Source organism: Bubalus kerabau, chromosome 5 (genome assembly GCF_029407905.1).
Source record: "Bubalus kerabau isolate K-KA32 ecotype Philippines breed swamp buffalo chromosome 5, PCC_UOA_SB_1v2, whole genome shotgun sequence".
Lineage (NCBI taxonomy): Eukaryota > Metazoa > Chordata > Mammalia > Artiodactyla > Bovidae > Bubalus > Bubalus kerabau.
In genome coordinates, this window is record NC_073628.1 from 26,853,019 (window position 1) to 27,869,461 (window position 1,016,443).

Genomic DNA, 1,016,443 nt, shown 5'->3' on the forward strand with positions numbered 1-1,016,443 from the left:
GAAACTGGCCAGCAACTGGATATGGCTGACTCATGTGCCAGGTGGCACGAGTCCCAGGAGTCTCCGAGGTTCAGAACCTCCCCCTGTACCTATTAGAATGCGGTCCGGTAGCCCAGGGGTATGTTCGCTCCTGACTGATGTTCCTGGGGTGCACCATGGTCTTTTGCCCTGGTCATAGCAGAGCAGACACTGTCCCCATTTGGTGGATGAGGTAAGTGAGGCATGGACAGGCAAAGTGACCGGCCGCGTGTCACACACCTTGTCAATAACTAGATGGCAGTGAAGATCCCTACTCTCTTTACCATCAGTTAGGATCACTTTCTGGGGAATAAAGCTGCCTTCCTCAATCAGCAGAAATTAATATTGATATTTTGTTATTTTGGCTTAATTTTCAATGGGGGAGAAGATGGCCTCTTAGGGACCCTACTTTAAAGACTGAAAAAGTTATTTTCGGTCCTAAAGGTGCTAGTAGCTCAGTTGTGTCTGATTCTTTGAGGTCCCATGGATTGTTGCCCCCCAGGCTCCTCGGTCCTTGGAATTTTCCTGGCAAGAATGCTGGAGTGGGTTGCCGTTTCCTACTCCAGGGGATCTTCCTGACTCAGGGATTGAACCCAATCTCCTGAGTCTCCTGCATTGGCGGGTGGAGTCCTTACCGCAGGTGCCACCTGGGAAGCAGGTAGAAGTTGACCAATAACATGGGCACCTCAGAGGTGGCCTATCCCCATTTGTTTGAAAGATATACATAAATTACTCAAGTATAGCTCTGCACTAAGTGAAATGAATTGACATTGGCCTTCCAGCTCTGTCCCAACTTGCTTCCAGAAACCAAATTACTGCATCCTCAGCACAAAAGAGGGCTGAAATTTACTAAGTGCCAAGCAGTGCCAACTCTCCAGCCGGCATCCTGTGTAGGGTTGCATATTTGTTAAAGCCTTTTACTTACCTGATCTCTTTAGACTTTACCTTTTCCCCTTGGTCTGCACTGTTTGATCGTGCATTCCTGTCTTGAACTGTGTAGAGTGTGGTTGTATACTGGAGGGAGAGAGTGTCAGCATCATCGAGGCTATTTGGCGTCTGTTAAGAACGCAACTTTGGAACCTTATTACTTTGGATAATTTATTTATCTTTTCTGGCCTCTACTTCTTCATCTAGAAAATTAGGATGAATAATAAAACCTTTGGTGAGGATTATGAGATATAATGTACTTGAAGTATTTAATCCAGTACTTAGTACACAGTTAAGCATTAAATGGTATCTATTATAATTCTTACATTTCCCTTCCCTGGCTTGGAAGAATTCTGTAAGTAGCATATTTGGGGAATAAAATGGTAGGGGGGTTGGGTGACTGCTGCTAATTCATGTGAGTTTCTTTTTCTGGTTAACTGAAGGTCATATAAGATTATTTCTAATTTAAACTTTGTTACTGCAAGTCTTCCTCAAAGAAAGTCTGCTTTTATGCTTTAGAAGCACAGTCAACGAAAACAGCCAAGTCTTCCTTCATGTAGCAATCTTCAGGAACTTTGTTAACCTCATCATTCTGTATCTTAATTGACAATTTACAGGACTCTATTATGTAATTGCTGCTGCTCAGATGCTCAGTCCTGTCCAACTCTTTGTGACCCCATGAACTGTAGCCCACCAGGCTCCTCTGTCCATGGGATTCTCCAGTCAAGAATACTAGAGTGGGGTGCCATTTCCTTCTCTGGGGAATCTTCCTGACCCAGGGATCGAACCCATGTCTCTTATGTCTCCTGCTTTGGCAGGTGAATTCTTTACCACGAGTGCCACTTGGGAAGCGCCTGTTATATAGTAGATGAGGCTAAACCTTTTGTGTGATTCCAACATCCCCCCCGACCACAAGTTGAATTTTTGCTTGAATATGTTTTATGAGTTTCATTTATTACACTTTGTAGCATCCCCTAAAACTGCAGTACCAGGGAAAAAAATCTGGTTACCTGGAGGTGAATTCCAATTAATCAATGCTTTCCAAATCTTGTCCTAGATGAGATTTACTTTGCTTCTAAAGCTTAGATCAGATTCCTCCATGTCTGCAGTTTGAATCAAAATACTGACATCTCTGACTCCTATCCTCAGGGCATTAATTTTTAATCTTCCTTCTCTTTGGGATAATTAGAAAGAGATGTGGGGGTTGGGGAGAGAAAAGAGAAGAGATGCAGTTGGCAGAGCAGGAGTGGATTTTTTTTTTTTTAATAATGCAGCCTTTTCTGGGAAGAGGGAACATCTGAAATGTTGCATCTGCATTCCCAGTTTGCTTGAGGAAGATAAAGCAAGGGTTGGGATTGGGGCTGTGGCTGATAGAGCCAGATCAGGGTGGTTCCTGATGTGGGAATGGGAGGTCATTTGGGGAAGGAGCCAGAGTTGTGTAACTGTATGTGTCAGCGAGGAAGGTCGAGAAATCCACTTGGGTGTATGTGGGGATTTCTCTCTTGGCTAAGCTGAGTAAATACAGACAAGGTTACTTAAAGCCTTGTCTATTTCCTGCATCTGTGCTCCTTGGACCTCTGAGAATCACAGGGGGATGTGAAGGACAGGAGCCAGAACCTTGATTACAACTAGCAAGATCTTATGTCCTTCATCTCTTGTGAAGCTGTCACAGAGGTACCAGTCTGGACACCTGGGAACAGGGTACCTTTTTGCTTACAATCCAAGCTTTTTGCTAGCTTCTTACATAATTGAGTTAGGTTCCTTCAGCAATAACCCCTCCCTTCAAAAAGTGAAGGGATGGAGGCTCCCCCAGACTGCATGGTTCTGTTTAAAATATATTTCTCTCCTTTTCCACTGATATCATTAAAAAAGGCAATAAGCAAAAGTCCTCAATGACATGGGCAAATCTTCATGGGAAAATGGCATGTTCTGAAAAGAACGAACAATTATTGTTGTTGTATCTTGTACACCTCCTCGTGTGAACTTCCAATCAATAGCTGAAAGTCTCTTCACCAACCATTTGGTTTCTTGTTAATCCTGAGATTCCTAACTCATTCCACATTGTTTGGCACGTAGTTGATGATCAGTGTGTATTTGTTGAGTGAATGAATGAGAGTCAACATTCTGAATGGGTGGAGGGTTGAAAGAGAGAATTGGGTCTGTCCTCTGACACTCTGAGCTACACTCTTGGTAGCATCAAGCAGTAGCACCTTAGAAAGGAAGGTTTAATCGTCTTTGATTTTGTGATGGGAGAAAGAATGCCTGGGAGGACTGCTTGGAGCTGCACATCCTGCACGTGTACATCTTTGTATATGTGGGGTTTCTTAGCTTTGAAGACCCCGTTTTTTGTTTTTGTTTATTTTAAAACTGTGAATCTATTATTTCCCTACCTGCCCTGGCAGAGATGTGCCTTTTTCCTATGAGTTTCCATGGGTCCATGTGATGGGTAACCTGGAAGTTTCCTTCACTGATGTCTAAATGAGCTGGTCATTTAAAGGTGAGACAGTAGTGGAGATGTACCCAAAACGGGATGTACTAAATAAGTCAGTGCAAAATGTGCCCTTATGTGTTGTAGCACAACAGGAGAGATGAGGGCAAGGAAGAGGAGTCAAGGAAAGACAGTGTCCTGTCAGAGCCCGTGAAATGTTCTGCAATGGAGATAAACGATGTAGCCATTGACTAGAAATGGGAGAAGCTGCTTTTTTATTTATTTCTTAAGTTTATTTTTAATTGGAGGACAATTGCTTTACAACATTGTATTGGTTTCTGCCATACAACAAGGTGAATCAGCTGTAAGTATATATACATCCCCTCCCTCCTCCTCCCCTCCCCTCCCCACCCCACCCCTCGAGGTTGTCACAGAGTACCGCCTTGAGCTGTCTGTGTTATATAGCAGCTTCCCATTGGCTATCTATTTTACACGTGGTTATGTCTATGTTTCAGTGCTACTCTTTCGGTTCATCCCACCCTCTCCTTCCCGCACTGTGTACAAGTCTTCTCTCTATGTCTGCATCTGAGGGAAGCTTCTTAATATCTCTGAGCTTCCCTTCCTCATCTATAAAGTGTGGGTACTGGTTATTTACACCTTGTAGAGTTCTATTAAGAGAAATAATGTATGTCAAGTACTTAGCACAATACCTGGTGTACTGAATTGGTGCTGATCAAAAGTGAGCTTTCTTTTACCTGTCTCTGAGCTCACATTACGGAGAAGGCAATGGCACCCCACTCCAGTACTCTTGCCTGGAAAATCCCATGGATGGAGGAGCCTGGTAGGTTGCAGTCCATGGGGTCGCTAAGAGTCGGACACGACTGAGTGACTTCACTTTCACTTTTCACTTTCATGCATTGGAGGAGGAAATGGCAACCCACTCTAGTGTTCTTGCCTGGAGAATCCCAGGGACGGCAGGGCCTGGTGGGCTGCCGTCTCTGGGGTCGCACAGAGTCGGACACGACTGAAGCGACTTAGCAACAGCAGTAGCAGCAGCAGAGCTCATGTTAAGCCATGAGAAACTGCACTTTGTTTATGAGGTATTAGTGGGTCTACTTTGGGACCACTCTCCCTTATCTACAAAAGCATGAGGAAAAGTCACACCGTGGAGAGGGCTTGGGCGACAACAATCCCAGTTCATCGCCTGGTGTGGCAGCTGTGACTGGGAGAGTCCTGTCCTTCCTTGGGCCTCAGCTCCTGCTGGATTTGTACGAAGTTCTTTGACTCCTTGGTCTGGCCTTTTGCTAGTATTTGGCACTGGAGTGGCTGTAGGAGGGGATCTTCTGGTTGGAAGGCTGGGCAGAGTTCTCAGCTGTAAAGCATCTTCGTCCCTGGCAGCCTTCCATCATCCAGGGGCCATTGCACCAAGCCCAGGGAACCAACTCGCTGTGCCGATTGAAATCGAGGGCGCTTGGAAACAGGAGCCCTGGGTGCGTTTGTGCTCTTCTCTCGTGGCCGTCAGTCACTTGGCAGGGCCCGGGCAGGACTGTGAGGAGGGAAACGGCAAATAGCAGTTGCAGTTTGCATTACTAGAAGAACAACATGAAGCCCTTTCCTACAATAATTGAAAAAAATCCAATTTCTGCCCATGTCCCTGGAGTATCTTCCTATACAGATTCCTATGGAGTCCCCAAATCTTATTATCAACACAACTGAGGAGGCAGAAGGGATTTGCCTGCTGGAGTAAGGTTGAGAGGAGAATCCCTAGGCCTCCAGAATGGTGCCTGGAGATCCTAGATCTCAGTGAATTTAAGCGGGATGAAGTGGAGGTAATGGGGAAAGACATAGTGAGTGCAATGCGGATGCCTGACACGGAGGTGGCCTGGGTAGAGAAGTGACTGCTGGGATCTGGTGGTGCTGGGATTTTAGTGCCTTGTCATCTTAGGTAGCACTGTTCCCACTTTACAGATAGGGAAATAAAGACTTGGAGAAGTTAGTAGCTTTCTCATGGTTCTAACAGCTGGAAACAATAGCCCCTATGTCTTGAAGCCAACTCTGCATGACTTCAAAGCCTATGCCCTTTTTCATCAGGTACCGTTATCAGACTCTGATATACTACTGACTTGATTTCTGCTATATTATTATTATTGCTCCATATCTGTTTTAAAATTGACTCACTTAAAAAGATTAGCCTTGTCACAAGAATATTATCAATAAAATTCCAGGTTTGATGTGCTACTTATTTTTTTTTCTGATTACTCATTAAAACAAAATCGTGGGTATAAAGCTTTAAAAAATGTTATTGATGTACTATAAAATATACCTGTGGTATATACAGGCCTCAGTTTGAAAACACTTCCCTGTACATCAGTAACAATATGACAACAGCAATAACCTTGACTAATTACTGAATATTTACCATATGCCAACCCCTCTACAAAGCAATATAGTAGGTAGAACCTGGGTTCAGTAGTCAAACCTGGTTTTAAAACTGTAATCTGCCACTTCCTTGATGTGTGACCTTCAGCAACTTGTTATCTTCTATGTGCCTTGGTTTCCTCATCTATAAAATGGGAATAATAATATATAATAATAATATTATAATAATATAATATATAATTATATAATAATTATAATTATTATAATAATTATAACATCTACCTTCTAGAACATTAAACACTGAACATTAGACAAGTGAGTAACAGATAAGTGCCTTGACATATTAAGTGCTATGTTAAGTATTAGCTATTATTCATCCATTCACTCATTTGATGATTAATTATTGTTTGAGCATGTTCTGTATACTGGATATCATCCTATAATCTTTATAATAGTCTGATGTTGGTATTAGCTACATTTTATAGATGAAAAAAGCTTAGGTTGAGCAGTTTCCCCAAAGTTCCCAGCCTAAAATGTGATGAAACTGAAATTCAAATCCAGGTATGTCTGAAGCTCGACTGCTATGAATTTTACAGAACCCTTCTGAACACAAAATGTGTGTATTCTGTGTGTTTGTATGTGTTTTCCACATAGACCAATTTTTCAACAGCAGCTGGGTGTCCTACAATGCAATTCAATTAGATTCTGACACTATCTACCTGGAGTGTCAGATCCCACAAGTTAAGGACTCAGTCCCATAAACCTGCTCCCCGCTCAGATGCCAAGTGCAAGTCCAGACCACCTGTACTTCTGACCCACTACCTGCTCCTTGGGATTTGCTAGAATGGAAGCTAAGAAAAGAATTTACTTACTATTACTGGTTTATTATAAAGGATACAACAACCAAATGAAAGACCATATGGCACGTGGAGCTTCTTTGCCCTCTCTGGGCATGCCACTCTCCTGGCACCTCAATGTGTTTGCCAACTCTGAATCTCCCTGTACCCCTTAACTTAAGAGCTTTTAGCGGAAGATCCATTGTGTGGGCATGATTGATTAGATCTTTGGCCATTGGTGATTAACTCAATTTCCAACCCCTCTCCCCTCCCTGGAGGTCAGAGGATGTGGGTAGTGGGGCTGAAAGTTCCAATCCTCTAATCACAGTCGGTTCCTCTGGCAACCAGCCCCAATCCTAAAGCCCCCATTGAGAGTCCTCTCATTAGCATAAACTCTGGAAAAACAGAAGACCAGGCTCTCCTCTCACCCCTATTACTCAGGAAATTCCAAGGATTTTAGCTCTGTGCGAGAACTGGAGATGAAGACTAAATATGTATTTGTTAATATGTCACAGTATCACAGAAGCCAGAGTTGGTCCTCTTATCTACTCTGCCGTTACTGCCTCCCCATGAAAGGAAGACTCACTTCCTGACAGAGGGATGCCCGCCCACTTATTTCTCAGACATGTGGTCAGACTTTATCCTCTTGGGCCAACGGAACCTCCTCGGCTGGTTTTTGGAAAGCAGCCAATGTCGCCCTGTCTGTCCATCTTCTAACTTTGACTCTAGTTACGTGGGATGAGTCTTCAGCTCCCGTTAACCTGTGTGGCATCTCTGTGTCCCCTACAGTGTCGGTCCAGAGCCCCAGAGACCCTGCAGGCAGTGGGCAGTCATTCAGCACACGTTAGAATGTGGGACTGCAAGGCAGGCGGCACAGGGACCCGGAGCCGGCAGATGCCACCGTAGCAGCAGCAGCGGCAACAGCCTTTGTACACAAGCATCTTGTTTTCCAAGGTGCAGGAGTCAAGGACCTGTCTCCCATCATACAAAATAATGGTGGTTTGCATTCTAGATGTCTTTGCGGAGTTCCTTTCCTTAGAGAACTTTAGAAAATGGCGATTGCTTATTACTGTTTGTGAATTTGTTCACTACGCAAAGCTTGGTTTTCCCACACGATGTTTTGACTTTTGTCATTTTCTACCTTCCATAGGAAGACCTCTGGGCCAAATGTTATCGTTAAGGGCCGCTGAGCTTCATTCTGAGGGTACCTCTCCCTCTTTGGACGAGGATGAGCTAGAAATAATGATCCTATCTGCTGTAGTTTTGCAGGTATGTTGAGAGCCTAAGTTGCATGTATATTGGATGAGAGAATGGGGAGACAATGGCTTGTGTCTGGGCTGTCTCAGCCAGGACTAGCTGTCCTCCCAGAAACTGCCAGTGTCTGTCCATCTTCACCTTATTCTCCCCTTTCCTCCAACTGGCCAGCCTGGACCACTCTTCAAGACTGATTCTTCCATTCCTATCCAGTTGAAACCTTCCCTATCTCTTCTCTCTTCTTCCTTCTTCTCTGGTTCTTTTAAACTCTTTCTCTCTCTGTTTCCTGCCTGGTACACTATAATTTTCATTGACTCGCATATGAGTGAAGAGCATGAGCTGTGGAGTTGAAGGATGAAGCTCCCAGCTCTGTGACTTTCAGAAAATCCCTTCCCCTCTCTGTCCCCTTCATTGTTCAAAGGGGAAAATAGTAGCTGCTCTATCCTGGTCGTCTTATGAGGATTAATGACATAATACAAGTAGAAAGTATTAGTCACTCGGTCATGTCTGACTCTTTGTGACCCCATGGACTGTAGCCCACCAGGCTCCTCTGGCCATGGAATTCTGTAGGAAAGAATACTGAAGTGGGTTGCCATTTCCTTCTCCAAGTGGATGGTGACTATTCTGTGAATACTGTCAGAGAACAGGGCTAGTGGCAGCAATGGTGCTGTGTTCCTAATTAGAGTATAAGATGCTAGAGGCCGGAGACTGAGTCCTGAGTTTGTTTTTTATCCTCTAGAGTGGATCGTGGTGCCACAGTCATAGAAGCACTCCATAAATACCCAGGGGATTCAAGGAGGGTTCATGCTTTCTCCTCTGTCTGCTTTATTAGAATTATATTTAAGTACCCTTCGTGTTTGGCCGGTCCTTAGACCCATTTTATAGGGTGTGTGTCAGTGATTAAATAAAGGGTTATTTCATAACTGTTTATTTGCCTAAAGTGAAACTCCCTCAGTCAAACCTTGTCCTTTTATGACTCCTGCTCTTGGTGGACTAATATGGTGAGGAGCGGAAGCCCCACGGGACAGCCACCCTTGCTCTTTTAGTGTGAAGTGAAAGCTGGTCTGACTCTAGAAACAGCCAGAGAGGAAGAATTAGGACGAGCTCTGAGAATGGGAAGTCCTGTGGGAGATGTCAATAGCCAAAATTATCTCTCATTTCAGCAGCCGCTTAAAAGAACCCCACCTGGCCCCTTCCCCAGGGGGGTGACCTCTCCTCTGAGCCGGCAGCATGAACCAGGCGGGGGCAGGCGGGGGCAGCCATCAGGGGTCAGGTTACTGGTGGGCATGACGTCAGGGCAGCTCCTCGGAGCCCATGCTGGCCTGGTGGGGAGGGCGCAGCTGCGCCCAGCGTACCCTCCCCACCCTCCTCGGAGCCAGGCTCTGTGTGTCTGAGTCTGAAGCTCTGTGTAGATGGAGGGAGAAAGCCAGGGCTGCTTTTCCAGCTCAGTCCTCTGGGCACGGTCCCCTTTCTGCAACTTTCCCTGCAAGGCCTGTTTGCCGAGGAGGGGAGCCAGGACCCTCTAGATAGGCAAGGATACAGGTGTTTGGGTTGAGAGAAGGCTCCAAGTCCCTGGGCTGGGCCTGTGGAGCTGCCAGTGGTGGATGGGAAGCAGAGGGATGTCCTGGGAAGAACTGGGTCTGCAATCAACTCCCAGAGGAAATTTTGTTTCCAGCCCTTACGACGGGACCATTGGAAAATTGTTTCTCCTCTCTGACCGTTGGCTCCTTGTCTGTACAATGGAAAGGATAACGCTTTTCAGGAGTATTTTCCCTCTTTGGAAAAGAGAACATTGAGACTGCGGATGTGTAGTGAGAACTTAATATATGGCAGCTCTCTGCTACCTTCCTCCCCATCTCACCACTCCCAAATATTAGACAGCTAGCTAGATTCTCATAGCTGCCCTGTAAGTTGCTGCTAGAATACTCCAGTGCTAACTCAGATCAACTCTTCACTTTTTGTGTGGATGGGCCCCCATCTAGATAGAGCAGATTTTTTAATATCTGGGTTGATCATCCCTTTGATACCCGAATCTTTAAATCCAGAGTCATCATGGTTCAGAGAAGGAGACTGAGGCCCAGAGTTGTCAGACCCAGAGAGGCAGAACCAGGCCCCGGCCCTCAACTGAGGTTGTACAGCATTTGTTATCTCCTGCCCTTCAGGGTCTTCTCATAGCCTCTGAGCATTCACACGCACTCTTGCCTCTGCCAAGAACAATGGCTGCATTGACTGTGCCGAACTGTTAGTCTTCCTTGAAGATTCAGGTCAGAAGTCACCTCCTCTGAGAAGTTTCCCCTCAGCCCCACCTCCTGGCTGGTATGGGGACCCCTCCTCTGTGCTTTCAGAGCCCCTGGAGCAGACCTCTGAGGTGGGCTTCTCATACTCCATTGTGGAGTATGATGTCCTATCTCTCTCCCCTACGTGACAATGAGCTTTTCAAAGATTTAGGTCAGGTCTCACTCATTCTTGTATTTCTGCTGTTATGTCAGTCATCTTGTAGATGCTCTGAGATGACCTCTTCGTGCCATGAATGAATGGGTGAATGAACAGTTAGCAAGGAGATAGGGAGGTGCTCATGGCTGTAGAATTTCCAGAAAGATTCCCACTGGCTCTGTTACACGAGATGGCAGACCCCAGCCCTTTTGCAGGTAGACACTTCTCTGGGATGCTCTCCTTCCCAGTGGCCCAGAGTGCAGCCACCCATTACCTGAGCTGTATGTCCATCCTTGCGGTTCCCAAGGACCAGAAACTCTTCCAAAATGAGGCCCAGAGAAGCTGCTATTTAGGGTCTTTCTTTCAGACACCCCCTGCAGCTTTCTTGTGACTGTCCTTGGCCGACATCTTCACAGAGGCTGAATTCCCAGAAGATGTATTAAAGGAGACATCACTATATTGCCCTCCAGAGCTTAGTGTAAATAACCCTGGTGTGCATTCATTCATCCACTCATGCATTCATTCAATGCCTTCCTCCTTCCATTAGAGCATATAGTCAGAAAGTGACTGCATATGACTTTATCACTCACCCAGCTCCAATGTCACTCAGAGCAGTCAATTAGATTTTTCCCAAAGGCCAGATTTGGGGGTCAGGAGGGCAGGCTGATGGAGCATTGACAAGTACTCTGATGTCAGCTTTAAAATATGCAATAGACTCCTGAGGTCATACGCCCCCTCCCCCACTTATACACATGTCCCCAACATCATCCAGTAGCAGGTTTGGAGATACATCTGCTCCCTTCTCTTCCCCAGGGCAGGGAACAGCCCGCTAGACCCAGAGTCCCTGCAGGATCTGAACTCCTTAGTGGTGGCCACATTGATTTTGCTCTCATGCAGACACAAACAAGCAAACTTCTTTCTGGCCTCCCTGTTCATCTCTGGGTGAAGTCAAGAAACCTGGGGGACATTGAATGGGACCAAGCACCCCCATGATTATCAGGAAGTGGACAGTGCATGTGTGTGACTGTCGGAAGAGTCATTTCACTATTTGAGTCTTCTTTTTCTCACCTGTATGAAGAGGCTGTAATCTCAGCCCTTTCTCTCTCATATGCTTGTTGTGAGGATTAAATGAGGTCATGTTTGGGAAAATGAAAACAGCTAACAGCTAATGTTCCTTGGGTATATCCCAGATACTTTTATAGTCTCCATTTTATAAATAAAGGACCCAGAGACTAGGGAAGTTAAGTGCTTTGCTAAATGTCACAGAGTAAATAAGTGAGTTCAGTTCAGTCGCTCAGTCGTGTCCGAGAGCCTGGTATTTGTCATCTGTCTGACCCCAGAGTCTAAGCTTTTCATCACCGTATCATATACTGTTTCAGATTTGAGCTGTGTGACATCAGACAAGGGACTTCCCTCTCTGGTCTTCTGCGGTACCAACTGAAAATGAGAGACTTGGCATGGATTAATGCTAAGGTCCCTTTCAGCTCCAAATTCCTGGTTGTATTTTAATAAAGGATACATACACCCACCGCCTGACAGCACTTCCTTCCTCCAAGTTTGGTCTTCTTTGAACATGGGACGACTTGACCATTTGCAGCCTCTAGCTGAGAGAGCGTGCTGGAGAAGCAGGCAGATTGTCACGCACATCTAAATAGCAGAGCCGAGCCTGCCTAAGTGGGAAATGGATGTTGTAATACAAAGGCAGTTACCCGGGTCCTTGGAGGTTTCAGCAGGATGTAATTATGGTTCTTTAAAAAAAGGCTCGCATATGTTTTTGAGCAAACTTAACAGATGCCCGGATGTCATGTCTACTCTTTAGGGAGTCTAGGATGACTGATTTTCTTCAGCAAGTTTGCATAGCACATGGGAACAACCCATTGCAAATCAGTTCCTAGGGTGCAACTTAATGAAAGCTTTCATTGGTGATTCAGATTAGTAATCTAAAAAACTTAATAGAAGGACCACAACTTCATCACTGCCTGATCTACGCTATGTTTGATAAACTAGATGGATAGTCCTCTCTGAAGTTAGAGCTTGATGGGATTCCTTTAAAAAGAAATCCTTAGCCATGCCTGTTGATAGGGATTGAGGGCTAAAATGCTGTGTGCTTCATTTCTGATTCATCATCCTTTGCAAACTTCCGTGACTTCCTTAGAGATTTTCTTTGAGCTGTGTGCTATAGGGAGACCTCCTGGATGGTTTGCTACTACTTTGTTGTAAAATTAAATGCACATTGAGAATCAGTGTCCAGTTAAGGCAGTTTGGGTGCCATGTCTGTACCCCAGCACCCTCTATCTGGAAAAGTCTTTTGGAAACATATGTCCTCCTGAGGCTGTTGAGAATATTGAGCAACTGCATAAGGAAATGGAAAGATAATAAGCCTAGTTTCCTTTGGTGGGCACCTTGACATCTCTTTTCTTGCTGGAGCTCTAACCTGTCTGATACATTTCCAACTGAATTTTCCAAACCAAGTGACTCTTGTTCCTAAGACCTGGTTGCAGGCTTCTGGATTCAGTTCTCTGTACTGGCTGCCTCGGGGCCAAGAAGTCTTCCTCTTAATAAGAGTTGAAGACAGTTGAAGATGGAAGCCTTGCACATGTCTGGTTTGGGCAGAATGTCAGCCTTTCAGTTGTCTACAACTATTCATAACCCTCCATAATTTCATAGCCATCGATTTCTGTTCCTCCCTTGCATGCTCTCATTGGCCTGTTGCCCACATCCCGTGATTGTGCCAGTCACCCCCATGACCTTTCCTTTGCTGAGTCTGATTAGTAATGTACTCAACACATTTCCCTGTTACATCAAATACCAATTTGGCCTGAATGGGTGAAAGAATGGCTAATGAGGAGATGGTTAAGTCTTCTTATTGGAGAAACCTTTGCACTGAGCTGGTGTTGGGAGGTGGGGGAAGAAGGGTAGATGCCTTGTAACATTTTGCTCAGCATGTTTTTCTCAAACTCTGCAGCAGAGTCTGATTCTAATCACCCAGATGCATCGGTTTCCTGTGCAGGAGAGGGTGTGTCACCTGATACTGGGGGACTCTGAGCAGTAAAAGGCCTCATATGACACAGCTTTGTGGCAGGTGTTTGCACACTCCTAAAATGTTTCTGCTAAATATTTTGGACTGAGAGGAGAGTAATTACAACATGGAGTAGAATACTTATTTAGGCAGGAGGGAGGAAGGGAGGAGTAAACCATCCAGAAGTCCCATCTTTCTGCAACTTTCTTTGTGTCCTGAAATGGCCTGGGTGTGTGCTCAGTCGGAGGATGGACTTGGGTAACCGCCAAGGAGAGCATGGCGCCCGCGCTCCTGGCTCCCCACCACGGACAGATACAGCACTTGGAGTTGTTTCAAAGGCCAGGTTTGCCGACAGTTAATGTTAAGGGGACCTGCGCCAGCGATGTGGCTTCCAAGCTGTATGACAGCAGACAGCTGGGCTTTCCAGCTCTGAGTTTTGGAAAGATTCCATGATTCTCTGGGAAGAGGCATCTCCTTGAGATGCCAGTAGCCTCATAGAACGTCAGAGGTAGATGTTCCTTGAGACCATCTATTTCATGCCCCCATTTTACAGAGATGGAAAAACTTGGGCATCACAAGTAGATGGTTAACCTCTATAAGTCTTGCCATCAATGGGAAAGAATTGCAGAAAGGTGAGAGCAGCTGCCTCAACCAAGTTTTATTAAACATCTATCATGTGCTATTCTGAATTATTCTGTACTGAAACTTCTACATGTGTTTCACCTAATCTTCAGAAAATTCTTGACAGGAAGGCACTGTTCATTATCTCTGTAACTTTTAGAGGAGCCAGCACTCAAATCCTCACCATCTGACGTCAATCGGCTTTGTGAATCACTTGTGTTCTCCCACCTTCTGACTGAGTGTAATTTACCATGATCCTAGAAGAAGGTTGGTGTGGTTAGGTGAGGTAATTGAAGGATAGGGTGGTTAATAGTAACTTGTCTAGTGTTGGATGTTTGTGTGTTAGTCACTCAGTCATGTCTGACTCTTTGTGACCCATGGACTGTAGCCCCCCAGGCTCCTTTATCCTTGGGATTCTCCAGGCAAGAATAGTGGAGTGGGTTGCCATTTCCTTCTCCAGGGGATTTTCCTGACCCAGGGATTGAACCCGGGTCCCTTGCATTGCAGGCAGATTCTTTACCATCTGAGCTATAGGGAAATAGTGATGGATATCAGGATTTAAATGAAAGCTTTGAAATTCGACTGTCTTTTTTTTTTTTTTTTGACTGTCTTAATTCTACTTTGTGAGGCCTGATGTCTCAGAATCCTATCCACACCCATTTCTGCATCTCATTTAATCCTCCTATTAATGCTGTAGGCAACACTTGAGAAACCTGGATACAGTTCTTACTCTGCTACTACATACACTGTGCCTTCTTTGGCCAATCACGTCTCTGTGTGCCTCAGTTTCCTTACTGGTTAAAGAGGATTGTTGTTGTTGAATCACTAAGTTGTGTCCAACTCTTTAGGACCCCATGAACTGCAGCATGTCAGGCTTCCCTGTCCTTCACCATCTCCCGGAGTTTGCTCAAACTCCTGTCCATTGAGTCGGTGATGCCTTTCAACCAAAAGAGGGCTGGCATCCTTGTTGATGCTACAGGGTTTTGTGACACAGTAAATGCGCATGTTCTTTACTAGTGGAAAGGGCTGAACAGGGGATTATTCCAGTTCTTTCCATGAAGTCCCTTTATCCATCTGGAAGCTTTCTCTGTTGCTTCATCCCTTCAGATCGCCACTGGAGGGTCTGCATTTGTTGTGAGTTAGATGACAGCTGGGTTTATATTTGATTTGGATGGAGTGTGGCCTGGGTATTAAATGGCTGTCAGTGAGACCTCTCTTTTGGCTGGCTCGGGAAACAACAGAGCTGAGCTGCCGGTGCTTCCTCCAGATGTCTGGGGGCGCCTGCAGAAGGGAGCTGTGGGACCTCCAACATGGGGTCCCCACACCATCATGCTTGAAGCGCATAGAAAATATTGGTTCCAAACGGAAGCAGGATGAGCCCTGCTTCAGCATCCAGCCCCACTTGTGTGAGATGGCAGAGGAGATCAGGTGTGAGAGGTTTGGGTAATAAGTAATGCTGAGAAATGGCTGCAGAAGCCAGATTTCAGGGCCTTCTGGCCTCATCAGCCATGGATTCTAATCATTTCATAGCATTTGGCCATTTGGGCTGTGGGGGTTTTTAGGAAAAATTCATTTTAACCTTAACCAGTCTTATTGTATTCTTTTTTATAGGGATGGGGAATAGTGTTCCTTTTTCTAGTCCACACTGATTTCTTCCTTATTTGAAATCCTGCAGTACTTAATTCTCTCTGAAACCAAGGGGAAGCAAACAACATTTTTGAGAGCCAGCCCTAATGGACTTTATGCTGAGACTTTTATACATATTACCCCGTATCATTCCTACAAAACAGATCCTTCTCTCCTTGTAAGGCTTTTGCTCTCTTGCTTTTTCTCCTATATAAATGATTTTGTCTTTTTAATCTGCTGGCTCCTCTTCTGAATGTCAAGTACTTGGGCTCAATCCTTTGTCCTGTTTTCTCTTTTCTAGGCCTTCCCAGGGGGTCTTATCCAGCCTTTTGGTTTACTTTCCATCTCTATGCTGCTAACTCCCACGTTTCTGTCGTTAGGTCCAACTGTGCACCGGCGCTCCAGACTCATACAGCCTGCTTGGACATCTCCCAGGAAGGCTGCCTCTCCTCCTCTTATCTCCCCCTCCTTTCATCTCCCCTTTAGCCTCAGTGAGCTTCATGCTGTTCCCTGAACCTGTCAGTGTATCCTCACCTCAGAGTATTTGCACCTACTACTCCCTCCGCCTGGAAAAGGGTTCCCCTGATGTTCACTTGGCTGCTTCACTCTTCATCAGGGCTCTTCCTCTGACCGCATCACCTAAACCAGCCCCACCTCCCGCTCTCTCTGCCCTTACCCTGCTGTTTTGGTCACAGCACTTAGCCTATCTGAAATGACATCACAGCCTTAGTTACATTTTGGTTACTGTTTGTCCCGTCTCCTGAGTTTTAAAATCTACAGTGGCAGATGCGTGTTCATGTTCACTGATGTAGCACCAGCATCAAGGATGTGGCTGCGAGTGGCTGGAGCCCAGTGAATGCTGAATGGAAGGATACTTTTAGTGGTAGGTATTATTTCTCCCATTTTTTAGGGGAGGAAGTAGAGGCTAAAATGCCCCATATCATGGGCCTTTCTTCCCCTCAGAAAAGGTGTGATAACTTTAATCAAGATCACTTACATGAAAGCAATGCATTCATTTTGACAGAAATTTATAAAACTTAAAACAAGGATAGTGTTTTCTGAGTTTCTGTCTTAGATAATAAAACTCAGTATGTGCATTTCACAGCAATTCTGAACATGTATTATGACCACAATTCACCACATGTATGACTGGTCTGCTCCCCTCCACCCCAAACACATGCTTTTCTGACTTCACATCTAACCTTGCTGTCTTGATATTTATTATATTTAACAGTAACTTGACACCATAGCTCCCTGTCAGTTCCAGTAGATGACTATGTGAAGATCAAAATACTCAGTGTATCCAAGGAGAATTTTTCTTCAAAGATTAAAATAATTGTCTGTTTTAAAGAACCCCTTATCGCCGTCCTCACTAAAGGGCTCTTCATGGTGTCTGGTGTGGGGTGATGGGTGAGCCGCCATCTGCTGCTGGCCACAGGGCACCACGGTGCGTTCTCCAGGGATGCACGTTGGGAGAGCCTGTCTCTCTTGTGCTTTATCTGAAGTCAGTTGTTTTGAGCCTTTACATTGCAGTCGTATGGTGGATTTTACATAGCCACTTCTTCATCTGCAAAAGAGGAAGAGACACCAAGAAAATCCAACCAGAAGCTGTTGAGCTAGATCAGCTCCTTACTTTTTGAAAAAATATTTTCTCTTTTTGATTTTAAGAAGCCTTAGCTCTGGAAGTATTATGAATCTAGCACAGTTGAGAATCTGGACATTCAGGAGGCATAACCTTCCTTCCACCTTGTTCCCTGACTGTTTGGCCCACACAGCAGTTTGTTGCCCATCATATCATCCAATTCCCCTGCAAGGCTTTTTCTTCCCTGTGGATCTGATGCCTGTCTCTGTCTCTATTAGAATTGTGCTCCACCTGCCTTGTTTGGCACTCCTTTAGGCACACAAAGACCGACTTTTATTTATCTGTCCCTTTCGGTGGGAGGCTGCCTGCTGGGCTTGCTCTGCCTCAAGGTCAGGACTTGGACCCTGATGTCCTCCTCTCTAGCCACACTGAAATTTCCTCCTGGACCATGACAGTTTGCTCTTCTTCTAGGTTTCTTCCAAATCCTAGCCCAATCCTCACCACCTCACTCCATAGAGACTCATTTGTCCAACTTCTTGGCTTGTGGCAGCCAGTTGTTCTCTCCACGATCCTCTCAAGGGAGGAGCTATTATTCCATACCTCTGGGTAGACTCTTTCTTCCATGCAGTTATGGTGGGACACGTCTGCAGGAGCTCTGCTTCCCTACTGCAGCCACTCAAAATCCAGCGTATCTGACTTCATCCCAGAGGATGGCTGGGCACAGATCAAGCAACGAGAGACTGCTCATGGAGAAAGCAGGGCAAGGCCTTGGTGCTCCCTTCCCTCCTATTCCAGCAAAAATCTTGGGGTTGTTTGTTTCCTAGTGCTTGAGTTTTAATATCTACCTCCTCCACATTTCAGCATCTACCTCCTTCTAACCAAGTTCAGCTTTTGCTCTATATCAGTCTGAATTTACTCTTCTCCCAGCCACTCCTTCCTATTAAATTAGATATTAGAACTGTCCATCAATTGGTGCTGTTCAGGAGTAGAGTTGTTTGTTTCTGGCCATGAATGCTGTGGCTTGGGTGGACCTGGATTTTTCTGCAGAATTACAGCCAAGCCTTGTGCTTTCACCTGTTCAGGTGTTCAGATCCCATTGCTCTACCTCAGAAAACACTAAACTCCCTTGGAGGGTCTCAACAGAAGAATCCCATGTTATTATCCCTTGGCATTGCTATAGCTCTTTATGTCTTATCTTCCGGTGGTGACCCTGGGAGTGTGTGTGTTTATGATCATTTTATTAGCCTTTCCTCAAAAGATTAATTTTTACTAAAAACACAAATATCACTAGAAATATCTTGGTAGGTTGACTGAAGGGGATTTCAGGAAAAACGAGGCAAGAAGATTAAACATCTATAGTTTTAACCTGTTGCTTAAATGAATAACTATAATATAACGGTGGACTTTTTTCTTACAAGTAGCCTTTATCAATTCTCCTTCAGATAAGATGTGATAGCCAAGAGCTTGCTGGTTTAAAGACAGGTCAAGGGAGAAAGGCAATTTTGTGGAGATTACTTTAAGAAAAATCTTATGTTTAGAAAAATCATGTTCTCTACTTCTACAATTATTTCCTTCTCAAAAATTTCTTATTCGTGAATTTCTGATGAGTCAATACATTCCTCTGTCTAAGCTAAGATCAAATGGATTTTCTTTTACTTGCTGTCCAAGCATCCTAATTGTAAATAGAGGTAACATACTCACAACATTGGGTGGTTGACAGAATACCTTCAGGTGGATGGACATTTAAATCTCCTGACAGCCTTGACCTAAGTACATTTAGATTTCCCCACTACAGAAGAGAGAACTGAGGTTCTGTGGGACTGAGAGACTCATCCAAGGTCACATTGCCAATGAGTGGCAGAGCTGGACTCGAACTCAAGTCTTTCTGTTTCTATTTCAAGTTCCTTCAACAATTTCACACTGCCTCTCAAATAAACAGGTTTGTTCATTCATTCAGTTATCTATTTATCCATCTATCCATCCATATCCATATCCATCCCTAACTATTCATTGAGAACCTATTATATACCAGATACTGTCTGGAACTCCCAGTTTGGTAGGGAAGACAGTGAAAGAATAATTACGTTGGTGTGACAGTTGCTCGGGCATTAGCACCGAGGCTCTGGGAAAACAAAGGAGGGACACCTGGCCTGGGGCCATGGTCAGGGAAAGCTTCCTAGAGGGAGTGATGCCAAAGCTGAATTTTGATGTGCATGCGTATTAACAATCACTTGCTTCCCTGAGTGCTACCAGCTTCCACTATGCTGCCCACCACTCATGCCACTCTTAATTGGGCTCAGTTGTCAGGAAAGCAGTCGGGTGGAGCTAGTTCAAGAGGGAAGAGCATTCCCATTGAGGGGACTTTGAGTGATAAGGGGTCTGGAGAAGGCTGGGAACACGTAGGATGGGGAAAGTGCCCCAGAGAAGAACCAGGAGATCTGGTATGGAACCTGGGAAGACTCTCTTTTTTTCCAGGCCTTGCTTTCTCGTCAGTGATACAAAGGGATCACATCTGAAAAAAGTTTAAAAGTGCTGATTATATGGCCCTAAGCAAGCACAAGGACAGGGCAAATGAGAATGTTGCAGGGAGCATGGGAGGGCATATTGCAAGCCTCCTGTAGCTCCAGGCCTTTGTACTAGCTCTGCCTTCTGCCTGGAAAGCTTTTGCCCATATTGTCCATCCATTAACTTCAGCTCCTCTCTTGTCTCTTCTTCCTGTTCCCAGACAGATGTAAGGACCCTTCTTATCAAACACAGAGCCCTGGGCTATACCTGCACCACTCCTTGTGTTTGGGTGTTTGTATTGGCCATGCGTTCCTTGAGGGAGGGACCGTGATCTCGCATCTCTGTGTTCCCAGACCGTAAGCCCTGTGCCTGGCACGACACATATGTCAAAGAATAGTGGAAGACAGTGGGCTTGGTGTGATCATAGGTCTTTGAGTTGGCTCATAGGTCTTCCAAAATTGACCTGGGTATTCAGAATAAAGTACTTTCAGGCCCATTCTATAGACAACACTTTTTAGGGCCTGGGAGGTTAAAAGACTTATTGGGAAGGACAAGCCAGGTCTCCTCTCTTCCTAGGGTAATGGTTCTACCGTTTCCCCCAAGACTTCCAGGATTTGAATTTCATTTCAGTTCTTTGGGAAAATGGAAGAGACATTTTCACTGGTGTAAGTTAAAGGAGCTGGGAGTCAGGGTGTAACAGCCTAAGGAAAGGAGTGATATGAAGTGTGTGAAGGTTTATTTGGGTAACAGCCTTTTGAATAGATTAAGATGGTGAGGCTTGGCAGAGGCAGGTGGAGGACCAGAGGAGACAGCATTTGACAAGGCGGAGCTGTCTGGGCCCTGAACAAACAGCTCATCTCCAGGGAGAGAAGAGAAGGGTTTCAGAGAGTGTGTGCATGAGACAAGCTCCATGTGCAGTGAAGTGATGCATGTGGCAAACACACTTCTCCCCCTCTGCTGAGGCTGTCACCACCCCGGCCCCTCTACACGTGTTATTTATCTTTCCACTGCCAAGTTGCAGAGGACTCTTTCAGGCCATCCGAAAATGGAGGCTGGGCATTTTGGGGAGGGTCCTGCTTCATTTTCACATCTAACCTTCATCGCTTTGGGATATTGTTTCTGTCTTCTTTGTTTCTCCCCCCAGAGTTTATTCCTTGGCAACACGCCTCTGGCTTGGTGGGGGCCCCGATGCATCCCCCTGTGCTGCTGCTTGTCAAAACCCAACGAGAGGCACCTTATCAGTTCCCTGGCAGGCGCAGGGTGGTGGCGCCGCGTGCATGCACTGAATCTCTGATAGACGCCACTCGGAATCAGCATGCACCTTTAATAAAGAGCACCGCCTAGCTATTGGCTATGATAGGGCTGGTTGTAATAAAAGCATCTCTTTCCCATTGGCTTTTGAACTGGCAGACGGAGAGCTGGGTGGGGGTAGGGGAGGGAGTCGCTTACTGAGGAGGAGACAGTATCTTTTATACAATAAGCCAAAACCTCCAGGATAGGTTTGATGACACCTTCGATTGTGTTTTTCTGCTCTGAAGGGATGGATGATCAACACACACCTCCCAGATGCTGCTAAGGGGGTTCTGTCTTCTGATCAGCATCCTGACCAGCCTCTGAGCTACTTGGGCCTTTGTTGATTTTTCTGGCACCCCCACCCCAGGATTGGTGTGTCTGTGGAAGCCCCTGGGCCTGAGTTCCAGCGTCACCCCTCATTCGCTGTGTGATCTTGGGCAAATTTCTCAGCCTCTGTTCAACTTCTTCCTCTGTGATACAGGGGTCGAGGCAGAGGTGTTTCCTGGAGATGCTGTTGCTGAGGCTGTCTTGAAGGAGAGGGGGGGCAAGGCTTCTAGGGGACTCTTGGTGGGCAATTGAGGTCTGCTTGTAGCTGGTGGTGAGAATATCTGGGAATTTGTAGTCTGGTTCAAGGTCAGAAAGGCTAAATGGAGTATGAGTAGGCAGCAGGGACAGTGAAGTCCTAGTGACTGGGTGGAGAAGCCCAGGGGGTCAGAGGGAGGCCTGGTAAGAGAGTGAGAGCACCGGGGCCTGTTACCTGTTACCGGGTGGGTGGTTGGGATGAGATGCTGTGAAGCCTTGACAGTGGACGGGAAAACTCCAAGTGAGAGTTGGAAGAAAGAAGTCACACCCATACTTCACACTTGATTCACGAGAAAATGTCTGTCTTCTCTTCATTCCCCTGTTATGTCCTGAATCAGACTCCCAAGTGGCTGCTGTAGCGCAAAGGACAGAGATGGGAGGACATGAGAGGGTGGCAATGGCCTCAGGCCCCCGGTACCTGCGGGGCATGGCTGCCTCCACTGCCCTGACTCTGCTCTTTCAGCATCACTTCAATCCTGCCTTGGCTCTGGAGAGCTGACCGGAGCCCCACACAGGCTTCTCCAAGGTTTCTTTTTCTTTTCTCTGTTTTCACTTCAAACTGCCTGCTTTGCCTGGTACTCCTTGGAGACTCCCCACCGCCCCATACCCGCCCCCACACACCTTCCTTCTTACTGCTTTGCTGTCTGTATGCAGAACTCCATCACGGCAGCCCTCTGCTCTCCAGCCCTCTGTGTCTTCCCAAGAGGCACCTCCTGCTTCCACTAGCATCAGGAATTGAACCAGCGCCTCCGAGTCACCAACAGACCATTTTGAAAAATAGATTTAGTTAATATTTTGGATAGCTAGGGTGCCTGTAATTATAGATGTATGTAATAAAGTTATATAATTAATATCTTGTACTCCATACAGTTACAGGCAGGATAAATACTGCCATGATGGTTTTTACCTTCCAGGCCCTCTCACAAAGCTTCCCATTCGTCTGTTCCTTCTCACCCACTGTGTATTGTATTACTTGCAATTAACCATATAAGTGGAATCTTTTTATGCAAACAATCAAAACTAATAAATGATAGAGCTCATCTTCTCTCCATTCTGGCAGCAATCTAGTCGGCCTTAATGAGGTTTGAACACAGTGCAGTGATGTTGATCTCCATCAAGCTTGTTGCCATGGGAGTCTCTCCATATTGGATTTCCTTAGGCTGCTGCCACTCCCTTGCGTTAGATATATCATCCCCGTGGCTCTGAAAGTCCAGAATGCACTAGCTAGAAAATCTACAGGTTTGGGAAAATCCTGGCGTGCTTGAACTGTCTCTGGAATTTCCATGTTCTGTGATTTCACGGGTTGTCCGGGAAGTGGAATGCCTCTGAGTAGGTAACCATGAAGTGTATGGGGGTGTGGGAGGAAGGCACTCCCATCTCCAGCGATCTACCATGACGTCCTCCATGACAGCAGGCCAGTAAGGAGTGGCAGAGTCTTCAGTGTCATGGCAAAGCATGGGTAGTCAGTGCACGCCAAGCATTATGAACGACTGATGTGCTGTGGAGATGTTCATGGGGGAGCGTGCACTGTTCGGATGGCAGAAGTGGTTGGAGTGGATTTTCTGAATAATTATAAATACAGATCTGATCATGTCACTTGCATGCTTATGATCCTCTGTAGACTCCTTGTCACCTTTGCAAAATGTCTAAGCTCCTCAGCCCGCCAAAGAGTTCCTTGACTAGGGTGACCAACTGCCTGCTTAGCCCAGGATTGAGTGGGCTTCCTGGAATGTGGGGCTTTCAGCGCTAAAAATGCAGGCAAAGTCAGGGCCAACTGGGCTGAGCTGACCACCCTGTAACCATGACCTAGGCCCACTCATTCCTCTGCAGCCCCAGCTCCCACCCCTGTCTTGAGAAATAAGCTCTGCTGCTGCTGCTAAGTCGCTTCAGTCGTGTCCAACTCTGTGCGACCCCAGGGACTGCAGCCTACCAGGCTTCCCCCTCCCTGGGATTCTCCAGGCAAGAGTGCTGGAGTGGGGTGCCATTGCCTTCTCCGAAATAAGCTCTAGTGGTTCTAAATGAGTTATAATGGTTCCCTGCTGTTTCTTTTTAAAAAAATTGAAGTAAAGTTGGTTTACAATATTATATTAGTTTCAGGTGTACAACATAGCAATTCAATATTTTTATAGATTATGCTCCATTTCCCCTGCTGTTTCTTGCCTCTTTGCCTGCACCCCTACAGTCTCAGCTGCCTGCTGGGTTGCCCTGGCTCCCCTGTCTTTCTTTAACTAGCTCTTCTCACGTGTTAAGGCTCTGTGAGGCATTGCCTCACGGGGAAGCCTTTGGGACCCCCAGGGTGGGGGAACTTCTCTCCCCTGTGCTTAGCCGCTTGTCCCAGTCGTCTCTCTGTCCATTCAGTATGATTCTTTGTCTCTCTCCCTCACTGGACTGGGAGCTTTGTGAAGACACGGATATGACCTATTAGACTTTATATCCCTAGCACCTAGTTCAGTGACTGCACATAGGCATTCATGAAATATTTTATGTACAGATTTAATGATTTAAATATTTAAGTGACTGAATGAATTAAAGGTAGACGATAAGATATAGCCCCAGTGTTGATGACCTTTCAAAACTCGTGTGCCTGTGTCTTGTTGAAAAACATGTAGAGCGGTTCATGAAAGATGGTGGGGGGGGGCCCTGACTTTCTGGCGATGAAGAAGGGGAGTGTGGTGGTTCAGCAGGGTCACTACAGTTCCTGCCCAGGGAAAAGGGGGCTGCAAATGAGGAGGGGCTGTGGGGTGAGGGTGAGGCAGATGGGGCTCTGAGGAGCAAGCTGGTGTCCTGGGAGCTTGGGGTGGGAGAGGGACAGGACAGCCTGGCCAGAAGTGAACCAAACGCAACAGCAGGGCAAATGCAGGCTCCTTGGTCAATGATCATTTGGCTCTTGGGTGCTAAAGAGATATTATTTTTTTATTTAGGTTTTATGGTGAAGAAGGCTGAGCATTTTCTTTTTCTACCTCCAGTTTTATTGACATATATCTCTGTATAAATTTAAGACGTATAGATGAATGGTTTGACTTACATACGTAATGAAAGAATGACCACAATACGTCTAGTTAGCACCCATCATCTCATAGAGATACAAAAAAGAGAGAAAGCAAAAAAAGGGAAATTTTTTTTCTTTCTTATTTTTTCTTATGATGACTCTATCAGCTTTCATATTTTCACTATCTAACAACTTTCATAGATACACACAGTGGTGTTGACTTTAGACATCATTGTACAATACATCCCTAGTACTTATTTATCTTATAACTGGAAGTTGGTACCTTTTAACCACTTTCCTCCAACCTACCCGCCACCCCGAACTCTTGTAACCATAAATCTGATCTCCAAAGAAATATTCTTGATCAAGATGCCTACCCAAATGGGGGTGGGCCAAGGAGAGAGAGGTGGGACATCCAGGCAGGTGACCAGGACACAGAGCTTAGGAGGTTTCTTTCAGAGAGGCCCTGCTGGGCTTCTGAGGGCAGAGGGGAGCTGTGAAGGTGGAGGCCAGGCAGGTATGAGCAGTGTGTTCTAGGCCAGCCTGCTGGGTGGTGACCAGGCTGCTCCGTGGGCCCATCACTACCTGGCCCCCTTGTGGACTTGCTGCCAGAAAGTCCCCTGAGCTTCCAAGGGAAGGTGCCTTGTGCACTGGAATCTCTGTCTGCAGGATGAATATTTCAGAAAGGCAGCTGGGAAAGGCAGTGGCTTTTTAATCTAAGCTGAATAGAGCTTGAGGGGGCCGGTGCACGGCATCCTCGGGAGTGGAATAATGTGCTTGCGACACCGTGTTCCCTGGGTACAATGGGACGGGACATGAGCACAGGAGACGGCTCTGGTCATAGAATTCTCTCCCTCTTGGCCCATCCTGAATGAGAGCCTGGGATTGTCACCGGTGACCTTTGACAGCAGCCCAGGGGGCAGCTATTGTGCCGACCTTGATGAATTAGAGCCCGTGGGGGCGACTCACAGTGCCTGCCGTCCATGGAGCTGCTCATTCTGGCCAGATGCTCGCTGTGCTTTCCATAACTAATTTCCCTTCGTCGCAGCGACAGCCCTGTGGCAAGTGATTCTCTCTCCACTTTACGGGGGAGGAAACTGTGGCCCAAAGGAGTCCAATAACTTCAAAGCACTTAGTGCAATGCCCACGCACCATCCCGACAATAAGAGCTAAAATTTAGATCAGGTTTAGTCTGTGCCAGGCATTGTGCTAAGTGCTTTAATAGGTACAACACATTCATTCCTTACAACTGTGGAGGATACAGGACACGGTTCCATTATTCGCCTCATTTTCCTGATGAGGAACTGGAACACAGTGAGGTTAAGCGCATGCCCAAGGTCACACAGCTAGTAAATGACAGACCCAAAACTTAAAAATTTTATTGAAATATAGTTGGTTTACAGTGTCATCTTCATTTCAGGTATACAGGCTGGTGATTTGGTTAAACACACACACATATATTCATTTTAGATTCTTTTCCATTATAGATTATTATAAGATATTGAGTAGAGTTCCCTGTGTTATACAGGAGGTCCTTGTTTATTACCTATTTTATATATAGTAGTGTGTATATCGGAGAAGACAATGGCACCCACTCCAGTACTCTTGCCTGGAAAATCCCATGGATGGAGGAGCCTGGTAGGCTGCAGTCCATGGGGTCGCTAACAACTGGACATGACTGAGCAACTTCACTTTCACTTTTCACTTTCATGCATTGGAGAAAGAGATGGCAACCCACTCCAGTGTTCTTGCCTGGAGAATCCCAGGGACGGGGGAGCCTGATGGTCTGCCGTCTATGGGATTGCCAAGAGTCGGACACGACTGATGCGACTCAGAAGCAGCAGCAGCAGCAGCAGTGTGTATATGCTAATCCCAAACTTCTAATTGACCCCTCCCCGACTTTCCCCTTTGGTAGCCATAAGTTTGTTTTCTATGTCTGTGAATTTATTTCTGTCTTAAAAATTTGTATCATTTTTTAAGACTCTACATATAAGGGATATCATGAAATTTGTCTCTCTCCACAGAGCCAAAACTTGAACATAGGTAGTCTGATTCCGAAGTGTAAGGATTTAACCATTTACAATACCCCCTCATATAGAGAGAGCACTCAAACCTGTTAGCTACTGTTACTCTGACTCCTTGCAAAGGAACACAGCTTGTGAGGGCAGAACTGGGATTGAACACAGGATGTCTGTCTCTGAGATGCCTGCACTGAACTTGTACCCTAGGCTAAGTGAGGGATTCATGGCTTTTTCTAGTTAGCTGAGGGTTAGTAGGAAAACCTACTAACCTACTACTGCCTTCAACCCAGTAACAGAGGCTGCAGGAGTCCCTGGTACCTATGCCCTCTTCCTCCTGGGCTCACAGCCTCGCTGCAAGTTCCTGCTTCCTTTGTAGCGAAGTCTGGCCACATCAATGAATTCTAGCCAATGGAATATGAACAGAAGGGGTGTATGCCACTTGCAAGCTTGTCCTGCACCCCCACCGCCCCACCCACCCCCGGCCAAATAACGTTCCCATTCGTGATCCCAGAGGACCTAAAGGAAGGTCACTGATGGAAGGAGCCTGGGGACCTGAGCCTGGAGCAAAGCCCACAACCCCTGCCCCCACACTGGACTGTGATGCAAACAAGAGATTATCTTTCTTGGGTTAAGTCACTTAGATATTGATATTATTATAATTGGAGCTCCCTCTACCTCCCAAAATACAATGACATTAAAAAAATAAGCCCCTTGAAGTGCCCGAGTCCACTTCTCTGTTAAGGTAAACAGAGGCCAAGAGAACAGAGTCTGGAAATAGCACAGGCCTTAGGGTCAGACCAGCTCATCACTTAGTAGCCTCGTACCTCAACCTCACGGAGCTGCAGAGGTCTCCTCTGTCCAGTCCAGGCATGGCCTGTGCTGCGTTGTTGCAAGGAGCTGGAGGTGAGGCAGCTAAAGCCCCCAGCACAGCGCCTGCTGCATACTTGCCTCAATAAATGTTCAAGGCTTTTGCTTTCAGTGAGATGGCCATTGTCTGCTGTGTCAAAACCTAAAATGTTTGCATGGCTCTTAACCCAGCAATTCTATTTCCAGGAATTTATTTTAAGAAAATAATCTTGGATACTCAAAGATGTAGTTGTTAAAATGTTTACCCTAATATTGCACTTGAGTGAAAAATTGGAAACGAGCTAAATTTTCAACTATTTGTTGTTGTTCAGTCACTCGGTAGTCTCTGACTCTTTGCAACCCCATGGACTGCAGCATGCCAGGCCTCCCTGTCCTTCACTATCCCCCGAAGTTTGCTCAAATTCATGTCTATTGAATCAGTGATGCTATCTAACCATCTCATCTTCTGCCTACCCCTTCTCCTTTTGCCTTCAATCTTTCCCAGCATCAGGGTCTTTTCCAATGAGTTAGCTCTTCGCATCAGGTGGCCAAAGTATTGGAGCTTCAGCATCAGTCCTTCCAATGATCAGTCCTTTCGACAATAGGAAATTGGTTAAATAAACCCTGGTGCATCTGTTCAACTGAGAACCATCAACCATTAAACAGATGTAATAGAAGGTCATGCAAAATAACCAACAAGGACCTACTGTACAGCCCAGGGAACTCTGCTTAATGTTATGCAGCGGCCTGGATGGGAGTCGGGAGAATGGATGCATGGATGTGTATGCCTGAGGCACTCTGCTGTGCACCCGAAACCATCACAACATTGTTAATTGGCAATCGGGGGCGGCAGTTTAGCCGCTCAGTTGTGTCCGACTCTTTCGACCCCATGGACTGTAGCCTGCCAGGCTCCTCTGTCCATGGGATTCTCAAGGCAAGAATACTGGAGTGGGTTGCCATTTCCTTCTCCAGTTAATTGGCAATATTCTGATATAAAGTTACAAGAAAGAGAAGCCGTGCAATGACATGAAAAAATATTTACAGCAAAATGGTAGAAACAGCAGATTGTAAAACAGTATGTATTCCATGAAATTATTTTAAAAAATAGAAATACAAGAATATATATACAGAAGAAAAAGAGTAAAAGGGTATATCCTGAAATACTAAAATGTTTATCTCTGGTAAGTGGGGATTTGTGAGGTTCTTCTTTCCCTTGCTTATCTGTGTTTTCTAAATTTTCTATCTTAAATAGGAATTATTTAGTTAACAAGGAAAAAACCAAACTGTATAAACTCTTTGGGGAGCTTTGCCTGCATTGGCTATGACACTGAGCATCCCTCATCACCGTGTGGATGTTGACTTGGACAGTGTGAGAGACAAAGACAAATGTGAGTTGGCACAGGGTGTCCGTGGGAATATCTCGTATAAAGTTGTGTTGCCATCATTCATGGTTGAGGTGGATGCTGGTTGTTGGATGTTTATTATTGTGGGTATTATTCGTGTGGACACGTGAGCTCACAGGCATCTCCTCTCCTCCCTTCCCTGCAAAAGTGCTGCTGCCGATGAGAATCTTGTCTTTCATAGGGCTAGGTGTCCCATGACACCATCCAGGTCCCCAGTGCATAAGAGCATCTCTGAACAGACTGAGGACCTCAAGATGAACGCTAACAACTCCCAGCCTTAATATAACAAGGCCTCTGGCACAACAGCCCTTGCTGGAGCAGCCTTCTGTGGGCTGGTACGCTCACCCCAGGCTTTCTTCTCCCCGGAGCCAGGGACCTAATGAGTGTGAGTGAGTTTGCTTCAGATTTATTAAATAAGCATGCCTTTGCAAGAGTAAGTCAGCCACAGGCTGGAAGAAAGTATTCACAATGCATATACTTGACAGAGGACTCCCATCCAGAATATATAAAGACTTTTTACAAGTTGACAATTAAAAAGACAGCTCAGTAAAAAATGGGCAAAAGATTTGAACAAGAACTTCACAAAAGAAGACCTAGGAATGGCTAATAAGCCCATAAAAAGGAGTTCCACATCATTAGTCATAAGGAACATGCAATTTAAAGGTTCAATGAAATACCATTTCATACCTATTAGAATGGCTAAAAGACAGAAGTCTGATGACTCCCAAAGTTGGTAAGGGTGTGGGACAACTGGGTTCTCAGTTTATTGCTATTATGGGGTCAGTTTAAATTCTGTCCAAAATGATTTATGTGATTAAATGGTTTCTGGATAAATATATTTCTTCATTCATGCACTAATCCAACCATTATGTAATTGTGACATGATGGGTAAAACAGAATTCATGCCTTCAAGGGGAATGTAGACAGTTTTTGAAATGAAGCTTTGTTGAGTCAGTCACCACGTAGCTAGTGTTATTTACCATACCTTCTTGATTCTCAGACACATGTGTTATCTTCAACCAATTTCAAAGGAAGTGTGAAAACTGAAAAACATGTTTTGGCACCAAACATAAGAGTCTTGAGGCTCTGGCTTAAACAGAAAAAAGATCATTTTTCTCCTTTTACCTTTTGCCTTTACATTCTAGTTCTTTGAAAAGAAATGCATGGGAATAGATGGTATTAATAATGATCTTGTTGCATTTGTTGAAACGTATTCCCCTCTATCTCTTTTTAAATATAGCTGCATTTTGATCTCTCAGTGTAAGAAAATTATCTTAAGTTAATACAGTCTTAAGCCATAAGTTGCTGTGGCTTTGTTTACTCACCCAAAGGCAAAAGTTAAATCAATTCAACAAATATTTATTTTGTGCCAAGCATTTAACCAGGCACTGTGCAGTAACACAGAAGGAACAGTTCCAGTGTGAGAAACTGATACTCTTTTATAATGAAAAGAGTTCTGGCTTTGAAGTTAGGGCACAGTTTTGGACTATGCCCCATGATGTCTTATCTATGTCATTTTGGGAAAGTCCCCAGAGTTTAATTTTCTGAACCTCTGTTTTCTCCTGGGTGAAATGGCTATAATCATTCTTATCTCATATTATTGATTTAATGGATCATGTAAAAAAAAAAAATGTTGGCATGTGATAGGTGCTCAGTGAATGCTTGTTGAATCTGGCTCTCAGTGGAGACACAAGAAGTGTTTGAGGAGGTTCTCAGCATTAACAGAAGGCAGTGGGGAGCCTGTATTGTCAAGTTCAAGATCACGATGGTACAGCTCTTTCTTAGAATAACTTTCAGCATTTTCTAGCACTGTTCAGTGTGCTGTAATAGAACATCAGGAAAGTTTGATATAACTTTGACCTCGGTTTGGTAGAGAGAAAGTGTGACTTGGCAAACCTGAAGTGCATTAGTTTTATAGTTTGGGGTTAGAGAGCTTCCCAGGTGGTGCTAGTGGTAAAGAACCCCCCTGCCAATGAAGGATATTCGGGTTTGATCCCTGGGTCTGAAAGATCCCCTGGAGGAGGAAGGGCAATCCACTCCAGTATTCTTGCCTGGATAATTCCATGGACAGAGGAGCCTGGTGGGCTACAATCCATAGGGTCACAAAGAATCAGACAGAACTGAAGCAACTTAGCAGACATGCACGCATATTATCTCTGTGACTCAAAGGGGCAGCGGGTAGAGAGTAAAAAAAGAGATAGGCAAGGGCATGGTATTCAGAAATAGTGTCCTGGAAAAGAATCAGATATGAGAAGGACTGGGAGTAAAATTAGAAAAGAAAGAGAGCGAAGGAAGGTGAACGGAAGCTGTCCACCCCGTGGGAAGACAGCAGGCCCTTCTTTGGGGTGAAGTGTAGGCAAAGAGGTGTGAGGGGTGATGGAAGGGAGTTCCCGAGGCCACACAGGTGGTTACACCTGATTCAGGACCAGAAACCCATGCTTCGTCCTCCAAATAGCCTTTTTTGTCCCATTGCACATTTTTTTCAATGATATCACTTTCTCATTCTCTCATTTGCTAGGTGAGTGCATGCATGCACACACAGCACACACATACACACACTCACTCACGTTGGCAGGTCCTTGCTGGGGAGCAAGAGGTCGGATCATCCATTTGTGTTTCTAGTTTAAAATCTTCCTTGTCCCTCTGGATGTGCTTTAAGCACTTGTGATCCAGGTCAGCCAGGTCCCTGGGACAAGGTGGCTGAAGGAGGAGCAGCTGCCATGGGGAAGGTGCTGGCTCAGTGGCCCAGAGCTTTCCAGAGCTGAGATTTGAGAATGAGAAAGAGCCCCTGAGCACGTGAAGAAAGGGAGGTTGTCAGGGTGGGGGGCATTGCAGGGAGAAAGGCCTGGGGACTGAGTAGCGTGTAGTGTTTTAGGAGCTGCCTGTGGCCAAGGCGAGAGTGTGGACTGGGAGCTGGGATGCAGAGAGAAGCTTCCAAGCCCCACAGAGCTTTTCCTCCAGGGCATATCATCTTTTTCTTCCCACTTTTGCCAAGCGCATGGAACAGAACAGCATTTTCTTCCCCTCGTGAAGTGACAGGGAGGGGTTGGGTAGTGGGTGGGTGTTGAGTGAGGCTGTGAGGTCGTGGAAAGCAGGGGGCTCCGGCTGTCCAGGGAAGGGGTGGACGCTGGGATCTGGCCCCAGACAGTCCCGGAGACTGTGAGTAGGAGACAGGAGGATTTCTAATGCCATGAGATGGATGAAACCGGTTCACAGTAACTGCAGAGAAGTCATTCATTTGCTTTAAATCCTGCTCTTTGCTGTAATTTGATTTAAATAGACTTCTTTAATATTCAAGCCTCATTTAAGAGCTCCATTCTTAGGGGAAAAAAGCTCAGTGGAGAGGAAGAACTTGCTGACATTTGCCTCCCTTTGATGGACCCTGTGCAGGTGGCGGGCACTTACTAGGGCCCTCGTGTGCCTGTCCATGCCAAGTATGTGATTAGCGCCCACAGCCTGGGCTGGGAGCTTGTTAGAAACGGAGAATCCCAGGCCCCTTCCCGTACCGAGTGAATTGGAATCTGCGTTTCCACAAGGCCCTCAGGTGACTCGAACGCACATGATGGAAATGTAAGAAATAAAGGACAGTGATGAAGAACATCACCTGCTTTCTGAGAGGTGACACTTTGAAAACTCCAAGCCCCAAAACTTCCAGTTTGGGAATGGAACGGAAAAGGGTTGAAGATTTTCAACATTAATGTGTAAATCTCTGTATGTTTCAGAGTACTTTAGAAAACATTGGGTTATAAGTTGCATGTTGGAGTTTCTCAGGCTAATGGGACACGTGTGACTCTCCTCGCAAGCACATCACTTACCTCTGCCAGACTGTGCGAGAGGCCCCCTTTCTTCAGCTGCTCCCCATCCTAGAAAAACCAGCTTTACACCCCCGGACCTGAGTCTGGCTTCCTCGAGGTCGAGCCTCAGTGGAGACATTGAAAATTTGCCTGCTGATTCTCTGTCTTGTTCTGAAGATTTAATTGCTAGGTATTAAAAACACCCGTGTAATATATATTCCATCTGAGAATCTGTTTTTCTAAACTTCCTGTAATGTCATCTGCATGGAGAGATTGAACTGTAGATGGATGGGGGTTTTGCTGCTGGGAGGAGGTCGGGGGAGTGGGTGGTGGGGTGGATGTGGGTGCGTTTGACGAACATCTGCTTTTTTGTGACTTATTATGAAATAGATGTTAGTAGTGTGGACACATTGGGCAAACTGAAACCTATGAATTCTTATGATTCTGTGATTGCTGTCACATTCATAGTTTACGGAATACCTATTATGTGCTCCAGGCTTCACATCTATTGTGTATATTCCTACAATAACTCCAGAGACAGGTGGCACAGTCCCTATTGACAGCTGAGGAAGCCACGCTTCAGAAAGGATAAGTACCTTATTTAAGGGCACAGCACTGGCTGGGAAACTGGATTTGAACCCAGGTCCTTTTAACACCAGAGCTGTGCTCTTTCAGCTCTGCCCTCAATTTTCCACTATAAGCCAGACTCACGTTTTTGCCGACATTCTGGTTTGCTTGCCAAGGGACCCACCAGCCTGCTTCCTCAACTGGTGGAAGCAAATCTCATAGACTTGTTCATCTTGAACAAGAAGAGGGTGAATAGCAACATGGCCTGCTGCTCGGCCAGTCAATCCACCAGCGAGTCAACTCCACCAACACGGAATCAATAGCTCCTAGGCCCTGCAGGGTTTACTGCAGAGAGGTAGCAGGTATGAAGACAGGGCCTGTAGTCTAGTGGAACTGGACAATAAACCAAATCACCACTCACCTGCACACGTTAAGCTGCATATTGGCAATACAATGTACTTTCACAAAGTGTCTTGCATTTTAGAGGCTACTGTAACCTGTCAGAAAGGGTATAGAATATGCTCTCCAAGTGCCTGGGTTTGAATCTTATACTCCCACCCACCAGATTTGTGATACTAAGCTGATCCTTTTTCCTCTCTGAGTCTCAGGTTCTTCATCTGGACCATGAAGATCCAGGACAGCCATCTCATAGAGCTGTTGTGGGGTTAAATGCCAGAATGACTGGGAACTGGCCAGAGCCTGGCACACAGGAGTGACTTTAAAGACGTTTATGAAACTCTGAGTCTTTAGTGCTTTACTGTGTTCAAAGCCTGCTCTTTCCAAACATCTCATCTGTGCTACTGTGGCATGCACAGTTTGACCTGAGACACTTAAGCTTCCCTGAGGGCCTCCTGCCAAGCCCACAGGCCTAAGCTCCCAACAGAGATACTCTCACATCGCCTCTCCACTGCAAGCTGGTCAGACCAGACAGACTTGTGGCCTAGGGTCAGAGGTAGAATTCCTGTCCTCTCTTCAACGATCCAGGCTGCTCTGTGACCTTGGCCACATGTGATATTTTTATCCTTTGGCCAGAGTTTCATAATCTGCACCATTTGTACAAACATTCCAGGAAACAATTGTTTATACAGGCTCGTAAGTTTGTGGGACAGTTTACATATGGAGCCTCATTAACTGATAACCTCTGACCCTCAGAGCCCTTTCTGGGGTCCTTCCTGTGATCATCCCTTTCTATTGAGCTTAGCTGTGCGGATGCTGGTGGCCTGAGTCTGTGATGATCCTGCTGTGGCCCTCTTGTCTCTTTCCCCCAATACCTCTCTGTGGCTTTTCCAATGGATGGCCCAAGTCCCATAATTTTCTCTCTCGAGACTCCCCACACAAGAGCTGATCATCCCCCTGCCCCAGCATTTGATCCTTGATGGGTAGCTCTCAGATCTGCCCTGAATGCCTAATCCTGCTTCCTGCCTACAAAGTCATAATCAATATGAATTCCATCCTTCTGCAAACATCTATTGAGTTCCTCCTGTGTGCTGGCAGGGTGAACCAGTTGGTTAAAGCCTTGGCGAGAAGCAATATACAAGTAAAACAAAGAAATAAATCATAAAGTTTCAGTTAGGACAGGAAGGAAGCATCAAAGAAAATCGTCGGGAGACTGGGCTGATGGATTGTCTCATCACTGAGGACAAATGAGCAGCAGCCCCTGCTTGCCTGCCGTGAGGAAAGCCAGGTAGGGTGAAGGGTGCAGAGGGAAGTGGTGAGGAAAGGCCTCTCTAGGGAGAAAATCTCCAAGCAGACCTTACAGGCTGAGAAGGAGCTGCAAGATCTGGGGAGAAGGAGGCAAATGTATAAGAGGCCCTGAACGGGCAGTGAGTGGGATGAGTTTCAGGAGTGGTCACTATTTACTGTGTAGTGACTGCCTGCCAGGCACCGTCCTTAACACGTCATTTCTTAACTGATCCCATGTAGACAGTGATAACCTCGTCACTTCCCATGCTCGAGATGTAGAAGCTACTCCAGTCTCCCTGGAGGATGCAGACACTGAGAGGGCGAGAGGCTGAGTAACATGTCCACGGGTGTCCCAGACCATGTACGTGGTGGAGCTGGCATCTCACCAGCTTCGCTGTGTCCCTAGGCCTTTGTTCTGTAGGACTCGCTGCACACACTGCCTCCTTTCAGCCCCCCTCACATGCTGATTGAATCCCACGTCTTGCCTTCATTACAGCTGACTTCCAAAGAGGCACTGTATCTGTACCTTACCCTTGAGAATCCCTTCCAAGCTGTCTCTGGCTTGTCTCCCCGCCTTACTCTTAGCACCTAGTCAGCGCTTCCTCAGCCTTTTCACCTCTGTCCCTTCCCAGCTGTCATCTTATCCGTCCCAAAGCCCTCAGCCTGGTTCCTGCCTGTTCTGTCCACACACCTTTGGCACAGTTGTCCTCACCCAGCACTTTCTCACCACCTCAAGTTAAACCTTCAGTGAATATTGATGCTCTGAATTTTGGAGGCGATCAGGTTATCTGAAACCTTATTGTGACTTTAAGAATGACCCCTTGACTTGCCAGCCTCCATAATCTCATGAGCTCTTTAGATTAAACGTCTCTCTAGGAAGATGGGATTAACATATACACACTGCTATACATAAAACAGAACACCAACAAGGCCCTACTGTATAGCACAGAAGACTATATTCAATATCTTGTAATAACTTATATAATGGAAAAGAATCTGAAAAATTATATATATATATATATCACTGTGCTATACACTTGAAACTAACACAACATTGTAAATCAACTATACTTCAATTAAAAACAGAATAACCCCTTCAATTTGAGGAGGACCTTCCAGTGAAGAAGATAGTCACTGTTACTCTCTGTCCTGAAAAGAGTCCTGTGCGTTTAAGTAGCAGAAACGGTGGGGGATGATTTTGAATTTAGATGTTGCTAATGGCATCACAGTAAGAAAGTAATAGAGATTTTAACACTTATCAGTGGGGTGTGGGCCAGTGGGTGAGGAGCAAGAACTGGAGAGGAAGAGGGATTTCATATTGTGTCGTAATAGACACTGGAGTTCAATCTAATTGCAGCTTTCCTTTTTTGTCTATTCTGTTTTGTTTAGAAAAATAATGAGCACAGTCCTGTGCACATAGAGGATGCTAATAAAGTGTTGATTTCCTCCTCATGTCCCCGTCTATATCCCCAAGAAAATAATATTTAAATGAAGCAAAAAATTCGTGATACCAAATCATGGTAAAGGAGGGAATATGTTGAACGCTTGACCAGAATGCTCAGGGAATAGAGAGTCTGGATTCGTGTTTTCTGGCAACTGAGGATTAATCTGACTCTGTTTAAGCCTTTGAGTTGATGATGGAGAATCAGGCTGGGAAGGTAGTATGGAACAGTGGTTTTGCCTATAAGCCTTGTCAGCTGGGTTCAAGTCCTGACTGCCAATTGCTTGCTGTGTGGGGCATGTGACTTTATTTCTCCAAGCCTCAATTTTTCATCTGTTAAATGGATATAATAAGAATTTGTTCCAGGAATCTATTATTACATAGCAAATCATCCCAGCACAATGATTTAAAGAAATGGCTACATTTATCTTGCTCACAAATCTATGATTGGGGCAGGTTCAGTGGGGATAGTTTTCTTTGCTCCATTCAGCATCAACTAAGATGGCTTGAATCTGGAATCACCTGGAGGTTCACTCACTGTCACTCACATATGTGGTAGTTGATGCTGGTAGTCATCTAGGGGCCTAGCTGGGCTACATGCAGCCTCTCATGGGACCTGGGCTTCCTCACCTCATGATAGCTGAATGCAAGGGCGAGCATCCTAAGGTAAGGGGATGGGGAGAGGGGGAGGAGGAGGGGAAGGGGGAGGGAGGGGGAGGGAGAGGACCAGGCCTGTATTGCCTTTAAGGACCTGCCTCAGAATTCACTCTGCATCACTTCTGCTACATTCTGCCCATTAGATATGAGTCTAGACATCTGGCCCATATAAACGGGAGGGTTTTTGATGGGAGGAGTGGAAAACCATCTATAGCACTGCTTAAAACCACCACATAGTTCCTACATCAGAGCTGTAGTGAGAATTGAACGTGGTCTTGCAGGAAAGCCAGCCACCGTGCCTGGCACAAAGGCATAATGACAGCATCCTTGTGAAGCATGTCACATTTCCAGTCTGCAGTGGGAGCAGTGGAGGCTCCGAGAGGTGAAATGACTTGCTCGGATTCCCAGTGGCAATCTTTGCCACAGCAGAGATTTGGACTGTTCCTCGCAGGACTCTGTGTGGCTCCTCCAGAGGCTAGCAAATGGCCCTGTAGACTATGCTGAGCGACGTCAGGGCCATTTGCTAGCCTCTGGAGGAGCCACACAGAGTCCTGCGAGGAACAGTCCAAATCTCTGCTGTGGCAAAGATTGCCACTGGGAATCCGAGCAAGTCATTTCACCTCTCGGAGCCTCCACTGCTCCCACTGCAGACTGTGAATTGGGTGATCTACCCTCTGCAGCCTGAGTTCATCCTGCCTTCTTTCCCAGATTGTCTGTCCCTCTTTCCTTTTGAAAAGGGACTTGAGATTTGATTAGGTGGGCACTGGAATATTTTGCTCTATACCCTGAGGATCCTGCTGTGGGAATGACACTGAGACCATCAGTTTCTTCTTTCTTGGGTTGTCCAGAAGGCTGTGGATAAAGGTGCCAGACAGGCCTTCAGTCATGCTTCCCCACTGTGTCCAGTCCCCACTGGACCTTGGGAGGGATCTAGCATCTGCTGGCTTGTCCTGGAAGCCTCTGCTCTCCACTTCAGCCAATAACTACTTGGGCTGGTTTGTAGCTTTAAAGCACTTCCTGTGGCAGATTCATTTTGATATTTGGCAAAACTAATACAGTTATGTAAAGTTTAAAAAAAAAAATAAAATAAAGCACTTCCTTCGCACCCCATTTGTTGTGCTCCATTGACTTAGAGGGGAAGGTGTGGATCCCTTTGTCTGTTTACAGGGATTATAAAATATGAGCTGTATCTGTAGCCTGAAATTATTTATGTGTCAATAAAGTACAGTTAAAGAAAAAACATCTGACAAATGTATTTTAATTTTGCAGTGAAAATCCCATCAGCTGTCAATTTCAAATGTAATCCTTCTCAGAATGAAAAGTATCTTTTGCAGACAAAAACCTAAGGAAGAAGGAAATGGAATTGGACTGCTACCTCCAGGCTTTTTAATTTGGATTTTTTCCCTTTGTTCTCCCCTATACACTTTTCTTTCCCAGTAGTAATTTGCTTGTTTTAAACTTGAAATGTACTGCATTGAGAGCCATTTTTGCTCTACTTTATTATTCTGCTTTAAAAAGAATTTATAACCTAGGGTTTTTGAAGTAAGATCTCACTTATGAAAGGGTGAAACTCACACAGACTGTTCTATCAGGAATTTCTCTTTCCATTTGGACTGTGAACCCTGAGCATTTTTGGAGGCAGTGAAATTAAAGACTTGCTTTACTCAGGGGTGGGTGGTGGGAGGTTGAAGGACACATCCTGGGTCTCTTCTGGAAGTTACACTCTAAACTGTCCAGGATGATCCCCCTCCCCTTGGCCAGATCACAGCCAGGAAAGGAGCTTTCTCGGTGCTTAGTGCAATGGACCTCAGGAAGACTTCAGCTCCTTTCCCTCACAGGCGGGTGTGTCTGCCCAGGTCCTGGCTCAGGAAGCACCATTGTTGCAGGAGCAGGAAGCAGCTGGTGACTCACTGGGCAGGCGGCTGAGCCTCCAAAGTCCAGCTGACAGCACCGCCCCCCCGCCACCGCCCGCTCCCCCCCACCCCCCCACCATGCTCTTGAGCCCGCTGCGGGTTCCTAGGTGTGGCGTGGAGGCAATCCCAGTGCACCGATTGCTTTGGTTTTTATTTCAGCCTCTGTTCTTGATGCTGTGCCTCTTCCTGCCCCTCCCTTTTGGTCCTGTCCTATTCCTGCCCTTCCTCTGCCCCCGCACCCCTGAGCGCTCCTGTAATAGACCCCTCTCATTTCCTTCCTGTGCCATCTCTGGCACTCAAATCCCAGCTTGGCAAAGTTTTAAGTTGGGAGAGTTTTGCGTTGTACTTAGGCAGGAATGGAGTGTCCTCAGCTGCACAGTGGGTAATAGTCCCCCTCCTGGAGTTCGGTGAGGATTAGTTGAGAAAATGCGTGTAAAATGCCCAGAGCCCTGCTTAGCATGTCCCTAATACATTCTTAGGAAGTGATATTGGTTTTTAAGAATAGCCAGTCTCAGCAGCTCAGAGGGTGTAAGGGAGTGCCTTTTCCCCACGAGTGTTTGCTAAGCACCTGCTATTACGGCTAGCTAACATTTGACTATGTTATACATGCTAGACGGGCACTGGGCAGAACAGTCACTGTTATTACCCAAGATCCCACAGCAAGGAAGCGTGCAAAGTGAAAGTGAAAGTCGCTCAGTCATGTCTGACTCTTTGCGACCCCATGAACCCATGGAAGCATGGAGGCAGAGATCAAACCATGCAGTGGGCCCACAGTGGGCACGTTGCCTGTATGAGACCAGGACACAGCTCCAGTGGTGTGTGTGGTAGGTTGATGTGTAATGTGTTACTGCAACCTATGAGGGTTCTACTTAGTGCATTTTCTGTGAAGAGGTACCATTTATTCAGAATGTTCAATCACTGTTTTTCTGCTCCTGTCCTGGGCTTACTCGTGGCCACACTGTGAGATCCATGAAGTCAGAGGGTCTCCAGAAGGAAGCTGTGTTCCTCGCTTCCTGGGCCCCTCACCTGGCGGGAGGCTCCATCCGACGGCAGTGTGTCCCTTCTCAGGGGTTCGTCAATGAGGAGAGTTTGGCTAACAGTAGGTGAAGGAATGGCCTCGGAGTGGGATCCAAACACTGGTGTGGCAGTGAGTACTGTGTGATGCAACATTTATGTGAAGCTTTTCGTTAAAGCTGGATCTTCACTTTCCAAAAGAATTAAAATCATCCCAGCAAATCTTCCTTCGTAGTGTAGGGCTTCTATGCTGGGATTTAGGGACACTGACTTCTCTCAAATCCAGCGAGGCTCACGTCTTCACTGCAGGCTGCTGCCTTGCTCTGCGGCGAATGGTGATGGGTGAGGGAGTAATGCATGTTTCTCCTGTGCAGTCCTCTGTGGCTCAGGGCCTTGGTGAAGCTCCTGAGTGGCAGATGATCCTGACGGCATCCTGACAGAACCATTGAACCAGTGGCGGTTGGCATGGTGATGAGAAGACTGAGAGTGCTGTGGGCTCTGCTTTAATTGCTTGAAGTCCACCATAAAAGAGGAAGCAGATATGTTTGGGGTTGTCAAAGGGTTAAACTAGGGTGAGGGGTAGACAAGTTTCTGTTCAATTAAAGGAAGAGCTCTCTGACCACCAGAGTTATGGAAAAGTGGACAGGATGCTTCCAGAGGTAATGCAAGTCAGGAGACATTGGATCTAGTCTTACCCTGGCTGCTGTCTCTCTGTATGACCGGGGAAGGTATATGATTTGCATTCTGGGCCTCAGTTTGCCCATCTGTAAAATGGGAAGACTAGACTAACTATGCTAAGCATGGGCCCAAATAGCTCTGATACTCAGGCTGGGCTGCAGTGGGAGCTGGGGGAGGGATAAAAAGAGAAGGGCAATGCTGTGCCTCTGTGATCGGGCTGGTGGTGGCAGAGGGATGTGTCCCCAGGCCACATCCACTCTGTCAGTCCTGCTGGATTCCTGACTCTCCTTGGCACCCTCGGTCTGGGAGATGTGTCGGAGGTGCTGACTGCATCCCTGGCATCCCAGAAGCACCGTGATGCCTAGAGGGCTGGCTCTTGAAGAGGCAAGCCTGGGAGAGAGCACTGCTGGTCTCCCCTTCTGTTGGCCAGTCTCCGTCCCTTTAAAGACAGCTGGCTTTCCCACGCATCAAGCGTCTGCCGCCACGGTGACCCTGTGAGACTAGCCTTGCTTTTGCGCTGGCTTGTCCTTCCTCCAAGCCCCCTCTGTGCTCCATGTACCCCTCTGCTTTCCTATCCTTGAACTTCACATCCCTGCCTCCATTCTTCAACCTCTTGGGGGTCCTTCCCTGGCTTACTAAACCCAGTGTCCCTTTTGACACTCAGTTCTACCCAGCCCCTTAATTCTGGCCAGACGCACAGTTTGGGGATTAAGAGGCGCCCTACTAGTCTCAGCTGCAGGAACCCCCACATCCTGTGCAGAAGCCTGCCTCAGGCCCCCTCTGACACCCCTGCTCCCACTAGCAAAGGAGGATGTGGACCCCTCCTTTGCTCACAGACAGGATCACCGCTGGGGTGTGAACAGTGCTTTTGGACACAGCCTCAGGCTCTGGCAAACACTTTTCCTGAACCCCAGGTCATTGTTGCTTAAGTCACAGCTGGAAACTGGCTTCAGAACACACTGATTTCTCCCTGGGCTTCAACAACCCCCAGCTTCAGTTTGCCTGTTGGCTCTTTCATTAATGTCTCAGCCTCATAAAATGGTCACTTTCGGTTAAAAGATCTTATTACTACAAAAAGAGATGTTGAATCACACATTGAAGGTCACTGGTGAAATGTGATCCTTGAGACTCATTGGCCCTGGTCCAGGGTGTGGGGAAGTGGATATTAAGAAGATAAATTAGAAGTCAAAACACAGTTCTGTTTTCCCCTGTGTCTTAGGCTGACTGTCTGTGATGAATTTTGCAAGGAAAAAAAAATCAGAACTCTCTCCCCGCGCCACCTTCAGAAGTCAGATTCCAACCTGGAGAGACGGTCAGCAGCTCTTTATTTCAGCCCTGACATTACCAGAATGGTAATTTCTCTGGGTGGTAATGCAGAAGGCTTCTTTTTTCTTCAAGTCCCTGAGGTTGGTTTTACCTTGCAGCCCAGATATTTTACAACTCTGCACAGTTCAGCAAATCCTTGTTAATGGGCTTGCTCTGGACCAGGTGAAGTGGATGTGGGCAGAGGACACAGAAGGATGTGCCAAGACTTCTGTCCTTGGTGCCTTAGTAGCCTTAGTCTCTGGGGGTGGGGAGAGTTGGGAGTAGGAGGAACAGACCGATGCGGTTGGTATGCCACTGGGAAAAGATGGCAGACCCTTTCTTTCTCTGACCCTAAACTGCAAGTACTATGATCAACTCCATTTATGGTGAGGAAACGGAGGCTTAGAGAGGTTAAAATGTCCGGGGCCAGTGCTGGAGCTGAGCTTGGGACCAGGTCTGACTGACTCCAAAGTCAGCTAGCCCTTTACCCCATATATGGTTCTGCCCTTCCTGGTGCCCATGAGAGCCCCAGGTTCAGTGGCCAGAATATAGAGAAGCATCTTTTTCATTTGTGCAACTCACCCCCTTGGAAGCCATTTCTGTTTTCCTAGACCATCCCGTGAACAGTTCTGAGGAGCAGGTGAACGTTCTCAGATGGCAGATTCCTGTGTCCGGATGTGGAAGGTCAGTCTGTGTTGCGGCTTCATTCTGCGGTTGGGGCAGGAAGGTGCCGTGCCTTTTATCCAAAGGGTGTGATGGAGGAAATCACTGGGTAAGCCCAGTGACAGCTGTGAACTCAGGTCAAGTCAGCATCGGGAGGGTAGGAAGCTATCCCGAAGATCCACCTTCTGCCACCCCTACCCTAGCCTCACTCTCTTTGTTTTTCTTCCCCTTTATCCCTCTAGTAAATACAGATGCCACATAGAGCCGGTGTCCCCAAGGCTGACTTGCTCTTTGTTGTGCTGGTGTGGCTAGGCTTTCCCATTGGTGGGATGGCAGAAGAATGGGCAGAAGAGGTCATTTCTCCCTCTAGAAGCCATGGACTAAACCTTCAGGCCTCCAGGACTATCTCTTATGGGGCACGCATGCCCCAAAGATCCATCATCGCAGCACTTCACCTCTTTGCAAAGAAAACTCTGGATGAGGGCTCTGTAATAAAACTGGAGATTCCTCAGGGTAACTATCCAACTGTTTAAAGACAATCTCTGGGGAAAGTGCCAGGTCCTTCCCACTCACCACTGGGAGAAGGCACAGGATGGATGGGACCATGAGTGTGGTCTGCTGGGCGTTTCTAAAGCTCGTAAGGCTACTTAGGACTGGAGATATCCTTGGCTAGTTTCCTGGGGCTCTGAGCATCTTCCTTTTTCCCATTTGTTCATTGGACAATGACCTGTGGCATCTCTCCTTGGCCCTGTCCTAGGAGAGTGGGGATACACTGGTGGGCAAATCAGACAAGTCTTGTCCAGCTGGAGCTTACACTCTGGTGAGGAGAGGGTATAATCAATATAATGAACATCAAATGAGTAAAACATGGAGCCTATCAGATGGTTATAAGTGTAGTGAACGAAAATGAAGTTGAGTACTGGGAATGGAAATATGGCAAGAAGGTGCTGATAGCGTGTTGCCCAAGCTGGTCTGGGAGGACCTCAACAACATGTCCACATTTCAGCAGAGTCCTGAAGCTAGGGAATGAGGCAGGAGGGTATCTGAAGAGAGCAATGCAAAGACCTTGCAAGGAGAATGTGTCTGGCATTTCTAAAGATGAATGGCAGTGATGTTGCCAAAGAAACTAAGAGGGGAGAAAAGTGATGCTTAGGCCTCACAGATGGTCATAAGGACTTTGATTTTTTACATTGTGGGAAGTAAAAACCCAGCAGGGGGTTTTGAGCAAAAGGATAGACAGCATCAGGCTTACATTTTAAAGAATGCACTTGTTTGGGGCTTCTGTGTGGAGGATGGCTGGAAGAGGAGAGAGGACAGGAGGGGTAAGAGGGCAGGAGGGGTAAGAACAGGTAGAAGGCGATGGCAGTAATCCCTGTGGGTAATGAGGGCAACTTGCACAGTGGCTGTAGTCATGGAGGTGGAGAAGTGGGTTGATTCTAGATACACCAAATATACAACAAACAATTTTTGCTGATGGATTACTTCTGGGTTATGAGAGGAAAGGAAGAGTTAAGGAAGCCTCAAGTTTTTGGCTTGAGCCAGTGGAAAAATGGAGTTATTTAATGAATCAGAGAAGGCAGTGGAATAAGCAGGTATGGGGAGAAGAAAATATGGAGATTGGGTGTTGGACATATTAACAGTGAGATGCAATCAGACCCCCAAATGGAAGTGTTGAATAGGTGGTTGGACATGAGGCTGAGGTTCACAGGAGAAGTCTAGTTTATGATATATACATTTGGAAATCATCAGAGAATAGATGATGTTTAAGGTCATGACACTGGGAATAAGTGTGGATGGAAAAGAGACCCGAGGACTCATCTCTAGGGTGCTCACTCCAACATTAAGCTGTCAGGAAGATGAAGAGCATTGGTGAAGGAGAAAGAAAGAACAGCTGGTGTGGTGAGAAGAGAAAAAGAGAGGTGTCCCAGTGTGATTGACATTAGAAAAATATGGTTCCTTACCAATCTCTAATTCTTCCATCCTTTTCAGGCCTCTTAATTTGAGCTTTGCCTGCAGAAGTAGCAGACCCTTAAGACCATGTCATATCAGACTCAGAGATGCAGAATCTTGGTTCCATCATATGTTCCAAGTGGGTTTCTAGAAGGATTCATTTGTCTTCAGCCAGGAAGAATTAAGACTACATTTCAGTTGGCAAGCAGCCTTAGACAAGTCCTGTAGTTAAGATGGACAGAGGTTTTTTTTTTTTTTTTTTTTAATGAATGGAAGGAAAGACTGAGATTTTTTAAAAAAATGTTGAATTGCAAAGCAAGAACATCTGGACATCTTTCATTTTTTTTTTTTAATGGACATCTTTCAGTTTGAAGTCTGAAATGGAGGTCTGATCTTGGCATAAATAGACAAACCTGGTGGTATTTTTGGGGAGTAATTATGGAACCGTTTCTTTAGCAGCTGTTGGCTATTAGAAACGGAACTGCTGTGGCTTCAAAAGAAAGTGTCGGAAGGAAGAGATCATCATTTTGCTTGAGATGAAGATGCAGTCTGTGTCTTAGAAAGAGTAAGAGACCTGAACTTGATTCAATTTCCAGATCTGCCCCTGATTAATTGCCCAACTGTAGGCCAGTTACTGAAGAATTCTGAGCTTCAGTTTTTTCATCTATAACGTGGGCATCATTTCTTCCTATCTGCAGTGACATTGTGAGGATTCACTATGCACTTGTTCGTTATAGGCTTTAGTTAGGGCTGGTTGGCCTTATTTACTTTCTTCTAGTGAGGAAGAGGTGGATCTGCTTAGGGAGGTTAAATAGTATATATTGTGGGCATACGCATGTGCCTCCAAGGGACTTCCTTGATAGCTCAGCTGGTAAAGAATCCACCTGCAATGCAGGAGACCCCAGTTTGATTCCTCGGTCAGGAAGATCCCCAGGAGAAGGGATAGGCTACCCACTCCAGGATTCTTGGGCTTTCCAGGTGGTTCAGATGGTAAAGAATCTGGCTGCAATGAAGGAGATTTGGGTTCGATCCCTGGGTTGGGAAGATCCCCTGGAGGAGGGCATGGCAATCCATTCCAGTATTCTTGCCTGGAGAATCCCCATGGACAGAGGAGCCTGGTGGGCTATGGTCCATGGCATCACAAAGAGTCAAACATGACTGAGCAACTAAGCACAGCACAGTACAGCACATGTGCCTCCAACTCTCCAAGAACAGACCTCTCCCACAGGAAGGCTTTAATCCATTTGAAAACACAAAGCTGTTTCTCTGAGATCATGTGTAAGAGCCCTGTGGTGTGAGACAGTCTGAGGGGAGAGGGAAGGCTTCAAGATGATGCTTGAGCTGGGCTGAGCCCAGATGGACAGAGTGTGGATGGGTGACTTGGAGAGGGGTGGGGGCAGCTCTGAGTTGAGTTCTGATTTGTCCAGAGGTGAGAGAGTTGAATGAAAATCCAGTTAATTTGAACTCATTTAAATCATCAGCAGCTGTACTAGAGAAAGTCCAGGAGAAGTTCATGTCTCCCAAGCACTCCCAGGCCTGCAGGATGTTGGGGATGTAATAGACATTTATGATATGGAGTGGTGAGTTCTCTACAGGAGACCTCTTGTGCAAGAGACAAACTTTAAAAGATAGGGTTTAATTCAATAAGAGCTTTGGAGAATCTGGTGACCGTGAGTCGTAAGGAATCACAAGGGAGAGGGAGATAAGTTGGTTTCATCAAAGGCATGGAGATCTCCTCGTCACTCATCCAGGTGGAGCTTCCATTAAGGGGCTTTGTTTGCTCAGTAGGTTCTATCTGGGTGACCGGGAAGGAATGCCCTGGCTTTCCCATCTGTTCTAGCTGCTATCTTCCTTCAATCTCTTGGAGTCACATTGGTCCCTCTCATTAGCCAGCTTGTACGCTGTGCAGGGAAGTGCAGGATTTGAAGTCAGGTGAGCTGGGTTTGAATCTCAGCATCCACCCTGGCTACCTGTGTGGCTGTAGTAAGTCATCAACCTGCCTAAGTTCATTTCTCCAAATATAGAATGGGGATATGACCCCTAACTCACAAGTCCCTGGGGGATGAGGCTATCAGTTGCTTATATAGTGGATGTGTGGGAGTTAGAAGATGATACCCCACACTCTGGGGCTTCCTTGGTGGCTCAGTGGTAAAGAATCCACCTGCAATGAAGGAGACGTGAGTTTGATCCTGGGGTCAGGAAGATCCCCTAGAGAAGAAAATGGTAAGCCACTTCAGTATTCTTGCCTGGGAAATCCCATGGACAGAGGAGCCTAATGGGCTGCAGTCCATGGGGTTGCAAAGAGTTGAACACCACTTAGCGACTAGACAACAGCAACCCCTTCCTCCAAACATTTTACACCCTCTTCCATGGTGTGATGGGTGGTGCCTCTAGGGTGGACAGGATATACATCATCCGCTGTACAAACCATAGCCTCTGCTATTATAATCATTATTATCACCTTGATGGAAAATAGCTCCAATCTGACCTTTTGACAGGTTATTTGGATTAGCCTGATGCCTGGTTACTCAGACTTCATTACAGAAGAGCAGTTCTCCTTTGACCAGCAAATATATAATCTGACAATAGCCAAGGGTGTGCCAAGAGCCATGTGTTCTTATTCGACCTTCTTTAGAACTCAGTGTCAGAAGCTGAGGGTTGTCAAAATGTTGGCCATCTCTAAATCATTGTGCTGCCAAAATAATTCCTACCGCAGAGCAGACTGTCTCCAGCCATCAGAGACCAAAATAGAGCCTAATGGATTTAGGAAGCAATCAATGCTTCTAAAGACATTTGTGGGTTGTAGCTCATAAAATATTAATTCTTTCTGTTTGTCTTTAAGAATATATTTTATATTGTAATGCATTATTGAAAGGTGCTTGTAATGTTAAGTGACTTCAGACTTGGGCATTGAATGGCCGAATTTAATTTTTTTGAAATCTAAATATAAAATAACAAGACAAAACCAAATCCCACTGACCACACTGGTAGCCATGAAATCAAACTGTACCCTTGTACAATGAAGTTGTTTTATTCACATTTTGATGAGCAAATAAATAGCTTATGTATGGCATTTCTCACCTAATAAAATGTTTCATTGTCAGATTTACTGGACACATTTATGAAATCACAGCTATGCAGCTCAGCTTTATTTGGCCTTAATAACATCAGAGCTGAGAAGAGTTTTGCCTGGGTCTTCAATGTACAGAAGGATGCAGGTGAAGGAGGAAGGATCAAAAATCAAAGGAAGCAGGGGCAGTTGGGGAAGATACAGGGGACACTGTTTAAGATGGACTCAGAATTCATCTTCTGAACAGAAAGTATTGTAGACATTTGGGTTCTTCTGAGAGTGGACATAAACACACAATACGGAAGTACACAAGTTACATTTCTCGGTGTATTTCATGGAACACTACCTTCTAGAAGGAATGCTTGAATGCACTTTTTTAGGGGGCCACAGATCACTCTGAAAATTTAAACTATGGTGCCGTAGTTAAGAAACATGCTTGGACTTGCCTGGTGGTCCAGTGGCTAAGACTCCACCCTCCTAATGCAGGAGGCCTGAGTTCAATCCCTGGCTGGGGAACTGGATCCCACATGCCACAGCTGAGACCTGGCATAGCCAAATAAATACTATAAATAAAAGTGAAAGAAAAGAGACATGGTCACATTTGCATGTACACAAAATTCTTCACATGATTTCTGAGGGTCCTTCACCCCTGGCAGAAGAAGACTATCAGGCTTTGATCTGGCCCTGCAGTCTTGTTTTTCGCTCTAGAACATTGAAACCCAAAGAGGTGGTGGCCCGCCCGGGGTGACCCAGCCCCTGACACCTCATCCCAGTGCCACCTCTCCATGTGGTGAAGGAATGAACAAGGCATGGAGGAGTGTAGACTGCAGCAAGTGTGCCTGGCTTCATACTCGAGCTTTGTTACTTACTGTTGGTTTGACCTTGAGCAAGTTATTTCTCTTTTTGTGCCTAAAATGTCCTCGCGTTTAAAGTTAAGATAACAGTAGCTCCCACTATACAGACTTGTTATGAATATTAAATAGCCTGATCTATTCAGAGCTTGGTGCTTGAAACACAGTAAGCACTTCATAAGTATTTGTTTTCATTGTTGTGTGTCTAGATCAAAGTCCCCTGCATTATGCTCTCCTAGCTCTTTGTATGTTTTCTTCTCAGTCTGGGTTTTTTTCCCTCCTTTGTTGTGCTTATAATATAATTTGTATGACTTTGAAACTATCTTGACTCTGTTTGCTTATTTATCTTTGGTATGTTTGGGTGTAAACAGATAATGCTTCGTCCTCGGAACCTACAATGGCTCCTGACACATATTAAGCCATCAGTAGTCATTCGTTAGGGCTTCCCTGTGGCTCAGATGGTAAAGAATCTGCCTGCAGTGCAGGAGACCTGGGTTTGATCTCTGGGTTGGGAAGATCCCCTGGAGGAGGGCATGGCAACCGACTCCAGTATTCTTGCCTGGAGAATCCCATTGACAGAGGAGCCTGGTGGGCTACAATCCTTGAGGTCACAAAGAGTCAGACATGACTGAACAATTAAGCACAGCAGCACAGCTAACCTCTCTGTGCCTCTGTTTACCTATCTGACATATGGAATGATATTAGCTCCTACCAAATAGGGTTGATAAAAAGATAAGTTAATCTAAAGCTTAGACAGTGACAGGCAAATAGTAAATGCTTAATAGACATCAACTATGATGATAATTTATTGGCTGCTGTTGCTAAGTCGCTTCAGTCATTTCCAACTCTGTGCAACCCCCTAGACGGCAGCCTACGAGGTTCCTCCGTCCCTGGGATTCTCCAGGCAAGAACGAATTTATCGGCTAATTTTCAGCAAACCTTTACATAGTATTGATTATTTTCCAGGGCCTTGCTGGGTGCTTAAGATATAGTTGGTACTTGAGAAAAAATAATATACCTCTTCTATGAGGAGGGGTGGAATTCAGCATCTCCTAGGGGAACAAGAGAAACTCATCCAGAGGTCCATGCTGGTGACCCAGAAGGAGCCGGTGTGGGACAGAGAGCTCACCAGTTTGGGGCCCAAGAGCAGGGACAAGGACCTTCTCAGAGAAGGGGCATTAAAGAAAAGCAGAGGTTAGCATCGTAGTATCAAGGGGAAGGGGACTTCACTGGTGGTCTTGTGGTTAAGAATACGCCTTGCAATGTAGGGAACTTGGGTTCGATCCCTGGTCAGGGCACTAAGATCCCACATGCAGAAGAGCAACTAAGCCTAAATGCTGCTACTAGAGAATCCATGCTCCCAAACAAGACATCTGACATGACATGACGAAGATCCTGAGAACAGCAACTGAGACCTGACACAGTCAATAAATAAATATTTTTTCAAAAAAGAAATGGGAGGAAGGGCATTCCATGTGTGAATGGAACAGCATGTTCCAAGATAGAGAGGTGGAAGCAGCAACTATGTTGGAATGGCAAACATCAGGATGCTGTTCACCCATTTAATTCATTCCGTCAGTATCCATCGAGTCCCGACAATGTATGTACTAGGCACTGTTCTGAGGACAGTGCAAAGAACAAACTGGACAAAGGCCCTAGTGCCCTGAGGCTTCAATCCTAGCACAAGAAGACACAAAATGAACAGGTGCGGATATAATGTTTCTGATGTTTAGAAACACTGTGGGAAAAACAAAGCCAAGTCAGGGATATAAGGTGTGTGGTTAGGAGAAGGGGTGTTATTTGAGATGGGATGATCAGGGGAGGCCTCTTTCATAAGTGACGTTTATACAGAACCTGAAGGAAGTGAAGGAGGAAACGGACTCTCTAAGGAGACAGCAATTAGTTCAGGTAGAGAAGCAGTCTTGTGCAAAGGCCCTGAGGTAGGAGCAGGCTGTACCTGTTGGAGATAGAGTGAAGAGGCCACCTTGAGCATGGGTAGGAAGGAAGACAGAGAGGTTGAGGGGCCTTACTGCTCAGGGCCATGACATAAGCTCTGTCAAGTGATTGAGCTTTCTTGTTGAGAGCCTTTCTTGTTGGGGAAGCATGGAAAAGTTTTAATCAAGAGTGATGTGGTCATATTGTATTTGACAATGATACCTCTAGCTTGAGAGTTTAATGGAGTAGAGGGGAGTCAAGTGGGGAGGAGTTCAGGGGTGATCTGGGGAAAGAGGAGGGAGGCCTGAACTGGGCAAGCTGATTGCACCCATATCTGTCTCCTTTACTGCCTGCAAGTTCCCCTCTTTCCATGGGCCTCACTAGTGCCTCACTTGAAATCAGCCTTACCCTCTGAATTAAACTATGGGCAGGAAAGATCAGAATTCGGTTGTCTGAGCCCATGAGGCCAAGAGTGAGAAAGCAACCTTCAGCTTTCTGTGGGTACAGATATAATTTCTGCAGCTTGAGGCCTAGGTTTAGAACAGTGAGACATTTTTATGTTGTTACACTGCATCGCAAATCAGATTATTTTTTTAAAAATTAATGGCATCTATCATTTAAAAGAATTTTAAATGCGTCTTTGTCTCCCGTCTCGGAAAACACTAACTCTTAGTTTTTATGCTAAATCGAGTGATCACAACCCAAGAACTCAGCAGTTTTGCACTTTAAACATTTACTCCACGATTTATTTCCTTCCAACGAATTCATGATTAAATTTTAAGCCCACACGCCTATTCAGCAAGGAATCAGAGAACAGAGGGTAAAATGACTTTTTTCTTTCTTCTTTTAAGTTTCAATTTGGAAGTGCTCTCTGTTGGGTCTTCAAAACTCATCGCTGAGCTTCTGCCTCTCCTTCCCCCCACACCATCCACCTAGCACTCGGGTTCCCCAGGGCAGTGGATAGGAGTGTGGATCAAGGACAGAGGCAAACGGCAGCTGACTTGTCCACCCTAGCGAGTTTGTCCCTTGGCCCTGGAAGGTAGGAATTAGTATCTATTGTCCTGGAAGAGCCCAGAGTCCTGATGTCTCTGAACGTTCATGAACAAGGAGAAAAATACTCACTGACGTGTGTGCTAAACACTGCTGGTCTGCGACCACCAGGTCCCCCCAGATCAACAGGGAAGCAGAGGTTTGGGAGGCGCCTTCCAGGATATTGATAGTTTTTCACCCAGATTCTGACCCTGGACGGACTCCCCCCATCCTTCCTTCCCACCTGGTCTCCATCTCCCTCTCTGTTAAATGATCCCTTCCCTTTAGCAGTGGTTGTTTCTACTCTCCTCCCTGCAGAGTTCTTTCTGCAGCCAGAGCTGTGATTCCCCCATGTGAAGGAGTGATGTTTGTGTTGTTTAGTCACTAAGTCGTGTCTGACTCTTGTAACCCCATGGACTGTAGCCTGCCAGGCTTCTCTGTCCATGGGATTTTCCAGGCAAGAATACTGAGATGGCTTGCCATTTCCTTCTCCTGGGGAATCGTCCTGACCCAGGGATCGATCCCATGTCTCCTGCATTAGCAGGTGGATTCTTTATCACTGAGCCATCTGGGAAGCCCTTGAAGAAATGATGAGAAGACTATTAAAAGTGTTTGTCCTCCTCTCCCTCTGCACAAACCACGTTGCACCCCCCTCCCCCCTGCTCCGGCTCTTGCCACCCACCGCCCACACACCCACAGGTGCTTGAAAACCCCTTGACACAGTGGGAAAAGCTGGGTATGAGACATAGGCCTGGGCTGGAAGCTCTACACTGCCACTTCCTACCTGTAACATTGAATGTATTATTAAATCTTTCCAGGCTTCAGTCTCCTCATCTGTAAAATGGGATCAGCAGTACCTGTTGATTAATATCTGCCCATGCCCAGTAGAGAGCAGGTGCATCAGGGAACAGTGACATTTTCTCTATGGTATTCAGCCTTTGGGTGAAGACATTGGGTCTCCAAAAAGAACCTTTTAAAAATGCAAAAGGGTTATCTCATAGAGATGCCATAATTACCCAAGTATGGATTGCTCGCTCAACAAACATTACAGGACCACTGGAATAAAGGAGAAGCGTGGCCTTGGGGAATGGGGTGGGATATGCTGTTTGGCTCTGGGTACAAAGGAACAAATCCCAGGAAAGAGATACAAGGTGCCTGGTGGGGTGAGCAGAGATGGAACACATTTTGCCAACTTCTGGCTGTCAGCCCAAGCTGGCTCGGCCCCTGTGTTCTTGCTTTGTGGCTCAGGGAAGCTGGGCCCCCTGGCAGCCTGCTGGACTTAGGGGAGGGCACAATTTGGACTCATCCGATTTGAATCTGAGCGTGGTCACCCACTAGCTAGGTGAGCTGGGACAGGTGACTATTTTTCTGATCCTCGATTTCCTCATCTGCTAAATGAGGGGCTTATCTAACAGGTGTGGGAAGATCCTGTGGCAAAAATGGTGAAAGCATTGTTTTTGGCAAGAGGAACAGGAAAGACAGAGACAGCAGACCACTTGCCTTAAGTCACAGAGCAGACAGAACCAGGGCCGCAGGTCTCTCTTCTCCAGGCTGACCTGCTCAGATGCTTCCTGATACCTTTCCAGGTAGGCCCTGGAATTAGCCATTCCCTCAGGATGGGCTTATGTCAGTTCAGTTCAGTTCAGTCACTCAGTCATATCCAACTCTTTGCGACCCCATGGACTGCAGCATGCCAGGCTTCCCTGTCCGTCATCAACTTCCAGAGCTTGCTCAAACTCATGTCCATCATATCGGTGATGCCATCCAACCATCTCATTCTCTGTCATCCCCTTCTCCTCCTGCCTTCAATCTTTCCCAGCATCAGGGTCTTTTCCAGTGAGTCAGTTCTTTGCATCAGGTGGCCAAAGTATTAGAGCTTCAGCATCAGTCCCTCCAGTGAATACTCAGGACTGATTTCCTTTAGAATTGACTGGTTGGATCTCCTTGCAGTCCAAGGGGCTCTCAAGACTCTTCTGCAACACTACAGTTCTAAAGCATATATTTGGTGCTCAGCTTTCTTTATAGTCTAACTCTCATATCCATACATGACCACTGGAAAAACCATAGCCTTGACTAGACAGACCTTTGTTGGCAAAGTAATGTCTCTGCTTTTTAATATGCTGTCTAGGTTGGTCATAGCTTTTCTTCAGATGAGCAAGCGTCTTTTGATTTCATGGCTGTGATCACCATCTGCAGTGATTTTGGAGCCTACAAAAATAAAGTCTGTCACTGTCTCTATCGTTTCCCCATCTATTTGCCACGAAGTAAAGGGACCAGATGCCATGATCTTAGTTTTGTCACTTTGAATCTATTTCTCTTCACCCAACCTTGTTCTTCTTCTTCTCTCTCTCTTTTTGAAGTTAACCAAGCTTAGTTTTCTCTTGAAATGTCCACTGTGACCACTGCCTTGTATAGGATCTGGGCCTCACTAGCCAATCACTCCATAGCCAAGAGAGTCTGGTTTGTTCTTGGCCTGTAAAACATACATAAAAGGAGCAGCATGGACTCACGACTATTTGGGGAAATTCATTGAAATCACCTCTTTCCCAATATGCTCCTGATTCTCTGTACCCTCTCTCATCTCTCTGGCCCCAGACTTCTGTTTCATATACCAAATTCCATATCTTCCTCTGCTCCCCAGTTTGGGAGTAACTTCCAATCTGGGAGTAACTTCCACTGCCTCCTAGGGATTTTGTTTCTGATGTCATAGATGGTTTTCAACTTTGTTATCTCATTTGATCACTGTTTCCCAGTGCCAGGTGGAGGCTTATTTGGATGGGGGCAATAGAGGGGATGGAGGTCCTGACCTGACCTTGACAGAGTATGTGGCTCACCTACAACGGCTGCTTCCTGCCGGTGTGCAGGTCCTTTCTCTGCTTACTTACTCATTCATCTTATAGACAGTTTTGGGTATCTACTCTGAGCCACGCATGGTGGCTGGAAATATTAATACCATGCACAAGACAGACTCGGCCCCCACAGAGCTGATTGTCTAGAGACAAGTAACAAGGCATCAACAATACCGTTGAACAGGGCTGTGCTGTGAGAGGTTGGGGAGGAGCACTAAATTCCAATTTAACGGTGGTCAGGGAAGACTTCCTGGAGGAAGCCAATCTCATCTGAGATATGAAGGGTGACTAGGAGTTAAGCAGTTAAAGGAGTGCAGAAAAGAGTATTGCCAGATAGCAAATGGCATGTGCAAAGGCCTGCAGGCATCTGAATGAATGAAGGATGGCAAGAATGTGGAATAGGGTGAAGGAGCCAGGGTTGAGGTATGTGCAGAATGTGGAAGGGTTTGCAGGTGTGCTAGGGAGTTTGGGCTTCCTCCTGTGGACAATGGGGAGCCAAGCGATGCTTGTAAACATGAGATCTGCATTCTGGGGAGAGTCCTGGGCTGCTGTGTGGAGGACAGAGCTAGCCACCAAGACTGTGGTGGTGATAGATGACTTTAGCCCTTGTAAGTTGTGCTCTTTAGAGAATCCCACCCACCCACAGCCGCCCCACGTGCTCCCTTTCCCAGCTTGCCACTTGAAATCTCCAGCCTCTCTTCCCTTCCATGCTTGGCGTGCAGTATGTCCAGGCTTTATCCAATCAGCACTGGCTGGCTGAGTGCCTCACTCGTTCCGGCTGGGGCCCGATAATGCATGCCCTCCTTTGTTTCATTGTGCAAATATGTGTCTGCGATGTGGTTGGGACTGATAAGTAAAGAAAATTGTGTAGCTTAACAGCAGACATTTCATGACCTCAGGAGTCTCCCAAGATGCATGCTCCCAGCAAATTGTCGGCAAGCCCATTTATCACGGCGCTGACCTGGGACTCTGTGTGCATTTCCCTATGAAAATGGCCCGGCGCCGTCAGTTCCCATCTGCCCCAACGCCACCATAATGAAGCAAGCTGTAACTAACCCTGGTACCCACTGAGCGGTCCCATCACAAATGGCTTTCAGGACGCAGACACCTGCATGTGGAATGCATCATCTTCCTAATGGTGGATTTGTGTGGAAATCCAATACACCCTTGAAGCTTTATTTATTTTCGGCTTAGGTAATTGGATACCATTAATTATTTATATTTTGTGTTGCAAGTGGGCAGGAAAAGGGCAGAAGAGGGGGAGGTTGGGAGAGGGACAGCCTACCAATTGCAATCCTGGCAAGCAGCTAAAATATTCTGAACCGTGATTACGTATGGGATGATTGTTTGCAGCCACTCCAAATAAATTTTGCTGGAAAAATTGTATGTGATTTCCCAGAAACTATTTGGTGACTCCTTCAGGCAAAAATTACATTTTATCAGTGTTTGTGAAGTCCTTGGTAGTCAGATTCCTGCTACCCCCAAACTCATCACACTACATAGCTGTGACTTTACTAAGAGCAAACTACACACTTTTACTGGGCATGTACCATGTGGCAGGCACAGTGCTTTCAGTACAAATGTTATAGGCATTTGAAACTCACAACAACGCCATGAACTATCCGTTCAGTTATTATCCCTGTTTTACAGATAAGGGAACTGAGGTTAAAAAGATGATCTAGCCCAAGGTCACAGCTAGTGAATGACAGAGCCAGGATTTGAACCTGGGCCTGGCTGACTTAGACTCCAGAGCCCCCTTTTTTTGGAGGATATGAATACTTTAAACTGAAGACAGGCGCCACCCTCCCACCCCACCCCAGAGCCCGTGAGTCCCACTGGGGTCTTAAGCTGCCTGATAGGATCAAGAAGGAGAAGCGGATAGAGCCCCTGCTTTCATATTTGGCTTTCTTTATGAGTTGTGAAGCTAAAGGTTACTCTGTTAATTAAAAGGGGAGAAAAGGGGGCTGTTGGAGGATCAGTGGCAGAGTGACTCCAATTAAACCTTTAATGAGTATATTAAGCCATGTAAATCACACGCCTTTTTTTCCCCTTTGGGAACGTCAGCTTCCCTTGGCGAGCAAATCATTGGCCTGCCCTGTGTCGGGTGGGGTCTCTGGGAAGCTAGAGAGATGGTGGGTTTATTCTGCAAATGCAAAAACTGAATGATGCTAGAGGGTTTAAAAAAGAGAAAGTAAAGAAGGATTCCCTCTTTACTCACTAGTGTTTTACTAAATGTGACTTCCAGAGTTAACAAATCATGGGGACAAATTTAGGCATTGCTTTTCCTGATCTTTCATTGTGTGTGTGTTAGTTGCTCGGTTGTGTCCAGCTCTTTGCAACCCTATGGACTGTAGCCTGCCAGGCCCCTCCATCCATGGGATTCTCCAGGCAAGAATACTGGAGTGGGTTGCCATTCCTTTCTCCAGGGGAATTTCCTGACCCAGGGATCAAACCCAGGTCTCCTGCAATGCAGGCAGATTCTTTACCACCTGAGTTAAATGTGACTTCCAGATTTAACAAAGTGTGGAGACGAATTTAGGCATTGCTTTTCCTGATCTTTCATTACCAGATCTTGATTTTCTTTGAAACTTCAAATCTCTCCCAGTCACCTGCTGAGCTGTCAGCTTCATTCTTGGGTGGTGGGTGGGATCTTGGAATGCTCCCCTGTCTTCTTATCACTTAGGTAAATAGCCCTGGACTGCCTAGAGGGACCTTGGCAAGGTTGAAAGGGGAAGTGATCCAGTGCTATGGTCTCCCCTTTCAATGGAATGGTGGAAGCTTCTTTACAGAGCTTCTGGGCTCATGCTCCAAGATTAACCTTTGCTATTTAACTTAGTTTTCTCAAAAACCCTTGGAGGTGGACTTACTAATGCACTCCCATCCTAAAGATGAAGAAACTGAGACTCAGGATAGTTACTTACTCAAACAGATACTCTTAACAGAGCTAGGATTTGAACCCAAGTCTCATTGACTCCAAAGTTTGGGATCCTAGTCAACCCCAGATGGAGAGAAATGACTGAATGTTCTGGGCTGAGCCAAGGGCTCAGGATTCAGTGGGAAGGGGTGGGAACTCAGGGCCAGACCAGGGACTAGGAGCTTCTCTTGGAGGCTGCCTAGAGCTGCTGGGCACAAGAGACTGGACTCTGCAGAGAGAGTCCAGGGTGTCCACAGACCTCTGTGCACCAGCATCCTCTGGGGGGTGTTCCCCCACCTCCCGACCCAACTCTTGTCCAGGGGGTGCAGACAGAAAGGGGACCTTTTGGATGGCCACAGAACAGTTGTGGGCAGCCTTGGCTGGATTATAAAGGTGACACATGTTTTGTTTCAGACAATTCCTGCCTCACATCGGGGCCCTTCTTTTCATCCACTCACATGGAACCTCATTCTGACCTTCTGCTGGTTTCCATCTAATCCCTGCCTGATTCATGTTTTCAACACATACTTCAATAATGTTAAGTGTGCCAGGCACTATTCTAAGCACTTTATACACACTGATTCACTTAATCTCCATAACAACTCTTCTAAGTAGATCTTATTATCCTATTTTACTAATAAGGACATAGGCAGGGAAAGGTTAAGTAACTTGCCCAAGGCCACACAGAAAGTGGCTAAACTGGAATTTCCTAAGCCAAGAGGGGCTTCCCTCATAGCTCAGTTGGTAAAGAATCTGCCTGCAATGCAGGAGACCCAAGTTCAGTTCCTGGGTCAGGAAGATCCCCTGTAGATTTTAGGCTAAGCACTCCAGTATTCTGGCCAGGGGAATTCCATGGACTAACTCCATGGTCGCAAAGAGTCAGACACGACTGAGTGACTTTCACTTTCAAGCTGGGATTTAAACCCAGAGAATTTGGCTCCAGCATCTGTACTCCTGACTCCTACCTTGTGCTGATGTTTCTGATAGCTCCCCAAGGGGATATTTTTATTTCAAAGGGGAAAAAAGAAACCACTTTCAGACATAAATAATGAAGGTGTGGGCTTCCCCGGTGGCTCAGCAGTAAAGAATCTGCCTGCAATGCAGGAGATGTAGGTTGGATCCCTGGATTGGGAAGATCCCCTGGAGGAGGGCATGGCAACCCACTCCAGTGTTCTTGCCTGGAGAATCCCATGGACAGAGGAGCCTGGTGGGCTAAGGTCCATGGGGTCGCACAGAGTCGGACACGACTGAAGCGACTGAGCATGCAAATGGTGAAGGTATAATGGATGGAAAGCCAAGCAGGCTGGCTGATTTGGGGGCGGGGCAGGGCTTCGTGTGCCATTCTTCACATCATGCTTCTGATGGGATGAGGAGACCAAACTTCACTTCGGGTCAGGATTCCTTGACACAAGAAGGGCTCCTTCCTTTCATTAATCATTAAACAGATATTTTCTGATCACCTAGTTTATGCTGGCCACCTAGTATATGCTGTACGCAGGGAGGTAAGAATTTAAATGAAAAAACCCTTTACTTAGGAATGTTATGGTGTATAGGGGACCGAGAAGAGTGTGTGGTGAGGGTTGGGGGGGAGAGTCAGGAGAGCATCTGGATAAGAGAATGGGATTTGGTGCCCTTCTTACCTGGGTTCATGCCAGCTGAGCCTCAGTTTCCTTATCTGTAAAGTGGGAATGACATTATATTATGTGGCTCTCAGTTCTCTTTAAAACCTGGCCCATCTCTCAGTAAATGAGAGCTGAGATGCTGCTTCTGCTATGCCAAATAGAGATGAACACTGATGGAACATTATGGTTTTCCAAAGACCCTGATGGAGTAGAAGGCCAGATTTCTAGATAAGAATTAGTATTCTTAGGAGGCATGGCCAAGGGTGAACTGAGATGCCTTGGCACCAGAAAATTCCATTTAATAATTGTCCCAGGCAGCCAGAAATGTCCTGTTGGCCAGTCATAAATTCCCCCTACGTTGTTGTGGCGACCACCCATCCAAAGAGGGCCTGGCTGTGTTCCTTGTCATCCAGTTTTCAGAGTGCTAATTGTTTCTGAGAGCTGTTGGTCTTTTGCATCAAACTGTTCTTTAGAAATACAGGTCCTCTGTCATTTGACCAGGTGCCCTTTATTACCTAACTGACCTTTATTCATTCTCCCAGACCCGGAGGTGATGTCTCCCTGATGGAGGAGCCTTCCCTACCTGACTTGAGTGAGTCGGGCACAGCACGCTCGCCCTACAGCTCTGTTGAAGTGCTGTGATTCTCAGCATACACATGTAACCCTAAGAAGACTACGGGAGCACGTGATCCAGCTTGGGAGCATTAGTGTATCCAAGGACTAACAATCGAAATGAAAAATTTATTTTTTATTTTTTTTCAAAATGGAAAATTTAAAGTAATGATAGTCAAATGAAAAACTAAAGTCCATGTCATGGAGACAGTAAAGATGCTCACCCTAACCTACTGCTCTCCTTGGCAAAACTCCCTTTTCCCTCTTCTCCAATTTCCTCACAGCCTACAGTTCCTCTCAATCTGTCTCTCTTCCCTTAAGCCCAAATCTCACTACACATAATGTGAAAGGGTCTTCTGTCTGTTTCTTCCCTCCATATCTTCTCTAATCCTTTCATTTGGCTATAGACTTAGTCCCTCTCCTAACAAGTGTGAAACTTTTTTCCTTAAGAGAGGGAAGTGAAAACCAAAAGGCAATACAGAATTCCCCTTAGCAGGTGGAGGCAAATATAAACCCTCAAACACTTAAAAGTCGACACATTTTTATCCGTCACTCACAGTCTTCTCTCTTGATTGTGAGACCCTCTAGATTGAATATGGACTGAGAGATTTATGCCTGTAGCCACTGTTTCCAGAGGTAAGGGGGGAGGAAGAAGGTCAGGCAGGCATAAATATTTGTTTGCTTTTTGAGCCTCTATTCTCAAGACTCTGCTTGAATTCCAGGATCAACTTTTTTGGTGGTGAAGGGACACAAGGACTTGTGCACAGAACATCTTGGCATCGGGTCCTCTTCGGCCAGTCTGAAGTACAGGGAGGCCTTGCTGGTGGTGCCAGAGGGGCCATCCTGCACCTACCAGTTGCTGTGCTGTCTCCATTCTCCGTCTTTGTCTGCCCAAGTAGCACAGTAGGGCTCAACCTCGATGCTGGCAGAATCACCTGGAGGGCTTGCTTGGGCCCTTGACAGAAATGATTCATTGAGGCTGACTGAGCTTTATTGACTATGCCAAAGCCTTTGACTGTGTGGATCACAACAAACTGTGGAAAATTCTTCAACAGATGGGAATACCAGACCACCTGACTTGCCTCATGAGAAATCTGTATGCAGGTCAAGAAGCAACAGTTAGAACTGGATATGGAACAACAGACTGGTTCCAAATTGGGAAAGGAGTACGTCAAGGCTGTATATTGTCACCCTGATTATTTAACTTATATGCAGAGTACATCATGAGAAACACTGGACTGGATGAAGCACAAGCTGAAATCAAGATTGCCGGGAGAAATATCAATAACCTCAGATATGCAGATGACACCACGATTATGGCAGAAAGAGAAGAACTGAAGACAGCCTCTTGATGAAAGTGAAAGAGGAGAGTGAAAAATTTGGCTTAGAACTCAACATTCAGAAAACTAAGATCATGGCATCTGGTCCCATCACTTCATGGCAAATAGATGGGGAAACAGTGGAAACACTGACAGATTTTACTTTTTGGGGGGCTCCAAAATCACTGCAGATGGTGACTGCAGCCATGAAATTAAAAGACGCTTGCTCCTTGGAAGAAAAGTTATGACCAACCTAGATAGCATATTAAAAAGCAGAGACATTACTTTGGCAACAAAGGTCCGTCTAGTCAAGGCTATGGTTTTTCTACTAGTCGTGTATGGATGTGAGAGTTGGACTATAAAGAAAGCTGAGCGACAAAGAATCGATGCTTTTGAACTGTGGTGTTGGAGAAGACTCTTGAGAGTCCCTTGCACAGCAAGGAGATCCAACTGGTCAATCCTAAAGGAAATCAGCCCTGAATATTCATTGGAAGGACTGATGCTGAAGCTGAAACTCCAATACTTTGGCTACCTGATGCGAAGAACTGACTCACTGGAAAAGACCCTGAGGCTGGGAAAGATTGAAGGTGGGAGGAGAAGGGGACAATGGAGGATGAGATGGTTGGATAGCATCACCAACTCAATGGACATGAGCTTGAGTAAACTCTGGTGATGGACAGGGAAGCCTGGTGTGCTGCAGTCCATGGGGTTGCAAAGAGTTGGACACAAGTGAACAACTGAACTGAACCGAGGCCTGAGAATCTGAACTTTAGTAAGTTCCCAGGTGGTGCTGCTGCTGCTGTTTCTCTGGGATCTGTACTTTGAAAACCACTGCATTAGTAGAAAAAGGACTCTCTTCTGGACCAGTCTGTCATCTAACTTGAACCTGTGAAGGAATTGAGAGCCACTGGGTTATGGTACATCTAAAGGACTTTCTGCTACTCAGAATGCATTTTCTACCCACATGCCATCAATACCATTTCCTTCCCTTTCCCATAAGTATTTAGGGTTTTTCTCCTTCATTATAAGACCCCAGAGGCATGGAGGACTGGGAGCTGTTTTGTGTGTATGGCTAGGGTGTTTTTCTTCTGTCTCTTATAAATCTCTTTTGGCTTTCCCCTTTCTCATTGTGTCCTATTTATTATTTATTAAGAGGCTCTTAGCTCAATCCCAGGGTGCCCAGAGAATGTACTTAGGGATAAAGAATGGGGAGAGGGCATGTTCCTTTCTATTTGGATGAGAAGACGACCAGAGATGGGAATTCATTTAGAGCATGCGTGCATGCTTAGTCCTCAGTCATGTCCGACTGTTTGTGACCCTGTGGACTGTAGCCCACCAGGCTCCTCTGTCCATGGCAGGAATTCTGGATTCTCCAGGCAAGAATACTGGAGTGGGTTACCATTTTCTTCTCCAGGGTATCCTCCTGGCCCAGGCATCAAACCTAGGTCTCTTGCATTGCAGGCAGATTCTTTACCGTCTGAGCCACCAGGGAAGCTATAATGAATTCTATTAGATTGGTACAAAAGTAATTGCAGTTTTGGACTGTGAATTTTAAATCATTATAGCTAGGCTCAAACACATCTTTATTAATCAAAATAGGAGCTATTACAACCAACATATTTTTGACAACAGCAGCCAGGTATGTTTATTTCATTTTTTGGTTCAACATCTATGAGACAGGATGGACAGGTATTATATCATGAATGTAAAGATGAAGACCCTGAGGCTCAGAGATGTGAAGTCACCTGCCCAAGGACAAACAGACTAGAGTTTGGAAAGAAACCCAGGTGTCTCTTTTAAAACCTTCTCTGACCTTCTAACAGGAAGTTCAGTGCTTGCGATGAATCAGTCAGTCAATCTCTCCATCCACCAATGTTTATCAAGAGTCTCCTGTCTGGGAGGCTGCCTGTTAGGAACTGAGGTTCCTTAATGGTGAAAGTCTAAATATGCCTGCTCTAAGGGAGTCTACAGTCTAGGAGGGAGGCTGGACATGGAGAGGAGAATCAATGGATTGAAAGTGAAAGTCACTCAGTCATATCCAACTCTTTGGGACCCCATGGGCTGTGCAGTCCATGGAGTTCTCCAGAGCAGGATATTGGAGTGGATAGCCTTTCCCTTCTCCAGGCGATCTTCCCAACCCAGGGATCAAACCCAGTTTTCCCACATTCCACGTGGATTCTTTACCAGCTGAGCCACCAGGGAAGCCCATCAATGGGTTGAGCATCCCCCAAAGGAAATGTGCCAGTGCTGGGGCCTTAACAGCAGAGGGATTTCCCTCACTGTGGGCTCACACAAGTGTTCACTGAAGACTGAAGCTGAAACTCATATTCTAGGATGAAATGGGGTGACTTAGGAGATAAAGCACAGGGAAAAGACATATTCCAAGAAGAGAGCAGCATGTGTAAAGGTCTGCTTTTAGGGAAGAGTAAGGGCATATTTAGGGAAAGACTTGTGCATTTGGAACAAAATAAGTCCAGAGAAGGGACTGAGATGAGGCTGAAAAGGGAGGTAGCAAGCAGCCAGATCATGGAGGGGTTTGCAGGTCAACAGAAGGAGCATTTCTCTAAGCACCATTGAAAGCCTTTGGAGGGCAAGGTGATCAGATTTGCATCTGTTATGTGGCTGGAGGGTCTGAGTAGAGGGAGGGAGACCAGTTAGGAGGGCTGGTGTGGAGTCCAGGTAGGGGGTTGATGATGGGCTGGCCTCAGGTGGTGGCAATAAGGAGTGAGAGCAGGGGATGGATTCAAGAGCTAGAGGGATTGTACAACTTGGTACTTAATGGTGGTTGGGAGGTAAAGGGGGGGTGGCGCGGTAAGGGTAACACTCAGCCACTGAGTGCACATAATAGGAGCTCAGAGAGTATTTATGGACCTGAACACATCTACGGGCAGGCACATGCCTTGAATGCTGGGAACTGAGCCCTGGAGGTTTGGGGATCAATATTACTGGGGGTAGGGAGTAGTGGCACTGCTTTGGAGTTTGAAGTGTCTTGCACGTCTTTCATGGCTCCTGCCGGCAAGCTGCCCACCTCCTCTGAACTATATTCTGCTCATCTTTGTTGTTGAAATGCTGACAATTATTTGCTTTTTATAAAACATGTAGGTTTCATGCTATCTTTAGAGAAAAAGTACTGCAGATGAGCCTCATTAAAAACACGGTAGCATTCCATCATTAGCCAATTAAAATACTAGGGAGACGAGTCTGATATGGAAGGATCTCATGAATAAGATTCTCTGGGAAACTTTGGCAGAACTTGTTGCCCAGCTGTTTGTGTCCATCAGCATGTCTGAGAAAGGAAGCTGGTGTGACAATCGCCTGCTTTTTCTCTCTGCACTTTGATTGGTATGCTGAAGGGAACATGGTAGGCAAAGCTCCAAGACCTGGTCTCATTCTTAGTTCAATGAGGAGAAATAAGAAATGATAGAAATAAATACTCCAAATTCTTTTCCAGAATTCTCAGGGATTAACAGTTTATTTGTAAAATGTGTCTTACCAATACTATGTACTGGGCTTAGCAATAGATGATCTGGGAATGACAGAGTTGAGATAAGGCCTTCACCTTCTAGTAACTCAGAGTATAGAGAGGTGTGTATCGAATAAGACACTTGCCTAGATGGAGAGTTTCTTCAGAGCAGGGATTGTTCCTGATTTGTTTCTGTAACCCCAGAAGCTGGTATGGGGACTGACACAGTAGGTGTTCAATAAATGCTCAGTGAATAAAAGGATGGAAGGCTGGTTGAATGGATGGATAGATAAATGGCTTATTGGTTAGATGCATGAATGAATGGATGGTTGGCTGCTCTTTAGGTATAGGAAGTCCTGAATAATAAAATGTGTCTGTTGAGCACATTTTTGTCATTTCAACAGCCAAGCTGTAACCTCTGTTCACTTTTAGTCTTGCTGAGTCTCTGTCATTTCCAACAGCTGAGTATTCACAAAGATTCTGCTTCATTTGGCATTTGAGTCACCAGCTGAGCTTGACTCAGTTTCCTTTTAAGACTGAGCAAGTCTCTTCCACTTGTTTAAATTCTTGGTGAGTAAACCAGTCATATACTCAGAAATGAATTTTCAGCCATATTTAAACTGTAAGAAACATCAGAGATCATGCAGTTCAATACCTTCTTCTTAAAAATGGGGAGCAAGTTATAAGTCAGTATGCTCCTGCTGCTGCTAAGTCACTTCAGTCGTGTCTGACTCTGTGCGACCCCAGAGACGGCAGCCCACCAGGCTCTGCCATCCCTGGGATTCTCCAGGCAAGAACACTGGAGTGGGTTGCCATTTCCTTCTCCAGTGCATGAAAGTGAAAAGTGAAAGTGAAGTCGCTCAGTCGTGTCCAACTCCTAGCGACCCCGTGGACTGCAGCCTACCAGGCTCCTCCGTCCATGGGATTTTCCAGGCAAGAGTACTGGAGTGGGTTGCCATTGCCTTCTCCGTAAGTTAGTATAAATCAGTATAAATGGGAAGTCAGTATAAGTTCAGTGAAAGAATGTTGGACTGGGATTGGAATTTTGTCCCTGGTCCTTGCTTGGCAATTTTTGTAAGCTCTGGAGAATAATTTCTTCCTGCCTGCCTTTATCAGTTCGTCTTGAGAGTCAGATGAATGAATGAGGGCTTTAGAGGCGTTTGGTAAAGTCCAGTGGCAATTCTTTCCTAATGGCATGAAGTTAGCTGCTGGAGAGACAGCATTAGAGCAAGGTCTTCTGAGTCAGGGTCTAAGCAATGTCTGCTATACCACATTGCTTCTTAGAAACAACACACGCCTATGGGCTTGCTGTGCTGTTTGGACAAAACCAAAGTATGGTTTTGGGATAAAACCATCAGAATGGCTGAAATTAAAAGGATTTTTAACAATATCAATGGTTGACAAGGATATGGAGCAACTAAAACTCTCACACATTGCTGGTGAGAGTAGATATTGGTGTAACTGCTCTGGAAAACTGTCAGTATCCACTCAACCTGAACATGTACATTTACTATGACTGAACTCTTTCCTCCCTAGGTATGTACCCAAGAAAAATAAAGACAAAAGTCATGTGCTGGAATGTTCATAGCAGCGTTATTCATAACAGCCCCAAACCGAGTCCTACCCAAATACCCATTAGGAGTAGATGAATAAATTTTAGTATATTTATACAACAGACTGTTATATACCAATGAGAGTGAACAAACTGAAGCTATATATAATAATATGGATGAATCTTGCACAGATAATGTTGAACCTAAGAAGCCAGACATAAGATGACATAGGTATGATTTCATTTATATAAAGTTCACAGTAGGTAAAACCAACCTCTGATATTAGGAACTAGGGTAGCATCCATCCTTGGGACAAGATACCAACTAGAAGGGAGCATTAGAAGGCTTCTAGGATGAAGCTGAGGTTATGTTTCTTTATCTTGGTACTGACTGCATAGGTATATTCAGTTACTGACAATTTATTGAGCTCTGCATTTGTGATTTGTGTATTTTTCTGTATTATGTTTTGCTTCAGTGAAAAGCTAACAAGCAAAACAAAACAAACTTAAGGGTGAGCTCCACTGTATGTGGCAGGATGCTTGCCCCTCCTCCCTCCACCATGAAGAGACCCCTGAAGATGCTGTTGCCCTAAAGGCCTTGGCCAGCTGCTCTCCCTAGCCTCACACCATGGGAAACAGGGCTTAGGTTTGATGCGTGGCTGCTGGTGGATGGGTTCACTAACCAGTGGGACTCTGCCCTTTCCTGCTGTCCACCTCTTCGGGCTCATCAGTCTCCTGCCCCAGGCACTCCAGCTGGAAACCATGCTTGGGTTCCCAGAGATCAACTTCCACCTCCTTTGCCTGACTGCTGCGGTCCAGTTTCGCATCACACAGCTGCCTCTTGTCAGTCCAGCATCCGCCATGGAGGACCAGACCACACAACAGCAAATGACACAGGTCCATTATACACACACAACTCCATGTATGGGGAATGGGGCAAAGACTCAGAGCGAGAGCTGAACAGAAGCTTAGAAGTCCTTGAGCATGCCCAAACAAAGACTCTCTTGCCTCTGATGGGATGCTCCTAGGTGTCACCTAGATGGACAGTTTGTAACTTAATTCTCAATGTATTTTGTTGTGTATCGGGAAATAATATAATCAAAGCATTGGTCTCTTGATTTCATGGATATTATGGCTTAGAATGATGTTGAGTAAAAAAAAAAGTAACTGATTTAAAGACAAACATTAAGTATTAGCACATATAAGAATATGGCAAAAATCATAGAAGTGGAAGTTTGGGAAACACTAATCTGGCTCCCTTGGGTCACAGTGAGTGAACGAAGACCTGAGGCTGGGGGTGGGGAGGGGAGGAATAACCTAGTGATCTTCACTCCTAACATTGATACAGCACTTGAGAGCCCATCAGTACCTTAAGAGACAGGTTTTCTTAAGAGGTACATTTGCCCCAGCATGGGAGGTTAAGATAATGACCATCATCCATTACCAAGAGTAAAGGAGCAGGGGCCCTGACAGGGCAACGGTGAGAACGTAGGCTTCAAAGTCACATCCCAACAGGAATCACGTCCTAACTCCCCAGTTTTTCTTGCTGTGTGACACTGTACCGGTCGTTTAACCTCTCTGAGACGCAGTTTCCTTAGCTGTAATGAAAAATTTTATATCTGTATTACAGGGTTGTTACAAGGTTTAAAAGAGATGATCCAGCCCCGAGCTCAAGTTGGTTGGTTGCTGGTCCCTAGAGAGAGGAGAGGACTCACACAAAGCGGCACATGCAGACCTGGAACCTGGGGCTCTTTGCTCTTGGTCCTGTTCTCTTTCCTCTGAGGAGCCATCCCTCATCCTCTTCTGCAAACCCTTGCTCTGGTGGCCCAGGTCCAGCTGGGAGAATCTCTGCTGGGGTGGCCCAACTTCCCGTGGCCAGAGCACCTGACTTCACGAGTGAGCCTGGGGTTCAGTGAGCCGGGTCTGACCAGGCGCGTGGAAAGCGACTTGGGGCCACTGTGTTGGGAAGCAGTGCCCCTGGGAGGCCAACCCTGGCAGAGGGTGACCACCGGCCCAGGACTCTAGGGTGTGCCTGTGCTGGAGAGCGCCGTTCTGCCTCCAGCGGGAAACCATCCATGTGGCCTTCCAGGATGAAGCGCCAAGCAGAGGCTGGGCCCTTGGCATTTTATACACTGGCTGTGGGGAACTTCAGGTTTGGAGACCAGCCAGGTCTCTATAGCAGGAATTATGAAGAAGATTAAATAGGAAAGATCTGGCCTTGTAGGAATTACCCAGATAGTTATGTTGAGGAACGTCTGCCCTCCTCTTTCCTTTCCTCTCTCCCTCTATTTTTTCTTTTTTTGGTAATTTTTTTTTTCTAATTTACTAAATTAGAGGATAATTGCTTTACAATGTTGTGCTGGTTTCTGCTGTATAACAATGTGACTCAGCTGTAAGTATACATGTGTCCCCTCCCTTGTGAGCCTCTCTCCCTCCTTCTGCTGCTCTTTTTCCCCTTCCCTCTCCCCTCCTGTCAGCCACTGACTCATTTATTCAAGAGTCACAGCAGCACATCAGGGACTCGGAGGCAGAAAGGTCTGAGTTGGAGCCCTGGCTTTCCCTTTCAAGATCAGGTTGATCCGTTTGAAATGGCCGCTGCAGTCAGTCTAAAATGGTTCAGAACTGTGGGTAAGATGCTTAATCCTTCTGAGCCTCTCTTTCCATACCTGTAGTTTCTCTTGTTTCACAGAGTTGTAATGCTGAAGTTATAATGCATGTAGGGTGTTTAGCTCAGTACCTGACATATAGTAAATACTCATTTGCAGTTTTTGAAGGTGATTTCATGTGGTTGATCTGTTGTTTATGTAATGTCTGCAAGATTGCATGCCAAATCTCTCGAAGTGTTTGTATCCTTAACTGTAGAACAGAGGCAGTATCCACCGTCAAGGATTCTTGTATAGATTCAATGAACTAATGTGTGTAAGGGCTTCCTAGGTGGTACTAATGGTAAAGAACTCACCTGTCAATCAGGAGAGTTAAGAAATACAGGTTCCATCCTTGGGTCAGGAAGATTCCCTGGAGGAGGGCATGGCAACCCACTCCAGTATTCTTGCCTGGAGAATCCCCATGGACAGAGGAGCCTGGCGGGCTACAGTACATAGGGTCACAAAGGCATGTGTGCTCAGTCATGTCCAACTCTTTGTGACCACATGGACTGTAGCCCGCCAGGCTCCTCTGTCCATGGGGATTCTCTAGGCAAGAATACTGGAATAGGTTGCCATGCCCTCCTCTAGGGGGTCTTCCTGACCAAGGGATTGAACCCACATCTCTTGCGTCTCCTGCATTAGCAGGCAGATTCTTTATTAGCTGAGCTTCTGGAAAAGCCCAAAGAGTCGGACACAACTGAAAGCGACTTAGCACAATGTGTGTGAAGTGCTGGAGGCCAGCACCCAACAACTAGTGATGATTTTCTTCCATTCTTTTGGTCATTTGTTCTACACACATTTCCGGCTAAGATCTGTGTGCCAGGCTCTTTGAAAGGCGCTGGGAACACAGAGTTGAATGAGGTCTATCTCTTTCCTTCAAGAGACAGACTTATCCAGTAGACTCAGCTGGCAAAAGGTTTGTGGATACTTTATGATGTAGGGAAATAAATGGAGCCGGGAGCTGCTGGACTGAAGTTTGGGGTTTTGTCTTCAGTGTGGGGAGGGGGGAGGGTGTATTCACTGAACATCTGCTCTGTAGCATGTGCAACATTCACATTATCTCGTGTAGCTCTGGACAGAATGCTATAAGGTAGGTATTATGTAGTAATACCTATAAGGTAGTGAAGAACTGTGGCTCAGAGGTGGAAGTTGCTTGCTGATGTCTGTCTGACTCCTGTTATCTCTCTATTGGGTTGGCCAAAAAAGTTCGTTTGGGTTAAGAAAAGATGTTACAGAAAAACCCAAACTTTTTGGCCAACCCAATACTTCAGGTGGCTACCTGCAGGGAGCAGAGTCAAGGGAGCAGAAGTGATGGGGACCTGAGAGGTAGAAGTCATCTTGAGCTGACTGGCCATGGTTTCCTCCCTCTGAGTTACTAATGAGTTTGCAGAGAGACCTGGGGTCGAGGAGACTTCTGGTAGGTTTCTCCATGGATTTGTGGTTCTGAAATAACTGGGCATGTCCCTGGGGGCTGAAGCTCAAGCTGAGAATCATAAAATAGCATCACACCCAGGACCTAATTCTCCTCCCCAAAGTCGACATGTTAATTGTGGACCCAGAAAGCCAGAGAGCCCCCATTTCCTGTGAAAAGGGTGATCCGACGTGGAGTTTTATGTTGCAATGCGATAAACTAATGCTCTTAAAATTTTAGCTATTCATTGTATGAGCTGCTTTGGCAGGGAAATTATACATGCAGAATGTTGAGCTCTGGTCTTATTCAATTTTTAATTAATTTTTGTGTAATATTCTGTAAGCACATTAATATCAATGAGATACTTTCTGCAGTGTGGCTAATATACAGCTTTAAGGAGCCATGGGTATTGTTTTTCCCTTTATTTGTATTGAGCAAAGATTACTGGCTCTGTAAGTATTATTTTCTTGTTCTTGGGAGGTGAGGCTGTAAGAGAGAAATTAAATTTTCCCAGCAGGCTTGGGCTGAAATGTTGCCACAGATGTGTATTTGAGAGCAGCGATGAGAAGAACTCTAGGTGTGGTGCTCATTGAACATTTGACTGTCAGAAATTAAAGGTTCTTTAAGATGTGGTCCATGGTGGGATTGATCCATCACTAAATTAGAATTTGAAATGGGATTATTCCAGTTTTTAAATAAGATCTAAGCAAGAATTTCAAGATAAAAATATTTAAAGTATTTAGGTTAACTAGAGCAATTTTGTTCCGATATTATGGGATTCCATTCATTCATTCCACAGTAATTTGAACTCCTATTATGCAGAATGCATTCTCCTAGGCATTATCAAGTATACAAATATGTATTCAGTCTGTGTCTGGGACACTGTGAAAGTGAAAGTGAAGTCACTCAGTCGTGTCTGACTCTTTGCAACCCCATGGACTGTAGCCAGTCAGGTTCCTCTGTCCATGGGATTTTTCGGCAAGGATACTGGAGTGGGTTGCCATTTCCTTCTCCAGGGGATCTTCCCCACCCAGGGATGGAACCTGGGTCTCCTGCACTTCAGGCAGACTCTTTACCATCTGAGCCACCAGGGAAGCTGGCGACACTATGGGTATCGGGGACCAGTTGACGGGAAGCAGGGACACTATGGGTATGGACTAGTTTAGTATAAGACAAAGTGATAAGTGTCATCATAGAGGTACAAGCTAGTGCTGTTAATAGTCCAAGGAAGAGGTTATCTGTAATAGAAAGATTATGGAGATGACTTTTGAACTGGACCTTTAAGGTTGCATAGAATTTAGACACATACAAAAGAAAGGAAAAGCCATTTTTGGAGAAGGGAACAGCCAACCCATATCCAAGAAGAGCAGGGATGGCGTCCCCAGGTCCAAGGGAAAGAACAGCGTGCTTTACCACTGATGTGTCTTTCACCACGGTCTCCCCTTCTTGTACTCTTACATTTTCCTTCTTCCAACTGGGTAGGTCCTTTGTGCCCTGCTGGTCTCTTTTTCCTCCCAGTAAGGTCAGCCTGTGCTAATTCAATCGACTTGTCTTCCAGATAAGGAAGCTCGGAGTCAGACAATTAGATGGACGAATCCCAGCTGGTTACAGGCTTCGCTTGAACTGGATCTCCTGTGGTTTAGTGTTCTGTGCATTTCATGTAGTTCTGATCCATTATGTCTCAGAATAATGGTCAAGAAACCTGCCCCCTGCAATGGGAAGTTACAGTGCCACTTCCATTAAGTGCTAAACTTAGGGACAAGGATGGAGCCTTAACCAGAAAACCCTTTTGGTTTCAACCCTTGTTAGTTCTGAGTTCTTTTGATACTCTACTAGACGGAGTATAAGGCTCATATCAAATTCTTTTTTGGACGATTGAGGATATTAAAGGACCCCCAAGTCTGTAATTCTGAACATCACTTCTTATGACTCTTTCTCGTTCAGGTCAAGCCAAGATATCTACTAAACGTTATTGTCCAAATTTCTGATGTGTGATTGCTTTCTTATCTTTTGCCTTTTTGTTTTAATGACAGAGGGAAAGAGGGAACAAGACAGCTTTTGTGTTATTGGGGCTCTGATATAAGAAAGTTTGATTAACTGAAGTTACACTATTTCAGAAAAATGCACAATTCTGACACCTCTAGCTCGGTGATTCTGAGTAATGGTGAAAGGAAACGCAAGTTTGGGTTTAGAGAAACTCTGAGAATGGTTTGGAAAGGTTCTGGGAATGTGGTTTTTTGCAAAATTTGACAGCTTCCTGCCCACCCTCTCCCTTTCTTAGTGGTTTTAATCAGTGTTCAGAGCATCCCACAAAATCCATTTGCATCACAGCTCTAGATATATAGAGTTGTGTCTTCTCCAAAGAAGGGCTCCAATGGCTCCCAAGGGAGGTTACTGGGATGGAGAGGTGCTGCTGGCAGGCTCCAAAGGAACTCAGCTTTCCCAGGCCTTGAATGACTTTCTTCCTCATCATTCTTCTCTGGGAATTTTTGCCATCACAACCTGATACTCCACGAAGGACTCTGTGAAGAAATAAATCAGAGATGCTCCTTGGTTACAGAAAAAATATTGGCCTTTTCACTTTAATCCCTGGTTTCCAAAGATATCCCTTTGCCAAGGATAACAACATCTACCCACAAGTAGTTCCATTAACAGGGAAGGACAGGTCAGCAAGAATCCTTGTGTCTCTCATGGTGAACTTGCCAAGAGAGGCATATGATTCAGGCTATGGGGACAGGGAAATCAAGTACTGAAGGCTGTAACTAGTGAGAACTTCTCCACTGTCTCAGGGTGCAGAGTCTTTCTTTTTTTTGTCATTGAGAGTTTTGTTTTATTTGGCGGGAAGTTTTAGGACCTCAAGCCCAGGGGCAGCATCTCAAGTAACCCTGAGAGAACTGCTCTGAGGAGGCAAGGGTGGAGGGGCAGCTTAGGTGAGGTGCATAGGGAAGGAGAGATTTCAGTGAGCGCAGCACAGAGTCTTGTCATTGCTTTCTAGTGAATTGATTGACTCCTCCCCTAACTGCTCTACTAGCAGGAAATTCGTGTTCCTCTTGAGGTCCTGTCTGACCCTCCCCACCCCCACCACCTTGTCCAGGAACCTGATGATTTATGCAGTGCAAAGGTCAGTTGTGTGCTTTCTTCCCTAATCAGAGGAAGCCAAATGACATTTGAGGGGTTCTCCACTGCTATTTTCTTTACACAGAGCAGCCTGCAAGACTGGTCTTGGCACCTCTCTCACTGAAGAAGAGGATTAAAGCAAAGCACAAATGAAAGCCCTGGCATGGCCCCCTGCCACGGCTCAGCAGCTGACCAGGGCACCCGTAGCTTCTGGGGTTCCTTTCATCCATGCGACCAAAATGACCCATGTCAAACTTAGCTTCTCCTCCACTTGGACCCACGCTGTGGCTCCTTCGTTCAGCCCCTCCCTGCACGCATCTGTCAAAGAAGGTCAGGTCCCGTGGCTACTCTGCTTCTGTTTGCTTCTCTACAAAAAGAAGATTGCTATGCCCATGGGCTTGTTGTGGGGAGGAAAAGAGATGATGGGTATGAAGTGCGCAGTGAGTGTATGAGTGCACAGCAAGCTTGCAACGGTGCTCGACTTTCGCCTTCCCTGCTCCTGCTTCTCTCCTTCTTTCTCTCTTATAATAAAAGAAATAGAAGAGCACATGCAGCTCAGATTACTGAGGAAACCCTTCTATTTTTCACCAGAACCTTTGCCTAATTGTCGAAGAGCAGCATGTTCAAGTTAAATGCTGAATAGTATCCAGACAAAATTCTTGTTTCCATCTTCAGGTTCCGGGTATGAAACTCCCAAGGGCTCCTAGTCACTGGGACACGTGATTAAAAGTCAGATGGTTTCTGGCCTGCAGTGGAAAATAGTTGTTGTTTAATTTTCTGGAAGAGGAGTTGCAATCTTCCTCAGTGCTGCCAATGGTGGATATAATCATGGTCTTGGATATTTGCCATTCCAGGATGTGAAAAATGGCATCTTGGTATAATTTAGCTTGGTTTTTTAAAAAAAAAAATGAGTCGAGTTGAACATCTTTTCTATATTTAGAAACACAAGCCACCTGTATTTCACTGTCTGTGAACTGTCAGTATGTCATTTGCTTGTTTCTTATTCGGTTGTTGATTTTTTACTTATTGAATTCCTTTTTTTTTTTTTACTTATTGAATTCTTGAAGTCTCTGCATATCAGAGTGATTATAATACCCATGTAATATGAGTTGCAGTTTCTACCTTCAGTTTATTGTTTGTCTTTCTGACTTTGTTTATTGTGTTTTTGATTTTTATATACTCAAATTTATCAATTATTTCCTTTATAACTTCTGGACTCTGGGTCCAAAGTAGAAAAGCATTCATTATAAAAGAATTCTCCAATGATTTCTTCTATTATAATTGTTTCCTTCTTTGTATTTAAATCTTTCAGATATTCCAAGTTTTAATAAAACCCAGAAGTCAGGGTGTTTTGTTAAATATTCCAATATTTAATATTGGCAACTAATACAAACAGCATGCACGCACATTGTATTGGCCTAACAGAGCACACGCCTGGGCTAGATTTGATCTGCTGACCCTTCATTTACAATCTCTGGTTTAAGACCTGACTGTCTTCCCGTGTGAAAACATTACATAATTGGGCAGCTAGAGGTCTGTTGTTTCTAGAATCTTCATTCTTATAGTTTCGTTCCCATAATTCCCCAGTTTGTCCTGAAGCCTTTTCCCTCTGTCCTCCAGTGCCTGGAAGCAGTTGTCCCCTGACCAGTCCTTCAATACTGAGCTTTCAGAGCCCTTGAAGGTTTTGCCAGCTGCAGATCTGGGCTGATCCGATTAGCCGTCACTGAGAATTATTTCGTTGATGAATTCAAGCCACAGTACTGCCTTGGCTGTATTTAATTGGTTTTGTGCCCAAAGACATTAAGTGCTTATCCCCAGTAGTACTTGCACGGACTCTGAATTCAGATTTGGATTACCTGATGTTTAAAAAAATGCAGTTCATGTCATTCCTTCTAAGTGCTTTGAGATCACGGGGTGAATGGTGCTACTTGAATGTGAAGTTTAATATCCTGGCCAGGAACTAAACCTTGAGCTCTGTTCACTTTTCTTTCTTCAGGGAAGCCCTGTGCCTTGCAGTCACCTTTCCTCGTGTTCCCTCAGAATTACCTTCCTGTTGTAAACACCTATAAGCAGTGAATCAGAGTGGGAAGAGAAAGGTTGATCGGCCAGAATGTTAAATTATGAAACAAGCAGAGCTGACTGTTGGCAAATGCTTTCTCCAGTGATCTTTTCTTCGTCCGTGTCAAAAAAGCTCTTGCCTAAGAACCTTGACTCGTGTGCAGTGTGGTAAGGTACTCAGAGCCCAGAGCAAGATCAGAGAGGACTTTCTGCCAGCCTGACGACAGAGCCGGGGAGCTCAAAATTGAATTGTAAAAGACAGGTGGCCTAGGGAGATGGGGACAGGGGAGGATCCTGGGTGGACCTCCCTCATTTCCCATCCGCTGCACAAGCTCGTGAACCTCTCTGTACTGCCTTTCTGGAATCTCCAAGGTATATTCACAGTTTTCTGCCTCCCTGGTTAGGTTGGGAGCTCAATGAGTACAGAGATGATGGTTTCCAGGTCCATATCGAGCTCCACTCACAGTTCTGGGGACAGGGTTGATGCCTGGGGAAGGTTTGCTGGGTGAATGAAAACTTGTACTCACACATCCATTTGTCTGGCAGTCCTAGGCACTGCTAAGGACACCAGGCCAATCAACAGACATTTCAATCAAGCATTCTGCAGACCTTCACTGAACTATTATGGAAATACCCAGGGGCATGGTAGAAAGAAGACTGGCTTTGGGGTCAGATTTGGGTCTGGATTTTGACTCTGCTGTGAACCCACTGGGTGACTCCAGGCAACTTGACTCAAGCTTCTCTGAACCTCAGATTAGTCATGAGTAATGTGAGGATATTAGACCACAGCTTTCCACAGTCTCTCAGCTCTGCTGATCTAGAAGTCTGCTGACTCAGAGATTATAGGGAGGGACTCCTGTCAGCGGTGGCAGACATTGGCTGGGCACTCCCAAGTGCTAGATGCTTCATACACTGACATAAATGCTTTCATCTCAGTCTTCAAGACTGGAAGGGGAGCCTTGTTATCTCCATGTTACAAATGAGGAATCTAAGGCTTAGGAAGATTAAGTTCTGAGAGTGCCCAACCAGTTTCTCTAGTGGCCTGGACTCTGTAGGGTCCCTTCACTTCTCTGTCACTTGGTGACGTTCATAGTTTCCACCTTTTCAGTCATGAAGAAAGAAGAGGAGGAAGCGGTGAATGGAAGAGGAAGGAGGAGGGAGGGGGGGAGGGGGAGGACGGGAGAGGTCTCATCTCATCTTGAGTTATTTGAACATTGAGTCCAACTTAAATGGGAAACTGTCACTTGACCTTGAGGGGACAACTTTATCCTTCCCGTCAGCTCCACCTGGTCTGGCCCTCAGGGATCAACAGTGAGAGGAGGACCATCCTCTGCCCTTCGTTCTCCTTGATCCATGTTCCAGCTGCCCCCACCCCCCACCTTTATTTCCCCCATTCTGGCTGCTCAGGGTTGGGCTGGGCAGGAAGGACGGGGCAGAGGCTTTCTCGGGCAGCTGATGCTCTTTGCATTTCTTGCTCAGCTGTCCAGTCACCTGAGTCAGAGCAGTTCCTTGAAGTCAGCTCTGCCGTGGAGCCTCGGGTGGGCCCTCTGCACTGCCCCGTCCCCTAGCGTGGACTGTGCCCCTTAGCCCAGCTGGTCTCTTTGGTTCTGCTCCCTTCCTTCTTCAGGCTGTTGAGACAGTTCAAGCTCAGTTCTCCAGGGTTCTCTATCCCATGGGTATAGCGCCTTCTTGCCCAGCTGAAAGGCCAGTGAAAAGCTAACCCCACTGCTGACCTCCATCCCCTTGCCTTGCCATCATGGTAGCCCCAGTGCCTGGGCCGCCCTGTTCAATTCACATACACTTCAAACTCCTGGAGGCACGTTGAGTTCCCAAGAACTTTTTCACTTCTGTCTACTCCATGTATGCTGCTACTGCTACTGCTAAGTCAGCTCAGTCATGTCCGACTCTGTGCGACCCCGTAGACAGAAGCCCACCAGGCTCCCCCATCCCTGGGATTCTCCAGGCAAGAACACTGGAGTGGGTTGCCATTTCCTTCTCCAGTGCATGAAAGTGAAAAGTGAAAGTGAAGTCACTCAGTCATGTCCGACTCTTAGCGACCCCATGGACTGCAGCCTTCCAGGCTCCTCCGTGCATGGGATTTTCCAGGCAAGAGTACTGGAGTGGGGTGCCATTGCCTTCAAGGAGTTTTTTTTTTTTTTTTTCTGCAAGTTTTAGGAACTGAGCACAATTAAGGAGTGAGAAGCCTCCTGAATGGATCCCCGGTCTCTGGACAATTCTTCTGGGGCCCCCTCACTCAGCCAGTGAGGGATGAGGGTGGAAAGCACCACCTTTCTCTCTTCCCTCTTGTTCCTCCACAAATGTGCTTAGGAGGATCTCCTCCTTAAAAAAGTCCCAGCTTCCTCTGACATAACCTGAATGGAGAAGGGGGTCTCAGAACTAGCTTTGCCATCTTCCAAGAAGTGTTGCTGGGATGTGTCAAGCCACCCTCCACAACACGAGGTGTTTGTTACCCGTGGCGTGCATGCATGCTAAGTCACTTCAGTTGTGTCTGACTCTTTTGAGACCCCAGGGACTGCAGCTCGCCAGGCTCCTCTGTCCATGGGATTCTCTAGGCAGGAATACTGGAGTGGGTTGCCATGCCCTCCTCCAGGAGATCTTCCCAACCCAGGGTTCGAACCAGCATTTCCTATGTCTCCTGCGTTGGCAGGTGGGTTCTTTACTACTAGCGCCACCTGTTGTTACCCGTTAACTTCCATTTAAGGCTTCAGCCAAGGTTTGGGTACAATACAAAAAGCCCCTTCCATAGCCTAAGTCTTTACAAGGCACAGCTGCCCTATTTTAGCTTTAAAGGGAACAGAAATGCTCATGGAGGGGCATCTCATCTCCTGCCTGGAAGCTGACAACAGCCAGTTTCACCCACTGTCCCTCTGCCCATGGTGGACCCACAGTGCCGGGATAAATAGCTCGTCCCTTGCAGCTGTGCTGAGTGAATGCTATTTAAAGTCTGAAGTGGGAAGCAGTGTAGCAGGCCGCTGCTCCCTGGAGCTGGGAGGTGAGCAGTCATGTCCCAGCTCTTTGCACATTTAATGACTATGGGAATGTAGTCATGGGAGACAGGTACACTCCATCTCCACAGTGGGGAGATAGAGTGTACCCGTCGGCTTCTGCTTGCCCCAGGAGGAGGCCTGGAGGATTGTGCAAGCCCTGCATCTCCACGCAGTAAACAATGAGACCATCCACTGAGTCTGGGAGCCTGGGAGAAGCCTGGCCTCCGGTTTTCAATTTTTATTTTTGTTTCAGAAATCATTGTATCAACCAACTCTTACTTGAAATTTTATTGCATTAAAAACAATTTGTCTGGCCAAAGCGGGGCTGGGTTTGGATGCTGACTTTAACCCTCTCATTCTGATGCTTCTCTTTATGGCTCTGATCAGGCTTACAGAGCAGAGATTGAAAAGGGTGGTGTCAGAAGAATGCATTTGGATTAAGAGACAATTTGAAGGCTTGGGCCTTAAGCAAAATCTATGAAGATGAATGTAAGAGGTGAAGATTTGCACATACAGTTATTTGGTGGAGAGAAGAGGCTTAGCAGCAGCTGGTGAAAGGCCAACTTTGGGATTTTTCAGTAAGCAGGAGGCTTAACTGTAATGTGACTGTCAAATGTGTTGACAGCCTGGGATTCCCTGGTGGTCCAGTGGTTGCGACTTGGCCTTCTAGTGCAGAAGTTGGGGGTTCGATCGCTAGTTGGGGAGCTAAGATCTCACATGCCTCGGGGCCAAAACAGAAAACAGAAACAATATTGTAACAAATTCAATAAAGAATTTTAAATAACCACTTTTAAAAAGTGGTTCACATTAAAAGAAAAAAAAAAGTATTGACAAGCCTGGAGTTGTGCATGTGGCTTAAAATAAGGCAATCCAGCACAGGCCCATCTTACTAAAGACCCTCACAGAATTCTGTCTGTAGAAATTGCCCCTCTCATATCCTGTGAGCCACCCATCTCATTTTTGTCGATGGATCAGAGGAGAGTGTACTCATCTGTAGGCTGGCCAGAGGCTGACAGGATGACGTGCTGCTAGAACTTGGCATGATTGGGTAGATGGTGATTAAGTGGAAATATCAAGTTCTCTCCCTGTGGAAGGGTTGAATGTAAGTCATAGAGAATATTCTGGGAAAAGACCACGGACCACACAGTCACAGGGAGGCAGGCAGGAGAAGCCAGAGGCATGATGGACACAAGGAGGTGTCAGCCAGGAGTAAGCAGATGCTAGAAAGATGGGAGGAACGGAGGGCGAGGGCCTGGTGGGTGGGGTCTGGAGCAGCAGAGGTGGAGCCAGGGCCCCTGAGGGGCTGCTGAGGCCTCCCTGCTGTTAGCACTGCTGTGGATCCTGAATTACCCTGTGGTGCTAATCCATCCATTTCAGGGTTTCCATGGGACCCACATTCTTGCTTCCTTATCCCCATGTTAATCTTACCAGTAAACCTTCCTGGAGCTAAGGAGAGCCTTGCTGGCCTCAGAGGCAATCAAAAAGAGTTCAAATCACTGGAAATATTAACGTCCTAAACACTCTGAATGATATCCCTGTTTCTCTCTGTATTTGTTAGATTTGTAACCGGCTCCTGGCACTTGAGTTTTCAGGACATTTGATGACTGGAGTATGTTCTGAGGAAGGGTCCTAGAAATTATGCTATTTGGTGAAGAGAGGACTTTGGGACAGAAATAAGAAGATCATCAATGTTTAGCCTTCAGTTCTGTGTTCAAATACCTGAAAGGTCCATATGTAGAGATGGGATTGTATTTATGGTGTGTGTGGCTGCTGCTGCTAAGTCGCCTCAGTCATGTCCGACTCTGTGTGACCCCAGAGACGGCAGCCCACCAGACTCCCCCGTCCCTGGGATTCTCCAGGCAAGAACACTGGAGTGGGTTGCCATTTCCTTCTCCAATGCATGAAAATGAAAAGTGAAAGTGAAGTCGCTCAGTCGGGTCTGACTCTTAGCGACCCCATGGGCTGCAGCCCACCAGGCTCCTCTGTCCATGGGATTTGTGTGTGTGTGGGGGGGTGCCTTTAAAGGGCAGATACAGGACAGAGGGTGAGATGGTTGGATGGCATCATCAACTCAATGGACATGAGTTTGAGCAAACTCTGGGAGATGGTGAAGGGCAGGGAAACCTGGTGTGCTGCAGTTCACAGGGTCACAAAGAGTCGGATATGACTGAGTAACTGAGTAACCACAACATCGGGACTGAAGAATGGGATTTTTGTGGAGGCCATTTCAGTTCTCTAATTACAGTGCTCTTCAACGCTAGACTGTGCTACTTCATCAAGTGGTGAGCTCCCCATCAGAGAGGGCAAGCAAACACAGGTTGGCTGCTCCATCTGGAATGGTCCAGAAATCACTATGTGCAGTTCTAAGAACTGATGCAGCTTCTATACATTGAGAGTTTATTTTGGAAATGTTGACCTAAGTAATTCTGCGCCTCTTTTAGTTCTGATTTTATAATTTAAAAATAATTTTATTATTATCAAATCAATATATGCTTCTAGAAAGATTAGAGATGACAAGTAATCCTGAAGTTTTCTGCATTGATAGGGCAGTGACAAGGGAAGGGCCAAGAGCTCCTGCAAGCCCACCATGCTTGGATCCTTCATTTCTGTACTTTTCAATAGTAAACAGAGGTCTTGTCCTGCTGACCCGCCTCAAGGGAGGGATTGGAACTTGCTGACTGTTTGTTGCTTTTTAAAACTGATTTTGGAAGCAGGCAAAAACAAATCTATTTTCAGAGCAGCAAATGCCAGCACAATTTATGTCAAAACCCCCATCTGCTCAACTGAAAGGCGGTGGTATGGACCATGCATTTTGCGAGCTGGTAACATACTTGTTTATCGAAGAGTGTTAGCTCCACCAGGAGTGCCCAGTTAGGCCCCTGAATCTAACTGGGACCTTTTCTATCAGCTCCTTGATGTTGTGACAGTTCTTGACAAGTTCCATTTCCCTCTGACTTGAAGTCAGATCACTGCTTTTCAAAAAAATCTCAGATCCAATTGAATCATTTAAGCTATCCCAAACACAAATAAAATCTGCATTATAAAAGAGTTTTCAGAAATATGTTAATATGTTAAAGTAAATAATACTAGCTGTTATAACAAGTAAAGCTTAAAATTTCAAGGGCTTAATATAATCAAGGGATGTTTCTCACTCATGCCATGGTTTCAAATGGGTTAGCATGGGAGAAGGCAGTGGCACCCCACTCCAGCACTCTTGCCTGGAGAATCCCAGGGACGGGGGAGCCTGGTGGGCTGCTGTCTATGGGGTCGCACAGAGTCGGACACGACTGAAGTGACTTAGCAGCAGCAGCAGCATGGGACTCTGCTCCACATAAACATTCAAGGACCCAGTTTCTTTCATCTCTTCATCTTTCATCATACATCACCCAGGGCCTCCATGCCCTATAACAACTGTGGACGTTATGGACCATCCTCCCTACAGCAGTCCAGGAGATTTTTAGCATCTGGCCAATAGGCAAAAGAAGAGAGAGCACGAAGTGTTACACAGGAGGTTTAGGTGCCAGGCCTGGGAGTAGTCTTGGTCACCTTGCCCACACTCCATTGGATAAACTAAACTGGTCACATGGCTTCCCTTGGATGACAGAGAACTAAGAAATATGCCAAAGAAGAGATAACATGGATAGTCTTCAAAGCAGCCTCTACTCTCTTATGAAAAACAGAAGCTATGACTTTCCATGTCTCAAGAGCTGGATACTCCAAGTCTGTCCATAATTTTGGAGCCAGGCATCTGATTTTATGCATAGAAGGTGACCAGTGCCTGTTGGTGATATGGACATTGAAGGGAGTGAGGTGTCTTGGTTCCGGAGAGAGGACGTAAGTTGGGGGTCATCTCTGTGCCACTTGGTGGTGGAGAAATGAAACATTTTTCAGAGAAGAATTAGTATGTCAAAATGGCCAATGTTTTATTACTGATAATTAGAAAAAGGAAGGAATTAAGAGATTAGAGAGAAACAAGGGAAGTGAGGAGTTTTGCAGCACAGCCTCCGGAAGAAGGAAGCTGAGTTCCATGAGAAGCATGGAATCCAGAACTGAGTGAGCCTTCCTGGACTTGACATGAAGTTCCCGTGAATGGATCCACAGTAGCATACCCTCGGGTTCGTAGCATATTTATTCTTCAGCTCCTTTAGAAGCCCAGTACCATTTGAACAATTCTTGAGGTATTTTCCTGCCTTGGATGATCAAACTACTCTAGACTGGGAGGTGGGAGCTAACACTTTGGTTTTGTTATAGATGAGTCATCCAGTTTAAAAAAGATGTTCACTGACATGGGTGTATCAGTCACCATTTGAGTTCTACTTTCACAGTCAAAAGAAGCACAGGAAAGAAGCGAAGAGCTGTGGGGGAATTTTTGCAAAGGTTCTCCTCTGAAAAGTTGAGAAGGTTCTTCACGTTTCCCAAATCTGTCTTGGCTTGTGATATTGGTCCCCAGCTCTCCTCAATCTTGATGGTACTGATCTGTTGATAATGTGATTAGGTTGGTGAGAGTATAGCAGGGGCAGCAGTGGTATTGCAGAGCATGTGACTTGTTACAGAGACGACAATGAGCACTTATGACCTGAAGCTACTACCATCACCCAACTCGCATTTAACCGGGATGTCTAAGCTTCACAAGTTCTAGTTACTTGAGGCTAACTAAGTAGAAAAATCTTGTTTCCAATCCTTGCAAATTTGCCTCAAAATCTACTTTCTTTTCCAAACGTATCTGGTAAATATAATATCTTTGCCTGATGACTGAAGATTTCACAGTATCTTGAATCATCCTTCTAAATATTTCCTGTTATCAGGATTGGCCCTGTGTATAAACTGTAAATGATACAATTTTTGCTTTAACCTCACCCTACACTCTGTCTCCTGTCTCTCTTTCCCATCCTTCCCTTCTCTCCCCTTTGCAATCTCATTTTCCAGCAAAATTAACTCTGGGAAATATTGGAGACATAAATATTGGGGACATAAAGGAGAACAGCCCTTTATACTTTAGACTGAATTCCTTCTTTAGGCAGTTAAAACTCACAAATGGGTCATATACCAAGTGTCTATTTGTGAGTTATGGTGTTTCATCAAATCTCAAATGCCATTGGTTATAAAATTGACTGTGATTTTATGTACCACTCAGGAAAAATATGACTGCCAATTAAACCATGACACAATGCATTCTCATCATTTAGAATTTTTCTACTTATCAGAAGAGTTCTCTTATACTTAATTAGGCATGACTTTCTATCATATTACTTGCGCATGCATAAAAAAGACTCAAGCAAAATAAATCAAGTAAGGTATTGCTAAAATGTCTCTAATTAGAGCTTGAGATTTCTGAATCACTTTTTGAGTCATTGATAAGGATGTTTTCCCACATAGTATCATTTTCTGTCTGTGCCAATGTAAGCATTGGTGATTTAGTGATTCTGAAATGATTTTTTAAAAGAATAAGAAGTTATTGGTGTTGGGCCCCTGGAAGCCTTGCGTTTATATAAAGTGAGCCTACATGGCCTCCTGCTTTACTTGGTTTCTGGCTCATCACTGCCCCGTCCCTTGTCTTATAACCATTTGATCCTCAGGGCTAAAAGAATCCTTCTCTGTAGTGTAATTGTACCTTAGTGCACCTTTTCCCCCACCCAACATGGATTATCTCATTGATCCTTACAGAAGCCCTATGAGGTAGGTACTAATTATCATCCCAGTTTACCAATGAAGAGGCTGAGATTTCCAAAGGCTCAGTACCCTGTCTGAGATACGGTATGTGGTGAGTAAGAGTTTAGATTTCCTTTGTCTGTTTGCTTGCACCCTCCATGCTGTGTTAGTATTGTTGATACTATTGTTACCAGTCTCCCCGTGTCAGCTCAGTCATCATGTGTAGAAATCAGGAAGCTAGAGGAAGCACAGGTCTACATTCAGGCAGGCCTAAACTCAAACCCTGTCTCTAGCCCTTATCAGCTATGTGCTCCTAGGAAAATTACACAACTTCTCCAAGTCTGTTTTCCCAGCTATAAAAGAGACAGTGATAATATTGACCTCACAGAGAGGTTGTGAGGTTTAAGTGGGCAATCAATGTAACACGCCTAACACGGCGGCATCTTTGCTTTCTGCCCCTACATGTGCTCATTCATGTCTCTGGCCCTTAATCATTCACACACTACATGATCAAGAAATGTATTTTTGTGAATGAATTCTGTGATGGGTGTAATTTCCTAGGTAACTGAGGGTTAATTAGAAGTTCTCTTTTGTTCCAACCCTTGTTAAAAATCCTTAGACAATGTCAGAAGCTATTTTTCTTACACGCGGTGAACGTGATTTAATCTTTGATTCATTCTGAACATCATTCCTCATTACCCCAGCCTGCAGGTGTAGTCAAGAATGATGTAGAATATTGAGAATAACATGCAAATTGGTTTAAAAATTAATTCCAAATGTGAACTTAAAAAAAGTAATTTACCTTTTTGCTCAGAGCTTCAGTAAAATGCCCATATATTTGAAGTTACATAATTGAAGACAAGAAATTAGAAGCATTCTGCCTTCATATACAATTTCTGCCCAAGTATTTTTACAATCACCTACTTGAAAAAATTCATTCAGAGCCAACTATGTGCCAGGAAAAGGGCTTGTATACAAGATAGATGAAGCTACTGTCTAGGAGCGAACAGAGATAATTAACTGGGGGAGTCCTGGGAGCTATGAGAAGCCATGGCAGGAATCCCTACCAAGTCTGGGGTTAGCACCTGGTGAGAGTGAAGGTTAGGGTAAGGTCGTCAAAGCTATGGTTTTTCCAGTAGTAATGTGTGGATGTGAGAGTTGGACTATAAAGAAAGCTGAGTGCTGAAGAATTGATGCTTTTGAACTGTGGTGTTAGAGAAGATTCTTGAGAGTCCCTTGGACTGCAAGGAGATCCAACCAGTCCATCCTAAAGGAAATCAGTCCTGAATATTCATTGGAAGGCCTGATGCTGAAGCTGAAATTCCAATACTTTGGCCACCTGATGCAAAGAACTGACTCATTTGAAAAGATTCTGATGCTGGGAAAGATTGAAGTTGGGAGGAGAAGGGGACAACAGAGGATGAGATGGTTGGATGGCATCACCAACTTGATGGACATGAGTTTGAGCAAGCTCCAAGTGTTGGTGATGGACAGGGAAGCCTGGTGTACTGCAGTCCATGTGGTCACAAAGAGTCAGACATGACTGAGCGACTGAACTGAACGCAGGGGGAAGGTGGTGATGGTCAGGACAGGGAAGGCATTCTGGGCGAAGTTGCGCTTACACTAAGAACTGCAAGGTGAGCTTGAGTCAGACAAAGGGAAAAGCTTCTATGTAAGAGATGCAGCGTGTGCAAGTGCACACTCAGTGTTGTCCAAAGTGCTGGGGTCAGTGCAGCTGGGACAGAGAGTGGGGATCCCAGGGGGACTGGAGAGTGGGGAGGGAAAGGGGTCAGCTCATGGTCTTGACTGATTATGTGGCTCCACTATTCATTCTCGCATTCTTTCGTTGTCCATGTATTAGGCACCAGGAGGGTGTGGCACCCCACTCCAGTACTCTTGCCTGGAAAATCCCATGGACGGAGGAGCCTGGTGGGCTGCAGTCCATGGGGTCACGAAGAGTCGGACACGACTGAGCGACTTCCCTTTCACTTTTCACTTTCATACATTGGAGAAGGAAATGGCAACCCACTCCAGTGTTCTTGCCTGGGGAATCCCAGGGACGGGGGAGCCTGGTGGGCTGCCGTCTATGGGGTCACACAGAGTCGGACAGGACTGAAGTGACTTAGCAGCAGCAGCAGCAGCAGGCGTGGTCAGCAAAAATTAGCCTGACCCTCAGGGCGCAGTGCAGTGGGTACAGTCAGTGGAGAAGACGCTCAGGGCAGTCAAGCATGGGAGAGGCTGAGAGATGGGTACCAGTCAGAAAGAAAGGAGCAGTACATCCCTTGGGAGGTGAAAGGCTCAAGAATGACTCCATAGAGGACAGGTCACATGAACTGTGCCTTGTGTATGGTCCACACCCATCTTGTTAACTATCAGACCCTGTTTGCCCAGCCAAGACATCTCCTGGCACCAGGCAGGCATCCAGCAAGGACTTGGTGACTGAGTGAATGAATGAAGAAATGGTTTAGCCCTCCCTAATCAATAGCTTTCAGCTTATTTTCTTTAGTCTGTGCTGCATACATGTCTGGAAATACCTCTGTTCTAGTGCAGTGCAGGCCAGCCCTCCTACATAGTGTTCTTGAAATCAGAAAAAAGTGCAACTTGACCTTGCTGTCATGGAGCTCACAATAGGATGAGGAAGACAGGCATTAAATAACTAACCACACAAATAATTATGTAATTAAAATGGGGACACAGAATACAAAGAAGATATACAGGGGGATGTAAGAGTACATAAAGGGGCCAAGGAAAGCTTTCTTAGAAATGGCTGCGTTTTTTCGGTTTTAGTGATGCTTAAAATGAAACAAAGGTGTCTACTTATCCTAAACTCTATAGTGTCTTGTGTTTTTTTTGTTTTGTTTTTGTAGAGAACTCTCTCTTTAATGGCACCCCACTCCAGTACTCATGCCTGCAAAATTCCATGGACGGAGGGGCCTGGTGGGCTGCAGTCCATGGGGTTGATGGGAGTCAGACACGACTGAGCGACTTCACTTTACTTTTTCACTTTCATGCAATGGAGAAGGAAATGGCAACCCACTCCAGTGTTCTTGCCTGGAGAATCCCAGGGACGGGGGAGCCTGGTGGGCTGCCGTCTATGGGGTCGCACAGATTCGGACACGACTGAAGCGACTTAGCAGCAGCTCTCTTTAATAGAAAATACTTTGGAATCTGTGTTCTGATGTAATCTAGAATTAATTAATTTAAGAAAAGCCTATAAGCACATTTGAGACCTATAAAGAAGGGACAACAGGAATAAAAGATGGTTACTCTAAAGGAGAAGGTGAACTGGTAGTCCAGTGGAGAGAAAACCTGAAGTGGGAAAGAATAAAGATTGAAGTGATTCAAAAGAACACACTTGATATGGAGGCTAGAAAACAGAGCTCAGCTCAGAGCTACAAGTATTTTCAGAGAAGACACTGAAACAGTTTGAGGGAAGTCGTAGCCAAAACTCTCACAACAGAGAAGCTGCTTACATTGAAAAGGAAAAGAAAACAATTTGAATCTCTAGGTCAAAGTGTATTGCTCTGGGAAAAAACACTAGGATTCTTTTATCAAAATACAGTTGACTTACAATGTTGTGTTAATTTCTGCTCTACGGCAGAGAGATTGTTTTATCAATACATATGTATATATATACATATTCTTTTTTGTATTCTTTTCCATTATGGTTTATCACGGGCTATTGAATACAGTTCCCTATGCTCTGCAGTAGGACATGGTTGTTTATCCATTCTATACATACTAGTTTGCATCTGCTAACCCGTCATCCTTCCCTCCTGACAACCACAAGTCTGTTCTCTGTGTCCTTGAGTCTGTTTCTATTTTGTGGATAGGTTCACTTGTGTCGTATTTTAGATTCCTCACATAAGTGATATTGTATGGTATTTGTCTTTTTCTTTCTGATTTAACTTAGTACAATAATCTCATGTTACTGTACATGGTATTATTTCATTTTTTATGTCTGAGTAGTATTGCATTGTATATATGTTCCACACCTTCTTTATCCATTCATCTGCCAGTGGACATTGAGGTTGTTCCCATGTCTTGGCTATTGTGAATAGTGCTTCTGCAAACATAGGAGTGCATGTATCCTTTTAAAAATAATTTTTATCTTGTCTTTTATTTTTTTTTTATTGTTGCAATATTTATTTAAACTGCAGTAACATTGGCTTATAATATTATGTTTCATGTGTACAGCTTTATATTACAACTTCTGTGTGCACTAGGGTATGCTTACCAACAGAGGGTTAGTTTCAGTCTGGCACTATACAGTTGGCCCCCTTTACTCATTTTTTTTTTTTTTTATTTTATTTTTAAACTTTACATAACTGTATTAGTTTTGCCAAATATCAAAATGAATCCACCACAGGTATACATGTGTTCCCCATCCTGAACCCTCCTCCCTCCTCCCTCCCCATTCCATCCCTCTGGGTCGTCCCAGTGCACCAGCCCCCATTTTTTGCTGTGCTAGGTCTTGGATCTTGCAGCATGCGGGGTGTTTTCATTACAACACAGGGGCTTTTCTCTAGTTGTGATGTACAGGCTTAGTGATCCCATGGCCTGTGGGATCTTTGCTCTCTGACTGGGGATTGAACCTGCTTCTCCTCCATTGCAAGGTGGATTCTTACCCCTGGGCTACCAGGGAAGTCCCTACATGTGTCTTTTTGAATTGGAGTTTTGTCCAGATATATGCCCAGGAGTGGGATTGCTGTATCATATGGCAACTCTATTTTCATTTTATAAAGGAAACTGCATACTGTTTTCTGTAGTGGCTGTACCAGTTTACATTCCCACCAACAGTGTGGGAGGGTTCCCTTTTCTCCACACCCTCTTCAGCATTTCAGTTTTTATAATGATAGCCATTCTGACTGGGTGTGAGATAGTACCTCACTGTAGTTTTGGTTTGAATTCCTCTAAGAATTAGTGATGTTGAGCATCTTTTCATGTGCCTGTTTGTGCATCTGGAAAAATACTAGTTTTAATGACGGTTAGGTACAAAATCATGATCTTTTTATATTTTAGTATGGGTGAGCCAGTGAACTGATAGCAAATATTCCATTAAACCAGTCGAGGCAGAATTATTAAAGCACTTGAGCAATCAGTCTTTACAAAAAGAAAGGAGTCATGGCAAATGTCAAAAAAAAAAAAAGGAAAAATAGTGTAGAAAAAAAAATGAAATGACTGCTTGTACTAGGTACTGAAGGGGCAAAAGGAGGTGGGAAGAATGGCTCAGGCAGAGGGAACAGTAGGTGCACAGGCCCCAAGGCAGGGAGGAGCAGAGGGCGCTCAAGGACGTGACAAAAGGCCAGTGTGGCTGGACCCCTGCGGTTCACCGGGATTGTGGTTGAAGGTGGGGCTGGGGCACAAGCAGGGGCTTCTCACGTGAAGTCTCAGTCACTTGAAAGGTTTTGGTCTTTGGTGTAAGAGTACACCATTGTACTCTCTCTTTTTTTTTTTTTAGCCATTGAAAGGTTTTAAAACTAGGGGGAGACATGATCAATCACATGGGCTGCTAAGACAAGAATGGACTGGAAGGGAGCCAGAAGGGACACTGGGAGACTCACACTCACATGCTCACACACACAACACACACAGCCTCCAAACAGCCTCCAAACAGCTGGCAGCGCCCTGTATACAGAAAGCCACAGGAACATGAATCTCCTTGTTTCATCTCCACAGTATTTCTCGCTTGTTTTTCTGATACAACCCACCCTTTTATCCTGCATTACAGCTGACATTACTCGTTATTTATTTTTTAAGCAATTTTGTAAAACAACAGACACGACACTCCCCTTACTGTCCTCTTGGGGAGAGGATGCAGGTCACAGCAGATAATGTGCTTTTATCAGAGCCCATTTTCTCCCTCGGTTTTATGGGGGATGGCTAGGGACTGGGGGTGCTGAAGTTGGGCAGGAGTGGAATTCACCCTTCTGTCAGGGTTGGCCTGAAAGTGAGCATTAGCACATGTATTCAATTTGGTCTAGGATCTCCCCTTGGACATGAAACCTGGTCTTTATCTCATTCCTCCCATTAATAATGAGCTGTTAAATCACATTGCTCATGCCATTTGTGGAGATAGCGATGTGCTGGCCTAATTGTAGCCGCCCTGATGCCCCATCATTTTCTTAATCCTCCTCCTCATGGCTTGGCAGGGGGAGTGGGGTGGCTCAGAAATACTGGTTTGGGCTTGGCTCTACTCCTTGCAAGAATCTTCAGTTTCAGAAACGGGGACCATGTTGGCTAAAACTGATGGAACTCCAGGGGGAGGGCCTTGGGGAGGGGACTGCACACGTTCCCATCTGTGTGTTCCCTCCTCCTCATCTTCCCAGAGAACCTCTCTGGAATGCTAATGGGTTGAGGAAAGGCGGCTGGCGTGGGCGGCAGGCCCTCCATTCAAAGCCTTCAAGCAGAGCCCCGGGCTCCTATCTGGTTTTTGCAGGCAGTGTGGGCAAGCTGCTGACTTCTTGGGATCAGGCCAAGTGGTAAACAAGGATAGTGATGTCTGTGGGTTTGGAATCCCTCACAACCAAAGGTGAAATGATTCATCCTACAGGAGGGCTTTCCCTATAGAAATGACCCTGCACCTGTGGTAGGCATGGCTAGAGAAGAAGTGCATTTCTCAACCATGGGGAGAGTTTTTCTCCTCTTGGTGGGGGAGTCCAGGCATTGGAGAGCTAGCCAGAATTAGGGTTAAGGGTGGTCTACATTTGATCCAAGCCAAAAAGCCGAGAAGCGATGAGCGTGGTCTACAAAAGCCTGCAGAGATGTTGGGAGAGGGTGGTATCATTGAAAAGGCTCAAAACTCTGGTCCCACCCAGTCACCCACTGGCTGCGTGAACTTAGAGGAAACTGTCTTCCAGTGCTGTGAAATTTCTAAAAATGGGCCTCAGTTTCTAAAATGGGTGTGGCAGTGAGCTCAAAGGTATCACCCTCACCCTCTCAGCCACCATCATCAGGCGTGTGGCTCCTTTTCTTGCCCAAAGGAGCTGCTACATGGGTGGACTGTCCTGGGTTCCTAGTGTTTTGATTTCAGCTGCTCCTTCCAGTGTGGGGAGAAAGGGGGTCCCTTACAGGGTGAGATCTGAGATGCACTCCTGCCTGAAGAGGTCTCCCTTTCTCCCCCCATCCAAGGACCTGAAACTCCCACAGTTTGCGTCTGCTTTGAGAGGGAGCTGGGTCAGGTGGTGGAAAGAGCGTGGGCTTTGGTGCTGAGACAGGAGCCTCAGGCATTTCTCAGGTTACTCAGAGCGCCTCCTTCTTGCTGAAGGCACTCCTGCCTCCTCGTCTTGCCGCCACCCACAGTTGGACAGTCCGAGCTGAAGTGCTGGGCCTGTGTGGCCTCCATGCTCTCTGCACTGGCCCTTGCCCTTGCTGCGCTGTCCCTCACTGTGAGACATGGGCGAGAGGCAGCATATTGTCTCTGCCTCCCCAGGGCCCACCAGGGGCCAAATGATACCACCTCCAAGTATAGGGAGCCAACCTTCTGTAGACTTGGACCAACAGAACAGAAGAAACCTGGAGGAGATCAGCCAATTCCCCTCTTCTTCCTCCCTGCCAGGGACCACTCTGAGGCCTGTCCTTACAGATTTTTTGGAGAAAGCTCCACATGCTAAGCAAACACACCTGCTGATCACCTGCTGTGTTACAGCAGCTTGTGGTGGAGCAGTGGCCCCGCGGCCCAGTGAGGCCTCGCTTCGCATCCCTTTTCCCCTTTCCTGGCCTCATTTCCCTCTTTTCTCCCTCTCACTGCCATATGCACCAGGCTCTGTGCTAAGTACTTGATATAAGTACTCGCACAAGCATTTGCTAAGTACTTGGGCTTCTCTAAGAGTGTCTGCACTTGAATTCCTGCTGAAGCTCTGCTGTCTAGAGGACCCAGACTGAGACATCTGGTTTGTTGTTTGATCGACCGCTCACCAGCCGTGTAAGTCTTGAAACCCTTCCTCTCCTAAAATGTCAGTTTTCTTCTCTGTAAAATAGAGATAACAATATTCATCTTTCAGAGTGTGAGAAGTATGTATGATATATATCAAGTACTTAGCACAGAGCCTGGTGCATATGCACAGCAAGTGCTCAATTAAGGGTAACTCCTTTTATTATTATCTTTCTTATTGTTGCTGCTATTATTATTTATGGCAGGAATGGCTGGCTGTCACCAAAGATGACTGCACTCCTTCCACAATGAAGAGTTACTGCTTAGAAACCCTGCCCAGCCATTGGCTTCCCTCCTCAGCCTAACTGGTAACTAGGGAAAGTCATGTGACTGAGTTCAGGCCAGTGGCATGTGGGTAGAAATGATTTAAAGCTTCATCCTAACCTGGCTTATAAAATGTTCTCACTGCTATGTAACTGTGTGCTGAAGCGAGCAGAGTATCCATCAGCCCAGAGCCCTGGCTGGCTGCAGGGCAAAGGTCCCCTGTTCACCAGTTCATCCCTTCACTCCACCACTGAATGTTATACAAATATGAGATCAATTCTTTTCATATTGAGCCACCGAACTTTTGGATTCAAACTGTCATTGCAGCTGGTATTACCTTAATTGTCACATCGTTATAACCCTTGTGGCTATAACTTATTATTCAGAGTAAGACCTTTTTTAAAGTTAAGGCTTTTCAAAGGGTTCAGCATGTGGACTCTGGAGTTAGAAGGATGTGAATTCCAGCTCCATCACCTTACTAGCTTGTGACTTCTGTTGCTGAATTACTTAACCAAAAAATGGGTCACATGGGAATTATGAGAATGGGATCAAGAAATCTATGTAAAGAGAAGGGCAGTGTCTGGTACAGAATGAGCTCAAGAAAAGTTAACTACCACCACCCCCATCGTCTTCATCAGCAGCAGCTCATCATTATATCAGATTTATAAAAAGAATTGGGCACAGGCTGAATAGGAGGTGAAACTCTGATGTAGCTCCGGGGTTGAAGAGGGCATGGAAGATTCTCAGAACGTGGTGTGCAGGTTTGAGAAAGGCAGCCAAGCAGTGGGTCGATGAGGTGATGCAGTGCTGAAGATAGACTTGGCCCATCTCACAATCGATGTAGCAGGGCAGGCTACATTTCTCTGGAAGCTGGCTTCAGTCCTACTAGCCAACAAGCAGCTTCAGAGAGCATCCTGTGGACAGGGCACTGCCCTGGCACTGTAGAAGACACAGTAAGAAGGGGCAGGCGATGGCAAAGGATGCTGAGCATGTGGGACGCACCAGGAATGAGGCTGGACCCTGGACACCTGCCAACTTGTTAAAACTTCACCACAAACCTGTGAAGTTGCTACAACTTCCATTTTATAAATGAGGAAGCTGATACACAGGACTCATGGAACTTGTCCAGAATCACATAGTCAGTTGTTGAGTGAGGGCCTGAACTTTCACTGGGTGGAGACCCTATTGTCTTTGGAACCATGTTTATTCATCAAGGCGAGTTCAGCAGAATTTCAGGATGTAACTGGGAAAAGGCAAAGAGTGTCAGGAGACAGGTACTTGCCCTGCCTTTACCATTAGCTGACTTTGTGGGTTTTGGCAGGTCACTTTATTGTCTCTGATGCTTTTGGGGGAAAAAAAAAAACAAAACATGAGGAAAGGAGTATGGAAGGAAGCCACATGTGCCAGGTACCAAACTGGAGTCTTTCAATAGAACAACTAACTCATGTACTCCTTCCAGCAGTATACAAGGTAGGTGATGTTACAGAAAACTGAGGCCCAGAGAGAGATTCAGCCGCTTGTCCCAAATCTCTGTGGCATATCCCATCTCTTGGGGGTGTGTGTCAATAATGTTTTGTGGCATAAAGTCCCAGGTCCCTGTCCCTTACCACAGTAGGTGCCTTCAAGACTTCTTCTAGCTCTTAATCGACTCAATCTCATTTCTGTAATATTTCTTCAGGAAGCAGCTCAAGGAAAATAGCACCTTGAATATCTTGCTCTATCTCATCTGCTCTCTTCCCAGCCTAAGTTAATGGAGATGGAGCCAAGTAAAGGTGCATCGTGAGCCCAGGATCTTGGTCCTCCTGGTTTCAAACTCCTTTCTTCCTCCTCTTCCCCTCCCTGCTCTCCTCCATCAAAGCTGTGAGCTCCTAACTTCCTCCATTTTTTCCAGAGATGGGGAGGAGCAATATAAACACTATTTTTGCATCCTTTCTTCCCTTCCTCTCACTTCTTCTGCTGTGTTCTGTGTCATTAAACGAGGCCCAACCAGCACAGACAGCAGCAGGGGTTGTTTAGGTTTAAATGAAAGTTAAATACAACTTGGGGTTTATCGGCTTCACCGGGCAGCTCTCCAGGGAATGGAGTTTTGGGACCATGAGGAGGGAGTTTTCTCCCTTTTAATGAGCTGCTCGCAGCCTGCCAGGTGATAGCAGGGGGTTAGCGATCGCTTTAGGGGATTTGATAACAAGAGTGAGGACTGCCATCTCAGACAGAGAGCCGCCTGCCTGCCTGCTGGAGTCGTCAGTAATGCGAGCCACTGAACTGTCGAACGAACAGCTCAGGGCTCTTCTGGGTGGGAGCCAGAGAGAAAATCGGGCCATCACCAGAGCTGTGCCCCTTGGACTCTGTCCATCCACATCTACTCACCGAAGGGCCGGAGACTCCCAGGCCTGCACCTGTGTGGACAGCGGTGTGGAACAGCTGTTGATATATCCTGGGTGCGATGGAGAGTCAGTGTCAGCCCAGGCCCTCAAGTGCTGGAAGAGTCCTTCAGGTGCGTGTGAGTCAAGTTCTCTCCAAGGAGAGCGAATCAGTAGATAAGCTGGCATGAGCCAGTGAGGTCATGGAACCTGAACTGGACCTAAAGGGGGTCCCGTGTGTTTTCCTCCCCAGAATCTAGAAAGTTTTGCACCCACTCATTATGTCATCTGGGATAATGACAGCCACTGTTGGCCCAGCAGGCCTGTGGTAAGGAGGGTCAGCTCCCTTCTAGCCCTAACCTGAAGCTTTTTCCAAATTCGTTGGAAATAAAGCACTGGCTGTCTCTTTCTAGCTTACTCATGGCTTTCCTGAAATTGAGCAGGATGGTTCTCTGCAAGATTTAACTCATAGATTCTCCATCAGATTGTCATGTAGATGCAAATAACCATGGACATTTGTACCTTGCTTTTCAAAGCACTTCCACTTAAATTTGAGCAGGTTGTGTGGGGCGGGGGGTGCAGAGTCTAAGCTGTGGAGTTTGATAGAGTAAGTTCAAAGCCCAGCTCTCTCACCTCCCAGGTAAGATCCCAGGACAAAAGTGCTTCACCTCTGCTTCCTGACCGATGAAGAGGAGACAGTCATTCCCACCTATGGAAGTTTTGGGGAAATGAGGCGAGAGGATGTATTTGCAGCACTATGTCAGGTCTAGCATTTAGTTAGCTGTTCTTATCATTATTAATAATTCTTCTGGCACTATGAGCTATGAAGTCATAATCTATTAATTATTAGATGAAATATGAAGCATCTCCGACTTAGCATATAAGCTTCCCTCCTGGCCAAAGGGACCATACTTGCTTTCATATATTAGACTAAATTATAGAAGGGTTGATTTCTGGAATCAACTAGGAACTTGATTTGTACCAACATTCCAGGAAGGGTGATTCCTTATCCTTGAGCTTCCATGAACTGGTCCTTCTGCTGGATTCTTGAAGAGAGACTGAAGTGCCATCAGAACATGTGAATCTGGATAGTCCTCATTTCTTTCTCTCTTGTGACCAAACACCCTGGCACCCTGAGCTATTGCCAATCAGTTCAGTTCAGTTCTGTTCAGTCGCTCAGTCACGTCCAACTCTTTGTGAGCCCATGGACTGCAGCATGCCAGGCTTCCCTGTCCATCACTAACTCCCAGGGCTTGCTCAAACTCATGTCCATCGAGTTGGTGATGCCATCCAACCATCTCATTCTCTGTCATCCCCTTCTCCTCCCGCCTTCAATCTTTCCCATCATCAGGGTCTTTTCCAATGAGTCAGTTCTTCGCATCAGGTGGCCAAAGTATTGGAGTTTCAACTACAGCATCAGTCCTTCCAATGAATATTCAGTACTGATTTCCTTTAGGATGAACTGGTTAGCTCCCCTTGGAGTCCAAGAGACTCTCAAGAGTCTTGTCCAACACCACAGTTCAAAAGCATCAATTCTTTGGCGCTCAGCTTTCTTTATAGTCCAGCTCTCACATCTGTTGCCAATCACAAGGGTTAAAAAAAAGATAAAAAGTTAAAGGCAGTCAGTATGGCCTGGGTGCTACTTCAGCGCCCCCAGCAGGCCTGGCTGTCTCACTGCATGGATTGGGATATAAAGCAGTATCCTCAGGTGGCAACTGTCTCCCTCCTCCTCAGGGAGGTTGATGGCAAGGGCACCCAGGGCCAGGACACCCCCTGGGAGTTCTGGATCCCTCCCCAGTCCCAAGCCCACTTTACACTGGGATTGGGTACACGGTTCTCCTTGGAGAGGCCATACAGTATTTATTTGGATATTTAGTTTTGTGGGACATTTTGTTAGGTACTTTTTTCTGTACGCTGAGCTATGACTATTAGTTACATGAACTCGAATAAGTTGCCTAACCTCTCTGGTCCTGTTTCTTCATCTACTGAATGAGACAACAATCCTCACTTCATACTATAAGCGTTAAATGCAATCTTGTATGTTATTATTTAATAATGTTAATATTATCATTTGCATGCTGCTTATTACCTAGCACATAGTAAGCCCTCAATAGATACCATCTGTTTTCTGTTTTGTTCACATAGCAATTAGCTGTATAAATAAAGCCTCTTTGGCAATGAAATTACAATCTTCGAAGGAGGGAGCAAGAGGAATCAAAGAGTCAATCTGCTTTCTGCGAGTGATGGCTAAGGAAATAGAGCTGTTTAGAGCGTTGTTATTTATTTGTAAAATAAACCACCCAGGATTGTACACAGTGTGGGATTATTTTTTTTCAAACTGTGAAATGCAATTTGTATAACATGATCTATGGATTATGAAATTCACTTAGCCTTGAGCAAGCCTGAAATTGAGCGATTATTTTTACTTCTCCCCACCCCCTCCTTCTCAGCCCCAGCTCCTGGATCTGCTGAGCCATCCAGACTTTGCCTTCAGTTTGGGGAGCTTGCCCAGCCAGGTGGGCTCTCTGCTGAGGAAAGATACACACACACATACACACACACACACGGCTTTGTCCACAGTGGTGTAAGTAGAGGAGGGGGCTCTTGAAACACTCTCCAAAAGAGGTTCTGAGGAATGTGGACGCCTGGTCTGAAGTGCAGGAGTGGAGAAGTAACAGTCTCAGCAGAATGTGTTGTCACCAGCCCCCTAGGCAGGGCCGCGAGCTCCCGAAAGCTCCCCTGCTGACCCTGTCTCTGCCTCTCCAGGCAGGGACTGCCACCTCCCAGAGCTGAGCCTCCTTGCCCTTGACTGAAAGCAAAGGCGGAAGTGAGGCAGACCCTGGAGGGGTAAGGAGTGGTTGGGACTAGGGGCACGGAGCGGCTGCTTTTGTAGATCCCTTATTACAGTCTGTTTTCCCGTCTGCCTCCCCTGCCAGCTTGTGTGGCCCTGGAGGGCAGGGCTGGGCCCTGGGAGTGCTTTCCATGTCCCCAGTGCCTGGCCCAGGGTCTAGTCTAGAACAAGTTTGCGATTGTGCTAAGAAAGCAGCCGTGGGCTCTAGTGAGCCGTCTTCCTTTTGGGATTTTCTCTCACAGTCTGCCCTCAAGACTTGTGGCTTCATCCTATCGTGATGAGAACTAAGCAGATATCCAGAGCAGAGGGCAGGGAGGAACCTTACTTGCTTTTCCAGGGGAAGGCGTGACAGGAGAGACGCTGACCTGCAAATTCTATCATCTTCAGTTCATCAGTGGGCTCTCCGTAAAAGAAAAAGTCACCGCCTGAGTGGTTGGAAAGGGGGAGAAGACCTTCTGTGGCAATAGTGAGGTCTGGCGGGGGAATTTAGAAGTCCATTTACTGCAGTGGCGCTGCAGGGGTGAGTGGCAGTGTGGTATATATGGATCGCTAAAGATCCCCTTCTGAGGCACGTTGAGCTAATTTCCCTGCGCAGCCTAGGATGATTCGACTCCTTGATGGCAGAGGGTCGCTTGTAATCAGCAGCATTCAGAGCTGCACTGTCACCTAATTTCCTTCCCTTTCATGGCCCCCTTTATCAGTGTCTAAAGGCCAGTTTCTCTGAGTCATGAAGCACTGGAGGAAAACCATTAGGTGGTAAGAAAATGATTTGCTCCATCATTCTCAAGGCAGAGACAGCCTAGGCAAATCACTGGTTTTACGCCCTGGGGTCATTTGTTAGGTCCTCTAGCATAAATCACACACATACACAAAAAGCAACAAACTTTCTAATCCCTTAATGGCTTATTCAAAGTAGCACGTTATTTGAAACCTTTGCTATTTCCTAGCTGACCAAAAAAAAAAAAAAAAAAAAAAAAAATGCCCTGTTAATAATAAAAATATCAGAAATTGACACATTTGTATCTCGTTTTGACTTTTGAATCAATGTCGTGTTTCCTGAGGTTTGAATTAATGTGGTACCCCTGTCTAACCTGTAACTTTGTCATTCACAACAAGCTGTGTGTCTGCATTGGCTGAATCACTTTGGTGTGAGGCAGGACACAGTTCCGTACAGTTTCTAGCAAGTGGCATCAATTCTTCTCCAGGGTCAGATGTGTGATAGGCCTGTGCTTAGTATGTCTGATGCTTCCCAGGCGAGGCCATGGGAGCCCCCGGGTGCCAGCTGATGGGTGATGGTTTGGGCCTGCTGGGTGAGCAGAGGTCTGTGGCAATTTCTGAAGAAGGTATGGACTGACAGCCTGAGAGGGCTTCCCTGGTGGCTCAGAGGTAAAGAATCCACCTGCCAGTGCAGGAGACACAGGTTCGATCCCTGGGTCAGGAAGATCCCCTGGAGAAGGGCATGGCAACCCACTCCAGTAGTCATGCCTGAAAAATCCCATGGACAGAGGAACCTGGCAGGCTACAGTCCATGGGGTTGCAGAGAGTTGGACACGATTTAACCAACTAAACCAACAATGGTCTGAGAGGATAGGATAACTTGTAGGCTTCTGATAAGGAGTAGCCCGTTAGTAAATAACCATGCAGTAGGGACTTCTCCAGCTGCCCTCCTAGAATATACTGGGATAGAGCGTCCAGCACCTCTAAATGAACTCTACCCTGCAACATGGAAGAAGCTGCTTGGACAAAGTTTCTGTCTGCCCCTTAATGACATCTGCAGCCCTCTCTCCCTCTTGTTCTGGGTCTGAGTCCCCAGGCTGCCACCTGTATTGTTTCTGCCTCCCCTCATTTCCCTCCCCCTCCCCGAGTCTCTTCATCTATGACTCACAGATATTCCTAGAAATCCAGTCTTCTTTCCTAAGCAGCATCCATGCTGATCCCATCACCTCACAGAAAGGGAAGCGTATCCCCTTCTGATGGACTCAGTGTCCATCTGCACCTATGATACATGTTCTCTCCTTTCCCCTCCCTGTCTCTTCTTCCCTTCCTTCCTTCCAAAAGGTATTTTTTGACGACCTGCTGTTAGTCAGCTCTGGGTGCACTCTAAGCATACAGCAGTGGAGTTCCCAGTCTAGAGGGAGAGAGAGAAAACAGCCCCTTGAGCAAATACTGAACTACTCCCAGATGGCCCGAGGGCCACAACGGCAATTGCAGGATGCTAGGAGAGCAGGCGGAGAAGGCAATGGCACCCCACTCCAGTACTCTTGCCTGGAAAATCCCATGGACAGAGGAGCCTGCTAGGCTGCAGTCCATGGGGTCGCGAAGAGTTGGGCACAACTGACCGACTTCACTTTCACTTTTCACTTTCATGCATTGGAGAAGGAAATGGCAACCCACTCCAGTGTTCTTGCCTGGAGAATCCCAGGGACAGAGGAGCCTAGTGGGCTACTGTCTATGGGGTCGCACAGAGTCGGACACGACTGAAGTGACTTAGCAGCAGGAGAGCAGGGTGCGCAGAGGCTGCACTGGGGATCCAAAAGGCTTCCCTGCTATCAGGATGTTTCAACTGAGACTGAAGGATAAGCTGGAGTTTCCTAGAAGGAAAGAAGGGAGCAGGAGAGAGTCCTGGAGGAGGGAATGCCTCTCAGCTGGTTCAAAGTCCCTGGAGCAGGAAGGAATGGAGTAGAGTCGGGGACTTGGAGGTGGAAGAGGCTGGCTGGAGCCTGCAGGTGGAGAGGGGCAGCCACGGACCAGAGCAGCAGGACCTTGCAGGCCAGGCGGATCCCACTGAGACGGGCTGGTGCGGAGGGCTGAGTGAGGAAGCATCTTCCACACAGTGCTCCCGTCACTGCGCTGTCTGCTGGCCCGTTCTCACTCCACAGTGCGTATCACCCTGAGATGTGGTCAGCCTATTAGCTTAAAAATTGAAGTGCAAGTGTGTGTGTGAGCAAGAGAGAGAGAGAAAGAACAGTAATTCCATTATCTTCATTTCCCATCTGTTATTTTCATTTAAGTAAGTAACCCTTAAAAAATTCAGTCTTACGTTGCAGGCTGAGGGCTAAAGAACTGAAGCTTTTGAACTGTGGTGTTGGAGAAGATTCTTGAGAGTCCCTTGGACTGCAAGGAGATCCAACCAGTCCATCCTAAAGGAGATCAGTCCTGGGTGTTCATTGGAAGGACTGATGCTAAAGCTGAAACTCCAATACTTTGGCCACCTGATGCGAAGAACTGACTCTTGGAAAAGACCCTGATGCTGGGAAAGATTGAGGGCAGGAGGAGAAGGGGACAACAGAGGATGAGATGGTTGGATGGCATCACTGACTCAATGGACATGAGTTTGGGTAATCTCTGGGAGTTGGTGATGGACAGGGAGGCCTGGGTGTGCTGCAGTCCTTGGGGTCGCAAAGAGTCAGGCACAACTGAGAGACTGAACTGAACTGAACATTGGAGGCAAATTTAGGGTAAACCTTTTTGAAAACTAACAAATATCCTCTAAATAGTCACGGATTGCCTCTGGTGCTCCAGGTGCTGGGCTGGACACTGAGATATGGAAAAAGAGCAGGCTGGGAGAATGACCATCATGAAACGCCCATGCCTTCCCTATCATCCCCAAATGTCACCTCTTCTCCCTTGGGTAGGTTCCTTTCTTGGTCCCAGACTCACCCCCCACCCCCACACCCTCTGACCCCAGCCCACTGCCCCCCTCCGGCCCCACCCCTGAGGCACAGAGAAGTTAAGTCATTTGATCACTATCACATACATTCAAAGTCATGTGGCTGACAAGTGCCAGAGCTGGGATTTGACTCCAGGTAGGCAGTCCAACTCCAGAGGCTGGGGTCCTAACTGTGACAGTTTATTGCCCACGTTTAACTGTTCACCACTGTGAATTCTCCTCTAGATTTGACACTATGTCTGTTTTGTTCCCTCTGGATCCCCAGTGCTTAGCTCTGTGCTTGACACTTCACAAGGTTCAAAATAAACATGTGGGGACTGGTTGATTGCAGATAACGGCAAAGGAAAATTTGGGACAACAGGTATGAGGTCTGATGATGGAGTAAGCCTCTTGAATTTAAAGACACTGAGAAGGAGCACAGGTCCTTCAGGAGGGCTACAATCCAGAGCCTAACAAACTTGGGTGAGATTTAGATCATTAGAGAAACTGATCTTTATTCTTAAACCAGGTGTTAGAAATATGTGTGGAAGGCCCCGAACCATGCTAACACTTTTTGGTAGGTGGGTCTCTCCCCCAGATAGACATCCTCTGGAGACTCCCGTGGGCTGCCTGGGTCAGCCTATAGTGCGTGTCATCTCTGAGGAAGCCTGTGTCCCGTCCAAGTGGTCTGGGAGCTCCGTCACACTGATTCCACCAGCCAGGCTCATCAACCTGACCATTCTGTCTGCTGACCACCAGGGCTCAGTTCAGAAGGCACCTCGCTCTTCAATCTGACCCCAGGCATCTGCCCTCCCCACCTCTCCCCAGAGCATCATGGAGGAGGGCAGTGGAGGTGGGGGTGGTGACTCCAGCTTCCTGCGGGACTGGCCAAGCCCTGTCTCCTCTAAAGAACCAGAAGGGGTTCCCCACCCCCCCGCACCATCAGCCATGCTGACTTGCTCTGAAGACACCTGGCAGTCATTCAAAAGCTGTCTTGACTCTCCTCAGATTGCCTGGAGGGGCTCCCCGAGTGACTGTCCTGTCCTTGGCTGGGACCCCACGGGGCCATCAGCCCACCCTAGTTCTGCTGCTCCAGTACCGCCAGGGCAGGGGGAGCATCTGACCTGTCCTGGGGGCAGCGGACCCGATCCACAGGACCCCTGCGGCTCTCCTCCTGAAATCCTTCCAGCCTTGAATCTAAACCCTTCACGGATAAACCTTTATTCTTTTAAATGACTCCTTTAAGGTTTGGTCTCCTGCTCAAGGCCAGAGTCAGCCCTTTAGAAAAGGGAGGAGAGAGCCCTTCTGGAGCCATCCGTCTGCCTCGCTGTCACTATTGTGCCTTAAGTGAACCCCTTTATGCAGGGAGAGGCCATTATGATCATTTTTGGTTATTAATTGCCCATCCGTTTGTGCCTCTGAATAGCCTTCACGGGCAGTTTTGGACTCCATTCTCTGCTGCTGCCTTGGACACAGATTCTTTTCACAGAGAGACGCTGGCTCCAATGCAACAACGGGGCTTAAAGTCAGTGCTTCTTGCCTTGGAGGTGATGCCACTTCAGAGCATGGAGGGGGCTAAGGGCTAGGGTCAGACTGCAGAACCAAGGAGGTAGGGGGGCTGAAGAAGCTGGACGCAGGCTACATCTCCACAAGATGAAGCATCAACTCTGGGGTGGGGGGGAGTTGACTCAAAGACACTGGAGCAGGGGCGCGTCTGCAGAGGGAACATAGTCCACCTGGTTTCCTAGGATGGGGGCCAACACCAGCTGCAAACAGCTGCCTCAGTGCAGGCCAGGAATGTCGGTCTCAGGAAACTTTAAGGACACGGCCTCTCTCTGGCTTCTGTTTAAGGCCGATGGACGTCTCCTTCAGGCGTGTTACCCTGGGGGTGGGAGGTTGTCAATGATAATTGTCATTTATTGTGTGCTAAGCCATGTGCTTAGAGCTTTGCAAGGACTATCCTAGATGGACATCCCTGAGGCAGGGAGCCTGTCCTTTATTCAGCGCAGAAGTGCTTACTGACAGCTCATCCTTGGCCGGCACTGCTGAGCTGGTAGGCAAAACGGCCAGAATTTCACTTGGACTTTCACTCCTGCAGCTTACAGGAGAAAGGGTGGGGATGGTGATGGGAAAAGACCGGGGCTGCTATCGCGAATTAAAACAGCAAAGGAGGCAGATATACGAGAATAACATTTCTGAGGAAGTGGTTATTAATATGGGAAGGAGCTGTCGACTTAAAAAACAGTCACAACATAAAAGTTGAGGGTTATATTTTATTTGGTGGAAATTTTTAGGACTTCAAGCCTGGGAGACACCATCTCAAGTAACCCTGAGAGAACTGCTTCAAGGGGGTGGCGGTGGGGTGGGGGCGGCAAGGGTAGGAGCATGGGAGGGTGGGTAGGAGCATGGGAGGGTAGGTAGGGGTGAAGGAGTCAGGTTAGGTAGAAGTTTGCCACAAACGGCAGGTAGTCTGAACAACAAAAGATTATTGTTAATTAAGGAAAACCAGCGGAGAAGGCAATGGCACCCCACTCCAGTACTCTTGCCTGGAAAATCCCATGGACAGAGGACCCTGGTGGGCCGCAGTCCATGGGGTTGCTAAGAGTCGGACACGACTGAGCGACTTCAATTTCACTTTTCACTTTCATGCATTGGAGAAGGAAATGGCAACCCACTCCAGTATTCTTGCCTGGAGAATCCCAGGGACGGGGGAGCCTGGTGAGCTGCCGTCTATGGGGTCACACAGAGTCAGACACAACTGAAGTGACTTAGCAGCAGCAGCAGCAAGGAAAACCAGGTATCTCAAGGAATTTAGCTTGCAATTCTGTGTACGGAAAGATGCAAGAGCCTGTGCTTACTGAAATCATTCCTTTCATATGCATCTCAGCTATCTGGGGCTAGTATCCACCGTTTTTCATATCCCCCTTCCCCCAGCTCCTCAGTGCTCAAGGATGGGTGCCTGATTGCAGGTATTGCTTTTCCTGGGCACTCTACAGGCTCAGAAATTCATGGTCGGAGGGCCGGAATCACTGATGACTGTGGCATCCTTGTTTGCGGATATGGCAGGAAATACTCCATTTCTCAGCACCAACCAGGAGGAGAGTTGGGGCCTTCTTGACAGAGGGATAGGCATGTGCAAAGGTCTTGTGAGACAAACCTTAGCGTCTTCAGGGAAAAACATGAAGGTGAAGTGGCTGGAGCAGTTTTCAGAGTGGATGTCTAGTGGATCCCAGCATCACCTGAGAACAAGTTGGCAATGCATATTCTCAGGCCCATCCCAGATCTATGGAGTCACAGACCTTGGGGTGAGGGGCCCAGCAAGGTTTCCAAATGTTTCTGATGCATATTAGAATCAGAGAACCACTGGACTTGAGCATAGTGTGCAGGGGGCTGAGGTTGTCTGAGATGAGCTGTGGAGCTCCGTAGGGCCTGGGAAGTTGCAATAGCCAGTTTAGATTTTAAGTGCAATTGAAATCACTAAAGGATTTTTATTGGGCAGCCCAGGTAGTTCAGCTGGAAAAAGAATCCACCTGCAATGCAGGAGACCCCGGTTCGATTCCTGGGTTGGGAAATACCCCTGGAGAAGGGATAGGCTACTCACTCCAGTATTCTTGGGCTTCCCTTGTGGCTCAGGTGGTAAAGAATCTGCCTGCAATGCAGGAGACCCCGGTTCGATTCCTGGGTTGGGAAGATCCCCTGGAGAAGGGAAAGGTTACCCACTCCAGTATTCTTGCCTGGAGAATCCCCATGGACAGAGGAACCTGACCGGCTATAGTCCATGAGGTTGCAAAGAGTCGAACACGACTGAGCAACTAGGCAAACACACAACAGGTTTTCAGCACTTGGATGGGATGATTGATTTTTCATTTTGAAATATTCCTGGCTGCTCTGTGGAGAAGTGATGGATGGGGAGGGGGTCAATAATGGAAGTTGGAAGCCCAGATGGGAAGCTGTTTGCCATATCCTTAGCACCTAGAACTACAAGAGGTAATAGTAGATGTTCAGTAAATATTTATTGAAAGAATGATCACATTTCAGACTGTTATCTGTTCTCAAGGCACCCTGTAGATTCCATCCATAGTATTTGCCACGTGTGAAATTCAGTGAATTGTGCATAATCGTTGGTATGTCTCTTCCACTCTGCTATGATTTCTAAAGGCAGGAACTAGTGCCAGGCACGATGCCTGCCACGTGGGGCTTCAAGGATTATTTGTTGAATGAATAATTGAATGTAATCATAGTATCTCTATGAATGGGAACTGTTATTATTCCCACTGTACGGCAGACAAAACATTATAAGAGGTAAGTAAGTTGTCTTTCTAGGAATCATTGGGGCTGGAATCAGAACTCAAGCTCGCTGGGACAATGCTCACCCCCACCCCCCTTGCCGTTTTACCTTTGTGCTATTTAAGAAAAATCTCCAGTAGGATTCCAGAGTCTTGTCTGTGCCTGTGAAACAGTCCCCTGAGAACGGTTGCCAGCCGTGAGCAATGCATGAGAACCCAAGGCATCAAAAGGCTTGATATTTTGGGGCCTGCCGGGTTGCCATGGTGTCTGACCTAGAGAAGGCAGAGACGTCCTCCTCTGCCAGGCTGAGGCCTGAGTATGCATATTCATGGCAGGGCCAGCCCTACCGAGGGGGAGGGGAGGAGGCCAAGCAGGCAGCACAGGCTGCTCCTGCTGTTCAGGGTCTGGGCACCTTGGAGGTGCGGTGGTGTCATCCAAGCCTCGCGGATTGCTCCCATCAGTTCCTCCCAACCAGGTGAGGACCCAGCTCTGAGAAGCATAATCAGAAGGCTTTGCTTTTCAGGTAGAAAAAGGGAAAGTACAGGAACGTGTGTTTAAAGCATGCCCGTGATATCCCAGGTTCTCCTAATGTGACCTGCAAGTCATTGTCAGTTACAAAGCCTGTGATGTGCCAGGTGCCATGCTAGATTGACAGGCACTATTCCATTGAATCCTCAAACACCTCTCTGAGTTACAAATAATGATTATTAATAAGTATTAGTAACATCTAGTGTGTGGAATGGGCTTCTCAGGTGGCCCAGTGGTAAATAATCTGGCTGCCAATGCAGGAGACACAGGAGATGCAAGTTCGGGAGATCCTGGGTTGGGAAATTCCCCTGGAGTAGGAAATGGCAACCAGCTCCAGTATTCTTGCCTGGAAAATTCCATACACAGAGGAGTAAGCCTGGCAGGCTGCAGTCCATGGGGTCTCAAAGAGTCAGACAGGACTCAACCAGCACGCATGCACAGCATAGTGTGTGGAATAACCCTACAAAGTAACTGTTAATGGGGGTGAGATCACTGAGGTTTGGAGAGAAAAGAAACAGTTTGCACAACCTCCCAAGCAGATGTGTCAGAGATGTGACTTGAACCCAGGTCTATTTGACTTCATAGCTCACTCCCCGCTCCGTCCCAGGCTTTGCCCTTGGAGCAGTCTTCTGAGGATGGCTTAAATGTCCCTTCCCAGGACTGGACTCTGTTTATAGGTGACCTCTTCTATTGTGCAGGGTGATGGCCGAGGTGAGGTGAATCAGAGACAAACTCAAAGCCCTTCAGATGAAAAGTCCCCACAGTCCCACCCTCTGATGTGCCCTTTCCCTTGTCACTTCCCCAGGACTCAGCTCTTCTGTAAAATGCGGTCTAGGTAGGAGAGGGATCAAGTGACTTATTAGGTCAAAAGTTTATTCAAACATAGTTATTAAGCTCCTACTGTGTACCAGACTCTGTTCAAGGCTCTGGAGACAGAGGGAGACATGGATCAGACAGCATCTCCACTGTCATGGAGTTTATATTCTAATGGGCAAAGAAAAAGTATAAGCAATATTTAAATCAGACGGGGGAGAAGGAAAACAGTACCATCATCACTAATGCCTTTTAGGGAGCACTGGTAAATGCTGTGGAGAAACTGAAATAAAATGATGCAGTAGAAAAGGGAGGGTAGGTTGAGCAGGCTAATTCAGATTGGGTGGTCTGGAAATGTGGCTCTAGGAAATTGACTTGGAGGCGAGAAGAAACCAGCTGTGTGAAGATGAATGGACCAGGGTGCCAGGTTGAGGGAAGAGGCTCCTGCGGAAGAAAACGATGGTCTGATGGCAAGCATCAACTGGGAAGAGGGAGGGAGGCGGTGGACAGAGCCAGGGCATGGAGGGCCTTGTTAGCTGTGGTAAGGAATTTAGGTTTCCTTTTAATTAGGATGGGAGGCTGTTTGCGAGATTTAAGCAGGAAGTGACACCCTCTGATTTGCATTTCTGAAAGGTCACTTGGGCTGCCACAGGAAGGAGGGATGGCAGGGGGCGGGAGAGAGGGGGAGCAGGAGGGCCGGTCCTATCTGCAGGACCTGCTGGCCTGGGGTGTAACCGGCAAAGCAGGGAAAAGCAGGCAGATTTTATAACAAGTGTGGGGGGGCAGGTCTGCGCTGGGCAGAGGGGAGAACCGGGGTGTGTGGGGCAAGCCCCTGCCCTGCAGGACCTAACAGCCACTTGTAAACTCCCACCTCCCACGAAGTAATGACAGAGCATTGAAGAGAACCAGGGACTGGAGTGGGCTCTGGGGCATGGAATGGTCTGCAGGAGCACAAGCAGGGAGTCCGAGATGGAAGGAGGAGGGGCTTCCCTTCCAGGCCTGCCTGCCTGCACGCTGCCCCTTCTCTGGTCCCACTGCCTCCGTCTGGTCCCTTGTCTCGCGGGTGGTTTGGGGACAGGCTTGGCTCCCGTGTGCCAGGCATCCTGCTCTCACCCAGTCTGCCAACCCAGCCAGCTGAGAGCATCTGGGAGGCAGCAGCTTCGTGGGCGAAAGAGGCCCCATGGTGGGCTTTGGGCCTGGTGCCCATAGCTGCCATTCAGTTAGTGGCTCCCACCTTGTTCTGGTAGCATGTGGACCAGAGGTCAGCCCAGTGACAGCCACGTTCAGCTGGGAGCAGGCGGGGCCTGTGCTAGGAGGTAAGGGCGATGGAGGCCAGGATGACCAGCCAGCTGTGGCGGCCCCCAGGGCCCCTTCCCACAGGTGTCTGATGTGAATGGAGATGAGGCGTTTGATAAGGGGACCCTCCATGAGTGCACAGGATTCACTAAGGCCTTACTGTCTCTAAGGCACCCATTTGGGTGAAATACGATAAAGGCCCCACTCATGTCCCAAAACCTGCCCAGGAACGTTCCAGGGCCCCTTGTCTCCTGCAGATTAACAGTGATAGTAGCGAGCTAAGCCTTCCATTGACCTACCATGGGTCAAGCACTTTCTAAGTGCTGTATCTTTGTTAACTTTTTAAATCCTTTGTTAGCTTATTTGATCCTTCAAGGTAGGATCTGTTATCACCACCATGGTATAGACTAGGAAGTCAAAATACAGAGGGGTCCAAGCGCTGCAGCTAGTGAGAGGCAGAGTCGAAATTTGAAGCCAGGAAGTCTGGTTCTTAGGCCCTGTGTTTAAACAGTTTTCTATACACAGTAAATAAAGAACAGAGTCCAGAGCCCTATCCTGGCACGTGGTGCTCCTAGCTCCATCATTACACCTTCCAGACATGTCTCCCACCTCCAAGAGGCCTTCTTCCATGGTGGTTGTGCATTTAAACCCTGAGATGGGTGAGTTCAGTTCAGTTCAGTTGCTCAGTCATGTCCAACTCTTTGCAACCCCATGGACTGCAGCACACCAGGCTTCCCTGTCCATCACCAACTCCCTGAGATTGCTCAAACTCATGTCCATTGAGTCGGAGATACCATCCATCCAACCATCTCATCCTCTGTTGTCCCCTTCTCCTCCTGCCTTCAATCTTTCCCAGCATCAGGGTCTTTTCCAATGAGTCAGTTCTTTGCATCAGGTGACCAAAGTATCAGAGCTTCAGTTTCAGCATCAGTCCTTCCAATGAATATTCAGGACTGATTTCCTTTAGGATTGATCCTTGTGGTCTAAGGGACTCTCAAGAGTCTTCAACACAACAGTTCAAAAGCATCAATTCTTTGGTGCTCAGCTTTCTTTGTAGTCCAACTCTCACATCCATACATGACTACTGGAAAAACCATAGTTTAGACTAGACGGACCTTTGTCAACAAAGTAATGTCTCTGCTTTTTTAATATGCTGTCTAGGTTGGTCATAGCTTTTCTTCCAAGGAGCAAGCATCTTTTAATTTCATGGCTGCAGTCACCATCTGCAGTGATTTTGGAGCCCAAAAGAATAAAGTCTGTCACTGTTTCCATTGTTTCCCCATCTATTTGCCATGAAGTGTTGGGACCAGATGCCATGATCTTAGTTTTTTGAATGTTGAGTTTTAAGCCAGCTTTTTCATTCTGCTCTTTTACTTTTATCCAGAGGCTCTTTAGTTCCTCTTCGCTTTCTGCCATGAGGGTGGTATCATCTTCATATCTGAGGTTATTGATATTTCTCCCGGCAATCTTGATTCCAGCTTGTGCTTCATCCAGCCTGGAATTTTGCATGATATATTCTGCATATAAGTTAAATAAGCAGGGTGACAATATACAGCTTTGACGTACTCCTTTCCCAATTTGGAACTAGTCTGTTGTTCCATATCTGGTTCAAATTGTTGCTTCTTGACCTGCATACAGATTTGCATACAAATCTTCTTGACCTGCGTACATGAGATGGGTGAGTGGGGTTCAAATCCAATCTAGCACCAACTAGCTTTGTGACTGGGGCTGAGTAACTTAGGCAGAGAGCAGCATGGACCATGGCAGGGAGGCTTGAGTGTGTGAGCATAGGTGATGACACAGGTGGGCTGAGGGGAGGGGAAGTGGTAGGAGATGAGCTTGGAAATGGAGGCTGGGGTCCTGACTGCCCAGGACTTCAAGGTCCCTTAGACTGAATTTCATGCCGAAGACAGGAAAGTGCTCCATCAGTTAAAGCTTCCAATCATAAGAAGACTGCCAGGTTCAAGTGGTAAGAAAGCCCAACCCAAACTCGTTCAGGCATAGAAGAAATGTATTAGCTTATGTCACAGAATCATCTGCAGATGAAGAAGTTTCAGGCCACACTTGATCCGAGGATGATACATCGTGTCATTAAGAGTTTTTTGCCTCTCTCCTCTCTACGCTGCATTCTCAGATGCAATCTCCCCTCTGGTGGCACGCCGATTACCAATGTCCTTGCAGTTCAGTTCCCCCAAACTGTGAGTGCTTTTGCCTGAGCCAAGATCCCGAGATTAGCTCGGAGTAGACTGATTGTCCTGGCCCAGGTTACTTGCCCACACCTGAAGTAATCTTGGTAGTATGAGGGGGGTGGCACTCTGATTGTCCAGGGGTGGTCACAGGCTCACCCCAAGGAGGACAATCATGTCTGTTACCAGAAGAAGGTCAAGTGATGGCGTGATGTAACAGGTGTCTCCTTAGAGTTGTGCTCAAGCAAAGGGGTGGTATAATCAAGCAATAGTTTAGGAAGAATGTGCTGGTGCTGATATGGAGGATAGACTGGGCCAGGGAGTTGTGGGAGGTCTCTGTGTTTGAAAAGCAGTATTGCGAATAGACACTGGACAGACAACTTGGATCTGGACCGAGGAGATCCTGAAGTCAGTCTGAGGCTTTATTCTTTAGGTACTTGGGAGTCAAGAGAGGTCTCTAGCCTGAGTTATGTTTCATGATGACTAATGCCGCAGTAACTTAGAAGTGGTCTCAAGTGGGGAGAAGCCCTTCCAAGATTCTAGTCAGCATGCAGTAGTGAAGAAACAAGAGGTTTAGACTTGGAGAGAAAAAGTCTGGCTCTTCCATTTTCAATGGTGTGACCCTGGGCAAGATACTTCACCTTTCTTTACTTCTGTTTTCTCATCTGGAAAAGGGGATAATAATATTGATCTGAAAGATTTTGACTTAAAAAATTTCTGTAACACACCTAGCCAATGGTGCACTTCACACTGTTCAGTTCGGTCGCTCAGTCATGTCCGACTCTTTGCGACCCCATGAATCGCAGCATGCCAGGCCTCCCTGTTCACACCGTTAGTACGCAACAAATCCTGGTTTCTTTTCTTCTTCCTTCCTCTTCTCCCTCTCTCTGGGGACCCAATTCAGCTGTGTTTGAAGAAGTAGGCTTTGACTGATAAAGAATGTGGGCTTGGAAGCCAGAAAGTGAACAGTGAAAGAGTAAGTTGCTTAGTCGTATATGACTCTTTGCAACCCCATGGACTGTAGCCTGCCTGGCTCCTCTGTCCATGGAATTCTCCAGGCAAGAATACTAGAGTGGGCAGTCATTCCCTTCTCCAGGGGATCTTCCTGACCCAGGAATTGAACCCAGGTCTCCTGCATTACAGGCAGATTACCTTCTGAGCCAGCAGGGAAGGCCTAGAAGGCGCAGACCTGGATCAAATCTAACTTCCCTGTTTAACAGTTCTATGACCTTGGACAGTCTCTCTGAGCTTCTGTCCTCATCTGAAAATTTTCATTTACAATCCTACTTGACCCAACAGATGAAGTTCAGCATGTCACCTGCTGGCACATACTGAGTAACCTCCAAAGAGTGGGTATTAGAAATCATAACTAAAAAGTCCTGGTTGCGGGGGTTGGGAATCAAAGATGAACTTTCTAGATGGATGAATCTCACCTAGCAATCCTGGGAGAGAGGTTCCCCCTCGCTTGGTGGGTGGGGTTTTATATTCCTCATTTCCTTCTGCATGTAGTAAAGGGAGTTGAGACTTAGAGCATACTTCTGCTGGGATTCGTCGTTTCAGGTCCTTAGTATTAAATGCAGGTCTGATTTTCCAGGAGGGGGCGATTAGCACTGCAGCCGCTTCCGTCTGCAGAGTTCAGGTGCTGGGGTTGTAATTTGTAACCAGCACCTTCCCATTTGGCTCCTTTGCGGCCATCTGGTCCCCTTAGCGGAGATCTGTTTTGTTGGCAACGACAGTGTTGAGTAAATGCCACGGGAAAGGTGAAATTTACCTATCAGAGCTCAGTGCACCATAGAGACTCCCTTCTTAGGCCCCACAGAATGATCATCTCTGACCCCGCCTCCCCTCTCACTCGTCCGTTTCCAGCACACCTCCATGGGGATTTTCTAGCACTATGATTATTTTATTGCCAAGAATCAGAGTAATTATAGCTTTCCCAGGGATTTCCTAGGAAAAGATGAACTTGGATTTATGCATAAGCACATTCAAAAAAAGAGGTTTGGGACTTGTGCGTTTTATGTGGTTTGAGACATTAGCATGAGTTTCATTTCACTAAAATACTTAATAAGTTTCTGCCTGCTGCATAGTTTGTTGATGATGATGATGAAAGCTACCCTTAATTTGAGAACACAGTATGCATTAGGCAGTGTGATAGGTATTTTATAAACTTGTCTTCTGATCAGCCCAATCTGGAAGGGACTGCTTAGGTCACTGTTTCTTTCAAAACCATAGCTTGTGATACATGGTCATGAAATCAATTTGATGAGTTGAAAGCAGCATTTAAAAAAGGGAATGGTGGAGACTGGAATGAGATGGAATTGAATAGAATGGGATGAAATCAAGTGGGATGGAATGAAGTTGGATGGAATGGAGTGGGATGGAATGGAGTGGGATGGGATGGGATGGAATGGAGTGGAATGGAATGGTTTGAAGTGGATTGATGTGGGATAGAATGATGTGAACTGGAGTTGAATGGAATGGCACTGCATGTTAAATATCAGAGAGCATTGCAAGAAGCCAGAGGAAGAATGTTTCATGAAACTATGTCTTAGTTACGAACATAATATGTGTGAGTACTAGGTGTTGTAATGAAAAGAAAATTTCATACAATGGGTGGTGGAGAAAAAAGCTGGAAATCCACTGGCCTAACTCTGTGGTTCCCAAGCTTTACTGCATCAGAGTCTCCTGGAAGGCGTGCTAAAGCACAGGGTGCCAGGCCCTGTCCCCAGAGTTTCTGGTTCTGTAGGTCTGAGTTGGGCCTGAAACTTTGCTCACAAGCTCCCAAGTGCACTGATGCTGCTGTTCCAAACCATGTTTGAAAACCACTGAGCAAATGACCCCGTCTCATAGGTGAAGAGACTGAGATTCAGAGAGAAAGTAATACACCTACGATCCACAGCTGGTATGATTAAGAGCTAGGATACAGACTCAATCTGTCTGACCCCAGAACTGTAAACCATGTTATGCTCAGTTTAGTTTTGGAAATAATCCGTCTTCAACAAGTGACTCTGGCATCTCTGTATATTTTGTGTTTGTTTCTATATTTTTTCCTCCAAGGCCTATATAAATTGCCTGAGATAGAAGAAACATTGGCACTGGCAAGCCCAACCCCCTTATTACTTAGATGGGTACTTAGTCCCCGGAAGGAAAGAGAAACACAGGCTTGGTGAGAAGTTGGACAGCATCCTTAGCCTTCATCAGTCTTTACAAGCCTGCCTCACCTCCTTCTCTCAACAACTCTATACGTGGGTCTTAATTGGAGTCTTGACATGTGCGTGGCTTGGTCTCATGAGGATTCCACCCTGAGGAAAAGCCTCTTTGCCCAGGAATGTTCTCTGTATCAACTCTGATTCCGGAAGAACCCTCATAGTGGCCTACATATGGCACTTCCTAGCTTGGGACATTGAGTGTAGTATTCAGAGGATGCTTTTTATTTCTTCTACATGTAGCTAAGTGGAAAGAGCAATAGCTATGGGATTAGACAGAGTTGGGTCAAATCCTGGGTCCATTACTATGTGATCCTGAGCCATCTACCTGCTTAATTCATGTCTTGATTTGACATCTTTTGTGAAAGTGAAAGTTGCTTAGTCGTGTCTAACTTTTCTGCAACCTCAAGGACTGTAGGCTGCCAGGCTCCTCTGCCCATGGGATTTTGCAGGCAAGAATACAGGAGCGGGTTGCCAATCCCTTCTTTAGGGAACTTTCCCAACCCAGGGATTGAACCCAGGTCTCCTGCATTGTAGGCAGATTCTTTACTGTCTGAGCCATATCTTGATTTGACATCTTTTGTGCAGTACTGCTGCTGCTTCTGCTAAGTCGCTTCAGTCGAGTCCAACTCTGTGCGACCCCATAGACGGCAGCCCACCAGGCTCCCCCATCCCTGGGATTCTCCAGGCAAGAACACTGGAGTGGGTTGCCATTTCCTTCTCCAATGCATGAAAGTGAAAAATGAAAGTGAAGTCGCTCAGTCGCGACCCCATGGACTGCAGCCCACCAGGCTCTTCCGTCCATGGGATTTTCCAGGCAAGAGTACTGGAGTGGGGTGCCATATATCTTCATCCATGGGATTTCCCTGGCAAGAATACTGGAGTGAGTTGCTAATCCCTTCTCCAGGGGATCTTCCAACCCAGGAGTCAAACCCAGGCCTTCTGCATTGCAGGCAGATTCTTTACCATCTGAGGCATGTCTTGATTTGACATCTATTGTACAGGACTAGAAATACGTATAACCTCATAGGTACTTTCTGAATATTAAATAACATATCTAAAACACTTAGCATGACACTTGGTACAGGAGGAACCCTCAGTAAGTAGCAAATAGCATACTCCTTGTTCATTCACGCACAAATATTAATTGAGTACCTACTTTGTTTCAGGCACTGTGCTATGTATACCAAAGCTACAAAGACAGTAAAGAATCCACCTGCAATGCAGGAGGCCCAGGCTCAACCTGGGTGGAGAAGATCCCCTGGAGAAGAGAATGGCTGCCCACTCCAGTATTCTTGCCTGGAGAATCCCATGGTGGGGTTGCCAAGAGTTGGACACAACTGAATGTCTAAGCACACACACACACTGGTCCTGCCTTTAGGCAGCTCACACTATTTGCTCAACTAATCTACCCGTCCCCACTCTCTAATCCCATGCCCTTGGCAGACATGGCTACTTGACCGTTTTGTATCATTTCATACTGAGCTCAATATGCACTTTAACTTGCTTCTCCACATGGCAATTCAGGCAGTGTTGCCCAGCAGATGGAGTGACTGTAAACCCCTGACTTCTCTGCTTTCCTTAGTTTAGTGGCTGGGACTTAGGAATGGACAATTACAGTGGTGTGTGGTAAATGCCATGATAGGGGAAAAGAGAGATCCTCAGATTCTGTGTGAGGGTTGCTCCATTCTCTGGGAGAGCATGCTGTATAAGGCTTCCAGAAGGAGCTGAGTCTGGAAGGACAGATATGGAGTTAATTAGATGTAAAGCAGAGTTGGTGATCAGGGAGATGGGGGAATAGCATGTATACTTCAGACATACAAGACAGATGAGCAAACAGGCAGGTCTCTCTTTCTCTCTCTCTGTCTTCATCTCCATCTCCATCTTTACCTCTCTCTCCATCTCCATCTCTTTCTCTCTCCCCAAATCCATCTCTTTCTCTCTGTCCATCTCTCTCTCCACCCCCATCTGCCTCTCCATCTTTCTCTCCATCTCCTCCTATGTGTTCTGGAGGCAAGAGAGAGCAATGGGGGCATTTGCGGAACTGTAAGGAGGAACCGGGTGTAGGCAAAGGCTGTATTGAGACTGCAACAGTAAGGAGAGGCCTTTCTGGCCATGCTGAAGTCAGGGGACCATCACTGTGCCCCTGGGAGCAGGCAGGCAGCACTGCCTGAGTGGAGAGAAAGCTGAACTGATGCAGATTAACCTGGAGAAAAGAAGCCAACAGGCAAGCAATGTCTCTCCTCGGGATGAAAACCCCTGAATTCAGTGGAAAGATTTAAGGGCTAATGGAACCATTTCTCTGTTTCATACGGTAGTAATCCAGGTCCCTCAGGATCCAGCACAGAACCTGATTAGTGCTGGGCCAAAACCGCCCAGAGCGCCCATTTCCATCACGAGCTGACTGCGGGCTACACTCTAATGGGATTGTTTGAAAAAAATGCCATCCCTGCTTTAAAAGTATGTCCTTCTCACTGAACCCGAGCTCTGTTGCTATTGTGAGGGGATTGGGGGCCCGGCAAAAATATTTACTGTCCTGCTCTTGGGGTTGATTGGCTTTGAATTTTGGCTGTGGAACTTTCAGCGTTAGAGTAGAGGAGTAGAAAGGAAGTGGCATGGATCTAGAGAACTAGCCTGCTGGTTGAACGACGCAGCATGCCTCTGAGAGAGGGTCTGGCATTCAGACTCGGCTCATGTCTGGGTGACCTTGAGTTTCACCTTTCTGGGCCTCAGCTTTCTCACTTGCAGAATGGAGAAGTTGGAGTTGTACTATCTAAATGTCCTTCCATTTGTAATATTTCTTGTTTAGACAGCAATCACTTGGGAGATTTGGTTTGTAAGGAGTTTGATCAGCAAATTGCCAGACTCTGTTCTCATCCATCAGAGGGATATACACTGCTAACATGCTTTATCCAAATTTGCTGCTGTGATCAGAAGCAAGCTATTTGGTGCAAAAAAGTTAGACATTGTTGGCAGATCCCCGTAGCATGTGCTGTGTCCCTACAGTTTGCTTTTAAGTTTCTTGTGTAAAACTCCAAATGTGCGTTCCAGGGAATATTTAATTTGGGGATAACTTTCTTGGCCAACCTGCAAAAACCCTGTTTAGCCCTTAATGAAACTAAAGTAATTTTGGTTTTATGGGACCAGGCTGATACTAGTACTATTTTTAAAGAATATCCTGGAGTTGGGCCCTTTCATGAGCTAGCCTGGAACAGTAGTGCTATGATGGGGTTCCCATGGAACAGTCCTATTGCTTTAGCTTGAAATAGTGTTGATTTTGACAGGTTAACTTGGAATGAGACTATTTAACTTGGAATGAAACTTGGTGAGCCTGGGAAACTATCTGTAGAACAGCATTGTCCAGTTGTCTGAGGATAAGAGGACGCTGAGGGTGTGTACCTTCTCCGGCAGTTGCATCAATCATGTGTGGGAAGGTGTGCTCCTGATTGTCCAAGAAAAAAGGGAGCCCCCTGCTGGATGGAGGACTGCCCTGCTGTAGTAGCCACAAGCATATCAAGATTCAGTTCAGTTCAGTCGCTCAGTCGTGTCTGACTCTTTGCGACCCCATGAATTGCAGCACGCCAGGCCTCCCTGTCCGATACCAACTCCCGGAGTTCACTCAGACTCACGTCCATCGAGTCAGTGATGCCATCCAGCCATCTCATCCTCTGTCGTCCCCTTCTCCTCCTGCCCCCAATCCCTCCCAGCATCAGGGTCTTTTCCAATGAGTCAGCTCTTCACATGAGGTGGCCAAAGTACTGAAGTTTCAGCTTCAGCATCACTCCTTCCAAAGAACACCCAGGGCTGATCTCCTTCAGAATGGACTGGTTGGATCTCCTTGCAGTCCAAGGGACTCTCAAGAGTCTTATCCAACACCACAGTTCAAAACCATCAATTCTTCAGCACTCAGCTTTCTTCACAGTCCAACTCTCACATCCATACATGACCACTGGAAAAACCATAGCCTTGACTAGACGGACCTTTGTTGGCAAAGTAATGTCTTTGCTTTTCAATATGCTATCTAGGTTGGTCATAGCTTTTCTTCCAAGGAGTAAGCGTCTTTTAATTTCATGGCTGCAGTCACCATCTGCAGTGATTTTGGAGCCCCCCAGAATAAAGTCTGACACTGTTTCCACTGTTTCCCCATCTATTTGCCATGAAGTGATGGGACCAGATGCCATGATCTTCGTTTTCTGAATGTTGAGTTTTAAGCCAACTTTTTCACTCTCCACTTTCACTTTCATCAAGAGGCTCTTTAGTTCTTCTTCACTTTCTGCCATAAGGGTGGTGTCATCTGCATATCTGAGGTTATTGATATTTCTCCTGGCAATCTTGATTCCAGCTTGTGCTTCCTCCAGCCCAGCATTTCTCATGATGTACTCTGCATATAAGTTAAATAAGCAGGGTGACAATATACAGCCTTGATGTACTCCTTTTCCTATTTGGAACCAGTCTGTTTTTCCATGTCCAGTTCTAACTGTTGCTTCCTGACCTGCATATAGGTTTCTCAAGAGGCAGGTCAGGTGGTCTGGTATTCCCATCTCTTTCAGAATTTTCCACAGTTATCAAGATTAGTCCATCCTAAAGGAGACCAGTCCTGGGTGTTCATTGGAAGGACTGATGCCAAGGCTGAAACTCCAATACTTTGGCCACCTCATGCAAAGAGTTGACTCGTTGGAAAAGACCCTGATGCTGGGAGGGACTGGGGGCAGGAGGAGAAGGGAATGACAGAGGATGAGATGGCTGGATGGCATCATCAACTCGATGCATATGAGTTTGGGTGAACTCCGGGAGTTGGTGATGGACAGGGAGGCCTGGTGTGCTATGATTCATGGGGTCGCAAAGAGTTGGAGCGACTGAACTGACAGGTAGAATAGAATCAAAAGTCTTCATTTTTTAAAAAATGAAGGTGCTTTCTCTGGTATTAAATGATCGTTATTTCTCCAGAAGATTTTAATGATTTTAATTGCTGTTAAATAAAATTTAATTAACTAGCTCCCCCAAAAAGCCTCTAAAATTTCAGATTCGTGAAGAAAGATTAAGAATGAAACTCTGGGCTTTTTGTGTGTTGGAAGGTTGTAGAAAGGGGAACTGGAGAAAACGTCCTCCGTTTAGGGCTTTTGTAAAAGTTTACAGCTGAACCCTGAGAATGGAAGATGATATAACATTAATCACATTCATTTGAGGATTCAGTATGGTTTACACTTTATGTCTCACTTGATCCTCAAACATACGGTAGACATTTTACAGTTGGGGAAACTGAGGTTCAGCTTATTAGTGGGGGAGCTGCAATTAGAACTGAGATACCCAAATTCCTTTACTTTTTCTAATATCTTAGGATTAGAAATGGTATTTTCCCAAGGGATGAACCCCGAAGGTAATCAGTAGAGAGGAAATTAAACAGTTAAAGTTCTGATGGTACAGCACCAACTGGTCCCTATAATGTATGATGCTTTCTGGGGAGACGCAGGGGTCTAGAAATACACATAAATGTCAGCTTCATTAAAATGCAGTTTACAAGAGAGAGTTCAGTTAGCTGAATTTCTTGTTTCCATGAGAGAGTGATGATGATAGTAATTTGGTGCTGTGTGTGTTTGGTATTTCATTTAAATTTTTATAGCACCATGCCAGATGGGAAGACAGACAGCATTTGTAAAAGCCTTGTGGCTGCGCTGGGTGATGGGCCAAAGTAACAGGTCAGACTTACCATTTTGTCTGTATTGGTGGGATTTCTCCTCCTGTGACCTCACTGTGGAAAATCCATTGCACCTGCCCACAGCTCCTTGTTTCTTCCACCAAATGCCCCTATTGGGCCTGTCCCTGAGATGTGACTGGCGGCGACACCCTTGGCAAGAGGGATCATTTCCAGTTCGGGGGTGAATGGGCTTGCCTGCCATCCCTCGCTTTTATGTCTGAAGGTCTGGGAACAAGGTGGAGGTGTGCAGGTGCTGGAACCAGCTGCTGCTCAGAGCAGATGAGCGTTTCCTGGAACTAGTCCCAGACGATGAATCGCTTTTGTGGTACAGAGAGATGCACCGGAAAATTGTCCATTCACCATGCCCACTCTTTGCCTCTTGAATGCACTGACGCTTGCTTATTCTCAGCTCCACGTGGCTCAGGAGTGAGCTGCACAGAAGGCTCTGAATGAGCCATGGGTGGAGCCCAGCAGAGGCTGTCAGTTAGGCAGGGAGGGGAAAGGGAGATGTTAAGGACACTTCACTGGGCAGAGATGGCCTCCACCCCTGCTTCTTTCTAAAATTCTTACCGGTAATCACTGTAGAGAACTTGGAAAATACAAAGTTACAAGGAAAAATCAATTGTTTCTAGACTTGTTACTGAGAAGAAAAGCATATTTTAGATATATCTCCTGTAAATTTGAGAATGTCGCTCTCTTTTCCTGTCCCCCATGATCCATACCTCCCCCCTCCCTCCCTTCCCTTCCTCTTTCCTCCCTTCCTCTCTCCCCTTCCCTCCCCTCCTCTCCTCTCTCCTTCCTTCTCTCCCTCTCTTTCTTCCTTTCTATCTGCATCTAAATTGGGATCATGTTGTAGTATAGTTTTGTGACTTGATTTTTAAATTGTATTCACATGCTCCCATGATAAGATGTTCTTTTCAGATTAACATTTTTAATAGCTCATGGATAATTTTTTTAGATGAACCATAACTTACCTAACCAATAAGGCATAACACTCTGTAAATATACCATATCTAATCCATTATCTACCATTGGACATTTAGGCTGTTTTCAGTTTTATTAAAAATAATAAATACTATTTTAATAAGCATCTTTGAACATAAATCTTACTTGGAATTTCTGATCAGAAATGTATCTCTGATCCATCTCTAGAAGTGGGTAAAAACTATGAACTTAAACAAAACAAAAAAAATACTTGTGATGCTCATGGCTGCCTTGCTTTCCAGGAATTTTTGTACCGATTTACGTTTCCTTTGGTGGTCAAAAAGCTTGTTCCCTTACACCCTGGATGGACAGATTTTCCTTGAGAAACACATAAAACTAAGAGTAAGTTAAATGGAGAGACCTGACATCCAACGTTGTCCAAAAAACATCAGGAAATATCTTTTTTCTCATGAGAATCTGTGGATTCTCAGAACCGCTGGTGCATCAGAATGACTTCTTATTGCTAGGATCAGTGTCCTGTCCCTGGGATGGGCTGTCTGAAGGTGGATGATAAATCTGTGATAAATCTCAAAAACTGGAAGCTATTATTACGGCTATGTTTCTAGGTCCTTTCTGCTGTTATTTCATTCTGAGGTAGCTGCTTGTACCCTATTTTTTGGAAGAGGAAATTGAAGTGCCAAGAGGTTATATGAAATACAGATGACATAACTGTTGAGTGCAGAGATTTTGAAAATGAAGATCTGATGTTTGATTTCCTGCATGCTCTGTCTGGGACCTTGGACCTGTATAATAGGAACAACCCAACTTAACTCATGGGACTGTCCTATGAGTTCTCATGAGGATTAAATGAGGGAATTTCATGCAATGCTCCTGGCATCATACCTGGTAGATGGAAAGTACTCAAAAACTTGTAGGCGTTTTGCCCAAGTGGCAGAGTTGGAAGCAAACCCAGACAGCGTGACACCCAAATCCCCACCCTTTCCGGGAACCCATTTCCCCCCAAAGATTGGTGGCTGCTCCCCTGGCTCTACTTCTGGCCCCAAGAATGCCCATGAATCAAGAATAAGCTGCAGCAGGCCACCAGGGTGAGGCAGATGTGGTGGGAAGGCCATCTGTTTAGACTATGAACTTTGGCCTTTGCCATCAGTTCTGTGGGATGGGGCAGAGGATAGCAAGGGCCTTAAAAGATTGGCCTCTGGTGACCAGAGAATCATATATTCTCTGCCAGGATGAGAAGAAAAGACCTACCTTTCCTAGAGCCCAGCTGTGCCAACCCTGTAATTAAGCCATCTGGTCCACCAGAGCCACATCCCCACATAGTCTGCGGTGCTGGTTGCTGTGTTCCTCATCTCTAGCATTCTACCACGGCCTCCAGCCTCACCTCACCTGGTGCACTCTCACCTGTTTGCAGGGTCCTGGCAGGCTTTTCCTTGGCAAATCTGGCAGGAGTTGGAAAGAGCAAGGTCGGAAAGGAAGAGAACCACTGAAATCCAAAAGTTGTGGTCTTGATCTGGCTTCACTTGTTTCTGGCTGTGCCGCAGTTTCTCCTTACTCTGTATTTTCTTACTGCATTTCTTTCAGGTTTTTATTTTTTCCTTGTTGTACTGAATTTTTCCAGCCAGGCAACTCTGGCCAGTTGTACTAAAGCCCCAAGAGAGGCTCTCCCTTTGCTTCTCTGTTTTCTTAAAAGGAGGCAAGAATGCAAAATAAGGCTACCCTTGTGTCTCTGTTGTCACCTCTGCCTCTTTGTTAACACTACAAGAGGAGGGTTGCCAGTCCTGGAGATCACTGGCACTGAACTTGCCCTTGGCTAGCAGGTCAACCCAGACCTTGCCAGGCAGCCCTTACACTGACTCATGGGAGTTTGTTTCTGCAAAGACTCCCTGTCTCCCTGGGGCTGAGGAAGGTTGGAAACCCCTGAAGAACTAGTGAATCAGTGCTGGTTGAGCCACAGGGCTTCCGGTAGCTGTTGACTACCCTGAGAACTCACTAAAAGTGTCGCGAGTGTTCCCTAGACAGCCTCCAGGAGAATCAGAATGACTCAAGTGACATTTCTGTACCATAAGCTCACTGGAACCCTATTACCCAGATGAGGGTTCTGGTAGGGGGCAGGTGGTACACCAAAAAGTATTGGTTGGAGACGGCTTAATCAAGGGACTGTTTACAAGTGCACGGGCAGCGTTAAGGGAACCAACAGGAAAAGCAGGAGCTGTGCCAAGCCCCAGGCTTGAGGGCTGAGGGGAGAAAGCTGTAGCCTTGGACAAGGGGCTCCCAGACAGCAGCCTTGGCCTCAAGGTGAAGAATGAGACAGTTTGGCAGGGAGGGAGCTGGGGAATTAGCCCCTCCCCCAACCCCTCTTTCTCCTTTATTCCTTGTCGGGCAAGGCCTCTTGTTGGCCTGGAGGGCAAGGGAGTCTGCAGAGTCAGCTTCTGAGCCAGAGCAGGGTGGAGAAGTGTGGAGAATGGTGGGGCTAAAGGAGAAAATCAGACCCCTCCAAATTCTCTCATTTTAATGAAGGTCATTTGCATCTGCATTGAAGTTTGCCTTCTGCGTCTCTCCCCCACCTCCCTTTCTGGTGACTTTCCCAGCACCCTTGGCTACGTCCTCATTTATCAGTACCATTCTGAACACTGCACACAGAGAGCTGGGGCTCCCTGTAAACTGCTCACATTAAGGAGTCAGTGGCTTTCCTGGTGCAAATTACTCAATCCTTCCAAGTCTCCATTTGCTTCTCTGTGAATTGGATATAATACACCCACCACAGCAGGTGGGTGAGTGAGAAAAATGATTATAATGCCCTGAACCAGGGCACAGGGTCGGTGCCCAGCTAGTCACGGTAGCAACAAGAAGCAAGAGCAGCAACTGTTTGTTGAGCGCTTACTCTGTGCCCGATGTGTGTTATGCCCTTTAGGGCTGTCTGTGGATTTAGTTCTCCCCAGTGGATGACACATGCTGCCCATCATGGTTTTATCAGTGCAAGATGCAAGGGGTAGAGAAATTAAGCAGTTGTCTGCAGTCACACCGAGAGCCAATGATGGAGCGGACCCAGGAGTCATCGTTGTAACCGTGACCCTCTACTGCTTCTTGGTGGTGATTACCTCACCATCCCCCTCTTCATTTGGGATTCACTTTCGATTTCCAACTAGTCGAGAGTAAACATGAAGAGGCGCTGCTTAGCCCAAGCAGTCTGGTAGAATTCCACCCCCTGTGGTGCTTGACTGTGGCTGCCTGGCCACCCACCTGCTTCCAGAGCCCCTAGAGCCTTCCGTGCCACTGCCAGCTTCACTCGGTTCCTCTTCCCACAGATGCTGCCCTCAGATCCCCTGTCCTGCTGAGGCCTTCACCACAGTTAGAGCCACCAGCTTGCTGAGAACCACAGATCTGTTGAAATTTAAAAAAAAAAAAAAAATTAAAAAAAAACAGAGGTTCAGGGTGAAAAGTACCTTGCTTTTAAACTTAGTGATGAATTTCTGCTCATTTTTTCCATTTTGGTTCTGCTCCAAACATTGTTGCTTTCGTCTGTGTGTTATTGATCAAGTATCGTGTCATCTCTGGGTCTCAGTTTGCCCATCTGTAGAATGGGGAGATTAGACTATGTTCTCCATAATCCGTTTGAACTCCATTATTCTATAGCAAGCTGAGTGTGTCAGGACAAATACAGGGAAGTGAACCCAGAGGACATGTGGAGAAGCACATGGATTCCAAAACAAGGCTATTCATTCAAATCCCAGCTCCAACTTTTACTTGCTGTGTGACCTTGGCCAATTTAATCACTCTGTCTTAGTTTCCTCATCTGTAAACTGGGGATAATTCGAAGATTTACCCTACAGAGTTGTCCTGAGACATCAGTAGTGGATTTTGGCAAAATGCTGAGAACAATGCCTCAATGTAGATATGACATGGAAATGAGAGTTATTAATATTATTAGTAGTAATGCTATTACTTGGTGGCTCAGTGGTAAAGAATCTACCTACAATACAGGAGCCACAGGAGACTCTGGCTGCATCCCTCGATCAGGAAGATCCCTCGGAGAAGGGCATGGCAACCCACTCCAGTATTCTTGCCTGGAGAATTCCCACGGACAGAGGAGCCTGGTGAGCTTCAGTCCGTGGGGTCACAGATAACTGACGCAGCTTAGCATGCATGCAGTAATGCTATTATTATTGAATCCTGGTGCCACACAGGGCTAGTCTGAAGCCTCACTCTGTCAGCCCAAGCAATTGTGTTCATCAGTTTGGGTCCCGATTGTGACTTCACTTTCACTTTTCACTTTCATGCATTGGAGAAGGAAATGGCAACTTACTCCAGTGTTCTTGCCTGGAGAATCCCAGGGTTGGGGGAGCCTGATGGGCTGCCGTCTATGGGGTCGCACAGAGTTGGACACGACTGAAGCGACTTAGCAGCAGCTGCAGCAGCAGCTAGACTAAGGGCTTGCAGGTTGTCGGGAAGATCAAATCGGGTGATGTTTGTAAGCGCCTGGCTCATCCTAGGCCCTCAGGAAGTGTTACTGCCTTCCTCCCTGGAGCTGCTTCTCCATGGCCCTTGTCTCCTGGTTGATTCTGGCAGTGCTATAAACAAACTCAGTGGTGCCTGCTGAGAAGATGATACTCTGCCCGAAGTTTTGATAATAAAACCATCATTTACTCAGCAATGGCAGCCAAGCCTGATGCTGCCTGCCCTCCTATGTGGGGTCCCCCAGCAGCTCAGCTGTGTGACCCACAGAAGCACCGTGATTAACTGGAGGCTGTTCCACTCTGGGTGAAGAGCCTACTCTGTGCCACAGGCCAGCAGGTTTTCCAGATGAGAAGACAGAGGACCCATAGGAATCTTCCCGGGGCTCCCAAGAAAGCAGCCAAGCTGGGATCGGAGCCAAGGTTTCTGAGTTTAGAGTTCTGCCTTAGACTCATACAGCTTCGTTGGTCCTGATTTACCCAGTTGTTCTTTGAGGTGCGAGCCAGCTGAAGCCAGGAGCTGGAGCTAATATGTCTTGCATTCATGCATGCTCAGTCACTTCAGTCGTGTCTGACTTTTTGTGACCCTATGGACTCCAGCCTGCCAGGCTTCTCTGTCCATGGGATTCTCCAGGCAAGAATACTGAAGTGGGTTGCCACGCCCTCCTCCAAAGGATCTTCCTGATCCAGGGATTAAATCCGCGTCTCCTGCATCTCCTGCATTGCAGAGGGATTCTTTACCACTGAGCCACCAGGGAAGCCCAGTATGGCTTGCAGAGGCCGGGGGTCGGCGGGCAGGGGAGGTTGGGGGGGGTGCGGGGGGGTTCCTATTTGGGTCTGTTTCCTGCCAAGTTAAGCTTGCTTTGTTCCATGCATCTGACAGAATCCTTACCCATTGCTAGAACCCTTACAAATAGATCAGAAATGGGCCCAAGTTAGATGACTCAGTACAGAGTCATTTCCATGAAATGAAATGCTCATACTCTGAGGTAGGAGTGTAAATTGGCACAGATGTGGGTAAAGGGGAAGAGGCCTGGTAGTACCCTGGCCACTAAATTTCTTTGAAAATGCATGCCCAATCATGTGGTACACTAGTCAGTATATTTGTTCAGCTGTTTTTCAGAGAAACTTCAAATACAATTGATCTAAATAGCACTGAAGTTAATTATTCTTTCCTGCAGGAGTCTGTGATGATCCCTCTGTGGCTGAACCTAGAAGTTACTCATGTTAGTGCCTGGTCCCATTGGTCAGAAGCTCATCACGTGCACTTAGCTGGGGGGGGCGGGGAGCCTGGAAGATTGAGTCCCTCTTTCAGAAGTGGGTGTAGCAGATACCCTGCTACATGACCAAAATCCCTCTTCAGGGCTGACATCCCATCCCCAGATCTGGGAATATTGGTCACTGAGAGCACACCACTGTGGCTGTCTCTGGCCACTGCCCAGAGCCACAGGGAATCACCTTGCCCAGGATCACACCCGCTTCCAGAAGGAGGCCATTTTTGCCAGTACCTGGCTTATGCAGGCAGAAAAAATTCCCGGCTCCCTTGCCTCAGTTTGGGACAACTCTGAAGGGCATTCCAGCTCCAGAGGTCCTCTAGGGGCCTGGTTGGAAGAGCACTGCAGGCCCAGTGTGCCTTCCTCACTTGCTTGTAGGTGGCTCTCCTGAGGTCTCTCCCCAGTAAACCTCTGCCTGCACACTCTACGCCAGAGACAGGTTCAGGGAACCTAAACTGAGAAATCTGGGTTCTCTATCACAGAAGAAGTGAGAGGATGTCGGGAACAAACAGTCCGTGTCGCCTACTGCAATCCCATTTTTCACACTGGCTCTGAAAAGATACTTGCAGTTGTGCCCCAGGGAGCAGGCTCAGGCTGCTCTGGCCCTGCAGAGTGTGAGAGTGCAAACACGAACAGCTTAGTGAACTGCAGTGTGGCCAAACCATGGAGCATGGTAGGAAGACTGTGAAGGTTCTAGATTGGCTGCATTCCATATTCTCCAAAGCTTATTGACTGTGAAAAGGAACTTGTAGAAAGATATAGACAATATGATTACCATTTTATTAAGAAGGGGCAAATACTACAAACATGCATAGCCATTAAAATAGTATGTAAGTGTTCAGAAAAATAGCAGAAGGTTGACGTGGAAGCTGCTCTCAGGGGCTACCTTTAGGTGAGGGGATGAGAGACTTCGGATGTGGGTATCGGGAGGGGGTGAGGACTGGAGCAGAATGGTCTGAGGAGCTTGAAGCCTTACCTGTAACATTTTGTAAAAAGAATATATTGGAATACGTTCGTGGTTGATTTGTTCTGTTAGAAATTTACATTAAAAAAGAAAAATGAAAATCCATTTTCAGTCGTTGAAATCAAAATCAAAGTCATCTTCTGAAGCCAGATGAAAAAAGTCAACTTTGCTTTCCAAAGAGAGCCCTTTCTTTTTTCTTTCAAGAGACTTTGAGCCCTCGGGCAGTTCACTCTGCCTCTGTAGGCCTCGGTTTCCCCATCTGTGATGTGACAGTCACAGATCCCATCCCAGCTGTTGTGAGGTTGAACTGAGGGACAGCTTCCAAAGCGGTTAGCCCCATGCTGGGCACACTGTGAAAAAAGTGGTGGGTGGACTTCAGGGAAGGCTCCCCCTGACCCCGCTTCTAGAGAAGACAGCCTGGCAGCCTGGATGGGGCTCAAGCTGGTCCAGTGAACAACTGGCCCAGCCTGACTGGCCAGCAGCCAGCACTTTCCATCACCTTCAGGTGGGCCTGAGTCAAGCCCCCGGGAAGGGGAGAGGTCCATTCCCTGGTCACAGCCCACAGCTGTGAGGGTCAAGACACGCTGTTCCCGAACTTTCCAGGTGTTCTGAGGCCGTCTCTGTTTCTGGGAGATGAGCAGCCGTGTGTGTAGCTGCCGAGGATGTTTTGTATTATGTCAAAGCGTTTGGGTGGCTTTTCTGTCCTCTTCTTTCTCAGGATGAAGAGGACAAAGCCTGCCTTTCAGGGCAGCCCCGGCAGACCAGAAGGGCTTTGAGATCATGAAATGCAAATCCCAGCCGCTTTTGAACCGCATCGGAAGGCGGAGCTGCTGAATTAAATTAACATGGCCCATAAATACAGAGGTTAAAAAACGGGAAACCAAGTGTTCAGAGGCTTTTGTCCAAAGGAAAAATAATCACAGGACAATGGTCTATTTTGTTTGGATTACAGGCCGGGCTGATATCTAGCCCAAGCCTGGCAATATTTATGTTGAAAACTGCTGTTTGCAGAGCACTGTTGTCCTGATTCATCTCTGCGGGGAGTCCCTCAGAGCAGAGCAAACTGGGCAAGGGACGCCTCTGCCTCCTGCTGACCCGCCTGGTTCTGCCCTTGATTGCCGGACAGCGCTAGTGTTTGGCTGTCTGAGGAGAGGAGCAGACGTGGATGAAGGAGAGGGGTCTAGCACACACAGACCAGGGACCCGTTGACAAAATTTAGCCTGCAAAAAATGTATTTTTAGAAATATTTAAATCCATCCTGCTTCTCTTTAGAAATCAAAAGAGCTGATACCATTTGACCTGTACAGTCATAGAAATCACAGGGGCTGAGGAGTAGCTGCCCCTGTAGTCAGAGCACTCTGTTAGCCCCAGTCCACACTGCTCCCTTTCGCTTCCCAACCCTGAGGCTGAATGTCAGTTACCATTAAGAGTATACCTGTTACTGTTTAGCTGCAAGTCATGTCTGACTCTTTTGCGACTCTATGGACTGCAGCCTGCCAGGCTCTTCTGTGCGTGGGATTTCCTAGGCAAGAATACTGGAGTGGGTTGCCATTCCCCTCTCCAATGAGTGTGTGTGTATATATATATATATATATATATATCACACTTGTGCTATATATACTCTGGAATGGGTTGCCATTTCCTTCTCCAGGGGATCTTCCCGACCCAGGGATCAAACCTGGGTCTCCCACATTGCAGGCAGATGCTTTTACTGTCTGAGATATAATTTTGATGGAGTCAAATGAAAGTGAAATTCTCTCAGTCCCATCTGACTTTTTGTGATCCCATGGGCTAGTTCTCCAGGCCAGAGTACTGGAGTGGGTAGCTTTTTCCCTTCTCCAGTGGATCTTTCCAACCCAGGAATTGAACCAGGTCTCCTGCATTGCAGGCAGATTCTTTACCAGCTGAGCTATAAGGGAAGCCCTAACTCTTGTGCTATTATTTATTTAATAGGCAAAACAATTGCCCAAACTCATGACACATTAATATAATAAGAAGATGTGAGCTAAATCATCCAGAGACTCCTTTGTTTGCTTCCTTAGAGCTGGGCTGCTTTTCTCCTATGGGTACTTTTGTTTCCAGTCACTGGGCTATTGCTGAAACTTCTAGGCCTAGATATGGGCCTTGGTGCTTGACCGACTGATCCTAGGCAGCCATCCCATCTGTCCCCCACTTTTGCCCCCAGTGTCCTTCTGTGTGAAAAGAAAGGACGTTATCTCTCCAACTATGTTTCGGATGACATTAGCTCTGTGGGACATGAATAGGGTTCACTGGAAGGCGTGTTAGACCCAGTCAAGTCGACCCCCATACGCAGGCCTTTCCAGGGCCCCTGATGAACTGACGTGCATCTGCTTCTCAAATGAATTTACCAGGGAAGTGACTCATGGAGCATCTTGGGACACTGGTGTTGTCTGGCTTGGATTTGGGGAAGTGAAGTATGACGCCCAGGTTCCCAGCCAGGAGGAAGGCTCAGTGCTGGAGTGTAACCCACCGCATCCTCACCCTGGGTCAGGGCATCCTGCCCAGTACCAGCAGGCCCAGTTGCGGACCTTCGTTCCATCCTCGCTCCAGTTTGCCCCTCCTCGCCAAGCATGGGGCATCAAGGGAGGTTCGAAGTTGAGGAATGATCACTCCCCAGCCCTCATCATATCATGTTCCCTAGGGGTCCTTTGCCCCCAAACTGGGTCACAGGAAGATAAGTCGAGCCAGTTTTCAGTCAGGCAAAATGATCTTTGGGGATAAGAACATGAAAACACTTGTCAGGGTGAACCAGCCATTCAGCCCTCCATCGGTGTTGGCAGAGGAACACTGATGAGGCCTTGCTAAGGAAAGATGGCTAAACCCCGTAAGACCTGTCATGTTTATGGCCCTTTTATGTCAGACGGCTGTTCTCTGTCTCCAGCAATGTTTGCTGCTTGCATTACACCAAAAACTCCTAGAGGGCAGGGAGCTGCATCGATTTATTTGCATTATTTATTATATCGTATGCATTCAAACGGTTAATCAAGAAGGATTTATTGAGTAGGGTTGCTGCCCCCTGAGATGTTGGTTCCTCCCTTAGAGTCATAAATAATCCAATGCCCACCGTGTGGCAGAGTGGAAACTCCATAGTTGGATGGAACTGGGACTGAATGGTCTGGGTGGCCTTGGTTACATCACTTCTCTCTGAGCCTCGGTTTTTCTCATCGTAAACTGGGGACTGAGCGAGGAAACTCACAGCCTTCATGAGGATTCCCAGCAGAGCCTGGCACAGAGCAGGCTGCAGGAAATTACTGTTATTATGATGCCTGAAGGTTTACAGGGCTTCTTTTTTAATTCATCATCTCATTTCATTCCCATGGCCTCTCCCTGAGTTAGATAAGGCCGGGGTCAAGACCAACTACATTTTACAAATGTGGAAACAGAAGCTCAGAGAGGTGGAGGGCCTTGCCTGAAAGTTTCTCAGCCAGGAGGAGGGAAGCCAGGATTTAAAGTTTGAGCCTTGGATTCTACATTCTGGGTGGCCTCCATCACAGCCCTAATTCCCCTGTGACAGCGCTCTGTCAAATGCAAACACCATCCAGTACAAAGGCTAATGCATAGCTATCATGACAAATTCAGCATTTATTGCTCCAAGTAACAACTTTTCCTGGAAAGATGTTCTAAAGCCTTCAAAGAGCCCTTAGGAGGATAATAAGGGCTGTGTATTAAAAAGAGTTTTATCAGGTAGAAAATGGTCAGGGTCAACTAGAGAAAGCGTGGGTGTCAGGGGAGAGAGGCAGGGCACAGCGCATGAGTTCCCCATGAGGCATGAGGAAGAAGGGTTCACAGAGGGACAGCAGCAGAAAAGCACAGAGGAAACCACAAAGCTCCGCGTCAGCGAAGAAAGGGAAGTTCTGGGCCATTGGGTGTGATTGGACAGGCAGGTTCAGAGCCAGAGGCCTGAAGCATTCACTGATGGAGGGCTTCTGGTGTGAGGAGGTGGGAGAAGAAACTAGGGTTTCCAAGAGGCAACGTCAGAGCAGCCAGCTTGGTGTTCACTGATGGGGAGCACAACGAGGGCCTAACAGACCAAAGTGGAAGAAAAAGGAGGCGGAATAGTTGTTGTCCAGTTGCTAAATCTTGTCTGACTCTTCGCAACCCCTTGGGCTGTAGTACGCCAGGCTTCCCTGTCCTCCACTCTCTCCTGGAGTTCACTCAAACTCATGTCCGTTGGATCAGTGCTGCTATCCAACCATCTCATTCTCTGTTGCTCCCTTCTTCTCCCGCCCTTCCATCTTTCTCAGCATCAAGGACTTTTCCAGTGACTTGGCTCTTTGCATCAGATGGCCAAAGTATTGGAGTTTCAGCTTCAGCATCAGTCCTTCCAATGAATATTCAGGGTTGATTTCCTTTAGGATTGACTGGTTTGGTCTCCTTGCTGTTCAAGGGACTCTGAAGAGTCTTCTCCAGCACCACAGTTCAAAAGCATCAATTCTTTGGCGCTCAGCCTTTCTTATGATCCAACTCTCACATCCATACATGACTACTGGAAAAACCATGGCTTTGACTGTATGGACCTTTGTCAGCAAAGTGATGTCTCTGCTTTTTATTGTGCTTCTAGGTTTGTTAATTTACCAAATGTTTCAATTGATCAGTCAGTGATAATATATTGAGGACCTACCATGTGCCGGGGTTAGTACTTGCTTCTGCAAGTATAGATATAGCACAAGAAGAAGACAGGACTCAACCTAAGCCTGGACCAAACCAGAAAAAACCAAGGTCTCACCTGTTGCCCTAGCCTGTATGCTGTGCACGCACACACATGCTCACTCATGCATGCACACACATATGCAAACATGCATGCACGTGGCTCTCATGCCCATCTCCTTTTCCTCCTGGTTACCATTACCCCTAGCAGGCATCTCTCCTCCTCTGTCCCAAGGCAAGGCCCCTTAGCTTGTCAGCTCAAAAATTCTGATACTCATGCAATGTCTACTTTGGAAACAAGGTGCCCGCCCCCATAATGAGATCATTAAAAATGAGGCTTTGCCAGACATCTGAGGAACTGCTTTTTGTTACATTAGATGGGCACACACTTTTAGCGTAGATCCCAGCTCCCCGAGGTCTCCTGGGACGTTGGCCATCTGGACAGGGCCCATGGAGGTGGGGTGGCTGTTCTCACCAGGTTGCCTGAGCCAGCTCCGTGGGGCTGAGTCTGGAGGGTGGCTGTGAGTTGAGCTGCAGTTCATTTGGTGGCCTGGTCACTGTGCCGGGTATAATTAACTGAGCTGAAAGGAAGCTAAAGACACTTCTCTGACAGAGAGGTCATGGAGGATAAACTCTGATGGGAAATTAACGATGAGAGTCTGGAAACTCCACGAGGGCTTTGCCACCACGGCTCTGGTGGCGCACTGGTAGCTGGTCTTCCCACTCCTTACCTAACAGAATGCAGGCACTCATGGGGCTTTTCAGAGACTGTCTCTTCAGGGTGTTTCAAAGAACACTCCACTGCTTAATTATTATTAATAATAATAATAATAACTATCCTCAACAACATGGTTATTGAGCATTTATGTGACGGTTGCTGTGGCAAGTGCTTTATGTACAGTCTTACAGTAAATTGTCAGGTTGAACACCCTACCCACCCACCCATCCATCTATGTACCAGGAGCTGTAACAGAGCTCATTTACCCAAGGATTCAAAATTACTGCCCAACGGAACTGGGATTTAGACCTAACCTCCTACCCATTTCGCTTTTTGACCTGTTAGTAAGTTTTGCATAGAAAAGAAGGTTGGAGGCTGCAGTAGCTCATGGTCTAGGGCAAAGATTGACCCACTATGGCTCACAGCTATGTTTTTAAACAAAGTTTTACGGGAGTATGCCTTTTTGTTTACCTTTTGTCTAGGGCTGGTCTCACTTGACAGTTATAGAGTTGAGTGGTTGTATTAATAACTGTATGGTCTGCCAAACCTAGAATATTTACTGTCAGAAAAACTCTGCCAACCCTGATCTAAGAAAACCCAGGGTTAAACAAAATTCAGCAGGGGTTTCTTTGCTGTACAACTCTTTAGAGCCTTCACTTTACTAACGTGCATTGTGAAGGGCCCAAAGAAGGATCTGGTCTGTGGGACAGGCTCACATATTTGGTTAAAAGACCCCCTTTCATGAGGTATCCTTAGGTGAGCTTTGGGGAGTACTGCAGGGAGTCTGCTGCCTCTCCTTTGGCCAAAAAGAAGCTGGGCTCAGAGAGGGAAGAGTGACTCGCTGCTGGCCATGTGGCTTGCATAGGGCTCAGCCAGCACTTCCCAAGGCCATGCTATCCTGTCTGGTCTTTGCCAGCCTCAGCGAGAGTAATTGGTGCTATTCCCATAGCTCCTTCTCCAGAGGGATCGTCCGTGGCAATGGCCAGAGCCGCCCTTTCTTCATTCACTTGCCCATTCACAATGGTGTTCTACAACCCCGTCTTTATGGGGCTTGTTTGTTCAAGTCCAAGAAGAGAGGGAAAAATCATCATACTAATAATGAATGTCAGTTTTAATCAGCTTCATCTGAAGTTATGAGAATTGAATTTCTACCTTTCACTGCATACATTAAATATGGGGCTTTATCTCCTCATGCAGAATTGATTTGCCATAATTCTCTCCTTTGGTCCTTGTCATGTAAATCGTGGTATTTCTCCCCCATTGACTGAATGATGCATAATCTGCAGAAGCAGATTAGAGGTGAGAATCCAGCCTCCCTGAGCAGCTGCTGCTGGGAGCTTTGTCTATCTGTCTTTTCCCATTCATGCTTTCCTTCTCTGGACTCTCTCTTTGGAGCTGCTCACTGGCCCATCGTGCCCTCTGCAGATGGAGCCTGGACAAGAGGGAGAGCAGATGATGGTCTAGGGGGCTGAGCAGTCAGCCTTTGAAGGAACTCTGGAGGCCTCTGCGTGGGAATGTCCAGCTCCTCCAGTGTGGGCCAGGGACTGCGGGATAGTTTACAGGGTTGGCTCTTAGGGCCACTTGCAATTTTTGGTCCACTACTGAATCAGAGCACCAGTATCCCCAAGAATGCCATACCTTCAAGTACTCCCCAAGGGGTCCCCAGAGAATCTCCAGCTTTTGGCATCTGTGCTGGATGGATAAGGACAAAGGTAGCCTCCAGTTGGTGCAAGAACCAGGAGCCAGATAAGGGTCTAGCCTCGTGGCTGGGCCTATGAACTGTGGCTTGGAGACTAGTCCCAGGGCTCTGTGGGAGGGAACAAGGTTTTGGAAGAGCTGTCTCAGACACGTAGGCTGTGTCATTCAGTGAGACCCCAACTGGAGACATCTATATCTATGCTCTATAAAGCTCTTAAGCCTCACTTTTGTCTTGTAACTATGTCCTGATACCTATCTGAACAATGTTTAAGAGATGGGGTTCTGGAGGCAGAAAGACTTGCGATCAAATCCTGGCTCTTTCACTTACTAATTATGTGATCTTGGACACATGACCCCTTGAAATTTCTGCTTTACTCATCTGTAAAATTGGGACAATAGTAATACCCATGCCTGTGAGATTATTTGGAAGATTGAAATAATCCCTGTGAAGTATTTAGTGCAAGCTCAGCTCTTAATCGGGAGAAGGCAATGGCAACCCACTCCAGTACTCTTGCCTGGAAAATTCCATGGACAGAGGAGCCTGGTAGGCTGCAGTCCATGGGGTCGCTAGGAGTCAGACACGACTGTGCGACTTCACTTTCACTTTTCACTTTCCTGCATTGGAGAAGGAAATGGCAACCCACTCCAGTATTCTTGCTGGAGAATCCCAGGGATGGGGGAGCCTGGTGGGCTGCTGTCTATGGGGTTGCGCAGAGTCAGACACGACTGAAGTGACTTAGCAGCAGCAGCAGCTCTTAATGGTAAATGTGTAGTAAATGGTCAATATTTCAAGGCTACTCTTGTGACTGTTAAACTTCCATTCTACAATAATGGTGTCTTGAGACATGCCTTTTGGTAAAGTGTATTGACATAGTAGGTAGACCAATGTGCTTTAAAAGGCCATTGAATATCTACAGTGTGTCTCAGGGATGGCCCACAAAGATGGGGAAGGGCAAGAAGGGGTCTATCTCTCACTACTTACTTTTAATAGTGAATGATCAGTGACAGCTGGTTTCCATACCATCATTCACAGGTTGCCCTTAGCATTAACTGTCAAAGACAGCATCTAGGCAAATAAACAGGAGGTCTGGCTCAGGTGAGAAATTCTTAATGCTTTTCCTAAAGAAAAATGAGAGGAAATTACAAATTACATTTGCCAACATTTGACGGATCATGGAGAAAACAAGGGAATTACAGAAAAACTTCTGCTTTATTGACTATGCTAAAGCCTTTGACTGTGTGGATCACAACAAAGTGGAAAATTTTTTAAGAGATGGGAGTACTGGACTACCTTATAAGTGTCTCCTGAGAAACCTATATGCAGGTCAAGAAGCAACAGTTAGAATCAGACATGAAATGATGGACTGGTTTAAAATTGGGAAAGGAGTACAACAAGGCTGTATATTGTCACCCTGCTTATTTAATTTATATGAAGAGTACATCATGTGCAATGCCCAGCTGGATGACTCACAAGCTGGAATCAAGATTGCTTGGAGAAATAACAGCCTCAGATATGCAGATGATACTGCTCTAACGACAGAAAGTGAAGAGGAACTGAAGAGCCTCCTGATGAGCGTGAAAGAGGGGAGTCAACAGGCTGGCTTAAAACTCAACATTAAAAAAAATAAGATCATGGCATCCTCATCACTTCATGGCAAATAGAAGGGGAAAAGGTAGAAACAATGACAGACTTTATTTTCTTGGGCTCCAAAATCACTGTGAATGGTGACTGTAGCCAAGAAATTAAAAAATGCTTGCTTCTTGGAAAAAAGGCTATGACAAACCTAAAAGCAGAGACATCACTTTGCCAACAAAGGTCCATAGTCAAAGCCATGGTTTTTCCAGTAGTCACGAACGGATGTGAGAGCTGGACCATAAAGAAGGCGGAGGGCTGAAGAATTGATGGTTTTGAATTGTGGTGTTGGAGAAGACTCTTGAGAGTCCCTTGGACAGCAAGATCAAAGTAGTCAATCCTAAAGGAAATCAACCCTCAATATTTTTTTGAAAGGACTGATGATGAAGCTGAAACTCCAACACTTTAGCCACCTAACGGGGAAAGCTTACTAATTGGGAAAGACTGTGATGTTGGGAAAGATTGAGGGCAGGAGGAGAAGGGGTGACTGAGGATGAGATGGTTGGATGGCAACATTGACTCAACGGACATGAGTTTGAGCAAACGCCAGGAGATAGTGGAGGACAGAGGAGCCTGGCGTGGTACAGTCCATGGGGTTGCAAAAAGTTGAATACAACTTAGCAGCTGAACAACAGCAACAAATTTTAAATGTATTATCCCCTTATTGAGAAAGCGCTATGTGCAAGCACTATGCTCAGAACTTTATGTTTACTGTAATCTAATTACATTTCACAGCAACCCCCAAAAGTGGTGCCATTTTTATTCCCATTTTACAGATGGTAAAACTAAAGGGCACCTATGTAGCCACTGGAAAGAGGAAGACCTCAGCTCCAAAATCCACATCAAGATGAATTTCCCTTGGACCCCAGAGTAATTATTGAATGAAAAGAAGGCAGTTTTTCTTGAGGGAGAACTCGGCCCAAGTGATGCTTGAGGACAGTGTAAACTGACTGTCAATGGAGGTGGCCTGCTGACGCTGATGATGGGGGATGGTTAGGTCTCAGTGGAGTTGGCGAGAACCTCTCTGACTGCTCGGCACTGTCCTCCCCAGCAGCTTTTGCAAGTCAAAGCAGTTGGCATGGATCCAGTGAGGTCCTGAAAGGCTAAGAAGTCAGCCTGAGCTGGCCGGGTGGGCAGTGACGTGGAGGAGAATCTGTGTCAGCACCACCTTAGCAGTTCTCGGCACAGCTTAGTGCTGCTTATCGCAGGGTAAATGAGGTACTCTTCAAGGCAGGTGGGATAACTTTCAGCCTTGTCCTGAGTGCCGTTCTGCTGGGGAGTTACAGAGACTCTGCAGTCACATACACCTGTATACCTGTGTGTGGTGGGGGAAGCTTTTTGGGAAGGGCTGGGGCTGGCACAGCGGCTAATGCCCCCCACCCCGTGCCTCTTGTCCCTGTGTGCCACTGTCCAGCCCCATGCTCCTGTGCTCTCACAAATGCCATCTTTCACTTATGGAGCCTAGCTTCCTAGGTGCAAGCCCTCCAGCCTGCCCTTTGCTCTAATCAGATCCTACAACCCCTTGTTGTAGGTAAGTCAGTGGAACTGTGAGCCTCCTTGGTTTTCAGGAGGAAAGATGGAAGGACAGAGAGGCAAAGTAATTTGCCCAGGAAGTGGCAGAGTCAGAATTCAAACATAGTCTCTTGATTCTAAAGCCCAAATGTTTAATTCAGAAGGGTTCATCCTCAGGGTCCTGCCCACCCTGGGGTGTCACAGATTGTGGTGAGATGGGCTTCAAGCGCCGTGTTGCTATAAGGTATTATGTCTTCTGTCTCTTGAGTCTGGCAATGCGGGTTTCTCTCTTCTCTATGCCCTTGGATTTGTGACTGTTTTCTCACACACACACACACACACAAGCTCCCCAGGCCCTCAGAGAATGAATATGCTAATTAAAGTCTGGCTCTCTTTGCACTGTGCTGCCTTTTGCTTTGGGAGGTTGGAGGTGCTTGGGGGTCGGTCACCTGTGCAGCATCCTCAGTTACTGATTCAACCACTTCTCATACACCCTCCGATAACAGGGAGATTGCTTCTAGTTCCATTATTGTAAAACCTGGCTGTTAGCAAGTATCTCTTTCTCAGGAACTGTAACAGTCCCCAGGTAAATCCTGCCCCAGATGAGCAGCTCAGCTAACTGTGTGGGGTGTTTTTGTCTAGATAAAGGGACTCTTTAGCTGTTGACCCTGAGAGGCCTTCGCCTGGACCCTGAGGTCTGTAATCCTAGATTATGGGCTGTGATTGTTCCCTGTTCCCAGGGCTGGACCTTCCTAGGGAAGGTCTGGTTTTCTTTCTTTCCCAGAGGGAGATGGCTCTAGGCTTTGTTCACTCTGACCCCAACCCTTCTATTATCAGCCTGCCAACCCCTGAGCTGCCAGCCTGCCAGCCCACAACCTCTTCAGCCCCACCGGCACTGGCCACTAGAGTCAGGCAAGAAAAGGGCTGATGGATGGGCCAGCAGGTGCAAGAGAAACCTCCCAGTGTTGAGTCTCTGGCAGCTGGCATGGGACTTTCATCTGCCTGCCCTCACCCCTGGCCCAGCAGGCACTCTTCCAGACAGAGCTAGGGAGGACTTCCATATAAGGTGATGGAACAGTTTTATCCCCAAGGCCAGGAGAAATCCCAGTTTCTGGAGATGTCTTCAGTCCTTCCTGTTCCCTGGAGGCTGAGGCTGCAGACTCTGTTGCACCTTGGTCCTGCCCTGAAACTTACCACAAGCACCTCCCTTGCACCTGCCCTCTGGAAATCAACAAGGTGTGGAAATCAACAAGGTGCCAAGGACAAAGCACAGGCCTGGGAGTCTGGAGTCACTAGCTCCTCAGCAGGCTATAAACTTGCTGTGTGACCTTAGGCAAGTCACTTGCCCAGCTCAAGTGCTGATGTTCCCACCCACAAAGGGCATGTGTGGATTTCTGGAGAGTCTTGAGGCCAGATGATACTATCCAAGGCTCTTCCTATCTGACTTTTCATGCCAGAACCCTATAACTTGAGATTTCCTCTGGGTTTCAAGTCCAAGTGGGAGGTGATAGAGTGGAGAAGAGGAAGGGAAGGTTCACTTACTTCTTCCATCTTTACCCTCCCTTCCTGCCTGGGGCCAGACTACCAGGAAGCTCCCAGCATATAGGGCTTGATTTAGGAGACACTGAAAGGCCCATCTACCCCCAAAATCCTCTCTGCCTCTGTTAATTCAATGATTACAGTTATTCCTTGGGGACACATGGTCTCCAGAAGTCACCTGTATTTAATATTTAAATATGGCACCTGGGAATCGAGTTGAACACATGCATTCTTATCCTTTAACTTCCATTAGATTCTATACAGTCCATGGACTTCTCTAGGCCAGAATACTGGAGTGGGTAGCTGTTCCCCTCTCCGGGGGATCTTCCCAACCCACGTATCGAACCCAGGTCTCATGCATTGCAGGCAGATTCTTTACCCACTGAGCCACCATGGAAGCCCACAAAGTGACCAAAAGCTACTGTAAATGGTGACGCTGTCACCAAGTTTACTAGACCAGTAACATTTCCATACATTTGAGGATTCGTCATCCCTTTCATGGATTCAATCTGTAGCTATTAACCAGGCAGGGAATGGCTGTGCATAGAGTGTATTCTCCTTGAGAATAACTCAGGCAGGCCATTTTGGATCTTGCTGATGTACAGGTGGTGAAGGAAGATCAGGGTAGGGTGAGGATGCTGGAGTCAGATGGCCTTGGGTTCACATCGCAGGCCTGCCCCTTCCCAGCTGTGTGCTTCAGTGCTTTTTTTCATAAGACCAGTTTCTTCACCTCTGAACTGGCGACTGGGGGGTCATAACACCCCACAGTGTGGATATAAGAATTAAATTAGTGAACAGAACATTCTGTGCTTAACACCTAGTTAGTTCTCAATGAAAGTGAAAGTGAAGTCGCTCAGTCGTGTCCGACTCTTTGCAACCCCATGGGCTGTAGCCTACCAGGCTCCTCCGTCCATGGGATTTTCCAGGCAATAGTAATGGAGTAGATTGCCATTTTCTTCTCCAGGGGATCTTCCCAACCCAGGGATTGAACCCAGGTCTCCCGCATTGTAGACAGACACTTAAACAAGCATTTATCACTGTATCATTACTGAGACGTACCAAGCTGCCAAATGGTACCAAGACGTACCAAATGCCAAATTGAGTGTGCCTATGTGCAAGGCAGGGGCTTCCCCTGTGGCTCAGTGGTAAAGAAGCTGCCTGCCAATGCAGGAGACATGGGTTCGATCCCTGGGTCGGGAAGATCCCTTGGAGGAAGAAATGGAAACCCACTCCAATATTCTTGCCTGGGAAATTCTATGGACAGAGGAGCCTGGCAGGCTGTAGTCACGGGGTCGCAAAAGAGTTGGACACAACTTAGCGACTGAGCAGCAATAAATGTGCAAAGCATGGGGCCAAGTTCTTGGTGCAGCGTTTCAGATGCCAACCAATAGAACTGCCAGTCTGCAGGGTGGCCCTGCCTGTCCTCATGTCTTTGAAGAAAAGCAGACAGTTTTCTCCACTGGGGTACTTTGAGTCAGTTGGACAGGCCAGTCTATCGGAGGACACTGGGGTGTCTGCTCTCAGGAGCCTGTTGTGTAGTCAGTACTGCCCCAGACACAGCATCTCTATTGTTCTCCAAGGGTCTGCTTCTCCCTGGACAGGGCAGGCAGTGTCCAGGAGGCCCTCTCACCCCATCAGCAGAGGTGGTGAGACTGTCTCAGCCAAGGGAGGGTCCCTGGGACTATGAAGGCCCAAGACCCTCATCCCTTTCCCAGACACCACGCCTTCGCTGAAGCCCCACATGCACCTCAACTCTGGACTCCACACTGGTGTCTTAAGCCACTATAGAGATGGGGAGAGGGGAGGAAGGGGGTTCTATAGTCTGACATTGTGGTACCTTCTTCTCTCTGCTCTCACTTCTAACACTGCTTCCTTGAGGAAAGGGGCATTCTGCATTATCACAGGGAAAAGACAGAGATTTTGGTTTCAGACAGAAAGTGAAAGTCTCTCAGTCGTGTCTGACTCTTTGAGACTATACAGTCCATGGAATTCTCCAGGCCAGAATACTAGAGTGGGTAGCCTTTCCCTTCTCCAGGGGATCTTCTTGACCCAGGGATTGAACCCAGGTCTCCCGCATTGTGGGCAGATTCTTTACCCAGCTGAGTCACAAGGGAAGCCCAAAAACATTAGACAAACTGTCCAGGAGGCCTCACATTTCAATTACAGTACTTCTGGATCTTCCCAACCCAGGGATCAAACCCAGGTCTCCTGTATTGCAGACAGATTCTTTACCAGCTGAGCCACCAGGGAAGCCCAAGAATATTGGAGTGGGTAGCCTATCCCTTTTCCAGCAGATCTTCCTGACCCAGGAATTGAACCTGGGTCTCCTGCATTGCAGGCAGATTCTTTACCAACTGAGCTATGAGGGAAGCTGTTTCAGATGGAGTAGTGCTTAATTCTAGCTTCACTATTCACAGCTGATGTGAACAACTTGTATCACTTTGCTACATTCAATTCTTCATCGGTGAAATGGGGGTCATAGTTCCTTCCTTGCAGGAGGTCATCTTGTGAGGCAAAGCAGAGGCCTGGATGTCAGATGTCAGAATGAAATGCACACAGTAGGTACTCAGTATGTAAGAGAGAATCATCTGGGCTTGGTTTTCAACTCTCCTGTGAGATCAGAGAGGACATACAAGCACTAGCTTGCAGTGTTGGGGCATACGCTGTGCTGGATAAATGCTAACTATCGTGATTATAATGTTTTTATGGAGATAGCTTTTCCTTGCCCAGATTATGCCTGACCTTCAGGCCCAACGCTTTCCTAGTACCTAGATCTACAGGGGGACTGGAACATACTTTTTTTTTTCCTTCCATTGCCAACAAAACTCCAATATTAAGCTAGGTGCATATGGATGCTGCTAAACACTATACTTCCCAGCTTCCCTTGTAGCTAAATGTGGATATTTTACTAAGTTTTCTAAGTTGTGTATCAGCAGGCAAAGAGAGGGGCCACATCCTTCTTTGTTACTTCCTCCATCTGGCTGCACGGAATTTTGATATGATGGCTGTAGCTCTCACAGCCATCATGGACTATGAAAATAAAAGTAATACCCCAGGGCAGGAAGAGGATAAACTTCCTGATCAGGAAGGCTGAAAGGAGCCTGATCAGCTCACATGTCTCCATAGAAGGTCCATCTATGGGACTCCCCTAGCAGTCCAGTGGTTAAGACTCCATGCTTCCAACGCAGGGGACTCAGGTTCAATCCTTGGTTGGGAGCTAAGATCCCATATGCCACCTGACATGGGCAAAAGATAAATTTAAAAGGTCTTTCTATAAGAATAAAACTCTGTTTAGATTAGAGATTAGATGGTTACATGATAGAACAGTGGTTAAGAGCCCAGGCTGTGGAGTCTGGAGTTAGAGAGACTGGATTTAAGCCTCACCTCGGCCCCTTACCTACCCTGGAACTGGAACCACTTTTCCTTTATCCCTCTGAACTATAGTTTCATCATCTGTAAAAGTAGGCTGCTAATAATAGCACAGGTCTCAAAAAGAAGGAAAAAAAAAAATAAAAGAAGAAAATAGTAACACAGGTCTGTGATGTTGTCATCAGGATAGACTAAAACAAGGTATGTAAAGCCCTTAGCGCAGTGCCCAACTCAGGGTAATCCCTGGGTGAGATCTGGCAATACTCCTCTTCTCCTCCCCCACCTCCTCTCCCTTCCATTTTCCTTCTCCTCCAATGGGACACTGTCCTGGAATGAAAAGTATCTGTACCATCATCGCTAGTACTGCCATGACAGAGATAATCAAAAGACATTTCAGTGGAAATTAGGAAGCACATGGCACACATGTTTGTACAGCGTGGTCTGTGTGTGTGTGTGTATCTGTAGAGAAGTCAGGAGGAAAACGCATTGACAGTGCTTCTAAGATGTGGATTTTAGTGATTTTATTTTCTTCTTTTAAGCCTCTCTGTAATGTCTGCATGAATGCAATGGATGTGAAATAGTGTCCTTATTTAGAATTAAACCTGACTTGCTATTTACCTATTAGAAGAAAGCTAGGTTTGTCTGAATGATCCCAAGTCTTGAAGGGGCTGGCTCTATAGGGAGCTTGTGAACAGGAATCCCCCAGCTGGCTGACTCAGCCCTCTCTGGCAAGATGGAGCCTTCAGGGTGGGGCAGGTGGCAGGAGGGGTTGAAGTGACAAGTCTGCTTTTAAATCTGTCTAAGAGAGTGGCTTTATTCACCACCATTCTTCCTGAGCATTCCCTTGCAGCATCTTCTCTGACCAGAGTAAAGGTCCTGGGATTGAAAAAATGCTAGCCAGAGAGTAGAGTTCAATTCTCTGTCTTCTGGAGGAAGAGAAATTATTTTGCTTCAAAAAAAAAGAAGAGAAGAAGGCAGAAAAGAAAGCAAGACATCAGCCCAGGAGCTGCATATGCTTAGTTAATGTGCTGTCTATTTCGCAAATCCTCTTAGCAAGAGATTGGTTTATCTCTCCTCTGGCAGGGCCCGCGGCTGTGGTGCAGACAAGCTGGCCTGGCCCCTGCAGACCAGGCTGAGCTCCGCAGAGCGGTGGCCTTGGGGACATGGGCCCCTGACAGATGAGCAGCTGGCCCAGGGGCCATGGTGTGGAAGCCCTGCCCTTGACTCTCCTGCAGAAGGGGCCGTCCTCCTTGGAAGAGCAGACAAGGCAGGTAGGAGAGGTGGGATGAGGGTGGCAGAGGAGCCCAGTCAGGTTACTGTGGGCAGGAGCAGCCCCTGGCTTGGGGCTTCCTGTTACTAATAGTTACAACTGTTCTAACTTCCCGTTACAACTCATTTAGTTGTCCTGGGACTCAGATCAGGGTTCTCTTGGGTTCTTGGTTCATAGGTGACAATGGTTTGACTCATAGGTTCTTTTTTTCTGGCTGTTCCACGTGGCTTACAGAATCTTAGTTCCTTGACCAGGAATTGAACTGGGCCATGGCAGTGAAAACCTTGAGTCTGTCCTAACCACTGGAGAGTCAGGGAATACCCAAGGCCCATAGATTCTTATTCTTCCTAGGCCCCAAACTTTTCTTCTTTGAGCCACCATTTACTAGTGCTTACACACTTATTAAACACACAACTCATTGCTAAGTGATGTCAGTATGTCATTTAATCCTCAAACCTCCCTGTAAAGTTGTCCCCATTTTACAGATGATGAGAGTAAGGCTCAGAGAGTTATTGCCACACAGATCATTAGTTACTGAGCTAGGGCTTGAACCTGGATGTGTCTGTTGCAAAGCTTGTGCTCCAAAGTTCTTGACTCACGTCATACGTCAGACTCATCTGTGGAGCTTAATCACACAGGTACCAGGACCCCACCTCAAGATTCCTGAATCCCTGCAAGATGCTTTGCAGGTAATTCTGATGTATACCACCTGATTGAAAACCACTGGGTGCTCCAGAATCCTGAGCGCTTGCCCAGCACGACTTGCCCACTCCGTCCTGTAGAAGCAGGGTTGCCAGGCAGAGCATGAGAGCGCATATCACTGTGTCTTTGGAGGATGAGTTCAGCTGGTCTTTGGGGCCCCACTACCTTCGTTCCAGCCCTCCTCTCCCGACTCCTGGTGAGCCTCCTGCAGACCCCAGCTGACCTCTGGGCTTTAATGATGTTGGGGCTCCTGACCAAGACTACCATACCCATTCCTCCCTCTGCCCCTGCTGGACTTCATCTCTGTCCCTCAAGGGAGAGTCCTGGGAACAGATAAGGGGCCACCTGACAGGCAGGCCTGCTAGGGCCGGTCTCCAGAGGACTGGGGGTAACTCTGTGGCTGGACAGTTGGGACGTATGTCAGCCCCTCAGGTCACAGCATGGGCTCAACTGTCTGATCAGCCTGTGACCGTTTAGTGCCCTTGGGAAAACTGTTTTCTATGCACTTGCTCTTTCCTTATCTCACCTCGACTGTTTCTTTCATTCAGCTGAGCACCAGGCTCTTGGTTAGAGCAACCAGAAGTGAGGCAGGGTCCAGATGCACAGACTCGAATGGGAATGACAGGCTTGCAGCAGACCACCGCAGGGTGCTATGTTTCTAGCTGTGACAGACGAAGGCAAACCAGCTGCGAGAGCCCAGAAGGAATCAGGGTTAAGACTGGGAAAAAGAAAACCGCTTGGAGGAGGTGACACTGACTGGTAACCTACAGCCTGTGAAATATGCTGAGTAACATTTCTGGACTGCAAAGCATATAGGAGCACTTGAACATGAAAAAGCTCTCACTTATTCATTCAGCAAACATCCACCGAGGGCCAAGTTGTGTTCTAGGAACTGTTCTAGGCACTGTATCTATGTTCTCATAAAACCTAAATGCATGGATGGGAGGGAAGACAATAAACAACCATACATATGTATTTAGTTGTTGTTGTTCAGTCACTAAGTTGTGTCCAACTCTTCTGAGATTCCATGGGCTGTAGCCCGCCAGGCTCTTCTGTTCGTGGGATTTCCCAGGCAAGAATACTGGAGTGGGTTGCCATTTCCTTCTCCAGGGGATCTTTCTGATCCAGAGATCAAACCTACGTCTCCTACATTGGCAGGCAGATTCCTTACCACTGAGCCACCAGGGTGTGTGTGTGTGTGTGTGTGATGCAATAAGACTTACAGAGAAAAAAAATTAAACTGGGAAGGAGGATGGCAGTGCTGGAGTCGGGGGGAGTGGCAGACGTTGCTACCAGGGCTTCTCTGATTAAGTGATATTTCAGCATAGGTAAGGGAGAGCCACTGAGGGCAGGAGAGAGGAGAAAGGACATTGAATGGAGGATGCAGGTATAGTGTTGGATTTAGAGATCACATTGTCCCAAACTGGTCATCTAACACAGTGAATACAGCTGAGACCCCCAAAAGAAAAGGTTTCTCACAATAGCAAGTCTGAAGAGAAGGAGATTCTACACAAACTAGGGCTGTAGAGAGCCTGGGGGCTATGGAATTAGGTGAGAATCAGAGTCATAGTATGATTGTTATTTTCCAAATAGACTATTGAGACACATTCTCAGGATTTTTCTGATTTTAAAAAGAATTACCTTCAAAGGGTTAAAAAAAGTTCATGTTTAGATACGTAATCTGTTTTCTCTTGTGTAATAAACTACCCCAAATTTAGTGGATTAGAACAATAAACATTATCTCAGAGTTTCTGGGAGTCAGGCATCTGGAAGCAGCTTGGCTGGGTGGGTCTGGCTCCGGGTCTCTCAGGAGGTTGAAGTGCAGATGTTAGGCAGGACTGTGTTCATCTGAAGGTTCCAAGGGGACTGGAGGATCCACTTCTAAGACATCCACTCAGAGGCCTGACAAGTTAGTGCTCATGGTGGGAGAGGCTTCAGTTTCTCACTGGGTGCACCTCTTCAAAGGGCTGCTTGAGTATCCTTACAACATGGCAGATATTTCCTCTAAAGCAAGTAACTCAAGTAAGAGCAAGGCAGAAGCCCCAGTGTGTTTTGTTGTCTAGCCTCAGAAGCTCACATCGTTAGGTCTGCAGCATCCAATCTGTCACACAGGTCAGTCTGGTGCAGGGTAGGAGAGGGCTTTGCAAGGGCACAGTTACTAGGCCAGGATCGCCCGGGACATCTTCAGTTCAGTTCAGTCTCTCAGTCATGTCTGACTCTTTGCAACCCCATGGACTGCAGCATGCCAGGCCTCCTTGTCCATCACCAACTCCCGGAGTTTACTCAAACTCATGTCCACGGAGTCAGTGATGCCTTCCAACCATCTCATCCTCTGTTGTCCCCTTCTCCTCCCACCTTCGATCTTTCCCAGCATCAGGGTGTTTTCCAATGAGTCAGCTCTTTGCATCAGGTGGCCAAAGTACTGGAGTTTCAGCTTCAACATCAGTCCTTCCAGTGAATATTCAGGACTGATTTCCCTTAGGATGGACTGGTTGGATCTCCTTGCAGTCCAAGGGACTCTCAAGAGTCTTATCCAACACCACAGTTCAAAAGCATCAATTCTTTGGTGCTCAGCTTTCTTTATAGTCCAACTCTCACATCCATACATGACTACTGGAAAAACCATAGCTTTGACTAGATGGACCTTTGTTGGCAAAGTATTGTCTCTGCTTTTTAATATTCTGTCTAGGTTGGTCATAACTTTTCTTCAAAGGAGCAAGCGTCTTTTAATTTCATGGCTGTAGTCACCATCTGCAGTGATTTTGGAGCCCAAAAAGATAAAGTCTATCACTGTTTCCACTGTTTCCCCATCTATTTGCCATGAAGTGATGGGACCAGATGCCATGATCTTCGTTTTCTGAATATTGAGTTTTAAGCCAACTTTTTCACTCTCCTCTTTCACTTTCATCAAGAGGCTCTTTAGTTCTTCTTCACTTTCTGCCATAAGGGTGGTGTCATCTGCATATCTGAGGTTATTGATATTTCTCCTGGCAACCTTAATTCCAGCTTGTGCTTCTTCCAGCCCAGCATTTCTCATGATGTACTCTGCATAGAAGTTAAATAAGCAGGGTGACAATATACAGCCTTGACATACTCCTTTTCCTATTTGGAACCAGTCTGTTGTTCCATGTCGAGTTCTAACTGTTGCTTCCTGACAAGCACAGTGACAATATACAGCCCTGATGTACTCCTTTCCCTATTTGGAACCAGTCTGTTGTTCCATGTCCAGTTCTAACTGTTGCTTCCTGACCTGCATACAGATTTCTCAAGGGGCAGGTCAGGTGGTCTGGTATTCCCATCTCTTGAAGAATTTTCTAGTTTGTTGTGATCCACACAGTCAAAGGCTTTGGCATAGTCAAAAAGCAGAAATAGATGTTTTTCTGGAACTCTCTTGCTTTTTCGATGATTCAAAGATGTTGGCAATTGGATCTCTGGTTCCTCTGCCTTTTCTAAATCCAGCTTGAACATCTGAAAGTTCACGTACTGTTGAAGCCTGGCTCGGAGAATTTTGAGCATTACTTTGCTAGCGTGTGAGATGAGTGCAATTGTGTGGTAGTTTGAACATTATTTGGCATAGACTTTCTTTGGGATTGGAATGAAAACTGACCTTTTTCCAGTCCTGTGGCCACTGCTGAGTTTTCCAAATTTGCTGGCATATTGAATATAGCACTTTGACAGCATCATCTTTTAGGATTTGAAATAGTTCAACTGGAATTCCATCGCCTCCACTAGCTTTGTTCATAGTGATGCTTCCTAAGGCCCACTTGACTTCACATTCCAGGATGTCTGGCTCTAGGTGAGTAATCACACCATCGTGGTTATCTGGGTCATGAAGATCTTTTTTGTATAGTTCTTCTGTGTATTCTTGCCACCTCTTCTTAATATCTTCTGCTTCTGTTAGGTCCATACTGTTTCTGTCCTTTATTGAGCCCATCTTTGCATGAAATGTTTCCTTGGTATCTTTAATTTTCTTGATGAGATCTCTAGTCTTTCCCATTCTATTGTTTTCCTCTATTTCTTCACATTGATCACTGAGGAAGGCTTTCGTATCTCCAGTTGCAATGGGTATATCTTTCCTTTTCTCCTTTGCCTTTCACTTTGCTTCTTTTCACAGCTATTTGTAAGGCCTTCTCAGACAACCATTTTGCCTTTTTGCATTTCTTTTTCTTGGGGATGGTCTTGCTCCCTGTCTCCTGTACAATGTCATGAACTTCTGTCCATATTTCTTCAGGCACTCTGACTATCAGATCTAATCCCTTGAATCTATTTCTCACTTCCACTGTATAATTGTAAGGGATTTGATTTAGGTCATACCTGAATGGTCTAGTGGTTTTCCCTACTTTATTCAACTTAAGTCTGAATTTGGCAATAGGGAGTTCATGATCTGAGCCATAGTCAGCTCCCAGTCTTGTTTTTGCTGACTGTATAGAGTTTATCCATCTTTGGCTGTAAAGAATATAATCAATCTGATTTCAGTATCAACCATCTGGTGATGTCCATGTGTAGAGTCGTCTCTTGTGTCTCGGGCCATCTTGGAGACAGGCTACCATAATAGTCCACTAATGAAAATCTGTTTTTAAAATGACATGAAATTAGCATTATTTCGGAAAATTTGTGATGTGATCATTTAAAAAAAAAACAACAGTCTGCTGAACTATTTTTAAGATCAGGTCAGCTCCTCAAGGGAGGGGGTCCCAGGTTTTGCATTCATTCCAAACCTGGGGTTAATTAACTCAGAATTTCACTGGCTGTGCTTTGACACATTACTTAATCTTCCTGTGCCCCTGATTCCTCACTGCAACATGGAGAGTAATAACAGCCACCTTCCTGGGTGCTCTTAGGGGTAAAGACGGACACCGTCCATCCCAGCTGGTACCCACTCTGAAGTGTAGCAGTGAAGGTGTTGAATCCTAGTTTTACCAGATGTTGGCTTCTTGAGTTTGAGCAAGTTTCATCACCATTCTGTACCTCTCTGCTTCTGTAAAATGGCAATAGTAATAGTCTCTGCCTTGTAGGATGGTGATGACCGTTGAATGAATGAATTTTTATATAGTGCCTAGCACTGTCTGGCATATCCTAAGTGCTATGTAGGTATTTGCAAAATAAAACATAGTCGACGTGTATAGTAGATATTTAATAATGGAGAGTTGTTTACACACTGTTCAGGCTTGCACCCCATGACAAAGATTGAAGGTATCAGAACATACTGGAGAAACACCCTTTAGAAAGTGGGAGTCTTCTTGGATGGCCTGTTTGCTATTCCTTGGCCTTTCACAGCCTCAGATTCCCCCAGGCTCCCTTCCTAATTTTAAATTTTGTCCTTCCTTTTCCATGGTTAGATGACTGGCTGCAGCTGCTGGCCCCAAGTCCCTGAGGCTCTGAGTGTTTTTGTCATTCATCATTGGGTGGGAACGAGTGGATTTTGCTAACCAAAAGGTGAGCCTGCCACCTGAACTTGTGACCTGAAAACCGCTGAGAGAAAATGCAATTCCCTTTCAGAATGTCTCCATTAGCCCAGCTCTTGCTACCAAATATCAGCTGGCAAAAAGGCCTCCAGGAGGCCCTTTCGGCTCAAGCACCATGCTGAGTTGGGGGTTGCTGGATTTGGAGCAGTGAGCAACAAAAAGGATCTTAGAGCTGCTGATTCTGGGAATGGTCACTAACGTCCACAACTGGCTTATTCTTAGCCAGATCCTGTCAGAGAGCTCATTTAGTGCTCATGGTCATCCTGAAGTCATTTTGTCATTGTCTTAATTTTACAGATAAGGAGTTGGAGGTACCAAGAAGTTAACTAACTTGCCCAAGAACATGTGCTTGGGGAGTGATGGAGCGAGGATTCACAACGGGCAGCCTGGCTCCAGAGCACAGCCCCCAGCTTTGTATATGCCACCCTGGTGGCTTTAGTATCTCCAGGCTTTCCCATTCCCCATGTGGCCCCTCTAGGGGCTAGGACAGCAGATCTTAGTAGCTCCCCAGTTCTTTTTTACACACAGCCTGCTGATGGCTGTGGTCATATCACATGCTTCTCCCTGCCTCAGTTTCCTTGGCTATTAAGCCAGGTCCCTGAAAGGTCTCCCAACTCCTGGTGGGGAGGCCACAGGCTTTAGGAAGTAGGCAGACTCAGATGGAACCCTGGTATCTTTGGCCAGTTCCCTTACGTAACCTCTCTGAGCCTCAGCGTCCCTTTCTACAAATGGGATGATTAAAGCAACTCCAGAGAGGTACAATTAGAAGAAGTGAGAAAAGGGAAAAGGAGGTGCATCAATTAGGAATTTGGGATTACATATACACACTTTGTTGTTGTGTAGTCACTAAGTCGTGTCTGATTCTTTGCAACCCTATGGACTGTAGCCTGCCAGGTTTTTCTGTCCATGGGATTTCCCAGGCAAGAATACTAGTGTAAGTTGCCATTCCCTTCTCTAGAGGGATCTTCCTGACCCAGCAATCAAATCTGTGTCTCCTGCATTGGCAGGCAGATTCTTTATCGCTGAGCCACCTGGGGAGCCCCATATACACATTCAGTTCAGTTCAGTTCAGTCCCTCAGTCATGTCCGACTCTGTGACCCCATGAATTGCAGCACGCCAGGCCTCCCTGTCCATCACCAACTCCCAGAGTTCACTCAAACTCACGTCCATTGAGTCGGTGATGCCATCCAGCCATCTCATCCTCTGTCGTCCCCTTCTCCTGCCCCCAATCCCTCCCAGCATCAGAGACTTTTCCAGTGAGTCAACTCTTCGCATGAGGTGGCCAGACTACTGGAGTTTCAGCTTTAGCATCATTCCTTCCAAAGAAATCCCAGGGCTGATCTCCTTCAGAATGAAGGGACTTGAGAGTCCAAGGGACTCTCAAGAGTCTTCTCCAACACCACAGTTCAAAAGCACCAATTCTTCGGTGCTCAGCTTTCTTCACAGTCCAACTCTCACATCCATACATGACCACTGGAAAAACCATAGCCTTGACTAGACGAACCTTTGTTGGCAAAGTAATGTCTCTGCTTTTCAATATGCTATCTAGATTGGTCATAACTTTCCTTCCAAGGAGTAAGCATCTTTTAACACATTACTTTATGTAAAATAGATAAACAATAAGGACCTACTGTTTATCACAGGGAACTATATTTAATATTTTGTATAGCCTATAAGGGAAAAGGATCTGAAAAAGAATATATATATACACATATATGAATGTATGTATAACTGAATAACTTTGCTGTATATCTGAAACTGACATAATGTTGTAAATCAACTACAGTTCAGTAATAAAAAATTTTTAATTATAATTCTGAAAACAGGCACATTAAATCCAGATTCATTGTTTAAAAAAAGAAATAAGAAAATATATGTATCATGTTGACATATAGGAAGTACTCAATAAATGTTTTCTCCCTGTTCCTACCCACTTCTATACATAGTGTGAAACTTTAATCAAGAAAATCACAAATCCATTTATTTGTTCCATAGACATTTACTCTTCCCTGTTCATCCTCATTTTATCCAGTTACATTCATTCAGGTATCCTTCTGTTCATCTGTTCACTCATCCACACGTTCATTCACCCAAATATTGATTGAGCTACTGCTGTCTGCCATGTTCTGAAGATGGAAAGCTAGGGTCCTTGCTCTCAAGTAGCTCATAATCCAGGTTTTGGCATATGCTCTTGAGTGTCATGTTGCATTCAGATATACAAAGCTTTGCTCATCCAGATTTAATACATTAGGTTGACAGCTCTGTCATTAAAGAAGCTTTTCCCCAAGGTTTTTCTTGACTTAGTAGCAAGGTACTATGATTAAACCATTAGTTTAACCTCTCATTGCGTCCAAATCTGTTTTGTTGAAGTAAATCCACAGTTAACATCTGTCTATAGTCCATCCATTTTATGTGAGCCATACAGCCCAGCCAACCTGCTCAGACCACCTCTGGGTTATATTTCTCCGAGGGCAGGGCCAGCACCCTAGGCAGACAAAGCTGCACTTACCACCTGGGCAGGGTGATTTCTCCAGGAGTGCTGCCCTCATCTAATTGGCCTCAACAGTGAGCAATTAATGACGTGGAACCACTGTGAAAGCACCATAAATAAAAGGCCAGGAGCCTGCGATTGAAGCGAACCAGAGGTTACAGTAATGATGATGAATTGTTTTTCCTGGAGGGTTTTTGTTGTTGCTGTTTTTTTTTTTTTTTTTTAAAGAGCTAGTTAGCATCTCTCAACCATGATGACCCCACACTTGGGTGAAGGTGGGAGAGGGTAGGGATTCTGTTTGCAGTTGGTGAGGTCTGATAGATGCTGGGCGGGAGAAGTGTCATAAGTCACTTCCAAGGAGCTGTGCTGAGCACTGAAATAGCTGTTGAGTTAGCGAAGGGATGCTTTCCAGAGTGGAGCAGAATGAATCTGGGCTTTGGGATGAGCTGTAGCTCAGTATCTTGAACCTGGGCATGTGCACGGCTTCACCTTCTCAGCCTTGATGTCTCCATCTATTGAATAGTGATGAGCTCAGTGCCTACCTTTCAGGGCTATTGTGGGGAGTAAAAGAGACAACATACTGTTTACATTTTATCCCCAGTTATTGGCCTGGGCCTAACACATTGTGGAAGCATATCATACACTGTTCCTTTGCCCCCTAAACAGTCATCTTAGACATTCTATTACAATGAAACCTCACTGCATAAGATAGGTTGTGTTTATTTCCATGTCCCCTAGATGAGTTACTGGCTTACAGTAGGTACTCATCACCTGGGAAGCCCCATATACACACTGCTTTATGTAAAATAGATAACCAACATGGACCTACTGTATATCACAGAGAACTATACTTAATATTTTAAATAACCTATAAGGGAAAAGAATCTAAAAAAGAATATGCATATACACATATATGTATGTATGTATAACTGAATTGGGCTTCCCTGATAGCTTGGCTGATAAAGAATCTGCCTGCAATGCAGGAGAACCCAGATTGATCCTTGGGTTGGGAAGACCCCTATGGAGAAGCCCAGTATTCCTGGGCTTCCCTGGTGGCTCAGATGGTAAAGAATCCACCTGCAGAGCAGGAGACCTGGGTTCAATCCCTGGGTTGGGAAGATCCCCTGGAGGAGGGCATGGCAACCTGCTTCAGTATTCTGGCCTGGAGAATCCCTATGGACAGTAGAGCCTGGCAGGCTACAGTCCATGGGGTCACAAAGAATTGGACTTGACTGGGCGACTAAGCACAGCACAGCATAACTGAATCACTTTGCTGTATATCTGAAATTAACACAACATTGTAAATCAGCTACACTTCAATAATTAAAAAAAACAAATTATAATTCTGAAAAAAGCATGTTAAATCCAGATCCATTGTTTAAAAAAATAATTAAATTAGAAAATAACTGTATCATGTTGGCATAAATCTCTAACAAAGATGACACCATTTTCTCTGCTTTTATTCTCTGTGGTAGATTAATTTTATTGACGACCTCAGTTCTTCACGCACACCCACACAGACACATACACACACTGTATCCATGTCCTTTGCCACATGTCTTTGTATTTTCTTTTACTAAAGAACCACTCAGGGGCTTCCCAGGTGGCTCAGTGGTAATCCGCCTGTCAATGCAGGAGACGTAAGAGATGAGGGTTCTGACCTGACCCAAGGATCAGGAAGATCCCACGGAGTAGGAAATGGCAACTGGCTCCAGTATAAGAATACTGGAAAATTCCATGGACAGAGGAGGCTCATGGGCTGCAGTCTATCGGGTCACAAAGAGTCAGACACAACTGAGCAACACCCAAAAAACTACTTACTTGCTTCTAAGGCTGGACCTGTGCCATGTTTTGGACGTTATAAGTGACACTTGCAGAGACTTGAAAAGATAACCCCACCCTTGGTCTTGCTTCTATTCTGTTGCCATGAGAGGATGCTCAGGCCAGCCTGGTGCAGGGCGAGAGAGATGTAGAGAAGAGTTGGGTCACCCAACCATCATCTACCTTTCATGAGAGTGAGCCGGGCTGCTCCCAGCACTGCCCAGCCAAGCCCAGCCTAAATCACAGATCCACAGACACCTGCATGAAATGAATGCTTACTGTTTTCAGCAATGGACAGTTAAGGTATGTTATTACAGAGCATCATTGTGGCTATAATGGCTATAAATAGCGATACACCCCTCCCCCATTAATATCTGGGATGGATCTTAAAAGATGGCCAGGAGAAATGATGACATATTTGTCATTTTTTTTCCTTTTTATCACCTCTGGGAAAATATTTGATCAGAGGGTAACTACCATTAAATGATTATTGCTTAAATGATTTGAAGCACTATGAAATGGAAAGTCTCAGCTATCTCTATTGAACTGTCTGTCTTAGATGAAGTATAGTCAGCTGAAATAATAATATTAATAATAGTAAAACGTTACCTCCGCATCACTTTAATACTTAAAAAAACTTCCAGATGTTTTCTCTAAATCACTCTGATATTCTCAGTAACACTGTTCCTGATAGGTGAGGTGACTCAGGCAGGGTCACACAGCTAACAAGTGGTAGAGAGAATTCTTGATAGATGGTGCCTTCACTTTCTGTGGCTGCTGTAACAAATTAATACAAACTTAGTGGCTAAAGCCCCTGATGCTGGGAAAGATTGAAGGCAGGAGCAGAAGGGGATGATAGAGGATAAGATGGTTGGATGGTATCTCCGACTCAATGGACATGAGTTTGAGTAAGCTCTCAGAGTTGGTGATGGACAGGGAAGCCTGGTGTGCTGCAGTCCATGGGGCTGCAAAGAGTTGGACATGACTGAACGACTGAACTGAACTGAACTAGTGGCTTAAAACCTCACAAATATATGGTTTTACAGTTCTATAGGTTAGAAGTCTAGGAGTCTCAAAATCAAGGTGTCAAGAGGGCTGTGTGTTTTCCTGGAGTGTCTAGAGGCTAATCTGTTTCCTAGTCACTTCCAGTTTTTGGATGCTGCCCATGTTTCTTGATATGGGGCCCTGTGCCTCCATCCTCTAGGCCAGCAACATTGCATCTCTCTGGTCATTCATTTGTAGTCATGTCTCTCTGACTGACTACAGTCGGGAAAGTTCCTCCAGTTTGAAGGATTCACACAGTTAGATCGGGCTCACCTGGAAATCCAGGACTCTCACATGCCAAGGTCCTTCACCTTAACCACGTTTGCAGAGTCCCTTCTGCATGTGAGGTAGCATATTTGCAAGTTCCAGCAACTAGGATGCGAACATCTTTGCAGGACCACTGTTTCACCCGCCATGCAAAGGGTCACCTACATTTCCAGTAACTCATTTCATCAGGATTTGGCAGGCTACTGGCCGCCCTCTCTCCTTCTTTTTCTTTTCTGAACAATGGTGCAGTAGCTATAGTTCCACGATTCCACTGCCTGTAAAATCTCAACATTTGGCCAAGTGGGGAAAAAAGTGGTAAGCACTCCCCAAAACAGATCTTGAGACAGGGTTGTCTTGGAGTACTTGGAGTTGGAGATATTTTATATTCCTGTAAAATCACTTAGTGTTAGCTACAAACATGTTTCTGATTAAAATGGTCCAAAGGGTGTGTTCCTTCTGCATATGTTGCTTACTCATCTCTCTTGGTGTAAAGGGACCAGATCTTGTAGGAGAAATGGATTTATTTTATGGTGGGACAGCAGCAGCAGAAATTACTTCATGCAAATGAAGCTTGGCAGTGTGACTTCATGAATAAGAAATGAGCCGGCGCCTCCTCTCCCCACAGGTGATGGTGCGCACTGGGAAATTAATTGTGGCATTCGTTGGGTGGCCTGACTTCTCTGTCAGGGTTTCACACAGACGCAAAGATACTTCCCTTCACCCAAATGGATATCAAGCATTTATATACTTTCTAGCTTTGCCTTGTCTTGTAAGTGAACCATGGGTGGGTCTCAAGTCTCCCGGAAGCTTCTGGAGATCTTTCAAAATTAAGAACTCATGGTGGGAGCCAACATGGCACTGAGCCACACATAATGGCCATGAGTTCAGATCATCTCTGAGTTTAAGAGATTTAAGTTATTCTGACTTTTTTGAATAACAGTATGCCTCAGTACTTAAGTACATGGTCTCAGGAGCCAAAATATCTGGGCTCAAATCCCTGCTCTGCTCCTCTCCAGCTACATGACATTTGGCAAGTTACCCAGTCATTCTATGCCTCAGTTTCCCTATCTACAAATTAGAGATTATAATAGCACTTACCTCATAGGATTGTTATGTGGATTAAACATGGAAATGGGGATAAAACACTTAGAATTTCACTGGTATCAGACTTTGGAAGCACAGTAATATTCAGTTCAGTCGCTCAGACGTGTCCAACTCTGCGACCCCATGGACTGCAGCACACCAGGCTTTCCTGTCCATTACCAACTCCTGGAGCTTATTCAAACTCATGTCCATCCAGTTGGTGATGCCATCCAACCATCTCATCCTCTGTCATCCCCTTCTCCTCCTGCCTTCAATCTTTCTCAGCATCAGGGTCTTTTCCAATGAGTTAGTTCTTTGCATCAGGTGGCCAAAGTATTGGAGCTTCAGCTTCAGCACCAGTCCTTCCAATGACTATGCAGGACTGATTTCCTTTAGGATTGACTGGTTGGATCTCTTTGCAGTCCAAGGGACTCTCAAGAATCTTCTCTAACACCACAGTTCAAAAGCATCAATTCTTCGGCACTCAGCTTTCTTTATAGTCCAACTCTGACATCCATACATGACTACTGGAAAAACCATAGCTTTGACTAGATGGACCTTTGTAGGCCAAGTAATGTCTCTGCTTTTTAATATGCTGTCTAGGTTGGTCATAGCTTTTCTTCCAGGGAGCAAGCATCTTTTAATTTCATGGCTTCAGTCACCATCTGCAGTGATTTTGGAGCCCAAGAAAATAAAGTCTCTCAGTATTTCCATTGTTTCCCCATATATTTCCCATGAAGTGATGGGACCGGATATCATAATCTTTGTTTTTTTTGAATGTTACATTTTAAGCCAGCTTTTTCACTCTCCTCTTTGATTTTCATCAAGGGGTTCTTTAGTTCCTCTTCACATTCTGCCATCAGGATAGTGTCATCTGCATATCTGAGGTTAATGATATTTCTCCCAGCAATCTTGATTCCAGCTTGTGCTTCATCCAGCCTGGCATTTCACATGATGTACTCTGCATATAAGTTAAATAAGCAGGGTGACAATATACAGCTTTGACATACTTCTTTCCCAATTTGGAACTACTCTGTTATTCCATGTCCAGTTCTAACTGTTGCTTCTTGACCTGCATGCACACAGGTTTCTCAGGAGGCTGGTCAGGTGGTCTGGTATTCCCATTTCTTGAAGAATTTTCCACAGTTTGCTGTGATCCACACAGTCAAATGCTTTGGCATAGTCAAATAGCAGAAGTAGATGTTTTTCTGGAGTTTGCTTGCTTTTTCTATGATCCAGCAAATATTGGGAATTTGTTCTCTGGTTCCTCTACCTTTTCTAAATCCAGCTTGAACATCTGGAAGTTCACAATTCACGTACTGTTGAAGCCTGGCTTGGAGAATTTTGAGCATTACTTTGTGTGAGATGAGTACAACTGTGCAGTAGTTTGGACATTCTTTGGCATTGCCTTTCTTTGGGATTGGAATGAAAACTGACCTTTTCCAGTCCTGTGGCCACTGCTGAGTTTTCCAAATTTGCTGGCATATTGAGTGTAGCACTTTCACAGCATTATCTTTTAGAATTTGAAATAGCTCAACTGGAATTCCATCGCCTCCACTAGCTTTGTTCATAGTGATGCTTCCTAAGGCCCACTTGACTTTGCATTCCAAGATATCTGGCTCTAGGTGAGTGATCACACCATTGTGGTTATCTGGGTCATGAAGATCTTTTTTGTACAGTTCTTCTGTGTATTCTTGCCATCTCTTCTTAATACCTTCTGCTTCTGTTAGGACCATACTGTTTCTGTCCTTTTTTGTGCCCATCTTAGCATGAAGTATTCCGTTGGTATTTCTTATTTTCTTGAAGAGATCTCCAATCTTTCCCATTCTATTGTTTTCCTCTATTTCTTTGCATTGATCACTGAGGAAGGCTTTCTTTTATCTCCTACTATTCTTTGGAACTCTGATTCAAATGACTATATCTTTCCTTTTCTCCTTTGCCTTTCACGTCTCTTCTTTTCTCAGCTATTTGTAAGGCCTCCTCAGACCATTTTGCCCTTTTGCATTTCTTTTTCTTGGGGATGGTCTTGATCCCTGCCTTCTGTACAATGTCACAAACCTCTGTCCATAGTCAGGAGCTCTGTCTATCAGATCTAATCCCTGGAACCTATTTGTCATTTCCACTGTATAATCAAAAGGGATTTGATTTAGGTCATACCTGAGTGGTCTACTGTTTTCCCCTACTTTCTTTAATTTAATGAATTTTGCAATAAGGAGTTTGTGATCGGAGCCACAGTCAGCTACTGTTCTTGTTTTTGCTGACTGTATAGAGCTTCTCCATCTTTGGCTGCAAAGAATATAATCAATCTGATTTTGTATTGACCATCTGGTGCTGTCCATGTGTAGAGTCAATTCTTGTATTGTGGGAAGAGGGTGTTTGCTATGACCAGTGCGTTCTCTTGGCAAAACTCTGTTAGCCTTTGCCCTGCTTCGTTCTGTATTCCAAGGCCAAATTTGCTGGTTACTCCAGGTATTTCTTGACTTCCTATTTTTGCATTCCAGTCCCCTATGATGAAAAGGACATCTTTTTTGGATGTTAGTTCTAAAATGTCTTGTAGGTCTTCATAGAACCATTCAACTTCAACTTCTTCAGCATTAGTGGTGAGGGCATAGACTTGGATTACTGTGATATTGAATGGTTTGCCTTGGAAATGAACAGAGATCATTCTGTCATTTTTTAGATCGCACCCAAGTACTGCATTTCGGACTCTCTTGTTGACTATGAGGGCTACTCTGTTTCTTCCAAGGGATTCTTGCCCACAGTAGTAGGTATAATGGTCATCTGAGTTAAATTCACCCATTCCAGTTCAATTTAGTTCACTGATTCCTAAAATGTTGATGTTCACTCTTGCCATCTCCTGTTTGACCACTTCAAATTTACCTTGATTCATGGACCTAACATTGCAGGTTCCTATGTGATATTGCTCTTTACAGCATCGGACCTTGCTTCCATCACAGTCACATCCACAGCTGGGTGTTGTTTTTGCTTTGGCTCCATCTCTTCATTCTTTATGGAGTTCTTTCTCCACTCTTCTCCAGTAGCACATGGGGCACCTACTGATCTGGGGAGTTCCTCTTTCAGTATCCTATCTTTTTGCCTTTTCATACTGTTCATGGGGTTCTCATGGCAAGAATACTGAAGTAGTTTGCCATTCCCTTCTCCAGTGGACCACGTTTTGTCAGAACTCTCCACCATGATATTACTTGAGCTAAAATTATAATGAATGGTGAGTGCTCATTGTTGCTGATAATTATATGCATTCATAATTTCATCAAGAGGAGGTAGAAAATAGGACCGAGATTGAGAAGTCTTGGGTTCCAGCCCAACTTGTTGGCACCCCATTGTCTAGGCAATTCATTTACATCGCTCAGCTCCTGTTTCTTCATCTGTTGGATGAGGTGATGATTGTTCCAGTTATATCTTATTGCATAACAAATCAGCTCAAAATTGAGTAATTTAAATCCTTCAATAAAAAATAAATTAATTTTAAAAAATTAGTAACTTAAAATAACAACCATTTTATTATAACTTAACAATCTTGTGTGTCAAGGTTTCAGATAGGGCTCTGCTGAGTGATTCTTCTGCTCCTCATGGTTTTAACTAAGGCTAATCACAGAATTCAATCAGTGATGAGCTGGCTGGGCAGGTACAAGATGGTTTCACTCACATGTATGGTGCCTTAGCAGGATGGATGACTTGAAGGCTGGGCTCAGCTGGGACTGTAAACTGGAGCAACTACGTGTGGCTGCATCAGCACTGTGGTCTCAGGGTTTGATGTCCAGTGTTCTCTGAGACGGTGTTCCACATGATAGGGAATGCGATCTTCCAGCTTCATAAAGCCTGACTCTGCAGAGTGGCACAGTGTCACTTCTGCCATATTCTAATGGTCCAGAGAAGACATAGAGCCTTCCCAGATTGGGTCATAGACTTCACCTCTGGATGGGAGGTTTGCCAGAGGATTTGTGATTTTTAATCTCCTCAGGATCCTGTGTTTATGACCATGATGTGAATACAAAGTACTGTGTAAACATGGTGCCTGTTAAAGCGAGTTACATCCTGTCTTTTCCTACGATCTCTTCTAGGTGCACGATGGTGGCATACATACAGGAGCTTTTAAGGCTTTGCTCATACTGTGTGGTAGAAATCTGGGGCTTCCCGCCTGTCAAAGACTCCCAGCCTCATGGGAGAAGCCAATGAAATATTTTGTTCATGTCAGAGCTATGTAAAAATGAAACATGCTCCCTTTGTGAGGGAGTGAATTCCCTGTTACTAGAGGTATTCAGTCCAAACTGAATAACTACTTCTTAAAGATCTTCAAAGCAGTCTGTATGAAAGTTGGAGCTATGTTATCTGTGAGTTATGCTTCAGGGATGAGAGTTTTTGAATCTTTGATTTCTGGGGTAGGCCTCTAGGTCTTGTTTCCTCAGCCCAAAGTGCCCAGGATGAGGACAATTCGGAGTGCCTAATAGTGCTTTCTGAACAAACCCAACAGGGCCTAGGGGCTGAAGAAAAATCTGCCTCCACAGATAGTCCCTGCCACCAACGTGGAAGACAAGGAAAAACGAATCAGCATTTTGAGCAGATACGGGGCGGGAGGTGGGGAGATGGGGATCAGTGCTCAGCATGTTTTATATATCTATATATATATCTCTCGGAGAAGGCAATGGCACCCCACTCCAGTACTGTTGCCCGGAAAATCCCATGGATGGAGGAGCCTGGTAGGCAGCAGTCCATGGGGTCTCTGAGTCGGACACGACTGAGCGACTTCACTTTCACTTTCCACTTTCATGCATTGGAGACGGAAATGGCAACCCTCTCCAGTGTTCTTGCCTGGAGAATCCCAGGGATGGGGGAGCCTGGTAGGCTGCAGACCTCATCAGATCCTTATATTTTCCTTGAAATGTGGCATTTTCCCCCTGATTTCTTACCTGAGGAAACTGAGAGGTTCAATTACTCCTCATGGTCCAGAGCTAGAAAGTGATGGAGTTCCAGGTTCAAACTCAAGTCTATCAGGCTCTCAAACTCAGCCTCTTCCCACTGCTGCATTCTAGTTCCCTTCAGTGGGAATATACCATTCTAGGTGGGCTTCCCTTGATTGCAAATGACAGAAGTAGTCCATGGAGAGAGGGGGAGAGGAGATGTCTGTGCCCAGCTTCCTCTTAACCCCGATTTCCCACTCATTGTACCCAGTGGAAAGCCAGCTCTCCCTCACTTCAAAGTTGTATCCTCATGTCCTGTTGGCAGCCTCCCAGGATATCTGTTCCCACACCAGGCTGGAAGGTGTCTCATCCAAGTCTGGAATAGATCAGAAGAGCCAGAAACTCTGGGCATGTGGATGGGGCAGGGGGGCTGCACTCCTGGGACTAGTAATGGCAGAACCACCTGGGCCCAAGTCAAGCCCAGCATTAGCCTCTGGGAAGAGTTGCAAGATTTGTGTCTCAAGTACGGTGTGACCTTGGGAAAGTCACTGAATCTCTCTGAGCCTTAGTGTTCTCAACTGTGAGATGAGCTACTAGTACCTACCCACCTTCCAGATCAGAAATAATATTAGTTACCCAGTTGAGTGTGGTACCTGGCACCTAGCAGGCAATATACACAGAGCAATTATTATGTGTAGGGTTATGAGTGACTCAGTTTGGGTTATATTGGCATGGCTGCATTCTCTGAGGGAAGACTATTGAGTTTTGATAACAATTTGTGAACTAGAGCACTGAATGGATGGGCAGATCTGAGAAGGAGGCATAAAATGGGAGAAAATGCTATCTAGGAAGGAAAAGCGCAGAATGCCTTTCATCCCTTGCTTCTCACACAGGACCTGCTGCACAATTTGTGCGGCTGTTGCAAAATGGACACGTGAGATGCCTGGTTCAAAGGTTATTGAGTTTTTCAAGATGGTGTTAGCAAGAGCATTAAACCAAGCGTGGGCCATTTCTGAGTGCAGGGCTCTTTGCTGCTATACCAGTCACATGCCCATGACACCAGTCATGTCCCCACACTTAAACACTGCCAGTGAAGCAAGTGCTGCTGTGGGCCAGGGCTTGGCAGTGTTTCCTTTTCCCTAGCAACCTTTCTCCCTGCCTGTACACAGCTTGACGGGGTACTTGGAAATATCAAAGGAGGGGAAGGGATCTTGAAGCTGATTGAAAACACCTCTACCTGAGCCCTGATGGTGTCATCAGCAAGTCAACGTGTAACAGTGATTTAGGGCAATTATAGAACATGTACGTATATATAAATTTTTTCTGTTGACATGATTCCATGTACTTACAGGAGTGTTGCCATGGTGATTGGCAGGGCCAGCTGTTGTTTCATTTCCCCAAAGAATTGTGTGGTAATGATGGTTCCCTGGAGAGTTCTCCTGGGGCAAGGAATGATATTAAAAATCTGCAAATCAGTGAACAGGTAGTGGCTAGGACCTCGTTCTCATTAGTCGTAATTAACAGGATTTTACAGCACTTTGATGAGAAGTGGCTAATTTGGCAGAGAAGTGTAGAGAGGGGGACTGGTTTTGGAGCCAGAGTTTGAATCTTCTCTCTGTCACTTAAGAGCTGTGTCACTTAACTCCTCTGAGCCTCAGTTTCCTCATTTAGGAAATGGGGGATCATTATACTAAACTTATGAGAACATTCAAAATAACTATGTAGAATACTTAACTCAGTATCTGGAACATTCCCTGTGGCTGAGCTGGTAAAGAATACACCTGCAATGCAAAGGACCTGGGTTTGATCCCTGGGTTGGGAAGATCCCCTGGAGAAGGGAAAGGCTACCTACTCCAGTATTCTGGCCTAGAGAATTCCATGGACTGTATAGTCCATGGGGTCGCAAAGAGTCGGACCCAACTGAGTGACTCTCACTTTCACTGTCCATATGTGAGCATAAACGTTTGTCAAGGAAGCCTTCCTTCAGGTCTTCAGGGAAGTCTTCTGAGATGACTGCCCACCACCCCCAACCCCAGGCTCTGTTAAGTCCCCTTATTATCCACTCCTACAACTGCCTGTCTGCCTTTTGTATCACTTATTAGAATTTTAATCAAATAATTAGGAGTGTAATGGTTTGTTTAAGATATGTCTCTCTCAATAACTGTTTTACTCAACTACTGTATCCCCAGATGCTTGGAATAACGGCTAACTGAATTTGTTGAATAAACAGATGAAGGAATAAAGCCTGCAAAAGTGCTCCCCCTCCCGTCTCTCCACAGCTGCACTTGGTGGGAAGCTTGTGTCTTGCAAGGTGAGAGCTTCGTGGCTTTCCCAGCTTCCTTGATAGTTGGTAGATCGATTGCGGTCCCACTAAGTGCTCAGGAAAAAGCAAATGAAACACCATCATTACACATCAGGGCGGCATGAGAAGAAAGGGAAGAAGTAAAATTACTAATCTTCTACCACATTTCAGGGCCTATGTCTCTCGCTTAGTCCTCGGAACCCCTGCACTGTCGGCAGAATGATTTGCACTTGACAAATGAGGAGACAAAAAAGAGAAAGGGCAGAGTGTTACGTAGGGCAAGTTGATCCTTGTTGGGGACCCCAGTTCTATAGAATGAGGGTGGGACAGGTGGCTGGACAACCCTGAAGATCCCATTCAACGTGATCCTTCTCTGACGGAGGTTCAGCCGTCTGTTGTTCATCGGTGAGTGTGCACGTGCGTGCAAGTACCCAAAGTCCTCTGGGACTGGGACACTGCCATTAGCATGAGTGCTGGGCTTCAGACTCTCAGAGGAGCACCCGGCCTTGGCTAATTACATCTCAGAGTTTGGGCAGGAGTGTCTGTCCTCGCACCCTGGGAATGCCGGTCGATCTTGTTCAGCTTTTACACTCTTCCATAGGAAGGATTATAAGGGGATTAGATGCAAATATATTTAAGCTTTGGCTGCGTCAGGCTTGTATTCTCAGCCCGATAGTTGGGATAGTTATTCAGTCTAGGATCACAGGATGCTTCTCCCAGCTTTTTCTTGCTGAGCTGAAAGAAATGAGAATGTCATCAGCAGAGGCAAGATGGGAAGATCATCGGTTGCCCCACCTTCTTTTTGCTAGTTCTTTGGATTTAGAAATAATCCAAAATACAGAAATAATAGTTACAACCAGGATAATACTACTAGCTATGGCTGCAATTTATCTTGGCCAGTAGCCCAGCTCTGTGCTAAGCCCTTGTCTCAGGTATTCCTAGCACACAGCTCATGAGGTCGTAACTATTTTTATTTCAGCTGTACAGGTGAGGAAACGGGAGAGGAGGTTAGTTGGGCTGCCAGAGGTGGCACGACCAAGGCAGGACTAAAGGACTAAAGGCCAGGACTGTCCCAACCCAAAGTCCAGGCTCTTGGTCATCGCCCGTGCCCTTTGTGTATTGCAGTCTGCCCAGCCAGGACCAATCATTTTGGTTCTCACCCAAGAGCCCTGGGAAGTGCTCAGTTCTTTCTTTTCCTGGCTTCTTGGGGCAGCATCTCTTGAGTTATCCCTGGCAGCTCTGTCATAGGCACAGAAGGGAAAGAACATAGAGGAATAGAGGTGGGAGGGGAGAACATAGAGAAGACCAGCTCTTCACTTTTGTTTATAAACTCAAGAAGGAGCTGGGACAATGCTGTGCTTATTTTCATCCGGCTTTATGATGTACGCTGTGTGTGTTCACATGCCCCGTCTTGTGTGACCCTCACAACAAGGCTGGGAAGAAGATTTATTTATTATTCTTGATTTGTGGCTGAAAAATGGATCCAGGAGGTTTAAGTTATCTTTCGAAGTTCCAGAGCTGGTAAATGGCAAAGCCTGTCTTTGCACCCATATTTCCTGACTCCACATCTGTGGGTCTTTTCAGCCCATGGTTATCATTCTAGAGAGCAGTTAGGGGACTTGGCATGCATGCTTGCGTGCTAAGTTGCTTCAGTCGTGTCTGACTGTGTGCGACCCTTGGACCATATCCTGCCAGGGTCCTCTGTCTGTGGGATTCTCCATACAAGAATATTGGAGTGGGTTGCCATGCCCTTCTTCAGGGGAATTTTCCCGACCCAGGGATCGAACCCGTATCTCTTACATCTCCTACACTGGCACGTGGGTCCTTTACCACTAGCGCCACCTGGGAAGCACAGGGACTCACAGAGAAAAGGCATGAATGCAGGAGCTGGTGAATGTTTTGGATCTGCTGCCTTATCCATCAGCACAGGTAACCCAGCCAGGTGCCACGGTCCCCAGCAGACACACAAGCCCCAGGAGGCTTAAACTGGGCTCCAGTGGGGGCATAAGAGGTAAGTATGGTATGATCCCATTTATATGCAAGGTCCAGAATAGGCAAATTCAGAGACAGAAAGTATTAATATAATAGATTCATGGTTGCCTAGGTTTGGGGAAGAGTGAAAAGAAAGGGCAGTGATTACTCATGGATGTATGTTTTAGAGATAAACAGTCTTCCTGAGATGTTTCAGCTCTTTTTAAAAAATCGGATCAGTCAGCTGGTGGAGTGGTTAATAGTTCCTGTTCCTCATAAACTTCCTTGACAGAAATCTTACTATTTCTGAGGTTCTCCTAGATCATTTTCTATATTGCAGGTCAGATTTCAGAATAATGCTGTACTATTTCTCCTTTTAAAAATTCATTGTTCTCTTCTGAAGTATACAAGTGCTCCCAGAGCTTCTAGGAGAGCTGCTAAAACAAGGGTTAAGGAGAGGGTGATGTGACCGGGAGGTGATCCAGGCACCGCATCCTCACAGAAGTGGGTATGGGTCAGCTGGGGGGAAAGGGTGGAAATTGAGTGTGCTGATGGTTACACAACTCTGACTATACTAAAAAACACTGGGTTCTATACTTTGACAGTGAAAGTGTTAGTCACTCAGTCCTGTCCAACTCTTTGCGACCCCAGGGACTATGTCCACCAGGCCCCTCTGTCCATGGAATTCTGCAGGCAAGAATATTGCAGTGGGCTGCCATTTCCTCCTCCAGGGGAATCTTCCTGACCCAGGGATTGAACCTGGGTCTCCTGCATTGGCAGGCAGATTCTTTACCATCTGAGCCACCAGGGAAGCCCCTGAATACTTTAAACAGATGAATTATATGAGTATAATCCATCAATAGAGCTGCTACTATTTTTTTAAAAAAAGGCAGGGAAGGTGTCTGGAAGCATGGAACAGGGAGGGTGGGGGCAGGGTGCATAGAAATGCCAGGATTGGAAGTGGGAGCTTTCTCATGAAGGCTTTCTGGCCCATAAAGCCTCTGGAAGCAGATGCTGTTGACTTCCACTGAACAGTCGCTGTCCCTCTGCTGGTCTCCGTCACCCTTCTGTTCATGCCTGGGAGGTGAAGCTGGAGGGAAGGGCCAGACATGGAGAACACTGCCCTCGTCACCCAGCCTCGGTGCGCTAGTGATGACTGGTAGGCCTGGACCACCGCTGGGGCCTGGCGAGCTCTGCAGTCTCTCCCAGCCTCATGCCCTGCCATCTGGCATGGGCACCAGCCTTTCCCGCTGACCCAGGACACTTGGCACATCGAGCCCAGACTGAAAAACATTATCCTATCCAAAAGCTGCATTTGCCAATAGGAATGGATGTGGCCAGTAACAACACGTTCTGGAGTCTGATGGCCAGAATTCTGCACGCTGTCCTCTGGGGTCCCTGCCTAATGCCTTTTGTACCCCAGCCCAGTCTTTGACATTGCTCTACCTGGATAGACTCCAAGGGAAATAGACACACTGTTTCCCTTCGCATCAGGAAACTGCCCTGTTCGCTGGGGAACTCTCTCCTTGGTAGGTTCTGTTGGGATCCTTTGGTGCCCTTCCTGAGGGGTGGGAAGAGGGCAGCGTGTCTTGTCAAAGCTGAGAGCTGGAGGCCGCAGGGAGAGGGTGCATGGCAGTCTGAAGATGCCTCTGACTTTGTCTCTGGAGAAAACAGCCTCTTTCATTAGCTGTAAATGAAACCCAGGGCTGGCAGCTTCCTTTCTGGGGCAGCCACTGAGCTCAGAGGCTGGGGCTTAGAGACAGAGGCTGGGACGGGTTGTCTGGGGAAAGTAGGAGGCTGTAGGAAGTGGTACGGAGGTGCCAAGCCAAATAGCTGTATAGAGGGAAGTGGAAAGAAGGAAAAAGAAGGAGTCCTATCCCCCAAGGGAAGCCAAAACTCACAAGGGAACTGTCATGCATTCACACTGTATTTTAGGTTCTTAAGAGTGAAAGTGCAGTTCATTAGCAAGGGGCGAAGTGGCTAGTTTGCCTTTCTAGAGAACTCAGAGTTAGGCAGAAACCACTATTCTGTTTTAAGCCTTGCAGAACAGAAGGTTGAAAATACCTTGGTCCCCTTCCTCCTCATCTGTCCTGGAGAGGTTTTCCCAGCAGCTCCTCCCAGTCCTGATGCCCCTCACACATCCCTTCCTTCTAAGACATGCAGCAGATCGAGATCTGATCAACAAGTCAGGTTCGTGGCAATAATAAATTATAGGGACTGTTTACGCTGGTCTGGGTGATGCTAGGAAAAAGGGGAATATAACCTGCTGTGGATAAGAAGTAGAAAGTTAATTGTTAGATTGACTTGAAAGATGGGAGAACTTTGCTTGGAGCATAGGGGACCACAGAAAGGGCAATAATTATCTCTACATATACAGCGACTCAAGCTGAGATTGGGGATGGTGTGGATGGTGTGGAGGGGCCCCTTGTGAGCTCCAAGGATGCTTCTACAGACCCTGTGTGATAACCCAGCAATTTTGTAGAAAAGGTGAGACTTTATCTACTTGTAACAGTGAACGTGCTGTTAGCGCTGATCTAGTGTTTCGCGTCTTTTCATCCCTTCAAGCGTGTCATCCCCAGTTTTTGTATCTGAAGGAGTGTTATTCTTCACCAAAAATAAAAAAGTTGAGACCTATTGGTGTCAGGGAGCAAATGGAATATTTAGTGATCCTGATCATTGATCATCGTCCTGGCTGTTTGTGTGGAATACTGCAGTGGGGGCCAGGGTCCCCAAGGGAAGGTCTGCTGGATGTCCACTCCAGTCCCACCCTGGGTGGCTGCTGTGTGCCTGTTGTTGAACAGCAGTCATAGGGAATCTCCATGGGGGTGTGGACGCATGTGCCTGGCCCAGGGTACAGCACCGGGGCTCCAGTGATGAAAACAGATGCAGCCATGCCCCCCACGCCAGTGCACTGTGATTCTTGGCACATTATATGCCCCCTTCCCACTCTCTGATGCTCTCATTTTTGCTTCTCTTGTGGCCATCTGTTATGTGTTGAAGGCATCCCCCCAAAAGATACGTCGAAGTCCTAACTCCCAGTATCTCAGAACGCAACCTTATTTGGAAATAGAGTCATGGCAGATGTATTTAGTTAAGATGAGGTCTCACTGGAATAGAATGGGCCCTTCATCCCATATGACTTGTGTCCTTATAAGGAGAGAGGGGCACACCCAGGGAGGAGGACTCCTTGTGATGAAGGAGGCAGAGGTTGGAGGGATGTGGCTGCAAGCCAAGGAATGCCAAGGATTGCTGGCCACCACCAGACTGGGAAGAGGCAAGGAAGAAGGCTTCCCAGAGTCCCGGAGGGAGCGCTGAAAGCTTGATTTTGGATTTCTAGCCCCCAGAACTGTGAGACAATAAACATCTGCTGTCTTAAACCACCCCGTGTGTGGTATTTGGTTATGACAGTCCTAGAATACTGGTACACCAACTTCCCCCCTGTCCCACCGTTTCAGCCTGACCTATATTTTTTTCTTAAAAAATGTTAGTACCTGCACTAAGGTTAGCATCCAGGACCGAATCCTTGAGAGCCATTCTGTCTCCTCAAGATGCCTTGGCATCATGCTGCTCCAGTCCATGCTGTGTTTGTCCTGCAGGGTGCCTATCGCTGGAAGGTCTTCAGTTGCCCAGTTGCAGGCTGGGAGTTGGGACTGTTATCCTCAGAACTAGAACAGTTCAGCTCTCCCAGCGTTTCACTTACACTCTCATCAGATCCTTTCAACAGTACTGTCCTTCTGACCTTATTTTTACAGACATTTTAGGTGAATCTGTCAACTCGGAAGCCCATTTCTACCCCTCAGGCCATGGGAATCCCTCAGGAGACCACGTGTTCCTTCACCCACAGCCCAGAAGCAGCAGATGGGACTAGAGTTCACTTTCTCCTTGCTCAGAGAGCTCAGTCCACTGGCCTTTTATCCCAGTGTGTTTGACATTTCACCCTAGGAAAGTGAAAGTGTTAGCTGTTCAGTCCTGTCTGACGCCTTGCTACCTCATGGACTGTAGCCCGCCAGGCCCCTCTGTCCATGGGGTTCTCCAGGCAAGAATACTGGTAGGGTAGCCATCACCTTCTCTAGGGGATCTTCCTGACCCAGGAAGCAAACCCACATCTCTTACATTGGCAGGCAGATTCTTTACCATCTGAGTCACCAGGGAAGCCCTAGATCAGTGATGCTTTACCACCTGGCAGGGGACCACACAGGAGAGGATTCTGGGTAGGAGGTCAAGCTGCCCTGGGTGGGGGGAATCTCCCACTCCCAAGCTGGTTGGTCTTCCCCTGGTGGCAGTCCCTGGCTCTCTTAAAGCCTGCCCGCAGCAGCTGCTTTCTTTATGAGGTGACATTTGGACTCTTGAGTCCTACCAGAGTAAGTGGCCCTGGCCCAGGCAGGCCCAGGCAGGTCCAGGATGTCTGCTGAGCTGAGAAGTATTTGGGGGGGGCCTCTGAGCTGTTTCATTCTGCTCATCACCTTCCATTTTCAAATGGGACAAGCTGGCTGAGGAGATTTAGAAACCTTGGTTCTCCACTCCCAAGTTAATTTATGGCTTTTAAAGTAAAAACAAAATTAAACCATAGTTAACAGTGTGGACTTTGGGGTTTGAACATCAGCTTTGAAGCTGACCAGCCATATTATTCTGGCAAGTTCTACGACTCCCATAAGCCTCAGTTTCCTCGGCTGTAGAATGGGGTGGAGCGGGGCGGGGGGATGCCTAGCCTGAGACAGCTAGTATGAAGGATGAATATTACCTTCTTTGTAAACCATGTTGCACTGTGTCTGGCACCTCAGAATACATGAACCAGGCGTTATTATTCTAGCAACTCTCTTCATCTAGGAAATGAGGGCTCACAGGACAAGCACTCGCATGTTCTCTGGCAGAGAGGGAGTCTGTAGCCTCCCCCTCCTCTTCATCAACCACACACTGTCTCTGCTTTTATATTCTGTCTTTTCCCCCATCATTTTATCTTTTTTAAAGTAGCATATTTTCCCAATAATGAAACTTCATTTTTTAAAAAATTGAAAATATAAACAACAGGAAAAGGAACTCAAAAGTCCTATAACTTTGGAACCCAGACAACATTTTTGAATATAACTTTCCAGTTTATGGTCTTCCCTGGAGACTAAGTTGGTAAAGAATCTGCTTGGAATGCAGGAGACCCGAGTTCGTTCTCTGGGTTGGAAAGATCCCCTGGAGGAGGAAATGGCAACCCACTCGAGTATTCTTGCTTGGAAAATTCCGTGGACAGAGGAGCCTGGTAGGCTACAGACCACGGGGTCCCAGAGTTGGACACAACTGAGTGATTAACACTTTCAAGTTTATATGTATTCTTTCTTTGTATTTGCAATTTCCAGTACAGTTTTCCCAGGCAGTTCTTGATTGTTCTCCAGCGTTGTCTTAAGTAGCCATTTGACAGTCCAGAATATGGAAATCTTAAAAATTATTCTATAATGCTTATATTGTTGGATGTTAATTTCTAGTTTTTCCCTTGGTACAAATAACACTGTGTGTTAGGGGACTATTGCAGAATTCAGGGAGCAATGCTGGAGGCCAGGGAGTGGCCAGGAATGGTCAGACTGGGAGACCTTTGGAAGGTAGAGTCAGCAGGATTTGCTGGTCAAATGGAGGCATGAGGGGAAAAGAAAGACATCAAGAATGACTCCAAGGGTTTCAGCCTGAGCAACTAGATGGATGGTCTTGCCCTTGACTGAGACAGAAAGGCTTCCCTTGGGGCAAATTTGGAAAAGAAGAATAGGAGTTTGTTTTTAAAACATGAATCTGGAGATTTCTTTTAGACCCAGGTGGAGATGTCAAGTAGGCAGTTAGATATATGAATATGGAACACAGGAAAGATATCCAGGCTGGAGATATAAAGTAGGGTGTTACCCATGTGTGTCCAGTCTATGGATTTAAAGACCAAGGTCATATGAGTTGTATGAGATCTCTAAGGGAGGTGCAGAACTCAGTGGCTGCCACCACATCACTGGGGAACTTTCTTCTTTTTTGCTGCCGAGAAAAAGGTGGCATGCCTTCTCCTTCCTCCTTAGCCTGTGATATGGTGTCACAGTTTGAGCCCCATGATACCAAACAAACTTCTGCCTTTTTTAACAACTCCCCAGAGTCCAGAAATTGCTATCCTTGTCAATAACACCTTGGGCAGAAAACCAAACCAGCTGTCCTCAGTTGTGGATGAAAGAGGTCATGAAAGTTGGGGACTCTTTTGTGACTGTTTTCTTTTCAGCCTTTGCTAATTTGCACACCTGGGTTAATCCTGTTCCACCACAGCTCATCCCAGTGTGAAAAGCAAATCAAGTACATCTGATTGCTGTTTTGTTTTCCCTTGACTGATTTTGTGGGGCAGGGGGAGCAGAGAAGGTGATGGAGTCCACTTGTAGTCTTGGCTGGCTCCATTTTGGTCCCTCTGACTGTTCGTCAGTGACCTCTGGAGGAAGAGGGCAGGAGAAATGGGGACTGAGAAAAAACTCAATGTCCACCTGCTGACCTGGCATATTTACACTCAGGTAACAATATGAGGCTCAGAGAGGATGGAAGGCAGACTCAGGTAACCCCTTATCACGTCTCAAGTATATCTGTTCACAGTGGAGTTCATGGGTAAATGCTAGAAATTCATGTATAAAGGAGAGGGATGCAGTGCTGGTGAAGTTATCTGTCTGAAAGGTGAAAGTCCCAGTGGGTTTTTGCAGAAGACAATGAATTGGGATCAGTGAAAAAATCACAGAAGAGCTCACAGCTAATAATTCTCTGCCTCTGGCCCCCACACTCCACTTTCTCTGCTGCCTGTGGATGTTGTGTGGTCACCACAGAGCTGCATGTCACCACCACCCTGGCACTGAAATAAGTGTGAACCAAGTGGGAGTGTGCCCTGGCCCAGGGCTCTTCTGTGGAATCTGCTCTGATTCAGGGCATTCTGGTTCTGGCCCTGAGCACTCAGGTGTCCTTGGGCACATCACCAGATCTCTTCAAGGGTCAGTGTCTCCATCTTTTAAGTGGGAATAATGATACCTACTTGCAGAATTTCTGAGAGCAGGAAGTAAAACAGTGCCCGCAAATCACCCATCAGTGCCTCGCACTTAGATCAGTATTATGCACTCCAAACTCACCTGTGTCATGCCTGCCAATAAGCGGTTGAATTACCTTTAACCCTCCAAGGAGGAGGTGACTGAGCACCGGAGGACTGGGAATCATCCCAGGATTCCAGGCCAAGCCCACAGAGGTGGATGAGGCTCTTGACCACTTATTCCAATGATACACCAAACAGCTAGAGAGGAAAGCTAAAAGAGTGGTTCTCAACCATGGTTCTATGCCCAGCAGCCTTCACAGGTGACAAAGCCAATTAGGATCAGTGGGTAAAAGTAATTTTAGTATAGTATTGCTGACGGCAGAGCCAGCATTTGAACCCTAATCATGTAGCTCTTGAATCCCCACTAATCCCCATTATACCCTGCTATCTCTCTTAACAGAGAGTGGGCACTCCATAAGTAACTGCTGAATAAATGAAGAAATGCAAGAATGACCCCTTTCCTGGTCTGGCATTCAGAAAGGCTTTCCCTGTCTTGGGTTGGGAAGATCCCCTGGAGAAGGAAATGGCAATCCACTCCAGTATTCTTGCCTGGAGAATGCCATGGACAGAGGAACCTGGCTGGCTATGGTCCATGAGATCGCAAAGAGTTGGACCTGACTGAATGACTAACACTTTCACGTTTCCTGGTGGCACCTGTCTTATCTGTGAGCCAGCCTAGCACATCCATGCCCCATGTCATCCCTCCCAACTCTTAACCAGACCAAGCAAAGAGTTGGACACGACTGAGCGACTAAGCACAGCACAGCACAGCACAGCCAGGCCATGGGAGTTTGCTGAGGATCAGACCTGGAGGAGAATATCCTTTAGCAAATAGCCCCTCAGAGGCAATAAGGAAAACTGCGTAAGCACAAGACAAGTGATGATTCCCACACACACTGGCCGGGCTTTCTCTGGGGATGCAGAAGCAGGACACACGTTGGAGAGTTCAGCTGTAGCACGAACATGCTAATGAGGGTTGTGTTTTCGTTTTGTGCTCCATAAAGCAGATTTGATGAACTGAGCAGGGCAGAAGCATCTTGAGGGAATAGCACTTTCTCTGAGGCTGAGACTTTTTTCAACTCTTCTCTTTGGCCTGAGGGCCCTGAAGTCCTTTCTTGGCTGGATCTGAGGAGGCAGCGGGTTTCTGGAAGGGGGGCTAAAAGAATTAGGGTTCCTCCACACTCAGGCAGTCCCTAATCACAGGGACCACAGGAAGGATATGACTGCATCTAATCCTCTTCCTGTGATGGGCCCATAAACAAACACACCTGGGCATTTTACCAGACTGTGGCCTGGAAGCTGAAATCAGCCCATTTTCACGCAAGTGTGACCATCTATGGATGAAGACAAAATGCTGCTGAAATCTAGGCGGGCATCAAAGGACTTGACAGTGAAGAAGGGTGGAAGCCATGAGATGCCAACCCTATGGCAAAATCTTCCCCATCGCTTATGGGAACCCCCTGATGGTCTCTGCCCACCTTGTCCAGCCTTTTCCCAGTCCACACACCTCACTCTGTACTCCAGACACACTGTCTTGCTTTTCTTTACAAAATAACTCCTTTCTGCCCTGGGGTCCTTGCAGACATGGTTTTTTTTTTTTTTTTTCCCCTGTCACCTCTCCTTCCACCTTTCTGCTTCTTGGGGCCCCCCTCTGTTGCTTCTCCCTGCTTTTGGAGATTCTAAGCCCAGGCCTTATGCAGAGAACATGAGCTTCTCAGTAACATCAAAAGCAGTCTGGGTTTCGGGAAGGACGAGCAGGAGAAACCAGCGGGGTGTCTCCAGGTATTTCGGGTACCAGGTGCCTCTGATCTCTGTCTCTGTGCGCATTCACAGGAGGTGTGGCCTCGGGAGAGCCAAGCCTGCTGCCGGCTGCCACGGCCACTTCATTACTCATCTGCTAATTGTGGCAAATGGGGATTTTATGCCTCCCCCGGCCCTCATTGTAGCCGCGGCACTGCTTTGATGGAGGGGAAAGGGAGCCCAGCTTGAGAAATCCCTTCAAGGGGTCCACGTGCCTGCCCACTGGTTCATTTGGGCTCCACAAATCTAAGTCTGGGTCCTGCACCCACTTGGTGATGAGGCAGGGAGAAGCGATGGGCCTGGGACCTACGACTCCAACTGAATCCTGCTTCTCCCCTTGTCCTAATGAAGTCCTCAGCTTGGTCAGGCATATGGGGTGATCAGTGGTGGCCACTAAAAGGGGTGGTTGAGTCATGTGCAGCTGCTGGCTGACCTGAGAAGATGACATGAGGGCTGAGGGTAGAGACAAGACTTCCTTCTGGAACCTTCTGGAACCCAAAGGCCAGTGTCCAGATCCTGGGCAGCTGTGGGGAAGGGCAGTGAACCAGAGCAGCAGGGAGCAGAGCTCTGAAGAGCAGGGCTTTGGAGCCTAACAAGGAGGAGTTGGCTGACCTGGTGACAGGTTATTGAGTCTCTGAGCCTCAGCATCTCACCTGTAACACAGGAGGGTAATACTCACTCCTCTGGGCTGTGACGAAGATGAAATTAGCTATTGTACAGAAGTGCTTAGCAATAAAGGATCACTTCTGAGAACAGTTGTCAGGGAGTTGTCAGAAGAGTCTCACCCTGTGCAGCTCACAGTTCTGTTCTTAGTTTATCTTACTTGTTAGTGGGGATACTTGAGGAGCCCCCATCCTATCTGTTGGGCTTCTCAAGTGGCCCTCGTGGTCTCCTGCCAGTGCAGGAGACATAAAAGATTCAGGTTTGATCCCTGGGTAGGGAAGATCCCTGGAGGAGGGCATGGCAACCCATTCCAGTATTCTTGCCTGGAGAATCCAATGAGGAGCCTGGCAGGCTATGGTCCATAGGGTCACAGAGTCAGACAGGACTGAAGTAACTTAGCACACACACATGCATCCTATCTGTGTGAGTCAGAACTGCCATCAGTGGGCATTTATAGAAGGCCATGGCTTCAGTGTCACATCTCTGATCTTTACATCCATCCTACAAGTAGGTCCCTCTTGCCCTGATCCATTCTCCTGATGAGGAGGTAGGAATCAGGGAGGCTAAAGAACTTGTCCAAGGTCACTAGGGGAGATGCAAACCCAGGACTGACCCTCTGCCTGACTTGGGGCCAGGGGTCAGCTGGATCCTACTTTTCCTTTGGCCAGTATCATTTAGTCCCTTTTCTGAAGAGCTTCAGACAACTTTCCTCTCTCCCACCCTCTGCTCTGAGAGGCAGAATGCAGATTAAAACCAGGGTTTTGCAGATCAGACTAAGGGGGGTTTGGATCCAGCCTGGGGGCCACTACTGCATGGCTTGGACAGGTCGTCTGCCCTCTTTGGGTCACATTTCTCTATTTGTAGAGTGAAGATGAGGTCTGCTTCACAGACAGGTCACGAGGGAGTAGGGTTGCTTCAGGGTGTGCAGGTGCCCGGGAAGATGCCAGATCCCTCTCTCCTTCCTCGGCGGGCAGCTGTGCAGCTTGGAAGCCTCACAGAGCCTCCTCCAGAACAATGAGAGGGAGGGGGCAGGCTGGAGCCACAGAGGCCTCCCTGTCCTCAGCCATTGCCACGCCCTTCACTAAGGGAGGGGGCCCACCACTGCATCCTTTTTAACAGAGGAGTGGTCCAGAGAGGGCCTTGTTTCTATGGCTACAGGAGTGTGGCCTCCAGAGGCTCCTGATTTGGTGATAAATGGCTAAAGGGATGCTGCCTCACACCTTCCAGAGGGTCACAGAGTTGGCAGTAAGGGGCCAGCAGCGGTGACTCCAAGCTTCTTCCCTTTCTCACCAGCCGGGAGTGTCTGAGTCCCCCAGACCCCAGCACGAGCCCACAAGCCCCTTCTAAAGCTCCCTGTGACTTGCATCCAGCCTTCAGACAGTCACTCAGACCCCCACTGGCACCTTGAGACCAACATTTGCGGTTGTCAAAAGGACCTTTCTTCACTGTGATGCAGTTTTCCTGTGTAAGAAAAAAACCAGGAAACTTCTGAAGAGGGGAGCTGCTGTGTTATCCTGTAGAAGGGGAGGCAAGGCTCTAAGTCATCATGTCAGCCGCACTTAAAAGCTTTCTCTGCAATAACTCAGTGTCGACAAGATCAAGAGCGCTTTCCGAGATGGTGCTCAAAGATCCCCACGCACTGACCCCAGCCTACTTCCGGGCTCTTACATTGTTTTTGAGAGTAATAATGACCATTGATTAAAATAATCAATCGTTCATGTTTGAGGATGTGCAAAGCTGGAGGCTGTGTCCGAGTACTTGCACTATCTCACTGAATTCCGATGACAACCACAGGAAGTAGATGTGAGGTCCCCTTTTTCCAGTTAGGAAACTGAGGCCAAGAGAGTGTGCATCATTGACACTCCAAAGCTCAAGCCTGGGCTGCTCTGGGAGACCATCACCCATATACCCAAGGCCCTAATCTCCTCCTTCACACAACTCTCTTCTCCTGACTGGTTCCCCATGTGCCTTCCATTTATCTCCCCGCATGCTGGCTCATGCTGTTCCTTCTTCCAGGAAGACCTTGGGAAGTGGCATGGGTAGGGTCCAGAGTTGGGCACACCAGAGGTCAGGATCCCGGCCACATCACTTGCCAGCCCCTAAACTATTTAAGCTCCCCCGGTCTCAGTCTCCTCACCTGGAGAATGGGAGGATAGCATGGCCTCATTGATTTGATGAGTCAGTTGAGCAAAGTGCTGGCCCCTAAGGCTGACTCACCTGGCCAAGTTCTGCCTGAAACTGGAGGCCCAGCTCTGGCTTCCTCGACAGCAAGATCTCTAACTCAGTCAGCTGCCATTTCTTCTTCTTCCAAACCACTCTGAGCCACTACCTATGTCCCTGGCTCATGTCCCCTGAGGGCAGGACCCCACAATGACTTAGTTCTATTCCTTGTACAGTGCAAAAGCGCCTAGTCCAAGTTTGCAGAGTATTGTGCTTCAGGGCTCCTCTCCATCTGCCCACGTCTCCCGCTCTGGCATTCTCACTCTGTCCCCTCAGTGCCTTCCCCACCTCCATCACACACTTGGGCTCTCCCCAGCTCCCTGCGCTTCTTCAGAAACCTCTGTTCTCCTTTACCTCTGTCTGCAGTCCCTCTGTCTGTCTGCAGTCCCTCTGTCCGCAGTCCCTCTGTCTGCAGTCCCTCTGTCTGTCTCCAGTCTCTCTGTCTGAAGTCCCTCTGTGTGCCTGCAGTCCCTCTGTCTGTCTGCAGTCCCTTTGTCTGCCTGCAGTCCCTCTGTCTGCAGTTCCTCTGTCTGTCTGCAGTCCCTCTGTCTGCAGTCCCTCTGTCTGTCTCCAGTCACTCTGTCTGCAGTCCCTCTGTCTGCCTGCAGTCCCTCTGTCTGCAGTCCCTCTCTCTGTCTCCAGTCCCTCTGTCTGCAGTCCCTCTGTCTGTCTCCAGTCTCTCTGTCTGCAGTCCCTCTGTCTGTCTCCAGTCTCTCTGTCTGCAGTCCCTCTGTCTGCCTGCAGTCCCTCTGTCTGCAGTCCCTCTGTCTGCTTGCAGTCCCTCTGTCTGTCTGCAGTTCCTCTGTCTGCCTGCAGTCCCTCTGTCTGCCTGCAGTCCCTCTGTCTGCAGTCCCTCTGTCTGTCTGCAGTCCCTCTGTCTGTCTGCAGTCCCTCTGTCTGCAATGCCCTCCTGCATTCTTTTCATGGATTATTTCTGCTCCTTCTTTACAATTGGCTCAGGTAAACAGTGGAAACAGTGGCAGACTTTATTTTGGGGGGCTCCAAAATCACTGCAGATGGTGACTGCAGCCATGAAATTAAAAGACTCTTACTCCTTGAAAGGAAAGTTATGACCAACCTAGACAGCATATTCAAAAGCAGAGATATTACTTTGCCAACAAAGGTCTGTCTAGTCAAGGCTATGGTTTTTCCAGTAGTCATGTATGGATGTATGAGTTGGACGATAAAGAAAGCTGAGCACCGAAGAATTGATGCTTTTTGAACTGTTGGAGAAGACTCTTGAGAGTCCCTTGGACTGGAAGGAGATCCAACCAGTCCATCCTAAAGGAGATCAGTCCTGGGTGTTCACTGGAAGGACTGATGTTGAAGCTGAAACTCCAATACTTTGACCACCTGATGCAAAGAGTTAACTCATTTGAAAAGACCCTGATGCTGGGAAAGATTGTGGGCAAGAGAAGGGGACGACAGAGGATGAGATGGTTGGATGGCATCACCGACTCAATGGACATGAGTTTGAGTAAACTCTGGGAGTTGGTGATGGACAGGGAGGCCTGGCGTGGTGCAGTCTATGGGGTTACAAAGAGTCAGACATGACTGAGCGACTGAACAGAACTGAATTGATTCTCTCCTCCTCTAGGAAGTCTTCCTTGATACTCCAAGCCCTCCTCTGTGTTTCCCCAGCCCCCAGGCTGACCTCTGTCCCAGCTCTTGCCACGATGTATTTGCTGTGTTTGTCCAGCTGTCTATCTCTCTGCTAGACTGTCATTCCCTGGCAGCAGGGACTGAGTCACTGTCAACCCTAGAGTCTTGTCATTTGACACAGTGTCCACCACAAAGTCAGTGACGGCTGAGTGGAAAGATGGGTGAATGGATGAAGGAGTGCCTATTTGAAAAATTCCCAACACTTGCAGTTTGGAGAACCTGCCTCTGGGTTATGCACTGTGTGTGACCCATGATGTGACTCGGCCACCTCAACCTCTGCATCCTGGAGACTGCCAGGCTATTAGGAGACAGGACCCAGTATCTGGGAACTGTGTCTAAATCTGCATATGCATTCCATGCCTCCAATCCAAACCTTGTTCATTAGCACAGCAATTAACAACAGCGCCTAATGACAGATGGTCCGGCAGTGAGCCTCAACCCCTGGCTCCACGGCGGGCTTGGAGTGGAGCAGGCATGTCTGGCAAGGTTGATGTTTTCATTGATCCAGCAAGTCAGAGCTCCCAGGGCTGCCGGCTATGGGTGAGCTGATGTCAGCTTCGGCGTGGTGGGGGCTGGGCCTAAAAGGGCCAGGCCTTGGAAACCAGTACTTGGAAAGGTCAGGGAACATGTCCAGCCTCCATTCTAATCCTGGAATTTTTACTTAAAGATCTGAATTTCATATTGGGAGGCCCCAGCACACCACCCCCAAATTTTCTTAAGCCACTTGAACTCTAGCAACTTCTCCAGGAGATGGTGCCCCTTCCTGTTAATGCCTTAAAGGCTTCTGCGTGTTCTTCGATTATTATCTAGAACTGTAGTGTCCAGGGCACACAGCGAGCTCATCTTCCAGGTGGAATCTCTTCCCTACAGCATGTCTCAGATCATCAGAAGCATTCAGGCTCTGCCGAGTACCAACCCCAAACCACCCTAGCAGAAATGGAATATGCTTCCTTCACGGCCTGTCAACAGTCGGGCCGAGGGAAACAGAAGAAGGGTGCAGGCTGAGCGAGCGAGGCCTGTGATCTGCTGTTAGTCATGCAGAAACCGTGCCTCTTGTTTTGAGAGGTGTTGACAATGAGCCACGCTGGAGAAGAATGTTAGCTGAGGTTGAGGAGTCCCCGTGGTGGGAGACCTTTGCAATGTGGACTTTTCTCTGGAACATGGATTGTGGAATCGGGAGTCTACTTCCCACTAATACTGGTAGGAGAAACATGCATCGTATAAAAGTCTGCACCTTCTTACCCTGTGGACAAGATCCCTGGAGGCAACCTTCCTCCCCTCCTGTGTTAGGAAGTTTCAGTGGCATGAAGTCCCAGATGTTTGACTGACATTTGTCTAAGGGTGCTGTGAGGAGGAGCTTTGGTTCAGAAAACCAGTCTTCAGGCTACATGGCAGCTGGTCACCAGGGGAGGCAGGAGATCGGATGCCCTGGGGTGAATGTCTCAGAGTGAAGGCCCAGGTCTCGGTGTCCCTGTGGACTGGTCCCACCTGACCGTGTTCCCTGCCTCCCTATTGGGGGCACTCAGGTGGGCGATGCGACATGCAGCCCTGAAGGAGCCTCGCTTCTCAGCTCTGTGCAGAGAGTGTCTCACCGAGGCAGACCTGTCCCTTCTGAATTTGTTTTCCCTTTTAATTCTCTCAGAGGACATGCAGCTGAAGGAGGGTTCAGGCATACAGGCCCCTCTTGTGATACGAAAACATGATCAAAATGTATTCAATCTCAGGGACATTTTCTTATTTTCCTCTTGTGAGACAACTTTTTATTGAAATATACAGATAACAAGAGGAAATGTCAATGCGAAAACTATCTCTCCTATATGCCCCTCACCTTGTATAGTCCATTGCCCTTCCAAATGTTGCATGGATGGGCATATATTTTGCACATAATTCTTACCTTAGTATAAATGTAACTCTTCTGGTCTTTAAATATTCAGAATATTCATTTAATATGCTCCATTAGGGCTTAAAATAAGACTTTGTTACTTTGTGTAACAAAGAGAGCCTAAAGCCAATGGTTAAAACAAAATAGAAGTTTATTCCTCTTTCACTTGAGAGTCCAGCCTCTACAGCTACTTAGAACTAGTAATATTACTATTTCCCTACCACTCCACCACTGCTAGCTAACACGCGTTGAGGAACTACTGTGTGCCAGGTAATGTGCTCTGTGCTTCAAATATGATCATTCTTCTAATTCTGACATTATCCTTAAGAGGGTTATTGTACCCATTTTGCAGATGAGGAAAAGCTGTTCTCCCAAGGTCTCTTAGACAACATGTGACAGAGACAGGTGTGGCTTCACATGCTCTTTCTCATAATCATTGTGTAACATGGTCACCAAGACCAGAAGGGCATGAGACAGGATCCAGGGCAAGTCATCTGGCCAAATGTTCCAACCCGAAGCAAGATGAGATTCTGAGTCTCTAGGTGGAAACAAGCAAGGAAGATGCCGGGGATGCTGGGCAGGACTTGAGGCTGGCTTTGCCTACTGGTTTAAAGGACCAGGAAAAGAAGACATATTGGTCAGGGTTCCCGATTCCAAGAAACAGAAAGCACTTTCTGTTGCAATGAGGAAATGAATTCATGAAGAGGATTTGAGGCAGCTCAAAAGAGCATGTGAAGTCACACCTGTCTCTGTCACCTGTTGTCTAAGAGACCTTGGGAGAACAGCTTTTCCTCATCTGCAAAATGGGTACAATAATCCTCTTAAGGATAATGTCCGAATTAGAAGAACGATCATGTTTGAAGCCCAGAGCACATTACCTGGTACACAGTGGGTACAGTGCATGAGAAGGCTGGAGACTGAGACTTAGGAATGGGCAGGAGGGTGGCCAGGACCCACCTGGTACCTGCCAAAGCTGAGCCTCAGAGTGCTGTGGCTGAGGACGCCATACCAGTCCCAGTCCCACCACATCAGCTTGTCCCGACAGCTCCCACTAGCAGCATGGCCGTGGCCACCCTGGGCACTGGCGTGGCTTCTGCTGCCTCTGCCACACAAGTGGAACACTCCTCCTGGGTCCTGGTTTCCTGCATCCTTTCCTCAAGCATAAGTCTGGGGATGAACAGAGTAATTTCATTTTTGTCTCTCATTGAAATTTTTCTCCTGTCCCCAAATGAAAGCTCAGAAAGTTCTGATGACTCTTCCACTCACTGATAGCAATATATTTTGTCACCTGAAGTCACCAAGCACAGTCTTGGTTCCATAATGAGAACGCTCAGTCGTGTGTGTCAAGTCCAACCCTGCCTTTGATTCAGAGGTAAATCTTTTCCATGTTCCCTTCCAGGGCCAGCTTCAGGGTTCGCCTTGTCTTGGACAGCAGGTAGAACTGTGCTTTTCTTTCTCTGTTCTTCCTTTGCCCTCGGTTTACCGACAGCAGCTCCAGGGCTGGGCAAGGACAAGGAGAAGAGACAGTGGGAATGGAAAATCTTCGTAAATTGCCCTCACAGCCAGCTCTGCACTCGGTGGGGGGTAGACACTGAAAGCCCATTAGGCAGCAGACCTCACACTTTCTTAGAGACCCAGTCATTATGGGGGTCGGGGTGGGGGGGAAGTCATGGACCGGGGGGAGGAAGGTGTCTGGCTCACCTGCTGATTGGAATCAAGCCTGAGGTCACCACTGGCTTGGTGGCCCCATAGGAAGCCTGAAGCTTCCTTTCTGCTGAAGTCCATCATTCTGCTCCCGCTCTCTTCAGAGGAGTCCTCATCTGGAAAAGGCCATTGCTTACCCACAAAGCCTAGGAATAAGACCCACTCACTCTTCTTTGTCCCCACTTGTCCCCCATGGCCACTGCCCCTCTAGAAGTCCCTGAGCTTCAGGTCCCCTTAGCCTGTGCTGGGGAAGGAGCAGTGGGTTTTTTCTGCATGCAACAGTCTCTCTCCTCTCTCTCTGCTGGCAGACACACTCCCTCGCGTTAACTTTCTCAGGCCTCTGTCAGGCACTAGCCTGAGGGGCCTCCAAGGGCCAGGGAATGTAGGTCAAGCTCTCCAGCGCACTGAAACCATGTTGTCTATGCTTGAAGCGATAGCCCTCCATCCCCGCTGCAGCTCTTTCCATACTCAAGCTCCCTCTCCTGAATTTCTTAGACACTGACTGTGAACATCTGCATCTCGGTTTCTCTCTGCACCGTGTAAAGTATCTGATATCTCTTTGACTGAGAGTCTTGGCTCCAGTGAACTCTTTCCCAGGCTCCTGATTCGCCGTCTGGAGAGGCTCCTCCTGATTGGCGGAGCCCGGCTCCCATTGAACCCCTACAGCCGGGAATTTCACAGGCTCCCGGAGTCCCCCTGAGGGGCTGAGGATGCAGACCGAGCAGCCAAGTCACAAGGAGAGAGCTCCCTCCTCCCTCCCCCAGTCCTGGGAATCAGGCTGCAGTTGTTTCTCTTAACACACGGTGGGGACATGAGAGGTGGGGGGAAAGTTCCCCAGGAGCCCTATTACAGCAAACCACCTCTCTGCTCTGTGATATGGCAGCAAGCATGAAGAGGAATAATTTCGCATTACAGAAACATAATAGACCCAGTGCCTCTCCCTCACCCTGATTACATCTTCTAACCCTGGAGAGGGCCAGAGGGTTCAAACGGGAATAAAAAACCAACCATGACACCCCCCCCAACCCCCAAAAGAAGGTGGTTTCAGGAAGACCTTTTGTATCAGCCCTGGTGGCCGCTTCTCATGACCTTCTGGTCCTTGCATCCCAGCTCTCTGGCAGTCTGCAACAATAATGAGTATTTTTCAGTTTTGGGAGCCCTGCTGAGTGAACAATGCCCAAGATCACATCTTTTTTTTTTTTTCCCTCACCCATCTGAGACCACAGATGACTGTATTTCTCACACGCATTGTATGACTTTCGGACAACTGAAACCCCATCATCCCACCACCCCCGCCCCAAGCCAGGGAATCTGGCCAGTGCACAGAGGCACTGGGGCGGAACCTGCCATCTCCCTCCTACAACGAAGCCTGTTCCCTCGAACCTTTAGGCTGCCAAGAAGAAAAACTATGAAAACAGTGGTTCCCAGGTCTTTGGAGCTCACAGACCAAAAATATGTTCTAAGAATGACCAGAAATCTATTTTCAGGGTAAAGATACTGAAGAAAACAGAAACCTAAAAAACGAACATCTCCTAGACCATCATTTCATGAAGGAAAGGACATTTTAGCATACACACACATACACATACAAAATAAGAAGGAAACTAATCTTGGAATAAATGTGAGTGAGTGAAAGTCACTCAGTCGTGTCCGAGTCTTTGCGACCCCATGAACTGTATCTGGCCTATAGAATTCTATAGGCCAGAATACTGGAGTGGGTAGCCTTTCCCTTCTTCAGGGGATCTTCCCAACCCAAGGATCGAACCCAGGTCTCCCGCATTGCAAGTGGACTCTTTATCAACTGAGCTATCAGGGAAGCCCTTGTAATAAATGGTAGCCCCTCAAACTAAATACGTTAGATTTTTATATGAAAACTACCAATATTGTCCTTACTTTTCTCATTTTCTTGGCATCCCAAAGAAACCCCACTGTAGCCTGTTCCTTGGATTAGAGCTTGGAAAGCAGGAGCTCAAGTTACTGAGTCAGTCACAGGTAAAAAAAGGCTCACATATGCAAACAGCTACATCTCACTGCTTTTACTAACACTCGTGCCTGATGGCCTAGTTCTTGCTGGACACTAGGTACTTTGTGGGGTACACATTGCTCCCTGACTTCAAAGGATTATATACTTGAGTGAAGGATATGGAAAATGTCACCTCCTCAAAGAGGTCCTCCCAGATCACCACATCTAAAGTGGCAGCAAAGACATGCCTCACACCCCCACCCCTCAGACCCCCTCAGTAATTCTCTAACATGTCATTTCTTCTGTAATCTAATCTTAAATGGAAATTACTCAGCTGCTATCTTTGCGTCCTCCTTTGTGGTCCATCTCGCCCTTCTAGAATGTAAGCCTCAAGGGTGCAGGAACCTTTTCTGCCTTACTCACCACTGGAGATTCCACACAAAGGTACAGAGGCTCCCCAGGGCAGTGGAGTGGGATCCTGGGTTGGGGTGTGGGAGTGGGACACAGCCACCCACTGTCCTAGGCTCCTCACACTATATGCAACCTCTTTAAATCTCTTAGTGACATGATCGGAGGCGTCTTACTATGTATGAATGAGTGTTGTGACTTCTGAATGAATGGAGTTAGGAAAATAAAATGGAACAGTGGTGATTCTCTAAAGGAGAAAACTAAGTCTGCTTTCTACCATTTACCTCCTTTGCTGAAGGCATGGAGATTGCTGGAAGGTCATGGGGAATATTTAGAACTGAAACTTCAAAGGCTCCCCATTGCCCTTCCCCAGCAGAAATCAGCAGTCCCCATAAATCACGCTTCTGGTGGCAGCAGGAGGCTCTCAAATCCCCTCACCGGGTGGCCCCTGGAAGTGGCAGGGGAGGTCCCAGGCAGGACCAGGGCCTGACGTTAATGTCCCAGCGCCTGGCCAGGAGGCAGATGCGGGACTCACTCTGCGTGGGGCTGGGAGCCGTGTAATTGCTTCTCAGGAGGTCCCAGAAACTTCAGGAAATGAGTTGCTGGCTCCCTCCACTGTGTGTAGCTTCAGGAGGGCAGGCCGGGAAGAAGCTCAGCGCAGCTCCCCGGATGTCAGGAGCCAGGGAGTGTGCTCTGCGTCTGGGGGAGAAGCTGGTCATATGATAATACCTCAAGTTAACCTTAGCAAATGTGCTTTGAATTTTGCATGTACTGTGTGCGTGCATCAGAAATGCTCATAACGGTTGTGTGAAATAGATGTGGTCATTACGTCCTCTTCATGCATGAGAACTCTAGAGCTCAGAGGGGTTAGGTGGCTTGATTGAGGTCACACTGCTGACATATGACATCGCCAGGCCTTGCATCCAGGTCTGCCCCACCCCCAGTACACACATGCCTCTGTGCTTCTGCCCCAAGCGCACCTCCCATTCACTAAAATGCGCCGTGGTTTGGAGACAAGCCCCAGAGCTCCATGGCCAAATCCAGAGGTTGGCGTGACAATAGTAATAAATAGCAGCCACCCAGCTCTGCTATGGGTCAGCTGCTATGCAGGAGCTTTCTGCACATCAACTCAGTTAATCCTCACAACTTTGAAGGGCTTCCCAGGTGGTGCTAGTGGTAAAGAACCTGCCTGTCAATGCAGCAGACATAAGAGACGAAGGTCCAGTTCCTGGGGTGGGAAGATCCCCTGGAGAAGGGAATGACTACCCACTCCAGTATTTTTGCCTGGAGAATCCCTTGGACAGAGGAGCCTGGCGGGCTACAGTCCATGTGGTCACACAGAATGGGACATAACTGAAGCAACTTAGCACACACGCACATACAACTCTGAAAGGTGGGTTATTATTATATCTTTGCCATTATGCTGATAAGAAACAGACTCAGAAAGTTTAAATGAACCTCCCAAGTCCCATAGCCATGAAGCAATGGATTCACAGTTTGGACCCAGCTTTGCCTGACCTGAAGTTACCTTAGCTCAGACAGTAAAGAATCTGCCTGCAATGTGGGAGACCCAGGTTCAATCCCTGGGTAGGGAAGATCCCTTTGGAGAAGGGAATGGCAATCCACTCCAGTATTCTTTCCTAGAGAATTCCATGGAGAGAGGAGCCTGGCGGGCTACAGTCCCTGGGGTTGCAAAGAGTCAGACATGACTAAACCACTACACTTTGCCTCACTTCAGTGCTCCTTCAAAAGCATTGTCCTGTGGGACACAATTCATTCAACAAGTACTTATGGAACACCTGTTCTATGCCAGGTACTGTTCTAGAAGGTAGGGATTAGCTCTAAATGGGGGAGACAAAGCCCTTGCCTTCATAGGGCTCACATTCTGGTGGAGGAAACAGACCATAAACATAGAAAGAAAGAAAAATGTGTTCTTTTGGCTATACGTTATTAAAGACAAGAGGGTCTGCTTGGACCCTGGCCCCCTCTGAGTGGAGAGTGTAATGGGCAGAGCAGCAGGGGACCAGTGAAGAAGTGATGGCAATAATCCAGGTAAAATACAAGGATGCCTTGGATCAGGATGGTGGTGGTGGATCAGCAGGGGATGTTTTCATTCCCTTTGAGGCCAGTCAGCAAAACTGGTTGATAGATTGGATGTAGATTGAGAAAGAAATCAAGGGATCAAGGGTGATGCCAAAATTTCCACCTAAACAGCTGGAGAGTTGGAATTACCAGTTGCTGAGATGGAGAAGATGGGAAGGTCAGGAATTCAATTTTATTATTTGTGTTTGAGATGTTTGTTCCTCATCCAAGGAGAGATGTTGAAAAGCCATTGTGATTTATGAGCATGGAATTCAAGGGGTGTTCTGTGCTAAAAATGTATCATATTTCATCAAATAGAAGATGGCATTGACCATAGGATCATCATTTTTTTTTTTATGTACTGCTAAGAGTGCTATTTTAGGACACACTCCCACCTTCAGAGATATTAAAATGTGTTTTTTAAAATCAATGAGATATGGTCAGTATAGTAAATGTGGTGAGAGTTGATCACCATGGCAGTGATAGAGGAGAGAGAGGAGAGAGGGCAACATAAGGACTGAGCTCTTGGACAGCAAAGCAGGGACGCTCACCACCCAGTTCCAGACAGAAGCAGTGTCAGGAAGTTAAAGTTCTTTTTCAGAGGCAGCTGCCATGAGGGTGCCTCCCTGTGGGGCTTCAGTCTGAGGATTCAGAATTCAGGGCTGGCTGGCTGGCATTGCAAACACATCAGCTGGCACTGCTACATGGTGTTGTTCAAAAGAGCCAAACCTTTGGGTTCATCTGGGTTCAAATCTGAACTCAGTTTCTTCATCAGTAATATGTGCATATAATGTTTGTTACATCACTTTGCCAACAAAGGTCTGTATAGTCAAAGCTATGGTTTTTCCAGTAGTCGTGTATGGATGTGAGAGTTGGTCCATAAAGGAGGCTGAGCACTGAAAAACTGATCCTTTCAAACTATGGTGCTGGAGAAGATTCTTGAGAGTCCCTTGGACTGTAAGAAGATCAAACCAGTCAATCCTAAAGGAAATCAATCCTGAATAGTCTTTGGAAGGACTGATGCTGAAGCTGAAACTCCAGTATTTTAGACACCTGATGCGAGAAGCTAACTCATTAGAAAAGACCCTGATGCTGGGAAAGATTGAAGGCAGGAGGAGAAGGGGATGACAGAGGATGAGATGGTTAGATGGCATCACCGACTGGATGGACATGAGTTTGAGCAAGCTCCAGGAGTTGGTGATGGACAGGGAGACCTGGTGTCCTGCAGTCCATGGGGTCGCAAGAGACATGGCTGAGCGACTAAACAGCTACTCCCTTCAAGACCCAGAAAATAGACCAATCTCTTCTTTCTCTGGGCCACAGTTTCTGCATCTATAAAATTAAGAGTGTCAACAGGGTAATCTTTAGGCCCTCTTCTAACTCAGGGATTATGATAGCAATAATACTGACTGTAGTACTTTGAACATCTACAGGGTGATTTATGTAATCATTAATCAATATAAACAACCACGTGTGTACTATTATTCCCATTTTACAAAATGAGGCAGCTGAGACCAAAAACGGGACAGGCCATTCTCAGTGGTGAAGCCAGACTGCAAAGCAGGGTGTTTCAGGCCAAGGGCACTGTATTCCACCATTGACTCCCTGCTGGGATTGATGTGTGGTTCTTAGTGGCATCATCACCAGAGACCAAGGGCCACCCTTCCATATAATATGACAAAGGTCATTCAGGGTGTTGCCCCACGTAAACGGGAAATGTGATTTGTCTCAGTAGCTCCCACGTGCTCGTGGAAATAGAGTGGCTCCTGGAAAGATCACTAGAAAGAGGGGCAACTGATGTTGAGTGTAGAGGTAACTCACACCCAACCCTGTGGACTCGGCATCCAGTGTTCTCTGGAACCACATGTTTGCAAGTCAAGGATGAGCATTCAAGTCTCACAAAAACTGGTGCTGAATGGGCCTCCTGTGACTGGGGAGGGGCTGGCGAAAGCTGCTCAGCCTTCTCTGGTATCAGGAGGAAGTTTCCTGAGCAGAAAGTGGAAGGAAAAAGGTGGATTTGAGTGGGTTTGAGTGATGGGACAGAGCTGGCTCTTGGCCAAGGCCTAATCATGGAGCTGACTGGTCAGTTGCTATCAACATTTCAATAGGATTATAGTGTAGACCAGAGTTTCATAACCTCAGCAGTATTGGCATTTGACCAGATGAATGTTCCGTGATGGGAAACTGTCTATGCCTTGCAGGGTGTTTAGCAGCATCCGAGGCTGCTACCCATTAACGCTAGTGTCAGCCTCCCAAGCCCAGGTGTGTGTGTGTGCTCAGTCATGTCCAGCTCTTTGTGAACCCATGTTCCCTGCTGTATCTGCAGTACCAGCTTTGGTACATGGCTAATGGTTGGTGAGTGACTTTGGTGAACAGTTGTACCAGTTGCTGTGCTGGGGCTGAGGATGCCAAGGTAAATAGCACGGCCCCTGGCTCCTGTGAATTCGGTGCCTCATGGAGGGAGACCAAAGGAGGAGGTGAGGATGGGGAAGTAGGGAAGCACAGGAAGGGAGCAGGTGAGGAAAGGACTCTGGCGGGTGGCTAGAGGAAAGGTGGAGTGCACAGCATCTCTAGAGGCATGAACATCTAGGGGATCAGGGATGAGCCCAGAGGACGGGGAAGGAGCAGGGCACAAACTTGGTGCTCGCTGCAGGAGCACCAGGGCTCTATCTGAAGCATCTGGAGATGATGCTGGTGGAGTAGAGGGCAACTCTGAGAGGCCTAGAGTCCCATGCGATGAAATATCATCTCTTTGGGTTGTTGTGAATGTGATTGCAGGCTTAGCACAATGCTTGGCACATAGTAAGTACTCTGTGAAGCATCACTGTTCCTATTGGTGTGGGGAACAAGGAGCCATTGGAGGATTTTGAGACAAATGAAGGATGTGATAGATTAGCATTTTAGCGAGATCGTTGGGGCAGTGGTGTAGAGGGCAGCTTGGTGGTGGCCTTGGGAAAAGCAGATGAGAAGGAATCGGGAGGACAGTTCAGAGGCTGTTAGAATGAAAAGCGAGTCAGGGGGCACGGGTTCCAGGATCTGGGGCATGTGCTGTGGTGGGAAACGTGGCCATACTTTGCTCCTCCAAGCAAGGTTGCAGGGGCTAGAGGAGGAGCCGCCAAGACAGTCATGTGGGCTAGGGAGGCAGTACGGCTCAGCCTGATCCGGTTCACTCAGCAGCTCACAGCACCCCTGGAAGACACAGCCAGCTCTGCATTTCAGACAGCCCTCGCAGTGAGGAGGACGGTTTGCCATTTGTATCGGGTGATATACTTTTAATTAAAATCGTAATCATTTGAGCATTCTCTAAAGTTTTACTTTGGGAATTTGCCTTCTTACGAGCTCTGCCCTAATTAGTATTCTCTTTATCCCTTATTAATAAATTATATATTAACAGCTTCATCTACCTCCTTTGATCACAGAGTCTAATGATTCCTGAGTCAGATTCCTCTCTCTGTTGACATTTTGGGTGAAGTGGGGCCAACCAGGCCTGATATGGGGGGTTAAGAATTAGAATTCTCAGTTAATTCCCAGTAACATGGGGATCAATCTTCTTCCTGCTCACCTGAGATCCCAGCAAGCACAGAGTATACGCATCTCCTAAGGTCAAGATTGCGGGACCCCTTAGGGGCAGACCTTTTGAGGAAGCCCCTCGAATTAGGCAGACAAGCCCGAGGCAGTGACTACACACGTATTAATACCTGGAACCATAATTGGAAAAATAGAAGTGGAAAAGCTGATGGGTTAGCCCACAGACTTCACCCCAGGCTCAGAAAGATGAGGTAACTTGATTATAGTCACAAATTCAGGTCATTAAAGTTTAGGGAGTCAATAGAGACTAACGTTTATTGAGCAGTTATTATGTGCTAAATTCTATGAGAGGTGCTTTATGTGCCTGGTACCTGTTAATATTCCAAGCCAGCTAATGAGGTGTAGGCAGTTTGGTCTCCCATCTCTGGAAGAGAAGAGCAAGTCAGTGAAATTAACCAGCTTCTGTCAATCCACCAGCTAGAAAGAGACCCAGCTGGTATTCAGGTAAAGGACTGTCCAATTTCAAAAGCCTCTCTCTGTTGACTGCACTCTCTGGATTACAACCAAGGCATACCAGCTTGAGGCCCACTGCCTTTTTGTTTGAGGCCCCCTCTGGAGGGTGTGTTAAGCCCTTGCTATTCAAACTGTGGTACAGGGATCAGTGGCATCAGCTCACTTGGGTTTAAGTTATAAATGCAGAATTTTAGGCCTCAGTTCACACATACAAATTAGAATCTGCATTTTTAAAAGATTCCCAGGACGTGACAATATCCATCACATTTGGGAAACAAGATGGAATTTGATATTTGTTCAGCATCGTCTACTAATCCTCATGAACCTTCCAAGGCCAATGCTACTCCTCATAAATAGATATAGGGATGTTAAGTGACTTGTCCCAAGTCTTATACCCGATTAGTGGCGGAATCCAGATATAGTCCCTAGCCTTGACCCTGAACTGGAGTTCTAGGAGCTGTGGTTCCATATTCTCAGGTTGGTGTTCTTGGGCTTCAGGAGATAATAATGGAGATTGGGAGCCATTATTAGCATTCCCTAAAGCCCAGCGTGTACCTTCTACTTCATCCTAGTCAGACCTCAGGGACATGAACTTGGATACAAGCATCTTTGCTTTCCGCAAGAATTATAATTGTCCGGCATGGAAACTAGTTATTTCCTGGAGAGCAAGGGTTTGGATTGGCAATAATATATGACTTTGATTAATATAAAATAGTCAATTTAAAAATACATAATATTTTTATATTATGAAGGCAATCCTAAAGGCAATCAATGCTGAATATTCATTGGAAGGACTGATGCTGAATCTGAAGCTCCAATACTTTGGCCACCTGATGCGAACAGCCAACTCATTGGAAAAGACGCTGATGCTGGGAAAGATTGAAGGCAGGAGGAGAAGGGGACGACAGAGGATGAGATGGTTGGATGGCATCACCAACTCAATGGACATGAGTTTGAGCAAGCTCTGGAAGTTGGTGATAGACAGGGAAGCCTGGTGTGTTGCAGTCCACGGGGTTGTAAACAGTTGGACAGGACTGAGCGACTGAACAACAATCACCAATATAAAATAGAGACATTAATTACCTTTCAAAAATTCAACTTGTTTAGGAGTCAATGGCTTTCAATTTGTTAGGTCCATAGTGGGAAGGAGATTACAAAAAGCGTCCCTTTGAGTCTAGTAACTTCTCATTTGTGTTGAAGAAATCCAGAGGAACAAAATCAGTAACCATTAGAGAAATACAAATCAGAACAACAATGGCACATCATGTCCTGCCTATTATCATGTTGCTGTTGTTGTTGATCAGTTGATAGGTCATGTCCAACTCTTTGTTGGTCTTTGGTCAACAGCCACCAAATGGGCTTTGTCTTTTCCTCCTGCTCTGAATGCATTGTGGATATGATCACCTTACTGTCCATTTCCAGAGTGACTTTTCCTAGTTCTGGACATAAGCTCACAGGTACATCAGATCTAGTCCAAGTGTCTTTTCAAGTCAAGCAGTCCTGGGTTCAAATCCTGGCTCTGCCATTTTCTGTGTGATCTGAGTTATTTAATCTTTCTAAGCTTCAGTTTCTATATCCATGTGATGAACCTGCCTTGTAGGTTGTTGTGAAGATAGATAGGTGAGATATATATGGAGAAATTGGTCTAGAGATCACATTGTGTAGGGAAAGCACCTGAGCTCTAGCGGAATGCACAGTGTGCCATGATAACAAGGCTGCAGAGAGCAGGAGGGCTAGGACCCAGCCCTGGGTCCCTTGCCCACTGCACCTTCTGCAACACCTGTGCTCTAGGTGTGACGAGCAAATGCCACATAGAAAGCAGCTCAGACCAGTAGAGTCTCTCAGTTTGCTTTTTGTTCCCATATCTTTAAATATCACTGACACTGGAAGGGCTGTGATGAGGTCCAATAACCTGGCCAAGCTGTGACATCTCTAGAGCGGCCTGGCCCATTCAGAAGGCTGTCGTCATCATTCAGCTGCATCATGATCTCTTCCAAGAGGCGTCCCCTGACCAATCAAATTTGGAAGGTCTCTGGTCATATTCTTATACATCCCTCTGTTTTGTTTGCAGATTACGCCTCATCTTTTTGTGTTTTTATGCCGTGGTCTATGCAAGTTTGTATTTTGTATCTTTTAAAAATTAACCCTTTAATTTATTTTATTGGAGTATAGATGCTTTACAATGTTGTGTTTCTTTTCGTTTTTTTTTTAAAACTTGCTTATTTTTTCGGCTGTGCTGGGTCCTCGCTGCTGTGCAGGCTTTTCTCTAGTTGTGGTGATGAGCAGCCACTCTCCAGTTGTGGTGCTTGGGCTTCTCACTGTGGTGGCTTCTCTTGTGGAGCACAGGCTCTAGGGCGTGCGGGCTTCAGTAGTGCCTCGCATGTGTTCAGTAGCTGTGGCTCCTTCATGGTTCTAGAGCACAGGCTCAATAGTTGTGGTACACAGGCTTAGTTGCTCCAAGGCATGTGGGATCTTCCCAGACCGGGAATCAAACCCGTGTGTCCTGCATCGGCAGGTGGATTCTTCACCACCATTTTAATTTAAGAGTAATTGTAGATTTACATAAGCAATAATACCGGCGAATCCTTTGTACTCTTCATCCAGTTTCCCTGTGGTAATATCTTTCAAAACTGTAGTGCAGTATAACAACCAAGACACTGACATTGTTTATCTTTAAAATTTTCTTTCTACTAGAAATTCAGTTCAGTTCAGTTGTTCAGTTATGTCTGACTCTTTGCGACCCCAGCACACCAGGCTTCCCTGTCCATCACCAACTCCCTGAGCTTACTCAAACTCATGTCCATAGAATCGGTGATGCCATCCAACCATCTCATCCTCTGTCATCCCCTTCTCCTCCTGCCTTCAATCTTTCCCAGCATCAGGGTCTTTTCCAATGAGTCAGTTCTTTACATCAGGTGGCCAAAGTATTGGAGCTTCAGCTTCAGCACCAGTCCTTCCAATGACTATGCAGGACTGATTTCCTTTAGGATGGACTGGTTGGATCTCCTTGCAGTCCAAGGGACTCTCAAGAGTCTTCTCCAACAACACAGTTCAAAAACATCAATTCTTCGACCCTCAGCCTTCTTTATGGTGCAACTCTCACATCCATACATGACTACTAGAAAAACCATAGCTTTGACTCAGTTCAGTCGTGTCCGACTCTTTGCGACCCCATGAATCGCAGCATACCAGGCCTCCCTGTCCATCACCAATTCCCGGAGTTTACTCAAACTCATGTCCATCAAGTCGGTGATGCCATCCAGCCATCTCATCCTCTGTCATCCCCTTCTCCTTCTGCCCACAATCTTTCCCAGCATTGGGGGTCTTTTCCAGTGAGTCAACTCTTCGCATCAGGTGGCCAAAGTATTGGAGTTCCAGCTTCAGCATCATTCCCTCCAAAGAAATCCCAGGGCTGATCTCCTTTAGAATGGACTGGCTGGATCTCCTTGCAGTCCAAGGGACTCTCAAGAGTCTTCTCCAACACCACAGTTCAAAAGCACCAATTCTTCGGCGCTCAGCTTTCTTCACAGTCCAACTCTCACATCCATACATGACCACTGGAAAAACCATAGCCTTGACTAGACGGACCTTTGTTGGCAAAGTAATGTCTCTGCCTTTTGATATGCTGTCTAGGTTGGTCATAACTTTCCTTTCAAGGAGTAAGCGTCTTTTAATTTCATGGCTACAATCACCATCTGCAGTGATTTTGGAGCCCCCCAAAATAAAGTCAGCCACTGTTTCCCCATCTATTTCCCATGAAGTAATGGAACCAGATGCCATGATCTTCGTTTTCTGAATGTTGAGCTTTAAGCCAACTTTTTCACTCTCCTCTTTCACTTTCAACAAGAGGCTTTTTAGTTCCTCTTCACTTTCTGCCATAAGAGTGGTGTCATCTGATTGGACCTTTGTTGGCAAAGTAATGTCTCTGCTTTTGAATATGCTGTCTAGGTTGGTCATAAGGGCCACTAAATCAGGAGCTTTGTCTCATTTGACACAAAATTCCCAATATCTAGAATAGTGCCTAGGATGTAGTAGGTGCTTAATTACTGTTTGCTAAGTGTGTAAGTAAAAATTGTAGTGCAAGAACCCGGTGTCATTTTCCATTGCTTCTCCTCCCCGCAACCTTTAAATAGCTCTGTGATGCCCAGGCAGCTTTTACTCTGCAGAGTCATGGGTTTCTCCAAATTCTGTGAACTGAATCTCATTAAACCAGTTAGAGCAATGGTCTTTAAACTAGGAGTGCATGAAGATTTTCCCAGGGGTATGTATGCATGAACAGTTTGAAAGGAATCAATTTTCAGACATTCAACTTGTTTTTCAACAACTTTCCAGTATTGATCTGCCCCAAAAGATCTACCCAATGAAAGTTCAAAGGCTCTTCTTCCATTTAATAAGAAGGATACCTCTGCCTTATATCAGATCTTACTAGGATGATTTGCCCTGGGATTTTAAACCATCCAAATGTCAAAGGGATAAATTGAAATATTAATTTGAAGTAAGCCACCTTTAATTATTAAATGACTGAGGTACTAAGGTACATAAATGACTAAGGTACTAAGTGACTAAGCCACCTTTAATAACTAAGGTACCTTAAATACACAGGGGATCCTATCTTTTCCCAAATTGTGCATATTTCTGTTACAGAGAAAGGGTTGACACAGGGCTTCCCTGATGGCTCAGATGGCAGAGAATCTGCTTGCAATGTGGGAGACCTGGTTTCGATCCCTGGGTTTGGAAGATCCCCTGGAGGAGGGCATGGCAAACCACTTCAGTATTCCTCCCTGGAGAATCCCCATGGACAGGGGAACCTAGTAGGCTATAATCCATGGGGTTGCAAAGAGTCAGACACAACTGAGTGACTAAGTGAAGCACAGGGCTTGTGTTGGGATGTTCTGAATCCAAAACAGACAGAGCTGCATAGGTTGATGATGTTAATCTTCTCAAGGTGCTTAGAGTATTTTTTCAGGACTACTGTTCTTTTCCAAGGGGTTTCCCAGGTGGCTCGGTAGTAGAGAATACGTCTGCCAATGCAGGAGGCAAAGGTTCAATCCCTGGGTTGGAAAGATCCCCTGGAGAAGGAAATGGCAGCTCCATCCAGTATTCTTGCCTGGGAAATCCCATGGACAGAGGAGCTTATAGTCCATGGAATCACAAGAGTCAGACATGACTTAGTGACTAAACAACATTTTTTTTCAAGCTATATTGGTAAAAACCCATGGATAAAATTTATGTGTGATCTCTTTTTGATTTGATGTACTTTATTCCATTCGTTATTTTTAAGTCACACCAAGGGGTTCTATTCAAATTGTACTTAATCCTAATTTTATTTAATCTTATGAAATGTATGCTATTTTGTGCTTCTTATTAACATAGAGTAAATATTGTGCATGACAACTTTTAGATGATCAGTTTAACAAGGAGCCTGTGTCTTTTCAACCTTCTTTTGTGGGGATGGGAACAAGAAGATTGAAGACGACTGAGACAACACAGCCATTTGGAAAGCCATTATCAGCTGCCATTTTGATTCAAGATCTAATGTCAAGGGCATTTTGAAGCCTTTTCATCGCATCCCAAATCTGATGCAATCAGTCTACTCCCTGAAAAGTTATCACAAGGCAGCCAGGCTACAAATGCTCAGGGTTGAATAGTTCTCTTGAAAGAGGCCTCACTGTGTCCAGCTGATAATCAAACGAACGGCTGCCTTGAGATAGGTCGCCGATGGGGACCCACTGCTCCCCCATCCCTTATCCAAGCCTGGGCTCTGTTTCTCTCCCGATAGGAGCACATAATCCCATCAGCGCCAATGGGAGTTATGTGCCTGCTTTGCTAGAGACAATGGACTGTCTGAGAGGGACAATTGTTCCCAGCAACTGAGGGGGTAAACACGATTGGCTGCTCCCAGACACTATCCAGGAAGGGTCCGGCTGAGCCCCCAGAGCCCTTTCTTTGTTAGGCTGCTGAGCCAGAGGCCTCAGCCTGCCTCTTCTCCCCCAGTTCAGTTTCAGTTCAGTCCTGTCCAACTCTTTGCGACCCCATGGACTGCAGCACACACGCTTCCCTGTCCATCACCAACTCCCGGAGCTTGCTCACACTCATGTCCATCAAGTCAGTAATACCATCCACCATCTCATCCTCCTTTGTCCCCTTCTTCCGCAGTGGCTGCCATCCCCCACCTTCAGAGGCAACCCATCCCTGGGGCATCTCCCAACGGCCCCAGCCAGACTGCTTGCAGGAGGCCTTCCCAGCCTCTCTCCTCCCTCCTTCTAAAGGCAGGCCCAAGGACCCTTGTCTAGTTCATTCTTCACAATGAAATCATAACAGTATCAGAAATAAGAATTGAATTTATTGAGCATTTATTATTTCCCTAGGTGGCAAGACACATTGGTACATATAACTATGAATCCTCATGGCAATACTGCAGGATAAATATAATCATTCCCATTAATTAAAGCAAAAAGAGCCTCAAGGAAGTCACACATCTAGTAAACTGCAGAACCTGGATTCAATCCCACAGGGCTCTATCAGGCTTTGGAGCTTGGGGTTTGGTTTCCCAAACCAGTGTTTGGGAATGCCAGCGTTTCCCAAAATGTGCCTGCTTCAGGATCCTCTGAGACAAAGCCTGGGAAAGGCTCTACAGTATTTCTGCTCACTGCACCCCAGTCCCTTTCTTGGAGAATACCAATGCACTTTAGTTTACCACCAATTCTGGAGAGCCCTACAGGAAGTAAACTCGCTAACTTGTTTAATTCAGTATTTCCCAAGTGGTTGTCCTTTTTTGCACAAGGCAGATTATACTTTACTAAATGCTAAACTATATTATAAAGATACGGGGAGGGGGTTCCCTGATGGCACAGTGATAAAGAATCCACCTGTCAATGCAGGAGATGCAAGAGACATAAGCTTGATCTCTAGATCAGGAAGGCTCCCTGGAGGAGGAAATGGCAACCCACCCCAGTATTCTTGCCTGGAAAATCCCATGGACAGAGGAGCCTGATGGGTTACAGTCCACGGGGTCACAAAGAGTGGGACCCAGCTGAGCCACCGAGCCCTCATGATAATGATGGGGGGAGGAACCAGCTAGAGGAAGCTAGAAACACGACTGGCTCTTTCACCCATAGCCCCTTAAGCCAGCAGTGGAGGAAGAGCTGTCAGCTGCTGCTTTGGATTTCAGGGGCTGACAAGGGAATCATAGCCAAGCTTTTTTCTCTCTTTCTCTTATTTTAAATTTTATTGGAATATAGTTGATTTACAACATTTGTTTTAGGTGTACAGCAGCTTCAATCAGTTATAGATATAGCTACTTTAGACTCTAAATGTAGCTACTTTAGATTCTTTTCCCATATAGGCCATTACAGAGTGTTGAGTAGAGGTCCCTGTGCTGTGCAGTAGGTCCTTGCATGCATGCATGCTTAGTCACTCAGTTGTATCCGACTCTTTGCAATCCTGTGGACTGGCTCCTCTGTCCGTGGGATTTTCCAGGTGAGAATACTGGCTACTGCTAAGTTGCTTCAGTCGTGTCTGACTCTGTGCAACCCCATAGACGGCAGCCCACCAGGCTCCCCCATCCCTGGGATTCTCCAGGCAAGAACACTGGAGTGGGTTGCCATTTCCTTCTCCAATGCGTGAAAGTGAAAAGTGAAAGTGAAGTTGCTCAGTCGCATCCGACTCTTTATGACCCCGTGGACTGTAGCCCACCAGGCTCCTCTGTCCATGGGATTTTCCAGGCAAGAATACTGGAGTGGGTTGCTATTTCCTTCTCCAGGTGATCTTCCTGACCCTAGAATTGAGCCCACGTCTCCTGCATTGGCAGGGGGATGCCTTCCCCGCTGAGCCATCAGGGAGCCCTGCAGTAGGTCCTTATCACTTATCTATTACAGGGTCCTGGCAGCACCACAGATATCCATCATCCAGCGCCTACTATTCCACCTTTTATACAAAAAATGTGGCCTGCTTTCCCATGGCAGGAGAAATAGATTGTTCCAGAATCCAGGGAAGGAGAGATACACAGGCTGTATGAGACTATACTGCCCTGGGATGGAGCTGAAGCTCAGCAGGGCGAGAGTTTTACTATAGATAAAGCTGTGTGTCTATCTTTGGGGACTGGCTGTCCCCGAGGTTCTCTACAGCAGCCGGCTGAGGCCAGGACTCCTCCACTGTGCCGGGGGCTCCTCCTCCACACTCAGGGTGTACTCACAGCTGAGGCCCCTCATCTCTTTGTCCCACCGGAGCCAAAGGAGAGAGCCTCAGGCGTCAGGCAGAGCATGAGGCCCAGGCTGACGTGGGACAAGCCAAAATGACATGTCATGGGGATTTGTGGGCCTCACTGGAGCCATTCCCTCCAGGGGGTCATTTTATTTAGTTCCAATTGGTCCCTGTGATTGGTCTCAGCCCTGGGCCACCTGGTGTCCTGGCTCCATATGGCAACGGCTAGGAAGATGCCATTTTTCAATTGAAATATGCTTCTGCCTTACTGTGGATCAGTCTGTGATTACCTTTGGCTGGAAAGGGGCTTTGATTTTTAAAAACTAAGCCAGGAAGTAATTTTTCCACTTCTGATTTGTTGGTCTGATGGGTCAGTGTCTTCTCTATTAACTCAAACAGAGTTGGAACATCAGAGTCACAGGACACATCGGTCTTATGGGTCAGCAGGGCCTGCCACTGACCTCATGTGGGAATCCCTTCCACCCACCCTGGACAGATGGTCCTTTAGCCTGAGCACTGCCACAGACAGGGAGCTCCCTCCCTCACTCAGGTAGGTGTAGACCTATCTGCTGTTGGCCAACTCTTAGTAAGTTTCACCTGATAGGGAGGTAACAATGGGTAGCCTTTAAGGAATGATCACCACCCGCCAGACTAGGCTAGGCAATTGATAAGCATGTCTTATTTAATCTTCATCATAACCCTCTAAGGTCGATAATCTTATTACCCCCATTTTGCAGAATGAGTGAAACAAGCCACAGAGGGTTGAGGAACTTATTCAGCATCCCACAGGCAGTAAGTGGTGGAGTTGATGAGTTCTGGAAGGGTCACTCCAGCACCCAAGCTCTTAAGCCCTGAGCACTTAGTCTTGAGTAAGAGCAGTTGTTGTTTATGAAACATTTATTAGGAGCCAGGCTCTCTGCAGAGGGTTCCATCTCATTTCATTGTAGCAAGATGAGAAGGGGTTCTTAGGATGCCTGTTTTAGAGATAAGGACCCAAGGGATTTAGCCAAGATCACCAGCAAAGATGTGACTCTAATCAAGGCCTTTTTGACCCAAAGTGCACAGTCCATCCAAAGCCAGAATGCTGCCATTCTACAGGTGGAAAAACTGAGATTCAGAATTTTGGGGAGTTTATCCCAGCTAGGAGTGGCAGAGTTAGGAGATCAGCCTGACTCAGACCTGGAGCTCTACGTTGGTCTCCTGCTCACCTCTAATCCTGCCTCTGCTCCTAGAGGACCAGTCCCTCTGATGATGGGTGAATCTGTCTCTTTGTCCTCCTCAGTAGCTTTAATAAACTTCCCATGTCAAGTGTGAGTCTAATCATGTAAGTTTGAGAACCCACAATTAGAGAAAGCTTATGTTCTCTTCCAAATTCTGAGGTTCTGAGAGTTCCTTCATCCATCCTTGGTCACCTCAAGATTAAGGTCATGGAAAGCAATGCAAATTTGAAATTCAGAAAGACATGGGTTCAAATCCCTGCTCTGCCATTTTCTATTTGTGTGATTTTAAGCAGATTGAATACACTCCTAGGGGCTCAGTTTCTCTGTCTGTGACCAGAGATGTGAATGACTACCTTATATGTTTGTTGGCCTGTCTCTTTTGAAAGCAGGAGCTTCCTCCCAGAAGCGCTTTCTAAATGTGTCTCTGACGTTCCGGGACCATGACTTGAGCTATTGATGATGTGTTGCTGGCCAGCATGTCAGCATTCACTGCTGCCTGCATTGAAATGTCATTGCATTTATCATGTTTACTTGCAAAGACCTCCATATGGTCCTTTACGTTTATACTCGCAAAAAACCCCGCCTAATCCAACTGATACAGTCTCTCCAATTTGTACTCCCTCTTTTAGAAAGGTTCAGCCTGTTGGAGGAGTTAAAATCCAGGGACTCTGGAGTCAGCTGTCTTGCCATTTTTGACTGTGCGATCTTACACAAGTCAGCCAACTGAGCTGAGCCTGACTTCCCTGACTTTGTCTATAAAGAGGGAGTGAAAATATCTGGCCCCCACTCTAGAGTAGTCCAGGGTGACAGAGATACTCAGAGTAGAACTTCAAGCATTATTTCTCTTTCTGTTCCCTGTCCTCTCCTCTCTCACTTGGCCAGCTCTGAGGTCAACCTCTCAGCAACACCAAATGCTACTCATCGCCTCCCCTTCCTTTTGCATTTCCAGGCTCGTGGAGCATACTCTATCAAGTGTTACAATGGTCAGGATTATGCTTTATTGCTTAATAAAAAGGATCATTCCAATGTAAACCCCCTTGTTTTGCCGTCTTGACCCAAGCCTACGGATGTCCTTAGTACAGCATAGGACTTGCACTGTATGCATCCACTTAAATACTATTTCTTGAGCACCTTGTAGGTGTACAGTGCTTAGTATTGTACCTGGCACACAGTAAGTGTTCAATAAACATTTGCCGAATGAATGAGTGAATGCATGGATTAATACTTCTTCAAGGAAGCAGTGATGTTAGTGGAGCTGGCTGCCATCTAAACCAGGTGACTTAAGGGGTGTGAGAAGGAGATGGACTTGGTCCCAGACCCTCCAACTCTTGAGTTCTTTCTACCAATAGTCTCCAATATGAGCAGAATGAGATCCACGCTCTGAGCCAGCAACAGTTTTCAGGGGCAACAACAGAGACAGAGGTCACTGTAAAGACCAGGGTCACATCTCTCATCCCCAAGACTTGCTGGTTCCCAGGCTCTAGTGAGTCAGAGTCAGTAACCCCATGTTCTCAGCAGCCATCAAGACCTGAGCTGGGTTCAGTTTCCCTGGAGTCCACACTCCACAATGAGAAATTTAAGCCAGGCAGGGGCTAGGTGGGCCATGTTTCACTCTGGGCCACTGATCTACATTGCTGGCTTGGAGTTGGGGAGGAAATCCACTTTGGGAAGACAGTGGGGTTTACTGTGCAACCCCAGTTCCTCACCCCTCTGGCAGCTCACCTGGCTATCTTATCCTCCTGGGGGCCGTGAGAAGAAAGCTTGGACAGGCAGAGGGAGGGATTAGGGAGTGCAACAGAATGGGCCCTGGCGTGGGAGCCAGGCTGAGCTGGAGTGAGCCTGGCTCTGCCCTCTGCTAGCTGTAATACCATAGGTAAATCTCCCAGCTCTCCCTCAGCCTAAATCCTTGCCACTTAAAGCAAAGGAATGCAAATGGGAACCCTAAGACCTTCTTCACTGCAACATCGTAAGGATAGCTCGGGTCCCCATGTGCAGAGCGCCCGGCAGGCCCGTGGTCAAGTGTGTGCCTGATGTTGGGTGCTCCCTTCTCCATCCTGCTTTCAGCCCAGGAGGCAGTAAAGCCAATTCAGAGCCGTTTTCATGTTCAGAGACCCTTTTCCCTCCCAGAAGCTGCTCTGAGCTTTGTGGTCCTCATCCATCTACTCATCCTTTCTTGTGTGCAGGCCAGAGACCCCCTCACCAAGGCGGGTACTGATTATTGGGATCTCCCAGGAGACCACCACCCGCAATGCAGGAGATGCAGGAAACACAGGTTCAATCTCTGGGTCAGGAAGATCCCCTGGAGGAGGGCATGGCAACCCACTCCAGTATTCTTGCCTAGGAAATCCCATGGACAGAGGAGCCTAGCGAGCTACAGTCCACGGGGTATCAAAGAGCCGGACATCACTGAGCGACTGAGCATGCGCGCAAGCACAGGCCGGCTAGACCTGACTGGCTCTGAGCTTTCATAAGTGAGCAGGTGTGTGTCTCAACACTGCCTCCAGGGAGCTTGGTTTGGGCGTGGTGGCCAACTGGATTATTCACTCCCTGTGTGCTCATCTGCATCTCTCTCCCTTGGAGCCTGTTTGGTTTGAAGACTGAGGCTGGGCTGGATGTGGCCTCCAGGGAGAGTTCCTTCCCAGGGGACCTCTGAACCACCAGCATGTGCATCCACCTCAAAGGAAGATGGTCCTGGCTGGGGGTGCCCGCTTTGAAGCGGAGCTCCCACCAGGAGCCTCACTCCCTGGAAGGCTGGCGTTGAGCTGCTGGGAGTCAGTTGCCCATCAGACAATTTAGCATGACGTGAAGGGTCAGAGAAGTAGGCAGTGGTGCCTTTTTATTTTCCTGAGGGTACTAAACATGTGGGGAAATGATCTCATTGCTTCCACCTTTTTTAGTAGAGGGACTTTTCTGTCTTTTGTCTTCAAGTAAAACATGAAGCAGTTTTAGTATATAAAGCAGTGTTGCAACACAAGGGCAGAGGGGCTCCAAGTGGGGTTGGGGTCTCTTTCCCCCACCAAAGGAAGTTTCCACTGGGTGCTTCAGGGAACCTTGCAATTCCAAGGGGCTCTGTTTTAAAACCAAGGAGATTCATTCTCCAGCAAGCCACACCAAATTCTGTTCAAGCAGGCAGCAAAACCAAATAGATGTTTTCATGAAAAAAAGTCTCACCCCTGTTCCTTCTTGATTGGGAGTCTCTCACGAGGCCTGGCTGGTTTCTGAAGAGCAGATGACGGGAGGGTGAACCCCCACCACAGAGATGTCCTCCTCTCCCCAGCCTGGCTGTCATGTAACCAAGGCTGTGCCAAGGACTCGACTGACGGACCCCTGGGAGTCCAGCCACCGTGACTAATGGAAGCCCCGTGGTGGCCATGCTGGGGGCCTGGGTGGAAAAGAGTGAGCGACTGGGGGCAGGTAGGAAAACAGCTTGGCAACTGGGCAATGGAGATGGCTGGACTGTCTCTTCTCAGAAACCCAGGCTCTCCAAAGCCACCTGCCCGGTGGGGTGACTTCATGAAGAATAGGGGGAGGGGTTATGTACAAAAGGAGGGACCAGTTACCATGGTAACCACCCTCCATGGTCCAAACTCCAGAGAGGCCCTCTTGGAGGTGGTTCTCTCATTTAAACTGCCTTGGGAATTGTCAAAAAGATTATTTTATTTCCCAGGTTTTGAGCTAATTCTCTTTCTCTTTTTTAACTTTCTCTGAAATAAATGTGATCATTTTAGACTTCTTTTCTCCACTTTTTCCCTTGCAATAGGAAGCTACATCCCTAAGACATAGCACTTTCTAACCCCCAGGTGCAGAAGGCATCCCAGCTATATAACTGGTGACTCATTTTTTAGATCAAATCTGGGAGACAGAAATGGCAACCCACTCCAGTACTCTTGACTGGAAAATCCCATGGACGGAGGAGCCTGGTAGGCTGCCGTCCATGGGGTTGCAAAGAGTCGGACACGACTGAGTGACTTCTCTTGGGAGAAAATCAGTTGAACTTTAGGCCGTAGTCAACACCTGGATTCTAGGAACTCAGCTGTGGCCTGTGTACCTCCCTTCTGAATGGTAGGTGAAGAATTAGGGGTGGGTGCACATGCGGCCATGGGGGCCCCTGACATCGATACGGGGGTCCCTGCACACCCACTTCTAACAGCGGCCTCCCCAGCCCTGCATGCGGGCACTGCCGCTGCTTGGAGGTTAATGACCTTATGGTAACTTTGGAGGCTGGCTCCCTGGGTTGGAGAGCAGTTGTTAATTAAGGTCAAGGCTGTCTGCAGAGCCCAGCCCAGAAGTCAAGCCCTACAGACAGAGGGCTTGAAAGATGCTGGAAATACCTGAGTTCCTCTCACCCACCCCCACCAAATGGAATGCCAAATCAAAGCCATACTTTACCATGAAACACAAAACTGCTGACATGAAAATAGCTTCTTTCTGGTTTTTCTAATTGCAGACCCTGGAAGCTGGTTTTATTATCCTTCCACCACTACTTATTCCAGTCCTTCCTTGCTCGCAGGTCCAAAAAGTGCATTCTTGCTCTGATGTGCTCAGTCGCTCAGTCATGGCTGAGTCTTTGCGACCCCATGGACTATAGCCGGCTAAGCTCCTCTGTCCATGGAATTTTCTGGGCAAGAATACTGGAGTGGTTGCCATTCCCTTCTCCAGAGGATCTTCCTGACCCAGGGCTCTTCCTGGCTGAACCCATGTCTCCTGCATTGCCTGCAGATTTTTTTTTTTACCATCTGAGCCACCAGGGAATCCCGCGTTCTTGCTCTGCACACCAGTTATCGAGTGTTGAGAGGAAGCTACTGGCTTCCAGCTACAGTTTTCTCCACTTCTTTTGGCCTCTCACATTTGCCTTTCATCTTCGCTTTCCTTGGGACCATTTACTAAAGAAAAAGTGGGGACTGAGAGGCTAGGGGAGAGGGAGGATCCCACTCCATACTCTCCTTTGCGAGTCTTGCCCTTCCTTGTTGTGAGCAGTCACAGCAACGCTAATGATACTTGTGTGATGGTGATGATAATGATGATGATAATAAAGGGTCTGAGAACTCACTTTCACTACAAGGAATGGGCTGGCTTCTGGAGATGTTTCTGGGCTCTGATTACCTGCTAATTAAAGCAAAGCATTTATAGTCTGGATAGTAAGATTTCAGTGTCTGAAACTTGGTGGGTTCACAGGAGATGTTTGAAGAGTGGATTAAGGTGAAATAAATGTGAGCTGGCGAGGAAAGGGGTTCATTTAGACTCAGGGAGCCTGACCCCGTGGTCAGCATTGTTCCTCCCTGGGTATCACTATTCACTGATGACGTTAGTTGTGGCATCTCTTATTGGTAATTCTATGGCTGTTGGTAATGGATGTCTCCAAAGAGCAGTTCACAGATGGACAGAAAGGAAAGAATCTTAAGGACAGGGCATAATAATAAACAGCAAAGATGTGAGTGATCAAAGAGAGTCAGATGGAGGGGTTCAGCTACTACTATTCACTCCCAGCCACACACATTCTGCAGTACATACTGTGTGTACGGGAGATAATGCGAAGTGACATGGCCTCCTGTGCCCTCGGAGGGAAGACCTGTTCTTGTCTCCATTTTACAGATGCAGCGACTGAGGGAGCAGGATATCATTTACCCAAGAGCACAGAGATAGTGGAAGACCAAGGGGTTTATGAGCTCAGACTGTCTAGGTCTACAATTTGCCTTTGTAACCAAAGAGTTTGCCCTTCACTAATATCTTACCAACCACAGCCATAGAAAATTTCAGAACATTCTAAAGGTGTGTGTTTAAACATATGAGCTGCTCAAAAATAAGATAATTTGTATTAAGCAGAGGTCCCTGACTTCCTTCATGCTCTCCTTTCTGTCTGAGCTGGGGTTACAGACGAGAAAGATGAGACCACATCTCTTTCAAATGGCTGCTTCCCTGAGCGAGAAGGGCCTTGGAAGTCATCTGGGCCCCCTAACCAGGTGAGTGTCTCAGTCTCTGGGACCAAAAGTCATTCTCCCTTTTGTGACAGGAAATTAAAATGGACACTTCTTGTCATCTTGAGGTTTGGCCGAGGCTCCTGAGCTGAGACTGGGTGTCTGCACTTTCTGAAGATAAGGGCTGGGTCATCCTCATTGAACTGGCTAAGAGGTGACCAAGACCAGCCCCAGGGCTCCTACTTCCAGAGTGAATAAAGGAAGCCTAGGGGTGGGTTGGAAGGGAGATGGCCTGGAATCACTTAGATCAAGGCTGCCTTCAAGAAGAGAGACTGGGATCTTATTCGCAGCTGGATGCTTGCTCAGTTTGGTTCAGTTCAGTTGCTCAGTTGTGTCCAACTCTTGGTGAACCCATGGTCTACAGCATGCCAAGCTTCCCTGTCCATCCATCACCAACTCGCGAAGCTAGTTCAAACTCATGTCCATCGAGTCAGTGATGCCCTCCAACCATCTCATCCTCTGTCATCCCCTTCTCCTCCTGTCCTCAATCTTTCCCAGCATCAGGATCTTTTCCAATGAGTCAGCCCTTCACATCAGGTGGCCAAAGTATTGGAGTTTCAGCTTCAGCATCAGTCCTTCCAATGAATATGCAGGACTGATTTCCTTTAGGATGGACCAGTTGGATCTCCTTGCAGTCCAAGGGACTCTCAAGAGTCTTCTTCAGCACCACAATTCAATAGCATCAATTCTTTAGTGCTTGCTAGTCCTTGTGGAAACTCACGGGACAGGCATGCCCCCTTCTCCACCTTGTGCTATCTCTTGGGATTGAAAGACAAGTGTCCCCCAGGGTGTGGGGGCTCACCTGGTGAAGAGAGACCCTGGATGGAAGAGATGCTCTTGCCTGCAGAGCAAGGAGGGCAGGTCCTGTGAGAACGGGACCTTTCCAGCAGCAGCGTCACAGGTGACAGCAAACTGGGCCTAGGCTGAGCCATTTTCAAAGGCTCCCGACTCGGGAGGGCTGCTACCGGGAAGAGGGGCTCCAGCAGCAGATTACATGGGAGTGCTGTGCCTGAGGGCAGGCTCTGAGGAGGAGGGAGAGGTTCCCCTACTCGGTACCCCCCAAGTCATGAGTGACACAATGTGGGGGCCCCAGGAGGCATAGCCCAAGGGCCCAAACTGTCCCCCTGAGCAGTCGGTCATCTGCCCTCCAAGGGCATCATCGCCAGATGACAATAACACTAGTCATGTCAGCATCTCCCCTTTCCCTGTGGCTTTCATCTTGCTCCCCCAGCTCTGGAGGGGCCAGAAATAGGCGAACAGGTGGAGAGGAGATGGGCAAGGACAGAGAGCTAGCAGACCCCGCTCCCTGCCTCCGCTGATCTGCGGCCCTGCCGCCCACACGGCAGCCAGGGAGAGCGGACACTGTGGAGTCGGAAGAGAGAGGCGAGTTTTGATTTAGATTGCATCAGACTTTTGATTACCTGAAAATGCGATTTTTCCAGTACCCAAAGGCAGCCAGCTCTGGGACCTGCTAGAGATATTACCCAAGGATGTGGAAGGGAAATCTGACAGGACAATCTCTGAAGGGAGAGAACCAAGCCATTTCCTGATGCTCGCTTGATAAAGAAGATCACTGGCTGAGAAGCTCTGAGTTTCCTTCCAGATCCCCTCAGTGCCCCTGTCTGCTAATGAGGAAAGAGAAAGGAGATGCACATTTATTAAGCACTTACTGAATTCAGGCCCTGTGCTAGCACTTCGTACCTAAAGCATCCCTAAATCCTCCCAACAATCCCGTGACTTTGGGATTCAGGACTTCTGTTTGATAGATGAGAAAACTGAGACCCATGGAGGTCGGGTGGCTTGCCGGAGGGCAGGAGAGTGTGAGCTGGTGGAGACTGTGAGCCTCCTGAGGGCAGGGGCTGGGTCTGTGTGCTCACTTCTGCAGCTTCAGGGCCTGGCACAGAACACGTGGTTGGGAAATATTTGCCTAATTGACACCAGCCAAGCCCACCCCTTCCCAACTGTCCCTACGGCTTCTCTCGGGGACTGATAACCAGTCCACTGCTGTCACTGCCTTTCTGCAACTTATACAAGAATGCATGCAGGTTAGCAGAGTTTTATGTGTCATTGGGATCAAGTGTCATTGGGATCAGCCAGAGTTTCTTTCTAGAAAGCCCCCAAAACCTAGCTCTGACTGAAAATACCCACCAGGGCAGGGATCACGTGTTCTTTTCATCGAGGAGGGGGTTGGAGGCCAGTCTGAGCCTCAGAGAGGTCAAGCAACTTATCGGAGGGGCCGGCATGTCCTCTAGCTGACTGGTGACCCCGCCAAGTGCTCCTCTCCCCGCTCCCCGCAGGCCCCGCCGGCCCCGTCCACCCACCACCCCCCCACCCCCCGCCCACCCGCAGGGTGCTCTCGCTGTCAGCTTCCCCGTTATGTTGCAGAACATTGGAACTGGCAAAGCTGACGGAGGCGCCACACTGCAGAGGTTCAGAATAGTAGCTTAAGCAGATGTCTTGTCAAAACAGAATAAGAAACTGTGAAGAAATAGTCTGTGAAAACCCAGCCGCGTCCTGCTTCCTCTCATTTCTGGGGTAAAATAGAAGTGGAAAAGAAACCCCGTTTCTTAGTTCTGTCGGAATAGTGCATTTCATGCGTAAAGGCTGCATGACTTCTAGAATGGCTATTCCAGATCAGATTCATCCTGCTTCCTTTTCTCACCGGCCTTTTCCCTGCTCCCCTCCCTGGCCCTAGCTGCCCTCGCTTCCCTCCCCTTCCCCCTTCCCACCTCTCCCTTCCTCTCCCCTGGGTTCCGGGGCTTCTGAGGCCAGCACTCTCTCCGCTTCCCTTTGTCTGAGGAGCAGAGAGGAGGCTGTGAATTATTGATGAAGCGCTGCTGAGCCTGGGGTGGCCCCAGCCCCTTGAGGGGGCAGCTAGACTGATCAGTTTGGGAGCCCATGGAGGGCAGGGGGCAGTTCGGGAGGGGGGACCCTTGTCACCCATCCTTTTCTCTTTGCCAGGCTTGGGGCTGGAGGAGCCATTGCTGGAGTGACTGGGAACCGGTGGGCAGACGGAGCTGGGAGAGGGGAGGTGTGTGTGCCACGCGTCTGCAGGGAATTTCCAGTTTCCAGTCACTGGGTATTCAGCCCCCTCTCTCTGCCCCTTGTCTGCTTCTCTGGGTCAATTCCCAGGAGCCCAGGGCAGCACCGTCATGGCTGGGGGATCTTGCTGGGCCCTGGGCTGCCGCGCTCAGGAGCAACTGCATCCCGGCTTCCCCACCTCAGCCCCCAGCAGGAGGAACCTCCCCAGCCAGATCCCAGTTGGGTCAAAGAATGAAAGACGAGGCTCCGTTTGTCCCAAGGCCATGGAACAACCTTAAGTGGAAACAGTGACCTGAAGGACAAGCAGAACCATAAATTATTCAGTCTTGCAGACATGATGGGCATTTTGGAGAGAAAGTGAAAAAAAAAAAAAAAGATTATTTCAGCGCTGTAGTCTGAAAGAGCTGAATCACAGTCATTGGCCTGCATGCTGCGAGGATTTTCTGCCTAAAGTAGCTTTCTCTGAGGAGCTGTTTCCTGGGCAGCAATGCTCTCCATGGAAGAATTTGCTTACTCCTTGAGCATTAGTATTGACATTGCATTGTGTGTGTGTGTGTGTCTGTGTGTGTGTGTGTGAGGGGGGGGTGCGAGAGAGACCCACTCAAGACAGTGAAATTAACGTGTAAGCAGAAATCCTTCTCCTTGTCCACTGCATCAGTGGGATGAAAGAGAAGGCAGATTTCAAACCCTGTCTCTGCCCTCAGCATGGCTGTGTGGATTGCTCTGTGGACACATTTGTACAGGAGAAGTCACCTGGTGAGGGGGTCTCTCCCTGTCCCCTCGCAGAGCCCTGCTTGGACAGATTGTTGGGAGGGGCTCTCTCAGTGCATGGTTCTGGCTCCAAGTCTGGAGGCCGTTCAGCCAGAGCTGCTTTCTAGAAAGACCTGAAAACCTTTGCTCTGTCTCCAGAATCTGAGATACAGGAAATCACATACCTTCTCACCCCCCGCCCCCAACTTTGCTACTGTCGCTGTCTTGACCGGGACTCTGTGCCCCCAGGGGCGGGTATGAGGGTCCAGGGTTTGTTCAGATTTCCTGTGGGAAGAGGAAGCAAGTGTGGGGCCGCACTCTGCTTCATCCACCCCCTCCCTCCTGCTGCCTCCACCCAGGGCTCAGGAGCATCAGGGCACACAGATGCAGACAATGTGTGTGTGCGCACGTGCACACACACACGTCTGTCTCTCCTCTCTCCTTCCCCTCCCCCCAACCCCAGGGTGACTGAGCGAAGACATTGGCCACCAGATTGTCAAATGACTAGGAAACGGTGAGCTGAGGCTGCTGGTGGCCTTGATCTGGTTTGAATCTCCACCTCCAGGCTGTATTGTTTGTAACAAATGGATGTATTTAACAGAAGAGCCCATTCAAGTATGCTTTGGCATGGCAAATTGAATCCGGCCCTGGCTGCGGCGGACCTGAAGGTCTGGCCATTCTGTTCCTGGAGACACGTGCCACAGCCGCTGGGCTCCAGGGAAAGAGAGGTTCGGAGGCAGGACCAAGCTCTCTGGGAGCAGGCAAAACAGTCAGAAGGTGGAGGCCGCGTGGGTGGCAAATCCGCCTGGGCTTTTGGCAGAGTGGTGCTGCCCTCTGCTGGCAAGTCAGAGCGAAGTCATGGCTTGGGCCACGTGGGTTCTCAGGCTGCCCCTGGTTCAGTGGCTGGGTTCTTGCCTCTGGGAGTGACAGAAGGCGAAAGGGCATTTGATTTATTTTCATCCTGAAAATATGTGAGAGTTCTCTCTTTTGGGAAATACTATGCTCTACGCCCAGGAGATAATGCAGAATGAAGCAGGGAATTAAGGCTCAATTAGCACCTTCTAAGGACCTGGAGAACGAAATGGCAACCCACCCCAGTATTCTTTCCTGGAGAATCCCCATGGACAGAGGAGCCTGGGGACTACAGTCCATGGGGTTGCAAAGAGTCAGACGTGACTGAGCAACTAAGCGCAAGGAACCTGGAAGGGCTATGAAATTAATTAATACATTGATGCTTTTCTCTTTGTCAGAAAACTCTGAAAAATTATTAGAATTTTAAATGTACAAATAAGGAAAGGATAGCCCAGAGAGGTAAATAAACTCTCCTGAAGACACACAGCTAGCAAGCAGCAGAGCCAGGATTGACTGTGTGATGGCAGGGTCCACAGTAGCATCACCACATGGGTTAGGACTTCTCTCTGGGCGTGAGAGCGAGGGCAGAGGAGAGGCCTAACTCTTTGGGGAGACAGTAAGCTTCAGGGCCCTGCTTCTCCCCACTCATGGAATCAGCTTTTATCTAGATAATGGGTTACCTTGGGCCCAGTGCTAGTGAGAGGGAGCCTTGAGGGCTGGAGACACTAGTAGTATGGCTTTGAATTCCAGCTCTGACGTTTACGAGCAGTGTGAGTTTCAAGTGACTTGTCTTCTGGGGTTGTTTTCCATCCATCAAATGAGGGGGATAGGTGAAAATCAGGAGTAGATGTCAAAAAGATCTTTTTAAAATGGTTTCCTGCCTCATGGATACCATGTTCTGAAAAAAATTTTAATCCACTGAAGTATGTTGTAATAATTTCTTTCTTCTCGCATTTTCTCTGAAACAAAGATATGTAACTGTCTCAGATTGGGTTCCCTGAGAAATAGATTCTAAGGTGAGATAGACATGCAGGAATTTGGGGGTGCCCTGGCAAGCCTTCTGTGAGGGAGGGAGGCTGGAGCGGGCAGATGGAGAGGTTGGACCTCTTTGCATTCGGAACAAAGGTCTCAGCCCATCTCTGGGCAGCATTGGAGCTGGAACGAGCTGCAGAATTGTCTTGGTTGGGGGAGGGGGGGCAAGCCTGAAGTATCCCCACATCCATCAGTCAGGGGCTACCACTGTGGGTGAGGCAGTTGCCTTTGGCCGCCGGTGTGGTTCCTGGGGAGGGACCGAGCTGTCAACAGCAGCTGATGCTCCCAGAGCCCGTGATGGAGGGCCTCTGTCCTGGAGGGGGATCTGGGTGGGGGCAACCCAGCAGCCACTATGATAATTCTGTGTTGCCAAGGAACAGTCAACAGTGATGACCTTCAATCTGTACATTTAAGGCCTTATTGAGGGAATGTGTTTTTTATATGTTTCAGGAGAAAAACACTTTATGACCTCACATTTTTTTTTGTCTTCCCAGATCCTAGAGGTCTAGGAACTCCAGGTTGAAAATGTGGTCCCTCCTTTCTAGCTTTCTCTAATGACACACCCTGGAAACCTCAAGAGGCTTCCTTGGTAGCTCAGCTGGTAAAGAATCTGCCTGCAATGCATGAGACCCCGGTTCGATTCCTGGGTTGGGAAGATCCCCCGAAGAAGGGCTTGGCTACCCACTCCAGTATTCTTGGGCTTCCCTGGTGGCTCAGACAGTAAAGAATCCACCTGCAGTGCGGGAAACCTGGGTTCTATCCCTGGATTGGGAAGATCCTCTGGAGAAGGGAACGAGTACCCACTCCAGTATTCTGGCCTGGAGAATTCCATGGACAGAGGAGCCTGGTGAGCTACAGTCCAGGGGGTCGCCAAGAGTCAGACACAGACTGAGCGACTTTCACTTTTACCTTCAAGGAGATGCAGCCACCAGGGGGCAGTGGTGGGTTCCTCAGCGGGCGTGCTTCGGTCCCCGTGGCGCCTTTGGGAGAAGGTGCCTTCTCGTGGGCTTTCAGCCCCAGTCAGAGTGCACTGCTTTGTAGCAGAGATGGACTGCATATAAGGGCTGGCCCACACTTATCACCTGGGTTGGATACCCTTGAGCGGGACACAGACTGCACACCGGCCCGTGATGGCCACGTCCTCCCATTCGTCTCTCTGGCTCCTATGCCTCCCTTTCAGAACTTTCTCTCTTCCTTTATCCTGGATGTCAGTGCATTCGGGTCTCCAAGAATCAGGGAGGGTGTTAGAGCCTTGAAGATGTTCACTCTGCCACTGCTGGGAATCCCGCCTAAGGAAATAGTCTAAAATATGGAGGATCCTTTATGCAGGAAGCTGCCCATCCCAATGTCATTTATAAGTGATGGATTAAAGCCATTTCTAAATGGCAAACCATGGGGGTACAGTGAATTACGGTGCGTCAACCAAGTGGACTATTCTGCCACCCTTGAAAATTATGCGTGTAGGAAATAGCACAAGAACATGTTTATGGTTAGTTAACGATGCAGACTAGAGAATTGTATTATACAACCTGATCGCAGTAATAGGAGATTCATAGACAGGATGGGGCTGGGGGCAAGGAATCAGGAACTATCACTGGGCTTGGGCAGAGGCACCACGGCAGGTGGATCTTAACCCTTTTTGTACAATAAAAATCCTTTTTTGGCTGTTTGGTGAGCCTGTGGACCCCCTTCTCAGCATGCTATTAATGCATGAAATATAAAACATAGAACTTCAAAGGAAACCAATGGTATTGAAATATGGGTATCAAAACAAATTTGCAGTGTAGTAGTGTGTATGCTTTTTAAAAATACCTTAAATAACAAGGATTACCTAGCAGGAGGTCAAATTACCTATGAAGGGGTGATAAACACAAACAGTATTTCAGAATATCTGCAAAAATGAAAACATGATACAACAACGTCTGAGATTTCTGTCAGTGACAAAGTTGCTTGTACTACAGCTAAGATTTCTGTGATTTGTTGCCTGTATTTTTAATGGATCAAAATGTAGAATTTTAGTTTAAACCTGGTAAAATCAGTAAGTCATTTTTCACATTCAAGTTCAAGCAACCTATGAAATTCTTACAGGTCCTCTAGGGGTTCATGAACCCTCATTTAAAACCGTGCATTTGAGTCTCCCCCTTTTTCTTTCTTTCCTCCTTCCCTCCCTCCCTCCCCCTCCTTCCCCTTCTCTTTCTTTCTTTCTGAATTTTGTGTAATAGACATGCATTACTTTTACAATGTAAAATAATCAAGGGACTTTAAAATTAATTAAGCAAATAGACAAAGTAAAGGTGATTCAAGTTTCTTTGATTACTTGCATTCTCAAATATTATATCATTGAATTCTCAGGTGAATTCTGTGAGAGAGAGATGCTGTTAGTATAGCCATTTTGCAGATGAAAACATTGAAGCTGAGAGAGGTTAGGGGACTTTTCCAAGGTCACACAGCCAGTAAATGATGGAGCCAGGATTTAAATCCAGGTCTGTCTTTCCCAGAGCCCAGTCTTGTTTCAGTCTCAGTTCAGTTAAGTGTATCAGACACTTTGCAACCCATGGACCGCAGCACGCCAGTCCTTCATTGTCTCTTTCATTGTCTGTCCTTCCTTGTCTCCCAGAGTTTACTCATGCCCATCGAGTCAGTGATGCCATCCAACCATCTCATCCTCTGCCATCCCCTTCTCCTCCTGCCTTCAATCTTTCCCAGCATCTGGTCTTTTCAAAGATGACTCATTGGTCATTTCCAATGAGTCAGTTCTTCGCATCAGGTGGTCAAAGTATTTGAGTTTCAGCTTCAGCATCAGTTCCAGTCTGCTGCTGCTACTGCTGCTAAGTCACTTCAGTCGTGTCCAACTCTGTGCGACCCCATAGACATAGGCAGCCCACTAGGCTCCTCCATCCCTGGGATTCTCCAGGCAAGAATACTGGAGTGGGTTGCCATTTCCCTCTCCAATGCATGAAAGTGAAAAGTGAAAGTGAAATCACTCAGTCGTGCCCGACTCTGCGTGACCCCATGGACTGCAGCCTACCAGGCTCCTCCGTCCATGGGATTTTCCAGGCAAGAGTACTGGAATGGGTTGCCGTTGCCTTCTCCATCAGTTCCAGTCTAATGATGAGTAATTTGAATGTTTTGTTTGTATGTTTAATTTATTGTAGCTACTGTGAAGTAATCTCAACATTTCTCTTGCTGAAGAACAGTTGCCTCTATTTAATGCTGTCTATGCAATTCTTGGGAAACTGATGGTACTCTGGCCCCAGAATAAGAAAACAGAGGGTTCCCCGAGATGCTCTCTCAGTTCTCCTGTGGGGTCTGGAGGCACTTCAGCTTGAGTTTCAGGTGAGAGGCTTTCCCCTGAGCAGTGAGCATCGCCAGGGCTGGCTGAACTGAGACCCAAACAGAACAACAGGGGCTGCAGTTCCAGTTGGGATGCGTGGGGTGGTGTTATCCCTGGAGGAAAGACAGACCCAGATCCCCACACTGCTTCCTGTAGCCTGGGGAGGTCACTAGTGCTTGCTTGGGCAGTCATGGCCACTGGAGAGCAGCATCGAGTCAGGATTGCACAGGGGCTCTGGGTCTGGTTTACTGTCAGGGGAGCGTGCTTTTGGAGGGCTGGTTGCCCCTGTGGGACTGCACTGGGGAGGGACAATCCCTTCAATGACTCTGAGAGGTGTGGCCTTTTACAAAGGGACAGTATCATGTGCTTACGAATGCAGACTCTGGAGTCGGCTTGCTTGTATTTGAATCCAGCTGTGTCATTTATTGGGTGTGTAACTTTGGGTGAGTTTAAGATTTCTATGCCTCAGTTTCTCCATGGGACTGATAAGAAAACTAAATGAATTAATACAAATTATGTACGGTTTCAGTTATCTACGGCTGCAAAGCATACCACCCCAAAATGAAAAGTCTTTCTTTTGCTCATGATTCTGCAATTAAAGCACTGCTCCATGGGGAATGCTTTTCTTCTTCATCAGATATTAGCTGTCATAGTTCTGATGAAGCTGGTTGACCCAAGGAGTCGTCCTCAAATGTACGGCAGCTCAGCTGAGGGCTGCCTGGACCTCCTTCTCCAGCAGGTAGTCAGGATGTTTTTACGTAATGACTCAGGACTCTAAGAGAATAAGTATAAAATCTCCCAGTCTCTTAAAGCCTAGACTAGAAGCTGGCACAGCATTTCTTCCATCACATTCTATAAGTCAAAGCAAGATACAAGGCCAGCCCAGCTTCAAGGAGAAAAGGAAGAGAAAGAATCTCTACTTCTTGATGGGAGTAATGATGCACTCCAGCGATAGGAGTTATTGGTGGCCATCTTTGCTGACAATCCATCATGGGTACTTAGAACAGAGCCTGGGACAACGAAACCCTCTGTAAATGGTAACTCCTATCACAGCTGAGCAGACTGAGGCTGAGACACATACAGTTGGTAAAGTTAGAGCTGGAATTTAAACCCAAGTCTTTCTGAATCCAAAGCACATTCACTCATCATATCATCATTACAAGTTGTGTGTTCTTGGTCAAATCATTTAACCTCTCTGAGCCTTTCTTCATGTGATGTCCACTGGATATAATAAAGACAACTCCTGCATAGAATTATTTTTGCAGATGAAATAAGGAAATGCCCCAGAAAGTATCTTATCACCTACGAAGCATTATGGGAGCATGAATTATATTGAGATATGAATTTGAACATCATTCTTTCAGAATTTGTCTCTTGCTGGTGGAATCCAGACTCACATTCACCTCCTTTGATGCTAGTGGTGACTGGGGTAGCTAAAGGTGGCTGACCGGAGGCCAGGAGAGCACAGGAGTGATTTCCAAGTGTGTGGGGAACAGCCATTGACATGAGTGTTAGTTACAAGCCATTCTTGTCTATTCACTAAGGAAATTTCCAAGAACCATTGTCTATGAAAGATGGATCTGAGGGCAGGAAGCTGCTTTCTTTTGAGGTGTCTGGCCCTCTCCCTTTCTGAGGGCCAGTCTGGTGTTTGGGCTGTCCCCTCTGGTGAGTCTCCAGAGCCCCCTCTCAGTAGACCATGCTGTGCTGGGAGTCCTTCAGTCCTTTGGAGGGCAGACAGACAGACAGCTGTCCATCCCTGCCCGCTCTACCTGGAGTCTCCAGCTCGTCAGTTACCTTCTGTTAGCCATTCCCCTCACATGCCTGATCAGCTGTAGCTGCAGGGACCAGAAGCTGTGCTTTTATTAAATTTGATCCTCATCAAGATTGCATTTGGTGGTTTTCCAAGTTATGACTTCCTAATTAGCTCTTTGTTGAAGCTGTTTTTTATTGCTTTGCTCAGAATCAGTGGTAAAATAGCCCCCGTTTTTTTTTTTTTTTTTTTTATGGTTTGGCCTCCTTTGGTTATTCTCCACCCCCTCCTCCCCCCCCCCCTCCAAAAGAAGAAGAAGGATGTGTTTCCTGAGTCATTGGGTATCTAATCACAAGTTTTAGAATACCCTCAGAGTCCCAGATTACCAGCTATGCAGACATCTGCTTCCTGCTGCAGGAAAACAACTTCTCCTTGGGCTGGGGGAGACGGTGAGTGTGGGCTTTGGAGTTAAACTTTCTGGGTTCAAAGAGCAGGTTGGCCCTGCTCTTTGGCAGCTGTGTGATCTCAGGCCCAAGAAACAGGTTCTCTGAACCTCAGCATCTTAAGCTTCACAATGTGAAGGATAAATATGTAACATGGAGGTCTTGCTGTGAAACTCCATGGAGATCACGCATATGCCCTCAACAACATCATTGGCTGTTATTATATCCTGAGGATAAATGAGATACTGTGAAAGAACGGGAGTGTACAGACGCCTCTATTATTATTAAGAATAGTTTACTCTATGGCCTTGGGTAAGTCCCCTTATCTGTACTGAAGAAGGGGTTGCAAACTCAGATACCTTCAGGAGCCAGAAAAACAGAGTATAGAAAAAAATATAAAGTAGAGTGGATAGAATAAATGCTATGTTAATAGGTTTTTTTAAAAAACAGTAGTGCATTGAAGGGAGGGTCCAAAGTTAAATCAGTTTGGAAAACTAGCTTAAACAAAATTAAGCTTCTTAAACAAAATAAGAAGGTCTCTTTTTGCAGGACTCCTCGGTGCCTTTTAAATGCCACCTGCACAGTGAATTTCTAAGGGAAGGAGAGCATATGTGGGTGGTGGTGGTGGTTTAGTTGCTAAGTTGTGTCCGACTCTTGTGACCCTATGAACTGTGGCCTGCCAGGCTCCTCTGTCCATGACATTCTCCAGGCAAGATATTGGAATGGGTTGCCATTTCCTTCTCCAGGGGATCTTCCTGACCCAGGAATTGAACCCGGGTCTCCTGCATTGCAGGCAGATTCTTTACCATCTGAGCCACCAGGGAAGCCCCATAGGTGGGTAGCATTTCCAAATCTCTCTGACTACAGACTCCTGTTTTCTACAAAGACCAGTGTTCTGCTGAAGGCACCTGGCAAATTCTTGGGTTGATGATCTCGTCAAATATTGCTTCCACTTCTGAAATTTAGGCTTCGATTCTGCTTGGTTCCCTACACTTGGAGGAATTTCTGAGATGATCAAAGACAGCAAGTGTGGGGGTTTTTGTCCTTTTAAGTGTTGATTTTCACCAAGATTGTGATGAATTCTATCCCTGTGACAGCTCAGCATGGTCAGCTGTCAGTGAGACACACCTCTGGGTGTCACTAGTCCTACCCGAGCCAAACTTTGATCAGAAGCAGTCAGTGATGGGGCAGTCAGAGGCCAGGGAAGGAGGACAGTGCTGGGACTCATCTGTTATTTAGGTAAAACCGGAAAATTGTCTGGACCTAGTCTTTAGCACAACATCTGTGTGAGGTTCTGAAATCCAAGTCTGGCAGCAAAAGCCATTTGAGGCTACCCTTCACTTTTGTGAGCTCAATACCTTGAATGAGTTTCTCCCCTTCAGTGCAGGGGAGACATAAAATCAGGAACACTTTATGAGCACCTATAAAGAAAGCTGAGTGCAGAAGAATTGATGCTTTTGAACTGTGGTGTTGGAGAAGACTCTTGAGAGTCCCTTGGACTGCAAGGAGATCCAACCAGTCCATCCTAAAGGAGATCAGTCCTAGGTGTTCACTGGAAAGACTGATGTTGAACCTGAAACTCCAATACTTTGGCCACCTGATGCGAAGAGTTGACTCATTTGAAAGGACCCTGATGCTGGGAGGGATTGAGGGCAGGAGGAGAAGGGGACGACAGAGGATGAGATGTTGGATGGCATCACCGACTCAATAAACATGGGTTTGGGTGGACTTCAGGAGTTGGTGATGGACAGGGGGAAGCCTGGCGTGCTGTGATTCATGGGGTCGCAAAGAGTCGGACACGACTGAGGGACTGAAGTGAACTGAACTGAACTATTACTAGTGAAAGTATTAGTTGCTCAGTCGCGTCTGACTCTTTGCAACCCCTTGGACTGTAGCCCGCCAGCCTCCTCTGTCCGTGCACTTCTCCAGGCAAGGATACTGGAGTGGGTAGCCATTCTCTTCTCCAGGGGGTCTTCCTAACCCAGGGATTGAAGCTGGGTCTCCCGCATTGCAGGCAGATACTTTACCATCTGAGCCACCAGGGAAGCCCAGGGGCTTGCAGGTAAAGAATCTGCCTGCAATACAGGAGATGCAGGAGACACGAGTTCGATTCCTGGATTGGGACGATTCCCTGGAGGAAGAAATGACAGCCCACTATTTAGGGCTTCCCCAGTGGCTCAGCGGTGAAGAATCCGCCTGCAGTGCAGGAAACTCAGGACATGCGGGTTTGATCCCTGTGTCAGGAAGATCCCCTGGAGGAATAAATGGCAACCCACTCCAGTATTCTTGCCTGGAAAATTCCATGGACAAGGGAGCCTGGCAGGCTATAGTCCATGGGCTTGCAAAGAGTCAGACACAACTTAGCGACCAAACAACAAAAACTACTACCAGGCCTCTTTAAGTTACTTAATCATCTTCATCAACCTGTTTTAATTTATGTATATGTTGGGGGACTCTCCAAAATCTCAGTTAAGTTGCCATGAACCCCAAATTCCATAGTCTGTGGGTAGCTAAAGCCCTTAATAAGGTTTCTGCTTCTTATCCTCTTGGGCACTGAGTCCCGTAAGTGAGACCTCTGCCCTGAACTTTCTGTGGACTCCCTTGGGTCTCAGAGAAGGTCGGTGACTGTGTTAAGATCACACAGCCTGTAAGTTTGGCTCCGTCAGGCTTGGCACCGATCCCTGCCTGACTCAAGCTCCCCATAAGTCTTAGGGACATCTGGGGACCAAAGTATCCTCAAGGGTAGGACAAAACTTTTCTAATAGCCACCTTCTTTGAGATGTGGGTTGGGTTTTCACGTAACCTCTTAGACCCTTACTGAATTATTGCTTCTTTTTCAATTTCCAGTTTTGGTGGCCCTGGAGCTTGGGTGGAGTTCGGGCATTAAATCAGCAGCAGGATAGAACTCTAAGATGTTTGGCTAGGGATTAGGACTGTGCAGAGCTGATTGATCTAATAAATCAGAATCCAGGAAGGAGGGGACTGTGTAAAGCAAAATCCAATGCCTCATTTACAAAGAGGGGAAAGGAGGCCGGGGGCTGGTAGGGATTCACCCAATAACGCAGCAGTGGTTCTGGGCTTAGAGCTCGGGTTGTTCCTCTCTCCATCTATTGATCTGCTGTATTCAGAGCCAGCAAGACAGAGCTGCTTCATAATCAAGTTGTCACTAAGAGCCGACCATACACACTGGTGGTGGGATGATGGGATGTCAAGGAATCACTGACCTTCCATCTGTTCTCTGGCCATCTGTCTAATCCTATGAGTTTGCCCTGAGTCCTGAAGCAGCATCACCCTTAAAACTTGGAGTAGGACCTGCAAAGATGTCTTACCTAGCCGGGGGGAAGGTATTAATAGCATTAACAGCAAAGCCCTAATTAACTAAACATCTGGACCCATCAGAGACACTGGACTGCTAACTGATTGCTTTGAGAACTGGAAGGGAGCCAAAAGAAATACAAAGGTCTGGAGTATAAGCACATAGAATTTTAAAAACTGAGAGAAGATCTCAAATCTTTCCCTTGCTTAGCTAGATAAACCAAGACCAGGAGAAGAAGTGACTTTTCCAAGACACCCAACTGTCAGGCAGGGTCCACCCAGCTCTCTATCTCTCCCCTCAAAGGCAGCTCTCCTGGTGTAGTGCCGAGCTCAGCTCCAGGACTCTGGGTATATGGTACATCACAGTCTTGGTAGATTTTACAAATAACTCAGAAGCTGATGGTGGGATTTTGTCACTGTGCTCTTTGACACTGAGGGGCCTTTACAGATCATTTCCTGACTGTGACAACCAGAAATTAAAAGGACCACATTGGTTGATATTTGAGCCCTTAGATGGGACGCAGCCCAGCGTCCTGCAGTGTATCTTGAAGTAGGATCCATGGAGCAGCTACTCAGAATTCACCAACTGTAGTTGTTAAAATGCAGATTCCTGGGTCTTGCACAAGGCGTGATGAATCCAGATCTATGGGAGCCAGGCGATAGAACCTGCCTTTTGACATTCATTCTAGGTAATTTGCATGCACCCTGACATTGGAGAACCATCACAACAATGGAACACAAGCCTTGGAGTCAGGCTTCCCTGGGTCGGAACCCCAGCTCTGCCAGTTACCAAATATATGACCTCAGCATGCCTGAGCATTGGATTTCTCATCTGTAACATTAGGAGACCAATAATAATAATAGTAATAATAATAATAACAACTCCCTCACAGGGTTACTGAGAGAGAGGTAAAGTGCTTGTGTGTGTGTGTGTGTGTGTGTGTGTGTGTGTGTGTGTGAGCGCACGCGCTCAGTTGCTCAGTCATGTCCAACTTTTTGGGACCCCCATGGACTGTAGCCCGCCGGGCTCCTCTATCCACGGAATTCTCCAGGCAAGAAGACTGGAGTGGTTGCCATTCCCACCTACAGGGGATCTTCCCGACTCAGGGATCACACCTGAGTCTCCTGCATTGCAAGCAGATTCTTTACCGTCTAAGCCACCAGGGAAGCCCCTGGGAAGGCCCCAAAGCGCTTGACATCTGCTGAATATTAGCAGCTACTCTGATACCATTCTTTGGAGACAGCATCTGTTTTCAGCCGTTCCCTTCGCCTGTACTCGTCCGGGAAGTTTGGGGAGTAGATGACACACGGGGGTTGCGGTCCAGTTCCCCTGGCAGGAACCCACAGACACTGTGGGCGGGGCCGGCGGTCAGAACCCGGAGGCCTACGGGCTCCTCCTTCACGGGGGCGGAGCCCCGCCCCTTCCCAGCCAGGCCCCGACCCCGCCGGACCCTCTTCCAACCCAAGTTCAGCCCTATTAGTTCCCTCCTCCGGCTCCGTCCAACCCGTTCTAATCAAACCATTAGCCCCCTCCTCTAGGCTTCCCTTGGAGAAGGCAATGGCACCCCACTCCAGTACTCTTGCCTGGAAAATCCCACGGACGGAGGAGCCTGGTAGGCTGCAGTCCATGGGGTCGCTGGGAGTCGGACACAACTGAGCGACTTCACTTTACTTTTCACTTTCATGCATTGGAGAAGGAAATGGCAACCCACTCCAGTGTTCTTGCCTGGAGAATCCCAGGAACGGGGGAGCCTGGTGGGCTGCAGTCTATGGGGTCGCACAGAATCGGACACGACTGAAGCGACTTAGCAGTAGCAGCTAGGCTTCCCTGGTAGCTCAGATGGTAAAGAATCGGCCTGCAATGCAGGAGACCTGGGTTCGATCCTTAGTTCAGGAAGATCTCCTGGAGAAGGGAATGGCAACGCACTCCAGTATTCTTGCCTGGAGAATCCCATGGACAGAGGAGCCTGGCGGGCTACAGTCCATGGGTCGCAAAGAGTCGGACACGACTGAGCAACTAACAACAACAACACTGGAGGCCATATGGGGGCTCTAGGGGTCGCATAGAGTCGGACACGACTAAAGCGACTTAGCAGCAGCAGCAGGGGTCCGGAGAGCCCCCTGAGAGGTCCAGGCTCTGATCTGCCCCGCCCCCCTCCCAGGGGTGTGTAAGGAAAGAAAGTGAAGTCGCTCAGTCGTGTCCGACTCTTTACAACCCCATAGCCTGTAGCCCACCAGGCTCCTCCATCCACGGGATTCTCCAGGCGAGAGTACTGGAGTGGGTTGCCATTTCCTTCTCCAGGGGATCTTTCCGACCCAGGGATCGAACCCTGGCCTCCTGCATTGCAGGCAGACGCTTCACCCTCTGAATCACCAGGGAAGCCCGGCGGGGATGTGCTGCGGCAGAAAGGCGGGCCCACCCACTGTGCCGGGTCCCGGCGGGTGCAGGGACAGCGGCCACCTGCAGAGGGAGACATACACACATTTCAGAGCACAGTCCGCGGGGCTCCTCGAGGGTGGGGGGAGCTCTCTACTGGGAACCGGCTGGGGCTTGGGGGTCAGCGTTTGTTCTCGAATCTTCCTCCTACTGTGGAGAGGACTGTCTGGGGATGTCCACAAGCCAGGGTGCTGCTTTTCCTCTTGTTGCTGGAAAACCGAGGGCCCGAGCTGGCTTGATGCCCAAGGCCTCAAAAGGTGCCTCGTTAGCCGTTGGTTTTATTTTTGCCAGCCAGCCTGGCCCTGGCAGGCCCTCAGCAGAAGGCTGCCTGTGGTGCCTTTCTGAGGAGACTCTTGGCTGGGCGGGACCTGAGCCTCCTGTGCCTTTCCCATCTGAAGGAGCAGAGCTGTGTGAGGAGGCTCCCTCGACCAGCTTTCTTCCCCTCGGAGTCGGGGTGAGGAGCTCGGACCTGCCCTCTGATCCTGGCCTGAGTCCGTTCCCTGGCTGCCATCCTCTGTGAGCTGAGGGCTGAGGAAGCCCACGGCCGCTGCTCGAGCACCTGCCCTGAGCTACTCTGTAGCTCACGAGCCTTCTACTGAGGTGAAATTGAGGCTCAGAGAGGTCAGGTGACTTCCCTCGAGTCACAGAGCTAGTGAGCAAAGAGAACAGGCCTAGAACATTGCCAGGTTTGATGGCCGTGGTATCACATATGCTCAATCCTACAGCAACCACATCTGGAAATCTCAGTGTCTGACCCTAAAGCCCACGCTTTCCCCTCAAAACCTGTGGGCTACTTTCCTATTTTCCCAGTCTTTCAAATTATTAAAATTCCCATTTGTCCCCAAAGTTCTCTCTTCCTGTTTAATCCCAGAGTACTTTGGTAAGAACTACGTAGTGGATTAATCTTATTTCCAATTTTAGATTTGCTTGAAATTCCTAGTCTTGAAAATACCAATTCCTTGCTGACCCATGCTCCTAGAAGCGCAGGAGTCAGAACATCTCTTTGCTGGAGGAGCCCAGTCCCCTGCACATTGCCTTCACAGCTATCTGGCAAGGGCTCACATCTGATTGATTTTCACTGCAGTGAGAAATTGACAACCCTCCATTTTATCACAGAAATTAATGTCGGTAAAATGACTGCCTCAGTCCACTTGCTGCTTTGACACCACCATTAAAAATAAACCACGTCTGTGTGCAAACACGCATGCCTTTGTGCAGACTTGATGAGATGTGCTTTTCAGAGGTGCTGTAGTGCAAGGTACATGACACCAACGTGAAGATGTTTCCGTTTTCCTCCCGGCTGACTCTCCATCCACCAACAAAATGCCGGCTGTGGCCAGATGTCTAACGGCAGCTGGAGGAAAAGAACTTGGGGCTTCAGGTTTCTTCTTCTGTAGCACTGGGCTTGCTCCAGATCATGGTGAATTCTGGGGTGGGTGGTCCATGAATGCTGCTTCCAGAAATATGTGGACACCAGGCTGCATCCCCATCTAAGGGCTCACCACAGTGGTCGTTTTCATTTATATTTGTTACAGGAAAGAGAATGGACCCTGGTCCTGCAAAGATCCCTCTGAATCAAGAGGGCACCATGCCTGAATTCTGCCAGAAGCTTCGGGTTTATCTGCAAACTTGATTCAGTGATCACCATTTGGCTCAGTCATGAGATTCTTCCTATCACTGGGGCAGCCACCTCTGGGCCTGGAAGACAGGGAGCCCAGGCAACTTGTGGCAAATGGCCAAGTCTGGGTATTGCCTGGGGTTGAGGTATTTCCGAGCTGCTGGTCTTATAGGAAGTTCATGTGGCGGACAGGAAGAAGAGCAGGAGAAAGAGAATCTGCACACACTGAGCACCCAGGCATTATCCTGGGTTCCTGCCATCTGTACAGTCACCTTGTGAAGATATAAACTCCATCCAGTCTAGGATCCAAGGAAGAGAAGCAAGGTAACTGGGTCCCTGGTCACCCAAGTAGCACAGAAAGGTTCTGGGAGCAAACCCAGGTGGGTCCAGCTCAGATCCATGTATTTTCACACTCATCGCCGAGAGCAAATTTCACAAGTATCGCAGAAGTGCCTTTATTTGTTTTATTTGGGCTCCACACTTTCTGCTACTGTCATTGCTCCAGGCAGTGAGAACACTGTCCTGGCAAGGGAACTCTACATCAGACCAGAGACTGGACAACGGAAGGTTGTTTCTGTAATATTTATCCCTGCAAAGTAAATATTTCTGTCTTCGTCGTAGTCCAGAACGTCCCCGTCGACAACTTCATAGATACTTCTTTTTCTCCTCTCTTGAACATTGGGTCATTGCCGGGAACAGGATGGCCAAGCACAACTGTTTTTGTTCACTTTTGACTGTTGATGTCTCTCAGTCAAAGGAAGAAAGGCGGGCTGGTGATATGCTGGGGAGGGCTGGGACCTGTGGGGTGGGCTGCAACCTGCTGGGGGGGCTGGGGCCAGGGCGGTGGAGGGAGGTGGCAGGCGGGGTCCCAAATGGTAGTGGTTCTGGGGAAAGACCTGACCCCCACCCCACCACCAGAGAGCAAGGCTGGGGCTTTCTGTGCGGTTTGGGACCGAGATGTATGGTTTTCCAAAGTCATCATGCAGATTTATTTCCTTCCCTTCTCTGTCTTTCTACTAGCACCTCTCAGAGAGGTGGAATAACCTGCCCAAGGTCATGCACTAGTAAGTTCTGGCTCCTGCCTCCCTGGCTGTGGGCTCATCGCTGCTGTGTAACTGGAAGGGCCTTCACGAACTAGGCCTGCCTGTGTCACCTGCCCGTGTTTCAAGCACCTCACTCTGGCCATTTCACTCTGATCCCTTCCATGTACATATTCTTCCTGGTCTTTAGAGTTTTGCATGGCTGTTCCTGTTGCCCAGGACTCTTTTTTCCCTTTATTTAGCTTTCTGTCTGTCTTCCAAAAAAGAAAATGTCCTCAGGGAACCTACTCACAGTCATGCTCAGCTGAAAGGTCCCCTCTCCCCTCCCTGGTCTCCTCCCGCTCCCCAGTGCCTGGTTGGGGACTCCCCACACCCCCCATCTAACACTGCCCACACTGTGGTATAACTTTGGAGTTCATTTTCTGCGTCCCCCCGGCACGAGGTCTGCACACCTCTGCACAGCTGCCACCCCGGCCACTGAGAAAGCGCCTCATAGTAGGTGCTCAATAAATGTGGAGTGGATGAAAGCCTGAGTGAGGCCCTCAAGCCTCCCTGAGTTCACGTGCCCTCCTCAGGCCTGGCTCTTGTCTCAGCCACTGCCTTCCTTGGGGCACCACTTCTCCGAAGTCCAGGAGGCCGCTGGCTCTGTCTTTGGGGCTCAGGGGTCTCAGATCAGCCCAGGACACCCTGTAAGGGGAGTGTCTGCGGTGACAGGACCCTGGAGAGACCCTCCAGACAGGGGCCAGATGAAGAGAGGAGTTGATGGGAAGGCGGTAGGGGTGGGGCACTCAGGGGAATTGGGGCAGGTAGAGTTGGAATAGAGCAGGTGCATCTGGCCCCATGGCATTTGTGAATCCTGGGTGTCTGGGTCTTTAAAGTGGCAACTTGGCCCAGAATTCTGGGGCATGATAGGATCTCTTATTGAACCCCAGTGAAGTGAAGTGAGGTGAGAGTTACTCAGTTGTCCCCAGCTTTTTGAGACCCTGTGGACTATACAGTTCATGGAATTCTCCAGGCCAGAATACTGGAGTGGGTAGCCTTTTCCTTCTCCAGGGGATCTTCCCAACCCAGGAATCGAACACAGGTCTCCTGCATTGCAGGCGGATTCTTTACCAGCTGAGCCACAGGGAAGCCCATTGAACCCCAACTGCAGGTTAAATCTTGCTAAGCACTTCACGTACTCGATCTCATTTACTTCTTACAAAAACACCTCCCAGGCAGGCCTGGGCCCTGTTTCCTGCACCACCTAATGAGGGGACAGAGGAGCAGGGAAGATGAGCACTTGCCCCAGGTCAGGGGTCCGTCGGGCAGAGCCAGGTCTCAGGGCCCAAGTCTGTGCTTTGACATGTGGCATCTTCCTGAGGTAGCCTCCCCCCGCCCCAGTCGCACCCTCGGAATGCAAAGGGGGAGCTCTGGCTTTAATTCCAATCTAAGTGGATCTGATTAGCAGAATGGAGTTGAGCCAAAGTCATTAACTTTCATTTCAGATACACCGCCTTGGGTCCCCATGTGCCTTCGACTTGACAGGCAGCTCTGGGAAAAGCAAGGCTCTGGTCCATGTAACAGGCTTTCTGGATGGTGAACAAGGCATCCTTGGGCTCTGCAGTTCAGAGAAGAAAAGTGGTTTCAGCTTCTCCATAGTCATGACATTAATGATTATCTCTGGGTGATGGAATTATGGGTGGGGGTTTTTTTTGTATTTTTAAAATTTATGGGTGAAATAATCAAAGAAAATAATTTTGACTAATAAACAAGCAAGCAAATGTACCTGCAAGATGCCAAGGAGCTGTCATAGTTCTCTGCCCTTGCTTGTGCGTTTCTTTTAGCCTGGAATGCTCTCCCTTCTGCGGTATAAGAAACATCCTGGGTCTTGGTCTCTGATTGCTCGTGCACTGCTCCTAGAAGCCTTGGAATTTTCTGATTGATTGAAGTCTCTCTTATTCCTCATAGGGGATCCTTTTGCCCATACCTGAGTTTATGCTGAGGCGGTGACTTAGAGTGGGGAATGGAGACAGCTTCAGGATGGACTGGTCACCAAGAAGACCTAGAGGGTTGGAACTTTCAGCCCCCCAGAAACTTTCTGAGGAGGGGAGGAAAGGGGCTGCAGATGAAGCTCTCTACAAAAACTCTTGAACAGGGAGATTGAATGGGCTTCGAAATTGAAGAATGAGTCCACATGGTGGTTGTGGGGGGGGTGCACCCCCATTCCATGAGGATAGAAGTTTACCAATGCTTGGGACCTTTCTGGTCTTCATCCCAAGTGCCTCTTCCTCTGACTGTTCATGTGTGTCCTTTATGAGAGCCTTGACAGCCTTTATGATAAACTGGCAAACATAAGTTAACTGTTTCTCTGAGTTCTGTAACCCTCTCTGGCAAATTAATTGAATCTGAGGGAGTCGTGGGGGTCTCTGATTTATAGCCAATTGGTCAGAAGCACAGGTGACAACCTGGACTGAGGTGGGGGCAGTCCTGTGGGACTGAGCCCTTAACCTGTGGGTTCTGATGCCATCTCCACATGGACAGTGTCAGGATCGAGTTAAATTTGTAGGACAGGCAGTGGCCTCTGAGAACTGGAGAATTGCTTGGTGCTGTTGGGAAGACACGTCAGACTTGCCCCCTCCACATTATTAGCATCTCGCCCATTTTGCAGGGCCCAGCTCAAATGCTGCCTCATCTGATCTCTTCCCAAGCCAAATAAACCTCTTCTTGGAAGCCTTGTCTGTTGTCTCTCTTACCAAGTAGGATGAAAGCTCCTTGTCTATTCCCTGCTTTATCCTCAGGATCTAAAGGAATGATGGGCACATAGGAAAAATCCATACGATTTTTTTTAGTGAATAAATGGATATTCTCATATCTTATTCTGAATATCCATCTCCTTCTGTCCTGTGGTCCATTCTCTGTCGTGCCAGGGCAGCCTTTGCTCTCTCCTTTCTCCGCTGGCCTGAGAGCCAGTAATGTGCTGATTTCTGTGGCCCCCAAAGCACAGAGCTTGGCTCACTCTAAGTGTGTGTGTGTGTTAGCCGCTCAGTCGTGTCTGACTCTTTGTGACCCCATGGACTGTAGCCCACCAGGCTCCTCTGTCCATAGGGATTCTCCAGGCAAGAATACTGGAGTGGGTTGCCAGTCCCTTCTCTAGGGTATGTTTTCGACCTAGCGATTGTCCCTAGGTCTCCCACATACAGGCATATTCTTTACCATCTGAGCCACCAGGGAAGCCCCTTGGCTCACCATCAGTTCAGTTCAGTTCAGTCGCTCAGTCGTGTCCGACTCTTTGCGATCCCATGAATCGCAGCACGCCAGGCCTCCCTGTCCATCACCAACTCCTGGAGTTCACCCAAACTCATGTCCATTGAGTCGGGGATGCCATCCAGCCATCTCATCCCCTGTTGTCCCCTTCTCCTCCTGCCCCCAATCCCTCCCAGCATCAGAGTCTTTTTCAATGAGTCAACTCTTCACATGAGGTGGCCAAAGTACTGGAGTTTCAGGTTTAGCATCATTCCTTCCAAAAAAATCCCAGGCCGATCTCCTTCAGAATACCTAAAAAAACTGAAAACAAGCATTCCAAAAAAAAAAAAGTTTGTGCATGGATGTTCATTACAGCACTAGTCACAATAATCAAAAGGCCCATCTACAGATGAATGGATAGAGCCAAATGTAAGGTATTCATAAAAGGAATATTATTAAGCCATAAAGAGGAGTGGAGTCCTGATAAATGCTACCCGAATCAACCGTGTACACATGCTAAGTGAAAGAAGCCAGATACAAAAGATCATATATTGTATGATGCCATTTATATGAAATATGCAGAATGAGAGACAGGAAGCAGATTAGTGGTTTTAAGGGATTGGGGAAAGGAGAATGGGAGTGACTCCTTACTGGGTACCAGATTTCCTTTTAGGATCATGAAATTATTTGGAACTATATAGAAGTGATGGTTGTATAGCACTGAGAATGTACTGTCACGGAACTGTACACTTTAAAATGGTTAATTTTCTGTTATATGAATTTTGGGCTTCCCTGGTAGCTCAGCTGGTAAAAGAATCGCCTGCAATGCAACATACCCCAGTTGGGTTCCTGGGTCGGGAAGATCCACTGGAGAAAGGATAGGCTACCCACTCCAGTATTCTTGGGCTTCCCTCGTGGCTCAGCTGGTAAAGAATCTGCCTGTAATGTGGGAAACCTGGGTGATTTTACCTCTATTAAAGAAAAACATAGCTCAGAGAAGGCAGTCAGTAAATGGTGCCCTTATCATCCCTTATCATTAATATGTCCCCTTCCCTCCCCAGCCAGAAATCAGCTTTCTGCAAAGACTGAGTGATGTGAAGCTACAAGACAGGAAGAGCAGAGATGGGGGACAGGGACAAAGTGGGGACTAGCCACAGATTTGTCCTTTCCCGACCCTTTGAGCACTCAGTGCATTAAGGTCACCCTATGGCAGAGACCCATCCCCCACTTCCTGGGTGAGACCACGGGACGGCGCTGACATTCACGAGGCAGTCAGTCAAGGCGGATGTTTGCTGACACCCACGAGGCAGTCAGGGGAGTGGATGTTCCTTTGGTCCAGACCATGGATCTGTGGGCTGTGGCTGCTCCTCCCCCTGCTCAGCAGCACGGCCAGCTCCCCTAGGCCGCTGCCTTCTGTGTATCAGCTGTGAAATCCCAACAGTGTGCTCTATGGCATGGGTCAGGGTCAGGGTTAGGGTCTGTGTCTCTGAACCTTATGATCATGGACTAGAAGAGACTCTAGAGCCTTCCGTCCCTTCTTATTTTGCAGACAGGGAAACTGAGACTTGGGGAAGTGGTGCCAGCTTGCTTTACTCCTTGCTCAGCCACTCTCCTCTGCAGTCAGTTCAGTTCAGTCACTCAGTCGTGTCCTACTCTTTGCCACCCCATGAACTGCAGCCACCCCATGATGGCTTCCCTGTCCATCACTAACTCCTGGAGCTTACTCAGACTTGCAATAGAGACTAGAACTTCGAATCATCCCTTTGCTGTGCAATGTGCTTTTTCTCTAAGATTTTGCATCTTTGGATTAAATGGGCAGCTCTGCACTGTTCATTCAGGGGGAGCAGTGTGGCTCTCGGGAATGAGCGAGAAAGTTTGAATGGCCCAGGGCAATCTCTTGCTCATAGCAACAACCACTTGTGCATTTTGAGATGGTTAGCATGGTGGTCAAAGCATAGATGCCAGAGCCAGGCTGCCTGCACTTTAACCTCAGCTCCTCCACTTAAAAGCCAGGTGAGTTTGGTTAAAGGCTTGCTCTCTCTGTGCCTCAGTTTCCTCATCTGTGAAATGGGACTAGTAACAGAGCACATCAAAACTTCCCGAGCTGTGCCTGGCACATGGCAGGGGCTTAATAAATGACAGTGACTGTAATTCTTACTGCTGATGTTAATTAGTATCGTCACCTAGGAAAACCTATATTTACATGCTGATGCTTGCCAAGGACAACTTCCCAGAAACTACAAACCATCAAACCAAGAGTGGACCGCATCATTCCCGTTTTGAAAAACTGGCCACAAACTGCATTCTTATAAAATCTAATTTTCTCGTTGATTTCCTGTTTGGGAAAAGCTTTGTCTTTGAAATCTACTGAAGGCTCTGCCTTGGCGTTTGAGACCTGTTTGCTCTGCCTGGAACACTGGCCCCCTTCGCCAGTTCCTTCACTCTCTGCTCAGAAGTCAGATAGTCAGTGAGCCTGTCTCTGGGCACCCTCTCCAGAATTCTAGCGACCCCATCTCCCTACACTTCCTATCTACCTTCTCAGCTTTGCTTTTTCCTTCTTAGCACCTTATCGGAGATATCTCATTCATGTATTTGTTGATCGCCCCCTCTCCTTCCCCAGCCCCCAACTAGAAGGTAAGGGCTTTGAGGTCAGAGATGCGGACCATTCTCTTCACCGTCTTTTCTCCAGTGCCCTGGGCATGCGCGGTGCGCGACCCCACCGGTGTGTGCCGCATGTGTGAGTATACAGGTGGGAAGGAGAATTTGCAGGTTGGTTCTGAATTTAGAATTCATCAACAGGGGATCTGTGCTCAGTAGAGAACTCCCTCCCCGAGACAGCCTTGGGCAGTATTTGGTGTATGTCATTTCTTCTTTATGATAGCCTTATGAATGGGAAAGTTAGGGCTCAGAGAGATGAAGAGACTCATAAGTCACACTGTTTATGGGTGTGACAGGGCCTAAGGACCGGACCCTCCCTTCCCGGACAGCCAGTAAAGCCTCTGCTCTCCCTGCACCCCACCCTTTGCAGGGGGCCTCAATGGGTGGTTTCTGAGCTGGCTGCTTTGCAAGGCCAGAAGGCCCATCCCTCCTCACCTGCCTGCCCGTGTAGGCGGCTCTTGGCATGTGTGCTGAGTCAGGCGGCCCAAGCAGCTTTCCACGCTCAGAGGTGGCGAGCTAATTAAGGGCTCCAGAGCTGCCAGCGGATGTGCTAGTAGACGTTGTCTGAGAAGTTTGCCCAGAGCCACGGCCTGGTGCGGGGCTCCCTCCACCTTGGTCCCCAGGAGGCTGGGGTGTGGGACCAGCCAAGACCACCCATCATGCGTATGAAGGGTGTTATATCAGACAGGAGTTAGAACCCAGTTAGACCTGGGTTCTTAAAGCCTGGCTCTGCCACTGGTTCGGGTGAGTTTCCCAAACACCCTGAATCTCCCTGCTGATAAAATTGCCGCAGTAATCAATGCCTGCCTCCAAAATTTGTGGGGATGATACATAAGGCTCTCTGTGACATGCTGACCGCAGGTACAAAATAAATGTTCTTTTATATTTATTCATTATGAACTACAGCCCACTTATCTGTAAAATGAGAGGTTTCTTTCAGTAGACATGGTCTGGCACATAAAAGTGGGTGAATAGAGGTTCGTCCCTTCCCCTCCTTCAGCCCCAAGAGCTAGGCCTAAGACCCCTGGCCCTGCCCTGGAGGTTTTCCATAGGCTGGTGATTCATGAACCAGCTTCCCAGAGCAGTTGGGCTGGGGGCTGGGTTTCATTTTGGAACTATTGTGTCAGAAGTTCCATTCCTCATCTCCCTTTCCTTGGACTATTACTAAGCCATAAAAAAGAACAAATTTGAGTCAGTTCTAGCGTGGTGGATGAACCTAGAACCTGTTACACAGAATGAAGTCAGAAAGAGAAAAACAAATATCATATATTAACACATATATATTGAATCTAGAAAAATGGTACTGATGAACCTAGTTGGAGGGAAGGAATGGAGACACAGATACAGAGAACAGACTTGTAGACACAGCTGGGGAAGGAAAGAGTGGGATGAACAGAGAAAGTAGCACAGACATATATACATTGGTGCTCAGCCATTCAGTCGTGTCCACCTCTTTGCAACCCCACAGTCTGTAGCCCACCAGGCTCCTCTGTCCATGGGATTCTGCAGGCAAGAATACTGGAGTGGGCTGCCATTTCCTTCTCCAATGCATGCATGCATGCTAAGTCGCTTCAGTCGTGTCCAACTCTGTGCAACCCCATGGACAGCAGCCCACCAGGCTCCTCTGTCCACGGGATTCTCTAGGCAAGAATACTGGAGTGGGCTGCCATTTCCTTCTCCAATATAGCTGGTGAGAAGTTGCCATATCCAATTCATTTTTATTAAGTACCTGAAGGTGAGACTCTTAAAGCTAAGAGTGAGGGCTTTCAAGAAGGTCATATGGGGTGGTTCCAAAAGGTCAGGTGCTGTGGGAGACATGGTAACTAGAGCTGTGAGCAGGACAAGATGCTCTCATGAAACTTAAGTCTGGCTGGAGTCAGGAGGGGAGGGAGAAAATAAACATGTATCAGAAAGAGAAAAGAAGCCCTGTGAAAGCAGAAAATAGAATCACATAATGGGAGGTGATAGAGGGGAGTAGTAATGTTATGTTAAATGGGGATCCAGGAAAAGTATCAGTCAGAAAGCAGTATCTGAACAAGACTTGAAATATTAGGAGAGACCAACCGTGTTCAACACTGGAAGAAGGAGTGATAGGCTGCAGGAGCAGCACATGCAAAGGCCCTGGGGTGAGACAGGCCTTAACTAGTGCCCACACACTCTCTGGTGGAGCAGTGGGCCGCCCAAATGAAGCCACAACTCTGCTCCTCCAGCCCAGGCAAGGCAGGCAGGCAGGCTTCCTCTTCAACAGTTGGCTGCCCTTAAGATCCTGGGGGCTCCCAGGATATCCTTTCTGCAATTAATTTTCTGCAATTGGCAGAGGTTAATCATACCTGTGTTCCTCGGGACCCATGCCAAAGCAGCCCTTCTCACAGATGCTGGTTTAAATTAGAGGGCTTGTTTGCTGAAGAGTAGATTGGGCAGATTCCAAACTGGTCCTACTCTGAGCTCTCCTGATGGGCAGGTGAAAGAATGCTGGGGTAGGCTGGCATCTTGCACAGGTGAAGATGCCTGGTCCTGCCAGTCCAGGGAGAGGCAGGTCAGACCCCATCAGCCTCCTGCTCAACCTGTCTGGGCTCCCCAGACAGAATGCCACCCAGACCTGCTCCTCTCCTGTGGGAGGGGCTCCATGCTTGGCCCCTGCCTTCCTCTTGTCTCCCCCACTCTGTGTGTTCTCCTGCCTAACTCCTGTCTTAGCTGCCTTACTTCCTGGCCCCATGGGGGAAGTTTTATTCCTTCTTCCAGCCTCTGCACAAATCCTGCCTTTTATACAAGGCCTTGGGGGAATCCTTTTCTTCTTCCTCATTTTCCTAGTTTCTCTTAAGCTCTTAAGTCCTTGTTCATAGTTACGTTCTGTTGGGGAGACTGAATTCCAGCAGAGTGTGAGCTCCTTGAGGGTAGAGGGGATAGACAGCTGCAGCTCCAGGGGCTAGAGAAAGCTTGCACGTCATTCATTCCTTCATTCATCCATCCATTCAGCAGACGTTCGTGGAGGGTCCACTCTGTACCAGGCTCCATGAGAGGCCAAGGGAAACAGCTATGGGGCGCTGTGTTCCTTGCTCTAAGTTGCTCCTAGCCTCATGCAGGGGACAGGCCATGAAGAGACCATTGTAACACAGAGGGCTGAGCAGATTGGGGTGCAGAGTCTAATGAGGGGTGTCCAGTTGAGGCTGAGGAGGTCCAGGAAGGTTTCTCAGAGGAAGTGACAACTAAAATACGTGGACTGAGAACACTGAGGTTCGGGGGCATGACAGCTGGCAAGATCTCGCATCTCACATGGTGGTGAACCCTCAAGCCCAGGTCTTCGTCAGTGCCCAGTGCGCACAGTCATTTGTGGGGTGGGTTCCCCTCCAGCCTCCCAGAGCAAGGAGGAAAGGGATCAGACCCACTGAGCCCGAGCCTGGGCAGCCTTGTCACATTCTGCTGCAAAATCTATTGTCAGGCTACTTCAACCTTTTGATGACTCACCAGGTCCTTGGAGTCACAGAGACTGTCAGCAGCATCCGAGGCCAGTGAACAGACTTCCCATCACAGGGTATCAGAGGACAGCTTTCTTCTTACTCAGGGTTGCTTTTTATCCCCTCCCTATTTAGAAGATAATGCATAATAATTGTAGCAAATCTGGGCAGAAAATACAAATCACCCATAATTACACTACTGAGAAATAAAAAATCTTAACATTTTGGTGTATTGAGATAGTTATTTTGGGATACTATTCAGAAAGTGCTATAATGTATAATTACTGCTTATTAATTTATGCAAATATGTGAATATGATTAACTTTATATATTTAGCTTGTAAAGACTTGCGTACTCTAGTGCCTGGAAGCCTCAAAGAAAGAGAGGAGAGGGAGAGGACTAGATTTATTGAGACAGTCGTTGTATTGATAATGCAAGAAGCAAACTTATGTGATAAAACATTTATCTTGATGATGACCCCATCCAATGAATATTGTTCTCATTTCCATTTTTATTTAAATCGTATAACCAAGGGCACAGAGCTAGGATGCAGTGGGTGACCTTGGGATTGAACTCGGTCTGTCTCACTCTCCAAATGCATATTCCTTCCATATTATCATGTGATTTCTGTGGCCTTATCTGAAACCTCAGAGAGAAGCATTTGTGTTGCCCTTGGAGATGGTCAAGCAGAGACGGCCACTGGCCATCCACCGGGTGCTAGCGTTGTATCCTTACCAAGACGTCTGATGGGCTCAGCCCTGGGTGAGCCACTAGGACCACTCACGGGAGTAGGCCCACCCCTGTTTCCAGGATGCTTTTCTGGTCTCCGTAAGACTCAGAGGAGGGAAAGGCCTTCAGAGTGTCAGCCACGGGAATGAAAAGGAAGGATGACTTTCAGAACTGTAGATACATCTTTCCACAGTGTAGTAGAAAATGCAAAGCTGAGGAGGGAAAAATTCAAATGTCTGCTGTTCAAAGAGCAGAGCCTATGTTGTGTGAGTCAACTTTTTAACATCAAAATACTTCCCCCAGATGAAGTCTTAGATGGGAGATCCATATGCAAACACATTAAAAATGGAGGTTTTTTTGCAGATTGGTCTGGGTGCCAGATCTCTGCACATTGGGATACTCCTTCCTCCATTTGGGAGCAGACATTTAGCTGCTCACACTGGTATAACCATGCCTCTAAACTAGTGGGTCACTAGGCATTTCCCTGAGTCCTCTCTCTGCCCCCTGCCCAACATCTTCCAACCATCTAGCCCCTACCACTTCTGCCTTTGACTTCTCAACAGTCCAGAAACTAATAGGAAGGTCCCAGCTCAGAGAAGAGCTCTGGAACTCTGTTCTCCAGAGCCGTGGCTACAGCACGTTCACTCTTTGGTCCCTGCCATACCAGTTGGGTTGGGTGTCACCTGTCTTTGGGTCTTGCACACCAGCCATACCCAGCTATGAACAGTTTTCTCACAAACATCATGCAGATTCTTCTTTCTTGGAATGCCTTCCTCTCCTCATTCTGCATGGTCAACTCCTACACATCCTTCAAGACCCACCTCTGTCACCTCCTTCATGAGGCCCTTCCTGCTATTTCCAGGGAGTTTTCATGGTTCCCTCTTAAACCTAGCTCTGTTATGTTCCTTTTCATGCTGAGTGACAGACACCTATTTACCTGCCTTTTTTTCCCCACCAGGCTGTGTGTTTCAAAAAGGCAGACTGAGCCCAAGTCATTCCCTCTCCAGGACATAGCCTGTATTAGGCACTCAGTCAGGTGGGATAAATGTCTCTAGTGTCCTTCAGTTCAGATGCTTAAGGGCAAGCAGTGCTGGTTCTATATTTCTGAGGAGCACATTCTCTATAGAATTAAAGTATCTTGGAGGAGGGCTTTGTCTAACTCATCTAGGTATCCCCTAGTTCCCAGGACAGAGCCTGGCATACAGGATGCCCTCCACCCATGTTTATAGAAGGCAGAATGTCCTGAATCATGCTTCTTTGGTAAATAGTATTCATGTGTTATTATCACAACCCTGTGATATGGGCCAAACAGTATACTTATTTGTCTCCTGAGGATATCACATGAGGCTGAGAGGTGTTAAGTGGCTTGTCCAAGGTCACTGGTAGTAACTGGTGGATCTGGGACTTGAACTCCAAAACCCAAATTCTGGCTCACCTCTGCCCTGCACTCTGCTCCCTTCATGGGCCTGCACGTCTGACGTGTGTATGTTAGTTGCTGAGTAGTGTCCGACTCTTAGCGACCTCATGGACTGTAAGTCACCAGGCTCCTCTGTCCATGGGATTCTCCAGGCAAAAATACTGAAGTGGGTAGCCATTTCCTTCTCCAGGGGATCTTCCTGACCCAGGGATCGAGCCCGGGTCTCCTGCATTGCAGGCAGATTCTTTACCGTCTGAGCCACCAGGGAAGCACATCTGATCCCCATCCTCAGATATCCATCCTTCAAAAGAACTTGCCAGGGTACCCTCCTTCAGTGCCTCGAGGCCAGGTGCCATAGCGCAGGACGGGGTCCACTGCCCTGGAGGGAAGACTGGCCACTTGGGCTTTGTGCCCTCGGTGTGGCCGTCTCGGCCTCTGGGCCGCTAGGCTCTGCCCCAGCTACTTCTGGGTCCCCTTCTTGTCACAGTCCGCCCCTTGTCCCTCCGTGTCCTTCACCACCCCCCACCCCCCATCTTTTTCACAGCTCTATTTCCCCTCTTGTCAACAGATCGCTCGACAAAATGTTTTCCATCATTGCCGGCTAATTTTAGCCCTTTATCGGAGTTATTTCCTTTGGTAAATAGCTTCCTGGCACGGGGTGGGCAGCCTAGCTCAGGCGCCAGTGAGCACAGGCGGGAGCAGGAGGTGTGGGGCGGTGGGTGGGCACTGGGGAACCAGGGAAGAATCCAGCGACTCGGGCCAGGCCCGGCCCGTGGAGACTGCTTTCCGCTCTGCGGACAGGCGGCGGCATTAGCAGCAAGATGCTCATTCAGTCCCCGTTTCAATTTGTTCAACCCGTGCTTTGAGAAGGCGGCGGCGTGTGCTGAGGGCCTCGGAAGCAGACAATCAGCGGCAGGCGCCCAAAATAGCCTCGAGAAATTAGCAGCGTTTTTGCTTTGCTCCCGGCTTTTCGTGCCTGCGAGGGGAGGAAAGAAAGGATCCAGAGCATTTTCTGCGTCCAAACACACATCTCTTTTACAATAAGACAAATGACTTGTATTCCTGCTATTAAATCCAGCAGCGTCCCCTCCCCAACCCGCCACCCCTTCTCCCAAGACCTCGCCAACATTTCCTTTTGTGGCTGCGAGAGGAGAAAATAGCAGCAGCGGGCCTCTGCCTCCAACCGCTCTGCCGGCAAGCTCGGCCTTTACAAGCCGGGATTTTAATAAATTAACGCCACGCGTGCTGCTGCAGCTGCTGTAACGGCTTTCCAGAAGGTGCTGTGAGAGAGCCAGGCCCTGCTGGAGAGAAATGAGCCAGTGGTTTGCTGGTGGAAGCTTCCTGGCCCCCGTCAGAGGTTAAGCCAGGCGTCTGCAGGAGCCCCGAGTTTCTCTCTGAGTGCTGCCTGCTGACCCCGAGCCTCCAACAGGGGGGGCAGGACCAGCCTCTGTTCCTGGAGGAGATTCTCTGATGGCCAGGGAGGCAGCGTGTGCCAAGGTGGAGCCCCAGGGGGCCAGCAGGAGACCTGGACTCCAGTCCCAGCCCTGCCTGACTCACAGAAGAGCCTCGTCCAAGCTGCCAACCCCCGCCTGAGAGCACTTCCTGGGAGGAATAAACTCTCAGAGAAGGGTGATCCCTCTCCTTTATAGCACATACCCAGTGAGAGCTTAACACTTACTTGTGGAATATTTTGACCATCTTTATCAGGGGTCGGCATACTTAGGCCCGTGGGCCAAATCTGATCCTTTGCATCTGTTCATAGTCTCAGCTGCTTTCACATTGCATTGGCAGAGTTGAGAGGTTGCCATTCAGGGACCGGATGGACCCCAAAACCTAACATATTTTCCCTTCTGGCTCTTCATTGGAAAAAGTTCATCAACAGCTGGTCTAGGTGGTTAAGTTCCATGTGAGCAGAAACTGTATCCCCTGTGAAAGGTTTAGGGACATTCTCGAGGTTACTCAGCTACTAAGTGTCCTAAATGTAGATGTACCCGTGGAAGGCTCAACATCCAGGGCTGTCAGAAACGTTACCAATTAAATGTGCACAGATGGAAGTGAACTTGAAAAAAAATAAATCTCTCCCGAGAGTAAAAGTCATGTAACACATTGAGGGGGTACGGTCAGATCTGGGATAAGGCTTCTGAGCAGGGACGCAGCTTGGGCACACTCACCACCACTTTCTAACCACATGGCCTTGGGCAAGTATATACTGGAGCTCTTCCAGCCTCAGTGGCCTCAGTTGTAGAATGGGTACAGTAATCCTTACTCTGCAGGACTGCTGTGAGGGTTTAGCATGATAATCCAAGCAAAACGTTGCATACTGTCTGGTAAATATTGAGGGCTCTCTTCAGGATTTGTTCCCCTCATTGGTCTTGCTTTTCACCTGAGCCTCCCCTGATAATGTCCCTCCCCTGGCCTCCATCTACATGTCCTTCCAAAAGCAGCTTATTTGGTTGGATGGAGTTGGAGTGAGGGCCCTGGGGTCCTGAGTGGTAACAGAATGCAGAGGCTGACATATTTAAGAATCCCTGGGCCTGGGTTCTGACATTGGCCTTGCCCTTCACTGAGCCATTTTATCTTGAGCATGGTACATTGACCTCTGCAAGCCTCCCTTTCCTAATCTGGAAGATGGAGGAAATAGACCCTTCCTTGTAGGTGAGAAATAAAGACTAGATGCACTTATGTGTGCTATCTATTTGGAACACTCAAGAATAATAGGTAGTAAATGCTTAGTTTATACTCCCTTCCCAGATGAGCTGGTTTAGGTAGATTCTAGTTTTGTCTGAGTTGTCACAGGAAGGACTAGTTTTGGGTATCTCTAGGCCCCTTGTGGACCACACCTTGGGGGTGAAAGGCTCTGAGAAGTCTTCTGTCCTGTCTCACTGAAGTGGAAAGTTTCATAAAACCCAGAGGCGCAGCACGCCAAACCAGCTCAGCTACACTCCTGGCATGAAGACCAACCAGTGACTTTGAAAGTGTGTTTTCCTGGATAAAACCTCTAATTGGACAATTGTAGGTCTTCTGGCTTTGTGTCGACTTTATGACTCTGAAAGCTCTTAAGCTGGGGTGAGGAAAAATTTATGAATGGGATTTCTCTATTTCTGTACACTCTGACTCACGCTGTTGACCCCACAGCAGGGCTGGGCTTCCATGACTTCTTCATTTCTCTTTGCCAGGTGGTCCTTACTCTGCCTGCTCCCTCGCTGAGCCACAGGTCCAGTGACAAGAACCCAGGCAAAGGGTTTCTGGCTGCTTAAAAATTTGGCCTATGCCCAGATTGATTTCCCAGGCAAAGGAATATGGTGCTTGGGAATTTTTCAGGGAAGCTTTACAGTTTTCTCTCAAATTTTGAAAGCTTGTTTTACCAGAGTTTTAAAGTTCTTCTCATAGAAAACTCTCATAATCTGTATTAAAGTCTTAGAGGAAAGGCTGGTTTCTGGATAATAAACATTTTCTTTGGGTCTCTGCATCCAGGAATGTTTTGAAGGTAGGCAACAGAGCTACAAAGATGGGTCTGGACCAGTGTGGCAATGAGACCGACTTCACTCAAAAATTGTGTTAGATAGGGTAATGTAAGATGTGAGTGTGAGTGAACTCCGGGAGTTAGAGATGGACAGGGAGGCCTGGCGTGCTGCAATTCATGGGGTCGCAAAGAGTTGGACATGACTGAGCGACTGAACTGAACTGAACTGAACTAAACCTTCTGTAACAAAAAGACCCCAAATATATAAAGGCTCAACATAATGGAAATATATTTCTTGTTCACATAATAGTTCAAGGCTGATGTTTCTGGTCAATGGGTGGCTTTTCCTCTATCCTGTGATTCAGGAACTCAGGCTCCTTCATCCTATGGCTTCACCATTGCCTCTAGCCAGTGGAAGGTGGAAAAGAACGTGGAGAAGGCTCAGCAGCCTCATAAAAGCCTCAGCCTGGAAATGACTCTCATCATCTCTTACGTTTCATCAATGAGGTCACATGGCCACACCTAGATATAAAGGGGGCTGTGAGCAATGCAGTTGCTCCATGGGAAATCCCTTCACATGGATAACTACATACTATGGAAGGAAGAATCTGAATTTTAGGGGCAGATAATTCCATAAAGAATTAAATACAGCTGGGGTGCCATTGGGTCTAGCTCCTGGACAACAGTGTCACTATCTCTGTCTGAATCCCTGGCCCTTAGAGCAATACCCAGCATGTAGTAGGCGCTCAGTAAATTCTGGAGCAAAGAACAAATGGATGAATCTATGACTATTCTCTCAGCTCTATTCCCTTTGTCCCTGGCTTGAACCTCCGAATAGAAAAACCAATTTCCTGGCCACCTAAAGAGTGCACCTGTTGGGCCAGACTCCAAGAGTTGATCAAATGTGCCCCCTCAGACACTTATCCAATTTACAAATGGCTTTTGTTGAAGAGAGAAAAGTTATCCAAATTTAGGGTCATCTCGAATAATCTCCTGTATGGATGTTAAACCTAAGCATCTATAGGATTTCTGATTAGAAGCTCCCTTAGTGGGCATCTAGGCCCCCAGCTGTAAAAGTGACCCAGCTTACAACCCCACCCTCTTGACAGTGGCTGTCCAGTATTGACTTCTGAGAGAGAACGTGCTGGGATTGATCAGCGAGGTGCTCCATTGGCAAGGGGAAGGAAATGGTTAAGCAAGTCCCATGTTCTTGAGAGACGATATCAATCTGTAAAATACAGATTACTGTATTTTATATAGAAAGGAGATGTGGAAAGCCCCTGCCATGGAAGATGTAGGCTGGACAGCCTAGATCAGGGGGTGATTGGAGCCAGGGACTAACTAGATGAGGACAGAGAGGGGTAGACAATCAGAAGAGGGTACATTGGAAAATTCTCTTGGAAATTAAGATAGCTAAGCGCAAGGGACTGTCAGTTACCGTGGCTACTTCTGAGCGAGGAAAGTGGAAGCAGAGCATGGCGTGGGGTGGGATGGGGAGTCTGAGACTGACGTGACTCCTTCTGAGCTTGGTCAGCCTCAGTGGGGTGTTAGGGGCCAAATTATGTTCTACCCTAATTCCTATGCCTGAGTCCTGACAACCAGTACTTCATAGTGTGACTGTTTCTAGAGGGAAGGTCTTTAAAGAGGTCATTAAATTAAAATTAAAGTGGGCCCTAATCTGATATGACTCAAATCCTTATATAAATAAATTAGGACATAGATACACACACAGAGGGAAGACCAGGTGAAGGCATGGAGAAGGTGGTCACCTACAAGCCGAGGAAAGAGGCTTCAGAATAAACGAACCCTGCTGACACCTTGATCTTGGACTTCTAGCTTCTAAAGTTGTGAAAAAATAAACTTCTGTTGGGCTTCCCTGGTGGCTCAGACAGTAAAGAATCCACTTGCAATGCAGGAGACCTGGGTTCAATCACTGGGTGGGGAAGATCCCCTGGAAGAGAGCATGGCAACCCACTCCAGTATTCTTGCCTGGAGAATCCCCTGGACAGAGGAGCCTGGGGGGCTACAGTCCATGGGGTCACAAGGAGTCCGACATGACTGAGTGACTAAGCACACAAATTTCTGTTGCTTAGGCCCCCAGTGAGTGGCAGTACTTTGCTATGGCAGCTCTAGAAAACTAACAGGAAGGAAGTGAAGTCTGCTGCTCTTGCCCATTCCTCTCTCCAGGGCTTCTGCCGTGAAGTGGCTGCGTGAACTTGGAGAGTGGATAAAAAGGGCAGGAGGTTCTCCTGGGTCTCGAGGATGCCTTGGAGCCTACAGACCCACAGGCCTCCCGTGATGACCTGGGCACCACGGGTGCCTTCCAGTCTGTGAACACCATGACTGCCACCTCCTGGTCCCTCCTCTGTGCCTCCCTGTGTTGGCACCTGGGGGTCCTGAGACTCCTGGGTCATGGCCTCCAATCCAGGTGAGCTCGGTCCAGAGGGAGCCAGAAGTCCTGTGTCTCCAAGATCCTAAGATGACACGGCTTACAAAACACTGTCCATTCAGTAACAGTGTTCCAGGAGGCAGGAAATCCTCTGACTCCAAAGCATGGGTTGTAAGAACAACCCTGATTTTAATCAAGGGAAAATGGGAGACCTGCCTGTCTTCGAACCAAAGCAGTGGAGTCAGTCGGTGGTTCTAGCGCAGGGCTGTGTGCTGTGACAGGGACGGTCCTGGGGGAGAGTGGGTGATTCTGCCCTAGGCAGGGGGAGGTCAGGACCCTTGAGAGGACACATGTGAGGGAGAGAAGGCCAGGCCGACAGGGCAGGAAGGGTATTCCCGGCAGAGGGAGCAGAATAGACAAAGGAACAAGATGTATGCCTATCCGCATTAGCAAGAGGGTATGCAGCGGAGAAGATGGAGGTGAGACGGGACAGACAGTGAGGGGCCCAGCTGCGGGTCCTCAACTGCATCTAGAGCAGAGGGTGGGAAGTGAGACTCAGGCCAGGTGGGCACCCAGGCACATTCAAAAGAGGGGCTTCAAAGCAGATGTCTCATCACAGCTCCATCTCCTGCAGAGGCTCCCTTCATGAGAGCACAGATGCTTGGTAACCAAGGGATGGTCTATTTAAAGCTGCTTGTGAGTTTCTTCTAGAAAGTATACTGCAGGCTGGAGAGGGAGGAGGGAAGGAGAGCCCTCAGGAGGAAGAAGGCCCTGAGAGGGAATGGTCTGCCCTGAGCCCACCGTGGGATCTAGGGCCAGTCCCTGCCTCTCCCTGGGCCTCACATCATCTGTACCTCGTGGTGGAAAATTGTTCAGGCTCAAGGAGCAGCTGTGTGCATTCAAAGCTGGGCTCCGTCTCTTGTGGTGTGTATGCTTTAGCAAATTACTTAAGCGCTGGGCCTAAGTTTTCTTCTACATTAAGGGCATGATAATGGTGCCTACCTTTCAAAGGTGCTGTGAGTATTAAATGAGATAATGCACATAAAGTGCTTTTAACAGTGTCTGGCAAATGCAAAACACTCAAAATCAACGACTGTAAAATATGATGAGATGGTGATGATGATGATGGACTAGCTTTGTGGGCTTTAAACACTAAACAGTATTTTTTTCCAACAGAGTTGGAACTTGAATGTATAAGAAAGGTTACATTGAGCTCTTCTGGTTGATGCCGGTGGAGACCCTGAGCCCAGACCCTCAGCATCCCTCCATCCACAGGGCTGTCTCCCATCCCACCCAGGACACATCTACAGAACGCTGAGGCTCCAAAAACTCAGGTTGAAAGTGATCATCTCAGAAGATTGCTGAGGTCTCTTGGCTGCTCTTTTTAATCCTTCTGAAACCTGAATATACATCTGGAATAGCTATCCTTTACAGCACAAAACCATTTCCAAAAGCATCAGCTGAACCAGAACTCAGGGACAGTCTGGGAAAGGCCAACCAAAGTGGACACAGAGAGGTGAGAAATTTATTTGAGCAAAAATCCTGATTGCAAAGACCCACAGACAACCTGGTACCACTGCCTCATTTTTTTAAGCCAATACCTTTTTAGTTAAGGAATTTCACATGCTGTAATTCATTCCAGTGCCCATCAAAGTCACCTTAGCTCCCCCAAAACTTGAGTCAAAACCTATCCTCGAGACAAGCCTTTTTAAGAGATCCCACACTTCACCCGCAGCTGTTCTGTCAGTCAGCCTGGTAGCAATTTTCTTAGCTGAGTTTCTTTTATCTCTACTTGAATAAGAACATACTGATGACATGCTTCAAAAAGTATCCCACCTCGAATCTATGGGATCTAGTTTTTCAAATAATTCTCTTTAGGGCTCTAGAAGTTGAACTGCAATGAGTACCTTGCTATAGTGGCGAATGATCTGAAACGTGTTACTCCTTAACACATTTCTCGTGTTACAGTTGTGGCCGTTTTCACTCATGACTTAGCCAAAATGTGAGCAGTCTCATTAGCACTGTTGCAATATACTTAACTGCCATGTAAGCAGAACCTGTGTCTCAACTTAGCCCCATTAACAAACTCTATGACAATATGACCCACGGTGGCCTTCTCACTAAGAATGAGGTTTTTTTTCACCTCCACAGTTTTTTTTTGAGGTATAGTTGATTTATCAGATTATATAAGATGCAGGTGTACAATGTAGTGATGTGCAATTTTGAAAGGTTATGCTCCATTTATAGTTATTATAAAATACTGGCTATACTCCTCGTGTTGTGCAATATATTCTTGTAGCTTATTTATTTTGTGCATGGTAGTTTGTGCCTCTTAAGATCCTATTCCTGTCTTTTCCCCTTTCCCTCTCCCCACTGGTAATCACTGTTCTTTACATCTGTAAATCTGTCTCTTTTTTGTTATAGTTACTAGTTTGTTGTATTTTTCAGATAAGTGACATCATAGAGTATTTGTCTTCCTATGCCTTACTTATTTGGCTTAGCATGATACCTTCCAAGTCCATCCGTTTGTTGCAAATGGCAAGATTTCATTCTTTCCCATGACTGAGCAGTGTTTCCCTGTATGTGCGTACCACACCTTCTTTATCCATTTATCTGCTGAGGGACACTTAGTTTGCTTCCATATCTTGCCTGTTGTAAATAATGCTGCTATGAACACTGAGGTTCATGAATCTTTTCAAATTAGGGTTTTCATTTTCTTTGGATATATACCCAGGAGTGGAAGTAAAATTAAAAATAGAATGGCAGTTCTGTTTTTAATTTTTGAGGAATCTTCATATTGTTTTCCACAGTAGCTTTAGGAACACATTTTTAAAAGATGAGTCGTGCGGATGTGACCATCTCCACCTGTCACAGTCCAGGGTAGTTTCTCATCCCTTTGTCTCTAGATGGTTGGCACTACCCCTGACCTGTGTTTGGTGCCCTAGCCTTGGCTCTTCGCCACTGTAGGACTGCATCTTGTTCTTTCACCTCCAGTCCTAGCACAGGGTCTATTTTTAGCTGGCACCCAATAGATGGTGCCTTCCAGGTGGCACAGTGGTTAAGAATCCACCTGCCAGTGCAAGAGATGCAAGAGACTTGGGTTTGACCCCTGGGTTGGGAAGATCCCCTGGAGGAGGAAATGGCAACCTACTCCAGTATTCTTGCCTGGAGAATCCCATGGACAGAGGAGCTAGGCAGGCTGCAGTCCATGGGGTTGCAGAGTCAGACACAACTGAGCAACTGAGCACACATGCATGCAATAAACAAATATTGGATTGACTGAATGGAATTGAATATGGAAACTTTATGTGGCTGACTCCAAGCTGTATTCAACAATGACCTAGAAAAACCTGGATCCTGATTGCACGGCGGTTATTGATGGGGTGGGAAAATTACTAAGTACCATTATGATAGGGTTCATGACTTGACTGTTGAAAGATAAAATTCCAAAACCCATAACGGGCAGGGGTTTGCCTTCAGGATCTGCTAGGGCTGGTCTTGGGAGGACCCTGGAACACATCACATGGAGGTCCTGAAATGGGAGATCTCCTTATTTCCTGGGACCTGAGAACCCACTGCAGAGCTCTTCCCAGCTTTTCCAGCATAAATAGAAGGCTAATGCCTTGTCATGTCCTGTTTTCCGAGTGCATACACTTTAGACGTGGACCCTGTGGCTTCCAGAGCACACTCCAATTTGCAGGCCAGGATGAGCAAAAGCTGGCAGAACAAGTCCAGTCTCCAGCCCTTTCTCGCTGCCTGCCCTCTGCTTCTCCTTCTGCATCTGCCTCTGGTCACACAACAGCTGCTTCAGCCTCCTTGGGCTTGTCGCTGTTCTCATGCCTTAGCAGTCAAGTTCTCTCAACCTGGAATGCCCTTTCCTGCACCTCTACCCCTTCTATATCTACTGAGCTCCTACTCATTCTTTAAAACAATCACAAATGCCACCTCTTCTAGGAAGCCTTCCTAAATCTCTCCAGTTGGAATTTTTACCTTTTCATTCTCCCATCCTTCCATAGAACTTATACAGCATGTATGGTATTCTGCTTGGGTTTGTGTTGTATCTCTTACTTCCATTGCTATCTTATAAACTCAGTGAGGGCAAAAGATTTTTATTTTACTGTGTACTTGCATATATGTGTGAAGTCCTTGGATTTGGATTTTAATCCCTAGGTCTTTATGAGTATGTAAATTTAGGCATGTTAGCTAATGTGTCCGTGTCTGAGTCTTAGTATTCCAATCTATAAAATGGAGGTTAAAAACCCTTTTTTTTATAAGCTTATTGTGAACATTAAATAAGATGAAGGAATAATAAAAATGAAATAATAATGAGAGCTAATATTGATTAAGTGCTCACTTAGGCATTGATCTTTAAACTCTTTACAAATTCATTTAAAATTATTCATATTTTTAAATTTTAGAAATGATTATAGATTTGCAGGAAATTGCAAAATTGGGTGGAGAGATCCTTTGTACGCTTTACCCAGCTTTCTCCAAATCTTACATGATAATAGTACATGGTTAAATGTTACATGATTAAAGCACAGTATCAAAAACAGGAAACTGACATCGGCATGATGGTGTGCGAGTACAGTTCTGCGTCCCCTTGTGTAGATTTGTGTAACCACCACCACAATCAAGACGTGGACCTATCTCCACAAAAATCTCCCTTACGCTATTTCTTTGCGGTACCAGCAACCCTTCTCCCTTCTGCCGTGCTTCACTCCTGGTTATTAGTGTGCTTTCCACCTGCATTTGGCTTTCCAACACAAAATGCTTTTGTCATTTCAACAGTGTTATTTGAATGGAATGACACAGTGTGTGACCTTGCAAGTTTAACCTTTCTCACTCAGCATAATCCATCCAAGTTGTTTTATGCACCAATAGTTCATTCATTTGTTGCTGCCGAGTAATATTCCATGGTATGGATGTATCGTGGTTTAGCCATCCAAGGACCTCTGGGTTGTTTCTAGTTTGGGGTTATTACAGATAAAGCTGCTACAAGCATTTACATATAAGTTTTTATGTAAATCTAAGTCTTCACTTCTCTGAGACAGGAGTATAATTGTTGGGTTACATGGTACATGTATGTTCAATATTTTTTAGAAAAGTCAGCTGTTTCCTAGAGTAGCTGTACTATATTTCATTCCCACCAGCATTGTAAGAATGGTTCAGCTTCTCCACATCTTTGTCAGCATTTGGTGTTGTCGCTGTTTTTAATTTTAACTCTTCTGATAAGTATGTTATGACATCTCACCATGGTCTTACTTGCATTTCCCCAGTAGCTAGTGATGCAGAGCATCTTTTCACATGCCTATTCACCATCTGTATACCCTCTTTGGTAAAATGGCTCTTCACATCACTTGTTCATTTTCTAATTGGATTGTCTGGTGTTTTATCATGGAGTTTTGAGAGCTCTTTTTGCTAGCTATGAGTCCTTGATCAGATATGTGCTTTGCACAGTTAGCTCAGTTAATCTGCAAAACAATCCATGAGGAAGATGCTAAGGTGATTTCAAGGTACTGGATGAGGAAGCTGAGGCCCTGAGGTCAGTACCCTGCCTGGCAAGCAGCAGATGGGCAGTGAATAATCACCGTGAGCTATGCAGATGGAGCTCAGACCGTGGTCAGGTGCAACTTACAAGAGTTTGGTGGAAATGGTGAGACTGCTGGAGATTAGGAGGGGAAGGTAAAAGTTGAAGCCAGCAGTGAGCTGTGGTCGTTTAGTCACTAAGTCGTGTCTGACTCTTACAACTCCATAGGCTGTAGGCCACCAGGCTCCTCTGTCCATGGGATTTCCCAGGCAAGAATACTGGAGTGGGTTGCCATTTTCTTCTCCAGGGGATCTTCCCAACCCAGGGACTGAACCCGGGTCTCCTGCATTGCAGGCAGATTCTTTACCAACTGAGCTACAGTGGCACTAGAGGTAAAGAACCAATGTAAGAGATGCGGCTTCAATCCCCAGGTTGGGAAGATCCCCTGGAGGGGGACCCACTCCAGTATTCTTGCCTGGAGAGTCAGAACGGCCTGGCGAGCTGCAGTGCATAGGGTGGCACAGAGTCGGGCACGGCTGAAGCGACTTCGCAGGCATGCACGTATCAGCCTCGTTTAATGGGCTGAGAAGCTGAGGCACAAGCAGTACCACAGAAGTCTGTCTGTGAATCCCAGTGAACCTGCTACAATCATCCCTTCCTTTCATCCACATCTTACATCTCTCCTGTGCCATAGGTTTGATGAACAGCTGCCAGTTTCACTGCAGACGTTCTTTTAAGGGAAGGGATTTCTCCCATGCCTGCCCTTTCCAGGGTACTGGGAAGCAGCGTGATGTCATGGGAAGCACAGAGCCAGGAGTCGGAATGCTGGGTGCTGGGCCCAGCCAGACAGTGAGCAGTACTGGAATTGAGCTCTTTGCCATCTCCACATCTATAAATTGGGAGTAACAATAGCCAACTGGCAGGCTAGTTGTGTGGATTACATGGAGAGCAGAGGGTGAAACAAGGCCTTGGTAGCACACATGGGTTCAGAATGGAGAGCTCTCTTTTCTATCTACGTGACCTTGAACAAGGCATTTAACTTTCCCAAGCCTCAGTTTCCTTATCTGGAAAATGGAGACAATCAGTTCCTCTCTTATAGGGATGGGGTGAAGATTGAGACGATGCATGTAAAGCATTCGCACAGATCCTGTCTCTCAGTGAACACGGTTCATACATGAAGCCCTTCTTCACGCCAGCATCTGCTTGGCTTACGTTGCTGTTGTTCGGTCCCCAAGTCGTGTCCGACTCTTTTTGACTACGTGGACTGCAGCACACCCGGCCTCCCTGTCCCTCACCATCTCCCAGAGCTTGCCCACACCTGTGTCCATTGAATCGATGACGCCATCCAACCATTTCATCCTCTGTTGCCCTTTTCTCCTGCCTTCAATCTTTCCCAGCATCAGGGTCTTTTCCAATGAGTTAGTTGTTTGCAAATGAGGCACCAAGACCAGGATATAGGTGCAAGAAGTTTCCTTGGGAGCAGATTCCAGGAAGCAGAGAGAGAGAGGAAGGGAGACAGGAAGGGAGTTGCTCTGTGGGCATCTGGGGCTCAGAGAGATGGTGGCGGACACACCCCAGAATCATTGCTCTGAGCAGTGAGGAGGCTGCAGTGCTTACCCACCATCTCCCAGTCCTCCTAGGCTGAGGCTCACTCCTGGGGCAGTAATTCTGCCCTGCTTTTTTACCTGCTTTGCACTTGAACTAAGCATATTCCTACAACCAGAAAAAGAAAGAGAAAAATTCAGGAAGGCACGTATGGAGAGCCTGAACTCTCTCCAAGGGGACTTGGGTGGGTGCTGGCAGCCTCTGTTACAGTGCATTAAGCGCTTAAAACATTAACCCATTCTATCCCTACAACTACTTTAAGAAATGAGCTCTGTTTCCTTCCCCATTACTATCCAGCTTCCAAACACTCACAGACACATTAAGAAATGAAACTTCCACAATACCAATCCTTGCTCTGTGCAATGCACACTGAAATTTTCTGTATTTTTTATCACGTTATTTTAAAAATGCTATTTGTCACCCACTAAGCTGTTTTCATTACCCAGGAACGGACTGCAATCTACAGTTTTGGAAAAAAAAAATGGTGCCCTAACATTTGATTTAATAGGACAATGTTGATGATAGTGATGATGTCATAGGACTGGCACCTAGCCTGGTGTCCAGAAGGTGCCCAGAGAATGTTGGTTTCCTTGCTTGCCCCCCTTGGCAAACCAGAGCCTGTGAGCAGCTGCCTCACAGGCTTACAGACAGAGGCAGAGGCTGGCCCAGCCTGTCTCCTGCTCTGACCCAGACTTGCCCCAGTGGGGTCTGCTTAGCCTCCTCCAGGGGGATGGGTACCCTCTTGGGCTGTGACCTCCAAGTCACCAGCTCCCCAGAAGCCAGCCCCTCCTTGGGAGATGAGGTTATGCCCTGTCCCCACGACGCTGTCACTTCCTTCCCCTGAGTCTTTCTGAGTGAGGATTGTTCCCCTAATCAGGATGGAGACGCAGCTCATTACAAGCTGGTGAGGCAACGGCTCTGTGCTCCAGGCCCGAGACAGGCTGTCTGGGAGCTTGGCCAGCTTCCCACTGCCCTGGACACCAGGGCAGTGGCCTCAGAGCAGAGCCAGCCCTCTGGGTTGGTTTACCCCCTTCCCAGGGGACACAGCAGACAGACACTCTGCGGAGACTTCCACCGCTTCCACTATTTCAAAATATCAGGCGTGCTCCGACGATGAATTTCTTCTGACCCTTCATGCTGCATCGAGAGCGTCTCAACAGCATCTTTAATAATAACTGGCATTTACCGGGCACTTATCCTGCACTGAGCACCATGCTGCACACTTTATATGCAGCATGTGAAGTTTGCGGTCTTTATAGCAAACTCACTATAGTGAGTTATAGTGTGATCGTCCCCACTCCACAGATGCAGAAACTGAGGCATGGGATGTTTTCGTAACTTGATAAGCTCACCAGGCAGTTAGCAGCCGTCCCCGGATTCCATACCTGCTTTACACACCACCAGGCTGCCTTCAGGAACGTCACCCAAAGTCTCCCTTCCTCCTGATTTCCAACCTTGGCTTCACTCTGAGTGACGGCTAGGCGAGTTCCCTCAGGTGACTTCACCTCTGGAAGCCCAGTTGCCCTCATCAGTTCCTACCCTTCCTTCCTCAGGCCGTTAGGAGGAGTAAATGAAATAATGTGTGTAAATGAATCTCTGACAGCTCCTGGTACGTTTGCAGCTTCTCAAGAAATCCACTTATAAAAGAGTCAATTCAGCTGTTTTCCCACTGACTTGATAGCATCCTGCAGCCATTTCCCACAGGCATGATGTCACCATCCCCAGGGGGATGACAGCTGATCTAGAAACCTCCCTGTGCTCGTGAGCTTCTCACTTGTGCCTTGTCTCACCCCACTGCCCGGCCACACTGACTTCCCCCGGGGAAGAAATCTCCAGCATGACTGCTATCTCTTGAAGGGTTATGAAGAAACCGTTTATTTCCTCCAACGTCAGACCCCTTCTCCCAGGCTGGGGGGAATCGTTGTGTGGTGGCGGGAGGGCCTGGTGCCGAAATCCTCATTAGCCGCAGTTTAATTGCTGCCTGCAATATAGGTTTATAATAACAGTAAGTCTCAATTAGTTGCTTGTTACTTGAGAAACAATGACTGATCGTGGCTCTTTTGTCTTTGCCCTCGTTCCAGCTTGATTCCCAAGCTGGAGGAGTCTAAATGGAAACCTTGGGGTTCTGGGGGGTGCATGTGGAATGTTTGCACCGTGGGTTGAGCTGGGGTGCGTGTGTCCGTCCGAGATGTGCAGAGGCCGTGGCAGTGGTCAGTTCTCCCCTGCCGAAGAGGCTCTGCAGAGAAAAGCCCAGGGCCTTGATCCTGAGTGGATGATGAAGATGCCTCTGCTCTCAGGGCGAGTGGGTCGGAGACGTGCCACCCTCTGCACAGACAGACCGCACTGTGAACTGTGCCTGTGACCTGCCCCTCCGCTGCCCTGGGCCGGCAGGGGCGGTGGGCGAGGGGGTGGTGAATGGGCAGGCAGCCCTGCCTGCGAACCATGGCAGCGACAGGCACAGCCGGACGGCTGAGTTACTTTCGCAGGCAAGGAGGGGGTGTGCCATTTCCTCTGTGAGGACAGAGCCCCGGTCTCGGCCACGCCTCTGATCCACAGTCTAAGGGGGCCTTCCTGCCACACCGAGGAGAACTGGGGCATGCGGGGACCCCCGGCTTCCCCAGCACGGGAGGCATGCGCAGCGACCGGCCATCTGCGCTCCGTGTGGGATGCGCTCAGGTAAGGTCATCCTTGACTTTGTTCCCATCTCCTAGCTTCAGGGCATTCTTGTCTGCTGTGAACCTGCTTTCATGCTGCTTGGCCTTTTCAACTTTTCTTCTCTTGCACCTGTGAGAATATTGTAGTGCTGAGGAGCTAATGTCTTTGGAAGTCATGTAGTAGTTAGAGCTAACCTGTGTTGGGTGCTTAACTGTCTGGCAGACACTTGGCTGATTTAGACACATAGGTGCTTTAGACATATGTACTCATGATCATCCTCACAGACGACTTCCTCAAGTAAGTGCAGTTCTTATCATCAGCCCTGATTTGAAGATGGGGAAACTGAGGCTCGGAAAGTTTATGTGATTTGCTGAGGTCACCCAGCCCATCAGTGGTGTAGCTGGGGATTCCCTCCCGGGCAATTTGGCTCCACGGCCAAGCTTTTGACAGCTAGGTAATCCTGCCTCTTATTGGAAGAACTTGAACCCTTAGCAAACTGGGTGCCTCACAAGGCAAATATGCTGGCTGATTTTTCTTTAATCAGCTCTGAATAGTATGTTCTTTCATGGTCAGCTTTCTTTTCTTTTTTTAACAAAAATTCTTGGATTCTTCTCCATTCCAAGTGTGTTCTCTTAAAGCTTCTCCCCCTGTGGACCCTCACGAGGGGCTCTGGCCAGACGCCCTCTCCTCTCACTGCTTCTGCAGCTTCAGGGATAAAGGAAGTGGGTGGGGAATCTTTGGGGCCTGGCCCAAGGGCTGTGACTCGGGCCACCCCATTTCGAAGTGACCAAGTCCACTCTCCCACCATGCTGGCCAGCTCTCAGCCCTGTCCCAAGCATCCTGTCCTTCCTTCATGACCAACTTGTCAAAGGAAAAAGCCACACTGCTGAGACTGTAATTTGCTTTTTCCTCCCAAGTTCTTTGGTCTCTTTCCCCATGAGGATCCTTTCCAATGAAATTGCAAACTATTTGGCTGGAGGAAGCCACTGAAAATTCATCCTTTCTCATGTTTTCCCTCTTGCCTCCTGTTCATTTCATCCGTCGGCCCCAAACACGATGCTGTCACACTGTCAATCATCTGGGCTCGTCTGTGTTTGGTGTTCATTTGGAAAATCGGGTTTAGGAGGCAGAGATGCTCCACTCCATCCCAGACACAAAGGGGCCCTTTGAAGGTGCAGAGGGTGTGGGATTAAGTAAGTAAGCAAACGAACGTGGCCTTGGAGGGAGAGGAGTGTGGGAGGGTGAGGAGGAAAAGAAAACGGCTTCGTAAAACTGCCTCAGTTTATTTAGACAAAGGGAGCTTATTTGTGTTTATTCTGTGCTCACATCCCAGAGCTTCAAGGAATGCCCCTGGAATCTGCTCCAGAGGCATGGGCGTTCCGGCCAAAAGTCCCCTGAAGGCTGGTCTTTCCGGAGTGTCAGGTGAAATATGGGCTTGGGGGCTGTCCTGTTTGAGAGCCCACATGAGGGGGACCTGGCGCGTTTCCCCACTTCCCAGCCCTTTGCCTCTTCTGTGCAAGTGCTTGCTCGTGCCTCTCCCTTCCCCAGCTTTTCACCTAGCTACGTGTGCCGAGAAAAATCTCAAGCCTCACAGGTCATAGTTCTTCTCTTCCTCTCTCCCCAAACTGCCTTGTACCCCTGTCTCAGTCTGGGGTCCTCCTAGACTGACCCTGAGGGAAGGATTGCAATGCACAGAGATTATTTGGGAAGTGATTCCAAGCAGCACTGTGAGAGTGGGGGGTGGTGAGGCAGAGAGAGGAGGAGGCCAATAAAAGGGGCCTTGTGGGTGGGTAACTGTTGTCGGAATCCGGGGCTCAGTCCTGTTGGGGACCCTCCGAGGGACACCTCAGAATTGGCCCACTGATGGGATATTTATCTACCAACTCACAGGCCTTGTTGGTTGAGGGGTGCTCCTGGGGTGTGAGCACCCTAGCACCTCTGGCCTGCCGTGTTTGGTGGCCAGGGATCTCTCAGGGAGGGAATGGCCCTGTGCAGAGGGGCACTGTCACCGTCTGTGGGTGAGCTCTAGGCTCGCCGATGGTGATGCCAGGGTGCCAACAGCATCCACTGAAGCAACCAAATGCTCACACATCATGAGCGTTAGACCAAAAATAACCATGGGCAATGTTCACCTCTAACCAGTGTCATGTATATTAATCTTAAGGTTTGCCAAAACCTTAGAGGTAGGGCCTCTGTCATTGTCTACAGTATAGCCTTGCAGCTGAGCACACGGACTCTGGAGCAGGAATAACTGGGTTCAAGTCTCATCTCTTCTGCTGAGAATGAGTGACTCAGCCTTGTGGAGCCTCAGTTTCCACATCTGAAAAGTGGGAGTAACAGTAGAACCTATTTCATAGGGTTGTTTTGAAGACTAAAATAGTTACTACATATAAAAGTTCTATCACACTAGCTGCCCTCCAGAAGGGATTCAGTGAACACTAGACACAATCGTTCAACAGATGAGGATGTCAAATTTGAAGGGTTATCATGAGCTACACGGAGGATGCAAAACCTTAATTCAGACTTTTGCAGCCACAACCACCCTTTTCCTACTGTATTGCAGGACTTTGTAATCATTAATTCATGAGAAAGCACTTTAGAAACTGTAAAATGCTTCACAAATACTTTGGTTATGACTATTTCCTGGTCCTTGTAACAGCAGATACAGTGTTGTTCTCTTGAGAGCTCCAGTCTAGCCTTTGAATTCTGCTCTCTGTCATTGCTGTAGAGCTGGCACTGGGCACAGTGCCTGGGTGGATGTCAGTTAAGTGGGTAAGTGACCCAAGGGCCCAGGACGGGCCCCACTGACACTTTCCATCAGAGTTCCCTCCTTGAAACTTCCACTTGAGTCCGGCCTTATCTCCATCACATGCCCACAAGCCCTGCTCTAAAGTGCTCCTTGCTCCGCCTGCCTTCTGCCTGCTCCAGCCCTGACTGTCACCCACACACGATCTCACCATTTTCCGCTTCCCCTGGCCTCTCCCATCAAACCTCCCTGACCAGCTCCTGGCTCAGAGCTGCCCTCTGCTTGCTCCTACCTCGACCCCAATATCTGCCTCATCTCATGTCCCTGCAGCATGTGTGAGAGGGGGCCCCCAAATCTTGCCTGGAAGCTCCTGTGGGCAGAGCCGAGTGGCATCCATCTTTTATTCTGCTACTTAAACACTGTGGTACCAGACACTATACCTCAGTGGGTAATTAATTGGAAAATCCAGACACAGAGGATGAGCTTGATCCATGGCCGGAGGAGCTCAGTCTCAGGGGAGAATAGCATGCAAACAGCCATAACGATGACAGTGAATCTTGGTGGGGACACAGAGCTGAGTGCCCAGAGACTAGGATCATCTCTCTCTGTGCACTGCAATCAGGGAAGCCCTTAGAGGAGTGACACCGGAGCTGAGCTCTGAGCTTAGGGTTGATTGAGTTGCAAGGAGAAGCCACCTTCTCTAAGAAAAACCAGGTTAAGACAAAGAGGAGGGAGGCTGAATATTAGAGAAATACAAGGAAACTTTGGAAGAAAGAGCAGGACCTTCCCTGGGAGCGGGGGCAGCGTCAGGACCCCTGCCCTCCTCTGTCAGTGTCTGCCTGCCCCTCTTTATGCACCTTCCTGTCCCCACACAACCCAACACGGCCCAACCCCAAGCCTACATGACCACCCCCACCTCACCCCTTGGCTTCACCATATAGTTCCCAGTACCTGCGACACTTACCAGCCCATCCCGGCTCTGATCAACTTTGGCCAGGGATGCAGCGGCATCTTTACAAAGAGGCCACCTCAGCCCCTCCACCCTGCCACAGTGCTGGGAGGGGAGGACTGCATCTCTGCAATGGTTTTGAAGGGGAGTGTGTTACTTTTTTGTGGCTGCTATTACAAATCACCATAAACTTGATGGCTTAAAACAGCAGACATTTATTCTCTCACCATTCCAGAGGCTGGAAGTCCAAAGTCAAAGTGTTGTCAGGATTGAGGCCGCACCCAACTAGAGACCTCTGGTTTTTCCTCTTCTGGCTTCTGGTGGCCCCTGGCACCCCTGGGCTTGTGGCAGCATCTCTACAGCCTTTGTCTCCATCTTCACGTGGCCGTCTCCTCTGTTGTTCCCTTGTGAGGACACTTGTCACTGGATTTAGGGCTCAACCTAATCCATGAGCCTCTTGGTGTGAGATCCTTAACTCAGTTACAACTGCAAAGACCCTTTTTCTAAATAAGAGTCATGTTCACAGATTCTGAATGAAAGTATCATTTGGGGGCCACTATTCAAGCTCCCACAGTGAGAGTCTGACAGAGAAGGGAAAGGAGTGTGTCCCAAGCTGGGGAACAGCACAAGCTAAGGATCATTGCTCAGGGAACAAAGGCCTTACACCTGCAGGGCTTGCTGAGGGCAACATAGGGGCCTGAGGTTAGGTGGGACCAGACCACCAAAGGCTTTCTGAGTGTCATAGGCGCTTTGCCCTTTCGGCAAAGAGGGGGCCACTGATGGTTCTTGAGCAGTGAAGGAGGATCATAAAATATGTGGTGAGCAGAGCATCCTGGCCACCTCCTGGAGCTGTAATAGAGGCAGACAAGAATGGAAGGAGGGAGGTAGTCATTCAGTGAATAGTGACAAAGCACCTACTATGTGCTCTGTCTTACGAGACTTAGAGAATAGCAGTGGAGAAAAAGAGCTAAACTGCTGCTGGTCTATTGGGTCTTAAAACTAAAGGAAGGAAAGGAAGAAAAAAAGAAACAAAGATTTATCATAGTGCGTGCATGTGTGTGTGCTAAGTCACTTCAGTCGTGTCCGACTCTTTGCAACCCCATGGACTGTAGCCCACCTGGCTCCTCTGTCCATGGGATTCTCCAGGGAAGAATACTGGAGTGGGTTGCCATGCCCTTCTCCAATTAACTAGCGATAAAAGCTGCAAAGGAAAATAAAGCAGAAATGGGTTTAGTGAGCAATAGAAGTTTCCTATACAGGAGATTCAAGGACGACCTCTCAGGTGAGGTGATGTTTGAGCAAAGCCTGAATGAAGTGACGGAGGGAGCCATCAGGTTTCTGAGGAAACCATATCCTAGGCAGAGGGAATGGTAAGTGCCAATGTCCTGAAGCAGGAACATTATCGGCAGGTTCAAGGAATGCCAAGGAAGAGAGAGTGGCTGGAGGAGAGTGAGAAGGGAGAAGCCGTCGGTGAGAGCTTCAGAGAGGAAGTGGGGCCAGATCACACGGGACCTTGGAGGCTCTGGGGGAAACCTGGCGTTTACTCTAAGATGGAGAGACTTCGGAGGATTTTAAGCTAAGAAACATCATTGGACTTTAAAAAAAAAAGATTGCTCTAGAGGTATGTGGAGGGGTGATTAGAGGCTGGGGGAGAGTGTGGTGGAGGGGTACTGTGGTGGTAAGGATGAAGGATGACATTGGCTTGAAACTTGTTGTTAGTGGCGGGGTAGTGAGAAGCAACCAGATTCTGAATGTATTTTAATGGGTTTTAAAATTATTTATTTATTTATTTATTTTTGGCTGGGCTGGGTCCTCCTTGCTTCATGGGGGCCTCCTCTAGTTGCCACAAGCAGGGCCTGTGGTTCATGACAGTGCACGGGCTTCTCACCGTGGGGCTTCTCTCGCTGCCGAGCAGGCTTCGGTAGTCACAGCTTGCGGGCTCTAGAGGGTGGGCTTGGTATCTGTGGCGCATGGCCTCAGTTGCCCCCTGGCATATGGGATCTTCCTGAACCAGGGATCAAACCCATGTCCCCTGCATCGGCAGGTGGATTCTTAACCACTAGATCACCAGGGAAGTCCCTGAATATATTTTAAATGTAGAGTTGATGCAACTTTCAGATGGATTGCCTGTAGAGAATAAGAGAGAAAGAGGAATTTTTAAAAAATGACTCCAAGTTTAGGCTTGAGCAGCTGGCAGGGTGGGGCTGTCATTTTCCCTAGTTGAGGGGTGCCATGGAAGGACTAGGGGAGGGTTGAGAGGTAGGGGACATACTAGTCACTGGTGGTTTGGGAAATACTAAGTTATTGAATCTTGCTTTGTGCCAAGTGCTGTTCTAAAGCCCTCAGAGGTATTGATTCCTTTGAAACTCACAGCCACCCCATGAAATGGGCACTATAACCACCCCACTTACAGGTGAAGACACTAAGGTACTGACAAGTTAATTAACTCACCCAACGTCCCCCAGTTAGTGAGTTGCTGAGCTGGGATTAAGTCCAGGCATGTTCCTGACAGTTCCACAGGAATCCCACCAGTTTTTTGAAAAGTCAAAGGGGAGGAGGTGGACAAAGGATATTTACTTAAGAAAAAAACACCCAGAGGAGACACTGACTTGCCTCTGCCCAGCCTCCCCTCCGCCCCCACACTCATCTGGACCTTTTGGCCTTTGGAAGAAACTCTTAATCCTCCAGCCCAGCTCCTTCTAAGAGCCTCTTGCCAGGAGGGTAAAGGGGCACTTCTCTGTGCTGAATTTAAATATATTTACCATTTCTTCTTATTCTGTTTGTGAAATGCTGGCTTTGTTTCTATCTGCTTCAAAAAATACACTGCAGGGAAAAAAAATGACTCGGTGGAAATGTTTAAGTTTCTGGGCCCCAAACCATTTCTAAATATTATTTTTTTAAAAAGAAAAATAATAATAATGAAAAGTGGCCTAAGCTCTGCATAGCTGAGAAGGCCTGTCCAACGGGGTGAGTGAGCATGGGCGTGTGGGGGCAGGAAGGAGAGGAGGAGGGGGAGGGGGCAGATGGCCCATCTCGCATCCCTTTCCTGGTAGTGGCTGCCGGCTGCATCCTTTGCTTCATTTGTTTGCCTGGAAAGCACTCATGTCAGAGGCTGACTCTCTCTAAGGGCCTCTAGCAAGGACCCTGCAAAATGGGTCATTTCTTTTCTTAGCTGCATCAGATTTCAGATTTGGATGGCTTTTGGGATTCAAGGCCCAGGGCCCAGGCTGTGTAGCCTCCCCAGGACGCCCTGGGTGCACCAGACCACCCCCCGCCCCCACCCCCGGCCCACCAGCAGCCTTCTGCTCATCTTGGAGTCTGTTCTGAGAGAGAGCTGGCCGATGATTTCAGGAAATCTGCAGGCCTGGGGAATCACACCCATTCACATTGAAGCTAAAGGTTAATGGGAATGAGCGAGAGGCCTGCATTCAGGGCTGATTTTAAATTCTATAATTTTATCTGTTTGAGTTCCATGTAAGTACTTAGAGGAAGTTCAGCAGAGATCTGGGGGTGGGGGCCTTGCTTGATTAAAGAGTTGGGGATAATTTGTGCGCAGCTTCTTGGCGGCACAGCCAAGCTCCTTTGTTTGGCTGTCAAGACCCCGCACAGGCTAAGCCTGCTTATTCACTTTTTATTTCAAAAGGTCTAGGATACTGGATGCTATTATGGGCCAGGTAATACTCTGGTTACTTTCACATTCATTACTTTATTTCATCCCCACCCTAATCCTGAAGCCTAAATGTTATCACACTTACAGACAAGGAAACTGAGGCTCAGAGAGGTCACCCTGCCCCCGGTTCCCGACAAGGGCTCTGTGTCCAGTGCTCCTCGGTGACCCCACCTCAGCACGTCCATATTGCTCCTCCCAGCACCACTGCTCCAGCTGCCTCGGCCAAGCTCTGCTCTGCCCCAGCCCTGTGTCTGTGTTCCTCAGGCTGCTCCGCTCAGGCTCTGGCCGTCAGTCAAATCCAAACCCCAAACCCTGCCCCAGGCCCCTCTTCATCCTCCAAGAAGAGAGGCCACGAGGAAGCGAGAGCAACCAGATCACTTCTGCCAAGAGACGAGGTGTCCCGAACACCATGGGAGTGGGGAGCGAGGTCTCCGGCAAGGTTCTATTCTTGTCTTGGAGTCGTCGTTTATTTTTACACTTTCTCAGACTAACTGCCAACCCAAAGGTGGGGAGACAGCATGGCCTTACCTGACGATGTGACAGGAAGGCAGACTCTCAGGCCTCACTCCAGATCCACTGAGTCAGACGATGCATTTTAGCAAGACCTCCAAGTGGTTCAGAGTGCGTGCACCAACCTCGGAGGTGCGATGCTCTGGCTGGTGGGACTCATGTGTGACCACAGCTTGCTTCCCAGCTGGGGAGCAGGGTCTTGCCCACAGGTCTGTCTCTCAGGAGGAGAATGACCCCTACTACTCAGGAGGTGACCCCGAGCTGCACAGTGGGCCCTTCAGCTTCTGCTCAGATAGGCCCCCAGGGGTGGTTGTGACCCCCCAGTTCAGTTCAGTCGCTCAGTTGTATCCGACTGTTTGCAACCCTATGGGCTGGAGCACGCCGGGCTTCCCTGTCCATCACCAACTCCCGGAGTTTACTCAAACTCGTCTCCATTGGTCGGTGATGCCATCCAACCACCTCATCCTCTGTCGTCAGCTTCTCCTCCTGCCCTCAGTCTTTCCCAGGGTCTTTTCCAATCTTCAATCTAGCTCTTCGCATCTGGTGGCCAAAGTATTGGAGTTTCAACATCAGTCCTTCCAATGAATACTCAGGACTGATCTCCTTTAGGATGGACTGGTTGGATCTCCTTGCAGTCAATGGGACTCATCCCTCACCAGATCCTGACTTCTTTCCCAGATCTCCCCCTTGTCTGCCCTTGGCACTGGGAGCCCTCTCGGCCCAGAGCCGGGTCAAAATGTTTTGTTAAAACTTCCCGCTCGACTAGGTGAGGGGCTCTGCCCTTGCAAGCAGTGTGAGAGCAGCCGTCACGTGAGGTCGCATCTGGAAGTTGACCGGCTCTGCGTTTCAGCGTATCTGGCTATACTTGACCCTAGACAGCCGGCTTCTGTGGACGGTACTCCTGGCCCCAAAGGCGCGAATAAACAGGTATCTCTCCCTCACAGCTCAGCTCTTTCCCTTATCAGCCTCGGAGCCCCTAATTAATGGGTATGGCTGGGCTGAGTTCATGACTGAGGGATGAGAAAGCAAGCAGGTCCACCAAGCAGGAGGCAAGATGGGAGTGCAGATTGCTGCTGCTGCTGCTGCTAAGTCGCTTCAGTCGCGTCCGACTCTGTGCGACCCCATAGACGGGAGCCCACCAGGCTCCACCGTCCCTGGGATTCTCCAGGCAAGAACACTGGAGTGGGTTGCCATTTCTTTCTCCAATGCATGAAAGTGAAAAGTGAAAGTAAAGTCGCTCAGTTGTGTCCGACTCTTAGCGACCTCATGGACTGCAACCTACCAGGCTCCTCCATCTGTGGGATTTTCCAGACAAGAGTACTGGAGTGGGGTGCCATTGCCTTCTCCGGGAGCGCAGATTACCAGCTTCTTAATCACCGCGCGGAAGAGAAGCTTCGTGCCTAAAGGGAGCCAAGGATAAAAAAATAATTTGTGTGTTTGGAAAACTTTCAGCAGAGGTTCCTCTAATGAGATAATTGACCACAGAACCCTAGTCTGATTTCTTTATGATCTTTCGTGTCATTTTTTATGCTTATCAGGAGCCTAAGTGCCAGAGCTCTCACATCCCCCCGAGAGGTACCTCTCTCCAGGGATTGTGCAGTGCCCATAAATGCATTATCCCCTTGTGTGTCCAGAACCACCCTATTCTCCCATTTTGCAGATGAAGAAAACAGTAGCAACCCCAGGGACCACAGCCAGTAGGAGCCAGTATGCAAAGGCGCAGTTTTCTGCCTCACCATGTTCTACTACGTGGCAGAGCAAATGGGCCATTTAAGGGCTTTTCAGAGCTCCATTTATCAAAGACATGGAGTCAGCCCTTCTAGGAGAACTTGTGTTTTAACTGTAAAAGCGTAAGTGCAATTCTAAACAGCAAAATGCCAGGGAGACGCTGCCTCTCCTTGGGCCTCGGCTCCCACCTCCACCACCCTGTGGGCCCTTGTGCACGGCGCCCAGGCTGCCAGCTGAAGACCAGCAGATGTCACTGTGGAAAGCGAGCCTGAGAAAAGCAAGGCCAACTGCCTTGCAGCGCTCAGTAGTGCATGAATACAATGATGCTCTTGATGTCTTTTCAGAGGAAGGGGTGTGCAGGCCAAGTCCATGAGGCCTGTGAACTAGACTCCACCACACAAAGGTCCAATTGAGATGAGAGCATCCATTTCTTTTAGGGAAACTTGTCTTGTGTCAACCATGATCTGGGGGAGAAAAGATACCATATGCCATATGGGCAATTCCCATCTCTCTCTGTCTCTCTCTGTCTCTCTCTCTCTCTCACACACACACACCCTCTCTCACTCTCACAAAATCTGGCTATCCTGACACTAAGCAGTAAGAACTCTCTTGTGAGAAACAAGAGTTTCCATCTCTCTCTTATAAAGCCAGCTCTGTTAGTTTCCAATTGCTCCTGTAACAAATTACCACTAACTCTGTGGCTTAAAACAACACAAATTTATTATCTTCTGGAGGTCAGTCTAAAATCCAAGATGTCAGCAGGGTTTCTGGAGGCTGTAGGGGAGATTCTTTCCTTGTCTTTCCCAGTTTCTTCTTTCTTTCTTTCTTTCTTTGCCTCTCAGTCTGTGGGATCATAGTTCCCTTACCAGGGACTGAATTCAGCCACTTGGCACTAAACACATGGAGTCCTAACCACTGGACTGCCAGGGAATTCCCACCTAGTTTTCAGAGGGTTCCCACATTCCCCATCTGGTGGCCCCCAACTGGCCATCAATCCCATCACTCTGACCTCTGTTTTTACCAGCCCATTTCCTTCTCCCCACTTCGGCCTCTCTTCTGTCTTTAAGGGCCCTTATGATTACATTGGAGAAGGCAATGGCACCCCACTCCAGTACTCTTGCCTGGAAAATCCCATGGACAGAGGAGCCTGGTGGGCTGCAGTCCATGGGATCACTAAGAGTCGGAGGACTGAGCGACTTCACTTTCACTTTTCACTTTCATGCGTTGGAGAAGGAAATGGCACCCCACTCCAGTACTCTTGCCTGGAGAATCCCAGGGACGGGGGAGCCTGGTGGGCTGCCGTCTATGGGGTCACACAAAGTTAGACACGACTGAAGCAACTTAGCAGCAGCAGCAGCAGCATGATTACATTGGGTCCACCTGGGAAATCTGGGCTAATCTACCTGTTTTAAGATCCTTATTTTAATCATATCTACCAAATTACTTTTGTTGTATAAAGGAACATATTCACAGATTCCAGGGCCTCTAGAGGGTTATGAGGCTGCTTACCGCGATAGCATAGGCCTTTGTAAAAGCAGATAACACATGAAATTTATTCATTAGTAACCACAGACATGTTTTTAGTCATTTATATTACTATAAAAGAAAAGCAAGAAATTCCAAGTATAAAAACGGGTACAAAAGTTGAAGGTGAAAGTTGACAAAATGCAAGCAGGGGAGGGAGAAAAAGAAAATGCAAAACATATCAAGACCAGGTATGTAGAAAGACAAGGAAGGCCTGGAGAGAGAGAGTATGCAAGGAGAAGGAGTGGGAGGTGGGGTGGAGAGGAGAGAAATGCGCAGGGAGACTGGAGGGGCGGAAAGGTGTTACAAGTGGAGGGAACAGCATGGACAAAGACGTAAGGACAGGATGGAGCCACAGACGCCTCATTCTTCCTGCTGCTGCAGCTGGTGGTTTGCAGATCGGTCCCCTTTGGTGGACACTGGGCTCTTTGAGAGTGGGGACTGTGTCTTCCCTTCTGGGTACCCCGAGGGCTTAGCAGAAGACCTGAGCCCTGCAAGCCTCAACCAGCTTCCTACCCATTCAACATCCATCCATCATCCATGCGTCCTCTTATCCATCTAATGGGGATCTTTTACCGTTGTGTCTAAGATCCCTTGAACAATTGATTCTTAGCCTTGTGAGCCTCTATGTCCTCAAAGATCCTATTCCCACTACCCTCAAAAGCTGAGAGGGTGGGAGAAGGCACAGCTCAGGCTGTCCACAGGGGCTCTAGTGCAAAGATTTAAACTCAAGTTTGGTGGTGTTGTTCAGTCGCCCAGTCGTGCCCGACTCTGCGACCCCATCAACTGCAGCACGCCAGGCCTCCATGTCCCTCACCATCTCCCGAATCTGCCCAAGTTCATGTTCATTGTGTTGGTGATGCCATCCAGCCATCTCTTCCTCCGACGCCCTCTTCTCCTTTTGCCCTCGATCTTTCCCCAGCTTCAGGGACTTTTCCGATGAGTTGTGACTTGGCCCTTCAAGAAGCAACCGTTAGACCCGATTTGGGGCATCTGAAGGGGAGACCCCAGCTGCAGTGCCCTGTAAAATGGGGGTTCATCAGTTCCTGGCCTGCAGGACTGCTGGAGGATGTGTGGGGAGAACTCAGTGGGGTTAGCTGCTATTCGCTGGTAGGTTTAAATTACCCATGAGGTAAACTGAGTTTGGCCTTTTATGTATAAATGGCCTTCATGATTCAACTTTATTCTAAAAAGGATTTGAGGAAGCTTAAAATATATAAGCTAATGTAAGATGATAACCTATAGGTAGTCAAGGAAGTCAGAGAAAAGCAGAAAATAGAGAGGGAAAATCAGATTATATCCAGGGCAATGAGGCCCACGGGCTCACATATGCTACCTGGATGTGGGCTACCACTGTGACTCTGAGCTTTCTATAAAATGAACTGCCTTCAAAGTTTTAGAAGTCTCTTTTTGCTTTATGATATGCACATAACATAAATATCCTCTCACAGGGAAAATGTCTCATTGCTTGGAGAGCTTTGTCACAGCCTGCCCGCACCCAGCTCTCAGACAGTGGCCTTCAGTCTTTGGGAGGAAGCCCAGGGGTCAGAAGAGCAGAATGTGGGCACTTATTATTTGTAGGCCCAGCAGATGGATGGATGGATGGATAGATAGATGAATGATGGTTGGATGATAGATGGTGGATACATGGATAAAGATGGATGGATGATGGTTGGATGATAGACGGTGGATACATGGATAAATGGATGCATGGATAGATAGATAGATGGATGAATGATGGTTGGATAGATGGTGGATACATAGATAAATGGATGGATGGATGGATGATGGTTGGATGATAGATGGTGGATACATGGATAAATGGATGGATGGATAATCAATGGATGCTGAATGGGTAGGTGGATGGATGACAACAGTGGAAAGAGCCTGAACCTACCTGCCTATGTGCCTGGACATCACACACCATCTTGTCTCCATCCAGAATCAGGCCAACCCCCTCCTGGATCAGAGGGATCCAGCTGTCAAAGTTCTACAAGTGTCTGGGGTCCACCCAGTGTCTGGAGCTGAGGATGTGGATGGAATGGGAGGCTTTAGGAAAAGAGATCATGTTTTTAATCTTGCTTTAAAAATTATTGTTCTGAGTATGCCTTCTTGTTTCCTTTCCTGCCTCCACCTGTACATCAGACAGGGCCTGGGTATGGGTGGGTCTCCCAGGCAATTCTGCCGTTGGCCTCCAGGCTGGGAGTCTCCTGTTGTTTGTTAGGTGATGGGGAACCAGCCATCCCATGCCCTGCCCAGAAGTCTGCCTAGTAACGAAGCCTTAATGAGGTGGAAGGGCAGCTGAGCTGTGCTTGGGATCTGAGCCTCCTCAGGACTTGGAGAGGTCACTACAATTCTCCCAGCCCAGGTTTCTCTGAGTCTGAAACTTTTCATGGCGAATAAGAGCCAAACTGCCAGAGTTGGAATCTCTGCTTCTTACTAACTGTGTGACCTTCAGCAAGTTATCACACTTCTTGGTTCCCCAATTTTCATCAATAAGCGTATTACTTACCTCCAAGATTTGTAATGAGGATCGGATAAGCTAATTCATTTGCAGCAACAGACATAGTGCCTGACCCACTGTAAGCATCTCAGTGAAAGTAATGTAAGATGGGTAAAACCAGAATTGCCTTGCTCATCTCTTAGGTTTGCGGTAATATTCATTCATTCACACAATAGATTATTGAGCACTTTCTACATCCCCCACCTGGAACTAGGGCCTGAAGGTGAGCTACCTGTCTTTGGGAGCCCTTTTGTGAAAGGACTTTGCCAACTGCAAGCTTGTACAGATAGACAGAGGACTGTGCTTCAGTCCCTGAAACAGACGTCTTCAAAACATGACCAGCAGCACAACCTTCTTCAACCAGAGTTTAGGCAGCACCCCAGTTCAGAAAGCAGTGGAAGTAGGGCGGCTCTGGCAGCATAGATGAGGGTGTAGCAGGAGGCAAATCCTGCTGGTCCGCTGGCTCTGTTCCTCTCTGCTCCAGCATCCGCACCTGGTGGCCCATAAGGCACCTTCCAGAAACCCCTTGGCTGCTCCAAGCACAGATGAAGCCCTCTGATTTGGCATGGTTTGTGTCTTTCTTTTGGCTCCCACATATCTCTCTCTCTAATGAATGTATTTTTTGAGCACTTTTCTGTTGACAGTAAAATAATGGCAAAGCACAGAGTTCTCGTATATCCCCATGTCCCCCGCCTCCAACCCCACAACCTCTCCTGTGACCAGCATCCTGCACAGGTGGGGCGTTTGTTACCATACCTGCACTGATACAACGTGATCACCCCAAATTTCTAGTTTACACTGGGGTTCGCTCTCTTCTAAACACACTCTCTTGTTAGCTTCCTGATAGCTCAGTTGGTAAAGAATCTGCCTGCAATGCAGGAGACCCTGGTTCGATTGCTGGATCAGGAAGATCCGCTGGAGAAGGGAAAGGCTACCCTCTCCATTATTCTTGGACTTTCCTTGAGGCTCAGCTGGTAAAGAATCCACCCACAGTGCAGGTGATCTGGGTTCGATCCCTCGGTTGGGAAGATTCCCTGGAGAAGGGAAAGGCTACCCACTCGAGTATTCTGGCCTGGAGAATTCCATGGACTATAGAGTCCATGGGGTTGCAAAGAGTTGGACAACTGAGCGACTTTCACTTCATCTGTCAGCTTGATGGGTGCATTTCTGGATGCTGGCATCCAGGGGCACGCAGCTCCGTGGCTGGGCAGCAGAGGTCATGCTGAATGGGGGTGCCTGCTGTGTAGCCGTGGCTTTCCTGTTCTCCTCAGAGTCTCCATCTGGAACCTCCCCCAGCACCTTCTATATAGTGGATGCTCAAGCCCTCCAGGCCACAGTGAGGATTATGGTCAGGACTTCCCCCAATCCCTATGTGCCCTCTGTTTTCTGGAACTTCTCCTTAAAGACCCTTCTGCCACTATAAAATTTTTGTTTTTAATATCCAACATGTTCCTCTCCTTTGTGACTTTTGGCCCACCTCCTGTTCCATTCCTTCATCCTCGAAATACTGCCCAGAGGAGAGACAGACTGTGGTGGAGGCACCAGATGGCTGTGTGCTCTCAACCGAGGCAAGCTCTGAATGGGCAATTCGTAGTCATCGTCTGAGATGCTGGGGCTGCTAGTGCGCACTTGACTATTCTGGCTGACTTCCCTCGACAGTAAATATATACAACAAGCACACGCATGCGCACACGCGCACACACACACACACACACACACACACACACATATACCCTGAGGTTTTCGGCATTTAAATGGATTTGCATTCATATTCAAACTCCGCTTAGCTAACTTGCTTAAGTCCTCTGTGCCTCTATTTCCTCATCTGTAAAATGGGTACAATCATACGACCTCCTTATAGGGCTGTCATGAAAGTCAAATAAGATAATACAGGTAAAGCTCTTAGGACAATGCAAGGCACTGCATGACTATTCAGTAAATGATGGCTGTTGTTTTTGCACTTACTGTTATTACAAATGCAATATTTATATATACTATAATATATATGTATTTTATATAATATAGCATATATCTATAATACTGTATTATATTAAAATTTTCTGAGACAAGCAGTGCTGTAATGAATCAGCTCTGAAAGGGGCAGCGTTGAAGGTGGCAATGGAATGATTCACATTTCTATCACCCATAAGCCTAGTTACAACAGTTTTCATGTACTAAGTCCCTGAGATGTGCCAGTTGATGTGCTTTGAATATTATTTCACTGCATCTTGGCAAAGCAACCATTAGAGTAGGCTTGGTTTTTTGTTCTGCCTTTCAGGAAACTAAACCCATAGGCCCTTCAGCTGGAGGCTCCAGCTCCCTCCGTACCAGCTGTTGGGGGACCCTGTCCTCTGCCAGCCACAGCCCAGCCCTTTCAGCAGAACGCTGGCCTCTCCGCCAGCATGTTCTCTGAGCTGTTTGCTTTTACACTCCCCGCTTTATCTGACAGCCCACACACAGCTCCACGGCTCGGGGGGCGTCTCCCCAGGCTACAGAATTTTTACAAGCAGCGCGCAGTGGAAACATTGGCAGGCTTTTTTTTTCCCCTTTTTATTTTCCAAAATACAGCCCTGCACCCTGTGTATGAGTGTCCACAGTTAGGCCTATGTGTCCTTCTTGGTGTTCAGAAGCTCAGAGCCTGTGGCTTCTGGCTGTTTATGTGTGTGTATTTTAGTGTGAGCCCACCTCTATTTACCAGTATGCCAAGAGAACCATTTCTGCCTTTCGGGGTGTGTGAGTGTGTGTGTGTGTGTGTGTGTGTGTGGTGTTTGTGGATCTCTGGGCTGCTCTGCCTCCCCCAGGCAGTGTCCAGAGGCTCACTTTCCCCTGCGTGTGTGTGTTTGTGAGCCTGTGTACATGCCTGCGTCTCTCCCAAGGGTGTCCAGAGACACGTGTAAACTATCCCTCACTCATGTTGTTGAGACTCTCCTAGGATACTTTGGCCCGGCCAAGCAGGGAGAGCTGGGCATGGGAGTGTTTAGTCTGGAAGGCAGGCAGGCGGGCAGCAGAGACTCCCGGTGGAGCACCCAGGCGGCAAGCCGGACCCCAGGGCCCCTTCAGAGCTCTGGATGATGGGGTGGGGGTGGGGGACGTGTTCCAGGGCCACGTCTGGGATCCACGGTGCTGGGTGTTCCTGCTTGGGCAGCGCTGGGCTCAGGATGATTCCTCTGGCCTGAGGACTGAGCCGGCTCTGGGCCAACTCCAGCCTCGTGGAGACAGGTTACTTATTGTTCTTGTTTTCCTTTTCTGGTTTTTTTTTTTTTTTTTTTTTTCAGTCCTCAGAAGAATAGATTTTCATGCTGAATTGAAGCTGGATTAGCACAGGCATATAGAAAGAGCTAAGTCGTGTCCGACTCTTTTGTGACCACATGCAATGTAGCCCGCCAGGCTCCTTTGTCCATGGAATTTCCCATGACTCTCCCAGTACTGGAGTGGGTTGCCATTTCCTTCTCCATTAGATCTTCCCTACCCAGGGATCAAACTCACGTCTCCTGCATCGTAGGCAGAATCTTTACTGCTGGGGCACTGAGGAAGCCTGTATAGAAAGAGCAGGAGGCTTTGAAGTCCTGATTCTGTCATACGCTAATCGTATGATATTGAGACGGGAACGGTTACTGAACTTCTGCCTCAGTTTCCTCACCTGTGAAGTAAGTATAATAGCATTACATTGCAGACTTTTTCAGGAGCCTAAACCATAAAATCTGTGGAGACGACCTCACAGATTCTCTATCCCTTTTCAGTCCTCTTGTCTCTGAAATTTTCTGGGTAACAGCTTAATGACGGGAATAGCAATGCAATGCTATGAATTTCTAGGAACAAAGCTTTTTATTTTATGACCTAGTTGAGGGGCAGAGAGGAGGGCTTAGCTTCCCAAATGTTTTCTTTTTGCTGGCTTAAACCTTCATATTTCACATTAGTCAGTGTTCGAGGGCATTTAAGGAAACTGGAGGAGGGGGAGGATGGACTTTCTGCAGAAAGCATGTACCTGCCTTCCCAACCAGAGCAGGTTCATGAGCAGGGATCTGGGATATCCCAGGCGCATCAGCTATTAGCAGGCTGGCCATGGGGGTAACAGGTTGCTGCATTCCCTGCATGATGCTTGGACACTATTTTAGGCAGTGTAGACTCCTTGCTAAACAAGAGACAGACACGGGTCCTGCCCTCAAGAAACTTCCAGTTTCTTGTGTGGAGATAGAAAGTAAACACAGGGACCAAGGAAATGCATACTAGCTACCTTGTAGGACATGAAGTTAAATATGGGCATTGTGATAAAGAGTGAATGGTGACATGTGGGGTGCATGCATGCTTTGTCGCTTCAGTCATGTCCAACTCTTTGTGACCCCATGGATTGTAGCCCACCAGGCTCCTCTGCCCATGAGGATTCCCAGGCAAGAATACTGGAGTGAGTTGCCATGCCCTCCTCCAGGGGATCTTCTTGACCCAGGGATCAAACCCATGTCTCTGACACTGGTAGGTAGATTCTTTACCACTGAGCCACTGGGGAAGCTCCGAGATGTGGGATACCACTTACAAAAGATGGCCCTAGGAAAGGCCTCTCTGAAGAGACAGCTTTGGTCCAGACCTAAAAGATAAAAAAGACAGCAAAACAAAGATCTGGGACAGGAGGCAGGGGTAGGGAGAACTTCTAAAGTCTTCTTCCTCTTCAGAGTACACGCCCAAGTCCTTACAGTAGCCAGTAAGTGCCTATGTGATCTGACTTGCTGCTCCATTGCTGTCCCCAAGTCTCCAGCCATACTGGCTCACATCTACCTCAGGACCTTTGCACTTGCTGTTTGTTCCACCTGGAGTACTCTTCCCACAGATATCCACATGCCTAGCTCATGCCCTCCTTCAAGTCTTGCTTAAAGGTCAACTTTTCAATGGGCTTCAGCCTCTCCTTTTACCCTATGCTATTTTCTAACTTACTCTGTAATTTATTTATTTATTTTTGTATTTCTCTCACTCCTGGATGATAAGAACCATAAGGGTGGGTGTTTTTGTCTGGTTTTATTTGTTGATGTAAATAAATACCTAGAACACTGCCTGGAGCATAACAGGTGTTTAATAAATACTTGCTGGATGGATGGGTGGGCCCCTGGGGACTCAAGGCCAGTCCTCATCACTAGAAGAAGCAATTGGTACAGTCTGAGTCTCTCCCATGGGTCTGGCCATGGGAGAGCCAAGGGAGAGTCTCTCCCTGTGGTGATGGGGAGCCCCAGATTTGACATGAAGATGAGGGCCAAAGAAAAAATTAGCAGAAAAGTCCTGAGTCAAGTTGGGGAGAACAAGGATCTGAGGGTAGGTACCTGGGTGCCCCTGAGGATGATGAGAAACCTGAGAAGGGGCGAGTTAGGGGTGGGAGAGAGACAGAGATGAGTGGTGTGAGGGAGAAGTCCTCTCTGGGATACAGGAGGAGAGAGACCTATCTTAGCTAAAGCTAAGGTGTTGGGAAAGGGTGGAAAGATCCGCCAGTACCAACACGCATACCCAGACACACATGCCCACGTTCTTATAATGTGTTCCCAGGCATCCATGCACAGAAGCACAGTGATGCTTCTCACCAACCTGAATTCATATTCACCTCTGCTCCTTACTCCCTGTGTATTCTGGGGTAAGCTACTTAACAGATCTGTGCCCTGTGTCTGATCCAAGGCTAAATATTCCTTACCTCACAGGAATATTGTCAGGGTGATAACTTCATTATTAAATACATCGGCTTTGAAATCAAGTCCAAATTCAAATCCTGGTTTCAGTTTTTATGAGCTGTGTGTCCTTTGGAAGGTGACTTAACCTCTCTGATCCTCAGTTTCCTTAATTGCAAAATAAGACTAACATCAACCTTATAATAGAGTTATGGCTATGAAATGAAACAACCAATGGAAAGTAGAATATATGCTGAATCTGACCTGAAAGGACTCAGCACAAGGCCTGGCACCTTGTAGATCCTCACACGCAAAAGGGGTGCGTGAAGAAGGCCAGACTGGCTGAAGTGTGTGGGATCGGCTAAGGACCAAAAGACTCATGTGTGTGCTGGGCCAGGGCTCTGTCAGCTTGGGGTCCATGCTGGCCATGGGAGTGGAAGGTTTTCTGTGGTGAAGTTCCCTGGTCACGGGCCATAGGAGCTGCAATTCTGACCTCATCAGTACCGGAGAAAGGAGGCAACTTGTGCAGAAGACAGTGTGTCCTGGACTTTTATGCAAGGCCTTTTCCCAAGTAGAGGGTTAATCAGAATTGTCTCCAAGGTCCCTTGCCACAGTGACCGACCACCTGTTTCCAGGGCTTTCAAGAGGGTAACTGGGAGCAGAAGGAAGCCTGGTGAGAGAGGGGCTCCTCCTGGGGTGAGGAGGAGTCTCCCATCAGGCTCCTGTCTGTGCCCTGAGGATGGCGGCCAGATGGCGGCTTGTCCTTCCTGCAGGGTGAGAGCTCGGGCTCCAGAGACGGGGAACCGAGGTTCCCATCCCCCCAGTGCCTGTGCCATCTGAGACGGGTCCCTTAAGCCGAGCCTCTTTCCTCTTCTGCAAGTGAGATAATGGTAACTCGTGGCCATGGAGGCCGTGGGGAGGTGGAAATGAGTTTACTCCTGTGAAAAGCTCTGCGTAGGGCTGGCGCAGGGCAAAGGCCATGAAAATGAACGAGGGTTCCTTTCGTCATGCCTGGGGAGGGTCTCCTGTTGCTGATACCCTTGGAGCCGGTGCGTCTCCCTCCCACTCTGCCCCTGGGGTTTTGGCTCCCTGGATGCTTGCTGTCCTGGTCAGGAAGTGCCTTGCAGCCCGAGGCAGTCGGGGAGTTGGACTCGTCAGGCGGGAGAGGCGCCAGTGGACATTATGTTCCTTCCCAGGAATGGGAAATCGGGAATGTTCCTGGGCAAGGAACAGGGCTCTGGGGCGAGCACGCCGGGAACATCCACTCCCCCTCCTGTGGCGCTCCGAACCTCGCTGGCCCTGCTGGGCCCCGTGGCGGAGGAAGACACGTCACAGGGGCGGCCAGGCCTGCGTGGGGCCCCTGGTGCATCTGTGCACACCCTTGCAGAGTATTCAGTCCCACACGTTCACAAATAACCCACAGCCCTGCACACACACAATGACACACTGACAGGCAACCTCAGATAGGTGTTCGTAGGTCCACACCCGCATGGCTACACGCTAATTTCTATTCACTTGTACACATGGAACCCACAGGTGCTGAAGTTCCGGCCCCGTGTGCATGCACTGGCATATATACACAGGATATAATAACTTAATCATTTCCATCATTTACCCACACTCATGGCTTCCCAGGTGGCTCAATGGTAAAGAATCCGCCTGCTAATGCAGGATACACAAAAGACACGGGTTTGATCCCTGGGTCAGGAAGATCCTCTGGAGTAAGAAACGGCAACCCACTCCAGTATTCTTGGGACAGAGGAACCTGACGGGCTATAGTCCACGGACTTGCAAAGAGTTGGACACAACTTAGCAACTGAGTATGCACTCATACCCAAAAATACACACACTTTTACCCGCACAATCATACAGGTGTTGATACCCATGAATACGCAGGTGACTGTGCATACCATAATTATGCACGTGCATGTAATTCCACACACATGTAGCCATGTACACCAAAGTCCCCTAGCCGTTTAGCTTTCTGGAAGCATCCATTACTATACTGTCCAAATACAACAGCTCAAGCCCTGGCACTGCGGCTCTGACCAGCGCCCTCTCCCCAGCATCGCCAGCATCAGCTGCTCGCTCCACGGTGCAGCAGTCTTCCTGGACTTACTCCAAGCGCCTGAGGCCAGGACCCTCCTTCCAGTGCCCATCTCCATTCCCAAACGTCACTGCCGTGGGACCTCGTGGCCACCAGGCTTTTGTGGAAAATAAGAGTGGGCAGAAAACAGGTCTTTTTACCCAGAAACCAGGTGACAATCCTCTGTCTCCGCAGAGTACACTCCCTGCCTGTTTGGGGTTCTGTTTTCATTGCCTCTGCACACCCCTCTTTCTCATCACTCTGAGTCCTTTCCCCCCAGCCTGTACTCATCAGACCTCTGCAGCTCTCAGGGATCTAAGCCCAAATGTCCCTTTAGACAGAGTAATTTAGTCCTCTCTTGTTTCTCCTTCCCCTCTCAGGCCAGGAACCAAAGAGGCCCATTAAGACATTTTCCTAGACAACAACAACTACTACGCTAACAATCTTAGTAATAAAGCTACGTCAGAAAAACTCCTCTGAGTTAACTGTCCCTCTCTCCTAAAAGGCAGAGTAGCTTCTGTGTTTGATGTTAACGGTATTTTTTCTTACATGGACATCACGCGCATATACATACACACACACACATACACCCAGCTTTGAGGAATTAATTTCCTTTTTCCTGCTCTACCCCCCACTTCCCCCTCCCATCATCAGGACAGTTGATGGAAAGGAGGAAGCTGAGTCCCCAAAGAGATCCCAGAATGGCAGGGGTGGGACGGTGGGGAGGGCAGGATGGAGAAAGCTCCTGGTAGGAAGTGGGGCAGGAAAGACTGGATGGTCCCAGTTTTGGAAGGCCCCGTGTGTTCACTGAATTGTACTCTGCACTTCCCTGTCTCTCTGCCTTCTCTCTGCACCCTGGTTTGTGAGGCAATCCTGGCGCCCCTGTCGGTCTCCCCAGCTCTTTGGGAATTAAGGCCCATGTTTTCCCAACTTTGGGTCTCAGATATACCCACACAGCTTAGTGCAAAGAATGCTCAATAAATTACATATCTTTATCTTTACTTCTCTGTATCTACATATCATTAATATTTATATATCTATATCTATCTGCATAGTAGTTTAGAGCAGAAAAATAAAAGCTGCCTGGCCCAGCCAAAAATCCTTGGCCTGAACAGCAGAAAGCCTGACTTCTGGTTCTGCCTCTACCACTCCCTGGCTTTTTGACACTGAATAGATCATTTAGTTTCTCCAGATCTCTCATTTTTTGTGTGTGAGGAGTTGAAAGAGAACGGTGGTTTTCAAACTGGATTCCATGGAACCCTAGGGTTCCAGGAAGCTGCCATGGTAGGAGCAGGGCAGGAAGAGAAGAGGACAGTGGCCGTCGGGCAGGCTTTCACTCCTGGGAGTGCAGCTCCTCCTGGCTCTTTGTTATCTACTAAGTTTTCACTCAATTGCATTTAAACAAAGGGTCCTATTGTTTACAAAAGAAAAAGTTTATAAAGCACTGGCCTAGATGCTCTCTGAGGGCTTTTCCAGCTTTGAGGAGATAGGATTTCTTGTCTATTTCATCCCAGAAAGTGCCCTTGTAAGGAGAAAGCAAAACCAGTTCTTTCTCTCTGGGTTTAGGGCTAGTTTTCCTTTTGTTTCTGGAGTCACCACCCACTTTCACCTCCCCACTAAGACTAGGAAGTTCATATCACACACCCCCACCTTACCTCTACTTCTTCAGACAGCAAATGAGGACCCTCCCAGCACTAAACTCTCAGGGTTTTAACAAGACACTTGTATTCAACAAGTGGTGAATGCAAAGCCCCAGCATAGGAGGTGGTATCTGAACAGTGACCTCTGAGCGGTGGCTTTGGTGACGGCCAGCGTCCCAGGAGACGGCTGTGTCCCTGGGCATCCTGCCTGGCTCGTGGCTGGGGATGGCAAGCTGGGGGTGCAGACTGCTCCGTGCTGAGGAATCAGTGTGCTGTGAGGCATCTAATTAGCCATCATCTTCCCAGGAGACAGCTCAGTTGTGTAATTGTTATTTCTATATTTTACACACCCTCCATCAGCAAGAGAGACTCGGGCCAACCCTTTACCAGCTCCATTGTTTGTTTGCCTTCCAGCTGTGCCAATTGCCCCCTTCTCATCTTTCCACGGCTCCCACCCACCAGGGAACATGCCTGCTGGCGGGCAGGGTAGGGGTGCAGGGAATAGCTTTTGCATGTGTCTTTAAAGACCCATCTCCAAGACCAGCACACTGAGAGCAACTGTGTTGGCTGGATTTCCTGTCTGGCTCGGAGGTGGGGGTTGTCCGTGACGGCATACCCTCCATGTGCCATCTGTTCGTAGGCAGAGACGTGATGTGGTGTGAAAGATACTGGGTTTGCCATCAAACAGGAGCCATCATTTTCTAGCAATTTAATTTACCTCTCTAAGCTTTGGCTTCCTTATCAGTTAAATGAAGACCCCAATACCTTGTATCATGAGGCTATTGCAGGCTTCTGTCCTTCAACACATATTTATTGGGTTCCCCTGGATGAAAGAATGTTTGTGATAGGGCTTTGCAAACTGAAAAGTTTGCTGTCTAGATAGGAGTTGTTTTCATCATTGCAGTCTGGCGTTGATTATCGGAGGAGCTTTTATCAGATTTAGATTATCCAGACTCATTACTGTGAGATTATCAGACTAGCCAACCTCTCCCCGCCTGCTGTCGCCTGTTTTAGTAGTTTACATCTTGGTCAGTCAGAGAGGCTGATTCCTTGGAGGAAGCCCAGTAGGGAGAGACTACATTCTGAAGCTGTTATTGATGGCAGTTTTTTTCTATTCCATTAGGATATGCGTTTGACCTCTTTCTTACTTAGAAAACAGAATGAGCAGTGCTAGGCTAGAAACCATGGGTGCTGTAAAGAGATACAAGCCCAGGTCCCTGACTTCCACACACTCCATGTAAGTGGAAGGCAAAGATCCACGTGCTGTTTAGGAAGCACCATTTCTATGAGCAAGGCACTTTGCCAAGTACGATAACCCATATGCTTCTCATCCAAACCTGTTAAATGGATATTATTAGCCCCACTTTGCAGATGAGAAAACTGAGGCCCAGAGATCTTGTCACTTGTCTAAGGCCACACAGCTAGTAAATTCTACAGCCCGAAGAAGCCGCCTGCCTTTGACACTGGCCTGTGCGCCCTGTATCCACCTCCTGCTCTAGACTCTGAGCTCCTTGTGGGCAGAAGCTGTCACTGTATCTGCTCATCACCATGCCCGGCAGAGGCCCCTCCTGAGATGCCGGCCCCTGAGCTAGCTCATTCTGTACCCCCAACTCCTCCCAGCCTCTCCCCACACACCTCGCCTGCTCGTCACATCCCAGAAGGACTTTGGCCTTCCTGGTCTCCCTGCCAGCAGTTCAGGGCCCTCTGCTCAGCTGCCAGGTTGCTGAGGCAAGTGAAGGCTCTGACCGGGGCCTGGGGCTCCTGGCTGTACTCCTGGATCTGTCTCTGTCTCCCCAGACAGAGGGGGCGGTCCCTGGCATTCAGGGCCCCGGGCCCTCACCTGCCAGCAGGGCTGGGGGGATGCTCAGCCCGCCAAGCGGCTGTGCCGCTCGCAGCTGCCAGTGAAGATGGAGCCCGGGAGGCCTGGTCAGCGGTTGCCTGGGAGTTGAGAAATGTGCTGGCTCCAGCCTGGCTCCCTCATCTGAGAAATCAGGGGAACCTGACCCAACAGCCCGCTGTTTTGTTTCCGCAGTGTCTGGGGCAGCTGCGCAAATCAGGCCTGCCTGACAGAGCCGGGGCCAGGGAAAAGCAGACTGCTCCTTCCCTCTCCTCTGAGGTCCGTGTTCAACGGATCGCTGCCAGGGGAAGCATTCTGAGTGCTCTGCTCGGGCCAGGGCTGATGTGCAGGGGCCAGGTCTGAGGCGTCATGGAGCAACCAGGCGTGTCTGGCTTCGGCCTTTGTCCCCCTGAGGTACGTTGGGAGGATCCCTGCTCAGAATTCGGGTGGGTCTGGTTTGGATTCTTGCCATGCTGCTTGCAGCTGTGTGCCCCTGGACAAGTCCCTTGACTTCTCTGAGCTAAATGTGGATAATAGTAGCAAACTTAGAGCATGGCTGTCAAGATAGACTCACTGCAATAATATATTTAAATTGCCCAGCACATAGTAGATGCTTCATAAAAGTACATTCCTTTCTCCTTCCTCACCAGGCTGAGGTTTCCTGACTTTCCCTTGTCCCTCACCTGTGTCTACAGCACAACAGAGAACCCAAAGCTCTGGCTTCTATATCGACCACTGTCCAGAAGTCTTGCCTTGTGGGTTTTCCTATGACCTGGGCTGCTGCCCACATTGCCCCACATTGTTCTCAGCACACATGTGAGGAAGGCAGCGTTATGTAAACATATCAGTTATGATCACAAATCTATATGTGATCATTCACAAACCTATGTGATAACTCACTCCATTGATTCATCCATTTATTAAAAAACAAAAAACAACCTTCACTCAACTTTGCCTCTGAGAAAGGCCCTATCCTACACCCCAGGATAAGACACAGTCCCTGCCCAGGGTCTACTAACGGGAAGAGTTGAACAAGTGAAGAGAGAAAGAAATTCCACGGGCTAGATACACCAGCAGAAGCAAAGCACTGATTTCTAGGACACTTCAGAGATGAGTCCTCACTCAGCTTGGAGAACTAAAGTAGTCCTCCCAGAAGAGGTAGTGTCAGAGTACTGAAGGATAATTAGAGATTTTCTAGGCAGAAAATTAAGGGACATTTTCAGGGAGAATTATTACAGGGAGAGAGAGTACGCACACACAAGCCTATTGGCTAAGAGAACGTGCCCATATGTTAGAGTTCATGAAGTGCTACAAAGAATTTTCAAAATTTCAGTGATTTCATACAAGGAAAGAATGTTTCTTGCTTATGCAATGGCCAGCACTGGTATTCCTGGCCAGATGGTTCTAGATGACTCTCTTTTGTGCAGTGATTCAGGGAGGCAAACACTATCCGTTTCTGATTCTGCCATCCTTTATAGCCTCAGAATCAGCCACTTGTAGCCATGAGCCCAGCAGGGGAACGAAATGACTTTTGGTGAGTACACAGTAGTACCTCCATCATCCTGCATGCAGAAGTTCTAGGGGCTAAAGAAAGTTGGAACAAAAGCTGAGCGACAGGGAGTGGTGAGATGTGGCTGTACTACAGACAAGACCAGAATGTGTGGGTGATATAGACAAGCTCAGGAGTTTTGATTTTTATCCTGAAAGTTGTGCAACATCATCAGAGATGTTTAAATGGGAAACTGCCATCATCAGATTTGCTTTTTTAGATGAACGACTCCAGCTGCAGGGTGGAGGATAAACTGGAGGGAGAGAGACTACAGGCAGTAGAACCAGTCAGAAAAACATTCTAGTAACCCAGGCCATCTTCCCTAAGGATGGGTGAGCAGTGGCGATGGGGAGGGAGAGAGAGCAATGTTGTCCTGAGAGGCAGTCTGGGTCATGGATTGGAGTCTGCTTTGCAGCAAAGCTTCAAATAGCTTTTGGGTTCATGTCTAGTGCAATAGCTAATTGAACCTCATGCTCATGAAATTACAGTCAATACAAAGCAGCTTATTTGAGCTCTGTGTTTCCACAGGCCTGAGTCTCATGCGTTAGGGACCTGGTCAATAGATGTGGTGAGTGCAATTGCTAGTTTTCGGAGAAATTAGAAATGGTGGTGGTGTTCTCCGAACATCTATGTGTTTCTGTTTTGCACTCTTTTCTTCATGTCTACTTCTCCACACATTTGTCTCCCTTAGAGAAGCAAGGATGTCCCTAAGTATTCATGGGAAAATGGAAAGGGGCCCTGCGTGTGTGGCTCTCTATGTTCCCCGTCTTCCTGACGGCCCCACATATAATTCAGGGTGTCCAGGAAAGGACCCTACTGGCCACACGGTCTTGAGCCCAGGGGGCTGCTAGCTTGCCTCACACTGTGAGAGAGAAGGGATTCACAGTGATTTTCTTTGCTTGGAATCTTAGGCAGTGAGTTCTATGATCTTTAAGTCTTCTTTCACTTACTCAGAAGGATGCTGGAACTTCGGGCTACCTTGCAGGTTAATCTACACAATCTAGTTGGTCCACATACACTTGGTATGTAGACCCACACCTCGTGAGATGTGGCAGTGAGTTTCCTCCTAAGGGAGCTTCAGTGCCAGAAGTTGAAAATAATTTAAGTGGGCCAGATGTGCTCCCAGTGTAGCACAGCAGTTCCGAGTTAAGACTTCCACGAAGGAGCTAATGAAGGTACCTCTGGGTCTCTTTTTCTGCTTCCTTCGAGAATTGAGGTGTGGTCTCTGGCCATTTGAAGGACCATCAACTTCTTCCTGGCCTGATCGCTAGCCTCTGTGTTCCCTGACTACTGGCCTTGCCTGTGCTTTCAGTCTCTGCACACACACTGTCTTCAGCCCCAGTTGACCTCTGTGCTCGCAAACCCCTGACGCCTACCCTCCTCAACATTTCCTGCCAGCGTTAACACGTGCAAAATGTTTTGAGGTCCTTCATAGCTACTGGCGGTTTTCTCCTCTTGGTTTTTGGTGACTTCTTAGGTTAGACTAGTAAACCGGTTTTTCTATCAGATACAGATTTCTGACTAAGTCATTATTCCTGTAATTTACTGAACACTTACACAAGCATTCTATATATGTTGTCTTATTAGATCCTTAGAATAACTATGGGAGGTGCACTTGTAACAGACACTTACAGGATAGTCTGCCTGAAGCCTCTTTTTCTAGGAATCCCTTTCACAAATCCATACGATTTCAGTAGAACCTACTAGATTTCTATCTAGCCCCTCCCCTTCGGGCCCATGTGATTGATCCCAGGGTGAGCCCTTGTCAAAGGCTGGAACAATCATTCCCTTTGGTGGGAAGTTTGGAACTGGGACTGGAAGAAGAGAATCCGTTTCTCTCGCAGGGTCTGAACAGTAATAAGCAGAACAGTGGGCCCTTCATAGCCGTGCTTTCTACCGCATGAATCAAAATAGCAAGCTTTGAGCTTGAGAAAGCAGAACTGGGCAGAAGCAATAATGCGGTATAGAAAAACAGATATGGTAGAGAAAGGCCAGAATTCAAAGGCTCAATTTGCCAATTACTAGTTATGTAGTTTAGATCAATAATACAATACTAATGCTAGTATTATACGATCCAATATTATTGAGTCCTTACTATGTATCAGACACCATTCCAAACATTTTACGTGCAGGCTTATCTGTCCTCACAACAACATAAGATGGTTTCTGTTATTAATCCTACCTTTTTCCCATGAGGACACTGAGGCCCAGCATGATTTATAATTTGCCCAAACATACACAAGTGGTTGGGGGCATCTCTTGAGCCTCAGCTTCAGCTCAGTTCAGTCACAGTCGTGTCCGACTCTTTGTGACCCCATGAGTCTCAGCATGCCAGGCCTCCCTGTCCATCACCAACACCCAGAGTTCACTCAGCCTCACGTCTATCGAGTCAGTGATGCCATCCAGCCATCTCATCCTCTGTCGTCCCCTTCTCCTCCTGCCCCCTATCCCTCCCAGCATCAGAGTCTTTTCCAACGAGTCAACTCTTCACATGAGGTGGCCAAAATACTGGAGTTTCAGCTTTAGCATCATTCCTTCCAAAGAACACCCAAGGCTGATCTCCTTTAGAATGGACTGGTTGGATCTCCTTGCAGTCCAAGGGACTTGCAAGAGTCTTCTCCAACACCACAATTCAAAAGCATCGATTCTTTGGCGCTCAGCTTTCTTCACAGTCCAACTCTCACATCCATACATGACCACTGGAAAAATCATAGCCTTGACTAGATGGACCTTTGTAGGCAATGTAATGTCTCTGCTTTTCAATATGCTATCTAGGTTGGTCATAACTTTTCTTCCAAGGAGTAAACGTCTTTTAAATTCATGGCTGTAGTCACCATCTGCAGTGATTTTGGAGCCCAAAAAAATAAAGTCTGACGCTGTTTCCCCATCTATTTCCCATGAAGTGATGGGACCAGATGCCGTGATCTTCATGAGCCTCAACTTACTCATCTGGAAATAGAGTACTGGCCTTTGTATAGAAAAGTGTTAACGTAACAGTCTGAGACTGCCATCCTTAGCAAGTTTTGTTCACAAGGTTGGCCCTTGTCTGCTGGATTTCCAGAGGGTTCCTACCATTCCCCAATAAGGATGGTACACTATGCCTGAAATGTTTGTGCAAACAATAGGCTTTGGCTTGAGGCCCCCTTGACACAGCTCTCCCTCACGTCTGTTATATGAAGCAGAGGATGTAGTAGACTCAGTACTTTGCAGAGGGTTTGGTCACAGGAGCACCTGTGAAATGCTTCAACCCTCTGTGAGCAGCCCCACATGGAGGGCACAGCCTCCGTAGCCCCCTGTGAGGCCCCTGGAGCCCTTCCACCACCACCGCTGCTCCTATTTTTAATCCTCCAACAATTGCACTTTAGGATTGGCAGCCTATGCAGAATGGCAAAATATTTCTAGATGTTTCATCAACAAAGGAAGTATTTATTTTGAGAGGTTTTTCCAGTTTTTAATAAGGTTGTGCATGGGGAGGACACTTTCCGTTGCTATATTTTTAGGTTAATTCTCTGGGAAACTGACTGCCACAGGCCCGGTGACGTGGAGGTGGCTCAAACAAACCCACTACCGGCAACAGAGGCCTTAATGGTCTCCTGCTTCCTTTGACAGTGTGGGAAATGGAGGTTCGGGCGAAAGTGATTCCCTGGGTGTCTCCCAGGAGGCCCAGGGCCACCTTCTCCACCTGTGCCAGTGAAGCTAGGTGACCCACCACCTACTGGCCTTGTATGTGAGCAGGATCAGGAGTGATCCATGGGGAAAACGTGGAGAAAAGGCTCAACCGTTGGGATCGCCTCCTAGGAACCAGCAACAGGGTGTAAACATTCAATTCCATTCAGACCTGGTTGGCAGCCAAGGGATGGCTTGTCTGAGTTCAGCAGGGCGGCGGGGGAAGAAGGAAAGTGACTAACGGCCTCCTGCTCACTTGCCAAAACCTGTGTGTGTGTAGATGAAGCCAGGTCTGTAAGTGCCAATAAGAAAAACAGAACCCATTAAGCAGGTAATTGAATTCAAAAACACCATTTGGGCTTTAAAACATCTAAATGGTTCAGGGCAAATTGGGACTTGGGGGCTTAAGTTAGACAGATAACAAATTCCATCTCATAACTCAGTCATCTGGAATGGCATTCCCTAAAGCAGAGCTATTAATAGTAAGTGTTCCGGGAATAAAGATTGCTTTGGTCAATAAGTTTAGGTAATGTCCTAGTCAACCAAACTGAATGGATATCTTTACTCTAGGACTTCTCAGACAGAGCCTGCTCATGCATATGATGAAACTCCAAGAGAAGATTATAGTATAGTATTTTAATATAGTGTATACATGTATGTTTTATATATATGTATATATACACATAAACATAATACTTTACATTATTATACACAGCATTCCACACTTCTTCACCTGAAGATTCCTCTTCCCATGCAGTATCTGATGGCATCATTTTTTCAAAGCCTGCTTTGGGAAGCACAGCTCTGGATAGAGTCACCCGTTCCCTAGGCCTAAGAGAACATTTTAGGATAGAAAAATCATTCTGCAAGGGAAAAGGCAAGACTGAAGGGACAGAGTTTGGCCAGTCCAGTTCTCTGGGCCACGTGGCTGGGTTGTAAGCTAAGGAGTACAAATGTAAGACTCAAGAAAGATGGCATCTTGACATCTGGTCCTCTGGGGATTCTCTGAACCTGGATGTGTTACAGTCCAGAACCCACACCCAGGTGCTTTATGAAGGGACATTGTGGCAATGAGGTCACACCAGGTGGCCCTGAGCAACTGTAGACACTAGGGATTTGGGGCCTGGAAAAAAAGATGGCCCAGGACACCATTAGCACTGCCCACAGTTCTCTAAAGTCCCCCCTATGGAGGGGGGCTTGCCATTGCCTCATGACCCTAAGGGAGGAACATAGCTGGGGCCAGAGTTGAGTGCTTTGAGAGGCAGTGTTCAGCACCACCCAAAGGAGAGCTCTCCAGGGATTGTTGCTGTCTCTCAGGCCATGGGCAGGCTGGATCCTGTGCTAGTTGATACTGTCATCTGGAAGCAGGGGCTGATGACCTCCCGGTGGGGGCAGGGAGCTAATGCAAACTCCGGATGAGAAGTGATTCTGAAGGTCTCTCGCAACCCTGGGGGAGAAGGCAACGGCAACCCACTCCAGTACTCTTGCCTGGGAAATCCCATGGATGGAGGAGCCTGGTAGGCTACAGTCCATGGGGTCACGAAGAGTCGGACACGACTGAGCGACTTCACTTTCATGCACTGGAGAAGGAAATGGCAACCCACTCCAGTATTCTTGCTGGAGAATCCCAGGGATGGGAGCCTGGTGGGCTGCTGTCTTTGGGGTCGCACAGAGTCGGACACAACTGATGTGACTTAGCAGCAGCAGCAGCCCAACCCTGGGATGTTTGACTCCAGGTAATTCAACTTTATCATATTGACAGATGACAGCGTTCTCCAAGCTCCTTACCATCTACCTTCAAGTTATCAGCAGGGCCATCTCTTCTACCTACAATCCAATTTCCAATCCATCTATTACTCTCCAACTCCACCGCCACTTCCCCAGTCATCTTCTGCCCAGAACACTCTAGGAGCTCTAGGAGCCACTTAGCAGGTTTCTCCACATCTACTCTTGTCCCCTTTTAACCCGTCTTACACAGCAGTCAGTGAGTTAAGACTCTTGGAAGAAGGGCTAACTCCTCACCGTGACCCACAAGACCCTTCCTGAGCTGGCCTAACACCGCCGGTCCATCTCACCTTGTCCCGCTCCCCCTTTTGCTTACCAGGCTGCAGGCTTATTAGCCTCCCACAACTGCAGCAGGCTCTCACCTTCTGACCATGTCTAAAACACAGGATTCTCTGCTCTTCCCCTGTCTGCTTCCTACTCATCCTCCAGGTTTGGGCTCAAATGTCACTTCATAGAGGCTTCTGTGTTCACCCTAAATAAATATAGCCATAAACATAGCCTTCCATCCTCACCGCCTCTGCTCACTTCTCTTTCACAGCTCTTTGTCTATTTCTTTCCTAGCAACTACAACAATCTGAAGTCTAATTTTTATTTCCTGTCTCTCCTTTCCTGATGTATCTGTCTCCTCCCTTCTTCCCATGTCCATCTCAAACGCAAGCCCCCTGGGGGGAGAAACCTGGTCTTGTGACATGTATTCCCAACTGGAACAGTGCTTGGTGAATTGCAGGTACTAACAAACCTTGGCTGAAAAAATGACTGAATCAGTAACCACTTTATGTTTGTTGGGGGGTGGATCGGGTGTCGGGGGAAGTGTCCTCTAGAGTTAACTTCAGGTAAAGGTCTCACTTTAGGTGAAGGATGCAAGCTGTGAGGAATCCCACTGGGTCTCCTTCATCTCCACATTCCCACGAGGGGCTGGTCCCTCCAGACCTGCCCCTCTGTGCCTTCCCTGCATGGTTCAGCCCCTCCTTGTAACACTCTAGGGAGGTGGCCACAGTCTGAGTAAGCTCTAGAGTGTTTCATCAGACCTGCACCAGAAAGCCCTCTCCTAAGTATGAGAATTGTTCAATAGAGTGTTAAGAACTCTTCCTCCCTGGAGTGCTTTTTAAGCAGGCTGATTTTCACCTTTCAGGGGTTGCCTTGAGTGACTTCCATCTGGAGGTGAAAAGTGAGACCAATTTGGGACTTGAATGACCTCGGGAGGCCCTCCCTGATCCCGATACCTCCATTCTTGTCAGACCTGGAGTTCCACTGCTGGGTTCTTGCTGTCTCCTCAATTATCTGCTTTGACTTCTTCCTCTCCACCTGGGCTCTGGATGCTCTAAGGCGCTGTGCTCGGAGTCGACGGCTTTGATTAAGCAGCTTTGATCTCTGTTGAGCATCTCGGAATAATATCTTTGCTCTCAGCATCTGTGCCAATTCCCGAAATAGTCTAGCCCAGCCAAGCAGGAGGGGGGCTGGATTGCAAAGTGTATTATAGGAGAGATTTAAAAAGAAAAGGCAGCTGCAAACAGTCAGGGGGATGTGTGTGTGAGAGCGAGAGAGAGACATACTCCTGTAAATGTGAGCACCCAAGGCCCCTGGGAAATGATTACCATGCTCTCAGCATGCTCCAGCCCTGGGTTCACAGTGGCCGCCTGCTGCGAGAGTGGGCAGCTTGCAGCAGTTGGCTCCTGAGTCAGGTGGCGGTCCTGTGGCAGAAATAGAAACATCAAAGGCCTTTGCTTCTGTTTACTTGGCTTTCCTTGTTTTCACTAAGGCATTCAGAGATTGTCTGCCAGGTCGTGTTCTGCACGGCTGTCCCCCAGGTGTGGGCGGTGGTGTGTGTGGGGGTCAGAGCAGGGGCAGAAATTACTGCAGTTTTGAGGTATTGATCGGAGATGCAATTATTAATATATGTTTGCCCCAAGATGGAGATGGCAGGGCTTCTCAGTACATGTGTTAGGTCTGGGTATGTGTTTACCATGAAGTTGGTATTTAGTGTTAGTCTCTCAGTTGTGTCCAACTCTTTGCGACCCCATGACTGTAGCCTGCCAGGCTCCTCTGTCCACGGAACTTTCCAGGCAAGAATACTGGAGTGGGTTTCCATTCCCTTCTCCAGGGGATCTTCCCAATCCAGGGATTGAACCTGGCTCTCCCACACTGTGGGCAGGTTCTTTGCCATCTGAGCCACCATGTAGCTTATTTAACGGCCTCCATGTAGTTAAACACGTATGTGCCTACATGTCTTGGGTTGGTAAGCCGTCCCCTGGGTCTGTGCACCGTGATGCCCACCTGTGTGCTTTCCCATCACAGAGGTGAGCATCCTGATGCTTGGGTACACGTGTATGCACACATATGTCCATGGGCTGACACACACATGTGCACATGATGGTCTGTGGGTCGGGCTGTCCCGGAGGGGTTGGCGTGTGCACAGGCAGAAGGCTGCCTGTGTGGTAGCATTTGCATGGGGTGGATTCCAGAAGTGGGTGCTGCCTAGAGGTGTGTGATGTCAGGACACTTTGAACAGTGAGTCATGATGTCCTCCCCTTCGGCGCCATCCCCTGGGAGCCTGTCCTTGTCTACAGCGCCTCCACAATCAGAAGTGGAAGAAAAGCATCTCTATTTGGAACCATTTGTTCCCCCCTAGGAAGCAGTCCTTGGTGCTGGGTGTTGCTACAAGAAGCCTTTGTTCCTCTGGTGGCCACAGGCTGGTGGATATGAATGTATGCATCTCCTAAACCCCTCGTGGTGAGGGCCTTTGTACTGAGGCTGGGGGAAGTGGGACCTGGGAGGCAGACTGTGGTCTCTCATCCTTTCTGATCCAGCCCTTCATGTGGGTTCCTTTGCTCAGAGGATCCGCCAGCCGTGGGTCATGGGACAGCTGCGGAAGCCAGACCCTTGCCAGAGCTGGGAGAAGAAAGCTTTGGGAAGGATAAGTCTGTTTTCTAGGGCCATTAAGCCCAGAGCTGGCTGGGGTGTGGACCTCAGCTTGTTGGGTTTCCAGAAAAGGGGAAATCAGTAGCAGAGCTGGGACCTGGGAGGGTCCCACATCAGGACAGATGGGCCATCAGGTCAGGACGGGCTGTAATCAGAGCCCTGGGTGATGAACGGTTTTTGGCATTCTGTGTGGCCCAAGGGGGCCCTGACGGAAGGTCGCATCTGGTATTTCTCAGTGGTGGCTGCCTGGAGCGCTATATTGAAAAGAATTCTCAGGCCAAGTGGATTCTTCTGGGGGAAAGATGATGAGTGTATTAGTTTCCTATTGCTGATGTAACAAATTATAAAAATTTGGTGGCTTAAAATGGTGTGCGTTTATCCTCTTACAATTCTGGAGGTCAGAAGCCCATCACAGGCCCCCCTGGGGTAAAATCCAGGTGTCCGGAGGGCTGTATTCCTTCTAGAGGCTCTATAAGAGCATTCACTGCCTTGCTCTTTTCAGATTCTGGCAGCAGCCGTATTCCTTGGTGTGTGGCCCCTTCCTTCATCTTCAAAGTCGGCAGTGGCTGGTCAGGTCTTCCTCACACTGCAGCTCTCTGAGCCGGACTCTCCTGTCTCTGTCGTATACTCATAAGGCCGTGTGTGATTCCATCGGGCCCACCCAGATCATCCAGCATCATCTCCCCAGCTCAGGATCCTTAATAATCACATCTGCAAAGTCTCTTTAGCCACAGCACATCACGCAAATATTCACAGGTTTCAGAGCTGAGGATGTGGACGTCTTTGAGGGTGTAATTCTGCCTGCCATAGTAGGGATAGATTCGTAGTCACATCTGCCAAGGCACTGGGAGGCGCAGATTGGGGTGATAAGAATGCCAGATGCTGACCATCTCTAGTCTGGGAACCAAGACAGGTAGAGTTAGACAAGGGATGTCAACGGACTGGGGAGGGATGAAAAGAAGAGGAAGCTAAGATGTACCGAGCCTTCACTGTGTGCCAGGCACTGACTGTGGTTCACAGACATGTCTCATTTCATTATCACCACATCTCTTTGATCGGGTGAAAAGGTGACTGGTATTCTATGGTGGAGAGAACTGAAGCCCAGAGAGGTTATGGGACTCATCCAAAGTTACCCAGCTGGTAAATGACACGGTAGAAATTCAGACCAAGTCCAAAACTAGCCCATGGCTGAAGCAGAGAACCAGGGCAGCCCCTGACACGGCTATGATGGCCTTTCAAGTCGAATGGACTGCCAGGGGTAGCAGTGTCATCCGGGATCGATGACAGCGCCTGACGCAGACTTTTTCTCTGGAGCCATGCCCACCTTGCAGATTATCCCCCGGCTTTGCAAGTGGGGTTGAGCGAGAGGCCAGGGCTGGGGCCTTCAGCCCCATCAGCAGAAATGCTAATGGCCTCCCGAGCAAATGTCAGAAAATGCACAGCCGGCATCTCTGAGTGTGACTTTACGTGAACGTGGTTTGCGTTCCAATTGTCTTTCATTGCCGACCTCGAGGGGCTGCAGAGGGAAGCCAGCTAGGGAAAAAAAAAAAAAAAAAAATGGATGTATGGGGTGGGAGCTGTTTCTTTTAATATAAATATTCTAATCAACACATCAGGATTGTTTGAAATGGGGCAGAGGAGGCTGGCAAGCCTGCTTCCTCCTGCTTTTTGTCTTTTGTGCAGACAAGTGTTGGGCAGCTGCTGGTGGCAGGCAGTGAAGTGGATTTATTACCATGTCTGAGCTGAAGTCCCATGGCGGTATGTGCCACGTGCCACAAACTGCTGGAGGTCAAGAGGCAGAAGAGAGGGTGGGCTCAGTAGAGTTAGGGTGTAGGGCCTGGGGAGCTTGCCCAGGGTGGGATATGTCGGAGTGCATGTTAGGATTGGTGGTGCTGGCCAGAGACAGATGCCAAGAGATGCTTATTTAGAGAGAATCAGACAATTTTCAAATAGTAGTTATGCACCAGCTACTATGCTAAATGCTTTAACTATAAAATCCTTAATCCTATCACCAACACTTTGAGGTCAGTATTTCCCGAATTTACAGGTATGGATGATGTGGCCCAGAGAGGTTAAGTAACTTACACAAAATCACACAGCTTGAGCATGGCAGAACCAGGACTTGAGCACAGGTTTGACTTACCCTACAGCCCACATCCCTTCAAGCACTGCAAGAGGACACTGCCCCTGGCTGTCAACAGTTAGGCTCCAGAATTCCTCACGAGTCTGCTGCAGGCAGGAGGCAGGTGTGCTGTGAAATGCCAGGCCTTCCTGCACCAAGCAAAGGTCAGGTAAGAGATGGCAGTTTCCCTCTGGGTGTCTGGCTTGAGCTGCTCTAGCTTGCCATCCTTGGGTCTGCAGTCAGGAATGGCCAGGTACATTTCCCTTGGAGAGCAGGCCTCAGCACACAGAAAACCACAGTCCTCATGCGGACGGGCTTGCACCTGCATGTGTCTGCCCACTGTTGTGGATCTCATAGGCTGACGGGCTCCCAGTAGGCATGGAGAGGCTGGCATTGCTGATGTTGCCATGGAAGAGTGCAGAACAGGCCTCTGGTCAGACCTAGGAGTAAAACTCTCCCTGTCCCCCTCTACCACCAAGCCCAGAAATTCATAAACCTAGCTGCAGTACAAAACCAGCATCTGCGAGGATGGGGGTCTGCCTCCACCACCAGCCGCACCAGCACCAACCCTCATCGTCATTATGACTGTGGGACAGACTGCTTGGCCCCCTTCTACAGATGAGGAAACTGAGGCTCCGGAAAACTAAATGACTTGTGAAGCTTCTTCAACAAACAAGCGGCAGTGCTAGCGTGTGCATCCATTTGTCCCAGCTATGGAACCTGTACCCCCACCCACCCTTGCTGTCTCTGTGGCTAGTCACACTTAGGTGATGAGTGCTGGTCCCTGATGGATGTGGAATGGATGCAGAGAGTCCGACCTCCTGTCCCACCCTTTCCTGGAAATGAAGGGGGAGGGAAGAGGTGGGAACTGAGTAGACTGGGGGGGCGGTACGTGGAGGAGCGGTGCCTCTGGCTTGTTCTCTTGACAGTACCGGCGTTAGAGAATGTTCAGTCCTTCAGCCCCAATTGTGTGCCAGACACAGTGCTAGGGCTTTTGCGTCACTCCTCCCCACCATTGTGAATTAGGTAGCTGCCGTCTCTGGGGTCGCACAGAGTTGGACACGACTGAAGCGACTTAGCAGCAGCAGCAGCAGACTCATAGGAAAATGAGAACACTGAAAGGCTCAGTTTAATAGCTTCCTTGCGTATGCATGAGTCAGGGCCTCTCTCCAGGCCAGGCACCCTAATTGGCAGTGATATGCTCGAGTTGGCTAGTACCTTGCACAAGAGCCAGGTATTAATTTTCAGCAATTTTGTGAGCTCCTTGTTAAAAAATAGTCATTATTAAAAATTAAATTATATAACCTGACAATGAAATGCATTGTATTAAAAATGAAGGTAGTAAATACTCAAAACTCATCACTTCTTAATACCTTTACTACTTCCTGTGCTCTTAAAGTTATTTACGTCTACTGTGTCAGGGTCATGGAAATACTATTTAAAATACTATGGAATGGTTTGCTGTGCTCAGCTCTTCCCAATGCTGTATCCAATGATGTCACATCAGTAGCTTGCAATCAGCCTTAAGGGTGGTATTTACATCACAGAAATTGGCAGACATGCCAAATCAGGGCTGTTTTTAGTTCCCCTGGAGACCCAGCTTTTAAACATTCACTCGCATACCACGATGTAGGCCTCCACTGTGTCAGGTTTCAGGGTGGGTCCGATAATCCAGAGGAGGGGGTCAGGGTCCTGGGTCTGGGTAGCCCAGGCCTCTCGGTGGCTCTTTACCTGGCTGAATGTTGGTTTGGTCCCACCATCACTGATGGAGCTAAGGTGTGTTAGGCAGCACCAGTCCCCCCAAAATCACAAGGGTGTTTTCTTTCTACTCTGCTGTAGCCAGCCTTCAGGATAACAAAGCTAACATCAAATGTTTGTCTTTTGAAAATCATGCCCTAGAAGTACCATAATTCAACCCTTGTATAATTATTAACCAAATGTAGAGAAACAAGAGCCTATGAATAATTCAAGAGCAAATTAAAATTACCCAAATTTTAACCCACCTGCCAATGCAGGAGACATGAGAGATGCAGGTTCGATCCCTGGGTTGGGAAGATCCCCTGGAGGAGGAAATGATACCTGACTCCATATTCTTGCCTGCAAAGTTCCGTGGACAGAGGAGCCTGGTGGGCTATTGTCCATGGAGCTGCAGAGTTGGATACAAATAAGCGACTGATACACCACCACCTAGAAACAATTACTGTTAATACTTTGGTGTACTTTCCACCTGATACTTTTCTGTGCCTTTTGTGAATACTTTTGGAAGGATAATATTACACATGATATTATATTACTGGCTTTTTTCATCAACATTATATTTCAAGCATCTTTCCATGTTAATGTTTATAGCATCTGTTTTAGTGTATCTATAGTATTCTATCACTCAGACTTACAATATCTCCTCCTCTTTGGGGGCATTTAGATTAATTCCAGCTTTTCTCAAATATAAACTGTGCTAGGAAGCATATTCTTGTAATGAAATTCTTGTATATCTCCTCAGGATAAATCCTCTAGAGTAAAAGTGCTATGTTAAAGGACATCATACAATTCAGTATTTATGTCTGGTCAGTGCGTTAAACATTCCCATCAGTTTGACCATTCAGTTTGATATCAAACCAAGGAGGTCTAAGGGACTTTAGAAATAAGACTATCACTCCAGGTTTTCACATGGTCTGGAAAGAATATATTATAAAGGCCACTTATAACTCAATAAGAAGTAAACAATTCAACTAAAAGCTGGACAAAGTATTTGGACAAACACTTGCCCAAATAAGATGTGTGGATGGCAGGTATACACAGAAAAAGACACTCGGCATCACTGACAGTCAGGGAAATGCAAAATAAAACCATAACAAGGGAGCTCTACACACCCGTTAGCATGTCCAAACACAGGAGTATGACAACTCCCAAGTGCTGGCAAGGATCTGAAGCAACTTGGAAATTTCCTATATTGTTGTTGAGAATGTAAAGTGATGCCACTACTTTAGAAAACAGTTTAGCAGTTCTTATGAAACTGAACACCTACTTACCATATGTTATAGGTCGAACTGTATCCTCACCAGAAAGGGATGTTGAAGTCCTAACCCCGGGTACCTGTGTGCAGATATGGTCAAGTGAAGATGAGGTCTTTAGGGTGGGCCCTACTCCAACATGACTGATATCCTTGTGAGAGGGTGAAAATCTATAAACGCAGACATGCAAAAGAGAACCCTCCATGAAAACACAGACGTAGAGGGAAGAGGGCTGTGTGAAAACGGAGGCAGAGATTGGAGTTAGACTGCACAAGTCAAGGACCGGAGCTAGACTCTGGATAAAGCAAGAAAGAATCGCTGCCTAGAGGCTTCTGAGGGAGCATGGCCCTGCCAACACCTTGATTTCAGACTTCCAACCTGCAGCACTAAGAGATGGGAAGTTTTTGTTGTTTTGAGTCACCCAGTTTGTGCACTTTGTATGGCAGCCCTAGGAAACCAACACACCCACGTGACCTGGAACTTCCATGCCTAGGTATTTAATCAAGAGAAATGAAACCGTGGAGTTACACAAAAGACTTGTTTACTTATGATCACAGCAGCTTTATTCATAACAGCCCCAAACTGGAAACAGTCCAAATATTCAACAAATAATGGCTATGAAAACTGTATTAGATTCATATGATAATTCCACCAATTAAGAGGAATGAACTACTGCTGGTCCATGCACCAACATGAAAGAATCTCAAAAACATGCTGAGTGATAGAAGCCAAGCAAAAGAGACCACATACAGAATGATTCCCCTGTATAAGATGCCAGAAAAAGACAGATTTAATCTCTAGTGATCGAAAGCAGGAAGTGGAACTTTTGGAGTGACGGAACGGTCTATACAGTCATCCCCCACCTTATCCACAGTTTCGCTTTCCATAGGTTCAGGTATGCACGGTCTGAAAATGTTAAACGGAAGATTCTAGAAACAAACACATCATAAGTTTTAAATTGTGTGCCATTCTCAGTGGTGTGATGAAGGCTCACGCCATCCTGCTCTGCCCTGCCTGGGATCCACAGCCGCTGACATAATCGGCTTCTGATGTCCAGCGGACAACATGGTCATGGCTCGAGGATCCAGGATCATACTAAGCACATTATCTTCCTTCTGACACACCATGAGAGGGTCATAGCCTAACATTATGTCACAATGGCTACCTCATTCACCTCGCTTTGCCTCATCATGTAGACATTATATCATCTCCCTTCATCACAAGAATAAAAAGGAAGACTATGGTACAGTAAGATCTTTTGAGAGAGAAAGACCTCATTTACATGACTTCTGTTACAGTGCATGGATCTTTGCATGCTAAGTCGCTTCAGTCATGTCTGACTCTTAGTGACCCCATGGACTGTAACCTGCCAGGCTCCTCTGTCCGTGGGATTCTCCAGGCAAGAATACTGGAGTAGGTTGCCACGCCCTCCTCCAGGGGAATCTTCCTGACCCATGGATCAAGCCCATGTCTCTTATGTCTCCTGCATTGGCAGGCAGGTTCCTCACCACTAGCACCGCCTGGGAAGCCCAACTTTTATTACAGTATGTTGTTATAATTGTTGTGTTATTTTATCAGATATTGGTATTAACCTCTTAAGTGCCTGATTTTTAAATTAAGCATTATCATGGGTATGTATGTATAAGAAAAAACATAGTACCCACAGGATTCAGTACTAGGTGAGGTTTCAGGGTTTTGGAATGTGTCCCCCCTGGAGAAGACCGGGACACATTGTGTCTTGATTGTGGTGATGGTTACACGAGTACCACATTTATAAAGACTCATTGAACAGTTTAAATGGGTGCACTCTGTGTACGTTTTTTTTTTTTTTTTTTTCTTCAATAAACTAGGCCTAAAGAAGCCAGGGTCATGTAGTTCTGATGGCCAAGGCTAAACCTGAACCCCATCATCTTAGTCTTAACTCAAGAGAGCCCTTGAGAGAAAACAACACCCCACCCGATCCACTGTACAGAACCATTAGGTTTGCTGTTAGACCTTCTTGACACGCTTGAAGAGCTTTCCCCTGGAAGCCATTCTTCACAGCTCGTCTCCAGGGAGGATGTCTTTTCTCAAGGGTCCTGTAAGAGCACAGAGATTAAGTAAGAGCTTGACTGAAGCATTTTCAACCTGCCTGGCCCCATCGGGGAGCAGAGCCCCAGTGCACTTCCCATGGGACAGAGAGATGGAGCTCTGTGGAGCCTGTGATGTGCAGGGGGCACATCCATGGCAGGCACAGAGGACACACTCACAGCACACCCCAACAGGCTGCCATGGCTGCAGAGGCACCTGCACGTCTGTGAGCTCCCGCTGAAGAGAGTGCCTCAGGGAGGCAGGACTGCCTAGAGGTCAGGAAGCCCCTTCACCTAATGCTCATTGGGCCTCAGTTTCCTCATCTGTAAAGGGAGCACATGATACTCTGAAATTTCACTGTGAGAAATGAGAGAGAAAATATGTGAAGCTCTTGGCTCTGTGTTGTTTTTTTTTATTTAGGGGCTCAGTCATGTCCAGCTCTTTTGCAACCCCATGGATGGTAGTCCGCCAGGCTGTTCTGTCCATGGGATTTCCCAGATAAGAATACTGGAGTGTGTTGCCATGCCCTTATTCAGGGATTCTTCATTCTTGACCCAAGGATCAAACCGGTGACTCCTGTATCGGCAGGTGGATTCTTTACCACTGAGCCACCTGGGACGCCTTAGCACCGTGTGGTATGAAGCCGAAGCTCAATGCATGGGAGCTTGCTTTGTCACCAACACTGCTTCACTAAAGAGTCTATCTTTGATCCAAGTGTAAAAATGAGGCAGGTAGACCAGCTGGTCATCCCCTTTGGCCTTCTTAGCTAAGGCAGGGCAGATGGCAGCCTTGACAGATGGCATCTGTTTCTAAAAACCATTTCTGGCAAGAGGAGTCACAAAGCATAATAGGCTATGCTTCCCTTCTCATCTAGAAGGATGGATATCTAGTTAGGACAGACCCTGGAGGACCCTGAGGGTAGGCATACGGACTTTGTATTGTGTACCATGCGTTGCATTGAAATGTTGGAACAGAGAGTATCCTGGAGAAAGGAGTGACCTGATCAAGATGGATCTAGGATGTTAACGATATTAAATGAAGCCTATTGGGGAAAAAAATGTCATTTGTGCCCTCTGTGATCCCAGCTGATAGGAACCTTCATCCAGGGTCTGTACCCAGATGCTCTGGGGGGGAGTGCTTGGCGGGATCTTGGCTTACCACCAGCACCCTCGGGACCAGCTTCCTCCCAGGGCCCCTCTGGCCTGAAGGAGGCACGGCTGAGCCACAGTGTGAGTACTGGCAGGGTGCTTGGTCAAAGAAGCCCCAATCCCAACCCTTCTGCAGATGTGCAAAGAAGCATGTCATTGATTGGCATTGAGGTGTAAATGCCTGGACAAATCTCTGAATGCATGGTGATATGGAGTGCTAAGGCAAGGCTTCCTCCAGACCCTGAGCATTCTTGATTGGATGAGCTTGGGTGTGCGGACGAGAAATATTTGTTTTCCCCCTCCTTTCTCCCCCTCCTTTTTTCTCCTTTAACTTCCCAGGTAATGCACGTGTGAAACAATCCGTAACACAGAAGTATATGTGGTACTTCTGTGGAAGCGTGATTTCAACCTCCCTGCCTGCCCTGCATGCCCTTCCCCCTGCCTGGAGGTAACCACTGCGAACAGTTCATGCGTTTACATGCATATATGTCCATATACAATTACAGAGCTTTTTTCACATAAATGGAACCATCCCGTACATAGCTTTCTCCTCCCCGCTTTTTCAGTTGGCAGCTTTCCATGGCAGCGCATATAAATTCACTTCTTTCCTTCTAATGGATGCAAAGTACTCTGTACTTTGCATGGACTATAATTTCTTTAGCTCCCTCTTGATGATTATTTGGGTATTTTCCATCTTTTTTGAGACTATAAAGCATTTTTTTTTTTTTTAATTTACAAACCTCCAAGGAAGGCAGAAGGTTGCCCAGCATTGAACCCAGCCCTGCACAGTCAGCTTCTCAATCACCATGCTTTTTCCAGGCTCCACTTAAGGCTCCCCCTGCGTCTCAGCCTCTCCTGCCCTCGGCCTTAATAACATGTGACATTTGGCACAAGAACCGCAGAGCCATGGAGAAGCTCCACTGTCTCTCTGATGCGCTGTGTTTCTTTAAGAGTTCTTGTTAATGTTTCATGATGGATGGCGACGAAACCTGGGAAATGTACCAGCCTGGATTCTTATAAAGTATCTGCTCGAACTAACTTAATATATTCATTTATTCAGTGTGACAGTAAAGAGGGAAAAAAAAGACTGTGAATGCAGAACAAGCTCTGGAGGGAGATAAAGGAGGACAAGAGGGAGGGAACTAACCTTGATTAGGCCCCAGCCAAGTGCCAGGCATTTTCCATTTGTGTACTCATGAATCCTCCTCAGGTACCCACGAGCTTACTATTAACATCCTCATTTTGCAGATGAGAAAACTGAGGTGAAGCCACTCATTCAAAGACATGCAGACAGAGAGAGCTGAGATTCAAATGCAGATGTGCCTGGCATTAAAACCTCGCCCTCTTTCCATCTAACTCTGCCACTCCGGTTGCCGTGTTACTGGAAGATACCAGAGATAGTGAGGCATGACAATAATAACTAACACTTATTGGGCGCTCGCTGTGTGCCAGGTCCCATTCTGAACACATTGTGCGTATGAACACGTTTATAACCGTGTGAGGCAGTGAACTGAACACATTGTGCGTATGAACACTTTTATAACCGTGTGAGGCAGTGAACTGCTGCCGCAAGCATTTTACAGACAAGGAGCGCCAGGCTTAGAGAGCTGACATAGCTTGCCCTTGGTTGCAGGATCCTGGTTGGCAGAGCTGGGACTTGAACCTCTGCTTTCTGCCTTCCACCTGGATGACCTGACAGGCTAGAGCTTTAGGGGTGACTGCAAGGATCAAAACGGCACCCTGGCACACCTCTGGGGCCCTGATTGGAGGAGGAAGATTGTCCTGCTGTTCTCTTGGTTTCCAGGGAGACAGATGTCCAATGAGGGGCAGGGGGACCATTTGCTGGGCATTTGCCTTTAGAAGACCTTCCTGTGCCATGTCCAGTGGCCTTGCAGGACTATGGTTAGCTCATGTCACAGCTTCAAGCCAAGCTTCTCCCTGAACAGCAAACAGAAATGACACAATGCAGGGCAGTGAGTGACAGTGCGCAGGGACCTCCATCGCCAGGGGGGACTGTCTGCAGGAGGAGCCCCGGGTCCATCCTCGGTGGGTGGTGAGGGCCCATCCCCCATCTCACGAGGGACTCCATCTCACTTGTCATCACGGAGCTTCCTGCTGTACTGGACTCACCAGCTGAGAATTCACGGGGCAGAGGGACCAGGAAATGCAAAGCCTCTGAGAGGGGAGGCAGCCTGTGCTGTGTGTTTGAGGAACAGAGAGAAGGGCATCCTGGAGAAATGCAGTGAGTGCCTGAGAGATGCTAGCACTGAGGTTGGGGAGGGAGCCCTGAGCCAGGTTGTGCTGAGATTTGCGGGTCGGGTTGACATTTTGGATTTAACTCCCTGTTGGAAGGGAAGATGTTGGGGGTGGGGGCAGTGGTTGGTTGAGTAGGAGAGTGATTTGATCTGATTTTCGTTTTGTAAGATTCCTCTAGCTACTGAGGAGAAGGTGGGCAAGAGTAGAAGGAGGTAAACTCAAGAGAACCAGCAATATCTATATCACCTGGGAACATGCTAGAAATGCAGACCCCCCCAGACCTTGCCCCACATACGCAGAATCTGCAGGGATGACAGTGAGAATCTAAGATATGATTGGATTCAGGATATATTTTAATGGGAGAGCTGACAGTGTTTGCTAATACATGGGATGTGGGGTGTGAGAGGCAAAGCCTCCAGGCTCTCACCGGTCAGCTTGAACAGCTGGTTCCATGAAGAAGCTGTTTACTCAGATGAAAAATTCTGGGGAGGGGAAGGCCTGTAGGGGAGTTCTGTCTTGACTGTGATACAGTAAAGCTGCCTTCTAGACATCCAGGTAATACAGGGAGTTAGCTCTACAGATTCAGAGTTGCAGGGAGAGATCTGGGTTGGGGATATAAATCTGGGCATTTAATTCATGGGAACTTCGATTGAACATGACTAGGAAGGGCAGATGCTGAAGCTGAAACTCCAATACTTTGGCCACCTGATGCAAAGAACTGACTCATTTGAAAAGACCCTGATGCTGGGAACGATTGAAGGCAGGAGGAGAAGGGGACGACAGAGGATGAGATGGTTGGATGGCATCACCAACTTAATGGACATGAGTTTGGGTAGACTCCAGGAGTTGGTGATGGACGGGGAGGCCTGGCGTGCTGCAGTCCATGGGGTTGCAAAGAGCTGGACACGACTGAGCAACTGAACTGAACTGAGAGAAGAATAAGACCAAGGGCTCATGCTGGCCCTCCAATATTTCAAGTTGGAAAAAGCAGAGAGTCTAGGGTAGACTAGGAAAGCTACCATCCTGGTCATTCCTTTTTGAGCATCCAGTTTGTGGCAAGCACCTATGTGTGGTTTTTGTCTGTCTTTCTCAATGCAACTACTCAGGTGTAAATTACTTTGTACATCTAATACACCAAAAAAAAAAAAAGCTGTGGTTGAGAGAGGGAAGGTATGTAGCTGAGACTCTGAACTCCAATCAGTTTTCCACGTCCATGTTCTTTGGTTTTTATGTCATGCCCAAGGCTGATCTTCAAGTGGGTTCTGAATACTAGGGAAATGTATCTACATCTGAGCTCCTGCCCATTTCCCATCATCCTTAGGCTCCCTGAAACCACGCCACCCTATATCCTGATCCGGCCAGCAGCATGTGGGTCAGTGATAGCAGGCAGGGTAGACCAGACAGGGGGCCTTGACTAGAAGCCTGTGCTAATGTCTCTCAGCCCCAACAAGGCTTGTCAGCTGTCCCGGGGCTCCAGAGCCCTGCACAAGCAGGAAGTGGGGCAGGGAGTTTTGAAGAAGGGCTGGGTGTCCTGAGAGGTGTGATAAACGACAAGTTGGAGTGATGAGACCTTGCCAAAGAGGAGCCTGCGCCGAAAGACGGGAGCAGTTTCTGAACACGTCAGGGACAGAGGCATGGGGTGATAGAGACCCAAATATTACATCTGGGACACAGGTGGAGACTTGGACTGGGGAACACAGCCCAGGATCAGGTATTATTAATAAGAAAGTTGTTTTCATCAAGCACTTATTGTGTACCAGACACTGTGCTAAGGATTTTTATATGTACTGCTATCATTTAATGCCAAATATTAATAGCTTTTATTCTATGCTATGATTCTGTGTTCACTGTCTAATTACTTTTCACGACTCTAGGAGGCAAGTACTATAATTATTTCATTTTATATCTTAAGAAACTGAAGCACAGAGAGGTTAAGTAACTTGTCTAAGGTCACACAGCTAATCAGTGGCAGAACTGAGATTTGAACCCAAGGTGTCTGACTTCAGAGTTCAGACTTTTTAAATCACTATTCTATAGTGAGCACTTGACACATAGAAACTCACGTAATCAGTACGACAACCGGATAGGGACCATTATTATCTCTACTTGACAGAGGAAGAAAGTGAACCTTAGAAAGCTGTGCTATTTATTGTGTCATGTACCCCACGCCAGGACCCTTGCCTGGAAAATCCCACGGACGGAGGAGCCTGGTGGGCTGCAGTCCATGGGGTCGCTAAGAGTCGGACACGACTGAGCGACTTCACTTTCACTTTTCACTTTCATGCATTGGAGAAGGAAATGGCAGCCCACTCCAGTGTTCTTGCCCGGAGAATCCCAGGGACAGGGGAACCTGGTGGGCTGCTATCTATGGGGTCGCACAGCGTCGGACACGACGGAAGCGACTTAGCAGCAGCAGCAGCAGCTTAAACACAAGGAGCTGGATTACAGACCCTACAGTCTGAACTTTGAATCACCAGCCATAGCACCCCATCCATGCCACCTAATCAAAAGTGGGGCTGGCAGAGAGGGGACTTCGTGGCATACCCTTTGAGCATGGAAGTCAAACTCCTTAAACCCCCTTACCAAGGATAAGAGGGACTCTGGGTCTGGATGAGCCTAGTAATGTGCTAGAGCAGGCTCTTCCTGATTCATAAAAGCTAACTGCATGCATTTCTTTCCAAGTCTGCAGTCTCAGATGTCACAGTAATTGCTTGAAATCAGTTACAGTGGGAGTCTTCACACCGTGGAAATCAGCAAGGGCTACAAATCAGGGATTATTTTTTCCTGGAGAGCCAAGGTACCAGTGCACCACTGATTAGACTTGAACTGACATTTAGAATCAAGAACGCTCCACTGGGGCCAGAGGAAGGTCATGGAGTCAGGAAACCAGGTCCATCTCTGCAGTGGTCCTGGGGAAGACGGAAATCAGCAAAAACATTCTACAAATGGATACTTAGCAGTTCAAGTGTGCTGTGTTGTCATAACATCAGGCTCTGGAAATACATCAGTGACTTCAATAGACGTGTCCTTGATCTTGTCACACTCTGAGTCCAGTGGGGAAGACGGATAAAAATAAAGAGGTGGAAGTGTACATTTTCAAGTTGTGATATTGTGGAGAAAACAGAGCAGAATCTGGTTGTACAAGGAGTCAGGGAAAGTGGTTGTCAAGAGTTGACATTTACACCAGAGACCTCTGGGATGAAAAGGAGACAGCAAGACCCAGGTAGTGGGAGGAGTGTGTGTGTGTGTGTGTGTGTGTGTGTGTGTGTGTGTGTATGAAGGTGAAATACTGGGAAGAGAGTGTCAGGTCAGGTGGAGTGGGTAGTGGGCAAAGGAAGCATAAGATATGGCCAGATGGTATGTGTGTTGGGGGTGGGATGGGAGGGGTGACCTGCTCTGATTTCTCACAATGAAAGATGACTTTGGCTCACGTGTGGCCAGTGGGCTGGGAGGAGTATGGTCAGAGTAGAAGCAGGGTGATCTCTTAAGAAGAAATTACAGGAACTTGGGCAAGAGAAGCTGGTGGCCTAGACTATACAGGAACACATTTGAGGTGTATTTAGGAGGGACAAGCTGATGGATTGATATGGGTTGCAAAGCAAGAGAGAGGGTGGAATCAAGGAGAGTTCCCTCGTTTGGACCTCAGTTTCCTTGACACGTTAAAGATGAGAGCCCAAAGCAGACTTTATGAGTTCAAATCCTGACCCTAGCACTTGTTGGCAATGTTGCCCTTTACAAGTGACTCAGTCACTAAGGGCCTCGGTTTCCCCATCAATCAAATGGAACTCATAATCCACAGAGTTCTTGCATGGTTTCCATGAGTTATTCTGTGTCAAGGGCTTAGTATAATATCTGAATTTAGTTAGCCTTGCCAAAAAAACAATGATTACTCTTAGGATTATTCTGTTGATCATTTATCTGCCTGCCATTAAGAAACTGAGCCTTTCAAGGCAAGCAGCTCTTGTTTGGAAAGAAAACATTCCAAAGAGGAGGACCGTGGGCATCCCTTCTTTCTCTGTTTGTGTTCCCTTTCCCAGCATGAATGTGGCAGGCGAAGCTGTATGAAGTAAACACAGGTTCGGTGCTCTCAGATAATATCAGGTTAGACAGCACAGCAAAGGCCAGACAAATGGCACTGCTGGACAGGAGGAAACAGGCTGGCTTTATGCTGACCTCACCAGGCCATGGCATGCCAGCGGCTGCCCAGTGGGGCTGGACCTCCCTGGTGTGTGGGTGGGGCCTCCATCCGGGAGCCCCTCACCTGTGCTGTCTGATCCCTTTTCTGGTGTGGCCTGGGATGAGTCGCCACTATCAGTCACCACCTCCCAGCCCAGACACAGTGGTTCACTGGCTCCCCAAATTGACATCGAGGGGGCAGCAAGAGGTGGGGGCCAGAAGAAAACAAGGAAGAACAGCAGTACTAGACTGGGTTGGGAGAGACTGGAGGGGTACAGGGCACTGGGGAGGGGGAGGCGGCCAGCACATGGCCGGGGGCCAGCAGATTCTAACAGAAGCCAGAGGTGACCAACCACCCCCAGCTTCGGATACCTGACTCAGGGTTTCTCAATCCTCTGACTCCCTGTCCGCCCCGTCTGGAAGATTTAGACAAGGTATATTACAAAAGTAATAGGTAACTCTGGTTTCTAAATGTAAAACTGCAACGTTGGATATGTTTCTAACCCATAACCAGAGTTGTGTCTGCCACTCTGAGACTCTGATGTGTGATGGTGCAGCCCCGCTACAGAATGGAGAATAATTAACCCCTTCTAATTATAATAGCGCTGCACCACGCTAAGTTGCTTCAGTCGTGTCTGACTCTTTGCAACCCTATGGATCGTAGCCCACCACCTTCTCTGTCCATGAGATTTTCCAGGCAAGAAGACTGAAGTGGGTTGCTGTGCCCTCCTCCAGGGGATCTTCCTGACCCAGGGATCAAACCTGCATCTGGTTCTTTACCACTAGTACCACCTGGGAAGCCCAATTATAATAGTATAGTAGGAGTAATTGGAGAAGGCAGTGGTACCCCACTCCAGTACTCTTGCCTGGAAAATCCCATGGACGGAGGAGCCTGGTAGGCTGCAGTCCATGGGGGTCACAAGAGTCAGACACGACTTAGCAACTAAGCTGCCACCACCACCAGGTACCTCATAGAAATGTAATCATAGTGTTTTTCTTTTGGTGTCTGGCTTATTTCTCTTATCACAATGTGTTCAAGGTTCATCTATGTCATAGCATGTGTCAGAATTTCATTCCTCTTTGAGGCAGAATAATGTCCCATTGTACGGACATAGCACATTTTGCTTACCCATTCATCCGATGTACGCTTGGGTTGCTTCCACTTTTTTGGATTGCCATTGGGTGTGTTGAAATGATTCAAAGTCAAAAATACTGTATAATGAGATACATGGGTATCTTCTGTTTGTACGGTGTTTTTAACTTGTCAAAGGGCTTTTGAAACTCAGGTGTGTAGGTAAGAACAGGAGTTTGATGGCCAAATAGGCCTGGATTACAATCTTGCCTTTGTCCCTTTACTAGTTGTGTGGCTTGGAATGAGTTTCTTAGATGTAGCATGGCACAGTGTCCTTATTGGAGAAGTGAGGACATTATGCCCAGTGTGGACAGTTATTATGATTCTAAATAGGAGAACAAGTGTGAAAATGTTGAGCAGTTTGACATTTAATACTCAATGGCTTTCATTGTTAATTGTGTTGCTTCATTCAAATGAGAATCTGTGGTTACGTAGGATATGAAATATTTGTGTCCTATAATGGATAAGGAGACTAAAGCACTCAATGAATTAATGGTCAAGGTCAGATTAGAACCCAGGTCTCCTGAATTTCAGATGAGGAAGGATCAGGAAGATCACATTTAACTTATGTGCCAACCCCAATCGCTTGCCAGTGGCTGCCTGGAATGCAGTAGAGGAGTGCTGTGTTTGATTAGCAATGTCTGCCATGGGTGTGAGAATGGGCAGTATGGGCACAGCAGCCAAGTATGTGCCCTCTCTGGCCTGGATTATAGTTTATAGCATCTTTTACCTTAAGGGGAAAAAAAAAGTTCCAAAGAGAAGGATTCTCTGCTGTGTGTGTGTTTTAAAACAGGTTCATTGCAGAGATAATAGGGAAAAAATGATTGAATGAATGTTAGATTTCTAATTTGCCTACCATCAAAGACCAGAAGGTTGTAGTCCAAAGCAGTTAAGAACAATATTAAGCTTGCCAGCTGATCCCACACCAGAAGACTGCTTGCTGTGGTCAGAGTCGATCTGGGTTTCAGAGTAAAGCAGCAGACAGCCCAAGGAGGCCTCACTGGCGAGACTGATTGAATGTATGACCAGCTCAAGTGTCCTCAGGGAGAGAATAGCAATTGTTCCTTCTATCCACCTTTCAACCTTTCAAAGTCCAAGTGGGTCTCGTGGCCCTGACTGTCCTCCCATCCCTGCCAGCCACCATGTGCCAGGCAGCTGGAGGGACAGTTGTGTGGCCCTGCAGAGTCAGCACTCCAGTGGCACCAGACAAGCCTGCCCTGGAGTCTTCCTTCCATTCAGGCGCTGTCCTATGGTGAAGCTGTGCCCGTTAGCTCCAGGATTCGGGTAGAAGCACAGAACTGCCCATAGCAGCACCCACCTGTCTCACCGGTGCCTGTGACACTCAGGCCCTAGGTCCAGTGACAGGCGGTCCATGCCTTTTGCCATCATTCCCCAGCCTGGTGTACCTTCCCCTTGCCACACTATCGCCTGATTTCATGTACGTGTGACCTGATGCCAGCTAGGGCCCTCCTCCTGACTCAGAGGACCATTTATACTTGGCTTGAGCCCCTCACTCTCTGCCCTGTAGAGGTCCAAGGCTCTCCCCAATTTCAGTCAAGTCTAGTGGGTTCCCGGTAAGAGATCCATCTGCTCAGTCCCCTTAAGTCCCCCCACTCTCGCCTCTTAGTTTAATGGTCCTTTTCCCACTCTGTCCCTGTTGACTCTGCACCACATTTTCTGGGTTAGAAACCCAATCTTTTTCACACAAAGCGATGTGTATGTGTGTAAAGTATACCAATGATTTGCTGGCGGGACAAAGAGGGGGATATGTATTTCAGAAATGCTTGTAACTTTTCATATCAAATATTAGATACTGTTTGGGGGCAAGAAACAAAAAGAACAAAGGCTGATGTTTACTGGGTGCTTATCATATGGTAGGCAACAAATATACTAAGCACTTTATGTGCATGATCTGATTTGATTGGCCCTACAATGCTTGGAATTAGACACTATTGTTATGTCTCGTGTGTAGATTAAACTCAGGCTAGGGGCTTTCCTAGTGGCTCAGAGGATAAAGCATCTGCCTGCAATGCAGGAGACCTGGGTTCGATCCCTGGGTTGGGAAGATCCCCTGGAGAAGGAAATGGCAACCCACTCCAGTATTCTTGTCCGGAGAATCCCATGGACAGAGGAGCCTGGCGGGCTGCAGTCCGTGGGGTCGCAAAGAGTCCGACACGACTGAGTGACTTCACTTTAACTTTCACTTTAGAGATGTGTTTGAGGTTAGGTAGCTGGGAAGTAGCAGAGCTGAGGAGGTGAACTCAGGCAGTCTGACTTCTCAGCCATCACCCAAACAGCTCCTGTGCTCCCCTGCCTTCCCCCCACCCCCCGACACCCCAACTGGTTTGGATTTTTCGTTGTCTGCTTCATCCAGCACGCCACCCCCCACAACCCCCGCATCCTGGTAACGTATTCTCTTTCCTTCCCACTCTCATTTCTTATCTTCCTCTCTTTCCTTCCAGATAAGTGTAGAAACTCCAATACTTTCTGCCTCTGTTCCGAAGAACAGTTCAAGTTTCCCCAGCCCTTGGCTCCTAACCTTTTCTCAGCTTCCATCGAGGTTCTCAGCAAAGCAAAAAACCTCTCATATAATAACATCCACACACCTTTGATGTTAGGCGTGTGGACGCAGACTGTGCAGGTTTTCTGCCCTAGGACAGAGAGGACAAGTGTGTGGCATGTGGCTGCCCCTCCCGCTCCCATGGCAGGCATCACTAATTAATGACAGCTCTCCTTCCTGCAGAGCCCAGACACAGCACAGAGCTCCAGAAAGCCACCTCCAACTGAGCCAGGCTGTTGCATGGAATGAAACCTTCTTCCTTCCCTCCCACAGGGTAAGGCCATGACAGTACAGGAAGGGGACCAGACCATCCTTTAAGGGGAGAGGCGAAGCCTGATCCCCATCACTGAAGGAGACCAGTCCTGAAAGGTGGGCCTTCCACCAGCCCTTGACTCCTTCTCTGGGCCTCCTTCTTTTAGCCTAGACTGTCTCTTGAAGGCTCTTTTGAGTGAGAGGAGAAAGTTAATCCTTTGTCACAAGGATATTGGTCCCACAGCTGAGCTTAGAGGCAGCTACTAGGAATCCCAAACTGTAGACAAACCAGATTTTTCAGTTTCTTGGCCCTGCCTGTGTTTCCTCATTGCTTTCCTTGAGTCTTTCGTAGTCTTGTTGCATATCTCAGACCATGCCTGGGCTGCAGGCTGCTGATGGAGAGGCCATGAGTCCAAGATTCATTTAGTGTTGCTTAGAGAAGCACTCCCTCCCTCCAGCCCGAAGGATAGTTACAAGGTTGACCAGAGAAATGAGTCTCCTAGAATAAGGAAGTGAGGCCACTATCCTTAGAGCTTCTGGCAAACTTTGAGAAGGGATGGGTGGTAGAGCTCTGAATTTCAGAAACGGAGAGCAAGATATCACTCAAATCTCAAGGCTCAGCCTGGTTGAACCTAAGCCAGCAACTACATCCTGAGGGCTTCAAGATGCCAAGAGGCTCTTGCCAAGGAGGAGAATGTTGAACGCCACCTGCCCAAGGAAGGCGAGGGAGCAGATGAACATTTATTGAGCACCTACTATGTGCTTGCAGTGTATAAGACATATTTATATCCGTTCTCATGTTCAATTCTCAGAGCAGTTTGTGAGGACTCTCTCCTCTTCACAGAAGAGAAATCTAAACTCAGAGAAATCAAATAATTTGCTTAAGTCACACAGCTACTGAGTAGAAGAATTGGAGTTCAGACCTAGGTGTTATGCAACTTGAAAGCCAAGGAGCTTATCGCCTGTGCTGTATCTCCTGAGGGTAAGGACTCAGGGAGAGTAGCCCCAGGCCTGGGAGGCTGAGCAGAGAGAAAGCCATTGCCGAGCACATCACCATGTTCAGAGCTAAGATGACCGCTTGACAAAACTGAGAAGTCAAGAGGTAAGCATACTTGTACCCACTCCAGGGACAGCAGCTTCTGCCCTGGGGCTCCTGGGCTCTGTGGGCTGCTGACGACTAGTCAGGGTCCTCTTTTCCTCCCATCTCACTGTTACCCCACACTGCTTTCAGGCCTTTGCAGCTGACGCTATTCCTGAGGCTGAGAAGCAGGTGGGGCATTGTTGGGCGTGGGGCGGTGCTTGTCTCACACCCCTGTACATGGCTTCCTACAGCTCATAAGCCTCTCCTTGCATGGCAGCTCCATTCAGGAAGCTCAAGGAAGAGCCTTGTGGCTTTTTTCCTCTAAGTATCTGGCTCTTCTGCAAAATGCAGATATTAATATTTACCTGAGAAGGTGGTTGCTTATATTAAAATCAATATGTGTAAAAGCCTTAAGAGCTCTGAAACACACATCACCATTGCTCTTATGATCTGCTCATCTCTGACTCATAAGATACAGATTTGAGGACAAACATATCTCGAACTTCACACCATTCAAAGTGTTTATCATCTTTTCTTGGAAGAGCAGAGAAGCATTATAGAACCAATTTAATAATGAAACATTTGGCAGAGTGTTCTTAGCAATCTTCTTATAAAGAACGTTTTTAATCAACCAAAGTCTAAACTATGAATATGGTATGTGTGACCAATTACAATCATACTTTGATTATTTCATTCTAGAATTGTGACTCACAGCGTAAGTTCAAAGAAGAAAATAGCATCATCATTACCATCATTACCACACCATCATCATCACAATCTTGTGCCGCAGTCAATCGGACCCCCCTCCCCCGAATACACTGCTACTCTCAAACCCCACACATGCCTACCAGGGAGCTATTATAAATCTCCTTCTGCAAATATACCGCTGAGCTTCCAAGAGGTTAAATATCTGTGTTAATTCAAGTAATGAAGTTTCAGGGCCAGAATTTGAACCTAGTTCTATCTGATGTTAAAAAAAATTCACATGCTCTTTCCTCTATATTAATTGACTTCTAGCATTTGCCCTGACTTCACTAGCCAGGGATTCTGATTCAGTTAATCTGGGGCGAGGCCCAACATGTATAATGGAAGCTGGATTCCCTGAATCAATATCTCAGTTCAGTTCACTCAGTCGTGTCTGACTCTTTGCGATCCCATGGACTGCAGCACACCAGGCTTCCCTGTCAATCACCAATTCCCAGAGTTTGCTCAAATTCATGTCCATCGAGTTGGTGATGCCATCCAACCATCTCATCCTCTGTCGTCCCCTTCTCCTCACCCCTTCAATCGTTTCCAGCATCAGGGTCTTTTCCAAGGAGTCAGTTCTTCGCATCAGGTGGCCAAAGTGTTGGAGTTTCAGCTTCAGCATCAGTCTTTCCAATGAATATTCAGGACTAATTTCCTTGAGGATTGACTGATTTGATCTCTTTGCAGTCCAAGGGACTCTCAAGAGTCTTCTCCAACACCACAGTTCAAAAGCATCAATTCTTTGGTGCTCAACTTTCTTTATGGTCCAACACTCACATCCATACATGACTACTGGAAAAACCATAGCTTTTGCTAGGCAGATCTTTGTTGGCAAAGTAATGTCTCTGCTTTTTAATATGCTGTCTAGATTGGTCATAGCTTTTCTTCCAAGGAGCAAACATCTTTTAATTGCATGGTGACAGTCACCATCTGCAGTGATTTTGGAGCCCAAGAAAATAAACTCTATCACTGTTTCCATTGTTTCCCCATCTATTTGCCATGAAGTGATGGGACTAGATGCTGTGGTCTTAGTTTTTTGAATGTTGAGTTTTAAACCAGTATTTTCACTCTCATCTTTCACTTTCATTAAGAAGCTCCTTAGTTCCTCTTTGCTTTCTGCCCAAGGGTGGTGTCATCTGAATATCTGAGGTTATTGATATTTCTCCCATCAATCTTGATTCTAGCTTGTGCTTCATACAGCCTGGAATTTCACATGATGTACTCTGCATAGAAGTTAAATAAGCAGGGTGACAATATACAGCCTAGATGTACTCCTTTCCCGATTTGGAACCAGTCCATTGTTCCATGTCTGGTTCTAACTGTTGCTTCTTGACCTGCATACAGATTTCTCAGGAGGAGGGTAAGGTGGTCTGGTATTCCCATCTCTTAAAGAATTTTTCACAGTTTGTTGTGATCCACAGTCAAAGGCTTTGGTGTAGTCAATAAAGCAGAAGTAGATGTTTTACTGGAACTCTCTTGCTTTTTCTATGATCCAACAGATGTTGGCAATTTGATCTCTGGTTCCTCTGCCTTTTCTAAATCCAACTTGAACATCTGGAAGTTCTCGGTTCATGTACTATTGAAGCCTCACTTGAAGAATTTTGAGCATTACTTTGCTAGTGTGTGAGATAGGTGCAATTGTGCGGTAGTTTGAGCATTCTTTGCCATTGCCTTTCTTAGGGCTTGGAACGAAAACTGACCTTTTCCAGTCCGGTGGCCATTGCTGAGTTTTCCAAATTTGCTGGCATATTGAGTGCAGCACTTTCACAGCATCATCTTTTAGGATTTGAAATAGCTCAGGTAGAATTCCATCACCTCCACTAGCTTTGTTCATAGTGATGCTTCCTAAGGCCCACTTGACTTTGCATTCCAGGATATCTGGGTCTAAGTAATTGATCACACCATCATGGTTATCTGGGTCATGAAGATCTCTTTTGTATAGTTCTTCCGTGTATTCTTGCGACCTTTTCTTAATATCTTCTGCTTCTGTTAGATCCATACCATTTCTGTCCTTTATTGTGCCCATCTTTGCATGAAATGTTCCCTTGGTATCTTTGATTTTCTTGATGAGATCTCTAGTCTTTCCCATTCTATCATTTTCCTTTATTTCTTTGCATTGATCACTGAGGAAGGCTTTCTTATCTCTCCTTGCTATTCTTTGAAACTCTGCATTCAGATGAGTATAGCTTTCCTTTTCTCCTTTGACTTTAGCTTCAGTATCTGGCGTGGTATAAAAGACCACAACAAGCCTGTGCAGAAACCAGTGGGAGCTCCTGGTGCCAGCATAGCCCTTACCAGTCTAGACGTTTTCAGAGCTCCTCCTCCAGCAGCCTGTCCACAGCAGAGAATAACTACCACTCAGTATGGCTATTGTCAAGGGAGATTTGAGGTGATGACCTCGCACATGGGCGATGACCTCACACATGGGCGATGACCTCGCACACGGGTAGCCCTGGATGTTCACTTTCCCCCTGGAATCGAGTAGGTAGGCTCCCAGGCAGCTTCTAGAGCTTGTGACATCCTTTGTGAACTCAATGGGCACTGACGGCTGGCTCTGCGATGATGCCCTCTCTCCCTGTGTTCCCTCTGCCTTACTGTATTTCTTTTAGTTCCTAGGCTATACCAGGCTCTTTTCCAGTTCAGAAATTTTACACAGGCTAGTGAGGAATAGTCTTACCCACCCCACCCCTCGACCTCCACCTCTGTCTTCACCCAGCTTGACGAGACTCCACCCTGGCCTCTCACACTAGAATCATTTTGCGTGTGTGTTAGTCACTGATTCCTGACTCTGTGCGACCCTATGGACCATAGCCCACTAGGCTCCTCTGTCGTTGGGATTCTCCAGGCAACAATACTGGAGTGGGTTGTCATGCCCTCCTCCAGGGGGGTCTTCCTGACCTGGAAATTGGACCCGCACTTCTTATGTGTCCTGCTTTGGCAGGCAGGTTTTTTACCACTAGCACCACGTGGGAAGCCCTAGAGTCATTTCAGGAAGTTAAAAAAAGAGAGAGACTGTTCAGGCCTCACCCCAAGTCAAACACTTCAGAATTTCTGGGGGTGAGGCCTTTCCCCAGTATTTTTATATCATTCTCCAGATTGTTTTTATATGTAACCAGCGCTGAAAACTGCTTATTGTAGTTAGTTCCTACTTGATTTAAATGTCACTTTCCTCTAGAAAGCCTTCCCCAGCCTACCTCTCCACCCCAACGTCCCCACCCCTGGACTGGGCTCATCCCTTCTGCTCTCTGCTCCTGTCATCAGGGTCCCAAGAAGCCACTAGCTCTCATGCAGAGTGACCGTGCTGGCCCTGTTCACCAGCTGGGCCTCAGAGCCAGGGCAACCTGAATGTGCCTGCTCCGCTTGGCCGGCTGATAGAATGAGAACCAACAGATATTTTCAAAATTCCACAACTACCCACTGATGCCTGCTCTGTGCCAGACCCTGTGCTGGGCTCTGGGGATTTAAAGCTCAGTAAGGCATGGCCTTTGACCTCGTGATGTTCATAGTCAGGCAGGGAGGACCAAAGTGTGCACAAATAATTTCAACGTGACATCTGACTTGAGGCACAGGGGTAAGGTGGCAACTTCTTCAGGCCTGAAGACACTAGTTGGGATAGCCAATACCCACTGGTGAGCTTTGAGGGACGCCAGGAGCTAGGGGGAAAGAGCGAAGGTGAGAAGACAGCTTGATTGGTGGACGGCAGGACCCAGGTCTGGGGCTGGGAGGCTGGAGGAGGAACCATTCTGGGTACCCTGTGCCCAGAACAGGTCCTAGAACATGCTAGGTGCTTGTTAACAGCTTCTTGAGTGAATCAATGAATAAATGACTGGACGAGACAAGTCAATGCCTAGTCTCTGAGAAACTGGAGAACTCATTGGGCAAGGATCAATGTGTGTTTTATAGGTTTCTTTGTCATGAGCTTATAATGAATAAGCAGTGACCTCTAGGCTTTAGGTCCAGAGCAATGTCATAGCTAAAAGAACACAGTGCAGAGACCAAAAGGGATTTCAACACGGCTCAAGTCCTTTGTCTGTGTTTCTCAAACACCATGAAAGTGACTCAAAATCCACAGTCATGCATCTCAAGGTGCTTGCTTGCTTAGTTTCCACACCCCTATCCATTGACCTTGTAACTCTCAGTTCCCTTGGAGCCTATCTTAGCCGAAGCCTCCCAGATTCCCCCAGGGGTGAGCTCTAGGAGCACCAGGAGGTGGGAAGAGAGAGTGAAGATGAGGAGACAGCTCATTTGTTGGGTTGCAGTTCCAAGGGACGGGGGAGCCTGGTGGGCTGCCGTCTATGGGGTCACACAGAGTCAGACACGACTGAAGCGACTTAGCAGCAGCAGCAGCAGTTCCCAGACCAGGAGCTGGGGGAGGTCCCATGCTGGATCCTCCATGCCCACTGAATGTCCCTCCTCCCTCTGTCCTCCCAGGTCCAAGGGGACACCTCCAGGGAGGAAGAAGGACAGAGGAGGCAGGGATTCTGAGCAGCCAGAACAGGGAGGGAACTGTATGGGAATGTATAAAAGGCAACATTAAAGAAATCACATATAAACAAGATTTGTACTTCCTGAAATGCTATTTCCATCAATGACCTTGAAAAGTAACCTTGTTTCCTTCTATAGCCCAGTGGTGTGAAGTGTGTTTACAGTTTAACCCTGGTCTTGAATCATCTCAGTCCAGGTGGGATACTCCCTCTCTGTCCCTCCTTATTTCAGGCCCTTCGCATATCCCTGTTTCCAAGCTCAGCTGAGGAAGGAGACTCTGAGCCACCTTGCCCTATGCCCAAGCTGTGGCTGCCCAGAATTCAAGTGCTTTCCCATTAAGTCATCTATTCATAGAGTCAGAGGTGAGACTGCCAACTCCCTGGCTGTCTCTTCTGGGGTATTAAGTAGGCTTCTGTTGAGACAGAAAACTCAAAACTGAGAATAATGTCCCATTTCATTCTTAAGAAATTATTCCCTCTACACTGCAGGCCTATGGGAGACAATTAGAAGACCTTGGGTCTTTATCTATTGTCCATCCTCTTCGAGTACCCGTAAAATGAAGAATAAGCAGATGGATAGATAGACAAATGGAGGGATGGGCAAGTGACTGACCACATGGCAATTAAAAGAGATGAGAGCTCTGGCTGATACACCCGCTGCACAGAGGGTTCATCCGGCAGCTAAGGTTTATCGAGCTACTCCTTGATGTCAGAAGCCGCACTGTGCCTTTCTGCGCAAAAGGTCATTTAATTGCACAAGACATCTGCAAAATGCCCACATTCACTACCATCACCTTGGTCTCTTCAGCTCCATTTCATCTCACTTTCTTCCCCCTAAGCCCCATCTGACCTTTCTGTTCTTATCTCACACGTTCATTTTACATGGCTCTACCACTTACTTGTGTTATAGCCTCAGGCAAGTTCCTTACCCTCTCTGGGCCTCTATGTGGGCATCTGTAAAGTGCAGGTAACAATAACACTTCTCTCATAGAGCCTAGGGATGACAGGATGAGTTAGTATATGCAAAGCACAATGCCTGATGCACAGTATGCACCACTCCAAGTGCTAACTCTATAGATCACCTACTAAGTGCCAGGAGTGGGGAGCCATGCTGTTCACAGCCTTGCTCACCTTCCTCCACTGGAGACACCTGCCCGTGATGTGGCTCAGTACTTGTGAGCAAGGGGTTTTGAGCCAGAGGTACCCAGCTGCGTGATGTGAGCTTGGCCAGAGGGTCCTACCCTGTCCCATTCCCTTTGCTCTTAGAAAACCTGAGGTCATTCAACTGCCTTTTGAGGCTGGCTTCTCACAGGGGGACCCAGCTTGCCCATGATGGCCCACGGTGGATGGGACTCCTTCCTGCTTAGTCCTGGGTGATGCCTGGTGGGTCAGAAAGGGGCTCCCGCTTGGCATCCAGATTGCAAGTTTCTCTAAAATGCTAATCTAATCGTGCCTCTCCCCAGCATATCATGACTACTGATGCTCTGGGGAGAAGTCCTCCTGCTTTCAACTTGGGACAAAGTCCCATGTGATCTGGCTCCTTCCCACAAAGATCCAAGACCGGCTCTCATCATGTCTACCTTGCACTCTGACCCAGCCTTTCTGAATCTCAGTCCCCCCAGTATGCTCACATCTCTGGCCTCTGCCATCACTCTCCCCACACTCCCCTCCAGTGGCTGCCCTGACCCATTAGATCTCTGCTTAGCCCCCAGCTCCCCTAGCTATTCTCAGCTCCGAAGTCTGGGTATGCTGCTCCCTGACCTAACCCTGACCTCCCCAGTGGTCTCGGCCTTGCTGGGTTCCCTGTAAGGTCCGGGAGAAGGGCCCAGGCCTCTCCTTGTCCCTGTTGCATGCCCGGTGTCTCTGCTGGGTCTCCACACACCATGAGCTCCATGTGCCCAGGTGCCTACCTCTGGTCGGGGAGCTCTGTGAGCGGGGAACCTGTGCTCTCCCCTGCCCAGTTTCAAGGAGAAGGCTCAGCTTCTCTGTAGCTCCTCACCCAAGTTGTCTGGAGTCCTCAGGGGCCAGGCTGGCAGAAAGGGGCTGCTGACCAAGCACGTCTCTGACTCACTGGGCAGAGAGGCAGGAGGCGGGTGCTAATTGCCTGGTCCCTCCGCACGCAAGGAAAAGCCCAGGCTTTGAAGCTGCAGCTGAGTCTCAGAGTGGGCGGGAGAGGCTGATGAGGTGATGCCGTGGCTGCGGGCACCTCTGAGCCCACAGGAAATTATTAATAAAGAAATAACAACCGCGGAGCACTTTGTGTGGATAAATAATGACACCCTGTCTTCTCTGGCAGCATGGCCTAAGCACTTCCCAGCCACAATCTGGTTCATCCGGCCCCCTTGGAATGTCAAGGCAATTAATGGAGGGGCCCCGTGCATCCTTCCAGCCCCAGCCCCACCCCAGTGCTGCCCACCTGGCTAGGCCAGCCCTCCTGGCCCCTCTCTTCAAAGCTCCTGTTAAACTGGATGGAGTTTGGGGACTCCATCCAGTCTAAAATGACAAGTTGATTACATGTACTTCAACTCCAAATGGGCAGGGTGAGTGGGGCTGGAGCCTAGGTGGAGAGGCAATTGAAGCTACATCCAAGCCTCTCATGAAAGAGCGTGGTGATCAATTAGTGCCGTTTGCTATGTTTCTCTGATCTAGTTCTCACTGTTTGTCTCAGACTGTTTGGCCTCTTTCTCATCTCCCCAACAACCCATACGTCCTTTAAAAGCTCATTACAGGTAATGAACGGGCTCTAGCGTACACATGCTTGTGCTCACAGTCATCCCTCCATGATGGACAGTGTGATTTCTCTCTTGTCTTCTTTATACGGGGCCTCTCATTTCACTGAACTTTTGTGTGCCATCCTTCAGCTGGGAGTGCATCCTATTTATAATGACTAAGGAAATCCTCCTCACCCTTTGAACTCAGTGCCTCCATGAAATCTGTCTTGAGCATCCCCTGTTCCAAAGGCATCTGGCGTTATTTACTCTCTCCCTGTCCCTGTGGCTCCTGTCTTCTCCTGCAGCCAGATAAGCTTCTTGGGGTCAGCCTGAACCCCACTCATCCCAGGAGCTCCCCCGCCCCACCTGCCCCTCAAGGCTTAGTTGCAACACTTAGAACAAGGGTTGGCACACTTTTTCCACATAATCCCCAGGGAGTAAATACTTTAGGCTTTGAAGAACCATGGTGTGGTCTCTGTTGCATATTTCTGCTTTTCTGTTGTTTACAACCCTTTAAAAAATACAGTATACTAACTCATATATATGGAATTTAGAAAGATGGTAACAACAACCCTGTATGCGAGACAGCAAAAGAGACACAGATGTATAGAACAGTCTTTTGGACTCTGTGGGAGAGGGAGAGGGGGATGATTTGGGATAATGGCATTAAAACATGTATAATATCATATAAGAAATGAATCACCAGTCCAGGTTCGATGCAGGATACAGGAGGCTTGGGGCTGGTGCACTGGGATGACCTGGAGGGATGATATGGGGAGGGAGGTGGGAGGGGGATTCAGGATGGGAACACGTGTACACCCATGGCGGATGCATGTTGATGTATGACAAAACCAATACAATATTGTAAAGTAAAATAAATAAATTAATTAATTAATTCATTAAAAAAAAATGTAAACAGCATTTCATCTCAGGGACTGTTCAAGAACAGGCCAAAGGCTGGATTTGGCCCATGGCCTTAGCTTGCCAACTCCTGATTTAGGTAAGCAGAAGCTTTAGGCACTCCTACTGTGTGCTTGGTGTGATTCTAGGTGTGTGAAAGACAAAGATGTACAAAACACATCCACATCCGCAGGAAATGTCCTGACTAGAGGGAGAGACATTCACAAACAGGCCATTTCAATAAGGTGATGGGGGTCCCCAAGAGAACTGTGGGGATGTAGATTTCCTGGGGAGGGTCTCTGATCTGAGCCTGAGCATCCATCGAGAAATGAGATGGAAGAGGGGAGGGGTGAGATATAGGCAGAGGGGACAGCAGAGTAAGGGCTTGCAGGCATAAACCAGCACTGTGTGCTCCGGGCACTCCAAGTGGAGGGTACTTAGCACAGTCCCCCACAGAGAGTACAAGCGCAGTACTCGAGCAGCTCCCATCACAGTCCCGGCCAATGCCAGATCCTGAGTCGGCACTCAAGAAATCTTTGAGATTTGTGTGGTTGTTTAATTTCTTCTCCATATTTGTTTAATTCTCATAAAGGCACAGAGCTTGAATCCAACCCTTAGCAGTGAGACAGGCCCACTAGGGAATGGGTGCTGGTCACGGTGACCACTGGCACATCTTCCGTGACGCAGGGGTGTATTCCTGCCTCTGTCTCTACCTGACCTCGATGAAGCAAGTTATTCTGTTTCTCCAGGTATTAACTCTCTGCCCATAAAACAGGCAGAATGATGGGACCTGCCTCTTGGAGGGACCTTCGGGACTCAGTGAGCCCTCGGCAAATGCCCCGTGAAGGGGGCCAGCAAGAGCACTTTCCCCTGTGCGGCCCCAGGACACGGAGGGCATTAGGGATGCGCTGAGGGTGATTGGCACAGACTGAGCGGCAGACGGAGGGTGTGAGGAAGAGTCCTGACAGGAGCTGAGAGCGTACACATCCCGCCTAGACCAGCTCGGGCTCTGGACTGGCCGGCAGGGAGGCAGAGTGCCCTTCATCTCTGAGTCGTTCAAGAACCAGGGACCGTGAAGCTCCCAGCAGGCAGCTTATGGCACCTTCCAGACAAAGAGGATTTAGGTCTCAGAGAGTCAGGCAGAGACACAGGGCAGAGTTCCCGAGGCACAAAATGTAGACTTGTGTGAGTCTGTTTATTTACTGGCTCCTAAATGGCAACCCACTCCAATACTCTTGCCTGGAAAATCCCATGGACAGAGGAGCCTGGTAGACTGCAGTCCATGAGGTCACTGAGGGTCGGAGACAACTGAGCGACTTCACTTTCATGCATTGGAGAAGGAAATGGCAACCCACTCCAGTGTTCTTGTCTGGAGAATCCCAGGGATGGGGGAGCCTGGTAGGCTGCCGTCTATGGGGTCGCACAGAGTCGGACACGACTGAAGCGACTTAGCAGCAGCAGCAGCAGTCTTTCTCCAAAGGAAATTTGAGACAGATTGCAAGAAACATGCTTACGAGAGGGTTGCTAGAAAGAGAAATCGGAAACAACTGTACCCCAAGAGCTGGATTAGACATTGGATCTGGTTCTGAACCTCTCTGCGGCTGAGGCATAAGCAGAGGCCAGGGAGAGAAAGAGAAGGGGACTGATACTAAAAGAGTGCCATTATCTTGGAAGGTATTCTCACACGGCAGCCCTCTGATGATAAACATTATTATCTCCATTTACAGGACCAAGAAGTTAGAGGAGCTACATTGTGTTTTATAAACGTATTTATGCACAACTGTGTTTATCGAGCATCTACTATGTAGCAGGCACTGTGCCCTATGCCTTATACACAGAATTTTAATTCTTTTAACAATTCTCAGGAGTGGATATTATTATTATCCTCATTTAACAATAATCCTCTTTCAACAACGACCCTCATTTAACCAATAAAAATCAGAGAGGTTAACTGATTTCCTTAAGGTCACACAGCTAGTATTTAAATCCAGAGGAATTTGATTCTAAACCTCTTGTCTCACCACCCTCTTAACCCAACTTCTCTGACAATAGGCTCCTTCACACTAAGTCCTATAAGGAATTTCTCATATGGAGTCTTAATTGGAGGGAGAAGGGGACACTGAGTGACACAATAGTCAGTTATAAAGAAATCCCAGAATTGGTTTTAAAGGAAGGATTAAAAGTTTTTATACATGATCTTTTTTTAAAAGTAACTAAACAATTAATTAGGCTGTGCTGGGTCCTAGTTGTGGTATGTGGGATTTTTTTTTTTTTTTTCAGGTTGTGGCATGTGGGATCTAGGTCCCTGACCAGGGATCGAACCCAGGTACCCTGCATCGGGAGTGCAGAGTCTTAGCCACTGGAAGCCACCGTGCATTATCTTTTGCTTTGATGAAATAGCACACGTGCACCAAAGCCCTGTGTCCTCCCAGGACCTGTTCGCTTCCTTCCGTGACGGGCTAGGCCTGGGCCCAGCAGGACTCAGGGGCAGGGACCCAGCCTCCCTCCAGGACAGGATGGGCCGCAGCTGTTAGAAACAGCACATCCATTATGATTTGAATTTCCCGCCCTGCCCTGCCCTTTCCCCTTCATGGGGCTGTGTTTTTATGACACTCAGTTTGCTGCTTCTTGGGGCCAGGCACCTCCTCCGAGCTGAGCCAGCCTTTTATGGCCACGGAGCTAATTAAGTAAGAGCAACTCAGGAGCACTTGGAGAGTGGCTCTGGTCCTCGTCAGGCCTGGGATGAGCGGCCAAGTGCCTCTGGCCCGGGGAGTGAAGGAGCCCTTGGCTGAGCATCAAGCGCTTCCTCTCTCCTGCTGGTCCCGCTCACCTTCTCTGTTCCCTCTGATCAGAAGCGCTGCAGTCAGTTCTTCCCAGGCTACCTAGGGGACCTTCAGAGACCGGCCTAACCATCACCATGTCCCAAGTCTTATTTTCATTTCCACTCTGGAGGGATTTTTGCACAAGAGGACTGTGAGCGCGAACTCTCAGAAGGCACACACGTGTCCACCTTCCTTTCTGGGAAGACAGCCCTTGTGCGTGCCGCCTTTGACAGGCAGGAATGGCGGCAGCTCCCAGACAGTTTTTCTCAATGGAAGGTTACCAGCAACCAGCCCTGCAGGTTGAATTCCTTTGCTCCCTTCTCCCAGCATCAGAAGGGGGAGTTTGTTCTCCCAGGATTGTTATCCTGGGCCAGGCTTAGATTCTTCAAGAAAAAGGAGACAGTCCCAGAAAGGAATCTTAATGGACATGTGGTGACAGCTGGAAGTTTCTGTGGGTGAGGTCACCCAGAGAACAGGTTTCCCTGAGTTTTGGGCTTCCTGGGTATTTCTTCACTTCTCTGCTTGGCATGTCAGGCTTTCTACCCTCGGCCTTCACCCTCAGGCCCAGTGCCCGAATTCACAACTTCTCTCCTGGCCTCTTTGAAACGTGCCACCTGTTCACAGTGAGATGCAGCGGCCACTGGAAGGGGAAAGAGCCAGCCTACTTGGGGTTGAATCTGGTGTTAAACTTTGCCAAACCTCGGTTTCCTCATCTGCAAAATGGGGCAATTGTGGGACCACCCTGTGAAGTTTGGGTGAGGATTAAAATAGGGAATCCATGAAAAGGGATGAGCAGGGATCCTGGCACAGAATAAGAACTCAAAATAAAGGGTGGCTCGCCCTCTAACCTCACGGCTACTATCCTAACTCTCCCAGGGCCTCTGTGGACCTCTAGTCACATCCCTCACACACACAGCAGCTTCCTCTTCTTGTCTTAATTACAGGAAACCTCCACGATCCTTAGCATAGCACAGAAGACCCTACACAGCCTGACCCCAGCCCTCTTTTCCATTTCCTCTCTCATCCTCCCCACTTGCCCAGCCTCCCCCAGCTCCACACTGCGCTTATGCACTTGAAACGCTAATCATATGTTCCCCAGATGCCCTGAGATCTTTGTAGCTATTGTTTCCTTTTCCACCTCTGCCATCACCCACGTCGTTGTTGTTTAGTTGCTAAGTCAGGTCTGACTCCTTTGCAACCCCATGGATTTTATACCCCCCCAGGCTTCTCTGTCCGTGGGATTTCCCAGGCAACAATACTGGAGTGGCTTGCCATTTCCTTCTCCAAGGGATCTTCCAGACCCAGGGATTGAACCCACATCTCCTGCGTTGGCAGGTGGATTCTTTACCACCGCACCACCTGGGAAGCCCCTTTCGCACATCTCCCTTGATGAACTTCTATGTACCTTTTAAGGCTTAATTTAAATGCCCCCTTTCATGGAGAAGTCTTCCCTGCCCACCATCACACACACACACACACACACACACACACCCTCTCTCTCTCTCTCTCTTTCTCCTGTAGGGATCTTCCCCTGCACAACCATTGTACATGCCCCGCTAGAGGAGGCGACACTCAGAGTGAACATCCAGTGTGTTCAGCCCTCTCTCTTCTTCACAGTCCAAGAGGGTCTGGAGAGCAGAGACCATGTCATATTTCTGTATTCCTCTTGGCACAAGGCATGGCATACCCTAGGTGCTCAGTAAGAACTAACGCACATGGGACCAATGCATGCATCGCTGTTCTCCCGGAGGGATGTGCGTTGGGAAGTCTCCCATCCCCCGGTAAATCAGGGACTAAGGGCCTCTGTGTATAGTCATGTGGCTTGGAGGGGGGAAGTTGCCGCATGCACAGCAATTTCCAGGGTCCTGCCATTAAGTTAGCCCCAAGTTCCCCTTAAGTTGTTGATATTTGCACAGCAATTCATAATTTATAGGTTTCTTTTCACAAATAGCATAATTAGTAATGATAACAATAGCCAGAATGCTTACGTTTACTCTCTGCTTACTCTGTGTCACACATTTGACGTGGATGATTTTACTTAATCTTTATAAAAACCCTATGAGGCAGGTAAGTTTATTGTGCCCATTTTTACAGATGTAGAAACTGAGGCTCAAACTGAGAGTAGGGACAGTGGCCCTTAACCTCAGGCCCTTCCCTACCAAATCCTGCGATCCTTCCACCCACCCTGAGAGCCTGGGGAGCCTGGTGCTCGCTTGCATCAGAAGCTACCAGGGACCTCACTCCTCAGCTCCCTAATTTCTTTCATTTTTAATTTTTGGCTACACCTAGGGGCACCTTGTGAAATATTAGTTCCCCAAACAGGGATCGAACCTGTTCCTCCTGTGGTGGAAGTACAGAATCTTAACCATTGGGCCGCCAGGGAAGTTCCCTCCACTCTCTAATTTCTGATTTAGCTCCTTCCCTGTCCCCTTGCTCCTCTCTCCTATCCCTCGCTCTGGAGCCTCAATGGTAAGAATAATATGGATTATATAATCTCCCAAATCGTGGTGTGTACACTGAAAAGGAAGCAAGTGCTAGAGTGTGACAATCTTGGGTTCCAAACTGCTCTGCCACCTTCCATCTGGGTGTCTGTGGGCGGGTGTCCTAGCCTCTCTGTGCTTCCATATTTTCATTTGCAAAATGGAGATGTTACCACCAAACCCAGTGGCTTACTATGAGCATTTAGAACCTAGTTCAATGCCTGGATTATAGTAAACATTGAAATAAATGTTTCCCCCCTTACGTCTCCCTGAAAAAAAAAAAAAAAAAAAAACAGAAACCTTATTTTTTTTTTTTTAGAAAGCGATTTCTATGGCATTACACTCAAGGAAACCATAGCAACCCGTTTCCTGCAGCTTGGTTTCCGGACTTCCCCAGCTGTACAAAGGTGCTGGGACACAGCCTTTGTTATCCCAATACCCCAGGGAAGAAGGGAAGTCACGCGCTCTGTGGGGTGGAGGCATCTGCTAGGGAGAATTGCCCAGGCTGATGGCCCTGTCATTGCCATTGGCACCTCAGCTCCTGATGAGCTGAGCCTGGCCCCGTCCTGTCTCCCAGCGGTCAGGTCACAAGGGTGCCGCGGTTCCCCACTGCTGACTCAATTCATCTTCTAAGGCCTGCCTTGTTATGGGTCAGGCTGGAGCAGCTGGTTTTCTTTTTTATGGGGATAAAAGCAGCATTTGGTTGGGTCTGGAGAGCTTCCTGACTCTCCTTAGATCTTTAAGACATATCCTAGGCCGTAAAGACACAGGGTGATTGTGTGTGTGTGTGTGCGTGTGTGTGCCTAGGAAGCACGCCAGGAGAGGACGCAGCGCGTCTGAAGGGCAGAATGAAGGCTTCCGGCTACAAAGAGGCTCTAAGATCGGCCTCATAGAGCAGGGAATTCTGCGACCCCGCTGGCCTCCGAGGCACGCTGTAGTCTGGTCCAGTCCATGGTGACGCCACACCCAGCCGGCCTGGCTACTGGCACTCTGCAGAGAAGTTGTCCTGGGTACTTGGCGTAGTTAGACGTGAACTGTGACGCTCCAGCTATGGAAGGAGTTCCCAGCAAGCCATTCAGGCAAGAGCAACCTGGCTGCATCGCAGTGTGGGGCTGAACATCGACTAGGCCCTTGGGGACAGATTACAGGGGTCCCAGGCAGTGGGGAGGAGGGCAGCAAGGGGTACGGGGCAGCATCTGAGGTTGCTCTGGGTGCCCAAGTGTCTGTGACTTGTTTAGTCACTCAGTTGTGTCCACTCCTTTGCAACCCCGTGGACTGTAACCCACCAGGTTCATCTGTCTATGGGATTTTCCAGGCAAAAATATTGGAGTTCATAGCCATTTACTTCTCCAGGGAATCTTCCCAACCTAGGGATCAAACCCACATCTTCTTCATTGGCAGGCGTATTCTTACCACTGAGCCACTAGTTCATGACTTATTCTGTAGCAAACTCAGGGCCTGCCCAGCCCAAAGTCTCCCCCTGGGCACGTGATCCGGGCTCAATGGTTGATGGAGCTCCTTTGCTTTACAGAGGAGAGAACTGACCTGGAGAGAACAGAGTTGCCCAATGTCACACAGCTTACTAAGCACAGAGGTATTGCACTTTAGAGACAGAATGGTTCTTAAACATGATCTGTCTTAATCTTCTCAATGGATAGATGAGGACTCTGAGCTTTCAGGGCAAGAAAGGAGTTTCTCAGGAGTACAGAGCAGAGAAAACCCATAGGCCCTGACTCCATGAGGGTGTAACTGGTCTACCCAAGGGTCCGTCAAACATGGCCCTTGGGCCAAATCTGGCCTGCCACCTGTTTTTGTAAATAAAGTTTTATTGGCACATAGCCATGACCTTTCATTCCTACATTGTCTATAGCTGCTTCTGTGCTACTAATGTGTTGAGTAGTGACAGCAGAGACCATATGGTCTGCAAAGCCTAAAATATTTCCTATCTGTAATGGCTTATACAGGAGAAAAATCTGAGGAGGAGTGGATATATGAATATGTAATATGTGAACCGTGAACTTCCAGATGTTCAAACTGGTTTTAGGAAAGGCAGAGGAACCAGAGATCAAATTGCCAACATCCTCTGGATCATGGAAAAAGCAAGAGAGTTCCAGAAAAACATCTATTTCTGCTTTATTGACTATGCCAAAGGCTTTGACTGTGTAGATCACAATAAACTATGGAAAATTCTGAAAGAGATGGGAATACCAGACCACCTGACCTGCCTCTTTGGAAACCTGTATGCAGGTCAGGAAGCAACAGTTAGAACTGGACATGGAACAACAGACTGGTTCCAAATAGGAAAAGAAGTATGTCAAGGCTGTATATTGTCACCCTGCTTATTTAACTTATATGCAGAGTACATCGTGAGAAACGCTGGACTGGAAGAAGCACAAGCTGGAATCAAGATTGCTTGGAGAAATATCAATAACCTCAGATATGCAGATAACACCACCCTTATGGCAGAAAGTGAAGAGGAACTAAAAAGCCTCTTGATGAAAGTGAAAGAGGAGAGTGAAAAAGTTGGCTTAAAGCTCAACATTCAGAAAAGGAAGATCATGGCATCTGGTCCCATTACTTCATGGGAAATGATGGGGAAACAGTGGAAACAGTGTCAGACTTTATTTTGGGGGGCTCCAAAATCACTGCAGATGGTGATTGCAGCCATGAAATGAAAAGACGCTTACTCCTTGGAAGGAAAGTTATGACCAACCTAGATAGCATATTGAAAAGCAGAGATATTACTTTGCCAACAAAGGTCCATCTAGTCAAGGCTATGGTTTTTCCAGTGGTCGTGTATGGATGTGAGAGTTGGACTGTGAAGAAAGCTGAGCACAGAAGAATTGATGCTTTTGAATTGTGGTGTTGGAGAAGACTCTTGCGAGTCCCTTGGACTGCAAGGAGATCCAACCAGTCCATCAAAAAGGAGACCAGTCATGGGTGTTCATTGGAAGGACTGATGCTGAAGCTGAAACTCCAATACTTTGGCCACCTCATGCGAAGAGTTGACTCATTTGGAAAAGACCCTGATGCTGGGAGGGAGCATCAAGAGTAAAAACAGTAGCTAACAGTTGTGATGATGTGACAGAGTCTCTTAGAAGGTCTTTTTGTGTAGGATTGAACCTCACAGCAACCTGGAGAGATAGGTACAGTTAGTGTGATCACTTTGCACAAGAGAAGTTGAAAGCTGGAAAGATTTAGGAACTTGCAGAGCCTGCTAAGTGGTGGAACCAGGCGTGAACCAGGGGAAGGCTTACTCTGGGGCCCCTGTCCTCCACCAGCTACAGGATCTGGGTTGGGAGAAGGGGGAGGGCAGCTCACTTGAATTAGGAGAGGTCAAGCCGTGACCCTGTATTTTTCTTCTCCGTCCCTTTGTCAAATGCTTAGTGACCACTTTTTGAGCAAGAGTCACCATGGAGCTGTGCTGGATTCTGTGAGTCAGAAGGAGAGAGGAGGAAAGAAATGTCAGGTGTGGAGCCTGTATCTGAGGAGCCCACCCCTGAGGAGAGAAGGCAGCTACACGATTAATGACTGTTTTCAGTAGAAACTGGCAGCGTCGAAAGAGAAGTGTGGATAAGATGCCAGGGAATTCAAGGTGCTTCATGGTCTAGAATACGACATAACCATACGAATGTTCAGGATCAGGGGCTCCGATGTCAGAGCCTGGACCAGCCAGGCATGCGGTGTAAACAAAGGAGCAGATCTCATTCGCATTTAAGACGAGGAAAACGCTCCTTGGGAAGAAAAAGCTCCCATAGTCCAGAGCAGTAGATGTGCAAGTGCAGACTTTGAACAGGAGCCAAACAGAACCTCTCTCGGGGCAGATAAGTCATGACCTCTGTATTATGTTGACTGGTATATACTGACATGAAAAGATTCCATGTTGCTAAATGTAAAAAGCAGACTAGAGAACAGATTAACATCTTTCGGTACTTTTTAAATGTATATGTCTACACACATAGAAATACACAGAGGGATGGCTGGCAGGAATTGCTCCAAATTTTTGACGGGATTTAGAGAGACTGTTATTTTGCTTCTCTGGGTTTTTTCCTCCATTTCTCCCCACCACCTTTTTTTTTTTTTTTTTTTTGGGTCAAAAAACTTCTATTACTGGCCTGAATTTTTATTTTTGACAGTTTAGAAGACAGATTATTTTATATGCTTTCCCAACCCACCATCTCCTAATTTCTACATTGCAAGATTCAACTCAAACATCCCCTCCTCCAGGAAGCCTCCCCTGCTTCCCAGAGTGGGTTTACCCATATCAGAACTCTTCTTATGTGGAGATTACTCTCCATTTACGTGTATACATCTGGTTCCTCACTGAAGGGGATACAAGACGTGAGCGTCCAGAAAATGGGGACTGTACCTAACCCATCTTTGTATTTCCAGCAATTATCGTGGAATTTAGTATACTATGTGCTCTACAAATATTTGAGGAGCCAAGGCCTGAATTTGGAGCTGGAGTCAGGAGAGGAGGCCCAGTCAAGGAGAGGCAAACAGTGGACCCAAGGGCTGGAAGGGAACAAGAGGCAAGAGCGTTCCAGGCACTAAAGGGAGCAAGAGGGCATCCGAGGGATGGTGGACTATCCCAGTTGACTGGAGTGTGCAGTGTTTCAGTGAGAATAGAAGGAAATCAGGCTGAGAAAGATGGGGGAGGCTGTGGACAGGGGCAGGAGCGTCCGACTTGGGAGTTTAGATGTTGTTCCAGAAGCGAGGGCAAGCCTGGTCCCTCCCTTACAAAGCATCTCTTACTCCAGGTCATCATTCCTTTCATCTCCTGCTCTGCGGCACCATGGCCATCCCACCCAGCCCCTCTAGGCCCCCTGGCCAGAGCTTTTTCCTGCCTTTCTGGCGCTGAAAGCAGTGCTGGCTTCTGTCCCGAGCAGCGTGACCTGCTGCCCATGAGTCAGGGGCTCAGCCATTCCTCAGTGACTAAGGCTGTTGCTTCCCGCCAGTTTCCCGTAACCGCCTGAGTTAAGACTCATTCTGAATCACCGTTTATTGTTTTTAGAGTTTTTTTTTTTTCTTTTCTCCCTACCCTCCAGTTTTTTAAATATCAACCGCCTCAGCCAGCCCAGTGGAGCTGAATGATGCTGAGGAACTGGTCAGCACACCCACACCCACAAAAGAGCCCCAGAGCCCCACTCTCTTGAGGTAAGCAAGGCAGCTGTGGCTGTGGAGCCAGACAGACTGGTGTTCAATCCTGCTTCTGTCCCTGCCCACTGGGCTCCCCTGAGCAAGCCACTTCACCTGTCTAAACCTCAACTTCCTTATCTGTAAAATGGGGATGCATACGTGAGTGGCGAATCGTCTCAGTCGTGTCCAACTCTTTTTCACCCTGTGGACTGTCCCCCACCAGGCTCCTCTGTCCATGGGACTCTCCAGGCAAGAATACTGGAGTGGGTTGCCATGCCCTCCTCCAGGGGATCTTCCCTACCCAGGGATCAAACCCATGTCTCTTATGTTTCCTACATTGGTAGGTGGGTTCTTTACCACTAGCATCACCTGAAGAGCCACAAAATGGGGATAACAATGCCTACTTTAAAGGGCTATCATAAGGATCGGGGGTAAAATCTGTAAAGCAGCAGGCCCATGGCAGGCATCCGAGGAGTGGCAATTGTTGTCAGAAAGTGGAGCTCCTTCGCTTGGGAGGGAACTGATGCAGGAGAAAGCTGTGGGTCTCATGCCTTCTGCCCATCTGTCATTTCAGAAAGGCAGGGCGATAATGAGTTTCCTGAAATTCACATTTCCGGAGTTCATTTTAAGCTGATGAGAAATCACTTAGTTCTATTATGAATAGCCAACATTTATTGAGCACTTAGTATGAGCCTGGCACTGTTCTAAGTACTTTAAAAATTTAGCCATCATAATAAGCTCATTGAGGTAGGTACTATTATCTCCATTCACAGATAGAGAAACTGAGGCACAGAAAGGAATTCAAACGATCTACTTTCAGGGGACTGTGTCGTGCACAGCAGCTAGTCTGTCGGGGATGTCCCTGGCCTGGGTGCTCTATGCTTTAACGGGGTCCTCATTAAATAATGGCAGTGTGCCATGCACTAAAGTAAGGAGTCATCAGCTTTCAGTTTAATTTTCACAGCATTTATTAAGGATAGGGTTGATAGTCCTCATTTTCCAGCTGAGGAAATTGAGGCTTTGAGTAGGGCCACTGGTTAGTGGCAAAGTTAGTGCTTAAACTCAGTCCTCTCCTTCTCAAAGTTGGGGGCTCCGCCACTCCCGGTGAAACGGCTGGCTGGCTTGGCAGCAGGCTGACTTCAGTCTTTTTGAAGCTCATTGACCTGATTCTTTGACAGTAATGCCCCACTGGTCTGCCTACATCCTCCAGAACAGGAGACCAGATTGTTGGAGTCTAGCGATGGATTCCCCATCTTGGGAAAACCATCCTTTGCGCTGATGATGGTCTATGACTCTGAGGCCCCGGGCAGCCCCTGGCAAGTCAGGGTTTGAGGTCCAGGAATTCCGTCCACAACAGCGCATGTCTAGTATCCAGAGACTTGCACGGATGCCCACTGAGGACTTCCTGCAGCCAAATGGTCAGGAAGCCACCTGGGGAATCTACACATACAGAGAGAAGGGGCTGATAATGCTAATATGCTAGTAACAATTGCTTCCATGTACTGCTTGCTAAGCACTGGGCTAAACCTTTTACATACAGGCATTAGCTCCTGTAATCCAATTATTATCCCCACTTAACAGATGGAACCACTGAGCCTTAAAGAAGTTAGTAAGCTGCCCAAAAGGAACTATGGACTGGGCACTGGATGGACAACATGGCCTAGTTAACCCCTGAGGGACCCCTGGAGACTGGTATGTATTTTGCATGTTTTCAGTTGAAAACATTGAAATTCAGAGAAGTGAAGGTTCGCCCATGGTCTCACAATTAGGATGGAGGAGGCCTAGACTCCAGCCTAAGTTCCTCTGTGGTTTGTCAATTATGATAACCTGGCCCCGGCTAAAAGTTAGACGACCTGGGTTTTAGTAGCTGCTTTCTTTGCCTTTTATAAACAAAATGGGAGGCATTGGATTAAATTATCCTTTAAGTTTGTTGCAGTGTTAATATTTTGTGATTCTCTGAGGCAGGAATGCCTTGGATTTGGGGAATCATAGGTGGTCTTGTTCTGAGATCCGTCTAAGCCCATTGATCAAGGACAGCTAGGGAGAGAGAATGGTTTGGTGTTTCCACCAAGCAGGGTGTCCAGGAAGCAGAAAGCCTCATGGCAACAGCTGGGGGATGAAGGTTCAAAAATGTGTTTTCCTAAAAGATAAAAGAGAGATATTGGGCTTCACCCCAGAGGCTGCAAGCCCTGTACTTGCCCAGCATCAGGATGGAAGCAGAAGCCTGGAGTCAGGGACAGAGACATCCACGGTTTAATGGATGGGGGACCTTACATGTCTGAACCAAGGTCCTGGAGCAACACCTCACTGTGTGCGGCAGATGGCCAGCAGGACGTGGCAGTTGTCTTCGCTTCCAGTGGGGAGGGTGGGTGAAGGAGTTACCAGATATAGGGGAAATTGACATCAGATTGGTTGTCAGTTACCAGGGAAACCAGTAGAGAAGCACGCCCCTCACTGCCCTTTTGATAAGCTATCAAACTGGAGATGTTGTGATCTAAAGATTAGAACAGTCACTATCTGGGGCCTGGGGGCAAGTATGTAGGCATTTACTGATTAGGTTCCATGATTAGAAGGGAAGGTCAGTCATATGAGTGGAGCCTGGGGCTGGCCAAGCAGGGGATATACGGACAGCAAGAGAACCAGCATCTTGTATGGCCTGGCCATATCGGAGACTTGGGCTGCCTTCTTCTTTAGCTACTTGTGTCCTGGCAAGGTTTGGATTGTTAGGTGCCCTACTTGGTGCAGAGGAAACCATGCCGTGCTGAGTTCAGCAAACTCCTCCACGCTGGCGTTACTTGTTGATTTCTCAACCCAATGGTTGAGCTCATCCAAGAGGCCAGTGGACAGGACAGTCAGACAAGGCCCTGGAGCACCCCAGAGAGCATCTGTAGGTCCCCTCTGCCCTGAACACAAGAGAACACAGCTAGTTCTGCCTCTTTTTGGCTAGGTGAGTCACTCAGTCCCTGGGAATCCCAACTTGACTCCACAAATCACAAGTACAGGGCCACCTCTCACAGGTCTTCAAGGCGGTGAGAAGGATATTCAATTAAATCTTCAACACTATAACTCTATTAAGTTTAAAAGACCAGCTTTTACACTCATTAGCTTATCTGTTTCATTGTTGACAAGATCCTTTCTTTTACCTGAAAAATAATAGTGAATGGAGATGTTAGCAATTTGAAGGTTTTACATTTCCTAATTTAGGAATACTAAATAAAAGTGAGCAAGCCAGTGTGCTCCTCCAGTGTTTTTCAACTTGCTCATTTGTGAAATCTAAAAGCTGGAGATCACTCAGAATATTAGTTTCTTTGTCTATAAAGTGGGGATAAGAATTAGCTCTGTTTCCCTTAAAAGGTTACTGCAGTGAAAAAAAAAAAAAGTGAGGTAATAGATAATCTGTATATCCCTAAACTCAGTTCAGGATAGAGTTATGTTTCCTCTTATGTCAACCATTATGGTCTGAGTTACTTTATTGGACATTAGCCCTTGTGGCAGTGTCCCCCCACTATTTCTGAGGGGTTCTCCAGTGTATTGCTTTACATGTGGTCCAGAGGGAATCTTAGGGGTTGTTCCATCCCATGGTACCCTTTTGTCCCCACACCACAGGCCGGGTTATTTTTTTGTTAATTTTTTGGCCATGCAGTACGGCATGCTGGATCTTAGTTCCCTGACCAGGGATCAAACCCATTGCCCCTGCAGTGGAAGCCCAGAGTCTTAACCGCTGGACTCCCAGGGAAGTCCTTCACAGTCTGGGTTATTCTTGCCCCGTGTGAGGTCATTAACCACTTGGCTGGCTCAGCTATCATCACCGCTGGCCTTCTCTGAGAGCCCAGGGGCGAAGAGGAAGTGCTTGCCTCAACTCAAGTTCAGTCTGGGTTGCTCCCACTTCTCAGAGGAGAGGCAGATACTCAGTCATGCCCCCTTGGGCATCACATAAATGTTGATTATCACCAAAACTTGCAGTTTCCTTGAGCTGCTGCGGCTTCCACCACAGTAAACAGTGGTGGCGAGGTGTTCTCTGGCTCCTGGATGGTGTCCATGTAGCTGAGGGCAGCCCACTGACCCCCAGACCCCTCGTGGCCTCTCCATACAGCAGGTCTGATGAAGTTTTCCATGGTGAAGAACACCTCTCCTTCATCCCTCAGCCAGTCCAGAGCCTCATTGCATTTCCTGCACCTCCAGGGTGATCAGCTATGGGAATACCCCTTCCCTTCAAGGGAAGAGGCCTCCCTATACGCCCAGGCTGGTCTTGTCCCCTATGGCCTAAAGAGCCACTGGTTGATACCTTGCTGCACACTGGGCCATTATACCCATGGTCCCCAGCACAGTGCCTGGTATGTGGCAGGTGGTCACTGGGTGTTAATTTCCCATCCTAAGTCCTTCACTCCTTAAGTACAGATTCAAGCAGGGCCAGGACCTGGAAATCCATTTCTCAGAGAAAGCCAAAGACTCTTCCTGTGGTCAAATTGGAATTGCAAGGGAGAAGGGGGCAAGGCCCAAATGCTGACCCCAGTCTGGACCCTCAGAGGAGGCCCAGCTGTGAAGTCCACCCTGGGCCCTGCTTCCTCAGGAATCCCAACAGCTTCATCCCTGAAGGCCCAGCCAACTTCTCAGCTTGGTGTGTTTGGATGACTTGTCCTACCCTCTCTGTTTGGAAGCTCTGCCGTCTGGCTTTGAATCACCTTAATTTCCAGCCTAGCAGGAGTTTTCCTCTTATTTCAAAGGCCCATGATATCATCCATCTGCGGGGACCAGTTGAGAATCAATCCTTGGGAATGTCCAGACCCAGCCATAGATAGGGGTTAGGAAGCTGGCTCCAGGCTGGAATCGTGCCCATGGCCACACTCCTTCCCAGTCTCTCCTTGAACAGGTCTGCTGATGCAGCCAGGCTGAGGTTGGGCCCCAAGATACTGTAAATGAAGAAGAGGAAGGAAGAATTGAGTGACTGGGGAACAGATCAAGGGCACGCATAACAGGCCATGCACCTAAACGCCTACGTTCTGCAAAGATGTGTTTTGTGCCTCTAGACCTAAAATATGCTATTTCCTACTTAAGAGTCCATTGATCTGTTTGGGATTAAAAGACTTTCATGGAAATGAGTGAGACCTCCATGCAAGTCAGGAATGACTGTGGGTGCAGCAGGGACTGTTCCTGGAGACAGGGGAAGCAGACCTATCATCTCTGCCTCTAAGTTGCTGTGTTACGCTTGGAAAGTTACTGTCCTTCTCTGGTCCTCGGTTCCCCCATCTGTCCAGTGAAGATGCTCCGGCCCCTAAGGGGACCCATTGCTGCGGCCACGGGAGTTGTATGAGGCTACAGGATTCTACCCTGTACCCATTGCTGCCTTTGGACCTGGGCTCACTCTCAGAGCTCCTTTCCAAAGAGCAAATCTCATTATATCACTTCCCAGCTTGAAATCCTGTGGTGGCTTCTCACATCCCTTAGGGTAAAGTCCACAGTTCCCAGCATGGTTGAGGAGGTCTTGTGCACTCCCCTGGCTCCCTGTGCTTTGACTACACTGGACCCTTTATTGTTCTATTTCCTGTGCTGTGCCCACCTCACCCCAGCGCCTCCCCATAGGCTCTTTCCGGGCTCTTCCTTTCTCTTAGGTCCCCTGCTTTTCCCTTGTATAACTCATCTCCTGCTTGTCATTATCATAGTTTGGTGTCTCTCCACCCACCATCTCCCAGGAAGGCAGGACCCTCTTGTTCCCCAGGTTGTCCCCAGCCATGTCGCCTATGCCCTTAAGGAGACACCAGACTGACAGTCCTTGTCATTGTCACATCCTGGCTCTGTGACCTTCAACAAGGTACTCCCTTCTCTAGGTCTTACTCTTCTCACATAAGTGACGGGGTTGGACTGGATTATAACATATAGTCATTAATGGGTACTTATATTTTTGCAGGCCCTGGGCAAAACCCTTTATATGTAGTACAGGTAATTCCTACAGCAATCAACACTGTCATTAGCCCCATTTTACAGATGCAGAAATTGAAGTTTATCATTTTCCCAAGGTTACATGGCTACCAAGTGGCAGAGTCAGAGTTTCAACACAGGTTTGTCTGTCCGCCTCCAAACACTTAGGTCCTCTGCTTCTCCTTTGCATAACCCACCTCTTGTCATCACCATAGTTTGGTGTGTCTCAGACTGTGAACTCACAGCTACCTTGCCCCTCATCTAAGGACCTCCTCACCATATTCCAGGAGGGTGAGTCTGCCCAGAGTCTTAGAAGGGGCAGTGTGAAATTAAAGACAACTATGCTGTCAATACAGATTTCTTCCTGGAAGCAGGGAGACAGTGCCAGCCTTCAGCCTCGCATCTTTGAAAACTGTGGCAGCTCCAGCAGCCCAATAGCAACTGTATTAATAGGTGAGAACCAGAAAAAAGAGCTGGAAAGATTTCTTGTCCAGACAGAAAGTCTCCAGCTAAAGGCTTCCCTCTCACCCTGTGCTAGTTTTCAAATTTAAACTTCCATTGAAGTAGCACATGTATTCAGAAGAGAGCACGCATTATACATATAGAGGCGAATGAATCATCTCAAAATGAACACACCCAGGTAATCACCACCCAAGTCAAGACACACAACATTATCAGCAACCAGTGTCCCCATCAAGCCCCCTCCTAATCATTACCTTCCAGGACCTGTGTGTTTTGATCTGAGGATATTTCCTGGAGCTATCTAGAAAGACTGGGAAAATAAGTTAATTTTTAAATTATCCTTTCATCTCCAGGGAAATTGTAAGTCTGCTGGAAGGAGGTAGAGGAGGGGAGGAAGGAATTCAACACTAGATGTACTAAATCCTCAGACATGACAAATGGCTGCAGGTTCCAGAGAAAAAGAAGGAGTGACTTGATGTTCCTGGACCAGACTTTGTGTGTGTGTGTGTGTGTGTGTGCACCTGTGCACGTGCTCTGTAAGTGGGTAGGACCTTGCTAGGTGGGAGGGATGATGCGGAGATTGTGAGATCACAAAGATGAGAGCCTTGCCTTTGCTGCAGGGTTAGATCAGGCCTCACTGAGGAAGTCACACTCAGCTGAATCTAGGAGATTGGACCCAGAGCCTCTGTGCCCCAGGCCGCCCCTCAGCCTCCATTCAGATGAGGCTGCTGGGGACTTTAGCACTCTGGATGTGACTGCTGGGGGAACAGCTTCCTGGTTTCTTCAGAAACCATGGAATGGGATGAAAGGGGGGATGGGGCCCACAGAACCACCCCCCATTTGAGGAGGGTCTCCTTCAGAGGTGGTCTGTTGTCAAGCTCAAGCATCTCTACGTAAGGGGAAAAAAATATCCCACCTAGGACTTTGACCTGCGTGATCATGAAGCCCCCAAGACCCTTGCATGGGGTGGGGGGGTGGTTATTGGCCTTATATTTGTCATATGTAGAGGAACAGCTTGAAGATAGAAGGAGAAAAGGGAGACACAGGATGAGACGGTTGGATGGCATCACTGACTCAATGGACATGAACTTGGGCAAACTCTGGGAGATGGTGAGGGACAGGGAAGCCTGACATGCTGCAGTCCAATGGGTCGTGAAGAGTCAGACACGACTTGGTGACTGAACAGCAACGAAAGAGGATCAGAAGACTCAGTACAGGGGAGGGTCAAGTGCTTAGGCAAGCACAGACACTGATCTAGACCTTGTAGAATTCTCACTCATCCCCACAAACACTTTGGACATGGTGAGTTTAAGTGGTTTTGTGGCCACCCTCCTACTACACCAGGTGTGAGGCTGTTGTCGTGCTTCTCAGATGACATTGCGGAACTAGGGGGCACACAAAGCCCGGGGGTAAACCCGCAGCTAGCGTCCTCCTGGGCATCAATTTCACTTTACATTTCAACAATAGAACCTATAGGTATTTTTTAAAAGACAAAATGAGGATATATTATTAAATAGAATGACAAAATGTATCTACCTTTCCAAGACTTCAAAGAAAAGAGCTGTTGTCAGGAAGCTTTAGGTGGTTCCATTGTAGAGCTCATCAGTCACCTGGAAAACACATCAGCCATTAGGGTTACTTTTTGTGGACAAGTCTCAGTGAGACTCACCAAAGGAGGCATTGGTTCAGTGCGTACAACATAGGGAGACAGTTATTACCAGGCTTTATCACTGAGAAGGAGGTTGGGCTCTGAGTAAGGGTACTTTATAAAGTTCCCCAGTTAGCCGGGGATAGTCCCCGCTTATGCCTATTGTCCAGGCGTGATTATTAATAGCATCAATTTCCGCTGCCAGAGGAGCCCAACTTAGATGAAAAATCATATAGTCATTCTAGCTCTGCAAACCCAGCAAGATGACGGGAGGAGGCCTGGAAGCTCAGTCCCTGGCTGGGAGTAACTCAACAGAGGGTAAGCTTGTATGTCCCCGAAAGGTGTTCCCAGAGACTCTGGGAATCTGTTAGGAGAATCCCGATGTGGTCTTTCCAGTGATCCACTCTTGGCCCCTGCCCACCCCTCCCCCAGTCAAGGCAAACCTGCTGTGGACACAGATCATGTGACAATGCCAGGTCAGAGTCACGGAGAGCAGGCTGAGCCAGCCTCAGCCAGTTTCTGGAGCAGCCAAAGAGGACTCATCTACCGGAACAATGTAAATTCTAGTCTGAGAGGGTGGCATTGCCAAAGTCAAGGTGATGTGTCAGTTCCAAGGGATGAGGACAAAGGCATCATCAGGAAATGAGGCAAGAAGCCTGGAACCAGGAATAGGAGAAAAGTTTAGGAAGAGGTGTGCCAGGTAGAAGCAAGGGCTGGGAATAGGGCTCAGGGCGAAGGTGTGACAACACTCGAGGCTGAGGGTTGGCGCAAGAGGGGACGTGCTGGGTGGGAGACATCGGCCAGGCTGGACAAGCCTGCCCCAAACCGCATTCACAATTGGCCAGCGAAACTGCCTTTTCACGTCTGGCTATGGTGGCCTTGCTGTGATTATCTTATGGGTAATTATTTTTACTACTCATAAAATTTATTCATGAGGGAAGAGAGGGATCTTTAAAAAAGGAAAGGGCTTATTTTAGCATTAACCCTTTTCTGATTATTTCCTTGGGGACAAATTAATCAGCCTGCCCCATCCACTTTAACTAGCCTTGTCAGAATGTGTGGGTACTGGGTACCAATGTCAGTATGGCAACCGGACAGAATGTCTTTCCCAGGAGATGTCTGTCATGTGGGTGCTGAGTTCAAAGAAAGAGATTGTCGTGGTTGCCAATGTATGATATGGACCATCATATGGGAATCGGGCAAATGCTGCAGAAGATTCACTTGTATCAGTTGTAACACTTTCCTTTTTCCTCCCTATTTCTGCCACCTAACAGTCTCAGGCTACCTCTCTGGGCCTTTCCTCTCCTGGCCAGTCAATGACTTCATGGCCAAAGTCAGGGCCAACACACCTGTGTTGAATGCTTGCTCCTTGCATGGAGCAAGAATTTGGCACCCTGGCTGCTCTGTCTTGTTCCCCTTAATCCACTGTTAGGGCTGAGAGGCCAAGGGGACAACTAGCAAGGTGCAGTCTCTGTGGTTTTGGTTTCAGCAGTGTCAGGGGAAGATTCTGAACCCTGGAAGCCGAAAGCAAATGTGGCAAGTTAAGAAGAGGCATCCTGGCAGATTGGGGGCTGAAAAAAATGTGTAAGAGTTTCAGAGCAGCCCTAGAAGGACTTTATTGTTTTGGTTAAGGATGAAAAGTTGGGCTTACCTGGAATGAAATCCAGACTTGACCACTTACCAGGTGTATGATCTTGAGCAATTTAATTAAGCTTTCTGTGCTTTAATTGATATGTATACATGTAAAGTTATGGTGAGACCTACTTCTTGGGGTCATTGCAAGAGTTAAGTGAGACAACACGTGTAAAGTATTTAGAATCAGTCCCAGCACATAGTAATCACTCAATCAAATACTGTAACAAAAAATTAATTAAATTTCTCAGGACTCAAGGGAGAATATACTAGAACATATGAAAACGTATATATCAATTCAACACTGTATGTGACTGTTTTGAGTGGAATGGATGCAAAAGCCAAAGTGAAAGCCAAACTTTCCCTCGGAGCTAGAAAAATGATACTGATGAACCTATTTGTAAAGCAGGAAAAGAGACATGGATATTAGAGAGCAGACTTGTGGAGACAGTGGGGGAAGGAGAGGAGCGTTGAAACATACATTACCGTATGTAAAACAGATAGCTAGTGGGAAGTTGCCCTATAACACAGCTCAACCTGGTGCTCTGTGATGACTCAGGAGGGTGGGAGGGAGGCTCAAGAGAGAGGGGAAACATGTATACATATAGCTGATTCATGTTGTTGTAGGTAGAATTCAACACAACATTGTAAAGCAGTTATCCTCCAAATAAAAAATGTTTTTAAGTTACAAAAAGGAAGTTTTCCCTGGGGTTTGTCTGGGAACCTTTGTGAAAGAAGCAGATTCCAGTCACACCAGCAGGTATGAGGGAAAGCTCCTGGATGGGCTTTAAAGGTCTTCTAGTACAGGTTCTTGATTTGCAGGTTGAGGAACAGGCCCCAGAGAGGGGCAGTGACCTAACCAAGGTCACACAGCAGTTTCCAGGCAGCATCGGGCATAGGAGCCGGATCCAGTGACCTCAAAACTAGGGCTCCTGTCACAACACTGCACAGACCAGAGTTTTCTTTCTTGGGGTCTGTTCCGCCATCAAAGCTGAGCTTCACCCATGAGGAAGCCAGGAGCCCTACAGAATGGCTTAGGCCAGGGCTTCTCAGATTTTAACATCCAAATGCTTCTCCTGGGCATCTTGCTCAAAATGCAGGTCTGGGTGGACCTAAGAATCTGCATATCTGAAAGCTCCCAGGTGATGCTGCTAATTGGGATCAGACTTGGCCTAACAGGGCTCTAGGCCGGTGCGGTCCAATAGAAATATCATATGACCTGCATACGTCATTCTCAATTCTCTAGTAGCAACATTAAAAAAGAAACAGATGTCACTCATTTTCATACATTTATTTCACCCAGTATATCCAAAATATTCTCATTTCAAAATATAATCAGTATAAACATTATTACTGAGATATTTTACATTTTTTCATACAAAATCTTCAAAACTCAGGGTGTGTTTTACCCTTAGAGCACATCTCCATTCAGATTTGCTGTATTTTAAGCATGAGGTTGCCATGCATAGCTATTGGGTGCAGGGCAATTATAGGTAATCCCTCTGTTGGTCTAGCCCTTTGCACCAGCTGACAGTAACCATCTTCTTGGATCTTGCTCTGGCTTTCCCCACTTTGGTAGGCCCACCTAGCCCACTCTTTTACCTTTTTTGTGGGTGAGAACAGCCCTAAGCCTTGAAGAATAGCAGCCGAGGGCCGCACCAGCCCAGCTTCCTGTGAATATGGTAGCCTGTGCATGCTAAGTTGCTTCGGTTGTGTCCAACTCTTTGTGACCCTATGGACTGTAGCCCATCAGGCACCTCTGTCCATGGGAATCTCCAGGCAAGAATACTGGAGTGGGTTGCCATGCCCTCCTCCAGAGGATCTTCCCAAATTAAAGGAATTAAACCCATGCCTATGTCTCCTGCGTTGGCAGGAAGGTTCTTTACCACTAGCGCCACCTGGGAAGCCTTGCATAGGGTCTAAGTGCATGCATGCATGGTCAGATGCTTCACTCGTGTCCGACTCTTTGCAGCCCTATAGACTGTAGCCCACCAAGCTCCTCTGTCCATGGAATTCTCCAGGCAAGAATACAGGAGTGGGTTGCCATGCCTTCCTCCAGAGGATCTTCCCAATCCAGGGATCGAACTCGTGTCTGCCTGTGTCTCCTGCATTGGCAGGTGGATTCTTTACCCACTGAGTCACGTGGGAAGCCAAGTAAGGAAGGCCAAAACTCACCTTCCCGTCTTTATCTGGGTAACCCTGGGTTTATCTGGACCCAAAGACCTCTGTGTGACTGGCACAGTGGTGTCGGAATATACAATTAAGTGCTTGAGAGTCTGTGTGCTCTGTTCTCAATTAGAAGAGCCCAACTGAGAATACTTTCCATACGGCTCAGGCCCTGCCACTGTCTGGCCTGGTGGCTGGAAGGTTTTTCTGTGGGGCCAACCATGACGGTGAGAGACACAGGCCGTGATTCCATGGCAGAGCGCCAGCGTGACATCTGTGGGCCCTCTGTGACTTCGGGCGCGGTTCTGCTCCTGCCAAAGAGACATCAATGGATCATCCGACAGCTCTGACCGTGCTCACACACTGGTTGGGAGGAATCCCCGCACCGGCCCGGGGCCTCAATGGGGGTGGTTTCGGGTCTTGTCTGAGCCAGAAGGAAAGCTACAAGCATCTTCGCCAATCTGTGGCTTGCAGGTGACTCACCAGACCCTTCTGTTCACATGTACCCCCCTGGAAGCCCATGTCTGAGAAGCTGGGGCATTTGGCTCCTTGACCAAATGTTTGAATTTTCTTGCTTTTGTCTGAGAAAGCTCATAGTTTGGTGCTATCTAATGCTAAACATATGAATATCTGGGAACATCTAAATATGCTGTGCTCTACAGACAAAACATCTACACAGGGATGTTCTGATGAATGGAGTTTTCCAGTAAAGCAGAAACTGTTCCTTGTTTCATTCCTTATGGTTGCAAAGCCTCCTAAACCTGGATTGACTTTTCCTCTGCCTCAGCAAGTGAAGTGTAATGAGCAAAATCCAATCTTATCTAATCGTTGGCTGTCATTATTGCCTCCACAGGCATTTTTGCGTCTTGACCATATAGGCCATTTTATTTCATTCATTCAATCGACAAATACATATCGAGTACCTGCCATTGTTCTAGGTTCTGAGGATACATTAGAAAGAATTCCCCACTCTTTTGGAACTTGAATCCAAGTGTGTGCCTGTGTGTTGAGGTGAGGGGATGTAGAACAGGGATGAACAAGAAATGAGCAAATGACATATAAGCTTGGTAGTAAGTATTCTCGGTGCTGGTGTGCACTTAATGGGCCCCACGCTGAGGCCACTGGGCAGCTGAGACTCCCCAGCAGTGGGCTGACCCCCACTCGGGACAGGTTTTGTTCCCTGCCCAGGGTCCCTGCTGCCTGGGGATCTGACCGATACCTTCTCTCCAAGCTCAACAGCTCCCTGGTTCCTTCTGGCTGAGATTTGCCAATTAAGCAGATCATTTGGTGCCCACCTGCTCCGATATTTTCAGGTTCATTTTCTCTGTCGCTTATCTGCCACCAGCCCATGTCTGCCTGGCTCTTGGTTTCCTCTGTGATTGAAGCCATGACTGTGTGTGATGCTCAGCCTCCATAGGGTCCCCTCGTGACAGGAGGGGAGGCTGTGTTTGGGGTGAGATAGCAGATGGATTATTTGTACCGTAAACTTTCCCCATTGTCATGAGGTTGGAGCAGTGATAGCTGGAGGAAATATAAACAACAATTTTCCCTGCACTTTTCATGTCTCGTCAGTCAGGTGTGCCACGCTGACATGAACACAGGAGTCATTTGTTCTGTGTTTGAAGCTGAAATGTGCCATAAATACACCATGGCCCTTCAAAGAGTTGGTTCACAACAGCCTGCTCTAAGAGGCCACCAAAGTCATCTTTTCAGGAAAATAAAACAAAAATATGTTTACAAAACATTGCCCTTGGGAAAAGTTGAAAACATTTTTCCTATTTATGATCTAGTCTTTTTCCACTTGACAAATATTGATTGCTCTCTCCCAGCCACACCCCTGCCCTTCCTCCTGTTATAGGTGGGGTCCCAATTCACATGGGCTTCTGATGAAATAACAAGTGTATTTGTACCTAGCCCAGGAGAGTCCAAAAGCCAGCCACAGAGGGGACATTCGAGGCCAGTCCTGTTCTAGGAAGGGGACAGAACAGGGAGAAAAGACAGTCTTGGGAACCCACCGGAATAGGCTGTGGTCTTCATAAGAAAAAGTTTGTCATTGTAGCTGGTGAGAGAATGTTAGGAGACTGGATCTATCATTAAATATCATTAGGTCGATCCATATGAAAGTACCATTTGGGAGTCACAAATAGTCATTATTGGTGATTTCCAATAATGGTTCCATCTGAAAATGAACAATAGCTACTAGTTATTGATTCCTGCTTGTGTGCCAGGCATTGAGCTAAGCACTTTCCAGCAATGATGTCATTTCATCTTCACAGTATCCCCAAAGCATGGTGTCTTCTCCAGAGGCAGACTCTAAGATGAGGATTTGTGATTTCTTTAAAGAAGTACTCCCAGGAAAAAAGCAGGACAGGCACAGGGATGAAGCCAAGTGAGGGTATGTGTTTTGGGCAAAGTCTCAGCTCATCCTATGAAGAGCTGCAGAGCTTCAGTTACCTCTCAGTAACTCAGGACAAGAGAGCTGGGCTTTTGTGTGCCCACAGACCGTCACTGGTAACGGGTGCCCCAGGAGCGCACGCTCAGGCTCCCTGGACTCTCTTGCACACCTAGGTGAAGGGGCTCGGGTAAGCCACTGGCGGCCTGTGAGCAAGGTCAGCGGTACCGCCAGTAGAGCCACGGCACGTGGCATCCGAGGGAGGGGAGGGCCACGGAAACAGCAAGGGGGCCCTGGCCTCCAGGCAGAACACCTTCAGAGTCCGCTGGAGGTGGGAGTTCATTTTATTGCCCTTTCACACGTGAGGCAGTTGAGGTTTAGAGGGATAAAAGGAAATCAGCTCTGATGAAGAGGTAGGGCCAGAACTCTGCTGTCCCTAATTGGCCACTGTCATCCTCTCGGGGGCAGTTCTAGTGTCACAGGGGTCAAGCTGGTGGCACCTGGCTCGTCCTTCCCTTAGACTGAGATTTCAGAATCTACTTGCCTCATTTGGATGGATTTGCATAGCAGGGGTAGGGCACGGGGGAGCTCACCCCAGTGTCCGACAGCCATAACCCGTCGAAGTCCTTTAAGTAGGGAGCTGGACTTTTCATCACATTAGCTCTCCCCTGTGCCTCTCTAGGTGGGTAAAGGGGCTCTGTGAGATCTGCTCTCATGTCTCCTTCCAGAGGCCTAGAGGCTGTCCTCCGACTCAAGGGTGACTCCCACTCCCACGACCATGGCTGATAGCAAAGTGCTGGGCAAGGTCACTGCCTGAGAAGGCGATCGCTGCTGTAATCCAGAGTTCGCTCCAAGCTGAGCCAGACCAAGGGACGTATGGGCACCAGAATACCCGGGGAAGGCATCCCCTCCAGCTGTTGCCTCTGCCCACCCTCCCCCGGCCAGGTGTGGTCACTTGCCCTCGGTGGCCTTCCCCCAGGGAGCTGAGTCAGAGCTTTCCAGCCCAGAAGTGGGAGGACACAGAGTCTGAAGGCTGGGTTGGAGTTCATAACTCCTGTTCATCCACTTACTAACTGGAGTGGTTTTTTGACTTTGTACCTCCATGATGTCATCTATAAACAGGAAATGGCAACATTCTACCCTGCAAAGAATAAATAAGATGTTATCAGGCAGTGCCTAGCACGGAGTGGGCATTTGAGAAATGTTTGGTCCCAGCCGTTTTCCCTTGGTTTTGCTGGCACTGCTTCCTGTCCCATTACCTGTCTTAACTTTGGGTCATTGTGTGTAATTCAGTCCAGCTGCCCTGGTCTTGCTTGGGTGCAAGGTACAAGCCAGAGAAATGTGTCCTTTATTGTCATGTGTTTTGAAAGGTTTTGTCCCTTCTGGGTTACTCTCTGAGTGCTGTCCAAGAACACAAATGGCCTGCTTTTTTTTCCTCCATTGATCTTGACAAATGCCGAGCTAGCACCGGGCCCTCTCCATTGAATTCCATTATACTCCATATGCTGATAGCTCCTCAGATGAGCCCTCTTGGATGGCACGCCGCAAGAGAAAAAGCGAAACACTGCAAGACACTGAGATGCTGGGTCCTGCCCCGCTCCAACCTTCTCCCCCATACATAGAAACACTGTCCTAGTTTTCAGCAGCCTAATTGAACATCCATCACATAAGGAAAAAAAAAACCCTGGCTTGCCACCCACACCATTGTGCTAAGAATAACTTCTCTCCCAGCAGTAGAGCTGGTCAGAGTCACTTCCTAGTGTTTCCATCTGGAATTAGGTGTGAGGATTCAGAAAGCGCATTTGTCCATTTTGAGTCTGAAGCTGGCATGGGCCCTGAAACTTGGAAGTCTGACAAAAAACCAAGAAACCTAGAGTAAACATCCAAACACTTAAATACCCCAAAATCTGTCTCCTGTTGAAAGCCTTTTTTCCCTTTTGTGTGTTGTTTGGATCTCATTGAGTCTGTTCTTCCTAGTTTGTCCAGGAGTCAGTTTTAAATATTGTCTTTATTTACTGAGACGGGGTTCAGTTGAGCTCAGCATCTCACAGCCGAGTTCCCAAGCGCAGGACGACTCGATGACCAGGAGCATGGGTTTACTGGTTTCAGGTTGAAATTGGCTTTTTAGAGTGATTGCACGCCTGGCTTTGGGGAAAGGATCATTTGTCCTTTAATCTTCCAAATAAATAGAATCATCCATTCATTCAAAATCTATTCCCAGAAGGCCAGCTTTGTGCCGGACACTGTGCTACTTAAGCACCGAGACCATGAAATACACACAGTAAGATATCCTTCTCGACTCTGTTGGAGATTGGAGTCTGATACCTGAGATTCCCTAACTCTAGCAGCATGGCGGAATCATCCGGAAGCTTTAAAAAAAAATTATTATTTATTTATTTTGGGCTGTGATGCGTCTTTGTTGCTGCACAGGCTTTTCTCTAGTTGCGAAGAGCAGGGGCTACTCTTCGTTGAGGAGCACAGGCTCTAGAGCACCCCAGTTTCAGTAGCTGCTGCATGTGGGCTCAGGGATTGTGGTTCCCGGACTCTAGAGTGCAGACTCAGTAATCTGGTGCATGGGCTTAACTGCTCCGAGGCATGTGGCATCTTCCTGGAGCAGGGATCAAACCCTGTCTCCTGCATTGGCAGGCAGATTTGTTGCCACTGACTGAGCCACCAGGGAAGCCCTGGGAGCTTTTAAAAAAAAGCTACTTTGTGGGTGTGTTTTCTCAATCCTTACAATAATCTTCCAAAATACTGCTACTGTCGTCATCTTGAAGATGTGGAAACTGAGGCACAGTAGCGGGAGTCACTTGCCCAAGGATATTTAACATCTCAGAAAGGGCATAGGACCCCAGGTGCTCTGCCTCCAGAGAGCTGCGCTTACCACTGAACCGTCCTGCCTCTTCATGCGTGGAAGCGTGAGAGGGACTGGCAGGCCTGGATGGCGGGGGCAAGCGGCGAAAGAGAAACTAGCAAGGGGAAGCTGGAGAGGTGGGTGAGGACAGGGCAGGAAGGGCCTCGGGCGCGCAGACTAGAAGGCAGGATTTTATCCAGTGAATGAGCGGAAGAGCTGCCACCTATACCAATGAGAGCAAGAAGCCACTAGCTAGGGGGCTTGGGGTACATTTCTACATGACAGAAAGTAGGTCAGTGTTTTGGAAGGGAGCGCGGAGGTGCAGGCGCTCGGTGATGACAATCAGCTCTGACAGCAGCTCTGTGCTGAGTGGGGAGGAATGTGAGAAGGACCTCCCGCTCCTTCTCCCCACTGAACTCTTGCTTCAACATCTTATCTGGACCTCACGGGTCAGCCCCAGAGCAGCTGGCTCTGTGCCTTCCTTCCCTGGAAGCCGCATGACCTCCCCAGCACCGGTGCCCACCACGGCCTTCCCACGCAGCTGCCCGGTGCCAGCTCATCAGAGCACAGGGGTGAGTGCAGTGGGGCGGCCAGGGAAGAACCAGAAACCCGCGTCCCTGCCCTTGATGGTAAGCCAGGACAGAGGCTGCCTAGCCCCTCGGAAGCAGTAGGTGGTAACAGTTAAACATGTGATCCTGGTTTTGAATCCCAGCTCCAGTGCTTAACTGCGTGACTGGGGGGCAAGTCCCTTAACTGCTGTGAAGATCAGTTTCCCCATCTGTAAAATGGGGTCGCCATTCCTACCTTGCAAGTGTGTTTTAAAAATTGGAGCTATCAGTCATAACAGCCCTGGTAATAGTGTCTAAGGCTCTGAGCAAATGACAGCTCTTATTATGGTTAATGGCCATGACTGTATCCCAAGCCCCTGTGGGTCTTGATAGCCTAGAATGAGAGGCCCTTATTTTGCAGCTGAGAAAACGGAGGCCTGAAAGGGATCCATGGCTTTTCCAGGGTCACCTGGAATCTGAACAGCAGAACCGGGAGCAGGGGATACCTTTGAGAGGCCTCACCGAGCAGGGGTGAGAAGTTCAACTCAGGCTTGGCCTTGGCCACTCCTAGCCTTTGCTCTTTCTCCCTCCATGATGGCACAGATACAACCTTTCTGGAAGGGTTTTGTGGACGAATAAGCTGTCATTCCAAAGTGCTGAAAAGCACTCCACAGGTGCCAAACCATGACTCTCCATGGATTTCAACACCCCGGCTGGCATGCCTTTCTGCCAGATGCACGCTGCATGAGGACTGCGTGTGTGTGTGTGTGTCGGTGTGTGTGTCTGTGTGTGTAGAGGATAAGGAGAGGGACAAGGAAGGAGAAAAACACACAGAAGAGTCCAGATTGTCCAGAACCTCTTTTTATACTTGAACCCCAGTACACTCTGGCTTAGCCCCCTGCCCTGTCACTCAGACAGAGCTGCCCTCGTTCTGCCCAGGTTCTTTGCAGCCTACTTTCAGTCACCTGCTGCGGGAAGGTGTGAGCCACTTTGCTCTGCAGCAATGATTTGCCCAGCCTTCAGTCAACAGAGTCAGGGACTCAGTCCCGGGTGGCTCTTGTCAAATAGGGTGTCATGGAAAAGCATGGCATTTGGGATCAGACAATAAAGTTTTGAATCCTAGTTCTACTGCTTCTTGGGTGACCTTGAACAAATTACTATTGTGCCTTAGTTTCTTCATCTGTAAAAAGGGAGACATTTTGGATTATTTGAAGACATTAAATGAGAGGACTATTCTGGCATATAACTGTTTCATTCCCACCCCAAACCCTGCTCCCATCTCCGTGGCTTTCTGCACCTGGATTATCGAGGTGCCCTGGGCCGATACTGTGTGCTGATTTGAATTGTGGATTGGGAAGTCAGAGAGGTGCCAGGATGAAGAGGTGGTTGTTGAAAGCACAACCTGCCTCTCCCAAAGAGGCATCTTTGTGGAGAGGGTGGCCTCGGCACCCCAGGCGTTTGGGAGGAAAGCAGCCATGTTGGGGACATCCACATTTGACACCCTGTGGTAGAAGGATGGCTCAGGGCCCTGAATGGATGTCTTAGGTAGAACACGTATGCCCATAGCCTGCTTGTGTACCTCTCAACCAACGGAGTTTGGCAGGAGGCCAGGTGGGGAGGGGGCAGATGTGAACTGGGGCTGCAGTGAGACGTGCTAGACCCTGCTGTGCTTCTCCTGGTGAGCAGAACTGCAAGGCAGATGTTTGCAGACAGCTTCCATGACCTCTCTATAGCTTCTTTTCCCTGCCTGGCCCATTGTGTGTGCCCCAGATCTGGGGATACGGATCCCTCTCCCGGTGACGGTGGATGGTGTCCATGAACCCCTCTCAGAGAGGTAGGGGTCCCTACTGAACCCTAGCCTCAGGTTCTGGGTCTTCACTCAGTGTGTTAGCAATGGAAATGTCCACTTACCCAGATACAACCACAACAAGGTGTCATGTGGTGACCCCAGGGTAGGTGGGGGGTAGGTGACATGCGGTAGATGGGGAAGAAGAACTGTGGCTTGACCTTACTGTATACCAGGAAAAACCATCATCATAATGGTGGTAGCAGTGATCATGAGCACTGATTAGTGCTTTACACATATCAATTCATTTAATCCTTCTAGCAACTGTAGATGGAGAAGGCAATGGCAACCCACTCCAGTACTCTTGCCTGGAAAATCCCATGGATGGAGGAGCCTGGTAGGCTGCAGTCCATGGGGTCATGAAGAGTCGGACACAACTGAGTGACTTCACTTTCATGCATTGGAGGAGGAAATGGCAACCCACTCCAGTGTTCTTGCCTGGAGAATCCCAGGGATGGGGGAGCCTGGTAGGAGGCCGTCTATGGGGTCGCACAGAGTCGGACATGACTAAAGCAACTTAGCAGCAGTAGCAGCAGCAGCAGCAACTGTAGGAGGGAGGTACTATTATAAACCCCATTTTACAGATGAGAAAGCTGAGGCATTAAGTGGTTAAATAACTCATCAAAGGTTACATGGTTGGTAAGTGGCAGAGCTCAAGGCCATGCAGTCAAATGCATGCAGTCTAATTCCAAAGTTATCCTCTTTTCAACCACTGTACCCACCTCTACTGCCTCTCCTACTTAATCTTGCTCCAGAGTCCCAGGAGGTAACTGTAACCTCCTGCCATAGATGGCATATTGTTGCTGTTGTTCAGTCGCTGAGTCATGTCTGACTTTTTCTGACCCCATGGACTGCAGCACACCAGGCCTCCCTGTCCTTTATTGTCTCCCAGTTCAGTTCAGTTCAGTTCAGTCGCTCAGTTGTGTCTGACTCTTTTCGACCCCATGGACTGCAGCACACCAGGCCTCCCTGTCCATCACCAACTCCCAGAGTTTACTCAAACCCATGTCCATTGAGTTGGTGATGCCATCCAACCATCTCATCCTCTGTCGTCCCCTTCTCCTCCTGCCCTCAATCTTTCCCAGCTTCAGAGTCTTTTCAAATGAGTCAGTTCTTTGCATCAGGTGGCCAAAGTATAGGAGTTTCAGCTTCAGCATCAATCTTTCCAATGAATATTCAGGACTGATTTCCTTTAGGATTTACTGGTTTGATATTCTTGCAGTCCAAGGGACTCTCAAGAGTCTTTTCCAGCACCAAAATTAGAAAGCATCCATTCTTTGGCACTCAGCCTTCTTTATGGTCCAACTCTCATCAAAGAAACAACTGAGACTCTGAGAGGTGTGGTGACGAGCCCAAGTCACACACCAGTTAAGTATCTATGCTCATCTGTGGGACTCTTTTCACTTCACTGAAGGACTTCCAGGAGAGCAACTGAAACCTTGACATCATCTCTTACCTTATGGGTAAGAGGGAGGAGTATGCGTTGGGGGCACCCAGGTCTTTGCTCACTGCCCAACCCTCCACCTCAAGCACACTGGCAGGCAGGAAGGAAAGCCCCAACCCTGCCCCTTTGCCTTTCAGACCTCACCCCGGCATCACCCCCACATCACTTCTCCAGGAGCCATGACAGCCTCGACAGTCTAGGTTCTTTCCTGCTAACGTAGCACTTGCCTCACTTAGTGATTATACATCCATGTGATTGTGTAAATATTGTCCATTTTCCTGATTACATTGTAAGTTCTATGACAAAAAAAAAACCAACCTTGGTTCTTATTAACATGTTATCACTAGTGATTAGCATGCTGTCTGGCATTCAGTGGCACTGAACTATGATTTAAGTAAATGAATGAATGAATAGAGCACCTACAAGAATCTAGACTCACACCAGGCCCTCTACTCCCATTATCCCACATCCTTGCAACAACCCAGTGAGCTAGTTACCATCATTCCCATTTTCCTGATGAACAAACTGAGGGCCAGAGATGAAGTGACCCTTGCTCAGTCAATGGGAAGTGAAATCAACATTCACTTATGGGTTTGCCTGACTCCACCCCAGTCTTCTCGCTCCTTCACGTCACTCAGAGAAGAACCTGGAAACAAGAAGCAGTGATAAGGGGGGAATTCCCTGGCTGTCCAGAGGTTAGGACTTTTCACTAGGACTTTCACTGCCAAGGGTGTGGTTTCAGTCTCTGGTTGGGGAACCAAGATTCCACAAGCCACATGGTGTGGGCAAAAAAAAAAGAAAAGAAAAAATAGCAGTGATAAATAGCCCAAGCTTCTGCTCTAGGGAAAGCAGAATAAAATGGGTTTGTGGGTACCAGACAGGATTGAAAGTCAAGAATAAAGGACCAAAGTCAAAGAAAGAACTAAAATGGTCATGGGAGGAGATTCTAGAAACCTGTGTTTGATAATTCAGGAGGAAGTCAGCCACGAAGACCCAGGTGCTTTGGAAGACTGGATTCTCCATTCTCCAAACTCAGCTCTTCAGGGTTTCTCCTTCCGCCTTGGGAAGGATAAAACCTTAAGAAGCAAATGACTGTGAGTAGGAATTCATTTGCCATCCCCAAATTTGAAGACAGTCTTTGTGGAAACAAGGAAGCTAGGGTGATATGCTTGACAGTCAGCTTTGCAGCCTTAGGGAGTCTGAGTGTGTTAGATTCATATTTGATGCATGTCCAGACTGCCTTGAGGAAAAATTTTGATAAATATATCAGTGCATGTCTAAAATTCTTGCACAATGTGGAGCTTCAAGAAAGATGCCAATTTTTTTTTAAAGACTAAATGGTGTCTTGCCCCATTGTTTGTAAAACCATCTTTCTAAGCCAAAAAATAATAATAATAAAATCCTTGTATATTTTATTCTTTTCCACCCTTCGAGCTCTGAGGTTTTATCTGCCTTGGGTTGGGAGAGTGGAAATCAGCACAGCTGTTTATGTTTAGTAGCTTCCAATGACCTCAGGGCGCAAAAGATCCTCACGGGTGTCTCTGCTTTGTTGACAGTTCTGAGACCAGCTTTGAGCTCAGCCAAGGGGTAGTGTGAACGAGAATTCCTTTTCACATGTGCCCAGCAGGGCTCATTTCAAGCATACTGGGACCTACTTTCCTCTCCATCTTCTCTCCTTCTGCGAGATCAGGACTCTGTCTTCAGGCTAGCATGATGGCTTATAGAGACAGTTTGGTAGGACAGTCAGAAAAGGACGGATTTCCTAGTCCCTCTGCTCAGGGGTGGTCTTGGCACTTCTGCAGAGGAGGATTCTATTAGGAGCTGTTTCCCTGGAAGAGAAGGAAAACAGGGAGGGTGTCTGGAGTAACTGTTCCTGCCTGTCTTAGAAGGAGGGAACCCTGCTTGTCAGTGACTTTAGATAGACAGTCATCCCTCAGCAAATGCAGGGGATTAGTTCCAGGATGCTCTCAGATTCCAAAATCTGCAGGGTGTTCAAAACCCTTATATAAAATTGTGTAGTATTTGCATATAACCTACACACACCCTCCTAAGTAAGTCATCTCTGGGTTACTTACAATACCTAATACAATGTAAATGCTATGTAAATACTATGTAAATAGTTGCTAGGGCATGGTAAATTCAAGTTCTGCTTTTTGGAACTTTCTGGATTTTTTTTTTTTTTCCCATCTGCTGTTGGTTGTATCTGTGGATGCAGAACCCATGGATACAGATGGCCAACTGTATATAGATCTTATACATATAACTAAACTGGATTTAATTGAACTAGATTTGAACTAAAATTAGATTTTAATCTTTCTTTGAGAGCTAACAAAGTTTCTGTCTGTTTGGGAGATGACTCAACTCCTCTACCTGAAAAGGCAGAGGGCAGAAGTGGATGTAAGCCAGCTAACTTCCCTATGACCAATATTTGGCACAAGGCTTGGCTCCCTATAGCTCAGTTGGTAAAGAATCCGCCTTCAGTGCAGGAGACCCCAGTTCGATTCCTGGGTCAGGAAGATCTGCTGGAGAAGGGATAGGGTACCCACTCCAGTATGCTTGGGCTTCCCTTGTGGCTCAGCTGGTAAAGAATCTGCCTGCAATGTGGGAGATCTGAGTTTGATTCCTGGGTTGGGAAGATCCCCTGGAGAAGGGAAAGGCTACCCAGTCCAGTATTCTGGCCTGGAGAATTCCATGGACTTCGTAGACCATGGGGTCACAAAGAGTCAGACAGGGCTGAGTGACTTTTACTTCACTTTGGTTCTCTGTAGAGGATAATGAGCTTTCCTTGAATAAATAAAAGATTCAAACAAGTAAAGATGTTTATTTGAAAAAATGCAGAAAAATCCCATGGAAAAGTAAGTTGAAATCAATTATAATTCCAACTCTTTAAAGCAGTGATAGAAAAATAAGAAATGACTAGCCCCCTAACTTGCTCCTCAAAAAAATTACTATTAGTAGTGTGATGTGATGCCTGCCTTCTCTTTTCTCTTAATAAATGTATGTATTTATACATTGTAAACACACAAATACATTAGCAAATTTTAATGGTAGCCAAAGTGAAGTCCAATTCTTTATGACCCCATGGACTGTCGCCTACCAGGCTCCTCTGTCCATGTGATTTTCCAGGCAAGAATACTGGAGTGGGTTGCCATTTCCTTCTTTCCGACCCAGGGACTGAACCCGGGTCTCCTGCACTGTAGACAAATGCTTTACTGTCTGAGCCACCAGGGAAGTCAAACATATATGTAAATAGTAGCCAAACATGTATGTAAATAATAAGGTAAATATCGCCATGACATATACATTTTAAATAAAGGAGAAAGAATGAAAAACACATACTGAAGGGCTACATGATTTTTTTTTCAGTATCCACTGTTGAGATTTTTTTTCATGCCAGCATACCTTTTTCTGAGCACAGACGATAAAGAGTTAACCATGCTCCAAGCTCTCCTCCTAGAGCCCTGAACCCTGGGCACCACCACCCACCTCTCCCGGGGCCAGGAGCTCCTCTGCCGCAGATGCTTACCAGGCTGTGAGCCTGGGGCAGAGGCAGAGGGAGGCAGGAAGGCTCACAGGAGAAACAGTAACGAAAAGAGGAAATGTGGGCAGGAAGCGGCCAGAGCATCCTCGCTTCTCGCCTGGGGGCCCACACTGACCAGGGGTCAGGCTGCTTGATGCCATCTGCATGGCTGACTCTCAGGCAGCATTTGGGCAATTACCCGGCTGCTTTGGGGCTGCACGGGCAGCTAGACTGGCTGTGTGTGTCTCTCTCAAAAAACAAACCTGGCACAGAAAGTAACAGAAGGCCTGGGTTTTTCCAGATTGGCCATTCACATTGATTGAAATTGTCCAGGTTTTTGCCTCAGTCATCCCCCACTGTAAAATGTTGAGGGAGCAGTCTTTGTGGCATTTCTTACAGCGACACTTTTCCATTTGCCTGTACCCAGGAGCTGTGCGTGTGCGTGCCCATTGTCGCTTCAGTTGTGTCCAACTCTCTGCAACTCCATGAACTGTAGCTTGTCGGGCTCCTCTGTCCTTGGGATTCTCCAGGCAAGAATATTGGAGTGGGTTTCCATACCGTCCTCCAGGGAATCTTCCCAACCCAGAGATCAAACCCACGTCTCCTGCATTGCAGGCAGGTTCTTTACCCACTGAGTCACCTGGGAAGCACCACCCAGGAGCTTTAGTAACAGAAAAATGCTTGGGCCCCATCCCCAGAGTCTGATTTTATCCGTCTAGTGTGGGGCCTGGGCAGCCCTGTTTTTTCCAGTTCTGCAGGTGACTCTCATGGACAGCCAAGGCTGCGAAGTCAAGTGTGAGAATCCACAGATTCAAAGTCATCCGAGTTCTTGCTTAAAAGACAGATACACAGATTCAGAATTCTAGATCTGCTGGGGGTGTGTGATTAGGGTTCTGTTCCTTTAACCCTCAGTGATTCTTAGGCTTTTATTGGAGTGTAAGATCTACTATTTGGCATTTATTTCCCTGTTTGCTTGCCCTGTTCTCTCAATTTTTCAGCTGTTGAAAAGAGCAACCCTCAGGCTAGAAAGAGTGGTTGCATCATCCTTTGAATCTTGAGAATAGGGGCTAAGCACGTAAGTTTTATTTGTTCCCTATCATAATGCCCAGCATATAGATGTCTCTCAACTATTTATTCATTGAGTTAGTGATTGAGGCATACCATAGCCGATAAGTGAAAGTGAAATTGCACGTTGCTCAGTCGTGTCTGACTCTTTTCGACCCCATGGACTATACAGTCCATGGAATTCTCCCAGGCCAGAATACTGGAGTGGGTAGCCTATCCCTCCTCCAGGGGATCTTCCCAACCCAGGGATCAACCCAGGTCTCCCACATTGCAGGCGGATTCTTTACCAGCTGAGCCACCAGGGAAGCCCAGAGCCAACAAACCAATAGTTTACTAAATATTTGTTTGACATTTAGTCAGGGCTTGGGCTTCCCAGGTGGCTCAGTGGTAAAGAATGTGCCTGCCAACACAGGAGATTCAGGTTTGATCCCTGGTTTGGGAAGATCCCCTAGAGAAAGAAATGGCAACCCACTCCAGTAGTCTTGCCTGAGAAATCCCATGGACAGAGGAGCCTTGTGGGTTATAGTTCATGGGGTCACAAAAGACGTGGACACAACTTAGTGACTAAAACAACAACAATTGTCTCAAACCCTTGTAAAAACACACACATTCACACATACTCCTTACACACCAGCCTTGCAAGTGGGAAAACCCACAGTCATCAGTTCTCAAAATACAACACAGGGATCACCGCTGGGCATACAGATCTGCACACGTCCATCTGTGGAAGAAGGTAGATTAGAAGCAAGTGCAGGGAAGGTGAGCAGACTTTATAAACAGCTGTTCTAAGGTTCTTACCCCAGTTTCCCTGAAGTCTGTGATGGCTGGGCTCTCAATTCAGCCATTACCAAAAGATAAGCATTTTGGGCCAGCAAGAGATATTATTGGAAGTTGCCAACCCATGTCATAGAAAACTAAGGAAAAGTGCAGATTTGAGAATAAGCCTTTCTAACTTATTTTTACTCCCCAATAAACTCAAGAATGTTTTGCTTTTTATATTATTCTGGAGAGTTGCAATATGTCCCTTCATAATTTATAGTAGTGGTCTCCAAGAGCCTGTTGATTCTTTCCCCAGGTCCCTGCATATTTTTTTGTGTGGTAGGCTGTGGTTTAGATGTTTCAGTCTCTCTTAGGACTGTCTTCTTGGGAGGTAAGCTCAGCTAGGGGTCTTTAACACAGATAAAGGGTGGGTTGATGGGGTTGGTCACTTGCAGATCAGCCCTAAAGACCAATTTACACTCAACTAATCACCAGTGGCTCTTGTATAGGATCAGAAAGCAGTGTAGCTGGCACATCCTGACCTAAGGGTGGTTCTTACAGTCAGAGAGGTGCCAAACCCTTCAGATTCTGATTCAGTGGTCCTGGGAGCTTTGGCAATATGTTTCAAATTGGGTGGTTTTGAAAGTTGAGAGTCTGACAGGAGAAAAAGAGAAGGGTTGTCAAAGTTGGGATTTAAAATAGTGGGCTATCCATGATATATATCATTTTTTTAAAATAGCAATAAAAAGAAACTCGGAGAGTGTGTTCTTTCCAAAGCAGTTTGCTGTGTCCTAAACCAGTGACTCCTTTAGCTACCAATGCTTGCCAAACTTATTGATTTCAAATGACTTCATTCATGTTAACACAGCATCTATGTGGAAGGAGTAACTTTATAGGACATTTTTATAATTTGAGATGGTCTTATTTAAGGAGGAATCTTGCAATTATCTCTTTTGCCTCAGGGAAAAAAAGAGCTTTTCCTCCCATGTCTTGCTATAATGACAAAATTATTTTGCTGTAAAGAAAGAAAATGAGGGGAAGACAGGAAAAATATAAAGGGAGATGAAAACTGTTCCAGGAAAGAGCAAATAAAATTATGAAAGGGATGTGGAGGCCGGGAAAGAAATTGGAAATAGACTAAAAGATTCACTTGTTTTCCATCAAGAAAGATGAGAAGTCATTGGACTTTAAGTTAAATAAATCACACAAGTTAAGGTGCATGGTCATATATTTACCAAATCCTGGAGTATTAGGAAGAGGTACTTTTTAAAAAAGAATGCACTGTTTTTCAAATTAGTACCTATTTGAGGGTCTCAGAACCCAAAAAATGACCTTGGTGCAAATATGATTTAAATGGGAAACCCAAGATGGCAAATACATAGTAAATACATCACTATGTCCATCCATTTCTGTACCCATGACAGACATTATTAATTTATCAGGCTGCTATTTCCAACTTAATTAGATATATTCACCTTTGGAATTCCGTTTAGCACAGGGTGACAGAAAGTCAGTTAGCTAGAGATGGCCCTTGAGATGAACCCATTTTGCTACCTAGGATTTAGTTTACTACACAAAGTGTGAGCTCCAGACCACCAGCATGTGTGTCACATGGGAGCTTATTCTGAAATCAGAATCTCAGCCGCAGTCCAGAACTACTGAATGGAATCTGTATTTTAGCAAGATCTCCACTAATTCTTATGTATATTAAGGTATATTACATATATTAAGCAGAGACATCACTTTGCCAACAAAAGTCCTATAGTCAAAGCTATGGGTTTTCCAGTAGTCATACGGATGTGGGAGCTGGACCATAAAGAAGGCTGAGTGCCGAAAAATTGATGATTTCAAATTGTGGTGCTGGAGAAGACTCTTGAGTGTTCCTTGGACTGCGGGGAGATCAAACCAGTCAATCCTAAAGGAAATCAACCCTGAATATTCACTAGAAGGACTGATGCTGAAACTGAAACTCCAATACTTTGGCCACCTGATGTAAAGAGCCAACTCACTGGAAAAGACCCTGATGCTGGGAAAGACTGGAGGAAAGGGGAAAAGGGGATGACAGAGGATGATATTGTTGTATGGTATCACTGACTCAATGGACATGAGTTTGAGCAAACTCTGGGAGATGGTGAAGGACAGGGAAGCCTGACAAGCTGCAGTCCATGGGGTCACAAAGAGTTTGACTCAACTTAGTGACTGAACAACAGCAACATATCAAAATTTAAGCAGCCCTGACCTGAAAGAGCACTGAATACCTGATGCATTCATCAGAATCACTTGGTTAAACACTTGGTAAACCTAGATCCTTGGGCCCCAACTTCAGGACTTTTGGTTTATTAGATCTGGGGTGGGGCTTATCAAACAAGCTTCCAGGTGTTGATGCTGCTGGTGGTGATCTGGGGACCACATTTGGAGAAAAACTACATTAAGGCCATGGAAATACTTTGGAATCTCTCCATAATCTTTAAAGTCAAAGACTGCAATATATTTCCATAACTCTTGCTACATCTGGCAGAACCAGAATTCTGGATAGGAGAGGCTCCAAGTTTTAACAGAGCATAGCATCTCTTATGATTTTATGTACCTGGATCTAAACGGCTCTCCCTCTGGTTAATTGCCACTGTCTGATAACAATCTGGGTAGCTATTCTGTCCACAGCATTATACTCAATGCTGAGAGAATCTAATGCAGGTTAAAAACACATTCCTGACTTCAAGAGGCCTTCTCTTTAAGAAGAAAATAAACATGAAACAATAAACAACAAGGTAGCATCAGATAGAAAAGGGCTGAGTGCTACATAAGTGACATGGCAGACTACGTGTAATTTAGAGGGAGGAATACCTGGAATTGCATACAAGACTGTGTGCAGTTCAGCCTAACTAGAGAAGAAAGTTGCTGCATAGAATGGATGGAGGTAAAATGGGAGAGGGAGCAGGCCAGGGTAAGAGGCACCTTATTTGTTAATACTGTTTTAAGAGACTATCTTAAAACTTTGACGTTTCCTACTATCAGGATAATAACAAATCAATGCTATCAACATTGAAAATTAGGCTATAGGGTGGGCATACTGTGAAAAACCTGTATCTCAGAGACAGAGAAGTGAAACAACTTTACGTAAATAGAAATGACTGGAGGGTGGCTTGGGGGATACCAGGAGCAGTAATTTAATAATAGGGATAATAATACTAACTTCTACCGGTCTTTCACATTGCCAAGCCCGTGCTGCTGCTGCTGCTGCGTCACTTCAGTCGTGTCCGACTCTGTGGGACCCCATAGACGGCAGCCCCCTGAGGCTCCCCCGTCCCTGGGATTCTCCCAGCAAGTACCCGTGCTACATGACTGTAATGAACTATCTCATTTATCCAAACAATAACATAATGTCGTCAACTCCCCTCCTTACTCCCAGTAAGAACCGAAGCTTTGTAAAGATGTATCTAAGTCAAAGAACTTGCCCGATTTAAATCCAGGAAGTTCTACGGGGACGAAGTCGGAGCGGGGGGAGGTAATCCTCATCTATGAATCGCGAGGGGTCTGGCCTGCCCGTGTCATCTCTTCCAGCTCTCTGCTAGAAACCCATAGAGCGCCTGGGACAGGAGAGAAATCCTCGAGCGGATTGAAGTCGAGGAACCTGTGGGGTCAGTGCGTCCGAGGCGCAGACAGAGAGGGGTTCCTATCCGAAACGCAGCAAGATTTTAGCCCGAGCCCGGCCGGGGTCCTGGAGCTTCTCCGGGCTTCCTCTGGCCACTCTAATTACAGTATGTGGTAGGTTGCGATGAGGAACCGTCTGGGGTCGGCAGGCTTCGCGGGGGTATTGTGTTTGCCTGTAAATACTTCACATAGTTAACTGAAATGTGCAGCCTTTGAAAGCTGGAGAGGAAGCCATTCGGAGGCCCCCCGGCCCGCCTGGAGGAGCTGGCAGAAAAGAGAAGAAATGGCTGGCGCGTCCTTCACGCGGGAGCCTAAGGAACCGCCCTGCCCAGACCAGATGGGGGGCCGCGAGGCTGCAGGCGCGACTCCGGAAGCCTCAGACCGTTAAGGTGACCAGAACAATTTAAAAAAGGAAACAAACTTCCCCGGAGCCTTCCCCGCGGGGCCCCGAGGCGGGCGCTTGCGTTCGAAAGGGCATTTTTCAAAACGGTTTCAGGACGCGGGGGGTGTGGACCCGCGGGGGAGCGCGCGGCCAGAACCGCGCTGCAGAGCGGCCACCAGCCCGCTTTGTACTTGCGGCCAAGCGCGGCCCCAGAGTTTCGGCGGCGGCCCTGGGAGTTGAGGCCACGCCCCCTTTGCAGAGAGAGCCGCGGCCGCCGATTGGCCCGCCGCGGACCAATCGGCGCGTTGAGGCGGCCCGGGCTGTCAGCGCGCGCCGCAGCCGCGCGGGTCGCAGCCTGTCCTCCCCTTCGCTGAGCCCCGCATCCAGCGCAGCCTTCCCGGGAAGCGCGGCTGCCGCTCGCGAGCGCTGCCTTGCCCTGCCCTGCCTAGTCCAGCCCTTTAGCCGCGCGTCCAGGTGCCCGCGGCCCGCGGCCACAGCCTTGCTGCGCTATAGCGCACGGAGCATGTGCAGACCCTCAGGCGCCGAAGTGCTCTCTGCCCCGGGGGGCTTCTGGCAGTGGTGACTGACTGTCACACCTAAAGAGACCTTTCGGGGGCTCTCGCCGCGCCTCTGCGTCGCGGGGGGACACTGCGGTGCTTGCGATCAGAGCGACAGCTGCCTCTCGCCGAAGACGTCCTGGGCTGAGTGCGCCCTCCCTCTCTTCCTCGTATCGCTCTTTCCCTCCCATCCGCGGTTACTAGCCCCTTAGCTCGCCGGATCACACCCGCAACCTCTAAGGAGCGGGAGGCGTGGGTCCCCGCCACCCCTCTTCGAGCGGGGCCTCCTCACTTCGGAGATGCAATGACAAGTTAATATGGGCGTCCAAGCCTCGGGGTCCCAGGAGGAGAATCGCAAGAGGCAACAGCACCTGAACGCCCAGAGCCCTTGAACAGGCCACCCAGGAGGGGCGTGAAACCCGGCGGCAGCATCCGTCCAGGTGGGACCGGCTGAGCGCCGCGCGATCAGTCCTCCGCCGGGTTCCCGCACCGCCAAGGCCAGCTCGTCCGATTGCTCCGAGATCCCCGACCCGGGGATTTTTTCTTTTTTTTTCTTTCCCTCGGCTGGTGGTGGGCGCCTCTCGGGCCGAAGCCCGGCGCCTGCTCTGCTGCCCGCGCTGCCTTTAGCGGTCGCCTCCGCCGCCGCTTCCAGGGACGTGCTGGGAAAGCCGAAGCCCCGGGAGAAGATGCCGGCCATCCTGGTGGCCTCCAAAATGAAGTCGGGACTGCCCAAACCCGTGCACAGCGCCGCGCCCATCCTGCACGTGCCCCCAGCCCGGGCGGGCCCCCAGCCTTGCTATCTCAAGTTGGGAAGCAAGGTGGAGGTGAGCAAGACCGCCTACCCTAGCCAGATCCCCCTGAAATCGCAGGGGCTGCAGGAGCCGGCGGGGGAGGGGCTCCCGCTGCGGATGAGCGGCTCGGTGGAAAACGGGTTCGATACCCAGGTGAGAGGTGCTGTGTGCCTGGGGCACTGTTCTGGGGGGAAGGGTGAATACTTTTTTGAGGGTGGAGGTTGACACGGCTGGAGAGGGGAAAGGGCTACCCTGTGGGCTGAGAAGGGGACCGTTCCACTTAGGCCAGCAGATTGGGGGTTGCGCTCGGAGAGTGGGCTGGCCAGTGGGTGTGGCCCGGGTGACCGAGGTTTGCCTTAAGGAGCTCTGCGAGACGGGATGCGGGCTGCCTGCGGCTTCCTTTTGGGGGCGCGGTGGGGTGGGGCACGATCCGGGTGTCCTCAAAAAACCATGTGCCACACTGGAGATGTCAGGTTCTGCATGTCAAGGGGCTTGGCCCCAAGAAGACAGTGTCTGCTGCAGCGGCTGTGTGTCTGTCGGTTCTGTAGAAATTCTGTCCCTGCCGAGGAATGGTCCGAGACCTCGTTGGGCTCCACTCCCCCCTTGCTTGGATGCAAGATCCAGGAAAAGAGGTCTAGGGGTGGCAGTGTACCGGCCCCCCTCGGCTTGGAGATACTCGGGCCTGCCCCATCCTTTGGGCTGACAGCATTCCAGGCACGGTGCTGGGACTGCAGTAGGAGTGCCGGGTGCACCGGCGGAGGCAGGCAACCGGAGACTCCTAGCGTTTCGGCTGTCTGTAGCGATGGGGCGGGGGTGGCTGCCTCGGAATGGCGGCCCGAAGCTAAGCCCCTCCTTCCTGGGTAGTAGATCCCGGTGCCGGTAGCCCGGGTGACTAGGGGGGGCGGGTGTGGGGGTGGCTTGAACAGAATTGATGACTTCTACCTTTCCAGGCCGAGCTCGCATCACCCAATTCGGCTGGGTGACAGGCCCTAGCCATGCAATCTCTTTTAAGGAAATCAGCAAGGGCCAATCCGGTTCTCCTGGCTTCCTGCCTTCACTGCTCCTTTTTTCCCCCCTCCCTCTCCTGGTAGGAGGGAGCAGGGGCACGCTGTATTTTCTTGGCAGTTAGTCAGCAGGGACTTTTGGGGACAGGCCGACCTGACGGATGTGACTGTCCCAGTCAGGAGAGGCGGAAAGCCAGCGGGGGAGGTAGTGTGGGGCTGGTGTCAGGGAAGTGGCAACAGACCAGCTGACCTTTTTGGCACTTAATCTCTGCTGACCCTGTCTCCACCTTCTCCTAGAGCTTTTTCTGATCAGAGGCTAGAACTCAACACATTCCTAGCCTTTCTGATGGAGGAACTGAAGCTGGAAGCTAATTGTAAGCAGACTTTTGGAACTCTGGGCTGGAGAAGGCCCTCAAAGCAGATTAGGCTCCCACACCAGGCTGATAAGCATGCCCCTTGCTGCTGCACTTGCTAAACATTTTTGGAAGCTGACAGGTTTGAGTGATGGCGTGTGGGAGGAAGGCAAGATTTCCCCCCAATGCTGCTGGGCCTGTCTCTGCCCAGCTCTGTCTCTGAGCTCTTTTTCTGCCGTTCATCACAGGATTTGTTCAGTGGTCTCTGAAACAAGAGTGAGCCTGGGGGCTATGCTCTTGTGAGGGTGTCCCCTCCATCCTTGGAGGCAGGGCTGATGGGGTGTGGTGGGGTGTGATGGAGTGGATGCGGGAGGCCAGAGCGGTGACTCGGGGATGTGACACACACCCTCCATCCTGATGAAGAGGGCCTGAGGAATGAGGGCAGAGTGGACTCCGTGATCATTGCAACCAGGCAGCTGTTCTACTGCTGTCCATTCGACCTTTCACTTAACACACAGGGTTGGAGGACTTTCAATGAGCAGGCTCTGAAAAGGTGAGTCATCACCGTTTTCTGAAAAATGCTCTTCAGCTGCTGCCAGAGGGGCTCGTATGGTCCGGTTCCCTCAAGGCTTTCCTCCTCCCCCGCCCACGGCCCACAGTCCCTTGTCTGCCCCCACCCCACCTCCCTTGCTGTCAACAGGGCCCTGTGTACTGACCACGAGGGTGGTTTGGATGGACTTTCCAGTGGGCTACCTGTTTTTGACAGCCTGCCTCCCCCTCCTTTTTTTTCATTCATGGTCGGGCTTCCTGGTGGTTCTTCTTTGTGGCAGGTGCAGATCCTTGTTCTCATGGCCTCGCCCTGGCATCAGAGAATCATTGGCAAAGGGTTTTCCTCTTTGGACAAGTCTTCTCCCTCTGGGCCTGACACAGTGCATGTGCACCATCCAGGAAAGCCTCTCCATGCAGCTCGAGGACGGGGTCAGGCTTGGTAGTCCAGATTCAAAACCTGATATTTGTCACTAGAAGATCCTCCGGAGATGAGGAGTTAAGTGGCAAATGATATCTTGGGGCATTTGACTCCCTTTGTTACTCAGGAGCTTTTACTAGGCTGGGCTGTGCAATGGTCAGTAGCACAGGCTTTAAAGTCAGGTGGATATCCCAGGTGTCCTGCCTCCACCATGTACAAGCTGGTGACCTAGTCCATTAACCTCTCTGGGCCTCAATGTTCCCATCTGTAACAATGGGCATTTAACAACCACACAAACTGTGAGAGGCTTAAGAAAAATAACATTTGCAAAGTGCCATATACACCTGTCTGTATATACACATATACATACATCATAGATACATATTTATATACATATATAAGTAAGATATGTAAAGCCCAGTGTCTGGCAAATAGGAAACAATAAAATAAGCCATTTATATTGCTAAACCAAGAGATGGGGCATTGTTGAATGTAGATCTAATAGCCTCTCAGTGAGAAAAGGCATAGCTTATTCTGTCAAGCCCTTGAGAAGGGATCATTCAGTTCACAAAGGTTCACAGAACATCTGTCACATACCTAATATAGTACTAGGCATGGTGGGAAGGTGAGGGAAGTGCCTGACGTGCCAGGCTTTCTTTGTATGATCTCATTTCATCCTCACAGAAACACTTAAAGTAGATATGACTTCCTATGACAATAATTTCATGTAACATCTTCTTCAATGACAGTAATATAATAATGGCAAGTCATCACATAGCACTTCTGACATACCAGGAATTGTTCTAAAAGACCTCATTTGATTCTTACAACAATCCAATGAGACGTGTTATTATTCTCATTTTACACTTGGGAAACTGAGGCAAAGGCTGGGCTAATGACCCCATGAATAGCAGGAGTAGAATTAGAACTTGGACAGCCTGGTTCTGGACTCCCTGTTCTTAACCAGCATGCTATAGAGAGAAGATCATAGGGACTTTCCAGTTACTCACAGGCCCTGACTTATAAGACCACTGCTCTAGCCACTGAGCTGGAGGAGTAAACAGGACTCAGCAAGCTTGAGTGACTCTCTCCAGGTCATCCTGCTCCAGGGTGGCAAGCAGGGAGTCCAGCTGTGGGTGGTCTGGCTTGCAGGCTGGTGGTCTTCCCCGTCTTCATAGCTGCCTCCCTCTTTCATGTTCTGGTGGAAGTAGAGGGTACATTAGACATGGTCTGGGCCTTGGAGGTCTTATAGTCTAGATGGGAGGTATAACTGATGGACTGAAGACATCGGGGCACAACACAAAGAGGGCTGAGAGGGCTATTTGGGGCTGAAAGGAAGGAAAAGGCCACAATGGCTGGAGAAGTCCAGAGAGCCTTATGGAAGGGGCTGGAGATGGTGGGTTCCGCGATGGGCAGGAATAGCTGGGTGGGGAGGAGAGGGGGTGAGATGAATGTGTAGGGAAGGGGGAGGGCATGCAGTGGTGCAGAGCAGGAGTGGGTGTAGCCACGCCTTCACGTAACAGGTGATGACTTCATATTTAGTATCTTCCTTTCAAAAGGTGAGCATGAGCAAAGAACAAAGGCTTCTCGCAGTTGAAAAATTGGAATTGCCTGTTGCCTTCCTGGTCGATAGTGATCCTGAGCATGCGGATAGTTATGGAGAGATGGTGTCCATAAAAGACCTGGTTCATAGCAGACCCTTGGGAAATGACAGTGATTATTATTATTAGTTTAAGGTTCAGAATCTCTAACATGGTGTGATATGGGGAAAGGAGACAGTTCTCATGGCTTATATTAGGCAGCAACTTATTTCAGCCAGTGATGGCCCATGCTCCCCCAAGCCTGTTCTCCGTCTCCATCAAGTGTGAAAAGACCTGATGTAGCCAGCAACTAGCTTTTAGGTGCAGCACCCCTGTCCGCTCGCCAACCCCTCACCTTGAATCTCTTCTGCAAACCTATAGCTGGGGCTCAACCCCCAGAGAGAGGAACTGTTCTGCAGCTGCAACATCCCTCCCAAGTCCCCCTCCTGGTGCTGGGATACCTGGGCCTCCCCCCAAGAATGAACATTTATAGCATCTGCTCTGTTAACATGGCGTATAAATTATGACCATGTGCAAAGAATTGTTTTAGAGACCTGCTCTGTGTTAGTTCAGAAACCCTGTCCGACCGACCTTCAGATAAGGAATGCTCATGAGCTATTTGAGGAGAGGTTAGCCTATTTTTAAGAAGCAGTTGCAGAGGGAAAAAAATTATATATATATATAATACTTTGATATTTCCTGTTTTTAGGAGCCTGGTGTTCAACTTGCAGCTCACTTCTTTAAAAAAGTAATTAGAAGTGATGGAAATCCTCTGTGGGTGTTTTAGATGTTTAAAAAAAAAAAAACACAGAAAAGGCCCCCCGGGAAGAGAATGCAGCTCCAAGCTTGCAACCTGTTGCAACTTTGCCCCATTGTGTTTTGATTAGAATCCTTGCTCCATCATCAAAGTTGATTATGGATTTGATTAGTGCATTTTTCTGCTATTGTGTTATTCCCTTTCTTCTCTTCCTCAGTTCTTGGAGGAGAATGTGTAGTATGGTTATCTGCCAACATGCAAGAATGTTTATAGTTCACGTATTATTGCTTATTTCATGGGTTAATTTTCTGAAAACACTTTAAGGGTGGGACTGGTGGCTCATTTAGAGTATCATTACGTGTGTATATATGTGTGTGTATAAATGCATCAACTTCTGGATATGTGTATATACACAAATACGCACACATATACAAATCTATACACATGGAACAGCTTAAAGTAATAAGCACATGTGAGCACACACATCAAAGGCCAGACTGGAGGAATTACAGCCCAATTTCCAGCTTTCAGAATAGCTTGATTTGCTCCCCACTTCTCATACTCCCTTCCTCTGTGACCAAGATGGAAGAACCAAGTCTTGGTGTCCCATTTTATTTATTTATAAGATGTAAGAGATGTAGCCTTGAGAGAGGTGTTTTAATTAGGCCTTAGTGAAACTCCTAAGACTTAGTGAAGCCAGTCTGCAAAAGCCGAAACACCTAGTGAGATTTTAGACATTTGGCTTGAGAGATTCTTATTTCTTAACATCAGTCTCAGCAGCAAGGAAGGGAACAGTTATGGGGCATCTACTGTAAGCCAGGTAGTACTCTGCAGGGATTATATATATATGTGTGTGTGTGTGTGTGTGTGTGTGTATAATGTGTGTAATATATATATTATGTATATAAAATTTAGTATGAGGCACAAGAAACTGGGTAAAATGTAAAGTGGCCCATGAATTTCATAGGAGGAAGATGAAACCAAGGGAAGTTACCACTTGGAGGCAGTTTTTGTTCATATTTATTGCTCTTTAATATTTGGCTGCTTCAGGACTTAGCTGTGGCCTGTGGGATCTTTAGTTATGGCATTCAAACTCTTAGCTGTGGCGTGTGAACTCTTAGTTGTGCCATGTGGGATATAGTTTCCTGATTGGGGATCGAACCTGTGCCCCCTGCATTAGGAGCATGGAGTCTTAGCCACTGGAACACCAGAGAAGTCCCTGGAAGGAAGTTTTAAAATGGTTGCTTAGGCTTAATTGAGAGACAGACTTGGGTTCAAATCTAGGCTTTGGGCAAGTTAACATCTCTAAATGTAAGTGTCCTTATCTATAAAGCAGAAACAATGATTCTTAAATGTTGTTCGTAAGAATCCAATAACATAATACTGGGAGGTTGCTAACACAGAGCCTGGTATGTAATAAGCAAAAAATATGTGATATTGCCTATTTTTATTACCCAAGGTCAGAGCCAAGTTTGGAAACCAGATCTGCCTCATAGCAAGCTCATGTTCTTTCTACCCTACCTCTCTACCTCTCAAGTGCATGGTTAATTATATGGAGAACAGGTGGTTTGCCCTGTGAAAGCAGAGAGCGTAGCGAAGCTTTTGTTAGATGAATGGGGAGCAAGAGTAAGTTAAGAACAGTGTCCTCTAAATGAGTTGTGTCCAGAGTTGTGAAGTGAAATCTTCACATTTTGGTTCCAAACATGCCATTTCTATAGCACTAACCAAGCTGAGGGATCTGCTGCAAACCAAATTTATGGGAAGCCTCCTTTGAACACCCAATCTGAACTGGTACTGTCAAGGTGGTTGAATGGAACTGGCCATTCTGATTGTGCTGCCCGGGACCAAGAATGGAACAATCCCATTGATTTGGCTTCTGAATGGCTTCTCATTGTTCTGAAGGCAGAAGGAAAGCCCTCTTCCCTTAGGGCTGGCATGATTGTGGTGGGAGCTAAACCTTGTGATCAGGTTGGTCATTAAGGTGCCCCAAGGCATGGCTGGGTGCCCAATGGTGTTTTACTAATTGCCACAGGGCCACTTTCAATGGTGACTCTGTCTCTTGGTCACATTGTTCAAAGAGATGGACAATGTGTTCCTGGAATGTCTTGGGCAGAATGGTTCATGTGATTTTGGGAACAAAACTGGGTCAGGCTTTTGTGCTTCAGTCCACACAAGTCAGTAGTGAGTGACAGCTGAAAGTTTTCGCAGGAACCCCAAGTCGCCCACACAGAACCTAAAGAATGATTCATGACTTAGTGCTCCATTTCCCAAGGAAAACAGACCCTCTCTTGTGTTTTGCAAACAATGGCCCCACAGCCTCAGAATATTTTCTCTCTCCAAGTGAAACTTCAGTACCTCCTGTGAATTTTGGTTTGTAGGTGTGGGGGCTGGGTCAAGATAATGGTGAGGTTCTTTTGGAGCCTTGGAACCAAATCAGATACTCACAAGAACATGATTATAATAATGGGAACCGACACTGACAGAGCATGGCACTGGACGTGCATCATTTCAGTTAATTCTCACAACACCCCATGAGTTAGATGCTACTTCCCTAAGAGAACAGAAATGAGAGTTCTGGAAATCAGCAACTTTGGTTCTTCAGATACTTTGCTGCATGACCTTCGGTAAGTTACATTTTCTTTTGAGCCTCAGTTGCCTCATCTACAAAATGGGTAGAATGATACTTGCTCTACTCTTTTTTTTGAAGAGTTTTTGTGACGCTTAATAGAGGTGATTATTATGCATGAGACACTGACCTGATCATCTTCCACCGTTAATACCCTTCAAGGAAACCAAGGGTGGGAGAGGTTAAACTACTTTTCCAAGTAGCACAGCTGGTTAAGTTGTGGACCAGAATTTGAACCCTTATCTGTTTGACCTCAAAGTCAAGGCTCTGAAATATCAAGTGTGAAAGCACTTAAAAAAAAAAAATCTGAAAAGGCGTTGTTAATATGGAATCAAAGTTAACTGCTATAAAATTTCTTTTGGCATGGTATATATGATATCTGGCTCCTCCCCTCAGCCCTAGAGTTTAGAAATATTGAAAATATTCATTCAATATTAAATAAAATATTAGCTACTTCATCATACCATTTAACCTCTCTGGGTTTTGTAAAATTCCAAGTGCTCTCATGCCCCAAGGTCCAGTAAGGTGTAATCACTGTGTAACTGGCAGGGCTGATTCTGGACAGAAGAAGGAAAAATGGGGTATTTGATAAATTGTTGGCCTGCAGAAGCAATCAGATAAATTCAGATTATGGGTCATTCTTTAGGACACTGAGCCTGGGATCTTCCAAACCGACAATGTCATGAAAAACAAACAAGAAGAATATTAAAAGGTAGATGGGGAACTATTCTAGAAAAGGAGACTGAAGAGACATGAGAACCAAATCCAATCAGAGATCCTTGACAAGCAAAGCCATAAATGCTAGAAAGGTCATTTTGGAGACAATGGGAGATACTTGAATGCAGATTGTATATTAGATAGTATTACTCCACTGGGGCTTCCCTGGTGGCTCAGTGGTAAAAAACCCACCTACAATGTGGGAAGATGTGGGAGACATGGGTTTGATCCCTGGGTTGGAAAGATCCCCTGGAGTAGGAAACGGCAACCCACTCTAGTATTCTTGCCTGGACAATTCCATGGACAGAAGAGCCTGGTGGGCTATAGTCCATGGGGTCATGAAGAGTTGGACACAACTGAGCGACTGAGCATGATTACTCCATTGTTGTTAATGGTTTGGAAATAATGTAAGAAAATGTCCATTTTCTTGGAAGATACATGCTGTATTTAGAGGTGAGGTATCTGGGTGTCAGCAACTAACTCCCAAATGGGTTCAGGACAAAAAAAAAAAAGTATATGTGCAGATAGAAGGAGAAAGCAAATGTTGTGAAATGTTTAAAACTGGTGAATCTAGATACATGTGCAACTCTTTCAACTTTTGTTTGAAATTTTTCAAAATAAAATGTTGGGAAACAAAAAGAAAGCCTTGGCAAAAGAGTCTACATTAGCAACCCCCTTGACATCTGTGGTATATCCATGAGAACATAGATGAGGTAGGAGTGTGTGAAGTAAGAGAGAGAGAGAGAGTGTGTGTGTGTGTGTGTGTGTGCGTGCGCACACTCACAGTAAAGAGCCTGGCCAAGTTTGTTTCACTGGGATCTGGACTTCTTATCTCCATTCTGGTATAGCGTGAGAATCTTGGCTTAATTCCTCTTCTTTTATGAGGATGGTTGCGGAAATTTTATGGAAATCATAAGATCCAAGTTTATTCGATAATCTCTTGTAAAAATCTAAGATGTTTCCAAGGCTGAAAGTACAAAAGAGATTCTTTTTAATGAAGAAATTTTTTAAAATATGAAAACACCAGGTTGAATTTTACTCATCAAGGCATGGGGAAGGCAAGGAGTCTGAACAGAAGCAAGGTCCTTTCTCTGCTTTAACCCTCTTTCCTCACTACTTAGAATTCCTTTGCCTGGCTCAGCCCTTCTCATTCGTTTCCCATTCAAGGTCAGGCTTAGTGTCACCTCCTCCAGGAAGCCCTTTGCCACCACCATGGTCTGAAGGTAGTCTGTCTCCTGTGTGCTCCCATAGCCTGCTCTGAGCTCTTGTAACTTGAACTATGATTGCTTATTTAGCCAGACTGCAACTTTCATAAGGTTGAGGGTGTGACTCTCATGATCTCTGCCGGAGCTACATCAGCAGGAGTGCATCAACACATAGTAAGTTCTTGGTTCATATTCCGGAAGGAAAGAAGGAAGGGAGGGGGAAGATAAAAGGAAGAATTGAAAAACAGGATTGAGTGGCTGTTGAGCACCAGCTGTGTTCACGAAGCTGTGGCTCAGCCATATGGCTCCTGTAGAGCTGTCTGTCGGTGTATGAGCTGAAGCGAGCCCACGGTGGTGGGTGGCCAAGCATAGGAGACAGAGGGTGAAGCCAGTGTCAAAGCTCTCCAACCACGTCTTGGGGAAACTTACCTGGCTGGGTAGCGGGAAGAGGCAGATTGCTTTACACTTTACACACGTTTCCTTTACACGAGGATGTCTACAGCATCCACACTGTCTGGTTGCTCCACTGGAAGGTCTATCTGGATGTGATCATGGTGGTTCAGTGGACTGGAAAATTTGCGCGGGGAGGACACTGTGGGCTCTGGAGGGCTTTGGCAGATCCCCCCACCAACAACTTGGAAAGGGGGACTGAGAAGAGTTCTAAAGGATTTTAGTTGGTTAAGAAAAGAGGATAGGACCAGCCTTCCAGGAATTAGGATGACATCAACCACTCATGTGCCATTTCCACACAATCTTCACACTCAATCTCAGTCTTCACACTCACTTTCTGAGCCTGATTTACCAGGAAGGAGGAAAGCGAGGGGTCAATGGGGAGATGCCTGAGAGGGGTCTTTTTCAGGTCACACAGCTGGTTTGAACAGTAGCAGGATTCCTACCTGGTGTTTCTGAGTCCAAAATCTGTGCTCTTAACCCCTGTCTTCTTCTGCCAGTAACTGGAAGAGGCCTGAGTCCCATACTGGGGTGCTGCTTTAAAAAAAAAAAATCAAATCTCCAAGCCCTCTGCTCCTTGGAGCCTGCTCCCCGTTTCCCTGGCCTTGGCCTTCCCGCTCTCCTTCTTGTCGGGGCTTCTGTGCCTGTCCCAGCCTGTTGCTAGAGGTTCTGCATTTACCAAGTGAGGAGCTGCACTGACTTTGGCTCGCATCTTGCTGCAGTCTGGGCACAGTCTCCTCTCACTGCCTGCTGTCCCCCAGGTCACCCCCGTGCTGCTCGACCCAGCAGGTCCATGTGCCTGACAGCTGGCAGGACCTCTTTCCTGTCGTCCTGTGGCAGCTCTGCAGACAGTTCCCATTGCATGCTGATTTGCTTTGATTATTTTCAGACCTGGGAGTGACGCATGTTGACGTCAAAGTATGTGGGCCACAAAGCATCCCCGAACTGTCAGACCTTCCAGTGTGTGAACTTTGCTTGTTAACTATCTCTGGACAGAGGAAACCCTGGAGGGAAAAATACCATTTAGGCGACGAAACCAGATTTATAAGAATCAGGCTCACTTGGGATGTCTGCTTAGTGATCTGTGCCTCTGTGGACTGGATATTTGGGGTGTCTGAGCCAGTGCAGACCCTGGAGGCCATCTATTCCCATAGCTCCATTGCCAGTGGTGAAACAGCCCAGAGAGGGGTGTGAGTTGCCCATGGTCACCCAGCTCGGAGGGCAGAGCAAAAACCTGGGACCCAGGCCCCCTGTCTTCTGGCCCAGTGTTCTCCCCACCTCACTCATGGCAGTCAGATGTTCTGCTCTGAAGGGCCTGATGGCTTAAAGAATTGGAACCAGCTCTAAGCTATGTTCTTTCCTTCTCCATCTACTGAGTAGTTAAGATAAGTATTCTTTTCCTAAAAAATTACTTTATTGAAGTATAGCTGATTTACAATCTTGTGCTAATTTCTGCTGTACAGCAAAGTGATTCAGTTATACATACATATATATATATCTATCTTCCTTTTCATATTCTTTATGGTTTATTGCCATATATATAAAAATATATATTTATTGAATACAGTTCCTTGTGCTTGTTGGATCTCATTGTTTATCCACTCTCTATATAATAGTTTGCACTGCAAATCCCAAACTCCCAGTCCATTTTTCTCCCAGCCCCGTCCCCCTTGGCAACCACAAGTCTGTTCTTTTCATTCTTTCATATTCGAAAGCATTTGCATTTGGCTCAGTGGATCACAAAACTAGGACTTCTTTGTGGATGGCATGATTGTGGCAGCAGACCACCATTCAACACCTCCCATGGGCCAGACACTCTCCATACATCATCTCATTTAAGCCTCACCACAATGAGATAAGGCTGGTGGCATTTCATCCGTTTCATGTTTGAGGCTCAGAGAAGGTCAGTAACGTGACTGGGACCACATAGAGTCAGCTTTGAAACGCTCTACTTTCACATCCGTGCTTTTTCTGCCCAGCATCTTAGACCCTGCTCCCCTAGGCTGGAAGTCAGAGAGACCCAGGTTAAGATCCTACCTCCCCATTTATTTACCAAGCATCTAAGTTCCCCAGTGCTGGTGCAGGGCCCGGGACACTGTAAGTCCTCAGTAAATAGTTGTTGAACTGCAACTTGGACAAGTCAGTCCCACTAAGCCTCAGCTGCCCAAGGGAAAGTATAGCACTTCAGTGTGCCGTGTAGGTCAAAGCAATACTGTGTGTGAGACTGTCTGGTATGGGGCAGATAAGATCTACTGTGACTTACTGAGCTCTTGCTATGTGCTGGTCATTCTTCTAAGCACTCTCTATGGATTTTCCCATTTAATTATTATAAAAGCAATAATCTCTGAGGTAGGCACTTTGGTTATTATCTCCATTTTACAGGTGAACCAGGGAAGGTAGAGCATAAGCAACTTGCCCAAGGTCACTTGCCTACAAGTGGAAGAAATAGGCCCAAAACTCAGCAATGCTAGCAGAGCCTGCATCCTCCCCCATGGCATGGTCCTCTCTCTGCCTCTCCTAACTCTAGTTGAGGGTGGGGAGGAGAGATGAAAGCACAGAGATGGAAAACAATTTGTTTAAGGTTCTTTAGCGTGAGAGGTAGTAAAACCCAGCTAAGACTTGCCTTCCTAAAGTAGCCTGGGGCTTTGTTCTTTAAAAGGTGCTGCTTCCCTGGTGGCTCAGTAGGTGAAGAGAATGCTTGCAATGCAGGAGAGCTGGGTTCAATCCCTGGGTTGGGAAAATGCCCTGGAGGAGGGCATGGCAACCCTACTCCAGTATTCTTGCCTGGAGAATCCCATGGACAGAGGAGCCTGGCAGGCTACAGTCCATGGGGTTGCAAAGAGTAGGACATAAGTGAAGTGACTTAGCTAGCACACACACAACTCTAGTGGGAAAGGACAAACTATTTTGTCCTGGGAAGCTCTCACAAACTGGAGATGTTCACTAGGAATCAGTGACTCCCAATTGCCTGGGGGATCTGTGTGGCTTTCCCCTTGGGTCCCTTCTTCTCACTCATTTGGAATCATTTCTTCTCTGGATTGCAGAACAGAAACCAATATAAATTTGACCTAGTCCCTAGAAATGTTTACCTGGCTAAAAATATGCTGGCTTTGTTACATTTTTAGCCAAATTTAGATTTGAAGTATATGCATTGCCCACACCCATGTATTAGGCATGAACTGTTGGTACATTTTGTAACAGGAAGCTGCTGGTTTTCCATTCCAGAGAACTGGAATTCGGTCAGAAATTTGTCATTTGCAAATGCCAGCTCTCACCACATTCCATTGCTGTTTTTAAGAACGTCTCGTCACCTGGAGTTGAAGGAAGCAGGCCATGGGTGAGGCCATGCTGGCCAGGCTGTCTTGGTGCCTTTTCTCTGGGTCTGGTGCCTTCCAAGCAACCTCCGCCTGGCTCTGCCCAGGCCCAGGCCATCTGCACTGTGTTGCCTTTGGATTAGTGCATGGGCAGACAGGGTGCTTATTTTAGAACTGGAAGGAGAGGAGATGTATCAATAAAAAATAAAAGCTGGGAAGGAAAAAATCCATTCAATGGTTTTAAAATATCTCTCCCTTAACAGGACAGATTATTTTTGTTTCTTAAAAACAACTAGGTGACTTGCTCCTAGAAACAGAGTTGGAAAGACTGTAAAAAAGGAGGCTGTTGAGGTGGCCTGGAGGTTTCACCACCCTGGCCCATTTGCACAGTACGGGTCAATTTCCGCCACCTCCAGAGCCCCTCCTGCTCCTGACCGGAAGACTCTGGAACCTCAGAACTGTATCACAAAGACCCTGTTGCCTTACCTCTTTATTTTATAGATAATGAAGCCGAGCCTCAGGGTCCTTGCACCTGCTGCCTGGAATGTCTTCCCCAGATATTGACATAGCTCCTTCCTGCCTCAGCTCAGATGCCCCTTTATCAAAGGCACTTTTTCTGACCATCCTATATAAAAGAACAATCCATTCTTTTATATCTCCTTGCTCTGCTTTATTTTTCTCCAGAACCGGAGCAGTCTACTGTAGACATGCTATATATTTATTATCTTGTGTCTTCCTCTATTAGACTTTCAGCTCATTGAGAACTAGGGCTTCACCTCTTTTGTTCACAACTATCTCCCCCACCCCAGAACAATGTCCAGCACTTAGTAGGTGATTACGAAATATTTAGTAAATAAACAATAGGGACTTGTGCAAGATTTCAGGCAGAGCTGGGACTAGCCTCTAGGTCTGACTCCAAATCCAAGATTCTTACTTACACCTATTTCTGTAGATGCTACTAAGAAATCTACAGTGTGTCTCTTAAGATGGGAATGGGTTAAAATGTTCTCCCTTTGACAATTTTGCATTTTTTGTAGGGACTTATACTGAAAAGGATGGATGAGTATCTTAGCACAAAGATCATTGTCTTAACCTCAAGATGTAGGTGAGTTAGGTTGGCTCGAAAAAGGTAATATTTTTGATCAGGTTGGGGAAATCTTACCCTATGAGCAGACTCTTACTTGGTCCAAGTTTAGGGCTGGATCCACAGTAGGAGAGAGAGCTGAGAATTGGATTTGCCAACATACACTGCTTCCATTTTGTCTTCTGGTTTGCTTCTTTCTCTTCTCCTCTCCCCCACCCCTTGTTCCCCTCTCCCTCCCTCCTTCCTTCTTTCCTTTCTTTGTTCTGGCTCCTTTTTGTACTTTAACCCTTGTTAATAAAAACTATGATCTCTGGACTAGCTATAATGGCACCATCTGGAGCGTTGGTAAAAACACAGAACCTTGGGCTTAGCCTCTGACCTTATGAATCACAATTTGCATTTGAACCAAAACTCAAGATATTTCATAGGCAAATTAAAGTTTAAGGAGCAGAAAAGCAATTATGCCCTTACCTCGTCAGAAGTGCTCAAGAGAAACTTCCTTCCTGTAAATACTGTTTCCTCTTCTGTGTGGAAGCATGGACCCTGTTGCCTCTGATAACCCCTCCAATTAGGGATGGGAGGGATGGACAGGACACCCCCTGAAAGAGGGTATCTGCAGATTCTGGAATCTGCAGCCAAGGCGTATCTTACATTGCTGTGTCTTATGGAATTCTCCAGGCAAGAATACTGGCGTGGGCAGCCATTCCCATCTCTGGGGGATCTTCCCGAACCAGGGATTGAACCTGGGTCTCCTGCATTGCAGGTGGATTCTTTACCATCTGAGCCACCAGGGAAGCTCTTATTCATTGGGCTTTGTGGCTAATGCTTGGTCAGTGTGATGGAAGGCTGGCATCTGTCTGGTAGCTGCAGAAGGAAGAGAAGTCCTGTCTTTGACCTGGGCTTTAAAGATTAGAGGACCTCAGCTCTCCTCTTTGCAGTGAGCTCTGGGCTGGTTGAGATAGCATCTGGCAGCAACTGGAGGCAGTCCCATCGCAGCCCTTCTCACCATCGGCTGGGAAGTCCGCTCTAGCCCCTTCAGCAAAGGGAGGACAGCCCCTGCCTCAGTCTGAATAGAGCCCAGCTCCCAGGATCCTTTGCTGTTTGGAAGTCTCCTAGTTCTCCTTGAATTGCAGTGGGAAATTGCATTGCACGATGCCAGCATGTTCTGAAGGAGTGTGCCCCAGAGTACCAAGGGGAGGGGCTGGCTCTGGTGGTCATGCTGGGCTCTCTATCCCCGCTTAGAGAAGCCCTGTCAATGGGCAGGTGGCGTGCAAATGTAATCTGTCTCCCTGCTGAGGCGTTTCTTTCAGTCATGCTGCGGTTGGGTCCTGATTTGCAGAAAGCCCATTGATAAGAGCGGAGCAGATTAATTGAGCCCCTGAATCAGGCTGTTTGGTGAAATTATTGTCTAATGCTTTTAGAGGTGGGAGCTTTTTTTTTTTTTTTTTTCCAGCTTGTTCTGTGTAAATCAGAGCTACTTAAAAGCTGCTTACACAGTCACTGGTACCATAGAAACCAGCCATCCCTGCACACGCTCCTGGCCCAGTCGGGCAGGGTCCACTGTATGTGTTGGAAGAGGACTTAGTGGGCTTGCTCCAGTGTCCACAGGAGGGAGGAGGCCCTGGAGGAGATCAAGGGGGTCTTTCTATTCCTTCCTCAGCTCCCCTAGACTTGTCTCATTTAACCCCATCCGAGTCTCCTGGAGGAGGGACATCCCCCGCCCCCTCAAGTCCACACTGAGCCCTGATGGGAACAGAGAATCTGTCCAGTGACTGAAAGGTGATGAGTCTGATGCTAAGATGTTTGTAGGTATGTGCATATGTGTATGGGGATGTGTGCATGCACAGGCATGCACGGGCATGCGTGTGTGTCCAGATGTTCCTAGAGGGACTGGAGAAAGTCCATTCTGACCACTGGCCACACCATAGCATGTGAACAGTGTGAAGAGGCTGCAAGAGCACTGTTCTGAGAGTCACAAAGCTTGAGTTTTCTGTCTAGACCCTCCTGAACAAGCCACGTGACCTGGGCACATGGCCAATCATTCTTTGCCAGGACCACGTGGAGCTGTCAAAAAGAGAACACATGTCCAGACATCTCCCTTCCAGACACAGGCCTGGGATGAGGCTTCTGTACCTGTATTTCTTAGGGCTCTGCAGGGGATTCCAATGCATGGTCTGGGATGGGAGCTCTTGGATTTGAGACTGGCTTTCAGAGAAGTCAGGACCATGAAGTAGGTAAGAGAAAGTGGTCATGACTATACAGACCGGGGCGTAGACTCCAGCTGTGCCCAGGTAAGGTGAATGGCTGACGCACTTGTCCATTCTTTCTCATCTGCTCTAGAGGCATGAATGTCTCAGCGTCACAGAGCTGCTCTGAACGTTCCAGTGCTGGAAGCATGCGGCCAATGCCTGGCATATGAGTTCTCCATAAATGTTGGTCTCAGGTGCGTGCATGCGTGTGTGTGTGTGTGTGTTTTCTGCTGTACTCTCATATATGGATAGAAACCTCTCAAGGAAGTCCAAGGAGAATCCAATTGGGAAATGAGATGGCAGAGCTCAATTATATTAATGTAATTTGGCAATAAGGAAACCAATTAATTCATTCTTTCAGTCAGTTATTAACAGGAAACGGGAGTGTGCAAAGAAAGGTCCTGTGGGACCAGAGAGAGGTGCCAAGTGTGCCTCTCTCCCTCCATGACAGTGGTTCTTAAACTTCACTGTGCATCCTTACAACCCAGGTACTTGTTAAAAGTGCGGAATCCTGGGCCTTCGCGTCAGAGATGCTGATTTTGCAGATCTGGGTGAGGCCCGAGAATTTATATTTTGGGCAAGTATGATTAAGTGAACTTGCAGAAGATGGCCCACAGCCACTACTCTCTAACAAAGGCTGGTCCAGAGGGAAATATCAACTTGGATGATTAAAGAGAAGGAGGGAGCTAGGTGAGTTGGGGCAGGCAAGGAGGGGAGCCCAGATAAGGTGAGAGGAGATAGGTTTGAATGTGAAATGCAGAGGAAATGTGCGAGATGTGAGATGCAGAGAAAACAGGGCAACATCTTCAGGATTTGGTGTGCTGAGCGCAGGAGAATGGGCTCTGGTGGATGGGGAGTCCTGGCTCCTGTTCTTGCAGCCGGGGGCTGGAGTTGCTGTGGAGGGTGGGCATCACACTGGATGTCAGCCCCTGGAAAGCATTCACCAGGACTCCTGGTGAAGGGCCATGAACCCAGAGTATGTGTCCCTTCATCCTCTACTTAAGGCCCAGGCTGGCTGCCTGTAGGTTGCCTGGCAGTGCCCATAGAGTTCAGCATCTGTCCCTCTGTTGGCTCATTCAGAAATCAGAGCTCAGGAGCAACCTGGGGCAGGGAAACCTGGAAGGTAAAGTAGGCGTGAGATCCTCGGGACCCCAGAGCGGGGTGGCAGAAAGAGCACCAGCGCTGTATTTGAGCGTCAGTGTGAGCAGAGAGGGGGCCTTAGTCAGTGTCCCAGGCCTCCAAGGGGCCTGGTATCCCCTCGTTAAAGCCTGAACCTAGATAGCTCCCAGCAGTGGCCTTTGTGTCACGGAAGAGCACATTTCCTGAGTTGCCAGTGGCTTAGAAAGAGCTAGAAATAAGAAGGGATGGAGAGGAGACCCCTGCTTGTGTGCCGGGTTCTGAGCTACCTGCTCACATGGTTTGCCTCCTTTAGTCCCCACCTTGGAGGTAGATACCAGGAGTCTCGTTTGAGAGATGGAGAAGGGCTCAGAGAGGTAAAGCAACTTGCCTAATCCCACACAGCTAGGACTGGGCAAAGCTGGGGCTGGGACTCACTCTGTCTGCTTCCAGTTAATCGCCCCGAGAGCCTCGGCGCACGGAGGGGAGGCCCTGAGGCTCTGGCCTCAGGTGCGGGCTCCTCGGAAGCCCCGCTGCCCCGGCTGGGGGCGGGAGGCACAGGGAGGGCAGTGCGCCCCGGGGTCCTGTGACGTGTGGGACATTTCTGTGCCCTCCGTCAACAATCCAGTCTTCAGTAACATTGCCCCTGGCTGCCAACTGCTTTCGCCACAGCCAGACGCCCCCACCCCTGACACCCACCCACACAGGCGAAGGCTGTGGCCAAGGGCACCCCGGACGGGGAGGGAGATGTGCCCTCCCGAGGGGCCTCTGCAGAGCCCCTGAATGGCCCCATTGAGGCGCAGGCAGGATGACAATGGCCAGCTGGGACCCCCGGTCTGGGTCCGCTGAGGTGAGAGGGCTGGGGCTGGGCAAGCGGTGCTGGCTCAGAGGCCAGATGCTGACTTCCAGGGCAGGGAGCCAGCGCCTCTGACGCGCTCTGAAATGCCAGCTCCGCTTAACGGGGAGCAGCCGGGGCAGGCCCCACGCCCCTCCCATGCCAGGAGGACTGGGAACCCGGCTCCCAGCCACCACAGGCCAGCTCTCGGCCTCCGTCCATGCCCGGAGCTAAGCCCTGCTCCCTCCACACTGGGGACTGTGGGGGGCCTTTCCAGATTCCCCTTGGTGCTCACAGTCATCATTCTCAGATCATTTGAAGAAATAAGCCCCCTCCAACAACTTGGAGAAGGCAATGGCACCCCACTCCAGTACTCTTGCCTGGAAAATCCCATGGACGGAGGAGCCTGGTGGGCTGTAGTCCATGGGGTCGCTAGGAGTCAGACACGACTGAGCGACTTGACTTTCACTTTTCACTTTCATGCATTGGAGAAGGAAATGGCAACCCACTCCAGTGTTCTTGCCTAGAGAAGCCCAGGGACAGGGGAGCCTGGTGGGCTGCCGTCTGTGGGGTCGCACAGAGTCAGACACGACTGAAGCGACTTAGCAGTAGCAGCCAACAACTTAGGTGGGGTGGCTAGGTAAAGCACAAGGCACCCAGTCCTGTTTGAATTTCAGAATAATAATGGATAATTTAAAAACTGTGTTTAAGTATATGTGCGTGCTCAGTTGCTCAGTCACGTCCAACTCTTTGCAAAGTTATGGACTGTAGCCCACCAGGCTCCTCTGTCCACGGGGATTCTCCAGCCAAGAATGCTGCAGTGGGTTGCCATGCCCTCCCCCAGGGGATCTTCCCAACCCAGGGATTGAACCCAGGTCTCCTGCAGTGCAGGCAGATTCTTTACCAGCTGAGCCAGCAGGGAAGCCCATTTTAAGTACATATCAAATATTAACAATCAATAAAGACGGAACCAAGATTTGGGTCCATCTGTTATGTCATGGGACACACTTAAACTGGAAAATTATTGGTTGTTTATCTGAAATGCACATTTAACAGTGTGCCCTGTGTTTTCAGTTGTTAAGTCTGACAGTCCTATCTCAGGGAGCCGTGATGGGCACATGTGTGGGGGGTACCAGGGCTCGGCTATATTTCCCTCTGTGCTGCTGAGGGGGCCACGTGGAGGAGACCTCTCCTCCACAGACTCTCCACCTCCTGCTCCCATACCTGGGGTGCTGGAGGCTGCACATAGTAGGTGCTTTACTGAAAGGCAGCCACTGCCCAGTTCTCTTCCTCACCCCTACTTCCATGAGCTGTGTCTCTCTCCCTCAAATCCCGCAGTGGAAAAGGAAGCTTCAGGGTGCATTTTGAGTGGGGGACTATTTACTGAGCACCTCCCTGTCACATTGGGCTGAACCCTGGAGACTCAATGGTGAACAAGCCAGATGTGGTGTCTGCCCTCAAAGGAGCTTACAGGCTAGAAGGGGGAGTGTGCAGTGAACAAAAGAGCAACTGTGATTCAGCAAGCCATGAATGCTGAGGGTGGTGGGGGGAGGTACACATGGGCTCTCGACCCCAGGAGGGCATCTCACCCACACCTGCATGACCAGGCTGACACGAAGACTGGGGGCCTTGGAGTTAGGAATCCTGACTAGCCATGTGGCCCTGGATAAGTTACTGAACCTCACTGAGCCTCAGTTTTCCTCATCTGTTAAGTGGGAACAACATATGTCACCTCTAGGACTGGTGTGAAATTCCAAGTAAAATGGTGAAAGTGAACATGTAGTGCCAATGCAGGGTTCTAGTCAGAGTCTGTGTGTGTGTGTGTGTGTGTGTGTCGGGGTGTGGAGTGCAGGAGTGGAAGGAGAGGGGAAATAAAGAGGGGCCAGGAATGCCTGGCCCCCTGCCTGCTCCATGCCCTTCTGTCCTTACCCCCCCAGCATGCTGGTTCTCTATCTGGCATTGTTATTGTCAGTCTTTTTTTCTGATTCTCCTTCTGTCCCAGAGGAATAGCAGTGATATCAGATGTTTATATGGTATTTTACAGTTTGCAGAGCATAATGATTAAGAGCCTGAGCTGAGGATTCAAACAAGCCTGGGTTCAAGGCTTGTCTCACTCTGTGACCTCACAGAAGTACTTAAGTTCTCTGGGTTTAGTCTTCTCTGTCAAATGGAGCCTCACAGGCATTGAGACGATGGAAAGAGACCAGTCAGATAAGCACTTAGCGTGGAGCCTGGCATACTGCGAGTCCCCAGGAAGTGAGCAGCTGCTACAGGCTGTGTCTGAGTACTGAAACATCCTTGTGAGGTGGTATCGTTAGGTGGAGGAATGATGGTCAGGGAGGTTAGGTAACCCACCTAAAGAGGCGTAGCCGGAGGAATGGGTGTGGAGGCTGCACCCCTGCCTTCTCCGGAGGCCTTTCTGTCACCTGGTCTTCAGGGGCTCTGCTTCTAGCTCTCATCCAGATGCCTCTCTGGGGACTAGCCTCCTCTCTGGCTTCAGGCCCTCCTTGCCTGTTGTGGTCTGGTCCAGACACCTGGCTGCCTCCCTAAGATCTTGGCATGCCCACTTGTGCTGGGCTCTGCCCTGCCCAGCCTCCCGTGAGGTAGAGAGAAAGAGCATCCTCTAGGAACCTGAAGGTTTATGTGCCTCACGACATCCATTCTTCCTTTGCTGGGCTCGAAGTCTGAGATGTGGGCGTTTTTATTACCCTCTTAAACCTTTTGTCAGCTGATAGCCGCACAATTATGCTGTTGGCAGGGACGCTGCTTTTATTGCCTTGAACACAAAAGCAGCTTTGAAAAGAGGGGGCACTTCTGGGGAGCAGGTAGGAGTGGGCTCTCACAGGAGAGGCCTCTCCACCAACTGCGTCACCCTCCCGTGGAAGCAGACGGATGGCATTGCTCCTGTAGTTGGTACTCTGGTTCCTGATAGAATAATGGTCCATAGTCCATGGTTGTTGAGGGGAAGGGAGAACTTGCTGTGTGCACAGCACTGGGGTGCGCTTCTGGCCAGCATTGGGTTTGGTCCCCTGACTACCTTCCAGGGTCAGGCCTTAGACCCATTTTGCAGATGAGCAAAATGAGCTGCAGAGGCTAGCTGATTTGTCAAGTGACTGGTAAATGGTAGCATCAGCTTTTGAGCTCAGGAGTGTTTGGCTCTGGCGCCCATGACTGGCTTTCTCTTAGCTACACGTGGATCTGCATGCGGCATCCTGGAGGTGCTGGCTGGGGACCTAAGGTGCTCCTCCTAGCTCACAGTGGGCATTAAGCCACTTGGTGCCATGCAGTGCCCAGCCTCAGGACAGAGGACCCAGGCTTCTAAGGGAAGTAGGACAAGAGCTGGTTTCTGATCTTTCCTTCTTTCCTTAAATGAGTAAAGGAATTTGGATACGTGGAGGGAGGGAGGAGAGTGTTCCAAAGGCCAGAAAAGCCTGTGCAAGGTCTAGAGGCAGCAATGATCATGTCTGCTGTGCCTGACGGATGACACTGAAGAGGCCTGCTTTGAACAGATATTTATATGGGAAGGTGGTGTTCAAGGCAGTCTGGAGAATGAGGGCCTTGGAGGCCAGTCAGGGACATTTGGTCTCAGTCCCAGAGAATGGGGAGCCATACTGAGATTCTCCGTAAGGGAAGGCAGGCTGAAAATAGTGTCTAAGGGGGTTCATCTCAGGACACCAAGATGAAAAAGATGGAGACGGGAGGCCTGACTAGGGACGGTCAGCAGTCTTGGTACCACGCTTGATGATGGCGACGCTGATAGTGCACACGGCTCACATTTGTTGAGTGCTCACGCGTGTGCTGGATGCTATTCCAAGACTTTTACCTGTACTAACTTGTTAAAAGGCTGCAGTGGACTTACAGGGAAGGCACTATTATCGGCCCCATTTGACAGATGAGGAAGCTGGCACAGAGAGGCAATAGAGGCCTGGAATAGGGCTGGAGAGGAACAAGTAGATCTAAGAGTCACCAGAGGAAACATAAGCTCAGGACTTGGCACCATGTTGAGGAATGAATGAAGGAGGGGAGGCTGTGTAATGACTCCAAGGAAAGCTGTTGCTTTTTGATAGGAGCCAGCTTCCCGGCTGGTAGTTATGGGTGAGGTGACCACCCAGCCAGCTGAGGCAAGATGGTAGTTTCCTAAATGCATGAGATAAAACGTAAATGCAGTATTTGAAAGGCAGAATATAATGCACCAATGCCAGACACGGATGTCTCAGCATGGATGACGTCAGCGGCTTCAGGACGGGGACGATGGCATAAGAGAAGGGCACCTGGGACGGAGGCTTGTGCTGGCCTCCATTTCCTTCCATGAGGAGAGTGTGCTGCCTCAAAACGTGACTTCCTGGGTCCTTTCTTCTTGAACCCTTTGCCCTTCCTTCCTACTCACATCCAGGCTGATGCAAAGCAATTCATGCTCAAGCATTTCTTCTAGCTGAGTGAAGTATCCCTCCTTCTAGGTCTCATGATGGCATTTTAACAGATCTTTGGAAGCTTGGCTGATGGAGGTGGGGAAGTAAGGAAACCCATGTGGGCTGGGCAGGGCCAGGATGGGCTCACATATCCCCTCACCCCAAAAAAATATACAGTGAGCGGGCTGGAGTCTCTGACTGTGCCTGGAATCCACAGGGCTTCCCTGGTGGCTCAGACGGTAAAGAATCCGTCTGCAATGTGGGAGACCTGGGTTTGATCTCTGGGTGGGGAAGATCCCCTAGAGGAGGGCATGGCAGTATAGGCACAAACCGCATGTTCTCCAGGTCTGCTGTGGAGGCCTGGGCCAGGCCCGCGAGCCTTTTCTCAGGCTGGGAGTGCGGGAAACCTCCCTCGGCCCTCCAGCCCCATCTCCGTGGTATGTAGTCATTGTAAGCATGGAATTTCCCGTTAACTGGGCCAGAGTTGGTTCCTGACCTCATGCTTCCTTCTGTGTGACCTTACTTTTCTCATTTGTAACATGTAGATAGTAATAGTATCTTCCTCATAGCATTGATGGGGGACTAAATCAGAGAAGGCCTGTAACATGTTCATCCCAGGACCCGGCACATAGTAAGTGCTCACTAAATGTAAGCTGCGGTCGTCAACCCAGCCCCACCCTTAACCTTTCCAGGAGACTGAAGACTTCTTCATGGGTGCTGCGACTAAGCCGGGTAACCTGGCAGCTCGGTGCCCCTGGTGTCAGTGAGCTCAGCCTGGGCCCCTGCACACTCTCCCTGGCTCTCCCAACCAAACACATGGGTGTTTGCGGGTGAGTGTTGCTCTGGGAGCAGCCCTGTTCCCTAGCATCCCAAACAGGGTCTTATAGAATTCCTTTCCAGCCCTGCAGAGGTTTCCATCAGAGGTAATAATAGTTCTAGGGGCTTCCCTGGTAGCTTCGTGGTAAAGAATCTGCTTTCCAAGCAGCAGAGCCGTAAAGTGGTAAAGAATCTGCTTTCCAAGAGGGTTTGGTTCCTGGGTCGAGAAGATCTCGTGGAGAAGGACGTGGCACCCCACTCCAGTATTCTTGCCTGGAGAATCCCCATGGACAGAGGAGCCTGGCGGGCTATAGGCCATGGGATCTCAAAGAGTCGGACACGACTAAGCAACTAAACAGCAATGATAGTTCTAGCCAATACTTATAGACCACGTAGGATGTGCCAGGCATTGGGCTGATTAATTTAATCCTCATAGCTATTCACAAAACACTGCTGTTACCCATGTTTTACATAGGAGGAGACAGGCACAGCAGGCCAAGTCAGGTGCTTGTGTCAGGACTCATACAGCCAAGGTCAGAGGCGGGACTCGAACGCCTCACTTCTATGCCTTCTGAACAAAGGAGTCTGAAGCCTTTTCCTCTACACTATGCATGAGAGTTTAATCACCTCCCGGCAGCCCGGGAGGTTTTGCTATTTCTCCAAGCGCAAGGGACCAGAGCCATCTGTTGGGTGCTTTTTTGAGGGAGCTGGTGTGACTTGTTTCAGGGTAAAATGCAGAGAAATAGCATCACTTTTTTTTTCCCCCCTGCATGGTAAAAATAAGCTGCAGGGATGGGAAGAACAAACTGAGGTTGGGAGGCTGACACTGTGGGGAGGAGGGAGCTTGAGTGCTGGGCGCTGCCCACCTGGGTGCCATCTGCCGCCATCTGCCCAATTTGGGGCCTGCATCAGCCTGACCTGCCAGCACCTGTCTGGCCGCCAGCATCGGCCATCAGAAACGGAGCACCTTTCCAAAGAGCTTTTGGCTCAAAGCAGTCCAAGGGGCAGAGAGAGGTCCATGGGAGGTGGTGAGAGTTCAAAACACACTGTCCCTTAGATGTAGCAGTGTCCCTGTCTCAGCCTCTCTGTATCAACCAGCTCCAAACAAACTGGGCATGGCTTTTGATCATGAAACACTTTTTTTTTTTTAATGAAAAACTAGAAGTCGTTGGTGAGGTTGAGATTATGTTAATGTATGCAGTTTCCACTGCTGCTAAGATTAAAAATAGCTTCCTCTTAGGAAAACTGGAGCTACTCACTGTCAGTCTGCCTTCTAGGCCACCTCCTGTTGGGTTCCAGGGCTGCTGGGCACAATTCTGAGGACCTTCTTGGCTGTCCCAGGCCCCGGAGATTTGCTGAAGCAGAAGATAAAGAGACAAGAGCAGAGTCTTTACCCGTATGTTAAACAGAATGTGATCTGAGCTTCAGTGAGAACTCTTGTCAGCATTAAACACCCAGGGAATATTCCAGCCCTTCTCAGGAATGCCCTGGGGCACCTGGCATCTGTGCTAGGTTTGTGCTAAGCAAACACACTGATTGATTTGGAGGTTGGTTTCAAGTTCAATAACCATCATTTGTTGAATGCCTACCATGGGCTAAGTGATTTTTATACATAAGATTTCTCATGTCTGCTCATAATACACATACACGGTAATTCAATTGTTGGTATATCCATTTCACAGAAGGGATACCTGGAGGTCAATCTGTATATTTGACTTGATCGGAGAACTAATTGGTGGCAGAACCAGGATTTGGACTAGGTGTCTACACTGGTAGTTCTCCAGCCTGCCTTCCCCAGCCACCTGGATTCAGGCAACAAAATGCACGTGTACTTTTGACCCTTGAACTGCATGGGTCTACTTCCATGCAGATGTTTTTCAATAGCATTGATAAATACTACAGTACTTCACGATCCACGGGTGGTTGAATTCCCAGATACAGAGGAACTGCATGTGCAGAGGGTGGACTACAAGTTATACTGGAATTTCCTACTCTCTGGAGGGTCAGTGCCCCTAACTCTGCCTTGTTTAAGGGTCAACTATCATTTGGGAAGATTTGGGGACCTTTTCAGAAACTCACGAAGCTCCTATCCAAATTGCTTACGCTCAGGAGAAAGAGGAAGGGAATTTGCCCCGGGTCGCTCAGCTGGCAAACTGGCAGAGCCAGATCCAGACTCACACCTGCCACCTCCAAAACCCAGATTCAATGACGTCCTCTCCCCCAACTCTGCTGATCTGGGTGTTGATCACAGCTACCCTTGGTGTTCACTTTAGTCAGATTTCATCAATAAAAACACTGGTGGAGCCTTCCTTTAGAGATAGCTTAGGCAAAGCCTCCCCTAGGCTTTAGAGGGCCCGACAAATACTTTTTGAGGGGGTCTTGTCTAATATATAAAGAAAATTTCTTGCCAGAAGCCAACGTGCCAGCACCATTTGGACAGGCCAGCCTCACATAATTCCATGAAAGAACTTCGACCCCAGCTAGGAGGACCCACATTCTTGCTTCCCTGGAATTGGGGCCCAGCTATGGAGCCCAGGCCATCACTGGGATAACTGCTGGAGCTCCTTGGGACATCTGGTCGTCACCACAAGTGGGTAGAAGTTCAGAGAGCTCCCTGAAAGGAGAACTGGGAACAGGGAGCCCCCCGATTCCAGGTGTTAGGTAGGGTACACTGCCTGGTGTCAGGCTCTGGACGGAGTCTTTGATAATTTCTAGGAAGACACTCAAAAGCCTACTTTAAAGGACAATAGTGAGCAGAGAGATAAGAAATTATGGGGGAAAGAAAGGAAGAAGGGAGTCTGTTTATTAAACATCTTCTATGTGCCAGATATAGTGTTCGGTAGGGTGGGGAACAGGAGACCAGAGTAAGGTGAACAAGGAGGACAGAATCAATGCTTTCCTGGATCTTATAGCCTGGTGAGGAAAACAGGCATGACTCACACCATTACACGGAGGAGGCCAGGGAACGAGGAAGGAGGCAAGGGGCCATCTGTCTAGTAGAGAATTCCAAAGCACAGTGACACAGTGGAAGGTGGAATATCGTGATCATAGACTCTGGGGTCAAGAAGGCTGGACTCAAGAACCTCCCTTGCTCCTTCCTATCTCTGTGCCGCTGTACGAGATGCTTCACCTCCCAGCTTAGTTTGCTCTTCTGAAAAATGGGGATAAGAGTTCCTGCTTCCCAGAGTGCTTAGGAAGGTTCAATGAAATTGTGCACAGAGGGAAAGCCCTTAGTAGGAAATCCGAACCACATATGGCGCTCACTGAATGGGCTCTTACTAGTTATTATCTGATGTCTTAGACTTAAGTAGATCCAAAGCAAGTGGGAGGAGGTCTGGGGTAAGTGGACGCTCTGACCGTCTGTTCAGCAGCTGGCAGTAAAATCGCACAGGAAGAGGGGACTGAAAAATCCACTGTTTTCTCAGCCCTTAGAGAAATTAATGATGGTTGTGATGCTCCTTGAGCCACGAGGGAAGGTTAACTACTCTCTGATGTTTTCTGACTTTTGAGAAGGTGAGGATATATAACAGAACTTCCGAGGGGGATAAAAGGGACTAAAATACGAGTTTAGATGCTGGTTATGTTTTCCCTGTCATGTGGCTGGACCAGGCAAAGCAGGGGCCCTAGATGTGTGTGTGCTGAGGCTCTGTCTGGAGCCTGTCAGCCTTGTCCGGGCTGGATTTCCAGTTTGGGAGTTGTAGATCTTAAATATGGGTGACAGATGTGGGAGAGGCGTATCCAGGAGATGAAAAGACAGCTCCATCTGCTTGGTTCTGGAGAAAGTAGGGAGACTGTGATCAGTGGGTGGTGGCTTTTCCTAGTGAAGAACTTGTGGCTGAGTTCTCAAGGGGGAGGCGGTGTTTACAGCCAACATAGACACCTAAACTGGATAGCCTGACCCCTGGCGTGGTGGCTGCTGTTGGCAGATGGGGCTTGTTTGTAAGGAGAGACCAGGGAGGACAGTTCCTGGCCACTGAGAGGGAACATCCCAGCCTCTCCCCATACAGGAGGTCACATGGGTTTTGGTGCATGGGCTCCTGACAGCAGCTCTCTGAAGGTGTCTTAACTATTGCCAATGGGAAGCTTCTGCTGCTATGCTGTTTGGCTGCCTCTAGCAATGCAGGGCTCTATGCTAGAGCCCAGAGCCACCCTTGGAGCACAAGAAGTTAGGTGCTGTCCCCTGGGTCACACATTGTACCGGTGGGAAAAGAGACAGTAGCTGGAGAGAACACACAGCTTATACCACGAGGTACAATGTAATTAGAAACATAAACACATCTTCCCCTCTCCCCTTATAGTCCTCTTGGTCAGTAACATTTCAAATCATCTACATATATTGGACTTCCCTGGTGGTCTAGTGGTTTAGAATCTACCCGCCAATGCAGGGGACACTGGTTCAATCCCTGGTCAAGGAAGATCCCACATGCCACAGGGCAACTAAACCCATGCACAACTACTGAGCCCACACCCCTACAGCCTGTGCTCTGCAACGAGATAAGCCCCTGCCATGAGAAGCCGAGCACCACAACTAGGGAGTAGCCTCCACTTGCTGCAACTAGAGAAAGCCCATGCGCAGCAACAAAGACTCAGCACAGCCAAAAATAGACAAAAAATGTTTTAAAAATAGTTCACGTGTATCAGGTTCTATGTTAGTCTGTTCATGTATGTTTTCTCATTTAATCATAGCAACCCCATGAGACAGATTCTCACTTTATTCCCATGTTAATGTTGAGAAAATGGGTAAAGAGAGGGTAAAGTGTTCAAGGTCACAGATAGGAAATGCCGGAGTAGGAATTCAAACTCCGGTCTGCCCACCTTAAGAATTACATCAGAGGTCATACTGAGGACCCTGAATCCATCTGTTCTGAGGATCAATGGCAAATTTTTAAGGTAAAGTTTGCAAGCTGATGGCCCTTAGCTGCATTAGGTCTGGGGATACATTTGCTTGTTTGGCAAAACTTTTGGGAATAACTCTAGGTAGTGTTCTCACCACAGTCCCCACCACTCCCAGCTGTCTCACACCCAGCGGGCTGCATGGCCCCTTTAGTGACGTGAGTTTACTCTTCTTGACTAAGTCTTTCTTTTGCTTGAGTAAATGTTAGAAGGAGTGACAGTGTCCTGAGGGGGAGATGCCCTCTTTTCCCCTCTTAGTAGGAAAGAAGGCTGGCAGCTCCAGACTTGGCCAAGCTGGGCTGAGGAATTTCTCAAGGCCTTGGGTTTTCAGCTCGAAATTCAGCTTGTGGGAATTTAGTTTTCATGGGTTATCTGAAGAGGCCCATGGGGAGGGAAATACTTTATCCAGTCCTTGCAGAGGAAAAGGAAGATTCTTCCATACTTCTCAGTGCTCCAAGCAGACACACTTAGGAGATGGCCATTCAGTCCATGGTGAGGGGGTATTTGTGCTGTGCCCTTTGGGGACAGCTATGAACAAAGTGCTGCGGGAAGTGCTGGGCAGGATTGAGGAACAATAAACTATTTACAAATTCAATAAGGCAAACTGTACTAATTGTTGGTGGCCCTTGACATTTGGAGGGTATTTTCTCAAAAGAAATAGGATACATGGTGATCCATGTCCAGGGAACATCACGAGCAGAGGCGTGGAGGTCGGAAAACACAGGAGACTCAGGGAAGGAGGCGTACTGCTGTTCGGAAGATGCAGACGAAAGAAGATCGTGCCAGGGGAACTGAACCAGCAGCAATCCTTGCCTTGGTAGCTCAGTCAGTAATATTAATAAACATTTATTGAGTACCTACTGTATATCCAGGGTGAGTTAAAAGCACATTATATATATATCAGCTCCTTTGATGCTCAGAATAAGCCTGTGAGGGAGTTACTGTTTCTATCATTAGAATCATGTTTGCAGAGCAGGAAACTGATGCAAAGAGCTCAGGGTCACCTTCAAGTTTATCTACCTAGGAAACCCAGGTGTCTGACTTCAGAGCCGACACCCCTGACCTTTGCCCCGTGACACCATGGCAAGAGAGGAAGACAGTGATTTAGATCCACAATGGCACCATTTTCTAAGACTGGAGTCAGGACCCTTTCCAGAATGGCCTCAGACCCCTTGAACTTTAGCCCACCAAGCTCCTGGGTCCATGGGATCTTCCTGGCAAAAATAATGTAGTGGGTAGCCATTCCCTTCTCCAGGGGATCTTCCTAACCGAGGGATCAAACCCACTTCTCCCGCATTGCAGGCAGATTCTTTACCATCTGAGCCACCAGGGAAGCCTAAGAATACTGGAGTGGGTGGCCTATCCCTTCTCTAGCGTATCTTCCCAACCCAGGAATTGAACCGGAGTCTCCTGCATTGCAGGTGGATCCTTTACCAGCTGAGCTCCCAGAGAATCTGAATGGCCTCAGCCTCCCCTAACAGTTTGTCTTCTCCTACATAGCTCTCCCAAGTGTAGGCCCTCCCCTACACTGGGGCCCTTATACTCCAGTCCAGCCAAACCCTTTTGGAAGAACATGAGCTGGGGAGTTACATGGGCTTAGGGCAGATTCTGGATTACCACTGCCTGCCTCTGGTGATTCTAGGCAAGTTACTTCACCTCCTCTAGCCTCATTTCCCTCATCCGTAAAACATAGGTGATAATAGCTCCTGCCCTCCCGGCTTGTTGTGAGGATTGAAGGAGGTAAGTACAAGGCATTTAACACAGGGTCTGGCACATAGTTGGTACCCAATAAACAGCTGCTTTGAAGACAGAATTAATTTCACATGTGGTCACTGCCTAGGTCCAGGACTGGCAAGGGTGTGTATGTGCTTTGCAGCGTGGACTTACAGACTCTGTGCTGCCCTCCACCTGGGATGCTCCAGGTAGGACCTGGCGGCTAACAGTGGATGTGTTCTTCTGCCCAGTGCCTGTATCCTGGGGCACGGGTGCCAGGAAGGTTTCTGGAGCTGGTTCCCCTCCACTGGGGCCTGGCCTGGTGTGTCAGCCCTGCCTGTCTCTAGATAGTAGGAGTAATGATACTTCAGTCCTGGTGTCCAGACAGCAGAGAATCAAGAGGCACCGGCGCCCTGATCCAGACAAATTCACCACGGGCAGGCCACACCCCTGCCCTGATCCAGACCAGTTCCCCCACGGGCAGCCCAGGAGCCCGAGTTCCCCAAACGGGCCTGGGAAGCCGTGGCTGCTATTGCCATCTGGTGGTAGTTTGCGTTAATGCAGGTGTTGAGACTTCAACAATACCATATAGGCAACAGAGCTCCTAGCATTCTAGGGAGTGAAGGTCCGCTTCAACGTGCTCATAGTACTGGGGGCAAAACTGAGATCCACAGAGGGAAAACAGGAGAAGGTTAGGAGAATCAGCACAGTGAGAGGAGTCCTGTGGCCTGGTTCAAATTCCACTCCCCTCATTGGGATTTCAGACAAATGATTGAACTGTGACTCTGTGTCTTATCTAAGATGTAGTGAAAACCCTTCCCTTCATCTACTCACAAAACCATGAGGCTCCGAAGAAAGGCTTTAGAAACTGCAGAGGGTTCTGTAAGTGGAAGAGGCAGTGGTTATGAGGTTGCAGCAGCAAAGACAGGCCGGTGCTTCTGAACTTGTGTGTCTTCCCCCAGTTGGAGTCTCCCCATATACACACCCCCCTACAGAGCTCTTTCTCTCCTTACCCTCTCTTGACACAGAGATCAAATGCTCTCTCTTTTACTGCTTTATTGCAAGCTAAACAATGGCTAGTGATGCTACACAGCTGATTGATTGGCTATGGCCCTCCTGGTGAACACTTCGGCTTGTTCTTTTTTAAAAAACAACAACAAACCATCTTAAACAGTGTGCTCATTATACCTTTATCGTTGCACAGTTGCACAGGAAGAACTGGAAGATGGATTCCTGAAAGCAGAATTGCTGGGTCAGAGTACATACTGTTTAGATTCTTGCTAAATTTGTATTGCCAGATGGCTCTCCGGAAAGTTTGTGCCAGGTTATACTCCCAGCAATAGTGGGAGTAGAAAGTATCTCCACCTGGAGAATGAGTCCAGGGATCAGGTTGGACAGCAGCTTAGAAGACATGATTCCAGAGGCAGCCAAGAACTCTCCTTCCTGCCCCCACTCAGGACTCTCCTCTTCTGTCCAGCCATGGTGTCAGGAATTCCCACTCATTCCTTGACCTGGGCATTGTCTCTGGAAGATTTCGAGGTCTAGGAACAGACATCAGGCCCAGAGGAACAAGTCTGGGTTCTGGAAAAGGTAAGAATGGAAGCCCATTTGCATTTGTTAGCAACTTGGTCGGCGCTGTGTCATGACTTGAAGGGGCTCTTGGCACTCTTGCCTTTGTGGACCCTTCCTCCATCAAAAAGAGATATTAAAAAAGTGGATTTTATGACCTCACTGGTATAAAACAAGTATAATCCAGGCAATATTGTATGCATTTTTTTCTTCTGATTGCAAACAAAAAAAAAAATTAAAATATTTCCATGGTCCTAAGCACTATGCCTACTGGGTAAGTTGGCCCTGGAAGAGGCCCCCAAGTGAGGCCTACACACACCTGCTTCCCTCCTATTGTCATTCTCCCTGACCCTGGCTTTCGACACTGGTAAGGCATGAAATTCAGGCCATCTGAACACAGCTGACCATCACATAAAGCACCAGGGTACTTTGGGGCAAACACTAAGAACAGTGGAAATTTGCAGTTGCCAGAGTGTTTTCACCAACATGGTCATCCTAAAATATTAGGCCCATTTTACAGATGAAGAAATAGAGACATTGACACAGAGAGAAGAGAAATGACTTGTCTAAAACCTATGGCCAGTAGAAATAGAACTGTAGAGTCGGCTGCTCCCAGCTCCCTTTAAACACTCCTGTAGGGCCAGCTCTGCTGCCCAGCTTCAGCCCAGATCTCACGATACACTTTGGTTCTCTGAACATAGTCAAGAGCGCGACTCTACAGGAGGCAAGGCAAGGACCGTGCCACAGCCTGTCAGGCTCGCCAGCGGAGCTCCACATATTTGGATGACATATGGAAGCCAAGTGCTTCTCAAATCTCTCCCTAAATAACTGACTTTAGTTTGTGAGTGTGTGTGTTTTTTTTTAGCTAGAGTAAAACTGATTGTTGTACCTGCCTGAAATCTCATTTTAATGTAAGCAGAGCATGATTAGAAATTTGGAATTAGATGACTCAGCATTAATTACCTCTCTACTATATTTTTTTAATTTATGGAGTGTGTTTACTGTCGTTAAGTAGGAGAATGCTGGAAAAGCATGGAAGGAGGACTGTTCAAGAGAAGGCAGATTTAATAGGAGCTGCAGATGGCAAAATTAGAATTTTTTAATTTAAATTTTGTCTGATTTCCACATTCTTTTCATTCATCGAGCCTCTTGGCCACACGTCCCCTCCATTTCTCTTTTAGGAATCCTGCTCTTACTCCCCTGTTGTTGCCCTGTGCACAGCGTCCGTCAGTCATATCCACCTTCTAGAACGTTCCCCAGCCCTGAGAAGAGCCACAGGACTAAGCTTTGTAAAGCTAGACTTTCATTATGTCCCTCTTAAAAAAGCGGTGATGATGATTATCATTATCGTCTACCTTTTATTGAATACTTATTATGTCCTCACTCCTATTATTTTACCTGTCAGTGGTACTTTGGGGTAGGGATAATTATACCCAGCTTATAGATGTGAAACTTGAGACTCAACAGAGGTGGAGTCAGTAATTTGAAGTCACGCAGCACCGATGAAGGGCTCAGATTTACCACCTTCCTTCACACTGTGCCCTTCTCATGCAGGATGCCAGTCAGAAAAAGGCTGAGTCAGGCCAGCTCACTAGAAAGCTGGGAGTGGACAGGACCGGGGACATGGGCTAACTGCATGCTCAGATCATCCAGTGTTTGAGCTGCCCCGGGGAGGAAGCAAATCAATGCTTGTCCCCTTCCTGGCTTCCTTTGCTTCTCCCTGACTCTCTCCAGGCAGTGGTATTGATCTGGTTTCAAGTTGTTGGGTTTTTTATTTTAAACTAAAACTCAAGTAGCATTGGGGTAGGCTATTCACTTAATGCATCGCCTCAGCAGTTATTTCCCTTCCAGGAAATAGCCGGTGTCGCTTTCCCTCCTGACAGTGATCCCATCTGGAAACCGAGAACTCTCTGCCCAGGTGGAGACCTGGGAGGACCTGAAAGACTTGGCCGGCCTGCCAGGGCCCCTGCCCGCTGCCCCCAGGGCCCCCCCTGACCTGGTGGCAGGGAGCTCGCACACAGCCCAGGAAACCCGAGCGCATGGGCTACTGAGCGCAGCGTTTGCGGGATGTGCTGGGCATGTAATGAGACCTTCTGGAGGCTTTGTGGGAAGGCGCCGATGTGCACTGAGGCCTGGGGCAGGGCTGACCAATGCAGTAGTGGAGCCAGGGAGATTGAATTTCCTGCGGAGGTTATGGCCTCCAAGTTACATTTGGCTCCAGCTTGCTCAGAGGCCCTTCCAGATGCCCACGTGTGGCCTGGGGTCTTCACATCCGCCCCGAGAGGGCGATGCAGACCTGTTTCTGTGCATTTTACAGACTAGGTCACCAGGGGTTGTGGAGTTCAGCTAAGCCAGCCTTGGTTATTGAGCAACTCAGAGAAAGACAGGGAGCCGGGCACTGGAAACCCAGAGCCCACCTCCAAGGAGTCTGGGAGAGGGGGAAAAGAAAGGTCTGTGACAATGGGAGTGAAAAAGCATAGGATGGGGCTGAATCCCACTTCTGCCACTTCCCACTATTTAGCCTTTCCTGAGTCTCAAGTCTCCTCACCTGTAAACTGGGTGTGATATCACTTGTACCATGAGCTCCTTGAAGACAGGAGCTGTGCCTGCCCTGTTGTCCATCTTATCCCAAGCACCTGGAAGGTGCCTGGTGCAGAGTGAGTGCTGGATAAACACCTGTGCAACGAGCGAACAGTGGGCATATTCAGTGTAACGATGTGGGCGAAATGCGTTGGGGATCACGGGAAGCACTCGTGGATGGGGGCTTTAAAACTTCCTGGCGGGCTGAGCACCACTGCTGTGGAGAACTGCAGACCAAGGAGAAGCAGCCTCAGAGGAGAACAGGGCATCTCAGCTGGGCTCCCAAGGCAGATCACGATGCTGAAAAGACAAAGATGTGGGTCAACACGATCGAGGATACTGACAGGCAGAGATGGGGGAAGGACTGACCATACTACAGGGCTGGTACCTGGAAAAGACAGGATTGGAACCCAGAGATTCTAACTCTCAGACTGTCATGCCTTGACTCTTCCGAGGTTGTCTTTTACTCTTTTAAGTTTCACCGACAGATTGTTTAGGCATCCGCTGTAAGATGCTCTTAGAATTTCAAATGGACGTTTATTTTTATCAGCATCTCACTGAGCATCTGACAATGATTGATTCATTTCTCAATTTATTTTAAATAAGCTTAAAGGCTACAGTTGATAATCATTTATGGACACAGTTAATGCAGCATTTATAGTTCCTGACTCCACAGGCCTGGAACTCATTGTGTCATCATTAAAATGATGAAACCGAGAGGTGAGAGGAGGGGATCATCCTCGCCTCTTTAAACATCTACTTCTCCACTCCAGTCACTGGCTGCCGCCACTGAGTTCCCGGTTTGACTAAACTGTCATTACGTTTTATTACAACTGTATTCTTTCTGTCCTAAGCTGGTTGATGAGGACCGGGAGGCAACCCGTAATTAAGCTCACCTGTCAAGAGTTTGGCTTCAATCAGAATGAAGTACATTCTGCAACTTCCCCCTTTCAATTCCCTGAATGTCAAGACATCAGAATTAAGCTCCTTAGGGGAACAATACCTGACCCCAAAATGTTAGAACAGGGAGTACCAAGATGGAAATTCAGTTAAGTTACCTACTTGCCACGACTTAGAAGAGCGGCGAGTTCTCAGGGCTGCTTGAGAAAACTATTCGTTTGTGAGGAAAATTGAGTTCCAAACCATAATAGCCAGTGGAAAGCAATTTCTGGGATCACAGCATTCAGACTTGATATTCATTTGTCCCCCAGAGAAGAAATTCAGGCGAGTCCAGAGACTTTGATGAAGAAAAGTGCAAAGTCCACAAAATATTTCAGGGCGGCTTGTCGTCTGCGGGGAGGCCTGCCTCATGTCTGTGGCTTCGGGGGAGCCATGTCAGAGACTTCGTTCCTTCTGCTGGGCCTTGCAAGCCAAAGGCTAGATGCAGCTTTGTTCTTGACTCTTGAAAATTACAGTCTGATGTACTTCAAAGGGATTCTAATGAGGACATTGGAGGCCCAAAGAACTCCGCTTTGCAGACTCCGACTTCAAGGCGATGAAGTTTGGCACTGCTGATGTCTGTAGCTAACCTCTTGCTCTTTCTGCCTTGCTTGTGCCTGATGGAGATCATCTTAAAGGGCGTTATCATTCTCACCTTCCTTTTTTAATTTATTTGACTGTGCCTAGCCTTAGTTTCAACACTTGGGGTCTTTGTTGATGCCTCGGGGGTCTTCATTGCGGACTGCGGGATCTAGTTCCCTGACCAGGGGTCGAACTTGCACCCCTTGCATTGGGAGTGTGAAGTCTTAACCACTGGACCACCAGGGAAGCCCCTATTCTCACCTTCCTTTTTCCCTCTTCACTTCTGATTTGCTCATCTCACCCAAGTGTTTCCTCAACAGCTCCTTTCTGAATTCTCTTCTCTCTTTACAGACAAGGTCTGGCAGAAATAGCCTTCCTTTTAACATGTTCCTTTCCCTGGTGACTCAGATGGTAAAGCATCTGTCTACAATGTGGGAGACCCGGGTTCGATCCCTGGGTTGGGAAGATCCCCTGGAGAAGGAAATGGCAATCCACTCCAGGACTATTGCCTGGAAAATCCCATGGACAGAGGAGCCTGGTAGGCTACAGCCCATGGGGTCGCAAAGAGTCGGACACGACTGAGCGACTTCACTTTCACTTTAACATGTTTATTAAAGATGTTTTCTGAAGGCCCATCAACCCCAACGTTACTTATACCAATGTTCCTTTTCTCTCACCATGGTTGTAGGTCTCGTTGTTGGGGTTTTTTGTTTTTTCATGTATTTTTCCCTCACTTCCATCGGCCTTTTGAACAATTCTTTAGTCTTTGCCAGGAAAGAACTTGCTATCCCAGGCTCTGCACACGCTTGCCACCTCTGTCCCAGTAGCTTGCAATACTAATGAGAATCTAGCAAACTTCCCCACGCCGTGTTGGTAGCCTTCAGCCACTCATTCTTTCAATGCTGTTTCCAGAACAGTCCCCAAAGTAGGAAGCTCCAGAATGTCCAGTCTGGAAGGGACTTAAACAAGAGCTCTATCCCTCGCTTCAGGTAGAATGACTGGAAGCCCAGAGAGAGAAAGCCAGTTGCCCAAAGCCACACAAGAGGCAGAGACAGTCACAAGAGGGTCCCAGTCTTCTTCTTGGCCCTTTTTACCCTCCAGAATCATTTCTACATACAAGTGCCGGGCCAGAATCAGTATCCTCACTGAGCACAAACTGTACTTCTCATTTATAGAGTATCAGCGATGTGCCGTGCATTATGGTAAGTGCTTTCAACATGTGTGTTGTGTGTGTGTGCGCGCGCTCAGTCATGTCTGACCCTTTGCGACCCTATGGACTGTAGCCCACCAGACTCCTCTGTCCATGGGATTTTCCAGGCAAGAATACTGGAGTGGGTTGCCATTTCCTTCTCCAGGGGATCTTCCCAACCCAGAGATGGAACCCGCCTCTCCTGTGTCTCCTGCACTGGCAGGTGGATTCTTTACCGCTGAGCCACCTGGGAGTCCCTAATTTTAACATATACTTGGTCTAATTCTCAGCAAGTACTCTGCGAGGTGAGATCCATTTTACAGATGGAGGGACTGAGGCGATGGTATGCTGGTCTGGCAGGCGCTGGCTCTTGAGAGCTGAATGTGTGTCTCTTCCCAATTCCGTGTTCAGTGATTCCTTGCTGCTAACTGTAACAGGAGTATATGCACCTCAGAAATGGGTGAATGCTGCAAATGAGGGCTTTTCTCCATCCCCTGCGCCCTTTCCCCCAGGAGATCCTGTGTACCAGTGCGCCCCTGGGCTTCATAAAAGCTAAGCAGCTTGCCCAAGGGTACACAGCGAGGCCGTGACAGCAACTCAGCCATTACCCCGTATAGTTAACAGGGCCAAGTTTTCAGACTCATCCTCTTGGGTGGAGGTGGAGCGACACACCTCCTGTGTCTGGTCCACAGGATGGCGGCGGGTGTGAGGTGCCCCCGTGCAGAGGTGCGTATCTAATTGGCTGGATCTGGCGGTCCTGGGAACATTGCCCAGATTCACTAGCTCCAGCCACCCTGGCTTCCTTGTCATCTTGGAGTTTTTCCAAACTCATTCCTGACTCAGGGCCTTCGTCGTTACCGTTCCCACCTCCTTAAATGCTTTTCCACAGATCAACACAGAGCCTGCTCCCTCCCTTCCTTCTTGTCTGTGCTCTTCCCTAACCAGCTCATCAAAAACAGCGCCTCAGCAGTCTCTGTTCACTTCCTGTAGTTTATTTTCATGCTTCTCATCACAGCCTGTCTTTATAGCACACAAGCATGAGCCTTCTGTTTTTCTCTCCAGGGTCCAGGGTGTGTCCTTTCAGCATCCTGGCTCTGGGGTGCAGACTGAGGAGGGGTCAGACGGACAGCTTAATGATGAATCCATCCCGCTGCCACCGTTCTTAGCGTAGCCTCAGGCAGTCAACTGCTAGCTCAGATTCACTTGGAGAGGTGAAGGGCCTCTCCTCGCCTCTGTGATCTCATGGGATCTTCGAAGTCTACCACTATCATCATCCTCTCTCCACCCTGGAGCTGTTTCTTTCATTTTCCCACCTTCCCCCCTCAAACAGGCCAAGAGCCACATTTGTCAATGCTGATTTGCTAACAAATAATTAATCAAACCTTTTAAGAAGGAACCTTTGACCTCAAGAACTGATTACATTCCCGTCTTAGAAGGTGAGTGTGTGGCTGTGTCCTTTAACTCTTTAAGAGGATATACTGGGGCTGATTGAGTGTGACCTTTACAGAAGTAAATACGAGGAGATTCAGGTAACAGCCTGCGAAGGAGCAGCTCCAGGGATCCTGAGCTGGGGGCCTGTTCATTCATTCTGACCCAAGGGTCACACTGAAGCTGTCTCCCACTTTTCCTGGGTCATGCCTGGCAGTAAACACATTTTCTCTCTCTCTCTCATACACACACACACACACACACCTTCCTTTCTGATTTAAACATTTTACAAGTCTATTGCGGAAAATTTAGAACACGTGAGTACAGCGTAAAAGAATAGTTAAAAAAGTACTTCACCCCTGAGACAACAACTGTGAGTATTTTGGTCAGTTTCCTTTCAGTCTTGTTTTTTTCCCTAGCATCTATGTATTTTCTGACCTACATTTTAAGAAACTTAATACGTCATGGACATCTCTCCATATGACTAAACATGCCTATGCAGAGTCACTTTTATTAGCTGGAGAGTATTTAGTACATGCAGGCACCATACTTCATTCATCACATTTGGACATTCTATGTTGTCTCCAACTCTAGATTATCACAGATGTGATGGAATTTCTCATTGGTATATCTTAGACCAACAGGGATTATTCTCATGGTTATTAACTTCAGTTACTACAACTGAACGCTGCGGTCTGCATGTTTATGTTGTTCTCAGCAGCCCCCACCCCCAGCCCTTCCAAATTCATATGTTGATTCCCTAATCCCTTAGGTTAGGGATTAAGAGAGGGGGCTTTGGGGAGCTTATTTTGATTAGATGAGGTCACAAGGGTAAACCCTCTATGATAGCAGCAGTGTCCTTACAAGGAGATGAAGGAACCAGAGAGCCTGCCTGCCCTCACCCCTTCCCCGTGTGAGAAGAGAGCTCTCTGTGAACCAGGAGTGCCCTCACCGTGAACCCCACCATGCTGGCACCCAGCCTCCAGAGCTATGAGGTATAAATGTCATTTAAGTTGCCCAGTCTTTGGTGCTTTGCTATGGCAGCCGCCTCACTGAGACCCCTTACTCACTAGAATGGTACCTACATGGCCACCTCTGGGCCTTTGCATGTTCTGTTACCTCAGCTTTGATAGCCCTTTGCCAACTTTCCCCTCAGGCTTTTCCAAGTGTTTGTCATAGGTTCTTTTTTTTCCTCCTCCAAGTCAGACATTTCCTTACATTTTAATATTTCTGAAATATTGAATGGCAATGACTGTAACAGCCAGTGTGTGCATTTGTGATGGGAGTGAGTCGTGGACTTGAGAAACATCATTATTCTTCGTCATCCCTCAAGGCTCAGCTGAAGAGTAATTCCCTGGGTTGAGGTGGTCATAACCCTCGGGCTGTCACTCCTGTACTCACACTGCCCTGCATTTGCCTGCTGGGTTGTTTTCCCTTGCACAGGGACCTCCTTGGGAACAGCAAGAATGTATTTTTCATTCCTGTGCCTCCACCTCCTGGCGGTTCAGCAGCTGGGCTTCAGGACGAGTGCTGAGGGCCAGGGTGGGAAGGTGGGGAGGCTGAATAGATAAATGGAATGATTTCCTTGTTCCAGGCCATTGTGAGCTCCTTTATTGAGCCCTTTGGGGGTGGATCAGAGTGCTTCACTTTTGTGGTTAATGCCCATTGCAGGCCACGGTGGATGTATTTATTTGCTTTGGGTAAGGGCAGGGAGAAGACTCAGCAGATGGAGGTTTTGATAATTCGTGTCCATGTGGCTATAGAGAGCTTCCAAGAAACCACGTTACCAGCAAAGCCATTGTTTGCACTGTGCGTCAGAATGACACTCCAGAATCAGGGAACATGCTTGAATTTCAGCTTTACAAAAGGCTCGGCCTGCGATATCACCTTTCGGCTCTGTCCCTCTCGCCTAGCCCAGGTACAGTGGCCGTGAATGAAGTTGGCCATTTGAGCTCTTCAGGGCCCCTTCCTCCCAATTTCTTCCCCTCCCCCACTCCCTCCTCTTTGGCCCGAGTTCATCTTCCCTTATCGGCCTCCACACGACTTTTTGTCTCGTTCTTCATTGATTAACTCCAGAAAGAATACAGTACCTGTTATGTGGGAACACAGGCTGCACAAAGATGGGAGGAGAGAGATGGTCCCTTTCCAGCTGGAAGGTGAGTGAAGGTGTCATGGGAAGGCAGCTGATCCTTGAAGAATGGGGAGGATTTGGGTGGGTGAGGAAGAGGAGTCATTCCAGGTTCAGGCAGGGGTCAGGCGTGGGCAGGAAGGTGAGGACTGAGGCTGAAGCAGACATTCATGTGTAATGTTCATAAAGTGCCAGCTGCCTGCATGTGTGGGTGAACTGGATGTGCCCTGGGTCTCTAGCTCATGTGTCAGTGTGGGCTTCCCTCATTTTTCCCTTGTGACAACCCAACCTTCCAACTTGGTACCTCTCCAAGTTCAAACAGAAAAAAACTCCATGAGCATGACAGTGTTGGTACCCAGTATTAGTCTTACTAGGTATTTTGTCAGGGAAGTAGGGGAATGAGTTTATCTTGTATTCACTTCAGTTCAGTTCAGTGGCTCAGTGTGTCCGACTCTTTGTGACCCCATGGACTGCAGCAAATCAAGCTTCCCTGTCCGTCACCAGCTCCCAGAACTTCTCAAACCCATGCTCACTCCATCGAGTCAGTGATGCCATCCAACCATCTCATCCTCTGTCATCCCCTTCTCCTCCTGCCTTCAGTCTTTCCCAGCATCAGGGTCTTTTCCAGTGAGTCAGTTCTTCCCATCAGGTGCCCAAAGTATTGGAGCTTCAGCTTCAGCATCAGTCCTTCCAATGTCACAAACAACTGAAAATACCCAGTAGACATTTCTGTTTGCCCCAGAAGCCCTCCTTAGCCACACCATGATATAGAAGGGAGGGGAAGGGTTGCCCCCTCCTTCCCCCACTGTTGCTGGCCTTGTTTATCTCTTGAATTCTTCTCCTCCCTTTACATTCCTCTCACTTTATCAGTCAGTTCTTACCACCCAACCTACATGCTACAAATCCCTCATGTTAATCAACAGCCCTCCCCACCCCACCCCACCCCACCCCCAATTTCTTTACCCAAGCCCTTGAGATCCACCCTCCTGCTTTATTTTCCAAACAAATGTATTACCTTCCCCAAGAGAAGGTCTGGTGGCTATATAGTATCTCTCCTCTTATATGTCTATTTTCTCAAACTCCCATGACAGCCCTTCTGTTGTCTTCGTTTTATAAATTAGACAACTGAAAATAAGAGAAGTGAATTGTTTTGCCCAAAGTCACATAGCACCCAGAATGGCAGAGGTGAGACCTGAATTCTGGTATTTAAAGAAAAATGTATAATAACAATCTCCTGTATGTGAAGTGTGAAGAGGATGACTTTGATGGGAGAAGGAGTAAACATGTACGTAGGGACTTGTATTAGTTTCCTAGAACTGCCATAAAAAACATCCCATGGCAGGGTGGCTTGAGATGCCACAAATTGCTTCTGTCCCAGTTCCGGAAGCAAAAGTCAGAAATCAAGATGTCAGCAGGGTTGGATCCTTCTGGCAGGCCTAAGGGACTATCTGCTTTACCTGTCTTCCAGCTTCTGGTGGTTGCTGGCAGTTCTGGAAATTCTTTGACTTGTAGACTTATCATCCCAATCTTTGTCTTTGTTTTCACATGGTGTTCTTCTCCATGGGTGTCTCTTTGTCTTCATGATCTTGTGATAAGGACACCAATCACTGGATTTAAGTTCAGTTCAGTTCAGTCGCTCAGTCATGTCCGACTCTGCGACCCCATGAATCACAGCACGCCAGGCCTCTCTATCCATCACCAACTCCTGGAGTTCACTCAGACTCACGTCCATCGAGTCAGTGATGCCATCCAGCCATCTCATCCTCTGTCATCCCCTTCTCCTCCTGCCCCCAATCCCTCCCAGCATCAGAGTCTTTTCCAATGAGTCAACTCTTCGCATGAGGTGGCCAAAGTACTGGAGTTTCAGCTTTAGCATCATTCCTTCCAAAGAAATCCCAGGGCTGATCTCCTTCAGAATGGACTGGTTGGGTCTCCTTGCAGTCCAAGGGACTCTCAAGAGTCTTTTCCACACCACAGTTCAAAAGCATCAATTCTTCGGCACTCAGCCTTCTTCACAGTCCAACTCTCACATCCATACATGACCACTGGAAAAACCATAGCCTTGACTAGACGGACCTTCGTTGGCAAAGTAATGTCTCTGCTTTTGAATATGCTATCTAGGTTGGTCATAACTTTCCTTCCAAGGAGTAAGCGTCTTTTAATTTCATGGCTGGATTTAAGGCCCACCCTAATCCAGTACTTCCCTGGTGGGGCTTCCCTGGTGGCTCAGTTGGTAAAGAATCCACCTGCAATACAGGAGATCTGGGTTGAATCCCTGGGTCAGGAGGATCCCCTGGAGAAGGAAATGGCTACCCACACCAGTATTCTTGCCTGAGAAATCCCCTGGAGAGAGGAGCCAGGCGGACTACAGTCCATGGGGTTGCAAGCAAGTGACTAAACCACCACCACCTAATCCAGTACTAACTACATCTGTGAAGACCTTATTTCCAAGTAAGGTCACATTCTGAGGTTCCAGGAGGACATGAAGCTTTGGTCAGACACCATTCAGCCCAGAGTAGGACCAGTTCATGAAATTCCCAAAAGGTAATGGCAGGGCGTTTGGACTGTAAGCAAGGAACAATCATGATGGCCTTTTGATGAGGATGACAGGATCCAAGCAAATTTCCACCCGTTAACACCCCTGCCCCCTGCCTACTTCACATCTGACTGTTCTGAGTAATTCTCTTCACAGGTCCCTGCACCCTGTTGCTTTGTTAAAGAGTTTAAACAGGGTGGGCTACCTGCCGCAGGTGGGTGTTTATGAAATTTATTCCTTTATTTCCTTTCGGAGACTTTGCGCTTTTGGAAACTTTGCCTTGCTGTGCCCATGAAACTGGCCAAAGCCTAATGCATTAGTCACAACAAATCTGCTCCTACTGGACACTGAAAAGACTGAACGGGACACCAGTTTCTTTCCAGGGAGTGCAGTATGGCTCCCTTGCTTCAGCCCCTTGAGTTCCTTGGACTTGTGCCCAGAGTCCCTTTCCTGAATTGTCCCCAGTGTAGGAAGAGCTGCCAGGGCCTGGTCAGGCCACCTCTGAAAAGCTTTCCAAGGACAGGAGCCAGGGACCGAGTCAGGACAGGTCCGCCCGCCCCAACCACCGTCCCCCAGAGAGTCTGATCAGCCAGGCTGATCCCTGGGCAAAATCCTGCTGCCCAGTGAACTCGTGCCAGCTGCAAACAGATGACAAAGCCCTGAGTGACCAGTTCAGTGCCCCTCTCTGACCCACCCCCAGCCAATGCTGGGCTATTTTAAAGTTACTTTGAAGCTGAGCGAGCACTGGAACTTCAGGCCTGCTCTAGTGAGTGAAGCCACAGGCTCCATCTGCCTCTGTGGTTTTGCCGAGCCCTCAAGTGGCCTAGGAGGGTACGGGCGTGGGAGAGACGCACCCACCTCAGCGGGTGTACAGGAGCCTAGGGCTTCAGCTTATTTGGAACAGAAACTCAAGCAGCATGGCAGGGCTTCTCCATCTTGTGCCCAGCATGATGTCTTCAGCTTCTGGGACTGTAGGTGGGTTGGGGACGCAAACATGGTGTGGTGACCACAAGAGAGTTTGAATTCCTGATTCAGAGGCTTTCCCCTGCTTCTGGCTAGCTGTGGGATCTCAGGCAAACTCCTTGACCTCTCTGAGCATCCTTTTTTTGCAGCTATGAAATAAAGTGGATAATTCCTAGTCCTCACAGGGTTTCAGAAGCAAGAGCTGAGAGAATTCACGTCAGTGCTGAAGGCTGTATAGTATATAAGGAGAGGGCATAATGAGAAATGTGTAGCCCTCTATGGCTTCCCAGGTGGTAACTAAAGAACCCATCTGCCAATGCAGGAGATGTAAAAGATGCAGGCTCAATCCCTGGGTCAGGAAGATCCTGTGGAAAAGGGCATACCCACTCCAGTATTCTTGTCTAGAGAATCCCATGGACAGAGGAGCCTGGTAGGTTACAGTCCATAGGGTCACAAAGAGTGGGACACAACAGAAGCAACTTTGCATGCACACACACATATCTGTACATAAGAATAGCTTACTTTTATTGAGGGTATAGCTCCTGCTAGACATTGTCCTGAATACTTTTCATGGATTGTAGTATTTAATCCCCATGGACTGTAGCCTGCCAGGCTCTTCTGTCTATGGAATTCTCCAGGCAAGAATACTGGAGTGGGTAGCCATTCCCTTACCCAGGGGATCTTCCTGACCCAGGGATCAAACCCTGGTTGCCTGCACTGCAGGCAGATTCTTTATTGTCTGAGCTACCAGGGAAGCCCAGTATTTGATGCACAGTGGCCCTCAGGATTTATGTTACTGCTTTCTCTGTTTTACAGGTGAGGAAACTTTGGCTTAGAGAAGTTAAGTAATTTGCTGAAAGTCAAATAGCTAGTTAGTTGTGAAGGCCAAATTCAGGCTTAGCAGCCTGTAGGCTTCACTTCCAGTGTATGCTTCTTCTCTTAGTTAATCATAATGATTTTAAAACTGGCTATTGGGACTGATTCTTAGACAAAACCTGAAAATACACTGCCTCTAATTCTCACAGCAGCCCTGTGATACAAATATTATCACCTCCCCTTTAGAGATGAGGAAATTTGAGATGGAAGATTTTGTTCACTCCAGTTATTGCTTACCTCCAATTCTGTTTGAGCAACAGTGAACAAAAGGGGGAGACTCCTGCCTTCATAGAATTTATATTTTTGTGCCAGGGAGACAGGGGATGAAATACATAGACTAAACAATTTCAAATCATGGTTCTGGGAAGGCATGAGATCTGAAGGTTAGAAAGAGGCAGCTGTGTGAACTGCATAGCGGAGAAGCTGTCTCAGGTGGGGAACAGCAGAGGTCTGTAGGGAACAGAGAGGAGGGAGCTCGAAGGAGTGGAGACAGGAACTCAGGGAGTAAGAGCAAGGGTGATGGGGGTCAGGAGAACAGGAGGCAGTGGCCATGGTGAAAAGCCAGGTAAGAGGCAGCATGGAGCAGGGACCCCTTCCTGCTGAAGCTGATTCTGAGGGCGATTGTGCTGCCATGTCATTGGTCACGTGTCTGGTGAGGGAGGATAGCCAGACCTAGCCAGGGCAGGGTGGGCTGGTGGGCAACCTCCTCGGTGGGTGGGTAGGTGGGCACCAAGACCACCCCAGGGAGGCAGAGCAACTTCCTTTGCTCACCTTCACACAGGCCCCAGGATACTGTGTATCTTCATTTACTACAGATTTTGTAGGAACCCAGAATCCCATGGACAGAGGAGCCTGGCAGGCTGCAGTCCATGGGGTCACAAAGAGTCAGACACAACTGCAACGACTTAGCACACGTGCACCATCTACAGAGAATTGCTGACCAGGTTTCTAAAGAGCCTAATGGGATTTTTCCCCCCTGTTGAGACGAAGAAGATGCTGTGTGATTGACAAGAATGAAATCATAGAACTTTGGGCCCAAAAGGTACAATCTTGTTCAACACACTCACTCAGAAGAAGAGACTAAGGCTCAGGTGTTATTTAGTGTTATAAAAGATTGTTGGTGTGTCTTTCTAGGGGAAACATTTAAAAAACAAATACACCTTCTCTGATTTAGTAAACAGAGTAAAAGAGACCCTTTGAATGAAGAGAGGCTGGCAGTAGAGCAGAGTAGGGCTGCTGGTCTGAGATAAGGGGTTGGTTCCCACACCTGGTACTTACTGGCTGTGTGTTCTGGGGCAAAGTGATATAATGTCTCAGTTTCCTAACTTGTAAAATATGGATAATAATGGACACAGCTCATGTGGACTGAATAAAGTACAATATATAAAGTGCCCTTCTCATAGTGAGTATTCAATGAATGGCTGCTGCTGTTAACCATTGTGGGTGGGGGCAGATGTACTAGATGGAGATGATTTAGTGATGCAGAGCATAGGAAAATGCTCAGGGATGGCAAGATGTCTACAAATGTGATTGTCTTGAGCTCAGCCCTCCATAGCATCCCTCACAGTTGATTTTGATTAATTCCCCTCCAAAAGGTTGTTGTCTTATCATTTGCCTCTACTTCCTGAAAGGCCATTTCTAAGAGAAATAGTGCCCATGAAGCAAGAGTTCCGGCATATGAATCAGAGGTTTGGAACAGAGGTCAGTCTTTTTCCTTTCAAGTGCAGCCCCAGGGACTTCCCTGGCAGTCCAGTGGTTAATACTTCGCTTTCCAGTTCAAGGGGTTCAAAGCATGGTGGGATGCTGGTTTGATTCCTGGTTGGGGAGCTAAGATTCCACATGCTTCATGCCCAAAAAACCAAAACCATAAAACAGAAGCGATATTGTAACAGATTAAATAAATTAAGAATGGCCCACATTAAAAAAAGAAAAGAGCAACCCCAATACTTAATGCCAGTGTGTGAACCTTGACATGGCTCCATAGAGAGACAGGCTGAAGAAAGAGGTGTCCAGCCTAACCCAGCTGTAACAGAGCCCATCCTTTGTCCCGTCACAACTCAATCCTGGGGCAACACAGTAAGGTGTATTGTACGGTGGTGAAAGTGAAAGTTGCTCAGTCGTGTCCAACTCTTTGCAACCCCATGGACTATACAGTTCATGGAATTCTCCAGGCCAGAATACTGGAGTGTGTAGCTTTTCCCTCCTTCAGGGGAATCTTCCCAACCCAGGGACCGAACCCAGGTCTCCTGCATTGCAGGCAGATTCTTGTATGGTAAGGGGATGGTTTCTTTTATCTCACCAGATTGGTGCTATGGTTTCAGTTGAAATCATCATTTGACAGGGATGTCTGTTCTTATTCATTTCCCTCCTGGCTTCAGAGAGACTATAGGATCAGAAGATCCATGCACAACAGCCTTTGATGCACAGGCTCTGATAACTGACCATCCACTGGTGACTTAGCATCAGCTCCTTCCTTTGATGGGCTCTGCAGGGGCTGGGGCTTGCCATGCCCTGTTTCTTTCTCCGCAGAATGCAGTCCCCATCTTTCTGTTATGAAAACAGCATCTTTTCAAAATAAAATTTGAAGAGTGAGAAGAATTGAGAGCTCTTTGCCAGATAGAATTTAGCTGAGAGAACCAAATCCTGTCCAATATCTGGGTTAAAAAGAACCAGTTACGAAGCACAAATGCAGTTGACTTTGGCCCTGAGATCTATAGGGAGAACTAGGGGAGAAAAGCCACGAATCAGCAGCATGCACAGTATTTGCTGTGTGCTCTCCCAGTCGTGGGCATGAGGATTTCTGTCCCAGGATCCTATTGAGTTTGGTTTGTGCCTTGAGGTGTGGAGTTTGGAAAGGTATGAGCGCTGGTGGTTCTTCTGCTTTGGAAAAGAAATCAAAGGAAATCCCCATGCGAGTTCTGTTTCTTGGAAACCCGCTGCTCACCTGAGCCCTGTGTTCAGGAGGCCAGAGTGAAGTCTGAAGGACCTTGTGCAGAATCTGCCCACAGGGGCTGCTGCTCATCTGAGCCGCGGCCCATAGCCAGAGACAGCATGATGTCAGAGATCACCCAGGTGGGGGTGGTTTGGTCTTTGTTGTTTGCTTGCTCAGTCGTGTCCAACTCTTTGTGACCCCATGAACCGCAGCACACCATGCTTCCCTGTCCTTCACTAGCACCCAGAATTTGCTCAAACTCATGTCCATTGAGTCGGTGATGCCATCCAACCATCCCATCCTCTGTCACCTCCTTCTCCTCCTGCCCTTAGTCTTTCCCAGCATCAAGGTCTTTTCCAATGAATCAGCTCTTTGAATCAGGTGGCCAAAGTATTGGAGCTTCAGCATCAGTCCTTTCAGTGAATATTCATTGTTGATTTCCTTTAGGATTGACTGGTTTGATCTCTTTGCTGTCCAAGACACTCTCAAGAGTCTTCTCCGACACCACAGTTCAAAAACATCAATTCTTCACTGCTCAGCCTTCTTTATGGTCCATCTCTCACATCCATAGATGACTACTGGAAAACCTATAGCTTTGACTAGATGGACCTTTGTTGGCAAAGTGATGTCTCTGCTTTTTGTCTTGTGGGGAGATACAGACAGAACACAAGTAAACACATGTATTAATACGTTTATTAGTAAGAGAGTGGTAAATTCTGTGAAGAAACTAGAAAGGGTAATGTGTTCAAGAGTTGTTCAGTGCAGACCAGTCTGGGGATGCAGCTTTAAAACTGAAGCACTAATGTTACGAAGAGCCAGGAGCCTGGTTCAGGCAGTAGAAACCCCAACACAAAAGCTCTAAACAGGGACAGGCTTGCCTTGTTCAATGAACTTGACAATGGCCAAGGAGCATCTTGAATTAGTGGCTTGTTTCAGCTTTATACCTGGCATACTATAACCCCAACTGAAGTATCCAGGAGTATCTAGAACTACTTTGGGGACAAGCAGAAATGACTGGTCAGAGGACTAATCCTTCTGTCCTTCCCACCTCCACATTTAACCTACCATCAAGTTCTGTTGGTTCATGCTCTTAGGTGAGTTTTCTCTTACGTGAGTCTACTTCTCTTCATGTCCATGACCTTCACCCTCATCCAAACCACCATCCTGTCTCCCCACATCTACTGAAGAAACTCCTAAAGCAGATTCCTCACATGCAATCTTGCTTAGATCTAGTCCACACGTCATGTTCAGAATATTTTAAAACCTCAAATCTGATCATGTGTCACACGCATACACACGCATCCCTCCTTGGTACTTGTTCATGGTGTCTCTTGCTCTCCTATAATGATTTACAAAGCCCTATATATGCAGCTCCCCTGTTTCCTCCCCTAGACTTGTTTCTAGCCATGCTTCAGTTTCTACGTTCTGGCTGCAAAGTCTCTCATCCATTCCGCCATTATGCTGTACTAGTTCTGACCTCAGGGCCTTTGCACAAGCCTCAATGGTTCCTGATGTGTTCTCCTTCCATGCCTCTTGGCCTCAGCAACTTTTCAGGTCTTGCAGCATAGCTGGTCCTTCAGCAGGGATGGCTTCCTCATTCTTCCACACTGTAATACTACATAGACTCTTGTAGTTTCCTGGTCCCACTAGCACTTCACTTTTTTTTTTTTTTATACCTCTCAGCACACTTGTATTTACTTGTGATGTCTCTTTCCTGTACTAGTCTGTACTAGTCCAGGAGCTCCAGGAGGGGAGGAACCATGCCTGTCTTGTTCATTGCTGTGTCCTCCACACTTAGGAAGTGTCTGGAGCACAGTGGGTACTTCAGATGTATTCGTTGAAGTGATAAAGGGAAGGATGCTTACAAAGACCTTGAATCTGAAATGTTCTGCTTGAATGTACTACTTGCTTTCAACAGAACGAAATAACAGGAGACTGTATTTTCTGTTCCCTTTCTCTACCCTATAGAGATGGTGATTGATATCTGGAGTTGAAGAATAAGCATAGTGAGCAGGAATTCTGGCAGATGCACAACCTGCTTAGGAAGTCTGTTCTTGCCTTCGACTATCAGAACAGTGTTATTTTCTTTGGCTGGAAGGAGTCTAAGACTGTGTGTACTCAGGGAAACGGTGTAGACTCACGGTGTGGAGTCAGGGCCAGGGGTGAGACTCCAATAATAATCAAGTGAAAGAGGGTTGTGTGAAGCCTGGTGGGGGACATTGCCTTTCTCAGCGGCTGAGGAATTGGAACATTCCCCTTGTGTCAATGTGGAAGTGAATGAATTAAGCTCCGTTTTTTTTTTGTTTTTGCCTCGCCTGGAAAAATACCAGTGCTGTACTTACAGAGTTCCTGAAAGCAAAGCCCACGTGCCACTCAGTCTCAGCTCTGTGAGAGCCTGTTATAGGAAAAGAGAGGCAACATTCACAGACCATGGGAAGTATCACTGAAGTGGAAAAAGATTAGAGCCATGGATTGCGACACTTTTGAGGTTACTCACCCTTTTGAAAATCTGACAAAAGCAGTGGACCTCCCCTCCAGGCCCCTTCTTCCTCCGAAAAATGTATATTCATATAACATTCTCCCATCCATGTAGACCAAGGAGGGCCATAGCCTCAGGTTAAAAATTCCAGTTAGTGCATCTGATTGGAAATTGTGCAGAAATAGAGATGACAATGGAGCACAACTTAGGCAGTGTTTGGTCTGAAGAATAAAATAGAAATGCTCCATAATTAGATTTTCCATTCCTGAAGTTCTTTACTTTTTAGAAGTTGGTTGATGCAAGGTGACTCTGTATCAGAGAGAAACAAGATAGACTTCTAGGACCTGAGGGCAAGCCATGCTGAGTGGCTCCCAGATTTAACCACCCACAGTGATCCAGCTACGAAAAAGTAAGCACTTTGAGCTCAGGATTTTGGTCTGTTACCTTCACTGCTGGTCTCTGGTGTCTGACTCAGTGCCTAGCACTTACAGATGCTCAGGAAATATTTATTGAATGCATTTTTATTTATTGAATGTCTATCCTACGTTGCCCCCATTTATACTATCTTCCTCTCCTTTAGTTTTATTCTGAATTTATCAGATTCCTTAGTTTTGATTTATTTGTTTAAGAGCACTCACTATTTACTGAGCACCCACTAGCCTCATGGTGGACCATCACTGTTCTCTAGAATAGAATGACATGAGACTGAAGAGCTCCTGCTCTGGGTTAAAGTCTCAGTTCTGCTGCTGAAGAGTTTCCTCTACTGTAAAATGGTGTGAGAATTAGCCAAGGTCGTGCACCTCAACCACTAGGCACAATTCTTGACACACATCTTTGTGTTATGTTAAAAAATGCCAGCCTTTTTTAATCATTTATTACCTGGAGCCTTTACCATCTACTTTATTGACTCCTTTCGGGCCCTCTTTACTTTCTGAGCTCACATTTCTGAACCCCAGAAGTTACTTGTTATCTATAGAGCAGATAGTGTGTATGCAGCCTTTAAAAAGCTCCAAAATATTCAGTCATGAGTATATTTAAATGTTGGGCACTCTTCTCTATTTTTCCCCTTCTGTATTTCTCTGTATTTTCAATTTTAGTTAATAAGCATGTATCATTTTCATCAGTTAAAAAGTATAAGAAAAAGTATTATAATGAAAATATACATTTTCAATTTTAATAAATTCAGAGGTAGAAAACAAGAATATTTTATTAGATCTGGACTAGAAAATCAAATCAGGAACTGTTTGTCCTTTATGTCATCCGAATGAAAATGCCCAGACACAAACACCAGAATAGGAAGAGTGCCCTCCTGAGCGGTCATGGCTGTGTTCAGTTTAGTGGATGTGGGGTGAAGATCTCGGACTCCTGACTTTGTGTCCCAGCTCTACCACCGCTGAATTCCATGTACAACTAACTCCAGAAACTGTTTAACTCTTTAAGCCTCAGTTTTCTCAATCAATTAGGGATTCCCTGGTGGCTCACATGGTAAAGAGGCTGCCTGCAATTCAGAAGATCTGGGTTTGATTCCTGGGTTGGGAAGATCCCCTGGAAGAGGGTATGGCAACCCACACCAATATTCTGGCCTGGAGAATTTCATGGACACAGGAGCCTGGTGGGCTACAGTCCATGGGGTCACAAAGAGTCAGACATGACTGAGCAACTTCACTTTTCACTTGGACTTTTCTCATCAATGAAAGAGACAAATAGAGAACATTTTCCTTGTAGACTATTATGTGTGTGAACATCTTATTTCACACAAAAGTCTTTAGTATATTATTTTTTCCAACTACATCAGTAACATCATCATTCTTTATATTTTATGTGATGTTTGTCACAACGGGCGTTCCAGAACTGAGGCATTTGAGGTGGCAGATGCTAAATGATCATCTGGCTCAAAATTGCCTTAACAGGGCACTTGCACATTCTTACAGTTGTAAAGTCTCCTTCCCCTTCATTTTGGTGATCAATAATACTACTGTAAATGTATTTGGTTTTTTGAAGTTCGCAGGGTATTAATATGCTGTAGCACTATGTAAATTTAAAGAAGTCATACATAGCATTTATTATCTTGGTATAAGAAAATGACATTGTATATATTTTATCCATGTATGATTTCCCCAGTGGCTCAGTGGTAAAGGATCTGCCTGTCAATGCAGGAGACTCAGGTTCGATCCCTGGGTTGGGAAGATGCCCTGGAGAAGGAAATGGCAACCTGCTCCAGTATTCCTGCCTGGAGAATCTCATGGACAGAGGAGCCTGTCAGGCTATAGTCCATGGGGTCGCAAAGAGTCAGACACGACTTAGCAACTAGAGAATGTTTATACATATCTCCACTTTGATGTCTGATCATCATCTTAAACTAATCATGGCCAAACCTGAACTTCGGATTTCTCACACCTGTCTTACCAACTGCTTTCCTTCTGCATGTCAGTAAATGAAACCAACATTTGCCCAGTTGCTCAAGCTAGAAGCCCGAGTCATCCTTCATGCCTCTCTTTCCCTCACATCTCATATTCAATTGATGACACAAATTATGTTTCCAAACTGAACCCTTCTCCTAAACTGTTGGTGGGAATGTAAACTGATATAGTCAGTATGGAGATTCCTTTAAAAATTAAAAATAAAGCTACCATATGATCCAGTGATCCCACTCCTGGGCATACACTGGGAGAAAACCATAATTCAAAAAGATACATGCATCCCAATGTTCTTTGCAGCACTATTTAAAATAGCTAGGACATGGAAGCAACCTAAATGTCCATCAACAGAGAAGTGGATATGCACAGTGGAATATTACTCAGCCATAAAAAAGAATGAAATAATGCCATTTGCAGCAACATGGATGAACCTAGAGATTGCCACACTGAGTGGGGTAAGTCAAACAGAGAAAGACAAATATCATATGATATTACTTATATATGAAATCTAAAAAAAGGAGGGGGTACAAATGAACTTACCTACAAAGTGGAAAGAGAGTTACAGATGTAGAAAATAACTTACAGTTACCAGGGAGTAAGGTGCGGTGCTGTGCTGAGTTGCTTCAGTCATGTCTGATTCTTTGTGATGCCATGGACTACAGCCTGACAGGCTCCTCTGTGCATTAAGACTTTCCAGGCAAGAAAACTGGAGTGGGTTGCCATGCCTTCCTCCAGGAGGACCTTCCCAACCCAGGAATCGAACCTAGGTCTCCCACATTGCAGGTGGATTCTTTACCATCTGAACCACCAGGGAAGCCCATGAATACTGCAGTGGGTAGCCTATCCCTTCTCCAGGCCCCAGAAAGTAAGATTGGCGGTGGGGAGTGGTGCGGGGGTGGGAGTGGGGGTGATAAGTTGGGAAATTGGTATTGACATATACACACTACTATACACAAAACAGATAACTAATAGGAACCTGCTGTATAGCACAGGGAACACTACTCAATACTCTGTAATGACCTACATGGGAAAAGAATCTGAGGAAGAGTAGATATATTTATATGTATAACAGATTCACTTTGCTATACACCTGAAAGTAGCAAAACACTGCAAATCAACAATATTCCAATAAAAATAAAACAAAAACTCCCCCAAACTGAATCCTCAGCGCAGCCACCACTCGCGTCGCAGACACAGCCCCGTCCTCTCACTCCGGGCGGTGTGCCAGCAGCGCCCGAGCCCTTACAGCCGGCCTCCGGTGGCGGGGCCAGAGGAAGCCCTGACAAGGAGACCTCAGGTTGTGCCATTTGCTTGAGCAGGGCCCCCGGCATCCCCCTGCCCAGTGACTCCCTGTAGTACTGGAAACGAAGCCCAAACAGCTTAATGTCCTTCAGATCTCAGTATTAGGGGAGAACTAAACGTCTAGTCAAGGCTATGGTTTTTCCAGTGGTCATGTATGGGTGTGAGAGTTGGACTATAAAGAAAGCTGAGCACCAAAGAATTGATGCTTTTGAACTGTGGTGTTGGAGAAGACTCTTGAGAGTCCCTTGGACTGCAAGGAGATCCAACCAGTCCATTCTAAAGGAGATCGGTCCTGGGTGTTCTTTGGAAGGACTGATGCTAAAGCTGAAACTCCAGTACTTTGGCCACCTCATGGGAAGAGTTGACTCACTGGAAAAGACTCTGATGCTGGGAGGGATTGGGGGCAGGAGGAAAAGGGGACGATAGAGGATGAGATGGCTGAATGGCATCACCGACTCGATGGACATGAGTCTGAGTGAACTCCGGGAGATGGTGATGGACAGGGAGGCCTGGCGTGCTGCAGTTCATGGGGTCGCAAAGACTCGGACATGACTGAGCAACTGAACTGAACTGAACTGAAACTTCTGTAAAGCACCAGACAGAAACTGTTTTAGGCTTTGTGGGCCACATAGGCTCTGTCGCAAAATCACCTTCTTCTTTGCCTTCATCTTTGCGTCTGTTTCTTTCTCCATCTGTATCCTCCTCCTCCTAACTCTTTACAAATGTTGTAACAGTTTCCTATGTCTGTGAGCCTATTTCTGTTTTGTAAATGAGTTTGGGCCATTTTCTTTTTTTTTTTAGATTCTACATATAAGTGATGTCATATGATATTTGTCTTGTCTGACTTACTTTACTTACTATGATACTCTCTAGGCCCACCCATGTTGCTGCAAATGGCATTATTTTATTTTATTTTTTTAAATGACTGAGTTGTAGTCCATTGTATATGCATATCACGTCTTCAGTGATGGTTACCAAAAGAGAAAGGCGAGGGAGGGTAATGAATTAGGCATTTGGAGTTAACAGATGAACACTACTATACATAAAATAGATAAACAACAAGGACCCACTGTATAGCATCAGTTCAGTTCAGTTGCTCCGTCGTGTCCGACTCTTTGCAACCCCATGAATTGCAGCACGCCAGGCCTCCCTGTCCATCACAAACTCCCGGAGTTCACTCAGACTCACGTCCATCAAGTCAATGATGCTGTCCAGCCATCTCACCCTCTGTCATCCCCTTCTCCTCCTGCCCCCAATCCCTCCCAGCGTCAGAGTCTTTTCCAATGAGTCAACTCTTCGCATGAGGTGGCCAAAGTACTGGAGTTTCAGCTTTAGCATCATTCCTTCCAAAGAAATCCCAGGGCTGATCTTCAGAATGGACTGGTTGGATCTCCTTGCAGTCCAAGGGACTCTCAAGAGTCTTCTCCAACACCACAGTTCAAAAACATCATTCTTTGGCGCTCAGCCTTCTTCACAGTCCATCTCTCACATCCATACATGACCACTGAAAAAACCATAGCCTTGACTAGACGAACCTTTGTTGGCAAAGTAATGTCTCTGCTTTTGAATATGCTATCTAGGTTGGTCATAACTTTCCTTCCAAGGAGTAAGCGTCTTTTAATTTCATGGCTGCAGTCACCATCTGCAGTGATTTTGGAGCCCGGAAAAATAAAGTCTGACACTGTTTCCACTGTTTCCCCATCTATTTCCCATGAAGTGATGGGACTGGATGCCATGATCTTCGTTTTCTGAATGTTGAGCTTTAAGCCAACTTTTTCACTCTCCACTTTCACTTTCATCAAGAGGCTCTTTAGTTCCTCTTCACTTTCTGCCATAAGGGTGGTGTCATCTACATATCTGAGGCTATTGATATTTCTCCCAGCAGTCTTGATTCCAGCTTGTGTTTCTTCCAGCCCAGCGTTTCTCATGATGTACTCTGCATATAAGTTAAATAAGCAGGGTGACAATATACAGCCTTGACATACTCCTTTTCCTATTTGGAACCAGTCTGTTGTTCCATGTCCAGTTCTAACTGTTGCTTCCTGACCTGCATACAGATTTCTCAATAGGCAGGTCAGGTGGTCTGGTTTTCCCATCTCTTTCAGAATTTTCCACAGTTTATTGTGATCCACACAGTCAAAGGCTTTGGCATAATCAATAAAGCAGAAATAGATGTTTTTCTGGAACTCTCTTGCTTTTTCCATGATCCAGTGGATGTTGGCAATTTGATCTCTGGTTCCTCTGCCTTTTCTAAAACCAGCTGGAACATCAGGAAGTTCACAGTTCACATATTGCTGAAGCCTGGCTTGGAGAATTTTGAGCATTACTTTACTAGCATGTGAGATGAGTGCAATTGTGCGGTAGTTTGAGCATTCTTTGACATTGCCTTTCTTTGGGATTGGAATGAAAACTGATCTTTCCCAGTCCTCTGGCCACTGCTGAGTTTTCCAAATTTGCTGGCATATTGAGTGCAGCACTTTCACAGCATCATCTTTCAGGATTTCAAATAGCTCAACTGGAATTCCATCACCTCCACTAGCTTTGTTTGTAGTGATGCTTTCTAAGGCCCACTTGACTTCACATTCCAGGATGTCTGGCTCTAGGTCAGTGATCACACCATCGTGATTATCTGAGTCGTGAAGATCTTTTTTGTACAGTTCTGTGTATTCTTGCCACCTCTTCTTAATATCTTCTGCTTCTGTTAGGTCCATACCATTTCTGTCCTTTATCGAGCCCGTCTTTGCATGAAATATCCCCTTGGTATCTCTAATTTTCTTGAAGAGATCTCTAGTCTTTCCCATTCTGTTGTTTTCCTCTATTTCTTTGCATTGATTGCTGAGGAAGGCTTTCTTATCTCTTCTTGCTATTCTTTGGAACTCTGCATTCAAATGCTTATATCTTTCCTTTTCTCCTTTGCTTTTCGCTTCTCTTCTTTTCACAGCTATTTGTAAGGCCTCCCCAGACAGCCATTTTGCTTTTTTGCATTTCTTTTCCATGGGGATGGTCTTGATCCCTGTCTCCTGTACAATGTCACGAACCTCATTCCATAGTTCATCAGGCACTCTAGCTATCAGATCTAGGCCCTTACATCTATTTCTCACCTCCACTGTATAATCATAAGGGATTTGATTTAGGTCATACCTGAATGGTCTAGTGGTTTTCCCTACTTTCTTCAATTTAAGTCTGAATTTGGTAATAACGAGTTCATGATCTGAGCCACAGTCAGCTCCTGGTCTTGTTTTTGTTGACTGAATAGCATAGGAAACTATATTCAGTATCTTGTAATAATGTGTAATGGAAAAGAATCTGGGAAATGGAAAAGAATATGTGTGTGCGTGTGTGTAATTTAATCACTTTGCTGCATACCTGAAACTAACACAGCATTGTATATCAACCCATACTTCAGTTTTCAAAAAATGTAATAACTGGTCTTAGCTCATGGGCTGACATAAACAGGCCAGGGGCTATAGTTGGCTGCTGACCCTGTTCTCCACGAGCTGGCCTGGACCTCTCTCTCCAGCCCACCTCTCACCATCTGCCTTGCTCACTCTGCTGTAGCCTCGGCGGCCTGCAGGCTGTCCATGAACACAACCGCCACCTTCTGCTAAGGGCCCAGGCATGCTCCAACCCCGTTTCCCCAAGTCACTTCGCGGCTCACTTCCTTCCTTTGTTCAAGTCCCCGCCGGGAGGTGTCTCCTTGGCACTTGCCCCTCCCCCGCAGGCACACTGCCCCTCAACTGGCTGTACCGTTTTTTTGTATCACGTCCTATACATTTACTTCTTTGGCAGTTCTGCCACTGTAGAATGTCAGCCCCTTGATGGCAGGCTATCTGTTTCTCTCCACACTCCCTCGCCAACACCCAGAATAGAATCTGGCGCTTAGTGGTCATTCAAAAATTATTTGTTGGATAAGTTAATAAATGTAAAAAAAGTTCTGTTGCCAGATAGTTTTCAGCCCCTGTAATGTCCTTCATGCACAGCGAGGCGGCCCTTCTTTATAACCACTCAGACCTGTGGGCTCTGGCTAGTGAAGACAGATCAGGTGAAGACACCATGCTGTGCTCTGGGTGACAGCGAGGACTGTGAGAAGCCAGTTCTATGTGCCGTGGGGTCTGAAGGTGAATCCAAGTGTGAACAGGGGAGGAGCAGAGGGAGGAAGGGAGCAAAGCCAGGCTTTGAAGTGAGGGGAACTGTCCAGCTCTCAGGAAGCTGATGTCACTGGAGCATCCCTGGCTGATAAGTGCTCAGTGGAGCCAATTCCTGATGTCTCCTGAGGACGGAGAGAAGCATCTCTTGGAGCCATAGGAAGAGCACTGAGATAAAATGTCCCTCCCTGGAATATACAGCTAAGCCAACCCACGATCCAGTTAGTAGAGACATTGAAGAGATGGTGCTTATCAGGCTCAGATGGGACATGGTGGAAAGGTCTGGTATTTCTGGAGTCACTGAATAGAACATAGTGATGTCCAGCCCCAGGCACAAACACCCCCAGAATCTCCTGCAAGGGGTCCCTTTGGATTGGCAAGTGAGAGCGGTACATCTAGAGCGGGCAGGTATACCCTTCTCCCACCCTACACTCCCACCTGGTCTTGTTCCATGCCTTGTCTAGTCCAGAAGTCATTGCAAAAGAGAGGCTGGGCTCCTTCCACCCAGAGGGTGGATGGGATGCTGCATAGGTGGTCCTGTGGAGGACTCCTGGGCAACTTGGTGCCAACATCCTCAAGTTTTGGCTCAGGGTCAGACAATGAGCCTTGGATCAAGCAGTGAAGTTGGCTGTAAACTGACTCATACACCAGTCAAACCCACCCCTGCCCCAGGAGCCAAGTCGGGAAGTGAAAAGATATAGGAATCTCTTCCTTGGATGCCCCTTAGGATAGAAACTATGGAGTGTAGAACAGGGGAGCCTGTTTACTGTTGAGAATTTTATGTCCAAGATCAAGAGTCTAGCTCTTGATTTTAGAAAATAAGACAGGTGTAGAACATGGGGGAAATTGCAATGGTATTACAAATCAGACTGTCCATCACAGCCGTGCCTCAGGAGCTGGAAGCAGGAGGTCAGATGGCTTGGGATCTGATGACCAGTCTGCTGTGTGAGTTTGGATTAGTTACTTGACCTTTCTGGCTTTGGTGTTTTCACTTGTACAATAGTAGCGGTAAGTCTTGACATCGTCATCTCATTGAGTTATTAGGATCACCAAGGAATTAAGAAAGTCTTTGAGAAGTTAAAAAGGCTCTAGATATGTGTAACTTGATCCCTCATCAAGTTGTGTGAAATAGAAACAAGAAACATCCAATGAGCCCTGACCATGTGCCAGGCACTGTGCCCAGTGTTCACATGCATGTCACATGAGGTCCTCAACAGCAGCCTTGAAAGAGAGCACCTCATGTATATGTCCCCATGAGCAGATGAGATCATAGGCCTCACAAGAAGTTAAATAACTTGCCCCAGGTCACACAGCTAGCCAGGGTGGACCGAAGTCTGAATTTAAGCAGTTTGTTTCTGGAGGATGCCCTGGGACCATGGGGGCCTAGAGCCCTGATCTCCAGGCTGCCAGTCCAGCCTCTGCCTTGGCTTCCTTGGAGAAGATAACCACAGTCTGTCCAGAGAAGACAGATTCATCACTATCTCATCCCTGCAGAAGGGTTCAATCCCACCAACTGCACAGAGGCTGTGGGGCCTTGACATAGCCTGATGTCTACCAACTCCGAGAGCCAAGGGTTCCAACAGGCTCCTATATCCCCCCAGTCATGGGACACTGGAGAGATGCAGGAAACAGGAGCTCCTCCAGGTGACAGGGGCAGGGGGGTGCAGGTGAAGGGGGCAGAACTTTCTCACTGGTGGGCCTCTCTCCTCGCACGTGGAGTGAGTCTCAGAGAAACATTTCCTTGAGAAAGCAGAAGAACGGAGGCAATCTCTGAAGGGCAGGGCTGTTGTTTTCCATGTTCTCATCAGGAAGAAGAGAAGGAAAAGCAGTCAGCACTCCTTCCCCTTGGCCCCTTTTTCAGGAAGGGGACTGGGCAGCCCCACTGCAGGATAGCACAGCACGGCGAGGCGCCGCTGGGGGGCAGGGCTCTTTGCTCAGAGAGTCTGGTATTATTCTGCCTGGTGGAGGTTGGTGACTTCAGCCAACAGGAAGTGGCAGATAGCTTCCGGATGCAAGCCTTTTCAGGTGGCCCAGGGTGGCGAAAGGACATGAAAATGGGTAGAAGAGGAATTCTTGAAAGAGCCATGGCCTTAGTCCTGGGCCAGAGAGGACCCAGGAAGCCTGGGCTTGTCAAACATCTGAGGGGCTGCCCAGAGGCAGATGAGTTTGGAACGGCCCCCATGGAGTGGAGGAAGGAGAGGCAGGGAATAGTGTCAGGAAACACACAGGAATCTCATAGACGGCAAACGTAATGTAACAAGCAGATGCTTCCAGAAAGGAGAAGAACCACCCTGCAAGCAATGAGCTCTTCGTCACTGCAGGGGTCCAAGCAGAGGCTCTGGTAGAAAGGGAACCCAGGAATCCTTGAGGACCACACTGCCCTGAGAGTCTGTGGTTGTGAGAAGAGGGAAGGTGGGAAATGGGATGGAATGGGATGGGAGTGGTGGCGTATTCACAGGTCTGGCTGCCCTGGCCTCTTCCTGCCCTCAAGCTGGACCTCGGCTCTCCCCCCATTCTGTCTTGGCCTTAGTGCCCTGGGACCACCAATCTCACTGTTACTTTTCTTTCCCACAATAACTACTAACCCCCCAGCCCTGGCCTAATGCACCCTGCTTGTTGCTGGGTGACATTTCTAGATAATGACTCATTCTGGCTGGCTGTGTTACCTTTCTCAGGTAATATGACGCCATCACCTGGTACAAAGCCCTTGCCCCTAGAGCAGTGGTTCTCAATCATTATTGGGCCTCAGAGTGAACTGCAGGGCTTGTAAAAAACACAGATTGCTGTCATTGGAAGGACTGATGCTGAAGCTGAAGCTCCAATACTTTGGCCACCTAATGCAAAGAGTCAACTCATTGGAAAAGACCCTGATGCTGGGAAAGACTGAAGGCAGGAGGCAAAGGGGATGACAGAGGATGAGATGGTTGGATGGCATCACTGACTCAATGGACATGAGTTTGAGCAAGCTCCAGGAGATGATGAAGGACAGGGAAGCCTGGCATGCTGCAGTCCATGGGGTTGCAAAGAGTCAGACATGACTGAGCAATTAAATAACAGCAACAAGAAGAATTCTTCATTCAGTAGGCCTGGCATGGTACCCAGAAATTGGCATATTTAAAAAGTATCCGGGTATTGGTGATGCTGCTTGTCTGAAGACCACTCTTTGAGGATTACTGCTCTAGACAACCTAAAACCTTAGGTCCAAGGCTATGGATTCAGGCAAACCCATGTTGGAATCCCAGCTACGCTATTTATGAGCTATTATGATTGGCAATTTACCTAACATCTCTGTGCTTCCGTTACCTGCTCTGTAAAATGTTGATGGTACCACTTTCAAAGAGTTATTGTGAGGTTGGAAGATGGTAATTAGCTTAGACAGTCTTGGGGACATGCTAAGGAGGCAAGTCCTCAATAAACGTTAGCAACTTTTATTTTTAGGATAAAACAATGGGGATTTTAGACATCTCATGTCCACCTCCATGGGATAGTGGTGTCAGAGCAGAGAAAGGCATGCATTCTCCTCCAACTACACCCCATGTGTTGGGCCAGTCCCATGTTATTCTTTCCCCATATACTCTGTGTGTGCTGTAAGGATGGGGATTCATCAGCAGTGGGACCAGCCTTCAAATCTTGGTTTTATGTCAGGGGCCAGCCACATATTCTGAGTGACTAGGGGTGATTCTGCAGGAGGAGCCAGCTTGCATGTAGGACACAAGAATTAGAATGGGATCATCTAAGGTCTCTTGCCCCTTTTCTGTTGGAGTCCCAGAGCCCCTCTCACTTGTAACTCATATCCTGTTATGAAGATATAACTGATAGTTATAATAATTGAAGTGCAGACTTAAGTCTCTTGCTGCAAAGTCTCAAAATAAAGTGGGAGAATCTAGGAGTGACTTCAGATGGCCTGGAGCTGTTCTGAATGTTGCTGAAGAAAGGGATCCTCTGGGAAAGCACATGCCAGATTCCACTCTGTGGGAGACAAATCGTGAAGTGGGTTACTTGGAATTATAGCTGGAGAAATGCTTTCTCCAAAGAGTTCTGTAGTCAGCTTTGGGAAATACTCCTTCTGGTTTCCTATTTGAGCTCCGGGATGCTCACTAGCGTATTTAAGCCTCCCAGGAGTCCTGTAGTTAAGAGACATATGCAAACTGTTGAACAAAGTAAACTTTGCTTACTATCAATTTTGGGAAACTAGTTCTAGGAATTTATAGCTTCTGGGTGCCTTCATACATAGTATCCCACCTGATTTTTAAAACAACTCTGTGAGGTAAATATAAATCATACGCATTTTATAGAAGAGGAGACAGAGAGATTTATAACTTGCCCCAGGTCACAGAGCTATTGAAAAACAACGTACCATTGCATGATCTGAGAAAGAATTTGGTGCATTTGATGGAATTTTATTTGTAGTAACAACAATCATAAAAACCAAGCAAAACAAGCCAAAAACCAAAACAAAACCCCACTAAATGGAAATGGTACCTATTTTATCAAAACCGTTTCAGTGGACTACATTTATAGTATTTTTTCATGTTAGGCTCACATTATATTATGATGGTACCACAAAGAGAGATGGAACAGCACAGGTTAAGAGTGTAGATTCTGCATCTTAACAGAGTTTAATTCCAAGAGATGTCCGTTGCCAGTTCTGTGACCTTGGGTGAGTTATTTCACCTTTCTGTCCGGATTCCCCCTCTGTAATTTTCAAATCTATTTCATAAGGTTTCACATGAGGTTTTACATGCAGAGTCCTCAGAATGGTACCTGACACATAGAAATTCACTGGTGAAAGCATCAATTATTATTACTGCTATTGCTTTTGTTAATAATACTCTTATTATGTAAAGTCCACTTGTCTTGAGAACCCATGAGAGTGGATTTGGATAGCAGCCAATAAGATCTAAGTCCTAGCTTGGGCCTCTCATTAAACAGCTGCGTAACTTTGGATGGTTGACTTACCCTCTCTGTGCCTCAGGGTCCCCTTGGAAAATCATGCCAGCCATCCAACGTAGTTCATAAATAGTTCTAAAAGTAGTTACCTGGGTAACTGATGAGGAAGTGCTTTGATAAACATAATACCAGGTCACCTTGTGTTGTTGATGCTCACATTTGACTGCAGCATGACCAGAGAAAGCTGTGAAAGGGGGCTGGCTTGAAAGTAACTCTCTACTCTTAGTCTAGGATCTGAGAAATGGCCTCAATTGCTGAGGCCCTTTGATCAACAGCAGCAGTAATTAAGGCCAGAGTAATTTCATGGGCCTTCACGGAAGCCAGATGTGAGTTAGTGGTGCTGGGAGTGTTCCTTTGCTAAACAATAGCGCCCTCATTCTGGGATTTCCCGGGCTGTCCTCTGTTGACGTTGGAATAGAGGGTGATTGTGTATACACTTTCTCTCAGCTGGTGCATCTCAGACATCTGTTTCCTCCTGTTTTTCCTCATCTCAGACCCCGTGTACTGGATCCAGAGTGCCAGCCCCGACCCTGTCCTCAGGGGCATTCATCATGGTCACCCTTTTCTGGGAGGTGGAGGTGGAGGGGTGAGGAACCCTGTTGGTGGACTGTGTACACGGCTGTGTGTGTGGCCATCCCCTGTGAGATCAGGATGCCTAACAAGAGTGGAATCAATTTACCTACCATTTTTGTTCTAAGGGGGGAAAAAAAACCCACTGGGGAATAATTTTTAGCCCACTTGTAGGATATTTGTGTGCCTTTAATCGTTCCATCATGTAACTTCTCCGTGAAAATCAATTGCACTCCCAAGAGCAGAGTTATTAGCAAGGCGCTCGGTTCCTCAACAGTCCCCAGGAAGTGTAGACCACGGCCCCTTGGGAAAGATACTGCCTCTTAAATTGCTAACCTTAATCCCTGGTGACCAGCACTGGCCCAGAATGAAAGGGCTGATCCCACAGGGAAAATAAAATAAACAAAACCACACCACCCTCTCCCCCACCAAACCACAACCACCGAAAACCAAACAAAGCAAAACCCAGCGACCCAGCACACCCCAGTGAGTCTGAGGGCAGATTTGTTCCAAACTGTTTCTCTGAATCACTCAGATGCAAAACCAGAACAGAGGACAAAAATTAGAAGCCCTTGAACTTTCTTAAGTGCTTTGACAATAGCTATCCATATTTCTGTGCCCTCAGTTTTGTGGCAGAATTTAAAAAAAAAAAAAATTTTTTTTTCTTTTTTTTTTTTTTTTTGCTGAAGTCATTTATTTCACCTTATGTGAACTCCTAGCCCAACTGAGTAGGCTAGATAAGCCCCAAACAAGTCTTTAAGTCACTTCCCAAAACATCTTCGGGTCCCCACGCCCTGACAGCTCCTTCAGGTCAGAGCTGGAGATGGTACTCTTCAGAGGGTGGGAGTTAGAGGGAGGATGGACTGGGTGGAGACCCTTCAAAAGGGGGTCAGAGGTCAAAGATTGTGCAGTTTCTACCCTTTATCAGCTTCATTGAGGCGGTGGGAGGGGAAGGGGCTGGAGAAGGAGCCCCCAGGCCTGGGGTGTTGAGTAGAGCAAATAAATACCAGGGGCACCTGGCAACCCTCGGATACGAGGGATAAACAAGCTCACTCTTCAGAGAGGTGTCCTCTGTTGTTTGGGACCAGTTCGGCTGCCCTGTAGAAGTCAAAACCTCTTGCCCTGGAGCTTTGAAGTTAGCCTTTACTTCCTTATTTGTTCACCCTGATTTTTTTACCCCGTGCCCCTTATGTGTTCGGCAGTGTTTAGGTTGACTATAGGGAAATATAAGGCAGAATTTCAAAAGCTCTCCTTCTAGTAACCTTTAAAGGGAAATATCAGATATCCAAATTCTCAGCAAACAAGTGACCCTTTAGTCTGAGTAACCGTGGATTTCTGATTTCTTCCCAAGGATCTTCCCAAGAATCTTCCCAAGATGCCATCGTGTCTGGTGCTTCTAGCCTCCTAGTTCAGTTGGGTTTATTTTCCATACATTTTGCATGTTCTAGTGGAAGGAGTTATACACAAGGATTCTTCTGGAAGATGGGGGGAAGGGGAACTGGATGATCTTTATGCCCCCTATAGCCCTGACATTCTGAATTTGTCAATTGTGTTTCATGACACCAATGATAAGCCAAGCACTATTCTGCATGTACAAAGATGAATAAAATAGAGCATGTGTTTCTAAGCAATTTATAATCTAGTGGTAACAACATTAATAAATACTAATATCCATAACAGCAAATAAAATATACCAATCCTAACTCCAAAAGAGGATGGGCTATTTTTATAAAGGCTGTCAAGAAGCTAGAAACAGACTACTGGGGACCACAGAGGAGGGTGTGTTCTGATGGGGCAGGGATTTAAGAGAAGTTCACCCACTGCGCTAGTTTTGCTCAGGGTCCTGAAGAAACAACATTCTTCCAGGTTATCATCCAGCAGAGAATGGAGGGACAAGCACATGCAACCTGAGGGAACAGCCCAGCCAAGGGTGTGGCGGTGTGCCCGTGGTAGCCTAGTCCAGGGGGTTGGACAGGCTAAGTGGTAGCCTAGTCCAGGGGGCTGGACAGACCACCAGGACATTGGGAGGAGTGACTGGGGACCCTGTTCCACCCAGAAATCCTCTATCACCACCTGACCCCTGTCGCCAGAAGGAAGAAAGAAAATTGTGTGCCAAGAAGCAACCAATTAAACCCTGTTCATGGAACACATGACAGGCAGTGGCAGTTTGTATGCTGGGAGATGCCTTTACATAATTCTCTATCTTAAGGAAAAAGGGAAGAGGCAAGAGTGGAGAGAAGTCCTTTGCTCGCCCAGCCAGCCCAGCCCTTTCTAGGGGCATGTTCATTCATTCATTCGTAGATTGTCACTGTGACAAGGTTTCTGCCCCCTTGAAAGCCATACAGCTTACTCTCAAACCCTCCAATCACTTCTGCAAGGCCCTCTGCAGACCCCCTCAGTGTTCCCAGGCTGACCTTCAGGTTACTCAAGCTGGTAGAGGGGAGACGGCACCTCCCGTGCTCAGGCCTTCCTTGTCCCTGGCTTTCGGCAAGCATTTGTTTCTTCAGGAAGGATTAGTGCTTTTCTAAACTTGGGTGATCAAGTCTGGAAAGCCTGCCAGCTGAGTACTTCCTCAAACCTTTTATTTTAATTTTTATACACCTTCTTTCCCCATAGCCAAGATCATAGGGCCCTTCCAGAGTGGAACAGAGACTTCAAATAAGCCTGAGATCCTCTGGCAAAAATTTCTGCTCACAAGCCCTCTTCATTATCCCAGGGATGGCATTTCTGGGCTTTCATTTCCTGTATGTAGTTTGACAATAGCACAGACATTGCAGAGATAGGGGGTCAAGCAGACTGACCTGTTGGGGGGTGTCTGAGCTGGTTGAATAGAGTCAATCACTCTCCCTCTCTGACCTTTCTTAGCAGGGCTGTGATGAATAAGTAAGTGGAAGTTGATCTGTGCCATGCTTAATAAATAGCTGCTAATATGGCTAGGATTTTCATTTGACAGGTGGTGCTAGACTTTTCTGTGGTCCTTTCCTATTCAATGTCAGTTATTTGTGCGGGGAGGGGGTGGGGAGGAACAGCGGACTCCCCATGTCTAGCTAACTGGCTCATCCCTCACTCTGTGGTAGCACACTGCTTCTGGTCGAAACTTTGTCAGCCTTGGGCCAACCACATAAAAGCTGGCATGTCCCCACAGTCCGCCTCATGTGTGGGTGGAGAGGCCCCAGCGCACATTCAGGCCCGTCTGGAGAGCCCGCGTTGTCTGCTTGCTGCCCGGGCCAGCCTCCACGGCGTCCGAACTTTCCCCTGTTAGTCACTGCTTTGGCTGGGAGAGTGGAAGACCCCTGTTAAACTGAAATCCGTTATCTGGGAAACGCATTAAACCATTAACAGCTGGACACAAATTAGTTTATCAGACAGGAGCTGGATTTGCAGGAGTTAGGAGTGAGAAGGTGCTTATGAGCGAAGCAAAGAAAGTTCATGGAGGAGGCGGTCTCTGAGATTCTAAGCCTCAAACTGTGCTTTCTGGCCTGACTCTTCTTTCCTCTTCATTCTGCCTTGAGGAGCAAGATGGACACCCCCATTTTCATCCTTGAGATATGTATTAAGTGTCCACCGAAGCTTGGGCTGCAGTTCCGAGTAGAGAGGAGGGAAGACAGACATGGGAATGAGCCAATGCTGGATGGTATGAGATGGATCTCTTGGATGCTGGGGATGGAAAGATCTAGAACAGAGGACACTGTTAGCAAAGTGCAGAACTCAGCCTCTGGGGCTTCAGCACCACCAGGGGCTGCCCCAACACTAGGATGTGGAGTCCTGCCTCGTGACTACGCTGAGAGTGGAAAAGAGGCCACCCTCAGGGAGCTGGGCTAAGCTGAGGGTGTCACCTCCTGTGAGGGTCAGCACTGAATTGTCAGGCCCAGGGGCAAGGTCAAAAGACCACAGCCTGAAAAGAGAGGCCAGCAGCTGGGAGGAAGCAGACCCCACTTCAGGGCAGACCCTCACAAACCTTATTCCCACTAGCTTAGTCTTATGTGATTCACACGTAGAAAGGCTGATCTCTTTCTCTGAATTCACAGCTAAGGCCTCGGTGGGAGAAGACAGAAATGGGAGGAAGAAGAAAAGTTCTGGGAGAGGCACCTGGTGAAAGAGAAACAGCTCTCCAAGGGATAGGAGGTTTAGGGTGCCATGTCTGTCTCTGAAAATCTGCAGAGTCCTGACACCTGGTGAACGCACAGCCATTACCCCTTGGAGTCACTCAGTGCGTCTGTGGATTGCTGTGATGTCATTCTCCTTTTCCACACACCACTCATTCAGGTCCTTATTCTGTCTTCCCTCTGTGACGTCAACAGCCTTCCAACTGGTCTCCTTCCCTCCAGCTTCTACCTTGTCAAAGCCATCCTCTTGCTATTTAATAGAGAGGTTCACCTAAAACAGGAACTTGGTCAAATCACTCTCAGTTCATAAGAATTAAAGGCAGAGTCCCCTTCATAAGGACCTAGCCTGCTCCAGCCTGACACATCGCCCCACTTCCTGCCACTGCATCTTCACATTCTGACCACACAGAACCTGCCATGCTTTTTCAGTCCTCTTGAAACATGCTATGCTCTCTTCTTGGGAGGCATGCCTCTTCTCTTCCAGCCTGCCTTCATCCTTCCAGATGGAGGTCAGTGTCACCTCCCTGAATTTCTTCGTCTTGCTCATAACTTTTTTCTTTCTGGCCCAGCCTATACAGCCGTGTACAGCCCTCTTTTGAAGCACTTGTTACACTGCACTGCAACTAGTTGTATATGTGTCCATCTTCCAGTAGAATGTATATGTGCATGGTAGGGGTGTGTACACACACACCCTCTGTTGATTCCCAATACCCAGCACAGAGCTGGGCAAGTGAATCATGGTAGGTGATCAAGGAGTGTTTGCTAAAGAAACTAGCACACCTGTGATCTGATGGGTGTGAGATCTGAAAGCCAAGGCCACGGATTCATTCTCTTTAATTAAAGCTGGGGCAGGTACCCTCTCAAAAGGCACCCCCACCAGCTCCTCCCTGCACCAGGAGTGGTGTTTTCCATCTTTGACCAGCCAGATTTTGACTGGGAACCAAATGCTCATTCGGTGGCTTCCTGGAGACACGTGTTTTCTTTTTAAAATGTTCTAAGTATCCTAGAGAATGTGATAAACCTGTAGATGCTTCCCCAGAAAATGTACAAACACCCAGTCTCATAACATTTTCTTACAACCAGAAGGTCTCTGGACTCCAAGAAACCCCAGCTTAAAGCAGCTGCAATAGAGAGCTTGTGTTTTGCTCTCTCAGCCAATAAGCTTTTGTCCAGATTTATTTTCAGGGGAAAAAAAAAAGTTATTTTAGAATCTTGTTTTCCAAATACATAAGTATACTTTAATGTGGAATATGCTTTTTTAAATGACACCCTCTCTCCCCTTTCTATGTTTCCCTAGGATGTGCCCCTTCCCTGGAGGAGCAAAGATGACTGTGTTTCACTGTCCAGAAATATATGTGGAGATATACATTAAAGGGTCCCTTGCAGACATTCGGTCTAGATCAGGGCCTCCAGCAGGATGTGGGATGTGGGCTGTGCTGCCGGGGACTGGCTCAGTCCTCACTGCAGAGGAAGTTGCATGAACTTAGAGAAGGTCAGTTGTCAACAGTTTTCATTTCCTTCAGCTCCCACTCTGCACCAAACACAGTTCCAGGCACTTTGGGGGAACAAAACAGACAAGGTCTCTGCTTTTGTGGAATTTCTAATCTAATGGGATGAGGCAGAAAACAGACAAGAATACAGGTGGGTTAAACTCACAAAGTGAGTAGAACGCGGAAGGAAAGATGACAGTCCTGGGGTAGAAGAGTATGGGAAGGAGAAGGTCGCTATGTGAAAAGTCAAAAGTCCCTTTGAGAAGGTGATGTGCAAATGAGACCATGGGTGGTTTAGGGGAAACGGAGACTAGGCAGAGGAACTATCAGGTGCAAAGGTTCTGAGGTGGGAACGATTTCCACATGTGTGAGAAAAAGAAAGAAGGCCAGTGTTGCTGGAGCACAGAAGTCAGGGGGAGAGGCTGGGAAATAAAGCTGCAAGTCACAGAAACAGAGTTAGGATTTTTCAACCATGAAGGGAAAGCAAATCCTGAAAAATGTAGTGAGGTAAGGCAGCATTTTGATCTAGTTGCATGTTTTAAAGATCACTTTGAGAAGACCAGTACCCATTTTATCACCTCCCCTCATTGGGAACGGTTTTGACTTCCTGAAATGAATCAGGCAATCGCATGAGTTCTATATCAGCAGGACAGAACCAGAATTTCCATCCTAAGATGTCAGTGCAGCCCGAATCGGATACAGCACTGAGGTCTGGATGGCACGTGCCACCTTGCCATGGGGAGTAGGATTCCTGAGCCTTTTCAGGGTACTGAACATTGCTAGGGAGCCTTGGAGAGTCAGTGGTATATTAAGGGACCCAAGCCAAGGGTTGAGCAGGAAGGTGAAGAGATGCCAGCCCCCCAACATCTCAGAGGAAGGCACAGGGTGGGGGGGACCGGTCCCCGGTCTGCGGCAGGTGGAGGAGGCAGAAGCGGAAACAAAGGCCACATCGCCTTTTCCTCGGCCCGCCTGTCCTCGTCTGCCCCCACCCCTTCCACGGATGTCTTTTCTTTGGCAGCAGCAGCCAGGTGTGTTTGAAAACACACCGCGTCCTTCACGTAGCAGGAAATAAATGTTGCTGGCGGAGCAGCGTGTGGGCTGGGGTGGGGAGTGTGTGTGTGAGTGTGTGTGTGGTGGGGGGGTGACAGGGGGCGGCGAGGGTAGCGATGGTATATTCACCTCCAGTTGCTCTTGGGAAGCGTGTGTGTGTGTGGTGGGCGGGGTGGGGGGGTGACAGCGGAGAGGGTAGCGATGATATATCCACCTCCAGTTGTTCCTGGGAAGCGTGTGTGCGCGTGGTGGGCGGAGGGGGCGAGGTGACAGGGAGCGGGAGGGTAGCAATGGTATTTCCACCTCCAGTTGCTTTTGGGGGTGCGGCGGCCCCAGAGTGACCACTGTCGGACAACTTGAGTGAGTTCGGTGCAGAAACAAAATGTAGACGGAGCTGAGCGCACGTGGAGAGGGGCGCGGGCCGTGTCGGGGCTCAGGACCCGCGAGGACCCGGTAGCCACCGATTACGCTCGGGTAACCCCCATGGTTCCCGCCCCCGCGCCACCTTGCCCCTTCGGACCTTCCCAATTGCTGCCTGGCTGCCCCGCCCACCCACACCCTCCGGGAGAGACTGAAGAACCTCTCCTCCTCAACCACCTCTGCCCCTTCCCCTCCCCCGAGCCCCCTTCCCCTATTCCGCCGCTCCCGCGGCGGGGGTCTGGCCCGTAGAAGCGCCGGGGGCCGCGCGGGGCAGCCCGCGGACCGGCGAGGAGGCGGAGAGCCCGCCGGCCCCGACCCCCCTCCGCCGCGGCCCCAGCGGCCCCCGCGCTGCGAGGCGCGGGCGCTCGCACGCAGGGGGAGCTGTTTGATTTGGCGGAGGCGGGGAGGCCGGCGGGGAGCGAGCGAGGGAGGCCCGAGAGCCGGGCAGCGCGGGCGCCGGCTCCCGGGGAGGGTCCCAGCGCGCGGCGGCGGCCCCGGGCGCCGGGGATGCCCGGAGGGGCCGGAGGCGGAGAGAACGACTCCGGACCAGGCGGCCCAACCTGCCCGGCGCGCGGGCAGGTGCTTCGGCCCCCTCCCCCTCTTTTTTTTTCTTTTTCCTCTTTTCCTTCCCTCCTTGCCTTGAAGTAAGATGAGCGTGATGCTGTGGCGCTGGGACCAGAATAACACCACCATGAAGCTGGTAAGGGTGGCTTGCAGCCCTCACTCCCAGGGAACTGCTCTGCTTTTTATTCCCCACCAACGGCCCCCCCACCGACCCACCCACCCCGGCCCCGCATCCCATCAGGGCTGTCTCCCACAATGGAAAGTCCCCGAAGTGCGTCCGGTTCTTGGTATTTCCCTTATTGTTTTGAAAATAGATTTCAGGTGGTGTTTCCTTTTAAACCAGGAAAGTCGATGTGCGTGTGTGTGTGAGCGATTGAAGGCGGGTGGGATGGGCTGCATTATCTCCCAGACCCTTCCACCCCGGAATTCCTGGGGCTCTCTGGGGTTGCCCAAGCCAGGGATTGTCTCCTGCGTGTAGGTCTGTGCTCTCAAGGCGGGTCCCGGCTCAGCGTGGTCTGTCCCTCTCTCTCCACCCCGCCCTCATTGTGTTTTGATACTTAGGGGTGCTCGCGGGTGTTGGTCTCTATTGAGGGTTGGCTTGTTTGGGCAAATAAATGTTGAGCCCAGCTTGAATATGCACCGCGACCTCTTCTCCCGCCTCTCACAATGCCTTCGTTTTCTTTCAAGTTTGTGAGAACCATTTAGGCTGCAGGTACTTTTTCCCTCCTCCGATTTCAAAAATAACCGCCCATCACTCTGGGGACGACTGCGGAGAGCGGCGGTTTTTCCTCTCTGCTCTAGGAAGCCTGAATGGTTTCTCCATAACAAGGATAAAAAGTGATCGGAAGGCTCTTCATTGGGTTTTGCTTTTGTGACTTCTTTACCTGATGGTTTCAGCTGGCGGGGACCTTAATTCCCCGTGGAAGTTAGCCAGATCTGAGGCGAAGTCAGTTACCCCCTTGAATGTCAGTCTCCTCCTCACTAAATTGGGGCAAGTTTTCACCTAGTTGAGCGGACTGCGAGCATAAGAAATTATATTTGTAAGTTTCTCACCGAAACTAAGGGCTCGGTAGGGAATAGGTATTATTAATAAACTGGAATTAATACTTTTTGGGGTGAACTCTTTAAAGATGCTGCCCCCCTCTCAAAAAAAAAAAAATTCACAGCAGCTGTATTGGATATTAAGAGGCTAAGTCAACCTAAGCTGATTCTTCATATAATGAACTTATTTGTTGGAAAATCGGCACCTTGCTTTTCATACTTCTTGTGTTATGTTTGGCCTGTCTCACTTTCAGCTACTATTTTACAACTTCGTTTAATGTGCTGTAACGTGAGCGGACATTATGCACCTTCACTGCACTGTGTCAGGACTCCAGCTCCCTAATCCTTGCCTGGAATCTTTCTCCAACCAGACTGCTGTGGGCGAGCCCAGAGTTTTCCCTCCAAGTTACACCTGAAATGCTGCTCTAAGATCCAGCGCAGGAAGTTTGGGTCCTGGTCTGGGCTGGCTAGTGACGGACAACCAGACCTAAAAGTTCTCAAGAAAAAAAGAAGTTATATCCCAGGCAGGGAAAATGTGGTGCATTGCAGGGGATGGTTTCTACAGCTTTGGTGGCAGGTGGCTATGGTAAGGGCCGGCATGTCCTCATGGCTCCAAAACAGCTGCCCCTTTTTAGCTTGTGGAGGGAGCATTCCCCCACATGGGTCAAAGGTCAGCTTTTATTGGGTCTGTCTTTTGGGTCTTCAGATCTGAGGCTCACTTTTCAAATGAACTATGAGGACCACCCAAGCTAGCTGTGGTTCAACCCAAGTACCCCTGTGCCAGGTGGGGGAGGGGCTGGAGGGGCTGGAAGAGCTGAAACCGCCTGGGAGCACTGGATGAGGCAACAGCTACTGTCCCAGGCAGGAGGAGCCACGACTGCACCTTGACATTCAGAGAGCCTCTGCTACCCTCAAGGATGGGCCCTCAGCTTTTCTGCAGAATCCTCGAAACCACGGCCGCGTCATTAGCTGACGCCTCGTTAGTTTGTTTTCTGTTTCATCATTTGATGATTTACCCGTTTGTTGTGTGTTGACACTGTGCAGAGAGTCCTTTCACGGTGGGAGGCTGTGCTCCTTGGGAAAGACTTGGCTCTCAGGTGATTCTTGGTTCGAATTCTAGCCTTGTCACTTACTAATCTCCGAATCAGTTTTCTTCTTCTGTAAAAGAGTTTTATAGCCCCTTTCCCCAGGTGCGGACAGATGAAATGAGAATACAGAAACAGGATCTGGCACCAAGGTCTGATATGTGCTGTGTACATTGTCGCTGAGTTGCGTCTGACTCTTTGCGACCCCATGGACTATAGTCCACAAGGCTGCTCTGTCCACGGGGATTCTCCAGGCGAGAATACTGGAGTGGATTGCCATGCCCTCCTCTAGGGGATCTTCCCAACCCAGGGGTTGAACCCAGGTCTCCCACACTGCAGGCAGATTCTTTACCATCTGAGTCACCGAGGAAGCCCAAGAATACTGGAGTGGGTAGCCTGTCCCTTCTCCAGGGGATCCAGGGGATCTTCTCAACCCAAGAATCGAACCAGGGTCTCCTGCATTGCCTGTGGATTCTTTACCAGCTGAGCTACCAGGGAAGCCCCAAGTCTGATATTTGGGTGTCTAAAAATGGGAACAATGGTGGTTGTTATTGTTATTTTCTTCAAAGGTAAATGTTCTGCTCTCCATTGTGTTGTTGGGTGAATGGTTTTTATCTCCTAATGAGCTTGAAGAAAACAAACCTTTTTTTTTTTTTTTTTTTTTTAAACCTTTGAGTCATTAGTGGTCCTCTGCAGGAAGGAACTCTAAGAAAGTCAATTGTGTGTGAATAACCATCCCAGAATGGGGCCTGGGGCCAGAGGTGGGTGCCTGAACTTTTATCACTGGTGCAGTTCAATAAACATGAAGTCAGTTAACCCTTAGCTTGCAAACTCACCGTTCTGATTGAGTAGTGGAACCAAAGGTTTTGCTTCATGTTCTATTTTAAGGTTAATTGGATCAAAATAAGGCTAAGAGTAATTAGAGGCAAAACTTGCATCTTTATGTATTATCTCCGCAGGGGGATGTCAGAAAGGCACCTGCCCACCTCGGGTAGAAGCCAGTATAGCTGGTAGAGTCTTCTTTGTCCAAATCCCATCTGACAGGGTCATGGAGCCTTTGATGAAAGTGAGAGGAGGTGACTACTCAGGCCTGAAGCATCCCCTGGGAGGGGTAGGCACAGGCTTAGAGCATGATGTGGGTGGTTCTGACATCCTGATCACTGCCCTCCCCACCCTGCTTCCTTTCTTTGAGATTCTTTCAACTTGGGCAGGACAGGGAGAAGAAAATGATGCCACTTCTGTAGAAGCTTGTGTCCTCAGAAGTGGCAGAGTCAAAGAATGAGGAGAGGAAAAGTGCAAGGAGGTCGGGGAGCACCCTTGCTGCCTGTCCTCAGGCAGAGAGGTAGGCGCTCCAGCTAGAGAGGCCCGCAGCCACAGCTCTGTTCAGGAACTGCTGGCCTTGGGACCTGGTTGCATAGCCTCTGTAGCCTTGCTCTGCTCATCTGTAAATGGGTATCACATTTGCCAACAGAGGTCCATCTAGTAAAAGCTATGGTTTTTCCAGTAGTCATGTATGGATGTGAGAGTTGGACTATAAAGAAAGCTGAGTGCCAAAGAATTGATGCTTTTGAACTGTGGTGTTGGAGAAGACTCTTGAGAGTCCCTTGGACTGCAAGGAGATCCAACCAGTCTATTCTAAAGGAGATCAGTCCTGAATATTCATTGAAAAGGGCTGATGCTGAAGCTGAAACGCCAATACTTTGGCCACCTGATGCGAAGAACTGACTTATTTGAAAAGACCCTGATGCTGGGCAAGATTGAAGGCGGGAGGAGAAGGGGATGACAGAGGATGAGATGGTTAGATGGCATCACCGACTCAATGGACATGAGTTTGGGTAAACTCCAGGAGTTGGCGATGGACAGGGAGGCCTGGCATGCTGCAGTGCATGGGATGGCAAAGAGTTGGACACGACTGAGTGACTGAACTGAAAGTGAACTGGGTATCACAGTGCCTCACAGAGTTACAATGAGAATTAGAAAGAAGTGTGTGTCAGACTTTGAACTCAGGGCCCGGTGAGTTGACAAGCAGTTGTTTCTGCTATTACAAGGTGATCCCGTAGTGTGTGTGTGTCTCTCTGCACAGAGGAAACACTGAAAAGAAATAGTCACACTGTTACCAGTGGTCAGTTCTGGGGGTAGATTATCAAGGATTTTTTTTTTTTTTTGGTTTATACTTTTCCTTATATTTCAGTTTTTGTGCAATGACCATTATTTACATTTATCATCAAGGAAATACAGAAAATCGTACTGCTAAAATAATCATAGAATTGACATTCAGCATATTAATAGCTAACATGCATTGATCCTTTACTTTGAGCTTTATTCCATTTCATCCTTGCCATAGCACTATGCGAGAGAAACTGTTATACCCGTTGTTGAGATGAGGAAATTAAAGTTCAGTTGGGTAAGTGACTTGCCTAAGATTCCAAGGTTAATTACACCCGTGGCTGATTCATGTCAATGTATGGCAAAAACCACCACAATATTGTAAAGTAATTAGCCTCCAATTAAAATAAATAAATTGAAAAAAAAAAAAGATTCCAAGGTTAGTAACTCCCAGGGACGGGGGAGCCTGGTGGGCTGCCGTCTATGGGGTCACACAGAGTCGGACACGACTGAAGCGACTTAGCATAGAACCTCTGTCTTGTCTGATGGCAAAGGCCTTACCTTGAATTGCTCTGTCATAAAACTGTGAGTCGGTCCTGGGGAGCAGCAAGGCTTTCTACTGAGCTGGGTATGTGTGAGTGTGCTGTGTACAGACCTGTGCTCACAGCTGCGGTTTCTTCCTGCGGGTGCCTCTCTGTGAGTTTCTACCCACTATCATCCTTTTTGGTCAGGGAGATGCAGTAAGCGAGGTAGGGAGGAAAGGAAGCACAGTGTGCAGGGCCGGGTCATTACCCTTCAGTGTCCTGGAAAATGCTTACAGGGCCTTCCCTCAAAAGTGGGGAGAAAGTGGCTCTGAATGAAGAATAATTGAGAATAATGATGATGAGGAACTGTGCCTCTGACCTCTGACCTTTCCCCAGAGAGGCATTGATCACAGGCCCCCTGGTCCTGCCCACAGCCAGGCTAACAAGCAGATTAAAAGAGGTCAGTGGGTTAAAGGGCCCTGTCTGCTTTTCTGCAGTTATACTGCTCCCTCCCAAAGGCAAGGATGCCATGGACGCTGCAGAGCCTATGAGCAGTGAGATGCTGTGTTTAAAACGCAACGATCCTTCAGCTCTTATTCAGCTTTCTGTCCATGGACTGACTCTTATAGTGACAACTTTTGCTTCTTTCCTGGATAGAGCTCGTTGACCACTAATCTGAAGGTATTCCCCTCTTTTGCTGGAAAATACCAGCAATTTCAGCTCTCAGAAACTTTTAGAACTTTCTTCTGCTTTCCACTAATTGTAACTGGCATAGATTTTACCATTTCCCAGGTACTGAAATCATCATGTCCATTTTCTGCTAATTTCAAAAATCTCTAGAAAAAGAAATTCTATCCTTTCCTGGAGAAACCAGGAACATTTTCATGTGTGTTTCTGCTGTGAATAATGAGCCATCATAATCTTGATATGCTTTTTGGAATTGAAACCAATGCATGTAAGGAGGGTTTTGACTCTACTGGGAAAATAAAGAAATGAATATCAGGAGAGGAGGAAAGAAAACACTTGAAATTAGTAAGTGACTTCCTTAGGGTAACTTTTTTTTTTCCTTAAGGTAACTTTTTAAGGTAACACATTTTCCTTCATTTTTGTGTTGATATGGTTGTTGAGATTTATAATTGGTCCCTCTGGTGACCCCACAGTGCTCACATTACTTCTGCAATTATTTTTGTGTGGAGCCAGCAAAAAAATACATATCAGTTCAGTTGCTCAGTCGTGTCCAATTCTTTGCACCCCCATGGTCTGCAGCACTCCAGGCCTCCCTGTCCATCACCAGCTCTCAGAATTTACCCAAACTAATGCCCATCGAGTCAGTGATGCCATCCAACCATCTCATCCTCTGTCGTCCCCTTTTCCCTTTGCTCTCAATTTTTCCCAGCACCAGGGTCTTTTCCAATGAGTCAGTTCTTTGCATATATATATGTATATATGTGTGTGTGTGTGTTTGTGTGTGTGTAGAAGATATATGATGCAAAGTTCTTTGCATATGTGTGTGTATGTGTATATGTATATATATATATGTAGAGAGAGAGAGAGAGAGAGAGAAGATATATGATGCAAAGAGCTCACTCACTGGAAGAGACCCTGGTGCTGGGAAAAATTGAGGACAAGGGGACAAGGGGATGATAGAGGATGAGACGGTTGGATGGCATCACCGACTTGATGGGCATGAGCTTGAGTAAGCTCCGGGAGTTGGTGATGGACAGGGAAGCCTGGCGTGCTGCAGTCCATGGGGATGGAAAGAGTTGGACACAACTTAGCGACTGAACAACAGCAACACCAACGTATATGTTTTGTTTCTGGCTTCTGTCATAAAATGCCAGTCACCCAGAAAGCATGTGGCTAAGCTTCAGGGTGTCTTCAGGGTGTCTAGGCTGTCCAGGATATGTGGACCAGATTGCTGTCATCCATCTAGCTACGAGCCTAGGGCTATTGGCTAGGTGACACAGGGGCTGTTCCCAAGGGTTGTTCATTTTGATCCAGATGTTGCAGATGTGTTGGCTCATGTTATAAAGTAGCAGCCAAGGAGGTGGAGAGGCTGTGAAAAGAGAGGATAGAATGAGTAGATAGATATCATTTAAACAGTGTAATAAGAAGGTGTTATGGGGATGTATGGGATGGCTGGGAGGATAGGCAAGGATGGTCCTTGCCACCACAGATACTAATTGCATCCATTCAGAACCCTATGGAGTGGGACAAGCACTATCTTTGTCGTAGCAGAGAAGGGATGCGTGCTCACAGGAATATTTTAGGGCCCAAAGCACAAACAAATCTATGACGAGGAAGGTGCTTTAATCAGAGATTTACCAGCTCACATATGTGCCCTGGATGTGTATTTGCAGAGGGTCCAGGGGGTGTCCTGGTTCACAGCTGAAGCTCCTGCCAACTTCTCTGGCCTTGTTACAGTGGTGAAGTTTCAGGAATCCAGACTGCCCACTGCATCATCCCTGGTAGGAAAGCTCTTATATGATAGGATCCTGTTTACTAGTGGATGAAACTCGACTCCTCCATGGCATTCAGGGCCCTCTAGGTGAGAGCAGTGCTTTAAATCTTGCTCTGTAGGGCCTCCAGATAGAGGCTGCTTGTTCTGATCAGCATGGTCAACCCTGTGATTTTCCGCTTTCACTCCTCCCTGGGACTAAATGCTTCTTCCATCTGTCCATATTCTATTGTCTTCCAAAGCTCAAATCAAGTCTCCTTTCTTCTAAGAAGCCCTGAGCTGACCACACGCCCTCTGGGATCTCTGGCCGGCAGTGGTGCCAGCCGTCCTTTGCACACTGCCCTGAGCTGAGCACACGCCCTCTGGGATCTCGGACCGGCAGTGGTGCCAGCCGTCCTTTGCACACTGCCCTGTCTGACCACACGCCCTCTGGGATCTCTGACCGGCAGTGGTGCCAGCCGTCCTTTGCACGCTGCCCTGAGTCCTTGTGCTGCCTGTGTGCGTGCTCTGCCTCTGCTCCCAGACTTACAGTGGCTTTTGGGGTGTAGGTGGTCAGCATCGCTTCCCTCCCAGCTCTGCCACCAACCAGTCCTTGGAGACTATTACTTCATCTCTCTGAGGCTCCGTTTCTTCTCTATAAAGGGATCAAACTTCAGGGGTTTGATTTTTTTGAGCAAGGGACTTCCCAGGTGGCACTCGTGGTAAAGAATCTGCCTGCCAGTGCAGAGCACAAGAGATGCAAGTTCAGTCCCTGGGTCGGGAAGGTACCCTGAAGTAGGAAATGGCAACCCGCTCCAGTATTCTTGCCTGGATAATTCCATGGACAGAGGAGCCTGGCGGGCTACAGTCGATGAAGTCGCAAAGAGTCGGACTTGGCAGCACGCACACGCACACACACGGTTTTGAGCAGGACAAAGCACTTAGTAACTGCTTGAGAAATGTTTGCTTTTGTTCCATTGACAGTAATGTGTTTCTTTACTCAACAGGCATTTATGAAATGTCTACTACAAACTGGGGGATATACTAGTAAACAAAAAGCTATTTTCCCTGTGTGGAGCTTATATTGTAGTGGAGATGATAAGCAAAATATATTTTTTTATGTTGATGAATGTTATGGAGAAAAATACAGCAAAGTAAGCAGAAGGATAGGGAGGCTGGGAGAGGTTTTTCTCTTTAGAGTGGTTAAGCAGTGGTTTACCGCAAATGTGACCTGGTTCTGTAATAATAACAATTATCATTATTATCACCCCTCATTGTAATGGACATTGTAAGTAGGAGACTGGATAATTTATTATCCAAGCTAAGACATTTCTGAGAGTAAAAAGGGTACTGTGAAGAATTGTACAGGGATACAGATGTAAATCAAGTCCTGTCCTGGGCAAAGTGAGATGCTTTCCTGTGTGTACTTGGTTATTCCAAGTATCAAGGCTGGCTGGAACATAGTATCATGTCAGGCAGGCCTAGTTTAAATCCTGGGTTCTGCCGCCTTCTAGCTGTGAGATCTTGGCCAAATCATTTAATCTCTTTGCATCTCAGTTCCCTCCTATGTTCTGTATACCCAAGAGGGGTTTTGTGAGAATTAAATGAGATGATGCACGTGAAGTATTTGGTGCAGGACCTGAAACGGTTGAATAATGAACAACAATTCATTACCATGATCATCACCAGATCGAGGGCCCAGATTGTTCTTTTTCATATCTCTACCTGTGCCTGGGAAGCAGTTGAGGATATGTAAGGTGGATGAATGTCAGGATTGACTATTTGGCTGAGCAGTGGACTTGGGAGATAAACTGAGTCAATCTGCTGGGTAATTGTTTCCATCCCTACTCAGAGAACGGAAGACTCACACATGTTTGGGTGCTGGACTTGAAGGCTGGTTGGGAGACGTTGTGCCAAGGCAACCACAGGAAGAGCTGGACAGTGGAGTCCAGGACTGAATATCTCGGGATGTTAGCTCAGGAAAGGGCCCCCTGACTAGAAGCCCTCAACCATCCACTTCACAAAGACAGAAGTGGGGACCCAGACAGATGAAATGAACCGCCTCATAGCTTATCGCCAGTTGTAATGCATCTGCTAATACTCATCATGCAAACTGGTGCAACAAAAATTATAAAGAGAAGAGAGAGCACTTAGAATTCCACCTGGAAAAGCACGTTTCTTTGGAAATGGGCCGCAGATGACGTAACCCCGCCATATCCCATTACCCGGTACTTGGCGAATCTCTGTTTGAAACTTGTTTTGGTGAAACTTGAGCCTGGAGAAGCCAACTAAAGTATATTACTTTCTCACTGTTGAATGCCTCCTAGACTTGGGCTAACATTTAATCTAAAGAGTAAGGTGATATTTCCTGAGATAACAATGAGTTCATGTTTTGAAATGAAGTGAACTGGGTTTATTACATTGATTGGCTGTTTTTTCAAGTTCTAACTGCAGTAGTAAATGGTCTCTCCACAAAGTAATGTCTGGCTGCCGTATGGGGAAAAGTGAGGAGCTATAGACAGGGTAGAGTTCAGTCTTCACAAGTTGTCCCACTGCCTCTCTAGTTAGGGGACTATTCCAGATTGAACTAGGTTTTTGTTTGAAGAGGCCCGTATTTGAACACACAGATTTCTGACCCAGGACAACGTGGGGACAGCTATTGTGTTACTTGGTATTTCCTGAATCCATGCTGCATGCCCTCTGTCCTCTCAGCTTCTTAAGTTGCTTCTCACTCAGTGAAGGTCGGCTGCACATCTTCTTTACACAAGGTAAAGAAGAGAAGAGTTCTCAGATAGCAAATTAGTCAAAAAAGAGAAAGCATGTATATAATCAGATAATGCTAGGAATCTAGAGGTTGGTGTGTGTGTGTGTGTGTTCATCTGCATCCAACTCTTTGTGATCCCAATGACTGTAGCCCTCCAGGTGCCTCTGTCCATGGGATTCTCCAGGAAGGAATACTGGAGCAAGCTGCCATTTCCTACTCCAGAGGATCCTACTGACCCAGGGACCGAACCTGCGTCTCTTGCGTGTCCTGCATTGGCAGGCGGGTTCTTTACCATGGCATCACCTGGGAAGTTTGGTGCATTATCCTTTAACTTAGTTCCTGGAAGTGTTCTATATTATAAGAATTTACAGATTGATACACAACTATAGACTTTTTCAAAGAGAAAATTGAGGTTTCAAGGCTGTGCATGGTGCAGTTCCAAGATGTTTCAGATGCTGAGCGCTATTGATTATATCTCCCGAGTAGCCACTGTGGATGAAGACACTATGGATAAAGAATCCCTTTTTCATGCCCCCACCTTGCCTTTGGCTTGCTTGGACTCTGCAGATGCTTGTAGGGTGCCTGCCGTTGAGGCTTCAACATCTTTGCCTTCCCCACAACCAGCATAGCACCCAGCACACAAACCTGTTCAATGAATGGAGCAACTGTGAAGTCACCAGGTTTCTTTTTTTTTTTTTTAATGATAATGCAATGGCTTTTCTTTAGTTTAAAAATTCTGCTATAGTGGATTTACAATGTTGTATTAATTTCTTCTATACAGCAGAGTGATTCAGTTATACATATATACATTCTTTTTCCTATCCTTTTTCATTATGGTTTATTATAAGATGTTGAAAGTAGTTCCCTTGCTATACAGTAGGACTTTGTTGTTTATCTGTTCTATATGTAATAGTTTGCATCTTCTAATCCAAAACTCCCAGTCCTTCCCTACCCCCGTAAAGCAGTGTGGAATCACATGAAATGTGGTGTTGTGTACTGTAAGATTAGTGAAATAACTGGAGGGAATCCGAGCTGCAGGGGTTCCTGGGTTCTCGCTGGTGGTTCCCAGTGAGTCTGGGTCCTGGCTGCAGTTCCGTTTCCTGCCACTTGAGGTCCCCTCCAGGTTCAGTGTGGGTTGAATGTGTTGGGGTGCTGTAGCTGCTTAGGAGGACCAAGAGAGTGGTTTCTGATGTCGTGGTTCCCAGTGGCTCCCCAGGCGTAGCGGGCCTGGGAAGCATGAGCAGTGTGGATACGGGGCTCTGCCTTGGCCTCCCCAGGGGGAGGTCCTTTCCCCGTCTCCTTCCTTCCCCTCCATCCTCCTCCTTATACACATGCACAAAAGATGAGATCTTTACCTACCCTTGTTGGAGAATAGAGTTCTGGACTGAAGCCTGGAGCAAATCACCAGGCCCTTTAAATGGGAATTCAAGTCATCCTGAGGTTCAGTTATCTTCATGGTTTTACTGTGTGTCCCAGCTGGGAGTTGGTGGTTTTGGGGCTCAGCTCTTTGGAGTTCATTCACCTTGTACTGTATGTGGGGTATAGTTTCGCTCTGGGAGTAGAGGGGGTGTAGGTTTGGAAGAGGCCCTTTTGATTCTGCTCCTTGGTGTCACCTGCGCAAGAAGACAAGCTGCAGGTCATGCTGCCTGGCCCTCTGAATTTCTCTGGCCCAAGACTGTCAGCTGGAACCATGGTCTTACACCTACTCCAGGTCATGAACATGCTGTCTGTCCCAGGGGCCATGCTCTGTTCTGGTGAAGACAAAGATGATGGCGACGTCATGGCTTTGGTCCCAGGGTTTATGTTTTGGTGAGCTCCCAGTAGAGTGAGTGAAAGCTCAAGTAGTGGCCTGGGAAAGGCATTCTTTGGGTAGGAGCATTATTCTGGAGCAAGATTGCCAGGGCTGGCCCACTGGTTGTCAGAAGAAGGGGAGTTTAAAGACTTCTGAGGCTTTTATCCTGGGAAAGCCAGGTTGTTGCCCTATCACTGCGCAAAATTAGGATCTCCGGGAGGGGAGCAGGTCAGAGAGGGAGGGGAACGGAATGTGATGGATTGGCTTGGCTGCGCCATATTGGAGTTATTTATATCATTTTTTGAATTTTTATTGAGTTCTTATGTAAACTGTGGCCAAAATTGTGCAAGGGGGATGGATGTGAATGCAACATAAATCAAGGCTGTGCCCTCCCTCATCTTCCCGCCCTAGGGACAAAGACAGGTAACCTTTATTAACCTGGACAAAGATAGGTAGCCTTCACTAACCTGGATAAGCACTTTCTGGTATGCCCCCACTTTTTAAAAATTTATTTTTATTTATTTTTGGTCAGGCTGTGCAGCAAGCTCAATCTTAGTTCCTTGACCAGGGATTAAACCATTACTCCCCTGAAATGGTAGCACAGAGTCTTAACCACTGGAGCACCAGAGAAGTCCCTGGTATGCCCCATTTAACTCCCCAAATCCAAGATTTCTGATAAATTGTGAAGATCATGACATAGATCTGAGACCAAAGAAAGGCTTCCTGCCTTGTCTTCTGTGAATTGGCCATAGAATTGACCTAACTGGACTCCCAGGTGGAGACATTGAGCAGAGAAAATGGGCCAGAGGTGCCTGTACCCCAAAAGTAAAAGAGGCTACATGGACTAAACTCCTGCCTTTAAACACAGTTCCTCACCTTCCACCCACCAGTAACCTGGGACCCTGAAGAGCACTGGTCTCTGCCAGGCCAGCTTAGACACAGCGTGTCCCGTGGGTGTGCAGATGGCAGCCAGAAATACTACTGGTGCTTCCTTCTTTGGCAGATCTGGTGGGATCTTGGGAAAGAGAAAAGGGGAGCATTTCTGTTCCTCCCCAACGTGCTTCCCTGCTGTCAAGCTCTCAGTCGACCACCTGGAAAGGCCAGGCTCACACAAGGCTAACGTGCTTCTACAGAGGCTCGGGCACGAGCTGTGTGCCAGCCACTCATAGGAGAGCCGTGGTCTAAAACAGGACTCCGTCTTCATCCTGAGGCTGTAGACTAAGTGCTGTAGGAGAAGAGAGGGAGGCAGCCTGTCTGGTGCATTGATACAGGCAGCAGGTATCGCACATTTGGTGCCTGTTGCCATCGCCATCAACTTGGTCCAGAGGTTACTTGTCTGAGCCTCAGTTTCTCTATCTGGAAGATGGGTAGAATCCTTTCCTCCAAGGGGTGTGAGAAATCTTGAGGAAAAACGTGGGTAGTGGCAGGATGGCATACATAGAGAGGTGCAATACACAGCAGTTGCCAGAGAAGTCAGACCCCGCTGAACTCAGACACAGCAAGGATGGGTACCGCAGGGAAACCTTGGAAACCTGGGTCCTGGCACTGAGCTTGCAGAATAGGCAGAACTGGGGGCGGGAGAAAGGAAGGTGAGTGCAAACAGGGTGAGTGGCAAGTCTAAAGAGACTCCCATTTTTTAAAGTTCTTTTCCAAATTATAGAATATTGAGCAGAGTTTCCTGTGCTATGCAGTAGGTTCTTGTTGGGTATCTATTTTAAATATAGTAGTGCGTGCATGTCCGCCCCAAACTCCCAGTCTGTACTTCTGAGACTCTCGTGTTTTGATTTTACGAAATTTCTTTCATAATTTAGCAGCAGAGAGGATCGTAAGTAGGACCACTGGGTTTTTGGAGACCAGAGAGAGAGGACTCACATTCTCTCCTCCTCCAAGGAGCCTGCTTGCCAGTCCTGCTTTTAACTTTCTTCATTTCTAAGCAGTGTGATTCCAAGGACAATTTAACATGAGTATTTCCAATTTAATATGTCCCAGATGCGGCATTAAGTAACCCCTCACACCATCTCCTCTCCTCACTTCTGAAAGTTGGCCTTCCTCACCCTTGGCACTATAGACATTTGGGGCCAGACAATTATTTAACTCTAATTTATAGCAGCATCCCTGGCTTCGACCTATGCTAGAATATTGAGTAGCAGACCCCTCCCCCTGACCAAGTCAAGACAGTCAAAAATGTCTCCGTAAATTTCCAGATGTGCTCTAGGGAGCACAGTCACCGCTGATTGAGAACCACTGCAGTAAATGGTCCTCCATTTACCGGAGGCTCCAGCCACTGAGGAGCCAGCCTGTTGTCCTCCTCCCTTGCACGCCTTCATCCCAAGAGCAAGTACTTCTGCTTGAGCCTTGCCAACAGATCTAAAATCTAACCACTTCTCATTTCCTCACGTGGCGCCGTCATCTTTCATTCAGAGAACTGCAGTGGTCTCCTGACCAGTCTCCACAGTGCCTTCCAGTCCATTCTCCATACAGCAGCAGAGTGGTACCCCTTCCTTCTCTTGCTTCAAGCACATTTCAGTGGCTTCCCTTTGCACAAAGAATAAAATCCAAACGTATCACCTTGGCTTAGAGGCGCCTGAGCGCTCTGCCTACCTCCCCATCTCTTGTCTCTCCCTCCTTTGACTGCTCACGGGGCTCCTGCACCATCCTGCCTTGAACTCACCATGTCTTTCCCACCTGAGGGTTGGGGGGGTGCTTCATCTATGGTTCCCTTGACCTGGAATGCTCTTCTCCCCACTTTTTACACGACTGACTCTTTTCTCATCATTCAGAACTCAAGCTAAATGGAGACCTGACCTTCCCTGATCTATCTATCTTATGCAGGTACTCCCTTAGAAATCTCAGTCCCTTGTTTTTTTCTTCCTCCATCACATCTATTGGGGTTAGTAATTGGCTGCCTCCTTAATTAGATGGCTGGCCTCCATGAAGGCAGGAAACATGCCTGACTGCTTCTTAGCCTATCTCTAGTACCAGGCACAAGAAAGATGCCCAATATGAGTTGACTGAATGAATGAATTAATCTTATCACCTTCGAGGAAGAGAGACACCATTACTCTAGTTTAAAATTGGTAGCTGCAGACCTCTGAAATTAGACTTCCAATAAAATAAGTAATATACCAATTTTCTTCTTTGAACCTCTCAGGACTGTTAGCACATTGCCTAACAAAGAGCAGCTGCCCCAGGAATAATTGTTGAATGGATGAATGACTCAATCTTCTATAGTAAGAATTTATATAATACGTATTATATGAATACCTAATGAATAAAATAAGCAGACTTTAACCGAGTAGTTGAAATTCCAAAACCATTTTTTGATCTCCTCAAATAGGGATGGTTTGATTATTCCCCCACCCGCAACTCCAGCCTTGAGACGCTGATGCTATTTTCAGCTGTTATCGTTGCGTAGTTTTTCAAAGTAGTTGGAATGTAATGCAAATGACATGCTGCCTGGCCCATAGTAGCATTCAGGACATGTTTGTTGACTTGAGTTCAGTCAGGCCACTTGAAAAAAGAGAATTAGGAAGGTCAGTGCACAGGGAAGTGAATTTAGGTCTCATCTTGGGAATGTTTGAGCAAATCTACAGGTTATGATTAGAGAGAGAGGCAAATTTCATAGCCTTTAAGAATTTACTATCCGATGGGAGAGATGAAGACTTTGAAGAACTGGATAGCATATAATTATGCTAAACAGCATAGTACTGTTTTGAATATCTTCTGAGTTGCTTTGATTTAGTATTGGGGCATTTTTTCTCCTCTTTCTGGACCAGACTCAGCTGTAAGAAGCATGGAGAAGTAATGAAGATTCTTGACATTCTCAGACTGCTTTCTGGGAATCCTGCAAAGTCCCGACTTCTCTGATGACTCTTCTCATGGCTGAGTTCAAGAGCATTTTGCAAACCCGGGCTTTGAATCTGGGAAAATGCTTTATGACCATTTTTATGACCTCAAAGCAACCCTCGAAGGCGAGTTATTTCCCTGTCTTTGCCAAAGGGGAAAAACCAAGGGCCTGGTAAATTGCCCAGGATCTCCCAGACTCAGATGCTCGCTTGTGGGCGGCTCTTGTGCTCCGGCCTCATGCCATCTCCTCCGTTTGATGTGCCTTGGCTGCCCTGGGAGGGCCTGTTGGCAAGCTCCGCTCCCAGCTCTGTGGACTTCGTGGTCTTCCCCAGGAAGGAGGAAGGCCCGTTTCAGAGAACCATATACCATTAGAGCTGTGACATTTTGGTACAAACTACTAGTCCACTCCAATCCTTTCATACTTGGGCCAGCTGACATCCATAGAAGCAAAGTGATTTGCTTCCTCTCACACCCTAACGTCTCCAAGCTCCAGCCCATTGTATTTTTTGATTCCAACACAGTTGTCTCTGATTTAAAAAGTGTCTTCAGCACTCATGAGATTTCATTTTTTTAGAGGCAGGGTAGTGCTGTGGGCAAAGCAAGGAGGTTTGTTTTTTTTTTTTCTTTTGATAGGGCAATGGTTAAAGTAAGGCCTCTGGAGCTAACCTACCTTGATTCTTGTTCCAGCCCAGCTGTCCACTGTATGACCTTGTTTAACTTGTCGGGGCCTCAGTTATTCTCATCTGTGAAGTGGGGATAATCACAGTACCTGGGGTGTATTGAGGATTACACCAGTCAATATGTGTAAAGATCTCAGAATAATACCTGGAATAGCATAAGGACTATGAAAATGTTGCTCTAGTATTTATTATTACGTGATTCCAGCTTCTACCCGGCAGTGTGATTCTGGGCGAGTTGTTTGACATCTCTGAGCCTCGGCTTCCTCCTCTATGGGAATAATTCTGGCCTCGCAGGATTGTTGAATAGATCAGAAGACATGCATATAAAGCACCTGCCTATAAGTAGGTGCTGAGTGAATGGCCAGATCTTTTACCACTTCCGCAGATTTGAGAATGTTGTGTTTGGGAGGTAGTCAGACACAGCGTCTACCACCAGGCTGATGCTTAAGTTGTTCCTTTCTCTTTCCATTTCCAGAAGGCAGGACTCTTGGGGTTGAATCTGCTGCCCCTTCCAGGGAAGAACTGCAGTTGTTATGACTTACTTTAAAAGAACATTGCTTTTCTTTTTTATTAAGCATCTATTGAGTACTTGTTGGGTGGCAAGCCCTGTTTGCACACATTGTCTCCTTTAATCTGCACAATAGCCCTATGACGTAAGTGCTATGCTCACCATTTATGCCTAAGGAAACTAAGTCTCAGAGGATAAAACTTACCCTGAGCCACATAGTTAGTGACAGAAGAAGCCACACTATTGAATCCAAATCAAGCTGGCTTGAAAAGTCTGTACCCTTAACCAGTCACTGCTGGGGACTGTGCCAGGCCCCGGTTGCAGGTGAGTCCTGCGGGGGTGGTGACGTCACTCGCACCAAGGACACCAGAGGAAGATGGAGCACTCTCCCAGGTTAACCATTACCACCTCCCCAGCTGCCAGGTGACAAGCGGGCAGAGCAGAGGAGTCCAGGACTCCTCCCCTTGCCCTCCTGCCCAGCCCAGGCACATGTGCACCAATCTGCTGTAGCCTGGGAGCGCGCCCAGCCCGCCAAGTTACCCTTCCTGCCCAGGTGCGGAGCCCGTGGGGAGTGATCTGCAGGCCTGGGGCTGGGCAGGAAGAAACTGAGCCTGAGAGCTGTTCTAAGACACATCTTAATCTGCCGAGGAGAGAGACCCTGCCCCACGGCTGCAGGTGAATACTGCCAGTAGGAGAGTTAGGGCGTTTTGAGTGCTTGCCTTGAGAAGTTCACAGGTGAGAACGTCTGGGACTGGTCGCCTTCCCTAAGCTAGGTAAGAGCCAGGGGCAAGCTGCATGCTTGGGATGGAAGCCCAGGCTGTAGTCCTCTGAAGGGCAGGCACTCAGTCCCCTAGGGGAGAGTGTGGCTGGGCTGAGGGTGCGGGCTGGTAGGGATGGAAAGCACATGGGACTTGGGATTGACTCATTCCGACTTCAGCCCTGCTGCCCACTGGTTACATGACCGCCGGCCTCATTGACTCCCCTCTCTTACGGAGGCAGTCGTGCCTCCCCATCGAAGAGGATTTCCAGCAGGGTTATGTGGTGTGCTGACGTGAGTAGAGGTGCCAGGCACCCAGGATTTGCCTTGCAGATGTTCCCCTTCTTCTGCCAACTCTGTGCAGCCCCACTGCTGGGCCCCCCCAGGAGGGAGCGACCACTCTGGGCCTGCCGGAGTACTTGCTCTTCCCACGCACCACTCATTTATACCCCTAAGTGGTAGGGCTGTGTTCTTAGTTGCTCAGTCGTGTCCAACTCTGTGCAACCCCATGGACTGTAGCCTTCCAGGCTCCTCTGTCCATGGCAGTTCTCCAGGCAAGAACACTGGAGTGGGTTGCCATGCCCTCCTCCATGGGATCTTCCCAACCCAGGGGTCGAACCCAGGTCTCCTGCATTGCAGGTAGATTCGTTACCATCTGAGCCACCAGATAGTGGGAGGTGATTGAATTCAAAACCTGAAAGGAGAAACTTACTTTTGCTTGTTTCCATAACAAATACATATTTAAGTCCAGGTCACTGACTTTAGGAACTCCTGTGCCAGTGATCTTCATGCGTCCCTTAGCCTCTGCACTTTCCCTCATAAGGTTTGCTGAAGTCAAAGCCCTTACTACCAGAGGGACTTGATTCTAAGTGGTAGAAAGCATGGCCCCTTCTTGGTGTCCAGCCCAGCTCTGTGGTCTGCTCCCAGGGCGAGCACTCCTTGGGAACAAGCACTGTTCTCTAGGACTACTGGTGACCCACGTTCTAACTGGCATGCACATTAGGCTTCCAGAGGGATGAAGGAAAAAACTCTTCCTCCCTACTGCCACCCCTCTGCTGCTCTTTGAGGAAGCCTGGAGGCAGAGGTCTTCTCTGCAAACTTGCCAGCAGTGATGGAATTCAGCGTCTGGCCGGGTGCAGGCTCTTCTTTCTTCAGGACTTCCGGCTCCTTTAATAGGTACCCTTAATTCTCTTATCTCTGCCTGCCTTCTGCGTTTACTGAAGCATAATGCTAAACCACATTCTTCCTTGGAAGTTACAGTTCGTTCCGGGGAGGTTTCGGGCTCTTAACTTTGAAACTGCAGAGTGAGAATTGGCTCAGATCATGGAGGCAGGTAGGAGGCAGTGGAAGACAGGGAGCTCCTGACAGCCCAGTTTCCATTGAGCTGTTTTTTCTTTACTCCAGATGGAAACGCTGCCCTGAGCTTGTGTTGATGCCTCCTTTATAGAACAGCAATTGATTGTTGTTCAATTTGAAGAGGTTTGCTGCCCATCTCTGACTTAGAACTGGTACCTGGGTATATGGTTAATTTCACTTTTATGATGGACAATTTTAAGAAAAGCCAATCAAATCAGGTAAAACTTCAGCCAAGTCATCATTTATCCATCCAGGAAGTTTTGATTTGGTGCCAAAGTCTGCCGAATCTTTTTCAGTTATTTTTCTGCACTCCCTTCAGTCTCCGCTCCCGTCCCCTGGCCTAAGCTTCTTGCACCTGGACTATTCCAGCAGCCAGGTAACTAGACTCCCTGCTTCCTGTCCTGACCCCAGCTCTCTGTCCATTCCTCTCACGAGGGGCAGAGTGACCTTTTGAAAACTTAGATCCTTTTGCTCCCCGTTTAAAGCGTCCTATGACTGCCGGTTGAGTGTCGAATAAAGTCCCCTCCCCCTACTATTGTGGCTTGTGGGGTCTTGTGCCATTCGCCCCTGCCTGCTTCCTGAAATCACCCCACGTTACCCTTTTCTATTTGAGAGCAGGCATTAGGGATAATTTCCTGTTCTCATAATTTCCAGCTCTTTCCCACCTCTAGGCCTTTGTCTTGGCTGTTCCCTTGCCCAGAATATTCTTTTATTTTTTCCATAGAGACAAGATTTATAGAGTACTGTTTCCATGATTTTACCTTTTGGAATTTTAAAAGTGTTCATTACAATGCCTTTTCCCCCTTATTTATTTTTCCAAACTTATTTTTTAAAATTTTAAAAAATGTATTTACTTTTAATTGAAGGATAATTGCTTTACAGTATTGTGTTGGTTTCTGCCATATATCAACATGAATCAGCCATAGGTATACATACGTCCCCTCCCTCCCACCGCCCTCCCACCTCCCACCCCCCACCCCTCTCGGTTGTTACAGAGCCCCGGTTTGGGTTCCCTGAGCCATACAGCAAATCCCCATTGGCCTTCTCTATTTCGGATGATAGTGTATATGCTTCCAAGTTACTCTCTCCATTCATCCCATACCTCCTTCCTCCCCCTGCCCATGTCCATAAATCTGTTCTCTATGTCTGTGTCTCCATTGTAGCCCTGTAAATAGGTTCATCCGTACCATCCTCCTAGATTCCATGTATATGTGTTAATATACAATATTTGTTTTTCTCTTTCTGACTTACTTCACTCTGTATAATAGGCTCTAGGTTCATCCACCTCATTAGAACTGACTCAAATGCATTCCTTTTTATGGCCGAGTGATATTCCATTGCATATATGTACCACGGTTTCTTTATTCATCCATCTGATGATGGACATCTGGGCTACCTCTTTGTCCTAGCTATTGTAAATAGTGTTGCAGTGAACTTTGGGATACATGTGCCTTTTTCAATTTTGGTTTCCTCAAGGTATATGCCTAGGAGTTGGACTGCTGGGTCATACGGTAGTTCTTTGAGGAATTCCCCAGTTATTTGAGGAATCTCCATACTGTCTTCCATAGTGACTGTACCAGTTTACATTCCCACCAGCGGTGCCAAAGGGTTCCCTTTTCTCCACACCCTCTCCAGCATTTATTGTTTGTGGATTTTTTGATGATAGCCGTTCTGACTGGTGTGAGGTGATATCTCAATATACTTTTGATTTGCATTTCTCTTTGCGACCCCGTGGACTGTAGCCTACCAGGCTTCTCTGTCCATGAAATTCTCCAGGCAAGAATACTGGAGTGGGTTACCATTTCCTTCTCCAGGGGATCTTCCCGACCCAGGGATCGAACCCAGGTCTCCTGCATTGGAGGCAGACGCTTTAATCTCTGAGCCACCAGGGAAGCCCAATAATGAGCCATGTTGAGCATCTTTTTGTGTGTTTATTAGTCATTTGTATGTCTTCTTTGGAGAAATGTCTACTTAGATCTTTTGCCCACTTCATTGGCTTGTTTATTTTTCTGGTATGCAGAACACTGCATGAGCTGCTTGTATATTTTCAAAATTAATCCTTTGTCAGTTGCTTCATTTGCTATTATTTTCTCCCATTCTGAGGGTTGTCTTTTTATCTTGTTTCTAGTTTCCTTTGCTATGCAAAAGCTTTTAGGTTTAATTAGATCCACTTGTTTATTTTTATTTCCATGACTATTCCCTTGCCTAGAATATTCCTCCCTGGCTCTTCACATGACACTTGCCTCTCCTTTTATTCTCAGAAGTCTGCCGTGCTCCCCACCACACTCCATCGTAGCGGTGCCCTCTGCAATCACTACCCCTGTCACTCTCTTTCCTTCGCTTGTAACACACCACATGCACTGACACATCTTGTTTATTAATGTATTAACTTATCGTCTATCTCACCCAATTTATAGGTAAGTTTCATGGGTTCAGGGACATATCTTTCTGGTTTTCTGCTGAGTTTCTGATACCTAGCAAAATATCTGTCTCAAAGGTGGAGGCCAATAAATATTTGTTAAATGAACAAATGGCCAAATGAATGTGCAAAGTACTTCGCAGGGTCCTCTGAAAGGGAACATCTGCACTTGGAGTTGGAAGGAGGCTTCCTTATCACCTCACCTGAGCCAGCCAGTGTTCCTCTTCCCCCTAGCTGTCATGAGCATCCCACGTCAAGTATACTGTTGTCGTGTGTGTGTGTGTGCTAAGTTGCTCAGTTGTGTCCAACTGTTTGCGACCGTAGGAGCCATAGCCTGCCAGGCTCCTCTGTCCATGGGTTTCTCCAGGCAAGAATACTGGAGTGGGTTGCCATGCCCTCCTCCAGGGGATCTTTCCGATCCAGGGATCGAACCCATGTCTCTTGCATCTCCTGCATTGGCAGGCAGATTCTTTACCACTGAGCCACCTGGGAAGCCCTGTGTACTATTGTTACAAGGGTTACTTTGCATGTGGAGCCTTACATTGCATTTCTCATGTCCTCTCTGAGGTCCTGGTCTTGTGGACAAGCTGTAGCTGCCAAAGAACCCAACCTCGCTGCCTTATGCAGTGAAGATGACCTCAGTCCCCCTAAACTGTTATGGGCCAATGTGTTAGTTACAGTGACTATTACAAACATTTTCCCAGAAAACTTTTTCCCTTATCAGATGTGTTCTAGGATGTGTTTTGTGGCATCTTGGCTAAAAATGACCATGGGAGGTCCACAGGGAGTTTGGACTTATCCCGCCCAATTAGTGGTGAGTTACTTCCTTGGCCTTATTCTCCATCTTTACTCCTATGCCCTCTTACAGTGGGTTTTGGGGAACTCTTTAAATGCCAGTAGCATTTCACTTTCATGCATTGGAGAGGAAATGGCAACCCACTCCAGTGTTCTTGCCTGGAGAATCCCAGGGACGGGGGAGCCTGGTGGGCTGCCGCCTATGGGGTCACACAGAGTCGGACACAACTGAAGCGACTTAGCAGCAGCAGCAGCAGCAGCAGCATTTCTGTGGGATGGCTAGGGAGAAAATCACCCACCTCCTTTCCCTGTCTTAATAGTGAATATGCATCCTGGGGTTATCTGAGATTTCACCCATAGCTCTATGGCTGAGAGAGTCAGCTACAGCTAAGTGCTGCTTTTATTTGGCACCAACTGTATGCCAACACATTGTTTCTTGACTTTTTTAGAAGCCAACTTCTCAGAGGAGAGCTGGTGTGTTTGCATCCCACTGAGGGCATTTGACCCCTTGTGGCCACACCTGCTCCAGTTTCAGGACGGGGGCATCCAGTCAGAAGGGAAGAAACCTATGACTCTGAGTTTTGCTCCGAAGCCCTTATCTCCCACTTGACACTGGCTGCAAAGGAGGGGAGGTAGACTGTTCATTCTAGCTTCAGGATCATTTATGTTCATGAATATTCACAAGGACCCAAAGTAAACTAGTAGTTTTCAAAAGGGTATATCTAGATACTAACTTTTCCCTCCATTAACATTCATTTCCTGAAATAATTTAATACAAACCTTTCTCCTCCAACCCTTGGATTATATGTATTGAAAATTGTATTTAAGATAAATCAGTTCAATTAAAAACAATCATTGAAATTAATGATTTCATTTAGAAGGCGTAGCTGCATCTTTCTGTCTTCCTCAGTACCCCATGGAGTGAAGAGGCCGCTTCACTGGCTTCCCTTCCCAGGCACAGGAGTGAGGCAAATGGGCTTGAATAACCTGCCCAGGACCACAGTCTGCAAAAGACTGTTGACATTCCTGATGCTATCAGTCAGTCTTCCTGGAAGACCAGATTATTTCCAAGACCCTGAGAAGTGGGACAGAAAGTTATGTAAAATGAATTATGAACATTCTGAGTCATCTCATATTATCCTGATAAGATCATTTGAAATTCCCCAGAAAATTTATTTGTAAGATTGGATTTAAGTCAAAGTCGCCCAAGCTTAGTCATTCTGATGCCATCTTTATAGTTTTGCCATATTTGTCTACCACTTGTCTTGCTTATTTACTTACCATCTTTCTTCATGGTGACTACTTAATTTAAAGCAATTTGTTTAAAGAGCAAATGATATATTTCATCTACAAATGCAAAAGCAGAAACACTGGGCATAATAGAAAGTAATCAGAAAAATAAGAACGTGGCTTAAAATAAGAGATTCACCAGTGTGCAGTCTAAATTTTACAAAGCATACCCCCAGGGGTTCATCTACCGCACTTGTGAAATACAGACTTATAAAGCAAATCTCTTATTGACCAGAGAGAAAGGCAGACAGACCAGGGAAAGAAGGAGGAACTATTAAAGCTCACAGAATGGTCAGAAGGCTTTAATCTCTTAGTGCTGAGTTTGCCACCTCATAAATGTGAAAATTTGTCTGAGGGACAGGTCTGCTTTTGTCATCCAGATTTGCTTTGGGACAAATGTTGGCAGTTATTTCTTTTTCCCAGCATATGATTTTGTAGATACTTGGAGCCCTTGGCTGTGGGCACAAACTGTTGGGTAATATACACTCTTGTCTGTCAGTCCCACAGGATCGAGCTTTGAGAGGTACTGTGGGAAGTTGCCTACTTAGGCTGAGTCAAGTATAGGGATGAAAATAAGTCTGGATCTCTGGACTCATGTAGTGAGTAGCTCCTACAACCAGAGCTAATCGTTAAACTACATCTAGATCATGTGATAATTACTGAGCTTGGGAAGCTGAAGAGCGCAAATTGGGGACTTAATAACTTGGTATCAGTCCAGGAACTAGGAGCCATACTAGGTAACTCAAGCAGGAAGAGATTTAATATAGGGAATTGGTAACATACAAAATTGTTAGGAAGGACAGGAGTTAGGAGGGTACAATTGGGCTTGTCAAGACCGGACCATCACGACTGTGACTTAAAGCGCTTGTTATGTTCTAGAGCTGTTATACTCCACCTGCCTACCTCTGGTTCCCATAAAACTGATGACCAGATACGGAAACCTGGAGTCTGACTCCACAATCACTCCCATTTGTTGTAATTTGCCTGCCAGCCCCCTCTGCCTCACGCCTGCCTTCCAGACCTCATGCAGGTACAAATCATTGGGCAGAACTTAAATCACACCCAGAACCCCAGCTGCAAGGGAGTCTGGGCAATGCTTTCAAACTCTGCAGTATGGAGGTGGAAGAGAATGTAGCAGGGGCAGAAATGAGTGCCAGTAAGCAACATAACCATGGAAGAGTAAGGCAGGTAACTCACCAGGGTAAGTGTGCAAATCCCAGTAACATAGTGACAAGCAATACCAGCGAGGTCACAAGTAAGAGAGTCCGGTATTGACTTGACCTGGACCTTGCACAATTCTGATCAGGGTGTGCAGGCGGGTGTGGTAGAGAGGTTCTAGATCAAGGAAAGCCAGAGGTGGGGCAGTGCAATTGGCAGAGCAATGCTCCCAACCTATCTTCTGGCATAAAGGCTTAAAAATCTACAGTATCTTTCTTTCTTGAATGGGCCCTAGGTTCCATGCATTACACTGGATACATTTTACATGGAGTATTTCTGTTTTTCCTTTGTTATTGTTCTCCTGTTAGCCTCAGAGGTCCTTCATAACTCACCGTGAGACATTGCACGTCCATTAGACAGCTGATGCTATACCCGGGTGAGACTGACACTGAGACCCATGTGCCCAGTGACCAAGCTGCACTGCCTCTCTCAAGCAGGAGGGAAGGGAGGCTGAAGCAGAGACTGAGGCCAGGTTGTCATGAGCCACAAATGCCAGGCTTCAGACTCTGGACTTGATCTTAAAGGATAAGCATGGTCGCTAACAGGCAGTTTGGGAGGGAGGTGGATGTGGTGGGGTTGCCCCATGGATCTAGCGGAAGAATGTGGTTTTGATCCGTGTGAGAAAAGGCCAGAGGCGGCAGTAGATGAGCTGTTGTTCCTCCAGGTTTTTCCCTTCTTCATCACTGGTTTTTCAAAGAGGGTGAACTGTTTACCTAACTGCTCCTGCACGTGATTGTAGGTTTTCATTTTGGTTGGTGAAGCAGATTCCTTCTGAAAAGCATTTTCTCTTCACTCACTGATCATTCTGATCTTAGACTATGGCCCAGGATCAACATTCCAATACAAGCCATTCTCTCTTTCTCTTGTACTTTTTTTTTTTAATGCTTTGACAATGACATTGATGATTTGATTTAACTTCCTACCTGAGCTTCTGTGATCAGGGTAGTCAGTGGGAGTGGGCCAGCTTCTGTGGAAATGGGCCATGAGGTATGATGGTTCTACTTGAACGGAGCCAGTGCTTGGACACTGGATGTATTTTCAGTTCAGAAATACTTGGTTTAAATTCCTGCTCTGCTCCTCTGTTTGGGTGTTTTAGGACTATGGGCCCCTTCAGCTCCCCTGAGCACTGGGCTCCTCTACAGAGTAGGGATACAGTGCAGCCCCTCATCCAGTGGTCGGAAGGACTCAGTGAAGTCATGTATGTGGTTAGCATACATATGGTAGGAGTTCTGGAAAGTCGGGCTCACCTTCCCTTTTCTGCTTTTTGGGAGTGGTGGGAGGTGGTGCTGACCAGCTGCAGTCAGTTGGTGTGTACCTGGTCCAAATGACTCAGCCTTCTAGGGTTTTCTCTCCTAGTGGCCCTGGTCTGACCCCCTCCCTCTGGTCCCCAACAGCCTCAGGGTAGACAGACACACATTCCAGATCCTGCCCAGGAGAAGGGCCAGTGAGCCAACCCTGGGTCACGGTTGCCTCCCAGTGAATAAAAGCCCTCACCGAACACCACGTGCTGGTGTTTGAGTTCATCTCGCAGCTGCAGTGCCCCCACCCAGTCCTGAAGACGCGTCTCTCCTTTGCCGTCATAGATGGGAGTGCACTGCTTCTCAATCAGTGAAACCCTCTGACGTGAGCTCCTCTACAACTCCCACTTCTCTGCCAGTGCAGGGAAGCTCGAGGCTTTTGCAATTCTCCAAGCATCTGGCCCATCTTATCCAGATGACATTTGGAATTTTAATCTTCTAGTTATGAGTTTTCGTAAATCTGGTTTGAAATCTCACTGCCAGTCTCCTCTGCTGTGGGAAAATGGTTTTAGAGGAATGTGGGCAGAGGGTGCTTCGTGCATGTGTGGGGGTAACTAGAAAGTGAAGGGGGCTTCTTGCAAGGGGCTTTGGGGTCCAGAACTCACTCTGTCCAAGCACTGCGTTGGGTGCTTTAAAGGTTATCCTGAAGCTCCTTTCACATGATGCCCATTGCACATATAGAAGACAAACTGAGATTCAGATATCTTAAGCAACTTGCCTGAGGTTACCAAGTGAATGGTGGAAGTGAATTTTTAAGTCTAGGTTTAACTGACTTCAAAGCCTGTAGCTTTTCCAGTACACCTGACTGCCTCCCATTTATCTATGGGTTCCTGAAAGTGTATCCCCAAATCCATGGATCTGAAGTCCTGGGACTGCCCTTGCTGGTGTTCTTTTTAACCCCTTCAGCACTCACTCATCTCCTCCAGACTAGAGAGGTGAGCACAGGCTTGGGCCCCTGAAAAACTTGGCCAAGGTCACGCAAGAGTTGGGACTTCCTGTTCAGGTCATGTGGTAAGGTTGAACGTCTTAGAAGGGGAATGACATGGATCAACTTGAGCAGTTATTGAAGGCCCACCCTGTGGCAAATGGGACAGTCTTATCCTCTTTATCTTGGTTGATTGGAAGCATTCTTATGCTCTTGTGAACTCTCAGAGACCCTACTGTTACACCTTCAAGAACCTCAGGGATCCTTGGCCCTCATATTTGGGGAAACCAGAGGAGAACATTTTTATAGGACTTAGAGGTAAGGGGGAGAGTAAAGAGAGCCCTCTGGATTACATATCTTCACTGAATCCATTCTATAAACACTCCATGTTCTGTCCCTGTCACCAAAACTCTGCTAAGAAGCAGCAATGCCAGGTAAGTAGAGCAAATCCTACAAGGGGTCCCAGCGTGGGCAGAAGCTTACGATTTGGCATCAGTTGCCCTGCCCAGTCTCTGAAGACCAGCCTAGATAGGTGGCGCGCTGCAGCTGACCAGACATCTGAACTGGTGTGAGGGACACGGGGACCTGGGGATCCCCCGGAGCTTCAGCAGGTCTGGCCCTTGCCTTTGCCAGGACAGCCCAGCATTTGCTTTTTCCTCCTTTTTCAGAGCATCTGAAAACTGTTAAGGGAGCACAGTCCTAGACACACCGGTAGCAGGAAGAGAGCAGTTTGTGGGTGCCTTTCAGACCCTTTCTTTGTCTCCTCCTTGCCTTGTTCCACATATATTGACGAGGGCCCCAGAGCCCTGAGAGACTTGACTTCATGTGGACTCAAGTGTGTGGACGGAGCAGTCAAGAGAAGGCTGGAACACCCGTCTTTTCAGGAGAGTAACTTGATGGAGAAATTGTTTGAACTCCTCACCCCTGGGTTTCTGCCCAGGGCCTCAGACTTGGATAGAAGAGCGTATCTTGGCGGCTTTTCGGAGCACAGGGGAGACCCTCATCTTGTACTGAATTGACACACTTTGATTGATGCAGAAGTGACACAGGTGATGGTTTTATAATGTCCCCACCCCAGCACCCTCCCCTTCACCCTGCTGCTCCTCTGTCCTCCCCACAGCCTGACCCAAGTTCCCCTCGGCCGGAATTGAGTGTGTTGTGCTCGCTGGCGGTTCTGTACAGACAGTGGCGCCGGGCCCACTTCGGATAAGCCCAGTGGGGTTTTGTGGGGGTCTTCTGGATGTTCCAGCACTTAGTGGATGGCCCACAGCCTCACAAAAGGAAAGAGAGCTCCGGCTTGCTGTCCCCTCCTAGACACATCTTAGGGATCTTTGCTATTCTTAAATCCCTAGGGTTTGAGAAGCAAGAAACATCCCCGTTTCCTCCATCATATAAAGGTAAATCAGTTCTTCTCATTTCTAGGTAGATACCCTGTGACTGGCGTAGTAAATTCCTCTCCTGACCAAATGGTTTTACTCTGAAAATCCAGGCCCTGAGCTGATCTTAAGCTTGTTTGTTGTGGTCTTTAGTTGCTAAAGTGAAAGTTAATCGCTCAGTCGTGTCTGATTCTTTGCGACCCCATGGACTGTAGCCCACCAGGCTCCTCTGTCCTTGGAATTCTCCAGGCAAGCATACTGAAGTGATTTGCCGTGCCCTTCTCATGTCCAACTGTCTTGGGACACCATGGACTATAGTCTGCCAGGCTCCTCTTTCCATGAGATTTCCGAGGTAAGAATACTGGCGTGGATCGCCACTTCTTTCTCCAGGGGATCTTCCTGACCCAGGGATCAAACCCATGTCTCCTGCATCAGCAGGTGGATTTTTTTACTGACTGAGCTCTGAGGGAAGAAGCCCCAGGTTTAACTTTATGCAAGGCATTCTGCCCTTGACATGTCTAAATCCATAGTCTATCCATGGATGTTTCAAAATTCAGTTTTACCACTGAGCCATCAGGGAGGCCCGATCTTAACCTTAGCGTAGGTTTGTGTGTATGTGCATGCACAGGTAGGTAAATATGTGTGTGTATTTTCTTTGGAACTTCTTTGTGCTTCCATTGTCCTGTGATTAAAACATAAGGCTGTGTGGAAGCAGAGTTGGAATCTCCAAACACGTGGGATCCCAGCCTGAACTCTAGCCTTGGGTCATTTCTGTAAGCTTGCAGCTGCAAAATATTCCCCCATTCTGGACAAAGCTTGAGTCCAGATGAACACTGGGATCTTACTTCAGGACCCAAAGTGTTCTTTAGTTAATGTCTAATATGTTTCTTCATGGAGTTCCTAAGTCTGAGAATTTCAGAAGCACAAGAGAGAACTTTATTTTTTCGGGGGGGGGCTTTGAGTTTTAACCCCTGAAGTAAGCTTCCAATTTATTTTTCCTTGTCCGATTGCAATCTCCCAGGTTGTTGACAGTTCGCCTTTGAAATGAGTCAGCTTTGATCAGGGATACGGCAGCCAGATGGGTCATCTTTGCTGCCTGTCCAACCAGTTTGGCAACAGCAGGGTCCCATCCAACGTGGAGGGTAGAGAAAGGCAGACACATAGGCAGCTGTGATGAGGGACCCTGCCCTGACTCTGGTCAGCACACTGGTCCTCTGCTCCCTGTACCTGTTGGGTCTCCCAGCAAGCAGCTTTCCAGCCAGCCTCCCCCTGCTGTGGGGAGAAGGCTTTTGCTCCCACCCTCCCCTTTTGCTGAGAATTTTGCTGAGTCTCCTCCAAGCATCCCGCCAGATTGTTAAATGGTAAACAGGTTGTCTTCACCGCCTCCCACTTTCCTATTCCTCTTCCCCCTTTATGGCTTCCCTCTCCCCAGGTAGGGTGCCAACAGGGCTGCTCGGGGTCCTTGTCTTTCCCAGTAGAGAAAATTGGCTTCAGGCTCCACTCATGGCAGTATGACATCAGTAGCCCATATCATGGACCACTGGAAGGACGCGGCTGGGCTGGCGCCCTCTTTGGACATGACGACAGAGGGCAGCGAGTCTGTCCTAATTTGAATCCTGACCCCATTCCTTACTTAACTGTATGGCCTTGAGTAAGTTATGTCACCTCTTGAGTTTCAATTTCTTCAAAATGTAAAATGGACAGAATAATAGTCCCAAACTATTGCCACTGTGAGGATTTCAGCCTAAGTGCCTGTCCAGAGCATCTTATAGTGTTACGTCACACAGTAGGGCTGAGTAGATGAGAGTTAAGATAATTGTTTTTCTTTTAATAGTCATCGTCATCATTGTCCATCATCACCGTCTGTCTGGAGAACAGCCAAGTGGGAAAGGACTGCAGCTTTGTTCTACAGACTGTTTAGGGGAAGTTGAAAGACTTTCATTATATGTAGACTCACGGAAGACTTATTATGCCACCTTCTTTCCTTGAAGGGCTGGAAGGATTCATCCCTGGGCTTCTACCCCAGCAAGCAAAACCAAAATTTAACAAAAGGAAGAGCTCTCTAAGGCAGTGTCAGATAGCCTCCTTAGGAGTTGAGAGTTTAGAGAAACTTGGCAGTGGATTTTTGTATCAAGGCAGAGGGAGATCAGGCAAGAGGGCTTCCAACGCTACGACTGTCTGACTCTACTTCCAATTCCGGGAGGTCGTGTGCTATTTGTGTTTTGAGGAAGGCCACCTAGCACAGAAGATGTCACACTTTTACAGCGACTTTATGGCATTGCTGAGGCCTCCCCTGACCCCTGTGATCTGTAGACTGATTTCTTATTATTATATCTTTTAAACTAAGGGTATGTCCATGCTTTAATTTTGGCTTGGATGAATGATTTATTCAGGATACTTAACAAAGCAGTTAGGCCTCATTGTGCCCGCCTAGTGTGTTTTCATCCTGGGAAATGCTTTTGTGGGGACAAGAGAGGGTCGGTGGGGATGGGCAGTTTGCAGGACTTTTGCTCTCCCACACTAATAAGCCTGCTGGGAAAGCCTGGGTTGCTCAAATTTAGTACATGTCTTCATCTGATAGAAGCTAGTAAGCCTGACTGGGGAGCACAGAGGTGCGCAGGCCTGTCCTCTGTTGGTTCTAAACAGTCATTTTGATCGCAGTGAATGGCATCCTTTCCATTTCTCTCCAGGTTTGTGGTGTCCTTGTGCAAAGACAGTTGTGCATTCCAGACTGGGGTTTATTTTAACCAGCAATACAGATGTTTCTGCTCTGGTGCATGATTTCATTAAAGCTCAGCCAGCGGTTTACTGTGGCAGGAGACTGCCAAGGTTAATATTTCTGCAGTACATTCCCTTCTGTTGGTTCTTGGCACCAGCCAGCTTCCAGGTGGGCATCTATCAGAGCTCTGCAGTGGAATCACGAGTGTATCTATTGCACTCGGATGGAGCCTCTGACCACACAGAGTGCCTTATGTAGGGGGCGCCCTGTCCCAAGCAGGGGCCCGTGTCCTCTGGTGAGTATCAGCTCACCCTTTCATGCCCCTCCCTAGTTGTAGAGGTTGCCACAGCGGCTCAGTTTGGGATGGGGGCAGAGGACAAGGGAGCACTTGGCAGTGAGAAAGAGTGGGAGCATAGCTTCCCGATGAGGACAGATGTGGATTCAAACCCTGCACAGCTCAGGTGACTCTCTTACCTCTTAGCGTCTGTGTCCTTCTCTGTACCAGGGGTAGTAATCCCTGCCTCAGAAGATTCAGTGAGGACTCAGAGGTGCTGCCTATAATTGGGAGGAAGCAGAGTGCCCTGGCTTCCCAGATGGCTCGCGGTAAAGAACCCGCCTGCCAATGCCGGAGACTCAAGAGATGCAGGTTCAATCCCTGGGTTGGGAAGATCCCCTAGAGGAGGAAATGGCAGTCCACTCCAGTATTCTTGCCAGGAAGATCCCATGGACCCAGGAACCTGGTAGACTCCAGTCCATGGGGTCACAAAAAGTCGGACCCAACTGAGCACACACACAGAGTGCCCTGGCTCGGGAAAGTGCCTGATGTGAGTGAGAGCTGCCCAGTGACTACTTGGGAACACCCTAGTGGCGGAGGCCCACAGGCCCAGGAAGCCCAGAGTGCTTCTCCTGGCTTTGGCAGTGGAGAAACTGTGTACAGCAGAACCGGTTCTTCTGCCTGCAAGCACCCAGGAGCCACGTTAAAAATAATAGCAGCCCGACTGGTTTGGCATGTGCTTCCTCTGCCTCTCCCCATCTGTGGCTGGTGGAATTGGGAAATGATCAAACAAGCATGGGCCTCATCTAGGAACATTTGGCAAAGGTCAGAAGAACTTGGAGGAGGGGAGGGTGGGATGAAGTGTGAGACAAGGGTGAGATGTTTTAATGTCATCTGTGGCCAAGTGCTTAATGACTTTCACGGCTGATGTTCTGAGTTCAGGTCTGCTGGTCGGGTCTGAGGGGAGGAGTCAGACATGCTCTTCAGGGTGATGTGGGTGGGTGGATTTCTTCACCTCTCTGCTGTTTTGTAGGGTTATCTAATGGAAAGTTTGTAATGGTCATCCTAGCTTTGTAAGGTTCTAGTGAAGAAGGGATTGTCAAAAAAACACTTATTTTCAATTATGGTTTCAGCCAACTTTTGTCTAATTGTCTAGGATTCTTTTTTTAATCAGTGCTGTGCAAACCATCTTCTCACACCCCAGTGCAGTGGCCATTGAGATTCCTAAGCCTGAGTCTTGCAAGATATCCAGGTGCTTCGTGAGGCATCAAGAAATGACAGTCTTGTTTATTCCATTTGAAATACAAGGTAGATTTTATGCCCATCTTGAGGTAATCAAATGATGCTTTTGGGGCTTCCTTGGTGGCTCAGAGGTTAAAGCGTCTGCCTGCAATGCGGGAGACCTGGGTTTGATCCCTGGGTCAGGAAGATCCCCTGGAGAAGGAAATGGCAACCCACTCCAGCATTCTTGCCTGGAGAATCCTATGGGTGGCAGAGCCTGGTGGGCTACAGTCCATGGGGTCGCAAAGAGTCGGACACGACTAAGCGAGTTCACTTTCACTTCACTTTGAACTATGGTGTTGGAGAAGACTCTTGAGAGTACCTTGGACTGCAAGGAGATCCAACCAGTCCATGCTAAAGGAAATCTGTCCTGAATATTGGAAGGACTGATGATGAAGATGAAACTCCAATACTTTGGCCACCTGATGTGAAGAACTGACTCATTGGAAAAGACCCTGATGCTGGGAAAGATTGAGGGTGGGAAGAGAAGGGGACAACAGAGGATGAGATAGTTGGATGGCATCACTGACTTAATGGACGTGAGTTTGAGTAAACTCCCAGAGTTGGTGATGGACAGGGAGGCCTGGAGTGCTGCAGTTCATGGGGTTGCAAAGAGTCGAATACGACTGAGCAACTGAACTGAACTGAGGTAGTCAGTTACCAGTGATCAAATCTGTGAACAGTATTCAGGGAGTGAAGCACTTCCTTAATCAGAATATTGTGATAATCAGGACATTCCATTTCTTGGCAAATGACTGAATGACAAATGACATTGTGGACAAATGGCCATCATGTTCCCTGCTGTTCTAAGTCATGTTCCCGTTCATGTTCTTCATCCATCAGTTCCATTCTTCCTTCTGTCCTTTCATCCATCCCCTCATCTATCCAACAAAAACTTACTGGCAGTCAGCTTGCAAAGAAATATGGAGATAAAGATCATAACTCCTGCCCTCAGAGACCTTCAAATGTAAAGTAGGAGTCAAGACCCTTAAGAACCTAGATGGAAAGCCTAAGGAAAACTTTTAGGGGGAAGAGTGGTATTTGAACCCACTGGTCTTTGAGAAATGCCCGGGATTCCAATGTGTGAAGCTTGTGCATTCCTGTTGCAGGATCAAGGACCCAGAGGCTGGAAAGAGGTGGTTCTCTATAAGAAAAAGCCAGTGGTGGCACTGGACTAAATTCAAGGGGAGACTGGAAAATCAGAAGCAGAGGCTTAAGTAACAGTTCTTGAAAGTCAAATTTAGACTTTGAGAGTTGACTCTGTAGGCACTAGAGAGGGCTTTCAATGGCAGGTGTGGCCAAGGGCAGACTTTCTGGCCCTCCTTGAACATGCTGATAGATTTTGAGAGGGCTTCCACTTTTTAACAGTTAGGTGTTGGCCAAGAGATTGGGGGGCAAGTCTCGCGAAGGGTCGTGGCTGACTTAGCAGCTCCAGGCTTACGTAGCATCACCCACGATTCCTCCTCTCATGGCTGCTGCTTTCTTTCCAAACCTCTCCTTCCTTTTCAGTTTTTCTCACTCATGGATAATTTCCCACTGTGTTCAGACACTCCTGTAAGACCTGCTCTCCAGCCTCACCTCTCAGTCCTCTAGGAATTTGGGAGTTCGGAGAAGAGGTTTCAGCCTCCATGACCTCTTCTATCTTTGGAATCTGTCCCTTGGCTATAAATAAGGCTGTTGCTTAGTGCCAGTATTGATGGTATTTGCAGCTGTCCTCTGGGAGATGGACTCAGACGAATAACCCATTTTCAAGAGGACATGGCCATTAGGTGACAGCTATTTATGGTTCTTATTGACTAGACCCAAACCTGAACTGTCGCTGACATTAAAATTTCATGTGCCAGGAGCCGCCTTTCCTTATCTGGTTGTCTCTATCCATTTATTTGAAACATCTAACTGTGTTTAGCTAGGTTCTTCAGAAAAAGGAGCTGCGGAATGTTGAGGGAGTTCTGTGTTCTGGTGGTTGTGACTTTCCCCAGGGGACCTCTCATTCCCTCAGCAGCGCTCTAAACTGGGGTATTCGCACCTCCATTTCACAGAAGAGAATGCTGAGTGTCTCAAGGTAAATTGCTTGCCCAGAGCCACCAGGTCAGTCGGTAAGCGACAGAGCCAGGATTCAAACCGACTTCTGCCTGGCTTCAAAGCCTGGATAATTTCCATGAAGCCATGCGTGTCTGATTTCTGAACCGGGAGTGTCACCCCGGAGGGTTTTATTTATTTATTTTGTCCCCTGATAGTTCAGTCGCTTGGAGTTAAGTACTTGATTGAACATGCGATTTTTAAAAGCGCGTTCATGCTGAATTTGCCTGGGTAGTCACAGCGTTCCATCTTCATGGAGTTTCTTTCCCACACCCTTAGATGAAAATAAACAAGGCCCTCAAATGTCAGGCGAGATTCCTTCTGGCTTTATAACCTAGTGTGTTCTGTAGATGGCTGAATTCTCCAGTGAACTTCTCATTGGAAAATATTCCTTTCCTGAATTCTGTTTCTCCATCAAAGGGATATTATATGGTTTGTGATAACTCTTTCTTCGTGGCCATGACATTGAAGTGCTGAGGAGGAAATGGTCCTGCACCAGTCACCTCTGGTGTCATCAGATCTCTTTCATCCCAAGCATCTGTACATCTTCACCCTAAACATTGAAACATGATCAGGCCTGGGACCAGGGGAAAAGAACATCTTGATTGCTATAACATATTAATGGCAACTCTTAGAAGGAGGAAGGTGTAGTGGTTAAGTACCTGGTCTTTGAAAGTGGAAGACCTGAGTCAAGTTTCAGCCTTGCTTCTTGTTAACTGCTGGACCTTAAGCAAATAACATCTCTGTATCTCCGTTCTCTGATCTTTAAAGTGAAGATTCATTTCTGGGGACGGGGTGGAGAATTGATTATAATATTTTCATATCTTTTCTTTTTTCTGGGAACAGTGAATTCTATTTATATCGTTTGGAGTAAACTTAATTAGCAGAGGGCATTCTGTCCTTGAAAAAGCCATTCTGGTTATCAAAGTGCAATTGTTTATCTGTGGAGTTAGAAGTTAGGATGGCTCAGCAGGTAAAAAAATCTGCCTGCAGTACAGGAGATACAGGAGACTTGGGTTCAATCCCTAGGTCGGGAAGATCCCCTGGAAGAGGAAATGGCAACCCAATCCAGTATTGTTGCCTCAAAAATCCCATGGACCGAGGAGCCTGGCAGGCTGCAGTCTATGGGATAACAAAGAGTTGGACACAACTGAGCAATCAAGCACACAGAAGTTAGGGTAAGGGGTGAGGGAGGTTAGTAACAGAGGGGCAAGGAAGGAGCTTCAGGGACCCATCATCTGTTGTGATTCTTATTCTGGGGATAGCCCTAAAGCATGTTCATCTTGTAAAAATGTGTTCCAGAGCTTAAAACTTGCTTTGATTGCTTTTCTGCATATGTTATATATGACAATATATTTTTAAAAATAGAAGTCAGTAACCCCAGGCTCCCAGTCCTTCCCTCCCCTGCCTCCCTCATATTGGTTTTGTATGCCACCACTTGCTAACATTTTGAGATGAGAAAAAGCAGTGTTAGAAACCTTCTTTTGCGGGACATACTTAATGACCATGTTGCCCTTCTCGCTGAATAATGCAGATTTTCTAAATATTAAGAAGTAACTTGGGTGTTGATGAAATGCTCTTCTTTCTTCCTTTCAGAGGCAATCTGTATGTAAAGCATGATCTGATAGTTCTCAGTCCTGCCAGGGCATCAGAATTCTCTAGAGAACTTTGAAAAGAAAGGCAGGTGTTTGGGTCATTCAAACCTACTGAATCACTCCTTGGAGGTGGGACATGGGCATCTGGGTTTTTTTAAAAACTCCCCAGGGGACTCTGCACTGCTCATGTAACCAGCATATTGGATAAATATCATGCATGGATTGTGGACAAAGCCTGTGAGTTTTCTTTTTTTTCCTGCCATGGGATGAAAGCTGTCATAGCCCGTGACCATTCTGTTTGTTTTTACAGACAGTCCTGTGGTCAACTAATTTGCAAAGATGGTCTCAGATGAGAAATTAGAATACCCCGTCTAATATTTTTTAATGTATTTATTTTTAACTGGAGGATAATTAATTTACACTATTGTGTTGGTTTCTGCCATACATCAACATGAATCAGCCATAGTTATACATATGTCCCCTCCCTCTTGAACCTCCCTCCCACCCCATCCCACCCCTCTAGGTTGTCAGAGAGCACTGGGTTTGAGCTCCCTGCATCACACAGCAAATTCCCACTGGCTATCTATTTTCCATATGGTAACGTGTATGTTTTGATGCTACTCTCTCGATTCATCCCACCCTCTTCTTTCCCTACTGTGCCCGCAAGTCTGTGCTCTGTGTCTGCGTCTCCATTGCTACCCAGCAGATAGGTTCATCACTACCATCTTTCTAGATTCCATATATATGCATTGCTGCTGCTGCTGCTGCTAAGTCGCTTCAGTCGTGTCCGATTCTATGAGACCCCATAGACAGCAGCCCACCAGGCTCCCCTGTCCCTGGGATTCTCCAGGCAAGAGTACTGGAGTGGGGTGCCATTTGTTTTTCCCTTTCTGACTTACTTCATGCTGAGCAGTAGGCTCTAGGTTCATTCACCTCATGGGAACTGACTCAAATGTGTTCCTTTTTTATGGCTGGGTAATATTCCATTGTATATACGTACCAAACTTCTTTATCCCAATATTAATCAAAGCCTGAACATGAATCCAGGCCCCTGCAGAGAAAGAGTGAAAGTGGTCCACCCTCCTCCACCCCCCAGGAGGGAGGCAGAGAAGAAAGGTCCTTACTCCATGGGTCCTTTGGTCCTTTCTGAGCTCACTGCCTGCTCTTAAAGCTGTGTCTGTCTTTTGTGGAGCACTTCAAGGGCCATTTTGTAGGACCCCAGATGAACCCTGGTGTGTGCTTCCTCCAAGAAAACACCAAATCTCTTGTCCCAGCAGTAGGCGAAAGTGAAAAGTGTTAATTGCTCAGTCATGTTCTACACTTTGCAACCCCATGAACCCTCTGTGGAATTCTCCAGGCAAGACTGCTAGAGTGGGTAGCCATTCCCTTCTCCAGGGGATCTTCCTGACCCAGGGACTGAACCAAGGTCTCCTGCATTCCAGGCAGATCCTTTTCCATCTGAGCTACCAGGGAAGCTCCTAGCAGTGGGGGCTGCAGGCTAATATCAGCCTGTAATCATCTCCTGACTCCGTCACTGAAAGCGTCAGGCATACCCTCACTCCCTCTGGATTCTGAGGGCAAGAGCTGGATCTCAGACCACAACATCCCGAACTGCAGGCACGTTCATCTTGGGCTCCCCAGGAACCCCACTGAAGCAGCCCCGACCCAGATTTGAGTAGTGGGTACAGCATGTGCTTATAACACAGAGTTCTGAAGTTGTAGCCTCCTTCTCCAGATCCCTTTTGTCTGCTTTTTAATCTTTTTATATTCTCTATCTGATGGATCAGGGAAAGTCTTGCAGCTGGCTCTCCAGGATTTCTTTGAAATCCTGCATTTTGCACATTTGTCCCAGGCTTGCTTTGGGGCCTCTGGCTTAGAGGCAGACCACTTTGTCATGCTGAAGTGAAGTAAAGTCGCTCAGTCGTGTCCGACTCTTTGCGCCCCCATGGATTGCAGCCTACCAGGCTCCTCCATCCATGGACTTTTCCAGGTAAGAGTACCGGAGTGTGTTGCCATTTCCTTCTCCAGAGGATCTTCCAAACCCAGGGATCAAACCCAGGTCACCCAAATTGTAGGCAGATGCTTTACCATCTGAGCCACCAGGGAAGTCCCTTGTCATGCTGAGCAACCTGCATACTAGCCTGTGGAATGGGCTGTCAGATCTCACAGGCTCTGTTTTTGAGACCTGAGTAAGTGTGTTAATCTCTCCGAACCACAGGTGCCTCATGAGTTACTAACTCAGATTGTGATGATTAAATGACAAATACCTGTCAAGGTCTTAGTGCCTGACATATAGGAAGTGCTCCCTGGTACCCGTTATCCAGTTTAGTGCAGCTGAAACTCTGTCCGTCGTGGCTGCCCTGTTTAAAGCTTCATTTGCTGATGGGCAGCCAGCCGGAGGGGGCTCCGTCACTGCTGCTTCTTGGAGAAACACTTCTCTGGCTCAGCCAATTCCTTGTCTAGAAGCTTCCAGGGACGGTCCCATTAAGAAATGCTCACAAAAGCAGGGTCACCAGAGCTAACAGAATTAAGCAAGTTATGAGGCAGTAGAAAATGCAGTTAGATTTGCATCTGTGAAGCAGATGGCCAGCACAACATGATTGAATTAGTTGTATTATGTTGGCGGAAATTAATTTGTCACTTTATTTTTTTTTCTTTTGTTTTTTTAAAAAAGAGAGAGATGTGATTTTGTTATCTCTGGCAGAAGTGATCTGTAGAAAGAGTGTATCCTTTAATGGAAAACATGGGTTATGCAGTAGGGCCTTGAAAAACCCTTGTCTTTTAATTGTCTGTTAGTTGATACAATTATGTAGAATGTAGCCCAGAAAAACAGAAATGCTGCCACCTACTGCTGGTGAAAGCTGGCTTGTGTTTCCAATCATAGGAAGGATGGTTTCTTCCCCTCTTAAAAATCTCAAATCATGGGGCCACTGTGAATTAAATGCACTTCAGAGACGTTTTTTACTTACTGAAGATCTTAGGATATGGTGTATTCTAATTACGTTGTTTATTACAACGTCTCACATCATATTTTGATCTGGTAAACTTGAGAGAACCTCAGGCATTTTGATTCCTCCTTTTAAAGGTGAGGAAGAATCAAATGCAGAATCTTTTTTTAAGAACAAATGCGATCTTTTGAGTTGGGGCCCAGGGTTGTTAACTGGGAGATTCCCAACACATTCTTTGGGCACAAATAGTTCTTTCATAGCCCTTTTGAAAGGATCAAAGAAAAACCTGGAGTTTTGAATGGCCCCCTTTTTTTGTTAAGTCCTTTTATCCTTAACAGTTACTAATGAGCATTCTAGGAAATTCACCCTTGCAGGAAGTTTCTTGTATATAATAAGGAGAGTATAGACTTTATATACATGGCATATGTGTATAGTGTGTGAGTGTGTATAAATTATGTTTCTGAAATTTTGTGATCCTAAGTTTAACTTTGTGGTTTAGTCACTAAGTTGTGTCCGACTCTTGCGAACCCCTGGACTGTAGCCTGTTAGGCTCCTTTGTCCATGGGATTCTCCAGGCAAGAATACTGGAGTGGGTTACCATTTCCTTCTCCAGAGGATCTTCCCGATCCAGGGATCAAACCCAGGTCTCCTGCACTGCAGGCAGATTCTTTACCGACTGAGCTATGTGGGAAGAAGCCCCAGGTTTAAATTTAGGCAAGGCATTCTGCCCTTGACATGGCTAAATCCATAGTCTATCCATGGGTGTTTCAAAGTTCAGTTTTCAAACCTGGCTGCATACTATAGTCAGTTGTGGAGCCTTGAATTTTATCTTCTTACATAAACTTTTAAAGTAGATTTTAATTTTCAGAAAAGCTGGGAAGATAGCACAGAGACTTGCCATATACTCCACACCCAGTTTCTCCTGCTTTTAACAATATATCACTAGAGTTCATTTGCTGTCATTAATGAGCCAATATTAAAACATTATCATTAACTAAAGTCTGCATTTTATTCAGATTTCTTAAGGATTTTTTTTTTTTAATTTGATGTCTTTCATTTGTTCCAGGACCCCATCCCCAACACCTTATTACGTTTAGTTGCCATGTCTCCTTAGGCTTTTCTTGGCTGTGACATTTTCTCAAACTGCCCTTGTTTGGATGACCCTGACAGTTTTGAGGGGTACTGGTGAAATATTTGGTAAAGGGGCCCCTTCCAGTTGAGATCACTCTGATGCTTTTCTCATGATAAGACCCAGACTGTGGGTTCTGGAGAGAAAGACCACAGAGGTCAAGGGCCACCCTCACCGCCCTCTGTCAGGGCACCTGCTGTCACCATGCCTGACAGGTGCACATGCTGACTTTGCTCATCCTTCTGGGTTGGTCTTTGTCAGGTCTTCTGAAAAGTCACTCTTCCCCACCCTTTCCATATTGTTCTCTTTGTGCAGCCCACGCTTAAAAGGAGTGGCAGTTCATGTTGCACCCCCTTGAGAACAGAATATTGACATACGTTATTTGTAATTCTCTTTGCATGGGAGATTTTTCTCTTCTCTCCATTCATTGATTTATTGATTCAGTCTTTTATTTCTCAGGCTTCCTTGGTGCCTCAGATGGTAAAGAATCTGCCTGCAATGTGAGAGACCTGAGTTCAATCCCTGGGTCTAGAAGATCCCCTGGAGAAGGGAATGGCTACCCACTCCAGTATTCTTGCCTGGAAAATTCCATGGACACACGCATGTGGACTCCTGGGTATTTGTTTATTACTTTGTGTTTTAATCCAATACTTCCTTACTCTTGTTGGTCAGTTGTTCCAGCATTGGCCATTAGGTGCTTTCATTTAGCTCCTGGGTCCTGGTGACAAACCCCATCCACGTGTTTTTGGTGTAGGGACATATCTTTCCTTTCTGGCACTATAATATACTCCAGGCCTAACTTGAATATTTTCTGTTGCATTCCAAGATGATCAGCCATTTCTCCAAGGAACTGTGGCTCCTTATATTGTAGGTATATGGTATGAGAAACCAGGATATGGACACTGTATGTGCTTGTTGCTATTGGGATATCTTTGGTTTTAGATCCTTTAGAAACAAGGAAATAAATGTGTGCCTACTAATCCATGTGTCTATAGATACTGTATCTAAGTTAAGATAAACATTAGTTTATAACAAGGAGAAGGCAATGGCACCCCACTCCAGTACTCTTGCCTGGAGAATCCCATGGACGGTGGAGCCTGGTAGGCTGCAGTCCATGGAGTCTCGAAGAGTCGGACACGACTGAGCAACTTCACTTTCACTTTTCACTTTCATGCATTGGAGAAGGAAATGGCAACCCACTCCACTGTTCTTGCCTGGAGAACCCCAAGGATGGGGGAGCCTGGTGGGCTGCCGTCTATGGGGTCACACAGAGTCGGACACGACTGAAGTGACTTAGCAGCAGCAGCAGCAATTTATAACAATATACTATTGACATATAGGTCAGTTATGTAGTTGTATTTTTTAATTTAAATTAATTTATTTATTTTAATTGGGGGTAATTACTTTATAATATTGTAGTGGTGTTTGGCATACATTGACATGAATCAGCCATGACTGTACATATGTTCCCCATCCTGAACCCCCCTCCCACCTCCCTCCCCATCCCATCCCTCTGGGTCATCCCAGTACACTGGCCCTGAGCACCCTGTCTCATGCATCATGCCTGGGCTGGCAATCTGTTTCACATATGATAATATACATGTTTCAGTGCTGTTCTCTCAGATCATCCCACCCTTGGCCTTCTCCCACAGAGTCCAAAAGACTGTTCTTTACATCTGTGTCTCTTTTGATGTCTCGCATATAGGGTCATTATTACCATCTTTCTAAATTCTATATATATGCGTTAGTATACTGTATTGGTGTTTTTCTTTCTAGCTTACTTCACTCTGTATAATAGGCTCCAGTTTCATCCACCTCATTAGAACTGATTGAAATGCATTCTTCTTAATGGCTGAGTAATATTCCATTGTGTATATGTAGCACAGTTTTCTTATCCATTTGTCTGCCAATGGACATCTAGGTTGCTTCCATGTCCTGGCTATTGTAAACAGATACAGTTGTATTGAAACTCTAAACTGTTATTTAGTTTATAAACTAAAAATAGTTTATAATTTATATAGAGCTTCCAATTCAAATCAATTACCACATGGATCATTTTAGCCTTCTTCCCTTGCTTATCTGAAACCTCCCACTCCAGCAGTGAGAAATCCCTGTGAAACTTATTAAACACCCTTGTGCCTGGGCCCCATGTCCTGAGATTGATTTAGATGCCTACCTGGGATCCAGGCACCTGTATTTTAATAAACTCTAGACAGGTCCAATTTTTCCATCATAGGCTCATGTGCCATGCACTCATCTTTATAGCATTTGCCACAAGTGCCCTCTGAATCTTTTTCTTTATTTTTAGTTGACATCTTTATTTGATTAATGCCTGTCACTCTCTCAAGACAAGAAGTTCCAATGTCTGTTTTGATCCTCATTCTATCCCCAGTAAGTGTGTGTGTGTGTGTGTGTGTGTGTGTGTGTGTGTATAATACATTATATATATATATATGTGATGTGTTAAGTCACTTCAGTCATGTCCGACTCTTTCCGACCCTATGGAGTATAGCCTGACAGATTCCTCTGTCCGTGGGATTCTCCAGGCAAGAGTACTATAGTGGGTCTTTGATATATATTTGTTGAATGAATGAGTAAAATTACATACAGCATGATTGAAGAGAAAAGTGATTTATTGAACTGTTCCTACATGCCAAATGCCTTTCTAGATGCTTTAGAAATATGGTTCAGTTTGGAGACTTGAACTGGGTCTGACTGAGTGGGAATCACGCCCTTTCTGTCGAGGAATCCCTACCATAGGAAGTGCCTGGTCTCCTGCTTTGCATGTCACCGGAGCTCCCATTGGCCTGCGTGCAGCTGTGTGGGTGGTCCAGGAGGAGGCCAGAGGGGGCGAACGGCAGCACCCATTTAGAGCCTCAGTTCTCCATTAGGAAACTGACTCCTATTTGGTTTGGGGAGGGGGTGTTTTTTCCTGCCTTTTCATGCTTACAATGAAGGTGACATTGATTTACAATTCAGTGGGCTGAAGCAGGGAAGGGAGACTTCCATGGGTGGAAAAGATCAATTAAACGATTATCCCAGCTGCCACACACTAATGCCTTTCTTACTGAAATTTAGAATCCAGGAAGCAGAAGGCCGCCACATTTAGCCTTTTACAGGAAATCTAATTGCCAACTTTGTGATGCCAAGGTTTATTAAATTGGGAAGAGTTGATATTAGCAGCTGGCATTTCAGGCATTACGGAAAGCTTCCCACTGGCCACCTGGGATTCTAAATGACTTCCTCTATTTCTTTTTAAGTACTTTGGCTGAAGTTTTAGGAATTTAACACTTTTGTGATTCATATCTTTCTGTTATTTGGCGGTTGGGGGGGGCGGTGTTCCAGGGTGCTGGGGCTTAAAACTCAGCAAGAAGTCAAAAATAGTGAATTCCTACTATGTGCTAGGCACTGGGCTGGTGGCTGGGATTCCAGCCAGGGGCAAACCCACAGATTTCTGTCTTTTTAGAGTTCTCCACCTAGAATGCTCGTCCTCTAGATCAGTGGGTCCCAGACCGCAGTTGCATGAGAATCACCTGGAGAGCTTGTTCAAGTCCAGACCACTGAGGCCCAACCTCAGCGTCTCTGACTCAGGAGGCCTGGACTGGGCGCTGAGAAGCTGCATTTCTGACAGGTTCCCAGGTGATGCTGATACTGCTGATCTGGGACACTGCTGCCCTGAGACTGCAGGATCGCTGCCGTTTTGCTGTTAGGTCTTGATTTCAATGTCCGTTCCTTAGGGAGGCCATTCTTGAGTTCCCTGCCATAGCATCACTCCATCTGTCACCATTCAGTCTCTGTTGCATTTTTTCTCTTTTTTTGGCTGCGCCTTGAGGCTTGCTGGATCTTAGTTCTCAGACCAGAGGTTGAACCCATGCCCCTGGCAGTGGAAGCACAAAGTCCTCCCCACTGGACTCTCAGGGAATTCCCATCTCTGTGTTTTCTTTATAGCATTCTTTATAGCATTGTTCTCTGATACTAACTTGCTGATTAGTTTATTGTCGAGTGTCTCTCCCAGTTCTTGTCCTCCGTAGAAAAAAGCCCCATAGAGTATTCTTACTGCTGCCTCCTCCCAACCCAGAGGGGATACCTGCTGCAGAGTATGTGCTCAGAGTACTTGAATGAATGAAGTAATCAATACAAGCATAGTGAGTCTTCGGAAAGGGGGGCATAGGACGCCATGGGAGTGTAATAGGTAGCCCTCAGGTGAGCAAAGACATTTCATTGCATCGTACACAGAGCAGTTTCTGCGCATGGCCTTAATATTTGCTGCAGACACCACACACCAACATTTTGCTGCAAAGTTATAGGCTGTGGGGTCAGCTGGGAGACTGGTAGGCCACTCTAGATTTGCTTAATTTTTCCATAGCCTTTTTATGGTTCTGTCCCCACTGAAAACAGGTGATCTAAAGAGCAAGTCAGGATTGAGTCTAACAGGCAATTTGAGCACAGAAGGTTTGGTGAGCTCCCAGGTCTCAATTGCTGAACTTAGCAGGGAGTGAGCCGTGCCTGAAAAACTTCTAGGGACCTTCCTCCTGAAGCCTCCGCTTATTGAAATCTGGAATCCAAGGGCCCTGCACATGCCCAGTAGGCTTTTCAAAACCTCTGCAAAGTTGAATGAAGGCTCACACTTTTCCTTTGCAGGAGCAAGATCTCTGGGTAGAAACATGCAGATTTCTGTCCAACAGCCTTTTAGAAGAGATGGAAAGGCAGGCATGCTTGTGCCTCCTTTGACAAAAACAATGTCAGGAAGAAGACAACACACCCGAGGGTGCCACGCAACTAATGGTTTAGATAAAGGTTTTCAAAACCCCTCTGCAAAAGCTGAAGCATCAGGCTTCTTCCCTGTGCCGCCCGGTTCAAGTGAAGTTTGTTCAACCCTCGGCCTTTGCCAGGCCTGAGTGAGAGGGGAGCGAGTCCCCAGGTTCGTGTGTCTGGGGCAGCAAAAGGAACTGTGATCTCGTTCCCTCGAGTGTGTCATGAAAATAGAAACACAGTCTGATTACTTTGGAGGGCAAAGTGCATGCCGTGGGGGAACTGGAGGCGGGGAGAATGGCCGCAGGATGGGGCTGAGGGCCAGCGGGCCGCCCAGAGCGTTGGGGTAACACAAGTGGCCGCTATTCAGGAGGTGGCCTGTGTAAGAAAATCTGACCACAGCAGGAGCGTGACTTCAGCTAAAATTAACCTTCGAGGCTTCACGCGCCTCCGCACTGCTTTGAACTAGACACCCTGGGCGGGCGCAGGCCCTGGACTGCAGGGACTGCGGGCTGTGGGTCGAGCCATGCCTCTAAGCATCAACTTGTGGGTTCCTGCCCGGGGCCAGAGTCGGGAGTCCTGCGACCATTATAAAGTGGTAAGCCACCTGGAGGGCCACCGGCAGGGGCCCTGGGGAGAGGTGATGAAATCTGTTTGCATCTGGGCTTGTGTTTGGAGACAGCTCTAGTTTGTTTTTTTGTGCCAGCTGGGACCAGGAGCACTTCATCTGCAGAAGGCTTCGCTGAGCTAGCTGTCACCTTGCTGTCGCCTTGTACTTCCTGTGTCCTCACAGGGTGAGGACCCAGTGGTGTATTTTTAGAGCAGATGGGGAAGAATCTGTCTAGAAGTTGTTGATGGCCTGAAAAAGATACAGTTGCCTAAACCAAAGGCAACAGCCCCAGGGTTGGGGTTGGCGGGGGCGGCGGGGGAAGGTCGAAGAGGCTAACAGGTGTGGCAGGCCTAGGCCTGTGTTCTCACTTGTGGGTCTCAGCAGGTGCAAACCCGGAGTGAGACTGACCTCTGTTAAGTGGCTGAAGAGGTATAAGGGAGTACTCAGGGGCTTCCCTGTAGAAAGGATCCGTCTGGGAAGCGATCACTCGTTCTGTGAGAGTGGGAATGGCCCAGGCAGGACACCTCTGACCTCCGCCAGCCCTGGTCGGGCAACCTGGACAGGCTCTTTCAAACCAGATGGCACCTGCCTTCTGTGACTTTCCACCGATCCTGGGGGCTCCGTTTGGGAGCTTGCAACACAGAGCGAAAAGGCAAAATGTACTTCTTTTCCTTTCTGCCTCCTTCACCCTTAGACCATTAATGTGACCTTCAGGCTGATGGCCACCCTGATGCTTGTGGCCGAGGGGTTCTCTGGGTGGATAATCAGACTGGTCACTTGGCTATGTTTCCTTTAGTCTGCAAACAATGGTGTAGTTTATTGTATTCTCCCCCAACCCAGCTTTCTAGGCAACATTATGTTATAAGGTATAGTAAGGGCTTATTTTCTGGGAGTGTGTTTTCCTTATTTGTCTCATGATTACTGTGTGTACCTGACCTTGGAATGCCTGATTGTAAAATGTATAAGTCCGCAACACGTTTGCTTAGATCAGCAAGTAGTCTGTACCTTCCTTTACGTGCAAGGGTATGAATGAAGTTGGCATGAACGATGGAGGAAAAATCTCCCTGCATGAAGCTATCTTCTGATGCAACTTGGAGGCCATTTTCAGTATGACCTGTCTGTGGAGACTTCCAGGTATTTTTTAGCTGCTTCCATGGCCTCCCTCCTCCAGGCATGTTGGCTTATTAGAGGCCGAGCCCTGCTGGTACATTGGACACCATTGTGTCTTTTGCTTTAGAGGTCTAACCACACCCAGGCCAAGCGTGATTGATGGGAGTGTCTTTGGGTTATTATTTTTATGGTGACTTTTCAGCTCCAGGACCTAGGCCCACTGCCCCAGGGAAGAGATTTCTTTTGAGGTAGGATGTTAAAAATAGACATTTCGGTAGGAGGAAGCTGTGGTATGTGGTTCTGAGCCTCAGTGAAGACTTCTCACGTGTTGCATGGGGATTTCCATCTCCTGCTGAGTCTTGCAGGACAGACATGGAATTCGAATCCCGATTTTCTCAGGAAGAGAATTCCCTCCCCTTCCATCCTAGAACTTCCTCCCATCCCAGCCAGCCAACGACCTGGCCTGGTGTTTGTTCCTGCCGGGCTACATCTTGATGGCTGGGCTGAGTGAGAACACCTGGGCCGCCGTGCTGGTGCTCAGCTTTGATCGTCTCAGCTCTCCTGTTCCTCATCTGTCAAGTGGGGAGAAGCAATGTGGCAGTCTCCCCTTTTCCCCAGAATTGTGGAGTGGCTCAGGTTAGACTGTCTCTATAGAAGAGCTTTCTAAACTGTAAGCACCGCAGGTGGGAGGCAGTGGCTGAGCTGTAATTAGGACTTTATTCTTCTTCTTGAGACGAATCAACTGGGGCTTTCTTCTAGGACTTTGTAGAATAAATAGTATCTTTGTGCAAATCATTCTTTTGTGCTGTGGGCCAGGTTGGCCCCTTCTTTCCTGGGGGCCAGCTTGGTATCTGGTAGTCTTCCTAGTGAAAGCCTATTGTAGAAATACAAAACACAGAAACCCCAAGACTCCCCAGGCCTGAGAGCCCTGACATCTGGGCTGGAGAGGAGCCCAGGGCACAATGACCACTTCCACTGTGGCCAAGTCTCTTGGCCATGGAGTTGCTCAGAAAGGAAGGAGACTCCTACTAAATAGAGACTGAGCAGGGCAGCGTGTCCTGGGGCGGAGCGATGCCAGCCACTGCTGGGAACTGCCTGCCTCCAGAGATTTTTAAAGCCTTTGTCACACAACTTTCCCACAAGTGGCACTGTGCTGTCTTTGCCAGGCCTAGTGCCTCTCTGCCCGATGGGATGCCGCTCTCTGATAGTTTTTAAGGATGCCAGACCTTCTAAGGTTCTCCTGTGAGCCCCTGGACCTTCTTTGATAAGCATCGTCATCCCTCCTTGGGTACTTGTGTGCCTGGGCTCAGAGGGGCTGCACATTTTTCTCATCAATTCTTAACATAAGTTCGGGAGACCTAGGTTTGATCCCTGGGTTGGGAAGATCCCCTGGAGGAGGGCATGGCAACCCACTCCAGTATTCTTGCCTGGAGAATCCCCACGGACAGAGGAGCCTGGCGGGCTACAGTCCATAGGGTCGCAAAAAGTCGGACACGACTGAGCGACTAAGCGCACACACACAAGCACTTGGTACCACTGTCTCTGTTTTACTGATGAAGAAACTGAGCTTGCCTTTAAGTGACTTGCCTAGATTTGGGTACGTTCAGAGGTGCAGCCAGGATTTGCTCTCAGATCTGGCCTCACCCTCGTAACCACGGCACATCATTTTTTCCTCGTCACTAACATAAAATTCAAAAAATTCGTGGATGTTGTCTTTCTCCTGTGCCAACCATAAACCTGCTTGGAAGTGAGCAAGGAGCAAGGAGATGTGGTACCCCATATATTTTCCAGGGCCGCTCAGCTGTTCCCCTGCCCCCTTTCTCTAGGTGGAACCAGAGGAGAACCCGATCACCTTCCTTTGTCCTCACCTCCAGTCGCAGCCCCTGATGTAAGAAAGGAGCCTGCCCCCACCTCCATGTACGGGTCTTTTCTGGATCTGCTTTGCCCTGATGAATCAGTGTGCTTTGGCTCTTGAATCTCAAGAAACCTGACCTGGGGGAAATCCTTCAACTATCATCCTCAGGTGTCCTGGGTAAAGGAGCATCCTTAAATAATTACCAGGAATGCACACAGTTTGTCCTGGGGGTTGTGAATTGTAATGAACAATGTATTGTTTATATAAGCCGCTCACCTGCAGTGATCTGATTGGCCCTGAAAAATCTTTTTAACATTTAAAGAAAACCTGTCTCCCAAACTTGCCAGTGTGATTGCCTTTCCCTGTATCCATATCCTGACAGTAAAGTATTGATGACTCCGTTGGGAATGTAAATGTTAGCTGGGAACAGTGACTCACCAGGCCATCCCTGGCAGAGTTGTGTACCTGGGACCTCAGAAGCCTGGTGGAATGGAGTGGAACACTAGTCAGGTGAGTTTTGATCGCCAGGGTCAGGCTGAGACAGGGCCAGGACCCAATGCCTGGGCACTGGGAGCTTTGTGAGCTGAGCCAGCTGGGACACCTTGGTGGGTGGTGAAGTCAGTGTGAGGAGCAGGAAGGGGCGGGGCAGCTTGTGGACCATAAATATTTGGGAGACCAAAGCCAGAATCCAAGAGACTGTTGTGCAGGAGAGGATGAGGCAGCCAAGAGGGCCCGTCAGCCAGCATTCCTGGTCCTGGAGTGAGTGCCTGTCCATGAACACCCTGTTCCGTGCTGCACAGGGATACGGAGAGCTGGCCGTCCACCCACTTGGCCCTGTGGACAAAGCTCTTCACTCTTGAATATGAGTCACCTAATCGCGGGTCTCTCCTGTCCTGTCACCCACTGAGACGCAGGACTTGGCACCTCTAGGCCTTCCTAAGGATTCCACTTGCCCTAGAAAGCACTGGTAAGAATATAGATTTTTATTGAAGATTTCAAAGGGGAGAGTTGAGATCATGTACAACTTTTGTCAAATGCCCCCTTGATCTCGTTTCCAGGGCTTCTTCCCTCCTTCCACCCACGCAGCTTCTCTGCTTCCCAGTCTGTCCAGCTGCAAACCTCTTCTCTCTCTCCCCCTGAATTCTTTCTTTCTGATGCTAAGCTTTTTAAGCACTCACCTAAATTTGCACACTTATACCCACTATTTTACGTAACAAAAAACCCTCCACCTTCTTGTGCGGTAAAGAGGAGAGGGAAAAATAACGAATATCCCCCTCTACCTGTGTATGCCTACTGGTGGTCAACAGTGGGCTCACAACTGAGAGAGAGCACTTGCTGCTTTCCAAGATCAGTCCTCCTACCGAGGCTGACCTCAGACTACCAAACAGCATCTCTGAATTGAGTTTGCAAGTTGTTGTGCAGTGGCTCAGTCGTGTCCGACCCTTTGCAACACACCAGCCTCCCGTCCTTCATTATCTCTTGGAGTCTGCTCAAACTCAAGTCCATTGAGTCGGTGATGCCATCCAATCATGTCATCCTCTGTCGCTGCCTTCTCTTCCTGCTCTCAATATTTCCCAGCAAGAAATGTGCATAATACTATTTCCCTCATTCAGATAGCAAGAGTACTGGAGTGGGTTGTAATAGGGATATAATAGATGTAAATCACTTTAAACATAAACAGTAGTAAAATACAGAAAGATAAATGGAAAGTGATGAGTTTTGACTCTGACCACCTTTAAAAATTTAATTGTAAGTTTATATAATTTAATTTTAAAGTACATATAATACTATTTATGTACAGGTCAGAAAGCCTGAGTGAATCTGTGATGACATACACTGGATCTGTGTTAGCCTTGCAGCCGTGGTGGAGGGATGGATGGATTACAAACAGCTGCAAGGAAGTTCTTGGGGTTGGTGGAAATGTTTGTTATCTTGATTGTAGTGGTGATTTCATGGGTCTGTATAGATCAGAATGCATCAAATTGTACTGTTTAGATATATGCAGGTCATTAGATGTAAATTAAATCTCAGTAAAATTAGAACAAATTTTAAATTAAACAATTTTAGATGAGATATTTTCTTTTTTCAAGATGTTCCATTTTCTAAGTTCAGCTTTATCATACAAAAGAGTACATTTTTATTTGCTTCATGTATATTTTATTGTGATCTCATGGCTGATTTGACTGTATATTTTTAGGTCCATATACGGCTGTATATTTAAGTTTGGGGATAACATAAAAGGGGTTTAACTTAAATTATCCTCACTTTCTTCAACTATAACTTTAGAGTTAGATCACTGGAGGTTCTTCTGTCACTGAAATTCTGCAGTTGTGATTATGGATGAATGAATTGGTCTCTTGGGATTCAGAATTGCCTCATAAGACAGCGCTGTAGCAGGATCAGGAATATCTACTGATGGAGATCAGGAATGTCGCATCATTTCCTATTCATCCTTTCAGAGAATGTTTTGAATAAATTTCAAGCTAATCTGGTAATGCAAAGTTGGACAACCAGAAAACGGTGTGGCCCAAAGGTGAAAACTCAGTCTTTGGTATCTTATTTTGTAAGTGGAATTATTTTCTTAAATTTCTCTTTCTGATAATTCCTTTATCACTAATGGCTGGTTAACAACCAACTCACAGATTCCCTGAAAGTTTAACCGGTCAACTCTCCTGAGCTAGTGCAAGCCTGCTGTAGCATATCATGTGTGGGGGGGTGTGTGTCTTTTTAAATAGCACTTTAATATCCAGAGAAGGCAGTGGCACCCCACTCCAGTACTCTTGCCTGGAAAATCCCATGGACAGAGGAGCCTGGTAGGCTGCAGTCCATGGTGTCGCTAAGAATCGGGCAGGACTGAGCGACTTCACTTTCACTTTAATATCCATGGTCAAGTGGGTCCTGCTACTATGTTGCTGGAAGTTCTCCCAGGGAAGTGTTACTTACCAGTGCCCATTTGATACCTTGTGCTAAGACTGAAAGATACATGAATCATCATCTTGACTTAAGGGGCTTTATGTTATAGGCAGTGAAGGGGAACAAATTCATTCATCCATCCCCTGTATTCATCTGCCTGTCCATCTGAACATTCACCAATCTACCCCTCTCTTTCTCTTCCATCCATCCACCCATTGACCCTGCAGTAAATCAGTAAGTACTTGTTAATTGAGCTCCTGTAGTGAGTCAGGCATTGTGCTAGAGTTTAGAGGTGTGGAAAACTTGTTCTCTACCCTGGAGAAGACCCTGTTGGACATGTGAATGGTTATAGTAGCCATGATGAAGACATGTGCAGAGTGCTTTTGGAGCCAAAGAAGAGGGAACAAAGAATTTCCTGATGGGAGTGAGACAGTGAGTTGGGAATGGCTTTACAGGGATTGACACCTGACTGGGCCTGTAAGACACCAAATAAGCATTTGCCAGGTGGTGGGGAAGAGATGGCTGTGCTGGAGAGAGGATGGTGTGGGCAGAGGCACAAGGACTGGGAGCTGGTACACAGGTATATTTAATTGTAGGTGCATTAGGAGTTCAGAGGAGGGAGAGAAGCCTGGCAGTCAGGGCTGGTTTCCAGAAAGGAGAATCCTGCTAAACGGAGGGGTGTTGGAAGGACACACCAGACTAGAAAACCCACGAGTGGGGACCGAAGGTTAACATGGCAGAGAGCCCATGTGTGAGTGGCGTACCAGAGGGATCTGTGGGTGGGGGGCATGGAGACAAGGCAGGAGAGGAAGCTCATATTTAAATGTTCTACCTATGTGCCAGGCACTGTGCTAAGCCCTTTGCAAACATTTTCATTTAGTCCTCACAATAGTCCTTGTAGTAGATAATTATCCCATGTTACAGATGTGGAAACTGAGGCTCAGAAAGTGGTTTGCTCAAGTCACAAAGCGTTGGCATACTGTGCAAATATGTGCGGTCCCTTAGATCTAACATTTCACTTTATGCACTCAGCAGTCCTGTGAAGAGGAAACTGAGACTCAGAGAGGTTAAGCAACCTGCCAGAAGTTACCTAGGACTCCAAGGTAACTGGGCCCAGTGGAGGCAAAATCCTGGGGAGCCTGTGCTTAGGGAGCTAAACTGAGGCATTCTGGCAGGACAGAGGGTGACAAGAAACAATGGTCGGCATCCCCTTACCTGCAGCCTGCAGGTAAGGGGAACTGTGCGGGCTTGGAGAACCGGAAGGAGGCTGAAGTTTAGAAGGTCGTTTCATGACCAGACTGGAGGGAGGTCTGTATTGTTACCCAGGTTGTCACCAGCCCCTCAGGTGTGGCCACCCTGCCAGCCAGCTCTCAAAAGCTCTTGAGTTTGGGAACGGTCACGCTCCAAGAGTGTGCTCAGCAGCTCCCCCTACCGGCAGCCCCGTCTCCTCCTCCCCTCCTTGCCCTCCTGGAGGGGCCTGGTTCCCATCACAGCCAAAGGGGACGCACTTGGAGAGAAAGTATCTCTAATCAGTCAGTAACTAATAAAAACAGGAAGGGAGAGAAAATACTCGAGAAATTTCAAGTGGGCTCTGACATTTGACTCTCTTGGATATGCTAGACATCCTGGTCAAAGGCTACTCAGATCTAAGGTTCGAGTGGGTGAGAGGGAGTACAGCGGGGGGTTTATTTTGAAGCCTCTAGTGATAAGTCTTCATCCTTACGTGGCCTTGTTTGACTTTCCAGGGAGGCCCTCGGGAGATCTGGGTGCACATTTGAGGTGACAGCTGGTAGCCGTAGGACCAGGCGGCCTGGGTCAAATAGAGCGTCGCCTTTTATTAGCTGTGTGATCCTGTGTATGTTTCTTAACCTTTTAGAGCCTCTGTTTTCCAGCCTGTAAAATGGGGATGATTCATTTAGTCCACAGGTATTTGGTGAGTTCCTACTGTGTGCCAGGCACCATATTGGATGTTTTGGAAAAATTCAGTGAGCAAAAGAACAATTTCTGTTCTCCTGCAGCTGTCACTCTGGTGTGGGAAGACGTTGTAGATGACAGGTTCACACGACTGGCACTCAGCAGGATCTCAACAGCGGCCCAGCTCCCTTGTGCACAGGTGGTGGCGATCAGCTGGGAAACGAACGGAAAGGACTGTGTGTCCTGTCGAGAGTGGTGCAGAGCAGCACTCATCCCAGGAGCACAGGGCACAAGCACGCCAGGGGCATCCCAGGCATCAAAGGTGACTCAGCCTAAGGTGTGGGGTGAGCAGGCACCTGTGTGCTCCTCCCCGAGATCTCGCCAGTGCCTCCCAACAAGTTCACCAGCCTGGTGTATTTTCCTAGAGGCACAGTTTCAAAACCTCCAGAGTTGCTGTGCACGCCCACCTGTGACTGGTTGGTGTTCCCGCAAGACAATGCCACCATTGTGTGGCTGTGAGCCCTTCCCCCGCAGCCCTGGCTCACTTCAGGCTGGAGAAACTGGGCGAGTTTACTCCTGAACATTTCCCATCTGGATACAGCCCAGCGGTGGGAACCCCTGTTGTACTGGCCTTTTTACTTTTGTGATAGTGACACCGCTGTGATGTTGGCTTTGTGCTTTGGTGACGTGGGAGCGTGTCAGCCCCCCCTCTTGGGTCCATTAGGCGTGAGTGACAAGCGGCCAGCTCTGTTCCCAGGGGCAGGAGCCGGGGACACTGAGGTGGCTGCTGTGCAATGAGCCTTGTGCTCTCTGCTTTTCCCACGCAGCCGTGACACTCTCCTGTCTGTGGCCAGCAGTTCCCACGTGGGTCTCTGAGGACCTGTGTGGCCTCTTTAAGAGCCAGAGTCTCTGCTTTCAAAGGCTGCATTCTTGTGTGTGAAATCGGGAAAGTCATTTCCCCTCTCAGCCTCTGTTTTCTCATCTGTAAAATGGGAGAAATGATACCTGCCTCACAATGAGTTGGGAACTAAAGGAGTCCATTGTTGGGCAGTGCTCACAGTGCACGGCATCATCCTCATGGTGATACTAACTGGCACCAAGAGGCTGTGTGCCCTTGCTATGCGCTGGCATTATTAGATGTCCTCTTTGCAGTCTTACAAGAACCTGAATAGCGAGTTGATCCATTTTACAGATGAGAAAATGAAGGCCCAGATGTATAGTTTAAGGAACTTGCCCGTGATGACTCTTGCAGGAAGTGGTTGAGGCATGTCTGAAACATAAACAGTCTGACTCTAAAAGGCGCTCTCCTTTTATCAGCTCACTGTAGAATTTGGCTGATGGTAGTTAGCATCTTGTACAAGAGCGAGATCTAGCATAGGCCGCTGCTCTGGCAGAGTTTGCTCAATGCACTGTGGCATGCTTGTGGCTCTGAGCACCTTATGTTGACTTGATATCATTCAGGGGTAAAGTAGAAAGAAAGGTGTTGTGGAGGTGGGGGAGGGGAGGGGTGGAAATTCAAATTAGTGGCAAGCTCTGCCCCTCCTCTACTTACCTGCTCTGTGTGTGTTGATGTGTGTATCCCTTTGGAACAAGAGTATACCTATGGGCTGGTGTCAGGGTGCATCTGGTTATGCAGGCAAGTAGGTTAGAGATCTCTTTAAGAAAATTGAAGCTATCAATGGAACCTCTCAGGCAAGGATGGGCACGATAAAAGACAGAAACAGTAAAGACCTAAGAGAAGCAAAAAGATGAAGAAGCGGTAGCAAGAATACACAGAAGAACTATACAAGAAAGGTCATCTAGAGCCAGATAACCACTATGGTGTGATCACTCAAGAGCCAGACAGACATCCTGGAGTGTGAAGTCAAGTGAGCCTTAGGGAGCATGCATCACAACGAACAAAGCTAGTGGAGGTGACAGAATTCCAGAGGAGCTATTGAAAATCCTTTAAAAATGGTGCTGTTAAAGTGTTGCACTCAGTATGTCAGCAAATTTGGAAAACTCAGCAGTGGCCAGAGATTACTGCTGTTAGAAGCGGAGAGAACCAGCAGTGGGCGCCTTCCTCAGCCTGCTGCTGTCTTCTGGGTCCAGACAGGGATACATACTCCTTGGTATAAACAAGTTCCTGTGAATCCTGTTCCAAAATGTATATTGAGCATGGGGACTGGCAGTACCATTCGGCACATGCTCAGGTTGGAGATACAGACCCTGGTCACATCTTGGTGCTCCGGGAGCCCAGCTTACTAGCAGTCTCACTGTCTAGAAACCAGCTAAGAGCCAAGAGGCCTCCCCTTCTGACCCTCAGAGCATCAGAGGGGTACCACGAAAGCCTGCACACTTAGATGTATTCTCCTCAGTGGAAAAGTCCCATTAAGGCCCTGGCTTGAATGGTACTTCTTTTACTCTACACCCAATTTTAAAGGACTCTGGGGTCTTAAAGACAGTCCAGTAACTCTACAGCCTTAAGGGCATCCTTGAATGCATCAAAATGCTATTCATAGTGATATCCATGGGTCATCAAGAAAACATGGAATTGGGTTAATTTAAAAAGCGCGATTCATGATAATCTTGGGAAAGAGTCCCAGTGACATAGTTAAAAACGGTGGCTTTCAAAAGAGGAAGCTCTCAACAATTTAGAATGACATATTCCCCTGAAACTTACATTAATTTGAATATGAATGCATGTGTGCATGCATGCTAAGTTGCTTCAGTCTTGTCCGACTCTTTGCAACCCTATGGACCATAGCCCATCAGGCTCCTCTCTCCATGGGATTCCCCAGTCAAGAATATTGGAGTGGGTAGCCATTCCCTTCTCCATTTGAACATGAATAACCACAATTTGTTCAGTGTTGGGCTCCAGACGCTGTGTTAACCACTGACATACATGCTCTCATTGTGTCTATAAGGCATACCTGCATATCACCACCATGTAAGTGAGGGCCCCCCTGACTCACCATGGGCCACCTGGCTGGGTGGCAAAGATATGGATGGAAGAGTCATTGCCCTCCAGGGTGAGTATGTAGTAAGAATCAAAGTCACCAAGCAAAACCGGATTCTTCCTTTGAGACAACAGAGAGCAGCCCCAGTGTTTGGGTTCAGCCTCTACTGTACTCTGTGGCCTTGAGCAAAAGATTGGCTGCTCTGGGCTCCTTGTCTTTTTCCAGTGTATAGGGCTGGGGCATCATTCTCCTGTTTGAATGTTTATTTCAAGGCAGTGATTTTAATCAAGGCAGGGTCTACCTTAAGAGAGGATATCTTAGACTGTGATGGGGAGAGCGGGAACATGGGAAAAGCCATCAGCTAATAACTTCAGGCCCCTCATTTCACCCCAGGCAGTTGAAGTGATCTGTGGACATGTGACCACACCTGTGGGGTAGGACCAGGCTTCTTGCTAGCTGCTAGGGATGCAGAAGTGAATGTGGTAACTAGCTTTGCCCTTAATAACAAATGGTGTATTTTGATTTTCTTAAAACTGTGACTAATTGAATAATCACTCTTTGTGTATTCAGGTGCTGGGTGGACACTGTACGATTGTTGCCATGTCATTTTTGTACTTCGGGACAATCAGAACTAAGCCATTTTAACCACACGCTGCACAATCATGGAAGCGATATGATGTTGACGATATCCCTGAAGCCTACAGTGAGACCTTGAATGGAGTCCAGACAATAGGTTCTGTTTACACTGATTGGCTGGAAACCACCTCAGATGCTATTAATAAATGACTAGTGTATCTTGAATCTCCACTCTGGCATTTCCTGCTGAGAGATTCATTTGCACCCTTTTCCTCCTGTAACCGCTGTGCTAATTCTATCTTCTGCCTTTTGGATCCATCAGGCAGCCCAACATGTTGGTCTGGACTTAAGAGTTGTTAGGCTAACGACTTTAGGTGCAGTTATTTTATAGAATTTGGGGAGGTTTTTTCCTTCCAATGCTACCCATCCCCCTTCACTGGAGAGCTAATTGCAGTAGAAACTTGGCACCTTCCCCATTGGTTTAACAACAGTGCAATTTTTATCAGTTTTCTTGTTACAATTAATAATCGGGTTCTTTACTTCACTTGATCTGTCAAGACTTTCCCTCTTTGATTTCAGCCTGTTTGATATGAAATGAGGTGGAGCTGTAAGCAAACAAACGACACGCTCCTTGAAATCCTGTCAAGGCTCATAAAGTGAATCAAAACGAATTCGCTCTCAGCTGTCATTGTCTTCCTTCCCCCTTTTTTCTTTTCGAGCTTTGACAGAACTCCTTTCCCTCACCAAGTGCTTCTGGAGCACTGACAAGGTCTCCCTCCAGAACCGCTGGGGAGACTGGTGAACTCAGTGAGACGAGTCAGAGTGGGAAAGACTCCTGCGGTACCAGTGGGAGACGATTCTAGAGCCTGTTCCTCTAGAATTTTTACTCTGGAATGATGTGATAATTTGGAGTTGGGTGTGGCGATGATGGTTTTACTCTTTCCCAAAACTGTGTGGTTCTTTGCCTTGCCCATTTCTACTGTAAGGTCACCCATCGAGGATTGGTGGGCTCCAGGGAGCCCACCTGGAGCAGCAGCAGTTCTAAGTCTATAGAACCCTGGGGAAGGAGAGGTTCTGGAGAAGTTGATTCTGGATGCCTGAGGCTCAGAGAGGATGCCCTGCGTGCCGTAGCCCTTGCTTAAGATCTTTCAAACACACTCTGTTCCATTTTCTGATGAGTTTCTGAACTTGATGAAGTCCTTAATGACTAAGGATGTGGTGAGCTTATTTTCCAAAGGGACTTCTAGGACGAATGGTAGTTATTGCATGGGCTACTGAAACAGTAATTGAGGGGGAGGGCCCTGACCTGTGTCAGTGCTTAGCTTGACCCATAAAAACTGTATTTCTTAAAATAAATCTAGGCATTTTCCTGTGACTCATTTCTTCAGAAAGTTGAGAGCTAGGGAGAGGAAACTCCAGATAAATTAGTGATTCTTGTTTGAGTCCTGATTTGGGAGCTTGTACTCTGGAGTGATTTATTTTCTCTATTCCTTCCTCTTTTCAATCAGTAAAGAGACTTGAGATCCTGGATTGAGTATTTGCTGAGAGCTCACATTAAGTCACCAATGTAATCAGTTTCTCATTTGCCCTTTTGCTCTCTGTTCAGCTCAACTCCACAACCACTTACCAAGCCCCTCCTGTGCCCCCTTCTTGAGAGGCACGTCTGGGCCCAGTGATGGGCAGGACACCATCTTTGCCCCCAATCTGCGAGTAGGGGTGAGGTGATGGTGCCAGCGTACAGGTTCCCTGCTTTGTATGCAGCTTGGGATGCAATCGGGAAATCGATAATGAACTTCATGGACCAGCATAGGAATGGAGTTCTGCTGCGTGGTCCCGGCGGAGGCCCTCAGGTGGGTGGGGTGGCAGGAGTTCAGAGATGGGGGAAGTGTGAGGTCCAATTTTCCTGGGGTGGTAATAATCGTAATTATTCCTGAGCACTTGCTCACTGTAGGCACATTACACCATTCAGTCCCTATGACACAGACTGGCTACTTCTTTCTATAAAGAACCGGACAGTAAATATTCGAGGATTTGTGGGCCAAAAGTCTGTATCACAATTATTCAGCTGTGCCATTGTGGTATGAAAGCAGCTACAGATGGCAGATGGATGTGGCTGGGTTCCCGTAGAGTTTTGTTTACAGAAGCAGGTGGCCCATTGGGTTTGGCCTGTGTATAGTTGGCCAGTCCCTGCCTTATTGTGTATTTGGTCTGATCCCCATTTTATGGAGGATAAAACTGAGGTACAGAGAGGTGGATAGAAATTCACTTGCCAAGGGCCAGCTTGGCTTGGTCAGTGCCCAAGCCCACGCTCTTAACTTTCACACACACCACCTGCCCTGCAAGGCTGGACACCAGCTGGGGAAGAGTGGGTGGATGCAAAGACTGCCTTGAGCCAGTGTGAAAAGTCTGCCTTTAATTCAGTAGGGAGCCGTTGATGATTTTTGGAGCAGGTGACAGGATTAGAGGTGTGCTGTTGGAACATGCAGTGGTGTGTAGGTGGATTCAAGTTGGGAGAAGAGCTCTTGTTTTAAACAGCTTTGAGTAGAGAGGGTCACTTCTCTAGCAGAGCCATTGCTGACCACTGTAGAATTAAGTTCTCCCTGGTATACCAGATACCTGCATGGCTTCCCCAGGACTCCACACTGTGTGTGTGTGTAGGTACCCCTGGACTTGCTGAGAGAAGCTTGCTTAACCTTGGTTTCCTGCTGATCTGTGCACACACATGGAGGGCTGGTTTTAGAGAGAGTATGTCAGTTTTAAAATACCCTTAATCACCTAAGAAGGGAATAAGCAGAGGTATCTGAGTTGCTTCCCACTCAGCGGGGTTCTTGCCTATGGCCTGTTCTCACCTCAGCTGGTGGTTGTGGGGCAGATGGCTTTAAGCTTTGGGATATTCTCTTGGTCTCTGGCAGCCCACTCCAGTATTCTTGCCTGGAGAATTCCAGGGACAGAGGAGCCTGGTGGGCTGCCGTCTGTTGGGTCGCACAGAGTCGGACACAACTGAAGCGACTTAGCAGCAGCAGCTTGGTCCCTCAGACCCTCAGCTGGTAGCATCCCTCCAGGGCCTGAGACATCCCTGGGGGTGTATCTCCTACTTAGGGATGGATGCCTCACTGTCCGTACCAGCCTGGCTGGTTTCTGGCCTGCTTGTCTTTTCCATCTACCCTGGTTTGTGATTGCAGAGAGAGTGCTCCAGACTCTTGAAATTGTACCTTGTGACAAAAGAGAAGGGGAGTGAGTCCTTGACTCATTTGTGTCCTGGAGGTTCAGGGTAGAGGCTGTGGCTGGTTTTGTTCTGGCCCGTTTTATAATGCTGGGAGTCACCTTTCTCGTTATTCCTTTTATTTACTGGACACTTAGCATGTCTCTGGAGAAGGCAATGGCACCCCACTCCAGTACTCTTGCCTAGAAAATCCCATGGACGGAGGAGCCTGGTAGGCTGCAGTCCATGGGGTCGCTGAGGGTCGGACATGACTGAGCGACTTCACTTTCACTTTTCACTTTCATGCATTGGAGAAGGAAATGGCAACCCACTCCAGTGTTCTTGCCTAGAGAATCCCAGGGACAGGGGAGCCTGGTGGGCTGCCGTCTATGGGTCACAGAGTCGGACACAACCGAAGTGACTTAGCAGCAGCAGCAGTAGCATGTCTCGGATTCTGTGTTCTTTATGTATATGGACTTGTTTCACCCTCATAATCACCTGATGATGTGTAGGTGTTATTATTTCCCTCGTGAGCACACCCAGGCCAAAGGTCACAGATGTACTAGGCAGCCTGGCAGCTAATGTTTAAAGTGATCAAGATGGCACTCCACTTCCTTAGATATTTCTCAGTGCTTGTGAAATTGAAAAATGATCTTGCTGTATTAAATTTTTGATCTGACAACTTGGGAGTCTTGAGGGAAGAAAGTAATGGACAGCAGTTTTCCGTTCTCAGCACTTGATGAAGTAGAAAGGGCACCCTTGAGAAGAGGCCTTCACTGTCCCAATTGGAGTAGTCAGAGGCGCCCCTCCCTGGAAGGGCCCTGCTTTGCAAGTCCAGGCACTGGCCCTTGAACCCACATTTTGGGAGTTTTGAAGGGCAGCACCCCATTGTATGAGACTCCTCTGATGAGCACAGTGTTGGGAAGAGCAGGATGGAGGGAGGGCTGGGGCAGGGGTAGGGCTTCCGCTGCTCTGTAAGTCCCTCGAGATCTCAGAGCAGGCCAGCTGATGGAGGTGCAATGATGGGCTGCATCGTTGCGGTGGAAACCTCACATTGGTTAGTGCATGAACTGCAGCCGCTGACATGGCCCAGCTGAGAGAGGGGACACCTCTCTTAATAAGCAGCCATATGTTCATTTCCCTCCTTGGGGAAAAGAAGAAAAGGTTCTGATAAACACCTTGATGTTCCCCCAACAAATTCACAAGTCCTCATAGGAAACTTAAGCACGCAGACCTGAGGAGGAGGTTTTCAGTTTTGTTTTCAGCTTGTGTCACTGTGGGAGAAAGTTTTCCGGCGAGAGTCCTCCTGGTTTGTCGGCCTGTTGGAAGAAAACACCCTTTGTGCCGATGGCTCTGTGACTGGGAGGGGCGGCTCTGTGTTCCGCAGAAGGGTCTGCTTTGCTGATCCCGTGGCCGCCCAGCCTCTGCCTTCCGGGTGCTGTGCTCACCAATGCTGTGTTTAAATGTGTTGGAATTTGCTGGGGAATTTTTGTTGTTGTTGTTGCCGTTCACAGAATCCCAACAGTGAAAATGATGCCGGGCTTTTAAATTAAGCTGATTAGATCTGAGATGATTGTGAGGCCATTAATAACTCCACTCACACAAGAGTAATTGAAGGGCGCTGTGTTTTGGTACTTGGCTCCCTTACAAGGGACCCAGGCTCCTGAGAACTCCTTTCCCTGAAATGGCCCATGAAAAGATTGCCCGTTGGGTGGTAACCTCCCCATACGTTTTCTCAATAAAGAGAAAAAGATGGGAAGGGGCCGGGTCGGGCGGTGGGGTGGGAGAGACCGCGCCTGCATTTAGAGCCTCAGCCTCTCAGAGCCGTCTGGTGCAGACTGTTTAGTTCCGTGTCCCCTGTCCCATTCAGACCTCTGCGTGTTTTGAAGCTTTCTTTAGCTTTCTCCTGAGCCTTTGACGGCAGATCTCTCAATAGGTGAAAGCCCGGCTCTGGCCAGCTGAATGCCCCACGGGCACAATGCACTGCATGTTAATGGCGAGGGCTGGCCCCAGACAGCTCGCCGGCGGGACAGTGGCTCCTGTGCTGGCCCCGCAGCTGCTCGGAACGCTGAGATGGGATCTGACGGGGTTCCTAAAGTTGCCTGTGTGCTTTCTTGCAGATCTACACGGATTGGGCCAATCACTATCTAGCCAAATCAGGCCACAAGCGTCTCATTAAGGATCTCCAGCAAGATGTGACGGACGGTGTCCTCCTAGCCCAGATTATCCAGGTTGTAGGTAAGAGCAGATTTGACCTCAGCGGGGTGGGGTTGAGGGGGGTGGGTGGATGAGTTACCGTGGAGACCAGTCCAACAGGGGTCGAGTCTGGCAAGTGGGGATGGAACCCTGACATCATCTAAAAAGGCAGTGTTTGTATCCTGAGTGTTGACAGTTGATTTGACTCTGTTTTGTGCTGGAGGAGGCCGGGTACCAGCTCGTTTTGCCTGATAAGATCACCTACAGGGCAATCTCATCTTGATTTCTCCAGGAAGAGACTGGCCATGGCTGGGGGGCACATGCTTGTGGTTTATAGAGGGGCTGTCTGTCCCCCTTCTTCCCTCCTATCATCTTTCTGGCTCTCTTATTGCCCCCTCGATGATGTGCTATTTTGTGGATTATCCTGGAAATATTTCCAAAAAAAGAAAAGGCAACATGAGGCTGCTTCTTCCTTGTGAACTTTAATTGAGTCTCAGAAATCAAAGGCTCAGTCTCTGCAGAGGGCTGGTTCTGGTTTTAATACTGGGGGAAGGGAACTGGAGCAGCGGGATTTTTAATGCCTTGGCCGTGTGTTTCAGGAGAAGAGGAGTTATTCTGGGCAGGCACGTGGGTGGAGGCTGTGCACAGCTTTGCCTTGGGTCTTCGGGGAAGCACCCCAGTGGTCCTGCCTGAGAACTCAGAGCAGACCGTGGAGGCGGGAGGTCAATTAGATGGCATTAGGCTGATTGTTGTCGCTGGCAGCCTCGGCAGCCAACTCATGCCAAGGGAGAAGAAAGGAAAAAAAAGAAGCCCCAGCCCCTCGGGCGTGTTGTTATGGAAAAGTTGCTTATCCTTCAAGTATGAGAGGCAGCCGTGTGTAGCTGTAGCTCTGCTCACGTCTGTGGAGATCGTACCTAAAAATACAGGCAAGTAGGCCTAAGGTGAAACTTTCAGAGTGCCATTTAGAGAGAAAGATGCTTCCTCACTGTCCTAAGATTGAAGACCAACTTCCACTGGTCCTTCTTTTTCTTTCCTTTTTCTCTCCTTCCCTGTATTAGTTTGCTGTTGCTATATAACAGATTGTCACAAACTTAATGATGTAAAAGAATGTCTCTTCACTACCTCACAATTTCTGTGCATCAGGGGTACACACACGGCTTAGCTGGGTGACTCTGCAAGGCCAGAGTCAAGGTGCTGGCCAGGGTAAGTTTTCATCCGGAGTTGACTGGGTAGGAGGGTCAAGCTTGCTCAGATTGTTGAGGCCACTCCCATCTCCTAGAAGACCCTCTCAGTTCTTTGAGACATGGGTCTCTGAACATGGACTCTGCTACCTGTTTCCCTGTCTTTAAAATGGACACATGGAATTCCCTTGTGGTCCAGTGGTTAGGACTCTGTGATTCCACTGCAGGGAGCAGGAGTGCAATCCCTGATTGGGGAACTAAGATCCCACATATTACGTGGTGCGGCCAAAGGGGGAAAAATGATTTTTAAAAAGCAATTAAAACAAGTGAAATAAAATAGGCACAGCCATGCCTGCTTTGGGGCTTCGCTGATAGCTCAGTTGGTAAAGAATCTGCTTGCCATTCAGGAGATCCCAGTTCGATTCCTGGGTTGGGAAGATCCCCTGGAGAAGGGAAAGGCTACCCATTCCAGTATTCTTGGGCTTCCCTTATGGCTCAGCTGGTAAAGAATCTGCCTGCAATGTGGGAGACTTGGGTTCAATCCCTGGGTTGGGAAGATCCCCTGGAGAAGGGAAAGGCTACCCACTCCCATATTCTGGCCTGGAGAATTCCATGGACTGTATAGTCCATGAGGTTGCAAAGAGTCGGACATGACTGAGTGACTTTCACTTTCATACCTGCTTTGTCTGATCGTGTGGCAATCTTGTGAAGTGTAAAGTAGACATCAGATGCGAAACGTGCTTGGATACTGTGAAGTGTTTCTGGATAGGACTTGGTAGCCACTGCCTCGAAAGGTATGTGTAGAAAGATGAAGAGGCCTTGGAATCGATGTCAGAGTGTGTCATGATAGACCAGTTATGTGTGTCACGGCCCAGAGTTGGTGAATGTGTATGGCAAACTTACTAAGCATAGTGCTATGGAAATATAAGCTATGGAAATGTAAGCTGCTGCTGCTGCTAAGTCACTTCAGTTGTGTCCGACTCTGTGCGACCCCATAGACAGCAGCCCACCAGACTCCTCCATCCCTGGGATTTTCCAGGCAAGATCACTGGAGTGGGTTGCCATTTCCTTCTCCAACGCATGCAAGTGAAAAGTGAAAGTGAAGTCGCTCAGTCGTGTCCGACTCCTAGCGACCCCATGGACTGCAGACCACCAGGCTCCTCTGTGCATGGGATTTTCCAGGCAAGAGTACTGGAGTGGGGTGCCATTTCCTTCTCCAGGGGATCTTCCTGACCCAGGGATCAAACCCGGGCCTTCTCCATGGAAATGTAAGCTAGCACAGTTTTTATCATTGCTCAGGAGGATGCTTCCCTGAATCTATTCTGATGAGATGAACTCCCAAGACAGTGACCTCGCTGAGCCTGAGCTACTAGACTGTGATTTCAAAGGCTCAAGTTAGTACCACCAATTCCCAGAATTGGAGTCCTAGAGACTCCATCTTGTGCTGAACAGAAGTCCAGTGGTTACAGTTGCTCTTTGGCTGGAGACCTCCTCCTACTGATTCTTGAAAAGTCAGTTTCCCTCCGATCCCCTACCTAGCTCTCTCCCAGGCAGAGCTGGAGGGGACCCTCCTCTGTCATCCCACTGACTGCTGTATTGGGCCTGGCTCTCCATAGGTCTGGCTCTGAGTCATCTTCCTTCCTGGGTTCACAGCATTGAACATGGTATCTGGTGTGCAGTGATGTTCACAAGAAGTTGAGCTGATTAGTTTAGGGATGAGAGTGTCGCTCACTGCACCCATGGCTTCCCTAAGCCTGCGTTGGCTTGTTTCCCCTTCTCAGTGTGTAGTGTTCTCCTGAGTATTCCTCTCACCTCTTTGTCACCCTCCTCCTTTCCAGGATGGGCTGCAACTTTAAGGTTTGGAAGTGAATGAGTGAGTGAAGTTGCTCAGTCGTGTCCGATTCTTTACGACCCCATGGACTGAAGCCTACCAGGCTCCTCCCTCCATGGGATTCTCCAGGCAAGAGTACTGGAGTGGGTTGCCATTTCCTTCTCCAGGGGATCTTCCCAACCCAGGGATCGAGCCCGGGTCTCCCGCATTCCAGGCAGACGCTTTAACCTCTGAGCTTTTAAAAGCCTCAACCTGATGTATGAATTGCTTCTAGGAAAAGTAGTTAGCAGACTCTATTAAATGCTTCCTAGGATGGGCAACTACCTACCTCCACAGCTAGTTCTAATGATGGAGAGTTAGAGTCTTTTAAAAGCTCTTCTTTCATTAAGTCAAAATCTGCTCCCTCCATGGTAGTATCTCCCTGCAAGTACTGGTTCTACACTCCAGGGCTACAAAGAGCAATCTGATCTGAGACAACTAGAACACCAGTATAACTGAGGGCCATTGTGGATTATACCCATGGAATAAAATAGGAGTGTACAAATCTATATGCTGCTAGATAAATAAATAAATGATATATCGATGGAAGAGAAGAGAGGACTCAACAGGAGAACGCTGGCTGATGAATGGAGAAGGAGTTGCAGCTGTGATGGTAAACGTTCGTTAAGGCAAGAATCACCAGTGGGAGCTGAAATCCAAGGGAGAACGTTTGACGGAGAGCAGCTGTGTGTGTGGTCTCAAAGTGGCTCTTCACAGATGCTGTATTAGTTGCAAAGGGAAATATAGTTACCACATGGGAGAATCAGGTGTCATGACCAGGTGACCAAACTACATCCCTGATGAGAAGCAGCTGGATGTCATGTGCTTCCTGATAGGATACCTCAGAAAGATTGCACCATCGCTTCACGTTGTATTGCACTCAGGTTAGAAAGCCTGAAACCCATCACAAGGACTCTCAGATAAACCCAAATTGCGGAACATTCTATTGAAAAAAAAACCCAAAAAATGCCTGAATTGTTCCAAAATATCAGTGCTGTGAAAGACAAAAAAATGTGGCTGAGAAATTGTTTAAGAAGAAAGGACACTAAAGAGACCTGACAGCTAAATGCACTGCATGACGCTGGACTGAATCCCATTCGGGGGAATAAAATGCAATAAAGGACATTTTTGAGTCAATTGACTAAATTGGAATATTGGAATTAGAGCAATGTTTAATTTTCTGAAATTTAGAATTGTACCGCAAAAAAATATCCTTGTCCTTTGGAAGTACACACCAAGAATAAGGGATATGACCCTTGGAGGCTACACTAGGGCTTCCTGGTGTGTGTCAGTCGCTTCAGTCGTGTGTGACTCTCTGTGACCCCATGGACTGTAGCCCGCCAGGCTCCTCTGTCCGTGGAATTCTCCAGGCAAGAAAACTGGAATGGGTAGTCATTCCCTTCTCCAGGGGATCTTTCCAACCCCAGGGATCAAACTGGGGTCCTCTGCATTGCAGGCAGGTTCTTTACTGTCTGAGCCACCAGGGCTTCCCAGGTGGCTCAGTGATAAAGAATCTGCCTGCCAATGCAGGAGACACAAGGTTCATGGGTTTGGTCTGGGAAGATCTCCTGGAGTAGGAAATGGCAATCCAGTCCAGTTTTCTTGCCTGGAAAATTCCACAGACAGAGGAGCTTGGTGAGCTTCAGTCCACAGGGTTGCAAAGGAGTCAGACACAACTGAGCCTACACTAAAATGATTAAGGAAAAATAATGTCTACCTATAGAGAGCAGGAGGGTGTGAGAGAGGAAGGGAGAAAATGAGAATGGATGATGCTATAGGAAATTCTCTGTACTGTTCCTGTAACTTTTCTGAAGGTTTGAAGTTATTTTAAAATAATTGAAAAGAACTCATCTAAATGAAGGTCCATCAAAACTTGCAGGCAGAGAGATTGTCCTTTTAAGTCACAACCTCTTCCTAGATCTAGGAGGGAGGAAGATTGTGCATAATGATAAAGGGCTCATGTGCTGTGAGGCCTGACCCATGATTAGGGAAAGAAGACGCTGGGTTAGTAAGGAGGGAATCAAGGAACATTTCATCAAGGAATGTATCTGTAAGCCAAGACCTCAAACTGGGAGTTAGCTGGGTGAAGTTGTCAGGGAGGGCTTTCTTGGTAGAGGGAATAGTGTGCAGAGATGCTGGAGGGTAGAGAGCCAGAGACTAAACAAGGCAAATAAGGCAAGGTACAGGGCTAACCTAGGAACAAAGCCAGTGGTTGAAGACTCGACTTTCAGGTTGGGGAATCTAACCTTTTCCTCAGCTAGTTCTGATGATGGAGAGTTGGAATCCTTTGAAAACTAAGATGTTTTATGTGAAGGAAAACCTTCAGTGCTCTTCACAAATGCTACTCCTAACTAAGTCTTCATCGAGCCCAGTCCTAGGCCCTAGCCTTCTATTTATCCATCCCTCCTCTTCCCAGATAGTGGGATACCTTGGGGCCCACACTCTTGCATCATTGGCTTCTACCCACTGGGCAGAAAATGAACCCTGTGCTGCTGCCTCTGGCTGCCCTTGCTCTGGCGACTGAGGGTTGAGTGTCTGTGTTCAGCCTCTTATTAGTATGATTATCTTCTTGAGTCCTGAGCTGCCCAAAGCCGGCAGTTGCCTGCCAGCCCATCAACGGTGCCATGTCCGTGAGTTATTAGAAAGGTTTATGAGGCCAGGATAAACAGCATGAATCAAGAGGGAGAGACAGGCCTCCCTCCCTCTGCTTACATTGCTGTCACTCAGGGAGGATGCCAGCAGGGGTTGGAGTGAGCGAAGGAGAGAAGGGGGGCGGGAGGAAGAGAGGACAGAGGAGAGAGAGGGAAACAGGACAAACAAAAGAGGCTTGGAGAGAAGGAGGAAGCCAAGACAGAGGGGAAGAGATTCCCATCAGGGGTGACGAGGGCTGATAGCAGCTCATTCTCGACCACCATTTGGGCTGCCTCTGAGCACAACGAGGAAGTTCACACAACTTGCGGGATTCTGCTTTCTGTTGATGACCTGCTACCATGGCATGACCTTGGGTAAGTCATATGCCTTTCAATGAGGGCAGGCAGTTTGTCTTTCTGGACATCGGCAGGATGGCCAACTGCCCTGAACATACATAGGTGCCAAGCATAGATGCTTGGGCTCTTGAAATGCTCTGAACTCTTCCCAGGAGGTCTTTTGAGGAGTGACGAGCTTGATTCCATACTTCTTAAAGCGCACTGATGCTTTCCAGTGACTAACTTGTCACCTTGCATGCAGACAGGTCTGCACATTAGAGCTTGCTGGAATAAATACCACTGGCACTTCAGCATGCCAGTTTTAATGACTTTAATGAAGACTTTGGGGGACATGGCTTTGCTTCTTTGGTTTTCTACTTTGGGGCTGTAGCCAAAGACCCCCTACCCCGAGTTAGTAAATTCAGCTCTGAAGACCAAGCTCTTCTTACCAGCACAATGATAGCCTCTATTATTGCTTTAAGTATTTATGACCACCGCAGAAATTCTTGATGGGCTTCCCTGGTGGCTCAGCTGGTAAAGAATCTACCTGCAATGCAGGAGAGCTAGATTCGATCCCTGGGTTGGGAAGATCCCTTGAGGAAGGGAAAGGCTGTCTCTTCCAGTATTCTGGCCTGGAGAATTACATGGACTGTATAGTCCATGGCGTCGCAAAGATTCGGAGTTGACTGAGCGACTTTCACACTTTAACTTTCATAGAAATTCTTGAGAATTTAAAGGAGAAGTATTTATAGCACATGAAATTGGTAACTAGGAGGTCCAGGCTTTTGCAATTTTTATTAAGGATTTATTTTGAGTTTGGGTTGAGTCATTTGACCTCTTCCCATGTCTTCTTTGCTGCTGCCAAGTCGCTTCAGTCATGTCCGACTCTGTGCAACCCCATAGATAGCATCCCACCAGGCTCTGCCATCCCTGGGATTCTCCAGGCAAGAACACTGGAGTGGGTTGCCATTGCCTTCTCCAATGCATGAAAGTGAAAAGTGAGAGTGAAGTCGCTCAGTCATGTCCAACTCTTTGCAATCCCATGAACTACAGCCCACCACGCTCCTCCGTCCTTGGGATTTTCCAGGCAAGATTATTGGGGTGGGTCTTCTTTGCTGCTGCTGCTGCTGCTAAGTCGCTTCAGTCATGTCCGACTCTGTGCAACCCCATAGATGGCAGCCCACTAGGCTCCCCCATCCCTGGGATTCTCCAGGCAAGAGTACTGGAGTGGGTTATCATTGCCTTCTCCAGGGGATCTTCCCAACCCAGGTATCAAATCCAGGTCTCCTGCATCGCAGGCAGACGCTTTAACCTCTGAGCTACCAGGGAAGCCCAAAATATTACTTTGAGCCCCTTTTTTGGCAGGGGGTGGGTGGCAAGAATACTGGAGTGGGTTGCCATTCCCTTCTCCAGGAGACCTTCCCGACCCAGGGATTGAACCCAGGTCTCCCACATTGTAGGCAGATGCTTTACCATCTGAGCCACCAGGGAAGTCAAAGGTATATAAATGATCTTTAAAATGACTTCTCAGGATTACAGTTATCCATCCTTCACTTTAATGAGCATCAATGAGCTGGGTATTGATTGGAACTCGATGACTTATAACTTTGGCCATCACGAGTATCCAACTGGAAGATACCTGGAGTGGCCTTGATTCTCAAAAGCCATATATTTATTCTTCCAGTGTTGTATATCAAAATCCAAGGTCAGAGTGCTAGCCTGCCATAATTTCCAATGTATGAAGGAGTGAGTGCCAGGTGTCAAGGAGCTTTCTTTTTTTCCACCTTCAGGACATACATTTATATACACACAAGTGAAAGGGCAGCTGCCTCAGAATAGGCAGTAAAACTTCGATTCATTGAAATATTCAGAATAGTCCTTAGTTCCCCTCAACAAATACATGTTGAGTGGCTACTATGTGTCAGGCACTGCATTAGGCTCTGGGCTTATAGTAGAAACCAAAGCAGAATGAAGTCCTTGCTTTTGTGGATCTTACATGTAGTGATGCCTTCTGGCTAATTGTATTTTCTGGTGAACTGAATAACAAATATCTGTGAGTCATCCCATTCATTGGGTGTCTTTTAGGTGCTTTTTAAAGGCTTTATGGCACCTCTTTGGGGAGGAGGGAAAACCAGGTAGAAGAAGCTTCCTAAAATGCCTATCCCAGTGTTCTTAAGAGCTGAGAAGACTCAAGTAGCTCCCGGAAGACCAAAGTCTTCCTAGATGGGTCATAGGCCTAAATATCTATTACTCTGGGCAAATTCTAAAGAAAGGGTAGATGAGGCTGAATGTATAATAACCAGCCTGTCTCTGGCAACTAGATTTTTAAATAATGTCCTGCCACTAGCTTGCTTTCTTATTTTTTATTTCCTTCTCAAGGTAGAAATGCTGGAGGAAAAAATAAACCCAATGGAGGTAACAGTGAACTATATTTAAATACAGGTGTTCTAAAACCTTAGCGTCGTGGGAAACTGTTTCTGTTATCCTTTTCAGATGCTTTTTTTAAATGTCTTTTCATGAAGTTTTAGATGTTACAGTCATTAAGATCGGATGTGATATATATAAATTTTGCAAGCACTTACTGAGCTGTAAGGATACAAGTGTGAAAAACAAAATCTACCTGTCTGCATAGCTGGGGGAGGCTAGAAAAGGAGTTATACATTAGGTGGCTAAAAGCAGCATAGAGGCAGTTTCCAGGGTGCTGGGAGAGCAGAGAGACCTCGTGGGCCTTATCTTGCTGGGGTGGCGACATGTAAAGGGATGTGGGATTGGGAAAGAATCTTAAAAAGTCTTCAGAGAATGCAAATCTGTTGTCTTTTACTGTGAAGTCCTAGCTAGGTTTCTGGGTTAAACTCAGATGGAAAGATCAAAAAGGAAAATTTTATTTTATGTATTTTTACACAGATGATAAAGAGTATGCATACTTGGATTAATGATTGCTGCCGTACAAAGAGGGCTTCCCAGGTGGCTCAGAGGTAAAGAATCCAACTCTCAATGCAGGAGACCTGGGTTCAGTCCCTGGGTCAGGAAGATCCCCCGGAGAAGGAAATGGCAGCCCACTCCAATATTCTTGCCTGAGAAATCCCATGGACAAAGAGGAGCCTGGTGGGCCACAGTCCATGGGGTCGCAAAGAGTCAGACACAACTGAGCAAGTAAACGACAACGACCATGCATAGAACTCTCACCGTGCCAGGAACTGCACTGAGCATTTTACTGGCATCATATAATCTTCTTTTCACAGCTCCTCCCGGAAAGTACGTAGTATTAGCTCAATTCTGCAGATGAGCCAACTCAATTTTATAGGTGAGGCAATGCAACAGAGAGGTTGTATTACGTGGCTAAGATCATACAGCTCAGAAGCTGTAAAGTTGGGCTTCAAACTGGGGTATCTTTGCCTCCAAACCTCTATACATACTGCCTTTCTTGTAGCACTGTTGTTGCAAACCCAGGTGTCCTAGGCTGTCTCTTACAAGGGTTCCTTTAGCCTGAGGAGGAACCACATTCACCCTGGGCAGCTGGGCCTTTCTTCCTTGTTTTTATTTGATTTCCAGCTCATGCAGTTCAGTCTCTTTCTATCACTTCTCTAAGTAGGTCGGCGCTCTCTTGACTTCAATAGAATATGTTCCAGATTTAATCTGGACATCCTAAATGGCATGGATGTGTCATTTTTAAAGTCTCACTCTCTTGTTTTTCCATTGGGAATAGGATCCCAATGGGAATAAGATCCACTTTGGGAATAGGATCAGGACCGGCAAAAGCAACCTTAATATTTCTGGCTAAAAATGGAGTGAGAGGCTACCATCTGTGGCTTTTGTCCCCAGGAGCTGCACTGTGGCTACATGGATCTCACCCTGAAGCACCCCATCTTCTGTGGGGAAGTTGGAGTTGCCTTTTCAGAGCCTAGAGCACAGTCACAGCTCAGTCCGTTTCCCAGCGTGCAAACATTTCCACCCTGCCCCATCACTCCAAGACTGTCGCCAGCGCAGTTGTCTCTGCCTTAGATGACGGCGACCTTGCCCCAGCTGTCCCTGGAGGACAGCAGCTCGATGAGTTAAGTCCTGAAGCTTGCTAGAAGCGTCTCAGTATTTCACATGCCTGTGCTGGTTGGACAAATCCCAGAATGGGCCTTAGGATTTGCCTGGCCTCAAGGGTCCTGAACATCCCTGCTTGCAGTGTCTGCGATAATTAATTTGTTTTTCTGACCCGTGTTTCTTTTTTCAGCAAATGAGAAGATCGAAGACATCAATGGCTGTCCGAAGAACAGATCGCAAATGGTAAGTGATACACGGGCAGTGAGTGTCTGTGTTAGGTTAGTAAGCCCCGCCTCTAAATGATAGTGACTGTCTTGAAAACATTCACACCACGAGCTTTACTCTGGGGGATTATATTAATAAACGAACAGCCATTTCCAAATAGCCATGGTTTGCCTCTCTGACATTTGTTGGCATTTACTGAAAAATAACTGTGATTTTTACGTAGGTCGTGAGACAGGGAAAATGAAATACGGTCCTTGTTCTTAGAAACAAGTTATACAGAACTGGTGCAAACATATCCTTGTTTAGAACTTGGGCCGCTAGGACTCTTTGCTTTTTCCTCAAGGACCTACATCCTTTTCTGTTTGTGTGTGGTGCTGGGGCCTAGAGTAATGGGATCATACGACCCAGAAACTGGGGCATGTGTTCTGGTTGCCTTTAGAGGTTAGAATGATGTGAAATCAGAACTGTGACAGGCAGTGTGGAATGTTTGATCACATCCAGACCATGCGCAACGTGACCGTGACAAGTGACATTCCCTCTGGTGTGATATGCTTAAGCTCTGATATTACAGCTTTAAAAAATCTTTTGAAATCTATTTTATTCTTGTTTCATGTTCTACACATAAATCTTTGACTTAAAATTCATGATCACTGTTGAGTTCAGAGACCATTGAATGGTGATACTCCGAGTACTCAGTTTTCCCCTTTGCAGTGCTTTTCAAATGTATTTCCACAAAAAATGTATTCACAGAAGTCTTTTAAGATGATACTGTGATACTTGTTTAAAATATGAAGGTGGCAACTGAAGGACAGCTTTTTTTTTTTTTCTGGATGTTAATTTTGCTTCCAAAAATCTTAAAAAAAAAAAAAACAGACGTAATTTGTTTTTCTAACCTCACCCTGCTCCTGTTGAGTAGGCACGATTGGATAGTTTCATTCCAGAATACACTGAAGTGATTGGCATTCCTTGGGTTAGCTGTTTAATTTTCTGAATTGTTATCCCAATGAGTGGACCGATAGCCTTTTCAGTCAACTTTTTTTTTCACACACACAGAGTTTCTTGTTATAAAGAGGAGTGAATGTCTCTGGTGAGGGTAGGAGGAAGGGCTGTCATTTTTCATGTTAAATTCTAAAACAAGTTTCTCTTTTTCTGTTGTTCCACTGGAGACTGTGTCTCTTCTTGTTTGGCCCAGAGAGCGGCCAGTCCTCACGTAGGAAAGTCCCCGTGCAGACATCTCATGGCTGTTTTGACTTGTGGGAAAGCTTGGCTGCTATTTTTGCTAGAGCTACTGCAGCTGTCTGGTGTATTAATAATTGAGAAAATTTGGAAGATAGAAGACTTAATTTTAGTGCAGGCATTTTACATATGCAGTCAGAGCATCACAGGAAAGAGATGCAGTATTTCCCTCTGGGGTAGAAATGGATGCCTTTGTTCCAGTCCATGGTAATGCAGATGTGGACCTGGCAGGTGAACCTCGTGAACCTTTTCTTGTGTTTGGTCCATCTGTATTTTCTGTACCTTCTATCTGAGATGTTTGTTGTTAAAGTCTACTTTCAAGCTTCAGAGATAATACCCGTCACCTCGGATTCTTCTGTGCCAACTTAGTAAATATGTATCAGTGCCACATTGCATCAACAGTTTTGTGGTTTCTCTGTAAGCCTTTCAGCTGTGGCAGTCTTGGGTTTTTGTTTTGTTTTTTTTCATGGACTGTATTTTTTTTTTTTTTTAAGAACACTGGAATATGAAATTCTAAAATTGTCTATGATAATTAGTTCCAGCTTAGAGGTGGGGCGGCAGACCAGGTCTGGTGGTGAAAGTGGCAGAGGGTAGTTCAGCAGACAGGATGCGAGTCCAGGGAAATGTCAGAACCTCTGCCGCAGCCCCTCCATCCTGTGGGAAGTGAGGAAGACGAGGATAAGGGCTATAGGGACCCTGTCCTTTCAACCACCTCGCAGACAAGGACAGATCCCGCAGGCAGCACTCGCCTCGGGCACACGGCCAGTGCAGCTTACACACAAGCACGGGCGTCGTTCCGGCCGGTAGGACGCTCTGTGTACACCCGTGTGGGCACGTGCATCCTGCTCATGGGAAGCACCACTGGGGAATATAGCATAGTGGACGGGCCATCATTTCTAGATTCCTAGAAGGTCAAGCTCCCAGTTAGGCTTCCCAGTTAGGGCAGTCAGTGATAAAGATTTGTTGTTTGCTAAATGTTGCCTATTTGGAGGAGACCAGAAGGCAATGCGTATGGAGAGCCTCATGTTGACAAAAGGAAGATGACACGGAGAGGGGAGATTTGGGGAGCGTACCTGCCGGGAAGGTAGCTCTGACTCCGTAGAGCTAATGTTCTTCCACCCTAAGAGAACAGAGCATCTTCAGGGGCCTTAAATAACGAAGACAGAATCCGGTTTGCTTCCAAGCAGGGGAAATGGGTGCTATTTCAGCTTCCAAGGGGCAAATCATTTCATTAATCAGTGGGCCTACACGAGAGCTTCGATTTTGCAGGTGGGGCACCCCCTCCTCTTCTCCTATTCCCTTCCTCCTGACCCACCAGGCTACCTGGAGCTCCACTCTCAAACTCCTGCCCTCCAGGCTCAGCTTCAGGTTCTGCTCTCTCCGTAGAGAATGTGGAAGTGAAAGCGCATAACTGTGGCCTATGGACTCCAGAATGCCCAGGGGCCTTGGTGCATAATCACTGTGGGCGTGGCACTGCGTGCTTTTAGCCCGTCAATCAGCAGAGGCTCACAAAGTGCCCACCAATGCCAGGCACTGGGCAAGGCCTCGTGAGTACCCAGGTGAAGGAGATGGGATCCCTGTCCTCAGGGAGCTCAGTGATGAGTGGGCAGGAGACCGGAGAACAATTTGAACACTAGAATAGTGCTGTTCCCATAGACATCTATGCATGGTACATGGGGGACTGTTCCACTCCAGGACAAGGGGAGCTTTAGGAATAACTGGGTGAGTTATTCAAGACTCACCAGGGGTGAGTCTTGAAAGGTGAGAGGGTTCACCATGGGGGATAAGGAGTGGAAGAGGATTCCTATTTCTGGACATGCTGTTCACCTGAGGATGTCATGGGCCCTGCACAGGCAGTTTTTTAGTATTTGCTCAAGGATGCTACCACGTGCCATCAGCTGTGTCTGGTGAGACTCTTCTGGGCTTTTACCGAGGTCAGCCCTTTGTCCTGTTGTGTCTGAGGTGACGGATAGAGCATGGAAGAGCCCAAACTAAGACAAACCCATAGACATGGCGGTCTTTTCAGGCCTGGACCAAATCTTCTGTAGTCATCGTCACTCCCCAGGTGGCAGCATTTCAGGGAATAGCTCCATTGGACCCTGGAGTGAAGTTTTCTAAAGGAAAATATCCATGGTAATCAACCCCTGTGGATGGCATGTGGGGAATGGTGGTTAGTATCAGCACTCACATGCATCGATTCGGTGCTTTAAGACCTTTCACACTTACAGGAAAGCATATCACTTCCCATTTCTTTGAAGAGACCCTGGTGCTGGGAGCAGAGGGCTGTCCTCAGGGACAGGCAGAACCAGGGCCATGGGCATCTCCTGCCGCCCTGTCGTAGCCCTCCTAAAACAGGACTGCATCTGCAAGCGAGATGCAGGGAGCATGACGGTGGCGTCCCTTCCCTGAGCGAGCCCAGCCTCAGCTTGTGTGGAAGGAGTCCTTTGCTCTCTTTCAGTCTGACCTAGATGCTTTAGGGGCCAAATCCTCCGAGATGGAGCTGTAGAAACAACACTCCCCCACCCCATCCCTCAATCCATCCATTTGGCCCTTAAATAGGTTTGTGTCTGTGCGTCAGAGCTGGTTGAAATGTTTTGTCTGTTTAGCATTGCCATGGCAACCCTTGGGGCATCTTTTTGGCTTTCCAGTGGTGTGCTGAGCGGAGTTCTGTGTGTGTTTGGAAGGAGAAACATTGCTTGGAGCGCAGCCAGCGGGCGCTGGGTCTGCCAGTGCCTCGCGCCTTGAACCCACTGTACTCCAAGACTCTGGCTCACTTTGGAGCCCAGGAGAGGACGCCGCAGGGGGTGGCTTTCTGTTTTCATCATTATTATTTTAAGTAGTTTGGCTTTGTGTTGTTGATTCAGAGAGGTCCAAAGTTAGCAAAGCTGCGGGTCCTTTCAGGCCCTTTCAGCGGAAAGTCCCGGCCTGTTTTCCCCTCTGGCTCTGGCCTGGGGTCATCTGGGGCCTCCCAGTCCTGCCTTGCCTGCTAGTCTCCTCCTGGGCTCTCCGGGAGTCCTGCCTTCTTCCCTCAGCCCTTCTAGACCTAGGGCCTGCCTGGGCTTGGGAACCAGACAGGCCACCTTCTGATTCCTTGTCTGCTGTCTGTGGCCTTGAGCTAATTATTTAACCTCTTGAAGCCTCTATTTCCTGTTCTATAAAGTGGGCTTGATAATAATACAAACCTCATAAAGTTTTTGTGAGGACCAATGAGGCTGTGGAAGTGATGATAATAGATGAGAGTAATAATAGTGAAAATAAACTCTAAGGCCCATCAGAGTGTTTGCAGTGTGCCGGGTGCCTCAGTGCTTCACAAATACCCTCCCAGCAGCTCTCTGGGGTAGATGACCTCATTGCCCTCATTCTCCTTAGCACCTGGTCAGCACTCAGTCAAGGGTGTTTCTCCAGTCATGATGATATTAGTAGTCAGGAACTAGGGGACAGAAAACCTTCAGAAATCTGAGAAGATCTACTGGCGTTCTTTCTGACTCACTCACGCCCTGGGATTTTGCATACGGTGTGAGCCACTCAAGGGTCACAAAGGCCTCTGGGGCTCCACAGACCCCACATTTGATGCCCCTGCTGCTTAGGGCACAGGTCTGCTCCTCACCCTGTCCTTTCAGGGGGCCCCTGTGGACAAAAGTCAGCACCTAAGTTCCCAAAACAAGAGGAATTTGCCCCAAACTCACTCCAGTTTTCTTGACTGGAGATTTCCATGGACAGAGGAGCCTGGAGGACTGCAGTCTATGGGGTCGCGTCGAGTCAGACACGATTGAGCAACTAATTTATTTACAGAAGGATAGCACACTGGCTTTCAAACTTCTGTTCCATGAGCAGAACCCCTCCCCCCAAAATAAAATGATATGTGGCACCCCACATGTAAAAGTAATAAAAACTGAATGACCGCTTTACATGGGATTAGGCAGCTCAGGGCAGCACCATCGTAGATCTCCCTTTGACCAGCCTTTTTCCTCCCCTTCCCCACTCTCACGTTTGCCCCTGAAGCCCTCTTTCAGAAGACCAGCTCCTGAAAATACACAGTGCAATGAAGCCTAGGGCCCCCTACCCAGACATCAGGTTCCAGCTCTAGTCAGGTCTAGCCCATCCTCTGGAGAAGGCAATGGCACCCCACTCCAGTGCTCTCGCCTGGAAAACCCCATGAATGGAGGAGCCTGGTAGGCTGCAGTCCATGGGGCCGCGAAGAGTCAGATATGACTGAGCGACTTCACTTTGATGCATTGGAGAAGGACATGGCAACCCGCTGCAGCGTTCTTGCCTGGAGAATCCAGGGACAGTGGGGGGCCTCGTGGGCTGCCGTCTCTGGGGTCGCAGAGGCGGACGCGACTGAAGTGACAGCTGCAGCAGCAGCAGCAGCCGCGCTCTGGCCCCCTGACGCTCCTCTAACTGGGCCACGTCCACCTCTGACTTGTGGAGCTTACAAGGCATCCAGGCCAAAAGCATGTATCCTGGAGGCCAGCTGCTCCTGGCGTAGGACGTGGTCCTCAGGCTCCCAGGGGACAAATCGCTCTAACAGGGTGGTTTTAAGGGGACATGCCTCTCTAACAGGGTGGTTTTAAGGGGACATGCCTCTCTAACAGGGTGGTTTTAAGGGGACTCATCTCTCTAACAGGGTGGTTTTAAGGGGACTCATCTCTCTAACAGGGTGGTTTTAAGGGGACATGACTCTCTAACAGGGTGGTTTTAAGGGGACCTGCCTCTCTAACAGAGGAGTTTTAAGGGGACACATCTCTCTAACAGGGTGGTTTTAAGGAGACCCGCCTCTCTAACAGGGTGGTTTTAAGGGGACCTGCCTCTCTAACAGAGTGGTTTTAAGGGGACTCATCTCTCTAACAGGGTGGTTTTAAGGAGACCCGCCTCTCTAACAGGGTGGTTTTAAGGGGACCTGCCTCTCTAACAGGGTGGTTTTAAGGGGACATGACTCTCTAACAGGGTGGTTTTAAGGGGACCCATCTCTCTAACAGGGTGGTTTTAAGAGGACCCGCCTCTCTAACAGAGTGGTTTCAAAGGGACACGTCTCTCTAACAGGATGATTTTTAGGGGATCCATCTCTCTAACAGAGTGGTTTTAAGGGGACCCGTCTCTCTAACAGGGTGGTTTTAAGGGGACCCATCTCTCTAACAGAGTGGTTTTAAGGGGACCCATCTCTCTAACAGAGTGGTTTTAAGGGGACCTGTCTCTCTAACAGGGTGGTTTTAAGGGGACCCATCTCTCTAACAGAGTGGTTTTAAGGGGACCCATCTCTCTAACAGGGTGGTTTTAAGGGGACATGTCTCTCTAACAGGATGGTTTTTAGGGGACCCATCTCTCTAACAGGATGGTTTTTAGGGGACCCGTCTCTCTAACAGGGTGGTTTTAAGATGTGCGTAAGATGATCTGTATGGTGTGCTCACGCGCTGCTGGGCACAGAGGAAACATGCAGCCAGTGTTAGCTCTTGATAGGGTGATGGTTTTTCAAGATACCTCAGTATTTTTGCCTGGAGAATTCCATGGACAGAGGAACCTGGTGGGCTATGGTCCATGGGGTTGCAAAGAGTCGGACATGAGGAAGCATCTGAGCATCAGTATTTTTCAAGAAATAGATGTTTTAAGAATGGCCAGCTTTGGGTGAAGCGTTGGTTAAACAGCATGGCCCTGGGCCATCCACTTGGCCTCTCAGCACTGCTCTTCCTCCCCCAGGAAATGTGGGGAATAATAGCCGCTTTATGATTAGAGGCAATTATTGTTTATATTTTGCACATGGAGATCGAACTTTAAAAGGTTATTTTTTTGCCTCAGATCACTCACCTAGGAGGCAGAGTAGGAGTTTGAACCCAAGACTGTCTGTTTTCAGAGCCTGTGATGGTCGTTTCTGTGACAGAGGACAAAGAAGGGACGTAACAGTCTCCACCTCCCAGTCCCTGTTCTGCTTGTTATCAGTGGTCGACACCGTAGAACCAGCTGGATTTAGCCGGGAGTTAGCGAGAAGGCAGCAGAGTATTTCTGGAGAAGGCCTGAGTTGACCTGTTGATGGAACTCAAGAGCTAGAAAAAGGGGCAAGTGGCCCCCAGAGAAAGGCAGTCTCTTGAGATGCCCAGGGTGAGCCCTGGTGCCAGGTACCTCCAGCTGTGTCCTCCATGGAGCTTCCTGGGCTAGGGCAAGACTGTCTGCAACGAGATCAGGTTTCCAGCCCCAGTGACCTTGGGCCCTCCCAACAGCTGTCAGAAAGCCAGCCACATGCCTGGGGAGTGTCTGAGATCCTTGGGCAGCTGAGTTGCCTCGTCCCTGGGCCCTTGGTCCTATTTTTACATGGCCCTAAGGCCACACATGTTACAGAACCAAGAAGGAGTAAAGAAAAGTCCACAGGTCCCCTAGAACTTAAAGTGGAGGGTTGGAGAGTCCACGGCAAAGATGGGCAGGAAGCACTGACTGCTTCCTGTTCAAATGGCACAGCCAGTATCATTGTGTTATGGCCAGCATTCTCTTTCAAAAATGACGGCCATCTACACATCTGTCTCTTTCTTACCTCTTTGGTCACTTCTCTGTTCAAAACCATCGTTAGCTCACCATGGAAATTTGCATCCTCTTGAGTACACATTGGAAGGACTGATGTTGAAGCTGAAACTCTAATACTTTGGCCACCTGATGCAAAGAGCTGGCTCATTTGAAAAGACCCTGATGCTGGGAAAGGTTGAGGGCAGGAGGAGAAGGGGATGACAGAGGATGAGATGGTTGGATGGCATCACCGATTCAATGGACATGAGTTTGGGTAAACTCCAGGAGTTGGTGATGGACAGGGAGGCCTGGCGTGCTATAGTTCATGGGGTTGCAAAGAGTCAGACACGACTGAGCGATTGAACTGAGTTCACAAAGAAGGGCCTTCACAATCTAGTTACTGGTAGCTCCTGCCACTTGACCACTCAGACTGTATCCTTAGCCACGCTGGACTCGGAGTGCCCCACAGAGGCCATGTACTCGCATGCCTCCCATTTTGATGCAAGATGTCCAGTCTGCCCGGGAGACCTGATGAGTGTCCCAAATGGGTGATGTAACCTTTACTATTCAGGTCAGCTGTTAAGTAATTGAGATAATTAGGTGTCTTTTGCCCCTGGTGTCCCCAGATGTCCGGTGCCTGCATGCGTCATAACTTGCTCTTCGTGGTTGTCATTGAATTGTCTTCTTAAAGGAGATGCTGTGTCTTTCACCTGAGGATCTAAGCATCTGTCACTTAAAATACTAGTATATAGTAGGTGTTTAATAAACGGATGGATGGATGGACAGACGGAAAGACCAAAGAAGGAGCTGGCCTGGATGTGTTCATGGGGTTAAAGGATTATAATACAGTGTTATTCTCATATCATTATCTACTTTTGAGCAGTGATTTGAGTGTTCACTTGGAAGTTCTTCATTCGATTTAAGAAATGGATATTTAGCACTGTTCTAGAACTATCTTTCCTTCTCTGGATTCTTTTCTTCCTTCATTTATTCAGAAGATCCAAGGACCTTGTAGCTAATTTTTCACTGACTGCATTATTTTATGTTGCTCAAGGTAAGCATTTTTAGGCATCCTTACAACTACCAGAGATGGTTAACAGATGATAATAAAAATGAAGGTGATCACTGTTCTTAGTGCTGTGTAGATGTTAATCCACTTTATTCACATAACAACCCTATGGAGTGAAGAACATACCTTGTTTGCTCCACTGAAGGGTATGGAGAACTTAAGAGTCTGATGCCACCTGCTGTGCTGTGCCAGGGGCCACGTGTGAGTCATGTTAAAGAAACTTTTGTCCATTTCCCCTCGTTCTGTGCAGCCTAGGGTTTCTGCCTTCGGGTTCTGTCAGGGTTTTATATTATTATGATTTTATATTATTGTGTTGTTAGTCAGTCGTGTCCTGTTCTTTGCAACCCGATGGACTGAAGCCTACCAGGCTCCTCTGTCTGTGGAATTCTCCAGGCAAGAATACTGGAGTGGGTTGCCATTTCCTCCTCCAGGGGATCTTCCTGACCCAGGGATAGCACCCGGGTCTCCTGCATTGGCAGGTGGATGCTTTACCATCTGAGCCACCAGGGAAGCCCATATATTAATAGCAAATACTTACACACGAAAGTGCAACAATGTTCTAGACATTTTATTTTCATTATAACTGATTTTTTTAATCTTCATAAAACTCTCTGAGAGCATATACTTTATTATTTCCATTTCACAGATGAGGAAACTGAGGCAGAAAGAGGTTTAGTAACTTACCTTAGGTCACACAGCTAATAAATGATGAGCTGGGGTTTGAACCCTGGAAGCCTGACGTTATTCCCTTTAGTCTTATACTAGTCTACATATAAGGAAATGGATTGGAGAAGGAAAAGAAAAAAAAAAAACATGTGGAGGTGCAAAAATTAGATTTGTGATGCTATCTCCTTGTATAAGGAAGGGCAGAGTTTTGGGATGAGGCATTCTATCAGAGAAGAAGATTTGGGATGAAGAAGAAGAAGCCTGGACCCCGGAATCAGAAAGACCTGGGTCTCACATACTGGGCAGGTGTGCTGGGCAAGTTGCTGAAAATTTGAATCTTTTCCCTCATCTGTAAAAGGCAGATGATTATGGAAGCTCCCTCTAGGGTGGCCAGAGATGAGTGAGAGGTGGTAATAGAAGCACCTGGCATCATCCTGTTTCATGAAGAGAGCACGTGAGACTGTCATTCCCTTCCCTGTTTACAAGTCCCATCTTTCCCAAGTATTGACTTGTGCATGAAAAAGGTCTTTCCTATTCAAAAAGTAGGTACTGGTGTGGTAGGCTGAACAATGGACCCCCAAAGATGTCTACATTCTAATCCTTGGAACCTGTGAATATGTTCTTTTAAATGATAAAGGGGATTTTGCAGAGGTGATTAAATTAGGGATTTCGAGAGAGGAGGATTATCCTGGATTAAATTAGCAGGCCCAGTGTGATCACAGGGGTCCTCCCAAGACAGGAGGCAGGAAGGTGAGAGAGAAGATGTGACCCTGGAACACAGAAGCAGGGTCAGAGGAGATAGAGGAGGAGAGGAGGGAAAAATGAGAGGCAGGAGGAAGCGCAGAGGGAGAGAATGAATGAGAGAGAACGAGGTTGGAAGATGGAAGAATGGGCCATGAGCCAAGGAATGCAGGTGGCCTCCAAAAGCTAAAAAAAGACAAAGACGGGTTCTCCCCTAGAACCTCCAGCATAAACGCAGCCCTGCTGACTCCTTGATTGCAGCCACTGAAACTGATTCTGGACTTCTGACCTTCCAGAATTTTAAGGTAATAAGTATATGTTGTTTTAAGTTATGAAGTTTGAGGCCATTTGTTACAGCAGCAATAAGAAACTAATACACTATGGGATTGAAACGAAGTAACTTACTGTTTTAGGAAGCTATTTATAGCAGAGGCTCCTTTACCACTGTGAGCCTCTTGGTTCCTGAGTTGATTGGAAGTTGCTTCCCTCCATGGAACACTTCAGAATGGAGATGTGCACATCTGTACACAGGTCATTGCGGGAAGGTGTGGGGAGGCGAAGGCCCACATTTAGTCTCCAGCACTGTGACAATGTGTGGGCCGCCTCAGATACCGAGCTGTCATGGGAATGGCAAGTGCCATTTCATCTACTGTTTAGAGGTGGATACACGGTATTCCTGATGCTCCACAGCAAATGTGCGTTTGTCTTGTAGTCAGTATGACATTTAAGCACACTTTATGAGAGACATATTTTATAAGCTTAGGTAATCCCATCACAGCTTTGTGGTACATATAACGTGGGTTTTTTTTTTCTTGTTGTTTTTATCTTTTAGTTCCATGAAAAGTTCCATATTTGCAGCTAGGTATATTGAAAGTGCTCAGAGAGTGGGACGATGGTATCTGTCAAGTTTTAATATGTGAAATATACTATGAACTTTTAAATGCTATCAAGAAACTTGAGTCATCCTAGGCCCCCAAATTTTCAGATCCGGTCTTTTTTTTCTCAGTTTTTTAACTTTGTTATAAAGGTGGGTGGAAACGACACCACAATTGGAGGTTCTGCAAAGCCTCTTGTGCCAGGCTGCTCCAGCTTTAGTGAACAGGGGGTCTCCTGGAGGGCCTGCAAAAGCAGTGGACCCCACCCCTACAGTGTCCCATGCATTAGGTCTGGGAAGGAGCTCGATAATTTGCATTTGTAACAAGCCAAGCTCTTGGATGATGTAAAAAAGTTCTCTTTGGGGATATGACTGCAAACATGCATTTCAACATCTATCAGTTTGTAAGGTTCTTTAAAAATTTACAAGTTAATCTATCTAAAGGTTAATTTTAACTAATTTTTTTAGGAACACTATGTAATTTTTTTTTATTTTTTAAATGTTTTGATATAATTTTTTAACACCAGAAACATTTTGTACTGGGGTATAGCCAATTAACAGTGTTTGGATAGTTTCAGGTGAACAGCGAAGGAACTCAGCCGTACGTATACATGTATTCATTCTCCCGCAGACTCCCCTCCCATCCAGGCTGCCGCATGACATTGAGCAGAGTTCCATGGGCTGTACAATAGGTCTTTGTTGGTTATCCATTTTAAGTATAGCAAACACTGTGTATTTTTGATTGAGATATAAATGACATGTAACATCACATTTGTATCAGGTGTACAAACATAATGATTCGGCATTTGTGTATATTGTGAAATGATCACCACAGCAAGGTCGAACTAAATATTTTGAATGAACCAATCAGTTTACTTTTGGAAAGATGAGGATGCATTAGACATCCTCCTGTCTGAGAACAATGGTAAGTTCTAAATCAGTAGGATCTGAATTGTACACACGGCTGTGGTCTTGGAGTTTGCAAGTGTCTTCTCTACTTTCCAGCTCACTTAACCTCTGTGACCCTTGGTTTCTTCCATTGAAAACCCAGGTGATAATCCTTTAGCACGTTGTCCTTAACTGCCTGGCATTAACTTCTTTGAGGGCGGGGTCCCTGTCCATCTGCCCATACCATGACCTGGCATCTGCTGGATGCTCAGAGAATATTAACTGAAGAAATTCCCATTACACCTACTTTGAAACTGAGGCATTTTAAGTGTCAACATGTGGTGCTCAATATGGTTAAAGAGCTTAGCAAATGTGAGAATGGGTGGGGAGAGGAGAGCTTCAGATCGTCCTGAGCTGAAAGAGAAATTGGATAGTGATTTATAACCGTGTGGACTGTGCTTTATATAAAAGTCATCCAGCTTCACGCTTGGATCCATCTCCCTGTGCGTGTCTTCATGGGCTTCTTATGTTTCAGACTAGCCCCAAAGGGGTGTTTTCCTGTATTCATCTTTGTATTTTGTTTATTTTTCTATGAACCAGAACTTAGTGAGAAATTCTTGTTGGCCCTTTGGTAAGGCATAGTTAGCCTGTGGTGCCTGCATTGGGAACTGGTCAGTAGAGGACTGCCAGTGTGCTCACTTAAGCAAAGAGTAGAGAACAATGGCCAGCAAGCTGAATTCAGGTTCCAGAAGCCCTTTTATAAAAAAAAAACTAAATGGCTGCCAACAGTTAGATAAAAATCAATATGCTTCACAAACAGTGATCTTCCAACTTTTTTTAGGGGGGAAAAAGTTGGCAGTCCTGGATTGAAACTCCATAGGCAAAACTTGACTAAACCTGGATGCCAGCTGCCTCCTTTAGGTATATGTAGAATGCAAGGAGATCAAACCAGTCAATCTGAAAGGAAATCAGTCCTGAATATTCGTTGGAAGGATTGATGCTGAAGCTGGAGCTCCAATACTTTGGCCACTTGATTCGAAGAGCCAACTCATTGAAAAAGACCCTGATACTAGAAAATATTGAAGGCAAAAGGAAAAGAGGGAGGCAAAGGATGAGATGGTTAGATAGCATCACCGACTCAGTGGAGTTTGAGCAAACTCTGGGAGGTAGTGAAGGACAGGGAAGCCTGGCATGCTACGATCTGTGGGGTCGCAAAGAGTCGGACACAACTTAGCACCTGAACAACAGCAGCAACAGGCTGCATTAGCCATACTTCCCACCGTTCCCTATTGTCTTATACCCAGGCTTTTTTACTTAGCTTTTGCCTACCTGCTTCCTGCACACATTTGAGGTCTTTTACCCGCAAACTGTTATGTTCTCATAAGTTCTAATTCCTGATCTTTCTTAGGAGATCTAAACTCTGGCATATGGCAGTTTTAAAAAATCCTTTTGGGGAGCATTTTGACATCAAAATAATGCTGTAATTTTTATATTGATTTAAATAATTCCTGCCCTAGAAGATTTCAAAACACTGCAAAAAGAACATCAATATCGTCCACAAAACATGTCCAAAAGGATGTTGGAGAAGTCACTCCCTCCTCTGTGAAGTGCTCTTCATCTTTCTGATGTAAAGATTGGGCTTAGTTTGAATGGATTAATTATTTGCCTATCTTTCTCCAAGGAAATGAATGACAAAACTGGGTGATGATTCTTCTCCTCTGCCACGATACTGAACTCCAGCTGTTTGGTTGTTAATGCCCATGTGTATAGGCTTCATAGCTTACAAAACATCGAGTAAGTGTTCGCATTCCAACCCTGCCATTTAATAACCGTGATTTTAGGAAGGCATTTAAACACTCTATGCCTACATGTCCCCATATGAAAAGTGATAATACCTATCTTATCTAGTGGTGAAAATTAATTGAAATAATAATGTATGGAGAAGAATCTAGTCCAGTGTTGCATGTTTTCTAAGAGTATAAATATTAGTTTCTTGGGAGGAGTCTATAAGGCTTTCAAGAAAGGGATAATTATCTCCATTTTACTAAAAGGAAAACTGAGGCTTGGGGAAATTAAGTACTTTTGCTCAGAGGGAGCCAAGAACCTCTGAGAAACATGTGCCTCAGATTTCACCTCTGGTCCTGAGAACTCCTTGACTCACATCTCCTCCTTTGAAATATCCTCTTAGTACCGATGCCATCACGATGCCAATGATGACTCTGTGGCATGAGTTGGTTTTCCTGCAGAGTAGATTGCCACATTGGTGCGAATGTGGGAACAGTCATGTAGAGTTGAATAGGAGGGCAGAACCTGACCAGAGCTGCTGCTTTCTCACACTTTCCCCTGAAGGAACAGGAAGGCAAGAGGAGAGGGCCTGTGACCTGGGCTTCCCTTCACTATTGTGAAGGATGACTAGTGCTCGCCTTCTGTGGGAAGTTTCGAGATGAAGCAACTTGGAATGAAATTCTTACCCTGGCCTCAGTCTGCTGCTCTAAGGGGAGAGTGCAGAAGAAATTCTTCGAACCAGAGCAAAGGGCCTTTGAGGGGTTAGTTTATGGATGCTGTATTTTTTTCTGACTGTGTATATACAAATCAAGATGTATCACCATCAGTCTTATGAAACTCCTTGGAGAGACACTTGCAGAGATTTGATTCTGAGTCTCAGAATTTATAGATTCTTTGTCAGTGGCTATAAAGTGATGAACTCTTATGATCACCTGGCAATATAATTTTAGCTTTTAGGGGGAATCATCTTCCTAATATGCTGATAACAGAGAGAACCATATGAAATAGCCAGTATTTAACTATTTTCTACCTACAAAAATGGCAGTTTTATCTGGTCCAGTTAAATACTTGACAAGGATGGAAATAGTAACAGATTAGCATTATATGACAAGGATTGTCACCATTTCTTCACAGGGGCGCTAGCAGTCTTCAGCCTTGGGAAACTTGGAGGATATCCTGTAATAGAAGCCTTCCTTGTCTCATTTGCTCTCCTCTTTCAGTGACTTTGCCCACACCTCCAACACTCTGGCAGCGGCAGTAAACAGAGCTGAGTTATTTTAATTCTTGATTACTTTAATCTCATATACTTTTTGATTGGTTGACAAGTAGCTCTTTGCCTTGATCATAGATTTTGAAACTTGAAACTATTGCCCAGATCTAGTTTCTTGGTGTACTACTTGCAAAATCTCCCAAATTCTTTATTAATGTTCACTAGGAAGCCATAACAGCTTGTGAATAAAAAAATGGATTTAAGTGTGATGTATGTGAAAGGTCCTAATATTATGCCTGGCATGTGATAATGGTATTATGCCTAGCAGCATCTGAAATTGGAGTGGGCACAATGGTGATTTTTTTTTTCTTTTTTTGGCCACACCTCACGGCTGGTAGAATCTTATTCCCCAACCAGGGATTGAACCCAGACCCTCACAGTGAAAGCACAGAGTCCTAACCACTGAATTGCAAGGAAATCCCCAAATATGCCATTTCTTTTTTTTCCCTTAATGGCGATTTTTTACTTACATCTTCTGCAGAAATTAACACAACAGGTGATATGTATTAAAACAAGGAGAGGCCAACAGAGCAGTTGGCTTCCCCTCCTTCCAGCCTTCAGCACAGTGAGAGTGCGAAGTCTTGCAGGATTCTGAGTTGAGTATTAAAACATTTAAATGTATCTGCTTGGCTTTGCTTCCCTGGTTATCTATGCTACCAGGATACATCTTGCACTCGGTTATTAATATGTCATGCTATCCTGGGAACTGCGGGGCAGGAATCCATGGATCAGCTTTGTTGTGTGTCTGGCTCTTTTGCAACCCTGTGGACTGTCGCCCGTCAGTCTCCTCTATCCATGGGATTTTTCTGGGCAACATTACTGGAGTGGGTTGCTATTTCCTCCTCCAGGGGATCTTCCTGACCCAGGGATCGAACCTGTGTCTCTGCATCTCCTGCATTGTCCACCTCTTTACCACTGAGCAAGCCCAGTCCATGGGTCGGATACTCATGAACAACCCACAAGGAGCATAAACAATGGACACTGGCAAGTTGGCTGAGCCACAAAACTGAGTTTTTCAGGTCGTGTGAGGGAACTGGTCCCCAGGCTGGCCTTCATCTACAACCTAATTATCCCATTACTCTGTTCTTTTGTATGTGTTGGCTTTGTGTGTGATATGATAGATTCTAGCGGTATCTCCACAACTGAGGTTTTACTGCACTCTTAGGGTATATCAAGGATCTACTGTTTGGCTTTGTTTTGCATTTATGGTCTGCTGCCTCTTGAAGACTTTGTGGTGTCTTATGAGTTTAAGCATGGGAATATGACAAAAATTGGAGAAGGCAGTGGCAACCTACTCCAGTATTCTTGCCTGGAAAATCCATGGACAGAGGAGCCTACGAGATAGTTATTAATATCAGCATTCCTGTGCTACAGATGATGACTTTGAGACTTGATGCAGTTAATAGTTTTCTTAGGTTTTTAAGAGTAGTTTCTCAGGGAACTCGAATCTAGTGTAGAGTTCAAAATCTGTATCAATAGATCCTGTCCCCTAATAATTATGATGGAATGCAAGTACCTCCAGGAGAGGGGACCAGTGGGCGGACAGTAGCAGGCCCTTCTGTCTTGGCGTGAGGTGGTTTATCAGCATCTTTGTTAAGAGACAGTTACACGTCAGGTGATAGACAGGAAATCCCAGGAGGAGGAATAGAAGGCAGACCAGATAAGCTTGTCTAATTCTCTCTGTTTTGCCAGAGGCCAACTCCAGACACGGCACTGGGCATGTATGGCCTGAGCACTATTGCCAAGGGACAGTCATATCAGAAGTGACAACACGCTAACAGAAACTGCCAGTTATTGGGCACCTACTGAGTACCACGTACACGTATCCTCTCATATAATCACCACCACCACCCTGTGTGATCCGTGTAACACCCATTTTACAGATCAGGTCATTGAGGTTAAATTGCTGATGATCGTAATTCAATAAATGGCAGAATCAGGATTTGAACCCAGATTTGTCTGACCCCAAAGCTTGTGGTACCACTCTAATGGCAGAAAGGGAAGAAGAATTAAAGAGCCTCTTGATGAAGGTGAAAGAGGGGAGTGAAAAAGCTGGCTCAAAACTCAACATGCAATAAGCTAAGATCATGGCATCCAGTCCCATCTCTTCATGGCAAATAGATGGGGAAAAGTGTAAGCAGTGGCATATTTAATTTTCTTGGGCTCCAAAATCGCTGCAGATGGTGACTGGAGCCATGTAATTAAAAGATGCTTGCTCCTTGGAAGAAAAGCTTATGACAAACCTAGATAACATATTAAAAAGCAGAGACATCACTTTGCTGACAAGCTCCCTATTGTCAAAGCTATGGTTTTTCCACTGATCATGCATGGATATAAGAGTTGGTCCATAAAGAAGGCTGAGCACTGAAGAATTGATGCTTTTGAATTGTGGAGCTGGAGAAGACTCTTGAGAGTCCATTGGACAGCACGGAGATCAAACCAGTCAATCCTAAAGGAAATTAACCCTGAATATTCGTTGGAAGGACTGATGCTAAAGCTGAAGCTCCAATACTTTGGCCACCTAATGTGAAGAGCTGACTCATTGGGAAAAACCCTGATGCTGGGAAAGACTGAGGGCAGGAGGAGAAGGGGACAACAGGGTGAGATGGTTGGATGGCATCACTGACTCAAAGGACATGAGTTTGAGCTAACTCCAGGAGTTGGTGATGGACAGGGAGGCCTGGTGTGCTGCTGTCCATGGGGTTGCAGAGTCGGATGTGACTTGGCAACTGAACAACAACAACAAAGCCTGTGTTCTATCCTGTAAATATCACCCCTTAAGCCCTCATCACTCTCCTTTTAGCATCTGTGTCAGCTCTTGACGGAGACCTCCACCTGGACTAATCCCTTTTGGGAGTGCTGGGAAGTTAGGGATCGTTACTCTGGCATTGTAGCAGAAGAAATGACGTGCAGAGTGCTTTCCTGAAGGAACACACACAGAGGCATCCTCTGGGCCTCTCCCATGATACTAACCCCGCAGGGCGCTTTTGCCCTCAGGAGGACTGCTAAGTCTGGAAGCAGACACAGTGCGGAGCTCAACTCTAAGCCTCTGATCTGGGGCCTCCAGAACGAGGGCTGACTTGGAGAACTTAGCCATGGCTCCCCTTCCAGGTCTCTCTCTTTGTTTCAAGGGGAAAATCGAGAAGTCAGAAAATAATCGGGCAATGAAACCATCCTACGCAGTTGGAAGCAAAGTGGAAAAAGATAGCTGCTGGAGGAATTCAAGATTCTTGTTTTCAATTTTCTTCTCTAGAGAGAGTTTTTTTCCGTATCCATATGGACTTACCCGTTTGCTGTAATAGCAGAGAGGCTCCTATAAAATCTTGTTAAAAAGGAATTCTTGACAACATCTTAGAAAGCCCAAGTTATAAATATCTTAAAAGATAAGGAGGATACCATTGCCAAATTAAAGGAAGCAACTGGGCAAGGCATTAAAGCTGCAGAGAAACAGTCTGACAGAAACACTCAAGCCCTATCCAGCCCCTGAGTCCCTCATTCTGAAGCTTTCTCTTTCAAAGCCACCAAGAGAGCTAGAGATGAATTTCTGAAAGCTTTGAAGCTTGAATGGCCAGAGCTGGGACAGCAGGTATGGAGCGCTGTGGCCAAAGATGGCCTTATGTGTCTGCCTAGCATGTAGCGGCATGTGGGGCTTACAAGGGAGATACTCCTGAATGTTTCCCCACCTGGGAGAATTGGAAGCACGGGCTACCTCCCTTCTTTCTGGGGCTCCCTTCTAAAATTAGAACTGCTTTGTCTGGGCTCTGCTGCTGTGTCCTGCGGTGGTGTGCACCCCCAGGACCACGCTGTGGCCCGTGACCATGTGACCATTTGAGGTGGTCGAACACTGACATAGGTAGAGAAAAATGTGAAACTGGGCAATCACGCATCAGGTCGTGGTCCCCAGGAATGCAGAGCAAAAAGACAACACTGGTGAGACAGGCATTCAGGAGGGCAGTTCCCCAGAGTACTTTTGGGTCTGGTTTCATGGTTGGATTTCTTTTATTTTTTTCCTTCTATTTTTGTTTTTGGAAACTGGCAAGGGGAAGGAGTGTCAGGAGAGCAGGGAGGCCTGGTAGATAGGAAACAGACCTTCCCAGTAAACGTGACCACAGGCGCAGCCCTGCCCTTCCCACCCCTCCCCATCTCAGTGCCCAGTCCGGATGTCACTGAAGCCCCACCTTGAAGGCACTGCTTGATCCATCCCTGACATAGCATAGCTCATCCATCCTGAAGCTTTCAGACCAGCCTGGAAGGGCTTGACCTGGCTGCTGTTGCCATGGTAACGGAGTGCCAAGGCTTCCCTAAGAACAAGAAGGACCCTTGCCTTCTCTCCATTTTCGCTTCCATTCCTGAATGTGGCCCAATGCTCTGCTTTTGCTCTGGGTCCTCGCTCTCTGCTCTTCTCCATTGCTCCCTGGCCTCTAGCCATTTTGACTCTCTTTTGGTTCCCAGAATGTGCAAGGCCGCATCCTGCATGAAACCTGTGATAGGGGTGTTCTTCTCTTCCCTGCTTGCAGTCCTTGGCTCACTCTTACGTCTCAGCTCAAATTTCCCTTCAACAAACATATCTTGAGTATGTACAATGCACCCTATGCTCTTCTGGGGGCTTGGGGTTACATCAGTGAAGAGAACAGACAAAGGCCTTATTTCTGTGGAACAACTTTCTACCTCTTCCTTGAATTCTCACCTGACCCCCCATCCTTCCAGGCTTGATCAAGTCCTTTAGTACATGACAGATGCTATCAGTGTTCTGTTTATTTAATGCCAGTTCCCCTACATTAGACTGTAGACTCTACAAGGTCAGGAATTATGTCTCTTTAATTCACCACTGTATACCCAGTACCAACACACTGCCTAACACCCTGAAGGTGCTCAGTAGATATGGGCGAAGAAATGGGTAAATAGATGGATGAGTGATAATTGTTTTTGTTGACAAGTAGCAGTATCAGGTGTGAGGATCATATATACTCCTGGAAGGAAGTTGTTTGTGCTAAGAGGCTCAAGAAGAAGCCATACAGTGCTTTTCAAGTCCTTAGAACTTCCAGGTTCTTGCTCAGCCTTGTCTGAGGTCCAGGTGTCCCACTCCCTAAGCTCTTGGGATTTCATGTTTGTTTGTTTTTTTTAATGACTATGACCAAGCCTGACCCGAAAGCAGCATCTGTTTGCCTCCCTCGTCAATTTCATCTTCTCAAGATGGAGACCTCCAAGGGGCTTGGTGAGAAACTAAACTTATCAAAACTAGCACCCCCTTTACTCGGTCTGCCTGGAACCCTACCTTCCCCTGGGCTGCGGTAGAGATGGTCTTCATCTGGATTAATCAGTTTCATGCACTTTACAGTCAGCTATGCTGGTATTCAGAGTGAAATGCTACCATGACAACTGCCACAACAGATGGTATTTGATCAGTCTCTAAGCTACAGAGGAGATATACAGCAGTGCTTCTGAGGTTTGCATATTTTACGTTATCATGAGACCCAGTCCGGCCTGAACCATGACTGAAATGTAAAGTTTTCCATTTGCCTGCCAGCCCCCTCCCTTCTCTTTCCAGTTGTTTGCCATTTGTTTTGATTTTCCTTGCTCTCTGCCTGGCCTGGATGTAGATGTATTTCTGGATGTGGGAGAGCTAGGCTACAACATACTTGGTCCATGGAAGTTGCCCTGCAGGTCTAATGTTTAGAGACTGTTGAGAAGCTATTCAACTATGGGATGGAGATCCTGGCTGAGAGTGAGGGGAAAGGCTTAAAATTGCCAGCCTTTCTCTCTTGGATGTTCATGGACCACACAGGGTGGAGGCCACGTATGGCCCCAAAGCAAGGGAAACCCTGGGAGTGCATCTTGGTCTCAGTTTGTCCCCTTACTCTGCCCTCTCTTTCATCCAGCTCCTTTCTCCTCCCAGGGTCTCTGGTGTAGTGGGCCCATTTCTCAGCTTCCCGTCTCCACCCCAGCTAGCATTACAAACTCCAGGAGCTTGATCCCAGAGCTCTTGGACCCATTTCTATGGCAACAGCTACAGCAGCCTTTTCACCCACTGCCCCTCCCCACCCCCTCCACAACACTGGAATGTCAGACTTTGCACAGATTTTTTTTTCAGCTAATTTTGGAAAGCAGTTTATATTGGCCGCTACGTGTTAATGAACAACTTCGGTTCTATTTACATACTTTGCTGGTGAAGAGTCTTTTCCCTCGCTCTGCCTCTCAGCTTTAACAGGATCCGCATCCTGCATTAGAAGTCTGGATCCCATATGAACCACGAGCCTCTTTAAAGATGGGCACCTCATTGTGCTCGATGGGAACCCCAGGGACTGCCACTGGCCAGTCCCCTCCAGGGATGATGTGGTGGGAGTGTGCAGTCTCAGTCGTACAGGAGGCTGGATTGTATACCTGAACAGTGTTTATAAGAAAACCTTAAGGTGATTTTGAATCACAAGAGAGCCTGGATCAAAGAAACAGTCTCCCCTTCTGATCTCATTCCAAGTGAAGCGGGAGGTTGGAATCCACATCTGACCTTGCTCCCCAGCCCCGTGCCCTTCCTGGGGTACAGATGAAAAGAGCGTGGGTCTCTGCCGCCTTGTCAGGCATGAGTTTTAACCTTAATGGAACATTATTAAAGAATGGATTTGAAACTTGAGGAATGTGTTTTGAACTCCTCCTGTGAGCAGAGAATTCATGGTAGAGGGGGAGAAAAAATTCAGGGCGTTTGATGGGCTTATGAATCGTCTTTTAAATGATGAACCAAGTTCTTATTTTTAGGTTTTATGTTTTCTGGGAGTGCAGCTCAGCCATCTGGATAGTGTTCCCGTTTCATCTCCTCTTTAGGAGAAAGCATTCCTGGTGCCTTGGGGCCTTCTCCCTTCACCTAATGGAGGGAGATCCTAATGTTTCCCTTGTTTATTAGATGCTCTGATTCTCCTGGAAACGGAGGGGAGTCAGGGAGTGTGTGGACCCTAAAGAGGAGGATTGTATAAATGTGGACTCCTGGACTGGGAGGAGAGCTCTGCACCAACACCAGGAAAAGAATGGAGCATAGTACCTGGCACAAAGCAGACATCGCATAATTACCTTGATTGAATGAGTGATTAAAAGAATCATCTCAGATTTCTCACTCTTGGGACTGCTGACATATGGGGTTAGATAATTCTTTATTGGGAGGGATCTGTGTTAGTAGCATCCGTACCCTCTGAACACTAGATATCAGTTCCCTTCAGGGTTATGACAACCCCGAATGTGACCAGATGTGGCCAGATGCCCCCTGGGCGGGGAGGGTTGCACAAAATCCTCCTTTCCTAGTCTCCTTTACTCAGCGAAAAACTACTGATCTAAATTATGAAATTCGTTGACAGAGTGATAGGACTGTAAAAAAAAAAATGAGAGATGAAGTGTTCTAGGTAACCCATGTATTCCTCCCCTTAACAGAATTTAACATTTAAAAAGAAAACCCGTGGATCAATTGAAATGTACCAAGGCTAGCCTTGCAAGAAGAAATTACCATGGACTTTAAATGATGACCCATGCATCGAATGCTCCATAAATGTGCTCCTTGAAAGGGAAGTTTTGTAGAATTGCCATGTTGTAGTAGAGCAGACAGAGAAAGCTATGGCACCCCACTCCAGTACTCTTGCCTGGAAAATCCATGGACAAAGGAGACTGGTAGGCTGCAGTCCATAGGGTCGCTAAGAGTCGGGAACGACTGGGTGACTTCACTTTCACTTTTCACTTGCATGCATTGGAGAAGGAAATGGCAACCCACTCGAGTGTTCTTGCCTGGAGAACCCCAGGGATGGGGAAGCCTGGTGGGCTGCCATCTCTGGGGTTGCACAGAGTCAGACACGACTGAAGCGACTTAGCAGCAGCAGCAGCAGCAGCAGCAGCAGCAGTAGAGCAGAGCTTTCCCTGACTATCTTGGTAGGTGTCCTTTTTGTGTGTTCAGTATCACACTGCCACAGTATTGGTGAAAAAAACTTAAACCTACCATCTCAGTCCACCCACGTGACACTTCCCAGGATAAATAACAAATACACTATTTTAAATTTTGCATTATTAAGTTCAGGGGCAGTCAGCCTTTTCTGCTTCTCATTTTCCATGGGGACATGATTGCCAAAGCCTCCTTTCTGAGCTGTGCACCACAAAATATTAAAAGAGGTAGGTCTGGGTCCTGTGTAGCACAGGGAACTGTATTCAGTGTTCCTGTGATAAACTATAAGGAAAAGAATATGGAAAAGAACGTATATATAACTAAATCATTTTGCCATACAGATTAATACAACTTTGTAAATCGACTATACCTCAATAAAATTAATTTAAAATTAAAAAATAAACATACACACACCCCCCAAAAAAGTGGATAGGATTATAGGAAGAGACAAGTGGTAGCAGGAGAATTTCATCATTTTACCATGATTTCAATATTAGTGCCTTTGTATGAAGGCAAAAATCCTTTTGACTGGTTTTGGCCCATTACCACTGTGTACAATAGTATGAATTCTCAACAGCAGGGTTTCATAATAGAGTGCAGTCACACGTAGAGAGAGGATTTTTATTGCACTTCTACACGGAAGCTGGCTGCTCTAAAACACCTTTGCACAGGATCCTCCCAGCCATTCTCTTCCTTCTTCGACCACCCACTTCCCCCCCACTTCCCTCCAAGATGGTAGCACCTGAATTGTCACTGTCGGTCACCCTGCTCTGGAAAGAAGAAAGGAGCTCTTAAAGCCATCTCATTTTTCCTCCTGCTTTGTAAGATACGACTTTCTGCCGTGGTGGCAGGCAAAACCCATAGCATCAGCATTTATTTTATCTGTGGGAAATTGCATTCTACCCCTTTTCCTAGAGATGAAAGAATGCCTCCCAGATGAAGACCCTGGAAGCTGGGAAAGAGATGGAAACCTGAGCTTTAAAAAAAAAAAAAATGCGAGGTTGGAGCAGATTCTTTTTCAGTGGATGCGGTTTTATTCAGGTGTCCCCAAGCTTAACATGTTTAGGAGCTGCGAAGACTGAGAGCAGAGAATGCCAGACATCAGGGGAGGGTGGACATGAACTTTAAGAAGGCTGCCTTGGAGCCAGACTGTACTCAAATGAGAGCTCGTAAAATGGAGACACTTTACTCTGTGGCTACGAAGGAGCCATCAGGATGTTGCTCGGGGGAGGAGAGGAGAATGGTCACAGGCACACTGGATAGACAGTCATTTATGGGTTCAGAACAAACCCCTTGGGTCAAATACTGGTTTGAGCTAGTAAGCATGTGGCTGGAGCCTGGGAAGTCGGGCAGGGGCTGGGGGGTTGTAGAGGTAAGGAAGACGTGAAATGCAAACTCTGTGAAATCCAAAGTTCCCTCTGTCAAGTCCAAAGCAATTTCTTTTATTTATGGTTACCACTGACATGAATCAAGCCTGAACATTTTCCTGTAGACCTAAAAGTAATTAACCCTGACAACTGAAGTCAAATTAGACCTTTGGGAATGACCTAATTGCTCTTTCCTGTGGTGGGGGGGGCCAGGGGGGATGTGAGCTTGCCCTTGGCCATAGCATCCACCCTGGAAAGCCTGGAAGGCCTCCCAGACTCTGGTGGGGCCAGGTCCCTTCTTGCCACAGAAGATACAAAGGACAGAGAGGTTGGGTGAGCTGGCAGCTCTCCTCGGTCCTCTGCGATGCCTGCCATCCTGAGAATTTTGTGAGTCAACACTACCCGGATTCCTGCTGAAATTCCCATTCACTCTTTTTATATTTGACGGCTCGCCTCCTCGGGGGCTGGAAACCTCTCCCAGCTGCTGGTGGGGGGGTGGGTCTCCTAACCTCATCCCCACCTCCATGTTTCTGGCAGCTGCTCAAGCGTTCAGGACAGCGCTGTGACAGTGATGCACGCGAGAGCTCCGATTTCACCCCGGTTATTTTTGGCAGCCATGAGCAATCCAAGGCCTCGACTCTTGGCACTGTGTGTGGTTAGGATATTAGGTAACCTTTTCCTGTGCAAGTACAGACAAAGGAGAGTCCTGACCCGCATCCATCCATCCATCTGTCCATTCGGCATTTTCATGTCATTTTTTTCCTCTTCGAGAAACTTAGCAAATGCACAATAAACCCTCTCTCTGACATAGCCTCTTGTTCCTAATAAGCGATGGCTCTGGAGAAGGCTAAACATTTATTGAGTGTATACTGTTGGTTTTTTTTTCCTCCTAGATTGAAAACATAGATGCCTGCTTGAATTTCCTGGCAGCTAAAGGAATCAACATCCAGGGACTCTCTGCGGAAGGTGAGTGAGCCCTTGTCATGAAGGTACCCTTTCACTGTTCGAAATGCCCAGCTGTTACTTATTGATGACGTTTATAGAGTTCAGCCAGTGGGTCCTGGTAGGCTTTTCCAGTCCTGTTTCTTTCTGGTTGTGAGATTGCTCAATGCTTGTCTACACTTGAGGATGCTAGTTTTTTGGACAACTCTGAGAGGGCCGGTCCAACCGTGCCAGCCTTGTCCACCTGGCCCAGAGGGAGCAGTCAAGACGGAGCTGGTTCTCTCTGAGAAGGGTTTCATCACACAATGCCGATTTGATTCACATGACTGGAGAGTCAGTTAATTATCAAGCCAGGCCTTATCTGTGGGAGAGAGAACACTTAACCACAGAACATATTTAAATCGTACAGGTTCCCAGGGAAAAATGCCTAATCCTTATCTCTTATTTTATTAGAAGAAGCAGCACTTTTCCTAGCTCCAAAAAAAAAACCACGTGATTTATTAATGAGATGCTCCATTCTGACATCCTGATTAGTTTTTAATTAACTCCAATTTGGTGGCTAATTAACACATCAGTGTTTGCTGATGGTTTGCTGTTCAATTAAGTGTTGGTCTGGAGATGGCTGGTCTGAATTCTTAACCTCCTCAGGCAACGTCTCGCTGTGGAAACTCGCTGTCTCTCTCTCTCTCTCTCTCTCTGTCTCCTGTTTGTAAATACAAGCAGCTGCCAGCTCCAAGGCTGCCACAGGCCCCGGCATCCTCCCAAACTCATTAGGCTGCACCTGCCTCCAGTTTTCCCAGAACAGGTAGAGCCGTGTGGGCTTCAAATGACACCACCCTAGCATGCTTGTGTTTCGCAAAGTTGCCTGTTAGCGTCAACTCGGGTGGTTAGGGTGGGGAGGCGGGGAGCGCTGAGCAAAGACGCAGCCCCGTGGAGCAGGTAAGTTTGCAAACATGAACTTTTGGGCCCTGTTCCTTACTTTGCCCTGCTGCGTGGTGAAATCTTGGTTGTCCTGGCTGGGTTTTTGGACTGTAGTCTCTCTCGGTTTTGGAGGTGGGCGGCCACTATTGGTATCTTATGTCTCTGATCGCAATTCCCCAAGTGGGACCTCTAATAGGCTGGGGCTGTCCCGGGTCAGACACGATCACACTGCTGCTTCCAGAAGTCTCTGAGTGAGCTCTTGGTGATCAGCCTTCATCTCAGCTCGGAAAGAAGGGTCCACGGAGGATTGCTTGGTCTGGGCTGTGGGCCCTCCTCCACCGGGGATGAGACCTGGGCTGAATGGCATGTGGCATGCACCTTGCTGGGGCGTGGGCGGTTGTTGGTGGTATTTCCATGGAGAGGTATGAGGATGCAAATTTCTGTTCCAAGGAGCACATGACTTCTTCCTGGAAGAGAGTGCTGGGGCTGGTGTAGGTGGCGGGCACACATTCCTTCTAGTTCCTGGGCGTGATTAGATCCCAGGAGTGTGCCCTCACAGCAGAGCATCAGCAGGGGCTTCTACAGGTTATGCGTAGCAGAAGGAGCTCCAGGGGATGTAGACTGTAGGCCAGCTTCATCTCATGTGGTCTGAAGGTCACCCTAGCCACCCTGCCATCCATCTACCCATTGTCCTGCCTTCTGCCTGCCCTGGTTCTCCCCCGCCCCCACCCACCCCATTTTCTCTATACCGTAAGGCATAGAGAGTCTACTCAACAAATGTTTGTTGAATGAATAAGTACCAACTGCGCCCAGGTGGCTTAGTGAAAAGAATCCACCTGCCAATGCAGGAGACGAAAGAGACCTGGGTCTGATCCCTGGGTCAGGAACATCCCCTGGAGGAGGAAATGGTAATCCACTCCAGTATCCTTGCTTGGAAAATTCCACGGACAGAGGAGCCTGGTGAGCTACAGTCCGTGGAATCGCAAGAGTCAGATACGACTGAGTGCACACGCACGTGCTTTGAAGGCTTTTATCTGCATCAGCTCCAGCTCTCACAACAGGTGATGGAATTTACAGTAGACCGAGTTACAGATGAGGAAATTTTGCCTTAATGAAATTGTGAAGCCTATAGTGAGTGAGTGGCAGGGCAAGGTGTTGAACCCAGGTGATTTCAGACCTCATGTTCATGGTGTCTTTGGGGACAGCAGCTTGGTGAAATCCAAGCATGCCATGTACAGGTGAAAGAAATCAAAACAGATGTAGAACCTTTGTTCTAGCAGACACTGTCTCAGAAGATGCTGGGCAGCTCCCAAAGGCACATCCTGCAGAGGGACCAGCCCTGGCCCCTGGTCAGTGGTGGGATGTGGCCCCTATGAGTCTCTGAGCAGAGAAGAACAGACTGGAACCAGTGGGTTGAGAATCAGTCACTGGGCTGTAACCATGAAGTGAGTTTTTCAGAAACTGCCCCCACCTGTGCTATGCTAACCCCCATCTTTCCTGCTGGGTTGAGGCTCATTTAGAATCTGGGCCAGAACCTATTTCTCTTTAGTCTTGCACAGTTATTAGGAGATGCAAGAGACATAGGTTCCATCCTGGGTCGGGAAGATCCCCTAGAGGAGGAAATGGCAACCCCTTCCATTATTCCTGCGTGGAAAACTCTATGGACAGAGGAGCCTGTTGAGCCTCAGTCCATGGAGTTGCGAAAGATTCAGATGCATGCACGTGCTTTTAAGGCTTTATGTCATAAATTTAAGAATAGATTTATGTCAATATTTAAGACTCAGTCTTGTTCATTTTTAAACTTCAATCTCAAACTCAAAGCCTTTTCCTGGTGTCCCCCCAGAGCAGGTGGCTTTGGAGGACTGAAGGGGGGTGGGGCATGATGCCTTCCCTTCCCTTCCCTCGTCCCTGCGCCTGAGCAGCCAGGATCGGGGTCAGAGCAGAGAAACAGAGTTCTGCCAGTGATGAAGTTGCTGTCATTCTCTTGGGTGACTATCATTGCCACTGTCCCAGGTAGGGGTGTCTGTGGGCCCAGCCGACCGGGCACTCAATCCCACACTGCTTCCAGGGTCTGGTGGTCTTGGTGGTCTGGTGGGAGATTTGACCAGCTTTTCCAGCTCACCCCCAGCTGGCAGCATTCACCTCCCATCCCCCTGATTAGGAATCTCTCTGTCCCTACACTGAGGTGGTCCCAGTAAGGCCGTAGACCTCAGCCTCGTGGTCCCTGCGTTACCCACCATAGAGCGGCAGGAATGTGTGGGCTCTGTCCTCCGCCTGTAGCGATGGAACAGACCTCCCAGCACCTGGATGTCCCCACCTTATGGTCTCTCTCCAGCTGTTTCCAGCTTAGAAGGCCCGCATGCAGCTCTGCCAAGTCTCTTCTAAGCAGGTGTCCCCACGGGGCCCTGGGGTGCCAGCCCCGCCACTTGGAGTACATTTTCTTGGGGCCTCCACTCCTTTGACTTGAAGAAGTGCACGGACCCCACCTTCTTGCTCCTTGGGTGACAGGAGGGGATACCCTGTCTCTCAGATCATCGGTCACGACCACCCTTGCTCACCCACAGTGCCACTCTCTCATCTGGATCTTCTCCTGATTGGGGGTTGGGTGGGGCGAAGTGGGTGATACTGGTCTTTGATGGTAAGACTGATTCTGGACTAGCACAGTCTTGTGGGGGTGGGAGAGCGGGTGACTGGCCCCAAGTTTTGTCAGTTCCTTGAACTTACAAATCAAGAGTACTGAGAGCGTTTTATCCTCAAGTGAGTCTTAGTCACAATTTCAGGGGTTATAGGAAATACCTCCATTTGACATACTGTTCAGTTATAGGAAAGAAAATCATATACTGAGAACCCACCATGTGCCATCACTGGGCTGAGAGCCGTACATGATTTTTACCTGATTTAATCCCCCAGCAACCTTCTGAGGTCAGTATTATATTACCCCATCTTACAGATGAGGAAACTGAGGCCCAAAGAGAATGTTACATGTAGCAAAAGGGAGGCCCACAGGTAAGCATTGATCAAGCTACTCACAGCTGTTGATTTAAAGCCTGGTGTTGTCTACTGCTCACCACTACCCACACTTCCAACCACCTGCATTACTACTAGAAAATCATTATAGTGTTTAAAGAATAATGTCATATTAATGCTTTGTGTTTTGCTTTTGAAGATGATTGAGCACCCCAAGGTTCCTCCTCTGATTGAAAATAAAAGAAAAAATCAGTGGTAGGAAAGCCCCACGGGCACATCGCCACCCTTTCCCAGTGACTTAAGCAGGTTTGGAAGCCGGGAGGGTGTATGAACCTGTCCATGAAGCGTTTTGGCAGCTCGGGGCCCTGCCCTGACCTGCCTGTGAGAGAGCCATGGGGAACCTTCGTTCTAGGGCAAGACAGCCAAAGCCTGTGAGCCACGGCTGCAGGCCAAGGTGAGCCCTGCGGAGATGCCGCTAGTTGGCAGCTTCTCGCACCTCCTCGGTGTTTCCAGAGGTCGGACCCATCCACTTGCTCCTGGAGACTGGCCAGAGCCCTGGAACTTGGGCCTCACCCTGCCTTGGTGATTGTCTAGATCCCTTCAGCCCCTTTCCTACCACACTTCTGCCACCACCATCTGTAAACCTGTCCCTGGGAGGAAGGCCTGTATCCCTGGGAGTGTTGGGTTTTTTTTCCTTTTGCAATGAGAACTCTTTGGATTTATTCTCTTAACAACTTTTATAGATAACATGCAGCAGTGTTAATTATCTTATGTTGTACGTTACATGCCTAGTTCTTATTTATCTTAAAACTGGAAGTTGGTACATTATTGAGTGCCTTCATCCAGTTCCCCCACCCCCACCCTTGGTAACCACAAATCTAATCTTTTTTTTTTTAATAAAAACAATTGTACACTGATTAGAGACAAAGTTTATCTTCAGAGTTCATAAAGAGATCCTAAAAACTCAATAGAAAAGGAGTTATATCAGTACAACAAGTTATTCTCTGAAGAGGAAATGCATATGGCCATTAAACATAGGAAGAAGTGCTTCACCTAACATTCTGGAAACTACTAAGTAACCTGATACACCTACTTTTCATGCATCAGATGATTAAAAATTGAAAGATCTGATAATATCAAGTGATTGAGAGGTAGGTGCTCTTATCAACTTTCCTTGTAGGAATACAATTTAGACTATTCATCTGGCTGATCAGATTCCATTAAAATCTGAACTATTTGTTACTCATGTATTCCACTTTTCTATGTCTCTCTTTGAGATTATACCTGGGAGTTTTGAGAACACTTGGAATCTGCGCTGCCTGGCCCTAAGCCCATTCTCCCGGGATGGGGAAGCAGAGGTTGCGAGGGGAAGGCTTTTCTTATCCAGCGCACATTTGCCAGGCACATCCTGTATACCAGGGGCAGTGCTAGGCACCAGGGTACACGGAGAGTCGTGTCAGTCATACAAAACCAGCTTCCATTCCAATTAATAAGAGAGTTGTGCCAGTGGGATGTACAGGATCCAGTCAGTGGTACCCAAAGAAAGGTAACAGTCAGCTCTACCTGGTGCCGTCAGGGGGCGTCACAGAGACAGTGATGCTTCCCTTGGGTTTTACAAGATGAGTAGGCTTTCACCAATCGGAAAGGGACGGTGAAGGGGAATTTAGATAGATGTTAGAGCATAGTAATGTGATGGGCACAGAGGACTTGCTTTTTATCAGTCTTGCAGGTTGCAGGCAGGATGATGCTTCCAGGTGCCTCTGACAAAGAGTATAGGTGTTTGGAGTGAAATTAATCCCTGGGTCAAGAAGATCCCCTGAAGGGAAGGGAAGATCCCCCCTGAAAGGAATCTTCTCTAAGCAGCGCAAATCCCAGGTTGCTGACTTGATTAGTTCAAACCTGGGTTTGTGGCCCTGATAGCCAGAGACCTGATGCCGAGCTCTCCTCTCGTTTGGAGCCAGGAAACAGGACCCTTCTGGACCGTTAGGGTAAAAGCAGCAGGCGGATTGTCTCCATTCTCCTTGGGCGTCTCCGGAGTTTTGCAGTGAGTGGGTCCGTTTCTGTCCCTTGCCAGCAGGGGGCGCTGTGGGCTCTACTCCCACCGCCTCATCCGCTTCCCTTGTGGGCACTGAAGAGCTGCCGCAGTGGGGTTACATAGCCGTCCTAGCCCCAAATCAACTGGGTGACCTTACACCATGGCCTAAGGGGATTGAATAGGAATCCTCAATCTATAGTCTAGGCAGCCTTCCCTCTGGCTCCCAATCCCTTCCCTACAAAGCAGCTTTCTTTGTATTAGATTATTCCAATGCTTGTGCCTTAGTAAATCAGATTTGAGGTTTCTTTTAAATAGTGTTGAAAGAAAATAACTCTATTATTCTCCCATCTTGCGCAACATGCCCTACAGCATATGCAGATTAGGGGCAGTGAGTGGGAGTAGAGATCAGTCAGAACCCAAGGCTATTGAGTCAAGGCAATACTGAATTTTAGTGGGAATTGGCCTATGGTCTATGTAGTTTATTCTTCAGTTTGTGTACGGGTGGCCATAGGAGAGAAACCAGAGCAGGGCTTTCGTCCTGGTTTCGATGCCCCGCTAGCTCATGTCTCCTTAGACAAGCCATCTCTCTCTCTCTCTCTCTCTAGGCAAGAATACTGGAGTGGGTTGCCTTTCCTTTCTCCAGCGGATCGTCTTGACCCAGGATTCGAACCCAGGTCTCCCGCGTTGCAGGCAGATTCTTTACCATCTAAGCCACCAGGGAAGCCCATCTCTCTCTAGGTCTACTTTTTTTTTCTTTCTTTCTAAAGATTAAGAGTGTGAGGATAGTTGATCAGAAATAAAACGATGCTGTTTTTCCAAGGCCTTAGGGAGTGTCTCGGAGAAGGCAATGGCACCCCACTCCAGTACTCTTGCCTGGAAAATCCCATGGACGGAGGAGCCTGGTAAGCTGCAGTCTATGGGGTCGTGAAGAGTCCGACACGACTGAGCGACCTCACTTTCACTTTTCACTTTCATGCATTGGAGAAGGAAATGGCAACCCACTCTAGTGTTCTTGTCTGGAGAATCCCAGGGACGAGGGAGCCTGGTGGGCTGCCGTCTGTGGGGTCGTACAGAGTCGGACACGACTGAAGTGACTTAGCAGTAGGAGTAGGGAGTGTCACAGGGGGAACATTTTTGTGGGCTGGTGGATTTTGTTTTTAGAGAGCCTGTGTAGCTAGCTTACCAGGCCTTGTGGCACACAGACACATGCCATTTGGAAATAAGAAAAGAACACAATTCTAACTATTTTGGATACTGTCTGTTAAAGACCACCCATGGCGTGAACTGTGTGTCTCTTAACTCCAAACAGCATTCACTCTGCTTGAGTCCTGTGTTCTGAAATGGATAACATGTGGTCTATCCATATAACAGGACAATGCCTAGCAATATAAAGAAATGAAGTAATGATAATGTTCTTACGCAGGTGAACCTTAAAAACATGCTCCATGGAAGAACGAAAGTGTAGTTGCTTAGTCATGTCCAACTCTTTTTGACCCTATGGACTGTAGCCCACCAGGCTCCTCTGTCCATGGAATTCTCCAGGCAAGAGTACTGGAGTGGGTTGCCATTCCCTTCTCAGGGGATCTTCCTGACCCAGGGATTGAACCCAGCTCTCCTGAATTCTTCCATGGAAGAAGCCAGATGCAAAAGACTACAGGTCACATGATTCCACTTACAGGAAATTGGCCCAGAATAGGCCAATCAATGAAAACAAGATTAGAATTTGCCTGAGGGGATGGGTTTGGGACTTGATTACAGATGAGCACTTTTCAGGGTGATGGAGAGTCTAAAACTAGAATTTACTAAATTTACTAAAGATCATTATACACTTGATTTTGTGGTTGTAAATTATACCTCAATAGAGCTGATTTCTTTTTTAAAAAGAGATGCTTACTGAGTTTTCTCTAAAATGAGATGATCATGGTTGGCTTTCTTCTTGAGGACTGTGACTGTCTTGAGGGGATGTGCAGGAAGGAGGGAGAGCTCCTTAGGCTTCTTGTAGGTGAAGAGCCCTGTACTCTACAAAGGCGGCAGGTACAACAACCTTCTTTTCTGAACCAAACGAGGAAGTACAGAGACAGGCTTTTATTTTCTCATTTAATCCTGTTAATCTCCATAGCATCCCTATGGGGAAGGTGTGGCACACATTTAAAGAAGAAAATGAGGCTCAGAGAAGTTAACTCTTGGAAAAACTTTGAAGTCTTCAAATGATGGACTTGAGAAATGCAAACCCCGGTCTTCGTGGCTCTAACAATCAGTGATCCATATAGTAAAACCGCTTCCTCCTAAGAAACAGTGTATTCATGAGAGCACTGGGCCCTTTCACAAATAAAAAGAGGTTTTCGGGAAGAGTAGAACAGTTCTGAGCAATAAATGACTGAACGTCACAGGGAGAGGCTATGACAAAGCCGGCTCCATTCACCTGCCCTGGGCTGGGCAGGTAGATGGTGAGGGAGCCGGCGTGGACACACCTACTTTTTGCAGGAGCAACCCCTGATCCTCTGGCTTTGCTGTGGAATTGTTAGTTCCTCCTGTCTTTGTTTTTCTTGCGTGGTTTTTTAAAAAATGTATTATGGAATGTTTGACACATTCCATAGTAAAAGAATACTTCTATTATAGAAGGAGAATAAAGAATATTTCTGGGCCCGTGAGCTAACTTAATAAGTAAAACACTATCCACTATCTGGCGTGCTTTTAAAGTCATGACTTGGGATGAGGATGTAAGCAAGCCAAGTTATACCATGTTGGGCAACGGAGTGAGATCATGTATGTGAAAAGCTTCATTGGTATATGCTAATTAGTAATAGCTCTATAAAAGACACTGAACTCTTACATAGATTTCATCAGGCATGATTATAGCTCTATTTTCATCATCCATGGAATTCTATTTTTAGAGGAAATTGTTTTCCTGAGTTCCTTAACAGGTCCTGCCCTGCCTGCCAGCCCTTGATTCTGGCCCTGCCCCCTGTCATTGTCCATCTGAGTTAACCAGGGGGACGTCACCTTACCCTCCACCTTCCCACGAGGAAAATGCCCATTTTCAAGAAGAACATGGAGACTCAGAGGTTGCATCTTGCAAAACCTCAGTCTATAGGCTGAATCGTCCCATCCAGACCTCACGTCCTGTGACATTGGTGTCCTTGTCAAAACATTTAGAAGCAGCAGCAGAGCAGGCCGTGGATGTGTTCTGCTTTGGTTTCCTTAGGATGGAGAAGGAAGCAGGGTGAAGGGTTAAAGCTGAGCTTACCCAAAGAAACGGGAGAGGGGGGGGATTTTCCCACAGTTTGGGAACTTTCTGTGCTCCCTGCATCGCACACAGTGGTTTATAAGCATCTTGACTTGTCCAGGTGAGCCCTGGCTTATACCTGTTGTCCTAATGTAATTAAGAGTGTCTCCCTCTCACTCTCAAAAATGCCATAAGATGTCACATAGTAAAAAAAAAAAACCCATAATTTTTTTAAAAACAAAAGGGACGTGTTATATTGTTATATGCTGATTATAAGTCAGCCTTTTATTATTTTTTAAGTTTTTAATTGGAGGATAATTGCTTTGCAATGCTGTGTTAGTTTCTGGTGTACAACAACATGTATTGGCTAAAAGTATACATATATCCCCTCCCTCTTGAGCCTCCGTCCCACCCCAGCCCTTGTCCCACCTGTCTAGGTCATCACAGAGCTCGGAGCTGAGCTCCTGTGTTATGCAGCAGCCTCCCACTAGCTGTTAACACACGGTAGTGTATATAAGTCAATGCCGCTTTCTCAGTTCATCCCACCTGCTCCTTCTCCCACTGTGTCCACAAGTCCGTTCTCTGCAAAAAACTGTTATTTTTAAGGCACGTGGCTGGAGCTCTACGGGAAGCTCCCACAGGATTCTGGAGCTGTGGTTGTCATACAGGAAGCAGGACCGGTGAAAGACGTTTACCGGTGTGCCTTCCCCTCTCTGCTCAGATTTGATCTGCAAAAGCACCTGGGCAGCAGGGCAAGCTGTGAGTGTTGTCAGGTGAGGCCCAGAGAGATTCAGTGACTTGCTCAAGCTAGTACATGGTAGAAGCAGACTGAAATTCAAGCCTTGCTTTTCCAAAAGCTGGGCTCCTGATGGTTTTCTCCCACAGTCAGCACAAGCTAGCTCCCAAAGAGTGAAAGCTGGATTCTAGTAGGCTGTATTGTCACTTTCTTCAAGAGCCTGGAAAGAGGAGCTCTCCAACAGGAGGTAATTCAGCCTGACCTAGTCAGCAAATCACACCCCAGGGCACTGGCAGGCTAACAGGGGATAAGGCTTGCTTCTCAAAGAACCCCATTCATGCCTTCTGCCCTTCAGCTGGTCATTGGAGGAAACTCTGGTTCCTTTATCAGCATCCTCTTGCCAAGCCTGGGGTAACCTGAAGATGTGTGTTACCCACACCGGGGGTGGGGGCTTCCCTTCCTCCAACCCCATTCCCTTTAATTCCCTTCCCAATTCAGAAACATTCAGCCTAAGGGTGGAAGTAGAGAAAAGCAGACACATTACTTGGCTGACAAAGGTCCGTATGGTTTTTCCAGTGGTCATGTATGGATGTGAGAGTTGGACCATAAAGAAAGCTGAATGCTCCAGAATTGATGCTTTTGAACTGTGGTGTTGTTGGAAAAGACTCTTGAGAGTCCCTTGGACTGCAAGGAGATCAAACCAGTCAATCCTAAAGGAAATCAGTCCTGAATATTCACTGGAAGGATTGATGCTGGAGCTGAAACTCCAATACTTTGGCCACCTGATAAAAGAACTGATTCATTGGAAAATACCCTGATGCTAGGAAAGATTGAAGGCAGGAAGAGAAGGGAACAACAGGACGAGATGGTTGGATGGCATCACTGACTTGATGGACATGAGCAAGCTCTGGGAGTTGGTGATGGACAGGGAAGCCTGGAGTGCTGCAGTCCATGGGGTTGCAAAAAGTCGGACATAACTGAGTGACTGAACTGAACTGAAGGGTGGAAATGAAGCAGAGGGAGCCCCCAGGTTCCCCCTTCTCTGTCCCACATGCTGGGTGGCCATATTGTTTTACCCTCAGGGTCACTTTAGACCCTGGCCATCAGCATCTGGTGTTAAAAGAACTGTAGAAAAGGAGGGATTGCCCAAGGAGATATACCATTACATCCATAGCTCCTGCCTGGAAATAAATATTTCATTCCTTCTATGAAGCTCTTTATGCATGCCTTGAGGCAAATACATTTTAAAATCTGAAAAATTCCATCTGGAATGAAAAATTTTCTTAGCCCCACTCTGCACACACATTTTTTTTTTTTTTAACGTAAGGGAAAAAATGTTTTTAATGTGAGTTCTTTGCGGAAGCAAGCCCTATGGCTTAGCCCCATATCCACCCCAAACTCAAGTTGTTTATTTGATGGACAGGAGACAGCCATGTATCTGAGGGCAGGATGACTGGGCAAGGTTAGGTGAGGATTTTAAAGTGGGCTGGCAGCTACTTGGCATGCTCCAGGTGGCTTGAAGCATGGAACCGGGATTTGGGGATGCTGTGTAGACACCAGTGAGTTTCCCCCAGTGCCTCCATCCCTCGAGCCCTTCCTCTGTGTTCTGGACAAGCACAGTCTTGCTCGGGACTCTGTCTTTTTCGGTTGTGTCCTTACTGAGAACTTGCTCCTCGCGCTCGCCAGACATCCCAGTTGCAACTTGCCTCAGGTACCCACTCTAATCCCAGTGGGGAGAAATCAGCTAATTTCTCTGTGGTTTAGGCCAGATTTTAATTGACTGTGATACCAATTAAATGTTCAGGAAATCTGTCCTATCCTAGAGGAATTAAAACTCATGCGGGGGCTGATACTGCCTCCTAAAAGGGTGTGAGACAGGGCTCCCCAGAAGGGCTTCCTCCTCTAACCAGAATCTCCCCATTGTCTTGCAGAGATCAGGAATGGAAATCTCAAGGCCATCCTAGGCCTCTTCTTCAGCCTCTCCCGGTACAAGCAGCAGCAGCAGCAGCAGCCGCTGCCGCCCCAGAAGCCACACCTTCCCTCGCCACTGCCACCCGCCGGGTCCCAGGCGGCAGGGGCCCCCTCCCAGTGCCAGGCTGGCCCTCCTCAGCAGCAGGTGCCAGCCACCCCCCAAGCCCTGTGCCAGCCTCACCAACCAGCGCCGCATCAGCCGTCAAAAGCACAAGCCGAGATGCAGTCCAGGTGGGTGCTCCTCGTCAACTGATAATTCGGCTTTTCTCAGGGTCTTCTTCACACTGACCCCCTTCTAGCCTGCGCCCCACGTGGTTCGCATTTGCGCTTCTGCAGGTCTGAGAACTACCAGTAGTTTGTGGGGAATCAGCATGACCTTGAAATGGATGTGCCTGGTGGAGATGGGGGCTATTAGAGATCAGAGTCGCCAGGCGCTCCCGCCTTAAACTCTAGCCTGTTAACACACACATGCTCATAGGCAATAAACAGCCCCTAAAATAGACTTCAAACTTCTGCGTGTCAGCCTACAGGCTGGGTGTTCAGTGTTATACGTACATAGCAGTTTCGCTTAGTGGAGGCAGACGTTCTCCAGCAGACACCCCTGCTTTGCCAGAAGAGAAATCCCGAGAAACCCAAAAGAAAGATAGCAAGTGGTTTTTAGCAGGACGAGAGGCTGCCCACTTCTCTGAGTGGGCCAGTATCTCCTGATGGGGAGCCGTTCCCAGTCGGTGTGCCTGGGTTTTGTTGACCTTGGAGACGGACGAGCAGTGTCTGCTATGGCCCTCTGCTGTTTGGATCAGGACCGAGTTTTTGTTGGTGTTTCCAGAGCATCTTGCAACAATGGTATACCAGCAGAACAACAGAACATTTACCATCTACAGTGTTCACATGCTAATAGCTGCATTCCTAAACAACACTGCAAAAAATCACTTCATAAAACATTTAATGAGGGGGAAAATATAGAGGAGGGGATTAGGAACTAGAAAGTTTTTGACTCATAGCAAAGTTTTGGAGAAAACTTTTTTTTTTAAGCCATAAAACTTTAGCTATCAAAGCTAAATGCCACCACTCAAATTGATTGCTTGATTTCATTGACTATGTGCTACAGAGTGATGGCTTTTTCTTTCCAGTCCCAGCACTAATAATCATAGGTTTTCTCACACACGTCATACCCTTGGTAGCCATTTGTAGTTGGGCGAAGCACAAAGTGGTTGAAACAAAGCAGCTGCCCTCGAGATGGTTAATGGTCACAGCTGTTTTTCCCTGGGAGAAGTGCTGCTTCCCAATTGTGATTGTGTTAAAACCAGCAGTGACAGATGTGATGTAAATCAGAACCCCTAATTAATTATCTAATTATATCCAATTCTCATTGTGAAAATTTGTGGGCCAGTAGGGATGCCTGGACTAGCAATGAGCCCTGGACAGCCAGGCAGCCAGCCTCCATACCTCTGCCCTGAAGGGCCCCCTGGATGAAGCCATTCTCTGATCCCTAGTGGGGTCAGGATGATCACATAATCTGGGCATCATTTCCCACACTGCATGCTGCAAAGTGCATATTCCCTGGATAGCATCTTGCAGGGGAAGGGTTCTATGGAGGGAAAATTGGTGCCTGCTCCCTACATCCTACTGGAGGAGGCAGGCAAAAGTGGGAAGAGAAATATCAGAAGTGGTAGTACAATAAGATAATGGGATTCAGAGGGATTGGGTTCATAATTTAAGTTGGGTTGATAGGTTTCTCTGAGGAGCTGACACCAAAGTAGAAATAGGAGTGACGGGGGCTAGCCATGCAGGTGTGGCACAGATCAGGGAGAGGGGAGCAGCTGGTGCAAAGGCCCTGTGGTAGGAGTAAGCTGGGCAGGTTGGAGGAGCCGAGAGAAGGCTAGTGTGGCTGGAGCTCCATAGGCGAAGTGGAGTGTGAAGTGAAAGGCAGCCTTATAAGCAAAGAGAGCTGCCACCATTGACATGAAAGACAGTGTGACCGGTCACCCCTGGAGCTGTGTAGTCCCATGGCCCTGAAGCAAGGTCACAGTGACAGCTATAGAGGCTGAAGAGCTGGTATTTCATTCTAAAGGTAACTAAGCCATGGGACAGTCTTGACCAGGAAGGAGACTTACTTTACAGGTTGTTTTTTTTTTAAATCACTTTTGTTTCTCTCTAGAGAATAAGACTGTGGAAGGGTCAAGAATAGAAGGAATGACCCCAGCTTAAGAGGCTTTGTGGTCTTCTAGGTCAGCGGTCTCCAACCTTCTTGGCACCAGGGACCAGTTTCGTGGACGACAGTTTTTCCGTGGACCAGGGCAGGGTGGTGGTGGTTTCAGGATGATTCAAGCACACTACGTTTGTCATGCACTTTATCTCTATTACTGTTACCTCAGCTCCACCTCGGATCATCAGGCATTAGCTCTCAGAGGCAGGGGAATCCCTGCTGCAGGTGACAGCGGCTTAGATCAAGGTGGTAGAGCAAGTATGGAGATGGACCAGTTCAGGGTATTTTAGAGGATGAGCCAACAGGACTACAGGTAGATTGACTGTCTGGAGTGAGGGAGGGAGGAATCACAGATAAGTCTTTGATTTCCGGCTTGAGTGGTTAGGCGAATGGTGGCATTTACTGAGATAAGGAACCTGGGGGGAGTAGAGGGAAGGACATGTGTACCCTGGGAATCTTCAGAAGAAGATGTAGAAAGCATTCTCAAACTGAGCCACAGAACTCTTCTTATAAGAGGGTCTCATTGCATATGGTTCCAAGGAACACATGTTGAAAAACACTGGGCTTGTGTCATTGAGCTTTGATAGCCCGAGGCATCCTTCGCCACAGTAAGCTTTTGTCCTCTCAAAAGAACCAGATGTCCCAGTCAGGATACCCATCTCCCAGTAAGAAAAAGCATCCTCTTGTTAATAAATGCTTTACCTAGGGGGACTTCCACTCCCACTGCAGGGCGCGCGGGTTCCATCCCTAGCCAGGGAAAAAGGATCACGCATGCCGTGTGGTGTGGTCAAAAAACTGCAAGAGCGAAAAATAGATGCTTTGCCTAAAGAGCAGCCACACTCACTTAAGCCAGGTTTTAATGTCCATTTTTTTCAGAGTGGTTCCTGCCATCGTTCCCCCCGACCCTGCAATGTGGTGATGAGACAAGTCGGGCTCTGGAATCGTTCTGTGTCCTCCTGCACCCTTTACTTGGCCCCCTTCACCCTTTATTTGGCCCGTATTGGGTTACCTTAGCAGATGACTGGTTTTGTCCATGACATACTGATGCTTTCTAGTTTTCCTTCCGGAGGATAATCTTGTTCTCAAAGTCTAGAGACATGATACTCCATACTCATGCACTGGCTGTGAATTTAAAAACAATAAAGTCACTTCTCTGGCTTAGTTCCATTGTATTTCTATCCCCGAATTCTGATAGCCCAGATCCCAAGGGTAATGGTTCAGACCCTTGATCATTAACGTCAAATGTTGATACAACCCCCAAATACCAGGTTTGTGTTGATCCTTCCTCAGAGCTCCACTAGGCACAAACATGCCTAAACATCAGCCCTCTCAAGAGAGCAAATACTAAAACTTGACAACTTTTCCATAATGTTTGTTAATTAAAAAAAAAAAAAAAAAAGAGTTGTGGAAGCTGAGCAAGGAAAATTGAGGTACTGGCATGAAGGAGAAAGCAGTTCCTCCATGGTGACTAAATGAAGACTCATTTTCTTCTCATCAGCTTTTCTCATTAATTTACATGATGGCTGAGAAGTCAATCCACCTTTTACCTCGTGAAGTTCCTCTCTATCTGTGTCTCCTTTACATCGTATCAATATTTAGCTTTTTAGAAAAAAAATACAAAAAGAGTTGCTTTTTAAAAAATTCATTCTCTTCTGTCTTCCTTCACATCCTAGGTTTTGTGACACCAACATTGTCTTTCTCACCTCAGATCCTTTTATGAACATGTTCTCTCTTTCATAAGGCAGTAAATACGTTGAACCATTTATTAAGTCCATCCATGATTCTTTATATTCATAAGTTTATGGTTCAAAGCCCAGAACATAGCAAGTTCAGAAGATTTGAAATGGTCATTGCTGATACCATGGAGAGCAAACATTCCCAAGACCAGCAAAACTTGAAAACAACTCCACTCTTATTTGGGCTTCGCGGGTGGCTCAGCTGGTAAAGAATCTGCCTGCCAATGCAGAGACACAAGAGATGTGGGTTTGATCCCTGGGTCAGGAAGCTTCCCTGGAAAAGGAAATGGCAACCCACTCCACTGTTCTTGCCTGGAAAATCATGGACAGGGGGTTGGTGGGCTACAGTCCATGGGGTCGCAAAGAGTCAGACATGACTGAGCACACATACCACCCTTATTTAGGGTCAGCTTAGTGGGATATTCAGGACATTCCTCCAAAGAGCGCTCCAGTAGAATAAGCATGTGGAGTAGAAACATCTGAATACTTTAGAAAGGTACAAAGTTTACTTGTCAGAGACCCCTGGCTTTAGGGTCTCATTGTGGAAGAAGAGCGTGTAGTGACTGATGGCAGAAAAGAGATTTGGAGTTAAGAAAAAGAAAACCACACAAGTTCTTAGATAATCTTGAACAGCAATTTCCTTACGTTGGCATTTTATCAAATTAGACCTAAGAAGAAGACTGCATGTTGTGGAAAAATCGTGCAGAGGGAAACCCGGGGGCTTTTGCTGTGTCTCGGGACTCCTGTTGATAATTTGTCTAACGCATCTTCTCTCCTCTCACTCATCTCTTCAACTTTTTTCTTTCCTGTCATGCAGTGCATCTTCCAAGGACTCATCACAAAGCAAAATCATCCGCTTCACTCTGGGTCAGAAAAAGATCTCTAGGTTAGACCTTGTCCACGCCCCGCAAAGCATGGTTTCAACCCCGCCCCTCATCCCCTTTGTCCTGGCTGCACTTCCTTTTGCTCCTCCGTTCCCTGACATGTTTGCGGTTTGGGAAAACCAAACATGCTTTGGCTGATGACCAAGTGCTGAGTGTTAGAGACTTGAGAGTGGCCTGGGGCTGAAGGGGTGTGTGTGTGTGTGTGTGTGTGTGTGAGTGAGATTTAGTTGTACTGAATGTTTCTGCATCTCATTGAGTCTTTCTGTCTTTGATTGCTTGGACATCAAAGTCCATTCTGATTTAGAGAGGTGAGTTTTTAGATGGCTTTCTATAGTAACTTTATGATGAGTTTGACTCCCCGCTCTATCCTGGCCCTGACCCCACCTCACCTGCATCTTGTTTTATGTGTGTGACGCTTTTTGTTATTGGTGCTGTCGTAAAATGGCTAACGTGGGGTTGGTTTTCTCCTGAGTGTTAAAGACCTGAAGCATGAATCTAATTGTTCAGAGGAGATGAAGCAACAAGGCAACAATGTCTCATTTTTATTTCTGGATGCTCTTGTGTACATGGATGGATCACCTCAGTTCCCTGAAAATAACAACTAGGCCTGCTCACTGCTTAATTCTCTTGACTGAGCTTGGCGTCTACCACATCCTGTGAAGACCCGTGCCAGGATACGGGAAACGCCAGTTATATCCTCGTACCTACTGTGTGTTAAAGGTATCAACAGCTAACATTTATTGAATGTGTATTAGGCCCAGTATGGATGCATTATCCTAATCTTCAAGTCCGTCTTCTTGCGGTAGGTCATGTTATTATCCCCATTTTACAGATGAGGAACGAAAATGTAGGAAGTTTGGTAAGTTATCAAAGTCACACAGAAAGCAGAAAAAGCAGGACTTGAGCCCAGATAATCTGACCCCAGACCTCGCTGTAACCACTGCGGGGCAGCCCTCCTCCACCTCCTCCTCCTTGAATTCTGGTATGCGACTTAGCAGAGCACACCAGGGGTTGTTGATGCTGGTTTTTAAAATCTTACCTTTCAACCATTCCTCCTGGCCTTTTGCCTCATGATGTCCTTGTAGCATCCTGACAGAATAGAATCTCGTCCTCATTATTTCAGCTAGTATTTCTTTTCATTGAATCTGACTTCAAGCTAAAGGGATGCCCAGACTGTGCTTCTCTCCGTATTCGTGTAACCCATGGCTACAGAAGGTCTGCTTGCCGCCCCCCCACTCTCTTAGGCCCTGGCTGAGTGCCTTTTCTAATAGTTAATTTTCTAACAAGCTTACACGTGGAGAGGCCCAACTCAGGATCCACCTGGCTGTGGGGAGAAGCCACAGGGCAGCTGCTTTTCTGTAGAACAAGTTGGCCTGTTAGGCAGACTTGGTACTGGGGGCCCTGCGGTCATCACTGCCTCTCACAGCCTTGTGTCTCAGTCTGCTCATGCTGTTATGGTGCATCACTGTAGACTTGGGGATTCAACACAGGTTTATTGCTCACAGCTCTGGAGGCTGGGAAGTCCAGGATCAGGGTGCCAACCCCGTCGGGTTGATGAGAGCCCACCTCCTGCTTTCCAGAGGGTTGTGTTCTTTCTGTGTCCTCACATGGCAGAGAGCAGAGAGAAGCAAGCTCTCCTGTCTCTTCTGAGGCAGCTCCACCTTTGTCTGGCTGATTGCCGAACCTAGGGTAGGCAAGGCGTGAGTGAGGAAGCTGAAAGAAAATGAGACGAGCCATAGGAACTGCAGACACGCTTTATTCTGCTGTGGCTGTCACAGCAGACGCACAGGCTGCTTCAGGTGGTGTTTATATAGGTATACGTGAACAAAGGTGTCACGTGGCCAAGTTAGTACGTCATGATACTTGTGCACATTGCCATAAATGACCTTAGCCGTTTCATAACCAGGCCAAGTCATTGTTTATAGGATATGGGGCAAGAGAGCCTGACTATCACCATCTTGGCTAACTGCTATTCCCCTGTAAGCTTCATGACCTCATCACTTCCCCAAGACCCCTCTCCAGATCCATCACACTGGCATGACAATGGATGCATCTGGGGAGAAGGGAACACATTCATGCAGTCCTTAGCACTGTGCTACAGAGCGACTGCTTTCCCTAACAGCACGAGGCCCGAGTCAGATAGATGCCCACTGCACCCCCCCACACACACACAGTGAACTGGGATCCCATTGTGTGTGTGTGTGTGTGTGTATCATGCAAAGTCCATACGCAGGAAAGGAAGGGGGTGGGGAGCATGGAGGAAACCTGAAATCTAGTGTTTGTTCCCACGATGTGCTTAGTTCTGAAAGAGAGAGAAGATAGGAGCTAGTTGGGAAATAATCTAATTGAAAGCACATGCGCATCCTCTGAATGATGTCTTATCAGTCCCAGATGATGGAAGGAGGTGGAGTTGCAGGGAGGGGTGGGAAGAGAGGAAGAACTGAATAATGGGCTTGTCTGCCCTGCCCTGGAGGTGTGCTGGGCACAGGACTTCCAAACTGACCCAAAGCCAAGGTCCTGCTTTCTATCAGAGCCCTGGTGCTATGGACTGCAACCCGCCAGGCTCCTCTGTCCATGGGATTTCTTAGGCAAGAATACTGGAGTGGATCGCCATTTCCTCCTCCGGGGGAATCTTCCTAACCCAGGAATCAAACCCTCTCCTTCAGCTCCTGTATTGCAGGCAATTCTTTACCTCTGAGCCACCAGGCAAGCCCAGTCCCTCACCTAGATTTCCTTTTGGATGCATTTTGTTTCTGATGAGCCTGATAAAGGGATTGTTGTTGTTGTTCAGTCACTCAGTCGTGTCTGACACTTTGCAACCCCATGGACTGCAGCACACCAGGATTCCCTGTCTTTCACTAGCTCCTGGAGTTTGCTCAAACTCATGTCCATTGAGTGGGTGATATATAATGATCATCTGAATTAAATTCACCCATTCCAGCCCATTTTAGTTCACTGATTCCTAAAATGTCAATGTTCACTCTTTTCATCTCCTGCTTGACCAAAGGCGGCATCTTTTATTATTTGCCTGACACTCCTCCTTGCCTTCTCCTCACCCCCACTTTCCCACCACTAGCCTTGAGCACAATCTTAATAAAGATTTTAGCTGATCAGGCACCACCAGGGAATTGCAGTAAAGTTTGGTTGCCAAAAGAAACAGCCCTGCCTACTCCTCTGGCTGAGTTGGACACCTGTTCCAGAGCTCTGGAAATAAGTCTCTTTTCAGGTGCAAATACTGATGAAGTCTCTGGAAATAAGTCTCTTTTCAGGTGCAAATACTGGCCTGAGCCAGACACCGAGACAGGCACCAGGGGTGTTGAGCTGGGAGGGAAACCTCACCTTGAGTCTACAGGGAAGGAACTGATGGAGGGAACTGGTACAGGGATGAAGAATTTCCATGAATTTCCACCTCTCATCACTGTGTTGTGTTGATAAGAGATCTTGGTATCCCTGGTGAGCCTCAGGTATTTAGGCTTATTCTACCTGTGGGAGGCGTTGAAGCCTGGTGACTAAGAGTGCAGCTTTGCAGTCAAACCTAGCAAACCCTGTATTCACCGCTTACTATGTTACCTGGGCCGATTAGTTAATCTCCATGAGTTGGTGTTTCCTTGTTGGTAAAAAGTAGTCCTGCCTCACTCACAGTGCTGTGTGGATTAAATAAAGTCGTTGCCAGGCCTTTGCTGCCTGGCATGTATCAGTCCACCGTAACTAGCAGATAGGCTACTGTTGATGGTTTCAGCTGATCTGGTCCAGCTCTGGGGTGTCCCACAGGGCTGATCTCTACACGACCATCTGGTGGAGAGGAATCAACGTGGCTAATAGTTCAGTCCTCTCCACCCAGCTGCTGAAAAGCAGATGCTGTGGAGTTGAGAGACTTGGCATTTAATCATCTTGTTTAGCAAAAAGCATCTCCGATTATGACCTCTGCCCTCCGAGGTCTTTAGCACGTGCACACAAGCTGCCATCTTTCCGGGATGAAGGGTGCGGCATCTGCTCCTGGCCTTTGAAGTGGTTTGTGGGAGAACCACTTTCTTCTTCTCATTAGCAAGTACAGCAAGTGGAGCCAGAACACACACGCAGGTTATGTGCCAGGAATGACAGCCTTACCACCCTGCCCGCTTGGCTCTGCACATACGTGTTGGAGACATTGACCACGGGCTCCCAGAGCAGCAGGGTTTTCCTTCTGCTTCTTTGTTACGCCTCTTCCCTTAAACATCATTTTTTCAAAAAGCGACGTGTGTTTCAGAGAACCCATCTGTGTCCTCTCATTTTGTAACTGTTGTCTGGACCCGGAATGGTCACAGGAAGCAGAGTCCCTCTCGCAAAGGAGCTGTTGGAACCTTCCAGCACTCTGGATGAGGCAGGGTGTAGATGATTTGAGGTTGACTTGCTGCACTCTCTCTGCTTGTTCTGATGAGTCGGGCACTGCGGAGCAGCATCTGTTCTGGTACCTGCCGCTGTTCCCCATGAGCAAGACCCAGCTCTGCTTTGCTGCTACTGCTACTGCTGCTAAGTCACTTCAGTCGTATCCGACTTTGTGCGACCCCATAGAGGGCAGCCCACCAGGCTCCCCGTCCTGGGATTCTCCAGGCAAGAACACTGGAGTGGGTTGCCATTTCCTTCTCCAATGCAGGAAAGTGAAAAGTGAAAGTGAAGCTCTGCTTTGGAAGGATGCTAAATGGACAGATAGCAGCTGCTCCCAGGCCAGGAGATAAGTGGTCCTGATGCGCAAGAATGTTGACAAGAATCAGCTTCAAAAGGTTGGCTGGGAGCCTGTATCGTTGGAGACTGGAAGCTGCTCTGCTTTTCAGCTCTAGCTCTACTCTCAGCCTCCAGGATGACTGTTGCCTTGCTGGAGGACTGGACCAAGTCCAGTGTTCATAGTGTGACGCTGAGGCTGGCCCCACCTGCTTTTCCAACCTCGTTTCCTTCTGCGCTGCCCCCCCCAAACCCCAGCACACACCAGCCCTTTCTTTCCTCTGTGCTTTTCTGTAAGCTTCCCTCTGCATAAGCCCTCTGCCCCTTATCTTCTTGCCCCCTACTCACATTCCAGACACCGATTCTTTCTCTGGGTCGTTTATTTGGAACCTTCCCTGACCATCCACCAACTTCCAAGGTCATTATTTCCTTCCCAGAATTACTTCTCACCTTTCATATTCTTTTATCAACACATATGTAGTTTAGCTAGAGTTCATCAGCCCTTAAGATCTAAATAAGACCAAGCTAGAACCCTGTGGTGGTCTTTTGGGGCTTCCATAATAAAGCACCACAGATTGGGTGACTTATAAGCAGCAGAAATTTATGGCTGACAGTTCTGGAGACTGGAAGCCCAAGGTCAAGGTGCCAGCCTGGTTGGATTCTGGTAAAGGCTCCCTCGTCCAGGTTGTGGGCTGCTGACTTCTTGCTCTGTCCTCGCATGGTGGAAGAGGCAAGCTAGCGCTCTGGGTCCTTGTTTATAAGGGCATTAATCTCATTCATGAGGCTCTGCTTAATGACCTCATCAACTCCCTAATACCATCACATTGGGCATTACAATTTCAACATACGAATTGGGGTAAGGAAGGACTCAGACATAGCATATCCCTTCTTCAGTTTGTGAAGTCCAGTGCCCTCACGCAGATGGCTCAGTTATCTTCGGTTCTCATGGGCATCTTTGGCTTTGAAATCCTGCGCTTTCAATTCAGTCTGAATGAATTCAGTTTGTGGATTGACTCATCCCAAGGGATGTTTCGGTTCCCTCCAGGGTGGATCCAATTGAAGCTCTTTTCCTTACTTCCCACCCGCTACACATTCACTCATGGCCTTAGTTTGTGGGGCAGACTCTGCTGAAAGTTTCAGAGGAATGGAGAGGCTTGCTTTGGAGCAAGCAGCTGTCCTACCCAATTCACAACAGAACCCAAGTTTTAAAGTACAGTGTTCACAGGGATTCCTTCTGACACTCGGAAGAAGTTACTTGGTCTCCATCCAGTTTTCCCATTTGATCAAGTTAAGGGTGCTGTTCTTACTAGGGTGTGATGGTGGTGAGGTAGAGAGTGATGTGAGTTGGCTTGAGCTTTATGGTGGCTTTTGATGGCTCTGTATGTGCTACCCATCTTTATTTGCCATGTCAGCTGCCCTTGAGGCCTCCAGACCTCCTCTTCCAGGTCTCAGAAAACTTGGCACAACCTGCAGCCATTTAAAGGATGTGTCAATCTGTGTAGCACCTCTGGGTTCTGACTCAAGGAGGAAATGATGGTGAGCGCACCTGGGAAACCAGAGCTGTCTCAGTTAATCCAGGACTGAGGATGTCTCAGTCTGGGGAGTGGAGCTCACAGATGGCTCAGAGGTACCCCAGATGTAAGGTCTTTGTCACAAATACTTGGATGAAAGAGTTGTTCTTCTCCATTGTTCCTTAGGGAAATGATGAATCCTGTTTGCCAAAGCCTGCCATGCCCCTTTGGAAATGTTGATCTCCAACTCTTGTGTGTGGATTTTGTCCAGGTCTCTTCTGCTTCTTTAACTTAGATCTATTTCCTTCTTTATTTGTGTGATTCTTTTTTTAATACCATAGCATGTTTTCTTTATGACCGTGTCCAGTTCCTTTAGGAATCTATGCTCAGCAGAGAGGAGGAGGAGGGGAACCAACCTGCAATGAGTACTTAAACAGCAGGCTGGACACTAAGTCCCATTTCAAGTTTACAGTTATCCTATGGGATACTTTACTATTATTCCAAAGTGAAAAACACAGAATATGAATCTCAGATTATAACACTGGCCCCATATTATGTCTGTATTTGAAAGGAAAAAGCTCATTTTATCCACTAAATCACACTGCTTCACAGAGGACCAGGTTGCCCACCTCATTCAAAGATGTGGCCATGCCATCCATTACTGATTTCTTGCCTCCATAAGGGCTCTGTGCTGCCCTGAAAAATCTGTGGTCCAGTCCCAGGTTAGAGCAGGGAGGCCTCTCTGGCAACTCTGAAAGGAACACATCTTTTCCCTCCTCGATGCTTTTTGCTTCCCTGTTCTTTGCCAGTTCCACACTGGAGTAGACTGCTGTGGCCTGTGTTAGCCTGCACCACTTAAAACTGTTACTATGACATCATCCTGGAACAAGTCCATCATCCTTTTCCAGGCCTATCTGTGGGCAAAAAACTCCTGCAGAGTCCAGCCTGGAGGAGCCCCACGTCAGCACCTACAGCAGCTCCACCTCTGGCTGTGAGTCCTCAGATAACACTGTCCATCTTGGAGGCTTTACAGGATGTTGTTTGCACTGGAATCAGAACCTCGAGGTACCAAGATCCCTTTGCTGGGCGTCTTCTGATCGGTTAAGCTGGCATTTCTGGTCCCCAAACACAGGCACTGACATTGCCGGTTCTGCATCCCACTCTGTGCCTGTCTTCTTGGAGTGACTATCTTCTCCAAATGAGATGGGGAAACTTAACAGAGAGGTAAATCCCCCTACTGTAGTGAGAAGTGAGGTCTTCTCTCCGCCACTTTTTTGGGGGAAAACTCACCCCCTTCCTTCTCTCCTAGCTCCTGGTTAAGGAACTGGGCCAGCTTTTTCTTTACTGTATGAATTTTACAGTCCTCTCACACCAGCTCATGTTCTCTGCTTACTCTACAACCATCTTTCTTGCTTAGCCAACAAGAAAAAAGTTTAAAGTGTTTGCCTGCTTCTATCTAAAATGCTTCCAGACTGCAGACTTCTTTGGTGCTTACAGATTTGTGTGGAAAGAGAAGGCTGAAAGCTTTATGAGTTGAAAATTCAGACTTATCCCTAGATCTAATGCTGGTCAACTGAGGTTCCAGTGGCTTTTAAACACTGCTAAGTGGGTTTTAGCTGAAAGATATTACTAAATATTTCATCATTTATTCATCTTTCAACTTTAATGACTGGAAACAGTCTGCCTAGTGGTCCCTGAACAAAAATTCTGATCTGGGGAGTCTTAGCCTTAACTCTCTGGGGAATGGGCTGTAATATCTTTAGACACATTACTAAAGATTAGTTTACTGATTTTATTCCCCAAACCACCCCAAAAATGAAGTGTTTTATTTAAAGGGAAAGTGTGTGTTTGTCTTTAGGCTAACAGATTCCTGCTCATTTTACAGAAGGAATATATGATTTTATCTATCTACTTAAGAGAAGCTGGGCTTCAGTCTCAGAGTAATGTCTACAGAGACAGGTTGTCTGGTGTTGAAGGAAAATGTATGTCTGAACAAATGTTTCCATCCAGGCCATAAGTTTTCATTGCAGATGTGTTAGGTTCTGAGGTAGCAGTTCCTTTTATGTCCATCATAAGTTAAGTCTTTTTCTTGATACTTACATCCCTAGATTATGACAAAAAAAAAACCATTTTCAATACCTTTCAGAAGAGATGCACACATAAAGTAAACAGTTTAGTGTCTTAACAGGGCTTTATGTTCCACTCTTGATAGAATTTGAGATGACATGGTTTGGTCCTATTGAAAATTAAAATTACTCATCCAGGAGAAAAACGAAGATGAGCTTTGCTTTATTATTATTATTGGTCATCCTGTGTGGCTTGTGGCATCTTAGTTCCCTGACTAGGGATTGAACCTGGGGCATGGCACTGAAAGCCCAGAATCCTAACCACTGGGCCACCAGGGAGCTCCTGAGCTTTGTATTTCTAATCAGCAAACATAGTCGTATATTTCTCTTTCTGTTCTCAAAGGAAAACAGCTCATACTTTACCTTTGGACTGAGGTCGTTATAGCCTAGATGTTTGTGGTGGTCTCACTGAGTCCTTGGACTAGCAAGCCACCACAGATCTGATGTCTTGAATGGTTTCTCTCACCTCTTGCATGGCTGCAGTTCCTTCTTCTGAGATGCTGCTGTTTTCCTGAGACTGAAGCGATTACTCTGTTGCTTTTGCATTTTAGACTTCCAGGTCCTACCGCGAGGGTATCCGCTGCAGGCAGCGAGGCCAAGACACGCGGAGGGTCAGCCACTGCTAACAACCGACGGAGCCAGAGCTTTAACAACTATGACAAGTCTAAACCGGTCACTTCCCCACCCCCACCATCAAGCAGCCACGAGAAAGGTAAGCCACTTTCTTGGGGGTCCTTTCTGACATCTTCCTTTATAGCAGATCCAGTTCCTTGGGGTAAGTGTGGGATTGCAAATACAGTGAGGGGAACTGTTCAGAAGAACATGATCAGTTAGCAGGACCTTTGTTAGCAGAGGTATTAATAAGGTGGGGAAAATATTACATTTTCATAGTTTCTAGCAGGAATAGCTATTTGTCTGGGTAGGGCCCAGAAGACACATAGAAGCAATATAAGAGTTTGCAATTTGAAAATAAATTTTCATAGAACATGCTCTATAGAGTAGACGATTCTCTAGAAATGAAGCTTTGTGAGCTGATAGGTTTTTACTCATCAGAAGTGATGTGAGGACAATTAGGAACAAGAGGATTCTCACCCTTTGAAAAAGTCAGAAATGTAGATTGGCTAAATGAATGTCTTGGCTACACATAAGGAGTAGGCAGCATTCCTCTTGGTATTCTGATACTATAACTCTTACCAAAAAAGGATATGTTTTTTTCTTTTTTTGACCGTGCATAATACTGACGTTTTAGGTTATGGGGAAAAGGTAAATAGCCCCATGGGGACTCTTGCATAGAAGTTAATAAAACAGACCTTTGCTTGCTGCAGTCTGTGTTTCATGAGACATTGGAGAAATGGGGAAATTGAGACAGCTTTGGAGACTCTTCAGTAACAAGCAGAGCCCTCCTTTATTCCTCACAGGCAAAGTGGGATGGACTTCTTGGGGGGCCTTCTCAGGTCCCAGGAAGCATTCCTGGGCTTGTCCTGATGTTACCCCTCCTCCCCTGGTACCCAGGAGAGCTGCCTCCTGTTTCCTAAACTATTTCTGGAGACTGGAAGCCCTTCCACCGTGAATGAGATCAGAAACCCCACACTCACCCCTCCAGCCCACGATAACTTTGTCTAGTAGACCCTGGGCTTCCCCTACACCCACCCCCACCTGGAACACTGGAGGAAACATGAAGGAAATCTACGTAGGGCTGACATATATATGGCAGAAGGTTTCCCCAACAAGGCAAGGGGAACTCTGCACTGGGGCACTAAAGCTACAGCCAGAAGGTCTCAACCAGGGAGGACTCTGATCCAGCCTTCCGCTTTTGCCTCAGGCAAACCATTTCTCTTCTTTTCTTTGTCCACCTCCCTTCCCCCTGCTTCTTTCCTTTTCTTTACCATACCCAAATATATTCTTGTTAAAAGTGTGTTTAAATTACAAAAACAATATATGCTTGTAAAAAGGTACAAGTTTATATCAAAGAAAAGTTCTCCTCCATATGTTCCCTGAAGGACACCAGTATAAACTATTCTGTGCATAACCTTCCAGATGCATTTATATACATACATAAGATAGAAGAGAACTGATTTTGTTGAGCTCCTATTATGTGCCTCATTGAATCCCCCCAAGTTGTATTGTTATCCCCCCTTACAAAGGATGGAGCTAAGGGAAAGAGAGATTAAGTACTTCCTGAGGTCACAGCAGAGTGTGAGAGGTGGAGATGGAACTGAACTCAGGTACTTTGGTTCCAGAATCACAGTTTATACAGTGCTTTTCCTGAAAGTAGAAAGGAAATGCTCTAAGCTTTGCTCATTGAGAGTTGGTTAGAGGTGTGCAGGTTGAAGGAGGTGAGGAGAAAGGAGAAGATGTTGGGGAAGCCTGTGCGGGGACTTTGTGCTAGATTGGCCTGCCCTTGTTCCATAATCCTTTGGGGAGAAGAGACATAAAAAAAGTTTCAAGGATGGATGTGAGGCCAGTGTCCAAAAAATTGAGAAAATAAGGAAAAGGTTCGCTGTGGAGGGAACACACGCAGGAGGGTGCAGGGTTGGTGGCCGGACCTGTGTCCCAGGGCCCACAGGATGCAGGGTCACTCAGGCAGCCCAGCCGGGGCTCCCCTCTGACACGGGGGCAGCCGCCAGTCTGCTTCTGTCCTGGCGGGGGTTGCCGTGTGCGCCCCAAGCGAGCAGACAGCCGGGAGGCCTTCTGCAGGGCAGTGGCTGTGGATTCTGACAGAGGCATCGTCCCAGGGAAGGACTCCAGCGGTGAAGGAAGGAAAGTCATATTTACTTGTGGAGCGCGTAATACTTGCCAGGGACTTTGATTTTCGAGATATTACTTGATCTTCACAAACATTCCATGAGGTAAATATTAACTCTGTTTTACAGGTAAAATGAGGCTAAATGAGATTAGTAACTCTCCCTGACTGGTAGTTGAGCGCTGCAGTTCATGTCCGCGTCTAGCTCCTAGAATTGAACTCCGGCTCTGTCCTGTCCCCTGGGATGGCTGTGAGGCGCTGTGAGGCTGTGAGGGAATATGCCTGAGAATGTTCTGGAAGCTGTAACATGCTCACAATCCTGTAAGGATTTGCAGTGATAAAAATTACTGCTTGGAGGGTCAGGTGCACGTGAGGTACATTTATTAACCCTCTCCTGCCCTGAAGAGCTGAGGGAGAGCAAGCTTGGGACAGGCCTGGGTACTTTTTATTACTTTTCCACTGTCCTGAGATAAAGGGTTATGGAATTTTACCTTCAGAGACTGTCATTATTTCCTCCTCCTTTCTTCATGGCCCCTGTGTTCTCCCTTGAATCTGACCTTGCAGACCGAAGTTGGCGGCTTGCATGCAAAATATAGTTTGTGGTCAGGGAACAGAAATAACTCAGCCACCTGGCCATGTGTAAGACACAACAGGTACTTATGTGCATTAGGTATCATTCTTCACCTGGAGAAAGCTTGGAGAGAGAAACCCTCATGAGCAGATAAATTGCCGTTCAGTGTGGTTGGAGCTATAGTTGAGGTGTGGACTGCTTTCCCGTGAGGTCAAGTCTGGGATAAGAATAAGAATAAAAATCTCATTACCTGTCCTTCCTTGAAGCTTTCTTGTGGGTCAGTCAGACCTGGGCAGCACTGTGCTCTGGCTTCTCACTCTCAGATGAACCAAGTCATCTGCTTTTCTCTGTGTCCCGTGGACCTAGGATTTCCAGTCCTAGAGTTTGCTCTAATCATATCAGTAAGTTCACTATTCTGTCAATAAATGACAAAAATATTTCAACATTTAGTCCCAGTTTTAAAAAAGGATTAAGAGGAATAAAAGGAAATTGTAATGAGCAACTTTTCAAAAACCCCAGAGCACTTTATACTTTGTGCTAAATCATTCCTCTTAAAATCTTGTCCAAAAATACAAACCCCCCCTTTTGTCATCATCACTGAATTTAGTTCTGATTATACTGAGCAATCAACTGAGATGTAAAATAGAAGAAAATAACAGGTAGTACTTCCTTCTGAGTTAGGAAAAAAATGTCAGGACTCACACAGTTCATTACGTTGTCCCTTAGGGTGGCCAAGGACATAGGTGACAAACAAAACCCAGAAATGTTCTGTGCAGCAACACATCCTGTTAGTTTTCCTAGAGATTTAGGTTCCAGATTTTACAGGTTTGGAAGAAAGTTTGCAGAGCCTTAGGCTTTAGAAAACCTGCTGGTTGTCTGTTGCATCATTATCACTCTCATGGTTTGGGTCCACCTTTGGATTTGCACTCCTGCAGGCAACAACCATGCCAAGTCTTGCCTGGCCTGAATGTGTCAGGAGGACCCTGCAGAATGCGTCTGCAGCATCAGCTCAAGGGATGGCCGGGACTTAGGGTGGGCCTTCACTTCCTCTTTTGGCTCTGAGCGACTTTAAGGCTCCAGGCCAGAATTGCAGATTTTCAGGGGAGATGAAATAGCTGTTTGTTTTTTTTTTCACCCCCCCAACATGTGTGGCATGATCTGTTTTCTCTTCCTTCCACTCCCTCACTTACATCCTCTGAATGGGTAACACTGCCAGAAATTTAATACATTTCTAAAATATTTAGTCCATCATAGAAATTTGGAATGCTTAGTATTCCTAGACCGAATTCTATGCATAAGGAGAATGTTCTGTTCTGAATAATAATGTTTTCTTCATTTTATAGAAAGAATATCTTTATTTTCAGTACAAAAATAATTATATTAAAATATTCAGGCAGTACAAATTTATTGAAAGAAAAAAAGCCTGTAAGTGTAATCCCACTTCCCAAACAAAGCTATTGTTTACCATTTAATTCGTATTCCTCTATTGGGCTTCCGCAGTGGCTCAGTGGTAAAGGATCCACCTGACAATGTAGGAGATGCAAGAGACGTGGGTTTAACCCCTGGGTCAAGGAAATGGCAGTCTGCTCCAGTACTCTTGCCTTGAAAATCCCATGGACAGAGGAGCCTGGAGGGCTACAGTCCATGGGGTCGCAAAACACTTGGACAGAACCGAGTGACTAAACAACATTTTTTTCATGCATATACTATGACATTTTTTTTTTTTAAGTTTTCTGTATTTCCTTATTTTAAATAGTAGTTAAATGTATATACTGTAACATTTTGATAAATTTTTCCTAATGTTCACTCTTTGCCAGGAACTATTTGAAATGCTTTATATAGGACACTTTAAGTCTTATAAATAAAATCAACAAATCATGGACAGACATTTTTTAATGGATCATTCATTTTCTTTCTTCATAAAATTGTTGCCTAGTATTCCATTGTATGAACTTTAATATTTTAAGTCACTGTTATTTAGATTGCTTCTAATTTTTTGATGTTATAAATAGTTTTGAGGTTAGTGTCCTCATGTGTCTTTTCTGCATGTATACAACTGTTTCAGTGAAATTGCTTATTGAAGGGTATGTGCACATTTTACATTTGTTTTAACAGTGTCAAATTTTGTTCCCAAAAGGTTATCCCTATTTATAATTTCCAGCAACAGTGTGTGAAAGGATTAGTTTCTCTCCACATTTGACACTTTTATTTTCATTCTCTTGGGAAAAAAATATTTTGTCTTAGAAATGAAGCAAATTATTTTAAGATGCTGAAATATATAACAAGATCGTTTGCTAAGAACTAATTTTGGTACTTTGCTGAGAGTCACAACTGGTGACCGTGGCATAGCGCAAAAGCACCTGGGTTTGAGATCAAGCTCACTCCTACCTAGCACTCAAGACACTTCTCCAGGCCTCAGCTTTCCCTTCTGTAAAGTGGGTCTAAAGTACTCTGTCACTGAGTCACTGTGAAGCATCAATGAATTCTTTGATTTTAACTGGCTGTTTGGTCCACCAGCGCTTTCTAGTGGGTTCCTTCCTCAGGTCTTCATTCTCTGTGTCACTTTCTTCTTCCTTGTTCACTTCTGCCTGTCCTGAGCAGACAAGGAGAGCTAGACATGGCTGGAGATAGGATTTTAACACCATTTAGCACAATGTCATGTCTGAATAACATTGGAGCCATTGATTTAGAATCTGTGTGGTGGAGCAGAAGGATGCACACTCATCTTCTGTGAGAATTCCAAAATTACAACTTGCTACTGAACAACCATCGACAGGATAATGTTAGTTCCCACCAAAAAAAGATACCCCATGTCCAAGGGCAAAGGATAAGCCACAGCAAGGCGGTTGGAGGGGCGAAATCACATTTAAAATCAAACCCCACACACACCAGAGATCCTCGGAGGGCTCAAACAAAACCTTGTGTGCACCAGGAGACCCCACAGAGGCTGAGCCAGACCTGCCTTTGAGGGTTTGAGTGTCTCCTGCGGAGGTACAGGTCAGCAGTGGCCTGCCGCAGGGGCAGGGGCTCTGGGTGCAGCAGAGCTGGGTGTGGCATAAGAACTCTAGGAGGAGGTCGCCATTAACCCCACCATAGAGCCGCCAGAACACAGGACTGGGGAAACAGACTTGGAGGGCACAAACAAAAGCTTGTGCGCACCAGGACCCAGGAGAAAGGGGCAGTGACCCCACAGAGACTGACCCAGACTAGCCTGTGGGTGTCCAGGAGGCCCTGGTGGAGGCGTGGGTCGGCAGCGGCCTGCTGCAGGGTCAGGAGCACTGAGTATGGCAGTGCATACACGGGACCTTTTGAAGGAGATCCCATTTTCTTCATTATCTTCACCATAGTTTGGCCTCAGGTCAAAAAACATGTATACCTGTAGCGGATTCATTTTGATATTTGGCAAAACAAATACAGTTATGTAAAGTTTAAAAATAAAATAAAATTAAAAAAAAAACAAAAAAAAACAGGGAGGGAACGCAGCCCTGCAGAAAATTGTATTGAAGATTTATTGAGCATGGCCCCGCCCTTCAGAACAAGACCCAGATTCCCCCCAGTCAGTCTCTCCCAGCAGGAAGCTTCCATAAGCCTCTTATCCTTATCCATCAGAGGGCAGACTGAATGAAAACCACAATCACAGAAAACTAATCAAACTGATTAGACAAAGGATCACAGCCTTTGTCTAACTCAGTGAAACTATAAGCCATGCTGTTTAGGGCCACCCAAGACAGAGGGGTTGTGGTGGAGTGTTCTGACAAAACATGGTCCACTGGAGAAGGGAATGGCAAACCACTTCAGTATTCTTGCCTTGAGAACCCCATGAACAGTATGAAAAGGCAAAAAGATAGGACACTGAAAGATGAACTCCCCAGGTCAGTAGGTGCCCAATATGCTGCTGGAGATTAGTGGAGAAATAACTCCAGAAAGAATGAAGGGACAGAACCAAAGCAAAAACCCAGTTGTGGATGTGACTGGTGATAGAAGTAAAGTCTGATGCTGTAAAGAACCATATTGCGTAGGAACCTGGAATGTTAGGTCCATGAATCAAAGTAAGTTGGAAGTAGTCAAACAGGAGATGGCAAGAGTGAACACTGACATTTTAGGAATCAGTGAACTAAAATGGACTGGAATCAGTTCAGTTCAGTCGCTCAGTCATGTCTGACTTTTTGCAACCCCATGGACTGCAGCACGCCAGGCCTCCCAGTCCATCACCAACTCCCAGAGTTTACTCAAACTCATGTCCATTGAGTCAGTGATGCCATCCAACCATCTCATCCTCTGTCGTCCCCATCTCCTCCCACCTTCAATCTCTCCCATCATCAGGGCCTTTGGATGGCATGGGATCACAAAGAGTCGGACATGACGGAGCGACTGAACTGAACTGATAAACTTGTCACTTTGTGGTTGGGAAGGCAAGCTCTTTATCAGGCTTAGTGAATGGGAGAGGGAAGCACGAAAAAGTGGCCCATGTTCTGCTGTTAATCAAGATACTGACCTAAAATTACAGTTGAGATGAAGCTGATCCAGTGGTCCAGGTCACGCAAAAGAGCACATGGCTGTGGTGCCCGTGTTTCTTGTCGCCTTTGTTCATCACCGTTTGTGCCCAGCTTTGAGCTGGAGGTTGTGACAGTGAGGACTGGGTGCTGGACCGCTTGGGGGAGGGGTGGTGCTTACTCTTGTTGCTCAGTCGCTCAGTCGAGTCTGACTCTTGAACTGCATGAACTGAAGCACACCACGCTTGTCCATCACTATCTCCTGGAGCTTGCTCAAAGTCATGTCTGTAGAGTCAGTGATGCCATCCAACCATCTCATCCTCTGTCGTCCCCTTCTCCTCCTGCCCTCAATCTTTCCCAGCATCAGGGTCTTTTCCAATGAGTCAGCTCTTCGCATGAGGTGGCCAAAGTATTGGAGCTTCAGCTTCAGCATCAGTCCTTCCAATGACTATTCAGGGTTGATTTCCTTTAGAATGGACTGGTCTGATCTCCTGGCAGTCCAAGGGACTCTCAAGAGTCTTCTCCAACACCACAGTTCCTTGTGGTATAATAGGGATGTGCTCAGAGTTGTGAAGAAGAAGGCTGAGGAAGAGAGGCAATATCATTTGTCCTGATTTTCATCTGAAGATTTTTGCTGAGAGCAAAGGAAAGGGAGTTTGGGAAGGAATGACGCATCCAACCTTCCGGTCGGGAGGAGCTGTGTGGGCTCAGGTGTTAGTAGCCTCACGTTTTAGTAGCGTCACAAGGTGCTGCAGAGGGAACCTTCTGCAAGATCATTTCAGCGTTGGGGTGGGGTCATCAGGGGACCCCTGCCATGCCAGACCTGTCACCCCAGACAAGGGGAGAGCTTGAGTACCTGTCTGTGCTCATGGGTGATAGTCACCTCAGTTTGGGGATCAGATGTGATGTCATCACGACCCTTCAGCCTGAAGCCATCACTGTCTGAGCCATCTCAAAGATTTGAACCAGGGTATCATTGTATTTAAAGAAGTCTCTCCTGTTACCTAATGAGTCAGGTTCCACTGCTCGCTGCTTTACAAAATCAGGTCTCACAGATGTTGATAGAAAGGAAAGGTACCTTTGACCAGAATGCCAGCAATCTGGGGAGATGGTGGACTCACTGTTCCCTCAAAACCCACCTCTGAAGATTCAGCTAAGCCTTGAAAGCTTTTAGAGGGAAACAAGGAAGTAACCTGAGTTAATCACTAAGATGGGGGTCAGAGTCCTCACCATCCCCCCATATACAGACTTGTGTGCAGCCTTGTCGACTCCTTGTGATCTTCCTCTAGATGTTATCTTGGTCACACAGTTATTTCTGAAGATTACTGAAGGGGAAGCTAGGGCAGAGATCTGCTCCGTTAATTTCTTATTCTTCATTCCTACTTCTTTGATCAACAGAAACCACCGACATGTTAGGCAGGGTATTATCTATCAATCAATAGATCTGAAAAATGTGTTCGGGCCAGAGATGAGTAGGTCATGGAGGTGCTTGGTTTAAAAGTTAGTTACAATGTCGCTTTGCTAAAGTGACAAGAAAAGGGGCTTCCTGCTGAGGGCGGTTTCCTGCAAAGAGCTGAGAGAACCTTCTAGCAGAGAAGCTCAGTGACTCAGCTGTTAAGGTGGGCAGGCAGGATGAAATAGATGCTTCCAAATCTAGGGACCTCACATGGCATTGAAGGGGAAAAGCAGGTCTGGCAGGGCCTTGCACCAGCTGCACCAGTCTCTTGGGCCAGAAAACAGTTATCTCAGGAGAAAAGTTTTGGGCCCTGCAATTAAACAGAAAGTGTTTCCCTTGAAGGCAGCCAACTGACTGAGTTCTGGCCCTGTCATCTCCAAGGAGTGTGGCTTTGGGCAAGGGCACTGCTCACCGGGGCATGTGCTCAGGGTCTCGCTGAGACCATCAGAGGCCACACCTGGCACCCTTCCACTCCGCTGGAGACTGTCAGGAAGGTTGTAAGCAGGGCAGTGTGGGCATTTCTGTTCCATGGGGTGGTCCTCACGGCAGTGTAGACAGCAGTCCACGCAGCATCCAGGGCCCATCACTGCCCCCTCCCACCTCGGGTGACAGCTCAGGTGTGAAGAACAAGACCCACGGGGGCAGGTGAAGGAGTTCCTCTAGCTTGAACGCTGCGTGTCCTACAGGAGCCAGCATTTCCTGCGACAGCTGCATCTGCCTAACTTCTAGGGTTCCCGCGAGACTTGGGCCCGATCGGTAGTCATAGCACTCAGCGAAGTCCAAAATGATGGTGCCTCCAGCAGGCATTTATTCTCCATTTACAGCTGTTGTCCGCCCAGTTGTGGTGTAACTATCCAGGGTCATTTTTATCATGAGCAGTGTTGCTTAGTAACATAGCTGACATTCTGTCTTTATCAAGTTTCCAGGGGAAACAGAGATAGAAGGGCAACCCGAGGTCAAATTCTCATGCAGAAAGGGAAAGGTTTTGTTACTCCTTTCCCAACATCAAGTCACCTCACTTGGCAGAGATTCAATATGTTCATCTGTGAAGCAGCAACAGGCTGCCCTAGCCCTGGTGATGGGAAAAAGTCAGATATAAAGTGTTTGTTTCCTCCTTTCTTGTAGAGTTCAGTTTAAGTTTTCTTTCCTTGTCTCTTCTGTTGGTTGAAGACATTTGTATGCAGGGTGTGACTTGTTTCCTAATAGCTGGAGTTTATTGGCATCGTGCTCATTTACGTGGCTTGAAACAGTTAATGCCTTCTGATCTTTCTCAGTGTTATGGAGTCAGCTGGTTTGCTGTTAACGGTGCCCTTTGACAGGTCAGAGGGTGGAGGTTATGGCTCCTGCAGTAAAGGCAGGTTTCATTTTTCTAGTTTGCATTTCACACCCTGGTTCCCTCTTGTTCTAAACAAATTATCAACGTTGCCTAATTGAAGAGATGAAAAGTCCTAAAACACATGGCACCTCTCTCCAGAATAGTGCCTCCACTGTGACATTTTTATGCTCCAACATATGTATGCAGATTGCCCCGGTGTGATGGGAGAGGGACCAAGCCCCACGTGGTCTCTCTGTTAAGTCCAAGGTGAACAGCTCACGTCCCATGGTCTGGTGGGACCGTGAATTCAAGACGCATCATTCCTCAAGGATGAATGGGCCTCCGACACCAGCATCCTTTGAGGTCGTTGCTTAAGAGAGAGATCCTGAAGCCTTACAAACCTAGTCCTTCTAGTTCAGATTTCTGAGTTAGAGTCGGAAAGTCTGGATTTTACATCCTTATCCTTCTTACATCACTGAAGTTTGAGAACCTCTCTCCTAGGGGGGATTCATGGTCCCCTTTGTCAGATAATTAAAGGGCAAGCTACCTTCTAACTGCCCTGCAATTATCAGCAACTACTTTGTTCTGTGTTGTTAATAGGTAATAGAGATGAACACAGGAAGATGCCTAGCATATAGCAGGAGCTCAGTTCATAGGGAACCGTTTACACTGGAGTTGCAGGATCTCAGTTTCCTTATCAGCGCTCGAAGCCATGAAGCAAGAGGTCTTAACCACTGGATCACCAGGAAAGTCTTTCAAATGTAGCTAAAAACATATGGTCTTAGTACTTCCTAACACATTTGAATGTCACTTTATAGTATGCAAGACACTTTTATGTTATTAGAATTATTTGATGTGCGTGCTTTTTATTGTACATGTATTCATGTTTAGTCTCAGGAGTCAGCACCTTATGCTTGTAGACCTACCTACTTGCACAGGGTCTTTGGATCTTTTGATTTCTTGCTATTGCCTCACTAATCTCTAGTGAAGTTCTTAATTTAGAAAAAAAAAAAAATCATTCAATGCTCCCTTGTTTCAGTTGAGCTAATGGAAAATAAGGAGATGGATTTGGATCCCAGACTTCGGTTGGAAATATAAAAAGGAGAGTTGCCCCTGTGGAATCTAGATACAGTAACAGAGGGAACTCAGGGAAAGGAGGTGGTCACAGGGAGCCATTGGCTCATCCGCTCTCTGCGTGGAGAATCATCTTCTGGCTCTTTCCCTACCTGCACTTGGAGAGTCTGGTGTTACTTGATGAGTATAAGACATAAAAGTCTTATATGAGTATAGGACATATACTCATATATGTCTGGTGAGAGGAAGGGTGAGTGCCAGCAGGGCCACCTGGAGAGGAGCCTTTATGGTGCTCCTCCCTTCGCATGCTCCGTGCTCGCTTCGGTCCTTCACCTCTAGCATTAAACTAAAGTCAGACCTGAAGGTGAAAGCACTCTGTCTGGCCACCTTCGGGAGCTGTTTTCTTGATCTACTGTGTAATTCAGAAGAGCCTTCAGAGGAGGAGACGCATCAGTCCCTCCAAAGTGTCAAACTAATAATACTCAAGCCATCGTTTTTGCAGGGAGAAGAATAAGAAGGATGTAACCATGTTTGTTTTTCTCTAAATATGGATGTGTTTCAAAGCCATGCGTGAGCTCATGATTCTGCTATATATCCTTCCTCAAAAATACGATAAACCTGGATTTTTGGTACAGAATGAATGAGTCGAGAAAAAGAAAAGAAACCATTTAGGAAGATGAAAGATCTATTTGATTGGTCTTGTGTCAGGAACGGAAAATAACTGGTGGATGTTCATCTGATCTTCAGGTGATGAATTTCAGTATTTCTTTCGCTTCCATCTGCTGTGTGGAAAATGTCACACACACACAAATTCAATTTAATTTCAAGGATCATTGGTAAGGAAAAGTATTTATGTTTCTGGGGGCTCCCCTGGTCATTTTTATCCAGGTGTCATCTGCAGCCAGGGCTTAGTTTAGTTGTTCATTTAATGTTCTTCTTTTTTAAAAAAATATTTTCCTTCACCAAGTTAGGTATTTGACAGTGTTTATTAACATGAAAAGATAAATATGAGTAGGGATAAATGAGATTAACTTTTCTATAAGCATATGGGGACCGTATTCACAATGCAAAGTATAAGAAGAGAATGCTGGTTAGAACAGGGACTTTTCCTGAACAGTAAAACTTTGACAGCTTGGGACTTCCTTGGTGGTCCAATGGCTAAGACTCCGTGCTCCCAACGCAGGGGGCCCAGGTTCCATCCCTGGTCACAGAACTAGATCCCACATGCCGCAGCTAAAAAGATCCCCTGTGCCGTGACTAACGCCCGGTACAGCCAAATAAATACATATTAAAAACAAAAGCCTTGACAGCTCATGTAGCTGCACCAACTAGGTGAGGAGTTCCTTGTGAACACGTGTGGCTGCCTCTGTGCCGAGGACGTGGCATCCTCAGGCCTAAATGAACCTGACAGATAAAATGCCTGGTTCTTAGCAGCAGCCTGCCGTCTGCAAGCTTCCGAGTCTGTGCATTTCATTAGGATTCCATCACATGTCAGGGAACCGTCTTCCGATGAGGGTGTCAACTGAGGATAATTGAGAACATTTGTCTCCGGCATAACGGTCACAGTCCATCTCTGCTGTGGTGGAAGTGATGCATGGGCCATCAGCGGGTGCCACCCCATGGAGATAAATGGTTGTGCCACACAGCGGCTTATGCCAAGGCATTTGTGGGCACAATTTACATTCTTAGTGTCCCAGGAGCTCCTGCCATCAACGGTGGCAGCCGTGTCGATTCATGGGATTGGCAAGGCTCCCCAGACTTAGTGGAGATTGCAGAGATCTTTTCAGTGAAATCTCTTATTTGAGATTTCCATCAGCGGCCTGTCCTACTTCCTTCATAAGAGCAAAGGTCAAGAAGCCCTCTCCATACCTGAGGCTCCCTCCGCCTTTTGCAAAATGGGAGAATCAGAGCATTGTTATGAAAAATGAAAAGGAGTAGGCAATCAGGGATCCGTAATAACTCACCTTGAATAAAGCAAGGATACAAAAAACAGTCCTTTAGCTCAGAATAGTCCAGGACAATGAGTCTCTGCTGCCCCCTACTGCCCAGGTTTTGTATCGTGTTTGAGTCTAGGAGGAGGGAGACTCTAGACTGTCTCAACATTTTCTTCCAGACAGAGTCTTCCAACCAGTTGTTCTCACAGTTTTGTAGAATGTATGAGGACCGAATAAAACCCACATCGTGGCGTGATCAGGTAAGGTGGGAAAGTTTCCTCTCCAGTGGTGAGGAGCTGACAGCGGGCCAGCACCGAAGTCAGTCTCCGCAAGGATGTCCACTCTCGCCCTCCAGGGGGCCACCAGCTGGTGGATTCAAGACTCAGGATTCACCCTAAGGATAGGGGTCTTTGAAGGTACTTGCTGCTTTTTGCTGCAAGAAAAGTTATGCTAGATTTGGCTCCAGTTTTAAGAGGTGGGGAATTCCAGCCAGACTGTACAGTGTGGAGTAATAGTCTCCCCCTTCTTACTTGGCTGCATATTCGTGTACTTGAAACTCTTCCATCTGTTCAGCACGTGTTCAGGTGCCTCCTCTGTCTTGGGCATCACGCTGGTGACTGAAAATTTGAAAGTGAAAAAGCCGACAGTGATGCTTGCCTTCATGGAACCGACAGTCTGGTGGAAGAGACAGCTGTTACACGGAGCCCAGGTGGCCTCATCACACCATGTGATCCTGGCTCTTGAGAAGAAGAGAAGAGCTATGAGGAGGAGTGTAGGAAGAATAAACCTAAGTCTCTGGCTTAGGCAGAACCTCATCAGAATGTGAGACCCAGAGAGATGTTCTTTGCTCAGAACATCCATTCGCCCACTCAACAGTTAGGAACAAAGATGTTATAGGGAACAATCTCATGGAGAGGGACCTGTTTTATGGAAAGAGACCGGTTTCCTTTTAGAAATGGTCTGTATTACTGGACCAGCTTTTTTTCTCCCTCTAGCCACAGAGGGCAGGGCTTCCCTGGCACTAAAGAATCTGCCTACAGTGCAGGAGACCCGGGTTTGATCCCTGGGTCAGGAAGATCCTCTGGAGAAGGGAATGGAACCTACTCCAGTATGCTTGCCTGGGAAATCCCATGGACAGAGGAGCCTGGCGGGCTACTGTCCATGGGGTCATAGAGTCCGACATGACTGAGTGACTAACACACACAGAGCCACAGAGGGCAGAAATAAAAAATGACAAGGAGGCAAACTTGGGTTTCATTTTAAAAACAAAAAAGTTTTTCACTCTTGTCTTCTCACAGTTGAAAAGGCTGTCTGGGGTGTAGGGAGTCCCCTGACTCCAGGGCAACAGATATGGAGGCTAAGTCATCACCCCTAAGGTTCCTAAGGAGGATTCCTTACATTAGCAGGTAGATTGGAACAGATCCTCCCTAAGATCCCTTGAAAAGAGAGGATTTGATGATCCTAGGCAAAGGGTAAAGTTGGTGTGATTTTAGTAGGTCCTAGAGGGGCCTGGTAGTGACACATGCTCCCCCGCAGTTTGTTGGGGTTTCCAAAGCCCCACCTTTGGATTGGTTCCATTGAAGATCTCCATTCATCCCAACCATATGCTTTATTCTTCATGCTGCTTACCCTTTAGGGTTCATTAGTGCGCAAAAATTGCATTCATGCAGATAACAGCCTGTATGTGATTTGTGATGACTTCCATTACTCCATTCACATACTTGGGGAAGATTTCTCCCTTAACTTCAGATACATTGGCCAAACTCATGTTCTGAGTCCATCAGAGGGGCCACAGACGAGGATCCCTGCCAAATGGAAATAGCTGTGACCACCGAGTGAGAAGTTATGGGTGCTTGGTTTTAGCCACTTAACATTGAACTCACTTCCGTTTCCTTGCCCTCTGCTACTGCTGCTAAGTCACTTCAGTCGTGTCCGACTCTGTGTGACCCCATAGACAGCAGCCCATCAGGCTCCCCCATCCCTGGGATTCTCCAGGGTTGAACACTGGAGCGGGTTGCCATTTCCTTCTCTAATGCATGAAAGTGAAGTCGCTCAGTCATGTCCAACTCTTAGCGACCCCATGGACTGCAGCCTACCAGGCTCTTCCGTCCCTCTGCTGAGACAAAAGATAGAAGGTGTCCCTGCGCAATTGTTTTTTAAAGCCTATTTCACGTATGTGCTGTAGGGGGCAGCATTCATTAGGGAAAGCCAGGGACAGAGTCTACCTTCTAGGAAGAACCTGAGCCCTGTTTGAAAAGAGTTCTGTGCACCTGAGACTCATTCTGTCCTGTTCATGCACAAATGAGGCTCTGGCCCTTTGGTAATAAACCTCCTTAGCCAGCCAGGATTTCTTTGCTTCATACTAAATTCATCTGGTCTCAAGTGAGTACCCCTGGGGGCAGAGTGACTTTTCCACGTAGGACTTAAGTGCTCGGGTGAGAAGTCTAACCCAGATTGCCTGACTCCAAGCTTTTGCTCTTTTAGCCAAGTTCTGAGCAATTTTGGTCTCGAAACCCTCCCATCAGAAATAGTGATTATTTCCCCAGGAACATCTTCAAATGCTTATTGGATCTAAACCTTGTGAGAGTGAACCTTTTTCGGGACGTTAGCCTTGATCAGGTTGGTGAAGCAGGTTCTGACTGGTTGGACTCCTATCTCCTCTGGCCCTTAAAGTTCTGGTTTCAAATAATAGCTATTACTGCTTGCAAGCCTATAGGTCGATGGGTCAGCTCTGTTGAGGTGTTATTAGGCTCTGGTGATCCTGGTGGGGCTTGCTCCCATGTCTGAGGCCACCTGGGTGGTGTGTGGGGTGCTCTGTACTGGCCTTGGCTGAGCCAAACCAACTTTCTCTGCTGGTCTCTCGTCCTCCAGCAGGCTGTCCTGGCTGTTCCATGATGGTGGGCAAGTTCTGAGACAGGGTCGACATGTGCAAGGCCCTTTGATGCCTAAGCTCTGAAAAACAACCTCGGTTCTCTTCTGCTTCACTCTGTTGGCCAAAGCAGGTCCACCAATTCCACCTAGGTGCATGAAGGAGGGAGATGCTCTGAAATCACCTTGCAAAACATACAGGATCCAGAGAGGGTTGGAGACCTAAGGCTGTCTTTGCAGTCAATCTCCCACACTATATAAGTTGAAGTATATAAGTTTATATATATATATAATATATATATTTTATATATGCATATATGCATATATAAATTTATATATATTTATCTGTATTGATATTGATTAGAGTGATTTGACTTATATTGCAATCACATGAAAATAAGAATACAGTGAGCTCATTAAAGGTAAAGCTGAGGGCACGCAGTTCTGCGAACTCTCAGTGGGGAGAGTGGCTGAAGCATCCTTGGTTATTCAGTCCCATGGAAATTCTCTCTGTCCTGCAAGCCATTCACTGCAAGGATGAAAGCCGCCTTACTTTATGAGACCCCCGCTTTGCCCAAAGTAGGAACTACCTGTGAAGTAACCGCCTAAGCCTGTTCTCAGGCCTCTGGGATCCCTGATCTTCAGATCCCCTTGCTCCTCTGTTTTCTCTTTTCCATACCAACTGGCACAAGTTGTCACATAAAGAAGATGGTCTAAATGTCAGCCTGGGATGCAAGACACTGGGAGTCTGGCCCTAGCAAATCCTCTTGATGGCTGTGTGACTTTGATGACTTCTTCAACATCTCTGAACTTCCAGTTCTTCAGCTCTAAGATGGAAGGAAGAATGGCACCAACTGCAAAGTTATTGAGAGGATTACTAGAGCTAAAACATAGGGGAGAAAACACCCTGAATTATGGATATAATGTTCACTGAATGTGTGAAGTCATGAAAGTCACGAATGACTTCAAGGGGCAGAGTAATGGCAGTGGCTGAACTGAGAACTCCAGAGAGCCAGTTCTTCAAGCCTGGTCTGTTGCTTAGGATCAAAAGTCTAACGCCCCCTCATAGAACCTCTTCTGCTTAGCTACATCTCCATGGTGAAGGATGTTTCTGAAAACCAAAGGACCAAGAAACACGCAGTACCCTTCCCTGAAAGAACAGCTTGTTAGCAAATGAACTCTTGTCATAGGTTGGTGAATATTCACCTGGTTCTCTTTTGGTCCTGGTATCTTAGAAATGTAGTCTATTGATTCTTTAAATCCCCCCACTGCCACTCATTGAAGGAGGGGCAGTTTAAGACAAAATTACTGATTTAGACAAGCAGACACATTGGAAGAAACATTCATTAGGTTGCCTGTTTTTTTCTTTTTAAATAAATTGACTACTAAAGAAAGGGAAAGAAGATACATCTTTCAGCAGAGTTTTAAGCAAAAGGACATTAGCCAACTTAATAATACTCCTCTAAAACAACTTTAAAGGTCATGATGGATGATTTTTGCAGAGTGTTTTGGAACAAAGGACCCTTGGATCGGTAAAGGATTTCTTGCTGAATGTGATTCTGTTTTTCCTTTTGTTTGTCCATCAGTCTGGGCTGTCTGATCATCTTAATGCATCTAAAACTGCAGTTTGAAATAACCTGCTGCCCTGCTCCTGGGAACCAGTGACTGAGACATCTTTGGAGAATAAGAAGAAAGACATTATAGCTGAACTAGTGACAACCCAAGGAGAGGAGTGGAACTCAGAGCCTGGGCTCCCTTCTGTCTGGGCATACCAAGATTCCATGGCTCTAGCCTTGGGGTGTCCATCAGCCTTAGTGGTCACATCTTGGCAACCAAAGTAGCCGCTGCTGGCCGGAAATCGATCAGGACTGTTCACGCTCATTAAGGAGTCCCTCAGTTCAGCCCCTGGCATGAAACACTTCAGAAATCATCAAACAGCTGAGGTAGAAGCTAGATTCCTTGAAGCGCTTCCAAAGGCTTTGGCATATCTGCCTTTTGGATGAACTTCACTAAACAGAAAGCTTTTCAGGTTTGGGTCCTGGCCGGGGGAGCTCCCTGGGCACCCGGCATAACACTGAGGTGGTGGGGGAAGGTGTGAGGAGGAGGTTGGCTCTTCCTGGCACACCACTCTCTCCCTCCCTCCCTTCCTTCCCAACTCCTCCGTATTCCTCCCCCTGCCCGGCCCCTCCACCACCACCCCGCCTCCCCTTACCTCTTTCTCACCTTCACTCTCCATCTGCAAAGATAACTTTTCAACACTTGAAGAAACAAGCATTTCAGAGACAGTGGGTTAAGGAGCAAATATCTGGGTATCCTTGGAGTTAGCACTGTCCAACAGAACTCTCTGCAGTGATGGTGGTATTTCACATCTGTGCTGTCTAATGTGATAGCCACAAGCTACAGGGGGCTGTTAAGCACTTGAACTGTGGCTGCCGAGAATTGAGGAACTGAAGTTTTAGTGTATCCACTGTTAATCATTTGGATGGCCACATGCGGTTAGCAGCTGCATTGCAAGCACCTCTCTGGGTTCTAGTTCACGGAGCCACCAGAGAGTCTGCTGCTGAAGTGCATCATGAGAGAATGGCTTTCTAGTCACAGAAGACGATCGTATGAGCCCAGTTATGTGAAATGTCCAGAGTAGGCAGGTCTATAGCAACAGAGAGTAGCTGTGTGGTTGCCAGGGCTTAGGGATCAGGGTGGAGGCAAACAGGGGGCGTGGCTAGTGACTATGCATAGATTGAGACTTCCTTTTTGCTATAATAAAATGTTTCAAGATTAGTTGCACGACTTCATAAGTATACTAAAAACCAGTGACTTATACACTTTTAGTGGGTGAATATAAAGACCATGAATTGTGTCTCTCTAGGGGATAGGCTACCCGCTCCAGTATTCATGGGCTTCCCTGGTGGCTCAGACAGTAAAGAATCCACCTGCAATGTGGGGGATTTGGGTTCGATCCCTGGGTTGGGAAGATCCCCTGGATGAGGGCATGGCAACCCACTCCAGTATTCTTGCCTGGAGAATCCCCATGGACAGAGGAGCCTGGAGGGCTACAGTCCATGGGGTTGCAAAGAGTTGGACACAACTGAGTGACTAAGCACACAAAGTGGCCTTTTAAAAAACGGCTTCCTTTCTTTCCACATTCGAGCAGGCGTTATGACCACAGCTCTGCTCCTGCTCGGTGGTGTTTGTCGTTAAGCACCTTCCCCTTCCTGGGCCTCAGTTTGCCCTTAACAAAATAAGGGTATTGCCTTTGCCACCAGGGTAAAGCAGAATAGATTTCCCAGTCCTCTTTTCCCTGTATCTATTTAGCTTTAATCCAGGTCAGAGGGGCTGATCCCTGGGACAGAGAATGAGCCCCCATCTTCTAGGAACCCAGTTCCAGAAGCTCCCCCAGTTCCAGGAGAGCCCCAGACAGTGAGCCGAGCTTTGAGGTGGGTAACAGAACACCCTGCTCTGTCTCTTCTCTCTGGAACCACAATGTAGAAAGCTTTTGGTTTCTGGAGTAGGAATTTTAAGTCATGGCTGAGATATTTATCTTTCTGCCTTTGATCCAGATAAAAGCCGATGGTAACTTTGAGTTGTCATTTGATCTAATGCACAGGAACAGGTTTCCGTACCCTCGGCGAGTGCACAGATTCCCCGGGGGCAAGGAGAGATTCCTGGTTGTGAAATGCCCGGCAGCTTTCCGTGGTCTGTGGTTAGGGGAGCCTGTGGTGTCTCTGGGAAGTCCATTTCTTCAGGAGCAGGCTTGTGCTGGTCTTTTTCTTCTCCCACCTCTCGTGTGGGCTTTTGTAAAACAAGCCTGTCAAAGTGTCTAAAATCAGAGACAGGAGAGGAAGTAATTGTTATCTTCTTCCCCCTCCTCTTCATTGCTGTCAGAAAGCCTTACCTGAGTGTCAGCAAGCAGCTGTTACAAAGGCCTGCCTTATAAATAACTCCGGGGCCTGCTTTTGGTGTAGGTGAGACGGTGGACTATGAACAGAAAAGGACCTCTTAATAATTGTCATGAAGATAACAGTCGGGCAGCTGCTGGGTTTTCAGGTTTTCTTCTGTGCCTGCGAGTGTTTTAGGTACTTTGCATGCATAGCTTCATTCAGTCTCTCACAACACTACCAGGGAGTCTCAGTATCTGATCCATTTCACAGATACAGACACAGAGGCTCAGATTGGTGGAATAGATTGCCTATGTCATGCAGCTGGGAAGGGCCAGAATGAAGATTTGAATTAGGATCTGCTTGATTTCATAACTGGTATTTTGCCTTTAACCACCGTGCTCTCATATAAGCTAGCTTTGACTAAATTCACCAATTCACGAGACCCTTTTTGTGTCAGGTACTGTGCAAATTGACTCAGATGGTAAAAGAATCTGCCTGTAATGCAGAACTGGGTTCAATCCCTGGGTTGGGAAGATCCCCTGGAGGAGGGCATGGCAACCCATTCCAGTATTCTTGCCTGGAGAATCCCCATGGACAGAGAAGCCTGGAGAGCTACAGTCCATGGGGTTTCCAAGAGTCAGACACAACTGAGCAACTAAGCACATAGCAGACACTGTGCAAATTACTGGAGCCGCTGCTATGACCAAAAATAGCACATGCCGGATGAGTTGCAAATTAACTACAGGGGAGAAAGCATTCTACACAGTTGTTGTTTAGTCACTTAGCTGTGTCCAACTCTTTGAAACCCATGGACTGCAGCACACCAGTCTTCCCTGTCCTTTACCCTCTCCCAGAGCCTGCTCAAACTCATGTCCATTGAGTTGGTGACGCCATCCAACCATCTCATCCTCTGCTGCCCTCTTCTCCCCCTGCCCTCAGTCTTTCCCAGCATCAGGGTCTTTTCCAGTGAAGTTGGCTGTTCTCATCAGGTGGACAAAGTATTGGAGCTTCAGCTTCAGCATCAGTTCTTCCAATGAACATTCAAGACTGATTTCCTTTAGGATTGACTGGTTTGATCTTGCTGTCCAGGGGACTCTCAAGAGTCTTCTCCACCTAGGCAGAGGGAACAGCTTGCGGAGGAGGGGAGGGTGCGGTGGGTGAGAGAGAGACTGACAGAATCAAGGGAACAGAAGTTGAGAGCTTTCCGCATGTTTCTGAAGCAGGCACAGTGATCTTAATTCTACCCAGCAGATCAGTGCTAGACTCTTAAGTTCCAAGCAGTCAGGGAGCATGCCTTGTGTTCAAGAAATCCTTGCTGAAAGAATAAATAGTGGTGGAAATGGGATCAGAACCCAGGTTTCCTGAATCTGTGTAGTGTTCTGGGCAGTCTTCTTACTCTTGAACTCTCGGACAATTCCAAATTGGCCTTGGACAGTGGGTGACTATGATACTGTGGTTTATAATAAATATTTATTTGGTCTTCATTCCTATTTCTGGCAGAGAGCTCCTAAAACCCTTGGAATTTCGTAAATTCTGAGACTGTTGAAGGTGTCTTTTGTTATGTTAATGAGGTGACTAAGGATGGGGCTGGTGACCAGTGGAGCCAACCACTGGATTAAAGGGTTGAAACTTTCAGTCCTATCCTTGGCCTCCGGGGAGGGGAGGGGACTGGAGACTGGAGACAGATTTTAAGCACCAACGGCCAAGGATTTAATCAATCATGCCTCTGTAATGAAGCCACCATAAAAACCCAACAGAACAGGGTTTGCATAGCTTCCAGGCTGGTGACCCAATAGAGAGATGGGGAGAAAGGAGGTCATGGAAGTTCCTGGTCTTTTCCTGGTACCTTGCTCTAGGTGTCTCTAACACCTGGCTGTTATATCTTTTTTTCCTAATAAGCCAGTGATCTTGTAAGTAAAATGTTTCTCTTGAGTTCTGTGTCCTGCTCTAGCCAATTAGTTGAATCCAAGGAGGACATCGTGGGAGCCTTCAATCTAGCCAGCAAGTCAGAAATGCAGGCTTGTGACCCAAGTTTGAGGTTGGTAGATGGCTTGGAGTGGGAAGCAGTCTGGTGGGGTTGAACCTTTAACCTGTGGAATCCATCACTAACTCCAGGTGGATAGTGTTAGAATTGAGTTAAATTGTAGGACACCCAGCTGGTGTCAGAGAATTGCTGGGAGGTGAGATGAATCCCACCCAAACACATACACACACTCACACTGAAATTAGTATTCAAATCCTTTTAATGGCCTAGTATACTGACTTGGGCCAGTCAGGACAGAAATCAATTTTTATAACATTGTTGCCTAAGAAATCCCAGCATGGAGGCAGAGCCGCCCAAGGAGTTTTGCTGACCTGATGAGCTTTCAGTGAAAGAGAAGGCACGTTGTGGTCCAGTGATAGTTTTACGTGTGGACACGAGGAACGTGACCGAGCTGGGTGGTGATGACGCCCCAGGCCAGCTAAATCCCAATGAGTTTCAGTGTCTGCAGACACACGCCATGGCTTCTGCAGCCACCGTGGCGGTCCTGATGGGTGAGATGATGGGTTGCAGGGTTCATCAGTGAATTTCTACTCAGTGAGATCTCAACCAAAGGGCTTCTTTAGTGCCTGCCTTCTAATTTCTGAGCAAAATGTCTAAGTTTGAGGAGAAAGAAAAATGAGTTAACTGTCAAAAGCAAGATGAGCTAGGGCCAATATTTTTGAGATAAAAAAAGTAGAAGCAAAATTTATATCTGGATTCTAGGACATTTTGGCCTCTTTGTTTGCAAAAATGTGATGCTCATACATTTCTGTATCTCTTGGAAAAGGCTATTCTGCTTTCAAATGCCCACAGCATGGAGCAGATCTTTATATTCCCCTTAAACATATGTGGACTTCAGTGTCTATACTGCTAATGAAGTGTTAAGTAAAACAGAAGAAGTGTGTTTAAATGTAGTATTTTAGAATGCCTCTTTATCCACCCCAAACTGGTCACTGTTTTTCTTTGTGTTCCTATAACCTGGCACAGAAGATACTCATTCAGTGAATTACTGTGTCCTGCAGAGTTCATTTTGTTTTATTTTTAATTGACGTATGGTTGATTTACAGTATTGTATTAGTTTCAGGTGTATGACAAAGTGATTCAGTTGTATGTATGTATATGTGTGTGTGTGTTGTTGTCGAGTCGCTAAGTTGTGTCCGACTCTTTGCACCCCATGGACTGTAGTTCACCAAGCTCCCCTGTCCATGGGGTTTCCCAGTCAAGAATATTGGACTGGATTGTCATTTCCTTCTCCAGGGGGTCTTCTCAACCCAGGGATCGAACCTGCATTGCCTGCATTAAGATATTTAATACAGTTCCCTATGCTCTCCAGTAAAACCTTGGTGTTTATTTTATGTATAGTCATGTGTGTCTGTTAATCCCGTCCTCTCGATTTAGCCCTCCCCCCGACATTTCCCCTTTGGTAACCATAAGTTTGTTTTCTGTGAGTCTCTGTGTTTTGTGAATTAACTTATTTGTATTACTTTTTCGATTCTACATATACGTGATATCATGTAATACTTGTCTTTCTCTGTATGACTTACTTCACTTAGTGTGATATTCTCAAGGTTTGCGTATGTTGCTGCCAGTGACAATATTTCATTCTTTTTTATGACCCATTATATGTATATGCCACATCTTCTTTATCCCTTCAGCTATTGATAGATACTTAGGTTGCTTCCGTGTCTTGGTTATAGTGACTAGTGCCGCTGTGAACATTGGGGGCACATGTATCTTTTCAAATTAGAGTTTTCCAGATAAACTTTTCCAGATAAGTTTTCCAGATAAAACTTTTCCAGATATTTGGCCATAAGTAGAATTGCTGGATCATATGGTAGCTGTATTTTTAGTTTTCTAAGGAACCTCTATACTCTTTTCTGTAGTGACTGCATCAGTTGACATTCCCACCAACAGTGTAGGAGGGTTCCCTTTCTGGAGAGTACACTTTAGATGCCCATCCTCATGAACACCATCCCATTAGTTTAACTGGAAATCCTCCCCTGGGGAACATGACCCTGTGGCTGTGTCTCTTCCTAACCCTAGGATGGTTTTCTGGGGATCCAGGCTGTTTCTTCCTTCTCCCTGTACCCTGCCCGCCTTTGCAAGGACCATCACATTGTGCATTTGCTCACCCAGCATATTTGCCTCCAGACTGGCTTCCATGAGCTGAAAATTTATTGGCATCTCAGAGGGAAACTTAGATGAAGCAGACACTTTGAGTGCATAGTTTTATTTAAGACAGGGACAAGTCATGTAATTTGAGTTGTCCAAGGGAAACCATGCATTCCTGGCTGCTATTTTAAGACTCTCCTCCTAAACTGATATCCTTCAGGTTTATTTGGTTTAACTCCTGCTCTGGAAGTTGGCTTGTTTCTGCTCATCAGAGTTGTCATGAAAGCAGCTCCTCCAGGATTCTCCTGGACAGCTGTGGAATAGCTGGCATTTTTCTCTCCTTTACTCTGTATTGACAGCAGGTTTGAATCACTCTGCCCTGTTTTCTGTAACATAACCAGGTCAGAAATCATTTGAAAAACATTGACAATGCCTAATTTGATCTACTTTTCAATAAGAGGGTGACATTGTCTGGTACATTGTATGTTTTTGTGATTGGAGACGTATTAAGAAGACAAAAGGACCTCCCTTTCTTCCCTTCCTATTTCCTGCTGACCAGCATGGGAATGAGGAGGGATCCTTTCACAATTGGAAAGATCCTGTCCACCCTCTGCTTCCACCCACCTTCTTGGAAATTCTTGGAGACTCTGTCTGCTCCAAGCTTTGCTGCTGGCCACCCTAGTTGGGTCTTTGCTTCCTGGATCTCTTAAACTCACCCAGATCCCTGGCAGGGCTCTTCCTCTTCATCTAGAGAGTCAGAAGTTCTCCAAAGGAAAATAAGCTAGTACAATGTAAAAATTTAGCCAGATCTGCCCATGTTTGCGCCTGCCCCACTGCAAACCCAACTCATGCCTGCCTTTCCCTGAGAAGAGGACTTTGAAGCACAGAGGAGAGGGAGGCAGGCAACCCTAGTTCCAGTTCAAGGTCAGCTACTAACTTGACGAGTAACCTTGAGCAATAATCAATCATGCACACTAAACCTTAGGTTCTTCCTCTTTCAAAAAGGGCATCACCCCAGCCGACTGAGCATTTGCCTGTCAGCTCGAATGTAGGTATTGCCTAGTCTCCCAAAGCGAATAATGCTCAGGATAAAACTTTTTCTTATCAGAGCCAAAGCAGGGACTTCGCCTATGGGAACAAACTGCCATTTAACCTGGATACCAGCTGTGTGGGCACAATGACCCAACTTGTACCCATGCCAGAGAGCCGACTTAGAAATTGTTAGGATTCTCACAGGACTGTTGACTGTCATGTCAGTAGCTCGGTAGCTGCCATGATGGTAGTATTTACACCGCAGAAACCAGCACACACTGTAAATCAGAACTTTTTTGGTCTTCTTCCAGAGTTGTTAGATATTCACTAGCCTACCACAGGATTCAGAGGAAACTGATTTGCCGACTCACGGGTTGAAGAAGACCCTGAGTCCTCCATCATCTTTCTGAAAGTGTTACGTTTTGCTGATTTTGTTTTGTTGGGATGAGGCTGGGGTTACATTACTGTCAGTCAGTAGCGTTTCTCCTGAGTTCCTGTTTTGCTGACATACTCGAGCTTGTGGATCACGAGTCTTCCCGTCCTGTGTTCAGTATCCCTCTGTTAGCACTGGAACCACCCCCAAGTCATTCCGTCTTCAAGAGTGACATAAGGCTTTGGGTCTAGATTTTCTTTCTGAACGTTTAGGGCCATGGAGGGGTTATGGTGTTGCAATACAAACAAACACCTTCAAATTGAAAACTGGATGTTCCTATTCTTAAAAAGCCCTTCGGCTTCCCTGCCACTGGGAATTTCCAGTGATCACGTTTTGTTTTGTTTTTGAGGCTCTAGCTTCCTGCTCTCTCGTTCAGTTGTCCTCCTCCTCTCCTGTGCTGAGCAGTGCATCTCTAATGTTTTCTTGTCTCCTTCCAGACCGTACCCCAGAGCCACATTTTCCCCACTCAGGGTGGCCCATATCCAACATATTTCCTAAACAAAGCTTCTAAGAGGAACTCTGGTACCAGCTGTTAAAATCCTACTGTTTTTTTTTTTTTTTTTTTTTTTTTTTTCACATTCCTCCATCTCCAAAGCCTGGGAGCTAACCACCTCCAGTTAATAATTCATTTTGGCCTCTCACCTTCCGAGATGGCCCACATTCTGTGACGTGGGTTTCTCCCAGGGCTTTTCTTGCCTTTTGAGACAGACCGCATTCTGCCTATGGAATGTGTATCTCTGAATAATCCACTTCTTATCTTAAAAAATAAAGACAATTCCTTTTAACTGTAAGCTGGTGCACAGCTTTGCTGTGTCAATTTAGTGCATTCATTCGGTGCATGTGTTGAGTGTTGACTTTCTACCATTATGGTTTCATGAAGTCCATCCGGGACGTAGTTTGTGGTGGGAGGGAGTCCGAGATCACAAGTTATCTGATTTTCATGAAGAAAATGACTTGTGATGAGAAGGGGAGACTTGTAAGTGAAATCTAGAACACGTCATTACCGTTTCTCCCGTGTTTGATTGTTCAGAGGGAGCTCGCCTGCCGTCTCACTTGGCGCTTTTGCCGTGTGGAATAGCTAGTGGTTTCATGCAGGGGCTTTTATTGATCAGGTAGGCAGCCTTCGTCAGTGCTGCTTTCTGCCCTCCTTGTTCTCACTCTTCCCCCCCGACCCCAACCTATCTCACCTTTCAGGTTCCCGCTCGGATTTGCTTCCTCTAGAAAGCCTTTCCTAGGCTAAGTGCAAACCCCCTTCTCTGTGTTCCCACAGCATTCTCCATTGTCTTTCTCAGTGACCACGTTTTGTTTTAAGACTCTAACTTCCTACTATATTGTCCAGTGGTCATCATGCTCTGTGGTTATCTTATCCATCCTTCATTTGCACATGGGGACTCAGCTGCATTCTCTTTTCTGTCCATTGCCATCACATAACTTGGTATTCAGAGACATTAGATAAATATTTGTTCATAGAGTAAATAAATGAATTCATGACTCAACTATAAGATAATCATTTACAGCTCAGACACTGGAGCCAGTAGATGTGCACCTCTCCTTTGATGTGGGACCAGCTACGTAATCTCTCCAAGCCTCAGTTCTCTCATCTGTAAAATGGGGATGTTGCAGGATCTACTGCTTCAGATTATTGTGAGGGGTAAATTAGACAATGAAAGTCAGTTACTTAGATTAGTGCCTTTTATACAATATATGTTAAATAAGTTATTGAGCTGGGATTATTAAAAATATTTATTTATTTTGCTGCACCAGATCTTAGTTGCAGCATATGGAACCTTTTCAGTTGTGGCGTGTGGGATCTAGTTCCTTGATCAGGGATTGAACCTGGGCCCCCTGCATTGGGGCCACAGAGTCTTAGCCACTGGGCCACCAGGGAAGTCCCTATTGAGCTATTTTAATGACTAAATCATGAGGCGTTAAATGATAAGGAAGTAAACTGATATTTTTTGGTATATGTATCAAAATGCAACAACTTTCAGCATTTAACTGGAAGGCCAAATATCGTCTTTCCAGATAACACTTAAAGCTGTGTCTGTGATTCTTCAGTAATAGATACTGATGTTTAGAAGTGCAGCTTGAAGCATCACATGGAGCTTTCAGTTAGACCCAGGTCCTAAGGAAGAGAAAGGGGATAACATGCTTTTGAGAAAAAACCAAATCAATAAGCACTGAAACATAAAAGCCTCTGTTTCTGCTGTTAACTGGCTTAACTAGTAAATACAGTTAGCTAGAATATCTCTCTTCCGTTATTTAAAGCATTTCTAATTAGCATCTTTGCAGTAACAACCTAATGATGTTTATCTAATCCTTATGCATGCATTCAACCACTTGATCAAGCAACATTTATCCTGTATCTGATACTGGGGAGAAAAAGATGAATGAAACAGAGCCCCTGGCCTTGAGGAATTAGCATTCTAGAGCAAGGTCAGCAAACCATATCTTAAATGGCCAGATGGTAAATATGTGGGACTTTACGGGGCATGGGATTTCTGTTGCAAATACTTAGTTCTGTCGTTGTAGTGAGGAAGCAGCCATAGACAATATGTAAAAGAATGAGCATGGTTGTGTTCCAATAAAGCTTTATTTACAAAGTTGTAGGCATCAACAACAAGGACCTATTGTATAGCGCAGGGAATTGTATTCAGTGTCTTATAATAATCTATAATGGAAAAGAATTTGAAAAAGAATATATATATATTATATACATAAAATGGAATCACTTTGCTTTACCTGAAACTAATATAGCATTGTAAATCAACTGTAGTTTAATTAAAAAAATAAAAGATTTGGCCATCAGGCCCTGGTTCGCTGCCCTCTGTCCTAGAGGAGATAGGTACTTAGATTGAGGTGAGTCTGGACCAGGCGAGGTCAGCACCAAGCGCTAAGACCTGTGCAGGATAGGGAGATAAGAAGAGGGTGATCTGAGCTGTGAGCCTCACAAGGAGCCATGGGTTAGCGAAGTGGGAGTGCTGGGTGAGTAAGACAGAGCAAACCAAGACCAGGAGGAAGAGCTGCGTGGCTTGATGCTGAAGTAGGTGATGCTGGAGTTACTAGGGGTCAGCTGTCCCAGACCTGCACTAACCAGCACAGATACTGGCAAAGAACTTCCTGCTCTCGGGAGAGCTGATGGAACCTCCTGGAACCCACCTGAGGACTTCTGTGAGTTCCCGGGGACTGCATCGCCCCAGCTGCTCCCTGGGGAGGCTCTCTCTGTTTTACCTGCAGCCTCAACACTGAAGCCTGTTTCCTTGCTGGCTTCCAAGAAACACCTACTCACAGCGAGCATTTCCAGTTTTTTAGTAGCTTTTCTGGCAGTTTATGGTAATGTCACAGGGAATGACATACTGACATCATGTGTCCCCTAGCTTGCTTGTCCTGCCCACTTTGTGTCCCTCTTTTTCTCTTTTTGATGGAACCAAGCAATTATTTCTTTTATCTTCTGCAACATACACAGATTCCCTTAGGACTTCAGCCTGGCCCAGGTAGCTTGTTAAGGAAAATCTCCCTACAGATACAGTCTCCCATTCTAACAAAAATTCTGGTGTTCCCATTATATATTATACATATATATTATACCCTAATAGACAGCGGCTTCCCAGAAATAGGTTACTACCCACTGTTTATCCCACACCCACCCTTGACTCCAGAGCTTTGGACCCAGGTCTATTAATTTTTCAAAGGCGAGTGATGGGGGACTTCTCTGGTGGTCCAATGGTTAAGATTCTGCCTTGCAATGCAGGGGATGTGGGTTCGATTCCTGGTCAGGGAACTAAGATACCACAGGCAGCAGAGCAACTAAGTCCTTGCACCAGAACTCCTGAGCCCACACGCCACAACTTGATAGTCCACGCACCGCAGTGAAAGATCTCCCCTGATGCAACTAAAAGCCAACGAAGCAAATAAAAGAAATAAATTAAGCTATTTTTAAAAGAGAGAGACAGTGAGGGTGGGGCTGCCAGCTATAGCCTCTATGTTAGACCTTGCCTTGAATTTCAACTTTGCATTTGCCTGTGTGTTTTCAGGCCAGTGACTTGATCTCCCTGAGCCGGATTTGTTGTTTTGTGAAAGACTTGACACTGCTCTCCTCGTTATGAAAACTCAGGGGAAAAAAACTCATTGCCAAGCTTGGTCCTAGTTGCTATGGGGCTGATGCTAGTTGTCTTTTCCTGCCTCGTGTCCTCCTTTAAGTCCCAGATGGGGTGTATAAATTTGCATTTGGGTCTCTGTCACTCGTTTTCTTCTTTGTTACTGTGCTACATGTCTCTTGATAGAGGACGCTTAGCCATTTGCCTTGAACTTGTGGCTTCTGGACTGACAGTTGGGTGGGACTTGATCAGTAGCTGGTTTGAGATTATTTGAGACCATCAGCTTTGTTTTGGCTTCTCAGCCAAATTTCGCGAAGAATGAGCATGGTGTCTGCATGTCTTTTTTTTTTTTCCAGCACAAACTGGGAAATGACTTGTAAGGAGCCTTCATTGTGGAAATAAATTCAGTATGTGTGCCAAATGAAGGGAGTACGTGCGTGCTGGGTGAGCAGAGAGGGATAACATTCTGATTGAGTTATATGTCCCATTTTTCATTATGCCCAGAGGCAATGGCTATGCTCTCGGAATTCCTGGTTGTAATTAGTATCATGAGTGCATTTGGCTGACCAGATTCTACCTTGATCACGTGAAGAATCTATATATTTTAATTTTAATCATTTGGTTTGGGTGCCTGGACACTTTATTTCCTTTTGCTGCTGCTGTTAAGTCACTTCAGTCGTGTCCGACTCTGCGACCCCATAGACGGAAGCCCACTAGGCTCCCCCGTCCCTGGGATTCTCCAGGCAAGAACACTGGAGTGGGTTGCCATTTCCTTCTCCAATGCATGAAAGGGAAAAGTGAAAATGAAGTCACTCAGTCCTGCCCGACTCTTAGCGACCCCATGGACTGCAGCCTACCAGGCTCCTCCATCCATAGGATTTTCCAGGCAAGAGTACTGGAGTGGGGTGCCATTGCCTTCTCTGTATTTCCTTTTAATACTTGGTAAAGAATTAAGTTCTACAAGTTCCATCCAGGGACTTCCCTGGTGGTACAGTGGATGAGAATCCACCTGCCAGTGCAGGGAATATGGGTTTGCTCCCTGGTCTGGGAAGATTCCACATGCCTCAAAACAACTAAGCCTACGTACCACAACCACCGAAGCCCATGTGCCTGGAGCCTGTGGTCCGCAAGAGAAGCCACCACAATGAGAAGCCCGCGCACTGCAGCAAAGAGTCGCCCCCTGCTAGCCGCAGCTAGAGAAAGCCCGTGCAAAGGACTGAAGACCCAGCGCAACCAAAAATAAGTGTAAACAATTAAAAGATGTGGGGAAAAAATTAAAGTTCTGTGCAAGGGTGACAAATCATGGTTTGCATGACTTCCGGGACTGCCTCTTGCTCCCAGACTGAGTGAAGTAACCCGCTCTGCCATCCAGAGTTCTATAACATTCCCCTGTCACAGTGACTTTATACTTTGTTGTTACTTCTGCTTTATGGTCTGTTTCACTTGTAAGAATTAGAACCCCTTAAAGGCATGGATTTTATGTCCCTTGCTTTATCTCCAGCACCTGGGAAATGACCTGGACTAGAAGAGTCAGAAACGTTGGAGGGATGGGATGGGATCGAATGGATGCAGGAACAGAGGCTACATGTTGTGGTTGTTTTAGGATTCCAAGTAGAAACATCACCAAATAACTTTGAGCCTCAATCACATCCCTGGTTACTGTACCTCCAGAATTCGTTATTCAAGATGACAAAGATCCCCTGGAACAACATTTAATAAGCTTTGGCATGTGTAAGTGTGTGCTAAAACCTCCAAGCCTGTTCGTGAGCGAGCCTGGTTTCCACATTATATATCATAGGTCTGCACGCGGGTAAGAAGCTTCTTGAATCCTTTTCACCGTCATTCACGTGAAGAGCCTTTTGAGTCTTACAGAAACAGAGTACATGTTGCCAGGAGTGTCTGAGTCATCACGGAAGACAGTGAGAGCCGTGTATTAACTGGGTTGTCTCCAGCGAGCCTGGGGAGATGGACGAGGTACACAGGCCAAGGCCTGCCTTGCACGGGGCCCTGGTTCGGAGAGATCAGAAGGAGCTTGCCAGCAGTCTGCAGTCAGCCTGGATGGGGCCGTGGGAAGTTTCTTGCCATCCCTGGGTGCTTTGGAATGCATAGGGCCCAGGAAGCAAAGTTTTTTCCTCTCTCTATGAAATTGGGTCAGGGAGAGCTTTTAGGGTGCCCTCTGGTCCCGCTCTGCTTGTGAGGACAGTAATTCCACCAGTACTGGTTACGGCTGTCCCTGACTTCAAGAAAGCCCAATATTAGTAGGGGGATAAAAGTGAATATGTATTTAGGTATTTTTGCAAAATGTTTTGCCGTCATTACTCCTTTGCTCCTCGTAGTGAAAGAAGAGAACTTCGGTCACCATCTCTGTTTAGTGGAGTGCACGGGTTAAGAGCATGAACTTTAGTGTTCAGATTCTTGCTTGGTCACTTCCTAGCCATGTTAGCAAGTTGCTAACATTTCTGAACTGCAATAAACCTGGTTCATAAGATGCTTGTGTGTGAATCAAAGAAATCATTAGCTAAATGAATTAGGTAAATGAAATTATTGGGTGGGCCCCAAAGTTCATTTGGGCTGTGAAACCCCAAACTTTTGGGCCCACCCAATGTTGCATGAACTTAGTACAATATCTGGCACTTGGTTAGCACTCAGTGAATGGTAGTTAAGGACATTAGTTCTGTTTCTACTTATGAATAAGCTGAAGTTCAACCAAACTAAATGACTAGGTCAAGGTTATGAAGTTGGACTTGACCCCATTCATTAAATTCTGTCTGGCGTGATTCTAAGAGTGCTGTTGAGTAGCACAGAGCAGAATAAAACAACTACCTCGCCATTCTTTCTACCGCATCACAATTCTCTTGTTCTGAAAAAATGTCTCAACTTTACAGCAGCGTTACTAGATTTATCTAAATGAGTGCTCCACTTTCAAAAACTGAAGTCTCTGCCCCCAGCTTGTCACAGCTAGACCTGCTGTATAGAACTAAATAGACACCTGGAGGAAATCACTTCCCGATTTGAGTGAATAAAGCTGATGAGCAGTCTTTAGGGACATTTTCTGCCTCCATGGATGTCTTTTTTTTTCCCACAGAAGAAAAAAATCTGTTTTTCCATTAAGAAGGCAACTGTCAGGTGCAAAGGCTCAGAAGTCGGTAGAGCTGGGCGTAGATCAGCGATGGCCACGGAGCCCCGGAATTATTTGATCTATCTGATACCACGTGTCTGCATACTTGGCAGAATCAGGATAAATGACTGCTTTTTTCCCCTCCTGTTCCTACATGTTGAGCATATACAATCACAGATAGTGAATAATAATCCATTTCAGCTCTCAGTTTCTGCATTGATTCCCCTGGAGAAACATAATAAGTTAGTCCTTTGGTTGGTGGCTGATTTTGATTGGCACAAAAAATAACAGCAAAAAGATTACATTTTGCCAGCATCCTAAATTCTGAAGAACAAAAACCATACTTAAGTTATTGCCCAGCTGTTTGACATTCCCATTTTTTTTTTTTAAAGAACCTCCTAGAGAGAAAAATTCTCTCTTTCCTCTGGGAAGGAGTTAAAGGTCAGAGAATTTCCATGTAGCATTTCTGAGAGCTGTTGACAGAAGAGTTGATGAAAATACCACTGTTTTATACCCAAAAAGGAGCATGTACTTTGAGAGTCCAGTTTAGGGTCTCATGTTCAGGCAGGTAGACTGGGAGTGTAGCCGAAATGTGAACTTTGAAATAAAATTGCCTGGTGCTAATCTGTTTGATCTTGAGGCACTGAACACCTTGTCCTCAATTTCTCCATTGGCAAAGTGGAATTGTTACTACCTATCTCATTGGATTTTTAAGGTAAATGAAAAAAGTCAATACAATAAAAATGCTTTCTAGTACGGTGTCTGCATAAAGTGCAGACCTGTTGGTGTTGGCTATTATTCTTATTAATATAGGATTATTAACGTTGTTAAAGGGTTTTTTTTTCCCATGGAAACCTTTCGTCAAATAAAATCTTACACGTAAAGAGAGCTGCTCTGGTAGAAGTGGAGCAGAGAACATATAAAAGCAGATTGGCTCAGCTCCCCTTTTCCACAATTGCAGGGAACACTCCCTCCCCCGTCCACCCCCCTGCTTGGCTGTGGAGCCCTGAGGGCCCCCACCTTCCAGGCTGTCTGGGTACTTGACCTCTCATTGTCCACAGAGCAGCCCTGAGTCCCGGACCTGCCCTGACTGGGGTCACTGTAACCCTTTCTGATGGTTTGCTGTCAGTGGGCCAGAAAAGCAAAGAGAAAGGAAGCTACCTGAGTAAGAAGGTGTCTCCCATTTCTGCCTTTTCCCAGATCCTCTCTTCTCCAGGCTGAACGTCTCCATCATTTTGGCCACTCCTTGCTGAAAATGGTTCACGGTCATCCTCAGATTCTAGTCCTTATCCTGGGCAAGTTAAAAATTCCAGCATGTTGTAGTAAGATGAATTCTTTAATAGCTGGATGACCATCACCTGGGAAGCTAGTTAGGCCTTCAGCCGTTTGGAAGGATCTCTCTGCAGAGATTCTGAACTGGGAGGTTTGGGGTAGGGACAGCAAAGCTACTTAATTTAACAAGCCCCAGAGTCCTAAGTTCAATGCCAGCTGTAACGTTTACTGATTGGGAGACCTCAGAGAAGTCACTACCTGACCAAGGATGTGTTCCTTTTTGCAGAAATGTGTGTCTGAAGGTAGTGATCTCTAAGAAGCCTGTCCAGGTCCAAAATCTAAAGTTTTCCCTATTCTAGCTCTGGTCTGAGCTGTGCACAGCTGGGCGAGACCCTTACCTCCTTTGTTCTGAATGCCATCCCTGTGTTAATACAAGCTGAGATCACATCAGTTTTCGTGGCTGCCGTGTGTCAGGACTGAACCATAGTGAGCCTGTGGATAGAAATCTTTCCTGACATCCCCCTTCACAGCCATGACTGCTGCTTCTGTTTTCATGTAGCCTTTTGACTTTAGTGCCAAGCCTTATCCTAATCCTTTTGAAATGAAAAGGAACAGGTACATTATTAAGGATATTTAGTGTTCAGAAATGCATGTCACTGCACAAATCTCATGATTGCATGAGAACATTCTGCAGTCTACTAGATTATAGCTTCCCAGGGGATACAAAGATGCCTCTTCTCTCCTCTTCTTTGCGTACCTCTCCTGGTTAGTGAGTGTTACCTGTTGGACCGCTGTCTTGTCTGATTTGGGTTACGTACCTATCTTCTGCCCGCCTCCATTAGGGCAGTTTACCAGAATACATCCTGTGATAAGGCTACTATTCCTTTAAGCTATCCCATAAGATCAGTTCTATGACAAAAATACATACAGGATTCATACTATCCCGCATCATTTTGGATATCCCCAGGGCAAGTGGGCATATTAAAAGCTCTGAGAAGTCCTGAGACAAGAACATTGATTACTCTTTAACCATCTGTTTTCTAAACTTACCTGAGCCAAGAGCCCCTCTCTCTGTTGCTGCCTGTTTGTACTGTCTGGTTTAAAACTTGGTTTGGAGGCCCCTGTTTTAAAGAGCCCACCCCTTGCTCCAAGAAAAACCAAGAAGACTGGACCAGCATCTTAGGCGAGGAGAGCCTGTAACATTCTTTAGCCAGCTCTGTCTTGGGGGGCAGAGGTGGGAAGAGTGTATTTATAATAGCATGCAACCATTGCGTTCTGCCAAGAGCTGTTAGCTGTGGATAGTGGCCTGCGAGAATGAGATTTGCCCCCATAAAGTGTTTATCGTCTCTGTGAAATTTCATACACCCTTAAAGCAAGGGAGAAGGCTTTCTACGGCCAGTTTTGTACGTTCTTATAGCCATATATGGTACAAGATAGAGAAATGGCTTGACAAATTAAAACAAAAGCTTTCTTCTGAAACATATTGCTTGGGATTTTGAACAAATAAGTTCAAGAGAGAGAAAAGAGTTGTTTTGAGGGTGATATGGCTTTAAGATGTGACAGATAAAAATAGGACTGTTTTTTTTTATTTTTAAAGAGATCTTCCTTTGAGTGTCAGGAGTCAAATGATTTGTCTCCTTACCCAGTGGAGTGGGAGGATTTACAAATATGCCTGGGACATCTTTTGATGTAAAGGATATATGAGAGGGAGAGAAAGATTTTAAGAGTTTATTATCTTTCTAAGGTGTTATTACCAGGTCAACCATAAGCCCAGTTGTATGTTAATATTTCCAGCAAGTTAACTTTTGTTAAGTTTTCCAGTTCTTTAAGGTAGTAAGTAGGATTTGAAAATGTACCTTGTGAAACTGGAGAAAATGTGGTAATAACTGTGCAAAAAAATGGTACTCTCTTATAAGAAAATAAGACTCCTTTTAGCTCCATTTAGGGAAACAAATGACCTCTTTACCCATTTGGTGCTAGTGGTAAAGAACCCTCCTGCCAGTGCAGGAGACATGAGAGACACGAGTTCGATCCCTGGGTTGGGAAGATCCCCTGGAAGAGGAAATGGCAACCCACTCCAGTATTCTTGCCTAGAGAATCCCATGGACAGAGGAGCCTGGGGGGCTACAGTCCATAGGGTTGCAAAGAGTTGGACTCGACTGAAGTGACTGAGCACACATGCATGCACGCACACCCATAGCTTCACTTGGTTTTATCCAAAGTAAGCCACTGAAGAGCAAGAATTACCTTGTCATACATTAAAACAGAACATAACTGTAATGGTGCCAACTGGAAGGGCCTCTTCTTCTATTTCTTCTGGGGGGAGAGTCACAGAGAGGGAACTGGGAACAGAGTTGGCTTCAGGTCACTAGGAGAGTGCATTTTTACCTTCCACACATTTATTTTTGGTTACACCCTCATAAGGTACTGGCCTCTTTGAACATGATCTCTTTGGTGACTTGGTATAGCAAAAATTTCACCATTCATGGGAGAAAAAGCATCACCAAGGATTCTAGTCTTCTGAGTCCACTTAGCTGTAAGAGAACAACTGGCAGGGTTAGCCAAGAGGGACGAGCGAGGCATGCCTGGTTTTTAACTTGGAGCCATATGGAGAGATTCAGTGTGGGTGATCATTGTCGTTTGTTTATTAACATCTGGGCACCCGTCACGGCACCACTTATGCTAAGTGAAACAGGTCAGTCATAAAAGGGACCAAGGCATGAATTTCCAACAAGCATTTCTGGGACCTGGCACATCAGTTATTCTTGTAAGCTAAGTGTGACCACTCACTGCAACATGGGGCAGCAAGGGTTAGGACCCCAGAGAAGGCCTGGCAGAGCCTTCTGCATCTTTAGATGAAAAGCGATGGCTTCTGGTTTCTGGAGGTTTCCTAGAAGACACAGACTGGGGGGGATATGTCTAGGTAGGGATATGGGGCAGTGAGGGGGGCAAGGAAGTCCTGCAGTCAGAAGCTTGACCAAGGAGTCAGTGATGGCCCGTGTGAGGAGGAAGAAGCCTAGTGGTGTAATTTGCTTCCCTGCTACAGTTTCTTCAGAAGGATCACTCTTCCTTTGAAGTCGATGTTATTTTTTTCAAGGTAGAATAAAGTAATACTTGTAAAGCAATCAGAATTATGTAACTTTGTGTGATGCGTTAACCATCAAACTGACAGCGAAACTTTAACAAATATTTATTGAGCCCTTACTGTGTGCTGCTGCACACAGGATCACAGAGCGTTGGACACGTCTGAGCCACTGAGCAGCAAATTGTGTGCCAGACCCTGTGCTAAACCACTGGAAGTAGAAGGAGTCAACCCCTCATCTATTTAGGCTGTGGTGATCAGAATTCTGTTCCTTGGACCCAATTACAGACTTCTTTTTTTTTTTTTTTTTTATTGTGAAAATTCCTGCCTTCTCCCTAGACCCTAAACACCTTTCTACTTACTGTCTCTATGAATTCAACTTTTCAAGGGCCTCTTATAAGTAGAATCAAATGATATTTGCCTTCTGTGACTTGCTTATTTCACTTAGCGTAACGTCTTCAAGGTTCATCCCTATTGTCAGTTCAGTTCAATCACTCAGTCGTGTCTGGCTCTTTGCGTGACCCATGGACTGCAGCACTCCAGGCTTCCCTGTCCATCACCAACTCCCAGAGCTTGCTCAAAATCATGTCCATTGAGTTGGTGATAACATCCATCCAACCATCTCATCCTCTGTCATCCCCTTCTCCTTCTGCCTTCAATCTTTCCCAACATCAGGGTCTTTTCCAGTGAGTCAGTTCTTTGAATCAGGTGGCCAAAGTATTGGAGCTTCAGCTTCAGCATCAGTTCTTCCAATGAATATTCAGGACTGACTTCCTTTAGGATTGACTGGTTTGATCTCCTTGCAGTCCAAGTGACTCTCAAGAGTCTTCTCTAACACCACACAAAGTTCAAAAGCATCAGTTCTTTGGTGCTCAGCTTTCTTTATGGTCCAAGTCTCACATCCATACATGACTACTGGAAAAACCACAGCTTTGACTAGACAGACCTTTGTTGGCAAAGTAATGTCTCTGCTTTTCTCTACTTCTGCCCTTATGCTGAATGTTTCTGAATTTGGAAGGGAGTTAAAGGGATGGGGGTGGAGGAAGGGAAGCCCAGGTGGAAGATTGACTGGTTTGATCTTCTTGCTATCCAAGGGACTCTTGAGTCTTCTCCAACACCACAGTTTTCCAAATTTGCTGACATATTGAGTGCAGCACTTTCACAGCATCATCTTTTAGGATTTGAAATAGCTCAGCTGAAATTCCATCACCTCCACTAGCTTTGTTTGTAGTGATGCTTCCTAAGGCCCACTTGAGTTCACACTGCAGGATGTCTGGTTCTACATGAGTGGTCACGCCATCGTAATTATCTGGGTCATTAAGATCTTTTTTGTGTAGTTCTTCTGTGTATTCTTACCACGTCTTCTTAATATCTTTTGCTTCTGTTAGGTTCATACCGTTTCTGTCCTTTATTGTGCCCATCTTTGCATGAAATGTTCCCTTGGTATTTCTGATTTCCTTGAAGAGATCTCTAGTCTTTCCCATTCTATTGTTTTCCTCTATTTCATTGCACTGATCACTTAGGAAGGCTTTCTTATCTTTCCTTTCTATTCTTTGGAACTCTGCAGTCAGATGGATAAATCTTCCCTTTTCTCCTTTGCCTTTCACTTCTCTTCTTTTCTCAGCTATTTGTAAGACCTCCTCAGACAACCATTTTGTCTTTTTGCATTTCTTTTTCTTGGAGATGGTCTTGATCACTGCTTCCTGTACAACGTCAGGAATCTCCATCCATAGTTCTTCACGCAGTCTGTCTATCAGATCTAATCCCTTGAATCTATTTGTCACTTCCAGTGTATAATCGTAAGGGATTTGTCATACCTGAATGGTCTAGTGGTTTTCCCTACTTTATTCAATTTAAGTCTGAATTTGGCAATAAGGAGTTCATGATCTGAGCCAGTGAGCTCCCAGTCTTGTTTTTGCTGACTGAATAGAGCTTCTCCATCTTTGGCTGCAAAGAATATAATCAATCTGATTTCAGTATTGACCATCTGGTGATGTCCATGTGTAGAGTCGTCTCTTGTGTTCTTGGAAGAGGGTGTTTGCTATGACCAGTGCATTTTCTTGGCAAAAGTCTGTTAGCCTTTGCTCCAGGTATCTCTTGACTTCCTGGTTTTACATTCTAGTTCCCTATGATGAAAAAGACATCTTTTTTTTTTTTTTTTTGGTGTTACTTCTAGAAGTTCTTGTACAACTTCATAGAACCATTCAACTTCAACTTCCTCAGCATTAGTGGTTGGGGCATAGACTTGGATTACTTTGCTATTGAATGGTTTGCCTTAGAAATGAACCGAGACCATTCTGTTGTTTTTGAGATTGCACCCAAGTACTGCATTTTGGACTCTTCTGTTGACTGTGAGTGCCACTCCATTTATTCTAAGGGATTCTTGCCCACAGTAGCAGATATGTTCGCTCTTGTCATCTCCTGTTTGACCACTTCCAATTTGCCTTGACTCATGGGCCTAACATTTCAGATTCCTGTGCAATATTGTTCTTTACAGTATCGGACTTTACTTTCATCACCAGTCACATCCACAGCTGGTGGTTGTTTTTGCTTTGGCTCTGTCTCTTCATTCTTTCTGGAGCTATTTCTCTAATCTTTTCTAGTAGCATATTGAGCACCTACCAACCTGGGGAGTTCATCTTTCAGTGTCCTATCATTTTGCCTTTTCATACTGTTCATGGGGTTCTCAAGGCAAGAATACTGAAGTGGTTTGCCATTCCCTTCTCCAGTGGACCACATTTTGTCAGAACTCTTCACCATGACCCATCTGTCTTGGGTGGCCCTAAACAGCCTGGCTCATAGTTTCACTGAGTTAGACAAGGCTGTGATCCAAGTGATCAGTTTGGTTAGTTTTCTGTAATTGTGGTTTCCATTCTGTCTGCCTTCTGATGGATAAGGATAAGGGGCTCGTAGAAGCTTCCTAATGGAAGGGACATCCCTATTATTGCAGGTGTCAGGATTTCCTTCCTTTTGAAGGCTGAATTTAATACTCCATTGTGTGTGTGTGTGTGTATAGAGAAAGAGACATTGATATATCTCACACTTAGATGATTCATTCATTCATCCAAACAGTATCCATTGTTTATGCATTGATAGACATTTGGGTTGCTTCTGCCTTTTGACTATTGTGAATAATGTTGCTATGAACCTGGGTGTACAAATATCTGTTTAAGTTCCTACTTTCACCTCATTCAGGTATATACTCAGGAGTGGAACTGGTAGGACATATTCTATGTTTAATTTTTTGAGGAACTGCCATTGTGTTTTCTACAACGGCTGCACAATCTTCCGTTCTCACAGTAATGCACAAGAGTTCCAATTTCTCAGCATCCTCAGAAACACTTGCTGTTTTCTTTTTTAAAAAAATAATAGCCATCTTAATTGGTATGGAGTGGTATCCTCCTGTGGTTTTGGTTTGTGTTCCCCAATGACTAGTGATGTTGAACATCTTTCTGTGTGTGTATTGTTCAATCGTATATATTCTTTGGAGAAATGTCTGTTTAAGTCCTTTACCCATTTTTATATCATGTTGTTGTTGAGTTATATGAGTTCTCTATATATTCTGGATATCTGATGTATGATTTGCAGTTATTACCACTCATAGGTTGTTTTTGCATTCTGTTGATTATGTCCTTTAATGCAGAAAAGTTTTTTTTAACTTTGATGAAGTTCAGCTTACTTGTTTTTTTTGCTCCTGCTTTTTGTGTCATATCCAAGAAATCACTGCCAAAATTAGTGTCATGAAGTTTTTGCCCTGTGTTTTTCCCATAAGAGTTTTATAGTTTTAACTCATACATTTAAGTCTGATCCATCTTAGGTTAATTTTTTAATATGGTATAATGTATGAGCCTAGCTTCATTGTTTTGCATGTGAACATCTAGTTTTCCCAGAAAATATGTTGAAAAGATGACCTTTACCCCATTGAATATTCTTGAAAATGATTTGACCGTGTATGCAAAGGTTTCTGTCTGGTGGCTCTTGTCCACTGGCCTGTATGATTGCCTTTGTCAGTATTGCAGTGATGGCCTTGTAGAAAGGCTTGAAATCAGCAAGTATGAGACCTCCAGCTTCGTTCTTTTTCAGAATTACTTTGTCTACTCAGAGTCCCTTGAGATTCCACATGAATTTTTGTATGGATTTTTCTACTTCAACAAAAACATCATTGGGATTTTTATTAGGGACTAACTTAACAGAGCAACTTTAAAGAAAATATTTGTTTATATAAATCATCATTCTTATTCTAACTTGGATGTTGGGAGCCTATGGAATTATAGACACAAAATGATCCTTAGAAAATATGGATTCAGAGCCCAGCTCCTTCGACTCCATGCCTTTCCCCTCTCTGACCACTTTTGTTGGCAATTCTCTTGACCCCTTTCTCCATCTTTCTGTACCTCCAAGGCTCCTCTCCAGGGAGGAGTTGGAGAGAAACTATATTTGAGCCCATGCCTTTAATATTAGACATTGATCACAGCAGTATTGAGAAGGCTTCTCAGGCCAGGCTGCAGAAATCCTGCAGAACCACTAAGTGGATTGAGCGAGATCCACTTACGTGGCCCTCTGTGGTCTGGTGGCTAACATGGTTGTAGAGAAACTAAGCAGAGCAACTCTGAAAGTAATCTCCAGCCTGTGTGGCTAGAGTCCATGCACTTACAACAAACGAGCAAACAAACAAACAAACAAAACTGGTTTCAGTTATCCTAACAAATTTGTATACTCAAGACTGACATCTTAACAAATTATAGGAAATTGTATAGGCCCAGTGTATTGGCCCAAAATTATAGGCCCAATGATCAGACCTTTTCCTGAAGATTCAGGCTAGACCCATCCTCTGAGCAGGTTTAAAATCACAGTAGGGTGACAGGAACTAAGATCAGCTGGCCTAGATCGTGCTCCCTGGGTGCCTGTTGCCCCAGCCAGACCACCAACATCTCCCTAACTAGGAAGCTGGGGCAGAAGGGACCAGGGGCCACTGCTGGTCCTCATGGAGGAAGAGAGGAAGAAATACTTGTTTATCTGCCTTGGACAGTATTTTCATTTAGAAAGTGTTTTGGTTACTGTCAGGGAAGGTTAAAGGCTGGTTGCCAGAAAAACCAAACTTTTCCCTTCCCCACAGGAGGATTAATGCTCTCCTTAAACTCTTTTTTAAAAAGCCTTTTCTCTTCTTCAAAGCCCTCCTGTTTCTGCAGCATTTCAAATGAGACTTTTCCTTTTTGCGGTGGTTTGTCAGTTGGTGGTGGGTGAACCTGGTGAGCTGGCCTTTTAAAGCTGAGATCAGACCACGGGGTGTGGTTCATAAACTCTGTTCGGGGGCCCTGTGATCAGCATTCCAAGTGCAAACTAGGGGACTTCCTTGGTGGTCCAGTGGCTAAGACTCCATGCTCCTAATGTAGGGGGCCTGGGTTCGATCCCTGGTCGGGGAACTGGATCCCACATGCCGCAACTAAGAGTTCTGCTGCAACTCAGACCTGGTATAGCAAAAAATAAGATACAAACTAGGGCAGAATTTACGGACATCTATTACATATAATAAGTCATAGAATTTTGCATATGGATATTTGGGATTTTTATTGATGTAATGTATTATTCTTATTATATTTAGTAGTCTGAAACTTAAGACCATTATCCTTAGAATTATTTTGGCTAAACAAAAACCTGATTATGTTCCCAGATCTGACCAATTCCCAGCAAAATGTCATGCTAAACAAATACATATAAATAAATAAAGCTCTAAAAGTAGCCATTTCAGATTAGTTTTAAACCTAGTCCTTTTTGGGGCCTTCCGCCCTGTGGCTCAGACGGTAAAGCATCTGCCTACAATGCAGGAGACCCGACTTCAATCCCTGGGTCGGGAAGATCTCCTGAAGAAGGAAATGGCAACCCACTCCAGTATTCTTGCCTGGTAAATCCCATGGACGGAGGAGCCTGGTAGGGCTACAATCCATGGGGTCGCAAAGAGTTGGACACGACTGAGTGATTTCACTTTCCTTTTGATTGATTGCATTTATCAAAAGAATAGATTGAGTATAAAATAAATATTTTAAAAATAGTTATTATATATTTTACATATAAAATAAGTATTTCTCATTTAATGGAACAGTGTTTCCCCAACTTTAGTCTTTCACAAGCTTGCTGTGTGAGTTTTGCCAAATCAGTAAACCACTTGTGTTTTTATTTGTTTCATAGCTTCCTTAAATCAACAATTAAATCTACATCTTAACCGTCCCATGAAACTGTTGATTTATATGTGAACTGCTTGTCTTTTATGATATGCAGCAGATAAATAGGTAACTTTTAAAATATAAACATGTGAATCCTTGTGACATCAGAAGTGTTCATCTCACCTGCTTCCATGGTCCACATAACCATTGTTGGGAGAATGCTGGTGGTCAGAGCATTTCTTTCGTGCTTTCCTCCTTTCTCTCTCTAGAGTTATTAGAGAGAGAAGTGTTCTTAATTTTAAAGGACTCACCCCACCCTCCCTCTCTCTCATTTGTCTTCTGGAATACCAGATTTTAATTCACTAGCAGCTCATCCAAGGTTGAGTATTCCTTGGGCCTTTCCTGGCGGTCCAGTGGTCCAGGGCACAGGGGCGTGGGTTTGATACCTGGTCAGGACACTAAGATCCTGCATGCCACATGGCCAAAATAAATAAAAGTTTGAGTATACCTTGACCCAGCCCATTTTCTGCATTTACTGGTGAGGGAAATGATTGAAGTTAAAGCAACACCTGTGTGTCATAGCACGTGGTAACCATAGACCTCAGCAAGTGAGCCTAGCTGCGTTCTTGGGGCCCAGCCTCTTCAGGCCTCTTGGAGACTCACTGAGATTCAAATGGAAGCAGAGCTGAAAGGACTCTAGAGAAAAGCTTACCCTCTTACAAATGGGGGATGGAGGGGCAGAGTGGTATACTTCAGGTGGTATCACACTGGCCACTTTGCCTGCCTCCCCAGGCCTCTCCTGCATTTATCTCACACACTCAGAAGCCTGGTAGGAATCACAGAAGCCTAGTGTTAGAAATGGCTGCTTTCCACCTCAGCCAAGGTCTGAGGTCACAGGTGTGATACCCCAGGAATGACATAAATGTGTCCAGTTCACCTGCACAAGACCACTCATGACCTGGAGCCCCTTCACTGTTTAGGGGAAGAGATGGTGAAGGACAGGGCAGTCTGGCATACTGCTGTCTATGGGGTCACAAAGCGTCGGACACGACTGAGCGACTGAACAACAGCAACAACTGGCCATGACCTAATTCTAAAGTATTGATGGTCTGATGGTGCTCTGATGCCCAGTAGCCCTACTCAGGGAACTTCTGTTCTAGAAACCAGATTCAGAATCATCCCCACGGACTATCTCTTACAGCTATAATGAGCAGCCTTGAAATGTCCCCAAGATCCTATAACAAGGGGAACCCAGGCAAAATGCCAAGTGGAAATTCTGAAGCTCTGAGTCCTAATCCTGAGTTTGGACTGAAAGGTTGTAATAAAACCCTAATGACTGATGACAAATTTTGAGTCTCTCTTGCCGTAAGTGTGACTTGCAAATGTTACAACTACCCACCAACAATTCAGAAACCATTTAGTATTTTCTATGCTCTGGCAGGCTTAGGGAAACAAGGATGTATGGGGGCAGGTCTCTGCTCTGGAGGGATTCACAGACCAGGGGAACAAGCCAACCCATAGCGCCTCCTCCATGAAGCTCTCCCAGAGTCTCTGGGGAGAATCAGGAGATCCCAATCCTCGGGTCTCCTGGAACCATGTGCCGCCCTCTGCAGCCTTGACATTGCTTCTGTGCTCTGTTCTGAGGTCTGCTGCCTCTTTGAACAGTGAGTTCATAAAGTCCAGGGGCTATATTCCCAGTGCCTGCTGTAAGTAGGTGGCCCTCCAAATGCTTTTATAAAAAGGGAAGTTTGGACAGTGTCCTGGGGAAGCAAAGTAGGTAAAAATACTAGGTGATGATGCAAACCGGGTAGTTCATTCAGCCCGAGGGTCTCAGGGAGCTTGACAAAGGATGAAGGCATTTGAGCTGGGGTTTGAAAGACAGGAGTTTCTGGGAGCCATCTGGGGAAGCGATGATGTATCCGTCACGCCTACGGCGTGTGAGCCCCTTCTTGTACCTGACAGCTTTCCTGAAGGAAACACACGTCTTTGACTGGCCTACACATTTCTCTTAGACAAGGCAGGTGTTCGGTTAACTCTGGATCAGTCTCTAACTGGTTAGTAACAACTGATTGCTAGCTGTGCATGTTAAGATTTAAAATTACACAGAAATGCTAGGCAGGGGCATTTCTTGTCCAAATTATTTCAGGCGAGCTTTGTAAGAGTTCCAGGGAATGTATGGGAGCAGAGAAGTCACCGAGATGCATGTGCTTCTGCTCAGTAGGGAGTAGTTCTGAAACTTCTTCAGGAAAGAAGAGCAAACCTCTGATCCCGATTTGCTGTAGCTCCTATAAGGACATTGTTGCAATCTCCCATGCCCCACTCAAAACCCCTTTTCTCTGGGACTTCTTTTCTACCAAGTGATAAAATGTATGTATTGATTATATGAATTATCTGTTCCTCCCCACTAGAGTGTAACATCCATGAAGGCAGGGATCTCGGCATTGTCATTGATGTATCCCAGTGCCTAGAACAACGTGTGGCATATACTAGGCACTCATTAAATTTGTTTTTAATTTTTTAAAAATAATTATTTTGGCTGCCGTGGGTCTTCGTTGCTGTCCTCGGGCTTTCTCTGGTTGTGGCAAACGGGGGCTACTCTCTAGCTGCGGTGTGCGGGCTGCTCATTACACTGTCCTCTTATGTTGCGGAGCACAAACCCTGGGGCATGGGGGCTTCAGAAGTGCGGCAGGTGGGCTCTCTAGCTGTGGCTCAAGTTTAGTTGCCCCGCCGCATGTGGGATCATAGTTCCCAGACCACGGAGGGAACCCGTGTCCCCTGCATTGGCAGAGGGATTCTTAACTACTAAGCTACCAGGGACGACCCATCTTTGAATGTTGATATCAATGAATTTACTGAATGTATGAATGAATATTTCTGCCCCAGATCTGAGCCCAAGTAAAGGGAAGGACAGCAGTCCTGAGAGGGTAGAACTCGCGATTGGAGGGTCACTGCTGCCCTCCAGAGAGCTGGCCTCCGTGGCATAGGCTGCCTCCTATCTAGTGGCTGGGCTGGTTTGTCCCCCACCATGGACGTCGTGAATATACTCAAGCAGTAGATGAGGTAGATGCCCTGAAGTCCTCTGGTCATCTAAGTGGCTGTCATTTAGTGTTCCTTATCGCGGGAAGTAGCTGGGATGCAGTCCCAAAGAGCACTGTGTCGCGAGACCTGAGTCCAAATCCCACACTGGACCATCACCAGTGGTGTGATGGAGGGTCAGTCATTAGCCCTCTCCAAGCCTCAGTCTCCCCATTCTTCAGACGGGGGCAGTGACCCCTCTTCTCAGAGAGCCTAGCACGATACCTCCTGAGGCCGGGAGGCCCTCCATGAGCAGCGTGTCCCACCCGAGGAGACCCTCCGAGGGGCTGGCGGTGTGGGTGGGTTCCGCGAACCCGTTTCCCAGCCAGTCCCCAGCTCTCCCCAGGAAAAGATCCAGCAATGCGCCGTGCGTTTTGTAAGGGAGGATCGCACAGCAGCCCCTGCTCCAAACCCAAATCCCCGGGAAGTCAGGAAGATGTATGTGTTTTAAAACATTGGGAGGTCTGCGTTGGATCACCCCGGAGCTGCAGCTTCCCGCTGCCCCCCCCCCCCCCCCCGGCCCCCCGGAGCAGCTGAGAGGGAAGGGAGGCCAGTTCGTCTGCCGGGAGTGCTCCCGGCTCGTGTCCCACAAGGGGCTGTCTTCTCTCGGCTTTGCCGGCCGTTGACTTTTAAATCATAAAAAGCCGCTCTTATACACAGTTTACTCTGCTGCTCGAAGGCGGTGGAACGTAGGTATTTAAAAAGGGGGAAAAAAAAAAAAAAGAGCAGAAGAAGCAGCCGTTAATCCCGCCAGGCTTCTGGGCACTGGAGCAGTTGCGGATGACAAAAGTTAATTAGAAACATGAGCAGTTTAACCGAAAACACTTGTGACAATCGGAAGGACAGCCTCTCGCGTTGGAGAAGTTTTCTTAGGGAATCGTTGCGGGAGAAAGTGACTGCGGCCGGGTAAGTCGTGTCCCTGTGACTTTGCAAGTGCGGGGGACAGGCTCTTTGGGGGCCGAGGTGCTGCACCCTGTCTGCGCTGGGCAGGCGTGGTCGTGGGTGGGCGCAGGGATGGGCTCACAGCTATGTCCCGGCCCCCTTCCCTCTGACAGCTGCCCCGACGTGGAGGATGGCGCTGTGTGGCTTTGCCTGCTGCCTGAGCAAGGGAGTTCTGGCGTTCAGGTCATCAATCTAGGCTGCCTTGGTGCCTAGCAGAGTGCCAGTTTGGAACCCGCCCGTCTCCGAATAATTCCAGTTCTAATTTGGAAATGTTTTGAGGCTTTTCTGAGAAAAGGGGCTGGCTGGGGAACTACACCCTATGTGCCAAGGGGGAAGCCTTGACTTTCAGATAACCTGCGTGTTTTCCTGCTGACGGTGACGCCTCGTGCTCAGTTCATACTCTTAAGCTGGAAAGCCTTTTTTTAAACTCCAGCCTGCACCACATTGGTAACTCTTTTAAAAGTGCCAACATAGGGAAAACGTTATATGCTTTGATGGGATTTAGCAATTTCTGTGGGTAATTACGTCTGTCAAGATTATCCTTGGTTTCTCTTTTTTCTGGATTTTTTTTTTTTTTTTTTTGGAATCTGTTCTGTGTTAATGTCTCTGGTACATTGTTTACTTAAAGTTGGATAATCCTCCATTGTTTGTCTCTGATACATTGTTTTCTTAAAGTTGGATAATCCTCCATTGTTTCCCTTTAGTTGGATAACGGGGTTATGGGTTGAATCATTCAAGACAGGAGATGTTTCTTGTACCACTCCCGCACAATCACAGTGGTGGTGTGGATATTTGTTTGTTTTCCCATGAAGTGTGTGCTTAATTATGCCACATGCATGTGGATGTTAAGGTCGGTGTGCATTCACATAGCATATGCCAAAATGTGGGGGGGGGGGTGGGGGAGTGGGGGAGGAGGGGATGTGAACAGTGCTTGATGGAGCGCGGGAGAAAGTCAAGGTGGAATTTATTGAGACACAGGTAGTGGAGCTGCGTGGCATCCGGGTTGGAGCGATCGGCTGCGCAGCCGTGGCCGACGCCCTCTCGTGATGAGTGCAGGTCCATGCATGTAACTCAGGTCTCCCTCTCTTCCCCGTCTCCGCAGAGCCTTTGGCGAGCCCGGCATCCTCCCACCCCGCAATGAGTGAAGATGCACCCGCTGCTTTGGAGGGGGGCGGCGGGTGTGGCCCTGCTAGCTGCAGCGCCTCCTCGGCCATCCCCCAGCCCGGCTCGGCCTCCAAGCCCTGGCGCAGCAAGTCGGTCAGCGTGAAGCACAGCGCCGCGGCCGCCGCGCTCTCGGTCAAGCCGCCCACACCGGAGCCCCCCCGGCCCGCCCCTGAAGCCCTGAAGCCAGCCCCCAACAATCAGAGGTCGATGCTGGAAAAACTAAAACTTTTCAACAGCAAGGGGGCCTCCAAGGCGGGCGAGGGCCCGGGGTCGCGGGACACGAGCTGCGAGCGGCTGGAGATCTTGCCCAGCTTCGAGGAGAGCGAAGAGATGGAGGCGGGCGGCCGCCCGCTGTCCGCGGCCGGTCCCCCGTCCAACAGCCCCAAGATCGCCCTCAAGGGCATCGCCCAGAGGACTTTCAGCCGGGCGCTGACCAACAAGAAGAGCTCCCCGAAAGGCAGTGAGAAGGAAAAGGAGAAACAACAGCGCGAGAAGGAGAAAAGCAAGGACCTCACCAAGAGAGCCTCGGTGACAGAGAGGCCGGACCTCAGAGAGGGGCCGAGAGAAGACCCCAGCGGGGCCGCCCTGACCGAGATGCCCAAAAAGTCCTCCAAGATTGCCAGCTTCATCCCCAAAGGGGGGAAGCTCAACAGTGCCAAGAAGGAGGCCCCGGCCCCTTCCCACAGCGGGATACCAAAACCAGGGATGAAGAGCGTGCCCGGGAAATCCCCAAGTGCCCCCACGCCTTCCAAGGACGGGGAGCGAGCCCGGGGTGGGAAGCCAACCTCAGGGCTCCCCCAGCAGAAGCCCCCACTGGACGGCAGGCACTCCAGCTCCTCCTCCAGCCTGGCATCCTCGGAAGGAAAATGCCCCGGAGGGACCGGCCTGAACCACAGCATCAGCAGCCAGACTGTCAGTGCGTCCGTGGGGACCACCCAGACCACAGGAAGCAATACTGTCAGTGTCCAGCTACCTCAGCCCCAGCAGCAATACAGCCACCCCAACACTGCCACCGTGGCGCCTTTCCTGTACAGGTAGGAGCAGCTGCCCCCCTCCCCGGCCCTGCCCAGCCCTGGGCAAGGGGTCTTCGGGGGCAGGGGTCTTCCAGGAACATTGAGGCTGACAGCTCAGGGGCCCCATGATCAGCTCCTGATAGAGATATACATGGTATGCTTGAGGGACAGTTAATTCAGTGTGGCTGGGGCGTGGGGGTAGGTTAGAAAGCTAAAGATAGGAAGGAAAATGTGAGTGATCCTAAGATGCAGAGGAGTGGCCCAGGCACACGGGGACCCAGGGGCTTGGCAGAAGCAGCCTGAACAATAGCTAGGAGGGTGGTTTGGTTTCACTTGACAGGCTCCAAGGTCAGTCCTAAAGCATCCTGAATGTACTCTAAACGCTGAAACACAAAACCACCTTGCTGCGCAACTGAGACTTCTCACAGAGAGGCTCATCTTGAACTTCCAGAACCTCACAGTTTGTTACTCCATTGCACATATTTTTTTTTCTTTTCTTCTAAAAAATTTTTTTATTTTTATTTTTTGACTACACTGTGTGGATTGTGAATTCCCCAACCAGGGATTAAATCCAGGCCACAGCCGTGAAAGCCTGGAATTCTAACCACTAGGCAACCAGGGAACTCAAATATTTTTTCAGTCCCTGCTACGTGCTGGGATTTTTCAGAGGGGAGAATAGGATGAGGAAGAAGGGTAACCATAAGGAAGGACTGGTTCTAGAAGAACCAGAGAACCTGGGTTGTATTTGGGGTGACAAGCCTGAGTGTTTCCATGGTCAGTCCCTCTGCCTGTCTCTGATGGCACATCCAGGGAACCACAGGAGACCACGGGGAGCCCGGTGCTGTTGTGCTGGGTGTTGTGGCCTGTGAGAGCCTCTGGTTACACCACGCACCTGTATAGGATGGGGGACATCGTCTCTGTGTGATGCTTGATTCTTGCAATGAGTCCCGTCTGGGCAGATGGAAGCCACCCAGCCCTGCTCTTGGGGGGTCCCAGAGCCCTGTTCACAGTGCTCAGCTTGATCCTGTGCTCGAGACCTGCCGGGCAGTGGGCCACTCTGCACAGCTGAGTGATAACTAAGAGCCGTCCATAGCACCGAGGGGACCAATTGTTCAGTGTCATAATCCAGGCTCTTCCTTTACAGCTTCTACGCAGCTTATACACACACACACACATATACCCATAGGCGTGAGTGCACATCACGGTCAGTCACACGTAAATAAGGACACAAGTACACACTCACACATGAAATGTGCATGCACCTATGCATGTATTCACACATGTGTTTGCACACCTGTTCGTATGCACAGACTCATGGCCATACTTTCCGCTTCCTCAGTCTGCATGGTTCCCCAGTGAATTAGATGTTTCCGCTGTCTCTGCCTGAGGTGAGTTCTAGTTCTGTTACCATTCCTGCCAAGAGTTGATAGGAAGACTGGTTCAAGCAATTGATTGCAGAGTCAAGCCCACAGCATCCAGCCCATGAGGGAAGGTCAGGCTTCTGACGAGAAGCTGTTTCCTTTTCCTTGTTCACTCTCCCCTTCAGGGAGGGTCACACCAGATCTTTTTAAATGGGAGGTGCTCATCTTTGTAGTAAATCAAGTCATCAGCTCAGCTAACAGCCCTGAGAAGGGTACCAAGGCTTAGATAATGATTCAGCACTGGTCTCCATGCTCAACTTTTTATACAACTGTTTTCTGATCATGGAGGCAACTGAATTGCTTGCTGTGAAATTTTTATCATTGCAGTCATGTGGATAATCTTAAAGTCAGGCATATTCAGGCTGCTATTCCCAGATTTTTGATTTGCATTTTCAGAATTAAAATATGTGACAGTCTGATCACGGTCAATTCCACTCTCTCCCTTTTTTTTCCTGGCTGTAATCATTTGAAAGATTCTAAACCATTTAACCTCTATTTTTTTTCTTTTAATATTTCAAGATTTTTCTATGAGAGGAAAAGCTCTTAATGGTAAAGAGCTAAAGTCCAACAGATGGGAGGGAGAAAACATCCCGTGTGTTGAACCCGGAAGTTTGTGTTCACCCCGTGTGATGTCCTTGTTCCTCCTCTGAGGTGCCTTTCCTCTGGGTGAGCCCGGGAGGGGGCTGGAGAGAAGAGCCCTGGGATAGGAGTCAGGTTGCCTGACTTGGTCTTTTGTTGACTTGTGCATCCCTGTGTGACCTTGGGACCTGGCTGCAGGCACCGCTGCTGAGTGTGCACCACGTGTGTGCAGAAACCCAGATCATTGGATCGTTCTCACAACTCCACGAGCTGGCTACCTTTTTTATCCCCATTTTTCCGATAAGCAAACTGAGGCCCAGAATAATTAAATAACTTGATCTACGTCAAAGAGCTGGTAGTCAGAAGAGCTCGTGCTTATAGCCAAGTCTCTCTACCTAGAGGGACCCAGTACTTAACCATGAAATAGTCTTGACTGTAAATCACTGCCTCGTGCTGAGCCTCATCTGTAAATTGAGGAGACAGGACTAGATCAGAGGATTTTAGAAAGTGGTTTAGACTCCATTTGTGCTCCAGGTTCTCTCTCTCAAGTTTACAGCTCACTGTTTATTACTTAACAGTGCTCCCCCTAGAACCTCTCATGTTAATGATGTTACCAAGAGGAAAAGGAAAATAAATCATTAAAAAAAAAAATCACTTGGAATGAACTATAGTTGTATAGTTCAATTCAGAAAACACACGGGACACCTCTGTTGCTTTATACTTCGCTAAGTGCTTTTGTGTGGCTTCACCTGTGAGTTTTGTAGCAGCCAGGGGAGGTCGCTGTTGTAATCCCATGTCCTGATAAGGGTCCCGCCTCTACAAGGTGCAGTGATTTCCTGAGATGTACGTGGCTATCAAGTAATAGACTGCAGACTCCAGCCAGCTCCATGTTCAGACCTCCAAGTCCAATGCTCCTTCTCTTACCCCGAATCTTTCTAGACTTAAAAACTCATTTATCCATTCAGCACACCCTACCTGAGTGCCTGCTTAGCATATGAATTGGAGCAGAGTGTTCTTAAATGCCCACATCAAAAGAGCCAGTCTTAGCCTTCAGAGAGCTCTTAATCTAGTGGAGGAAAGGTTTATTAATTAGATCTTACTGTAATAAGTAGACATCAGAAGAACAGAAACACACAAGAGGTGGAGTCATCCGCTGGCCAAGAATTGGGGAAAGCTTCCAAACCAAGATGACATGGGGACTGTGCCTTCAAGGCAGATCAGGAGCAAACTAAGGAAGAAAGAGGAAAAGAGCCTTCAGTCAAAGGGCACAGTGACTACAAAGACAAAATTGTGAAGGGCTGGGTATGAGCTGGGACTGGAGAGAAGCCACATGTGGGTGGAGCACAGGGCAGGGCCGTGTGTAAAGGCAGGAGCGCCAGGAGACGGGTTGGAAATGAAGGAGGAAGAATCCTGTGAAGTAGGGCATCCTCTATCACAATAAGGACTTTAGGTCTTAATCTGCGGGCAACGGAAAACCATTAGAGGCCTTTAATCAAAAGATGAAAGATCACATCAGGGTCACCGAGGTCAGTGGAGAATAGAATGGGGGGTGGACAAGACCTGGAAACAGTCTAAAACAGAGATCACAGTTCAGGTGCCTGCTTGGGCCCGCAGAGGTGATACCACAGAAGCAGCACCCTGAGTGGTTCAGGGTGAATGGGACTCCGGGAAAGGGAACATCATGCCTCCCCAGAGGGGACCGCCACCACTTTTCACCAGCAGGTGGCGCCCTGCAAGAACGTGAGCTCAGTCCTTCTAGACTTGCTTTTACTGAGAAAAGGACAGAAATCCAGATTTTTTTTGGTGACCTCTCTCCAGTTTTAAATGTGGACGTGAATTCAAAAGCTTTGAAAGATACTAGGCAGACCAGTAAGAATCATCCGTGGGCTGGTTTCTATACCTGGCTGTCATTTGTAAGCTCTATAGCTGGAGGCAATATACCTGTTCACCGGCCTGGGCAGAGATGATGAAAGCTTGGATTCTGGTCAAAGGAAGGAGAGGAACACAGAGAGCACGGAAATCATTTAAATTCAGAGATGATGGGAATGGGGAACCGATGGCGTCAATAGGAAGGCAGAGGTGGGGGGGAGTGTAGATGGATGATGTGGGGCTTATCGGTACCTCCCCCACAGTCTGTTTTAGGCAATTCACATTCTTGGCAAACACTTTTTCATAGAGAGTGAAATCTGGTTGAATTAGCTGAGGATGCCGATGAATGAATAACATTACACCCAGGGTTATGTATCCGAATGTAATTATATTTGCCTGGCACGCCTGAATAAGCAGAGGTAATTGTGGCTAGAGCACATTGCTTGATTGTCTCGATTTGCTTGACAAATAAGGGCATGGAGAAGGTTTGGGGAAGTACAGATTTCAGTCAAGTGTTGAAATAATGATCAGTGAGACCTTTCATCTCAGGAGATCTGAGCTCTGAATCAGACCTGGAGGGCAAACACACCTGCTTGGCACCCACTCCTGGCGGGTTGTACAGTCACCTCTCCAGAGACAGCCGTGTCAGGAGGATCTGGGCGGGGGGTGGGGGTGGCGCACGGGGCTGCCAGTGGAATCATCTTCATGCTTGGTTTGCTGGCATCGCTGGTTACTTAGAAGTGGCTCTTTGGCACAGGTTAAATGATCTAAACCGCCGGGTACTTGCCAGCCTTTCGCTGGCTAGATCTAGCTCCCCAAAGGGGACGCAGAGACGCGTTCCCCAGTGAAGGATTGCAGACCCTCCATTTGGGTGATGAATATTTCATCTTTTACACTTCGGTGGCTCTCTCTGTTTCTGGGACATCGCTCCATGTGCATCGATGAATTATTTAGAGTCTGTCTGCTGGTCTGCTCTGTTCTAAAGCTTCTCACCAAAGGAGGGGCTCACGGGGGTTGTGATCGGAACACAGTGGTCCAGATGGGGTAGTTACTGCTTGTGACAAGTATGTCTGCTCTGGTTTGTGTGTGAAGGTCCCAGACAGACACCGAAGGGAATGTTACTGCCGAATCCAGCTCAGGGGGTGTGACCATGGAGCCCAGCCACTACACCAAGAGTGGACAGCCTGCCCTGGAGGAACTCACTGGTGAGTACAGAGCCCTGGAACTTCCCTGTCTCTGGGAGGTGAGGCCTCCCAAGCAACCACCGCTGAAAGTGCCGAACCCAGCTGGTCGTGAAGTTGCTTCACTGTTGCTTTGATTGATGAGCCAAACTGATTTTCTGTCTTCCTGCTTCCTTTTTTTCCCCCTCTTCTCTCTCTCACAGTCTATTCCCTCCTTCCCAGACTATAAAAAGTCTTTTACCTGTTGGTGAACTCTGCTTTAAGCCATGCTCCACCCCACTCATGTGGGGGCTCTGGGCTTGGGACACTTCACCTTGAATCTCCTTCTTCAGACTTCAGATAGAGTTGCTTTCCAAAAAGAGTTAGAACTCTAAAATGTTTTGACTTTTTTCAAATTTCCTTTCTTGAAGCACTGATTGAAAATTGTTCTGAGCATCCTCAGACAGTTGGAAAGAAGATTTCAGCATATTTCTTTTACCAAAAACAAAAGTCTAAATTTTATTTAAATGTAACCTAGCAAGGAGCGGCTTCCCTAAGCATTCAGATGGTGTTAAGGAATCTGCCTGCAATGTGCGAGACCGGGGTTTGATTCTCCAGTTTGGGAAGATCCCCTGGAGAAGGGAATGGCAACCCACTCCAGTATTCTTGCTTGGAGAATTCGATGGACAGAGGAGCCTGGCGGGCTACAGTCCACAGGGTCGCAAAGCGTCAGACACAACTGAGCGACTAACGCTTTTTGACAGGAATGATAATTAAAGGATGTGATATCATATAAAAACATAAAATCTGCAATTGTCATACAGTTAATTCCACAAATATTTATTAGCGTTATACCGTCACAGTGTTCATTTAAAGACACAGAAGTAGCATCAGAATTGAATTCCTGCTGCAGTGCATTCTGGGCCACCGCTTTCCCTGTGCTTATCCCTGTTCCCAGCTCTGTGCCCTGGGTCCCAGCAACTTCTAATCAGGGAAGTGAGTGGCAAGCCACATATTGAGCAGTGGCTGTGTTATTCTTTGAATATCATACCACTTCCTGGGTTGGGTTAAAAACTAAATCCATGTTTAAAATCCATTTATTAAACTAAGTATCTGTGACCGCCCCATTTGAATAGCCATGGTACAGCAGTGGAGTTGGTATGCAGCCTGTATGATCGACTCGTCCACCCATTTGACCATTAACTCTGAGTGTTCATTTCAGAGGATCTAAGAGGTTTAGCTCTTTCCCTCTGGCTCTGCTGGCTGGGCACGTTGAGGAAATAGAGAAGTTTCCAGCCATTTGTAAGTGATCCATCTTGCAGTGGTTTGGGGCCCTACATTTGGGATTGATTTTACGTTTCCTTCTTTCTCAGGTTTTAGCTCCCTTACATGTGAGAACCTGGATGGTGCAGGAAAAGGGTCAGCTCTCAGGAGAAGGGTATGGGGGTTAATGACTGCTCAGGTCTCCACACACATTCCAGATCGTGTTCATATGTGCACACATCAAAAGAGCCAGGCCAGTGATCCAGCAGCTGGCATGGGTCAGACATGTGTCTTGTGGAGGAGTGTGGATTCATGTCAGACCCAGGGGCTCAGTGAAATTTACATCTGAGAAGTGAAGGTGGCAGCCAGAGACCATTCCACATAACACTTAAATTTCAGAGGGACAGATGGCAGCCTGTGATCTTTTCAGCCTTTTTCTTTTCCTCCTCATGTCTCCTGTGCATTAGGACAGCAACCAAGTGAGAGCTCAGAAAGCTTGAGATGCTGTCTGTGGGTTTGGGGACCAGAACTGTTCAGCCAGTCATGGCTAATCAAGCGCTCTTAGGTGTGAAGTCGAAGGGTTTTAGTTGCTAAGGAAACTTCCTGAATTGGGATAACTTGTCTTTACATTTAAGCAGTGAAACTCACACGCGTGGCTGTGTCATGTGTGTGAATAGTTTTGCGGAGACATCACACAGTAGCGTGCGTGTATGAGGTTGAATTCAGCTTATCTACAGCCAATCCCTTGAAATGACCACAAATGTGTGTGTCCAGGAATTGCCATTTATGAGACTCTTTGATCTGTTACTTAGTTCTTTCCCCTTACTCATGCAAGTAGGTGGACTGTCCCATGGTGCTCTACCATTCACACAGTGACAGGTGAGATAAGCAGCTCGGATTGTAGCGTTAGGAGGAACCACATCCACTCCTTATCCAGTCCATGAATCCCTTCTGTCATTCACTGACGAGTTGTCTTTCAGCCTCTGCTGGAATACTTCTTGTGATGGAAAAGCTATTCCTTCATGAGGCAGCCCTTCCATACCTAGCTGGCTTTACCTGGTAATGGAGTCTTTTATCCTTCCATTTCTAAATCACTGGACATAACCAGCCTCCTGAAGCTCACGGACAGTTTCCATTCCTTTCCTACAGCAGCGTGTCCCCTAGCCTCCCTCTTCCAAGTAAAAACTCCTAGTCCCATCCGTGTTCCTCATGTTAACACCCTGCCATCCTCACATCTGCTCTGTGTGATCAGAACGTGCTGTTCTCTCCATCGTAATGCCTGGCTTGGGGAGGGGACTGCCCTGGGCAGGTGAGGAGAGTCACGGGTAAACAGAATGGTTCATAGTAGATGGGCTTCAAGGGCCCAGTCATTTCCCTTGGGGCACGCTGTGTGTTTATTTTGTTCAGACAATGAGTTGTGATGGAGATCTTGTACTGAGCCCATCTTCTAGCATGCAGAATGGGCAGTTTAGAACATCATCACCTGAGCAAGGCAGGTGGATTACTAGTCTGTGCGTCTACATTGCCCTTGGAATCTTTGAGGGGAGCATATAGTCCAGTGGGACTCCTCGGGGGAAACAGTGCATTCAGATTCAATGAGCCCTGCATTTAAGTGGTGAAACTCATGTGTGTGGTTGTATCATGTGTGTGGCTGTACGGTGAATAATTTTATGAAGACACTACGTCGTAGCTTGTAAGTATGAGGTTGAATCCAGCTTATCTACAGCCAGTTCCTTGAAATGACAACAAATGGATGTATTTAGGGATGGACGTTTATGGGACTATTTGATCAGTTGCTTAGGGATATCACGTGTCATCTCATCTGATCCTTCTAACCTAAGGGAAGGACTTTTATCCCCATTTTACAGATGACATTCAGAGAGGATAAGTGATTTGTCCAAGGTCAAGTGGCTAATAAGTGGCAATGCCACTGTGCAAACCTTTATCTGTTGGAGTGCAAAATCTGTCCTTTCTCTTTCACCCTACACTGACCAAACATTTTTGGGGCAATAAATATTTCTTGAGCATATCTAGATTTGTGTGGGGGTTACCACGAACAAAGGTGAGTTACAACTCTGTGTCAAAGACCTTTGTCTTAGGAGACTTAACACAGGCAAATGTGTCATTAAGACGTCAGTAGGGACGTGGACATATACAGACCTGCCTCAGAGACATTGCCAGTTTGGTTCCAGACCACTGCAGTGAAGTAAAGACTGCAAGAAGGCAAGTCACACAGATGTTTTTTGGTTTTCCAGTGCACTTCTCTGGTGGCTCAGAGGGTTAAGAACCCACCTGCCGATGCAGGAGGTGTAGGTTCAATCCCAGGCTTGATGCCCTGGAGAAGGAAATGGCTACCCACTCTAGTATTCTTGCCTGGGAAATCCCATGGACAGAACTGCCTGGCTCGCCACAGTCCACAGGGTTGCCAAAGAGTCGGACACGACTGAGCGACATGAAAAGCCGTGTGTTTCTGCTATATTCTAGTCTATTAAGTATACAGTAACATTATGTCTAAAAAAACAACGTACTATTTTGAACAACGTACTTAATTGAAAAATACTTCATTGCTAAAAAAATGCCAACCGTCGTCTGAACCTTCAGTGAGTCATAGTCTTGTCGCTGGTGGAGGGTTGGAAATATTGGCAGAATCACCGAAGTGCGACACAGAGAGCCGGAGTGAGCGAGTGCCGGTGGAAAAACGGCGCCCACAGACGCGGTCGGAGCAGGGTTGCCACAAACCTTCCATCTGTAAAGATCACAGTATCAGCAAAGCACAATAGAACAAGGTGTGCCTGTAAATATAGTTATTATACTGTTGTGCACGATTAAGTTAATTAATGAAGGTAATTGGAAAACTGGTGCCTAGACTTAGCTTCATAATAAATGTTCCCTGCAGGGCCTGGAGCCATCCAAAAGATCAGTACCTTTTTTTGGCAGCCTTTACACAGATAAAATGTGGCCAAACTGGCAGTGAAAGATATTTAATTGATGGCCCCGTGGATAGATGCAATTACATTCCTCCAAAGCCATTAGGGGAAGGTAAAGTAGACATTCATCACTGCTTTCGTTTAAAAACATGGACGTTCGTATGTACTTTAAAGAACTGGGTGGGAAATGCAGGTCTGACTAGTTTTCAGATAAGGGAAAAATGCCTTTCAAATTTCTCTTGGTTAGGAGCGGGGAGAAAATTGAAAACACTGATGTTTTCAAGGCCAGAGAGTTTGCTATAGCGAATTTCTTCATAGAATCAATCATTGAACCCACCCTCCAGGCACCACCGTGTTGAGAATAACCTAAGAAGTGGTCATCTGTCTCAGAAGGAGAGTTAATTCTATGCTTTTTCTTCGCTGCCTGTTGCCCTGTTGATGACACTTGCTGGAAGTTCCACTTGGTGTCTGCTTAAACCGCACTTGCTGTGGCCCGTGTGCACCATATTCTGTATGGAGCTTAATTTAGAAATATTGCTCAGTACTTGAAATAGTCATCAGCTTTAAAAGACCCTTGATGGTGGTCTTCTCAGCTCTCCTGGAATTACTCTGAGGGAAAGATGTGTGATTCCTCTCATCACTATTGTAGTTATTCAACTTTTCCTCTCCCCCACCATAAGCCCAAACAAGACAGAATGGCCAGACACCCCCAGGCCGAGGCTTCTCTGAGAGGGGGTGTGGCTTCCTAGCTTGTATGTGGCCTCTTTCTCCTGGGATGTTTGTGCCAGCTTCACCTCTCCAGACCAGTGGAGAGGTGGGAATTGTTGGGAACATTTAGTGGGAAATGTTGCACAGGAATGGAAGTCCCTTGTCCCCCAGAGAGAAGCCTGACTCTTCTCCAACGCTCCCCACTCGGCAGCACCAGCTGGCGTGATCAGGTGGGCGCTGCACTTCGGGATCTTCGTTCAGTCCTGCGACAGCCCTCTGAGACCAGCACTGTCGCTGTCTTGGATTAGGACCGTGGCATCCGAAGGGCAGAGAGGGTCTGCACCTTCCTCGTGACCACTCAGCCAGGGAAGAGAGGAGCCAGAATTCGAGATGACGTAACAAATCGGGCCAAGAAGGCAAACCGCTCTCTGTAGAAATATTAATGATCAATAGGTGCAGATCTTTTAGCCACTACAAATGAGCCGTCTATAATGTTGCATCAGGGCTTCCTTGGTGGCTCAGTGCTAAAGAATCTGCCTGCCAGTGCAAGAGACACGGGTTTGATCCCTTCCCAGAGGAAGACCCCACATGCCTCAGAGCAACGAAGCCCAGGAACCACAGCTACTGAAGCCTGTGCTCCATGATAAGAAAAGTCACGGCAGTGAGAAGCCTGCACAGCACCACAGAGTGGCCCCTGCTCACCACAACTGGAGAAAGCCTGAGCTGCAGTGAAAACCCAGCACAGCCAAAAATATATAAATAAGTAATGTTGGGTCAGTAGATAGCAGCGCCTACTATGGAGGAGAAAGCAAAAGGCCTTTCCCACTTCTGTGGGCAGGGCTCAGACCTAGCATGTGTCTGTCTTTATGGGAGACAGTGTGGAAATGTGTTTACTATCTCAGACTCTGTCTTTGTCTCATAAGCTAGACCTCACCTATTGCTGGAGGGACCTGCAGGGAGATGACAGACTTCTCTATTTAGGTTTAACGCCTTCCTTTGGGTATTCCTCCATCCATTCATTCACTCTCAAATCCTTCTTGAGGGTGTGTGATGAGCCAGGTCCCGAGCAGGCAGCATGGTTATGGTCATGGACACGACTGCTGTTCCCATGAATCTCCCCATCTACCTGAGAACTTAAACAGTCTTCACCTTTGTCTCTCCAGGGGAGGATCCCGAGGCTCGGCGACTGCTGACGGTGAAGAATATTGCTGATCTGCGGCAGAATTTGGAGGAGACCATGTCCAGTTTACGGGGAACTCAGGTTACACACAGGTACCTGGAGCGTGAATCACTTCCCTGAGTCGGCTGGTAACTTGATTATCACATGGCTGCTCCTGCCGTGGTGTGTTCCCGCCCTAGCCACATACGTGATTTAGTTAATAATGGAGTAAATAACCTGGATTGCCAATGTGCTGAAATTCACTGAGCATACCAGATGGCATGCAGAAGTGTCAGGAGCAAAAATGCATAGAGACGGATTCCTTCCCAAAGCAGAAGGTTGCTCAATCCATTCCACAGAGGATGTGGCAGACCAGCTGCGTTGAAATTTCCCTTTGCTTGCATTTTCCAAAATGATATTGGGCTGTTAAAATGAGCAGGTGAACTGTACTTGACCTATGTGATAAAATGAGTAACTCACATTCCTGCCCTCTCTTCTGATCCCCAGCACTCTGTAATGTTGTTAGTCAGACACGTGTATAAAGCACGTACGGAAATATTTATAAAAGCGGAGGATCATGTTTAAACCACGGTTTCGTTGGATGAACTCTAGGATTACGTTGGAAACATTTATCAGCTTCTTTTCACTGTTGAGCGAGAAGGTGAAGAGGATGCAGCCCTAGGCATCCTTCATGATTTGGGCAGAACCAGGTTTTACGGTTTGTGTTTGGCCTTGATGATCAAGGTAAAGGCCTAGTTACCCCTGTAAGCTCCCTGGTCAGGGAGGTCTCCTTTGCTTCTCCAGTTTCAGTCTTTTTGATAAATGAACACAGCAGGAGTTCGCTGGGCTCCCCCTCTGCCTGCAGCTTTGGCAGAACAGGATTAAGCACCATGGGTTCTTAAAGACCAGGGCCTAAACCTTGTGTGCATGTGAAGTCGCTTCTGTCTTGTCCAACTCTTTGCTACCCCATGGACTGTAGCCCACCAGGCTCTGCTGTCCATGGAATTCTCTAGGAAAGAATACTGGAGTGGGTTGCCATGCCCTCCTCCAGGGGATCTTCCTGAGCAGGGATTGAATCCACGTCTCTTATGTCTCCTGCATTAGCAGGCAGGTTCTTTACCACTACTGCCACCTGGGAAGCCCACCTAAACCCGGGATGAGCTCAGTTTCCTGGCAGATTCAGACCCAGCTAGTTTCATGCATCACCAGCCCTGCATTCATCTCTCACTTCTGGTCTTTTGCCCCCAAAGTTTAATTGTCATTTTGGACAAAAGAGGAGAGAAGCAAATGTGTGGGGGAAATGCATGTTACAGAGTGAGAAAATCAGGGCCCTCCCCACCTGCTCGGTCTGGAGAGAGCTGAGGACGTGAAATGTCTTAGGACCCCGGGGAGGACGGGTACCTCCCGCCTTTAGGAAGGAAGAGATGAAAGGCACCATCCAAGGACAAGCGGGCGGGCGCTGTGTCCCATCGTTATCCGTCCAGCATGGTCTCTGTCCTTTGCTGGGTTACAAAGAAGACTGGTTAAGATCATTTCTTTAAAGTAACTGGGGGACTGCCCTGGTGGGACTCCATGCTGCCAATGCAGGGGGCTCAGGTTCGATCCCTGGTCAGGAAACTCGATTCCACATGGCGCAACTAAAGATCCCTCGTGCTGCAGCTGTGACTCGGCACCAGCAAATAAGTGAATAAAAGTAAATATTAAAAAATGAAGTAACTGGTCGTGGGTATCTTGTACCGTGTTTTAGGGGAGAAGTCTCCACTAGGCTTTTCGCAATGTCACTCAGACATGCAGCTTCATCTTGTCATTTTTAACAGCAGAACTACACTGGGTGGTACGTTGGTACCTTATTTTTTGATCCTATTTTGTAGATGGGAAGTATTTCATAGTTCTAGAAAAGAAAATTAAAGAGGATGTAAGCGCAAAGACCGCTGGGCACATCGGGGTCTCACGCAAGGCCGGTTTTATGTCTCTAGCACGTTGGAAACCACGTTTGACACCAATGTCACCACGGAGATCAGTGGGCGCAGTATCCTCAGCTTGACGGGCAGACCCACTCCCCTGGCCTGGAGGCTCGGCCAGTCCAGCCCCCGGCTGCAGGCGGGAGACGCCCCCTCCATGGGCAATGGGTACCCTCCCCGAGCCAACGCCAGCCGCTTCATCAACACCGAGTCGGGCCGCTACGTGTACTCTGCCCCCCTGCGGAGGCAGCTGGCCTCCAGGGGCAGCAGCGTCTGCCACGTGGATGTCTCGGACAAGGCGGGAGATGAGATGGACCTGGAGGCCATCAGCATGGACGCGCCTGGCTACATGAGCGACGGGGACGTGCTGAGCAAGAACATGCGGGCGGACGACATCACCAGCGGGTGAGTACCTGGGCCGCTGCTCTTCTCATGGAGTGGCGGCCTGGCACCTGCCTTCTCTTCTGTGGGACTTCCTAACGTTCTCTGGAGTGAGGTGTTCATCACTCAGTCATGTCTGACTCTTTGCGACCCCATGGACTGTAGCCCGCCAGGCTCCTCTGTCTATGGAGTTCTCCAGGTAAGAATACTGCAGTGGGTTGCCATTTCCTTCACCCGGGGTCTTTCTGATGCAGGGATTGAACCCAGGTCTCCTGCACTGCAGGCAGATTCTTTACTGTCTGAGCCACCAGAGAAGCCCAACGTTCTCTGGGGGAGAGCAGACTGCCCTCCTCATGTCCTGTCCATGTCGCAGGCTGTGTGCTGTGGAGGGGAGCCTTCTGGGCCGAGAGACACACGACCTGGACTGCAGTCCAGGCCTGGCGGTAACTTGCTGGGCGGTCCCAGCCAGGCTCCAAACCGTACTGTGTCAGTCCTTTAACAAACCTCATGGGTAGAATCCAGACCCCTGAGCCTGGTGGGTCTGGCCCTTCAGTTCAGTTCAGTTCAGTCACTCAGTCGTGTCTAACTCTTTGCAACCCCATGAATCGCAGCACTCCAGGCCTCCCTGTCCATCACCAACTCCCGGAGTTCACTCAAACTCATGTCCATCGAGTCGGTGATGCCATCCAGCCATCTCATCCTCTGTCATCCCCTTCTCCTCCTGCCCCCAATCCCTCCCAGCATCAGAGTCTTTTCCAATGAGTCAACTCTTCGCATGAGGTGGCCAAAGTACTGGAGTTTCAGCTTTAGCATCATTCCTTCCAAAGAACACCCAGGACTGATCTCCTTTAGAATGGACTGGTTGGATCTCCTTGCAGTCCAAGGGACTCTCAAGAGTCTTCTCCAACACCACAGTTCAAAAGCATCAATTCTTTGGCGCTCAGCTTTCTTCACAGTCCAACTCTCACATCCATACATGACCACTGGAAAAACCATAGCCTTTGTTGGCAAAGTAATGTCTCTACTTTTTAATATGCTATCTAGGTTGGTCATAATTTTCCTTCCAAGGAGTAAGCGTCTTTTAATTTCATGGCTACAGTCACCATCTGCAGTGATTTTGGAGCCCCCCAAAATAAAGTCTGACACTGTTTCCACTGTTTCCCCATCTATTTCCCATGAAGTGATGGGACCAGATGCCATGATCTTCGTTTTCTGAATGTTGCGCTTTAAGCCAACTTTTTCCCTCTCCTCTTTCACTTTCATCAAGAGGCTTTTTAGTTCCTCTTCACTTTCTGCCATAAGGGTGGTGTCATCTGCATATCTGAGGTGATTGATATTTCTCCTGGCAATCTTGATTCCAGCTTGTGTTTCTTCCAGCCCAGCGTTTCTCATGATGTACTCTGCATATAAGTTAAATAAGCAGGGTGACAATATACAGCCTTGACGTACTCCTTTTCCTATTTGGAACCAGTCTGTTGTTCCGGGTCCAGTTCTAACTGTTGTTTCCTGATCTGTATATAGGTTTCTCAGGAGGCAGGTCAGTACCTGCCTCTGAGGGCTGGTTGTTCTCCATTCTCCTTGCTTCTGCTGCAGCTGGTTTTTGTGTTCCTTCTCATCCAGCTCTTCCCTGCCTCAGGGCCTTTGCACTGTTTCTCTGCCTCGGTCCTGTCGCCCAGATCTCTATACTGGTTCCTTCTGGCTGCTCTGCCAGCATCTCTTTGAAGGGTCCTCCTTGACCTTTCAACTTCAAGTCCTGTATGTGACTTGTCCCAGGCCTATTCTCCATCACTGTATTTATACTCATTTGGAAGCTTATCAGTGTTAAAAATTATCCTGGGTGTGTGTTTCACTCACTCGTGTCTGATTCTTTGCAACCCCACGGGGTGTAGCCCGCCAGGCTCCTTCGTCCATATGATTATTCTGAGGATGGGTTTGTATTTTATTGTCTCTCCACCTGCTCCTGCTTACAGCAGTAAGTGCCATGATGCAGCGGGAGAATCTGGCTTGCCCACCACTGAATCCCCAGTGCCTTGTACATGTAGGAGTGTATAAACTTTGCTGAACTGGCGAGCACGCGGCTGCATGGATGAAGGAGCAAGCCCAACCTCCCTGTATCATGCGAAGATAAGGGGAGGAGATGATGTCTGAGCCGGGCCTTGACCCTGTGTGGCCCGAGGCTTGGCTTCCTGCATTTGCCCCACTTGCAGATCCCCGGGGAAGCTGAACAAGCATCCGTTTACCCCACTTGCCCGTGATCCCTTCATCTGTTAACCTGGCTTGCCCAGAAGTCCTTCAAGATCTTTCCGTCCGCTAACATTCTAACAGGTAAAATTACAGATAATAAAAATCAGGCATGATGATCATGCCGTTCATTTTCCTGAATGTAGTGATCAAGAACCCCGTGGGTGAGTCAGTATTTTCTTAATAATAACTCATTCTCCCACTATGTGCCAAGCATTGTGCTTTATATATATTATCTTCTTCCCTCACAGCAATCCTTTGAAGTAGGTAATATCATAAATCCCCATCTTATGGAGGAGTAAAGTGAGGCTCAGGAAGGTTAAACCACTTGCCCAAGTTGAGTAGTTAAGAGGCAGGGCTCAGGGCTAGTGCTCCTGAACGCAGCTCCTTAACCAGTGTACCGGCCCCTCTTCTCCAGGATTTCATTGCTGTGTTGAAATAGCACAGCTACTTGAGTTTCTTTCAGAACTGATTTACTTAGTTATACCTGTCTGTCCAGAAGTCTTTTATTTAAAGCTTAGAGATGGGGTACTTTGGCTTTCTGCCTGTTACTTTTAGAACCATCCCACGGTGAAATCTTGGAAGACAGGCACCACCAAGCTCTTACAGTGCGACAGCTTTCTGCTGCTCTCATAGCTGGGAAAGTTAATGGTAAATCAAATGATTCCGTAAACTTAGAGCGTCATTTTGTGTCTCTAGTTTTACGTGAACAGGAAAACAGTGTACGTAAGCATACGTGCCAAGTCACTTCAGTCGTGTCCAACTTCGATCCTATGGACTGTAGCCCGCCAGGCTCCTCTGTCCATGGGATTTTTCAGACAAGAAGACTAGAGTGTGTTGCCATGCCCTCCTCCAGGGGGATCTCCCCAACCCAGGGCTTGACCCACGTCTCTCTTGTCTCAAGCGTTGGCAGGTGAGTTCTTTACCACTATAGCGCCACCTAGGAAGCCCATGAAAACAGTAATATATGCGTATTACTACAATTGCATATAATTTAATCTTTTAAATTATTTTAATAATTTACAATTAAATTTTTATTAAAATTAAAATAATTTATAGTTAAATTTATTTAATAATTATTTTAATTCTTATTGTTTAGAAGACCATTGGTATTCAGCATGGTGTCAAGGTTATCTTTATCACTTCCCACTGTGATATACAACCAAACATTTTGGGATTATTTTGAGATTTTCTTATTTAAAGAAATATTTATTCTCTTGTCAGGTCAGTCTTTTAATAAGTGAAGTGTTTATTTTCATGTACTTCCAACGGTTTCCACAAGGTGGCGACATTGAAACACCCTAAACTGAACCTTAGCGATGTTACAGTGAGACATTCCTAGTCTGTTTAGCTATTCAAACCAGAGCCGTTATCCCTGCTAAAAAGCACAAATGTTTACGTTTCACTTCCTGCTTTGGGAAGCTTACATTTTTAGCAAGTGAGATAGCACTTAGAGCAAGTGTAGATACAAGTGTGGAAATGTAAGCAAACCATGCAATTATTGAAATTGGAGCACGCTGGTCTGTTTCCAACTCCCTCCCTCTCCCCCCACCAGTTACTTTTAATGTAGAGACTTACCTGCACAGTGAAGAGAGGCGGCCCAGATGGCATCTCACACTCCTCCTAGTCTTGATATTCTAGAGCACTAGTGAAGCACGACTCCACCCTGTGGAAGTGCGTGTGAGTTTCTCCTTTGAGGTTCAGTTACCCGCTTGCCTTTATATGCAGAGCTCAGGGCACACCATTTAATGTCCTTTGCAGTCAGTTCTTTTTCCTTTTATGAACACGACAAGGCTGTAGATATTGAAGGACCAGCCCTTTAGTCTGTGCTTCAGAATCTGCCCAATTAGCCAGATTGCTGAGGCAGCTGGTGTAGTGGAAAGAAAACAGACAAATATCAGGTAAGATTGAACCCTGCTCTACCACTGCTGAACTCTGTGACACTGAAGCTCCTTATTTAGCTTCCCGAAGCCTTGAAGCACTACAGTGAATTTCGTTTCTAACCTTCTGCAGTTAGATTTCTCTTTGAGGTTTTATCTAATTAATGGCAAACATCTGATGAAGATACACAGTTTCAGACAGCGCTCAGATGTCATATCAGCCTCAAAGATCCCAGCACTTTGGAACCGTGAAATGACTAGTTTTCACCCAGATGTTTGCTTGACTTAGTGGAAGCAGCCTTGATGCATGAGTATTATATAAATCAGTGTGGCGGCTCTTTGAGGAAAGTTCTTGTAAAAGTTTACAGCAAGTTTATTTAGTAAGACTGATGTGGAAGTAAATTCTAGTTTCGGAAAACCCATGGCCTTTGTTTTTAAAATGACGCTGGACCTCAGCTTGGTCGAAGAGCTGTTTTTTGATGTTTCCAGCTCCTTGTCGCTCCTGGAATAAACGCATACGCACCTGTGTACCATTAGGGTTTCCCTAAGGCGGGGCTGACGTTACTTGATTTCCATGGAGTTTACTAAGGAACTAACGGCACACGCCTTTGGTCTCTGTGTGCGTGTACTTACTAAACCCTTCTATTGCACTTAGCATGTGCCAGGCATGTCTAAGTACTTTACAAGAAACCGCCTGACCTCACCACTTCATTTTATTAGACTGATAAATTGGAATTCAGCTGTGGTTAGTGGAAAAGGAATTAAAAGTAACAGACGTAGATGTCTCTTACTAAGATTTGGTCTGTGAAGTCGATCCATCTACTCATCTTCTCAAACTTCAGAGCACCATATGGTACAGAGGGAAATTAAAGGGACAGACTTAGAGTCCATATGTTTGGAAAGATTTTTTTTTTTCTTTTCAAAGGAGTCATTGAGTTGTAATAATGTTCCATACTATGAATATACCTCCCTTCCTGGAAAAAAGAAAAGACCATTTAAATTCAACATCAGAAATTTCTCTAAGAGCCTTTGATGGCTTCCCATTGCCAAATGTCAACTTCTTAACAAGGAGGCTGCTGATGGTCTTTCCCTTAGCCGCCCTCCCAGCCTCCACCCTGGCCACGTCGGTCTTCAGGTGCCCTGTACTCCCCAGTATCCGGCTTGTGCCATTTGTTACCCAAGGTCGTCTCCTGCATTTGCAAAGCGTTGTGCCATAGGACCTGTCTCTGTCTCCCTGGAATTTCTGTCCCCTCAAGCTTATCTGCCTTTTCAAAACAGAAAAACCTCCTCTGTGGTACACTCCTAGACTCCCTCAGGCAGAGCCAGCTCTGCCTCATTTCTGGTGGCCTTGATCCACACCCAACCTTGCACGTGAACCTTTTGCTTTGCACAGGAAGTGTTTGAGGGGGACTGTGTTGAGGAAAGAGTATGGTCTTGAGAGGCAGGCAGATTTGAGATTTAAACTTGCATCTGCCAAATGAGGGCTTCCTTCATAGTTCAATTGGTAAAGAATCTGCCTGCAATGCAGGAGACCCTGGTTTGATTCCTGGGTCAAAAAGTTGCCCTGGAGAAGGGAAAGGCTACCCACTCCAGTATTCTGGCCTGGAGAATTGCGTGGACTGGATAGTCCATGGGGTCGCAAAGAGTCGGACACGACTGAGCGACTTTCATTTCTGCCAAATGAACTAAGAACAAGTTTTCATTTGAGAACTAGACACAGACCCTGAGGATCGCCTGGGAGAGTCCAGGATACTCGAGAACCGTCATGCACAATGTGTGTGTGCGTGTCTGTCCTCTGCCACCCATGGAGCCCCCAGAAGATAGGCAGTACCCATGATTTGTCTCAGATTCTAGCACAAGTAGGAATTTAACAAATATTTTGTGAATGGTCTGTCCTTCATGCCTACCCTCACAGGACTCTGGGCTTATATAACTTGCCACCACCAACTGTATTAGGCAGTCATTCTATTTACAGAACACTTAAGAGAAAATCAATTTAGCCTCTGGTATTTCTTTTCAGTGCAATGCATAGCTCCACCTAGTGGCACATACAGGGTGTGATGTGGTGGTTCTGATTGCTTCTAACTCAAAGATTCATTTTATTGGTTTACGACTCAGAGCTGGTGTTATTCAAGACTGAGAGAGTGGAGAGTGTAGTGGTTGGCTCCTCTTTGAATGTGGCCTGGCCAGAAGTCGAGTGCAGGAGAGAACACAGGGCTGTGAGCAGGCATGTCTTCAGAGTTGGCTTTTCGATGATGGCAGTCTTCCCTGCTGGGTGTCAGGGGTTACTCCATCAACAGATGCCACACATGCCTGCTGGGAGACTTCACCCCTCTGAAGCTGAGGAACCCATCCTCACTGAATTCCTTACCCCTCCATAGAAATGTCATGGCATGTCTTCGCTCCAGCTGCGATGACCATAGGCTGAGTGACCTCAATAACAGACATCTGCTTCTCATAGTTCTGGAGGCTGGAAGTTTATGATCAAAGTACCAGCATGGTCATGTTCTGGTGAGCACCCCTTGCTGGCTTGCTCTGGTCCTCCCAAAGCAGAGAGAAGCAGGTCTGGCGTGTCTTCCTCTTCTTCTAAGGACCTTAATCCCATTTGGAGGGCCCCACCCTTGGGACCTCTTCAAATCCATTTAACTTCCAGAGGCCCCACCTCCTAATACTATCACATTGGTGACTAGGGCTTCACCATATGGTTTTTCAGGGGTGGGGGAAACACAGACATTTAACCACACGGGGCGTTTTATGCTTCCGTGCATCCTTCTCATGCACAGCACCCTGTGTTGCTTTTCCCATCACTGCTTGCCAGGTCACCTCCTCCAGGAAGCCTTCCCCGATTCTATCCAAGCAGAGCCAGTGATTCTTTCTTCTGGGCTCTGATCGTCTTCGACATACCTGTAATAGCACTGACAGCGTTGCACCAGAATTATTACAAATATATGATGTGTGTATAAAATCAAACCAGGCGTCCATACAAAACATCTTTTCAGATTGTTTCAGTACATTGGTTATGACAAACGGACAGAGCCCATGCCTGTTACCAGCTCTTAAAGGTCGAAGTGCAGTCTGTCTTAGGGGCTCCCCTGTCTGCATTGGCTAGCACAGTGCCTGTTCCATAGTAAGTGACCAATCGATACTCACTGACTAAAGGCTACAGGGACCTTCAGTGAAACAAGAGCAGTCACAGGCCTCTGAAAGAAGATGCGCTTCAGGTTGAAGCCCCTTGAGCTTGATGCCCTGGCCACATGGTCTTCCTTTCCGTGGCTCTATTTATTCCAAACCTGTGCCTCCCTCAATCCCAGCGAGCTGGACATCGACAGTGCAAGGGAAAGAAAGTGCCAAGGCCATACGCCGTGGGGACGGGAGCGAAGGTGCCCTGTTCCTCTCTTCCTTCCTTCAGAGACCGTCTTGGGACAAATAAGGGAAGCGTTTCTCATCAAGTCAGCATAGAATACAGCCGGGCTCTTTCTTCTCTGCTAAATGTTTCTCTTGGTCTTTCCAGGCCAGACCTGAAGTCACCTTGACAGGCTGTTGTTCCTGGCAAACTGATAGGAAAGGAAGCCAAAACACTCCTTTTGGCCAAAATGCATGCTGGAGCCAAGAGAAAGTTTTAGGTGAGGCTGTCCTGATAGGGACATGATAGGGTCCAGCGGTTGTGGCAGGTACCTCTGAGACTCAAAAAGGTGGGCTCTTGTTTCTCCAGGTTGATCCCTCTGAAGTGATCTTGGTTTTGGGGTTCCTGGAAGGCTTGGGAGTTCCAGGTCTCCCGTCGGACACTGGTCAGGTCTCAGTGATGTTCGGGAGGCTGAACTGCCATGGAAAGGTGGAGACTGCTCTCTAGACAGATCTGTAGGGCCTTGGGCAAACCACTTGTCCCTAATGCCCTACATTCCTTTTATACACACTCACACATCAAAAATCCAGGGACCTCCCTGCCGAGCCAGTGGTTAGAACTCTTTACTTTCAGTGGGGAGGGCACAGGTTCAATTCCTGGTTAGGGAACTGAGATTTTGCAAGTCATGTGATGTCAAAAAACCAAACAAAAACAAATTGCAATGGTGCCGCAGCGTGAAGCCATGGTCCCGGGGTAGCCCAGTGTGCTACTGGTGGAACTGGGCCAGGTCCCGGTCTTTCAGCCTCGCTGTTCCTCCCTGCTTCCCTTGGTGTTTCCTCACTTCCCTTGGTGATTTATACAAGTCTTAGCAGTGTATGAATGCACAGAAACCAGGAATACTTGGCCCCTTCTGATATTTTCCTTGGTGATCATAAAAAATCATAGGCAAACCCTGTGACCCCTGTTTCCCTGGGCAGAGTGAGCGAGCACAGGGGGTCGTGCAGCGGGCAGGATTCATTTCCTGAAGTGTCGCTGAGCACACGCCAGCTCTCCTCACCTGGCTGTGATGTCATCTGACCCGGGCGGCGCTGCGGACTGATGGCCCTGGCTACCAAGATGAGTTGTCTGTCCCCAGTGGCTGGGGCGGCATCGCTTTTGAGCACGTCTTCTTCCCCACACCGCAGACTTGCTTGATTTACTGAGTGTGGGCAATCACTCAGCCCTTGTAGGCAGCTGAGCAGGCCGTTTAATCAGAGGAGAAAGAACAATTGAGCTCAGGACATGGTGAGAGTAGAGAAATTCTCCAGCTTCCCAAGCCTGCTCACGCCACTGTCGGTGTCAGAGACGATAGATTTAGCAGGCAGAGGACAGAACGCAAAAAAGATTTCCTGGAGAACAGCCCCGTGGAGAAATGAAGTGTGGTCCAACTTTGACATGGGCAGCTCAGACCGTTACTCATAAGAGCAAATGTTGGCTCAGTAATTTATGGGGAAGAGAGGGGGGAAAAGGGGGAGAGGGGTGCCTTGTCTTCTCAGGAAAACTGGGCCCCGACTGCTTGGGAAATTCCTAGCTTGCTTTGAGATTTGATCCCTTCCCACTCCCACCCCCGACCGCAGAATCCTGCAGGGAAGGAAGGGGAGAAGTGAATGAAAGTGGGTGCTTTGGAGAGAAGAAAGCCTTCTGAAGGGACTGCCCGCTGCCTGCTCGCCCATCCTCAGCAACATCCTCCCACACACGGGCTCCCCTGGACCTGGAAACCCTTCCTGGGGCCTGCCTTCTGGGGAGGCTCCAGGCAAAAGGCAGTAAAATGCCATTTTAAAAGTGTTTATGGAGTTTGTTGTGTACCAGAGACTGTGCCGAAGACAGGAAGGCTGAGGGAAATGAATGAGACGCAGAGCATCCCTGAGGATGCTCACAGAACAGGCAGGTGACAGGTCAGTGTCAGGGCGGGGAGCTCCGGAGAAGGGAAGCAGCAGTGCCTTCCAAGAGGACAGTGAATGGAGACGAGGGTGCACTGTGAGCTGGGGACCGTGGCACGAAGGCCAGCCTGGCTGCTCTGCTCTGGGCTCGGTGCCTGGGAGCACGTTCCCGGGCCCGTCTCAGAGCTCTTGTGTGGCTTCAGTGAGTTCATGCCCGTGAACTTGGCCCAGAGTCTGCCGGCTGCATGGACAGAGCACTCAGCGCTGTGTGTGGTGTCCCCCACCAGCAGCAGCTATAGTACCTTCAGGACCCATGAGCTGAGCCTTGAAGGATAAGCAAGCAGCCAGGCAGACCGAGGTCAAGAACAAAGCCATGAAGACATAATGGGTGCGGGGCTAGTTCTGTAAGAGTGGTGCCTTGTTTGGGGGTGGGTTGGCTGGAGATTCAAGACGGGTGGGGGTGGGCTCAGGCCAGGAGCTCTCAGAGCCCAGGGACGGGTGACGCAGCTCTGGGTAAGGCCAGGGCCTCGGGAATGGGGACATGGGGTCAGAGAGACTCTCTCCTAAAACTCTGCCTGACCAGGGGGCATGGAGGCGCCCGAGAGTCAAGGCCAGTTCCCGGGCTCCAGCCTGTGTGGCACTGTCTGAAATAGCTGATGTCTGTCCATCCTTTGCCAGTTTGCCCTCTTGCCTCTTGGCACCGCTCACTGCCCTTAGACTGTCTCAGGCCTCCAGGCCACCCCCAGACCAGGGCCAGCTGAGTGTTTCAGCAGAGTATGTGGCAGCCTCTGGAATGTAATTCCCTGGGCTTTAGGAAAACCCCACTCCCACAGCCTTCCAATTCTTGCCCTGGAGAATTGCTCCAGGCCCAAGGGGGAGGCTGACCTGTGCTCAGTAGTTAGGTCTAACCCAAGACAGATGGTGGTAAATGTTCACATTGGGAGGCAAGATGTGGGGGGTCTGACAATAGGGCAGGCCCCGAGGGGACCTCTTCTGTTCTCACTTTCTTCTCTGGGGAGCGGGCTTCCCTCATCTACAGATGAGAATATTAACGCCTGGAGTTGCGGTGACTGATTGAATGAGGTGACATGCGCAATACTGCTAGACCCTTCCACACCATTCTCATAATAGTGATGGTGTTGCCCAGATTAAATGGGATAGGATGCACATATAAAACCCAGTTCAGAGCCTGGTGCAGGGAAACAGTATGCACTGTATCCCATTCCCTTCTATCCTTCTGTTGGAACAGACATCCTGCCCTTCACAGGGCTCTTCGTTGGTGAGCATCATCAACGCAGCCGCTTTGGTCTTACTCAGATCAGCCCCACGTATCCAACCAAGGGAAAGTCTCCATTAATCTGTGCTGCAAAGAGACTGCATTTTTAATTATTTCAAGTCAACAAATTTTTAACGAGGGTCTCCTCCATCCCAGGCCTTGCTCTGGGGTCTCTGACTGACAGGATCAGTTCTCAGGCTGACCATGTGGTACTCCTCCTTTTGCGATCTCACTTTTGATCAATATAGGTCCTTGTCAGGATAAAGCGGGGACTGTGAGCTCACAGTTACCAAAGGATGCTTACTCATGCAGGAAAAACATATGCCCGCTCTGCAGCTCTCGATGGATGATGGAGTAGGGGCCACTGTATATCACACACCTTCTGTGTGCCAGGTACTATATATAACCCCTGAACTTTATAGGATGTTTTCATTTTACTAATAAGAAAAATGAAGAGCCAAGAGGCTGATTGTTAACTTCATTGCTTTTAAGCCCATGAACGAGATTTTTAACAGATGGCTGCCCTTCCCTTCTTTCCCTTCGTGTGCCGGCATTTCATTGTGATCTTGGTTCCTCTATTTGTTCTAGTAGAGTATTTTCTGCTTTCTTCAGGACTACCCTCTCTAGTAGAGTCTGCAGGCTCCTCTGTCTCTACTCAGTGTTTTGCAAAGGTACCTTTTTTTAAAAACTTCGTTCAATCGTTTACTTATTTTTGGCTGTGCTGGATCTTCATTGCTTGTGTGGACTTTCTCCAGTTGTGATGAGCAGGGGCTACTCTCTAGCTGTGATACGAGGGCTTCTCATCGTGGTGGCTTTTCTTGTTGCGGAGCACAGGCTCTACAGTGAGCTGGCTTCAGCAGCTGCAGCACGTGGGCTCGGGAGTTGCGGCTCACGGGCTCCAGAGGGCGGGCTCGGTGGTTGCAGCACATGGACCCAGTTTCCTGTGAATGTGGAATCTTTCCAGACTAGGGATCGAACCCGTGTCCCCTGCATTGGCAGGCAGATTCTTGAACAATGGACCAGGGAGATCTGCAAGTGTACCTTGAGTGGAGAGATCTGTGTCCAGGTAGACCTGAAGGTCCTCTGTATTTCCTGTTTAGCCTTTGCATGGCTCTCATCTAGAAAACCCAGTCTCATTTATCTTTGTCTTCAGCTTATAGAGCACCGAAAGCACCCTTTCCAGCTATTTTTCAAGGGCCAGCAGCTACAGAGTGGCTCTACAGATTTATGATGGCAAGGTTGGAGGCCACCAAGTTCAAGTTGAGGTAAAGATGAAAAGAACCATTTGGATGAGGTTGGGAGTATTTTGGCCCTAAAATAGACTATATGTGCCTGAACTGAGATCAAGATAAGAAACTGAAATTTTGTTGGGAACTCATGATTCTCTCACCATGCTGCTCTGGAGACATGGTCGAATGGAAGAAACTTGAGATTCGTGGTCAGAAGATCTGACCTTCATATTCCTTGCTTGCCAGCTGTGTGACCTTGGCGAATTGGTTTCCTTTTCTAAGCCTGTTTCCCACTTATTCAGTGATAGCCTGCTTCTTCAGTGTACAGAAAAAGAAAGGAGATAGTGTTTTGAAAGCGTTTGGCACATACGGAATGGTCGTTCCTTTTGGGGTTTTGGAATCATCGCCTCTATTTGCTTTCCTACTCTTTTATCCTACTTAGAACGTAAATTAAGATGAGGTAATACCATTTCTTATTCTTGAGCACAATAGCCAGATACATGCTAAGTGGGTGAGAGTCTGTCTGTGTATTAGGGTTCGTCAGAGGAAAAAACGGTGTTGCATCTCAAGCCCAAAGACAACCTAGAGGTGGAATTTCCTCTTCCCTGGGAACATCTGTCTTTTATTCTCTTTTGACTTTCAACGGATTAGATGAAGCCCACCCATATTTTGGAGCATAATCTGCTCTACTCAAAGTGTACTAGTTTAAATGTTGATCCCCTCTAAAAAGCAGCTTCACAGCAGTATCTAGGCTAATATTTCCCCAAGTGTCTACGTATCACAGCCTAGCCAAGTTGACCCATAAAATTAACCATTATCGTCTGCCAGCAGGCTGTGTAGTGTGATCAGTAGGAATGAGTCATCTGGGTCAGGAGGCAGCTTACCTGTGGTCTAGAGACAAAGAGCAACACTGCTTGTAGAAACATCTGTGAGGGCTCGAGGCTAAAACATCCTACCTGGGATATGACCACAAATCACGAGTCTGTGCATGCCTTGGAAAATCATCACGCCCCCTCCAGAATTCCCAGGTCCTGATAAGAAATCTCCCCAAGAAGTAGAGGTTTTGATCTTTCCTCTTAATCCTGACATGGGCGCCTCTGGAGGGATGATGATTTTTTTTGAGACTCCAGAGTAAAATAGGATTCAGAGTCTGAGGAGAGGCCCACGTCTGTTTCCAGGATCTTCCAGCTATAAATCAAGCCCATATTCACCTCTTGATCTTATAACAAGCTGGAGACGGGGGTCTGTGTTTCTCTCTGCTGCAACGTTGGAGTCCGTGTCCCAGTTCCCAGAGCTTTGTACTTGCCATTGCCCAGGCATCTGTTTTGAAATGAGAAATCTCACATACTTGGACAATGAAGTTTAAAGGGTAAAGTCAGCTCAAGTTGTTAGGAACGTGGGACAGAATAAATGTGGTGTTGGCTCTGCTGAGATGGGAAAAGGCCACAGAAGTCAACCAGCCCGCCTGCTAGCATGCGGCTTTTTGCCTGTCCTGCAGCAGTGGTACCGGAATTCACAACAGCTAAGCTGCTTTGGGGTCTCTCTCATGGGCTGGACGCTCAGTGGAGCTCATTACATGTGTTATCTCACTTGTCCTGTACATCAGTTTTTTTAGATAAGGGCTGCTTTTCATCTTCTCTTTATGATTGAGAAGACCAAGCTCAGAGAGGTTAGGTTACTTGAATAGGTCACACAGCTGGTAATGTTACTCAGTCCAGACTGGTACCACTCACTGCACAACAGCCCAATATATTGAGGGATGCGTTGTTGGGTAAAGGAATGGCAACTTTATTTAGAAAGCCAGCAGATGGAGAGGATAGTGGACTAGCGTCCCAAAGAACCGTCTTATCCAAATTACAATTCAGGCTTTGTTTACACGGAAAGAGAGGGCGTGTGATTGGTTGGTGTAGACTTCTTAAGGTCAGAATCCTTTTCTCTTGCAGCAGCCCACTGTCAGTCAGATGCTATGTTCCTGTAATCCTCAATAAGACACATGTTATCCTCTGTTCTACAACTGTTTTTCTCTATATGAATGGAAAAGTGTTACACCGTTAAAGGTCAGAGCCTTGAGAAGTATCCTGTCTATTGCAGGCTATAGACAACATTCTCAACTTGTAGCAAAAGTAATAGAACACAAAGCAAAAGAAACAGATCCAATATGGAGTCACGTTTGTTCTTCCCTGTTACAGTAACTGATGGGACCAAGTGTTTAACCAGGCTGAATTCAGAGCCTGTGCTCCAGAACGCTGTAGTATGGCTTCTTGCTATAGCTCTAATTATATGGAGGGCAAGACCAAAAAGGAGGAGTGGGCATCTGTGAACATGACAAACCCTTGTTTTCCCCTGTGCCATATTAGGGAGCGTTAAAACCATATAAACAGATGGAGGGTGATGTTCAAAGGGTAAGGCTTGGAGTGTTGAGTTGCCTTCAGACTTTCACTTGGCCAGTGCTTGTGAGAGGACCAAAGAGGCTGGCTGAGCTGGGGGCAAAAACGGATACTTTTGTTTGCCTCAAAAGCATTATTTTGCGTTTCATTTCAATTAAATGGCTCAGGTTTTGCTATAGCATTAGAAACACTTGTATCAACAGTCTCCAGGTGCTGGCCCGCAGACAGTGAGTTGGGGCAAAACTGATGTGTGTGTTTTGGAAACAAAAACCAGTGAGCTGGTCAGAGTCGGGAAGGTTCAGGGTTTGAGCCCCTCCTGCCTGGTGGTTTCTTGAAGCACCTCGGTGCAACGTGGCTTCAGGCCATGAAGTCTCATCAAAGTGGGCGTTTTAGTCACCGGCGGTTTCCAGCCTTTGTGCATGTGATACGTGAACTTCTCTGAGGAAATTGTAGTCGTGTAGCCTCCCACCCGCCACAAACCCAAACAAAACACACAATTACAAGCTCAGCGCCACCCGGAGACCCCAGAACCATGCACGGCACGTTAGAGCTTTATTAATCGAGTGACTTTTGCCTTACGCTGTGGGAGTTGTTAATTAAAACCACTCAACCGTTGAGTTGGAAGAGAGGGAGGGAGACAGAGAGATTGAAGACAGCTAACAGCCGGGCTTCCCTCCCGCCTTGGCAGGCTGGTGCAGCTATTTTAGAGGTGGACATAGGCTTTATGGTTGAATAAACCCTTCTCCAGAGGTGTGTGTGAGGTTTCCTGGGAACGGCTTTCGTTTAATGCCCTGCAGCCAGGCCTCCTGCGCACAAAGCTTCTGACCAAGTATGCAGAACAGTTAACAATAAGGATCATGGTTATAAAAATAGCGCCTACCCTGTATTACTGTTTAGAGAGCATTTCTAAATGCCTGGCTTGATGTGCAGCGCTTTATACACCTTGTCTCTTGTCAGCCTCACTGTCATCCATGTGGTCGTCCGCTCCTCCCAACGGGGATGCAGGGACTCGCAGGGCATCCGTATCTTGCCCAAGGTCACAGAGCTGGTGAGTTAGGGAGCTGGGACTCCCACACACTTGACTGCAAAGCAGAAGGGCAGCCACCCTGTCTCAGGGTGTTTACTGAGAACCCTGTAATCTGCGTAAACATGTTAAAAATGTAACCCCTCTTCTCCCCCTCAAACCTGCTTCTCCTCTTATGTTTCCATATCTATTTCTCTTCCACAGCCAGAAAATCAGAAAGAATCTCAGACCCTTCTGTTCTGTTGTTCCTGGAAGGCTGGTCACCAGGGTCAGTGGATTCGCTGTCTTCACTGTCTCTTACCGTGGTTTCTTCCAGTCTTTCTGCTCGTGTTTCTCCCCGAGATGACTGCATTTGCCCTTTCCTTGCTTTCTGCACCTCTGATCCCAGTGCTTATCCAACAAGTCCATCCTACTCTTGGGTGAGAAAACTCCTTCTAGGTTATTAATCTGATTACATGATCACCTGCTTATCATTTCTCAGTGGCTCCACCTTGTCTAGTGGGTAAACTCTTGAGTTTCTGTGGCTGTATAATAAATGACTCCAAAATCTGGCAGCTGGAGAGCAGTGTTTGATGATGCTCACAGGTCTCTGTCTCAGGATTGGGACCAGGTTACGGCAGAGACGGCCTATCTGTGCTCCCCATGTCTAGAGTCTCAGTGGGGAGGCCCCCAGGGCTTGAGCTGGCTTAATAGTGGGGGTCCGTGCTGTTCCAAAACTTGTTCACTCACACGTCTGACACTTAGGCTGGGACAACTTGAAGGTAAGGATGCCCGTACCTCTCTCTGTGGCTTGGCTTCCTTTGAACCTGGAAACCTCCAAGCCCCAAGGACAAGTGTTACCGCGAGCAAAGCAAAGGTGGCCTTTTCTCCTCTACCTTGGAAGTCACAGAGTGTCTCTTTCACCCAGCTGTGTTGGTCAAAGCAGTCACAGGCCTCCAGATTCTCTAGAGGGAGCATAGATCCCACCTCTCGGGGCACCCTGAAGAAGACCATTCGGGATGGCGATGTTGTGGAGCCGTCTTTGGAAAGCACATCTGCCCCATCCCACCCCGTGCCTTGCCCAGCATGCTGAGACACCCAGCCCTCCATGGTCCTCCGTTGGAGGGGAAGTTTTGTGGAGCCAGAGCTTGTCTGTCTCACTGACCACGTATCTCCTGTGCCCAGCACAGTGCTTGGCACAAAGGAAGCCCTCCTTTTCATGGGGAACTAATGAGGGATCTGCTTGCCCTGCCCCGTATCTTGTCCTCTCCACTGTCCCCTGAACGCCCATTCCTCCCCCACTGGCATTCTGGTCCTGCCACTCTGGACCACTGACCTTTTCCTTGATGGACGTACCGTGCGCTCAGACCTCTGTGCCTTGTACATGTGGTTGCTCTCTCTCTGTCCATAAATCCCTCCCTGCTCCGTTCCCACCCACCTGCTGCAGTCCTTTAAGAATCTGCTGAAGCTGGGAAGCCTTCCCTGACGATACCAGCAGATGTCAGCTTCCCTCCGGTGGGTCCCAAACAGCTGATAATGCCTCGCAGATGGCTCATCTCGGTTCCTTTTGCTTTGTCTGTTTGTATAACTGTCTGTCCCCTAGATTAGGATATCTGTGAGCAGAGGAATTGTGTCTTTTCACACCTGCGTTTCTAACATCTCCTGCCAGACCTGCTGTATATGCTTAGTGATATATTTGGAATGAAGGGAGAGAGGAAGAGGGTAATTTTAACAGTAGTACCACGGGTACTGATGCTCCTGCTGTTGCTGATAATAATGGCACCCAGTGGACTACTTTAATGTGGCAGGTGTTTTTCAGGTATTATATCGTTGAATTCTTAGAGAAATCCTAGCAGGCCGATAACACTGTTACTATCCCCATTTTATACACATGGAAACTGTGGATAAAAGAGGCCACTTGTCCGAGGTCGTCCGGCTACTAAGGGATACAGCTAGTTTCAGGAAGCTTGAGGACTTGGTGCTGCCACCTGCTGGGTTTTAGGTTATAAAGATGTCTCTTTATAAAGATACAAATCCTACCTTCAACTGGATTGATAGGATAATAATGTGGGAAGTGACAGAGTACCTGCTAGCTAGACAGTGTCTGTTTTGTTCTTGGTGCCAGGTTTGAAGAAGTTCAGAATCAGACAAGGGTTTGTTTAGGGAAGGGTGACAAGCAAGGAAAAGGGTTTGAATGTCATAGAAATGTTCATAGAAGCTAGATCTGCTTGACATGGAAAATGCTTAGAAGAGCAATAGGCTTAAAAGGACCAAACTGAAACTGTAGGTTAGACTTCCATTTTTTATTTCCTAAACATGAAGGTGACCATTAAAAAACATGCCGAAAATCAAAGCTGTCCAAAGCGGGCTGGGCTCATTGTAAGAACGTGAGCCTCCTGTTCCTGAGAGTAATCAAGCAGAATCTGGAAACCTGTTTCCACGCGTTGCAGAAGGAATTGTTGCATGAGATGAGAAGCTGAGAAAAGGGACCCGTAAAAAGTTCTTCCCGGCGTAAGATTCAGGGCATTCGGTTCCCATTGAAGTCACTGAGGTTCTAATATGGATGGAGCAGAGCTGGGTGTTGGGCTCAGGAAAAGGTCTCTTTGACAAGCCAGGTTTCCACAGGTCACACTGGCCTGCGGGTGGTAGCCGGGCACCAAAGCTATTCCTTCTGAAAATGTTCTCACACAAGCCCCCTTCAGATAAGCGCAGAAGTCAGACCCGCCTCCTTCCCCGGCTGCAGGTTCTGGACTGGTGGCTTTCAGAGGGGCTGTAGAGAATCACGTCAGCTCAGTGACTGCACACCCGCCCAGATGTTCCCTAGAGTCACACTCTCTCGGTTGTGTAACGAAATCAATAGGTTCTTCAAGTGTGAAAAGGTTACAGTATGGAGTAAGCTCGCTCTAAGGATGCAAGGTTGGGGGTCTCCGCTTTGCGCCTGCTCAGTTTGAATGACTATTTCAGCCTATCCATCTCTCATTCTTATGAAAGTAGAAACATTTGAACAAGTGGAAACCTCAGAAAGGCAGGGACCCCGTTCCTTTGTCTGCAGCTGTTGTGACGGCGGCTCCTACAGCCGTGATAGAAGGTAATCCGAGTATCCTGTAGACAACCAGCTTTTGCTTGTTCCCGCTCCGGAGGTCTCTGCTCCGGTTCCGGCTCCCTCTCGGCCCGCGCTTCCCTGCAGCAAGCTCCAGCTGCCCAGGGGGTGCCCCGCCCCTCCCTCCTCGCACCGCCCGCGGCTCTGTCCCCAGGCTGGCCCGTTTGCCTGGATGCTGGATTCCTGGGTATCTCCTGCCCACGTGACCCCCTGAGCATCAGCAGCTGCCTCGCTGGGGGAAGATGCACCCCTGTCCTTCGTGCAGACACGCCTGTGGCACTGTCCAGGTCCATACGTGTTGGATTCGAGTTTTGCCTTTCCAACTGAACTCCCTGCTCCGCTGGTTTCAGTTTTTACGCTGTTTTAGAAAAACCACAGACAACGGGAATTCAGCCACGGGACAATATGACTGCCTTCAGCTCCGGTTCAGGAGTCACTGAGAGTGGCACTGACATTGTTCCCTACACGGGGAACTCTGTTCATGCCATGCTGTCCCTATAATGGGACCTGTGACCCCTCCTTCCAAGCCCTTTCTTACTAGCTTTCCCTGCGTGGGGGACCCCCAACTTCCTAGAAGTCTTCCTTGAAGCCTTTAGCTAACCTAGCCTCTGTGAATATATTTAACTTTTCTCTAAATAGATGCAAGGATGTCTCACTTCTGTATATTCTCTAAATCCTTAAGACACATATTATATTTATATTAAAACAACTTAATTCTGGGTTATTTATTCTTTCATTTAGTCCACCAAGAACATTTGTTAGGTACCTATCTCAAGAGTTCTAATCACAATCTAGGGACTGTGGGCAGTGAAGCAAAAATATAAGCTCAAAAACAATAATTATGATAACCATAATTATAATAATACTGGTCCTACATTTAGTGAACTTGTTGAGAGACTGGAACACAAGGAGATAAATAGATAAAACAGTTGTAACAAAATGGAAAATAGGGAAACCAAACTTCAGTTTTACTATAAAAGATTTGTTGAACATGATAAATTTATTGAGTACAAAAATATATTAAAACAAAAAGACACAGCAGTGACTACTTCCTAGCTGTGTTTCCTTGAGTAAATCACTTAAATTCTGAGTGTCAGTTCCTCATCTGAGAAATCCTCAAACCAAGTAATCTTGGGGACCTCCCCCCAACTCCTGATCTAATATTCTGTTGTTCTGTAAGACTGTGTATTACTGGCTTTCTTCTTAATGCCTGGCTGCATTTAAAGTTTTAGAGGTACAACCTTTTCAGGTTGGTATCCTAAGTGGGAGGTGGGTAAGATAATTTTTTAAAAAAACATCTGATATTTCAACACCAAGATGATAGAGAAGGCAGAGTATGGTGAAATGAGACCGCTGCATGTCAGTGTGGAGATGAACACAGGGGTTTTTTAAAATTCTTTTCCATTCTGGTTTATCACGATATTGAATACAGTTCCCTGTGCTATACAGTAGGCCCCTGTTGTTCATCCATTCTGTATATAACAGTTTGCATCTGTTCTCCCCAAACTACCAAGCCGTCCTTCCCCCCTGCCCCTCCTCCTTGGCAACCAGAAGTCTGTTCTCTGTGTCTGAGAGTCTGTTTCTGTAGATAAGCTTATTTGTGTCATATTTTCAGTTGCACGTACAGATGTTATCATACGGTATTTGTCCTCCTTCTGACTTATTTCGCTTAGTATGATAATCTCTAGTTTCATCTATGTTGCTGTACATGGCTTTATTTCACTCTCTTTTATGGCTGAGGAGTATCCCATTGTATATATGGACCATGTCTTCTTTATCCCTCCCTCTCTTGATGGACACTGTTTCTTTCCACGTCTTGGCTATTGTAAATAGTGCCGTAGTGAGCATTGGGGTGCACGGATCTTTTTGAATTATGGTTTTCTCCAGATACATGCCCAGCAGTAGGATTGCTGAATCGTATGGCAACTCAAGCATGGTGTTTTAATCATTGAGGAGCACATCATTTGTTTTTTGGAGTTTGTACCATGTTGGACCCCAAGGCACATTTTGGAGTACGACAGACTTTTACGAGCTTTGGTAGAAAAGGGCATTTTTCTGTGGCTCAGGGACTCAGGTATTATCTGGGGTATGCTCAGGTGGGGGCTGGGCTCACTTTTTTTTTTTCCCAGTGGCCCTTAGTTTGTACATGAAGCCTTTTCACTTTAGGATTTTGTTTTGTTTTTAGGGTTTTTGAGAATTTCGACATGCGCTGTTTAAGTGATTTACCCAAGGAAATGATTGTGCATTGCAGCTGTTTGGGGGGAAGGGGTGGCACCCCAAAGAGGTAGCCATGAGATCTGCCTGCCATGGCTCAGGGCAGGGAGGGCCCTTCTGTGCTGTCAGCCACAGGCTGGTTCTCTCCGTGTGAATGTATCCGGGGCTACTGTTGGGACTGTGCAATGCATCTTTAGATAACCTCACTTAATATGGAGGGCTAGTGCTTACTCAGTTCAGTCTGAACTCTCCAGAAAGAAAATGACTGGTTCCCCTCCTCACAAAACTTTAACTCAGTGTTTTTCGGATGTTAAAAAAAAATCTAATATCCCTTAATGTAAAGGCATCACACTCTGAATTGAGAGGAGAGAGGGTGTGAGAAAAAGATTAGGTGTGTCTTTAGAGAATTAATGTTTCTTTAGTAGTTCCACATGAACCAAAATTCTGCCAAACTTTATAGAATACCTTATAAAAAACATTGGGCCTTTTTAGTTGTTTGTTTAAAATGGTAGATTTATAACATCAAATATGCTTTTTCAAACTCCTGCCCCACCCCAGCTGTGGCCCACTTCCGTGGAGAGCCACCGCTCCAGGCTGCCTGGGTTCTGATTCTGAAGGTGACCGGTGTTCATGGACAAATGGAAAAGTGCTCAGGGTCGGGCATCCTGTATTGTCAGCTGTTGTGTCTACTGAGCTCGCCGGATTTAGTGGCAGGTAATTCGAGTATCCTTGTAGACACTCAGTTTTGGCTTAATCCCTGTGTTTGAAGGCCAGAGGCCTATATACATATTTCTTTGTGGTTGGAAATATATGTATTGAATTCCATTTAGAGCGAGTGCCCAGAATAATGAGTTTCTTAATGAAACTGTTACCTGGTAGAAATTTATCATCTAAGACCGCACAGTGAATCAATCCACTGTACATTTTATTTACTTTTTAAGAATATTTATTTGTTTATTTTTGGCAGTACAGCATCTTACTTGCGGCATGCACGGGTTCTCTTCCATTGTGATGCATGGACTTCTCTCCAGTTGTGGCACGCGGGCTCCCCCCACCATGTGTGGGCTCTTAATTCCCCAACCAGGGATGGAACCTGTGTCCCCTGCATTGGAAGGCAGATCCTTAACCACTGGACCGCCAAGGAAGACCCCACTATACACTTTAGATCCTTTGTATTGGCACTTGTAGGTCTGTGTGAACTAATTTACTTGCTCTAACCCAAGGCTTCCTGGCAGATACCTTCCCATCTCTCAAGTTGCCACTTGAGGGTTCCTTCCTCTAAGAAGCCTTTTCTGGCCCCGCGCCCTGGTCTGGCTCTTGCAGAAGCCCATGTAAACATTCACACGTCTGTTTCCCCCACCCAAACTCTGAGCCCCTCAGGGTCAAGGAGTGGATCTGATTCTTGTATCCTCAGCACCCAGGCCAGAGCCAGCCTTTCAGCAGGGGCTGTATAAATATTTATTAAACAAATGAAACCAGCTCAAAAGTGGGACCATCTCTAGGATAGCAGCCTGCATATGGCTCTAGTGTGGTGCTTCCTGCGGCCCCCCAGCTGTTTGCAGAAATCTTTGCTGAGGCCGGGTGATAGCCCAAGGCCTGCTTTATGCCTCAGACTTCAGAAGAGCTTACCTCCCAGTTACATTACTCACCTTGGTCCTCCTCCTGTTCTCAGTGAAAGTGAAAGTTGCTCAGTTGCGTCTGACTCTTTGCGACCCCATGGACTATACAGTCCATGTAATTCTCCAGGCCAGAATACTAGAGTGTGTAACCTTCTCCAGGGGATCTTCCCAATCCAGCGATTGAACCCAGGTCTCCACATTGCAGGCAGATTCTTTACTGCCTGAGCCACCAAGGAAGCCCCCACCTGTTCTCAGTATTGCTGGGCATTTCTTTCGGGTGGGGTCTAGGTAAGACAAAGTGAAACTTGTATAAACCGAAATTCAAGTGCCAGCTGGCTTCTGCTCAGTTTGATGGTAACTCTGGTTATTACCAAGGGGTGTCTACCAGGAACCAAAAGGGAAAGAGACTCTGGATGTCTGATTCCCACCACCGGGAGCTCTAGTTATCTTGGAAAGGAACACACAATCCTGAATGCTGGCACAGATTCTACCAACTTAAGGCGACAAGTGAATTTGTGTCGTAGAGAACTTTAGAGGTCGGGAGTCATGTCAGAAATCATGGGAATGATAAGGTGTAGCAGCAGCCAGAAAATTGGCAAGCATGTCCCAGTGCATAAGAAGTGCCTAGGAGGACAGACAGGTTCTCTTGAGCAAGCAGAAGGCTGTTTCAGGGTCAGGGCATCTAGTTATGATGCCCCTGCTGAGCCTTCCCCAGATGGCCCTGGTCCTCTGCCTTCTCTCCTGTCCCCTCCCAGTCTGGGCTTCCACAGTTGGACTTAGGCTTGCAAGTCCACAACCAAATGATAATATTTTAGAAGGGCCGTAAAGTTCTGAAAACTCTTATCAGGCATCGATCTGAGATGCAGAGGCCGTTAGGAATCAGGAATCGGTACACTAACCATGCACGCGCTCCCATAATGTGCAGGGCCAAGACTAGTTACTGTGAGGATTAGAAATTTAAGTTACTGTTACACTGTAGTCACGTTTTGGTGACTCTTGAGCTCTTAGGGAAACTGAGGTCAGTCTAGCTCACAGTTCCTCCATCCAGGGCTCCAGATTTAAGGCAGCATTTCTGAAAGCTTGATCCCTACTACAGGAAAATTATTTACCAGAGAAAGAAAGGAAGTATGGAAGGAAGGAAGGGAGAGAAGGAGGGATGGAAGGAGGGACAGAAATTTACTTACATATCTGTTAAAAATACAGGTTTGGGGGAAGGGATGAATAGGGGAGACAGGACATCTTTAAGGCAAAAAAACATTATCTGTGTGAAACTGTGATGATGGATACATATTATTATGCATTTATCAGAACCCTGAGAGCACAGTGAACCCTAATGTAAACTATGGACTTTGGTTAATAATATATCAATATGATTGATAATAATGTTAGTTGTTAGTATCAAATAATTATTAGTATCAAATAATAATGTGTCAGTATTAGTTCATCAGTTTTAATAAATGTACCACATTGATACAAGATGTTAGGGGAAACTGGTAGTAGTGGGGAAGGAGTTTAATGGAACTCTATTTTCCTCCGTGAAATTTCTCTGTAAACCTCAAAATGCTCTTAAAATATAAGGTCTATTTAAAAATGCAGGGTTTGGGCCCCACTAATGGCATTCTGCATCTGTGAAGCTGGGGCCTTGAAGTCTGCATTTTTCTCAGGTTCCCCAGATGATTTGGGTATATTCTCAGGTTTGAGAATTCCTGGATATCAGTCAATCTCCTTTCACCATCTGTTTCATTCCAAGAAAGAGCTTAAAGGGGCTTTGTCTAGAGAGCTGTCTCCTGTGTGCTAGAATGCGTTTCATCTTTCAGTAGGTGGACAAAAAGCTTCCTGCTCGTGCTAGAAATACTTGCTGCAATCCCACACTGACAGTTGAACCACAATAAAGAGAATTCAGGCCAGACCAAATTCCAGACATGGGGACTGTCAAATTTCCAAAGCATGCAGCCTTTCTTCAGGAGGGTGCCCTGCCAACGCCCATTTAAAACAAGCATAGTTACAGGTTGTAATGGAAAATTTATGTGTGCATTTATTTCAGTGGGCTTCCCTAGTGGCTCAGTTGTAAAGAATCCGCCTGCCAGTGCAAGAGACATGGGTTTGATCCCTGGGTCAGAGAGATCCCTTGGAGAAGGAAATGGCAACCCACTCCAGTACTCTTGCCTGGGAAATCCCTTGGACAGAGGAGCCTGGTGGCTACAGTCCATGGGGTTGCAAAGAGTCAGACATGACTTAACGACTAAACAACAAAAATTTATTTCAATAGGAGTGATAAATAAGGGTTAATTGTTGTAATCCTGGGCTCTCTGTGTGATTGTATATTTTATTAGTACAGTTACAGGTCCTTAAAAATATATGTATAGATCCTTAGGCAAGTTAAACCAAAATGCTCTGGCAATCACGCTAGATGGAATTTCATTAAGCTTGTGAAAATCCACGTTGCATCTTGCAGAAGATGCAAGAACTATAACAGCGTGTTTTCATCACCACGCAGGAATTTTACCACTTGCTCAGTCTCTCCTCTGCTGGAAGTTTGGTGGGGGCAAGCCCAAACGCACTGCAGTGATAAACTCGAGTCCGTATGCGAAAATTCAAGGTGACTTGTGAGTTATAGCGATGCCACGTGCCACTGCTGTGTCCATTTACAGCAAAGACAAGCGAGCACTTTGCTATTTGTAAACTATATATGTTGAAGGGACAGACCCAGCCGGGATCCACTTCTGCTCTAACTCTGCAGAGGGGCCAGTAACATGGGGCCAGGTTGGGGTGGGTGTGGGTGGTGGTCTGTGAGCTAACTAGAACTGGATACTCATTTTGTACCTATGTGAGGTTGACCTCCACAGCTTTCACCGGTTTCTCTAAGGAATCCACAACTCAAGAAGATTTAGAAATTTCTGCTTTAGATAATGATCTCTAGACTATTTTTGGTTGTGTCAAAAAAGAGCTTGTTCCTCTGTGAGACGTATTTGTTTTTTAAACATATATGTGCTTTTTCACTGAAATACTGTGTATACTGTAGTACCTGCCTATACCCAGGATTTACAAGTGACATGATAAGAAAGAAAACAGGAGCATTTTAGTTTTCATCACTGTGGGTCATCTTATGCCCCCCACTAGGGAGACAACTGCCTGAGGTCGTTGCTTTCCATTTTTTCATGCACATTAGAACCTCCTAGGGTACTTGTTGAACTGCAGAGTCTGATTCAGGAGGACTAGGGTACCATGGTTCTAGTAAGTTGCCAAGTGATGCTAAAGCTGCTGGTTCAGTGGTGGGTAGAGGGTGAGGCAGGTGTTGATGTTTGTGGCATGACCCCTGCAGCGTGCCTCCTTCTCTCTTCAAGCAGCTTCGCAGCACCTGTCTTTTGGAAATAAAGTGTATGACATCACTTTCCCCCAGTGACGCTTAACTGGGCCCCCTGGGACTCTCTGACTCCTCCTTCCCTCAGGCCTGCCTTTTCCTGCTCTTACCTCTGTCCCCGTGGCCTGCCAGGATTGAGCTCTTGTCTGACTAGCTTAGCAACATCTTTGCAGCACTCCCCAGAGAGGTGTGCTCTGGTGACTAAGTAGCCAGGGTAGGCTTCAGACCTCCTGAGGCCGGCTCACTTCTGTCACAGGCTTGCTTTCCTGCTGCACCAGGGTCAGAGAATTCAGCCCGGACTTCTGGCTCGCTTCATAGCCAGGACTGACTCAGTAAGACGGAATGAGATACAGATGAGCCATGGAAGAAGCGGGTGCCCCTGGAGCTGTGGATGCTCCAGGTCGGCGGTTGCTGGCCGTTGAAGGAACTTTCCTGCAGAGAAAGTGACATCTGCCTGCCATGGCCCTGTTCTGTGCTCTGAGCCAAGGTGGGTGCTCTAGGAGTGAGTGAAATAATGGCAGATTCTGCTAGAGAGGAAAACTGAAGTCTCATATCCTCCTTAAAAGTGCAAGATACCAGCTTGGGGATTTCCTGGAGAAGCAGCCATCCTAGAGTACAGTGGGAGGCGGTGCCCCATCCCTGCGCTGGGCAAACAGGTAGGAAACTGGTCCTGTGGATCTGCACCTCCTCCCCTCTGCCGGCAGGATTGTTGGAGGAGTTCCGCAAAAGACATGAACACCATAGAAATGTTTCTTGATTATTCGTGTTGCCTATCTGTATTATTTATGCATCAAGTCTTATTATTGCAGGGAAAGCTAACCAAGAAAGACACTCGAACCTTAGACTTTCTCTCCAGAGGCTGCCATGGGTTTTGTTTCATTGCGTGTCAGTTTGGGATGATCCATGATAGGGCTTCCCTGGTAGTTCAGATGGTAAAGGATCTGCCTGCAATGCCAGAGACCTGGGTTTGATTCCTGGGTCAGGAAGATTCCCTGGAGAAGGGAATGGCAACCCACTCTAGTATTCTTGCCTGGAGAATTCCATAAACAGAGAAGCCTGGAGGGCTATAGTCTATGGGGTCGAAAGAGTCAGATACAGCTAAGCAGCTAACACTCACACACACACACAGACACACACACACACGATAGAGAAGCAGCAGTACCGTGTTCTTTGATTATGATTCACCTTTATTTGGTTTTTGTGTTAAAGCTGTGTAGTGGCTAAGAGCTGAGACTTGCTCTGTGATATGTTTCTTGTCATTGAAGGTAGAAGCAGTGGGGGGTGGCTTGGTAAATGAAATGTGTGATATTTGTCTCAGCTTTTATGCCTAAAAACTGAGGGCAAAGTGGTTCCCATAGTAACATTTTAGGTGCCTAAATTTTAGTGCTTCAGTCTTCTTATTTTGCTCGAGAGGAAAACTGAACTCTCATAAGTCTCCCAAAAAGAACACTGAAAAATTTAAAAATCTGGTTTTTTCCCCCAACCATATTTTTGCGTTTCAAATGCGTCTCCGCTTCAGCTCAACGTAGCAGATTGTTTTCTGTCACTAAATCGACTTTCTTCAAAAGGATTCGGGCGGCTTTGTTAGACTCCCTTGTTGGTCTGTCCTTCTATGACCCAGAGTGGAGTTTATTCATCGCACTTCTAAGAGGCTCTAAACTAAAGGGATCCTTTTACAGGTTTGTCTAGAAACTCAATTTACATCCTAATAAACTTCAAATATAAATGTCAGGCCTTTTGTCATGGAGTGAAGAGCACTGTGAAAGCATTTGTTGTTTGAGGACTTGGCTGCTGCCAAAACTCAAATGCAAGGACTTTTCAGCAGCCCACATCATTTTTTTTAACCTTATACAACAAAGTATGTGTTGATACATGTGTTCATATATTTATATTGATGTTGGCAGGGAATAGCTTTTATGTATGCAATTCTTTTATTCCATTTTTCTTTGCTGTGTTCACATTTAAACCAAAAGTGTGTCCAAAAAACACAGACATGCTGCCATGTCTTTGAAGAAAAGTAATCACTTAGGCTTGATTCTTTTTTTTTTTTCTGTTTGTATTGCTTTCATTTTTTGCATCTGAGAGTTTTTCACTTTTTTATGTTGTGCTCTAATAGGAATACACTGGACTCTGTCAATGTACAAATTGCTTTCCCTTCCCTTCTCTTACCTCCCCCAATTCTTGTCGAAAAGTGATTTCCTTTGTGATTATTGAGACCCCTTTGTGTTCCTTATGCTCCATGTTGGGAACTTCAGGATCGAGGGGTCCTCTGTCCCCCGCTCTGAAGGTGGCTCATGCCAGTTTCACTTGTTCGACTTTGGTGCCTCACCACATTTCAAGGTGACGAGATCTGTTGACTACGCTGGACTCAGAACCTAGCGTGTTTGTTCTGACAGGTCCTATGAGAGTCCAGAACTTTTTCATAGCTCCCGTCAGTTACTCGGGATGCACCTATTCTGTTGATAAAGTTCCTTGTCCTAGGCATGTTGCCTTCGCAGGTCTCCTTTAGTTTGAGGGATGGTGAGGTCTACTCTGCAAGGCTGATCATTCCCTGAAGGTCTGGGGTGCCTCAGATGGGATCCAGACCAGTAGCATGTTCTGGAAAATCTACAGGAGGAAATATCAGTGAGACATTGCTCACCAAAAATAGAGTGTTGAATGATGGAGGTATCGAAAAGTCAGTGTTCTCTTTCAAACGAAAGCCTGAACCCGTTATTCATGGGCTTACTACCGTCGTAGCTTACCCAGCTTCCAGACAAAGGTCTCAGCCCCTCCTGGCCTCCAAGCCCTTCCTGACTGGGCCCCAGACCCCTTGTAGCCCAGCTCCTGTCTTTGTTCCTGCTGTTCTGGCAACAGTGAACTACTTCCCATCCTCTTACCTTCCTCCCTGCGTTTGTACTTGTCATCTATGTGCCTAGATGGATCCTCCTCCTTTGACTGGCAAACTCCTGTGCACCCTTCAAAGGCCAACTTAGACAGCATCCCTCTGTGACCTCCATCCCCTGTGTGGGCAGAGCCTGTTGTGCATCTGTCTGTACTGTACATCTATCTACTGCCGCTCATCATGTGGTAGGAGAGCTGCCTACTTACATGTCTGAGAGCCTTGTCAGTTTTGAGCTTCACCAGGGCCCGGGCAGGAGTGAGATCTCTGTAATCCCAGCCTGGCACAGGGCCTGGTACACAATATTTGTGGAATTGGAAGGGGAGGAGGACTGCAGGGTCACTACTCAGCGACACAGGCCGTCACTGCTGCTTATAGTAACGGTTGTTGTTCAGTCGCTAAGTCATGTCTGACTCTTTGTGACCCCACGGACTGCAGCACGCCAGGCTTCCCTGTCCTTCACCATCTCCTGGAGTTTGCTCAAACTCATGCCATCGCTGATGGCATCCAGTCAGCTCATCCTTTGTTGCCCCCTTCTCCCCCTGCCTTCCCTCTTTCCTAGCATCAGGGTCTTTGCATCAGGTGGTCAGAGTATCAGAGTTTTAGTATCAGCATCAGTCCTTCCAATGAATATTCAGGGTTGATCTCTTAAAGGGCTCCTGAGGTAGCAGACCCTGGGCATTATAATGTCTCAGTCAACCCACCGTGGCCCTATGAGATTAATCAGTAGTTCCAAGTATCCTGCAGATGAGGAAGCTGAAACTTGGAGAAATTACCCAGCCCCAAAAGTGACAAAGCTGGAATTTGAACCCATCTACCTGCACGGTGATCTTGACCTGTTTCATTGTCTTTGTCTAAAAAATAGAGATAAAAGTAACACTTGCTAAGACTCTTTTGAAGATGTCAGGATTTCTTTGAGGCTCTTAGCACAGCATCCAGCCAGCATCAGGAACCCTTAGTACTTGCTAACAGCGACACACACAAGGGCCCTCAGCTAGCATGAGGCTGGGGAGACTGAACCCAGGACTCACTGATGACACAGCCATGCTCCCAGCTCTGATGTTCATGAGCCACCCCAGCCTTGAAAAGAAAGAAAAACACCCACAGACACCCTGGCTCTTTAACAGAGGCTCCTCCGCTCTATCCAGGGACCTCTGGGGAAGCAGCGGAAGGTGGAAGATAGTGTTGAAATTGTGCAGGTGCTTGGTGGCTTAGCCAGGACCCCAGCAAGCAAACATTAGGATGTTACCTCATTAGGCTCCAGCACTAATGATTTATTTCCCCAAGGAGAAGGAAAGTGTGGCCCTGATGCTCAGGGATTTGGTCCCTAGATCAGCTGGTTCCCTTCCTTGTGACCTCAGGCAACTCATTGCATCTCCACCCAATGCAAGCCTCTGATAAAGCTCACAAGATGGGACCCAGCCATCCCACGCAGCCTTCTAAGCCTTCTGGACTACAAACCTTTTCACCCTTCTGCTCAAGGGCTAGTGCAACACACCAATGACTGCATCATCTCTAAATTATGCTTCCTTAAACTGAACTGATGGACGTCTATATTAATGTATTCAGTACGAAATTTGGATTGAACCAAAGTATGTGTATTTTTCATTGAGACCAGAAGAGTTATTTAAAGATATATTCAGGGCTTTTTATACTGTATTTGGTGGAATCATAATTATAGAAATAAGAAATTTAAGTTCTTGAGTGTGAGGCTAGTTAACTTGCAATGAGAGGACATAAAATTTATTTTGAATATTATTTTAAAAATTATGATTTAATACATTTTTACAAACCTATGGAGGACGAGGTAAATTCCCTCTTTTCCTTAACCACTTCTCCTGACTCCTCCCTCCCCCCGCCTCTCTCTCTCTCTACATCCATAAAATGAATGGAATAGATTTGTAAGGAAACTGGATCGTATCACGCTGGTAGCATTCAACTCTGGCTTCCAGTCTTTGGTCCATTTGAGAAGGCAGAGGATCCTGATTTATCCCTGACTCCTCCACCACCACCCCATCTCTCTGCCTAAACAAGATCAGAATTCCCAGTAGCAGCTGCCAAGCTAAGTTAGCCTATCTGGTCACACAGTCACATCTCTCCAAGGCCCCCCACCTTCATCAGTGGTCAGTTTTTGACACCTTGCACCTGGCAATACCAGGCTGGAGGCTGCAGCACATCTCAGCATTCCAGCTCTGGAAGCGCACCAACCTCTGCTCTTGACCTTGACAGAAAGCCAGGGCTGTATATGTGCAGGCCTCCATCTACATGTCAAGGTACATGTAATTGCCCGACCGTGTGTGTTGTTTCACCAGCAGTAAAAAAAAAAAATCCAGCAGGGAAATGCAGGCTTTAATTAGTTTGTTTGTCCTTTGACAAGATCTCCCCAGTTGAAAAATTTTTGTTTATCTCTATGGCTGAGCAGGCTTTGCTAAAATCGAAATTAACTCCCTTGCTTAATGGTGCAGTAGATTGTGTTTTGAACAGCTTCCACTGAAATCTCCTTGAAAGGACATGTGATCTAGAAAGTCTAGCCTCTGGCAGAGTTACTGTGTTTTGGTGTAGGTCCTTTTGTTCCTCCTTATGCTAGTTGTAGGATGCACACATGGAGCTCACCACGGTATCTACTGGGTGAGTGGGTGGATGGATGGACAGACGGGTTGACTGACAGGTGCTCAGTTATGACTGAACCTTTGTGGCACCATGGACTTTAGCCCATCAGGCTCTTCTGTCCATGGAATTTTCCAGGAAAGAAAACTGGAGTGGTTGCCACTTCCTCCTCCAGGGGATCTTCCCGACCCAGGGATCTTCCTGACCCAGGGATCGAGCCCACCCCTCCTACATTGGCAGGCAGACTCTTTACCACTAGTGCTGCGTGGGAAGCCCCTGACTGGCAGGTAGACAGTTTAATTGCCATATGACTTAGATGTCAAATTTTCTGACCTTTAAGAGGAAGGAAAACCTGTAATTGGTTTCCTCCCAAAACGTTTTTGCTAAACTTCACCCTATGACAGTGTCTTTGGATTTCATTCAACAGAAACAATACTTGTTAAGTGCTTAATATGTGTTAGGATGTGGAATATAGATTTGAACAAAATAAAATAGTCCCTTCTCAAAGAGCTTACTATCTAGTGTGGGAACCAAGAATCAAAAAGTCATTACACAGGGCTTTCCTGGTGGCTCAGTGGGAAAGAATCTGCCTGCCAATGCAGGAGATACATGTTCAGTCCCTGATCCTGGAAGATTTCATATCCTGTGGAGTAACTAAACCCATATACCACAACTGCTGAAGCCTGAGTCCCCCGAGCCTGTGCTCTGCAACAAGAGAAGCCACTGCATTGAGAAGCCCTCACACCACAGCTAGAAACCCTTGCAGTCACAAAGACCCAGCACAGCCAAAAACAAATAAATAAAAAAGTTTAAAGTCATTACACAAATAATTATTTAACTATAGTTATGATGGCTGGAATTTTGGGGGTTTTCTATTTTCTTCTATATTGAGGCCTAAGTCAAGTACCATAAAATTCTTTTTATTTTTTTAATTTTTAAAATTTTTATTCTTGGCTGCACTGGGTCTTTGTTGCTGCGCGTGGGTTTTCTCTAGTTATGGCGAGGGAGAATGGCTCTCTATTTGTGGTGTGCAGTGTTAGTCGCTCAGTCGTGCCTGACTCTTTGCGACCCCATGGACTGCAGCCCACCAGGCTCTTCTGTCTATGAGATTTTCCAGGCAAGGATACTGGAGTGGGTTGCCATTTCCTTCTCCAGGGGATCTTCCCAACCCAGGGATCAAACCCGGGTCTTCTGCACTGCAGGCGGATTCCTTACCGACTGAGCTACAAGGGAAGCCCTTTTCTTTGAGCCCCTTTTGGGGAGGGGGCAAGAATACTGGAGTGGGTTGCCATTCCCTTCTCTAGAGATCTTCCCGACCCAGGGATCGAACCCGGGTCTCCCGCATTGCAGGCAGTAGCGTTACCGTCTGAGCCACCTGTGCAGGCTGCTTATTTACCGTGGTGGCTTCTTTTGTCGAAGAGCATGGGCTGCAGAGCGCAGGCTCAGTAGGTGCGCCTCGGCATAGGAGATCTTCCCAGAGCAGGGATCAAACCTGGTCCCCTGCATTGCCAAACGGATTCTTACCCACTAGACTATCGCAAGTCCCTAAAATTCATCATTTTAAAGTGTACAATTCAACCACAAACAACTGGTTTGACTGACTTCAACAGATATTCCATTATGTTGGCTTTGTGATCATTAATGTCACAAATAGGGGGTGAAAGGGGCCACCAGAGAAGTTGGTTCAGATGCGGTATCCTGGACGCTGCCCTAAGGGAGAGTTCTCCTGACCCAAAGCAGAAGCTCCTCACCCAAGACGGCTCCTGTGAGAACTTGCTTCTGTGACCCTGCTGGTTCTGGAAAACTTCCACAGCATCCTATAAGTCCATTTTTTCTAAGACTATATTCCAAGAAGTTCCTAAGCTAGACATAGAAGAATCTCAAGTATTGAGAACCCTCATGATCTATCCCATATATTCTAAAGCCAAGATACCAAAGGCAGTGAAACATTCCAGGATGTACTAATAGCTCAGCTGACTGTTGCAGCAAAATAATCACGCATTCACTGGTCTTCTCATGCCGTTATTGGGCTTGAAAAGTAAATCACTTGTATTTTCAGATGCATTGCAAGTCTGATGGGGCCCATGGGGGAATTAAAGGGCTCTGAGTTTGATTTCTGGCTCTGCTCAAGTTTTGCTGTGCATTCTCCTCTGGAGATGGGGATGATGGCACAAGCAGTCTCCTCTGAGGGGTGTCTTGGAGTAACCAGGGCGGATGAAGTAGAGCTGCTTTGGACCTGAAGTACTGCCTCGTGCGTGCATGCATGCATGCTCAGCCTCTCAGTCATGTCCGGTTCTTTGCAACCCCATGGACTGTAGCCCGCCAGGCTCCTCTGTCCATGGGATTTCCCAGGCAAAAATGCTGGAATGGGTGGCCATTTCCTCCTCCAGGGGATCTTCCTGACCCAGGGATCGAACCCATCTCTCCTTCATCTCCTGCAGGCAGATTCTTTACCACTGAACCACCTGGGGAGCCAAACTACTTGCTACTGGTAGTTAATCTTTCAGGAGCTGATCTGATTGGTGGATAGTCAGTTATCTATGCAGAAAGTCTCAGGGGGTCTTCCCTTCCCATGACAACACTGATTTCATAGGAAGATAGCTCTGTGGCATCAACCTAAAGTTTAGATAAGTAACATTACTGTTATTCAAAGAGCTGGGACACCCCCCTAAGACATCAGTATCAAAGGTGAAATTTACCATTGCACATACTTTAAGATAATCACTATTTTAATAACATCTTCTGTTTATGTGATCCTTTACAAATTATAGAGCACTTTGATACTCCTTATCTTACTAATTCCCATGCCCATCTGGTGACGCAGGAGGACTGTGATATTCACAGAGTTTAGATGAAAAGTCCAGGACTTGCCCATGATGACAAAGCTGGCTCTTGTATCCTCCGTCTTTTCTTACCATCCTTCTTAAAATCTTGCCTGCTTTTTCCCCTATGCTGTTCTGTAATATTTTCCCCTATGATTTGCCAGTGACTTGTCAGTTCCCTTCAGAGTACTTAGGTAAAACACCTGCTTTTGTAATTGCTGACATTAAAAAGAATGTCACGAATGCATTTTTTCACTAGTTCCCTTCTGCTCCATAGATCCCTGTGAGTTTGGGTTAATCAATCTGAGTTTAATTTTTGCTAACAAGCTGGTGCAGAGAAGGCAATGGCACCCCACTCCAGTACTCTTGCCTGGAAAATCCCATGGACGGAGGAGCCTGGTAGGCTGCAGTGCATGGGATCGCTAAGTGTTGGACACGACTGAGCGATTTCACTTTCACTTTTCACTTGCATGCATTGGAGAAGGAAATGGCAACCCACTCCAGTGTTCTTGCCTGGAGAATCCCAGGGACGGGCGAGCCTGGTGGGCTGCCGTCTATGGGGTCGCACAGAGTTGGACATGACTGAAGCAACTTAGCAGCAGCAGCAGCAGCAACAAGCTGGTGATCCTTTGGGTTGAATCAGCTGAGTTATCTCTAGGCTGTGATCAGTGACAGAACCTCCGGAAAGCCTTGGTTCCTTCTGTCTTAGGGCACAAGATGGCCACACAGGGCTTCTGGATATGAACGGCAAGATGGTCCATGACTTGCCCTTAACCAGATATTTGCATCATCCCTTTCTCCTTTCAAAGGTACATGACCGATGGTGGACTTGGCCTCTACACCCGCCGCCTGAACCGGCTCCCTGATGGGATGGCTGTGGTGCGAGAGACCCTGCAAAGAAATACCTCCCTGGGCCTTGGAGACGCTGACAGGTAAGCCTGCTGCACTTGGGGTGGCCCAGATGTGGAGGTGACTCCAGTGGGGCCTGAGAAACGAGGGCGGTCATAGTGAGAGCCAACGTGTGCTGCTTTAACCTACCAGAGGCTGGGAGGCCTTGAAGCCAGGCCTGAGGTTAGGAGCTGGCCCAGCAGGTGGAAGAGGGCTCCTGACCGGCTCTCGCATCCTGCCTGTAGGTGGTAGATGGTGGTTCTGACAGCAAGAACCCAGGGAGTTCAGGCTGGGAAGGTTTTTGTTGTTGTTTTACTGTTGCTACTGCATCTTTATCAGCTCAGCAGGCCCTGGGGATCTGCTCTGCTTCCTCCAGTAGCCAGCTTTCTAGGTATTGCATCTTGGCAGGAACAGAGTCCCTGGTGATGCACAGAAGGTCTGTGTGCAAAAGAGAGGTCCCCTGGCCATGGCTGAGCAGGCTTCCCCTAACTCTCTGTTGCCTGGTGACAAGAGGTAGGGCTTAACCATGTAGTTTATACACTGCATGCTGAGTGGTTGTCATGATTGGGCTTGACCAGTCTTCATTGCTTCAGAGACAAAGAAGAGCTTCCGAAAACTCTGTAATAAAGAAGAACATTCGGCCTACAAGTTTCTAGTCTTTGACACAAGCCGATTCTGTGCCTGTGAACTGTTAAGGAAGGGGTTGGGGCTGTATGGTTTCCAAGATCCCTTCCAGCTCTGATGTGCTGCATTTCTGGATTTCAATACCCTTTAATGATCTGATTGTTGAAGGATTTTTTCTGGCATACTTGACCTCTTGCCACATCTGGGTTGATGAGACAGAACATGGAATTTAGATGTGAGCAGTTTGAAATCACTCTGTTCTTTTTGGAGGCGAAGACTCGTGTGTCAGAAGGCCAAATATTTGTTGCACCAAACCAGCTTCTTGCATTTCTCTTAGCAGGACATAGTTTCTAACAGAGAGTGAGATGACTTCTGTAGTTCCCTGGCTTCAGAGAACTAGGGCAGCATTATTAAAGAGACAGACCCTGAAGTTTCGCCCGGAAATGGAATTTGCTGAAAAGGAATCTTCACCTTCTCTTGGGGAAGACTTGGAGGCTTGGGCTGGTGTGAAGAGTGCTGAATTAGCTGTCAGGAACTTGGCACCTGCCCAAGGCCTAGGCTCAGCTACCAACTCAACCATGTCCTTCTCAGAGTCTCCTCCATCTCCAAGGTAGTGATTTATACCAGAGAGGACTAAAGACTTATCACTACGGTGCCAGTTCAAGTTAGCTTTTCCCCTGTGATTTTATTTAAAGTATTGGTTTAAAAATTCTATAGAAAGATGAACCATTTGAGAACTACTCTAAGGCTAAAACTCTCTATGACCAACGTCTGTAGAGTAAATATCAGCAAAAGAAAAATCAGTTGTTGTAACACCCCCATTGGAGCGTTCACAACTTGTTAAATTATTTTGTTTATTGGTATTCTCTTGTAAACATGGAATTGCTCAGTAAATCTATTAGCATAAAGTGATGGCCTTACAAGGTACATTTCCCTTGTAGCAAAAGCAGTGTCTGCACTAGGCAGTTTAATTTAATGCTTCAGTGCAGGGTTAATGACATGATTATAGATCACAGCTGAGCTTGCTTTTGCCCTTGGAGGTGGAAGATTTGGGTTTGGGCTGGAAAGATGGGTGGCATTTGTTTTGTTGTTCCAGCTCAGTCTCCACGGTGAACAAAACAGACAACAGTGTCTTCTGGTTTTCCCTAAACTGGAATTGCTCAGCTATGATCATTTAAGACTAAATGGATAATGAGCCGACTTTTAAAGAAAGAAATCAGGTGGCTTACAAAAAAAAAGATTTAATAATGCTCATAAATCTTCTATTTTATGTAAGTTTGGACCTGCAGGCAGTGAGATAGTCTGTATTGCTTTTTTTTAATACTGCGCTATCATTTATTTATTTTATTTATTTATTTTTGGCTGTGCTGGGTCTCCATTGCTGCACACAGGTTTTCTCTAGTTGCAATGAGTAGGGACCACTCTGCAGTTGAGATGCATGGGCTTCTCGTCGTGGTCGCTTCTCTTGTTGCAGAGCACAAGGCTCTAGAGCACGTGGGCTTCGGTAGCTGTGGTGCACGGGCTTAGTTGCTCTGCAGCACGTGGGATCTTCCTGGACCAGAGACTGAGTCTGTGTCCCCTGCATTGGCAGGTGGATTCTTAACCCCTGGACCACCAGAGAAGCTCCTATATTATTCTTGGATATGTTAAATTACTTTTTTCAAAGTTAGTGTAAGCAGGCCATAATAATGCTTTAGCTTTGGCTCAATTGAAATAGTAGTAGATTGGTTTCTTCCAAATTCTTCATGTAAGCGTGCATACTAAGTCACTTCAGTAATGTCCAACTCCTTGTGATCCTATGGACTATAGCCTGCCAGGCTCCGCTATCCATGGGATTCTCCAGGCAAGATAGTGGAGTGGGTTGCCATGCCCTCTTCCAAGAGATCTTCCAACCCAGGGATCTAACCCGAGTCTCTTAGGTCTCTTACATTGGCAGATGGGTTCTTTACCATTAGCGCCACCTGGGAGGTCCTGTTCTTGTAAATCTTCCTAAAACTATGTTCTAAATGCTGCTGCTGCTACTAAGTCGCTTCAGTTGTGTCTGACTCTGTGTGACCCCATAGACAGCAGCCCACCAGACTCCCCCATCCCTGGGATTCTCCAGGCAAGAATACTGGAGTGGGTTGCCATTTAAATGAGTGTTCCACAAAGTGCAAGACTAACATTATTGGTACAGAAATAATTTTAGATGGTAGATAGGGAAATACTTCTTTTTAACAATTACATTTTAATTAAAAAAAAAAACCCTTGCAACTAGCATCTCAAACTTATGATTTTACACACATTTCTTAGGGTCATGATAGTGTACACTTGGAACAATTTAATGTAAAATATCAAGGAATAATATCACAGATGGTGTGCAGATATATTAAAAAATAAAAAGTACCATGCACATGGCTGCAGGCTAGATCATCCTGTTCCTATCCCTGTAACTAGAAATATGTTGTTTAAGTAATTTAGACAAGTGAAAAAAAAATGCAAAGAACCTTTCCAGAAGTCTTCCCTTCTAACCTGAAAAAAAGAGCTAAGATACTTCCATGAATTTTTTTTTTAAATAAAAAGCCCAGTCCTTAAGGATTCACACACAAGCAGTAAATTACATGAGTTCTACAAAAGAAATAGGAAACGGACTGAGAGATGACTTCTGATGAGACCTCAGCAAAGGGATGGCAAGCCCACTGTGCCATCACTTACAAGCAAGAACATCACTGACCTTGGCCCTTCAGCCTCAGAGGACAGCTCCCAGGGAGGCCCTGAAGGACACCCACCCACCCACTCACCAGGCAGGCTGAGGCTGTTAGCGGCAGGATGTGGCTGGGGTATCTTCAGGGTTATTAAAAGTAACTGATAGGAATGTGTACCTTCGGAGCCTAGGAGACAGAGACCATGTCTGCTGGTGAGTCTCGTATGTCGCCAGCCGGCTTCTGAGAAATAATAAATGGCGATCGTAAATTCAGGATGCCAAGCCTGCCCTTGATCTCCTGTCGCTCTTTAGGATTGCCACCCGTGGGCTCTCGTTTTTACCTGATAGTCATCGGGGCGACTTTCAGCAAACTAGAGCCAGCCGGCTCTGAAGGAAGGATCAAAAGGGACAAATGGAGGTGGCTTGTTACAAGCTCTTGGCCCCAGATGACAGACACGTGAAGAGAGCTGTGACATGGAGGTCTGTGGACTAGCAGGCTGGGAGGAGGAAGGGATACGACAAGGAGGGCCCAGGGGCTGAGCTCACAGTCACAGGGTTTGTGGGACTCAGGCCGGTTGCAGGCACTGGTGTCTCCTGGGAACCCGTCGAAAGTTCTTGAACTTCAGCAGGTTGAGTGCTTTCAAATATTAAAGCTCAGCTCTGGGAAAGTTTCCATTCTCAGGTCCCTTTCTCTGTCCCTTGAGAGCACACTGTGGCCCTTCCCCGCATGCATGGTGCCATAGTGTGCAGTGGGTTGAGGCATTTAGATGCTCCCCCCAAGATCACATACCTGTCACTGACAGCACGTGGAAGACAGAAGCCAGGCTCCTGTGCACGTGGACCCCGAGCAAGACTTTGCAGTTACTTGATAACTTTCTTCTCAACCCTTAGAACACCAATTGCTTTTGTTAATTTGGTTTAGTCGCTAAGTCATGTCCGACTCTTGTGACCCCATGGACTGTAGCCTGCCAGGTTTCTCTGTCCATGGGATTTTCCAGGCAAGAATATTGGACTGGGTTGTCGTTTTCTTCTCCTGTGAATCTTCCTGACCCAGGAGTTGAACCCAGGTCTCCTACATTGCAGACGGATTCTTGACTGACTGAGCTACGATTTAGGTAGTAAGAAAAAAAAAAAAAAACTGGTGTCATATGGTAAAACATCAGCCTGAGACTTGAACAAAAATGAAAATTTCCCTCTAACATCACCAAACATAAAGGAGAAACTTTTGGTTTTTTTTTTTCTTGTTAAATTACAAGATTTTCTTTGCCCTCCAAATTCTGTACAGTTTACTTGTGGAGATGGCTTTTCAGTTGGGCTTCAATCATTGTACAATTTGACTGTGCATTTGGGACCCAGGCCTCAGTGCTCAGACCCATCCCAGCTTCCGCTTGAACAGGGAGTCCTGCAGCGTGAGGATGTAACTGTGCAACCTGGCATCTGACCAGCCTGCCAAGCCAGGCCCCCCTCCCTCACCGCGAGTGTCGCAGGATCTTCAGGCCCAGGACTCGGCTTGGCTTTGTGATTTGCGTGGGACAGCTTGGCCTCCTGGCACCCAGCAGTGCATTCACAGATTCGGGCCCGACTTGGAGAGAGGAGCTGAATCCAGGACAAAGCTCCCCAACCAGCAGCTGGAATTGGTAGGCGCCCTCACCATGTGAGGTGAGCTGTTTCTTAAGCATCGCCCCTGCTGGGATATGCAGACTGGAGGGAGCACCGAGGGGAACTTCTCCCATTGTCTTCCCTTTCAAGCCTGGGATAGGGAGAAAAACAGCCCCTCCAGAGACACCCATGACCTAATCCCAGCACTTGTGAATATTTTATGACTTGTGGCCAAGGGAATAAGTTTGCTTCGTGCATGCTCAGTCATGTCTGACTCTGTGTGACCCTTGGACTGTAGCCTGCCAGGCTTCTCTGTCCATAGGATTCTCCAGGCAAGAATATGAGAGTGAGTTCCCAATTCCTCCTCCAGGAGATCTTCCCGACCCAGAGATCAAACTCACGTGTCCTGCATTGCAGGCGGATTCTTTACCACTGAGCCATCCGGGAAGCCCAGTAAGGTTGCTTATCAGCTGATGTTTTAGATGGATTGCCCTGGGTTATCCAGGTCGGCCCAGTGTAATCACAGGTCCTTAAAAGTGGAAGAGGCAGGAGAGGAGGGCAGACTGATGAGATCTGAGAAGTACACCATCCATCCTGGTTAGCTTTGAAGATGAGGGAAGGGACCACAAAGAACACAGGTGGGGTGGCCTCTATACAGAGAAGGCAAAGGAACAGATCCTCCCTGAAGCCTCCAGAAATGATCTTAGCTCTGCTGACACTGTGAGTTCAGCCCTTGGGACTCAACTCAGATGAAGAACTGTAAGATAGTACATATTTACTATTTTAACCCCCCAAATTTTATTATAATTTGTTATAGCAACAATGGAAAACAAATACAAACTTTTATCAGAAAATAATAATAACAGGTATAGTTGCCATTTCCTGACAGAGTGCTGTATGCCAGGAACTGTGTCCAGCACCTTACAAACATTTGGTGATTAATTTTTAACCTTGACCCTTTGAAAGGAGTTGTTATCCTAGTTTCATAGACTTGAGTCTGTGAGAGGGTTCGTAAACTCACTGCAGGTTACATGCACACCTGACTGGCTGCTGTCCGAGCTGGGACTGAACCCAGGCCCAGCAGACCCCTCCACTGCCAAAGGCTCTAACCACCTACCGTCTGGCCCACTCATCTGCTCGCTCAGGGATTCCTCTTTAGCTCCAGCCCTTCTCTCGGTATCATCTCATTGAATGAGGCCCTGCTCACTAAAAATGTAAGCACTGCCCAGATGGCTGAAAAGGTGAACTCCATCCTTCAGGGACAATGGACAACAGTTTGCATTAGAGGGAAGAGATGTTTCTTACCTGCTCTCCCTGCATCCCAGACTTTGCACCCAGGAACACTGCAGATGGGCTAACCCTCATCATTTATCCTGTCATGATCTCAGGCCTCAAAGAGAAGGCCCTTTCGTTATTTATGGAGGATAATTGCTTAACAATGTCGTGTTGGTTTCTGCCATCAGTTCAGTTCAGTCGCTTAGTCGTGTCCGACTCTTTGTGACCCCATGTACTGCAGCACACCAGACTTTCCTGTCCATCACCATGTCCTGGAGCTTACTCAAACTCATGTCCATCAAATCAGTGACGTCGTCCCCTTCTCCTCTCATCTTCAATCTTTCCCAGCATCAGGGTCTTTTCAAATGAGTCAGTTCTTCGCATCAGGTGGCCGAAGTATTGGAGCTTTAGCTTCAGCATCAGTCCTTCCAATGAATATTCAGGACTGATTTCCTTGAGGATTGACTGGTTTAATCTCCTTGCAGTCCAAGAGATTCTCAAGAGTCTTCTCCAACACCACATTTCAAAAACATCAATTCTTTGGCGCTCAGCTTTATAGTCCACCTCTCACATCTATACATGACTACTGGAAAAACCATAGCTTTGACTAGATGGACCTTTTTTGGCAAAGAAATGTCTCTGCTTTTTAATATGCTGTCTAGGTTGCTCATAGCTTCTCTTCCAAGGAGCAAACATCTTTTAATTTCATGGCTGCAGTCACCATCTGCAGTGATTTTGGAGCCCCCCAAAATAAAGTCTGCCACTGTTTCCGCATCTGTTTGCCATGAAGTGATGGGACCAGATGTCATGATCTTAGTTTTCTGAATGTTGAGTTTTAAGCCAACTTTTTCACTCTCCTCTTTCACTTTCATCAAGAGGCTCTTTAGTTCCTCTTCGCTTTCTGCCATAAGGGTTGTGTTATCTGCATAGCTGAGGTTATTGATATTTCTCCCAGCAATCTTGATTCCAGCTTGTGCTTCATCCAGCCCAGCATTTCTCATGATGTACTCTGCATATAAGTTAAATAAGCAGGGCAACAATATGCAGCCTTGACGTACTCCTTTTCTTATTTGCAACCAGTCTGTTGTTCCATGTCCAGTTCTAACTGTTGCTTCTTGACCTGCATACAGATTTATCAGGAGGCAGGTAAGATGTTCTAGTGTTTCCATCTCTTGAAGAATTTTCCACAGTTTGTTGTGATCCACACAGTCAAAGGCTTTGGCATAGTCAATAAAGCAGAAGTAGATGTTTTTCTGGAACTCTCTTGCTTTTTCCATGATCCAGCGGATGTTGGAAATTTGATCTCTGGTTCCTCTGCCTTTTCTAAAACTAGCTTGAACATCTGGAAGTTCATGGTTCACGTACTGTTGAAGCCTGGCTTGGAGGATTTTGAGCATTCCTTTACTAGCGTGTGAGATGAGTGCAATTGTGCAGTAGTTTGAACATTCTTTGGCATTGCCTTTCTTTGGGATTGGAATGAAAACTGACTTTTTTCAGTCCTGTGGCCACTGCTGAGTTTTCCAAATTTGCTGGCATATTGAGTGCAGCACTTTCACAGCTTCATCTTTTAGAATTTGAAATAGCTCAACTGGAATTCCATCACCTCCACTAGTTTTGTTTGTAGTGATGCTTCCTATGGCCCACTTGACTTCAGATTCCAGGATGTCTGGCTCTAGGTGAGTGATCACACCATTGTGATTATCTGGGTCAAGAAAACCTTTTTTGTTTAGTTTTTCTGTGTATTCTTGCCACCTCTTCTTAATATCTTCTGCTTCTGTTATGTCCATACCATTTCTGTCCTTTATTGTGCCCATCTTTGCATGAAATGTTCCCTTGGCATCTCTAATTTTCTTGAATCTCTAGTCTTTCTCATTCTTTTGTTTTCCTCTATTCCTTTGCATTGATCACTGAGGAAGACTTTCTTATCTCTCTTTGCTATTCTTTGGAACTCTGCATTCAAATGGGTATATCTTTCCTTTTCTCCTTTGCCTTTAGCTTCTCTTCTTTTCTCAGTTATTTGTAAGGCCTCCTCAGACAACCATTTTGCCTTTTTGAATTTTTTTTTTCTTGGGGATGGTCTTGATCCCTGCCTCCTGTACAGTGTCACAAACTGCTGTCCATAGTTCTTCAGGCACTCTGTCTATCAGATCCAATCCCTTGAATCTATTTGTCACTTCCACTGTATTATCATAAGGGATTTGATTTAGGTCATGCCTGAATGGTTCAATTTAAGTCTGAATTTGGCAATAAGGAGTTCATGATCTGAGCCACAGTCAGTTCCCAGTCTTGTTTTTGCTGACTGTATAGAGCTACTCCATCTTTGGCTGCAAAGAATATAATTAATCTAATTTCCATATTGACCATCTGGTGATGTCCATGTGTAGAGTCTTCTCTTGTGTTGTTGGAAGAGAGTGTTTGTATGACCAGTGCGTTCTCTTGGGTTTCTGCCATGAAACAACTCAAATCAGTTATAACTATGTGTGTGTGTGTGTGTGTGTGTATATATATCCCGTCCTTCTTGAACCTCCCATGCACCCTTCCCTCCACCACTGTATGTGGTCACAGAACACCAGGCTAGCTCCCTGCGTTAAACACCTTCCTACTAGCTGTCTATTTTACACACAGTGCTGTGTATATGTCAGTTCATCCCACCCTCTCCTTCCCCTACTGTGTCCACAAGCCCATTCTCTATGTCTGCGTCTCCATTCGAGAAGGCTTGCTCTTATACAATGCTGGACCACTTTACCCCTTGGTCTCCTTGCAGGTTTGGAGGAGGGATCCATGTTTGTGGATTCTGACCTGCTGCCAACTTGTGCCATTTGCCAGAGTCCACAATTTCATGATTCCCGGCCAGGCTCGTCCTTCCCTTGAGTGATCCCAGAAACCAGGACCCCCAGAATCTACAGAGAATCTGCAGTCATTTGAAGAATTCTCCCTGCTCCTGACTTACCACTGTAGTCCCTGCAGCATGGCTGGAGTTTGTTTACCCAGAGTTTGGGGGTCTGCAGGGGTGCATGGCTGGAGCCATGGTTTAAGGGGAGCTCCCCTAAAATGTTCCTTCCCTTCCCCTTGCTCTCTCCTCTCTGTGTCTTTTGCGTGCTGTCGTTTCCTAATCTTCCCATCATCTTCAAGTAAGGCAAAGGGGCAAAGTTTCACCTTCTTTTATCTAATCACATTTCATGCCATCTCTGGCTATTTCCCCACATCCAAGTGGTGGGAGTGAGAGACTTAAGACCTGCTCTGCCCCACTGCCCAGCGGGGCTCTCAAGCCCCAAGGAGGGTATGGCCATGCAGCACGAAATAATCCAAATTAGAAGTCAGTTGCTTGGTCACATGAGCCACATTTCAGGTGCTCCCAAGTCCCACATGGTTCAGGGCTACGCTGTTGGAGAACACAGACACTCTTCAGTAGATAGACAGCATTTCATCACTGCAGAGAGTTCTTTTGGGTAGTGCTACTATAAACCAGCTCATTGCTATTTCTAGAGGCAGCTGTGGGGTTTGCTGTGGAGGGACCAAGTGGCTAGACAATACCTCTGAGTTTCATGGCTTTGTCTCTAAAATGAGGACAGTATTCACATGCAAGGGTCCCCAACCTCCAGACCACGGACTAGTACCGCCTGTCAGATCAGTGGCAGCATTATATTAGAAATAAAATGCACAATAAATGTAATGCACTTAAACCATCCCCTGTCACCCCCAATCCATGGAAAAGTTGTCTTCCATGGAATCAGTCCCTGGTGCCAAATAAGTTGGGGACCACTGTGGTATGTGCATCACAAGACCATTGTAAGGAGGGCCTGAGGGGAAGGTGGGGAGAGTCCTTTATGAAGTACCAAAGATAAATGCATTGGTTTTTCCTCAGTCCTGCAAGCCATTCCAGGCAATCTGGACTCTACCCCTCTGCCATTCTGTTTTCTTTGTATTTAATTAATTAATAGTTAAGCCCTCTTCTTTCTATAACAGCTTAGAGTAACGATGTATAATGAAAGAACAATCGTAAATTAAAATAGTGAAGCATTAGGACAGGGCAGGGGAGTGTAAGTGAGAATATGACATGCAAAAAAGGGAGAAAATTGAGAATACAGATGTACATTAGGTCCTACATGGTTGCATATTTTCGTGGTAATTCACCATGGAGTTTCCCACCAGCCTAAGTGAAAATGAACTTTGCCTTGTTCCGCCACCACCTTTCCGGTCTTCGTCTTGTCTTGCTCAGGACAGTCAGTTGATCTCTCTGTGTCCTTCTCGATCACTCTGCCACCCCAGCCCTTCCCCCTCCTCTGTCCTTCTGCTGGCCTGCTCCTTCTCACTGCCTGATAGCTGCCTATTGTATCCACTAGTGTGCCCAGCATTTTCCTCCTCCTGCATTCCAGGGTTATACTCCATTTCGTGGGGAAAGAAGATGCCTCTAGCACAGTGCCCAGCATCAGGGATCTCCGCTGTGCTTGCTTTCCACCCCTTTCCCCTTTCTCCTCCCTGTGTGTAGCAAGAGAACAGAAACTAGGAGAGAGTGAAAGTCATTTTAATCTAAAAGCTCTTAAAGGAGCCTCAGGGGCAAACCTGTATTTCCGTGGTAACAGGGTAATAATTACTGCACTGGCCTTTCCCAAGTGCCTCTTTTCTGCTGGTGCCACTAACTTCCTTTTTAAGGGAGAGTGTCTGCTTGAGGAATGGGTGGGCAGAGGCCACGTGTGCTGAACAGGGGGCTAGTGCTGACAGGAAGCAAGCCATCTGCTCCTTAAGCTACAAAGGAATTCTCCCAGGGGCTTGTAGAGAGAAGAGAAAGAATTTGTCCAGTGTCTGTGGGATGTCGTTTCTCATGTATGCGGTGTTTTCACTTAAAAAAAAAAAAAAAGCTGTATAGTGGCCCCACAAGAACCTTTCACTCCCTAATGTTGCTCAACTTCATAGCTTTGTTCCAGGTTACACCATAGGAGAAGCACAGTGGAGTGTGTGTGTGTTGGGGGATGGAAAGGACAATTGCTCCTCCAAAGTACTTTTTCCAAAAGTGGTTCCTTTTCAGTAGTTGCTTAAAGGTAATTTGGAGACTCAATCATTCTTCTGTCTATGGATGAGATGATATCTAGCAATATGAAAGCAAGAGAGGTCAAAGAAAAAAGTCCAAACAGAGCACCTTTTTCTGTGCTTCCTCCCCCAGCAACCTGAAGCATAGGCGCCCCCACCCCAGGTCAGAATCTGACTACACCTGTGCTCTGGAACAGAAAATAGTATGTTTCCATCCGAGTACCTAGACAAGTCTTTACATCGGTCAGTATAGGCTAGGTTGTGCCGTGTAACAAGCAACTCCCCAAACCTGCCCTCAGTATCTGGCCATTGCATGTCAGTGGGAGACTGTAATGTACATCATTCTCACCCTAGGACCCAGAGTGCCAAAGAGACGACTGTTTAGAGGACTGACCATCCCCATGGCAAAGAGAAGACATGCTATCTCTTAAAAGCTCCTACCTGGGAATGGCCTCTGTAACTTCCACTTATTTTGTCTTTGGCCAAAGGAAGTCACAGGGCTACACTTAAATTCAGAGATCAAGAGAAGTACTTTTTTGCTGGGAGAACAGAAAATACACAGAGAACTGCTTAGTGACCATCACTGTTTATTACATGTAAGTGGCAGTCTGAGCCTAATGCAACCCCCATCCCACCATTATGTAACCAACTCTGAATCATGCAGTTCATCACGTATTTACTACATACCTATCAGAAGCTGGGCACCATGCTGCCTACTCTGGTTGATGGCCTTGACCATCAACCAGATGGGAGAGCGTGAGCACATAGACAAGGACCACGTTGACTGAACTGGCTGATGAATGTTAAGCAATGCTATGGGTCAGTTGTATTTCAGCAAAGTATTTGGACTATGGCTTGATATATGACAGTTTATAGAAAATGCTGATGGTTGTTTAATGTTGATGGAGCATCTCCCATGCACTAGGCCCTGGGGATCCAAAGGGAAGTCAGACCATCATCTCTGCTCCCTGCCCTCAAGAAGCTTGCAATCAAATTGAGGAGAGCAGAGCCTCAGTAAGCCACATGCCAAGTGCCAAAGAGATTTATGGGACCTGGAAGGACTGGGGTAGCCCTGGGGGCTAAATGTCATCCTATGATGGGAACTTGTTACTGTAGTAAGCTACAAGAGGTTTCTTTTCCTGTCAGTGATGATTTGAGAGATCCTTTAGAAATACTACCCAAGTGCCAAAATAGATCTGCTTATTTTATTATCTGTTTGGGATTTTCCTTTTGTTTCCTTTAATATCTTTGTCATGTTTGAAGAGCAGCCTAGCTGTGATTTCTGTTACTGAAATATAAGAGCTGATGAAATAAGCCTGGTGTAGAAGGAGTCCTTACACCAGCTGTAGAAAGTGTTCTGGCCAATACAGGACACTGTGCCAGCCCAGAGTTTCTGTTCAAGGTTACCTGGCATTCTAATGTATTTTCCCAGCACTGCCTCTTCGAAGAGAAGCTTACCGTGCAAGGTGGCATGAGAGGGTCCCCGCTGCAGCCCTTTCACTCTGCCGGTGAGGAAATTGAGGCTGGGGGAGATTGTTAGAGGTCCAGTGACCACTCTGTCCTCCAGGCTCTGGGGAGGAAAGCTGCCTTGGCGAGAGTTTGGAGAGCATGAACAAGTAACTGATGAAAGCGCACGTTATCTCTTAGGTGAAGATGAATGCAGTCCATGCAGGAAGGGATGGAGTGTGCTAGGAATCAAGAGTACTTGTCCTGGATCTCTTCTGCCATCACTGAGCATCTTGAGTAAGATGCTTCCCCTCCCTGCACCCCTGTTCCTTCATCCACGTGGTCTGACCTACTGATGTTTAAAGTCCTTGAGCTCCCAGACTTGGTGTTCTTGTTTGTCACCTGAAGGACAGAGTGCAGAATGACTCAGGACCGTGCTCATCCACGCAGGGCGGGGCCCCACCAACCTTTCGGCTCTGATGGTCTCGATGACAGCTGTTGTGTGTGGCTTCCGAGTAAGAGTGCAGTGCTCGCCCCTGGTCCCGGTGTGTGTAGACCCCTCTTCTGCATGTAGAGATCTCCTCCAGAGGAGAAAAAGCCTCAAGGTCCATCCTCACTGTGCTTCAAGGCTAAGCCAAGAGGCACTTAGCAAGGGAGGCGGGTAGTGTTGCTGATGGCAGGCACAGGCTGAAGGACCAAATGACATATTGCAAAAGGGGAAGGCAGGGCAGACAGAGCTGTGACCAGAAGTGGTGGGGGCCTGTACCTTCCTGGCACTTTGGAGAAAATCCATTCATTATACATGATAATGGGTTTTGCTCTAACTTGGATCGTCACCAAATCTATATTAGAAGCTGAAGTTCCTGGGACTGTCGTCTTGTTTTCATCGAGATAAAATTCCAAGTGACTGATAAGCCATGAATTGTATTTATTTTGGTGGATGTTGTGACTCAGGACTTAATTAGACTTGGAAGGACATTGTTCCCTAAATCAGCACTAGCGGGGGGCCCTGCCTGTCTAGAGGGGAGCAGGCTGCCTTGAGGATGAGCCACTGGGGGGTGGGGGGACTTCCTGCACTATGATTTTTTCATGCAGTTGACAGGCTTTGTATGGTCTACCAGAGTCCTGCAGAGCAAAACTAGGAGTGGATTTGGACAAGACCATGAGCTTTACAGATAAGGAGTCAGGCTCTGAAAAGTGACATTCCTTCCCAAAGCCACATTGCTTTGGGGCAGGGATAGGATTTGAATTCGGAAACCTTTGCTTTCCATCATCGAGCTTGCCTCCCTGTTTGTTCAAAGGCTCGATGCCTTCCTTCCAGAAGGTGACCCTCACTGGAAGCTCCATGAGTGAGGGGTGATCGTCTCCTTAGGACCTTACACTGGCTGAGGGTGCGTAAAGGTGACAGCCCGGGGACCTTTGAGACAGTGCTCTTTTCAGTCTGATTTTCTCCACCTGGAGGCTCAGTCATAAGAAAGCCTGAGGGTGTGGACCAAGCCAAACTCTCCTGCTGCAGAGGAAACTCGAGCCCTTCCCTCAGCAGAGTATAGGGATGCTTGAGGCTATGGGAGTAATGTTTTCCTCATAGGGACATCTGACTTCTTTGGTTCCAGAGCTTCCAGCAGAGGTCTCAGAGTTGCATTAGTCCTGCTGGTCACGCCTAGTGGCCCTCAGGGTCCGTCTCCTCCGGGAGTGGCCTCTGCCGTGGACCCCTGTGGCTTTTGTCTCAGGATGTCAGGAAGAGGAGGCCGGCCTTGTCCGAGCCAGCTACAGCCTTATTGTTCTCCCTCATCCTCTGCGCGCTTTGATGTATCTCCCTGATTAATCCGTGGTGCTCAGTCCTGTAAAATTGCCTGAAATGAGATCTGAAGAGGGACTCTGACATTTTGAGGGATGTTGCAAGATTGTGTGGCGGAGATTAAATGGGGGCTGAGGGAAATGAGGTGGTTGCATGGCTCGGCGGGCTCAGGGCCCCTGAGTTGAGGATTTCTGTCGCTGCCTCTCCGTTTAAGCTTTTACCCTGAGATTTGGGGAGAGGGACTCACCCTTGGGTGGCAAAATGAGGCTTAAAAAATAATCCTCCCTGGCTGCCTCTGTGGGCTTCCAGGACACAACCCGTGGGTCCCTCACGAGGGTGCGGTGGCTTAAGCCCTAGAGGAAGTGAGCAGCAGACCTGCAGGGCATCTCGGCTTGGGCAGGAGTCTGGGGTGTCGTCCTGTACAGGTATACAGGTGGCTCCAGAGGGTGAGTCCTACGGGGTGTCCTCCTGTTGGCCCAAGTACCATGCGGACATATGTAAGTGGGTCTCCAGGTACCCGCTGCCTTGTTCTGCAGGAGCTCCTGCAGGAAGACATGATCATTTCTCTATTTTTGCTGTGGGACAGCTCACCAGGGCTCTGGGTACACCAGGGATGGATGTCCCCTGGGAGGCTGCCACAGCTCCTCCCTAGGACTCCTGCTAGTTTGCCGTCTGTGGCTCTGGCCTCTGAGCCTCATTGTCAACAATGGCTACGCTTCTAGGGATTCTCCCCCTAAATGCTTTAACCTCCCAGAGGACCCAGTGAGGAGTTTGCCCCGTTTCAAAGATGAGTCCTGGGTCAGTGGATCTAAGTGACTTGCCCGGGGGCACATGGGCAATGAGTGGCAGAAGAGCTTATATTCCAACCCCATCTTCTCCCTGGGGTACTGTGCTGCCCGTCTCTAAAGGAGGAGGGTGTGCCAGTGCTGAGTAGTCATGGATTCAGCTGGGTATTGGAATTTTCGGGAATGACCTCCTGGCTTCCCTTACCTGCATAACCCCCATTCATGCTCCAGGATTGGCCCCAGCCCTGTCTTTCCTAGGAGGCCTCCTTGCCCCCTCTTCTCCTTCTTTAACCCCAGACAGGGTCCTCCGGGGACCTCTCATCCATCCAGGTCTGCCGGTAACCTATGTTTTGCTCTCCGGTAGCATTTAACGTGCCTTTGAAATTGTCTGCTCCTAGGTGTGGTCTGTGGAGAAGGCAATGGCACCCCACTCTAGTCCTCTTGCCTGGAAAGTCCCATGGATGGAGGAGCATGGTAGGCTGCAGTCCATGGGGTCACTAAGGGTCGGACACAACTGAGCGACTTCACTTTCACTTTTCACTTTCATGCATTGGAGAAGGAAATGGCAACCCACTCCAGTGTTCTTGCCTGGAGAATCCCAGGGACGGGGGAGCCTGGTGGGCTGCCGTCTATGGGGTCACACAGCGTCGGACACGACTGAAGTGACTTAGCAGCAGCAGGTGTGGTCAGTGTTTTCCCAGTGTCTCGGTGCAATATAGGAGACTCAGGAGACGTTGTATTGGAAAGATGCTTGATCCCTGGATTGGAAAGATCCCATGGAGGAGGAAATGACAACCCACTCCAGTATTCTTGCTGGAAAAAAATCCCAGGGACAGAGGAGCCTGGTGGGCTACAGTCCATGGGGTCCCAAAAAGTCAAGCACGGCTGAGTGATTGAGCAGTCACAGGTATGGTATCCCCCACTAAACCAAAGGGAGGAACCAGAATGCTGTCTTACTCTACTTAGCATTCCTGGACTCCACAGAGGCCTGGCATATACAGTAGTAGATGTTTTCTGTATAATTAATTAGTTAATTAATACTATCCTAAGAATGATTAATAAGACTTACTGAATCTTTAGGTTTCCTCTCTTTCTCATCAAGTTTATGGGTGAGTCTTGGGCATAGTCCCTTCAAGTGGTCTCTCAAATCTCTCTGCTTCTTGGTATCTCGTCTGCCATCACATGGGCCCAGGCTGCCATGGTTTCTCTTTGAACACTCGCTCTGGCCTCCTGACTGGGCTCACTGTCTCCTCCATGACCTTCATGTGGTGCTTTCTCCACCCAGCAGCCGTTGTGACCTTCTTAACACAGATCCCACTACCCTTGCCTTTAACTACCTCAGTGGATTTCCCCTGCACATAGAATGGAATGCCGACTTCTTACCGTGGTCTCCAGAGTAGGGCACGTTCTGTTGTTCCATTGCATGCATGCTCAATCGTGTCCAACTGTTTGCAACCCTTTGCACTGTACCCTGCCAGGCTCCTATCCATGGGACTTTTCAAGCAAGAATACCGGAGTGGGTTGCCATTTCCTCCTGCAGGGGATCTTCCCGACCCAGAGATCAAATCCGCATCTCCTGAGTGTCCTGCATGGCAGGCAGATTCTTTACCTGTTGAACCATCAGGGAAGCCCAACCCCTGCCATCTCTCTGGCCTCATTCCACTTTTCTCTCCCCATCTCAAGTCCTGGAACTTGCCAAGTATCTCCTTTCAGAACCTTTGCATATGCGATTCCGTCTGCCTGGAATGTGCTTCTCACCTTCCCCCCTTTTTATAAGGCTGGCTCATTCTTATCCTTCAGGTCTAAACTCAAATATTTCACCCCCTTCTCAGAAATGATTCCTGACCACTCTCTCAAGAAGGTCTCAGCTGTTAGTGTCTTTTGCAGCATCCAGTTTATTTCACATCCCTTGTTGGCATTTGTGCTGATTTTTCTTTATTTGTCTGTTATGTCTTCCTACTAGGCTGTGTGTATCAGGAAAACAGAAACTAGGTTAGTTCTGTCGGCAAGTGAATCTCCTACCTAGCACAGTGCCTGACTCAGAAAGGTGCTCATTATAGATGTTTGTGAATAACTGACTGGCTCTGTGATGCAGGGCCAATATGCAGAATACTTAAAACCAGTGAGATGCAGGCACCAACTGACCAGGGCAGGCAGTGATCAATCGGAATGAGGCATCAGTGGCAGTAAACAGCTCTTAACCGCCGATACAAATCAATTCTAGTGCTGTGGCTTACAGTGATCCATCCCACACAGCCTTGTCCAGTCTTCAGTTAACCACAGCCCCAAAATGGACTCAAAATTGGGTTTGTTAGTGTCCAGGAGGTTCTCTGGTGGGAGACTGAATGGTTCGACCTAGCCTACTATCTTTCTTGGAAAAAGATTTCAAACCCATGACCCCCTGACATGTTTAGGTTCCAGTTTTACCACCTCCCAGCCACATGACAGAGATCAGTTAACCATCCTGAGCCCCTGTGCTCTCGTTTGTAGAATAGAAATAATGAGCCCACTTCGTCGAGTTGTCGTGCAGGGGTAATGTTAGCTCAGTGCCTGAGCCCAGTTAAACCCCCTCCACGAACAGCAACTGGTTTGTAAAGGATTAGAGTGCCAGTCACACACATGGGGAATGAGAGACACAGGAAGGTTGAAGAGCCTCAGCTACGAGCCCAGGATCTGAGCACGGGTCCTGCGGGCCCACTCGCAGCACTGTGACCCCCTACCCCCATCACCTCCCTCCTACAGAATACCCTTCTCTTTGTGATTCTGCTTTGGGGCAGTCTCAGCTCCCGTCTCCCTGCTTCTCCTATCCTGGGGGAACTCTGGCAGGAGGAAAAGCGGAAGATACTATTTAAGGCCTGAGCCCCACCATGGGAAACTGGCACAAGCTGAAGTAGTCAGCATGCCCGGACAAGAGGTCTCACTCTTGAAACTGGCAGACTCACCACAGTAGAACAACATCAGAGGTGCAAACCTGTTCAAATCCTCAGCAAAGGTCTTGAAACAGAACTTGAAAGGGTTTATGACCCTGGGGATTTAAATGTCTCTCTAAGCCAAGCTATAATTCCGGCTCTGCTTTTAGAAGTAAAGATCAGAGCCATAATTTGAGGAGGGCCTCAGAAGGCACACTGATTATGTTTCAAGACAAGCTGTGGGCCCTAGGTGCCATGGGTGGGAGGGCCTGGGGTACAGACCAGGCAGGGCACATGGAGGGGAGGGGACCAGGGAGTAAGGCAGGGTGTCGAGCTGAGGCAATTAAATGCCCTTGCTTCTCACTTTAAACACAGGCCCTGAGATAGCCTCCCAGAGGGCTGTGCTCTTAATGATCTGGAATAAAAGGCTAGAGGGCAAAGCCAGCAAGCTGGAGGAGCTAATGCAGGCGCTGGCCTTGAATGTCCCTGCAGGAAGTCTGGAGCTGGAGCCCAGGGCCTCTGTCCACAAGCTGTGCTTATCATGCTAATGACCAGCCACTCCATCCCTAGCACCCGCCTCCCCACACACGTCAATCCTAGACTTCAGATCTGAGCTCCACTGGAGCCAGAGAGCCGGGCCCCTTTCTCCACAACCCCCACCCAACCGCTTCACGGCATGGTCTCCCATGCTGTATTTCCTGGCACTGGCCCTCAGCTCTCATGGCCGCTGTGCTGTTACGCCACACACCAGCCCCAGCACAGCCGCAGTGATCTCCCCAAAGGCAGATCTGATCGTGTGCACCACTCACCTACCGAGAAGCACCTGGAATGGTTCATCCAGCCTCGGCCCCAGCTGCCACGCCAGCCTCGTAACCCGCAGCACCAAACCCTTCACAGCCACCCACACACTCCACGATGTTCCAGGTCTCTGTGCCTTTGCCCATGAGATGCCCTCTGCTGAGAATGCCCTCTCTGACCCTGCTTTGCCAGGCTAACACGTACACGTCTTCCAGCATTCAGTTCCAATGTTTCCTTACTTGGCACCGCAGACTTAGTAAGTTTCCTTCCAAGGAACTCCCAAACAGCCCTGTGCAATTCTTTAACTTCTGACAAAATCTTGACTATTTTTTTTTTAAATGTACTAAAATCCCCGTTTGAAAAACAGGGATTATCTTAGTTATTGCTGAGTTTCTAGGACCTGATAATATAGTGTCTGGCATGGAGTTGGTGCTCAGTCAACATTCATTGAACTAAACTTCTGCTTTTTAATCAGATGAGTTACGTCTCCCCAGCCGGAGACCTCGGCTTTTCACGATGAACACGGTTGTTTCTCTTATTCCTCAGTGCTGATTCAGCCCTTAGCAGCATGGGTGGCACAGAGTAGGTCTTCATCGAAGATCAGGTACCAGTCTGACTGAGATGACTCAGGCATGGCTGTCCCTTCCATCCAGTGGAGCACTTACCAGGGAACTTAGCATATGTGGGCTTCTGGGCTGACCCTGTGGGTACCCAGGGGTCGGGAGTGGTGCCTTCTTTAAAAATACCAAAGGCTTCTCCATTATCTCAAAGACCAGCTCATGAAAGGACGATGTAGGCAGAGGAATGTCAAGGGGACATTTAGGTGGATCTTGGAAAACAAGTTGGGTATCTGAGGGGTGAGGAGGATAAAGAGCCGTCTAGATTTGGCAGGGCGGAGAAGGCAATGGCACCCCACTCCAGTACTCTTGCCTGGAAAATCCCATGGGCGGAGGAGCCTGGTGGGCTGCAGTCCATGGGGTTGCTAGAGTAGGACCGACTGAGCGACTTCACTTTCACTTTTCACTTTCATGCATTGGAGAAGGAAATGGCAACCCACTCCAGTGTTCTTGCCTGGAGAATCCCAGGGACGGCGGGGCCTGGTGGGCTGCCGTCTATGGGGTCGCACAGAGTCGGACACAACTGAAGCGACTTAGCAGCAGCAGCAGCAGCAGCAGATTTGGCAGGGAGGGAAATGGGATGAAGGGAAAGGAAGTCCCGTCTCTGCAGGCTGACTGTGTGTTTTCCAGGCTGGCTAGTGCTTTGCTTCAATACAGAAAGCCTCACCTTTAGTAGCCATGTCCCCCTGTGCCCTTCAGAAGTCACCTCCCCCAGCTCCAGGCTGCAGCAGAGGTCATCTCTGTGCCCTTTGAGAGGAGCCTTCTGAAAACAGACGCTGATAGACTGAGGCAATAGCTGACTTATCTGCAGATGCCCTGGGGCTCACCATAGTAGAATTGACCTCCTCCTAATGATTAAACACTACACAAATACCCAGTGACCAGGGTGTCCCGCCATAAATGGGCTGTAAACCCTGGACTGGGGCGGGGGCGGGGGGAGCAACAGCTGTTGTCCCACCCTGGGGCAGGTACCCAGAGAACAGACCTGGAACTTCACTTGCCACCAAGAGGGAGGTGGGGCAAGGGAGTGGTGGGGTTCAGAGGTCACTGAGAATGGAAAATGACAAGTGCCTCCCTCCCCTCTGCTGTGTTAGATGCATTAGTGTGCATCAGTGTGCATCCCAGCCTGGTGGTGAGTTCGTGTTGCAGATGGAGAAATAGAGCTAGTAACCCATGGGGCTGGATTCAAATGAGGTCTTATGTTATATTCATCTGCATACCCATTATGAGGGGAAAACTATCACCGCCACCTTCGAGTCCCATGATGCAACTGACTCAGAGAGGCTAAGTCATTTGTCTGGAGTCATACAGCAAGCAGGACTAGTCCCAGGTCATCTGGCCTGCATGCACAAGCCCTCTCATTATCTCAAATGACCACACACTGCCCCCAGCCACTCTTCGGAGGGGTCAGGGACTCAAAGGGCCAGGTGTGGGAAATTGCCTCTCCTATCTGTAACCACTGCTTACCATCTCTAGGTTACCACTTGAGTCCAGTAGGTGAAAGAATCACACCTGTACCTGTTTCTGCCTTTTGACTCTCCAGGAAGGAGGCCACTGGGACTTCCTGGTGGGAAACGTTGGGGGTTCATGCCCAACCACCTGTGCACACACTTCCTAGTGGTTTAGAAGGGCCAGACCAGGGCTGTAGGCATGAAGCCTCTTGAGAGCCGGGGATGAGAATGAAGCCCTCTCGACAAGCCCACTTGTCACCAGTCATCTTGATTTATTAGGATCCACTGTTCCATTCTTCATTGAGTAAAACTACCATTCCATTCATGGGATTTAGGGTTTTTAGCTTCTGGTTTTGTCATATTGTTAATAACAACAATAATGGTAATAGTATCTATTGGGTACTAAGCCCATAGAGAAGTCATGTGGAGTTAAGAGATATTTGAAAAGAAAACATCCAGAAATGCATCCAGCCTCACCTGCTGGCAAACTCCAGAAGCCCTGAAAGTGTGTTCTCAAACAGCGTGGGCTCTGCACCCCAGAGGCGGAGCCGCCTGCTGGCTCTCCAGGATCTCAGCTGGGTTCCCGGCAGCGGTGGTTACTGTGCCGACCCTACTTTCTCCCCTGCAGCACCTCCAAAAGCTTAATCTGTTTCTGCTGTGTGTCGGAGGGGAGCCCGCCAGGCTTAGGTGTCCTTCAGAGGACCGGTGTTTCCAGGGTAATCCACTCCTCCTTTGCACTCTGCTTTCCCTTCTGTGAAATGGGCATGTGATGTCCTGGGGTCTCCTCTCCCGTGCAGCTCACCAAGCAGGGCTCTGGCCAGAGCAGCCGGGACCCTCCCTGCTGCCAATGAGGAGATTCGGTGCTAATGGAACATGAAGTGATGTGCTGAGGGCTGGCAATGTCGATGCTCTGATCAGGTTACAGTTAATTCTCTCAGAACCTCCTTCCATGGGAGGCAGTCTTACTAGTCTCATAAATTCCCTTTCCCTGACCCGGGGCCTGAGTGTAACTTGAGGTGGTGCTGAAAGAAGATAGCATCTAAATCCACTGGGCTGCTTTACAGGCTATAAGCTTTAGCTCCCTCCTCCCCAAACTTGCACCGGCCTCACTCTTAATTCCAGGTGCCTTCTGATGGGCTTTGGGGAGTCAGAGTTCCTCGCTCGCCCCTCCTTTTCTCTCATGCTTCTTTGGATTCAAGACTTCAAACCCGAGGCAAAATGTAGTGGTTAAGAGCAGACGAATAACCTGTCACCCAAATAATTTGGTCGGCATAGCCCAACCCCTGCTCAGCCACTTACTAACCAAATGACTTAGAGTAACTTACTACAAATAATTAGAGGCCCTTCTTAATGGAGTTGGTGTAAGACCCACCAGTGAGAACCCCAATAATAGAGAGCACTTATTCAGAAGGAAGATTCGGCTCCAAGGCAGGGCAGGAAAGAGCGTACCTTCTGTTTTATGTTCGCTAGACTGTGAGCCTCTGACCATAAAGACCCTCTGTGTCTGTCTTAACACTTTAACAACCAGGTCCTGGGAGGTAAATGTCACGCTCTAGAAGCCCCATCCATGTCTGTGAATAATGTCAATGCCAAGTGGCTCTGCTTATTTTTTTTTTTATTTAATTTACTTTATTAACATTTTCTCCATCACATCTGAAGACAAAACAATAAACAAAACAAGAAACCAAATCCTGGATTTTAGAGTTTGCCAATTTCTGTGATGTAAAATATCCCACCAGAGATGCTTTCGTGTTGTAAAAGCAGAACAAGGGGAAATGAGTCCTGTCTGGATTGAGAGCTGTTCAATTCGGAGAGGAACGCAGCAAAGGGAACTGACATTTCTGAGCACTTCCTGCGTGCCTGGTGGCAGGCTGAAGGCTCCAGGTCTCAGCTTATTTCATCCTGCCAAACTCCTTCCCACAAAGTCAGCGTGACCTTTACTTTTCACATCAGGAAACTTAAATGAGGTGGAGAGAGGTGAACTTATGTGAGGTCAGACAGCTGGAGGAGGTGGGTTAATCATATTATAGTAGCAGAAGCAGAAATAATAGTAGTAGCAGTAATAAGCAGCAGTAACATTAGTAGAAGTAATAGCAGCAGCTAACATTTATATAGTGCTTACTATGAGCCAGGTGCTTTACTGAAATCTCCTCACTTAATCCTCAATGAGGTATGCTTATTTTGCAGAGCAGGAAAGTAAGGTACAAGGTTGCTAAATAATCTGTAGTTGGAGATGGAGCTGAGACTGGAACCCTGGTCTCCATAGACCATTTTTCTTCTTGTTTTCGAGAAAGCACCAGCAAGCACTTTGTAGAGTACAGATGAATTAGATTATTAAGGAAAATGGTGGCCCTTCCTTTCCTAGAGATCTTTAGAATGAGACTTGTTGTCCACATGCACAGAGTGTGTGAAAGGAATTTTCCTGGAGCTGTAGGGCAAGGGTGCAGGGACCCATGAGCCCAGGTGGCACTTGTGGTAAAGAACCCGCCTGCCAGTGCAGGTAAGTGCCAGAGAGAAGGGTTCAGGTCAGGAAGATCCCCTAGAGAAAGAAGTGGGAACCCACTCCAGTATTCTTGCCTGGAGAATCCCATGGACAGAGAAGCCTGGCTGGCAGGCTACAGTTCACAGGGTCACCAAGAGTCAGACACGACTGAAGTGCCTTCGCTCACTCATAGGGCAAGAGTGCAGGAACCCTTGAGCTCCCCTGGGACCTAGCCACATCTCTCCAATGCCGATGGGGCTGGCAGTGTTATTATCACTGAAGAAACAGATCTGCCCTTCTCTGAAGTGAATGACAGGTTAGAAAAGGCTCTCAAAGTCTAAATTTAGGCAGCAGAGTGTATTCATGGTATTCATGGTCACCAGGAAAAGATAGGTTTGACAGGTTGGCTGGAGGACAAAAGCCAGTCCTTAAAGAAATCAGTTCTCCTAAGTCAGGTTCAGTATTTATCTCCATTGATCCATGTGAGCCTGTGGATCAGCGGCTGCAGCAGGAGTGCTGGGTACCAGGAGGCCGAGCTGCCTCCTCGCTGGGGCTTCTGCCGGGGTTGTCTGCCCGATCAGCCAGCATTAGGGTAACTGCCTACTCCACCCAGCCCCGAACTTTGGATCTTGGCTTTGCGGTGCTATTGAGAATTTGTCAAAATGTTTTCTGTCCACAGAATGGGAGATGAGCATCGTTGTGCTTTACTCCTTGCTCTGGTCTTATGAGAATGTGTCGGTGCTGGCCCCCTGTTTCATGGAGGCAGGAGGTGGTGGTGGTTTAGTCACTAAGTCGTGTCCAACTCTTGCAACCCCATGGACTATAGCCTGCCAGGTTCTTCTGTCCCTGGGATTCTTCAGGCAAGAATGCTGGAGTGGGTTGCCATTTCCTTCTCCAGGGGATCTTCCAGACCCAGGGATCGAACCCAGGTCTTCTGCATTGCAGGCAGATTCTTTGCCACCTGAGCTACAAAGGAAGCCCAGAGGCAGAAGAGCAGAACCCAGATGTTTCAGAAATCTTAGTCTGTGTATTTGAAGCCTCACTCAATTAATCTGCCTTTGCATTACTAGGTAGGCCTCCTTATTTAAATGTGTATTAAAATGTTCAGTTGTCTCTCATAGTGAATTTTCATTTTACTAAAGTTTGTGTGTCTGTCTTCATTTGTCTCGGTGTCTTTTGTCTCTCGCCTTTTTTGTCCTTTCTTCAGCTATTTCTTGAGGTATAAAACCTTCCAGAGCTTTCCCTGCCCCCTTGACAGCCAGCAGAGATTTCAGGGACACAAGCGAAGCATGCTTGCAAATCAGCACCTACACAGAGGACTCTGCTCAGGCAAAGACAGAGGCTCAGATGAAAATCATTCACACCACACCATGTCCGCCGGGTAGCCAACACACTCTGGAAAAGAAGTTCAGCGCTGTGGAGATGACTAAATTTAGATTTGTGTATTTCTTTTTCTGCTTCTTGTGTCTTTGATCTCCTTGGCAGTTGAAAATTGAAGTTCCTCAGATCTTTTTCCCCCTGGTTATTTTCTAGATAAACCATTTGCACAGAGCTGTATGTGTCTGCACATGCTTAATTTCCCTGGCATCTGATAAATGTTTTGAAATACAGTAATGCTGGAAGCTCTTTTCATTACCTTAAAGTGCTTTGCGTAAATAGAATTGATTCTTTTCCTCGACTGCTGTGGTGTTGCTGCCTTTTTTTTTTTTTTTTTTTAATGGATAAGATCACTCTAACTAGCTTCCCTTATCACTTCCATCCTGTTCAGCCATCTTTTCTGCTCCTTCCTGCAACGTTTGCTGGCAAATGAGGTTTCATGGCTCCGCTTGGCTGCACAGGTGTCTGTGAGACCTCCCTAATTGTGGGATGGGAATTGGGGATCCCTGGTCTGTAAGAAGAGAGCTATGGGATGGGGAGGAGTAAAGCAGAATGTGGGTTGGGGGCTGGAGATCTGAGGTCTCACCTTGGATCTGTCAGTAAACTCTCTGAGCTCAAGCAAGTTACTTCCTCTCTGCCTGAACTCACCCCTAAAGTGAGAGAACTGAGCCACATGGCACCTAAGTTTCATTTCAGATCTGAACTTCTAGAGTGGTCTCATTTAATCAGATAGTCAACCCTGTGTAAGATTTGGAGTCTGGTGATTGCAGATGAATTGCATGGAGGTGGGTGCTTGTTGAACTCAGCCAAGTCTGGACAGAATTCTTCAGAACTTAAAACCGATGAGCTGTGAGATCCTGGTGTGACTTGGAGCTCCCATGGGCTGGACATAATTGCTTGTCAAAAAAATTACATAAAATGCAAGCCACTTAAGGAGATTTCTGAACTGGGAAGTGGAGCTGGGTAACTTTCCATTGGTATATCTGCATCCCTGCTTCCCAGAGCTTTTCCAGAAGCATTTAAGGTGTCTGAGCTTACCAGTCCCTGTAAGGGTAAAGTTTAAACTCTGTTACTGGGCTTACTGTGAGCCTCAGCTCCCTTTATTTACTGCCCCATTCACTGCTCCCCTCTGCATCCACACTGAACTGGTTGCCATTCTCTGAAAATGATCCTTTCTTGCTTTGCAGAGGCTGTTCCCTCCATCTCTGTCCCACACCCACAGCTTGGTTCTTATCCTTCAAGGCTCACATTAAGTGCCACCTCCTCCAGGAAGCCTTCCATAACCACCCCAACTCCCAAGGCCAGATTAGCTGCTCCTCCTATTTGCTTCCATAGTACCCTGGAACTCTGCCCTATCGGAGCACTAAACACAGTATATTATAAATGTCTGCTACTTGCCTGTCACCTCACCTGTACTCCAAGCATCTTGAGGGCCAGGCCTGACTTACCATCATACCCTCATTGCCCAAATGAGATGCTGACCAGCTAGGTAGATGAGTGCCAGCTCACCCAGCTCAGCTTGTCCGTGGAGCCAGAAATCATTCCCAGGGCTGCTCGTCTCCAAACCCCACCTCTTTTCTGCTCTAAGACTTCTCACCTTGACCCCCTCTTCCCCTAGTTTTAAAGTCCACCTCTCTTGAGACAGACTTCCCTGGTGGCTCAGACAGTAAAGCGTCTGCCCGCAATGCAGGAGACCCAGGTTCAATCCCTGGGTTGGGAAGATCCTCTGGAGGAGGAAATGGCAGCCCACTCCGGTATTCTTGCCTGGAAAGTTCCATGGACTAAGGAGCCTGGTAGGCTACAGTCCATGGGGTCGCAAAGAGTCGGACACGGCTGAGTGACTTCACTTTCACTTTCTTTCTCTTGAGACATCTTCTGTGATCTCATAAGAAACAAATTGTGGAGAAAAAATGGAATTTATGTCTCAGATGTTTGATTTAGAGCCTCACAAGACTCTGCCCCACGTGTAAGACTGGACCCAAGGAAACTTAACGTTGATTGACATGAACAACGCAGAGCCCACCATGCTAACAGGGCTCAGTAATAGGCTTTTATCCCCCCAGTTTGCCATGACCTTCCCATCCCAGATGTGTTTGTGGAATAAGTGTATTAGGTACTTTTTTGATTAGTTGGGGTGTGTGTGTGTGTACATGCGCATTTTGGATTCCAGCACCAATTTTGGTTGGTTGGTTGGAGTGTATGTGTGTGTGTGTTTATGGGCATTTTGGAATCCAGCACCATTTTTGGTTGGTTGGTTGTTGGGGGGAGGGGGGTGTGTATGCACATTTTGGATTCGAGCAGCTTTACTTATCTATTTTGGGCTGTGCTGGGTCTTTGCTGCTGCGAGGGCTTTTCCCTAATTGCGGCAAGTGGGGACTACTCTCTCGGTACGCGGGCTTCTCATTGCTGTGGCTTCTCGTTGTGGAGCACAGGCTGTTGGACGTCAGGACTTCAGTAATTGTGGTGCACGGGCTTAGTTGCCCCAGAGCATATCATTGGCAGGCAGATTCTTAACCACTAGACCACCAGGGAAGTCCCTCCAGCAGCTTTGAATGTCCTTGGACTTTGTAGGAAGGGACCCAAGTCTGTAATATGTGTGCAGCCGTGGCTCTTATCAGAACACAGACATACCTCTCATTACTGCTAATTGCAGTTCTCCACAGAGTGATCTGGACTCAAACTTCCTGGTCTGTGACTAGTAACCTATGTTATAACATTGGCTACATACGATACATTACAGTATCTTCCAGGCAGCTGCTCTTTAAGTAAATTAATACCTGGGGCTCTTTTGCCTTTTCTAGGAATCTTTAAGTTCTGTAACAGGCTTTCATTTAAGGCTGTGCAAGGCTTATTTCACCAGATTGCTATTTGGAAGTTCTAACAAAACACCTTTATGAATAGTGGCTGTAATACCTTTAATCCTCTAAACTTCCTGATGTTTTAAACTAAGTGGATTGCTAAGAATGAAACCAGGCTTTCCTGTCTCTCTGGTCTCTTCCTCTCCCCAGCTCTGCAGAGGTGCTGGGGTGCAAATTCTTCCTTGTTATTAGGGCACTGAACTAGAAAAGACCAGGGAATACCATGCGGTTTCTCCAGACTCCAGGTTTTGTAATTACTTGTCCTGGTCTACAGCTTTTTTAAAAAACACGTTTGGGTGAGGTTTCTGTTTCTCAATAAAGATCAGGTTGTTTTTTTTGGTTTTTTTTTTTTTAATTAAAAAAAATTTTCTTTTCCTTATTAAAAAAATTAACATGTTTTATTATGGAAAAATAGAAAATACAGACAAGCAAACAGTAGGGGGGGGGAAGCGAAATGTCATCATAACATATGACCCAGTGAGAGGCAGCCTCAGCACCTTGATGATGTCTAGACTTTTTTTCTGTGCATGTAAGCAGCTTACTCATCTTGTGCTGTGCTGGGCTTAGTCACTGTCGTGTCTGATTCGTTGCGACCCCATGGACTGTAGCCCGCCAGGCTCCTCTATCCATGGGATTCTCCAGGCAAGAATACTGGAGTGGGTTGCCATGCCGGCCTCCAGGGGATCTTCCCAACCCAGGTCTCCCTCATGGCATGCGGGTTCTTTACCATCTGAGCCACCAGGGAAGCCCTTATTCATCTTATTTTTGGGGAAAAAAAGAATTTTCTTGAGCACTTGCTATGAGCCAGGTGCCGTTCTATACTCTTTACTTATATTGATTTGCTTAATTTTTACAGTAACTCTAGGAGTAGGAGTTATGTTGCTTAAGCTATATGTCCACTATATGTTGCTTAAGCAATATGTCCAAAGTCAGGGAGCTAGAAGTGGCCGGGGATTATAACTCTGTAGTTCTTAATTTTAACTGCTGCACTATATAACAACTAAAAAATGAAAAGAGTTTTTATCTTCTACTTTTGTAGCTTGACACTACCATGTAAACACCTTTTTATATCAGGATCCATCGGCATCATTTTTGACAGCCTTCCATTCGATAGTGGAGCCATAATCAGATGAACTCTTTCCCCACTGAGGGTTTTTCAGGGTGTCCCACTCCTTTTGTCATCACAAAGAACAATGCAGAGGCCATTCTTGGAGCTAAATGTTTGCGTGCTACTGTGAGCTGCAAATAAAGACTGTATTCTATATTTTCCTTATAATTCTGACATTTGTGCATGCAGATGACACTCTTGGGCATTGTTAGAAGAACATAGTCTTAAGTATGTTCTGGCTACTGGTGATGGGGCTGCCCCGAACCATTCACACACTTTTCGTCCCCGCATCCCATTGTTCCTGGTACCATGTTTGGGGAAAGGTTGGCTGAAGAATGAAGTTTCTGTCTGGGTGCAGCTAGCTGCCTGCAGCTGAACCTGCAAATTTAGTGTCAGTCTGCACTGCGCTCTGAATTGAATGAGAGTTTTTGTCTTTCTCCCTAAACTTCAAGAAAAGTACAGAACTGGGATCTCCTATGATGCTACCTACCCTTGGAGCCAACTACTCCTATAGGAAGGGAAGGAGGAAGGGGAGAAAATACAGGCCCATCGTATAGGCTATTGTCAGTGTACTTAATACGCGACGGGCGAAGTGGCTATTGGTGATGAAGAAAATTGTCCCCAGTGTGCCAAGTACCAGGCTCAAGGCCGAAATTCAGAGGTGATGAGGGTGGTTTCAACCACGGCCTCTGCTTAATAGGGTCTTAGCAGCAGTGTGCCCTTGGGGAAGTTACTTACCCCACCGCTTCTCAACATCCTTATGTATATTAGGGATAGTAATTCCTAGTACATAGGAGATAATACCTACTATATAGGGAATGTCAGAAGAATAAGATAAGATTGGAGAATTTAGCACCTAACTGCCATTATAAGAATTCAATAAAAATGAGAGCTTAAAAAGAAATCCCAAGAAGGATACTGACTTAGGAATATGGCAGACCTGTTCTTTAGCACTGATTAGCTTTGTGACCTTTCATAGCTTATCTCACGTTGCAGAGCTGTAGACTGTCTGTGAATTGAGGATAATTAAAAAAAAAAAATCTATCTTACTAGACTATTTTGAGTTTTGGTATCAACAGTGGACATCCATGGCACACAGTTGGTTTTCAGTACCTGTAGCAAAATTTGTAAACACTTACTATATGCCAGTAACTGTTTTATTTCTCTTCCCTCATTCAAAACAGTTTTCCTCTGAGAGACTGATGGTCAAGTGGAAAGAATGTAATTCTTAACCACTCTAACTTTTTAGCTACCCTCTCCACTAGGCAAATACCTAGAATGAGTTGGGCTCTTGGCCAAACTTTTTATTTTCCCTTTGACTTAGACAAGATTGTGGTTCAGAGATTGTGAACCTATTTTACACTCCCTATAAACTCAGAAGGGAAACAATGACACACCAAACTAAGGGCCAGGACAGCTTTTCTTACAAGAGACTCAAGGTTGTGAGAAAGGTTCTATGGGATGAGGTTTTTACAGCGTTGAAGATAACACCTGACACCTAGAAAGTCTACAGTCCATTCAGGGGCTGTCCCCAGCAGGACACAGAGGGAGCTCAAATCCACAAGGCGAATGAATTTTCTCTTGCAGAGGGATTTCAGCAGGAGATCTAGGGGTGTAGACTTGCATAAGTGTTCCTGCTTAGAGGGGTCTTAGAGAACATCTGGGGTGGCGGTCAGCTCACTGAACAGGCCAGCAATCTGAGAGCCTCCATCAGGCAGTGATTGAGCTGCACTCGGCCCTGAGTAGTGTCTTCTCTGCTGCTCTGCAGGACACCTCCAGCCTGAGAGCTGAGTGACCTGGGGCCAGAGGGAGCGCCTTGGGTGTGTGGAGTAACATAGGACTGGAGTCTCCCAACCAACCGCTGGCTTAAATCCCAGCCGCTCAAGGCTGCCCGTGATTAGCCCCTATGTGTTCCCTTTCCAGCTTCTTTCCCCGTCCCCGGCTCATTATCTCACCCTACACCGGACACACTCAAGGATGTCCTTGCAGCTGGAGCCACGTGTTAAAAAAAGGCCAGAGTGGCTTTGAAATATTTTATTTGTTACCCATTCATCTGTATAGAGATAGATAATATCCCAGCTAAAAAACAAATATTTGAACTCCTGGGGTTTTCCCTATGCATCCAACCCCTTATGGCCAATGGTATTGTTTTCAATTTCCTTTAATGTTTTGTTTTTTAAAAGACCAAATTACCAAGTGGATTTGCTTCTTGGGTTTTTTTTTTCTTCTGAGTAACCGGATTTATTACCATGACCACAGATGCAGGAAGGCCTAACTGAATTATTCCCCAAACACCAGACGCACTAACCTTCCAGTCTGCTGTTACTCATTCTTGGCTGTGGGGACCACGACAGGAATCTTTGTGGCTGTTATTATTAGCCTAGGGTGTTTGGCATGGGGTTTTATGGGATGATCGAGATTTTATTATGTGGAAAGCTATAAATAGGCACAAATTTAAAATGTTGCACCAAATTGTCAACTTTTAGCATGGCACAGCATTCCTGTACAGGCAGCCTAGGCACAGATTTATTCTGACTTTATAAGCAGTAATCTCTTTTCTCCTCTGATGTGCTCCACAGCTTACTATGCTTTTCTTTCATGTCATGTATCATGGCTTGCAAGTAAATGCATGTGTTTTTTTATTTGAATGTCTGAAATCCCCACAAACACCTCACTATAACCTCCATGAAGAAGAGAGGGAGACCATTTCTCTTTTTCATACTGCTGCTTCCCCAGCACACTGCCTGATGCATAAAGGTTAGCACCCAGCCGGTATTTTAAGGAGAAAAGCTTAAATATCACTTCCAGAGATGCTTTTTCTGACCACTCTATTTAAAGGAAGTGCCTCCGGTGACTCTCTTTTCCTATACCCTGTTTATTTATCTTATCACTTTTCCCATAGCATCCAGAATGACCTTCCTTGTAGAAACCATGATGTCATAGCATTTGGTAAAAGTCTAAGTTGGGCCAAGCCCAACAACATTAGAAGCAGCTAAAGGACTCTAGGTCTCCTGTTAACAGTGGCCCTGACCCACTGAATGTCATAGTGGCATCTGTTGGCACAGTGACCTGGAAATGTTTGCTATTCTGAGCACATGGGGTCATGGAAAATGGGCAGGATTTGTCCTCTGAGGCTGTGGGTCCCTTATAGTTTTTGACTGTGAGCAAGACAACTAGGTTATCTGAGTTCTGGTTTGTTTTTCTATGACATAAAGATAATAATGAATGTGTCTACCCAGTTGTGAGAATTGAGATGTATAGACAGTAAAGTGTATAGATCTGAATTGTTGTTTATCATTGAAAATAGCTTTGACCTCATGTGTCTTTTGTTGGAAATGCTGCCATTTGGGAGTTGGTTTGTTGTTGATTGGCACCCTGTTAGAAAAGGCATCTCTGATGTTGGATCAAGGATGGAAAGTCTAGGTTTATGATTTTAGGCCAAAGATGCTGGCACCTGGAGTCATGTTCTCTAGCCTCCCCCGTCCAAGGTTTTGTTAACAAGCCTGTAGTTTCAGATTCAGAATGAGAGGGAGATAAACACAGATAACAGAGTGGGTACTCTTCCTGGTGAATGAAGCCTTTTGTTTAGAGACAGAGGAGTGTGTGTGCGCTTTTGCATGTGAGGACCCACAAGTGTGAGCTCCAGACGAACCCCAAGAATTAGCCAATTGAAGGTAACAGAAATTGCAGACCCTCAAGATAAAACATCCGACGCTGAAATGTGGCTCATTCTGTCTTTATAGTAAGATTGAAGGACAGTATCACCTCCTCCCTGGAAAAGGAGAGTGGGACCCACTATCTGTAAATGCAAAGAATAAGCCATAAGCCCCTCAGCAGGAAAGGGAGATTTTTCACTTATCCGATAGATTCTGAGCCCCAGCAAAGAACGGGGGAAATGGAGGAGTCAAGCCACACTGCCAACATCTCCAGACTGACAGCATCTGCACTGATACAGTGAAGAATCACCTGTTACTAACGGGTAACATCTTGTCTTACCCTTGGCCCTGGGAGGAGATCTCTCAGAAGGAAAGCAGACAGTACTCCTGCCCTCAAGGATCTTACTGGGTTTTTTGTTTTTTTTTTTCTTTGAAAATAAACAAATAATGCGCTGACTGGTTAAGTACCATGAGGTGTTACGGAGTGGAAGGTAACTGGCCCTGAGGAGGTGACATTCCATCCACAACCTGAACCAGGAGACGGAAGCGGACATGGGGAGGTGTGGACGGAGAGCATCACAGGCAAATGGAACTCAGCGCAGGGCCTATGAAATAGAAAGAGACCTAGTATGTGCCAAGGCCCATGTGGGCCCTGTACTTGAAGTTAATGAAGGAGAGGCGCAGGGTGGCAGAGGGAGTAGGCAGGAGTCAGATCCCTTTTAGGCCGAGGGAATGAATTTGGATTTTATTCTAATGAATTTGGATTTTATTCTGAGTTCCCCGGGAAGCTACTGGAGGGTTTTAGGCAGAAAGGCAACTTGACCTGATGTCTCCTTGAGTAAGATCACTGTCACTGCCATGTGGGTGAGGGATCCTAGCAGAGCAAGAGGGAAGGCCAAGCCATCAGGGAGGTGGTTGTTGAAGGAGAGAGGCAATGGTGGCTTGGACAAGGTTGTCTTACGGTAGATGCTGAAGAGTGATCAGGTTCAAGGTGTGTTGGAGAGGTTTAGGCAAAAGAACTTGCTAGGGGATTTTATAGGAGCTATGAAGGAAATACTGATTAATAGATGACTGATGGGTAGTGGTACATTGACTGGAAAGGGGAGGATTCCGATTTCGGAGTGGAATGCACACAAATTAGAAGTTGGAAACAATCGTTTTGCCTGAGATGCGTTAGATTTGAGATGTGTTGCGTGCACCCAAGGGGGTCAGGATAGAGAAGCAAACTTGAGAGTGGTCCGTGCCTAGTCTTTGAAGCTGTGGATGAGATCGCCTAGGGAAAGGCTAGGTAGGAACGAGCAGGGGACAAGAGACAGAGTCCGAGGGGTCTGGAGAGGAGGAGCTTGAGCAAAAGGACAGAGAGGCACAGCCAGTGAGGGGGGAAGTAACCAGGTGCAGATGATGGCATGGAAACCTGTGAAGAGACCCATTCCAGAAGGAAGACACTGCCAAACCTGGCTACATGCTGCTGAACACTTAGGCAGCAGAAGGATCATTGGCGAAACCTAAACCATTGATGTTCTTGGGAGAAACAAAACAGTTTCAGTGGGGTGATGGGAACACAAGTCTGCCTGGCAGGTGGAGACAGTGGACCATAGAAGCTGGAATGGAGACAGCTTCTTTGACGTGTTCTGCTGTAACATAGTCATGGAGGAGAATATGGACGTGGGGTTAAAGAAAATTTTATTTGATGAAATAGGTGATGTATTTCCTTGGCCAGTTAGTGGGGAAGAGCCAGTAAAAAACTGATGATGTTGAAGATGGAACAAAGTAGACTCGTTAGTATTATTTTAATAAAAGTATTTATAGAAATAAGTGAACATCTTTTTTAGATTCATTTCAGTGGTTTTCTGTTTTCTGTAATTACCTGCTATATTCTAAGAATGCAGTTTTATTCTGCTCTTTGATACCTGGGTAGAGTTGATCAGCTGCATTTTGGTTTAAAAAATAGCTCTGTAAGTTAACCTGAGAACCTTCACATCATTGATAACATTGTTTCTGTGGAGAAAAATGTTATGTGTCCTAGAAGGTCTTTGGAATCTGGCCTGTTTGGAAACCAGGGTCAGAAATAACAGGGGAAGACTGGCTCTTTGGAAAGAGTCAAAGGGCATCTGCTCCCACAGGGTTGGCTGACCTGCCTGCCTTTCTTATCTCCTCCTATCGCTGGAACGCTTAGCTATAGTGTGTGTTGCCTTTCAGAGCATGGGAAAGCCCTACCTAAACCTTACCCTGCAGATGCAGAGAATTCAGAGCGTTTCGTATTAAAGATGGGACCTTTTAACAGCAGGGAGAGGACCGAGACCCTTTTAAACTGCATTGTCTCATGTAATAAAGTCACCCTTGAAAAAGTTGTGCATAATTGAGATTATATATTCAGTGCTGAAGGAGATTTACAGAAACTTGTACATGAGAGGAGGTTCCTTTATTCCCCTGCCAGTGCTTTCTCAGAGGAAAAGCCTGACTTGCCGGGCTCTCCTCAGGGACCCTCCTCCCTCCCTTTAACCCTCTGACCTGACCTCCTTGGTTTCCTTTGCTTCCCTGCTCACTCTGCTCCAGCCACACGTGGTTCTTGAATGTGTAAGTTGTATCCTGTCTCAGGACCTTTGCGCTGACCTTTCCCTCTCTCAGAAAGCTCTTACCTCCAGATAGTCACCTAACCAGCTGCCCCACTTCTTTCAGATCTGCAGGACTCATCCGTTCAGGAGACCTTCCCTAGCTACCCTGTGTAAAATTTCAGACACCCTCCTTGACAAATCACAGCCTCTTTCCTACATTACTTTTTTCTCCTTAGCACTGATCACTGTAACATACTCTATAATTTACATTTGTCTCATTGATTGTGTAGTTCTATCACTGAACAGTAAGTTCCATTTGAGTAAGGAATGTTTTGTCTATTTTGTTGACTTGCATAGCAGGGTCTCGGTAATATCAGTTAAATGAATAAATCCCTTAGTTACCTTGGCAATTAATGTGGATGGTTACATATTATATTAGCTTATAACAAAGAACAACTGCAGCAAACAGTGGAAATTTTTTTGTGTGTATGTATATGTGTCTTTCTGTATGTATGTCTCCATATATGTAGTCTCATTCCACCTAAAGTAACCCAGAGGTCAGGCAGATTCTCAAATAAGTCATGTTGTAAAGATAAATTCAGTTTCAGAGACAGGGATGGTTTAAAGCATCTTTGTCAGCCAGAGTTTGGGTCCATCCTGACTTTGTCTCAGTAAATCTGGGCTACACTGCCCTCCCCTGAACCTACCCCTCTGCATCCCAGCCTCAGCCTTCCACTCGCCACTGCAGAGACAGGCTCTGGCCACAGGTTTTCACCTGGGGGAGGGCCCTAAGGGATGAGAGGTGAATGATTAACTTTGGTCGAGACTCCTTCAAGATTACAATCTCGGCTCCTGGACACACTTGCTTTTTCTTTCACCTGGGAAGCCCCACTAGACCCTCACTTCCTTTCTGAGCTGACCTTTTATTGTCCCCCTTTTGGGGTGGGGGTGGCTCTTCATTCCCCCTTTGAAAGGCTTTTGTTTGCTGAACAAATGTTGACCACCCTGAGACCTTGCTCTGGGCCAGTTACTGCTTCCTTGCCTACCCTCTCCCCTCCCCAGACACACACACTCACACAGAACCCCCTCCCCCCTCCCCAAGTCCCCCGACCCTGAACTCTGATTGGAGAGGCAGCCCAGGCCAGGGGGAGAGTCTTTCTCTGGGAAAGCCTTTGAAAGCAGCCGGGAGCCAACTGGTAGGATATTTGGAGAGGGAATAGGGCTTTTGGAGAGCATCTTAGTCCTCCTTCATTTTAAAATAAAGACTTGTGGCTCTGACATTATTTTGCTTTTGAATTTTCACTAGTAAAACAGTTGTTCATTGTTCTCAGCATCTGTTTACATAGTTTCTCCTGAATTCCTTGATTACAGGTTTTAATAGGGATTAGTTGGTGCAACCCCTTCCCATCCCAGAACTGGAGCTCTCTCCCATCCCACCTCCCCTCCCAGCTTGTATACCATAATGTTTAAAGTAGCCATGCATACACCGAGCTTCCTTTAAAAAAACAAAAACCAAGAAATTAATGCATATTTTTGTTGGCACTGCCTCAAAATTGACATCACCAGAAATAATTTGCGTCATTGTTAACTGTACAAATAGGTGTCTCTTCCTTCCCAGGTTCCGCAGTTATCTCTGTAGGCTAATCATTTCTATCAAATGCTCCGCATTCAGTTGTGGGTGGAATTAGTTAAGAAATGTTACGGTCAGCGATTCCTGTGTCATCGTTAATAGCCGCAGCATTTGCGGAGAGACTTTTCCTAACATTTTAGCACAGTCCTCGGGTGTTTAGAATATCCTTTCACGTCTAGATTTTATTCAGCTTGACCAACTGTTACTGGCTCCCTTGGGACCATATGAGGGCCCTTCCACTAGGTGCTTTACGGTAACAGTTTCCAAGTTTGGTGTTAGCTTTTGCTTTGCTGAAACTTTTCACAGCTGACTTGATACCGGCACTCTGGCCTGACCTCTCGCTCCTTTGGCACTTTAGGGGTTAATTTTGTCGGTGGATCCGGTTTCTTTCCTGGGCAGGGGAATGGAGATCCCCCTGTAGCTGGTACTTTAGTAGCCGACTGCTGGTGCCTGGGATTCCCTGGCCCGGTGTGGGCTGGCTCGGCTGCCTGCCTGCCTGGCTGGCTGGTTGGCTGACGGAATTGCCATCGTGAGATTCATTCAGCTTCTTTGTCTGCTTCCTCCGAGGATCACAATGTAGAATGCTCTGGCCTAGGAACCTGACAAGGTAGGACGATATTCTGAAACTCCTAGGGCTTGGGGCAGGGTGTGGTGCTCCTGCTGCCCTGGGTGGCACTGGAGAGTGGGCAGAGCAGCCAGCGGTACGGCTGCCAAAATTGCCGTGGGCTACGTAGTTGGGGGGGCTGGTCACGGGTCTGGAAACTAATCATCCTTTTCCTTCTCACCCCCATCCCTTTTTATTTTAACCTTGATAGTCCTAAAGGCAGCTGGAGCAAATGTCCTTGGTTCACCTGGACATTTGGGTAATGTCAGTATATTCCAGACCATCTTATCAAATGAAGCTGCTGAGACCAAAACACTGGCTCTTTTAGGTCCGTATTTCAGCTTTTAGGGGGAGACCTTTGAGCCTGGGGTGGGGTGGGGGGCCGGGAGAACTGGAGACAGCCAACGTTGGGCCCCGGGCAAGGACTGCTGGTGGTGCAGAGGGCTCTGATTAAAACGACTTTCGGTTGGTTTTGTTTGGAATCTAAGAAGCCGGGTGAACTTGTGGTTGTGTTTACTAATACTGCAAATTACCGGGTAGGACTTTTTTTTTTTTTAATTCTGGAAACTAGGCTCCAGGAGAGATGGCATAGATTTAAGTAGGAGTCCTTTTCTTGTTTGTTAGGACTGCTCTAAAGCTGCCCAAAGAGGAACATTTCTGTTTTTAAGCCGGACAAGGGGGAGAGGAAACAATGTTCATTGCCACCTACTACTGGCCAGGTATCTAACAGACATTGTCTCATTTAATTTCTCTTGCAAAGCCAACAATATTATTTTTAATTTGAGGTGAGACAGTGGGAGCCAGGAGAGGCTAAGGAATGCACTCAAGGTCACACAGACACTAGGTGGGACTGGCCACCACTCTGCCTTCCTTGTTGGGCTTGGCAGATGGCTCAGAATGGTTTTATCTGTAAGTTTAAATGTGGGTTCAGCTGGATGAAGGGCACTTTTTATTGTGGAGGACGCGCCAACGAACACATGATACTTGCAAGCATGGCCTGCCTGGGCCTCTCCGATTCGGCTCATTTCTGGAGAGGGGTGGCATCGAAAACAACTGCACTTTGGCATCAAGACCTACCTGAGAGTTTGCTAATCTCTTTGAGGCTTTTGGACTCTAGATGAATCTGTGACTGGATTTGTTGCTCATTGGATTTGTACGTGGTTGAGGGAGGAGGTGGAAGCCCAAATGAAAGTCAAACGTGGGAAGGTCAGTAGCCTTGAAGTTGGCCTGGGGCTGCTGGAGTCCCGGAGTCCCCACCCCGGCGTGTTAAGGCTCACCCAGGCTTGGCACACCCAGGCTTGGCAGTAGTCGCTCACATGTGTGCCTGGGGTGGCTAGTTTGCTAGGATGGAACTGTTTTTGGGTCCCAGAGCTGATTTAGAGTGTTTGTTTCCTGCCTTGGGCTTCCTTCCCTTCCCATCCCATTGACCTTAGAAAGGGTAGCTGAAGGGCAGGCCCCTGACAAGTTGCCCTGAGTGAGGCAACTGTTGTTCTATCCTGGGCATTCAGGTTTCCAGATGCCTAAGATGTATTGGGAGGTGACTGGGAGTATGTGTGGGTGGGTGGGTGGTGTTAATGGAACCACCACATCTTCCTCCACCACCAACTCTAGACCTAGGGCAGCCAGTCAATGCCCTGTCTGGGATTTCCTCCCTACCCCAGCTTTTCTGTAATCACATGGAGAATACTTTGATTCCATTAAAAGGTGTCCCGGGTTTGGGGAGGGCAGTTTGGAGGGAGAATGAATTCATACATATGTATGGCTGAGTCCCTTCGCTGTTCACTTGAAACTATAACAACTTTTTCATCAGCTATATTCCAAGACAAAATAAATTAAAAAAAAAAAAAAAAGGTGTCCTGGACTTTTTGCATAGCAGTTGGGAGTTCTGAGTTCTCATTTGACTGTAATTCCTTGAAAGCCTCTTTGCCTCTGCTCTTACATAGAATGAAAGCTTGGGTTTTAGAACCATACAGATCTAGCTTCAGATCCAGCTCTTTTTATTATCTCTGGCATGGTGGGCAGGTCACCATAGCCTCGGTAAGCCTCAGTTTTCACATCTGTAAAAGGGAACATTAATAGTTTGTGCCTTATAGTCTAATAGAAGTGTGTGGGGTAATGAATGTAAAGTGCTTTAGCAAAATCCCTGGAGCCCACTGTTATAGCTTTTCAGCTTCTGTTTGCCAGTATTTTCATGAGCCATATGATAGGCTGAGCTGTATATGATATGCTGAATTCTGTTGATGTTTAGTACTCTTATCTTCTGGTACACAGAACAGCAGAATGACTTTGCTGCAATCTTTGGCAAAAGCCAGGCGGCTGTGGACCAAGTGTCAGCAGCTTTCTCTGGGGGAGCCTTGGAGGAGAGAGGCCTTTGTGCAGCTGAGGCCAGCAGACATGCTGGTGCCTATGCTAACAATGAGGGTAGAGGGCATCCGGACCAGAGCCCTGGGCTTGGTAGCTCAACCAGCCCCTGGAGCCAAAGGAGGAATTTCACGCTTACTCAGGGGACCACCTACTTGTTGAGGGAATGAGTTACCAAAATGGGACAAAGGTGCCGTGGGGTGAAACTCAACCCCTGACATTCTGAGTGCTACTAAATCCCCTCGGAGCCTTCTTTATGGGGTTCCTGTTTCCCTCTCTCCACCTCAAATGATTGGCCTTGCACCTGGCACCGTCTGTAGAAGCTGCTTCTCCCCCGGGACCCTGCCCATTTATGGCAGCGAGCTCTTGCACTAGAACTTCATCATCTTTTTCATATTGTGGGCCTGCCTCTCCTCCTTGCGGTCTTTGCAAAGTCCCTGGATCCCACCCAACAGCTGACAGGAGCTGGTTATCTCCTCTGTGCCTGGAGTTCTGGTTTGGTCCCCACGAAAGGCTTCAGGGGCCTGGGTGTTGATCAGCACCAGGTCATAGAGGAGGAAGTCTGGGTCTTCTGGAGGTGAAGATACTGACAAAGTAAATGGCAGGGCCAGGGTTCACACTGAGATCTGTTAGATGGGCCAGAAAGTTCATTTGGGTTTTTCCAAAGCGTCTTACAGAACAACCCAAACTTCTTGGTCAGCCCAATATTTTACTTTTTTTTTCTTCAGAGCATGTGCTGCCTCCGTCTAGAGCTTCAGAGGTTTATGGTACCCTGGCCCACTGCTGGATGAAACAATTTATTTGGATTAGTATATAACTCTGTCCTGGCTTTTCATTCGAACTCAGGTTCTGGGTTATTTTGTACCGCATCAGCAAACTGTATAGGCTGATCGCAGGGGGAAAACCTGAAGGGTGACTTGCTTGCTCATAGCTTTTTTCAAGTGGCTCTCTTTTATTTACTAATATTTTTTCATGTGGGAAACTTTAACGCCCTTCTAATACACATGACAAGTGTTCATGAAAATGTGTCAGTTGAATAGATAAACAAGATGGTTGCGCATTCTTGGATCTGTATGTGAATCCCAGCTTCAACAATTCCTAGCTGTATGACCTTTGGGCCTTTCTTTCCAAGGGTCAGTTGTCTCATCTCTCAAATGGGTATAGAATTAGTCTCAATCTCATGGTACCCAGGAGAAAATATAGGTAAGCCCTTAACACTAGTTATTATTTTTATCATAGAGTTGGGTGGATTAAATGAAAGAATGCAAGTAATATAATTAGCACGGAGTCTGGCGCAGCTTTAAACTTCAATTAAAGTTGGCTCTTATCATTCTCAGATAGGCAGCAAAAGGATTTTGCAGGAGTCCTGTTGCATTCTTTGAAGGTGGATTTTCTTAATGGGCCCCAGCAGTGGTTAGAGGAGGCGATGCTCCTAAGAAAATCTCCTGGGGAGGAAATAGTTAACATACCTGTCTGGTGGGAAGTGAAGGTAGCCAAACCCTTTCCCTTCCCCGGGGGTTACTGCTAAGCCCTGGTTGGACTTGCTCACTCATCCACACCAAAGGATCTCATTCCGCTGGGCCCTGGGGTTTCACGGGAACAATTGCCTTGAACAATAGCCAGAAAACAAGTTCCACCAGTCTGGGCTTTTGCAAGCGAAAGCAGCTGTCTGGCAGGGGGCACGGGGCCCTGGAAATGGGCTCTGCCGTGATTCCGGAGCAGAACTGGAAAAGTAAGCAGGTAAAGCCGCGACCCAGCCCTGGGTGGCTCTACAGCATGAGTTTAGTCACCAGGAGAGGGGCAGACGGGAGGGCGGGGGCTGGCCAAGACAGTTCCGGAGAATGTTTAGGGCCTTCTGGAGTAGACCCAGTCTTTGGGTGGGGGTTTTGGGTGGAGGGTGATTAAGATCCCTTGCTTAGTGAAGGCTGCTTTTGAGGACCAGAATTACAGTACTTCATCTCTTCTAACCTTCTGTGGTTTATTAGTGAGCAGGGAACGAATATTTCTCTACAAGCTGATTTTTTTTTTTTACAACATCATTTAAGCATGTCTTTCCCTTGCATAAACAACATTATCTCACAGGGAGTCCATTTGGAAAGTCTAATGACCCTCCAGATCCTTCAGTAACTCCTCTTCTCAGAGTCAAGAGTCTTTTGCTGAAAGCCAGGATTCCTCATGCCTGGGCGTGTAAATCCTAGTGGAAAAATCTGTTTAATCATCCTTCTAACCTTGGGGTTCGGTTTTGCCTTTTTACTTCATGGAAGATGAATTTGTACATATAGTATCACATGAATTCAGAACCATTTCAGATTCCTGCTGTTGAGATGAAGTTGTAAATACAATACCACATTAATTCAGAACCATTACAGATTCCTGATGTATCTACAGACTCCCCAGAAGAGCTTGATATTAAAAATTTGTCCAGATTAGAGGTGATTTCTCAGGGGAGCCTGGTGAAAGCAGGTTCTGTGGAATGCTAACTCCCCACAACAGTGAGGGAAACAGGGAGTGTGAGAGGCTGGAATAATTTATGATTCTTTCACCTGCGTTTTTCATAGCTGATAGCTTGTGTTTGGGCTGTTAAAATTGTGCTTTAAGTCCTCCGAGTGGCATTTGAATTCCTCACACAGTGATGTCAGCATCTCTTGTAAGACTCTGAAACTGGATCTCCTTGTTTTATGGGCCTTTCCATTTTTGAATAAATTTTCTGGTCACTTTCGAGAGCCTTGACTCTGGTTCAAATGCTGTGTCTTGGCCCACACAGGGTCTCTCTGATATTATGCGTGATTGCTGTCAGTCACTGGAGGTTCTTTTAAGACAAGGCTGGTTAGCAGACAGAGATTTCGAAGCTGACGTATGTGTCCTGTCCTTCTCATGAGTCACTCGATGACTCCTCAACGCACACATACCACGCCCAGTACAGTGCCTGACATTTGGTAAACACTGCCAGTGGTGGCTTTATACGTTAGGTAAGATTGCATCTTGTTCCTTTGTGGGTAGTGTGGTCATGCAGAGCCTCTATTGTGGATTGGGTTGTAATGCCTGTGTATTATGGGGTCAATCAGGTAGCCTTGTTGTAGTTCAGTTGCTCAGTCGTGTCCACTCTTTGCGACCCGATGGACTGCAGTACCCCAGACTTCCCTGTGCTTCACCATCTCCCCAAGCTTGCTCAAATTCAGGTAGCCTGTATAAGTACAAAGGCTCAGGTTGGGGTGGTGTCAAATAGGAAAGCTCAGGTCTGTCTAAAGAGGGCAGTTACAACTCAGCGCTAAGTAATCGTCTCCTGTGTGTAAGATATCGACACCTATTCCAAATATTGAAAAGACTCAGCGTGGGCTTCAAAACGAATCACTATGAGATGAAATCAGCAGTGAGGAAACCCAGAGACTAGAAAGTGTAGTGACCTCTTTGGCAGCTTTTGCTGAACGGAAGGAGATGCTCTGATCAGTGGGGACCTTCAGCGCCCTTTGCCTCTACTGTAAGCTTTTCTCTGAGCTTAACCCCCCAGGATGCTGGTTAGAAAGCACCCTCTGGGAGCGCTGTGTCCAGCTCCCTCACTGGAGACAGAACTAGAGAGTAAGTGAGGTGTCTGAAGTCTTCTAGGAGGCAGTTCTGGGGAGGGCAGGGGCCAGGGCCTGGCTCTCCTGGCTCCTTGCCTTTGCCACTTGCAAGCCTTGAAGGAGAGAAAGAGCGTCAGTGGGCCTGGGCTTTGGCACGCTGCCGACTGGTGCCTTACGCTGGCACTTGGTTGGTGGTTTGAGGGGCTGTTGAAATCTGTAGAAGTGTCAGAAACCAGTGCAGTTTCCACTTGGTGTCCTTTGCTTACCTTCCTGTTTTACGTTTTCCTCGGGCTCTGAGCTCTGCCCTCTTGTCTGCCACATCTACCGGCTTTGCGATCAAGGGTGGGGACAACTGAGTCATCATCGTATCCCTGATACCTTGCGTGGTGCCTGGCACATAGAGGGTGCTGGCTGACAGGGTGAGATGAACAAAATTCAAGGTCCCTGTTTCCGGATTCAAAAACATTGGAGTTTAGGAGTCTTGAAGAAAAATAGCAAGTATTTGATGGAATTCTTTCCACCTACCCATTGGCAAAAATAGGTGAAGGTCGTTTTCCAGTCTGATCACTTATACCTGTAGTCGTGCCGTATGAGTACCAGTGGACGACTTTTCATTGAGTAGAGAAAAAAGTACGTGGCTGTGATCTGGGTAGGAAATGACGCTTTTTGTTGATGGTTCTGAGAAGTCAACAGAAGCATCTTCTTGCCATTTCACTAGATGTCCCAGCCAAAGAATTTATAGGGCATAAACATCATATGCTGTTTTGGAAAAAAAAAAAAGGGAAACCAGCCAAGCTGTGGGCCCTATGCCCCTTGTAGTTTCCTGTTATAGAATCTGGGGAGGAGGAGGCCCTCGGGCTCTTCTGGTTGTTTCCCAAGGCTGTTGAACACAGTGCTGTTTCCACTAACACTTTTGGAGCAGTTTTGGAGTAGTCTTGGCAATCTTACAATATAGAGTGAAGGTGAAGTGGAACAGGAAAAACTGGTAAAGAGAATAGATCTGTCTTGTGTTCATTTATTCTTCTGGTCATTCATATATAAAAAGCATTCATTCACAAAATGAAATCTTCTTTAATGTTTTTCTCAATGTCTGAGGAACACTTTTGTACCCAAAGACAGTGTCTTAGAATTAATTAGGTTTTACTATTCAATTTATTAAAGCTTTAATTTTAAACCTGTGTTTTCTTACAAATCTTATCTGTAAGTCAAGTACTTTGCATAAAGTAAGAATGTTTCCACCTGTTATTTTGATTAGTACTTTATTAATTCAAACTTAACAAATTGTATATGACTGATTAGTACTATTTGCGAATCTAGATAAATTTCCTGAAATACTTTAGATCACATTTTTAAACTTAACATACCTGGCTTCCTCAAGTTCTTCAAATGTTGGGGTGGATAGACTTTAGTAGCCTAACAAGTAAAATCTTTCTAAGCACTTAAACAGCCTTTGCAAATCAAATAACTTATGACATTTGTAACTTCAGTTTGTCCAAAACACTTCAATTCTTTGTACAGTCTGAATCCAATTCTTAAATCTTTCATCTTAAAAATCTCAAATGAGAAATCAGTACTCATTTAGATTCGAAGCACAAAACATTTTTAGATTCTCTAACATGCCATATATTTTTTAAAATAGTATAAATTATATAGATTATCCCAATGATCACCAAGCCTTTACTCTATAAAATGAAGCATTAATATTAGGATTTATTTCATTATCTCCCTTCATCTTTTTAGACCATTCCAAGGATTTAAAATCACTTTACTCCCCACTGAGGGGAGGAAGTTCATCCTACCGAGCGGGCTCAAAACCCTCACGTGAATTTTCACTATCAGATTCACGAGCAGGGTGCAGGAATGGCCAAACCATTTTCCAGAATGATTGTTCTGGGCCATGGCTGAGTGCGCTGCAGTTCTTCCCGTCTCTCGAGCCTCTTCACTGGAATTTTGTGTCACCACACTGTGAACCCAAATCCTCTGAGTTTCTTTCAAATTTCAGCCATAATCAGGTTTTGTAACCTCTTTCAACATTTATCTTCTGACTTGGGTCAACAGACTTGTACCCCGTCCCACGTTGTACCTAATTTCCTTTGCCGCTTGATTGGATTCAACGAATGTTCTTACTGCCTGAATGAATTCTACATGCTTTCCACATTTTTCCCATCTGACTTTCAGCCACACGTCTGGAGTCATTTTACCAACAAATTGCAATCCCCCATTAGTTAGCACCAGTGTACCAAGTGACAAAAGCATAAGCAAGCTAGTTTTGAGTAAAAGACATTTATTAGATCTCACTGTTTGGTCTCCCAGAGGTGGCTTCTGACTCTGGTCTGGCTGGATGCAGGAGCTCACGCGGTGTCATTGCTCTTGCTTCTGCTTCCCTCCCTCCCTGCTAGCTGCCTAAGAGGCAGCCAAGGATGAAGGGCCCAGCCGCAGCTTTAGGCTTCCTTTGCTTTTCTTCCAGACTGTGCATCATTCTCAGCATCTCCCGTGTGGGGAGTGCTCTTTTAGGCAACGTTGAAGAGATCATGCCAGCACTTTATAAGAAGTTCATGGGCAACTTAAATCTCTGAGAGGGGGCTAGCATACCATGCATTCTCTTCTTGGGACCACCTTGTTATCACAGAGCATCTTATGGAACTAGTTTTCCTTAGGATGCTTCTTGGAACTCCCTGACAGTGATCTTGGTGGCCCAGGACCATTTCGAATATCCTGAATTTTAGAGAAGGGACAAGTTGGAGCTAAGTGATTTTATATCTAGAGAGATCCGCTAGTGTCCCCAGAGAGCCAGAAGTGAGGGGCATGTGGCTAGTTTTCTGAGCTCGGGGACAGCTCTTGTTTCTGGTGCACAGACAGCACTGGGGACCCCAGGGCAGCTCGTGCTCAGCATAGACCTGTCTTGCCATTGCTCCTTCATCCTCCTTCTCGGTCTCCCCACTCCCACTTTTCTGTGGGGTAGATCCTTGATTTGCTCCTTCTGGGCTGACTCAGTTGCTAGGACCCCTATCAGCTCAGGGTGGCCCCAGGATGCTCTGTGCAGAGACATGGGAGAAGCGTGTGTGTGAGGAGTGCCACGTGCCCCCCGTAACAGGATCTCAGTGTTCAGAGGGCACAGAGGAAGAGCGGGTACAGTTTCAAAGCAAGGAAATCTGGAGCTTGGATTCGTGGGCGCCTGTTACTAACTTCCCCCCTTCCTCCTCTCCAGCCACGCTTCTCTCCTGCACGTCTTCTTTCTTCATCCTTGGATTATAGGAAATTTCAGATACCTTCAGTGGCTAACCCCGGAGAGCAGATGCAATTAGAGACTCGGGAGTTTCTTCTCATCATGAGAGTGGTCGGAATCCTTTTCCATCTGTGATGTCACCCTTTTCCCAGCAGAGCCTTAAACGGTTGCCAGCCTAGGTCGTGTCATCCACATCCATGTGTCACCCATAGAGCAACTGAGGCACAGAGGTTGTGACATGTCAGAGCACAAAGTGGGAGGGAAATGGGCTCAGAATCCACTGCTGGGGCTGCCTTTGCATCAGAATGTGCCCCGTCAAGTTCAGCCAGCAGGCGTTCAATAAATACATGCTGTATGCCTGGAGATGGGGGATGGGGAGGCTGGCATTGCTGCTGTACCACTGCCCTGGAGGTGGTGGTGGGGAGGGTGGGCATTGGGGTCAGAGAGAGTTTCCCAGCCAGCCCTGCCCTGCATTTGCTGAGAGCCCTGGACAGCGCCCTCAAAGCCTGTGTCCTCATTAGGAAGCAAAGCCACCCGTGAGGGAATAGGAGCGTGGCTGAGAATACATGCAGGTACTGAAGAGTTGGCATGTGGCAAGTGCTCAATGAACGGCCGGGTGATACAGGCCAGAGGGAGCACATGTTCTCAGATTAGACAATTCTGCCTTAAACCCAATTCCAAAGTGGACTGAAGGGGGACACTGGGCAACATACTCATTCTTTCAGCCTTGATCCCTTCACCCGTCAACCGGGGAGGGGAACGGGTCCCTTGCAGGTGTGATGTGAAGAGCGGAGATAGAAACGACGTATCGGAAGCACCTGGCCTGATGCCTGACACCCAGGATGCACTGCTTACTATCACTGGGCGGATCCCTGCGCGTGCTTAGAAAGTAAGACAGACCATCAAAGAGAGAACGACTGGAAAACTGCAAGAGCGTGCAGAATGAACCCAAATGTGGCAGACTGTGAATTCAGAGGAGGGGATTGTCAGGGTGGGCTGGAATATTTGGAGAAGGCCTTAAAGGAGGATTTGGAACCGGATGGCGGCCGGGCCCAGCCAGTGGAATCACAGGCAGGAAGTTGCCTGAGACCTGGAACTGCAGTTCCTGCGAATTCATGCTTAGTGAGCCTCCTCCTGAGCCCCCACCCTGCCCCCCTTTACCCTCCCTGCGTGAGAACCACCTTTGCATGTTTCCCCTGCACTTGTGTGGGACCCTCCAGGTGGGCTTTAGAAGCCAAATTGGCGGGCTGAAGGGAAAGATGATGAAAACAGCTTTCCACTAAGCTTCGTCTTCCTGCCTGATCAGCAGAGCTCAGACAGGCATCCTATGAGCTGGTGGAACAAACCAGAACTTCCTTTTCATTACTTGGGAGCGGTGGTTTGGGGTACTCCTGACTCTCTAAATCTCAGACAGGGGCATTTCTTTTTGTGTATGTGTGTATATATGCATATATATATATATAATGTATGCCACAGTTTTTAAAGATTATTATACTCCATTCATAGTTATTATACAATGTTGGCTGTATTACCTATGCTGTACAATATATCCTTGTAGTTGATGTATTTTATACATAGTTTGTACCCTTTAATCCCCTACCCATTGTGCCCCTTCTCCTACTCCCTCTCCTCACTGGTGACCATCATTTGTTCTGTGAGTCTATCCCTGTTTTGTTACATTTACCTCTTTGTTGTATTTTGTTAGAGTCCACATGTAAGTGATATTATATAGTATTTGTCTTTCTCTGTCTGACTTACTTCACTAAACATAATGCCCTCCAAGCCCATCCATATTGTTACAAATCGCAAAATTTCATTCTTTTTTATGGCTGAGCAATATTCCATTGTGTATATATATACACCACATCTTCTTCATCCATTCATCTGTTGATGGATACTTAGGTCGCTTCCATATCGTGACAGTTGTAAATAATGCAGCTTTATTGGGATGCATGTATCTTTTCGAATTACTATGTTTGCTTTTCTGGATGTATACCTGGGAGTGGCGTTGTTCTGACACTGGCATTCTGAGGCATCAGAGAGCCGCTCTGCGGGCCTTTCGGTGAGGCACGGCTCCCTGTGGAGGGCTGAGTGGTGGAGAAATGTGGTTACGTCAACGCTTTATCATCACACAGCCCCGGATGCACATGTTGGCCCTGCCACTCCTGCTCCGTGACACACCAGCTCCCGAGCCTGGGCTTCCTCCCGGGGAAGTGGGCCCTGTCGTTTGCCCGTGCGCACTGACAGTGGACGGAATTGACACGGCTCTCACTGACAGAGACCCGTGTGTCATCACAGGAAAGAGGGGGCAGCTGGATTCAGGTCGTGCCCGGCATGCTGTCTGACTTTGTGTAAGGTGGAGTGCCTTCCTCAGCCTTGGTTTCTCTACCTGTACCATAGAAACAGTAATACTTAGCTATTCCCACTCCGTCAAGTAGAGTGGTGTCACAGTTTATGCTAGAAGCTTACTTTATAGGTTCCTCAGCTTCCCACTCTATGTGTTTAAATCAGCAGGTATTTATTGAGCACCCGCTGTGTACCTACCACCCTGCAACCAGACTTGATGCCGGGGATCGGGAGAGGGTGGGAGGAGGGGACACTAGATAGAGGAACCAGGGAAGGCCTTCTGGGGAGGTGAATCTTCAGAGAGAAGGAGGTGGGACAGGCGTCCAGGAAGAGGTACAGTAAATGCAAAGCCTTGAAGGCGAAAACCCAGAGCTGGAGAGCAATAAAGATGGGCGTCCATGGCAGGACTGACTGGAGGAGGGGCTGGATCACAGGATCTTGAGGGCCAGAGTAGGGAGTCCTGAGAAGCCCTGAGGGATTTGAAGCAGCAGAGTAATAGATCTGACTTGTGTTTCACAGAGACCATTCTGGCTGCTGTGGGGAGACTAGATGGCTGGGGACCAGAAGAGGAGCCTGGAGCCCAGCTGGCCTGTTGGCAGTCACCACGCAGGGCAGAAGCAGCCAGAACCTCTGGGCGCAGGGGCAGGGGCAGCCGTGCACACTGGGAGAGACTCTGCAAACAGAGGCAGGAGGACCAGGGGGCAGCCCGAATGTCTTGGCAATGGGAAGCAGGAGATGGTAGAAGGAAAAAGAGGAATCTTTGCTTGGAGATTTGACTTGAGTGGTGCGGGATGAGGGTCTTGATGGATTTGAGGATTGAGAAATGAAGGACTCTATTTTTGATGCATCTTGAGATATTATCAGAATTGTGTGTGTTGTGTTAGTCGCTCAGTCGTGTCTGACTCTTTGCGACCCCACGGACTGTAGCCGTCCAGGCTTCTCTGTCCATGGGATTCTCCAGGCAGAAATACTGGAGTAGATTGCCATTCCCTTCTCCAATTATTAATGAGTTAGAACTGCCAATAGGGTTGATGGGTTTCTGCTGATTTTTGCACTTCCCTTCTCTTGGCTTTCTGTGCTGGGAGAGGGGTCCAGAGAATTCCTACAGCAACTCTTCTTCCTCCTCTGAGCCGCAGGGAGGACACACCTGCTGACTCATTCTCTGCCCACTTTCTGCTCCAGTCCCCAAACCCCCTGCTCCTCCTCTGTCTCTGGAGGTGGCCTTTGGCTTTTGAAAGCTCCCCAGGTGATGTTGAGGATGGGGTAGGTAGTGTGTATGTGTTTAGTCACCTCTGCTCAGGAAAGTACCGCCTTTTAGGGGAAGACACATATCACCCACTTCCCCAGCTGCCAGACGGAAGCAGTTGGATGTGACCCTTGAAGATGAGTCACATTAGAGGCAAAGGAGCTTTGTCTGGGGCTTTGTGCAGCAGGAGCCTTTGGGGATGGTACACGTCTGTCTGTATCGTCAGGCTGAGCTGGTGCGGCGTGACGCGCTCAGGGTGTGTTTGTCTTGGCAGCTGGGATGACAGCAGCTCCGTCAGCAGCGGGATCAGTGACACCATAGACAACCTCAGCACGGATGACATCAACACCAGCTCCTCCATCAGCTCCTACGCCAACACGCCTGCCTCCTCGCGCAAGAACCTGGATGTGCAGGTAAGGAACGGGGTTCCTCCCAGGCTCCTCCCAAGGCCCGTGCCAGTGGAGAGCCTTGGGCTTGTGGGCCACGGGAGCCATTTAGGCTGGGCAGAGTCCCCAGGTCCGTGAGAGGAGGCCCAGCCTCCTGCTCACTGCCTGTGGTCTTGTCTCCTGATTGTGTCCTCTCCCTGCAGGGAGAGGGGGGTGGGCAGTGGGGTGCTCGGAATAGGAGTCGGGGGGACTCACTGCTCTCACAGCGGTGGCCTTGGCAAAAGTCACCTTTCCTTCCCCGAACTGAGTTTCATCATCTATTTGGAAGACAACAGCAACAGGGATATTGGACTCAATTGACCATTCTTAGCATGGAATGTATGTCCACAGGACAAGGGTGGGCCGTGAGAGCCACGGGGTGGGGGCAGGGCTAGAGCCCTGGCCCAGAAGACCAGTACGTACCAACCAGAGGTTGGGAACTGCTGCTCAGTGGGTCCTATCCTGCCAGTGAGTTTTATTTGGCCCACAGTATCACTCAAGGTTTTATACGTTCATTATTTCACATAAAAAGTGAGCTTCTGATTTGTCTTGAAAAATCAGACGGTATTGCCTCTTTGAGGCATTGTCCACAACCAAAAGCGTCCAAGCGTCCCCCCTACCCCATACACACACGCTTTGGACAGGGCACCCGTGCCCCAGTGTGTTGGCCAGCTGCACCCTTGCCTAACTGTGCCGAGTCACCGAGGTTTCCCATCCCTGCTCTAAATTCTCAGAGCTAATGTTTCAGAGGCAGTGCTTCCAAAGCAGTTTTGTGGGGGCATGTATGTGTGCGCTCACAGCATCCCTTGGCGGTCAGAGGGGTTGGTTCTGATGAGCCCATTTTACTAGTGGACAAGCGAAGTGACCATCCTCACGCCTGGTAGCTCACGCTGGGACTGACCGGCTCTGGTGACCCGGGAACACGTGGGCTGGGACCCTTTTCATGATGAGTCCTGCCCACCTGTGGGGGCTGCGGCCTCAGGTGAACCCCTGTGAAGGTCCGATGGGGACAGAGTCTCCCAGGGGGGCCTCGTGAGGGCAGGGCTGGCACGTCCCCCTTCTCTCATTCCCTTCCTTTCACATCCGCTTCCTTTCTCCGCTCTTTCTCCCTCTGGACAGATAGGAGCCTCTTTCAGAGTCTCTCTGCTTTCAAAGGTATCTTTTTCTTTGAGGACAGAGCTAAATAAAGGATGTGTCAGAGTGTGGGAGTCATTCTGTCCCACAGAAATGTAAACATTGGCCGCCTGATGGAATCTGTGAGGTGTTGCTTCTGGGATTGCCTGTGACTTCTTGAGTTTTCATTTTTAGCCCAAGTTTCTAATTATTGTTGGTGAATGAGGGAAGCTTGTAGTGGTTGTTAAGGGGAAGAAAAAAAAAGCTGCCTAAATGAAAGGGAGCATAAAGATTTGAGGAAGCAGTGCTGAAATGTTCTATGTCTTGATCTGAGTGGTCCTTATGTAAATACGTTAATTTCATAAAATTTCTTCAAGTTATATACTTAAGATTGTACAGTTAGTGTATAAATGCTATACCTCAATTTTTAAAACTTGATTAAAAAAATCTAGCCATACCACCCAAGGGACGAGTGTTTAGTTATTAGATACAGATTAGAGACACCAAGCCAGACTGTGTGCCTGCTGCTGCTGCTAAGTCACTTCAGTCGTGTCCAACTCCGTGCGACCCCATGGACGGCAGCCCACCAGGCTCCCCCGTCCCTGGGATTCTCCAGGCAAGAACACTGGAGTGGGTTGCCATTTCCTTCTCCAATGCATTAAAGTGAAAAGTGAAAGTGAAGTTGCTCAGTCATGTCCGACTCTTCGCAACCCCATGGACTGCAGCCCACCAGGCTCCTCCGCCCATGGGATTTTTCAGGCAAGAGTACTGGAGTGGGGTGCCATTGCCTTCCACTTGCCAAATGTCATATTACCTACCCTTTCCCTTTCTTTGTGGACACTAAATGATTTTTTTCAGACTCCTTCTAGTTTCAAGGTAACCACAATCAAGCTTCTAGACTGTCCTTAGATATTGAGCTGTGGAACTAAGAGAGAAGGAAAGACAGACAGAGATAGAGACAGAGAGAGGAGAGAAAAAAAGATTTGTAAAGTAGATTTGCTCACTTGCAAGGCGGGAAGAAGCTTGCTCCTGGGATGCTCGCTGAGCCAACAAAACTCTGTCAGAACAATCTCCTTGTCTTTGTTCCCTTCCCACAGAGCTGGAATTAGAATCTATTTTCCACACCAACACAGAGTAAACATCTGGAGTTTACAAATGATGCATTTGAATTTGATTAATGCCAAGACCCCCTCCTCTCTGATCAGCTCTTTGCTTTCATCTAGCAAAGGTTACATCAGAAAAGCTTCAAGAATATGACACAAGCATATCTTTTGATCAAGAGCAGAAAGCTAATGTCAAGAGTGTTGTAAGGAGTTTACGATTCATTGGACTGGATTTGGGTTTGTTTGTTTTTTTTTTGTTTTTTGCTATAAAACTACCTGAGTTTAAAATATTTGAGTAAAATTAAGTAGATACCAGAATAAAATGTAGATTTGTAACCACAGTTACTATGATTCCTATTGAGCTGGTTTATTTGGTATCCCTTTGTCTCTGTCCAGGGAGCATCCTTGAGTATCTGATCCACATAAATCGCCTCCTTCTCTCCTCCTCCTCTGTGCCACTCTGAGGAAGGCTAAGGACCATTACTCCTCTCCAGGCAGCATCAGGCAGCGGGAACATGTCTGCTGCCATCCTCCCAGGGCTCATTCAGGTTCCCGTCACACACTGGTTTCCCTGGACAAACGGGCAGCACAGACCATCCCAGAGGCAAGGAGAAGTGGTCCAATGTGTCAGGAAAGCAGGTTGAGGACAGGTTGCCTGCCTAGGTTTTCATGTTTGAAAAGCCTCTGAGGACCAGCCAACATCTAAGGAACAGGGAAGCAATCGCCTGGAAGCCTAAGCAGCAGCCTTGTTTAGCTGTGTTAGAGAGGAGCTGGGTCCCGGAGGAGTGATCCTTGGGGATGGAAATCCCCTTTGTCTGTGGGTGACTGTTTCCTCAAGTGTGCTGGAGCACTTTGATGGGGGCACACATGCCCAGATATCCAGCACTGACTTCTGCTCACTGCTCCTCAGTGTGCTAGGCAGAGAATCCCCCGGCCTGAGCTCTGACCGCCTCTTGATTGACTTTCTCCAGGAAAGTTGGGGAGTCTGCTTGTAGTGCCGGGGAAAAAAAAACATGGCCTTGAAGTTAGGGTTGAGCTCCCAGCTCTGTGACATCCTTGGATGAGCTCAGCCTCTCCAAACCTCTGCCTCCTCATCCATTAAAAAAAAAAAAAAAAATCACAGTAATTAAGACTTATCTTGAAGGGTGAGTGTGAGAGAGATACAGACATACTTTATCTGAACATGCTTTCTTGGAGCCAAACTTAATAATAGAGAGACAAATTCCCTGTTTACCTTCATGCAAGACAGAACTAGGTTAAATGCTAACGTGCTGGAGATTTTCAGAGGCAAGACACTTGGTGATAGAAAGCTACTCTTGGTCCCTCCACATTGAGCTCCTGGCAACCACTGCCAGCTCTCTGAGACATCTGTCTGACTACCATCCCTGTTTCACGCACAAGGTTGCAATCTCAGAGAAGTTCAGCCACTTCCTCCAGGGTCACACACACACACAGGAGTGGCAGCACCTAGTACTTGAACTCAAGTCTGTCAGAGCCCAAGCCCCTGCTTTCCCCCCACATCCCGCCCCACGGCCGCACCTCACTCCCCAGTGCCTGGGTTCTACTCACCTCACTCTCAGAAGACTGACCCCCTCTCCACAGTCCCTCAGGAGCCTGGGGTCTCGAGGGAAGAACTCTCCCATCTTCCAGGCTCTCTCCCTTCCTCCTCGAGTGTGGGTCTCTCCACTTCCCTCTTGACTATTGAATGAGTAAGTGGACTTGCAGGTAGGGGCAGTAGGGAAATCTACTGAAAGAAGGTACTGTTCGAGAAGGGAACAGTTGGCAAAAGGGAGGGTACATCTCCACGTGGCCATCTTGCTGGGCGTCCTGTGTTAAGCTCTGGGAACAGAGAGGCTGGCCCTTCTTCGTCTTTTAATCCCTCCTGGTGCCACCACATGATCTGGCCCAGAGCTTAGGAGTGGATGTAAACTCAAAGCCAGCAGTGTGTCCGGGGGCACACGCTGCAGTGCAGAGAGCAGCTGGGATAGCTTCCACCCTGGACCATGTTGTGGGGGCTCTGATGGTTGGATGATTGTTCTTTCCAGAGGGGTATTCAAGCTGTAGTCAGACTGGGCATGTGTGCACTCTCTCTGCCATTGGCAGGGAATCAGAATTCTGGGGGTCCCAGCCAGAGGCGGGAACTGCTCAAGAATTGAACTTGGGGAACCACTGACCAACCAGGTTGGAAAGAAAAGTTTCTGAGAGTAGGTGATGTGTTAGGCGCCCTGGCCATGCAGCATCCTCTCGTCCTTGGGCTTATCCTTTGGGAAGGCAGCATAGCATGGTGGCTAAAATATGGGCTCTGCCCGCAGGCTCCCCAGAATCCTCGCACTGCGTGATCTTGGGCAATCTTCTTTTCTACTCTGTGCCTCAGCTTTCTCATGAACTGAAACTTCCTCACAGGGTTTTTTTGGTGAAGATTAAACGACACATGTAAAGCACTTTAGCCCAGTGCTAGCACACAGTAAATGCGTAATAAATTTTAATTGTTATTGCTGTTGCTGTTCGCATCACTATAATTTGATCAGGGAAAATAAGGTATAGGAACATTAAAAGAATAATTAATGCAGTACCCCAGGATGTGGTTTGTGCTAAGTTTTTAGTACCTCTTAGTGTATAAAAGAATGTGTTAGAATGTATTTGAACATAAGCTCCAGGAGGTTAATGATTTGTACTTTGTTCTCATTAAGCATAGTACTTCTGGTACCTAAAAACTTGCTTGATACATTGTGGTATCAAGTAAATATTTGTTGAGTGAATGTTTCCAAAGCCAAGATATTTTCTGCCTCAGGACCTTTGCATGTACTCTGCCCCCTACCTGGCGTGCTCTTCCCGTAATCTCTTCTCTCAGTAACTTTCTGTTCATTCTTTAGGACAGATCTTCAAAAAGGCCCTACCAAACTGCCATTCCCTATCCCCATCGTCATAATCTAAATTACATCAGTGCTTGTAATACTCTCTCAGACTCCTTGTCCTTTTCCATTTATATGTCTTGTATTTCCAAGCCTGGCCTCTTTCACTGGATCATAAGCTTCAGGAGGGATGAGATCCAATCTTACTCACAGATCCTCAAACCTACCATGGTGCCTGGCAAACCACGGGTATGGAGGAAATTCTGGTTGAATGAATGCACTGGAAGGTTAAGGAAGAACCACAGGCTGGGGTGCTTGGGACATGGAGAGAGTCCCATGAGTTTCTGCTCCTCTGTAAAATGGATGAAGATGAAGACAGTTCTGTAATACTTACCTTCTTACCCTCCTTGACCAGGTGGTGGTCCGGATTGGATGAGGTCATTTTGTTAAAGTGTGCAATAGCTCGAGAAGCGTGTGTTCACTGATTTCACTCGTTTAATCATCGAGCCTTGATTGCTCACTTGCTGGGGACATGCCTCTGTCTGTGTCCCTTGCCGCAGTTGAATGACGAGCTTCTCACAGCCGGGGAGTGTGTCTGTCCTCCTCTCTCCATGCCTCGTACCTAGCGGGAACTTCAGCATGTTTGAAGAATGGTCGAGTAACCGAAGGCACCCGTGAGATGGCAGAGGGAGAGAGCGGGGCGGCTGTGGTGGTAACAGAGAGGTGGTTGAACTTGGGCTGCTTGTCTGTATGGAGCTTTGTTCCCATTCAGCCAGCGTATTCCCTGGAGGAAGCCATCAGTACCGATCTCAAATGACAGGCATCGGGCCAGATTCTTGCCAGGGGGTCATTCTGATTTCCTTCTTTGCAGATGTTGCCCACTCTTGGTTGTGAAGTGTGGCACGTACGGGCCTTGTATCTCAGGGGAGCCACCCCAAAGTGTTGCTGACCTCGCTTCCCTTCCCTGGTCAGTGCACTCCTTCGCCCTGCTGAAGTCTGCTCGGACTGGTCCCAACCCCAAGGGAGGCCCCCAAAGCTTGCTTTCTGGTTAGCAAGTTATGCCTTTTAACTGCAGCAAATCATTAACATCACACTTCTGTCCCCTCCTGGGCTCCATGGCCAGGAGGTCAGGCCTCTTCCAAAGAAAGCTGGCTAATTATATCCCCTGTCTGCACAGAATCCCACAAGAGGAGCAAGCCGTGGCAGATGGATGGAGCTGGGCTGGGAGCAGGCACCCTCTGGCTTGTAGCACCCGGGGATGTGACTTCTGAGGAGTCGCTTCCTCTCTCAGCCCCTCTCTGTCCCTGATTCGAGGGGAGCTAGCGGCCTCAGTCTCTCTTCACTCTCTGTGTGATAGACTGTGGTGCTCAGGAGCTGGCAGAACAAAGGGGGCCCGGGCTGGGGGGCTGGGAGCTGCAGAGAGCTTGGGCTCCTGGAGTTAGAGGCACGTCGCCAAGGGGCAGAGCTGGGGGGCTCAGTTCTTGCCACAGCCCCATCCTCTGGTTCTCTTGCGTGGAACTCTCCCCTTCTTTTTCCTCTGGCTCCTTTTACTCTCCTCCCTCACTCCCTTCTCAGACATATTCATATTCTTCACTTTCCTTGGACCCAACAGATCAGGCTTCCTAACAAGATAACCAGTACAAAGGCTTAAACATTCTAAGTGGGCATCTGTTATTTTTCCCCTAACTTGTTCAGGGCGTGCGCCTTTTTGCTCCCGAGTGAGGGGCTCCCTAGCCTGGGGTTTGAGAAAGACTGATTCAGAGGGTCTCCTTCACAGACTGACGCCGAGAAACACTCACAGGTGGAGAGGAGTTCCCTGTGGTCCAGCGAGGATGTCAAGAAGTCAGACGGGGGCTCAGACAGCGGCATAAAGATGGAGCCGGGGTCGAAGTGGAGGCGGAACCCGTCTGACGTGTCTGATGAGTCCGACAAAAGCACGTCAGGCAAGAAGAACCCCGTCATCTCACAGACAGGCTCGTGGCGGCGAGGCATGACGGCTCAGGTCGGCATCACCATGCCGAGGACGAAGCCGGCTGCCCCGACAGGCACGCTCAAGACCCCCGGAACCGGTGAGTCAAAGGCACGCTCTGTCTCGCATGCGCACTTTTCAGTTTCAAAACCGGGAAAGCAGTCACGCTAGCAGGGCTTGATGTTTTCAAGTCCCTGTAAATGCTCAGGTATTACTTCTTAGGGTTTGGACTCAGCTCATAGCCAGCTTTCAGAAAGATTCATATCTTTGCCTTTTTCCAAGTGGAAATTTGTCAGCATGAGAGCCTCTTAAAGTCTGAAGAAAGACGGTTCAGCTGCCAAGACGTGTTCAATTGGTTTAAGCATGGGCAGGCTCTGAGTTAAAATACCCAGTGAAGACTATTCAAGGGCACATGGTTATGAGCTGTTGGTACGCTGAGTCAGTATTGCCCGTGATTTAAGGATGTGTATAAACAAGGGCAGAGTTTTTGCAGGAAGGCAGGACACCCACTGAAAATGTTAGGGACAGCTTCTTAATGGATAGAGGGAGAATGGTCAGTAAAAGACAAGGTCTCCTTCCCAGACGTGTCAGTGATTGGCTCGCTTTGCTTTATTCTGGGTAAATGTAGACTGCTTTGCAAATGAGGAAAATCACTAACATCTCCTAAAGGCTCGTGGTGAGGGTCGTAGATGAGATTATCTTTATAAAAAGCTCTCTCCTCCGTCTCCCAAGGGGACTGCTTTCCCCCAGGAGAAAGCAAAGTAGTCCTTTGGAGTAGGGGAGATTTTTAAATAGTCTGAGTTGACTGAGCTGGCTCCTTAATTTGCAGGCTAACTTTGCTGATTTCTGTCGTAGGAAAAACAGACGATGCAAAAGTGTCTGAGAAAGGAAGGCTGTCACCCAAAGCCGCCCAGGTGAAGCGCTCCCCATCAGACGCCGGCCGCAGCAGTGGTGATGAATCCAAGAAGCCCCTCCCCAGCAGCTCCAGGACGCCCACTGCCAACGCCAACAGCTTTGGGTTCAAGAAGCAGAGTGGCTCTGCCGCTGGTCTGGCCATGATCACAGCCAGTGGGGCCACTGTCACCAGCAGGTCAGCCACACTCGGCAAAATCCCAAAGTCATCCGCGCTTGTCGGTCGGTCCACTGGTCGGAAGACGAGCATGGACGGGGCTCAGAATCAGGACGATGGGTATCTGTCTCTCAGCTCCCGGACGAACTTACAGTACCGGAGTCTGCCAAGGCCCAGCAAGTCTACCAGCCGGAATGGGGCCGGGAACAGGTCTAGTACCAGCAGCATAGATTCCAACATCAGCAGCAAGTCAGCCGGCCTGCCAGTGCCCAAGCTGAGGGAGCCTTCCAAAACAGCCCTGGGCAGCTCTCTGCCAGGTCTGGTCAACCAGACGGATAAGGAGAAAGGCATCTCTTCCGACAACGAGAGCGTGGCTTCCTGTAACTCGGTGAAGGTGAACCCGGCACCCCAGCCTGTGTCCAGTGCGGCTCAGGCCACTCTCCAGCCAGGGGCCAAGTACCCTGATGTGGCCTCTCCCACGCTCCGCAGGTAAGTGGGTGAACAGCACTGAGTGGAACTGGAATATGTGATGTGGAATGGCATCCTGGATTCATAATTTCCTGTTTCTTATCTGAAACCATCTCTGGTTTTCTCTGCTTCAGTCCTCGAATAAAGCTGTTTGGTCGGATGCTGCCGGCAGCTTTGAGTATTTTCCCATGTTGGTGTAAAAAACACAAGCCTCTGAAATCCATCATCCTGCGTTTGAATCCTAGGTCCACCTTAGGTAGCCACCATGTAACCTCTCTTAATACTTCTGCCTCCATTTCCTCATCTGTAAAATGGGGATGATGATACCTACCTGTGACCATTAACCTATGTAGCCATATTTAGCCAATAGTAAGTACTCAGTAAAAGTTAGTTACCATCAAAGAAGAGTTCCTAATACACCCTTAGATCTAGAAGAGGAGGTCAAGGAAAATAGGTTTTTTTTTTAAAAAGCTGTAACTCAGATTCCTCATCATTATGCTAGATAGTGATCTTGGCCTGCTCTTTTCCCCAAATAATCCAGTATCCCCCCACACACGTTTTTTTATACTGTGTGCATGATTCCAAATTAGTCTCTGAAATGTTAGCTTCCATTACAAAAAAGAAAAAAAAAACAATTCTTACAGCAGAAGCGTGTCTGAAAAATAGAATTTCCTTTCAGTTTACACAACTTTTTGCCACATTATAACATACAGTGGGCCATCTTTAAAACTGCAGCCGCATAGGGCACGTTCATCCTACCTTTTCAGGAAAGAGTAAGTCCTGAGGATAGAAAATTTAGCAGTGGAAAAATAAAACTTATGTGCACATGTACATATTTGGGAATGAATAGGAATGTTTGCAGAACCTCCAGAAGAAACATTCCACATGAAAGGTATGATGAAGCAGTTCACTGTTCTTTGTCTAGACTTGATTATTAGAATTTCAGTAATGATTATTTTTTCAGGGGAAGGTTCTATTGGGCTGTTCTTTGTTGTTTTAACAGGTTGCCTTGTAAATGAAAATTTTCTCTGCTTCTTGCCTCAAGTATTATATGTAATATTCTCTCTTTGGTATTATAGATTTCCTTTAGTAGCTACAAAGGTATTTTACTAGACCCTGAGGCTAGTGTAATAGAACACTTGAAAATGCATGCAGCTTCTTAGGCTCTGAACTGAGCACCTTTCAGCCCATTCCTAGCAATTACATTTTTCCTAAATTAGTAAGGTGTTCTGAATTCTCTCATTGTGCATGACTATGAGGGAGAAGAGTCTTAGGTGAAGTGTGATAGCTCTCTTCAAGTGGTGTGAAGGACTAGCAGAAAAAAGATTGGACTTTTTCTGTGTAGTTACATATAATAGGATTAGGAGCAATGCATACAAGTCGGGAAAAGGTGGATTCGATTTTGGTTTTGTAACACCTGGAGGTGCTTGGCAGTGAAGCCAGTTAGCCTTCGGAGTAGAGCAGTGAGGCCCCTGTCGCCGCAGGCTTGTGAGTAGTCTAAAGCCAAGGTTCTGCAACAGGATAGTTCCTTCTCTGTCACCAGGCAGAAAGTGTTCTTCTTCTGTCACCAGACATTGTAGTGAGGGTGGATTATGTTTATTTATTTCTATAGTAATTGAGATCTGTAAGGACTGTTTAGGCTTCCCAGGTGGCTTAGTGGTAAAAAAAATCTGTCTGCCAAGCAGGAGACGCAGGTTCGATCCCTGAGGTGGGAAGATTCCCTGAAGAAGGAAATGGCAACCCACTCCAGTATTCTTAACTGGGAAATACAGGGGCAAAGGAGTGTGGTGGGCTACAGTCCATGGGGTCGCAAAAGAGCTGGACACGATTTAGCTACTAAACAACAACAAGGACTGTTTGGAGAGGGTGGTGGTGGTGGTTTAGTTGCTAAATTGTGTCCAACTCTTGCGACCCCATGGACTGTAGCCTGCCAGCCTCCTCTGTCTATGGGATTCTCCAGGCAAGAATAATGGAGTGGGTTGCCATTTCCTTCTCCATTGGAGAGGATAGAAGATCAAATTTACATGACTTGACTAGCTGGGTGGAAGGCAACCTGTCTAGTATGTAGTGGGTTTCATTTCTTTTCTGAGATGCCTGTTTCATAAGAGTTTTAGCAGATGGAATCAGGCCATTGTTATAAGAGCATGGACTGTGCTTTGACTTTAAGGTAGTCACTCCATCCTACCAGAGAACTCTCTGCCTACAGAAAAGGGGAGGGTTTGTGCCATTCCCTCTGTCCTTGGTAGCACACTTTTGGTCATGAGCAGTGGGGGAGATGACGTGCAAGGGCATTTCTGTGTGTCTGTCGCAGAGACACCGTTCACACCTGGCGTGTCTGGTCTGACATCTTGTGAACGCCGCAAGGTTTTATGCATATCACTGGGCAGCACTTGCTCTCTGGCCCTAAAAGACACCTCCTTCTTGCCCGGCTTTCGTGCAAGAATGAATCTGGAGGATACATTGCCCAGGTTGCCTCCAGATCTAGACTCCTGTTCCTGATGCTGCCTGTTTGCTCAGAGATCAGAAAAACCAAATCCTTCGGAGCTGAACTGTCATAAATGAGGGCGTGCTTTGCACCTGGGGTCACAGATACAAAGATGATTAAGACAACTGGTTTCCCCTCTAGATGTTTCCTGGAGAGGGCAGTTTTCTAGTTGCTCTATTTATGTAAATAAAGAGAAGCAAGATCTTGAAGTAGCGAAGGATAGGCCGGTAGAAGATTACTGCCCGTCTCCCTTTCGCTCAGATCCAGGGTCTCAGCGGCAGCCTAGAACTTGAAGGTGGAGCCTTTGCTCCGCCAGCGTCTGGCCCATTGTACCTTTCCCAGGGCACTGCCTCAAGCCCTGGGAAGGACCCTGCCTCCCTCCCCAGGGACTCTCAGTGGCTTCTGCACCCCACCCTCCTCTGATAGCCCAGCGCCCCCTGGCCTTGGGTGTTCAACCCACACAACCCTTTGTCTCTTCGCAGACTCTTTGGTGGGAAGCCTACCAAGCAAGTGCCCATCGCCACAGCCGAAAACATGAAAAACTCGGTGGTCATCTCCAACCCTCATGCCACCCTGAGCCAGCAGGGTAACTTAGAGTCCCCCTCGGGCAGCGGCGTCCTGAGCAGCGGGAGCAGCAGCCCTCTCTACAGTAAGAACGTGGACAGCACCCAGTCCCCGCTGGCCTCCAGCCCCAGCTCTGCCCACTCGGGCCCCTCCAACAGCCTCACCTGGGGCACGAACGCCAGCAGCTCCTCGGCCGTGAGCAAGGACGGCCTGGGCTTCCAGTCGGTCAGCAGCCTCCACACCAGCTGCGAGTCTATTGACATCTCCCTGGGCAGCGGAGGGGCGCTGAGTCACAACTCCTCCACCGGCCTCATCGCTGCCTCCAAGGACGACGCCCTCACCCCCTTTGTCAGAACCAACAGTGTGAAGACCACACTGTCGGAAAGGTTGGTGCTGTGCGTTTGGCTGCCTTTATCTCCCCAAAAGACGCCCCTCCGAGAGTCCAGGCATTATGTTAGGAAGCCCAGGCGTTGTTGACCTTTGCTGGGCGATTTCTCTCTTTTGGATCACTGCTGTCTCTCCAGGGGGAAGCCAGTTTGGGTTGGAGTAAGCCGGGCTCTGCTTCCTGTTATCTTTCTCCCTGTGGTTACTCTCAGTGCGTGGAGTTGCTGCAAGTCTCCTGGGGGCAGATTTCATGCTTCCGTTTTAAAACGGCATTCCACCTGCGAGATCCTTCCTTTTTATCCTGTTTGTTCATCACCTGCTTCTTTCCCTGCCCTTGTAATGGTGCGGGCTGAATCAGTGGCGGCTGCGTCCACAGAGTGTGTGGTGGGGTGCTCCTTAAGCAGCTGAGTCAATGTGGCAAACACCCTCCTACCAAAGGGCTGCCGGGCAGAGTGATAGGAAATTACGCACCCAGAGTCTTCCTCAGAGCTTCGAATCTCACTGTAGCAGTGATAACATATCTGCCTTCTCCACATGGGGAAGAAAGCCATTATCAGCCCTGGGAATGAGGAAAATGTTCTGGTCATTGTGTGTGACGCCCTGCCCCCTTCCTTCCGATCTAATGCTCCTTCTCTTGTTTTCCACCTGCCTGGCCTTCTAGCCCTCTCTCTTCCCCTGCCGCTAGCCCTAAGTTCTGCAGAAGTACTCTGCCCCGGAAACAGGACAGGTAATGACATTGTAGGCCGGGGACTCCACCGAGCCTCTAGCATCCTCTGCCCCACCCTGTGTCGAGCCGGATGTTTTGTGTGAGGCTGTTGGCCTGTGGCTTCCGCTTGTGTTCGTGGCCCCGTTGTACTCTGTGACCCACCCCCCAATCCGAGACATGCCCGTGAGGGTCAGTTCCGCTGTCCACAGAGCTCGGGAAGAGGTGCACTGGGGCCGGCCCCTCTTCTCCCAGCTTGGGAAGGAACCTCAAACCTGCCACCTGGAAAGGGGCAGCAGAAGCTCTCACTGGCATGTCAGCCTTCCCCTTGGCATGCTCCTTGCTCCCTGGCTTCCTGCCCTTTTGCCTCCCTCCCTTCCCCCTCCAGGCCCAGACATGATCTACCACCCACCACGCAGCTTGGCCCTCACCTTTGTCTCCCCTCTGTCCCTTCTCCCCACGCAGCTGGCTCTTTGCCCTCTCCAAGGCCTTTGCTGCAGTTTGGCTCTGTGTCTCGCGGGTTGTTGTGTTCTGGGTGCCCATTTTCTGTAAAGATAAGAAGAACATGGGGAGTGTTGTTGGCCCCCAGCTGCCCTGTGGGTGGGCCTCAGAGATGAATTATTGACCTTGAATTTGTGGGGGAGCCGTGGCTTGGCCAAACATAATAAGCAGATGTTGTTTCATGCTAGGGGGGGAAAAATTAGCGAAAACCCTCTTCACCATGTCAATAGCAAAAATGTTGCTTTGGTCGGACTCAGAAACCAAGCCTTTTAAACCTCGGTCTTTGGAAATCTGAACGTTGCTTTGGTCGGACTCAGAGACCAAGCCTTTAAACCTCCGTCTTTGGAAATCCGAATGCTGTGACTTTGTCAGCCAGCAAGTTGTAACATGCCCCAACTCTGCCCAAGGCTCAGCTTCTAGCTCCACCCAATGAGGGCCTCGAAAACTGAGAGGGATCCGGAATCCACTTGTTACAGATGAATTCCAAATATGCAGACTGCTGGCCTCTTGAAACCGTCCAAGTCCCTTCTTTCACTTGAAGTCATCACCGGAGGCATCTGGGGGTGGGCCAGAGTGGTTACGGGTGCAGGGAGCCCTAAGCGCTGGCGGTACCGATGGACGACGGGCCGAGGAAGGTGTGGGCACTGCTCCAAGGTGGGGGCAGCCCCTGGGTTCAGCTCTGAACCCGTGGAAAAGGAAGGAGCAGTCGGGGCCGAGTGGCTTGGGCCCCCTGGTGCCGGGGTTGGAGGTGCCCAGGTGTGAGCACGGGCCTCGGTTTCCTTTGTCGCTGTGGCTGTGTTGCATGCAATGGACTTCTCCCCGGTGAAGTGAGTCTCTTCCTCCAGATCTCTTGGCCCCCCTGAGCCTTTCCCACCTCACACTGCCTGCCCTCCCTGTGCTTCTCCGAGGTTCTCACGTTTGTTTTAACTTTCCTACAGTGACCCGCACCTTGATAGGAACACTTTGCCTAAAAAAGGACTCAGGTATCTGTGTTTCCTCCTTGCATCCGTGCCATCTGCTGTGGCTCTGGGGCTTGGCTGTGTGACTCGCTCATGGCTGATGGGGGTGCGGGTGGGCTGGGGGCCCCCGCTTTGGCCCATGCAGCAGGACCCTGTAGACGACGGCTCTCCCTGCAACCCTCTTGTTCTCATCTCTCCATTTGTTGGCTTCTTTTGCTTGAGCAGGGGCTGTGCTCTTTCGGGCTGACTGTGGTCAAACCATCTCATGACAACCATCCCTGAGCAAACCCGGAGAGCAGTTACTGCTACTTCTGGGGCCAGTGGGTTTAATCGCTGATCACTTCGCCATGACCATTCCATCCACGGGCTGTCTTCTGAGAGAAAGGATATGACTTGTAGCATGTTGATTTGTCAGCCAGGACACGAGCAAAGGAGAGAAATCTTCCCCTCCCTCCCCACCCGCAGTTTGAGGATTTCTGACTTTTGGGCCCATAGAAAGTTGCTAAGGACAAATGCTTTGCACTTGTCTGAATATTCTAATAAAAAACCGGGCCAGTTTTCAATGCCCCACAAGATATGGGGCGATCTTTTTTTTTTAATGTAAAGAAAGAAAAGACTTTCTTTCCAAGAGGGAGTGTCCTCTCATTCACTCTAAGTGCTGGCTCATTTTTGACTCTGGTCCTGGTGTAACAAGATGCTATAAGTCACCACTGCTCACGCCGCTCACCTCACTTTACCACCCAGAAGAACTTCAGTCCTACCGCCTGTCCCGTGATCTTAATGTCATGTGCTTGCAGCTGTCATTTTTCTCGCTCTCTACGCACCTCGTTCTTTGTAGCATCAGCTTCACCCTGCACTAAGCATTAAGAGCTTTCGCGAAACATGGAAGTTGGAATGAAATGTTTCATTGCTGTCATGTATGTTGGTAGTTAATATCCAGCAGCTCTTAAGGCTGAGAGCATTTTGACCAGTAATGGAAGGTAGGTATCAATGCTTCCTTTCAACAGGAGCTCCGAGCGCAGCCAAATCTAAGAACCTAAGAAGTACTGTAAACCCCCCAGCAGGCCTCCCGAGGGAGGAAGGTTCAGCCTGTGGCCTTCGAGGGGGGAGCTGGCAAGGCCTGTTGTGTTTAACAGTTTTCATCATGCCTGTGAGAGCTGCTTTTTGGCACTCAGGCTAGTGTTTAAATCATATCCACTCTTCACATGAGTTTGACCTTGATGCCCCACTGTTGCTTCATGTGGAAGCTCACTTCTGAATATTAGCATTTCATAATCCTGCGTATATTTCCAGAGCAGATCTAGCCTATGAAAATTATGTAACTCTAGCTTTTAAAAATGGTTTGTTGTTTTTTTTTTAATTCAGAATGGAGATATGTGACATGGTATCCTCAGCCAATTAATGGGACCTGGAAAATCCAATTCTAGTGAAAACATTAAGGAACAACCATGTCTATATTCCAAATTCTCACTGGGGCTCTCTTTCTGGCTCACCCACTCTGTACACACACATATCCGGTAGTCACCCCACCAGAATCTGTCTGTAAATCCAGAGTACTCTGGTCACTTGGGTACTTTGGACGTTTGAGATGCTGCCTGTGGGCATAATGAGCAGAGCATGGGTTTGGGGACCAGGCGCATATGGATTGACACCTCTGCATTGCTGGGCGAGTCTCAGGCTTCAGCGAGATAATGTCTCTGAAGGTGCTCGGTGCGTTGGAGACATTCAGTAAATCATTACCAAATTCGTTTCAGAAGCGACGAGGAGGTGGGCCTCGCGTGAGACCCAGTGATTTGGGGTCCCCTTCTGAAGACGCGGTTCTGCCCGGTCACAGCCGCTGCTGTCAACGTTGGTCTCCTCACACCTTCTGCTACGTGTCTGGTTTCTGATTCTCTGTGATTCATGGCCGCGTATTTGCGCTTCAGAATGCAGATGCCAGGAGCTATCTAATTAAAACTTCCTCAAAGCTCTGACAGCAGCTGGTTTCATTGCCTCAGTCCTGTCAAGGTGGGGGCTTTGAAATGACACCGTCATGAATCAACATGTTACAGATACGCCCAGGGACGGCTCTTTGAGCATTTACCAATCTCGTCCCCTTTATGTAGTTCCCTTTAGGAACTGCAGTTTTCCCCAAAGACAGCCAAGTAGCCAGAAAGGTTTGGAGAAAATCTGTGAGTTGCAGAATGTGTAGCCATCTGATTTTTCAAACCTCAGACTTTCTTCTTATATGTTTGGATATCCATTTTTCTTTTTATATGTTTATTATCTGCTCCAGGACGCTCATTCTCATGAACGTTGTTCCTAGTTAATCCCAGCCTGATTTCTGTCTGTCCAGGTATACCCCCACCTCCCAGCTCCGCACACAAGAAGATGCAAAAGAATGGTTACGGTCCCACTCTGCAGGAGGCTTGCAGGACACCACCGCCAACTCCCCTTTCTCCTCTGGCTCCAGTGTAACTTCTCCTTCTGGAACAAGATTCAACTTTTCTCAGCTGGGTGAGTAGCCACTTGGCATTTAACGATGCTGATCGGTACCTTGGGGACGAGGTTATCTTGCATTTTGAGAGACATGTGGTCATGTAGCTCTCAGTATCTGATCAGCCCATAGCAGTAAAGTTTGATTATAGGCAATTGATACCAAAAGGAAAGAGAAAGGTTTCTTGCTTCTCTACCAGTCATTTTCTCTACATGGTTGATGTAGGTAGGGCAAACTATCCATGGAATGAAAAGCATGTATTCTAAGATCTCTGAAGAAGTACGTTCCACAGCATATCCCATATTTGGTCATCCTCCTTGCTTTATTAAACCGGAAATAAAGATCAAGTTTTGATTGAATGAGTATTCTTGGAAGTGCCTACTGGTGACATAAGGCTTTGACTGGCACAATGAGGAAAGGAAAAGAATTTGTAACACAGTCCCTGCTGGCATGTCAACGGATGCTTTTTTAGAAAGATAGACACCCACACCGACTCATCAACAGGTAAATGAGAATAGTTCACAAAGTTTTATGTGAAATCATGTAAAAACTGAATGTGATCTAATAGCAAGTATTATACAGAGAGAAAGGAAGGACTAGTCCTGGCTTGAATGACTGAAGAAGGTTACATGGAGGTAGCAGGATGAAAGCTGAGCCTTCCAAGATGGATACAGAGGGAAGTATTTGTTTTCCAGTCTCATCTCATTCTTCAGAGAGGCAGCCTTTTCTGATTATTGTGAATAAGAAACTCAGTCTTTAAGGACTTCTAATCAAGGAAGGCTTAACTGTTCATTTTTAATGAACCGAATGTACTTCTAAACTATTTTACATTACTGAAGTGGACAGGAGTTTAATAAGAAAGCCAGTTTCAGCTAAAGTACATGCACCCCCTTTGCACTGAAGCTCTGCAGGCACCACTATGAAATCTCCCCATCAGAGACAGTGAGACCTGTGTTCCTGTTGTTCTTTTCTCGGCTGTAACTCTTTGAGGCAAGAGTTTCTTGTCATGCACAAATGCTTCCCATCTGATCAAAAGCCCGGCTGAACTATTTTGGGCTTTTGGCTTTAGAGAGAATTGTTCCAGATGAGCCCAGAGAGTAATTAGCTCATGCCTGGAAGGTGACACTAGCTTGTCTGAACGTGCCAAGTGGGAAAGCTGGGGCCCGGAGCCTCGCTTTGGAACTGACCCACCTTTCCTCCCTTATTTTTAGCTCTAAGTGTGTTTCTCAAATGCTGATGTGACTACCTTTGAGAAAACAGACAAAGAGAGAGGAGTTGACGGGGCCAGAGATGGCTGATCGTCAGCAGCCTCCTCTCCATTCCCTTTAGGGACGTGAGCCTCCAACCTTTTAACTGTCTCCTTTCCTTGCAGCGAGTCCCACCACCGTCACCCAGATGAGCTTGTCCAACCCGACCATGCTGAGGACCCACAGCCTCTCCAATGCCGATGGGCAGTATGACCCGTACACCGACACCCGCTTCCGCAACAGCTCCATGTCCCTGGACGAGAAGAGCAGAACCATGAGCCGCTCAGGCTCATTCCGGGATGGGTTTGAGGAAGGTAAGCAAGCCAGGAGGTTCACCCTCTTTCCTGGCGTGCAGAGTGGTTAGTGGTCCTCTAGGCTGAATTCGCGTCTTCAATGCAAGAGCCCTCCCTCCTGAGTTTCCAAGTCACCCACTTGTGCTGGGGAGCTCTGAACAGTAGGGTCTGACTCTCAGTTAACCTTGCAGGTGTTTAGGGAAGAGGCTGCTGACAAAACCCTGGTGAGCCCTGGAGTTGACTGAGTCCCACTGTGAGGCTCCGGCTCAGCTGCTGGTACACCATCTTGGCAACACCAGTTACAAGAAAGTTCATTTTTCTGTGCCGATGCACCTGGATCACTTTGGGGAGCTGTGGGCTGCCATACTTCTCCACTTCTCTCCAGAATCTTCTATCTCTTTTCTCAAGCACCAGTTGTTGTTTTTTTTAAGTTTGTTGCATTCAGTTTTGCCCTTTTCCTTCTTTGCTTGCTAACTGGGAATATTTGGGGTAGGATTTTTATGTTTTGTTTGTTTTAATCAGAATTTGGGGGAGAAAACTACTGTGGGTACCTTCATCAGCCATCTTCCTACTTCAAATCATTTTTCTTCTTCCTTCAGGCAGAGTGTGAGTTAGGGGAGTCAGCAGCCAAAATGTCAGGCACATCCTACCACCTGCCTCCCAAAAAGCAAAGGTGAAGTTGATAATATACTTGTGTCTTATCATCACTGGTGTCTTACCAGTGATGAACATGGTTAAGGATATGGGGTAATACTACTGGGGTTTGAATTCCAGCTCCACTACTTCTTAGGTATATGATCTTGGACAAATTAACTTCACCTCTCTGTGTCTTTGTATTTTCACTGATAAAAATTAGGAGTACCCGGGTCCTGAAATTCTGAGAATTAAACAAGATAATATATTTATAAATGTTAATCCAATAATGCCAGTACCTGTCATAGCCTGAACACTCAGCTTCAGCACTGATGTCCTGGCAGCTGAAAGTCCCCAGCCAGAGGAGGGGCCAAACGAGGCTGAGAGCCCTAGCCCTGGCTGTACCTTCTTTGCCAGCGACAGAATCGAATAGGGGTGGAGAGGGGAGTCATAGGCGCGTCCCTCTGCTCCTAGCCCCTGTGAGAGTGGGAGAATGTGCCCAGCATCGTCCTGGTAGAACAAATGAAGTTGTGATTGTTGAGGAAATCCCTAAATAAGTCCAGAGGGGGAGAAATGGAGGATGTTGGTTTCTGCTCTGCCCAGGGTTCTTTTTAACAAAAGTTTTAGAGTTTAGTTACAGAGCAGTTGCCCCCTGGTTAATCTTCCTTCGTTCTCTCCACTCTGATTGTATCGTTTGCATCCAGTGGCATCCAGGGAGCAGACACTAACTAGTCTGTAAATCCATATATGGGAACCCACTGGGATGGTGGATTAAGAAGGAGTGGAGCCTGAGTTACTGAGAATGTTTTGCTGGATTTAAGAGCTAGAAATCAGTGCTTTAACCATTCAGAGCATAGAGGAGGGCATGTTGATCCTAAGGTGAAGGAGTAGGTCATTTGTCTTGAACTTTTTTCTGCTCAGTGGGCGAGCAGAGCATGGCCACGAAGCATTTCCCCACCCTCCTGATGATGACTCGAGTCTGGAGTGTGCCCTGTTCATCTGCTCTGTCCCGTGTGTACCTGAGTGAAAGGTGTTCCATCCTGCAGCTTGTCCAAACAAGCACACTTCGCCCATAAAGGTCCAGGACCATTACAGTATCATTATCAGATGGCTTTTATTTATTCCATCTGGAAACAAGCTGCTGTCAGGCAGCACAACTGTGGGATATCTGGGATGTTAAAGTGACATTGATAAAAAGGGCTTGCCCACAAGCAGTGTCTAGACTTTCGTAAACCCTGATGATTCATGGTGATGTGGAACTCACATGCAGAGGTAAAGTCAAATTCAGGGAGGAGGAGTAGGGGCTGTTGTCGATGTATCAGTACTATTTTGGGAAGTTTGGTATCAGATTGATTATATTTCTTCCAAAGCTGTTACATTACAAAAGCAAAATAGGGCTCATGCAGTTAGGTGTTTTTAATTCCACTGGCTGAAGACTTTTTCCCCACCTCTTGAATATATAAACTCCTGGTGTTGCAGAAACATCTGGGAAAAATATTCATATCCCATGTTTGAACCAAACAGAACCTCCTCATAAGAGGCAGTTAGGTATATCATATGCCAGAAAGCAAATATTAATAGAAATTTAGGAAGAATTAGCACAAGTCCTTGTGTGAGGTTTTTGTAGGATTTAATTAACACTTTGCCTTTTGAAGGAAATAAAAGTTATAAATATGTAGATGAGTACAAGCAAGGCCCAGGTGCAACCTTTCAAAGTTATTTCAGGTAAATTAATTTCCATCAGGCACATTAGGCAATCTTCAAGTCAGCTTTAATAGCGTACTTTAGAGAGAGGCTTGAGACAGTTTTCAAATGAATGTATTTGGAGTAAAAAAAAAATCCAGGACTTTACTAATCATCCCTAAGAACTGATGCAGTCTAAACCAGTTTATCTGGAGCCCACAGAGACAAAGCCACTTATTAGTAAATAAATCCTGTATTGCAGCTCTCGTGTGCTTCTCGCCCCTGAGTTACACTTGGATTCAAGTCCTGGTACCTCCACTGTTAGCACAGTGACTTTGGGTAAGGGACTTGCTTTGGTCAGCCTATTTCCTGTTCACTAAAATGTGGAAAATAATTGTACTACTTCAAAGGACTGACATAAAGATTAGGTGAGATAAATCCTGGAAGGCATTTGGTAGAATGACTTTGAAAGGGGTTTTTAGTAAGTACTCAGTCAGTGGTAGCTACTGTAGCAGTTGTATGTTTTGTTTTATCCTTCTCCCCGTGGGCCATTTCAACCCCATTTATTTATGGAAAAATTGAACAGGAGTGACTTGGGGACTTTCTGCAGCCCGGACTACTAGGTCCTGAACTCCTGAACTCTGAGCCCTCTGTTTTTTCTGTTCAATCCTACTTTACACTTTTCCTTGGCCATAGCTGGGCTCTCTTACATGAACCTTCATCAGTGTGGTCTCCGTCTTCAGTTATGCTTTCTTAGCTGGTTGAGAGGGTGGCCCAGTAGCCACGAGAACCGCATCTCATCTCACTGACTCCTTCCACAGCCCCCAGTAGCAGAGGGGGATCTAGAGGTCGATGGCCAGATTCACGTTCTCTCTCCACTCCTGACTACCTGTGTGTGCTTGACCACATCTCTTAACCCCTCTGGACCGTAGTTTACTCCTGCATTCATTAGGGGTGGAAATTCCTGCCCTACTGGGAATATTACCTACACATTCTCTGTGATGTTGAGGATCACTTCAAACAGTAGTATAAGTGAGAGAGTGCTTTGATTAGTATGAAGCTTAATATGTACATTATATATATATGTGATGCCCAAGTGTGACAGCAGAGGCATTTGTTTGCTTTGTTGGCTAGAATATGCCCAGTTGTCATTCCATCATGTGATTTCACTCCTATCTGTGCTTTAGGTTGGGGTGAAGTCACATTCTTCTCAAACACGCTCTGTGTGCTTGCTTAGTCCCAGCTTGTGCCTGTGTAGATTGAATGAGGGCTTTAGGAAACCATTCTAAATATACCAGAAGGCTTTACCAAAAACAGAAAAGTAAACCTCAGAAACCAGTAAATGAGGTCACTCAAGGGCAAAGCCATCTCCAGATTTCTGGTCCGCAGATCCTGTTCCTGAGTGCTGTAGGACCTTACACGGGTCGCTTACCCTCTCTGGGTTTCAGATAGTCGGTGGCAGAGGTAGCCTAGATATTCTCTGGTTCCTTGTACCTTCGGATTTGGGGAAGTATAGGTCTAGGGAGGAAGCTGCAGGGCATGCCTCTGCTGCTCTGGGCTTTTAAGTCTTGTGTGCGTTTTGTTGTCCAGAAGTATCCCAGCCGCATAACCCAGGCTCTGCCTTGGCTCAGCGTACTTGAAGGAGGGCCAGCTGCAGTGGTTCAGGCAGCCACATTCAGCTCAGGGTTGATCTGAAAAGCGAGGACTCTTCCTTTGGACCACAGCCTCGCTGTTGCTAGTTATGAGTAAGAGGAGTTAATTATAGAGAAAAATAATTACCTCCACCCGAAGCCTGCCAGATGTGCCTCTCTCTGCGTGCGGCCCCAAGCTTGCCCTGAGATGTTGCTGAAGGCAGTGTCAGTGAATCCATGTGTATGAGGGAGAGAAATAAGAGACAGACTTCCATTTTTCAATAGCCAAAGTCCACACAGAAGCCCTGTGCAGGCCTCCAGAGCCAGCGTCGGGCAGGGCAGTATGATGGAAGGGCAGCTCCATGCTACTTACATCTCTTCCTCCAACTTAGCCTCCACTTTCATTCCCCCCCTAGTGTCTGTGTCATGGGGCTAAAGTAACTTACCCTTTTGGATCATTAGACCACTAGGTTGGGGCACGACAGACTTGTTTTAATGTGTGGTCATATTAACACTGAAAGCCATTATTGACCATTAACACCTTAAATTGACTTTTTACGGGCACAGGCCAGGTGAATGATAGATGGAGGAAGAATAGAGGGAAAGATCTAGAACCCCAGGCAATGCTGAGGAGGGTGGATGTAAGTGGCAGTGCAGGGATGGCCTCAGGGCAGCTGGCAACTTCTGAGAGAGGAAAGGACCAGAAGTGCAAGCCCAGGATCTGTGTAGTCAGAGGAGAGAGGAAGCTGCCCTGGTGGCCATCTGGGAAATGAGGTCGGGTTCCTGGAGAAGATGACATTTGAGCTGATCCTGCTGGAGATCTGAATGGGCAGGGATGGGAAACTTCCTAAACCAAGGGAGCTGCCCCGGAAGAGACTCTGAGATGGCAAAGAACTTCACAGGTCATGCATGAGAGAGCCAGGCAGGATTCGGAGTGTGATAGGAGCGCCTGAAGGAAGGCTGGGGTTCGGGACTTTTATTGGGAATACATTGTGGAGGCACCAGGGAGATTGGCGCAGCCGTTCATGAGACATCTGTGGGCAGGTAGCTTCCGCCGACCGCTGATCCGAGTTGAGTTCACTCCTTGGGTGGTAAGTGAAAGTTGTTTAGTACACGTGCATTCCTCCCCAGCTTCCCACTCTCAGATCACAGGTGAGAGTGCGGTGTGGTGGGGAGGGGAGGGCCATTCCACTCCTGATCAGGGAACCTGTGACCAATGCAAAGGTCTGTGATTTCTCACAGGCATATTTCTATCTTTTAGGCAGTTTTTTGAGAGATTACTAGGAAAATGTCATTAAAGAATCTGGTTTCCAAAAAGAGAAGTCAGCCAGAATACCTAGTCCTGATAAAGACCGTGGCTTAAAATTACATGAAAACAGATAATAAAATGTTTCCATGGCTTGGGGCGGGGGTGGGGGGGGGGTGGAGTGTGGGGGGTAGGAGGTGAAGGAGGAAAATACAGGATGGTTCTAAGTCCCAAAGTCCAGTCACAAACGAGGAAGAGGACACTTTGTAAACATGACAAAAATCAGACGAAGAACCTAAGTTTCAGTGGATATGTTTTCTAACCAATGTTCTACTACATGCTCATCTTGAATGAATTTACTGTAGCCAACAGCCAGCGTCTTGTGTTCAGAATAATCAGCTCATCATCTTTTTGCTTGTACGAAGGACGGATGCTAGCAAAATATAAAATACATTTGCCACACAATTTTAACCTTAAGGGACACATAAGAAAAAAGAAAGGGATAAAATCTGCTGGAACAAAGCAGGTAGCACTTGCCTCTGGGTAATAGAACTATGAGTCCCACAATTGATGGCAGTGAATATGCTTCTTAATATTTCTCTGTACTTGAAACATTTAACTTATTAATTATGTATTATTTTGATAGTCAGAAGGGGGAAGTATTTAGAAGGTTGTAGGAAATAAAATGTGGCAACAGAAAAATGACTCCCATAGGAAATTATTCCTTACTTGACTTTGACCTGTCACCGAATCAGACAAGGTTGGGTCATGGTGAGGTTGTTGCTCCAAGCCTGGTGTGTCTTCTGATGCCTAGTTTTTCCTTTCCTTCCCCTTTTGGGCTGCCTAGTAGCCAGCTGTACAATTGACCTTTTCTTTTTCTTTTTCTCATAGTTCATGGATCCTCACTCTCCTTGGTTTCCAGCACGTCATCAATTTATTCTACAGTGAGTATAAATCAATGCTGTATGGCTATGTGTGTCAAAAATAAAATATAAGCATGTCTCCTAGAGAAAGTATTTCCATCATAAGGGGATCAATTAGTTAGGGAACACAATTTGAAATTTACAAACAGCTATTGATTATAATGTACCAACCAATAAATCAGAGGCTGACTTTTGTTAAAGTGGCATTGTGCTTCAGGTAGTAACTGGTTAGAATGTATGAGATGCCTTTTACTGTTTTTTCTTTTTAAAAAAATATTTACTCACTTATTTGACTGCATGGGGTCTTAGTTATGGCATGCATCGTTCAGGATCTTTCGTTGTGGCACATGGATTCTCTAGTGTGGCACACCAATCATAGTTGCTCCGTGGCATGTGAGATACCAGTTCCCCAGCCAGGGATCGAACCCGCTTCTCCTGCGTTGGAAGGCAGATTCTTTAACTATTGGACTACCAAGGAAGTGCCGAGATGGCTTTTTCAACTTTGTATCTCCCTGTTTCTTTGTAAAGTAGAAAGAATAGAAGTCCCTACTTTGTGGAGTTGTACTGAGAATTAAATATATGAAGATTACTATTCACTGCAACATAAATTCCTGGAGGACAAGGACTTTTTTCTGGTTTTATTCCTAGTGCCTAGAACTGGGCCTAGCACATAGTGTTCAAAGAACAGGTTTGAATGAAATAAGAAAATGCAGGTAAAGCAGTGAATAGAATGCACACAGCACAGAGGCAACTCTCATAAGTGAAAGCTGTCAGCTGTGAGAGGGCTACTGAAAAAAAGCCACATGTGACCAAGTAGTACTGGATTTGTTCAGGATGCTTTCTGTAGCTATGTGCGTGACTGTTTATCTTAAAAACGTTCATTCAGGAATTCATATAAGGAAAAAAACATTTGATTAATGGGAAATTGGGGGTTCTTTAGACCTTCATTCCATGAAGGGCAGATGTTTCAATAACTCAGGTTTCGGTAACGCCAGGTATCTGGGCTATGTCGTGGGACCAACTGTAGATAGCCCCTTGTAAGTTAAAGCCCATCCCAGAATCAAGTTAAGGAGCCCAGGGCCTGACTGTTCCTTCTTGGGCATGCAGCGAGCAGACAGACTTCAGTGGTTCTTGACACGGTCTGAGTTGAAGGACCTAGAAACATTCTCCTCTGTTCCTACCACCTTGTCCCTCCAGCTCCAAAATAACCTCTTTCCTCTGCTACGTCATCTTGTCTGAAATGTTATCAGAATCTGGGCTTTCATCTTAAAGGCTTTATATATAGTAACTTTGGGAAAGGGTCATTCAAGCCATTATCCAGGAAAGCACAGGGATGGCCTTCTAACGGTCAGCAGTTGAGGCCTCCGAGTCTTCCCCTCTAGAATGAAGCTCTGTGACATGGGTACCAGAGGGGGTACTTGTAGACCTGGAGTCACTTCCTGCACAGTATTTACTGGCCCCAAGTACATGCCGGGCTCTGGGCTGAGCCCTGAGGACTCTCCCCTCTTCTCTGAGGTGGGGAGAGTAGCCTGCTGCGGAAAGCAGAAGCCAGAGGCGTGGAAGGCACGGGGCAGGGGACGTGGGACTCCAGTTCCGCAGGCTTGGTGCGGTGTTGCTGCAGCAGACATTTCGGTGCCCAAGCCCCAAGTTTTCCCAGGGTTTCCTGTCCACATGTTTTTCACTCAGAAAAGCAACACTTGGGGGCTGGCTGGCCTGTATCAGCCAGCCTGAGAGCGAAAGGACAGGAGCTCTTCACCTGTGAGAATTCAATGGCAGGAAGCTATCACGTGCAGTTCCTGGCTGCTGCGCCTTCGTGCCGTTCATGCTGACCACTGGGAGTTCTTGCAGCCACAGGCGCTCTTTCGGTAGCTCTTGTTCTGGTGTGTGGACCTGAAGCTGGTGTTTTCCATGAAATTTGAAATTGTCCTTTCGGAGTTGATATAAATTCACAAATTACCAAAGACCTAATAATACTAATACTTTTTAATTCCATGTTTATCTGGATAGCAAGAGACCTGAGGCCTAACCCTAGTTTTTTCTCTTACTGTATGACTTTGGACAAATTACATCCTTATTCTCCATTTTACCCTTGGCCTCAGGGAACTAGGCCAGGTTGTCTCTGAGGTCAGTGAGTCAAGGGTTCCCATGTACTGTCCTTTCCATGAGCCTTCTCTGAGAATATAAGTTGCTTTTGCAGACTTAAAAAAAATAGTCTAACCTTTGAATGTTTTCATTGATGGAGTGGGATGCTCATTCCAAGGAAAACTTCAAGTCTGACCAGACTGCTACCACCAAACAGTGGTGTGTGGTCCCTTATCTATTATTAGCTCCTTGATGATGATGAAATGCTGAAACAGATGCTTAGGCGCCTTTGCAAATGTTAAGGTAAACAAGTTCGTATTTGTTGTCTAGAAAGAAATCTTTGGAGTCTGTTATGTTGCCACCAACTCAGACCAAAGGGTCTGTTTAATACCCTGGTATTTTAAAGGCTCTTATTGAATGATAACATGCTTCCCCCCCTCCCCCCCACCGAAATCTCTAATTCTTAGATGCTCAAGAATGTTCATTCTGGCTGAAATTTGCCTGTAATTTTAATTACAAAGGAAATAAAAGACAGCCTGATGCTAAACAAATGCCACAGAGAGGTCATGGCCAGCTCTCAGAATAGAAAAAAATTGCAGAGGGCACATCTGGCATCAGACTTGCTTTCTTGGTCAGTAGGGAGCGGCAGCTGAGTTCCCAGGGGAACTGCTCAGTGGAAGCTCCGAGACCCAGAGCTTCACTCAGAGTTCCCAGATGTACACAAGTGCAGTGGCAGCTGGGGGCAAGAGACAAAACGCACGATTTCTCCAGGCTGCTGTTGAGAACCCTGGGCCCAACCCCAGAGACAGGTGGGCACAGGGACAGACAGTGGTAGCAGCCTGCGTAAAGAGCATTAGTTCTGCTGATAGAAGTGCTTAGAAGTAGGGCTGGTCCTCTGTGGATGGTTCAGCCTGCTAACAGACCTCCCACTCGCCTCCCAAATGTTAGATAGCTGTGACGTTATCACTATTCACTTTTCTCCTTTGGATCAGACTCAGAAGCCAGGGCCTTATTTCTGGAAGACCTCCAGGAGAATGTCACTATAGTCAAAGAGCCAGGAGTATGTGCTGGTTAAGATCATAGGCTCTGGAGCCAGACTACCTTGGATCCAATCCCAGTTCTACCACTTATCAGCTGTCACCATGGGCAAATTATATTAGTACCTTCTCAAAAGGTTGTTATGAGCATTCAATGAATAATAAATATCAAGTGCTTGGAACTGTCTTTGCCATATAGTAAGTGTTTAATAAAAATGCTACTTATTATTACCAGAATGTGAACAACATGAGACATGAGGGACTTGGTCGTGTTCATATCTGTATCCCAGATTATTAAAACGGTGCTTGACACGTAGTTGGAAATCAATAAATCTTGAATAGGTAGTGGTGGTGGGGATGAAATGATGGACAGGCAGACAGACAGACAAAGAGGGATGGCTGAGTGGTATCAGAGAGGGAAGAGTAAGCAGTGAGGACATCTCCCAACCTTATGAAAGCATGGCTTAGATAAGGAGATTGTCCAGCTGTGTGACTTTAGGCAAGATACCTAACCTCTCTGAACCTCAAAAGGAACCATCCTACTTTGTGGAGTTACTGCAAGGATTAACTAACTTGGTCACAGTGTACCTAAAAATTAGTTGCTGCTGTTAGGAAGCAGCCTGGAGAGAGGGCCTTCTGGGGCAAGATCACAGGTGGGGAGCAAGGTGTGGGGGGTGGTCAGACCGGCTACCCACTTGTCCCAGCTGATGGGTAGAGGGAACTGCAGGGTCTGATGAATCAAACCCCTCTGCGTTCTAACTGGAGGAGGAGACACCAGAGTCAGATGCTGATCTTTAAAGTATTGGGTTTGCCACTAGTGAAACTGGATTAGGACACACATAGAGGACTCAGGACATAATCGAGTCTTTACTGATCTTCACTCACCTACCTGGCTGCTCCACCCCGAGAAAGTACAGATGGTGGCGTGTGGAGAGAAGGCCATTGGACACTTCCAACATTTCCAAGAAAGCCTGTGTTGGAGGTTGTGGGTTTCTTCTTATATGGGTCCCTACAGGAACTCCAGAAGAGAGAAAGAATGGTTCCCCCTGCAATAGGTTCCCCCCAACCCACATGTGCTCCCCCTATGGGAAGAGATAAGTAGCTTGTAGTCTCTGGCTGGTCGATTGCTGTGTCACCACAGACCCAGGGCCCCAGATGGAAGGTTTTTCCAGTAAGAGAGTCTACAGGCTTCGTCCTTACTCCCCAGGGTCACAGATAACTGGGGGCTCCAGATGGAGCATCAGGCATGTGCCAGCCATCTTCCTTTTTATAAGCTGGGGAGTCTCCAGGCTGGCTGATGGGGCCTCCCAGTCCCCTTCACTTCTGGAACCTTCCTGCCCTGCTGCTGTTTCTTCTTCAGTGCCCTAGGGAGATGAGAGGGAAGAATAAAATGGGGCAGAATTAACCTATGAGCTGTCCTCCCTGCCTCCCAGGTAGGATTGCCAGATTAAATATAGAATGCCCAATTAAATTTGAAATTCAGATAAACAACAAATAATTTTTTAGTATAAGTGTGTTCTCACTGTTGCATGGAACATACTTAAACTAAAAGAAAAAAAATCTAACTGGGTGCCCTGTTCTTTTTTTTTTTTTTTAATTTGCTAAATCTGGCAACTCTTCCCCTGGCTTATCCCCTTCTCATCACCCCGTCTCCCTGTCTTCATCATCACGTGGGAGCAGGGGGCTCCTCACAACCAACACAGCTAGAGTATTTCCTAATTCTTTATAATTTCTTAAAATAATACATTTTTTGTATTTGGCCTTTCTGATTGGTCACATGAATTGAACCGGTTAATTTAGAGAAGTTCATTGGAAAAGAAACTAATAAATCTTCAAGATTGCTGCAAGTGTCCAAATATGGCCCTCCAGTTGTTCCTCAACTGGTCTGATTTATTCTATGTTTTTCTTTACAGCCAGAAGAAAAATGCCAGTCAGAGGTAAGGAACATTTTGCCAGTTGGATTTCATCTTTCACTATGGTCAGTTCTTTCTCCCAGCTCATCCTGGAAGTGGACTCCCAAAGCAAGTAACTCTGTTCCTTGTCATCTTTAGATTCGCAAACTACGGCGGGAACTGGATGCCTCCCAAGAAAAAGTTTCTGCTTTGACCACCCAGCTGACAGCAAATGTGAGTGTGGACCCAGAGCGGTAGCCGTTGCTGCCTCTGAGCATTATAGAGGCAGAGTGGTGTAACAAAAGAGACGCGGGCTCTGGTATCGAGGGTGTGAGTGTCAGCTCTGACACTTACTGGCCCTGTGCTTTGGGCAGACTCTTTCACTTCTGAGCCTGCCTTTGCTCCTCAGTGCGCTGGGAGATGATAATACTTAGCTCTCAGGGGTGTAATGTGATCAGTACCTGAAATAGATTAAGTGCTCAGAACGGTTCATTTTCCTTTCTCTTTCTGGAAATTTTCATCTTAAGAGAGAAAAAGAAGAAAATCTAAGACTCCACAATAAATGGCTGACTGCTCTGTAATTATTATATAATACACACAATTACGTGTTCAGGAGGCACTGCCAACCGGCATTCAATTCAGCAGCTGTTTAAGTGCCAACTATGCCCCGAGCAATGTGGGTTCAACAGCAAAACAAGCATAATCACTGTCATCTTAATGTTCTTTCTGTGGTACAGCAGAGAGACAAAACAGGTTTGCTATGACATGATAGGTGTTATGATAGCAATAAAGGGGGATGGTTGTGGGAATACCTAAGAGGAATGCCTAGATCAGTTTTGATGGGGCTGGGAGAAGTTAGGAAAGGCTTCCTGGAGGAGGTTACATCTTAAGATTGCTGGGTAGGGGAGGATGCATGGGAAGGACAGCATTCTAACCAAAGAGAGTAATTTGTGCAAAAGCCCAAGGTGAAGATGTTGCTGCATTTGGAAACTATAAGAAGCGCAGTGTGCTTAGAATCTATGGCGTGGATGTGGGGGAAGAGGGCTGGGGTGGAAGGGAGAAGGAAGTGGGAATGAGGGCAGCATGGAAGAAGGGCAAAGGTCAGGCCACATCATGAACACATTCATCTGTTAGGTGGTTAAGTTAGCTTCCTAACTGACGTGTGGTTACAGGATGTGCAGGGTCAGAGTAGAGGCAGAGATCTCCTACCACATCAGACCAGTCTGTAAAGGTGCCCTGCCGCAGGGCTGTGAGTCGTCAGGGCTGCGGCTCAGAGGCAGAGCCTGGGGCTTTGGAAGGTGCTGAGATGCTTCAGAGGCAGGGCTTCCTGCTTGGGAGCACACAACCAGTCTAGGACCATAGATTGTGAGTGTGAGCCCGTCAGAAAGCCACCTGCGTGATCCCAGCACGCTGTTAAAATGAAAAGCAAAAAGCTGTCTTCCTTGGACCAGGACTCTAATTAGTAAATATCTGGAGCTTTTGCCCATGTAATTCCTGGTTTGAGCCTGAGTCTACTCGAGGAAACTTTCCATTTCACTTTAAAGTCTGCACATGAAGTACCTAGCAGAGTGCTTGACCTTAATTATAGGCTCAGTAATTGCTAACTACTCTGAACTATTCATTCTCCTGTGCTTTCTTACATTTCTGGAAATCTTTGCTTCCCCCCCGCCCCCCCCTTTTTTTTTTTTTTTTGCTTTTTTCCCCCTAAACCCTAGTATACTAGGCTATTTTGTGTTTTTTCTAATCCTTCTTTATTTTCTTAACTTTTTTCTCTATTACTGTATCCTAAAAGATCAGAAATTTGGAACTTCCCTGGTGGTCCAGTGTCTAAGCCTCCATGCTCCCAATGCAGGTGGCCCGGAGTTCAATCCCCAGTCAGGGAACCAAACTAGATCCTGCATGCTGCAACTAAGACCTAGTGAAGCCAAATAAATAAATAAATACACACAAAAAAGATCAGAAATTGATATTAGATCTGGAACTTGAGTTTTAGAGTCTTTTTCAAAGACTGAGACATTATCTCAGGAATCAGATGCATGTCTATGAATCCACAACCAGTGAGCCAGGGGTCTCCTTGAAACACATGAGGTTTGACAGCAGATGATTTGGAAATACTGCCCTTATTAAGAACTACAGCTGTCAATGACTGCCCCTTACTAATTGAAAAATAGTAATTTATTTATCACTGAACTTGATTAATTCCTCCAGTGACCTCATGCTGCCCCCAAGGGACATTTCACTGGGCCATTTGGAACTCTCCTCTGTGATCCAGGAGAGTAAGAGTGAGATCCCTCACATTACTATTATTTCACTAATCCGGTTTGCTCCTCATAAAAGCCACTGAATCCCATATTGTTTTAAAGTAAATATTTAGTCTTGCCACACACGACCGGCAGTGCTAACGTGTTTCACTGTCTGCCATCTTTCTCGCGGGCCAAGCCGTGTTTGTTTTTTCTGGGACGCACTACTCAAAGCCACCTTCTCTGGGTGTTTTTATACCACTTGTGTTTGTTTTCCCTGGGAATGTGAGAATGCTTCTTGCTGAGAAGGCTGTTGTGTGGCTCTGGACCAGCCTCCTGGCCTGTATTTTCATAATTGAGATCATGACTCAGTCCTTTTGCTCACCAGCAAAATGTGATCCTCTGGTTCTTTGGAGCACATGTGGTTTCTTCTTGAGTTTGCAAAAACTCTCTCTCGATAAGCAGTCTTCGTGGGGTCAGGTTTTTGCTTTTGTTTTAAACGAAAAAGTTTTAATGCCCACAAATAGAATCTTGGGTGGCAGTCAAATGAGGAATTGAAATAAATGGAAATTAAGTCATTTACATTTGACCTTGTCATTCCTTTGAAGTGCCAGGGTAGCAGTCAACTTGTTCACCTCCATGCCCTGTCTTCATTCACTACGTGACTGTCTCCAATCTGGTTGGCTTTTGTCCTGCCACATTCTCCAGAGCAGACTAAAGCGTATCACTTTATTTTAAAATGCAAAGGCATTTTCTCAGTTTTTCATGAGAGAGGGCATGCAATCAGAAAGAAGCTGGCCAATCCATTTAACATTTGTATCACTAGTGCTCCTGTCCCCTGCCAGCTCCTACTGCCAGTGGAAAAGAGGCTCAACAGTTGATCCTAGAGGTGTCTTATCCTCAATTTCCCTGTTTCATGAAGTCTAGTAACAGAGGCCTCCCACTCACCCCTCAAGTCTCTCCTCCCTAATCTGAAATGTGTGCTGACCCTGACCCCCTTACAGCCTAGGGTGATGGCTCCTCTCCCACCCTTGTCTTCTTCACTCTATGCATCTTGTCTCGAGAATTTTCCAGAACCATAAGGTCTCACTTCTCCCAAGACTCAGGTACCTTGCCGGTCCTTCTGGCTCCTCCTGTGACCTTCTGTGTATCTACCCACCCCTCTCCCAGGACCTTTTCTTCATCTCTCTACACCTGTGTTCTCAGAATATGTGTTCCCAAACCCCGTCTGTTCCCCGAAGTCTCTAGTCATGCCTGTTTTTGCAATTCCCTAACAGCTGGTAGATCATTTTCAACCACATTGTGTCACTCAATGCTCAGAATCACCCTGGGAGGAACAGATATGCGGCTCCCATTTTACAGATGAAGCAACTGAGGCCTGCAGGGTTAGATGACTTATCCATTCTTTATCCTTGGTTTTAACAATATTATCAGGATCCTCAGTCAACTCACTGCTCTCTCACCTACTGCTCTATGGAAGAAGGTTTAGTGTTGGAACACAGAGTTGCATCTTGCCCTTGAAGAGAGTTGTCTGCCCCAGAGAAAGGGGCAGACAAGGAAGCATTACATCTCTCAATTCTAAGGTGCACATTTTTTTTTCATGTTTCTAACATCTTAAAATTGGATGCATATTTCAACTATAATTGGCAGCATTTTTAAAGCTGTCTTTGTAATATATAGGATAATGGCATGTCTGATGCTGTCTTCTACAGAGATATATAAAAGTGCAGGGGAGCCCCAGGGAAAGTCCTCACTCCAGGGGGAACAGGGGGCAGGGTCTCTGAGGTGGTAGCAGATGGGCCTTTTGGTGGCTTTTTATTAACCAGGATTATGACAGGCAACATCTGCCAACCACTTTGGTCGTCCATTCTGTAAACATGCTCAACGTGAGCCTCTACTGTGAGCTCGGTGCCTGGGGAACGAAAGGTATCCTGCAGTGTAGTAGAGACCGGCGTAAATTAGTGATCCCAAGTGTGTGTGTGTGTGTGTGTGTGTGTTTGACTGTGATCCCACAAAGTACACAGTAGACCAGTGTGCTTGTGTGAGTGAACAGGAGGGAAGCAGCCCAATCTGGGAGTCTCATGAAGACATGTGCTGAGCTCTCTCGAGACGTGTGTGTAAAAATCAGCTGGGGAGGCAGCTAGGGGAAGGGCATTCCCGGCAGAGGGGAAAGTACGCAGAAAGGCCATGAGGTGGGAAGAGGCACGGGATGTTGGAGAACGTGAAAGGCTAGAGTAACCAGATCCCAGAGAGTGGTGGGGAGTGGGGGCTCAAGAGGCTGAAGAAGTCGATAGGGGCTCACCCCCGTGGCCCCGGTAAGATTTCCGTCTTTAAGACCTGGCACCGTTTAGGCACGCCTGCCTTGCAAGGTGGATTTCCCAACTGGCTCGGTGGTAAAGAATCAGCCTGCCAAACAGGAGACATGGGTTTGATCCCTGTTTCAGGAAGACCTCTTGGAGGAGGAAATGGCAACTTGCTCCAGTATTCCTGCCTGGAAAAGCCCACAGACAGAGGAGCCTGGCAGGCTATAGTCCATGGGGTCGCAAAGAGTTAGACACGGCCTAGCAACTAAACAGCAACAGCAAACCTTGCAAGATAATGTAACTGCAGGGAAATGTGTCTTTCCCCTCCAGGCTCACCTCGTGGCAGCCTTTGAGCAGAGTCTCGGAAACATGACCATCAGGCTCCAAAGCTTAACCATGACGGCTGAGCAGAAGGTAAAACAGGGTGGTTCTTCCCTCCCTGCTTAGAATTAACAGACCTAAAAACATGATCATGTTTTATTCCAGGAAACTGTATAGATTGTAGTGTGCTTGTTGGACTATTGGAATTGAATCTGAAAGAACAGGATTTATTGAGTGAAAATATGACTTGGACGAAGTGGTGGTAACTGCGCTGGCGACAGATCTTAGTCCTGTTTGCTTTCCTGTGCTCACAAACGCCTGTTGAAAACTGATCCGGGCTAATGTTTGTGACAAAGGTTTCCTGCAGCTCCTTCATTCTCTCCTCTCCTCTAAGCTGATGCTAAGCTGACTTCAGTTGAACTCAGGACAGGATGATTTGGGGATGACCAGTCTTTTTTTCTGTTCCTCAGGATTCAGAACTGAATGAGTTAAGAAAAACCATTGAGTTGCTGAAGAAACAGAACGCAGCTGCCCAGGCTGCCATTAATGGAGTAATTAACACCCCGGAGCTCAATTGCAAAGGTAAAGGAAGAAAAACAGCTTTCAGTCTGGCGACCTGCCTGCCCTTAGGAACCCTCCCCTGACAACATATGATGCAACCGCCCTTCCAGAGGGTGGGAGTCTGTGTCAGTTGGACAGGTCTTAGAAGACACGGAGCATCCAGTTAATTATAGCACCTAGGAAGAGAGCTGTTCTGGCTTGTCCTCTTCTCTGATATATCTCAAAATGGAAGAATATGTATCTCTATTGACCAAGTATCAGAGTATTCCACAGCCTTAGTTTCACTAATGCTTTGATATTTACAGACTGACGTGTTGTTGTTGTTAAGTTGCTCAGTCGTGTCCGACTCTTTGCAACCCCGTCGACTGCAGCACGCCAGGCTTACCTGTCCGGTACCATCTCCCAGAGTTTGCTCAAACTCCTGTCCACTGAGTCAGTGATGCCATCCAACCATTTCATCCTCTTTTGTCCCCTTCTCCTGCCTTCAATCTTTCCCAGCATCAGGGTCTTTTCCAATGAGTCGGCTCTTCGCATCAGGTGGCCAAAGTATTGGAGTTTCAGCATCAGTCCTTCCAATGAATATTCAGAACTAATTCTCTTTAGGATTGACTGGTTTGATCTCCTTGCAGTCCAAGGGAATCTCAAGAGCCTTCCCTAGCACCACAGTTTGAAGGCATTAATTCTTTGGCACTCAGCCTTTTTTATTGTCCAGCTCTCACATCTGTACATGACTACTAGAAAAATTATAGCTTTGATTATATGGACCTTTGTCGGCAAAGTAATGGCTCTGCTTTTTAATACACTGTCTAGGTTTGTCATTGCTTTTCTTCCAAGGAGCAAGTGTCTTTTAATTTCATGATTGCAGTCACCGTCTGCAGTGATTTTGGAGCCCAGGAAAATAAAGTCTGTCACTGTTTCCATTGTTTCCCCGTCTATTCGCCATGACATGATAGGACCAGATGCCATGATCTTTGTTTTTTGAATGTTGAGTTTTAAGTCAGCTTTTTCACTGTCTTCTTTCACTTTCATCTACAGGCTCTTCAGTTCCTCTTTACTTTCTGCCATAAGGGTGGTATCATCTGCATATCTGAGATTATTGATATTTCTCCTGGCAATCTTAATTCCAGTTTGTGCTTTATCCAGCCCGGCATTTTGCATGATGTATTCTGCATATAAGTTAAATAAGCAGGATGACAATATACAGCCTTGACATACTGCTTTCCCAATTTTGAACCAGTCCGTTGTTCCATATCCTGTTCTAATTGTTGCTTCTTGATCTGCATACAGGTTTCTTAGGAGGCAGGTCAGGTGGTCTGGTATTCTCATTTCTTTAAGAATTTTCTACAGTTTGTTGTGATCTACACAAAGACTTTAGCATTGTCAATGAAGCAGAAGTAGATGTCTTCCTGGAATTTTCTTGCTTTTTCTATGATCCAGCGGATGTTGGCAATTTGATTTCTAATTTCTCTGCCTTTCCTAAATCCAACTTGTACATCTGGAAGTTCTTGGTTCACATACTATTGAAGCCTCGCTTGAAGGATTTTGAGTATTACTTTGCTAGCATGTGAAATGAACTCAATTGTGAGGTAGTATAAACATTGTTTGGCATTGCCTTTCTTTGGGATTGGTATGAAAACTGACCTTTTCCAGTCCTATGGCCACTGCTGAGTTTTCCAAATTTGCTGGCATATTGAGTGCCGCACTTTCACATTATCATCTTTTAGCATTTGCAATAGCTCAGCTGGAATTCCATTACCTCCGCTAGCTTTGTTCATAGTGATTCTTCCTAAGGCCTGCTTGACTTCACATTCCAGGATATCTGGCTCTATGTGAATAATCACACCATCATGGTTATCTGGGTCGTGAAGATCTTTTTTGTATAGTTCTTCTGTGTATTCTTGCTACCTCTTCTTAATATCTCCTGCTTCTGTTAGGTCCATACCATTTCTGTCCTTTATTGTGCCCATCTTTGCATGAAATGTTCCCTTGGTATCTCTAATTTTCTTGAAGAGATCTCTAGTCTTTCCCATTCTACTGTTTTCCTCTATTTCTTTGCATTGTTCACTTAAGAAGGCTTTCTTATTTCTCTTTGCTGTTCTTTGGTACTCTGCCTACTGACATGGGGCTGCCTGAAATGGGTTCATCCCTCATTTGTCCCGGGAAACATTTTGGAAGGAATTGCTTTGTCCTTATGTATGTTACTTGGGCTGGTAGGGGAAAATGTGGGCATGAGGAGTTACATCAAAAATGAAATGGAGAGTACTGATAGGTGATAGAGCTGACACTTACGGAACATTCACTGTGTTCTGAGCACTACGCTCAGTGTTTTAATGATTCCATTAACCCGTTTTCTGTCCACAACATGCTTATGAGGGCGATGCTGGTCCTCCCTACACATTGTACTGAGGGGAATAATGAGTTTTAGAGCCGATGATCCCATCCTGAGGCCACTGAACGTAAGAAGCAGAAAGGGGACGAGAACCCACGTCTGCCCCTGAAACCAGTGCTCTAGAGACAGAGCTGTTGCTGTCGTCTTGTGCTTGTGGGGAACGCTGTCTGCAAGGTTTATTTTGGTCTCACTGCTTTTGGGGGCAGTGTTATTTCTGGTGCCAGTGTCAGCTCAGATGGCAGGCCTCCTGGAAAAGTGAGGCTGGGGTGATGTGAGAAGGATTGATAAGAGCTGGCCAGGCAGAACAGAGGGAGAAGAGCATCCCAGGAAGAGAGAATAGTAGCTGTCAGGTGGTGAGAGGACATGGGCATGGCATGTCCAAGGGCATGAAAAATCTGGTGCAGCAGGAGCAGAGAGAACAAAGGAGGGGCGCTCACAACACAAGCGACTGTTGCTGCAACTTGGGGACACGCTGTCGTGTCTAAAGCTCAAGAGAGCAGGTGTGGGGGAATTCTCACTGAGCCTCCCCCGACTTCTGTTGGGCAAAAGGAGAAGAGTTCTCCTTTAACTGATCAAAGAGGGCATGGCCCCCACCTACTCAAGGACCTTAAACTCAGCATCTGGGAACAGCAGGTGAGGTCTAATGGGAAACAGCTAGTAGTCCCTGGGTGTGTGAATTTGGGTGTAAATCCTGGGGCAAAGGAAGGGGCAAAGTCAGCAGCTCCTGACGTCTTGGATCTTGGGTCTCCAGGGAATGGAACCTCCCAGGCCACAGACCTCCGCATCCGCAGGCAGCACTCCTCCGACAGTGTCTCCAGCATCAACAGCGCCACCAGCCACTCCAGCGTGGGCAGCAACATAGAGACCGATTCAAAGAAGAAGAAGAGAAAGAACTGGGTGAGTGTGCCTCCAAAGACTCTTGTGCCGACTAACAGAGTTGGTCTCAGGAACAGTGTGCCCCGGATATAAAGCTCTTAACTTCACAGCATAGACCCCTGGGAGTCGATCCAGTGAAGTGGCTTGTGGACAGGTTTCTACTAAAGCCAGTGTCGTGCTCAGCCAAGCACTAGGATTCATGAAATAACCACCTCCTTGTAGTTTTACTGTCTCACGAGACTTTCTGTGAAGCACTCGTCTTTCATTTCATATGCGTCATTTCTTCCTCATCATAGGCTGGCCACAAAGTTCCAGATACTAGACCAGGGTTACTATTACGTGGTTTTTTCCCCTTAGTTCCAAAGTATTTTTTGGAGTGTGTATCACTGGCCATCCCATCATTAACCATAGTCCTTATCTACTTATTTACATGATTGCCTATGAGAGCATTAAATCACCCACCCTTCTCTTTAAAATATTTTTGACCCTTTGCTGAAAGTAAAAGTTTCATGAAGTGGTTGTTAGCAGTTAGTGAGCGGTTGAATTGAGGGGGGCGGAGGTCATAACTCAAAACAGCAAATTTAATAGAAGCAGCCTCCCATACAGTGTTTCTCCATGTTTCCATAATTCCCTCCAGCTACTTGACTTTGTGTACAATGGCCTCTTGAACCATTTTTCCCATTCTTCATGGAAAATGCCACTGTCCTCTCCCCACTCAATTTTCAGTTCTGCTGACCGGCTATGGAGTTCCGATTGACATTCACTGCTCCCCGACTTCAGTGCAGGGACACCCCAGGTTGATCTGAACTTGGCCAGGACTCACAGAGCCCCGTTTGTCAATGCTCACAGCATCGTGTGTTCATAGTAGCTTCAGTGTCCGCATCCATTCCATACACTTCTCATTCATTTTGTGTTATCTTGGATGGGTGGCGAGGTCCAGTGATGGAGGAGTTGAGGATTTAGTCATTTTGATTATTAATGGCTTGCATTGGAGGCAAGCGGAAAGGCCGGTTCCAGGTGATTCTCTCATCTTTCTGATTAAATCTTTCGTTACATTACCGATGGCTTTTAGTCAACTCATTTGCTGTGACTTAAATAAAATGAACTCACGCTTTGTTTCTAATACACTGTTGCTAAATATGGTCTGATTTGATTATCAAAGTGATGAGAGAATTATTTTCTATGAAAAAATGTGACTATCCTTTTTCCTTAATTAAGGAAATAAAGTTTTTAAGACAGCTTTTGATTATCGGTGCCATTGGGGAGGATGGGCAGTTGGCGTCCTCAGTGAATCCCAAAGGTCAATGTTGTCTGATCTTTGTAAGCTCCTCCTTTACCTGGCATCTTACCAGAGGTTGAGCAAAGATTTAGGTGGATGTGCGCAGATCCTTCCGTTTCTCTGACTACTCTCTGGAAATATGACTGGAAGTAGGAAATGGGAGAGAAATGGGATCCAGATTTGACCACAAGCTGGATATGCAGTTTGTTATGGGTGAAATTTTGATGGGAGAAAATTCTCATTATTTCTGAATGGCCCGTTTTCTGAATTTCACAGTGGTTAAGGAAACTCCCAGAATGTGTTTTCGGAAGAAAAAAAAAAAAACTTTAGAAGAAGAAATTTACTTTCTAAAAGAACGTTTTCAAGATGAAGCTGTATTTTTTGGTCCTAGGAAAGTATGTGCTTATCATGGCTTTCAGAGAAAACATCATACTTGTAATTTTTTTATGTTCTCAGAATTTTCAGATCCATTTCATGGTTTGGGGAATTTGTGATATACCAGTTCCTTTTTCCCAATATGGTTAATACGTTTCTTTAAAATATCTTTTTTTTTTGGAGCAAGGATCGACATGGCTAATTTTCTGCTTTTACTATGTGTATAGAAGGACAGTAGGAGCTACTGAGTACATAGAGAGCTATGTGGCCATGTTAGGACTGGTGCAGCAATAAAGCTACCCTTGCTGAGAAAAGAAGACATGCTTAAAAAAGAAAAAAAGACTTAGAGATGACTGATTAGAGGTGGGAAAGAATGAGGAGTGTAGGAAGATGGGGCAGTCATTTCAGCCAGCCAAAGAAGTTTGTAGAGCTTAGATTGTAGGCACCTCCAGACACGCTCTTCCTCTCCTTCCATAATTGGAGAAGATAGCTCTTAAGCTTTGAAAGATCCCTGGTCCTACCAGACACCTCCTCTCTGTATGGTGTTTATTATGATCCATGCCATGTCTGAAAAGTCCGAAGCTTTCCCTGTCTCTGGCTTTCTCTGTTAAAAATGTGTCTTTTTTCCTCCCCCTTCCCCATTTTTGCTTGCGTTTTCTCTGGCAGGTCAATGAGGTAAGCAAGACCCACATGAATATGAGATACCAAGCTAACCCATCCATTGATATGACTAACCTCACCCGCATCCGTCACCGTGTCTGAGCACCCCGCTTTGTTGCCGTGTCACCCCCTCCTCCCCACATCGTCTGCTGAGCCAGGCTCTGTCTTGCTGTTGGCATCTAGTCTTGACCCAAGAGTAGGCATGGAATGTCACCCGCAGGACCAGTCCCCTGAGCTGTCAACACCAGATAACTCTTCTTCCCTTAATGCACTGATTCAAGAGAGCTGTGGGGAACCTTTTCCATGGCCGGGAGGAGAGCGCGGGAGAAGTAATTTGCTCTTCTGCATGTCTCTGTTTGCTGAGGCCTGAGGGGTGGGCCCGGCATCTGCCAGCCTGATAGTCTTGTGTATTCAGTTACGCAGCTCCTTCAAGCAAGCCTTCGGGAAGAAGAAGTCCCCCAAGTCAGCGTCCTCCCATTCAGACATTGAGGAGATGACGGATTCTTCTCTGCCTTCCTCACCGAAGCTACCACACAATGGATCCACGGGCTCCACTCCCCTGCTGCGAAACTCTCACTCCAATTCTCTGTAAGTCTGTCTGCTGGGGTCGCTCTGGTCATCTTTGGCCCCTGAGAGCTCTCTCCAACAGGAATGGCTAGGAGTCCTGTTACGCTCTTTCTGCTCCTTGGGGTCCTTTCTGTCTTGCATTCCTGGGACTTTGCATGTTCTTTCCATGTTTCAGGACTGGAAAGTTTTTTGTTCTGCTGGCATCGGTGTGGATAATTAGCTGGCTGGTTTTGGGCAAGTGGTTTAAACTCTCTTTGTTTCCATTTCTCTCTCAAATTGGGACAGTGGTTGTCCCCTTATCCTGTCCTAAGGATTGAGCAAATAAGTAGATGTGAAAAGCTGCTGCCGGTATGCTCTGTCGGGGGGACGATGGTATAAGTGTTGGCAGTTTGGGCTGAAATTCTGGTTCTTTTGGGTGGCAGGGCTGAGAGAGATTACACTTTCCTTCTTGGATCAAAATTTAGTGTTGATTCTTTCTCTAAGGTCAGCACTCAAAAGCTAGAAGTTTAAAAAATAGAGTGATTCAGTGACCATTCTCTTTACCACTATTATGTAGCATGATTCAACACCCTGAGCTCTCCCAGTTGATTGTAAATGAGTCAGTTTGTACAGAGGTCTTTGGGAACACAGCTGGTTGAGTGAGACAGGCGATTGCTCACTTGGCCTTGGCTTAGGTGCCATTCCCCTTGACACTGAGTTACATAGAAAGGAAGAGTCATCTGCTTTTGCCCAGACAAGCACCCATGGTTTCTGCTGAGCACCCACTCATCATTGTTCCATCAGTGCGCAGAGAGACACTTCTGTGTCCCATCTCAAAACATGAGGCCCAGACTCTGGAGGCAAGAAGCTTGGTCAGGAATGGCTTGGGACAGACAGGCAGGGACCTGGGTATCTGCTCAGAAGGCGGCTCAGCTGACTCCCTGCAGCAGCGAGAGAGATTGACTCTGCCCCACAGGACTAAGTTCCCTCAGAGCCCTTGGTATCACCAGGCAAGAAATGAAAGAAGAACTGGCACTCAAGCGGGCTGCAAGGGCAGTTCCCATGAGACGCGACAGTGCCTGGGAGAAGCGGACCACTGCGGTTGGGGTCAGATCAGCCAGTGAGCTAGGGTTGGGAGGTGGGGAGTAGACACCTGAGTGAGGTGGTGGACACCTCAGTTTCCTCACTGGTGAAAGAGGGATGAGTTCCATCTCCGTCACTGGATTCTCGTGAGCGGGGGAGTCAGATCCCTTGCATGCAGGGCCACCTCCTTCCTCTCTCAGGAGGCCAGAGCTGTGGGGCCACCCCCAAGCCCACTCAGCCAGCCAGCCCACCCGCAGAGGACAGCGGCCTGCACCAGCATCCCAAGTCCAGCTCACCCAGATGGGTACAGGAAAGGCAGGTGAGAGGGTGAGCCAGGACTAGCCTCTCGCCTGCTCGGGCCACACGGAAGACAGGCAGTGGGAGTGAGGAGGCAGAGTTTAGGGCCCAGACTTTTATTTATGAACCCACCCTCCAGTGAAGAATGGTCTCCATTTTACATAAATCAGCGGCTGCTCTTCTCTTGGTGGGGGGTGCCCTGGCAAGAAGGTGGGGACGGGCACTTCCATTCTGGGCAAAGGTGTAAGCCCAAGGAGCACGGAGGGCTGGACCGTGGCTCCTGCCCAGCGCCCTGTGTGCCGGCATGCGGGTTAAACCAGTTCTCTGGAGCACGGTCCCATCTGCCCTGCAGGGTGCCCAGGAGGCGCATAAAGGGCCAGCTGCCCATGGCTCATCTGCCGTCATCCCGGTCCAGTTGTTTCCTAAGCAGGAGAATAGGAGAGCCCTCATCTGTTCTTTGCGGGTTGATACAGACTTCTCATATGTCAGCCTGTGTGAGCAGGACACTGTTTGAGATGGTTCTGGAGACACCAAAGACGATGTTACCCGATTCCCACCGCTGGGGATTAGGGCTCGTGGGGACATGACCCCGTGGAGCTGATTCCACTCCTGAGGTCTGCTCTGTGCCAGGCGCCATTCTTGGCTCCAGCGACAGCAGTGTATAAGAGAGTCAAGTCCCCACTCCATTGTAGACCCCATGTGTCAGGGGGCGAGACGGTCGTCAAACATGGAAAGCTGGATAAATGATAAGAATCTGACAGTGCGAATGGTTCATGCTGGGAATTGAAACTGTGTTGGGATGCAGAGGACCTTGACTGCAGCTGCAGACAGGGTGGCCTGGAAAGGCCCCTCTGAGGAGGTGATGTTTCAGCCAAGACCTGTGTGCCAGGAGGGATCCCTGGTTAGTTCTTGTTGGTAACGCTTTGACAGACTCAGTCCCAAAGTCAGAGGCTTCACCCGTGGCTATCGATCGCTGCTTGCCTCCAGACCTAACACGGACGTCCGTCTTGAGCAGGCGGCCTGCCACGTGGCGATGCTGGCACCCAGGCTCCGCCTGTCCTGTGGGCCTGTGTCCCCTGTGTGTCCAGCCTCAGGCAGGGAGGGAACAGTGTGGGAATCCTGCAGGCAGCCAGGGTGCACCGGGCCTCTTCCCACTGACCACTGAGCAGGGCTTACGACCTGGGAGGGGAGAAGTGAAATAAGTGTGCCCTGTGGGGTGGGGGTAGGGGCCCTCAGTGAACACGTAGCTGACTCCGCCTCCCAGCCAGCAGGGCAGCTTTCCTGGTGGGACCCGGAGCCAGGCCTGGTGTGTCTGAGAAAGCTGGGTATGGCCAGCGTGGCTGCCGCATCGTGGGCACGTGGAAAGTGGTGGGGAGGAGGCGGTACCAGTCTACAACATGTAAGGCTTTGAAGCTGTAGGTGAGTTTGCATCTGATTTCCCGTGTGTTGGGGAGGCCTTGCAGAGTTTTCAGCAGGAACGTGAGCTTGTCTGAATTAACATCTCACAAGTGGAGTGTGAGGAGGGAGACCACAGCAGAAGCTGACAGCACACTCCCCTCGCTGCCCAGCCCCCGCCACCCCCCGGTGCTCTGGCCTGTTTCCTGCTGTTTGAACTCACCACTCGCGGTCACCACCCCTGGGCCTTTGCCCTTTCTGTGCCCTCTGCCTGGCACAGGCGGCTCAGTGTTACCCTACCAGCAAGGCCCGGCCTAGGCACCTCGTGTGAAACCACATCCACCGCCAGCCAGCACTCCCAACAGTCCCCTTCACCATTGCAGAAATCACCCCCAGTTATGGAGCATCTCCTTGGTTATCTCTTCTTTGCCCCAATTCTCAAGTCTCCAGGTGAGGCTCCATGTAGTTAGGTACCCTGTTGGTTTTGCGGGCATTCAGATATTAGGTGGAATGAGTAATTGATGCTAATGGTGAGTCCTGGGTGGACTTAGGATATATTCCGAAAGGAAAGCCGATAGCACCTGGCGATGGGGCATGTGAAGGGAAGAGAAGAAGAAATGTTGAATATTCCTAGATTTGCAACTTGAGGACTTGGGGATGTGGAGGTATTGTTTCTGGGATGGGTGGGAGACACATACTGGGCCAGGAGGGGACCAGGAGCTGTGGTTTGACCGTGTGAGGTGTGAGATGACCAGGAGACATCCTGTGGAAATGCCAACCAGCCTAAAGTTCCTAAAGGTTGAGATTTGGGAAACATGAGCTCACAGGTGGTTCAAAAGCTGGGAAACTGGAGGGATCCTCTAAGGAATTGAATAGACATGGGGGAGAGACAGAGGGATAAGAACTGAGTTCTGGGACTCTCTGATATTTGACGTTCAGGAAGAGAAAGTAGAGGAGCCAGGGAGGTGAGTGGAAACCCAGGGGCAGAGACAAGAGTCCATTTGGAGGAGGGAGGAGTAACTGGGCCAGAAGCTGCCAGGCAGCCAAGCGCGTTGAGGCGAGGGTGGCAGCCATGCACTCAGCCTGTGGGGCTCCTGGAGCCCAGAGCCAGAGCACTCCCTCCAAACCCAAACCACTTTCCCCAGAGGGACCGGGTGGGGCCCACTCTTGGCTCAGTAGCCGTTTCCTGACATTCCACAGCATCCTCGCACACTGGAAATGTTTGTTTTGGGTCTGGTTTTCCAAAGGGTGGGCAGAGAGCAAATGGTTCTTTCCAGCCTTGAAGGGTTTGTAAGAATGTGCAGATCTAGACATGAGAGGGCGTTCAAAGAAGATACCAAAGGCAGAGGAGTCGGAGCTCGGAAACGTTCCTACAACGTGGGCGGAAGGAATGGCCATGTGGGAAGGCAGCGCTTCCCACACTCGGGGTGTATAAAATTAGGTATGCCCCCAACCCTGCTTCCTGGGCGAGATGGCAGGATTATGGTGGCATTAAGTGTTAGGGGCAGAGTAGGAAAAATAAATATCAAGTTGTTTCAGTAAGCGGTTCACGGAGGGGACGAGCGTGTGTTGAGTGCCTGCAGGATATAGTTCTAGAGCATGGCCCTGGGGTTAAGCGGACCCACCAGATATCTTTGTGCTTCTCACATCTTTAATAGGCATGTCAATTGCTTTATGCCTCAGCCTCCCTCTTCTTAAAACGGAAATAACTGTAGCACCTCTTCCTGAAGTTGGTAGTATCTGTAGTACATTAAATAGTACACTGCAGATGCCCAGTGCCGTGGTCCATGTATTCAGTAGCTGTTACGTGGGGGTCAGTGTGTCAGATGCAACAGACGAGAATCCTGGTCCTAGAGGAGTCAGCAGTCATGTAGGGAGCGATTATCGATGACATAGCAGAAGTCTAGGGGAGGTGGGAACCGGGGGAACATCTGGCGTGGGCAGTAGGCATCCGGACTGACTCTTAGTTGGGGCTCACTTTCAGCATCATCTCTGAGCTGTAGGGCACCCCTCCTGGGCAGGCTTGCCATACTGTGTTTCTGAGAAGACCGATTTGGGGGTGGTGGAGGGGGTGCTTATGGGGGGCCTTGAACTCTCAGTAGGGTTACTCATAACAGACTTTCTTCCTTTTAGTTTGCTTCCCTTTGTAACGTTATTGTTTGGCCAAGCGTCACAGAGTAATGCATGTGATAAATTCCACAAAGCGGGTGCCAAGGAAATGTTGTCTCTCTTTGCTGAGAAAGCTTTCTGGGGAAAAGCACAGACCATGTGAAGGAGACTGGAGCAAAATGCCTTGCCATGTGACAGACAGACAGTGTGAACCAAAGCTGATTGTTCTTTGCAATGACCTGGAATCTTCGGGTTTGGATGAGATAGGGTTTGGCTAAGACCAGAGTGTCACAGTGGAATTTTGTTCAGACTTTACACTCCATTTAAACCAGGAAACCATAGTCCTCTCTCAAGAATGAAGTAGTTTTTCCAAGATCCCCTTGAAAACCTCCCAAACCAAAAAAATATATGTATATTATATATATGTGACTATATAGTTAAACCCTACAAACCACAGTCACAGAGAGCTGGGAGAGGGTGGCAGTGGGCGGAGGGAGAGGATATGATTTCTAAAGACATTAGTGTCTCTCTAGCCCAAATCTGTCTTAGTCCTAAATCTGTGGGCCCCAAATCTGTTTCTCACAGGTATGAAACGGGAATAATTAGGAGATTTTCAAGACCTTCTGTTGGAGGTCTCCGAAGATTTTTGAAGTGAAGTTTTATTGGCTGCTGACAACTTTTTAAAAAGAGGTGGTTTTGTATCTCTCAAAACAGTTCAGGGTGCAGGTCAAGAAAACAACCACAAAAAGATTTGCCTGTTCAGGTGTTAAATTTTTCTTCTAGTCCTTTCGGTCCCCCAAATACAACTGCGTCTCTTTTAACGGTGATCACGGGCCTCCTGTTTGGCAGTTAACATGTCCAGTCTCTCTCCTGGTTTCACAGGTCAGGTTTGGTTTGACCTCACATCCAGTGCTGGGGTCCTGGAGAGAGGGCTCGCATGATTATTTCTGCAGACCACATGCTCACTATGTCATTCAGAGATAATCAGCTTCAGCTTTGTGACTTTCTGAACTTGGGCTTTTTTTTTCTTTCTTTCTTTTTTCTGTTTTCGGTCCAAGAAATGTCCAAGCTTGCTCTTCTGGATCACCCTGCACCTCAGCTCCTATCATTGAAATCAACAGAACCTTTTCTAAATTGAACTGTCTTTTCTAACATTGCAGTTCATCACTACTCTTATGATCTCCCAGTTTGTGCTGATTTGCCAGGTAGCAGGACAGACCTCAGTAATCAAATAAGGAACCCAGTCTGGAAGCACCACCTCTTAAAACAGGGACTCACGGGGTCCCACAGTCCCCTGATCTGGTGTCCAGCCGGGGTAGGACTGCTCACCACAGTGTTTCAAATAAAATTTTGGTTTTCATGTCATACCATCCTCTCTGCTAATGACCTGAGATGTTTTTTTCTTCCTTGCCATGGGCTTATTAAGCAGTGTGGGGTGGGGAAATGAAAGAATGTTTCTCTCTCTGAACACCTTTAAAGGAATGGGCTTTAGAACATGACCAGAGACAGACTAACATCGCCCACCTGTATCTGTCGGTTTTTTCCCCTTTATGGCAAATAAAAATCACCCTCAGCTATCTGCGCCTGGAGGGTCTAATCTTTAAAATAGACAGTGGACCTTGTTTCTCTGAGTAGGTTTTGATATCAAGGGCTATATAGTGTCATTATAGGGGCCCAGCTTGTGTATACTTCACAGAGGGTGTCAAATCCCCAAGTTACTGTTCTCTTTGGCTGGCTTCTGTTTATCCCTGAATCTCTGGAATTTGGCTAAAGGGCGTACCATTCAGATTGCCAAAACTCTACAAAGAAACAGTGTAGAGAAGCAATGAAGTCTGAATTTCAGGTGCTCTTGCTATTGTCACTTCCAGGAAGCTATTGTCACTTCCGGGAAGCTTCCCTCATTGCTCAGCTGGTAAAGAATCTGCCTGCAATGCAGGAGACCCCGGTTCCATTCCTGGGTTGGGAAGATCCGCTGGAGAAGGGATAGGCTACCCACTCCAGTATTCTTGGGTTTCCCTTTTGGCTCAGCTGGTAAAGAATCCGCCTGCAATGTGGGAGACCCCAGTTCGGTCCCTGGGTTGGGAAGATCCCCTGGAGAAGGGAAAGGCTACCCACTCCAGTATTTGGCCTGGAGAATTCCATGGACTGTATAGGCCATGGGGTTGCAAAGAGTTGGACACAGCTGAGCAACTTGCACTTTTACTTTCACTTCCAGGAAGCACCAGGGAGTTGGATATACGGGGTCCTTTGCCGTCTGAGCCACCAGGGAAGCCCCTTTTATACAGGATTACTCCTGAACAAACCTGATGATGTAGTGGTCGGGGGCAACTCAGAGGTGCTGCACTCAGAGCTGCCTTGGTCAGCAACACTTCTCTTTCCCTAGCATTTCGGAGTGCATGGACAGCGAAGCCGAGACGGTCATGCAGCTCCGAAACGAGCTGAGAGACAAGGAGATGAAGCTGACCGACATCCGCCTGGAAGCCCTCAGCTCTGCCCACCAGCTGGACCAGCTGCGGGAGGCCATGAACAGGATGCAGGTGAGCCCCAGGCTGCAGGGGAGGAGCTGTTCCCGCCATGCTCCCGCCCCCCGCGGGACAGCCTTCTGCACTTCTGGGTTGGACCCTTCGCCCAAGGCTCAGCCTGACGCCTCTTCCTGCACCAAGCCCTTTCGAGTCCTGCAGCTGGGAGCTGCAGTTGGTGTGGTGCCCTCTTCTGAATCCCTATAGATTTCTCTGTCCCCAGCTCCTCTCACCTTCTGATGCAGACTGAAGGCATCTGCGTCTTCTGAGCTATTCTCTTTTGCGTCCCTTCCTCTGGATGTGTGAGCACCAGTGCTTAACACACAGTAGGTCCTTCACAAATATAGAGTAAAAGACCCCTACGGGTTCTACCAAATCAGACCTCAACTGGAGAGCAGTGTTTCCCAAAGGAGGTTCCATGGAACACTCATTCCACAAGAGGCTGTGTGAAAAGACAGCTCCTTGATCAAATTTGTTTGAGAGATACTGCACGCTATGTGTGCCTCTCAGATTTAAAATGCGTACCAGCTCGTTAAAGGCTCTGCGATATCAAGTCCTGCAGTAAAGGCCTGGGTTGAGAAACCCAGAGGTTTTCAGACTTCTTAGATATGAATTCTTCCACCTACCACCCCTACTCTGGGAAAGATTTCTGAGGCCTTTGTCAAAGAAGGCCAGCTCTCAGACCTTCCCCTGCCAGAGTCCTTCTGTATACAGCAAAGGAACCATGTTGAACAATGTCTCTGAGAGTGTACCTTTACCTCGGCCAGGATGCGCATTTGATCCCTGCAGGGAACTTTCAAATTCCTCCTCCAGAAAAGGCTTGGTCACAGTATATCCGCCCAGTGAGTGAGTTTCTGCCTTCCCCTTTACAGAGTGAAATAGAGAAGCTGAAGGCTGAGAATGACCGGCTGAAGTCAGAGTCTCAAGGCAGTGGCTGCAGCCGGGCACCCTCCCAGGTGTCCCTGTCCGCCTCCCCCAGGCAGTCCCTGGGGCTCTCCCAGCACAGCCTGAATCTCGCCGAGTCCAGCAGCCTGGGTGAGTGGCGTCACAGGGTCTGCAGTTGGCCCTCTGGTCTCTAAGCAGGAGCCCCAAGATGAGCAGATCAGCAGATCAAATGGAGAAGCAGAGGCGTGTGTGCACTTAGGGTGTGTGTCTGTGTGTATGTGGGTGTGCGTCTGCTACCAACATGAGCCCAGCCGTTAGACTGCTGTCATGCTTTGCTCCAGTGCCCCGAGATCTCCAAGCCGTGAGCTTGGATCCCCTTGCCCACCATGCTGAGTTGTGTTTGATCCATTCTAAGAGGCTGACCTGCAAGCTGTATGCTGCCTACCACCTCCTCATGGTAAACGGTCCCACTTGGGATGATGGCTTGGTTTATGACCTTCCTGCCTTGGGGCTGGATTCTAGGCTGGCTGGATAATTAGCGAGCTCCATCTAGGTTTTCTTTGTAAGCCTACCGAGGCTGACGCTTTTGATTTCTTATCCATGAGGCTGCTCTTGCTATCGTTCTGGTTGAGTCTCCCTCGCACTTCCATTCAGCAAGGTGCATCAGCCCGCTGGCTCCTTGGTTGGCCCGCTGTCGGTTCTGTGGTTGCACTCTCCATGCTGCCCCCTCCCCTGCCCCCGCCCCCACCCTGTGGCCCCTGCACGGCGACACCCAGTCTGTCCTGCTGCTGTGCCGACCAGCAGCGGGGGTGTCAGGAGGCCGGCTTTGCTGTCCCATGTGCCTAAGGCTGTCGATGTTTTCCATTCGCAGACATGTTGCTGGATGACGCTGGTGAATGCTCGGCTCGGAAGGAAGGAGGCAGGCATGTTAAGATAGTTGTCAGCTTTCAGGAGGAAATGAAGTGGAAGGAGGTTAGTTGGATCCCTTACCCTGCTCAGCCTGCCCCTTCCCCAGGTAGGACTGCCTAGCACAGTGATTCCATCATCATGCCCATCATCTCGGAGCCTGGGGTGACTTAGAAATAGTACTAACGCTTTCCCTAACTAACCCTAAATCCCCAACAGCATTTTGATACCACAAACGTGAACAAACGGCCCTTCCCTATCTCTTGTGTTTGGAAACTCTATAGAGAGTCCTTAAAATTGGTCCAGGTTGCCCCACTTTCAAGTATCTAATGAAACATTAACATCAATCAAAAACGGCTTGTCTGAATTTAGTCTGTTCCCAAAACTCTTCAAAGGCAGCTAAGCACATTTATTTAGCACAGAAGGTACAGAAATAAGCTGACCAAATTCAGCTGACCAAGAACACCAGTTTTATCCAATCGTCAGAGGTTGCTGACCAAGTAGACCCTGGGAGACAGAGGTGGCCAAGCCCAGGAGCATACAGGTGCTAGCGGTGGAGATGGTAGGACATCCTAATTTGCTGAAGCTGGGGCATCTGAGTGTTATGTTCTCTTCCAGGGTCCAGAGGTCATAAACTCATCAGACTGTTTTAGGGTGGGGGGCAGGGGTTGATAATCAAAGTTGATTTTTAGTCATTGATTAAATCCAAATGATGCTGAGAATGACCACCTCTCCCATAAGTGAGAGGCCTCATGAGCCTCTAATGTAAGTCCCTTGAAGTTTTTGCTTGCTTATTATTTCTGAGTATTTTAGCCAACATGCTATTAAAGGCTCTGAGATCTTGGGAACCCAAAGTGGCCATCAGAACACAGCGTCTCTAGCCAGACTTCTCTGCCAGAGGATTCCACATGTGGGTGGCCATCTAGCCTCACTGAAGAGGGGAGCTGCTAGGGGTCTGAGCATCATCTAGTTTAGAAAGATCCAATAAATAACTCCATTTTCAGAGCTCGGCTGGTAGAGCGATAGATTACCAAAGGGGGAAGTCATTCTTCTAACTTATGATACCTGTGAATGCCTTTTATTCTAATGATCATCAACACAAACAGATCTAACACTTTATAAAACTTTGTCCCTTTCCAAAATGGTGTTGTTCTGGATCACCACAACATCTAGATGAGGTTGGCTGCCCAGATTTTGTCATCTCCACTTTACAATTGAGAAACCCAGGACCCCAGCATCACTTACCTAAGGCTGTAAGGCAAGTGGTGGGGCCAGATCATCTCATTGCAAGACAGGCGCTTCCTTCTCTGCTGATGTTGCTCAGCTGGCAAATATACTCCCAGCTCTCCCCACTTCTCTCTACCCTCCTAATTATATATTCTTATCAGCATGTCAGGTATTTTAAAACCAAACAGAAAGGAATGTTCTACTAGTTTCCTTTAGTCAGTATGATCAGTTAGCCCCTACTATGCAGAGCTCTGTGGGCAGCGAGGCAAATGAAGTAGAAAAAGATTATTTTTTTGTGTGAACTTCTTACTGGTTTTCAGAACTGAGCATGTTTAAAATTTTAACTAGAAGAAAAGAAATCAATATCATTAAAAAACAGAAGAAAAGAAAAAAAAATCCCAAAGGAATTTAAGATCTAACGAGACAAACTTAGACAAATAAGACAAATGCCTCAAAATAAACAAGCACAGAATATATCATCATATAAGTTGTGTACGGAACTATTGAAGAAGTGTGAGTGCTGAGCCTGGTGTGTTAATCATTGAAGGCTTCCTGGAAGAGGTGAGTTCATAAGCAAAGTTTGGAAAGGGAGAGATGGCAGAAAGGAGAGAAGAGAGCATTCCCCACAGGGGATACGTAATCGACATCCATATGAGGTACACGTTCAGTAAAAGGTTCTAGATTCTAGAAAGGAGACCCTCTCTTCCTGACCCCTGGGTTGTGATGGAGGAGGAAAGTGTTTAAGACAGTTGCATTAGGTCCAAGTCACATCTGGTGTTAAAGCAAATAGGACCTGTGAGCCCCTCTCAAGCCACTGGTGGCGTTCTAAGACAATCCGAGTCCTCTGCTAACCTGAGTCAGAAAGGATCCACCTGTTTTTCACCTGTGGCCATCTCATCCTTAGGATTCCAGACCACACCTCTTCCTCATTGGCTGCATTGGAGTCAGTGGCAAGACGAAGTGGGACGTGCTTGATGGGGTTGTTAGACGGCTCTTCAAAGTAAGTGCTTCGTGGAGACAGCCATCCAAGTGGGGGCCTGGGCCTCGGGAAAGGAAAGGGTGGTTTGTTTCCTGAACCTGGTCATTTCTTGGGCTGTGTCCCCTCTCCCACATTCTTCCGTTGCTGGGACTTACACCTGGTTGTCAAGGGGACAGGAGGAGGATGCTAAGTACAGACTGGTGACGGGACCAACAGACGAGAACGTCTGCCCTTTGCAGAGGTTGGCCAGCCAGTGAGGGGCGTTTCCCCAGCCTTGAACCCTTGCACGAGCCTCTCAAAGTGAACTGCTTATGGCCACATTCTGTCTTCACCTTAGAATGGCCTGTTGGGTGTGTCTTGCACCGTGTGTTCTGGGGCTGGGGCCAAGACATCACATTTCCACCCTTCATTTTGGTGAGGGGATCTGATCCACCTCGCCCAGTGTCCTGTGCCAACATTTCAGAGTCTGTGATTTGTGCTGTGTGTGACACTGACTTCTGACCCATGGCTAGTGTCAAGGATGTTGGCACAGTTACTTTTCTGTTCGTTCTAATCACATCATTGGAGTGGGTGTTCGCCACAGGAGAAATAACTAATGAGCATCTAGGTGAACCTTGATGTATTAGTGATCTGAAAGCAGCTTTTAGTACATTTTTTGGGCTATTGCCCTAAAGTAGGTCAGTGACCAGAGTGTTCATTCATCCCATCCCCAAGTATTAATAATAGCCCACATTTTTTCTGTGTCAGAGACCATATTGGTCTGGTTGTTGGTCTGATTTCGAAATCTGACTTTTAACCTAGTACGCTCTAGTTTCCCAGCATCTAGACTGAGGTGGCTTCACACAGAGAAAGTTGTGTCCTTGGGCTCAAGCTTGCTTCCCATTTTGGCAGACCAGTCTGCAGAAGTGGGACGGGGTAAAAGGGTGGAAACGGCTTAGGGCAGACCAAGCCTGCTGCCCCGGCCGGAACCTTGTCTCTGTTCATGGGCAGTTGGGACATCCTTGGATTAAAATGACCACAGATCAGGCTGAAAAGAGCCAGGGAGGTGTCACAGGTGAGAAGTGAGACCATTAAAGGCAGCAGCTTGTTATCAGGATTCCATCTCAGTTGTTTGGCTACCACAGAGCCCGTAGACTTTGTTCCAAGGTCATTGACCTAAAACCTCTCAGTCACTCATCTAATTTGGAACACTTTCCAAATTAAACACACGTTTGTTTATGTAAAACTCTAGAGCTGCTTTTTTTTTTTTAGCAGCCTGGAGTTTGTTCCCTTTGTCATTTAGTATGGCCCTTGACCTGAGCCAAAAGAAGGGGCTGGTGGAGAGATATCTTATCAGAATTTTCATGCATTTCATGCACTTCTTCATGCATTTTCCAGCCCCATTCACAGGCCCCAGTGTCTTTAAAACTTCAGCTGAACTTAGAGGAAAAGCACCATAGCTTCCCTGCTTGGTTTATCCAGACTACACGTTCACCATCTTGTGAGGGTTTGCCACCCTCCCATCACTAACCACATAAATCTGTGCTTTAGGGGGCCTGTGATATGAGGACACCGCCCCCTCCAAGTCAGCTCTTCTGCCCCCCATTCCATAGGTCAGTTTCAACTCAGGCATCAGCTGGGGAAGAGGAGAAGATGTTCATAAATCACCCAATGAAACCGTGAGTCTTCCACAGATTTTCCCCCACATCTTTGACGGGATCTTTATTTGATTTTTTCCAGGAGTACATCATTCACATTGACCCAGTGAGTCAGCTGGGGCTGAACTCGGACAGCGTCCTTGGCTACAGCATTGGGGATGTCAAGCGCAGCAACACCTCCGAGACCCCCGAACTGCTTCCCTGTGGCTACCTGGTGGGGGAGAACACGACCATCTCCGTGGCGGTCAAAGGTAATCCGGCCACTTGCAGAAGGGGAGATTCCAGAATTGCATTTTTTGTTCTGTGACTTGGCACGGGAACCAGTGGCCAGGATCTCATGTGTGTGTGTGAATGTGGGTTGTATTTTTTCCCCCCACCCCCACAGTTACACTTACCTAAGCAACAGTCTTCAGCGTTTTCAACCACCACTGGAAACAAACAATGTTAGTTTATTGCTGAAATTACATAACAAGAGGTCCCATTAGCCTTATGACTCTGACATAATGGAATCTTAATGTTGAAATGGGGCTCTGCTGATACCTGTGAGTTACTCTTGCTGGCAAGCCTTGGACGTGGTCCCGTTTACAGATGGGAGAGGCCACAGGGCACTGTGGCCAGGGAGGAGTCACTCAGAACAGCCCGAAGAAACGCTGACGCTCCTGCCCATGCAAGATGCTACTCAACCCTCTGATTGCCTCATCACCCAGAGAGGCTACACCTCAGGGCAAAGTGTATTCTCTGGAACTTTAGACTCACAGAGTATTTGGGGGGAAAAAATTTCATGGCCAAATAATCATTATTCCCATCTGAGTTTGGGGGTGGTGAACAGGCATATGGGTTCTCTAAAGCCTCTGTCCTTTAATGTCCTGGGGCTTCCCTGGTGGCTGAGACAGTAAAGAATCCGCCTGCAATGGAGGAGACCCAGGTTCTGTCCTTGGGTTGGGAAGACCCCCTGGAGAAGGAAATGGCTATCCACTCCAATATTCTTGCCTGGAAAATTCCATGGACAGAAGAGCCTGGTAGGCTACAGTCTATGGGGCTGCAAGGAGTTGGACACGACTGACTAACAGTTAACACTTTAATGTCCTGATTCTTAACTGTTAAAAAGGCTGAATGATCCAATCTTATACAAATGCATATGACTGCAAAACCCCTTTTTCCTATATTTTATGAACCACCTAAAGAAGAGATTGCTAAACACTGTTATAAGCTCAACCTTCACAGCATCTTATATCTTCCCCAGAAGGCACTGATTTTGACTGTAGTTTGGGGGCTGTTTGATGCCAACTTTGTTTCCTGGTTGGGAGGTTTTCCGAAAGCACCCAGTATTCTTCATCAGTAGGAAAGGAAGGTCTTGCTTCTCTGGTGACAAGCAGCAGGTTCCTGTTTGAGCCACATACACAGCCTTATTTGTTAGCATTCATTCCACAATTGTGGCCTTGGGCTGCAGGTGACAGAAACCTACTCAAAAACTAGCTTTAGCCAAAAGGAAACACACAGGCTCAGGTACTTGGAAAATCCAGGCATGGACTGCAAGCACAGGTGAACCAGGAGCTCCAGCAATGCCGTCAGGACCAGGCTTACCTCAGCTTTGCTTATTTATTTAGTTTTATGCACCTGGCTGATCAATGGCCCTGATTCATCCTTCTAAGCTTAGGAAGCTTTTAAAAGGGGACAAGTGTAACAGGAAATTCTTAGGGGTGATTCTGGCCTGTGTGTGCATGCTAAGTTGCTTAGTCATGTCCAACTCTTTGCAATCCCATGAACTGTAACCCACCAGGCTCCTCTGTCCGTGGGATTCTCCAGGCAAGAACACTGTGGTGGGTAGTCATGCCCTCCTCCAGGGGATCTTCCCAACCCAGTAATTGAAACTGCTTCTCCTAACGTCTCCTGCATTGGCAGGCAGATTCCTTACCACTAGCACTACCTGGGATTCTGGCCCACTGTGAATCAAATACTCATCACATTACCAAACCAGTCACAGTGACCAGGGAGAGGCTTTGGCTCAGCCTGGTCACACACCCCCAGCTTTGGTAGATGCAGGTGCTGGTCAGCCCTGCTTGGACAGCTGGAATGAACTCCCTACAAGAAAGAAGAGCCCCGCTGCAAGGAGAGGAGGGAGGGCTGCCAGGCACACACTAACAACAGCTGTCCACCTCGAGAACCCTTTAAGGAAAGCCTGATACGCCATGACCTTAAATTGCCTTTCATCCACACTGGCGAGCAGGTGAACACTGGAAATGCTGACAGGTAAAAGGAGTGACCCATTACTTAGATCAGACCAAACAGTGGCAGGATTATCTGCCTCCCAACCGGGCCACCCCACCATGGAGTTGCAGCTGGTGCTGCTCTCAGCACATGAGGTTGTTTCAGCATCTCCAGGGCTCAGCTCGGGCTTGTTTTTAAGTGATACCTGACTCTTCTGTGTCTCCCTGTAGTGCCTGACACTTAGGCCTTCAAGGCACTAAACACCACCAAAGGATTTGAGCTGAAAGAGATCCATGAGCTGCAGATGATTCACTTCAGTGGTACTGGGGCAGGGGCTGTGGCTTTATGTGCTCTGACGTGAGTTCGTCTGCAAAGTACTCCCTCCCTTGGAGTTTATGGCAAGAGGCTGAAACAGCACCGAAGAGCAGAGAGAGGGGTTTCAGTGTGTTTTAATCCCTGCCCTGTGTTGTTGTTAAGTTTAGACAGGAGACCCCACCCCTTCGCCCATACTTTGCATCAAGCTTTGAGCCAGTGTAGGCTCTATTGAGACCAGTTTTAGGAAGGTTTTAGACCTGTACCCAGATGTCATTGGGGATCCTTCATCGGGGTGATTTGTTTTTTTGTTTTGTCTCTAAGTTGTGTCCAGCTCTTTTTAAAACCTCATGGACTGTAGCCCACCAGGCTCCTCTATCCATGGGATTTCCCTGGGCAAGAATACTGGAGTGGGTTGCCATTTTCCTTCTCCAGGGGATCTTCCCAGCCCAGGGATCAAACCCACATCTCTTGTGTCTCCTGCACTGCAGGTGGATTCTTTACCTCTGAGCCACCAGGGAAGACACTGGGATAGTCACTGCATTGGCTGAGGGTTGGAAACAAGCACATACTTGCATTATGGGGATCTGTTTGTAATGAATTAATTATGTAGATGGAAAAATGCTATTATACAACAAAATAAGTTCCTTTCAATTTATTTTTTCCTATATATAATGGTTTCTTGAGGTACTTTTTTTTAAAAAAATTTAATTATGAAATTATGATAACACATTTACAGGAAGACTTGGAAAATATAGAACAAAGTTATATGTAGTTCTATTATATTACAATTATTTTTTAATCAGATAAATTGAGTTTTGAGTTGGAGTTTCAATATCAAACTTTCAAAAATTAATAGAATGAATAGGCAGAAAAGTAGAAGGATATAGTAGACTTGAAAAGCACTATGAACCAATTCAACATAATTAAGATTTATACAGTTTTCACACAGCAGCAGGATATAAATTCTATTCAAGTTCCCATAAACCAAACCAGGAAACAGTGGAACATATCTAGGGACATATAAAACAAGATGCAAAAATGTCATGGTCTAAAGGTATTGAAATCATACAGAGTCTGTTCTCTTGTGGAATTATGTTAGAAATCAGTATCAAAAGATATTTGAAAATAACCGATATATTTTCAACTGCAATGCGACATTTACCAAGAGAGATCTTTGACTCAGCCATTGAAAGTTGAGGTGCTTTTTTAATAGAATTACCTTAGGTTCTGGACAAGTAACCTTGGCTGGATCCTCTCTTGAGAATAATATCAAGAAAACAGCTCTTAGAAAGCCAACAGCCCTGAGTAATGAAGTTGTTCCAAGAGAGGAGGGGGAATGATCCTCATGTCATGGGAGAGGCTCAGAGTAGGTCTGCCAGTATTTACATCCCCAAATCAAATGATCCCTGCTTGCATTTTTCCTCTTTTTAATAATAAAAGTGTTGATACCTTCGTGGTGTATCTCAGTGTGGGCACGCAGGAAAGAAAGAGGGTGAAGAGGCAGCCCACGGGTCCAGGTAGACACGGGAGATTCACAATAGATCTCAGTGAGCACCACCGCTAAAGGTAAATCCCGACAAACAATCCAAGCGCAGCGTCTTAGGAATTCTGCAGAGGACAGATGAGAGCCAAGTGTCCAGATACGAAAGGCAAACCTGAGTCTGGAACCATCAGCCCCACCAGGGGCCAGAGTACAGGCTGCTGGTGAGCAGGAAGCCTGCAGTGTCCCTGGGTGGGTGGGGGTCTCTGATGAGGGGGCTGCCCAGAAAAGGGATAGCCCAGGGTTTTGGCAGGCACAGAGAGCCACCTGCTCTGCCAGGCTGTGAACACATCCTGTCTCTCTCAAACACAGGGCTCGCGGAAAACAGCCTGGACTCGCTGGTGTTCGAGTCCCTGATTCCCAAGCCCATCCTGCAGCGTTATGTGTCCCTGCTCGTGGAGCACCGGCGCATCATCCTCTCGGGGCCCAGCGGCACCGGAAAAACCTACCTGGCCAACCGGCTGTCAGAGTACCTGGTGCTCCGGGAGGGGCGCGAGCTGACCGACGGGGTCATCGCCACCTTCAACGTGGACCACAAGTCCAGCAAGGTGAGGAGGTCGTTCGGAGGCTGCTGCTCAGCCCTTTCAGAACTACTGAGGCCACCACCACCCTGATGGCAAAGCAGCGTTTCCTACAGTGCTCACCTTTGCTGGTTATAAAAGTCTGGGAAAGGAGGGTAGAAAGGATCTAGTGGAAAGGAAGGCTCTGACCCCAAACTCGCCAGCAAGAAGTTCCACGTGTAAGTTGATGTATTGGGTTGGCCAAAAATTCATTCAGGTTTTCTGTATGAGTTTATGGGTTTTCCGTACATTTTGGGTTTTACAGAAAAACCTGAATGAATTTTTTGCCCAACCCAGTAGTTTATTTCTTACTTCCCTGCTATGAGTTGGGCATGATGCTCAAAGCTGGTAGTTCTTTAACCCAGATGCTTCCATTTCAGTTTACCAAGAATTCATCACATGCCTACTACATTCTCCCGTTTTCCCAAAATGAAACCTCCTTTTGTGGAGCAACAATAACATATACGAACAACAGCTGTCATTTACAGATGGCTTGCCCCTGTAAGGGGTCTCCTCACAGCAGGACCTTCAAGGAAGTAGTTGTCATGATCCCATTTTACAGAGGAGGAAACTGAGGCTTGAGGCCGATGACCATGTACCTAAGGCTACTCATATGGTACTGAGCAGTGGACCGGAGCTCAAGTCGATGTCTTAAACCCCAGAGTCAACAAACAGGCTTGGTTCTGCCTCTCAGGGAGCAGTGGAAATGCTTGGACAGTCTGCCTTAGTCCCAGCTTAGGGTTGTGAGGTGTCTTCTCAACCCTGTTCATTATCCGTGCAGTGGTTGTTTCTGGGTGTTTCACTCTGACTGCCTCTGTGAAAAAGGGCTGGGGGATCAAAGGTGAATCAGAAGCAACTCTTCTACCTTAAGAATCAGTTGGCATCCTTGAAGATGCAATGCCCAGACGTTCTGTTTCAGTGGGTTGTGTGGGGTGGGACTCCATGCCATTCTCAAGTTCCCAAAGTGACGTGGATACAAGGGCAGGGCTAAGAGAAGTGGTCAGAGCCCCCTGAACCAAGACCCTCTGAGAATAAGCTCAGGGAAGGCACACTCTCCTGGGACCAGCGAGAGAGGATCCCAGGCACATGGCTGGGGCTGTCAGGCCAGGCTTGATTTCAGCGTCCACTGTCTCCCCTCAGCCAGTCCCCGGCTGTACCTGGTAAGCCTGAATAAGGGAGGGAGTGCTTCTAGCCTCAGGAGCCCTGTCCTTGTCAGGCGCCTGAGGCCAAGGACCCATGATGGGGAGAAGCTAAAAGAAGGGAAAATAGCTAGGAACTTTAAAAACTCGGCTGCTTCTTTGCTAAAAGCTGCATTTTGACTTAAAAGGGAGGCCCAGCCCTGCACCCACCCTCTGTGCTGTCTCAGGCAGGTCACTTGACTGAGGGATGCCTCAGCTTCCCATCTGTAACATGGAGATGGTCACAGCACCCACCCACAGGAGTTTGTGTGTGTGAGGCCGCAAGCCATGCCTGGCGCTGGGTCACGCCCGTTGTCACTCTGACACTAATACCATCAGATAGTGGTTCTGGTTTCAGTGGCTGGTCCTTAGCCCTCTGTTTCGGCCTTTCCCCATTGCACGTTCTTCTTTTTCTTCCTTTTTGGACGTACCCCTCACTCCAGCCGAGCTGGGCTGTGTTCTACTCCCAGCTCCAGACACTGCCCTGCCCATTCTTCACAGTGAAGACCAAAGTATATCCTTTCACTCAGACCTTTCAAGACCCCCTGTGCACGGAGATGGCCTCCCTGCACCTGTTCATTGTCTGTCTGCCCCAACACTAATCAGCAGGTCATGGCGGGGAGGCATCCTTTGCTGTGTTGATTCGTCAAGGGCTTATAAGCGGCTCTCAGGTAGTGCCGTGGATGCACAAAGATGTATGAGGCACCTGCCCTCAGGAGCTTCTTGGGAGGCTGGCATAGTAAGAAATATCGAGAAAAGGGGCAGCACTTCCAGAGAGTGATAGATCGTGTACAGAACCATGCCTGGGCACCCTCACAGTGCTCTTGCCGGGTTTCCTGTTGCCTGGAGAATTCCAGAAGGCAGAGCTGAGACTTCCCCGGTCTGCATTCTTCTGCACCCAGACTGAGGCCTTGAAGTGCCTCGGGGATCAGCACATGATCCCCGAGTGGCCTCAGGAAGCACCCCTCTGCCTGTACCGGCCCAGGTGATGACCTGAGCACGAGCATCTTCTTGGGGGCGTTCACGGGCTCCTTCCCCGCTACTCCCCTGGGTTCCACAGGAATTGCGCCAGTACCTGTCCAACCTCGCCGACCAGTGTGCCAGCGAGAACAACGCCATGGACATGCCTCTTGTCATCATCCTGGACAATCTGCATCACGTCAGCTCCCTGGGCGAGATCTTCAACGGGCTGCTCAACTGCAAGGACCACAAATGGTAAGGGCAGCTCCAGACGTCTCAGCCTCCTGGAGAGCAGCGCATGCGCGTGGCGTGGGGCGGGGCTTGTGGGAGGGGCTGACACCAGCCAGTAGCCATGTGCTTAGGTGCACAGGGACCCTCTTCTCCAGCTCTCATCCTTCATTTCCCCCACAGCCCTTACATAATTGGCACGATGAACCAGGCTACCTCTTCTACTCCCAACTTGCAGCTTCATCACAACTTCAGGTAAGGTGTCCCTTTTCGCGTACCTGTTACATGCCTGGAACTATGCTCATTTTTCCCAGCTTAGTTCACTTGACTCGCACAAAAGCCTCAAGTCATTAAATTTATCCTTCTAAGTTTACAAATGGGGAGATTAGTTGACTTGTTGAGGAGGTCATACAGCCAGTCAGTGGCAGAACCCGGGTCTCTTGGATGCTATGTCCTGGGGTAGCAGTTGGTACCTGGGAGACAGCTCTACTCAGGGGCTGTAGGCAGGTGGACTGCATGTCACCAGTGGCTCATCTCTCTGTCCCAAGGGACACAGAGCGGTGAGAGCTCCTTAGAGTGTCTCCACCGGGCGGGGTCTCTGGCCTTCAAGCTCCAGCTGCTGGGAACCCTTTGCCCCAGCCCCGTCCTGCGCTGCCCCACTGCCGCAGGGTGGGAGGTCTGTTATGCCAGCTGTGGCTGCTTGCCTTTGCCACTGCAAAATGCCCTTTGCCCTGACACCTAGCTGGCTCCGTATACTCCTCTCCTGCCTGGGCCCTTAGATAAGGTTGAACAGCTGTCACCCGGGATGAGACCCCCTCCTCCGGATCATTTTCATGGCCACTCTGCTGGCATCTCTGTTGAAAGTAGACCTGAACTGTAATTATCCGAGAAATACCAACTCCTTCGGGTCACTGGGATCATGGCTTATCTCTGCATCCAGGACGTCCTGGTCTTGTCCATTCTCTTGAATGTCCCTCGAGATCATTCTCTTCCCCCCTGCCCCTCCTCCTTCCCCCGCCACTGCCGCATCTCCCAGAATGCTGTTTTAGTCATTTTCTAACAAGTATGCCTACCTGGACCTTGGGCCACCTTCAGGCCATCCCCTACATCAGTGACGGCCAGAGTGAGCATTCTAGAATTCAAACCTGACCCTAAACCCTAATGCAACAAGTCCTTGAATGGCTCCCCAGATCAAAATCCAAGCCCCTCTGGGTTGGCGGGTCAAGTCTAAACTCTGGGTACACTGCGCCTCTGGCAGTTTTCCCAGACGCCCCATGCTGTTGTTTATGCCCCTGCCGATGCTGCAGCATGCACTCCACCCACCCCGCCACCACCACCACCCCAACGCCTGCTCTTCCTTCTGTTTCTGCCTTGCCTCATGGAGCTGCTCCACCCGCCTCCTGTGGTCTCAGCTCAGACGTCCCCTCCTCTGAGGAGCCTTCCCTGACTCCCCAGGTTTTGTCAGGTCTCATTTCTTTTATCTCCCTCCTCCGCTAGACTGTGAGCTCCTGGGGAACAGGAACTCTTGTCTCTGTCGTTGCTTACAGCCCCACAGCCCAGCACAGGGCCTGGCACAGCACAGGAGGCAGTTAGCTAAGTGGTCAGAGCTCAGCCTCTGGAGTTGGACTGTCTTGGTTCTAATTTTAGCTCTTCCTCTAAGATTGTTGACTAGCTGTTTGATCTTGGACAAGTGAGATTTTCCATCTGTGCCTTGGAATTTCTATCTGTAAAATGGGTAGTGGTCTTATCTGTAGCGTGGGGTTGCCGTGAGGAATTGTGAGTTACTGTACATACAGTGGGAATTTCCTGGTGGTTCAGTGCTTAAGATTTTGCACTTTTGATGCAGGGGACATGGGTTCAATCCTTGGTCAGGGAGCTAAGATCCCACATGCCGCAGAGAGGGTGAAAGGTATGAAGAGAGTAACATGGAAACTTAACATTACCATATGTAAACTGGAGAGCCAGTGGGAATTTGCTGTACGACTCAGGGAACTCAAACTGGAGCTCTGTGACAGCCTAAAGGGGTGGGATTGGGAGGGAGGGGACCTGGCTATATACCTAGGGCTGATCCATGTTGATAATTGGCAGAAAACAACAAAGTTCTGTAAGGCAGTTATCCTTCAATTAAAAAATAAACTAAATAAAAATGTATCTGTGCAGTGTTCAGAAGAGTCCAATTTCAGTATTAGCATATTCACCTTCCAGCTCTAATGAGCTTTGATTCATGAAGTTGACACTGGGCTTTGCCATGGAAAATTTGTGACTCCTTCCAGGTGGGTGCTTTGTGCCAACCACACGGAGCCCGTGAAGGGTTTCCTGGGCCGGTTCCTGCGGCGGAAGCTCATGGAGACGGAGATCAGTGGGCGGATGCGGAACGTGGAGCTGGTGAAAATCATCGACTGGATTCCCAAGGTCTGGCATCACCTCAACCGCTTCCTGGAGGCGCACAGCTCCTCGGACGTCACCATAGGTAGGGCAGGGCAGGTGGGCACACTGGGGCTGGAACTGCCACTCTTGGAGCCCTGGCCTCCTGGGATGGCTGGCCCTGGACCCTGGCAGCTGGACGCTGCACCAACCACACAGATGGAGAAGGGGACATAGGATAACCACAGCCTAGACGGACCCCAAACTGCCAGTCACCCACATCCTGGGACCGTGTCTCCACCCTTCTCTCTCGCCCACCTCTGCACTGATGAGAGGCAGAGAGAAGTGTCCAGCTCTAGGCTGGTGTAAACTTTTAGGCTAGGTGAGGGGCCCCCACCCTGGGGCTCCCCCAGATGGAAACCACCCTGTAGGATTGGCTTTGCTTTATGAATAATGTTATTAACATTCCTGAAGCTTAGGCTTCAGAGAAAAGAAAAAAAAAAAAAAATCACTGGTCATCCCACCATCCTGACATAATCATTGTAATTTGAGCTTATTTTTTCTGTCCTTGTCCATACATGTTTTATATAGCTGCAATCATAGTGTACATACAATGCATTCTTTTCGTTTTCCATTTCACATTATCTCATGAGTATTCTTTGTTGCTCTCCAAAATAATTAGATGAAATAATTATTTTGTGATATAGTCAGATGTGGGTATGCTATCACTTCCTTAATCATTCCTATTCTCATGGACATCTGCCATGCTTCCATTTTCAAAGGTTAGACAATACCACAGTGGCCGTATTTCTCCAGAAAGTCTCCCCTTCCCTTGGGGTGATTCCCACCAGGCGCGAGATCCCAGGGTAGGGTTAGAGAGCCCAAGGGCCCACCACGTGGCAGCTGGTATTTCTGCTGTCACTCAGAAAATGCAGGGTCCCTCCTGTGAGCGGTGCTTGGGCTGGCTTCTCCTGCTCCCCATCCATTTCAATTGGACTGCTTTTCCCTATGGTCCCCAGGCCCCCGGCTCTTCCTGTCGTGTCCCATCGACGTGGATGGTTCCAGGGTGTGGTTCACCGACCTGTGGAACTACTCAATCATCCCCTACCTCCTGGAAGCCGTCAGAGAAGGACTCCAGGTGAGAGCACACTGCCCGCTGACCTCAGCTCCAGGGATGGTTCTCGTGACCAGCACTCTTGTCTTTATCTCCCCCAACCAAAAACTGACTGACGTGAGGAGGCAGCCCCTCCCCTGTGAGGCCACCCTAGCCCGGCATAGGAGCACTGGGCTGTAAATCCTGGCTCTGCCATTGTGAGCTGTGTGACCCTAAGCAAGACATCCAGCCTTTCTGTGCCACGGCGCCCTCATCCACGGAAGAGAGAGCGATCACACCACCACAAGGGTGTTGCCAGGGTTCAGCGACATCATGGCCAGCAAGTGCTCAGCGTCACGAGTGCCCAAGAAAGGAAATATGTCGCACTTCACAGTTTGCTTAAGTAGTCTTATATCTGCTATTTGGTTCAGGCTCAGCATTTATAATGAGGCTTGGGCAGAGGTTTTTTTATTTTAATCTCCAGTTTTAAGAGATTTTCAAGAGAAAATTATAACTCAGAGTGAATAAGTGACTTGCCCCAAGGTCAGGAAGTGAAACTTTAAGAATCTAGGATGTGGCATTCTCTGCCCGACCCCAGGACCCCTCAGAGATAGATGACTCTGGTGCCCATGTGACTGTCCATCCCTCCTGCCCAGTTGCAGCTGGAAAGCCCGGACCCTGCACTTCTCACTCAGCCCAGGGGTGAATGCTGGGGGCTTAGCAGTAAATCGGAGTTTGCAGTAGTTTTATTGTTGAGTCTGGAGGTAGCCTGAGAAGGTTGTCAGCTTTCAGGACCACTCTGAGGAATCAGCAGGTGTCATACACAGCTGAATAGTCTAGAAACCAGCTTAGCAGCTGGGTTTCTAAGGGCTGTGTTGGCTTGGTACTGGGCAGTGGGAGACACATGCTGCTGTTAAAGGACCCGTTTCAGGGGATGGTGCTGTGTGCACACCCACGTGTACGTGTGTGATGGTACACATAGGACTTGCACACCTGCATGCATATGGGTGTTGGCACACTTTAGTGGGGTTTGCCATTTGCGTATATTCGGCTGAGCCTGTCATTGTATCCCTGCAATGTGTAACACCACTGATGGTCTCCAGAGCCACTCGGGACAGCCAGAACTCGGAAAAGGAGACGCTGTGCCTCCGGCCACGGGTGTTTCATTGGCCTGGAACATGTAGGCCACAAATTCAAGCCACAAGTGATTGTGAAGGCAGAGGGTAGCAAGAAATGAGGCAGTCCCTTAACCAGTCCCAAATCAGTTTTCAGTGTTTGAAGACCATCAATCAATGGCAGCATTTTATATTTTTGTTAAATTGTAATTGACATATGATATATTCATTTCAACTATACAATATAGTGACTTGATATTTTTATGCATTGTAAAATTACACCATGGTAAATCTCATTACCATCTGTCACTATGCAGAGTTATTACCATATTATTGACTAGACTTACTTCACAACTAAAAGTTTGTATTCCCTTCAGCTATTTCTGCCATTGATGGCAGCATTTCTATTTCGTTGAAGGTGGATTACATGAGGGAAAAAAAGAGTAAGACTTCAGATCTCTGCAGTGGAATCTCTCTAGGTAGACAAATTCACTGGCCTGGGTTAAGTAACCATCATGTATTCTTTATTCAAATGGATTTGTTAGGACCACAAACCCAAACGGCCACCCTGTCACTCCTATTTTGGGGGGCCAGTGGAAGTATTCCCCGCCCCTGCTAGAATCTTGAAGTCTTTCATTCCAGAAGCCTCTCTCTGTTCCCATCAGGGGCTTCCAGGGACTATAGTAGGCAGGCACCTCTGGGAAACTCACACTGCTGGAAAGAAGCGGAAGGAACTGCAGGAGAGGAAGAAGCAGTTTCCTTCTATTTCTGCCTCACCACCTACTTCTCCCCTTTGCTTCTTTACCTAAATATATCCTCTGGTGCAGAACCTAGAGTGTGCTTGGAAAAACTCATGGGGCTGTTGAATAAAGGTTTCCTGCCGAAAGAGGCGCTAACGGGGAGGCGGAAGCTCGGTCTGTGCTCCAGCCGTGAGCTGTAAGGTAGAGGCCCCTCGTTGGTCCTCACCAAGCCTGGATGGTGCTAACGCCTTGCTGCTTGGACCTCAGCTTCAAAGAAGGCCTTGTGGGCAGAGCTCTTAAAAGCACAGTGAGATCTTCCCTACCTATCCTCGAGAGGTTACTGATGAGTTGGTTATAAGGGCAGTAGTTTTCTTTCCTACAAAAATCAAAGAGTCTGCAGGTGAAAGGGCTTTGGGGTGTCTGTGAAAGAGCCCATTTAGGACAAGGGACAGAAATGTGCCACCACCTCAGGAGACCCATCCGTTCTCTGTGAGGCAAGAGAAGTCATCTGCTCCTTATGCTGTTGAGGTTGTTTGAAGGACAGTCTTGCAAGAACATGGACACAACCAGGGAGGCAGCCAGAGTTAGCCTTATACCACGTTGCTCAAAAATGAGCCCTCCTGCCCCAAACCTGTGACTTCGTGCCATTCATTAGTCCCGGAGACCCCATAGAATCTGCAGATTCATGAGGAACTTTGGATTGTTCTTCGTGTCTCTAGTTTTGAAGGAAAGTTTGCTGAGATTTATTGAATGGCTGTTGCCTGCCAGACACTGTGCCAGGGGCCCGACAGACATGATCCCATTTATTTCTCACAGCCCAGTGTGCACCTCATAGACAGGAAACCAGGGCTCATGGGAGTTTTTGACCCTTCCCCAGGAAATGGCAACCCACTCCAGTATTCTTGCTTGGAGAATCCCAGGGATGGTGGAGCCTGGTGGGCTGCCATCTGTGGGGTCGCACAGAGTCAGACACGACTGACACGACTTAGCAGCAGCAGCAGTTCACTTGCTGGGGTATGGATGAGCCAGCGTCGTAGCCTGTAGCTAACTTCTCAGTTACTTCCAACATTTTCTAGGCTGTCCTAAGACCCCTGCTCTATACCTTAGATGCTTCATGTGGCTCAGGGAACCCAAGTATTATGTTTCATAGCATGAAGTTATACGTAAGATTTCATTTGACAAAAAGATTCTCCTATTTAAAAAAAAATTCAAAACTCCTCATTCTGCTTGTTACCTGGAGTCCCATGCTTACTGTGTGCTGGGCACTGGTGGGCCATTTATTCCTCCCTGACCCTGCGAGGTGAGTGACGTGACCACAAGGTGAGTGCACTGTGGTTCAAAGCAGGCAAGCCCTTGGCGAAGGTCATATGCTGAGAAGGGGTGAAGCCCCAGATTAGGCTTAGGCAGGACTGCCCGTGGTGGTAGACAGCACAGAGACCCCGCTGCAGTCAGGTCTCACCACGGGCTTCCAGTCAGCCCCTCAGTGGGCACTGCTTTGCCTAGAGGAGATGTGGCATTGCCCCCTAGTGGATACCAGATATCATTGCAGGTTTTGACTCCTAAGTCTTTTTCCCAATAAAATTTGTGTGTGAGCATGCACACGCATGTGGGCATGCATGCACAATTGCTTGGAGGTTCTTGCACAGTCTGTACCTTGATGCCCTCGTGTGTGATAAACATGTGCATCCAGAGAGTCATAAATCAGAGTCAGTGGCTGAGGTTTCAGTTTCCAGTGTCGTGGATCTCTATTCCTGACCCAGTGGTCATGCCAGGCTCCTCCCTGCTTTGGGGAAAGTGAATGTCCTGTCTGTCTGTCTGTGTGTACAGCTGTCTGCTATTTCCCAGAGCTGCCTCAGGGCTCTGCCTTGGGACCAAGGAGCTTTGTGATAGCTCCTTTGCTTGCCACGGCACTTACCCAGCCATTCATCACTTGGACTTGAACATGTCTAGCAGCAAAAGGGGAGACTTGTAAAAATATTCCTTGTTCTTGCAAATGATGTTAGATGCTCCTAGAGTGCTTTTGTCTTATGACTTAGCCCCCAGCCCTGTTCCTCTTTAGAGCTGTCGATGTAAACACTTGCCAAAGTATCTAAAGCCTGCAGAGTCATTCAAAAGACTTCTGCTGGAAGAGGGGAGAGCAGGGATCGTTGATCAGATGACCCAACCTGCTCTGAGACCCTGGGTAGACCTCCTTCCTCTAAACCTCAGATTTCCCAACAGTAACCTGAAAAGTGTGGGCCAGGAGTTTTTTCAGCCTGGCTGCGCAGAACTACAAAGCTCCTCAAACTACCGAGTAGTACGGTCTGGGGAGCAGAGCAAAAATTTAAAAGCCACGGGGCCAGACTCTCTATGAACTTGCTGAGCTTGGATTCTAGATTCTGTTATTCCACAGTTCTGAGTGTCTCCTCTTCATCCTGGAGGATGGAGACAGAAGCAGGAGCTGTCAGAAACGACGTTTGGTTCAGCCTCCCACACGTGAAATCGGGCATGGGAAAGTCAGCTGAGCTCTGTAGGGAAAGTCCTTGGAGGGAGAAGCTAAAAGTTGCAGAAATATTTCTAATCTGCCAAGACTTCTTCAGTTCTAAAAATCCCCAAGTGCTTGCGTTTCCCTTCCTCCCTGACCCGCACGTGTGCGTACATGCACCTCCATGTGATCCCCTCCTGCGCAGACTGTGAATCGCCTTTGAAATGCCAGACTCAATTCTCCGGCCTCGGAGTCACCACTGCCCCAGGGTAAGGAAGATTTCATGGTAGACAGGGCTGGAGGGCGCTAGACGGGAGGGGCCCTGGTGTCTGAGAGCCATGAGCTCATAGGAGGCTGTGTGTCTCGAGCGGAGGCGGAGGCAGCTGTGGATGCAGGGAAGTGGGGGGGCCTGTCTGAAGTTTGGGCAGGGCAGGCGCTTCCCAGAGAGATCAGAGGTGGCTTATCAGTGGTGACACGGCCAGAGGGACAGCAGGTCCAGCCCAGGTGACGTGTCCTCGTCAGGCGGACACCTGGCCTGCATCTCATGGCGCCGGTTGTGGCTGAACCACGTGACTCTTGATACCATTGAGTGGTTCAGAGTGGAGTTCATCAGGAGGGGTGGAGAAAGGAAAGGCTCAGACAAGGGTGCTGGGGTCCTAGCTCTGAATCCAACTCTGCTCTGAAACCTTTTACAACTGGCTCTTCTCTTTAAGTCCCAAGTTTTCCATCCAGTAGATGAAGGGGCTGGGATAGGTGACCCCAGTTCCTTCCAGCTGAGTTAGCCTGTGACCTGGGAAAGACGTGATTCTAGTGGTCAAATCTCAGCTCTGCTGTACTGTCAGCCCTCTCTTCCCACACTCCCCCCTGCCTCAACTGTAAGAGTCCTGAAAGAACAGACAGACAGGCTGTGGTCCACATGTAACTCCACTGCCAAGCCCCCTGCACCCATGGTGGTCCAGAGGGCTTTGGTTCTTTGTACCCCTACAGAGGGGTGCCCTTCCAGAGCCACAGAGGGGGCACTGTCCTGGGTGGGCACATCTTATCCTGGCTATGAGCACAACTTTGCCACGCCTGCTCAGGCTCCAGTGGTTCACACGCTTGGACAGACTTGGATTCCAGTTCTGCCTCCTGTCCTTCTGGAGCCCGCTTGGGTAGTGATACTTTCTCTCGGAGTCACGTGGTGGTAAAACAAGATACTTGTCAAGTGTTTCTCGCAATCCCTGGTGTGCAGTAAGCTGTAAGGTGTGGTGGAGGGGGTGGCCTTGAAGAGGAAGGCTACAGAGAGGGCCTCTCTGTATGATGTGCCGAGCCTTGGAAAGTGGTGCAGCCTAGGTTTTTGTTGTTTTAAAGAGTGTCTACATTGCTTGTAATTGCCAGGAGAAGTCACTGAAGTCACTGTATTACTAGGTATTTCTGACTTAAGAAAAGGAGCTTGGAGGCATGGCACTGGTCTTACACAATTTTGTGTTAATTTCTTCTTTAAGAGGAAATCGGTTGTCGTGAACAATTCTGAGAAATACATGAGGGAGGAGAAACGGTTGCAATCCCAGGACCCACGTGGAGCCCCTTTAACAATTTCCTGTTCTGAAACTGACCAGTACCTCTGCAGAGGGCCCCTGAGAGTCAGACTCCTTTCAGGAAATGGGGTCATATTGAGCCAGGGCTATTGTGGTCTCCACCTGTAGTCCTAATGCCCAGCACCCCCATCTGTGTGCCATGGTGGGGAGGCCTCCTCAATGGGACGATAGCACCTCTTTCAAGCTCCGCGTTTAGTGACATCACGTTGATAAGTGACTGGCCACAGTGAGAGTATTTATACCATGGAAACTGGCAAACGCTTCAAATCAGATTTTCAAGTTGGATCCACAAGGCTCAGAGTTTAGGGTGACACGGTGAGCCAGTGGCAGAGGTGAGGTGACCTAGGTCAGGCTGCCTCCAGTGTTCTTACTCCTGGGTCACACCACCTTTGGTCTCAGCACCTTGGATGATTTCCTTAGGATAGAATTCTGCAAGTGGAATTACTCCATCAAGGTAAGCATAATGATGCTGGGTTTGGAGAGTTTTTCAGAAAGCTGCAAAACCAGGACTGCAGAGGGGTCTCGGCCCACCTCCTGACTGCTCTTTCTTTGTCTGTTTCCAGCTGTATGGAAGGCGGGCCCCCTGGGAGGATCCCGCCAAGTGGGTGATGGACACCTATCCTTGGGCGGCCAGCCCACAGCAGCACGAGTGGCCCCCTCTCCTGCAGCTCCGGCCCGAGGATGTTGGCTTCGATGGCTACTCCATGCCTCGGGAGGGGTCAACCAGCAAGCAGATGCCCCCCAGTGACACTGAAGGAGACCCGCTGGTGAGTTCCCTGCTTCCAGAGCAGCTTGGCGTTCACTGAGCACTCACTGAGTATTGGGTGTGATACAGGGCGTGCTGGAAATTTGGAGGTGACCGAGCCCCGGTCTTGCTTAGGAAGGTTAGACCCATCCCAAGCTTGGGACATTTTGGCCAATATTTTCTTCCTTGTATTTAGTTTTTCACTAATGCCTTTGACCCCCATGAAAGTTTGCAGGTAAAAGGTTATGAATTTGGTTTTTTCCCCCTAAACGTCCCTACACCACTCTCTGCCCTCTGCTTTGAGTTCACCTTTACGATGTCTGGTCCTGTGCCATTAGACCCTCCCACTAGTAACTGAGCAGAGGCAGAGCATGCTAAGGGCAGAAGTTCGAGCCAGAGCGTCAGAGCTCAGGCAGGGGGAGGTCTGAGGACAGGAGGGGCTCGTGGAGCAAAGGCCAAGGGGGCCTGAGTGTGGGTCCCCAGGCCAGTGACATGAGTTAAGTCCTTAACGCTGCCTGAGCATCTTTACTCCACAGATGCTAAAGCAATAAAGGCCCTTTAAGAAGAACCTGGGCCAGAGGCTGTAACCCTACAATTCTAGTACTCTCTGCCAGTGTAAGACCCATGCGTAGGCATACTGTGAAATTAGAGCTGCATCAGAAGTCCTATAAAAGAAGGTGGGAGCACATACACCAGAACCTTGCATGGTTAAGCGACCGTGGTCATGCTATAAATTCAGCCCTGAGCTCTCTTAGCAGCTTGCTGCTGCTGCTGCTGCTAAGTCGCTTCAGTCGTATCCGACTCTGTGTGATCCCATAGACAGCAGCCCACCAGGCTACCCCATCCCTGGGATTCTCCAGGCAAGAACACTGGAGTGGGTTGCCATTTCCTTCTCCAGGACATCTTTCCAATCCAGGGATCAAACCCACATCTGCTGCAAGTATCCTGCACTGTAGGCAGATTCTTTACCGCTGAGCCACAGGGGAACCATTATTAAAAGTGAAAGTCCTAGAACTCTTTCTGTGGATTCAAGCCGATATACTCTAAGTTACATAAAAACAGAATTTGGGACATCTAGAGGATAGAATGGTCAGCTCATCCCTGGACTGTCTTTTCTTAACCAGAAATATTTGTGTCACTAAACACAGAAAGCATTTAGGTAAGACCCAGGGCTCTTAGAATAGTTACACAGAATTCTCCTGGCAACCTCTGGCCCCCAGAGGTCATCTGTGCCGGCCTGGCCACCCCTGCACATCAAGTCAGCTACTTGGTGCTTCCCCCAAGTCCTGTTCTCTCTGCCCAGGGCCACAGATCTTGGCTTTAATAGCCCTCTTGTTTACTGACCTCTTGCCCTCCTGAGACCAAGGACTCCAGGAGGACAGGACTGTGTTGTTTTCACTCCAGACCATATACTGCGGGTACACAGGGGATGTTTGATGAGTGAATGAATAATCCTAGCTGTGAAGGATTTTCCTTCACGTTTCTGCTCCACCCCATTGTGGTTGTGGCCATGCGGATGGACACCAGCCCGTGGTGCTTCTGTGACTGGCTCACCCAGGCGTACTCTGCTAGGCATCCTGAGGGGCAGCTGGCCAGGGGGGTAGCCAGATTTCATGCCCGGCTGCAGCAAATCTGAAGATAGCTCAGAGACGCTATCTTCCTAATTTTGCTAGATCCAATATAAAAGATATACACACACAATTTATAGTTGTAAATAAGAGTCGCTTTCGGTTCCCCATCTCCACATCAACACAGATGACCCACAGACTGTGGATCAGGGGAGATACAAGAACATTGCCTTTGAACTCTTGGGATGGGTGATGATGGTGGTGATAGCAGATGTATCACATTTACTGAGTAGTTACTTTGTGCCGGGCCCTATGCTAAGGGTTTAGCACACATCCTATCGTTTGTTCCTTCCTTCAGCCCGATGGGATGGGCACTGCTATTCTCTCCAGGCTATAGAGAAGGAACTGATGGATGAGATATATTAAATAATTCCCCAAAGGTTTCTGAGTCGGAATCCAGGCCTCCGTGGGCTCCGAGGCTCCACCTGTAGCTGATGCTGTCCCCCCTCCCCATGGAAGCCTTGGTGGGAACTGAAGCCACAGGTGACTCTAGGGAGCCCTCTGGCCAGAGCCGGGGGTGCAGACGGGCTGGACGCTTACTGAAGGGGAGCCGTGGGCCTCGAGGTCAGCGGTGCCGCTGTTTGCGTTCCAGAAGCTGGGGCACGTGGCTGGCATGTCACCCAGGCTGAGGGCTACACTGGGGTGAGGTGCTCTTCCCAAGGGTGAAAATATAGAGGGCTTTGGGTTTTCCGACCTCTGTGTCTGTTCATCCACAGCCTAAGGTAATAGAGTAGGTATAATTATTCGCACATGACCAATGAAGAAACTGAGGTGTAGAGGTTAAGTCACGTGCCCCAGTCGTTCAGCTCGGGGTGGTGGAGCCGAGATTTGAACCCTGGAAGCCTGGCTCGAGAGTCCATGGAGCCTGGCTCCACCATCTACGGTGGGCCACAGCGTCAAGGTGAGTCTGGAGGCGGGGGCGTGAGCTTCGGAGAGGCCGCAGGTGGGCGGCTCTGCGCAGACCAGGAGCCGGCTCACGCCCCTCGCTCTTTCCCCAGATGAACATGCTCATGAGGCTGCAGGAGGCCGCCAACTACTCCAGCCCCCAGAGCTACGACAGTGACTCCAACAGCACCAGCCACCAGGACGACATCCTGGACTCGTCCCTGGAGTCTACTCTGTGACGGGGGCCGGGACCCGGAGCCCGCCCTCCTCCCTGTCCAAGCTCCCCCATCCTCCTCGCCCTGCACCGGCCTTCCCCGTGCCCCCCGAAGACGCCCTCCTGAGCCAGCCCCCGGCCGCCGCGTGAGCGCTGCGGGGAGCCCCACGCCCCTCCTCGTCCTCCAGCCTTGACCTGGGTGCAGACGCCCTGGGCTGGCTGCCTCGGGCCCGCGTCCTTCACAGCGAAAACTGCACTATCTTCCGTTTTCATTACGGTTCTGCCTTGTTGCCGTGACCTCGGAAAGGTACTTCTCGGGAAAGGACCATCAGCGTTGAAACGAGAAGGTGGAAAACAGCAACAACAACAAACCCTTTTGAAGCTCTGAGACCAAGCAGCCTCCTTGCCCTGAGCTGCCCGGAGATGGAAGCAGAGTTGGAAACGGAGACAGCAGCCCGGGTCCACCCTCCCCCCCACCCCCAACCCCGCCGATGCTGTTCCACCCTGCCGACGCCCTTCCACCCCGCCGGCCCCAGAGAGACCCGGTGCCCGCCGGGGTCCTTGCTCTGGACGCCCTCAGCAAACCGCAGAGCCACATCACAGGGCAACCTTAGTAAAAGCAAATCGTGCTTTCTCTTCTGTTTGTTTTCGAAATGGTGCTCTCCTTACCCGAGAGGTATTCCGCCTGTCCCAGCTCACCCCCACCTCTCAGATCTGTCAGCCTCCGGTTCATCCTCCAGCGAGAGTGTGCGGCCGAGTGGACGCGGCTGTAAAGGCCGAGCTGCATGTGTCCGAGTCCTTCTCCCACGGAAACGCGTCTGGTCTTGTTCCTGCTAACACTGTGTACAGTCAGAACTGGTCTACCTTGGCGAACCCATCACCTCCTTTGAAAATGAGGTCGACTTCTTTCTTTCTGACTCTTGATTTTGAAGGTTTTTTTTTTTTTCCCCCTCTCCTCCCCTTCATGGTCAGAATCCATCCTTTGGTGAACGTGAGAACCGCAGGAGTTAGCTTTTGGTTTGGTCCTGCTGAGTTTTGGTTTTCAGTTGTCCATCTTCACGGTTCTACACACTCGCCGCCTCCTGCTGGGGCTGCGGTCGCTGCACCCTTGAAGGTGGGGCCAGCACCCCATCCTCAGCGTGTGGGTGGGCGGGACCTTGCCTTTCCTCCTCCTCCCTGAGGCTACAGGACGCATGTCGACACCTCCAGCGTGCCAGCCCCCAGCCTCAGGGCCAGGGTGGGAGGTCACCTCGCAAAACACTTGCACTTTCCCCAGTACCAACGGGACATCACACAAGTCAACAGGCGGGGGTGGCCGCCCCCTTCCAGAAGCCGCAGCCTCTGGTGATGAGTCTTGCCTGACCTCTTCGGTGCTGACCTTCCCAAAGCGATGCCTTACTGGTTTTGTATTCACCGTGATCATTGTTGAGTGTTGTGCCTGCCTGGGGTCTGTTTTTCTATTTTCCACATCAGAGCAAACAGGGCTAACAAGTCATGTACTCACTAGGAGAACTCAGTTAATGTGACTTTTCTCATCTGAAAGACTCTTTCGTGTGGATGCACGACTATGAAAATGGAAAAAAAAAATCGTTTTTTTTTTTTAGGTTCTTATCAGCTAACACCCTGACTAGACAGCAATCTCTTGTGCAGGAAAAGGCAAAAGTTCCCGCAGTGTTACATGGCATTGCCGAGTCATGCTCTGCTGGTACGTGTCTTCAACGTGCTGATATTTTCTCTACAGAGTGTGGTCAGTCTTTGAATCATTTGTTTCTGTTTTATTTTTATCAGACCCCCAGGGGGGGTTTCTCTATTAATGATCAGGGTTTTTAACTCCATTTTTTTTTTACATTTCTGTTTCCAAACGTCCCTCTCCCAAACATGTTATTTTCTTCCCACAAGAGCTTGACCTGAAAGCACTCACGTGACATTGGATGACACCATTTACTTCCTCTTTAAAATGAAAAGTGAACTGTGTCCCACTAACAGGTGAATGGCAAACCTCTTGACGTGCTCTTTTCTTTAATCTTAATTTTAAAAAGTCTTAGCAGACTGGGTTCTGCTAAGCCTTCCTGAGTCATCTGGGTGTGTGAGTGTGTCTTACTCTGTTTTGTTTTTCATAAAATGTTCAAAGCATGTATTTTAGCCTGTGACCTCGGGGCCACCACCCTGAGCCTTCTGTGTAACCTGAAGAACAGTCCTCCTCAGTCTTGTCTCCCAGCGATGACCTTATACGCTCATACTGTGAATTTGGGAGGAGGCACAATGGACTACTCCTCCTCGTGGGCAGTTTTCCCAGTCACGTGGTGAGTAGACACCTGCCAATATCCTTTGAAACGTTTCTTTTGACGACTCCCTCTTCACTCTTTCTTTCTTGCCCGACCCCACAGACTTCCCTCCCACCGGGGCTGGGCCCAGCGCCGAGACCGCTGTCCCTGGTGCTGCCTGGCAACCGCCTGGTGGTGTCAAGGAGCGGAGCCCTGCACGATTCACAGCTCGGTGTCTTTCCTAACGTTTCGGGAAGCAGGGTTGTCTGATATGCACATTTCTTACTTTAGTCCTGCTTTCCTTTTGTGTCGCTCACCTTTGACAAAGTGACTTTGTGCTCATTTAGGGCTCTGTCCGAAATGCTTCCATTTTTGCCTTTTTCTACAGTTAGGCTAATTTTGAAAATGTCTGAAATTCTATGCAACATTTGTGTTGAGTTACCGATGGAAGCCAAAAGTTTTCTTCCCAAACTGCCGAGAATTTTACAGGCCATAAATGAGATGGGAATTCCTTTTAATTTAAGGAGGTGGGTGGGACAGGGGTGGGACATGGAACGAGACTTACCTAGATCTTTGTTGTAATCTTGGGGACATTTTTTTATTTTATTGTTGATGCTTAAACTTCAAAATTCTGTGTATTCAGATTTGATCGTGGCGAATCTACTTCAAAAGAAAAATAAATAATCCAACTTTGTGGATATGAAATGAAAGGTTTGCTGTTTTGATCTAGTTGTTTCCAGTGGAGCAGTTTATGAAATATGTTCTATAAGATGTACATTTTTTCATTGTAACATAGAAATTGTAAATAATTGATTAAAGTGCTGCATTTTGATGAATTTTTTCTAGCCATTTTTAAAGAGAAAACTAGGAATTGAGTATTTTGTGTACGGTATGTTTCCTTCCTCCCTCCCTCCCTCCCTCCCTATTTAATTTTCATTTATCATGAGGTTTTTGGATTTGCCAATGATCTGCCGGAGATCATGCCCCACGTCATAGAGAATAAAGCTGATGATTGTACCAGTCTTAAATTATTCATGATTCAATAAAATTGATGCTTATTTATTCAGATGAGTGGTTTGACTTTTCTGTGCTAGATAACATCCTCATCAGAGTTCAGTTTCATGCCAGGGAGAAGTCATCCTTCTTTGGATGCAGCAAACACAGGAAGAACTCCCCAAATCTGCAAACCCATCTTTGCTGCTGTCTCCTCAACGTCGTGCCTCTTCTCCATTCCTCACCTCGGTGATTTCTTGCATGGAGCTTATTAGCAATGCAGGACTTCAGGTTCCTGGCAAGCGCTGAGTCACTGAGGACCTTGTGGAAATGCAGATCCTGATTCAGCAGGTCCAGGGTGGGGCCTGTGATTCTCAGTTTCTAACAAGCTCCTGGGTGATGCTCATACTCAGGTCCTACACTACACTTTGAGGCAAGCCCTATGAGTATCCAGCTGCCCCACCCTCCCCCCAGTGGACCCCTTGGCACAGGAAAGATTTCTTTTTAATAGTTTTATTCATGTATTATCTTTGGCTGTGCTGGGCCTTTGTTGCTGTGTGGACTTTGCTCTCTTTGTGTATTGAGTACCTGCAGATTGCCACATGCTTTTCCCAAATGCTCCAGTATAATCTGCAGAATGACCCAGAGGAGGTAAATATTCTTACTCCCATTTTATAAGTGAAGAAAAAAAAGATAAATGGCTCAGAGAAAACAACTTGCCGAGAGTCCTGTAAGCTAAGAAGTGAGAGAGTTGGAGTCTCAGCCCTGTATTCCACCCCCAAATCCTGCTTCTCACCTTAGGGGCCATTGCACACTGCAGGTGATACCCGTCGCAGAGCATAGGCAATGGGAGATGTTATCACATCTAGGCCTTCACTCTTACCGGCAACAGCAACAATTGTAAAGGCTTGACTTGAAGTGAGGCCTGTGGGGTCATTGGGAAATGGATCCTACCCAGTGGACTCAACTGCTGGTGACGTGAAATGTCCAACTCAGTAACCCGCAGCAGGGGCCCAACCAGGGGTGGGGGGATAAATAATCTACATGTTGAGAGTAGGCAGTTTGTGATAGCTGTCAACATGAAGGGGAGCTGGCACGATGGTGTGGCAACCAGATATCCTGAATTTCCAAGGTTTTCTATGTCAGATATTCTACCCATATATAAAATGGGATATTATTCAGCCATAAAAAAGGAATGAAATTGCACCATTTGTAGAGATGTGGATAAACCTGTCATACAGAGTGAGGTAAGTCAGAGGAAAAAAATATCATATAATATCACTTAACATGTGGAATCTAGAGGAAAATGCTAAGGATGAACTTACTTGAAAAGCAAAAATAGAGACACATGTTGAGAGCAAACTTATGGATACCGAGGGGAAGAAGGAAGGGTGGGATGAATTGGAAGATTGGGACTGACATACACACTGACATATACACACTGACATACAGTGACATATACACACTACTATTTATAAAGTACTATAGACGACTAATGAGAACCTGCTGTAAAGCTCAGGGAACTCTCCCCAGTGCTCTGTTGACCTAGATGAGAAGGAAGTCTAAAAAAGAAGGGATATAGGTATATGTATAACTGATTCCCTTTGCTGTGCAGCAGAAACTAACATGACATTGTAAAGCAACTGTACTCCAATTAAAAATGTAAAAAAAAATTGCACCCCCTGGCTATACAATATACTCTGATGTTATCCAGGAAATATATTGAGCATATTTAAAAGCCCCAGTGACCTAGATGACTTTGTCACATGGGTGGGACGGGATCTAGGCATTTAAGTACTTATCCTGTGTGCCAGACCCTGCACTGAGATGTCACTTCCTCCCGTGTAATCACAGCATCTCTAAGAGGTGGAAGGTGGATGGCTATCTCATTTCCAGGGAGAAAACTGAGGCTGAGTGATGATAATTAACTTACTCTACAAAAGAACTGGAATGGCTATCTCATTTCCAGGGAGAAAACTGAGGCTGAGTGATGATGATTAACTTACTCTACAAAAGAACTGGAACCCTGTTTATCTGATTCTAAAACCCATGCTTTTTCTGCCACAGGATGCTGCAGTCACTTTAGGTTGGACTTTGTGGAGAAAATTATACATCCTTCTGTGTGAGTTATCTATTGCTGTTTAACAAATTACCCCCATATTTAGCAGCTTAAAACAACAAACATCTCTCAGTTTGTATGGATCAGCTTGGTGGGGCTGGGTCATCGGGCTCAGTCAGAGTTTCTCACAAGGCTGCATTTGACATATCTCAAATATTTATAAGAAATATTTAAACCAAAAACTATAGAAAGCATTATATTTAATGGTAAAATGTAGACTGTGTTCCCTTTCAGATTAGGAGACAGATAAAGTTGACTCCTTTCACCACATAACATCATAGAAACCCCATCAGTGCAGAGAAGCAAGAGAAGTAAGTTCTGAAGACTGGAAAGCAAGAACCTGGACTGTTTTTCTTCATAGCATTCAGTACTTAGGTCACCCAAAAGAATTCACAGATAAATGATTAGAAATAATAAGTTGAAAAAAATTGCTGGATACAAAGTCAGTGTAAATTTATTTAATATCTATATGCACCTGAATTTAAAAATAACAAACTTTGAAATCCAATTTAAGAGCATCAAAAATAGCAATGACCTAGGACAAAAGAGTCTGAAATGCAGTACTTAGGTGCAATCTCAAAAACAACAGAATGACCTCAGCTTGTTTCCAAGGCAAACCATTCAATATCACCGTAATCCAAGTCTGTGCCCCAACCAGTAACGCTGAAGAAGCTAAAAGAGATGACTCTACACATGGACGTCACCAGATGGTCAATACTGAAATCAGATTGACTATACTGTTTGCAGTTAAAGATGGAAAAGCTCTAAACAGTCAGCCAAAACAAGGCCAGGAACTGATTGTGCTTCAGATCATGAACTCCTTATCGCAAAATTCAGACTTCATTTGAAGAAAGTAGGGGAAACCACTAGGCCATTCAGGAATGACCCAAATCAAATCCCTTATGATTATACAGTGGAAGTGACAAATAGATTCAAGGGATTAGATCTGATAGAGTGCCTGAAGGCAATGGCACCCCACTCCAGTACTCTTGCCTGGAAAATCCCATGGATGGAGGAGCCTCGTGGGCTGCAGTCCATGGCGTCGCTAGAGTCGGACACAACTGAGCGACTTCACTTTCACTTCTCACTTTCATGCATTGGAGAAGGAAATGGCAACCCACTCCAGTGTTCTTGCCTGGAAAATCCCAGGGACGCGGGAGCCTGGTGGGCTGCCGTCTATGGGGTCACACAGAGTCGGACACGACTGAAGCGACTTAGCAGCAGCAGCAGAGTGCCTGAAAAACTACAGACAAAGGCTCATGACATTGTACAGGAGACAGTGGTCAAAACCATCCCCAAGAAAAAGAACTGCAAAAAGGCAAAATGGTTGTTGAAGGAGGCCTTACAAATAGCAGAGAAAAGAAGAGAAGCAAAAGGAAAAGGAAGAAAGGAAAGATAACCTATCTGAATGCAGAGTTCCAAAGAATAGCAAGGAGAGATAAGAAAGCCCTTTTAAGCAAACAATGGAAAGAAATAGAGGGAAACAATAGAATGGGAAAGACTAGAGATCTTTTCAAGAAAATTGGAGATACCAGGGGAACATTTCATGCAAAGATGAGCACAATAAAGGACAGAAACACTATGGACCTGACAGAAGCAGAAGACACTAAGAAGAGGTGGCAAGAATCCATGGATGAACTGTACAAAAAAGATTGTAATGACCCAGATAACCACAATAATGTGATCACTCACCTAGAGCCAGACATCCTGGAGTGTGGAGTCAAGTGGGCCTTAGAAAGCATCACTGGGAGCAAAGCTAGTGGAGGTGATGGAATTCCAGCTGAACTATTTCAAATCCTAAAAGATGATGCTGTGAAAGTGCTGCACTCAATATGCCAACAAATTTGGAAAACTCAGCAGTGGCCACAGGACTGGAAAAGGTCAGTTTTCATTCCAATCCCAAAGAAAGGCAATGTCAAACAATGTTCAAGCTACCCCACAACTGTGCTCGTTTCACATGCTAACAAGGTCATGCTCAAAATCCTCCAAGCTAGGCTTCAACAGTATGTAAACCAAGAACCTCCAGATGTACAAGCTGGATTTAGAAAAGGCAGAGGAGCTAGAGATCAAATCGCCAACATCCATTAGATCATAGAAAAAGCAAGGGAATTCCAGAAAAACATCTGCTTCATTGTCTACACTAAAACCTTTAACCGTGGATCACAACAAACTGGAAAAGTCTTTAAGAGATGGGAATACCAGACCACCTTACCTACCTCCTAAGAAACCTGTATGCAGGTCAAGAAGCAACAGTTAGAACCAGACATGGAACAATGGACTGATTCCAAATTGGGAAAGGAGTATGTCAATGCTGTATATTGTCACCCTGCTTATTTAACTTGCATACAGAGTACATCATGCAAAATGCCATGTTGGATGAAGCACAAGCTGGAATCAAGATTGCCGAGAAATATCAATAACCTCAGATATGCAGATGACACCACCCTTATGGCAGAAAGCAAAGAGGAACTAAAGAGCCTTTTGATGAAGGTGAAAGAGAAGAGTGAAAAAGCTGGCTTAAAACTCAACATTCATAAAATGAAAATCATGACATCCGGTCCCATCACGTCATGGCAAATAGATAGGGGAACAATGGAAACAGTGGCAGACTTTATTTTGGGGGGCTCCAAAATCACTGGGGATGGTGACTGCAGCCATGAAATTAAAAGACTCTTGCTCCTTGGAAGAAAAGCTATGACAAACCTAGATCGCGTATTAAAGAGCAGAGACATTACTTTGCCAACAAAGGTCCGTCTAGTCAAAGCTATGGTTTTTCCAATAGTCACATATGGATGTAAGAGTTGGACCATAAAAAAGGTTGAGCGCTGAAGAATTGATGCTTTTGAACTGTGGTGTTGGAGAAGACTCTTGAGAGTCCCTTGGACTGCAAGGAGATAAAACCAGTCCATCCTAAAGGAAATCAGTCCTGAATAATCATTGGAAGGACTGATGCTGAAGCTGAAGCTCCAATACTTTGGCCACCTGATTCGAAGAGTTGACTCACTGAAAAAGACCCCGATGCTGGGAAAGATTGAAGGTGGGGGGAGAAGGGGATGACAGAGGATGAGATGGTTGGATGGCATCACCAACTTGATGGACATGAGTTTGAGTGAGCTCCAGGAGATGGTGAAGGACAGGTGTGCTGCAGTCCACAGGGTCGCAAAGAGTCGGACATGACTGAGCGACTGAGCAACAACAATGTGATTTGTATGGATTAGATGGCTCAATGGTGTGGAGATGTCAGTTCCTCCAAAACCAAAATGGTCTACAGAGCTGATGCAAGCCTGCTCAAAGAATTGACATATTTTTTATGGAATTGACAAGATAGTTTTATAATGTATACTGAAATGCAAAAGATGAAGCACAGCCAATGAAGAAGAAGACCAAGAAAAGAGAGAATTGTCTACCAGATATCAGGACTTTCAAAGATCATGAAGTCCATGTGGTATGGTGCAAGAACTCACAGATGATTCAAGAAAACAGAATAGACCTTCCCCAAATAAACCCAACACACTCTTGCTTTACTGCATGGAATAGTGAATAACATCTCAGACCAAAGGACCTAATTTATGGAGACCTCGTAGTTTTGATTTGCATTTCGCTGATAATTAGAGATGATGTTGCGCATCTTTTCATGTGCCTGTGGGCCATCTGCATGTCTTCTCTGGAGAAGCATCACAAGGCATGCGCTGGAGCAGACACTGTCGATGACTCAACCCACAGCCCTGGCTTCACCTGAGTCCGCAGTGGACAACTGAGGCCGACAGCATCCAACCGCAAGGACCTGCCTCCGAGACCTTTCTCTGGTGCCGCAGAAGCCTGTCCACTCAAGTGCAGAGCAGCCCACAGAGGATTTATGCCCTTGGGGACAACTTGCAACCAGTAAGATACAGTAGTTAGTAAATTAATGGCCAGCTTTCCCGTCCCTCTTTGGGATGAGTGGGAGGCATGTTCTACAGAGCTCTGTGAAAAGTGAAAGTGTCAGTCACTCAGTCATGTCTGACTCTTTGTGACCCCACGGACTGTAGCCCGCCAGGTTCCTCATTCACAGAATTCTCAGGCAAGAATTCTAGAGTGGGTTGCCATTCCCTTCTCCAAGGGTTCTTCCCAACCCAGGGATTGAACCCAGGTCTCCCTCACTTCTCTACCTTCTGAGCCACTGGGGAAGCACCATAGAGCTCTTTAGAGGCTCCCCAAATGGGATTGATTGATCCAGTTGCCCACAGTGGCAATCAAGGAACGCTTCCCTGGCTTTCTCTCCTATCACCTTGCTGGTGCCCTGGTGAGACACCTGGGGCACTAGAATGAGTCCATCCTAAAATCTGTGCCCCAGACGCTTCCCCTGCCTCAAAAGTGCTTCCCTCACAGATTAACAATCTACACTCAAGTCCTTTCTTGGGATCTGATAAGACAACTAGCATCTGCACTCTGAATTGTAACTAAGGATTGAATTATGTTCCCTAAAATCATATGTTGATCTTGAGCGACAGCGATGTAAGATGGCAGCCACCATGGGCTCAGACAATTTACGCAAACCAAATATACAGCCTTAAAATAGAAGAGTGGACCTAGATATCCAGAAAAAGCCCCTTGTAAGATCTGTAACAAAAATTAATCTGAATGGAGTTAATAGTTCTAATGGAGTGGTGGACCCAAGAGCCATATCAGTGCTAGCAAAGTGGCAGAATTCATACAGCATTAGAGCTGTCCTGTAAGAGCTCCGGCCCCTAATGATGTCTAAAAATATGAAGCCTCTTCAGCCACCTTGAAGGACAGTATTACAGCAGTTAATCAAAAAGAAAAACCACAGGCCTCCCCTACCTCCGTTCAATTTAAGTAGTCTCCATTTTCCACAGTAGTAAATTTTCTAGAAACGTCGTATAGACCTCAAAGTACAGGAAAGGAAGCTCCCAATCAAAGGCAGCATAAGAAACTGTTGTTGTTGTTTGGTCGTAACTGATACTAATTTTTTGTCCACTTGAAATATATGTTGTGCTATAACAACAACAACAACAAAAAATGTTGAAATCCTAACCCCCAGTACCTCAGAATGTGACCGTATTTAGAAACAGGTCTTTGCAAGTGTAATTAATGAAGAGGTTCTACTGCAATAGGGTGACCCTTAGGGCACTGTGCCCACTGTCCTTATAGGGAGATAGCAGAAGGATATGAGGGATGAGGGCCACGTGCAGATGGAGAGACAGAAGCCGCGCAGCTGCAAAGCAAGGAGCACTGGGGATGGCTGCTGCCCGCTTCCACCAGAAGCTGCGAAGAGGCAAGGAAGGATTCTGCCCAGAATCTCAGAGGGAGCACAGTCCTGCCAACGCCTCGTTTCAGACTTATAGCCTCAGAACTGAGAAAGAATAACTTTCTGTGCTTTAAAGCCACCCAGTTTGAGAGATTGAGTTACGGAAGCTCTAGGAAAGAAGTACACTTAGATACCCAACAGAAATACGTGAATACATATGTTGTTATTGTTGTTCAGTCACTCAGTCATGTCCGACTCTTCACACACCAGGCCTCCCTGTCCCTTACCATCTCCCGGCGTCTGCCCAAGTTCACGTCCATTGCATCATGGACATGGTGCATCTCATCCTCTTATGCCCTCTTCTCCTTCTGCCTTCAATTGTTCCCAGCGTCAGGGACTTTTCCAATGAGTCGGCTGTTCCCATCGGTGATCAAAATACTGGGGCTTTAGCATTAGCATCAGTCCTTTTGATGAGTATTCAGGATTGATTTCTCTTAAGATTGGCTGGTGGTATATTGAACACCTTCAGACCTGGGGGACTCATCTTTTGGTGTCATATCTTTTTGGCCTTTTATACAGTTCATGAGGTTCTCACGCCAAGTATACTGGGGTGGCTTGCCATTCCCTCCTCCAGTGGATCACGTTTTGTCAGAACTCGCCACTATGACCTGTCTGTCTTGGGTGACCCTGCAAGGCATGGCTCATAGCTTCATTGAGTTATGCAAGCCCCTTCACCATGACATGGCAGTAATCCATGAAGGGGTGAATACAGATATGTACCAAGAAATATGTACACAAATGTTCAGAGCAGTTATCATGGTCAGTACAAGAAGACCTGGAAACAGTTCCCACATCCACTGACAAAATTGTGATGTCAGTGTCCTCCAGCCATGAAAATATTTGTGGGTGGGTGCTGAGTGATGAATGAGAGCAGTCAGAGATAAAATGATGCTAAATGTGATTCCATTTACATAAGGGTCACACTACCGTCAGGCGTGGGCACACGCGTAGGTTTGTAAAACTATTGGGTCAGCCAAAAAGTTCATCCAGGCTTTTCATAACATCATTTTGGCCAATCCAGTAGAAAGAAAAGCAAGGACGGGGACAGTGGTCAGGAAAGCTAAGAGGCTCTGGGTTGCTGCCGGCATCCTTTTTTTGGTGACTTGGGTGGTGATTTTACAAGCAGCTGCTTTTCTAATAGATCATGGAGTTATGCATCTTTGTGCACTTTTCCTTTGAGTGTTTTACTTCACAATAAGTTTGTACAAAGTGGACGCTACCCCAGGTGCCCATGTGGCCACAACACCCAGTGAGTGCCGCAGGGCAGTGGAGAATGGTGTGTCTAGTCGTGAGCAGACTGAAGTTCCCAAATCCAGAACTCAAGGGCATTCACTGTGTCCACCCTGACACTAACCCGTGTGTGAGCTTGCACAAGGTAACACCAGTCCCTACATCTCAACCCCCTCGGAGGTAGTGTGAGACTAACCGCACCTGTCCCGCAGGATTCAGGGAAGAGATGCATCTGGGGGTGCCACATGCTGCGAAGAACTTACTCCGTCTTCCTTGTCCTCCCAGCTCCAGCTCCCCTGGCCCTGCCATCTCTGCAGTGTGCCAGGGAACGGAGCGCCTCACCGCCAGATGGCAGAACCGGATCCAGTATGGGAGGAGGCAGAGAGGCCCGTCTGGAGCCCAGGCAAGGGGAAATGTCCTGAAGGTCAGGAATAGGGACCAGGCTGCTTGCTAAGACTGAGCTAGTTCATTACATAGATGGGAAAACTATGGCCTTGAGCATAGGTGGCCCTTATCCGAGGGAGACACCAGGACAGGAGCCAGGCACTCAGGGGTCTAGACAGATGTGCCCCACCGCCGTAGAAGAACAAGCACAGGCTGGGGGACCCTCCTGACACAGCAGCAGCAGAGGGATCCCAGCCCTGGTCGGCAGGTGAGTTCTGGGGGGTCTTTGGAGCTTACTTGGCATGATCGCTTCAGACAGGGCACAGTAGAAAGAGCGTTGCTGTCTAGACCCCTGAGTGCCTGGCTCCTGTCCTGGTGTCTCCCTCGGATAAGGGCCACCTATGCTCAAGGCCATAGTTTTCCCATCTATGTAATGAACTAGCTCAGTGTTTCCTGACTACCCCTAGCCCAGGAACCACATGGCCTCCCTTTAGTGCGTGGGGAATCAGAATGTGTTGACGGCAAGGCCTCTCCCAGTTCCTGCCATTCCAGGTGGCATTTAGGGGCAGCTCTTTCTACTTACGGGGCTTCCCTGGTGGTTCAGATGGTAAAGAATCTGCCTGCAGTGCAGGAGACTGGGATCGATTCCAGGGTTAGGAAGATCCCCTGGAGAAGGGAATGGTAACCCACTCTAGTATTCTTGCCCGGAGAATCCCATGGACAGAGGAGCCTGGAGGGCTACAGTCCGTGAGGTCACAAAGATTCGGACAGGACTGAGCGGCTATCACTTTCACTGTCTACTCACAATGGCCACCAGGGGGCAGCAAAGCCCAAGCAATGCCAATTCTCCATTGGAATGGCGCTGCCTTGGCAAAATTTTATTTTTTTTAAAGAATCTTTTTTTTTTTTTTAATTATCCATTCATTTTTTGGCTGCATTAGGCCTTAGCTACAGCACATAGGATCTTTGTTGTGTCGGGTGGATCTTTTGCCGTGGCTCACAGACTCTCTAGTTGTGGCATCCGGGCTTAGTAGTTGCAGAGTGTTGGCTCAGTTGCACTGTAGCAAAATTTTCTCTCCCTCCTTCCTCCTGCCCTCTCCCTCTCTCATAAAAAAAAAAAAAAAAAAAAAAAAAAAAAACACTGGATATTATCCTCAGAAAATTGAGTGTAGTATTTTCCCTGTACCCTATGCTTGGAGGATGAAGCTGCATTCCCTATAAAGAGAAAAAGAAAAGAAATTATTGTGTGTTCAGTTCAGTCGCTCAGTCATGTCCGACTCTGCGACCCCATGAATTGCAGCACGCCAGGCCTCCCTGTCCATCACCAACTCCCGGAGTTCACTCAAACTCACGTCCATCGAGTCAGTGATGCCATTCAGCCATCTCATCCTCTGTCATCCCCTTCTCCTCCTGCCCCCAATCCCTCCCAGCATCAGAGTCTTTTCCAATGAGTCAACTCTTTCCACGAGGTGGCCAAAGTACTGGAGTTTCAGCTTTAGCATCATTCCTTCCAAAGAACACCCAGGACTGATCTCCTTTAGAATGGACTTGTTGGATCTCCTTGAAGTCCAAGGGACTCTCAAGAGTCTTCTCCAACACCACAGTTCAAAAGCATCAATTCTTCGGCGCTCAGCCTTCTTCACAGTCCAACTCTCACATCCATACGTGACTACTGGAAAAACCATAGCATTGACTAGATGGACCTTTGTTGGCAAAGTAATGTCTCTGCTTTTGAATATACTATCTAGGTTGGTCCTAACTTTTCTTCCAAGGAGTAAGCTTGGCTTACTCATGGCTGCAATCACCATCTGCAGTGATTTTGGAGCCCCCAAAAATAAAGTCTGACACTGTTTCCACTGTTTCCCCATCTATTTCCCATGAAGTGATGGGACCAGATGCCATGATCTTCATTTTCTGAATGTTGAGCTTTAAGCCAACTTTTTCTCTCTCCTCTTTCACTTTCATCAAGAGGCTTTTTAGTTCCTCTTTACTTTCTGCCATAAGGGTGGTGTCATGTGCATATCTGAGGTTATTGATATTTCTCCCAGCAATCTATTGTGTGTTAGACACTTTATTAAGCCAAGTAATTTGCCTTCATGTGACCTAACAATTGTGTGACTTGGTATCATCATCCGCACTCTATGAATGTTTTAAGGGACTTGTGCAAAGTTTCACTAATAAGGATCTGAACTCATAGCCAGTCAGATTCTAGAGCTTAGCGTCCCTCCTACACCACAAGGCACCCTCCGCCTGCAGCTGCTGAGATGCTCACATCCATAACCTCATTGGTGTCCACCCCAGTCCCGCATATTAGGCCCAGAAGGCCCTGTTGCATTCAGAGGAGGAAACTGCAGCTCAGAGAGGGGGAGGGAAATTGTCCCAGAACAAATCCTGAGCTAACAGTGCCACGGGAACAAGAACCCAGGTGTCCTGGCCTCCTTTCCTGAGCAATTGGGGAAGAAGTCAGGCACACGAGCTCTGGAGTTGGACAAAATAGGTTTAAATCCCAGCTGCCCTGTTTGTAAGCTGTAACCCTGAGGAAGCTGTTACTCCCTGAGCCTCAGTTGGCTCATCTGTAAAATGACCATGAAATACCCACCTGTAGATGCTGTGTCCTGTCCCAGCATTCATCTTCCTCCCCTTCCTATCTACACCCTGATACTGCGCAAGCATCTACCCCTCCCCCCACAAGGTCATGTGACTCAAGGAGCCTAACTCCCATCCCATGGAGGAGTCATGGTCTAAAGTAAAGACCCTGATCCATTTCCTAAGGCATGGGTCAGAAATAGTAGACCTAGGATGCAGTTTGTGGGAAAGTCTTTGGGGAAGGGGCCACTTATGAGAGGTTTCTTATTTCTTAAGAGAGATCCTCAGGGGAGAAAGGCTTCCTCTTCCTCTGACTATCATCATGTCTGAAAGGTGACCCCCCCAACCTGGTGCAATCATCTTGTGGGCCCCCCCACCAAGGATGAAGCAGTGTGAAGGGGAGCAGAGCCGAGGCAGAACCCGGTCCTGTGGTCCATCCGCTGACTCATCCGCGGCAGGAGTCCCCTGTCTCTCTGGATGCCCAGTTAAATGAGATAATCCACGGAGTCCGAGGAACCCAGATTTCTGTAAGTAGACACTGGGAGGAGGCCTGACAGAGGCTTGAGGGAGGTCCACCCGCTGTGACGAGTCCTGTAAACCGCCGAGTACAGCGCCTGGTGGCTGCCAGCACTAAACCGATGGGAGCTGCTTCTCCACTGGGGGTTGCTTGCCCACCGTGGGATAACACCCCCAAATACTCCGTGTGGTGTGGAGTCCTGGCCAAGACCCTGTGCCCTGCATTGGCCTCCCTGGGTCTAAACTCCAGTTCTGACACTTACATCAGAGGTGTGTGACCTGGGGCCAGTCATTTAGTCGTTCAGTGCCTGCTTCCCCACCTGTGACATGGAAATGACAGTAATGGTACCTGCTTCTTAGGGTTACTGCAAAGGTGAATGGGCTGAGACCTGTGAGGCTCCCACAAGTGTGTTCACTGTTCTAAGCACTCAAACGTTAGCTGCTATCGTCATCGCTGTTCTGAAAAGGTTACCAAGGTCTTGGCAGGCTGGAATTTATTTTGACCTCCTGCCTAGTGATGATGAATGCAGTTTATGATAGCTCAGTTGGTAAAGAATCCACTTGCAATGCAGAAGACCCTGGTTCGATTCCTGGGTCCGGAAGATCGGCTGGAGAAGGGATAGGATATGCACTCCAGTATTCTTGGGCTTCCCTTGTGGCTCAGCTGGTAAAGAATCTGGCTGCAAAGCGGGAGACCTGGGTTCAATCCCTGGGTTGGGTTGGGAAGATCCTCCGGAGAAGGGATAGGGTACCCAGTCCAGTGTTCTGGCCTGGAGAATTCCATGGACTGTATAGTCCGTGGGGTCACAGAGTCACACACGACTCAGCCGTTTTCCCTTTCACCTGTGATGGCAGTACTCCTAGTCACCAGAAGAGGGACCCCTTCCAAGGTCCAAGAAAGCTTTTTTTTTTTTTTTTTTAATTTAAACCTGTTATTTTGTATTGGAGTACAGCTGATTAGTTCTCCCCTGGTAGCTCAGTCGGTAAAGAGTCTGCCTGCAACGCAGGCAGGGATCAATCCCCAGGTCAGGAAGATCCCTGGAGAAGGAAATGGCTACCCACTCCAGTATTCTTGCCTGGAAAATCCTATGGACAGAGGAGCCTGGCGGGCTACAGTCCATGGGGTCACAAGAGTCGGACACAACTGAGCAACTAAACCACCACCGTAGCCGATTAACAATGTTGTGATAGTTCCGGTGAACAGCGAAGGGATTCAGCCACACATGTGTGAGAGTGAGCTCTTGTCTAACACTTAGAAATGAACTGTCGCAGGAGATGCGTACTGGCAAAGCGAAAGACTTTACTGGGAAGGGGTGCCAGGGTGGAGACCTAGAGTGAAGGAGCCGAGGAGACCTGCTCTGCCGTGCAGCTCGCTGTCGTATGATTCACGGTGATGGGGTTAGCTTTCTAGGTTGTCTCTGGCCATTCATCTTCTGTGCCATATTTGGTCTGACTCAGGTCCTTTTTGGTGGCATACGCATCTCTCAGTCACCATGGATTCCAGCATGAGGGTTTCTAGGAGGTTGGTAGGACATATTATGGGCTGGAGTCTCCTCCCTCCTTTTGGCCCCTCCCGAATTCTCCAGATAGCCTTTATATGGACCTCCTATAGACAACTCAAGCGAGGTGTTATTATCATGCATGGCCAGGGTGGGCAATTTCAGCTAATGGTTCCCTAACTCTAAGAGACCTGGGTTCCAGTTCAGACACTGCCATGAACTTGCTGTGTGACCTTTATAGAAACATTTCCATCTTTGGGCTCAGTATGGTCAGATATGTAAGAGAGGGACCACACCCTTGAGAGCTCTTCATCTGCTGACCTCTTCCATTGCTCCCCTGGCATGTCTCTGCTCTGTGTCCAGATGTGAGTGGGCCCTAGACCCCCTCAGGTGCCAGGATGGTGGAGGAACTTGGCAGATGTCTGTGGGTTAGGGTCCTTCCTCCTGCTCCTGTTGGGAGCTGACTGCGGAAGTCCTGGGCCCACAGGGAGGTGCAGCCTGTTTTAACGCAGCTGCCATCTTGAAATTCTTCCTGAATTTTGAACTTGGCTCCTGTCAGTAAAGGCGATAGGGACAGAGAGTAAAGAAAGATAGACGGAAATGCAGATTTTTAAAGGACTCCATGTCAGGCAGAAAAATGAGAAGGAAATGGGGAGGAAATTGAGATAGAAGGAAGCCAGGTGCAAGGAAGTTCGGAAGGTAAACTCCATAGGTGTGCTCGGGAGATAAAGTTACATCAGCAAGGATAGTAAAACGGCTTACAAATGGTGACCAGCAGAAGCAAGCAGTCCTAACAGTGCATCAGACTGATAATAGAACTTTGTATAATTTAGTGGAATATAATCTTGCATTGACTTGTAGGCGTGCTGATGGTTGTGATATTGATATTTTCATTCCAATACTGTTTTGTGAGTAATGCATGTAGGTTAAAGCAAATATATTGTGTGCAATAACAATCCTTCTCACATATTGTGAGAAAAGAGAGATTAAAAACATGTAGTAGGGAACCTGTGCTGCTGTAGATTATCAATATGATTTCTCTGTCTCTCTCTCCCTCCCCTGAAAGGGCAGAGAAGCAATGATATTACAGTACAAATCAACACATTAAGCCACCAGGTCTTGATATCTAAATACCGTTTCCCATTTAAAAAAATAATCCTGAGCTTCTTGGAGCAGTGGCTGATTCCAGGTATGGGGCAGAAAAATTACAAGGTGAGCCTGGAAGTTGGTTGTCCCAGAAAGCACAGAGGCGCTCAAGAGCTACTGGAGACATATCTGAGGGTCACAGAGGCCAGCTTAAAGGGACTCCCAGTGGCTGAGTCTGAGCTCATTGAGCATCAAAAAAACATAATGATACTGATGCATCGTAATATAATTTAATAAGACAAACATCCCTGGATCCATGGAGATAGCCAAAGGTTAAGAGTGCTGCCACTCAGAGGTGTAGTGTTCAGCCTCAGGCCTCCTTCTATTGCCAAGAAGGCATAAAGAAACCGTCAGGAGGAATTTGGGGAAACAAAGGTTAGGAACAGTTCTATATACATAATATTGTGAAGTAGGGACTCCAATACTTTGGTGACCTGATATAAAGAGCCAACTCTTTGGAAAAGACCCTGACACTGGGAAGATTGAAGGCAGGAGGAGAAGGAGGCCACAGAGGATGAGATGGTTGGATGGCATCACCAACTCAATGGACAAGAATTGGAGCAAACTCCGGGAGATAGTAAAGGACAGGGAAGCCTGGTGTGCTGCAGTCCATGGGGTGGCAAAGAGTTGGACACAACTTAGTGACTGAATAATACAACAGCAGCAAAGAGACTTAATGGTGAAAGAGAAGTGAAGAGAATATCCCTCAGTCGTGTCTGACTCTTTGCAACCCCATAGACTATACAGTCCATGGACTTCTCCAGGCCAGAATGCTGGAGTGGGTAGCCTTTCCCTTCTCCAGGGGATCTTCCCAACCCAGGGATTGAACCCAGGTCTCCCACATTGCGGGCAGATTCTTTACCAGCTGAGCCACAAGGGAATCCTGCTTCAGGGCAAGAGAGGAGGCATTTGCTCACCTGTGTTTTAAATGGGAAATTGCACTAAAGTTCCAGATTTCCTGCTTCCCCCAGGCAATCTGACCCTCATTCCCGAATGGAAACAATCAGCTGGAAAGAGCAGCAGACTTTGGGATGGGCTCTGCGTCCTGCGGCTCACCAGTGCTGGTCCCCTTCTCTTTGTGTCGCCTGCCTGGTCCCCGAAGTCATCAGTAGTTATGACCAGTAGTTAAAACTGCGTCTCTGAGAGTTACTGTCTGCATTAGGAGTCAGAGTCCAACCACCCTCCCCACATCATGCAGCTACCCCCTCTTTAGCCCCCCCTTCTGGGGAGAGGGAAACTATCACATGAAACAGGGGGAGAAGTAGATTGAACTGGAGTGAGACCACTCCCTAGGGATAAAGAGTAGGGTTTTCCAAAACAATTCAGTGGAAGGCTTCCTGATTAATATATGAAGAGGGAGGCTTTTGGGGGTGGGATGGGGAGGGGAGACTCTTTTGAAGGGAGGCCAAATATAATGATGGGATGGAATTGAGGGACAGGGTTAGGAAACAGGTGAAGGATTTAAGTTCTTAAATGCTGCAGAAGACATTGGTGGTTGTCCACCCAATAATTATCCTACTCTTCTTCTGACTCACAGAACCCCAACTTCATTCAGGCAACAATGTTCCCCACCACAGAAAGTGAACCATGATTCAGTTCAGCTCAGTTCAGTCACTCAGTTGTGTCTGACTCTTTGTGACCCCATGGACTGCAGCACGCCTGGCCTCCCTGTCCATCACCAACTCCCAGAGCTTACTCAAACTCATGTCCATTGAGTCGCTGATGCCATCCAGCCATCTCATCCTCTGTCATCCCCTTCTCTTCCCGCCTTCAATCTTTCCCAGCATCAGGGTCTTTTCAAATGAGTCAGTTCTTCACATCAGGAGGCCAAAGTATTGGAGTTTCAGCTTCAGCATCAGTCCTTCCAATGAATATTCAGGACTGATTTCCTTTAGGATGGACTGGTTGGACCTTCTTGCAGTCCAAGGGACTCTCAAGAGTCTTCTCCAACACCACAGTTCAAAAGCCAAAATGGCAGCTCCTTTATTAGTGATGGGTTTGGGTATGGACCTGGATCCAGTTCTGTCCAATGAGACAGAGTATGTGGATGCTGTCATGTGAAGAGGTGATGATTGGAAATACAACAGGCATCTTGCCACCATTGGGGGAAAAAAACCCAAAACCTCAAAAGCCAACGTGCTAAGGAAGGTTGAATAAAAGGATGAAAAGAGCATGGCGTTGATGATGTATTGATGGACAAACCATCTCTAGGCTGCCCTTTATCCCGTTCCCATGGACTAGGGGAAACATTATGTTTGGTGTACAGCTGTCGTCTCTCTAATGGTTCCAGGCTTCAAAAAGCATGGTGGGGGTGGAGAATCTACAGACAAGGCAATGAGGAAAGCATGGCCTGGTCCATGGAGAAGTGGCAGCATCCTGTTGAGGAGAGGGACACAAGAGTCCTAAGTGATGATGAGCAACAGAGATAAGAGGTCACCCTCAGGACTGCTGGAAGGAGTTGAGTCATTATAGCTCCAGGAAACACTGCCAAGCAGACAACTTGAAAAGAATTTAAGAGGAAAACCTCTTCTTTCTCAGTGGGAGATGACTTTGAAATGAGAGAGGGAAGCTGATGATTCAAGGTGGTAAGAAAGTATAAAGTTATTAGCATGCAATGCTCTACCTATGGAGCATGATAAGCCATGCCAGAGAACCTAAGTTTCAGGCATAATCACCTGATGAAGAAACATGCTGCTGCTGCTAAGTCATTTCAGTCATGTCCGACTCTGTGTGACCCCTTAGACAGCAGCAAGAACACTGGAGTGGGTTTACATTTCTCCAATGCATGAAAGTGAAAAGTGATATTGAAGTCGCTCAGTGTGTCCGACCCTTAGTGACCCCATGGACTGCAGCCCACAAGGCTCCTCCATCCATGGGATTTTCCAGGCAAGAGTACTGGAGTGGGGTGCCATTGCCTTCTCCGAGAGGAAACATGATGTTTGATCAAAGGCTGTTTTGGTCAAAAGCTCACATCCTAGATGAGCTACTTGATGACTTGTTTGTGTTGTCACTACCAGAGGTGGTATAAACTAGTAAAGGTTGAGAGTATGGCTTCTAGAACAAGACTCTTTAGGTTTGAAACTTTGCTCTGTCACTTGCTGGTTGTGTGACCTCCGAGCCTCAGTTTTATCCAAGCAAGAATACCAGAATGGGTTGCCATTTCCTCCTCTAGGAGATCTTCCTGACCCAGGGATCGAACCCACATCTCTTACATCTCCTGCATTGGTAGGCAGATTCTTTACGGCTAGTACCACCTGGGAAGCCCATCAGTAAGTGTAAAATTAAGTTTATTATAAAATCTACATTATAATGTTGTTATTAGGAATAACTTAGGCAATAAATAGGTTATTTGTAGACTAGTACCTAGTAAGCAGATTTTAAATGTTATTACTCTGTCTACCTGTAAACTTGACCTTAAATAAGAGAAGTCCACCTTCATATCCCAGTCTCTGCCGCTAGACTGGAATCCAAAGCAGTGTGCCCATCTTTGCTTTATCAAAACTCACTCCCTCTTTGTCCCCACTCCCCCTCTGTGGGAAATCACATTTTCCCTAATACCCCCTCGCTCCTTGGCCCCATTCAGCATGTATCCCTGAGTTCACCCCAAGGTTCCTTCACCCAGAGAAGGCTTCACCACCTAGATTACTCCTGGTCCTTGTCTTTTACCTGAACTCCAGAAGCGCCTGTTGTCAGAGCCCTGTCCTGCCTGCCTGTTTGCCAACTTGCTCAGTGGCTGCCATGTCACATCACAAAGACTGTGAGCCCTGGCATCGGGTGCCAGGCATGGGAACGTGTTCCGTGTCTTCCTCTGCATCCTCCCCCACCACACACACACCTGATCTGTGCCCATCAGAGCCTGCTAGATGTGTGACTAACATCATTCAATCATGTACCTCCCTCTCATCTTCACTCCCACCCCAACTCTAGTCCTAATCACCAAACTTTTTTCCCTTTTTTGGGGGGTGGGGGTGTGGGTTATGCAATGCAGCTTGCTGCAGTGGAAGCACAGAGTCCTAACCACTGGCCTGCAAGGGAATTCCCTCCTTCTCTCCTGATGTATCTTTTGTCAACCCACAAACATACTCCAGAATCTGCAGACTTAAAAAACAAAGGAAAAGGCAAACCAAGAACCTCCCTTAACAACACATCCCTTTTCCAACAGCTGTTCCATTGCTCTGCTTTTTTCTATAGCCAACCTGACTGAAAAACTTGACTATACTTGTCTCCTGGGACTTTCGGACTTTTTGATCATGACCCATAGTAAGAAACAATTTACAAAGCAACCCCTGTCCTTTATACACACAGAGTGTGTAAGTACATACACTCACACAATCACCCACACTCACACACATGTACTAGGACACATACAGTCACACAAACACACATATGAAATAGAAACAAACATTTCATAAAATATTACTCATGGAAAATACACTGAGACTTTCCATTCCATTCAATGCTATGTTATGCCATTTCAATTAAAAAACAAACAAACAAACAAACTAACTGCTATAGACTGACTGTGTCCCACCACCCTACCTGCTGCCACCAAATCCATATGCAAGACCTGGTCCCCATGGTGATGATATGTGGAGGCGGAGCCTTGGGAAGGGGATGAGGTCAGGAGAGTCCATGTGTGAGACCTGGTCCCCATGGTGATGATATGTGGAGGCGGAGCCTTGGGAAGGGGATGAGGTCATGAGAGTCCATGTGTGAGACCTGGTCCCCATGGTGATGATATGTGGAGGCGGAGCCTTGGGAAGGGGATGAGGTCATGAGAGTGGAGCCCTCATGAATGGGATTAGTGCCTTTATAGCCGAGGCTTGAGAGAGCTCCTTCACTACTTCCTCCAGGTGCAGAAGGCATCCTCTCCATTTGAGAAGATGACTGTATACCTGGAGGTGGTCCTCACAAGACACTAACCCTGCCAGCACCTTCATCTCAGACGTCCAGCCTCTGGAACTGTGAGAAATAACTGCTGTTGTTTATAAGCCACCCAGTCAATGGCATTTTTGTTGTAACAGCCTGAACAGACTAGTGAAAGTGAAGTCGCTCAGTCGTGTCTGACTCTTTGCGACCCATGGACTGTAGCCCACCAAACTCCTCCGTCCATGGGATTTTCCAGGCAAGAATACTGGAGTGGGTTGCCATTTCCTTCTCCAGACTAAGACACTGCCTAAACTGTTGCTCCTCTTCCTTTCTCCTATTAACATTTTGACATTGAGAAACGTTTAAATATATTTAAGGTCAAAGGATAGTACAATCAACTTTGTGGTTACAACTGAGAATTTACAAATATTAACACTGCTATGTGTCCTTCAGACTTAAAAACATGTCCCTTACACTGCCTCCACCCAGCTCCGCTTTCCCTTTCTCCCTCTTTGGAAGCAGAAATTGAGCTTGTATTCTGGCTGTGTTCTTAAACTTCTACTAAATCTATGTGCATCTACAAAAAGATATATTTTTCTAAGTATTTGACATTTTTGTATGTCACATTTAAGTTTTGGGTTTTCAATTCACGTCACTTTTTGCATAAGATGTGAGCTCAGGATGAAAAGTGTATAGGATTTTGGACACAGTTGTCCCAGCATCCTTCATCAAAGTACATACTCTCTCTCCATTGAATGAAATGCCTTCTGTATCAAACAGCAAGGTTTTGTGTATTGGCTCTGTTTCAGGGGCATTTCTTCTTTAATTCACTTCCATCTAGCTTACATCACCATCTCTTGACTAAAACCAGTCTTCTCAGGGTCCCTGATTTATGTCTAGTGAAGTTGTTTCTATTTTCATCTTTACTGCCCTTTCAGAAGTTTCGGGAGAATTGGCATCCTCATACTTCTTTGACTCTAGGACAAACTACTTCTCCTGGTTTTCCTCCTGCCAAGAGGGCTGCCCCCTTTCCATCTCCTTTGCGGGTGCCTTCTGCTCTACCCAGTTCCAGCACTCCTCCTTCTGCAACCCCTCTTTGGTTCAAAAAAAAAAAAACACAAATATGTTTCCAAGGTAGAGAAATGAAGCCAGGCATAACCAAAAGAGGAACATAACACATCCCTTTTTATTACCCATCACCTAATTCCCTACAGGCTTTCCTTGTGGCTCAACTGGTAAAGAATTGGCCTGCAATGCAGGAGACCTGGGTTTGATCCCTGGGTTGGGAAGATCCCCTAGAGACGGGAAAAGCTACCCACTCCAGTATTTTGGCCTGGAGAATTCCATGTCCATGGGGTTGCAAAGACACAGACACAACTGAGCCACTTTCACTTTCTGCTTCCCCTCAGAGGTACGTGGACTATTGGTGGGGGGGAGTGCAGAGCATGTGAGTTGCCCACACCCCCTCCCCCCATCCATTCTCCCCTTTATCTTCTGTAATCTAACTGCTCAGAAGTTAGATTAGGAAACATAAAGCACTGACCAGCTTCAACTGGTTTTGCTTCCTTAAAAATAGGCTGTTGATTAATCAGACCTGGAGTCGCTTCGGAGCTAGCACTGCGCATGTGCAAGATGGGACCGCCCCCCCCCCCCCCCCACCCCGCCCAGGTCTCCAGGATGATTCCAGAATCAAGAATCTTCTCTCTAGGGAACTCAAAGAATAGAAATGTTGCCACCCGAGTTCTTTAGGAAGCAAGAAGTCCTTCCAATATAAAAAAAAAAGTCCTGCTTCGAAGCAGCACAAGTAGCTTTGTTACCATAGGTGGACTGATTGCAGACTAGCCAGTCAGCTTCCAAGTTCAAAATTCACCTAACTCTGGATAGGGCAGACAGCTTTGGTCCCGGCCTCCTGTCTCTTTGTCAGTCGACCTCCTAATCAAGCTTTTTCTTTTCTCAAAAGCCAGTGCCATGGTATTGGCAATGGCAACCCACTCCAGTACTCTTGCCTGGAAAATCCCATGGACGAAGGAGCCTGGTGGGCTGCAGTCCATGGGGTCGCTGAGAGTCGGACATGACTGAGCGACTTCACTCTCTCATGGTATTGGCTTCTATGTGTGTTAGGCAGCAAGCCCTTGCTAGGTAATGTTTCCCTCCCACACAGGTGTCTGCAGCTGTGTGACTGAGTTCTGGCTTGAGATGGAGAAGTGGAATTGGTGTGTGCAACTGCAGAGATACTCCCTCAAAGAAAAAGACCTACCCTTCTCCTGTTTGCTCCTTTCTGCAGTTTGGTTGCCAGAACAGCCGCTTTGTTGTTCATGTCCGCTTTGTTGTTGTGACATGTTGTTCATGTCACTCAGTCATGTCCTACTCTTGGTGACCCCATGGACTGCAGCACACCAGGCTTCCCTATCCTTCACCATCTCCTGGAGCTTGCTCAAACTCATGTCCATTGAGTTGGTGATGCCATCCAGCCATCTCCTCCTCTGTTGTTCCCCTTCTCTGCTGCTGCTGCTAAGTCAGTCTTGTCCGACTCTCTGCGACCCCATAGATGGCAGCCCACCAGGCTCCTGTCCCTGGGATTCTCCAGACAAGAACACTGGAGAGGGTTGCCATTTCCTTCTCCAATGCATGAAAGTGAAAAGTAAAAGTGAAGTTGCTCAGTCGTGTCCAACTCTTCGCAACCCCATGAACTGCTCCCCTTCTCTGCCTGCCTTCAATCTTTCCTGGCATCAGGGCCTTTTCTAATGAGCTGACTTTTCACATCAGGTGGTCAAAGTATTGGAGCTTCAGCTTCAGCATCATTCCTTCCAATGAATATTCAGGACTGATTTCCTTTAGGATGGATTGGTTGGATCTCCTTGCAGTCCAAGGAACTCTCAAGAGGCTTCTCCAGCACCACAGTTCAAAAGCATCAGTTCTTTGCCTGGGACCCTCCAATATGGGTGAGTGTTTTCCCACAGGAAGTAACCATGTGATGCCAGCTGGCAGTCCTTCAATTCAACTCAATGCTGATGCTATTCACATGCAGATATGTCAGCTGCCAGGAGCAAGTCTCAGCCCCGCAAGACTTCAGGTGCCAATTGCAAGTGCAGGTCTTCAGCTGTGTTTCTGACCAAGCAGCTGTAAATCAGAGGTCTCCATCTCGCCCACCTTGATTTCCATTGATTTGCTAGCGTGGATCACAGAACTTAGGAAACCAGTTTGCTTATTAGAGTGTGTGTGTGCTCATTTGTGTCTGACTCTGCAACCTCACGGACTGTAGCCCTTCAGGCTTCTCTGTCCATGGAATTTTCCAGGCAAGAATACTGAAACAGATTGCCATTTCCTACTCCAGGAGATCTTTCCTACCCAGGGATCAAACCTAAGTCTTATGCATAGGTAGGCCGATTCTTTACCACTGCACCACTTGGGAAGCCCCACTTACTAGGTTATTGACTTACTATAAAAGAATACAACTCAGGAACAGCCAAATGGAAGAGATACACAGACTAAGGTATGTAAAAAGGGGTGTGGATCTTCTAGGCTTTTTGCCAGCCTAGGAACTTTCCGAACCCCTTCCTTTTGGGCTTTTATGCAGGCTTTGTTATATAAGTTGATTGATTAAATCATTGGCTATTAGTAATTGAACTCAATCTCCAGCCCTTCTCCCCTCCCCAAATTAAAGCTCCTACCTTTTTTTTTTTTTTTTTACACTTCAGCAAGATCATGTCCATGTAGCTCCTATCTTTTAGTTGTCATGGTTGGTTCCTGTGGTCCCATTCTTAGGTATTTTCCAGAAGTCACCTTATTAACATAAACTCGGATGTGGTTGAAAGGTGTTTGTTATAGATATCAAGACACTCTCTCACCACTTAGGAGATTGTGAGGGTTTTAGGAACTCTGTGTCAGAAAGGGGGACAAAGACCAAATATATATTTCTTATTATAAGTCATTATATCAGAGACCCTAAAGGGGGAGCTGCCCACTAAGGGAGACAGAAAGACCGAGAAGGCCTGAGATGCTGTTCCAACCCCAAAGAACTTGTATACAGGAGAGGAATATGCATACTGTTGACGAATAGTTTCAAGGGATTAGATCTGGTCGGCAGAGTCCCTGCAAAACTATGGATGGAGGTTCATAATATTGTACAGGAGGCAGTGAAACCTTTGTTATTTGGGATTTTTCTCACATCCAAAATTGACCTAGCTCAAGTTAGATACCCTTTTGGATTCTTTATTAACACGTGTACCTTTCTTTCCCATAAGTGAATTCATGTATGAGTCTGTGGCTGATTTTTTTCACTAAGCAATACAGTTCACTCCTTCGTCCTCATCACCTTCCATACTTCACTCATTCCTACAGCTTGCGGATCCTTTTGGCCCTCACCCTCTCTTCACCCTCACTGTCACCCCCCAGTCCAAGTCACCGCTGTTGTTCAGTCGCTAAGTCTTGCCCAGCCCCCTGTGACCCCACCGACTGCAGCACGCCAGGCTTCCCTGTCCTTCACCATCTCTCAGAGCTTGCTCAAACTCATGTCTATTGAGTCGGTGATGCCATCCTACTATCTCATCCTCTGTCATCCCTTCTCCTGCCTTCAATCTTTCCCAGCCTCAGGGTCTTTTCCAATGAGTTGGCTTTTCACATCAGGTGGCCAAACTATTGGTGTATTGGAACTTCAGCTTCAGTAGCAGTCCTTCCAATGAATATTCAGGGTTGATTTCCTTTAGGATTGACTGGTTTGATCTCTTTGCAGTCCAAGGGCCTCTCCAGAGTCTTCTCCAGCACCAGTTTCTTTCTTTCCTTTTTTGAATGAGTAGGCAGAGCTAAATTTTTTTATTGTTGTCATTCTTTGGGCCCTGAGGCTTGCTAGATCTTAGTTCCCTGACCAGGGATTGAACCCACAACCTCGGCTGTGAAAGCTTCAAGTTTTCACCATGAGACCTCCAGGGAATTCCCCCACCATAATTTCTAAGTTTTGCCAACTGATCATTCTGCTTCCACTCTTGCCTAGAGGTAGAACCAGTTTATTCTTCGATCCATTTTTCACCAAGTGTTCAGTATGATTTTTTTAAAAAAAACGTAAGTCAAGCCATATCAGTCTGTGTTAAAAACCCTTCAGTACACTCCTGCCTTATGTAGCATGAAATTGAAGCCCTTTAACAGGCCTACAAAGTGAGGGGCATCCTCTGACTCCACTTCTTTTTCACCGCTGCATGTCTCTTGATTCCTTTCTCCATCGTCAAGCCCTTTGCTGTCTCTGTCATATGTCATCTGGAGCATCCTTCCCACAGTATGTGCCCCACTGCTGCTGCTAAGTTGCTTCAGTCATGTCCGATTCTGTGCGACCCCATAGATGGCAGCCCACCAGGCTCCTGTCCCTGGGATTCTCCAGGCAAGAACACTGGAGTGGGTTGCCTTTTCCTTCTCCAGTGTATGAAAGTGAAAAGTGAAAGTGAAGTAGCTCAGTCGTGTCCGACTCTTAGCGACCCCATGGACCACAGCCTACCAGGCTCCTCTGTCCATGGGATTTTCCAGGCAAGAGTACTGGAGTGGGGCGCCATTGCCTTCTCCGATGTGCCCCACTAGTACCTGCTAAAATGTCACCTCCTTAAAGAGGCTTTCCCTTAGCTCTCTTTGCACTCTATTTCTCTTGTAACCCTCATCACAATTTGTAATTATATATACATCTGTTCACTGACTTGGTCAGTCTCTCCCTCTCCTGCTGGCTCCAGAACCAAGGACCCTGCTTGTTTCAAGTATCAGTCCATCCTCAGGAGCAACCAGAGATCCAGACACACAGAAGGAACTCAGTAAATACCTGTTAAATGAAAGAACCCCGATTTAGAGTTAAGCAACTTTGGTTCAAGTACCATCTTTACTGCTTGCAGGCTGTGCCACCTTGGGGAAATCAATCAACTTTCTGAGCCTATGGCGAACATGCGGAAAATGAAGCCTGCCCTGATTATCTCATAGGATTGAAGTGAAAATCAAACGGGATGAAATAAGGTCAACTTTTTAAACTATGAACAAATGTGAGGGGTTAATTTGCTGTGGAGGTGGAGGAAACATGATGTGAGAACTTAGAATGAGAACCTACTTTCTCAAATACCTGTATGTAAAGTAGGCCTCCGTAAACTGGTCTGTCCAAGGCCTTGTTAATAATAACTGTTGATTCCTGGTCATTTCCTCCCATTATACAGCTGTAAATGGAGGGTTTTCTTGGCATACAAATTTTAGCTCTACGTACACCATCAGTTCCAGTAAATGAGTCCTTTTGAATTAAGAATGAGGAGTTTAGTGGCAGCTGCTAGCTGAAATGAAAGTTTTTTGCTAAGAACAATAAAACCTTCCCTCCCTTGCCCCTTGATCTGCTTGGCTTAGTTTGCTGGTGATGGCTGGGGTGTGGTATTTACAGAAAAGTTAAGAAAAGTGCAGGAGGTGGCCTTTGCGCTGGATGCCTACGTGGTGTAAATAATCCTCTTTTAATCACAGTCTAAACATGTTCCTAAAACAAGATGTTGGTGCCAAAAAGAATTCCAGGAGGCATTACTATGATGGTGGGGGGCTTGGAAGGGGGGGTAGGGATGAGTGGGTTAAATAATAGAATCATCAGCCCCACTGGGTTTGGGCAGGGGGGTGGGGTACACACTTTTGTTGTGTGGATTACCAAAGAAAGAATTGAAACTTCGCTTTTCCTTTTAATAATCACCTTACTCTAATAGTACTTCTGCTGTTTAAACTGTAAAGAATGTGGTCCTGTTTTCTCCTTCACAACACATCTATACAAACACATTGGATTTTTTTTAAAAGAAATAATTTATTGGCAGATAGTTTTAGATATCTACAAAGCTGCAAGAATAGTACAGAGTTCCTGTATCATCACTTATCTTCCCTAATGTCAGCATCTCACTATGGTACATTTGTCACAGTTAAAAAGTGATATTGGTATATCATTATTATTATCAACTAAAATCAATGCTCTATTCAGATTGCCTTAGTTTTACCTACTGTCCTTTTTCTGTCCTGGGATCATATTTGATTGGGATCGTTTTGCTTGTTTGTTGTTTAAATGTTTTTTAAAAATTTTCTATGAAAGTATAGTTAATTTACAATGTTGTATTTGTTTCGGTGTTTAGCAAAGTGATTTAGTTCTAGTTATACATGTATCTATTCTTTTTCAAATTGTTTTCCCATTTAGGTTATTAGGGAATATTGAGTTTCCTGTGCTATACAGTAGGTCCTTGTTGATTATGTATTTTAAATATAGTAGTATGTGTATATAAATATAGTAGTATGGGCTTCCCTGGTAGGTCAGATGGTAAAGAATCTGCCTGCAATGCGGGAGACCTGGGTTTGATCCCTGGATTGGGAAGATTCCCTGAAGGAGGGCATGGCAACCCACTCCAGTATTCTTGCCTGGAGAATCCCCATGGACAGAGAAGCCTGGTGGGCTGCGGCCCATGGGGTCACAGAGAGCAGAGAATGGGACACAACTGAATGACCAAGCACAAGTGTATGTCAAGTCCAAACTCCCAGTTTATCCCTACTCCCCATCTTTCCCCTGGTTGGGATTGTTTTTGCATCAACATCAAAGTCATTAAAAAAAAAAAAAACACAAATGTAAAAACAGGTAAACAATTTTTTTTTTTTTTTTGAGAGCATAAGTTTGCAGGCTTACAGATCTTTGCCAGGAAAACCATTTCTTTTTTGTGTTTTAAGCCACACCATACAGCATGCAAGGATCTTAGTTCCCCAACCAGGGATCGAACCTGTGCCCCCTGCATTGGGAGTGTGGAGTCTTAACCACTGGACAGCCAGGTAGGTTCCATAAAAATCTTTTTTTTTTTAATTTATTTGTTTTTAATTGGAAGATAATAGAAAAATCTTTTTATAGTTATTTAACATCATCTTTCCAAATTCAGACTGTGGGTCTCCAGCTAAAGACACTTTTTAAAAGAAAGCATGAAAATCTACCTGCAGGACCCTACGTAGAGGCTGCGATTATTAGTGGAGTGAGGAGAAGGAGCGGAGACTTGGTTCTATGGTGCCGCTGCCCTTAGTGGAAAGAGATTGTGCTGGAGTCTCTGCCATCTCAGTAATTAGGTGAAAGTTATACACCCTCATTTTCTTGTTCTTTGCATGCAGGTATTGATGCTTCCATGGGGGTTTGTAGTAAAGGTTAGTTGCAAAGTAAATGAAAGCCTTAGCAATATGCCCTACATACTAGGACTCAGTAGCCATTATGGTTATTCTTTTATATTTAAAGAAAGGGAGCAAGGCATTTTGGAAATGTTTTACTCAGGGACTGCTTGTTTCAGTTCATTGCCACTGAATAAAAACACCTTAACATCACTGACTACAAACACACCGAGCCACATTCTTCCCTCTATATGGTTTCCTCTTCCTACGCCATAAAAATCATACCATCCTTCAAGACTTGGGGCAGATTTCTCCACAAAACATTCTCAGATGATCTCAATGCTGGGAAAAGGGGATAACCAGGAAGATCTATGAGTCTGTTCCCTCATCTGTAAAATGGGATTTAAAATAGTCATGGTGGATTAAAGGAAATAATGTACATAAAATGCTAATCACCACATGTAGCACAGAGTACTATCCTCTGAAATAACCAACAGTAACAGCAACAATAATAATAGCTTTTATTTAAGACAGAGGCAGTGAGAATGGAAGGAACAGTAGAAAATCTCTTAAGGACTTACATACCAGGACATACCTTGGAGGTTGATCCCTTGTATGGAATGGATGAGAGGAAGAGATCGGGAATGGCACTTGTCTCTAATTTTTGAGCAAGAGAAATGAAGGCTTTCTTGGAGTTATGGGCAAGACTTTGGTGAAGTTTTTTAATTGTTGTTTTGTTTTTGCTTTGTTTGAATGGAGTGTTGCAACTAGAAAATATGCCCGTGGTCCTGGGCATGGTGGAATTTAACAGGTTCTTGGGATACCTGAGGGCAGGTATCCAAAGACTGCTGGCTGTCAGGGGCTGGAGCTGAGGAGAGAGATGTCTGAGTGCCAGGTTGGGGTGTGATAGCTTATGGTGAAAGATGTTGGATTTGTGATCTCCAAAGAAGAAGATTTAGCTTCGGGACCAGGGACCAGGCTTGATCACACAAGAGCTTTTGTGTAGCAGAGTTTTATTAAAGTGAAAAAGGAACAAAGAAAGCTGACATAGACATCAGAAGGGGGACGGACAGTGCCCCCACTGTCTAGTCTTAGCAAGGGAGCTATATACTTTTTAACTGGTTTTACAATAAGTCAAAAGAATGTCTCAAGGTTGTAAAGATCTTGCTAGACCCACTCCCACAATTTACATTTTAAGATGACAGGAGTAGTCAGAAGTTTCTTGTTAAGGAGAAACATGTCCTCGAGCAGGATACATTCTTATATTGACTAAGACAAAGCAATGTAGAAAAAAATGTTTGTCCTTTTCTCCTCCTTGAGAACTCCAGACCCCTATCTCCTCCTGGGGAACCCTGGACTTCTTATCAACTTCCCTGGGAATTGACTCTCTCAGGTGCCCCATCAAACCAGAGAGAGGGGGAGATCGCTGGAGTAACTTGTAAAGGAAGTGGCATCAAGGACTAAGGATAAAAACCTTGGGAAACATCTACGTTAAGAGAAATACAGAGGGTGACGAGCCCAGGGATGAGGCTTCTCCAGCTTGAGGGCCTGAGAGACATCTGGCAGTAGCTAGAGGGGGACAGAAGAGGAATGAGATTTTTCAGGGCACATTGCAGGGAAGGTCACGTATCTATGCTGATAGGGAGGTGCTAGTGAGAAAGATGGGCTGAAGATGGATCGAGGATTCCTGGAGGGAAGGGAAGAATTGACAGAGGAGTGAGCGAACTGAAGACCTGGGGAAGGCACCAGCTGGGGTTGCATCTGAGTTTTTAAGTGGGGGTGGTTGAGCTTAGCCAAATATTAGGTTGGCCAAAAATTTCACTCGGGTTTTTCTGTACGATCTTATGGAAAAGCCTGAACAAGCTTTTTGACCCCACCCGGTAGTTCCTTTCCATCTCTCCTCTAGTAAAACACTTTGTGTGTTTAAAGGATGAACTCTCCAAGTGTGATGTGGGTCCCTTGGGCACCCCCGAGAGCCTCCCATAGCCACACAGTGGGATTTTCTGTACAACAGAGGCTGCATGTGCCGTGGTGTCTCCTCACGGCTAATGGGAGTCTTGTGTTTCTTAGAATTTTCTAAGGTGGTGAATTTAGATTTATGTACATGTTTAGTGATTCACTTAGTTTTTTTCTCAGTACTTCTATTGTGCTTTTACAGCTGCCTTCAGTTATACCTGCTATGACATCTGTAACCTTATTATCATCCAGTAAATTGCTGTTTTGAAATTCCCATATTTTCCTTGCATCTATGCAGAAACATAAGAAGTACAGGTGGTTGTCTTGTTTAGCAATAATATTTTTAAATTTTTGGAAAATATTCCACTCTGTAAGATTCTGCCAAAACTACTATTATTTTATAATTTTATATTTTATTTTAAAATAAAAGAAAATGTGCAATATATTTTTCTTATATTTAAGGGTGAATTTGTTGACTTTTGAAATGGAGACTAAAAGAGTCACTTTCTCAGTCCATCGCTGCACTGTCTACTTCTGAAGATGCTAAAACCGATAAAACTGACATATAGGAAGTTCAAGAAAGGCAGGAATATACTACTCCCATTTCCCACAAAAACAAAAATGAAAATTGGATGAAACAGTAGAAAAAGAAAGAAAATATGGTAAAAGTTAATTTTGTAATATTTGACCTTTCTTGTTTTATACAACAGACCATTTGGGAATAGTAGTATGGTTCCAATTAAATTGTACATCATTCTGAGATCAATCATTCAGACTATAAAGAAAGGAACTGAATTGCCTTTTTAAAACAAAAACAAAAGACACTGTTTGAAAATTAAGAACAGTTTGTTACAGATTTTCAGACTAGAAACAGAAAGGCCACTGGAGTAACTCACTGAGTAACTTAGCGTCTTGCATTAGCTAAGGAACTACCCTCTACCGCTGAGAGACTAATTAAAACCCTGTAAAGCCGACAATGCTGCACACCTGCTGGATGAACAGTCAGTAAAAGAAATCATGATGGTGCCCATTTCCAATGATAGAGTAACTCATCAAAGACAGAGTTAATAAATCATCTGCAAAACTGTACTTTTGCTTTGAAAATGGATAGATCTGCACAAGTGCCCAGACATCCTGTTCTGTATTACTTAGTATTCAAAACAGATAATCATCAAAGAATATCTGGAAATGCTTGACAACAGACATAAAGGTTGCTGAAATATTTAAAGTGTTGAATACCTTTTTGAATCTTAGGTTTTATTTAACTACCACCTTGACGTTTTTAGTGACAGCTCAAAGCTGGTTGTTGGTAGAAGTGCTGGCACCTTGGCACAAATCAAGGCAGGGGTGCTAAACTACGCCAGTGGTCATTGCTTTCTCTGCTGTCTTTTGCCCAAAGACAGCCAGTTTCCATTAAGAATGTGCTTGGTGGGGCAGGAAAAATAATTAATGTTATCAAATTCCAATACTTATAATCCTTTTAGTGCCTTGTATGATGACAGGGGAAGTGTGCATGAAGCATTTCTGCTACATCCCGAAATGTGATGGTTATTTAAGGAAAAGCACTTGTGCGGTTGAACTAGCCACATTTTTCGTGAGACTTCATTTTTAAAAAATATTTATTTATATTTATTTGGCTGTACTGGGTCTTAGTTGTGACACGTGGCATCTAGCTCTCTGACCAGGGATCGAACTCAGGCCCCCTGCTTTGAGAGCATGGAGTCCTAGCCACTGGACCACCAGGGAAGTCCCCAAGACTCCATTTTTTTAAAGATTTATTTTATTTTTGGCTGTGCCGGGTCTTCATTGCTGTGCATAGGGGCTACTCTCTAGCTGCAGCGCCCAGGCCTCTCATTGCGATGGCTTCTCTTGTTGCAGAGCGCAGGCTCTAGAGCTCAGGCTCAGTAGTTGTGGCACGAGAGCTTCAGTTGCTCCATGGCATGTGGGATCTTTGTGGACCAGGGATCAAACCCATGTCCCCAGTAGGAAGATTTGTATCCACTGACCGCTAGGGAAATCCCGAAAGGAATTTGGATTTCAAATTGCTACTAACCTTTAAAAAATACCGCTTGTCCAGTTTTGCTGTTATTGTATCAAAGAAGAGCCATAGTCACATAAGGTTAATCAAATACTTCTCCTTTTCCAATTGCGTATTTCTATGAAGCCAAGTTTTCTTCCTATTGCAACAGATTGTAGCAATAGATAATTCAGCTGTCTCCTATAAAGCCAATCATTAAAGAGCTTTGCAGTAATCTAAAGTGTCACTCTTCTAACTTTTTTGTTTTGTATATTTCAATATTTATCTTTTTAAAATATGGTGTTTATATGACTATTTAACAAAATTGTTTTAAAATGAAGTAATAAGCATTTATTACTTCCATTTGTTACTCTAAGATTCCCTGGAGGAAGGCCGGGTAACACTCGAGTATTCTTACCTGGAGAATCCCATGGGCAGAGGAGCCTGGTGGGCCACACAGTCCATAGCGTCACAGAGTTGTTCCCACTGAAGTGACTTAGCACAGCAAGCACAATAAACATTTAAATTTTTTCTCAGTCTTAATTTCTTACACCAAAAGTATTAATAGATAAAACACACAGAAACAAAAAAAAATCTGTTAGATGTTCAATGATTTTTAACAGTGTAAAGGCTACTGTAAGGCACTGCAGTTTGAGGATCACTGGTTTAGGTTCAGGGAGTAGGGCTAGTGATAAGAGAGATTTGGGTGGATAAGAAAAGTTTTTAAATAGCCATTAATTTTTTTTCTTATAACTGCAGAATATTAAAAAGCCTAAAACTCTATTAAGTGTACCTGTTGGTTGGAGTTTGGTTAAATGAGTTTTTACCAGTTTAGTCAAGGAAGCAGGATGGTGTATTCATGTTAGAGGCACCTGAATTTGGATTCTGGCTGAGGTAAGCAGGGGGAAATTACCAAAAACTCCTGGCCTCGGTTTATCCGTCTGTAATGTGGGATAATAATTTCTAAGTTAGACGGGTTACTGTGAGGATAAAACTTCTTGTAAATCTTTGCTAAAGTGTGATCTGTGGACTAACAAGGGTGAGTGAAAGTTGCTCAGTCGTGTCTGACTCTTTGCGACCCCATGGGTTATACAGTCCTTGGAATTCTCCAGGCCAGAATACTGGAGTGGGGGCCTTTCCCCTTCTTCAGGGGATCTTCCCAACTCAGGGATCGAACCCAAGTCTCCCCTATTGTGGGCAGATTCTTTACCGGCTGAGACACCAGGGAAGCCCAAGAATACTGGAGTGGGTAACCTATCCCTTCTCCAGTGGATTTTCCCAACCTAGGAATCGAACTGGGCTTTTCTTCATGGCAGGCAGATTCTTTACCAACTGAGCTGTCAGGTAAGCCCTTAACAGGAGTTAGCAATGCTAAATACTCTGAATCATGATCCGTATTTTAATGCGATCCCCAGGTGATCTTATGCTCCTTAAAGTTTGAGAAGCACTAATGTGTAAGGCCCCTAGCAGAATGCATGCCTGTCACAGGTGCTCAAAACAAAACAAAACAAAACAAAAATTTTCCTGTTAGTATTTACTATTCTTCAGTTTATAACTATTTTAGTCTTTTGGACTGAAGTAATTGGTTTGGTTTTTAAAAACACATCTGACCAGTTAATTTAGTGTTTTTCTTTTACTTTATTAAATGGCACCCCACTCCAGTACTCTTGCCTGGAAAATCCCATGGATGGAGGAGCCTGGTGGGCTACAGTCCATGGGATCGCTAAGAGTCGGACACGACTGAGCGACTTCACTTTCACTTTTCACTTTCATGCATTGGAGAAGGAAATGGCAACCCACTCCAGTGTTCTTGCCTAGAGAATCCCAGGGACGGGGGAGCCTGGTGGGCTGCTGTCTATGGGGTCGCACAGAGTCGGTACACGACTGAAGCGACTTAGCAGCAGCAGCAGCAGCAGCCCTTCAACTCATTTGAAAGATTTAGAGCTTTCAGACATATGGTTTAGACTCTAGAGGGTCTCCATCCCTCCTTTTAATTTATTTATGTACTCAACACATATCAAACACCTAATATGTGTTAGGGACTATGCGTAACACTAGGTACTCACCCTTGTGAAGTTCTGCTAAAGGAGTTACTTAGAGCCAAAATGTGCCATTTGTAATCCTCAGGAAGTAAAACTTTGTGCATGTAGAGGAATAGCATACATTAAAAAAAAAAAAAATTCCAGAGTATTTTTTTTTCCTTTTCTGGATTTTCTTAGCTTTTATTTTATTTTTAAATTTCATTTGCATTTATTTTTTGCAACATTATTCCCGGACTGTAAGTTTTTTTTCTTCCGTTTCTTCTGGAATATCTTTTTCTTCTGTGCAGCCTCCTCTTCTGGTTTAGGAACAGTCTGTTCTTTTTCAGTTAGGATCGTTTCAGTGTGGCAGGGAGAGCTCAAGTACAGGTTAATCCTACCGTGAGCCCCTATTTTGTGGCCTTTGTTCACCTGGATGTGCTCAATAAGCAGAGAATCTACATCTAAGCCCTTCAGTCCAGCTTTACTCTCTCCATTTTTTAGCATGTGCAGTAAAAATCCAGCGCTCTTTCTGGGCCACAGACCCTGTGTCCAGCCCCACTGCTTGGCCTGTGCACACCTACCAACTCCAACCTACCGACAATGGAATGGCACATGTCACTTCTGTAGAGTGACATCCTTCAGATACTTGGTGACTTTTCAGATACTCTTAAGGACATGGGCGGTTTCATGAATGTTCTTAAAGGGAACACAAGGATTTGAACCTCTGCTTTGCTTGATTTTGTGGGGTTTTCTGGGTCAAGTGAATAGCACATCATTTTTAGAGGTCACCTAGGGCTGCTTACCCCAAAAGTTAACTTTTATTAACATAGAAAAAAACTTTATTTACATCACAGAATACTCTTTGGTTTGAATTTTACATGGCCTTATGATAATATTGCTTACCTCAGGGACTTCCCTGGTAGCCTAGTGGTTAAGACTCTGGGCTTTTACTGTCCTGGCATCAGTTCAGTCGCTGGAGAGGAAACTGAGATCCTGCAAACCACATCACACACACATACACACACACATGCACACACACACATATTTCTTACCTCAAGTTTTTTCACTTGTCTGCCATAATTTTGACCATTACTGGAATTTTAAATCTTCGAACATGTGAGTTATTTTTCCAGTACTGAAATATTACTGAAATTCTGTACCTATTGAACAACTCCCTATTTCCCTATGACCCCAGCTCTTCAACTGTAATTTTACTTTTTGTTTTTATGAATGTGGCTATATTAGATACCTCATATAAGTATGATGATATGGTATTTGCCTTTTTACTCCTAGCTTATTTCACTTGGCATAATGTTCTTAAAATTTATTCATGTTGACATGAGAACATGTGACAGGACTCCTTTCCTTTTTAAAGTGGAATAATATTCCATTGTGTGTGTATACCACTTTTTCTCTATTTATCCATTGATAGATATTTGGGTTGCAAAAGCTGTTGTGAATAATGGGAGTGATGTGAACACGAATACCTCTTGACTATTAAAGATAATGCTGGTATGCACATGGGTGTGCCGCTAGACTACTTTGATGTAGACATGAATCCATCCCCATGCTGGCAAATAGTTCTTGACTGTAAGTAATAACTGCAGGCTTGAACTGGCAGAGAGGGAAAGGTGGGCCATTTCTGGTCAAGATTCCATCTCTAGATATCCCTCCAGGCAACAGCAGAGAAAAGGAGAAAATAGCCTGAATTATTCAGAGCAGAAAGGGTTTCTGGTCTGAAAAATTGCATGCCTACTGTATGCAGGACACCATGCTAACATTTTCATATGTGTTGAGGGGGAAATGTGGGATATTTCTTGAAGTAAGATAATTATGATAGTTAAGATCAGTTTTGCTCCAAATTCCCATGGCACTGAAGTGATCCCCAGTGTCACGCATGGGCCCAGCAGGGGAGAATATCCTAACCTTAGCATGGAGGGGGCTTGTTTTTTTTTTTTTCTGAAAAGAGAGTTGAGAATAAAATATATTCAAATTTCAAATATAATACAAACTACTGAAATTTAAGCTTGACAACTTCTTTCCAGGCTGTCGGAGTATCAGTTCAGTTCAGTTCAGTCACTCAGTCGTGTCCGACTCTTTGTGACCCCATGGACTACAGTGCACCAGGCCTCCCTGTCCATCACCAACTCCTAGAGTTTACCCAAACTCATGTCCATTGAGTCAGTGATGCCATCCAACCACCTCATACTCTGTCGTCTCTTTCTCCTCCCACCCTCAATCTTTCTCAGCATCGGGGTCTTTTCAAATGAGTCAGTTCTTCACATGAGGTGGCCAAAGTATTGGAGCTTCAGCTTTGACACTTCACTTTTGTCAGAGTATATGTTAGCATAATAACCAACTGTGTGTCTGTGTGACCCATGTGGCAGAGATCAGTCTCTCCAAGGGCACAGAGCCTTTGCCAGTGTTCTAACTGGTGCTATTCACTGGTTGCTGGTTAAATAAATCATTGTTGCTGACAGTCCATCTTGAAAGAACTTAGTTTCAGTGGGGAGCCCCAGAACCTGTATCAGGTTCCCTAGTACTGCCTGTAGATGATATTGCTAATAAAATCAGTTCCTACACAAAAATCAAAGCCAGCTTCAAGCTTTCCTGAGGACTAGGAAAATATGCCTTCAAGGAGGGAAAGAAAAACCATTGCAAACTTGAACCATTTAAAGTGACTTTCATTGATTTATTTTAGTCTATCAGTTCAGTCCCCAGAGTAGGGGAGAAGGATGACTCCAGACTCAATTTGTTGGTGTTACTTCACTGGAGCTATTTTACTTGTAACCATAGTGAATTTGGCTATTTTATGGTAGGGCTTCCCTGGTGGGTCAGATGGTAAAGAATCTGCCTGCAATGCAGGAGACACAGGTTCGATCCCTGGGTCAGGAAGATCCCCTGGAGAAGGAAATGGCTACCTACTCCAGTATTCTTGCCTGGAAAATCCCATGGATAGAAGAGCCTGGTGGGCTATAGTCCATGGGGTGGCAAAGAGTTGGTAACTGACCAACTAACACAACAATGGTTCAGGGAAGCAGAAAAGGCACTGGCCTGGGAGTCAAAAATGGCTTCTAGTCCTAGCTTGACCTCTAACTAATTGGGTGCTTTAGACATGTGCCTGTCCCTCTGGAATATGAGCATACCTTCTGTAAATTCCAGCGGCCCTTGGACCATAATAGCTCCATTCCTCAGACTGGAATAGCTTTAACAATCTGTGAGTTAGCGATATTGCTTGATCATTGTGTCCATTCTACTTTTTATTTGGCATTTTTCATTTAATACATATATACATATATAAAAATTTGTACACAGTAAAAATACAAAATAAGTAATTTCTTCATAAGTTATGCAATTAAACAGCTACCTTTTTAAAGTTTAAAAAGCATTGTAAAAAAGAGAGAGGAAATCTAGTCAGTTCTTTATATCATTCATAATAACCTTGGTATAAAATATCCATACACATGTACAAAATAGTGTACAGTTCATAAAAGCTGTGCAAAGACAGCAAAGTTCCATGAAAAAAAAAATCAAAGAGGCTTGTGGGTCTCTATCTGTTCACCTCAGGCCCAATGCTCAGTGAAACACCCCCAGTCATAATAAAAGGGCATAAGGGAGAATGCTTGGTGCATATACCATAGATGCTGAAAGAGTAAAGAAAATACTTTAAAACACACAGACAGAAATACAGCTTGACTTTTCCTCCCATTTAGAGATCTCACTTCTTTGCCCAGAGAGCACTGGGAATAGGACACATGGAAAAGATTCAGTGTTTATGCAGTACCTTAGACCAGAAGGCACAGGTTTGTGGGGTGGTTTTTTTTTTTTTTTTTTTTTTTTTTAGTTCTTGAGCTTTCTAAGGCCATTGCTATAGAAGACTGGGTCACCAGAGTTTGGAGTTGGCTAGGATGTGGTTGCTATCTAAGATGGGGATGTAGAGGGGTCTGGGAAGTCAGGGGTCTTGAAGTTACAGGCTTGATATTGTGAGATATCCTGTCTCGGTTTCCTCCTTCATACAGGCTTTCTTACAAGGTTGCTGCTGCTGCAGCCAGTAGCGCCTGGCACACAGCTTAAGCCAGGCTGTAGGAGTGAACACCTCTACTTGTGTTTAAAATAGCTTGCAATAAAACACGATAGACAGGACCCCTTGTGAAAGAGTTAAGGCTGGGACCAAGACCTAAATTTAACTTGTGCGGAGAGGGCTGTTGAGGGAGGGGTGTAGGGGAAAGAAGTGTCGTTTGGGGTAACGGAAGGGGCCAGGGTGCCCTCGGACAAGGTGACTTCTGCAGCAGCGAGCGGCAGCGGGCCGAGTGAACACGCACCGAATCCCACCTCTCCAGTTTCAAAGCACTCGTAATCAGTACCCCGGGGGGGCGCGGGGGCTTCTAAGACACCGTGATCTCCTCCTCGCCCTCGTCGTCGTCCTCGGAGTCGGAGAAGTCCGAAGCTTTGTCAGGGCTGCCCGAGCGCGCAGGCGAGGTGGGCAGCGGCGCTTCCAGCCGCGGGTCCCGCAGGTGCCGAGGGTCGGCGGGGGCCGCGTGATAGACCAGGCGGGGCCGGGGGCTGCCGGGGCCCTCGTCCTCCTCGTCGTCATCGTCCCCGGGACCCTTCTGGCCCACGTCGCTGAGGTCCGGGTGCGGGTTGAGTTTGGTGGGAAGGGTCTGCTCGCGGCAGCCCCCGCTAGACAGGAGCTCGCGTTCCTTGGAGTTCCGCCACTTCATGCGTCGGTTCTGAAACCAGATTTTCACCTGGGGCCAAAGGGGTGAGAGCAGGGGAGAGGGGAGGTTAGCGCGGAGCCCCCGCCACCATCTTTGCCAGCTCCCCACCGCTTAAAGTGAGTTGGGACGCCACGTGGCACTTTCCATTCAGCCCCCAATCTCATCCCCGCCACCCACTTCACGCATCTCTCGCCGGGTCTTAGGGTACCTGGCCGAGGTGGGCGGGGGTGGGGTCGATGCTGAGTCCAGGAGAGACGGGGCAGGGAGAGTGGCTATCTATCGCGAGGAGCCTCCGCGAAGCCGGCTCTCGCCCCTTCCATCCTCTCTAGTCCTGACCACATCTGTACACTGGGACCTAAACGGTTTCCGAGAACCCTCCCATTTGGACCATGCCTGGCGGGAGGGGCTACGGGGAGACCGCCCTCACCTGTGAGTCTTTCAAGCCCAACTTGGCAGCCAGCTTCTTGCGGTCCGGCTTGCTGATGTACTTCTGCTTCTGGAACATCTTCTCCAGCGCCTTGCGCTGCACGTCGGAAAACACGGCTCGACGCAGCATGCCCCTGCGAGGCTTGCCGCGGGAGGCCAGTGGCCAGGAGAAGGTCCCCGGGATGGGCACGACGCTGGAGGACGCTGCGGAGGCCAGGAGTGCTAGGTGAGTGAGTGGGCGGTGTCCTGCCCCGTCCGCCCCTCCTTTGCGGCTTCCTTTGGTTTTCCTTTCTGATCCTTCGTCTCTTTAAAGCTCTCCTTTTTTTCCCCCTGGAGAATAGGCTACGAACCTACAAACCTGCGAGAGTGAAAGGCGCTTTCCGCCCAAATAACTTTCCCTGTCAACCGTGCGAACCCGGATTAGGTAAAACCACGGAAACACAGAAAACAACCCCTACGATAGCCTGTTTCGTTTTTCCATTCAGCGGTCTCAGGGAAACCAAACATGTGTGCATCAGCTAATATAGCAGGAGAAAAAAAAAGTAAGTTACAAAAGTAAAAATAAAATAGCCAGCCGAGGCCCCTTGGGTTTTCCCCCTAAGCTTTTAGCACATTGGTGGCTTTTGCATTCTTTGGATGAAAATGAGGTGCTTTACTGATTTGTTAGGAGAAAATCCGCTTTGGATTTTTTTATTTTTGGAAAAATCCAATCAGTATTCATCTTTTTTATATTAATCTTTCCTCCCCTAACCCGCAAAACGTAAAGAATTCGGCCCGAATACATGAAAAGTGGCAGCTAATTAGCACATTGACCGCTTCCCAATGGGTTTTGGCATGATAAAAGGCGGGGGTGGGGGGGTGGGGGAGAGTTTCGCTTTAAGGGAGAGGAAAAAAAAAAAAAAAACCCAAAAGAAACAGAGACTCTAATGAAGCGTGAATGGTAATTGTGTAGTAATGAACTAACAGAAAAAGACTGAGGACAAGCAGCGAAAGCCATATATTACTGGGACAAAAGAGATTTACACTTTCAAACTAAACACAACTGCAGGCCAAGACCATTGGGAGAATACTGATGGCAGAGGCTTCTCTTCCCCGAATCATTTTCATTAAATGGACATGAAAAGCTATTTATAAAGCTCGGGTTGTTTTTGTTAGAGCATTGAGCTGGGGGAGAAAGGGAGCAAATTCCATTAGCAGCAACAGCATGAATGGTGGGGGGCGGGGGGGCGGTTGGTGAATTCTCTCTCCCCCTTTCAAAAATCAATTGCGTGTTTCTTTCGCTGATATTGGGAAGTGCTGTCGAGGTTTTACTCACCCCCCACCGACCATACCCAGTCTCCCTTCCCTTTATAAGAGTTCCAGTCTCCTCAGTCTTGACCAGCTGTAGAGTTTTGAGTCATCACTGGGATTGCAGGATGAAAACTTCGTGGAACCTGCTTAAGGTGTTTCTCCTTTAAACTGGGACCCAATTATGGACCTCCCTCCGACTTCCAATTTTACGAGTTCTACGGTCTTTAAAACGGTTTGGCGGTGGGGGGAGGGTATGATTTGGGAAGTCGGGCTGGAAATAGAGGGTTGGGGGTGTGGGAGGATCTGGTCCCCCTCCCCCTGGGCGACCCCAGGCATCCCACACAAGAGGGCACCCCATGTGGTCTTGTGAAAAGCCCGAAGCCCTGAATGAGTTTTAAAGAGAAATTAGCCCCGGCTGGTAGGTGTCTCTCCGCGGCTCGGAGGGGCGAGGGCTGGTCTGTGTGTGGCTGCCTGGAGGAGCTGACCAATTGGTCATGGTGCTGAAACCTTTGTGGGGAATCGTGGCCAAGTGCGCTGACTCTGTGGGAAAACGGCGGCGTGAAGGGATGCCAACAGCTCCGCGCCGGGAAGGGAACCGCCTCAAATTGGGACCATGACAATTCCTGCTAATTTGTAGAGCAGGGAATTGGTGCAAAGTGTCAAGCAGTCACTGCTTGTGCTAAATAGGGCATCAAATTGGCGCGACGGATTCGTGAATGTTGTACGTCTCGCAACCTCTGAACCAGAGCGTAACCCCGTGGGGTGGACGGAGAAATATGGCTTAGGGGCAGGGAGCGATGGGGTGGGGCTGGGGTGACTCCAGCCTCCTGAAAGGAAGGGGGACGAGACTTACCTGGGAAATAAGAAGATCTGATGAAAGGCTGGAAAGAGCCTTCAAAGTAGGGAAAGGCAAAGGTCTTGGGAGGGACACTCTGGAGCAAGGTGGGAGACGTTTCTAGGAGTGAGGGAAGGAGGAACAGAAGGAGGGAGACAGAAAGTGAATTTGATTAGGTCACCTAATTATTGTACAGGACAGTGAATACATGACATGATTACATCTTAGGCTGGTTTCAAAGGCTTCTTCCTCAATGAAAGAGTAAAATAAATGTTTCCCTAACACTGTCTCATCTGTGGAACTCTCCCCATAGTCCCCACAGTCGCTTACCCCCCTCCCCCCAATGTCATCCTAGGCGCAAACAAGATGGGTAGAACTGGAGCGGGGGAGAAAAGAATTGCAGACCCACAATACTTGTTAAGCTAGTAAATATGTTGTCTTGGGTTTAAGAAACGGGCTTCCAGAAGCTGGAGGGCAGAAACGCAGAGACCCAGGGGCGTGCGCTCGATTTCCTTGCACCAGGTACTGTGCGCGCTCAAACTGCAGGTGTTCACATTCATTCTGAGGATGGGGCGAACCTGGCGGCTTTTCTTTCTGGGAATCGTCTGGACCTACGTGTCACATTGCTTGACCTGGGTCCTCGGGGATCTTGTGTTAAGTGTGTGCGCTGCTGTGTGCGTGGGTACCCGCTGCATAAGGAAAACTGAGGCCAGGACAGAACAGCCCTCAGCGTTTTGCTTTCACTTACCGGTTCTGGGCGCCGAGGAAAGGATGGCGTTCACTCCAAACTTCAGAAACGTGGGCTCGCTGGCAGGGGAGACGGCGGTCTGCGGTGAGCCGCCCCGCCGGCTGCCCGGGCCCGGGGAGCCCAGGTCCGAGGCCCCGGTGTCTGTGAGAGCCGCAGGGGCCCCCGGCCTCGGGGGCGACATGCTGGGGGTGGGCACGCTGCCTCGGGGCAGGTAGGCGGGGGGTCGGCTGATGCGGATCAGATCCTCCACCAGGAAGCTCGAGTGACCGGAAAATGCCGACTGCAGGGACTGGGGCAGCGTTAAGGTGGGTGTGGGGCGCAAGAGGCTGGGGTACCCGGCGGGGGGCGCGAGGAGGCCAGGGAACATCATTTTAGGTGCAGGGCGGGCCGAAAAACTTCTTCCAATGGCCAGGAGGTAAATGCCTGACTTCCCACCCCTCCCACCCCCGTGGTGCCCTCTCTCTTGGGCTTAGCAAACGTCTTTAAGGAACGATCCTACTTGGGCGTCTGCGAGTCCTCCGTAGTCCTCCCGTCGAAGTGATGGTTTTATAGTGGCCTGCCCGTTAAAGCGCTTTGAAAAGTGACAGCTCTGACAATGAAGTTCAACAAAGTTCTCCACTCGAGCTTCATTCGCCGGAGGCTCTGGGCGATCTGATTGGCGCAGGGGTGCAATTTATGATTGGATTAGTCTTCATAAGCATGGCCCGCACAATGGGCCGGCAACAAAGGCTGGCGCGCATCAATTCTGCGTATCGACCGCCTCTTTGCAATACAGTGCGCCCCCAAAGCTCTCGCCAGGAGTTTTTGTTCTGGAGCAACACCCGGGCTAATTAAATGCCTATTTAGAAGTTTCAGATGACATCTTGCCTTATAGAAAAGGAATTATTTAGAGAACACACTAAATTTATTTGCAGCTCCCCTGCTGAGCCTGGAAAATAAATCAATAAATATTCATAGAAACTCATCTCCAGGCAATCAGTAAAATAATCCTCCCCCCTTGTGCAGAGGGCAATGAAAAATTTCAAGTCAATGAACATAAAAATATACTCCTTCTTCGGTCTCTGCCCTCCCTATACATTATCCTAGCTGAGGCATAAAGCAGCTGTGAGGGGTGGGTTAAATAAACGTGGGGTAGAAGAGTGCTGTTCTAAAATACTAGGGAAACTTGAAATCAATGCTTTGGAGCTATTAAATGGGCATCCCTCGGGGGTCGGAAGAGGGAGTTCTTGGTTTATTTCATGTTGGGAAACTAATTGAGAGAGTTGGTGATACCTGAACAGTAATATGATTCTCCTGCAAACCCCTGCAACTTAGAAAACAATTTTCAGTATCCTGTCTTTAGAAGTGGCACAGAGGAATGAACCACAGCTAACCCAGAGGAGGATCAGAGGGGAGCCTCGAAAAGGGGCAAGGTGGCAGGGTTCCATTTCCCAGGGCTTACCTCTGCTGGAAGCTGCCTTGTGCAAGGAGACCTGAAGGCTCTGGGTGCTCCGCTGGCTCTTTCCCAACCTCTAGGAGCCCTTGGCAGTTTCGCTTGAAACTCACAGCCTGGACTTTTAAAACCACAGCAGCAGAAGTTTGGAATTTGTCCTGAGAGGGTCCTACCCATTGCCAGCACTTCCCCGGGCATAGTTTTGCTGCTTCTTAACATCTGCAATGTACAAATGAGTGAAAACAGAGCGAAGGGCGAGGTCCCCAAAAATGTTGGCCCACACCAGGAAAGACGATTCTTACTTCATTTGGTACCTTAAATCAGAATCTTCCTGTAGATTGCACTTGGCTTTCCTCTGGGTTGGGGCTGGGGTGGTGCTCAGTCTCAATTCCGTTCCTCGGCTAGATAACAGATGTGTTAAATGTCCCATTCATTTCTTTAGTGTGGCTGAACCTCCCCAAAGAGAAGTGTGCAGCCCCGCCAGGCCGCCCTGATCCTATTAACCATGAACTAACTGTCACCTTCAGCTGGTTTTCCTTTTTGCTTTTTAACACAAAGCTTTCTCAAAAATCTTATTAACCAGCTTTATTTCTCTCGATGGTTTTGTTCAGGGCGTTTTGTGTTGATGATCTCCATGTCGCTGCTTTAACCATTCAATAAAAGTGCATCTGTGATTTATATCACATTAAACCAGAAATAGAGCCCGCTAAAGCTCTCCCTTGATTCAAATTAAAAAGTTATTTAGAGTTGGGCTTGGAGCGGAATTAATGCTCCAAGAGGACACAAGTATGGAGTTTCTGAGCCCAAGGCTGTTTATGGAGGCATTCTGGGGAGCAGGAGGTGGAAAACCACTTTCCTGAGTAAATAAATGGCTACTTAAATAGGGAAAATGCATTGCTGAAGTTAACTGGAATCCCCTGGAATTGAAAGAGAGACATATTTGAAAAACTTCAAATGTTCCTCTTTTAGAAATTTTGCCATAAAATAGGGGAGAAAAGGGTTTAAAGTATTTGAACACCTGTGTTCTCACATTGTCACAAAGTTTTCATTCCATATCATCCCTCCCACCAACTGCTTTCTGGAAGCAGAAAGACCAGCTCTGGTTTGTGCGTTCCCTCCCACCTCTCTTCTTTTTCTCCTCTTCTTCATTCTAGTCCTTTCCTCCTCGTCTCCTGTGTCCCTTCCCTTCTTCCTTCCATACCCCCGTGTTGGGATTCTCATCAAGTAAGAGGGCTCAGAGCTAGAGCTTCTGACTGCAGCCTACTGGAAGACAGTCTACTTTTGCAGGATTTTGTTCTGAGGGACAGTAAGGACTCAAAGCCAGTCTAGGGGCTTCCTAACCTCCTCCCTTCTCTAAACTTCTTCTCCATCTGGGGTATTAATATTTCCCTGGTGTAGTTTTTACAATTAGTATCATGCCGTAGACCCGCTCCTTGATCCCCACCCTTACACACACACACACACACACACACACACACACACACACTGACCATTCTGCCTCCACTAGACTGACTACTGCTAACGTTTCTTCTTTTAAAGAGGGGGGCCTGACACTTTTTGGAAGGTGGGTCAACCCCTTGCTGCGATCCACGTGTTCTCGGCCTCCATCTCCATAGCTTCCTAAAGCATCCCTAAGGCGCCAAAGAGGAAAAGTGAGGGCGGGGTGAGCGCTGGCGCCCGTGAAAAGGCAAAGTAAATCCCAAGGAAGCAAGAAATCAGACGAAAGGATCTTACTTGAAGTGATCTCCTTGAACGCGTCTTTTCAAACTCCGCCATAGCCTAGGGGGCTGCGCGGTGCGGCGTGGCGCTGCGTCTAAGACCTGTGACTAATGCCGTTTGACCTGGGCCCACGGGGTTTTGTGCGTCCTGCCATTCATTGTAATGTCGTTATCTTCCAGTTTATTTCAGAGAAGTCATTTGCATCCCTCTCTCCCAGAACGGGGTTTTCTGTTTCTCTTTCTGGGTAAAAGAGAGAATCGGAGGCTTGGATTGGGGTGAAGGCCCTCGTCTGTGCCGAGGGCGCACCGCTCGCCTGGGGAGGCCTCGGCAGAGGGAGCCGGGGCTCCCGGGGCCTCCCTGCCAAAGCTGTCCGAGCCTCCCTGGGCAGGCAGGAAGGACTCCTGGAACCCGTCTGGGGTTTCCACCCCACCCCTACCCCCGGGGGCCATGGAGAGAGGGCGGTCCCTACCCCACGCTCGGAGCTCTCTGGCCACTGCGCGCCCTCTCCAAAGTGGGTCTCACCTCGAGCGCCAGCCCAGGTAGGCACAGGCCACCCGTGGGGAGGTGAAGGGTCTGCAAAGTAAAGAGTGACTTCAGATTCCTTGCCCTCCGAAAAGATAACGAACGTGGCTTCGGGAAGACTGGGACCCCAAGTTCACACTTTTTGCCAGAGTTCAAAGCTGTGGAGCTCCCAACGGGAGCTTCCAACCAAGAGTGCTTTGCAAGTTGGCAGGCTGGCGGGCTGCTGCGGCATCGGAATCAGCGCCCGCCGCCTGGCTTCTAGGGCCCTGGGGCAAAAGAAGGAGCTGACGGGCGAGGCAAAGGAGGAGAGCAGCGAGGCTCGGGCTGAAAGAGCTTTCCTGCCGCCCCAGCTCTTTAGGCAAGTCGCTCTATTAAGACACCTCTAAGGGGTTCACCTTCAGAATAGGCCACAAGGAGCTACCGTCTGCCCCAGCCCTTTCTAGAGTCTCCCCCCACCCTTCATTCCTTTCACACACACTCTCCCCCGTTTTCCTTGAAAATCCTTCTATTGTGCCAATCAAGCAGATGGTTTGCAGGAAATATAGCTTGGCCTCGCTGACCGAAACTAATTTTAACTAGCTTTCCAAGCCCAAAAGGTTTGTTTTGCTCTTACAAAATAGCCCCCAAAACAGCTGGCAAGGGTGAATTAAACCCATTAAAGACACATTTATAAGAAATTATATTCACTTAGATTGCCTGAACCCCCTTGTGCAGCCTAAGAGGGGAGATGAGTGCATTTAAATGAAAATGTCGCTGAATGCTCCCCTCCTTAACGTAGCCTGAAAGTCTCAAAAACATTTTACTAAATAGATTAACTTGACTATTGTCTTGCATCACATTTATCAGCTTCATTAAGTGAATAGCTGAACAAATATATTACGCATGCATGAAAAGCTCTTTTTCCAAGAGCCTCATTGTATCCTCAGCCCTGACAGGTGGTTAACTGTGTGTTGTGTTTTTTTGTGGGTTTTTGTGTGTGTGTGTGTGTTTTCTATTTTTTTTTTCCAAACCCAAAGAAAGGGGATCTCTTTAGAACGGAGCTGTGCTCAGGCCCGGCTTGGCGGGAGTTTAACTCTCTACTTGGGCCCTGCAGCCAAGCGATATTAGCACCATGAAATGTTGACAGAGGCGATCTGTGCCCATTCAAGATAATGAAAATGAAATTTTGGTGAGCTGAACCTTGAGTGCTTTTTCTCTCCATTACTCCAACCTCCTTGTCTCGGAAATTAATTTTATAATGCTTCTTTTCAAAGCTGATGTCCCCTCCCCCCACCCCCATTAAAAGTAAATTGCTTTTGCCTTTCCTTGATTAACTGGCTCTCGGAAGACAGCGGGGTTAAATATCCTTTTAACTTATATTTGGATCCGTTTCACTTTACTGTGTGTCTTGGGGGAAAGTCCTTGTCTCCTGGGCCTAGGTGTCCCTGTGTGGGAAACCAGTGATTGCCTTAGAAAGCTTTCTAAGGTCCCTTTCATGTCTGATCTTCTAAGGTTTAAAAACTCTCTGTTCTTTGTCACCCCACTGCGGGCCTCAGCTCTGCAGGGAGGACCTGGGAGACTGCATAGACTGCATTTCCGGGCACCAGGGGCAAGGCCTGAGGGGAGGGAAGAAGCGTGGAGGGAGCTAGAGGCTTCTGCTCCTCGGGTCTGTGATCTGGAGATCCTCTAAGAGCCCTTAGGCTAATGGGCCCTTGCACCCCACCCATGATCTCACCCCAGTGGCTCCCAGTGCGCACTTCTCTTCTACCCTGATTCCGCAAAGAGGTGTGCCCCAACGCCAGGGGTAAACCAGGAGGTGACCGTCCCTGGCTTGGCTCCTGGGTCCTGGGGGGGTGCATATTTCAGCCTAATTACTCCTTGCGCTCCCCTCTCCATGAACCATTTCCTCACAGCCCCCACCCTAGCGTTCCCCCCCCCCCCCGCCCCGCCCCACCTCTTTCTCCTTATCTCAAGCTGAACTATTGACTTCCTGTCCCAGAATCTTTCTGGATAAAGAGGCTGAAGTTGGCTGACAGGCACACCGGGTGGAAAATCATACAGGATCTTTCTCTGGACCTGAAAGGGCCACTTTTGTCACTGGTGGGACAGAGAAGAGAGAGAATATGAAATGGATTCTGTTCTTCCTTCCAGGCCCAAGGACTCACGGCTGGGGAGCAGGTGCCTCTTGGGGAAGCTGGGTTTGTGTTGGGGGTGGGGTGGGGTGGGATGGGTGGAGGTGGCCCCGAGGGAGTTGGAGGTTTAGTTGGTTGGGTGGCAGATCCCAGAAAAGTGAACGGGATTGCCCTCCACCACACGCACTTGGAGAACAGAGGACTCTGAAAAGACGGGTCTTGTTTATGTGGAGTGGCTGTGAGAAATAGATGCTGCCTGGTTTGCACCAATCTTTCAAGCTCTCTCTCCCTCTGGGGAGCTTGTTGTCTTAATATTAAACCTTAGTCCAACGTTTAAGAACAAGGGACAAAGATTTTTGCCAATGGATTGGGACTGTCTTTCCTAAACCAGAATCTTGTTTCACTTTCTCCTTTCTTTTTTCTCTCTTCATGTTAAAAAATCAGAAGCTGTGTTCTCAAGTATAGAAGGAAGCAGAATCATTGTAGATCTAGGGCCAGCTGGTTATAGAAGGTGGGGGCAGGGGGAGGAGAGGGAACATCCTTGGCTAAACATTTTGAACTCTTCAACTCTTCTTTGAAATTTAGAGATTGCCCCTTGGGAGAAAGAGGTCTTTTTTTTTTTTTTTTTTTTTAATCTATATGTCCATGGGAGGATTAGAGGTAAGACTTCCAGTTCTTTATAATGTGAAAGTTAATTTTAAAAATTATTTTTCTTCTGACAAATAGGGAGTCTTGCTTTGGTCAGAGGAGGGAACTGTCAGAAAGAGAAGCTGTTGGAACCATGAGTCAATACTTAAGAGGGAAGTATTCAGTAGTCTGTGGGACTCTTACATTGCTGGAGGTTTACTTGCCTGAGGCTGAGGTGGTTTCCAGGTTATTGCAGGAAAGGGAAAAGGAAAAGTACCCCCAAGACTTTTGCTTGCTCTGCAGTTCTGCTCAATCAGTGTAGGGAAGTTGGAGGGAGGCATGAGAGAATGTGACATTCCTCTTACATGGGGAAGGGATGGAGGAAAATAGTCTTACTTTAGGTATTACCTATATTGCATAAGGGCCTAACTGGCAGCTGCCACCTGCAGGAGGAAAATCAGAACATTCTTTAGCTTGCTCACCCTCCTCCACGACCAACTTTCCCCTCCAACTGCAGAGAGAAGATGGTCATCAGACAGAAATGCTTTCCATTTCCTTCCCCCCAGTTTACTCTCCATTCTATTCACATCTCCTGCCTCCTTAGGGTTAGTTATTTAATAAATAAATATTAGTTATTTAATAAATAAATATTGATTATTTAATCCCTGTTTGCCCTTCCAAATCTACCTCCTACTCCTTCTCCCTCTACTTTTGCCCTAAGAGACTAGCAAAATGAATCTAGGTATCTTGCTGGTTGGTTTCAGTTGTTATTGTTCAGTCGCTCAGTCATGTCCAACTCTTTGCAACCCCATGGACCGCAGCACACCAGGCTTCCCTGTCCATCACCAACTCCCAGAGCTTGGTCAAACTCATGTCTCTTGAGTCAGTGATACCATCCAACCATCTCATCCTCTGTTGTCCTCTTCTCCTCCTGCCTTCAATCTTTCCCAGTATCAGGGTCTTTTCTAATGAGTCGACTCTTCATATCAGGTGGCCTAAGTATTGGAGTATTGGAGCTTTAGCTTCAGCATCAGTCCTTCCAATGAATATTCAGGACTGATTTCCTTTAGGATTGATTTGTTTGATCTTGCTGTCCAAGGGACTCTCAAGAGTCTTCTCCAACACCACAGCTCAAAAGCATCAATTCTTCCGCACTTGGTCTTCTTTATGGGCCAACTCTCACTTCCATACATGACTACTGGAAAAACCATAGGTTTGACTAGATGGACCTTTGTTGGCAAAGTAATGTCTCTGCTTCATAATACACTGTCTAGATTTGTCATTGCTTTTCTTTCAAGGAGCAAGCGTCTTTTTTATTTCATAACTGCAATCACCATCTGCAGTGATTTTGGAGTCCAAGAAAATAAAGTCTGTCACTGTTTCCGTTGTTTCCCCATCTATTTGCCATGATGTGATAGGACCAGATGCCATGATCTTCATGTTTTGAATGTTGAGTTTTAAGTCAGCTTTTCCACTCTCCTCTTTAACCTTCATCAAGAGGCTTTTTATTCCTCTTCACTTTCTGCCATAAGTGTGGTATCATCTGTGTATCTGAGGTTATTGATATTGCTCCCGGCAATCTTGATTCCAGCTTGTGCTTCATACAGCCTGGCATTTCACATGATGTACACTGCATTCAAGTTAAATAAGCAAAGTGACAATATACAGCCTTGACATACTCCTTTCTCAATTTTGAACCAGTCCATTGTTCCATGTCCAGTTCTAAATGCTGCTTCTTGACCTGCATACAGGTTTCTCAGGAGGCAGGTAAGGTGGTCTGGTATTCCCATCTCTTTCAGAATTTTCCACAGTTTGTTGTGATTCACACAATCAAAGGTTTTAGTGTAGTCAATAAAGCAGAAGTAGATGTTTTTCTGGAATTCCCTTGCTTTTTCTATGATCCAATGGTTGGCAATTTGATCTCTGGTTCCTCTGCCTTTTCTAAATCCAGCTTGAATATCTTGAAATTCTCAGTTCACATACTATTGAAGCCTAGCTTGGAGAATTTTGAGCATTACTTTGCTAGCATGTGAAATGAATGCATTGTGCAGTGGTTTGAACATTCTTTGGCATTGCCCTTCTTTGGGATTGGAATGAAAACTGATCTTTTCCAGTCCTGTGGCCACTACTGAGTTTTCCATATTTGCTGGCATACTGAGTGCAGCACTTTCACAGCATCATCTTTTAGGATTTGAAATAGCTCAGCTGGAATTCCATCACCTCCACTAGCTTTGTTCATGGTCATGCTTCCTAAGACTCAAGATGTCTGGCTCTAGGTGAGTGATCACACCATTGTGGTTATCTGGGTCATTAAGATCTTTTTTGTATAGTTTGTCTGTGTATTCTTGCCACCTCTTCTTAATATCTTCTGCATCTGTTAGGTTTCAAGGGATTAGCTCTGATAGAGTGCTTGAAGAACTATGGTCAGAGGTTCGTGACATTGTACAGGAGGTGGTGATCAAAACCATCCCCAAGAAAAAGAACTGCAAAAAGGCAAAATGGCTGTCTGAGGAGGCCTTACAAATAGCTGAAAAAAGAAGAGAAGCAAAAGGCAAAGGAGAAAAGGAAAGATACACCTGTTTGAATGCAGAGTTGCAAAGTATAGCAAGAAGAGATAAGAAAGCCTTCATAAGTGAACAATGCAAAGAGATAGAGGAAAACGATAGAATGGGACAGATTAGAGATTTCTTCAAGAAAATTAGAGATCCAAGGGAACATTTCATGCAAAGATGGACACAATAAAGGACAGAAACAGAATGGTTTCAGTTAGTGGGAGCCAATGGCACCAACTCAAGGATAGCAGAGAAAGGTTGGGATATTTCTTCCTCCCACTCCCTTCTTGCTTTCTGTTGCGTTTCTGTGAGTAACTGTAACTGCAGCTCCCAAGTCCACCAAGCCCTGGCAATATTGTCTTGTCGACCTCCTGACCTTTCAGACATAGGGATATAATGGGATATAATGGCTTCACACTGTTGCTAGGCTTTGGGTGCAGTAGTACCTCTTGCTTATTCCCTTAACCCTGTCTGCACTTCTGTAAGTGGCTCCTTCATTGGAAATGCTTGCTGCCGAACTCCTGACTGAACCTTGCTCTTCATTGTCCTTTCTGTCTATAGTTTCAATCTCCCCTTCACCTCAGGTTCTTTCAAATTGTGCTTTTTCAAAAGGACCCTCCCTTGGCCTTATATCCATTTTTAATTATATCTCCTTACAGACTTCCTATAACTTTTGTGAGGCCTGAGACAAAACTATAGATGGAAGCCTGTGGCCCACCCTACTTCATTTCCCACTCTGACTCCATCCTATATCAGGAAGGTCCTGCACCCCAGAGTCTGGACCCCTGGTCCACATATCCACACCCCCTGCACCTCTCTCCAAAGACATGTGGTCCATGTCTCAGGTTCAGGGAGAGGCACCCTAGTGACATCGTCCACCCATGGGAAGATAGGCCTAGGAAAAGACTTGTGTCGGCTTTGAAAAGAGACTTGGCTCCATTTGGACAATGAATTCCAGACCCTAGAAGGGAGCATATAGGCTATGGGTGAGCTTGTCCCCTTGGTCATGTGGACATGGGTGGAGCTGGAAGGAAGCCAGACTGGGGCCCTCTCTAAAGTTCAGGGCCCGGTTTGAGCTCCCTGTTTGTCCAGGTTGAAGCATGGTACTTCTTTTACAACCAGACTTTCTGAGAGTAATGCCTAATCTTGCTTTCTTCCGTTCTTGCCACCCCATGACCTTTCTTCACCTGCCGCCACTCCATTCCACTGAGATGGATTTGTCGGTGTCACTGACGCCCTCCCTGCTGGCAGTCAATGATCTTTTCTTATTCAGTGTGGCCTCAGTATTTGTCACTGAGGACCTCTCCCTTCTGGCTTCATGATCTTCTTTTTTCCTCCTCAGACTGTTCCTTCTTGCTCTGTTCACGAATTCTCATTTTCTCCTCTAGGCCCTTAGATGGTAGCATTACTCTGGGTTCTGCCTTCAGCTCTTCCCCAGACAGTTACTGAAATTTTACTCATTACTTATTTTGTCCCTACTGAGCACTTGCCTAAGTATGTCCCATTCTCACAAACCACAGTGCCTTTGGGCTTGAGGATCCTTCTAGACTCTTATCACCTGGCTGACTTCCATTCATTGGGAAAGATTTGGCTTGAGCTTCACCTCCTTTGTGATCCTCCTCTGATGTACTCTGAGGTCCATGCCCCTTGGATATTTTCTTGTAGTACCTAACACCTTTATTACTGCATTTATTACCCTCTATTTAGAGTTGCCAGAAAAAAATATTGGAGGTACAGTTATATTTGAATCTCAAGCAAATATTATTTTAGTGCAAGTATGTCCCAAATATTGTGTGGGATACACTTATACTAAAAATTGTTTATCAGAAATTCAAATTTAACTGGATATTCTGAATTTTTATTTGCTGGCAACTATATCTGTTGGAATAATTTGTGGGTTTGTTTCTCCTGTAGACCATGAACTCCTTGAGGGTAGGCACCATGTTCTTTGACTCTGTGTCCTAATGCCTGGCACGTGGCAGGCATTCAGAGAATATGTGCAGAGTGATAAAATCAAGTTCCGTGAGCACTCTCCTGCCTCATTTCAAAGGACCTTTTCCTGCTTAAAATTCAGTGTGATTAGTTCACTGATCTCTCTTCTAACCTCTTCTGCTGCTGCTGCTGCTGCTGCTAAGTCGCTTCAGTCGTGTCCGACTCTGTGCGACCCCATAGACGGCAGCTCACCAGGCTCCACTGTCCCTGGGATTCTCCAGGCAAGAACACTGGAGTGGGTTGCCATTTCCTTCTCCAATGCATGAAAGTGAAAAGTGAAAGTGAAGTTGCTCAGTCGTGTCCGACTCTTCGCTACCCCATGGACTGCAGCCTACCAGGCTCCTCTGTACATGGGATTTTCCAGGCAAGAGTACTGGAGTGGGGTTCCAGTGCCTTCTCCATCTAACCTCTTTTCGTCTAGCTCTTCATTTTGTGTTGTTGGGTTCTCTAGATGGTAACCAAATGGGAAAGCTCCCAGGTTTTCTCAAAGACTGTCTGATTTTCATCTATAACTCCTAGGGCAGTTCTCTTTGCTTATTTGAATGATTAGCTGATGACTTCTACTGGCATTGTTAGTCATTATTAGATATTACTAGCTAATATGCTTAATTGACTATGTTTACAGAGAGTCAACTTCCACAGCACAGGAACCAAGCTCAGATGAACACAAATACACTAACTCTTGATATCACAGCATTAAATTAAGTAAATGTTTAATTTTTGCAGTGTAAGTAATGAATGCTCTGGCACATCCCCACCCAGACCTTAGGGAAGTATAAATATTTATGTTATATAAATATGTATATATATATTAATATATACACAAATATGTATGTATTAATATAAATATATATGTTAATGAACTCATCACTAAGAGAAATTCTGTTGTTCAAAAAGCAAAAAATTGCTTTGAAAACTGGTGCCTGTCAGCTAATCTTTATGTCTTACGTACAAAATCTGTTGACATAAGACAGAAAGTCAACACAGGTATGGGTATCAGATTGGTTAATTATGGTGGAAAGGGAGTTAAAAGAAAGCAGGAAGCTCAGAGAAGATGCAGAGATGTCCAACTTATCAGAAAAGAAAGTCAGAGTGTAGAACTAGAGTGCCCTGTCCAATTCAGTAGCCACCAGCCACGTGGGACTATTTAAATTCAAATTAGCTAAATACATAAAGAATTTAAATAAAAATAAAAATTAAATTAAAATTTGAACACAAATTTAAACAATTTTATTAGAGTATAATTGATTTACAGTGTTGTGTTAGTTTCAGATGTACAGCAAAGTGAATCAGATTACATATGCATGCAGGCATGCACGCTCAGTCATTCAGCAGTGTCCGACTCTTTGCAACCCTATGGTCTGAAGCTCGCCAGGCTCCTCTGTCCTTGGGCTTCTCCAGGCAAGAATACTGGAGTGGGTTGCTGTGCCCTCTTCCAAGGGATCTTCCCGACTCAGGGATCCAAACCGCATCTCCTGCATTGCAGGCGGATTCTTAACTGCTGAGCCACCGGGGAAGCCCATACACGTGTATATGTCCACTCAGTTTTAGGTTCTTTTCCCATATAGGCCACTATAGAGTATTGAGTAAAGTTCTCTGTGCTATACAGTAGGTCCTTATTAGTCATCTATTTTATATACAGTAGTGTGTATGTGTTAGTCCCAATCTTCCAATTTATCCCTCCCCGCCTCTTACTCCTGGTGACCAGATGTTTGTTTTCTACATCTGTAGCTCTATTTCTATTTTGTATATAAGTTCATCTGTACCCTTTTTGTTTTAGAGTTCACATATAAATGAAATCATATATTTGTTTTCCTCTGTCTGACTTACTTCACTCAGTATGATAATCTCTAGGTCCATCATGTGTTACTGAAAATGGCATTATTTCATTCCTTTTTATGGCTAATATTCCAGGGCATATATTATGACATCTTCTTTATCAGTTTCTCTGCTGATGGACATTTAGATTGCTTCCATGTCCTGGCTATTGTAAGTAAGTGCTGCAGTAAACCTTGGGATGCATGTATATTTTCAAATTATGATTTTCTCCAGATATATGCCCCAAAAGTGTGGCTGCTGGATCATATGGTAGTCCTAGTTTTAGTTTAAGGAACCTCCATACTATTCTCCATAGTGGCTGCACCAATTTACATCACATCAACAGTGTAGGAGGGTTCCCTTTTCTCCAACACTCTCTCCAGCATTTTTTGTTTATAGATTTTTTGATGGTGGCCATTCTGACCAGGATGAGGTGATACCTCATTGTAGTTTTGACTTGCATTTCTCAAATAATTAGTGATGTTGAAGATCTTTTCATTTGCCTCTCTTGGCCATCTGTATGTCTTCTTTGCAGAAATGTCTATTAGATTTTCCTCCCACTTTTTGATTGTGCTATTTTTAAAAAAATATTGAGTGACATGAGCTATTTATATATTTTGCTTCATTTGCAAATATTTTCTCCCATTTGGAGGTTTACCTTTTTGTTTTCTTTATAGTTTCCTTTGTTGTGCAAAAGCTTTTAAGTTTAGTTAGGTCCCATTTGCTTTTTTTTTTTCATTAGTCTAGGAGATTGGTTGAAGAAGGTCTTGCTACAGTTTATGTCAAAGAATGTTCTGCCTGTTTTCCTCTAAGAGTTTTATAGTATCTAGTCTTACACTTAGGTGTTTAATCCATTTCAAGTTTATTTTTGTGTATTATGTTAGAGAGCATTCTTATTTCATTCATTTACATGTAGCTATTCAGTTTTCTCAGCAACAGTTATTGAAGAGACTGTCTTTTCTCCATTGTATATTCTTGCCTCCTTCGGCATAGATCAGGTGACCATAGATGCGTGAGTTTCTCTCTGGACTTTCTATCTATCCTGTTCCACTGACCTGTATTTCCTTTTTTGTGCCAGTACCATAGTGTTTTGATTACTTTAGTTTGTAATGTAGTCTGAAGTCAGGGAGCCTAATTCCTCCAGCTCCATTTTTCTTTCTCAAGATTGCATTGGCTATTCATGGTCCTTTGAGTTTTCATACGAATTGTAAATTTTTTGTTCTAATTCTATGCAAAATGCCATTGGCAATTGGGGATTGCACTGAATCTGTAGATTGCTTGGGGTAATATAGTCATTTTCATAATACTGATTATTCCAATCCAAGGACATGGTGTATCCATCTGTTTGTGCCACCTTTTATTTCTTTCATCAGTATCTTTTAGTTTTCTGAGTACAGGTCTTTGGCTCCTTAGGTAGGTTTATTACTATGAATTTTATTCTTTTTGATGAGGTGATAAATGAGATTATTCCCTTAATTTTTCTTTCTGATCTTTTATTGTTAGTGTATAGGCATGCAAGAGATTTCTGTGTATTAATTTTGTATCCTGCAACTTTACCAAATTCACTGATAAGCTCTAGTAGGTTTCTAGTAGCATCTTTAGGATTTTCTATGTATAGTATCATGTCATCTGCAAGCAGTGACAGTTTTACTTCTTTTCCAATTTGAATTCCTTTTCTTTCTTTTTCTTCTCTGATTGCCATGACTAGGACTTCCAGAACCATTATATGTTGAATAATAATGGAAAGAGTGGATATCCTTGTCTTGTTCCTGATCTTGGAGGAAATGCTTTCAATTTTTCACGCTTGCAAATGATGTTTTTGCTGTGGGTTTGTCATGTATGGCCTTTATTATGTTGAGGTGCGTTCCCTCTATGCCCACTTTCTGGAGAGTTTTTATCATAAACGGATATTGAATTTTGTCAAAAGCTTTTTCTGTATCTATTGAGATTATCATATGCTTTTTATTCATCAATTTGTTAATATGGTGTAACACATTGATTGATTTATGTGTAATGAAGAATCCTTGCACCTCTGGGATAATTCCCACTTGATCGTGGTGTATGATCCTTTCAATGTGTTGTTGGATTTGGTTTGCTAGCATTTTTGTTGAGGATTTTTGTATCTATGTTCATCAGAGATATTGGCCTGAAATTTTCTTTTTTGTGTGATATCTTTATCTGGTTTTGCTATCAGGGTAATCATGGCCTCATAAAACGAGCTTGGGAGTGTTTCTTCCTCTGCAATTTTCTGAAACAGTTTTAGAAGGGTATGTGATAACTGTTCCCTAAGTGTTTGATAGTAATCGTCCGAGAAGCCATGTGGTCCTGGACTTTGATTTCTTGAAAGATTTTTAATCACGGTTTCCATTTCCATGCTTGTGATTGGTCTGTTCATATTTTCTATTTCTTTCTGATTCAGTCTTTGAAGGTTGTACCTTTCTAGGAATTTGTCAATTTCTTTAGCTTGTCCATTTTATTGGCATATAGTAGTAGTAGTAGACTCCTACTACATAGGCATGCAGTAGTCTCTTATGATCCTTTGTATTTATGTTTGATAATAATAATGATGATATGAGCACCTATTTAGCATCTACAGAATCTCAGGTATTGCTTGAAGTGCTTATGTATCAACTCATCGTCACAGTCATCTCAAGAAACAGAAGCAGTAGTTCCAACACTTACTTTATTCATAGAAGTAGATATTAGATTTCAAAAAAGTGAACTTTGTGAGGGTAAGGGACCCAGAGTGAGGGGAGCTCTTAGTTCCTCTCTGCTCTGACAAAAGGAGATAGATATAAATGAACATTAGTTCTCCACTGGCTCCATTTTGGAGAGTGTAAATATAAAGTACTTAGCACATATCACCTCTGTTGGGATGATTTTGGCTGCGTTAGCAAAAAGACTCATCCAAAAATAGAGTCAACTACAAGGAAAAATTATTATTTCATAAAAGAAGAATTCCAGAGGTATAACAGGTCCAGAGTCTGTTAATTTATTTTCTCATTTATGTCATCAAAATCCAGGTTCTTTTTCTCTGCTCTGCCATCTTCAGCGTGTTGACTGATCTCTTTTGCTGGCTGCCTCACAGTGTCGAATGGCTGCCCCAGTTCCAGACATCATGTGAAGATGACAACACCCTGCGGAAGGAGAGTCCACTTATTGTCTTCTCTCTCCTTTTATCAGCAGGAAAAAAAAATCTTTTCCAGAAGCCCACCTTGGAGGATGTCTACTGTGGTCTCATTGGCCAGAATAGTGCCAGGTGCTCAAATCTAAGCCAGTCAATAGCAAGAAACATGGAATTACCATTTTTTTTTTAATCAAGTGGATCAAGGGTCATCTTCCTAGATTCCTGGAAATACATGCGTGTTAGATTTCTGAACAAAGAAAATACTAATTGGCAAAGGAAAAGGGATGTGGCTTTATATAGGCAACAGTGTCTATTACTTTGTGTCAAATAAAGCAGTGTTTAAAATGTGCCTTACCAAAAGCTAGACCCATGATGAGTACTCCTAGCTGCCAGTTACGTCTTTCTCCTGTTTTTAGAATTTTTTGCTGACCACCACCGATACTGCCAGTGGGCACCAATATCCATTCTTCTTCTCGTTGTGAGCACACAGACCACATTTCCTAGCTTTCCTCACAGTTGGATGGAGCCATGGACTCTGGTCTAGCAGTGGGATGCTGGTAGAAGTGATGGCGATCACTTCCAGTCTTGGCATATGAAGTTTCTCATGTACAATCGTTTTCACTTTTCCTTCCATTGGGACATGACGGCCATATGTTGGAGTGGCAGGGATACAGTATGGAATGAACCTAGACCCCTGAGTCATGGCTTGGAGGAGTGCCACCCATCTTATATTGGACAGTGCCAAAAGTAAGAAATAAGCTTTTATTATAAGATTTTGGGTTTATCAGAGAATTTATCCTATTGTGACTACTGTATCCATCAAAATACCTTCCTTGTATCTTGCTTTTTGGGCATAGAGGCTGCAGATCTGGTGTGCAGATCCCAGGCTTCTAAGATGGTAATTCAAACATGTGTAAAATGCCATACATGTTAAAAATAAAATCCCTTTCATGGTAACTTTACTTAAGCACTTCCAATGATAAGGAGCTTACTATTTCTAGCAAGAGATAACCTCTGGTGAGGTAACATATTAATGAAAGGTGGCAAATACAGTACATGTGCATACAGTACAACTGATTGATAGTTGCATTTAAACTACTATGTAGAGAAGGATTTTAAGATCATGTCTGGGGACTTCCCTGGTGGTCCAGTGGTTAAGACTCTGCACGTCCACTGCAGGGGCACAGGTTTGGTCCCTGGTCAGAAAACTAAGATCCCACATGCTTCAGGGTGCAACCAAAAAATAACAATAATAATAATAAGATGAGATCATCTCTGAGTAGTCTGGGAAAGTTTTCTGCTCTTAATTAACATTGCCTTCCAGGACCTGGTGGCAGAAGTTGTAGACCCATGTTCCATATAGCATCTGTGGTTTGAGAACTATGAGAGCTACCAGGAGAAAGCTCACAGGAAAAAAGCTTGTCATTAAATAACAGGAATCAGGGGATTGGATATTGGGGTGCATTTCTAGGAATGATAAGACAGTTGCAACAAAAATTATGCCTTCCATTTAGTGATTACTGTGCTAATGCTTTATATACACATTATTTCCTTATCTCCTCATAACAAGTCCATTTTACAGACAAAGACATTGAGGCTCAGAAGTATAAAGTAGCTTGTAGGATATCATGCATTTAATTTACTGGCAGAGGCAGATTTGGACCAGGGTGGTCTGATCCAAAGTATGTCTGTCTGTGCTGTCTATGGCTGTTTAGAGCCAGATTTCTGAACTTCAGTTTTTGTTGTGGGGGCTGTGTGGTACATTGTAAGATGGTTAGCAGAATTGCTAGCCTCTAGTGGCTCAGATGCTGGGAATGATTGAAGGCAGGAGAAGAAGGGGATGACAGAGGATGAGATGGTTGGACGGCATCACCGACTCAATGGACATGAGTTTGAGTAAGCTCCTGGAGTTGATAGACAGGGAAGCCTGGCGTGCTGCAGTTTATGGGGTCACAAAGAGACAAGACTGAGCAACTAAACTGAACTGAGTGGCTCAGATGGTAAAGAATCTGCCTGCAATGCAGGAGATGCAATTTCAATCCCTGGGTTGGGAAGATGCCCTGGAGAAAGGAATGGCAACCTAACCCAGTATTCTTGCCTGGAGAATCCCATGGACAGAGGAGCCTGGTGGGCTACAGTCCATGGGGTCGCAAAGAGTCCGACACGACTGAGTGACTCATACTTTCACTTTCCACCCATTAGATACCTGTAGTGTATTCTTCCTTCCCAGACAGAGAAAAATGTCTCCAGACACTGTTAAATTGCCCCCCTGGCTGAAGATCACCAGGTTAGAGGAAGGCATATCCTATGTTCTGGGCAGTCAGGTGATCTGGGAAGGGGCTGAGGAACCATATGGGAACTTCGGGGGCAAGGGGTCTCTTAAGGTAGCCTGGAAATCTTCATCACATGCGGAAGGCAACAGCAATGGGGAGACTGAGTTCCTGAAGCTCATGCATGAAGTTTCCTAGATATTTCCTGTTAAGAGGCAGGACTGAATAGAGCTGAGCTTTCAGGAGAAGGTTCCTGTGGCCCCAAATGGTAGTTATAGGAAGGATTTCAGGTGAGGATTTTAATCACACTGGTCACTCTGAATGCCACTGAGAACCTACTTCTGCCCCTCTCTCAAAAAACCAAGTGCTACATCTCCTAGTCAGTAGATATGGAAGGACTGTTTGTTGAATGAGTGGTGAACAGTTAGACCAAGGGAAGGGAAGAAAGCAGTTGCACTTATTTTTGAGTCAAAATATGGTATGAGGCAACATTTCTGAAATAGCTGCTAGATCTATTTGGCAGACCCTAAGCAGCACATTTTAGACATTTGGGAAAGACACCAATGTTCAGATGAAAGAGAAAGACAATGTCTCTTCTAGTGAAAATCAATGACCAAAATCTAACACATTCCCTCAATGCCTCTTTAACTTTTAAATGGAAATGTATTTTAAGGACTTCCCTGCTAGGACTCTGTGCTCCCAATGCAGGGGGCCAGGGTTCGATCCCTGCAGAGAACTAGATCCCACATACTACAACTAAGACCTGGAGCATCCAAATAAATACATAAATATTAAAAAAAAAAAAAACTGGAAAAAAAGAAATGGAAGTCTATTTTATGTGAAAACAGAGATGTTCTCCTTTGGTATAAACAGAAAGTTGCTTTGGAAAAAAGTATAAATGGTATTTGGCAAAACCAATAATTTTCCTTGTAGGTAAGTGCTCTGAGGGAATGTTCATTTGCTTCAATGCTTACTGCTTATTTCTCAAAGTGAGTACCTTCTTGATACATGTGTTTAGTTAGAATATGTCTTAAAGGATTTCTTAAAATCAGAGCCTGTAGAGGGATCGTGGTTACAGAAGTTAGCCCTAACTTCCTCAATTCAGGAAGATAAGGAAGATAAGGACTGTGGAGTCACTGTCCTCTAGCTTAGAAAGTTTGAAAGGAATTAGAGAGTATTGAAGCTAATTAGCTGCAAAGCTGATGAACATACCAGCAGTGCAAATTTATGATCATGTATAACTTCTGCCCCTCTCTCAAAAAACCAAGCGCGACAATCATTTGGTGTTGCTTTCTAAAAAATAAAGCTGGCTTTGTTTTTCATCCTCTCTCATTTCCATTTTCAGCATAGAACAGTTCACAAATCCATATTTTTTTTTTTTTTTTTTACTGTCACCATTCAAGATATTTTGCTCTGGGTTAAGTGCTCTAAATGGTAGAAAGCATGAAGGGAGGGGAGGCGTTGTGGTCCTTGCTATTCACATTTCGCCTGTTAATCTAATTTCCAAGGTATGGGCTCCAGAAACTTAGCTGCCCACATAGAAAAGCTTTCCCCCCACCTGGTGGATTGTTTAGCCAAGATTTTTAAATGGGCAGAGTTTGGGGTTGGGGGGCAGGGAGAGAAATGAATGTTTTTTTGGTTTTTTTTTTGCAAGTTTCCATGCAGAGCAATGGGAAGAATTTAGTGGTTGTCAACACGAGTTTAGTACAAAGGTATGGTATAAAGTGTTAGGTTCATTTTGACTGAGCTTCAGGTCACGCAAGCCTAGGGGAACCTGTGCTGCTATTTGCTTCTTGTGTGTTTTAAAAAGAGTTGAGAAGAAGCCAGGGAGGGAGATGAAGCGGAGGTGGGGGGGGCGGGTAGCGTCCCAAGGGACGGACGTCCTTTAAAGGGTGGCTACTTCAGGGGTGTTGCTCGCAGGGGCTCTCAGCGACTGATTGTGTGAAAGGGCAGCTTTGAATGAACAGCCCCAGCCAGGCCTGATTTTGAACTGTTTTTCAGTCCTTGATTCCTACAAACAAAATAGAATACCTTGTCGAATAGAGCCCATTGAACGAGGATGATGGGTTAAGAGCAGGGGTACGAGGTGGTAGCGTGGATGCTTGTTTATCCAGGAGGAGTTGTCCGTTGTTCCTGGGGCTGGTGAAAGGAAAGACGCCAGAATCTGATGGCTGGGGTAGCATTGATGTGAGGTAACGGGGTAATCGGATTGAAAGGGAGCCATAGTGTTCATGTCAGTTCACATCTCGTCAAAGGAATAATATGAGGTGCTACCTAGCTGAGGCTTTGGCCATGGTTTGGTGGGGGGGTTCAGTTAGCAAGCATCCAGGCCTCATTGGATTCAAACATAAATTAATTCTCACAGGAACATTGCCTGATTAATCTATTTGCATAATAGTAGAAAAACTACAGAGTGGTTACTCTTTTTTTTTTTTTCCTTCTGTGGGGATTTGGACCAGAAAAGCTTTAAATTCATCTGAAAGAAGGGTGTGTGAGAAGTCAGCAGAGAAAGCCCCCTCTGGGGCTCCCAGGGCTGCTTTCTGGATGGAACGGGTTGGTAGTCGAAGCAGGGCCTGTTCACTCAAGATGTTTAACTGTTCCCGGCCAAACGCCACCTACTTTCAAGGCCCTCTCCTGGCACTTGCTGTAGGGGACTTAGCTCTTGGCTCAGGTGATAGGATGAGGCTCAGAGGAGGAACAGGCCATCTTCCCCAAGTGGACAGTCCGCCTTGGTTCACATTCTGGTCCAAGAAGATCATTGTTTCAGAAAATACATAGATAGGTTCTGTTCATGGGTGTTTGGGAAGATAATCTCAGGTCTATTTGCCATTCCACAGAGAAACAAAGTAATTTCATTGCCAAAACTCAAGCCATTTGCAGCCTATTTTGACTAAGTCCATCTATTCAGGAAGTACCTGCTTTGCACTGCCTGGTTTGTTATGTATTGTGGGTGTGTCAGTGGGATCAGTGTTATCTTTTTAAGAAACTGCATTATAAAAACAGAATGGACCAAAAGGGACTAAGGATTCAAGAGTTTCAGATTTTCACTGTCAAAAGTTATTTTTCCTGCAGACATTTCAATAATGGAAATTTTAAACGTTGCTATGAACATTACTTAGCAAAGCCAGCTTTGATTACTTCCGTCCTCTGCTCAAGAATAAAGAGTCTTCTTCTTGTAGACCCATAGACACTATCTTCAGTGCTTCTTACCCATTCTTACCACCTTTAGTCCTTCATCTTCCATTGTTGTGCTGAATAAAGCCCCAAGCCATTCAAATGAAGCTGCCCTGTTGGCTCAAAATACTTCTGTTTCTATAAGTTCCAGATGGAGATACTTTTAAAACAATAGCAGGGAAAATCCTAGTTTCTAATTGACTTCATGGTTAATTCCAAATTTTATAATGAAACCGTCTTGCTATAAAAGAAATGCCTGTGGTAGGTGCTCAGTGAAGTTTACTTTCACTGTCCCTTCCCTTGACTGTGTCCAGAACAACAATGAGAAAATTCCCTTGTTACTTAGGAACATCCAGGAACAAGAGCTTAATACAGCAGAGAGGGGAAAGGATGTTCTGGACAAGTCAGCTGCGTTGTGGCTGCCAACCAGCCTAGGATCCCCTTCTTTGTGATCTGTACTCCCTCATCTCCTATTAAGAAGGGTGAGCCTCCAAAAGTTCTTTTTTTTTTTAAGCCTTTTTTTCCCAGAGCAGTTTTAGTTTTACAACAAAACTGAGGAAAAAGTACATATATATGAATAACCTCTCCCATTATCAAAAACACTTACCAAAATGGTACACTTTGGCCAACGATGACTCTACATTGATACATGATAATCATCCAAGTCCATAGTTTTACTTAGTGTTCACTCCCTGATATTGTGCATTCTGTGGGTTTGGACTAATGTATAATAACACATATTCATAATTGCAATGTTATACAGAGTATTTTCACTGCCCTAAAAGTCCCCTGTGCTCTGCCTAGTTATCTTTTTCCCCTACCCAGCCCAGGTAACCAGTGATCTTATTATTGTCTCCATAGTTTTGCTTTTCCCAGAATGTCATCTAGTTGACATGCCCTCCTCCAGACGATCTTCCCAACTCAGGGATCGAACCCGCATCTCTTATGTCTCCTGCGTTGGCAGACGGGTTCTTTACCACTAGTGCCACTTGGGATGTGCCACCCCCGCCCCCGCCCCTGACGTCATACTGAAAAGGAAAATCTTCAGTGGCTGTAGTTTCCAAAGAAAACTTATTGTTCATTATTCACGTAGATTAATTTGGGTCTGCAGAGCCAGCCCTTCAGGGACTAATTGATTGCTTATTTCCTCCCAGGCACACAGTTTTCTCTGATGTGGATCCCGCCTCCACGAGACCAAGGTTGTGGCTCCAGCTGTTCTTTTAATTCACCATGACCTTGGGTAGTCACTTCACCTTTGCCCCCTGATTTTATCAAGTGGAGAAACTGATATCACATCTAACTTTCTCAAAGGAATATTGTTACAGAGAAATTAGTGGATTTTTAAAGGACTTAAAATATATAACATGTAAATGTTAGTTGTCATTGGTATTTATGTTGTCATTGGTGGTGATATTAGTATCTCTACTCCCACAACCACTGCTAAAATAGTTAATGCTAATACTACTGCCTATTCTAATTTTATGCTTCTTTTTCTTTTTACAACTAGAACTGAAAAGCAGAGAACCATCAGATCATGCCCACATCCCTGGCAACAAGTTATTTTTTCCCTTTTACTTATTTATTTATTTAAGGGTGCACTGGGTCTCGTTGCTTTGCACAGGTTTTTTCTCTAGTTACCACGAGCGAGGGCTACTCTTGCGGGCTTCTAATTGAGGTGGGTGGCCTTCTCATTGCGGTGGCTTCTCTTGTTGCTGAGCACAGACTCTCAGGCATGCAGGCTTTAGTAGTTGTAACTCTTGGGCTCAGTGGTTGTGGCAGAGGGGCTTAGTTGCTCCTCGACAGGTGAAATCTTCCCAGATTCTTATCCACTTCACCATCAGGGAAGTCCCTATTTTTTTTCCCTTTAAGAGAAAGATTCCTCTGCAAGTCCCTCTCAGTTGGTTCTCCAAAGCTTGTCATAGTGTATACAAGTCACTGCATGGGTTGGCCATGGATAAGCACTATGTATTAAATAACTCAGGTATGATAACCTGTGACCAGGAGCTGATTTTTCCCTCCAGGGGACATTTGGCAATGTCTGGAGATGTTCTTAGTTGTCACACATGTGGGGAGTAGGAGGTGCCAGGAGAATGCTGCTGGCATCTGGTGGAAGAAGCCCAAGAATGCTACTATTCAATGTGCAGGATGGTGCCCCCTCAAAGCACTTTCTGGCCCAAAATGTTAATAGTGTCAAAGGTGAGAAACTCTGATCTGACCGAAGGACTTTCATTTTTCTTCTAAATTTATTATAAGCAGGTTTGCTTTTTAATTTTTTACTATTTTTGGTTGAGAAATAATTTATATATGGTGATATGTGGAGATCTTATGTTTAGTTAAAGTTTGATCACTTCTGGCAAATGCAAATATCCTTGCACATCAGATTCCTATCAATACGACCATATCCATAATCCTTAAAAAGTTCTCGTGTACCGATTCCCAGTTGGTTCCCTCCCCACCCCCAAAAACAACCATGGTCTGATTTTTTTTTTTCACTGTAGATTATTATGCCCATTGTTTTGGAATGATAAGGATGTCCTGTCTGGAACATGGCATTTGGTTGGGCTAGTTAGAGCAGAGGTGATTAGACCCCAAGGACCAGGGAGCTGAACCACAAGAGTGGGACTTAAGAGGTATGAAGGACAAATCACATGCAAAGAACAGACAAGCAAGTAGCTGGCATCAGAGAGATCTTGCAGCCAACAGCTGGCAGAGAAAGTCAGGTAAGTAGGAGAGAAGTAAAGAAGAACCAGGACAGGGAGCAGGGCCCTGGTCATGGGGATTCCGGGAAGGGGCTGGGTGAGGGCTGTTGGCTGACTCAGGCAGAGCCGGGCTGCTTGAATAGAAATGCATGTTGAGAGCCTGGTGTGGCGGTGTATTTGTTTCCTAGGGCTGCCCTAGCCAGTTACAACCACCTTGGTGGCCTAAAACAATAGAACTTTATTCCCTGGGCCTAAAAATCCAAACTCAGTGTTGGAGCACTAAGCTTCCTCTAGAAACTCTAAGGGGACAGTCCATTCTTTACCTCTTTCAGCTTACAGTGGCCGTCAGCTTTCCTCGCTTCCTTGACTTGTGGCCACATCCCTCCAGTCTCTGCCCTGGACTTTATATTGCTCCTCTTCTTCTGACTGTTCTCCTCTGTATGTCTCTCTCTTTTTGGCTGTGCTGGGTCTTTGTTGCTGCATGCAGGCTTCCTCTAGTTGCAGTGAGCCGGGGTTACTCTCTAGCTGCTATGGGAGGGCTTCTCATTACGGTGGCTTCTCTTGTGGAGCACAGGCACGAGACTGTGTTGGCTTTAGTAGTTGTGGTGTGTGGACGCCACAGCTCTGACTCAGAGTCTAGAGTGCAGGCTCAGCAGTTGTGGCGCCTGGACTGAACAGCTTTGACTCTCAGGGTCTAGAGCGCAGGCTCAGTAGTTGTGGCGTGTGGACTCAGTAGTTGTGGCGCCTGGACTGAACAGCTTTGACTCTCAGAGTCTAGAGCGCAGGCTCAATGGTTATGGCATGTGGACGCCACAGCTTTGACTCTGAGTCTAGAGTGCAGGCTCAGCAGTTGTGGCGCCTGGACGGAACAGCTTTGACTCGCAGAGTCTAGAGCACAGGCTCAGTGGTTATGGCGTGTGGACACCACAGCTTTGACTCTGAGTCTAGAGCGCAGGCTCAGTTGTTGTGTTGCATGGGCTTAGTTGCTTTGCAGCATGTGGGATCATTCTGGACCAGGGATTGAACCAGTGTCCCCTACATTACAAGGCATATTCTTAACCACTGGGCCACCAGGGAAGCCCTGAGTGTCTCTTATAAGTATACTTGTCCTTGGATTTGGGTCTACCTGGATAATCTAGGATGTCTCATCTCAAGGTTCTTAATCACTCTGTAAAGACCATTTTACCAAAAATTAATAAAACATTCATCAGTTCAAAGGACTTGATGTGCATTTTTTTTTTCTTTTCTCTCTTGGAGAGGAAGAATTTTTCAGTTTACCACCAGGAGCAAAGTTGAGAAGAGAAGTTTCTAGAACTGGTCTATGAAGTCAGAGGGCTACTGCAGGGCTGGCTGAAGGTTAAGCTGATAGTCCACAGATCTCAATTCCTTAATCTTTCTCCAGTCTAAGGTTGGAATTAGTTCCAGGGAATGAAGGGCAATAACATTTGTTGCACATAGAGTACTGCCAGGCATAGTGGTAAGTGCTTCATTATTAGATTCCTTTAATTCTAAAAAAGACCCTCAGCAGTAGCTGTGCCATTTTCCCCTCTTCAACTGTGTATTTTGGAAAGAATCACTCTTAGAGAAAAACTGAAAGAAAAATACAGTAAGCACTAATATATCCTTCATCTGGGTTCACTAACTGTTGCCATATTGCCTTGTCCTCAAAGTATTCACTTATACATCTGGGGAAAGGAACCTGAACCATTTGAAAATAAGTCATAGGTCTCATGGTATTTCAACCCTAAATAAGTCAGCATCACTTATGTGTGATTTGACACATAAGGAATAGTTACTTTTATTTGATAAATGAAAAAGTGGAGTCGCAGCAATGTTAGGTAAAATTTTCAAAGTCTCAGAACTGAAGTACAAAGCCAGTGTTTGAGTACAAGGCTGTCTGACTCTCAAAGCTCATGGCTGTTTCTGCACATTTTAATTTATTTGTCTATTTATTCAGTGATTTTGTTGGGACCGGCAACTATAATACACTGAGGATACATTGGTGGATAAGGCACGCAAGTTGGAAAGATATATGTTGGTAAACAGATAAATAACTAAGATAATTTCAGGGTCTGTGATGAACAAGAACTGGTAGGGAAATAGCAGTGTACAGATTAGGAGATTAAAAGAAAAACAGCTTGTGGCCCCTGCCTTAAAAGAGATTGTAAGGGAGCAGGATCCTTAGAAATGAGAAGTGAAATTCTTAGCAGTGAGGAAACTTCCATTCTTTCTCAAGAAGCTTCAGCAGGAGATGCTTTGCCAAAAGAGAGGATGGACTAAGAAAGAAGAAGACATGGGATCCTGGAAATAAGAGATCCAACCCAGAAGAAAAGCAAAGGGAAATCTTGGGCAGCAAGACTAGAGGGTGCAGACAGAAGCAGGAGGATGGAAGCGTGCAAGAGAAGACACAGAACTGAAGATCAGCTGATGCGTTTGAGCACATGGTAAAGAGAGGACTATTTAGGGGTGTTTTAAAATTCTGAGAGAGGGTCTTGGAAGAACTTAATGATAACTACCCAGAGAGCTATGTAAAGGAAAAGAAACTATTAGCTTCAGGAAAAAGAAAAACAAAAGGCAATGTAACCATAGGCTAATACTAGCTTAACATTGCACAATATTTGCACACATGTAGTAAAGGATACACGTAATGGTGATTGTACCAAAAATAGTGATATAATTATTGTGGTAGAGTGGTAGGAGGATTGAGCGTGAGGGGTAAACCTCCACTGTCCATTATGGAAAGTAAGTGCTGCTGCTGCTGCTAAGTCGCTTCAGTCGTGTCCGACTCTGTGCGACCCCATAGACGGCAGCCCACCAGGCTCCCCCGTCCCTGGGATTCTCCAGGCAAGAACACTGGAGTGGGTTGCCATTTCCTTCTCCAATGCATGAAAGTGGAAAGTGAAAGTGAAGTCGTTCAGTCATGTACGACTCTGAGCGACCCCGTGGACTGCAGCCCACCAGGCTCCTCTGTCCATGGGATTTTCCAGGCAAGAGCACTGGAGTGGGGTGCCATTGCCTTCTCCAATGGAAAGTCAATAGCTGATGTTTAAAATGTACAAGTCAGCAAATGGAACTAGAAACAAACTATTCAGAAATATGGAGGATATATTCATGTTGGTGTATGGAAGAAACTAAGGTTGTAAAGCAACTATCCTTCAATTAAAAAAAAAAAGAAATATGGAGGTAAATACCAGAAGAAATTTTTTTAAATATAGGAAAATAGTTATATCTCAAAAGTAGGAAGAAGAGGCTAAGGATTATTATTGTAAGATTTGTGGTATTATTTAATAATTAAATGATGTGCATGTACTACTTTGATACAAAGTTTCATAAAAATGAACAGAAGTTGGTAGAAGGGAAGGAAGAGAGGGAGGAAGAGAGAGAGAAAGCAAGGGTAGTCAGAGGGAGGGCAAGAGGCTGACAGTGTTGAATTCCCTATCCTCTGCCCATCTGGAAGAAAAGCTCGTGGCTGGTTAGAACAAATGAAGATTCAGGAAAAACAGCCTTGGGGAAGATAAGGGCAAGAAAGGGACTCTGATCATTCACAAACTGGATAATCAGACCTTAAATTATTTAAATTCGATGTTCTAGAAAGAGGGCTGTGTATCCAACAGAAAACAAGGGATCAATACTCTTTAATGTTGAAGCCAGATTCTCTAGATTTGATCAAGAATCCAAAATACTTCTTATCACATGAGCTCTTAAGATCAAATGGTTCTGAAGACATTTTCTTCTTGAAAAGGTACAGGCATTTTCCTCATTCCTAACTTTCATAACAACTTTGATGAGTAATAAGTATCAGATCAGATCAGTCGCTCAGTCGTGTCCGACTCTTTGCGACCCCATGAATCACAGCACGCCAGGCCTCCCTGTCCATCACCAACTCCCGGAGTTCACTGAGACTCACGTCTATGAAGTCAGTGATGTCATCCAGCCATCTCATCCTCTGTATAACTAAGTAAAATTGAACTCCCAGCATGTGTACTTCACCTTTTTAAAGACTGAATAACTCATCCAAGATTTTTTCCAAATGCTTCTTATTTTCAAGAACTTCCAGAGTCCAGGGATAAAAAGAAATAAGACCTCAACTTTGCCCTTGATCTATTGTACAAGGGATATTTAAAATATTTTCAATTAGGCCACAGGGCATAACATTTATATCTTTCCATATTCTATCAGATTTGCCAGGGCAATCCATTTTGTATTTTTAAAGAGTTAACACTCTGAAATAACATTAACATTGGCCTATATTTTTCTTCCATTAATAATATTGCTTGCATTTTCTAGACATTTCTGTAAAAACGTTTTTGTTTTGTTTTGTTTTGTTTTTTCAGTATTTTCTGAGTTGTTTTGGTTACAAATCCTCCTAAATTTCATTTAGGATAGAGGTATTGACATATTGTTTTTAAACTTTCAGCTCTTATTTGTCCATCTCCAGTGTTTTGAACTGCTGAGCTTCATCATAGCTGTGCTATGTAAAGGGTTATTTCCCTAAAATCTCTTTTAAAATGTTCCTTTTACTTTTTAACCTGCTATCGAGTTTATGTAAAATGGAGGAACCATTTCAGAGTCACTCCTGTGAATATTTGCCTTGCACATGGTAGATAATAAAAATAAATAGTTGATTGAACAAATTTAGGATTGGTGAACTGTTCCTATTTGGGGTCATAGTAGGTGAGAGTTAGTTTGAACATATGTAGAGTTTAAACACAATCTGAAGGGAAGTAGGATATCTTAGTGCCCTCCCTTCAATCCAACACCAATTCTTTCAGCTGCTATTTGGAACACTTGTGAATTATTTGCCCAATGGTAGGTTTGGGAAGCCCTTCCCCTACAATCCAGTCTCCTGTTTTCTTTGCTATTATCTTCAACTACTGAATCAGATCCAGAAAACCCCAAACTGACTTTCTTTGAAGTTAAAGACTTTTGGCTCCATCCAAGCCTAGGATGTCAAGTGAGAATAACAAACATTACTAAGACAATAATAGGGTTAAAAAAAGAAAAAGGAAGAAAAGAAAGGCATACAGAAGGTAAACATTCATTACTATTTAGAATATATCATTTCAGATTAATGAATATATAATAGAACCAAAATAACACACCGCAAGTAGTCTAAAAATTTTCCTATTCCCATAGAAGTCTCTGAAAATCTAGAAATTTTAGTACTTGGATTATAATCATTTAATACAGTTGGATTGAATTATATGAAAATATTTGGCCTTACTTATATACCATAGTTTGATTATGTTGCATAATGAGATAGAAATTTATGACATCTAAAAGTTTATCCCCCCAATTTAAATAGCTAGTCATTCATTTATAACCAGATGAAGGTTTGTTTGAATGTATTCAAAGGAATGGACTTACTGGGTGGCTCAGTGGTAAAGAATCTGCCTGCCAATGCAGGAAATGTGGGTTCGATCTCTGGATCAGGAATATCCCCTGGAGGAGGAAATGGCAACCCACTCCAGTATTCTTGCCTGGGCAATCCCATGGACAGAGGAACCTGGTGGGCTGCAGTCCATGGGGTCTCAAAGAGTAGGACACGACTGAGCAACTGAGCAGGCACAAGATCAAAGGAATGGCTCTTGATCCCAGGTTATTTCCAAAAGAGCAGGGGCGGGAGAGTACAGATGTTTAGATCCTTTGCACAGGACCAATGATGGAGGGCTCTCCAGGGTCATCTTGCCTGACTCTTGCCCTCATTGAATCCCTTCACTCCACCCAACCTTTTCCACAATGTTCTTACCGTATCTGGGCTGCCAACTATGTGATTTATGATTCACAGTTAGAAGACTGGTCAACAGTATGTTGACTGACTGGTTAGACAGCTGCTACACAGCTTAGTTTGAAAATATTAAGAAAGTATTTACACCGGCAACAGTGGGACCATAATTGCAGTTCTCAGGGTGTTTTTGGTTCTAAATAGCAGCTTCACTGTTGCATCAGATGTTTTTATGAACTTACCTTTTTAAAAAAAAAAAAAGACCAGGGATTAAACCCGAGGCCCCTGCATTGTGGGCGTGGAGTCTGGACCACCAGGCAAGTCCTCTTTTAAAAGAACCTTTACTGGCTCCCTATGACAACTAAGTACAACCTACTTTGGTGCTTAAAATGGTAGGAAATTCAGACTTATGTCCAGAAAGGAGAGGTGACTATGGTGTGAAATGTATTGCTTCTCAGACAAAAGTACCATCTCTGTGTGCTCTTAGAGTCAGAGTTCATTTCACGATAAAAGAATCACTGAAGTGGAAACCAGGGCTTCCCTGGTGTCTTAGCGGTAAAGAATCTGCCTGAAATGCAGGAGATGCGGGTTTGATACCTGGGTTGGGAAGATCCCCTGGAGGATGAAATGGCAACCCACTTGAGCATTTTTGCCTAGAGAATTCCATGGACAGAGGAGCCTAGCAGGCTACAGTCCATGGGGTCCCAAGAGTGGGACATGACTCAGTGACCAAACCATCACCACCAAAGTGAAAACCAGTGAGGATATTTTCCCCAAAGAGTATCTCTTTTCCTGGCTGCCTTATTATTTCCACCCTACTCTTATCTCAGTGGCAATTTTAATGATTTCTGAGTTAGGAAGATTTTTATAAAGTTTTATCTCAGAGGAGAAATTTGAAGGGATAATATAGTTCTGATGAGTGAATTCCAGGCGGAGCTCCCCAGTAACAACTATTCAGGATGAAAACAGTGATGGTCTTGCAGCCAGCAGAATGAGTGAGGTACTGTGAAACTCTGAGCCTTTTGCGGAGTGGCTCTGGGAGGTGGGTGTGCTTTACTGGGCTTTGGTGCATAATTCTAACCTTGTTGTTTGAGTTTTTAAAAAAATTATTATTATGAATAAACATGTCGGAAGAGATTTATGTAGGGGATCATGGTTTAATCGTTCTATTAGTTGACACAGCAAGAAAATGACCCAATAGTTGTGAATGACAATGCAAATCAAGAATACTTTTTACATAGTGCCCATCTCCAGAAAAACATTTTTCTCCTAATGTTGAAGGACCCATAATGTGTCTTTTGCCAAAGAGAGAAAAATATTTTCCTTCCAACCTGGCATGGCACGCATGCTCAGTTGTGTCCGACTCTGTGAGACCCTACAGACTCTAGCCCACCAGGCTCCTCTGTCCATGGGATTTCCCAGGCAAGAATACCGGGGAAGCTGCTGGTAGCCTAAATAGCTGCCAATAGAGAAAGCAGGCTGTTTTTTTTTTCAAAAGCCTAAATAGAACTCTCTTGGAAATGGTTCTAGGCTCTGGATGAGAGGGCCAGAGAGCTGCTGAGAAGCACATTCTATAAGAAACATTTTTCTATCTGCAAACATTCTTTTCTGACTGTACATCCCCATGCTGAGATTCTCTCTCCTAGGATCCTGCCATCCTAACCACCTCACCTTACTGGTTCCTCTATAAAACTAGCAAGCAAAACTGTTTCTGCAAAGGGTGCATAACTGACCTGATTATTTTAGATTCATTTTTGAATGAATTGATTTTTAATAAATTGGCTAGGAAGTAATTGGGTTGAACGTCCCCCATTTCACAGAAGGGCAAATTGAGGCTTTGAAAAGGTCTTGCTTTCTCGTTTTCACACATGAAAATGCCATCTAGATTCCAGGGAGCCTCTTTGTTTTTAGTTCCGTGGGAGGTATCTGCCTTTGGCAGGGTTTGATAGGAGGGTGTTTGTATTATTCATAGTCAGGCTGGGAGTAATTAGCTGAGTAATAAGCATTCACTCAGTGCCTGCAGCGGAGAAGGCAATGGCACCCCACTCCAGTACTCTTGCCTGGAAAATCCCATGGACGGAGGAGCCTGGTGGGCTACAGTTCATGGGGTCTCAAAGAGTTGGACACAACTGAGTGACTTTACTTTCACTTTTCACTTTCATGCATTGGAGAAGGAAATGGCAACCCACTCCAGTGTTCTTGCCTGGAGAATCCCAGGGACGGGGGAGCCTGGTGGGATGCTGTCTATAGGGTCTCACAGAGTCGGACACGACCGAAGTGACTTAGCAGCAGCAGCAGCAGTGTCTGGAGAGTCTCCACAATTCAGTGCCATGCAGAGATTAATCAGAGAGGGAGAGACGCAGCCCTCCAAGAGCCTGGCACCTGAGTGGAGACATGTGTGGCTTATCCTCACCTGTATAAGGATCTGTGGGAGACAGCAGTAAGGTAGCACTCTGCCCAGTACAATCCAGGCAACTGTCCTGGATTGAAATAACCCTCAGGGGGTGCTTAGAAGCCCTAAATTAAGTCCTGACTCTGCAGCTTCTGGCTTACGATTGGGCAAGGCTCTGCAAACTTTTTGCTAGTTTTTTGTGGCTTGTCAGTCCCTCTAGCTGCATCTCAAAGCAAGCTCCTCACTGTCTGTGCTCCAGCTGTGCCCCTCTCCCTCCACCCACAGGGCCTTTGCACAGGCTTCGACCTCTGCTGGGAACGCTCTCCTGTACACCCCTACCCCTATCTCATTCCTACTCTTTCTTCCAGTGTTATTTAAAATGTCACTTCCCTAGGCAAGCTTTCCCGACATCCACAGGGGATCTTCCTACTACAGTGTTGGTCCCAATAGTAATCAATTTCTTTCAGGATTATCTGGCGTCTATTTTTGTCCCCACTAGATGAGGCAGAGATCAGGGCTGGTTAGTTTACTATTTCTCCCCTTTGAGCACATCGTCTGACAGAAGGTAGATGTTTAATACACATTTATGGAGTGAATGAGTAGAAGCTATCACTTAATGCCCTGAACCTCTGTTTACTCTATAATAGGAATCATAAATTCTATCTCTTATGCTTGTTATATGGGTGAAATGAGATCTTGGGCTTGAAAACATCTTGAATGGTGCCTGGATGTAATAGACATCAATAGATATTGAACAAGACTTTAAAAATAATAGTACTTAACTGTGTGAAACAGCACTTAAGTGGAAAACCTTGAGTGTTTGTTGTTGTTGTTGTTCTTGAGGTTCAGTCGCTAAGTCATGTCCAGCTCTTTGCAACCCCATGGACTGCAGCACACCAGGCTCCCCTGTCCTTCACTGTCTCCCGGAGTTTGCTCAGCCAACTCTATTCACTCATTCAGCAACACCATTCATATGATGCTTTATACTTCATGAAGCTCTTTTTTCCACATCAAGTGGCAGATTATATTTTCCAAAGATGGCCCCACCGATATGTCTATCCCATCCCGCATCATCGTCTCACAAGGTCGCTGTCATTCCTGTGGAGAGGTGAGGGGTCTGTGTTCCCTCTTTTTGAATCCCAGTGGGACTATGACGGCTGTGACCGAGGGAAAATGACAGACGGTGTGTGTGTGACTTCTGGCTCGGTGTCCTGCCTAATCAGGCACTTACGCTTTACAGTGCCACCATGCTGTGAGGAAGCCCTGAGGTCATCAAGAGTCAGCACTGACCTTCGATGTGTGAGTGCATGAACCCTCTGAGATTCCAGCCCCAGCCACTGAGCCGCCCCAGCTGATATAGCAAATGGAGCAGAGACTAGCAGATTTGTGAGCTAGGTGAATGTGATGGATTGAAGCCACTCTGCTTTGGAGTAATGGTTAGGCAGCCATAGATGACCAGAGCACGTGTCATCACAGACCCTGCTGCGCTATTCAGTGAGCAGGGTGGGTATCATCGCTTATTCCCATTTTCGAGATGAGGGAGCAGAAGCTCGCAGGGGTTCCGTGACTTCCCCAGGATCACACAGCTGGTAACTGGTAAAGCCCTAGTATATGCATTTCTAGGATTCGTCTTCCTAGTACTCTCAATGTCCTGACTCTCCTTACATTGGCCTCAGAAGTAGAGGGTGGTACCAACTTTCTGGGAAATCCCACCTCCTATTTAAGTGGGCTTGGGAGGCTTGGGGCTCCCTTCTCTTGGGGGTTAGGGTCCTTCAGATATTCAAGTGTCCTAGTCACACACTTCAGCAAGAGGAAGGAGAAAATTGCAGCAGATTATAGCCTTGTTGTTCAGTTGCTCAGTCGTGTCTGACTCTTGGCGACCCCATGGACTACAGCACACCAGGCTTCCCTGTCCTTCACTAACTCTCAGAGTTTGCTCAAACTCAAGTCCATTGAATTGGTGATGCCATCCAACCATCTCATCCTCTGTCATCCCCATCTCCTCCTGCCTTCAGTCTTTCCCAGGATCAGGGTCTTTCCCAATGAGTCAGCTCTTTGCATCGGGTAGCCAATATAGTGGAGCTTCAGCATCAGTCCTTTCAGTGAATATTACAGTCTTAGATATAGCCTCAGATAGTACTTAATTTTGCAAGGTGCTAGGCATCCCTCATGCCATAAAACTTCTCCATTGAGGCTTGGCAAATGTTACTTACACATGTACACTGGAGAGACAGAGAAAGGTTCAGAGAGATAAAGAAACCAATTGGAGGTGTATCCACGCCTCTTGACTTCCAGGCATGAGTAGAATTCTTCCAAAGGTTTGCTGCCTCCCTCCCTCCCACACACCCATACACGAACTTTGGCTCACTCTCCTGCATCACTAGGAACTCGGTGGAAAGTCAACTCCACCGTGACATCAGCTTTGATTAGTCCGACCAGAAAAGAAGCATCACAGTGATTGAGCACAGCACATGGCACCTAGCAAATGCTCAGTGAGGCAGGCATGTTTCAAAGGCTCCTGGTGATGACAGGTTGAAATCTAAACTCCTTTGTAGTGGGCACACAGCTCCTTCTGACTCAGTCTTTTCCTCACTCAGCCTTGTCTTCTGCTGCAGGCTCCTTGCCCATCACATTCCAGCAGCAACAAGAGTGCTATCGCTCACCCCTCTGGCCTCCCTATCCCAGATTGTCTTCTGCTGACAACTTCTCCCTCTTCAAATTGCAAGTGCTGTCTTCTCTGAGAAGCCTTCCCTGAAGCTTCCAAGCCAACTCAGAGTCAAGTCTTACATTGAAGCAATTTTATTTTCCTTTCTAACTGGATGCACTAAAATCAAAGAGACTTCCACCTCCAAATATTTTCATTTCCCAGTCCTAAATGCTGTGCCTATCGTAGAGAAGGTACTTAGAAAAGACTTACTTGATGAATAAATGATCTTATTTAATCATTATGACCACTGCATAAAGTCAGTGCCTTTACAATCCCATTTCACAGATAGTGAAACTGAGTTTAGGAAGATGAAGGGACTTAGGGTACCATGGCTAAGTAGTGGAGCTAGGTATCAAATCCAGGAATGTCTACTACCTATTCTTTCTGTCATGCCACAGCTTGGCTGCCTCACCATTCGGGGATGGTTGGATAAACAATTAGAGAAACAACAAGAAAGTCCTCTATAGACTAAGGTCACCCAGAGCTTTCTGAACTGCTCCCAGGAAGTCCCTCACCTGCTCTGAGAATCAGCACAGCTCAGAACACACCTTTCAGATTAGCTGGTGTGAGTAAGGGTCAATGTCCTTTGTCCCTCACATGATTATTTTTTTAAAGTAGAGACATTTTCCTGATCATATAAGCTATTATTTCCACACCCTAAACCCTCTAGAATAGCTTGAGACTTGAGCTGCTCCTGATTCTTATCAAGGTTTTTATGTTCCTGTGGACCCCTTGTCTCCCCCTCAGATTAACCTGTATTTAAAGTTTTGATTCATTTCATTATGCATTAATGAGGAGTTCTGAACTCTCTGTTGCTCTGAAACAGGCCCTACTGGTCCTGTTGGCTGTATGGTTGCAGAGGAAATGATCTTCTGCCACATAGCTATAGAAAGTCGAGCGGCAGAAGTAAATTAACCCACCATTTCCACAAAGGGATATGCTGAGAATTGCCAACAATATTTATGTGGGCATTGTGCTCCCAGATACACTTGGATGGCAGTGAATTGTCAGTTACTATGACAAAATGACTGAAGAAATCAATCTGCCAAGTATGAATAGCTCTCAATGGGCTTCAAGGTTCTCAGGTTAAGGGACCCACAAAGCTGACAGTGGTTGGGTCTCGTATCGATATGACCTCCATTGGGGAGCATGTAAATTAGCAGAGATGGAGGCAAAGAGGTCTGATCCCCCGGCCCCCTCTCCCAAGAAGGGCATTTTCCAATATTCACATGGAAATGAAAGACCATTTTAGAAGGCCTGGAAATCCAGCCACGTTAATCTATTCAAATCAGACGTTTCTCCAGAAGAAACTTGAAGGTCTTTCTAAAACACATACCTGCCCAATTCCAAAGAGAAGCTGTGAGTTTCACCTTCTCATATGACCTTTTCTTCCTCCTTATTTATCCTTTCTTATTTATCCCAGCCTCTAGCTAAGTCATATTGGATTGTACAAAAAGTAGCACATTGTGGATAAAGTATGCATCTCTCTGTCTCTGTCCGTGTGTGTGTGTGTGTGTGTATACATACATACACACCCCAAATAAGTTATTTTTCAGATTCTTCTCCATTGGATTCGCCGTCCCTGGGGTCCTCTCCATTTCAACGAGTGATTTTTAAACAAAAGCTTTTTATGGGTGAGTACTGGGTAAATTCCCATTCTAATAAAAAGAAAGATAAAGCTAGTCATTTGGGGCATCCAAATGGTTTGTAAGGATTTGACTTCTGGAGTGAGATTTGAGAGGAAGACAATATTGAAAGCCATAGGCTGTTTGATTTCATTTCTGTTATCATTGCTGTGATTTGAGGGTGACTCATGTAAATCCTTTATACATAAAAAACCCATAAACTCAAAGTTTCAAGGATATTTGATGTTCTTTGTTCTAAAGGCAAAGAATTAGTAAAGAAATTATGACCAGAAAAAATAAAAGAATTCATTTTTCTATACCCAAAATCTAAAATATCAGACTTGGTTCTATTTCTTACCAACTAAGTCTTCTTTGTGAGCTCTTTGAATTGTGTTTTATGCATTTATTTCTATTTTTTATAATTTTATTTATTTATGTATTTTAGGCTGTACTGAACCTTCGTTGCTATGCAGGCTTTTCTCTGGTTGTGGCGAGTGGTTACTACTCTGCGTTTGCAATACACAGGCTTCTCATTGCGGTGGCTTCTCTTGTTGCGGAGCAAGGACACACAGGCTTCAGTAGTTGAAGCATGTGGGCTCGGTTGTTGCAGTTCCCGGGTTCCAGAGTAACAGGCTCAATAATTGCAGCATACGGGATTAGCCGCTCTGAGGTGTGTAGTATCTTCCTAGACCACGGATTGAACCCATGTTTCCTGCATTGGCAGGCAGATTCTTTACCACTGAGCCATAAGGGAAGCCCCATACATTTAAAATAAACTAAGAAAAAATGCTAACAAGAGTATCTTCATGTAAACATGATAACGTGAGAACTGGTAGAAGCTATAGGAGTGAGAAAGCCTGATTGAGGACTTAGGATAACCATGTAGCAGTTGGTAAATCTGGGCTGAACCCCAGCTCCATCACGTGCTAAATGAGGATAATTACAACTATGTCATGATTAATGACACTGAGAATTCAGAGATGTCAAGTTGGTTCTTTGTAGTTGTTAAAAGGCACAGAATCTTCTCTGGAAAGGTATTATGGAGGATGAAAGGAGAAACTCTAAAGGACTGCAAACAGTGTATAATTCAGTACTGAATATTGTATTAGGATTTTGGAAGCAGGAGACTTGAGTGAGGGTTGAAGGAGTCAGGAAGGGCATAATGAAAGATGCAGAAATTGGTCTGGGACCTTGAAAAACAGGTCCAAATTTAGTATTATGTAGTTACTCAATATTTTTAATATGTAAAGAGCTCTTTAAAATCAACAAGTCAAGCATACCAATAGCAAAAAAGTGAAAGGGCATAAAGATATTCGATAAACAACAAAAATATCAAGAAGCATGTTAAAATATTCAAGTTAATAATGAAGGAATTTCAAATAATAACATGCTTTCCCCTTTCCATTTAGTTGGTAGAATTTTTTTTTTTTAAATATTCTTTCCCAGCGGTAAAAATATCATTTTGCATCTTGGGGGGTAAATAAATACAACCATTTTGGAAGACACAATGGCAATAAAAAAGAACATGAAAAGTGTTGTTCAATCTTGATGAAATCATCAGAGATGTTCACAAAAATACAAAATATTTGTACAATGGGGAGCTACCTCTAGTAGCAAATAGTAGAATTATTAGGTGCCTAACTATAGGGAATTGGTTTAATAAAGTTTGACATGTAAAATTAAGAAGAATGTTTTCAGACTTTTTGAAGGCATTGGAAAATATATCCAATATAATAAGCAATCAAAAAGCCAGCATGAAAATTACATACAAGATATGTATTCTATTAAAAATGTGCCTATACATGTGTATTATACACGTAGACATAAATGTATATTACAAAAAAAAAAGAAAGTAGTGATGGTTTCTGAGTGGCAAGACTATGGATGATTTTTATTTTCTATTTTATAATTTTTCTAAATTTCCTACATGAATAATAAATGCTATTTATTCCTTTGTATCTATTGTGGTTTTGCACTTAATCTAATAGAGAAGTACTGATGTAATTGTTTTGCTTTATAGAAAATTGCTCTATTTTCTTGGCTATTTTCTTGTTATCATCCCCTTGGGTCAATGATCTATTTTTGCTACTCTAGAATCTTCCCCAGATGCCGTATTTCCCACTGAGTTCAGAGGCACACATCATCTTGTCAGATCACCTTTATGCAGCGTTCTTTCCTCCTTTTGGCCAGATCACCTACTTTGCAAGACTGTAGCAGAGGCATCAGAGAATGACACTTAATGAAGAGCATGACCTCTAATCTGATTGCCTGGGTTCTGTGAAACCTTAGGCGAGGCATTTAACCTCTACCAAGTATCTCTTGTGAGACTTTCCTGGTGGCTCAGACGGTAAAGTGTCTGCCTATAATGTGGGAAACACGGGTTTGATCCCTGGGTCAGGAAGATCCTCTGGAGAAGGTAATGGCAACCCGCTCCAGTACTCTTGCCTGGAAAATCCCATAGACAGAGGAGCCTGATATGGTAGTCTACAATCCATGGGGTCACAAAGAGCCGGACACAACTGAGCGACTCAACTTTCACTTTTTCTCTCAAGTATCTTTTGGGAGTGGTGGATAGTAAAAGATGCTTAGTGAATATTTATTAACTTGGTGAAATGAATGATGCAAGAACAGATAATAGGAAAAAGAGAAGCCTTAATACCTACTATCCTATATTCACTGCTTTCCATGAAAATTTAAAATGTGCCTTCCTGCTCTTGAGTAGAGAACCAATCTATTTTAGAAAGAATAAGCTTGAAGCAGAATTCAGACCATCAGGTAGTTACTGTCTTCTTTATGCAGGAAACTTAAAATTTCTAAACTCATTTTACTCATCTGTAAAAATGGGGACTAGTAAGAGTTCTCGTGATGATTACCTGTGTAATAATACTGTTCGGTGAATATTTTCCTATACGTCCACCCTCAAACCCTCTGTCTCTGTCCCCAAGACAAATGAAATGTACCTTTCCAGGCACTTCACCCCTATAGTTCCGGCAGCATCTTCTGTGGAACTTGGTTAACCCAATTGTAATGACAAACTGCCTTCTCATCAGCAAAATTACAATGACTGATGCTACATACAATAGTTCCCTTTGATTCGTTCTTTTTCAGACTTCTTTTTCTGCTGTTACACTTAAATATTTCTCTCTAGCTCTCCATTTGAACTTAATTGGCAGATTCAGCTTCTAGTAAACATTTGTCTTTCTTGTCTGTGAAAATGTCTTCCTTCTACAGTTCTGGGAAAACTTAGCAGATTCATTCTTTTAAAGGAAGTGATTATTTGATAAGTGGTTGCAACTTTAAATGTGGTCATATTTAGTCTCTTTCTGGCTTGCTCATGTCTTCCTTAAAAAAAAAAAAAAAGAGTGAAACTGAATAAGTCCTCTCTTACTGAATTTGACATAGATGATTACGAATGACTTTAGATATAAACCCAGTGCCCTATGAAGCAAATGATTTGAGTTCACCCTATGCGATCTATAATGTTTATAGTTTTAAAGAGTGTAAGAGATCTGTTTGGGGAAGTAATTATAAGAAAGCCAGATTGCAGAGAAAAAAAGTGAGAAAGAACCCAATGGCATTGAATTCAAAAACTCTGCCAAGCAAGAAACCAAGGCAGGAGATGTATAGTTCCGAAAAGGGTTCGACTCCTTTTGAACCTTTATATTCTCTAATCCTTGAAACAGGTTTGCTCTCTTGTTCACATTCTCTAAAGATCCAAAACAGCTGGGTAAAATCTGGAATAATATAGCGTTACTGTTAACATGTTTAAATTGAGATCAAATCTTAATCTTTTTCTTTTCTGTTTATTTGCTTCAAAGGGTTTCAGGGGCAGTGATGTGAATTATTCTGCATGTGCTTGATAGATTTTAAGCTTTATGAGAGGCAAGTTGCCTGCTGACTTTGTGAGCATGAAAAGACCACTCTGACCGGGGTTTTCAGATTCGGTTAGTCTGAGAGCAGTGATTCATGTGGGTCGTTATTGCCACAAAGGCAAAAGACTTGTCGAATTGGACTAGGTGCGTAGCACAACAGGTGATTTAAACGAGGTTGTCCCTTAACCTTAAGACAAGCAGGGAAAATGTTTAGGCAAAAAATGTTATTGCAGTTGGTAGCAAAACTCCCTGATTTTCCAAATACTGAGTTCTGAAGGAGATTTTAGCATTAGAAAGTTAAAAACTCAGATATCCTCACAAGATTAAAAACTCCCATATCCTCATATCCAATGACTTTGTTCCTCTGCTATCTTGGCTTAACTAAAATTTATTAGTAATTGCATTAACTTTTTTTCAATTTCTCCTTCCCTGAAACTTCTGAAGCAAGTAACAAAATTTTATCAAATGAAAACTTTTCCTCAAAGAGCCATATTAAATCAACTTATGTAAAAGATGCATTATTCATAATTCAGTTAAAATGTAGAGTATTTATATTGGATTATCTTATATTCCTTTAATAAAGATGTAAATTTGGAACACCTATATTTAGTAGAGGAGTTAAAAACAGTTTCATCTGCTCTGAATAACTTTTTTTTCATTGCTCAAACAGATATCTCTAAGTTTTTTTTATCTCCTGTCATTTCCCTAATGAGAAAAGATGTTAAGTGTCCTTACAAACCTTTCATTTCTATTTGTTTCTGGAGAATTGTTAATCTAAGTATACCATGAATATGGCCATACTTCTGTATAAGGAAACTCTTTGTTTTTCTTTTTTTAAGAGATCTGGTTTTAAGAAAAATCAGATATATTAATATAATAAATAGATTAATAAGATGGTGTTTATTCTCATTAGAAAAGTCTTTTTCATTTGACAGAATAATTTGCACTCGAGTTCCTTTAAATGTAGCAATATTTATGCATTTGAAGTATGATTTTATATAAAATGAAAATTTTTCTATAAGTGTATTTATTACTGCTAAAATCAGTACTTAAATTTTATTGCATTAGTCTAATTATCTAGATAATTATGATTTTTAAAAAAGATGTACTTTCCCTTGAACTACCCACAAACTGTGAAATATTACTTATGGATCATTAGAACTGGAAAGGAACTCAGAAACACTCTAATTAGAACCTGTGTGTCCATTTGGGGCTCATTGTTGAGCTCGAAGTTAGAGCGGAGATGCAGAAAAGTTGATCAGCATTATCAATTTATTCCTGCTCTGATTTTAGAAGTGTGTTATGTGTGTGCGCTTGTGTTTGGTTTAAGAGGTTGGCCAGAATTTCACAGCTTAAAAATGATCAAAGGCACGTTTTCGACAAGCTTTTATTCAGCAAGTGGCAAATGTAAAGGAAGGGATTTTAAAGTCTTTATATGTGCTTTTTATTTCTAAAATACATGTCATTCAGCACAGATAAATGTAATAATTTTAAATGCTATTTGGCCTTTTGTTCACCTCCACGCTACCGCCCTCTCACCGCTGTTTCTTTAAACGTCTGAATTTGAGACATCTTTTGAAAATCGCCCCCGCCCCACGCCGTTCCGAAGACAACACCCATTCCAAGTCGCACACGCCAAAAAGAACTGGCCAGAGAGGGAAAGGGGAGACCCCTTACAAACAGATTTTAAAAAGGAAAACTATCAAAGCAATTTTGCCTTGGGCAGTGACAACATACCTACCAGGCTATGACCTTCAATAAAAATCACGTTCAGAAGTGATGAAAAGGCTAGCGAAGCAAACTGTCAAACAGGAGGAGGCAGAACCCTTGAGGGAAGGGGCGCGTCCGTCACTTTACTGATGTAAGGAGGGACCGACCGGCAGGGGCTGCTTTAGAACCGCTCCGAGCCGGGCCTGCACTCAGTTCGCGCTGAAAGCTGAGCGCTGGGCCTTTTGAACTCTGGCCGCTCGACAGAAAACACTCTTGAAAGAGGTGGCATTCACTGGGCTGTCAGAATCAAGCAACACCAAATTAAGGCGCTCGTAAAACCGCGCTGGGCTCAGAAACAGAGCCTCTTGCTTTTAATCCCGACATTTTGGATTAATATCAGGTGTTAATTTCAAACATTTAGAGCAGCCCTTTGGAGGAGATAAAGAAGGGGACGTCATAATTTGGGGACTTTTTTTTCAATGCTAGAAGAACTGAGAGTTGGGTTTCTTGTCACGAGCACCTCGGTAGCATTAATTACGTGCGAAGGGAGTAATGGTGAAGGCAGGCAAAGATCGAAACACTCCTCTGCGTTTCTCCAGGTCCTTTTCGGGACGCGGCGGGTCTGCGCGCGGGAAGCGCCCTGGGCGCAAAGGCGTTCTGCAGAGTGCTGGCGCCGCAGCTCCGGAAGAGGACGGGGTCTGCGTCCTAGCAATCGGCCGGGGTATTGTGAACACCACCGATCGAGATTCTCCCTGAAGGGTCGCCTAGAGAGGGTTGAACTTGGAGTTCCTTCTCTTTTTGAGTGCATTGTGAAAACAAAGAAGGGCCACATTGAGCCCCCTGGTCTGCGGGTGCGGGTGCGTTTCAGACCGGTGTCCTGGCTGGAAAGTCAGCCGCCCCATGTCGCACCCCCTACGCTAGACTCCGCATTGTTGGGAGCAGTGGGGTCCGCAGCGCATCACACTCGTTCCTGTAGGCCCAGGGGGCCCGAGGCCAGGGCCCGGCGTCTGCAGAGACGCGGGCACCCTCTGCCCCCCGCGCGCCCCACCGTGGGTTGCCGCTTTCGCGCCGGTGGCTTCGGGCCGGCCAGCCCTTCTTTCAGCACAAAGAGTTCGAGGTGCGTTGCTTTCTTTGGCGTAAAGCCCTCGCCGGGTCAGAGTGAAATCTCCGCTTTTTTTCAGGAGCATGGCAACACAAAAGGTTTAAGGGGGGAAATTGTTAAAAGGAAGCCCTTTCTCTTTAGGCTGAATGCAGTGGGGAGATTAAAACTTTCATTTGAGATTTTGCAGTATTCATGGTGGTGGGGCCATGAATGGGGCCGAGTCAAAGCCCCCAGCGCTGCTGTGTGTGCCCTTTTATCTCCCGCACATCTTCAGACACAGGTTGTTTTGCACTTGAAAGAGGGGCGAGAGGGGAATGTGGGATTTTGACAGCTGATATTGGCCTCTGAACTCTTGATGGGGATTTTCTAATTAACCCCAAGTACCCATCAGGTGGCCAACAAGGAATGATTTCTGTCAAAGAGGGCAAAAAGTTTCCCATTTTGATCCGATGGACGGGAGGGAGAGTTTTAACATTCAAAGTAAGGAAATTTAGGAAGAGCCTCTAAACATAAAACTAGAAAAAGCCTGATGGAGCAGGTTGGGTTGGGGGAGGCAGCTGTGAGGACCCCAGAAAGAGGCCCTGAAAGGGCCGTCTTGACATGGCCACCATTAGAACACTTGGGAAAGGAAAATGTGGTTCCTGAGACTCAGAGAAGATGATTCAGAGAGCTTTGGAAGCTAAGTTAGCTAGGAAGTTTGGGTGGAGTGCTGTAACTTGTAGTTTGACTATTGTGTCCAGACTTGGGAATCCGCCCCCCCCCACCTTTTTTTTTGTTGTTGTTAGGTAGTTTTCATTCTAGTTCAAAGCCAAGACTCTTTGCTGAGACCCTAGCATGTGCTAAAATCAACTGCATATGGTTTTAGTAAATGCCTCCAGTTGAAGAGATGATGGAAATGGTATATTAGCCTTTGTCAATGAAGAGAGAACTGCTGATTCGTTGGTTCAAAAGCAAAACTCCTTAAGAACAAGTCCCAGAAAGAAATAATTAGTTTGGAAGATGAACTTCCAAATTCTAAGTCCCTTGGGGGTTCAGTTTCTGTGTATTTGGGGGTGAGGTCCCTGAAGAGTATGTGTTTACAAAGGGCCCCAGACAAGTGATTCTTCTGATTGTGTTAAGCTCCAGAACAGAGTTTCCCAGGTGTCTCTGATAATATCAGGACTAGGAATGCTGAGTGTTCATCTTCGTACTGAAAAGTCCAGTGGATAGTTCTGAAAGTGTGTATTTTTAACAGATTTCTCAGAGTGGTTCCAAGGGTCCCAAACCTCCTGTTTTTTTCCCTTACAACCGCTGGCTGCTGCTTCCTGGTCTCCTTTGCAGGTTTCTTTCCATCTCCCTGACCTTTAAATGTTGAGAATGCTCCACTGCCCAGTCTTTGGTCCTTCTCTTTCTAAGCCCTCTTCCTTGGTGATCTCACCTAGTCTTGTGACTTTCTTCTAGAATCCCAGGCTATAGATCCGGTTCAGATGTGCCCTAAACTCTAGATTCTCCATCTAATTGTTTGCCTGCTATCTCCACTTGACCTTGACCTTTGCCCTAGAATTCTTTCTTAGGAAACGGAAGGCTGTTTCTGCTACAGGCTACAGCATGTGATGGTGGGAAGGCAGTAGAGGTGAGGCTGGAGAGGAAGGTGAAACCATATAATTAGGGCCCTTTAGGCCATATGAGCGGAGAAGGCAATGGCATCCCACTCCAGTACTCTTGCCTGGAGAATCCCATGGATGGAGGAGCCTGGAAGGCTGCAGTCCATGGGGTCGCGAGGGTGGGACATAACTGAGCGACTTCACTTTCCCTTTTCACTTTCATGCATTGGAGAAGGAAGTGGCAACCCAGTCCAGTATTCTTGCCTGGCGAATCCCAGGGACGGCGGAGCCCGTTTGGGCTGCCGTCTTATGGGGTCACGCAGAGTCATACATGACTGAAGTGATTTAGCAGCAGCAGCAGCAGCAGGCCATAGGAGGGAGTCTAGATTTTACTTTAAGGGTCACTGGAAGGCTTTAAGGGTGTAAAGAGTTGGGGAGACATAGCAGGATCTAATTGAGTTTTCAAAAGGACACACTGGCTGCCATGTGAGGGAGGAATTGAAGAAGGGCAAGGAACACAGGAAATGGAAACTCAGATAGGAGTCTTTTGCAGTAGTCCAGGTAAGAGATGATGGTGGCTTAATCCAAGTAGAAGCATTGGAGAAGGAAAGAAGTGGACAGGGATGATTTTGAAGGTAGTCACAACTGAACTGAAGGAAGGATCTGATTGAAAACATGAAGAAGAAAGAACAATCAGGGTAGCACCCTAATTTAGACTTAATAATTTCAATATTGTGCCATTTACTGAGAGAAGTAGAAGGCAGTGCTTCCTAAATTTTTTCATATTATAACATGTATAAAAAGTGACAATATTTGTAATATATAAACTAAAGAGGATTTATATATGTCTGTGTGGCTCATGCGGTCAAGAATCTGCCTGCAACGAAAGAGACCTGGGTTTGATCTCTGGGTCAGGAATATACCATGGAGAAGGGAATGGCAACCCACTCCACTATTCTTGCCTGGAGAATCCCATGAACAGAGAAGCCTGGCAGGCTACAGTCCATGAGGTTGCAAAAGAGTCAGACATGACAGCAACTGTGAGGCTTGGTGAAATTTTTCATTATATTTTCTTTACATACTATTTTGACAAGAAAAAAAAATACAAAGTATTAGGGATGATATATCAAATGCATTTAAGAAATACCTCAAATAAAATTTCTTTTTTTGAAAAAAATTATTTGTTTTTGACTGTGCTGGGTCTTTGTTGCTTTGCCTGGGTTTTCTCTAATTGTGGCAATCAGGGGCTCCTCTTTGTTGCGGTGCTAGGGCTTCTCGTGGTGGTGGCTTCTCTTGTTGCAGAGCATAGGCTCTAGGTGCATGGGCTCAGGAGTTGTGGTACATGGGCTTAATTGCTCCCCAGCATATGAAATCTTCCTGGACCAGGGATTGAACCCATGTCCCCTGTATTGGCAGGTGGATTCTTATCCACTGCACCCCCAGGGAAGTCCCTTAAATAAAATTCCTTAAAGTTAATAAAGTTAATGAGTTGTTTTGGAACATTGCTTGGAAACAATGAACAACATTGCTTTAATGAACATGGCTTTTCTTTTAAATGTCAGATTTTAAAGTTGAAGTGTGTGTGTGTGTGTGTGTGTGTGTGTGTGCGCGCGCGCGCGCGTATGCTCAGTTGTTCACTGTGTCTGACTCTTTGCAATCCCATGGATGGTAGCCCGCCAGGCTCCTCTGTCTTTGGGATTTCTCAGGCAAGAATACTGGAATGGGTTGCCATTCCCTGGAGAAGGGCATCTTCTCCACCCAAGGATTGAGAAGATCCTACAGTGGTCAGGAATCACCTGCATTGGCAGGTGCTTTGTTTACCACTGAGCTACCAGGAAAGCCCAGCTACACACAATTCTGATCAAGACTATTTAATGGTAAGCTATTCCAATTCTTGAAAATCACAACAATGAAAACCATTTTTCATAACACGAGACAAAAGTAGAAAGAAATACTCTTCCAATTGTTCAGCAGTTTCAAGAGTTGTGATTAAGTGTAATTAACTTTTAACATTGAAATCTCTTGTAACATTTCTAATGGATTTCAAATCCAATAAAATATTTTCAGTTATTAATTGGTTCATTCATTTATTGAGGCTTACTAAGTGCCAGCTACTGTTCTAGACACCCGTCAGTCTTTCAAAAGAATGATTGAGCCCTAATTTGTAGAATCCACTTCTTTGCCAGGACTTCATTTGTCATAATATGTCACCTGATTTATGTGAAGGGAGAGGGTAGAAGCCACGACCTGGAGCCCACCCGTATGGCCCCTAGCCCCTGACTCTCTGTCCTGTGCTTTGTGTTTCTTGAGCACCTGGGACTCCTCCAGTAGCCCTGTGGGTACTCTGCAGCTATCTGCCAAGGAGATGTTCCTGCCTGAATAACCGAAAGCCAGACATAACTCATTTTGTTTGCTGATTTTGGGCTTCGTGAGATTGCTGGGCATGGCATCTGGCCCTGCTGTTTTCAAAGGCTGCTTGGATAGCTGCACAGGGCTAGAGGCAGCTCTCCTAGGGCCTGTAATGGCCCCAGAATCCAACTGGCCGCCTTTACAACCTGACACCCCATGGCCTATGTGGGTGCTGTGGCACGGTGGGGAAGGAGCTCTAACTCAACCAGTGCCAGTCAGGGAGCAGAACTCTTACAGGCAGAATTGTGTCTCCTGCCCTGTTCCCCCATCGTGCCCCTTCACATATGAAGCCCCAGTCCCTAATGCGATTGTGTTTGGCCTTTATGGAGGTAATTAAGGTTAAATGAGATCATAAGGATGGGGCCCTAATCTGACCTGACTGGTAAGAAGAGACAGACCTTGGGACGCACACAGCGTGAGGAAAGGCCATGTGAGAACACAGGGAGAAGGCAGCCATCTACAAGCCAAGGAGAGAGGCCTCAGGAGAAATCAGACCTGCTGACATCTTGATCTTGGGACTTCCAGTCTCTAGACTTGTGAGAAGATTAACTTATGTTGTTTAAGCCACCTAATCTGTGGTATTTTTTATGGAAGCCCTAGCCGACTAATGCAAGAACTGAACCAAAAGCAGAGTTTTTTTCAAACCTGGCTCTCCAGTTGGGACAATCTGAGGAGCTTTAGACAATACTAATGCTTGGGTTGGCACTTCCCAGGTGGCGCTAGTGGTAAAGAACCAACCTGCCAATGCAGGAGACATAAGAGGGGAGGGTTCATTCCCTGGGTCAGGAAGATCCCCTGGAGGAGGGCATGACAACCCACTCCAGTATTCTTGCCTGGAGAATCCCATGGACAGAGGAGCCTGGAGGGCTACAGTCCACAGGGTCACAAAGAGTCGGACATGACAGAGCAACTTAGCACGCATGCGTGTACTCACACATTACGCCCCCTCCTCCACCCCAACTTCTCCCCTCAGAAATTTGGATTTGATTGGTGTGGTGTGTCGGCTGGGGTGTCAGGACTTTTTCGAAGCTCCATATGTAAGCCTAAATGTCAGCCAAGGTGAGAACCACTGGGGTAATGTGTAGAAGTTTCAAGGAAGCAGACTTGATTTGATTTGAAAAAACCAAAAATGACAACAACAAAAATTTTTTATTTTGGGTCTGCTGGAGACTCTTGAGAGTCCCTTGGACTGCAAGGAGATCTAACCAGTCCATCCTAAAGGAGATCAGTCCTGGGTGTTCATTGGAAGGACTCATGTTGAAGCTGAAACTCCAGTACTTTGGCCACCTGATGAGAAGAGCTGACTCATTTGAAAAGACCCTGATGCTGGGAAAGATTGAGGGCAGGAGGAGAATGGGACGACAGAGGATGAGATGGTTGGCTGGTATCACCGACTCAATGCACATGAGTTTGGGTGGACTCCGGGAGTTGGTGTTGGACAGGGAGGTCTGGCATGCTGAGGTCCATGGGGTCGCAAAGAGTCAGACACGACTGAGCGACTGAACTGAACTGAACTGAAATGGTGAGACCCCTGCCCATCCCACCCCCACCCCCCCAAGCTCCCCATCACATCACTGAAAGTATTTAAGCTGAGGTTGGAAGGTACAGGGGTTTCCTGGCAGGGGCTGAACCAGATCACCACATTGCCATTCTCCTGGGAAATGGATCATCCACCCTGTCACCCCCCAGCATCCAGCCTTACCTTCGCCTGACCCCACGCATGTGGCCAGTCTGCCTGAGCACCCTGGATCCCTTTCCCTGGGTAGTTTCTGCTCTGCAGCACTCACTCTCTGGTCTGTCTTATTTGAGGGTTTCTGTGTGACCTTTCAGGTCCTCACCATCAAATGAAGAGGCTAAAGCTTCTTCTTGATGTATGTTAAGCTTCTTTCCAAATCTCAGATTTCTTAATTTTAATCAAGTCAGAATATAGCTTCCTGATTGTAACAGGAGATGGGAATTAAGTGAGCAACTTCAAGGCATATCAGGTTCCTTGCTAAGAGAAAGGCAGATTTAGTCGATGAGCTATGCTTATTGCTATACAAATTGAATTAGTAGGAAATGAAAGGGTCACCTGCTGGAGATGTCCCTTTGGCCTTGGTGGGAAAATGCTTTTTTACACTGACTGCCTGGGAACGCTTAAGTTTGTTGTGGGCACACCTGTCAGCCTCATTAGTGGTGTTTTTTTTTTCCCTTTCTGCTAGATGCTTATTATCCTATAAATCAGCACAGAAGAGAGGGTTATATCAAGCATTCAAGTGACCTCCGTTCATCCCCCTAACTCTTAGAAATTGTGGGCTTGTGGGGAAGGGGAGTGATCAGAGGCCTTTCTGCTCTTAGGTCTTATAACCTTGAGTGGGATTTGCCTTCCTGGAGGGTTTATTCCTCCTTGTTGTATATCTTGGGACTCAGCCTGCTCCTGTGACTTTGGGTCCTATCCCAAATCTCCCCTCTGGGATTCTCCTTACTGAGTGCAGCTAGGGAGCAGCATACACCTGCTCTGTGGCCCTTTTTATGCCATCTCTGAAACTACCTGTGACACTTTGGTATTGAATCATTTGACTGATAATATGGGAGAAAGTAACAAAAGTGTATGTAACAGTGACTTTAAGCCCTACAGAGTTTAAGACTCAAAGCCCCTGACCTACTTTTCTTGCTTATTCCTGGTGGAAACTAAAAGCCTGTCATGAGAATGCACATCATGTGTGTGAACGTGTGTTTATGTGTATATATATAAATATATATATATGAAGATATTTATTTTAAAAAATTGGCTCACATGATTGTAGAGGCTGACAAATTTGAAAGCTGTGCATTTGTACCATGTGGATGTATATAGATTTGGGGGGTTTCTTTTCAGTTAAGTTGGGATTCATCCTGGGTTTTTAAATATCTTTCCATGACAGTACATACAGATCTAAAAAGTGCTCTTAAGCAATTTCCACTTCAAACTAATTCAGATGAACCACTGGTTTCTGTTTTCCTTAGTAAGTGTGCAGTTATATTCTTAGGCCCCACGAACAATCTTGGCTTACAAGTCAATCTGCAGCTACATGGATGTGTCTACCTTCATGGGTTCAGTTGTATGCTTACCAAGAGAGAGTTGCTTGTTTGCAAGCCTTTTTATGCCAGTTGTTCTTCTACTGTAGTTATATGATTTAACTAAATATTAGATAAATCAATGACATTTCAGTGCAAAATGAAAGAGGTGTTGTTCCTTCAGAAACTAAGTTTGATGTCTTGGGATTAAGTTTAAAGATGATCACTAAAACAAATTGCTAGCCAGGTAAAGAAAACTAAGACTATTAGGGAAAAAACAATAAAAGCAGAAGGTTTTGTACTTGTTCCTCAAGTGTATCTAAGTTCTCCATACGCTAAAATAAAAATGAAGCTGGAAATCATATGTGATTATTAAGGGTGTGTTTTCTGTAAGAAAGGTGATGCAGAACACCAGTTATAAGATTTGTCCTCAAAGAAAAGCATAGGTCCCAATTTAGGAGATTGGCAGATTGATGTTTGTATACATTTTTAGATTAAAATAACATGTTTTAGATAAGTCTGTGTGTATTATTTTGTATAATCCTCTGCTTTAACTGCTCCTTCAAGAAGCTGGCCAATTTTCAACCCTGCCTGTGGGAGCTTCCACTATATGAAAGGATAGGGGAAGGTACCATGGCATATCATCCCATCTCATGCTGTAATACACTATTCATGTTTCTACATTTACCCCCTCAAACTAGATAGTCAGAACAAAAGTGTATAAGGACAGCACATGACTTTTTAAGGTCATTTAGTGACTTTGTTTCTCCGTGTCTCCCCTCCCTACCATAACTACAGTGTCCTAGGTACTGCGGCACGTACATATACCAGTTCAGTTCAGTTCAGTCACTCAGTCATGTCCAATTCTTTGTGACCCCATGAACTGCAGCACGCCAGGCCTCTCTGTCTATCACCAACTCCCGGAGTCTACCCAAACCCATGTCCATTGAGTTGGTGATGCCATCCAACCATCTCATCCTCTGTCGTCCCATTCTCCTCCTGCCCTCAATCTTTCCCAGCATCAGGGTATTTTCAAATGAGTCAGCTCTTCGCATGAGGTGGCCAAAGTATTGGAGTTTCAGCTTCAACATCAGTCCTTCCAATGAACACCCAGGACTGGTCTCCTTTAGGATGGACTGGCTGGATCTCCTTGCAGTCCAAGGGACTTGCAAGAGTCTTCTCCAACACCACAGTTCAAAAGCATCAGTTCCTCTGCACTCATCTTTCTTTATAGTCCAACTCTCACATCCATACATGACCACTGGAAAAACCATAGCCTTGACTAGACAGACCTTTGTTGGCAAAGTAATGTCTCTGCTTTTTAATATGCTATCTAGGTTGGTCATAACTTTCCTTCCAAGGAGTAAGCGTCTTTTAATTTCATGGCTGCAATCACCATCTGCAGTGATTTTGGAGCCCAAAAAAAGTCTGACACTGTTTCCACTGTTTCCCTGTCTATTTGCCATGAAGTGATGGGACCAGATGCCATGATCTTAGTTTTATGAATGTTGAGCTTTAAGCCAACTTTTTCACTCTCCTTTTTCATTTTCATCTAGAGGCTCTTTAGTTCTTCTCCACTTTCTGCCTAAGGTTGGTGTCATCTGCATATCTGAGGTGATTGATATTTCTTCCGGCAATCTTGATTCCAGTTTGTGCTTCCTCCAGCCCAGCGTTTCTCATGATGTACTCTGCATATAAGTTAAATAAGCAGGGTGACATTATACAGCCTTGACATCCTCCTTTTCCTATTTGGAACCAGCCTGTTGTTCCATGTCCAGTTCTAACTGTTGCTTCCTGACCTGCATACAGGTTTCTCAAGAGGCAGGTCAGGTGGTCTGGTATTCCCATCTCTTTCAGAATTTTCCACAGTTTATTGTGATCCACACAGTCAAAGGCTTTGACATAGTCAATAAAGCAGAAATAGATGTTTTTCGGGAACTCTCTTGCTTTTTCGATGAGCCAGCGGGTGTTGGCAATTTGATCTCTGGTTCCTCTGCCTTTTCTAAATCCAGGTTGAACATCAGGAAGTTCATGGTTCACGTATTGCTGAAGCCTGGCTTGGAGAATTTTGAGCATTACTTTACTAGCGTGTGAGATGAGTGCAATTGTGTGGTAGTTTGAGCGTTCTTTGGCATTGCCTTTCTTTGGGATTGGAATGAAAACTTACCTTTTCCAGTCCTGTGGCCACTGCTGAGTTTTCTAAATCTGCTGGCATATTGAGTGCAGCACTTTCACAGCATCATCTTTCAGGATTTGAAATAGCTCAACTGGAATTCCATCACCTCCACTAGCTTTGTTCATAGTGATGCTTTCTAAGGCCCACTTGACTTCACATTCCAGGATGTCTGGCTCTAGGTGAGTGATCACACCATCGTGATTATCTGGGTAACGAAGATCTTTTTTGTATAGTTCTTCTCTGTATTCTTGCCACCTCTTCTTAATATCTTCTGCTTCTGTTAGGTCCCCACCATTTCTGTCCTTTATTGAGCCCATCTTTGCATGAAATGTTCCCTTGGTATTTCTAATTTTCTTGAAGAGGTCTCTAGTGTTTCCCATTCTATTGTTTTACTCTATTTCTTTGCATTGATCTCTAAGGAAGGCTTTCTTATCTCTCCTTGCTGTTCTTTGGAACTCTGCTTTCAAATGGGTATATCTTTCATTTTCTCCTTTGCTTTTCGCTTCCCTTCTTTTCACAGGTCTTTGTAAGGCCTCCTCAGATAGCCATTTTGCTTTTTTGCATTTCTTTTTATTGGGGATGGTCTTCATTTCTGTCTCCTGTACAATGTTACGAACCTCTGTCCATAGTTCATCAGGCACTCTGTCTATCAAATCTAGTCCCTTAAATTTATTTCTCACTTCCACTATGTAGTCATAAGGGATTTGATTTAGGTCATACCTGAATGGTCTAGTGGTTTTCCCCACTTTCTTCGATTTCAGTCTGAATTTGGCAGTAAGAAGTTCATGATATGAGCCACATTCAGCTCCTGGTCTTGTTTTTGCTGACTGTATAGAGCTTCTCCGTCTTTTTCTGCAAAGAATATAATCAATCTGATTTCAGTGTCGACCATCTGATGATGTCCATGTGTAGAGTCTTCTCTTGTGTTGTTGGAAGAGCGTGTTTGCTATGACCAGTCCGTTCTCTTGGAAGAACTCTATTAGCCTTTGCCCTGCTTCATTCCGTACTCCAAAGCCAAATTTGCCTGTTACTCCAGGTGTTTCTTGACTTACTACTTTTGCATTCCAGTCCCCTATAATGAAAAGGACATCTTTCTTGGGTGTTAGTTCTAGAAGGTCTTGTAGGTCTTCACAGAACTGTTCAACTTCAGCTTCTTCAGTGTTACTGGTCGGGGCATAGACTTGGATTACCGTGATATTGAATGGTTTGCCTTGGAAATGAACAGAGATCATTCTGTTGTTTTTGAGAGCATTAATAAGGGGTTATTGTTTAAGCTACAAAGTTTAAGTTGACTTGTTAACCAGCAATAACTGATAGTCATGTACCCTTGAACCTTTGGAGATGGTACTTAAGATGGAAGCTGAATGCTCTACAATTGTGTGTGTGTGTGTGTGTGTGTGTGTGTGTGTGTGTGTATGTTAGTCACTCAGTTGTATCCAACTCTGCGACCCCATGGACTTTAACCTTCCAGTCTCCTCTGGCCCTGGGATTCTCCAGACAAGAATACTGGAGTGGATAGCCATTCCCTTCTCCAGGGGATCTTTCCTATCCAGGGACAGAACCTAGGTCTCCCACATTGCAGGCAGATTCTTTACCCTCTGAGCACCAGGGAAGCCAGAATGAGCAATTCTTTTTTCAATTACTCAAGACTTCAATATAGCATATGTTAGAAATGCATGACTCTGAATATTGAGTTGTGGCTGTTAATAGCTCTTAAAGAAGTGATGACTTTTAATGTATTCTGATGAAAAGCATTCCTGGGAAAGGGCTAGGTTCATTTTACTTAGATTAACTCTGATTTACATCACATGAACATCTCAAATCTTAATGTTCCAGCAAGATAATCACATTCTTTTGCTCATTAAGTAGAAGGATATAATTTCAATTTGGCTTCTTCTTGGAGAGCAGAAAATTGCTGAAATGATACTAATGAAATGCTCACTGACTTACATGCCCTTAAAAATATCTCAATTATTTGTGTCAATCTCTTTTTTTTTCCTTTGGCCTTTTCCCATATGCATCTACTTGGCATATCATACAAAGGGATGTCTTCCCCCAGAGGGGGAAGAGAATGTTCACCTGTTTTTAAAAGCTGCCATCAGAATCCTGACACAGGTGAAGATTTTTTCTCTCATCACTACATTATTTCCCTGAACAGATTGTAATTTCATCAATTTTCCATGCTTATGGTCATGAATGCTTGGCATTACCACATCTTAACATTAACAAAAAAGGAATTTCATGGTTCTAGTTTTCATTTGAAGACAAAGAAGGCATGAAGACCTCATTAGAAATATGGTGTGTCTCCTATTGGCTCACACATGCTTTCCTTTGCTTTCTCTTTCCTTCGTGTTGATGCCAAAGGCAGACATTGCTCCCCTCCCTCTGTGCTGCCCCACCCATTCCCTCAAACTGGAACAGTAACAAGGAGGTCAGAATCTTTTCAGAAGCCAGTTGTTGTGATACCTACACTTGTTGATACTTAAAAAGTCTAGATTCTTCTCCTCTTTCAGAATCAAAGAAGTAACCATTTATGGAGATACTTAGGTAGCATTTATAATAACAGATTTATTTCCCTTTGCATTTCTTAAACTACTAATATAGCTTTGAAATGAGATACATGCATTTTTTTCTTTCAAAATTTGAAATTGTAAATTATGATAAAACCTACCTAATGAGGAAAGAACTCTGTAATGTGGGGAAGTCTGTTACTCCTTGGAGTTTTTTCTGATTCTCCTGGTTATTAGGTATATGACATTGGGCAGGTTATGTAGCTTTTCTGTGCCTAAGTTTTCTCACATATAGAATGATAATAAAGTCATTTGTTGGTTTCCATGGGGGATTGGTTCCAGGACACACAAGTACACTAAAATCCATGGATGCTCAAGTGCCTTGTATCAAATGCATACAACCTGTGCACATCCTTCCATATACTTTAAATCATCCCTATATTCCTTATACTATCTAATATAATGTAAATAGTATGTGAAATAGTTTCCAGTGCATGCAAATTTTGCTTTTTGGCACTTTCTGGAAGTTTCTTTTTTGTCCTGAATATTTTCAACCTGTGGTTAGTTGGATCTGTGGATATGGAACCCACAGATTTGGAGGGCCAAACTGTAGCAAAACCTACTTCACAAGATTGCCCCTTGAGGCTTAAATTTACTCAGTTCAGTCGCTCAGTCGTGTCCGACTCTTTGCGATCCCATGGACTGCAGCATGCCAGGCTTCCCTGTCCATGACCAAATACTGGAGTTTGCTCAACAAACTCATGTCCACCGAGTCAGTGATGCCATCTAACCATCTCATCCTCTGTCTTCCCCTATACTCCCACCTTCAATCTTTCCCAGCATCAGGGTCTTTTCCAATGAGTCAGTTCTTTGCATCAGGTGGCCAAAGTATTGGAGCTTCAGTTTCAGCATCAGTCTTTCCAATGTTAAGTTTGCTAATATCTGTGAAATGCGTAGGTCAGTACCTGGCACATGAAGCATTCATTGTTTTTAAATTATTTATACACACTTCTGTTTTAGAATTGTACTCTTCACAAAAACTTTCTCATAATCTCTTACAGGAATTTGATGTTTAACAGATTACAAAGGGGTTTTTATATGGTTCTCAAAGCCCCAGGGGTGTGAACAGAGCAGGGATTATCATGCCCATTTTACAGATGAGGAAAATTTAAACAGAATAATCACATGATCCAGCAATTTCACTTCTAGATATATACCCAAAAGAATTGAAAGCAAGAACTCAGCAGATATTTGTACAGAAAGGTGTATAACAGCGCTGAGTCAGAGCAGTCAAAAGATAGATGCGTGACTCGGTAAACAGTGGGCTATTAAAACGAAAACGAAAGCCTGCTCCTTCTTTCCTCCGGTACTCTACAGAATAGCCCTTGACTTGCTTTTTTTCTGTAGCCATTCTCTCTGGGTATATATAAGCAAATATATATATTTGGGTGGGGGAGGGGAGGAGAGACTACTTTTGTGAAAAATTCATGGGATTAACAGTACTATTCAATAACTCATTTTTCACTTGATATCCTCTCTTTAAATTCAGAAGTAGATGTTTACCTTACTCTTTTTAATAGCTGCATAATGTCCTATAACTTTCCCCTTTTCCTCCCCTTTCCCTTTTATTAAAAAACCTTATTGAGTTATATTTTAGATATAAGAAAATACACCTATTTAAAATGTGCGGTTCATTGAATTTTGACAAATGTATGTAGCCTCCCTGCTAGTCAAGACATATAATATTTTTATCACCTCCAAAATTTCCCTCACAGATATTCTCTCAAGAATATGTATATTCTTTTGTGAAATGACTGTCAGATTTTTTGCCCATTTGAGCAATGGATTGCTGTCTTCTCCCTGAGTTTAAGTGTTCTTTGCATTTATTCTGGACACAAGTATTTTTCCAGGTATGTGTATTGTGAATACTTTTTCCTAGAAGTATGAGACTTGACCTTTCTTTTTCTTGACACTCTTTCTTGAAAAATCAAAGCTTTTAAGTCTGTTAAAATTCAATTCATATTTTTCTCTTATTGCTAGCGCTTTTCTTTCATGTTTATGAAATCTTTTGGCAGATTTCCAGAAGTGTTAGCACATGTCAACACTGGCATGTGCTTCCATGCCCTGCTGGGTCGCCAGTCAGTGGGGATCAGCTGGCACTGTGAGCTCCTTCGCGGGGCAGCCTAACCATCTCCACTGACTGCTTGGGCAGGGAGAACCTGAGGGCCTGTGCCTACTTCCTGGCCCACCTCCACAAGGATCATATGAAGGAATTAAGAGGCCCTTCCTTGAAAAGAAGGTTGAAGTACAGATGAGGAAACTGAGAAATCCAAGAGGTTAAATAAGTTGTCCAAGATCATGAAGCCAGTAAGTGGCAGGACTCGGATTCCCCCCCAGCTTGAAGGTTTACTTATACTGTTCCCTGTTACTAAACGGTTGTTGTCAACTAGCCCAAAGTACAGATTTGGAGGAGAAACAAATTATATTAACTGAAACTGAAACTCCTACCCAGGTTTCTTTCATCGATGAAGCATCAAGTGAGAAGGGAGAGATTGTTATGACTCTCTGACCATATGGTCCTTGCCCAGGGTCAATTATGTTTATATCTCAGGGCAGTAACAGAACTGTCATACCAGGGGTATGTCAGACTGGCAAAAAGAGAAGCTGCCAGATTGGAGCTTCTGCACTCTGTGGGCAGAGTACAAAACATCCAGAGTGTGTACTTAGATACTGCTTTCTGCAGTCCAAAATATTACCAAATTCCCAATTGAGAAGGAGTGTCAGTAAGTGGAATGTTAGAGCTGGTTTGAAGCTGGGTGCTTGGTCTGTACCATATGGTATGAACTGCAAAGCAGCTGATGAGTAGGGGTATTCACCAACCTTAGTGACGAGTTCAGAGTCTAGGTTCATGAGGATAATCTAGACATGTTTAGAAACATGCCTGACATCCTTCATAGCATCACCGACTTGATGGACATGAATTTGAGCAAACTCCAGGAGATAGTGAAGGACAGGGAAGCCTGGCATGCTGCAGACCATGGGGTCGCAAAGAATTGGACATGACTTAGCGACTGAATAAAACCAATAATTCTTCATCATGTCATAGAAGACTACAGCGCTCAGATCCATGAATGTCAGCATTCAAAGGCAGAGGAATATTTTCAGTGGAATAAGTTACCCTGCGGACTTACTTCCAAAAATAGAATTTCACTCCATACCACCAGCATTAAGCCATTCAGTATGTGGTTTGGAGAAAGAACCAGAAAAACCAATGTCACTGTGAGGACTGGACAGAGTTCTTACAGAGGTCCCCCCCTCCTTTTTTTTTTTTTTTAAATTCACTCCTCCTACAATGAGATTAAAGATACTTTGAGCCACATTTGTCCTATGAATGTAACCAAACTCAAGTTTCACTGCTCCCCACTCAAAAATCAATACCCAAGGGGCAGTTGTGGGTAGAAAGAAAAATTGTTTTTAATCAGAATGCCAGCAATCTGGGGAGAAGGCAAACTCTTGCTCCCCCTAAAACTACCTTCTGAACCAAATTCTGCTCAGTCATGAAAGTTTTTAAAGGGAAAAGGGGAATAATCTTGGTTAATCATTGAGATTGGGATTCAAACTCAACCATCTTCCACTGTGAGCAAGTTTGTTGACTCCTTGAGATCTTTCTTTAGATATTATCTTGTTCACACAGTTGGTTCATGAGATTACTGAAAGAGGAAGCTAGGGGAGAGACCTGGTCATCTGTTAATTACTTATGCTTCATTTCTACTTCTTTTGATCTGAGTAAAGAGCCAACAGGGTAGGCGAGGTATTGTGTGAGCCAAGAAAATTGTGCCAGGGCTGGAGATGAGCAAAGCATGGGGGTACCTGGTTGAAAGTCAGTGACAATGTAGCTTCACTAAAGTGACCATAAAGGGGGTTTCCTGCTGAGGGCAGTTTCCCGCAAAGAGCTGCTTATATCCAAATATGTGAATGACATATCCAAATGTCATTCTAGTAGGCACAGTTATAGATGAAGTTAAAGAAATCTTAAAGCCTTCATGCCAGTCTTCCCAAGGTATGGAGCCAAAGTATAAACCACTTGGAAAATTGAAGAGCTAGAACAATTCATGTGGGCTTTCCAGGTGACTCAGTGGTAAAGAATCTGCTTGCCGAGTCAGGAGATTCAGGAGATGTGGGTTCGATCCCTGGATCATGAAGATTTCCTGAAGAAGGAAATGGCAACCCACTCCAGTATTCTTACCTGGAAAATCCCATGGACCTAGGAGCCTGGCAGGCTACAGTCCACGGGGTTGTGAAGAGTCAGGCATGACTGAGTGACTGAGCACACAGAGCAATTCACGTAGGCTTAGGAGGGTGGCAGTGATCTCTTTGATGATCCTCTCCCAGTACGTTAAAGGCACAGGTTCCAAACCAGCAAACTCTTCACCCTGAGGTATTTCCCATGATGGGTGCAATATCATAAAACCAGCCTGACAAACTCAGAAAGCACAGGAAAAGCAGAAAGAATGCCAACCTCTCTTTGGGCAAATGTTATAGATTGTGAAGAATCCATGAGTGAAAGTGAAGAATTAGAAATCCCAGTTTCATCTCAAGGATTTTCCTCTAGATTGCTTTGAATTTTATAGATCAATTTGTGGAAAACAGACATTTTAATAATATCGAATCTTCCAATCTGTGAACATTTTAGTCTTCTTTAATTTCTACCAGTTCCATTTTTTTGTTTGTTTTTACTATACTGTTCCTAACTTATTTTGTTAGATTTATCCCTAGGTATTTCATATTTTTGATGCCTTTATACATGATGTATTTAATAACACAAAATCATTTTTTTCTTTGCTTTCACCATTTAAAAAATGCCATTCTGTTATAGTTTGGCTTGAGAAATCATTGATAATCCTTATCTTCATTCTTCTAAAGGTGTTGTCTTTTTTCCTCTCTGACTGCTTTTTAAGATAGTCTCTTTATGATTGGTTTTTAGCAATTAAGATATGCCTTGGTGTGTGCTTTTATAGGTACTCTGTCAGGTCACAGCCTCTAGGGAACTCACATGTCTCCTCGCGCTGTGCAAACTTCCGTAGTTGTTCAGCTGACAGCTCTGGAGGGCTTGTTCTTTGCCTGGACTGTGGAGTCCCACCTGTGTGTGTATGGCTTAATATTAATATTCACAGGCTCACAGTACTCTATGCAGATTTATAGAGTTCTTCTTCTGGGAGGGATTGGGGGCAGGAGGAGAAGGGGATGACAGAGGATGAGATGGCTGGATGGCATCACTGACTCGATGGACGTGAGTCTGAGTGAACTCTGGGAGTTGGTGAGGGACAGGGAGGCCTGGCGTGCTGCGATTCATGGGGTTGCAAAGAGTCGGACACGACTGAGCGACTGATCTGATCTGATCCACTGTGTAGCTCTCTTTTCAGTACTTTTCCTCACAAATTCTGGTTGTCTCAGCCTCTCTGAAATCTGACTTTTCTCCTCTGTTCCATGAAACTACCATACTCTGGATTCGCCGTGTCTGCTCTGAGATTTGGAAAATGCCAGTGGAAAGAAATCTGGGGTAATCATTGTGCTTAACCCGCAGCCCTGAGCTAACTCTTATCCAGCGTGTGAACATAATTGTTTCATTTATTTGTTCAGTTTTCATGGTAGTTTATAAGAGGGTTAGTCCAATATTTTCTTTCCATTTAAAATATCAAAGAAGAGGGAAGTTTTCCTTACCCCCATGATTTGTTGGTAGGATGGCTATATAATTTGTTATATATATAATTTATTGTCTAAATCTGAAATCTTCTGAGAGTTAAAGAGTATTCTTAGTAATTACATGGACCCTAGGGAGTCCTTAGGTACCATAGGTTACTAAGATTATGAATATAGATGCAGTGGGCCCTTCACACCCTTGGGTTCCACATTTGTGGATTCAACCAATTGCTGCTCGAAATAGTCCAAAAAGAAGAAAAAAAAAAATCCGGAGAAGCTCTAAAAAGCAAAGCTTGAATTTGCCATACAGCAGCAACTATTTACATAAATATTTACATTTTATTCACAACATTAACACAGCATTTACATTGTATTAGGTATTATAAGTAATCTAGGGATGATTTAAAGTATTCAGGAAGATGTGCATAGATTATTTGCAAATAATACACCATTTTATATAAGGGACTTGAGGATCCTCAAATTTTGGTATCTGTGAGGGGTCCTGAAACCAATCCCTCATGGATACCGAGGGATGACTATATAGCAAACATTCTCTTAAATACCTGCTCTCAAAATGAGCTCAGTTAGCTTCCGGGTGCATAATGGAAATTTAGGGACAGCATACCTATTATAGGAACAGATGAGCATCACATTTCTTTGGTTTAACTCTCCAGAGAATTTTGAAAGCCTCTAATAATTTTATTATTTGGGGGAGGAGTTTATTTTTCCTACTATATTTCAAAAAATATGAGTCTTAAAAGGGGTGCAAGTTATAGATTTAAGAGCCAATCAGGTGTTATATCAACCTTGTCACATGTGAAATTCGGGATTGTTACAGACAACAGCTGCAGATGGTACAAAGACCAACAAAAATCTTTTAATGGTGGAGTTGGTGGTGAAAAGAATGCTGCATGTAACTTCTAGAACGTTGCCAGTTATTTGAAATAAGGCCTTTAACAAGTTACTATACCTGTTTCAATTTCAAAGGCTTCATCTGTAAGTACCCACCTATTGATTTCCTGTTACATACATATTTCTTACCAAATGCCCAGGGTTGATGACTCCAGATAGAGGTGGCTGACTAAGCATAATAGCAACAACCCTGTATTGAGTGTTTGCTACATGCGAGGCTTGTGCTAAGTGTGTCACTTGCATTATTTCATTTAACACTTAAAACAACCCAGGAAGGTGGGAATATTTTGAGTTTAGCAATGAGGATACTGAGGCTCAGGAGAATGAGGGGGATAAAGTCACACAGGTCACATAACTATTAAGAGCAGAATCCAGGAGGTGTCCATTTGTGCAAATACCAGGGGCTTATCCTTTCCATGTCCTCCTTCCCAAGGACATTGCCTTTGTGGCACGAATATTAACACACAGGAGAAAGGCAAATGAGGAAGAGGCCAAGGGGTGCCTTTCTTACTGAAGAGAAGCGCTGGTTTAGAATGCTGTACTGCCAAGAGCACAATTGCTTGACCTCTCTGAACATCAATTTCTTTCTTTCTTTCTTTTCAACATTTATTTGGCTGTTCTGGGTCTTAGTTGTGGCATGTGGGATCTAGTTCCCTGACCAGGGATTGAACCCAGGCCCCCTGCATTGGGAGCACGAAGTCTTAGCCACTGGATCACCAGGGAAGTCCCTGGATATCAGTTTCTTAATATGCCAAATGAGAGCACTGGATTAGATGAGCCCTTATAAAAATTATTTTCTATGTTTCAATAGTTTCATCTTTCCATGAAGTTGAGTCTTAAAAACTCAACTTCAAAATTTCTGAATTCTAAAAACTTCTCAACGCTTATCTTACATGCCACCAGGGGGCGCTATGCAGGAAAGATGAGCCAGGTTATCGTTCGCCACCAAAAACCCTGCTAGGATTTTTCTAACTCTCCCAGGAAAACCTAAGGCTTTCCTCAGACCTACAAGCATGGCTTCAACAGAACAGATGCTTGATAAATATTTGCTGATGATAAGGAGGAACAGACCGGGTGAAGACGTGGAGGAGAAATCCAGAGAGCTGGGTTCTGGGTGTTAACCCTGCTACCAAGAAGCTCTGAGATAGTCACACAGTCTGACAGGGCTTTGGTAACTTTTTCTGTAAAAGGAGAATAATGGGGTTATTGGGGGAAATGAAATCATATATTTAAAAGCACCTTGACGGGGACTTCCCTGGTGGTCCAGTGGCTGAAATTCCATGCTCCCGATGCAGGAGGCCCAGGTTCAATCCCTGGTCAGGGAACTAGATCCCACACACCACAACGAAGACTTGGCACAGCCAAATAAATGATAAATAAATATATATATATTTTAAGTTAATAAAAGCACCTTGAAAAGTATTAAGTGTTGTATAAATATGTTGTCGTTGTTTATTCACGAAGTTGTATCTGATTCTTGTGACCCCCATGGACTGTAGACTGCCAGGCTCCTCTGTCCATGGGATTCTCCAGGCAAGAGTACTGGAGGGGGTTGCCGTTTCCTCCCCCAGATCTTCCCGACCCATGGACTGAACCCGTGTCTCCTGCTATTGAGCCACCAGGGAAGCCCATATAAATATGACAAGTAAAGAAATGTCCCTATGAAAACAAACCCCCAAAACATTCTACTCACCTGTACATTATCCTCCTTAGTAAATGTTGCCCCCAAGCCCTGACACCATGCACTTTTTGCCAAGGGCTTCCTCGTGTGTTCGCCTGCTTCTCTTTCCTGATGTTGACACAGAGACAATTTTTAGCCTAGTTAGCACATTTCTGGACACAGGGGCTACTCATGGGGCAGCTGGTTGTTGTATGTCCTGGTTAGGCCTGTGATGTATCCAAATTCTTGCCATGATAGGGAATTATATACACCCTTGGTGTGTGTTTTTTAATCCATTCAGTCTCTGGCATTCAACACGCACCCAGAGATCTCTCTGGAAAAACTGGGGAAATTGGTTTGAGTCACACCCACTGGGTCTTCCATGAATTCTTGATAAATTACATGTTCCTCCATGGCACCTCTTACTTCATTTCCAATTTAGCAAGAAGTGAATCTTAAAATTTAGAAATATGTAACTTATAAATATGCTTTCAGTACTTTCTAGCCCCAAAACACAAATCTCTGTGCTTTCGCTGTCCTGAAATATATTCTGCTGAGATGATGTTTTCCTCTTCTTCTTCTAGACTGCCCCACATAGATTAATCTTCAACACCTTTAGAGTCAGACCATTCCTGGAATCCCCAAACTCCAGTGTTTTCCCACTTCCCATTAAAAAGCGGTCAAGTTCCTCCAGAGCCCACGATGTCTACCCATCTCCGTTTGCAGCCCACGCTGCTTCTGTATCTGTCAGCTGCACTCCAGTTCACCTGCAGTTGCCTCTGACTTACGCACATACTCCAGACTCTCCTGCCTCTGCTCCTGTCTTTCCATTCCTACCTGCATATGGCCAAGTCCTGCCAGTTCTTCCAGGCAGAGTTTAAATACCAGCTCTTTTGTGGAGTGATTTCTTCTTCTCAACTCTCAGTTGGTACTATCTGCTCTAGGGAGCTATGGCTTTCTTCTCCCTGTGTTAGATTTATCTCTGTATACCCACAGTATCAGCACATGATAGATTCCCTATAAATATTCGCTAGGCAACACAGATGAATGGAATTAATCTAAAGAGCCTTTAGGGAGTATCCCATTAGACTATGGATCAATCCAAAAATTAAAGGTTGTCTTTTCTTTAAAAGTAGTTATTTATAGTCATTTCTACTGTCTTAGTTCCCCAGCTGACCCCTTGCTGAGTTCTCTGCCTGTTTTTGCTTTTTTCCACATTAAATTTACAGTTTATATCAAGCTCGATTGTTGTTCTTTTTTTCCCTGTTCCCACTGTTCTCATATCTCTTTACAATGTATGCAATTACATGAGCTGCTTTAGAGAGTGAGATCAGGTTTTAAATCTTGTGATTAACCTTTCACATTAGGAGATTGCCAGCTCCAAATTTTCCTGCACTTCTCTTGTTTTGCTTTGGACTAATTTCTCTATTTCATCTCTTTTGTTTTGTGTTACTTTGTAACTCGATTCTTGGCTGCATCCTACCAGCTTAGGAGAATTTCTTGCCTTGCTACGTTTTATAGAATGACTCGTTTGCATAAAATCAAACAAATCTATACATGTTGAAAAACACTCTGCATAAATCTGTCTGGTAAGAGTTTCCAGGTGGTTGCCAGAATAGCAAAGTTCTTGTTATTCTGATATTTTGAACACAGGATCTTAGGAGATGTTTTGAAATTTTACTGAAAATGCAAATTCCATGTATTTGCACATGGAAGATTTTCCTAAATAGACAACTACTTAGCTTTAAATTGGAACATGATATTGGAAATCTTTACAAGTTCATAAAATGCTGAGTTTTTGGTCTATATCTGTTGAATTCTTCTTTTTATCCAATTTTTTTAATTATAAAAAAGAAAAAATCCTTAGAGTTTAGAAGGCCACTTTTGCGTGTGCAGTAGAAAGTTTTTTGCCACTGACCCAGCAAAAATGATAAAGATGTATATTTTTTAAAATACATACACATGATACATTCCTTCAGGAAATGAATAATATATGAGTAAACAAGATATTTGATTTTTTAAAGTCTTTTTCTTAAGATCCTTGCAAGAACTTCCAAGAATACTTGATTTCCTGGCAGTTTGAATACAACTAACATGAACAATCAGTATTTAGACCTATGAAAGCGGTTCATTTATAGTAATTGGTTATAGACAACAGCCTAGGATAAAGTTAATTCCAACCTTATCTGAAAACCCTAATAGTGTTAAAATGGATGTCTAACGTGTTATTAGTGATATTTCATCTGAGGACCTTATCAAGTTGCACACAGCAAAGCCCTTGTCATTATTTTTTACTCTCCCAAAGTGACACTTTAATGAAATGTGCCGGCACCCCAGTGTTAGGATATGTTTCATTAATGCTCAGCACTTTTGTTCTATGCTTTACATTTGGAAACAGATTTAAGTATTAAGTGCCTCTAATGTCTGCAGCCAGGGAATCCTTTCCGAATTTGTAACAGTGACCAGAACAGACTGCACTACACTCTCCAAATGGTGCAGTTTTGCATTTGAATGTCTGAATTATCCCGGTTTCTTAGAGACGACCACAACGCCAACATCTTAAATCCTCAAAATACTGTCCGCTTCATTGAATGCTCGTGATCTAAGCATATGTGTAATTATTCTGTAATTCTCCCCAAAATGTGATTCCTTGGAAATGCATACTAGGTTTCTCCTATTGTAAATGCAATGACTATTTCTTTGTGGCCACTTCTTTAAATACGGTAACAAGCAAGTCTGTGTGTCTGGGTGAACCGCCTTGATAATGATGATTTCTTTCCAAGCTCTCCTTGGGACACCCATTGGGGAAAATGTGCCCTGCATTTGTGTAAGAGCTGGGACCCTGATCACAAAAAGACCACTTAAGATGGTGTACATTACAACTAGAGGATTTCTCGCCAGAAACAGGCCTAATGTCACTCACAATAGCCTTAGAAATTGTCTCAGAGAGTAAGTTGGACTTTGCGCGTGTTACCAGAGCCAGCTGTGGTAATCCATGGCTGCATATAGATTTTAGAGAAGAATAGACTCCCATGCTCCTTAAAAAAGCTTTGGATGTGGTCCACCATGGAAAATTAAAATATACACTTTAGAAACTGACAGCTGGAAAGAAAAGTGGTGGTGGAGGGGGGTGGGAAGAAGTAGACCAGACGGTCGGGGTGTATTTTAACTTTGGTTTTTCTTTTAAAGATTTGCAAATTTTTCGGGAGAACCCATCAGTGGGAACCACCTTGGGGTTGGAGAAATTGTTGCAAACTGAGCTCCTGTGTATGTGGAAGTCTTTTGCAAATGGTTAATGCCCCATTCTGATGTGGCTGGGCTGTTATTACCGCCCCTCATTAATTCCAAGGCGAGTCAGTTAATTTGGCCTTTTGGTTTAGCAGACTGCAGTGGTTTTGTGGATGTTTACTGGTAAATACAAACAAGCGTGGCGTTGGGAGTTGGGGGGAGGGCGGCGGGGAGAGGAAAGTCAACTTGCAGGGTCATAGCTACACTGTGGATAATTTGATAATCACTCCACAGCAGGTGTTTGCATTGAGTAATTCCTCCTCTTGGCATAATTTTGCAAATCACTTGGCTTTTACACCCCATGCTGTTCCTGCAGCACCCTTTCTAATGGTAGCGTTCCGAATGATCTCAGCATCGCGTGAGCAGGGACATTAGCTTCCTCCCGGTCCATGTCATTTACTTGTTTATTCTTGGCAATACAGTTTTTAGAAATTTAAAATCTGGGAGAAAATGGGGGGCTAGGGTAGGAAAGTCCATCTTATTGATCATTTAAAAGAATTTTAAAGTTTGAATTAAGGGAAAGCTGTTTTGATCTTTTCAAAAATACTCAAGCCACAAGTGAAGAAATGAAAAGTTGGCACCTTTGGCACTGAAGAGGGGAAGACAGCAGCTGGAGGCAGGGGGAAGGAGTCAGGAAATGAAGGGCAGGGGTGGGCAACAGCCCTGATAGTAGAGGCCTGTCCTCTGCACTGAACAGGCCCTCATGAGCGATGCCGAGGCTGTGCCTCCATTAGATTTAAAGAGACCAATTGTATGTTGTAAAGTCCATTTTAGAAGTTTAAAAGCAACGAAGGACTGCTTATCGCTATTCTCTGGAACTCTGCATTCAGTTGGGTATATCTTTCCCTTTCTCCCTGGCTTTCCACTTCTCTTTTTTCCTCAGCTGTTTGTAAAGCCTCCTCAGACAACCACTTTGCCTTCTTGCATTTCTTTTTCTTTGGGATGGTTTTGGTCACTGCCTCCTGTACAGTGTTACAAACCTCTGAAGCTAAAGCTCCAATACTTTGGCCACCTGATGCAAAGAGCCGACTCGTTGGAAAAGACCCTGATGTTGGGAAAGATTGAAGGCAAAAGGAGAAAAGGGTGGCAGAGGATGAGATGGTTAGAGCACTTCACTGACTCAATGGACATGAATTTGAGCAAACTCCAGGAGATGGTGAAGGACAGGGAAGCCTGGCCTGCTGCAGTCCATAGGATTGCAGAGTGTGACACGATTTACAGACTGAATATCAGCAACAAAAGAAATGAAAGAAAGAAATTATGAACTCAGGACCCACTGTGTTGCTTAGAGATTTGGATCGCTTCCCAAGGAAAGAATGATGTGCATAAGATCAGCAAAGGATTTCTGAGTTCTTCATGTCTGTTTATATTTATTTTTAAAGTACTGTGATGTATCATTTATCTGGATATTATTTATTTGCCAATCTGAAGAGAACACAAATTTAAAACGGCTTCTGAGCGGTCAAAATATGTGTTCCTAAGTCTGCTCACTAACTTTATGACTGAGAAAACCCCTCAGTACTCACTCAGAGCCTAATTACTTGTACGTTACGAATACTTCTAACACATGTGGATATCCGCTTCTCCAGCTCATAAAAGATTAGCAGGAGCATAGCAGATGGGGAACAAATGAGGAGAAGATCTCAGACATACTGGGAGCAGCAAGAAATAATAGCTGACAGCTTGATTGTGAAGGGGGAGACAGAAAATCCATATAAAGCAAACATAACGTGATGAAAGCTTAGCAGTCTGGAACCATTAGGGGTTTATAATTTACCAATCCCAGAAGGACTCACTCTGTTGTAAGATAGAATAAAAACTGATGCTTGTAATTATGATTTACAGTCATCAAGAAAAAAACTGTGTTGTTAAATGTGCCTGTCTTTTAAAAAGGCATATTTAGAATAATTTCCACTGGCACTGGCTAACATTAAAATGCAGGGCTTTGTGCTTGAAAAGCTGACCTTTGGTAGTTTGGAAATTTCTATTTATGTGGAGATTATTTTTTTTTTTAATTTAATTTTATTTTTAAACCTGAAACACTGTATTAGTTTTGCCAAACATCAAAACGAATCCGCCTCAGGTATACATGTGCTCCCCATCCTGAACCCCCCTCCCTCCTCCCTCCCCACACCATCCCTCTGGGTCGTCCCAGTGCACCAGCCCCAAGCATCCAGTATCGTGCATTGAACCTGGACTGGCAACTCGTTTCATACATGATATTACACATGTTTCAATGCCATTCTCCCAAATCTTCCCACCCTCTCCCTCTCCAACAGAGTCCATAAGACTGTTCTATACATCAGTGTCTCTTTTGCTGTCTCGTACACAGCGTTATTGTTACCATCTTTCTAAATTCCATATATATGCGTTAGTATACTGTATTGGTGTTTTTCTTTCTGGCTTACTTCACTCTGTATAATAGGCTCCAGTTTCATCCACCTCATTAGAACTGATTCAAATGTGTTCTTTTTAATGGCTGAGTAATACTCCATTGAGTATATGTACCACTGCTTTCTTATCCATTCATCTGCTGATGGACATCTAGGTTGCTTCCATGTCCTGGCTATTATAAACAGTGCTGCGATGAACACTGGGGTACACGTGTCTCTTTCCCTTCTGGTTTCCTCAGTGTGTATGCCCAGCAGTGGGATTGCTGGATCATAAGGCAGTTCTATTTTCAGTTTTTTAAGGAATCTCCACACTGTTCTCCCTAGTGGCTGTACTAGTTTGCATTCCCAATTTATGTGGAGATTATTTCTGTCTCCATAATGCCAAATAATTAGTACATAAAAAATTCCTTGTGCTCTGAGTTTTGGCATAGCCAAATGTTCTTACTCAAACTGAATTTTGTAACTGTAATTCTTTCTCTAGTGACACACTGGTATAGTGAGGGGAGAAGAAACACTAAAATGAGCCAGAAAGTTTTTTTGGTCCCTGCTCTACCTCTGAGATGCCAGGTGTTACGGGGAAAGTCAATTAATTCTCTGGTGCTCAGTTTCTTACCCATTCAATGGGGTTCTCTGATTCCATACAATTTGACTAAGATTTTTTTGAGATAGTAGCTCGATAAATGATAGGTGATTCTCCTTGTGGTTGATTCAGAGACGGAGTACACAGGTTGCCTTCCATCCTGTGGGGATTAGGGAGACTCATCTCAAACTTTATCCTCACCAGCATCCTGTTAAGATATTTAAAAATGATTCTAAAAGAACTTGGAGCCAAAAATGTTAATTACTTTTATTTCTGAGTGGTGAGAACACAGAAGATTTTTCTTTTCTTATGCTTTTCTCATACTTCCAACATTTCTAAAACAAACAGGTATTATGAGGAAAAAAGTATAGAAGCTATTTTTAAAAATATAGACACAAAAGAAAAATTTGAGGCCATTTAAACACTTAAAGAAATTCAGTCTTAAAGACAGAGCTCATTCAAAATGTTGTTGTTCAGTCGCTAAGCGTCTGACGTTTTGCGACCTCCAGGCCTCCCTGTCTCTATCTCCCGGAGTCTGCCCAAGTTCGAGTCCATTGAATTGGTGATGCTATCTAACCGTCTCATCCTCTTTCTCCCTCTTCTCCTTTTACTTTCAATCTTTCCCAGAATTGGGATCTTTTCCAATGAGTTGGCTCTCCATATTGGGTGGGCAAAGTATTAGAGCTTCAGCTTCAGCATCAGTCCTTCCAATGAATACTCGGGACTGATTTCCTTTAGGATTGACTGGTTTGATTTCCTTGTAATCCAAGGGTCTCTCAAGAATCTTCTCCAGCACCACAATTTGAAAGCATCAGTTCTTCAGCACTCAGCCTTCTTTATGATCCAACTCTCACCACCATACATGACTTCTGCAAAAACCGTAGCTTTGACAAGATGGGCCTTTGTCAGCACAGTGATGCCTCTGTTTGTGTGTGTGTGTGTGTGTGTGTGTGTGTGTCTGTGTGTGTGTGTAATAAAGTTTTATTAAAGTATAAAGGAGGTAGAGAAAGCTTCTGACATAGGCATCAGAAGGGGGCAGAAAGAGTGCCCCCCTGCTAGTCTTCAGCTGGATGTTATATGGTCACTAGCAGTCTGTTAATGAAAGAAAGGAATGTCTTAAAACTCAGAATGGCACCAGGCCCCTCACCCATAAGATGCATTTTGGGATAATCTTGACACCAGACGATTCATCCCAGGTCATAAAATGATTGACTTGAATCTTGTAGAAGGGTAGAATACCATACAAGTAGTTTTGTTTACATAGATTGCTGCTGCTACTGCTGCTAAGTCACTTCAGTCGTTTCGACTCTAGCGACCCCATGGACTGCAGCCTACCAGGCTCCTCCGTCCATGGGATTTTCTAGGCAAAAGTACTGGAGTGGGGTGCCATTGCCTTCTCCATGCCTCTGTTTTTTAATACACTGTCTAGAATTGTCATAACTTTCCTTTCAAGGGGCAAGCGTCTTTTTTAATTTCATGGAAACTTGGCAACTGTTTTCTCTGCCACATTCAAGACTCTCAAAATCAGTGGCAATTTTTCAGGCTTGAGGAGTAGGAGTGGCATCCAGCAAACCAGGGGAAACGACATTAAAAGAAAAGTCCCTAAATAAACAAGTACTTGTAACCCTGGACTCCCAGCTGCCTCTGTCTTCTAGATTATCTGGCAAAATATCCTCCTTGCCGGGAATAATCTTCATTGTGACTTGTCAAACACTAATAAGAAAGGAGTGTTTTTCTCGACTCTGAATCTCTGGGTAATTTCCCCAGGATCATCTCCTTGGGTGATTGTTAGAAAATCTGCAGCCTACCCGAAACCTGTCTAAAAACAGTGGAGAAATAGGAAAGGATCCGGGAGGCTGACAAAGTTCTGTGGATATTTAATGTCCCAGGAAACTGGGCTGCTTGAATGCTAGCAACTTGGAAACCAGTCGACTGCAGTTGAGGAAAAAGGGGCCTGGCTGGGACAGCCCCAACTTGGCAACAGCTTGTGGGGAGTAAATCCTCTCACTCAAGGTTTTGCTTAATCTGAATACATTCAGTTTCAAAATCTGCCCTGATCTAAGCCCCTTAAGCTTCTGGGGGAGGACTAAGGGCCTTCAGGGTCAATGCCAATAACAAAAGATGAGAAAAATGCCCCTTTCCTCATATCTCATTGCTGCATTCTATAAACTGTTAACTCACTGCAGAAAATGTTTCCTTTCAATGAAGTTGTCTTTGAAGATCCCTCCTGCCTTCACTTTAAGATGACATTCAGTGCTTCCTTTTTTTAAGACGTTCAACATGGTTAATAGAAGGAACACCAGACAAAAGGTTAGAAAGTCTGAGTTACAGCCCTGAAGGTGCCCCACCGGCAGTGGGACTGTGGCAGGTCAGCTGCTCTGAACCTCAGTGTCATCAGTTCAGTGAGGTGTTCGGGCCAGACATATTTTTCTCCTAACTGTGGTCTTTGTTCGGAGAAGGCAATGGCAACCCACTCCAGTACTCTTGCCTGGAAAATCCCATGGACGGAGGAGCCTGGTAGGCTGCAGACCATGGGGTCGCTAGGAGTCAGACACGACTGAGCGACTTCACTTTCACTTTTCACTCTCATGCATTGGAAAAGGAAATGGCAACCCACTCCAGTGTTCTTGCCTGGAGAATCCCAGGGACGGGGGAGCCTGACGGGCTGCCGTCTATGGGGTCGCACAGAGTCGGACACGACTGAAGTGACTTAGCAGCAGCAGCAGTTGTCTTTGTAACACTTGTCTTTAAAGGTACTTTCTCAGGGATGTGTGTCACTCAGTCGTGTCTTACTCTTTATGACCTCATGGCCCTGCCAGGCTCTTCTGTCCATGGAATTCTCCAGGCAAGAATACTGGAGTGGGATGGAGTTGTTGTTCAGTCACATAGCCGTGCCTGACTCTTTAGACCCCATGGACTGCAGCACACCAGGCTTCCCTGTCCTTCACCATCTCCCAGAGTTTATTCAGACTCATGTCCATTGAGTCGGTGATGCCTCCAACCATCTCATCCTTTGTCATCATCCCCTTCTCCTCCTGCCTTCAATCTTTCCCAGCATCAGGGTCTTTTCCAGTGAATTGATTCTTCGCATCAGGTGGCTGAAGTACTGAAGTTTCAGCTTCAGCATCAGTCCTTCCATGAATATTCAGGACTGATTTCCTTCAGGACTGACTGACTGGTTTGATCTCCTTGCAGTCCGAGGGACTCTCAGGTGTCTTCTCCAACACCACAGTTCAAAAGCATCAATTCTTCTGCACTCAGCCTTCTTTATGGTCCAATTTGCAGCCATGAAATTAAAAGACGCTTACTCCTTGGAAGGAAAGTTATGACCAACCTAGATTGTATATTCAAAAGCAGAGACATTACTTTGCCAACAAAGGTTCGTCTAGTCAAGGCTATGGTTTTTCCTGTGGTCATGTATGGATGTGAGAGTTGGACTGTGAAGAAGGCTGAGCGCTGAAGAATTGATGCTTTTGAACTGTGGTGTTGGAGAAGACTCTTGAGAGTCCCTTGGACTGCAAGGAGATCCAACCGGTCCATTCTTAAGGAGATCAGCCCTGGGATTTCTTTGGAAGGAATAATGCTAAAGCTGAAACTCCAGTACTTTGGCCACCTCATGGGAAGAGTTGACTCATTGGAAAAGACTCTGATGCTGGGAGGAATTGGGGGCAAGAGGAGAAGGGGACGACAGAGGATGAGATGGCTGGATGGCATCACCGACTCGATGGACTTGAGTCTGAGTGAACTCCGGGAGTTGGTGATGGACAGGGAGGCCTGGCGTGCTGCGATTCATGGGGTCGCAAAGAGTTGGACACGACTGAGCAACTGATCTGATCTGATACATGACTACTGGGAAAAACCATAGCTTTGACTATATGGACCTTTGTTGGCAAAGTGATGTCTCTGCTTTTTAGTATGCTATCTTGGTTAGTCATAGCTTTTCTTCCAAGCAGCAAGCTTCTTTTAACTTCATGGCTGTTGTCACCATCTGCAGTGATTTTGGAGCCCAGAAAATAAAGTCTGCCATTGTTTCAACTGTTTCCGCATCTATTTGCCACGAAGTGGTAGGACTGGATGCTATGATCTTCATGTTTTGAATGTTAAGTTTTAAGCCAGCTTTTTCACTCTCCTCTTTTACCTTCATCAAGAGGCTCTTTAGTGGGTAGCATTCCCTTCTCCAGGGAATCTTCCCAACCCGAGGATCGAACCCAGGTATCCTGCATTGCAGGCAGATCCTTTACAGTCTGAGCCACAAGGGAAGCCCATTCCCAGGGGTAGGGTGATTATAATGAAATAAGCTTGGTGAACACTGAAGACCAAGTTGCTCCTTGGAGATTCACAGTCTTATTAGCATATTAAAGGCTCTGAGAAGTCCTGTAGTAGAGAAATTTTTTCAAATGTTTTCAAACCAGTATTTCCCAAATTTCTTTACTAAACCAGGAAGCCCTTTTGTCTGGTAGTTCCCACTGTGAAGCCAGAGTCCCTTTCTGACAATGACACAAAAGGTTCTGTGTCCGGTCTCCATTTTAGCAGTTAATGAGTATTTATGTAGAGGCTGTGATCAAAGTCAAGGCATGATATACTTTACATTGTTGGAGGCTCAAGATTGGGAGATATAATTTATTCATTGGTTTGGGGAAGTAGGATCTGAAGCTACCCAGTAGTTACCTTAGTTTCTATGGCTGTTGTAACAAATTGTCACACATTTGGTGGCTGAAAACAGCAGAAATGTATTTTCTCATGGGTATGTTGCAGGAAGGGGGACCCCTTCCAGGGCCCAAAACTGGGCTCTTGTCTAACACTCGAAAATGAATTGTCCGAGGAGACACATGTGCTGACAAAGCAAGAGATTTTATTGGGAAAGGGCACCCGGGCGGAGAGCAGTAGGGCAAGGGAACCCAGAAGAACAGCTCTGCCATGTGGCTTGAGTGTTGGGTTTTATGGTGATGGGATTAGTTTCCGGGTTGTCTTTAGCCAATCATTCTGACTCAGAGTCCTTCCTGGTGGTGCATGCCTTGTTCAGCCAAATGGATGCCAGAGAGAAGGATTCTGGGAGGTGGTCAGACATGTGGTGTCTCCTTTTGACCTTTCCTGAACTCTTCCAGTTGGTGGAGGCCTATTAGTTCTGTGTTCCTTACCGGGACTTCCTGTCGTAAAACAACTCATGCAAATAGTTACTATGGTACCTGGCCAGGGTGGACAGTTTCAATCAGTGTGCTTCCCCTAACAGATATTTTATTGACATTGCGTAGTCTGTATACAAATGCAATTGCAAGTTCCTATGTGTAATATAGAAGAAGGCAATGGCAACCCACTCCAGTACTCTTGCCTGGAAAATCCCATGGACGGAGGAGCCTGGTAGGCTGCAGTCCAAGGGGTCGCTGAGAGTTGGACACGACCCAGTGACTTCCTACTTTCACTTTCCACTTTCATGCATTGGAGAAGGAAATGGCAACCCACTCCAGTGTTCTTGCCTGGCTGGTAAAGAATCCCAGGGATGGGGGAGCCTGGTAGGCTGCCGTCTATGGGGTCGCACAGAGTCGGACACGACTGAAGCGACTTAGCAGCAGCAGCAGCAGCATGTGTAATATAAGACCCTCTGTCCCAGGCCACAAAAGCAGTATTAATGTAGTAGTGAAATGAGTATGAATTCCATTATTCAAACTATGAGCCCAGACCTGTCACTTAATATCTACATCACCTTAGGAAAGTTATTTAATCTTCAAAACCTCAGTTTTCTCATCTGTAAAATGGAGATAATCATAGGACCCACCTCTGTAGAGCTGCTATGAGGATTAAATGAGATGAGGACTGTAAAGAACTTAGCACAATTCCTAGTGCTTAATTGTGTCTGACTCTTTGTGACCCTGTGGGCTCTTTGTGACCCACCAGACTTTTCTGTCCAAGGAATTTTTCAGGAAAAAATACTGGAGTGGGTTGACGTTTTCTTTCTCCAGGAAATCTTCCTGACTCAGGGATTGAACCCTCATCTCCTGTGTCTCCTGCATTGCAGGTGGATTCTTTATGCGCTAAACCATAGGGGAAGCCCAGCGCATTGCCTGGTTAATACTAAATGCTTAATACCTCCTGGCTGTTATGGTAATGCATCTAATCAAGGGTGGAGGTGTGTTCTGGGAGACCCCTAAAGCAGTAGGAGCAATGTGGTAGAGATCTGGAATCGTGGCATATGAGGATGACTATAATTGGGGGACATGAGACCTGTCTTCAGATATACGGGTATAGGCCTTTAAGCCACAGTGATACAAGACGGCAGCCACCATGGGCTTGGAAGTAAAAGTCCCTTGTGATTTCTGGCTGTTGGAAGAACTCAAAGAAGGCCAGAAAGGAGTAAGAGATGGCACAGCTAGCTGGGATCTAGACAATAACAATGGACACTTACAATATGGACATGGATGATGATTGGGCCACCAAGAACAGTTTATGAAAACCAGATATACACCCTTAAAATAGAATGTGGACCTAAATACCCAGAAGCACCTCCCTTTTGTACGATTTGTAACAAAAATTCATCTGAATGGAGTTAATAATTCTAATGGAGTGGTGGACCCAAGAACCATGTCAGTGCTAGCAGAGTGGCCGGATTCATGTAGCATCGGAGTTGTTCTGCAAGAGCTTTGGTGCCTAATGGTGTCTAAAGAAAATATGAAGCTCCCCCAGCTGCCTGAGACACTCCCTGGTAGTTCAGGTGGTAAAGAATCTGCCTACAATGCAGGAGACCTGGGTTCAATCCCTGGGTTAGAAAGATTCCCCTGGAGAAGGAAATGGCAACCCACTCCAGTTTTCTTGCCTGGTGGACAGAGGAACCTGGCGGAACCCCAGTCCATGGGGTCACAAAGAGTCACACACCACTGAGTGACTAACAGTTTCACTTTTTCAACTGCCTGAAGGACAGTGTTACAGCAGTTAATCAAAAAGGAAAATCACAGACCCTCCCCTACCCCCCTTCAGTATAAGCAGTCTTCATTTTCCACAGTAGTAAATTCTCTAGACATGTCTTGTAGACCTCGAAGTACTGGAAAGAAAGCTCCCATTCAAGGGCAGCTTAAGATACTGTAACTGATGCTATTTTTTGTCCATTTGAAATGTATGTTTTGCTCTAACAATTCATCCTGTCAAAATAAGCACTGTCCACATAGTTAAACTTCTGGGGTGAAGAAAGTATGTTTTAATTGATTCCTATCATAACTGGCGGGGCACATCTAACTCAACTGTGAAAAAACACCTCACACAGTCACCTTGCTGCTGATTACATGGCGTGGGGTCTCTGCCTTCTCCCCTTTCCCCTCCCCCTGCCTCCCTCCCTCCCTGCAGTAGCCCTCAGCTTGGGGTGACTTGCTAGAGTAGACGTGAAGCTTTCCAGTCACAGCCTGTGGGATGCTGCTGAGTGGGTGAGGGTGCTTTGTCTGCATCCCTGGCCTCTTTCTCTAAGTCTTAAATGATGCACCCCCCTTCCAAGCCTTCATCCTTTCCCCCACCCTCCACTACCACCACTGGCTGAGGCATAGATCGTAACCCCCTCTGCTCCCTTCCTGAAACTGGCCTTTGGTGAGGAATTCAGGACTTTCCCCATATCTTCTCACCCCACTTTAATTGAAGGGTGCTCCTTTTTCCTTCCTCCTCCTCAAGTCCCTTTTTGCACCATCACCACCCAGCACTTTACCATGACACTTCCTTGCTTTGACCAGAAGCCATCAGGTAAGGCTGGAAAGAGTCTCTGACCTCCCTCATTTAGTTTTGGAACCACATTTATTCTTCACGAGATCCCTTGATTGAGAAGATCCTATGGAGGAAGGCATGGCAACCCACTCTAGTATTCTTGCCTGGAAAGCCCCATGGACAGAGGAACCTGGCGGGCTACAGTCCATAGGGTCGCACAGAGTTGGGCATGACTGAAGCAACTTAGCACGCACGCACCAGCCTGGGAAATGAATATTGGGTTCTCACCCCTGTCACCTTCTGCTGTCATCGTCAGCTGATGTGTTTGTGTGTGTGTGTGTGTGTGTGTGTGTGGTTTTTGTTTGTTTGTTTTGTTTTTTTAGCTCAGGCTTTGATAAGGTGAAAAGTATAGTCATCAGGGGTGCTGAGACCTGTCAGCCCTCAGAGTCCTTGGTGGTTACTCTTGGAGAAAGGCCCCAGAAAGCACTTGCAAACACACACAATTTCCCTGAATGAATTGTTTTCTTTTCCTGTAATTGCTTTGCTTTTAAAAATTGAAGAAGTTATAAACAGGGCTCTCATTTGGTCATCCTTGCAATTCATTTAGGTCTAATTTGAAAGCTGACAACTGGAACAAAAAGAACCTTGAATTTGCTGCATACTTTGGTTTTGGTACTGCTGCTTCTCTTGGTTGTTAGCAGGGATTAAGAAAGAACTCAGTGTGCACAGCAGATCCTTGAAACTCCTGGCAAATGGCTGATTTTTCCACTTTTCTGTTCAGGACCACTAAATTCTTAGATGTGGATGCATACCGAAATAAAAGCATTTCACTGTGTTCCAAGATTTTATATATATATATATATATATATATATATACACACACACACACACACACACACACATACATATATATGAAAGGCAATGCCAAAGAATGCTCAAACTACCGCACAATTGCACACATCTCACATGCTAGTAAAGTAATGCTCAAAATTCTCCAAGCCAGGCTTCAGCAATACATGAACTGTGAACTTCCTGATGTTCAAGCTGGTTTTAGAAAAGGCAGAGAAACCAGAGATCAAATTGCCAACATCCACTGTGAAGAGTTGACTCATTGGAAAAGACCCTGATGCTGAGAGGGATTGGGGGCAGGAGGAGAAGGGGACGACAGAGGATGAGATGGCTGGATGGCATCACTGACTCGATGCTCATGAGTTTGGGTGAACTCCAGGAGTTGATGATGGACAGGGAGGCTTGGCATGCTGCGATTCATGGGGTCACAAAGAGTTGGACACAACTGAGCGACTGAACTGAACTGAATGTTCTTGTTGTTTTTCTAGAGCTAGAAATCCAACTTAAACTCAGTTTTTTAGAAAAGGAAATTAGTAACTTTACCCCTAACTTTGGTCTTCCTTTGTGGCTCAGCTGGTAAAGAATCCACCTGCAATGTGGGAGTCCTGGGTTCGATCCCTGGGTTGGGAATATTCCCTGGAGAAGGGAAAGGCTACCCACTCCAGTATTCTGGCCTGGAGAACTCCATGGACTGTATAGTCCATGGGGGTCACAAAGAGTCGGACATGACTGAGCGACTTCCACTCTCACTTTCACCCCTAACTTAAAAGTTTAGGGAAACTAACTTTGGGCCTCATTAGATACATGGATTTAGACACCGTCCTTAGGATTTGTCGTTTTCTCTCCACCACTCTGTCTACCCTGCCTTTCCTCTGTGTTGATTCCATTCTTAGGTAGACTGTCCTCATAGGGTAAAGATTGTTGCCAAGGACACCAAGCTTTCTCTTAACTCCTCAGCGATTCAACCAATTTCCAAAATATCCTGAAATTGATTTTCCAGGTTGTCAGGTGTCCTGTAGCAGAGGCAGTTTTTCAGATGTGAGCAATCCAGGGTTGTACTCTGAACAACCAAGCCTGGGTCCCATGTCTATTCCTGAACCAACCCCCTAACCAAGGATTTGAAATGCTCTGTGTGACCACCCTGGGTCACACATTTGTTCCTGACCTGCACCCCACCCCCCAGCTTAATAGTTGGGAGATGGGGTTTCTAAGCACACTCAAGTAGCTTTCCCAGAAGGTGTGAGAATGAATGAAACACAAATGAAAGCGATATATGTGTGTACCCTGTGGCTGCATTAGGGACCTGGTGGCAAATAATAGAATCTTTCCTCTACCTGGCTGTTCTGGCTGGTTCACTGTGCCCTCGGTAGAGTCTAGGTGGAGAGAGGCTGAGATTCATTCAGATACCAGTGTTAACATTCTCTGGTTTGTTCAGATACCAGCATTAACATTTCTCTAATTCACTCAGATACCAGCATTAACATTCTCTGATTCATTCAGATATCAGCGTTACCAAGATACCAGATACCAACATTCTCTGGGGCTGTCCCCCTCCTGAGTTCAGTGGACCCAAAGCTCCTGAATATGTATTATCCAACCTGGGGCCACTGTGAGAGTGACAGGAAATAAGTATTCTAGGACAACAGGTGGAAGCCAGGGCTGTCCCAGGAACTCTGGGACATGTAACTGTCCTGTATTCTGCCAGTGTTGACAGAACCCTTACTGTGCTGTCTCTGGGGCAAAGCAGCGAAAAGGGTGTCAATTTGGGATGTTTGTTCCAGCTTCTCTCTCTCCATGAACTGTAGCCTGCCAGTCTCCTCTGTCTGTGGGATTTCCCAGGCAAAAATACTGGAGTGGGTTGCCATTTCCTACTCCAACAAATCCATGAATGCAGGATATTCCCATTTATGAGTGTCTTCTTAGTGTCTTTCATCAAAGTTTACAGTTTTCATTGTACAAATCTTTTACCTCCTTGGTTAAATTAATTTCTAAATATTTCATTTTTTGATTGCATTGTAAATGGGATTTTAAAATCTCTTTTTTGATTAGTTTGTTCTTAGTATATAGTATAGTATATAGAAACACAACTGATTTTTATATGTTGATTTTATATCCTGTAATTTTACTGAATCCATTTATTAGTTCTAACAATATTTTACTGAAATCTTTAGGATTTTCTTTATATAAGATTGCATCGTCTGCAAACAGGGGTTGTTTAACTCTTTCCTTTCCAGTTTGGATGCCCTTTACTTCTTTTGCTTGCCTAATTGCTGTGGCTACATTTTCCAGTGTTTTCTTTTAAATGCGGTTGACATACAATACTACATTTGTTTCAAGTGTACAGCGTGGTGATTCAACATTTAAATACATTACAAAATTCTGGTACTATATGGATTGGAAATGAAAGAGTGGGTACCCTTGTCTTATTCCTGGTCTTAGAAGAAGAGCTTTCAACTTTTCACTATTGATGTTAGCTGTGGGTTTGTGATATATGGCCTTTATCATGTTGAGATACATTCCTTCTGTACTTAAGTTGCTGAGAATTTTTATCATGAAAAAAATGTTGAATTTTTCAAATGCTTTTTCTGTGTCTGTTGGGATGATTATATGATTTTATCCTTTATTCTGCTAATGTGGTGTATCACATTTGTTGGTTTGCATACATTGATTCATTCTTGCGACCTAGGGATTCATAAACAAAAGAATGAAATTGGGTCCTCATCTTACATCACACACAAAAATTAACTTGAAATGTATTAACATGAAACTATTCATCTTCTAGAAGAAAGCAAAGAAAAAGCTCCTTGACATCAGTCTTGCAATGATTCGGGGGAAATGACACCCATAGCATAGGCAACAAAAGCAAAAATGAACCGATAGAATTACACCAAACTAAAAGGCTTCTATACAACAAAGGAAGCAATCAACAAAATGAAAAGGTTACCCACAGAATGGGAGAATATATTTGCAAACCATATATCTGATAAGGGGGTAACATAAAAAATATATAAGGAACTCATACAACTCAGCAGCAAAAAGCAAACAACTCAATTAAAAATAAAAAATGATGCTCTTGAAGGTGGAAGATGGGATAGCTTTGTGGACAATTTTATTTTTATTCTAGTATGGGGTTCAGCATCATAGACTTCAACTATATTATTTATTTTCTTTCTTAGAGAATTCTGGACTCTGGATAGAAAGTGTTCTTTTCCTCTTCACTTTGGTACCTACATTGTACTCCTGAGTTTAGGGGACTGAAAGAGTAGCTAGAAGAATCCAAGTGCCCCCATATGATTTTGGTGACCTTGTGCTATTTGAAATCTCTTCAGATAATTTCTTGGGTATATCACCTCTTAAGAATGGATTGCTGATGCGTTTAATTTCATGTTTTTTTTCTGGACAAATATGGGGTTCGCCAGGCCAGGACTTAATTTGATAAGAGCATTCTAGTAAGTAAAAGTTTAAATACTTTCCATTTCCTGATGAGAAGGTATAGTCTGTGCAAACTCTAATCATATTAAAATATTTCTCAGTCAGTTCAGTAGCTCAGCCATGTCTGACTCTTTGCAACCCCATGGACTGCAGTATGCCAGGCTTCCCTGTCTATCACCAACTTCCAGAGCTTGCTCAAACTCATGTCCATCAAGTGGGTGATGCCATCCAACCATCTCATCCTCATCCCCTTCTGCTCCTGCCTTTAATCTTCTGCATCATCAGGGTCTTTTCTAAGGAGTCAGTTCTTCACATTTATATCAACTGCTTATTATATCAGTGGTCTTTCTTACAGGATTTAATAAACAGTTTATGTGTTCCATCCTCAAAGAAACTTCCTCTCTTAACTTCTATGGCAACTCATTTGTACTGTTCTAAGGACCCTTTTTCTTATTAATACCTTTCTTTGTATAAGGAACAGTATTCCTCCTTCTAAACTGTAAGCTCTGTAAAGCCTATGACCATGTTTCCCACCTCCATGTCTCCACCATGTCCTGCAGAGGACAGGCGATCCTCAGTGTTTTGATGGATGAATGAATATATGATTTGGAATTTAGGAGAGGAGGAGTTGATGCCTTTTTTAAAAAATACATTTTAAAAAATTTGCAGAATACAGAAAGTGAAAGTGAAGTAGCTCAGTTGTGTCAGATTCTTTGCAACCCCGTGGACTGTAGCCTACCGGGCTCCTCCCTCCATGGGATTCTCCAGGCAAGAATACTGGAGTGGGTTGCCATTTCCTTCTCCATGGGATCTTCCCGACCCAGGGATCAAACCCAGGTCTCCCACATTGCAGGGAGATGCTTTAACCTCTGAAGCAAAATACAGAGACAAATAGAAAACAGACATTATCTATACTCCTATTATTGGCAGTCACTATAAATACTTCAATTTATCTTTTTTTCCTTAACATATATTTAGACAATATATTTTGCCATAAAATTGCAATATTACTTAAATACAGGTCTGTATCTTTTTTAAACTCCTTACTATGTAGTTTGAGCATTTCCTAAGTCATTAAATATTTTTCCAAAACACCATTTTGAATGGCTACATACTATTTCAATGATGACTAGATAATGATTTACTCATGGACATTGGATTGCTTGTCATATGGGCTATTATAGACATGCTTTGATGGACATCTTTATGCAAAAATAGAATGCACAATTTGATATGTTCTTAGAAGTAAATTTATTATGCCTAAAGTTTAAGAGTTTTTGGTACACATTTTGAGTTCCCTTCCATTTTTCTCCATGTGTACGGGTGTGCTGTGTGCTAAGTTGCTTCAGTCATGTCCGATTCTGTGTGACCTTTTGAACTGTAGCCTGCCAGGCTCCTCTGTCCATGGGTACTCTCCAGGCAAGAATCCTGGAGTGGGTAGCTGTTCCCTTCTCCAGCCATTTTTCTTCAAAGGTGTCTCCAAATAGTCATTTAGTAGATGATCCTTTATTCACAGGGGTGACACAGAGGAGGACCACCGTACTGCAGATAGTAATAGTGACATCTGCACAGCAGGCTGAGTTTAAAAAGTGCTTCTCTCTCATTTCTTTTGTACCTAGGAGTTATTTTCTACTCAAGCAGATATTATTTCCGTCTTACAAATGAAAAAAACAAACAAACAAAACCCTAAAGCTTGAGAAAATTAAATGATTTGTTCAAGATCTCACAGCTCATCAGAAGTTTTATGTTTCTTTCAACTACACGTGTTCAAGACATAAAGAGGAGATGGGGTGTATATGGAAGGACAAATTCAACAGATGTAACATAAAGAACCTTTGATGGTTGGAAATAGAACCTCAAAGGAGAGAGTGGCACATTTTGTGAGTAGATTAGTGAAAAAAACCTTTTGGAGCTAGGGCTGTCAATTTAGATTCTAGGAACATTTCACAAAGGGTAGTCCCTTAAACTCCTAAACCTCAGAAATACTTTCCAGAAATACCTTGATAACTTTTTATCTTTGTGATCCCCTAATTATGTCTGGTTGGAGATTGCATTCTAGGCTAGAAGTGATTTTATCAGGAGGAAAGGTTGTCTAGAACTTGTTTTAGGTCCCCAGGCACTGTCAGAGCTAGAAGGGACTTTACAAATCATTTTAATTCCCTCATATAAACTAAGTCGCAGAGAGGAGAAGTAACTCACTCAGGGTCATACAGGATCACACCAGGTCTACACAGTGCAGATCTAACAGAGTAAGTACAGAGAAGGAAACAGGTTAAAATAAAGCAAAGCAATTTTTTTTAAAGGTCTGTACCAAAGGAGGTCTTAATTCACTTAGCACAGTATGAGTATTCCTATTGTGTTACATCCAAATGCAGTTTCAATTTACACATAATGCAAGGAAATGTCTGTGTAAATCCCTCAAATAAGCTTTCCTGTTTTTTTTTTTAATTACACTTCTTTTTTTTACTTTTAGTTAAGTGATTTACTTAATAGAATCTTATGAGAGTCCTACAGATAAGAAAACAGAGTCATGTATTACCAGGCATCTTAGTAAAGTGTAAGTAAATCAGATCAGTTGTTTCTGAACCTGGTTGATTTTCAAAATCACTTGGAGGACTTTTTGAATTAACAGATTGCCAGAGTCCCACTCCAGGGATTCTGATTTAGTAGGTCTGATGAATTAGACTGCTTCCTCCCAAACTTATTTTTTAAAAAAGATAAGATTTTCAATTGTAAACTGCATCCTTGAAAACAAGATCATGAATTCGCAAGAAGTCTTAATACATAACACAGAATGCTTTTTTTGAAATGTCAAAGTCAAGTGACCATTCCTGTTTAAAAATTAATTTGGAGTGACAATAGATACTAAATGTCTATCCAAAATGGCCCTATACTTAGAAAGGTCTGAAAAAGTTAAGTTAGGAAAGCAGTAATAGTCAATAAATGGATTTTCTGTTGTATAAATGTTTCTACAGATGTTGTAAGTGAGACTTTTCAAAAAAACCCCTAGGTTGCTGACAGCAGACAACTTTGCATATGTGTGTTAACAGGAGAATGTGCTGTGTTTCAAATGAATGGGGAAGCGGGTCTAAATGACTTTCAGATTAGCTGGAACAGATGGAAGGGTCACAGTTGAACAACTTGACACAGCAGCATAAAGGCAGCATTGGAGTGGAGTTCATTGCCTCTGACAGACACTGTCAGTCAACCCCAGCGCTCTCTCAAGTTAACCAACAGCCTAGGCCTTTAAAGATTTAAAAAAAGAATGATTTTTAAAAGTATTTTGAGAAAAGAACTGGAACTTATCTTTTTTTTTTTTTTCAGGACAAAACTCTATCCAGGACCCACTAAGGATTTTAGAAACAAAGCATTAGGTTATAGACATTTCGGAAATTAATATGCTATAACTTGGAATTAGGGCCTTTCAGTAATAAATCATTTTGTAAAAATTTTGTTCACACGATGGCTTTTGAGAGTCTTATTGTCACACTAATTAAAACGCAGTGCAGAATACCAGAATGAAGGAAATGCAAGTGTTTTTTCCTTAACTATTCAGCATGTATTTTGATCCACTGTTGTTATAACAATGAAGTGAAGTGAAAGTCACTCAGTCGTGTTCAGTTCTTCAGGGCCCCATGGACTGTAACCCACCAGGCTCCTCTGTCCATGGGATTCTCCAGGCCAGCATTCTGGAGTGGGTAGCTGTTCCCTTCTCCAGGGGATCTTCCCAACCCAGGGATAGAACCCAGGTCTCCCGCATTGCAGGTAAATTCTTTACCATCTGAGCCACCAGTAACAATATGTACAAGCAAATATTGAAATATACCACATTTATGTTATTTTTTCTAGGTCTAACTTTTTAACTTGATATGTGTTAAACTTTGCATGTAGCCCAAATTGTTAAAAAAAAAACCACACACACACAGAAAGCTTCAAGAATAAGCTGGGACTTGGAGGTAGCCTTGCCCCCTCAGGCCACTTAGGGGACCCTTAAAGAGTCTGAAGAGTCCCTCAGACCATCAGCACCAGGTGGACTCACTGTAGAAAGCTAATGTTTTCTTTCCTGCCTCAACACTGCTGATTAATCCAGATTAACACATTGGTTTCTAGGTGCTTCTATGCATGTTGCTAGAAAGGTTGAAATTCTGGAAATTTCAGAAAGATTGAAAAAAAAAAAAGAAGAAAAAGAATGCGTACCATTTGCAACAACATGGATGGATCTAGAGGATATTTTGCCAAGTGAAATAAGTCAGATAAAGACAAATACCATACAGTTTCTCTTATATGTGGAATCTAAAAAACAAAACAAATGTAATGCAATAGAAACTGATGCATAGATACAGAAAACAAACAGGTGGTTGCAGGAGAGGAGGGCTTGAGGGGATAAGTGAAATAGGTAAAGGAGATAAAGACGTACAAATGTCCAGTTACAAAATAAGTCACAGGGATGAAATGCACAGCATGTGGAATATAGTCAGTAACATTATATTAACTTTGTATGATGACAGATAGTAACTAGACTTATCACGGTGATCATTTTTCCTGTGTAGAAATACTGAATCTCTATGTTGTGTGCCTGAAACTAGCATAGTGTTATAGGTCAGTTATACTTTAGTTGAAAAGAAAAAGGTGTTTGCTATTTGCACATTAGGGAGGGACTCTGATTTTCATTGTTGGCTGACTGTGGACTCTTAATAGTCCCATGGACTCAGAGTGCCCATGGAAAGCAGAGACAAGATGCTAATTATTAGAAGGGAATCTTGCACAATATATGTCATGACTAAGTGATTACCCTTGTAGCTTGATCTCCATTTGCAGAGGCTAGCATCCATTTGAAAAATAGTGACTTGAGAAGCAGATGAGTCATTGGGGCATCCTGCTGATGGTATTTCTATGACTCTAGTGGCATTTTAGGGGCTTCCCGGGTGGCGCTAGTGGTAAGGAACCTGCCCGCCAATGCAGGAGACCGAACAAGTGCAGGTTCAATCCCAGGGTTGGGAAGATCTCCTGAAAGAGGGCATGGCAACCCACTCCAGTATTCTTGCCTGGAGAATCCCATGGACAGAGGAGCCCAGCTGGCTATAGTCCATGGGGTCGCACAGAGTCGGACACGACTGAAGTGACTTAGCATGCACGCACACACAGTGACACTTTATAGCCCAAAGACATTTTCATAGGACCATGGGCTGTAGCCCAAAGCTTCAAAGGGTGGAATATGATTCCCTTAACTTTGTGCTTATCCATGTCATAGCACTACCATTGCCTCCACAAACAATGATCCGTCTTTGAAAATCTCTTATTTGTAGCCTAGAAGAGAGAGTCTTTAACTGCATGATTCCAGCCTACTCACAGCCACTTTTCTGATGTAGACACTTGAATCAAGCTGCGATTGAGTCAGTCAGCAGTGTTGTTCATCGGAGTTGTAGGCGTGCAAAGCAGTCAATGTGTCTACCCAAAGCCTCATGCAGCTAGAATTTTGAAAGAATAGAAACTAAAAGTTTTGCAAAGGAAACTAATCTGTAAGAGGAAGAGTAGATTAGATATGGACAAAGGAGTCAAGGTGAGAGATCCGCATGGCTCCAGGTAGAGGAAAAGAATGGATAATTGTTCTGTTCTCACAAGACCTTGCTGTGCATTCTGCAGTTGGATTGTGGGAAATTCACCTTTATCCTCATACTGCTAAGTCGCTTCAGTCGTGTCCGACTCTGTACAACCCCAGAGACAGCAGCCTACCAGGCTCCCCCATCCCTGGGATTCTCCAGGCAAAAACACTGGAGTGGGTTGCCATTGCCTTCTCCAATGCATGAAAGTGAAAAGTAAAAGTGAAGTCACTCAGTCGTGTCCAACTCCTAGCGACCCATGGACTGCAGCCCACCAGGCTCCTCCGTCCATGGGATTTGCCAGGCAAGAGTACTGGAGTGGGTTGCCATTGCCTTCTCCGATCCTCATACTAAACTTACTTAAATTAATTTGACGAAGTTTCTGTTAGGTACAAGCAAATATTATGACAAGAAAACTATGAAATTTCCATTATTCCTTTAAATTAAAAAAGTTTATTGGGCACCTGCCACCTACTATGTAACTGATATTGTGTCAACCTTTAGGACTACAGTAATGGAAAAGGCAGTGATAGACTCCTAAGCAGTTTACAGTTCATGTTATGTGTCTTGTACTTTCCCAGCCATCTTCTCCAAGCCACTTGTGGGGCTTGTACTACAAATCTAGAGAAGTAAACCAAAGTCTTCCTCTGCTTCAATCTCTCTTCCTTTCTCCATTCATTTCTTTGCTAACGGGCCCTCTAAGTGCCAAAACGCACTCACTCTGGGTGACGCCAAGGAGGTTCTTTTTCCCATTGTGTTCTGCCTGCCCTTATTTATTTATTTTTTAGCCACGCCATGTGGCTTGCAGGATCTTAGTTCCCCGACCAGGCACCTCTGCAGTGAAAGCACAGAGTCCCAACTACTGGACAGCCGGGGAATTCCCTCTGCCTTCCTATCTTAAAACTTCCTTCTCTATGTCCAATTTTCATAGGTCCCTGCTAAAGAATGACTATGTATTAATGAATCATACATGTGGATGAGTCATTAATGAATTATTGTGGTATTTGTGTCACTTATCTGTTCTAGGGGGAACAACTATTAAATATCTTTTTTATTGTGGTAAAATACATATAATCTTAAAGTTGAATATTTTAACCATTATAAGGTGTACAATAATGGCATTTGGTACATACACATCACCCTTATCTAGTTCCAGAATATTTTTATCACGCCCCCCTGCTCCACACACACACATAAAACCTACCCACTAAGCCCTTACTCTTCATTGACCCCTTCCCCCCCCAGCCCCTGGCAACCATTAATCCACTTTCTGTCTCTATGGATTTGCCTCTTCTGGACTTTTCATATCTACAGAATCATAAAATATGTGGCCTTAACATTTTCAAGATTTGTCTATTCAGTAGTATAGATACTGGGCTTCTCTAGTGGCTCATTTGGAAAAGAATCTGCCTGCAATGCAGGATATCTGGGTTCGATCCCCGGGTCAGGAAGATCCCCTGGAGAAGGAAATGGCAAACCCACTCCAGTATTCTTGCCTGGATAATTCCATGGACAGAGGAACTGGGCAGGCTACAGTTCATGGGGTCGCAAAGAGTCAGACACGACTGGGCAACTTTCACTTTCATAGATACTATTTCATTCCTTTTTATGACTAAATAATATCCCTTGTATAGGTGTAACACATTTTGTTTGTCCATTCATCAGCTGAAGAATATTTGGGTTGTTTTCACCTTCTATTCTGGCTATTGTAATTAGGGCTGCTGTGAACATTCATGTACAAGTTGTTATTTAAGTGAATGTATTTCTAAAGAGAACTTGATATAGAAAAATTACAAAATATTCTTAAAGTGAGTAAAAGCCTATGAAACTATAATTAAAGTCAGATTCAATTTTATATTTTAATATATAGAGACTAGATGAACAGAAAAATTTGTGAAAGATTCACTTAATTTTTTCTAAGTCACAGATCTATGGATAAATTCTTTTATACTTTTCCAACTTTCTATAATTAACACGTATCATTTTATAACAAGGAAAATCAACTTATTTAGCAACTTATCTAAGCAACTTATTTAAAAATGAGTGCTTAGGGGTGAGAAAATAGAGGTAGTGAGGGCTCCGGTTGTTTTGAGGACCATGTCTGGCACAGGAGATGCTCAGTGATGCAGTACTAGTGGAGAATGAAGAATTGAAGGATTTTTAAAAAGATAGGTAACTTAAACATATCTTCAGTCTGCACAAAAGAATCTGGCAAAGAGTGAAAGGGTAATAATATAGGGAGAGGAAGAACAAGGTCCTGATCTTAGAGAAATCAGAAAAGGACATGATCAGGAATAGAGATTGGCCTAAGAATAGGAAAAGATCCATCTTCCTCTTTAATGAGAGGGTGTTTTGGTGAGAGAGCAGGCCACATAGAGATAAACTATAGGTATAAAGAAAAAATTTGAGGGGTTTCATACCTAATACACTTAATATTCTTGGTGAAACAGGTTAAGTCAGATGTTGGAAAGAGTAGGATAGATTGTGTTGCAACCTTGAGTAAAAATAATGAAAGCTTAGCATGTTTAAGGGAAACAATCAGGGCCATCCAGACTTCTGCAGCACTCAGTCTGCCCTTTATTGCCTTCACTGTATTCTAAAATCCATTAGTTATACTTTGCTTGTTTAAGAAAACTATATGTATATTTTTTTCCCTTTCATTGCCAAATTGATCCTGTTTTATAGATGCAATAGCTTCTAGAGCATATTGATAATACAATTTGGAGATGTTTCTATAGTTCTCTTTTGCTTTTAGGGCTGTATATCATCTCATATCAGCCCTTTCTTTGGAATTGTTTAATATTGCTATATATCCAGAAAATTCTTTCCTTTTGCTCATCCTTGCACTTGGAAGCCTTTATTTGTCCAGTATTGAGATTTCTATGGTTGATTATGTGTCACCTTTATATACCTCTTTAAACTCAGATGAAGGGAACATACACACTTCAGATTTATATAGTGTTGCTTTTTCATTCAGAGTTAGGTTGCATTGTATCAGAGATATGAAATAACATTATTTTAAATGAGAGAGAGATTTATGTTGTATGTAAAGATCTGAAAAGAATCATTCTAGGGCTGGTAACAGAGAAGGCAATGGCACCCCACTCCAGTATTCTTGCCTGGAAAATCCCATGGACAGAGGAGCCTGGTGGGTTTCAGTCCATGGGACATGACTGAGAGACTTCACTTTCCCTTTTCACTTTCATGCATTGGAGAAGGAAATGGCAACTCACTCCAGTGTTCTTGCCTTGAGAATCCCAGGGACGGGGGAACCTAGTGGGCTGCCGTCTATGGGGTCGCACAGAGTCGGACACAACTGAAGCGACTTAGCAGCAGCAGCAGCAGCAGGGCTGGTAAGGCAGGTCTCTCCAAGTCCTGAGAGACTCGGGCTCCTTCTGTCTTTGCCACAGTCAGGGTGTGTTTCCTATGCCCATGGTTCAAGACAGAGTTCCAGCCACCACACCCACATTCCAGGTAGCAAGATAGAGGAAAAGGGAAAGAAGAGACTAAGGAAGTTTATGGAAGCGACCACATGATACTTTTACTTCCATTTCATTGGCTAGGACTTAGTCACATGACTGAATCCTACCTGCAAGGCAGGCTGGGAAATGCATATTTTATTCTAAGTGGTCATCTACCTCACTAAACAGTTCACTATTTAGCAGGGAGAGGGGAATGGTTATGAGGGACAACCCATAGTTTATGTCACTCAATGATCAGAGAAGTCACTTCATCTACTGGAGTAGAAGGAAGCGGTCACCAGCAGTGTCAAGGAAAGGATACTGACTTGTGTGTAAGGTGTTTCTTTTTCGGGTATAGTTGTCTGAGTTAACTTCACTCAGTCTCATCTCTAACTTGCAGGACTGCTCTTTCAAGGATCTGCCTTTGGCTGGGTTCTTTGTGCATTTTGACTGACCATCTATCCATGTCAGGTGTGGTCTTTGCAAAAGAATTCCCATTCCATTTGTGTTATAGCATTCTGCCTTTCTACAGGCTTTAGGAAACTTGAAATTTGATTTACTTTATTGATTTCCCCCAGGAAATGCTGCAAACTAGAGGTTGCTATCTGGATTCCATTGGGGTTTCTTCCATGGACAACTCATGGCATTCTGATGGGCCATCCAGAAACATGGTACTTCTTGTTTTATAATCTGTAGTAATTAGAAATTATAAACCCATTCAACTAACTTTAAGGAAGGAGCAGTTTTTGTGAGGATGCACAGAAACTGAATCTGGTACCAGAAAACCACCAGTACCTCAGGTAGCTGCTCTCTTGGTCTCTCCTATGGGCCATGTGATTTTTCATAATGATGTTACAGCTTCATCCATGTCTGGCCCAGGTTCCTTGTTCTCTATCACCCAGCATCCTCCTGGACTCGGTGAGCCTGTGGTCCCAAGCAGACACCCCAGCCTCAGGTTTGCCTCAAGACTCTTCTGTTCAGCCATAGCAGCTACTGTTTTGTTCTTGTTCATCACAGAAGAATCTGGATTGACCCAGCTCAATTTTGCTAAAAGGCTTTTTAGGCATGAGCAGGGTGAGAGGCACACAGTGCCAAACATGGCTGTTAAGAGCAGTGGGGACTGTAGCTCTCGCTGGGCTTGTCTGCAGTTGCTTCTAACCTAGGTTGTCTCCAGGATTGTTCCATATCCATTGTCTTCTTAGCCAACAAGAATAAATGCCAGCCTCCTGAGCCATGCATTCAAGGCTGCACCCTCTTAAATGTGCCCAACTTCCTGAGCGTGCCTCTTTGCCAGTCTCCCTGAACTATTTACTGCAAAACCCCCCATAGATAGTCCCACCTCCAGGCCTTTGCTCACACTGTGTCTGCCTTGCCTTCCCCACTCCTGTCAGCCTTCAGAGGCCAGCCAGAGCTGCTCTTCCTTTATAACAGTAACAGCTACTGCTTGTTGAACATCTGCCAAGAGCCAGGTATTCTCCCAGATACTTTACATATCCAACTTCATTTAATCCTCTCTACTTACCTTTCCTTGGAGAAGGAAATGGCAACCAACTCCAGTATTCCTGCCTGGAGAATCCCGTGGGCAGAAGAGCCTGGCAGGCTACAGTCCATGTGGTCACAAAGAGTCGGACAGGACTAAGTGACTAACACACACACACACACACACACACACACTTACCTTTCAGAGTAGGTATCATTATTCCCATTCTACAGCTAGACAAAAGAAGGATTGGAGGAGTTAAAGTACTTACACAAATTCATGCAGGGAGTAAATGTCAAAGTTGGAATTCTGGCCCCAGAGTCTGATTCAGAGTCTGTACTTTTTCTTAACCCATGCTAAGTCGTGAAGAATTTCCTGATAACTTGAATCCCCGATTTTCTTGACCTGTTTTGAATAGTACCTGATGTCTATTCTGAATGACTGATTTGACATTTAATAGATGATATGGTTGTCTTTTGGGGTGTGAACCTTCCTTCCTCAATTAAACTCTAAACCAATTGGTTCTCAATGGGCTGGCACTGCCCCTCAGAGGCATTTTGTAAATATTTATGTGTGGTGACTAGTGATCACGTTGATTGGTGAGGACTACTGTCATATCCTATGCAGAGGCAATGCAGAGGATAGTCCCAGACAATAATTACACCACAAGTCACAAAATTTTGTGGTATTCCACTAGATATTCAAGGTTAAAAACTTTTTATAATTGTCTAAGGCTCAAACCTAACTCTGATTTATTTTTATTTTTTATTTATTTTTAATTGAAGGATAATTGCTGTACAGTATTATGTTGGTTTCCACCAAACATCAACATGAATCAGCCAAACTCTGTTTTACCTGTTTTTTGTTCTTGTTCAGTTGCCAAGTCATGTCCATCTCCACAACCCCATGGACTGCAGCACACCAGGCCTCCCTGTCCCTCACCATCTCCTGGAGTTTGTCCAAGTTCATGGCCATTGCATCAGTAATGCCATACAACCATCTCATCCAATGTCACCCCCTTATCCTCCTGCCTTCAATCTTTCCCAGCATCATGGTCTTTTCCAGTGAGTCAGCTCTTCGTATCAGGTGGCCAAAAGATTGGAGCCTGTAGACACCAAGTAATCATTGCACAGTTTAATATACGGAGAATTTCCCAGGAATGTAGCAACCACTGTTAAAAAAACAAAGAAGGGCTATTTATATATATATATATATATATATATTTTTTTTTTTTTTTTTTTTTTTGCTTTACATAATTTTGCTGTTTTCTGTCAAACTTCAACATGAATCAGCCATAGGTATACATATACCCCCTCCCTTTTGAACCTCCCTCCCCATCCCATCCCTCTAGGTTGATATAGAACCCCTGTTTGAGTTTCCTGAGACATACAGCAAACTCCCGTTGGCTATCTATTTTACATATGGTCATGTCAGTTTCCATGTTAGTCTTTCCATACATCTCACCCTCTCTTCCCCTCTCCCCATATCCATTTTGTTTAGCCTGGCCTTTGACTAGGAGTTTTCAACCACTTCAGAAAATTACATCCACTGAGGGCAACACTGTTTGTGGTGCTTGATTCTCCAGCAAAATCCAGGTCTGTTGATCCACTTTTATAGTGACCTCATTTACAATAATCCTACATGTAGATAAAAACTTTTGATCTCTCATAACTTTAGTGTAAGCTTCCTCAAGCATTTACATATTTAAATATATGCTACTATAAGTTATTCTCCTTTTATTTCTCCTTTATATCTCTGACAGGGTATCATATTGTTTTTTTTTTTTAAATTATATATGTAGGTTGTTTGTTGTTCAGTCGCTTAGTCATATCCGACTCTTTGCGACCATATGGATTGCAGCACACAGGCTTCCCTGTCCTTCACCAACTCCTGGCGCTTGCTCAAACTCATGTCCATTGAGTCAGTGATGCCATCTAACCATCTTGTCCTCTGTCATCCCCTTCTCCTCCTGCCTTCAATCTTGCCCAGAATCAGGGTGTGTTCTAATGAGCAGGCTCTTCGCATCTGGTGGCCAAAGTATTAAGAGTATCAGCTTCAGCATCCGTCCTTCTAATGAACATTTAGAGTTAATTTCCTTCAGGATTGACTGGTTTGATCTCCTTGCAGTCCAAGGGACTCTTGAGAGTCTTCTCCAAAACCACAGCTCAATATGTAGTTTATATCATATATGATAATGTGTGTGTGTGTTCAGTCACTCAGTCATGTCCAACTCTTTGCAACCCCGTGGACTGTAGCCCACCAGTTTCCTCTGTCCATGGAATTTCCCAGGACAGATTCTTCCCAGGCAAGAATACTGGAGTGGTTTGCCATTTCCAACTCCAGGGGATCTTCCTGACCCAGGGATTGAACCCATGTCTCTTGCATTGGCAAGCAGATTCTTTACCAGTGAGCCAGGGAAGCCCTGGAAGGTATATGATAATACCTATAGATTGTTTTAGTATAGTAAAAGGGATGTTAACACTATGTATGGAGAGAGAAAAGGATGAAGAAACAGGGCTGTGAGCCCTGGGAGGGCAAAGACTAGGTCTTATGCTGGTGTAACTCCTCAGGACTCCTGGTGGAACTCTGTGTACTTTGGAAAGAGGTGAGCATTTGGGGCATAAACTGAGAGCAGGAGGTGGCTCCAAACAAGATGGAAGTCCCTTTCTCTCAGAGTTCATTCATGTTTGAAAATTGAATGGCAATGCAATATCTCTTGTTCCTGAACATGCCTCTTGGGCCCACACTTTTGAGCTTTGACTGTTCCTCCACCTGGAAGCTCATTTCCTCTTTCAACCAATCTTTGCAAGAACAAATCCAGATTTATCTTTTAAGGCACCATTCAAGAGGATTTTTCTGATCCTATCCTTTCACCTGCCAATTCTTGAGAACTGAACTCATCTCTCTTTCTTCTGTACTCCCACAATATTTTGCCTGCACCTCTTTTGTAGCACAGTGGGTTTTTTAAACCACGTCTTAGAGTTCTTTGTATGTAATCTCCTTATCCTACTCTGAGAGTGAGTTCTTGGCCATGGGGATCATTTATTGACTCATTTCCATATACCCATACATGGAAGAGTGGCTTCCCGGATGGAACTAGTGGTAAAGAACCCGCCTGCTAGTGCAGGGGACATAAAAGACACGGATTCATCCCTGGGTCAGAAAGATCCCCTGGAGAAGGGAATGGCTACCCACTCCAGAATTCCTGCCTGGAAAATTCCATGGACAGAGGAGTCGGGTGGGCTACAGTCCATAGAGTCGCAAAGAGTAGGACACAACTGAGCAATTTAGTGCACACACACACGCATATTGCAGAGGACTGGGCACAGAGTAGGTGTTCAGTAGACAGCTGAATGAGTAAGTGAATTACTCACAAGTAGTCCTGCTGAGAGGAAAGATGGGTTCTCTGGGGTGGGTTGGAATTGGGGTGGGATTCCCTTTGAACAATTTCCCCCAGGACTTTACCTCAGATAGCTTTGTGCTGATCCTAAAGGGGGACCAACTTGAATAGGACACAAATGCCTTTCTTCTTGTTAAGAGAAAGAATGCTCACGTGCTCAGTGAGGGAGCCTCCTTCCTAGCCTCTAGCCCGCTTGATTCTAGAGGTTCCGATTAAGAATCTGCCTGCAGTGTAGGAGACCTGGGTTCGATCCCTGGGTTGGGAAGATCCCCTGGAGAAGTAAATGGCAACCCGCTCCAGTATTCTTGCTTGGAGAATCCCATGGACAGAGAAGCCTGGTGGGCTACAGTCCAGGGGGCCGCAAGAGTCAGACACGACTGAGTGGCTAAACCAGCACCAGCACAGACCAATCAGCATGTGGATTAAAACCTTGTGGTTTCATCAAGGAAGTGTTACTGGTGCCTGATATTTCAAAACAAAGACCTCAGAGATGGGTCACCTTGAAGTTTGCATTTTGTGCCAATGATGTTCCAGAGGAAATGCTGGGGGAATAAGAAGAGGAAAGGAGGTTGCCCCCACTTTTGGCCTCATTTTCCTCTAAATGAGAAATCTCTAAAAGGATCTTTCTATCTTTCTGGTAGGGAGGCAACAAAGCATTTGTTTTGTTTATTTCACACAATGAAGTAAAAGATGAACAAAGAATAAAAAGAACAGTAATACAAAGTCTTATATAATATTTTCCCTAAGTGCTCTCATGCCTCAGTGATCTTAAAAGAGGCCTATGAAGTCATGGGGATATTCACTTCCATTATTTGAATGAGGAAATATAACAAAATGTGTCCACCTAGGGTGTTTTCAAGAGACAGATGAAAAGTGGACTTCCCTGGTGGACAGTGATTAGGAATCCACCTGCCAGCCAGTGCAGGGGACACGGGTTCAATCCCTGGTCCAGGAAAATCCCACATGCCACAGAACAGCCAAGCCCAAGAGCTGCAACTGCTAAGCCTGTGCTCCACAACTGCTGAAGCCCATGAGCCTAGAGCTTGTGCCCCACAAGGAGAGAAGCCACCGCTATGAGAAGCCCTCGCACCGCAACTGGAGAGTAGCCCCCATTTGAAGCAACTAGAGAAAGCCCAATAGCAGCAATGAAGACTCAGCACAGCCAAAAAGAAATAAAGCCCCAAAGTTTAGAACACACAAAGAGAGATGAATTAATAGTGATAAGGAGAAGGTCGTGTCTCCTTCACTGAGAAGCCAGCTTAGAAAGATCTGGATGGCAGGTGGTCAGTGTCAAAGGCCAGAAGACAGTCTTCAGAAGCCAAAGACTGGCCTCAAAGGGCCTCTGCAACTGCTAAGTTGCTTCAGTCGTTTCCGACTCTGTGCGACCCCAGAGACGGCAGCCCACCAGGCTCCCCCGTCCCTGGGATTCTCCAGGCAAGAACACTGGAGTGGGTTGCCATTTCCTTCTCCAATGCGTGAAAGTGAAAAGTGAAAGTGAAGTCGCTCAGCCGTGTCCAACTCTTAGCGACCCCATGGACTGCAGCCTACCAGGCTCCACCATCCATGGGATTTTCCAGGCAAGAGTACTGGAGTGGGGTGCCATTGCCTTCTAAGAGTCTGCAAATCAGAAGAATAACAAAAGAAAAACAGAGAATTAGTATGATAATAGAAACTAACACTTATTGAATTCTCTGGGCACCATGGAAAACACTGTACATACATGATCTATTTGAACCTTTGACAGAAAGGAGCCTATGAGAGATTGTTATTAGCCCTACTTTATAGATGAGACTGTGACAGGCAAGGGACTTGCCCAAGGCCCTACACATTAATAAATGGTGGCGCTTGGATTCACAGCCAGTGTGGTGTTCTTCTAGGACATTCTGAGGACAAATAGGCCCCCGGCATGTCCCTTAGGCATGTCTTTCATTTTCAAAACCAAAAGAGAGAGGACTCAGATAACAGAAGCTTTTTTCCTTTATTAAAAAAAAAAACAAAAAATGGGTCTCCTGCAACCTAACTAAATAAACCCATGTGAAGAGCAGGAAGAAGGCCAGAGCCTCTGGGAGCTGGCCTTCACCTGAAGAAGAAAGCGCAGAGATTCCTCCTGGGGACCGATGCCCCCGTTTTCTTCTCTTGTTTAGGAAAGGGGCTTGGCTGTCAGACTTTGATTCAGAACAGGAGTGCATTCAGAAGCATCCTCTGGCGAGGCTGGGAAGCTGCTCACATCCCCGGAAAATTCAGTGGGAGAAAAAGGTTATGGAAGCGAGTAGGAGTTTATTCAACAGTGTCTGAGGCCTTTCAGAACCATGAGTGAGTGTCTATAAAGAAGCAGTCAAGCATAGGCTGGGAATTATCTCTGTTGGGTGCCTACCTGTGACAGGCCCTCAAGAGCTGCTAAGAGGCTCATTCAGTGCCCGGGGTGGGGAGGGGGAGACAAACAATTCGGAGGAGTCTATCACTCTGGTGGTGTTATCTTTAGCACTGAATAAAACCGGAGTTCCCCCTTTCTGCCTCCTCCTCAGCACTATTTTTAGGAGCCAGTGGTACTTTTCAGCTCTCTTTCACTATTTTTCAACAGGTTCACAAGGGCACGAAGTGCAGTATATAAAAAGAGGATAATGACGGGAGTGCAGGAAAAGGCCCAATGAGCGGAGCAGCCAAGCTTGCCGGGGACTAGAATAGATGAAAGTCCAGAGAAGAGTCAAGAAGAAATGGCATTGTCTGCATGGAGAGACTCCCTATTTTACATACAGTACTTCTGAGATGCTAAAGTAGGCTTTCTGAAGTTCAAAGTTTAGAGGAAAAAGAGACAGCTTTGAACCACTCTGCGTGAGAAGTCGGGATAACGCAAGGCAGTCTTCTCAGCCCAACTGTTCATGGTTGTCTCATGTGTGCCTTTGCGACCTGGACGCTGATGCATGAGCTTTGCTTTCCGGGGCTGGTTCCATGGGTATGTGACCTGTGCAGTCACACAGGACCCAAGGTGTGGAAGGGCCCGCACCTCGTTTAATGCTCTGTCTTGAAATCCTTGAGAATTTTTGAACAGGGGTCGCCACATTCTTATTTTGCCTTAAGCAGCTGCTCTTGGATTACAGAAACAGAGAGCTGTCACATTTACACAGTCCCAGACACCAGGCCTTTGCTGTGTCAGAATTATATGGGGAATTAAAATATAGCATGTATTATATAAACCCTCGAGTTGTATAATCTATTTTTTTTTGTTTTTGCTTATGTTTTCATATCATGCATTGTTCCTGTTACAGGGAGAGAGTTGCTGCTGGGTTGGTTTTGTTTTGTTTTTTTTTAACCGCATGATATTTTAAAATTCCCCAAGGAGGCAATTTTTTCCAAACCTGTGTCTGTGTCTTCTGGTGAATTCTATACTCTGTATTCCACGTGGGACTCCTCATTTGAGATTCCCCTATGTGATTCCCCAGCCAGAGGCTCAGGGGGAGATAAGATCCTTATTGAAATCTAGAGGGAGTTGGATTCATCTCGTGAAGGTTTTTTTCTTGGTCTGCTGGGTATGGGGAGGAACAAAAGAAAAGTCAGCCTTTCTGTGGCACAGAGCAAAGATCATAATGCCTGTTATTTCTAAGCCCAGTTGCAGCCCCAAAGTTGGTGACGTCCAGAAGTAAGATGACCTTCACCAAGACAGAGGAGAAATGAAAGTTCGCACTGTGGGGAAGCGCCTGCCTGGATGGGGTTTGGAAGTATCTCACATTAAAATCAGAGCAGGGCCAAGGGCACACCCCTGATGATGCCCCGCTCCAAATAAGCATTGTTTATTACTGGCCTGTTACCTGACTCTGGATCTGAGGGTTGAAGACAGAGGTCATGCCAAACTATGCTATGTAAACTTTTCCGCCCTTTAAAAAGTGTTCTAACTGCAAAGGGGAATTACTGCTAACAACAATAATAATGACAACAAACAGGAAATACGCTGGGATAATGATCACAGATGTGGTTCCAAAGCTTGATGCCTGCGCTCCTGTGATCATGGGCAGTGTCCTAAGCTCACTGATCCTTGGTTGCTTTCTCTCAAAAGGATGGAGGAGACAGGACCATCCTAATTCTCAAGGTTCTTGGGAGCCTCAGACTTGGCTAAAGTGTGTCTTAAATCACCCGGAAGTGGATGACGTTGTCATAAATGCATGCTTAGTTGTTCAGTCATGTCCGGCTCTTTGCGACCCCACAGACTGTAGCCCGCCAGGCTTCTCTCTCCATGGGATTCTCCAGGCAAGAATACTGGAGTGGATTGCCAGTCTCTCCTCCAGGGGATCTTCCCAACCCAGGGATTGAACCTGGGTCTCCTACATTGCAAGCGGTACTTTCCCACCTGAGCCACCAGGGTTAAAGGCAATTTTCAGCATTCCAGACTGAATTATTTGGACACAGAGCCCCCTCCCATCTGCTCTCCCCCTCAAGCTTCTCAGTCTTAGCGTGCTCAGAGAACAATCTGGGCCCCACATCTGGAATATCCAGGATGCTGGCGGGAGTCAGAACCGCTGTCTCTAGCAAGGGTTCTGGAGACCCCACTCCCAAGCCCAGCCCGTCATGGTGTTTGTGGGGTGCTCACTCACCATGGGCCATCAGAGTGTTACCTCGCAGATGGAGCACCCAGTCTGTGGGAAAGAAGAGACCATGACTTATCGGAACATATGGTTTCTTAATTCAAGTTAAAATGTCTGAACCCTGTTGCATCTGGTGCCATTTTAGTTTGTTAAAAATGCCACACAAGGCTGTGACTAAAGGGGAAGAAATGGAGAAAAATACAGTTATTACACACTCAAGAGCCGGGTTTTGCGGCTCATTACCCAGTGGCCTCCGTGACTAATTAGGTTTTGTCACTGTTGCTGGGTCATTATGCCTTAATTTTTTTGCATAGTTATTCAGCCGTCACTTGAGGAAAAATGAAGTAGAGAAATACCCTTCTCTGTCCCTCCTGCTCTGAATCACTCAGGCTAAAAAAAAAAAAAAAAAATCTCTCCCGGCAGAGAGTACCCAAAACTGATGAAATGATCATTTTGCCACAAAGGGACAAAGAAGTGTTAGTGGATTAAAGAGGCGCTTCTTTATCTGATGGTAAAGACCTCATTGAGGAGCGGAGGGCACAATTCAGTGGAGAAGATCATTAACTTTGAAGTCAGTCATCCAAAGATAATGTTTGTCCCTTTGCTTCCTTTGTTGCCCAACTGGCCTTAGCAACCTCTATTTTTTAACTCATCCTTGAAAAACTGGGGGAAAATGCATGATAAAACAGAGGCCTTAGGTCTTCCACAGGCTGCAGGCCTGGGTTAATTTTTGCTGGCAGCAGAGGAAATTGAAGACACCATGGTATTAGCACAGTGGGGCTTGTGTTGGGTCTGGGAGAGTAAAAGGACCCATGGTGAGAGGGGAGACATTGGTGTCAATCACAGGGTGGGATGCCACAATGGCTCGTAATTGGCGTGGGTCCACCTTCTACGTCTGTCCTGCTGAGCCTGCAGCCCCCGGCCCACTCTTGAGCCCCATCGCTAACAAGTAAACAATTTATCAGGGTTAGGTCTCCTGCGGGTTGCTCATCACATGCTCCATTCAGCCCCGGTACCCCCCCAACCCCCGTGCCAGCCCCGCCACACACACAAAAATTTACGTACACCGTGCAATTTGGGGCAGACGCACCATGTAACAGCAAATTTACAACAGGCCTACCATGAAAATGGCTGTGTCAATATAGCTGCGAACTGGGGTAGCAGAGCAGCTGTGTCGGGCCAGGACTGGTGGCCCCCAGAGGATGTCAGGGGAGGGGGTCACAGGCATCGGATCCTATCAGAGCTCATTATGACCCCTGCATTTTTGACATGATAATTCACACAGATGCTCACTAGAATCAGTCAATGTCTTCTAAAGAACCTAGCCATTTTCATGTCACTCTCTGGATTTGTTTGTTTGCTTTTTGAGTGGGTTGGGGCTCTTTAGGATCCAGAGTGCAGGCCTTGGGGGCTATGATGAGAATTTTGACAGAGTTGGCTGTTGAATAGAAAAGAGAACACTAGTCTGTTCAGAACCCCCAGCCCCGTCTCTTTTACCAACCGTGTGACCTTGCTTTAAGTTACCAGTTTCATACCTGATTGGCGTGTTTTGTAGATTGCATGAACTTCTGGGCAGTTATGTATCTAATATCACAAATAACTGTATTAATAGATAAGAAACTTTTTCTGAGCATCTCCTACATGCCAGGCTTTATCTCATTTCTAGGAAAGAAATGTCATCAATCTTTTATAGAGCAGGTAAGTGAAGCTTCAAAAAGGAAAGAATAGTGAGTACCAGAAATGGAAGTTAGAACCAGCTCTGTCTGCCTAAAGTTGATTCTGTCTCCTTGCAGTTTTGCTAGGAACCAGTAGTCTTAGGGAATTTGAGATACACTATCTCATTTTCAGATTGATAAAACAGAATTCTGTCTCCCGGAAAACTGTTCTTTGGAGGACTGGAATGAGAAGGGAAATTCCTTTGAGATGCGCAGAGCTTGTCAATACGAGGACTTTTGTTTGTTTGTTTATCAATTTCTAACAGTCTGTCATTAACTTTTACTGGTTTTTAAATCCAATCCAAGATATTATCAATTATTAAACACACACAGTTTCATGTGCCACCAAGAAAGAAAAATTTCTGCCATTTATAATTTTGCGCTGTTAATCATAGGACTTCTGCCTATTTGGGAGATATTAAAATGTAGGAAAGTGCATACTTCAGAGTCAAATATATGTATTCACACACATATATATGTATACAATGAATTGAAAGTCGCTCAGTTGTGTCCAACTTTTTGCGACCTCATGGACTATATAGTCCGTGGGATTCTCTAGGCCAGAATACTGGAGTGGGTAGCCTTTCCCTTCTCCAGGAGATCTTCCCAACCCAGGGATCAAACTCAGGTCTCCCGCATTACAAGCAGATTCTTTACCAACTGAGCCACCAGGGAAGCCGATATATGTATATACACACGCACGTATACTTGGATTTCAGCATTATAGGGCTGGTAATTCCTTCCAAGTTCTTGGAAAAAGCAGTGACTTGATTTGCTTTCTCACCTCTTTCTCAGATGCTAAGAGTCAAGGCCAATCAGGACTTATGCAATAGCCACTGCATAAATAATAAAAGAGGAAATAAAATAAAATCGCCCATGTCTTAAGGTTCTGCTCCTGAAGGGAGGTAGAAATTGCACTTTGGAGAGGAATACTTTCTGTCCTGTCCATGTTTTATATTTTCACCTAGAGATGCAGCAGGTTGAGGCCAGAGGTCCCTTCTTGGTGTTTACAGTGGAAGTCTGGCTGATCTGGTTCCTTGGGATCTTTGTGTGGAGTGACCTGAGCCACTGTGCAAGAAGGGAGAGGGACTGTCTTCCCAGCCAGGAGTCTCAGCGCCATTGTTCTCTGTAGCAGCTGAGACAAAAGAGCAATTTTATGCTAATCAGTGTACATGAAATGAGCTTTTTTTTTTTTTTTTTACCAAATTTATTTGTTTCACTTGGAAACCCAATAAAGGAGCTGAGGGTCACAACCATTTCCCTCAGTGAGGCGCACAGCCCTGGGGCAGCCTTGGTCAGGAATGTGTGCAAGGCAGTGGAGAATTTGACAGAACCTGCCTGGCCTGGCCATCTCTGTAGTTCTTCAACCTGACACCCTGTGTATCTGGGGGTATTGCAGCCGGCTGTCTTTGTGGAAATGAAAATATACATTTACCCATTGGTGAAGAGAATTGTCTACATTAGAGGGAGAGGGGAATTGTCTGCAGTATCAAAAGGAAAGGAAGTAGAAAAGAACCTGCATGAACTAGACCTACACAAGAGAGCTATGTGGGTGAGGCTTCCAAAATAAGGCAAGTCCTTTGAAAAAGCAAAAGAGACTTACGACACATCATCTGCTGAGCACTCTCCATTCTTCACGATGTGTCTCCAACTTCCTTACATCTCCTACAAGTTTCCTGGGCTCCCATGCTCCTGCCAGCCTCTGAGCAGATGCTGAACTCACCAGTTTCGACCTTGCCCCATTGCATCTATTGCAGTGATTGACTTTTCATTTGTCTGTCTTATCTACTGCATCTCCAGCTGTCAAAATTTTATGCATTTGCTTCAGGTTCTGAATCAACTGACCCTTCCTCTTCCATGCAGCCATCCCTGATTTCTTACATCAGGAAGGAGGTGGTCTTTCCTTTTGGTCAACCCCAGTGACACTATCCTTGAGTTCCCAGGGTGTCATGTGTGAGAGTCGTTTTGTGTCATTTCGTAAATATAGCTTAGGACTGCCCAAGACTTACAGCAGGTTGCTATAGCCTTCAAGGGGCTGTGTCTGGGAGACACGCTCTCCACCAGGTAAGGACACTAAGATGGACACAGAATAGACAATTAGAAATATAGTTTCCAGAGAAATTTTTGTAACTTTCTTAGGATAAAAGAGAATATCTTTAATATTAAAAAAGCAAAACAAAAGGAGATAGGTAAGGTGGTCTGGAATTCCCATCTCTTTAAGAATTTTCCACAGTTTGTTGTGATCCACACAGTCAAAGGCTTTAGTGTAGTCAATGAAGCAGAAGTAGATGTTTTTCTAGAATTCTCTTGCCTTTTCTATGATCCAACAGATGGTGGCAATTTGATCTCTGGTTCCTCTGCCTTTTCTAAACCTAGCTTGAACATCTGGAAGTTCTCAGTTCACGTACTGTTAAAGCCTAGCTTGCAGAATTTTCAGCATTACTTTGCTAATGTGTGAAATGAGTGCAATTATGCAGCAGTTTGAACATTCCTTGGCATTGCCTTTCTTTGGATTTGGAGTGAAAGCTGACCTTTTCCAGTCCTGTGGCCACTGCTGAGTTTGGCATATAGAGTGCAGCACTTTAACAGCATCATCTTTTAGGATTTGAAATAGCTAAGCTGGAATTCCATCAGCTCCACTAACTTTGTTCACAGTGATGCTTCCTAAGGTCTACTTGACTTCACACTCCAGGATGTCTGGCTCTAGGTGAGTGATCACACCATCATGATTATCTGGCTCATTAAGATGTCTTTTGTATAGTTCTTCTGTATATTCTTGCCACCTCTTCTTAACATCTAATGCTTCTGTTAGGTCCATACCATTCCTGTCCTTTATTGTGCCCATCTTTGCATGAAATGTTCTCTTGCTATCGCTAATTTTCTTGAAGAGATCTCTAGTCTTTCCCATTCTATTATTTTCCTTTATTTGTTTGCACTGATCGCTTAGGAAGGCTTTCTTATCTCTCCTTGTTAGTCTTTGGAACTCTGCATTCAGTTGGACATATCTTTCCTTTTCTCTTTTGCCTCACTTCTCTTCTTTTATCAACTGTAAGTCCTCCTCAGACAACCATTTTTCCTTTTTTGCATTTCTTTTTTCTTGGGTATGGTTTTGATCACCGCCTCCTGTACAATGTTACGAAACTCCATCCATAGTTCTTCAGGCACTCCGTCTATGAGATCCAATCCCTAGAACATATTTGTGACTTCTACTATATCATCGTAAGGGATTTGATTTAGGTCATACCTGAATGGCCTAGTGATTTCCCCTACTTTTTTCAATTTAAGTCTGAATTTTGCAATAAGGAGTTCACGATCTGAGCCACAGTCAGCTCCCAGTCTTGTTTATGCTGACTGTATAGAGCTTCTCCATCTTCAGCCACAAAGAATATAATCAATCTGATTTCAGTATTGACCATATGATGATGTCCATGTGTAGAGTTGTCTGTTGTGTTGTTGGAAGAGGGTGTTTTCTATGACCAGTGTGTTCTCTTGGCAAAACTCTGTTAGCCTTTACTCTGCTTCATTTGTACTCCAAGGCCAAACTTGCCTGTTACTCCAGGTGTCTCTTGATTTCCTACTTTTGCATTCTAGTCCCTTATGATGAAAAGCACATCTTTTTTTGGTGTGAGTTCTAGAAGGTCATATAGATCTTCATAGAACCGTTCCACTTCAGCTTCTTCAGCATTAGTGGTTGGGGCATAGACTTTGATTACTGTGATACTGAATGATTTGCCTTGGAAACGAACAGAGATCATTCTTTCATTTTTGTGGTTGCACGTAAGTACTGCATTTTGGACTCTTTTGTTGACTATGAAGGTTACTTCACTTATTCTAAGGGATTCTTGCCCCTAGTAGTAGATATAATTATCATCTGAATTAAATTTGCCCATTCCTGTCCATTTTAGTTCACTGACTCCTAAGATGTCAATGTTCTCATGCCGTCTCATACTTGATGATGTCCAATTTACCTTGATTCATGGACCTAACATTCCAGGTTCCTGCAGTATTGTTCTCTACAGCATCAGACTTGACTGTCACCACCAGACACATCTGCAACTGAGCATCATCTCTGCTTCGGCCCAGCCACTTTATTCTTTCTGGAGCTATTAGTGATTTCCCTCCGCTCTTCCCCATAGCATATTGGACACCCCTTTATGGATCATAGCCTTGTCCTGGCAAAGGGACTTGTGAAGCTCAATGAAGCTTTGAACCATGCCATGCAGGGCTACCCAAGACTGATAGGTCATTGTGAAGAATTCTAACAAAAAGTAGTCCACTGGAGGAGGGAATGGCAAACCACTCCAGTATTCTTGCCATGAGAACCTCATGAACAGTATGAAAAGACAAAATGATATGACACTGTTAGATAAGTCCCCCCACTCCCAGGTCAGAAGAGAATATTGTAATGAACTCCAATAGTATAATAAAGAGTATGATGGATGAATATTATAATGAGTTAAGATGTTCCCCTACCTTCTTTATTTCTTGTAAACTGAAAGTTATATTTTGGAGTGTGAGCCTGGGCCAGCAGGACCAACACCTCGGAGCCCACTCAGACCTATCCAATCAGCAACTTCAGTTGAGGATCCCAGAAATCTGTGTTTTCAAAAGCCCACTTGGGGATTTGAATGCCTACTAGAGCCCCTGAACTAGAGGTTTACTCAGATGCAAGGTTGATTTTTCTTGCATGATGACTGTATAGGAGGTGCTGTGTTTGCCTCTCACGAGGGACACAGTGTCTGCTTGTCTCTAATATTCGCAACCATTAAGGATTATTGTCCACTTCAGTGTTTCTCATCCTTAGCACTGTTGACGTTTTGAGCCAAATAATCCTTTATTGCGGGGCACTGTCTTGGGCATTTTCAGATGTTTAGCAGCATCCCTGACGTCTCTTCACTAGACGCTATATGCATCTCTTCCCCAGTTGTGACAACCAAAACTGTCTTCAGACATTGCCAAATGTCTACTGAAGGTCAAAATCGCTCCATTTGAGAACCACCAATCTAGACTCATTATTTCCTTAGAAGTTGGAAAATGTTGATATTCTAAATACATCATTCAGTCTTCAGTTATTAGCTGGTGTCCTATCATAAAGCCAAACGTCCCCTCAGGAGCTGATGACCTACAGCGAGGTGTAGTTAGTCCTATAAGAAAGGCAGGATCAGTGCTTAATTCTTTCCTTTTCTGTATTAGTTTTTTTTTTTTTTTTTTTTGACATGTACACACTGCTGTATTTATTTACTGACTTTGGCTGTGCTGCGTCTTCACTGCCATGTCCAGACTTTCTCTAGTTGCGGAGAGTGGGAACTACTCCCTCCTGGTGCGTGTGCTTCTCAGCGCGGTGGGGTCTCTTGCTGCAGAGTCCAGGCTCTAGGGGCATGGGCTTCGGTCGTTGTGGCACACAGGCTTAGTTGCTCCACAGCATGTGGAGTCTTTCTGGAACAGGGATCGAACCTGTGCCCCCTGCATTGGCAGGTGAATTCTTATCCAGTGTGCCACCAGAGAAGTCCATATGTATTAGTTTTTAAATAATGAATTGGTTCGTCAGGTCTTCCAAAAATCACAAATGAAGTTTTGTTTGGAATCTTTTAATTATCACTTTTAATTATGAGCTTAATCTTATTTAATGTGTTCAACCCATTGATGCTCTTACTCTCATTGATATTCAGATTTTCCCAGCTTTGGCCAGTAGAAGACGCTTCTGCTGCTGCTGCTGCTAAGTCGCTTCAGTCGTGTCTGACTCTGTGCGACCCCATAGACGGCAGCCCACCAGGCTCCCCCGTCCCTGGGATTCTCCAGGCAAGAGCACTGGAGTGGGTTGCCATTTCCTCCAATGCATGAAAGTGAAAAGTTCAAGTTGGCCTAATTTAAGTGGCTGCAGGAAATGTAAGAATATATTTGAAAGTCAACGCAAGTGGTGTTGGCAAGTCTTAAGCAGTAGTAATATCAGGAAGACTGGCCCCAGGTGACACATTGTGACATAGTCTTTCATTTACTTAACTCACTCCTTCAGCCCATACATGGGCTTCCCTGTGGCTCAGCTGGTAAAGAATCTGCCTGCAATGCGGGAGACCTGGGTTTGATTGCTGGGTTGGGAAGATCCCCTGGAGGGGGCATGGCAACCCACTCCAGTATTCTTGCCTGGAGAATCCTCATGGGGGCTTCCCTGATAGCTCAGTTGGTAAAGAATCCGCCTGTAATGCAGGAAACCCTGGTTCAATTCCTGGACCAGGAAGATCTGCTGGAGAAGGGAGAAGGGATAGGCTACCTACTCCAGTATTCTTGGGCTTCCCTTGTGGCTCAGCTGGTAAAGAATCTGCCTGCAATGCAGGAGACCTGGGTTTGATTCCTGGGTTGGGAAGATCCCCTGGAAAAGGGAAAGGCTACCCACTCCAATATTCTGGCCTGGAGAATTCCTTGAACTTATAGTCCATGGGGTGGCAAAAAGTCTGACACAACCGAGTGACTTTCACTTTCAGCTGATACATATTGAAGCCCATCTCCCTGCCAAGCCCCAGGAATATAATGCTGAAGAAGAGAAGGTTTTCTTCTCTCAAGGGTAGAGTGAACATATAATTTCTTATGCAAACCAGGACACTTCTAAGAGGGAATCGGAGTGCAATAATAATTACACAATAATGACACTGTGTCAATAGGCATTAACCAGGACTGTCTTGGGCAAACTTATGGAGATTGTACTTTCCTGGCTAGAATCTGTATTTCAAGAGCAAGACCCAAACTCTGGGTTTGGAATGACTGTTGAGGAGGATCCTTACCCAGGCAGCCAAGTTGTGATCATATTACAAAGTCCCCAGGAAGAAGAAAAAGCCAAGTTGTCAAAACCTTGGCCACCCAAAGTCAACCCCAGACATGTGGGAAAGTTGATGGTGCTTAAACTCCAAACTTCAGACTAAGATTCCTTGAATCTTTTTGATTCGGAATTTGAAGATCAGAACTTAATCTATAGACTGGGGCTACGGTATGGCTGAAGGGGGATACTAAATGATCACAGGGGTGAGTCCAGGAATGCTTGATGGATTGTGTAGCTGTTTTCTAGCTCTCCTTGAAGACAAACTTCTCAGGGTCTTTGGATCCCCTTTCTCCTGAAAGTGCCTCAGTGGATTCTTTATTTTTTTAGATGCTCTTTTCTCCGATGGCATGTGCCTTTTATTTTATTTTTGGCTGCACCACACAACATGTGGGATCTTAATTCCCCAGCCAGGGATCAAACCTGTGTCCCCTGCATTGGAAGCTCAGAGTCCCAACCACTGGACTGCTAAGGAAGTCCCTCAGTGGATTCTTATATCTTGTTCATACAAAGATGGAGAGAGACCCTAAACTATTTTTGCCCATCCCTTTATATTGAATGCAAACCCATTTTCTATCATTTATTCTATTTAACAGGATACTAGTTTCACTAATAATATCACTTTTTGACAGCCCTGTATTCCAATTAGCAGCATGTGAGTTGTTGATCAGGAATGACCTGGCCTCCTCTGGGATGTATCTTTTCTGAGGTAGCACTAGCCAACTGCTCCTGGGCAGTATACCTTCTATTCGTGAGCTGACCACCCCTGGAGTTATACACTTTAAGCTATCTGACCCATCTTCTCTATCACAAGATTATATTGAAGTTTTTAAAGCACTGTGGACATTATAACCACCATACTGCTGACCACTGCAGTGAGCTCAAAAGGAAAAAAGTCCCAGAATCATAGAAACAGAGAGGCAAGACTGTTTCCCTAGTAATGTTACATGCTCACCTCTCATTTCACCCATCAGAACCTGATTTTCCTCATCTAAAATGAGAATAACTATGCTAGCCAAAGGTAGCGGAGAAGGCAATGGCACCCCACTCCAGTACTCTTGCCTGGAAAATCCCATGGACGGAGGAGCCTGGTAGGCTGCAGTCCATGGGGTCGCAAAGAGTTGGACACGACTGAAGGACTTCACTTTCACTTTTCACTTTCATGCATTGGAGAAGGAAATGGCAACCCACTCCAGTGTTCTTGCCTGGAGAATCCCAAGGACAGGGGAGCCTGGTGGGCTGCCGTCTCTGGGGCCGCACAGAGTCGGACATGACTGAAGTGACTTAGCAGCAGCAGCAGCAGCCAAAGGCGGCACAGTACAACATTGTGGTGAGTTCAAGTAAAATGTTAACTATCATCCTCTCATTATTTCTCTGTCCACTGACCAGACCCACATTCTTGAAATCACTTATTTAAGTTAATTTGAGTATTGAAACACTGTAATCCCTTAAAGTGAGAGAATAGGTTTAGTCTCCAGTTCAGACTCTGTATGATACCTGAATGTGGTGAAAAATGAAATTAAGCAGAATATTAGTTTTACCAAGACAGGACTTAATACCCATGTATTTCAAAACATCCTGAAGTGTGCCTGACTTCTTCTTTGTTTTTTGTTTTTTTTTTTAATTTTTTTTATTTCGTGTGAATGTGGACTAGGCCTAGTCTGAGTTTAGGTTTGGAAATTAAGCCCTACTAATGAACATTTGCCTAATCCCCCCTGCAGATCCAGGGTTGCAGTTCTCAAAAAAAAAAAAAAGAAAGAAAAACAGCTCATTATTAGGGCTTTGATATGGGATTCCAGACATCTAGAGTTTTCCCCCATATCAGAGTCTTTGACAGTACAAAGACAAAGCACTGGGGAGATTAATTTCCTGTTTCAATACCACATTTTATCCTTTGTTGTGTGAGAGGGAAGATTTTTGACTCTTTTTTTTTTTGTTCCCCCAAAATGGAAACCTTTCCCTCTTTGCAGGAACATACACAACCAAGATTGCCTCTTCCTGTATTGTTTGTCAGTTTTATTTTGGATGGTTTCCCTTTTATAATTTTGAAAAGATGGAGCAAGATTCGGTTGAAATCAGTATTTCCTTTTTTATATAGTTTGCTTCCTGTTCAGTGGCTCTATTTCCTCATCTGTCAAAAGAGACTAAATAATTCCCCACCTGATTGACAGTTGGAAGTTGTGATAATAAATTAAATATTTGAAGTAAACCAGCTTTGGAAAAGGAAGCCTGAAGTATAAATTAAACCACTATCTATAGAGTACATGTGAAGTATTCATTTATGATTTTGGGCATTTGTACCTATTCAGTTAATTCAATAAACATGGGTTGAATACCTTCTATCTGCCAGATACAAAACCGGATATAGTCTTTGCCCTTAGTGAACATCCAACATGCTGCTGTTCTCTTGCTTCCCCATTTTTTCAAGTCTCTTTTTTAATCCTCTCTAAATCTCATCAGTATCCCTCAAAAGTGATGCAAACCCAAATCGTGATGGCTGGACTCATGTGGCTGCCTGGAGGGGAGGGGAGCTGGGGGAGAATGGATGCATGTGTATGCATGGCTGAGTCACTCTGCTACACACCTGAAACCATCACAACATTGTTAATTGGCTATATTCCAATATAAAATAAAAGGTTTAAAGCATGTAAAAAATGTAAAAAAACCGACTGAAGTAGCAAAGCTTGTCTAATGTAGATGTCATTACTTACTGTGAGAGGGAAAAAGGTAGCAAACATCAGTGAGTCTAGATTTATTCCCCTATGAGAAAAGGTCTTTCTCAATAACTCAAAAAGTAAAACATTTAAGTTATTCCAATGCTTCAGATTTTTATGAAACAGGAGTGGTATAAATTCATAGACATTTTTTTCAATTGAATGTCTGCTAGCTCTCCAGTGATGGCAATGGCATTGCTTCATTTTCCTCTGTTTTCCACAAAGGCAGTGGGTAGCAGATGATAATAGATGTACAGTTCATGCCAAAATATCTGGGTGTTCTGCCTACATAATAGTAACAATGTGTATTTGGAACATTGTACATATTTGATTTCATATTAAGCAGTATAACTGATTTATTAATTCCATTTTTCATTTTTAATTCAGGCAAACAAAACAACACAATGCAACAACAAGAAAAAATTAAGGAAGGGAGATTTTGTGATTCAAAAAATTGTAAATGTGCCCTGAAGCAATTCTGCTCTAAGAATGCTGCTGCAAATATGACATTCATGATATCTTCATTCATCATCTGGCTATGAGAATTGCTAAGTTACCTCTGGGCCTCTGTACCCTATGTAATTGGGAATTACAGTCTCTCTAAAATCTTTCTATTATATATATAGTTCTGTTTCTGTTCAGTCATTGAGTGCAAATGAAGAACACCTCTTGTGGAATTGTTGTTTCTAAAAGAAACATCTGAAGTGACTATTAATACTTATCAGAGTCTAATGTGCAGTTAGTTAATTTCTTCTTCTGGTGTCAATGATTGTGTGTATGAGAGAGCATGAGATTGGTGTCAATGATTCCTTATCACCTAGTATCTGCAAGACCTAGAAAAAGGAATTCTCTAAGGTTCTCAGTCTCCCCATCTAAAAGTAGTATTAATAAATGGAACATAGAGAATTTGTGTAAGGATCAACTTGAGAAGATGTATGCTATGGTAATGTGTAAGGAGAAATCCAAGTATTAATTGCACTTTTCACCTTATTTCTAATGAATAACCATTCATTAAGCTCTCTGGTGCTAGTTGCCACATAATATCACCTCAGGTACATGGGGCAAATTGAATTTATTATCACAGAATTAAAACTTGTGTTCTCTTTTCCTGCTCCTTCTTACCTCGTCTCTGCCGAAGCCTCGACGGTCTGGTTTCCATAAGCTTGCCTGAAGCTGTTTCCTTGACTGAGAATTGTAGAACCTCTTGCAATCACATGCAAGGAACATCTGCTCAGAAAAGCCAGTCAATATTGTGGAAAAGTTCAAAGAATGCAGCCCGTTGGTAGTGTCAGCTTTACAACCAGGAGGTAATGGCATTAAAGGGAATGGTCGTAATACCCAACAATAGTGACCTCATTAACCAGTGATTTATCATGATGAAAAGACCTGTTTAACCTTTGGTCTCCACAGGCTTTTCCTTTTAACAAAAAAGTCTATTATTTCAAGTTGTCAGGAGATAATTTGTGAGTTGTTAAAAGACAGATTCAATTACTCTTAAGATAATTATATGAAAACTGTACTCACTGCAAGGGGCCCACACAAAAATTTTTGTTTTCCTCAGTCATTTTTCTGGGAACAGACAAAACACACAGGAGTTGGATGGCTTTTGCCACAAGAATCCACTGTGATTGTACCTTCTAATGGCCCCTGCTGTGGATGTCTGGTTACAAATTGGAACTTCTTTGAAACCAGTGTAAGGGAGACTTAAGTGAAATGGGCTCATTAAGACCACATGTCAAGGTCCTCTGTCAATTCTGCGCAGCATTTACAGAGGGACTGTTGCGTGGTCCACCCAGTTGAACCCCGTGGGAGGATACAGCAGTGAGTGAGGCTGGGCTCGGCCTTCTAAAAGCTCAGAGACTTGTGGCCGTCTCAGTTTGTATTTTTTAGAGTCCCTCTAATGCTTCATGAAATTATTATGTGCCTGTAGGTCTCCTGCTGGTTAGTTCTGGCAATGGCTTTCGCCCTAAGGAAACTGATCGGAACAACATCAATGAGCTCTGAAAAGAGAGAGGGAAAGGTGCATATTTGAATTTTGCAGGTTGCTCTTAGAATTATCAACTCTGTGCATTTTGTCGCTGTGGTCCAAACTGAGGAAAGAGAAAAACTGTTAACATCTGTGCCACTCCAGATCTCGGCCTCTTTAGAGCAGAAGCTGTCAGTTGTGACAAATTGAGCCCGATTGTAGGAGGCTTTTGTGAGGTAGACAAATGTCCATCAGGATCTCAAATGACCACCAAACTCAGTTCACTTGTGCCTTCTCTCTAATTTACACCCCAGGACCCTGAGGTGAGGGACCCCGCTATCTGGTCGCCTGACCACAGTAAATAATATCAACTGGAGAACTTTTAACTGAAGATGTTTTAGTAAAAGACCAACTTGCAGAATGGGATGGCAGACAGACATTTCCAGTGTCCGCTCACATTGTTTTATTACCGAGGTGTAAAGAGATACTGGAAACATGATCACCCTTGATGAGATTATATTCAGAGGTAAACCTGAACTCCAGATTTTGGTTATAGGTTAAAATTTTTGATGCTGTCTTTAAGAAAACATGTTGCTTATTATCCATGTTGTTCAAATATCTTGTATATTGTTTTGTTTGTTCTTAAAGAATAATTTCAAATTTTTATAGTAGTATTTTCTTGGGGAATGCTATTACTGACTGCCTGGATTTCGTTGCTTGCAAATTTTTAAATTTTTTGTTTAAAAAGTTATCTTCTTCAGAAACCTAGTCAGTTATTTCTGATTTTTTAGAGAAAGAATAAGTAATATCTGCTGCTGCTGCTAAGTCGCTTCAGTCGTGTCCGACTCTGTGCGGCCCCATAGACGGCAGCCCACCAGGCTCCCCCATCCCTGGGATTCTCCAGGCAAGAACACTGGAGTGGGTTGCCATTTCCTTCTCCAAGTAATATCTAATTTTACCTTAATAAGTATTTCTACCTGATTACATCAATAGATGGATTTCACTAAAAGAAATAAATCTAGGCACTTGAAACACCTCAAAATCTGATTATTATACAACTAGTAGTGAATGGAGAGGAAGGAATTAATAGAATCCATTCTTAAACTGCCATTATTAATTTAATGTTTATTTTGAGTGCTGTATACCTGCTAACTTCCACAGAAGTTTTGAGGCAGATTAAAGTTGTAAGACAGGTTAAAAGAGAAGTGAAAAAATCACATAGAGGAACAGTTGAGTAACAGAGATCTAGAGACATGTTATTTAGCTTAAGCCAAAATAAAATAGGATATATTACAGAATGTCTATTTTATAGTAAATGGAGGTACATGGCTCATTAGGAAAGTCAAATCTTTTCCAAATAGTGGGGGCAAATTCTAGAAAGAACTTCTTTATAAATGGTTGGGTTTTAAACTGTTAGCTTCAAAATGAGAGCCATTTAGATCATTATCTCTTAAGGTTCTGGCCTTCACATTTCAGCAGAAGAAAAGAATGGAATTTAGGATTTCTATATAAACCTTGTGTTCCACTACTTGAAAATAGCAATAAACCAGAGGGGCTATATCTAGTATCTCAACAGAAAAATCTATAAACAAGCAAGTACAGAAAATTTTTGAGCAAAAAATCCAAGACACTGGGAGAAAACAAGGATGTATCAATCAGTTCAGTCAGTTTAGTCGCTCAGTCGTGTCCGACTCTTTGTGATCGCATGAACCGCAGCACACCAGGCCTCCCTGTCCATCACCAACTCCCAGAGTCCACCCAAACCCATGTCCATTGAGTCGGTGATGCCATGCAACCATCTCATCCTCTGTCGTCCCCTTCTCCTGCCTTCAATCTTTCCCAGCATCAGGGTCTTTTCAAATGAGTCAGTTCTTCGCATCAGGTGGCCAAAGTATTGGAGTTTCAGCTTCAACATCAGTCCTTCCAATGAACACCCAGGACTGATCTCTTTTAGGATGGACTGGTTGGATCTCCTTGCAGTCCAAGGGACTCTCAAGAGTCTTCTCCAACACCACAGTTCAAAAGCATCAATTCTTCAGTGCTCAGCTTTGTTTATAGTCCAACTCTCACATCCATACATGACCACTGGAAAAACCATAGCCTTGACTAGACGGACCTTTGTTGGCAAAATAATGTCTCTGCTTTTGAATATGCTGTCTAGGTTGGTCATAACTTTCCTTCCAAGGAGTAAGCATCTTTTAATTTCATGGCTGCAGTCACCATCTGCAGTGATTTTGGAGCCCCCAAAAATAAAGTCAGCCACTGTTTCCACTGTTTCCCCATCTATTTGCCATGAAGTGATGGGACTGGATGCCATGATCTTCGTTTTCTCAATGTTGAGCTTTAAGCCAATTTTTTCACTCTCCTCTTTCACTTTCATCAAGAGGTTTTTTAGTTCCTCTTCACTTTCTGCCATAAGGGTGGTGTCATCTGCATATCTGAGGTTATTGATATTTCTCCCGGCAATCTTGATTCCAGCTTGTGCTTCCTCCAGCCCAGCATTTCTCATGATGTATTCTGCATATAAGTTAAATAAACAGGGTGACAATATACAGCCTTGACATACTTCTTTTCCTATTTGGAACCAGTCTGTTGTTCCATGTCCAGTTCTAACTGTTGCTTCTTGACCTGCATACAGGTCCTCTTTCTCAAGAGGCAGGTCAGGTGGTCAATGTCAAACTAATTATTCCCTTTGGGAAGGGAGGTTCTATCCTTCTTGGATAACAGTTTCAAGTGGGCTGCTGCTGCTGCTAAGTCTCTTAGGAGTAAAAACTCTGAGGAATTTGGTGTTTGGGTAAGAATTAATTCTTAGCTTACTGAAATTTAAGGGACGAGCTATTTATTTTGATTATTGTAATCATATATTTTTTCTAACATTTCTGGCACTACTTTGTTACTTAAGGAAGAAAACACAATTGAATGTTTCCTGATAATTCTGGATCTTACTGACTTTGGGATTGGCTTCCTAGGTGACTCAGTGTAAAGAATCTGCTTGCCAATGCAGGAGATGTGGGTTTGATCCCTGGGTCTGGAAGATCCCCTGGAGGAGAAGATGGCAACCCACAGCGGTATTCTTGCCTGGAAAACCCCATGGACAGAGGATCCTGGTGGGCTACAGTCCATGGGGTTGCAAACAATCAGACACAACTGAGCATGTACGCAGAGAGGCTTTGGGATTAACATTGTGAAGAGTAATTGTTATTATAAGATGAACTATAAATCTCTTGAGGGGACAGACTCTGCCTTGCTCATCTTTTCTACTATAGGGCTGAGTAGGGGCCCTATTGGAGAAGGCAATGGCAACCCACTCCAGTACTCTTGCCTGGAAAATCCCATGGACGGAGGAGCCTGGTGGGCTGCAGTCCATGGGGTCGCAAAGAGTCGGACACAACTGAGCGACTTCACTTTCACTTTTCACTTTCCTGCATTGGAGGAGGAAATGGCAACCCACTCCAGTGTTCTTGCCTGGAGAATCCCAGGGACGGGTGAGTCTGGTGGGCTGCCGTCTATGGAGTCGCACAGAGTCGGACACGACTGAAGCGACTTAGCAGCAGCAGCAGGGGCCCTGTAGAGAGTTGGTATCTGTTACCATTGACTGAGTTGAGGGAAAGTGTCTAGGCTTGGTGAAAAGGACTAGGTTAAGGAGACTTCTCTGTGCAATGACCCTGGCAAATACCCTAAGCTTTGTTTTAAATAAACTCCCAATCAAATTTTAGGATTTTAAATTGAAAGGAACTTTATGTTGGGATTTGAGATAGCTGATCATATCTCTTCCTCTCCAATTTCAGAAAGAGTTGAGAATTAGTCACAGATTGCCAGGAGAGCTATACTGGGAAATGATTTTGTACTTAAGACTCAGTGGATTACTAGAATTGCTGCTTGCTATGAATAGAAGATTGAATCTGCAGATAGACAGTGATCCAAACCAATTACAAGGGAAGCAACTAATGCACGCACGCACACACACACATACATGCATGGGCCTCTACACCTGCCTTAATGGTGCTTTTTTTCTTTCTTGGCTGCGCTAGGTCCTTGGTGCTCTGCATGAGCTTTGTCTAGTTGTGGCAGGCAGGGACTACTCTTTCAGTGTGATGCAAGGGCTTCTCATTGTGGTGGCTTCTCTTGTTGTGGAGCAAGGCTCTGGGAATTCAGTGCTTCTGTAACTATCTGTGTTGAAGAACCAATTTTTCCTTTTCTTTATTCCCACACAATAACAGACCCATTAATTAGCCAAATGAAATAAAAATGAATTACCAAACAAAATGAAGAAAGCAAAGACATACAAAACACAAATTGCAATGTTTATTAGATTCAACAGATAAAAATTACATTTCCATTAATATAATAAAACACATAACAAAAGTTAAAAAAAGTACTATAAAACTGTATATATAGTTCATTGAAAGTGTCCCTATAGGCAATCAATATATAGAATCACTATCACACTCATAATTTTTCTCCTTGTGAATTATAACAAAATTTAAAATTATGAGTAAAATAGCAATTCCCCACATTTAATACATATATGGACACTTTAAGTGAACATTATATACATCAATGTTATTTGTGTGTTGTCGTTGTTTAGTCACCCAATCTTGTCTGACTTTGTGACTCCATGGAACATGCCAGGCGAAGTTTGCCCAAGTTCATGTACATTGCATCAGTGATGCCATCCAGCCATCTCATCCTCTGACGCCCACTTCTCCTTCTGTATAAGTATTTGTATACATATATATATATACATGTATTTTTTTTCTTATTTATCTAAGTCAGGTTAATTGAGATATAATTTACATACCACTTCCCAGGTGGCACAGTGGTAAAGAATCCACCTGCCAATGCAGGAGATGTGAGTTCAGTCTCTGGGTTGGAAGATTCCCCCAGAGGAGGAAATGGCAATCTGCTCCAGTATTCTTGCCAAGATAATCCCATGGACAGAGGAGCCTGGTGGGCTACAGGGTTCACAATGAGTCAGACATGACTGAGTGACAGCATGCATGCAGTAACTGATGATGTTAGCATGTTTGCCTGTGCTGATTAGCCATCCAGATTTCTTCTTTTGTGATGTGTGTGTTCATATTTTTACAAATGAAAATTTTCTTTCTTATCATGAAATTATCAAGAGTTCTTTAGACATTCTGTATACAAATTGTTTATCAAAAAATTTTTTTGAACTTAATAAATGTATTTTTTCTTTTTATTTATTTTTAATTGAAGGATAATTGCTTTACAGTATTGTGTTGATTTCTACAAAACATCAACATGAAGCAGCCATAGTTTTACTCATGCAAAAATTTTTTTTGCAAATATTTTCTTTCTTACAGTCTATGGTTTCATTTTTTATTTTCTTAGTAATGTCTTTTAAAGAACGGAAATTTTAATTTTATATTAAGTCCATATTATCTATTTTTTCTTTTATGTTTCATGTTTTTTGTTAAATTTCTCTTACCAATGTTTTATAGTTTTTAGTGTACAATTTTTGCACATATTTGGCTAAATTTATCAATAAGTATTTCATGTTTTTCAATGCTATTGCAAATGTATTTAAGAATTAATTTCTAATTTTTTATTGCTAGTATCATAGCTCAGTTGGTAAAGAATCCGCCTGCAATGCAGGAGACCACAGTTCAATTCCTGAGTAAGGAAGATCTGCTGGAGAAGGGATAGGCTACCCACTCCAGTATTCTTGGGCTTCCCTTGTGGCTCAGCTGGTAAAGAACCCGCCTGCAATGCAGGAGACCATGGTTCAATTCCTGGGTCAGGAAGATCTGCTGGAGAAGGGATAGGCTACACTCTCCAGTATTCTGGCCTGGAGAATTCCTTGGACTATATAGTCCATGGGGTCATAAAGCGTCAGACACAACTGAGCAATTTTCACTTCACTTCACTTCACTTCAGAAATATAAACAATTTTTGTATATTGACCTTGCTAAACTCACTAATTACTTCTCAGTTCAGTTCACTCACTCAGTTGTGTCCGACTTTTTGCGACCCCATGAACTGCAGCACGCCAGGCCTCCCTGTCCATCACCAACTCCCGGAGTTCACCCAAACTCATGTGCATCGAGTCAGTGATGCCATCCAGCCATCCCATCCTCTGTTGTCCCCTTCTCCTCCTGCCCCCAATCCCTCCCAGCATCAGAGTCTTTTCCAATGAGTCAACTCTTCGCATGAGTTGACCAAAGTACTGGAGTTTCAGCTTTAGCATCAATCCTTCCAATGAACACCCAGGACTGATCTCTTTTAGAATGGACTGGTTGGATCTCCTTGCAGTCCAAGGGACTCTCAAGAGTCTTCTCCAACACCATCGTTCAAAAGCATCAATTCTTGTAAAATATCATGTATGAAACGAGCTGCCAGTCCAGGTTCGATGCACGATACTGGATGCTTGGGGCTGGTGCACTGGGACGACCCAGAGGGATGGAATGGGGAGGGAGGAGGGAGGAGGGTACAGGATGGGGAACACATGTATACCTGTGGCGGATTCATTTTGATATTTGGCAAAACTAATACAATTATGTAAAGTTTAAAAAAAAAATTAAAAAAAAAAAAAAGCATCAATTTTTCGGCGTTCAGCTTTCTTCACAGTCCAACTCTCACATCCATACATGACCACTGGAAAAACCATAGCCTTGACTAGATGGACCTTTGTTGGCAAAGTAATGTCTCTGCTTTTGAATATGCTATCTAGGTTGGTCATAACTTTCCTTCCAAGGAGTAAGCGTCTTTTAATTTCATGGCTGCAGTCACCATCTGCAGTGATTTTGGAGCCCAAAAAATAAAGTCTGACACTGTTTCCACTGTTTCCCCATCTATTTCCTTAGTAGCACTTAAAAAAAAAAAAAGATTCCATGGGATTTTCTACTTAGATGATCATGACGCAGTAAAGACTGATTTAGTTCATTACAATTGTTTGTCTTTTATTTCTTTTTCTTGCATTGTTACATTGGCTACTGCTGCTGCTAAGTTGCTTCAGTTGTGTCCAACTCTGCGCGACCCCATAGATGGCAGCCCACCAGGCTCCCCTGTCCCTGGGATTCTCCAGGCAAGAGCACTGGAGTGAGTTGCCATTTCCTTCTCCAATGCATGAAAGTGAAAAGTGAAAGTGAAGTCGCTCAGTCATGTCCGACTCTTCGCAACCCCATGGACTGCAGCCTTCCAGGCTCCTCTGTCCATGGGATTCTCCAGGCAAGAGTACTGGAGTGGGGTGCCATTGCCTTCTCCAAAATTGGCTACAGTCAATGTTGAATAAAAGGAGTGAGAACAAACATCCTTGCCTTCTACATGATTTTAGTGAGGCAAGTACTCAAGTTTCTTACTGGTAAATATAATGTTCAGTTCAGTTCAGTCACTCAGTCCTGTCCGACTCTTTGCGACCCCATGGACTGCAGCTTGCCAGGCTTCCCTGTCCACTCCCAGAGCTTACTCAAACTCATGTCCATTGAGTTGGTGATGCCATCCAACCTTCTCATCCTCTGTCATCCCCTTCTCCTCCTGCCTTCAATCTTTCCCAGCATCAGGACCTTTGTCAATGAGTCAGTTCTTTGCATCAGCTGGTCAAAGGATTGGAGTTTCAGCTTCAGCATCAGTCCTTCCAATGAATATTCAGAACTGATTTCCTTTAGGATTGACTGGTTTGATCTCCTTGAAGTCCAAGGGATTGTCAAGAGTCTTCTCCAACAACATAGTTCAAAAACATCGATCTTCAGCACTTGGCCTTCTTTATAGTCCAACTCTCACATCCATACATGACTACTGGAAAAACCTAGCTCTGACTAGATGGACCTTTGTTGGCAAAGTAATATTCTGTCTAGGTTGGTCATAGCTTTTCTTCCAAGGAGCAACTGTCTTTTAATTTCATGGCTGCAGTCACCATCTGCAGTGATTTTGGAGCCCAAGAAAATAAAGTCTCTCATTGTTTCCATTGTTTCCCCATCTATTTGCCATGAAGTGATGGGACCAGATGCCATGATCTTAGTTTTTTGAATGTTGAGTTTTAAGCCAGCTTTTTCACTCTCTTCTTTCACTTTCATCAACAGGCTCTTTAGTTCCTCTTCACTTTCTGCCATAAAGGTGGTATCATCTGCAGTATCTGAGGTTATTGATATTTCTCTGGGCAATCTTGATTCCAGGTTGTGCTTCATCCAGCCTAACATTTCACATGATATACTTACTATGCATAGAAGTTAAATAAACAGGGTGATAATATATAGCCTTGATGTACTCCTTTCCCAATTTGGAACCAGTCTGTTGTTCCATGTCCAGTTCTAACTATTGCTTCCTGACCTGCATACAGATTTCTCAGGAGGCAGGTAAGGTGGTCTGGTATTCCCATCTCTTGAAGAATTTTCCACAGTTTGTTGTGATCTACAAAGCCAAAGGCTTTGGTGTAATCAATAAAGTAGAAATAGATGTTTTTCTGAAATTCTCTTGCTTTTTCTATGGATCCAACGGATGTTGGCCATTTGATCTCTGGTTCCTCTGTCTTTTGTAAATCTACCTTGAATATCTGGAAGTTCATGGTTCACATATTGTTGAAGCCTGACTTGGAGAATTTTAGCATTACTTTGCTAGCTTGTGAGATGAGCGTAATGTTAGCTGTAGGTTTTTCATAGATGGCCTTTATAAAGTTGAAAAGGTTCTCTTCTAGTTATAATTTGCTGAAAATATTAGCATGAATAGATGTGGATTATGACAAATGCTTTTGTTTTGCATCTTGATATGCCCATAGACCATTTCATTTTTAGTCCATTGACATGATTGATTAACTTTCAAATGTGGAATCAAATTTCCATATTTGGAATAAGCTCTATTTAATCATGATATATAATATTTTATATATTAATGGATTCAATTTGGTAAAATCTTGTTATGTATTTCTCTGTTAGTTTTCATGGGGAATATCTGTTTGTTTGTTTTTCCTGCAATGTCTTTTCTGGATTTGCTGCCAAGGTCATGCTGGCCTCAAAAAATGACTTCAGAAATACTTTCTTCTCTTCTATGTTATGTCAAAGTGAAAGTTGCTCAGTCATGTTTAACTCTTTGAGACCCCATGGACTATTCAGGCCAAGGAATTCTCCAGGCCAGAATACTGGAGTGGGTAGCGTTTCCCTTCTCCAGGGGATCTTCCCAACCCAGGGAGCGAACCCAGGTCTCCCACATTCTTTACCATCCCTTTACCACAAGGGAAGCCCTCTAAGTTATGTAAGAGTTTGTATAAAATTGGCATATTTCTTCCTTAAATGTTTGGTAGAATTTATCAGTCAACCCATCTAGACTTGAAGTATGGCTTGTGGGAAAGTTTTTGACAGTAAATTCAGTTGCTTTAATAAATAAGGACAATTCAGATTATCCATTTCTTCTTGAGTAGTTTATGTCTTTAAAGGAATCTGTTTCACCTAAGCTATCAAAATCTTTATTGGCATGTTTATGATATTATCTTATTATTCTTTTAAATTCTGAACATTCTACATATTGATCTTCTCTTTCTTTACTAATTTTGGTAATTTATGTCTGCCTCCTTTTTTCCTGACCAGCATGGCTAGAGGTTTATCAATTTTATTGCTCTTTTCAAAGAATCACTTTTGACTTCATTGATTGTCTCTGTTATTTTATTGATTTCTGCTATTATCTTTTTATGTCCTTCGATTTGGTTTTAATTTGATCTTGTTTTTTTAGTCTCATAAGATGGAATCTTAGATTATTAATTACAGGACTTACTTGTTTTCCAATATAAACACTTAATGTTATATATACATTTATCTCTTGGCTACATCAGTATTTAGTTTTTAATGTAAAAGCGGGCTTGCTTCATGGATTGACAGATTTCTAAATACTAATGACAGTGTCTGCATTACTTATCATGGGCCAGTCATAAACATGCTGGTCAGCAGGTTGCATTTGAGTATCACTGCCTTAGAAGACACAACCTGGGTTCTAACTCAGGTTTTCTCACTACCCACCCCCCACCCCCGATAAAGACATGAAGGCTGGAAGGAGAATACTGCACCTGTGAGCTTTCGTGCCAGACAATAGAAAGAGAAAAAGACAGGACTTCTGGAAACAGCAGTCTTTAACACTGCACACCACCCAGGAGAGAAAAGTTGCTGTAAGGAATCAGACACAATTAGGGGTCAGAATTAATGACCCCTAATTAAGGTAGACATCTCCTACCTTAATTAGGGGTCATTGAGAGGAAAGGCTACCAGTGCCATTCTGGTACCTAAAAAGAAAGTAGAAATTGCCATTCTGCAGACCTATATAAAGGAGAAAGAGAGATCATAAACCTCACTCTTCTTTTACTGCCCCCATTACCATCCACTTCTCCAGTTCACATACAGATAAACTACTTTTAATAGTTTCCCAACTCAGCTCACAGTACTTAAGTGATATGCCTAAACTCATCCAGCTGGTTACAGCTGGTTAGTATTAACAAGAGAGAATGAAAGATTTTTTTACTCTAATATACCCTTTCACAATATTAAGTTTATAATCTTTTCCTTGCCTTGTCACTTCTAACTAAAATACAGGTGTATGTGTATGTGTAGAGACAGGGAGTGTGGATTTTAATTATTTAAAGGTTTTGTTTAATCAACTTCTAGGTAACAGATACATGTCATATCAAAGATATCTATCTTAAAGAGAAAAAGATAGGTCTTCTGGAAACAGCAGTCCTTAACACTGCACACCACCCAGAAGAGAAAAGTTGCTGTAAGGAATCAGACAGAAATAGATCAGAAATAGGAATTTTTATTGAAGAATAATTGATTTGCAATGTTGTGTTAGTTTAAGCTGTACAGCAAAGTGATTCCATTATGGAAAATAATCTGAATATATAAATATATATGTTCAGATTATTTTCCATAATAGGTTATTACAAGATATATAATATGGTTTTCTGTGCTATACAGTGGGGCTTCCCAGGTGGCTCAGTAGTAAAGAATCTGTCTGCAATGCAGTAGACCCTGGTTTATACTCTGGGTTGGGAAGATCCCCTGGAGGAGGGTATGGCAACCCACTCCAGTATGCTTGCCTGGAGAATCCCATGGATAGAGAAGCCTGGCGGGCTACAGTCCGTAGGGTTGCAAAGAGTTGGACACAACTGAAGTGACTTAGCATGCACACATGTGCTATACAGTAAATTCTCATTACTTATCTATTTTATATATAGCAGTGTGTATCTGTTAATCCCATACTCCTAATTTTCCCCTTCCCCACTTCTCTTTCCCCTTTAGTAACTATAAGTTTATTTTCTATGTCTGTAAGGCTGTTTCTGTTTTGTAAATAAATTCATTTATGTTACTTTTTAGATTCCACATATGAGTTACATTGTATGTCTTACTTCACTTTTGTATTTGTCTTACTTCACTTATTATGATACTCTTTAGGATCATCCATTGGAGAAGGCAATGGCGCCCCACTCCAGTACTTTTTCCTGGAAAATCCCATGGACGGAGGAGCCTGGTAGACTGCAGTCCATGGGGTCGCTAAGAGTCGGACACAACTGAGCGACTTCACTTTCACTTTTCACTTTCATGCATTGGAGAAGGAAATGGCAACCCACTCCAGTGTTCTCGGCTGGAGAATCCCAGGGACGGGGGAGCCTGGTGGGCTGCCGTCTATGGGGTCACACAGAGTCAGACACGACTGAAGCGACTTAGCAGTAGCAGTAGCAGGATCATCCATGTTGCTGCAAATGGCATTATTTCATTCTTTTTATGGTTGAGTAATATTCCATTGTGTGTGTGTGTGTGTGTGTGTGTGTGAGAGAGAGAGAGAGAGAGAGAGAGAGAGAGAGATTGGATAGTGCATCTTACCCAGTCATCCATCAATCGAAACTTCGGTTGCTTCCATGTCTTGGCTGTTGTAAATAGTGCTTCAGTGAATATTAAAGTGCATGTGCATTAAAGTGCATTTTGAATTACAGTTTGCACCTTTTCGGGATGTACGCCCAGGAGTGGGATTACTGGATCATATAGTAGCTCTATTTTTAGTTTTTTAAGTCAGCTTCATACTGTTCTCCATTTTACGATTACCAATTTATATTTCTACTAACAGTGTAGGAGGGTTCCCTTTTCTCTACACCCTTTCTATCATTTATTACTTGTAGACTTTTTGATGATAACCATTTGACCAATGAGTGATACCTCATTATGATTTTGATTTGCATTTCCCAAATAATTAGTGATACTGAGAATTTTTTCATGTGCTTGTTGGCCCTTTGTATGTCTTCTTTGAAGAAATGTTTATTTAGATCTTCTGCCTATTTTTTGATTGCATTTTATTTTATTTTTTATTGAGTTGTGTACTCTGTTAGTATGGCAACTAATTTGGAAATTAACCCCTGATTGGCTGCAAAATGGAAATAAGAATTTTAATACACTATATTGTTACTACAGAGCTATGTCAAAGTCACTTAACTTTAGAGTCTGGATCTGTCTGACTCAAAACTCTACGCTTTTTTTTCACTTTGTCTCATTTCTTCTCACATGTGATTACAAGCCCTAAATCATAAAGACACTTGACTTTTATATCCCAAAGGCATAATTCTCTTGCTGTTTTCTCATTTGGGCAACACTTGCCCCCAGGGTACTGACTCTTAGACATAAGGCTCTAAATAACTGCCCTTATTTTCACTTTACAAGAAGAATGAAGACTTTCATGAAGTAGAGAGTCTGTTTGAAGTTGAAATTAGTGTTAAAACAACAGTTGCTCCTCTTACTAAATAGTCCCAAGAGCAAGGAGTCAGCTGGCCTCTCTCTTCCCAGCCAGCCTACCACGTCAACGTCAACCCACACTAAAGCAAAGCAATATGCATCTATCTGCATAGTCATTAAAATTCACCGAGTCTCAAGTCTCGGAACTGGCTCCCCACACCCCTATTCTACTGCCTGACAAAGGATTTGCGACAAAAGACCTTCTTCCCGGTTTGTAAAACAGTTGTGTAAAACTCGGACTGTAAAGTCACAGTTGACTGCTTTAATGTGGAACAGCTGGGAGGGTGTAGACGCACTGGCAGGTTGAGACAGGGACTAGGAATGATCCTCCATTCTGCCAAGGGTCGACTTAGTCACACCACCTGCTGCCCCTATTATGTCAAGAGCAAACCAGTCATGACAGCCTCAACAGACGGACACACGGCACCAGACGGTGCAAGGGAAGTTAAGAAAAGATAAATTAAGTGATCAATAAAGATAAGGGACCTGCTCAGCAGTAAATGGTGCTGACAGACCAGACAAAACATGAAGCAAACGGGTATTTGATAATGTGGGGGTGTGTGAGGCTTAGCGGCAACCTCAATAGTATTGACATTTTGGAAACCATTGGGACATTGGCAGTGGATTTTCCTGGCTGGACTGACTTGCGTTGGAGGTGGTTGCCTTTGTGTTTTCATTATACACATTGTAGGGTTCAGGATCCAGTTTAGAAGTGTAGTGAGCCACATCCATGGAAGAGGTCACTACTGGCCTTGACCCAGGCCAGACTGGACAGTGCATGGTGGGTGAAATCTGAGGTTAAGGTCCACAAAGTTGCTTCTATCCTTTGACTTATTTGTTGGACGTTTATTTATTCTATCTGGTCTTTACTGAGCATCTCTTCGGGGCTAGGCACAGTGCTAGGCCCTAATGGGAATGGAGGTTCAACAGTGGTCACAGCGATGGTGGCGTAAGAGTGCGGTCCTTTTCCTGGAGCGCATCGTGGGCTAATGAAGGAGTCGCCCCTTCACTTTAGACAGCCCACTCCCAGAACAGGTTTAAGTATCATCTCTTAAGCACTATAGTGGAGCAATGTACAGCTTGCTGGAAATTAAATCCGCTTAAAGGTATCAAGAATACTTTTACAGAGGAGGCTGGGAGGGCCAAGTTCAAGGAAAGGTGTTTCTGGCAGAAAAAATAGCCCCAAAAGCACAGAGATGTGACAGATTTGGGCTTCCTTCTTCGATCTGGATCTGGAGAATTCTCAAAGTCACAAACTACTCAAGGTTGAGTGATTTAAACAGTATAGTTGTACTAATGGAAATCGGAGGATATTGTAAAGGAGAATGAAAATTAAATTTTTTTTTTAATAAAATCTAATACTTCCAAGAAATTTTGGACTTTTCTATAAAGCTGTTTCAGGCTTTGTCTCCAGATATGCCTGGGGTCTGTGCTTATTCTACTCTGTCACCAATTAAAAATTTTGAGACTAATGTAGGAGGTGCTCAGTTTGGTATATAGCTGGAAAATGAGGTATGTGGAAGGAGGGGTTAGGATAGACAGGAGAAGAAAGAGAGAACAAGGCTGATCAGAGAGGTGTGGCCATAGTGGGAAGGGTCTGGATGCCTCCCACTTAGGTAGAATTTACAACATACAAATTACTTTTACAGAACTATTTCATTTGTTCTTCATCATAAGCCAGTTAATGACTTTGCAATGGGGATAATTGAGTACATCTATGAAATTTGTTGCTTAATAATTTGAGTTTTAAAAGGCTCTCTGACTGCAGTAACAAGAATGGACTTGATGGGGAAGATAAGAGAAATAAACTAAAATTGTTGAATGCCTACAAAATGCTGAGTACTTTATCATTAATTATCTTATGTAGGTTTGGCTACAGGTGACAGAAAACTCAGATTAAGATTAATTTAAACAAGTTTGGTTATTTTTAATTATTCTTAAGAGATGTTCAGAGGTAGTCACTACAGAGCTGGTACTGGAATCCCACTTTCTCAGGATTTAGACTCCTTCTGGTCTCTGTTCAATTATCTCTAGGGGCCACAGAGTTTTTTGAGTTCCAGATATTATGGCTTTGTTCTTAGAAATAGGAAAGATGAATGACACACCAGGTAATACTCCTAGCTATATCTTGTTGGCCAAAATCGAGTCATGTGACCATGACTAGCTGCAAAGGAAGTTGGGGAATGTAGTCTTTTAAGGAGGCAGCAGTATGTGCAGATAATAAGGAAGTGAATGTAGACTGGGGTCAACAGCTAGAAGTTTGGTCACAGAATTATTATCTGGGCATGGAAGCAGTCCAGAGAAGTAAATTATTTGTCCCGAGTCACAAAACTGTAAAGCGACAGAGCCTAGATTCATCTCTGGTTCTCCCTGAATCTGAATCTGATGCCTCTTCAAGTACAATGCTCCACCCGACCTGGCCTGTGGGAATAAGGAGTGGTAGTGGAGTTGTGAGTGAGGCGTGATAAAATTAAAGCTGCAAACATAGGAGTATGTGGAATAACATAATACAGGTCAGAACTGATGAAAAAGTAGATTCTTATATCCTATTTTCAGTAATAATGATCTACCATTTCTAGAACCTGACTACATATAAGGCTGTGTTTTGTTTTTGATTGTTAAAACAATTTAAAAATTTTTTTATATTAATGTATAGTTGATTAACAATGTTATGTTAGTTTCAGTTCTACAGCAAAGTGATTCAGATATCAGATCAGATCAGATCAGTCGCTCAGTTGTGTCCGACTCTTTGCGACCCCATGAATCGCAGCACTCCAGGCCTCCCTGTCCATCACCAACTCCCGGAGTTCACTCAGACTCACGTCCATCGAGTCAGTGATGCCATCCAGCCATCTCATCCTCTGTTGTCCCCTTCTCCTCCTGCCCCCAATCCCTCCCAGCATCAGAGTCTTTTCCAATGAGTCAACTCTTCCCATGAGGTGGCCAAAGTACTGGAGTTTCAGCTTTAGCATCATTCCTTCCAAAGAAATCCCAGGGCTGATCTCCTTCAGAACGGACTGGTTGGATCTCCTTGCAGTCCAAGGGACTCTCAAGAGTCTTCTCCAACACCACAGTTCAAAAGCATCAATTCTTCGGTGCTCAGCCCTCTTCACAGTCCAACCCTCACATCCATACATGACCACAGGAAAAACCATAGCCTTGACTAGACGAACCTTTGTTGGCAAAGTAATGTCTCTGCTTTTGAATATGCTATCTAGGTTGGTCATAACTTTCCTTCCAAGGAGTAAGCGTCTTTTAATTTCATGGCTGCAGTCACCATCTGTAATGATTTTGGAGCCCAGAAAAATAAAGTTTGACACTGTTTCCACTGTTTCCCCATCTATTTCCCATGATACATGTATCTATTCTTTTTCAAATTCTTTTTCCATTTAGGTTATTATAGAACATTGCGTAAAGTTCCCTGTGCTATACAGTAGGTCCTTGTTGGTTATCTGTTTTAAATATAGCAGTGTGTACATGTCAATCCCAAAGTCCCTAACTACCCTTTCCCCCTGCTAACCATAATTTCCTTCTCTGAGTCTGTGAATCTGTTTCTGTTTTGTAAATAAGTTCATTTATATCCATTTTTTTTAGATTCTGCAAATAAGCGATATCATAGGATATCTATCTATGTCTGCTTAACAAGGCTTTATTTTACATTAGCTCCTTAATTCTCCCGAATTTGGGAAATAGTTATCACCATTTACAGATAAGGAATCTAAAACTCAGAGGGGTTAAATAATATGCCCAAGTATGACTGTCTCTTTGGGCTTTATTTTTATGGCCCACTGTCTCCCAATGTATCATTAGAAACCAATGAGTTTGGATTGATAGGTTTTTATTTATCAGTCTTTTCTTTTTTTGAAGTATTACTATCATTAATTCAGAGCTGAAAGAAACCTTAACCCTCACTATTCAATTTCCTTTTCACTAATAGTGAAACACAAGCATAGGGATGTAATGACAGCCACAACGACAATGACAGCAATTATGCTTAAGGTATGCTAAGTGCCACCAGGCGGGTCAGTCTTCAACCTTGTCTCCCAATGCTGCCCCTTCCTCCACTCACCTTCTACTACCCATAGCGCAGGAAGAGGAGTTGCTAATATGAATAATGAGAATCTAAAACATGGACTGGGTCATGGTTATCAGGAGACAGGGTCACTGTGTTACAAAGCAGCTAGCATCTCCTCGTACCTGTGTGGTGAGCAGATCCACCCAGAGCGGTCACGGCAAGTATGCCTGGTCACCTCTCTCTCCCTCTCCCCACACCTCCTCATCCTGCTCCTGTTTCCTCTCTCTCTCCCATTTTCTCTCTCTCTTTCCAAATCTGGCCAACTTCTTTCTCCTTCCTTTCTTTGACCTCCCACCCCCATGAATCCACCAGAGGGTAGACGATGCTGAGATTTAAATTTCAGAGGAGAGTGGGAAGGCTCTCCCTAGTCCTCAAGCTAAAACTGTGTGCTCCACCATCTCTTGGCCAGAACTCAGGAGCAGGGTGTGCAAGCAGCCAACTCAAAAACGGAACTTTGGTTTCCATGCAGCCCTTGTTCCTCATGTGTTTATCTTCCTTCAAAGTGGTGATTGCAGGGCAGGCTTTGAACATGCCTGTGTTCCTTACTCCAATACTATCAGTTCATCCATCACCAGTTAAGATTTTACCATGTGCTCAGCACCTCACACAGCCACACAGATCAGATCAGATCAGTCGCTCAGTCGTGTCCGACTCTTTGCGACCCCATGAATCACAGCATGCCACAGCGACACACTAATAAAGCTGCTCTTCTCACTGACAAGGCATTCCAGGCCCACCAAGTGAAGGACTTAGTGCATGGCAGTGTAACCAGAGTCTGCTGGACTCTGCTTTCTCTGAAGGCTCATGTCAGTCCCCTCCAATGTGCAAAGGGAACCGTGTGTGCCAGTCTAGTCTTGGCCAGGATCTGTGGCAATCCTAAATGAAGTGGAGGGTCCCTAGTTTTCCAAAGTTGTTCAGATAATGACCGTCCTAGTCTTTGATGAATGCTTTGTATCTGTGTGAGCTGATCACAAATCAAGCCGTCTGTGGAATGGTTTCCGTTCATGAACTGGGCTCCGCAACCCTAGTCCTGAGAAGGCCATGGAAGTTCAAGCTTCGTGTTGCCATTCCTGCTTCCTAGGCCCACCACATCCAAAATGATTTCAGCCAACAGCTGTTGGAGAAGGAAATGACAGCCTACTCTAGTGTTCTTGCCTGGAGAATCCCCATGGACAGAGGAGCCTGGTGGGCTACAGTCCCTGGGGTCGCAGAGAGTCAGACACGACTGAGTGCCTAAGCACAAGCACAGCAGCTGTAAATGTGATGGGGGTGGCACGTACCAGGCTGGCCAGCTTGTGCCGCATTCGGCTGTTCTGCCTTCATCTAGTCAAGTTTTTCCTAGCAGTTTCTGGAGATCTTTTTCCTCCTCACAGGACACTTGCTGATTTAAATAAGTGAGACATCAGTGGGTATCATGGAGAAGCCTGCAGTGGACTGGCCAAAGACCCCAGCCCTGGTCCAGACTCTTCTCCAGCCTGTGGCCTTTCCGATGCATACCTTCTCTGCACACCATTGTCTTCAGCGGCTTTACAGCGTTGACAAAAATTCTACTGAGCTCCAGTGAGTTAATGACGTGTTTAATGAGTGTTTAGTGAAATAACAAATTAAAAGCCACTTTTAGGTAATGTTTCCAGAGTAGGATGTGACCTTTTTGAGAAAAGGGATCCATGTCTTATTCTCCTTAGTTACCTGTGATGGTAGTGGTGGTGATTGAGTCACTAAGTTGTTCCGACCCTTTGTGATCCCATGGAGTGTATAGCCCACCAGGCTCCTCTGTCCATGGGACTCTCCAGGCAAGCATACTGGAGTGGGTTGCTGTTTCCTTCTCCAGGAGATCTTCTTGATCCAGGGATTGAACTCGAGTCTTCTGCGTTGATAGGTGGTCTCCTGCATTACAGGCAGATTCTTTTACTGATTGAGCCACCAGGGAAGCCCCTAGTTACCTAACCACAGAGAATAATACCTACCTTACTGGATTCTTATAAGAATTAAATGAAAATGTAAAGTACCCAGCACAGAGCCTACATAAATGGGTGGTAAATAAATATTAAATCTTTCCCAGTTTCTTATTTTAAATGTTCCTGGTGGCTCAGAGGGTAAAGGATCTGCCTGCAATGTGGGAGACCCAGGTTCAATCCCTGAGTCGGGAAGATCTCCTGGAGAAGGAAATGGCAATCCACTCCAGTATTCTTGCTTGGAAAATCCCATGGATGGAGGAGCCTGCTACAGCCCATGAGGTCGCAAAGAGTCGGACATGACTGAGCAACTTCACTCACTCACTCACTCAGGCCTTAGCACATAATAAACATTAGTAATTATAGAGATAGGCAGTGTAACATATGGGTTAAAAACAACAATAACAATAATAATAACTGATATTTATATTGTGCAGAGTCTGTATCAGGCAGTATTCTAAGTGCTTTATATATATCCACTCAGTCTTCATAAATACCCTTCTAAAGGGGTCCTGTTATTATTTTCATTTTAAAGATGAGGAAATAGGCGGGAGAGGTTAGTTAACTTTCCCAAGACATCACAGCTAATACTTAGCAGAGCCAAGATTTGAACACAGACTGTTGGGCTTCAGAGTAAAGAGAGAAACCTCAGACCATAAGTTCAATTGCAAATGGCCCCAGGTTCTTAACAACTCCTCTTATCAAGAGGCAGAATCTGTTTACCCACCTGGTAAGCCTGGTCTGGCCTCGTGTCTTACTTTGATCAGTAGAGTGCAGGGAAGTGACCATAAGTTCTGACCCTCGACCTCAGTAAGTCTTAAAGCCTCTGCTCTCACTCTCTTGAAAAGGTGCCTCCATCTGAACAAGTCTCCATCAGCGTCCTGATAGATGAGCAGAGGGAGGACCAGCTATCCTAGCCATCCCAGCTGAAGCCCAGCCAGGTGAGGGAGACCACCCTAGATAACCCAGCCCAGCTATGCCAGCCAGGTCAGCAGAACTCCCAGCCAAGCCATAGAACCATAAGAAATAAGAAAATGGCTATTGTTTTAAGCCACTAGGTTTGGAGTAGTAATTAGGCTGATCTGCTTAAAGGCTGTATGTCCTTGGGACCATGGCTGAGCCTCCCCGAGCCTCTGTATACTGGAGTGGGTAGCCAGTGCCTTCTTCAGGGGATCTTCCCGACCCAGGGATCAAACTCCTGTCTCTTACATCTCCTGCATTGTCAGGCAGGTTCTTTACCATCTGAGTTACCAGGGAAGCCTGCTGTGTAAACAGGTGCTCAAAAAATGGTAAATTCTTTCCCCATGAGGACTATATTATGCAAAGATAAACTTGAGAGGAGTGCAAAGTGGCTTCAGTCAGTTCAGTTCAGTCACTCAGTCATGTCCGACTCTTTGTGACCCCATGGACTGCAGCAAAGTGACTAGAAAATCAGAATTACAAAAACTATAATTTGTAATCAAGTTATAAATCAGAATTACAAAAATTGAGGAAGATGATAGGTTCAAAATGCTTGGAACAGATAAGGAGGTCTACTGAATCTTGGGTAGAGGGGATTTTAGAGTATTGGTTGCATGATTGGATTTGAGGATCTTTAAGGTTGACATTTGATGAATCTATCTTTAAGAATCATTGTAGGAGCCAGGATAAGACTTATCCTCTTCTCTTTTCCTCACCACCTTTCTCACCAGATTTCCTTGATTGCCCACTTGGTAATACAGGGTAGTGGTTGAAATTTTGCATGCTTTGTTGGTTGCTGCTGCTGCTGCTAAGTCACTTCAGTCGTGTCCGATTCTGTGCGACTCCATAGACGGCAGCTCACCAGGCTCCCCCATCCCTGGGATTCTCCAGGCAAGAGCAATGGAGTGGGTTGCCATTTCCTTCTCCAATGCAGGAAAGTGAAAAGTGAAAGTGAAGTTGCTCAGTCATGTCCCACCCTCAGCGACCCCATGGACTGCAGCCTTCCAGGCTCCTCTGTCCATGGGACTTTCCAGGCAAGAGTACTGGAGTGGGTGCCATTGCCTTTGTTGGGTGACCTTCTTTCTAACCCTGCGTTAAACACAGCAGAGAATAAGGACTCAAAAATGTTAACTGTATTGAGTGTCAAGCACAGGGGATCCAATTGCTTTAACAGAAATGGAAAAAGTAATTAAAATCATAAAGACAGAGGAAGGTAGAAATGGCAAAATTTGTCTTTTACTGATTGGTCAAACACAAATAAATGTGCTTCCTGACTTATAGGCTTGGCGTTTTGTTTGCTTTGTTTTTAAAGGTTGGATTTTACTGAGGGAGACCTTTGATAACAACTGGCACTGCAGTTTCTCTATTGCCTATGGGGGTCTCACTTGAATACCTTGATCTCTCTAAAAATCCTGCAAATGACCTAACTCAGACTTGCATTTGGTGGACTTTTTTTCCTTCATTAAATTCATTTAAAAATGTAAGCCCGATTGAAATGGAATATTTCAGGGAGTGATAAAGTTTTCACACCAGAATATTTGGAGGGGGTCAAGGCTGTGACTTTTAATAAAGAAAACTACAAGTATAACATAAACCTTCACAGGGTCTGAGCTGAAGCGTTCTCCTGTGCTTCTCCAATATTTTTCAGGAAGAAAATTCCCCAGTCCACATTTCCCCCCTGTCTTCTCTGGCTTCAAGCTCTGGCCTTGTGCTCATCCACACCTCCCTTCTTCACTCTTTGCCGGTGGGAGTCCTCAGCTCGGGGTTTTGCAAACCCCAGCCCTGCTGATGAATAAACATCATTCTATCTGTGGCGCCCAATACATTTCAGAAACAATGTCTAGCTTCAAAGTTTGCAGAATTGCCTGGTCCAGTTTTGTGAACGACCCTAGTGGGACCGCATTGTCGGGGTGAGGGGCAAAACAATGGTGCCTCTCTGACATCACTGAGCACAAGGAGCTCTGTCTCCAGCTGTACAAACAGCACAGGAAATGGATTTTTTTTTCCCTTCATGTTATTTTTTGTCTATTAAAATTATGCAAACCCAGCAAATACAACAATTGCTTTTGTTAAGTCTCTGAAACGTCTAACCATTCATTTCCCAAATAAGGAGGCTGCGGTGCCTTTGATGCTGAGGATGGTTAATCCCAAATGTGGAGAACTAATAAAATAATCAAAAAAGGCCTCAGAAGTGTTGATAAATTTCAATTATCTCTCGCGCTCTCTCCCAGGATTGGGTGAGGCGGGATGGGGCTGCCTTCGAGTAGCACTTGAGTCCGGGCTGCATTTTCTCTTCCCCAAGCCTCTAGGCACCGACCTCTCTCCTTTGTGGCTGAATCGCCTTAGCAGGGCTGGGGTTTGGAGGTGCTGGGGGCCAGAGGAGACAAAGCAGGCCCGCTTCACAAAGCCAAGGGAGCCAAAGAAAGCAAAATTGAATCTCCAGCACCCTGCTCCTGAGTAAACAGACAGAACTAATGGGTCTGCCATTTCTCCTCCCATCCAATTACTGGGCTCCGGTACAGAGAATATGGCAACATCAGCTCACACACATTCTAATACTCTTAATCCCTTCCATACATATAAACCTCACATCCACTCACATGACTTCATTACCAAAACCACCCAGGCAGGCGGTGTGAAGGAATGGGCCCACCAGCTGCAGAAACCTGCCTTCTTCAAGTTTTCATCAGCTAATGAGGGGTATGCAAATGAAAAGCTTATGGGATTACAGCTTGTCTGACAGCGGTTCGCCCCGAGTGCTGCAGGACTAATACAGGTGTTGGTAAACGGGTTATTAGGCCCGGCCTAATTTAGGCCTATTCATGCTGGCTTGCACTCTTAGCCTCAACGTTTGTCCTCCTGCTGGGGGCCCAGCGGGAGCCATCTTTAGGCCTGCGGTGGGTCTGACGTGAAGGCCTACTAAAGATATGAAGTTAATAAATCCGGCCATTGGGTGTTTAGGCATACCCAGCAGCATAAGAGTGGCCTCCAGGAGGGGCTTTTCTTCCTCCCCCACAGGCGGGAAGGGCTTGAGAGACAGCTGTGAAGCAGTGAGAGGGGATTTTACCAACATGATTCATCACTTGTTACTGGCTTTCCGGACTCTATCAGGCAGATGCTATCTGGGAGTTGTACCTAGCCCATCTTTTTTTTTTTTTGGTGGCCCGACACAATGACTCAGTTTCCCATCTGCAGAGGGGTGTGCCCTGTAGTCCTGTACAGCCTGTCTGCAGAACGTGCAGCTAAGGACAGGAATCCGAGAACGACTGGCTTCAGCTGGGTGGTTTCCTTAGAGAGGTCACTACCAGACAGGTCAGATGCCCAGCTCTGCCAACCCAAAGCCTAAAATGGTCCACACTCCTTCTCTGCAATTCTGAAATCCCCAAAGCTCAGGAAATCAAAGTTTTTTGGTTTTGTTTCAATAATTCATCTGGCAGAAAAGCCTGGCATGAACAGATGTGAGACTTCTTATAATCTTTCTATCCCATTGAATGTCAGGGGACCCAGGTTCCATCCCTGGTTGAGGAACTAAGATCCTGTATGCCATGTCCCACCAATACAGGAGACACAAGAGATGTGGGTTTGATCCCTGGATCAGAAAGATCCCCTGAAGGAGGTCATGGCAACCCACTCCAGTATTCTTGCCTGGAGAATCCCATGGACAGAGGAGCCTGGTGGGCTACAGTTCACAGGGTCACAAAGAACTGGACACGACTGAAGCAACTGAGCACACGTGTACACGCATGCATAACCAGTGTAAGGATGTTAAATAGAACACATGGAGAGGCACGCATGTACACGCATGCATAACCAGTGTAAGGATGTTAAATAGAACACATGGAGAGACTGACTGCCTGGAGAATCTGGGAAAACCTCCTGGAGAAGGTAGCATCAATAGATTATCTGATTTATTTAACAGATTTTCATTTAATACCTGTATGTGGCAAGAACAATGTAAGACATTGATTTACAAAGAACTAGGCACAAAGAGAGTGGTGTTTGGTAGACAGTTAACAATCAATTCTCCATAAGGACCTGGATTTGTGATGTCTGATGGTTTCTGTGGATTAAACATACCTACCCTGGCTGATAATCACACAGCCAGTGTGATGTCAATCTGCTTGCAAGAATTCCTGAAAAGTTAACCATGAGCTCTTGCAAGCCAGTACCAGCTGACTTCAGCACACCACTGGACATAGACCTCGCCCTCATGTTACTTACAGTCTCGTGCAATAGCTCTCAGAGGGGGTCTTTCTATCAAAACTGTTTTCTCTGTATTCTAAGATACTAGTTGCCTTTTGCACACTATGTTGGTTGACATTTGCACTGATGGTGCAAAAACAATGGTGATAAAACTGGAGGCTTAGTGTGAATGAAGGCCTGGCTCTGCTAGTACCGGCTTTCTTCACAACTGCACACTTGCAGGGAAAAACCATTCCAGGTTCTTTTATGGATTTCCTTGAGGAAGGAGTTCAAATGATTAATACTGTCAAATTTTGGCCCTTGAGTACATGTTTTTTTAACATTCTGTGTAGTGAGTGGGGAAGTAATATATAAAGCATTCTTCATACCAGAGCATGAGGATGACCTCAGGGCAAAGCACTGTGTGGATATTCAACCTGTGAGCTGAATGGACTGCTTTTCTGGTGAAACACAGTTTTTACTTGAAAGAGTATTTTCTTGCAAATGAATGAGGTGGGCCTGTCATTTCAAGGGAAACAATTGACAGTAATTCTTGCTAATGATAAAATTTGAGATTTCAAGCAAAAATTAAAATTTCAAAAACTGTATCTCTCCCCCACCCTCCGCAGCTCCCCCCCCGCACCCCCCCCCCACATCATGAGCTTGACATATCCCAATAAAAAAGACTTTTCCAGTAAAGTTAGTGGTGAGATGAATGACAATGGTGTTCCAATATTGCATAATGAAATGTGTCAATATTTGGAAGATCTGCTTAACTTAGTGAACCAATATTTTTCAAATGACCAATGCTGGTGTTACAAAATCAGACATGGATAAAAGATCCATTCAGAGTGTAAGGTGGACTGAGATTTTAATTTAACACAGTATGAAAATTCCTTTGACATGGTTTCAAATTCCACATGGCAACTAACCTTTCAGAAATCACTGTTGGTCTAGTTTGGGTATAATGTCAAGAATAAAATCCAGTTATCCACAAAGGATACTTAAATACTCATTTTTTTCCCAACTACATATCTGTGAGACCAGATATTCTTCATACACTTCAACCAAAAACAACATATTTATTTAAACGGACTCAATGCAGAGGCAAATATGAGAATTCAGCTGTCTTTTACTAACCTAGACACTAAAGGGATTAGCAAAAGCATACCAATATGTTTTCTTTTGGAAAATGGTTATTTTCATAAAACATATAATTTTTTAAATAAGCTAATAAATATTTTTAAAACTTTTTAGTTTTTTAATACTGTAAATATCAAGAAATAATAACCCTCATCAACAAAAACCTTTGGAGTTCCCAGTAATTTGAAAGAGTGTTCAGGAGTCCGGAGACCAAGAAGTTTGAGAACCACTGGTCTAAAAGAATATTATCATTTGTCTTGGAGAATGGGTAAGAGTTTTCCTAATGAAGATGATGGAAAGGGAAGGCCAAACAGACTGTATGAGCTAAGAGGATATTTTCTTGGGTTTCTGCAAGAAGGTCAGTGTGTCTGGATTTGAGATGTGTGCGCCAGAGGGCAGCAATGGGGGCAAGGGACAGATTGTGAAGCTGCAGAAGCAGGCAGGAGCCTTGTTTGCCTACCTAGGAGTTGAGTTTGATGTTCAGATTATTCCAGGCCCCACCGTTCCCTTACGTCTTACACTCCCGAAGTCCCCATGTTTATGTTCTCTTTCTGGTTCTCACGGCAGTGTGAACCTGAGAACTCTGCCAAAGAAGGTTCACTCTTCTAACAGGGCAAAACTGGGGACCTCTCGGTGCTTTGTGAGAATCATCTTTGGACGAGGGTCTTTGGAATTCAAGTCATCTTTGGCACACAGAAAGAATAGAAGGGTTTGTGTAATGAGCAAAATCAGGCTTAGAAAATGTTACATCTGTAATTTAAAAATTACTCTAATTTTCTTTTAGTGGGGGAAAAAAACACCTATGTTATAGCTCCTCCCAGTAAGTTGGCCAGGGCTTTGAAAACACATAGCTTTATAACAAAAGCTATGTTATAACTTGATTTTCTACAAACTATCTCTTCTCAGTTCAGTTTAGTCGCTCAGTCATGTCTGATTCTTTGTGACCCCATGGACTGCAGCACACCAGGATTCCCTGTCCATCACAAACTCCTGGAGCTTGCTCAAACTCATGTCCATCGATTCAGTGAGGCCATGCAACCATCTCATCCTCTGTCATCCCCTTCTCCTCCTGCCTTCAATCTTTCCCAGCATCAGGGTCTTCGCCAGTGACTCAGTTCTTTGCATCAGGTGGCCAAAGTATTGGAGTTTCAGCTTCAGCATCAGTCCTTCCAATGAATATTCAGGACTGATTTCCTTTAGGTTGGACTGGTTGGATCTCCTTGCAGTCCAAGAGACTTTCAAGAGTCTTCTTCAATGCCACAGTTCTTTGGTGCTCAGCTTTCTTCATAGTCCAACTCTCACATCCATACATGGCTACTGGAAAAACCATAGCTTTGACTAGATGGACCTCTGTTGGCAAAGTAATGTCTCTGCTTTTTAATATGCTGTCTAGATTGGTTATAGCTTTTCTTCCAAGGAGCAAGCGTCTTTTAATTTCATGGCTGCAGTCACGAACCACAGTGATTTTGGAGCCCAAGAAAATAAAGTCTGTCACTGTTTCCATTGTTTCCCCATCTGTTTGCCATGAAGTGATGGGACCAGATGCCATGATCTTAGTTTTTTGAATGTTGAGTTTTAAGCCAAGTTTTCCACTCTCCTCTTTCACTTTCATCAAGAGGCTCTTTAGTTCTTTTTTGCTTTCTGCCATAAGGGTGGTGTCATCTGCGTATCTCCTCTGGAAAATAGCAAATTTATCTGCCCATTATGGAAAGAGGTATCTTTCATCCTCCTGGGGACAATCCTACAATAAGTTGGACTTGTCAATTTTTTTAACTGTTACTTATTTTCCAAGGAATATTGTAACATACTAAAAAGCCAAGAGAGAGGGAGAGAGAAAGAGACGAAATGACCTCTAATCCCCGTTCCACACTGTTTTTATTATTTTTTCATGGTGTCTCTTACAGTCAGCCCACAAGCATACACAATTATAACACACTTGTTATCATAGCTTAAAAATAATTTTATATTCTATCCTTTCTTTTCATTAAGGCAAGGAGAAAAGGGGATATAACCGAGTTCTATTTGCAATTCCTTCTATGCATTGAATAATTGCCACTAATGCTTCCAGCAACCCTCTCCCCACAAATGTCACCTTTCTTCCAGATCCATACAGTTAAATTTGGTAGTTTATAGGGTTTGGAATTAGTTTCTTGTATAGTCACTTTTGTTTTACAAATTTTCTGGCCTATCATTGTAAAATCAAGCTGAACTCCTATCTGATTGGTGCCATGTTCATATGAATTTGCCATGTGATCCTTTGCATTCCATCACTGCTAACATCTTCAGAATTCAGAAAGGTGATATGAACATTCTGGCTCTGGATAAATTTGACCAGAGGCCTTTTCAGAGTATGTTGTACAAACATCTAAAGAAATACTGTTTTCTCCCTTCAAAATGTCATTTTCCAGGTTCCTAATCTCATTCCTACAGAACTGCTTTTGAATAACAATGTGGCCAAAGCCAATGCTTAAGGACTTCGATGCATGACTGAAGACAATTTTTCTGGCCTTGGAATGTGTAGGGTTAGAGGGTGGGGGGAGGGCAGGCATCCAATGAGTTTCTTTCCTCGTACTCTGAAATTGTTCCCTTCTTACCTGCCCTTGCCTCAAACCTAGTTTTTACTGAAAAATTCATTGCTCTTAAAAGTAAAAGAGCTATTAAAAGTATTCAGATGTCAGGGTATCAGGCAACCACTTGTATTCTTGGTGGTTCTGTTTGCTCTCAGGAAAAGTAATTCCAAATAAAAGTTATTGAACAGGGAGTCTTGCCAGCATGATGTTGGTTCTCAGAACACAAATGAGCTGCTGCGTGTGTGTTTATCTGTAATAATGTCCTCAAAATACAGGGAAACTTTTTAATCTTTTTGGTTCCCTTGGAGAAGAGAGGACCTAACTAAATTTCCCGAATTCTTCCACACACAAGTCTTTTTTTGTTCCCTAAATACTTTTGCTGTTGGAAATAAAGAACTCAGCAGACTAAGTCCTTCAGCAAATGTTTCAAACACCTCGTTAGGGCCAACACCTTGTCCTGGGATTGGCCTGTTAACCTTTCACCCTTTACCCAGCCTGCCATGGGGCAGTGATCCTCTTAGAGTCCTCCCCAGAGAAGGCTGCAACATAGGATGATGCTTAAGTCTATTTAACCTGGGGATTTGGGGAGGCGGCTTTTCCACAATGCATTGTTCATCATCTCCATTTGTTTTCTATAGTTCTTCCCAATTAATTGGCCAGGGCTTTGAAAACACATGTGATTTTTAAGGCCTTGTAGGCTGTTCCTCTATGTTAAGTGGGAGAAACCAGAGTAGGCTCATGATTTATAAATGTCCTTATGTTTACATACTCAGAAATAGTCCATAAAGAAATAGGGGTCACACGTATTACAACAACACGTATGTGAACAACAATAACTGGCATTTGTAACATGCTTTAGAATTTACAAGCTGTTTTCTATGTCTAATTTATTTAGCTCCTTACAACGAACCTGTGGAGTAGGTGATAATTATAAATGCCCATTTTACAAATGAGCAAATTGAAGTTGAGGGAAGTAAAGGGCATTTCCGAAGTTGTTTGGTTAGGTAAAACTGATTTTATTGCCTGTTTCCACTTGGATTTTTCACCATATGAATTATAAGCTTTAAAATTTCAATAATTTGCTTTTTCACTTGATTAACTTATTTTTATTAATAAACAACAGCTAACCAAGGAAAGCAAAATTTACCATAAGTCTCCTGTTCTAACAACAGAGAATTGGCAAGCACATAGAAAAAGAAAACTACAGTGTTGGAGCCAAATAGAAAAATCTAAAAAAAAATAGATACAGTGCATTTGAGAGCTTATTATATGAGACGTAGCATTCCATCTCAGTAAACATAGATATTCCATTTTATAAATGGTATTTGCTCTCCTCTCAGAAGAAAAAGACCCCTTAACTTGTACCTTATGTAAGAATTACAGGTGGATTAAATATTTCAACATTTTAAAATAAAGTGGAAAAATTTGAAAAATATTTGTAGGAAACCTGTTATATGGGAGACCATCTTCATCACAGGAAACCAGGAAGCCATGAAGGAAAAGACATGTTTTTTTAACATGGCAAAAGACACCGTGGCAAAATCAAAAAGCGAGTAGTAGCTTAGAAAAAATATGAAATGTATGGCAAACAAAACCAATATTTCTACCACACTAAACATTCCTACGAATTTTAAAAGGCACCTTAAAATTTACCAAATAATATGAACAGGAAATTCACGTAAGAGGAAATCCCAAAGTCTCAAAACACAAGGAAAAAAAGGCTTAACCTTAATAGTCAGGAAGATGTCAAATATAATAACAATGATGTATCGTTTTGACTCATAAAATTGACAAAGAATAAAAAGAACAATACTGTTGTGAATTGGAGAAGATGCTAGAGAACTAGCATTCCCATAAATTTATGGGGTATGGAAATTTGTCAGTTACTGCAACCTTTTGGGAAAGCAGTCTGGCAATATCTATTATAATATTCTTCATTTTCATATGTGAGAATTGCATTTGGCCTGACAATCCTACTTTAAAAAAATACATTCCACAGAAACAAAAACAAGAATAAGATTTGAAGTTCAAGGGTGTTTATTATAACAATGCTTATCATCATAAAAACGAAAATGAAACAAAATTAGAAATATTCAATAATAGTGGTATATGGTAAATGGTCAAGTGAGTGTGTCTACTCTATAGACTATTTTTCAGCCTCTAAAAAAAGTAGATTGTCTTTATTCTTTAACCCAGGTGAACCATGATATATTTAGTAAAAAACAGAAATGAATATGGCATGCCATATTTTTACTTTTTAAAACTTTACATGTGTGTGTATATGTGTGTATATCTATATGTATTTTGAACTTATCTAAGTCAACTTAGACATGCACCATTCTTAGGGTCATATGGGTCTAGGAAGTCAATACTAACTTCTTAATAGTTCCAGGCAGGTAAAGGTAGCTAGTCTCAGATAATCTCACTACTGGGCTATAGTAAAAGCAAGTGTCTGACTCAATTCTGCTGCATAAATAAACACTTTTAGCAAACAAGCATAAACAGAGCCTATCGCTAGTTCTGGAAGCTTAGTTAAGCCCTCTTGTTGCTTTACTCACTGTCTTGCACAGCAGGCTCCCTTGAGCCAGATGTGACAATACTGCAGGGCTGGGATTCTGTTCTCTTTATGGTCTTTTGGGTCATCAGAAATCCCCCAGAACACACTGGACAGTACCCTTCAGGATCAGGCCTCAGACACCATCCCTAAGGAAGCAGGCTGCAGACCTTGCTGGAGTCTTAATCTCTGTCCATACAAGGAAATGGAGTGTCTCTAAAAGACTTTGGATAAGCCATATACAATTGAATACCACCAATTTCACCAATAAGAGGGGATTTTAACATCTATGATGTTAAAATCTACTCATTTTACCTGTGAAAAATCCATTCCTGACTTTCGCTAAACAATCAGTCAGATGTCCTTGTGTCCATAAAGAAGATGAAAATCACTGAAGCAGTTATAACAGCCCCATCTGGGTCACAGCAACTAGCTGTTCTTGGCTTGTGACTTCAACCAACCAACACACACATAATACCATCCTGTCTGGGTCCAAGCATTATGAAACAATTTAGCTATATATTAACTGTTTCATAGAGAGGAAGAGGAAGATTCCACATAAAAGTAATTCATATTGGCTGGGTAGAAATGGAAAGAGAATGGAGATAAAGAGAATATTAACTTATTCTTTTTTTTAAAGGGTGTTCCATTATCCTTTTAAATTGAAGTATAGCTGATTTACAATGTTTGTTAATTTCTGCTGTACAACAAGTGACTCGGTTATACACATATGTACATTTTTTAATATTATTTTCCATTATGGTTTATCCTGGAGATTGGATATAGTTCCCTGTGCCATACGGTAGGGCTTTGTTGTTTATCCATTCTATTGTTTTTGGCTGAGCTGCATGGCATACAGAGCTTCCTCCATCAAGGATGGAACCTGTACCCTCTGCCCTGGGAGCGAGCAGTCTTAACCACTGGACCACCAGGGAAGTCTTTTAACTTCATCATTTATAGACCTTTATGTTGTTTCATGTGGCACAACATACTTATATTATTTTTGTACTTTTAAAATCTTAGAAACATGTTTTAAAAAGATGCAATAACTTTACAAATATAAAAGCAAGATTGCCTTTGCACATATTCTTTCTTCCAGATGGAACTTCTCTGTCACCATTTATATCATCAGGAGTCTCTTCCTCCTTCAGTTCTCAGTTTATACTCTACATCCTTTGGGAAGTCTTGGAGAAGGCAATGGCACCCCACTCCAGTGCTCTTGTCTGGGAAATCCCATGGATGGAGGAGCCTGGCAGGCTGCAGTCCATGGGGTCGCGAAGAGTCGGACACGACTGAGCGACTTCACTTTCACTTTTCACTTTCATGCATTGGAGAAGGAAATGGCAACCCACTCCAGTGTTCTTGCCTGGAGAATCCCAGGGATGGGGGAGCCTAGTGGGCTGCCGTCTCTGGGGTCTCACAGAGTCGGACACGACTAAAGTGACTTAGCAGCAGCAGCAGTTCTAACTGTTCCAAATAGTCACAAGCCTGTTTTGTATGCTCCTACAGCACCCTAAGCATTTCCTAGCTGAACACTCATAACAATGCTTATGTTTTTTTCTGTTAAGTTATACATTTTATGAGAGCAGGAGCTTGGCCTTATTAAGTATGCCTCCTAACACCATGCCTAGCAATCATAGACACTTGAAAAATATGTGCTTAATTTATGAAAGAAATAATGGATGAATGAATGTCAAGATATAGTATTTATTTTTTTTGCATTTTACATTTACAGTGTTTATGAAATAGACCTAATAGGATTTCAAACTTTCTGGCTCAACTAGTTTCTTACTATCATTTCATGAGAAAAGATATGGGTCACCAGCATAATTTTCAATACCAACATTTGCAATCCATAGGGAGGGAGTAAAATTCTCCTCCTATAATAAATAATCAAGCATCATAGAGTAGTAGAAATTACACTATTCCAGACCTATATGAATGGGCTCACCGTTCATTAGATGTGGAATTTTGAAAGAGACACTGAACCACTCCCTCTGAGTTTCAATTCCATCATCATCTATAAAACTGAATAAAAATTGCTACTGCAAAGGCTTATGGCCAGGATTGAATGAAATAATATATGTGAAACTGTGTTAACTATAAAGTGAGAGATACAATGTATTTTGATTAGAATGAAGGTGGAATAAGTTTCACTTTTCCTTCTGGAACATTAAGGTTTATCAATCGTTAGGTGCTAGGTGCACCACATTTAATCTTTTGGGCACATCAGAAGGGAAGAATCATAAAATAAGAATTAGAGCAGATGACAGAATCCTAGTTCACCCTCCCCATTTTGTAGTGAGGAAAACCAAGGTCCAGATAAATTGTATGACTTTACTTGGGCCACAGGGCAAGTTGGTTCAACTGAGGTCATCATATCCAAAGGATCATCTTAGCATCTTTTTCTAATTTACTTTTGTGTGTGTGTGCTGCAAAAAGAAACTCATTTCAGAGAAAACTTGCCTTGCTTTGATAGAAAGAAATACTCTTAATCCCAAGCACAACACAAAGGCTTCTTTGAGGAATTTACTTGTGTGTTGAGCAGTGAATTCAATTATTGCAATGACAAATGCAAATTTCCCTGAAAAAAAAAAAGTGTCATCTGTTGGGCCATTCATAAATGAATCTTACTGCACACTTTTCATGAGCTTGTGCAAGTCTTATGCAATGCCAGTGAAACAAATATTAACAACTAAAGAACCACAAAAACTCTGAAGTCTGACACAATATAAAGAAAAACCATGAACCACAGACCTGGCCTTCCCATTGATTTTGTGATTGCGGGAACTGTTTTGGGAAGAGAGCTTAGGGTTTTGGTTTTAGTATGGTGATAATAATGACTCCTTCCATTTCTGAAGGCCTTCAGAATTTTCAAAGCGAGATCACACACATTCCCACTTTGATCCTCACAACAGCCCTGTGATGGAAGCATGCAATTTTCTCAGAAAATCCACTCATGTTTTTCAACTGATCTCCTCTTTTGTTTCAGGCATATTGCTACTCAAGGAGCTACAAGTCTCAAGTGTGAAGGGTCAGAATAATTCAGAAAGACAAACATAGTGGTCGAGTTTTTCTGAAGGAGCTGTGTGTGTGTGTTTATGTGAATTGATAAAGAAATAATAAAACAAGAAAATGTGGGAGTGGAGTAGTGAATGAGAATCCTGGTAGCCTAAGGGACTAGAAAACCCACAGCAACTGGATTTACTGTTTTAAATTTTCTATTTTTATGCTTCTCTTAAGATTAAAGCTAAAGACTTTGTAGCTTCAGTTTTAGGGAATTTTTAAGTTGTGGCCGTGGTTGTTGTGGTTGGATCACTTCTTTAGTAACTGACATCACCAGCTATGTGATAGCACACATTTGGGACAATATACTATGGCCTCTGGAATCAGAGTATCTGAGTTCAAATTCCACATCTAAAACTTACTAGTTGTGTGAGATGTTGTGTGAGGCACTAAATCTTGCTGCCTGGTTTCCTTTCCTGAAAAATGGGCATAATAATAATACCTACCTAATAGGGTTATTGTGAAAATGGGATGAATATTAATAAAGGGCTGAGAACAGTCTGATACAAAGTAAGTACTATACGTTCCGCCCTCAGTATCTGCGGGTTCTGAGTCTGCAGATTTAACCAATCATAGATCAAAAATATTACAAAATAGATTTTTTCATACAGTTCCAAAGAGCAAAACTTGAACTTGCCAACCAGTGGCAACTATTACATAGCATTTGCATTGTATTGAGAATTATAAATAACCTAGAGATGATTTAAAGTATCAGGAGGATATATGTAGGTTATATACAAATACTATGCCATTTATATGAGAGACTTGAACACTCAAGGGAGGACTGCTCTCATCTTCATTGTTTGTGAATCTATGTCCCCAGCCTCTCTTTTCACTAGATATTAGAGTATGCATGTTATATGTCTATAGAGTATTGTGTTATGATGTACAAGGCTTCAAAGCTTGAGATCAATATTTTCTGAACCTTTTCACACAAAATTGGTGTGAAAGTATTTCACAACTTGGCTTAGAATTTCTTACACTGAGATTAAGAGTCCTGGTTTGAGAGCCAGATGACATGCACAGAATTTTTCCTCTATGATTTTCAAGCTGTGTGATCTTGAGCAAGTTATTTAATCTTCCTGGAGCTGAGTATAATAATGTTACCTATCCCACTGGGTTGTTTTCAGGGTTAAATGAGATAATACAATCAAAACATTTGCCAAAATGGTTGCCAAGTAGTTATGGAATTTCTCTTAGTCATCATAGGAGAAGAGGGAGGAAGAGAAGTATACTTGTACCCAGAAACTAAACTTTCATGTTTTAAAAAAAGGCAATCAAAAGAATAGCTAAAGTGTAACAGGTGCTTATTATTTGTGCTGAGTCTTATGCTAAACTCTGTATGTGCATTATCTCCTTTAATTATATTGTTATAATAGTATTATATATTACATATACAATAACATATGTGATATTATTGATAAATATATATATTGCACATATACCTCCTTTGGGGGGCTTCCCCAGTGGCTCAGTGGTAAAGAATCTACCTGCAATGCAAAAGACGCAAAAGACCTGGGTTCTATCTCTGGGTTTGGAAGATCCCCTGGAGGAGGGCATGGTAACCAATTCCAGTATTGTTGCCTGGAGAATCTCATGGATAGAGTAGGCAGGCAGGCTACAGTCCCTAGAGTTGGACACGACTGATGGTACTGAACACACAGACATATACCTCTTTTATCTCTGACACAATTTTGATGTCATTTTTTTCCTTTATTTTTCTCTCTGGCCAATCATTGTCAGCAGGCCTAGACTTATGACACTTGAATACGAATGCTATAATAGTGAGAACCATGTCAGCTTCTTCAGCAGCTCATCAAGACAAAGTCCATCCTACAGTCCCCTGGTGAGGAAGGGCATTAGGCATCAAACTGCTGTTAATAGAATACATCTTCTGTAATCAACAGTGTGTTCACTTAGTATCTTTCCCTCCCTCATTGGGTAAGTGGAAAAAGTACAGATGGAGAAGGAAAATTAAAATTTCTCATTTTAGTTGGTAATACAGCTTGGAGGGAATCCTTGAGAAGTTTCTGTTAGAATCTTTGGTGTCCTTTGAAAGCTAAAACTGACTTTAAGTAGATAAACTGCTAGCCTGGAAGGCAACTTTGAAGGCATTGCTCTTTCTTTTGCTCTAACGCCCATCCTGGATTGTTTGTATGCTTGTTACAGGTGGCATTGTATATTTAGTTTTTTAATGCCACCCCACTCCAGTACTCTTGCCTGGAAAATCCCATGGACAGAGGAGCCTGGTAGGCTGCAGTCCATGGGGTCACTACGAGTCGGACATGACTAAGCGACTTCACTTTCACTTTTAACTTTCGTGCATTGGAGAAGGAAATGGCAACCCACTCCAGTGTTCTTGCCTGGAGTGTCCTAGGGACGGGGGAGCCTGGTGGGCTGCTGTCTATGGGGTCGCACAGAGTTGGACACAAATGAAGCGACTTAGCAGCAGTAGCAGCAGCATAGTTGATTTACAAGATCATGTTAGTTTCAGGTGTATGGCAAAGTGACTGAGTTATATATATATATTTTTAAAGATTATTTCCCATTATAGACTAAGATATTACAGTTCCCTGTGTTTTACAGTAAATCCTTGTTGCTTATCTATTTTATGTACAATAGTTTGTACTGGTTAATCCCTCCCCCTTTTCCCTAATATATCTCTCCCTTCTTTCTCCTTTGATAACTATAACTTTTTGTATATTTAATTTATTGATGTTATGAAAAGTTTGACTTGAGTTTTATGCTTAATTTTTACAAGCAAACTGAAATAAATAATGCAGACAATTTGGGGCAGAAATTATCTAGATGGGCACTGCAATGATAGAAATGTTCCATATCTACAATGTCTTAGGTTGTTGTCACCAGCCACATGTGACTGTTGAGCACTTGAAATGTAGCTCCTGAAACTGAGGCATTAAATTTTAAATTGTATTTATTTTAAACTTATATATAAATAGCCATGTAGCACTATTATCTGTGGTACCATGGCTGCTTCTTTTAAGGTCTGATCACTGAGAGGACCCAAGAGCCATGAAAGGGTCTGGAAGAAGCAAAACCCAAAAGCAGTAGCAACAGCAAATAGCGATCTAGCGCCCAGATCTTGGCTCCTAAATACCATTCTCTATAAAACAGAACCAGAACTCTTTTAAGAAATGAATGATTCAAGAGCTGGACAAAAAAAATATAAGATGACCCTGGAACACCTTATTGAATCCAAAAGCAAAGATGTGTTCAAAGACTAATGGAGACATGATGAAAAAACACAGAAGATTTCTGGTTTTGGTCAGAATGGAATAAGCATAATACACCCCATTGCTTTCTCTGACCACAACTAAAAATTGTGGGTAGAACGTGTAAAGCAACTGTCAGAGGACTCTGCGAGGGGGATCGAAGCAGGAGGACTGGGTAGGGAACCCAGTCCTTGAGGGACAGCCCAGCTGTGGCTCTCCTAGGTTGCTGCCTTTGTCCCTCCTGGACAGCCTGTCTCAGACTCGGGGGCACCCTGAAACCTACAAGTAGATACAGATGTAAAAGGCTTTGAGGAAAGCCCATGCATTCAAGGACCTGCAGGAGAGAATCCTGTGGACAGAGGTCTTTTAATGTTCCCTGGCTTACTCCAGGCAAGAGCCAGTAAGGAAACAGCAGACCTCTCTCCCCACCTGTGTGGCAGCAGCAGCAATGGAAGTGGCCCCAGGAGGGTGAAGCACTTGGGATTCTCCCCACCCTCTACCAGGTGAGTTCCAGCAAAGAAGGGACTTCCTTTTCCACACATTCATGTGGTGGAGGTGGCTGCTTCAGGACTGAGCCCTTGTGAGTTTCTGACATACACCAAGTGCAACACAGGTACATTATTGAGATGCTCTTTTTGCTGCGGCCAGCCATTCAAGATGGTTGTATCTGCCTGAGCTGGAAAACATGAATCTTTTATCAACTCTTTAGGTTGTACAAACAAAGGAAGGGGACAAGACTTTCCTGGTGGCCCAGTGGTTAGGAATCCACCTGCCAATGCGAGGGATATGGGTTTGATCCCTGGTTCGGGAGGAATCCACAACTACAAAACCCATGCACTTAGAGACTGTGCTCTGCAATAGGAGAAGCTACAGCAGTGAGAAGCCCCTGCACCACAACCAGGGTAGACCCTGTTCTCTACAACTAGAGAAAGCCCACACTCAACAATGAAGACCCTTTGCAACCAAAAATAAAAGAGCAAAAATAAATTTAAAAAGGAAGGAGATGGAATACAGAATAGAAAATAATATTGGGATGCAGGTATAACCATAGCACAGGGAAGCCTGGCCTGCTGTATTCTCTCCTCCTGCTGAGTACCCTCCACCTGGCTCTGTTGGAGACGGCCATTGACTGAGATGCAGCCTGGAGGTAAGAAAACATCAACTGTTTCCTACCTTAGGCTTTTATTTTGCTTAGAAGAGGCTAAAGTGTCACCTACTGATCAGAGTGGGAATTCGTTAAAGTGGGAAGGCTGTTGCTAAGAGACAGAAACCACATTGGTAATGTCTACATTTAAGGATCACAGATAAGATCTCGGATTTGGACCTGAGTTCACGGTCACAGAATACTAACGGGAGCAGCCAACTGCAATTTTACATATTGTTATTGCCAGAGAGGTCAGAAGCTTGCAGAATAATGTCTTGAAATCAATCAGCTTTTTGTTTTTTTAGTTGGAGGAAAATTGCTTTATAGTGTTGTGTTGGTTTCTGCCACACAACAATGTGAATCAGTCATAATTTTATATGTGTGTGTGTATCCCCTTGTCAATCAGCTTTTTTGGTCAATACCTAGACGCCAGAATTCAAACTTATAGGAGAGAATGGCTTAACAGTAGAGCCTTCAAAATAGGAATTCCACTAGAATATACCTCCCTGGAGTGGCCATGGAGGCAAAGGACAATCAAATCTCTGCCACTTGCAACTTAAAAAGCCTTTACTAATAGAAACAGAACTTTGGTTCTCTTTTTCCCTTGCAGGTTGTCTCAGATTGTCTTGTTTTCTCTCATAGATTCCCAGTCCCAATATCCCTCCTTGGGTCATCCTTCCAGTTTCATGCCAGCCTTCAGAGTAGAAGGGGAAACGGTGTTCTCTTTGAACCCAGCTGATATCTTGATGTTCCAGTCATGACCTGGCACCTTTTTCCCACTTCAAGAAATACCCTAGCTTTGATGAGCATCATCACTGCTGACTGTAGTTTCCATCTTATGTGTAAAATGAGAGTTTGAACTAGATGAGTTTTCAAGTTTTTTCCAGATTCCTCTAGGGCATGGGACTCAGGCATCTCATTAACTAAAGTGTACCCGATTTAAGGAGCCATGGCGTATGAATGGGTCCCTCTAATTTCCTGGCACAAAGCCATGCTTATAGTAGGTTTCTTAGCGACTATTCTATTGATTATTAATCTGGGGCAAAGCCCACACAGCTAAAGCTTTCTCCATATAGGTTCATTTTGCCTTACTGTTCTTGCCTTGGGCTGTTGTAGTCTTCTGATGGAGGTCTTAAATTAACAAACTCATTTCACGTCTAGAACTAAGACAACCCTTCCTGTTCTCGCCATTCCAAATGAGGGCAATTTCATCCCAATCACTCCAAGATCCCTCGCCTCCGAAAGCTCAGATTCCAATTAGCCTCCACTGGAGATTAATCAACAATACAATAATGACAGATAAAAAGACGAATTCTGTGGCCAAGAGAATCACTTTAATTAATTTAATCCCAGCTGAAAGATCAGCTGTATTCAGGCCTGCACACCAGCAGGGCCCATTTATCCCAGTCTGTCCCTTCCTTGAAAACCAGGGTGTGCTTGGGAGCTGGCACTTAAACAACAATGAGAAACAGATTGTACTGTCAGGCTTCATTAAAGGTCATCATTAGTATTCCAATTTGAAGACAGTCACTCCAGCTCAACCTTTTACCAGTTCTTCCCCTGGTGCATTTGTGAAGTTTGGTTCAGCTGCGAAACGGAAAAATTCTCTCTGGGCTCCCAGCGTCGGGATGGGTATCATTTGATGCCTGTCGGCTGTGCAGCTTAAAGGGCAAATCCCCTGGGGAAGAGGTGGTCTGGGACTCTATTTGAAAATCAGGTCATGTGCAGCTGCCTATAAGCCAGACATTTCAAGGAATGGAACTTTCTAGGACTCAGCCATAGCAATCAAAAATAGAATAGCTTCATCTTCCCCAGGAGCCTATTTCCACTGTTTTCTTGTAAAAAAAAAAAAAAAGGCCGAAGGAGATTTTTGAATGGAACCAGAGAGAATGACAAGTAGGAATCATCATCAAAGTAGGAAATTTCTCTGGGCCTAAGGCTCCAGAGAGGTCAGGAGATGAGCCTGGTAGACCTTTAAAGGCAACGACCCCCAGGGCACAATCTCAGCTGGCTTAGAGGAGCCAGTTTGCAGACTGCTCACTTCATACAAAATGTGAAATTTTAATTTTCTTTCTCTGCAAACTGCCAGTGTTTTTTTTTTTTTTAATTGGAGGATAGTTGCTTTACAATGTTGTGTTGGTTTCTGCCATACAACAACGTGAATCAGCTGTAAGTATACACTCATCCTCTCCCTCTTAAACCTCCCTCCCAACTCCCACCCTATAAACTGCCAATTTTTAATTGCTTTCACTCTGCTGAAGCAGTTTTTAGCTGTAGGTGATTGTGTGCAAAGAAGTAACATTTTACATTTTTTTTTCTTTTTTTACCTTTTTTCCTAGTAAGTAGAGCAACAGCCCAGCCTGCTGATTGGGGAATTAGGTCATCTGTACCACGTGCTGCTTGTCACCTTTCTTCTCTGACTTACTCCTCTCAGAGCTTTTCAGTCCCTTACTTGATTGTTATTTTTTCCACCTTTTCCACATGCTTTTTCTCATTTGGTGCCAGTCCGTGCTGTTCCTTTCTAAAACTAGTGTCTCTTTTGCACTAGATTCTAACCTCAAATTAATGAGCCCCCAGAATCAACCTCTATCCTTTACTCCCTCCCCTCCCTTCCTTCTCTATCCTCCCTCCCTCTCTCTCTCTCTCTCCATCCTCCCTCTCTCTTTTTCAAATTGGTAAACAACATGTAAGTTTAAAGAAATAAGTAGAAGAGTCAGTACATCAGCCAGTCTTGTCAACATCCACCCAATATCTGGACTGGTACTGGAGTGGTCTCAATGGGGACATTTTAACAAAATCAGAGGGAAAGCTAATTTTTAAGTAACTGTGCTTGTAAATGAATCAAATGAAGCCTAAATCTGCTTTGCTGCAGTTGTTTCTGTTTCTCTTGGTATGTTTTCAGAAGCGGTAACATTTTGAATGACCCATTGTTAACCCTAAGGATGAAATCTTAACCCAACCTTCACAGATCCATCTGGTGAACTCTACTCTGTCCTTCCAAGCTCTTCCATGTCAATACTTCCTTGTGGTTTTCTCTGACTCCTTATTCCCAGTTAGAAGTAATAGCAACTTCACCTGTGCCCTGGAGCTCTAAAGTATGTCTTGGATGATAGCGATTTTCATATGTCAGCCTAGCTGCTGTCTTTGTGTCTATGAGTACCCGGCAAGTGAGGATGGATGGTTGTCATTGGTGTGCTTTGTTTTTTAATCTTTATATGTCTAGCACAAGGCTGGTACAGAAAAAACACTCAGTAAATACTGACTCAAAGAAATTACAATCACCACTGGCCCTTGACCCTCGATCCACTAGAGTTTATTTCCGCAAGGACACAGAATGCATCGGTCTCATTCACTGCTGTAGCCTTAGCACTTACCATAGTACCTGGGGATACAGTAAATGATTACATGATCAAAAAATAGCTTTGATCATCCTCCAAGACTCTATCTTCCTGGAACCTGAAGCAGGGATCATGTGTTAAGCCCCTTCCTCCTCTATCTACAGTGATACTGATGATAATGGAAATCTCTGATATTTGCATGAAATCCTCTAGTTCACAGAGCCTGGCCCTTTAACTACCCTGTCAGATCTGTGTTTTCAATGCCCTTTGAAAGTAGCGGGTGAAGAAAAATGATGATAATCTCTTGGAATCACTGTTTTGCTAGCAGATCAATCAGCTGACAAGTTCCTGCTGCCCGGGAAAGAGGAGGTGAGTGAATATTTGATGAATGAACAAGTTAATGAAGTGTTTATTTCATGATTTGAATATACAGCTCTGCATTACAGGTCCTGGGAAATATCTTTTCTTAAAAAAAGTATAAGATACAGAATTTGGCAAAATAGGCTCACTTGACTTTCGGCCACCCGGTTTGTGTCCTGCCCTTCTACACAGTGGGCTTCCCAGGTGGCTCAGTGGTAAAGTATGCCTGGCAATGCAGGAGATGGTCAGGGAAGATTCCTTGGAGAAGGAAACGGCAACCCACTCCAGTATTCTTGCCTGGGAAATCCCATGGACAGAGGAATCTGGCGGGCAACAGTCCATGGAGTCGCAAAGAGTCGGATGTGACTGAGCGACTAAATAACAACAACTTCTACGCAATAGTGTCTTTCTTACTGCTCTCGTCTACTTGGACATCCGTGCTGTCTGTGGTTACAAGTCCTACCAGTCATGCAGAGAACAGATCCAAGAAGTCATTTATTCTTTAGTGTAAATTAGTGCCAAAAGCTCCCACCACTGGTTGAACTCGGCTTCTCAAGTATACAAGGTAGGGTCAAGCACTGAACAGTTAGTCTATAAACTTGTAGAATGTGATAGAAATAGGAGGGGCGGCAGAGGACCCAAAGGTGGGCATTATCGGTGAAACAGTTTGCAATGTATATTAAGCTAGCAGGGCCTTCTTTGCTTCCGTTAAACTCTAACCAGCTACCCTTCCTTCACCTAATCCATGCCACACCCCATGCTTTCTGTAGAACTGCATGATTTAAAATAAATTCTCTTTGTTAGAAACCATTGAGTTTGAGGACAGGCTTATTAGGCCAGCTATCTGGCAATAATAGGTGACTCTCATAGCATCACACGGGTGACTCAAGAGAGTTGTCTGGGGAGTGGGGAGAGTGTGGATGAAGTAGGGGAAGCTGAACGGGTGGCTTAGAATTGTACCCCACTTTTTAATGAGTCTTTTCACCACTTTATTTTTTAATTGAAGGATAATTGCTTTACAGAATTTTGTTGTTTTCTGTCAACTCAACAAGAATCAGCCATAGTGACCCCACTTTTGTCTGCTTTCCATATCAGGCTCTGAAGAAGTGTGTCTGCAGCAAAAATATTTTCAAACCAGTGTGCTATTTGATTTCTAATGATTTTTACAGATTGGAGTTTCTAGGAATCTCTGAAAACTCCCAGGTTCTTAATTTAGATCTCACTGAAGATAAATGTGAATCTCGGACAAAAATATTATAAGGATATTCACCCATCCCTACCTACTGGATCTTTCCTGAACTGTAGAGGTTTTGCTTGCACAGTAGAGCCCCTGCATGTCATATAAATGGGAAGAATATGAATTTGGAACTTCTTTTGGCTCCTTCTTGGTATTCATTGGTGGTGCTGTCTGACCACCCATATCATCTACTTTTAACACCCAGGGAGATGTTTTCCAGAAACAGGCTCAGTTTTCCTTGGAAAATGCTTTAGTCCAGAGATCTCTGCAGCGGGCATTTGTCATTATTTGGCTACCCAGCATCTAGTCGCATTCCTTTAAAAAAAAAAAAGACTTTATTGGGATTTCCTTGGAGGTCCTGTGATTAAGTCTTTGTGCTTCCACTGCAGGGGCCACAGGTTCGATTCCTGGTTGGGAAACTGATCCCAACACATGGCATTCAGCCAAAAAGAAAAAATTCCTGAACTGAATAAAAATGAAAACACTGGGATGACCCAGAGGGATGGTATGGGGAGGGAGGAGGGAGAAGGGTTCAGGATGGGAAACACATGTATACCTGTGGCAGATTCATTTCGATATATGGCAAAACCAATACATACTGTAAAGTTAAAAAATAAAATTAAATTAAAAAAATAAATAAAAATAAAAAAATTATATGGGAAAAGTAACAAAACTTTAAAAAAATGACTAGATATAATTTATATACAAAAAAGGCACATGTTTAATGTATACAGTTTGATGACTTTGGATATGAGCATATACCCATGATATTATCCCCATAATCAAGGTAATAAGCATATTCTTAACTTTCAAAAGATTCCTTGTGTTCCCTCATCCTTTTTTGTGGTAAGAATGCCTAATGCAAGATGTGCCTTCTTAATGTTGCTATGGACATCCCTGGTGGCTCAGCCTGCAATGCAGGAGACCCATATTTGATACCTGGATTGGGAAGATCCCTCAGAGAAGGGAATGGCTACCCGGTCTAGTGTTCTTGCCTGGAGATTCCATGGACAGAGGAATCTGGCAGGATACAGTCCTTGGGGTTGCAAACGTTGCCCAAAAGTTCTCTAGAACTTATTCATCTTGCATAATTAAAACTTTATATCCATTGAACACCAACTCCCCATCTTAAGTTCCTGGCAACCACCATTCCACTCTCTGCTTTTAGAAGGTTGACTATAAGTTTGACTATTTATATTAGTGGAATCCTATGGTATTTGTCTTTCTGGGATTGGCTTATTTAGCTTATCATTTGTCCCAATTTTATCCATGTTGTTGTAAATGGTAAGGTTTCTTTTTTAAGCTGAATAATATTCTTTTGTGTTTATATGCCACCTTTTCTTTATCAGTTCATCTGTTTTTGGACAATTTGTGTGTTTGCATATCTTGGTTATGGTAAATAATGTTCCATTGAACATGGGAAAGTAGATTCCTCTTCAAGATCCTGATTTAAATTTTTTTGAGTAAATACGGAGAAGTGAAATTGCTAAACATGGTAGTTCTATTTTTATTTTTTTGAGGAACCTCCATGCTCTTTTCCATAGGAGCTATACTATTTTACATTCCCATCTACAGTGTACAAGTGTTCTGATTTCTGTACATTCTTGCCAATATTTATCTTTTTTAAAAAATAGCTATCCTAAGTAGGGTGTAAGGTGATATCTCATTGTGGTCTTGATCTGCACCTTCCTGTTGATTCGTGATGCTGAGCACTTTTTCATGTACCTCATGGCCGTTCATATGTCTTCTTTGGAGAAATACCTATTTCCTTTGCCCATGTTTTAATCAGGTAATTTTTTTTTCCTTCTTACCTTCTTATAGGTAAGAAGGCCTCACTTCTTATTTCTTCTCTGGATACTTCCCTTTTATATATATAGTCTTCTTAGAAGAGAGTAGCTTTTAATTCAGATTCCCCAAATGCCAGATTTCATTCTCTATCTCATGTGCAAAAGAACAGACATGTGATTTTCATTTGACCATTTGATCAAACACCTTCTCATCATCTCTACCTATTAATAATATCTAGCTAATGAACCCCCCTTTTTTCTAATACAGCCAGAATCTGTTTTTATTGCTGCAATAAAAAATCCCAGTGATATTCTCTGAAAATTCACTTCCATATGCCTCTCCCTCTGTAGATTCCTCTGTGAAGACAGTGGTGTGTGTGTCAAATGTCTGAAGGGAAGGACACAGGCGAAAGAGACCTGAGTGAAACATCATGTTAATAGAGTCTCAAACCTCAGTTTCTCTCTGAGGGCCTTTGGAATGAGGATGAATGAATTGCGCTTTAGTAAGTAGTTAGCTGAAGCCCTATAATCGTTGTAGGCTGTGATTGGGAAATCTGGAATAGGACTATGTGCTTTCTGCCTTCCTCTTTCAGGGCTCTCCATTGGTTTCTAATTTTTAGCATGTCTGAGTTATCTGAAATATTGCTCAAACATAAGATTCCTGGACATCCGTTCCCTACCATATACCCCAAGATTCTGGTTCAATAGAGTCCGATGAAGATGGTCTCAGAACCATACTCTGAAGAAATCTGGAAGCCAGCCTGAGGATAAATCCATTACACAAAGAAAGAAAAATTAGAGAAATTCGGAGAAAAATGAAGTTAGAGGCCCAATCAAGCTGTGCCTGAAGCTTGCTTGATCTACTATAGTTTTAATGTATTTCTCTTTGGGAAAGAGAATAAATTCCTTGTAGTATGTATGCCAAAATTAAAATTGGTTTTCTCTTACTTGTAACTGAATGCACTGCAACTGATATAAAAATACTTTCATTTCAGACATCATTTGATTGGATAGTCATCACCAGCCCATGAAGAAGGTTGTAGTTTTATTCCTATTTTATAAATGATGACATCAGCTTTAAAAGCTGGAATCTTTGCTTAATTTAAAGCAGTTAGAGTCAGATGCATGGAGGTGAATCTTATCAAGGCAGAGAGACCCTCTGTTAAGGAAAATTAAAAGTTTGCCCCTATTTTTACTGGATTAATGTTTCACCACCTTCTTTAAGTCTTTTCTGAAAATTGGACCCACGTTGATATTCATTATGTAAACAGATTCAGTGCTACAGACATAGAATTTAATTATTTTTAAATAGTTTGTTTCAGTATTTCTTTTATTTTCTCCAGCTCTACTGGAGAGTAAAGTTCTCCAGTACCACACAAAATACTGGGTTGGTCAAATTCTTAGGTGGTGCTAATGGTAGAGAACCCACCTGCTAATGCAGGAGATGTAAGAGATGCTGATTTGATCCCTGGGTTGGGAAGATACCTGGAAGAGGACATGGCAACCCATTCCAGTATTCTTGTCTGGAGAATTCCATGGACAGAGGAGCTTAGTGGGCTATAGTCCATAGGGTTACAAAGAGCTGGACATGACAAAAAACAACTTCTCACACACACACACACACACAAATTTGTAATATCTTAAGGAAAAACCCAAACAAACTTTTTGGATAACCCAGTATGTAGATTCTGGACAATGAGTGATGTTTTCCCAACGAGAAAAGTTAAGAATGGGGGAAAAAAAAAAGAAAATAAATGCTGAGTGGGCACAAATCCTTTGTATGAATGGCACAGATTTACATTCTGGTGGATGGTAGTACCACAGCTCAGTTTGGCATACATCTGTATATTTTTTTTATAGTTTTAAGATATTTAAGTGGTTTAATTCATGATCTTTCACTCTTTCCTTTTTGTTGCCACCTCTCAAATGCCTGAGATTACTACCATGATGAAAGTCATTATATATTTGGTTTGTAATATATAGAAGAGCTTAGAGAACTGTAAGATGTGGGATCTCGTTCAGAACCCGATGGTCGGCAGCCGCTTCTCTGGGGAGATCCCATGTGTTCTGCGGCTTTTTGCGGGGTTTGCTGTCACCTCAGCTGAAGGTGGCAGAGAAGGCGATGGCACCCCACTCCAGTACTCTTGCCTGGAAAATCCCATGGATGGAGGAGCCTGGTGGGCTACAGTCCATGGGGTCGCTAAGAGTCGACTGAGTGACTTCACTTTCACTTTTCACTTTCATGCATTGGAGAAGGAAATGGCAACCCACTCCAGTGTTCTTGCCTGGAGAATCCCAGGGACAGGGAAGCCTGGTGGGCTGACCTCTATGGGGTCGCACAGAGTTGGACACGACTGAAGTGATTTAGCAGCAGAGAACTGTAAAGCAACTATTCAAATAGAAGATACTTTTCTTGCTACTTTGCTTGTCAGAATGGAGATACTAGCGAGTATGTTAGGATTGTGTGATTCTTTGAACAGTTGAGTTCCTCAGTAACGAGATCGATTCATAAAGGATAAACTTTATGGGCTTCCCTGGTGGCTTGGTGGTAAAGAATCTGCCTGCCAGTGCAGGAGACACAAATTTGATCCATGATCTAGGAAGATCCCTTGGAGAAGGAAATGGCAAGCTATTCCAGTATTCTTGCCTGGAAAATCCCCATGGACAGAGAGCCCGGTGGGCTACAGTCCATGAGTTCACAAAGAGTCAGACATGACTTAGCAACTGAACAACAGCAAACCTTAAGGGTTCCAAGAAAAAACTCAGCCCAGCTTTTATTAGACAATCTAACCCCAGGCTTTTCTGAAACAGGTGACTCACTGGCTTTTTTGTAACAGCTTAATGTGTATGATGACTTACAGTTCGTAAACTGTTTGAGAAGAGTCTGAGAGCAATGGATGCTGAAATTTTGTATATTTTGAGCCTGGGGTCAGGCCCCTAAGAGAGTGATATGTCTAGGGTAGCCTGAGAACTGACATAATCAAGATTCCTAATAGCATAGGTATTTAAGATCTAGAAACCCTAAATCTTTATTTCTTTCTGAACTTCCTAATTATCATAAGACATAAGATAAAATCTGCAGTTTTATAATTATTTCAGGTTTTTATATGTCTTAGCTTATTTGATCCTTCCAACCTCCTTTGAGACAAGTAAGGGTTATTAGCTTTGCAGATGAGGAAACTGAACCCCAGAAAGGATAAAGGACTTGCCAAATATCAAATAAGCAGTGTCAAGTCCCGTTTTTTTTATTCCGAGTCCAATACTCTTTCTACAACAGCATGGCATATACATTTGGAAATTTATGGGGACCCCAAAATATCAGTTTCACTTTAGACTCTAGGAAAGGACTTAGACATCTGTGTTAAAAAGCACTTAGAATCAATTAGTAAGATAGGAGTAGAATCTTCATCCTTAGAGAGTTTTACAAGTCAGAAGAATCTCCAGCCTAATCCGAACAGAGGCTACAGGAAGAGCTAAATGACTTAAAGGCTCCTTTAACTCTTAAATTTGAGAATCCATATTTCAAGGGCAGATCATCATTCCAAGAGTTTTGATTACACTGTTAAGAATAACTTACCCATATTAAAGCATCTGTTTCTAACAACTGGCAGGTTTTACTAACAATCAGGTCCACTTTTGAACCATGACTACAGAAGGAACAAATGTTCTCAGGCAGTCCATCTTATCCTGGAAAAAGAGAGTAATACCAACCAAATGAATTCATGCTGGCTCTGTAGAAAGTGTGTGATCACCTCCAAGCAATTTCAAGGGAAAAGGCCATCCAATTTTAAACTGAGGAATTTGGTTTGCAGATGAAGTCATTCATCTTGTGGCCACTAACCACAGTTATCCAATTGATAACCGTGCCTCTCTTTGAATTCGAGTAGGTTTGATTTAAATCACTAGTTTTCCTACAAAGAGCACAGTTTTGTTTTTTGTTGTATAATCCTATATAACAGTCCTTGCAAGTTAGATAGTTATAGCATGCATTTCATTACAAAAGCACAATACATTTAAGGCAGTAATTTTGATATCCCATTTTTGTAGCATATTAGAAAACAGAAGGATAATCTTTTAACAAGCAGAGCTAATTGTAGCAGATGGATTTGAAGTTACTGGAGAAGATGGTGAATCATCTTCAAAGTGGAGATATGAGGGTTATTTTTTGTTGTGTTTGCATAGTGAAACTGTTACCAAAATACATTATCTTTGAATACGTACTTGTATTTTGGATGTTTTTTCTTAATCAGCATATGTAATTATTTTAACACAACAAGCACATGTTTATTTTAAAATGTAATTACTATGTTTTCGTTTAATTTCATTTCTTTACATATAGCTAGATTTATACCAAAGAGAATATGAAGCAAAATGTTAACCGTGCTCAGTCACTCAGTGGTGTCCAGCTCTTTGTGACCCCATGGACTGTAGCCCGCCAGGCTCCTCCTCTGTCTATGGACTTTACCAGGCAAGAATACTGGAGTGGGTTGCCATTTCCTACTCCAGGGGATTTCCTGACCCAGGGATCGAACCTGCATCTCTAGCATCTCCTGCACCGGCAGGCAGATTCTTTACTACTGAGCCACCTGGGAAACTCCATAAAACAGAATTCTGTCTTTTAATTTACAAGATTTTTAAATGAATTTACAAAGATTATTTCAGATTAACAAAAGAAATTTAAAATACTATCAGCTAACTTCACTCTCTTCTTTTTGTTTATATACAATTTGAAAGTAAACCTGAGTCTTTCCACTTTTCAATTCCCAAATGAATTCCTTTTTTTTTTTTTTTTTTTTTAATGAGTTCACTTTCATTTATACAAAAAACTTTTCCAGGAGCTATTCAGGCTAGTTCAGCCTGCATGTTCAAAAAGGTACACATATTTCCCTGAGAAAGAAATAGTAACCAAATGTAAAAGTAACAATTTAAGGAAAATCCAGCTTGAATGGACATGAATAATTTCCAGCTAAGGTGTTTTCTGGGCTTCCTGGTGGCCTAGTGGTAAAGAATCTGCTTTCCAATGCAGGAGACGCAAGTTCCATCCCTGGGTCAGGAAGATCCCCTGGAGTAGGAAATGGCAACCCACTGTAGTATTCTTGCCTGGAAAGTTCCGTGAACAGAGGAGCCTGGTGGGCTACAGTTCATTGAGTCGCAAAGAGTTGGACATGACTGAGCAACTCAACACACATACACAGGTGTTTTCTATATTCTATATATACCACCTCACTGATTACTGTCTGGAGTATTCAGTCTTTGGGTCCAGCTGTACATTCTGAAATTTTAAAAAAAATTTTTATTGCAATCGAGTTGATTTACAATGTTGTGTTGATTTCAAGTGTATACAAAGTGAATCAGTTATATATAGGCACATATACTCTCTTTTTAAAGATTCTTTTCCCATAATAGTCCATTGCAGAGTATGGAGTATAGTTCCCTGTGCTATACAGTATGTTCTTACTAGTTATCTATTTTATATATAGCAGTGTGTATATGTCAGTCCCAATCTCCCAATTTATCCCTCTCCTGCATTATCCCTTAGTAACCACAAGTGTGTTTTCTACATCTGTGATTCTACTTCTTTTTGTAAATAAGTTCATTTGTACTCCTTTTTTAGATTCTATGTATAAGTGATATTGTATGATATTAGTCTTTCTGTTTCTGATTTACTTTGCTCAGTATCACAATCTCTAGGTCCATCCATGTTGCTGCAAATGACATTCTCTTGTTCTTTTTAATGGCTGAGTAATATTCCACATGAAACTGGATTGAACACTGAATTTGTCCAGGTCAGCAGTGATGGTAGAAATCTTTCTGAACTGCTATTAAATTTTAGATTCTCATGCAATAATCTCTAATGAACCAGCTATCTTCCATGACTCCTTCTATTCCTTGGTGCTTTTTTTCTCTATACTCTTACCAGCCAATATTTATTTGCTGAGTGATTTAACCATAGCACAGTGATTTATCATGACTGACATTATGTGCAGAATAACTGCTGGGTGCCCAGGTGAATTCTTCTCATCAATTAAGGCTTAGTAGTTTTGTGAACTGGACAAATAAGGACTATTGTCATTATCATGACTATTGTTATTGAATCGGGTATTGGGATTTGACAAGAAAAACTGGATTATAGATTCTTGGCTTGATGGGTTCTACTCAGAAACTTTTCCTTAACATCATCTTAATACACAATTGGACATTTTTATCTGCTGTGGCTCCGTTAGAACTCTGATTTCTATATTCGAATGAGTTATACTGATCTCTATCATCATTAGATGATTTTTTAGCCAGAGAATGAATGTGGAAGGGCTAAACTAATTATAATTTTCACACGTGATGAGGACAAAAGTGAACTATTGGCTATTGTAATCAGATTGTGTATTACTTGACTTGTTCAGAAATGGTAGGTACTATGAAATTAATGTTTGGCAATAATAAGAGTTACCAGTTATGCTGCAGCTTTTAGGTCCCAGGCGCTTCCCGTACACTGTCTTAGATAATCCTCCCAAGACTCCTGTCTTCCCAAAATATCCATTTTACAGAATGCTTGTACCCCTCCCCATTCCTCCAACCTCCCAGCCCCTGATAAACACCTGTTTACTTTTTGTTTGTATGAGCTCGGCTTTTCTCCTTTGCTTATTGCCTTGTTTAGATGCAAGTCAGCGTACATTTCAAGCAGTCGATGCTGCGATATTTAGCACTGCACTGCCCTCTTGTGCTTTTGACCACATTTACAGCATCACGGCGATTAAAACCTCACTGCCTTCTTTGCACTCAGTCTTCCCTCTTGCACTTCAACAGTTGAGTTTGCCCGCTTGTTTTAAATTTAAATGAAGGTTTATGAAGGCTCTTGGCAGAGAATGGTGTCTTTGTCCACACTGGAATCCTGAACGCTTCCTCCCCTGCACTCAAGATTTTCCCTTCTTCATTGCTCTCTCTTAATACTAAATTGTATAAAAGAGGTAAAAAGACCCCAAAGCAGCCAGTTTCCAAGAGCTCAAATGTTCGAAAGAGAAACTGCCATATCTATTGAGCTGCAAAGTTGTGTGTGTTCCAGTATTTCATTTTTATAATTGGACAATTATGAATTCCCAGTTATAAATAATTAATCGATGTTATCAGATCTGAGAGGAAACACATTTGACAAATGGTCAAACCAATGAGAAACCTAATTCAAGGCATCCTTAAAATGACTTTAAAAAGAAAAAAACTCTGAGAAATTCTTTAGACTGATAAAAATGCTGACATGTAAAAGACTCCCAAAGTAAACCAAAATAACCATTAAAAAAAATAAATAACTTGCTTCTTCAAACTATTATTTTGGCCTAATTGTCCCCTGAGCCAGTTTGATTTCAACCAAACTTGTTTCTTCCAAATCATATTTTGAGAACTTGTTTCTAATTAGTCTTTGGCCAAATCCCATGCTACCCACACAAGCCAATCAATACAAGGAATTCAGTCATCAAAATGAGAGTTTTTTTTAACCTTTTACCTAGAAATGTATGAATTCAATTTGTCTTCCCTTATATATACTGCTTGATTTTTTAGTGTTTTCATAACCATGTAATTTTATCCTCACAAAAAGCTAGGAGATTATTTCTGTTTTACATGGGAGGAAATGAAGTTTCAATGAGGCTAAAGGTTTGTCCAAGGCCCCATGGTTCGCTAGTGGACAAGTTAGAGACCCCAGATCTTTTAGGTTCTATATGTGCGTGCTCAGTTGCATCCAACTCTTTGCGACCCCATGGATTGTAGCCCACCAGGCTCCTCTGTCCATGGGATTCTCCAGGCAGAATACCGGAGTGGGTTGTCATGCCCTTTCCAGGGGATCTTCCCAACCCAGGGATCAAACCTGAGTTTGATCCTCTTAAGTCTCCTGCAATGTCAGGCGGGTTCTTTACCACTGAGCTTCTTTAGGCTGTATACTGGGACCAATTCCATCACAATAGTGGCAAGAATGTAGACCCTGCCTTGCCCTCAGGGGTGGAGCCTAGAACAGAGTTTAGGAACTTTTACACTCAGTTTCAATGTACTAACTGGGTGTTCACAGAATTTTGCTGTGGAATCTGAGGGAATTGAGCTTGTTTTTAGGGTAGAGTTGATATATCTATCAGTCAATTTCTGTGTGTGTATGTGTGTTTAGCTCCTATGATATGACAATATACAAAAACACACAAGGATTTTTGACCAGTGCTACCAAGTGTGAAATGTTCTCAAACATTCTGCTCTCCAAGTTGTGCAATATGATCAAGGAAAGCCCCATTTGTTTGTTCATTCATTCAGGAAATATTTATTTAACGTCTTTGCTGTGTCAGGTACCATCCTAGGTGTTGGGGATATAACAGTGAGCAAAACAAAGTCCTACTTCATAGACTGTTCATTCTAGCAAGACAGTAAGTAGTATATAGCACAGTAGGTATTTGAGGGATAAATTAGATGGCTTTTCATAATGACCATGGCCAATACTCAGGAAAAGGAGAAGTCAATGAAGGTTCAAGGAAGTATGTTGCTGTTACATGGAACCACAAGTGACTGAGGTCAAACTTTTTAAAGTGTGTTATACCAGAGGGTATTTGTGCCATTTTGGGGAATATCAGTTTTATTATAAGAGTAAGACTAGAAATGGATTCAGATCTTGATTCCTCTCTTTATTAGTTGTGTGATCTGAGATGTGTTACTCAGTGGTTTTTACTGTTTTCTCATCTGTAAAATGGAAGTAATATTAGTACCTATCATATCTCTACCTCTCTCTACTGTGAAAACTAAAAGGATAGATAAGATATGGAAAATTTAGCACAGTAACTAACACAAATCAAGAAATTAAATATAACTGCTGTGTCAGTCAGGAGGCTTTCTGTTGCAGGTGATAGAAATAAAAAAGTTACTGGTCCACATAGTTATATCAAACAATGCCTTTGGACCCAATCATTCTGTCTATAAGTTCAGCTGTGTTCCCAAGAACAACTAATATCTGAGTAAAAATTCATAAATATGGAGCTCTTAAATATGACACGGTTCCAAGCACTTCGTATGGATTGTATTATTTAATCTTCACAACACTCAATGAGGTAGGTGATATAACCATCTCATTTTACAAGTGAGGAAACTGTGACACAGGGAGGTTAATAGCTGGAAAGAGCAAAAACTTTTACTTTAGAACCTTTGCACTTAACTATTAAACAGGATCCTTCTGAAGAAATTAATAGGTGAAGAGGATAGAGTTTCAAATAAGAAAAAGTAAAGTATTATAGATAATTTTGACTTCTCATGTGACTAATAAATTCAGTGAAAAATTGTGGGCTCATTTATCTTGTCACCCAAAGCATCTAACCAGCATGCACACAGAAAGCAACTAATAAATATTTCACAACTGACTGATTCAGCATTAGCAATCTTCTTTACTCTCTGCTTTCTCCAACAATGCTTAAGTATTTTAGCTTTGCATTTGTTAACTACTCAAGGCAATGGCACCCCACTCCAGAACTCTTGCCTGGAAAATCCCATGGATGGAGGAGCCTGGTGGGCTGCAGTCCATGGGGTCGCTAAAAGTCGGACACGACTGAGCGACCTCACTTTCACTTTTCACTTTCCTGCATTGGAGAAGGAAATGGCAACCCACTCCAGTGTTCTTGCCTGGAGAATCCCAGGGACGGGGGAACCTGGTGGGCTGCCGTCTATGGGGTCGCACAGAGTCGGACACGACTGAAGTGACTTAGCAGCAGCAGCACCTTGATCAAAAGTATTAGCCAACAAGCTTCGGCACACAGTTATTTCATTTTAAAAAACTCGAAAAGAACTAATAGTAAACACCCCTATATTGAGATCAGAAAGGACTTTCTAAAGTGGGTCCCTGGAAAACAAAACTTTCCACCTTCTCTGGCGCCCTCTTGTGCTTTGTCATGGAAACTAATCCAGGAGTTGAGAAGTCAAACAATCTTAAAAAATTCAACACACACACTCTTAGAGATTAAACTCTTTTCTGCCCATCTTTCCATGTTACACTAATCAGTGCTTGTGTCAGGAATTGTAAAATATTGTGTAACCTGGTTTTACCTAACCAGGTAGGCTGTAATTTACCTAACCGGTTTGAATTTCCTCCAGCTCTTGTTCCTAGAGATTCATACAACCTGTAAAATGAACTTATGTGTTTTTTGGAAGCATATGTGACTTGGGTTATCTGGCAGGACTGCCTTCTCTCTCTCTCTCATCCTTGGGTCAAGGCTCTGATTTCCTTAAAAAAATTTAAAGCTGCAAGAAGCTGTTTTTGGAAGAGGGCAGTCCATCTACTTGTCCTTGACCTAAAGGGCCCCCTGAGGTAGTGCTGCTTATTCATCAAAGTCTTGCAGAGTTTTCATTGGTTCACCGGTACCACTTTTCAAGTCCCCCTTTCCTGTCCCCCTGCATCATTGGACTCTGACATGTGAGCACTGGAAAGGAATAGAGGCTCGGGAGGTAAAAATGCAAGTGACAGATTCTACATTGCCTTAAATGAGCTGTCCTGCCCCAGGAGCTGGCTAAACAGGCTCAGATGTTTCAGATTATTACACTTTAGCTGGAACCTGCATTATATTTCCATGAAACTGAATAATGATGATATTAAAATTATTAATAATAATGACTGAATTTTATTTAGTGCTTAATAGTTAAGCAATAAACACTAAATTCATGGCTTCATGTTTTACAGGCAGCATCTTGCTTCATTTGTACAAGTCTCCTAGGAAGTAAGTACTGTTATCATTGTCATGCACAGGTAAGAAAACTGAGATGCAGAGAAGTGACATACTTTGAGAGACACCATAGCTTTGAGAGAATCTGTCTGCTGTAATTGAGCCATAAGACTACAGTTCCAGCGCTGGCTCTACTACTTTCTAACTGTGTGACTTTCAGTTATTTGTTTAATCTCTCTGTGCCTCAGTTTCCTTATCTATAATAACTCCTGCTTCAGAAGCATATTGCAGGTATTAAATGAGCTAATGGTCCTTATTGCTGCTGCTGCTAAGTCGCTTCAGTCGTGTCCGACTCTGTGCGACCCCATAGACGGCAGCCCACCAGGCTCCCCTGTCCCTGGGATTCTCCAGGCAAGAACACTGGACTGGGTTGCCATTTCCTTCTCCAATGCATGAAAGTGAAAAGTGAAAGGGAAGTCGCTCAGTCATGTCCGACTCTTAGCCACCCCATGGACTGTAGCCCACCAGGCTCCTCCGTCCATGGGATTTTCCAGGCAAGAGTACTGGAGTGGGGTGCCATTGCCTTCCTTAGCATATCGTTAAGTGCTATAAAAGTACTTTTACAAAAGGAAGTGAAGCCTAGGTTGGTTCAGACCACTATATAGTCTCACTACGATGAAGATTATGCTTTTTCTCTTAACGGATATTGTTATGAAATGGATCCTAATAACATGTCTAGCCAAGGTGAATTTCTTCTGGGTGCAGCACAATCATCTAAGGATCTTTAAAAACGACTGATCCCAATTCAATAGGTCTAGGGCAAAGCCCAAGCATCTTTATTTTTCTGAAGTTTAAGAGATGCTCATCTATAGCCAAAACTACAAGTCACTGCTGTAGTACTTAGATGTTGACAAAGATCTTTTCCATAATAAGGTAATATTTATTCAGGGGTTGCTGCTGCTGTTGCTGCTGCTAAGTTGTTTCAGTCGTGTCCGACTCTGTGCGACCCCATAGACGACAGCCCACCAGGCTTCCCCGTCCCTGGGATTCTCCAGGCAAGAACACTGGAGTGGGTTGCCATTTCCTTCTCCAATGCAGGAAAGTGAAAAGTGAAAGTGAAGTCGCTCAGTCGTGTCCGACTCTTAGCGACCCCATGCACTGCAGGCCTACCAGGCTCCTCCGTCCATGGGATTTTCCAGGCAAGAGTACTGGAGTGGGGTGCCATTGCCTTCTCTGATTCAGGGGTTACTATATGCTATATACTGAGTGCTTTATTTGAATCATCTCATTTTAATCCTCCAACAAAAGCTTCATGAGTTAGCTAACTACTGTCATCCACACTTTACAGACGGGAAAACCAAGGAAAAGAAGGTAAGGAACTTGCCCAAGGTCACTTACATAGCTGGTGGCAGAGTGGGGATTTTAAACCCAGTGGATCAATACCACGGCTTGTACATTTAACTAGCAGCTTAGACTACCTTCCCACATAGGGTCTAATTTGAACTTTGAATAAATCTTTCACATTAAAAAAAAAAAAAACAAACTTGCACATAAGTCTGTGCAGTAAGCTGGTTTTGCCATTATTCAAAGTTTATAACTGCAGAGACTAAAACTAAGGACTGGGCCAAATATACACAGTCAGTGTACAAGCTGAGGCTTACACCTGGGTTTTATAACCTGAAATCCTATTCTCTTTCTATATTGTCACAGAGAACTTCATATAAACCATATTAGTTGCTCAGTCATGTCCAACTTTTTGAACAGGAGCCTGCCAGGCACCTCTGTCCATGGAATTCTCCAGGCAAGAATACTGGACTAGGTTGCCCTTTCCTTCTCCCAAATAAACCAAGATAGTTCTTTTATAAGATCTATCTATCATAGGCTTTACCTTCTCTTTCCTACAATGACTGCTTTGATCCATGTCATCATCCCCTCTGGCAAGAGCTTCAACCAAAAGCCCTCTTCTATCTTTATCTCTTTTCTGCACACTACTTCCAGTTTCTTCATCTATTAAATGCTGCTGCTGCTGCTAAGTCACTTCAGTCGTGTCCGACTCTGTGCGACCCCATAGACGGCAGCCCACCAGGCTCTTCCGTCCCTGGGATTCTCCAGGCAAGAATACTGGAGTGGGTTGCCATTTCCTTCTCCAAAATGCAGAGCTCATCAATCAACTCTTTAGATTAAAATTTGGCTAACATCTGTTTTGTCTGCCATTTGCAGTAGGTTGAATGGTGCCTCCAAAATTTTATATATATATATATATATATATATATATATATACATACATACACACACACACACACACACACACACACACACACACACACACATACACCCTAGCCCCTGGGACCTGTGAGCCTGACCTTATTGGGGGGCGGGGGGAGTCTTTTAAAATGTAGCTAAGGAGTGGCGCGCGCACGCTCTCACGCACCCTTGCTCCCACAGTCCTCTGCGCAACCGGCTTTGCATCCACCTCGTGGCGGAGCGGAGGAGTGCAGTGACGCGCAGAAGCCCGCGCCACCCAGCAGGCCACAACAGTTTCAGAGCTCGCGACTCTTTAAAATGGCAGAGCAGCTTTCCCCGGGAAAGACGACGGACCAGGTGTGCACCTTTCTTTTTAAAAAGCCTGGACGAAAGGGGGGTGCAGGCCGCAGAAAACGCCGGATCTGCGACCAAGAGTCCGGAGGCGGCGGCGGCGGCGGCAGCGGCAGCAGCAGCAGCAGCAGCAGCGGTGACGAAGGCAACAGGGTGGTTCGCCCTGAAAAGAAGCGAGCGATCCACACTCGGATGATCCAGAAGACCTGGGGCGGTGGTAAACAGAAGGGGGCTTCCGGGGACCGGAGTAGCGAGGAGGAAGTAGAGGAGCCCGAGAGTCTCGGCGTGGTTTATAAGTCCACTCGCTCGGCGAAACCCGTGGGGCCGGAGGACATGGGGGCGACCGCTGTGTACGAGCTAGACACGGAGAAGGAGCGTGACGCACAAGCCATCTTTGAGCGCAGCCGGAAGATCCGGGAGGAGTTGAGAGGCAAGGAAGATGATAAGATCTACCGGGGAATGAATAATTATCAGAAACACATGAGGCCCAAAGATGCGTCTGCGGGTAGTGATTCCTCCGCAATGGCGAGGAAGGGCCCCATTCGAGCTCCCGAGCATCTGCGTGCCACCGTGCGCTGGGATTACCAGCCCGACATTTGCAAGGACTACAAAGAGACCGGCTTTTGCGGCTTCGGAGACAGTTGCAAATTCCTCCATGACCGCTCAGATTACAAGCACGGGTGGCAGATCCAACGCGAGCTCGACGAAGGTCGCTATGGCGTCGACGAGGATGAAAACTATGAAGTGGCAAGGGATGAGGAGGAACTACCATTCAAGTGTTTCATCTGTCGCCAGACCTTCCAAAACCCTGTGGTCACCAAATGCAGGCATTATTTCTGCGAGGCCTGTGCACTTCAGCATTTCCGCACCACCTCGCGCTGCTACGTCTGTGACCAGCAGACCAACGGAGTCTTCAATCCAGCGAAAGAATTGATCGCCAAACTGGAGAAGCGTCGAGCTGCAGAAGAGGGTGGTGCTTCTAATTTCCCAGAAGACCCCGATAAGGGTCCAATTCCCATTACTTAATTTTCCCATTATTCTCAAATCTCGAAATGTTTTGTTGTTTTGGGAAAAAAAAAAAATGTAGCTAAGTTACAGATCTCTAGGTGAGATCATTCTGTATTTTTCGGGGTTGGCCCTAAATCCAGTGTTAAGTATCCTTTTAAGTTAGAAGAAAAGGCCATGTGAAGACAGAGGCAAAAAGACTGGTGTCCCCAGACATAAGCCAAGGGATCCCTGAAGCCACCAGAAGCTGGAAGAAGCAAAGAGCCTCTAGAAGGAACATGACCCCACCAACACCTTGATTTCGGACTTCTAGCCTCCAGAACTGTGACAGAATACACTGCTGTTGTTATAAGCCACTCAGTTAGTGTGAATTTGTTATGGCAGCTGTAGGAACCTAATATACCATTTCTTTACCTCTTCTTGACTTTGAGGGTTCATGACATCGCTGGCTTCCCTGCTCATCTGACTCTGTGTCTCAAATAAACCCTCAGCCCTTCTGGGACTCCTTCACTGCCTTCTGCGTGGGACCCTCGGGTCCTTTATGTGATATCCCTCATGTTGCTTCTTCTTTGTTGGAAAGAAGACATGCCATGGCAACAGAAGTCCCCCCTCAGAAGGGAACTGGCTTTTGGGTAACATGGGGAAGGAGATGAACTCTGTAAGGACAGATGGTGTGTAAGCAGAGCACCATTTGCCCATGAGTTCCTTTCTATGTTTTCTCCTTTCTTTAAAAAAAAAAAAATTATATATATATAGTTTATTTACCTTTGGCTGGATCTTCATTGCTGCATGTGGGCTATTCTCTAGTTGTGGGGGCCACTCTTCTCATTGTGGTGGTGTCTCTTGTTGCAGAGCATGGTCTCTAGGCGTGCTGGCTCAGTAGCTGTGATGCATGGGCTTAGTTGCCTGCAGCATGTGGGGTCTTCTCGGACCAGGGATCAAAACCGTGTCCCTTGCATTGGCAGGAGGATTCTTTACCACCCATCAGGGAAGCCCCCCCTCCCCACTTTAATCCCTCTCTGTATGGTTTCCATTAAAGAGCACATCTGAGGGTTACTACCTGCACAATTTGTACCTCATTTTTGGGTACTACAAAGTAAGAATGTTTGACAAGTTGACTCCTTCCTCTCCTTCGGGGTCATATAAAAGATGAAATATACAAAAGTTTTTCATGAGTACCAGCTAAGTGTCAACTACAAATTGGCACTTACCAAGAGCATTGCCAATAACTGAACAACAAAGGCATTTGCCACCTGCCTCTATGGAGATTGAACCCCATGCTGCTCTAGCTGTTGACCTTCAGCAACCCCTGAGGGAGTTCAGGGTAGAGTGAGACACTCTGTGCTCCAGGGAATCTGGTGGGACAGGTCTTTAGACAGTTGGATGTTTTTAGGAACAGATTTTATGATCTCAATCCTTGCATCTAGAGAAGCACTAAATCCCTTCATGGTGACATCATGACTAACAAGCCTTTTGTAAAATGAGTGCTTCATGGTACTGAACTCCGCCTTCACCAAAACCTTATAGACTTTCCCCCACTGCCTCTTTGGAGCAGTCTCTCAGAGCTATCTGAGATGCTGCCTCCTGGGCTGCAGTCCTCATTTTGCCCCAAATAAAACTTAACTCAGAACTCTCAAGTTGCACATCTTTTTTAGTTAACATAAGTATTAAACACTACCCCAAGAACCAGGACTATATCAGTGAGATAGATGTGGTGCCTGAACTCACAAGGTAGTCTTCCTGGGTTGATGAATACCATGCTTATCTACTTGGACTTGCCCAAGGTCACATAAGCTATTTAAGTGGCCAAGATTCAAATCTTCTGTCTGATTTCAAAGTTCACGCTTTCCACCACATCAGGCCTATTGATCAGTGTTCTGGCAGGACCAGGGCTTCCCTGGTGGCTCAGAGGTTAAAGTGTCTGCCTGCAATGCGGGACACCTGGGTTTGATCCCTGGGTTGGGAAGATTCCTGGAGAAGAAAGTGGCAACCCACTCCAGTATTCTTGCCTGGAGAACCCCATGGATGGAGAGTTGTTCAAATGGGACAGTGGAGGAGAATTTAATAAGAGAAGATTTATAAGAGTGTGGGGAGGGTCAAGAGGGAATGGTGCTGTGTCTCAGTGCTAACAATAGCTGGGTCTGAAGAGGTGTAGCGGGGAGGTGGTTACAGGAACTTGGAGAGGGTGTCTGTATCTTTGAGGGAGATTTGAATGATGGGACTTGTGGATCTGAATGATGGGAGTTGTGCCTCTTGGCAGAGGACCAACCCCAGTGATTCTGTAGAGAAGGAGATGGGGAAATAAAGACCCTTAGCTCACTCTCTTCCCCCTTTCAGATAACCAGTGCCTCCCATTGGCCAAATCCAACTAGAAACTAGAGGACAAGCCAGAATGTTACAGGCTTTAGAGGTCAGCTCTGCCGTCACAGAGAGAAGGGTGTAGAGGGTAGAAAGTGGATATGATGGGGCAAATGAGAAATGCCCAGTACACCAGTATTTCACAAACTTTTCCCATTCAGATATTACCTTCTTGAATTCATCATATCCCATATATCCTATATAATCATCTATTCTTAATATTTTTTAAATGTCCTTACTTTAAAATACCTTATTAAATGTATTAATAGGTCACAAAGAGTCAGACATGACTCAGAGACTGAACAACAACAACTAATAAATGTATTACTAGTAATTCAGGTAATATGTGGCTACCTTAAATAGAAGAAAACCAATAAAAATATAATGAAAAGAAATCATTCCCCCAAATTTAAAAATTAAAATTAATAATTATAAGTGATTGTTTATCTTTTGAAGTCAGGTACTGTCTGGCCCTGCCTGCTTATCCTGTCCCCACCCCTGCTCCAGGTGTTTATCCCTCCAGTTCAGCCATATTGATTTTTGGCCCCTTAAAACCAGCCATACTCTCACCCACTACAGTGTCTTTGCATCGGTTATTCTTTAGCATTGGTCAATGAGAGAACACTCTTAAAAATGCTAGGGAACTGAATAATACAACACATACAGGACAATCAGCTAAAAACAAGAGAAACTATGCTTTCCTGAAGACTATTCTAGAATTGCACTGGAATCACTAAACATTTGGTCATTGATCTGGGTATCCAAGGTCTTGTCCTGGTATCAAACTTTAATTCTATGATCTTACATAAAATATTTAACAGAAATGTGACTCAGTTTTCATCTATAAAATGAAACAAAAACTAGCATGGAAGCAGGAAACATGTGGGTACATATGCCAGCATCTCTTCACTTCTACAGCTTCCAAAAAGGAAAAAAGTTACTGTCAAGAACATGATAAATATACCAAATCAGCACCTAAATTGCTGAATGCATTTCACGCCTGTATTTGTTTTGTGACAGGAATATAGCACAATTTTCTTCTAAACACCTACCTTTACCAAATCTAAATTCTTTGTGCCCCACCAGATATCTTAATAGTGCTATATTTATTTATAGCTCTCCTTTGTAAAAAAAAGTCATCCAGCATACATATTTATGAATAAATGGGATAATAAATGGGGAAGAAGTATGGCCACCTTGAATACTGTTTAAACCCATTCTTCTTTCTTTTTTAATAGTGACCTCTATTTTCTAGCCACAGCAATCAGAGAAGAAAAGAAAGGAATCCAAATTGCTGCTTTCCTTGAGGTGGTACTTTCAGACATGAGGAGTTGACCTCATCTAGGCTTCATTCTGGAGAAGGCAATGGCACCCCACTCCATACTCTTGCCTGAAAAATCCCATGGATGGAGGAGCCTGGTAGGCTATAGTCCATGGGGTCGCTGAGGGTCGGACAAGACTGAGCGACTTCACTTTCACTTTTCACTTTCCTGCATTGGAGAAGGAAATGACAACCCACTCCAGCGTTCTTGCCTGGAGAATCCCAGGTATGGGGGAGCCTGGTGGGCTGCCGTCTATGGGGTCGCACAGAGTCGGACACGACTGAAGCGACTTAGCAGCAGCAGCAGCGGGCTTCATTCCTCTGTCTACACTGATGGTCAGGATGGTCTCCTTAGTTCTTCTCAGTCAGAACTAAGGAGATGCAGTTAACTAAGAAGGAACTTTTACTTATGATTTGGCCTTTTCCACTGGACTTAAATCTCAGAGGATGCACTGATATCTTGAATAATCCACTCTCTTCATCCCTGCCCCTGTCTCTGTGCCCTGAATAAAACTGGTCTGCACAGTCTAAGCTCCTTCTGATCAATTAGTACCAGCAGGAGATCAAGGGAGGGGGAAGAGGATTCCCTGGCCAGCTAGTGATTAGGAATTCATGCTTCCACTGCAGGGGGCATGGGTTCAATCCCTGGTCAGGGACCTAAGGTCCCACAAGCTGCACCAAAAAGGTGGAAGGGAGTGAGGTTGGGCTATTATTATCTCAATTCCTTCTCTGTGCAGTTGCTCCAAACTCACTGTGTCCTATAAGACAGCCCTCTCTGTCTCAGTTTTGATGAACTGATCCCCTCTTCTCTTTTGCTCTTTGAAACATCATCCATTTTATACCCTTGCCTTCAATTACCCATTTTGAGGGCCATGTCTTTCCTATCTTGAACCTTTACTAAAACGGGGGGTGATAGGCTGGACCTTCCCACCACCTTTGAGTCACCTCGTGAGGTCTGAGAGGCCAACATGAAGGAGAGAGGAGCCAAGGGAGGACGAGGGACTGAGTCCTGGCTCTACTGGCTGATCGCCTGACTTCAGTGATGCCCAAGGCTTTCACAGACAGAATTTTTTTATTATTATTATGTAATCCAGTATGTATTTTTTTCTTTGCTCAAAACATCTTGAGCTGACGTTTCAATAGCTTGAAACAGAAGTCTTAATGAAAGTGTTACTAAAAATATAGCTCTAAAGTGAAGACACCTGGATCCCTGATGGTAAAGACTCCACATCTGACTTAAATGCAGAACTACCTTCTAGTTTCATTCCGCCTGAGGCCTGATCCTACAGCTGATTCTGTTTTCAGATTTCTCTGAGTTTCTGTCTCCCATATGCACTACGTGGATATTACAATATTCATTGTCTTTACTGTAGTTAGCATGAGTGAGTCTCTGTTTCTTGGAGCAAAGTGAACATCATAAAACAGTTCCCATTTTACACATAAGAAAATGGATGCCAAGATAAATGAAGAAACTTCATCTAAGTCAAAGGTAATGTCAAACGTGGACTTGGCAGGCAGGTCTTCTGGCCCAGGGCCTTTCCATGCTACCCTAGCTTTCTTGTGTTCCCTTATCTCCTTCCCTTATGCTTTTCCCTTCCTATTTGCTCTGAAATGTTGTGGCCCTGTTGCCTTAGTAGTCTAGGTTGTGTCCTTTTATCTAAGGGCATTGATGCTCACCAACTGTCAGAGAAGAAAAGTCATGGGCTTATCTTTTTCTGAGTTTCTATCCCTTGTCACTCATTTGCATTTAGCACGTGCTACCCTATGAAAGTTTGGGAGATGTTGGATAATGTTAACTTGTACTTTTATTTAGCTCCCCGAGTATTCATAACTTACCATCTCAGGTGAGAGTACATTTATCTTGTATTGGATTCATCCTGGAAAAGTCTATAGTACCTAGAACAGTATTTAGCTCACATTAGAGAATCAGTGTCTAGTATCCAGTGAGTATCCATCGACATGATTGACTCAAAGCATCTTATATTAGGCAAAATGCTGATGAAGCTGCTGCGACACATGATAGTGGCTCCAACATGCCAGAAGTCGACCTATCCCACAGCCCGGAAGTGGGCGAACAGTCCAGGGTAGTAGGCAGGTAGCTCTGTTCTATGAATTGATGCAGGGACTCAGGGTCCAGCTTCTTACTCCGCCATTCTGCTTACGGTTAGAACTGGCTCACTCATACCACATTCACATCTTGGCATAAGGAAAGGAGGAAAGGGAAAGGGAAGGGAAAGCAGGTAGTTTTCTTATTAAAATGTGACTTGAGTGCGCACATATTATCTCCGCTTGTAGCTAATTGGCTAAAACATTGTCACATGTTCAAACAGACTTGCAAGTGATGTTGGGAAATATAGAATATAAATGGTCAGCCGTGTGGCTTGATAAAACTCAGAGCTCTATTGTTAAAGACAAGAAAGACCATGTAATATCCAGTGAAATGACTAAATTTTTAAAAGAGCGGGTGGGAGAAATCCTTGGTCATTCCTGTCCTAGGTATTTACCTAAGAGTAATCAAACCTGTGTCCACAGAAAGACAAGGAGATAAATGTTCATGGGAGTCTTAGTCATAATAGCCAAAAACAGGAAACAGACCAAATGTTTGTCAGCAGAACGTTTAAACATGTCATGGGCTATTCATCCAATGGACTATTACTCAGTAATAAAAAAGGAACAAAACTGCTGATACATGAAGCAACCAAGGTTGACTTACCCATTTAGCATAGTAGGCACAGTTCCCAGGCCCATGAAAATGTTTTAATTTCTTTTAAAATCAGAAGGAAAAAAATGAACTTTTAGGTTGATGAAAATGTTTTATTACATAATATATATTTGTCATTATAGCAACACAGTTATAAGAGATAAATTTTATTTTTTATGAAGGAAGGGGCTCATTGAAGTGCATAGGATCCATGAAAGTCATAACACAGAGCTACAAACAATAGAGATGAATCTTAAAAACATTATGCTGAGCAAAAACTTGAGACAGTAAAGAGTATGTGCTGTATGATTATATCTAATGAAGTCCTACAGCAGACAAAACTAACCTACTGACAGATTAGAAAATGGTTGCCTTTGGGATGGAAGGGATTGAAGGCACTTTCTGGGGTGACAGAAATGTCTGTATCTTGTTTCTAGTGGTGGTTGTGAAGATGAATACACAATTATCTAAAAGCATGGAACAGGACCTTTTCCATCCATGCATTTTATTCTATGTATCCATGCTGAAGAATTGATGCTTTTGAACTGTGGTGTTGGAGAAGACTCTTGAGACTCCCTTGGACTGCAAGGAGATCCAACCAGTCAATCCTAAAAGAAATCAGTCCTGAATATTCATTGGAAAGACTGATGCTGAAGCTGAAACTCCAATACTTTGGCCACCCGATGTGAAGAGCTGAGTTATTGGAAAAAAACCCTGATGCTGGGAAAGATCGAAGGCAGGAGAAGGGAATGACAGAGGATGAGATGGTTAGAACGCATCACTGACTTGCTCATAAGTTTGAGCAAACTCTGGGAGTTGGTGATGGACAGGGAAGCCTGGCATGCTGCAGTCCGTGGGGTTGCAAAGAGTCAGACACAACTGAGCAACTGAACTTAACTGATTTTATTGTATATTAATTATGACACTTTTTTTTAAAGAGAATTAACACTACAATGCTAATCATCTCTGCAACAGATTTGATTAATGAATTCTTGAGACAGTGTTAGCTGGCATGGTTTTAAGTTGCCTTTTAGCAGAAAAGCTCTAGGAACTCTAATAGAAGAATTCAACACTGTGGCACACCAGCAGGGAAGGAAACACTCTGCTCTGTATCAGTTAAGGTATTTGGTTGCAAGCAACAGAAAATAGCTCTGGTTAGCTAAAGCAGAAAATGAAACTATTGCCAGAAAAATAGAAAGGAAAGAAAGAAAAGAATAAGAGGAAGTATAATAAACAGCCTTTGAACACAGGCAGGAATTAAAGAAAGTGAAGCAAACAATCAGACCATCAGATCACTGGCAGATCCCAGGATGCCATTACCCTATACAGTTGCTCTGTCCAACCAAACTCTATCTCAGCTTCCCACAGCATCATTGTATAACCTTCCAAAGTGAAAAACCTAGATGAGAAGTGTCTGACTGGCTGAGCCTAGGTCTCACCTGCATGTAAAATAATTCCCTGTCAGTTGGGAGAGGAAACATGTTTTACTTGACTTATAGAGTAGGAGGTAGAGCCCTGTATCCCATTAATTTTGGAATTCCCTAAAATAAGACTTGAAGAAGGAAATGGCAACCCACTGTAGTATCCTTGCCTGGAGAATCCCATGGACAGAGGAGCCTGACAGGCTACAGTCTATGGGGTCGCCAAGAGTTGGACACAACTGAATGACTAAGCACAGCACAAAATAAGACTAGTATTTGAATGCTGGGCAGCCAAAAATGACCAAAGTCCACAGCACAATCTATCTCTGTTGTACAGGTTCTGGCTTATGATTCTAACTCCTGTCCAGGACTTCCAAAATCCGGGACAGTCCCAGTGTAGATAGCTATGTTCTAATCCATGGATCTTGGCTCCAAAGAGTGTACAGGGGAACGGGTGTAGAAGGTTGCTTTGGCTCAACCATCTAGAACCTAAGCAGGGAAACCAGTTGTACTGGTGAGATAAGGTGAGAGCCAGAATTGTATAAGAGAAATATATAAAAGGCAGAGAGGATGGAGGCCTTGGTGATTAATCTAGAATGTGGAAAGGCCTGCCAAAGGAGTCAAAGGGGAGAGTCGGAATTTCTGACTTGAGAGGGAAGGGGTGAAGATTGTGCAAATGAATAGACAGTGACATCCAAGAGAGGCAAGGAGCAGACTGGTTTTACTGCTGTTTGGGGGCGGCTGGAAGGGAAGGGTTACGTTTCAATGTTGAATTCAAGATGAAGATGTTTGCAGTTGACATTACAGGTTTTGAAAAGGGTCAAACGCAGGTCAAGGCTACTGGCCGGAGACCTTGGATGCAGGCCAGCTCAGCCCAGAGAGTGAGGAAGAACGCTGGAGAGAGGAGCCCAGAGATCCCCGACATTGAGGTAGAGGTCTGCGAGCTTTCTACACAGATGGGCGCGGCCACGTGCTCAAGGCGCGCCTGGGCCGCACCCTCCGGCCCCCACAGGGCCCCACCCCTCTGGGCGGGGCGAGCAGCGATACCCGGAAGTCACCCGGAAGACGAAGTCCCGGTAGGCGTCGAGCTGGGAGGGGCCCCGCCGAGGCGTGCCAAGGGACGAGGAACTCGGGGCTGAAGGGATGGCCAGATGTCCCGGTGCGCAGCGCTGAGCGCCGCGGCTGCGGCGGGGGTGGCGGCGCTAGTAGCCGCCTTGCTCCTGCTGCAGCCCGAGGACGTGGGGCAGGGGGCCAGCCTCAGGTAACCCCTCCGCTTGGGGGACCGAGGTGGGCTCCGTACCCCCTGTGGTTGGAGGAAGGAGGGGCCAGAGTCGGGGACACGGGCTCCCTGGTAACTGCAATTTGTGGCACCTGGGCGCAGCCCCTGTTCCAGCCCCTTCTGAGGTGTGGATTGGCTCAGGTGCTGGGGAACGGCCAGGGAGCCACGCCCTGCCGGTGACTCTGCACTTTCCCCTGGGCCCCGACTGCGGAGAAGAACCGTACCTTCCTCCAGACCAACCCATCCACCTTGTTCCGGGGGAAGCACGGCCGCCCCTTAAACGTCCCGAGACCAGCACCTGTTAATGTTATTTCTGCAGCATGGCCGAGACAGAAGCCCTGCCGAAGCTTCGGGAAGACTTCAGGATGCAGAATAAATCCGTCTTTATTCTGGGCGCCAGCGGGGAAACCGGCAGAGTGCTCTTGAAAGAAATTCTGGAACAGGGCCTGTTTTCCAAAGTCACGCTGATTGGCCGGAGGAAGCTCACGTTGGACGAGGAAGCTTATAAAAACGTGGTGGGTATTTGCACTGTGACTCAAAAGTGTCCCCGCAGTGTTTCTGCAGGGTGAAGGTATTTTCTGCGGCATGGCTTGCGGTGGCCCCAAGAGGTGTTCGGACTTCCTTATAGCTCAGTTGGTAAAGAATCTGCCTGCAATGCAGGAGATCCCGGTTCAGTTCCTGTGTTGGGAAGATCCCCTGGAGAAGGGAAAGGCTACCCACTCCAGTATTCTGGCCTGGAGAATTCCATGGACTGTATAATCCATGGGGTCGCAAAGAGTCGGACACGACTGATTAACTTTCACTTCACTTCAAGAGGTGTGCAAGTGTGACCACGATTGGTCTATGAGAGGCTTTACTGGAAGCTGGATTGTATGTCCGAGTGGGCTTCCTCCTCACTTGAACAAAGCCCTTCTTTCAGTCCAGACCCCCATAAGGTGGAGCCTAGGTGAAAGGGAGGCCAGGGACGAAGAAAAGAGTCACATTGCCATGGCTTCTAGAGAAAACAGTCCTTGGGCAATTTTCTCAACCCCATTGCTTGTTTTGTTTACCTGTCTACTCCACACTAATGTCAGTGAATCAGAAGATGGTTTGTGGAGTGGGAAACACTTTCTGGCACTGAGAGGTGCGGTTTTTCAGCTGCAAGAATTTGCCCTGCCTGACTTCTCAGGGCTGCAGGCTTGTGTCTGTAAGTTGAATCATCCTTTTCCTGTCACTTACACTTTCTTGGTTGACCCACTGACACAGCAGATTGCAGTCTGGTGCTAATTCTCTAAATATCTGAAGCTTGATCTTGGTGGAAATTTGTAAAGGGAGTAATTTGTAAACTGTGGTAAATTAAACTGTGGTGTAATTCTGATATCTCCAACTGTTGCCACAGGTTTCACAGGCAGAACATTCCAGTTAACAACTGTCTAACAGATGAATGTCCTTGACTCCTGCAGGTCATTTTGCATATGTTTTTGGTCTCAGGATTTTTCTGTTCCAAATAGACATCTTTGTTCAGACGTAGGCAGGTAATATGTGATCTTCATAGTCTGACTTCATGGGGCATGAAGTCGGACACTTCTGGCCATTAGAAACAAATGGAGTTCTGTGCTTTGATGGTGGAGTTTTGGTGGCACTTCTTTTGGTCAGGCACTTTCTGTAAGCATTCTTTTCTTCAGCATTCGGTACAGTGCCAGGAAAATGCTTTTGAAAGAGAGGGAAAAGCAACATTTTATGTAAACTCCTGGATGATGGGAACTTCTGAAACTTTTCTTTTTTAAATTTCACAGCAAACTTAAGAGGTTAGATGGAGTTTCATGAATGTTCATGAGTGTGAGAATTAGCAAGGGTGCTTATCGAAAGTGCAGTGTTGGCATGAGACCTAGGAATATGGCTTTTTGTCAAGCACCTGCTGCCTGATTGTAATGCTGGTTTAGACTGAAAGAAAGATTATCTTTCACATTTTATTGCTGAAGGAACTGAGGCATATGAATAACTTGGCCAAAATGATTATCATGCCTACCAAGCAGCAAACCTAAGACTCAAACCTAGGTTTTGAGATTCCAGACACCATTTCCTTCCTTGACATTATATCTCATTGGTATTTCTTCTGGTAATATACAGAGAGGTCTTTTATTTTTCCAGAGAGAAAATTATATTTGAACCTGACTTAAGAGAGCTAGATCACCTGTAGTCCAGTTGTGTGTACTGTAGACATTTAAGTACATTGTTGATGTTTAAATTTAGATTTATTGCTTTTTCTGGAAGAAAATGAGCTTGCAAAATGTGATCTTAAGTGAATGGACTCTACTAATATTCTCTCATTTATTCTTTAAATCTAGAGGGGGTATTTTTTTCCTGTTTGTTTTGTTTTAATAACGTCAAGTAATATACAACTATGTCTCTGTTGTCTAGAATCAAGAAGTGGTGGACTTTGAGAAACTGGATGACTATGCTTCTGCCTTTCAAGGTCATGATGTTGGATTCTGTTGCCTGGGTACCACCAGAAAAAAAGCCGGGGCGGTAAGGAAGAAATACACCCTTTTCCCTTTTCTCTTGTCAGTCACGTCAAAGATTCTGTTTTTGCTCCCCCTTTTGCTTTCTATTTGCTGTGCTTAATTAGCACATTAATTAGCTAATATTAGCACTTAACACTTAAGATTCCATGTGCTGCCCTAGTATTTGTTATACTTTGAATAGAACTGATAAATTCATCTTTCCTTCAACATAATCCTTGAGTTCATATCCCATCATAGATATTTCATGGTCTTGCCTTTTGCAAATATTGTGGTCACTCCATCCTCTAACTAAGGTTTGAGTAAAAGTAACTGGCTTATGCTCTTAGCAGTAAGTTTTTTTGTTTCTTTATAAATGTTTTAAATTGATCTCTCTCACTTGAGTGATTTGCTTCAACCTATTTCCATGCAGAGCCTTAAGCTTCTGCGCTAGAACATCAGAACAGAGGCATGATTCAGCTAGCTTCCAGTGATGACTCAGCCTCCAGCGATGATTCAACCCCTGTGGTGATTCAGCCTTAACTGATAAAGAACTGTCTTCACACACATTTTATTTGCTTTTTAATGATAAATTGCATTCTAAATTGTATTGGCCTCTATCTAGAAGTCAAACTTTACTATATAGTTAGAAAGCAAAGCTTACTATGTAGATCCTGGGCAAGTGTTAATGAGTACATTTTATTTAATTTATACCTTGACTATAGTTTATTTCTCTGACAGAATTTACTTGCTGGAGTTAAACATGTCTGTTAATATGCAGGACGACGATGGTCCCATGTGGGCTTACCATAGGTTTATAAACAGGCCCAGGCATCAGAATCATTCAGAGAACACACAGTTAAGAACTATTGATTCATACCAACCAAGAAGTTAGGCTCAAATGTATTTCTCTGGGCTCTCTGGGTGATCCAAAGAATAATTCTATTTATGCTTTCATTAGGGACAAATTTCCAGATTTTCTGTAGTTTTGCCATGTGCACAGAGGAACAGTCTGGTTTTTGAGTTCTTTGCTAAGAAGTGAGGATTATCAAGAAGTTTGACTCTCCCAGGAATTGGCACATCATCTCTCCTGCGAAGGGTCATTTTCCTGCCGAGCAGCTCATGCAGTCTTTTCTGTCCCAGGGACAGTCACAAGCCTTGTGTCCTCTAAAAGCATGGAAAAATTTTTGTTCTAGTACACTACAGGTTCCACGGTCTCAACTGCCAACCTGACTTTGGTGGTGACTCAGCAAAATAAAAAACACTGCATTAGGCATAGAGCCGTTGATTTTCATGACAGAAGGCAAATCTCATAGGGCTCTCCAGGGGAGAAGGTCTAAATTGTTTTATTGCATTCAAATTGCGTAATGCAATTTTAATCAGGATTTGGGTGTGTTCCCTATCTAGAATATTTTTTGGGGGGAGGGAGTTTTTTCTCCACCCCACAGGCTGCTCAATACCTTTTATTCTCCAAACAGTTTGAAAAGATAAAAGTAACTAATGAGTAAGGAAAAGACTAGTAAACCAAATATATAATCTCAGAAATTAGTTAAGGCATTAATGGTTTAAGATAGTGACAGGAAATAAGCTGACATTTCCTCCAGAAAGTCTTTTTTGTTTTTAATTTGAAAATAATTTAGATTGGATGCAATATGAAGCTTGGAGGCTGTGATAACTTAAGGCAGTTTAAAAGAAGTAACAGTTGACGAGTGGCTAGGTAGTTGTTTGATGGGGGCCTCACCCCACTTGGTATTCTGGTCAGGAACCCTGTTTTTTTTTTTTTTTTTTTTAAAAAAAAGGTCATTGGATGGCTTTTGCAAAGGTGGTGGCTAGCTAAGTGTCATTCTGTAGCTGTTTTGTAACTGAAATAGCCCACATTTTCATCTAGTACCCGGAGTTTCCAGTACAGAAACTTCAAGAAATTCAGGGTTTCTATCTCTAGTGTTGAGGTCATCTGAGTAGCCCACTTATTTCCCGCCGCCCTTCATTGTATTAGTTTGCCAGGGCTATCATAACAAAAAATGATAACCCCCGTCGCTTAAACAACAGGAATTTCCTATCTCCAGTCCTGAAGCCTGCACATCTGAGATTGGGGTATTGACAGTGTTGGTCGCTTTTGAGGGCTGGGAAGGAAGGATGCTTTCCAGGCTTCTCTCTTTGACCTGCAGATGGCTGACTTCTCCCTGTGTCTCTTCTCATGGTGTTTTTCCTATGTACTTGTGTGTGCATGCTAAGTCACTTCAGTCTGTCTGACTCTATGCAACCCTATGGACTATAGCCTGCCAGGCTCCTCGGTCCGTGGGATTCTCCAGGCAAGAATACTGGAGTGAGTTGCCAGGCCCCTCTCCAAGGGATCTTCCTGACCCAGGGGTCAAACCTGAGTCAATGTCTCCTGCATTAGCAGGTGGGTTCTTTACCACTAGCGCCACTGCCTGTGGCCGTGTTCAAATTTTCCTTTTTATAACAAGACTAGTCGAACTGAATTAAGAACCACCATACTCAGTATGGGGCTTCCCTTGTGGCTCAGACTGTAAAGAATCTGCCTGCAATGCGGGAGACCTGGGTTCAGTCCCTGGGTCAGAAGGGTATAGCTTCCTGGAGGGTGTCCTCTAGAGAAGGGTACAGCTACCCACTCCAGGATTCTTGCCTGCAGAATTCCGTGGATAGAGGAGCCTGGCTGGCTATAGTCCATGGGGTTGCAAGGAGTTGGACATGACTGAGCAACTACTCAGTATGACCTCATCTGAACTAATTACATCTGCAAACAAGGGCACATTAACTGGAGATTTGGCCTTCAACATATGAATTTTGAGGTTGCAACCTCAAATGCAGTCTACCAAGATTTCTACTGACGCTGGTGCTAGGGTCTGTTAGCCCATCTTGAGCTGTTTGCAAAACCATTTCCTTTAGCAGCAGCTGGTGAGATGCTGATCTTCTTTTCACATTCACACGCCATAGTTGTCTAATCAATGCAGGGACTTCATGACTTAATCCAGATGTGTTGTATCAGAGGTTGACTTCATGACCTGGCCCTAATCCAGATGTGTTGTATCTGAAAGCGTGTTTTTAATAGGCTTCTTGGGGGGTTCTGATGCAGCCAACTCTCTTCCTCTTGTTGGGCCTGCTTTCAGGAGGCATTGGGCAGTATTAGTCCGCCTCACCTGCGGGTTTTCCAGGCACTGTTGACCCAGGTGACCTTCACATTGCTTTGGTATGTAACTTACGTGCCAGTGAAGTTTGAAATATCCCTTGAAAACCAGATCTACATTGGCTGTAAGTGAAGTGCAAAAAACTCACAGGTGCCACTGAGAATGGGGCTTTCTCCTTATTAAGAGAAGGATTTGGTTAGTGAGTTTGAGGGGGGTGTTATTGTAGTTTCATCTTTTCATTTATCTCCTCACCAGCTCAGCACAGGATTCCGAAGTCCAGGCTTTTGGAGTCTATCAAATGAACGGTGCCATTAATGTGATTAACACAGCTACTGACATGTTTATTAGGCATCATTGAAGCCTCTGGGCTTCTGATTCTAATAATACACTCTTCTAAACCAGGCGCTTGCACACTGCTGTGGGCCGAATACAGCCTGCCTGTTTTTGAATAGCCCTTGAGCTATGAATGTTTTTATATTTTTAAGTGGTTAAAAATTTTCAAAGAGGAAAAATGTGTCATGACACATGAGGATGTAAGAAATTCAAATTTCTGTATCCATAAATAAAATTTTATTGAAATATTCTCATTACTTTATATATTATTAATGGCTACATTTGCACGATGATGGCAGAGCTGTATAATTACATTTGTAAATCTGCAAATATTTACTGTCTTATCCTATAGAGGGAAAGTTTGCCAGCCCCTGTTGTCACCTCTACTGTTTTCTTTGATGTCTAGAAGGGGACTTGTGAAGTGGTCAGGTCCCAGATGGTTCAGGGAACCCAGATTATAGGCTCTGTTTGGATACCGAGTGGCTATGGGGCCTTGGGTATGCCAGTTAGCTCCTGTGGACCACAGCCTCCTTGTCTGTGCTGAGAGGGAGGTGACCACTGCAGCTCCTTTGGCCTGCAAAATTCTTTGACTTTTAAAACCCAGAGAAAAGAGTGCCCCGAATGGAAAAAAAAATGTATGAGAACATGAAGATTGACTCAGGAATCTCTGTAAGATTTTGTTTTTCTCTCCAGAGCTCCTTCGCTCACCAAGACCTTGCTTCCTACTCTGTACATGAAGTACAGATGTGCTCTCCAGGACAGGAACAAATGGGGTCTCAGGTCCTACCGTCCACTGTTGGTCAGCATCTCTTTGTTTTCTAGTCTAATTTGTAGGGTTGGATTGAAAAGGGAGTGGAGGAGAAAGAATCTGAAACAGAAATATGGCCAAGTGGGACCCTTTGTGGGATGATAGATCCTCCTTTCTTGGAAAAGATTCTTCTTGACCTTGCGTCATTCCCTCTGCTTGCTTGTCGTATCAGTCAGAATTGAAATACTGTGTCAGGATGAATTATTCCTAAGGCACAGTGTTCCCAGTGTGCAGGCGTTGGCAGATTAGAAAGAATACTTAGTAGCTTTGGATTGTCATAAGACTTAAAGAGTAATTAGAGAATTTGTCTCCTTAGATGTTTGTGGAGCTCACAAAGCTCTCTCTGCTGTGTCATATAAGTATATTGTGTTTATTCTTTTGAGCAGGTACTGGAAGAGGCAATTTATAGTGGCAATTTATTTAATCAATTCCTTTTTCTAGAAGGACTCTGATTCCTCTCTTAGGGTAAAACACACCGACTGTGGATCGTAAAGACACAATAATATAATGGACTTAATGCTCTCAGAAGAGACGTCTTTTTTTTCCTGCTATATGGTTAGGGAAACTAAATGTGATTTTTCTGAAAATTGTGTTTCTGGGATATGGAGTAGCGTGTTTTGGTTTCTTTTTCTATTGCTTTTTTATTTGAGTTGCTAGAGAACAAGAAAGGGTGTTAATAATTAGATTTTAAAGATAGCTCCCTTCGGTCTATAAACAGCATCTTCCTCACTCCAGAGAAAACCAGTTGTGTGTCGGTGTCTCTGACTCCGTCGCTGGGATCCGCGTTTAGTTTGGTTTCCAAGTCCTTGAAAGCCGTTGACCCCTTTGCTTTTGAGTTTCATTCACCAGCTAAAAGGCCACGCATCAGGGTGGGGGAAGTGAAATTCAAAGTTTGTGGGCTTGGAAAAAAGCGTATTTATAATCAGCTTGAGGGCTCAGAGGATTTGTGAAATCGTTTTGGATTAACAGCCATTGATTGCTAATAAAACAGTATTTCGCTTTGTCCAGAGAACAGCGGTGGAGAAAGGTATGGGCACCTTGTCAACAGGGCCCATTGAGCAGGGCTGATGGGCCAAGCGTGGGGGTCGCAGCAGCAGCGTGGGTGCTCGTCCCGCAAGGCGCCCTTGTCAGCCCTTCGCCAGGCGGGTGACAGGAGGGACGCCAGAGGCTGATGGCTGGGGTGCTATTGATGTGCCTTAGCTGACTAATCAGATTGAAAAAAGTCCCATGGTATTTATGTCACTTTAATTTTCATCAAACAATCGGAGACGACAGGACTCTATTAAGGAGAGGTTGATCCAGAACTAAAGCCAAATAAATTGGGGTCTCAGTTTAATCAAATTATCCCTTTACTGGCCCTGGATTAAGTGAGAGGCACGGCGTCGGTCTAGAGCCTTGTGATTGGCTGAAGCTTTCCCTTATTTTTAAAGACGCTGATGAAAGAAGAAACGTTTTTTAACAGATAGTTCTAATAATCCTTCTAAGAAATAGTGCTAAACCAGCAGCAGCAACAAAAAGGAATTTCACTAGTCACCAATGTAATTTTATTGGTAATCGAGGACCTGTTACCAAAATCAGAGTTCTGCTGAATTGGAGTGAGGGGAAGAAAATAGATATGGAAGAGAAGTAGAGTGTTTTTGAATTTTTTGGTGTCATTTTGGGTGGTTCTTGGCACATTTTCAGCACATATAAAATCTCAATTCAGAGAATGGCTCAGAGGAGATCCGTCCCATCCCACTCTCAGAGTGTGCTGAGTATTAAAGTGAGTGTGCTGCACACCCATCAAGAAAAGCAGCAAGAGGGAACTGCGATCAGTGTGTAGGATGGGTCTTCGAGTCCAGTATTAGGATTGAATCTCAAAGTCTACAACACAAAAGGAGATGGGGATGATACCTGGCTAAGAGTGAAGGTTATATCATCTAAAAAAAGAAAAGGCAAAGGAACAACAGACGTGTCCTGCAGGTCGTGGACATAGTCAAAGATTCTCTGTGGGGAGTGATGAGAAGAGAGGACAAAACAGGATTCTGGGGTAACAATGATGCTCTGTTTCAGGGTCTGGGAGCTGGTTGCAGAAGATGTTTAGCTTATGAACACTTTATAGCCAGTCGTATACTGAGAATATGTTTTCTTTTATGATCTACTGCCATACAAAGTCTGGAAAGTTCGCTTGGGCCCCTTGTTTTAGAATTGAATTCTGTATTAGTTTTCTATTGCTGCTGTAACAAATTCCCTCAAAGTTAGTGGCTTAAAACAGTGTAAATTTATCATCTTCTGGTTAGCAGGCTGATGTGGATTTTGCTGAGATAAAATCAAGGTGTTGACAGGGCTGCATTCTCTTCTGCAGGCTCTAGGGGAGAATCCATTTCTTTACCGTTTCTGGCTCTAGAGGCTGCGGGGGTTCATGGTCCCTTCCTCTATCTTTAAGGCCAGCAATGGGGGATCTAGTGCCCCTCACACTGCCTGACTCCAACCTCCTTTTCTGCTACCCTTTTCCACCATAAGGACTCTTGTGATTACGTTGGGCCCACTTGGATTATACAGAATAACCTTTTTCAGTGTCAAGGTTGTTGTTACTGAATGTTGTTATTCAGGCGCTAAGTCGTGTCCGACTCTCTGTGACCCCATCAAACTGTGGAAAATTCTTAAAGAGATGGGAATACCAGGCCACCTTCCATATCTCCTGAGAATCGTGTATACAGGTCAACAGTTAGAACCTGACATGGAACAAAGGACTGTTTCAGAATTGGGAAAGGAGTACCTCAAGCCTGTGTATTGTCGCCCCACTTATTTGATTTATATGCAGAATAAATCATGCAAAAGCCCAGGCTGGGGTGAATAACAAGCTGGAATCAAGATTGCTGGGAGAAACATCAACAACCTCAGATACACAGATGATACCACTTTAATGGCAGAAAGTGAAGAGGAACTAGAGGGCCTCTTGATGAGGGTGAAAGAGGACACTGAAAAAGCTGGTTAGCAGCCGTAAGTCCACCTGCACCCTTCATTCACCTTGGCCATGCAGCCTCGAGCACAGTCACAGGTGTGGGGATTAGGATGTGGGCATCTTTGAGGGGCCAGTATTCTGCCTGCCACAACAATGGATTAGTCCTGTCATTAGCTGGGGATGGTGTGAGGTAAGAAGGAACATGGGTACAAGTGGGAAGCCCTGCTTAGAGAGTCGGGAATTTGCATCCTGCTCTCAGCTCTCTCCCTTATTAGCCGGGAGTTCTTGGATTGCTGGACCTTGTGGTCGGTCACATCTCCACAGTGAGGGGGTTGGCTGTGATGTTTCCAAAAGTGCCTTCTATCTATCCTATGAAAGATACATACATTTAGGGTCAAAAACTACGAGAGGGCAGATTTTTTAAAATTTATTTATTCTTAATTGAAGGATAACTGCTTGTTGTCAAGCATCAACAAGAATCAACCTTAGGTACACCCATGTGCCCTCCCTCCCAAACCTCCCTCCCATATCTCTCCCCGTCCCATCCCTGTAAATGGTTACAGAGACCCTATTTGAGCAGATTTTTAATTAAAAACAAACAAAAAAAATCACTGGGACAGTAATCCAGCCTTCAGATTTGGAATCTTCCTTATGTGTAACCTCATTATATAATTGTGGCTACTTGTGAAGTTCAACTTCAGTGGACTTTAGAATTCTTTTCAGCTGTCCTGAATTTGAAGATGCCTGGCTTTGTGGTGGTCCCAAGAAGCTATTACATGGAATTCTCTTTTCTGGATACAGGCATATGTCCTTCAGTTAGACCCTAAAAATAAAAATGAATCTGTATTCTCTTGTTTACACCATCCTCTCCCCTCCTCCTTTGATTGCCTCTTATGTTTTTCCTAGTTGGATTTGCCTTTTTTCTGCTTTCACTGGACTTTTATTCATTCCAATGTTTTTGGAGCCCCTACCATGTACTGGGCGTGTACAGATGCTGAGATGTGAACTAAGAAAGACCCAACTGCTGCCCTCACTGGACTGAGTCTAGATCAGGGGTCTCCCAACATTCTTAATTATATGTTGTTGTTTATTCAGCTTTTTTGTGACTCCATGGACTGTAGGCTACTAGGCTCCTCTGTCCATGGAATTTCCCAAGCAAGAATACTGGAGCATGTTGTCATTGCCTTCTCCAGGAGATCTTCCCAGCCCAGGGATCGAACCCATGTCTCCTGCCTGTCAGGTAGATTCTTTAACACTGAGCCACCTGGGAAACCCCCTTGATTATACACCTGTCAGTAAAAAATTTGCAGATGTACTCCTTACTAACATGTAAAGTGAAAGTGAAGTCGCTCAGTCATGTCCGACTCTTTGCGACCCCATGGACTGCAGCCTATCAGGCTCCTCCATCCATGGGATTTTCCAGGCAAGAGTGCTGGAGTGGATTGCCATTTCCTTCTCCAGGGAATCTTCTTGACCCAGGAATCGAACCAGGGTCTCCCGCATTGCAGGCAAATGCTTTACCGTCTGAGCCACCAGGGAAGTAATGTATGTTGTAAAACATACATAAAAGTTGGAAGTTAAATAGACTTCATTCTCATAGTGGATAGTGTTGGCAGCCATTCTTCTGAGACACTACCATGTTAAAGTTAACACTGAAAAAAACAGAGAAGACAGGAGGAGGGTGGTAAGGTTGTAAGTGACTAAAGACACAGAAACATGAGGCTAAACACCGTTTCCAAGCCTGATGATATTATCGTTCCTTTTGTTCATTGCAGATTTGCTCGGTGTCTGTGTTTCAGTGTCACTGTCCTTGTTTTTTCATCACAGTCTGGCCTTGCTACCGAAGCTGGAACATCCATCCTGAGTGACATATCGGAGCCCTTCCCGGGGTCTGAGCCTGACGTTCATGTTTTACTCTGATTCATTTTGCTTGGATCCCCTCCCCTCCCCACCGCTGACTGCTTACCTGCCACCCAAGCTGAGGAGTAATTTTTAAGATGAACTCACAGCTGTTTGGAAATAACTCATTCTTTTTGCCCTTAGGAGGGATTTGTCCGTGTTGATCGTGATTATGTCCTGAAGTCTGCAGAGCTGGCGAAGTCTGGAGGGTGCAAGCATTTCAACTTGCTTTCCTCTAAGGGAGCTGATAAGTCAAGCAATTTTTTATATCTGCAAGTCAAGGTTTGTGCATGTTTCTGTCTTTTATGTACTTTGGGGAACCCTGGCTTTTTGGCAGTAATAATATAAAATGCTAGGTAATACCAAAATGCATTAAATGCATTATGTTATGCATTTTTTATAGCTGCAGGGACTGCTCTTTTGCAGGGTTATATTTAGTAATCAAGAGTGATTTGAAAGATAATTTCCCGTGTCTTCCCCTTTGTTGATTATCTGGTAAGCATGAAATGAAATGTTGCCATCTCTGGTATTAAAGATGCTCAGAACCCTAGCATTAGAAGAGACTTTGAGATAGTTTGGCACATCTTTTTTCATTTTCTACTGCACGTCATCTCTTCCTTCACTCTCCAGACTCTAGAATCTAAAACTCTGGAAGAGGATATTTACAAATATTGAGACCTGCAGAAGCAGATTGTCTTCAAAACCCCAAGTTACTCTTGTTGTTAGCATTACAGCAAGTCGGTCTTGATTACATACTAAACGTGTCTTTTGCTAACAGGGGGAAGTGGAAGCTAGAGTTGAAGAGTTAAAATTTGATCGTTATTCCATATTTAGGCCTGGGTAAGTAGTCCTTCTGCCTAGGAGTACCCCTTTAAGTTGGTTATTCTCTAGGAGCTGGTTTTTCATTTGAAGAGACTGACAAATAAGATATCTATGATGTGAATAGAAGTTGTATGGAGGGAGAGCACTTCCTCGAAGAACCCAGCTTTGGGCTTTCAAGAAAGGGGTAGATGCCACGTTGTTGTTGCCACGTGCAGAATAGTCTGGAATTTCTTGGGTAGCGTTTGCTGCCTTCTTCAGAATCCTCTTCATGCCCAAATAAGACTGTTTTCACGCTGGATTGGTGTTTGGGCTGTCCTAACAGAGTAACACTACAGAATGGGAGGTTACCAGTCCAAGATCAAGGTACCATCAGGGTTGGTGTTGGGTGACGTCACACTGGGGATTAGGGCTTTATCATGAATTTGGGGAGACACAGTTCAATTAACATCCTGTATGGTCTGAGACTCCGGGAGATAGGGGAGGAAGGGGAAGCCTGGTGTGCTGCAGTCCATGGGGTCGCAAAGAGTTGGACACGACTTAGTGACAGCAACAACAACAATGGTCTGAGTGCAATTTACCATCTCTTCCCCTGCTTTTCTTTTTCTCTTTAGAGTTCTCTTATGTGATAGGCAGGAATCTCGCCCAGGTGAATGGCTGGTTAGGAAGTTCTTTGGCTCCTTACCAGAATCTTGGGCCAGTGGGCACTCTGTGCCAGTGATAACTGTGGTCAGAGCAATGCTGAACAACGTGGTGAGACCAAGTGACAAGAAGAAGGAACTGCTGGATAACAAGGCCATCCATGACCTGGGGAAAGCTGATGACTCTCTCAAGCCATGACCACACTGGAGAAATGTTTTTTTTCTTTTTTTTTTTTTTTTTATTGTCAGATTCAACACCTACCAGCTAATTGGTAATTTCAGAGTCTAAAAATAATGTGCTTTGACTATGGTTTTCAGTTTTTGTCCAGTCAAAAAATTATTGTGCTCTGCCTTAGTGTTTTAGAACCTGGGGCTTACCTCGTGGCTCAGATGGTAAAGAACCTGCTTGCAATGTGGGAGACCCAGGTTCAGTCCTTGGGTGGTGAAGATCCCTGGAGAAAGGAATGGCTACCCACTCCAGTATTCTTGCCTAGAGAATTCCAAGGACAGAGGAACCTAGTGGGCTACAGTCCATGGGGTTGCAAAAAGTCAGACATGACTGAGCAACTAACATTTGCTTGCTTGTACATAAGTAGACATCACCTGGGTAGCCTTTCAAAAATAGAGATCCACCAGCTCTCTGGTGGCCTAGTGTCTGATATTCTGCACAGAAATAAGGGGTTCATAGGAGGGCCTGAGTCAGAATTTTCTGACTCAGAACTTTTGCGTTATGGGCACAGGAATCTGTTGTTGAAGCTTAATGTTCTGATGCCGCTGGCACAGAGGCCAGCTTTGAAATGCTTTTCTGCAGAGTCACAGCAGCAGTGCACACTTTATGTATCATGCAGATGAGTTCTGAACTAAAATTGTTTACATTTGTGTCTCTGAGTTACCCCGTGCTGACTGCGTGTTCAATGTGTAAGTGAATATTGTGCCTTACTACTTCTTTTGGATATATAATAAAAGTTACTATGTAGCCGAGCTTATATAATTCATGGGAGAATTAAATAGAATAATTAGTATGAATGGATAAGTCGTGGGTGCCCTTAGATTGTTAGAAAATGCTCAGGTTTCATTCGGAATATGCAGTGCGTTGACCAGTGGGGTGATAGAATAGCAGCTAATATTTATCAGGGGATTGCTAAATGCCAACCTTTATACGTGCTGTCTGTCCTTTAACCCTCCAAGCAATCCTTATAATTCACATCATCCCCATATCTCAGATGGGGAAACTGAGGCTCACTGTGGCTAAGTGCCTTGCCCAAAGGCCCAAAGCTAAAGCCAGGAAATAGCAGAACCAGGATTCTAACCCAAGTCAGCCTGAATCCATAGCTTCTGTTTTCAGCCACTTGGCAAGAGGGTCCAGTGTCCGTGTATTTCCAGGAAATTCCACCTAGTTGTTACTGGATCAGTACATGCCATGGATGCATAAGATAGAAATATTTGGGTTTCTGTATTGGTCTAGGATTTCTCTAATGATTAACCACAAAATGTTCACATAGCCAGTTAACATGACTCAAAGTGCTTCACTTTAAAAACTATGGAGAAGGAAAGGAAGATGCAGAAGGAAAGGTCAGAGTCAAGAGGAGCACACATCATGGGGCAAAGGATAGCAGTGAAATTCGTCCTAACTTCTGTGCTGGGGGAAGCCAAGTAGTGAATCTCAAGCTTCAGTGGACGCCAGAAGATAAACAGGCTATCCCCTTTAATGGGTGTGTGTGTGTTGTGCTTATTTGCTCAATCATGTTGGACTCTTTGCGACCCCACGGACTGTAGCCCGCCAGGCTCCTCTGTCCACAGGGATTCTCCAGGCCAGAATATTCAAGTGGGTTGCCGTGCCCTCCTCCAGGGGATCTTCCCAACCCAGGGATGGAACCTAGGTCTCCCGCAATGCAGGTGGATTCTTTACCATTTGATCCATAAGGGAAGTGTGCACGCATGCGTGCATGTGTCTGTCTGTCTTAAGAGGGTATTGGACATTCCCAATGTCAGTCATCTAGGAAAGAGGCATATCTTAGGATGGGATAAGCCCAATGTCAATCATCTGGGAAAGAGGCATATTTTAGGATGAGATAAGATTTTGGAATGTGGGCTTTAAGAAGGAGGTAGAACATCTTCCTTCTTCATGGAGGGTGGGGTTCTTTTGGGGCTGAACTCTTGAAGAGTCTGTGTGGGTGATAACAAGCATGGGCTGCAAGAAGTGTGGCGTGAAGTGAGAGGACCCCATGAGGATATCTTAGGCTGGTGGGCTCTAAAAGCAGCTATACCCAGTGCCCAGTTTTAAATTATTCTGTTTGTTATTTCCTTACCCACAAACCTTCTGTCGGGTCTTCAACATTCTATTCTGATCTCAGTAGTGAAGCGGGGTGATGGGAGAGGGTCTGTGTTTTATCTTTGGAGTAAAGAAAAAAGCTGCTCCCTGCTAAGCCCAGCATTGTGGTGACAGATAAACTTCTGACCCTATCACCCCTCTAGACTGGGTGTTATTTTGATTACTGTTAACATGGAGTTGTTCAGTCTCTTATGTTGTTCATATCCGACTCTTATGCAACTCCATGGACTGTAGCCTGCCAGGCTCCTCTGTTCATGGGATTTTTCCAGGCAAGAATACTGGAATGGGTTGCCATTTCCTTCTGCAGGGGGTCTTCCCAATCCAGGGATCAAACCTGTGGCTCCACTGAGCTACCTGGGGTGTTAATGGGATTTAGCACATTTTCCTCCAAATGTTATGTGGACAGGGAAAAGATAAGCCTTGCTGGAGAGTGTGTTGGAAGGATGAAGGAAAAAGCTGAATGAGCCCAGGTAACAAATGACTTTGAATACATTAGTTCATTCAATAATATGTGGCACTCTTATGTGCCACTGGACATGTAGGCAGTGGGTTTACCACAGTAAACAGTGAACAGTAAGTCTAACCTAGTGAAGCCAGCAGATGGTCTGGCAGTATCCTACAACATGGGCTTCCCTGGTAGCTCAGCTGGTAAAGAATCCACCTGCAGTGCAGGAGACCCTGGTTTGATTTGTGGGTCAGGAAGATCCCCTGGAGAAGGGATAGGCCACTCCAGTTTTCTTGGGCTTCTCTGCTGGCTCAGATGGTAAAAAAATCTGCCTGCAATGCCAGAGACCTGGGTTCAATCCCTGGGTTTGGAAGACCCCTAGAGAAGGGAATGGCAACGCACTCCAGTATTCCTGCCTGGATAATTCCATGGACAGAGGAGCCTGGCGGGCTATAGTCCATTGGGGTTTGCAAAGAGCTGGACACGACTGAGTGACTAAGCACAGCAGAGTGGCACATCCTGATATAAGGGGACCTCAAAACTAGTATTTGATAGATTCTGTCCCCTATGGGTTACAGTAAAAGGAGTAAACTACAGAAGAGTG

The 1,016,443-nt window shown here is 46.2% G+C and overlaps 4 protein-coding genes, 4 long non-coding RNA genes and 3 pseudogenes across 13 annotated transcripts; 10 read left to right on the forward strand and 1 right to left on the reverse strand.

Annotated features, from left to right (window-relative positions):
- The first annotated feature begins 7,438 nt into the window (after positions 1-7,438).
- LOC129653813 (uncharacterized) lies at positions 7,439-11,785 on the forward strand. Its single transcript, XR_008715215.1, has 3 exons — positions 7,439-7,584; positions 7,739-7,857; positions 11,655-11,785. It is a non-coding gene; the product is annotated as an uncharacterized LOC129653813 (long non-coding RNA).
- A 130,388-nt stretch (positions 11,786-142,173) lies between these two features.
- Positions 142,174-144,257, forward strand: LOC129653814 (uncharacterized). Its single transcript, XR_008715216.1, has 3 exons — positions 142,174-142,641; positions 143,279-143,329; positions 143,891-144,257. It is a non-coding gene; the product is annotated as an uncharacterized LOC129653814 (long non-coding RNA).
- Positions 144,258-356,840: 212,583 nt separating this feature from the next.
- On the forward strand, positions 356,841-777,504 carry NAV2 (neuron navigator 2). Of its 2 annotated transcripts, XM_055581343.1 has the most exons (39): positions 356,841-357,970; positions 491,354-491,471; positions 501,669-501,721; positions 526,894-526,966; positions 538,759-539,029; positions 543,558-543,626; positions 552,511-552,671; positions 600,741-601,836; positions 606,777-606,889; positions 612,906-613,014; positions 614,878-615,267; positions 649,935-650,057; positions 700,310-700,448; positions 707,306-707,597; positions 708,353-709,055; positions 712,002-712,469; positions 713,129-713,194; positions 714,610-714,654; positions 716,966-717,126; positions 718,479-718,667; positions 724,731-724,783; positions 729,795-729,818; positions 729,933-730,007; positions 734,647-734,730; positions 735,108-735,219; positions 738,339-738,484; positions 741,193-741,365; positions 748,591-748,744; positions 749,599-749,761; positions 750,483-750,583; positions 752,649-752,744; positions 754,443-754,611; positions 758,736-758,971; positions 761,222-761,376; positions 761,533-761,604; positions 763,623-763,819; positions 764,733-764,851; positions 771,266-771,469; positions 774,074-777,504. In XM_055581343.1, the coding sequence occupies exons 1-39, from the start codon at positions 357,713-357,715 to the stop codon at positions 774,197-774,199; spliced, it is 7,356 nt and encodes a 2,451-aa protein (XP_055437318.1). In that variant the 5' UTR covers positions 356,841-357,712; the 3' UTR covers positions 774,200-777,504. The 2 variants fall into 2 exon arrangements, with proteins under 2 accessions (XP_055437318.1, XP_055437316.1); XM_055581341.1 differs by lacking the exon at positions 543,558-543,626.
- Positions 777,505-784,020: 6,516 nt separating this feature from the next.
- On the forward strand, positions 784,021-784,341 carry LOC129654205 (ubiquitin-conjugating enzyme E2 variant 1-like; annotated as a pseudogene).
- A 15,078-nt stretch (positions 784,342-799,419) lies between these two features.
- Positions 799,420-841,926, forward strand: LOC129652589 (uncharacterized). Of its 2 annotated transcripts, XR_008714594.1 has the most exons (5): positions 799,420-800,030; positions 800,117-800,581; positions 802,956-803,073; positions 835,014-835,864; positions 841,716-841,926. It is a non-coding gene; the product is annotated as an uncharacterized LOC129652589 (long non-coding RNA). The 2 variants fall into 2 exon arrangements; XR_008714593.1 differs by lacking the exons at positions 799,420-800,030; positions 800,117-800,581; positions 802,956-803,073; positions 841,716-841,926 and adding an exon at positions 824,887-825,047 and having other exon boundaries at positions 835,014-836,074.
- Positions 814,443-822,580, reverse strand: DBX1 (developing brain homeobox 1). 2 transcript variants are annotated; one of them, XM_055581344.1, is made up of 7 exons: positions 822,384-822,580; positions 820,964-821,050; positions 820,659-820,868; positions 819,218-819,868; positions 818,488-818,589; positions 816,346-816,548; positions 814,443-815,948 (listed from the first exon to the last, which is right to left on the reverse strand). In XM_055581344.1, exons 4-7 carry the CDS (start codon positions 819,585-819,587, stop codon positions 815,586-815,588), a joined length of 1,038 nt encoding a protein of 345 aa, XP_055437319.1. In that variant the 5' UTR covers positions 819,588-819,868; positions 820,659-820,868; positions 820,964-821,050; positions 822,384-822,580; the 3' UTR covers positions 814,443-815,585. The 2 variants fall into 2 exon arrangements, with proteins under 2 accessions (XP_055437319.1, XP_055437320.1); XM_055581345.1 differs by lacking the exons at positions 820,659-820,868; positions 820,964-821,050; positions 822,384-822,580 and having other exon boundaries at positions 819,218-820,008.
- Positions 841,927-861,843: 19,917 nt separating the features above from the next.
- Positions 861,844-878,729, forward strand: LOC129654206 (protein artemis-like; annotated as a pseudogene).
- A 3,003-nt stretch (positions 878,730-881,732) lies between these two features.
- Positions 881,733-932,357, forward strand: LOC129654207 (ubiquitin-conjugating enzyme E2 variant 1-like; annotated as a pseudogene).
- A 36,932-nt stretch (positions 932,358-969,289) lies between these two features.
- Positions 969,290-977,521, forward strand: LOC129652593 (uncharacterized). 2 transcript variants are annotated; one of them, XR_008714595.1, is made up of 4 exons: positions 969,290-969,923; positions 973,472-973,627; positions 976,994-977,145; positions 977,236-977,521. It is a non-coding gene; the product is annotated as an uncharacterized LOC129652593 (long non-coding RNA). The 2 variants fall into 2 exon arrangements; XR_008714596.1 differs by having other exon boundaries at positions 973,584-973,627.
- A 12,147-nt stretch (positions 977,522-989,668) lies between these two features.
- Positions 989,669-991,417, forward strand: LOC129652591 (E3 ubiquitin-protein ligase RNF113A-like). The gene has a single exon (XM_055581354.1). It carries the CDS (start codon positions 989,872-989,874, stop codon positions 990,928-990,930), a length of 1,059 nt encoding a protein of 352 aa, XP_055437329.1. The 5' UTR covers positions 989,669-989,871; the 3' UTR covers positions 990,931-991,417.
- Positions 991,418-999,657: 8,240 nt separating this feature from the next.
- Positions 999,658-1,014,038, forward strand: HTATIP2 (HIV-1 Tat interactive protein 2). 2 transcript variants are annotated; one of them, XM_055581356.1, is made up of 6 exons: positions 999,658-999,786; positions 1,000,309-1,000,504; positions 1,002,390-1,002,497; positions 1,011,747-1,011,884; positions 1,012,381-1,012,442; positions 1,013,036-1,014,038. In XM_055581356.1, exons 2-6 carry the CDS (start codon positions 1,000,310-1,000,312, stop codon positions 1,013,259-1,013,261), a joined length of 729 nt encoding a protein of 242 aa, XP_055437331.1. In that variant the 5' UTR covers positions 999,658-999,786; position 1,000,309; the 3' UTR covers positions 1,013,262-1,014,038. The 2 variants fall into 2 exon arrangements, with proteins under 2 accessions (XP_055437331.1, XP_055437330.1); XM_055581355.1 differs by lacking the exon at positions 999,658-999,786 and adding an exon at positions 999,793-999,971.
- The last annotated feature ends 2,405 nt before the right edge of the window (positions 1,014,039-1,016,443 follow it).

Bases quoted from the DNA above. Each gene is read 5' to 3' on its own strand.
- NAV2 (XM_055581343.1), top strand. From the start codon at position 357,713: ATGCCGGCCATCCTGGTGGCCTCCAAAATGAAGTCGGGACTGCCCAAA. The intron at 539,030-543,557 runs GTGGGTGCTCCT...CCTGTCATGCAG, and splicing joins CAAGCCGAGATGCAGTCCAG to TGCATCTTCCAAGGACTCAT. The intron at 729,819-729,932 runs GTAAGGAACATT...TGTCATCTTTAG, and splicing joins AAGAAAAATGCCAGTCAGAG to ATTCGCAAACTACGGCGGGA.
- DBX1 (XM_055581344.1), bottom strand. From the start codon at position 819,587: ATGATGTTCCCTGGCCTCCTCGCGCCCCCCGCCGGGTACCCCAGCCTC. The intron at 818,590-819,217 runs GTAAGTGAAAGC...CCTCACTCCTAG, and splicing joins TTCCTCGGCGCCCAGAACCG to AAACGTCTCCCACCTTGCTC. The intron at 815,949-816,345 runs GTGAGGGCGGTC...CTTTGGCCCCAG, and splicing joins TGGGCTTGAAAGACTCACAG to GTGAAAATCTGGTTTCAGAA.
- LOC129652591 (XM_055581354.1), top strand. From the start codon at position 989,872: ATGGCAGAGCAGCTTTCCCCGGGAAAGACGACGGACCAGGTGTGCACC.
- HTATIP2 (XM_055581355.1), top strand. From the start codon at position 999,862: ATGTCCCGGTGCGCAGCGCTGAGCGCCGCGGCTGCGGCGGGGGTGGCG. The intron at 1,000,505-1,002,389 runs GTGGGTATTTGC...TCTGTTGTCTAG, and splicing joins AGGAAGCTTATAAAAACGTG to AATCAAGAAGTGGTGGACTT. The intron at 1,002,498-1,011,746 runs GTAAGGAAGAAA...TTTTGCCCTTAG, and splicing joins CCAGAAAAAAAGCCGGGGCG to GAGGGATTTGTCCGTGTTGA.